The 1,127,348-nt window shown below is 42.5% G+C and overlaps 7 protein-coding genes across 17 annotated transcripts; 6 read left to right on the top strand and 1 right to left on the bottom strand.

Moving 5' to 3' along the window:
- Positions 1–33,131: 33,131 nt before the first annotated feature.
- On the top strand, positions 33,132–195,140 carry CWF19L2 (CWF19 like cell cycle control factor 2). Of its 3 annotated transcripts, XM_073338733.1 has the most exons (18): positions 33,132–33,335; positions 51,377–51,487; positions 57,299–57,415; positions 58,737–58,847; positions 66,116–66,235; positions 75,103–75,196; positions 77,714–77,829; positions 79,758–80,467; positions 89,673–89,769; positions 94,042–94,134; positions 120,372–120,497; positions 121,908–122,045; positions 157,244–157,456; positions 168,687–168,803; positions 178,794–178,949; positions 180,435–180,515; positions 190,512–190,613; positions 194,062–195,140. In XM_073338733.1, exons 1-18 carry the CDS (start codon positions 33,249–33,251, stop codon positions 194,200–194,202), a joined length of 2,730 nt encoding a protein of 909 aa, XP_073194834.1. In that variant the 5' UTR covers positions 33,132–33,248; the 3' UTR covers positions 194,203–195,140. The 3 variants fall into 3 exon arrangements, with proteins under 3 accessions (XP_073194834.1, XP_073194843.1, XP_073194850.1); XM_073338742.1 differs by lacking the exons at positions 33,132–33,335; positions 51,377–51,487 and adding an exon at positions 54,092–54,112; XM_073338749.1 differs by lacking the exons at positions 33,132–33,335; positions 51,377–51,487; positions 57,299–57,415 and adding an exon at positions 57,937–58,132.
- Positions 195,141–241,699: 46,559 nt separating this feature from the next.
- Positions 241,700–247,628, top strand: LOC140909434 (vitelline membrane outer layer protein 1-like). Its single transcript, XM_073338704.1, has 3 exons — positions 241,700–241,921; positions 244,672–244,775; positions 247,255–247,628. Exons 1-3 carry the CDS (start codon positions 241,751–241,753, stop codon positions 247,547–247,549), a joined length of 570 nt encoding a protein of 189 aa, XP_073194805.1. The 5' UTR covers positions 241,700–241,750; the 3' UTR covers positions 247,550–247,628.
- A 49,569-nt stretch (positions 247,629–297,197) lies between these two features.
- MSANTD4 (Myb/SANT DNA binding domain containing 4 with coiled-coils) lies at positions 297,198–1,101,735 on the top strand. 4 transcript variants are annotated; one of them, XM_073338659.1, is made up of 4 exons: positions 1,079,339–1,079,475; positions 1,085,741–1,085,829; positions 1,095,550–1,096,198; positions 1,098,846–1,101,735. In XM_073338659.1, the coding sequence occupies exons 3-4, from the start codon at positions 1,095,725–1,095,727 to the stop codon at positions 1,099,419–1,099,421; spliced, it is 1,050 nt and encodes a 349-aa protein (XP_073194760.1). In that variant the 5' UTR covers positions 1,079,339–1,079,475; positions 1,085,741–1,085,829; positions 1,095,550–1,095,724; the 3' UTR covers positions 1,099,422–1,101,735. The 4 variants fall into 4 exon arrangements, with proteins under 4 accessions (XP_073194770.1, XP_073194781.1, XP_073194760.1 ...); XM_073338669.1 differs by lacking the exons at positions 1,079,339–1,079,475; positions 1,085,741–1,085,829 and adding an exon at positions 297,198–297,255; XM_073338680.1 differs by lacking the exons at positions 1,079,339–1,079,475; positions 1,085,741–1,085,829 and adding an exon at positions 1,046,566–1,046,586.
- On the top strand, positions 382,971–658,113 carry GUCY1A2 (guanylate cyclase 1 soluble subunit alpha 2). Its single transcript, XM_073320048.1, has 8 exons — positions 382,971–383,364; positions 402,725–402,786; positions 406,527–406,648; positions 423,518–424,236; positions 525,846–526,331; positions 562,432–562,575; positions 634,611–634,765; positions 656,320–658,113. The coding sequence occupies exons 1-8, from the start codon at positions 383,131–383,133 to the stop codon at positions 656,525–656,527; spliced, it is 2,130 nt and encodes a 709-aa protein (XP_073176149.1). The 5' UTR covers positions 382,971–383,130; the 3' UTR covers positions 656,528–658,113.
- LOC140899889 (uncharacterized) lies at positions 768,235–866,033 on the top strand. The gene is made up of 3 exons (XM_073320570.1): positions 768,235–768,850; positions 769,439–769,877; positions 865,988–866,033. The coding sequence occupies exons 1-3, from the start codon at positions 768,268–768,270 to the stop codon at positions 866,031–866,033; spliced, it is 1,068 nt and encodes a 355-aa protein (XP_073176671.1). The 5' UTR covers positions 768,235–768,267.
- On the bottom strand, positions 968,148–1,032,794 carry AASDHPPT (aminoadipate-semialdehyde dehydrogenase-phosphopantetheinyl transferase). Of its 3 annotated transcripts, none has more exons than XM_073338578.1 (6): positions 1,032,358–1,032,794; positions 1,030,266–1,030,491; positions 1,000,640–1,000,761; positions 999,860–1,000,021; positions 977,729–977,806; positions 968,148–971,570 (listed from the first exon to the last, which is right to left on the bottom strand). In XM_073338578.1, the coding sequence occupies exons 1-6, from the start codon at positions 1,032,499–1,032,501 to the stop codon at positions 971,412–971,414; spliced, it is 891 nt and encodes a 296-aa protein (XP_073194679.1). In that variant the 5' UTR covers positions 1,032,502–1,032,794; the 3' UTR covers positions 968,148–971,411. The 3 variants fall into 3 exon arrangements, with proteins under 3 accessions (XP_073194679.1, XP_073194688.1, XP_073194696.1); XM_073338587.1 differs by having other exon boundaries at positions 999,929–1,000,021; XM_073338595.1 differs by having other exon boundaries at positions 1,030,377–1,030,491.
- On the top strand, positions 1,032,869–1,057,339 carry KBTBD3 (kelch repeat and BTB domain containing 3). 4 transcript variants are annotated; one of them, XM_073338618.1, is made up of 3 exons: positions 1,032,869–1,033,002; positions 1,046,339–1,046,586; positions 1,053,054–1,057,339. In XM_073338618.1, exons 2-3 carry the CDS (start codon positions 1,046,363–1,046,365, stop codon positions 1,054,681–1,054,683), a joined length of 1,854 nt encoding a protein of 617 aa, XP_073194719.1. In that variant the 5' UTR covers positions 1,032,869–1,033,002; positions 1,046,339–1,046,362; the 3' UTR covers positions 1,054,684–1,057,339. The 4 variants fall into 4 exon arrangements, with proteins under 4 accessions (XP_073194719.1, XP_073194709.1, XP_073194737.1 ...); XM_073338608.1 differs by lacking the exon at positions 1,032,869–1,033,002 and adding an exon at positions 1,033,089–1,033,234; XM_073338636.1 differs by lacking the exon at positions 1,032,869–1,033,002 and adding an exon at positions 1,033,273–1,033,294.
- Positions 1,101,736–1,127,348: the final 25,613 nt, after the last annotated feature.

Genomic DNA, 1,127,348 nt, shown 5'->3' with positions numbered 1-1,127,348 from the left:
AGTCCCACTCCAGTGCCCTAACACTGGAGCACACTGCCTTTGTAACAGTAGTATTTGTGCTATAGGGTAGCATGGGCTGTATCCTGTCTCCAGAACACACCCTTAACTCCTTTCTTTCCTAGTCCAGTTTGGGGTTTGTCCACCCCATCACAATGAGTAATAGTTGTAATCTGTGAAATTCATGGCTGTTTCAGGATAGTCTAAAGGTGTCTATACATTCTAGGCTGCTGCCATGGGCAGCTAGTATTATGATCCCTCACACTAATCAGAGGAGTCATTGGGACACCTACAGCAATACTGGTCATTGGGGTTAATATTTAGCCACCAGGGCAACTAACTGGGAGAGCGACGTGATGACACGAGAACAGGTCTGACATCCACCCCACAGAGGCCAGTGCAACGCGTGTATGATGTGGGATCACGGACACCTCGTTACTCAACCTGGCAACACTGCCCGCCCAGGGTGAGCTGGTTTTTTGTTTTGTTTTGTTTTTTGACTGGTAAGTAAAACCATGTAATTTCTTTTCCTTCTCCCTCTTGTGGTAAAAGTTTAGGTGAGCAGATTTTCCGTCTTGGCTGGTAATTTTTTTTTTGACAACTTTTGCAAGGTGATGCCAGTGAGAAATTCACAGAGTAGTAGGATTATGACAACAGAGGTAGCTGCCTCTTCTCCTTCATTTTTCCTTTCCAATTCTCCCCTTATTGCCTCCTTCATCTCTCCTTTTCCCTTGCTCGTCTCCCCTTCCTCCGTTCTCTCTTTTTCTGTTCCTCCTTTCTTACCTTATCTTTCTCCTATTCCGTTTCCCAGCCCTTTGTTTAGGCCAAGATGTAGGTCTCTAGACGGCAGCCTGTGCATATATACATTTGAACGTAGCTGCTAATGACATTCCATCCAGTAGAGGCCAGTGTTTGCAAGACATAGCTGATTATTATTTAAATAGCTGTGGACAAGATAAGACTCATTGATATATTTGCAAACTAAGAACATTTAGGGTGGTGATCATGGTGCATTGACAAAGAAAATGTGATCATTTAACTTGACAGTTCATTATATGCACTATATTTGCTGCTGTGGAATAGCACTGTTCAGCTGTGCATAACAATTCATTAATAATCCAGCATGTTTTGTAGAAGTAAATATCCACTGGCATACTTTAATCCCTTTGGGTTAGATTTTCAAATGCTCAGCTCCTTCTGTGACACAGAGCAGGGACCATCTCTTTGTTTTATGTTCATACAGGTTTCTAGCAAAATGAGGCCCTGGCCTGCAAGTGCTACCCTAATACAAATAATAAATAATTATTACGGGAACTGAGATCTTTTGAAAATCTAACCCCAATTATGAATGCTGAGTCCTCTTGAAAAATCTGGCTCGTACCACTCCAGTGGTCTATTCTGTGCTATGGCTCCATTGATATATATAATTAAAAAAAAAAAAGTGTCTACACTGACGTGGCCAAAAGGAGGGAATTGGGACTTATTCTCTATTCCCAGGCATTCTGTGACTTCCTTATTCATTTTTTTGCTATTGATAATTGCAAAGAGGTTGTGGTCTTTATTTGTGGAGGTGTTTTGATGAGCAGCTAAGTCATCAGTCATCCCATATGCCTAGTACTCCTAGTTATTCAGGATCCTCTGACTGTATGTGCTTGTTCTACTGGCCTCCAAGCTAGGCTATAATGCCTGTCTTTCATTTTCTAATTCCATACAGACTGCTTGGCCATTTGTACAGCAATGCCGAGGCTGCTGCTGACACATAACTACTGCATTTGCTTGCAAGTGCATTTCCATGCCGATGTGTAATTGATTGGCAGGAACGGCAAGCACTGTTCAGAAAGCTGCCCGAGGTGCTGCTCTAACCCTTGATTCTCACTTTGTCAAATCGCGAGTCTGGCACAGGGAGTGCTTCATCCTGCAAAGTGCTCGGAGCCCCATTTAGCAAAGCACTGAAGCACGTGCTCCACTTTAAGCATGTGAGTAGTCCCCTTGGCTTGAACGTAAGCAAGTGCTTTGCTAAATTGGTGCTAAAGTGCTCAGCCCATCGCAGAATGGAGCCCTTAGGAGTCCAAAATGGACTTAGCTCTAAAAAGAAAATACATTTTCTCAGGGGCTTTTACAGCACCCCTGGAAAGTTGCTGCTCCCTCTGACCTCGCAGCAGAGAGTATATCTTCTTGGGGAGACAGGAGTTGGCAGCTCCTCACTTCTGATTCTGTGTTAGACATTTTGTTAGGCCTTGAAGCACTGGACCTGTAAATGAGGCCAGATTCCCTCTCACACTGCTTTTACCCTGGTGAAACGCCGTGGATTTTCTCTTGCATGAGAAGAGAATTGGGCCCAGATTATTAACGATGTGACTGCCATGCTAAGAAACCTTGAATTTTACCCCCACAAAAATAGGCCAAATCTCTCTTCAGGATATTGCTTTTATACTAATGCACTTACAGGATAACTGGTCATGATGGGATTCATCAAACAAACAAACCCTGGGAAGATGCCAGCAGTTACCTTGTCTAGAATATAGAATGTTTGTTAATCACCAGAGTGAACAGGTCAAAGGTCTGACTCCACAAGGTGCTGAGTATCCTCTACTCCCATTGACCTTAGTGGGAGTGGAGGGTACCCTGGAGTTGTGAGGATCTGAGGAATATGTACAACTTATGAATTCTGGTTGACATTATGAGACTATTATCATGAAAATTGCTGTATCATGGAATTCACCAGGGCCAGTAGCATGTAACCCCACCACGCTGGGAACAATGGAGCACAGTTGACTGCGATATCTGTACTCGGACCTAACAATGGGTAGGCTGTGATGGTTGGCTGAAGCCTGAAGAACCAGTTTTCTCTCTCACCTTAACAAGGGGCTGATGTTTACAGTAGTGGAAAATCCCCAGAAGCAGAATAAATGAGTCAGATGGTGGTGGTGGGATGTATAAAAACACATGGTCACAGCAAGCTTTGGGCCGGCACTGGAGGGGAAGAGCTAGGCATGCTGTGTTAGTGGGGGTGGTGGTTTAGCTGCGGAACCAACCAAGGTCAGAGAGAGCAAGCTGACCTGGAGGGGAGGCCCTCCATGACTGAGAAAACAAGCCATGCACTGAAGCAGAAGAACCCTGGATCCACAGGACTCTGACTCAAGCCCAAAGAGTACTATGGAATGGTGAGGAAACTGAGGCAGGAAAATGTGTGTAGCATTTATTGTTTGTCTAGATCTCCATTCAGCTTGTGCAATTAAGTACTTGGCAATGATGTCTCAGAATCCTGTGCAAAGTCTGTGTGTTGTGTACCACCAACAACATATCAGGTGACCACATGTCCCATTTTGGCCAGTACCATCCTGGGCATCCCAATTTTTTCCCCAAAACTGGGCATTTGTCCCATTTTGCTTTGACAAAAAGGTGGAGCGTGCCCCACTAGTGAGTTGCAGAGGAATGTTGAGGGGGAGGGCAAGTGGCAACAACAGCCACAGGTGATGGGGGCTTAGGTGAGCAGTGACGCCAGGTGGCTCGGGCCTGGTGGGAGACCTAAGAGACCTAAGGCCAGCCCCATGCCTGGGCGGGAGCTCCGGGGCAAGCGGCTTAGGCCAGCTCCCCGTGGGGGCATGGGGAGGACTCAGGTGAGTGGCTTGGGCCAGGGCTGAGGCGAGCAGCTCAGGCCAGTTCTGCGCGAGGTGGGGGTGGGTGGCTTGTGGCGAGCACTGTATGGTGTCCCATTTTCCCTTTAGAAAATATGGTCACCCTAACAACATACGCCTGAAGAGTTAACATGTGGATGCAGGACACTCACCTGGCTGGAGTTCTGGGAAAGGGTGTTAAGCTATGGGGGAAGTCTGAGGGGTCAGTCTAGTCCTAGGGTCTAGGCAGTTGGACTGTGAAGACTCAGCTCTCAGGAGGGGGTGCTAGACAGATGATCTGCACCAAGAGTGTGTCTAGAAGCCTCAAGACAGGGGCAATACCCGGACTCCGTTTACAATCCAGAGGCTTAAAACAAAGTATCCAGCAGTTGGTTCCCTCTCAGAAGTCTGGTGAGTATCCAAGAAGAGGTATTCAACTTCCCCATTGACCTTACTGGGAGTTGAGGGCACTCAGAACCTCTTGCAGTTGTCACTCAGCACATCACAGGATTGGATCTTTCTGGAAAGTTTTCTTCAGTGAAGGTGAGGCAATCTCCTGTGGTGCTCCAGAGAATAAACGGGCACTGGAGGAGAAAACGACAAGGCAGAATGACAGTGAAGTGGTGACAGATTTATTACAGAGAGGTGGTGTGAAGGACTCTCATTTGGGAGGATGAACTTGAAACGCTCATTATAGAAGAGAGTGATTTGCCACCCACGAGTACTCTTTGTAACACTCACTTGCCCCTCATTTCTTCTGGAAACGTAATGAGCCAAAATGCCTCAGGTCCAGGAGTCTGAGTTCAGTGTCTAAGGCTTCGTGGGGCATGGGTTTTCACACTAAGTTTCTTTTGAGGGTTAATTAAATGACAAATCTGCTTGAATTATTGTCAGTATTATGAATTTTAAACCTATTGGATGAAAAGACTAAATAAGGCCTATCCATACACACCCCCTGCAGTAGCTGTTAACTAGTCTTATTGGCTGATCCTCACTGAATGCTCCAGAGGAAGGTGGAAGTCACCCAAGGGAAAATCAACCCCAAATTTGACAGTCTGTTTAACCCAGAGCACATGTAGACAAATGTCTAACGTCATGTCCATCAACAGAGGTAGATTGTTTTAGGGGTACAAGCCCTGCTCCTTACTCCACACCTCAAGTTCCCAGCTTCCTTTTGAGGGGATAAGCTGGCAGCCACACCCCTGATAAAGCAAAACCCTTCAGCATGTACTTAAATTGAAGCATTGAAGTCAATGGCATTATTTTACATGCTTAAAGTTAAGCACATGCCTTAGTGCTTTGCTGGTTCAGAGCCTAAAGGGCTGATCTGGCAAAGTATTGAGTCCTGCACTTCCCACTCAAATTTGTAAGGGGAAAACTCTCCTTAACTTCCATGGGACCAGGATTTTACTGTAAGTATTGAGGGCACTCATCACTCTATAGATTTGGGCCCTGATTCCTTTTCAGAGGTGTGGTCATGGCCTGGCCAAATACAGTACAAAGAGGAGCCTCTCTCACCTTATTTCAGCATCTTTGATTTCAATCTTGGCCAGAAACCACAATGATTTGGGGGTAGGAGGAGGATACGGAGGGAAAAGTAGTTTTCTAAATGTTTTAGAACTTTAAAAAAGTGATTTGGGTTTAGTTGTAAAACCAGGGGAGAATTCTTGAGAGATTTATTGGAACCATCAGTACATATTTGGGAACATATTTATTGTGGATCATCTTGAACAAGCCCAGAGGTGGACACTTTACATAGCCATCCAGCGGATTACTTTTATGGGATATTTCAAACTGTTTCTGTTCAGGATGTTTGAAATCAACCTATTTTCTGTATTTTTGCAAGTGTTGCCACAACATTTTTATTGCATGTTATCAATCATGTTTGCTATTGATTATGTTTAAGGCTGCGGGTTTGTCACAGAGGTCACGGAAGTCACTGATTCCGTGGCTTTCCATGACTTCTGCAGCAGCCGGTGGGGGCCCCCCCCACAAGCAGCAGCAGAGTTTGGATGTGGGAGGGGGCAAGGGGAAGGGGCCACGCCTCCACCTAGGAACTGAGTGAGGGGGATATCGCTGCTTCTGGGGAGCCCCCCAAGTAAGCACCACCCAAATACTTTCCAAATACTACGCTAGTGAGCTAACCACTGGTCCATCCTTCATGTCTCACCAGATTATCAATGGGCAAGCATGTAGCAGAAGAGTATCTACAGAAAGCAGACAAGATCCTCACACAATGAAACCCTTCCATGGGTTCCTTAGGCTGTTGACTTTTCTGTGATACAAAATTTCTAGTGGATGATATTTTCCTCCAAAAATATTTTTTTTGCTGAAATATTTTTCTTGCCAATTTATCAGTAAAAGTAAAGTTTGCAATGAGATTTCCCAGGAACAGAGAAAAAAGGGCCAAGACAGCTGAATTGCAAATATATAACATTTGAAATTCACCCAGTGCTGTGTTAGCAAACAGAGTTCTAACTTCTATCTACTAAAAAAGTTCTTGCATAATGGGTAGGAAATTATGAAATACAGTGCTAAGTATCCTAGGAATTCTAACTTAATCTTTGCTCATAAGCCCTCCCTGCTACCTCCTTTCTTGATCGCTGTGGACATCACTGCCATCCTGCTTGTCACTCAGGCCTGTAACCTGGGTGTCATCTTTGACTCAGACCTTATTCTAGATCCTCATATAGGCTATGTCTAAATCTTTGAGATGTTTTGCAAAAAGGATCTTAGAGATATGCCTTTTCCTATCCATCCCTGTAGCTAAAACTCTAGTCCAAGCTCTCGTCATTATACATCTCACTGCATCAGCCTTTTCTCTAGCCTTGCCAAATGCAATGATGTCCCACTCATGTCCATTCAGAATGTTGCTGCAAAAATAATTTTCCTGTCACTTCGTAATTCCTCTCTTTGCACCCCTCCACTGGCTTCCCCTTCTCTACTGCATCAATAAAAGCTGCTTGCCTCTACTTTCAAGGCCCTTCCATGTGTATCTCTTTCCTACCCATCATTCACTATCTCATTCACTATCCAAAACCTGGCTCCCACCTCTGATCAGCCCAGGTGTCAGCCTCCGTCACCCTCTTGTTAAATTCTCAAACAAGCATCGTTGTGCTTTCTCCCTTGCTGCCCCCTCACACTTAGGCGGAGCTCCACATAAATATCTGCAAAGCTATCTCATTGTCCTCCTTCAATCCCTTCTCTTTTGCTGTGATGCCTACAAAAAACTTGACAATGGTTAGGCTGCTGGTACACTAAGCCACTGCCTGTCATGCTGACCAATAGCATCTCATTGTTTCTTTATACTACCCTGCTGGTCTGTCTGTATCCATCTGTTGTCTCTTGTCTTAAACTTAAACTGTAAACTCGTTGGGGCAAGGGCCATATTTAAGTTGTATTTGTGCAGTGCCTATGCAGTATGGGGTCCAGGTGTATGACCCAGGCAATGGTAATACTACCAATAAATAAATTTTTGAAGTATCTGCTAGCACAAGATGGTTGCCTTCAATTCTTCCACTTCTCCCTTTAATCCTGTAGATTGTCGCTCCAGAGGCAAAACAATTTCGATGCCACAACAGAGGTAGGTTTATTTTAGGTCAAGCTCTCATCGATTTATGCACTTAAGGAGGTTCAAGAGGCACAGGAACAAAATAAATTCTCTGGAACTGAGAGTGTTTCACCTTGTCTCAGACATGTTGCCAGTTTTGTTTAGAGAAGCAACACTTTAGTAAGGATTGAGCAATGGAAGAACGGTACTGCAATGCAGAAGTGATAAGAGACATGTCAACAGTAATTCATGCCTGAAATAATGACAGCTAAACTCTCCTAGGCTCTCTGTTTGAATCTGGGGTTGGGGATGCTGAGGCCCACCCTGTGATCTAAGGGGGAAGTCATAGAAAGAGGACACAAGTGATTTCTTGGGACAACAAATGAAAAAATAGGGACGTGAGTGAGGAACAGAGGGTCAAAACAAGGGCACCAGATGGGAGCACTGAGCAGAGAACTCCAGGCAGTTCCCAAAGCTCTGTGAAGGAATTCCAGGAGTCAGTGGTCACTGCTTAAATGAACTCAGCTTGAACTTGTAAAAGAATGAGAGAATGGAAGTATGCCACACATCGAGCTCCCTTTTCTTGGACTGATGGATACCCATCGTGGCCAACACCAGAAGGAGATTGATGAGGAAGTCTCATGACTTAGTGGGACCATCAACAGGGTGCGCAAAGATGAAGAGACGTGAGGATAAGTGCAGCCACAAGCTCAGCAAGAGGTTCTGGAGCAGCCGGAATGGGCTGCAACCTGGTCCACTCTAAGTAGATGCTGCTTCTGCAGTGAGAGGGAAACACTGATGCACAAGTGTTGGGAGATTCCAGGAACCATGCCAACAACACACTCATGCTCAAAGGTCCATGGAGGAGCCACCAATTTATAACCCCCCAAGTCCATGGAACCAGAGTGGAGGAAAGGCTTGCGCACTGGGGGTCCTTGTCCTTGAAGGTGATAGGAGGTCCCATCATTTCATATTGGGGCAGGGCATAGATGTTCCTGAGGCGCAGTTTGGAGATGAACTGGCTGCCTGAAAGGCAGCCTACTCAGGTGGTGTGTTGGAGGAAGCTGTGGGTCAGGGGCAGGATGACAAGCTCTGGAGGACCAGGGCATGGAGGTGGGTGAGCATCCTCCCACAGGACCCCTCAAGGTCAGAGAGAAAGGCAGAGTGCAAGGGTGGTTTTTTACCTTCTGGCACACATGGCAAACTACACATGGGATGTGCAGCTCCATGTGCCGGGCAAGTGTCACAGGGTGCACCCAGCTGTCAGCCAGGAGGTCTCAGTTTCTGGTGATCAGCCTGACCATCTGCAACAAGATGGTCGTTCCCCTCTATTCGACATTGGTGAGGCCTCATCTGGAGTACTGTGTCCAGTTTTGGGCTCCACACTACAAGAAGGATGTGGAGAAATTGGAAAGAGTCCAGCAAAGAGCAACAAAAATGATTAGGGGTCTGGAACACATGACTTATGAGGAGAGGCTGAGGGAACTGGGGTTGTTTAGTCTACAGAAGAGAAGAATGAGGGGGGATTTGATAGCTGCTTTTAACTACCTAAAAGGTGGATCCAAGGAGGATGGATCTAGACTATTCTCAGTGATAGCAGATGACAGGACAAGGAGTAATGGTCTCAAGTTGCAGTGGGGGAGATTTAGGTTGGATATTAGGAAAAAGTTTTTCACTAGGAGGGTGGTGAAACACTGGAATGCGTTACCTAGGGAGGTGGTGGAATCCCCTTCCTTAGAAGTTTTTAAGGTCAGGCTTGACATAGCCCTGGCTGGGATGATTTAATTGGGATTGGTCCTGCTCTGGGCAGGGGGTTGGACTAGATGACCTCCAGAGGTCCCTTCCAACTCTGATAGTCTATGATTCTATGGGGAAAAAAATCTGCTCTCTTCTGTCCTATATGGTTCTTCTGGCTATAGTAGCTGAGCACCTCACAATCTTTAATGTGTTTATCCTTACAATACCCTTGTGGAGAAGGTATTATCCTTATTTTACAGATGGGGAACTGAGGCAGAGAGACTACATGACTTGCCTAAGATCCCACAGGGCCTAGGTAGAACACGGATCTGCCAAATCGCCAGCTAGTGACCTAACCATTGGACCAACCTTCCTCTCACAATGGGCAAGTAGGTAGCAGAAAATAAACTAGAGAAGGAAGACAAGATTCTCACACATAGAGATCCTTTCGTGGGTTCCTTAAGCTTGTAGCCTATAGGTATAGGTATTTATGACGTGAGGCATAGGTGTAAGTTAAGGCAATAATGCAATGAGCCTCAAAGCCTGTAAGATAATTGCTTAGTTGGACTACTTAAGGCATAAGCCCCAAAAAGCCTTAAGCATAAGCAGCTAGCCAACAGTAACACTAGATCATAAGGTATCACAAGATAGAAGGCTGTAATGAGTAAACTGCTGACAAGTAACCACAAAATGCTAGTTTATACCAGCTTGGGATGTTTTAAGTTAGGGACGTCAGCAGATGTCTGACCACAAGAATGCCATGGTAACTAATTGACGTATACGCTAATAAGCTTGCGGTAAAAGGATTAATAACCTATGGGAGAAGGGCACCCCAACATTAGTAGGGTGAGGAACTATAAATCAGGGAAAAGTGCTGAAACCCCTACTGAATACGCATTAAGCATAGTGGCATCGGTGTAACACATTATAAAAGCTGTATCTTGGCCAGCGCGCTTAGGGAGATGACAGGATGATGACTGGTGAGGGGAAAGATGTTAACTAACACTTCAGGTTGTTTTCAAGGGGTGGTGTAAGTATATGGATGCTTAGCTCATTCTGTATTATTTCTCCCTACCTTGCTGAGTTGGAGTGTTTGTGAATTTACTGGCAGTATTAATAAAACTATCATAAGTACAGTGTAATTTCCTAAGCGTGAGCATTGCAACCATGCATAATGGGGATCCCAACTAAACAGTAATGCTACTGCGGAGGGCTTCTTTGATGTCCCCTCCCGCCAGGATTTTAAATGTAATTATATTATGGTCGCTATTGTCAAGCCTATATTCACCTGTTCACTCAGCTATATTCACCTCTTGGACCAGATCCTGTGCTCCACGTAGGACTAAAACAAGAATTGTCTCTCCTCTTGTGGGTTCCAGGACCAGCTGATCCAAGAAGCAGTCACTTATGGTGTCAAGAAACTTTATCTCTGCATCCTGTCCTGAGGTGACATGTACCCAGTCAATATGGAGATAGTTGGAATCCCCCATTATTATTGAGTTTTCTATTTTTATAGCCTCTCTAATCTCTCAGAGCATTCACAGTCACCATCCTGGTCAGGTGGTCAGTAGTCTAGATCTACTCCTATAGTCTTATGATTCAAGCAGGGAATTCCTATCCATAGATATTCTATGGTACACTTTGGCAATGTCTGCACTACCACTTAGGCTGGTATAACTTATGTCACTCAGGGGTATGAATAAGTCACCCCCTGAGCGACATAAGTTACAGCAACCTAAACGCTGGTGTAGACAGTGCTATGTTGGTGGGAGAGCTTCTCTTGCCGACATAGCTACTGCTGCTCGTTGGGGGTGGATTAATTGAGCCGATGGGAGAGCTCTCTCCTTTCAGCTTACACTAGAGAGCTGCACCACTGTATGTAATGTATCTAGTGTAGCCATAGCCTTTGATTCATTTAAGATTTTTACTATGTTTGACTCTATGCTTTCTTCCACATATAGTGCCACACACCCCACCGGCATAACCTACTTTGTCATTCTGATATATTTTGTACCCTGGTCTTATAGGGTCCCATAATCATCATTCCACCACATTTCTGTGATGCCTATTATATCAGTATCCTCATTTAATACCAGACACCCAAATTCACCCATCTTAGTATTTCAATTTCTAGTATTTGTATATAAGTACTTATAAAATTTGTCTCTTCACATTATGTGATGTAATTGAATGGGACTCTTTTTCATATGACTGTTTCTCATCAGTTCCTACCTGTACTTGATCATCTTCCATCCTCTCCTTACTAGGATATAGAGAATCCCCATTAATAGATCCTCTCCTAAGGGATGGCTCTCTCCGAACCATGTGCTCCTCCTCACCTGCCAGTTTTCCTCAAGCCCTTAGTTTAAAAACTCCTCTACAACCTTTTAAATTTTATATGCCAGCAATATGGTTCCATTTTAGTTTAGGTGGACCTCTTCCTTCCTGTATAGGCTCCTGATTCCACAAAAGGTTCCCTTGTTCCTAATAAACCTAAACCCCTCCTCTCTGCACCATTGTCTCATTCACGCATTGAAACCCTGCAGTTCTGCCTGTCTAACTGGCCCTGCATATGGAACTGGAAGCATTTCAGAGAATGCTACCATGGAGATCCTGAATTTCAATCTCGTACCTGGCAGCCTAAATTTGGCCTCCAAGACCTTTCTCCATGTCATTGGTACCTACATGTACTGCAACCCTCAGCTCCTCCCCAGCACCACACACAAGCCTGTCTAGCTGTCTCAAGAGATCTGCAACCTTCGTACCTGCCAGGCAATTCATTGTGCAGTTCACCCAGTCATCACAAACCCAGCTATCTATATTTCTAATGATCAAATCCTCCATTATTATTACATGTCTCTTCCTAATGACTAGGATTCCCTCCCCGGAGAGGTATCCTCAGTGTGAGAGGATACCATGACATCATCTGGAGTGAGGGTCCCAACTATGGGATCATTTCCCTTCACTCCACTCTGATGTTCTCCTTCCCCAAGATTTTCATCCTCCTCAACAGCACAGAGGTTGTCAGACTTGGGGTGGGACCACACTACTGTGTCCCGGAAAGTCTCATCTATGAACCTTTCTGTCTCCCTTAGCTCCTTCTGTTCAGCCACTCTGGTCTCCAGGGCCTGTACTTAGTCTCTGAGGACCATGACCTCCTTGCACCAAATGCACATATATTCCACTTGCCCATAAGGCAGGAAATCGTACATGCTGCATTCAGTGCAATAAACTGGATAGCCCCCGCTCTGTTGCTGGACTTCTGCCTGCATTCTTTTTACTCCCGCAGCTTTTTGGTTTGGTTTTGCTTTGTTTTTTCAGGGGATGGTGGTGTTTATTTCCCTAAATTTAGAGACTGTTAAATAGATGTATCTAGCTCGCCCACTCCCTTGCAAAACTCCCTTAGCTGCTCCTGTTTGCTAGCTCCTCTGGTCGCTTAGCAGCTGGCTTTTCAAATCGCTGTTCTCCTTGAGTAGCCCCACTCCATGGTTAAGGGTTAATAGGTGCTAAAGCTTATGGATCAAAGCCTTATTAAGAAGCGCTCAGCCTTACCTTACTGGTAGTGGAGCTGGGAGACAGGGGTTGGGAGTGGGATGTTGCACATATGACCACGGCAAGGTTGGGGCAAAGGTCAGGGGTTACTAAAAGCAGAAGGATATTAAAAGAGAACATATGAGCGCAAGGAGTGGGGATGAAAGGTGAAGTGGAGATGTGAACTAGAGGTAGAGCTTGTTTGTATATAGAGGGTAGAAAGTAAGGGTAGATGGAACAAAGGAAAGGGAGGTACCAGTGAGGAAGATGGCTTTGAAGGTCCAGAAGAGAGCTGCATGTGAGGAAGACAATGCACTAATAGGTGGAAGTGCAGAAAGATGACATGAAGAAGAGCTCAGTTAAAAGCAGCCATGGTTTAATGGCAACAGATAAATGAGCATGACAGTGGGAAGCTGAGACTAATGGCAATCAATTCAATGAAATCAGCCCAACACAATGGGTACAGAGATGGGAGCAATTAAAAATAAATGGCCACAATAGGTATTACATATAACCTAGAAGCATAGTAACCAGTTTGAGTGAGAGTGGACAGATTGTCTTGAGCAGGATGGCTAGAGAATTTTCAAAAAACAAAATAAAAATATACTTCCTTGCTCTGCCCTGCGCCCTCATGCCTGATTCTTGTAACTTGAGAAAAAAGCGCAGTCCACTTAAGCTGCATCACTATGAGCAAATGGGTAGAATATGTAGATACCCAAAGTTAGACATTTACTGTGGTATTAATTAAAATATTTAAAATTGTCACTGTAGATAATAAACGTGACATGGTATTCACTGAGAAGGAGAAATCGATGGCCATTTAAGCACAATAAGGAGTTTTTAAAATATGAGAACAAAAAGAATCCTGACAATGGTATTGGTCCATTACTAGATGGAAATGGGAGAATTATCAGTAATAATGCAGAAAAGGTCGAAGTGTTCAGTAAATATTTTTGTTCTGTATTTGGAGAAAAAAAGATTATATAGTCTCATCATATGGTGATGATAACATTCTTTTCATTTCACTAGTATCTCTGGGGGATGTTAAACAGAGACTCCTAAAGTTAGACATTTTTTAAATCAGCAAATCCAGATAACTTGCATTGAAGAGTTTTTAAAAAGCTGGCTCAGGAGCTCACTGGACTATTAATGTTGATTTTCAATAAGTCTTGGAGCACTGGGGAAGTTCCAGAAGACTGGGAGAAAGCTAATGTACCAGTTTTTAAAAAGGGTAAACGGGATGACCCAGGTAAAGGCCTGTCAGCCTGGCATCAATTCCAGACAAGATAATGGAGTGACTGATATGGGACTCGATTAATAAAGAACTAAAGGAGGGTAATGAAATTAATGCAAATCAACATGGGTTTATGGAAAATAGATTCTGTCAAACTAACTTGATATCCTTTTTTTGATGAGATTACAAGTTTGGTTGATTAAAGGTAATCATGTTGAAGTAATATACTTAGACTTCTGGAAGGCATTTGTCTTGGTACTGCTGCATGACATTTTGATTAAAAAAACTAGAATGATATAAAATGAACATAGCTCACATTATATAGATTAATAACTGGCTAACTGATAGGTCTCAAAATGTAACTGTAAACATAGAATTGTCATCAAGCAGGTCTGTTTCCAGTGGGGTCCCTCAGGAACTGGTTCTTGGCCCTATGCTATTTTTATTAGACATGGAAGAAAAGACAAAATCATCACTGAGAAAGTTTGCAGATGACACAAAAATTGAGGGAGAAGTAAATAATAAAGAAGACAGGTCACTGCTTCAGAGTGATCTGGATTTCTTGTTGAATTGGTGCATGCAAACAATATTTGTTTTAATATTGCTAAATGTAAATGTATACACCAAGGAACAAACAATGTAGACCATGCTTACAGAATGGGGGACTCTGTCCTGGGAAGCAATGATTCTGAAAAAGATTTGGGGGTTGTGGTCAGCTGAACATGAGCTCTGAATGTGATGCTGTGGCCAAAAAGAGCTAATGGTATCCTGGGTTTCATAAACAAGGGAATCTCGAGTAGGAGAAGAGAGGTTATTTTACCTGTGCATTTGGTGCTGGTTTGACCGCTGCTGGTTCTGGTGCCCACTATTCAAGAAGGACATTGATAAGTTGGAGAGGGTTCAGAGAGAAAACTCGAGGAGCTCAATCTATTTAATTTAACAATGAGAAGATTATGGGGTGACTTGATTAAGGCTATAAGTATGCAAATGGGAAACAAATGTTTCATAATGGGCTTTTCAGTCTAACAGAGAAAAGTATAACCCAATCCAATGGCTGGAGATTGAAGCTAGAAAATTCAAACTGGAAATGAAGCATAATTGTTTTTAACAGTGGGAGTAATTAACTATTGGAACAATTTACCAAAGGTTGTGGTGGATTCTCTGTCACTAACAATTTTTAAATCAAGTTTGGATGTTTTTCTAAAAGATCTGCTCTCGGAATTACTTTGGGGAAATTCTATGACCTGTGTTGTACAGGAAACCAAACTAGATGATCACAATGGTCCCTTCTGGCCTTAGAATCTATGAATGTAGTATTCCCTAGACTAAGTATAGAATATACATGTAAATTCAAATTATCTTGGAAGACATTTGAAACACTTAAATAATCATATGTTTAGCTCATTAGCATTTATTCCTGTATGACTTTCAGATTTGCAGGAACATAGATGATTTTTAGTCTCTGAATTTTAGGTCAGCTTTACTCTTACTGTAAATATAATGGTAACACTTTCTGCTTTAAAGATTTGAATAGCACCTCCTACAGAGAGTTCAAGAGTTGCATCCTGTCTCTGCTATGCTTTGTTTTTTGCATTCTTCTTGCCAGTATGATTAAGGATTTTTTGTCATAAACACTTTTTATACTTTGCAGTATAATTTGTCTATAATTTACTGAGGGGGAGGGGAGAAAGACCTTTCATCGTTGGGAAAATCTTGTATATGATGACTGATTGACTTATCTGAAGTGATTACATTGAACAGCAGTATTTGACCTTAATTAAGTATGCAGATAACCAAATTCTGCAATTAACTAATGTGCAACCTACTGGGACAGGATGAGGACAACATGGTTCTTATGTGCATAACAATACTTGGTACTTGTCCATTCTCGTACTGTATTCAGTGGATTATGAAAATAAGAATCTAGACAAGTGCCTAGGTACTGCACTGGTAAGTGCTTTCGAAGTGCCATTGATAATCAGTGTGGAGTGGACTGTACTCCATATTTCACACCACCTACTAAAATTATAGTCATAGTCACACTTCATGCTGGTTCTCTGATAAAATGGTGGCAGCATCACTCAACTCTAAACTGTGTCTGAGGGATCATTTCTTCAAGAACATCAGGATTGTGACTGGCCTGACTTTTAGAATAATGAGAGAAGAAGCTAAATAGCACCAGCCCTGTAGAGTATTAGTACAATCAGTAGTATTGAGCAAACAAAATAAATTCCATATGTAATAGGAAAATATTCCAGGAATTGGAAGCAGCCAATCTATGTTCTTACAGAACTTGTTAGAGAATGTTAGAGTCCATGTTTATTGCAACTTAGGAGGTAATATATGCAGTAAAGGAAATCATGATATTGTTAAGTTATTTAAGGCTTTTGAACTAAAATACACAGTGACAGACCCCCATGCTACAACCTGGAACTGTGGGACTGCTGTGCCCCCTTAACTCTCCATCCCCAGACTGTCTCTTACAACGCTATACTAGTTACAAGCCGCAAACCCCTCCAGGTGCTGTTATTACAGCCATTAACAGGCAGAGACAGACCCAGCTAAGTTGCATGAATGTTCTCCAAAACACTCATGAACTGTGTCCAGGGAGACACCAGCAATTTCCCCCCAGACCCAGCCTTGCACCCCAGAAATGAACCATCTTATACTGCTTAAGACCCTCTTGAATGTGGCAAGCTCATTAATTAGTTTGTCACTTCATCAAAGGATAGTAGACATGCACCAGCCTTTGTAATCTAAGCAGATACCCCAAGCACTTAGGACCAACTCACTGGTTAAGATTAAACAGTAAAATAAGTTTATTAACTACAAAGAAAGATAGATTTTAAGTGATTATAAGTGGTAGGCATAAAGGTCAGAGATGGTTACATAAGAAATAAAAAGTAAACACACATTTTAAATCCTAAACTTTATCAGACTACACAAGAGTTGAATCAAACAGTTTTTCTCACCCCACTAGGCATTGTAAGCAGTTCACAGTTCTTAATACACAGGCTAAATTCCATGCTCAACCTGGGACCAATCTCGCCAGTTCAAAGTATTTTTCTTCCAACCATTCTTGTTGCCTTCAGAGTAGGTGGGGGAAGAGAGAGAGGTGATCTCATGTTGCCACAGTCCCTTATTTTATACCCTCAGTTCAAGTGCCTGGAAAAATATGGGTCAAACATGGAGTCAAGCATCACGTGTCCTGATGACTTGCTGAGTCACAGAGTTAAGGAATCCCCATTGTGTAGAGGTCGAGTAACTGTCTCTTACTGAACTGTGAATCTCTTGTGTACAATTCCCCTGCTGGTCAATGGCTGGTGATGGTTGCTTAACACCTAGGTCTGGGTGTGGGTCATTTCCTTTGTTGCCACTGGAGAGTTAACTGTGGGCCTTTTCACAGACTCACAACATATTTCAATAACAAAACTGTATAGCAAAATCTCGTAACTCCATATACAATGATGATATACATATTTTGACAGAACAATGAGTTTCAGCAGATCATGACCTTTCATATGACAAGTTATTCATTGTACAAAATATCATAACCATATACCAGTGGTGAATATGGGGTTAGAGGGTGCCGCCTTGAGGTACAGTGTGTCACCTACACACAAACATTCCTTCTCTTAGTTCATGTAAGTGGGTTTAAAAAGTATTAACTCCCTTTTTGAACCATCAAGTTCATCTTATTACAGGTAGTTTATTAATGAAAATAGAATCATAGAAATGCATAGGGCTGCAAGGGACCTCAAGAAGTCATCACATCCAGCCCATTTGCTAAGGCAGGACCAAGAAAACCTATATCATCCCTGACATGTGTTTTTCCAACCTGTTCGTAAAAACCTCCAATGAGGCAGATTCTACAACCTCCCTTCGAAGCCTATTCCAGAGCTTAATTACCTTTGTAGTTAGAAAGTTTTTCCTAATATCTAACCTCGATCTCCCTTGCTGCAGATTAAGACCATTACTTTTTGGCCTACTTTCAGGGGACATGGAGAACAATTGGTCACAGTCCTCTTTATAACAGCCCTTAGCATATTTGAAGACTGTTATCAGGACCCCCCCTCAATCTTCTTTTCTCAAGACTAAACATACCCAGTTTTTAACCCTTTCCTCGTAGGTCAGGTTTTCTAAACCTGTTATCATTTTTGTTGCTCTCCTCTAGACTCTCTCCAGTTTGTCCACTTCTTTCCTAAAGTGTGGTAACCAGGACCACATACAGTACTGTAGCTGAGGCCTCACCAGTGCCAAGTAACGCAGGACAGTTACCTGCCACGTCTTACATATGACAGTCCAGTTAATACACCTCAGAATGATATTAGCTTTTTTTGTAGCTGCATCACATTGGTGACTCATTTAATTTGTGATCCACTGTAACCCCCAGATCCTTTTCAGCTGTTCTACCATCTAGCCAGTTATTCCCCATTTTGTAGTTGTGCATTTGCTTGATTGCTTAATAGGAGCAATTTGAGCATGGAATGAAACACAGGGTTGTAACAGCAGGACTGCTAAATTTTCTGTTCTGTATAGAGAAGGTCCTGGTTGGACTCACTTCTTTTTTTTAATTGACACTTTAGTTTCTATACAAAATGTGTGGAATAAGCATGTAATAAAAATAAGGAATGCATGATGGCATGGTATTATGGAAAGGATTTTGCAGCATGAGTTTCGTATAGATCTGCCCTCCAAATATAATATACTGATGCACACCACAACCTTTGGTAAGCTGTTTCATTGTAGGTACCCTCACTGTTAACAATGTACGCCTTATTTCCAGTCTGAACTTGTCTAACATCAACTTCCACCCATTGGATCATGTTTTACCTTTGTCTGCTGGGTTCAAGATCCCATTATTTGTTTCCCGTCTAATGTGGTATACTGAAAATAGTGTTAAACTTGTAAGCTATCACTTTTAAATTCAGAGCGGTTTTCCTCTTTCTGCTTGTAGGCTATGGGGCGCTGTAGGAAAGTGTGCCATCTGGGTTTAGCAGCAGTCAGTCTGTACAAAGAACCAGCCTAGAGCAAGATGGGGTGAGCTGTGCCTCTGCCTTAGGGAGCAACCTGGATTCACTCGCTCTCTGCTCTTGATTCTCATGTGTTTAAGGTCCTGGGTTCTAAGCAATAAAGTAGTGTTATGTTGCAACCTTCCAGAAAGAGTATTTTATGTTTATCTTTTTGTATGCTATGACCATAACATATAGGTACTTATAGACTGTGTCATCTCAGCCAATTCTACTTCCTCCTTGCAGGTACATCTTTTGAAGAAAAAATGTTTCAAGTATATTCGCATAGCTCCATTGACATTAGTTGAGGATTTGGCCTGTGAACTTACTTCTCTACACCTATCTCCCATTCTTATCTGACCACATGTCACCGTGCCTCAGTGGGTCAGAGCTGAGAATGCCAGATTCAGGACAAACTGGTGAGAAATAGGGCAGATTCACCCCAAACTGGTGGTTATTCTATCATTAGATTATACCGAGCCAGTAACAAAAGTAAACTTCTGTCTCACCACCCTGGTTAACAAGAAGTCAGAGGTGCCATCTCCTTGGGCATTCCAGCCCTTGTCTCACCACCCAGACACTGAACTTTATGATGAGTGTTTATTGAAAACCAATTTCATCACATATAGAGTCCTTCTAATCTCAAGAGATCAGCCACTTAGCCAAGTCAATATATAACTCAGATAGTACCCAATAATTATGCTGCTGTCAATCCTTTAGTAACTAAAATGTAAAGGTTTATTAAAAAAAGAAGAAGAGAGTTAAAATGGTTAATAGATCATACACGTATATTAATTACAATGTTCTTGTATCGAGTTTGTAGCAGTGATGTTACAGACTGCTGGCTTGTAAAGTTTCTCTAGCAATTTCCAAAAGATTGGAAGGTCCTCAGTCCATAGTTTGATATTCTCCTTGTAGTTGTAAATCCACAGTCCAGCAAATCAGAGCAGGAAAGAGGCAAAATGGAGTCATGCCACATGTCTTTTATAACCCTTTGCCATGTGCCTGGAAATGTTCTGTTTCAAACAAAGCTCACAGACCAGTTTGTGGAAAGTTGCTGGTATAAGATGGAGTCCAGGGTCACATGAAAATATCACATGTACTTACATGGCTTGATGACCCAAGTGGCGTAGCCATTGGCCCCTTGGAGCCTGAGGCATCTGCAGGATGAGCATTCTGGGTGGAATGAGTTTTTTCTATGGCCCATTGTGATAGCTAAGTGTCTTTGATGGGCCATCAACACATAGCTGTCCAGCTTCAATGTAGATTTTACCTGGGTGTTACCCAGGAATACAGCACACATGTATGATGCCAGTACATAGTCAATATTTACACCTTCAGATACAAAAATGATAAATGCATATAAACAGGATAATCATACTTAGGAAATCATAACTTTTCCATTACACCTTACATGACATGCTTAGTACAAGATCTGTTGAAATTGTTTATAAAAATTGTTGATATAAATGGTCATATTTCAATCATACAGCATCACACCATACTAACAGAGTATATGGTAATGGGCCAAACCAATGTTTGAAACTTGCAGAGTAATAACTGAAGGGGGAAAAGGTAGGGAAATTAATTACTGCTGCTGTATGAAGCCAAAGCGAGACTTGAAGAATAGGAGTACTTGTGGTATCTTAGAGATGTACTCCTTTTCGTTTTGCGAATACAGACTAACACAGCTGCTATTCTGAAACTTGAAGAATAATGACCCTTTGAACTAGAACTGCAAATTCCATGACAGAGTTAGAAAAATTGTCAGAGTCTGCTGGATGACTGTCAGTCAAAGGGTTTAGAAATGTAATGTCTCTGGTCAAGAAAGACGTCCATATTTATCCTATTACATGGGACATGGCAATGGAATCCATACCTGCCAGAGAATCCACCCCTGTATAGCTCCTGTTCTCCCTTCACCGAAGTAGGGACGTTTCAGGGCCTGTGAGGACTAACTTCAGCCTTATGACACAACTCAACAGCTGTTCTACAGCCTAAATGCTTTTCCCTTCTGGCGCCTCTGGGAAGATATCTGATGCATTTTTTTTTTTTTACTTACGCTCATAGCAGAGTCCTTGCAATTGGCCTTTTGCGCAGAAATAGATTGTATAGAGTGTAGACTTTCCAGTATGAATCTGAAGGTGATATAACCATCAGGGTCCAGATACCCCAAGCGGGGACCAGGGGGTGTGAACCCCAAAGGACAAGCAACTGAATCATCTGGTTATATACAGTGTTATTGTGTATAAATACATGTCAAATAAGGTCTTTTATGAAAGTGTGTAATGTTCTGAGCTTGATGGTCATTGGGAGATATGTGTACAGGTTATGGTTATGAATGTATACATGTACATCGGTGTGGGACATTGTAATTGTAACTAGAATGCAACTGCAGCATCACCTCACCAGAGGGGGTGAAGCAATCAGGCGAGGAGGGGCACCTCCCATGGTAGTTGTTTCCATGAAACTAACTCCAAGCACCTAGCAACCAACCCAGGCAGGGACAGACAACAGTGGACCTGTAAAGTTAGTGGAAAGACACTAAAACTGAAAAGTAAACTCCAGTCTTGGAAAACTCAGGCAAGAGGGAGTTCCCCCCACTCTGTGTAACCATGAATTACCATAGTCTGAGAGAAAAGAACAAAACACTGCAAAGCCTGTTAAAAGGGAAGTGAAGTGAAGGCTGCCTGCCCAGAAACATTGGAACATGTTTGTGGAACATTGGATCCCTTCTGTGACAGGGAACTCACTGGGAAACTGTTCAGAGGCAACAGGTAACTTTTATTAGAGAAGGGAATTTAGCTAATAAAGAAATGTAAAGCCTGATATTGCATCTTTATGTTTATTTTCTGTGTAACTTCCGTGTATTTGCTTTTCCTTGTTGGTTCACCTTTGAATCTATGTTTTTTTTTATTAAATAAACTTTTTGTTTATTTTTACCTTGGGTGGATCTCCGTGTGTAATGTGTGTGCCAAAGTGCACTGATAATTGGGGGCAGGTTTCACTCCTTGGGGAGTGATGAATCAGAGGAGAAAAGTCCACGGTATGGTAATTAAGAACTCGGGGAGATGGATTTGGAGGGTGTTAGGATCAGAGGGGCTACTGGGGTAATCCTGCAAGGAGTATCTAGGTTGGTGGAAGCCAGGGTGACACCTTTATGCTTGTCGGCGGCAACTGGTATCAGAGCTCAGAGCTAGAGAAGAATAGAATTAAGGCACCCAAAGTGACAAGGCAAATGGTGACAGAACCTCTTACAGGGTCTGGGTGATTCCCCAAACATCACAGGTGGCTATTAACTTAGTAATATGTAAAAGTTCCTGGCATGAAAAGTAAAATACCTGCTTAGCTGTAAGCAGTGATGATTAAACAGAAATATTCCTCCCTGTGCAACGATTTAGCACTGGAAATAGGCAAGTCAAATGAGATTATCAGTGAGTTCCCAAGAGCTCCTAAAGCCCTTGAGCTCCCTCAGAACAACATAGGTACTGTGAGCTTCATCTGAATCTTATTAGCTACTCTCATCAGAGTGAGTTTTAGTGTTCATGAAAGAAACTTGCCTGAGAAGAAAGCCTTTCATTTTGCCACAGAGTGGGGACCACAGGGAGCAGCAAGCAAGCTAGCCTGTATTAGTCTTGATCTGTTGGGACTACTTTTGAGGGGTGAGATGGTAGTTTGATCTCTGTGCCCATTCAATCCTTGCTTTCTCTGCTGTCAACAAGGGCACCACTTACATTATTTTTTGTAATGTGGACACATGGCAAAGTTCTTCTCCCCTTGTTGCTGATACAACTTCCCTCACTCTCTGGATGGGTTAACCCTCTGATGAAACCAAATCCCCACCCCTTCCAGGGTGAAGAGAACCAAACCAACAATAGTTCTAACAGCCATTCTGACTCTGTGTCTTCAATGTCCTGGGCCATTGGCTTTCTGTTGAAGACTTGCTCTGACCTTCCTCCAGAATATCTTTGTTCTGGATCACTTAAGCTGTCAGTGAGAGTCCTTGAGACCCAGCAGGGTAGGCAAGCAGCTGCCTAAATTAGCCAACAGCAAGTGCTGAGGAGAGGGGTGTGTCCTATGCCCCATTCTTCTCAAGGAGTTAGGCCCCTAAATCTAGGCTGGAGGGAATACAAACCCACTCTTACAGTCAGGCAGGGTGAATACGCTAGCTAATAGGCTGACGGCTATAAGGGAGGCTATTGGCTCCTTCTCCCTGCAACTGTTTGGTGTGCTCAGCACATGCCTAACGGATCAGGCCCCGCAAACAACATTGGTGTTGCCCAGCCTATCTTCACCTGGTCTGAGGATTGTGCTGAGGCTAAGGCATGAGATAGGCAGCAGTGTGCATGCCCAGTGGTAGAGATGTAGGTGCCAAGGGAACTTTTATAGTGAAAATTTTGTTAACTGCCTACAGGATTAAGCTGAAGCTGAGTACGGGTTTGGGGATTGCAATAGCACTAATATTTGGGACTTAAATGCCTGATTCCCTTTGTGGATCTAGGTCTTATGGAAAATGATTGATCAGAGGTACAGCACAGTAGAACAAATAGGTGCAAGATGTTTTATGACTGATCTTGTGAGTCTTGATATTCCATCTAGTCTAATATCTAGATCTAAATTGTAATAATCATTTCAAGTCCTACTCATAGTTTACAGATTGCAAACATTAAAATGTGGTTTATTGGCTGCTGCTGACTGGGCCATCTTGTTTTCTCAACTAGCTCATTATTTTTTCTGCTGTGTATTTCAAAGCAAAATATATGAAAAACACATTTCGCATCAGTTTTAGTCAGACATCAGTGTATAGGTTCAGATGTTCCTTCTTATTCTTGGATGGCTTTAATATTTTAAACTTCAACCAAAGCCGATAAAAGGACTGCTAAGGCATTCTTGTCAGGGATGCAATCAGTCCTTTGCAGACTTCTGAAGCTCTCTTCCACCATTACTCTATTTTTGGCATGACGATATTTAAAACTAGGATAAAAGGATCACAGTGAATCCTGCAATACTAGCTCCAAAAGGCAAAATTCACTGCAAGTTTAAGACAGTTTTCACAATGCACGGTCTCGGTCCATTCTTTGACTCAAAGTTCTCTCTGTATATATCCAGCATAAATCTCTCTCTTCTTTCTCAACATATCACAGATCTACCCTCTATTCATAATACCCCACACCAAAGCCCTTATTTGTGGGCTGCTCATCTCTTCATCTTCTTTATTGGCAATGTCTCCTGTCTGTTCTCACTACTTCTAACTTCTCCCACACATCAGTTTATTTAATATGATGCTACTAAAATCATGCTCAGACCTGTTCAGACTATGTTGATTCCCTGCCTGAATCCCTTCATTTGCTTCCTGCCACTTGATACATCATGTTCAAGATTCTTCTCCTCACCTACAAGAGTCTACATGACCTTTGCCCCACCTGCATTTTTTCTCTTCCTAATCCTCTTGTTTTAGTGCTCTCTTTGGGTTAGAGTGTGGCTTTTAAAAATGTGAGTATATGAGAGATGCAATGCTGCACTCAGCCAGAATTCCTCCTGGGACTGTGTGTGTGTGTTTGCGTCATGAAAACACATTAAACCTGTCCTCCACTCCCTATCCTGGCTTTCCATAGGATACTAAATCCAAGTTCAAGATCTCATCCTTATCTTCAAGACACCCTGGGCCTAGGCCATTGAGCATCTAAAAGAATGACTAAAGCTTTGGGGGCAAAGACTGGTCCATAAATCTGCTCCACAGCACAATGGAGCTCCCTACAATAAGGGCAAAGCTTTTCTGTGCGGGGGTTGCTCTACAACTGTGGTAGCCTAAAATCATTCCATTCTCTGCAGTGGTATCACATACACATTGAGAATGAGGGGTGATAGAACAGAGATTCACAGAACCAAATACAGAAGCTGGAACTCCCCTCAAATATGGGTAGTTCTTAGGTCCATTTACAAGAAAACAACTCTTTAAATTGACATTCTTTAACTATCGCCATGTCTCTAACATCTAACCTTCCCTTTTGGGCCAGCATTATTAGGAGGGTAGTAAAGCAATTTTGGTGTAATCTAAGGTCCTGTGCTTTTCTTGGCCCCTTTTGAGCTGATTCTCAGCCAGAGTATGGCATGGAGAGTATACTAGCTTAACTGGCAAATGATCTCCTGGGAACTGACGGCTGTCAATTATCCATGCTTATTATCTTTTATGTATCAGCAGCCTTTATTAATCTTGATCTTGAGGATTTATTGGCTTGCTTGGGAGGTTAATGGAAACTTACTAAATAGTTCTGTCCCTTCTTTTCGGCACACTGCCCTTCAACAGAAAAGCATTAAATACAGTAGCCAACAGTTGACTTAACGCTGCTCCCTCTTCCACCTGTTTTATTTTACCAGGCCCAAAGGACATGGAACCAACCTGCAGGTTATAGCTGTTAACATATAGAGAATCATACCGAGAGACACTGGCTGAAACTTGACAATGACCAGAAAAGACACTGCATTTGTCCCTGCCTGATCTGGATCTGCTCTTGGTGCAGGTCAATGCACAAAGTTAATAGAAAACTCCTCACACAATACAATCCTCTTTCTAATTCAGAGGCTGGAACTCATGCTGGGGGATTGTATAATTACTATTGCCTGCCTGCCATAAGGTGGGCCTGAGGATGATTTGTGCTTGCAAAATGAAATGAGCTGATTTTCTATTTGTGATATAAGCTAAATAAAAATGTTACAACCTCTAGAAGGTTTGCTGTCAAGGACTGTCACAAGGGCAAAGCCTCAGGCCTTAAGAACATTGCTTTAATAGTATTTTAAGCCACTACTGGGCCAGGAGTTGAGATCCCATGACTATAAATCAAATTATACCTTCCTTTTAACTCATTGTAAAATTAAAACATTAAAAACCACTTTCTTAAATTCGGTAAGTGAAGCTGGAGGAGGAGAAGACCTTATGATGTCCCACCAAGCGAAAAAAGCATGGAAATTCCACATGGTGGTTAAATTCAGATTTCTAATAGTTTCTTCAATGATCATTTTTCACTCAGAGAAAGGAAATGTGTGCCCTAAACATTCTGGAAGTTTCCAGGTATGCATGTCCTCTCATGACTCTTTTTTCCCCCTCCCCCTTCCCACAGTGGTGGGAGAGCTTTGTATGATGCTTCCACACAGTTGAGTCTCTGTGAGTGCTGCAATGCCTCCAGTTGGATCTCCTCTTCTGGTTGTGCCTGAAACACATGAATGAGGAGAGCACAGCACCAACTGGCCTGCAGGACCCACAAAGAGACCCAGCAGCATGAAGATAGTTCTCACATCCCAAGGATGTAGAAGCTAGTGGTAGAAGACCAGGGATCTGAAGCATCAACGGGGGCAAAGCACTCTAAACTCAGTGCATAGTAATGAAACTCTACACTATGACACTCTAGACAATGTTGCATAACATACAAATGCTACTCCTGACAGAATTCTGCATGCCTGCATGGGTGCAGAATTCTTATGGTGTGCAGTTTTCTGTGCCCCCCACGCAGAAAAATGCAGAAGAAATCTGCGGGAAACACATGCCTCTTCCCCAGCAGCCCAGGTGGCGTCTGTTCCAGCGTGCCTGACTAGCAGTCAGAGACACGATCCATTGTCTACAGCCAAGCTCTGCGATACAACCGCATTTGCTCCAACCCCTCAGACAGAGACAAACACCTACAAGATCTCTATCAAGCATTCTTACAACAACAATACCCACCTGCAGAAGTGAAGAAACAGATTGATAGAGCCAGAAGAGTTCCCAGAAGTCACCTACTACAGGACAGGCCTAACAAAGAAAATAACAGAACGCCACTAGCCGTCACCTTCAGCCCCCAACTAAAACCCCTCCAAAGCATTATTAAGGATCTACAACCTATCCTGAAGGACGACGCAACACTCTCACAAATCTTGGGAGACAGGCCAGTCCTTGCCTACAGACAGCCCCCCAACCTGAAGCAAATACTCACCAGCAACCACACACCACACAACAGAACCACTAACCCAGGAACCTATCCTTGCAACAAAGCCCGTTGTCAACTGTGCCCACATATCTATTCAGGGGACACCATCACAGGGCCCAATAACATCAGCCACACTATCAGAGGCTCGTTCACCTGCACATCCACCAATGTGATATATGCCATCATGTGCCAGCAATGCCCCTCTGCCATGTACATTGGTCAAACTGGACAGTCTCTACGTCAAAGAATAAATGGACACAAATCAGATGTCAAGAATTATAACATTCATAAACCAGTCGGAGAACACTTCAATCTCTTTGGTCACGTGATTACAGACACGAAAGTTGCGATATTACAACAGAAAAACTTCAAAACCAGACTCCAGCGAGAGACTGTTGAATTGGAATTCATTTGCAAATTGGATACAATTAACTTAGGCTTGAATAGAGACTGGGAGTGGCTAAGTCATTATGTAAGGTAACATATTTCCCCTTGTTTTCTCCTACCCTCCCCCTCCCCCCGACGTTCTTGTTAAACCCTGGATTTGTGCTGGAAATGGCCCAACTTGATTATCATACACATTGTAAGGAGAGTGATCACTTTAGATAAGCTATTACCAGCAGGAGAGTGGGGTGTGGGGGGAAAGAAAACCTTTTGTAGTGGTAAACACCCATTTTTTCATGGTTTGTGTGTATAAAAACGTCTTCTATACTTTCCACAGTATGCATCCGATGAAATGAGCTGTAGCTCACGAAAGCTTATGCTCAAATAAATTGGTTAGTCTCTAAGGTGCCACAAGTACTGCTTTTCTTTTTATAAAAGAAAAAATACCCTCTAATTATATCATCCTTTGCTTTTTTCTATAATTTCTCATGGGACTGACTTTTTATTTCTTTCACTGAACCGCAGGACATTCCCATACCAATCTGAACTGTCATTTTTTCTCAGCAACACAAGTAGCAAACCAAGAAATGGATTGTTTTAGAAATTAACAGAAGGCTAGGAACTGAATTAGATTTAGCCCATTTTGGCCTCTGCACATCTCACCCCACACACTCACATCTCGTTGGCTGTGACATTTCTTCTGTGTGATTGCTTCAGAAGCCATTGTTAAGATTCAGATCGAGACCTCACAAAGCAGCAAGCAGGATATGCCCAGCTTCCCCATAACTGTTACCAACACATTTCATATTCTCAGAGCAAAGTGCACGTTTTTCTTGTGAAATTTTTCTTTCTGCTTAAGGTGAATTGTACAGAATCACACTCAGTGGAAAGAATTCCCACCCCCCACCCCCGGCTTTTTGACAATTTTCTTTCTATGGAAAATGTCACACAGAGCACTACAGGCAAGTGGGGAACACAAGCAGTACAGACATTTATAAAATCAGTCACCACTGACCATGCAGCTTCTCTTAGGGACAGGGTTAAATGAGAAATGGTAACTCACTCTGCAAAGGTCAGTGTCTCACTGCTGGAGTAAAAGTTTGGGTAGACCACATTCTATTATTAGCACAGTTGATTTCTGAAGTTAGAGTGAGAGTATAGAGCAGGGGCTGGCCTGCTAACCATTACAGGTTTCAGAGTAGCAGCCGTGTTAGTCCGTATTCGCAAAAAGAAGAGGAGTACTTGTGGCACCTTAGAGACTAACCAATTTATTTGAGCATGAGCTCTCGTGAGCTACAGCTCACTTCATCGGATGCATACCGTGGAAACTGAAGCAGACTTTATATACACACAGAGATCATGAAACAATACCTCCTCCCACCCCACTGTCCTGCTGGTAATAGCTTATCTAAAGTGATCATCAAGTTGGGCCATTTCCAGCACAAATCCAGGTTTTCTCACCCTCCACCCCCCCACACACAAACTCACTCTCCTGCTGGTAATAGCCCATCCAAAGTGACAACTCTCTACACAATGTGCATGATAATCAAGGTGGGCCATTTCCTGCACAAATCCAGGTTCTCTCACCCCCTCACCGCCCTCCAAAAACCAGACACACAAACTCACTATCCACTAGCCGTCACCTTCAGCCCCCAACTAAAACCCCTCCAACACATTATTAAGGATCTACAACCTATCCTAAAGGATGACCCAACACTCTCACAAATCTTGGGAGACAGGCCAGTCCTTGCCTACAGACAGCCCCGCAACCTGAAGCAAATACTCACCAACAACCACATACCACACAACAGAACCACTAACCCGGGAACTTATCCTTGCAACAAAGCCCGTTGCCAACTGTGCCCACATATCTATTCAGGGGACACCATCACAGGGCCTAATAACATCAGCCACACTATCAGAGGCTCGTTCACCTGAACATCCACCAATGTGATATATGCCATCATGTGCCAGCAATGCCCCTCTGCCATGTACATTGGTCAAACTGGACAGTCTCTACGTCAAAGAATAAATGGACACAAATCAGATGTCAAGAATTATAACATTCATAAACCAGTCGGAGAACACTTCAATCTCTCTGGTCACGCAATCACAGACATGAAGATCGCTATCTTAAAACAAAAAAACTTCAAATCCAGACTCCAGGGAGAAACTGCTGAATTGGAATTCATTTGCAAATTGGATACTACTAATTTAGGCTTAAATAGAGACTGGGAGTGGCTAAGTCATTATGCAAGGTAGCCTATTTCCCTTTGTTTTTTCCTCCCCCCCTGCCCCCGATATTCTGGTTAAACTTGGATTTAAACATGGAGAGTGGTCAGTTTGGATGAGCTATTGCCAGCAGGAGAGTGAGTTTGTGTGTGTGTGTGTGTCCCTGGGGAAAAAAAGAAAAGGGTGGGGAGGGGGGTGAGAAAGCCTGGATTTGTGCTGGACATGGCCCACCTTGATTACCATGCACATTGTAGGGAGAGTGGTCACTTTGGATGAGCTATTACCAGCAGGAGAGTGAGTTTGTGTGTGTATGGGGGGGGGGGGGGTGACAAAACCTGGATTTGTGCTGGAAATGGCCCACCTTGATTATCATGCACATTGTAGGGAGAGTGGTCACTTTGGATGAGATATTACCAGCAGGATAGTGAGTTTGTGTGTGTGGTTTTTGGAGGGGGGTGAGGGGGTGAGAGAACCTGGATTTGTGCAGGAAATGGCCCACCTTGATTATCATGCACATTGTGTAGAGAGTTGTCACTTTGGATGGGCTATTACCAGCAGGAGAGTGAGTTTGTGTGTGGGGGGGTGGAGGGTGAGAAAACCTGGATTTGTGCTGGAAATGGCCCAACTTGATGATCACTTTAGATAAGCTATTACCAGCAGGACAGTGGGGTGGGAGGAGGTATTGTTTCATGATCTCTGTGGGTATATAAAGTCTGCTTCAGTTTCCACGGTATGCATCCGATGAAGTGAGCTGTAGCTCACGAGAGCTCATGCTCAAATAAATTGGTTAGTCTCTAAGGTGCCACAAGTACTCCTTTTCTTTTAGCCATTAAAGGTGACTTGCATAGGATGAGAATAATTTGGCTTGTGCCCTTTTCTGCTTCTTTATGATTATAAATCTGGCCTGGCAGGCAGCGTTTCCTCTAATTTTTCACACCCATGTGTGGACTGAATTTTGTTATGTGCACCAATATGGAGGTGATGTGGGACACATCACCTTCATATTGGTAAACATAAAAAAAATTCATGTGGTGGGGGTGTTGCCGGCACCCAGTGCCGAGAGGCTGAACAACAGCTTGAGTGGTTCGTTACCCGGTGTACTACACCCAATAATCACAACGAGGTGGAGAAGCAGAAAAGTTTATTTGCAGCTGCAAAAAGGTACAGGGAGAATAAAATCTCAAATCCTGCACCACAGAGCAGGAAGTTACACAGGCTTTTATACATCCTTTGTTCCAGCATACTTATCCAATAGCAAGCTGCTCCAAGTATCCATATAGCCAGCCAATCCAGTTCCCAGCTAGTTCCCTGATTCTCTGTATCATTTGTTAAACTATACATAAAGCTGCTTTATTCAGCATTGTTCTTCCATATCTCCCCTGTTTGGCCTTGCTTAGTTTCAGGCAGTCTGACTCTGCAACATACTGTTGCAGATTCTCAGCATAACTGCTGTGTGTGCCTCCAGGCGGGGGGGCCAAGGACACTTGGGCCTAGCACGCAGAGCTGCTGCGAGTGCCTCCAGGCAGGAGGGGGGAGGGCAAGGACACCGGGGCCTAGTGCGAGGGGGCTTCATCGACACTCATGGTCTTCCATCCCCTCGAGTTACCTAGTGGCCATGCCCCAGTGTTCCCAACAGGGGTGAGGCTGAGGGGTTCAGAGTGTGGGAGGGGGCTCAGGGCTGGGGCAGAGGGTTGGGGTGCAGCGATGTGAGGGCTCTGGGGTGGGGATGAGGGGTTTGGGGTGCAGGAGGGTGATCTGGGGCTAGGGCAGGGAGAGAGGACTCCCCCCAGAAGCACCTGCAGGATAGGCACCCCTTCCCTGGTGCCAGCAGGTCCGGGCTGGGGCTAGGTTTGGGCTGGAGAAGGGGCGCCCTGGCCTCGCCTGGGTCGGATTGGGTTGCTCCAGGGTCGGATTGGGCTGTGCCTGGGTCAGGCCGGGCTGCTCCAGCTGCACCTGGGTCTGCGCCTTCCCAGCTGTGGCTGGGGCCGTGCTGGGCCGCAATATAGTTGGGGCTGGCAGAGGGGCAGAGGCCGCAGCAGGTTGGGGCCGGGCAAGATGGGGGCCAGAGGAAGGGTGCTTGTTAGATATACGGTGTATTGGACCTGGCACATGCTGTTGGCTAACTGCCATGTATAAGAGCCTCAGCAAACTTCCTAATCAGTTTCTTTCACCCTGCCCAGACCCATCCTGGGCAGTAGGCAATTGGCCAGCAGCAGTAGTGTTCCAGCACAGAAACATTGCAACACATCAACTGAATGTGAAGGGAAAAGAAATTGATCAGAATCATGAACTCAGGCCCCAATCCTGAAAGCAGATCCATGCCAGTTGAACCCTGTGCCTGTGTGGAGCTGCACTGACCTTAATGTGGCACCATGCAGTGAACGAGCTTGTCTGGGTGGACAGTGATATCTCACATCTTTTTTTTAATAGTTTCTCAAAATATCCATTTTAGGTGCCCACCTTGAAAGAAGACTGCCATAAATAAATTGGTTTGTTCATCTATACCTCATAAACTATAGTTTGGGGGTACAAATAATCATGTCTACTTCTTTAGAATTCAAAGTGCCTTACAAGGGAAAGTGAGTTCCATTAATCCCTTTTATGCTAAATAAACTGAGAAAGAGAAGTTAAGTAACTTGCCTATGACCCTACATATTAGTGGCAAAGGTGAGACAAGAATCCATGTCTCTTGACTCCCAGACCAGTATTCTATCCACTGGATCATGCTGCCATGTGGGAGTAATGGGGTGAAGCTGAATGTAAAGGGAAAACATTTACCAATAAGTCATGTTGCTATGTATTCTTTCATTAGATTTACAGACAAACTTCACCCATTCTTAGATTTGAAACAACCAATGTAAACATTTCCAGGAAACAATTTGCTATTCCTCACTCATTTTGTTAAATTGTTTTCTTCCAAATCACATCCATTAATTAAAAATGTAAGAACAGGAATAATTGGAAAACTAAATCACTAACAAATCTGGATTCTCAGCATATCAATTCTTCAAATACTTTTTAGCAGCATGATGCCTAACATTTAAGTGGCTGGCACCCACATTCAAAAGTTCTTTATCGTAATAAAGTGCAAAAAGGGTAATTCATTAAATGACATTACACTGACATTTTCCTAATAGTTTGTGGGAAGGCCCTTGTGGGAGTCCGGTAGCTGGGATGGGGATGGTTTTGATCTGCTCCTGGGGGAAGGTGTCATTCTAGGTATTTAAGTGATCTGTTCTTGGAGCTGGTAGCAAGATTAGGGTTTCAGGAAACAAAACCTGTGGTGTCTATTAAGCCACCACCAAAGCAAAACTTGGAAATTATGGCAAGTGACCGAAGAAGATTAAAACTCCGAGGCTCCGGAAAGCTCTGTCCTAAGGGAGAGGCCAGATGCCGAGGTCGCCTCACGCTTGTGCACTGTGGCAGCCCTGGCATCACAACGTATTTCTGGACTGGGTTGTTCAAAGTGTTTGCGAAGCGAACTGGTCCGTGGGGTGCATGGAGAGATGGGGAAGAGCGGGGCTGGCCCCCAGGGAAGGGCTGGACTAGTTCAGCATCCAGCCCGCAGCCCAGCAGGGGGAAGCCAAGGGCCTCCGGGGGTCGGAAACAAAACGTTCCCCACTGAAAGACGCGAGAGGCGGGGGCAGCCCCGGGTGGGCTCCCCGGCCGCAGGCGATGCCGACCGAGCGAGAGCGGCCGGAGTTGCTGGACAGGGCGCCGGGGGCGCACGGCTGAGCCCTGCCGCGGGCAGGTGGCGGGAGGACGCCCCCGGGATAGAGCCGCCCGGCCCGGCCCGCAGCGGCTCCATCCCGGGCGCAGGCGGGAGCGGCCGGCAGGGCCCCAGGGCGAGTCCCGGCGGGGAATTCCCCAGCACGGCTCGGGCGGCAAAGCCGGACACCCGCCGGCCGCTCGCTTTACGGCATTTCCCGCCAGCGCCGCGCTGCGAGCCGAGCCGAGCCGCGCCCCGCCGTCACTTTACGGCAGCTCCTGGCTATGGCGTCCGGGGGCTTTGAAAGCGAGCGGAGCCTGCAGGCGCGTAAGGAGCGGAGGCGGCGGGAGCGGGAGGCGCTGCTGGTGCAGGTGAGAGCCCGGCTGCCCTTCCGCTGCCCCCTCAGCCCGCCCGGCCGCCATCCCCCCGGCCAGGGAGAAGCCCCTTGTTCTCCAGCCCCTCTCCTTGGGGGATGCCCGCGGCGCTCCCCGGCCCTGTTCCCCGGCTCTGCCTCCCGCCCCCACGACTCCCTTTCTCCTCTCGCCGTCCAGGGCCTCCCCAAGCTGGCGGCGTACACGGGCCGGGCCCCTGGGCTGCTGCGGAGTCCCGGGCGCCGGCTGTCAGACTCTTACAGGGGTGTAGTCCCTCAGCAGCCCCCCCCTCCCCAGGATGTCATTGCCGCTTACCTTGCCAGCGCCCCAGCGTGCAAACCCAGAGCAAAACACGGCTCCCCCAGCGGGACCTACCCGCAGAAGTCCCTTCACCCGCGAGTGAAATGCAGCCTTTTCTGGAGTGAGGCCTGGCACCTGGTTTTTAGCCGTGTATCCGGGAAGGTTAGGACAGGAAGGGAAGGTTAATGTAGCCTTTTGGGACTTGTGGCGAGAGAATGTAGTTAGCCCTGGTGTCGTGGGCAAGTTGCACTTTGAGTAACGCCCTGCTTATGCAGTGCCATGAAGTCCTGGTTTGAAAAAGTTATTGATTAAGGATTAAGCTTATTAGGCCAAGGCCAAATCAAACAATGTGGGAAAGGGAAGAGTGCAGGTGTCCCTACCAGTGTATTGTCCCTGGATCTGGTTGAGGCATATTTTATATTGCCTCATAACTTTGACTCAGATGTCTCATAAATTTGAAGTCCTCTCTCACCATTTATTTGGTGGACTTCTGTGTTGTCATTTCCTTTGCTTGCCCCTGCTGCTGACCCCTGAAGCAGAGTAGCATGAAATTGCCCTGGTGGTTGTCAGTTTCATAGATGTCTGGGCTTTTGAATAACCACAATGAAACTGGCCAGTCTTGTCAAGTTCACTGGATTTGTGAAAGCTTTGAGCAACAGCAGAGACACTGAATCTGTCTGCAGAGGTTTACTTAGATCAGTGGCGCTCAACCTTTCCAGACTACTGCACCCCTTTCAGGAGTCTGATTTGTCTTGCGTACCCCCAAGTTTCACCTCACTTAAAAACTACCTGCTTACAAAATCAGACATAAAAATACAAAAGTGTCACAGCACACTAGTACTGAAAAATTGCTTACTTTTTCATTTTTACCATATATTTATAAAACAAATCAATGGGAATATAAATATTGTACTTACATTTCAGTGTATGGTATATAGAGTAGGATAAACAAGTAATTCTCTCTATGAAATTTTAGTTTGTACTGACTGCACTAGCATTTTTTTTATGTAGCCTGTTGTAAAACTAGGCAAATATCTGAATGATATGATGTAATCCCTAGAAGACCACTGCGTACCCTAGAGGTACATGTACCCCTGGTTGAGAACCACTGAGGCTTCACAGTCAGAAGATTATTTTTTGCATCAGTGAAGGCTAGAAATTATGTATTTATTTTTAACTAGAACTTGAAATTGATAGTTTCCCCTTGTAAGTCATCAGGGAAACATCATACTCTCCAATTATAACGGGACTAATTGAATTACTTTTTTTTGCACTTTATTACAAAAAAGTAAGAACCTTTTAAATGTGAGTTTCAGCCACTTAAATGTTAGGCATTACACTGTGAAGAATTAAAAAAATTATTGCAGAATGGATATGTTGAGAATCTAGATTTGTTAGTGACTTAGTTTTCCAGTTATTCCTGTTCTTACCTCTTTAATTCATTAATGTGATTTAGAAGAAAACAATTTAACAAAATGAGTGAAGAATAGCAAATTGTTTCCTGGAAATGTATGTTTGTTGCTTCGAATCTAAGAATGGGTGAAGTTTGTGTGTAAATCTAATGAAAGAGCATATTGTGAATGAATTCTATCAACTATACTTGAGTAGGTATGAATGTGATTTAAATCTTGACATCAGGACTTGCATGGTAACAAATGGCACTGAATTAAGAGCCTGTTCTTCCCACTGACTTTTAGTAAGTGATCTAGAGCTTATAATACTTTGGGGTATATATCCAAATAAGATGTAAATACAAATATCTTTACTTTTTATTTATTTATAGCTTTCTGGTATTAGAGAATATATTGGCTCAAAATTCTTTCTTATATGAAATCAAATTCCATTTTATAATTTTTTTTTAAGTTTTACTAAAAGCAAGTGGTACATTACTTAGACATTGTTACAGGTGACTGTAAATATAACTGTCCCACTAACAATGCAAAACTATGTTCTCTAATATACTACCCCATATTTCAGTGAAATAAAATCATTGGTCTTTATCTCTTCTGTGCAACTTTTTATAAGCTGTCTGTTCAAAGCATTAGAAGCATCTGTAAATCACAGAAATAACTTGTAACCCATTGTTCGGTTTAGGAAAGCTTTTTAGATTTGCCATAAATGAGTGATATAAGAAAAAGTGCCATTACTCTAACAGACTTTATATATATGTATATAAAAACACAGATACACTCAAAATCTCCATTGTAAGCCTGAAGCTTGTTCTCTTACATGAACACAGCTGATTGAAGGAAATTCTTTTAGCTCTTAGGACCAAGTCATACTTGTAGCTAAAGTGATTTTGTTTCACTAGTATTTGTCCTGAATATGCCTACTATGTTTGAGAATCCTGCAAATTGAAAAGAACAAAGATTTTTGAAATATTTTGTATATTGAGAGTGAATAACTTTAGTTGTCACTTACTAGTGCCAGGATTTTACTGTCTTGCTCTGCCCAACCACTGCAACACAAAACAAAGGAGGTGTTCTGGAAAAACAGGAAGCGCACAGGTAGGCCATCAGTTCGCAATGCATCATCTCTTTAAAGTGTAAATTCTTTGGTGCAGAGATTTATTTTTATATCTTGTAGGGTGCCATGCACATGGGCAGCGCTTAGCAAATAACCATTTTCCTCTGTGTATAGACTGCTACTTTTATTAGCAACTTTACATAAAATAAGTGGTTCTTCTTAGAATTCTCCTGTGAAAATATAGTTTACATTTTTTTAACTATAGCTCATATCTTCCCCAGAAATTGGGCATATGGGTCAAGATAAAGTATTTTTTTACTTTCCCTCCTAAATTATTTTTAAGGTGATATATTAAGTACTATGTAAATTAATTTCAAATTAAACACTTCCTTGTTGTTTTATAATACCTGGATTGCAGTCTTCAATGCACTGCAATCTATTTTTAAAAATTCATGTGAATTAAGATTTAACAAATCACATAGCACCCCTATGCATTAAGAGAGTTAACTAAGCAATGCTGTTGGAGGAGGTATTACTGTGGTGGCATTGCAGAAACACCAGAGCAGTAAGACACAGCTGCTGTAGCAGTGGAGAGGCCAACTTTGAAAATGGGTGGTGAAGAGGCATTTAGGTGGTAGACAGAGAAGAGATGTGTGAGGGTTAGATGCTGGTAGTGTCTGCAGGGTATTGAGTTTGTACTAGAATCCGTGTGCTACACCAAATAAATAGAATTCTTTGAATTTTGTGACTTCATTTCTACATTTGGGCGTGGGGGTTCATCACAAGAAATCCTTGGTGGTTATGTTGGCCCTGGAAGTCTCTCATATCTATATTTCACCCTTACCCATAGATGTCTGCACTTCAGAAGGTGCTCATCAGCTTTGTTGAACAGTGTTTGCAAAATGTTTTTGAGGTACCAGGGCAAAACTAAATCTAACAGTTACTTTTGAATTTTCTTATTTATAGGTTGAGATGTATTAGTGTCTTCCTGTGGAAAACATCTATTCTAGTCTTTTGACTTCAGTGCTGTGTGCTGTGTTGTATTATACAATGTTTGTGAAAAGTTCATATCAACTTTTAAAAAAAGTCATGAATAAATATAGCCACTAGGTGGAAATCTTAAAAGCATGTAAGCAAATTTTCAATAATCCAGAAAAAATCAACCCAAAACTCTCGCTTTGTCTTTCTGTACCCCCCTGTAACAATAATAGGCTCTAAATTATCATAATTTACTTTGGTAGAGCCAACATTTACTTCTTCCATCAACTGATGACTTAAAGCAGAAACTGTGGCTTAGCTGGCTCATTGGTGAGCTTCTCGGTATTGCTTTTAGGTTTTGACTGTTGACCTTTCATTCATTAGATACATGTTGGCAGAGGTTTTGCTTCTAGTAGATATGGAAAGAGCTATGAGCAGTTTAATAAATGGAACTCTTGTCTGTGTATTATAATTTGAAACTGGTAGGGGTGTAGCTCCACAGTCATGCTTCCTAAATGTAAATAGATTGATTTATTTGATCTGTATCTTTTGAATTTAGATGTATTTTAAAAATGCCTTATTTAAGAATTTCAGGTAATTTAGAAGTTCTTCCTCTTGTTTTCTCCAAATCAATTATTAAATTTGGTAAGGAAGATATTCAGTCATATTCAGCACAACACACTCCGGGGTACTCTCTCTGCAATGGGCACTTCTCTGACCCACTTATTATTACATACAATTTGAAGCAAATGCAAGTTATTTAATCAACAATTAATTTAAAAAAGAATAAGGGGAAATGGGAAAGGTTAAAGGAAACACATCAACCTACTCTGTGGCAGGGAACATCACAAACAGTGTTTCTGGAATGCCAGGGCAGTTCACAGTCTGTTCCTTGTAAGTCCCAGGCCTCCTTCTCCGGCCCTGGCTGTGCTGCAGGGATGCTGTGGGTTGGACACTCGCTCTGGTGGTGGCCACAGGCTCTAGGTGACAGGGCCCTTCTTCCCAGCATTGCCCCCACCCTGTTGGGGTTATCATTCCCTCTTCGAGTCTGGCCTGCAGAGCCTCCTGGCTGAGGCGGCTCCCTGTGCTGGGCCCACTGCCCAGGTTCCCCGCTCGCTCTTCCCAGCTGCTCACGACACCCGGCCCCGGACTGCTCCAGCCCCAGCTCCATCTTCACTCTGCCTCAGAATGGCTGCTGCTCTGCCTCCAGCTCCCTGGGCTACTTCTCTGGCCCCCCTGGCTCTGGTTGCTGCAGCTCTGCTCCCAGGACAGGTCTGCTCTGCAGGCTGCTTCTATGACTTTGCTCCCAGCACTGACTTGCTTCGTGGGCTGCTTTTCTGGCCCCTCTGGCTCTGGTTGCTGCAGCTCTCCTCCCAGGGCAAGTCTGCTCTCTCTGGGCTGTGCCTCTGGCTTTGAGGCTGCAGCTCTGCTCTCAGGACAGGGTCTGCTCTCTCTGGGCTGCTTTTCTGGTCCCTCTGGATCTGGCACAGCTCTGCTCCCCAGCTCAGCTTGGGCCCCTGCTTTCTCCTTAGCTCTGCCCCACTCTGTCTGACCCAGGCAATTCCAGCTCATACGGAGGACGGGACCTCCCTGGCCTCCTGACTCCGTGATTAGCCTGCCCGCCCTGTCATTCAGGCTGACCTGGAGCATTGGCTTCTCCCCATTGTTCCTGGGGACTGTCAGTCTCAGGGTCCTGATTCCCCATTGACACTTCCCCTTTGAGTACTTGGAGCTAGCCAACCAAAATACCCTTACTGAATATTAGTACGGGGGCAACAGTCCCCTTGCATTAACAACAAAGCTTTTATCCTAAGCAAGACATACCCTCAGAGGGCAAGGGGGGGTCACATCCTGTCCTCCATTTTCATCCTAATGGATTGATACAGAAATTCAGAGTTGAGATTAATGGATTTTCTTGGTCCTATGTTTTTTTTTCTTTCCCCCTACTCTGAGCTAGCCTTTAGCTATGCAGATCAGCATTACTTTGGGATGACTGGAAAAAGGCTAATGTAGTGCCAATCTTTAAAAAAGGGAAGAAGGAGGATCCTGGGAACTACAGGCCAGTCAGCCTCACCTCAGTCCCTGGAAAAATCATGGAACAGGTCCTCAAAGAATCAATCCTGAAGCACTTGCATGAGAGGAAAGTGATCAGGAACAGCCAGCATGGATTCACCAAGGGAAGGTCATGCCTGACTAATCTAATCGCCTTTTATGATGAGATTACTGGTTCTGTGGATGAAGGGAAAGCAGTGGATGTATTGTTTCTTGACTTTAGCAAAGCTTTTGACACGGTCTCCCACAGTATTCTTGTCAGCAAGTTAAGGAAGTATGGGCTGGATGAATGCACTATAAGATGGGTAGAAAGCTGGCTAGATTGTCGGGCTCAACGGGTAGTGATCAATGGCTCCATGTCTAGTTGGCAGCCGGTATCAAGTGGAGTGCCCCAAGGGTCGGTCCTGGGGCCGATTTTGTTCAATATCTTCATAAATGATCTGGAGGATGGTGTGGATTGCAATCTCAGCAAATTTGCGGATGATACTAAACTGGGAGGAGTGGTAGATACGCTGGAGGGGAGGGATAGGATACAGAAGGACCTAGACAAATTGGAGGATTGGGCCAAAAGAAATCTGATGAGGTTCAATAAGGATAAGTGCAGGGTCCTGCACTTAGGACGGAAGAACCCAATGCACAGCTACAGACTAGGGACCGAATGGCTAGGCAGCAGTTCTGCGGAAAAGGACCTAGGGGTGACAGTGGACGAGAAGCTGGATATGAGTCAGCAGTGTGCTCTTGTTGCCAAGAAGGCCAATGGCATTTTGGGATGTATAAGTAGGGGCATAGCGAGCAGATCGAGGGATGTGATCGTTCCCCTCTATTCGACACTGGTGAGGCCTCATCTGGAGTACTGTGTCCAGTTTTGGGCCCCACACTTCAAGAAGGATGTGGATAAATTGGAGAGAGTCCAGCGAAGGGCAACAAAAATGATTAGGGGACTGGAACACATGAGTTATGAGGAGAGGCTGAGGGAGCTGGGATTGTTTAGCCTGCAGAAGAGAAGAATGAGGGGGGATTTGATAACTGCTTTCAACTACCTGAAAGGGGGTTCCAAAGAGGATGGCTCTAGACTGTTCTCAATGGTAGCAGATGACAGAACAAGGAGTAATGGTCTCAAGTTGCAGTGGGGGAGGTTTAGATTGGATATTAGGAAAAACTTTTTCACTAAGAGGGTGGTGAAACACTGGAATGCGTTACCTAGGGAGGTGGTAGAATCTCCTTCCTTAGAGGTTTTTAAGGTCAGGCTTGACAAAGCCCTGGCTGGGATGATTTAACTGGGAATTGGTCCTGCTTAGAGCAGGGGGTTGGACTAGATGACCTGCTGGGGTCCCTTCCAGCCCTGATATTCTATGATTCTAAGTTGTCTGTTTGCTACATCACCAACTCTATTCAAAGTCCATTAAGCACTTTCTCACATGGAAGTATTGTAATATATTTGCTGCCATGTCATTGCTTTTTCTAGCATTGTTTCTGAAATGTAATAGATCTCCTTTCTTTGTTTTGCTGACATAGAATAAAATCTGGTCCTCAAAATCGCAAATGGAAACACTTGTAATTAACCCTCTGATGCCAGGAGATGAGATTTCCTAGTGGAGAATGGTAATGTGCAGACTTCAGACTTGTTCACACCAAAGGGCAAATTAGTTTTAAAATAGCATTTGATGAAACAGCTACGAATTTTTTAGGGTTATCTTAGGTCAAGTGATTATCTCCCTTTCCATATCATACCATATACCTGTAGGTAATACTTTAGTTGAGAGTGAGTTCCATTTTCCATTCCAATTCCTCTCATTAATTCTTCATGATTTTTTCAAACAAATTTCTATTTGCATGAAACATTTTATGTTTGGTCTCAACCCAAAGGTGAATTTTTAGGCATGTCTGAGCAAAACCGGTAGTCTATTTTGAGGTATGAGTAGTCATAAAAAGATTTCAGTGCTATTCTGATTGAAATCTTATGCACGCGTATCTCCAAAACGGCTGAAGTTGGAAACCTCGAACTTGATTTGTTCAGTGAGGAAAGAAAAACAATCCATATTTGAAGAAAATTAACTCAGTATTTTTAAAACTATGAACTTCTAAAGATGGATTATTCATCATCTATACGTTAAAATATTTATATTCTTGATGTCCTTAAGCGAGAGTGGTTTAAAATTCTAGGAGTGTGCTGACTTGCTTCAGCTTTGACAAATACTGCTTTAAAACCCAAAAGCAAAAGTTAAATGGTGTTGTTTTTTTAAAATAAATCTGTTTAGAAAGTAACTTCCTACTGTTGTATTTAGAGTCTGATCCAAACCTAATTGAAGTCAATGGGTTTCCACTCAGTTGAGTGGGCTGTCATTTGTGGTGCTGAGAATGTGCTTGTCCCTACCAAGTCCCTATATCTTCTGAGCTGTTTAGCTTGATAATAGTAAAGTATTTGCTACTTTTTTATTTTTTTTCTTCATTGACCTTGTTCAGCATATTGTTCCAATACTTCCATCAAGCATCTGGAGACTGATAGTACATCTTTAACTCCCGCTATTATATTTGTATTAATTATTTGGAATTTCTACCTTTATTTCTACTACGTGGTCTTTAATGTAATCCTGTAATAATGTTTATAATAATGCTTTCTTTTGCACTATCCCTTTTTCCATAACCTAATTAGTTTTTACTATACAGTTGGTAACCATCAATATTCGTATCCCATTGAAATAAGTTTATCCATCCCCTTTTCTGTGCAAGTGATACCCTATGCTTTTCATCTTCAGCAGTATATAAGAGATGCTTCAAGATGAAGGCTAGAATCTTTCATTACCCACATTTGCTGCCAGATTTTCACCTCCTTTCTTATAATAGTTGGGGGTGGTTGAAATAATGAGGGGGTAAGAGGGGAGAACTTAAGCTGACAGTAAGATAAATGAATATTGTAAGTCAGTGGTAGAGAGTGATAGAGTGGAAGTGGGTATTCACCCACGAAAGCTCATGCTCCAATATGTCTGTTAGTCTATAAGGTGCCACAGGACTCTTTGCCGCTGGTAGAGAGAGCTAGCTAGATTTGAACTCTGGGATGCTGCAAAATGTGTGATCTGCCATCTGGAGTTTGATTTTAAATAGGTGTAAACAAAAGTGTTAGTTTATATAAATCTTTCCTGCCACCTGCTACCCTCCCCAAATCCATGTTTCTCTTGCTTGATATCTATGATATCCTCATAATGCTGATTCACCAGTGGCCCATAGACTCTGCCAGGGTAAAGAGGCATAGACAGTACCTGAATTTCTAATATAAAAACCATTCAGTAAAACTTCTTCTGTCTTTGGGCTGGTGAGATATGGATGAAAAACTTTCCAGCATTTATTATAAAGAAGTAAAAAGGTCCAAACTAAGTTTTCAAAATAAAAGTTTACTATATACATTTTTGTGTTTTGAAAAGGCAAACAAATATCCAAATATCTTTTCTTTTTCTGCTGCAAGTTCATGTAGCCTGAGTTAGTAGGAATTGTAGTAGAAACTATGCTCTTTAGTCATATGCCAATAAAACATCAGGAATATCAATACAACATATAGGTATATAAACAAGTTCTCATCTGAAATTGCAGTTTTATGTAAATATGAAGATATATTTCTGTGAAATAATGTGAATACCATTTTTACCATGAAATACTTTTATCCCACAGTATAGAATGGTGCATTTGGTTTATCTATTTTATTTAGATTTGTATAAAAATTTGGCGTAAAAGATGTGCTTTCATTCATTATTTTGAAACAAAAAGATGGTTTCATGGCTGATGCTTTTTGATTTGGAAAGCTGAAGTCCTTACTAGTAGTCTGACATTGATTCTTATTTTATATTCATTGAAAAAATAAGCAAAACTGTAAAAAAATTAATTTTTAAGAACATGAATCATTGTATTTAGTATACTGTATATGAACTTAAAACAAACTGAAATTTGCATGTTTTTCAAATGAACCCATCAGTTATTTTTCTTATAAATCTGACTGGCTGTTGGTGCAGTGGTTGATATTTGCTCAAAGATATAATGCCTTGCCATTTATTTTTCACTTGGTTTTATTATGGCGAATTCCAGAAATGAACCTTAAATCTGGGATTAAGTGCAAGACAACCACATAGCGTTGTTGGCTCTGCTGCCCAGAGCAGAGGCAGAACTATTGGTTATACTCTCACCCACAGTGATTTGTACACTGTAACACTGAGCAGTTTTCTTTACTGTTCTTTCACCAACTCAAGTCCCCCTTGAAGTGTTGTTGTATCCTTGACTCTCACCTTTGAAAGAGGTGAGGCCAGCATCATTAACTTGATATTGGTATATTAAAAAATGCCGGGAGGATAATTTAGCACCCCAAGAGATTTTAACTGCTATCTCAGAGATAATCACCATCCTTTTGAAAAATGCTGTCCTCCTCCTAATAGACAATTATATCTTAATTCTAGAATGTTATAGGGTGGTTTTTTATTAAATGTTGTAATTTTTAGAAAGACAAGGTGGACCAATGTCTGTTGGTGAAAGAGACAAGCTTTCAAGCTACACAGAGTTCCCGACTAGACTAACAGAAGTTTAAAAGCTGTCCAGTAAAAGCTGTTATCTCACCCATCTTGTCTCTCTAATATCCTGGGACCAACAGGATTACACAACAACATTGCAAACAACAATGGAAGAGATCGTAATCTTATAAGTAACTTCTGTAGAATCCTACAGGTTTCCTGCCTATTAAATTCTGTAGCTCCTTCCCATTGAGCTTTCTGAGGGAATCTCATTGATCTTGCCTATGCTATATTTTCCTAAATTTCCCAACCATCGCTCTACCCCTGGTAGCAACAATCGGAGCGCTGCTGTAAATAAGGTGCTGGTGCAACTGCCATTTTAATCGCCATGTTTAGATCTGCTCTGAGCAGGATTAGATGACACTGTGGTTGAAACCCTGGCAACTGGCTCACACTTATGCATCCACTGCTTCTGCGGTCATTGAAGCTGTACCGGCGATAGTAACAGCAGGAAACTCTGAAGGGGGAAAAAGACTGATGTAGACCCAGCCATAGTACTCATGACAAAAGCGGAGGGAGGCAGCCTAGTTGGAGATAGAACAGGGATCCGGATCCAGCCCGCAAGCAGCTTTAAGCCGGCCTGTGAGCCACACACAACGCGGCTCGGCCCTGCTGCGGCTGGGGTGCAGCATTGGGGCCACACCAGGCCGCTCGGCCCCGCTCCGGCTGGGGCGCTGGACCATGCCGCTCGACCCCGCTCCAGCTGGGGCGCTGGGTTGGGGCTGCACCACGCAGGTCATCCCTGCCCCAGCTGGGGTGCTGGGTCAGGGGCTGCACCACGCAGCTCCCGGAATCTGCAGCATGGCTCCACTCCGGCTCCTATGCGCTCTAATGGGAGCCCTGCGGATGGGGCAGCGTGCAGAGCCTGCTGGCCGTGCCTTTGTATAGGAGCCGGTGAAGGGACATGCCACTGCTTCCGGGAGCCACTGGAGGTAAGCGGTGCTTGGAGCCTGCACCCCCTGAGCCTCTCCCCAGCCCCCGCCCCAGCCCTGATCCCCCTTCTGCTCTCCAAACCTCTCGATCCCAGCCCAGAGCACCCTTCTGTACCCCAAACCTCTCATCTGCAGCCCCACCCCAGAGCCTGCACTCCCAGTCAGAACCTGCACGCCTTCCCGCACCCCTGCCCCAGCTCTGATTCCCCTCCTGCCTTCCAAACCCCTCGGTCCCAGCCCAGAGCACCCTCCTACACCCCAAACTCCTCATCCCAAGCCCCACCCTAGAGTCCACACCCCAACCCCAATTTTGGGAGCATTCATGGCCCGCCATGCAATTTCTATTCCCTGATGTGGCCCTCAAGCCAAAATGTTTGCCCACCCCTGAGTTAGAAGATGGTTAGCAGCTGCAGGGTGATCAGGGGAGCAATCCCATGATCCCTTAAAGCTAAGACTCCCTTCTGTATAGTGAAGCATATCTAGCCCCACATCTTGTAGTAATGAGGGTTGGGACAGCAACTTCTTCTCTTTGAGGGACTCATCGGGGCTGCGGAGTCGAGTGGAGGAAGACATTGAAATAGAGTTCCCTGAATTTTATTGTGTGGTGTTTTTTTTTCTGATGGGGCTATAAAAAACAAGGTGCTGTAAGTTTTGCGTTTAAAGATCTGATGGAGCTTGCTCCCCGTCCTTGGCTAAGTGTGCCCTTCTAAATTAATAGTGCTGTTATAATACCTAACATTTTTATAGCATCTTCCAAATAAGGATTTCAGAGCTCTTTACAGACATAGAATTAAACTTCACCTCATCCCTGAGACTGAGGGAATATCATCCTATTACAGATAAGGAAACTGAGGCACAGAATGGGTAGGTGTCTTTTGCAGGGTAAGACAGTAAGTATGTTGGGCAGCATGGTGTCCAGTTTCCTGCCACACAGTTGTGGCACATACTGGTGCTGTGTGTATCGGTATATTTAAGAATTAATAAAGCACTTTGGGATAAAAGGAGTTAAATGTAATATACTATGGCTATAGTTAAGAAACTAAAAAGGCTGTCACAATGACAAGATTTAAACTCCTACCATCCTGTGCATTTTATCTATAGGGGTGAAAGGATAAATTGGTGGATATTTTTGTGGCATTACAAAGAATTAATGAGCTTTAATTTGAAATAAAGTGCTTGAACTGCTCTGGGTTGAGAGATGTGAAACCATTAGATTTAGCCTCTATAGTGTAACCTCCCCCTCCCACTTCCCCCCAAAAACCTCCTCCCCAACCCAAAGCAGATGGGAGTGGGGGGGATTTAATTATAAAATACAGAAAGGGAAGAAAAGTAGATTGAAGCCAGTAAGCTCTGTGTAATTTTAATAGGCAAGTAGAACAGGATGACATTGTCTACACTACTTTCTTCCTCAACTTCAGACCGAGTTTTTTACCCATAGGAATGGCTGAAATAATAGGAGAAAAAGTTATACTGACTGTATAAAAAAGTGAATATTGTAATTGTGTTATACCAATAAAATAAAAACCAGCAGGATCTTATTAAAGGGAAAAAGGCAAAATACCACATTTATTGTGAATACAGAAAAATCATAGTAAGCAGTTACTTATAGCTATAACATTCCATTCAATCTCATATTTATTCACACATTCATTCATACAAACACACACACACAGGTTCTGCAAGGTACCAGCCTTCGAGTTGCTCATTCCAAGCCACTGCCAGGTGGCCTGGACATGAGGAGGGAGCAGGGCCTTATCAGATGCTCATCTGATGCTCCTGGAAGTTGGTTTGCAGAATCAGACCCCAAAGTTCTCACTTTTTAGAGTCTATTTTTATAGGAATTTCTTCCTATGCCAGTCTATGGGAATTGCTTCATCATGCTGTTGCTGAATCAGTCAGCAGATAGCACATTCCTGACGGTGCTGCTAGATGTTATCTTGTTCTTTGGTTCTCCCATTCTTGAGTCTGTTGGGTGGATTCCAGTCTGCCCTCCGGGGGTCCTCTGGTTATTTCCACTTGACGCCTTCTTCAGCTGATGGACACTGGATTCTTAGGCTGGCACCTCCCTAATCATTCAGTTATTATCCACACCAAGCATCCATCCACATACATCCTCTATCTCTATTTTAATCACAATTGTTAATACAACAAAAGGGCGGGGAGTCTCTGGGTGCTGTTTCTGTTAGAGTATTGCTTTGGGTCTCTCTCTCTGAATTGCTTTGAGAACAGACTCTGTCTTAGAATGTACTAATGCAATTAGCAGCTTGCAAGTTTCACACATAGAGGGAGAGAAACAGTACCAAAAACCAAGAGACCTCTTAATTAATAATACTCTGGAATTTAAACTATGGGGTATCAAACTCATTTGTGATTTTAGTACAGAACTTCTTCAATATGATCCAACAATTGAGTGCTATAGGGAGTTAGGTACATTTTTGGAGATAGAAAGGATCAGATGTTACGACTAGCTTGCTTGCTTGGTGTTTGTTTGATATGGGCCACAATGTAGTTCCTAAAACTCCCTGTGTCTTTTCATTTGGTGTGAATATTGGTGGTTCTTTGACCAAGATATGAAATTTAAAACAAACCTTGCCTCTTGTTTGATCCTGTATTTTCTTTTAATATTATACTGATTCTTCTTACTTATCCTATTTCATCTAATATACAGGGGATCACAGTAATTTAATGATCACTGGGCTGTACATTTCTAGTCCAGACAGTTTTGCCAAAGTTAAGATCAATCTGTTGTGAAGGATGTGTGTAATCTTAACTTCATTTCACTTGATGCATGTTTAAATAGATTTTTATGGTCTGAACAAAACAATATTTTTATTATGTAAAGTATGTTTTATATTCGTATGTCTTTGACTATTCATAATGTTCCTGGTCCATTGCTAACCCTTTCATCTAAACGAGACTGTGTTAACCAGTGTCTACTGTTCCCTGCAGTGAGGTAGCTCTTGGCTGGGAGAACTGGCAGTGTATGGCAGATATCCTGTCATAGTTGGTGGATGAGAAGCAGGGAAAAGGCTGGTTTGTGTGGGGGAGGTGGAAAGGTTCCTGTTTTGGGGAAGTAATAAGGATGAGAGGTGGTAAACTCTGCGTTTTGGGGGAGGAGGGCAGAAACTCTGCCAATGTGAAAAGAGGTAAGAAACTGGGGCAGGGCCAAGGAGAATTAGAAAGAGGGAATGGAATTCTTCACTTTTTTGGGTGAAGAGACTGAGGGAAAGGTGTGTGGAAAAACCTACTGGAAATGAGTAAGCAGTGGATGGTGGAGGGACCCATATTAAGAGAGAAAAAAGGTGTAGGTGAAGTTGAGATTTAAATCAGAGGAATAGATGGAGCAATTGCAGAGAGTAATTAATAGCAGAATAGGAATCAGGAATACAGAGCAAAGGAGAAGAGTGGAAGAAAGCAAATAAAGGAGAAAGGAAAAAGAATGCTGACATGCTAGAAATGATAGGAAATAGGTTAAAGAAGAGGCAGAGGGTGGGATAGAGAGAAGTGAAATATAAGTAAAGTGCAACACACTTTTTTTTTAAAGTAGCTTGAAGAAAGGAGAGATGAAAGGAGTAAAAATTAGTTACCGGCCATGGCTTTGCTGCTTGATTTCCTTGGGAGCCTTTGATGAAAGCAACCAGTTCCTAATACATCATACCCCTGTCACCACATGATGGGTTCGTTTTCTAAATAGCCTCTAATTGAGGGACTTTGTCAAAAGCTTTTTGAAAGCTCACCTAAATTATATAAACTAGTTCTCTTTAAATATACTATAGACATGTTTACTCTGTAATAATGTCTAAGGAGAAGACAGTAGGAATGTAGATTTTTTTCAAGCCACCTATATATTTTCAGTTGAAATACAGTGTTTCTTATTTTGTATTTTTGATGGAAATTGGCCATTTGGTGTAAAAGTGGGCATCTCTAGGGACCACTGGTGCACTGATGTTTAGGAAGAAATACTCAATGATAAATCATACTTGATTTTAAACAGTGGTGAAGTGTTCTGGTTTATATACTCAGTATATTTCCTGATTATGAATGTGTGCAATCTATGTTGATCCTTTGTGCCCTTGAAATTTCATATGTTCATAAATTGTTTCAATGGTAAAAATAAACTAAAATTTAGAAGTAGTTGTTCACAGATCATAAATATAGCTGGTGAAAATGTCAGAATGTGGGAAACAGACCAAGGGAAGAATAAACAGTTGTTAAGTATGAAGCTTGTTAGCATTATCTGTGGTGGTGGTGTTGAAATAACTGGTAAAAGGTGAAATGGAGAAGGTTGAGTTTCTGATGTAAAAGCCTGTAAAACTTGCTGTTTTATTAAAAAGAAGTTCTTAAAGGCAATTTTCCCATGTCAGTTTAAAAAGTCAGTTTTATAGTGACAATCCTAAAAGAAAAGGAGTACTAGTGGCACCTTAGAGACTAACCAATTTATTTGAGCATAAGCTTTCGTGAGCTACAGCTCACTTCATCGGATGCATTCAGTGGAAAATACAGTGAGGAGATTTATATACACACAACGTGAAAAAATGGGTGTTATCATACACACTGTAAGGAGATTGATCACTTAAGAGGAGCTAATACCAGCAGGAGAGCCTACAAAAGGTTTTTTCTCCTGCCCCCATCCCCCCACTCTCCTGCTGGTATTAGCTCATCTTAAGTGATCAAACTGTTTGCCACTTTGACTCTAGGAAAGTTTTTAAATTGTAATTTTTGAGGACTTTAATTCATAATTATCAAAGTTTGTGCCAGAGATTTCAAGATTGGAGGCATCCACATATCCAGAATGATTTAGTGTTTACTGCAGAATTATTCCTGGGTTGTGGAAGAGAGTTGTTCAAGAAAATAAAGGGTGCAAAATTTCTCTCCTGTGGATTAGCTGCTTTGGTGACTGAGTTGGGCACAGACAAACACTTTGGTTCTATTTCTTTTAACTTTCTTAATTAAATTCTAATTATTTTTGTCATTTCCAGTATTGCCAACCCCAAGTATTCAAAAATCACGAGATTGGCTTTGTTTTTTTTTCTCTTAAATATGCATTTTTGGTAATGTTTGCCCGCCTTTTTGGTGCATTTGGGTCATGTTTTCAGGCTTTTATCTGCAAGCACAAGGGTTAGAAACTTTTTTAAATGGAAGTTGAGATTCTCATTTACTCACAGGATTCCAGGAGCTGGGGCATTCAGAAAACTCCAAATATTATTAGACTTGTGATAAAACAGTGGGAATTAGCAACACTGCATTTTTTATTTTGGGTTCTATCAAAGGGAACTAGCCAAGGGGAGAAAAAATAGATAACGAAGGCTTATAACCGTGACATCTATAACTTCCGGTACTTCATAGAGAATGAATAACTGAGTGAGGTTAATAGTCTGAAGCAAAAATGGACGACTTTGAGTTGGTCATCTACTCGCCTGAAATACTTTGGCCATCCAGCCTTATTATACTAATATAAAATCTAGTGGTTTATGATGAAAACATCTCTCACTAAAAAAAGGCTCAAGACCAAAAAAGTGAAACCTGTCTTTGCTTTACAATTTTTCCACAAAACAAGTATTAAATACTAAAGGTCAGACTTGAAAGTTTTCTCTCTGCAGTTTGCTATGGTCACTGCTTATAATGAAAAGTTGAAAAAGGGTGGCTTATGTGTTATGATTTGTTATCATCTGTGTTCAGATTAGTATTAAATCGTATCTAGTTGAAAACATATTTGATGATTTTCTTAAGAAGGAAGCAACTTTGCACAACGCAGTTGCCACAGTATAGTGTAATATGGCATTCTACTCTAGTTAAATGCTTTTATATAGCATTTTGCTTTCTGTCTGGGATATTTAGGGTATGTCATACTGATAAAAATCTGTGATTCATCTTAATTATACCTTGAATATGTTTAAGGAACATTTGCACTTCTAAAATGAATTGGACCTTTTGCTTTTATTTAAAATGAGCCAATTGTAGGAGAGGGCTCAATGATTTATTTAGCTACTAATTTATTAATTTAGATTTATATAATTCAAAAAAATCTATTCAAAGTTACAGGTACCTTTGCCATATATTAAAATTTCCAGAATAAAAAACAAAAGTAAACCCAGCAACCTCTCAAAAACCAAGAAGGAGGAAAAACCCACCCAGCCATTAACAGCAGCCCTCTGCTTCCCAAAAGCCTGGGTTAAGGAGAGGGAGTTTTGCAGTGTGTCCTACAGTTCAACAGATCTGGGCTGTTTTGGGCCTGGTAGAAGTGAATTCCAAAGCTGAGGGCCCACCACTGAGAACTCTCTCGGCAGTTCCATCTTTTTAAACGAATTCCCACATGAACCATCCTTTGGAATAGAAGAGCAATGGCCCAAAACTACCTGCTGGGGCCTTTGAGAGATGAGATAAGTAAGAATAGAAAGTCAAATCAATCATAACACATAAGAAAATTAATGGAGGCTGGTAATAGAAACATTTTCAGAGGGAAAACAAGGTAGTGTATCTCTATTATTTGTGTAAATAGGTTGGGATTAGTTCTGGCACAACTGCAAAGCTATAGCACATTGGAAATGGTACTAGGTATAGGGTAGTCTTCAGTTACATTTACCGTTAGTATATTATCAGTAAATATTTTGTAATGCTATCCTCAAAATAAAATGAAATTGTTCTCAGAAGTGGAACCTCCTGGTTCAAAACCAGACAGATTGCAACCTCCGAGCTTCAGCACAATCATTTGCATCCACGCCTCCAGGATCCATGTGTTTCTTTTCCCCCTTTTTCATATTAGGCCAAAGCTGATTACGAGAAGGACGAGAGACTCAAAGAACTCAAGCGGCTGCGAGGTGAGGATACGTGGATGCTTCCTGATGTGAACAAACGCGTGGAAGAGCTGGAAAAGGTGATGGAGCAGTAAATCATTGAATTTCATGCTAGCTTTCCATTATCTTGAAGTAAACTGAAAGGTTCAGTTACTTAAAATGATGTAGAGAATAATCTTTGAATGCCACATACCTCAAAAGAGATCTTGATTAAAAACTTCCATATAAATGGAAATGTATATCATAATTCCTTTTTGTTTTGGTTGTACAAAAGTAGAAGTATTGCTTTAGCTGAACTTTGCATCTGATTTCTACCATGTAAAAATGGCAGAAGAGACATAAGTCACCTGGATATCTTAGTGGGCTAGACAGCAATGAAGTTTAATTTTTAGACATTTGAGATGGAAAATAATTTGTTGATAAATTGGAGAGGATTTAGAAAAGACCCATGAGAATCATTAAAGGATTAAAACCAGGCATTATAGTGATAGTCTCAAGAAGCTCAATCTATTTAGTTTACCCAAGAGAAGGTTAAGGGGTGACATGATCACAGTCTACGTGGGGAACAAATATTTGATAATGGCGTCTTCAGTCTATCAAACAAAGGTAAAACAAGATCCAATGGCTGGAAGTTGAAGATAGACAAACTCAAACAGAAAATAAGGCATAAATTTTTAACAGTGATGGTAATTAACTGCTGGAACAATTTGCCAAAGGTTGTGGTGGATTCTCCATCATTGGCAATTTTAAAATTGGAAGTTTTTCTAGAAGATATGCCCTAGTTCAAACAGGAATTATTTTGGGGGAGGTTATGGCCTGTCTTATAGAGAAGGTAGATTAGATGATCACAGTGATCCTTTCTGGCCTTGGAATCTGTGAATCTAGTAATGGGATATGGAGCCTCTCACTTATGTTCTCTGAGTTAATAGTTGTTAATGTAGTATCTGGAGGGCCCCATTAGTATTTTGGGCCCCACTGTGCTGGGTGCTGTAAACAATGAGGGCTTGTCTATACAGTGTGTTTGTCCACACCAGTTGGGGTATAAATTCTAATGCGCATTAGTATGTCACTCACTAACTGGCTGTGTAGACTCTACTGGTGTGCACTAAAAGTTCCCTAGTGCATGTTAATATAGTACTGTTCGAAATGGGACTTTGCTAATGCATAGTTGGGAATTTTTAGCATGCTCCAGTCAGATCCCCATGGGCCAGTTAGCATGCAAAGTGCTGGTGCTCATTAGAATTTACATTCTAACTGATGTGGATTGACACACTGTATAGACAAGTCCTTAGTAGAAGACTTATTTGTCTTTTGTTTAGCAAGACCAAACAGGTGAATGTAAAAGTTCTTGTCTACATGAGAGAGGTTTTTTTTTTAAGAATATCAAGTTATTTCAGAATAAACTGCCTTGCATCCACACACAAGTTTTTAAAAATTATCCTGGATATGCTCCCACGTTAATCCCCTATGGAAACGAAATAGCTTAGAGTGGAGTCGCATCATACATGCATTTAACTTATGCGAATTCAACTATACACTCTTGGCAAAAAAAAAGAAAAATAATAACTCGTGGAGGTGGAGTACTGTACAAGAGTCGATGGGAGAGTACTTGGGGGTCGATTTATTGCATCTAGACTAGACGCAATAAATTGACCCCCACTGGATCGATCACTGCCCGCTGATCTGGTGAGCATCTCGCCACGCTGAGTGTGATTCTAGTGTTTAAAGATACATATTTTTTGTACAACATGGCCCCTAAACGGAAGCCAACTGCTTCATCCGGTGCTCAACCGAAGAAACAGTGATCTGTTCCAACACTGGAGGAAAAACTGGCTGTGTTGGACTTATTGAGAGATGGTATGTCGGTCTCCAACATGGCACGTAAATATGGCCGCAAGGAATCTAGCATCTGTGCCATCAAGATTTGAGAGAGAGAAATTAGTCAAGCCGTGGCATCAAGTGCTCCAATAACTGCTAAGATGACAAGCCAGGTGTGTGGTAAGACTTTAGTGAAGACTGAAAAGGCATTAAACTTATGGGTGGAACACATGAACCGTAAATGTGTGCCTATCGATGGCAACACGTTGCAAGAAAAGGCTCTTAGCCTCTACATGCTGTTCAAACCTCCCGCCAAAGAGGGACAGCCTTCTGATGAGAAGGAATTCAAAGCCAGCCAAGGTTGGCTTAACAGTTTTAGGAACTGCTTCAACCTCAAAAACGTGCAGACTACTGGTGAAGCTGCATCTGCCAATGAAGAGGCAGGAAAAGCCTACCCCAAACAATTAAAGAAAATCATGGAAGAAAAGGGCTATCTTCCGGAACAAGTTTTTAATGCTGCTGAGACTGGGCTCTTCTGAAAAAAAATGCCCAACCGCACTTACACTTCGAAATCAGAAAGACAAGCTCCTGGCTTCAAAGCAGCTAAAGACCGTGTGACTGTGTTGTTTTGTGGCAATGCGGCTGGGCATTTAATAAAGCTGGGCTTGCTCTACAGGGCTGCAAATCCCCGTGCCCTAAAAGTCAAGAACAAAAATCTCCTGCCTGTGTTCTGGCAAGCAAATAAAAAGGCTTGGGTGACGGCAGCATTATTTCTGGATTCTGAAGTGTTTCATTCCGGAGGTCAAGCGGCACCTCGAAGAGAAAGGACTTGACTTTACAGTGTTGCTGATCGTAGACAATGCTCCTGGCCATCCTGAGGCACTATGGTTTGTGCATAATGACTTTGAAGTCTTTCTCCTTTTTTATTCTTTCATTCTTGTCTCTCTCTCTTTTTGACTATACGCGATTTTTGCTGTATGCGCTGACTTTAGAACCTAACCCCCGCATAAGATGTGACTCCACTGTGTTTCTGAAATGAGCTTTTTTTCAGGTTAAGGTTTGTGTGGACCAGTGGTGGGCAACATGTGGCCTGTCCAGTGGCTGCGGTTCACTGTTCCTGGCAAATGAGAGCTGCAGGAAGCGGCGCGGGTTTAGACAACTTAGGTCTGCGTGGTGGCTGGGCAGAGCCTCTCATTGACTGCTCAGCTTCTTCCCCACCCCTCGTAATGTGCTCAGGATTACGTCTGCAGTGGATACTTCAGGCTGTAAAGGATTTATTTCCCTGAAGTATCCAATCCCACAACCACTGACCAAATGTTCTGCCTTCTTATCCTGCTTACTGTGCCACTTCGTTATCCCTTTTCCTCCTGGTGACTGCTGCCCCTCCCACACTTGAGATGGCAGCAATGCTGAGGTTAAAAATCAAACATATTGTATGGCAGGTATGTTTATTGTAATGGCAGAGAGAGAGAGAGGGGAAGCAATACAAAAAGGACTTTGCCTTTCAGTTTGATCTTTTTAGCTACCTTTACATTTTGTGAGGTAAATTCTCAAAATAGGCTACAGAGAGATTTCAAAATACATAGAGATTGTAGAATCATAGAAATGTAGGGCTGGAAGTGATTTGGAGGAGTAATCTAGACCATCCCTCTGTGCTGAGCAGGACCAAGTATACCTAGATCATCACTGACAGGTGTGTGTTTAACTCCTTATTAAAAGCCTCCTATGACGGGGATTTCACAAACTCTCTTTGTGTAACCTATTCAAGTATTTAACTACTCATAGTTAGAAAGTTTTTCCTAATATCTAAATCTCCTTGCTTCAGATTAAGATCGTTACTTCTTGTCCTGCCTTCAGTGGACATGGAGAACAAGTGATCAGTGTTCTCTTTATAACAGCCATTAACACATTTGAAGATTTATCAGCTCTCCCCTTCAGCTGTCTTTTCTCAAGACTAAACATGCCCAGTTCTTTAAACCTTTTCTCAGGTCAGGTTTTCTAAACATTTTATCCTTTTTTGTTGTTCTCTTCTGGACTCTCTCCGATTTGTCCACGTCTTTCGTAAAGTGTGGCACCCAAAACTGGACACAGTACTCCAGCTGAGGCCTCACCGGTTCTGAGTGGAGTGGGACAGTTACCTCCCATATCTTACATACAGCACTTCTGTTAATAAGACCCAGAATATTCACCTTTTTCACAACTGCATCACATTGTTGACTCATATTTAATTTATGATTCACTATAACCCCAAGATCTTTTTCAGCAGTCTTACTGCTTACTCCAAGAGTTCTCCAGTTTTTCCAGACTACTATACACCTTTCAGGGGTCTGATTTGTCTAGAGAATTCCAAGTTTCACCTCACTTAAAAACTTGCTTACAAAATGAGACATAAAAACAAAAGTCACAGCACATTATGACTGAAAAATTGCTTACTTTCTCATTTTTCTCATATAATTATAAAATAAAACGATAGGAATATAAATATTGTACTTGCATTTCAGCTTATAGTATATAGAGCAGTATAAAACAAGTCATTGTATGAAATTGTAGTTTCTACTGATTTCACTAGTGCTTTTTATGTAGTTTGTTGTAAAACTAGGCAAATACATAGATGAGCTGATGTATCTTCTGGACGATCTCTGCATATACCCAGGGGTTGAGAACCACTGGCCTAGCCAGTTATTCTCCATTTTGTAGTTGTGCTTTTGATATTTCCTTTCTAAGTGTAGTATATTACACTTATTTTGATTGAATTTAATCACTCTATTATTCCAAGGTGCTTACAAATTGATCGTTTAGTAATTTGTTCCAGTATCTTTCTAGGTATCAAAGTTAGGCTGATTGGTGTACAATTCCCTGGGTCCTCTTTGTTCCCCTTTTTAAAGATAGATATTATGTTTGCCCTTCTCTAGTCCTCTATGACTTCACCCATCCTCCATGAATTCTAGTCTAGCGAAGATGTGATAAATTGACCGCTAAGCGCTCTCCCGTCAACTTCAGTACTCCACCGGAGCGAGAAATGTAGGTGGAGTCGACAGGGGAGCGTCAGCAGTCGACCTACCGCAGTGAAGACACCGTAGTAAGTAGCTCTAAGTATGTTGACTTCAGCTACGCTATTTTCATAGCTGAAGTTGTGTAACTTAGACTGACTTAGCTCCCTCCTTCTCCCTCCCCCGCGGGCATGTAGACCAGGCCTACGTTCTGCCCTTGCTGCTGGTCATTCCAGGTCGGCATCACTGTTCTTTCCCACCAGTCTGTGCTAGTTTGCTGAACCCAGGAGTAGCATTGCACTGAGTGAAGCCGCTCCAAGAAAGAGTCCTGCAGAAGTAACTGCTTGATTTCATCCGCCTCCTGCATTGCCATGGCTATCTCCCAAACCAGCCAAAGCCAACTGGCCTTATGACTGCCAGAACATGTGGAGAAGCTTGTTTGTATTAATCACAATCAGATCAGGCCAGGTCAGGATCATGGCACAGCAGTGTTTTCTCCATGCTGCCTGGCAGCAGTTTGAAAATGGTCCTGGCTTGCAAAATACGGATGAATTATGGGATGCCAGGAAAGGAATCATGGGATTTGCTTCCTTTGACCCCAAATCCCAGAATTCCAGTATGTTCTGGAAGGCATCCTACAATGCATTATGAGAAAAATCTCCGTGTGTATGGAGTCTGGCAGTGGAAGATTGCACCATGGGATACCTGTCCAGAATACTGTGCACCTATTTAAAAAAGTGCAGACCTGTATGGATGCAAGGATTCACAAGGGAAATAGCTTTAAGCCATAATAAACAAAGTGTATAGATATATTTTTTTCACTATAGATCTTCATGTTGATTAAAGTGGAAAAATATATTTAAAAAATTCTGTGTAGACAAGTGCTAAGAAACAGTCAGACGGAATGGTTGATGGAGGACGATAGAAATAGTAATAAGAATATGCAGTTATGGTCCAATAAGTGCACAGTTTTGGTAGTTTAAAATTAGCTAGACTTTTTTTCTATGTAATTTGATTTGTGATCTATCTTTTTTTTTCTATGTGATTTGTTTTGATGTCATTTATAAATATTTGCTTATATAGGAACATTCCGTGAAGAAAAAGAAAAAGGATAAACACTCAAGAAAACTTAAGAAAGAAAAGAAGAAAAGCAAAAAACAAAAATTTGAAAAAAATGATGATTCAAGTGATAGCTCTTCAGTAAGTAATAAACTTAAAATATTCTCTTGAAAGAATGTTTAAAAACAAACAAACCAAACAAATCACTTTTAACCTGCTGTTTTGGAAAGAAGTTACGACTAATATTGAGGCATATTTTCCTTTTCCTAAAGACAGTGCTACGTGATATCTTGTTGGTATTTTATTAATTTAAAGGTGCAGGTTTTTTCAGTTTCTTTAATGCTTCTGTAATGCTCTCTCTTCCAGTTAGAGGCCAGTGGGTTCCCATTTTATTTTTAGTAGACAGAGACTTACTTGGAAATCATGGCACTGCTTCCTGGCCCTCTCGTTTTTCATTTTTTATCAAGTGGAGTAAACAGGCCATCAGGAAATCCTGTTCTGATTGGATTTTCTGAGTTTGTTACATGTTTTGAAGTCCCAGTTTTAAATGTAGCATTTGTGTGCAAGCACGGTAGCTTTATTGTTGTCTTCATGAAGATTTCCCTTTCTTCCTGATGCATAGGAAGGTTCAGTAGGACGAGATTTTTCTGCAGGAACATACATTTAAGTGAACCGTGTTTTTGACTTGCTGACCTGTGGGAAATAACCAAAACCACAGATTGGTCCCATGTTTCCTGTGGGAAGCACCGAAAGCTGCAAATTACATCAGAGAGTCCCAAGATGCAGCACCCTTCTGGCCCTGATACCCATCTGATGAAGTGAGCTGTAGCTCACGAAAGCTTATGCGCAAATAAATTGGTTAGTCTCTAAGGTGCCACTACTACTCCTTTTCTCTTTGATACAAAGTATTTTGTTCTCATGTCAGGTTCCTATAAGTAACAGGGAATGTCTGATCAGCAGAGAGTGGTTTGTTAAGAGTATAAAATCTCAGCACTCCAGAAAACTACTCTTCCTTGTAGAGAGAGATGCATGTGTATTGGGTGGGAATGAGATACAATTAAAATGTAAAGAGATGATGTAAATTATTACATTTTTAATTTAAACTTGACTGTTGTACCAGTAAAGCGTAATAAAACATTTCTTTTTTTATTTTGTCACTAATGTAGAAATTTTAATTGTACGTATTTTTTGTTTGTTTCAAAGTACCAGCAGGACAGTTTCAACCCTCTGGCGAATGGCCATTGTGTTTTCTTTGCATGACAATACAATATTAAAACTGTTGTTATGGGATAGGGAGAGATTAACATGCTATTTTGATGCAATCAAATCAAATGGCATTTTCTTTGTAAAATGTTCTTAGTAATAGTGTGTCCTCAGTTTATAACAGTGCTTTAAGATTTGGTCATTCCAGAAAATACAGTGCTTTTGAATTTTTCTAAATTACTCAAACACTTATTCTTAGGGTTCTTCAGTTGAATGGGTTGAGTCAACTATATCACAGTCAATTTGCACAGAAAAGGCTTGGAAAGTCAAGAAGGAGCAGCCGGATACTACAGAAAATCCTGCAGTTCAGGTGAGGAGCCTGGTTAATTATGGAAAGGTAAACTCATTTGGGCCTAGTGTAAAGTGTGGCTATATTTGGTCTATAGTTCGTTGTAAGTTCTTTGGTCAATAACTACTTAAAATGTAAATATAATATAATATATATATATATATATATATTTAGGTAAATGTTAGATTTTGTTAATTGGACCATTTTTCCTGTTTTATCAAGTATTTAACAAAGTAGTACAATTATGCTGCCTAGCATCAGTTTTGTGCATCATATGTAGTGATTTAGCCTGGCTTTCTTAATAAAGTCAGATTAAAATCTTGACTAACCCTGTTAATTTTTCTGCATAGATCAAGTCAATCTTAAATTACTTTTTGGGTACATGGTGCTTGAAGAGGTACAGTGACTAAAGAAATGGCAGAATGTTTGACCAGCAAGACTGGTTGCATCAGGGATCTTGCTAGTTTTCTTAGCTATGCTCTACACCTCACAAATTTGTGTCATCTGGAGAATTGAACTGCCCCTAACTGAAGCAGTGTGATTACACTGGTTTAAGCACAGACTGTTAAGTGTGCCTTTTATAGCTATATTGATGTGTGTTTTAATCCTCTCAGTTAAGTTTTGGTTACCTATCCCATGATGCTAATGGAGACCCTAGATAGAGTAGGGGGATTTTTGAAAGGCCACTGTTGTACTGTAGGACAGTAAGAATAGAACTCTCTTAACTATGGTAGTGGAGACCAAGATGGCACTAAGCTAGTGCAGACTGAAATGATTCAGGCTGAACTGTTGTTTAGTTCTTTGAAAGCAAGTCTAGTCCAATTCTATTTGGCACACATGTGAATTACTTCGTGTGGCACATGAATTACTTGTGTGTGCTAGGCCCACATAGTCTTAAGAGGGTAAATTTTGGAACAGCCAAGGACCAATAAGGTTGGTCTCCTTGCTTCCAGCACTTTCCCTAATCTAGTTTTCCCCTCTGTATAGTTAAGCCTCCTTTCAAGAGGTTTTTATTAGTAATACCATGATTGTAACACCAGCAGTGGTTTGGGTCCTTTAAAATCATCAAATTGAAGAACGCTGAAAGAAAACAAAGAAGTGCTTCTCTTTTGGTGAGGGTGTGCAAACCAGACTAGGTCTCTGTTTATCCTGTCAAACCATTGTACAGGGAAGTTTTTGGGGTAGCATTCTCTGTCCCACATCTTTTTTTCCACCTAAGTGCAGTTAGAAAGAGAGGTAGCTTCCCTTGTATATATTTTCTCATAAGTAAGCTTCTCTTAATCTCCCTCCAATGTATCTGGTATCAAAGATCTTGAAATGAATGCTTTACTCCAAGTGCAGTCACCTTAGGGCCATACACCCTGTGCTCTGTGATGTGATGTCCCTTTATCTGTTGTCCAAAGTTACATTGATTTATTTTTTTCTGCCATGATGAATTGCAAACTCCTATATAATTACTGTCCATGGTTGCCCCCAGGTCTCTTTCAGCATCTCTGCTTTTCAGGTGTCTCCTTCTCTTTTCTGGCAGGTCAGGCCTAAAGGCAATATAGGTAAACTTTCAGGAACTTTCCTGAATGACCCTACCCCTGTCTTTAAGGTGTAGATTGTTGAATGCAGTCTGAACTGAGGAGGCTGTATAAAAACGTTTTTGGATCTCTACTAATAGCTTTTGCTTCAAGGTCATTTCGTCCTTGCCCAAACACTAGTTGGTCTGTGAATTGGTCAACTGGTACTTGGCTGTCCAGAATTAGACTATACACTTTGTATGAGGAGTTAGTGTGATATTTGAGGATTTTTTCCCCCCCTTGGTGGACTCCTTCGGGATTGGCAAATGGACAGATACATATTTTCCCCAGCACATTTCAATGACCTAAAAATGATCATAAGTTTCATGGCCTTTTCTACACTGTGAAGTTAATTGTGAATATGGTTCCGGCTTCCAGGGGACTGACTTCATGAAGTGCCTCTAGTCAAGGGAAGGAAAAAGCCTCTCTGAATCAGAGAAATGCCCTTTACTGATTGCTGAAACTAGCAGGATAAAAGTTCAGAAACAATCCCTTTTTTAGTTCATGGGCATTTGTTCTCCCTGTAAGCATTGAATTCTTCAAGCTTTTTCTTTTTTTGGAGAGGATCACTGTAGGAATGGGTCAGACTTCATAGTGGCCAGTACCAGATGCCTCAAAGAGAATGAACAGAACAGGGCAATTATCGAGTGACCTATCCTCTGTCGTCTAGTCCCAGCTTCTAGCCATCAGAGGTTTAAAGACACCCAGAGTGCAGGGTTGCATCCCTGACCATCTTGACTAATAGCCATTGCTGGACCTATCCTCCATGAACTTGTCTAATTCTTTTTGAACCCAGTTATACTTATGGCCTTCGTAACATCCCCTGGCAACGAGATCCACAGGTTGATTGTGCATTGTGTGAAGTAGTACTTCCTTATATTTACTGCTTATTAATTTCATTGGGTGATCGTTTAGTTCTTGTGCTATGTGAAGGGAAAACAATACTTCCTTATTCACTTTCTCCACTGCATTTGTGATTTTATAGACATCTATCATTCACCCAGTCAACTTTTCTTCTAAAATGAATAATCCCAATCTTTTTAATCTCTCCTCATATGGAAGCTGTTCCATAACCTTAATAATTTTTGTATCCCTTCTCTGCACCCTTTCCAATTCGAATATCTTTTATGATATGGGGTGACCAGAACTCCAGGGATGTGGGCGTACCATGGATTTATATAGTGGCATTATGATGTTTTCGTCTTATTATCTATCCTTTCCTAATGGTTCCTAACATTGTTAGATTTTTTGACTGCCACTGCACATTGAGTGGATGTTTTCAGGGAACTATCCACAATGACTCCAAGATCTTTCTTGAGTGATAGGAGCTCATTTAGACCCCATCATTTTATATTTATAGTTGGGATTATGTTTTCCAATGTGCATTACTTTGCATTTATCAACATTGAATTTCACCTGCTATTTTGTCACCCAGTTTTGTGAGATCCCTTTGTAACTATTTGCAGTCAGCTTTGGATATAACTATGTTGCCCAAACCAGTAATTGTGTATCATCTGCAAATTTTGCCAACTCACTGTTTACCCCTTTTTCCAGAACATTTATCAATGTGTTAGTGCTGGTGTCAAACCAACATGATAGCTTTCTTTGACAGGGTAACAAGCCTAGTGGATTGGGGGGAAGCAGTAGATGTGGTATATCTTGACTTTAGTAAGTCTTTTGTTACTGTCTCTCATGACCTTCTCATAAACAAACTAGGGAAATACAACCTAGATGGAGCTACTATAAGGTGGGTGCATAACTGGTTGGAAAATCATTCCCAGAGAGTGGTTATCAGTGGTTCACAGTCATGCTGGAAGGGAATAATGAGTGGGGTCCTGCAGGGATTGGTTCTGTGTCTGGTTCTGTTCAATATCTTCATCAATGATTTAGGTAATGGCAGAGAGAGTACACTTTTATAAAGTTTGTGGATGATACCAATCTGGGAGGGGTTGCAAGTGCTTTGGAGGATAGGATTAAAATTCAAAATGATCTGAACAAACTGGAGAAATGGTCTGAAGTAAATAGAATGAAATTCAGTAAGGACAAATGCAAAGTACTTCATTTAGGAAGGAACAATCAGTTGCACACATACAAAATGGGAAATGACTGCCTAGGAAGGAGTACTGCGGAAAGGGATCTGGTGGTCATAGTGGATCACAAGCTAAACATGGGTCAACAGTGTAATGCTGTTGCCAAAAAAGCAAACATCATTCTGGGACGTATTAGCAGGAGTGTTGGAAGCAAAGACATGAGAAGTAATTCTTCCGCTTTACTCCACGCTGATTAGGCTTCAACTGGAGTATTATGTCCAGTTTTGGGTGTCACATTTCAGGAAAGATGTGGATGAATTGGAGAAAGTCCAGGGAAGACCAACAAAAATGATTAAAGGTCTGGAAAACGTGACCTATGAGGGAAGATTGAAAAAACTGGGTTTGTTTAGTCTGGAGAAGAGAAGACTGAGAGGAGACATAACAGTTTTCAAGTACATAAGAGGTTGTTGCAAGGAGGAGGGAGAAACATTGTTCTTCTTAACCTCTGAGGATAGGACAAGAAGCAGTGGGCTTAAATTGCAGCAAGGGAGGTTTAGGTTGGACATTAGGAAAAACTTCCTAACTGTCGGAGTGGTTAAGCACTGGAATAAATTGTCTAGGAAGGTTGTGGTATGTCCATCACTGGGGATTTTTAAGAGCAGGTTGGACAAACACCTGTCAGGGATGGTCTAGATAATACTTAGTCCTGCATTGAGTGTAGGGGACTGGACTAGATGACCTCTCGAGGTCCCTTCCAGTTCTATGATTCTGTAATTCTATGTTGAGGAGCATTGGTCCCACTATAGATCCTATGGTGACCCTGCTATTTGCCTCTCTTTACTGTGAAAATGGATAATTTATTCCTACCCTTTATTTCCTATCTTTTAACCAGGTACTGATCCATGAGAGGACCTTCCCTCTTATCTTGTAACTAGTTAGTTGCCTTAAGCACCTTTGGTGAAGGACCTTGTTAAAGGCTTTCTGAAATCTATGTACACAGTATCAAGTGCATCACCCTTAGCCACATGCTTGTTGATGCCCTCAAAGAATTCTAATAGATTGAGGCATAATTTCCCTTTACAAAAGCCATGTTGACACTTTGCCAAAAAATCGTGTTTGTGTCTGATAATTTTGTTCCTTACTATAGTTTCTATCAATTTTCCCGATACTGAAGTTAGGCTCACTGACCTGTAATAGCCAGGATCACCTCTGGGGCCCTTTTTAAAAATAGGCTTTGTTAACCACCTTCCAGTTACCTGGTATAGAGGCTTGTTTCAGCAATTGATTACATACTACAGCTGGTAGTTCTGTAGTTTATATTTGAGTTTCTTCAGAACTCTTGTGTGAATACCATCAGGTTCTGGTTACTTCTTACTATTTAATTGATCAGTTTGTTCCATAACCACCTGTATGGACACATCAACCTGGGACAGGTCCTCAGATTTGTCACCTGAAAACAGTGGCCCTGATGTAGGGATGTGCCCCACATCCTCTGCAGTGAAGACTGATGCAAAGAATTCATTTAGCTTCTCTGCAATATCCTTATCTTCCTTGAATACTCGTTTAGCTTCTCAATCATCCAGTGTCCCAGTGACTGCTTGGCAGTCTTCCTGCTTCTGATGTACTTAAAAAAAGTTGCTGTTTTTGTGTCTTGACCTAATTGCTCTTCAGATTCTTTCTTGGTTTCCCTTATTACTTTTGCACGAGACTTGCCAGAGTTTATGGTCCTTTCCTTTTTCCTCACTAGGATTTGACTTCCAATTTTTAAAGGATACCTTTTTACCTCTAACTGCCTCTTTTACTCTGCTGTTTAGCAATGGTGGTAGTTTTTTGGTCCTCTTGCTGTTTTTTAATTTGGGGCATAGATTTAGCTTCAGCCTCTGTAATGGTGTTTTTAAATAGTCTTCATGCAGTTTGCAGACATTTCACCCTTATGACTGTTCCTTTTAATTTCCATTTAACTAGCTTCCTTGTTTTTGTGTAGTTCCCCTTTTAGAAGTTACATGCAACTGTGGTGGGTTTCTTTGACGCCCACTTTCCCCCCCCGCCCCAGGATGTGAAATTAAATTGCATTATGGTTGATTTTACCGAGTGATTCAGCTATATTCACCTCTTGAACCAGAGGCTGTGTGCCACTTGGGACTAAATCAAGCATTGCTTCTCCATTTGTGGGCTCCAGGAGAAGTTGCTCCAAGAAGTAGTCATTAATGTGTCTAGAAATATTATCTCTGCATCCTGTCCTGAGGTGAGATGTACCCAGTTAATGACGATAGTTGAAATCCTTTGTAGCCTCTCCAGTCTCCCTGAGCATTTTTCACAATCACTGTCGTCATCATGGTCACGTGGTTGGTAGTGTATTCCTACTGCTATACTCTTATTGTTAAAGCATGGAATTTTTAGCCATAGAGATTCTCTGGTACAGTTTGATTCATTTAAGATTTTTACTTTAATTGACTCTATGCTTTCTTGAATATCCAGTGCCACTCCCCCACCAGTACAACCTTCTCTGTCATTCCTATATATATTGTACCTTAATTATCCTCATTCACCATGGTAAATTGATGATATTTTGTAGATGACCCCACCTCTTTGTTCCTCCTCCTTAGCCCAAATCTCCTTTAGGAAGTGGAGTATCTTCCATTTCATATATTTAAAAGTGTCTCAGGTGCATCATCTAGCAGCATTGGTTGTAAATGAGACATGACATAACGTAGTGGCAGCTATTCAGATTGGCGCTTCAAGCCTTGAAAATTAAGGATCAGAATGAACACTATATTTTTAAGTTGTTCTAGAATGGTACCAGAATTCCATTCTTGTTAGAATACACATGGATGTGTCTCACATTTTGATTTTGGTTAATTAGTCATTTTCATTGTGCATTTTACTGCTTTCTTTTCATGCTTCACAAATATTTTATTTGTTGTAGATGTTGTGTGATCTGTGGGGGAGGGAGGAAAATATGCCTTTACCTGTTTGAGTGTGGCATATTGCCCTATATCATGGTTTATTTAATCTACTTTTTTCTTGAGATAATAGCCCTTATATTTAAAATGGCCTCAATCTGGCATTCTGTAAATGTGGTTTTGTACCTGCATTTGTTAACATGTTTCATAGAAGATAAGTGTTTAACTACTGGATTTATGGGCACGTTTAGGTACCTAGCTCTCTGGGAGCTATCAACTGCACCCTATGATTAGTTGTAGATTTTGTGCCTGCTAAATTAGACCAAAGAGATCATGAAGCCAAATGCAGTAAGAATCATTAACTCTTCAGTGGTTTTGGAGTAAGGTGGCATGTAAAGTGATCTGGCAAAATGATGTACAAAACATACAATGTTCAGTGAAGAAGGACATTCCTATTTACTCTCATGAATTTTTGTGTACCCACATATTCACTAGTGTGCTTGCTCATAAATAAATCACATCTAGACTAAACACCTGGAATTACAAAGAAAAGCAGTAAAAAGTCTGCATATGTAAGTGAATTTCATGAATGAAATCTTTAGAATATTTGTTTTGTATGCAAAAATGTTTTGACAGCTAGAAACTGCTGTAAAATCTACACCATATATTCTAGATATCAGATGATGCCGGTCATTTTGTGAGTTTGATTTAAGCTAAGCCATATATTTTTGTTACAGAAACTGAGTGTGGGTATTATTTTGTCTTGGATGAAACTGTTTGTATTATTACAGAGGGATGAATGGATGACCTTAGATTTTATGTCTCTGAAAACCATGTCTGCAGCATCACTCAAAGCTGACAAAGAAACAGAAAAATTATTGGAGCAAAAGAAAGCCCAAACAATTGAACAGGTAAAATATTTATATATTGCACCAGTTTTTTCTGTATCTTCCTAAATGCAGTGTATAGTTCTGTCATACACTTAAGATTTTATAAACTATGTGTACTCTAAATTGCTTAAATTAATCCTCTTTTAGATTACAATTTTATTTTTAAAATCTTCTTAAAATAGTATTTATTGACCATATGGTGGTGGTCAGGTTATTACTTGTTCGGGATGAGGGAGAGAATTTACTTTAGGAAGCTTACTGTGTGATAGGAAACCCATTAACTTAAACTTCAATTAAGAAGAAAGCCAATTCTAGTAGAACAATATTAAATAATAAAAATTGTATTTTTATGGCAGCTATCTGCCTATAATACTTGAATCACTTCATAGAGATCTGTTGAATAGGTAGAAATTGGCAGACTGGGGCGGGGGCAGAAGGGAGGGGGAGATTGACTTTCTGTTCAGTTCTGCAGGCAGATGGCAGACAAATATTACCTAGTATTTATATGCCCGTAGTCCTCTCTTTGACCACCCACTATTGTAGAGTTTTCCAGTTTGTTGTCCTGCCTCTAAGAAACATCAATGTTGACATGAGATTCCTGTTTGGATTCAATTTACATCATCCTAGTTGTTGTCCTTACTAGCTTTTGAGAAGACGTGAAGGGGGCGATGTTTTGTTGTTGCTTTTTCAGTTATTTTTTAAACTTTTCTATACTTCTAAAGGAGTCTTCAGTGTTCAGTCCAAAAATATATGATGAATTCTTAATTCTAAGGGATATTAGCTTTAGGAATGTGGTATATGATTATTTACATGTCGATCCTGATCTCAGAAGGTATATTTTAACAGATCCTATTTAACTACTTGTGACGGGTTCCCTAAGGTGCAGCCTGGAACTGGGGTATTGCTAAGCCCTCGGTTTTACCAATCTGGGCTCCCTCTCACACTGTGATGCTAGGGCAAGCTGTAAACCCCATCCAGATACTGCACTTACACATACATCCATTGACAGGGACACACCCGGCTGAGTTACATGAATATTTTCGCCAGCCAGTCATGAACCAACAATAGAGAGGCTTCAGCTAATTCCCCCAGCTTCCCAGCCTAGGACCCCAGGGCTGTACCATCCTGCCGTGGTCAGAAACCTGCCCAATGTAAGTGGTATTTTTAGTAAAAGCCATGGACAGGTCACGGGCAATAAACAAAAATTCATGGCCCATGACCTGTCTATGATCTTTACATAAATACCCCTGTCTAAATCTCAGCAGGGGCTGGGGGGAGGCGGGCTGGGGTGCCACTACCCTGGGCGGGGAGGCCTGGGGAGCTGCTGCTCTGGGGCTGGACTCGTGGACACTGGCTGCTGCTTGGGTGGTCCCAGGGGCCAGTAGCCAGGGGCTGCTGAGCAGAGGCTCATGTGGCTGTCCCCGGGGCCGCTGCTCAGGGGGTCCACAGGGACAGCCACATTGGCCATTGCCCTGGTTGCCCCCGGGACTGCTGCTCAGGCGGTCCCTGGTGCCAGCTGCACCGGCCACTGCTTGGGAGGTCCCTCGGGAGGCCATTGCTGCGGGTCTGCTCTAGCAGCAGCTGGTGTGGTGGTCCCTGGGGCTGCCTGAGCCGCTGATCCTGCAGCCAGCTGCTTGAGTGGCCCTGGGGTCAGCCACACTAGTGTTAGCCGACGGCCAAGGATGTTTGGTGAGGTGCCAGCTATTCCCGTTTATACCATCCGTGACTTTAACCGCTAGGACGCACTGTCCCTTCGCGGCGGGCAGCCCGGGCTAGGCTGACGGATGCCCCAAGGTCCTAACCACCCGTGACTTTAACTGCTAGAGCTCAGAGCTCCTTCGCAGCGGGCAGCCAGGATTGACTGACAGGTGCCCCAAGAGTTTGCCCCGTGGAGGCGGCACAACTCAACGCTAGGCTCTTAGTACTCTCACCTAATGGCCAGGCTTTAGAGCCAAAACGGCTGAGGTTCTTTAATTGTGTTGGCTGCTTTACAGTAAACCAGAGAAAACAAGTCAGGCTTATGTATAAATGGTTACCAAAATTTATTAAGCTAGTTTCTAATCATGTGGTTACAAAATTGCTAGAGCCTACTTATTTAAACGTAGAGATGTTACAGACACAAACAAGTTACAAAACTGAAGCCACAATCCCAAAGAAAGAAAACAAAGTACAGAGCTCTATTTCAAAAATATGTGTACACTAAAGATAGGAGATCAGGTGTGGGTGCTTCTTACCCTCCTTGCATCTCTCGATTCCAGCGGTGCCAAGCCAGGATCGGTCACTCAATTCCGCGGAAAGACGAATAAGGGACAAGGCTTAGGGACCCTCTTAGCTGCAGAAGCCTTGGGAGGCTGTCACTTATCTGACCAGCAGATAGATAGTGAAAAGCACTCAAAAATCATGGTGCTGTAGGTCCCCTACTTATACCTCTGTACTCCTTTATTCTCTTTCTCCTTTCTTATGCCAAATTGAGGCTGGTCTGTCTGGGTGACGCCAGCTTTCGCAAGAGTAGTTTACACTTGCAAAGAAGAGAAACAATAAGTTTTGACTACTGGACATTTCTTTTATCAGGGTAAATATTTTCCCACCTAGGATGTTGGTGTGTGTGCATCACGCTATTTAGTAGGGGCTAAGAGCCATGTCTGTCACAGGGCCTCTGCCTGCTGTGAGCTTAATCGTCGTATCTGTTCCCAGAGGCACATTGTAGCAGCACACCTGTGCTTTCACAGCTTCAAAGGCTGTGCTGGAATATATGTTAAGTGCCCTGTTCCGGCTTCCTCCTGTGTTTCCAGCAATGCTGGTCTGAGAGGGAGGGGGGCTGGCTGTCTGGCTACAACTAGCCACTGCAGAAGTCACGGAATCCATGACTTCTGTGACTTCCGTGACAGATACACAGCCTTATTTATAACCTAGTCTGTCACAAAGGTAAGTGAACGTGGACCAGCCATTGCATCCTGAGCAGATTTCCCAAGTACTTCAACCAAAACGCACCGTTTTAGGTAAAATATAAAACCGATTTGTTAATTACAGAAAGGTAGATTTTAAGTGATTACAAATAATAAGCGTACAGATCAAAGTTGGTTACCTAGGAAATAAAAAAAAAAATTGCTATCTTAGTTCTATAAACTAAACAGGTTTTGAACCAGGCAGTGTCTCACCCTGATAGATGGTAGAGTTTCTTAATACATAGGATTCTCCTTTCCAGCCTGGGATCACCTCTCCCATTCAGAGTCTTTGTTCTCCAGATGTGTTTCCAATCTTACAACGTATTTCAGTAACACACGCATAGCAAAACTTCATAACTTGACATACCGTGATGACACATACAATCCAACAAAATATTAATGTTCAGCAGATGAAGATTTTTAAAGTGATACCTCACAAGGCATACTTTGTACACAACATTATCATAATTATTTCACAGTGGTTAATATGGGTTTCCAGGGTGCTTCTTTGGAGCATAGTGTCACACCACCCGTTCACTTTCCCGACACAGCCATTCTTTTATGCTTTCTGCATCACAATCTCCATTCTGACAGAGCTGCTCTTGGCACACAGTGTGTGTGCTGGTGGGAGTGCCAAGGTATCTTTAAAACTGAGTGCAGCATAGTCCAGCCACTCTTCTTCTTTCCTACAGCGTGTCCCCTATGCCTGTGGTGATGAAGAGTTGGGAGTACAAGGTAGAAACATTTCAGCTGTGCTTTGCAGCCCAGAGAACCCCTTTACTTCAGTGGACATTCCTGCCTGCTCCCAGAGTGTTGTCAAATGGCAGGATCATGAAGGAGAATATGGCCCTCTGGTTTAGGTAGAGAAAAAGGAACTAGTGGTCAGAGGCAATAAAGGCCATTATGGCTCCCGTGCAGGGGCAAGTGCACCCTTCACTCTCAGTAGTGAAGCAACTTAATGAATTTAGACTTCTGCATAATGGAGGTGCCTGCTATTCATACTCTGGGAGTACTGACTCAGAACTGGAGAGCTATATCTCTTTATGTATCTCCTGAGAACAGGAATTACAGTGAAGCAATTTTCTTCTTTCCATGGAGGGAGTCTCTGTCAGCACTTACTGAATCTTGTGGAAAGTGCAAACTTCTGTAATTTGGAGGTAGAAATCAAAGGTGTATCTCAAATTAAATACATTGGTTTGTATGACTGAGAGAATGCAGTTCTCCTTCAGTTGACTGCAGATGTGTATTCCACTCTGTTGTGCATTCACACAGCACACCAAAGCCCGAAGACTGCCTAGCACTACTCCATAGGGGCAGTGCTTGTACCCTCTGGCCTGTAGACCTGCTGATGGCAATTTAAGAGCAGTGCCGCCTGATTCCCCCTTAGTTCCTTCTCACTGCCTGTAGCTTGAATTGGAGTGTTGTGTGATTTTCTACCTCACACTTTTTCTATCTCAGTGTTCCTGTGATTCTGTTCTATATAGTTAGTTATAGTAGTTACCCTTAGGTTTTAGTTAGTAGTTAAGTACGATTTAAGTTAAGTATGAGTAGTTAAGTATGAGGATGCCCTCACCAGGTTTTAAACACTGCCCAGCATGTTGGTGGCTATCCCTTATTGTGACCTTATAGTTCAAGAACAGAACGCCGATGGCAAGAGGCTTGTGCCTTAAGCAGCATCTTATGGAGCAGGCCATGCAACCTACTTCCATGACAGGGACCCGTGCAGATTGTCTGTTCCTAAAAATTAACCATGAGTTATAGAAAGTCGTAGTCCACACTACCAGTAGAGAATGCCCTGATCAGCACTGTACCTACTATAGTACAGTAAACATTTTATGATTTTTTGTCTCAGGATGTTCATATTCTTTGAATTCTCTTTTAAATCCCACCTAATCGCAGATGTATTTATATTTTGTAAGATATAAGATTTTAATCAGCAAGCACGAAAGCATCTAACGGCGTTTTGGGCTGTATAAGTAGCCAGCATTGCCAGCAAATTGAGGGACGTGATCATTCCCCTCTATTCAGCATTGGTGAGGCCTCATCTGGAGTACTGTGTCCAGTTTTGGGCCCCACACTACAAGAAGGCTGTGGAAAAATTGGAAAGAGTCCAGCAGAGGGCAACAAAAATGATTAGGGGACTGGAACACATGATCTATGAAGAGAAGCTGAGGGAACTGGAGATGTTTAGTCTACGGAAAAGAAGAATGAGGGGGGATTTGATAGCTGCTTTCAACTATCTGAAAGGGGGTTCCAAAGAGGATGGCTCTAGACTGTTCTTGGTGGTAGCAGATGACAGAACAAGGAGTAATGGTTTCAAGTTGCAGTGGGGGAGATTTAGGTTGGATATTAGGAAAAAGATTTTCACTAGGAGGATGGTGAAACACTGGAATGCGTTATCTAGGGAGGTGGTGGAATCTCCTTCCCTAGAAGTTTTTAAGGTCAGGCTTGACAAAGCCCTGGCTGGGATGATTTAATTGGGGATCAGCCCTGCTTTGAGCGGGGGGTTGGACTAGATGACCTCCTGAGGTCCCTTCCAACCCTGATATTCTATGATTCTATGAACTGAACTGGCTGTTTACCGCATCTTTCAAAATTTTAGAACTAGTAGATTTCATCCTCACACTTAATTTTCATTCGTAGATTGGAAGAGGAAAACAGGTTTTCGTGCTTTTTCAACTTCCAATTTGTATTTTAACATTGAATGAATTTAGTCATTGAACTGTACTGAACTTAAATTAAGAAAATATTCTCTATGCACTTGCAGAAGAGGCTACTGCTGGAATTTAGCACTTCAGGAATTTCTGGTTCCTAACTGTTTTAGTTCCCTTTTTTATTTTCAAATTTAGCAAAGGAAGTATGGTTTCTTAAGGTCCACTTACATAGCAAGTTTGAAGTTTTAGAGTTCAGGCAATTTTGAGTTCTCCAAGGAGGAGAAAATAGTGGTCAGAATTAATTTGTTACATGAAGGAAAACATTTTGTTAACCCCCTTATAAGTCAAAAACAGCTTGAATAGATTTTTGCTTGAAAATTCACCTTTGGGGGTAAACTTCAGCCCTCCCCCACCAAAAGAGTTCTGAACATCTGAAAATGGTATTAGAATTGAAACTTGCAGTCATTAAAACTGCTGTTGATACTTCTCTCTCCTCTGTGTCTTCTCATTTGCAATTGAATGTTGGTTTTCTCAAAGCCTTTCTTGAAGGATAAGAATATAAGAATAGCCATTCTGGGTCAGTTCAATGGTCCATCAAGCCCAGTATCCTGTCTCAGACAGTGGCCAGTACCAACCCTTCATGGGGAGTGTGAAGAACAGGGCAATTATAGAGTGGTCCACCTGTGTCTTCCCCTTGTGGCAGTCAGAGGTTAATTGTACGTTGTGTGGAAAAAATACTTCCTCCTGTTTGTTTTAAATCTCCTGCCTATTAATTTCATTGGGTTTTTGTATTGTGGGAAAGGGTAAATAACACATCTCTGTTCACTTTTTCCAGACCATTCATGATTCTATAGACAACTATCATATTCTCGCTTAGTCTTCTCTTTTCTAAGCTGAACAGCCCAAATCTTTTTAGTTTCTCTTTGTATGGAAGTTGTTCCATACCCTTGATCATACTTGTTGCCCTTCTCTGAACCTTTTCCAGTTCCACTAAATCTTTTTTTTGAGATGGGGCAACAAGAATTTGGAACAATATTCAAGGTGTGATGGAAGCATGGATTTATATAGTGGCATTAAGATATTTTCTGTCTCTTTGCTTAATAGTTCCTAATATTCTGTTAGCCTTGTTGACTGCTGCTGTACATTAAGCTGAAGTTCTCAGAGAACTATCCACAGTGACTCTAAGATCTTTGAGTGATAATAGCTAATTTAGAACCCATAACTGTGAATGTGTAGTTGGGATTGTTTTCCAGTGTGCATTATCTTACATTTATCAGTATTTCATCTTCCATTTTGTCATTCAGAAGAGATCCCTATGTAACTCTTCACAGTTAGCTTTGGACTTAAGTATCTTGAATAATTTAGAATCATCTGCAAATGTTGCCACCTCACTGTTCATTTCCTTTTCCAGATCATTTATGAATATACTGACCAGCACAGGTCCCAGTATATATCCTTGGGCGGACTCCGCTGTTCACTTCTCTCCATTGTGAAAACCGATAATTTATTCCTACTCTCTGTTTCCTATCTTTTTCCTATCTTTAACCTGTTACTGATCCATGAGAGGATCTTCCTTGTTATGCCGTGATTGCTTACTTTGCTTAAGAGACTTTGACGTGGGACCATGTCAAAGGCTTTCTGAATGGCCAAGTACACTATATCGATTGGCTTACCCTTGTCCATATGCTTGTTTAAACCCTCAAACAATTCTAGTAGATTGGTGAGGCATGACTTCCTTTCTCAAAAAGGGCATATTGGCTCTTACCCAACAAAATGTGTTTCTCTATGTTTCTGATGATTTTGTTCTTTACTATAGTTTCAACCAACTTGCCTGGGACTGAAGTTAGGCTCACTGGCTTGTCATGGCCAGGATCACCTCTGGATCCCTTTTTAAAAATCATCTTTACTTTAAGTATCGGAGGGGTAGCCATGTTAGTCTGTATCCACAAAAACAATGAGGAGTCTGGTGGTACCCTAAAGACTAACAGATTTATTTGGGCATAAGCTTTCGTGGGTAAAAAACCCCATCTGAAGAAGTGGGTTTTTTACCCACGAAAGCTTATGCCGAAATAAATCTTAGTCTTTAGGGTGCCACCAGACTCCTTGTTACCTTTACATTAGCAACCTTCCAGTTATTTGGTACTGAGGCTTATTTCAGTGATCGATTACATACTACAGTTAGTAGTTCTGTATTTCATATTTGAGTTTCTTGAGAACTCTTGGATGAATACCATCTGATCCTGGTGATGATTACTGTTTAATTTATCAATTTATTGATAAATTTCTTCTATTGACACCTCAGTGTGGGACAGTTCCTGAGATTTGTCATCCAAAAAGAATAGCTCTGATGGGATATCTCCCCCACATTCTCTGCACTGAAGACTGATGCAAAAAATTCATTTGGCTTCTCTGCCATTGCCTTGTTTTTCTTGACTGCTCCTTTACCACCTTGATTGTTTAGTGTCCTACTGCCTCTCTGGGTGGCTTCATGCTTCTGATGTACTTAAAAAAACCCCAAAACTGTTATTTTTTTGCATCCTTTGCATAACATACTTCCTCCAGAGCTGCTGCTTTACTGCTTTTTATTTTAATTTTAATAAGTTGACAAGAGCAACCAAAAAACGCTCACTATTGGATCATGGGGGTTTTACCAAGAAAATCTAATGCCTGCTATTAGTGGTTAGAATTATAGAGAAATACTATACCAGATCTGTCTTGGGATTCTTGGACAGACATAGGCACAGATAGAATTCTGTCAGTTATTTAAGGATATGTAAGTGGGAGCAATTCCCAAAGTGTTGAGACCTTCATTTATTTCCTGTCAACTTCTTTAGTGCTAAGAAGAAGTGATGTAGTGGAATGTTTAGGTCTTGTTTAACAAACTGTAATTTTGAAAGTACACTCATCTGAACTGCAAAAGGAAGTCTTACAGAGATTATTCTTTGGAAGAAAATATTGAAGAAAATGATGTCCAGTACTACTGTATATAGAAAAGACACACATTTCCTCAAAACATTCATAATTATTTTCTGCTTACAATTGTAGTTGATTCTTCACCTGGCTATTTTTCTTGAATTAGTATTTTTTAAAAAAATATTGAAAGTTACACTGCCCTGTCAAACTTTTTGTTTTAAAGTTCCAGCACAAGGTTTCTTAACGAGATTGTCATTTGGGTATGTTTAAACGGATTACATTTCTGTATGGATCATACAAAATAATTAAAAAGTTGTAACAGCAACTGTTAGACAAAGTGGATTTTTGTGCATCAGTTGAAAATTGTTTTCTATAGTCTAGACTTTCTGAAAGAGAGCTGAACCCCTACTGGAAAGATGGTGGAACAGGTTTACCACCAGAAGAGGGTGAAGCAACTTCAGTTAAAAAAGGTAAAAAAGTAATTTTTAGTAAGAAAAGCTGTGTGTGTTCCCCTCAGAGACGTTCATGCTATAAAATGGTAAGCATAGCAGAGCTCCCAGTTACTTACAGTGAAGACAAATGAAGTAAAACTTGTTTCAGTAGCAAATATTGGGTTAAAACCATAATACATTGTTTCGCAGAATATTTCTTGACTGATTTTATAATCTTGAGTGGTTTGACCTTCAGTTTCTACACAGATTTTCTCTCATTTGAACTAATTAAAGGAAAGAATGATTCCACCAGGACATGATAAATTGTTGTCATCTCATTTGATTCCTTTCATTCCATTACACAAATTACAGTTTTAAAATATTCAACTACAGAGATCTGTGAGTCACATTTAAATGAAATACATTAAGAATGCAGTTTGTGAAAAACATTATTTCTGTAACCTTTTCACTTCAGTTCTTACCCTTGAGTTATCCTATCTATTTCCAGCAAGTGCACTTACGAAATATGTCACATAACATTTATAAAATATTAAGGAGGACTCTTATATGCTGGGTGGTAGGGAGTAGTAAGGGGCCCCTGTTGGGAATCCATACCCACTTATTCGGTGGACAATTTGTATGGACTGTAGGCTTCCAGAGGTCTCCCTCACGCCAGCGATCACATGGACAGGAACACCCATGGCCTGGCTCGAAGAGCCATCTTTTCTCCCTAGGAGGTGAAGAGCAGCAGAGTCCTTCAGGATCTTGGGAACCCTACTAATATCCCCAGCAAAAGAATCTAGTTACTAATTTAGTTTTGAAGGAAAGGGGGTTTTGACTTGCATGTGAGGGAGGTGACAGAGAGTGGACTCAAGAAAGGGCATGTCTGTGTCCTGCTCCTTCCTGCAAAAACACCCATTATATGTTGAAATAATAAAATGGAGAAGATTACAGAAAATCAGTTGTACCATCAATATACGCACAACGTTAAACTAAATAACTATGTAAATCTTCTTATTGTTTGTTTTTCCTTTTTCTCCCCCACTGTAGGTTGCTCTTCCTCATATATCATGTCTAAAATTAGGTTGTAAGATCCCCACATCAGGGACCATGTATTTTATTTCCATGCCTTATCCCTTGTACGTGTTATGATGCTGTATAAAAAATACATCTCTCTCCCAGGAACACCTGCTCCATGAGATGCACTCTCTGTTCGTCCTTCCCCCTCAAATGTGACCCTTGCAGGCAATGCAGACTCATCACCCTTCCACACCTCATCAGTGAAACATCTTGCCAGTGGGGCCTGCAGCCATATGCACAATATGTATGGGGCTTACTATTGGCAATGGCTAGGAGCAGCGATGCTGGATGCTGACTGCCCCTTCACATTTGGCTCCAGGCCTTCTATGCCAGGTTGCACGGCAGCAGGGCCAAAATTGAGCAAGTGGCATTGCAACCTGGTGCACAGAGGTCGTAGTGCCACAAGTTCTTGCTTAAGTGGGCAGTGGGATAGCCAGTGCTGCTGCTCCTTGCCATTGCTGTGGAGATGGCTGTTGCACCAGGGCTTTCCTGCAAAGAGCCTGCCTGGCCTTGACTTGCTTCTAGCAGCCTGTTTCCCGCCTCGGGGATGGGAAGTGATGCTGCACCTGGGTGGGCCAGGCTGGACGGCAGCAGCTTAGTGTCACACAGACTTGGCAGCCGAGGCACAGGGGCCAGTGGATGCAGTGGGGAGAGCTCCACAAAGACTGATGGTGTGTACCAAGTCAAAAATTTCTGCGGGTGCCCCTGCACCTTCCCACCAGGCACCCTCAACCACTACATTTTGTAATCTCAACTCTGAGACACTCATCTGGCTCAAAGAGTATGTCTACATGGGGATAAAAAAACGCAGTTGGTTGGGTTAGCTGGCTTTGTCTCACAGAGCTTGGGCTCTGGGGCTGAAAAATTGCTGTGTATATGTTTGAGCTTGGGCTGGAGCACGAGTTCTGAGACCTTGAAAGAGTGGAGGGTCCCAGGGCTCAGGCTGGAGCCTGAGCCCTGGGACCCTCTGAGGGATCCTATGTTTGGGCACCAGCCTGAGCCCAAACATCTACACATCAATTTGTAGCCCTGCAGCTCAAGCTCCATGAGTCTGAGTCAGCTGACCTGAGTCAGCTGACTCATGCCAGCTGCGGCCATGCCATACTCCCATGTACCCCCATTTGGTTCTGCTTGCTCTGGTAGAGAAACCAACAAACTACTTGTCAAGAAACTGACCATCTTTGAATTCAACTAAAGTAAATTTCTAAGAAGAAATATTTGGTGTGAAAGACTAGAAGATTTGCATCTGTTCTATGTATTCAGGATAGGAAGACACAATATTTTATTACAGTATTTTCAGTTGGGGCAAGAACATGAAGGTAGACAGCTAGATGTACTCCATGTCAGCATACAAAATAGGTCTGTCTGAGGTAATTTAAGTTTCTGTGCTGCATGTAGCGTATACAATAAGTATTGGGTAATAAAAGCTAACCCTAAAATACAAAAATATCACATCTAATTCTTTTGTTCCTTTAGTTAAAATGGTGGAAGACGGTGGATTAAGTTGGTTAAAGAAATCCTATCAAAGGATGAAGGAGCAGGCTGAGAGAGAGAAACGAAATTTTGAGGAAATTGTAGCTGAAAGATATGGGGTAAGCATCTTAAGAGGAAAAGTATTCTCCTTGTTTACAATTTTTAAGCTTTTGGAAAAGGTCAAACCCCTGTAAAGGCAGAAGTATTTAATGTATAGCTTAAGACATGATCAAGCTCTGTTGTTCTTGAAACTTCCATCAGGTGATGAAGGCGTTAATACTGTCAGACTTCATAGAATCATAGAATATCAGGGTTGGAAGGGACCTCAGGAGGTCATCTAGTCCAACCCCCTGCTCAAAGCAGGACTGATCCCCAACTAAATCAGACTTGGATTTGCATGATTTTGCATGCTACCTTTTTTCACTGTGGGGTAGTAGACTGTAGTTAAAATATTTCTTTCACTTCACCCAGGTTCTTATATGGTCCCCATTATGATGTATCTGAGCACCTTCCAAAATTACCTGTATTTGCAGGGATATTTCTTTCAGACACGTGTCCACGTGTGCACACAAGAAGTTCGGCGATGTCTGTGGTATGAGCAAGGGTTATGATTCCCAGTTTGAGGGGACACATTTGTGCTAGTGCTCATTGAGCTAGTGTGCTGAAGAGAGTAGCATAGCTGGGGGAGGATGGGCAGCAGTGAGCAGCAGCACAGGGTAGCCGCGCTGTGTGTGTACACCCCATGCGGGTTTGTACTCTGCACTTCTAGCCCACCCAGCTGTTCACCGTTGCCCATGCTACCTGGGCTTCACTACTAATTTTAGGGTGCTAGCTCCATGAGAGCTAGAGCAAGTGTGTCCACACGAGCTGGGAATCCCACCCTGAGCTCCAAGTATAGACATATCCTTTGTGATGGTGTTATCCGTGTAACAAGTTGGAGAGTTACGTGAGAAATTAATTTTATCATGCATCCGTTGGCCACTTTACCTGCAATCCGTCTCTACCAAGAGTGCTTCTCACTTGCTAAACCTCTGAGTAGTTTTCAAAAGCTAACCTTTAAGAAAACAAACTGCCATAAAAACATATACCTCTCAACCCCACCCCGCAAAACATGGTGAAATTATTATTCAGAATTATTGGTGAAAGGTGCAGGATATATGGTATTCAATCGTATACCAAGAATAGGTTTAAGAATATTTTAAGGGGACAAATGCTGAGTCGTCTTCATTTGAGTTTGTTAGCACTGCTCACTGACATTCTGGAAGATGCTGGGATGGCTTCTTACTACAACCAGAAAATAGGACTCCTGTCCTCCTTGGTTTGTGAATGCCAGTGAAGTAGTACTGGGGGCAGCAAGTGGATGAGATTGTTTCCCTAAGTGAGGCAAGGTGCCAGTGATTCTTCAGGAAAGCTACCGTGGGGTCCCTACTGAAAACAGTTCATGCTGCATGTCATGCAGCCTGCCAACTGCTATGCCGTTCTGCAATACCTCTTTTTTTAAAAAAAACAAAAAGAGGTAATTCAGAAGTTTGTGACAGGATAAGCATACAGTTTCTTAAATTTCCTTGAGCCTGATCATAGAATCATAGAATATCAGGGTTGGAAGGGACCCCAGAAGGTCATCTAGTCCAACCCCCTGCTCAAAGCAGGACCAATTCCCAGTTAAATCATCCCAGCCAGGGCTTTGTCAAGCCTGACCTTAAAAACCTCTAAGGAAGGAGATTCTACCACCTCCCTAGGTAACGCATTCCAGTGTTTCACCACCATCAGTCCGACTTTAGGCCTGAATATTGGGTAGAAACTTCACTGGTCGTGTAAATCATTGATTTCCTTCTAGTGATGGTTAAAAGTTAAATATCCATGCTGATTAGTTTTAGAAATGTCCCCTGTGATATTACCGCCACTGCATGACTTATGTGGACATCCCAAATTTAGACCACTAAAACTTACACCATATAACACTATCATCTATTCTCTCTCTCATGCTTGTTGTTAATGTGAACATCATTTTAAAAATAATGCCATTATTTTTCCTTCTGTCTTGTAGTCAGTGGAAATATTTCAGTCAAGATGGGAAGAAGCTGAAGAAGCTGCATCGAAACAGGAAAATGAATATAGAAAAGGAAGATGGAGGAAATTTAACTATTCAAAGATTGAGCAAAAAGATAGAGAGCACCACATGGAGAAAGAAACACCCGATGAAGGTGACAGAATCAAGGGTACGTGTGAAGGACATTCTAGAGGTAGGCATAATAAGGTATATCCACTGGAAGAAAGAGGTTATAGAAAAGACACATCAAGAGAAGAACAAGAATATAGACAATGTAGCACAGACTTTGAGTTTAGAGACAACTGTTACAAAGTAGCAAAACATTCTGATGCAAAACAAAGTCAGGAGACTGTTTCCTCTCTAAGCAATTTGAAATATAAATTTTTGAAACCTTCTGAGGACGATTTCTCATCTGTTAGTAAAGACTGCAAGCTACAGCAATCCTCATTAAAACTACCATCTTGTAGCTCTTTGAGCAGCAATTTCCAAAAACCTGGTAAGGAAAGTGACGAAAAAACACCGTGGAGCAGAACACACATAAAAGATGAAAATGAGAAACCAACATTAGATCAAAAGCCATTGAAAATGGAAAAAACTACTTATGAGGGAGCTCCAAAGGCTGAAAGAGAGAAGACGCAGGAAGAGAACCTTGGAAACATCCCCAAGAAGAAAGTGCTATTGCCAGACAGCAAAGCATCATATTCTGGGTATCTTATGATTTATTTTGCTAGATGTCATATATATTTTCAAGTCAGTTTGTAGGAGGTATCTGTCTGCTGCCATACCTCACTGGGCTGGGATCTTATCAGATCTCCAAACATGTTTGAGCCTGATTAGTTCTTGAATGGAAAACCCAGACCTATAGAAAATGATTTAGTAGATGTGACATTCTGAGTCCGTGATAAACTAAACCAGCATGGTAGCCGAGGACCCTGTCGGGCTCAGTGGTGTAGTCTTTTTGGAAAGACTTTAAGCATATCTTATCTCTGATAGACATTTAAGACCACTTGCCCGTGAGTAGGGATGCAACCATTAGTAACCTGGCAAAATTAAAAATTCAGTAGCTTCATTCGGCCAACCTTCATTTCTAGTGCGGTTTCCTTCGGCTGCCAACCCTGTGCTACCCTGTGTGACCACAACCATTGTAAAGTGTTGCTGCGTACTGAACTACTAAAAGAACTACTTCACTCAACATTGAAGTGCAGCCATATCCAGGGTTGGAGAAGTGAAATGTATATTTATGTAAATATGGTTTATTAAGTCTCTCTGGGATCTTTTGAGGTGAAAAGGCACGATGTGTAAATTTGAAGTTGGTGACATTACTGTTTTCTTCAGAAAATTTTGGAGGGCTGAGAACACTTATGCAGCTTTTAAAAATACATTTCACCATAGTTATGTAGCATTTTACCTTTTTAAGTGCACTAAAGTGGCACTTTTTCTGTAGAATATAGTGTTTTAATCTTGGAATTTAACTTTCTTCTTGACTCTTTGGTATTTGGGAGTCATCGCTTTCAAAGCTAAAGTAGGTTTCAGAGTAGCAGCCGTGTTAGTCTGTATCTGCAAAAAGAGAAGGAGAACTTGTGGCACCTTAGAGACTAACCAATTTATTTGAGCATAAGCTTTCGTGAGCTACAGCTCACTTCATCGGATGCATGCAGTGGGAAAAAAAGCTAAAGTAGGCAATGTAGGAAATATCTATTTTGATTTGACATGTATGATTTTTCAGTCATATTGCCCATGACAGTAGATTACTTTACTCTTCCTTTGAACATTGGTGTACAGTAAAGTCTGCTTCCTACTATTGAGAGAGGCTGTGGAATAATATTTCATCTACAACTTAAACAAGTAGAACCTACTTGTAAGTAAGTGTCTGGGCATGCTGAATGGCAAAATAACTGGGGAAAACTAAGGTAACAATATAGCATGGATAGATTTGGTAGATTAAAGAGATGAGGTCATATGTTAAAGTAATAGGTTTTATTCTGATGTAAATGACAGAGAAAGCATCAGTCTGAATGTATATTTTCAGGGGGGTTAAAAAGAGACTACAAAGCAATGTGTAATAAGAATTACTGTTCTTCTGTCTGTGTTGATATAATGAAGGAAAATAGAGTAATTGTGGAAAGAAGTTAGAAAAATCACTGGACTTTTATGCAGGTCCTGGCCACCCATTCTTTATGTTATCACCAAGACCCCAATCCTGCGAATGCTTATGCACATGTTTAAGTTTACTACTGTGAGAAGCAAGTTCTATTCAAGTACTGGGACTATTCTCAGTAGTAAAGTTGAGCATGTGCATAAGTGTTTGTAGGATCAGGGCCCAAATGAGATCTAAGTTTGAAGAATTTGATAAATGTAGGAAAAGTGGGCAAGCAACGAAGTGTTCAGCAACAAGAACACGTGAGGAGGCTGATAAGAGACCAGTTGGAAAGAGGAATTCATGAAAATAGTTATTTCTTTAGGTATGTCTACAGTTATGATGGTGTGTAGAGTACAGGCACTGCCCGCCCAGATAGCACAGGTATAAATAGCGGTGTAGATGGTAAGGCACTGCTTAGGCAAGTAGAGTGTGCGACACTCCTGAACTCCTTGGGTATATACCCTACATACATATACATATACATATACATATACCCTCTCACACGCCCAAGCAGTGCCTCCCATATTTACAATGCTATTATTAGCAGTGTAGTGTCCCATTATCTCCTCTTTGCTAGAGCTTTCCCCCCTGTCATCCCACTGCTGGAGCCTTTCACTGCAGTGTGTAGCTACATGCCACAGTGACAAGTGTGGACACAACCTGTCTTTCACTGTGGTGCATAGCTACGTGTGTACTGCCTGCATTCTGCACACCACCGTAAGTGAAGACATAGCCTTTGTTTCCCATATATTATGTTGTTTAAGTTACTGATGAACAGGTCTTACGGGCAGATTATAAATTAGGTTTTGGTGATGAACAGTTGGGTTGTTACATCAAGGAGGAGTTTCTTATATCAGTATTCAGTCTTTTCAGTTACAAAAACAGACAAGCAGAGTTCAACAGTTACCTTGCACTTTGTGGGTAGGTGGAGGTCTCCCAAACAACGGGCACCGAGAGTGTCTGTCACTAACTGGGATTGATGGAGGAAAGCAGTAGATGTGATATATCTTGATTTTTAGTAAGGATTTTAACACAGTCCCAAAGGACATTCTCATAAGTGACGTAGAGAAATGTGGACGAGATGAAATTCGTATAAGGTGGGTGTACAATTGATTGACAGACTATACTCAAAAATAATCAATGATTTGCTGTCAGACTGGGAGGGAGTATATAAGGGTCAGTCCCAACTTCAATACCATTCAGTATTTTCATTAATGACTTGGACAATGGAGTGAAGAGTATGCTTATAAAGTTCACAAATGGACACCAATCTGGTGGGGGGGATGCATGCACTTTGAAGGATAGCATTAGACTTCAAAATGACCTCACTAAATTAGAGAATTGATCTGAAATTAGCAAGTTGAAATTCATTAAAGACAAGTGCAAAGTACTGCACGTAAGAAGGAAAAATCAAATACACAACTACAAAATGGGGAATAACTGGCTAAGCACCAGTACATCTGAAAAGGATTTGGGGGTTATAGTGGATCACACTGAATATGAATCACAATGTGACGCAGTTGCAAAAAAGGCTAATATCACCCTTGGGTGTGTTAACTGGAGTGTCCTATGTAAGACACAGCAGGTAATTGTTCCACTCTTCTTGGCACTGGTGAGGGCTCAGCTGGAGTACTGTGACCAAATGAGAGCCACACTTCTGGACAGATGGAGATGAATTGGAGAGAGTCCAGAGGAGAACTACAAAAATGATAAAAGGTTTAGAAAACCTGACCTCTGAAGAAAGGTTAATAAAATGGGGTCTGTATAGTCTTGAGAGAAGAAGATGGAGAGGGGGACCTGATGCATAGTCACATATATTAATGGCTGTTAGAAAGAGAATGGTGATCACTTGTTCTCCATATCCACTGAAGGTAGGACAAGAAGTAATGGGCTTAATCGCAACGAGAAAGATTTAGGTTAGATATTAGGAATAACTTTAAGGATTAATAGGATTACAAAGGAGATTGTGGAATCACCACTTTGGAGGTTTTTAAGAACAGATTGGACAAACACCTGTCAGGGATGGTCTAGGTTTACTTGGTCCTGCTGCAGTAAAGGGGGCTGGAATTGATGACTTATTGAGGTCCCTTTCCACTCTACATTTCTGTGATTCTACTACACCTGTCTATGAAAACAGCCTTCCTGGTGGCCAACACTTCTGTTTGAAGTATGGAGAAATGGGGGCTGTGGTGGCAAACCCTCCCTTTCACAGTGTTCTTCAGAGACAAAGTTACATTACATCCACGACCTTGATTTCTACCTAAAGTTTCTTGTAAATTCCATATTAACCAGGTTATTCATTTCCCGGTTTTGTTTCTGAAGCCACACCAGTCCAGGGAGGGAGCCGCCTTAGATTTTTTGGATATCAGAAGGATACTGGCTTTCTACTTAGACAGAACCAATCATTTCAGGGAAGTCTTCTAGACTTTGTGCCAATTGCTGACAGATCCAGAGAATCTGCAATTTCATCAAAAGACTTTGAAAATAGATTTCTGTGCATATTATCTCTTGTTATGATGCCAACATTCATCTCCTTCTAGAGTGATAACCCATTCTACAAGGTCCCAATCTACTTTTATGGCCCTGTTGAAAGATGTCCCAGTTGCTGAAATTTTCAGAGCCACAACCTAGTCCTCAGTACATACCTTTTCCAAATATTATGCTCTGATTAGAGCAGATGCTGCAGTTGGCAGTGCAGTCTTGTCTTCAGTGTACTATTTGACTCTGAGGCTCCCACCTCCATCAAGGGATACTGCTTGGGAGTCACCCTGAAGTAGAGCATCATTGTTCATGTTGTGCAGTAACTAAACTTCTTCCAGATCTGTCCCCTTATGGCTGCTCTGCTACTTTCCCCTCCTTCCCCCCTTTCTCACTGCTTCAGAGTCTTGTGTCTCGGGACTTTGCAGTAGAGAAGGAACTGGGGGCAGTTCACCTGTGCAGCTACATATGTCCTTGGAATGGGCCAAGGGGGGGACTGGAGTGCATGCTGGAGCTGAATGAACGCTGTCACCAAAAATCACCTATGAAAAGTGCCTAGGTGGTGGTGTTCGCTCAATTCTGAATGCCTCATACTGACAATGTACTTGCTAATTTTCTCTCTTCCAACAAATACAGAGTTTCTTTAGCTTTTAAATCAGAGTTTTGGACAATTATGATAAGAGTTAATTAAAAGCTCAAGGTTGCATGCCTAGTAATACTTGGCTGATTGGATGCCCAAGGGATCTCCTCAGAGGAAATGTCCATCCAGATAGGACGCTCTTTGCTGAAAATCACACTTAATAATGGGACTAAAATATATGTGCGTTGGAGTTTAATTTGAGACAAGCTGAGAGAAAAATACTGTTGAGCTGAAAAAGTGCAGATAATGATTCAAGCAATAACATCACAGAGAGCATGTACAAAGTAATAACTGTCTCTTACTCTGACTAATGTAATTCCCCTACTGTTTTAATTGCTTTACAATATGTAGGTTTAGGAGAAATGAGAAGCAAGAGCTCCAGAACCTTTAATTTCTCTGTTTATTTCCTTTTTATAAGGAGTTAAACTGTTGACATTGCCTCTCTTTGAGCCAGATTCTATTTCCATTGAAGTAATGGATGTTGGATTGGGCCCCTGAAATGCAGGCAGAAATGGTTTGAAAAATTTCCCCAGGTTAGCACTGTGATATCTCAGACTAAAATGTGAGACCTGTTTAAAGGTCTTCCATTTTGAAAGTCTCACAGGATTTAATCATGCACATTTATGTTCATGACGTTAAGCAGCATATTCTTTCTCTGTTATGACAGCATGTCTTTAATTTTTTTAATAGTTTGGTTGCTTTCATTCTCGTAGCATTCAGTAATGCTTTTGAAATGACTTCTCAGTTATGTAATGTTATAGGAAGTACTGTGGCAAGTGAAGTAGGATTATGCTCAGGTTTTTTACACATGTAGATAGAGCAATATAAACATTTTCTGTAGAATTATAATCCTGTCTCATGTTACATATTTAAGAAAAGTTAAATGCAACAATAAATACTGTTATACCAATAAATTAAAAACCAGCAGGATCTTATTAAAGGGAAAAAGGCAAAATACCACATTCATTGTAAATACAGAAAGAATCATAGTAAGCAGTTAGTTATAGCTATAACATTCCATTCAATCTCATATTTATTCACACATTCATTCATATGAACACACACACACAGGTTCTGCAAGGTTGTTATCATAGTTACCAGCCTTATAGTTGCTCATGCCAAGCCACTGGCCAGATGGCCTGGACATGAGGAGGGAGCAGGGCCTTGTCAGATGCTCATCTGATGCTCCTGGAAGTTGGTTTGCAGAATCAGACCCCAAAGTTCTCACTTTTTAGAGTCTATTTTTATAGGAATTTCTTCCTATGCCAGTCTATGGGAATTGCTTCATCATGCTGTTGCTGAATCAATCAGCAGATAGCACATTCCTGATGGCTCCATGCTGCTAGATGTTATCTTGTTCTTTGGTTCTCCCATTCTTGAGGCTGTTGGGTGGATTCCAGTCTGCCCTCCGGGGGGGCGGGGGGTCGGTCCTCTGGTTATTTCCACTTGACGCCTTCTTCAGCTGATGGACACTGGATTCTTAGGCTGGCACCTCCCTGATCATTCAGTTATTATCCACAACAAGCATCCATCCACATACATCCTCTATCTCTATTTTAATCACAATTGTTAATACAACAAAAGGGTGGGGAGTCTCTGGGTGCTGTTTCTGTTGTTAGAGTATTGCTTTGGGTCTCTCTCTCTGTCTGAATTGCTTTGAGAACAGACTCTGTCTTAGAATGTACTAATGCAATTAGCAGCTTGCAAGTTTCACACATAGAGGGAGAGAAACAGTACCATAAACCAAGAGACCTCTTAATTAATAATACCCTGGAATTTAAACTATGGGGAATCAAACTCATTTGTGATTTTAATACAGAACTTCTTTATTATGATCCAACAACCACACACCAAAATTCACCGTACAGCAGTGGCATTAGCTATACTTAAATGATCAAGAAATGTTGATTCTTGTTTAGAGTTTATAAAATACTTTAACTTTCTAACAAATAGGTCCCCAGTATGAACAGACATGGCTAAAAGCACTGTGACTGTGTCAGAGCAAGATTATGTTTTGAGGCAGAGTTTGAAAGAGGGTTATAATCTCCAGATCTTGATGCCATTTCCAGGATATCCTTCTCTCATTTAAGTGGACAGTACTGCTTGTGACTGGGTCCCCAGAGTGCAACCTTGATTGTGGAACCACTGAGCCCTTCAAACCACCAGCCTGGGCTGCCTCTCACACTGTGATGCTGATGTCAGGTTACAAACCTCTGATAGGTTTCAGAGTAACAGCTGTGTTAGTCTGTATTCGCAAAAAGAAAAGGAGTACTTGTGGCACCTTAGAGACTAACCAATTTATTTGAGCATAAGCTTTCGTGAGCTACAGCTCACTTCATCGGATGCATACTGTGGAAACTGCAGAAGACATTATATACAGGTCTCTGTGTATATAATGTCTTCTGCAGTTTCCACAGTATGCATCCGATGAAGTGAGCTGTAGCTCACGAAAGCTTATGCTCAAATAAATTGGTTAGTCTCTAAGGTGCCACAAGTACTCCTTTTCTAACTACAGGAAGAGATTTTAAGCGATAGTAAGTACTAGGCATAGAGATGAGAATTGGTTACTTACAAACAAAAATAAACATGCAGTTTAAGTTCTACAAACTAAGCCGGATTTGAATCAAGCAGTGTCTCACCCTGACAGATGGTACAAGTAGGTTACAGGTCCTCAGTGCACAGACTGGACCAGACCACCCTTCCCCAGTTCAAAGTCTTTGTCCTCCAGGTGTTGGAGGGGGGAGATGGAGGGAGAAGGCCAATTTATGATGTCTCTTCCCTTCTTTTATATTTTCTACTACCTTGCTGGAAAGATTTTTGCTGTGACGTGGGGATCAGGCAGTCCCTATTGGTGAAGCAGTCTCCATTGTATACATGCTCTCTATGAGAAGTCTCTGGGATGGCCATTGGAAGAGTGGATTCCCTTTAATGAGCTGTCAGTACATCTTGCTGATCCTTTGCAATTGAAAGGTTGGCTGTGGGCATCTCCCAGCCTCACACCATATTTCAGTAACATATAGCAATGCTTCATAACTTCACATACAATGATAGTACATAAATCCAACAGGATATTAATGTTCAACAGGTCAATATTTTCAAAATGATACCTCACAAGGTATACTTTATATAAAATGACAAAACTTTGTACAAAAATATCATACTCATATCACCGTGTTGAATATGGGGGTTTCCAGGGTGCTACTTTGAGGTACAGAGGGTCACACTGCCATAACAAGGTTGTCCTGGGTGAGCCTCAAAATGGAATGTGTCTTCCAACAGCTAAAAAGAGAGCTGAGAGCATATATTCAGTCAGCTTGGGGTGGGAAGTGCATTCTTCTCTCAATAGGAACTGTTTTACTGGCTAGATATACATCTTATAGGTATAAATTTCCAGCTGTATCAGGTATAAATGGACTATTTTAAGGCTCAAGTAATTTAGACATCAAATGCCATGTGTCTGGATGGAAGAGATTTTCATACATTTTCAGCCAATTTGGTTCTCTGTGGCCTTACTTACGTAACTGGGAAATGATTCTAGCTGTCCAGCAATATTTGGTTTTCAGTAGCTGAGCGGTGGAAGAGCAATGAATTATTTTGCTGAATGCAATCTAAGTTTGTTTTTAAGTCTTCCTAAGGGTTATAAATTAATTTATCTTCTGGAGATGTCTGTTTAGGATAGATACCAGCTAGCCTGCATTTTTAAAAATTATTATTAGCACTTTCAATCTTTAAACCACAATATGACCACTAATTATTCCTACCACTGCCCTTTGTATTTTTAACTCCATTTTACAGATGAGGAAGTTCAGTCTTGGAACAATTCTGGTGAAATATTTTGTGTAAAGCCACTTGGTAAATCAATGGCAGAGAGAGGGATTGGGACTCATGCATTTCTGACTCCTAGTCCAGTAGGCCATCATATCCCCCAGAATAGGAACAAAATTTCTAGGAGAGATTTTATTTACAAATGTCACCAATTAACTTTCAGTGTGGATTCTAATATATGAACTATAATATTTTCATAACCAAAGGTTGTCCTCTGAGTAGATAAATCTAAGAACAACTTAAGCTTTGGGAAATGAAGAACTACATAACCTCCAAGTGGATAAACAACTGGTAGGTTTTCTTGCTGTGGAGATGTCATGAACAGAATTACTGCTTCAGGGTTTATAAACAGACTTCTTGTTACGAGATGGAGTCCAAGGTTCAGTGCTAGAGAGGAGGAAGGGTCTTTGGCTGTTTCCAGGCAGGATGATTTGGTACTGCTTGAAGGACTAACTCTGGACCCAGCTGGTCTGTCCTGTCAGGAAGCTATACTGTATGCACAGCCCACTTTTACCTGCTATGGGTTATTTACTGTTCCCTCGAGCCAAGAAAATGTACAATACTTAGTGCCTTTCATCCTAAAAGATCCCAAAACTAAAGGAATATATAGCTTTATGCACATCATGGTTACACATCTTTTTCAAAAGGTCTTGTCTGTCCTTTAGAGAGATTTAGTGACTATAAAAGGATTTGTAGAGGGATAGTTGTGATTATGATTGTTTTAAATTTCTTTCAACACTTGAACATGTTTGCCAGTGCAATGATTGTTAATTAGGTAAATATTTTTTTGTTTCCTATGGGCTGTGAACGTTTGTGGTATTTCAACCAGACATACTTCAAAGGATGGGACTCCCCAGGCCCTTAGTGAAGAGGAGATGAACAGACTGGGAGCCAAGATTGTGAAAGCAGAACTAATGGGAAATTTGGTAAGGTTTTTGAAGATTGCTCTGACATACTGCAGATGGCATGTACTGTAGCTCACAGGGCTTGAATTGGCCTCTCCTTTTGACCAAAGCATGATGAAAAGCCATTTGATCAGGTTCAGAATTTAATGTGCAACCTTCTTCATAACTTCTCCTACAAATAGCTATACCCTGTGGTCAAGGGGGGAGGGGATTCAAGCCCATAGGGGTTTGTAGAATAGGGAACATGTCAAAAATAATTTTCTCCTTATGGTGAGAGTTAGAGAATAGTGTATAGAGGTTTTCTGGTGAACAGGAGGAAGGGGAAACTTGCAATGTGCTCCTGCCAATTTCAAAATAAAGGTGGAAGATTTCCTGTGGATCATGTTATCGCCACAGAGCTCAATCAGCAGACCCTCGTAGACCATGCTGCCCTGCAGTAGTACATGAGGGCTAAGCATCAAGATTACGATTGTAACCTGACCCTGGTGGGGTGAGCTCCCTACGAGCCTCTGAAGCTCCTAGCAGCTGCAGATTTGGCACCACCGTCTGAACTGGAACTGCTAAAGCAGACCGAAAAGTCAGGAACATCGCTGTGTGATTTGAAAGACTCTTGATTCCAAAAAGATATGTTCGTTACATAACACTATAGATACATAGTACTGGTTTATCTGATGCCTTTTAGCTAATGGTGATAAGAGAAACTGTCCAACTAACTTCCACTCTCTGACACAGTGTGGTTTGCTGATGCTGAGAGAGGTAACGGTAACTCTCAGTTCTGGGAACACCAGTAGATTGACATATGCCCCCCAATTTTTGTGTATTATTTATTTATGTATGTATGTATTTATTATTTGTCATGTGTATTGTGGTAGAGGCTGGAGGCGTCAGCCAGGTCAGTCTCATTGTGTTAGATTGAGGGTATGTTTTGCAAGTTATTGTGTCTTGCATAGATGCTCTTAAAGACATACTGCAAAAACCTAATGGAGAATGGTGAAAAATGTCCATTTTAGAAACAATTTAACCAGTGTGGTCCTTTATGTATTTTTTTTTTGTTTCTAAGGATTTTTTCTCATGCATCTATGCTTGCTGCATAAGTCTCCCTGAAGCAATAATTCTGTTTGACATCATCTCTACAGCAACTACTGTAATTGTGAAGTCACAAATAAGATTATAACTTTGTGTGGGGAACAAGAAGTGGTTTTCAGACTTTTTTTTAATTTAGGATGCCCTCACAGATTATTTTTCACACAGATCTGTGTGTCCTATTGGTATTTCCAAAGTCAGTATTACACGTTTTAAAAACTGTTTCACATGAGAAAATGATACATTGTTAGCATGACCAGATGTCCTGATTTTATAGGGACAGTCCCAATATTTGGGGCTTTTTCTTTTATAGGCACCTGTTACCTGCCCACCCCGTCCTGATTTTTCACACTTGCTATCTGGTTACCCTATACATTATAAATTACTATTTCCAGATCTTATTTTACATCAGTATTTTGTTTTTCCCTTTGCATAATCATCAGAATAAATGTGTACGCAGCATATTTTTAAACAGAGATAGCTCTTAAAGAGACATTGCCAAGCTGAAATCTAATCAGCTTTGAAAAGAAATAAAAGCTAACTTTTAGTGAACTAAAGTAATTTCAGATACTACATCTTTCCCCCTAAGTCTTCCTGCCAATTTGGGGGATTTTAAATTTGTATTTTTGAATATTTTTCTCTTCCCTATTGATGTTTGGAAAAACCCACACAAATGGGAGAAATTGGGTATCTGGCCCTACAGGGAAAGCAGTGAAACTGACTATACACCAAATACTACAAAATGCATAAAGTAATCAAAATTGTGGGGGACATGGGAAACCCATAATTTTTCTAATACTCTAATTTTCAGTCTTGGTAATCTTAGCTGATGCTTATAACAATACTGGGAAACATTTGGATAGAAGTATGATTTTTAAGCTGTTGGTGTGCTTTTAAGTAACAGAAGAAAATATTCTCAGTAAAAGCACTCTTGTACGTACAAATGATATATATGTGAGTTATTTTGCAATTTTGTTTGATTTCAGTTAGTAATAGTCAAAATTGTTATGTTGCTGTTAATTTCATATTAATTATTTTAATTAATTTTTATCATTGTGTGGAATCAGCAATTTAGGCCAGATTACCTTGTTTAATAATAAATGTAAATCAAATGAATTAATTTGTTACTTTTTGCTCTACTGCTCTGAATTTAGCCCATTGAGTCTAAATTGCTGTGATTTACGTAATAGGAACTATGCAGTGTTGTTGTAGCCGTGTTGGTCCCAGGATATTAGAGAGACAAGGTGGGTGAGGTGATACCTTTTATTGGACCAGCTTCTGTTGGTGAGAGAGACAAACTTTCAAGTTACACAGAGCTCTTCTTTGGGTCTGCAGAAAGATACTGAGAGTGTCACAATTAAATACAGAATTGAACAGACAGTTCAGCATAAGTAGTTAGCACATATTGGAAGGGAACTATCTGTTCAATCTTGTGTTTAGCTGTGAAACTCTCAGTACCTTTCCCAGACATGAGGAAGAGCGCTGTGTAGCTCAAAAGTTTTGTCTCTCTCACCAACAGAAGTTGGTCCAATTATCTCACCCACCTTGTCTGTATAATGAGGAACAGAAGAGAAGACTATATCAGGGAAAACTACTAATGGGAGAATGCAAATAGGCCTCACTTTTCCATCTTTGGGTCACCCAGAACTCAAATTAGACTCAAGGCCCAAATTCCGAGGTGGTATGTAAGGGAGGGTAAATCTATATAGTAGAAGCAGCTGTAAGATTTGCTCCCTTAGACTTTTTGTGCAACTTATAAACTCAGGGTGTTGGAAAAGGGTGTACATTACATTAGGTTAGAATTACCTCTATCTGCTTTCCCGTCTGTATAATGGCCGTTATGCTTACCAACAGATTTTATGAGCATAAATTCATTAATATTTGAACAGTGCATTTGAAAATGTAATGTGTTATGGAAGTGCTATTTTTTAAAATGATATGCACCATAATGCTTCAGATGCATCTGTTTTTTAAATTGTTTGGAAAAATTTCTGGTTTTGTACCTATAATAAGGAATCGTTCAAATGGCACTGGCATTACAGTTAGTAGTACTTCTATATACCTGTGAGCTGGTGTGTTAAAAAATAAACAAAACATGGCTCCATGTCTAGTTGGCAGCCGGTGTCAAGTGGAGTGCCCCAGGGGTCGGTCATTGGGCCGGTTTTGTTCAATATCTTCATAAATGATCTGGAGGATGGTGTGGATTGCACTCTCAGCAAATTTGCGGATGATACTAAACTGGGAGGAGTGGTAGATACGCGGGAGGGCAGGGATAGGATACAGAGGGACCTAGACAAATTGGAGGATTGGGCCAAAAGAAATCTGATGAGGTTCAATAAGGATAAGTGCAGGGTCCTGCACTTAGGACGGAAGAACCCAATGCACAGCTACAGACTAGGGACAGAATGGCTAGGCAGCAGTTCTGCGGAAAAGGACCTAGGGGTGACAGTGGACGAGAAGCTGGATATGAGTCAGCAGTGTGCTCTTGTTGCCAAGAAGGCCAATGGCATTTTGGGATGTATAAGTAGGGGCATAGCGAGCAGATCGAGGGACGTGATCGTCCCCCTCTATTCGACATTGGTGAGGCCTCATGTGGAGTACTGTGTCCAGTTTTGGGCCCCACACTACAAGAAGGATGTGGATAAATTGGAGAGAGTCCAGCGAAGGGCAACAAAAATGATTAGGGGTCTGGAACACATGACTTATGAGGAGAGGCTGAAGGAACTGGGTTTGTTTAGTCTGCAGAAGAGAAGAATGAGAGGGGATTTGATAGCTGCTTTCAACTACCTGAGAGGTGGTTCTAGAGAGGATGGTTCTAGACTATTCTCAGTGGTGGAAGAGGACAGGACAAGGAGTAATGGTCTCAAGTTGCAGTGGGGGAGGTTTAGGTTGGATATTAGGAAAACATTTTCACTAGGAGGGTGGTGAAACACTGGAATGCGTTGCTTAGGGAGGTGGTGGAATCTCCTTCCTTAGAAGTTTTTAAGGTCAGGCTTGACAAAGCCCTGGCTGGGATGATTTAATTGGGTATGGGTCCTGCTTTTGAGCAGGGGGTTGGACTAGATGACCTCCTGAGGTCCCTTCCAACCCTGATATTCTGTGATTCTATGATTCATGAAGAAGCAAGAGAAATGGACAGTTGGGAGATACATTTTTGTAAATAAGAGTGAAGACAACTGAACTAATTCATTTTTATCATTTTCTTTAAAGGATTTAGCTTCAAAGCTTCAAGCCCAGCTTGAAAATGCACGTAAACTAAAAGAAAGTAGAACAGAGACTCCTGCAAGACCACCTGAGAAGGAGGTAAGGGAAAAATATTCCTCCATTGTTACGTGCCAGCACAAAAATTACAATGCAGGTAAAAAGTACCTATCGCAATGATATTTTTAAATGTTGAAATTTACAAAGGCTATCTGTAAAAGAGCCAAGACATCTAGTGAGTGCTAAAATGTCAGACTGTATAGCTGCAGGGAAAATGTCATAAACTCCTTCTGGGTGCAATTCATCCCAGTGCATCCTTCAAAGCCTGTGTGATGCCCTTTACACACACCTCATGAGGGACAAATTCCTGTTGTAATTGAATAGTACAGCTCCCAGTGATTCCATTGGGAACAGGACTTGGCTCTTACTACAGCTCTTAAGCAGTGTGTTAAACCGTTGCATGGCACCTCGATACTGGGTATTTTTTGCCCACAGTTTTCAGGTTTCACTTTACTTTGCTTACATTGGTAAAATAATGGCAAAGTGTCCGTTGTGCCTTTTGTCTTCAGGTGATGCTGAGCATATTCCCATTGCAGTAGTTTACTTTTTTAAAAAAGAATATAGAGAACAAACTGCCTTCATCTGGACAGCAAGAGGTACTATTTCTAACAGGAATTTCTGGTGGTAATATAAACCACAAAATGAAGCTGGAAAGAAAATTACAGTTTTAGATTGTATGGCGCAATCTTCAGATTTACGGATCCCAGAATAGATGTAAAGTCAATATAGAGTAAATCAGATTGGACTTTGTCCGGTGAACTTGTTTAGACAGGTTTGTATTTAATCTTTATAAAGCTGCTAGAAATTAAAAACTTTGAAAAGTATGCAGATAGAAAGTGAAACTAGTTAGTTTTTCAAAGTGTGCTAATTATAGTTTCAAAGTATAATTCTTCTAGATCACAAGAGGCATATTTTATTTTTAGAAGCAAATATATTTTGTATATACTTACGACATTATTTTTAAAGATGTCTGTTTTTCACGAATGACTGGGAGCAAGTATATTGTAACTAAATATAAGATAGGTAGCATAATTGTCCCTTTTAGGGTGAACTCAGAAAAAGGCATTAAAAACCCACACCAGCAACAAAACAAAGATACTGATTATTAATTTCCATTAAAAGATAAATTATTACCATACATATTGCAATAAGAAATGCATATTTAAGTGACTAGAATACCTTAGAATATTGAAAAACTCTATTATATTTCTCACCAAAAAGTACTACTTTATTAAGATGATAGATAAATCATCTAAAGATATACCTTTCAAATATTAAGCATTTTAAAAATTTGCTTTGTGTCCTGCTTAATTTAATTATTAATTAGTGCCCTAGATATTTTTTCAGCTGAAGTGCATTTGTTGGTTTATGACTTCTGAAAAACTTGGTAGCATTCACTCTGATATTGCCAATTTAAAAGTACAGTTTTAAACTTTAAAAAATATCTGGAAGTTCGGAGTTTTGAAATACCTTATATATGGAAACCTGATGCTATGATTGGATGAAAAATTAGGCTATTTTTGAATGTCAGCAATTGTATTCCAAAGTCTTGTAAAAAGAAATGTATTAAGATTTAATAATTAGGAAGTATTAAAGGCATAATAAATGATTGGATGTGTGAATGTACCTGATGAAGTGAGCTGTAGCTCACGAAAGTTTATGCTCAAATAAATTTGTTAGTCTCTAAGGTGCCACAAGTATTCCTTTTCTTTTTGAAAAAAACTTGTTAGTTTTATATTCACGTGTAACTACAAATGAAAAATATTTTTCTGTGTAACTACTCAATTCCTTTTAGGTTTATATAATAGCGTCCTTCATATGCCAAAGCATTTTACTGTAAAAGATTAGGCTTCAATGAGTCATGGAGTCTGCCTGCATAGGGCTTATTGTAGTAATTGGGGCTTTTTATCCTGAGAGTTCAGAGTGGGACTATATATACTAATGCGACTGACTGCCACTATGTTCTCAGCAGTAGCTCTCACACAGACTTGCATATCAGTCTGTCTTTTATTGATGGGGAAATGTTGGCCAGCATACCAGGGTTATCCCAGCTATTATTGAAAAATGCCAGTGAATTCTCAAATTCTGATTACAAGCCCCAGCCGAGTTTTGACTGTGATGTTGGGGTGAGGTCAGAGAACCTGACAAGGATGTTACAGCTGTACCTACTCATGATACTCAGTGGTAGGACAGAGTACGCATAGGGAGCTAGTGATCAGGTTTAATCTCCTCTTGTAGCTATATTAAACCTGCCAGAGAAGCATGTCTGTTGAGTGCCACTATCTTAAAAGAAAAGGAGTACTTGTGGCACCTTAGAGACTAACAAATTTATTTGAGCATAATAAGCTTTTGTGAGCTACAGCTCACTTCATCATGCATCCGAAGAAGTGAGCTGTAGCTCATGAAAGCTTATGCTCAAATAAATTTGTTAGTCTCTAAGGTGCCCCAAGTACTCTTCCTTTTCTTTTGCGAATACAGACTAACACGGCTGCTATTCTGAAACCTATCTTAAAAGAATGAGGCTGGATCCAGATTCCTGGTCCTCAGACAGCATACTTTGAAGAGTCAGGAGCGTGGCCATGGGAGGCTAACCTGCTGTTCTGCACAGTGTTCAGTAATCGCTCATGCGTCACTACACTGCTGCTGGAGTTCCCTCAATACTAGTTTGGTGATGAGCAGTTTTTTTAATTGTGTATGATGAATTGATGAGACAGAGAACGGTAAGGATTCTATACAAGAGGGCAGGAGTTACAGGAAAAGGCTCTTCCACCAGCATAAGATTATGTGAAGGAACAGAGATAATGACAGTGCTAAAACAACTGTAGGGAGCAGGAAAGGAATTGGAGAAATACCAACCTTCATTTTACATGTTTGGCATTTATTTCATTTGTTGTCAGCTGCTAGTTTTACATGTGTCCAAAATACAGGAAAATTTATAGTTTTATTGGTATCTTAAATTGGTTTTGGCTTTTAGTGTATTGCAATAGCTTTACTTCTGTTGTTTGTTTTGAGGTTGCAGTGTTGAAATCTGAATTCTGTAATCTGGATAGGGAAGTATGTTTATACTATTATGTTTATTTTGGGCAAGAGTAGGTGCTACAGGCAGTCCTTGACTTTATGACATTTGACTTACAAAGAATGGCACTTACGACACTTCTACATTGATACCCTGATTCGACTTACGACTATAGGTTTTGAGTTTACAATGCTTGGTCCCGCAACAGAGTAGATTGCGGTTCCGAGTTCCGACTTACGATGCAATTATAAGGAACCAATTGTGTCGTAAGTCCAAAGACTGCATGTATTTTGCTTTTTCCTTTTTAAAGATGGTTACTAGAGGAGATTGGTCCATTGAAGTTGCATAGTTTTCTCAAATAACTTGCAAAAAGAAAGAGTACTTGTGGCACCTTAGAGACTAACCAATTTATTTGAGCATAAGCTTTCGTGAGCTACAGCTCACTTCATCGGATGTATTCAGTGGAAAATACAGTGGGGAGATTTATATACACAGATCATGAAACAATGGGTGTTACCATACACACTGTAAGGAGAGTGATCAGGTAAGGTGAGCTATAGCCAGCAGGAGAGGAAAAAAAACAAACAAACAAAAAACCTTTTGTAGTGATACTCAGGGTGGGCCATTTTCAGCAGTTGGCAAGAGAACGTGTGAGGAACAGTGAGGGGAAAAGTCGCAATTCTTCAACAAAAAAATTTCAAAAACAGACTCCAACGAGAGACTGCTGAATTGGAATTAATTTGCAAACTGGACACCATTAAATTAGGCTTGAATAAAGACTGGGAGTGGATGTGTCATTACACAAAGTAAAACTATTTCCCCATGTTTATTTCCCCCCCCCCCCAAACTGTTCCTCAGACGTTCTTGTCAACTGCTGGAAATGACCCACCTTGATTATCACTACAAAAGGTGTTTTGGTTTTTTTTCCCCCTCTCTTGCTGGTAATAGCTCACCTTACCTGATCACTCTTGTTACAGTGTGTATGGTAACACCCATTGTTTCATGTTCTCTCTCTATATAAAATCTCCCCACTGTATTTTCCACTGCATGCATCCGATGAAGTGAGCTGTAGCTCACGAAAGCTTATGCTCAAATAAATTGGTTAGTCTCTAAGGTGCCACAAGTCCTCCTTTTCTTTTTGCGGATACAGACTAACATGGCTGCTACTCTGAAACCTGTCAAATAACTTGTAAATTCTTAAATATCATGCTAGCTTTCCTAATCACACATTTGTTGTTGCTTTCCTGTAGGCAATGTTTTGGTAACACGTCATGTAAAACACTGTTTTTAAAAATAAATCTAAACTGGAAATCTGAGCGAATAAATTATTTCCGATACTGTGATTTGGAATGTGCTATTTTCAGTTTTTTCATACTTAATTGTATTGGGTTAGCTAAGAAAGGCCCTATTATTATGTTTAAGTTGTCTCAAATTTGTGTCCTGAATATTACAGAGAGAAAAGTTTTATCTTCTTAACTAAATAAATGTAATATATAGTCTGAGAGAACACAGATGAATATCTGACAATAGTAAGTTAGGGAAACTCTTCAGTAACAAGATGTTGTGAAATGTAACACCAGAGTAGAGGTAGAAAATAATTGGTAGTACAAGGCAGTTTTATTAGATTTTTCTTCTAGTCACACCTCTAATTATGTCAATATCTGGTATCCCTGAATGCATCGCAGATTATTTTCTATGTACTGGAACTTTTAAGTCAGCATTCTGATCCCAATTTAGCTAGTTCTGAAGCATGAGGTTAGAGCATAACAACATATCAAATTTAACCCTATAGCCTCCAAAATAGACTGACTTTTGGCACTATTGATTTAAGTAGCTCTGGTGGGAAAAGGCACTTTGTATGTAGAGTACTAGAATATTGCTCTGACTCTTCGGCTCTGATTCAGCAAAATGCTTAGGTAGGCAGGTACATAATTTTAAAGCACATGAGTAGTCTTATTCACTTCAGTGGGACTATTTATGAGCTTAAATTTAGAGGACTTTATTGATTAACGTATTATATGAACTACATGGAATAAATGCCCTACAATTAAAAAGAAAAGGAGTACTTGTGGCACCTTAGAGACTAACCAATTTATTTGAGCATAAGCTTTCGTGAGCTACTGCTCACTTCATCAGATGCATGCAGTGGAAAATACAGTGGGGTGATTTATATACACAGAGAACATGAAACAATGGGTGTTACCCATACACACTGTAAGGAGAGTGATCAGGTAAGGTGAGCTATTACCAGCAGGAGAGTGGGGGCAGAAGCTTTTGTAGTGATAATCAAGGTGGGCCATTTCCAGCAGTTGACAAGAAAGTCTGAGGAAAGGTGGGGGTGGGGAATAAACATGCATCCGATGAAGTAAGCTGTAGCTCACGAAAGCTTATGCTCAAATAAATTGGTTAGTCTCTAAGGTGCCACAAGTCCTCCTTTTCTTTTTGCGGATACAGACTAACGCGGTTGCTACTCTGAAACCTACAATTAAAGTACATCCATGTGCGATGATAGTGTGGAAAAAATAGAGCTATGGTATTAAAAAAAAAAAAATTCTATGCTTTGGGGAACAAGATCAAAACTAAATGCCAAATTCTGCCCTTTCAGTTCTGTTCAAAGTCACTGGGAGTCTTAAACCTCACTGAATATCCAAGAGCAGAATTTGTACTTACGTGCCGTGGTGTGGAGATTAATATGTGGCTAGGTGTTCTAATTTCACATAAAAATGTAGCTGCTTCTGTTCAAATTGTAATGCACATTTTGAGGAAAAATGTTACTGTTTGACAACGGGCTTTGTATTGTATAAGATAAGGTTCCTGTTCCAAAGAGCTTATAATTTAGTACACACACAGAAAACAGTGTTCAGATGCACATAATGCATCAGGTGCCAGAAGTTTCAGGAGGCTTAGGGATTTCAAAAATAAATATTAAATTAGGATTATGTAGAAAAGAAAGCTGCTTTGTCTTTCTGATATGTGAAATGGTTCTTACTCTTTTAGTCACATTCTGTTTGTTTGGTTATGGGGATTGGATCGATCCATACTGGTGAAAATTAGCTATTTAAAGTTTCTTATATTTTGACCTTTATGAAGCATCACTGGAACTTGAGTACTGTTTTGCTTTAGAACTTTTTGGCAAATGTTGGTAATAATAATTTCTAACTACATGAAGTGTTGATTTCCTTGATAGTTTTCCAAGCAATTAGTGGTATGGATGAGTGCATTACTTGCATGTCTTGATCTTCTGATTCTTGGAATATATTTTCCACCCTACATCACCCTTTGCTTTGGAACCTTGATATTTTTTTAGATGGTTAGTAGAGAAGGCTGTCTTGGGACTTTGGCCACTAAAGTTATATAAGTTTGTAGATCCTCAGATATCGGTCAGAACACTTTGTTTTACAAGGCATCTATGACTTTGAGATCAGTTTGAATTACTGTAGGTTGTAAATGTAGTTGAAGGTCTAAGAAAGTATTCTAAGAAATGGTCCAGTGGGATGAGTACATCTCTGGTGGATAAATCAAAAATGGAGAGCATTTGTTCCACAGCCAACTATGCTTGGATAGCTAAGGTTTTGGTTTCCTGCAAAAACCTCCTATTCCAGTATTTCCATATGTCTGTTTTTTAAGCTTGGGTTTAAGCTAAGTACCAACATTACAGAGCTGCAAAGGTATGAGTAACTAGACTTTGAAATAATGCTGGGAATAGGACATGCTTTCAACGGGAGCTTGTGTGCTGATGTTAAAAGACAGTGTTTGAATAACTATTTATAACAATGAGAAAAACACATTAGGGGAAGGGTCTTTTCTTGAGTGCAATTTATGGGAAATTCTTGGAGTATGTAATTTTAATTTTGTCATTAAAATGCAGGAAGAATTGCACAGACCAATTAAATGTATTTGGGCAAAGTAGTAGTAGAGAGTACGTGTCTGGTTTTCAAACTAACAAAGAGAAATACTGGCTTCTGTATAAGATCTTTTGGTTTCAATACATGTAATGTAAATAATGGGAGACCGTGAGTAAACTTCTGAGAATGATCAAGCTAATATTAAAAGAGCTTTGAAGTACTATCTGACATTAGAGATAAAAGACCTTTCAAATGCCATGCGGTATTTGTAATTGATGGTGCCAGCTCTTTTCATTTTTTTTTTTTTTTTTTGTGTGTGTAATATTGATCAAATAAGTAGAATTCAATATATTATCTCTATTGTGCTTCCCCATCCCATATTTTTTTTTCAGGCTTAGGAAGATTAGCCTAAATATAGACAAGGCAAATAATGTGTGTTGGTCTGTGACTTCCCAAATTTCACAAAGCTACTAATATAAGAGTTTGTTATAGTGCCAATATGAGACTGTACTTTAGAAGTGCAAAACTCCCCAGGAATTCCTAAGGTTGTGAAGAAGTCTTACCTGTGCCTGTTGTAGTCAACTACTTGAAACCACCAGCCTCTGACATCAAAGGCACTACCTTCCATACCTCCTCCGTCCTTTTTCTCTGTCTATATGTAGGGTATGTACACATCAACATTCAAGTCCACTGAGTGTCCCCTGCAGTGTCAAGCCCCTTATCCATTGAACACTCACAGAATTACTGGGACCATCACTTTGCTTAACATCACAGCACTTAGATATATTTATAGTGAAAACAATAACTTTATTATCAAAGTACAAAGATTGCAGTGGTGGTGAGGAACAATATTGGAAACAAATGGTTACATATAAAATAAAATCATAACATTTGTTCTAGAGATTAAACTTAACTAACAGAGTAATTTTCTGTGTGAAGAAGTTGTATCTCACACAAAGTTCTCCAACATTTTCAGCCAAGCCAGGCTGAGACCCCTTTTTCATGAAGCAAACTTGCTACACATTTACTTCCTTAGTGAAGAGGACCCAGATGTCGTCTTCTCCCCTCAAATATAGTAAAGCAAACATTTGAAGTGCACCTCAAGATAAGGTTCTCTCACCCTCCACCCGCATTGTTTGTTTTTTTTTCTTCCTGTTAGTTTCTTTCTGAAGTTCTTACAATTCTTCATTTGCATTCAGTTCAGACTCGTGATAGGAAGCCCATTGTGAATGTGACAATACTTGGTGTGCAGGTAAACAGAGAGATGTGTTACCCAGGATTCTTTCAACCCAAAGCTCTGGTACCTTTACTCTGGGCGAGGTGGTGTGAGGAACTAGATCAATGGAGACACGGCCGTCGGACTGATAGATGCCTGGCACAAACAGCACAATACAAGAGTGCTCTCACTTAAAGCTATACTTTATTTAGTCTCAAGCACTTACACACATCAGCCACAGGTTAGTCAAATACCTCAAACCCTCAATAATTACTGAAGTTTGGTGTGGCTTTTGCATGGTACAGTGGCAGCCTTCTGATTGGACCATCTTTCAGCTGCTGTTGGGGACCTAAACTATGTCCCTGAAGAGTCTAAACTGCTCCCCCCCCCTTATTTATCCTGGTTAGTATACAATAACACGTCAATCAAAAAAACTTGTTAGGTAAGCAGTTTCAAAATCTAAATAAGAGGTTTCCTCAGATTACTAATTAGCCAGATGTGTTTCTGCAGAGTCTGCATGCCTTGTCGCCCTGACAGGTGCATCCCAGAAGGCAAATAGAGATAAGTTTCTTGCTTTTCTCCCAAAACACAGACCCCAGCATATACAACAGCATATTTAATCAGGGAGGGGCGCAGGGTCAGGCAAAAGTTGAGGAAGAGAATCCCTTTGGGGTTGCCCAAACCCTGTCCCCTCCTGGTTTAGTGATGTTAAACTGCACAGGCCTGCAAAAAGGCCAACAAGTTTTGACTCCTGTTAGTGTAATGTTGATCATCATACTTGTTGCTATCGGTAGTGGTCCCTGGCCTTTTACTGGTCCATCAAAATGTCTCTGTACAGATAGATTAACATCCGTTGTCTTACAGATGTCTGTTTTTCATCTTCGTTGGTGACCATCCTCTCCGCACCCCTAGACGCAGACTTTTAGAACGTACTTCCTGTATGTGTACGTAACTCCTTACTCAATGTCTGGACATGCATTGCAGTGATATTGGTGACGAGTGTGACTCCACCTTTTATCTGAGACCTCACATTACTTTCTTTGGTGAACTAGAATGAACACACCAGACTCGTGAGATTCCAGTAGCCCCTCTGCAGCTCCTTGCCAGTTTGCATTTAGAGGTTCTTGGGGGCACAAGGATTACTTTTATTTGTAGAAAGGGATGTGGGATACTATTTTTCTGAAGTAATGAACTCCATTGCATAACCTGCTGCTCAGTAAATACCGTATTGTGCAGTGCTTATAAGATGGAACTGGCTCCCTGACATAGGTGCAACACTATGACTCTTCCAAATAGTTTAGAATAGTCCAGACTTCATGTAATTAATTTTAATTTACTTCTGCATGGAAATATAAATGCAGAATTCTGGTTTTCTTAACTTACCCTTTTTTCAAAGCTTAACCAATGGGAAGCTTGTCTCAGTGTCTCATCTTTAAATAGGGCAATGACAGACTGGTTTAGCAGACATTCTGTGCTTTGAACACAAAGTTTGTAGAACTTCAGTGATGCATCTGCACTTGAATAGCCCCAAAACAAGAATTCTGAGATTACCCCTTTGTTCCAGGTTTTCCACAAAGCACTGCACTGTTTTAAATGGTCAACCCAGCCCCGTAAGCTTAAATTCTAAGCCTAGAAAGGTACAAAGTGTTTTGTGTTCAAAACCTGTTTTGAAAGTGTAAACCATAAATCAGTAAAATGTGAGTGGTAACATGCTTTTTATATGTCAGCAATAAGACACAAGAATGTTTCAGTTTTTAAGAAATGGATGTGAAGAGCATCTGATCAGCTGAAGAAAATTGACCATATGGGTAACAGCTCATTAGCCAATTGTTACAAAAATGTTGCAAAAACATTTTATGTAAGTAATTATGTAGTTTAAGAAGAACAATTAAATTGTGTACCCTTACTTCTAGGATGGATGAAGACATTTGGCTTTCAGCCAACACATCTGGAGTATGTGATAATCTCAGTTAGCTGCACAGCTTGCAATGTGTGCAGTTTTTTAAAGTGTACTTTGTTGACATTGAACTGACCGCTTCGGAGCGTGAAGATTTCTATTTATATGTAGAATGGGGACAGCATGGGCAATGGCAGAGCAAGCTTTTCCCATGCCATCCTGCCAATATGCCTTAACTCTGACCTGGACGTGCTACCTCTAGGAGAAAAAAGGCATTTTAGTTTCCATGTTGGTTTAGTTCTTTGGCTCTCTACTGATACTGTGAACAAAGGTGCCAGTTGTGAGAGTGGCTTTTTGTTGTTGTTTCTTCTTAGCTAGAAACTAGCTTAAGTGTACCACTCATTTTATATAGGACACCAAATTGGACTATTGGCTATTAATCTTCAAATTCCCTCCTAGTTTTCATCTATCTTACCTGGCATATCTTTTCCTTTCTGTTGTTCTGGTCTGGATTTTCATTTTTTGAAGGATGTCTGTTTGTATTGAAAAACATCTTTACATTTGCTATCTAATCATACTGTGACTTTTTTTTCTTGCTTTCCAGATCTTTTTGTATAGAGGCATATGCGTGCCTTTTTTGACTCAGTTATGATATGCTTAAATAACAACCTCCATGCTCAATCTAAGGGTTTGTCTACACCAGGGAGTAACTGGGTTGTGAATTTAAAGACCATTAGCTACTCCGCACTAAGTCCCCCTGTGGACACTCTTACCACACATGGAGCGTGGCCTCAGGCAGTTGAGCTTAATGCACACAAAGGCACTTGCTACTGCAAGCTTTTCCTCTGTGTAGACAAGTCTTTAAAATTTCAAATTCCTCTTTTGAATTTAGGGTTGTTTCACTTAATTTTTTTTTCCACTGATGCCCTCATTTTTTGAAAGCTCTCTTTCTAAAATTAAATGTTGTCATGCTAGTTTTTTGTTTAATTCCCACCCATGGATGTTAAACTTAATTTTATTGTCGTCACTATTACTTCATGGCTCAGTTATATTTCTTGAAACAACTCTTGTGTGTTACCTAGGACTAAACCAAGAATATCCTCTTCTCTTTTATGTTTTAGAACTAGCTGTTCCAAGCTGTAGCCAGCCATTTAAGATGTCAAGAAATTATTTCTGTAAACCTTTTCATTTTGTGACATTTGTCAAATTTATATGTGGGTGGTTGGTGACACCTGCTATTACTATTTAATTAGATCTAATTTTCTCTTTGATCTTTCTCACCACTGTGCACTCAATATCTTTTGATTAATCAGGTGTCCAGTAGTGTAACTGTACTAATATATTTTGTATTCTTATGATTTGGGATTTGATCCTTACAGAATGTAATGTATGGTCTCCATAACTTGTAAATTGTGGTTCTGATTACCCATCTCAAAAATGATACAGTGGAATAGAAGCACTGAAAACCATTAGACATGCGTGTGTGTGTGTGTGAGAGGGAGAAAATAGTGGCAGTTTTTACAGAGGACATGAGTAAGAGTCATGATACTTGAACAGAATAAGGAATGGTATGGAGAAAATAGTTTGGGTATTACTACTTACCTTTTTTCATAATACAAGGACAAAGGGACAGCCATTGAAATTGAAAGGCAATAATTTTTGAATTGATAAAAGGAAATCAAATTGTTACACAACATATAATTAGCCCTGGCACTCCCTGATTGAAAAAACATGATTGAGACAAAGCGATTAGCAATAGTTATGAAAGGATTAGATCTTTTATATAGGTAATGAGAACATTCATAGTTACATTAGCCACCATTATTTTTTTAAAGGATTCAAAGCCTCATGCTTATGCATAAACCTACCACTGACTGATTTGGCTCGGACTTCTCTCTGGGCAGGTTAATTTCTAATTGTACATGACAGGGTGTCTTGCACCATCCTCTGAAGAATTTGATACTGAGTACTGTCAAATACCAAGTGCTGTTTGAGATGAAACAATGGTCCAGTCTCATATGGCTATTTTTTGATCATCCTTCGTTTGATCATATATCTATCTCCCTGTCTAGGATCTTAGGTTCTTATGGTGATGCTCATTATCATAGTTTGTAAGCGCCTCCTGAGAGATACTAAATCACAATGGGTTTGGTGTATCTAATTTTCTTTCCTAATTCCCCTGAGCCAATGAATTTTTTTTTCTGTCTCCTCCTCCATCCATCCTGTTTTCCTCTTTTCTCTCTCCTTTCTTGCCTTACCTCTTGCTATTTCTTTCTTTGCAGTTTTGACTTGTGTTTGAGACAAAACTAACACTGTGGGTCTGAAAGCATAGATTTGTGATCATTCTGATTTGCACTAGTAATGCGTTCCAAAAGTGTGGCCTTGTAATTTCAGGGGACATGGCATTCTTAACAGGTTTCATCTTTAAAGTTGCCAGTTGGATAGAGGGATAGAGCAGTGGTTCTCAAACTAGGGCTGTTGTTTGTTCAGGGAAAGCCCCTGGCAGGCCGGGCCGGTTTGTTTACCTGCTGCGTCTGCAGGTTCGGCCGATAGCGGCTCCCACTGGCTGCGGTTCGCCGCTCCGGCCCAATGGGGGCTGCAGGAAGGGCGGCCAGCACATCCCTCGGCCCGCACCGTTTTCTGCAGCCCCCATTGACCTGGAGTGGCAGTGGGAGCCGCGATTGGCCGAACCTGCAGATGCGGCAGGTAAACAAACCGGCCCGGCCCACCAGGGGCTTTCCCTGAACAAGCAACGGCCCTAGTTTGAGAACCACTGGGACAGAGGACCTTGAAGATTTACATAAAGACTTTGAAACTGATCTGGTGGTAGCGGCCAATCCAAGGACAAAGGGTGGAATATTTTGTACCTTGGGGAAGTTTTGACCGAAGCTGGTAAAGATAAGCTTAGGAGGTTTTTCATGCAGGCCCCCACATCTGTACCCTAGAGTTCAGAGTGGGGGAGGAACCTTGACAAGGTACAAAATATTCCACCCTTTGTCCTTGGATTGGCCGCTACCACCACCAAACAAATACTGGTTACTGGGGAAGAGCTGTTTGGAAACGTCTTTCCCCCAAAAATCTTGCACCCCACTTCCTGGACAAGGTTCGGTAAAAAGCCTCACCAATTTGCCTAGGTGACTACAGACCCAGACCCTTGGATCTTAAGAACAATCCTCCCAACACTTGCACCCCCCCTTTCCTGGGAAATGTTGGATAAAAAGCCTCACCAATTTGCATAGGTGACCACAGACCCAAACCCTTGGATCTGAGATCAATGAAAAAGCATTCAGTTTTCTTACAAGGAGACTTTTAATAGAAATAGAAGTAAAGAAATCCCCTCTGTAAAATCAGGATGGTAGATACCTTACAGGGTAATTAGATTTAAAACATAGAGAATCCCTCTAGGCAAAACCTTAAGTTACAAAAAAGATACACAGACAGAAATAGTTATTCTATTCAGCACAGTTCTTTTCTCAGCCATTTAAAGAAATCATAATCTAACACGTACCTAGCTAGATTACTTACTAAAAGTTCTAAGGCTCCATTCCTGGTCTATCCCCGACAAAGGCAGAATATAGACAGACACACAGACCCTTTGTTTCTCTCCCTCCTCCCAGCTTTTGAAAGTATCTTGTCTCCTCATTGGTCATTTTGGTCAGGTGCCAGCGAGGTTACCTTTAGCTTCTTCACCCTTTACAGGTGAGAGGAGCTTTCCCCTGGCCAGGAGGGATTTCAAAGGGGTTTACCCTTCCCTTTATATTTATGACACCTACAGAATACAATATATATGAAAATGCTTTGATTGAAATCAAAGTGTATATTACATTAAAAATGATAAACAAAATAAATGGTATTTATCAATTCACCTCATACAAATATGGTAGTGCAGTCTTTTTCGTGAAAGTGCAACTTACAAATGTCGATTTTTGTTGTTGTTACAGAACTGCACTCAAAAACAAAACAATCTAAAACTTCAGAGCCTACAAGTCCACTCAGTCCTACTTCTTGTTCAGCCAATTGCTAAAACAAACAAGTTTGCTTACATTTACAGGAGATAATGTTGCCCTCTTCTTATTTGCAATGTCGCCAGAAAGTGAGAACAGGCATTTGCATGGCACTTTTGTAGCCGGCATTGCAAGGTATTTATATGCCAGCTATGCTAAACATACGCCTTCATACTTGGGCCACCATTCCAGAGGAGATGATTCCATACTGATGACTCTCATTAAAAAAATGTGTTAATTAAATTCGTGATACAATTCTCCCCCGAGGAGTTTAATGTCCCCTGCTCTGTTTTACCTGCATTCTGCCATATATTTCATGTTATAACAGTCTCGGATGATGACCCAGCACAGCACATGTTCATGTTTAAGAACACTTTCACTGCCAATTTGACAAAACACAAAGAAGGTACCAATGTGAGATTTCTAAAGGTAGCTACAGCACTCGACCCAAGTTTTAAGAATCTGAAGTGCCTTCCAAAATCTGAGAGGGACGAGGTATGGAGAATGCTTTCAGAAGTCTTAAAAGAACAACACTCCGATGTGGAAACTACAGAATCTGAACCACCAAAAAGGGAAATCAACTTTCTGCTGGTGGTATCTGATTCAGATAATGAAAATGAACATGCGGGTCAGGCCGCACTGCTTTGGATTGTTTTTGAGCAGAACCCATCATCAAAATGGACACATGGCCCCTAGAATGGTGGTTGAAGCATAAAGGGACAAATGAATCTTTAGCGCATCTGGCATGTAAATATCTTGTGATGCCGGTGACTTTGTAAACAAGAAGTGGGCATTATCTCCTGCAAATGTAACCAAACTTGTTTGTCTGAGCGACTGGCTGTAGTAGGACTGAGTGGACTTGTAGGCTCTAAAGTTTTACATTGTTTTATTTTTGAATGTAGGTTTTTTTTTTTACACAATTCTACGTTTGTAAGTTCAACTTTCATGATAAAGAGATTGCACTACAGTACTTGTATTAGGTGAATTGAAATATACTATTTCTTTTTTTTTATAGTGCAAATATTTGTATTCAAAAATAAATAGAAAGTGAGCACTGTATACTTTGTATTCTATATTGTAATTAAAATCAATATATAGTTGAAAATGTAGAAAACATCCAAAAATATTTAAATGAATGGTATTCTTATTGTTTAACAGAGTGATTAATCGTGTTTAATTTTTTTAATCGCTTGACAGCCCTACTTTGATCTGTTTGCTATCCCTTATAATCACTTAAAATCTATCTTTTGTAGTTAAACAATTTGTTTTTGCTTTGTCTAAAACCAGTGGGTGCGGGAGTAATAACTTGGGGCAGAAAGCTGTGGTATATTTTCTCTCCACATTGAGTGAGAGGGTGAATTTCATGAGCTTATGCTGTATAGTTCTCTGTGCAGTGCAAGATGGTGTAATTTCAGGTTTATATCCCAAAGGGGTGTGTGTACCTGAGTAGCTGGGAAGTTCCTTAGCTGAAGCCTGCCCACGGAGAGCTGATCACAGAGTCTGTATGTAACTGCAGCTGGGTGAGTCCTGATCTGTGTATGAGCTGGTAAAAGTGCAGGCTGGAGCCTGAGAGGGGGCTTGGCAGGGTGGTCACAGTAGTACAGTATAAAGGGAGCACAGGCTGGCGGGTCATGGCTGCTCAGTGGTACCCCAGTTCCAGGTGGCACCATGGGGGGGGGAACCCATCACAGCCATCTTTTGAAACTGTCTACTTTGTTTTCCTAATTTAGGTTGTACATCAATGGCTGTATAGCATTTTGTAATTTTCTGGTGAGAAAAAAAATGTTTTATATAGAAAATTAGACTGAACTAGAACTCATAATTTCTTCGTGGGTGGTAATGCATAATCCTACTCTAGGTTAGTAATTTAATTAAACATATTTCTTTTAAAGTATAAGATCTTTGGGAGAGGGACTGTAATTACTATAAAAAGAAAAGGAGTACTCGTGGCACCTTAGAGACTAACACATTTATTAGAGCATAAGCTTTCGTGAGCTACAGCTCGCTTCATCGGCTGCATACTGTGGAAAATATAGTGGGGAGATTTTATATACACAGAGAACATGAAACAATGGGTGTTACCATACACACTGTAACGAGTGATCAAGAAAGGTGAGCTATTACCAGCAGGAGACCGGGGGAAGGAACCTTTTGTAGTGATAATCAAGGTGGGCCATTTCCAGCACTCTACAAGAACAGTAGGAGGGGAAATAAATAAGGAGAAATAGTTTTACACATCCACTCCCAGTCTTTATTCAAGCCTAAGTTAATTGTATCCAGTTTGCAAATTAATTCCAGTTCAGCGGTTTCTCGTTGGATTAATGTTTGTGCAGCACCTAGCACAATGGGACCCCAGTCCAGTTGGCAATATAAATATTATAAAAAATAATAGGAGAGGCCATTCATGGTTTAAAGCCAGTTATGTAAGTTCACTGACAACTGGGTCCCTAGAAGAAGCAATAAAAGACAAGACACTATGTATGCTATGTACCACCACAGTAAAATCTTTATATAAAACACAGTAAGTTAATTATTGTATCTTCTGTTTAGAACTAGTAAGAGTTCATGAGAATCTTTGTAGCATCTCTGAGTGGTGCAATGTATTTTTAGTATGACTGGTGCTAAAAGTTGTTTTATCTTTGAATGGACTTTGCTGTATATAAATAGACAAGTAATAAACTTAATATACTTATAGAAACATAGGAGTTGTTTTACAAATACAAAAAGCTGTGATTCAGGGTTCCTCTGCTTTTGATTGACAGACGGGTGGGTTGAGGGGAATTGTTTTCACTTGAAGAGACTTTGTACCAGGTGTTAGGAAATAATTGACCACTTCCTCAATCAGCATGTATGATTTTCAGTTCTTCTGCACTAAAAACTTGTTACAAAACTGTAACAAAAATGTCTGTTGTATTCCACAGTTACCAGAATATTACTGGCTAATATTACTTGATGAAAATTAGTAAAACAGCAATAGCTCACCTTTGTTTAATGGAGATATATATGGGGCAAAATAAACCAAAACACAGATTAATTTGGCAGGAACAACCTATAAAGCATTAATTTTGAAGACCCCTAGGGGTGTTGGTAGATGTTGTTTAGCAAATTAGACATGAGTTTGCAATGTGATAATGCATCAAAATAAGTTAAAGCTCCATGGACAGAAGCCATTATATCATGGAACAAGGAGTCCCTTTTTATATAGCTCCTGTATGACCACATCTACAATATGGTGTTTAATTCTTGTCTCCTTATTACCAGAAAAATATTGGAATTTGGAAGGAATTCAAAGAAGGGGATGACAAAAATGATCAGGAAGTAGGAGGGGTTAATTGTGAGGAAAGATTAAAAGAGCTAAATAAATGTAATGTGACCAAACAATAACGAAGTTGGGGAAGAGGCATAAATCTATAAATTAAATGTGTGAGCACCAGGGATGGAAGTAAATTATTTAATATAGCACCAAGGCTGATGTAACTAGGAGTAGTGGGGTTTTCAAAATTCCTCTGGCATACTCTGAAACCAATCAAAACCGAGTAAGCAAATGACTGTTTAAAGACACGTATTTGTTCTGCTTCCTTCCTTTAGCTTGGAAAAGGTCTTATGGCCAAAATATCACTTTTAATCATGTTTGCTGTTCCCTTCACTGTATTCTTTTTAGATCTCTAGTGATATGTTATAAAGTTGTGCTAACAGTCCACCAAATGTGAGATATTTGAAGTCAGATAATTGACCCTCCCAAGGGCAGAAACTAGCTTGCTTGCCAGCAAATGCGATTGTCATGTGCAATAACAGAGAAGACTAATAGATATGAATGGGCAGGGAATCCTTTTTAAAATATTTTGTTTCTTTCAAACAGAAGGAATTCTTTCAAACAGAAGGAATTTCAGAGGTTTTTCTTCCATATTGTGGGGTTGCATCAAATATAGGAATGAGAAAAAACAGGCAAATTGAAACCATCATGAGGGCCTGCCATTTTGGAGCCCACTGGTCCCCTTGTATTTTAGGCTCCCTACATTTTTTTTTTTTTTTTTAAAAGCTTCAGCCATACTGCAAGGCCTATTCCTCTGGGAGAGAGTGGAGTGATAAGTGATGTTGTTTGTGGGAGAGAAACGTGTTTTAGTTGGACCTGATTTAGTTGTGGTTGGTTAGTTTTTTGGCTTGAGGTTGAGGAGCAGATGTTGGCTTCACTTTTGATTTGATTGTGTTTTTAATTTTTTGGCAAAGGTGCTTAGAGCCCAGTTTGGGTACTTTTGAAAATATTACAAGTTGAAGTAAGTAAATCACAAATGCACTATAAAAGTGGACAAAGAAGTATTGGAGTTCTGATGTCTTCAGATAAGTATGGTATATTGAAACAAGGCAAGTCACAGGTGGTATCAATTTTATTTTATTTAGCACTATGCTTTGAGAAGACTCTCGCCACCTACAGTATAAACTAAAAATGTATTTAAAATACAGGCTTAGTTTAGAGTTGAAATTTGACATCTATTGCTGTTGATAGCCATCTTGCTGAGTAGTAATGTGTTGTAGTCATCATCATTTTGTATATGGAATCTTATTGTAAGGTACAATCTAGAGATCAGGGAGGGGAAAGGATGCAGCTACCCCCCTAGAAAATTTCTGTCTTTCTTCCAGCCCACCAGTGTAGAGATGAGAGGGGTTTTAATCCACGTTGGAGACTTGTCCTCATTCCCATCATCTCCTGCTGTGGAAACTCCATGGGAATAGTAACCTAGTGCAGCAGTAACCTCCACAGTCCCTATAGGGGGCAGAGGGAGAGACAATGGAGAAGGGGTCAGGCTTTTTAAAGGCACTACTATGAAATCCCTTATTAACTGCATAAATCCCAAATCCAAGTGTCTGCAGGACTCCCCCACCACATTCACACTTCTTCCACCCCACCACCATCTCACTGAAGAGTTACCATGCTCCTTACTCCTTGTATGAGATTTTTCAAAAATAATTGGCCAATAATAAATGACAACATCCACATTTTCTGTTAATAAATTAACCTTTCAGTCTCTTAGAGGCTTTGCTGCCACCTTTGATGACCTCTAATTTCTTCTTTGGCCCTGATCCTGGAAAGACTTATTCATGTGTTAAGTTAAACAAGTACTTAAGTCTCTGTAGGATTAGGGCCTTCATGATGATTTTTTTTGTGTTGTGTAATGCATATGTAGTTTTTCTTCATCTTTGCTCAGTGGTTCTCAAACTTTTGTATTGATGACCCCTTTTACACAACAAGCCGAAGAGAGCGACCCCCCCTTATAAATTAAAAAAATTTTTTTTTATATTTAACACTATTATAAATGTTGGCAGAAAAACAGGGATTGGGGTGGAGGCTGACAGATTGTGACCCCCCCACGCAATAACCTTGTGACCCCCTGAGGGGTCATGACCCCCAGTTTGAGACCTCTGCTCGTGCAAGATTGGTGTCCGCAGCCGCTACATCTGGAACGCCATTCCTGTACCAGTCTGACTCATTGGCTATCTTATTCCAAGTCTCATGTCAAAGCGTACGATATTTTTTCTACTTTGTATCTCTTAATTTCTTTCCCCCTCATTAATTTAGTTGGTTGCTAATTAATTTAACTCTGAAATGCTATTATTTAAATCAGTAAATAGGGTTTTGGATGTATTTTGTTGCAATGATAGTGACAGAAAGTTGGAGGTGTAGTGCAGCTGTAGCTGCAAAAAAGAAAGCAAAGAGCTGTGTGAAATGGGAATGAATAAGACTATGTTTTAGTCACGGGTATTTTTAGTAAAAGTCACGGACAGGACATGAGCAGCAAACAAAAATTCATGGCCTGTGACCGGTCCATGACTATATACCTCTGACTAAAACCTGGGTGGGGCTTCCCGGGGGTGCCGCGGGTGCCGTCAATGGGAGCGGTGGGGGCAGTGCTTGCAGCAGAGGCAGCGCGCAGAGCTTCCTGGCCACGCCTCCAGCTAGGAATTGAGCGAGGGGGATGTTGCCGCTTCTGGGGAGCCCCCCAGGTAAGTGCTGCCTGGAGCCCGCTTCACCGTGTCCCGTGCCCCAACCCCCTACCCCCTCCCGTACCCAAACTCTGCTGGGAGGGGGCGGGGAAGTAGTGGCCGAGACTGCGGCAGCAGTGGCCGGTGTGACTGGTGCAGGGGCTGCCTGAGTTGCCCCTGAGCAAGGCACACCGGCCACTGCAGAATTTGCAGAGGTCACAGAAAGTCACTGAATCCGTGTCTTCTGTGACAAACTCGCAGCCTTAGGAATGAGTTCCAAACATGACTGAGTTCGTGTTTCTACTCTACCACACTTTTTGCAAAGTCCTACTTAGTTGCTGATCCTGCGGAGTGTTGATTGCTCTGATGATAGTAATGGTGCTCTCCCCTTCGTAATAGGGGCTCAGCACTTCATAGTATCAGGCCTGTAAAGTGCAGAGTTGATCACCAACTTTAGGAGGATATCCAAAAGTTGGAAATAGCCCAGAAGATGGCTGCAGGTTTGATTTAGATTGTGAGAGGTATGCAATATAAGAATATGCTTCTCAAACTAAAGATATACAGATTTTAAAAAAAAAGAGATTAATGCCTATTGGAGCCAGGCCAACATCTCAGACAAACTTGTTTACTCTGCAGAATGGGAGGACAATGGGACTTTATGGTATGACAGAGGAAGGGAAGGAGACCTATGGTATTTTTAATCCATAACTTCTATGTTCCTGTGTCCGTTTCCTTGAAAAAAAAATATAATTAAGCCATTGGAGTCAGCATGCTTTTATAATTACAGAATTTTCAGAATTTATTGGCGCTTACAGGGACAGCCTCTTATTATGAGGCAGGGACAGCAGATGTAAGGCAGACACATCAATTATTTGGCTGAAAATAGCCTCAGATTGAGATTAATAAAGCTGTTTATATAATTTGACAATGTCTGTCTTCATATCCAATTTAGTGATGTCTGCCTTAGTAGGTCTAATTTAATCACTTAACTTGAGGTTTTTTTCCCAGTTAGTAAGCAAGAAGCTAATACTGTATCTGCCCTTATACCTTTCATAAAGTTATGTAAAATACATTCTCTGAGAATAATTCCAGCTCTCTACCAACTAGTTTAAAACATGTACAGCCTGAATGTACTTAGAGGAAAGGATGGAGAAAAAGAAGCAAAGATGCATGCTAAAATGGAATGGATCCATTTTAGCCTCTCTTCTGGGATTGAAAAAGGTTTGGCAACTTGTGTGGAGCAGGGAGTCCATCACCCTCTAGTGGTACTGTCTATATGAGCAGCCAAACCATTTTAAACCTCAGTTGAGGGTTTCTGGAAAAGACACTTTTGACAGCCATTTTCAACATCCCAAGACACTCCTGGGAGATGGACACACACTACCAAATCTCATTTTGTGATGGGAGGCCTCTTTCCTCTGAGGGGAGATGCAAACAGCATGGCCGCACTACCTCACCAGTGCTCCCTTGGCTTATTCTGAAGAGAGTACCTGCCTGGAGACATCTAGTATAATAAGGGACCTACTGTACTATCTGACATGGTTCCTGATGCATAAGAAAATTGAGGGACCTCATCTGTCGTCATATCATAGATAATAGTGATCTTACTAGTTACTGACTTTTCACCAAACAACATGAATTGAAGAGCAGGGTCTTTGGCAGTCATCACCCCGTACTTCCAATAAAGGACAACCAGCACTGCCAGTAGTGTTGAAGTTACAGATCCCTCTCGCTATGACATAAACAATGTCAGGGATTGTATATCTGTTTCAAAATGGCACGGACCAATGGGAGTATAGCTCTCTGCCCATCCCTACAGTCTGGCTATTTTTGACTCAAGAGTGATCTCTGCAGATGTAAATCTCTCCTCTGCAGGGACCAGCATTCAGCCAGCTCACAACAGCATTGCCCATCCCTCTTTTCCACCCTAAGTTAACTACAGAAGGGGTGTAGCTATCACAGCTAGCATCTTCTATAGGGTCTTCCTGGGCAGACCACAAAAGATAAGGGCTTTCTCTACTCATTACTCCAAATTATATGAAGGCACTCCCTGCCTCACCCCAGTGTTGGGTGGGAGCCTAGTTTCTTTCCTTCTCCTTCCATCCCATTCTCCCCACAAAACTTTTATCCATCCCTCAACGTTGCTTTTGCCTCCAGTTCCTTTCTCATTGAGGCTGGAGTTGGTCGACTTAGCAGTAGAGATGTAGGTAGGGACCACTCTGAGGTTTCCCTAGCTGCTCATAAAGAACCTTTTCTTTGAATCCTGGATAGTCTTTGATGCTGCCACCAGCAGTGATGGGTCAAGACCATTTCCAGCTCATGTTGTTCTGGTATGGGGTGAGGCTGCCTTCAGGACCCCTTGAAGACTTATAGCTAATTGTGGAGGGGGAGATCATCTTGTGTGGCCACACAAAGCAGGCTCCTGAAGTTGGTTACTGGGTGTGTGGTAGGAGCAGCCTGGCACCCTCTGAAGTACTGGAGAGTGGTGTGGAGCTCCTGCCAGACAAAGGAGCGTCACTACCTTTTCTTTGCTCCAAAGACATCAAATGCAAGGAGAAACTTCCTGAGTTCTTCAGTTGAGCAATAGGGGAGAAAGAAGTGTAGGGAGATGAGGTCCAGGGTATTGGGATTCGAAAATCCAACTGTTACCTCAATATTGAGATATTTCATTTAAAATATCACCTGCATGCAAATGTATGCTCTTTGCACCTTTTTTTTTTTTTTTTTACGGTATGTTGGCAAGTGTGTGTGTGTGGGGGGGGGGGGGTAAGCTCTTAAATAAAGAGAAAGTCCTTAGGTAAACAGCTCTCTATACCCTAAAGCCAAAAGAAAAAGTTTGTTGTGGTTCATGGGATCGTCATGGGAGGGCTTTGGTATAAATAGTTGAACATTTGAATTCAGATGTTTGATTAATTCAATGTCAGGACCTCCCATCCTCTGAATCTGAATATTTGAATCTACGGTATCAAGTTAGTCATATTTATTCAGGTGAATGTGGAAGGTTTTTACAGCCTAGATCTGTTGGAATCCAGCCACTGCTCTTAATCTCCGTTTTATTAATACTAGATTCACTCACACATGTGAATGAAAAATGTTCAATTTTTTAGTGAAACAGATTTTAGTAATGCTGTTGTGATATAATGTTGCTAAATGAGATCTTTCTACCATTAAAATCTAGACGTTCCATGTCACTGCAGCAGGGGTTAGAGGCAGAACACAGAATAGATATTCAGTATTCCTTATTTCACATTTTTTTAGCCTCATTTCCACAAATTGCCATGCCGTTTCAGACCAGTAGTCAGTCTAGCCTGGCTTCCTGCTTCTCCCCGATGTGTCAAAAGAAGGTGAAAAAACTGGGAAAGCCCAAACTAGTTTCCAGTTCTGTAATATATTGGCGTGTGTCCTGGGACACAAGGATTTAACAGTATTAATTATTATAGAATAGTTGTATCATGTTGGAGAAAACTAAGGTAAAAGATGACCATGTAAGAGGGGTTCCTTTAGTCTTCATTTTAGTTTAAATAACAGATGTACAGTATAACAAATTAAAGAAGCAGATATTTTGTTGAATAGCCATGCACAGCAGTTAGACTGTCCTAATCCATAAACATTTGTATCACCTGTAAGGATATTTGATGTATGTCAGGGTAGATAAAACATCATGCCATTGCTTTCACAGTATTGTATAATGTTATTTTCTCCATGTTTTGTCAGATGATGATGATGATGATAATTAAATAGCTAGTAAGATCGTGCATCCATATAAGTGCATCCGTATCACTTTAAAAATATAATCAGTTTCGAGCTTTGTTGAACTGCAAAATATCAGGACACAAACTGCTCATTTTGCTCGAAACACAGGATTTCTTACTGATAAAAAAATACTTGATGATAAAAAACAAAGCAAAACCCCAAGCTTGAGATTTCAAGGCAGTGCAGGGGATTTTACCACAATACTATTAATTTTAACATTATTTTAGGATCTATGCAGCTAATACAGTATATCGTTCTGCTTAAAGGCTACTTTGTCTCTAAAATGATTTAAACCAATATAAAACACTGAAGAGTAGAAAATTACTTTAAAAACAGTAAATTAATCTCCTATATAAAGCATTGTTTTAAGGCCAAGATATACAATATTTCCCAGAAAGTTCTTATTTTTGGTGATACACAGGCCAGAAAGTACAGAACTTGAGGTTCAAACTCCACAATAATTTTGCAAGGCTGACAGTTTGAATTTTTTGGTGAAATTAAGCAAATTTGATATGAATTGAAAATCCATTGTGACAACATAAATGTGCCTTTTTTTTTTTTTTTTTTTTTCCAGTTTGCAGGGGTTTTTTTCAGTTGTAGCGGTGTTGGTTCCAGGATATTGGAGAGACAGGGTGGGTGAGGTAACACCTTTTATTGGACCAACTTAAGATATTACCTCACCTACCTTGCTCCCTATTTTTATAGTGATATTTTTCAAAAGTTGTTTTCTCAGAGTAGAGCCACAGTTTGAGGGATGGGGGAGAGGAAGTGCAAAAATAACAGAAGCCCCTACAGGAATATGATTAATGATCTGAGAGAGACATGTATCTTCTCATTTTCAGGATTATACTACTCACTAAATTCTGTTCATGACTTCTCAGTTGCCTTCTATTCTCTCCCAGAGAAAGGTGTGTTTTAGTGACCCCTTTGGAAACTGCCTCCCACTCACTCATACATATTGTGACCTGCACAATTGCATGGTAGGTGACAGGAAGTAGTGGATATAGCTGAAGTCTTGGGATAAAGTCCTGCTCTATTTGTTAGGAGATTTGGCCTTGACTTTCATGGGAACTTTGGTTTGGTAAACTAATATAGTTGCCTAAAAAAGTTGCAAATTTCTGCACTTTGTTCTAGAAGTCCACTTCATGGATGATAATCTGAGCTTTAATGTTGGTATGGCATGAAATGAAATCCCTCTGCCATCAACAATCTAAGAAGGAGGCTGTACTTCCAAACATTGCTGGATGGGGTTTGGAAGCCATGCTGCTTGTGATTCCAAAAGCTATGCAGAAGAGTAAACCAACCATAAATTAAATCTTTTTCCTTGAGGGTGGAGGAATGGAATCCTTCTGCCATCCCAAGTGCAATTTAAATCTTGTTACCTGTCGTAGGGTTCATTCCAGGTCCTATCACCATAATATTTCAGCAGATAAACCACCTGATGATTCAGTCATGATTTTTCCTGCCCCGTAACTTATTTACAACATAGATTGGCCTAGATAAACAAAAAAATGTCTATGTTGGGCTGGATTCATTTCTTATGAATGCTGTAGATCAGTGGTTCTCAAAGCCGGTCCGCCGCTTGTTCAGGGAAAGCCCCTGGCGGGCCAGACCAGTTTGTTTACTTGCTGTGTTCGCAGGTTTGGCCAACCACTTGGCTGATCGTGGTTCGCTGCTCCAGGCCAATGGGGGCTGTGGGAAGCAGTGCATGCCAAGGAACGTGCTGGCCGCCTTTCCCACAGCCCCATTTGGCCTGGAGCCGCGATCGGCGGCCAGTGGGAGCTGCAATCGGCTGAACCTGCTGACGCAGCAGATAGATAAACCGGTCTGGCCCGCCAGGGGCTTTCCCTGAACAAGCGGCGGACCGGCTTTGAGAACCACTGCTTTAGACCACATAGCCAAGATTCAAATAATTCCAAGTCTCATATTGTGGTGAAAGCAACAGATCTTTACTGACAAACATAACTATAAAGAAAGAAATTTGCTGTGTAACCAAGCATCTATCAGATGGTAATGATCTTTAGTATATTTTTATTTTGGCTTGTAAAATTAACACAATTGAATTGAAATCCTTTTGACCTAAAGAAGTGTATAAAACTGTATAAACTATGAGTAAGGCACAGCAGCATCAGGAATAGTACATGTGCTACTGAATCTTACAATTTTTAAGATGGCTTTTAGCAAACACGTATTTTGTTGTTTTTTGTATTTAGTTTGAAAGACTGTTAAAGTACTAAGATAATCATTTTTCTGGATAATTCATCATGGTTACATCTCTAGTCTTTTTAATAGGGTTTTTTTTACATTGGATTCGGTTATAAAAACACTTCTTTTCACTGATGCAGTATTTTGTCAATCTTTGTTCCTGTTCGAGTATAGGATAGAGGAACTGTATACTATATATTATTCCAAAATTATTTTTAAACAAGTAGTAATAAATAATAGATTTTAGCTGTTACATGCTTAAGTCTTCAGAATTTTAATGGTTTATTTGCTCTCGCCATTTTTTTGCTTTGTTTTACCATTCCTATACCATATTTTTAAAAACCTATTTTAAAACCTGATATAGGCTGCAAGCTTGCAAGAAGACCATGAAGTGATCCTTGTCAGAACAGATCAATCTGGAAGAGCATGGCCTGTGAACACAATGGCAGAACCGCTGGAGCCGAAAGGAGGAAGAAGAAAGAGACAGATGGTACACTTTATATAACATCTTTATTAGAATGTAATTCTTTGACTACTTTGTAAATTTACTATTTGAGGGCATAAGTGGTGTATGTGTTTGTTGAAAGAGTAGGTAGGTAGCTGGGAAAATAAGTTAATTTTCCATATAATGGCAAGAACTAGATGGTGTAAAGAGGTAACTTTTTATTTTAAAGTTGTGGTGTTGTCCCTTAGAGTTTTCTTGGGGAATTTATTTAAATATAAAGCCAACCAAATGTTTTAAATCTTTTCAAGGTATTAATATGTCTTAGCCAAATAAAATACACTACTTCTAAATCATGTAAATATATATATTAAATCAAAAAAGATTAGTAGAGCATCTTTTTTTGGGGGGAGGGATAGCTCAGTGGTTTGAGCATTGGCCTGCTAAACCCAGGGTTGTGAGCTCAATCCTTGAGGGGGCCATTTAGGGATCTGGGGTAAAAATTGGGGATTGGTCCTGGGGTTTGAGCAGAGGATTGGACTAGATGACCTCCTTAGGTCCCTTCCAACCCTGATATTCTATGATTTTTTTTCACACCCAGCCAAATATCTTGATGATAACTTGTCTAGGCCCTAGAAGCTATTTGTTCTATTTTGTAGTTATGTGAAGCAAAACAGTGAATAATAATAAAGACATAAATAGAGGGAACTTCATCTTCTTCAGTAGAGCAAAATATTGGCCTATGTACATTTTGGGGAAGCGGCCATGTCTATTTATAGCACTGTACAATGCCTAGTTCAGTCTGGGTGCTATTATATTGTAAATATTAAGTGATAATACTGGCTCTGTGTATATTTATTCCTCTAGGTCATATTCATTGCAACAAGGGGTCCTGTTTTCTACTTAGTTCCATTTTACTCTTTCAAAAAATGCCTATAACTTTTAACATTAATTCTTGCAGGCTGGGACGTTTTAGTAAAAGTCCATTCAATAGCCACAGAAGGATTCTGAGTTTGGGTTTTGAGCTTCTGAGAGCAGCAGGGGGTTCACATCTATATTAAGTAATTCCTTGGTTAGTAAGACAGATCAACTTGACAAACGGGTGTGAAGAAAGGTGTTTTTTCCAGAATGGATAACAATTCATCACCACTTATGTCAGTGCCCACCTGCAGTGTTCAGTCCTGAGCCTTTTCTGAAGAGACACCACCGATTGTACAAACCAGGATGGTGTGGACAAACATCTACTATGAACTAGGATGGAGCTTCACCAGCTATGGAAACATCCCACAGCAGAGACATCAGCTTTGCATGAATTCCCCACGAGACCACTGTTGTTTCTGGCACAGGTGGTCATAAAGTTCCCTGGGAGTGAACACTTGAACTCTTTAAACCCCTTTAGTGAAATCCTGGTCGCAGTGAAGTCAGATTAATATTCATTTTCAATTTTTCCGTTTTCAGGGTGCTACTCACATAGATAAAGAAAGAGTCAGGTATTTTCAGGATGATGATGATCTGAGCCTGAAGGATTTGGTCAAAAATGAAAAGATGAGAACAGCAGAGGATCAAAACTCACTATTCATGCGAATGGCATCAAAGGTAAGGCATAGTATGAATGAATTTGTACTTAAGATTGAAATAGCATTTCCATTGTAAACCCTTACTTTCAAATTTCTTTAAAAAATCACTGTTTGGGATTAATCTTCCTATTCTTGTTGTTAGCCTGGATGTGGATTGTTTTGTTTTGTTTTTTGAAAGTTGGGTAAAAGTTAGTTCATCTGTTTGAAAGAATTAATTTTTTTCATGTATTAAAAATTTTGTAAAGATGCTTTCTTTGCACCCTGATATCTCAAATGAGACTTATTTTGGCATGTACACATGTCCTGAAGGGTGACTGTTTTGGCTTCTAAAAGATTTCTTTTAGAGATACATAGGCACATATAAAGGATGTTCTGCATTATCTCAAATACGGTATGCTACCTTCCTTAGTGCTTTAAATATGTTTTAGTATAGTGTTCCAAATGTCTGCTGGGGTAGGTATATGTTAGTGTAATCTTACTTATAGCTGCAAATGCATTTAGGTGTGTTTTACTTTTGTGTCAAGTACAGTGAGTACAGAAGGAGACCTATCTTTTCATGAGGAACAAAATCAGGGTAACACACACAAACTGATGAGAGAGGATTCTGAGACTCCCATAAATTGCAATCCTGCAGTGCAGTAGGCAAAGCTTGGTTAAGCTAAATCATTGATGAGGATGTTACGTTCCTAGTGTGTAGAGTTTACAAATTATCACTTTCAGAAGGGGTAGGTAAAGGAAATAGGACGGAAATATGAGTTTCAGACTATTGCTAGCAAAATAATGGTGCTTAGGCTGACGCAGCAAAGACCCTTTTAACTGAAGCTGAGGATTTTTTTAAAACAAAAAGAAATGGGGAACGTAGACTGATGATAGAGGCCATTAGAACACGATGATGAGGTTAAACAAAGATTTTTGCAGATAAAGTAGGATTATATAGTGGCTAGTGTGTAGGGTTTTTTTTAATGTAGAATTTCAGCTACAAGATATTGGTGAGAAAACAGTAGTGGAAAAAAATAATGGTGCATGGAGCTAATAGTGGAAAATGAGCCTGGTGTAGTAAATAAGGCAGAAATTAAAGAGTACCTAGTTTCTAGTGACCATAATATCAAGTCTGAGATACTGATGAAATTCTGACCAGTGCAATTCAATGTAGACACCTGTAAAATAATTAGTATGGGATCAAGGAGCCAACCTGGATATATGTGCTAAACTGATTATCTAGCATACCGATCAGGAGGATTAGTGCCATTTGAGAGCCATTGTGGAAATACCTTTAAAATCATCAGTTCAGTGCATAGCAATTAGTAAAACCAAGTGTGTGTGTTTTATAACAAATGAAGAGAACATAAAACTAAAGAAGTGATGATGTTCATGTACTAGGTACTTATTAACCTTCAGATGGGATGATACCATACCTCAAGAATCTAAGCCCTGGTCTACACTAGGGAGGGGAGTCGATGTAAGGTACGCAACTTCAGCTACAAGAATAGCATAGCTGAAGTTGACGTACCTAGATCGACTTACTGCTGCGTCTTCACGGCGTGAGTCAACTGCCACTGATCCCCCATCGACTCCATTTGTGCCTTTCGCGGCGCTGGGGTTCTGGAGTTGATGGGAGAGCGCTTGGGGATCGATTTATCGCTTCTAGACTAGACGCAATAAATTGACCCCTGATAGATCGATTGCTACCCGCCAATCCGGCGGGTAGTGTAGACCTACCCTCAGTCCCTATTAGGCTAGGTTAAGAAAGTTAAACTTATCCTCTGTAGTGAATAGGGCTGGGTTAGCCTAAGAGAAGTCTTCAAAACTTTGACAAGTGTTAATGGAAAAAAGATCTTGGGATGGGTCAGTGATGCAGAACTATAACAATTTATTTGAAAAAAATAATCAACTACAAGTCCATCAGTTTGGCAATATTTCATGTAAAACATAATAAATACACTGCATGAAATAAATCACCATGAAAGGCCATTGAAGCAGAGAAAGAAAGATAAATAAGATTTAAAAGTCTCAGTATCATCAGAGGACTGAGGGACTTGGCAACAGAGATAAAAGCAACAAAAGCTTCAGGTTTTTGAAAGGCTCAATAGCACATATCCAGCCTGTGTATCAAAGTCCAAAGATCTGCCTGTAAGAGTAAGAATATGGGGCTTCTGTTACTGATGATTCCTTAGGCACCTGTCTTCATAATTCTCAAGCATGGTTGCAAAATTTGTAAGATTATCCTCACTTGAGAATGATCTTGAGTACAGCAGTATCAGAAAGAGGACCTGCAAGAAATCCAGACCCTTTTGGCAAAAATGGGATTGAACCCTTGCCATTTGGCAAGTGACAGAAGAGGTTTTATTTCACATACTTCCTAATACAAAAAATACTGGGAAGGACTGGAACTCAGATGCTTCAATCACTTGGTTGTCAGAGAAGTTCTGATTATGTGTCAGGCAGCAATTCTACCTGTAATCGAGGATGGACTAGTTATGTGATCTGGACTAGTTATGTGATCTGGACCAGGTGGGCACTTACTTACACACAGGAAATACAGAACATCCACTGGATATATCTCAGATCTCTGATAGAGGAATAGCATAACCAAATCAGTGTTTGGTCTGGTGTGATCTTGTTAAATGCTGAGCATTAGTTGAGAGGGCTACTTACGAACCATTTCCCCTCCTATTTGGATGACAGCTCCCACTTCCTCAAGGATAATATCATCTCTGTATTCTACTATCAGGGTGCTAGAATCACTAAGATTCATGGTAAACTACCCCAGATGCCAGTCTTTCCCCTGCAAGACAAATGGACGACCCTGCTGGACCTGAGACTTATCTGAAAGCCTGCTTTTCTTCTACAAGAGTCCAAGAAAGAGAAAAATATTTGCTTTGCTATCATGTTCCAACAGGGACCATGTCATAGATGTCGAGCACACCTCCAACCTGAGATAATCTCAGTGGATCCTGAGGGCTCAGTAATTAGAGAGCAACCAGAGACTTATGCACTGCATTTGAATATTGGACTCCATTCAAAGAGTTTGCACCGCCTAGGCTGTTTGTGTTGCGGAATAACACCTATCACATGCCAAACTAAGGATGATTTCTGCCTGGCATGGAGAGCTCATACAGAGGGATACCATGTTCAGGATGCTTACTCTTCACAGAGATTCTATCATTAAGCATGATCTTGGGTGTTCTGTAGGCTTTCAAAGACCTGGTTCTCAAAGGGAGGTTTTGATTCTGGATGGTTAGACCACGGATTTGTACATGACTTAGTAGGGTGGGATTAGGGAGACTCTGTGTTGGAAAGCCTTGCAAGTGTGGAACTGGGCAGCATAACACACAAGACTTTTGTCATTTATCTGGCAGGGAAGTGCAACACCCTCTAGTGTAACACTAAAGTTGTCCTTTCTTTGAGGAGTCCTTCAGGCAAGACTTGGAAAAGATTTGTGAGCAGTTGGAAAAATCTAAAAAGCAATAACATCTGCCTGAAGGGAAGAATATGGAAAGACCAGCTGTCAGGCAGTCTTTCTGTAGAGATTATCAAAACATTAGAAAACCAGTCTTCTTGTCCAGCTGTGTTTTATCATGACTTCTGACAAACATTTTGATTCTGGTCTCTGACCAGCACACTCAAAAGATAAAGACCAGATTCTGCTTGCAGTTAAGCCAATGGGCAGAAAACAAAAAACTTGGTTTCAAACGCTATTTAAGTTTGGTGATTAAGTGTAGTTACCTATTGCATCATTTACAAAATACCAGCATACAAAAGTAAGCAAATGGATAGCTAGGGACATCATAAACTCTCCATTGCCCATCTACTGTAATAAACACAGTCTAAAGAAATGCATATTTCATCATAACACAACAACCTTATCTCTGACTTGTAGATTTTTTTAGTGTATGTTTTTATCCTGATTTCAGTTAATGTATTTGTCAGCTGGTAGTGGAATTTTTTTTATAGAGTACTTATAACTGCTGGCCAAAATTTAAAAGCCTGGATGCCTCAAATTAAATTCCTAAATCCATATTTATTCCCAATCTTACATATACTAAAGTTATTAACTTTATGTGTGAATAGCTCATTTTACTGTTCATGGGATTACTTATATGTGTAAGAGTCATCCACATGTTGGAGTTCAATGAATGATTTAGTAATAGTCTTTATCTTGGATCAGAGACGATTGAGGTTGAAGAGCTTGCCGACCATTCTGTATTGGATGTCAACTCTGGAGAGGAGCTTATCAGCAACGAGAAGGAGGGTGACAGCAAGGAAGATGGAGAAAAGGGTTGGAACGATGACACAGCCTTGCTTGACTCCTGTCTTGACTAGGAAGGGATCCATTTCAGATTCATTGCTGATCACTGTCACAAATATGTTGTTGTGGAGGAGTTGGAGGATGGCAACAAATTTTGGTGAAATTAAGGAGGATTCTCCACAGAGCCTGGTGATTGATGGAGTTGAATGTTTTTGTGAGGTTGATGAAGGCCATATACAGAGGTTGATGTTACTCGCTGCACTTTTCTTGAATTTGGTGGGCAGTGAAGATCATGTCAATCGTACCCCAAGATGGTCTGAATCCACATTGCGATTCTGGGATTCAGCCAAGGGGAGCAGCTGATTGAGCAGAATTCTGGTAAGAATCTTTCTGGAGGTGAACAACAAGGCGATTTCTCAATAGTTTTCACAGTCCAGTCTGTCTCCTTTCTTGAAGATGTTCATGATCATGGCATCCCTAAGATCAGCTGGGATTACTTCTGAATTCCATATCTTCAGGATTAAGGCATAAAGCTGGTGAGCCAGTTCTTCTCTGTCTTCTTTGGGGGGGGAGAGAAAGGAACATCCACAATCTAAGCACTGACATCTGATTGTCTGTGTCATTGTCCATGCTCATGATCATGAAGATGTTTACATCACCAAAGTACTAACTGGTGCAGATGATTGTTGGACAGACCATTGCCTTATCTGCTCCATCGTTTCCATCAAACTCACATCAAGATGAAAAATGTGGAAGAAATCAGCCAGACAGAAGATCAACATTGAGAGTCTTAAGGCCTCAACTAAACATGACCTTTTCCAGCAGTGCCTTACAAAGAAACTGATGAATACCAAAACCAAGATGGAAAGCCCTGAAGATCATTGGAAAGCACTCAGATTGGTCATCCATGCTTTGTGTGAAGGAACACTGGGCTTCTCAACTAGGAACCACCAAGACTGGTTTGACGAGAATGATCAGGAAATCTAAGAACTGATTCGTAAGTGTAGGGCCTTCTGTGCTTGGCTGAATGGCATCAATTCAAAAAGAAACCGTATGTTCACAATCAACTTAAAACTGAAGTTCAGTGGAAAACCCACAAAATGAGGAACAATGGTGAGAGAACAAAGCAAAGGAGATCCAACAACTCGCCAACGCCCATGAAGTAAGTGCACGGGTTCTTCAATGCAACCAAAGCCCTCTCTACAGCCCAGTACCTAACCCCCCTTTAGGTGCAGAGATGGAGCCAACCTCTTCAGGGACAGCAAATCAATCAATGCACAAAGAAATACTTCAAAGACCACCTGAATCATGACTTCATTGTTGACGAAAGCATCTTTGACTTAATTCCTCAATATCCTATCAAGGATGACTTCAGACCTCTCCAACATTTGTCAAGGTACAGAAAGCCGTCAAATAGATGAAGAACAATAAGGTATCTGGACCTGATGGAATCCCTGCCGAAGTAGTCTTCATTGTGATGTGTCTTACAGGAACCTTCTATTCCCATGCAAGTTGGCATTTAGATTTATCAGGAAAGAGACTTGACTGGTTTTCAATTGAAATAAACCATAATTTCCCATTCTTTTTCTGTTAAAATTTGAAATAGTATTTGTAATTTCCTGCATTTTGGAAGATTGACATTTTAAAAACAAAATATATTTAAAAAAGAAAAATGAAAGAAAATATTTATTTCTACTTCCTGTGATGGGTTTAAAAAAAACCACTGATTGTACTCCAAATCTGTGAAACTAGGTTATTCCATTTTGTATGCTTAAGAATACTAGACTTCTGTGTTCTTCCATTTACCACTGGGGCCTCTCAGTATTTTCCACCTTGTATAAAGATCTATCTTGAGATCTGAAAGGAAACATTGGAGTCAGGGATGGAGATTGGACGGAGTATGTGGGACGTTGCCCCCCCCCCCAAACCAGAGAGAGTGCATGGGCGGGGGGGGGGGGTGGGTGGATGTGGGGTTACATTCCTCTCCAGATTTCTGCCTTCCATTTAGGATGGAAATTTTCAAACTGCATGGCATGCTTCCATAGGGGGAGGCTCCACACAGTTTGAAAACTATTGCCTCCTGCCAGAAGCTGGCAGATTGGAAGCTGGTGGGAGCCACCTGGCCCGCTCAGGTCCCTAGTTCTTCATGCTGTGGGACCTGAGCTGGATTGCTTCTTCATGCCTGGGCGCTCTCCAGACAGGGTGGGCAGCACAGCTCCGAGCTGCGCCCCTAATGTGCTCTTGCCTTTCCCCGAAGGAGCCTGCTGTCAGGGATGCCCCCTGGAGCTGGCCCCTGCCCACGGAGGCTGGCTGCCATGAGAGGCTCCCCAAGGCGCTCGCTCACTGCTTCCCTGGCTCCTCAGGAGCAGCCGCAGAGCCAGGAGTGCCAGGACAGTGGAAAACAAGTGCCTTGGGGAGCATCTCATGACCCCATGAGCCCCTGCAACCGTCACTTCTGGGGGGGGAACATGTTACTCTATGTGCCCTCTACATGCATTGCCTCTGGGAAGAATGTGACCCTGTGAGCCCTCCCTCCATGCGTTGCCTCTGTCCCTCCAAATATAGAAGTCAAACTACACCAATGGTTGGAGTGTGTTTTACTTTAACGTTTTTGGCATTAAACTTTCTAATAAGCTATACACATAAGCTATATGCCTAGAGAGGTTTTGGAATCTGCATCATTGGAGATTTTTAAGGGTAGGTTAGACAAACACCTGTCAGGGATGGTCTAGATAATAATTTAGTTCTGTTATGAGTGCAGGGGTCTGGACTAGATGACCTCTTGAGGTCCCTTCCAGTCCTACACTTCTACGATTATATGATACTATAAAAATCTGGACTTACTATGTCTCCTCTCTTTTAATCATCTTCCTACATTTCTTCTGTGAGGGTATGATCCAAAGTCTATTGAAATAGACAGACTCCCATTGACTTCAACAGACTTTTTGGCTCAGACCCTGGCTGATCTCTCTTTTATGCTCCTAAGCAAACATGCCTTGCATCATGAGCCTGTTAGCAGGGTGACTCTCTTGAAACCTACACATTGCTCTTTGCTAGGTTTTGTAGAAAAAGAGAAGTGTTTCAATGTGATAGAACGTTGTACGCTGGGACTTATACATTCCATTGGCTACAACTCCTGTTTAAAGATGAGGTTGTATTCTGCTTCATATTCTACAACATTGGGTCTGGCTCTCAGTTGCCCAAAATGTAGATGACACCTAATTTATATTGTCGCTAAAGGAACTGGAGGGAGTGTGCCTGAGCTTCGATATTAAAGAACTGACATTAAAGTGCCTTTAAATTTGGATGCCATTTTGTAGAATGCCGTCCAGTTCACAGCTATTTCAATAGCCATGCTAGTATATTGGCTTTGGGAACAGTTTGAAAGTTTGGATGTGCTTGTGGATGTACTGAGTGCTGCAGTCTTTGTGTACTTCGCATCGCTTGAAACATGAACAAACAGTTAAAGATCAAGATGATGTAGACCTTTTAGAATATCTTGTGTTGCAGTGTGGGAGCTCTGTCGGTGAAGCTTTGGAAAGCAAAGGTAGCAATTGTAAATGGATGCAGCAGAGTGCATTTCTTTTTTGTCCTGTAGGATTTTAAATTTAGCAGCTAAACCCCCGTTGTCAGGTTTAGTTGTTAATATACTGCACAAAATTGACATTTAAAAATTACTTTCTCTTTTGTGCTTCCTTTTAGTGGATATATTTTCCATTTCTCTGTCAAATGAAATCTGTCATTCTCAAGAAGAGGAGCAGAAGGAAATTGCTGAAAGTCTAAAAATGATATTCTTCCTAGAATGGGGAGAAAACATCCCTTATACTCTTCTGAGTAGTCTCATTCATCTTATCAGGCTGAACTGCTGCTGTCGAGTGTCTGTCATTCCTTAGGCATGGCTATTGGTATAAAATAAATTATCCCTCGCAGCCGAGATAATGTTAAAATATGCGTAATTTATAATACATAGGCATTATATAATATACCCACACACATACCGGGAGTACAGGAGCAGTCCCTATATTAAGTTTGCCTACCTCTTCCTATTTATTGAGCAAACCCTTACATCCCATGGAGAGATTACATATTCTGTGAATAGAGCCCAGTATGACAGGCCCGAGTCTCATTCTGCTTAGCCACACTACCTGTCAGAAAGAATCTGCCGAATCAGTGTGTTTGCTTATGCTGTCTCCTCTATATATATATAGCCCACTGTGTTAAGCATACTCATAAGAACGGCCATACTGGGTCAGACCAATGATTCATCGAGGTTAATATGCTGTCTTCCGACAGTGGCCAATGCCAGATGTTTCAGAGGGAATGAACAGAACACGTAATCATCAAGTGATCTATACCCTGTCAGCCATTCCCAGTTTCTGGCAACATAGGCTAGGGACACTTCAAAGAATGGTTTTGCACCCCTGCCCATTCTGGCTAATAGCCCTTGATGGACCTATCCTCCATGAACTTATTTAGTTCTTTTTTGAACCCTGTTATCGTCTTGGCCTTCACAACATTCTCTGGCAAAGTGTTCCACAGGTTGACTGTGTGTTGTGTGAAGAAATATTTCCTTTTGTTTGTTTTAAACCTGCTGCTTATTAATTTCATTTGGTGACCCCTAGTTCTTGTGTTATGAGAAGGAGTAAATAACACTTCCTTATTTACCTTCTCCACACCAGTCATGATTTTATAGACCTCTATCATGTCTCCCCCCTCCCCCCCCCCCAGTCTTCTCTTTTCGAAGCTGAAAAGTCCCAATCTTACTAATCTCTCCTCATATGGAAGCTGTTTTATAGCCCTAATCATTTTTGGCTGCCCTTTTCTGTACCTTTTCCAATTCCAGTATATCTTTTTTGAGATGGGATGGCCACATCTGCAGACAGCATTCAAGATGTGGGCATACCATGGATTTATATAGAGGCAATATGATATTTTCTGTCTTTTTATCTATCCCTTTCCTAATGATTAGCTTTTTTGACGGCCGCTGCACATTGAATGGATGTTTTCAGAGAACTATCCACAACAACTCCAAGATGTGTTCCTTAAATATTAACATCTAATTTACACCCCATCATTTTTGTATGTATAGTTGGGATTGTTTTCCAATAGGCTTTATTTTGCATTTATGAACATTGAATTTCATCTGTCATTTTGTTGCCCAGTCGCCCAGTTTTGTGAGATCCTTTTGTAACCTTTCGCAATCTGCTTTGAACTTAACTATCTTGAGTAGTTTTGTATCATCTGCAAATGTTGCCACCTCACTGCTTACCCCTTTTTCCAGATCATTTATGAGTACGTTGAACAGTATTGGTCCCAGTACAGACCCATGGAGGACACCACTATTTACCTCTCACCATTCTGAAAACCATTCATTTGTTCCTACCCTTTGTTTTCGTATCTTTTAACCAGTCACTGATCCATGAGTGGACCTTCCCTCTTATCCCATGACAGCTTACTTTGCTTAAGAGCCTTTGGTGAGGGACCTTGTCAAAGGCTTTCTGAAAATCTGTGTACACTATATCTTCTGGACTATATCCCTTGTCCACATGCTTCTTGAACCCCTCAAAGAATTCTAGTAGATCAGTGAGGCATGATTTCCCTTTACAAAAACCATGTTGACTCTTTCCCAACAAATTATGTTTATCTGTGTCTGATAATTGTATTCTTTACTATAGTTTCAACCAGTTTGCCTGGCACTGAAGTTAAGCTTACTGGCCTGTAATTGCCAGGATCGGCTATGGAACGTTTTTTAAAAATTGGTGTCACATTGGGTATCCTCTAGTCATCTGGAGCAGTGGCTGATTTAAATGTTAGGTTACATACCACAACTAGTAGTTCTGCAATTTCACATTTGAGTTCCTTCAGCACCTCGATCATCCAATGGCCTCACTGGTTGTTTAGCAGGCTTCTTGTTTCTGATGTATTTAAAAAAAATAATAATTTGCTGTTACTTTTTGAGTCGTTGGCTAGCTGTTCTCCAAATTATTTTGTGGCCTTCCTAATTATTTTTTATATTTCACTGAATGTTCTTCTAGCTGGTCCACAAAGGATAAAGACCTATTCCTGTTGCCAGCAATTGCAGTTAGTCCTTCTGCTCAAATAGTAGAGGTCCGTGCTGCAATACTGAAGGTCCAGGGTTCACGTATATTGGACGTTGGGGAGAGATCACATAACATTACAGTTGGACATAACAGAATGTGGTTTTTACTTTCACTTTAAAAAGATAAACTAGAAAACTGCATATGAAAAACTAAAGTAAAAGGATCTTATAAAGGTTGCAAAGTCAAGCACACAAAATTTAGGAAATGCCAGAATTAAGGTTGCCAGCTGCAACCTTACTTCAGCCCCTTCCAAATATGTATTTTGATATAGTTAGACTTGGAACGATTATATTTTTATCTGTAAATATCAATTTCACCCCACACACACACACACACACACACACACACACACAATTCCCTTGATGATGATCCAAATTTATAAATAGGCAAAGTTAAAAAAAATGCTGATTGAGAACTTATTAGTTTGATTTAAGGATATTTACTATGCATATTTTGACCTGTTATATTGACAATTTGTGTGTTAATGGTTATAGAGCTTTAGCTTTCTGAATCTTAATATCTACTGTCATTAAATAATTCTCTAACCCCACATAATTTCCCCAAACTGAAAAATTAAAGCAATAAAAATAAAAAGCCTAAAAATAAACATTGATATCTGTTTGAAATTTTAAAATAAATAAATTGAACTCTGCCACGCCTAGATAATAGTCTTTAATTACATGATCACATACTATTTTTTTCCCCCATAGGACTGCTGCCTCATTCCGTCCACAGGATGGTCAGTGTTCAGGGAGTGAGGCAGCCGTTCACTAATGATTGTTGTCTTCATTCATTGGGTAGCTCTATATACTTCACTTACTGCACACCATCCATACCTTCCCCAGAATACAGAATTATTAATTCCCTTGTGGGATTTTCCTTAGCGCTCATCACAATATCCAAATGTCTTTCAAACATTAATGAATTTATCTTCACAACTTGCTGTGACACAGAAAAGTAGTATTTTTCAGACAAGGTAACTGAGGCACAGAGAGATTAAGGCCAAAATTGTCCTAATTTTGGGTGGCTGAATGCCCAACTTGAGATATCTACAAACTGATTTTTCAGAGTACTTAACATTTTTATTTTGCTTTATTTGTATGAAGTGCTGTATATGCATAAACTAATTAATCCTTACAACACCTCTGTGAGGTATGCAAGTAAATGGTGGTATTCCCATTTTACAGATGCAGAAACTGAGACAGAAAGGCAAAGTGACCTGCCCAAGCCCACACAGTGAGTGAATGGCAGTGCCAGTTTAGAAAGCAAGACCTTCTCACACCTAGCTCTATGTTCATTCCTATCAACTACACAGCCTTACTGTAATAGGAATTGAGCATTCACAGATCCCATACACTTCCGTTGCAGTTGTGAGTGCCCAGCACCTCTGGAAATCAGGCCTCAGGTGCCTCAAACTGTGCACTCAGAAAACGAGGAACACTGAGTTAGGGGCTACTTGTGAAAAATTTGTTGACTGCCTCTCCTGCCCTCTGCTCAATTTTTCAAAAACTCTCACCAAAGGCTCTTCAGCAAAGTAAGAAGTCCTGGGATAAAAGGGAAGGTCCTCTCATGGCTCAGGAACTGGCTAAAAGATAGGAAGCAAAGGATAGGAATAAATGGTCGGTTTTCAGAATGGAGAAAGATAAGTAGTGGTGTCCCGAAAGGATCTGTACTGTCCTGGAACCAGTGCTGTTTAACACATTTATAAATTATCTGGAAAAAGGGGTAAACAGTGAGGTGGCAAACTTTGCAGATGATACAGAATTACTCAAGATAGGTAAGTCCAAAGTAGACTGCAAAGAATTATAAAGGGATCTTACAAAACTAGGTAACTGGGCAAAAAAAGACAGATGAAATTTAGTGTTGATAAAGGCAAAGTACTGCATGTTGGAAAACATAATCCCAACTATACATATAAAATGATGGAGTCTAAATTGGCGGTTACCACTCAAGAAAGAGATCTTGGAGTCATTGTGGATAGCTCTCTGAAAACATCCAATCAATGTGCAGTGGCAGTCAAAACAGCTAACAGAATGTTGGGAATCATTACAAAAGGGATAGATAATAAGTAAGGCTACGATTTAGTCACAAGTATTTTTAGTAAAAGTGATGAAAAAATCCTGGGCAATAAACAAAAATTCACGGCCCGTGACCTGTCTATGACTTATACTTAAAATACCCTTGATTAAATCTTGAGGATGGAGGGAAGAGGCACCGGGGAGGCCGCTATTGGGGGCGCACCTGGAGCCAGTGGCACCAGCTGCCAGGGGCTGCAGACCATGGCTGCTACAGTTGGCTGCCCGGGGACCACTGCCTGGGGCTGCAGACCGCAGCTGCTTCAGTCGGCCTGACGGACCGCTGCCCTTGACTGCGGCTGCTCCAGCCGGCTGGGGCCAAGCACTGCAACTGCTGGTGTGGCTGTCCTGGAGGCCACCTGAGCAGCTAGCCCCAGAGCCAGCTGCTTGGGTGGCCCTGGGGTCAGTCACACTGGCCTCTGAAGAAGTCACGGAGGTCATGGAAAGTCACGGAATCCATGACTTCCGTGACCTCCATGTCAGACATGGAGCCCTAATAAGAAGACAGTAAATATCAAAATGCCACTATTCATGGTAGTCCCACACCTTGAATACTGCATTCAGTTCTGGTCATCACATTTCAAAAAAGATGTATTAGAAATGGAAAAAGTACAGAGAAGGGCAACCCAAAATGATTTAAGGGTATGGAACAGCTTCCGTATTCTGAGATTAATAAGACTGGGAGTGTTCAGTTTGGAAAAGAGACAACTAAGCGGGTATATGATAGAGGCCTATAAAATCATGTAGAGAAAGTGAATAAGGAATAGTTATCTACCCCTTCACATAACACAAGAATCAGGGGGTCACTGAAAGAAATTAATAGGCAGCAGGTTTGAAACAAACACATGGAAGTATTTCTTCACACAACACACTGTTACACTATCAACCTGTGGAACTCATTGCTAGGGGATGTTGTGAAGGCTATCAGTGTAACTAGAGTCAAAAAGAACTAGAGAAGTTCATGAAGGATAAGTCCATCAATGGCTATTAACCATTCTTATATTTCCTGAGCATGTTGATATAAAGCCTTTTTAAAGTTATCTCCAAAACCATCATTTCCAATGGTGGGGAAAGCTTTTTACTACCTTTGCTGTTTTAAGACAGCAAACTTTAAAATTGTGACACTGTGATGTATGGAAAATCTATTTTGGATATGTCACACTGTATAGAATGGCTCACGACCATGAATGCCTACCTCCAGGCAGACTGTCAGAAAACAGAGCAGACACCCCAAACCTGTGGTGTGTTCTATAATTAGATTTCACCAATCCAGTAACAAATGTGAACTTCTGGATCACTATACCAGTTTTACCGTAGAGTCACAGACAGTCTCCTTAGACTCTCTAGTCTGTCTTGCCACCCAGACAAACTGGACTTCGTGATAAAAAGTCACTTAGACCAAAAATCATGCCACATTTAAATTGCTTCCAGTCCCAAGAAGCCAGTCACTTACCCCATTATTGAGAGGTTCAAGCAGGTAAAATATATGTACAGGTGAGTCAGAGTCTATAATTCCAAATGGTAGCAGGTGTTGTAGCAATATGAGAGTTTCCTAAAAGTCTCTCAGGGCTATCCAGTATAACTCTGGGGATCTCAGTCATCTTGTTTTGTTATTTTGCCCTGTTACAATTCAGAGAGTCCAGAGTTGCAGAATCTTTCCCTGAATCCATACTTATAGCTTCTTCTCACAGAAAACAAGCTGACAGGTGGTCTCTTCCTTTGATGATAGACAGTGAGAAATGCATTTAGAGTCTTCGACCTCCGATCATCACACACTATGACCACTTGCTTTGAAATTATCATTTTTCTGATAAAGTTCTTCATTTGCATTCCACAAGGCTTCTTTCTGGTTTGAGGGGTTATTTAGTCACAGAGGTGTGCACAATGTAAACATTTGTTACTATAGTATAACGGGATATGGGTAAGTGAAAACAATGTATGTAACATCCCATTAGTTTTCATTAAGTTTAAACATCAAATACACTCTTACACATTTAACAATCACTTTGATCTATACTAATACACAAATGAATTGGCCTGGGGCTTTGGCATGAGGTGGCACCTGGTCTGCCTGCATCACAAGTTAACCTCTTGATGACTCTAGTTATAGGTTTCTTCTCCCCCTTCAGAAAAGGAGTTGGACACATGGTGCTAGTGGAGCCTAACTTTATAGAAAGAGGTGTAGAGAAATATTACCAATAAAATATAGAAAAGCTCCCTGAAAAGCTTTTCTGCAAAACATGTAGCAGATACAGAATATATGTGAAGTATAAAGGTTTTATTACTGCGTTTCAAATAACCTGCTTAATTCACTTGTGGCTTTGCCTCTCATGAGTAATTCAGCTATTCCAAATTCATGCTGATAAAACCTTTATACCACACCTTATTAATATCTATCTCTCTATCTAGCTATCTAATTTGATATCCATAGCCTTTGGGCACAACCACAATAAAACTGATTTTTTGGTTATGATGTGAAATTTAGATTTAAGGCACTCCTGTTATATTTAGTCAAAACCTTTCACTTTTTGATAAATTTACACTAAAAAAACTGAAGAATGTGACAGATCTATTATGATATGTTAGGCCATCTTGACTTCTTATGATACTCATTAGAAATAGCTTAACTTTTAAAAATAAAAATCTGCTTCTCATTAATTTCTAACAATGCACTAGAACCTTTAGCTCTTTGGAGGAAAAAAAAAGTAAATAGTCATGTTATTAATATTTGATTTTTAGTTATGGATTTGTCCAGGAAATCTGTATTAGTATTTTAGGGCAGAATGAAAGACATTTGCATGGTAACACTCTCTGGTTCCAAAGGCAATATGGTGGAAACCCAGGTTCTGTTCCAGTCTCTGCCTTTGACTTGCTGTGTAACCTTGAACAAGCAAGCAAGCAACCTCACAAGTTGCTCTACCTGTAAAATCTATACTTGATGTCTGTGACTAAAAAGTATCATTTAAGAGCTTAATGCTGCTGCTGTGCACTCTGTTACATAATAAACCTAATTTGCTGTCAGTTAAACTGGTGAAACCTCTTTGGCACAACACACTTCACAAATATATCCGAGACAGGCTCAAAGGAACTCTTATGCTCCGTTGTCTTTTATAAATGTATTTTTGGGGTGTATTTTTATAAAGGGTTAAATGTGAATGGTATTCTATAAATAACTGAGCCAATATTATTTTGAACACCTATCTTTGATTTTACATAATTTAACAAAAAAGAAACCAGGCCTGACAGATATATTACTTTTTAATCAAAATGTAGAGCGGAGCAAAAACAGATCAAATCTTAGACATAAAAACAAAGCAACATTAATAAAACATAGACAGTATGGGAAAGAAAACCTGGAAACATCCAGAATCACATAGATGCAGTCCATGTTAAATTGCCAGGTCAACATCAGAAATATTCTGAATTACATCAAAGTGTAATTGAAGTCCTATACAACGTTGTTGTTGTGTGTACTATAATTATGCCCAGAGGCAGCTAGAATGTGCAGAGAATTCAAAGTTCCACATTTAAAAGCAGAATTTTGAGGTTAAAAGATGTGTGTATGTTTTGTTAATTGAAAATATTTTATGATTGCTGACTTCCCTGAGTACTGCCGTGCCACTTAACTCTTAATGGCTAATTATAAGAAAATACATAATTTTCCATTTTAAAAAATACGATGAGAAATCTAAGCAAACTTAAAGGTTTGATGGGGTGCCTATCTAAGAATATTCTGATTATTAAAGCATTAAAACTCAAGCAATAGAACACTAAAGTAGTCCTAAGTTTGTTTCTAGGTTGCATTTCAGTAACACTGACAGGCCCTAACCAGGATTGGGGCATCGTTGTGCCGGATGTTGTTCAAATATATTACAATTTTAAATACTATCTATCTGATGTAATTATTATTTTACAATTTTAGCTGTATTTATTTCAATGAGCAGAGTCTGATGGCACAAATTGCATATACCTATGTATTACAGCCTGCAACCGTAGGTGTCAGTGGTCATAGTGCGACTTGGACTAGTAATAAGGTGATTAACATAATTAAACCTTGTAAGTGCAGTATTAATTATTTGATTTAGGCAAATGTTGTTTGATTGAGAACAGAAGACTTTTCTGAAGTGATTTGACGTAAACAGTAGGTGCTAAATGCTAACTAAATTTAAATATGTTGGAGATGTAGTCATGTCACTCAGACTCGTATTCTAAAATAAAAGTGTGGTGGTTTTTGTTGCAGTTTCCCAAAATATATTATGAGTACAATATTCCATAAATATAAACTGACATTTAACATTGAAGATGTAAGTGTTGCTATGGCAATTTAAAATCAAATAGATACATTTTATATAATTTATAGACCTTTCTCTCAGATTTTCATAGCAGAACTGCACTTTTATTAAATGATATGGAATAAACTTGAAATTTGATTTCACTAGTGATCGAACAGGAAAAACTAAGGCTCAGTAGGCGTCTGCAAAACATTGAGACAAAAGATAAAAATTATATTTACAAAAAACTGGAAGTGAGCTTAATAGAAAAATGCAGTTTTATTTCATTACATTTTTATTATATTTAATTAGATTTTCTTTCTTTGCGCCAAAATATACAGAGGTAATTTTCAAATCAAAAAGAGAATTCTTCTATGTATATGTCAGATGTATGACATTAATAGTCTACTTTTGGAGCAGAATCCTGTCTAGTGGGACTTATTTTCAGTATAATCCTGACACACTATTTTAATACTGCTCCCTTTCCAAAGGCTGCGCTCAAAGAGCATGCTAGTGTCAGAGGGATAAGGGACATAATAAATACAGCAGATCAGTATGAATATACAGACTGTCAGCAGTTTGTAACACTAGGTGGTCTCTATAGCAGTGGAAAAACTGAATCAATATAGTATTAGACTGATTTATGCACTTCTGGCCATCTAAATGTATGTGTTGACAGGAGCATGAAACAAAGTTGTGCCGCAAAGTGTTTGTAGCACAGATCTAGGATTGCCTCTCTGAGAGACACCATCCATACCACTGGTCCTCATTTTCTCATCATAAAGAAACAACATCTCAATAACCCAAGAAGAAGTAATACTTATATTGTCTTAGACCTGCTTAGGTCGGAAAGGATATGATAATACTGAAATGTCCTTTTTGTCCATCTTCACAAAGTTATATTGCAGGTGTAAATAGACTTTATCAGTTTATATTATGCTGGATTCTTTCCTTCTCACATATCGTCCTCAGTAATAAAGATTGGGGGATTTCAATCACCTTTACATCTGCTTGGAGAACAATACAGCAGTGCACAGACAACCCAGGAAGTTTATGGAGACTGTTGGGGACAACTTCCCGGTGCAAGTGCTGGAGGAACCAACTAGGGGCTGTGCTCCTCTTGACCTGCTGATCACAAACAAGGAAGAATTGGTAGGGCAAGTAGAATTGGGTGGCAACCTGGGCAGCAGTGACCATGAGATGGTCGAGTTCAAGATCCTGACAAAAGGAAGAAAGGAGAGCAGCAGAATACGGACCCTGGACTTCAGAAAAGTAGACTTTGACTCCCTCAGGAAACTGATAGGCAGGATCTGCTGGGAGGCTAATATGAGGGGGAAAGGAGTCCAGGAGAGCTGGCTGTATTTTAAAGAAGCCTTATTGAGGGCGCAGGAACAAACCATCCCGATGTGCATGCAAATATGGCAGGCGATCAGCTTGGCTTAACAGAGAAATCTTCTGTGAGCTTAAACACAAAAAGGAAGCTTACAAAAAGTGGAAACTTGGACAGATGACTAGGGAGGAGTATAAAAATATTGCTCAAGCATGCAGGGGGTATAATCGGGAAGGCCAAAGCACAACTGGAGTTGCAGCTAGCAAGGGATGTGAAGGGTAGCGAAGGGTTTCTACAGGTATGTTAGCAACAAGGTGGTCAGAGAAAGTGTGGGACCCTTACTGAATGGGGGAGGCACTAGTGACAGATGATGTGGAAAAAGCTGAAGTACTCAATGCTTTTTTGCCTCAGTCTTCACAGACAAGGTCAGCTCCCACTCTGCTACACAGGGCAACACAGTATGGGGAGAGGAGGTAAGCAGCCCTCAGTGGTAAAAGAACAGGTTAAGGACTATTTACAAAAGCTGGACATGCTCAAGTCCATGGGTCAGATCTAATACATTCAAGGGTGCTGAGGGAGTTGGCTGATGTGATTGCAGAGCCATTGGCCATTATCTTTGAAAACTCATGGCTATTGGGAGAGGGTCCTGGACTTTTGGAAAAAGGCAAATATAGTGCTCGTCTTTAAAAAAGGGAAGAAGGAGAATCTGGGGAACTACAGATGGGTCAGCCTCACCTTAGTCCCTGGAAAAATCATGGAGCAAGTCCTCAAAGAATCCATTTTGAAGTACTTGGAGGAGAGGAAGGTGATCAAGAACAGTCAACATGGATTCACCAAGAGCAAGTCACGCCTGACCAACCTGATTGCCTTCTATGATGAAATAACTGGCTCTTTGGCTTTGGGGAAAGTGGTGGACATGATATATCTAGATTTTAGTAAAGCTTTTGACATGGTCTCTCACAGTCGTCTTGCTAGCAAGTTGAAGTATGGATTGGATGAATGAACTATAAGGTGGATGGAAAACTGGCTAGATCATTGAGTTCAATGCCCATTTTGCAAAGTCAAAATTTTCTCATAGGGAAATATCAATTTTGCAAAAAAAATTATATATATATAAAAAAAATTCATCAGTAAAATTGAGATGACTGCTTCCCAATTAGCCAGTTGGAAGGGCCTTCTCAATTTCAGCTTCCTCAAGGCTCAGCACCCTGACTCTTTGCCTACCTGGCTTTCAACCTTCTTCTGCAGCTCCACAACCAGAGAAGCAAAGAGCTGGGATACTCAGCCTCCTCACTGCTCTGGGGCCAGAGAGGCCAAGTATCTCAGCTCTTTTGGCTGCCTGACTGTGAAACTCGCAAGAGCCTTCCTGGCAGGCAGCGAGAAAGCTGAAAAATTCCATTTTGTAAACAGAATTTTTCTGGAAACACCTTCTCTCAAAACATTTTTCAAAAACACTAAATTTTTCACAGTAGCATATTTCTATTTTCCAGACCCCTGTAAAAAATACATTAAAGATTGTGAAACACTCAGATACTATGATAATGGGGCCATGAAGTATCCAAGATACACACTTGCATCAGCTTTTGAATAGCTTTCTCTCTTCAGCTCTATTATCCTCGAAGTGGAAAATGCCCCTGATGAAAAATTCCTCACCAGCTCTAGTGTTTATCCTCTCAACACCCCTCCGTGAGAGAGAACTGAAGCACAGAGATTAAGGCCGTGAAAACTGTACCTGTGCTAATATAGGTGTGTTGGCACAGCCTCCGAATATAGATACAGCATGTGTTGATGGAGGAGCAGTTCTGCTGGTGTAGGAACACCGCTTCCCTGAACGACATTAGCTATGCAGAAACAAACCCTCTTCTGTCGGCACAGCTGTGTTTATGCTGGGCATGCTGGAATGGCTATGTGATGTGGTTTTTTCACACCTCTGACTGAACATATCTATGCCAATATAAATTTTAGGTGTAGCCCAGGACTAAATGATTTAACATAGGTCACACAGAAAGTCTGTTGCAGAGCAGGCAATTTAACCCAGGTCTCTTGAGTTCCATGCTGGCATCCTCCTTCTCATCGTCATAACAAATATCAAACCCCAAACTAAAACTGGGAAAAATCAATTGCAGAATGCACATTACAAGGCTGGTTTCTTCCTGCCTCTTTTCCTTTTAGTACAAGAGGATAGTGGGCATTTTTTTCCTTGGAGGAGTATTTAAAAAAACATTCTGGGTTTCCTCTGGGTCTTAGAGAAGCCAGCAGTACTTACTGGTTATTACTGCTAATTACAGTCTCACACAGCACACTATGCTACTAGGAATACAGCTTGCGGCTTCACAGTGAAAGGAAAGAGAATATATACACAGTCACATAATTTTTGAAGCTGTTGTGGTCATTCATGTTATGTCCCAGTAACAGATTATTTTATAAATCATTGATCAGTTTCTTTAACATACTCCATATTCCTCCTCCTTGTCTATGCAAAACAGTAAATTTTAATATGGAAGTTTATAATGTGTCTAATAAAATTGTTGACAAAGTCGGTAAGGTAATATATTTAGTTGGACCAATTTCTGTTGGTGAAAGAGGCAGGCTTCTTCAGGTCTGAGAAAGGTACTCAGACTCTCAGATAAATACAAGCTGGAATAGATTGTTAAGCATAAGGAGTTAAAATGTTGCAAGTGACAATTCAAGTTGAAAGTGGGAGCTAACACCTCTGTGATTGTAGGACAAAGGCAGGTTAGTGGGTTACCTCAGCCTCTCCTCATAAGTCATGTGTCCTAGTCCCCTAATCATTTTTGTTGTCCTCCGCTGGACGTTTTCCAATTTTTCCACATCCTTCTTGTAGTGTCGGGCTCAAAACTGGACACAGTACTCCAGATGAGGCCTCACCAATGTCGAATAGAGGGGAATGATCACGTCCCTCGATCTGCTGGCAATGCCCCTACATATACATCCCAAAATGCCATTGGCCGCTTTGGCAACAATGGCACACCATACTTCGATTTCTGGAAAATGTTCACAGTATCTTGGAATTTTTCTCACCGATTATCTTGAGTTATTCCAACATCTGGCTAGATGATCTTTCCACCTTTTTTCATTGTTGCATTTATAATTTATTATTTCAGTCTTCTGAATTTCAGCCATTCTGCTTTTTTAGTGGCATCTATTAAATGTCATATATTGGATTTTGTTTCAAGTTCAGATCTAAGTTTGTCTGATTGGATCATCATCATATAAGGATTTTGCTTTGGTTCTTCCGATATGGTTAATCAGTACAGTAACTCCTCACTTAATGTCCTCTCACTTAATGTTGTTTCAATCTTACGTCCCTGGTCAATTACAGAACATGCTCCATTTCAAGTTGTGCAATGCTTTGCTATAATGTTGTTTGGCTGCCTGCTTTGTCCACAGCTGGCAGCCCCCCATCAGCTCCCCTATGCCCCCCTCCACAGCGCTTCCCGCCCACTGGCAGACCCCGTGGATCAGCGCCTTCCCCCTCCTCCCCCCACCTGCTGCCCGCAGCAATCAGCTGGCTTGCGGCTTTCAGGAGGGAGGGGGGAGGAGCGAGGACTCGGCTTGCAGAGTAAAGGGGGGGAAGAAGAGGTGGGTTAAGGGTGGGGGTTTGGGGGAAGGAGTGGAGTGGGCGGGCCAAGGGTTGAGCCCTCCCCCCCACCCCTGGTGCTTGCAGAGTAGGGGAAGCTGCCACTGCTGCTGTGCAACATGCTTCTCCTAGCCTACAACACCTTCAGCCTCCTTGCCTGCCTCATTGACTCCAGTGCCAGTGGGCGGTGCCTGTGTGGGGTAAGGCGGGGGCACCTCCCAACTATAGTGCAGTACTGCACTGTATGGCAAAAAAAAAATCCCTGGAACCTAACCCCCCCCCCCTTACATTCATTCTTATGGGGAAATTGGAGTCGCTTAACATCGTTTCACTTTAAGTTGCATTTTTCAGGAACAACTACAACGTTAAGTGAGGAGTTACTGTAGTAAAATAGCTGAATAATGTTAGCACCATTGGCTCTTTCTGACCATGCTGTATTCTCTTGAAATTGAGCGGTCTCATGTTACTCGTGTTTTGGTCTCCCTTCATGCAGTCAGGTTTTTTCATTAAGCTGATCACTTCTTTAGATGAGCTTTTTGTTCTATTTTCCAGAAGTCTCATCATCCACAGTACTTGATCCAGAGCTGAGACGTTTGATCTAGTTAGGTTGACCAGATTGTTTACTTCATCGCTAGATAGAATTCTTGGCGGACTTGTTTATTTTGTCTGAAATGTGGGACGTGTTTAACAGGATCTATTAATTAGAGTTTGTATAGTGCTTTGAAAATTAAAAAAAAAAAGTATTATTATTAGCTATTTTGAAGAGAACATATATTAAAATTAGGCATTCTCCTTGCTACTTAAAACAACAAACACAAGGAAAACTTGTTGCCAGATGATTACCCAATTTCTAATATTTTTCATTTCTAAATTCTCTCTTCTATGGAGGCTAGTAGCAGAGAAGTTCCATATCGAATTCCACCACAAGAATATTTGAAAAATGGTGGTAAAGTTTTAAACTTGGTAACATTGTGACAATATTCAAAGAATAGTCCCTTTCAATATTTGTGGTGTTGGATCTATCTGTTGGATCTATCTGTAACTTCACGGTGGATCATGAAATCTTTTGGAGTAGAAGGAAACACTGACTAGATTGATTTGGCATTTGATTTCTGTTCTGCTTTCTATTTTTATTATTAGGACCCCATCAGTTGGTTTCAGCAGGAAATTGTTGTTCTGTGTTTTTATTTTTTTATGGTCTACTCTAGTCTGCAGCTGCCTGATTTTTGCATCACGTGGGTTTGACTTCATGTTCTGAAATCGGAGATTGAGCACTCTTCACCTGTGATTCCACTGTACTAGTTGCCTTCTTTGAAGAATGGAATGTCCTGGTCTCTCCCTTTGAGTTGTATTTGATATATTTAAAGAGCTCAGATTCTTGATTTGTACTAAAATGACAGTAAAGTGTTGTAGAGTATGCAGTTCATTAGATTCTTCTTAGAATGTCCTCACCAGAATTTCCCCTGCGGGTAATCAATTATGTAACTGATTTGTCTTAGCATTTGATCTGTATATTTTTTTATTGAGAACAGGTGCAGTAGGGACTCTCCCAAGTTTACTTTAATTAACACACAGCTAAAAGTGCAGAGTTGGAGATTCATATTGGTACAGCTAGCACTAGATAGGTGAAAATATACCTTGGCTGCATTAATACATCAGTAGCTGAGGAAAGTACATAGTATGATCACCAGACTTCCAGTCTTGTACTTTGAGTTCTTTTGCTCACTCTGTTACATTAAGTGACTTACCTAAGTCAGACAATTAAAGTGTTGAGATATGGAGATGTTCTAGAAATGAAAAGTCTTATTTAAATATTAATGGTGGTGTCATATCCAATTGCTTGCATCCCACGAAATGACCACAAAAAGGGAATTGGTAGAAACCTTGAGAGGGTAAAATGGCATTTTTTTTCCACCACAAAAAGTTATGTTTCTATAAGATGTTCAGGGACAATGGTTGTCTCCCTGATCCCTTTACTATATGTGTTTAGATGTAATAGTTTGAGTCCCTACTCCCATCTCAATACAACATACTATTTTAGTTTTCAAACTTCAGCCCATTTCTGGAGGGGTGTTCCTTTATTCTTTACTTAAAATGGCAAACCTTAAGAATTAGCCTAAATTTTCTTCTGAGCTCACTGTTCCTATGGATTTTTTCCTGCAAGATCTCCTGTATCTATTGCTAGCACATGTTATCTTAGAGAATCTCTAACTTCTGTCATCCTGAGTTGGAGTTAATAAGACTTGCCTGGTCTGGGAGCCAAGAAGAAATGGTGGAGTAGCCCTGCCTCACTGTGGAGGGTTCTAGAATCTGGCAGCCTGTCTCAGTGTTCACTTTAGGCTCATCTATCCCTGAAATTGTTGTTCCTGCTGCAATCACTAGTCACTAGGGAGAAAAATTAAGTTGTCTTTCGTCATATACTTATTACTAAAAACTATATGCTCAATATATGTAAATAGATAAAATAAGACCCAGCCATCTCAAGCTCTCCTTTGCCCACCCAGTAATAGAACAAAAGCCCCAAACTCAAGGGGATAATGGAGTGGAGAGTATGTTACCACATTTGTGGGTCACACCAACATCAGAGGGCTTGCAAGCACTTTGGAGGTCAGGATTGCAAATCAAAATGCTCTTGACAAATTGGAAGATTGGTTCGAAATCAATAAGATGAAATTTAATGAAGACAAGTGCAAAGTACTACACTTAGGAAGGAAAAATCAAATACACAACTATAAAATGGGGAATAACTACTTTGGCAGTAATACTGCAGAAAATAATCTGGGGGTATAATGGATCACAAACTGAATGAGTCAACCATGTGATGCTGTCATAAATATAAAGGGAAGGGTAAACCCCTTTGAAATCCCTCCTGGCCAGGGGAAAGCTCCTCTCACCTGTAAAGGGTTAAGAAGCTAAAGGTAACCTCGCTGGCACCTGACCAAAATGACCAATGAGGAGACAAGATACTTTCAAAAGCTGGGAGGAGGGAGAGAAACAAAGGGTCTGTGTGTCTGTCTATATGCTGTTTCTGCCAGGGATAGACCAGGAATGGAGTCTTAGAACTTTTAGTAAGTAATCTAGCTAGGCATGTGTTAGATTATGATTTCTTTAAATGGCTGAGAAAAGAACTGTGCTGAATAGAATAACTATTTCTGTCTGTGTATCTTTTTTGTAACTTAAGGTTTTGCCTAGAGGGATTCTCTATGTTTTGAATCTAATTACCCTGTAAGGTATCTACCATCCTGATTTTACAGAGGTGATTTCTTTATTTCTATTTACTTCTATTTCTATTAAAAGTCTTCTTGTAAGAAAACTGAATGCTTTTTCATTGTTCTCAGATCCAAGGGTTTGGGTCTGTGGTCACCTATGCAAATTGGTGAGACTTTTTACCAAACCTTGTCCAGGAAGTGGGGTGCAAGGTTTTGGGAAGTATTTTCGGGGGAAAGACGTTTCCAAACAGCTCTTCCCCAGTAACCAGTATTTGTTTGGTGGTGGTAGCGGCCAATCCAAGGACAAAGGGTGGAATATTTTGTACCTTGGGGAAGTTTTGACCTAAGCTGGTAAAGTTAAGCTTAGGAGGTTTTTCATGCAGGTCCCCACATCTGTACCCTAGCGTTCAGAGTGGGGGAGGAACCTTGACAGATGCGGTTGCAAAGAAGGCTAATATCATTCTGGGGTGTACTCAGAGGAGAGTTGTATATAAAATTAGGGGAGGTAACTGTCCTGCTCTACTGAACACTGGTGAGGTATCAGCTTGAATATTGCATCCAGTTTTGGTTGTCACCCCTTTAAGAAAGATGTGGAGAGGATCCAGAGGAGAGCAACAAAAATGATAAAAGTCTTAGAAAACCTGACCTATGAGAAAAAGTTAAAAAAACTAGACATGTTTAGTCTTTAACAAACAAGATCAAGGGGTGGGAGGAGACCTGATAAGTCTTCAAGTATGTTAAGGGCTGTTAAAGAGGACTGTGATAAATTGATCTCCATGTCCATTGAAGGTAGGACAAGAAGTAATGGTCTTAATCTACAGCAAGGGATATTTAAGTTAAATATTAGGAAAAACTTTCTAACTATATAAAGTTAGTTAAGTTCTGGAATAGGCTTCCAAGGAAGGTTGTTGATACCCTGTCATTGGAGGTTTTTAAGAACAAGTTAGGCAAAAGCTTGTCAGGGGTGGTCTAGTTATACTTGGTCCTACCTCAGGATGGAGGGACTGGACATGATGACTTCTTGAGTTCCCTTCTAGCCCTGAATTTCTGTGATTCTATGATTATGCCAAAGTTGTTCATTCCAGAGTGCAACACAGACTGCAACTGTGTACAAACTGTATACAAGGATTACTCCATCTATCCCTGAAATTCTGTCACTTTTCGGGTGAAATGCTGCAACTGTTCAGTATCAGACAGCAAAATTATACAATGGTTAAGAACAGGAAATAAAAAATATCCTATCCAGTGAGAGTATGGGGAAGTGTAAACACGCAGAATGTAATTACTCAAGTTAAAATTTGCTAATCATATCAACAGATGGGTTTGGAGAATAGTTAGAAAACGTGGGAGTGGGACATGGAAAAAAAGATATAAGTGAAGGTCTAGGTGTCCAGAAATAATAGAGTTTCAGGTTAATGGAGCAATATAGTTATAGTGATAATAATAAACAGTTCTGCATATATGAGGATGTTAACTGGTGTATGGGAAATTACATTAAATTTGCTCATGTTCAATACACTTTTAATGAATTTAGTGCATGTGAAAAACACTATATTTTCAGCCAGGAGGTGAACAGCTGTATCCACAGAACTAGTACAGGTGTATAATTTCTCATGCTTCCCCAACCTGTATGTCTCCCATATTCTATAGGTTTGCCTCTAACTTGAAGTGGGGAGTTTAGTCTTTATGCCCAATCTTTCCGCTTGCAGCTGTGGATGTGTTTTTTGTCTACAGTCGCTAGGCTATGGGAACTGGACTGAGACCATAAACCAATTTAACAGATGACAGGATTTTTTAGTCTGGGCTAGACTTGAACAAGTGACAATATTAAATTGCTCCAGATTTATTTGAGCCGTATCTATAGATACCTGGCACCAATTTCTCGAGTCATCTAGCCCTCAGCTCAAATTTGATAATTTGGTTTTGTTCCTGTTTTGGCCATTTAGACTCCCGTTTGCAGAAATTCAGGTAGTATATTTAACAATCTATAGTTGAACCTAAGTATTTTAATCTTATCCCCAAAGTAAGTTGTTGCTGCATGTTTCCATTTAAACAAGAATAGTTTAAGATTTCTTTTCATGTGGAGAATGCCTTGTGTTTAGGTGAGTGTTCATGGACTGAATCAAGAAGCCAGTCTACCTTGAGTTTATGAAAGAATGCCCATTAGCTGGATGACTCTGGTCTTCCAGTGCTTGTGAAAGGTATTCTGCTGTCCATACGGGGAAAAAAAAATTCAGTTGTCTCGCTGATTGGCTCAGTGTTCACTATTTGCTAACACTAAAGATGGTGGATGGGGCTTTTTCTATTTGGCCAAGTTTTTCACTAGACAGCTGGGTTCTTTTTAGTACTTCAAAATGGCTATTAAACAATAGACAGATGAAGTTTGACAGTGATGCAATACAAATTGGGAAACCTATAAGCAAACTTAAAGAAGTCTCATGTGGAAGCAACAAAAAAGTATGGAGAAAGGATAAGTTCAGTGTACAATGCTTGAAGAAAATGTGTATATGAAGAAAAAAGTAGGGTACATTTTTTCACTATAAAGCTTTCTTGTTAATTTTGTAGATATAGGAACTCTATACTTGTGTATTCCATGTTGTGGATGGAAAATGACATTTTTAACTTATGAAATTGAAAGGGGGAGATTATTTTCCAAACTTTTCTGGTATTGGAGGGATGGGTAGTATTTCACCTGAATAGAATATTTACTTCTCATCTATTAAGTTGGTCTCTCATCTGTTAACTTGCTGTTTCATTCTATGCATAATAGGCCAGATTCTCAGTCCTGCTAAGTCGCCTTTGTGCTGCTGTACCAGCATCAAGGGAACCTTACAACTGCCCTAAGCCAATAGATGAGTATTCTTCAGGTGTGAGGAAATCATGTGTACGGTACAGCTGGGTATACTGGTGCTTCATCATCCCTGCCAGCAATCCATATTGTGCTGAGAGACCAGAATGTTCATCAGTCCCCACCAACATAATGGCAACTAGAGGGTCATAAGAAACCCGTGTAACTTGTAGCAGTTTGAGGTGCCAACTTTTTTAACTTAGCCTTTTGCATGGTCCTTTCTTAAATTCTATTGGAGGTGGTACTCCTTTTATCCTGTTCTCCTTTTGTTTTAACTTAGGTTCTCTGTGTGTGATTAAGCCATCTTCCAAGTGCCAGCCACTTTTTTTTCTTTTGTGCTTGCCCCTTGATCACTTTTTACTACCTATTTTTTGTCAGTTTTAAGGAGTAATTAAAGAGAACAGTGGAGCTCCCACATGGAACATGCTTGGGACTCTTATTTGCATGTTGTTGGATTGGTTGCCAGATAGTTTTGAAACTAGTGGTTTATTTCCTCATTTTTTTGGGGCAGGCAGGTTAGATTTCTAATTTTTAGCAAACTAGAATTCAACATTTTGTAGGAAAAAATAGGCCTTTTAATTGTCTGCAAAATTCCATGGAAACCTAAGGTGTATGGGACAATAGGCAACAAAATAAACATTTATTCCCTTAGTGTGAGTTCTGTTTTCTCCCATACCCTTCAATGATGGGAACACAGAAACTTGGTTTTGACACCAAAACCATTTTTCTTAAAAAATTGTTTTCAGGCCCCAGGAATCTTCTCCCCTTTTATAAATATAGATCTACAGTAATGTAGTAAAATGGAGCAAGAGAGCATTTTTAAACAGTAAATTTTGTTGTGCAAGAAAGTATATGGAAAAAGTCATATGTGTTTTTGGAAAATAAACTGGTATTAGCAAAAAGAAAAGGAGGACTTGTGGCACCTTAGAGACTAACAAATTTATTTGAGCATAAGCTTTCGTGAGCTACAGCTCACTTCATCAGATGCATTCAGTGGAAAATACAGTGGGGAGATTTCTATACACAGAGAACGTGAAACAATGGGTGTTACCATACACACTGTAAGGATAGTGCTCACTTAAGATGAGCTAATACCAGCGGGGGGGGGGGGGGGGAGAAAACCTTTTGTAGTGATAATCAAGGTGGGCCATTTCCAGCAGTTGGCAAGAATGCCTGAGGAACAGTGGCAGGGCTGGGCAGGAGGGATAGCTCAGTGGTTTGAGCATTGGCCTGCTAAACCCAGGGTTGTGAGTTCAATCCTTGAGGGGGCCATTTAGGGATCTGGGGCAAAAATTGGGAATTGGTCCTGCTTTGAGCAGGGGGTTGACTAGATGACCTCCTGAGGTCCCTTCGAACCCTGATATTGTATGATTCTATGAATAAACATGGGGAAATAGTTTTACTTTGTGTAATGACCCCCATCCACTCCCAGTCTCTATTCAAGCCTAAATTAATTGTATCCAGTTTGCAAATTAATTCCAATTCAGCATCCTCTCATTGGAGTCTGTTTTTGAAGTCTTTTTGTTGTAATATTGCGACTTTTAGGTCTGTAATCGAGTGACCAGAGAGATTGAAGTGGTATTAGGGAGACCAAACATCCTAAAGATTTGTCTCCAATCATTTGGAAATACAAATGCTTACCTCCTGAACATATTGCTCAGAAGCTATAGGACTATATGGGGAGAAGTATAAGAATTATTCAAGGAATAAGTAGTATTAATGGTCCCATTTTGCAGGAGAAAACTACTTATCTGCTCTGGAAAATAAGGTCTAAGTGTTTTTCATCAGATTACCTGAACAGAGACCCAGAAAGCTAAGGAGATACTTTGCAAATTTTGCTATATTCAAAAGACTGTATTTCAATTACTATGGCTGCCAGTTGGGTCAAGAATTACAATTACTGTAATTAACAAGTTGCCAGATCTGAACATGTCAGGCAGAGAGATCATTCCCAAGAACATTTAGTCTTCAAAGGAAAGAGAAAATGAATTAAGTAGTCATGCACTGTAGAGTCAACTCATGTAAATAGATCAGTGGTTCATGCTGACAGGACTCCATTGCAGAAGAGCCAGTACAAGAGGAACTATCACTCAGAGGTTTCACAAAAAGAAAGAGTACTTGTGGCACCTTAGAGAATACCAAATTTATTTCTTTATTTGTCTCTAAGGTGCCACAAGTCCTCCTTTTCTTTTTGCGGATACAGACTAACACGGCTGCTAGTCTGAAACCTGTCAGAGGTTTCAGTTTGCTGAATCTTTATTATTTAGCCATAGATGCTAGTCACAAAGATATTTAAGAATCCATGTTCAAAATATTTGATATGGTTGGCTTAATGTTTTTCATTATGAGAAGAAATATCCTTTCGACTTAAGAGCTTTTCTTTCTTAAGTAAAAGACCCTCTGTTTTTAAAAAGAGGCTTCTCAAATGTGGCCTGAACAAGGAATTTGATCGGTCTGAACTAGCGTCATTTGTACAACACATTTAAGGTGGCTTGCCAAGAAATTTCTCAAAATGTAACTTTATATCTAGGTGCCACAGTGCTCCAAGCAAAAAGGACATTTGGTAAATTAACGACCAAATAAGCCTGTATTGTGTCGTTCCTCCCCCCCCCCCCCAATAAGATGCTTAGATTTGGGAAGCTGTTTATATTTTATTTCCTATAGGATATAGCATAACTTCAAGCAAACTGCAAAATTGTGCATTCTGTGGAGTAATATAGATTAGTCAGCTGTATGGGCAGTACGTGGGCTTCAGTAGAGCTCTCTGGTGGATATGACAGCACTGATGGGGAACTGACCTTATATAAAAGGGCAGAACTTCAATACGTGCAGAAGAAAGGGAAGTGGGCAGATATGTTTTCAGTCATTCATGGGATGAATCTCTTACCTGGTTATTTGGTTATATCTCTAAACTTGTTTATTTTTCTAAATTCTTGCAAGGTCACTTTTCAATATGACAACAAAGAGAGGGATGTGATTCATACAGCCCTGGAAGCTGATTTATTATGCCCATTGAACAGAATACCTCCCATTAACATCTGTCCTGATGCACTAGTAGTCTGATATATATCACTATTTGTTACAGATAGGCATTTGTTGTATTAAATCTCTTACTGTTCTTGAATTCTGTGCCATTTATATGCAGAACTGACGATGCACAAATCTGCTACGATTCTGAAGATACAGCAGTCTCAAAACCAAAATGTGCTATACAGTGCACTTTCTATATTCTTGGTCTTGCCATTTCAATGCAGGAAATCATTAAAATTATTCAAGGTGAAAGTTGCAGTGAATTGTATCTGGAAGCAACCTAAGTTTAGCATAAAAGTATGCAGATTAACATACTGTGGCAGTACAGTATCACTTATTAAATACAGAGTCAGAGACTGTGACACTCTTCAGGGTGCCCAGTACTGGAATCCACTGTGTTACCCCTCTGCTTCAGTAAAGCTGGAGCTTAAACTGTGTCAGCTCCCTGACACTCCAGCCTCCTTGCCTTGGCAGCAAATTCCTCAAGACTATGCCAGTCTAATACTTGCCTTGCGGGTAACATTCAGTGAACCCGAGATTGCCAGAGTGGTGTCTCTGCAGATTCCAATCCCTGTCATTGCAGACTCACAGAAATTACCAAATCCATCTCTAAACAGACAGTGCACATACCAGCCTGTGAGTGTAGCTGAAGATGCACACTATACCTCAATATACAGCACTGAGTTGAATTTATAATAAAATAAGTATCTTTATTAATAAAGAACATAGATTTTAGTGATATTAAGCAAGAGAAGAAAGTTATGATTACAAACAAAACAAAAATAACAATTTCTAGTCACTAAAGCTTAACTTCAGTAAGATACAATATTTGCATAAGCAACTTTGACTTACATCAAGCGACCAGCCCCTTAGGAAGGAGGATCCACCGTTCTCAGAATCGGTGGGTGCTGAGTCCTTTGTCCCCTATGTGATGCATAACAAAGGAGTCCCCCTTCTTCCCTTTTATATCCCAAAAACCTTTAAAATATATTCTTTGAAAAGTAAAACCAGATAAAGTTCCTTTTCCCTGTTGCAGAGTAACAGCCGTGTTAGTCTGTATCCGCAAAAAGAAAAGGAGGACTTGTGGCACCTTAGAGACTAACAAATTTATTTGAGCATAAGCTTTTGTGAGCTACAGCTCACTTCATCGGATGCATCTATAGCTCACGAAAGCTTATGCTCAAATAAATTTGTTAGTCTCTAAGGTGCCACAAGTCCTCCTTTTCTTTTTCCCTGTTGCTTGTTCTTGAGGGTGCAGGCACCAAGCCCATTCTTTATCCTCTGCTCAGTTTGCTTTCTTGATCAGCTTGATCACTTTGTTTACCATAAATGCAAATATACTTTCACTGTCCTTTCTTGTAATCAAGCCATGCTGTTTTGTTACCTGTCTGCTAACTTGATTCAAGCATGTAAATGCACATGCTTTTGTCTAGGGCAGACTTAGGGTTGCCAACTTCTTAATTTAAGAAAACTGAATACCCTTGCCCCACCCCCTTCCCCGCCCCTTCCCTAAGGCCCCACCCCATCTGAGGTCCCGCCCCCACTTACTCCCCCCCTCTCCCCCTGTCGCTTGTTCTCCCCCACCCTCACTCACTCGCTCATTTTCACTGAGGGAGGGGGTGAGGGTTCCGGCTGGGTGTGCAGGCTCTGGGGTGGGGCCTGGAATCAAAGGTTTGGGATGCAGGAGGGGGTGCTGGGCAGGGGGTTGGGGTGCTGAGGGGTTCAGAGTGTGTGTGTGTGGGGGGGCTCCAGCCTGGGACAGGAGGTTGGGGTGCAGGAAGGGGTTCGGCGATGGGGCAGGGAGTTGTTGTGTGGGAGCTCCGGGTGGCGCTGACCTCAGGTGGCTCCCGGGAAGCGGTGACGTGTCCAGCTGGCCCCTAGGCAGAGGGGCGGCCAGGGGGCACTGTGCACTGCCCCCGCCCACAGGCACTGCCCCCGCCCACAGGCACTGCCCCCGCCCACAGGCACTGCCCCCGCAGCTCCGATTGGCCATAGTTCCTGGCCAGTGGGAGCTGCTGAGCCGGCACTTGGGCTGGCACCTGAAACTGGGGCGGTGCACTGCACCCCCTGGCTGTCCCTCTGCCTAGGAGCTGGAGGGACATGCGGGCCACTTCCCAGGAGCCAGGCACGGAGCCTGTCTGCCTGCTCCACTGATGCTGCGGCCAGCCTGACTTTTAGCAGCTCAGTCAGCTGTGCTGACTGGAGCCACCAGGGTCCCTTTTCGACTGAGTGTTCCAGTTGAAGACCAGATGCCTGGCAGGCTTGTTTATCAGCTGCCTCCACAACGTGTTTTAAGTACATATTTCCAGTATAGTACATAATTTTTTGTATTCAACCCATGCATACATCATGCAATAATATTCATGACCAGTTTACATGCATACCTTACATCACTGACTAAATATTCTGACAATACCGCATTGAGTGTGCCCTTTGCTGGTTGGCATAAAGAGGTTCTTAGGGTCACAGAGACCTAACAAGAAAGCTCCTCCTATTAAATTTCTGTAGCAAGATCAATAAATCACCTGTTTTTATTGATGGTGGCCAAAAATACTTATTTTTTGTTTTATTGTGATTTTTTTTACCTGGCCCCACTCTTCAATTTTTCATCTCTTCTTTTAGAAATTAATTGACTTAGTTTACCATGGCAAATTCTGAAATAACTGATAAATCTTCAGTGTTGTAAAGTCCTTTCTTTTGAACACTTTTTTTAAAAAAACATGTATTATTGAATATAAAATCCTTGGAATCTGAGAGAGAAGAACTTTTAATAATAATAGTACATCACATTTTTAAAAATGCATAATGAAAAGTTTTGTGAGAAAGTATTTTTCATGCATTCATAACAAATCTTTGCTAATTATACTTTTTAAATCAGGATCACTGTATGGTACAGAGGGCAGTAAATGGGAAGTCAGAAAGGAATATATACCACCACTCTGCAGGCATGGCAGAATCAATAACAAAAGACTAACACAGCATTGTAGCATTTTTTTTAAATATAAATAATACCTTAATAGAGAAGGTCTTGATTTTAAGAATTTAAAAGAAATCCCACAATAAGTTTCTTAATTGCACACACAAAAAAAGAAAGAACGGGAGATTATTTTCAGAAAAATTATAATTCTAAAGATGATGCAAATGATATTTTTATATAATATTGTAAGTATATTGTCAAGATAAGTAGAATTAGTTGTATAGATGGTGCAGTGCACACTCTGATCAGTACTAAATGTGGTGCACACAAATTATAGGGATTTTTGCTGTAATTTATTTGAAAAATGTAGAGGAGCATCTGTGTGGTTTCTATGGAAACCACGCTGAAACCTAGATACCACAAACTTTTAGATATCACTCTGCAGGGAATCCAACACTTTGACAGCTTTTGTTTTATGTACTGGGGAGTCAACTACAATTTTACAGTTTATGGCCTGATGACTTAAAAGCTTTGTTTTTTCCACCTAGAATCAGATAATGTGTATATAAAATGTCTGTGAATAGAGAGAGTATGTTTTTATTTAGGTTAAATTAGGCTAGAGAATCCATGTTTGCAATAGTTGCTTGCAAGGAAGAATAAAAATTGAGACTGAAGATAACATTTTTACATAAGTGAGCTAAATACTGTTTAATTGGTAAGGAGAATTAGCATAGGTGCGTATGTGCAAAATATGAATGCTAGCAATAGAGTCCTGTATTTCAGGACAGATGATTTTATGGGCATTGTTGGTAGTAGAAGGAAGAAGGAAAAGAGAGTATTAATAAAATCTGTTTGAATGTATTCTCTCATTCAGCATAAAGAAAGTGCACATAAATAAGAAAAACATGTTTTCTATTTTACTCCAGTGGTAAGAATTATTCTTAAAAGGTGCCAAGAATTTTTTTTTTTCAGAAACAATATCCGTATCATATTTATGTAGCATGATGTAAAATTACAGAGAACATACAGGTGGTTAATGCCAAGTAAAACTCAATGGTATTTGTTCTGTGAAAATGAGATATTTAAAAAAAAAATTACCATGAAAAAAAATTGTAGAGAAACCTGTTTATATTTACGGTATTGGACACTTGTCCCATTTTAGGTACATTTGGGAATCACAATGGATACTAAACAAAAGCTTCCAAAGGTCAAAATTATCAAAAAGCACTGGATGAAGTTTGTATACCAATTTAAATTTAAGCTATATAAATTCAAGATATTAGACTAGATATTTGCCATTCCAGAAGGAAGTTTATCTTGAAACAGAATGTGATGATGTATTCTGCTTGTTTATATCATTCAACTGAATTTTTGCTACTTTATCTGTCATGGGTATCATATGATTGCTGTCAGTTGACCCAAGCATCTCATAATTATGTGTCTGGAAAAAGCCATGTGAAAGGAAACACTGCTGTTGCTAGATACCATTCCTCTCTGGTTAAGTAAAGAACACCAGAATGTCCTACATAATTCTAGTTCTTTTCTATTCATTTGTACATATATATTTTTTCTTTGTCTCTTTTTAGTTTTCAGAAAAAAGTGATAGAGAGTACTACACACTGGATGACATGTTTGTTTCCAAAGCAGCTAAGGGAGAGCGGAGTGGAGAAGAAGAGGAAAGACACAGAAGAAAAGCAATCTATCAACATCATCAGCTTGTTGCACGTATGGAGAAGTGCCCATATTGCTTTGATAGCCCTGAACTTCCAAAACATCTTATTATTGCAATTGGCATCAAGGTAAGAAAGTAGCAATTTGACATGAGCATGGAAAGAAATAAAGGAAGGCAGTTTAGTGCTAGAATTTCCTGAGATTAAAAATAAAACTGCTTCTTTGGCATGATTTATTGATTCACGTGTTATTTTCCTGGCTCTTCCAATTAAACAGAAAGGAAGATTCCTCAAGGGTGAGATAAAAAAAATATGAATCTGTCTTGCATGATGAAGTTAATTCTCAGAACTTGATCCTCTTCAGATTTGCAGATGACCTTGGTATCTATGGAAAAACCTCAAGGGCACTGCAACAATGATAAGAGCTGAACACATAGATTACAGAAGTTAGATGAATATGCAAAAGACCAAATGGGGGTCAGTGTGAATAGATTAGGGTGACCAGATAGCAAGTGTGAAAACTTGGGATGGGGGAAGGAGTGGGAATAGGTTGCATATGCAAGATAAAACCCCTAATATTGGGACAGTCCCAATAACATCAGGACTTTTGGTCACCCTAGAATATATAAGAAGAAAAAAGTTTACTTTGGGTAGGAAGGAATTAGAAGCAGTTAAGGAGTAGAATATAATTCAGAAAGACAAAACAAGGTTGAGTGGAAACCATTCAGAAGACAAAATAGTATCATGATAATTACCCTTCAATTAAATTAGCCCCAATCTTGTTTAGAAGCTGAAGAGAGCATATGGGGGTGTAAATTGCACCTTCTCTTTTGTCCCAGTAGGGATTCACATTTAGGGGCTGATAGGCAGTGTTGTTGTTAACTCTTGGTGTTTCTGTTGGGAGGAAGAATAGCTTTAATCCTTGATAGGGGTTCTGTACAAGCTCCTTAGGCAGAGGCTGCCTGTGTGTTAATCCATACATCTCTGTCTTTGCCACCAGAGAGGAGATTACAGACTCTCCATCACTGCCACTTTGCCTTCTCCTCCATGCATGCATCTATATCAGACTTCCTAATACTGGGGCAGAAACCTTGACTGAATATAACCCTTTGTTTCCGGTATGGTTCAAACTATAACACACAACAAAGCATGAACATTTACCAAGAAGATAGGATACAGGTGCCAAAAAAACAAAAAAAGTGAATTACACAAAGATGGCATTGTATGGAGAAACATGAAAATAAATAGATAAAGGACTAAATTTACAAGGAGTGTAAAAAAGCACAGATGTTCTATGGGATTCATACTTTCTGGGGCCAGAAGGGACTGTTGTGATCATCTAGTCTGACCTGTATAACACAGGCCATAGAACTTCCCCAAAATAATTCCTTTTGAACTACAGCATATCTTTATTTTTTTTTAAATGTTGATTTAAGAATTGCTAGTGAGGGAGAATCCAACACAACCCCTGGTAAATTGTTCCTGATTAATTACCCTCACTGTTGTATGCAGTGTAGTTGTAGCTGTGTCAATCCCAGGATATTAGAGAGACAAGGTGGGTGAGGTAATATCTTTTACTGGACTTTCCAGCTTTTTATTCTGCAATACGGCCAATGGGCTCTTAAGACTACCAGACAAAGGTATAACACAATCTAATCGCTGGAAGTTGAAGCTAGACAAATTCCAATAAAATATATTACCTCACCAACCTTGTCTCTCTAATACCCTCACTGTTAAAATTTTAGGCCTTATTTCCAGTCTCAATTTGTCTAGCTTCAACTTCCAGCCATTGTATCATGTTATACCTTTGTCTGGTAGATTGAAGGGCCCATTGGCTGTATTGCAGAAAGAAGAGATGGAATGTGAACTAAACTTTTGCTGAAATGGAGACCCATGAGAGAATGAGTATTAAGGACCAGCACTAAAGATGTTGGAGAAATTAGAAGCTAGTCCAGTATCTGCTTGGCTACATCTAGGGCAGGTTGAATTAACTACCATTACCATCTTTAAAAATAGATATTCTCTATTTTCAAAGCTCAGTGTCAAAGCTACAGTTTTTCTGAATTTGGAAATTTGAGCGAAGTGCCTTTTAGACTCCATTAAGGCTACTCAGTCAACTGAAGGGATCACTTCTCAAGAAGCTGAACTCATTTGTCCCATCACTTTTAATTCTGCTGACCCAGAAAGCAAAGGATGCTAATGAATGCATAGATTCCACCAGAGTTATGAGCATTTGCGTCCTTTATTCTCTCCCTCCCACCACCACACACACAACCTGTAGTGAGAGTATAGATCCAAAGACAGCTATAACTGCTGTTCAGAAGGCTACAGTTAGATTACTTTACAGCTACACAGTGTAGATTGAATCAGGTTAGCATGAAATTGCAGTTTTGATTAAATGCATCTATGTTTAGCATTACCAGTATATGGTATAACATATTGGCTGGCATCTTTTTTATGAGAACTGACACTGTATTTAGGAGAAGGGCCTTGGAATGTACAATGAAAGATGTTGCAATACCATGTTTTGTAAGGTATAATCATCACACAAAATCACTTGTATCATATATTGATTGTAGAGAAATGCTAGCCTCTCCATAGATGAGGCTGAAGAGTTTTTATTGTAAACTTTATTATGATCTTTACTCAGGGGTGAAAGTAATTTAAGGGACATACTGGTATGCAGGGCGGCTCAACCAGAAGTGGCAGGGATGGGTTCAGACTCCCCCAGCCAGCCCTTCAGCGCAGCCCAGCGGTGATTTAAAGGGCACGGGGCTCCTGGCCACTGCTGCCAGTGCTACCCAGGGGCTGCGGCCCTTTAAATCACTGCTGGAGCCCAGGGGCTCCTGCCGGCCGCTGCTACCCCAGGGCTCCATCAGTGATTTAAAGGGATGGAGCCCAGGGCCCTTTAAATTGCTGCCAGATCCCTGGGGAAGCTGCCCTCTGCTGGTACAGTTGGCTGTGTATCTGCTCTTACCAGTGCGCCAGATCAGACAGTACCAGCTTACTTTCACCTCTGTCTTTACTCCCATTTTAACATCATCAAAATGAAACCAATCACACTAAAATTTCACAAGTGCAACTTGTGCTGAAATAGAGTAATTAGGTAAAGTTTGAGCTAAATTAAATACTTATTTTAGATGTATCCATTCAAAGCCCTTGGTAAATGTACATGTGATGGGTTGGACACCCCCCGCCCTGGGAAGCCACCTGATGTACTGGGGTTTCACTGAGCCCGCCTGCTCCACTAGCCTGCGTGCCCTCTCCCTGTTTTGCTGCATCAGGCTCTCCAGCCTCTGGAAGCATACACACACACAGGCAGGGACGCACCAGCTATAGAATCACACAGAGTCTGCAAGCAGCTCTCTATGGGAAGATTCAGCTAGGAAATTGCCCTGCACTCAAGTGCACACCTCCTTTGGGGAGTAAACCCAAGTCTGCACAGCACAAGCTCATGAAAATTTACCCTATCCCTCAATGTGGAGAGAGAGAGATGAACAGCTTCCCCCCCCCCCCCGCCCCATGAATGACACAAACTGGATTATGTTATAAACAACAAATAAGTTTATTAGCTATAAAAGGTAAATTTTAAGTGATTATAAGGGATAGCAAACAGAACAAAGCAGATTACCAAGCAAATAAAACAGAACATGCATACTAAGCTTAAGATCTTAGAGACTGGTTTCAAGAAGTAATTTCTCACCCTAAATCTTGCTTTGGGGGCAGGTTGCAGAAATTCTTGAAGTTTAGCTACCCTGCTTGCAGCTTAAATCTTCAGGCATGTTATTCGCAGACTAGATCCCTTTTCCAGCCTGGGTTCAGTACTCCTCCCCCTTTCCCTTTGTCCTTGTTCCTTAAGTGTGTCCAGCAGTCATCCTGGGTGGGGATTCAGTGAAGAGTGAACCCAGCTCAGCTTACTCCCCAGCCTTAAATAAGATTTACATAAGGCAGGAATCTTTTGTTTCCCACTCTTGACCTCTCCCTCCTTTTAGTGAAAAATTACTAGAAGTTCAAGATGGTGTTTAGTACCAGGTGACATGACCACATGACCTAGTAGTGTCACAGCTACGTCCCAGGACACCTCTCAGGAAGGAGAGAGATTAGTATCTTCAAAGTCTTATTGTTTCTTCCTAGTGGCCCATCAAGGCTGATGGCCTATTGTCATGTGGGTGTTTGCCAAGTACACAAATTGTTACATAGTCAATATTCCTAACTTTAGATTCAGAAATCATACATGCATACAAATTGGATAATCACATTCAGTAAATATAACCTTTCCAATGATACCTTACAAGACCCATCTTGCTTAAAATATATCTGTTATGCCATATCCATATCATAAGCATATTTCTATAAAGAATATGGAGCGTAACATCATGGTACCCAGTGTATTAATAGAAATAAAAATATCCATACCTTGATGACTGAACTGTTGTCTAAATTACAATCCCCTCATCAATATAGAAAGTTCTACCCCTGTACCTTCAAACCTGGGGGAAAAAGCCTAAAAGGGTAGCTAAGCTTTGCTGACCTGAAGCTTAGACAAACTATGCAAATAGATTGGATTTAAGATGGCAGCAACCACAAGCCATGAATTTTGGTCTGTACCAGAATTTCCTTCATCAAAAATTCACATCAGTATCTTCATATTTCAAGCCGCAAGGGAAATGCATCAGATGCAAAGAGTAGAAAGCAAGCAGGGAATCTGGACAGTTGTTTGGGCAAACGTAATTGTGAATTCCCTTGCTTGTGTGTGTAGTTTCTAAAGTGTAACTTGACATTTATTGTCCAAGCTTTCCATTTTTAGTATTTTCTGAGAATTATATAAATAAATGCTCTTTTCCCCTTCTTAAGTAACTGATAAATGTTTACAACCTTAAGGCCAGAGTAACCAAGCTTTTTAAAAAAAAGCAAAACAAAAAAACCTTGCAATAAATATCTAGATATTTGGAAATCTGTTTCTGAGAGATTTTACATGGGGTTTCCAATTCAGAAATACTTCATGCAGTAGAGTTAGGAGATAGTCCTACTCTGAAAATATGTGAGTATTTGATATGCTGAAATCAAATTCTGCCTTCCATTCATGTATGTGAGGGCAGGATAGGCTAGCCCAGTGTTTAAGTCTGTGACATGTAATAAAATTGCATTTGCAATTGTAATGAAATCAAGAATAAAATTGAATCTGATAATTCAATTATTGGTTATGAAGTAAATAGAGACCATTTATTTATTTATTTGGGGTTAAAAACACACTCCCTCCCCAAGTTTGTATACAACCTTCATCCACTCGTAAATTTTTAAATTTAGGTGAAACCCAGTTTCCAATCCATATACTTTACAGAGCCATTTTGAACATGCTATGAAATCTGCATTCACATGTTCAGAGGATTGGTAGTGAGAGCTTCCTGATCCTGATTAACAGATGGAACCTGACTCCATCTTTGCAAATTCTGTGTGTCATATGTTAAGGATGTCCTGCCTTGCAGACCTGGCACAAGGCCTGATTTCTCTTTGGGCAAAACATGCTAGACTATTGATCCCTGAGATAGGAGGAGTGCCTACCTCCTTCTGCCCAAACACAATCAATTATCCATGGGGCTGTCCTATCCAGGCTCCCTTTATTTCATAGAATTGTGGGATTAAATCTCCAAACCCCATACTCTCTTTTGGCTATGTCTACACTACGAAATTAGGTCGAATTTATAGAAGTCAGTTTTGTAGAAATCATTTTTATACAGTCGATAGTGTCCCCACACAAATGCTCTAAGTGCATTTAGTCGGCATTTAGTCGACGGAGTGCGTCCACAGTACCGAGGCAACCGTCGACTTCCGGAGCGTTGCACTGTGGGTAGCTATCCCACAGTTCCCGCAGTCTCCGCCACCCATTTGAATTCTGGGTGGAAATCCCAATGCCTGATGGGGCAAAAACATTGTCGTGGGTGGTTTTGGGTACATATCGTCAGGCACCCCCTTCGCTCCCTCCGTCCGTGAAAGCAACAGCAGACAGTCGTTTCGTGCCTTTTTTCCTGGGTTACCTGTTCAGACACCGTACCACGGCAAGCATGGAGCCTGCTCAGGTAACCGTCACCGTATGTTTCCTGGGTGCTGACAGACGCGGTACTGCATTGCTACACAGCAGCAGCTCATTGCCTTTTGGCAGCAGACAGTGCAGTATGACTGGTAGCCATCGTCGCCGTACTCCAGGGTGTTCTTTTAGCCGACCTCAGTGAGGTCGGTCAGGGGCGCCTGGGCAAATGTGGGAGTGACTCAGCCAGGTCATTTCCCTTTTAAGCTTCGTCTCGTGGCGATTCAGTCCTGCCGGCAGTCCTACTGCACCTTCTTCTGCCGAGCACCCAGGAGATGACAATGGCCAGCAGTCGTACTGCACTGTCTGCTGCCAGCAAGATGTATAAACATAGAAGAAGTGGATCAAAACAAAAAATAGACCAGATTTGTTTTGTAGTCATTTTCTCCTCCCTCTCTCCCTCCATGAAATCAATGGCCTGCTAAACCCAGGGTTTTGAGTTCTATCCTTGAGGGAGCCACTCTGTTTCTCCTTGATGCAAAGCCACCCCCTTTGTTGTTTTTAATTCCCTGTAAGCCAACTCTGTAAGCCATGTTGTCAGTCGCCCCTCCCTCCGTCAGAGCAACGGCAGACAATCGTTTCGCGCCTTTTTTCAGCGCAGACGCCATAGCACTGGGAACATGGAGCCTGCTCAGATCACCGCGGCAATTATGAGCGCTATAAACACCACACGTATCATCTAGCAGGATATGCAGAACCATAACCTGCAAGAAAAGCAAAACCTGGCAAGGAGGAGGCGACGGCAGCGCGGAGAAGAGAGTGATGAGGACATGGACATAGACTTCTCACAAAGTACGGGCCCCTGCAATGTGCACATCATGGTGTCAGTTGGGCAGTTTCATGGCTTGGAACACCGATTCTTGGCCCAGGAAACAAGCACAGAGTGGTGGGACTGCATAGTGTTGCAGGTCTGGGACGATTCCCAGTGGCTGCAAAACTTTTGCATGCGTAAGGGCACTTTCATGGAACTTTGTGACTTGCTTTCCCCTGCCCTGAAGCACAAGAATACCAAGATGAGAGCAGCCCTCACAGTTCACAATCGAGTGGCGATAGCCCTGTGGAAGCTTGCAATGCCAGACAGCTACCGGTCAGTCGGTAATCAATTTGAAGTGGGCAAATCTACTGTGGGGGTTGCTGTGATGCAAGTAGCCAACGCAATCATTGAGCTGCTGCTATCAAAGGTGGTGACTCTGGGAAATGTGCAGGTCATAGTGGATGGCTTTGCTGCAATGGGATTCCCTAACTGTGGTGGGGCTATAGACGGAACCCATATCCCTATCTTGGCTCTGGAGCACCAAGCCACCGAGTACATAAACCGCAAGGGGTACTTTTCAATGGTGATCACAAGGGATGTTTCACCAACATCAACGTGGGATGGCCGGGAAAGGTACATGACTCTCGCATCTTCAGGAACTCTGGTCTGTTTCAACAGCTGCAGCAAGGGACTTACTTTCCAGACGAGAAAATAACCGTTGGGGATGTTGAAATGCCTATTGTTATCCTTGGGGACCCAGCATACCCCTTAATGCCATGGCTCATGAAGCCATACACAGGCAGCCTGGACAGTAGTCAGGAGCTGTTTAACTGTAGGCTGAGCAAGTGCAGAATGGTGGTAGAATGTGCTTTTGGATGTTTAAAAACGCGCTGGCGCAGTTCACTGACTCGGTTAGACCTCAGCGAAATCAATATTCCCACTGTTATTACTGCTTGCTGTGTGCTCCACAATATCTGTGAGAGTAAGGGGGAGACATAGGGCGGGGTGGGAGGTTGAGGCAAATCGCCTGGCCGCTGATTACGCGCAGCCAGACACCAGGGCGGTTAGAAGAGTACAGGAGGGTGCGGTGCTCATCAGAGAAGCTTTGAAAACCAGTTTCAGGAATGGCCAGGCTATGATGTGAAAGTTCTGTTTGTTTCTCATTAATGGAACCCCTCCCCTCCTACCCTGCCCCCTCCCCCCCCCCCCCCCCCCGGTTTCACTCTGCTTTACTGTAAGCTAAGCACCCTCCCCTTCCCCCTTTGATCATCGCTTGCAGAGGCAATAAAGTCATTGTTGCTTCACATTCATGCATTCTTTATTTATTCATCACACAAATAGGGGGATATCTACCAAGGTAGCCCGGGAGGGATGGTGGAGGAGGGAAGCACCAGGTGGGGCGGTGGAGGAGAAAGGACAAGGCCACACAGCACTTTAAAAGTTTAAAACTTTAAAACTTATTGAATGCCAGCCTTCTGTTGCTTGGGCAATCCTCTGGGGTGGAGTGGCTGCGTGGCCAGAGGCCCCCCCACCTCGTTCTTGGGCGTCTGGGTGAGGAGGCTATGGAACTTGGGGAAGAGGGCGGTTGGTTACACAGGGGCTGTCGCGGCGGTCTGTGCTCCTGCTGCCTTTCTTGCAGCTCAACCATAGGCTGGAGCATATGAGTTTGATCCTCCAGCAGCCTGAGCATTGACTCCAGCTTTCTTTCAGCATGCTGACACCACCTACCATCTTCAGCCTGCCACCTCTCCTCATGGTCATATTGTGTTTTCCTGCACTCTGAGATTGTCTGCCTCCACGTATTTTGCTGTGCTCTGTCAGTGCGGGAGGGCAGCATGAGGTCAGAGAACATTTCATCTCAAGTGCATTTGTTTCACCTTCTAATCTTCGCTAGCCTCTGGGAAGGAGAAACATATGCAGCTGGTGGAGGGAAAAAAAAAGGAAGAGGTAGTTTAAAAAGACACATTTTATAGAACAATGGGTAGGACTCTTTCATGGTAAACCTTGCTGTTAACATGACCTAGTGCACGTGCTTTCATTACAAGGTCGCATTTTGCCTCTTATTGAGGATATGCCGGTTTGGTGTGAGAGATAACTCACGCAGGGCCAGACAGCAGAATTTGGCTTGCAGGCAGCCATGGTAAGCCACAGTCTTTTGGCTTCTTTAACCTTCCTAACATCTGGGAATGGTTTCAAACAGCAGCGCCCTCATTTCCCATATGAAGTAGCCATTGGGTTGGCATTTAAAAATGGGTTGGCAATTTAAAAGGAGGGGCTGTGGTTTCCGGTTTTATGTGTAGCAGAAACCCAACTAACCCCCACCACATACACACCCAATTCTGTGAGATGATGGCTTCACCCCTTCCCCCACTGCGTGGCTAACAGCGGGAAAGATTTCTGTTCAGCCACAGGCAAACAGCCCAGCAGGAACAGGCACCTCTGACTGTCTGCTTACTAAAACCACCCTATTTCAACCAGCTGACAATGAATGATATCACTCTCAGAGAGAGAAAGAACGGATGTTTTCTGAATGCCAGCAAACACCGGGACCATAAGCTGCAATGCTTTGTTCTGCAATGATTCCCGACTACGTGCTACTGGCCTGGCATGGTAAAGTGTCCTACCATGGAGGACGGAATAAGGCTGCCCTCCCCAGAAATCTTTTGCAAAGGCTTTGGGAGTACATCCAGGAGAACCTTATGGAGATGTCCCTGGAGGATTTCCGCTCCATCCCCAGACACGTTAACAGACTTTTCCAGTAGCTGTACTGGCCGCAAATGCCAGGGCAAATTAATCATTAAACACGCTTGCTTTTAAACCATGTATAATATTTACAAAGGTAAACTCACCAGGGGTCCCTTCTCCGCCTTCAGGGTCCGGGAGCCGGCCTTGGGTGGATCCAGGTCCAGGGTGATAAACAGATCCTGGCTGTTGGGGAAACCGGTTTCTCTACTTCCTTGCTGTGAGCTATCTACCACCTCCTCCTCCTCCTCCTCCTCATCTTCCTCGTCCCCAAAACCCGCTTCCGTGTTGCCTCCCACTCCTTGGATGGAGTCAAAACACAGGGTTGGGGTAGTGGTGACTGCACCCCCTAGAATGGCATGCAGCTCATCATAGAAGCGGCAGGTCTGGGGCTCTGAACCGGAGCGGCCGTTTGCCTCGCTGGTTTTTTGGTAGGCTTGCCTGAGCTCCTTAATTTTCACGCGGCACTGCTGCGGGTCCCTATTATAGCCTCTGTCCCTCATGCCATTGGAGATTTTTTTCAAATATTTTGGCATTTCGTCTTTTCGAACGGAGTTCTGCCAGCACGGATTCGTCTCCCCATACAGCGATCAGATCCCGTACTTCCTGTTTGGTCCATGCTGGAGCTCTTCTGCGATTCTGGGACTGCATGGTCCCCTGTGATGATGAGCTCTGCATGATGACCTGTGCAGGTGAGCTCGCCATGCTGGCCAAACAGGAAATGAGATTCAGAAGTTCGTGGGCCTTTTCCTGTATACCTGGCCAGTGCATCTGCGTTGAGAGTGCTGTCCAGAGCGGTCACAACTGAGCACTCTGGGATAGCTCCCGCAGGCCAATACTGTCGAATTACGTCCACAGTACCCCAAATTCGACCCGGCAAGGCCAATTTCAGCGCTAATCCCCTCGTTGGGGGTGGAGTAAAGAAATCTATTTTAAGAGCCCTTTAAATCGGAAAAAAGGACTTCGTTGTGTGGACGGGTGCAGGTTTAAATTGAGATAAACCTGCTAAATTCGACCTAAACTCGTAGTGTAGACCAGGCCTTTGAAATCTGGCACAAATAATAACCAAGTACTAATGATTTTACATTATTTAAGGAGCTATACTTCAGCTCAAGTTTTATTCTGAGTATCTGCTTGTTTCTCTTGATATTTATAAATTGTACAAAATTACTAAATATCTGAAACACTTTTAATATAGACTTTGCTTTTTACCATTCCCCCCAAATTCCTCACGCTTTATTTTGAATTCTTTTTACTTTATTTAAAATTAATAATAATAAACGAAAAAAGTAAAAATACTCTCCTTTTTTTTTTATGTGAGTTTGTAACCACAGTAGACTGAACAATTCTATTTGGGTTAATACTTAGTAGAAATGCTGTTACCACATTGTCTTGATCCTACTAGTATTGTTTTAGCAAAGTATATATGATATGCAAAGGGCCCAGTCTAAGTCACTTAGCACCCTCCACTCCTATTGATGATTTTGGGGTTGTGGTGGCTCTGGGCTTCTCAGGATCAGGCCCAAAGGAATCTAAGAACCTCGGTCACCATGTTCATCAGGTTAACTGACTTGCAAGAAGCCTATTGTTTGTTTAATTTAAATCGGCTTAAATATGATTTTCTTCCTTTAAACATTGTTGGAAGAGGACAAATGCCTTTTAGATTAAATTTCAGTAAAATCCCATGTTCCTCACCTTTAGCTGGATTAAAATGTTTTTTGACATTGGAAATAAATTAGTATTTTTGTGACTGGGAGTGAAAATGTTTCTTTGTGTAGGTATTCTTATCCTTGCCGAACTGTCAGTCCCTTACTGAAGGCCACTGCGTGATAGCCCCTTTGCAACACTACACTGCTGCCACTCTTCTGGATGAAGACATCTGGGAAGAAATCCAGGTCAGCAAAGCACTGCTATTTATTACATCTGTGGAGATAGCTCGTTTTCTAGCTACTTTTTAATATTTTGATTAATATATTAATATACTTATTGTAAGTGACTGTTGCTTCCGATCCACAGCCCCTGGGGGGCTTTTGAGGTTGCTTGGGTTTTCTCTGTTTTCCATTCTGAGGTTTGAGCTGGTTCTGGCTGTGGACTGAACTATCTCACTTCAGGGACACTCCCCCGCCCCCTTGTATGGAATTCCATCCTTGCTAAATACACCAGAGTTCGCTAGTTGTCCTCAAGAGATAGTGTAAGGGATAACATTTTCAAAAGCATCAAAGTGACTTAAGCAGTTAAGTCTCATTGAAAGTCAGTGAAACGTAAGTGCTTCTGAAAATTTTACTCATGGTCTTTCTATTTGAGTTAATTAATCTGTTTGATCTTTTTGTCCTCCCTCTTTCACATGATATCTTGAGTTATTTTTACTTTGCCCTTCCTTCAGCTTCTACTTTTTTGTTCATTAGGCTCAGTTTTACATTAGTTGCCCTTTTTAAATCTTTGAATAACACTCACATACTGGTACAATGATGAGCTGTACACAAATTTTTAAAAAATGTGCAATATCAGATGTCATGTTACCAGTTTTTGTGACCAAAATATCTTGTCTTAATGTTACTTTAATAAGTGCCTAGTTATGATATATATTATAATATATGGTTGTGCCAGTTTTTCAGATTCTTATATTCACTGCTGGTATTTTTATAAGTAACTTGGGCATTAATTGTGTCAAGAGCTGGAAAGCCAAGTGGTTCACCAGTTTGCCAATCCTGGTTAATAGGATTTCACATTCAATGTGTTTCTCATTATCTTATTCCTTTGATTTAGCTTGTTGTAGGCCTAGTTTCTGATATTCCTTCAAAGCATTATACATATTTATAGATATTTATAGATACATATCTACTGATGAATCTTGTCCAGGAAGTTTTTCAGTCAAAGGCACCTGGCCAGCAAATATGGGAAAGATCAAGACTTCAGAAGAGAGTGACTGAACCAGTCATTTCTTCACTCTGACTTCAATGGTCAAAAGTGCCCAAAAAGGAAAATATCATATTTTTCAATATTCCCTGTAATTTTTTACATCCGTGTGCAGAATAAATTTTGTTGTGTGTATCAATATGGAGGTGATGTGTGGCGGGGGTGGAGCTGGGGGGTTCGGAGTGTGGGAGGGGGCTCAGGGCTGGGGCAGAGGGTTAGGGTGTAGTAGGTGACGGCTCTGGCTGGGGGTGCAGGCTCTGGGGTGGGGCCAGGGATGAGGGGTTTGGGGTGTAGGAGGGGGCTTAGGGCTGGGGCAGAGGGTTGAGGTGCAGGGATGTGGGAGGGGGCTCCAGCTGGTGGAGTGGGCTCTGGGGTGGGACTGGGAATGAGGGGTTTGGGGTACAGGCTGCCCTGGTGCTGGGGCAGGGCGAGAGTACTCACCCCAGCCCTCTTTCGTCGCCACTACCCAGGGCCGGGGTAGCTCCGGGACCATGGCCGTGGGACAGGCATCTCTCCCCGGCCGGAGCAGCTCCAGGATTGAGGCTAGGGGAGAGGCACCACTCCCTGCCAGGGCAGCTCTGGGGCTGGGGGAAAGGCACCTCTCCCTGCTGCAGCTCTGCATGCCCCCTACCTCTTTTCTCTCCAGTTCAGGCCCTTGTGGCTTCGCAGATTTGTGGCCTTGATAGCTTGCTGCCTGGCCGCGCTCTTGCTTTTTCCATGTTAAAGATCTTTAAAGCCAAGGGTTAAAGCAGACATACCAAATGTAGAAAGAGATTTTATGAAATGTAATGATGTAGCTCAAAGGCCGTCCACTAAGAAATCCATAGCAAACAGCCTTGGAATCTTAACATGCAACTTGTCTTGTAGGAGATTTACTTCAATTCAGGGCAACTTCCATTCAATGGCATGGGTATCCTGAAAAACAGACATCCCATACCTGAATGACAGGTGTAATTTTAAGGCCCAAGAACTAAAGGACAAAAGACTGTGAAGAAAAAATTTACTTAAAGGTGTAGGAGTGTGACAGCTGTGTTTTTCAACATAGTAGCAAATCATCTAATGAAATCCCACTGGAAGTAGGCTCAGCAGGAGCGGTTGCTATTTATTGTATATTGTTTGTATTATCATAGCACCCAAATGTCCTAATCAGGATGGGATTCTATTGTACAGTAACTGCTCACTTAATGTCCCAGTTACGTTCTTGAAAAAATGCAACTTTAAGCAAAATGATATTAAGTGAATCCAATTTTCCCATAAGAATTAATGTAAATAGGGCAGTTAAGTTCCAGGGAAATTTTTTTCGCCAGACAAAAGACATTATATACATATACAGTATAAGTTTTAAATAATTTCAAACAATTTGATACTGTATTCACCAGTGATGATTGTGAAGCTTGGTTAGGCAGGGGTGTCACAGGGTCAGGGCACAGGGGCTTGCTTCGCTCCACCCACTGAGCGTTCCAGCTGGGGAGCGGGGTCGGGGTGCGGGGGCTTGCCCTACTCTGCCTGCCCAGCGTTCCAGCCAGGGAGCAGGCAAGCCCCCACGCCCCTACCCTGGTCCCCGGCAGGAGCGCCGAGCGGGGGGAGCCAAACAACGTTATAAGGGAACATTGCAGGACTCTAAGGGAGTATGTTTTCTAATAGACCAGTGACCTAATAATGAAACAATGTTAACCGGGACAACGTTAATTGAGGAGTTATTTTACAAAGTGCTGTAGAAATCACACAGACTTCTTGCTCCAAAGACCTTAAAATGTCGTTTGAAAAAAAAAAATGCTGCAAGTAGCAAATAAGAGACAGAAAAGATAATGTGGGACCCAGAGTAATAGTAAAAAAAATAAAAATAAAAATAAAAAAAATTATAGTTACATTCATAGATTCCAAAGCCAGAAGGGACCATTGTGATCATCTAGTTTGACTTTCTGCATAACACAAAGAACTTCAGAATAATTCCTAAAGCACATCTCTTTTTAAAAAAATCATCCAATCTTGATTTAAAAATTGTCAGTGATGGAGAATGAACAGCTTCAACTTTGTTATTCTGTCATGTTCTATGTTTCTATTTACATAAGGTTCTGGAGGCAGTCACTGGTCCACTTCTGGGTCTTCCCTCCTGCTGAACACACTGGTCTTGCTTAACAAATAATAATGGCACTCAAAACTGCCAGTACCCTATCCCTGCATGTTGTAACTCAGATGAATTTCTAGATGATACAAGGTTTCTGAGAAGCAGCCGTGTTAGTCTGTATTCGCAAAAAGAAAAGGAGTACTTGTGGCACCTTAGAGACTAACACATTTATTTGAGCATAAGCTTTCGTGAGCTATGTTAGTCTCTAAGGTGCCACAAGTACTCCTTTAGATTATACAAACTATTCTGGATGTGAATGAATTGACTGTGCAAACAACCCTGTAAGAGACGTAGAAAGGTATTCTGGGGGATGTGTGGTGGTGCAGAAAATTAGTCCTTGACATGTAGAATGACCTGATTGTGTATGCAATCATAGTAATTGCACATTCAGATTAGGAATGCAATTACATGTGATACATTAGAGGGGGGTAAATGTCAGCTCTGCAATACATTAGTGAATATGAACAAAAAACAATAGTTGACTTAAAAAAAAATTGCATATTGGCAAAGAAAAAATAGTTTGAGAATGGAATTGGACAAAGATGAGGTAATTCAGCCATAGTGTCGGACATTAAATTGTACTCTTGCTAAACAGGGAAGGAAAGGAAAGAAATCCTGCTTCATACAGTATTTTTCCTTGAAAAATTAAATCTCAAATAGGAAGTAAAATCAACGTGGCAATAGGGGAAAAAATAGAGCAAAAGTTATAGCATATGCTGAAAAAAATCAAAATTGTAAAGGGAGAACAGTGATGTAATGACTGGATAGGGATTTAAAAGACGTGGACATGGATAAAAAGTATATGGGTGTTAAATACTGCAAAACAGAGTAACTCCGCTAACAATAACTATAACTATATATATTATAAAAAGAAAAGGAGGACTTGTGGCACCTTAGAGACTAACCAATTTATTTGAGCATGAGCTTTCGTGAGCTATGTGTAATAGCTAAATAAAAGCTTGTGTATTTTCAGGAAATAGTGGCAAGTCAGGAAACAAACATAGAAAAATAAGAGGGATTTTCTTTCTTTAGTCCAGCGGTTCTCAACCAGGGGTCAGTGACCCCTTGGGGGTCCACCAAAATAAACTAGAGAGCAGGGCTGCTGTTAGACTTGCAGGGGCCCAGAGCAGAAAGCTGAAGCCTGAGCTCAGCTGCCTGGGGCTGAAGCCAAAGTCTGTGCAACTTAGCTTCACGGGGCACCCTGTGGCATGGGGCCCCAGGCAATTGCCCTGCTTGCTACTCCCTAACTCCAGCCCTGGCTTTTAATCTATTGGATATACCAAAAAAAAAAACAACCCCACCCCAAAAAACCCAGTTGTTGTGGCACAAGTGGGCTGTGGAATTTTTATAGTATGTTGGGGGAGCCTCAGAAAGAAAAAGGTTGAAAACCCTTGCTTTAGTCTACAAATCAACATCTGGAAATGCATTGGAGCGGTGGGGGTATAAAAAGGTTAGAGGCTCTTAAACTTGGCAGTTCATCAGATCTAGATAATTTACATACTTTTTAAAAAACCCTAAATGACTAGGGGGTTGGGGAATGGAGAAGCTTTGTTAAACATTTTCACACGTTCAGAAGAAAGTTTGTGAGAGCACAAAATGGCTTTAAAAACCTTTTTTGGAGGAAAAACTAGAGACATTTAGTTTGATATCAGCTATGGAAGGAGTATGATTCCCTATGTGCCTGTAGTTATGCAGTAATCCTGCTATTGGAAATAGGGTGCATGCTGAGAAATTGAATAGTTTAGGAGTGATCTCTGGAACAGCTGGTGAACATATCTTGATTAAGGACAGATGAGAGGAGGACATTTGAGAATGATGAAAGAGAATAAATGGACATATATTTTAGACTTTTAGGGCTTTTCTACATGGGGAAGTTAGTGTGCACTAAAGATATGAATTTACAGCACATTAATTACTCTGTACTAGCTCTCTATGTGGACACTTAAGTGTGTTAAAAGTGTATTTCTGCACCTTAGCTTAATACATTTTAAAGTGACTAAGGTAAATGGCCTGAGGGCACTCTTACTGCAAACTAAGTGTGTCCATGTGGGGACTTAAATACTGTAAAACAAAATAAATTCTGGCAGAGAGATGCTGCAGTTATGCCTTTTGCCCACCGGGGGTGGGGGATCTTCTCCCAGCCTGAAATGCTGACAAACCTCAGACTCGCAGAGGGAGAGAGAGAGGTTCTAACACAGGGGGTTGTGACCCCTTAGGGGGCCGCAAGGTTATTACATGGGGAGGGTCGCAAGCTATCAGCCTCCACCCCCAAACCCTGCTTCGCTTCCAGCATTTATAATAGTGTTAAATATAAAAAGAAGTGTTTTTAATTTATAAGGCGGGGGTCGCACTCATCGGTTTGCTGTGTGAAAGGGGTCACCAATACAAAAGTTTGAGAACCACTGAGCTATGGGGAAGGTGCATCTCGGGGTTTGGTTTTGTTTTCAAAGATGTGTAACTCTTGAGTATTTTTTAAGAATAAAGTGACTGTAGTTAAGAAATTCCTTTGCTAAGCCTGTGTTCCTTGCTTACCTGCCATGTTGTCCCAGAAGGAGTTAAACAAGTAGTGGAGTGCCCTTAGCCTGATGGAGCTCTGGGAGATCATGTGAAAGCAACTAGGCAGCTTGGAAGGTCTCAGACACTGGTTTCAGGGTCTAGGGCGGTGGTTGGGTTGTGACCCTGTTTTAATGGGGTCGCCAGGGCTGGCTTAGATTTGGTGAGGTCCGAGGCGGAAGCCAGAGCCCAACCGTCGAAGCCAAAGCCTGAGGACGTCAGCCCTGGGCAGCAGTGCTCAGGTTACAGGTCCCCCACACACAGGGCAGTGGCTTTGGCCCTCCCCCACCCAGGAGGCAGGACTCAGGCAGGCTCAGGCTTTGGTCCCGTCCCCCCAATTGGGGTTGTGTAGTAATTTTTGTTGTTAAAAGGGGTCACGATGCAATGAAGTTTGAGAACCCCTGGTCTAGGGAAAACTGGGTGGTTCCAAGAGATAAGAGGTCTGAGCCCAGTAGTGTGAGCTAAGGCCCCAGTGCTAAAAACAGTGATGAGACTCTACCCAGAGCTATTTGGCTTGGAAGCATGTGGGTCCCGGTGATTGGGTCCACTCAGAACAGATTGGTGACTATAGGGAGTGGTATTGAGCCAGGTTAAAACAGTTATTTTTTCCACTTCCAGCAAATCAGAACTCCAGTCCCAGGGTACAGGCCTTGCAACAATAGGTCCACGATTGTATTTGTGTTACAGCAGAGGAAACAAAGGTTACCTGTAAATATAACCTTTTCATGCTACAAAGAGATTAGCCATGGAGTTCTGTAGTAGTTAGAACTATTGCTGCTATTTTATTTTTTGTCTTAACACTAGGGTGATTACAGTGAAAGCAAGTGTGTCAAGTTTGCAGATGCTACTGAATTGGGTCTGTTATAAAGGTGTCTTCAGTTCAGTGAATGGATAATACAGAATAACAAAAGAGAGAGCATTTGTTATACATAAAAGTGATGTACAACACTAGGAATGAGCAATTACTGCAAAAGTATTCCAAAATTTTTATTCAAGTGACCCACTGGAGTGACTTTTACAGCATTCACAGCTATTTGTTTTTCATGACCATCCATACAATGACTTTTTTGCCTATCAATCTGTAGCCCAATGGACGAACTCTCCAGATGCTCACTGGCCTGGGGCTGAATGAGAGCAGAGTCATCTTAATCACCACATACATACAAACACTATACAGACTCAGTAATTCTGGGACTGCATAGCAGTATTCTCCCATCTGGGGCCCAGAGAAAGTGCAGAGACAATTTAAAAGTGGGCATTTCCTGTTACCAGCTTTAAACCCCTGGGCCAAACCTGGCTGTCCTTACTCTGGCAAAACTCCAATGGAAATAAAATAAGTTTTAAATCTTCTTCTGAATTCTACATCTGATAGGATCAGTGTCCTAACATTAAAAAGTGCAGTGCTGATAGAATATGTATTGTACCTCTATATTTGTTATATATTATACTGCCTGGTTTTGAGCGCAGAAAATACTGCATCTGTTACTATAATTTAATGATAGGTAAACTTCAAAAGGATTGTTCTAGGTAAGAATCCTAAAGGTTTGGATTCTTAAACCAGATCTCAGCTAAACTAGCCAGTCCCATTTGGAAATTTTGTCAGGAAATATTGAGAGAGAAGGCATTCTTGTAATTCTTTTTTATGGATGGGACAAAAATACCACGGTAATGGCCTTTCTTGCTGTTTAGACACCACTGATTGAGAACTACAGAGTGTAGAATTGTGCATAAATGTGGAGGAAAGGTTCAACTTTTAAAATATATTAAAAAGGGGAAGGAGGTCCAATTTGAAAGATGGAACAAAAAATATTTCTTTATCCCAACCAGTGTGGTCACCTCTCATTGTAAATTGTGGAATATACAATGATAGAGAGGGTTAAAATGTTCGGGATAATATAAGAATCAAACCCAGAGGGGCTTTGGAGCTCGATCCAACTCCAATTAAATTCAGTGCAAAGATTCCCGTTGACTACAGTAAGAGTAAGACCAGACCCTTACTTTACAACTGAGCAAACTTTTGTGACCCAAAGGCAATATTTTACACTGCTATTGTTTGGGGGGAAGCATAAAAATAAAATAAACTGGCCGGGCAGTTTGATTATATTTTAAGTTTTTGTAAATAGTTTATTGATGTTCATATTGCTCTGCAAGTCGCATCTTTTGGCTAATTATTATCTCTGGGTAGTTTTTCTTATGATGGCCTTCTATTTAATTTGTCACATGTCCAGCAGCCAAAGTAATGTGAGTATAAAAATCATTTAAATATAAAGTGTGTAAACCTTTGCTTATACTATGGTAATTTATTAAAATGCTCTGTTGTATGCTGTTGGGAACTGTTTTTCACTTTTGTCTTGAGTTATATGGTGGTTTTTAGGCCTTTCAGAATTTGAAAAAACAGAGCGTACTAAGTATACTAAGAGTATACTAAGAAATGGCAGGCTGGCTGTTACTCAATATAAACTGTATCTGAAGATCCTTTGAGCTTTTGGAATGTACTGTGTTTAGTATTGCTGGATTGTAGCGGTAAGACAGTAGTGTATCACACCTGGTTTTTGGTTTAATGCTCCCCTAAATTCCCTTGGAGGAATGTGGCATTAATGCAAATGCAGAGGGAGCAATGTGGTGGCACTGAAGGTGGCGTTTTCTAAGGCATCAACTGTTACATTAAATTTTCACTCAGAAACTTGGCATGATGTAACAAATAGCAGTGATTATTGTGCAATCCTTGGAGCTATTGGCCAGGGAAGGAAAGATACTGATATTTATTTTAAATACCATTACCACTTGCACACCCTCACACCAATATTCTTATTTTGCAACACCTAGCCTACCTCAGTAGCCTTGTCACAGCAGCTACAAGGTAGTTGTGCCTTTATAGAGAATTAGGGATGAGCTGGGAAGCCAAGGGAGAGGGAAGTTTCACACGGCCTTTATTCAGATATGTTCAAAATAATTTTACAGGCATCTGTCATCCACTAGAGGAAAAAAATAACTGAGAGGAAGAATCCAATCGTCTGCTGGTGATACTCAGCCTGACATCAAAATTCTAGGGCTAGTTAAGGATGAAAAAGCTGAGTTCGAAAATATTAAGAGAGGCTCCTTCTCATGCTTACAGTTTATTCTGCTCCTTTCTAAATGTAACCTTGTAGTTTGATGGATTTGGGCAGAAACTTCTTGTGATTTGTAGTGTGCTAGTTGTGTATTTTGAAAGGATGAGGCATCAGATTTTTGATGGAAAACATTAAGCTACTTCTGTTTCATTTTTATTTTTCATTTTTCTGCTTTTGGTTAATTAAAAAAAAAAAGAGGAGGAATTAGGCCATTCTGCAGCTTCCCACTCTAAGGAACTCATTTGTCCCAGGTCTTGGTAGTAAATGTAATATGGAGAAAGGGGTAAACTAGAGACTCTACTTGACTCCTCTCCACAGACACAAAAGTTCTATTGCAAGCAGCTGTGTGGATAAGACCTATGAAGGAAAGTATTTGTCTATTCCAGAGCAAGCATTGAAAAGTATCTGGATCAGTTAAGAGTATCTTATGTGACTAGATCTGAACAGTAAAATGTTTAGTCAGTGGACTGACGAGAGAAAGTTTCACTTGCTATCGTACGGTCTTAAAAAAGAAGTGAGTTTGTCCCCCACACTCTGGCTCTGTATGCAATTGCGATGGTATACAGAAGTTGTAAAAGCGCTGCAGCAGGCCAGGGAATAACATCCCTGGCATAGGCATTGAGCCACCTTAAACAGCCCTACACAAGCCCCCTTCAAGCCGCAGTGCAGGGGATATGCCAATGGCAGGCCTGTAGCACATAATGAAAGATAATTCCCACCTCCCCTCCCAATTTATTACTAGTTTACAAGGCAAATGTATTTCTGTCCCTCATGTTGCTAGCTAAGAGTGTTGAATAGTGATCCCCAACTCTTATGGAGTGATTTTCATCCGTAGATCCCAAAGCGCTTTTCAAAGGAGACCAATATCATTATCCCCATTTTACAGATGGGGAAACTGATGCATAAAGAGATGAAATGGCTCATCCATGGTTACCCTGCAAGGCCAATGGCCAAACTGGGAAGAGAATTGAGGTCTCCTGAGTCCTAGTCCAGTGCTCTGTATACTTGATCATGTCCAGTTGTGGTAGTCTCGGGTCTTTGAATCATTCTGGCTGTTCATTCCTAGGGTTAGTTTCTCCATACCATGCAGCAGTGTTGTTGTTAGTGAGACTGGAGCTTTTAGTTCCAGAGTTTGGGGTTTTTTAAACATTTCCATTTATAATCTTTTTCTCTTACAGATGTTCAGAAAGGCCTTGGTAAAGATGTTTGAATCTAAAGAATTGGATTGTGTCTTCCTAGAGACAAACATGAGTATAAAGAAACGATATCATATGGTATATGAATGCATTCCTCTCCCAAAAGAACTGGGGGATATGGCTCCCATCTACTTTAAGGTATTTAAAAAGTGGTTAATCTTCAGTCAGTTCAGTGGCTTTCCCATATTCCTTTTATTTCTGACTTCTTGAGTATAGCTGTTGAAAAACACATCTTTTTTGCCTATCAAGGTATAACCCGTGGTGTTAGAATAGCTGTGTCCTATTAACCCCGCATCAGGAACTATAGCAGGGTTTGAACCTCTCTTTAGACAGGTGAGCCGGTGGAAGAGCTGTTCTTCTCTGTGCAGGGTTCTAATATCTGACACTCTGTTAGATTCAACAAGAAGCTGAATTCCTTGCAGGGCTATAAGAGTTTGCGATATCATTAATTCCTGCAGGAGAAACTCAAAACCCAAAATGGGTCTTAGCAGGTTAGTAAAAAAGGATTTTCAAACATTTTAACATGTGGGAATTTATACCATTTAGATGTATCTATGTGTTCTATCTAGGTGTGGAAGGAACACTGCTTCCCCACTTCACACTGCAGAGTGCTCCACATCTGCTGCTGCAGCTCAGCGGCTGCCTTACCCTCCGCACTGCCTGTGTCCCAGCTCTGTAGGGAGCAATAATCAGTGAATGTACATAGTAGCAGCTCCAGTGCCTGGCTGTGCTCTCTTCTTCCCCCCGACCAGAGGGGGTGGTCCCCATAGGCTTGTCAGAATCGACTTCCCATAGCAATAAACAGCGTATGGGGCCCTCTGTGCCTGCAGACATGGATAGTGCCTTGCTTCTTGAGGTTTTTTGAGTTTCCCTGGAATGAAATTACATTTTGTTTTGTTTCCAACAACATGTAACAGTCAATCTGACTAGTGCAGACACAGTAACTTGCTTTCACCACATGTGAAATTTTCCACCTGTTTGGTTTCATTAAATATCAAACTAGATGCTGTTAAACCTTTCTTTCCCTTTAAACAATAAAAGGAATGTAATGCACAAGATCTAATTCAGAGTTATTTGAACATAACAAGTGTTTCTACTATTAAAATACATCACAACTGACATGTAAAATGTAGGTGCAGCAGATTCCATTCCCATACTATGAGGGCAGACACGTAGCATTATAAGTCTTTGAATGCCAGTAGCCTTCTAAGTTGGATTCTACTGCAGAAAAGAACAGTAAAATTTAATGAACTTATAAGTGGCTTTTAGTAAGCATGGTGATAGGAATGTGTGACCTATGACTTTTGTATTCTCTATTAAATTGAAAGTTCTTGTTGAATATCATTTGTTAGGCAAAAGTTAGATTGTGGTTATAAAACTAAAGAAGTAAAAGAAACAGAATTAAATGACTATGTGAACATTGCCCACTATTTCTATAAAATATTTACGTTCTGAAAATTGCAGAAATGTTGCCAAAAATAAAGCTACTTCCTTAGCAGAGAAATTATTGGTATTCACATTGCATAGTATACCTCATCATTTACTTTATCACATTAAAAAGTTACACTTTGTGCTTTGCTGTGTGAGGGGCTGTTTTCACATTTAGATACAATGCTTTTACAGAAAGCTATACTGGAGTCTGATGAAGAGTGGTCCATGAACAAGAAGTTGATTGATCTTTCTTCAAGGGATGTCAGGAAGTCTGTAAGTACTGAAGCTCATTTAACGTGAAATGTTCGTATGGTCAGTCAACCTCTAAATCAATGTGTACCTCAGAAAGAGAGAGAGAGACCAATTAGGTGAGAGGGCCAAGTCCCATGGAATAAACACAGATGAGGAAGACATGATGGGTATTAGGGGCCTGATCCAACTTACATTTAAGTCAATGAAAAGATTATCATTTATTCCAGTAGGCATTGGATTGGACTTAAAGTACTAGCTGAGATCAAATTGCTGGTTGCAGGCAATTCCTAGCACCATATCCTTATAAACAATTTAAAAAACTGAGGGGAGAACCTAAGGGAGGTTGGTTACTGGGCTAGAAAAATGGTGGTATAATTTTGCGTGCGCCCAGTATGGACTACTATCCTGTTACAGTACATACTGGAAATTTCAGGTATAAATACCAACCCTATTTTTAAAAGGAGAGAAAAATAATGTATCTATCTGTACAGCATCTTTATATCGAGAAGTTATTAACGGAACAGCACCAGGCTTTTTAGGTTTAAAAACTGGCCTACCTTGACAGCAGTCTCCTGTTGAAGTTACCCGTTAGAAATCCATGACATGAGCCTGGGTTGCACCGGGCAATTTTGGCCCACATGCACATGCAATATGTTGTTAGAAACACACAGGATCTATTGTGTGTTACTACGTAATGGTACGTTGCATGTCTTCTCAAGATAGATATATAGTTTCAGCAGCAGCAATCAGTTTGTGCGGGGTGGAAAAAGATGGAATCAGAAGACGAGACCTTCAACATTAGACCACTTTTGAGGCAGGTCAGTTTTTAGACTAACAACCTTGAAGATGTCCCTTTTAAATGAAGAAAGCGTCTCAAGCGTGAAATGTTACACAGTTGAGTAATTTTAACATTTTCATTTCTGTCAGTTCACTGTAGGGCTTGAGCCTCCTTAGATCTTAAATCTTTCCAGAGCTTTCTTAGTTTCATAAAGTATTCTGTCTGCTTCATTAGTTACCTTGTCTATTCCTGACAAAACACCTATCTCTCTACTACTATTTTCTTTAATGCAGTTGTCTCTTCTCTTGTTAAAAGCCATTTATATTCTTTATTATCCTGTTGTGCTGATACCATGGATTTTGTGTGGTCTCAGTAAGCCATGGTATTTTAGGTCATCAAATTCATTGATTTGTCTTTTTATTTCATAATCCATCTCTTAGTATTACCAACTCGTTATTTCTTAGAATGGGTCTGCTCAGTGATCTTATTGAGGATCTTTAAAAACAACAAGGAGTTCGGTGGCACCTCAAAGACTAACATCTTTATTTGGGCATAAGCTTTCTTCGGTAAAGAAACACTTGTTCAGATGCATGAAGAAGTGGTTTTTTACCCACGAAACCTTATGGCCAAATAAATCTGTTAGTCTTTAAGATGCCACCGAACTTCTTGTTGTTTTTGTGCATACAGACTAACATGGCTACCCCCTGATAATTGAGGATCTTTGTTTCTTGAGGCATCATACTGCAGGAAGGTTGCCACAGATTGTAGATTTTGTTTGCAGTGGTTGATTGTTTCCATCTTTCTGACTGTCATTCAGGCTCCTTATCTTGATTCTCTTCCTTTTTATTATATCTAAGCGACCCACCATGTATTATACATTAGTTAGATAGAACCACAGGTGTGTGTGATGTTTTAGACAACTGCAACTGACAGAGTTTACAATCTAAAACAGATCTTGCAACGGTAAGTTAATTCTTTACTTTATCCCATCTGTGTTTATTCAGCAGATATGTCTAACAGCATATTTATTTTGCTCAGCCTGATTTAAACACACTTTATCAACTATAGACCACGCGTAACATGTCTTTAAAGGGCAGTACACTGTATACGTAGGGTCAAATCCTGGTCCTATTGAAGTCAAGGGCAAAACACCCCTAAAGTTTATCAAGTCCGTTAGAGCCTAGTGTCTAGAAATTTTTTTTTAATAAACTGCGATTTTAGCTGTGATGATTTGCTTCTTCTGTCTCCCCATTACATTTTCCTTCTTGATGTCTTGTATAAGAGAATATACATGTTCAATTTGTCAGGAATAAATTTTAAGGTTTTTTTTGTTATCCTGATCATGCTCTTATCCCATTAGATTAAAGTTCTTATGTTTGATTGTGTCTATATTGTGCTAGATTATAGTTATATATCTTTCCTAGTAGTTAATGGTATACTATGAAGAATGGTAATGACAAAAATCAGCTTTATTTATTGAAAGAGTCTATTGTAATAAATTAATGCAGTCTCACTTTTGAGCAGGAGATTGTTAATGGATAGACAGAACCAAATGCAGTAGAACCAAAAACTGCTCAGCAGGTCACCTATTTCCAGCACCCAGACACCCAGTCCCTAATGGGATCCAAACCCCAAATAAATCCGTTTTACTCTGTATAAAGCTTATACAGGGTAAACTCATAAATTGTCCACCCTTTATAACACTGATAGAGAGATATGCACAGCTGTTTGCTCCCCTAGGTATTAATCACTTACACTGGGTGAATTAATAAATAAAAGTGATTTTATTAAGTATAAAAAGTAGGATTTAAATGGTTTCAAGTAATAACAGACAGAACAGTGTAAGTCACCAAACAAAATAAAGCAAAAACACGCAGGTCTAAGCCTAATACATTAAGAAACTGAATACAGGTAAATCTCACCCTGAGAGATGTTCCAATAAGCTTCTTTCACAGACTAGACTCCTTCCTAGTCTGAGCCCAATCCTTTCCCATGGTACAGTCCTTGTTAGTTCCAGCAGACATCTTAGGTGAAAAGCAGGGGCTTTCTCATGACTGGGACCCCCATTTGTTCTCTTCCACCCCCTTTTACAGCTATGGCACAAGGTGGGAATCTTTTGTCTCTCTGGATCCCCACCCTTCCTTCTAAGTGGAAAAGCACCAGGTTTAAGATGGATTCCACCGTTCTTCCTGAGCTGGCTTACACGAACACAGGAAGGCTTGCAAGTAAACAAAACCATTTACAACCAATTGTTCTAGTCAATGGGAGCCATCAAGATTCTAAACGATCATCAATGGCCCACACTTTGCATAATTACAATAGTACGTCAGAGTTATACTTTATATTTCTAGCTTCAGATACAAGAATGATACATACATACAAATAGGATGAACACACTCAGTAGATTATAAGCGTTGTAATGATACCTTACAAGAGACCTTTTGCATAAAGCATATTCCAGTTACATTATATTCACACTCATTAGCATATTTCCATAAAACATATGGAGTGCAATGTCACAATGGGGATTCCACGACCTCCTTTGGAAGCATTTCCAGAGATAAACTGCTTTTAGAGCCTAATATCTAACGTAAATTTCCCTTGCTGTAGTTTAAGCCTATTAGTTCTTGTCCTGACTTTAGTAGACATGGAGAACAACTGATCACCATCCTCTTTATAACTTCCCTTAACATATTTGAAGAGAGTTATTAGGTTCTCTCTGTCTTCTTTTCTCAAGACAATACATGCCTAGTTTTTTTAACCGTTTGTCATAGGTCAGTTTAAACCTTTTATCATTTTTGTTGCTCTCCTCTGGTCTCTCTCCAGTTTGTCCACATCTTTCCTAAAGTGTGGTGACCAGAATTGGACACACTACTCCGTCTGGTGCCTCATTAATGCTCAGTAAAGCAGGACAGCTTCCTCCTGTGCCTGACATACAACATTCTTGTTAACTCCAGAGTGATATTAACCTTTTTTGTAACTCATTCAATTTGTGATCCACTGTCACCAGCAGATCTTTTTCATCAGTACTACTGCCTACCCAGTTATTCCCCATTTTGTAGTTATGCATTTAATTTTTCCTTCTTAAGTGAAGTACTTTGCACATGTCTTTATTAAATATCTGTCTTGTTCAGTTTAGACCATTTCTCCATTTTGGCAAGGTTGTTTTGAATTTTAGTCCCATCCTCCAAAGTGTTTGCAAATCCTCCTAACTTGGTGTCATTCACAGATTTTATAAGCATACTCTCCACTCCATGATCCAAGTAATCAAAGTATTGCATAGTACTAGACCCAGGACAGACTGCTGTGGGACCTCACTAGATAAACCCTCTCCGTTTGACAGCGAACCATTGATAACTACTCTTTGAGTACGGTCTTTCAACCAATTGTGCACCCACTTTTTACTAATTTCATCTAGACCAAATTTCCCTAGTTTGCTTATGAGAATGTCATGTGGGACTGTGTCAAAAGCCGTACCAAAATCAAAATATATCACATCTGCTGCTGCTTCCATATCCACTAGGCCAGCAACCCTGTCAAAGAAGGAAATTAGGTTGGTTTGGCATGATTTGTTCTTGATAAATCTCTGCTGCCTATTCCTTATAACCCTGTTATCCTCTAGGTGCTTACAAATTTATTGTTTAATCAATTGTTTATATAACACAAGCCATATAATTTCACCTAGTAATTGCTGTGCCAAACCAGTGGCATTGGGAACAATTTTTATAGTGCGGGTGCTGAAAGCCATTGTACAAAACGGTAAACGCTGTATATGATGGACACCAAGCCAGAGGGTGCTACCTCACCCCCAGTGCGCCTAGTTCCAGCACCCCTGTGCCAAATCCATAATTTCTGGTTGTGCTAAAGTAGATCATTTGGCCCTGACTCAGGGCTGTGCCTTGGGACACAATCTAGCCCTTAGCTTGAAAGCTCTTTGAGTCAGGAACCTTGTAATTTTTTTTTTTTTTTTTTTTTTGGTAAAGCATCATTCATGCCAATGACACTATATGAATCATAACTTAATGTAATTTCACCTTCAATGTTCTGGTTTTCTTATCCTAGACACCAGAAAGTACAACCAGTATAGACTCCTGGAAGTCAACCACTAATTGCACTGAATTTTCCCAATTCAAGTAAATCCAAATAAATGTTTCCATTTCTAATTTCTCATAGCCTACAGTACTAATTCCCCTTATAGCTCTAGTTACAGGTTTTTTAGATCATTTCTTTTGGCAGCTATCAAAACCCAGGATTTTTAGAATTCTCTACTCCAACATCCCAAAATCAATGCCATAGCCGGTAGGTTCTAAAACTCTAGGTACAAGGACCTACTTTTCATTTTTGATATTGTAGTGCAGAGCATACTACTTTGTTCTGGTCAACAACTTTTTTTCTATTATGTATCACAGTAGGCCTTATGGTATCTCGTGGGAGTTACTATGCCTACATCTGCATGTCAAAAGAGCTATATTATTCCTAGAAACACTGATCTCCCTGATGGGGAAGGTCTCAAGAGGTCATTATAGTAGTTTGTTGTCTCCACCCACTGTTTTATGTTTTTAGCCATGGAAACACCCTCATATTTTATGTACTGATAACTTGTAATGAGGTATTGAGGGCTCATTAAAAAAAGTTATATATTTTCTTCTAAGTAAAGATTACAAGTTCCAAGAATATGGTGCAACAAAAGATGAACTGATGAATTTATGTAGGCACTCTACAAAATAAGTACAAGGACCCAAGATGTTCCTTGTTTCATTTTATATATATATATATATATATATATACACATATATATATATATACACACAACTTGCATGTGTGTGTGTATATATATAAGTTGTTGACCTTTTTTATATTTGCTTGTTGTTCAGCCTATAATAAGTGTTAGTGTGTGTGTGTGTATATATATATATATATACACATACATATATAATACTTATTATTATAGTGTGAATAACAAGCAAATATAAAAAAAGGTTCCTACCTACTCCCAAAGGGTTTTGCAATCTAAAGTCAGAGAGAAAACCCAGATCATTGTGGAGATGAGTGTGGCAGGACAAAGGCTTATAAAAGGATGAGGATATCAATTCTGGGAGTGAAGTTTTACTTGAAGAGCAGGAGATAAAAGTCCGATCTTCTATAAATGTGAACAAAGTACTTTTCAACACAGAACCTTCAGCTCCTGAATAGTTTTCATGGCGGTAGCTCTGTGGTGATCGGATGCTACTTAGTAGTTCTGGTACTGTTCCTGGTACAAACTCCATTCCATCCGTCATCCTGTTTCCACAGGATTTCTTCATTGTTGCTTCCATGTGCAGCGAGGGAATACTAGGGACTTGGTGCATCCTCTGTTGTTATTTAGCATTGTTTCCATTTCCTTAAGCCAAGAAGATGAGGAAATGTTACTAGAAAGCATACCTGTTTCAAGACCATCAGAACCAATATATCAAAGCTTTGTTTCATTTTCTAGATACAAACCTAAATTTCAAGGATAAGTGCTTCTAACATAACATAATTTGTTTTTCCTTTCCCCTTCATGGCATTTCTCCTCTTATATTATTCCTCTTTGATAACTACAGCACTAAATTAGTTATGGGAGTGCAGTGCCAGAACAATTTGTAAAGCAAATTTAAATTTAAGTTAAAAATAATTCAGGAAGAGTTTGTCAGCATACCGACACTGCAGGTTTAGTTGTGTATAGTCCTGATCCATTTAAGTACTGAAATATAAATACATGCTGTTGATTTGCATAGCAATAACGAGAGACAGCATAATGAGTTTACGGTTTTCAGTTTAGGGATCCTTCTTGTTATAGTGGACTATATTGAGCTCTGCTGCTGGTGGGTGCAGTTTCCACTGCAGTCAATGAGAGTTATGCCTGCTTACCCCATAGCTGAATTTGACCCAGTATGTGGAAGAGAATTAATGGAAAGGTCTTGGTCAGGATTAGGACAAGATATAGAAGTTCTCCCCTTCACTGTCTTCATAGACTTAAACAGGATCTACAGAAGGCTCCTAGACATAGACTAAAAGACCAACCTTACCCACATTAGTTATTGGTACTTTAAGAATCAACTGTCAACTTGATTTTTTTTTTAAAATTGACGTCCGTGCAGGACTGTGTACAGCATTCAAATAGTCAAGTTTCTAATAGCTCCCTTTAAATGATTTGTCTTAAACATTTTTTTAAAATGTCTTTAAAACAATCAGGTTTTTTCTGCTCTCTTGATCTTGTTTAGAAAGTTTTTTAGGCAGGCTTGAAAACAGGAACACCAAACACCCTCTTCCACTCTCATAGAATCATAGAATATCAGGGTTCGAAGGGACCTCAGGAGGTCATCTAGCCCAACCCCCTGGCTCAAAGCAGGACCAATCCCCAACTAAATCATCCCAGCCAGGGCTTTGTCAAGCCTGACCTTAAAAACTTCTAAGGAAGGAGATTCCACCACCTCCCTAGGTAATGCATTCCAGTGTTTCACCACCCTCCTAGTGAAAAAGTTTAACCTAAAGCTCCCCCATTGCAACTTGAGACCATTACTCCTTGTTCTGTCATCAGCTACCACTGAGAACAGTCTAGAGCCATCCTCTTTGGAACCCCCTTTCAGGTAGTTGAAATCAGCTATCAAATCCCCACTCATTCTTCTCTTCTGCAGACTAAACAATCCCAGTTCCCTCAGCCTCTCCTCATAAGTCATGTGTCCCAGTCCCCTAATCGTTTTTGTTGCCCTTCGTTGGACGTTTTCCAATTTTTCCACATCCTTCTTATAGTGTGGTGCCCAAAACTGGACACAGTGCTCCAGATGAGGCCTCACCAATGTCGAATAGAGGGGAACGATCACGTCCCTCGACGTGTCTCTCTCCTTTGTCTTTTTGTGCACACCTCTGTATGGGTGCTGCCTATTCAGTTTCCCTTTCAGCCTTATTTGCTGCTGGTAAACACCCTCCTGCAGGGCTAGAGAAAGTGTGTGCCAGTGAGGTCCCCCCAGATGAGAGTGAGGTCATTATTCTAGTGCATGAGGCAAGATGTGCTGATGACCTAAGCAAAACAGTGCAATTCACACACACTGCTGTTACATGAAAGAAGCTATGAAAAAGGGAGAAACATATTTTTTCCTTTAATCTCTTTCCACATGTTACAAATAACCTCTAAGTTTACTACAACAGCAGGTCAGAATTTAATTTACATGAGCAAATGTGATTTGTCAAGTCAACACTGGTTTTTAAAGCATTCCAGATTTTGTAGATAAGCAGATGACATAATCCCATGTGTCAGCTATTGAATAATTCATTTTTTTAATTCGCTATTATATTTTAACAAACATCTTAATCAAAATTTTTCTTTTCATTTTGGTTCCTAATAAAAGGATCTCTAGCTGTAATGGAAAATAACACAAATATTGAAATAGCCACATAGTTCAGGCTGCTAAAGAAAATTTAATGAAGATTGTAAGCAATGATAGTTGATATATGTAGTAGTATAGACCTGTATACTGTAAGGGACACTATATATTGAAGCCATATTAAACAAGTCACACACATCCCTCATAAATTACCTGATTCGCTAATTATCAAAGTTGTGTCCTTACACAAAAATAAACAAAGCCTACCAGGAGAGAGGAAGAACTTTATTTAGCCTTTTGGAACTGTTTTCAAGTAAGACAATGCCACCCCCTTTTTCCTCTTCCAAGGTCATTCTTTACTCAATAGTTTTAAACCTGACTTTAAATGCTTCCCTATAGATGATGATGTATGTTGCAAAATAAATTAATTTGCACCCTCTATGGGAATTCTTATCTTAAACAACCTGCGTTCTATATCATTTTATTTGAAAGCCATTTGTAAAACACCACCCATGATAGTTATGGACGTGGCCTGGAACAGAGGAAGTATTTGTGAGTTTGAGACACAATAACTCTTACCATCTGTCTGTGCAGGAACATGCTCAGCAATCAGAGATTAAATAGTGTGCTGCCATGAAGCCGCAATACTCCACTTGTAACACCATAGCAACTAATGAATCTTTCAAGGGCACCTCTCCCTCTTCTCCCAATGAAAATTCTTTTAGCGGTATCTCTTGGCTGGCTGGCCAATTCATTGCGAGCTCAGCAAACTATGAAAATCTCCCCTTCAACAGGCTAGTCCATAATTTCCATGACTTGTGTAGTGGGTCTGTTCCAGCACTGTATCCCTGCCTTTGTTTTTTTCTAAAAAATTTCTTTTTTCGGGGCATCAAAATGGCCACCGATAAAGGCGTCTGACTAAAATCTGGGGCATTTGTCTTTACTACGTCATACTCCTCATCCCTTGCAATAATTTAACGTGCAGTCCTGCTTCTTAAATTTCCCCATGCTTGACACAGCTATAGTCCAGAAGGTAAGGAAATCTCTGATGCTGATGGTTCTCTCTTAATACATATATCTCTCCAAGCCAGTCTCCTCTCCATGCCTTCAATCTCACCACATTTGATGTTATAACCTTCTTCTCTGCATTTCCTGCCATCTGGATTCAACTTTCCTGAATCACTCCATGTCGTCATCTCTCCATCTATTTTCAAACGTCTCTTCTTCCAGTTTCTGTATCCTGTTCTTTTCCCCTTCTTTTTTTTAACTCAGCAGCTGGATTATTTAACTGTGTAAAAACCTATTTTTGTGATGCAGCTTGTAGAAAGATGCAGTACAATATGGATAGGTCTACGCAGCGCTTTGGAGCGAGCCTCCCAGCCCGGCTTGTCAGAGTTGGGCCAGTGCGGCTTGTGCTAGCACTCTGAAAATAGTGATCTAGACAGTGCTTTGAAATTGTGGCTTGTACCGGAGCGTGGGCTGTGAAGCCCACCCACCTTCCAAGGTGTCACAGCCTGAGCCACAGCCCAATCTGCAACTGCAAAACGCTGTCTATAATAGCTATTTTTAGAGTGCGAGCAGGAGCCCACGACCCCGAGTCAGGCAACCTGGGCTGGAGGCTCGCCCCAGAATGCTGCGTAGATATACCCTATACGGCCCCGATCCTGCAAATACATACGGGCATATTTAACTTCACTTACATTGTTAGTCCCATTGACTTGCCTAAGTCTTCGCAGGATCAGGGCCTAAATTTCTTCTGTGTTAGTACTGACTGCCAATTTTAAAAACAACTTTCACTTTTAATAAATTGTGGGGCGGCTTAATTAAAAACAGCAGTTATTTTGTAAATACAGTCTATTAAAATATCTAAAATGCATGTTTTTCGTATGTATTTAGATTCCTAGAGGCTTGCCCTACTTCTCTGTGGACTTCGGCCTTCAAGGAGGCTTTGCTCATGTAATCGAAGATCAGCACAAGTTCCCTCATTATTTTGGAAAGGTATTGACATGTACAAGTTCAAAGCACCAGTCATGTATTGAATTTTTTGTATTAATAATTAAATCAGACATCACCAACACTGAGTTATTTTAACATACTTTATCACAGTTTAGTAGATGGTAGTAGATTTTCTATGCAATGCATTGGGATTTAAGTCACATATGTGAGAACCAAAGGCTAATTGAGGAGGATCTTGTCAGGCTTTTGGGCTGACTGACTGATACCCACCTTCATCCTCAAAGGTTCTGGATCCACATTGCTAACTGAAAGAAGTGTGATTCAGTATCAGTTTTATAAATGTTATTAAAACTATTAAAAATAAAAGCAAGAGTGCATATCACCAAAGCTAACCTACTGTTCATAATGAAGGGTATGGTTATGTCACGGAGGTCATGGAATCCGTGACTTCCAGAGACCTCTGTGACATTTTCTGCTTCAGACTTGGGGCTGGAGCTGTCAGCCAGTGGGGGCCCTGCAGCTGCCAGCCTCAGAGCTCTGAGCCCCTGAGGGCAGTTGGGGGCCCTGCAGTTCCCAGATGCCTGCCCGGAGCTCCAAGCCGCCAGAGCTCTGAGCCATAGCAGGGACCCCCGCAGGTCCGAGCCGCCACAGGCAGCCCCTAGACCGCCCAGCTGTTTGGGACGTCAGGTGGCCCCTGGAGCGCCCAGCCACCGTGGGTGGAAGGCAACCCCCGAAGGTTTGAGTAATGGCAGGTGTGCCCCTGAAGTTCCAAACTGGAGCAGGGGGCCCCAGCAACTCCCAGCCACCTGTCCTGGAGCTCCCAGCTGCTGTGAGCGGCAGCAGCGGTGGGTGCTGGACCCCCCACTCCTCATTTTGTCAGGGTTATTTTTAGTAAAAGTCATGGACAGGTCATGGTCCTCTGTGAATTTTTGTTTACTGCCCGTGATCTGTCTATGAAATTACTATGGCAAAAATTACCATCACAAAATCTTAGCCTTATTCATAATACTAAACTAAACCAAGACTAACACAGTGCAACTATCAAATCAAGGTCAAATCAACAAGTTAGTCTCAATATTGAAGTGGATTCAAATAATCAGATTACTTCATTTATCAGATTAATACAACAAATAATCCTTATAAATTCGAAGGAGGTGGCTGTCCATTTGGTTGTAACTCCACCAAAAGAATTTCACCCAAGTCAGTTGAATCTATAAGTGGGACCTGGTTGATATTTTGATACTGACACTAAATTATCTCATGTTAAAACAACAACCTACAAACCAATTACAAAGCTTCCTGATTAGATTTCAATTCTTGCGTGGTGGCTACTGGTTTACTCTCCAAACTCCCTACAAAAATATTTTGTTAGTCTGTATTATAATACTTAGATAAGCGGAAATTAGATAGTTTAGCACCCAAATTTACATGACCATTAAAGTTTTTTAGAACTAAGATACTTAAGATAATGGGGGTTCACAAAGTCTTCAGCTCTCTGAGCCTTCTAGATTCTCATGGAGTAGGAGATGAAACTGCAGTCAAGGGCCAGATGGTGATCTTGCTGGCACAGCACTTCTCTCTAGCATGCCTTCAGGCCTGGAGATTGGCCAAAGGCTGGCGTAGCCCGTCGGTTGATTTCTTGATTTCCTCTCCTTGAGGTGATCCACGTCAGAATTTCTAGAATGTGAATCTTCCCTCAGGTGGCTCGGTGACCCGAAAGGCGAGCTTCGCTCACTCTATCTTGCAGAGAGTCTCCCTCCAAGCCCTTTGAGCAAATTAAATGTGAGGCTACCCTGGAGACATGCAACTGGGAGCGGAGGGATAGCTCAGTGGTTTGAGCATTGGCCTGCTAAACCCAGGGTTGTGAGTTCAATCCTGGAGGGGGCCATTTAGGGATCTTGGGCAAAAATTGGGGATTGGTCCTGCTTTGAGCAGGGGGTTGGACTAGATGACCTCCTGAGGTGCCTTCCAATCCTGATATTCTATGAACTTGGTCCCATCAGATTTGAGTTAGACCTTCCTCAGCTAGTCTCACTTTTGGGAAAAGTCGCACTTAAGCCAGCAATTACAAAATATTCAGTTTTTGCATACCACAGAGACTGTCAAAATATCAAGAATACAGAACACAAAACCATTTTTGAGGAGGTTGACATGGCTTTGTCCAGGTGAAAGGTCTTGAGATGACATTGTGTTACAGAAGAGTCTATCCAAAATCCTATCAAACTAACTAATTGAGAAGACCTAGCAACAACAAGCCACTCAGCATTCATCCATCAGCAAAACTAATTCACGACCAGATGTCGTCATTCTTCTCACAAACAAGACAATTTAGTAATCTTTATATTTGGGAGCTAGGCCATAAGTCAAACAGCTTGTCTTTTGAAAGTTTTATCTTGATAGAGAAAAATTTCTTTAAGAACCTTTCAAGATGAAATTCATTTAAGAAATAAAAAGAATTCAAGTTTGTATAACATCTGTACTCCCATATATGCTATTTCTGTCTCACATAACTGATAATATTACTAGGAGTTATGTGGTTAAATCCCTGCATGTGTATGCTGAGAATTTATTGCATAAACTACGAATTGCAATAAAAGCTTAAATTTTTTATTAAGCCACAGTAATAATTTCTTGGAAGAATCAGTAATGAAAAACCAAACAATAAGTGGACTTGGGGAATAATTTAATCTTTTTTCAAATATTGCTATGAACAGAGTCGGGGAGCCTGTGAATTTCTGGGCTTTTGTCTACTTAAATCACAAACTTACTAATACACCCATATAGCCCTAGAGTGGTATGATCCTTGCAGAGTGCATTTCAATGCTGTATCTGAGAAGTTGTTGGCTGAGTCACTCACCTGACAAGCTGAATTTTTTCCATTTTGCAGTCTAGTTTTGGAGAGTTTAAGGGTTTCAGAATTTAATTTCTTAAAATGTTCTATTTAGCTACATTCAGCCTTTCTATTCTTTCATCCTTGACTATGTAGTGTTGTTGTAGCCATGTCAGTCCCAGCAGGGGCAGACTTAAGGAAAATGGTGCCCTGAGCAAACTTGTATTTTGGCGCACTGGCCCCCGTTGCCTTCCTAGGCTCCCCTCCCCTCTGTCCCTCCTTCCTCCCTGGACTTCCCATCCAGGCTCCCCTTCCCATTGCCCCCAGGCCTCACTGCTTCCCCAGGCTCCCCACCCATTGCCTCCAGGCTCTGCTGACCCTCCCTGTCCCCCATTGCCCTGAGCTCCCTTCCATGGCCTCGCACCCCAGGCCCATGCCACTCCTTGCCTCTTGACCATGACACCCACCCGTAAGGCTGGCCCTTGGTCCCAGGATATTAGAGAGAGAAGGTGGGTGAGTGACATATGAGGAAAATAGTGACAGAAGATATTACCATAACCTGAAACATACATATTCTTAAATGTGGTTGCAAAATAGCCTTAAGTGCAGTCATACAACCATTCAGCCTTTTTCTTTATTTTCTCTTTTATACTTGCAAAGGAAATCATTGGTGGCATGCTGGACTTGGAACCAAGACTATGGAAAAAAGGAATTAGAGAGAACTTTGATGATCAGAGGAAGAAAGTGTTGCAGTTTGCACAGTGGTGGAAACCATATGATATCACCAAAACTAAAGAATGAGTCCTTTACCCAACTGGATGAATCCAAAAGAGATATTGAGAGTGACAGTAATCAAGGACAGCATATACTATAAATTATTTTTTAAAGGATATTTCATATTTTAAGTAAAACACTGGTGTTTTATATGTTGCTAGTACACATTCTAAAAACTAGAAATACTGTTAAACTCCAGACTGTCCATATGCTCATCTTTTTTTCACACCACATATTTGACAGATGAATCAAACTAAACTGTAAGCCAATGGATCAGAAATATACAGAATTGTTTTTGTAAACTAAGCCAATAAAAAGGTAGACATCTGCAGAGCTAGTTAAATTCAGCAAAATGCAATTCGGCTTTTGTATTTTTCTGACCTCTGAATTGGAGTTACTTATCTTCTATTTAGCACAAAGTCAATATTAATTATTTGAATGACTATATTTTCTGACAGTGATTTAATCGTAAGGACATTTTGAATAATACACTGTTAAATTAGGAATATTTCTTGGAATTTTTTGTTTCTGTTTTTAGTCCCTCTGCTCTTTCAGATGAAGATCATTACATATATTGGACACCAATGCACTCTGCAGGTGAAATTCACCACTGGCCAGAGGGCCTGTAATAAGGCTTTAAGTCCTACTTAAGCCTTTAAAGCAGGATTTATGTGATTGAAAGGCCCTGTGCTCAGAATGGAACAGTATTTGTGAACTGTGTTAAAATATGGTTCAAGCAGGCTTCCCACTGAACTGTTTTCTTATATAGTTCAGCTTACTATTGTGACCCAGTCAGGTTATGGAATGGATCGCTGAGATTCAAAGGACCGAAGAAAGTATTAGTATTTCATTAAGTAAACTTTTGATGGGTTAAACAGTCACAGTCAATTAGTGTATTCCTTTAACATTCATTTTCTTTTTGTACAATATGAGTCATACAGAATAAAGTAAGCATGACCCAGTTACGCAAATCTGGTGTGTCAATTATTTTGTACAGTAACCTTGCAAATCTGCCTCATTGTATTGCTGCTGGGAAGATCATTTTATAAATAAACCGCCATCTTTGTTTTAATTACTAACATATCGTTTTATGATGTTTCTTTGACAATGTTACAATTTACCGCTTGGACATGAAGGGCCATATCCTTGGCTTATGGAAATTGGTGTAGCCCCACTGAAGTCAGTGGGAGTAAGCTGATTTACACCAGCTGGCCCCAAGTGTTGTGAATAGAACTGCATGAAAAAATTGTGGTGAATGTGTCAAAACTGCATTTTGGGGGCAGTGAAAGTATTTGCAAATTTGGGTTGATTTTGGCAATTTGGTTTAGTCGAAAAAACCCCCCAAATAAATTTTTTTTTGCAAGATCTAAATGGTCTGTCTAGAAAATGTCAAAATAAACCATGCTGACATGTTTCAAATTAACTTGTTCAAAATGAAATGTTCATTTAAAACAACATTTTTTCATCTTGTCGAGGAAAAAAAACCAAACCACAACAAACTGAATTGTTTTACAGATACTTTGGTTCGGCCACTGAACCAAAAAATCAATGTATTTGCCACTCTAACTGCGACACCCACAATACCTTGACAGCCATTTTACACACTCTTCCGCTGGGTGCACTCAAGGTTTTCAGCTGTAGCTTTTAAAAGTATAAGCCAGTCTTTGTTCTGGCACATTGCCCCTTCTCAAATTACCACTTTCCACTTTTATCTGCCTCAATCAAGAGGACGTTGTTAGTTTTTCACTTTGAATTTTTCAGACACTATTCTCTAAAAGTGCATTGACTTGGCTCTCATTTTTGATTATATAAATCTAATGGGTTTTTGATCTAAAGTAAACTACATTGGAGAGAACATAGTGAAGATAAACGGTGAACTAATTGCCTCATTACCAGTCCTTTCTAGGACCTGTGTAAAGCCAGGAAACACGTTTGGCTACTATGCAGTCCTTGTTATCTATCTAAAGCACAACTGAAATCTCTCTTCTCCCTGAAAGCATGTGTTGTATCTGACCACACATGTCCCTTAAGGAATAACCATGGAAGTGGCAAAGTCGCATGTCTTTCAGACCCAGGGAAAAGTCATTTTCATATCTCTGAGTGGAAGCAGATGGGGAGCTCCAGAATACATAATGATCTTGACTGCATTTTACTAAATAAATGTCAATTCTCCCAAAAATTCTCCCTTCCCGGCTGTGTATTTCCTAAAGTTCTCATGTGTAGATAGATTAGTCTTTCTCCTACCGAAAGGTCTCTTAGTATTTATTCAATGAGCCCTTATCCATCCCTACTGCTTGGCTTGTGTACTGAAGTTCAGTTCAACCAGAAAATACTTTAGTTCCAGATCAGAGTAACTGCCATTTCCAACTCCTGTGCAGTAGGTTTGCTTAAAACTTTTGTTTTGAATGTTTCTATTAGTTCTGGCAGTATTGCTCAGTACAGGCTTACATTCCAATACCCTCACATTGGGCAGTGCTTTTTCCACAAGTAGTTCCACTGAAATGAGTAGAGCAAGTTACTACACAACCTGGAAAAGGATAGCAGAATCTGATGCTATATGTATAGGGATATACTATATGTATTCTCTTAAACCAGTAGAAACTTTCAGAACTGAAGAAAAGTTGAAAATTGTTTTAAGAACAGCAGAAAAAAATCTGTTGGGACAGTTGTTGGCTACACGGATGTTGAAGCCAGCATGAATTTAATCCGCTTTGTCACTATCTTTTATTAAAATCTGTGGGAGTTCAACCAGAATGTTTAACCTTTTCCATAAAATTCCATACCAGATTTCAAAGCTAGTAATTAACTCTTTGGTTGCCTCAAAGAAGTCTTTACAATACAGTAGAACCTCAGAGTTACAAACACCTTGGGAATGGAGAACAGGAGTACTTGTGGCACCTTACAGACTAACAAATTGGTTAGTCTCTAAGGTGCCACAAGTACTCCTGTTCTTTTTGCCGGTACAGACTAAAACGGCTGCTACTCTGAAACTTGGGAATGAAGGTTGTTTGTAACTCTCAACAAAACATGGTTGCTCTTTCAAAAGTTTACAACTGAACATTGGCTTAATACAGCTTTGAAATGTTATTATGCAGAAGAAAAATGATGCTTTCCCTTTATTTTTTTTAGTAGTTTACATTTAACACACTACTGTACTGTATTTGCTTTTTTTTTCCTCTGCTGCTGCCTGATTACATACTTCCAGTTCCAAATGAGGTGAGTGGTTGACTGGTCAGTTCGTGACTCTGGTGTTCATGACTCTGAGGGTCTACTGTATCTGCTTGGTTAGTTGCCTGTGTTGTGAGGCAAGGGGATCAGAATTAGTAGTAGTAAACATTTGTACTCTATGAGAAGTATCAACAAGGTTGATCTTCATGGTTACATGTTCATCTAATGCTAGGCACAACCACACCAGCTGTCATCTTTTGTTTATCTTGAGGCTAAGGGGAATTTCTGTATTAATGAGTTGGAATTTAAGAACGTGTACAGCCCTGATTTTGGCTCTAAGTTGTCCTTTCCTACAGTCCCAGAAAAACAATTGATCATTTAATTTAATTTTAGCTCCTGTAATGCAAGTACCCCAGAGAACACTAAAAAACAAAGTGGGTGTTCACAAAAATTTATACAAATCCAAACCTAAAGCTCTGCAAAATCACAAGCAAATAGATTACCCTTTAATGTAGACTTAAAGACAATCCCCATGGACTTGAGGCCCCTGGACAGAAAATATTACATCTAAATTAAACAAGGGAAAAGATCAGAGGTAGTTTCAAAGTATAGATTGTTGAAAACACTGCTTATGGAAACACTGAAGATAGATTTCACCTATTGGGGGATCTATTGTAAATGTCACAAAACTATTCATGCAGTGTTGTCGCCATGTTGGTCCCAGGATATTAGGCAAGGCGGATGAAATAATATATTTTATTAGACCAACTTCTGTTGGTGAGAGAGACAAGCTTCTGAGTTTATATAGTACAAGTATTCAGTCATTTATCATCTGAATAATTATTTACTACTATGTACACTAGGCAAGATTCTGATGCTACTGAGAGTGCAAATTCAGAGTCATTCCGTTTGTCTTCAGTTGACTTACTTCAGTTGTACACTATTGTAACTGAAATTGGAATCTGTCCCTGTGTATGGGGGGTGTTTTCAAGTTGTAACTGCTTGTGTTTCTCTCACTTAAATGTGACAAATGTTCACAAAATGCGTCAATTAAGCTGAACATTAATGTTCCTTTTCGTGGCCTGTAAAGAATACTCCCTACCACATGTGATGTCAGTAGCACTATTTGTTGGAGGCTTAGATGATTGTGGGTTGAATTTCTGCATTAGGACTTGGACTTTTATGGCAGTGCTGCTGCCGCAGTGTAGATCTAGCTGAGGCACTATTCAATACCATCCACTGGAGATGCCAAACTGATGTCCCTCTTGTCCATATGTGGTACCTTGACAAGTCAAAGATCTCTTTATATAAATCATAGAGAATAACCCTTATTACTCCTGCGGGAATTCTGCACCAAAACATTAAAAATTCTGTGCACAATATTTTAAAATTCTGCATATTTTATTTGGTAAAATAACCCAATATAATCACACCATAATCAAACTACAATACAATGGATGGAGAATGGGAGTGGGCAGCATTGGAGGAAATCCTCAAACCCTCTCTGTCTAATAGTAATGTAGCTAGTATTGACCCTTTACTTCTAGTTATTAGTCAACAAATCTATGCAGCCATATGCTCAACGTTACACCATAGGCAACTGAAGAGTAAGCGATGGCTGGCGACTCAAACTCACAATTTATATTGGTTACTGACCATCTCCAGAAAGGTCAGTAGCTCACAGTTCATGGAGCACATTTTGATAAGAAATATTTTCAGTCCAAAAATTTAGACCATTTCTCATCACTAAAGCACCATAAGCATTTATAAGGCCATACTGTCCTTTATAATAAGGCTCCTTTACACCACCCTGGCAGTATAAAAGGGCCTTAAAATTTTTACACCTGTTTTATGCTTCTGGGGGAATTCACTAAGAACAATGATAATTCACTTAGCACGCAGGATGCTACATTCTGCTCTGCCTGAGGGGATGGAGCCCATCTCACACCTGTGTCCTCAGAAACTCCCCAAAGCACTGCTCTTCCATGCCAAACATGCTGCAATAGTGAGAAAGAGGGACTAAGTGTCTTTCTCTCTCACATGCATGACTGCCCAGCACCCCACTCCGGCAGCGATTTATGTCTATACTGGCTGCTCTGGTCACCCAAACCGACCTTTCTGCACTTCTGGGGAGGGGAGCATGACCGCTCTTGCGGTTTCCTTTTACTTCCCTGCCAGAAGTCATTTCTGCAGGAAAGCAAATCTGGAGGCCATGAATTCTGCTCGCACACAGTGATGCAGAATTCCCCTAGGAATACCTTATGTCCTGACCAGTAGTGCTAGCTCAAGCCTGGTCTATGGTGGGATTTTAGCCACTAGTGTAGCTATGCTGCAGCACAAAATCAAGTTTAGCTGGTTATACTGATACACCATGTCTACACTGGGATGAAATCCTGTCCCTGTCAAAGTCAATAGGAAGAAAAGGAGTACTTGTGGCACCTTAGAGACTAACCAATTTATTTGAGCATAAGCTTTCGTGAGCTACAGCTCACTTCATCAGATGCATACTGTGGAAAGTGTAGAGGATCTTTTTATATACAAACAAAGTTTGTGTTCAATAGGGCCAGGATTTCAACCTACATTGGTGTTAAAACTTCAGTGCAGACAAGGTCTCTCTCGGTGTGTATAATAACTTATTCTATAGAGCTGGCAGGAGGATGGCAATTTTAGGGCTTTCAGAAATTATTTTTGTTCTGTACCAGAATGAAAACCTTTTGACATTTTCACAAAATGGAATTGTGTCAAGATGGCTGTTTTCAGATAGAAATCCTGAGCTTTTCAGTTCGGGCTCTGTCTGTGTCTAGTCAGGAATGACCAGACAGCCCTGAACCTTAAAACTGATAAAAATTTCATTGAAACTGATGCAGCTCTGCAAAATGTTACTGCTCTGATGAAACAGATTTTTGACAAACATTCCAACCAGCTCTATTTGTTTATGTACCTTTATTGCTTTGTTTTTACCATACCTTGTAGTGGTGGAGAGGCTTGCGTGTGTCAATGACCCCAAGAGCGATGCTGCTTGGAGTCATGTACTCCCTTAGGGTCACCCAGGGCAGAACAGTTAAGGGCTAGGTTCCAGACAAAGTGTGATCCAAGAAGTCCCTAACAGCAGAGCAGATGAGAATAACTGCACAATGGAGGTGAAACTTGTGTAATGTTACAATGGCTGTGAAGGTGGATGAAGGCTGCTGCAGATAGAGGATCTCCACTCATGATGGTGTCCATACCATTGGTTTCAAATCCTCTATCTGTCAAGAATAGTGTGCTGACTGTTGTGCACCAGTCTCCCCACTTTAAAAGAAGTCCCACACAGTCATCTTCCAGTTTTTGGGAAAATAACATTTGCACAAGTCAAAAGTCTGGTGGCGATCGGTGAGTGGCAACAGGAACAGGACAGTGAAATCTGGAAGTTCCTAGTCACAGACCGACACACAGGCAGTGGGTGTGTGATAGTCATCTTGCTCGAGGATTTTCTCGGCAGCTACACCCAAGACTGAGAAGTCCTTTTGAGGATCCACTCTGCTAACCCCACATGGGGAGGGGGTTAGAAAAGGTACCCTAAAAATAGTCTTGCCTCTTTTTCCTGGCTGGATAGCCGCATCTAGCAGGATCACCCCATCAGCGGTCGAAAATGTAAGAAACTTTTCAACTTTGGAACTTGGAATGTATGTACCCTGATGGACAACTCAAACAGTGACTGACCAGAACAACGTAGAGCCATCTTTGCTCGTGAATTGAGTCGGTTCAACATCGATATTGCTGCTTTGTCCAAAACTAGAAGAGCTGATGAAGGACAGGTGAGGGAGGAGAAAGGAGGATACACCTACTTCTGGAAAGGAAAATCTATAGATGAACCCAGATTGCATGGAGTGGGCTTTGCTATAAAGAACAAACTCGTAAGGTGCCTTTCTGAGGTACCCGTTGGCATCAATGAGCGGTTTATGACACTCCAATTGAGGCTCACCAAAAACCAACAGGTAACTATTGTGAGCGCCTTTGCACCAACACTGGATGCCGATGAGAATGTAAAGGAAGATTTTTATTCTCAGTTGGAAACCATTTTATCGGAGACCCCTTCTGGGGGATTTCAATGCACGTGTTGCACGAGACTCAGACCTGTGGAAAGGAACTATCGGGAAAGAAGGAGTTGGCAAAAGCAATTCAAATGGAGTTCTGCTCCTGACCAAGTGTGCTGAACATGAACTTATTATTACAAACACTCTTTTCCGACAAAAGGAAAAGTTCAAAATATCTTGGAGACACCCACAGTCAAAGCACTGGCATCTCCTCGACTACACCATAGTTCATGCCCGAAATCATAGTGACGTACTTCCCACAAGAGCAATGATAAGTGCTGATTACTGTTGGACTGATCATCGCCTTATTCGATCCACAATGAAAATTAAGATGGAGGCTGCAAAAGAAGCAGGTCAGGTGCAAGTTGAAGGTTCAAGATTTGAAGGACCTTATTAAGCATGACCCCTTCCAAGCAGTCTTAGAAGCAAAGTTTCCGGAAGAAATTGAGGAACATTGGAGCCAGGTGAAAGCAGTAATCATCAATGCCTGTGAGGAAACCATAGGCTACCAAACCAGAAAACATCAGGACTGGTTTGATGAGAATGATGCTGAAATTGAGCAACTCCTCTATGAGAAGAGAATAGCATTTTGTGCTTGGCAGAACGACATAAATTGTAATATAAAGAGAGACGCCCATGCCAAGGCGAGGGCGGAAGTCCAATGTAAAACCCAGAGAACAAATGGTGGACTGAGAAAGCGCAAGAACTCCAGCATCTCGCGGACATACACAATACATGTGGTTTCTTTAGTGCCATCAAGGCTGTTTATGGGCCAATTTGTCATGGTATGAATCCTCTTAGCTCTATGGATGGAATCACACTTCTGAAGGACAACAAAAGGACATGAATTCTTGCTGAAAAGAACATTTTGAAGATCTCCTTAACCATAATTCTATGGTTGCAGATGAAGTCTTTGAGCAAATCCCTCAACGATCATTTAGGGATGAGCATGGAGACCCTCCCAATTTGTATGAGGTACACAATGCCACCAAGCAGATAAAGACAGCAAAGCAGCAAGTCTAGATGGGATCCCCACTGAAATCTTTAAAAACAGTGGACCAGAGCTAATTCAACAGCTTTACCTGCTGATTCTTAAAATCTGGATATAGGAGGAGATACCCAGTGAAATGAGGGATGCCCTGATTGTTACCCTCTTCAAGAAAGGGGATAAAGTGGATTGTGGAAATTATTATGGTATCTCCCTCCTAGCCATTGTAGGCAAAGTTCTGGCGCGGATCCTTGCAACCTGCCCTCTGCCCCTGTTGGAAGAAATTTTACCGGAGTCAGAGAGTGGTTTCAGACCATGTCGTTGAACTGCAGATATGATCTTCACAGCACGGCAGCTGCAAGAAAAGAGTTGGAAGCAAAACCAACCACTATACATGGCTTTTATTGATCTAACGAAAGCCTTTGATTCAGTGAATTGATGTGCCCTCTGGACTGTACTTTCTAAGTTTGGATGTCCTGATAAATACATCAATGTCCTAAAATTGCTTCATGATAACATGAAAGCAACTGTTCTGAGCAGCACTGGCTCCCAGAGTGTACCTTTCAAAGTAGAGACAGGAGTCAAACAGGGCTGTATCATCACTCCAACCATGTTTGCGTTTTTTATTGCCATCATTCTTTACCTAATTGCTGGGAAGTTTACAGTGGCATTGAAATCACTTACAGAATGGATGGAAAGCTGTTCAGGCTTAGCAGACTGAAAGGCAAGAGTAAGGTTTCCACAACATCTATTGTGAAACTTCAGTATGCTGATGATAACGCAATCTTTGCCCTCTCTGAGAAAGATCTTCAAACTATCTTGAATGTGTTAGTCGATGCTTATGCATGTCTTGGTCTCACTCTTAATATCAATCAAGAAGACTAAAGTGCTCTACGAGCCCCCTCCAAATGAGGTATTACATGCCCCATCTATCAAAATCAATGGAGTGGCACTGGAGAATGTTGATCATTTCCTCTACCCTGGAAGTCATCTTTCATCCAAGGCAGATATTGATGCAGAAATTCAACATTGCCTGAGCTGTGCCAGCATAGCTTTTTCTTGTTTACAGTCCAGCGTTTTTGAAGATCACGACATTTGAACAGACACGAAGCTTCTTGTTTATCATACCATTATTCTCCCAACACTGTTGTATGGGTCCGAAACTTGGACAACCTATAGATACCACTTGAAAGTCCTTGAGAGGCACCATCAATGCTGCCTTCATAAGATTCTGAAGATCAAATGGGAAGACAGGCGCACCAATATTAGTGTTCTGGAAGAGGCAAAGACCACCAGTATCAAGGCAATGATCATCTGTCAGCAATTCCGCTGGACTGGTCATGTTGTCCAGATGCCAGACCATCACCTCCCAAAACAGGTCCTGTTCTCTCAGCTGAAAGAAGGGTACCGTAACGTGGGTGGATAACAGAAGCGTTATAAGGACTTGCTGAAGGGAAACCTAAAAAAGTGTAATATTGATGTTGACACTTGGGAGACACTTGCCCAGGATCGCTTAAAATGGAGTTAAGTCCTACCTGATGGTCCCCTGCCTTTTGAACTTGCTCACCAACAAGCCGAAGAGGACAAGAGGCACAGGAGGAAGGAGAGACTGGCTTCCAGTCACGGTCAACAGCATCCTGCTGAGCCTGAAAACATCTGTCCTCATAGTAATAGAACTTGTTGTTCAAGGATTGGCCTTATTAGCCCCCTTAGGACTGATAACTCCAATGGAAGATGATCATACTTGGTATTGAGTGATTGCACATCATCATCACTCAGTGTGGTGGTGTACCAGTATTCAGCAGGTGTAGATTTATACAGAGAGAGTGGGGAATGATAGCGTTGTGGCTAGGATGGAATCAGTTGTCTGGGTTCCATTCCTAGCTCGTTTCAGACTTCCTGTGTGACCTTTAAAAGGTCATTTAGCGTCTCTGTATCTCATTCCCATCTGTAGAGCTGTGATGTTATCCCTTTCCTACCTTGCAGGGACATTGGGAGGCTTGATGAATTTGAAACAGGTGGTGCTATAAAAGAACAAAGTAATAGCTGTATTTACCAGAGGTGGAGTACTATATACAACCTAATCTGTTCGTTCCTGAGTACTGCAGTAAATTGTAATACACAATTTGTCCAAAACAGACCCAGGATTTTCAAGCCCTCTGAACATTTTAATAAGTATTTTCCTGGAATAGATTGAATCTGGGAGTAAGTATTACTCATCTTTTTCAAATAGCCTTTATTTTTTCTAAATTTCTCAAGAGATTCTATGTATCTGCTCTCCAATTTTCTCTGATCTCTAGCCTTTCCTTTTAATGTTTTTTCTCAAGGGAGCCATATTTTGCTCAGCACCAGAACAAAAATAGATTCTGGGGCAGTGACCCTACACCTGTATGAATAACCCCTCTCTCCTTACACAGCTGTCTGCTGAATTATGTGAAAAAGAAAATTTCTCTTTCCCATTAAAAGTGAGACATTAAAAATAACTCTTGAAAATATTTTGTTTTAATAAAAAAGAAAAAAACACCCTTGGGGATCTTAATCCTGGGCACTTTCATCTTCAAAGCACTTGACAAACATTAAAGGCCTGTTCCTAAGGGATTCTGAGCACCCACAGACTTCACTAAAGTTGCGGCCCCCCGTCCCATAGCCAGGTCTGAATCTGGTCTTATACCATCTTCCTACTGTGTGTATTTCTCCTGTCCCTACCACAGCCCTTAGAGTTCAGGATCATCTGTAAAGTTCGGAGAACCTACTTCAGGTCTTGATTATGCATTCCTAGTGTACCCCCAAAAATCCCATTGAAATCCATTTCATTTGATAGTGTGTCTCCTGGAGATGCTCTCTGCGTGTTGCAAACGCATGCTTTTAAATGCTTTGTGGATACATAATTTTGGTTTTATTCTGTACTTTTGCCAGAACATTTCAAATCAGGGCTAGGTGGGACGTAGGCCATGCATGCTGCGTAAATGGCTGTCTGTAATAATTGCATTGCCTTCCTAGCCACAAAGGAAAAACAAATCCAGCCTTGCAATTAAATTGAACATTTGCCTTTTCCTTAGTGCATTTTCATACAAGTTGAGCAAAGCAGCAGAGCAGATGAGCCCCTTGATATCAGTCTGGCATACTAAATACAAACTACTAATGGTGTTCCATAAGAACATAAAGCAAATAGGTTCTGTGTGTCCCCACATCCAGTAATGCAAGTGCTAGGAAAATGGGGCTTTAAACTAACATCAGATTAACCATATTACTGAAGGTTAACCCAGTATATACAGGACCTACATGCACAGACATCACTGACCCATGTTTCTCAGTTTTCAGACACCAGCTTTGCATGTTTCAGAGTAGCAGCCGTGTTAGTCTGTATCCGCAAAAAGAACAGGAGGACTTGTGGCACCTTAGAGACTAACAAATTTGTTAGAGCATAAGATGAAGTGAGCTGTAGCTCACGAAAGCTTATGCTCCAATAAATTGGTTAGTCTCTAAGGTGCCACAAGTCCTCCTGTTCTTTTAGCTTTACATGTGACAGCCCTTGTCGAGTTTTTTTGGGTGGGAGTTGCATGTAGTTTGCATTTGTGAAATCCACCAGATTGAAACACCTGAAGGCTGCCAGAACAGGTACATTGTGAGCGGCAGCAGTGCAGACTTTCCCCCACACACTGTCAAGCAATGTCTTAGCCTTGTGACGGCACGACCTTCTCTGCAGGGTGGAGCACTCTGGGTTAGAGGCGTGTGAAAAACTGAGGTTTCACTCTGGTGGCAGGTTGGGGGGGGGGGAAATTGCTTTGAGTGGAACTGAACCTGCAAATTGTTGGAATTTTTGGTGAATTGAAAAAGTCTATTTGAGGCTGGTTCCAGAGCAGAGACTTGAACCGGCGTGTCCCAGATCTCAGCTGAGTGCCCCCTAACCACGGGGCTAAAGGTGGCAATAGCAGCACTTCCATCTTCTCCTCTGGCCATTTTATGAATGGCCAAAACTATGTGTGTCAAATTCACGCATAGCTTCAGGTTAAATAAACTATTCATCCAAAACATGTCACCCAGCTCTACTCTGTGTCCCATTCAACCCTTGTGTCACGGATCCGGTTGGGTTCGGCCTGCTGCCAGCACACTAGATTTGTCAGGAGACCCTGATGCTGGTCCCATAGGTGTGTCAGGGTCCAGAGTCTGAAAAGAGCTCAGGCACTGTGTCCCTGTCTTTGTATCCATAGGTACATGCTCGAGGTGCAGAGCCTCTGTCTACCTCCTCATCCTGCAAGCTGCGAGCGTGCAGACCCCTGGCCACCCTCAGGACCAGAGCTGACCCCTCAGGCTCCCTCATAGTTTGCCCTCCTCCCAAAATCCCACCAAATCTGTGACCCCCTCTGATTTACCTTTTCAAGGAGCCATGTGATAGGTGTAGCATTTATTGCACAGATACTTTGTACAGAGGTCTAATACATTATTGCTCTTTACTTAATCGCATGAGAAATACACAGATCCATACATGCCTCAGTTTTCTCATAGAGTCTAGTGCAGGGTCTCGGTCTAGCAGTTCATGGTCTCAGGTCCTGCTGTAACATAAATAATAAATGTCTCTCCTGTGTCCCTGTGCCATTAAAATACATTCCTCCTGACTTTGCTAGAACTAGGTCTTTGTATATAGCGTAGAAGAAGCTCTATTCCTGCATGGATTCACCAAGGGAAGGTCATGCCTGACTAATCTAATCACCTTTTATGATGAGATTACTGGTTCTGTGGTTGAAGGGAAAGCAGTGGATGTATTGTTTCTTGACTTTAGCAAAGCTTTTGACACGGTCTCCCATAGTATTCTTGTCACCAAGTTAAGGAAGTATGGGCTGGATGAATGCACTATAAGGTGGGTAGAAAGCTGGCTAGATTGTCGGGCTCAACGGGTAGTGATCAATGGCTCCATGTCTAGTTGGCAGCCGGTATCAAGTGGAGTGCCCCAAGGGTCGGTCCTGGGGCCGGTTTTATTCAATATCTTCATAAATGATCTGGAGGATGGTGTGGATTGCACTCTCAGCAAATTTGCAGATGATACTAAACTGGGAGGAGTGGTAGATACGCTGGAGGGGAGGGATAGGTTACAGAAGGACCTAGACCAATTGGAAGATTGGGCCAAAAGGAATCTGATGAGGTTCAATAAGGATAAGTGCAGGGTCCTGCACTTAGGACGGAAGAACCCAATGCACAGCTACAGACTAGGGACCGAATGGCTAGGCAGCAGTTCTGCGGAAAAGGACCTAGGGGTGACAGTGGACGAGAAGCTGGATATGAGTCAGCAGTGTGCCCTTGTTGCCAAGAAGGCCAATGGCATTTTGGGATGTATAAGTAGGGGCATAGCGAGCAGATCGAGGGACGTGATCGTTCCCCTCTATTCGACATTGGTGAGGCCTCATCTGGAGTACTGTGTCCAGTTTTGGGCCCCACACTTCAAGAAGGATGTGGATAAATTGGAGAGAGTCCAGCGAAGGGCAACAAAAATGATTAGGGGACTGGAACACATGAGTTATGAGGAGAGGCTGAGGGAGCTGGGATTGTTTAGCCTGCAGAAGAGAAGAATGAGGGGGGATTTGATAGCTGCTTTCAACTACCTGAAAGGGGGTTCCAAAGAGGATGGCTCTAGACTGTTCTCAATGGTAGCAGATGACAGAACGAGGAGTAATGGTCTCAAGTTGCAGTGGGGGAGGTTTAGATTGGATATTAGGAAAAACTTTTTCACTAAGAGGGTGGTGAAACACTGGAATGCGTTACCTAGGGAGGTGGTAGAATCTCCTTCCTTAGAGGTTTTTAAGGTCAGGCTTGACAAAGCCCTGGCTGGGATGATTTAACTGGGAATTGGTCCTGCTTTGAGCAGGGGGTTGGACTAGATGACCTTCTGGGGTCCCTTCCAACCCTGATATTCTATGATTCTATGATTCCTGAGACTTCCACTTTTCCTCATTTCTAAATTGGTGGGAGTTGTATTTAGGGTAGGCATGTAGCATTCTGACTAATGCTGTGAATATTGTGTAATTTATGTTAAACTTCTTGGAAATTCATAATCTCACTTCTCTTGAAGAGGCCACTTATGATTTAGATATTAGTTTCTTCCCTAAGTTGAAAAGCTCTGTCTCTTTTGAGTGTGAAGAACATGGGAAATCTCTATTTTTTTAATGAATATTATGGGGACCTAGGTTTAATATGACCACTATTGTGCCATCTGCTACATGAGTTCAAACAGTTAATTCAGGGTATGTCTACACTGGAGCAACTGTGGACATACCTGAGCTAGATCAAGAGCTCTAGTAACAATAACAGTGAAGCTGTGGTGGCATGGACTAGCTGCTTGAGTGTATTCCCGGAGTCCTAGGTGGGTGGGGCTGACGTGTGTCCACCAGTGCTGATTGGTCTCTGTTGCTATTGTTACCAAAGCTAGCTTCTGTCTAGCGAAATTGAAGCGAGCTCAGGTATGTCTACATGTGCTGCAATCACACCTCCTGACTGGAGTGTAGACATACCCTCAGTCTGGGATGGTTTCATACATCTTAAGGAAGGCAGACAATGGCACTGGATAACTCAAATCCCCAATATTAACAAATAACACACGTGTTAACTCCTTCAAGAGTTTATTCTCACCACACTACGATCAACAGGCTGGTAAGCCCAAGGCGGGGAGGGGAGTTATGCACAATGTGGAAAATTGTGGGAAGTATAAAACAAAGGATCTGAAAGGGTATAAAGCCCTGAATCTGAGAGGGAGAGAGGAAGCAGGGACTGCTGGGAAACAGTGTCCCTCTACTCCCAGACATTTGGATATCTGGTAAATTAGACAGCTTTTAGGTAATGCAATATGCACATAGGCTTTGTTGTTTGAACCCTTTCCCTCACTGTTTTTGTTTCTGTAGATAAATAAATACTACTTTGCATACTGATCTCGGGTCCCTGAAGAAATGAGTCTGACAGGTGCCAGACCCAACTGGGCTGCTAAGGTTGGTAAACAGGGGTGCTGTATTCTCATGACCCAGTCTAAACGTGGGGTAAATAGCAGGATTCCACCCTTACAGAAGTGCGGGTGGTTGACCCGTCACTTGAAAGGTGACCCACAAAGAGACTGAGTGAGGGGTCAAAGGTACAGCTTATCTTGGAACTGTGACAGAGGGTTATTAAGATTTCTTTATCCCTCACACTCACCAACATTAGGACTTTCATAGAGAAAAACTTATTGGGGATGTCTGTGCATTACTTATTTTTTTTGCAATTGTGGCATAGTAAAGACTATTTAAGGGTCTACATTTATAGTACAGTTCAATACTGATCTTTGAAAAAAAGTCAGTAGTGCTACGCCCCATTTCTCTACAAACTTAGTGGAGTCCTGTAATTTGAAATCCGTTCCTTCACTAGTTAGTTACCCAAGTTCTGTACTGAAGGAGGCTATTCCAATAGGAACAATTTTCTTTTCAGTGTAATTAACAATAATAAAGCAGCTTTAAACAGTTTGGTAATGACAGTCTAATGATTCTGAACAAACAAGTTAATATTAAAAATAACTTTAAATTTCTTAATTGTTCGTATAGTCTGATTATTACAAAGTTCTGTATAATTACGGAGCTCTACAAGACTGCTAGAGCAATATTTGATGATTCACATCTGAAGTTGTGTGGCTCATTTTGCACATGACGTTGCATACATGCAACACAGCACAATAAAATAATGCAAGATATTATTTTCTTGGATTCATTTATAAATATTAAAATTTCTGCCCAATCTTCTTCACACAATTCCTGCCTAGTGCCTTTTTGACTTTTATGGAATGTTTCTAGTTTCATTTTCACTGAGGTTTTGTTCTCCCCAGAATATATGTGTTGCTCACATTAAGCTGTTCAGTTTACCATTATGGTCCTTTACCAGAAGGTGCATTTCTATTCATTCTGTCTATCTTAAGGCTTTATATTACTACCCATCATCATAGCATCTCTCATATTGATTAGACTGGCATAATGAGGTCCCTAGTGGGCTTTATGGAGATTCTTCTCCCTTTCCTGGTTGTAGGAGGTGTCAGTTGGGGTACATTTTGTTTCTTTGGTGCTCTGTGTGTGTGTGTGTGTGTGTGTACTTTTGTGGGGAGGGGAGAGTTGTTAATGTCATTCTGGTTCTCACAGAAAAGCTGTAGCATAGAGGGTCTTGCAGAGTTATCTAAATGTGGTCACACGCGGATCAGTCTAATTTCCTTGGGAAGTTTGTTCCACAGCTGGATCCTCTTATTAATAGTATTTATTTATGAAACTTTAGTTTGGTGCTACAGCAGCTAATTATTCCAATTATTCTCTGGCACTGAACCCTCATTTGTTTCACAACAGACAGCAGGGCCTTTTATAACCACAGGTCTGACAACCTTGTGCTAATTCTTCTATTTCAATTTAGTCATTACCAGCAAGGCTTTAAAAAAAATAAAAAATAAAAATACACACCCCAACTGCATCTTCAAGTGCAGTCACATAACAGGCCAATTACTTAGCTTGCTGAGTCACTCCATCATTTGGACAGCATGCCTGTGCAGAAAATTTCTATTGCTATTTATTTCCTTGATTAAAGAAATTAATTAATTCAATGTTGTCTTTTATTTAGAGACTCTGGGCTCTAATTTTCCCATTGAGTCACTGGAGAATTATATGCACAATCCCATTGACAGTCATTGCACTTTGAAGCTGGGATAGATCTCTTTCAGGGCCAAGACAGGGGCTGTCCCAGGTTAGCGCAACCGGCTCCCATGTTAGGGCTCAGAGATCTGAGCTCCTCTTGGTTTGGAACTGTGGTGTTTTTAATCCCATGTTGGGTGGGAATTCCTTATTTCTCTCCAGTGAACTCCCACTGGCCAATGCAACGTGAGTGCTAGATCTGGAGAGAGGGTCACCATCTCATTCTCTGCAGGCTGGTGGGAAACCTGTGGAAGCCAAAGCTACTTCAAAGAAAATAATAAAACTATCCAGCAACTGAATCATAGAAATTAGAGACAGGAAAGACCCTATTAGATCGTTGCGTCCATCTCAGAGTCTGTAAATATTGAAATATTTAATTTGAACCTTCTAGTACTCTGTCAATTATGGTAATTGTGTGTCTGCAGCTCTTAGTGAACACAGTAGGAGCTCTTTGAAAAGAGAAGTAAATATTCACAGGCTGTCGGCATTATATGCTTTTCTTATTAGTTTTAACATGAGAAAATGTGGTCAGTGTTGGTATTTTGTCTCCTTTCCTCAGTGCAATGAAAACACACTTTAGTTCTATTATTATTTGTTTATTAATAATTTATTATTTGCACTATTATATAGTTCTATACTAGTCCATTCAGATGGAGCATATCTGAGAGATAAAAAACATCAAATCATTTGAATTCAAGTCGAATAAAGAGATCCATCTTCTGACTAAACAGGTCCCTTTCTCTCAAACGGTCACCCAGTGCTCTCTGAGGTGATATGGTCATTTGCTCCAAATGCCTACAAATGTTTCTGCAAGAATCATCTTTGACTTGAATCCAATGCAAGCGAGATGGGGAAAAAAAAAACCTCTGGAAGACCTAAAATGTGATGGTTGGATGGTGTCAACAGACACCTGTCCCTCACAGGCATCCTACTTCATAACACGCCAGATTCAGTTCAGGGCAGAACATCATAGTGTGTTTGCAAAAAGAAAAGGAGGACTTGTGGCACCTTAGAGACTAACCAATTTATTTGAGCATAAGCTTTCATGAGCTACAGCTCACTTCATCAGATGCATATCGTGGAAACTGCAGCAGACTTTATATATACACAGAGAATATGAACCAATACCTCCTCCCACCCCACTGTCCTGCTGGTAATAGCTTATCATGAAATTAACTATAGTAGCAAGATCAGGGCCCCATTGTGCTAGGGATTGGACATTCACTTAGAAAGAGAGAGTCCTTGCTCCAAAGATCTAATTGGATCCAACCAAGTGTGGAGGGAAAGTACTGTTACCTCCATTTTTTTCAGATCTGGGAGTGAAGCACAGAAAAATGAAGTGACTTGCCCAAGGTCAGACAGGATGTTTATAGCAGAGCTGACCTTAGATCTCCCAGCCCCATGTCTTAACTTCAAGACTAAGCTTCTCTTAAGTCAGTCCTTAAACACATGCTTAAGTACTTTGATGAGCCAGGGCCTAAATGAAATCTGAAAGGACAAGTTTTCTCCATTGCCCTTGGCTTACATCGCTACAGCATGTGTGGTATCCACTGGATGTCCGGTTACATTTCTGTAGTACTGTCTATGGTGTGGTCTATACTAGAGAAATCACTGGTGTATCTGGGACTGCTCCACTCACAACAATGTGCAGAGTCCACACTGGCCAGCCTGTCTGGGTGCACACAGTGCATTGTGTCCACACATAGCATTTGCTGCAAGAGGTTATAGGGCCTGTGGATTGTTGCTCTGATCCCACAGTTCCCAGTGTAGCCCTCTGGGGCAGATGCACAATGTCTGTGGCACAGTGTGTACATGTGCACTGTTGTAGTTTGCTCCAGTGAATGCTACAGAAGGTTTTGTCCTGTACAAGGATCCCCCCGTGTACCAGGACAGTGACAAGCAGTGCCCTGCAATGGCCTCCCTTTCATGTGGCAGGAGCAATGGTAGAGAATAACAATAACCATGTTGCACTTGCTGCCTGATTGTCTGGGCTTCCTAGCCTAGAGTTTACTATGACAAACATTGCTATCTGTTGGGGGATCGCATTGGAGTTTCTATGACTATTCTTTGCATTATCTTCATTTATTGCTTTTCCATATTAATGGCGTCTCTCTCCCCCTAGGATGCTGAGAGGGGAGCAGCCCAGGCCTAGCTCCAGAGCAAAGAGATCCTGACAGTCCCTGCTATCAGATCAGGTGGCTCCCACCCCCATCATCTCTCACCATGCAGTGGCCTGTGCTGGGCACATTGTCACATGAAGGAGTTTTCGGCCCGCAGTAACGATGAAGTATCATCTCTATGGAACTTTGCCCCACAACGGATTTCTGCACTCTTGCAGAATGAATTACAATTCCTTAATATAACTGCTGATTTTTCAGGACCACTTTCTAGTCCCCTGTGCAAAACTTGGGGGAGCAGGCCTGGATGTTAGGAGGGCAGAATCCGCACTGCCACGCTCCTCCCCCCAGTGTGCAGCACCTTGCACAACTGTGACTATCCCATGGATTCTATGCTAGCAGAGCTGTAATAGCAGCACTGCGCCTCTCCTTTTGGTCAATGGATCTGTATAACTGGGGACCTGCTGGCCCTGCTCCAGTCCCCCCAGGCTGCTGCTGAGAAGCACTGCAGAGTCTGAACAGCTGTAACAGGGAGAGAAATCTGGTCCAATATTTTAGCCTGTAAGTTTTCCACTCCCATGACCCAATATTGACAATAATTTGACATGCAAATTGGTTTAAGAATCTCCTTTCAATTGTTGAGACCAACTGAGTTCTGGTAGAGTTACCAGTAGAGAACTCAGGGGTCCCCAGCTGACTGTGGAAACATGGTTCTAGGGGCTCAACTGTCTGTGTGTACCACACAAATGAAAATAAACCCACCCAGAATAAACTGGTATTTCCTGTGGTGTTTTTTGGACATGTCAAACTGTTGCTATTTGCCGATTAGAATATTTCTTGTACAATATTGTGGGAATCAGGATTTTGATCACATGGCCATTAATGCCTCCGAGGTAATAAGAAAGGCTCTCTTATCTTTAACCATCATTGAGAGCATAAAACAAAATAAACAAAAAGCATGAAAAACCTGGTTGACTGAACTACACACAACCCAGACATTGGCCTTGCAAGCCCAGTTATTTTGAAATGATAAATAGCTCAGATATTTTTCTTTGTTTGAGAAGTTGAAATGATTCCAATACACTGTGTCTTGGTTGCAGTATGGGAACTAGTGTTACCCTTTTGGGACCCAAGCTGATAGCCAAAGTTCTGGGTCCTGCAGGTTGTTTCCACTAGGGGGAGAAATTGCTGACAGAGCCAGGTATTTTCTTTGATGCAATCTTGTTTGCAGACAAAGATTATGCACAAAGTTCTGTTTCCCTGAACACAGTAACAGTCAAACAGCAGGAAACAAACTTCTTATGCTCACTATTCCAAACCTGCCTTGTAGTCAGCAGTCTGTGTCCAAATCTCTCTCTCTCTTAGAAAAAAGAACAGGAGTACTTGTGGCACCTTAGAGACTAACAAATTTATTTGAGCATGAGCTTTCGTGAGCTACAGCTCACTTCATCGGATGTAGCTCATGAAAGCTTATGCTCAAATAAATTTTAGTCTCTAAGGTGCCACAAGTCCTCCTTTTCTTTTCACGGATACAGACTAAGATGGCTGCTATTCTGAAATCTCTCTCTGAGCTTTCTCTTAGGGCCATCACAAGCACCAGCATTTCTGCTACTGTCTGCTTGGCTTTCTGGCTGCTTCTCTTCCTCTCTGCCCCTTCTCTCACAGATGCACAGACCAAAACAGTTCCACCAATCAAAGTCCTAACACCTAGGGCCACATGATTCAGTTTCTACTCAAGCTTTTCAATGTGTCCGAGTTTTGGGTGCTACGGCTATTGTTTCAACCACATCTACACATTTATCTTGAATGAAAGGCCATGGTTTCATGTATTCACAAGCAGACTTAGCTCAACCCACAACCATGTCTTGAAATTAAGCTGAATTTGCTAATATTTGAAAAGGGCCTGGAGATTTTCTTAACAACTTTATTTCATTGAGGATGCTCAGATTTTGGAACAGATGCGCATGTGGGGTTCAGGCTTTGTTTTCTCTCCCAATTAGTTTTCAGGCAAATAATTAAGTTTCCTATTTGCATGGCTGATATTGGTTTCGAGTGAAGCCAATGATTATTTCTTGGTTCGAAGAAATCTGTTTCCAAAGGAAAAAAAAAATCTAATTATTGCTATTTTTTATAGTAGTCTCTAGATCAGGACCCCACTGTGCTAGATGCTGCACAGATACTTAAGAGACAGTCTCTGTCCCAAATACCTTACAATCTAAACAGACAAGATTTATAAAGGCTGGGAGAAAGGACTTAATCATATTTACAGATGGGAAACTGAGGCACAGATTTGAGTGACTCGCCCGAGACTCGCCTGTGATTACTGTCACTACCACTGCAATTTGGCTTACTGTGCACACAGCTTGGTTCTGCTAAAAAAATCCTGTCTTTTAATATTTTAAAATAACAGTCCTTTCACAAAATTGAAATAATACTTCCAACAGACAGTGGAACTAGCTCTACGCCATGTGTTTGCTAAATGTTTCAGCCTCTATGTGAAGAACAAAAAAAAAAGACATTTTCACCGCACCTTTCATCTGGAAGGGTCCCTAAGCACTTTAGAAGCTTTATAGGTAAGAATTAGATCATCCATCATTGGGGTGGAATGTAGCATCTGTTTAACAATGCATGGCAAAAACTCGACAGCAGTGAAGAATACCATTTAGACAGACAGAATGCAATTACCCATGACAACAGTATAAATTGATTTAATATCTGATACGTTCCCTAGACAGTGATGTGTTCTGCCTTGGTAGTGGGGAGGTGGACTTAATGATCTAATACTGTTAAATCTTTTCTTCCTTTAACTTCTATGACCTTACACCAAGATTTGGCCTGAGAAGTAGGACTAACACCTCTGCTCTTGTGGTTTTTTAATGATTAACTGATCAGGGCATATGTTTGGTATTTAATATGAAAGACCGTGCTGTGATCTTAACACCTTGCTTGGGACATGGAGTGTAGATTCAGAGGGAAGAGCACCACTTACTGAAACATCAATACTTCTTCCTACCGCACCCTGGATTTTTTATGGAGGTTGTGACAGGGTCGGGCCAGATGGCTATAGGAGAGTAATAGAAGGCAGATATATTAGCCCCAGGCTAAGTAGGTCCCCTTTCCCTGGGTAAGGTAACAGGGAAGGTTCCAGAACAATCAGGAACCTTCTGGAGACCATTAAGACTGGCTGATTAGAACACCTGCAGCCAATGAAGAAGCTGCTAGAATCAATTAAGGCAGGCTAATCAGGGCACCTGGGTTTTAAAAAGGAGCTCACTTCAGTTTGTGGTGTGTGTGTGTGAGGAGCTGGGAGCAAGAGGCACTAGGAGCTGAGAGTGAGAATGCAGACTGTTGGAGGACTGAGGTGTACAAACATTATCAGACACCAGGAAGAAGGTCCTATGGTGAAGATAAAGAAGGTGTTGGGAGGAGGCCATGGGGAAGTAGCCCAGGGAGTTGCAGCTGTTGCACAGCTGTTCCAGGAGGCCCTCTAGACAGCTACATTCTACAGGGCCCTGGGCTGGAACCCGAAGTAGAGGGCAGGCCTGGGTTCCCCCCAAATCCTCCCAACTCCTGGTCAGACACAGGAGTCATCGACCTGGACTGTGAGTTCAGAAAAATGGCCAAGCTGAGGGCTGCCGTGAAGCTCCAAGGCGAGCAAATCCGCCAATAAGTGCAAGACCCACCAAGGTAGAGCAGGAACTTTGTCACAAGGTGTCCCATGCAAGTACTGATCGAGCACCATCCTCGTTAGCTTGTCGGATCTGGCCAGCTCACAGGTCAGAGTAAAATGGCTGCACAGTGTGTGTCACTCAGGGAGGGCGAGCTAGATTGGGAAAGCTGCTTCACACATGGTAGATATGGCATACCTACTTTGTATGTCACAGGTCACCATGTGGGCTCTTGTAACAAGGGCCCACCTCTACCCCAGTCATCTTTCCTGCAGAAACTGCTTTATTTCAATTCCTGTTCACCAGTATCACCACAGTCCCCCATGCTCCCACCTATTTACAATCTTTGCTGAACTTTAGGCCCTCTCAGCATGACCTGTGGGGAAGAGAGATTTTCCTACTGAGGGCTTGGTATGGCTGGTCTCAGCTAGCTCTGTTCCTCCCTCTCTGCCCTTGCACAGCCTTCCTGTGCCTCTTTTATCAGCTATGGGCTGATGGGGCCAGCTGAGTTCATTACCCCCATCAGCTTCTCCCGGGGCACTAATCAGCCTCTAAGAGATTGGCATGCAGGCCTCACCTACTCTCTCCCTGTCATAGCTCTATACACATCATGGAAGTAGAGGCAAAGATTTAATTTCATAACCCTTTCCACTGGTAGCCATGTTGTAACCTGCTGCCTTTGGATAGAAACTGACCTCTGTTAACAATAAAAAAAATATCAAGTTCTAGTCATTTCAAGGGTCATAGTTATTTCCATGAGTTAGAGGACATATTCTCTAACGAAACTCCCATAACACTGAGTTGAATGACTCATAGTTATTCCCTGTCCCTTATTTTTAAAGCTTCTTTGCAGCTGTCTAATTTAAGCTTTTTAGTGCCTGTAGCTTTTTCAACAAATCTCACTGCCATCACTTTTATAATGGCTTTCTCATTGTAGTGCTGTATAGTGGTTACTTCTTGGGATGGGATTATGTCAGGGATGAAATGTATATGGGGCCCTCCAATTGTGGAAGCCTTGGAAATTCAGAGTCTTTTAAAACATAGGTGGGGTGATATTTCAGCCAAGCATTTCTTTTTAAACTGGAAACCAGATCATTGCAGACACAGTTGTTGTTGTTGTTTTGTCCCCTTTACCAGTGTTCTCGTAAGGATGAGAAATGAGAGAACATGCTCTAGCTCTCCAGGGAAGCCATGGAGAAGGGAGTCAGAAGTCCATGAGAGCCTGTTTAATGACTAAAGCAGTGGTTCTCAAATTTTTTTTCTTTGTGGACCACTTGAAAATTGTTGAGGGTCTCGGCAGACCACATAATGATCTTTCCAAATGTTGTTTGTACCATTAGCTAACTACTGCAAAGCCCTTTGGATAAAAGCGCTATATAAAAAAACCTTAATAATTAATATGTTTTTGTTCTACAAATAAAAGCACACAACTAATATTTTAATATCAGTAGTCTTACCTTTTTAATGCGATGGATGTGCCCTCTCTCCCCTGCCACGACAGCCCCCCAGCTGGGGCTGGGAAGGAGGAGGGTCTCTCCCTTGCTACAGCAGCCACAGAGCTGGGGCTCGGAAGGAGGGCCATCTCTCCCTGGCAGCCACAACCCTGGAGCTGGGGAAAGTTGCCTCTTTCTCTTGCTACCACTGCCTTGCATGTCCCAAATTCCCCCCACCCCTCATCTCACCCCACTGCCTCCTCCTAGTCTCCCCCCAAGGCCACCACCTCACCTTACCTGTGTGTCTTCTCCAGGGTCCAGGCACCTAATTAGTGGAGCCACATCTGCACAGCATAGGCTCTGACTCTGTGGGTGCTCCAAGGCTGGAGCACCCATGGGGAAAAATTAGTGGGTGTTCTGCACCGACTGGCAGCCAAGCTCCCCTCCCTGCCCCACATTACCTCCCCTCCCCTCCGCCTCTGCCTCTGCCTCCTCCCCTGAGTGCGCTGCATCCCTGCTTCTCCACCTACCTCCCAGCGCTTGCTGCCGCCAAACAGCTGTAGCATGCTCCGGGAGGGAGGGGGGAGGAGTGGGAATATGGCGCGCTCACAGGAGGAGGTGGAGAAGAGGCAGGGCCGGGGTGGGGATTTGGGGAAGGAGTCGGAATAGGGGCAGGAGAGGGCGGAGTTGGAATGGGGGCAGGGCAGGGGTGGAGTTGGGGGCGAGGCTGGGGACAGAGGGGGGTCAAGCACCCCCCAGCGCTTGTAGAAGTGGGGGCCTATGCTGCATAGCTCCGCTAATTAGGTAGCTGGCCCTTCATTGTCTTGTGTGCAGCCGCCCAGGTGCGCACCTTAGAGGGAACTATCTGTGGACCACCTGAATGGAGCTCGTGGACCACGGGGACCACAGTTTGAGAACCTCTGGACGAAAGCAATTGACGGGAATGATAAACTATGGTTTGCAGTTGTGCTGATTGTAAATTTGCTGTCAACTTTTTTTTTCACTATACAGTGGGATTTCCAACTAAACAAAAATGTTGACTGAAAATGTCTCTCTCCCTTGAGAATATTGGCTTTTGCATCAGAAAACTGAAAAAATTTCAGATAAAAACCAAAACTTTTTTGTAGCTTTTGGCTAAATTTCAGTTTTTGATTTTTTTCATCAAAAAGTTGAAATTTTCCATGGAGAAAAATCCTATTTTCTGACCAGCTCTCATTGCAATGTTACCTGTGGAAAAAAGAGGATTTTAGTCTTTCACTGGAGTGCCATCACATTTGTAAATTAAGAGAACCAAGCAGTGCCATAATGGGGAATCCCTATCCCAGCAGCATGCCAAGGGAAAGGAAAGATCATCAATGTGGGGAGACAGAGAGTTGCTCTGGCAGCCTTACAAGGACAATGCTCAGACAGCAGGAAGGCAAGCCCAGATTAACCAATGTGCACTTGCCCAAGGGCCCCATCACAGGGGAGCACCTGACCACCAGAGAAAAAACAAAAAACCGAGTGGCACTCCCCAGATTGCCACCCACTCCCCAGATTGCAATGCCATTTACTCCAATTTGTCCCAGACACCCTTTCATTGTGACAGGGTGTAGCCGGGCCAAACATGGGGCCATGTGAGTGGGGGGGGGCGGGGGAGTGAGCACAGCTGGATGGCTGGGATTATCAGGAACCACCCTAGGCCAGGATGGGAATGGAATGTTAAATTGGGAGGGCACCAGTTAGTGGCCAGAAAGGTCCCAGGGGCCAGTGGGTGAGGGGCTGGGGTGAGTTATTGGTAGGCTATGGGGGTGAGTGGGGAGTTTTGTTGGGCTGTAGGGCGAGGGGTTCTGGGCTGGGATGTTGGGCGGTGATGGAGTGAGTGGGGGCTGTGGGGTGAATGGAGAATGTTTGGGGTTGGGGGCAAGTGGGGAATGTTCAGGTGGGAGGAATGGGCGATGTGGGATATTGGAAGGGTTGGGATGTTGGGGGCTGGGGCCAGGGGGCTGCAGTGAGCAGGATGTAAGTTAGGGTGGCTGGGATGTGGGGACGGGGCTCTCAGGGTAAGTGGGAACTGGTGGAGTGTTGATGTGTGTGTCTGGGGTGAGGGGCATTGGGGCATGTATGGGTGAGGGTGCTTTCAGGAAGGTGGGGGAGCTATTTCCATAGTGCGCAGGTCCCCAACATTTTTTACTCTGGTCCTGAAGGAAGGGAAAGCACTGAAGTGGAGTTTGAATAGACAAAGGAAAGGGGGAAGCTGGAAGAGGGTTCGGGAAAGGCAGCAAGACAAGGAAAAAGAACAGACATAGATCCAGGGTGAGGAGCCATGGAATAGATTAAATGAAAAACAAGACACGTTTTGTACCCTGAAGCTATAATTCTTCCTTGTGGTTCTGCTGGCTACAGAGCTCAGCTGATCTCTGCACTCTTGGATCATGGCCCCTCATTGGAATAATTCACTGTTACTCAGTATTTGATCACTCCTGTGTTTGATGGTCTTAGTATATTGACTAACTGATATACATTGAATTCCATTCTGCTGATGGAACCAAGGAGGATTTAAAGAGCCAGGTCTATGGCAATCCCACCTGAGCTTCAACATCATGGGGAAATTCTTCCCTGTACGAAACACAGAGACCACACAACGGTTAGATCCCACTTGAGCCCTCAAAATGGTGGATAAATCTTGCATGGACTGAATATCCAGAGACAGATTCCCCTCTTCATTTAAAGCTCTTGTGGAAAGATATGTTTCTGGGGTGCTGACAGACTAGGGTCTGCCTAATTCTAAGATGGTCCCTGGCTTTCGATGAAGAAGAAGAAACTGTATTAGATTACTCACTGCCGTCAGGCTGTCAATAGGTATGGTTGGGGGACCGATCACGTAAACACATACATACATTTGAAGGGCACATTTCCAAAGGTGACAGATCCTGTTACTGGTTAATGAAAACAGGTCATAGCATCTGTGAAATATGTTTGCTCAGGTACTTAATAATGTTTATGGCATGGTTAACTAGATGCTCTAGTTTCTTTTTAATGGGATTTTCTGAAACAATCTAATTTTTGCTTTTGAACATTCATTTGGATGATTGGTCTGTGTGAGACCGAACTAAGAGGGTTTTTTGGGGCTGTTAAGCAAGGACTGTACAGGGAGGCAAATGTCTTCTGCAGTGGTCAGCTGCTAAGGTGAGCTCTTAAAAGATTGCACCCCAGCAATACGTTTTCCCTGCAGCCTAGGAAGCTGAATGAGTGAGTCAGTATCTCAGCCTGTTTTGCTCAGACCTTATAGCACTTCATTGCAATATCACCTAACAAGGACTGTTGTTAACATATCAGTAACTTTTTTTTTATTTTAGAAGGCTCAGTACTTTTGGGATTCGTGATATAATTTATTTTTTATATATCAAGGAACGATGTACGTTCCATTATCTTATGGGAACAGATGACTTACAATTTATTTCTCGAGTATAAAAGAAAAAGATGCGGTGGGCATTTGATCCTACAGTCATTGCTCTGTTTGTGGCAGTTTTGTGGACTCCTCATGGTTCAGGACTATTTTCCATTACAAATCTTCTCCACCCTCACCCTCTCCTCAGGGGATTCTAACATCCATTTAAAGCAGTGATTTTCAAACTTTTTTTTCTGGTGACCTAGTTGAAGAAAATTGTTGATGCCCACTCCACTGGGTCAGTGGAGCTGGGGATGAGGTGTTTGGGGTGTGGGAGGGGCTCAGGGCTGGGGCGAGTGTTGGGGTATGGGGTGAGGGCTGTGGGGTGGGGCTGGGAATGAGGGGTTCAGGGTGTGGGAGGGGGCTCTGAGCTGGGGAAGGGGGTTTGGGTGCAGGAGGGGGTCAAACTCTGGGCTGGGGGTGGTGGGGCTGAGGATGAGGGGTTTGGGGTGCAGGAAGGGGCTCCAGGTTTTGGGGGGGGCTCAGGGCTGGGGCAGGAGTTTGGGGCATGGGGTTGGGGTGAGGGCTTACCTCGGGCGTCTCCCAGTCAGCGGCACAGGAGGGTTGCTAAGGCAGGTTTCCTGCCTGTCCCAGCACTGCGGACCACACTATGCCCCGGAAGCGGCCAGCAGTAGGTCCGGCTCCTACGCGGAGGCACACAAGTGGCTCTGCATGGCTCTCGCCCGCAGGCACCACCCCCCACAGTTTCCATGGGCCAGTTCCCAGCCAATGGGAGTGCATAGCCGGTGCTTGGAGTGGAGACAGCACATGGAGCCCTGTGGCCCCCTCACCCAGGAGCTGGATCTGCTGCTGGCTGCTTCCAGGGGGTGCAGTGCAGGGTCAGAATAGGTAGGGACTAGCCTGCCTTAGCCAGGCAGCACTGCCAATGGGACTTTTAACAGCCCAGTCGGCAGTGTGGACCAGAGCTTCTGCAACCCAATGCCTTCCATTTTGTGACCCGGTACGGGGTCGCAACCCACAGTTTGAAAACCACTGATTTAAAGTGCATCAGGCTGAAGTCTCGCATTCATGGCACTGGCTAAAAATCTAACCCAACAGCTGACAAAGCCTTGCTTTGCCAAAGTGTCAGTGGAAAAAGAAGAGCTCTTTTGACTCTTGACATGTCTCTCCTAGTCAGAAACTATTTGACTTTACATGGAGCTGTCTTCATTGAGGGCCAGATTGTGCCCTCTTAAAAATCCTGCAGAGGGTGAAAAAGAGCAGAAAAGCCAAATCACTGTATTACTTATATTACAGTACATACACAAGAACATAAGTGGCCAGACTGGGTCAGACCATTGTCATCTTGCTGAGTATCCTGTTTCTGACAGTGGACTCTACCACCGCGTTAGGGGAGTGTACAGAACAGGGCAACTATGGAGCGATCCACCTGCCTCCACTCCTGGCTTCTGGTAGTCAGAGGTTTACGGTTGCCCCAAGCATGGGGTTGTGTCCCTGACTAACTTGGCTAATAGCCATTGATGGACCTATTCTTCATGAACTTATCCCGTTCTTTTTTTGAACCCAGTTATACTTTTGGCCATCACAACTCATAGACTTGAAGGTCAGAAGGGACCATTATCATCATTTCGTCTGACCTCCTGCACAATGCAGGCCACAGAATCTCACTCACCCACCATGGCAATGAGTTTAGCAGCTTAATTGTGCCTTGTGTGAACAAGTACTTCCTCTTGTTTGTCTTAAACCTGCCTCCTATTCATTTAATTTTTAAATCTGCCCTTAATTTTTGTACTGTGGGAAAGGGTAAACAACACTTTTCCCCCACACCTTTCATGATTTGATAGACCTCTATCATATCCCCCCTTAGTCATCTCTTTTCTAAGCCAAACAGCCCTAATCCTTCTAGTCTCTCCTCATATGGAAGCTATTCCATACCTTTGATCATCTTTGTTGCCCTTCTCTGAACCTCTTCCAGTTGCACTATATCCTTTTTGAGATGGGGCTGTTACAAGATCCTGTTGGTATCATTTTTATTAGTGTAAGAGGGACAAGACAAATTGCAATGTTTATTGTAAATACAACAAAATATTCCTATATGCAATTTCTGTATAGAACCATTCACACACAGAGACATTCGCACACAGGTTCTACATAAAGGTTGTTATAGTTATCAGCCTAGATGTTGCTCATGCCAAGTCACTGGCCAGGTGGCCTGGACACGAGAGTGGAGCCGAGTCATTGTCAGATGCGCATCTGATGCTCCTGGAGGGTGGTCATAGAACCAGACTCAAAGAACACAGTCCCTGGACCCAAATTTTACAGGTCTCTGGTTCAATACAAGTCTATGGAAGTTGTTTCATCACACTGAATTTACAATTGAGATGACCATCAATCAGCAGGTGGTACATCCATGATGGCTCCATGATGGCTAGGTATTATCTTCTTGTTCTTCCTTGATGTGTTTTGGGTGGATTCCGGTTCACCCTCCGGGGGTCATCCAGTTATCTCCACTTTGCATATTCTTTGGCCCATTGATATCAAGGTTGAAATTCTTAGGATTAGGCTGGCACAATTTACTAACCAATCATTTCCCTGCTTCAGGCTCTCAATTCCATGCGCTCACCATTCATTCTTTTACTTAACAACACAATCTATGACTCTTGATTCATTTAACAAGTTTTATCCTACTATCTATTTTTCCCTCTTTGGATACCAAGATTTACATAGGCATGACAAGGGGCCCCCGCAGGGGAAGAGCATCAGGGTGTTGTTTTAAAGAACAGCATTGTTTCCTCAAAGTTCTTATCACTTTCCAGCACAGATTTTGTCCTGTACTGGCCTGAAATAATTAGCACTTTGGCCTTGCATTTGTTACAGAGTGAAATTCAACAGCATGAAACTGATGTTCATACCTTATTATGATACCTATATAGTCTTTTGTTTATCTTTATTTCTACTACTACATAATTATAATTCTATCATATTTATATAACTTTGAGGGCAACCCAACAGGGTGACCAGAACCGCATGCAGTATTCAAGATGTGGGCACACCATGGATTTATATAATGGCATTCTGATAGAAAATAAAACGGAAACTGGCCTTTTTCATTGCTGCTGCACATTAAACTGAAGTTTTTAGAGACCTATTTATTAGTGATGCCAAGCTCTTTCCTGGGCAGTGCATTGAGACCCTAATCAATACACTTCTACACTATTCTAAGTGCTCTCCACACCCAAGGGCTTACGCACCAACAGACGACGGGTGCGGAAACCACATTCCAATTTCTGTCGGAGGGGGAATCAAACCTGTGTATCATGATGCTCCCACATAATCCCTTCTGACTGTACCTTGGCCAGGTGTTTGGGGCAGTGTCCGAGACAGCTGCTTTCTACTCCCTGCCCCTAAAGCCCAAAGGGATTTTTCAGCACTAGAGAATACTGACACCATCAAAATTATCTTGTGCTTTTTCTCCCTCCTTGGTCTGAACAGCTTGCAAATTCTGGAAGCTGATGTCTAAAAGGTACTAGCACTAAGGAAAGAGAGATGTATAATTATGGCATCAATTCAGGTTAAAGAAAATCAGCCCTACCTATGTCAGAGAAGCGAGACGATGAAGTAATTTTGAGGCCTATTACCTCATTATAGATGACAGAGGTACATTTAGACAAATCTGTGAAGGCAGACAAGCAACACTGAGAAAGGCAGGGGAATCAGATGCCTAGATATTAGTTGTTTCATCACAAAGGCCTGTCACTAATCAGAAAAATAGCTGAACAATGAGCCTTTGGAATATGTACAGGGTTTACAAACCAGGACACAGATGTAACCAAAACATTACAATTGTAGCAGCCTTTTCAAAATTGGGTGGGTTTCTTGTAAAACAAGAGCTTATTTTTAAAAATGTGAGACTTGGAAGCATCATGATGAACCCACTGTCTTAGATCTGTAATATTTTTGCTTTTCTTGGTATAATTCAGTGCTCTTCCAGAGAGAGATTGGTGAGATGCTTGTTTCCTAATCCTTGCAAGATTCTAATCCAACAGTATGGCCAGTGCAGCCTTGTTTTGGGAGGCTTTCAAAGGACACCATTATCCTCTATAATGGGTGGGAAAACAAGCTGTTTTAAGCTGGCCCGCGAGCTCCTGCTGGGGAGTGGGGTCTGGGGCTTGCCCCACTCTGGCGCTCCAGCCACAGTGCAGGGACGGGGGCTGCACAACGCAGCTCCCGGAAGCCGCAGCATGGCCCCGCTCAGGCTCCTACCTGCTCTAATGGCCCCCTCCAGGACTCCAATGGGAGCTTCAGGGGTGGTGCCTGTGGACGAGGCAGTGTGCAGAGCCGCCTGACTGCACCTCCACATAGGAGCTGGAGAGGGACTTGCCGCTGCTTCCAGGAGCCACTTGAGCCACGGTCTCCCACAGTATTCTTGTCAGCAAGTTAAAGTAGTACGGGCTGGATGAATGCACTATAAGGTGGGTAGAAAGTTGGCTAGATTGTCGGGCTCAACGGGTAGTGATCAATGTCTCCATGTCTAGTTGGCAGCCGGTGTCAAGTGGAGTGCCCCAGGGGTCGGTCCTGGGGCCGGTTTTGTTCAATATATTCATAAATGATCTGGAGGCTGGTGTGGATTGCACTCTCAGCAAATTTGCGGATGATACTAAACTGGGAGGAGTGGTTGATACGCTGGAGGGCAGGGATAGGATACAGAGGGACCTAGACAAATTGGAGGATTGGGCCAAAAGGAATCTGATGAGGTTCAATAAGGATAAGTGCAGGGTCCTGCACTTAGGATGGAAGAACCCAATGCACAGCTACAGACTAGGGACCGAATGGCTAGGCAGCAGGTCTGCGGAAAAGGACCTAGGGGTGACAGTGGATGAGAAGCTGGATATGAGTCAGCAGTGTGCCCTTGTTGCCAAGAAGGCCAATGGCATTTTGGGATGTATAAGTAGGGGCATAGTGAGCAGATCAAGGGACGTGATCGTTCCCCTCTATTCGACATTGGTGAGGCCTCATCTGGAGTACTGTGTCCAGTTTTGGGCCCCACACTACAAGAAGGATGTGGATAAATTGGAGAGAGTCCAACGAAGGGCAACAAAAATGATTAGGGGTCTGGAACACATGACTTATGAGGAGAGGCTGAGGGAACTGGGATTGTTTAGTCTGCAGAAGAGAAGAATGAGGGGGGATTTGATAGCTGCTTTCAACTACCTGAGAGGTGGTTCCAGAGAGGATGGTTCTAGACTATTCTCAGTGGTAGAAGAGGACAGGACAAGGAGTAATGGTCTCAAGTTGCAGTGGGGGAGGTTTAGGTTGGATATTAGGAAAAACTTTTTCACTAGGAGGGTGGTGAAACACTGGAATGCATTACCTAGGGAGGTGGTAGAATCTCCTCCCTTAGAAGTTTTTAAGGTCAGGCTTGACAAAGCCCTGGCTGGGATGATTTAATTGGGGATTGGTCCTGCTTTGAGCAGGGGATTGGACTATATGACCTCCTGCGGTCCCTTCCAACCCTGATATTCTATGATTCTATGAGCCTGCACCCCTGAGCTTCTCCCCCTGCCCCAGCCCGGATCCCCCTCCCACCCTCCAAACCCCTCAATCCTAGCCCAGAGCACCCTCCTGCACCCCAAACCTCTCATCTCCAGCCCCTCCCCAGAGCCCGCACCCCCAACCAAAGCCTTCACCCTCTCCCTCGCCCCAACGCCAATTTTGTGAGCATTCATGGCCCACCATACATTTTCTATTCCCAGATGTGGCCCTCTGGCCAAAAAGTTTGCCTACCCTTGGTCTGTAACAAGGAACAAAATTACATAGGGAGTTTTGCAGCACAGAAATCAACCCAATGTATTGACATAGTACCTTTAGAGAAAATCTCTGATCCAAATTTCTACTAGTGTGTGTAAAAGTTTCACAATACTATCCGCTGTGACCTCACCAAAAAAAAAACAATTATATTGGGCCCTCTTTGAAATTTTACTGAAAGGAATGAGATGGGTTGAGGTGAGAAGGATCACAAGAGTATAGGAATTGTCATATTACACCAGATCAGGGCATCCAGCTAGTCTAGAATCTAGCCGTCAGCAGTCACCAGCACCTACAGCTTTTGAGAAGGCACAAGAAGTCTGCAGCAGGCAGTTATGGGGTAACCTGCCCCCAAAAAGAGTTTTTTTCCAAGCCCCCAGTACTTAGAAGTTGGTCTGTATGCTAAACATCAGGGTTTATATTGGTTCCAAAATACTTTTTTCCCCATTTTTAATAATTTCTATTTCAACTCCAGTTATAGCTATTCATATGTATGTCAAACCCCTCTTCTGAACTGTGTTTAAGAGCTGGCCTCAATTATATCTTGTGGCAGTGAGTTCCAAAGGCTATTAGTGCAAACATGTGAAAAAGTCTATGCTTTGAATTGAAAGGGGAGAAGATCAGAGGGTTCATCATCTTTCTCTGCTACTCCTAGACGAAATATTGTCAACATTTCCGAATCGCCTTTTGATCCCCACTTTTATTACTATTATTTACTTGACAGCATGCAAGAGTATACAAGGTGTTGTAATGACTCAGGCATAACACTGGTATAAGGGGGAGGTGAATTTGTCCTTAGTATGCAAGTAACTAGGAGTTTCCTGAAGAAGTAAGTTGCTTGTGTGAGAACAAGACAATGTTCTCTCTCTGGCTCCAAAAAAGAAAGCAAAGGGAGGAAACATCTTTGCAGAAAATCTGGTGTTTAAAATAGTACATGAATAATTGACATTGCTACAGTAGAACTGCCCCATAGGACAGTGGTACTGTTACACATTTTATGCAATAGCGTAAAATGCCAGGTATAACATGGGAATGTATGAATGATTCCCACACACTGCTAGAAATGCTCTCATGAGCAGGAGGCACCAGTCTCAGGTCTACAGCATCTGTATATTAGTGTGATGTTATCTAATGTGCTGTACATTGTGGTGAGGTGCCTTGAAACAGCTGCTATAAAAGAGAACATGTATAGTGATTAACAACTTGCGTGCTGGTACTAGGGGGCCCAATGGACGTTTACTTGAGTGCATTCTGAGTGCATCAGAATGGTAGCGCTTGGCACCTCTTTTCCCCCCCCTCTGAACTGATGTAGATGGCAGCACAAGATGCGGGGTGATGTGGAATTGGTCCTTGGGTTTCCATTCGGTTTGTCACCCGGTGCCTTCACCTCCAAATCAGAGGAGAAAGCAGGTGCTGTTGTAACTTACAGCTGTCCTTTGAAGGATGAGTGTTTGACCTGGCAGAATGAATTGTTGACATCAACCATAAATCCTGTCTCTCACCACCCTCCCTCTGCAGCCAGTCATGCTGATCCACAGGACTAGCTGTTAAAAAAAACCCAAAAAAACAAAACTGTGGAAGGCTTTGGGGCTTTGCCTATATTGTATAATAAATACCATGCAACCAGAAACAAGGATTCCAGCACTTGGCAGCATTTCTCTGTTAGATCGTCTCTTTCTAGAATTTGCCTCAGATAGTTTTTCAAGAAAGATTTTCTGTAGCATTTGGATTCAATCCAGCCACGAGGTTTCAGCATCGCATTCAGATTTAAATGAATTGACAAACTCCATACAATCTCTTAAGTAGTTGAGCATTCTGCCAGGTATCAGACATGGAATCTGCTTCCTCTTCAATGCCACGTAGAGTACCCGTGCTCTGTGGCAGGCCCCCACTGTAGGTCACTGTACCTTTAGGAAGATCTGGCAAGAGCCAGTTGGAACTGGACACAGAATAAAGCAGATCTTTTGCAAGCTCCTTAAGCAATGAACTAGGGGCTCAGGACAGAGGTGCCCTAAAGCCTCCTGAGACCTTCTTTCCCATGTGACCGGTGCCCTCAGCTACTTCAGTGAGCCAACGCTTCATATTGCTCAACAGTGACCTCTTCTGGACAGTTGAATTGCTGCCAGGATGGGATCCAGATCTGGTCAATGTGAGAAGAAAAAAGTTGTCTGGACTTTGAGGCAGCATAAAGAACCCTTCTTCCCTGTGTCACTTTCAGAATAATGTAGTCTGGGGCTGTGCGTATAACTGGCTTCTCTAGATGCTAATGCTCATGCTTTGTGTTAGAGCTATAGTAAAACACTTGGTTGCATTCTGGAATCTTTCCATGGCTGAAGGAGTGGAGGGGATGAGGGTGAGAAGAAAATAAAAGAGAGACAAGGTGGGTGAGGCAATATTTTTTATTGAACCAACTTCTGTTGGTGAGTTTGTCTCTAATATCCTGGGACCCACATGGCTACAACAACACTGCATCGAAGAGCAGATAAGTTGGGAGGGGCTGGGTTGTGAAGAGCCTTGAAGAAGCAGATGTAACCCTTCTGCCAGGCTGAGTTGATAGCAGCAAGGGCCTGGTTCAGTACAGAGGGGTTCCCTCTCAAACGCAAAACCGGCTCAAGCCCCCACCCAGTGACTTGGGAAAATCTTGCACGCACCCTGGGCGCCTCAAAGAGGCAATACTTCCCCTCTCACAAGCACAGAGTCTCGGTGTAGCAGAAAATCTTTAATAACATGAGGTAAAGGACATCAGCATTAAATTGGGAAAACACCACAACTAGGGTTCATCAACCAAACCATGAGCAAAGACCCAGCAGATTGAGTCAGGTCCTTTCCCTCTGGTTCTTGAGTCCAACAACCCAAACGTCTCTTGAGTCCAGCAACCCAAAAGTCCAACAACCCGAAAGCCCAGACCCAGAGTTCAAAAGTTCATCTGCAGAGTGTTACTCCCCAGTCTGGGTGAAAATGTGTGTGTGTGTGTGTGGAAGAGGTAAGGGGCACCTTACATGATCCGAAGCAGACTGCCCTGCCGCTTCACTCTGCTCTGCCAGCCATCCCACGAGCCACTCTGCTCCACCCCACTCCACCAGCCATCCCGCAAGCAGCTCCCGCCATCCCACAAAGTGCTCTGCTCCACTTGCTGCCCAACAAGCAGCTCCTGCCATCCCATGAATAGCTCCACCAGCCAGTCCACAAGCCACTCCTCTCAGCACGATATCTTCAGGCGCCCCACTACTTAACACAGTGCTCAGTAAGTTTAGCTCTTTAGTGATTTCAGCTTGTAGTAGTGGGAACCTCAGTGCTGGTGCACCATAAGCCCAAAGTGAATTCAGCTCAGCACCTGTAGCTAGACTCTTAATAGACCCAAAATTAGCTCTGATATTCCACAGTGGAGAGAGAAGAAGGTGCAATTGATGTTTCAGGACCACATCACCAGGTACTAATACCTATCCCCAACCTCTCTCAATTCACTGAGTTTTGGAACCCATGTCCCTTGCCTAGCGAGTGCTACTTAGTTGATGGAGAGTCCCTCCATCATACAAAAGGCCAAGTACAGTTCCACTGTCCTTGAGTCACATAATCAGGATAATAATTTATTCATCCTGCCCCAATAACAGAGACACTGGGGATCCCACAGTAGCCAAAGTGACCATTTGGGCAGCTATGGGCTCATGCTAGGTGGGGTGGTTGTGCCTATGCAAATGAGATCAGCCCCTGAAGTTCTTTTCCACAACTTGCCGCAACTCACCACTAGATGTCAGGGTGGAGCTCATCCTGACTCTGCTTACACAAAGGGCTTGTGATTAGGCTGGGCGGGTAATGCCACTTGATTGCCCAACACCTCCCAGTATAAGACCCTCTTTTCAGGTTCTTATAACTTTGCTAAACTGTAACTGTCTGGGCTGAAATTTTCTGTGCTAAGTGTTTGCCTCAGCCTGAATTTTGTTGGAAAATCTCAGCCAAAATGGTTCAGCCATTTCCAAGAACAGGCCAGGGAAAATATTGTTTGGCCTATGTTAAAAAAAATCCTGTTGACCTTTTCTTTGAGAAGCTCTTGAGTCCCCCCCCCCCCCCATGCTTGGGAACAGGGACTTGGAATTTGGCAGGTGGATGGCATTTGTGGCAGGGATATGCCGTTTGCAATCCCCAGGAAAATCCCCCTTAAGTTGGCCAAGTTATAGGCAATTTGTATATGTTTAATAGAGACTGGCTAGAGCTTCATAGATAAAATGTCCAGATATTCCACCCCCACTAGCCATACTCTAGCCCAGAGCTGCAGGGGCCTGATCAGCACTTTCCCTGACATTGTTGCTGTAGGACAGGGACAGGGCTGGGCACTGAAACTGAGAACAGGGAGCAGATTGAAGTGTCATTGGAGGAGGTTTTGGGACAAACTGATAACCTAAACAGTAGTAAGTCACCAGGACCAGAAGGGATTCACCCAAGAGTTCTGAAGGAACTCAGATGTGAAATTGCAGAACTACTAACCTTGGTTTGTAACATCATTTAAATCAGCTTTTTTACCAAATGACTGGAGGATAGCTAATATGATACCAACTTTTAAAAGGGTTCCAGAGGTGATCCCGACAATTATAGGCCAGTAAGCTATACTTCAGTACTGGGCAAACTGGTTCAAACTCTAGTAAAGAACAGAATTGTCAGACACATAGATGAACATAATTTGTTGAGGAAGAGTCAACATGGTTTTTGTAAAGGGAAACCATGCTTCACCAATCTACTAGAATTCTTTGAGGGGGTCAACAAACATGTGGACAAGGGGGATCCAGAGGATATAGTGTACTTAGATTTTCAGAAAGCCTTTGACAAGGTCCCTCACCAAAGGCTCTTGAGCAAAGTGAGCTGTCATGGGATAAGAGGGAAGGTCCTGTCATGGATCAGTAACTGGTTAAAATATAGGAAACAAAGGGTAGGAATAAATGGTCAGTTTTCAGAATGGAGAGGTCAACAGTGGTGGCAGAGAAGGTGTCTTTAGCCTCTGTTTGTCAGAAGCTGGGAATGGGCGATAGGGGACGGGTCACTTGATGATTACCTGTTCTGTTCATTCTCACTGTGGCACCTGGCACTGGCCACTGTCTGAAGATAGGATACTGGGCTAGATGGACCTTTCGTCTGACCCAGAATTGCTGTTCTTATGCCTGTCTTTCTTGTGCTTTCAATAACCCTCCATGTGGGTCCGGGCAGTAAGGAGAAGGAGGCTGCCTGATTTGAGTGCAGAGGGGACAAGAAGCAAACCTGGACATGGCAGGAGTAGAGTGGGACAAGAAGCCTGCAGGGGAGACTGGACTTGGAGGCTGACAGGGAGAAGGGGGAGACTGGGAGTGGGGTGAGGGTGGATACTAGCAAGGGCTGGGCAAGGACACTGGGTGTCAGAGGGGAAGAGGAGACTGGGACTGGTTGGATAAAGACACTGGGAGGGGGAACCAGGTGAGGGAACTGTGACTGGCTGGGCAAGGAGACTTGGATTGTGGGCAGGGATACAGAAGCAACTGGCACTCGTGGGGCAAGAAGACTGGTGCTGGGAGCTGAGTGTGAAGAAGTTGTGACTGGCTGGGCAAGGAGAATAGGTACTGGGACCAAGTGGGGTGGGGGTGGGAAAGAAGGTGATAGTAGAGGGGGGACAGATCTGACTAGGAGTAGGGTGCAGGGAGAGAACTGGGACTGGCTGGACAAAAAGACTGGGACAAGGAGCCTTGGGGACAGACAAGAAGCCCAGGGAGAGAGAGACTGGGAACCAGTGGGAATGGAAAATGTGGATGGGAGCCTGAGTGAGTGGAGGCTAGGGGTGGGGGTGGGGAAATAGAGAGAGAAAGAGAGAAGACAAGGAACTAGAAGTGGAATGGGGACTGGGACTAGTGGAGCAAGCAGAATAGAGTGGAAGAACTGCAGACATGCGAGAAACTGGGAATAGCTCGGCAAGGGGACTGGCAGTGTGGGGGAAGGCTTGGAGTCAGGTTGGGGAGATATTGGGATGGGGAGACTAGGACTGGCTGGGCAAGGATACTACCACTGAGGTAAGAAGATTGAGGAGTGGGGACTGGGTTTGACTAGGAGAATGGGACGGGGGTGAGGAGCCAGGGTGGGGGTAGGGGTAGGGCAGAAGTGGTGAAGTTGAGGGGAACAGGCAGAAGAGTCTGTGCCCACTAGAGAACACTCACCTCCAAAGCCTAGAATGGATTCTAAGATTCCTGAGTCTCACCATTCCTCTGCTGTCAGAAAATATCTGTAAAACGCACTGGCAAAGTGTGTCTCTTCCCCTACTAGTGGTGGTCCACACAGAAGATGACAACCTACTAGTACTAACAGTTACTCCAGTAGCTCAAATGGGAGAGGTCAGTGAGGTGGATCTAAAGGTTCCAACTCTGCTGCTGATCCATGTGGGTGTCAATATGATGCTATATGATGGAATTTGTGTTTTTCAGTTTGCCTTTTCAAAAACCTAGGAAATTACCAAAAATGACATCAATGTTAGGAATTGCAAGAAATAAAGTAGCCCAGGTAAACTTAATAGTCTTTTAATGTAGTTTATTGTGTATAATGTAATGTAGTGGAAAGGGAGAAGTCAGCTCTGTGACCCAAAGAGGGAGTGACAGGGGCAGAATGACAGATCAGGAAGCTAATTTTAGCGGAAGCATTTTGAACTGACTGTAGGGGGAGCAATATGAGTGCCTAGGATCTCAGAGAAGGAGGTTGCAGTAGTCAAGAAGGAAGATAAAAGCCTGGGTGAGAGTTTAGCTACCTGGATGGAGGAAACCACCTCTCAGCAAGTGGCTAAGAAAGGGTTTTACTCTCATCCCATCATTGCCATGTGGTCTCTGAATACAACATGCCGCTTGCTTCCCCTAGGCAGGTTCCAGGCCAACAGGGAAGATGTTTCCACAAGCAAGGACCAGGGAACAATGGATGGAGAAGCAGGTGTTTGTGCGACATACCGGGGCATAATACAGACTAATGAGTAGCTGTGTCTCCCCAGCCCTGTAACCTGGGGTGCCTTTTACAATGCCTTGCTGCTGTAGCCTCCAATCTGGACTGCTCACAAACAGCCTCCAGCATGTGAGTCACTGTGACGGAGTAGGGCATGGGAAGTATTGACCTGGTAATGTTACATGGGAGTTTTACTGGTACTGTCCACATTGGTGTTGGATGGTGGTGGGATATCAGGGTGTGACTTCACTTAAGGGATGATACGTGAGCATGTAACCTGAGCCCAGGAGGGGGTTGGGGCCAGGTGACACCTTCTGCCCGGGAAACTGGACAAATGCTGGAGGAGGAGCTGGGGTGTGTGGCTGGGTGAGATGGCTGGAGGGGGTCTCAGTTTGGAGCTGGCTGGGGAAATGGATGGAGGCCCAGCACCGCGGTCGGGGCTCCCTGCCCCCCAGGATGGACCTGACTGACGGGGTCCTGCTGTCTGTACCTACAATGTCGGTTTTGGACTGCGTTCCTGTTGTGTAATAAACCTTCTGTTTTACTGGCTGGCTGAGAGTCATGGTGAATTGCAGGAAGTGTGGGGTGCAGGGCCCTGACTCCCACACACTCTGTGACAGTCATGCCCAGCTATGTCTGTGGGTGATGCAGCCAGCCAGCCTCACTTAGGCTCTTACCAACCTTTGTAATGCTGCAGAGTGACCCCAACACACCTGCAGTCCCTGATCTTCCCCCAGAAATGTTTGTCCTGCACTGCCCAGCCCTGTCCTCGACAGTACAAATATATTAAGTGTACTATTCCTTAGGGGAATAATATGCCAGTTTATTATTTTAAATAGTTATCCAGACACTTCAACTTAAAAACACTGGATTAGATAAAATAATAAAACACATTTATTAGCTACAAAGAGAGAAATTTAAAGTGAGTACAAGTACCGAGGCATGAAAGTCAGAATGGTTACAAGAAAAATAAAGATAAAATGCTTACTGGTAGCTAATTTAACAAACTCATGTAACCCCTTTGGGGTTTAGAGAGCCTGGTCCCTTTAAATCTTGTTCCTGACTGGGGGGTGGGGGGAAGTGCTGATTGTTCCAGAAGGAGGAAGTGCTGTTGGGGGGAGAGCAAGAGGGTGTGTGTCTGGACCTGCAGAGAGAAGAGCTGCAGCAAGCAGGCCCTCGCAGAGTGAAGCAGCCAAGAACCTGCCTGAAGCCTGGGAGGGACAGAGCAGCTGATTGGGGACACCCCAGGACAGGAGCCAGGAGGAGCACTGTGCCAGGCAGGAATTGCCCGAGGACAGGCTGGAGCTGGACCCAGTATCATTGCTGCCCAGAGCTGCATGGGGCTGTGAGTACTGGGGCTTGTGACTCTGCTTTGGAATAAGGAGGGAGGCTGTAGCTAGTTAAGTGGGGAGGTGGTCACTCTGTGTGGCTTTGCAGAGAGCGACAGAAGAGGGCACCGGAGGGGTTTGTTGGGGAAAGTTCACTGGCGCCATAGACAACCAGGAGCTCCCAAGACTCACCACTAGACTGGAGCTTTACCCAGGACTCCTGAACTCTGCTTGGTGTCTGCACTTTCCGACTGTCCTACCACTGGGCTTGTGGGACCTTGTGCTGAATACAACCCTGTTTTAGCACTTCCCCAATCTTTCCCCTTGTTGTTTTCTCCTTTCATCCCTCTGTAAATAAATATTTCCCTTTCCTATATTCACTCTACTCTTCTGGGGGTGGGGTGTGTGTGTTCACGTTCACTCCGGGGGGTTGGAACAGGTGCCCCTGGGGTGGAAGGGACTTTCACTGCTGAGTTTCTGTGCATGTTTTTTTTTGGCCAGAGCTGCCTGCAGAGCAGACTCCATCTTGGCAAGGGCACTAAAGTTACACTAGGTTAGTTTCAAAGCAAAGGTTTCTCACCACATGCTTTCAGCAGCTTTCTGTCCAAACTCTTTAGGTCAGGACCCCTCCCCCAGAGGCCAATGGCTGCTTCTTTTGTCTTTTCAGGTGCAGAGAATGCAAGTGACAAGGAGAGAGGGGGGGTGTCTGCCCCTTCCTTTTATAGTCCCCTGCCCCTTTTGAGAAGCATTTCCAGCTGGGAGCAAGGTGACAGGCTGACTGTGTGGAAGGACACTCCATGCTGTTGTGCATCTAAGATGTAGATTTTTGCACCTGGCTCCTTTCCTGCCAAAGAATGGCCACTGAGCAGGTGGTCCATCAGTCTTGTTTACACTTGGCTGAGGCATCAGCTTGCCCTCTGTCCCTGTTTGGCCACTCCCCAGACCTCTCTGGAAAAATACTTTTAGTCATGATCTCAGCTTATGTTTACATCTTCACAGATAATACTGCTATGGGCATTTTGCCATGATATTACTAATAAGCAAATTATGAGTGTTTACAAAGTATGCCTTGTGAGTTTTATCTTTTATGATCATCATTACAACAATGTGTAGGGAGTGAACACAGCAGTATATTCTGTCTTAGTTTGCTCAGCCAGCACTGCACACACCAGCTGGGGTCAAACAGATGTACTATTGGGCCAGAGCCCACACATCCTGAAAGGAGGTGGGAGGGAGCAGAGTGGGGCCTGAGAGAGAAAGCTATCAATTTAAAAAAACAGCACCTTTCTGCATCCCTCATCTGCCAATCCTGAAATCCTCTTCCCTGCCCTGGTCTACCTCAAGCATCAATCACTGAAATCCACAGCCTGTCCTATAGGCCCCTTTTCTCCACTCTGCCTCTGCACTGAGCAGGGATCCCCCACCCTCACCCCTCTCTGGAGTGATTACTGGGGAGTGATGAGCCTTTTATGTGCAAGGGATGGTCAGACCAGTGAGTGCCTAGTCAGCACCAGGTACAGGGATGTGGCAATGGAGCAATTGCTCCAATGTGTGGTTGACACCAGGCCAGTGAAAAGAACCCCAATTTACCTAGATATACATTCCCCTGGTGCCTAGGGCTGCTAGTCATTCACCAGCGTCTCCTCCTTTGCAGTGAGAGGAACTACCTTGCGGCCCTGTGCCAATGCCATCCTCAGCTGGCTCCTCCCTTGCTTCCTCCAAGGTGACAGAACACTATCTCCACCCTCACTGTGCCCGTGGAGACATAAGCAAGGAGTGGGGAGCTCAGAAACTGGGCTCCAGAGACTTGGATTCTCTCTGATGGTAACATTACCCCCTTCCCCCCGCCCCGCCATTTTCCCACAGTGCAAATCACCCAGTCTCACACAGAGGACCTTGCTTGATGCCAGTGTGTGTGTCTAGGTTTTTGATTCCTTCCTTCCTGACCCCTCCAGCCAACCCTCAGTGCATGGTCCCTTGTGTTTATTGCAGGAGGGGAAGCAAGTTGCCTCAGAACTGGGGCTGATAAGAACCAATGACAAAAAGAATTGTCTACACCGCTGGGTGCAAGGGACTTCTCTTTGTGCACAGAGAGGGATGTCTATTGAAGCAGAAAGGCCCTGGGAATGCAGTAGCTGAATAATGGGGAGAGATTCTAGGTGTCAGCAACAAAAGAGAAATGGAGGTTAGGTTGGGATGCATTAGCTAACCTGACCCTAAATGTGACCTCTTTACTAATGTACGTGCAGGGTACCAGTTTCTCAGTTAACTTTTCAGGGGGTTCCCCAAGCTCTCCACAGGCTCCACCTTGGCTAGCTAAACCAAGACTGAGCACTTATACTGCACTGCCACTAGGGAAATGGTCACTGTGAAGGTTAGTTATCACACCCCAGCCTGATCTCCAGCAATTTTCTTGTGTAGACAAGGCCTGAAAGAGCTACATCTGTCTGGCTCTGGTAAGCAGTGACCAAGTGGAGAGCACGTGAGCGCTGTCTGTAAAGATCTGAAGGGGGTTAGGATCTGGGGGTTGAGGGGAGAAGTTTAGGGGTAAAACTAGGAGGAAGGGAATGAAATGAAGGAAGGACATTACGCTTGAAGCTCAGTCTTTTTATAAGGGATCTCTTAGCCTGTGGAGTCTCTCCCTAAGGGAAAACCTGGGAGCCCCTTCCCCCAGGACATTTAAATCTGGCTTAGAAATCTCCCCTATCTGGTTCTAGCTGTTGCTTCCCCCACTGGAAATCCAGTGAGGGGGCAGGTGTGGAGGGGAGCACGGCATCCTCTTCTTTTAACAACTGGGATCCAGAGTCCAGTCTGTAAGGCCAAGACAGCAGTAGGGTGGGAAACATCAGGCTGCTATTTGGGCTAGATGATTAGCCATCTCCCAGTTTGCCTGGGCAGTGGCATGCTACATGTGGAAGGAGCCTCCTTTAGAGCAATTTCCTTCTTTTTTAAAAACATTCAGTTAATTTTGATTTAATAAAGGGAAGTGTGGAAAAGTGTCATTTCCCCTCCCCCAAGTCCAGAATATGGATTATTGAGCTAGAGAGGTTTTCCCAGCCCCCTTCCTCTTCCAATCCCTCCCAGGGCTCACTGTCTCTTTGATGCCCCTCTCCCAGGTGGAGCCCTTCCAAGGCAGTCGGGTAGAGCACAACTACACAGCTCTGAACGGCATTTGCCTGCACTGTGCTGACAACACCATTGTTGAGTTCTTTGTGGGGCTTTGAATAGCTCTTTGGTTCCTCTCCCTTTGAAACATCCCTTGTTTTTCTTCTCTGGTTGTTGCCATATCCCAGCACCAGCCAAATGTCTCTCATGGTCTCCTCCCCTTAACTCCATGAGGCTGATCTGGAGTTTCTTCTGCTGCTGTCAGATGTGGGTGGTCATGCTTAGTGGTTGGAGCAGGTAGCCAGGAAAAGGCTCTGACCCCGAGCTCCTGAGTCCAAGGCCAGCTGGCAGAGTCAGAAGTCAGGACTTGGATCCAAAAGTCAGGCTGGGCTCCCTAGGGTGAGGCAAGACAGGATGTAGAGCAGGAGCAGGGCTGAATTCTTGGAAACAGCTGAACATTTTGGCTGAACATTTTCTAGAAAAATGCAGCCTGAGGCAGTCACCCAGCATGGAAAATTTCAGGGCAAACAGTTGCAGTTTGACAAGTTATAAGCAACTTAGAAGAACTGTTGGGCAATTTTAATTATAGGCGGTGCCAGCAGCCCAGTCTATATTAATAAATGGGCTCCTTCTTCCAGGTGTTGTCAGCAGCAACAAAGTTTGGGTTCAGCTATCTTAAGAGGTTTCTCTTTAAATTAACAAACAACAGCAGCTTGAGCCGCCACCCAGAAACCAGGGAAAAATGAACAGAAGAATGGCCATACTGGGTTCCCTTAGCAGGCAATACTTCCCCTCTCGTAAGCACTGAATCTGAATATAAAACAAGGAAGACTTTATTTGGGTGCAAGGGGACACAGAATCAACTTGGGGAAACACACCAACTATACACATAAATGAATAAACTAGCCAACCTATGATATCTTTGGCAGAAGTCTGTTAACTCAGTTCCCCACCCTCCAAGTGAATGTCCAATAAGCAACTGCCTTTTTCACACATCACTTTCCTCTCCCCACTAAGGTCCACTTATGGTTGGTGTCAACGAGGAGCATAGTCCCAGAGTCCAGGACAGCACTTAGCCAGCCTGCATCCCACCCCCAGGGGAAGTGCTGCCTGGTCTGGTCCTGAGGCTCCACCACAAAACCCATCTATGGTGATTTCAATTTTATTGGTGCTGGGTAGGGGCCTCCTTACCAGTGTTCACTCAACGCTGCTCCTGTCCGCTGCTGCCTCTCACCACAAATTTGCTTCTGCATTATCTCTTGTTGCAGAGTAGCCTCTGACGTCTCTTGGCAACAGCTTCCATGAAGGGGGATCAGTGATCTGTAGAACCCTCCAGCACACTCCTTGCCATAAGCAAAGTGCACCTCTCCTCCTTCCTACACCTCAGTCCCACTCCCACACCAATTTGGAGTTCGTGTATTATTCTGGTGACTCCCCAAAGTGTCACTTGGAGGATTTATGGGAAGAAAACTTATGCAAATTAAGTCTTGGTAGCTGTACTTTCCCTGTTCACCAACCAATGGTGGCAGAGAGCTCCTTATCCTCTAAAGCAGGAGTGGTCAATAGGTGGCCCAAGGGCCAAATCCAGACTGCCAGATGCATTTGAACAGACCACAAAATTTTTTTTTACTTATTCTTATAATTATTTTTTATATTTTTGTATTTTCTCTAGAATCTGGACCTTGACTATACCTTGATGAAGAAATCTGGTGGAACTTGATAAAAAATAATTGATTACCCCTGCTGTAGAGCTTCTGTCTCTCTGGAGGTCTGGGTAAACAGCTTTGAAGCAGTTCTTGGCCACTCTTTCTCCTGTTCGCCAACAGATGGTAGTGGTAAGCTCACTGCCTTCTGGGAACTTCAACCTCAGGACTGACACATACAACTGTTAACAATGACCCCAGCTCTTGCAGCCTTTCTGTGTTGGCCCTTCTCTCCCCAGAAGCTGATTTGTTTATTCTTTAAGAAACTTTTCTGTAGAAACTGGATTTTACCTAACCAGGTGGGCTAGTCGCACAGATTTTAATGGAAAGGGCTAAGAATTGAATAGGCACCTCAGAAGAAACTGGCCTTGTTTTCTCCCAGGAGACAGAGACTGCAAATGGCCTCTGCTTCCTCATAAAGGTAAGTAGCCAAGGGTAAGTGTCTTAACTTTATCCTATGGGCATGCCACATCCTGATTGAACGGGGAACACCTCCCTCACCAATCCCTGGGGCAGAGTCCGGGGTAGGCAAGATAACAACCGGTAGGTGAAGAGCATGGAACAATGGGTTGTAAAACAGATATGTTTGCTCATCCAGGACCACATGGTTCCATCCTGGAATGGGTAAAATTACCGTTTGGCTGGTGCCCAGATTTATGGACAGGGAGATGGGGTAGGGAGGGTGGAGAAAAATCTCACCACTCAGTGTGAGGGAACTTCAGGGAGCAGAAATGAGACCCTGAGATAAAGCTATGAAATAAAAAAAATCTCTCTCTCTGCCCCTGCCAATCCCAGGACCCTCTTCCAATACAGCTGCAAGGTCCTCTCCCCTGCTTCTCTTTACCTCTGAACCTTCAGCAGCTGCCCTAAAATCTGCCGCCTGCCCTTAGGACACACAGTCCCTCTTTTGCCCACTTTGCCCTGGCCCTGGGCAGCAGTTTCCTTCAGCCGCTGACAGTCTCACTGGGAAATAATGAGCCCTTTGTGTGCGAGGGCTGGTTGGGTCAGTGCCTAGGCGCAGGGATGTGGCAATAAGTGATTACTCCCAGTTGGATTTGGCACCAGGCCAGCAAGGAAACCCAGCCTAGCTTTCCTGGCTATAAATCTCCCTGGTGCCTAGGGGTGTTAGTCACTCACAAGCTTCTCCGTGGATAGCTTCAGAGCTGATGCTGCACAATGCAGCCCCTTATCCATGCAGGGCTCTGCCTGCTCCTCTCCTGCTACTTCCAAGATGCAGGGGCAGACAGGTACATCTACACCCTCACTGTACCCAATGGAGGCCCATGGGGTGAATGGGGGAGAAAGGAGTTTTGCACCCGTGGCTACGCTAATGGATTTGCATTGAAGGTAAAATTCTTCCCATCTTACTGCCACTTCCTCACCCCCACCCCCACCCAGTCTCTCAACAAGAACTTCTCCTGACTCTAGGCTGTTACCTGGGTTTTTAAAAATCCTCTTTTCCTCACACTCTGGTCAGCCATTGGCATACAGGGTCACTGATTTTATTAAAGGGTGTGGGGCAGGGAATGTCTGTGATCCCAGAGCTGGGGCTGAAACGAGATGAAAACACAATTGTTTGCACAGCTGGGTTAATGGGGCTTTGCTTTCGGCTCAACCAGAAACATCTGTCAAAGCAGAAAGGGCCAGGGGGTATAAGGGCAGAGTTAGGAGGCGATATTAAAAGAGCTAAATCTGTCTGGCTCGGGTGAGCTGCGAGTGAGAGGTGGGGATGTGACCATTGTCTGTAAGCATCTGAAAGGTGTTAACATGAAAGGGCGTGGGGGGGGGGCATATTTGAGGGGGAAAGTAGGAGGAAGGGAATAAAACGAGTGAAGGAAGTTTTGCTTGAAACTCATTCTGAGGGCAGGCCTCCACTGGAAAGTTTTGCCAGCATAGCTATGCCTGTTAAGGGTGTGATTTATTTTCATTTTTTGAAAATATTTCTATGCTGGCAAAAGTCCTAGTAGATGTGCCAAAAGTGCTGTTGCCAGGGCAGTATATTTTGCTCACCAAACTGGAATAAGCTATACCAGCAAAAGTATTTTTCCTGCATCTGATGAAGTGAGCTGTAGCTCACGAAAGCTCATGTTCAAATAAATTGGTTAGTCTCTAAGGTGCCACTAGTACTCCTTTTCTTTTTGCTACTGCAGTTATGGCTACACAAGGAGGACGTTGCGAGTAAGGCTAGAACAGCAAAACTATTCTAGTGTAGACTCGGCCTCACGTTTCCCTGCCAGAGAAGGAACTGTTAGTCTGTGGAGTAAGGGAATGAGTGGGAGCACCATCACCACTGCATTAAATCCAGCCTGGATATCTCCCCTCTCTAACTGCTGTGAATCTGTGTGTTGCTGCAAGAGTGAAAATCCAGTGTGGGGGTTGTGGGTAGGGGCAGCCTGCTCACTCTTCCCAGCTGGCATCCAGAGTCTCTGCCTGACAGAGTGGATGTCAAAGAGGTGGAAAACATAAAGGGGAGTACAGGAACTCCTCACTTAACGTTGTACTTATGTTCCTGAAAAATGCTACTTTAAGCAAAATTTTCCCATAAGAATTAATCTAAATGGGGGAGGAAGGAGAGGGTTAGTTAGACACACATACACACTATAAGTTTTAAACAAACAAGCTCAAGGCTAATTAAGGTGTGGTTCCCTGTAGATTAGGGAAGGTGGCTGCAGGTTAATTGGAGCACCTGCAGTCAATTAAGGCCCTGTTAGAAACCTAATAAAACCCCCTGCTTTAGGCAGAGAGAAGAGGAGGAGAAAAGAGAGGACTGGAGCTTGGAGGTGTGCTGTGAGACTTGGAAAATCAGAGAACTGAAGTAAGGGGGAGAGAACTCCCTTCCCTAGCATCTAAGGACTGCAGGTATCCCACCCAAGGGGAAGAGGGTAAGAATCCACAGGGGTTGAGAGGGGCTGGGGCTCAGAGTAAGGAGCAAACCCAGACCCCTTGTCCATTTCCCTCCTTTACCACCGTCCTGGGCCACTAGCATGGCCAATGACACCCAAGAACAGGGGCAAGGGGTGGCATCTTAGCTCCCTGCCAAGAAAAGCGCAGGACCCACCAGACTAACATCGGCCATCTTGTCACACTGTATACAGCAATTATGACTGTGAAACTTGGTTGAGGTGGTGGAGTCAGGGTGGGATATTTCCCAAAGAATGCCTTGCTGCTAAATTGTGAACTAGTGCTCGGCTGAGCCCTCAAGGGTTAACACATTGTCGTTAATGTAGCCTCACACTCTACAAGGCAGCACGAATGGAGGGAGGAGACACAGCATGGCAGAGAGAGACAGATGCAAACACTCTCTGTGTGTGAGAGATGAGCACTGCCCCTTTAAGTACGCTGACCACACTCTAAGTACATTGCCTTTTTAAGTAGATCAAGTTTTAAGTTGAGACAGCAGCTGCTGCCAGCAAGCTCCCTCTGTCCTGAGCCCCGTCGTGTCCCCCCTGGCTCTGTGGAGATAGGGGGCAGAAGTAGGGGGAGGGGGACACCCTGGCATTAGCACACCTCTTCCTCCACCCCTTTGCACAGCAAGCAGGAGGCTCCTGGGAGCAGCTCCAAGGCAGAGGGCACACGGCAGTGGGGGGAGGGACAGCTGAACTGCCCGGCAGTTGATAGCTTGCTGGGCGGCTGCTGCACAGGGAACTTAGGGGGGCTGCCAGTTCACCCTGGTTCCAAGCCCCCACCAGCTAGCTGCAACGGGCTGCTCTTCCTGCAAGCAGTGGACAAAGCAGGCGGCTGCCAAACAACGTTCTAAGGGAGCATTGCGGAACTTTAAACGAGCATGTTCTCTAATTGATCAGCAACATAACAACGTTAACCGGGACGACATTAAGTGAGGAGTTATTGTATATGGGAAAGGTTATTTAGTTGCCTCCCAGCTTCCCAGGGCAGTGGCTGTAACGTGTGTCAGGAGCCTTCTGGGACTGATTATTGCTGGACATTTCCCTTTTTTTTTTTCTTCTTTTTTTTTTAAAAGAAATGTAGTTAATTTAATAACAGGAAGTTGGGAGCTTTATTGGCTTGGGGGATGGGATTCCCAACCCGTCTCCTCCCAGTCTGTACCTGTGCCACCATCTTCTGTACCCCTCTCCTAGGTGGAGCCTTTCCAAGGCGGCGGGGTAAAACATGATGACACGGCTTTGAATGGCATTCGCTTGTACTGCACTGACGGCTCCAGCATCGAGTCCACGGTGGGGCCGTGAGTAGCCCTTTGGTTTCTCTCCCATCCCTCCTGCTCTGGAAGTGCAGAGAGAATAACCATGAACGATGCCATTTGCAAAGGGTCTCTTTTCTGACTATTCTCTCTGTTTGGAATCTGTAAAGGAAAATTAAAATAGGGCATTGGCTGTTCTGTTTCTGCTTCTTTATGATGGACACAGCTGGCCATTTCATGTTAAAATTCAGATCTTGTGTGTCCTGGAAGTTGCTGTGAAGGACTGAAGAGAACCAGTGAAATGAGCCCCAGAGTCCAGTGTGAAAGCTGCAGCAATTGGGGGCTGGGGAAAGGAATTTTTAGCTATATCCTTTCATATTCTTTGGGTGAAATCCTGGCCCTACTGGAATGAGTGGGATTTTGCCATTGACATTGTCGGTTGTTGGCTCCGTGAGCTGCACCAGCTCTGGCTAGGTAGCTGGTACAGCAGACCTCGATTGAACTGCCCAAGAAGACCAAAGACTTGGTTCAGTGGTAAAGGGACTCAGCCAGGTTTATTGTCAACAAAGCACTGTACTAGTACCCCATAGACTCTATAGGAACACTAATACATGTATGCCCATGACCAGCTCAGTAAGTGGCGTGACTTTCTGCTTCCCCCTAGGCCAGACAGACACCTCCTCTGTGACCCCTCTTTCATACACTGATGCAAACAAGCTACGTATTACCCTTCTGATGTGGTTAGTTACCAACCCTACCCCTCGTACTTCCGGGTTCGAACAAAACATTTTCATTCATCATCCCATCCTGTCCTCCCATCCTGGTTTTGCTTGGGGTCGGCATGTTCCTGTTCCATCTCCCAGTATTGTGTTTGTGCCATACCTTTATGTCGGGGAGGGGGGATGGTACCTGCGTCTTCTGGAATGTGCACACATGAATACCTTGAGCCTAGTACTTCTTGGAAGTACCTGTGTTTTTTTGCCAAGTGCATGTATCACACAGCAAGTGTCTACTTTGTAACAGGGCCTGACTTTAGCTCAGAACCTGACTCTTGCTAACTTGGCTTTGTCTAATGTTTGGGTATAAGATTCAGCGCAAAGTATCACAGATCCAGTCAGGTGCCCCCTTCCAGCCACCCTCTGGGCTGTTGTGAGGGGAAGCCAAGCCTCTCTGTGCCTGGATCCCCATGTGCTTGGGGCTCAGCAGGCTGCAGCACTGGTTCCTCCTGGGGCCTCTCTGGCACATTTCCTGGTCGTTGACTGTCTGCTACTCCTTCACGGAAGTGGGGCTGCTCCACCAGGAGCGCTGGAAGCTCCCTACAAGTGGGGGAAACACCGGTGCCCAAACCGTGGTCCTATCCCCTTGCTCTGCCTCTTCCGCCCAGAGGCCTCGCCACCCACTCACTCCTCTCTGTCCCCTCCTCCTGTCGCTCACCCTTAAGGCAGGAAAAGTGATGGGGTCTTAGCCCCCTACACCTCCCTGTTCTGGCACCCTTGTGCTCTGCCCACCCTCCCTAGGCCCTCAGGACCAGCATTGACCCCCCAAGATACCCCAGTTGCTTAAATATACCCTCTCCCAGATCTCCACCCCTGTTTAATTCCCTTTAGAGGCACACAGTAGTTGTGACGCTCACAACGCACACTCAGCCACTTTGCCCAGAGTCTAACACAACTGTTCTTTTACTTTAGCCTATTAAGTCCAAGATCGTACAGATCATACAAAGCAATAAACATCCTAACTGCAATAACCCCCGCCCTTTGGGATGCTGGGGGGCTATCTGTGTCCAGGACGGCTGGCAGGTCATCTTACATGCCGGATGACTTCTCCCTCATGAAGTTCCCTTCCCCATCTTCTCTGATCTTGCTCTCTCCTGCCCATTGCTGCCTCTTCCTGTCTGACTCTTTCCCCATCTTTAAATCCCTCCTGAGTCCTGGTCAGCTGCTTTTTTTCTGTTCTGTGTTTGGTAACTTTCCACTGCGCAAAAAAACCCCCTCCCCTCAGACAGAGGAGCAAGTTATTTTTTTTTGTATTGGAATGCAGTTACTCTTTTGCATGGTCAAAGCATCGTCATTAACATTAAGTACCTCCCTGTTGTCTTCAGTCTAGAGAATATTTGGTACGTGTCCTGTCAGCAATGGTGGCTCCACATACAGGGAGGCATTTATGATACAGCAGGTTTTCATAGTAACATTTCATAATAACTTAATATCAACCAGAACTGATAAGTTCTACACACATTTTCCCAAATTTGTCACTCAAAGCTCATCTCCGGAGTCCTCCAGCAAAACCAGGGAAAACCAGGCTTGACACTTCTGATATTTCTAAGGTTAAATACAAGCAAGAAAAAACACTACTCAAGAAAAAGAAAACAAAATACCCCAGGTCCTTCCAGGCCTGATTTCAAGTCACTGCTGTGTGGCCTATGAACACTGGGCTTGGTGCACAGTAACTAGGATGACTGGTGCCCTGTGGTGGGTCGCAAACCCTGAATAAGCCTCAGGTAATTTATTTTCTTCTTTGACAGGTGGGGCCGTTGGACTGGGGTCCACTGGTGCCCCAAGAGCAACCTGATCTCCTTCTCGCTGAGAGTGGAATCATCCCAGGGAAAGGGCGATGACACGGCGGCCAACAACATCCAGTTCACATGCTCAGATGGGACTGGGCTGATGGGCACCTCGCAGTCCTGGGGTGATTTTGGTCCATGGAGCAGTCGCTGCAGCTCTGGGGCCATTTGTGGGATCCAGACGAAGGTGGAGGCATCCCAGGGCCGTGGGGATGACACTGCGCTCAATGATGTGAAGTTCTTCTGCTGCAACTAAATGAGCACCTGTCCCTGCCCATCCCCCAACACCAGCACCTGCCCGTTAAACACCATTAAAGTTTAGCTCTGCTTTTGAAGAGGACGGTGTCTGTCTTATTGACCCAAATCAGATGTGATCATGTACCATCTCCACATCTACAAGGGAATGCTGGATTGTGAGGAGAGCCAGGAGAAGAGGAGACAGGGAGGAGCGTGGAAGGGGGGAGAGATAATGCCTATGATAAGGAGAGAGAGGGGATGCATGGCCATATTGGGTAGAAAGGTGTTGGGAATCAAGTAATTTTATTCTAAAAATGGTTAAAATTTCTTGTCCAGAGAACCAAGGAATGACTGGGGCCAAATCGTGTGTGTGAGAGACTGATTTTTGTAAAGAAGTAGACAATGAAAGATACACAGCTGTAAATCATTTACCTTTTTGTATGTTTCCAAATATGGCATGCTTTGGATCGCCAATAAAATTACACAATTACACAATTTTACAACTTGTCAAAATTGCAAGACCGGACAATCCAGGCAATGCTACAGAGACATAATATGTTAGGGTGCAAGTAACAGTAATACAATAAGAGAAGGCATACATGAATAGAGGAAGGGGGCTGGGGTGAGTGAAAAGGAAAAGGGGTAAGGTTGAATGGAAGTGGGGCATTATTTGAGTTATCTCAACATTTTTATCCAAATGTATCCAGAAACAGGGTCCAAATTTCTTCAAATTTATATAATTGATCTCTGTGGTTGTTAGAGGGCTTTCCCTTCACCCCTCCCCTGGTTCTTGTCATGCAGACAGAAAGCAGAAGACTAGAAGTCTGAAGTGCAGGCAATGCAATGCTTATTGGGGTTAGTTCCAAGCAAAGATATCCATAGCTCTCCACGCCAGCAGAGTCTGTTTCTCAGTGTCCCCTATCCCAGCTCTGATGCTGCAGAGCGTTTACCCCGTGTCCCCCTTCCCAGCTCTGACTCCTCAGAGCCTTGCCTGTGTCCCTGTTCCCCCTTCCTCCTTAGCAGGACCAAATATACCTGCAGTGCATGCCCCTAGTCACACCCCTTACAACTTATGGTCATGTTCCATTTTGGGGGGTCGTGAGTCTGGGGTCTTCATCCCACCTCTTTTGTATCCCAGGGGAGGGGTAAGGAGTGGGGTTGTGTTCTGGCCAAGGCCAGGCTTTTCTGTGGCTTTTAGTGTTTCTCATGCCTCTCCCCTCCCCATTCCTTCATGCCCCTCCTAAGTGGTTGCTTGACCTTGGCTTGAGAAAGAAGCCAGGCAGCCTTTCAGTGTATGCTCATATATTACACTCCCACCATACCCTTAATTCTATCCCTTATGTCTTCCCTTTATACTAACAAACACATCTGGCCAGGTAGAAACAACACACACTGTGTCTTTGTCCTTTGTTCACATGGCAGTATAAGATACAAGAGTATCAAAAAGTCAAACCCAAAATTCTCTCTCAGGTTGGCAAACAAGCCTCTACATCGACAGTGGTGATAAGCTATTCTTTCTTTGGCTGCTACTCAGCCATGGCCAAATGCCACTGCTCTGTTCTGGGCATAAGCCTACCCAACCATTTTTGTAAAACATATGCACTTGCTAATCATTGCAGCTTTTAAGGACCAAAGCTTTTGTAGTTAAACCAGCTTAGCAGGTACATATCTTTGGATGTCATTTTCCGCTGAGGTTTGGCTGCTGAGGCCAAGCATTATTTTCAATCCACTTCTTTCCACAGCTACCTGATACTGGCAAGTCCCACAGCGTATGCATCAGGGTTCCTTTGACTTTGTTACAGTGCCAACCAGCACCAGAGGATAATGCCTTTATCTTGGGCAATCTCTGTGGTGCATTTTGGATAAAATCTTTTGTTGCATTAAATGGAGCCTGAGATTCAGAGAAGCATTTTTAACATTACATAATATGCTTTGGCACAGAGTTTCTTTTTAAGGGCTGTGATCAATCCCCTTGAGCACTTTCACTTTCCAGGCTAATGGAGTTCCTCTTCATTAAGGGCCCAATCTCAATAATGGTCTTTCTCTTAATACCCATTCAGGAAAGTGACTCCCACTATTTTAGTCACATAGTGTTCTTTGTTGTGCTTTAGGGAACACCATGATTTGAAACAAGCCAAATAATCACTGTTGTGAACGATGGCTGTTTCATCATGAAAGAAAAACACAATCAATGAAAACAAAAGAGAGAGAATAAACAAGGGTTATTTCCATTGCAATCTCTTTGGTCTTGTTGGGGTACAGCTGGCTCTCAGCCAGATCCCTAGGCAACCCAGCAAGCTCAGCTGGACCCAATAAGCCCCCTCCAAATGTTTGTACTGCCTGATTGGGCAGGGGAACCAACCTGCTGCTACTTGAGCCTTGCAGCAGCAGTCACTCCTGGTGTACTATACCTGTTCTTACAGCTGCTTTCTGCTTCAGCCATTGTGCTAAGCCCTGCTCCTAACCCTGTTCCTGCTCCAGTCCCAACCTACCTGCTCTATTCTGGTCCTTAACTCCTGGCTCTGCTAGACTCTTGGTTACATCTCTGACTCCAACTTACCCTTTGAATTCTGACCTTCGGCATGGTCCCTTGACTTTGACTCCAGCTTCACCTTTAGACTGGTGCCTGATTCCATGTTTGTCATTACCTGAATTGCTACTACAACCACAAGGTGATGTCTGCTCCCCCCACTAGGTAGGCCACCCATGACCCAGCAGTTCAGAAGTATGCCTCTCCATGAACAGCTTTTAAGAGAGATTATATCTTTGTAGGCCTGCTTCTGGTGGTGGTGCTCTTCTCTAGGAAAGTCAAGATCAAACATATCAGTTTAAAATTAACAGCTAGTTCTGTTCTAATGAATCCTAGATGACTAAGCCAATTCATAGATGGGCAAAGACCTTTTTGTTTAAGGGGTTGCTGTTGTCTGCTTAGCTCATAATGGATAACAAACAATTTATAAATAGGTAACAGTGTGGTCTTAACTAAGCCTTATGAAACTGATGAAAGTATTTAAATAATTTATTCAAAAGAGGCCATTCAAGGAGCTGTCTTGAGATAAGATTCATTAATTTGCCTAAGAATATTAAATTCAAGTGTCATTTGCTATTTTTCTCTGTTTAACTTTGGCTCCTTTATATGTATACATAGTTTAAACCATTTCTATATCCTGTTAAAATCATCAACAGGGTAAGTCTAATTCCGTGGAAGTGCTTTGATGTTGAAGTGTTGGTGATATTATTATGTGGCAGAATTGGTGATTGTTCCTTCTTGATGCTGTATTGTTCTTTGTCTTGCTGCTGTTTGCTTGCTTGAAAGAAATGATACTGTTGAGACAGAAGTTTTTAAAGTCAGGCTTGACAAAGCCCTGGCTGGGTTGATTTAATTGGGGATCGGTCCTGCTTTGAGCTGGGGGTTGGACTAGATGACCTCCTGAGGTCCCTTCCAACCCTGATATTCTATGATTCTAGGCTTCCATCTCTCAACTTTGACAGCACTTAGAGTGTTGCCTGCCTGAAAGAGAGACTTACACTTGTCTCTTTTTATCGTTTGTCTGGAGGTAAAAGACATACCCCTTTATTACTAAAGGAAAAAAATCTCCAGTCTCTACTCTGTATTTCTGATCTCCATTCTGAATAAGCAAAAGTCACTCCACCCTGTGATAGATGCTGTGGACCTTGAGCGTGCTCCATAAGAATTTAGGATTTTTTTATATATATATCCTGCCAAAGAGCTGTGTGGATGCAAGATTGGCAAGTATTGAGCACGTGCAGTAAGGGCTGACAGAGAGGTCAGTTAGATGGTCAGAACCCACTCACAGCGATCACAAATTGTTTTAAAGGTCAGATGTCAATCAGAATTCTGAGATAGTGGTCAAGACTGAGCATGTGTGAGTGAGGTAACTCCAAGAATAGGAAGGTATATAGAGAAAGAGCTACAATATAGCATAAAAGACCAGCTGCCAGCAACAGTTTCTGAGTCCAGAAGCCGCATCTGAGAAGGAGAGAGGTGTGCAAGAAGAGCCAGGGAAGCCAGCAAGAAAAGTCCAAGAGAAACTGCTGCAGAGATTAAAAAGAAAGCTGGAGTAGAGCAGAGCTGACTGACCAGGAACTAAAAAGCAGCAGCGGATTTATAGAGTAAGCTTAATAGTCTTTTAATTATAGTTCAGCATAAATATAGCATAAGTGTTTAATATGTGCATGCTTGGTGTTTGTAATGGTTTAAAACAAATTAAGAACAGCTGTCAGCACTTTGTTGCAAACTGGCTACTTGGAAAACATTGCTTCTCTTAAACTACAATAGCATATAGTTCAAATGATTTCTAAGCGCTCTTTAACTTGCAATAAGGGATTTGTTTTTCAGGGTGTTTGTGCCTTGTTTAGAATAACTAATCCCTAATACAGAGTATATCAGTGAAAAGATACAGGCAGTATTCTTTCAAAAACAAAGTGTCAATTACTTTATTGGAAGGTTATATCCATGTCCTATAGTGTTTCCTTAGCAACCCTGAGAACTTTTACCTCTGGAAGAACAGATTGAGGGGACAATAGGCAAATTATTGTAGCAGCACCTCAAAAATGGATTTTGGAGCAACACCTTATAGGGTGTAGGTAGATTTTAATATTAGCTGCTTTCCCTCCCTTCCTTGGCGTAACACCTTCACACATGGATCTCGCAGTATTTTCAGCCATGAATAGGCAATTTGTTGCTTTGTTCTTGTGGAGGCAACTCTCAGAATATCTTTAAAGTTTAGTTTTAACTCTTGTACTCAGTCCATTTTCTGAAATATTATTTTAGTTTTCATTAGAATTTAATCAGAGTTGAAATTGTTTCAAACCACCCTTACATCCTACATAAATCTTGCAGCTCTCAGAATAGTCTGTCTAACCTTGAATAATTCTTAAAGACAGTCTTTCAAACCTAAATAATTTATTCTTAACCACCTTTGGAGAGCTGACTCTTGATTTTCTGTGCTGGTCAGGAGTTGTGTAAGCCTTGCCAGATAACTAATTCCCCAGTTAATAATAATGCACTCATGGCTTCTGTCAATAGCTAGCGATAGTGATATCAGGCTTTATTTGCAGCTTGTATTTAAATGCCAAATAGTTGCATAGAAATGGTGTAAGCTTAGAGATTTTTGTTTGTATTTAAGGAATAAACAAAGGCTTTTGGAAAAACATTTTCCAACTATACACCTTTCCTTTAAAGGTACATGAAGATTTTACAGTATTTTATAAAATCATTTTGAATAATATTTCTATAGTGCTTTGAGTTTAAAACTCACAGTTCACTTTAAGGAAAGGGGGAGCGAGACTCCTGTGTCAGCTTTGCGGCTTTGACAAACCAGGTGCTAGACATCACTTATCATCAAGATCCTAGAGGGGAGGATACCCTCAGACTGCTTAACAAGGGGGAGGTGTGTCCTTGCAGTATTTTGTGCCAATCTCTTAATGGAGCCTATCTTGACCTAAAAATTAGCTCAACCTAGCTTCATTGCTCAGGGTTGGGAAAAATTTTGTGCCAAAAAGAGTTCTTCCATCAATTTAGCTATATCTACAGTGGAGTAAGGTCAACCTAATTGTATTGTGCAAGGAACAAATTTTTTATCAGTGATAGAAAAACCCCTTCCATCACTGTAGTACAAGGGTGGGCAAACTTTTTTTGGCCTGAGGTCCACATCTGGGTGGGGAAATTGCATGTAGGGCTGGGGCAGCGGGGTGGGGTGTGGGAGGGAGTGCGGTGTACAGGAAGGGGCTCAGGGCAAGGGGTTGGAGCAGAGGAGGGATGCGGGGTGTACAAGGGGGCTCAGGGAAGGAGGTGGAGGTGTGAAGTGCAGCAGGGGGCTCAGGGCAGGGGGTTGGGGTATAGGGTGCGGGGTGCAGGTTCCCTGCCTGCCCTGGCCCTGCACCGCTCCCAGAAGCGGCTGGTACCACGTCCCTGGGGGAGAGGTGGCAGAGGCCTCCACGCGCTGCCCTCGCCTGCAGGTACCTCCCCCAATGCTCCCATTGGCCACAGTTCCCCATTCCCGGCCACTGCGAGCTGTGGGGGAGCAGTGCCTGTAGGCGAGGGGGGCAGGGGCTGCAGGGACATGGTGCTGGCTGGGGGCAGGGGCTGCAGGGACATGGTGATGGCTACTTCCGGGAACGGCGTGGGGCCCTCTGCGCCACGTGGGTGGCAATCCCGTGGGCTGGATCCAAAGCCCTGACAGGCTGAATCCGGCCCGCGGGCTGTAGTTTGCCCACCTCTGCTGTAGCAAGTGTCTACGTTATGGCATTATATCCTACCCTTGAGGGAGAGCATGCCGAAGAGGAAGGGCATAACATTTAGGAAGGAAGCTTTGCCGGTAGCTCAGGCTGGGTTTTCTTTGCCTATCAGTGGGGAGATCTATTAGTTTCTAAGGGAAGGGGGCCATTTCCTCCAGACATTTAGCTCTGATGATTTGATATGTTTCTGCAAAAGTGGGAATCTGATGCAGAAGGGTAGCTAAAGCATCCACCAGTTATTGCTGCCCAGTTCTGCCTCATTGCTGGACAGGCTAAGCAAACTGCTAATAAAAATCTGACTTTCCTTGGATTTACTCTTGTTAGTAGCCTTCAAGCTTTAGAAGCTAAATAGAATTAGGGGGAATGCAGTGTGAAAATAAACTGTCATGTAGACAAGCTTTACACTCCAGGGTGTTTGAACACTTGGGGGTTATCTGGTTTTGGAATATTAGGCAAAAAGAAAACATTTTCCTAATTTGAAGCACAATTGTGCTTTTATGGCACTGTGCTGGGCAGTTGGGCCACTCCAGCAAGAGATCAAGGGAGACAGTGCCTCTCTGAGCACCCAGCTGGGAATGCTCCTGTTGCTGTGCCCCTCAGAGAGATACAGTGGACCTGCTTCTGTGCCAGAAGGAGAGCTGACTCCTGGTACTGCTGCATCTCTGCCACCTTGGAAGTGGCTAGCCGGGTCCTTGCGCTTAGAAAAGTGCGAAGAATGCAGCTACACACCTTGTTCCCAAATATATGAGGTATGGGGGACAGGATCCTTGTGTCATGCCACATCCTTTGCACCACCCAGGAATTCAGTGGCCATTCACAATCTGACCCTTTAACTGTGTGAAATCTCTCCAGCTTCCAGTGAAAATCTCATTACTTGTTTTAAACAAAATCAAGCTGTCTTTTAAATGGAGGAGAGAAAAAATACAATGAACATAGCAACTACTGCAGTTAAAGGGGTTTGTTATATGGGCTCAGATCACTGGTCTGCTAAGCTCAGTCTCCTGTCTCCGGGGGTAGTAGTCAATATCTAATGCATTTTCTGTGCTACAAAATGGTCACAAAACTTTTCTCTGTCAAAATGGCAATCAGTATGAATTGCTTTGAGGAAAGCAAAACAACCCAATGTGTGCTAATACTGTCAAATTCTGGCCTTTTGGAGCACAAAGCAATTTCTGATACTTTTTGTTTTCCACCTTCCACAACCCTCATTATTTAACATAGTAATTTTAAGAACTGTGGGTGACACAGAAGTCAGCAATTCAGAACTCAAACTTGATCAAATCACTCATAACGAGACAGAATAAAATATTTCTTCTGGATCTATCCCTAACAAGCAGGGAATAATTACAAAAGGGATAGATAATAGGACAGAAAATACATTGCCTCTCTATAAATCCATGGTACGCCCACATCTTGAATACTGCGTGCAGATGTGGTCGCCCCATCTCAAAAAAGATATATTGGAAAAAGTTGAGAAAAGGGCAACAAAAATGATAAGGGGTATGGAACGACTTCTGTATGAAGAGAGATTAATAAGACTGGGACTTTTCAGCTTGGAAAAGAGATGGCTAAGGGGAGATATGATTGATATAAAACCATGAATGGTGTAGAGAAAGTAGATAAGGAACTGTTGTTTACTACTTCTCATAACACAAACTAGGGGTAACCAAATGAAATTAATAGGCAGCAGGTTTAGAATCATAGAATCATAGAATATCAGGGTTGGAAGGGACCTCAGGATGTCATCTAGTTCAACCCCCTGCTCAAAGCAGGACCAATCCCCAATTAAATCATCCCAGCCAGGGCTTTGTCAAGCCTGACCTTAAAAACTTCTAAGGAAGGAGATTCTACCACCTCCCTAGGTAATGCATTCCAGTGTTTCACCACCCTCCTAGTGAAGAAGTTTTTCCTAATATCCAACCTAAACCTCCCCCACTGCAACTTGAGACCATTACTCCTTGTCCTGTCCTCTTCTACCACTGAGAATAGTCTAGAACCATCCTCTCTGGAACCACCTCTCAGGTAGTTGAAAGCAGCTATCAAATCCCCTCTCATTCTTCTCTTCTGCAGACTAAACAATCCCAGTTCCCTCAGCCTCTCCTCATAAGTCATGGGTTTCAGACCCCTAATTATTTTTGTTGCCCTTCGTTGGACTCTCTCCAATTTATCCACATCCTTCTTGTAGTGTGGGGCCCAAAACTGGACACAGTACTCCAGATGAGGCCTCACCAATGTCGAATAGAGGGGGAACGATCACGTCCCTTGATCTGCTCGCTATGCCCCTACTTATACATCCCAAAATGCCATTGGCCTTCTTGGCAACAAGGGCACACTGCTGACTCATATCCAGCTTCTCATCCACTGTCACCCCTAGGTCCTTTTCCGCAGAACTGCTGCCTAGCCATTCGGTCCCTAGTCTGTAGCTGTGCATTGGGTTCTTCCGTCCTAAGTGCAGGACCCTTAAAACAAATAAAAGCAAGTATTTCTTCACACAACGCACAGTCAACCTGTGGAACTCATTGCTGGAGGATGTCATGAAGGTGAAGACCATAACAGGGTTCAAAAAAGAACTAGATAAATTCACGGAGAATAGGTCCATCAATGGCTATTAGCCAGGATGGGCAGGGATGGTGTCCTTAGCCTCTGTATGCCAGAAGCTGTGAATGAGCGACAGGGGATGGATCACTTGATGATTACCTGTTCTGTTCATGCCCTCTGGGGCACCTGGCATTGGCTACTGTCGGAAGACAGGATACTGGGTTAGATGGACCTTTGGCCTGACCCAGTAGGGCCGTTCTTATTTGCCAAGATTTCACTTACTGGTCCAGGTCCTTGGCTGGAATATATTGATGTAGCTCCACTGATATCCGCTTGATTTACACCTGCAGAGGATCTGTCCCATAGCTTTTACAGGGTAAAATCAAGCACTGAAATATTCCTGGCTTTGAGTTACTATTTTAAGTTGTGTTCTGAAATTCATTAGATGGATCCTCAGCTGGTGTGAATCAGTCTCACTCCATTGTGATGATGCTCTGCTGATTTACACCAGCTGAGGATCATGCTTGTTACTTTATACTTTAAACTGTTTTAAAAAATATTTCTGCTAGCTAAAAAGACAATCGGCAACTTTCTCCCCAGCTTCTGAGTATAGACATTTTGAGTGGGCAATTCTTCTGCTACAGAGATGTTTGTTTTACTATATCTTGACTCAGCACTGGAAATATAACAGATTTCTGGTTTCAAGGAAGGATTTATTTTTTTTAAATAGCTCCACTGTCTATGCAGGAGATGCTAGGGGAAAAATCCTATCATATCCCCCCCCTCTTTATATAAGTTCTGATCTCTCACTTCTGGCTCTTAGTAGTGAGAGCCCTAAGGTAGTAAGAGGCCAGCAGAGATGGCAACCTGTAGTTTTTTTCCCCAAAGAAAACATTTTCTCCAGTTACCCCATATGTAGCTGGAGTCTAGGGCTGACATTTGTTTTTACAACAAATATACACTTAGCATTCAGAATTGACAGGCTACCTTATGTCCTTACACACACTCCAACATCTTGATTTGTACGCTTGGTGCCTGACTTCCATTTTAACAAGATTTAGGATATCCTACCCTGAGTGTGTAGTAGGACAATGAAGGGGAGAGATGGTGAAATAAAAATAAATGTATATCCCTCAAAATGCCACAGGGATGCATTTATCCTGACAAAATGGGCTTCTATTAGTGAGGTCAAGAAAATGTCATAGCAAGAAATAAAGTTTTATAAAGCCAAAATGCTGCTCCATTTGTACAATGGTGAGTAAGGCCCAGATTTTTTTTAAAGGTATTTTGGCATTGCTGCACTCTGCATTGCAACCAGTCACTGATTTTTAAAAAATGAAGTCTCATTTTCTGAAGAGATTTAGGCCCTTCAACTAGGATTTAGGCTCCTAAGTGCCTAAAATCCCTTTAGAAAATGAGACATGAGGCTTGTCTACATGGGGACACTCAAGAAAATTAATTCAAATTAAAGGTGTGAATTAAAAGTGGGTTCGTTAAACTGCATTACACCTCCATGTGAACACCTCTCAGAGGTTATACAAGAAATCTTATTTTTCTTGCACTATATGGGACTGAAAAGCACCAGGCAGTCCTTATTCAATCTATGATAGTTGCATACATGTATCCTTAGAGCCAAACCTAATTAACTGGTGACAGTTGGTGATGAACCAACTGAAAATAGCTGTTAGTGAAAATTTCCCGAATGCGATTATTTGGAAATGTTGCTATTGTACATGAGCAGCAGAAAACGTTAATCTGTGGATCTATAATATATAAACTAAAACAGTAAAGGCTTGTGCAAGGGGGAATTTATTGAATCTTTGCTCTAGGTACCCCTGCAGCCCAGAGCCCTCAGGAACTTCCTGGTTTGTCTGGGCTCCATTCCTGTGGAGGTGAAACTGCCTCCTAAGTACTTGCTGCAGAGGTAGCTAAGCTATAGAGGGCCTTCATGCTGCTGCGCCCTGACTGCTGTATGCTAGTTGGGGGGCTAGGGCAAGCAGAACCCCATGGCAGCGAGTTTCAGAGCCCAGGTATATACACTCAGGGTTGTGGGGCTTATGCTACTGTACTGCACAAAAAACAGCTATGTAGAAGCTCAGGCTCTGAAGTCTGGGGAGAGGGGGTGGTCTTCAGAGCCCTGCTCCAGCCTGAGCCACAATATCTACAATACTGGTTTTTTTAGCACCATAGCACGAGCACCACAAGCCGAGCCTGTAGACCTGGGCTCTGAGACTCACAACTGTGGGTTTAAGATGCAATGTCGACATACCCTAGATGTCAGAAGCCAGTGTCTCATCAGGGAGGGGGTTCCTCCTCAGCTGATGGAATTCTGGAGAAACTGAATGAGCTATAAGGCCCTGAAAAGAGCTGTCAACAAGGATCATTGGGCTAGTGCATCACCCTCCCCTTGGCATCAGCTTGTGATGGGTCTGAAGGGTAAAAATCACCACATCCCAGTAACCCCTTGGGAGGCTGATGGCTGGGGTTCTGTATTTAATACTCTCTCCTTCCCCACACCCAAGCTGCAACTGGGGCTGGTGGAGGAAGATGAGTCATAGGACTTGAGTAACCTCCCCAATCCCAGCAGAGGCGAGTGAGAAAGGCCCCACATATGTCCTTTGTGCTCTTTAAGATAAGCTTCTTACCGGCACCCAGTGCCGAGAGGCTGAACAACAGCTTGAGTTGGTTCGTTACCCGGTGTGCTACACCCAATAATCACAACGGGGTGGAGAAGCAGAAAAGTTTATTTGAAGCTTCAAAAAGGTACAGGGAGATTTGAATCTCAAATCCTGTACAACAGAGCAGGAAGTTACACAGGCTTTTATACATCCTTTTTCCCAGCATACTTATCCAATAGCAAGCTGCTCCAAGTATCCATATAGCCAGCCAATCCAGTTCCCAGCTAGTTCCCTGATTCTCTGTATCATTTGTTAAACTATACATAAAGCTGCTTTATTCAGCATTGTTCTTCCATATCTCCCCTGTTTGGCCTTGCTTAGTTTCAGGCAGTCTGACTCTGCAACATACTGTTGCAGATTCTCAGCATAACTGCTGTGTGTGCCTCCAGGCGGGGGGGCCAAGGACACTTGGGCCTAGCACGCAGAGCTGCTGCGAGTGCCTCCAGGCAGGAGTGGGGGGCCAAGGACACCGGGGCCTAGTGCGAGGGGGCTTCATCGACACTCGTGGTCTTCCATCCCCTCGAGTTACCTAGTGGCCATGCCCCAGTGTTCCCAACAACTCCCCCCTTTGAGAACACTCAACAGCCTTGGCTCTGAGTTTTCTCGCTTGGGCTACTTATTTTTTTACAATATGACTTTACATAAGCACTTTGTGATAGCCCTGAAGAGAATGACTTATTAACTTTTGCAAAAGGGCCCTGACACATGATACCGCACAGCATAATACCAGTAATACAAGCAATACAGGAAAGAGAAATTTCAATAGCAGGCTAAATAAACCACCAAGCCAAGACGACAAACCCCAGCCTGAAAACAAGGTTTGCAACCAATCGTTCTCTGGGGCAGTATAGGCAACCTGTGCTCCGGCTCGGGCATGGGCCTCAGCCTGTACCACCTTTTCATAGATCTCATAACTGCTATCATTTACATATACACAACATCGGGGCCCGATGAGGGCACAAACCCCTCCTTGGGATGCCAAGAGAGAGTCCAAAGCCAGCCTGTTTTGGAGGGAAAACGTCCTGAGCTGCTGTACCTCTTTATTTAACGTTTTTACTGCTGACCCTAAATCACTAACCGAGTCCTCTAACTCTAAGGCCACTTTCTCAAGTACCATCTGCAGCCTTACAGTATAGCGGCCTATGCATGCCAGGGCTGGCCCGGTAAACAGTGGCGCTATTCCCAGTACAGAGCACCCTACCAGCTTCTCGGTTGTGAGGGGATTCTTCATATTGCCCGCCAATGCCTTAGTCAGTCGCCGCAGGGTCTTTTCTCGTGACTCAACAGAGGTGTCTCGGGCATTTCTAATCTTTCCTTTGGGCAGCGTGGCAGTTATGGAAAGATGAGGAACTCCATGAGCTATATAACAGCTACCTGTCCAGTTGGCTGGCAGCACCTTGTAAGCCTTTCGGCCACATACAAAATAGTGACCCTGTAGGGCCCAGTAAGGACTGTTTCTTAAGGGGATTCCTGGGATATTTAAGGCTGCTTTTCCAAACAGTTCATATGCCCCTAGGGGGGCATCCCATCCTCCTGATTGGGTACAAGTGGGGGCATTTCTAATTGTGCCGTTCAAATTACACTCGCCATAGGAACCACTACAAACCCACCATTGGCTTGCTACATTGGAGATATTAACTGGACGGCAAGTTACATTTCCAAACCCCTTTTTTTGTGGTAAGATTATTTGTAAGTGTTTCCCTAAAAGGGGAGGAACCATTACACCCACACTGTTGGCCTCCCCTGTTGGTCTTTATCTAATACCCATCAGCCCACTGTGTAATAACACAGGAGCTCTTTCCCACAGGATGCCCATAGGGATCAGATTGGTTTCAGGTAAAACATAACACTCCCTCAGTGAGTACTGCAACTGAATACTCCTGGTCCTGGTAGGGGCTTGCTGTAAAGAGGTCTTGTTCCAGAACGGTGAGTCCGTTCTTTCCTGCTCTTTGGTGGTGGCTAATTCTGCTAGGGTCAAGGGCAGCATGTCAAGGGGCATTCCCGTTTTGGGGGATAGTGGAGTTGGAGCACACACCCAGCAATCAGTCTGGTTTGTTAAATTAGCAACATGGTGCGCAAGCAAAACAAAGGAGTTATGCTCCCGATATGCACAGTTTGGAAATACCAATACAGAGAATAACAATGTTACCCAATTAATTATTACCAGAGTCTTCCCAACCCAGGGTCTCCAATACCTGGGTGGGCCCATTTTAGCATTAAGGTGCCCGTTATTTGTGTCTTTTAAACAGTAGCTTTAGCCCGAGATCGTCACTAGATGAGGAGTCAGCAGGTTGGACGGTCCACTGTTCTGCTGACGAGGGGGCAGGTACTGCCTTCAGACGAGAGTGATGGATCCAGTTCTTGTGTCCCTCGATCTTTGCCGCTGTATGGGAGATCAGCAGGACGGTATAGGGTCCTTTCCACTTTTCCTGGAGAGGCTCGTCTTTCCAGGTGCGAACAAGTACAGAGTCACTGGGCTGTAAGGAGTGGACGGGAGTGTCCAAGGGGAGAGGCTGGGAATCCTTGGTATACCTGTGAAGAGACAAGAGAACAGCAGACAGGGAACACATATACTGTGACAAAAAAACAATACCCAACTCCCATTCCCCTGACAGAACCGGGGTGCCATTCATGGGCCATGCCCTTCCAAACATAATTTCAAAGGGACTGAGCCCTAATCTACCCTTTGGGAGAACGCGGGTACGGAGTAGGACGAGGGGCAAAGCATCAGGCCATCGCAGTGAGGCTTCTTGGCACACTTTTGAGAGATGCCGTTTAAGGGTCTGATTGGTACGCTCCACTACCCCACTGGCTTGCAGTCTCCAGGGCGTATGGAGTTTCCAGGGGATCTGTAAGGCATGTGAGATGCTTTGAATGATTTTTGACGTGAAGTGTGTCCCGTTGTCAGATTCCATCCACAGGGGGAATCCAAAGCGAGGAACGAGCTCCTTAACAAACTTGAGGACCGCTGTTCTGGCAGTGCAATTACAGCAGGGGAAGGCTTCTGGCCATCCGCTGAACCGATCCACTATAACAAGGAGATATTTGAACCCTTGGGTCCGGGGAAACTCAGTAAAGTCTATTTGCCACACTTGTTCGGGGCCCGGAGTGGGTTCTAGGGCAGCTGGTGGCACAGGACGTCCTGGTCGGGGGTTATTCTTTTGGCAGACTAAGCAGTCCGCTTGTACCTGGGCAGCCAGGGGTCGGAGTCCGGAAGTGATAAAGTATTTTCCCATTAGCTGGATAAGTGTTTCCCTGCCAGCATGAGTGGTTTGATGTAGTTTTTGCAGCACTGGCCGGATCAGGCCCTTTGGTAGGAGGACCTTCCCTTCTGGGGAATGGAGCCATCCCTCCTTTTCCCGGAGACTGAGTTTGTCAGTTAGCTGTCTCTCCTCCCCAGAGTACTGAGGGGTTGGAAGTTCCCCTACTGATGGGATAAGGGCATGCATATGGGCGTTCTCAGCCTGAGGGGATGGCAGGGTGGCAGCATGCTTAGCCTCTCTATCTGCCTGGGCGTTACCTCTGGCCACATCTTGATCCTCCCTTTGATGGGCTTTACAGTGTACCACCGCCACTTCCGCGGGAAGTTGTACGGCTTCTAGGAGCCGGAGGATTTGAGGCCCGTGCTTGACTGGGGAGCCTTGGGCTGTCAGCATTCCCCTTTGCTTCCATAGGCCAGCATGAGCATGCAGCACACCAAAAGCATACTTTGAATCAGTAAAAATGTTGACCCGCTTTCCTTTTGACAGTTCAAGTGCACGGGTCAGGGCTATTAGTTCGGCAAGCTGGGCAGAGGTCCCAGCAGGCAAACCTTCAGCTTCCACAGTGTCATGGAGGGTCACAACAGCATAACCCGCCCTCCTTTGCCCATCTATTACAGTACTGCTACCATCAGTGTACCACTCATAATCTGCATTTGGGAGAGGTACATCCTTTAAATCCGGACGGCTGGAGTACCGGGCATCTATGATCTCTAAACAGTCTTGTTTCTGTTCCTCTGTTTCTGGCAAGAGAGTGGCTGGGTTAAGGGAGGGGCAAGGCTGTAGGGTGACTTCAGAGTTCTCTAACAGCTTAGCCTGGTACCGAGCAATCCGAGCCTGGGTGAGCCAAAGCCCTCCCTTTGCATCCAATAAGGCTTGGACCATATGGGGAGTATAGATTTGCATAACCCCTCCCAATGTTAGCTTCTCGGCTTCCTCAAGCAATAGGGCAGTAGCTGCGACCGGCCAACCCTTTACAACCTGATCCAATTGCTTAGAAAAATAAGCCACGGGACGCTTCCATGCTCCTAACAGCTGTGTAAGCACTCCTAGGGCCACCCCCCTTCGTTCATGTACATACAACTGAAACGGCTTAGAGAGATCTGGCAGACCCAGAGCCGGGGCTTCCATCAATTTTCTTTTCAGGATTTTAAATGCCCTGTCAGCCTCTGGGGTCCAATAGAAGGGGTCATGATCTGCTCCTTTTACACAGTCGTACAGGGGTTTAGCCCACAGTCCAAACTCTGGGATCCATATCCTGCAAAAGCCTGCCATACCCAGAAATGCCCTGAGCCGCTTACGGTTACTTGGGGTAGGAACTTGACAGATAGCTTCCTTTCTTTCGCTTGAAAGCTGACGCTCCCCTTGCCTTAGCTGTAATCTGATCCCTCTCCACCTCAGACAACAGGGTTCTCAGGAGGACGTTACAATCATCCCAGTCCGGCTTGTGACTACTGAGGCACCCCTCAAAGACTGATATAAACCTGCTTGGGTTGGTGGAAAACTCTCCTGCCTGTGCTTTGAAAGCAGCCAAATCCACAGGATTAAAGGGCACATGAGTATAAACCTGCATAGTTGTGGCAGGACGCTTGTCTGATCCAGACCGGGCGACTTTAGTTTCGGTGATTAAGGGGTATAGGCCAACCATTGGGGACTTACAAGGTGTGGGTGTAGGGGCCGAAGGGGACACCGGCTCTGCCATTACAGTGGGGGTGGGGGTCTGGAGACTAACATTAGCTGCTACCAAACCAGTTGGAGTCAGATTACAACTTTGCAGAATTACAGCTCTTTTCTATTTCTTAAAGCCATAAATGCTTGTGCATACAAATATTCATTCCATTTACCCATTCACTGACAAAACAAAACTAATTGGAGGATCGTGTTGTAATTAATTGACCCTCCTGGTGGCCACCACTCCTGGTCCTCGAGTTGATATTGAGGCCAGTCAACTGTACAGAATTGTTTTAATTGGCTCTTAGTCATCGGATCCGCACCAAATACCTTCCAGTTTGCTAGAATGCACTCTAGGGGCGTACACCGTGCCCTAACCTCTGAGCTCTGTCCCTGTCCCATACCTACAGGGTAACTCTGGGCGTCCCCAGGTTCCAACAGAGCATATAATCCGGATTTTAAAAGGTTCCTACCTTATCCAAGGGACCGGTTCTTCACCGCCGTCCTGCAGCTGCTCCTCCCCCACGTCTAAGGGACCGGTTCTTCACCGCCGTCCACAACTGCTTCTCCACTATATGAGTGCGTTGCACCGTTGTGCCTTCTGGGGTCGATCAAATCGCGTCTCCTCCGAGGCCCCCGATGAACTCACCGGTGCGCGCTGGGCGTCGGTTCTCGCCGCAATCCTCGACCTCCAGGAGGGGTCCGGGCAAGGCTAAATTGCAGCCTCGAGCCCACCCAGGGACGCCAAAAGCTGTTACCGGCACCCAGTGCCGAGAGGCTGAACAACAGCTTGAGTTGGTTCATTACCCGGTGTGCTACACCCAATAATCACAACGGGGTGGAGAAGCAGAAAAGTTTATTTGAAGCTTCAAAAAGGTACAGGGAGATTTGAATCTCAAATCCTATACAACAGAGCAGGAAGTTACACAGGCTTTTATACATCCTTTTTCCCAGCATACTTATCCAATAGCAAGCTGCTCCAAGTATCCATATAGCCAGCCAATCCAGTTCCCAGCTAGTTCCCTGATTCTCTGTATCATTTGTTAAACTATACATAAAGCTGCTTTATTCAGCATTGTTCTTCCATATCTCCCCTGTTTGGCCTTGCTTAGTTTCAGGCAGTCTGACTCTGCAACATACTGTTGCAGATTCTCAGCATAACTGCTGTGTGTGCCTCCAGGCGGGGGGGCCAAGGACACCGGGGCCTAGTGCGAGGGGGCTTCATCGACACTCGTGGTCTTCCATCCCCTTGAGTTACCTAGTGGCCATGCCCCAGTGTTCCCAACAAGCTCCTTGCTTCCTTGTGAAGATGTATGGCTGCTGACCAAGGAGAAGAAGCAAATCTGATCACCTCCCTCATTCTCTTTTGCACCAGGCTTGGTGGGGATACCAGCAGGATGAAATCTCAGCAACTCATGCTTGAATAAAGTCACCTTTTTAGTATTACCAGTAAAGGGAAGAAAAAACTGACTTACATAAATTATCAATAGCCAGATCATATCCTCCATGGGTCAAACCTCCACAAGAGACACTTGCACAATTTGATATAATAAGCATCACAGAAACCTGGTGGAGTGAGGATAATCAATGGGACACAATCATTCCGGGGTACAAAATATATCAGAAGGACAGAACAGGTCATGAGGGGGCCGGGGGGGGGGGGGAAGTAGCACTATCTGTGAAAGAAAATGTAGAATCAAATGAAATAAAAATCTTAATTGAATCCATATGTTCCATAGAATCTCTATGGATAGTAATTCCATGCTCTAATAAGAAGATAACCATAGGAATCTATTATTGACCACCAGACCAGGACAGCGATAGTGATGATGAAATGCTAAGGGAGATTAGAGAGGCTAAGAAAATTAAATAACTCAATATTCGTGGGGAATTTCAATTATCCCCATATTGACTGGGTACATGTCACCTCAGGACGAAATGCAGAGACAGAATTTCTCTATACTTTAAATGACTGTTTCTTGGAGCAGCTGGTACAGGAACCCACAAGGGTCGCAACTCTCGATCTAGTCCTGAGTGGAGCGCAGGATCTGGTCCAAGAGGTAACTATAACAGGACCCTTGGAAATAGTGACCATAATATAATAACAGTTAACATTCCTGTGGTGGGGAGAACACCTCAACAGCCCAACACTGGCATTTAATTTCAGAAAGGGGAACTATGGAAAAATGAGGAGGTTAGTTAAACAGAAATTAAAAGGTACAGTGACGAGAGTGAAATCCCTGCAAGCTGCATGGACACTTTTCAAAGACACCATAATAGAGGCTCAACTGAAATGTATACCCCAAATTAAAAACACAGTAAAAGAACTAAAGAAGAGCCACCGTGGCTTAACAACCATGTAAAAGAAGCAGTGAGAGAGAAAAAGGCATCTTTTAAAAAGCGGAAGTCAAATCCTAGCGAGGTAAATAGAAAGGAGCATAAACACTGCCAAATTAAATGTAAAAATGTAATAAGAAAAGCCAAAAAGGAGTTTGAAGAACAGCTAGCCAAAAACTCAAAAGGTAATAACAAAATGTTTTTTTAAGTACATCAGAAGCAGGAAGCCTGCTAAACAACCAGTGGGGCCCCTGGACAATCGGGATATAAAAGGAACACGTAAAGACGATAAAGTCATTGCAGAGAAACTAAATGAATTCTTTGCTTCAGTGTTCACGGCTGAGGATGTTAGGGAGATTCCCAAACCTGAGCTGTCTTTTGTAGGTGACAAATCTGAGGAATTGTCACGGACTGAAGTGTCACTAGAGGAGGGTTTGGAATTAATTGAGAAACTTTACAGTAACAAGTCACCGGGACCAGATGGCATTCACCCAAGAGTTCTGAAAGAACTCAAATATGAAATTGCGGAACTATTAACTATTTGGTTTGTAACCTGTCCTTTAAATCAGCTGCTGTACCCAGTGACTGGAAGATAGCTAATGTAACGCCAATATTTAAGAAAGGCTCTAGAGGTGATCCTGGCAATTACAGACCAGTAAGTCTAACATTGGTACCGAGCAAATTAGTTGAAACAATAGTAAAGAATAAAATTGTCAGACACATAGAAGAACATATATTGTTGTGCAAAAGTCAACATGGTTTCTGTAAAGGGAGATCATGTCTTACTAATCTATTAGAGTTCTTTGAGGGGGTCAACAAACGTGGACAAGGGGGATCAAGTGGACCTAGTGTACTTAGACTTCCAGAAAGCCTTTGCCAAGATCCCTCACCAAAGGCTCTTATGTAAATTAAATTGTCATGGGATAAGAGGAAAGATCCTTTCATGGACTGAGAACTGGTTAAAAGACAGGGAACAAAGGGTAGGAATAAATGGTAAATTTTCAGAATGGAGAGGGGTAAGTAGTGGTGTTCCCCAAGGGTCAGTCTTAGGAACAATCTATTCAACTTATTCATAAATGATCTGGAGAAAGGGGTAAATAGTGTCATCTGCAAACTTTGCCACCTCACTGAACTGCTCAAGATAGTTAAGACCAATGCAGACTGAGAAGATCTTCAAAAAGATCTCACAAAACTAAGTGATTGGGCAACAAAATTGCAAATGAAATTTAATGTGGATAAATGTAAAATCATGCACATTGGAAAAAATAACCCTAACTATACATACAATATGGGGGGGGGGCTAATTTAGCTACAACTAATCAGGAGAAAGATCTTGGAGTCATCATGGATAGATCTCTGAAGACATCCACACAGTGTGCAGCAGCAGTCAAAAAATCAATCAGGATGTTAGGAATCATTAAAAAAGAGATGGAGAATGTCTTATTGCCCTTATATAAAACCATGGTACACCCTCATCTTGAATACTGCATACAGATGTGGTCCCCTCATCTCAAAAAAGATATACTGGCATTAGAAAAGGTTCAGAAAAGGGCAACTACAATGATTAGGGGTTTGGAACGGGTCCCATATGAGGAGAGACTAAAGAGGCTAGGACTTTTCAGCTTGGAAAAGAGGAGACTACGGGGGGGATATGATAGAGGTCTACAAAATCATGAGTGGTATGGAGAAAGTGAATAAGGAAAATTTATGTACTTGTTCCCATAATATAAGAACTAGGGGCCACCAAATGAAATTAATGGGCAGTAGGTTTAAAACAAATAAAAGGAAGTTGTTCTTCACTCAGCACACGGTCAACCTGTGGAACTCCTTGCCTGAGGAGGTTGTGAAGGCTAGGACTATAATATGGTTTAAAAGAGAAGTGGATAAATTCATGGAGGTTAACTCCATTAATGGCTATTAGGCAGGATGGGTAAGGAATGGTGTCCCTAGCCTCTGTTTGTCAGAGGGTGGAGATGGATGGCAGGAGAGAGATCACTTGATCATTATCTGTTAGGTTCACAGCCTCTGGGGAACTTGGCACTGGCCACTGTCAGTAGACAGGATATTGGGCTGGATGGACCTTTGGTCTGACCCAGTATGGCCATTCTTATGTTCTACCGTCTCATTCTCTTGCTGGAGTGTCCGTTGTGGAGTTTGTCTGCATAAATCTGCTCACCCATGAAAGGGCCTCCACTGAACTCAAGGGAAGCAGAAGGGATGGTCTGGCCCAACACTATTTTCCTTTCTACATCATTGCTGCAGGAGGCTTTATGGTCAAAGCATCCTTGCTTGCTTTATTTTCTATCTTCTGCATTATTCCCCCTTCAGTTCTGTTTGCAGCTCACATGCTTGTGGAGAGGAAGCATCACTCTCTTGCTTCTTTATTTTACAGAGATCTGACAGCAATCCTAGATCTAGATTTGATAACTCATTATTTCTTTGAAGAACTTAAAGCCAAGTGGACACATCAAACAGACAAGAACCCTATTTTGCTTTGGGTGATTTAAAAAAAATGACAGTTGCCTGAGGGCATCTCTTCTTGCTTTGGTGCATCTCCCCTGCACTTTCCATTCTCCTACAGGGCAGAACAATCTGGGCCAAATTCTGGTCTGTTACAAACAATTTATTATTCAGGTATATCATGTGACTGACCATGGAAACAATTCACCTATTCTAAGAAATGTGGCTACATTAGTAACTAATTCACCCAGACAGAGGATTGGTAACTCCACAAAGCAGCCTCCCACCTCTAGGTCACTTATTCAAATCTACTCCAGTTGGCAGTGAGTGGAAGTTGTTACCATGTGATGCCAGTTTGGTGGTCTAAGTCCATTTCCCAGTGGACAGATGTCCATATAGCTTGTAAAAATCCCCACCACAATTGGTATTAAGTGGCTCCTTTATTGGCTGTTATAGCAGAGAAGCTTGAGACTGAGGCCCTGATTCTGTAAAGATCTACGCATGTCCTTAGTGTTACTTATTGGGAGTAATCACACTGACTTCAATGGGAAACTCCTAGCATGTGAATCCTGGCAATGCAGGGCTAGCAGGGACCTCCACAAGTTATCAAATTCAGCTTCCTGTGCTGAGGCAGGACCAAGTCAACCTAGAGACTATCCCTGACAGGTGTTTGTCCAATCTGTTCTTAAAAACCTCTCGATGGGAATTCAACCTTCCTTGGAAATCAGTTCCAGAACTTACCTACCCTTATAGTTAAAAGTTTTTCCTAATATCTAACCTAAATCTCTTTTGCTGCAGATTAAGATAATTTCTTCTTGTCCTACAGGACATGGAGATCATTTGAGTGCCATCCTTTATTTTAACAGCCCGTAACATATTTGAAGATTACTAGGTCCCCCCTCAGTCTTTTTCAAAAGACTAAACATACCCAGTTTAACCTTTCCTCATGGGTCAGGTTTTCTATACCTCATATAATTTCTGTTGCTCTCTTCTGGACCCTCTCCAATTTGTCCACTTCTTTCCTAAAGTGTGGTACCCAGAATTGGACACAGTACTCCAGCTGAGGCCTCACCAGTGCCAGGTAGAGCTCCTCTGTCTTACATATGACCTTCTTGTGATTTTAAGCATATGCCTAAGTCTTTGCAGGACTAGGATCTGAATGAATAGAGAGAATGAGTTAGCCCCTGGTGACCAGAGCTGAGGTATGTTGGGGAGAAAGCTCTATCTGTTTGGTGGGTAAGTACAAATCTATATTTAAAAAAATATTTTACGTATATTTTGGTCATCTTTAAGAAGGGGCATTTACCTGTTTAGTATATTCTCCCATCCCCCTTCACACTATCTTAAAATGTTTGTAATTTGTTGCATTTTTTAATAAACCACAGTAGCAGATTTGAGGATTTGGAAAAAAAATATCATGTACAGAAACCACCTTGAGCCCCCATTCAGAGCCAGTGCTTCTAGCTCTGGTAACTCTCTTCACTTCTGTGAGCCTTTTATGGCCAGATAACTAATAATTTATAAAGTAAAGGAGTACTTGTGGCACCTTAGAGACTAACCAATTTATCTGAGCATAAGCTTTCGTGAGCTACAGCTCACTGCATCCGATGAAGTGAGCTGTAGTTCACAAAAGCTTATGTTCAAATAAATTTGTTCGTCTCTAAGGTGCCAGAAGTACTGCTTTACCTTTTATGAATACTGACTAAAACGGCTGCTACTCTGAAACCTGAAATTTATAAAGTGACTTCCCACCTTAGCTTTTGTCACTAGGGCAAATATCAAATATGGCCAGCTTCATTATTTCTATTTTATTGCACTGCCATGCACAACATGGCAAGAAACATTGTCAATTTCACATTAAGCACCTTCTGAAAGTTTATTTAAAACCTTCTTCCTTGAGGAAGAGAGGAAAATGTATTCTGCAACCAGCTTCTACTCAGTTCAGCTAAACGATAACCTTTGTGTAATCATTATAAATATTAATAAGATGTTAGGTGGGCCACTGAACATGAAAACTTTTTAATTTCAAAGCAGACTCTCATCATAGGGCAAAGTGGTAAATTTACTCAAGAAAATATTACTCTGGCCTCTAAGTGTTTGTGAATGAACAGCTGTGGGCACTTCAATATTTTAAAGTAAAAAATTTGGGTCTGTTTCTCTTCTACCCCCATTGACTTCAGTGTGAGCCACACTAATGTATAAATGGTGTATAAGTGAGAGGAGAACTGGGCCAAATGACCTTGATTCAGGAAAGCACATACGCCCATGTTTGTTCTGAACCACATGTTTAAACACTTTTCTACATCAGGGCCAATACTTGTAAGTTCTACCATATGAAAACTGCCTCATTAAGATTTACCAGGATGAATGGGATTCTGCATTGTAACCTTCTAGCTCCCATGCGAACTAGCTATCCATCAGTACCCACCCATTCTCTCCCTCCTATTAGAGGTGTCAGGAATTCACTGGTGGCTGCTAAAGATTAAAGTCCAGTTGAAAAATTTTCAGTGGCACATCTTGGAGGTAGTTCACCTTGAATGAGAATCTGTGTAACAAGTGAGCTTGTGAAACGGGCTTTATATAGTAGTTATGGTTTCCATAGAAACCTAACTAAATCCTTCCTCTAATATAATCTCAGATCTCTACAGACCTGCAAAATATGCCATAAATAGTCAAGACATTTTTATGCTGTCACAGAGAATGCCACACTTGTTACTCACGTTTGCCATGTGTGGTAAAATGCACCCCCTCCCCTAAAATTGCATATCACAAAATTACATTGCAGCCATCCTGATCTTCCCCGGTGGTCCATTCCCTGCAGTGCTCAAATATATAAACCACATACTAAAACCTATGGAGTCACAATGCAAAATATACACCAACATAGATTAGAATAGTAATAATAAATTTGATTCTCTCTCTCTTCCAGTGCAGAAATGTCTCATTTGTACATTTTTCACATATTCTGTCAAGTCTAGTTTTAAAGCTTCCCAAGAGATGGGTCTCCCATCACTTCACTTGAAAGCTATTCTACAATCTAAATTTTTTTTTGCTGTCAAAGCTTTTTCCGTGACATTGAATTTAAAATTTCCCCTTTTAAAATTTTGTCCCACTCAGGAACCCCATACTCTCTTCTGCAAATGAAGATATTTAATAAGACCACACTGTGACAGATGTGGGGCTGTGTCACGGATCAATATGAGCTATACCCCATCTTTTAAACAGCCTCTTGGAGGAATCCCTGCAATGTGCCCATTATTTAAGGGTAGGCCATGCAGCCTCAATGCTTCCAAGACAGAGCCTCCAGGCACCAGCAATCCTCTTTCCCACTGTGAGCTCTGCCCAGCAAGTCCAACTGAGAGTCTCTGAACCGAAGACTTTTTGCTCTCTTCAGGGATCCGCGCACCTCAGCATGTATTTGTGGTGACTCCAGGCAGCCTTATCAAAGCAAAGGAAGGTTTATTAGTCAGCAAGAATACAGCACTGCAAAGTCCTTAGGTTTAGTGTAGAGAAGCAAAGGTGAAGACCGAGTTCAAATTGCCCTACCTCAGGGCTTAGAGCTGCTGTGTTTCTCCAAAGGCCAGCTCTTAACCTCTCCTGCTGTTACTTCTTGATCCATTGTCTTCCTCCTGCAGACCCATGTTGCGTTCACATGTTTTGCCTGCTGGAGTTTCCTGTGTCAGTTGTTCAGTTCTTGGGGTTCCCATTGTTTTTCTGGCTCCTCCATTGATACGGTTCAGTTTCAGCCAGTCCTTTTTATACCATCCCAGACAGTTATGTGAACCAACACCTCATGTGTCATGCTGTGCCCCAAGAACTGCTTTTAACCCTTTATACTCCATACATAATGCAAAGCACAGAGGGAAACTGAGGCATGCATAGAATCATAAAAATATTACCCAGATTCTCACCTCATCACAGGCTGCCCTATAAACTTATGAATATTGTGTTTGACCTGGTTATTGGGATGTTTACTGCAGGAATATAGTTTAGTTTAATAGTGGGCTGTAAGGAAAACAAGCAGGAAGAACAAAGATTGGCTTGAGATAAGCTACCCTGCAGTAAACACTCAAGGGTTGTAGGTTAAAAGCTAACGCCTGAGCTATTGCCTCCAGGGTACTGAACTGCAGCAAGGGTGAAAAGACTGGGAACTGAGAAGACAAAGGAATTCTGGCTGGATAAAAAGTGACCCTCCCTCTTCAGGGAAGTTGCTGACATCCCAAATGTGGGTGAGACACGCAAATGAGGGTGTGAGGGCTTTAGAGGATGAGGTAACAATAAAACAAATGAGTTGAGCAGAAAAACAGAAGTGAGCTTGCCACTTTCCTAACCAGTAAAAGATGGTTGTAGGCAATGAAATGGTCCCTGTTTTAAAATGTCTATTTCTAATGGGCCATCATGATGATATCTGAGTTCCATGGAAGTGTTTGAGAACTACTAATGCTACATCATCCCCATTGCTTTATATCCCAGGGATTCTTAACATCTGCAAGTGACGGTATCTCATTTGCCTCCCATAGGAGTCCATTCTACTGCCTAATTGCTCTTACTCCCACAAATGTCCAAACATCTAACCAACTTTTTCTTACTTTAGCTTCAAGCTCTCGCTCCTTGTATTGAGACTGTGAACAATCCTCCAGCTACTGAGTCTATGAATAGTTTTTTTCCCCAATGCATATTGTTACCTGGAAGGTATTTATAGACTGATTATCATCCCTTTCTAAGCTCCTTCAGTCTGTGTTGTTCTTCTGACTTCATGTAGAGGAGAAGATTAGTCAAGTCACAGGTCCCCTGAGCCAATAGCTCATCAGGCTGACACATTAAAGCACCTCAGTTTCATAACCAGCAGTACACAAGGGAATGATGTGACCAGCATCACGCCCAACTGCCTTTGACCCATTTTGGAGGTGGCTTTTCGGTGTGAGATTGAGAGAGATTCAAACACATGTCCTTCAGGGTTGTAGTTAACCACTCAGCCACTGCACCTCACTAGTCTCAAATACTTTCCCTCCTTGCATATCCATAAGTGTTCAAATCTCTCTCTCTCTCAAAAAAAAACCAACCCACTACAATTAGGCCTAACTCCTTGCATGAGTAAATACTTGCATCAAAACCTAGTTAGTGATGGGCTATGAACTACAAAACCATGTATATCCTCCATAAGCCAATCTAAAAACATGAGGGTAGATAGTAAGGATATGCATAAATTAAATATTAGTAAAATGGTTTAAAATTTGGGTGCCAGATCCCTGGCTAATGTAAATCAGCATAGCTGCATTAGTCAGTGTATATGTACTGATTCAACACTAGTTAAAATTCTGGTCCTTGAAGTTCAGAACAGTTTTACAACCCATCTGTCATGGGGATAATTATTTGAGCACAAATATCCAGCTACAGTATGTATTATGTTAGGAAGCAAAGTATATCTAGCCAGCTAATTGCAGATTGATAGGGATAACATGGGGTGAAAATGCAAAGCCAGACTAAGGTGGGCAGAGGATCTAAGCCTAAATTTAGCTCAGTTTGCCATTTTGATCTGTTTGGAAATATGAACAGGGAGTGAGCAGAAAACTAAAATAATGCAGACAAACCTTCAGATGATGTAACTGTAAAAGCTTTCATTGCTCTGAAGTGAAACAGGAACACCCATAAACAAAACATGATGCTGAATACAGTTTAAGTTGAACGAGTGAAATTTTATTAAACCCTAAGCACTGCTCGGTACATGTGGCTAACTCCCCAGCCTAACTCTACATATTCCCTCTTCCACTGGTGTCCTATCAAGAATGACACTCTGACTCCAGTTCCATTGATCATGATACATCTTTCCTAATTTTTAAAATGTTTTAATCTAAACACTAAAAACACATAACTGATACCCCACTCCCATGTCTCTTTGGCCAGAGGTTGCTAGCACATAGCCAAGTTGGAGTCTCATCTTTACCACAGACTCATCTGATTACATAGCCTTTGAGAGAGTTTGGTCTCCTCGACAAGCAACCACACTGGGAATGGCCTCCCCATGTCACCTGCCTCTGAGTGTAGAAACCTCTCTCTGCTGGGTCTCCTATCTCCCTTTGGGGTTGGCCTCCAGCAGGTTTTGTCTCTGATCTTTCTCTGTGGGCTCTCTTGGTGTTGTGTTGCTGACTCATAAATGCCTCCTATTCCTTTGGGTCACTTGTCCCTCTTACTTAGCCACCTTGCATGACCTCAGTGGCACTGCACTCCTCAGCTTCTTTAGTCCACTCCTTCTGATGTCTCCCTAGTGGCTGGATACTCACAGGACTGCTTGTCTCCAGGCCTGGTAGGTCCTTTGCTGACCTCTTGTACTCTAGTGCTTGCTTTCTCTCATTTGTTGGCCACCTCCTCCTGCTGGCATCTCCATCCTTCTGGCTGCAATAGGTTTCTCCTTATTGGTAATAGGGTTTTGATCCTTTGCCCCATCAATGCTTAGGGTGGGACTGTTCTGTCACCACTGGGATGGGGTATTCCTGAGTGCCAAAAATACTATCGAGGGGTCTGGCCAGAAGAAACAACTTTGTGTAACAGTCACTTAGCTGTTTTCACAGCTGATTCCATTACTATGATTTCATGACTTGTCATTACTCTGTGGATATGCTGGGGAGGAGGTGTGTTGTCAACCACTCTTTGTGTGTAAATGTCTTTAATTCTTCCAAGGCAAATTTAGGTCTGTTAGTAACTATAGCATTCTAGACTCTATATCCCACAAGGAGGGCCCTCAGTTTGCCATTCACTGACCTGCTGCTTGTATCAGAGAGGGTACTGACCTCCCCAAAAATCTGAATAATAGTCCACTTTAACCAAATACTGCCTTTTACTGAAAGTAAATAAATCGACTCCTACCTTTTCTGATGGTCAGCTCTTGGTAAGAGTCTCTTTCTGCTTGTGGTTTATCACATGATCAGCAGATATCATGCCCTCCTATCCAGGAGCAGAATTGCATGTTCATCCCTGGCCAGCAAACCCACTTAGATAGCTGTCAATGCCCAAGTGTGAGGCATGTATTTTTTGGGGTTTTTTTTAGGGTTTTTTTCCAATATTGTTGTAGGCAGCAGCTCTTGGTCCTCAAAATATGATTCCATCCTTCACTTTCAGCTCCTCTTTAATTTGAAAATATAGTTCTGCTCCTACCAGTACTTGGCTTTTGTCTTCTGATCACCCTGCTAGTATTGCTCTCTTGACTGCTTGTAGCGTCTCTGATTTCTACCAGCTTCACTGTTGAAATTGGGAGATTGAATCCATTAACATGCTGCACTGTGTCCTGATCTTTCCCCAAACTCTGATGCTGGGTATATATGCCCAGCTCCAGGTGTCTGCTAACATTAGTAATCTTCCTGAACAATATCTGGTCTCTGCCTGGTAGAGTTTGAGGTGCATCAACATGTACTGCAATCTCTTTGGAGCACGAAAAGGGCGTTGCCATGATTACCTCTAGGGGTTTGTGGTCTGATTGCAAGATTATTGATTTGGCTGTAGCTGTATTGATGGAATCCCTTCACTTCAAACACCACAGCTGGAAGCTCTGTTTGGTTGTACCCCCAACCTACACGCAATCCTTTATTACACTAGTGTGTCATTGCCTCTCCTGGCTGCTAGTACTTCAGGACAGGGCCATCTGTTATCATTTGTTTCAGAGTCAAATGCCCGCTGTTGGGGACTTGTCCAGCCCACTCGTCTTGCCTTGAGAGCTGATGTACGGGTTCTGCTGCTGCAGCCAGAACCTGGACAGAAATTTTCATTCCTATGAAGCACTGTTCCCTTTCACACCCACTGGAGCTGGCGTGTCTCTGACTGCCTTGATCTTGTTGGGATCTGTTTTCACTCCCTCTGCTGTGAACAGATGTCAAATGTGTCACCTCATGCTGTTTGAGTCATTTTTTTTTCTGGGTTGAATTTATATCCTTGTCATTGCATCACTGTAGAAAAGCTTCTAGTTTTCTGTCAGTCTCCATCAGTTTCTGTATCATTGCTCTCCTCACCTACAATGAGGATATTCTCTGCAATTGTTTTCACCACAGGCTGTCCTTCCAGCACTGGGGTGAGTCTTCTCTGGAACACCTCTCGTGCTGGGCATATGCCCATTGGCATGCACAGGCATCCATAGTGACCAAATGTTGTTGCAAAGCTTGTCAGAATGCTGGACTCTTTATCCTGGCATTTAATAGTTTGATCTAACTTCAAATGTTTGGTTTCAGAGTGCAGGTACTCAGTGGTGTTGGTGGCCTGTGATATACCAGAGATCAGACTAGAGAGGTCCCTTTTTGTCTTAAACTCTGTGTAACAAAACCTGTTCCTCACATCAGACTGTAAAGATTCTGGCTCTGGCAAGTTCTGAAAGATGTCATTGTGGGCTGTGGATAGTGTGGGTTGTGTGTGGTGTGTTTTTTCTTTTTCTTTTTAAATGACAGAACCAAAGACACTGAACCTATGCAGATGTATAATTTGCCGGATAGCTTCTTTACCACCACCATGCTGCTTACTTGGGTCTCTACATGTGCTAGGATACCCTGGCTCTGAGGACTTTTAAGCTCCTTATTTGTTGGACTACATAGTGCATCTATCCCCTCTGAAAACATCCCCGTATGCATTTAAAACTGTTTCCATTGCTGATGGGACTCCCTTTTCCTTCTTGCTCTGCATCTATAAAATGCTGATCCTACACCCAGATCAGAGCCATGGCTTGGATGGCTGTATTCCCCAAGGAGGGTCTGTGGTGCTCATCATCTACCACCACAAACTTCAGCTGGTACCATCTGTTATTTCTTGCCTCAGTTATTGTGAGGTCACATTTCCTGCATTATGCATTTGCAATCTAATGATGTACAGTAATTGCTCTTTGTAATGGGTGCCTTTGCATCCAATTCATGCCAAGGAATCACACTGCAGGAGGCCCCACTATCCAGCTGATATCATACATGGCATTTCCCTATTAACATTGTTGCCCACACAGAGGTTGGTGTTTTCCCTTTCGCTCCTGGCTTCCATTGTGTGCCCCATGTCTAAGTATCTGTTCAAATGTCAGGTTGCCTTCCTGGAGCAACTGCTTCCCCTGGAGGTGATTCCAAGTGGCACAGACTATCCTGTCCCGAATCAGGAAGTCTGTCAAGCCCCCAAAATGGCATGTAGCAGACAAGGTGTGCATAAGGCAGTAGCATGGGGTCTAGCCTCTCCCCTTCAGATTGTGGCATGACCAGGGATTTCCTTACCCTGAATTTACCCCCCCTGAATTTCCCCAAACACCCCCCCCCCCAAGTTCTGTGAACTAGTTACATGCGGTGTTGCCAATTTAGTGATTATTTGGAAATTTGAATTGAAATTGAAACATTAATACACACTTTAAAAGCATATAACGTGTATCATAAAATGTGTATTTGAAAAGTATGAACATAGACTAGCTTCCTTATACAGCTGTTTTTATGACTGTCAGAGCATTCATTTCAGTGATGTTGGCAAACCTAATAATTTCAAATTATGATTTGTAAACAAAATCTAAATGAGGTCTCCCTGACAGCTAGTGATGGGCTGGGGGGAAAGGCTTCAGGACCAGATTGTATTTACATTCACACCTAATCTACCTAGGTGTCCAGCAAATAGAGCTGTGATGTCCAAGTGATAGATTTTGGTTGGGATTGGGTTAAAAATCACTTGAATGCGGGGGGGACAGGAGGAGGTAAAGAAAAGCTGTTGTTCTTACTGTATGAGTAAAGGGTAGTAGAACTGTACTTAGCCTGTGCTGATTGAGGGCATCAAGAGAGAGGGTGGGGGCAGGTGTTTTGCTTGATCTGCCTGAGTCACAAGTATGATTTGACCTGTTCCTCTCCACTGTTTAAAGACAGAGCTGATTAGGCTCCATAGATAGTCTTTTGTTTTAAGTGACCACTACAGCTGAAATCACGGATAATCAGGTCTAAGTGCTTAGACCTGCTATAGGACAGTATTTCTGTGGAAGAGACGGCCCAGCCTGCACTAGCAACAAGGTTCCCCCACTGAGAGCTCAGCTGAAATCACCTGAGAGCTGGGTGGAACCTCAAGAGACCAGGTCGCAGAGGTCACAGTGGCAGGTGTCAGCAGAAGGTGATGGCGCAGGGCCATTGGCCACAGAGCGATGGAGTGAACGGTGGCACAATGAAAAACAGTGGCCAGAGCGAACAGTGAGCAGCTGGAGGAATGAGCAAGGTGCCTTCTTGCTCCCCACCTGGGAGATGAACTCATGTGAAAGCACGTCTAAACTCTGAGTCTCCACTGACCCAGGACAACACCAGGGGGTGTTAATGAAGCTGTTAAGAATGCTGGAGACACAACACAGTTCATGCGAACAAACATGGCCATGGCATCATACTTTCTGTTTAGGCAAGAGATACCACACACTACAAACTGGAGGCCAATGTTAAGTGCATTGTCACTTGTTCATCCTGAAGTTGAACACTGGCTCCAAAGAAGACCAGCAAAGGCTCACTATCTTTCTGCAAAAAGAAAAAGGAGTACTTGTGGCACCTTAGAGACTAACCAATTTATTTGAGCATAAGCTTTCGTGAGCTACAGCTCATTTCATCGGATGCATACTGTGGAAAATACAGAAGATGTTTTTATACACACAAACCATGAAAAAATGGGTGTTTATCACTACAAAAGATTTTCTCTCCCCCCACCCCACTCTCCTGCTGGTAATAGCTTATCTAAAGTGATCACTCTCCTTACAATGTGTATGATAATCAAGGTGGGCCATGTATACCTTCAAATCAGCGGCACTGCTATGGGTACCCGCATGGCCCCCCAGTATGCCAACATTTTTATGGCTGACTCAGAACAACGCTTCCTCAGCTCTTGTCCCCTAATGCCCCTACTCTACCTGCGCTATATTGATGACATCATCATCTGGACCCATGGAAAAGAAGCCCTTGAGGAATTCCACCATGATTTCAACAATTTCCATCCCACCATCAACCTCAGCCTGGTCCAGTCCACACAAGAGATCCACTTCCTGGACACTACAGTGCTAATAAACAATGGTCACATAAACACCACCCTATACCGGAAACCTACTGACCACTATTCCTACCTATATGCCTCCAGCTTTCACCCTGACCACACCACACGATCCATTGTCTACAGCCAAGCTCTATGATACAACCATATTTGCTCCAACCCCTCAGACAGAGACAAACACCTACAAGATCTCTATCAAGCATTCTTACAACTACAGTACCCACCTGCGGAAGTGAAGAAACAGATTGATAGAGCCAGAAGAGTTCCCAGAAGTCTCCTACTACAGGACAGGCCTAACAAAGAAAATAACAGAACGCCACTAGCCGTCACCTTCAGCCCCCAACTAAAACCCCTCCAACGCATTATTAAGGATCTACAACCTATCCTGAAGGATGACCCAACACTCTCACAAATCTTGGGAGACAGGCCAGTCCTTGCCTACAGACAGCCCCCCAACCTGAAGCAAATACTCACCAGCAACCACATACCACACAACAGAACCACTAACCCAGGAACCTATCCTTGCAACAAAGCCCGTTGCCAACTCTGCCCACATATTTATTCAGGGGACACCATCACAGGGCCTAATAACATCAGCCACACTATCAGAGGCTCGTTCACCTGCACATCTGCCAATGTGATATATGCCATCATATGCCAGCAATTCCCCTTTGCCTTGTATATTGGTCAAACTGGACAGTCTCTACGTAAAAGAATAAATGGACACAAATCAGATGTCAAGAATTATAACATTCATAAACCAGTCGGAGAACACTTCAATCTCCCTGCTCACGCAATTACAGACATGAAAGTCGCGATATTACAACAGAAAAACTTCAGAAACAGACTCCAAAGAGAGATTGCTGAATTGGAATTAATTTGCAAATTGGATACAATTAACTTAGGCTTGAATAGAGACTGGGAATGGTTGATTCATTATAAAAAGTAACCTATTTCCCCTTGTTTATTCCTTCCCCCCCTGCCACTGTTCCTCAGACGTTCTTGTTAAACCCTGGATTTGTGCTGGAAATGGCCCACCTTGATTATCATACACATTGTAAGGAGAGTGATCACTTTAGATAAGCTATTACCAGCAGGAGAGTGGGGTGGAGGGAGAGAAAACCTTTGTAGTGATAAACAACCATTTTTTCATGGTCTGTGTGTATAAAAACCATCTTCTTTATTTTCCACAGTATGCATCTGATGCAGTGAGCTGTAGCTCACAAAAGCTTATGCTCAAATAAATTGGTTAGTCTCTAAGGTGCCACAAGTACTCCTTTTCTTTTTGCGAATACAGACTAACACGGCTGCTACTCTGAAACCTATCTTTCTGCAAGAAACTCAACTGGCTGGTTAGATGCATGTGGTGCAACAGTGAAAGACTCAACAGTCGAAAAAGTGAAGAACTCTCTTGCCACATTAAAAAAATTTGCATACAGGGCTGATGAATGCACCAATGCAAATGGTCATCAAGTATTAAGTCACTGTGTACGTTATCTTGATGTCAGTGGTAGGCCAGTACATGCATTTCTAGATGTTCAAGTTATAGAAGACAGACTGGCTGCATCTATGACAGCCAACATCTTAGAAGAGTTAAATGCTTGTCAATTGGACCCCAAACAGATGGCTGCTTGCACATTTGATGGAGCTACAAACTTCTCTGGAAGACATAGTGGAGCACAAGCTTTGCTCAGAGAAAAGTGTACCCCTAATCTCTCCTGTACACACTGCAGAGGCCATGTACTCCAACTAGCACTAGTAGGAGCTGAAGACTCTTCAAAAGACATTAAAAAAAGCTATACATTTAATGTCTTCATTATTTTTTCAGCAAGAGTCCAAAAAGACTGAATATGTTGGAAAATATAGAAGATACACTGGGACTGAAGTTCAAATTAGTCCAACCTGGGAAAACCCTCTGCCTTTCTCATGAGCAATCCTTGGCTGTTGTTGTAAAATTACTCCAGCCATTACTAATGGCTTTGTAAAGTATCTACCAAGATGGGATGGATCTCTAAGTAGTGAGGCTGGTGGGTTACTTTTGCTACTACATTCAGAGAAGACTATTTCCATTCTCTCTCTCTTGTAAGTCTACTGTTGAAACCACTTGGATCATTAAACAATACCATCCAGGCATCTGCTACAACAGTAGTAGATCTTTGTCCAGCAATAGAAGCTACATTTGGATCAATCAGAGAGCTACCCATTGAAAAAGTACTGGAAGAAGCAAAGACTTCAGTCCAGAAGTTGACGAATGAAGGCATTTATATTGAATCCTTAAGTGAAGAGGACAAGAAGTGTTTGTTAAGACAACTGAAAAAGTACACCTACTTGATTCTTAATCTACAACAGTGACTTCTAGATTCTACTCAACCTCTAGGTAGCTTTTACAGATCCTTGTCTTATAAACACTGACAGTTGAGTGGAGTGAGGCACTACCAGCAACGGGGCTGCCATGTGCTCAGGACAGAATAGAGAATTTGAACACAGTGGAATATCATACGACGAATGAAAGAAGATTTGACTTCACGTTCTTTTTTATTATCACTAGTGGCTCGACCCAATCTTTATGCTATGTTTCCTGGGCTGAAAGAAGTAGGAATTCATCTCTTGCTACTCCCAGTCACAACAGCTACAGTTGAGCGTTCTTTCAAAACACAAAGTTCTATTCAATGATGAAAAAGAAGTCGCCTTCTGCCTGATCATGTGAATGAACTAATGAGCATATCAATTGAAGGAATGGAAGTACCAGACACACAAGAAGCACCAAAGATGAACGCATTGCATTCAAGAAGCTCATTAACAGAGTTGTATAAAATTATAACAAGAAACCAGGAAGGATGTAGATGTAGTGCTTCATAGAAGGCTTGAGTAGCCAACTTTAATTTGTGTGATTGATTTTAAAATCTAATAAAATGGTCATGAAACATTTTTTCCAGTTTTTACTATGGTGCCATACAGCACACCTTCACCCTCACTGTCTCACCCCACATCAGCCCTAACACCCCCTCCCCTCGGCCCCGCAATTTCAATTCCTGGGGAAAACACTGGGCATGACACAGGTTTTTCACTGGAGGTCAGTTTTGTTCTGCTTTGGGGAGGAATAGGTCCCCAGGGCTCCTAGGACTGCTGTGAGGCTCAGGGCAGTGGTGAGTTTCAGCATGCTACACACCTCTCTGCCTTCTTCCCTAATAAGGTAAAGTAAATTTTATTTTTCCTGATGTTGCCCTCCTGCATGGCCAGGTCTGCGTACAGCCCAAATTCCTCCTTCCACCAGGTTCCTTACTGCGTTAGCCTTCTGTCTCAAAATCCAGGGCTCTGGGGTGCTTCAGACTGAGTTCCATGGCTCACGCTGCCAGCTGCAGACAAATCACAGTTCAGATGCTGCCACCATGTTTCATGCACAAAATGTGCAGCTCAATGCAGTTTAAGTTGAACAAGGGAAACTTTATTTATTCCTGTAGACTGCTCTGTTCATGTGGCTGAATTGCTTCCAGCCTAACTCTCCATGTTCCCTGTTCCACTGGTGTCCCATCAATTACCCTGCCCCCAGGGAACATTGGCTCTGATTTCAGTTCCATTGAACATGATACAACACCTAAATCTTCAGTTCAGCAAAGTACTTAGGCACATATTCACATGCTTAAAGTTAGGTATCTTCTTTGACTTCAACACTTAATTAAGCACATACAAGTACTTTCCTGAATTGGGACTAAATATAACTGGTGAAACAAATTCTAATTATTACAAATGTATTCTCTTGTGCAGCTAGCAAATTGTTCTTGAATAATAATTTCTTGTTGTTCATAGATATTTGCTTAATAGCTTGAGCAATATTTTGATAGTGCATATTTGAAGCAAATAGTTTGTTACCTATGCATTATTAGTGGTGTGTGGCCACAAATCGCGCATTGTTTCTGCTCCTTGACTAGATCAACTTTTTACACAAGAGAATTAGGAAAAGTGAAATGTGACACTTCTGGTGTGCTTTTCCATCTAATCTGTGCTACAGCTCCTGAAACTCTCCATTTGTAACTGTTTTCACATCTACCTAGTGGCTGCCTCAATACACTTGCAATGACTTGGGGATTGTATTATTCATTATGCAAGTCAGATTCATGCTTTTATTTGTGCATTTATTTTATGTAACTGTTCTCCTCTAGTTCTTAAACTCTTGGGTTAGGGTGGATTAGGAGTAGTCTGCATGGAGCAGAAATTCTGTGTGAGAAACTTTCAGGAAAGACCAATGAGTAAAAGATTGTGTCTTTTAAATAAATTAAGAAAAAAGTATAGCAGGTTAATAAGTTAGAGGGAGTGTCTGTGAACCAGGATTCTTGGGTAGACTACATCTCCCATGATGCACTGGGATTGTTCCTCTGAACTGATGCAGTGTCTCATAGGAGTCACATGAGTACAGTGCATCATGGGAGGTGAAGGCTGGCCATGGAGCCTATTCAATAAAGGAGAATGCTGGGATGAAGCACTGGAACTACAACTCCCATAAGGCATCATGGAGCTCTGGGTGACACAGATTAAAGTTGAACCAAGATGAAACAACATTTCGACACAATTAAATTTTTTTGGAATTTGTCTGTTCCATGGCAAATTGAGACTATTTTTTGTTCTGCTTTGGAGACCTATTTTGAAATTTCCCATGAGATGGTGTAACACGCAGTTAGAAGGGGTTACACAACTAGTAGGCTAACGACCCAGATTCAACCTTTAGAAACATATTAGTAGATAATGATTGTTCTCTAACAATATATATGTAAACACGTAAACCACAATGTAACTAAATGGTTCCTCTCACTGTATTTTGTTAATTCAGAGGTCAAAAGGAGATGTTAAAATTTAGATTAACTGTGAATGTAGTAATATCACTGTCTTCATTTCTCTTTGAATATGTAGTAAACTACCTATAGGCAGGAGATGGGCAGTTGTCTTTTGCTAATCCATGCAGCTAATTACTGGTGGTACTTAGAAAAAGGAGATTACTTCAAAGCCACTATTTTTCATCTGCATGCTGTCAAGAGGCTGCTAGAGAACTATTAAAACTCTAGGGCCTTGATCCTTTTATCTCAAATCTGCTTAAGCTTCATTAGGGAAAGTTTGAGTTGCAAGACTGAGGTCTCCAGTTCCATTCTGGGTTGCCTGGATATTGGACATAGACTATAACCTGATGAATGGATTCTGGAAAGGACTTTTTGCGACTCTAAAACTCACCATCTCTCCTATGAAACTGACCTAAGAACTCTATGTATATTTGTATGTATAAACTTTTAACCAATACTCTTCTTAGTTAACTAAACTAAGATTTATTTTAAAAAACCCCAGACTTGTGTTAGTGTACCTGTAACCACAGAGCCAGGGTGCTAGTACTGTGTCTTGGGGGCAAAAAACCTGGCCAAGAGCCTCTGTCACCAAATTATGCCAATAGTCATTCTTTCTGGGTAGTACTATGGAGGTCTTCTGAACCAACTATCTGAGCAGGGCTGGGGCAGTATATGGAGGGAGCACATACCCACCTAACTGACAACAGGTGTAAACAAAAATACAATAACATACTTCCTAGAGATTCTAGGGGGAACCTGTTACACAGTATTGTTGCCGACACCCAGTGCCGAGAGGCTGAACAACAGCTTGAGTTGGTTCATTACCCGGTGTGCTACACCCAATAATCACAACGAGGTGGAGAAGCAGAAAAGTTTATTTGAAGCTTCAAAAAGGTACAGGGAGAATAAAATCTCAAATCCTGCACAACAGAGCAGGAAGTTACACAGGCTTTTATACATCCTTTTTCCCAGCATACTTATCCAATAGCAAGCTGCTCCAAGTATCCATATAGCCAGCCAATCCAGTTCCCAGCTAGTTCCCTGATTCTCTGTATCATTTGTTAAACTATACATAAAGCTGCTTTATTCAGCATTGTTCTTCCATATCTCCCCTGTTTGGCCTTGCTTAGTTTCAGGCAGTCTGACTCTGCAACATAGTGTTGCAGATTTTCAGCATAACTGCTGTGTGTGCCTCCAGGCGGGGGGGCCAAGGACACTTGGGCCTAGCACACAGAGCTGCTGCGAGTGCCTCCAGGCAGGAGGGGGGGGGGCCCAAGGACACAGGGGCCTAGTGCGAGGGGGCTTCATCGACACTCGTGGTCTTCCATCCCCTCGAGTTACCTAGTGGCCATGCCCCAGTGTTCCCAACAACTCCCCCCTTTGAGAACACTCAACAGCCTTGGCTCTGAGTTTTCTCACTTGGGCTACTTATTTTTTTTACAATATGACTTTGCATAAGCACTTTGTGATAGCCCTGAAGAGAATGACATATTAACTTTTGCAAAAGGGCCCTGACACATGATACTGCACAGCATAATACCAGTAATACAAGCAGTACAGGAAAGAGAAATTTCAATAGCAGGCTAAATAAACCACCAAGCTAAGACGACAAACCCCAGCCCGCTATTTGTGTCTTTTAAACAGTAGCTTTAGCCCGAGATTGTCACTAGATGAGGAGTCAGCAGGTTGGACGGTCCACGGTTCTGCTGACGAGGGGGCAGGTACTGCCTTCAGACGAGAGTGATGGATCCAGTTCTTGTGTCCCTCGATCTTTGCCGCTGTATGGGAGATCAGCAGGACGGTATAGGGTCCTTTTCACTTTTCTGGAGAGGCTCGTCTTTTCAGGTGCGAACAAGCACAGAGTCACCGGGCTGTAAGGAGTGAACGGGAGAGTCCAAGGGGAGAGGCTGGGAATCCTTGGTATACCTGTGAAGAGACAAGAGAACAGCAGACAGGGAACACATATACTGTGACAAAAAAACATTACCCAACTCCCATTCCCCTGACAGAACCGGGGTGCCATTCATGGGCCATGCCCTTCCAAACATAATTTCAAAGGGACTGAGCCCTAATCTACCCTTTGGGAGAACGCGGATACGGAGTAGGACGAGGGGCAAAGCATCAGGCCATCGCAGTGAGGCTTCTTGGCACACTTTTGAGAGATGCCGTTTAAGGGTCTGATTGGTACGCTCCACTACCCCACTGGCTTGCGGTCTCCAGGGCGTATGGAGTTTCCAGGGGATCTGTAAGGCATGTGAGATGCTTTGAATGATTTTTGACGTGAAGTGTGTCCCGTTGTCAGATTCCATCCACAGGGGGAGTCCAAAGCGAGGAATGATCTCCTTAACAAACTTGAGGGCCACTGTCCTGGCAGTGCAGTTACGGCATGGGAAGGCTTCTGGCCGTCCGCTGAACCGATCCACTATAACAAGGAGATATTTGAACCCTTGGGTCCGGGGAAACTCAGTAAAGTCTATTTGCCACACCCGTCCGGGGCCCGGAGTGGGTTCTAGGGAAGCTGGTGGCACAGGATGTCCTGGTCGGGGGTTATTCTTTTGGCAGACTAAGCAGTCCGCTTGTACCTGGGCAGCCAGGGGTCGGAGTCCGGAAGTGATAAAGTATTTTCCCATTAGCTGGATAAGTGCTTCCCTGCCAGCATGAGTGGTTTGATGTAGTTTCTGAAGCACTGGCCGGATTAGGCCCTTTGGTAAGAGGACCTTCCCTTCTGGGGAATGGAGCCATCCCTCCTTTTCCCGGAGACTGAGTTTGTCAGTTAGCTGTCTCTCCTCCCCAGAGTACTGAGGGGTTGGAAGTTCCCCTACTGATGGGATAAGGGCATGTATATGGGCGTTCTCAGTCTGAGGGGATGGCAGGGTGGCAGCATGCTTAGCCTCTCTATCTGCCTGGGCGTTACCTCTGGCCACATCTTGATCCTCCCTTTGATGGGCTTTACAGTGCACCACCGCCACTTCCGCGGGAAGTTGTACGGCTTCTAGGAGCCGGAGGATTTGAGGCCCGTGCTTGACTGGGGAGCCTTGGGCTGTCAGCATTCCCCTTTGCTTCCATAGGCCAGCATGAGCATGCAGCACACCAAAAGCATACTTTGAATCAGTAAAAATGTTGACCCGCTTTCCTTTTGACAGTTCAAGTGCACGGGTCAGGGCTATTAGTTCGGCAAGCTGGGCAGAGGTCCCAGCAGGCAAACCTTCAGCTTCCACAGTGTCATGGAGGGTCACAACAGCATAACCCGCCCTCCTTTGCCCATCTATTACAGTACGGCTACCATCAGTGTACCACTCATGATCTGCATTTGGGAGAGGTACATCCTTTAAATCCGGACGGCTGGAGTACTGGACATCTATGATCTCTAAACAGTCATGTTTCTGTTCCTCTGTTTCTGGCAAGAGAGTGGCTGGGTTAAGGGAGGGGCAAGGCTGTAGGGTGACTTCAGAGTTCTCTAACAGCTTAGCCTGGTACCGAGCAATCCGAGCCTGGGTGAGCCAAAGCCCTCCCTTTGCATCCAATAAGGCTCGGACCATATGGGGAGTATAGATTTGCATAACCCCTCCCAATGTTAGCTTCTCGGCTTCCTCAAGCAATAGGGCAGTAGCTGCGACCGCCCGTAAAGATGCCGGCCAACCCTTTGCAACCTGATCCAATTGCTTAGAAAAATAAGCCACAGGACGTCTCCATGCTCCTAACAGCTGTGTAAGCACTCCTAGGGCCACCCCCCTTCGTTCATGTACATACAACTGAAACGGCTTAGAGAGATCTGGCAGGCCCAGAGCCGGGGCTTCCATCAATTTTCTTTTCAGGATTTTAAATGCCCTGTCAGCCTCTGGGGTCCAATAGAAGGGGTCATGATCTGCTCCTTTTACACAGTCGTACAGGGGTTTAGCCCACAGTCCAAACTCTGGGATCCATATCCTGCAAAAGCCTGCCATACCCAGAAATGCCCTGAGCCGCTTACAATTATTTGGAGAGGAACTTGACAGATTCCTTTTTTTTTTTTCGCTTGAATGCTGACGCTCCCCTTGCCTTAGCTGTAAACTGATCCCTCTCCACCTCAGACCACAGGGTTCTCAGGAGGATATTACAGTCGTCTCAATCGGCTTGTGACTACTGAGGCACCCCTTAAAGACAGATATAAACCTGCTTGGGTTTGTTGAGAATTCCCCAGCCTGTGTTTTAAAAGCTGCTAAGTCTATTGGATTGAATGGCACATGGGTGTAAACTTGCATAGTTGTGGCAGGACGCCTGTCTGATCCAGACCGGGCGACTTTAGTTTCAGTGATTAAGGGGTATAGGCCAACCATTGGGGACTTACAAGGTGTGGGTGTAGGGGCCGAAGGGGACACCGGCTCTGCCATTACAGTGGAGGTGGGGGTCTGGGGACTAACATTAGCTGCTACCGAACCAGTCGGAGTCAGATTACAGTGCTGTAAAATATCTGGTCGAGTACATAAAGTCAGAAACAAATGCGCATACATATGTTCATTCCATTTCCTTGTTCTCTGACAGAACAGGAGTAACTGAAGGATCGTGTTGTAATTAATTGACCCTCCTGGTGGCCACCACTCCTGGTCCTCGAGTTGATATTGAGGCCAGTCAACTGTACAGAATCGTTTTAATTGGCTCTTAGTCATGGGATCCGCACCAAATACCTTCCAGTTTGCTAGAATGCACTCTAGGGGCGTACACCGTGCCCTAACCTCTGAGCTCTGTCCCTGTCCCATACCTACAGGGTAACTCTGGGCGTCCCCAGGTTCCAACAGAGCATATAATCCGGATTTTAAAAGGATCCTACCTGATCCAAGGGACCGGTTCTTCACCGTGGCCCTGCAGCTGCTCCTCCCCCACGTCTAAGGGACCGGTTCTTCACCGTGGTCCACAACAGCTTCTCCACTATATGAGTGCGTTGCACCGTTGTGCCCTCTGGGGTCGATCAAATCGCGTCTGCTCCGAGGCCCCCGATGAACTCACCGGTGCGCGCTGAGCGTCGGTTCTCGCCGCAATCCTCGACATCCAGGAGGGGTCCGGGCAAGGCTAAATTGCAGCCTCGAGCCCACCCAGGGATGCCAAAAGCTGTTGCCGGCACCCAGTGCCGAGAGGCTGAACAACAGCTTGAGTTGGTTCGTTACCCGGTGTGCTACACCCAATAATCACAACGGGGTGGAGAAGCAGAAAAGTTTATTTGAAGCTTCAAAAAGGTACAGGGAGAATAAAATCTCAAATCCTGCACAACAGAGCAGGAAGTTACACAGGCTTTTATACATCCTTTTTCCCAGCATACTTATCCAATAGCAAGCTGCTCCAAGTATCCATATAGCCAGCCAATCCAGTTCCCAGCTAGTTCCCTGATTCTCTGTATCATTTGTTAAACTATACATAAAGCTGCTTTATTCAGCATTGTTCTTCCATATCTCCCCTGTTTGGCCTTGCTTAGTTTCAGGCAGTCTGACTCTGCAACATAGTGTTGCAGATTTTCAGCATAACTGCTGTGTGTGCCTCCAGGCGGGGGGGCCAAGGACACTTGGGCCTAGCACACAGAGCTGCTGCGAGTGCCTCCAGGCAGGAGGGGGGGGGCCCAAGGACACAGGGGCCTAGTGCGAGGGGGCTTCATCGACACTCGTGGTCTTCCATCCCCTCGAGTTACCTAGTGGCCATGCCCCAGTGTTCCCAACAGTATCAAAATTGTCAAGGAATCTAGATTTGAAACAAACCCTACTATAGACACTTATGCATTCTCCAGTTTTACAACTTAAGGCAATTAAAACTCTAAACCAGTTATTTGGATATAATTAAAGAGTGCCTATTTTACTGGTAATAGCTTGAATGAATCAATGTGGATTAAAAAGAAAGAGAGTTTTTAGGATTACCTGACTAATTAGTTAGGAGTATTACAATACTTTGAATCCTGTTCTTGTTAGAATTATGAAAACCAACAGAGGTTTGCAAAGGTATTTAGTGACTTTAGAAGACATTAACTGTTGTCTGTACACAAGTGTCTTCCACTTCAGTTTTTGCTCAAGGCTAAACTGCCTTGCCAAAGCTGTGCAGTTCCCTTTTATTTTAACAGGGAAATAGAAAGTAAGGCTTGAGTTTAATAATCATAGGCCCATTCACTTAACCCAGCTCTATGATTTATGCAGATAAACACAGAAAAGAAACATGTGACTTAATCATAACAATAATACATCCCTGTGGTGGTGTAACCATGTTGGTTCCAGGATAGTGGAGACAAGGTGAGCAAGGTAATATCTTTTATTGGGCCAACTTCTATAGGTGAGAGACAAGTTGAAAGTTTATATAGAGCTCTTCTTCAGGTCTGGAAAATGTATTTAACTGTGACACTGAGTACAAGGTGGAACAGGTTGTTTCACATATGTAGTTAACGCATCAAGGGCCTATTCACTGTGAAGTGGCCTGATAACATCTCTCCAGTCATGGAGGAAGGGAGGGAGAGGAAAGGCAGGGTGGGGGTTGTTATGGAGTTTTGCCCAAATCATGGGTACTAATATGGCTCCCTAATATGTCAACTGCTTCATGGGCCACCTTGAAGAATTTCTGGATAAATGCACCATGAACCCAGTGATATACCTGACATACATTGATGATATTTTCATCCTCTGGACAGATGACTTCAACTCCCTCAGACTTCCACCACAACTTCAACAACCACCTTCTGTCCATTAAACTCTCTGGAATACTCCCACACTAGCATCAGCTTCAATAAAGGGATCCAATAGACAACCCACATATACCAGAAACCCACAGATAACCATCATAGATCCAGTAACCACCCCAAACACACTGAGAAATCTGTTATCTACAACTAGGCATTCTGATACCACAGAATGTGCTCCAAGGAGAAAGTCTGGGCTATACACCTTACTGCACTGAAAACTGCCTACACCAAACAAGGATGCTCCACCAGAGATGTAGATTCCATCATGGAATGGAACATCCAAATTCCTCAAATCTGCTTCAGTACAGAAATAACTCCCCCTCCAACTGCACGCTCCTAGTTGTCACCTACTACCCAAACTGGAACCCATATGGGATATCATCAAACTACAACCCATAATCAATGGACCTCTTCCTGAAAGAAATCTTTCCTAAACCCCCTCTTCTGGCCTTCAGATAACCCTCCAAGCTCACCAACTGAAATAAGGTCCCCACAGACCAGGACACGCCAACTCAAAGCAGCACCAGATCCTGCCAGAACAACGGATGCAAAACCTGTAGACATGTCTACACTGATCACCCCCCACAACACACCTTTGAAGATCCATGGGTCCTAAAAAGGCCTATCACAACATGTGGTATACCTCATCCAATGCAATAAATGCCACAATAATCATTACGTTGGTGAAACTAGAGTATCACCATGCTAAAGAAAATGATAAAAGCCAAAAACTCCATATCACCTGTAGATGAACACTTTTCACAAAGCAATCACTCCATATCTGACTGATCAGTACTCCATCTTCAAAGGAAACCCGCACAGCACATTCAAAAGATGAGTCTGGGAGCTGAAATTCAGAACTTTGTCAGACTGAACAAAGACCCTGTATTTATGGCTTATTACAACAATCTGTAACCCACTGTCACAGTGTATGCACACCCCATCCCCCTTTGGAGCGGGGCAGGGTGGTGATATCACCACGGTTAGTCTCCCTGGCCTACTGTAGTTCCAGAAACTGCTGTCTGTGGGGGTGTCAGGGTCTCCGAGCTCCTCAGTGTGGATGGTCCTCTGGGCTTCTTGGGCTCCAGGCCTCCAACCTGGCTTGCAGGGTCTCAGGCTCTTGCAGGCAAGGGCTGCGGTGGGCTTCAGCTGAAGGTCCTACCTCTCTGGCATTCAGCCCAGAATGAGCTGGGCTGATCCCTTTTACACTGAGGCAGCAGTTGGAACCTGCCCAGCACGACCTGAGGGGTGGGACTTCAGCCACCCACAGTGTGGGGTTAACCCTTTCTTCTCCAGTGTGGGGTATGCACACCCTGTCACACCCACTAACAACCCCCTCCCCCGCTTCCTTTCTCCCCTGTGACTGGAGGGGTGTTAACAGTCCGCTTCACCTTGAATGGTATCCTTATGTTAACTACTCATGCGAAACAATCTGCTCCACCTTGTGTTTAACTGTGACACCCTGAGTACCTTTCCCAGACCTGATGAAGAACTCTGTGTAGCTCAAAAGCTAGCCTCTCTCACCAACAGAAGTTGGTCCAACAAACGATATTACCTCACTCGCCCTGTCTCTCTAATGATCCTAGACATTTAAATAGCAAAATCTGTCATTTATGTGACTAAGCATAACTATTAACCTTTTGGAAATTGTATACTGGTTTTAGAAATTGTATACTGGTCTTAGAAAGTTCTCATACTCTCAGCATGTCTTATTTGCTTTCAGTGCTTCTTGTGAAAGCATTTAATTTAATCTACAAATAGAAATATCCCCATGGGCAGATGGCCTAATTGTTATGTGGCATACCTTTTAGAACACTGAATATTTAAAATGGAAGGCGGACCCGTATGTAGCAGCCACAACTCATGTTGACTGGATAGACCATAACAAGGTAAATTCAGTTCTGAAGTCAATGAGCCTTGAAGGCACTGAGCAACGGGCAGAATCAGGCCCTTTGTTTTGCTGGAAAACATCTGGGCCCAATTATCTCAGCAGTTCATGCTTTTAACTCTCATTACGGTCAATTAAAGTTATTCAGTAGAACAACTGGGCAGAACATTGCCCTGGATCAAATTGATAAAATCTCACGGTCACAACTGGGCCCAGTCTGGCTCTCTGAACAGACACTGGTCTGTTGCTGTTGGATCCAGCTACTGAGTCCCACATGCTGCTAAACTCCTTCGGTCTGAGTAGAGACTGGGTCGCTGTTCCTAGCTCTGGGTCACTCAGGTGCATTCCCTGTGTCTAAAATCCTTCTTGGGCAGTAGGACCCTGCAGTCCAGCCACCCAGACCCTGGAACAAGTACCTCAGACACTTTTCTCCGCCTCACTCAGAGACCACCTGTCCGTGGGAGCTCTGGTTTTCTAGTTAACTCCTTCAGGGATAGTAGGGCAGTAAAGCCGCAACTAAGGAATTTCTTAATCCTAAACACTTTTTTCTCTTAAAAAGCACAAGAAACCCACTTAAATGCAATCCCCTTTGTCTGACCTCACTCCTTTTTTTGTTTAGTCCACATCATTGTCATTGATCATTATGCAATGTCCCTCCACTTTCTTCTGGGTTTCCTGTTTCTGATGGCAGAATAGCTTCTTTGACAAATCCATGCTAGCTATGCACTATAGCTCTTACCTTCTAGGTGCTTACAAACTGATTGATTAATAATATGACCCAGTATCTTTCAAAGTATCAAAGTTAGGCTGATGGTCTATAATTCTATGGGTCCGCTTTGTTCCCCTTTTAAAAAATATAGGTACTATATTTGCCCTTCTCCAGCCCTCTGGGACCTCTCCCATTCATCATGAGTAGGGACCTACTAAATTCATGGTCCAGTTTTGTCAATTTCACTGTCAAGGATTTTAAAAATAGTAAATTTCATGATTTCAGCTACCTAAAGCTGAAATTTGACAATGTTGTAACTGTAGGGGCCTGATCCAAAAAGGAGCAAGGGGTGGTCACAACGTTATTGTGTGAAGGTGGGGTGGGTTGCTACTCTTTACTGCTGCAGGCGGCGGTGCTGCTTTCGGACCTGGGCAGCTGGAGAGCAGCGGCTGCTGGCTGGGAGCCCAGCTCTGAAGGCAGAGCCGCCGCCAGCAGCAGCACAGAAGTAAGGATGGTCTGGTGTGGTATTGCCACCCTTACTTCTGTGCTGCTGCCTGCAGAGCTGGACCCTTGGCCGGCAGCCACCACTCTCTGGCCACCCAGCACAGAAGTAAGGGTGGCAAATCCCGATCCCTCCCCGCCAAATAACTTTGCAACCCCCTCTGCAACTCCCTTTTGGGTACCAATTTGGGAAACACAGGGGAGACCAGCGAAATCTGTATAATATAGCATAAGTATACAAAAGACCAGATTTCCCGGTCCGTGACACATCTGGTAGGGCCTTAGTCATGAGCTCTCGAAGATAATTGCTAACGGTTCCAAGATGCTTCAGCTAATTCCTTAAGTATACTAGGATGAATTTTATCAGGCCTGCCAACTTGAATACATCTAACTTATGTAAATATTCTTTAACTTGTTCTTTCCCTATTTTGATGCACGTTCCTTCCCTTTTGTTGTTACTCAACACAATTAATATTATTTGGTCACCATTGACCTTTTTTACTGAAATCTGACACAGAATAGGCATTCAACACCTTGGCCTTCTTGATGGTATTAAGCTCTCCTTCTCCACTAAGTAGAGGACAGACCCTTCTCTTGTTCCTAATGTATTTAAAGAATCTCTCCTTACTGCCTTTTATGTCCCTTGCTAGATTTAATTCATGTTGTGCCTTAGCCTTTCTGATTTTGTCACTACATCTTGTACTATTCTCTTGTACTTCTCCTTAGCAGTTCATCCATGTTTACACTTTGTAGGATTCTTTTTGATTTTCAGGTCACTAAAGAGCTCCTGATGGAGCCATATTGGCTTCTTAATATTTTCCCTGTCTTTCCTTTGCATTGGGATGGTTGGCAGTTGTGCTTTTAATACTGTCTCCTTGAGAAACTGCCAACTCTCCTGAATTCCCTTTTCCCTTAGATTTTCTTCCCAAGGACCTTACCTACCAGCTCTCTGAGTTTGTTAAAGTTCTAGTTGTCGAGAGACCTAGGTACCAACATAATAAAAGTACAAAGGTGCAATTGCTTCATCACAGAAGACACAAAGATGGATGCATATGCATGCTCTGAAAGATGAATGTTGATTTTCTTTCTGGCATATCTATTTTTGTGCTTACCTATGAATTTGTAACCCACCCATCCCTCTCGGTGCCAATGTATATACACTTTTATCTTCAGAGGCAGCATCGTGGCTAGGCGCTGAACTGGGAATCAGGAGATCTGATTCTCCACTCTGTCATCGGCGTGATGTGGGGCAAGTCATTTCACTTCTCTTTGCCTCTGTTTTCCTCTCCCACCATTTGTCTTCTCAGTTTAGTTGGCAAGCTGTTTGGGGCAGGGAATGTTTCTTACTATGTGCATATAATACCTAGCAGAATGGGGACCAAATCTTGCTTTGGAGCTTCTAGGCGCAACTGTAATACAGATGCAAACCAATAATAATATTGATATGGCACCCCATGTGTGAAGAACTTTGGTTGCCATGCACTTTTCCATACCAGAACCAGGAAGCTTTTGCTGGATGAATTGCTGTCATTCTGATTATAACCATTTTGATAATCATGTAAATTAGCTATCTGGAGCACGATCTCAATCGGCGCACGGCTGGTATTGTACTGCTGAGACGGAATCAGCACATCTGTTGTTGGACAAGCAACTCTTTTGTTCTTTGATTTAATCTGTGTGCACTTATTTATCTTCTCAGTTGGACTCTGGAGGGATTCTAATAATTGTGTGACAGGATTTTATTTCTATATGGGGACAAATAGGTCTGAACTTTGTATTGCATATCTGAGACACTTAGGTATCCATTATCTGTTACTCTATTTCCTTTGCACAGTTATTTCTGCAAGGACAACTGGAGGCAGCTTATGCCTTTTTCTTATGCTCATCATAGGAGTAATAAAAATAAGTGGAATTTTGACAGCTGAGATAGAACAGTGTAAACAACATGACTTCCTAGTTCCCATCCCCTCCTTTTGGATTTATCTGTGGCAGGGCTTCTTTTGAATGCTGTGAATGCTTTGCAAAATTAAGTTTTTTCTTTGTTTTTTAAAACTCGTATTCTCATAACTTTTGTAAAAAGAAAAGGAGTACTTGTGGCACCTTAGAGACTAACCAATTTATTAGAGCATAAGCTTTCATGAGCTACAGCTCACTTCATCAGATGCATATCGTGGAAACTGCAGCAGACTTTATATATACACAGAGAATATGAACCAATACCTCCTCCCACCCCACTGTCCTGCTGGTAATAGCTTATCTAAAGTGATCATCAGGTGGGCCATTTCCAGCACAAATCCAGGTTTTCTCACCCTCCACCCCCCCATACAAATTCACTCTCCTGCTGGTGATAGCCCATCCAAAGTGACAACTCTTTACACAATGTGCATGACAATCAAGTTGGGCTATTTCCTGCACAAATCCAGGTTTTCTCACATCCCCCCCACCCCCATACACACACAAACTCACTCTCCTGCTGGTAATAGCTCATCCAAACTGACCACTCTTCAAGTTTAAATCCAAGTTAAACCAGAACATCTGGGGGGGGGTAGGAAAAAACAAGAGGAAACAGGCTACCTTGCATAATGACTTAGCCACTCCCAGTCTCTATTTAAGCCTAAATTAATAGTATCCAATTTGCAAATGAATTCCAATTCAGCAGTTTCTCGCTGGAGTCTGGATTTGAAGTTTTTTTGTTTTAAGATAGCGACCTTCATGTCTGTGATTGCGTGACCAGAGAGATTGAAGTGTTCTCCGACTGGTTTATGAATGTTATAATTCTTGACATCTGATTTGTGTCCATTTATTCTTTTACGTAGAGACTGTCCAGTTTGACCAATGTACATGGCAGAGGGGCATTGCTGGCACATGATGGCATATATCACATTGGTGGATGTGCAGGTGAACGAGCCTCTGATAGTGTGGCTGATGTTATTAGGCCCTGTGATGGTGTCCCCTGAATAGATATGTGGGCACAATTGGCAACGGGCTTTGTTGCAAGGATAAGTTCCTGGGTTAGTGGTTCTGTTGTGTGGTATGTGGTTGTTGGTGAGTATTTGCTTCAGGTTGCGGGGCTGTCTGTAGGCAAGGACTGGCCTGTCTCCCAAGATTTGTGAGAGTGTTGGGTCATCCTTTAGGATAGGTTGTAGATCCTTAATAATGCGTTGGAGGGGTTTTAGTTGGGGGCTGAAGGTGACGGCTAGTGGCGTTCTGTTATTTTCTTTGTTAGGCCTGTCCTGTAGTAGGTAACTTCTGGGAACTCTTCTGGCTCTATCAATCTGTTTCTTTACTTCTGCAGGTGGGTATTGTAGTTGTAAGAAAGCTTGACAGAGATCTTGTAGGTGTTTGTCTCTGTCTGAGGGGTTGGAGCAAATGCGGTTGTATCATAGAGCTTGGCTGTAGACGATGGATCGTGTGGTGTGGTCAGGGTGAAAGCTGGAGGCATGCAGGTAGGAATAGCGGTCAGTAGGTTTCCGGTATAGGGTGGTGTTTATGTGACCATTGTTTATTAGCACTGTAGTGTCCAGGAAGTGGATCTACAGTGAATTTGTAGAGTGAATTTGTGTGGGGGGGTGGAGGGTGAGAAAACCTGGATTTGTGCTGGAAATGGCCCACCTGATGATCACTTTAGATAAGCTATTACCAGCAGGACAGTGGGGTGGGAGGAGGTATTGGTTCATATTCTCTGTGTATATATAAAGTCTGCTGCAGTTTCCACGATATGCATCTGATGAAGTGAGCTGTAGCTCACGAAAGCTTATGCTCTAATAAATTGGTTAGTCTCTAAGGTGCCACAAGTACTCCTTTTCTTTTTGCGAATACAGACTAACACGGCTGTTACTCTGAAACATAACTTTTGTGTGTCCCTATTGTTACAGACATACTTGCTGACCGGTATTTTGAAATAAATTACCAAAATAATTGAAACTGGTGCGATTTATGTAATGTTGTTTTGACAAATTTGCAGATTTTTAAAATATTGTGCGCCACATTTTTAATTTTTTGGTGCAGAATTTCCCCAAGAGTATGTACCTCAATTCCTCTACCTGCAAAACGGGGCTACTTCACTCCCTCACAGAGGTATGGTGGGATAAATACATTAATGATCAAGAGTGTCTTGGCTATCATGGAGCCATGTGGTACCTAGATGAGAAATGTCAACCCAGGGACTGCAGAGTGCCTAAATCAAGCCTGCCTAAATCAAGCATGTTAGAACCATTAACAACTAAGCCTTTGACCACAAAAGCCCATTTATCACTCCACGAAGAAATATTTTTATCCTGGCCCAGCTTATTTAGCAAAACGATGGCATTTTTTTCTTAGAACTCTTATTCACATTATCCAGCACCACCTCAGCAACAGAATCAGAATTCTTTGGTGTTTCTGGGGGCTTGGCAGCCATGCTCTATTCCTGTTCCAGTAGAAACAGACTTATTTTCCCTGTATCCACATCGTGCTGCCTCACATATGATCGGTATCTTCAAAGCACAGCAGCGTAAAGATTAGCCTTTTCATACTTTGCTAAATCAGTCCTTTGGAAAATAGCCTTCATTTCAGCTTCCAGTAAGCAAGTTACAGTTGTTCTGATGTCATCTTCATCTGGTGGGGGAGCCCTTAATTGTTCCAGCTGGTGGCTAGGCACCAGGTATGCTTTTTCTGCATACTCCATTATTGATTAGCCAAAAGCCTCATTCTAAGAGGGACAGCAAAACTTAACGGAGGTCCAATAACCCCCTCCCTCAACACTGTTTCACCAGATGTTTGTTTCTTTTAAGAGAGATCCTTTTATTACACAGAGCTTTTGTAAATTTGTGTCTGTTTTCAGCACAGGCACTTGATTCTGTCAAAGGGCTGTTTCCTTTTAACGTATTGAGTGCTGTTTCTGAGATGGCCACTACTAAAAGATCAGAGGCTGAATGCAGCACTGTGATTGTGATTTGCTGTGGGAGTGATTTGCTAAGTAATTTTAAAAGAGCCAGGTTCCTTTTCACACCGCTAGATATGTTTCCGGTTCACAGCCTCAGTTGTTAAAAAAGGGCCTGCTGATAATTCATCTCTTGTTATACCCAGCTGAGGGTCTTTTCAAAGTGTTGGGGACACTGGGGCATGGCCACTAGGTAACTCGAGGGGATGGAAGACCACAAGTGTCGATGAAGCCCCCTTGCACTAGGCCCCGGTGTCCTTGGCCCCCCCGCCTGGAGGCACACACAGCAGTTATGCTGAGAATCTGCAACAGTATGTTGCAGAGTCAGACTGCCTGAAACTAAGCAAGGCCAAACAGCGGAGATATGGAAGAACAATGCTGAATAAAGCAGCTTTATGTATAGTTTAACAAATGATACAGAGAATCAGGAAACTAGCTGGGAACTGGATTGGCTGGCTATATGGATACTTGGGGCAGCTTGCTATTGGATAAGTATGCTGGGAAAAAGGATGTATAAAAGCCTGTGTAACTTCCTGCTCTGTGTACAGGATTTGAGATTTTATTCTCCCTGTACCTTTTTGCAGCTGCAAATAAACTTTTCTGCTTCTCCACCCCGTTGTGATTATTGGGTGTAGCACACCGGGTAATGAACCAACTCAAGCTGTTGTTCAGCCTCTCGGCACTGGGTGCTGGCAACAGCTTTTGGCGTCCCTGGGTGGGCTCGAGGCTGCAATTTAGCCTTGCCCGGACCCCTCCTGGAGGTCGAGGATTGCGGCGAGAACCGACGCCCAGCGCGCACCGGTGAGTTCATCGGGGGCCTCTGAGGAGACGCGATTTGATCGACCCCAGAGGGCACAACGGTGCAACGCACTCATATAGTGGAGAAGCTGTTGTGGACGGCGGTGAAGAACCGGTCCCTTAGATGTGGGGGAGCAGCTGCAGGCCACGGTGAAGAACCGGTCCCTTGGATAAGGTAGGAACCTTTTAAAATCCGGATTATATGCTCTGTTGGAACCTGGGGACGCCCAGAGTTACCCTGTAGGTATGGGACAGGGATAGAGCTCAGAGGTTAGGGCATGGTGTACGCCCCTAGAGTGCATTCTAGCAAACTGGAAGGTATTTGGTGCGGATCCGATGACTAAGAGCCAATTAAAACGATTCTGTACAGTTGACTGGCCTCAATATCAACTAGAGGACCAGGAGTGGTGGCCACCAGGAGGGTCAATTAATTACAACACGATCCTTCAGTTACTCCTGTTCTGTCAGAGAACAAGGAAATGGAATGAACATTTGTATGCACATTTGTTTTTGACTTTATGTACTTGACCAGATATTTTACAGCGCTGTAATCTGACTCCGACTGGTTCGGTAGCAGCTAATGTTAGTCCCCAGACCCCCACCCCCACTGTAATGGCAGAGCCGGTGTCCCCTTCGGCCCCCACACTCCCACCGTATAAGGGTAGGATGCCTCGGGTTATAGAGATTGCCCCCTCGGTGGGACTCTATCCTTTGCTTACCGAGACTGTTGTGGCTTGCCCAGGGGCAGACGGACGTCAGGCTACCACTATGCAAGTTTACACCCATGTGCCATTTAATCCAATAGATTTAGCAGCTTTCAAAGCACAGGCTGGGGAATTCTCAACGAACGCAAGCAGGTTTATTTCAGTCTTTGAGGGGTGCCTCAGTAGTCACAAGACGATTGAGACGACTGTAATATCTTCCTGAGAACCTTGTTGTCTGAGGTGGAGAGGGATCAGGTTACAGCTAAGGCAAGGGGAGCGTCAGCGTTCAAGCGAAAAAAAAAAAGAAAGGAATCTATCTGTCAAGTTCCTCTCCAAATAATTGTAAGCGGCTCAGGGCATTTCTGGGTATGGCAGGCTTTTGCAGGATATGGATCCCAGAGTTTGGACTGTGGGCTAAACCCCTGTACGACTGTGTAAAAGGAGCAGATCATGACCCCTTCTATTGGACCCCAGAGGCTAATAGGGCATTTAAAATCCTGAAAAGAAAATTGATGGAAGCCCCAGCTCTGGGCCTGCCAGATCTCTCTAAGCCGTTTCAGTTGTATGTACATGAACGAAGGGGGGTGGCCCTAGGAGTGCTTACACAGCTGTTAGGAGCATGGAGACGTCCCGTGGCTTATTTTTCTAAGCAATTGGATCAGGTTGCAAAGGGTTGGCCGGCATGTTTACGAGCGGTCGCAGCTACTGCCCTATTGCTTGAGGAAGCCGAGAAGCTAACATTGGGAGGGGTTATGCAAATCTATACTCCCCATATGGTCCGAGCCTTATTGGATGCAAAGGGAGGGCTTTGGCTCACCCAGGCTCGGATTGCTCGGTACCAGGCTAAGCTGTTAGAGAACTCTGAAGTCACCCTACAGCCTTGCCCCTCCCTTAACCCAGCCACTCTCTTGCCAGAAACAGAGGAACAGAAACATGACTGTTTAGAGATCATAGATGTCCAGTACTCCAGCCGTCCGGATTTAAAGGATGTACCCCTCCCAAATGCAGATTATGAGTGGTACACTGATGGTAGCCGTACTGTAATAGATGGGCAAAGGAGGGCGGGTTATGCTGTTGTGACCCTCCATGACACTGTGGAAGCTGAAGGTTTGCCTGCGGGGACCTCTGCCCAGCTTGCCGAACTAATAGCCCTGACCCGTGCACTTGAACTGTCAAAAGGAAAGCGGGTCAACATTTTTACTGATTCAAAGTATGCTTTTGGTGTGCTGCAAGCTCATGCTGGCCTATGGAAGCAAAGGGGAATGCTGACAGCCCAAGGCTCCCCAGTCAAGTACGGGCCCCAAATCCTCTGGCTCCTAGAAGCCGTACAACTTCCCGTGGAAGTGGCGGTGGTGCACTGTAAAGCCCGTCAAAGGGAGGATCAAGATGTGGCCAGAGGTAACGCCCAGGCAGATAGAGAGGCTAAGCATGCTGCCACCCTGCCATCCCCTCAGACTGAGAACGCCCATATACATGCCCTTATCCCATCAGTAGGGGAGCTTCCAACCCCTCAGTACTCTGGGGAGGAGAGACAGCTAACTGACAAACTCAGTCTCTGGGAAAAGAAGGGATGGCTCCATTCCCCAGAAGGGAAGGTCCTCCTACCAAAGGGCCTGATCCGGCCAGTGCTGCAAAAACTACATCAAACCACTCATGCTGGCAGGGAAACACTTATCCAACTAATGGGAAAATACTTTATCACTTCCGGACTCCGACCCCTGGCTGCCCAGGTACAAGCGGACTGCTTAGTCTGCCAAAAGAATAACCCCCGACCAGGACATCCTGTGCCACCAGCTTCCCTAGAACCCACTCTGGGCCCCGGACGGGTGTGGCAAATAGACTTTACTGAGTTTCCCTGGACCCAAGGGTTCACATATCTCCTTGTTATAGTGGATCGGTTCAGCGGATGGCCAGAAGCCTTCCCATGCCGGAACTGCACTGCCAGGACAGTGGCCCTCAAGTTTGTTAAGGAGCTCGTTCCTCGCTTTGGACTCCCCCTGTGGATGGAATCTGACAACGGGACACACTTCACGTCAAAAATCATTCAAAGCATCTCACATGCCTTACAGATCCCCTGGAAACTCCATACGCCCTGGAGACTGCAAGCCAGTGGGGTAGTGGAGCGTACCAACCAGATCCTTAAACGGCATCTCTCAAAAGTGTGCCAAGAAGCCTCACTGCGATGGCCTGATGCTTTGCCCCTCGTCCTACTCCGTATCCGCGTTCTCCCAAAGGGTAGATTAGGGCTCAGTCCCTTTGAAATTATGTTTGGAAGGGCATGGCCCATGAATGGCACCCCGGTTCTGTCAGGGGAATGGGAGTTGGGTAATGTTTTTTTATCACAGTATATGTGTTCCCTGTCTGCTGTTCTCTTGTCTCTTCACAGGTATACCAAGGATTCCCAGCCTCTCCCCTTGGACACTCCCGTCCACTCCTTACAGCCCAGTGACTCTGTACTTGTTCGCACCTGGAAAGACGAGCCTCTCCAGGAAAAGTGGAAAGGACCCTATACCGTCCTGCTGATTTCCCATACAGCGGCAAAGATCGAGGGACACAAGAACTGGATCCATCACTCTCGTCTGAAGGCAGTACCTGCCCCCTCGTCAGCAGAACAGTGGACCGTCCAACCTGCTGACTCCTCATCTAGTGACGATCTCGGGCTAAAGCTACTGTTTAAAAGACACAAATAGCGGGCACCTTAATGCTAAAATGGGCCCACCCAGGTACTGAAGACCCTGGGTTGGGAAGACGCTGGTCATAATTAATTGGGTAACATTGTTATTCTCTGTATTGGTATTTCCAAACTGTGCATATCGGGAGCATAACTCCTTTGTTTTGCTTGTGCACCATGTTGCTACTTTAACAAACCAGACTGATTGCTGGGTATGTGCTCCAACTCCACTGTCCCCCAAAACGAAAATGCCCCTTGACATGCTGCCCTTGACCCTAGCAGAATTAGCCACCACCAAAGAGCAGGAAAGAACGGACTCGCCGTTCTGGAATAAGACCTCTTTACAGCAGGCCACCTGTCAGGACCAGGAGTATTCAGTTGCCGTACACACTGAGGAAGTATTATGTTTTACCCGAAACCAATCTGATCACTATGGGCATCCTGTGGGAAAGAGCTCCTGTGTTATTACACAGTGGGCTGATGGGTATTGGATAAAGACCAACAGGGGAGGCCAACAGTGTGGGTGTAATGGTTCCTCCCCTTTTAGGGAAACACTTACAAATAATCTTACCACAAAAAAGGGGTTTGGAAATGTAACTTGCGGTCCAGTTAATATCTCCAATGTAGCGAGCCAATGGTGGGTTTGTAGTGGTTCCTATGGCGAGTGTAATTTGAACGGCACAATTAGAAATGCCCCCACTTGTACCCAATCAGGAGGATGGGATGCCCCCCTAGGGGCATATGAACTGTTTGGAAAAGCAGCCTTAAATATCCCAGGAATCCCCTTAAGAAACAGTCCTTACTGGGCCCTACAGGGTCACTATTTTGTATGTGGCCGAAAGGCTTACAAGGTGCTGCCAGCCAACTGGACAGGTAGCTGTTATATAGCTCATGGAGTTCCTCATCTTTCCATAACTGCCACACTGCCCAAAGGAAAGATTAGAAATGCCCGAGACACCTCTGTTGAGTCACGAGAAAAGACCCTGCGGCGACTGACTAAGGCATTGGAGTGCAATATGAAGAATGCCCTCACAACTGAGAAGCTTGTAGGGTGCTCTGTACTGGGAATAGCGCCACTGGTTTCCGGGCCAGCCATGGCATGCATAGGCCGCTATACTGTAAGGCTGCAGATGGTACTTAAGAAGGTGGCCTTAAAGTTAAAAAACTTGGTTAGTAATTTAGGGTCAGCAGTAAAAACTTTAAATAAAAAGGTACAGCAGCTCAGGACGTTTTCCCTCCAAAACAGGCTGGCTTTGGACTATCTCTTGGCATCCCAAGCAGGGGTTTGTGCCCTCGTCGGGCCCCGATGTTGTGTATATGTAAATGATAGCAGTTATGAAATCTATAAAAAGGTGGTACAGGCTGAGGCCCATGCCCGAGCCGGAGCACAGATTGCCTATACTGCCCCAGAGAACGATTGGTTGCAAACCTTGTTTTCAGGCTGGGGTTTGTCATCTTGGCTTGGTGGTTTATTTAGCCTGCTATTGAAATTTCTCTTTCCTGTATTGCTTGTATTACTGGTATTATGCTGTGCGGTATCATGTGTCAGGGCCCTTTTGCAAAAGTTAATAAGTCATTCTCTTCAGGGCTATCACAAAGTGCTTATGCAAAGTCATATTGTAAAAAAATAAGTAGCCCAAGTGAGAAAACTCAGAGCCAAGGCTGTTGAGTGTTCTCAAAGGGGGGAGTTGTTGGGGACACTGGGGCATGGCCACTAGGTAACTCGAGGGGATGGAAGACCACAAGTGTCGATGAAGCCCCCTTGCACTAGGCCCCGGTGTCCTTGCCCCCCCCCCCCCTCCTGCCTGGAGGCACTCGCAGCAGCTCTGCGTGCTAGGCCCAAGTGTCCTTGGCCCCCCCGCCTGGAGGCACACACAGCAGTTATGCTGAGAATCTGCAACAGTATGTTGCAGAGTCAGACTGCCTGAAACTAAGCAAGGCCAAACAGGGGAGATATGGAAGAACAATGCTGAATAAAGCAGCTTTATGTATAGTTTAACAAATGATACAGAGAATCAGGAAACTAGCTGGGAACTGGATTGGCTGGCTATATGGATACTTGGGGCAGCTTGCTATTGGATAAGTATGCTGGGAAAAAGGATGTATAAAAGCCTGTGTAACTTCCTGCTCTGTGTGCAGGATTTGAGATTTTATTCTCCCTGTACCTTTTTGCAGCTGCAAATAAACTTTTCTGCTTCTCCACCCCGTTGTGATTATTGGGTGTAGCACACCAGGTAACGAACCAACTCAAGCTGTTGTTCAGCCTCTCGGCACTGGGTGCCGGCAACAAAAGTATAAACCACTGGATGCTCTGGAGGGAAAAGCCTTGTTCTAAATCTATAAGCCTCTAGTGTAGAAGCATTTACATCCACGACCAGGTACCCATAAGATATCTTGGTAGCATCCTTGAAAGCTTCTAAAAAAGAATTGGGCCTTGCCAGGGTACATTAGCCAAGCAAGTGTAGCAATTTGTAATTTATCCTGGGGTTTTTAAACAGAACCATGTACTTTGTATTTACGTGGGTAGGAAACAACTGGACACCTTCAAAAGTATGGGGCAATTGCTCCACAAAATTGATAAAAGGGTATTTACAAAGCAATTGTTTATACAAAGGTTGACAGCAATGGTAACACCATACAATATTATGATGCATAACAGACCACATTCGCTCAGCATTATCCAACATATTTTTTATAAAGTAACTTTCCCCAAAGTTGCTAGACCTTGCAAGAATTACAGAAAAGGGGTGTTTCCACCACATGTCCATTTTCAAGAGCTTTTAAACCCTTCCATGTTGACTTTCTTGCTGTAAATGATTTTCTGTGTTTTCTTAAGGATCTTTGTTTCTATCTGCCACTGGTTTTTGTTCCTTATGATAGGCAGCTGCTGCACTTCTGTCTTTTTAGGGGTGTTTTCCCCTGGGTCTACATTATAGTCCAGGATTAGATCTTTCAAGTTGTCAAAATTGATCTTTTTATAGTTTGCTACATTCAGGGTAACCCCTTTGATTTTCACACACAACTTTCCTCCGGATAGTTTGTACGTGTATGTTTTTTTGGACCTGTTAACACAAACTCCTTGATGTGATGTAGGATCTCACTTGTGAGCAGGGCTGGCTCCAGGCTGCAGCAGGTGCTTGGGGCGGCAGTTAGAAAGAGGCAGCAATTCGGCGGCAGCGTCTCCCCTTTGCCGTCCGCGGCAGCAGTTTTTTTCACTGCTTGGGGCGGCAAAAACTGTAGAGCCGGCCCTGCCTGTGAGGTTCCAGTCTCCCTCCTGTCTCTAAATATCACAAGTCTGTGTCATAGGACAGGCAATGTTCTTGCAACCTAACAGGTTGTATAGTTCTAAGTGGCCATAAGCGGTGATGAAACAGGCTATGAAGATGTTCATATTGTCAGAGACTGTATAACATTCTTTTGCATACTTCCAAAACACACAGACTATTTGATCATTGATAAACTTGGAGGATGAAACCTCATAAATGGGGGGAATATAGGGACTGAAAGCATTTGTCAGGGTCTCTTGTGATGCTGGTATTGGGTATGTTTGCTCTTTGCCCCAAATTTACCTGACAGAATTTAAAAACAGTTTACCAATGTGGCACTTTTTGGTCCCATGTTGGTATAAAAGCATGCTTTCTTTCTGGTAGAAATCATGAATGTACTTATTTTGTTTTTCTTCCTCCTCACACCAGTTGGGATACCCCCAAAGCCTCTTGTTTCTGATCTGGTGTAATTTTATGTACTCAAAGAGTTTGTCAGATTTTTTTTTCACAATACCAGATCTCATAGATTTTCAATACCCTGCACCCTTTGCTATAGCTACATTCAATTCCACAGTGCCCCAAGTCCCCACAATGGCCCTCTCTTCATCAGTGTGGCTGCTTCTGTCCTGCTGCTCAGTTTCCACACAGGTGAACCACAGTAGGAACATAAATTTGCCACCCATTCTGACAGGTAACAGTGGGGAAAAAGAGGCCCTATGGGGGTGCACTGTAACTTTTGTAATTACAAAACAATTTGTGAGCAAGCAAAATTTATCATGAAGGATTTTGGGGTATCCGATAAGGTATTCTCTGGTTTTGTTTATGAAAGGGTAAGACTGGTAAAATCGTAATAGTGGATTTCTTCACCAAGATTAGGTTTGTAATACAGGCAAATAGCATCAGTCCACCACCCCGCACCCCCCAAATCAGCATCCTAAGGCACAGAGGTTGAGGCAATTGGACTTTAAGAAATCTGCAAGATCCCTATCAGTTTCTATCATCACCTTCCACTCTTACTCCTAGAAAGTCCTAACTACATACACTCGTCTTTTGAGATATGCAGTCTTGAGCTGTGCCGTGGAATAAAGAAACTTGAAGTTGTCCTCATCACAGGGTCCTGCATTCTTTTTCAATAACAGGTGCCACAAAAGCAAGCTATATCTGAATATTTGATTTGTGAGAGGGAGACAAGAGCAGATGAATAGCCGGGGTAAAATATCTCTGTTTCGGTCTGACTGTTTTCTGGAGGCAGAAATGCTACAGTGTTGGACTGTAAAAATATAAACCTGTACATAGCCCTGCAGAGAGCTGCCAGAATTATGTACTGGAAAAGATCTATATACAATTATACCTCAGAGAGAGAGAGAGTGGGGAGGAGGTGTTTCCTTTTGCTAGAAGGGTTTCTCCAGCCACAGAAATACATTTTTAGCACTAACACGTTTCACTGTACTCCCAATTTCAAAAGCACACAAACAGCCTACACATGATTTTGCCTCTCATAGAGAGAAGAAAAACAGCCCTACTTTATATATCTCCTTTTCTGGGAAACACTAACTTCTTTTTTCATTTGATAAAGGTATTTTATATACTGCTAAAATACATAAACCAACTTTTAAAACCCATTTTAAAACACACACAAAGACATTTATTCACAGAGTAAAAAGCCCAGTAACTAAAAAACCACCCAAAATCAAATGGTTTGCAACAAAATATTGTTTAAAACCACACACCTATGTACATTTTTTCCTGAGGATAAACTTACATTTTCCCATAGAAAAAAGACATATTGTATATGCCTCTAAACCACAAATAACAATTTAAGCATTACAACTAAGGGCTTGTCTACACTTACTGTGGATCAACGCTGCAGCAATCAATCCACTAGAGGGTCAATTTAGTGGGTCTAGTGAGGATCCACTAAACTGACCGCTAATCGCTCTCCTGTTGATTCTGGTATTCCACTGGAAAGAGAAACATAAGGTAAATTGACAGGAGAGTTTCTCCAGTAGACCCAGAGCACCATAGACACCGCAATAAGTTGACCTAAACTTCGTCAACTCCAGCTACGTTATTTATGTAGCTGGAGTTGCATAACTTAGGTCAACTTAACCCTGTAGTGTAGACCTACCCTAAGTAAAGAAAACCCACCCCTTTTTAAAAAGAGACAATTAAAAGCACGGTTCCAGAAATTTACTTTCCAGCAAAGGATAAAGGGGTATTGGTACATGGTCCTTCTGTTTTCTTACTCAACCACTGTAGCTATTTTACAAATATTTTATATCAATGTTATGCAGACCCTGACCTCATTGCTTTACACTTTGTTTGGCATTCTGCCCTTTTTGAGATCGGGCACTTTTTGTGTATTACAGATTAGGAACAGACTTAATTTTGAAAATAAAATATTTTTAAACTTGTCACCACTTCCTGAATTATCAGAGGTTTGACACTCGTTGCTTTTCATTTTACCTTCTTAAAAATTGGAATTAAATTAAATTAAATTGGGCACTAGCCTGATTGCCCAAATCTCAATATTTATAAAAATTGTTTACTAATCCTTTTGCAAACCATAACATCTTACTCTGTTATAATGTTAAGGGAACTGTGGCATCTCCTTACACATATGCTGAAGGCAATAGACTCACCCAGGCAATTTCAGAAAGAGATTGATTAAATCAGGAACTCCAAGTTATATCAATGGATTTGAGTCAGCTGTATTGTTCTCAAACACATGGTTTGAAAGATAAAGCTATAAAACAGTGATTTTTTTGCTTTAATTTAAACACAGGGTTTTTATTGTCACCAAATTCTACTTCAAACATTCCAACTTCTTGTTGTAAAATAGGTCTCTCTCTCTCTCTCTTTTTTTTTTTAAAGACAATAGCTAGGTCTCACAAGTTATTTTGTTTAAAAGACATACAACCCCCCTGAAAGCTCCTTTGGGGACCCTTCAAAACCCCCATTTTATTTAAGGACCTGCACAGGCCTTGTAACAGAAACACAGATAGACACAATGACCTTTTAAAAAGATATTTTTATTTAGAGATACCAAATTTTATTATATTTTATGCTACAAAATATGTTGTTTGTCCCCTTTCCATTCTCCAACTTAATCCTTTTAGATTTGTAATAAATAGTCTTTTTCCTAAACAGGGTTCTGTTCTGTGGGGATTAGGTAGTCAATATAATGCAATAAGTGGGTATCCTTCGGTTTGCTAATTTTCTCTAAAAAACTGTTAGTGTCTTGAGCACTTTGCACAGCATTTACCAAGGCCACAACTAACGCTAAATTTCCTTCTGTTAAGCACAGCTATAGAAATAACAGCATTTAATAAGCTTTCCAAACACAGGTCAACACACAGGGCCCAGAGCTTGCAGTTGACATCTTCTGAAGTCCAATTCACACAGGCATGATGCTGCTGGCCTGGCACATCTCACATTGTAAGCCCTCACAATCTTCAGATAGCTTCTTCCTAAGACAATGAGTAAGGACAGCATAAACAGAAAGGTGTACAATAGATCACATAACTCTTTCATGCTCACAATATGGCACAGGCACAGTGCCAAGTGCCTTCCTTAAATGCAATAGCCATCATCCTCTTCACACTTGGTGTCCTCTTGAATAATTTGTCTCTGTATTGAGCAAAAAACCAGTTGGGCTGATTTCATCTTTGCTCTCTGACGCAACACTGCTAAGGAACAATGGATCTTCCAGAAAGACATCATTAAGCTGTCGAAAGAGTTTCAGAAAAGAAACCGCTGTACATCCCCTGCTTTAGATTTACGCAAACCCAGGTCAGTCCCTATCCCATTACAATCCCTTAATCTGAACTTTTTATAGTCTATTTGCCTGAGCAATATCTTCATTCACCTTATCCCACAGTAACTCAGCGGTGGCTTGGTTACCTTTCTCCATGAGTTTAGCTGTCGGAAGGGCATCATGCTTGTCAGTGTGACTCACTATCACAGAATCCTATAACATCCCTCAGGAGGTCATCTAGTCCAACCCCCTGCCCAGAGCAGGACCAATCCCCAACTAAATAATCCCAGCCAGGGTTTTGTCGAGCCTGAACTTTAAAACCTCTAAGGAAGGAGATTCCACCACCTCCATAGGTAACCCATTCCAGTGCTTCACCACTCTCCTAGTGAAAAAGTTTTTCCTAATATCCAACCTAAACCTCCCCACTGCAACTTGAGACCATTTCTCCTTGTTCTGTCATCTGGTACCACTGAGAACAGTCTAGATCCATCCTCTTTGGAACCCCCTTTCAGGTAGTTGAACACAGCTATCAAATCCTTACTTATTCTTCTCTTGTGCAGACTAAATAAGCCCAGTTCCCTCAGCAGTTCCTCATAAGTCATGTGCTCCAGCCCCCTAATCATTTTTGTTGTCCTCTGCTGGACCCTTTCCAATTTTTCCACATCCTTCTTGTGGCATGGGGCCCAAAACTGGATACAGTACTCCAGATGAGGCTTCACCAATGCTGAATAGAGGGGAATGACCACGTCCCTCGATCTGCTGGCAATGCTCCTACTTATACAGCCTAAAATGCTGTTAGCCTTCTTGGCAACAAGAAGGGTCTCATGGGTCTCACTGTCAGGTTCCAGCATATCCATCACCGGCTGGGCCAAAGGGCTCCCCTCAGCTGCTCCCCCTCCTCAAACTGTCACTGATGTAGCTCTTCCTTGGCAGTCAATGGAGCAGCCTCAAAGCTAAAATGAATTCCTTAGTTCTCAGGGGGCAGTGAAGGATGCCCTGTTTCCTCTCAGCATTTCTCTTCCTGTTGTCCTATGGGGCTGGAATCCACTGCAACTGGTAGAGGGCACAGGGAGGAGTTCTTATAAGGGACACATGACCATGACCCTCTTCTGGATGGGTCACACCAGCATGGGCACTTGCACTGATTGGCCACCCTGCTCTTGGAGAGGACCTATGGTGCTGAAACCCTCTCTGATTGGTGGAAGGTGGCACAGGGAGTTCTTAGAGGAGTCACATGCCACTCGTTGCTTCCAGCCACATGCCAACCTCTGCCCCAGAAGTAATACCCCAGTGGGAGGGTCTTTTGGGATAGGGTTGGGTTCAAAGTTTTAGTGGTTACACTACTACCATAAACTCCAACTGATTTCAATGGAAGGCCAGGGCACTTAGGCTCAGATCCTCAAAGGTGTTTAGGCTCCTGGCTTCCACTGAAATCAGTAACCTAGTATCTAGTAACCTAGTAATCAGTAACCTGGTAGCCTAGCTATCTTTGAAGATCTGGATCTTAGTACATCCTAGGACTGAGCCTTTAGCTTGTGCCGCAGGAGTCTGTAAGAGAGATGGCAATGGAATTTCTCTTCCTATTAGATCCTCAGGGATTTGTGATTTTAATGAAGAACACCTGGAGCAGGTTTATCATTTTCCCTTTTAAATGCCTGTGCCAAAATTTTCAGACATGGAGGTCACTGAAGTCAATGGGAATTGCAGGAACTCAGCACCCATGAAAAACTGGACCATTTTTGATTACTGTTTTTATTTGCTAACACCTAGTAGCCCTAAGAGTGGGGTCCCATTACACTGGGCAGAATATAAATGCACAGTAAAAGACAATCCTGCCCTGAAGAGAAACAAAAACACAGAGAAGTGAGGTGATTTGCCCAAAGTTGCACCATAAATAGGCCTCTCCCACATTCACAGTCCATTTTGGTCAATTTCACAGTCATAGGATTTAAAAAATTGTAAATATCATGGTTTCAGCTGTTTAAACCTGAAATTTCATGCTATTTTAGGGGGCCTGACCCACAAAGGAGTTATGGGGGGTCGCAAAGTTATTGTAGGGGTGGTTGCGGTACTGCTACCCTTACGTCTGCGCCGCTGCTGGCGGCGGTGCTGCCTTCAGAGCTGGGCAGCTGGAGAGCAGCGGCTGCTGGCCGGGAGCCCAGCACTGAAGGCAGACCTGCCGCCAGCAGAAGCACAGAAGTAAGGATGGCCTGGTATGGTGTTGCCACTCTTACTTCTGTGCTGCTGCCCGCAGAGCTGGGCCCTCAGTCAGCCGCCACCACCCTCCGGCCTCCCAGCTTTGAAGGGAGGGTGGCAATACTGTGACACCCTGTAGTGGGGTGGTCACACCCTCCTGCCTTAAAGGGCTTAAAACAGCCCAGGAGAGGGATGTGGCTGGGAGCAAGCAGTTCCCAGGCTGACTGGGGGAAGCAGGCTCAGCTGTGGCCATGCCCCAATCAGGGCTCAGCTGGCCCTTATAAGAGGGCAGTGGGCCAGGAGCACACAGAGTCTCTCTCTGCCTTTAGAAGGGAAAGGGCCTGGTTGCTGGGGAGCATACCTGGGTACCTAAGGTGAAGCAGGGCTGGGGAAGGCCAGAGGAGCTGGGAGGTTCCAGACTGGAAAAAACCCAGGCTACAGGCCTGGCAGATGGCCTAAGATAGATACTACGGTTGCAGGGGGCAGCCCACGGGTAGGCAGAGGCAGCAGGTCCAAACTTCCCTTGCCTGGGATGATTGGCTTATACACTGCAGTCCGCCCCATTGTGTGGGGGCTCAATGGTGACTGTCAGTAGCCAAAGACTGAGGCGAGGTGGGGATAGTGGGTGGGGTTCCCCAGGGAGGGGAGATCCAGAGACTGTGGGGGTACTGTCAGGGCATAGCTCCCTGGGTAAGAGGGGCACCGGGGTCCGGGAGGGACATGGGGGCAAGCAGGACACCGGCCTGCAGAGGATGCTCCGGAAGCTAGAAGAGCTAATTCCCTGAGAGTCCAGCAGGCGGCACTGCAGGGTTGAGTCCTGCCCTGTGACACGCCCCTTAAAATAACCTTATGCTCTCCCCCCCCCCCCCCGGCGCAACTCCCTTTTGGGACAAGACCTCCAATTTGAGAAATGCTGGTCTCCCCCAGGAAATCTGTATAGTATAGGGTAAAAGCACACAAAAGACCAGATTTCACGGTCCATGACATGCTTTTCATGGCTGGGAATTTGGTAGGGCCCTAACCATAAATGAGTAGTAGAACTCAGATCTCCTGTGGAGGTCTATCTGTTAGCCAATTCTGCCTCTTCAAGGGTGAGTGCTTTAATATGGATTTAGAGCCTTACTCTAGGCATGCCCTCAATATGGATTTAGAGCCTTATTCTGGCGCCCCGCCATAAACCGTTTCGTATTTGTGCGTATTCTCTCTGAATCCCTTTCCAAATGATTTAAATTTGTTGCTGGGGATGAAGAGAGAATAAAATCCTTGGAAATTACCCTAACCTGCAGAAGCTCCTCTGTAATGTTGGATTGCGGTCTCTGCTCCCACAAGTTGACATTTTGAAAAGAAGTGGATCAAATATTTGATGCCTACAGCTGTCTTCTTGTTGACTAATTCATTTGTCAGCAGTGACTGTGACTATTGGAGGCTATTTGTGACTTATGAGCCAAATTGTCACTGATTAAAATACAGGCTGTTTAAACTGACAGGACAAGACTTGAAAGAAGAAAGCAAATCTATAACTTCTCAGTACAAAGAGAGCCTCCCCCTAGCATGATGTTCCCAGTGGGGATGGGGGGCTCTGAATGAGGAGAATCCAGCTTGCCCAACCAACCACTGTGTACTACCTAACCTGAGACTTGAAACCGGTTTTATTTTCTAATAGCGTGAGGCATAGAACTGATGCTGACAACTTACATGACACATAGCCCTGCAAGCAGTGATTCTGCCAGGATTACCAAGCAAATGTTACCTAAAGAGGTATTCTAACAATTCCTCCTGGGTATTGGGCACCAGTGGTCTTTCTGTCACCATTAATTGTAGAGGAATTGCAAAGCTCTGTGTTCAGTGAGCAAAGGGGTCTTCTGCCCCTTCTCAAAGCCAGGTTACGATCCTTCAGTTAATGGTGGGCATACCCCTCATACATCTAGCGAGATACATCCGTTTATGACCCATATGTTTTGGATTGTACATGGGTTTATTGTAGTCTGTGAAAACAAATAGCTCATTCCATTTCTATTGGGAGACCAGTATGCCTTTCATGCAGTATCTCAGCATGATGGAATGGTTTGGTTTTTCCTTGGGAGAGCCTGTTGCCATAGAGAAATGAATACTGCGATAAGACCCTATATAGGGGTGCACTGTGTGTATTTTGGGTGTATCGTGAGGCATGAAGCTTAGCGCATCAAACCACCCAAGCGATGCACCAAGAGATGAAACCATCAGTGCAGGTTGCTAAACAGTACGGCACGAGTGCACTGCAGGAGCCTACCAGCAGCTGATTGCTCCTACAGCTTGGCTTTTTTGTGCAGGGGAGGGGAGGTTTATAAAACACATCCTCTCAATATGAAAATGGTAGGGAAAGGTTACAAGAATACAATTACAGTCTAACTGGCTGATGTGGAGGTAATTTGGTCTCATGGATAGGACACTAACCTAGGAGTCAGGAGACTTTTTTTTTTTTTTTTTTTTTAAATCCCCAGCTCTGCCACTGCGTAACCATGGGCAGGTCACCTCACCTCACTATGTCTCTGTTCCCCCGCACACTCTTTGTCTCCTCTGTTTAAAATGTTAGGTCTGAGAGGCAAGGACTGAAGACAAATGAGTTTAAGAGCAATCTGCCTAGTGCTAATGAGCCACCTACCTGTGTGATCCCGTAGGCCTTCCTGCGAGCCAAGAATAACCTTGTGGCTGCTCAGCAGTACTTCTAATAACGTAGGACTGGCTTCCCCTGTGCCTCTTACCCGTCTCCTCATTTGTTACCTGGGACTTAAATGCACAATGCTTTGCACCTGTGCTGTGCAGGATCAACCCTGAAGTGTTTTGAGGGAGACTTGGATTTTGGTGTGACTGTTCCAAGTGACAATGTCAGCTAATGAGATCTGTGTTAATATTAGACACAGGGCATCTGCAGCCTAACCCTCCTCAGCGAAATCCACAGAAGGGTCCAGCTACCTCCTTAACCGCAGCAAGCTTTAGCATCAGCTCTTAGGGCAGCAGCATCCCACCCATTGTACAATGAGATCATGGTGAGGCAGCTCTCCCACATCCAGTGCCGTGCTGCACAGATAGATGACTGCTGGTGCGTTACTGCACGACAGCGTTCCTTCAGTGTTGTTTGCTCAGTCCCCTTATGTGGGTCATGCAGAAAAATCCCTGACATCAATCAAACTCTGCTCAGACATCAATGCAGAGCCCTGCACTTCACAGCCTATTTTGGATGAATGTTTGGCAACCCATTCACCTTTTGTACTCTAAAAGACCCAAAGGGTACACCAGATACCCTGTCTGTGTACTAACGTTGTACTATGGACTAATTCATCCAATGACTGACTGTAAAATCATTCACGTCTGACTAGTGTCCTTTAAGGGGTAAATGTTCAATTCATCATGACAAAGAAAACTGATTTAATTCTTTGCTGAGATTACAAATTTGGCAGATAAAGGTGAATGCAAATATATAATATATTTAGACTTTTGTCAGGGGGTTTACTTGGTATGCCACGACATTCTGATTTAAAAATTAGCGCTATACAATATCAATAAAGTGCATATTAAATGGATTAAGAACTAACTGACAGATCTAAAAAAAATCTGTCATAATCGAAAGGCAGATGTTTCTAGTGGGGTACCACAGGGAGTGGTACGAAGCCCAATGGTATTCAGCATTTTCATCCATGATCTGGAGGTAAATATAAAGTTACTGTTGATAAAAATGGTGGATTACCAACAGATTGATAAATAATGATGGGGACTGGGTAGTCATACAGCACTCTCTGGATCACTTGATAAGCGGGGCTCATTCAAACACAATGTGTTTTTAGTACAGACAAATGCAAAATTATACATCTCGGAGGAATTATATATCTAGGCATTATGTCCAGAACGGGGGGTCTGTATCCCAGAAAGCAGTGCCACTGAAACGGATTTAGGGGTCATAGAGAATGAGCAACTCACCATGAGCTCCCAGTGCGATGCTGTGGCAAAGGGGCAAATGCAATCCTTGGGTATATAAACGGGGAAGTAGGAGACTGAGCAGGGAGGTGATTTTACTTCTGTATATGACATTGGTGAGATTGATAGTGGAATACTGCATCCTGCTCTGGTATCCGTATTTTAGAAAGGATGTTGAAAAATTGGACAAGATGCAGAAAAGAACCACCAAAAATATTGTGGGCAAGAGAAAAGCCTTGCAGTGAGAGACTTCAAGAGCTCAGTCTGTTCAGTTTATCAGTAAAAAGACTGAAAGGTGACTTGATTGCAGCATGTACTTTCACAGGCAGAGAACACCAGAGCTGTGAGAGAATAATACTAAAGGATTCTTCAATCTGGCAGAGAAATACATAACAAGAACCAACGTCTGGAATTAGTCAGACAAATTCAAATGACAAATTAGGCACAAATTTTTAAAAGTGACAGTGATTAACTACTAGCACAGACTAGCAAGGGAAGTGGTGAGTTCTTCTTTTCTTAAAAAGAAAAGGAGTACTTGTGGCACCTTAGAGACTAACCAATTTATTTGAGCGTGAGCTTTCGTGAGCTACAGCTCACTTCATCGGATGCATGCCGTGGAAACTGCAGCAGACTTTATTTATACACAGAGAATATGAAAAAATACCTCCTCCCACCCCACTGTCCTGCTGGTAATAGCTTATCTAAAGTGATCATCAGGTGGGCCATTTCCAGCACAAATCCAGGTTTTCTCAAATCCATTCTTTTCTTAATGTCTTAAAATCAAGCTGGGATGCCTTTCTGGAAGATTTGCTTTTTAGCCAAACACAAGTTATGCTTTAGTCAAACACCAATTATTGACCTTAAAACAGGGGTAACTAGGTGAAATTTAATGGCCTGTGATATACAGGAGGTCAGACTAGATCATAGAATCATAGAATATCAGGGTTGGAAGGGACCTCAGGAGGTCATCTAGTCCAACCCCTTGCTCAAAGCAGGACCAATCCCCAATTAAATCATCCCAGCCAGGGCTTTGCCAAGCCTGTCCTTAAAAACTTCTAAAGAAGGAGATTCCACCACCTCCCTAGGTAACCCATTCCAGTGTTTCACCACCCTCCTAGTGAAAAAGTTTTTCCTAATATCCAACCTAAACCTCCCCCACTGCAACTTGAGACCATTACTCCTTGTTCTGTCCTCTTCTACCACTGAGAATAGTCTAGAACCATCCTCTCTGGAACCACCTCTCAGGTAATTGAAAGCAGCTATCAAATCCCCCCCTCATTCTTCTCTTCTGCAGACTAAACAATCCCAGTTCCCTCAGCCTCTCCTCATAAGTCATGTGTTCCAGACCCCTAATAATTTTTGTTGCCCTTTGCTGGACTCTCTCCAATTTATCCACATCCTTCTTGTAGTGCAGGGCCCAAAACTGGACACAGTACTCCAGATGAGGCCTCACCAATGTCGAATAGAGGGGAACGATCACGTCCCTCGATCTGCTGGCTATGCCCCTACTTATACATCCCAAAATGTCATTGGCCTTCTTGGCAACAAGGGCACACTGTTGACTCATATCCAGCTTCTCATCCACTGTCACCCCTAGGTCCTTTTCCGCAGAATTGCTGCCTAGCCATTCAGTCCCTAGTCTGTAGCGGTGCATTGGGTTCTTCCGTCCTAAGTGCAGGACCCTGCACTTATCCTTGTTGAACCTCACCAGATTTCTTTTGGCCCAATCCTTCAATTTGTCTAGGTCCCTCTGTATCCTATCCCTGCCCTCCAGCGTATCTACCACTCCTCCTAGTTTAGCATCATCCGCAAATTTGCTGAGATGACCTAATGGTTCTTTCTGACCTTAAATTCTAAGGATAGAGGCCAACCTGATCATGCAACAATTATACATTTAATTCATGCATGCCAAAAATTGGTCATGCAAATCTCACAGATAAGCAGGTACAAGTCTAGATGGCACTCAATCAAGCAGTGGGATACACACCAACTAATTTGTGCATTAATTGCTCTTATATTCTTTCTTTCAACATTGCTTCAATTTTCTTGTCAAAAAATCACACCTGAACTGATGGTGTAATTCATCTGTGGAACATTTTGGGTTCTAGGTGACAAAGTCACTGATTCCCCGGGCACAAAAATAATTGAAAGAATTGAAAGATAAACTCCTGGAATCTAAACTCATTATTCACAGGTATGAAATGGCGACTCTATGTAAAACCTAGTCTCTCTCTCACTTCCTCAACACCTTCCTGCTTCACTTCCCCTGTTTGTAAACTGGAGGTGGTGATACCTACCTTCTGGGGTTATTCCGAGGCTTATTTTACATTTTAATGGTGCTTTGAGATCCTTGGATGTAAGGATAGACATTTATTATATTAAACCATGACTAGTGAGATGGAGATAGAGAGACTGCAGCAGATTTTCAAAACCTGGTCCTCCTTTTGGGCCTGAAATTTTCATTTAGGGAAAAATTAGATCATTTAAATTTACCAATCAAGTACTTAGATATGCAAAAAAAGGGGCTGGGCTGAAAGTCAGGACCATTAAATTGCATTGAAGGTTAAGGTGTAAAAGCATATGCTGTTCCCTAGGGAAGGAAGTTTGTCTAGCAAAATTGTCTGAGAATCAGGACTCTTAGGTTCTGTATCTGGCTCTGACATTGGCTTGATGTGTGACCTTGGGCAAGTTATCTCAACCTCTTTTTGCCTCAGTTTCCCTATCTGCCAAAAAAATATAATACATGTGTACCATAACTTACTTGGGAGGCCTTAATGAATGGGTGCTTATGAAATATTTTGACATCCTCGGGAGCCAGCTGCTAGTAAATGAAAAGTTGTTTTATTTATTCTGTAAGCAAAAGCAGGGGAGGATTTCAGGTGATCAGCTGTAACTTTAGAAACGCACTGCATGTGTCTGAGGACCAGTCTATTAGCATGGATGCCAACAGCGCCTCTCTTCATCGTTGCACAGAGGATGAATGATTTCACACAGTGATGCCATGTTTCCATCAGTGTTCTATAAATGGAGTCATAGGAACATCTTGCAGTCTTGCTTGGATGCCTGTAATTGTTTCAGACTCAGAACAGAAATCTGTACTAACTCATAATCTTTGCCACATGAAAAGAAGGATTTTTTTTTTAAAAAACATAAAATGTTAAATGTGAGTCTGGTAGCTTCTAAAAATGCAGTGTCTCACCGTTGGGTAATATTACTCCCAGATCAGTTCATACTGATCTGAATGAACATCTTAAGAAAACAGGAACAGCCACTCAGTAATTACACTTACACCAGCATAATTTTCACAATCCCCATAAATCTGTTGACACATGGTAATAGTGGCTTTTCTTCATGGTACTGATTTCAGATTTCTCTGATGGATTGGTATACCCACTGCATTTCATTGCTAATTTCATCCTGACCATACAAGTTAACAATTTTCCTGGAGAGCTGACTGTTTGAAAATGCACCCAGATAGTGTGTGTCTCACTGAAGAAGATATTGTCTGTTGTAGTACCTTTTTATTTTAGAAACACAGAAAGGTTCAGCATACAAAAGAGGCTGTTTTAAAGGAGGCTATTAAGTAGCTTAGCATCTCATCCAGAATGTCCATAAAGGTCTAATTAACTGACTGATTTTTAAAACCCAGGCTCTCTTTTTGCAATTGCAGTTTGCTCGTTATAAGTAATGGCAGGCACATTTATTTGTGGGAACAGCGGAGGTCATGGACATCAGAACTCCAGATTGCGACTGTCAGGCACAGGGCTAGTTTCCCCCCCTCCCCCATCATTATTTGCAGGCACAAAAAGGGAGAACAGGATAAGGCCTCTTTAAATAGCTTTCTTTAAAAAATCTATCGTTCTACCACCCGCGGAAGGAGCCTTTCTCCTCCCAACACAGCCACCATTTTAGCAGGATGAATAACTATGCAAAGCACGATCATCCCTGCTGCATATATTGCAAATGTTAACTAACAAACAAACCCAGAGAAGAGAATGCTGTTTGCAAATCAAATGGCACAACTGGAAAAGGGTAAAATCAGGGGGAAAATATGCAGATTCTACCCTGAATTAGGGTAGCTGAGCGCCACTCTGCTGGATGCCCTAAGCCCACTTCGCCTACTCCAGGAAGGCTGTCTCAGTTTAGAGGGATTGTATAATGTATAATACATATTGTATATATTGTATATATGTAATGTATATATTGTATAATACAAAGCTGCTGTAGTGACTTCTACACCTTTTCCCTCCCACACTGAATGCTGCAAGGGGAGTGGCAGGGGAAGAGGACAGGCCAGGGTTTGTTTTCTTTGTCTTTGTTTCTGGCAATTTCTAGCTACTGTATAGACTCTTCAGTCGGCTATAGCTTGCAACTGGGGACTGGCTCAGTGCAAAGCAGTCTCAGGTCAGGTCAAGCCACTAACTGGCCGGTCAGGCCACTAACTGGAAGAAGACAAAATAAATAAAAACAGCCATCACCAGAGACAGTGTTCCCTATAAAACGTTTAGCTGCCCGATTTATCAGCACAGCCATTTGCAGAGCTGCACTAACCAATGAATTTCTATGCTGTAAAGGTGTCAGTCAGGTGCTCTGTGGCTTCTGGGCCTGAAGGAAATCTGTTGGCTGAGAAAGCTGGACACGTTCATTCTACCAGGGGATAGCATGCTGCTGGAGGTGATGATGCACATCAGAAGAGATGTCACACTTCTAGAGAAAGTGCAGAGGCATTAAGGCAAGCCACATTCTCTACTGCTTATATTCTTCTTCTCCAATCAGGGTGTGAAGATGGGAACTGAATTTAAAAATACTCTAGTGACGCTGGCTGCATGACCGAAGGTACTGGAGAAATGAAAGAGGTTAGACTGTTTGCATTACTGTGTCTCAAGGAAACCTGATTATCCAGTGGGCTGAAACACTCCATTCTTAGGGCCCTTCCATTTAAGATAGATGGGGTAAGAGGCATTAAAAAAACCACAAGGCTGTATTTTGAGCAGTGCACCCCCACAAATGCTTTCAAATAGCCCTCTGAAACTTTTCAAGCACTCTAGAAACAATTCTCTCCAATCAGCACATTATATAACAGGTACCTCTAATTTCAAGTCCATGTTAACTCTGACAATCTTCCTGAAGGAGAGTGAGAGAGAAATAATCTCCATACGAGAACTGATGACAATCAGAAAGGTTCCACCCCTGCAGAGAGATGGCATGTGACAAGAAAGCTTTCTGATTTCACTGTTGCTGCTAAAATCATTAGTGGAGCAGGGAGGGAGGAGAGAGAAATGGCATGGGGTATTGTTTTAGCATATTGCCAAGGCTCAAACAGGAGAGGCTGTCTGTGTGTTGTAGAGATTGGATGTAGCAATGACACAACAGTCTTACGTTCAATTCATTCTTTCTGCTTTTCAGTCTTTCCATCTTGCTATCATGATTGGACTAATCTTTTAACTATATTTTTCATTAGTCTCTCAGATAACCAACAGACATATGGTGCTAATGTTTTTCAAGAGAATTAGTGGGGATTTTTTTTTTTTTTTTTTTACAAACAAGAGCAGCTGGTAAGTAGAATGTAAAATTAAAAAGGTGGGGTGGAGGGGAGGAAGCCTGAGGGAATATATATGGTTATTAATGACAAACAAATGTCTTAATCTTTGGTGGAGTGGGGAGATGTTCATCTGAGAACAAATACACAATAGCCAGTCACAAAAATCAGCACTGGCTGGCATGTGAAATGAATGTCTGGTATGTCAAATGGTGTCAGGGCTAAGAGTGAAGGCTGCCAATAGTTTAGTCAGACTTTCCTGTGCAAGCAAGGTTGCAGGCAATGATAGGCCCTTCCAGTACAATGGACAAAGCCGTGCAATCCAATGCACAGTGGTGTGAGTGCTGTGGGGTGCTGCAGAGTTGTTACTGCTGCGAGTGCTGCTGTTCTTGGAGCTCCCAGGTTCGCTGCACGAGCAGAGAGTGCAGCGTATCGATTCGGCAGGCCTCGATGTTGTTCATAAAGAAAGACCACCAGCTCAGTTTGGTGCCAAAGGCACTCGGACAGGCTTATTGTCAATAAAGCACGGTCTTTGTGCCCAAAAGGAGCCACAGGTACACTAACACATGTATACCTGCTACAAGGTACCAGTTCAATCAACATGACATGATTCTGTCTCCTAGACCAGTATCAAGATGCCACTCTTATGATTTCTCCTTTTGTACATTGATACAAAAGTTAAATATTGCATTTCATATACTATTCATTATTATTCTGTACCTTGTACCTGCTAGTCTGAACAAACATCCTCATCCACTGTGCTGTCATTCCCTCCTGACCTTATGAGAGGTCTGTGTGTCCCTGCACCACCTCCCAGGAATGTGTTTATGCAGTTACTTGAGAACTGTGGGTGTTTCTTTACCATCCTCTCCTGTCAGGAGTGTGCTTACTTGGTTAGATGACACCTAATGTGTTACTATTCCGCCAAGGCCTACTTTAGTTCATGCTCTTAGTTATGCCTAGGGCTCCAGCAAGGCCTACACACAGTAGCCTATCTACTAAGCAACACAGGGTAACAAGAGCAAATCCCTCAGATTCGTAGATTTTAAGGCCAGAAGGGACCATTAGGATCATCTAATCTGACCTCCTACATAACATAGGCCCCAGAACCCCACCCTTTAATTTCTTCATTAAGCCCCTAACTTCTGCTTGAGTGATGGCATATCTTTTAGAAAGATAGCTACTCTTGATTTAAACACTTCAAGTGATGGAGAATCCACTATAGCCCTATGTAAGTTGTTCCAACGGTTAATTGCCCATTGCACTTTAAGCATGTGCATCTTATTTCTATTCTGAATTTATCCAGCTTCTGCCTCTAGTGATTGGATCACATTATGCCTTTTTTCTGCTAAAATAAACAGCTGCCTATGATCAGAAGTCTCTTCCCCAGGTAGATATTTGCAGGCAATGACCAAATCACTCCTTAACCTTCTCTTAGCTAAACTAGACTGATGTGAGACTGATAACAGATTGGTGCTCTATATGCTACCTGGCTCCCTGTCCAATTCCATATTCAACTGTAAGTCTTGATCTTCTGAGCCCGCAGTGAGCTAGGCATTTGCTACCTTGAGGGACTTGCCATTCTCTCTGTGATTGGCCATGACAGCTGCCTTCGTTAGGGTCACTGGGACTGATTCTAAAGAGCAGAGCAAGAACTTCTTTGGTGGTTGCTCCACGGCTGTTGTGCCTTAGATACCATGGTGTCGGCTGTGATATAAATACCCAGACTGCTACCCGACTGTTTTGCTCCTAGGTTGTCATGTATACCTGCGCAGATGAGTGCCAAATAAGATGCTACCATTCTGATTGGGTAGCATTCAACACCCATTTTCCACTTGTGTAAATGACAACTGGAGAATCAGACCCCTAGGTCCCACCCAGTTTTTTGCTTTTTTTCACATAGCAACAACCCTGAACAGTAGCCTGGCATCACTTCCCTGAATGTTGATGATAAAGTATCCACACATGTGTTTGGGTGAGGAAAGCAAGGCAAAGCCAGGCTTTCAGGCGGATGGTGTGAGTTGCATAATTTTGTCAGTACTCACATATCATGGAGGTGGGTGAATTAAAGACAGATTAGACAGAGCTGGCATTTAAAAGCTTTGATGGAACTATGAGCCAGCATCAGAACAGCATGATTTTCCAACACAAGATTTGACTTTTGGCAGCTGCATCTCACATGCATTCTGGAGCAGGGAGCCTATGGAGTTCCCTTGAAGTCAATGGCTCTGTTGAAGTCAATGGAAAACTTCTGTTGATTTCAGTGGGGCCAGGATTTCACACCAAATATCTAGGGTGGACTCTAGTGTGTGTTGAAATGCTTAGGGCTGATAGACTTTTCTCTGTCAAACCAATATTTCTCCTTAGGGCCTGATCCTACGAAGTGCATCCCTCAGCTCTAACCGAAAAGTGAGTTATCAGGCCCCTGATGCCTTTAAACTGCAATCAGTTTGTGCTGTGAGGTTTTGCCTTGTTGGTTGACTTACAGGAGACTGAACTATGTTAAGGGGTACAGTATGTTACATTAAGAGAATGAACTATGAACACCATATGCTCCTAATTTTTCTGGCTCATGTGATAGTTATATTATATTTGGATTTGAAGTAAGACATTTTTCTTTTGTAGCCCACTGGTTGATTCTCTGGTGAAAACGTGTAGAACCTGTGACGTCAATATTACTTCTATGATATAATGGTGATTTACGCAACGCAAAAGCAATCCCTTTCCCCAAGAGCACCTTCGCTGGTAACTTCCTGGTCTCTACTAACTCTGCCCAGTGCAGCAGTCCTCTTAGAAGATCATTTCCCCCAGCATGCTTTTCTAGGGCAGGCCCTTGAAATTTGGCAAAGCCAAAAAGAGGCCCAACTATAATGGCCATTTTGAAGGGAATTCCATGTGTTGCATCTTTCTCTCCTTCAATAGGAGAGAAACTTTTAACTCCTATTAAGTTTTCCTGTAGGTTGCTTTTTCTTATTGCTGAGGAGATGGTATATTCTTGTATCTAGCTAAGCTACAAGGCAGAATGTCACAAACAAAGGCTTGTGATTTCACTGTGGGGTCAGCTCAGGACTGAGAACCTGGGTTATGTGGGAGAAAGCTCTTGTTTGAACATGTTATCCGCAGTAGTAGAAAAGCGAATCCTTAAGACTGCAAGAGAATAAGTGGCTTTTTTATGTGCAATGCAATATAAAAATCCCTTTTGAGGAGCAGGATATCTGCCCTGAGAATTGAAGGTGCTTTGCTTCTTGCAGGAGTCTGAGCTTTATAAGATAGGATGCTGTGTGCATATTTTCAATCTATGGAAAAAGACAATCATGGCAGCTCACAGCTGTTTCAGAGAAACACAGAATGGGAGGAGATCGCCATGGTCCAGCCCAGTCCCCTGCTATTGTAGGCAACCATATAATCCCATTAATAAACATTTCATGCTTCATCTTAAAACTAGCTAGATTGTTTGTTCCAAATAAATGGAAAGAATGAGTGTATCTGCATCGTTTCTGTCTCTAAGGTAGCAAATGCACATGTAGCAGCAAAGAGGGATTGTGTTTTGTGGGATTTAATGGACTACATGAAACTTCAGTACACAATTGAGGAGTACAGGCAGAGAGGCCATTCCAAATCAGTACTGATGACCCAGTGCCTGTTTCCTGTGCCAACCGAGAAAGACTTGGGTGGATTTCGACATTTGACATAAGCACCATTCAAATAATGTACTATTCAGACAACTTCTTAGCTCTCCAATACATTTCTCCAGGCAAAATTGCACATGCTGTTGTTTAAATCTCTCCAGGTTCTGTAGTTATTGATGATATTTGCTTTCTTGCATGCTGCAGTTCTGGGACAGAAATATTTCTTACCATGCACGCAGAGCCTGCACATTTGTTCAGGCCAAATGTGAGATTCTTGTTTTCAAAGGTGTGGCAAAGGCCAAAAGGAAGGATGTCACTGAAAAGCAGCAGAGAAACGGCAGAGTTTGAAAGCTTGGAATTATGCAGAATTTGACATAAAGGTTTGTATAACCTGTAACAAGACTCAACATTTTCACTATTGAGGAAAATCATATCACAATATTAAACAACTGCTAGACTACAGATTTATACAGAACAGAAGTAAGTCTGGGGCAAAAAAGAGGGCTAGAAGGGAACTGAATTGCTCCAAGTATTGGCATGAGCATATGGACACTTCCATCAATAGCTTATCAGTTTGAACTGGATTCATCCAGGTCAGTGGAGACAGAAAGAAATTTCCACGTGATGGCCTCTCAGTGGCATGTAAAATGTGAAATAAGTGCAACTTTCATTCCTGTTCCTAGTGGCCAATGCTCACACCGCTTACAGCACAATTGGCACTAATAGGGCAATCTCAGCTCTGAGGTCAGAGACTGAATGGCCACAGGGATGGAAATTCGCCTTCATCTCTAGAATGGTTTGTCCAGGTCAGGGCTATTGTATATTGGTGGGGTCAGTAGGAAGCAAAGTTTGCAGAGTTGCTGCCCGTGCAGTGCTTAAATGGAGGGTGTCTTCTACCTTACATGAGCACTGGATTCATTTTAAAAGACAAGGGACATATGAGTGTCCTAGGAAAGTCTTGGCTGAGGAGGAGGTTACCTTTTGGCTTTTTGATTCCCTCAGCACCCTAGCACTCTGCCTTCTCTGATGATGAAAGGTTCCCCTTTGTCTATGAGCAAAGGAAAGTCTAGTACATATGTAGTGTGTACAGTTGCCTGATTTGACTGACATGAACTGAGGAGCATGAAAAAATATTGACACACGGGGCTTCGTGTGAACAGAATGGTGTCAGGCGAGGTTCACATTTCTGTATTCAACATGCAAGAGCTGCTTCAGAAAGGACTTATCTCACCCACTTATTACTTCAGCTAAGGCAGTGGATAAACTCTTCAATGATAAATGAAAAAAAACCCATGCGGCAGAGTTGATGATTATTATAATCTATCAGCAGCTGATCAGTTCAGTACATGCTGGAGCTAAGGGATTTTATCTAACCTTAACTGGGAACTAAGATGGGGTGTACAGGTCTTTGAGTGCCCCATTGAGGGGACACCTCCTGCCCCTCCTGCCAGCTCCAGATGACTAGTTTACCCCGGAAAAGAGCATCCTCTTTTCCTTCACAGGAAAAATGCTGGTTATGCCCAAGGGTGATGGGATATGTGTCCCACATTGATAATGAAAGAGTTAACTGGAGACACAGAGCAATTGGTGCATCTGGTTACGGCTGGAGGGTGGGACAGGCCCAACTGAAGATGAAGCCCAGCTGGGGGAGAAGCTGGTTGAGGAGCAAAAACTGAAGAAGCCAGATGAGAAGGGGGCTGTAGAGAGAGAGGAAGAAGTCTGAAGTTCCTCTCAGGTGGCTAGAGAGTGGACGAAAGATCTAGACAGAGGCAGACATACAATAATCCCAGGGAGGGGCTGTGGGAAAAGGCATGAAGTAAGGTCATGGTAGGAAGAAGTCCAGGGAGGCAGCGAGGTGTCTGAGGGGTTGTCTACATGGGGAAGCTAGTGTGCAGTAAATTGGGTGTGAACTTAAAATGCACTAGCTACTCTGCACTAACTCCCCATGTGGACACGCTTACTGTGTACAGTGATTGTCCTCAGGAAGTTTAGCTTAGCACACTTCCTATGCGCATTAAACTGATGCGTACAAAGGGCTTGTCTACACAGCTCCTTAGTGAGGGCTATGGGGATGTGAACTGCAGCACATACGAGCATGCTGTGTTGTAACTGCCTGTAGAGGAATGGTTACCCCGCTCCTGGGATAAAAGGAGTGAAAGCAGCTGAGGGAGGCTGGCTGGGTAGCTGGCACAGGAGTGGCCAACTCAATTGTCATAAATATAAAGGGAAGGGTAAACCCCTTTGAAATCCCTCCTGGCCAGGGGAAAGCTCCTCTCACCTGTAAAGGGTTAAGAAGCTAAAGGTAACCTCTCTGGCACCTGACCAAAATGACCAATGAGGAGACAAGATACTTTCAAAAGCTGGGAGGAGGGAGAGAAACAAAGGGTCTGTGTGTCTGTCTATATTCTGTCTTTGCTGGGGATAGACCAGGAATGGAGTCTTAGAACTTTTAGTAAGTAATCTAGCTAGGTACGAGTTAGATTATGATTTCTTTAAATGGCTGAGAAAAGAACTATGCTGAATAGAATAACTATTTCTGTCTGTGTATCTTTTTTGTAACTTAAGGTTTTGCCTAGAGGGGTTCTCTATGTTTTGAATCTAATTACCCTGTAAGATATCTACCATCCTGATTTTACAGGGGGGATTTCTTTATTTCTATTTACTTCTATTTTTATTAAAAGTCTTCTTGTAAGAAAACTGAATGCTTTTTCATTGTTCTCAGATCCAAGGGTTTGGGTCTGTGGTCACCTATGCAAATTGGTGAGACTTTTTATCCAACATTTCCCAGGAAAGGGGGGGTGCAAGTGTTGGGAGGATTGTTCATTGTTCTTAAGATCCAAGGGTCTGGGTCTGTAGTCACCTAGGCAAATTGGTGAAGCTTTTTACCAAACCTTGTCCAGGAAGTGGGGTGCAAGGTTTTGGGAAGTATTTTGGGGGGAAAGACGTGTCCAAACATCTCTTCCCCAGTAACCAGTATTAGTTTGGTGGTGGTAGCGGCCAATCCAAGGACAAAGGGTGGAATATTTTGTACCTTGGGGAAGTTTTGACCTAAGCTGGCAAAGATAAGCTTAGGAGGTTTTTCATGCAGGTCCTCACATCTGTACCCTAGAGTTCAGAGTGGGGGAGGAACCTTGACATCAATTATCGCATGGCTGGCCCTGATAAGAGAGCTGTGAGTAAGGAGCTGTGTGAGTCTCACTCCAGCCCTGGAGCGAGAAGGACCTAGCTCTCTGGGAGAGACAGGGTATCTTCGACAGAGCAGTGTTGGGGAAGGGGCAGGCTGAGCTGGGGAGCTCAGGCCTGGCTACCTCTGAGGCTGAGGCCTGGTAGGAATGCCTAAGGAGGTACTGGGGCTGCAGGGAGACAGCTGGGGCTAGAAAGGCAGCAGGTCCAACCCCCTTGCCAATGATGAGTGGCCATTACAGACTGCAGTTCGCCCCAGAGAAAGGGGGCTAGATGATGACTGGCAGTAGCCACTAAAGCAAGGTGGGCATGGGGGAGGGGGTTCCCTGGGGGGGGGCGGGAGACCCAGAGGGTGGGGGTGCTGCTGTGGGGCAGCACCTCAAGATAAGGGGCACCAGGGTCCGGGAGGGACACAGGGCCTGAAGTACAGTGGTGGAGGTTGACCAGGAAGCAGGTATTGGTAGGAAGATACCGGCCAGCAGGAGGTGCTCCGAGGCTGGACTGAGCTAATTTCCGGACTGACCAGCAGGAGGTGCCATGCCGGTGAGTCGGTGCTACACTGCCCCATGTAGACCTTGCAAGTGCAAACTAAAAAGTAGTTTGCAAACTAGTTCACAAACACAATCTAGGTACCTTTTAGTTCGTTCTAATCAGGTCTATATGGAGCAGATACAGCGCATCACGCTAGTGTATATGGCAGTTCACATCCCTGTAGTCCGAACTGCAAAGCCACGTAGACCTGCCCAAAGGCATTTTTAGTACTTCAATTAGTGTCTACTTGGGGAGTTAGTGCCAAGTAGCTAGTACACATTAGCTAGTGTGTACCAGCTACTACAGGCTTTCCCCCATGCAGACAAAATCTGGGAAGTAGACCTATGATGCTTGGCCTACCATCCCTAGACTGGGACCCAGCGGAAAAGGAAGACCTGGGTTCCTCTGGAAAAGGTGATGTGAAACACCCTGACACAAGGAGGCGAAGAACTGTTGAGTTTGGAGCCAGACCTCAAGGGAGAAAGCCCTGGAAGGTGTTGCTCTGCCCATGAGCATGTAGCCCAGTGGGCTAGTTTGCCTTTATTATATTCACTGCTACTGTAGCCCAGTGGGCTAGCTTGCCTTTATTATATTTACTGGTTTGCATTATATTCTGTTTTGCATTATATTCAGCAGTAATGAAAGAAACCTACAGGCCTGTATCCTGTAAGACATTAGCTTGAACAAGTTAGCATAAGGCTTGAGACCTATGAACTTTGAACAGATAAACTTTGCACAGATAAATGGCCAGTGGAAAACCCCACTGGGGAGCTGAAAATAGAGTTTAAGGGGAAGTTCTGACCACAGGTACTAGGGTGACCAGACAGCAAGTGTGAAAAATTGGGACGGGGGTGGGGGGCAATAGGCTTCTATATAAGAAAAAGCCTCAAATATCAGGACTGTCCCTATAAAATCAGGACATCTGGTCACCCTAACAGGTACATGAGTCAACCACAGAAGTGTCCTGGCAACGAACTGATGGACATAACAGGTACATGAGGTACATTTAAGGCTATCCTCCTTGCGTGCCTATACATCTTTTCTTATAAGTTTCTTATTTTCTTATAGGCTGGATTATTTGTTTTATTATAATAGGTTTATATTAGGGTATATTCTGGCTGTAACAGAAGGGACCTGCAGGCCAAATCCTGTATGGTGAGCTAAGGCAAAGTTAGCATACGTATGTTTAGGACCTTTCATCTAGATTGATGGTGATGAGCTAAAGGATAAGTTCCATATATGGCTGCGACTTTTAACATAGAGGATGTGTTAAAGCAGGCTGGCATAGGGGCTTTCCTAAGTTCATACCCTTTTAAACTTAACAGGTATACCACAACTTGAAACTTGGAAAGAACCAAAATAACCAGTTAGGACAGAAATAACAAATGTGATACCTAACCACAAAAGGGCCATGGTAACGAATGGATGTATATGATAATTAGTTAAGATAATTGATATACTAACCTATAGGAAAAAGACAGTCCAACGTCAGTAAGGTGAGGAAATACAAATAAGGAAAAGGGGAAAAATCCCCTACCTAATATGCATCGAACATAACGGCGTCAGCGAAACATATTATAAAAGTGGCATCCCAGCCTAGGGGCAATAGGAGAAAGAGATCTAGTCCTTGGGAGGTGCCAGAATGTTGGTCACTGATGATAATGGGGAAGGTGATGGTGATGATGAAGATAATGGCTAACATTTCAGGTTGTTCTACGGGAGATTATGTGAGTATATGGATGTGCAGATGTACATTCTCTAGTATCTCTATCTACCTTACTGAGTTGGGGGTGTTTGTGACTGTGCTAAATAAACTATATTTGTAAATTATAAAAAAGTTTCTATAGTGTGAGTGTTGCAACTGTGCACATCAGGGTTCCCAACTATATAATAATTTGAATAATACTGGGCCTGATCTTGGGACAAGCACCTGTCAACCCTCAAAGTGATACCTGGAGATTCTTAAGTAATCAATATAATTTAATACATAATCTGAAGATCAGGCAACAAGCAGGAGGAAAATGCTGCAGAGCCCAGGTATAGGTGAAGAGTTATGTTTAATTAAGCTTAGTTTATTGGATACTTTGTATATCCCAGGAGGGGTGGGACTAAACCTGGCCTGGCCAATGGACTGAGTCACAAGAAGAGGCAGACCACCATGGGGTTGTAGTGGCTGTCAGCACGGGACACCTGAAAACAAGAGCCTACTATGCCCTGCCCAGCCAGGAGAGGGCATCCAGCAGTGAGACAATAGCTCTCTCAGAGATCTGTATACTATTTCTCGGGCAGGACATCTGGATAACAGAGAACGTATATTTCTAAACTGGCCAAACATTTTACTGGGGAAATATGTTTCAGGACATGTTGGCCTGTTGTCAGACCAGCACAGAGGGCCAGTTAACAGCATTCATCTGGAAGAGTGAGCAAGTACCTTCTGATTCCTTCAACTCCTTTTTGAATGTAGTCAGATGCTTAGAATGGAGATGATCAAATTACCAGAATATTCTCATTATGACATTTTGTGATTTTGCCACTACATATCACATGGCATGTCCACTAAGGGAAATAAAAAGTCAGTGGCTTATACCAGCTGTTTACCAATGCAACTATTTTCTTTAGTTGGTGTTCCAGGGGAAGTATTCGCCGATCAAGGCACAAACTTTACACCTTTGCTAATGCAGTCTCTATATAAAGAGATGGGTATAAACATATGAAAACAATACCAAAACCAATGGGTTTAGTGGAGTATTGTAACCAGACACTTCAAAACCATGCTCTGGAAATCTCTGTTGGAAACAGGCAAGATTAGGACAAATGGTTACTATTTCTGCTCATTGCACACTGTGAAATTTCCCATGCCTCAGTAGGATTCTCCCTGGTTCAGCTTCAGTGTAGCTGGGAAAGTGGGCAACCTTCTGTACTTTGTAACCTGAACTTTCATGAGTCAAGTTACTTTACTTTTTATGGGGTGTTTTAAATTTAAATACCATAGTTATAAAGCAATATCTATCTGGACATATAAAAAGCAGCCTGTCCCTTTTCTTCCTCCCATCACTGATGACCCACAATTCTGCATGGTAGCTAAAGTGTAATAGAATGTGCTCCCTGGGAGGCATTCTGGCTGCCTCAGAACTCCCACTGCTGGGGAGCTCCTCACCGCCCCTGTTCCCAAAAGCAGGCGGTGACATAACATGACACAACATAACTTCTCTTGATGATGTAGAGCCAGCAAGGAATGAGACTGATATCACCTGGATAAATGAGTTATTTTTCTAAGCAACAACAAAATGCTCTTTTTTTCATTGCAAACTGATGGTAGATACAATATATGGCATGCTTTATTCTGCTGTCTATATTTCCAACCTCTGTCGAGCACAGTGTGGGATGAAACTATGCCCCTGGGAGTAAGCATGTACATAACTTCAACTCCCACCTGCCATTGCGGATGCAAAGGTATTTGTTCAAACTAGGCATAAAAGCCATGGTTAGTGACATTAAACAGCTATCATTTGTGCAGTGCAGACATCACAATTGTATTAGCGTGTTGATGCGTGTTTCTCAGCAGGGCAAATTAGAGCAATAGTGTCAGTTTTTGTCTTAAGAACATATTTCTTGAGTTTCTGGAAACCACAAGAAAACTGGCTGCACAAGTAAATGTAAATACTGTAATAATTAGTACTGTCTGCTAACTAAGCAATCAGATGCATCACTAGGAGATATCATGTCAGGATCACTTGCAGTTTTTTATACAGTTGTACCATATTTCACGACTATTGGTATCATGTTGTGGGTACAGTGCGAAATGTGAACTGCAATGAGCCTGGTTCTGAAGCTATCTTGAGTTGGTTCCAAATAATCAAAATAAAATAATGGAGGTTAATCTATGGCACCAATCAATGTAGTATCGAAGTGATACAAAGCAATTAAAGATGGCACTGAATGTGCCCTAAATTTGTAGTAATTTATCATCCTCCCTTATTCCAGTGTGCATATTTGTTTGTGTTCCCTTTTTTACACTTCCTAACTTCCAAATTTATGGGTACTGCTATGAGGGGAAGGCCCTGCCAAAGAGGTAGATCATACAGTTAGACCTGAACATGGTCAGGGCTGGGCCCTATCTGATCTCCTCTGGGAAGATGTTCTGCAGCCCAGGAGTGCCACTGCAAATTCACTGTGTCAAGGACTCTGGTCCAGGATGAGACTCCAATTAATAACTAAAGCATCCCTGTGGACAGTAATTGTCTTTGCATAGATCCATAGTGTTTAAAGCCAGAAGGGACCATTAGATCATCTAGTCTGACCTCCGTATATCATAGACCAGCATTTCCCAAACTTGGGACGCCGCTTGTTCAGGGAAAGCCCCTGGCGGGCCGGGCCGATTTGTTTACCTGTCACGGCTGCAGGTTTGGCCGATCGCGGCTCCCACTGGCCGCGGTTCACTGTGCCCGCTCCTCAGGAACAAAGACTGAACTGGGGGAAGTGCTGGTCCCAGGCTAAAGGGATATTTAGCCTGTGTATGGAAACTTGTTGGACTGCTTGTATCATCAGTCAGGGTGAGAAATTGCTAATTCAAATCCTATCTAGCCAGCATAATAGGCTTAGTTTGTGTTTTTGTTTATTTACTAGGTAATCTGCTTTGATCTGTTTGCTGTGATAATCACTTAAAATCTATCTTTCTGTAGTTAATAAACTTGTTTTATGGTTTTATCTTAACCAATGTGTCTTTAAGTGAAGTGTCTGGGAAAATCTCAGCTTGCTTAACACAGGCTTCTTGTGCATACCTTTCCCACATTGAGGGGAAAGCGAACTATATTAATGAGCTTGTATTGTACAGATCCCTGTGCAGTGCAAGGCAGTATAATTCTAGGTTTATACTCCAGTGGGGTGCAAGGCTGGGGAGCTTGGAAATTGGTTGTTGTCTCCTGTTTGTCCTTTAGTGGCTTAGGTAAAGCACTCCGTTAGCTCAGTTAGGTGTGTGGTGCCGCCTGCTGTCATGTAGGGTGATAACAGGGCCTGGAGAGGCTGGCTAAATCACCAGCAGAGCAGTGTGGGAAGGCCTAACTGAGCTGAATGGTTAGGGGCACAGAGGTTCCCACGGTTCCCAGGCTGCACCTCAGGGGTGACAACCCATCACACACATGTCCTATTTTGGCTGGGACAGTCCCCTTCTTAAGCTTTATCTTGGACATCATGATTTTTTTTTTGGCAAAACTGGGCATTTTTCCCATTTGCTCTCGCTCCAAGGGGGTGCAGAGGAACATTCAGACAAGAGCAAACAGGACAAATGTCCAGTTTTGCCAAAAAAATCATGACGTTCATAACATCAGCTTGGGCAAGCAGCAACACCAGATGGCTCGGGCCAGCCCCATATGGCGGAGTGGCCAGAGAACAGCAGCTGCTGGCTGGGTGCCCAGTTCTGCAGGCAGCACCACCACCAGCAGCAGTGTATGGCACGGTATGGTGTTGCCACCCTTACTTCTGCGCTGCTGCTGGCAGCGGTGCTGCCTTCAGAGCTGTGCAGCCCGAGAGCAGCAGCTGTTCTCCAGGTGCCCAGAGGCTACGAACTGCCAAGCCTAGACGTTCCGTGGCTCAGTGCTGGCAAACCCCGGCAAAAATTAAGCACTGGTGAGCGGCAACAGCAGGTGCCGCCGCTTACCCGGTGTTCTGTTTTCACTTTAGGTGAATGTGGTCACCCTATCTGACCCCTAAATTCTTTTCAGAGTTACCACTGTTCAGGATACAGTTCCCCATTCTGTAGGTTTAGCCTGGATTCCTTCCTACATCTACACGGTTACTTTTATCTTGATGGTCATGAATTGTGGAACTATTAACTATGGTTTATAACCTGTCCTTTAAATCAGCTACTGTACCCAATGACTGGAAGATAGCTAATGTAATGCCAATATTTAAGAAGGGCTCTAGAGGTGATCCTGGCAATTACAGACCGGTAAGTCTAACGTCATACCAGGCAAATTAGTTGAAATAATAGTAAAGAATAAAATTGTCAGACACATAGAAGAGCATAAATTGTTGGGCAAAAGTCAACATGGTTTCTGTAAAGTGAGATCATGACTTACTAATCTATTAGAGTTCTTTGAGAGGGTCAACAAACATGTGGACAAGGGGGATCCAGTGGACGTAGTCTACTTAGATTTCCAGAAAGCCTTTGACAAGGTTCCTAACCAAAGGCTCTTATGTAAATTAAGTTGTCATGGGATAAGAGGAAAGATCCTTTCATGGACTGAGAACCGGTTAAAAGATAGGGAACAAAGGGTAGGAATAAATGGTAAATTTTCAGAATGGAAAGGGGTAAGTAGTGGTGTTCCCCAAGGGTCAGTCTTAGGACCAGTCCTATTCAACTTATTCATAAATGGATAAGACCAAAGCAGACTGTGAAGAACTTCAAAAAGATCTCACAAAACTAAGTGATTGGGCAACAAAATGGCAAATGAAATTTAATGTGGATAAATGTAAAGTAATGCACATTGGAAAAAAATAACCCCAACTATACATACAATATGATGGGGGCTAATTTAGCTACAACTAATCAGGAGAAAAATCTTGGAGTCATCATGGATAGTTTTCTGAAGACGTCCACGCAGTGTGCAGCGGTAGTCAAAAAAGCAAAGAGGATGGTAGGAATAATTAAAAAAGGGATAGAGAATGGTTTCAGAGTAACAGCCGTGTTAGTCTGTATTCGCAAAAAGAAAAGGAGTACTTGTGGCACCTTAGAGACTAACCAATTTATTAGAGCATAAGCTTTCGTGAGCTACAGCTCACTTCCTCAGATGCATATCGTGGAAACTGCAGCAGGCTTTATATATACACAGAGAATATGAACCAATACCTCCTCCCACCCCACTGTCCTGCTGGTAATAGCTTATCTAAAGTGATCATCAGGTGGGCCATTTCCAGCACAAATCCAGGTTTTCTCACCCTCCACCCCCCCACACAAATTCACTCTCCTGCTGGTGATAGCCCATCCAAAGTGACAACTCTTTACACAATGTGGGATAGAGAATGAGATCGAGAATATCTTATTGCCCTTATATAAAACCATGGTATGCCCACATCTTAACTACTGCGTACAGATGCTGTCTCCTCATCTCAGAAAAGTCATACTGGCATTTGAAAAGGTTCAGAGAAGGGCAACTAAAATGATTAGGGGTTTGGAATGGGTCCCATATGAGGAGAGATTAAAGAGGCTAGGACTTTTCAGCTTGGAAAAGAGGAGACTAAGGGGGGATATAATAGAGGTCTATAAAACCATGAGTGGTGTGTAGAAAGTGAATAAGGAAAAGTTATTTACTTGTTCTCATAATATAAGAACTAGGGGTCACCAAATGAAATTAATGGGTAGCAGGTTTAAAATAAATAAAAGGAAGTTCTGTTTCACTCAGCGCACAGTCAACGTGTGGATCTCCTTGTCTGAGGAGGTTGTGAAGGCTAAGACCATAACAGGGTTTAAAAGAGAACTGGATAAATTCATGGAGGTTAAATCCACTAATGGCTATTAGCCAGGGTGGGTAAAGAATGGTATCCCTAGCCTCTGTATGTCAGAGGGTGGAGATGAATGGCAGAAGAGAGATCCCTTGATCATTACCTGTTAGGTTCACTACCTCTGGGGCACCTGGCATTGGCCACTGTTGGCAGACAGGATACTGGGCTGGATGGACCTTTGGTCTGACCCAGTGTAGCCATTCTTATGTTCTTATGAGTAAGGACTGACGGTTATACCAAAAGCGTCATTTTGATTACAGACTTTGATTACTTAAGTACTAGGTATTATAGGGTGGAGATGAGTTTTACTCAGTTTAGATATGTGATTTGTGTTAGCATATCTCCATATATGTTTATTGTATCAAAATTAGAATATGGTACATAAAATTAAGAAAGAAGGTATACAAATACACTTAATATCTAATTACTCTAATGAGATGTTCTGTTTTATAGCGGAAAACTGCAAATACCATAGAGTAAAAAGGGATTTATTGCTATATGCTATAACATGGTGTGCACTATGTAACTTCAGCAAGGTGGAATGTCTATTTCATGTCAGTGCATCTAACCTGCTTCTAGTGGAAGAAAGGAAATTTAAAACCATTCTGTATACAATGTAGGGCAGAAATGTATACAAACTATATTCAGACTTGACAAGGAGAAAGGATTTTGCTTGATGTAGAATGAAAACTGGGAAAGTTGGGGAGAAGAATGTCTTCTTCTGGGAAAACCTGAAATTTTCCTCTCTCTTGGAAAGATTTGAAAGATTTCAAAGCAAGGGTATTAGGCCAGATTCTGTCCACAGATATGTGTGAGGAAATCCCATTGACAAGTGGGCCACTGTCAGGGACAGGACACAGAACTAGGTGGCCCCTGCGTCTGATCCAGTATAGCAATTTCTGTCTTCCAGGAACATCACAAGGGAAAATTTGGTTCTTTATGCTAAAATATAGGTGCATATCTGCACTAGAAAAATTTGTCAGCAGTAACGTCATAGTTACCAATTCCAATAACTGCATCCTAGCCTAGATATTTCCAACCCAAATCTAGACCGAGTAGCCAAGTGGGTATGTCAGAAGATGTGTCAGAGGTCTCTGAGCCCTTTAGAAGACCCCAATTGAGCATCCATACATGAGAGGAGAATTTGATCCTAGATCTATGAGCAGAAATAAAAGAATGAATAATTAATAATTATGGCCATTTATAATCTTTTATTTAAAAATTGTATGGCAGTATAATATGTAGTAATATGTAATGTAAATGGTGAAGTACTGGGGCAAATGAGCAGAATTTGGTCCATGGTTTTTCCCAGATCTGCTTGAAATGTATTTGTTGAGTTTTCATTATTTATTATTACCTTGAGGGAAGATTGCTCCAGAGGCGTAAATGGAGGGACATATGAATGAGCAAATAGTGACCAATGGTATGCAGCATCCAGGCATTCATGCATTAAAGTGTAATAATCATTGTGCATTGTGGCATGTTTTGTAAACACCATTTAATACAACTGTAAAGGCAGGTCACACGCAGACTTGCACGAAAAGAAAAATTTCAATCTTCTACTCTTTGCTTTAGAATGATTGAATGAGACATTTTATGGGGAGGTGATATTGTTTCAGACTTAAGAATGCTGAGCGACTTCTCAGTTTAATAAAATGAAGAGAATATCTAGATATGTGGACCACAGTATGTAAAATAGGCTTTACTTATTCAATAGATGTGCATATATGGTCATTATAACTATGACTTGGATAGGTATGGCAGGAAGGTAGGGATTTTATTTTGAGTGCTATTGAGCATTTGCTTTTCTTTATCCAGGCCAATTGCATGGAAAGAACAGTTGATTTAAAGGATTAAAACATTATTTCCTTCCACCTTTTCTAAAACCATTTATCTCTAGCTGTGTTCATAATTCAGATTCATCTAAGGTCTTGTCTACACATCACATGTATTATTTTAGTAATGCAAACCCCCATGTTTACACCCTTACATCTGTTAATACTGGGCTTATATCAATTACTGCATTATGCTAAATTGTACAAGCCTGATGTAAATAGATGTAAGGGTGTTCACATAAGGGGTTTGCACTGATTTAACTAAACTGGTTTAGTAATTGATTTTCAGTTAAAGCACTGCAAGTATCATGTGTAGGCCAGGCTTCGGACTCCTTCGAACACGATGAACATGAGGTCTGTGGCTAGTAAGTAGGGTTGGCCAGAAAAAAAGAATTCTGTTTTGCGAAAAAAAATTGAGTTTTTAGAATCTGGTTTTGTTTTTCATTGGAATGAAATAGAGACCTTTCTTGAAATTACACACACACGCAGTCCCCCCCCGCACTCCAGAATAGCCAATAACCCAGCGATTAGGGCACCCACCTGGAATATAGGAGACTGGCTATTCTGTGTTTTTTTTCTCTCTCTCTCTTTGGTTTTGACCACAAAGTCCATCCTGGGCCTGAGAAAGTTTTGCTGAAATTGATGCGCTTCCTTGAAAAGTTTTGGTTTCAATGAATCTGGAGTACTCAATCTCATCTGGAGTACTGTGTCCAGTTTTGGGCCCCACAGTACAAGAAGGATGTGGAAAAATTGGAAAGAGTCCAGCGGAGGGCAACAAAAATGATTAGGGGACTGGAACACATGAGTTATGAGGAGAGGCTGAGGGAAATGGGGAAGAGAAGAATGAGGGGGGATTTGATAGCTGCTTTCAACTATCAGGGGGGTTCCAAAGAAGATGGCTCTAGACTGTTCTCAGTGGTAGCAGATGACAGAACAAGGAGTAATGGTCTCAAGTTGCAGTGGGGGAGATTTAGGTTGGATATTAGGAAAAACTTTTTCATTAGGAGGGTGGTGAAACACTGAAATGAGTTACTAGGGAGTTGGTGGAATCTCCTTCTTTAGAAGTTTTTAAGGTCAGACTTGACAAAGCCCTGGCTGGGATGATTTAATTGGGGATTGGTCCTGCTTTGAGCAGGGGGTTGGACTAGATGACCTCCTGAGGTCCCTTCCAACCCTGATATTCTATGATTCTATGAATCTGCATTTTCTGATGGGAAAAAATATTCGACTAGTGCTACTGTTAAGTTTACACTTCATTCTCCTCTTAGAAAACAAAGGATATCATCTTTAAAGTAAACTTAGTCAGATTTTCTTGGTATTTGGTTTGCCTTTCAGGCAGTACACTGGTTGTTTAAAGAACACGTCACAAGACAGAACAGTAGTCTTTAATGGATAGTGTCTGTGCTCATTTGATAATGGTTTGTAAGACAAAAAAAAAAGGCAGACACTTCAGCTTTTTTGCTATGCCTTGGGGTTGAAAAATACAAATCTTACAATTTATGGGCTGTCAGTTGTCCAGACCTGATAATTTCTTCAGCACACACAGTAAGAGAGACATTTATTATAGTTAAATAAAAGTGAAGAGAGTTCCAAACAAAAAGAAATAAAAATGTTTACCTCGTGTATTTCCCTCCCGTCCCCAAAATATATGCAGCGATTGAAAAGTACTCATTAATACTGAAGATAATATCTTGCTTATCAGTGGTCAACTTGTTAAGCATAATAAAGCAACTGTTGGGTTGACTTGTTACTGTGTAGGCTAAAATTTCTAGGTGTCAGCTGGAATGTCCTTAAAACCTGCCATTATGTAGAGGAACAGTAATTATTACATGCCACACTACAAAAGAGTGTTTGTGTGTTAGACACATTGTCAAGCTTGTTAAAAGCAGATTTTGGCCAACCTTTTTAAAATCTATTTTAAATAGACTCCCTATATGGCAGTACTAGTGTCTCTTTAATGATAACCATTGATAAGGAGAGCCATTGCAAATTACCTTTTTTTCTCTTTTTTTTTTAAATAAGGACCAACAAACTGTAAAACTCTACAAGATGGAGAAAACATAAATTTGGGATAAAATTTTCCAAAGGCCTTTGGTGCTTAAATACATTTGAAAATGTGGCCATAAGTGATTGAGGACCCTCAGCTCTCTTGACTTTCAGGCACTTTTTAAAAAAAAAAATTATCCTTGGTAAGGTTACAGATTTCACTTTCAGATTTCCAAGTTGTTGCTACAGATAATGCTTGTGGAACACTGCAAAAGCACTGTTAATGAACATTTGTTCAGTGTCCAAAGAGTTGTTTGTATCAGCCATATTCTAGCCTGCTTTTATCTGATATTTGCATGTGAATGGTTTTTGTTTACATAAATGTTCAGCAACTGAATATTTAAGAGTGAAATTCACCTATGTAGAAAACCACTACTGGGCATCACTTAAGGTAGTGCATAGTGCCTTGGGCTGGTTGTCTGCATAGCAGAGAATTTCACTGTGTAGCAAAACACATATCGACAAATAAACAAGAAAAACTGTATCCAAACAAGAGGATTGGCTATTAATATCCATTTGTCACTATTCATCATTCTCTGCTTTAAAAAATGTGTAATTCAGTTCAGGAGCAGAAACAATACCGTGTAACTCTGATGACCAATCACAAGCCATAAAAATCCCTTAGCATATAGTAATGAACAATCCATAGGATGCAAATTTACTTAATTACCCATTGGCCTGGAACCGCAGCCAGTGGGAGCTGCGATCGGCCAAACCTGCAGATGCTGCAGGTAAACAAACCATCCTAGCCCGCCAGCGGATTTCCCTGATGGGTCGTGTGCCAAAGGTTGCTGATCCCTGTTCCAGATAATTAATGAAGATGTTGAACAAAACCAGCCCCAGGACTGAACCCTGGGGCACTCCGCTTGATACAGGCTGCCAACTAGACATCGAGCTGTTGATCACTACCCGTTGAGCCCGACGATCTAGCCAGTTTTCTATCCACCTTATAGTCCATTCATCCAATGCATACTTTTTTAACTTGCTGGCAAGAATATTGTGGGAGACCCTATCAAAAGCTTTGCTAAAGTCAAGATATATCATGTCCACCACTTTTCCCATATCCACAGAGACAGTTATCTCGTCATAGAAGACAATCAGGTTGGTGAGGCATTTCCCTGAAGTACTTTGAAATCTTATTTAATTTGTGAGCAGGTTCTTGCATCTGAGGGGCACTTTGTATAGGTCTTTACCTGACTTATGTTCTGTCATTACCCTGAAATTATTTGACCCTACAAAAATCTTACGAACCTTTTGCACATTCATATGTCACCAAACATCCTTTCTTTATTGAGTGTATCTGATCTCTGCACTGTAAACATCATTTGGAACAATATGCTTCTAATCTTGGCATCTGAAAGCTGTCTAAAACACATGCACCCATATGCTTTCAGGCACTTCCACTGAGAACATCTGGCATCTTCTGAAAGTGCTGTAGACTTGGAAACATAAAATTCAGATACAGAAGATGTGGTCAGTAGATTCTTTAGATCTTTTACCTTCTGTCTTTCACTCCTGTTCTTTATCCCAGACCCACAGAGTTTGTTTTAAGCTGCTGATACAGAGCTTGGCCTTGTGAAGACAGCAGACAGGATAGGTAAGAGTTTTCTCCAAACCTTTATCCTGCTGAGGAACAGTGTCTCAGTTCTGAGACATTTCTAGGTGGTGACTTTTCAGCCATGGCTCTGGCTCTTTTTGGATCTGCCTTCCTCCCTTCCTGATCAATCACGTGCCCTAAGAACCCACAGGTGTGTTTGATGTAGCTCACATTTTTCTCTATTTAAGTCCACCAGCTTTTACTGAAATGGTACCCTCTGGCCTGAATATTGCTGTCCACATTCTGGGCTGCACAGAAGGAAGGTTTGGCCAGCATTCACCCCTACACCTTCCTCGCTGGCAGTATCTACCAGTGAATGCTCTGTTCCATTGGTAGCCAGCAAAAAACATTCCTTCCTCATTTTAAGGCATTGGAATACCATGGCTCCTTCTTAACAAGACATTCTCTTTCTTCAGCCTTGCACAGAAGTAGGCTAATTGAAACAAATAAAATACATGGAAGAGTAAACAAAATGGGAATGGGTTATATTCCCCAGCAGCCTTCCTTTTTTTTATGCAACATATGCTTTCTTTTCTTGTTTCCCAAGAAGAGCTATTTCAGACAAACACCCCAGTAACCTTTGATGCTCCCTATAGATTTCTTCTTTTCACAGAGAAACCAAAATAAATACTGCCAAAGAAGTCAGAAGTCTTGTTTTCTTTAAATATTCACCTCCTGATCTTCTCCATGGGAACAAAAGTATGAATGTAATTCCGTGTTCCAGGCAGCACAGAATAGCCGTTGGGAACAGAAGGTGGTGGGCTAAAGGAACTATTTTCAGTCATACTTCATTTAATTATATATATAAATGATTGTTAACAATTATTTTATATATATTTGTAAATCCTCTTTTGATATGGTTCTATGGCCCCATGCCGAAACTTATGGGGTAGAAGCACTATCCAGCCCCGGTGGGTGGAGGTAGGCCAACCACTCCTGCCCCACTGGAAGCAGAGGGGTGTGACAGGAAGCTTAAAGGGCAGGTCCTGCAGCTCAGTTAGAGGGGAGATGGCAAAGGAGACAGATGCGTCCCCACCTGCTGCTGAGCCCCACTCCTGAGGATGAGCCCTACAGCACCAAAGAGCCAGAAGGACTGCTGGGTCGGCCGACTGCCAGGAGCACATAGGAGGTACTGGTACGGCCTCTGGCCATGTACCTTGGGGAGATGGAGGACCCCCATGAGACAGAAGTACATTTCAACAGGCTCGTAGGAAGTAGCCCAGGGACACCAGACAATAGTCCGGTTGTGTGGCCAAAATACTGGCCAGCGTGTTTCAGTGGGATCCCTGCTGACCCAGTGGTGGAGCCCTCCGCCATTTTCAGGGCCCTGGGCTGGGACCTGGTGGAGTAGAGTGGGCCCAGGTCCCCCTACCCTCTGCGGCTGCCCCACCCCTTGGGTGGCTACCTACCCATCTTAGGCCTATAGGCCTGCATTTGTCTGACGTCTGCCTGAGCCCAGAGGCCAAGCAAAAGACTGCCTATTGTTCTGTCCTACCCTGAGGGTCAGACCCCGCCCTAAAACTGTTGCTCTGCCCTGTCTGAGGGCTTGAGCTCTCTTGACTATCTGTTGCTCCACCCAGCCTGAGGGCCTGAGCTCCTAGACTGCTTACTGCTCAGCCCTGCCAGAAGGCCTGAGCCCCACAGATTGTTTGTGTTCTGTCCTGTCAGAGCGTGAGAGCCGCACAGACTGCTTGTTGCTCTGCCCTGCCCAGGGGGGCGAGAGCACTGAAAGTGCTAATTCCCGCTTAAGCTTTGTGGGGCAGTCACATGGTAGTGAGGGGCGTGGCTCCCCGGCAAGACTAATGGGGAAGGACAACCATGATCCTTTACATTCTGCTATATAAAGAGTAAAAGGAAAATATACAATACATTGTTCATCTTTTCAGCTTCATCTCACAGCAAAATCTGTGGGTGAATGCATGGGTCATCCAGTTACAAGGAACAGAAGACTTGACTTTGGATATCTTTTTATGAGTAGCAGTCACAATGCTTAGGAGATGTCACTGAAGTTAATACCCCCTCACTTCCAGAAAGCGCCTTGAGAATTTTAATGACTATAAAGTGGTCAGGACCTCATCAAGGTGATCTCCTGTGAAAGATGGCATCTTGTGCAGAACTGTAACATCAAACACTATGCATTAGTTCAGCATGCTACCTACAAAATTACTACTTCCCCTTAATGATGAATTGATGTTATACCACTTGGACTTCCTCTGCCTCCTCCTATCTCCACTAGAAGCTATGCATGGGTTATTTTAGGGAAATTTGGAAACATAACTAAAATTGTAAATGTTAAAACTACCAAAGTCATAATAATCTTCAGTAGAGGTGGGCATTTCTAGGGCTTCTAATGGTACCATAGACCCTGGCTGCATTTACGTTTCTTGTCCTGATCGTGGTCATACTGAGAAATTCCTCTCCCTGAAAAGGAATATTTTTAAAAGTGGAAGAATAGAGAATAAGATGTCATCAGTCTGTCATTCTTTTTAATTTGGTAAAGCTTATTGGTCCTTAAGGAAAGAAAAGTAAGGGACCTTGAATCATGCTATATGGCTGAAAATGGGAACATGTGTAGAGAATAGAGAGAGGGAAATGCTCCCTCAATTATCATCTCTTTTTATAAAGTAGGATTGCTGTAAAGATGGACTGAGAAATTGCAAAATGTAAAACAGAAAGTCTAGGAAATATATAATTCTCACTCCCTGATCTGCAGGAAGCCAGTTTTTATCAGTTTTTAGATCATCTGTGCTGGTCCTTACTAATAGTAAAGACCCAAACCGGTTCCATTCAGTTCAACTACTCAGCCTAATATGTCACAGACTATAAAATCAAAATAACAAACTGAATTTTAAAAAATCCTTTTGCTGATATAAAACGAGTAGAAATTGTATATCTATTCTGGCATTTGCCCTTCAGTTTCTGATGGTTCTTTAAATTTATAGCAGAGTTCTGAAATGAAAAATGTGATGTAGATCCTGGAAAATGGAAAATCTAGTTGTCAGGTTGCATAATGTAAATAGACAACCAGTGAGAGTTATCCAGTTTTTAAATTTACTTTCTGGTGCTTCAATTTGTCTCTTATGAATTCTCTTTCCTTCCTGATGTGCTATGTTGCCACAAGATATTTGTTATGTATATTTATGTATGTCAGGGTTAAAGTGGGAATTTCCACTGATTGGTGCAAAGATCTGTGTGATTTGCTCCTGACTCAACATGAAACATGCTGTACGACCTTCTCCTGGGGGCTGTGGCTCTGTTCCTTTATCCCTTTAACATTATTATCGGTAAGCTGGAAAAAGCATTTAACGGTGCCTTTTTGTATTAAAGGGATGCTCTAAAGCAGTTGATGTCTCAGTTTTGTTCTGTCTTAAAATTTATTTTAATCTTGTGGGGAATGTCTCCTGGATTCTAAATATTAGAACCAAACCAAAACCCCATTTCTCTAATGTCAGAAATAAATTAAAAGCAAACAAACACCGGTTAATGCGTTAACTTGCAGTATTTTAATTCTGCTGCTACGGATACAGCCATTTTTTCACTGTTCTGTTTTGTTTTCTGTCTATAGCTTTTACCTGGTAATATCTGGTGGTCTAAATACTGCAATGAGGCCCTGATCCGAACTCCTCTATGTCAACAGACTCTGGAATTCATGTGGAACCCCATTGAAATCAATGGGACAGTGTTTGTGCTTTGTGCAGAATGTCCTTAAGACTTATTGAAGATGACAATAGGGACTTAAGGCTGCTCACAGGATCAGGCCTTTTGAGGGCAGGAACCTGCCCACACAGATGTAGTTGTAGCATCATGACCTTGGCCACAGTATGGCCTATGACTGACAAAAGTAAATGTTTGTATCAGACACTTTTAGTGTTTCTAACATAGAAAAATGAACTTTGGTCTATGCTCTGCAATAACATATTACCCCAGTCCTACAGTCAATTAACCACATGCGCAACTTCCCTCCAGAGAGTAGTCCTATAAACTTCCAAGATTTAAATGCATCTGCTTCTACCACTTGAGCTAAAGGAGTAACTCCTCTAGCTGATGGCTGTAGTAGAGCCATACACTGTGGACCAGCCACTAGACTAGACAGACGTGCACCACATATTGAACAATGAATTACAAATGAGTTCTGCTAGCTGCAATATACTCAAAAGCCCCACATGCAAATATTGCAGATTGGGCAGCTTGTACATTAGTTACTAAGTACAAAAACAACATTGGGGTACAAATTCTGTTGTGCAAACCTTCCAGCTAGAATGAGTCAAAATTATATGTATTTTCTATGAAATATTTCATTTTATTCAAAATTTTTCATGGAAATTTTTGTCAAAAGAAAACAAACTTGTTTTGATTGTAATTAAAATGAACACTTTTCATATTTTGATTTTCTATTATTTTAGGTTTCAACCCTTTCTTTTTTCTTTCCACCCTCTGGGAAAGGTGAGGGAAGGAGAGGGAAAACTGAAACAGGGTTTTTTCATTTTTTCTTTTCAATTAAAAATGGAAATTTCAGGTATATTTTCATATTGTTTAACATATTTTTCAATGAAGATCTTTTAGATGAGAAAATTTCAATCAGCTCTACTTCCTACATTGATTTCCTTACTGATGGTATACTTTGTGATGATGTAATGTCTGTACTTCACTACATACCACAGCTAGTGCCAAGGTCTTGCTTGATTTTCTTTGGACATCTTCTAGTCCTCCTGTAGGACTGATGCTCATGGTGATTGTGACATATGAAGTTGATGTGAATGATATAACAATTAGCATTCACCTTCTGTTCTTTCCCTTTAATTTTGGAAACACAGTTTTCACTAGCCCTGCCAATATCCACTGTTCTTTACAGAATCAAACCTATTTCTCTTCCTAACCTTACCATAACCTGGTTATCAATTATATTGCTATTCAGTCGCTGTCTATTCCATCTGTTTACTGTTCAAATTCACATCACTTACTATTATGTACATCAGTAATATAATGGTCAACGGTCTAATCTGGCAGCTGGTTTCTTAAAGAAACGGAACCTTTCCCAAGTGATATTCTTACATAGGTTACAATATTCTGACACTTTTGAATGACTGTCTAGCTTTTTACACACCCCTTTCCACTCCCACTGGAATGTTTTGTGTATTTCCAATGCCTCCAGGCCTGCCCCATCTGCAGCAATGTGGAGGGTTTCACTCTCTCTATTTTCTTTGTAATATTAGGATGGCCCTGCCGCAAGGAGTCATTAGGCATTTTCACCTTAGTGGCAGAGACGAACACTTGGTCATTTTGGCTTCAAAGGCAATTGTCCAGATTGTCACAGGTGGTCCATTTCAGTAGAAACAACCTCACAATGTGAATGAACTGATCCCAGAGGAATGCTACTACACAGGTTCAATCACATGGTTGCCAAAAGCTTGAATGGCATGATAAGATCATCAGTCATGGACATAGGCTGAACATCTAGCCAGACCATCTTAAGGACCTAGCTTGAGACTGATCTGAGTGGTACTCAATTTACAATGAGAATCCCTTACAATTACAAAGAATCCCTTTGGGATTTGACTTGATGCTGATGAATTTCTTTGTAATACTCACTATTGCCAACTCCAAATGTTCAAACATCATGATAAATCCTTAAGATAGCTTTTTAAAAAAGAATAATTTGTGAGACTTTAGGGTGCACTTGCTTCACATTTTAAAAGCTTTTCTCCACAAAAATGAGATGTAGAAACTTACTATTATATTTTTTTTATGAAAGCTGGGATTCTCATGTCATCACTTGTCTCCAGGAGCTGGGTCTTTCAGTAAAACATCAACTGTTGTGAGTTTCTCTATAAAAACATGAGTTCACAACACCACTTGCTTCCAGAAAAATTTAGAAGTAGGGCAACCACCTCTTCTAGTTTTCTGCCAGGTTCCCTTAAAGAGAGAGGGGAATTCAGATGGCTTCATTATCTCTATTTTTGACAGTTAACATTTTCTTTTCACATCAGAATTCTGGGAAATCAATGGCATTTATTTCCTGGCCCACACAAATCACAATTACAAAAGCTTATACTTCTGTCTCATAGACTTTAAGGCCAGAAGGAACTATCCTGATCACCTAGTCTGACCTCCTGCACTCTGCAGGCCAAAGAACCTCACCTACCCCTTCCTAGAATAGACCCATGGCAGGAATCAGTATCCACTGCCTCCAGTGGTTGCTGTTACACTTTTCGTTTTAAGCAGATGTAGCTCCCCCTCCTGTTCACTATCCCAGTATGAGGCTGTTCAAGTTAGAGTTAGTGTGACTTGTGGTTTTATACACAACTTTGGGGGACTAGGCCTGAAGTACCTCAGTGTGCTCTGCCAGTGTGTGTTCACCTCAGACCAGAACCACTCAGAGAAACCATCAAGAACTAAGTTTTATTCTGTAAGGAAACATAGAACAGATTGGAGACAAGCAGCCTCCTCTCTGTTTGCCTCACGCTCCCTGCTTCAGACAGTGGTGAAACTCTCTGCTGGGAGGGCAGAGGGTACTTCCTGGCAGGAACCAGGAAGTTCTCCCAACAGAAAGCAGTTTGTAATCCACAACTTCTAGTTCCCATCACGGTCACTAATGCACTCTGGAACGTGGGGTACTCAGAGAAGGTGCTTGTTCTTCATGATACTGTTCAGACTTTACAAGACTCTCCATCCAGCCTTTACTTTTTCTTTCTACTTCAGCTCCGTCGTTTGTATTAGGAGGTCCCTTGTGAAGAACCTGTCTCTGCTGGGATAGACTTGACCAATGGCATTTGAGAGTTCAAAAAAGCAGTCCCATCACTTACGCCAATGGAAAATCTTCATTCTACATCTCAATTTGGATACTATGGCAATGAGCGTTAGAGGAAACATTTGTAAATCATCAGTCAGTAGTAGCAGCAGCAGTTGAATCCTTTTCCAGTCCTTTAGCCACTAGAGGGTAAGAACATGAAATACTCCACCTAAACAAAGCACTCAGAATCCTGCACTACTTCCCTTCTGTGGTGGGGTTCCCCCCATCACCTGCTAGAGAAGTGGGGAGGGAATTAGAGACATGCTTCACATCTGTGGTGTGAGTGACTGATTACTTCAGGCCTGTGGAGGTGGAGATAGGTGATGATCCATTGGACACTTGCACTTTATATACAGGTTGAGGGAGCTTGTTAACAGAGAGACTGCAGAGGAGGCAGGCTTTCCTATAAGGAGAGCAATCACAGGGAGCAAAGCAGGCTCCTGTGAAGGAAGTCCTGAGGGGGAGGTTGGCGACCTTGATGTAGCCCTGTGGAGGGGCAGCAGGACTTTTTTGTTTACAGTTGAATGGAGTTTACTGTGTTGGACTTTTGACACCCCAGAAAGGGACAGGACTAGGGAAGTGTCCCGGCTGGAGGGCTGGATAACAGAGCACCAAAATAAAGGACAAGCCTGTCCAGTGCAGAGGAAGGGGCACTAGAGGGGCAGATCAGTGTAGTGCTGTCTCCTTATGTCAAGAAAGCCTTATGTCTGAGGAACATTGATATGCTCCCACAGGAATGACTCAAAGGGTTATAGGTCAGCAAGACGAGAGGTCACTCTTTGGATCTAGTGGCAGCATTTGTTGCCCACCTACAAAGTTGGTTAAGAGCAAACAGCCCTGGAGCTAGGGTTGCCAACCCTCCAGGATTGTGCTGGAGTCTCTGGGAATTAAAAGTTAATCTTTAATTAAAGATTATGTCATGTGATGAAACTTCCAGGGATACATCCAACCAAAATTGGCAACCCTACTGGGAGCTGGGACAAGGAGGCTGGGTAAGAAGCAAGTAAACGGACTGCTATTGGCAAGGGGCTAGTGGTAGCTGCAAGATCCAGAGGAGCTGCCTGCCTCTGGGAGGTAACCACTACAGCTGCTTGATGGCAGGGGCAATGGATGGGTCCTTAATGAGACCACTGACAATAAGGCTGAACTTTGGTTGGATCTATGGCCTGGTACTTAATTGCCCGCAAAAGAGGCGTCATGCTCCTGTACCAGATAGGGCCTGGCTACAGAGCTTGCTTGTACACACCAGATGTGTTCACCATAAGATCTATTAATGCTCTGCCAGGTATGGCTGAGGTTGATTTAAATGAGATATTTTACATGCAATGTCACCTACTGGCTAAACAGTATTATACAGCTTAGCATTCCATTAGTGCTCCCCTTCAAGTTCTACATTCCTACTATTTACAATATTTACACTATCATACTGTCTTTGAATTCAGTACCTATCCATCTGTTAAGTGTCTGAATCATATTGGCTTTCTAATTACGCGACCTGAATGCATAACAACAATGCGTGGCTGCAGGGGAGGGGCCGGAGGCTAGCCTCCCTGGCCAGGAGCTCAAGGACCAGGCAGGATGGTCCCGAGGGCTGGATGTGGCCTGCAGGCCGTGTTTGCACACCTCTGGGCTAGACACTGTTGGCTGCTCAGTCCCAGCCTAAGGGCCAGGGCATATAGACGCCTGGGAAAACCTGTTTCTGCCTAAGAGATGGAACTAATTGCCTATTTGGGGTCTCAGCCCCATTAGACCAGTTGGGACACTCATGCCTAACCTGCTAATTCCCCTAATACTAGGCAGTAATCTCCATGGCGTAATGAGGCGATGTGGCTCCCTCCGACCCAGAGCGAGAGGGACGACCACCACACCACTACATTTTCCCAAAAACTCAATTTGATGTTCGTGGAAAACACATTTTCCCTTGTATAGCTTCAGTCCAGACTGACTGGTTGGGTTTTGGACTTCCTTGAGGATTTTGTTGTATTCCTCCATTGAAGATAGATATATCAGAATAATGTCCATGAAAATTACAGCTCCATTTGTTAACAGTTCTGCCATCTTTCTTGGGAAAATGTAGGTGCACTGGTAATCCCAAAAGGTAATCTTCAAAAGCAAAGTCTCCCAGAGAGTGTGACAAGTGTAGTCAGGTTAGCACTTTCTTTGGCTAAAGCAATTTGTCAGAAACCGTGGAAGACATCCATCTTGGAGAATACTGTAGCTCCATTCACTATGGGAAGAAAGTCATCCAGTAATGGGAGGATGTATTTTTCTTTCACAATTGCTTCACTGAGTCTTTTAAGAGCCACATAGATTTGTATTTTCCCATTTTTCTTTATAACTGGTACCACTGGGGCACATCATGCTGTTGGCTCAGAAATTTTCTCAGTTATGCCAATCAGCTCCATTCTCTTTAACTCAGTCTTCACTTTATAAAGTAATGGGATAGGAATCTTGTGAGGTGTATGTACATTATATGGTTCAGCACTGTCTTGTAAGATTATTTGTAATGGATCTACTCTCAAAAGTCCACTAACACTAACAAGTATTCCATTGAGTACTTCCACCTTTTTCACTAGGCCCATCATGACTGCCACACTGCAACTGAGAAGGCTGTTGATCTGTGGTCCTTTGATCACATACAAAGAGAAAAACACTGCATTCAGAGTGTAAATTATTTCTGTGGTGAACTGGCCCAGGCAGTTCAGGATACCTCCAGGGCTAGTCAGAGCTGGGTCAGGTGACTTCAGCTCTGGGAGGGATTGAAGGTGACTCTAAATTCCTTCTGAGATGACTATGACATCAATAGTGTTGCCAGGAATATTCAGTTTCACTCTCCAGGCAGGCTCTATGTCATCACAAGTGATAGATTCCAAAAACAATGTCGCTTTATTGTCTGTCTGTAATATTAGTCAACTCCTTGACTGCTTTAGTATGGCAAACAGCTGCAGAATATTCTTATTTAATGCATTTATTACACTGTGCACCTCTGGCTCGACATGCATCATCTCTTGGGATCTGACTTTTTCCACACCTTGTACATATAGACTGGAATGTGCCCCTCTCAGCCTGGGAATTCTCTCTCCTTGCCTCGGGGTTTCATGATAATGACTTTTGACACTCAGAGGTCTCTCATAGTTTCTAAGCTGCTTTCTATTTTTTCAAGTTGTTCCTGCCTTTTGTAGCTGGTGTGAGAGGTTTTTATCTGTTAACCCAATAACCCGCCTGTCTCTGATATTTTCATGTTTTGGATTCCCCGAATCACATTTTTCAGCCAACGTATGCAGAGCTCTTATAAAACATTCAACATTTCCCCCTCATTCTTGAATTCTCTGGTGGAAACCACATTTCCTTGAGGTGTAACGTAAGCAACAAACATAGCCAGAACGCTTTCACAGTCATCTTTGTGACTGTCTTCAGTAAAGTCAAAGGATTTAAAGATATGCTTCCCCATAGCATAAATTAAAGAAGATACTTGTAAATCTCCAGTTTCTTTGTGGAGTTCTGTTAGCAATTCAAAATCTTGCAAAATATTGTTTCCAGTCTGTCCATTGGGAAGGTTTGTCAAAGCTGAAGTTCTCTGGGGCAGTGAAGAATGGCATGTTGATGAGATCCTGTTACCTTTCATAGAATCATAGAATATCAGGGTTGGAAGGGACCCCAGAAGGTCATCTAGTCCAACCCCCTTCTCGAAGCAGGACCAATTCCCAGTTAAATCATCCCAGCCAGGGCTTTGTCAAGCCTGACCTTAAAAATCTCTAAGGAAGGAGATTCTACCACCTCCCTAGGTAACGCATTCCAGTGTTTCACCACCCTCTTAGTGAAAAAGTTTTTCCTAATATCCAATCTAAACCTCCCCCACTGCAACTTGAGACCATTACTCCTCGTTCTGTGATCTGCTACCATTGAGAACAGTCTAGAGCCATCCTCTTTGTAACCCCCTTTCAGGTAGTTGAAAGCAGCTATCAAATCCCCCCTCATTCTTCTCTTCTGCAGGCTAAACAATCCCAGCTCCCTCAGCCTCTCCTCATAAGTCATGTGTTCCAGACCCCTAATCATTTTTGTTGCCCTTCGCTGGACTCTCTCCAATTTATCCACGTCCTTCTTGTAGTGTGGGGCCCAAAACTGGACACAGTACTCCAGATGAGGCCTCACCAATGTCGAATAGAGGGGAACGATCACGTCCCTCGATCTGCTCGCTATGCCCCTACTTATACATCCCAAAATGCCATTGGCCTTCTTGGCAACAAGGGCACACTGCTGACTCATATCCAGCTTCTCGTCCACTGTCACCCCTAGGTCCTTTTCCGCAGAACTGCTGCCTAGCCATTCGGCCCCTAGTCTGTAGCGGTGCATTGGATTCTTCCGTCCTAAGTGCAGGACCCTGCACTTATCCTTATTGAACCTCATCAGATTTCTTTTGGCCCAATCCTCCAATTTGTCTAGGTCCTTCTGTATCCTATCCCTCCCCTCCAGCGTATCTACCACTCCTCCCAGTTTAGTATCATCCGCAAATTTGCTGAGAGTGCAATCCACGCCATCCTCCAGATCATTTATGAAGATATTGAACAAAACTGGCCCCAGGACCGACCCTTGGGGCACTCCACTTGATACCGGCTGCCAACTAGACATGGAACCATTGATCACTACCCGTTGAGCCCGACAATCTAGCCAGCTTTCTACCCACCTTATAGTGCATTCATCCAGCCCATACTTCCTTAACTTGCTGACAAGAATACTGTGGTAGACCGTGTCAAAAGCTTTGCTAAAGTCAAGAAACAATACATCCACTGCTTTCTCTTCATCCACAGAACCAGTAATCTCATCATAAAAGGCAATTAGATTAGTCAGGCATGACCTTCCCTTGGTGAATCCATGCTGGCTGTTTCTGATCACTTTCCTCTCATGCAAGTGCATCAGGATTGATTCTTTGAGGACCTGCTCCATGATTTTTCCAGGGACTGAGGTGAGGCTGACTGGCCTGTAGTTCCCAGGATCCTCCTTCTTCCCTTTTTTAAAGATTGGCACTACATTAGCCTTTTTCCAGTCATCCGGGACTTCCCCCGTTCGCCACGAGTTTTCAAAGATAATGGCCAATGGCTCTGCAATCACAGCCGCCAATTCCTTCAGCACTCTCGGATGCAACTCGTCCGGCCCCATGGACTTGTGCACGTCCAGCTTTTCTAAATAGTCCCTAACCACCTCTATCTCCACCGAGGGCTGGCCATCTCTTCCCCATTTTGTGATGCCCAGCGCAGCAGTCTGGGAGCTGACCTTGTTTGTGAAGACAGAGGCAAAAAAAGCATTGAGTACATTAGCTTTTTCCACATCCTCTGTCACTAGGTTGCCTCCTTTGTTACTTTGTTTCTTCTGTCTGCCACATTTGTTGTTTTCCTTCTGTTTCTGTTCTGGGTTTACTCCTGACACCATGTCATGCTCTTTGTAGCCTTTTATTTTATTTAAAGTGGATTTGACTCTGGTGGCTACAGTTCCAAGCTCAACAGAATGAAAGTCACTTCTGTTTCTTGTATTAGATTTAGAGTCTCTAGGAACACATACAGAGCAAGGATAGTGACCACACATACATTTACAAGTACAAGGTCTAGTCTGTTTTACAGGTTTTATTAAAGTTACCAGCAAAGTTATGAATACTCAAGCATACAGAAATTCTACAAAGGCCTATGCAAAAGTTACAAATATAGTTATACTCCCATCCTGCTAGAGAACGTTAGGGTCTGATGAGTCTCTCATGGACTGATCATCAGTAGAGGGATGGTTCCTGCTGGAATGTGCCATAGGGAGCTCAATTTTCCTAATCTGGGCACCCTCTTTTTATAATGTGATTCTGACTAGCCTCATTCCCTAGCCTCTATCTGCCAGAAGCTGGGAATGAGTGACAGGGGATGGATCATTTGATGATTACCTGTTCTGTTCATTCCTTCTGGGGCACCTGGCACTGGCCACAGTCGGAAGACTGGACACTGGGCTAGATGGACCTTTGGTCTGACCCACTATGGCCGTTCTTATGTTCTTATGACTCTACCTCATTAGCATTTACACACATAGTGGACCCTGCAGTTAGTGCATCTGTTAGAAAAATGTGACTACTGGGTATCTTGTAAGCAAAAACGTACTTTTATTGTTGATTTTTCACAATATCACCCATTGGTACATCTTTTCCCATAATCTTGTGGCATAAATTCATTCTTTGGTCATTTACTTATGCCAAGCATGTCTTAAATCTATGGCCTAGGATGGTTAAGCTAAAATCTTACAGGCCTCAGCCTGTTGGTCTTGCATTTCAGTCCTCATTACATAGAAACCTAATACATAATTATCCCTTCTAACTACTGATCAATCTTATATTTCTATAATCTGACAATTTAACTCCAGCATACAATAATTATACATGACATAACACGTTATTTAATCATAACATCACACAATAAATAAACAATAAACTAAAATCATTAGCACCATCTTGTACCAGACATGGACTGGATATAGAATTTCCTTATACACACCAGATGTGTTCATCACAAGATCCTTTATTGCTCTGCCAGGAATGGTTGAGGTTCATTTAAATAACATAAGAATGGCCATACTGGGTCAGACCCATGGTCCATCCAGCCCAGTATCCTGTCTGCCAACAGTGGCCAATGCCAGGTGCCCCAAAGGGAGTGAACCTAACAGGTAATGATCAAGTGGTCTCTCTCCAGACATCCATCTCCATCCTCTGACAAACAGAGGCTAGGGACACCATTCCTTACCCATCCTGGCTAATAGCCATTAATGGACTTAACCTCCATTAGTTTATCTAGTTCTCTTTTAAACCCTGTTACAGTCCCAGCCTTCACAACTTCCTCAGGCAAGGAGTTCCACAGGTTGACTGTGCGCAGTGTGAAAAAGAACTTCCTTTTATTTGTTTTAAACCTGCTACCCATTAATTTCATTTGGTGACCCCTAGTTCTTATATTATGGGAACAAGTAAATAACTTTTCCTTATTCACTTTCTCCACATTACTCATGGTTTTATACACCTCTATTATATCCCCCCTTAGTCTCCTCTTTTCCAAGCTGAAAAGTCCTAGCCTTTTTAATCTCTCCTCATATGGGACCTGTTCCAACCCCCTAATCATTTTAGTTGCCCTTCTCTGAACCTTTTCAAATGCAAGTATATCTTTTTTGAGATGAGGAGACAGCATCTGTATGCAGTAGTCAAGATGTGGGCGTACCACGGTTTTATGTAAGGGCAATAAGATATTCTCGATCTCATTCTCTATCCCTTTTTTAATGATTCCTACCATCCTCTTTGCTTTTTTGCTGCCGCTGCACACTGCATGGACGTCTTCAGAGAACTATCCACTATGACTCCAAGATCTTTTTCCTGATTAATTGTAGCTAAATTAGCCCCCCTTATATTGTATGTATAGCTGGGTTATTTTTTTCCAGTGTGCATTACTTTACATTTATCCACATTAAATTTCATTTGCCATTTTGTTGCTCAATCACTTAGTTTTGTGAGATCTTTTTGAAGTTCTTCACAGTCTGCTTTGGTCTTAACTATCTTGAGCAGTTTAGTATCGTCTGCAAAATTCATGGTGCCAAGCTTCTCCCACCAGGGAACAATTCAAGAAAGCTTCTGCAAGACAACCCTGTTCTCCCTCCACTCCCCCAGTCTCCTCTCACAAGTTTTCCCTGAAGCCGGTGACCAGACCCATTGTGCTGACAGGTTCTGAAGGAAGTTCCATTCAACCCTTGTTTTGTGATACAGGGCTTCAAAGCCTGGCTGGGGAAAAAATTCTCCCCAGAATTTTTATTTTGAGAACGTGTTATTGTTTTGTTTTAATTGTGCTAAATCACTGCAGCCCGATTGTGTAAACCTAGCACTGAGTAGGTGAGTAGTCCTACTGACTTAGCTTAGCTGCCATTGGCGGTGTCCCCATGTACCTGAATAGGACCCAAAAAAGGATATACAACTGAGAGCTTTATTACTATCCTCTACACATGTGCACACCTTGATTTCCACTCAGAAAATCCTGCACCTTGTAGGCAGCAGCACCATGGAAAGTGGCTCCATATGTTCAAATCTCCCATGGGTCAACCACCACCTGGGCAAAGGAAGGGAGTGACATTGTTATGGGGCATGATGCCTCTGCCTTCAAATGGAAGTGGTGAGATCTGGACATGGTGGACCCTCCCACTCCCACATGATGAACCAACCCAATCCCACAATTGGCTAAAGGGACAACCGTTGAGTAGCAAGACACTACTGTCTCCTCACTGTCAGCTCCTTTGTGTGTCTAAACAGCTCTTAATCCTTACAGCAAGCGATTTACTGCTCCTAAATTATCAGTAAATCCATTTACACATGGACATCATACAACACCTTCTGCAATATTTTATTAGTCAAAATATCATTAATTAGGGTTTTTGCCAAATAGTTTAAATACTTATGAATTGGAATTTATATAATTACAGCCTTCTCAGAATATATTTTAAAAGCTCTATCAAGTATAAAGGTGAATTTTCAATGCCTCATTTAGCAGTACGATGGAACAGAAAAAAAGAGGAAGATATTAAAATATTTTGAGCTGGAGGTTTAGCATTACAAAGAAAGGCCTCGAGCTCTGATTACTAATTAAGTTCACAGTTAGCACTAAGAAAACATGCAGGGCTGTAAGAAAGTTTGACAAGCCAAAGCTTACAGTTCTCTGTACAATTTCATGCTGTAATTATATTGGTATTTTTATGTTATTATAGTTATTATCTTGCCAATACTCAGGAAAACAAAACCTTCAAGGTGTGCATGTATGGATGTGTGTGTGTGTAAAATGTTGTTTTAAAAGAGACAGATTAGTAGCCCCTGATTCTGAAATCATTTAACTTTAACCCCTGCAACATGAATTTAACTGTGAGCTTATGACTAGTTCAGTAGAAGTCAGTTTTGCAACCACTTATGCAACTATTCACCTTTGAACACATTAGTCCCGTTAAAGACAATGGGACTATTTGCATGCTTAAAGATAACCTTGTACATTACTTGTTGCAAGACTGGGGCCCTATACTGGGGCAAGAACAGCAAACTCAGTTGACTCTAATGGAATTACTCTGGGTTAACCCTGGTGTATGTGAGTTGAGAATTGGGCCCAAGGTGTTGCTCACAGCTATCTATGCAATTTGAATTATTTAATTAGGTTTATTGTTCTTGATGTTGCAGATCCTTATCAGCATAACAATCTTCATTTCACTAGAGGGAATAAAATTGATTCTAAAAGTAAGGCATGTCACGGATTTTAGAAATAAGCTGGCAATACGTGTTTTGAAATTTACCTAGAAAGATCACATAATTATTCCACTTCACATGGCAATATCTGCATTCAGAATGTTGTTTTATTTTTAGAAAGGATATGTTGGCGATATGGCATGAATTGGTGATAAGGACTACTTACTTTGCATTAGCCACATGGCATTGATCAGTTGGCTGAACTGAAATAAAAGGTTAGCTGGAGTCTGGAGGTGAATTTGAAATTGGACTTATTTACTTTATTTCCAGATACCTTTACACAAACAAAGCATGAATAAATATAAATCAGTCAAAAGTGAATGAAGAGGTTTGAGAGAAATCATCTCTTTTCTGATATTGCAATATCAGCATTATGCTTTTAGAATAATTCTCACAGACGGTTTATGCAAACCTAATGGTATTTATTTGCTGAATTTGTTCATTGACGTCAAACCAGGATTCCTTTATCTAGCTGGATAGAACTCCCCACAGAACTGGGCTCCATATGTTGTATGTTGCACAGAGTACTCATCCTCTGCAAATACCCCCCATCAAACCCTGCCCCTCTCCACCCCCGAATTGGGGAACCACACAGCACAATAGATGGGATGGCAGGATATCTCCATACGCCCATTTTTAAAGTATCTGAAAGAATTTTAATATGCAATAATATTTCAGTTATTGATAGCAAGTAGTGAATATTACAGTGGGCATTCACTTTCATGGCTACTTCGCAAACATACTTACAAAGGAGTCGGGGTGAGTGCCAGAAAATACTCGTAGTGGGGGAAAGCAATGTCTGCAACAGAGCATTTGCCTAAACAGTTTTTCACGAATGCTGAAGCAAGGGCTACTCAGGTTAGGTCTTGAAAATAGCCCCTGTGATGGTGCTCCCCATAAGGCTTTATGGAAATATGCTTATGGATATACATGACATAACTGGAATATGTTCGATGCTACATATGCCATGTAACATATCTATGTAAAGGTTATGATCTACTGAATCTATTAATCCTGTTTGTATGCATTGTATCATTTTTGTATTCGAAGTTATGAATATTGGCCATGTACTGGCTTGATTTCTAAATAACCTTAGTAGAGCATTTGGTCAGTTCCTGGAGAAAGGAATTCACAAAGTTAAGTGCCAAATCGAGAAGCACTTAAGGAAAAATGCATCTTGGAATGCTCCAATCCACATAAGAAGTCTTCCTGGAGACATTCAAGATACCATGTGGGCAATCGCTTCTGCCTGTAAGAAAGGTAAGTCATGCATGGACATGTGACTTGCCCAGGTGACTCCACAACTCTATCTTGGAGCTGGACTTTGCATAGGAGAGAGGAAGGGATCTCCACCCACAAGAGAAAGTCTATTTAAGCCGATGGGATACCCCTCCATTTTGTCTTCAGCTGGCTAAAGAGAGAGCCTCTCCACCCCCAAGAAAGACATTGGAACAAAGGGCAATAACTACAGGGGGTGTGAAAGATTGCTGGACCTGGACTAGAAGGAGATCAGTCTGTAAAAGGAAGCTTACTGGCACTGGTGAGGTTTTGTCTGTATTCAGTTTTATGAGACATAGACTTGTGAGTTTTATTTTATTTTGCTTGGGAATTCACTTTGTTCTGTCTGTTACTACTTGGAACCACTTAAATCCTACTTTCTGTATTTAATAAAATCACATTTTACTTATTAATTTTACTTATTTTATTTACTTATTGATTTTACTTATTTTATTTTGCTTGGGAATTCACTTTGTTCTGTCTGTTACTACTTGGAACCACTTAAATCCTACTTTCTGTATTTAATAAAATCACATTTTACTTATTAATTAACCCATTAATTAACTCCATTGTATTAAGGCAAACAGGTGTACATATCTCTCTATCAGTGTTATAGAGGGCGAACAATTTATGAGTTTACCCTGTATAAGCTTTATACAGGGTAAAATGGATTTATTCAGGGTTTGGGCCCCATTGAAAGTTGGGCATCTAAGTGTCTAGGACAGGAATGCTTCTGTGAGCTGCTTTCAGCTAAGCCTACAGCTGTTAGGGGACGTGGTTCAGACCTGGGTCTGGGTTTGCAGCAGGCTAGCGCATCTGGCTCAAACCAGGCAGGGCACTGAAGTCTTAAGTTGACTGGGCAGGGAAAGCAGAGGCAGAAGTAGTCTTGGCACGTCAGGTGGCAGCTCCCAGGGGGTTTCTGTGATCCAACCCGTCACAGCCCCTCTCTAGGGAAAAGGTGCAATTTTAAAGTACATCATCTCCTGCTTCTTTATGGCCTGGTGCAAATTGTGCCAGTCACTCTGGTAAGGACCTTCATGAGCTCACTCAGGAACTTTGCAGTGTGGTGGAGTGAGGGCATCGCTGGCCTTAGGCCCCATTACGGGACTGTGGAGCAGGCTGGGATGTTAGATCGAAACACGTAACTATGGTCTGCATAGATCAGAAGATAGGTTGTCTGCAAATACTACTCCCTCCCGCATCTATCATCGGGTGAGATATTAAGACAGAGGAAGAGTAATGTGTAACACAGAGAACATTTATTATGCAACTAGCGAACAAGCTAGGCAAGAACCCCTTCAGGTGACAACAAAAAGTAAGCAAACTCACTCAGTTGTTAACAGATGCCAGAGCATGAAGCTCAGAGCCCATAAACCCCTTAAACTATTGGTGTAAAACAGAGGAAAACCACAGTGGGTATTACAATACCATATCCAACTACAGGAGCACAAACTGGACAGAAACTCAGGAACTAGGTGTTCTTCTCCCTCTGGACAGGTCCTGTGGACAGTTCTTCTTCCCTTCTGGGCAGGTCTTTTTCCTCTCAGGTAGGACTTCTGTGCTTGTCTTTGCAGTTTCTGCTTGACCTCATATGCACACAGCTAATGTGATGTAGTGATTGCATGCAAGTGAGTGTTAATGGGACCAAGAGTCCAAAGCCCTGTGAGTTCTGATTCCTCTTGGGCTTTTCTAGCAGCTTGGCTGATCTTGTGGGACACTGGCTGCCACTCAGATGGACAGCCCTGAGTGACAAGTGTGCCACCCTTAAATCACCTGCAGTTACTAGGCAGATTATGGCTGTCACATGACTGAACTGCCCTAACCTTTCCTGCCTTGATTTGAAAAAGGCTGGAAGGGCATCAAATCCTCTGAGAAGAAGGGTGTCCAATATGGAGGCTTAACTGTTCTTTTACAAATACAAGATGGGAATTACATAAAAACAGGTCAGAAATAGTTTTTACCCAGCAGGACTCGGCCAGAGTAGCAATGGTATGGTAGCCCCAAAGCTGTCTCCTCCGGCCCAGAGGTGACACATGGGGGGGACATGCAGGATCACATGCCCACCCCTATTTGCTGCTTGGCTTGGACTGAGCACGGCCCGCTGGTCTTACTCTACTCCCTCTCCCCTGCTATTGGCAGGCACAGATTGTCTCTGCTCCTGTCCCTGCTGGTACAGGGGATGCAGTTGGCCTTTAAGAGATCTTTGTCTCTTGATCGGTGTGGAGGTAGTGGCCTGCACCACAGGCTGGATCAGACTCCTGCTGATGTGGCTGCGGGTGGTGATGTGCCCTTTCAGGGGACTCTCAGTCTCTCACCTAGAGCTGAGCAGGAAATGGTTTTGCCGTCCCATGAAAACATTCATGATGGCAGACATTTTGCCTGATTCATATCAGAGTGAAACAATCCTTTCAAATATTTTCACCAAAAAACTCCCCCCCAAAACCCCACCTCTCTGAGTAGCCGAAAGACCAATGGTGTGGGTGCTGACCTGAGGAGGAGTTTGAACTGGATCTCTTACATTCCAGGTGAGCACTAACCCCTGGGCTATTGGCTATTCTAAGGCGAGTGGCATTCTCTCTCTCTGACCACAAATTCCATTAGGGGCCTGACTAACCCATCTCAATGAAACATTCACAGTACGCGCTATCTATAAACCTTTGTTTTTCACAAATCCGCATTTGATGATGGAAAAGCTGTTTTGTCAAAAAGTTCCCAGTGAGCTCTATCCTCTGCGTTAGAAGCAGCCCTGGATGGCTGATGTGGCAACCCTTGATCCAGCTCCCCCCTGCGGCGGCTGGTGCTGGTGGTGATGGATATTGGGAACACCACACAGCTGCACTACTACAGGGCAGGAGCACTAGGGGGCGCCCTGGAACTCCTGGGAGGGCAGAGGCCGTGCGTCTCAGTGCTGCTATCCCCTTTGTGTGCTGCAGCTTACTCCCCACTGGCCAGCCATGCCCCTGCCTTCTCTTGCCTGAGTGCTGTCCATCCCCAGGCAGTAGTGAGGGAGCAGCAACTGTATTTTCCCCCAGGCATGCAATTCTGCCTGGCCCCTATTCAAGCTGCACAAGGGGAGAAGGGCTCCATCCAAGCACCCTCATAAGGGTCAGCAGAATCTGGTCCTGTGTGTGTGTGTGTAACTTAACACAATTCATTAAATAATTAAATATATCTTAAACACAGTGTATGTGCAGCACTGTCCTCCACTGGATGCAATCAGAACTGCTCAATAGAAACTTCCTTCATTTGATTTCCCCCCCACCTCCCTGGAGATAAGGCCCCTGTGGGTGGGTGTTTGAAGCCCAGTGGGTGCTTTTAGCCATTATGAGGGTTGGTAGCACAGCCAGACTCCCTCTCCTTCTCCCCTCCTACTGCTGCTTGCCTCCCACGCTGGCAGAATAGGCAATCCAGTGAGGGAAGGGAGAGGATGAGATGGCAGACGGCACAGGTAGCTGCAGTGTCTCACTGCAGAGAAGTTCTGAGAGGGGAATTTGGGGGATCAAACTGAGGAAAGGGAAACCTGGGAGTTAACGCAATAGGAGGAGCGGAGGATTGAGGGAGGGGAGAAGAACTGGAGGAGCAAATCTACCATTTTCTCCCAGGGAGGCATCCCTCCTGCCCTAGTGCAAAAACTTGTTCTGGTGCGAAATACTGTTGAAGAGCTCCTCATCTGTGGCACTATGAAGACATTCTGAAGGGCCATGCTTTGCAGCATAGTAACAACTATATGCTGGCTTGCCACTGATTTGATACCATACTTTGTCAAATATTTTAAATGCTCAGCACAAACCCATGAATTGCCAAAGGTTATCTAGCTGCTTTTCACACACAATTGTGTACACTATACAGGGGGAGAGCACTTTGTTTTAATTTAGCCTATTCTTTTTAAAAGAATGGCATCAGTTAAATGCACCATGCTGAGCTACAGGATAATGGCTATTCCTTTAACAGTAATAATTTATCACTTCCTATCTCATTAACAGCTTGGTTTAACTAGAGCGTAGATTGACTGATTTATTGAGTTAGAGAATTATATGGCAAGAACCAGACACAGGTTAAAGTTGCTTTACAGAGAATAGCCAAGTATAAAGGGAAGAAGAAACCTTCTTGGCATCCCTGCCCTGTCCTAGGAAGTTTCATTACAATTCACTGTGCCACTTCTAGATGCTCAGCGCAGCAGTGTTTTAACTGCTGCAGGCAAAATCCATATCAATCTATTGTAGGTGTTTGTTTCATTGTTGGTATTCTGTGCTCCATCACAATGGTACGGACATGGGATGCTGACTGCCAAACCGCTGAGGGTAACTTCTGGTGTGCCAGATGGGGGTTTGTGAGTCAGAATCAATGGACAGTGAAATTACTAACTAAAAAAGGTATTGAACAACAAAATATCTATATTTTTGTTTGATTAATTAGCTTGCTGACAGCCAAAAATTTCCACACATTTTCCAATATTTGCACTTTGGAACATTTCTCCTTTGTCCAAGCAAGCACCATTTTCTGGATAGTAACAAAGGTGTTGTCTGACAGAGACGTGGGTGAAAACTCAGCAGTATTCTGGCACTGTTGAACAATAGCTCCTGGTTACACATTTCCCACAATAAACCTCATCTGGGAAAGATTAAGCTTTTGCCTTTGCTACAAGATTTTACTTGGGTAAAATGTTTAAAATTGAATTTCATCTTTGAAATCTCTATAAAGCCTGGTGTCATAAATATAAAGGGAAGGGTAACCACCTTTCTGTATATAGTGCTATAAAATCCCCCCTGGCCAGAGGCAAAATCTTTTCACCTGTAAAAGGTTAAGAAGCTAAGGTAACCGCACTGGCACCTGACCCAAAATGACCAATGAGGGGACAAGATACTTTCAAATCTGGAGTGGAGGGGAAAGGCTTTTGTCTGTCTGTGTGATCCCTTCGCTGGGAACAGATCAAGGATGCAAGCCTTCCAACTCCTGCAAAGTTAGTAAGTAATCTAGCTAGAAAATGTGTTATGTTTTCTTTGGTTTGGCTTGTAAATTTGCTGTGCTGGAGGAAATGTGTATTCCTGTTTGTGTCTTTTTTGTAACTTAAGGCTTTGCCTAGAGGGATTCTCTATGTTTTGAATCTGACTACCTGTAAGATTATCTTCCATTCTGATCTTACAGAGTTGTTTTCTTATCTTTTTCTGTTCTTCTAATAAAGTTCTGATTTTTAAGAATCTCATTGGGTTTTTTGGGGTCTTAAAAATCCAAGGCTGGTTTGTGCTCATCTTGTTTATTCTCAAGCTTCCCCAAGAAAGGGGATGTAAGGGCTTGGGGGGATATTTTGGGGCAATAGGAACTCCCTGTTCTTTGTCTAAATCACTTGGTGGTGGCAGCATACTGTTCAAGGACAAAGCAAAGTTTGTGCCTTGGGAAAGTTTTTGCCCTAACTGGTAAAAATAAGCTTAGGGGCTCTTTCATGCGGGTCCCCACATCTGTACCCCAGAGTTCAGAGTGGGGAAGGAACCTTGACGGCTGGAACCACAATATCTAATCTCACAGGATTCAACCCAGTCCTTCTTCCTTCAGAGGTGGATACATGGAGCCTGATTTTCCTCTCCTGCTGGGTTTGTATGAGAACTCCACTGAGGTCAGTAGTGCTACTCCTAATTGACACGAGTATAAATGAGGGAATCAAGCCCATTGAATTCTGTGCAGTGAGCTTTTATTATCCGAGGCTTTGAAAACTGAGGTCTTATTTGCCAGGCATGAACGTTGAAGATCAATCCCATGGAACTTTTCATAAGTGTAGTGATTTGCTTAGCTTGCTGTTGTGCAGGTTATTGTGGCTGTCCATGTCACTATTCGCTCCACCTTACAGGTGATATTTATAGGGACAAATCTTCACCTTATTCAAGCAAATAGTCCCACTGGATTACTGTCATGATGGATTTTTTCTGAGTGTAAACGTGGAGCAGTTAGGGTTTGATTTTTTTTATTTTCAGAAGCCCTGAGCACTCTCAGCTCCAAGTGAAGACAATAATGAAGAACTGTAGGAGCCCAGTACCTCTGAAAATCAAACCCCGAGACTGTAAATCAATTTAGGATCTTTCAGCAGGATACACATGCTATAAGGATGTAAAGTAATAATTTACACTAACTCTTAATTAATTAAAACTTCATTGTGTCACATTGAAAGCAAAAGAGAAACAGGGGCTTGTCTTTCTTTTCGCTTCTTTATGATTCTGTCATGATGCCTGGTCAGATTGACTACTTCTGAGACCATTCTGACAGACGCACCTGTCTCCACTGTTACCTGTCCTCCTGCACCTACTCATCCCTTTATACATCTGGCGGCTGATCCAAAACCACTGAGGTCAATGGGAATCTTTCCATTAATTTCACTGGGTTTTGGCTCAAGCCCCTGTTGCGAATTACCTAACCACTACATTGTAAACTCTGGAACAGAAACTGTCTTTGTGTTATTTGTTTGTACAGGGCCTAGTACGTGACCTTGTCTGGGATCCTTACATGTTACAACAGAGAGCAATAGACATAATAAAAAACTATATTGAAAAAATAAATAGCAAAGAAAAGCTCAAATGTATTTTTCCCCCACCTTAACTGTAGTGGATGTTAAATCACTACTACCTACCAATGCCTGCATTTTATTTCTGATCCTCTCCTGCCCCCATCTTGGCAAAACAGGGCTGTCCTTTTTACCTTAGTAATAACATGAGGATTCTAGTGGATTCTCACTCCTTCTGTGTTCTTTAGACTTGCTACCCTTCTCTATTTATTTAATCTTCCGTAATTTGTCTCACACTCACATGTTCCTGTAGTGAGATTTTGTCTTGTCCTAGCTCTGGGTGTGTTGCCTACAAACCTTTCAGTATCTTGCCTTTGATTATTTGCCTGTTTCATTTGAACTGAAAGCCTTGGCAGAATCAAGCCTCTGAACTTGTGTCTTGATTGCTTCATTAATAGTATTAGGACAGGGGGCAAACATATATGTTGCTCAGATTTTGTAGGTAATTGCAGCATCCAATTTAGTTGACCTTGCATACCCTTTGTAAACTCATTTCACTTGCAGTGTGGCCCTCAGGACTGACTGGGGGAAGAAGAAAATGTTCATTTTATTATGAATTGGTAATGTGCTCCATAAGCTGCACAGGGTAGTTTTTGAAGAGAAGCATATGAATCAGCCTCGTTACTACCGGGAAGCAGTTGGGGGGCCACACCTCCTCAACCTCCTCCCCCCCTGCAGCCCCAGGACTAGCTCTGATATGAGTGAGGAGTGCAGCTGCACCTTTCCAGCTGCACCTGCTCAGCAGCTCCCTGTAGGGGAGGGAGGCGAGGTAAGGCCAGGTTGGACAAGCCCCAGGCAGAGTAGGTTAGGAATTCATCTGGCTCTTCCTGAGCATGTAGCAAATAATTTCTCCCCTCTGCCACACAGCGGGGGAAAAGAGGGGGAACTGAGAATCAACCACTGGGGCTGGCCCTCTGCTTCTCTGTCCTGGCCCCAGCACAGATAGCTGGATTGCAGCCCACTCCAGGCACTCACCCACCTTGCCCTGACATGCCCCTCTGTGGCAGGGGCTACTGGGAGGGAGGCATAGTAGTGGCTATCATGGTTTTGTTCCCACTGAGAGCTCCTCTATGCCAGGGGAATACCCAGGAAGGGGCTTGCAAGTGGTTTCCACTCAGGTGGTTGAAAGGCAACAGAATGGGACAAAGAATCAGCAACTGACTATGACAACTTGATCTTTCTGACATAATGTTTGACCCTCAGGCTGGCATGGTTGGCTGCTTCTGAAGTACAGTATAAAAAATTAGCATTAAATACAGAAGCATCAAACGGCATCAAATCAAAACTCAAATTCAGCAAGAGTTGGCATTACCAAGTACCAGTGTTCGGAGATAACTCTGTAATACTTTTAAGTAGTAGTAACTGGGACTGGAAAACGAAGAGTTCTCATATAGTGGGTCCAACACTATTTGAACACTTGCCAGTTTATTAAAATACTATTAAATATTAAAATACTAACATAGAATGTGAAAAAGTTGCTTTTCTGCTTTCATGATTTGCTGATAACTAAACACAAGTCTCTCTGCACTCTGATTTTGCTTGTCAAATTTTAATCCAGATAAATAGTCTGAATATTTTTGAATAGTGACCTCTATCAGAACTTAATTGATTTAGATCTACGTAGCAATTTAAAATACAATCTTGCCCAAAGCCTCATTCTCTTTACAGTATATAAACCACTACACTTTCTCGGCATTTACACTAGGAATATCAAGCTCAATACAGATGGATTGTTAAGTCTTACTGTCACGGATCACAGACTCACCGGCGGCACCTCCTCTGGTCATCTCAGGGAATTAGCTCACCAACCTCCGGAGCGCCCTCTTCAGGCCAGTGTCTCACCTTGCTGCTGGCTCCCATGTCCCTCCTAGGACCCCGGTGCCCCTTTCACTCGGTGCTGCCTCCTGGCAGTACCCCACAGTTCTGGGTCTTCCCCTCCCGGGGGAACCCCCACCCACCTACTATCCCTACCTCGCCTCAGTCGTAGACTCCTGCCAGTCACCAGCTAGCCCCCATGCCCTATGAGCCACTCATCACAGGCAAGGTTGGGTTTGGATCTGCTGCCTCTGTCTAATCTTGGGCTGTCTCCTGCAACCCCAGTACCTGTTGGGCTTAATGCTAGGCCACAGACCGGGGCTTTCCTGGCTGGAGCTACCCAGCTCCTCAGGCCCTTCACCAGCCTGCTTCAATCTAGGTACTCCGCTTAGGTCCCTACAGCCAGGACCCTCCCCCTCAGAAGCTAGAGAGAGAGTGCTCTTCTGCTCCTGGCTTTTATAAGGCCCACTGGGTCTGTTTGGGGCATGGCCCCCGCTGCGGCTGCTCTGCCAATCAGCCCATCTTTTCCCCTGCCCCAGCCCTCTTCCAGGGCTATCTTAAACTCCTCTGGGCTCGAGCGGGTGTCCACCCCACTACACTTACTATAGATAACTAAAAATATACCAATGTATCTTTACAAGACACCTGTCCCTAGCCTCTGTTTGCCGGAAGCTGAGAATGGGTGATGGGATGGATTACTTGATGATTACCTGTTCTGTTCATTCCCTCTGGGGCACCTGACATTGGCCACTGTTGGAAGACAGGATACTGGACTAGATGGACCATTGGTCTGACCCAGTATGGCCGTTCTTATGTTCTTCTTCATACTTAATTTCTATTCTAGCATCAGACAGCTATAAATGTTACTTATATTATTTAGAAAATGTGTGTTGTGATTTACTTACTACCAGGGTGACAAATTCATTCTGTGGAGAAGGCTAAAATCCATTCTTTAGTGTAATCTGGGATATCCACAGCACAAAGGGTAGAATCCAGCCTTTATATGTAGTACCTAAGCTTTCAGTTTTCATTATTTATTATTGTTCAGAACTGCGTTGTTGCATTCATCATCATCACTTACTGGAAAAATATGCTCACATTTAGGACCACTGCTATTTCCACCCTTTGTATCTCTTCCCATCCTCTTTCCCTGTCTCTCTTTCTCCCTGCCTTTCTGTCTCCTCCTCACTTTCTCTGCAGCAATTCTCAAGGTATGTCTATGTTGGAACTGGAGGTCTCCTTTCCAGCTCAAGTACACCTACCTATGCTAGCTGGATTAGAGCTAGTGTGCTAAAAATAGCAGTGTAGCTGTGATAATGTGAGCATCAGGAGGGACTAGCTGCCCAAGCACGAACCTACGGTCTCAGGATCGTACTCGGGTGACTAGCCTGTTCCACCACTCACACTACCGTAGCTATACTTAGATTTCCCCATATAGGCTACACTCCCGGACCTTCCCTATTCCATTTACTAAAATCATCTGCAATTAAATAGTTAATGGTGACATTTCAAATATCATCAGGCTTTGAATTCAAACCTCCAGTGAGGTTAAGGGAGGGAGGAGGCAGGGGAGTTTACACCTATGGGGGTGCACTGATCAAGTTTTCAGGGTTATCTTTGCAAATCATAAGGTCTAGAAACTTACTTTTTAAAATGAAACCTTAGATTCTGCATAATCTGATTATGCCCTGTGCATGACATAAATACGTCAAGTGGGTCAGATTTAGCCCATGGGCCAGGTGTTTGACACCTTGGTTCACTGGCTTAGTTGCTTCAATAGTCTCCTTTGTAAATCAAGTTTTCTTAAATAGAATGGCCTTAATTTGACATCTGTTATACCAAGAGGAGTCTTACCTTCATGGGCAGATTTATGGGGTGAAGTCCTAGCCCTACTGACGTCAGTGGGATTTTTCCATTGACTTCAGTGAGGCCAAGACTTCACCTATCGTCTATACCAACAGCCATATGCTTTTCAGCTGTATCATCATGTTCCACATCTTATTTTGTGTTGTCCCCTTTCACACATTGTATCTGTCTAGCAGCAGGGCAGGATTCTCACCGAGTGTTTCAAATAGTGCAAGACACTTAAAAACAAACAGCACTGCGTACCACAACCATGCTCCAGGCTTCCTACTCCAGCAGGCTGGCTCTAGGAATTAATTTGTGGCTGACACCATCTTTATCCATGATATTTTTATGGCCCCCATCACCAGAGTATCTGAATACCTCTTTAATGTATTTATCCCCACAATACCCTTCTGAGGTAGGGAAGTGCTATTATTCTTATTTTACAGATGGGAAACTAAGGCACAGAGACTAAGTGATTTGCCTAAGGTCACACAGGAAGTCTGTGGCAGAGCAGGCAGCTGAATCCCTGTCTCCCAAATCCTAGGCTAGAGTCTTTGCCACAGGACCATTCTTCCTGTCAGCACCCCATTTATCCCGTATGGTGGCAGAGCTTTGCATTATGTGTACATAACTTAAGGTTCCTACTTCATGTTAACTTTGCCACAGTGCACTTACATAAAGCAAGATTTTATATCCCCTAATCCACACACAGAGCTCCCCACTTGTGCGTGGACGAGCGCCTCAGCTGTCTTCACAGTTTATTAAAACTGAAATAATTATACACATTTAATTTAGTCTTCACCATCGGTATTATTTATTTACTTTTTGCATGTCTAACAGCTTGTGCCATGAAAAGAGATTGATCAGTTTCCCTGTTGATTTATGGTCATTTTCACTTTCCAGTTCCAGCTCCTAATGAAATGAATAAAAACAAAATCTTACATTAAAAAGGGGGTTAAATAACATTACTATTTACATTAGGTTTGTAAAAACCCTCATTATTTAACAATTTGGGCCCAAATTTCTTACCAGACTGTTTCAACTGTAAGCAGGGGCATGAAACAATTTTTATAGTGGGGGTGCTGAGAGCTATTGAACCAAACTATAAATACCTTATATAATGGAAATCACTGCAAGCCTGGGGGTGTGGCAGCACCCCCAGCACCCCTAATTCCAGCACCTATGACTATAAAGTGAGATTTGAAGGTGAGATGTCGTTTCTCTGCTACTATTATTATAGCACCTAAGGACCCTAAACAGGGATCAGGGCCCCATTTTTGTATGTACTGTACTGTACAAACAATACAGACAATCCCGGCCACAGAGAACTCACAATTGCTTCAACGAATTGCTCCAAGAATGTCTTAAAACACCATTTAGTAGCTTCTTGGCATTGCAATAACTTTAGCAACAACTGAGGTTCTGACTTTCAGCCAGATGACAGGGAAATCAATTTTTCTCCCCTCGCTTGAATCCTCATAATTTGCCTTATTGTGGTGTCACCGCCCCCCCACCCCACATTAAACCCAAGTAGATATCAAACTGTTACTCTGGAATTTGGGCAAGACAAAAATAATTGCTTTTTCACACCTGCTATATGTTAAATCATTCCTGTCATCAACATGTTACCATTAATGATTGTCTATCTACCAAAATCCACTAGGAATTCAAGGTGTTTTGAACTACCCGAACAAAGTCTAATTCAGGGAGTTTGAAAAATCCATAGTGTCATTCATCAGTTGACAGACACCATGGATGCTTTCCCAGTACCTCAGATTCCTTCTGCTACATTTTGATCTCTTTCCAATAAAAAAATTCATTTTTTAACATTTCAGATGCCTTGCCTCTCATCATGTTGAGTCATATAATGTAGTAAACTGTCATCACTAGATGGGAAATGAGATAGCCATGTCAGAGAAATGAAAAGCAGTGTAATGATTTTGAAATTCTATATCAAACATAAATTTAGATAACAGGTATTCAGTTCGTAACACAAATAGAAAGCATGAATCTCTTATGATTGGGCACTTTGTATTAAACACAGATTAGTTATGTATAGTACTCTGTGTGACTCAAACCATAGATCACATAATCTGTATTGGCACTTTAATTTGTTCTGGAAGCTAATTCTCATGTTTGTGATAATTTTTTCATCCTATGCAGTTAGATTTCAGTTGAATCCTACTGCAGCAGAAGTACTATGTAAACAAGTGTTATGCCATAAGACTTTTCTAGATAGGCAAAACAAAAGTTTGTATTGAATTTTTTACTTAGTTTGTGAACCAGACATTTGACCACACAATCCCACCACCATAACAAGCTTTCAAGAGACCTTCTTTGGCTCTTAAAGGTGGATATTTGTATAGCTGGCTAACTTACTGACTTTTTAAATTAATCCCAAGTGCTATATTTTGTTGTCCTAAAACATGGTCCTAATGGATCAGGCCTTTAGTGGTATTTCACTTTAAAAAATCTTGCTTCTTTGCTTTATTAATCTACAGAGGCTAGTTTTCTGATAGCCCTTATGTTAGTCAATGGTGTTGGTAGCCAGACTTTATTTTTATGTTGTTACTAGCAGCCAAAGTACTAACATAACAGTATGTGCCTTGCCTGTGGAACTATGTCTCCCATGAAAGATTTTTGAGGCTGACTCATTTTGGACCTTATCCTGACAAGTCCTGAGACCTTCCTATACAAGGTGCTGTGCTCTCAACTCCAATTGGCTTTGAGGTTGCTTAGCTTCTTACAGAACTGGGTCTATGGTGCTTTTAAATCCACCATGAAACTTCAGCTGTTTGTTTGAAGCTTATTCACCTTACAGGCATTTGCTTTGTAATTGCTTGGAAATTGCTTTGTAAAGCTTCCAGTGGAACGTGCTATGAAAGTGTAATAGTGATGTTATGGCAGACATGTGGTGACCCACCCCCACGTGATTTCCTCACAGTGACCCATACTTGTGACGCCTTCCTGCATAAAAAGTGTTAAAATGAAAGAGGACTTGAGAATTAAATAGCAGTTTTGTATAAAGCTAGGATTGGACTAATTTTTTCATAGAAAAGATTGACCTTTCAAGGTCCCTTCGAGCTTTACATTTCCATGATTCTATGATTCTATTTTGGGATCCAAAACCTGAATTCTAAAACTAAAACCATATAATTTTGTTTTCTACCTTAATATGAACATATATGTTTATTTAAGCACTCCTGGCATATAGCGTGGTAACAATCAGTTATTCCCATTGGTATTTACACTATCATTTGCATAATTATCCTCCCTAAGGAAATGTGGAGACATTTTGCAGAGAATACAAGAAATCTTGGAAGAGTTAAACTATGACAGTTTGATTCAAATTAAAGCTACCAGTAGTGGCAATGTTGCAAGTTACAGAAGTGTTTGTATTTAAAATGTGTACTCCTTCCCCCAAACAAAAAATGACATAAACCAAACAGTTGAAAAAGAATTTCCATTAATATAGCAATACAATAATGTATTAAACAATAGCAATGTGTATTATTCAGAAGTGAGGTGAAATGGAGCTTCAGTTTTTGACGGTTAAAGACACCCTGGAGGAAATGAGGAAGCACAAAGGGAGGGACAGCACACTGAATAGGCCATAGGGTTAAATGAGCTGAAGATGAAACTTAAGTCCTGAAGCGTTATTGATATTGTAGGATATTGCTCCATAATATAAAGAGCATTTTGTTTTTGTTTTGGGTTGGGTTTGGTTTGGTGGTTTTTTTTTTTTTGCACAAGGAACAGTGAAACTGGTTTAGGCAGCTGAATAGCTGGGATTCCTGAAACCTTTCTATGAGTCAACAACTTTTTCATTTTTATTGAAAATCTAAGAAGAGCAAGGCTAGATTTAGCCTTTAAGGCACAGACTGCAAAAGATCCTGGGGCAGAGTTGTACTCCAGTTTCACCCATCATTATACTGCGTTATGTAGCATTTATATAGATGGATCCCAAAGCACTTTACAAGCCATTTAGAATCCACATTAGAATCACTTCAACCACCACTAAAATGCCTCCACTTCTGCGGAGAAGCACAATAGAATTCTTCGAAGGCCTGGTCTACACTAGAAAATTCAGTCAGCATAACTACATCGCCCAGCAATGTGAAAAATCCACAACCCTGAGCAATGTAGTTAAGCTGACCTCAGTTCCTGTGAAGACGGTGCTAGGTCAATGGAAGAATTCTTCCATTGACCTAGCTACTGCAGCTCAGGGATGTGGATTACCTACGCCGACAGGACAGTCCCTCCCATTGGCAAAGGTAATGTCTACACTGAAGCGCAACAGTGGCACACTGTAGCACTTTAAGTGTAGACAAGCCCTAATACAGAGGTTCTCAAACTGTGGTCTGTGGACCACCGCACAGGCGTGGCTCCACTAATTAGTTGCCTGGACCCTGGAGAAGACGCACATGTAAGGTGAGGTGGTGGCCTTGGGGGATATAAGGGGTAGGTGGGAGGGGGCAGTGGGATAAGAAGAGGGGGAATTTGGGATGTGCAGGGCTGTGGCAGCCAGAGAAAGAGGTGACTTTCCCCAGCTCCAGGGCTGTGGCTGTCGGGGAGAGACAGCCCTCCTTCCCAGACTCAGCTCTGTGGCTGCTGTGGCAGGGGAGAGACCCCCCTCCTTCCCAGCCCCAGCTCGGGGGCTGTCGTGGTGGGGAAGAGAGGGCACATCCATAGCATTAGAAATGTAAGACTACTGAAATGAAAATATAAGTTGTGTGCTTTTATTTGTAGAACAAAAAAAGTTTATTATTATTAATTTTTTTTATATATATAGCGCTTTTATCCAAAGCGAGGTACAATAGTTAGCTAATGGTACAAATAACATTTGGAAACATCATTAAGTGGTCCACCTAGACCCTCAGCAATTTTCAAGTGGTCTGTGGGAAAAAAAAAGTTTGAGAACCACTGCCCTAATAGATTATCATTCTCTTTCACAGGCAAAGTATGGACTGACTGCTTCTGTACCCCAATGGTCAGTGAATGACTCCATGTATGCTAGTCAGGACAGAGATAGACACACCTTCACTCTGCTCTGGAAACTATCACAATGGCTCTTTACTCTATACATCTGTACACATTTCACTGTCTCTCTCTTTCACTGTAGCAATCTAGCAACAAAATCTTTATTTCTTCTTTATGCTCTAAAGGAGTAAAGAATTGGACACAACTTTCTCACCAGTCAGCCTATGCATTATGGAGTGCAAAAGCATTTCCCAGGGAAAGATACCCACTCTTTATGTGTTGTGTGAGCTTCCTTGTAGACTTGTCTGGAGCTAGTGTTCATTCAGTGATTTCTTATTGTAAGTAACTAAAAAGAAAGACTGTGCAGATAAGATTCCTGTCTGGGTTAATATTTGACCTAAAAATCAGGAACAGAACTCTACTGGTCCATTTTAATGTGAGCAACGTTGCTTCTGGATTTAGGAATTTTAAATATGGAAACCACTAGTAAAGAGCTTGAATTTATAAATAGTGAAGGGATGGACTCCAGTAAAATTGTAACATTTATGAAAAGAACTTGCTCGATCAGTTAATATTAAAGAAGGCACATACCATAAAGACATCTGTTAATTATTATACGCTGTGCTTCAAAGGGTACTAAGTGGAATTTCTTCAGTAAATAAGGGTGTTGGGATTTTAAAAAGTATAAATTAACCAGTACTAAAAGAACTTATTCATAAAAGCAGCCAATCAATTGTCAGAAAATCAATGAAAGAACTTACAGTGCATGCATTATTTTTACAGTAGTATGAAGTGTGCTAGGAGTTTTACAGAACAACTGGAAAGTCAGTGTCCCTACTCTGAAGAGCTTCAATGCCCCGAAGGATGTGGGGGACACAACCCATCAAGACCACCAACTCTGATTTCCCTCATGAGACAAGACAGTCCAATAATCATTTTAGAATCTTTAGAGGTCTTGGTTTGGTTTCCAAAACCCTATGCAAGCGTTTTGTGACCAAAGATGTTCTTTCAAAGCTGAATGCAGGTTTTGCAGCTTTTGATATGGGTACAGTGGGCCTAACTATCTCTGTCAGCGTAAGAAATTCCGGGAGCTGTTTCAGAAGTTTTGAAAAGGATCTTTGAAACCAAAATGTCTAAAATGACTTCGGACTCAGTTGTAGATGCCATTGTAGATTCTTTGGGCCAAGACCACTTTATGCCAGTGAAGATCCTGAAGAAGACCACCAGTGGCAGAAAGCCTGTCAGGGAAGGATAGGGGTGCAGTAGCACATAAAGTGGTTGCCCCTTCCTCACTTCAATACAAATAGTGGATAGAACTGACTGGGAAGATGACGAGGCCAAAGTGACTGAGGGATGTGGTGTTCAGAAGTCAGAGCATCCCCCTTAGCAGCTTCCATTTTCAGTGCTTTTATGGAGCTCCTGATGAGATTTTATAGGTACCCTCAAGTAGAACAGACAGTGTCAATGCTAGGGTAAATCCCCTAGTGCACAGGAGGTGTTGGATAGTGCATGAGGGTTTAATTTACCCCCCTGGCATCAGGTTCAGTAAATCTGACCCTCTGTGTAAGGAAAAAGAAAACAACCATTTGCTTTATAGGCTTTGAGTGCTTCATTTTTTCACTTACATTTTATAGTTTGCCAAGTCTGAATGTGCTGTATTTTTTTCAAAGAAAGATATTCAACTTTTAGATGCAGCATCTATCGTGGGTATTTGGCTTTTGCCAGTTTATAGTTGAGTCAGGTGAAGTGAAAGGGCGGCAAATGATTGAGCAAAGATTTAGTGGCTTGATGGCCTCACCTCAGTGGACTCCAGGACCTTAGTAGCCCCAATCTTCTCTTTCTAATTCCTAGATTATACCATCTTTTGATGATATTTAATACTGAAACAGGTAATCCCTCCATCCACTTCAATCTATTTTATAGGCATTGTGAATTCCAAAGCAGAGTTTATCATGCACTAGACAGATCACTGACATATTTCTGGCTGGGACAAACAGGTGTTGATCCCACTAATACAAAATTCACAGTCTTTGTTCTTGAAGAATAGAAGTTAGTGTTGCAATGCTAACTTTTTGGCTAGCAGTTGTGTTTTCTCAGTGTGCTGTATCAGCTGGAACAACAGCAGCCTTGAAGTCCTTATCGCATTTTTTATTCTGCATGCTGAACTTTAGTTTGCACAATATCTAAACTCTCAAGGAAAGCATTCATGTTTTACGTTCTTAAGATGAGCAATTTCTGTGCATAAGTAGATCCAGTGGTAGCTGTGTTGACTTTAAGAATAGGAGTTAAACCAGTCTTTCTCTTCCCAGCTTAACTGTACTCAATGTTAAACATAAAAGGATTAAAGATATGAATATGTTTTTTTAATACTGTAAAGTGTTCATGGGGTGCCATAGGAAGTTTGGTGATAGTATCTGTGTTGGGGAATGGTGCTTTGGACTTTACCCTTATAGAAAAAGGGGAAATGGTCATTTACAATTGTATGTCTTACAGATAAGTAAGTTTTTAATATTGTATTTTTCCAGTGCTGAATAACATGTAAAATCCCCACCAGCAAGGTAATGTGTATCTTAGATCATACACATTAACAAAGCACTGCACATTTAATATGGTACCAGATGACACCTAGATATGATTTCGTTTATCTGTAGTAATGACCTTATTTACAAATATATTTAGAACTCCAGAGCTAAATACTGCAGTTCTTAGTTATAAATAACATTGGGAGATTTGCCTCACTTGGGACTGTGGGATTTGGCCCATAAAAAGGAAAAGAAGGGGCTCAAGACAAGCCTTAGGCATCAATGAAAGAAGTAGACCTCTGAATACAGCTTGTTCCTGGCTTTGGATTACCTCTCAAAACCAAAGAAAACCTTCCAACCCTGTGGAAAGTGTCTGATACTATATTGCTGAGTCACCTCAATTCCAGTGGGGGTTAAGGGTAGTCAAAATCTTATAGGATTAGGCCCTAAAGTCTCTATTTGTGTTGGTATACTGGCTTCGCACTGGCTCTTCTGTGGAAGAATGACAAGCAATAGCTGCTATCTTCTGGATGTTCTTTGGTTTTAGGATACGAAGGAATAGCTGTTGTGATTCACTGGGGAGTTAGAACCACAGCCTGTACTGCAAGGCAAGGACATGAAGGCTCAAAGGAGCTCAGGTGTTAAACTACAGAATTTTCAGTCCTGTTATCAAAGCAACTGCAGCTCCTGTTCTACAGTAGCTGAAGGAATAAACAAGATTGTGCAAAGAAAGCCTGTTCCTATCCTAAGCATCATGTTTACTAAAAGAGAAGAAATCAATGCAGGCCGTTTGCTTATTCCCAATGCCTTTTATCATTTCAAGCTTCAGCAGACCCAAATTAAAGAATTTGGGGGTCCTGTGCACCATGGAAATCCTCCTCCCCCCCCCACATACCTTCCATAAATTAGAGCTCTGCCCAGGAGCTGCTCAGCAAAGCGCCTGTCTCATACATACCAACCACACCCTACACAGATCCCACAAATACTCCAACAACTGTCCTCAATCCTCCACTTATCCTGACAGCCCCTGCACATCCCTGCAACCCTGACATGCAGCCCACAACACCTCAGCCCCACCAGCCATAACCCCCAACCTCCTGGCTTCCCAACACTCCCCACTCACCCCAGCACCCAAAAACAACTCAGCCCCAGCCTCTCACCCACCACCTTGGGACCTTCCTGGTCATTCACCTGTACTCCCTCCCTCCCCCTCCCCCAGCTCAGCACCCATCCTGGGCTAGGGTGGCTCCTTCCAATCCCAGCTATCCAGCTCGGCTTGCTCCTATCACCTGCCCCTCACACACAGCCCCATGATGCTCAAGTTTGGCCTGGCTACATTCATGACAGAGGGCAGCCAGACATAAGAACATAAAAACGTCCATATTGGGTCAGACCAGTGGTCCATCTAGCCCAGTATCCTCTCTCTGACACTGGCCAGTGCCAGATGCTTTAGCGGGAATGAACAGAACAGGGCAATTTCAAGTGATTCATCCCCAGTCATCTACTCCCAGCTTCTGGAAGTTGGAGGTTTAGGGACACCCAGAGCATAGAGTTGCATCCCTGATCATCTTGGCTAATAGCCATTGATGGACCTATCCACCATATACTCATTGAATTCTTTTTTGAACCCAGTGATACTTTTGGCCTTCACAACACCCTATGGCAATGAGTTCCACAGGTTGACTTTGTATTTGTGAAGAAGTACTTTCTTTTGTTTGTTCTAAACCTGCTCCCTATTAATTTATCAGGTGCCACTTAGTTCTTGTGTTATGTGAAAGGGTAAATAACACCTCATTATTCACTTTCTGCATACTATTGTGATTTTATAGACCTCCTGCAGTGGTTCTGGGGACCGCCTGAGCAGTGGTCCTAGGGGTGGTGCGAGCAGCCACTGCTCAGCAGCCCCTGGCAGCTGGTGCCACTGGTCCCAGGCCTCCCTCCAGAGCAGTGGCCTCCCAGGGGCACCCCTGAGCAGTGTCCCCTGCAGCAGCCCCCCAGACCTCTCCAGAAGCCCCCCGTTCCTCCTTTCCCAAAAGATTCTCCAGTTCCTAATAAACTTAAAACCCTCTTTCCTGCACTATCATCTTGTCCATGTATTGAGACCCTGCAGTTCTGCCTGTCTTTCTGGTCCTGCAGATGGAAATGGAAGCATTTCAGAGAAAGCTAACATGGAGGTTCTGGACTTCATTTTCTCACCTAGCAGCCTAAATTTGGCCTCCAGGACTTCTCCCCTGCCTTTCCTTATGTCATTGGTACCTACATGTACCACACCATTGAATCTTCTCCAGTACTACACATAAGTCTGTCTAGATGACTCATGAGATCTGCAACCTTCACATCTGGCAGACAATTTACCATGTGGTTCTCCTGAGCATCACAAACCCAACTATCTAGATTTCTAATAACTGAACCCCCCATTATTATTTCCTGGCTCTTCCTAGTAACTGGGGTTCCTGTGCCAGAAGGGGTACCCTCAATGCAAGAGGATGCCATGACATGATCTGGAAGGAGGTTCCCAACTATGGGATTGTTTCCTTTTGCTCCAGCTTGATGTCCTCCTTCCCTGAGACTTTCATCCTCCTCAACAGCACAGAGGCTGCTAAAATTGGGGTGGGACCATTCTATTGTGTCCCTGAAAGTCTCATCTGTGTACCTCTCTGAGGACCATGAACTGCTAGCATCATATGCACACACATGACACCTGCCCACAAGGCAGGTAATTGGACCAAACCTCAGTCCAAATGTGAATGGGTAGTACTGTGACCTGGTACACGGGCTCATGGCATTGCAACTGTTTTTTTTTCTTGGTGGTTGGGGGGCCTCTCTGAGATGGGGCCCTGTGCAAGTGCCTGAGTGCACACTGGTTAATCTGAGTTTGAGCCTCTGGCAGAAACGCACACTAACTGCAAGATGTGAAGCCTGGCTGGGATCCATTCCCTAGTTTCACTGGGGGAAAATATCCTCTCCTCCCACCAGATACCCACTCTTCTAGACCCTTTGTAATGAAAACTTGTCAAGCCAGGGGAAACCCTGGTGATGAAACTGAAAGGAATGCCCTGGCTGGTGCTTTCTATTTCACCATCTTTAAAGATTCTGATTAAAAGCAGGTTTTTTGTAATCCTTTCCCCATCCTTCTTCTGTCCCCACTGTCCCAATCAGACACCTGGGCTCATTATGCTATGATGTGTGCTGTCTATGGCCCTGTCCTTCCAATCTGTTCAATGGGCTTTGGATCAGGACTTCTCTATCCAGACGTTTAATGTTACTTGGTAGGATGAGAATGTGATATATAGAGAGTAATAACTAATCACTACCCAAATAGAAAGGTAGGAAACCTGCCCGCAAAATACAGTTCTGAAAACCACACATCCTAAACATTTTTGATTACATTAAAGATAAACCAAACACGGAAGAATCTACCTTATTCATTGGTAGCATGAAATAATAAAATTAACATCATATTTGTAAAGAGCCTTTTTGCGTGGGCAAAATTTGCAAAATTGTTAGCCCTATTGCCATGAATTGCTTAACTTTTCTTAAAAGGGAATGCATGGCTTAGGGTGCGGGGAGAATGATGATAGCTTCCCTTTCACTGTCTTCAAAGGTGTCCTGTGTCCTCAAAGCTCTGTTTAGCACTTTTTTAAAAAAGGGTTCATTTGAATGGTGTTATGTGGCCTGCATTTTATTTCTGCATGGGATTTCTTGGATAAATAATTGATGCTAGTGGATGTGATGCTAGTACAAAAGTGGCATAATGAACTGTTGTACTGAATAGAGTTGATGACAAAGTACATTTTTTTAAGAGTCTTTACATAATTCTTAGCTTTCTGAATGACATTCAAAAAGTTTTTATTTTGGGAGCAAACAACTAGCAAGATAAGTAACAACAGAATTCCGCTTCTTTAGCAGTAATTATAGTTGTAGAGCTGAAAACATCTTACTTACAAGAAATGGAGCTGTCCAGTACTGACGGGGGGGGGGGGGGGGAGAAGAGCATTTGAAAAATAAGTAAATAAACACCTGTAACTAGAGTTTCCAAGAAACGCAAAATAAGAAGACAGGAGAAACTGACATGCCCAATAGCTGGATGTGTGATCTAAACTAAACTAATTTTTGCAGCCTCTAGTAAGTCTCTTCTCTGAAATGTACTAAATTTGTTTATTACAGCATGTAAACTATTTCCTGCCATGGCTGCAGAAGGCACTTGCTTTCAGTATATCTTTATGATAAATCTGTGGCATAGCTGTACGCTATGTGTTAGTAGTATTTAACCACTTTAAATCAAAACGATGAAATGCCGCCCAGGAAGGCAGGTGCCCAAACAAGCAGAGGAAGAGATGCTGTGATTCATTAGAATTGCTCTGCTCACACCAAGCACAACGCACATGGGGCCTGATTCTTCGCTGTCATTCTCAATATAAACCAGGGATAAAATCATTGCAATCAATGCAGTAACAGCACTGTAGAAGTTTTGCCCTTGTGGGATACCCAGGGGGTCAGTGGTGAAACAATTGCTCCAGCTCTATATTCCCGAGCTCTTTCTCAGTTTGGTGCATTTGTTCATAGGACAGAGTTAAGGATTAAAGATCATAGGTCCGAAAGTGGGATCCAGCATCACGTCTCCTTAGCCGCTGGTTTGTGCTCCTGCCAGCCAGGGGGCAATTCTTTCTACTCTGGGCAGAAGGGAGCCCTGGCCTGGCTTAGCTTCCTGATCAAGGGCAAGAGGAGAGGAGGAGTCTGAAACTTTGGGGGACAGACGAGACACCTGAGGAAGCCCATCCAGATGCAGGGCGCCTCATCCCGTCCTGATTCAGAACCGGGCCCAGCCCGTGGGATGTGTGTGTATGGGAGGGATGCAGCCCAGCGCACCGTCTGGAGGGGGGAGTTGGGAGACCCGGGGATTGTCCGCCCAGGGAGGGGAGTCCGAGCCATGCGCTGGGGGCCGTGCAATGGGCGCTGGGGGCCACTGGCAGAGCAGGGGGAGTTCCTCCCGGCTGGGCACCGCAGGCAGGCCACGGGGGAAGGGGCAAGTCCCAGCCCCGGCTCCCCCTGCCCAGGAGCGCGGGGGCTGACAGCCCGGCGGCCATCGCATGCGGGGGCGGGAGGGGACTGACAGCCCGGGGGCCATCGGACGCGCCGGGGTGGGGGACGGGACTGACAGCCCAGGCCATCGCACGCCCAGGGGGGCGGGCGCCGGTTCTCTCCGGGGGGTGCCCGGGGGAAGTCCCGGGAAAGTGCCCTGGCGGCTCCCGAGCTGCGGCGACTGGCGAGGCGAAGCCTCCCAACCCCACGTGGTTCCGGCGGGCGGGGGCGCGGGAGGGAGGCAGGAGCCGAGGAGGCGGCGGCGGCTGCGGCGGCATCTCCTTTAAAACCGCCCAGCCCGGCGGAGCCGGCGGCACCCCCTGGCCAGGGCGCGGGAGGCGCGGAGCCGGGGCCGGGGCCGCAGCACGGACCCGCTCCCTGCGGCCGCGGGCACCCGAGCTGGGGCATGAACTTCCAGCCATGAGCCGCCCCCCGGGTCCCCGCCGCAGCCCCGCCGCGCTGCCCCTGCACATCTGATGCTCGCCCGGCGCCCGCAGCAGCATGGCCCGCCGGAAGATCTCCTCGGAGTCCTTCAGCTCGCTGGGCTCGGACTACCTGGAGACCAGCCCGGAGGACGAGGGCGAATGTCCCCTGTCCAGGCTCTGCTGGAACGGCAGCCGGAGCCCGCCCGGGCCGCAGGACCCGCTCGCCGCCGCCGCCAGGAGGGCTCCACGCAGGAGACGGGTCAACCTGGACTCGCTCGGGGAGAGCATCAGCCGCCTGACGGCTCCCACAGTACGTAGCCCGGGCGGGGGCAGGCGACGTGCCGCTCCCCGGGGCTGGCGGCTGCCCGGGGGCGAGGGGCTCCCCCCAGCAGATCTCCTGCCTGCCCCTTGGTGAGGGAGGTCAGGCTGGAGCTGGGGGCCCCACACTCCCCCCCCCAGCCCCGAACGCTTCCCCGCCGGGATTCCCTACAGCCCCAGCCAGAATCGACCCGTTTCCCTTCCCCCACCCCTGGCCCGGACCCCTATAATCCTCCCTGCATCAGCATCCTGCCCCTATAGCCCTCCTCTGGCTCATATCCCCCCCCCGCAGAATCTACCCCCATAGCCCCCTCCTCTGGCCGGCCCCCTATAGCCTCCCCGCATCCTCCTCGATGTGCCTCCGCAGTCCTACCCATATACCCCACTGTGCCTGGACCCCTCTGCCCTGCCTCATCCCCTCCTCGCTGCCCCGACCTGTATCCCCCCAGTGCCCCTACGCGGGAACCTAACCTCCCCCCCCCGCCATTCTCCCCGACACCCCCACCCTCCCGGGCTCTGCCCTGGCCTCACTGCCCGGACCCCCGGGTCCCTCTACGCCAGCCGGGCGCGGGGAAGGCGGGGTGAGCGCCGATGCTCGCGGGCTGCAGCGCCCGCTCTTGTGCAGCCCTGCTGGGTTTCCCGCAGCCGCGAGCCGGGCGGGCTCAGGTGCCTTGTCCCCAGCCCCCTTTGTGCACGCGCCGCCCTGCTTTCTGCCGCTCCTGGAGCCACTTGCGGAGCCCTCCTGCCCTCTGGGCAGGGGTCTGCGGGATGGGGTGGGGCCCGGCAGTCGCTCACTCTCTCCCCTCGCCTGTATTTCCGCTGTAGACCGTGTCTAGCCCACTTCTTGTCAGACCTTTTGAGCACCCTCGGATGCTGCTCTTGGGCAGTGGCCCAAAACAGATACTTCTTGGCAGGGGGGAAATTCCAGTGCCCCCTCTCCTCTCGCAGGGACCTGGGTCTTCCTCACCCCGGGAGTCTCCCGTCTCTCTTCCCCACACAGTGCACGAGCCGGTGTGGCTTTGAGTGGAGTCTGCCCTACCGAAGAGGCTTCTCTTGCACCAGGTCGCAACACTTTTGGCCTGGCTGCTCCACTGTCTGGAGGGAGGGGCAGCCAGGCCAAATTTCAGTGGCACTGCAACCGCCTGCACCAGATCGCAATGCCACTCACTGGAATGTGGCCCAGCCGGGTGAAATTTCACTGGTGTGGCAACCACGCAGCTGGTGCCCTGCTCTGGACCACTCCAGCACCAGTTGTTCTGATTTAGAAGCATCCCTACCTTTAGAAGAGGACCCTTGAGTAGACCCCCCCCTAGCTCAGTGGCCTATGGAACTTTAAGCAAGTGCAAAAACCTTTTGGGTGTGTGTGTGAACCTTTTCCTTCCCCCCACTCCCCCCAAATTGGCACCACTGGGGGAATCTCATTTACTTACTGCACAGCCCCTATTTGAAATGCCCAGCGCTCCAAGAGCTGCTGCTGGGAATCTAGTTTGGCTGAGAGGAGAATGAGGAGTTATTAACCTGTGCAAGCCACTCATTTAAAATGGGCTGTTGCTTATCTTCCTTTTCATACTTTTCTAGTACAGGAAGGGATATGGAAAAATCAACCCATGTTACCTTTAAGATGTGCTAAGCTGCAGCTGTTTTACTAGCCATAAAAATAGGGCATTTCCCAAGTAGCATGAACGGAGATTGGGAAAGATTCAGTGTCTTTGAACTATTACATAGTATAAATAGCAAACAAATATAGAGTCATAATTAAAATTGCATACCATCTGTGTTTACTAGTACATAATAAAATGTTTTTAAATAAAAAAACTGAACTTGTTTTTGGTATAAGCAATGATTTAGTTATTTTGATTTAAAATTAATATTTATTTTTGTTGGTAAATGTTTAACTTTCTTCCAGTTATCATAGTTCATAGAGATTTTCATATTGCTTAGCATAATTGCAGTACCTCCTTGTCATGGAGTTTTAGTCTGTTTATTTTAAGCAACTTAAACCAGGTTTAAAGAACTCCTATTCGAAATAAAATGTTTATAACTGGGCTGGAAGATAAAAATACCCTCAGCTATCCTATTAGTCATGTTTGTAGTTTCAGCTTGAATTCCCTTCCTGCAAAAAGCCTGTTCAAAATAATAAGCCTATGGTATTTTTAAAATAAATTATTTAAAAACAAGTACTAATTATGATTAATAATTGTAACTAATTGCTGATAGTGTATTATATTTTTCCAAGACATTCCTACTTCACCCAAAATGTACATAGTGCTTGCCCTACATATTTTTTTCCTGTTCCGAATGGATGTGAACTCCTTTCACATGTAGGTTTTTTCCTTATTGAATGGGGTAAAAAGTTTTGAGCTTTCTGTTGTAAAAACAACTCGAGTGACAGATTTGCCTTGAGTTCTAGCATTCATTGAAATGGTTGCAGTTTGAAGACCCCAGTCTCTTAAAAATGCTTTGTTGATGATTACTTGAATAAACATGTCTACATCTGAGAATTAAGGAAGAATGTTAAAATACTGTGACCGTTAACATTAATTTTGAATTTGGATAGAACCTGCTATATACAATTCTGTTGCTTTGGAAGACTGTAAAATTAGTGACACAAACATTTCCAGTGTTAAGTTGTTATATGTAAAATATTTTTTCTCCCATATAACATGTGTATGGTGAGCTCCTATAACCATATATATAAGGATCAGAAAATTTCCAGCTGCAGTTGAATATTTTGTTCTTAGAGACATAAATTACTCTAATGTATTAAGGTATCAATTTCTAATTTTAACAACTAGTATGTTCATCTATAATCAGATAATATCTGTTGAATAATGTGGCAATCACTAAGCCTTCTTGTATTCTGTTATCCAGCATTGGAAATTATCTACCTGTCTAATATTATATTATTGAGGCACTGAGATGCTTTGCTTGTGATGTACAGTACTTCTTTTTGTTCATTAGGACTTGGATTGGGTAGAAGGAAAGTTTAGTGCGTTACATAGTTAACAGTTTTGCAGTTTCAGTGTAGAGTTTTCTCTTATATTGATTTTTCCCTCCCCAAGGGGAATCTGATCCTGTAATGCTGAAATTAATAGAAGGCATCCCAGGTGGCCTATCTTGCATTATTATAAAACAATTAAATTGTTTAATATAATAGCAATACAGGTAGTATAACTAGAGCAAGTTTTACCCAATATTTAAAATATTCTGAGGTAGCTCAGTATAGTATTTTTAGATCTAGTATTACTATTGCTGATAACTTTAGCATTTGTATTTTCACAGCTTTGACTGTTACCTTCTATAGTGGGATGCTGTAAGAGACAGTTACCATTTTACAGCTTAATTTTAGTTAGTCATTGCATTAGTTTGAAGAATAAACACAGAATCATATAACCTGGAGTTGGGGAAGACCTGTTAAATCATCTAGTTCACCTTCCTGCCACTACAGGTTTATTCATTCCTGATAGTGTAGGTTTTGTCCAGTCTAGTTTTAATGTCCTAAGCAATTGGTCTTCAACTGGTTTCCATAGGAGATTAGTCCAAAAGCTCTTACTGATGGATTTTTTTACCTAAAATTTCCCTTTCTTAATTTCATCCAAGCATGGTAGTGCCAGATCTATGGTGCCTGATTCTGATTTCACTTACACTGGTGGAAATCAGGAGTAACTCCACAAAATTAATAAAGACACAGTGGCAAAAATGCTATGTAAGTGACAGGAGAATCAGGCCCAATCTCTTCTAGAAATAATCTGTCCAAGATAATATGATTTGAATTTGTTTTTTTTGTTGAAAGTCTTTTCAGTGATAATAACACAACAGCACAACTACAGATGTAGTGCTGTGTTCAGCAGAGTACCGGTCTTACAGTCTGTCAAGTCGCCCTTATGTTTAATACTTCGCACCCAGTTTTCTTTGCCCATACACTGTTGTAAATCAGGAGTATTTATACTGAAGTTAATTGGGTTACATTGATATAAAACAGGTGAGAGGAGGGCAATGTCAATTTAATTCAGGCAGTTAAATCTGAAGGATCACATATATTGGGAAACAACTGAGTGTCATCATTTCCAGAGTGAATTCTGCAGCACTTTTCTCCCCTGTATTAAATGCTTTCAAAGTTGAAAGACACCACAGATCTTTCAATTTTTGCATTTAGCCTTAGTGTTATGCTCCACATGTTAGTGCCGAGATGGCAACGGTTCAGATGCAGAGTAGTATTTATTTTGTAGTTTTCACTGATGGAGAAAAGGAATATTTGTGTGTATTGCTGTGGCATGCAGAGGAATCCCTGTTGTGATGCTGTTTCAATCAGGAGGTATACAAAGAATACAAAAATAGAGCATGAGAGCTGAGTGCAAGGGACCATCCACGGAGAAGAGGAGCAGACAGAGAAGGAGCATCCAAGGAGCAAAGGTGCTGAATGAGAGACAGAGCATCCAGGGTACAGGAGAGAGAGAATCTATTGCATCTTGTTGTGAAAAAGCTGTGATATGCAGAGCACCAGAATGAAAGAAGAGATGAAAGCATAACACACTATTATGTCCTTCCGAAACAATGCAGTTGTTGGCTCTTGCCAACTCTTGTTAAATATGTAACAGACAGGGTGAGTAGAAAAGTACTTAATTGCCAAAGGAAAATGAAACACAACTGGAAAGAAATGCATTCGTGAACAACATTAGCTATTTTGTGCTAAGATATACAGAGAATTGGCTACTGAATTTTGTATCACTTGTAGTCTGTCAGTGGCTGTCTAGTTGAAGGTTGCCATTGCATAAGTATCACTTTCTGCAAAAGGTAGAAAGATTTGTTTTTTACACTTATTTTCAGTGTTCTAAAATGTAATTCAATCCATCCTACATTGTCCAATTCTGGAGTTTTTCTTCCAAAGAACTGAAAAGAAACAATTTCTTGCACTTTCAGATCACCTGATTGAGCTCGCCTCTAAAATACCTGTTTAAAAAGTTCCCTTTTGAGGATTCTGTCTGGGTCAGATTATTAGAAAACATTTCTCATTCACCCTACAACCACTGTATTCATATAAAGGAGCCTTGAGGTGGGTCTAAATGTAATGTACTCCTTCTTTAAGGATCCTATACCCTGCCAGAGTGGTGTAAAGTGAACTTGACGTTAAGTGAAAATAGGGCCCTTGTGGCTTAAAGTCCTAAAGATGTCCTAGAATATGTATTTTGGTGCAGGCTGTTGAAAAGTATGGTGGTCTGAAAACCAAGCGTTCAGAGTTAGCTTATCATGGGCCCAATTCTTTTAATTGAAGTAATTGAGAGGAAGATTGGGTCCCGCTTGCACAGAGAGGTTTCTACATAGTTTGGAGAAAAGTATGCAGTGCTAAGCAACATGAGCAGATCTCTATATCCTCCCTGATGTGAGCTTTTGTGAGCAGTGGGAAAGTGGAGTGTGCAGAGGGAGCAAAGCATCCAGGTGGCATGAGAGAGAGGTCGTCATCAGGCCTATCCTGCCCAAGCTGACAATGTGCACATGGAACATTGTTATCATTTCAATCTACTCCTGTTGCCACCCTGGAATACTGCTTTACAAGTGTTCAGAAGAGCTGGCCATAGAGAAAGTAAGAATAGAGGCAATTTGACACCCAGCCACAGACACAGCTGAAAGAAGCAGGTCCTGAAGGGTTGGGAAGAATGCAGTGCCCAGGGCTTGTTGTGTTGAGCAGCTGAGTGTGAAAGATAATGTTTACTGAGAACCACACTTAGCTGATCAACACAACAAGCCCTGGGCACAGTGTTTGCTGGCCATTCAGTCTGCAGAGTCCGCTCCCTTCGACATATTACATATCACTGAATGATGCCTAGAAGGCAGCATGCATATCAGCCCTTGGCTTGTCTTAGCTCTGCTCTCTTGCAACCCTCATCCGTGTCCCTACAAAGCTGTAGGCAACTTTTGTTAACTCTAATGGGAGTTGTGCACCTAACTCTCTCATTCATGGACAGAAGAGACTCCCTTTGTAGTTATCCATCTGAACTGAAATCAGTGGGATGGTTCTTTAAGTGTCCAGAAATTTGAAAAAGGAAGATAGTCATAGAATATCAGGGTTGGAAGAGACCTCAGGAGGTCATCTAGTCCAACCCCCTGCTCAAAGCAGGACTGATCCCCAATTTTTGCCCCAGATCCCTAAATGGCCCCCTCAAGGATTGAACTCACAACCCTGGGTTTAGCAGGCCAATGTTCAAACCACTGAGTTATCCCTCCCCCCAAGATGTTTGTTCAGGGTCTGATCCAACTGTCCTTGAAATCAGTAGGATCCTTTCTCATTGGACTTGTCCATATTTTCTAAGAGTTGGCAAAAAATTCCAGAAATCCAGCGCGTAAGTGGATTTGCATACTTTTTCAACAGGATCTGGTTTGTGGGAAATTAACCGAACGTACAAATGGCCATACTGGGTCAGACCATGGTGTCTTCTGACAGTGGCCAATGCCAGATGCTTCAAAGGGAATGAACAGAACTGGGTAATTATTGAGTGATCTATCCGCTGTCATCTACTCCCAGCTTCTGGCAGTCAGAGGCTTAGGGGCACCCAGAGCATGGTGTTGCATCCGTGACCATCTTGACTAATAGCCATTGATGGACCTATCCTCCATGAAACTGGCATAATCACTTGTACATCTCTCTCAAATTTAAATTCTATTCTATTATGCTGCCATATTTATTGCTATGCCTTATTTTAAAAGATTAATTTTTACATTGTGTGATGACCTAAATTATGATTAATTATTACTAGAAATATTATGTTCTTCACTTTCAGCATAGAGTTTTCTGCCTTTAAAGAGGGCTCTGATAAAAGACAATTGTACTCTATCTCTGTCAAATAAGGTTTTATAGTATAAAAAATACAATTTATTATTCCACAGGACACTAATTCTTTGCAACAGTTTTCACATTTGCTCCAGTTTAATCTTTGCTTGTATCCAGTATAAGACTGAAAATAGAATTAAAATAAGAAGAAAATAATTCATCACAGATTTGAAAGTAAAATACAATGTGACCACCTAAGGGGTATAGACTCACCCCCCTACAGGTGTGTAGAGTAACTGCTGTTAGTTCATTGGAAATTAGACATGCATCTAGACGAGGCTTTGCCCTCAGGAATTTAAGCAAACCCTTACTAATATGAAAATCATCATGGGAGAATCTCGGGGGTTTAACATCTCATGCAAAGAATCTTCATCCATGTATAAAACTCATTATCTGCTTCTGAGGAGTGAAGGATTGTATTACCCTTGCAGATATTTGAACCTTTGGTGCCAATATTGCAAACATAATCCTTAGACCAGTTATAATAATAGCTACTGTATGGGGCACAAGCAAGAAGAATGTTCCATGACTTTCTGCTTGGGATAAAAAATACAGTTTCATGAAATTCTGGGATAATTGTCCTCCTAAAGTTTTCATATATTCAGGCTGAAATCCTGAATATCTTGTAACCACTGAAAAAAATGTCTCTTGAAGCAGAGAATAGGAGTCGAACAGATTCTCATCTCCAGAGTGCTCTGACTCTACTTGAGGATTCAGACAGAAATGAGGCCTTGCCTGTTCAGAGGATTTCAGCCATGGGTGACCAAACACCAGGATAGCCTCACCAGTACGGCCCCCTAATGTAGGCAGGCAAAACTGCAATAAATGGTTTGCACTGGTTCAACTCTTCTCAATGTCAAGTTGCACTGCAGAAAATCACAGATATAAAATAGAAGGGATCATTATGATCATCTAGTTTGAGCTCATACATAAGTGTATAGCAGTCTTGCCTGTCCACACTTTGAATATGCCATAATAGCTATAACTAAACTAGGGCAAATTCCCTAATAGATGAGGCCTACGTTACTTTCCAGTGTGGTTGCTGGAGAGCAGAGCTATCTTACTTCACAATGACACAATGTCAATAAGCTTTTTGTGGATCTTACAATGTTTGCAGCGAATAAAGCCCCCACCCCACTCTTACTGGTAAGTGCCGTTAAACTGTGCTTTGACTAAAATAAGTCATTCTAATCAATTATGATTAAAATTCTTTCTACAGGGACCTGCTTGCAAACTACAAAACTAACTTTCCACGTTAAGGGAGGTGCAGTTTATCTGTAGCCCTCAAAGGGGACAAGTTACTCTGCAGCATAGCGTATAAAACTGAAATCATTTCCCCTCTGAAAATTTGGTATAAATTATGTTCTGAACATAAGGAATTCCTGGGGAAGGGAATCCCTTCATTTTTAACCTGTTACTTTAAAAGATGAACAGTTAGAATTACAAATAGATTATGTATTCTATTTTCACTTGGAGAATATATTCCTTCCGCAGCACAGAATAGAATCTCTTTTTCCAACCCATATGTGGCTGAAATTCAAAGTGGAGTAAAGTGATTCCTCCCTGCATGTATTATAATATATAGCACCCTGGGATATTTATCCTTGATTGTCAGGAAGTTAGACTAGATGATATAATAGGCAATTTCCATTCTGAAGGGCTGTGGTTCTTCTAGTTGAAAGGCATCTGTATGGATGCAAATTTATATTTATTTTTTCCATATTTTATTTTTTTCAAAGAGCTCACGCTATAATAGCCAAGGTAAAGTATTTGTGCTAAACCTGGCTCTGCTACTGACTCTCTGCATGGTCCTGGGCAGCTTGTTTTACCTCCCTGTAAATTTCCCTATCCTGGCTCCCCAGGCAGCCTCTTCATTGGGACCAGACTGCAGGCAGTGCTGGTTCCACATTGCTAACCCTGCTGCTTCATTCCCCAGCTGAATGCTCTTCTGGGCTTTTTTATTGTAGGTCTTCTGTGATGGGGGTTTTCCCTAGAGTCCCTGCTGCTAGCATAAAGAGATTGCATGAGAATCTTGGCTTACCTTTTTTAAATGAAAGTTTCTGGCTCTTGTGGTTGCAGAGAAAAGCTTGGGAATGTGAACTGATTGCACCCTAAGGGGTCAGGAGGCAGAAGGCAAATATTTTTTTTAAAAAAAACACACACCCAAATGTATTTTATTTACTTTAAAAAAAAAACCCTCATGATTTTTCAAATGTTTGAGACTGTCAATACTGGGATCCAGCCCCACATCTTTGCCCTTTCCTTGGCTCCCTGTGTCCTCTCTGTCCATTCTCCTCCTGGTGCTGGGATGTGTAGGAAGGCAGCTCTGCTCTACTCAACTTTATCATATCCACTGGAGAAAGATTCCCCTTATATTAGGCCACTGCAGTGCCACCAGCTGCTAAAAGTGCTTGCATGTCTTAGATCAGAGCCTCTGTCTTTCCCTGCTTTCTGCAGGCCCCCTAGAATCAGTGACTCACCCAGCTTTTCTCGCAACTCCCTGGTAGTTCTGGAATGTGGTTAAGTGCTTAGAGTTGAAGGTTGCTGTCATAAATATAAAGGGAAGGGTAAACCCCTTTAAAATCCCTCCTGGCCAGAGGAAAAATCCTCTCACCTGTAAAGGGTTAAGAAGCTAAAGGTAACCTCGCTGGCACCTGACCAAAATGACCAATGAGGAGACAAGATACTTTCAAAAGCTGGGAGGAGGGAGAGAAACAAAGGGTCTGTGTCTGTCTGTATGCTGCTTTTGCCAGAGATAGAACAGGAATAGAGTCTTAGAACTTTTAGTAAGTAATCTAGCTAGGTATGTGTTAGATTATGATTTCTTTAAATGGCTGAGAAAATAGCTGTGCTGAATAGAATGAATATTCCTGTCTGTATGTCTTTTTTGTAACTTAAGGTTTTGCCTAGAGGGATTCTTTATATTTTGAATCTAATTACCCTGTAAGGTATTTACCATCCTGATTTTACAGAGGTGATTCTTTTTACTGTTTCTTCTATTAAAATGTTTCTTTTCAAGAATGGAATGCTTTTTTCATTGTTCTAAGATCCAAGGCTTTGGGTCTGTAGTCACCTATGCAAATTTGGTGAGGATTTTTACCAAACCTTCCCCTGGAAGTGGGGTGCAAGGGTTGGGAGGATTTTTTGGGGGAAAGATGTTTCCAAACAACATTTTCCTAATACCCCCAGATAAAGTTTAGTGGTGGTAGTGGAAGTCCAAGGGTAAAATAATTTGTACCTTGGGGAAGTTTTAACCTAAGCTGCTAAAAGTAAGCTTAGGAGGTTTTCATGCAGGTCCCCACATCTGTACCCTAGAGTTCAGAGTGGGGGAAAGAACCTTGACATGGCCTCATTGCTAGTTTGCCTCACCCTCACAGCTTTTAATAGGAACAAACTACTGGTATGAAGAGAATGATCTGGGGAAGTTTCAGAACTACAGGATAAATACTATAGAATTCACCAGAAGTGAGAATGACTTTTCAGCCACTTTTCATTCAGAACAAGACCCGTTGCCAAACCAACCAACTGACAGTCATTTACAAATCTCTAATCTCTTGTGCACAGAGATTTGAATAAAATTTATTTTGAAACATGAAATAAAAAAAGAAGCATTTCTCCTTAAAATCAGATCACCAGCAGCAAAGCTGTCAGTTTATGTAAACATCAGCCAATTGAGTGATTCAGCACTAAAAGTTTCAAGCATGTAAAACAGTAAAGCACTAAATTGGCCAAGCTCTCTGATGGCTTGGCTTTGCAAAGTGCAGAACTGATTTGTTTAGGAGGCAGCTTTTGCAACACCTCAAGGTACAGAAGTCTAGGGGGACCCCCTGAATTCCTTTTAAAAAAAAATTGTGATAGAAGCAAAGTGGTTTCTAGCTGAGCCAATTATGCTTTTCAGTGCTTAACTTTCATGCGCTTACATTTTTAAGAGCTTAAGTTTTTAAGTGCATGATAGTGGAACTGCTGAAGGGCTTCAGTGGCTTAGCAGAAGCCACTTAATTTCTCCTTGTAGAAATTATTAAGGACTTTAGAGGGTCAGGAAACCCTCCTGGAGCAGGGCTGGCCTTATGGGTGGGCAACTACCCAGGGGCGCCATGGTTAGGGTATGTGTGCGCACTGTGGTTACGAGGTTGCAGAAGGACAATGCCCACCTGGGAGATGGGGTAAGGGAATAAAGTGGCTGTGGGGCAGGAGCCAGGCAGTCACATGCATCCCCTCTTCATCCTCCTAGCAGCACCACTCCCGCTCCACCAGCTGCTGCTTTGCCTGCTGAGCCGCCACCTGCTGCTCAGGGAGTAGTACTTAAAAGGCGCCAAAGAAAGCTTGCCCAGGGCACTGTTTTCCTTAAGGCTGGGCCTGTCCAGGAGCTCTACTAAGATTCTCTGGGCTGAAGGCTGCTCCCCTCTAAGTCGAACGTCAGTACCAGGCAAATTAGTTGAAACAATAGTAAAGAATAACATTGTCAGACACATAGAAGAATATAAATTGTTGCGCAAAAGTCAACATGGTTTCTGTAACGAGAGATCATGTCTTACTAATCTATTAGAGATCTTTGAGGGGGTCAACAAACAAGTGCACAAGGGGGATCCAGTGTACATAGTGTATTTAGATTTCCAGAAAGCCGCCTTTGGCAAGGTCCCTCACCAAAGGCTCCTATGTAAATTAAGTTGTCTTGAGATAAGAGGGAAGACCCTTTCATGGACTGAGAACTGGTTAAAAGACAGGGAACAAAGGGTAAGAATAAATGATAAATTTTCAGAATGGAGAGCGGTAACTAGTGGTGTTCTCCAAGGGTCAGTCGCTAGTGGTGTTCTCCAAGGGTCAGTCGTAGGACCAATCCTATTCAACTTATTCATAAATGAGCTGGAGAAAGGGGTAAACAGTGAGGGAGCAAAGTTTGCTGACTAAGCTGCTCAAGATAGTCAAGACCAAAGCAGACTGAGAAGAACTTCAAAAAGATCTCTCAAAACTAAGTGATTGGGCAACAAAATGGCAAATGAAATTTAATGTGGATAAATGTAAAGTATTGCACATTGGAAAAAATAACCCCAACTATACATACAATATGATGCGGGGGGGGGGGGGCTAATTTAGCTACAACTAATCAGGAAAGAGATCTTGGAGTCATCATGGATAGTTCTATGAAGATGTCCACGCAGTGTGCAGTGCAAGTCAAAAAAGCAAACGGGATGTTAGGAATCATTGAAAAAGGGATAGAGAATAAGATGGAGAATATCTTATTGCCCTTATATAAATCCATGGTATACCCATATCTTGAATGCTGCGTACAGATGTAGTCTCCTCATCTCAAAAAAGATATACTGATATTTGAAAAGGTTCAGAGAAGGACAGCTAAAATGATTAGGGATTTGGAACGGGTCCTATATGAGGAGAGATTAAAGAGGCTAGGACTTTTCAGCTTGGAAAAGAAGAGTTTGGGGGGGATATGATAGAGGTCTATAAAATCATGAGTGGTGTGGAGAAAGTGAATAAGGAAAAGTTATTTACTTGTTCCCATAATATAAAAACTGGGGGCCACCAAATGAAATTAATGGGCAGCAGGTTTAAAACAAATAAAAGGAAGGTCTTCTTCACATAGCACATAGTCAACTTGTGGAACTCCTTGCTTAAGGAGGTTGTGAAGGCTAGGACTATAACAGGGTTTAAAAGAGAACTAGATAAATTCATGGAGGTTAGGTCAATTAATGGCTATTAGGCAGGATGGGCAAGGAATGGTGTCCCTAGGCTCTGTTTGTCAGAGGGTGGAGATGGATGGCTGGAGAGAGATCACTTGATCATTACCTGTTAGGTTCACTCCCTCCTTGCATTGGCCACTGTTGGCAGATAGGTTACTGGGCTGGATGGACCTTTGGTCTGACCCAGTATGCTCATTCTTATGTTTTTATGTTCTCATATCTGTTACCATCCTCTAGAATTCCTAACTCTACTTTCTTCCTAGTGTTAGTGTCTGATCTTAGGATGCATGAGAAATGGGATGGTGAGTGCTATGGAGAATATTATAATGACTTTATGTAAATTGGAGATAGTCAATTTTTTGTCAAGGTCCAGACTCCAGAGAAAATAATAAAAAAACCCCCAATGATAATAAGTAAATAAAAAGATTTTGGAGTCTGTTCAAAAGCGTGTGGGGGTCCAGTTTTGGCCCGCAGACTGCCTGTTGGCTGATGTAAATCCATGATGTCCAGGGTTGGATTAACACACAGGAAAACCAGGTACATGCCTAGGGCCCAAATTTGGTGGGTGGGGTGAAATTTATGAATTTAATTATGGATTTGCATGTAAACTGAGAGAACTTCACTCACTTAGTGAGCAGCATTGTGACCCCGTGCACCAGGTTGCAGTGCTGCTCAGTCAAGTGAATTAAATTCTTTCACTTCGCGGGCAAATCCACACGAGTGGATGAGTGGGCAGAACAGGTCTCATGCACTACTGAGACTCACTTTGCTATTCCTAACAGAGCCAAGGAGAGAGAATGGCAGTGGGTAGAGAAACTGCTTCCTTCTCCAACAAGATAGAGGCCCAGAAGTGTATACTTGCCTAGGGCCCAGTGATAGATTAATCCAGTCCTGGATGTGGCCTCCTCTGGAATACTGTGCAGTACTGATTGCTCCATCTCAAAAAAGGATATTGCAGAACTAAAAGGGGTTCAGAGAGGTTCAACATAGATGATAGAGCCTGGAAAAAACTCTCCTATGAAGAGAGATTGAAAAGATGAGGGTTGTTTACCTCAGAAAAGAGATGAATAAGGAGAGACATGATAAAAGTATATAAAATAGTGAATGGTCTAGATTAGGTAGATTGTGAGCTTCAGTTCTCCTTGCCTCATAACACAAGAACAAAAAAGGTGGCAAATTCAAAACTGATAAAAGAAAATATTTTTCCACCCAACATGTCATTAAACTGTGGAAATCATTGCCACAGGAAGTTGAAACTAAGAAGTAGAAGATTCTAAAAGAGCTAGGACATGTTCAGGGGGTTGGACTAGATGACCTCCTGAGGTCTCTTCCAACCCTACTCTTCTATGATTCTATGATATGGATAACAAGAATATTCAGAATTATAATAGTTAATGCCAACAAAAGCTTTGAAAGGAATGTTGGACCTCATGCTTCAGGGCTTGAGAAAATCTCCAACTATCTAGATTAGGGTGAGACCTACTGTGGGGGGCAGATTACCCCAGATCTGCCTGCTGCATGGTTCTTACACCTTCCTCAGAAGCATCCCTTGTTGGCTCCTGTCACACAGGACACTGAACTAGATGGACCTTAGGTCTGAATCCAGTGTGGCAAGTTCTGTGTGTATTTTTTTTGGTGATGGTCCTCATTTGAATGCATTTAGAAAACTTAACTATACACTAATGATTTTGTTTTGATTATATAATAAATGTGAGTGAATTACTGGTGAATAGTTAATAATGTTATAGAACATAAGAACGGCCATACTGGGTCAGAGCCATAGTCCATCTAGCCCAGTATCCTGTCCTTTTACAGTGGCCAATGCCAGATGCTTCAAAGGGAATGAACAGAACAGGGCAATCAGCAAATGATCCATCCTTTGTCATCCAGTCCCAGCATCTGGCAGTTAAAGGCTTAGGGACATTCTACACACATATAAAATAGTGATAATCATCTTCCATTTCAAAGGATTCCAATGAGCTTTAGCTCTTCTCTAATAAATATGTGGTTCTATTGTGCCTTTAAGGCAAAGATTTGTATTAGGGGCAGAGAAGAGGTGCATTGCCCCATAGATAGGTACAAGCTGCACTTTAACTTCGACAGATGCAGTGCTTCCTGGAGCTCCAGAGAGCTCAGGTGGATTGTGCTTCTTGGAGATGGTGCAGTATATTCTGTGTCCAGCCAGCTCTGCTGGCAAGTGCAGAAGGTAGAGGAGATCCACCCCCTCTCTGTCCCCTTTGGAAAATATAAAATGGGTGCCACTAGTGCTTAAGCTGCCATTGTGGATGGCTTTTGCACGTGGGCACAATGAGGGTGTTCCTTGGCCCCTCTCCTTCCATTGCTTACTCTTGTGTGGGTGAGCACAGTCAGATCCATGTGAGAATCACATTGTGTTTTTCAAACAAAAAACTAATTGTGTTTTTCCTGATGACTTCAGTTTAAATATGAAATGTCCAGTTCATTTAAACTTTTTCAGAATTTGGGGATTTAACTGTGTGACTCTATTGATTTTAATGGGCATTTCAAGGTTTAAAATCATGGACATTTTCATAAATATAGGGGTGAATAACACTAACAGATTTTTATTCTTTGAGTAGTTTGTAGATCTCTAGCACAAACCAATAGATATTTCCAGTGAATATAGAAAACCTTTATTTGAAGTATTTTACCTTATTCTTTGTAAATGTGGCTTTGCATATTGCATGCTATTTAGTTTCTATCTGAACAATAAATCATCAGGTTCATGTTCTACCCTTAGCTAGCCTTGCACAATTATAAACTGGTTACACTTTTCAATTGCAATCTGGCTGAATGAAGTGAGAATTTGACCCTTGAGCTTTACCATTCATATGACAGATGAACACGTTATATAAGACTATGTTTACAAACAATATCATAATCCTATATCCAGATCTTTTCCATCCCTGATTTCTGAGATTAGTTGATAAGTGGCTTGAGCATTGTTATAACATACTGTCAGTAATTTAGACATATAATTTGGCCTACAGTGATGATGGCTAAAATGTGCAGAACGTTCTTGCAGGGTTAGACCCTACAGGAAACCATGCAGTGTGCACTGGTGAACAGAGCGTAGGATTGGGAGCCTGCTTGTAGGACCAAATCTTGATGAGGTGAGGAGTGTGCCTAGGTGAGGAGTGTGTCTTTTATCCCTCAGGAAGGGGAGGACCACAGGCATTCCATAGGGGTGGAGCTAAGAGTCTGAGGTATGCAACCTTTTAATGGGAGAAAGCAGGGCCAGGAGCTCTGCTGCTTGCTCTCTGCTCTTGCAGCCCAGTCTCCCCAGCGTGCTGCCTCCCACACCTCTGGACTAGATGCAGTTTAGGAAACCAGAACTGCAGTTTAACAAGTGGAAGCTGCTGTCAGGCTGCATTCCCACCTCACTCCAGAGAAGATGCGGGGCGGAGAGGACAAGTTTGTAGAGTGTGTGCGTGCATCATCCTGGGAGCAGCTGGTATGGGAGAGTGTGGAGAAGGTTAGGGGAGCTGGAGTGTAGAGCGGGCAACTGTTTGGGCCTCTTTTCGTATATTCATTTCTGCATCATGGCTGCCGGAGTGGGAAAATGTATCCCTCACCCTGCCACAGATTAGTCTGTGTGGCTGCAGAGCAGAGGAAACCTGCTGAATTTTCTGTGTGGCAGCAACTGCCAAAGTACATTTCAAAGCTGCATTGGGCCCTCAGGACTTCAACACCTCTTGTACCAAGTGGGAGGAGACTGGTTTTTGCAAGTGTGATTGTCTCATTTGTATGGAGCTTCTGTAGGATTTGCAAGAGCACATTTGAAGAGCTTCTCTAGTTTTCTGAGAGAGTAAATTTAACTCCTGCTGAGAGGAGATGTAATTACCTGATGTAGAATAAAAATCTCTTTAGAAGGTTGAACTGTTTTTCCCACTTTATTTTACAAGTACATGCATTTCTACAGATTGAAGTTCAGAGGCACAGACAAATTCTTGTTGTTTGCTGTTTTTTTTTTCCTTAAAAAGCTCTTCTGCAAATTGTTTGGGCTGCTCTTACATTCTGTGGGCCCCAAAGAGCTGGTACGGGGAGAGGGTTATATTACAGTTTGGCTCTTTTTTTATTTATTTTATTATTTATTTAAAGGCAGGGAGCTGCCTTCCTCTCCAAACCCACTGGCAGAAGTGGAAGATAAGGCCAGCTCCAGAGTTGCTGAATTTGTATAGGGCCAACAAAATATGGGGCCGCAAGGCTGCCCTTGGTTCTGGAATGAAACACATCTAATTAAAAAGCGTTTCTACCACTGCTTTCCAAGGCAGCTGGAAATTGTTCCAAAAAGCAGGGAAATACTGGTCTCAAATTTACATAAGGGTCAAGTTTGTATGATTCAGATCCTGTCTGCCTTTGGTTATCCTGTGATCCTGCATGACACTGAGACAACAGGGAATCTTGTGTATCAGAATTGGGAACACTGAATATGGGCTCTGCTAAACTGACAGGCGAAGGAGGACAGGTGGGAACCGTAAAATATATTTGCTTAATAATCATAGAATCATAGAATATCAGGGTTGGAAGGGACCTCAGGAGGTCATCTAGTCCAACCCCCTGCTCAAAGCAGGACCAATCCCCAACTAAATCATCCCAGCCAGGGCTTTGTCAAGCCTGACCTTAAAAACTTCTAAGGAAGGAGATTCCACCACCTCCCTAGGTAACGCGTTCCAGTGCTTCACTACCCTCCTAGTGAAAAAGTTTTTCCTAGTATCCAACCGAAACCTCCCCACTGCAACTTGAGACCATTACTCCTCGTTCTGTCATCTGCTACCACTGAGAACAGTCTAGATCCATCCTCTTTGGAACCCCCTTTCAGGTAGTTGAAAGCAGCTAACAAATCTCCCCTCATTCTTCCCTTCCTCAGACTAAACAATCCCAGTTCCCTCAGCCTCTCCTCATAAGTCATGTGTTCCAGTCCCCTAATCATTTTTGTTGCTCTCCTCTGGACGTTTTCCAATTTTTCCACATCCTTCGTGTAGTGTGGGGCCCAAAACTGGACACAGTACTCCAGATGAGGCCTCACCAATGTCGAATAGAGGGGAATGATCACGTCCCTTGATCTGCTGGCAATGCCTCTACTTATACATCCCAAAATGCCATTGGCCATCTTGGCAACAAGGGCACACTATTAACTCATATACAGCTTCTTGACAACTGTAACCCCTAGGTCCTTTTCTGCAGAACTGCTGCCGAGCCATTTGGTCCCTAGTCTGTAGCGGTGCATGAGATTCTTCCATTCTAAGTGCAGTACTCTCCACTTGTGCTTGTTGAACCTCATCAGATTTCTTTTGGTCCAATGCTCTAATTTGTCTAGGTCCCTCTGTATCCTATCCCTACCCTCCAGTGTATCTACCTCTCCTCCCAGTTTAGCGTCACCTGCAAACTTGCTGAGGGTGCAATCCACGCTATCCTCCAGATCATTAATGAAGATATTGAACAAAACCGGTCCGAGGACTGACCCTTGGGGCATTCCACTTGATACCGGCTGCCAACTAGACATGGAACCATTGATCACTACCCATTGAGCCCGACAATCTAGCCAGCTTTCTATCCACCTTATAGTCCATTCATCCAGTCCATACTTCTTTAACTTGCTGGCAAGAATACTGTGGGAGACAGTGTCAAAAGCTTTGCTAAAGTCAAGGAACAACACGTCCACTGCTTTCCCCTCATGCACAGAGCCAGTTATCTTGTCATAGAAGGCAATTAGATTGGTCAGGCATGACTTGCCCTTGGTGAATCCATGCTGACTGTTCCTGATCACTTTCCTTTCCTCCTAAGTGCTTCAGAATTGATTCCTTGAGGACCTGCTCCATGATTTTTCCAGGGACTGAGGTGAGGCTGACTGGCCTGTAGTTCCCAGGATCATCCTCCTTCCCTTTTTTAAAGATGGGCACTACATTAGCCTTTTTCCAGTCTTCTGGGACCTCGTCTGGTATTTGATAAATGCCAGTCACTTTCTGGGAAGATAAAATGCTCTTATGACTTATTTGGGCAATACCAAGAAGCACTTGTCTGTAGTTGAGAGCACTTCATAATAAGAGACCGTGTGGGAAGCCCTTATTACATATATGGCACAAAAAATGCCTGAAATGCCTCATAATTTGCCCTTTAAGTGTCTGATTCTGCAGGTGGTGAGTACCCTTCACTCCTATTGAGTTCAGAGAGTTGAAGGTTCACAACATGTCAGAGAACTGGGCCTTAATAGATGTTTACTTTATTTTGTTAAAATATTTTTTTTTTCTGTGAGAGGTTCTACTACCATGTCTCAGATAGATTTGGAAAAGATAATTCCCTTCCCTGCTGATGGAAATTGAGCATACGATATTGTCCCAAGAAAAAGCTGGTTCGTTGCGTCTTGATGTAATAACGTGTTATTGAATAGCTCTTAAAGTTTATTTTAAAATGATGAGATTATTGACAGGTGATATTCTGTGGAAACTCATAATAAAGCGAGGGCCTTCTTTGTCTACCTAGTTGTGTTTCTGTTGCCTTACAGGCAACAGTAGCTGGTGCCAGGTCGTACCATTAATTGCTGTTTAAATAGTGAAATAAAGTATAAGAAAAAGAGCCATGAAATATTGATGTATTTGCAATATAAGAACAGCTTAGTATTCCTCCTGGGATAGTACCTATCATCACTGCTGGAAACGTGGCAGGTGTAAGATGAAAATGTGTAGAACTGGAAAAACAAATAGTATATTAAGGGATAAATCCGTAGTCACCTATTCAGATATTGTGCTGCTGATGATTTGCTGATAATGGTTGTTTATTATTATTTTGTTGTTTTTATTGTTGTTCTGTAGCCTCAGACCATACGGCAGACTCTCCAAAGGACACTGCGGTATTATGAGCATCAAGTTATTGGGTAAGTAAAAGAGACTACAGTAGTTATTAGAAGGGTGAATAAAAGATAAGTGATAGCTGTTGAATTAATATCTTTCTGCCTTCTAAGTCATTGGCTTGGGTAACCAACTTTTCTGAATTTGTTCACAAATACTTAGGCATGTTCTTCAGTAATGATAAATATTATACTTTTTTGTGTGTGCTATTCTTCATCTCTCCTGCTGCAGTGAAATAACTACGCCCAATCCTGCTTTCATTCAAGTCAATGGGAGCGAGACTGAGTCCACAGAGGAGCAGTTGTACAATTTATATCCGTGTTGGGGAGCCTTTTTGTTAAAGTATGAGATTTTTCAGAATGTGCTCTTGACACAGTCAGCAAAAATGGCATAACAGATTAATTATTATTAATGTTTGTTTCAGTCAGACCATGCCCCATTGTGCTGGGTGCTGGACAGGCATATTGTAAAAAGCTTACGGTCTAAGGCCCAGATCCTGCAAGCAGTTACATATGTGAGTAGCTTTAAGTACATGAATAGTCATGTGGAGTTACTCACTTGCATAGGCATTTTCCAGATACGGGCCTCAAAGACAAGTTCTGACAGCTGGCTGAAACAAACGAACAGGTGAGGGGGAGGGAGGACAGGGTAACTATGATAGGAGAATGTTAACCATTCAAGCAATTATTGCTACCCTTTTGTTTTCTGTCTATCCCCTACCATCCCAAGCGTTGTTATTTTCACAGATACCATTCCTAATAGAGCAGGAATACAGTGCCTGCAAGACTGTATCAATTAAACAACTCTGCCAAACGTAGAATAGTGTCCTTGACCGTATTTAATTACGCAGCTGTAATGGCACCTCTTTCTTTTATTACTCCGGTTGGGTCAAAGGTATATTTAAAATCCATGCCACAGTTCTGAAACTTTGTACACTGGAGGGAATTGCTCTTGTACGTTTTGTCAAAATTCACACGACTCTCTGTCCTGCTACGTAGCATTTGTAATGCTAGCACATCTAGCGTGTGCCCCCAGGATAGAGAGGGTGCCATTGCTGTGGGGATCAAGTGTATCTCTTTGCTGGTAGTTATGACATCTATTATGGAGCAGATATGGGTAGGTAGGGGGGAAGCCTTCTGGCAAAATTATTTTTTTTTGTCACTTGAAGGGATTGCTTTGAAGTCTCTCAGTAGTAGATCTTGGGGGGGGATGGTGTGGGGGAGGGGGAACTACAGTGCTTTAAGAACAGCATATTTACTATAACCATGTAGCTTTTAATTCATGGCCACTAGTGACTCAGAACTATTTGTTTTTAATGGAGACGAAAATAAGGCAGCTCTTCTCACGCTCTAAAGGCCTGTCACTCCTGGTGCTACGCCTGCTACTTAAGCTATGTTTTGCTTCACTTTCACAACTCTCTATATCTTCTTGCTAATCCAATATCTGCTCTCTTCTAAGTGTACAATATAGGGCCTGTTCCTGCAGTTCTTACTGTTACTAGTGGGAGTTTTGCATGGATAAGCCTGCTGGATGTCCCGGATACACTTTAGTGTAAAACACAATACTCACATCAGCATAAAGAGCCAAACTTGCTCTCTGACAGAGTGAATTCCTGGGGCCTGATTCTCTGCTGCTCTGCACTTGGTATAGTCTGTGTATAATAGGTTCTAACAAAATTAGAATAGTAGAACTTTGCACATGAGTGTGAATGACTACAAGATGCAAGCGATGGAGAATCTGGGCTATGGACTAGAGGGAGAGAGAGAGAGAGTCTAGTAGCTTGAACTCAGGGCTGGGAGCCAGGAACTCCTTCATTCCAGTCCTGCCTCTGGCACTGGCTCCCTCTGGTTTTGATCAAAGAGTTCTATGATCTTATCTTCCAAGGTGTCAAGTAGCTCCCTTTGACTTCATTGGCAGTTGAAGGAGCTCAGAACTTCCCAGGAGGTGCTCAACATCCTAGAGCAGTGGTTCTCAACCTGGGGGTACACAGAGATCTTTAAAGGGGCAGATCAACTCATCTAGATATTTGCCTAGTTTACAACAGGCTATATAAAAAGCACTAGCAAAGTTTGTACAAACTACCATTTCATACAGACAATTACTTGTTTATATTGTCCTAGAGGATGAGAGCCTTTGGGCCTGCTGGGAGGTAGGGAGCACTCTCTTCACCCAAGAGGGCTCAGTATTTAGTAAGATCAGACTCCGAATCCATGCCCAAATTTTGTTAGTGAAATGGAAGATAAACTTATTTAGCTATCCTTCAGTTTTCTTAAGTGGCTTGATTAATATTTGTGGTTTGCAGTGTTGTAGCCGTTTTGGTCCCAGGATATTAGAGAAACAAATTTGGACCAACTTCTGTTGGTGAAAGAGACAAGCTTTCAAGCTACACAGAGTTGTTCTTCAGGTTTGGGGACGGTAGTAAGGACTGGTCTACACCAGGAAATTAGGTTGGAATAACTACATCAGTCAGGGGTGTGAAAATCCACACCCCTGAGTGATGCAGTTCATAGAATCCTAGAATATCAGGGTTGGAAGGGACCTCAGGAGGTCATCTAGGCCAACCCCCTGCTCAAAGCAGGACCAATCCCCAATTTTTGCCCCACACCCTAAATGGCCCCCTCAAGGATTGAGCTCACAACCCTGGGTTTAGCAGGCCAATGCTCAAACCACTGAGCTATCCCTCCCACCCAACCAGTTTAACCCCCAGTGTAGACAGTGCTAGGTCGACAGGAGAATCCTTCCATCGACCTATCCACCACCTCTCGGGGAGGTGGATTACTATGCCCTTGGAACAACCCCTCCTATCCGGGTTGGTAGTGTCTTCACTGAAGTGTTACAGCATGCAGCATTTTAAGTGTCAGAGTGTCACAGCTAAATAGGAGGTGGAATAGATTATTTAGCATAAGGAGTTATCACATATTTTAAGGGACCATTCAAGGTGAAGTGGCCCTTTAACACCTCTGCAGCTATAGGACAAAAAAAGGGAGGTTAGTGGATTGCAGAATGTTGTAATAAGCCATAAGTAGAGTGTCTTTATTAAGACCAGGATTTTTATGCCCCAATAACAATTATGTGGATGAACTCAGACAACCACTACACTCTCGAATGAACTCACACAGAATAATGATAAAAGACTAAAATACCATATCACCCATGAGCGAACACTTTTCACAAAATGATCACTCTGTCCTTGTCCTCAAAGGAAACCTGCACAACACCTTCAAAAGATGAACCTGGGAGCTTAAATTCATAATTTTGCTAGACACTAAAAATTATGGTGTTAAGAAAGACACTGGATTTATGGCTTATTACAACAATCTTTAGGTTTAATGTACAATTACTAAGAAAAGCACCCCAATGGGGATGACATGTAAAGGAAGAGAGATTTGCCCACTACTTAGCCCTTTGGTGTCCGTCCCCCCATGCCTTTATTCTCATTACAGAAAGTGCTCACTATTATTATTACTTTTCAGGAGTTTGCCCCAGTTCCCAACACTGGCTGCTACTGCTGATGTTAATAAAGTGATGTGTGTGTGTGTGTGTGTATTTTTGCCAGATATTACAGGCTTGATTCTGCTCCATTAAAATAAACGTGAGTTTTTTCATTGGTCTGAATGGGAAAAGGATTAAGCCCTACGTTATAGATAGTTAAAGACAAAATAAGGATGTGTTTTCGAAAGCACATTAATAATCAACTGTTAGTCTCCCGACACATTTATTACATAAGTTAAGCAGATGTATAGAAACTGTGTATTTTTTCCCCTAGTTACAGGGATGCAGAAAAGAACTTTCACAATATATCGAACAGATGCTCCTATAAAGACTGCTCTGGCAACGATGAAGCTGAAGATGTCTCAGGAATTCTCCAGTGTACAGCTAATATACTCGGTACTTATTTTTTGTAATATGACTCATTTGCTTTGTTTGGAGGGTTGGGTTTTTGTTTGTTTGTTTTTGTTTTTGAGAGGCCCATCATTAATCATGAATGAAGGTCTTTCCTGTTCCATCCAGGGCAGCTTAGACTGTAGTCAGCATCATTTCATTGGGCTGTTGGTGTCAGGTTATCTCTTTTTCCAGGCATATTTTACTTGTCTGAAATAATCCATCTTGCTTTTTTCACTGGGCATTCACTGTGCCTTCCACTTTGATGTCACTGAGTATTGGAATTTCAAAGGCTTGGGGCCCAAATTCATTTGGGATTGCTGAGGTATAATTTAAAAAAAATGAATTTGCCCTCAGAGGTACATCAGGAGGTGTTTAAGTATTTGCTACAAAACAGCAGATGCATGAGGATTCTGTTAGCCATACTGATTCGGGGTCTGGAGAAACCATGTTTTTAGCAGAACGTAGCCTGCTGAATCATGAGTCTCTTAGGGCTTGGCTACACTTGCGAGTTACAGCGCAATGAAGGAGCCCTGCGCACACTAGCTCACTACCCGTCCACACTGGCAAGGGACTTAGAGCGCTCTGACTCCACGGCTACAGCGCAGCTGGTACTCCACCTCGGCGAGTGGAATAACGCTTGCTGTGCTCCTGCTGGAGCTCCGCAGTGCCAGTGTGGACGAGGTGTTGCTTTACTGCACTCTGATCAGACTCTGGAAATGTCCCATAATCCCCTTAAGCAGTGATGAGCTGTCAGAAGCTGAAGAACCGGTTCCTTCAGTCGCTCCGGGCGGCACTTCAGCGGCACATCCTTCAGTCGCTCCGGGTCTTTGGCAGCACTGAAGGACCCGTCGTCGAAGTGCCGCCGAAGGCTCGGAGTGAGTGAAGGACCCGTCGTCGAAGTGCTGCCGAAGGCTCGGAGCGAGTGAAGGACCCGTCGTCGAAGTGCTGCCGAAGGCTCAGAGCGAGTGAAGGACCCGTCGTCGAAGTGCCGCCAAAGGCCCGGAGCGAGTGAAGGACCCGTCGTTGAAGTGCCACCAAAGGCCCGGAGTGCTGCCGGGTGAGTAAAAATTCAGAGGCGAGCCTCCCCAGCTGAGAGCTCAGGCGGGACAGACAGGACAGTCCCGCGGGCTGCATGTGACCCGCGGTCTGGAGTTTGCCCATCCCTTTAACAAACGGTTCTAAACCAGCTTCAAAATTTAACAACCATTTCGTGCGAACTGGCTCCAGCTCACCACTGCCCTTAAGTCAAGTCTTGTCATTGTTTTGGAACTGCTGCAGGAATGCAGAAATGCCCTTTGAAAGCTCCATTTCTGACAGCCAGCTGCTTATCTGCTCCGAAACAAAGCAACCATTACTGTGGAATGCTGTGTGTGTGAGAGAGAGGCGGGAGGGTCTGCTGCTGTCTGAACTTACAAGACAGCATGCTGACATGCTCTCAGCCCCCAAAAAACCCATTCTCTCTCCCCCCACATCCACACAACACATGCCCTGTCACACTCCCCCCACCCCCATTTGAAAAGCACGTTGCAGTCACTTGCATGCTGGGATAGCTGCCCATAATGCACCGCGCCCGATGCCGCTGCAAGTACAAATGTGGCCATGCCAGTGTGCTTGTAGCTATCAGTGTGGACAGACTGCAGCGCTTTCCTTACTGCGCTCTACGAAGGCTGTTTTAACTCAAAGTGCTCTACATCTGCAAGTGTAGCCATGCCCTTAATTTATATTGTCCTCTTCATGCTGAAGGATCCCAAATACGACAAACTTGTATAAACGTGAAGAAGATATTATCCACCACTGAAGTGTAGCCACCTCTGGGTTGACATATGCAACAACTTAAGAGAACACAGCAGCACTGCACAACAGGACAGGAAATGAAGAGCATTACCATACCAAACTGAAGCTGTAAGGAGAACCTAACTTGAGCTGGAATTTGGCCTAGACTAATCTGTTTTCTGCATGTTGCTAAAGTCAGATGTGAACCCTTCATTTAGTAACATTGGTGAGCTGTATACAGAATTTTAAAGTGAAATTTATGTAATAAGTTAGTGCAGTTTCAGATTATGGGTTCAAATAGAGGCAACTGGCCCTACATACTCACACATTCTTCTACTACGTCTTTAGGGTACATCTAGACTGCAGTCATGGGGTGTGATTGCAGCTTGTGTTGATGTGTCCAAGTTAGGTTTAGTCTCACAAGGCCAGCCCTCTGAGTGATTACTTTGAGTTCTGGGCTGGCTTGTACAGCCTATGCTGAGGCTTGCGGTGCCATGGTCTCCCTGTTCTGGGACCTGAGCTAGCTAGATTAAAGATAGCTTGGTTATGCTGGCTCCTACCCATGCATAGACATAGCCTCTGTTCCTGCTCTTCTCTGGAGCATCAGTAAGGTTTTATCAATTCTCAGTCTGTGAAAGCTGATATAAATCCACACGGAAAGAAAAAAAAGCAGAGAACTTTTTTCTAAGAACTTTAATTTAAAATGGGGCATTTAACGCTTTTTCTTCAATAAAACTTTTCATTTTTATTGTTTTGGAGAAACCTTTACAGATCACCTTTACAGGCCACCGGCTAATTCGCTAATTTTAATAGCGCTTTGAAGATATAAAGTGCTAATTATTATTTATCATTGCTACAAGTAATACTTACTACTGATTTTTTAGTCATGGTAGTATCACAGCTGACATTATAAACCCTTGTGTTTATATATACAGGATATAGAAATCAACGATAAATTTGCTCTGAAATTTGTCTTGCAGTGAATTTGCATATGAGTTATTTAACCACCTTAAAATTGCACTGTTACTGATCTATGCATAGAAAATACTCTCAGTGCTAAGTATTGTTCATTATTATTATTTCTTTAAAGCATCTTACTAGCGTTAGATGATTTCTGAATTTTCAGTACTGCACTTATGGTACCTGGGGCTATATTTTCTATGAAGTCTTGTAATCTAAGCACTCTTGGGCCTTGCTAGTACTGTTTGAGAGTCCTCCAAGGAAATCCCGAGGTGCTGCAGGAGATGGGGGTAAGGGGCATAACAGGTTGCATTCTTAGCACTTAATAGTTTCCCTTTCGCTTGGTAATGAACAAAAGCCTGAACAGGGTCCATTTTCAGGAGATTATGTGGCTGGAGATTTCTCATCCCAAGGACAGCATAAAATTGAAGTCCTGACCTTGTGTGATAATTAAAGATCTCATTACCCTCTTTTCAAGAGAACTGGTATTAACTCTAGTATTCTAGCTGCATTCCAGTCTGGGTTATTACATTCTGCTTAACTAAAATCCCTCTTGCAGTTGGAGTAACCATTTGTCTTCCTCTTCTGTCTCAAACTGTTGTACAGGGTTGGTGTGCACTGTAAAATAGTGGATATGTTCCATCTAAGAGATGGCTGTATTTTACTGATGGTCGACGTGCTTCCTCTTCATTCGGACCCTTACCAGGCAAGGTGCTGAGTGCCTGCTGAGAGGTTCTCAGTGCCCTTAATTCCTGCTGAAGTTAATGAGAAGAGAGCAGGCACTCAGCACCTTGTAGAACTGGGCCAAAAGTGCTCCGGGATTTTTCAGAATTAATGATATCACAAAAATATACAATGCAGTATTATGTAAAGTGATTTTTTTCGCTTTTATTGTTAAATAGTTGAGTCCTTACCCTTTCAAAATCATCCATTGTACACATCTTCTTGACTCATGCAGAGGAATCTCTCTTTATAATATTATAAACACATACATAATAATATTGTGAGAGGCCAGACTAAAAACTCTATACTTATTTTCACTATGAAACTACAGCTCTCATGGTCTATCAAGTCTGTGTGCGTTTAAAATTGGTTATGAATACTTGTTTGTGTGTTCTTAAAATAATGTCTGAGGCCTTGATCATAAAACACAATCTAATAGTGTGGGCCCAGGAGCTGCAGCGGATGCAGGGATCTGTACTGAGCAGATCATGGGGCCTAAATATCTGTTTTCTTCAGGGAACTATGCTGGTCTGAGTGAAAGGTACATTTAAAAAACCCAATTATTAAATAAGGTGGGAGGAAGTTACTATTAGGAAATCTTCATTTTTTTTTTAAATTTGAAGTTGAGTTTAGGACAAGAAATTTTAAATTTAAGGTAAATTCTAAAGGTAATTATTAATAAACACTTTCTTCCTTCTCCTCATCCAATGGCATGAATTTAGGAAGGAATATCAGCATTTAAGACTTACTTTGTGTTACAACAGCCAGACTGTTAATGAAGGCTGCTTAATTAGTTCTCAGTTCTATATGTGACAGTTGTTTTCCTGGATGAATAAGGAATAATGAGAGACTGCTTTATACAAATGGGAAATAAGCACTGAGGTGTGTAATCAGTACAATTGATCTTATTATGACATTGTTGAGACAGAAGACTTGAGTGGTGTGATGGTATTTAAACAAATGTTAATTCAAATTCTGCTCTCATTTTATTTAATTTATAATAAAGATTACCCATCTGGCACTCTGTTATACTTCATGCAACCCAGGGGTTGTGCCTGTTTATGCTAGAGGTCAATATCTGCTAGCGTGGGTTGCATGGACAATTATATCTAGGTTATCGTTTTGACTTCAGTCCTTACATCCAGATTTGATACAGAAGACCCTGGAACTTTGGCTTCCATTTGTAGTAATGGAACAAAGCCCTTTCTTAAAGGTACCTATTCTATCTTACTTGTGAATACTTCAGTATGATTCACCGCTCCTGACCCACTGACTCTCAAATTCTCATTCTGTGTTCCTTGACAAAACACAGCGAACACTGAGATCGTCAGTAGACCTGGGAGATAGTGGACAAATGCCTCACTTTGTTGTCTTGGTACTTACACTATTCACAGAACAGTGATGTTTGATAAGATATGCGTTCAGCTTTGTGGGTGTAATTTATACTGTATGAATACTGGAATTTTTCCCTTAGTAAGCTGTCACTAACAGTGTAAAGCAGTCAATCTGTAATAAAAGGACCCGATTCTCCTCTTGCCCTCACTGATTTTACACTGAGGCAACTCCATTGACATCAGTTGTTTTACTCCTGCGTCACACCAGAGGCATAAAGGCATCACGCTGCCTGGTATGGGACATGGCTAAGAGATAATCTCAGGTCAGGGCGTATACCCCAAACTGGTGGTATAAGATTGATCATAAGATTTCACCAAGTCAGTAACAAATGTGTGCTTTCAAAATACTATACTAGTTATTATGAAGCCACAGACTGTCCCCTTCAGGGCCTCTAGCCCCTCATGTGCCACACAGGCAAACCGGACTTTATGATGAAAGGCCATTAACACCAAAATTAATCTCACATTAGGTTCTTCCAGCTCCAAAGAACCAGCCACTCACCAAAATATACTTCAGGATCTCACCCAAAACTCATGCAGGTAGCCAATCCTTTAGTAAACTAAAAACTAAAGGTTTAGAAATCACAGTCCAGAGGTGTGGGGGAGGCATGAGGCAAGAAGGTGATGTCACCGTCTCCAATTTATACCCCCTGTCCATGTGCATGGAAAAATACTGGCTCAAACATGGAGCTATGCATCACATGTTCCACGTGCCCTACTGAGTCACTGGGCCTCCTTGGCCATATACTATCTGAGGCATCCTCAGGAGGGGCACTGGAAGAGTTGATTCTCCTTAATGGCCCATCAACACCTCGCTGGCTAATCTTGATGTAAATCTGTCTTGTGGGTGTTGCATGTCATGTCACTGAATCTCTCTGTGCCTCAATTCCCTATCTGTAAAATGGGGATAATACTTCCTTTCTTTAACCTTTACCCTGTAACACCTGTCTGTCCTCTCTATGTGGGTTATAAGTTCCTTGAGGCAGGACTTTCTCATACTATTTTCCCTAGAGCACCTAGTGGAACAAGGCCCAGGTCTTGTCTGGAACTGCTAGCCAATACGTTAATACAAATAAATAATTTTACATGGCTTAGATTAAGACCAAACATATCTCCAAAATATGGCAATGCACTGTATGACTCATGACAGCACTGAACTTTCTAACCTGAGAGAATCAGAGAAGGGGATAGCAGGAATTTAAATCTGTAGCTATTGGAAAATATGGACCAAAAGCTTGTTTTACTCTGTGCTCTAAAAGTGACCACATGGAGGCTCAAACTTCTACCTGGGGAAGTGAATTTCAGAAGCACGGTCTTACTACTGAGAACACCCTGTACTCTGCTGCCATGTTTTTCTCAGAGGTGATTATTAGTATTTGTTATTTGTATGACTGTAACACCTAGAAGCTCTAGTCATGGAGCAGTAGCCCATTGTGCTAGGTGCTGTATAAACACAGAACAAAAAGATGGTCACTGGGGAAACATTCCAAGAAGACTGTGCTGAAGGCATGTGTTATATAATGGGGAAATACCTAGTTCTCTTATTTGACTAGCGCTCTTGTAAAAATTTCTGAACTGTTACACTTCACTTTATTTCTTATGCCCTAACACAATCTGAATAGAAAGTTATGCAAAAATTTTCTCATTGTGTACAAACACAATGAAGAACAACTCCTCTCCTCTCCCATCACACAGTTGTTACGGGTTTTGCGAAAGAGGGAAAGTTTTCACTGTCTCTTCAGTTCTTTGCAAAAATGAAAGGCAGTTTCTGCAAACAGAAATCATATTTTTGCATTGGAAGTTGACAATATTTTTCTTGGAACATATTTGCAACTTTGCTAAATGTGTGGAATGTCGCCACCATTAATAGTTGTGTTGGCTGCTGGAAGTGATGAAATTTAACCTTCGATCTAATTAATGAACATTTGCAAAAATCTATTTTCAAATGTGAATACTTGACAAGTAAAAATGAGTGTTTTTGTGCAGCCTTTATCGAGAGAGAAATGACAGGTGACCAGATCCTGTTGGCTTTTAATGGAAGTTGGGCACCTCACTTACATTTGCATCTTTTTGAAAACATCACTGCTTATTTACACTGTGTAACATCTAACCACTAGTTCTCAACCAGGGGTACGTGTACCCCTGGGGGACACTCAGAAGTCTTCTAGGAAGTACATCAACTAATCTAGGTATTAGCCTCATTTTACAACAGGCTACATAAAAAGCACTAGCGAGATCAGTACAAACTAAAATTTCATACTGACAATGACTTGTTTATACTGCTCTATATACTATACTCTGAAATGCAAGTACAATATTTATATTCCAATTGATTTATTTAATAATTATATGGTAAAAATGAGAAAGTCAGCAATTTTTCAGTAACAGTGTGCTGGGACACTTCTGTATTTTTATGTCTGATTTTGTAAGCAAGTAGTTTTTAAGTGAGGTGAAACTTGAGGATGCTCAAGACAAATCAGACTCCTGAAAGGGCACAGTAGTCTGGAAAGGTTGAGGGCCAATGATCTGCATTAGACATGCTGTATAAGCACCTGATCTTGCTAGAAGCTATCTGCACTATATGAATGATCAATAAACAGCCTCAAACAAAAGACCTGGAAATAATTTGTACTGGCAACAATTCTGTTTATCTTTTAAAAAAATAAGCAACTAAAAATCCACTGTAATTATGTTCTTAAAAAAAGTCCACAGCATGAGTCAATGACTCCTCTGTGACATGCATATTTGATACATTGTAAATATTTCCCATTTGTTCTAAATTTACTGTCTTTTAATTTTATTGAGTATCCCCTTGTTTTTGTATTGTGAGAGAAAGTTAAATAATGGACTGATCAGTCAATTTTAAGCGAGTAACTTCATGCGCTCAAAACACTATATATATCTTCAGCATCATCTTCCTTGTGCTAAGATCTGGATGCACCCCAGGAAGCAAATCCTAACTGAGTTAAATTGTTAAAAAAATGTTGTAAACAGTCTAAAGGGAAACAGAAAAGGAGTACTTGTGGCACCTTAGAGACTAACCAATTTATCTGAGCATAAGCTTTCGTGAGCTACAGCTCACTTCATCGGATGCATACTGTGGAAAGTACAGAAGACGTTTTTATACACACAAATCATGAAAAAATGGGTGATTATCACTACAAAAGGTTTTCTCTCCCCCCACCCCACTCTCCTGCTGGTAATAGCTTATGTAAAGTGATCACTCTCCTTACAAAGTGTATGATAATCAAGGTGGGCCATTTCCAGCACAAATCCAGGGTTTAACAAGAACGTCTGGGGGGGGGGAGGAGGAAAAAACAAGGGGAAATAGGTTACCTTGCATAATGACTTAGCCACTCCCAGTCTCTATTCAAGCCTAAGTTAATTGTATCCAATTTGCAAATGAATTCCAATTCAGCAGTCTCTCGCTGGAGTCTGGATTTGAAGTTTTTCTGTTGTAATATCGCATGTAATTTCATGTCTGTAATCGCGTGACCAGAGAGATTGAAGTGTTCTCCAACTGGTTTATGAATGTTATAATTCTTGACATCTGATTTGTGTCCATTTATTCTTTGACGTAGAGACTGTCCAGTTTGGCCAATGTACATGGCAGAGGGGCATTGCTGGCACGTGATGGCATATGTCACATTGGTAGATGTGCAGGTGAACGAGCCTCTGACAGTGTGGCTGATGTTATTAGGCCCTGTGATGGTGTCCCCTGAATAGATATGTGGGCACAGTTGGCAACGGGTTTTGTTGCAAGGATAGGTTCCTGGGTTAGTGGTTCTGTTGTGTGGTATGTGGTTGCTGGTGAGTATTCACTTCAGGTTGTGGGGCTGTCTGTAGGCAAGGACTGGCCTGTCTCCCAAGATTTGTGAGAGTGTTGGGTCATCCTTCAGGATAGGTTGTAGATCCTTGATAATGCGTTGGAGGGGTTTTAGTTGGGGGCTGAAGGTGACAGCTAGTGGCATTCTGTTATTTTCTTTGTTAAGCCTGTCCTGTAGTAGGTGACTTCTGGGAACTCTTCTGGCTCTGTCAATCTGTTTCTTCACTTTAGCAGGTGGGTATTGTAGTTGTAAGAATGCTTGATAGAGATCTTGTAGGTGTTTGCCTCTGTCTGAGGGGTTGGAGCAAATGCGGTTGTATTTCAGAGTTTGGCTACAGACAATGGATCGTGTGGTGTGGTCAGGGTGAAAACTGGAGGCATGTAGGTAGGAATAGCGGTCAGTAGGTTTCCGGTATAGGGTGGTGTTTATGTGACCATCATTTATTAGCACTGTAGAGTCCAGGAAGTGGATCTCTTGTGTGGACTGGACCAGGCTGAGGTTGATGGTGGGATGGAAATTGTTGAAGTCATGGTGGAATTCCTCAAGGGCTTCTTTTCCATGTGTCCAGATGATGAAGATGTCATCAATATAGCGCAAGTAGAGTAGGGGCATTAGGGGACGAGAGCTGAGGAAGCGTTGTTCTAAGTCAGCCATAAAAATGTTGGCATACTGTGGGGCCATGCGGGTACCCATAGCAGTGCCACTGATTTGAAGGTATACATTGTCCCCAAATGTAAAATAGTTATGGGTAAGGACAAAGTCACAAAGTTCAGCCACCAGGTTAGCCGTGATATTATCGGGGATAGTGTTCTTGACGGCTTGTAGTCCATCTTTGTGTGGAATGTTCGTGTAGAGGGCTTCTATGTCCATAGTGGCCAGGATGGTGTTATCAGGAAGATCACCGATGGACTGTAGTTTCCTCAGGAAGTCAGTGGTGTCTCGAAGGTAGCTGGGAGTGCTGGTAGTGTAGGGCCTGAGGAGGGAGTCTACATAGCCAGACAATCCTGCTGTCAGGGTGCCAATGCCTGAGATGATGGGGCGCCCAGGATTTCCAGATTTATAGATCTTGGGTAGTAGATAGAATATCCCAGGTTGGGGTTCCAGGGGTGTGTCAAATCCAGACTCCAGCGAGAGACTGCTGAATTGGAATTCATTTGCAAACTGGATACAATTAACTTAGGCTTGAATAGAGACTGGGAGTGGCTAAGTCATTATGCAAGGTAACCTATTTACCCTTGTTTTTTCCTACCCACCCCCACCCTTCCTCACAGGTTCTTGTTAAACCCTGGATTTGTGCTGGAAATGGCCCACCTTGATTATCATACACATTGTAAGGAGAGTGATCACTTTACATAAGCTATTACCAGCAGGAGAGTGGGGTGGGGGAGAGAAAACCTTTTGTAGTGATAATCACCCATTTTTTCATGGTTTGTGTGTATAAAAACATCTGCTGTACTTTCCACAGTATGCATCCGATGAAGTGAGCTGTAGCTCACGAAAGCTTATGCTCAAATAAATTGGTTAGTCTCTAAGGTGCCACAAGTACTCCTTTTCTTTTTGCAAATACAGACTAACGCGGCTGTTACTCTGAAACCTGTCATTATAAAGAGAAACAGATATCAAATGGTGTGTCAAAATCAATGTGTTTTAGAAACAGATGGGGTTTGCTCCTGCATTCAGATTCTGTACAGAGCTCAAGAATTGTGCAGATGATGCACCACACTGACAATATATAAGTAAAATAGACAAAATTATTTATATAATTACTGAATTAATGTAATTGCTGAAATTAGCAACTCTATATCAGAAATGTGCATATGGGTATAACAATTGATCTCAGACTGCAAACGCTTCAAGGTAATTCTGTGTTTACTGATACTTACCAGTGCCTAACATACTGGAACCCCAATCCAAATCAGAGACTCTAGGTGCTACTATAATATAAGCATTTAATAATAGCAATAGCAAATTGAACAAACTGGAGCAACAGAATCGGAGTTGATACATAAAAATGTCTTGGTAATTAAAAGACTAATAAAAGGAGTACTTGTTTTCCACTACATGCATCTGATGAAGTGAGCTGTAGCTCACAAAAGCTTATGCTCAAATAAATTTGTTAGTCTCTAAGGTGCCACAAGTCCTCCTTTTCTTTTTGTGGATACTAACACGGCTGCTACTTTGAAAAGAATAATAGATACACTTGAATTACAAGCCCCACTGGATGCTGTAGTACTGTGTATTATTAAAAAGAGGAGAAACTGCCAATAGTTAAGAGTAGTTAAAGATTGTGATATACATAACAACTTGTCAAAGGTCAGTAAATAAAATACAAGACATTTTATATATTCGAGGAAACAGGAGAAGCCTTTTGGGATGTCAGTAAAGTATGCTTCTACACTAAAAACTGGTAACTTTTAGGCCAGCAGATGAATTCTCTTTATGTATTTAGAGACATATTTGCTTACTGAAATGACAAAAATAAGTTTGTTTGCTTATTCCTATTTGCCCTGCAGAGGCAACATAGCTGAATGGGAATGAATTGGATTCTATTCATGTCTGAGCATTATCAACACACTGTTCTCAAGTTCCAGTCAGTTACACCTGTGCAGACCTATTTAAGCAATAGGCTTCCCCATGTGTGAATGACAGCATACACTGAAGATAGTGGAGTTGCTCTGGTGTTGCAGGGGGCCTGCTTTGGCTTGCAGAACCTCTGTTACTGAAAAATGTGTGGGAAGAAAATAACAGTTTATTTCTAGGCTATCAGGTTGAATTTCCAGAGCTGATAGTGAGTGGGGTAGGGAAAATCTTTTTGCTTGTAGTCTGGAACTCATTGAGAGGCAGTGATCATGATGTTATTTTTAGTCACTTGTTAGAGTAGAACTACATTTTAAACATTATTAGAAAAAATATTATTTTCTATATAAACACAGGTAAAGCAAATATTACAGGGAAGCACATGTGGGTAAAACTTTTTAACCAACCTTTTCTATTTATGTAAATTTCATTTTTTAGTTTATTAAATTGTACAAAGTATCTAGATAATATATATAGCTCTACAAAGTAAGTTGTAGTACAGTTTTACAGCTGTGCCAAAGCTGTATGTAAAGATATAAAATGATTTTACTATGGTTATATGCAACCAATAAAAATGACCATTTAAAAACTATTGTCCAGCTTCCTCCATTTGATACAGAATTTCTCTTTATACTCAAGTTATGCCAAAGTACTTCACAGATTAATTAGATATAGGTCATACTGTCATTTAGAGGCCAATTGATCAGCTAGTAAGCACTCAGGTGTGTCCTACACCCATCGGAATCTGTTTTATTGAGAGAGTGAATGTTGGTTAAAATATTAGTTTTTCCTAGTGTTTTTAAATGGTGTCCTGGAATCTTCAACTTCTGCCTAAACCACCATCAGATAAAAGCAGAAGAGAGTTGTGTTATGAAGGGGATACTAAATATTTACTGAAAATGTGCTTCATTAAGGAAACTTTTGTTACACCCAGGGGGACAGAACCTCGTCTTTTGTTCATGATATGAATGTTAGAACTGCTAATTGTATCTCACCTATACCATTCACTAGATGACACTTCAATTCTCTTAAGGGATATCCCAGATAGTACGTGCTAATATATACCAATGTACTATTGGCTGCTGTTGTCTCCTTGGTTCACTCTACAGGAATAATTAGATGGATTATAGTTGCTTCAATATGATCTGTAGCTGAATCCAAGGGTATTTTGTTGTTTTGATCACATCTTTCACCTTCTCATTGATTCTGAAGAGCTTGTATGCTGGGATTTTTTTTATGTTAGATTATGTTAAGAAAGGGACAGAGAATAACACTGAAGATCTGACAAATGACTTTATATAAATAGATGGTATGCTCATACCTCAAACACTGTATTCAATTTTGGACATTCCCCTGCAAAAATATTGTAGTTGAAATGTAAAAGGATCAGCGAAAGATGGTAAAAATGAACAATCACAGAAAGACTATGAGAAGAGAGAGAAAAGATTCTCAAAATAGAAGAAAAAGAATGGGAGATACTTAGTTTAATTGAATGGCAACGAATAATGTAGATACTTGTTGATATAACATCCAATTAACTTGTAGGATTCTCAAAATATTGCAACTCAGATTCTGAAAAAAATGTTTAGGAGGAATATTTATTAAATCAGTCTTTTATATTAATAATAAAATATCCACAGACCTACTACTATCCTCTTATTGCGGGATAGCAGCCAAGCACTAATTGTTGCAGCTAGGGAGAAGCTTCCCCCAGAGCTTGTTATTGCATAATTGGCCATTAGATTATACAGTTTCTCTCAAGCATCTGGTACTAGCCACTGTTGAGATAGAATGCCTTGGCAGATGGACCATTGATTTGATCTGGTATGGCAATTTCTGTGCTTCTAACAATGGTGCTAGTGTTTCCTTTTTTATACCTAAACATATTTAACAGGCTGGGGAAAAAAATCCATTTGAGAGAGAGTGAAAATAACTAAGACTCTTTATACAGGAAATGAATAAGAGGGGATGAGGTAAAGAGAAACAAAAAAATAAACTTTATAGAGATGGTAGGTGGATTGCAAGAGCAAGGGGATGTTCAGCAAAATAGAAAAGTGGTAGAGTTAAAAGTACTAAAAGAAAATACTTAATCATACAAGGCAGAAATAGCCTGTGGAACTCCATGCCACCAGATATCACAAAGGCTAAGAGCTTAGTATGACTGAAAATGGGATGATAATTGTTTTTTGATAATGAGAACATCCAGAATTACAATACAATTTGTGTTACCTAAAGAAGAGTTCTGTGTAGCTCAGAAGCTTGTCTTTCACCAATAGAAGTTGGTCCAATAAAAGATATTACCTCACCCACCTTGTTTCTCTGCATTACAATAGTAAATTGTAAAAAAAAATAGTAATAAAAAAATTGAACAAGATATAAACCCTCATGCTTCAGGGTATAAATCGGTTTGTAATTCATGGGGATTAGGAAGAAACTTTCTCTATGGGTGGGATATTCCATACCTGCCTCTTCAGGGTTTCTTTCACCCTTCTAAAAAGCAAAAAGGAGGACTTGTGGCACCTTAGAGACTAACAAATTTATTTGAGCATAAGCTTCCGTGAGCTACAGCTGAAGTGAGCTGTAGCTCATGAAAGCTTATGCTCAAATAAATTGGTTAGTCTCTAAGGTGCCACAAGTACTCCTTTTCTTTTTGAGGATACAGACTAAGACGGCTGCTACTCTTTCACCCTTCTGTAAAGCATCTGGTCATGGGCATTGTCAGACAAAATTCTGGATTAGAAAAACCACTGATCTGATCCAGTTTGGTCACTTCTGTTTTTCTATGTCTGATTCACTGCTATGCTACTCTAGTGGAGCAGGTGTAACTCCACTGATTAATGCCTAAAATGTTTAAAAAGGTAATGGCATATCCTGTGGCCATATCACTGAACCTAATTTCATAAAATAACCCACATTGGCTGGGGTTGGTACTTGGCTGGAAGATGTTAGAGTCCTGTGCTCTGCAAAAGTAATGGTGGTGATTCACCTTAGAGACTAACCCATTTATTTGAGCATAAGCTGTCGTGAGCTACAGCTTCATCCCATGAAGTGAGCTGTAGCTCACGACAGCTTATGCTCAAATAAATGGGTTAGTCTCTAAGGTGCCACAAGTACTCCTTTTCTTTTTGCGAATACAGACTAACACGGCTGTTACTCTGAAACCGGTGGTGATTCAGTGACTGACACCCTTTCCTCTACTAGGAGGCATTGTACTACTGAGGTACTCTCTTTTGGATTATCCATAAAACCACAGTTCTGACCACTTGTGGTTATAAAAGGTCCCATGATATTTTTTGGAAGAGTAGGGCTTTCAACCCAGGTATTCTGGCCAAATGCCAATATGAATAATTATATTCTGCTACCTACCTAAATGTATCCTGTTAATTTTCCTGCATAAGTTATTTTTCTTTATGTTCTGTCTTGAGCTGTTGTGCCATATTAAGAGCTTTTAAACTCAAGTCACATCCCGGATGTGGGCAAAAAGATCACTACATATAGTTTGTAAATCAGTTTGGATGAAGGGTGCTGTGTAAATACCAAACATCAGTAGAACTGGGCAAAATTTTTTGTCTGAAACTGTCTTTGGCAACACCAAAATGTTTCATAAATTTGTATTGGGTTCTGCCAAATTGTTTGTGTAGGACAAAAAAAAAACTGAAAAAGTTGAAATGTTTCCTTTTAACATTTTTAAAATGAAACATTTCATTTTTTATCTTTTTAAAAGAATTTTTGTTTCTATATTCCCTTCAGTTATTTTTTTTAAAAGTCTGAAATAGAAACAGTTTCACTCTGAGTCAAACATAACATTTTGTTTGACCCACAATACTTTTTTTTTTTGAACTTTTTGATTTGCTGAAAATTTTGAAAAACTTCAATTTTGGGTGAATCTAAAATGATTTTTTTGTTTAATTTTCAGAATTTCCAGCAAACTGAAAAATCAGTAATTTCCGGGGCTCTAGTTGTTATAATTATAGCCATGTGCTTACTCAAACACTTCTTTGAGATTATTATCAAAGTTTTGTTCTGCAAACAATAGATTAATAACTTCTGCTGTTCTCATGTCTCTGGGCATAAAACTATTTTAATTACATGGTTCTTCCAAGTTCAGAAGCCTATGAGCTATCCAAACAAATGATGTAATGGTCTTCAGAGATCCACTGGTATTTTACTGAAGATAGCATAAGACATGTTGAATATGTATTATAATGAAGATCTGACTTGTACCCTTAGGAAATAAATGACTATGTCCTTCATTTCTATTGGAATAATTAGAACCAGCTGTCATGGATTTAACTAGTATGTGTTACATTTAATAAAAATGATGCACTGGAGGAAATTTTTTTGTTTGTTGAATTTATTTTCTCTGCACACTCTTACACTGGGTATATATTCTAATAATTCACATGAAAATTATCCTACCAGATCTAGCAACTGGACGCACACATGCTATGCACATTGTAACTCCAGCGTTTGATATACTGATTAAATGCAAATAATGCTTAAAAGAGCATTCCTAGAAAATAGTAGAGATATGAAAATGTTTAGTCGTCACCTTAAAATGGAATTTTCTAAAGTTGCCTTTAAGATAGTTACTAGCAAACCAAAGCAGCATTTGATGTACATTGTTAGTCTGGGATCTTTTTATTGCTGCGATATTTTACTGCCTGCATGCAATGTTTGGTATCATCACTTTTCAGAAATGAAAGCCTTTTGAGTTTCTGTGATGGGAACATGGAAAGATCTAGTACGTTAGCGGTGAATGACTCATTAGCCCCTTCACCCTTTGCCGCAGAAACACTTTTCCAGGTGGCTAAGCCTGGAAGCATTGCAGGAGCTTGTTCTCAATTTCAAGCAATTCAGAGAAAGGGGTTATTTCATCTTATTCTTTAGCAATCCCTAGTGGTCAGTGTAGGAAAAGCATTTCAGTCTCTGAGACTGTCTTACTTCATGGTTGCAGAGTAAATGCAGCCAGAAGAGGTATATCTGAGTGGCCAGTTGTGGGTTTTCCATTGTTCTGTGGAAATCCAAGGTTTGATTTCCAGTCCCAGTCTTTGACTCAGTGGGGACTGGGACTGTTGCAAAGACAATGAGGGAGAAGGAGAACTATTTTGTGTTACTCTGTAGTGATCCCACTGTCCAATTCAAAGGTGGTACTAAAAAATTCTGAAGGAAGTTCTGTCTAGTCATCCTCATTGCAAAGGGTGGTCAGATAACTTGGTTGTGTGTGAGACATAAAGCATGAGGAAAGTGTAGTCCTCTGGGCTCTAACTGGAATGAGAAAAGGTAAAAGTGCATGAATCACAAACTGTGGCTGATAGCGGGACATGGGACTGGGGAGTGAGGAAGGAAGATGGCCAGGAAAAAAAAAAAGCAGCCTAGAATGTGATGCAGACATCTTCGGGTCACCCACAGAGACCAAATGAAATCTGGTAGCTTTTGCCCTAGGGAAATGGGAGTCCCACTAGCAGGTATCCTTCATGAAGAAACCTTTAGAATAAGGGAGAAATCATAATCTGGTGGCTGGGGGGAAGCTCAAAACAAACACAGATTAAAAGGAAAAATGTTGCACAACAACAACCCCACCACATTGTTGACATATATTTACCATTTCCCTGTAGGTCTGAAGTTTGAGGAGATGCAAGAAAAATTTGGGGAGGAATTCTTCAATATCAGCTTTGATGAGAATGAAAGAGTTCTTCGCGCTTTAGGTGGCACGTTGCAGGACTTCTTCAATGGCTTTGATGCTCTGCTGGAGCACATTAGAACTTCATTTGGAAGACTGGCCACTCTGGAATCCCCTTCTTTCCGATGCAAAGAGCTCCCCGAAGGCAACCTCATGCTCCACTACTTTCACCCTCATCATATTGTTGGATTTGCAATGATGGGAATGATAAAGGCGGCAGCAAAGAAGATCTACCGTTTGGAAGTGGATGTGGAACAAGTCACGAATGATAAACTGTACGCAGAGGGGTCAAACCCAGGTAATTGCAGCTGTCTTACTTTTGTTATCAAAGAACGTGAAAATGCAAATATCACAAAAGCACTTCCACTCGGATCATCGCAGTCTCCCTCAGACCTGAGGATAAGCATCAGCACCTTCTGCAGAGCTTTCCCCTTCCATCTGATGTTTGATCCAAACATGCTGGTGCTCCAGCTTGGGGAAGGCCTTAGGAAGCAGCTCAAATGTGACACTCACAAAACATTGAAATTCCAGGACTGCTTTGAGATAGTTTCCCCGAAGGTCAGTGCCACATTTGAACGAGTCCTTCTGAGATTATCAACGCCGTTTGTGATTCGGACCAAACTTGAGGCTTCTGGCTCTGAAAATAAAGATAAGGTAAGAGCATTAATTTAGAATGGGATGTGTGTGTATGGGAAAGGCTCATTTATTTAGAGTGGAACAGCTCAAGAACTATGCACTACTGAAAGCTCATTTAACCCCTCAAAATAAGGCTTAAGTGGGATGTAAGTGGTGCTCTCTGGATTGGGATAAATTTCATCCTACATTATTTATAAACTCTGCATGTGGAGTTATTGCAGATATTTTAAATGCTAATCAGAAAATTCTCGGTCACAGTGTTGTGTATTAAAACAGTGGTGAAATTCTCAATGCCTTGGTTTGACGTAATGACTAGGTCTAATCATTAATTTAATTCCAATTTTATTTTAATAATACTGAAAACAACACCATTGAATGTCATTGTTCTCCAGGGAATGCAGTTTTGATGTGTTATCTGAAGGGGTTTAGCTGTAGGATTCCCATTTACTTTGTATATCCGACACAACAATTTGAAAACATACTCCTCTCCATGTCTCTCATGCTGCAGAGATGTGGGAAATCTGTAGTTATTCACCACTATAATAAATGACGCCCAATACCGTTTATGCCAATCTTAATATAGGAAGCTCTGATGCTGTCCTATCATAAAACAAGCCCCAACCCAAAGAATGTTTGTTTACCTTTGTGATGAGTGGTAGCAAGTGTTCTTAGGTAGTTTAACACTCCCAGGACCTGGAGATAGTGTGGTGGCTACAAGTGGCCAGATTTTCAAATGGGCTCAGCTTCCATTTAGGCACTTACGATGGCGTAGGGCTTATGTCGGTGTAATTAGGGCAAAGCAGTGTCTGTGTAGACACCACGTTCCTTACATTGGCTGGAGCTGTGAAATTGACAAGAAAACTGGCTCCCAGTTCCCAAGCTGGGCTGCTGTGGGGTCTCCTGGCTTGGGCTGCCCTCTGGATCTCTGCTCCCAGTGGGGAGCCCTGCTGCCCCCGCAGGATCCTGGCTCCTCACACCCCACTGGGAGCACAGCAGTCGACTGGACTCCAAGCGCAGATCTCCCTGCCCAAAGTGAGAAGCCCCGGGTGGCTTTCCCACCACTCCTGGCTGGGTGTGGGAAGGTGAGAAGCCCAGGGGGCAGTTGGGCTCTTGGAGGGGAGCTGTGTAGAGCTGAGAGCCCTCTTCAGTCGGTGGAAGTGCTCCTTGTGAGGACATGCATCACCGACAGAAGGAGGGTAGTCTGGACATCAGTCCACGCAGTAATTACTGCCGTGGCTATAAGTCGACCTAACATAGGTCGACTTAAGATTGTAGTGTAGATATGTTCTTAGTGGGTTACAGATTGTTGTAATGAGCCATAAATCCAGTCTCTTTATTAAGGCCATTATTTTTAGTGTCTAGCGAAGTTAAGAATATAAATTCCGAGACTCATCTTTTGAAAGTGTTGTGCAGGTTCCCTTTGAGGATGAGGACTGATAGGTCAGATATGGAGTGATCACTTTGGGAAAAGTGCTCACCCATGGGTAATATGGCTTTCTTGTTTTACCATTTTTCTGTGTGAGTTCATTTGATAGTGTAGTGATTGTCTCGTTTCACCCACATAGTTGTTATTGGGGCATTTAGTGCACTGAGCGAGGTACACCACATGTTGTGACAGGTATGTATAGGACCCATTGATCTTGAAAGGTGTGTTGTGTGGGGTGTTGTGGGTAGCACTGCAGGAGTGTTAATGAGCCACTTCCCCTTGAATGGTCCCTTAGCATATCTCTTAAACTAAGGCTTTTTCTGCACTGTGCAGCTTTTAGCGACACGGCTGTGTCGCTGCAGTTGTGCACTAAAAGGCATGCAGTGTAACTGCTCTTTGTCGGCGGGAGAGAGCTCTCATGCTGACAAAAATATGCCACCTCCAACGAGTGGCAGCAGCTTTGTCGGCAGGAGAGTGCTCCTGCCAACCAAGTGCTGTTCACACCAATGCTTTTCATCAGTAAAACTTTTGTTGTTTGGGGGTGTGTGTTTTTTTTAACACCCCTAAACGACAAAAGTTTTGCCGATGAAGTTCCAGTGTAGATAAATCCTAAACTAACAGAACTAAACAATCTGTTCCATCTTGTATTTAGCTGTAACACTCTTGAGTACCTTTCTCAGACCTGAAGAAGAGCTCTGTAGCTTGAAAGCTTAACTCTTTCACCAACAGAAGTGGGTCCAATAACAGGTATTATCTCACCCACCTTGTCTCTCTAATATCCTGGGATCACATGGCTACAACACTGCAAACATAATAATGATAGTAGGAGCTTTATATTAGTTGACATATTTGCAAGTATGCATTTACAAAGGTGTTAGCTCAGTGGTTTGAGCATTGCCCTGCTAAACCCAGGGTTATGAATTCAATCCTTGAGGGGGCCATTTAGGATCTGGGGCAAAAATTGGGGATTGGTCCTGCTTTGAGCAGGGGGTTGGACTAGATGATCTCCTGAGGTCCCTTCCAACCGTGGTATTCTATGATTCACTATTTAAGAAATAAAGAAAAGGTTCAAACATTTCCAGCTACACATATTTTTCCTCATTGTTTTTTTGAATGAAGTTTTAGAGTAATTATAAATTTCTTTTCAACAAGGATATTTCTCAAATTCTTTGTGTGTGGATTTACCCAGATTTATTACTCTGACAACACACCCTACATTCCTTTTCACAACTGGGGCTATTCCTAAAACATATATGTTTTACATGGTTTGTCTTCTTGAGGATAAGGATTATCAAACTTGAATCTTGTACAAATGGAGATGTTCTGATCTAAATAAGACACTCTTAGGGGATGGTCTCTTGACTCAGGTTGCCAATTTTGGTAGGACGTACTCTTGGAGGTTTCGTCACATGACATAATCTTTAATTAAAAATGAATCTTTAATTCCTAGAGACTCCAGGAAAATCCTGGAGGGTTGGCAACCCTACTCTTGACCCAAGAACCTTAGAATCATAGAAATGTAGGGCTGGAAGGGACATTGATAGATCATCTAGCTCAGTCCCCTGTACTGAGGCAGGAGTAAGTATTATCTAGACCTGATAGGTGTTTAACCTGTTTTTATAAACCTCTAGTGACGAAGATTCCACAACCGCCCTAGGTAATCTGTTGCATTGTTTAACTACCTGGACAGGAAGTTTTTCCTAATGTCTAACCTAAATCTCCCTTGCTGCAATTTACCCATCGCCCTACTTTTTGTCCTGTCCTTAGTGTTAAGGAGAACAATTTATCACCCTCCTCTATGACAACATTTTACATACCTGAAGACTGTCATGTCCCTCCTCAGTCTTCTCTTCTCACATCTACTGCTTCCCTTCTATCTACTAGGATTGTTGCCCTGTCAAAGAAGGATATTAGGTTGATTTGACATTAGAGTTACAATGTTTGTTATATCAATTAAACTTCTATCAGATATTATGTACAAAGCACAAATTTCAGTATCCAATATATCTTTTAAACCTATCAGAAAGGAAAATGGTATGAATGATAAGGCAAGGTGAAATTTAAACTGCAGCTGTTCTGAAGTCATATAACATTCTTTTTAAACGTGGTTTATGGATAAGGAGAGGTTATCTTCCTGACATTTGCTTGTTGTTGGGGACAGAAGTGAAAACCTCCTGGAATTTTTCTAACCACTGTGAACATTTATAACATAACCAACTTCAAACATATAGAGGTATTATTATAATTTCAAGCTTCCTGGCTATAACATACTTGCGGCTATATTGTAATATTCAATTAAAGTGCAAACAAGTACATAACAACTTAATATAAAAAGGAAGTTTATAAGAATTTTGCATCAATATTGAGGTTTGTTCACCTTTCGTAACTTGCTATAAGACAGGTTTGCCAGACCTCAAATTGTTCCTGTAGCTCTTTTCTGGACCCTTTCCAATTTGTAATCATACTTTTTAAAGTGTGGACATCAAAACTGGAAGCAGTACTCCAGTAATTCCTCATAGGCTAGCTGGGAAGGGGGATACCGATATTTCTTCCTGTTGTAACATGAGGGCATTAAAAAGGTAATGAGTCACTGAGTTAGGTGATTGTTCTGTTTTGTGGGCTGAGCCCATTTTCTCGGCCAGTTTGGGCCTTCAGAACCCTGCCTTGTTGAACCAAATACACTAATCTGCTGCAACACAGACCCAGAGTCTAATGCGCGCCCTCAAAGCTGCAGACTTAACTGAAAACAGCTTAGCAAGTGCTCCTGTCTCTAGCACCCAGACACCCAGCTCCCAATGGGATCAAAACCCCAAATAAATCCATTTTACTCTTTATAAAGCTTATACAGGGTAAACTCATAAATGGTCCACCCTCTATAACACTGATAGAGAGATACGCACAGCTGTTTGCTCCTAAAGGTATTAATTACTTTCTCTGGGTTAATTAATAAGCAAAAGTGATTTTATTAAGTATAAAAGGTAGGATTTCATAGAATCATAGAATATCAGGGTTGGAAGGGACCTCAGGAGGTCATCTAGTCCAACCCCCTGCTCAAAGCAGGACCAATCCCCAACTAAATCATCCCAGCCAGGGCTTTGTCAATAAACTTCTTTTACTGTTCATCTTTGTGACATTGCACTCCATATGGTTTTATGAAAATATGCTAATGAGTGTGAATATAATGCATGACTTGCCCTTGGTGAATCCATGCTGACTGTTCCTGATCACTTTCCTTTCCTCTAAGTGCTTCAGAATTGATTCCTTGAGGACCTGCTGCATGATTTTTCCAGGTACTGAGGTGAAGCTGACTGGTCTGTAGTTCCCAGGATCCTCCTTCTTCCCTTTTTAAAAGATGGGCACTACATTAGCCTTTTTCCAGTCGTCCGGGACCTCCCCTGATCGCCATGAGTTTTCAAAGATAATGGACAATGGCTCTGCAATCACATCTGCCAACTCCTTTAGCACTCTCGGATGCAGTGCATCTGGCCCCAAATAATAACAGACAGAACAAAGTAAGTTACCAAGAAAAATAAAATAAAAATAAAAACACTCAAGTCTAAGCCTAATACAGTTAAGAAACTGAATACAGGTAAATCTTATCCTCAGAGATGTTCCAATAAGCTTCTTTCACAGACTAGACTCCTTTCTAGTCTGGGCACAATCCTTTCCCCTGGTATAGTCCTTGTTCCAGCTCAGGTGGTAGCTAGGGAATTTCTCATGACTGCGGCCTCCTTTGTTCTGTTCCATCCCGTGATCTAGCTCTGGCACCCCTCCCAGCCTTCCTTCTAAATGGAAAAGCACCAGGTTTAAGATGGATTCCAGTACCCGGTGACATGGTCACATGTCCTGTGAGACCCCAAGCCTTCATTCTTCCTGGCTTGACTTACAGGAAGGCTTGCAAGTAAACAGAGCCATTTACAACCAATTGTCCTAATTGATGGGAGCCATCAAGATTCTAAACCACCATTAATGGCCCACACTTTGCATAATTACAATAGGACCTCAGAGTTATATTTCATATTTCTAGTTTCAGCTACAAGAATGATACAATTATACAAATAGAATTGGGGCGGGCAAACTTTTTGGCCTGAGGGCCACATCTGGGAATGGAAATTATTTGGCGGGCCATGAATGCTCATGAAATTGGGGGTTGGGGTGCGGGTCGGGGGGGGAGTGAGGGCTTCAGCTGGGGGTGTGGGCTCTGGGCTGCAGGAGGGTGGGACCGAGGGGTTCAGAGGGCAGGAGGGGTTTGGAGTGTGGCCAATGGGAGCAGCGGGGTCAGTGGGCAGATCTCCCTGTCTGCCCCTATGCGTAGGAGCTGGAGGAGGGACATGCTGCTTCTTCTGGAAGCCATGTGGAGCCACAGCATATGTGGAATGGGGCAAGCCCTGGACCCCACTCCCTGGCAGGAGCTTGAGGGCCAGATTAAAACATGTGAAGGGCCAGATGCAGCCCCCGGCCCATAATTTGCCCAACCCTGAAATAGGATGACCACACTCGGTAGATTATAAACTTTGTAATGATACTTTACAAGAGACCTTTTGCATGAAGCATATTCCAGTTACATTATATTCACACTCATTAGCATATTTTCATAAAACCATATGGAGTGCAATGTCACAAAGATGAACAGTAAAAGAAGTTTATTGACAAAGCCCTGGCTGGGATGATTTAGTTGGGGTTGGTCCTGCTTTGAGCAGGGGGTTGGACTAGATGACCTCCTGAAGTCTCTTCCAACCCTAATCTTCTATGATTCTATGACTACAAAAGATAGATTTTAAGTGATTATAAATGATAGGGAAAACAGCTATGATATTTGAAATCCAGATTTTGCTTACTTTTAAAATTATCCTTGTACTGTTCCTTAAGTTTAGATAGCTGTTTCAAAATGATTTAAAGACTTTATGGTGACTCATTTAATTTTTGAAAAGTATTATTTATATAAAAAGTAGCATTAATACATATCCTTCACACACATACATACTGTATACCTGGTACAGATATCCATGTAATAAATTAAGCCATATGCTAAATTGTGGGATCATGTATAAGGATATTTACAGGGATTAGACTACAAGTACTATTTTAGAAATATCTCAAGAAGAGTATGTAACGGGATCCCTGGCATGCAGCCTGGGACCGTGGGATCACTGTGCCTCCTTAACTCTCCAGGTAGGTTTTAAAATAGATTTTAAGATAGATCTTAAGATTTTAAGATAAAATTTTAGTGATGGACAAAACGTCAAAGTTAGTTACCAAAATAAAATAAAATATAAGCACACAGTCTAAACTCTCAACCCTATTAGACTGGGCAACATCTAGATTAAGCAGGTTTTCTCACTCCACTGGATATTGCAGTTCATAGTACCCAGGCTTTACCCTTGAAACCTGGCCAGTCACCTCTGTTGGAGGCTTCAGTATTCTCTGAGTGTCCTTGTTGCTAATTTCAGTGTAGGTGGGGGAAAGAGAAAGGCTAACATGGGCCCCCTGTGTTTGGTTTTATACGCTCAGTCTCTCATGCTTGGAGAACACAAGTCCAGGCATGTCAGGTGGGCATTGCTGAGTCCCCAGGCAAGGTTGAGCAATTCCCCCGATGTGGTCTTATGCAGGTGGTTCACTGAGTTGTAGCTCCCTTGCTGGACTATGGCTGTTAACGTTTGTTTGATACTCACCCAGGTGTTGACTACTTTCCTTGGCATTGTTTCTGGAGAGCTAGTATCTGGGTGCTTCCCAAACCCACAGCATATTTTAGTGACAATCATAAAACACATTCTCATAACTTCATATTGTGACAGGGTCGGGCCAGATGGCTACAGGAGAGTAATAGAAGACAGAAATATTAGCCCCAGGCTAGGTAGGTCCCTTTTCCCTGGGTAAGGTAACAGGGGAAGGTTCCAGAACAATCAGGAACCTTCTGGAGACAATTAAGACAGACAGGCTGATTAGAACACCTGCAGCCAATCAAGAAGCTGCTAGAATCAATTAAGGCAGGCTAATCAGGGCACCTGGGTTTTGAAAAGGAGCTCACTTCAGTTTGTGGTGCACGTGTAAGGAGCTGGGAGGAAGAGGCGCTAGGAGCTGAGAGTGAGAACACATACTGTTGGAAGATTGAGGAGTACAAGCATTATCAGACACCAGGAGGAAGGTCCTATGGTGAGGATAAAGAAGGTGTTGGGAGGAGGCCATGGGGAAGTAGCCCAGGGAGTTGTAGCTGTCGCACGGCCGTTCCAGGAGGCATTCTAGACAGCTGCATTCCACAGAGCCCTGGGCTGGAACCCGGAGTAGAGGGCTGGCCCGGGTTCTCCCCAAACCTCCCAACTCCTGGTCAGCCACAGGAGGAGTTGACCTGGACTGTGGATTCACGAAAATGGCCAAACTGAGGGCTGCCGTGAAGCTCCAAGGTGAGCAAACCTGCCAATAAGCGCAATACCCACCAAAGTAGAGGAGGAACTTTGTCACAATATGCATTAATGATATACATATTTAGATAGAAAAATGACTTTCAGCAGATTATAACCTTTCCCCTGATACCTCACACGGCCTGCTTTATATGCAATATCACAATTATATATAAATGAGGCATATGGGGGTTACAGGATGCCTCCCCCCAACCCAAGGTATAGAATGTCATACACCCCTTTCCATGAACTACCATTTTTGGCATAATGCAAGTAGCAAATTGTTCAAAACTGTACATGAGAGAGGGTCTTACCGACCTGTGGTATTTGATGTTCCATCATTGTCCATATCATTCTCTCATGTTACTTAAATGCAAATGTTATCAATGGAAAACAAAACAATCCAGTCCTTTCAACAATCCAAGTGCAGCATTTCCATTCTGTTTGTTGACTACATGCTGTGTAAAAATAGTATTTTCTATTTTTTCTTCTCAATGTTCTGCTCTTTGATTTAATCTTTTCCCTTTGTTTTTATGTGAAGGGACAGGATCGTTATTTATACAGTGCCTAAAATTGAGCTTTGCACTTAGACACAAATAGAAAACACACTATCACCACATCCTACTTGTTTGCTTGTGTTGTGGTAGCACCTAGTAACCACAGTCATGGACCAGGATTCCTTTGTGCTGAGCATTGTACAAACACAGAACAAAAAATTGTCCCTGCCTCAAAGGCTGTACAATCTATAGCTTGCAGTCGAAAATTTGACAGTATTCATAGTTAGGGCCCTACCAAATTAATGGCCATGAAAAACGCATCACGGACCATGAAAACTGGTCTCCCCCCGTGAAATCTGGTCTTTTGTGTGCTTTTACACTATACCATTTCACAGGGGAGACCAGTGGCACGGCTGGGGCCAGGTTACTGCACTCCCACTGCCGGTGAGTGCAGGCCTGGCCCTGCTGCACTCCTCAGGGGAGCGCAGGCGGGGCTGGGGCAGAGCAGGGGCGGGGGCCCTGGGCAAGAGCTGGAGCAAGTGCTGTACGCAGCTGCCTACTTTGCCTATGGGTAAGGACGGCCCTGGGTCCTGACCCAAAATGGAGTTGCAAGGGGGTCACAAGGTTATTTTAGGAAGGCTGTGTATTGCCACCTTTATTTCTGTACTGCCTTCAGAGCTGGGCAGCCGGAGAGCAGCAGCTGTCAGGACCCCTACAATTACAACACCATGAAATTTCAGATTTAAATAGCTGAATCATGAAATTTACTATTTTAAAAATCCAATGACTGTGAAATTGACCAAAATGGACCCTGAATTTGATAGGGCCCTATTCATAGTATTTTCAATCCTTTGTCATGTGAAAAGCCCGCCACGCTACTAAATATTTTTCTGTATGTTTTGCAATATTTTCAATCTCTGGTGTACTTTTTGTGTGGGGAGGTGGAATAACCAAGACTTCTGTTCTGCAAAAATGTAAATACTTGCTTACCTTTAAGCATGTGAGTAGTTTAATTGACTTTAATGGGATTACTCTCATGTTTACAGTTAAGCATGTGCATAAGTATGTGCAGAATCTGGGCCCAAATTTGTACATGCTAATCCACAAAGGGGTGTAATAGGATCCTATAATAATTCAGATGAGGGTCTGTGATCACACTTATAATAATATGTTCTGTATAATTTTCAGTCTTTTTTTTTAATACATACTTGTTCAACATCATCACTGAGATATCGATGATGACAGCAGTCTTTTAATTGATCTGATCCAGAAAATATAGATTTTTCTATGTGACCAATTATTTTTGAGTTGATCAGATTATTTTTACTTATGTGAACACTTTATATTTGTCCAAGTTCAATCTAATCTGCCTTCAAGGTCACCAATCTCCCGATGTGTCTAAATCCCCACTATTATTTATATTCATAGATTCTAAGGCCAGAAAAGACCATTGTGATAATCTAGTCTGACCTCCTGTATAACACAGGCCATAGAATTTCCCAAAATAATTCCTCTATCATATTGTTTAGAGAAACATTTAATCTTGGTTTAAAAATTGTTAGTGATGGAGAATCTACAACAACCCTTCATAAATTGTTCCAATGGTTGATTACTTTCAGTGTTAAAAATGTATGCCTTATTTCCAGACTGAATTTGTCTAGCTTCAATTTCCAGCCATTGGATCATGCTATACCTTTCTCTGCTAGATTGGAGAGCCCATTATTAAATATTTTCCCTCATGTGAATACCTACAGACTGTAATCGCATCACCTCTTAACCTTCTTTTTATTAAGCTTAACAGATTGAGCTCCCTGAGTCTCTTGTTATGAGGAATGCTTTCTAATTTTTTAATAATTCTTGTGGCTCTTCTTTCAACTCTACTATTTATCTCTTTGAAATGTGGCATCTGAACTAGACACAGTAGTCTGAACAACAGCAGTCACACCAGAGCCAAAATAGAGGTAAAATGACCTCCGTACTCCTGCTCGAGATTTTCCTTTGTATGCATCCCAGGATTGTATAAGCTCTTTTGCCATAGAATCACCCTAGGACCACATATTCAGCTGATTATCCACCATGATTCCCAAATCTTTTTCAGAGTCACTGCTTCCTAGGATAGAGATCCCCATCCTGTAGGTAAGGCCTGTATTCCTTGTTCCTATATGTATACATTAATACACAAATGGTTGGCTTGCTCTGATGAGTGACCTGTCATCTTCATTCTTTACCATTCCAATTTTTGTCATCTGCAAATTTTATCAGTTATGATATTATGTTTTCTTCAGTATGAGGTTGTGATAAATGAAGGGGGGGGGGGCGGAGTAGCTCCCTTTTATGAACACCCAGCCAGCCAGTAGCTATAAAATACCTCTTAGTAGCTGTTTTCTAATTGCTCTACCTGTAAGAGTTAAAAAGTCTCACTGCTATGCATAAGTAAAAGGAAGTGAGTGGTCACCTGGCCAAAAGAGCCAATGGGAAGGCTAGAACTTTTTAAAATTGAAAAACGACTCCCCTTTTGTCTGTCTGTTGTTGTTCTCCCGGGGAGAGGCTGACAGGGCAGCAGTTATGCTGTGAGAAGCTTGGGCCAGGTATGAAAAATCATCAGTATCATACCTAGGAACTACTCATCTGAAATCCCAGATATGCAAGTAGAACAGGAAGTGTCTAGGAAGACGTGATTAGGTTTATTTCTTTATGGCTTGTGGATTCCTCTGTGCTAATCCCAGGTGCTTTTGTTTTGCTTGAACCTTTAAACTGGACCTCAAGGAAGCTATTCTTTGTGGTTAGTCTTTGCAGTTGCTCTTTTAAATCTAGCCATAGCCTGAGTTCCAAAATGTATTTTCTTTAGTTTTTTTAAATAAAATTTACTTTTTTTAAGAACAGAATTGCATTTTTGTGTCTTAAGGGGTTTGTGCACATGTTGTTTAATTAGCTGGTGGCAAGGAAAAAGCTGATTTCCTTTTTTTAGTTTCTCAGCTTTTCCCTGGGAGGTGTGTGTGTGTGGGGGTGAAAGTGCTTGAGGGCACCCCACAGGAAGGAATTCCAAGTGCGCCTTCCTGGGCTCTCAAAGGGGTTCTGTACTTGGGTTGTGGCAGCATCTACCAATCCAAGGTCAGAAAAAAGCTGTAACCTTGGGAGTTTAATGTAAGCCTGGAGTGGCTAGTATTAATTTTTAGAATCCTTGCAGGCCCCCACCTTCTGCACTCCAAGTGCCAGAGTGGGAAGTTTGCCTTGATAAAAGTCAAGAAGCAATCCCTGCAGGAGCCCACTGCAAATACACCCACGTGATGACAATTCCCTGTTTACAGTGACATTTTGAGACCTATCAGTTAGCCAGTTTTTAATCCATTTAATGTGTGCCATGTTAATTATATATCTTTATAGTTTTGTAATCAAAATGTCATGTGGTACCAAGTCAAATGTCTTACAGAAGTCTAAGCATATTACATCAATACTATGACCCTTGTTAACTAAACTGGTAATCTCATCAAAAAATACATCAAGCGAGTTTGACAGGATCTATTTTCCATAAATCCATGCTGATTTACATTTATAACATTACTCTTCTTTAATTCTTTATTAATCAAGTCCCATTATTGTGGTAGTGCCCAGAGATCCCAGTCAGGATTAAGGTCCTGTTGTTCTATTTCTTGTACAAATATTCTGTAATTTCTCAAAATTCGTAGTACTTTTTACTTAGTGAAGGAATTTTATGTAACTAGCAAACTTCATCTACACGCTGTCTAATTTTTCCATATCAATAATAAATCCCCTAAATAGCAAAGGTCCCAAATACCACTCCCTCAGGTATCTCACTATCTACTGCCTTCTCTCCACTTTGAGGGCAGCCATTTATTAAAAATCTTAGAGCCAGATTGATATGCCCTTACTCATAGAATCATAGAATATCAGGGTTGGAAGGGACCCCAGAAGGTCATCTAGTCCAACCCCCTGCTCGAAGCAGGACCAATTCCCAGTTAAATCATCCCAGCCAGGGCTTTGTCAAGCCTGACCTTAAAAACCTCTAAGGAAGGAGATTCTACCACCTCCCTAGGTAACGCATTCCAGTGTTTCACTACCCTCTTAGTGAAAAAGTTTTTCCTAATATCCAATCTAAACCTCCCCCACTGCAACTTGAGACCATTACTCCTCGTTCTGTCATCTGCTACCATTGAGAACAGTCTAGAGCCATCCTCTTTGTAATCCCCTTTCAGGTAGTTGAAAGCAGCTATCAAATCCCCCCTCATTCTTCTCTTCTGCAGGCTAAACAATCCCAGCTCCCTCAGCCTCTCCTCATAAGTCATGTGTTCCAGTCCCCTAATAATTTTTGTTGCCCTTCGCTGGACTCTCTCCAATTTATCCACATCCTTCTTGAATTGTGGGGCCCAAAACTGGACACAGTACTCCAGATGAGGCCTCACCAATGTCGAATAGAGGGGAACGATCACGTCCCTCGATCTGCTCGCTATGTCCCTACTTATACATCCCAAAATGCCATTGGCCTTCTTGGCAACAAGGGCACACTGCTGACTCATATCCAGCTTCTCGTCCACTGTCACCCCTAGGTCCTTTTCCGCAGAACTGCTGCCTAGCCATTCGGTCCCTAGTCTGTAGCTGTGCATTGGGTTCTTCCGTCCTAAGTGCAGGACCCTGCACTTATCCTTATTGAACCTCATCAGATTCCTTTTGGCCCAATCCTCCAATTTGTCTAGGTCCTTCTGTATCCTATCCCTCCCCTCCAGCGTATCTACCACTCCTCCTAGTTTAGTATCATCCGCAAATTTGCTGAGAGTGCAATCCACACCATCCTCCAGATCATTTATGAAGATATTGAACAAAACCGGCCCCAGGACCGACCCTTGGGGCACTCCACTTGATACCGGCTGCCAACTAGACATGGAGCCATTGATCACTACCCGTTGAGCCCGACAAACTAGCCAGCTTTCTACCCACCTTATAGTGCATTCATCCAGCCCATACTTCCTTAACTTGCTGACAAGAATACTGTGGGAGATCGTGTCAAAAGCTTTGCTAAAGTCAAGAAACAATACATCCACTGCTTTCCCTTCATCCACAGAACCAGTAATCTCATCATAAAAGGCGATTAGATTAGTCAGGCATGACCTTCCCTTGGTGAATCCATGCTGGCTGTTCCTGATCACTTTCCTCTAATGCAAGTGCTTCAGGATTGATTCTTTGAGGATCTGCTCCATGATTTTTCCAGGGACTGAGGTGAGGCTGACTGGCCTGTAGTTCCCAGGATCCTCCTTCTTCCCTTTTTTAAAGATGGGCACTACATTAGCCTTTTTCCAGTCATCCGGGACTTCCCCGGTTCGCCACGAGTTTTCAAAGATAATGGCCAATGGCTCTGCAATCACAGCCGCCAATTCCTTCAGCACTCTCGGATGCAACTCGTCCGGCCCCATGGACTTGTGCACGTCCAGCTTTTCTAAATAGTCCCTAACCACCTCTATCTCCACAGAGGGCTGGCCATCTCTTCCCCATTTTGTGATGCCCAGCGCAGCAGTCTGGGAGCTGACCTTGTTAGTGAAAACAGAGGCAAAAAAAGCATTGAGTACATTAGCTTTTTCCACATCCTCTGTCCCTAGGTTGCCTCCCTCATTCAGTAAGGGGCCCACACATTCCTTGGCTTTCTTCTTGTTGCCAACATACCTGAATAGTTGAATAGCATCTTACTTCATGAATAGTTCTACAGAAGTCAATGGAACTACGCATGGAGTAAGATGTTATTCAAAGTGAGGAAGTGTATCAGTAAAAGGCATAGAACAAAGTGGGGAAATTCTTATACCATGAGCACTTTTCATGGGAAGATGAAATGTAGATTAATTATTTTTTAAGTGATGCCAGGACATGTCTCCTCACCCTGTGTTTTTAACTAGTTTCTTATTGGGAAATCTAAGGAATTTGGTCACATGGGTTCACTTTTAGGTAATATTTATTGACTTTTTCAAAGCACTCTAAAAAGTTGGAAAAACCTGATTTTCCTCATAGAAACCATGCTGATTAGGTCATGCTAATCCAAGTGTTTTACTCTTTTTTGGTGTCACTGATGCTCCGATGGGAACTTCTTAGGAGTTCTGTTGTCATCCTTTTAGAATAAAAGTAAAATTATAATCTCCAAAACTAATTGTTATTTTAAAAGTTATGTTGCATTTCCTGCATTTATCTGCTATTCCTTTCCTGAAGAGCTCTTCAAAGGATATTACCTGTTCTTTTTTCGAGTGCTTGCTCATGTCCATTCCACGCTAGGTTTGTGTGTGCCAAACTGTTGCCAGAGATTTTTCTATCAGTTGGGCTGGCTCTAGTGCCCCCGGGAGCTGCGTGCTTATGCACTGGTGTAAGGGGCACCGCCAGTCCCACACCCTTGGAGTTCCTTCTTACTGCCCGTGACAGTTTTTGGAACGTCTCCTCTACCTTCGGAAAGGTGCTTCCTTTGGCAAGGTGCTCTGGTCGTTCAGTCTATAGTTTAATTACAGTGTATATATTATAAATAGTATTAGTGTAGGTAGTACCCCCTTATCATTAAGGGGCTGTCTTCGCCCCTAGGGCTGGGCATGACCCAATCCCCAGACTTCAAATCTTGTGCCTCCTGTGGCAAACCTATGCCTGTGAGGGACCCAGACTCCAGTTGTTTGATGTGCCTGGGAGAATCTCATGTGAAAGACAGCTACCAAATTTGTCAGGACTTTAAGCCTTGCACAAAAAAGGACAGAGCAATCAGACTTCAGGCTGTCCTAACTGAAGCTGCTCTTAGACCGTTTTCACACTTTGGCCTCGGTGTGAAGCAATCCTCCAGCACTGCATGCATCCTGGCACTGCTCTCCATCTCCAGTGTCGAGGAAGAAGCACAAAAAGCAGCACATCGACAGAGGGCACTCGCTGGTTCTGAAGAAAGGCAAGCAAGGGGACGGCAATGGAGTGCTACCTGTGTTGGGTCACTCCTTCACCCCCGGTCACATGGTGGCACTGTAGATTTTGCCAAGATTGTTGTCTGGTGCGGGTCCCTCTGCTGATGCTGGGAAGTCATCGCGTCACCAGCAGAATTGCGGTGCCTTCAAACCTGAAGGCATTTGCAGTGGCCAGAGACTTGCTGTTGCTCCTGGTCCCACGGAGCAGGAGAGAGCATGGTGCTTTCAGCTCCTTCCCGGCACTGGGCCCTCCAGTACCTTCTAGATGCAAGCTAGCTCTTCTGTCCTCTGCGAGGTTGTCCCCGGTCCGCCACCAGTCACCGGACCCTCAGCACTGATCGGAGGCAGCAAGAGGTACCACTCCCCCGTGGTTTCCTAGAGAGGACTCTTCATCTGAGTCAGACATGGAACTCTACATTCAACCTAAGAGCCACTACATACTGCTGGGCCTCATTGCAGGTCCCCCCACTTGTACCTGACCAGGAGGACAGTGGTCTATGCAGTGGTAATTCTGGAACCCTTGGGGTTTTCCTCCAGTACTGGCTCACATACTTGGTCACTTCAGAGAGGCTGGTTCCCACTCCACCACGATCAGCACTGGACCCTGTCTCTGGTACCAACCCCGGTACCAATTTACAGGATATGGCCCCTATGGAGGTTACTGAGGCAGAAGAAGAGGAAGAAGCCCCTCCTCCAGTACAGGACTCTTCCTCCTCCTCCTCCCCGGATGAGGCTGTCTCGGGGCTGAGTAGCTCACTACCACAGATTGACTTTAGGGCTCATCGAGAGTTTCTAAAGTGGCTAGCAGCTAACCTGGGGCTAAAGATTGAGGAGCTCAAGGAATCATCCCACAGCCTCATTGACATTCTGGCTGCAGCAGCTTCATCTAAGGTGGCCTTAATGAGGCAGTAATGGATCCAGGCAGCACCCTGTGGCAGACCCCATCTTCTCTGCCCATGACATCAAAGAGGGCAGAGAAGAAATATTATGTGCCAGCCAGTGGGTATGAGTATCTATATTCTCACCCCCCTCCAGGGTCCCTCTAATGAAAGGGACAGACAGGGCCACTCAAGTGCTCCCCCAAACAGAAGGATGCAAAGAAACTTTATCAGTTTGGGAGGAAAATTTATTTGACAGGTAGTCTACAACTACGCACCTCAAAACAACAAACCTTACTGGGGAGATACGACTACAATTTATGGGACTCCTTGTCCAAATCTAAGGACTCTATGTCCCAGAACTCAAGGCATGAATTCTCAGCTCTTTTGGAAGAGGGAAAGAATATTGCCAGAGCCTCTCTCCAGGAGGCACTGGATGCTGCAGATGTGGCGGCCAGGACAATGGCCTCTGCTGTCACCATGAGATGATGCTCTTGGCTGCTGTCCTTGGGACTCTGACGAGGTCCAGCAGTCAATCCAGGACCTCCTTTTCGAAGGTTCCTCGCTTATTTTGAAGCAGTGCACATGAGACTACGTGGCCTGAAGGATTCAAGGGATACCCTCGGGTCCCTGGATCTCTATGCTCCATCTACTTCAAGGAAGCATTTCAGGTCTCAAAAGCCACCACACTTCTCGGCTCTGCTTCCAAGACAGAACCTCTATAAGAGGAAGGGGAGAAGTTACAAGCGCCATCAACCGCTTCCATCCACCTCAACCTCCCAGCTGGGGTCACACAAGTACTCTGGTGGGCCCAACCAGGCCTTTTTGAAGGTGCTCCCAAGGGCATTATGCCAGTTCCTACTTCAGATTCTGTCTTCCCTTTATTTTTGGACTGACTGTTACACACTTCAGTTTTCATCCACTCCTCTTGCCCTCCCATCCCTGTCCCTCTTCACAAGCAGCTCCTTACCTCCTATGGGTGGGAGTGGTGGAGGAGGTATGTCAAAACTTGAGAGGGAAGGGGTTTTACTCCCTATACTTCCTAATCCCTAAGCCAAGGGGGGCCATCAGCCCATCCTCGACCTGGGCCTTCCACCCACTGGTGAATGGCAGGTCAGTGTTCTCTCACAAAATGACAATCTGCTTTCTTAAAAGACTGAAGAGTCTTTATCCTCAGGTCCACGAGCCGATCCCCCTGTGGGACTTAGATCTGGTTCTTTTGAGGCTCACAGGTCCTCTTTTTGAGCTGCTACTCATGTCCTCTACTGCTTCTCCCTTAGAAGATCACTTCCTGGTCATGATCACCTCAGCCAGAAGGGTCTCTGAAATCATGTCCCTTATTCAAAGCCACTGTACATGGTGTTGTTTTAGGACAAGGTCCAACTTCAACCAAGCCTTCCTGCCAAGGGTGATTTCACAGTTCCACAGAAACCAGGCCATTTCCCTGCCAATCGTCTTTCTGAAGTCTCTCAAGAACTCAGAAGAGTGGCGGCTTCATGCATTGTATGTCAGGCATGCCCTTGCCTTCTGTATTGAGAGGACTAAACCCTTTTGCAGATCCATGCAACTCTTTGTAGCAGAAAGGATGAAAGGCCTTCCAGCCCAGAGGAGCTCATCCTGGATAACTGCCTGTATTAAAGTTTGCTATGAGCAGGCAAATGTCCTGCCATCAGCCATCCTAACCAGTCAGGCCTCTTCAGCAGCATTCCTCGTGCAGGTTCTAATCCAAGTCATCTTCAGGGCTGCGGCTTGGTCGTCGGTTCATACTTTCTCACCCCACTATGCCATCAGCCAACAGGCTTGAGACGATGCCAGGTTTGGGAGAGCAGTGTTGCAGTCTGCATGTCCGTGAACTCTGAGCCCACCTCCTTGGGTACTGCTTGTGAGTCACCTAGCATGGCATGGACATGAGCAAGCACTTAAAGATGAAAAAACTGTTATTAACCTCCCGTAACTGTTGTTCTTCAAGATATGTTGCTTATGTCCATTCCATTACCCACCTTTCTCAGAGTTAGTCAGCAAGAAGGAACTGAGAGGGTGCGGGACAGCGATATCCCTTATATTGGTGCATAAGCGTGTGGCTCTAGGGGATGCTAGAACTGGCCCAATGGATACGCGATGCACAGACGCTTAGTGTGGAATGAACAAGAGCAACACATCTCAAAGAACAACAGTTACAGAAAGATTAGTAATCGTTTTGTCCTGTTGTTTCACTGACCTCAAGCTCCTCAAAATGCTTTTAACTTCCTCCTCAAAAATGTAGGTGGAGACTTTAAAGGCACAAAGGCAAATTAGGTAAACAACTTCCATCAAAAGTCAGTGCTTCCTAACTACTCTTTGTGCCTTTGAAAATCTTCTCCTTTACCTCCATCAAGGCCACATTTCATCTTCCCAGGAAAAGTGGTTGTGGTTTAGGAATTTCCCCACTTTCTTGTACAGTAAAGACTGCAAAATATTTGCTTATGAAAGTCCTGGAAACAAAACTTGGTACATAGAATAAGCACAGGGTAGGCAGTGCAAGCTCCTCATTCTGCCTGTTCAATATGCTTCAACCAGTTCAGAGGGAAAACTCTAGGGTAGTTGTCTCCTTGCACATTTAGTCTTTTTGTGGATACCGAGAAAGGCCTATTTGTGATGTGGACGTCTTTCTCCTTGGAATTGGAGTGAGACCATTATCTTATTTCACCTTATGGGATTGTTGGGAATGTGATGCATAATTCTCTTCCCCATTCCATCCCATGGTTTACCTCCTCCCCACATGTGGATCTCTGGGGTCAGTGGTGGGAAGGTCAATCCTGGATAGGTAGCTGGCTCTTGCCGTCATCTAATCAGGCACTGACAGATCCATGCATGTGGATCAACACCGCAAAATCTATAGGCACAATTTTTTGTGTGTGCCCTTTTGAAACTATGGCCTTTAGCATGTTTTCAGAACAGTGCAGTGAAGTATGCCAAAGAAGACAATACTACTGTCTTGGGAAGGAACTAATTCTAAGTGAATCATAACAGAAATTGTCCTTATTTGATTCACTGCCAGATACTGTGCAGCTGTGTTCATTACAAACGTGCTGCTTTCCTGCTCTTTCTCATACTGACAGCCTTTTCCCAATCTCCAAAATAAACCAGTTTATAGAAAGACACCTACTGACCAAGGAGTTTATGTAGCACTGTGTACAGTTTCACTCAGATAGAGAACTTTTAGGAACAGACCTGGGACCTGAAAGCTCATTACCAGAGCTGCGTGAAGATTTTCTGACTGAATGTTTGTCTGTTGGAAAATGCCGTTTCCTCAAAATCAAAAACTTTCCTTGGGAACATGTCAATTTCAGTGAAATATTGTTTTAAAAAAAAGTTGAAACATTCTATTTTGACATTTTTGGAATGGAACATTTAGATTTTTCATTAGAAAAATTTTATTTTATACTATGAATTATAATAGGATACAAACATTTTAAAAATCAAAATCAAAATAAAACATATAGATAGACCCAAAATGATTGATTGATTGATTGATTGATTTTAAAATTTGCTTTCATGGGAACATCAGAAGTTGACATTTTGTTTTAATTTGGAACAATCTTTGAAATCGTGGAATTTCCCACAGCATTGAAATTGCAGTTCCTACAGAGCTCTGCTCATTTGGGCCAGATCTTCAGCTGTTAGAAATGATGGTACTGGGTAAATTGGGCTTATTTACCCCAGCTCAGGATCTGGCCCTGTGTGCTGAATTTAAAAAAACCTCTAGGGCTGACTTTTGCAAAAATAAGAGCTCAAAGTTAGGCTACTAAGCTCATGGTTAGGCACATAAATAGGTGACCAGACTTTCTGAAGCACTGAGCGATGAACAGTGTCAGTTGACTTTAAGGGCCAAGGAGATTTGATCCAATGGCTATGGAATTCAAAAGGAATCTTTCCATTGACTACCGGGGATACTGAGTCAGGCCCTAAATACAGATTTAGTCATCTGTTTTTGAAACATTGTGGACAAGTTCTCTCGGGTTATGCAGTGCAACATGTTGGCCAGACATTTCATGTAGCCTCATTGGGTTGCCACATACAGTGCTGATTAGTCGTGCATATTAAAAGAGCAGCCTACGGATTATTTCAGGAGTGCTACTTTTCTTCATTTGCCTTCATTTACTTATACTTAAATAAATGTCATGATATGAAATAATAACTTTTTCATCCATGAAGGACATTTCTTTTCTAGCTTAATTAAAAAGGCATTTTTAAAAAATATTTTGAGCAAAATGTATGAAAGAATGCCTGACGTTAGCAGAGTAATTTTAAAATCCATCACAACATGATCTTGAATTTTCTTGTGTTTGATCCTTAATCTTCCCCCTCCCCTTCATCTAATAAAATTCAAATGGTGTGGCCTAAAAGTCAGCCTCATGCAAGGACCTCTGTCAAATGTGATCTACAAGCTCTAATCCTTCCCAGAGCTGTTTTTTTTCACAGTTAGTCAGCACTGGATACTAAGCTTCCATTGCCTTTGCAGGCTTCTGGAACTCTCAAAATCAAATTTTGTTTTCTGCTTCCTCTAATATCCCTCACATTCGCTTGTCAAAACACGTTTGGGCTCTGATGATTTTCAGAATGAATTGGACTGGGTGGCTTGGCAGCTACTACAGGTTGTGGTGGGTTACGTGAAACCATAGATGCCATGACTTTTTTATCTCACTAATAGCTGTGCTTCAGATAACTTTAACCATGCTGTGGGGACATCTCAGCATTTTTAATACTCCTTCCCCAGACAGAGCAATAACAGGCTTTCCTGTTCTCAGTGACAGAGCTGAAGAAAAGTATAACAAGCCAATGATAAAATGTTCCTTCCCCGGACCCATCCCCTCTTCTCTTAATCTAAAGCTGCAGAAGATGTTTGGAAATTATTTTATTGAGTCAAGCATTCATCAACCACTTTGACTCCTATGGTCCAATCTATCCTCTTATGATTCATTTTTCTTTTTATGCCAAGGAAATCAGTACCAAAGACAAATGTCCATCTTCCTCTAAGTGACTGATAGCTTTTGTATGGGTTAATGATTTATACTCACCATGGTTGGAAACACTAAAAGATGAGTTTTAATTTACTGTCAGGTTACAAGAACACATTATTCAAATGCAGCTCAGCTGGATTTTCAGGATTTTCCCCCTCCTCATTCCTTCTTCAATAGCTAATTATTACAGATTAATGTTATCTTCACCTCCTCTTTTCTCATGTTAATGTAGGATCTGTTGTGCTGCTTATGACACCACAGTCCATTCCTGTGAATAGTTATGATGTCAAGAGCAAAGAAATATTTTCCTTTGTATGATCCTCCTCCCTTCCTCATGCAACAAAGGAGAAATATTTAACCAGCCCTTTTAAGTCACCATTCTCCTGCTCTCTCCTATTCTGGTTACTGCTATTGAGCCTGATTCCTAGTTACACTAAGTCCATTTTATACCTCTCTGGCAGCATAAAGGGGGTGGAAAAAGCCCCTTGAGAATACCCACTCATTGGAGGGTCTCCCGTATAGGTGTAGAGCAAGCATTAGGGCTCTATGCTGACCCTGCTCCCAGTCCCTGGCAGAGCATAACTTAGAGCAATCTAAGACTGTTGTATCTTATGCTGGGGCCCGGGCTGGCTCCCGAATAGCTAAAACATATGGCTTTGTCCTCTCCCCATCTAATTTTACTTCAAGCACAGGAACTGAAAATCAGCCCTGTTGTGGTCCTTTTTAGGTCAGGAGGGCAAATCAGTGAGAAAACTGCTGGTCTTGGATTGGCTAACACGGTCCCTCAAATTGTACCTCCTAAACTAGGCCTCATGGGTTATAATGTAATTGCTGACATAAACACTCCATATACATTGTACATTTCCTTTTGGCTACTGTGACTGCCTTTTCACTGGTACAACATGCTTAATCTCCACTGAAGCAGAGTGCAGAAGTCCTGAAATCACTCATGAAACTGGATCCTGTGCGAGGCACAGGTTGCATTAGTGATGTGTCATTGGCTTGGTGTTCCAGCTGGGATACCAATCTGCCCACAGGTAACCCAACATGGCTCTTACCTATTATTGCTCTTTTTTTTTTTAAGTTATAACACCATAATTGAAGTAAAATATTGTAAATGTTGCAGATCTAAGAGCAGAAACTGTCATATAGTTGTGTAGCACCTAGCTCATTTTGGGTGTTATCACAGTACAAATTATTTATTAATAACATAAATGAATAAGAGAACCTGTAGTGATTTGCACAAATCAAGAGCTCTTGCTTTTTGTCCTGACTTGTTAATGCTTAGACACTTTGTTTCCATTACCCTTTAAATAGCAAAGGCAACTCCAATTAAAGCTGAAAGGCAGCCTGTCTGATGTGAACACGTTTGACTGGGTCACATCCTACAGTCTGTGAGTATTATTATAGATGTGTGACATTACCCTTCTCCTTTCCTCTGAATCTTCAGAGGGCAATGTCTGACAATGTCAATAACACTGGATCCCCAGTCACAGGGAGAAACCATCTATGCTAGGATTTCTAATCAGGGTTTTATTATATATTGGTGTTTCACAGTCAGATGCCTACTGGGGAAGCTAGGAGTTTTTGCTTCTGGACGGTTGATTCTTTTTATTAATTAATTAATTAATTAATTAATTATCCTGTATGACAGAGGAATGAATGTCTGTAGAGTTCTTAGCCACTATTTAGTCAGATCTTCATTTTTATACCACTGTTTCTCTTGGGTAATGCACTGTATAACCAATATTCTAAAACCTTCAAGGGGGATGACTGGCCAATCAGACTGTTTTGGCAACCCCATAGATTTGCTATAATGAAATTACTCCACTGCTGCTCTTACATATCTTGGTTTTGACATAGAATAAAACACAGCCCAGCCTAATGACCTACCCCAGGGCCTTATGAACCATGTAAGACGCAGAACAATGGCTTAAGTGGAATTTAAATGATGCATAGGGCCTTGTGCAGGTTCTCTGCCCAGGGGTGAATTTCACCCATATTTAGGGGAAATAAGATAATTTTTTTGATTAATATTTCATTGCTTTCTATTATGCTTTCCTGAGGATTCTTCTCTTTCTTTTATAAACATGTCTCATTAACGTTTTGTCTAGGACCATACCTTTCCCCATGTATAGTCCTACAAGCTGCAACTAGGACCCTGTATAATGCAAATGGAAGGGTCCTTGGGACACTACATATGTTTGTGTTCATACAACCATAACAGAAATTCAATGACCTTAGGGCTAAAAGAAGTCAAATTGGTAAAGCCCATGTATTAATATTCCATATTGTGTTTTTTAGGGGTTGAGATTTGGGTTTCAGAAATGGTAACCGAGAATAAATATATCTGAAATAAGAATTAAATTTATTTTTCAACAGAGCCAAAACAAGCATTTCAGATATTCCTGACATTTTATCCTCCCCCTCTTCCTCCTCCTGCATTTGTGCGGAACTGAATCAACTCACTCATCTTTATGAGAGCACAGAACAAACAGCGAGCACTTTGCCTTCGTGGAAGAGGATGGATAGGTTTGAAATGCAATCTTAGGTGAAAGAACAAAAGTAAATATCATTTGAATCATGGTGCGGTTAATTGGCTAGTGTGTTTTCTTTCTCGTGGTGCTCTTCATGCATTTCATACTCCAGCTAGTCCATTTGTTATATACTAAGGGCTGGATTCTGACCCTCCTTTTCACATTGGATAGCAACTTGTTCCACATTGATTTCAATGATAGTACTACTATTCAGGCATCTGAATCTGGCCCTATGTTATTTCTATATCCTAGTTCCTTTTCTCTCTGTATTTCTTTTAGATGAGTTTATAATGTAGAGGCTAAATCCTGTTTGCCTTATTCATAGATGTTAAATCCAGAAGGAATCATCATGATCAACTAGTCTGACCTCCTGCATAACAGTGATCATAGAATTTCACCAAGAGATACTACATCATTCCCATAACATATTCACATGGGTACTCCTATTGACTCTGATGGATTCTGTGCATGAGTAAGGCAAGCCAGAGTCTGACAATACGATTTATCAGCATTTGCATTTAAAGCCTCATTATTCAGAGGTTGAATTGATACTTGGTAAAAATGTCCATTCTGTCTCAAGATGGACCAAAAGGATCTTGTCATGGGAACAGAATTTTGTTTCTAAATGTTTAAAACTTCATCCCCAAATTAAAAAGCTGCAAAGAATCCTTCACAATCAACCATTTCCAACAAATCATAAATTAAAAAGTATAAACGTCAAAATGTCTGAGCCTTCAACATGTTTTAAAGGGTGTTTTTAAATAATGAACAATTGTTTATAACCTGTCTGTCAGTAATTCTCCAATAAGTATGGTATCAGTCAGAGAGAGTCAGAACATGGATTTTTAACCTTGAGGTCTTTCTCTTATGGGTGTGGTATGAGCAACATGTTCACACAAAATCAGGCATCAGGGCATGGAGAAGAGTGGAAAGGCTGGTAAGAAACAGGTTTCCCTTCTCTTCCCCAGGCCAGTTGGGGTTCCCCTACAAAACAAGGGCAATTTTGGGTGCATATTGAATTAACTATTTCTGTTTGGGACAGGATGGGAAGGAATGACATGAGTACCACTAAAGTCCAATGTCTTTATGTGAAAGGACTCTCATTAGTTTAAGCCCCATGTTTGATCTATTATAATAATTTGATGAGGAATGTCCAATAGATTATAAATGAACTATGTTTTAAATATTCCACTGTTAAGAGAAATCAGAATTTAAAGTATTGTACTATTTCTGTGGGACCTTCAATTGTTTGTTCTGTTTCTGCAAAGACAGCCAATGGAGAAAGCATGAGTGTGGGCAAAGGCTGGTTCTGGGTCCTTGACAGAGCAGATTTCTGGGTTCTTTCCATGACTACAACTCCCCTCTGCGTGGACTTTCTGCCCCCACTAATCCTGCACTTGGGTATGGTGGAAGACAGGGGAAAGGAATGACTTGATTCCCCTACTCCCAGATCTGTGTTGTGCCAGGAAAAATGAAAAGAACAACTGTCAAGGTTCCTCCCCCACTCTGAACTCTAGGGTACAGATGTGGGGACCTACATGAAAACCTCCTAAGCTTATCTTTACCAGCTTAGGTCAAAACTTCCCCAAGGTACAAAATATTCCACCCTTTGTCCTTGGATTGGCCGCTACCACCACCAAACAAATACTGGTTACTGGGGAAGAGCTGTTTGGAAACGTCTTTCCCCCGAAAATACTTCCCAAAACCTTGCACCCCACTTCCTGGATAAGGTTTGGTAAAAAGCCTCACCAATTTGCCTAGGTGACTACAGACCCAGACCCTTGGATCTTAAGAACAATGAACAATTCTCTCAACACTTGCACCCCCCGTTTCCTGGGGAATGTTGGATAAAAAGCCTCACCAATTTGCACAGGTGACCACAGACCCAAACCTTGGATCTGAGAACAATGAAAAAGCATTCAATTTCTTACAAGAAGACTTTTAATAGAAATAGGAGTAAATAGAAGTAAAGAAATCCCCTCTGTAAAATCAGGACAGTAGATACCTTACAGGGTAATTAAATTCAAAACATAGAGAATCCCTCTAGGCAAAACCTTAAGTTACAAAAAAGATACACAGACAGAAATAGTTATTCTATTCAGCACAATTCTTTCCTCAGCCATTTAAAGAAATCATAATCCAACACATACCTAGCTAGATTACTTACTAAAAGTTCTAAAACTTCATTCCTGGTCTATCCCCAGCAAAGGCAGCATAAAGACAGACACACAGATCCTTTGTTTCTCTCCCTCCTCCCAGCTTTTGAAAGTATCTTGTCTCCTCATTGGTCATTTTGGTCAGGTGCCAGTGAGGTTACCTTTAGCTTCTTAACCCTTTACAGGTGAGAGGAGTTTTCCTCTGGCAAGGTGGGATTTTAAAGGGGTTTACCCTTCCCTTTATATTTATGACAACAACCAATAAATGTTTATTTCAGCTCCATTGAATACCCCAGGGGAAAAATATCGGGGTTTGGCAAATGTTAAAGGGAATACTTGATAATGGAAGAAACAGAACGTGAAACTTTGTAGAAGCCTTTATAAATAAGGAAGAGGTTACAAAGAAGAAAATATTATACTATAAAAAATACTGTACTTGGAGAACAAGATAGACTCTGAGCAGACTTATGGCTGTGTTTACAGTTCACACAGACATGTGCCATAATTTCTTAGAAGAATGCGAAACATACAATTAAAAAGGGCTTCAAGTTTCCTTTATTATCTCAGTGAGGCACTGCTTCCATTTTTCACTCAGCTTGTGGAGGCTTCAAATCCACACACTGGGCAGCATTCTGTTCTTTGTCTTGAACATCGTGTTTCTGGCATCCGCTCCTGGGAATATGGGGATAAAATTGCTCAGAATGTTTGTAAACCAAAATGAGAGAAACATCTGAGAGGTTTGCTGGTTGAGTTCACAGCAGCAGAGGTGCTGGCAACGCTTTCTGAACTGTTTGGGGTGATGGGAATGACTACGGAGAGCTCTGAGCGCATGGGAACAATGCTGACAAACCCATAAACAGTGTTTAAAAATAAGTTATTTTCTTGCTCTGTTTCCAGTTTTCCCCATGGTGTCAAATAATCATATAAAGGTTCATTGAGCGTGATATACACAACAGAGTATCATTCTAGAACAGCCGGCAGTGCTAACAAGATCATCCTAGCTGCCTGCCACACTTGCACCTTACAGTTCAGCCAAATCTTTTGATAGAATATTCAGTAAAACTAAAAACATTATTCAGCTCCTTCTTTGAGCATTGAGATATTGACTTTTGCCTAGGGCCAGACTTTGCAGAGTGAAATATCACTCGAGAGGACTAGGGTATCACAGTTTGACCACTTACTGGTAACTTAAGCCAGGTAACACTTTGAGCCTAATTCTACCATCCTTACTTATGTCAGGCCATGTTATAACACCTTTACTCATCATGAGTACTCCCTTACTACGTGAGTAGTCCCACTGATTTCAATCCACTTGATCTGAACGGAACTAGTCAAGGAGTAAGGTACTAATAGTGAATAAGGGTATCAGAACATGAGTAGTGCATTACTCCATTGGTTAGTGGGACTGTTTAAGGAATAAGGTGTTATTCTACATGAGTCTCCTATTTGCAGTACTGGGACATCAACAGATGTGTAAGCGGGTGGCTTGGCTCATGAGCTGTAGAGCACGGGGGTAAGCCAGCCCTGATACAGGACGAGCCAGAGTTGAATCAGGTGTTCCCAGGACAAAAAGAGCAGGAAGTTGCAGTAAAGAGAACATGCCCAAGCACTTACAGCTAGGGCTGTAAATACTGCAGGGATCAAGAAGGTACCCGCAGGGCCCTAAGTTAGCAGGGGAAAAAAGCTGAAGAAGGAGGAGAGAGTGCAAAAAAGCTCTCCAGGTAGGGTGGTCTGGGAGAGACCCTGTCCAAGCAGGGGAGGAACTGTACAGGCTAGCTGGGATTGAGGTTTGTGTTATTTTGGGTTAATCAGGAGATAGACAGTGAACAGCCTAGAACCTAGAGGGCTAGTACGTATCCAAGGACTAAATAAGTGGGACCCCTTCTGAGGATTGTTTGAACCCCTTTTGAACTGTGAGTCTTTAAAGGACCCCAAAAAGGGGGAAACAGAAGCAGGGTCCTGTTGAGTGATTTCTGGCAACGAGGAGCGCTATTTGCAGTGGTGCAGTTGGGAGGGTGCTGTGATCCCCTCTCATGTCGAGGAGGGAACTGAAGGCCCAGTGGAGTGGAGACTAGCTGCATCATGAAGCCTGAGAGAAGTGGAGACTCATTTTTCTTTAGGGGCTGTTTTGAGTACCTGGAGGGAATGTGGGGAACATTCTGTGACCTGTTGAATTTGTGCATGATTTTATAAGGAATGATTTGTGTAAGATGTGTTGTAGCTGGGCACATTACAGGGGAAAGAAAGAGAGAGAAAAGGGGCCTGCCTTTGAGAGAGGCTGGCAGGGTCTTGTTTTTTTTTTTTCCTTTTGAAATGGGTGGAAGTATGAACCTGGGCTCCTGTTCCTGTCCAGGTGCCCCCAATTGGGCCAATTAAAAGGGATAGGTAGCATCTGTGGGCTATCAGAGGTCAGTCAGGAGTCAGAGCAGACTGAGCCAGGTAGGAGATGAGAGCTGCTAGGTATAGAAAGTAATTCCTGGGATTTATTGAAGCCAGGAGAGCAGAAAAACGGATTTTGCTGTCTGGTGTCCCCGGAGCCAGGGCCAGAGGGTTGAAGGCAGGAGGAGCAGCAGAGGGAGATGCCTGCTGGCCCTAAGCTAGAGCCAAGGGCCAGAGAGGGTAGTAAGCAGGGGAGCAGCAGAAGGGTTTACCTGCTGGCATCTCCTTGCTGGAGAGCTGGAGCCCTAAGAGCAGTGAGAGAGGCTTCCAGCAGAGAGGCTGTGGGAGTTCCTACTGGGGAGGGTGAGGTTGCACCCCAGATGGAAGGGTTGGGCTGGCAGTCCTCGCAGAGCAATGGAAGAGGACAGAGAAGGAGCCTGTGGTAGAAAACACTGTAGTGTGGTGAGAAAAAGGACTGTATGTCCTTGGGTGACACAAGACTTTTGCTAGAGCCTATCTACATAAGGTTTTTGAAATAAACTGGGGCCCAGAAGGGGTATTGTTTAAGTAAAGCCTGCAGTGTAGTCTTTTGGTTTACCCAAGAGGGAAACTGAGGTGAGAGGCTACTTGCAGGGCTGCCATGAGAGGGTGCCCAGGAGGAGGCCATTTATTTATTGTGAGTAGGTGCAGTATCATATTTCCTTTAAATTGATCATGTACATTGCCAGCCTTATACTAAGTATTAACTTGCTCTGTGAGCAGTCCCACTGGTGTGTGAGGAAAGGGGGAAAAATCTGACATTTAGTTTGCTTTCTGCAATTTAGGGTCAGACGTGATGACTGGTATACAAATGCCTTGAGCATGGAATCCTAAGGCGAATGGGAGTTCTATGCATAGTCTGCTAGCAGAATGAGGCCCGCAATCCCCCGAAAGAGTGCTAAAAATGCTAGAGAATATATTGCTGTATGTATCTTTTAGCTTGGAGGGATGAAAGAATATTTCAAACCTAGCTTTTCATATTTTTATCTACATTTTTCTCCCCAAAATTCATTTACTAGTCAACAAACTATGACTTTAAGTTTAAAGGATGTTCTGTCTTTTCCCTGTGTGTTAATTTGACTGACATTTTAAGCCTCTTTTCTTTAGTCACTGTAGCACTAGAGGTTGTAGTACTTACAGTTCCATTGTGGAAAATGTTGATAAAATACTAGCAAATTAACAATAAATAGTGACTAACATTGTTTTCTCAAAAAGAAAAGGAGGACTTGTGGCACCTTAGAGACTAACCCATTTATCTGAGCATGAGCTCTCGTGAGCGACAGCTCACTTCATCAGATGCATATTGTTTTCTATTAATGCTCAAATATAAATAATACAGATAAATGAGGGAAAAGAGGTAATACAAAATGCTTTTATATTTGTTTTTCAACTGCAAAATTACTATTTATGAGCTGAATTCTGAGGTCTTTAAGCAGGCAATACTCTCAGTCAAATCATTTGGAATTTGGCTGAATAAAAATAGAAGAGATCTCAGGGTTTGGTCTTATAACATTATAATCAATGTAAGCTCATCAGACCTGGATATTACTGTTAATATCACATTAATTAGGAGAATGCAGTACTTGTTTTACTTGTGTCATTTAAAAAGTCCTGGCATATTTTAAATGAAACGAAGGGACTGATCCTGCAATATGTCAGTGAAAGTTTATGCCTGATTTAGGTCAGTAGGGTTACGAAGTGATGATGTTTGCAAAAAGTTTGTCCCATTGTCGTATTTGTAGCACTGATTAAAAAATGAGTGGTATGTTATTTTGTGCAGTGCAAGTCCCATCCTAGAACCTTTAATCAAACAAGATGCCCTCACACATGAATAGTCCTACTGGGGCAAATCTTGCTTGCCCCGTACTCCATGCTAACATGACCAGTCCTCAGGATAATCAAGCAGCATGGTAGGGAATGCAGACTGGTTGTTCAGCAATCGGGACCTGCACAGTCTCAAAGGATGGGGGAGCGAATTCCTTCCTCCAGCATCTCTATGTATTCTGACCTTGATGTCTCCCCCATGATTATTTGGGCAGTAATATCTGCAGCATCAACAGAGTAAAAGGGCCCTGTTGGGTTAAGGGGTCAGAGTCTTGCCCAGAATGTGAGCTGATGGTTGTAATGTCACAAATGTTTAACTACACCCCTACCTCTGATTGGGAAGGGATTTTTAGGCCTCTATAATGAGCCCCTGTTCTGCCCAGCTGACAGCTCCCTTTCAGAATCGTCAGGCAGCTCCTCCATTGGGCAACATGGGTACAAACTACTTTCTTGAGTTTTCAATACGTGTTACTTTGTACATTGTTACATTTATGTTCATACAGTCATTTTACCTAGCATCTTAGATTGAATTCGGTTGGTGTACTTTGCTGTACTGAATTCTCCAGCCCTCCCTTCTTCCCCCGCACCCTCCCCCCTGCTTTTTTTTTTTTTTTTTTTTGGCCCAAGCTGTCTACATTTCATTTCATCTCAAAATCTGTGCTCCATCTGCACAGAGCCAATTCTGATCCAGCCCTCTCAATCCATCATACCAGGTAGTCAGTTTCTCCTCACAAGATGATGTTCCTATTTAAAAATGTGGTGGTGTTTTTAAAACATATGAAATGTTTTGTTTGTAGCCTTGAATTCTATCTTGGGTTTTTCCTGGCTTGTCACAATCATGGTGTGTGTGATCTGTGTCTGTCTTTGTCCTTCCTCTGCCCTACTGTAGCATTGTACGTGGAACTTCAGTTTAGTGAAATTGTGCTTTTGACATTAAAGCAGGATTCTATGTTGCACATTTGACAAGAAAATGAAATTAAGCAACCCAATGTGCGTTAAAATATACCGGGGTAGTCAATAAAAATGCAAAATTGTAGTTAACATTTAGAATAAATGTTACAGCTTCACAAGTTTGTTTGCCTAGAACATTGTCTGAGTGCTTTTCTCTTGTACCAAAATAACACACTGTTAAAACAGCTGTACTGTAACATCATTCAGAATTTTCTAACTAGTCTAAGCCCATCTTTGTATTGTAAACAGAGCATGAAATACCTTCATCTGGCAAAATGTATAGTCTAAAGGCTGGATTTTGCAAGCACTAATGTGAATAAGTATTACCTGAAAAGTTTTAGGTTCTCTTTTTGTTAATAAATAATTGCATACAAAGGAATTTCTTGTAACTCATTTAAATAGCCTCATTACCCAAAAAGCGCTGTATTCCTGTACAACATGTAGGAAGACCTGTTCTCTGCTTCAAACTGCTTTATAGTCTGAACAGACAGATGGTATGGGGAAAAGAACAAAACGTACAAGCTAAGTGGTCAATCATGATGATTGGTCTGGATCGTGTTAATTTCAAATTATTAATATTAGACACATACATGAATTATTCCCAGCTGCCTCTCTGCCTAGCTGTTGTTGATTCCTTTTGCTGATGTTCTGTTAAATGCTACTATTTTTACTATCCCTCAGTTGTCTAGCAGCACTCCCCACTGAATGTAATGGGATGCTCTGATCAAAAACTGTTGGTCTGATATGGCTCACCGTTGCTCAGGGCCTGATCCTGTGAACACTTGCGTAGGTGGGGCTGCTTATATATAAAGTTATTCGTGTTACAAACTGTCCCAGTCACTCACTGGATTGTCACCAGTGGATCCAGTTGCTGTGTCCATGTGCTTCCAAGCTAAGTGGGTGTGGGTAGTGTCTAGTCACTGTTTCTAGCTCTGGGGCCTTTAGGACACGCTACTGGGCTCAGACCTCTTGTGTGATGCCCTTTTTTGGGATATGAGGTGCTGCCACTCGGCTATTCTGGCTCCCAAAATCAGTGCTGGAGCCCTCCTAAGCCCCACAGTCACTTACATGTTTCCCCAGAACGTTACATGGGCTGTGGGTGCTCTGGGCTTATAGTTGAACCCCTCTGGGGTCAATGTGGCAGGAAAGCAAGGAGCACAGGCTTAGCAAAGGAATTTCTTAGCCACAGTGACTTTACTCTGGAAACACTTGAGAGTTAAACATCTTTAAAAACAAGTCCTGAGAAGCACCCTCCCTATGTCTAATTGTAAGACTGACAGACCCATCAACGGGTGGGATCGAACCTGGGGTCTCTGGAGCTTAGTGTATTAACATCTGCTGCATGAGCTAAAAGCCACATGGCTCTCAGCTAAGGCTGTAGAACAGACTCATTAATCTCTCTGTAAGTGCTCTCGGTGCCACTAGATGGAACAGAGTGCCACACCCAGGAGGTGTGTGAGTTACATAATCTTACCCTTGCACTCTGTGAGTTTGTTGGTGTTTCAGGCTGGGGATTAGTCCTCTCCTACATGTGTTGTTGGTCAGCCCCCTCTCTCCCTTGCACAGAGCAGAACTTCACTCCTTAAAGGCAACTGAGTCTGAGTCATGTGCTCACACTCAGAAGCCCTTGCCCTATCCCCGTCATGTTTGCCTCTGTAGAAGAACTTGTTATTCCATGGGGGTGGGTCAGTAGTTGAGTCATCCAAGGTTGATAGCACCTCCCCGCCTCAGTTTGCTCTTGATGGATCTCAGGGATTGATCGTCCTTCAGGGAGGCTCCAAACACCTTAGCTTGGCAGGGCAGCTGTCTGGAATGCAGCACAATAGACTCACCTTGGGCAAGCCAGACTTGTGCAGACACACAATACAACTGAATGCAAAATTTGATACAGACATATCCCACTCTGTCACAGTATGCCTGAGTGTTTGCAGGATCAAACCATGGGGTTTTTAATCCATATATATATAATATATTTTAATAAAATTAACAATTGTCTTCAGTTCTTTCTTTTTGAAACTTGCGTATCCTGGGACGATGATCTGCAGGGACGCATTCGTCCTGGCCATGCCTAAAGGTCAATCCTGCCCTATAGGAGGGTCTTCAGTTCATTTAACTGCTGAAACAGTCTGTTCTAGTGAAACTGATATTTCCTCGATCTTGATTTTTATTGGCAGAGAATTATCTTAAACTGTTGATACTTTGTACCACAGAGGTCTGAAGTATCTGTTTTTTCATTCATTTAAAATGCAATACGGGCAGTGTAATCAATGGGTATGATACTGCAAACATTTACAGTGCTTACATGAATAGTCCTTCCGTAGCCTCTGATTCAGGAGGATTCTTCTGAATAGAGATTCTCTGAATTGGACCACTCCTTTCAATAAAGATCAGTTATGCAGAACTGAGACCAATGTCAGTAATAGCTAGCAGCCAAAGCGGAGAACAAGTTGTCAGGTATAGCACAATGAAGTTGGAGATTAGTGTGCAAAGGGGGCTTTTGCATGACTGGGAAAGCAGAAAGATCACGTTAGCCAAAAACATATTTAATTTTATAAGATGCTGCAGTGTTGTTAAACAGTTCATTTTTAGCACATCTACAGTTGCTTGTTAGTTGCCACTACTGAAATGAAACTTCTGAGAAGTCAGATTTTGATCATTTTTGTTGATTGTTTTTAAACTCTTGGATGAAGTGTTCTCTGATCAGTGGGTAATTTATTAGGTGCAAGGCATGCCTGCTTGAAGAGAAATATTCCATGAATCATGGATACAAACATTGGAAACAAAAAGATTAATGGAGATTCCCCCCCCCCCTTATAATTTCATCAATCTCTGCATTTTCACTGTTGTAAAGGCCTATGTGTATTAATCCTTGTTTCATATACTACCTTAGCCATTGTACTGAGCAGGACTGCTATGCTGAAGCTATTCACGCATATACTTGGGGCAGGGCCGGCTCTAGGATTTTTGCTGCCCCAAGCGAAAAAAAATTTTGGCCACCCCCGCTTTTTTTTCACCCCCCCATTGCTTCCTGTGGCTCCCCTCCCCCCTGCCCTAGCTCCCCTCCCCTCCGCCTGCTCCCCTGAACACGCTGCTGCTCTGCTTCCCCCCCCACCTCCCTCTCAGGCAAGGGAGAGGCCGTGTGTTCAGGGGAACAGGCGGAGCGGAGGTGAGTGAGGGTGTGGGGTGGGAATGCAGGAAGTAATGGAGGGGAGAGGTAGAGGAACCACTCTCCGCCCCAGCTCGCCTCCGCTCAACCACCGATGCCTCCCCAGAGCGCTCCGCTTCTCCCTCCCTCCCTCCCAGGCTTGCCTCGTACATGACAAGCCTGGGGGTGGTGGGGAAGCGGGGCGGCAGCAGCGCGCTCAGGGGAGCAGGTGGAGGGGAGGCGAGCTGGGGCACGTTTCTAGGGGTGGCCTGGCTGGCGCCGGAATGCCGCCCCGAGAAATGTGCTGTCCAAGCACCTGCTTGTTTTGCTGGCGTCTAGAGCCGGCCCTGACTTGAGGCACATTGATTTAAAGCTCCTTTAGCAGCAATAAGACTGAGAGTAAACGTTGTGGGTTTGTTCAGCAATATCTCCCTTTGGAGAGTTTATAATTAATTGTTAGGCCTCACTTATTGAGGTTCCGTTATTCTATAGATATGTTTTCTTAAATTAGAGAGTTGGGTGGAACTAAGAAGCTATATCAGACAAATGACAAATTTTATATAGAATGTATTTAACCAAACAAAATTCAGCGATATCCTGACTAGACCTTACACGTATGCAAGCACAGTAGCTAGTTATTCATGCACCAATGCTTACCTAACACAGATCATCACAGGTAAAGGTTTCATCCAGGGTATAAAATGAGGTTTGAATTAGAACGTAGCTTCATCTGAACAATGCACTTTCTTGTAGCAGCTTGTTGAATAACTGAAGCGCTGCACTGTAAGCCACAGGTCTGATTCTCCAGCCTTGCACTTGGGTAAAAGAGTGAAAAATTCTAATGTGCTCGCATGTTATGCCCACTTCTCACTTGCTTTGCACAGGTGTATGTGCCTAGACTAGGTGCAAGGAGATACAGAAACCTACCCCATGACATGAACAGTATAATGCTGCTGTCATTCTAGCCATAGGCTCCGACTCTGGGGGTGCTCGCTCATTGGATGCATGTAGCTCACAAAAGCTTATGCTCAAATAAATTTGTTAGTCTCTAAGGTGCCCCAAGTACTCCTTTTCTTTTTGTGGATACAGACTAATAGGGCTGCTACTCTGAAACTAAGGAAGTATTTCTTCAAACAATGCACTGTCAACCTGTGGAACTCTTTGCCAGAGGATGTTGTGAAGGCCAAGACTATAACAGGGTTAAAAAAAGAACTAGATAAATTCCTTGAGGATAGGTCCAGCAAAAAATGGCTGTTAGCCAGGATGGTCAGGGATGGTGACCTTAGCCTCTGTTTGCCAGAAGCTGGAAATGGGCGACAGGGGATGGATCACTTGACTATTACCTGTTCGGTTCATTCCCTTTGGGGCACCTGGCATTGTCCACTGTCAGAAGACAGGATACTGGGCTAGATGGACCTTTGGTCTTCCCCAGTATGGCCATTCTTATGTGTAGTCTTGCTGTGTGCTGTTAAGCATTTGCCACGCTACACCTTGGAGATGGTTGTATTTCAATTGTGGATGAAGCAATTCCTGCATCTTGATTTGTCAGTCTTGATACAGCCTTATTTCATATATGAAAAAAACTTGAAGCCCTTTGAGATCCTTTTGGTTTAAAAAATGTTTTATAAATGAAAGATATTAGCTCTGAGTAATTTTGTTGTTTGTTCAGAGCACTAGACCTTTCAGGAGGTGCCATTCAAGTCTAACATTACACTGGAAGTTCCATCACTATCTAACAAACGAGTTAATTGTATCTGAAGTTGGTTTGTACCAATTTTATTTATTGGCTGGCAATGTTCTCTAATGCTTCTAATGGGTAGTATTAATAAGGGATCTAAAAACATTTCCAGACTCTCTTATTTCTGAGAATACAAGTCTCTTGGCTCAGATGTATTCAATTTAGAATACAATTTCCTTGTAAAACAAAATGCATAAGATGTGACTCGAATCATGTGTAAATCAATGAGGCAGTATATATTAGGAAGCAAGGGGAGCTAGCTATTCCACTCTAGGGTAATTAATTTACCAATCTAAACCATAGAATGAACAAACATTGTTTCCAGTGTTCACATGGAAAAATCTTTATATAAAGCCTCTTAAAATGTTGTCATGGTTCCTCCCCCACTCTGAACTCTAGGGTACAGATGTGGGGACCTGCATGAAAACCTCCTAAGCTTACTTTTACCAGCTTAGGTTAAAACTTCCCCAAGGTACAAATTAATTTTATCCTTTGCCCTTGGAATATCCACTGCCACCACCAAACTCTAACTGGGTTTACTGGGAAACTTAGTTTGGACATGTCTTTCCCCCAAAATCCTCCCAACCCTTGCACCCCACTTCCTGGGAAAAGTTTGGTAAAAATCCTCACCAATTTGTATAGATGACCACAGACCCAAACCCTTGGATCTGAGAACAATGAAAAAGCATTCAGTTTTCTTACAAGAAGACTTTTAATAGAAATAGGAGTAAATAGAAGTAAAGGAATCACCTCTGTAAAATCAGGATGGTAGATACCTTACAGTGTAACTAGATTCAAAACATAGAGAATCCCTCTAGGCAAAACCTTAAGTTACAAAAAAGACACACAGATAGGAATAGTCATTCTATTCAGCACAGTTCTTTTCTCAGCCACTTAAAGAAATCATAATCTAACACATACCTAGCTAGATTACTTACTAAAAGTTCTAAAACTCCATTCCTGTTCTATCCCCGGCAAAAGCAGCATACAGACAGCCACAGACCCTTTGTTTCTCTCCCTCCTCCCAGCTTTTGAAAGTATCTTGTCTCCTCATTGGTCATTTTGGTCAGGTGCCAGCGAGGTTACCATTAGCTTCTTAACTCTTTACAGGTGAGAGGAGCTTTCCCCTGGCCAGGAGGGATTTTAAAGGGGTTTACCCTTCCCTTTATATTTATGACAAATGTCCTGAGGGGCAACATACATGGAGTGGGATGAGCTAACCCCTTTAGAATAGTTGGGTTAGCTTAGTGCTGGAGCTCCTCACCTGGGCACTGATTCTGTAACTTACAACCTGCAGCTGGCCTGCTATTAGTCCAGAGGAGCTCCATGTGGGAGCAGCAATCCATGCATCGATTGTGAATTGCAGGATTAGGCCTTGGACTATGAAAGTCACACCCTCTCTTCTTTCCCATGTGGACTGTCAACCACAAACTGGCCCACTTATGGAGCATACCACTAAAATCATTGAAGTTGCCCCAAAGTTGGATGTAATGTAGTGCCATTCAGTTATGAACTGACTGGCATCATCTTATATTTTGTAGTCTTAGTTAAATAATAGTTTATTAATGGACTATTTCATAACCTAGGCAAGCTATAGTATTAACATGTTGCTGGAATTCAAGCAAATAGATGTTTGGACAATGTACCAATGTAGAGTTTTAACAAACAATATTTTCTTTATTTTGGTATGAAATTGTTAGATAAATACATCATCACATGAGAACCTATGCTGTGTATTGGCATTAGGCCAGGCTGCAGTCCTGATATCCTTATCCTAGCTCAAATAATAAATTGTTCTTTCTCACAAATCCAGATCAACAAAGACCTTGAATTCAAGTCCGTTGGGACAACAGAATGCTTTTTCAGTGAAAGGCCCTGGCAGAACATTTAAGAAAACTTAACAATTAAAACCCAGTGGGATTCGTATTATTTTAAAGTCTCCAATGTTTACCCACTGGAGAGGATATAGAAAAACAATATTGCAAAATAGCATTTGAACTTGAAGAGTTTGGTATAAACTAGCTCCATACAGAGAAATGTAACCACTGTAGGTGCATTCAGGTTAAGATAGGTATAGTTATGGGTGAATCCTGTACCTCTGAATGCTAACCCAGCAATTGCTTTGGTCCTAGGATCTAGAGAGTGGAGCAACTTCTCATTTCTTGTGACACCTACATTCTGACTCTGGCTCTGCAGCAGACTTATAGTGTGATGTTAGACAAGTCATGCAGCTATAGTCTTAAAGAAAGACAATGAAGCCACAGCAACATAAATCAGAATGGAACCATGAGTAAGCCCCTTCTGAAACCATAGTCTCTTTTGTTCTGTGACCTTTGGCAAGGCACTTAAGTTTTCTGTGCCTTAGTTTTTCTATCTGTGAGATGAGTCTAATACCCCAATTGTAAATTTTTTTAAATAGATGTGGTCAGTTAATTTGACAGCACAAAAAACCCAGAAATAAAAACTTAATAGTCAAAATATTTTAGACGTTACTGGAAAAGTTTGATTGAAAACAAAAGCCCTCAATCTGGTTTTTCTGACCAGTGCTGTTTTGTGCAGCTCTCAGATTAAAGGTACAGCTTGTTTTCTAACCTGAATGTGTAAGATCCGATAACCTCTTTTTTTTTTTTCCCCAAGGGCCTGATTCTCCTACTCTGACTCGTGCCGAGTCCTCAGTAGCAGAGGTGGCAGAATGACGTTTTCAATCCATAATTTTATTGATTGAAGAAAGTTAATAGCTATCTGTATAAAAGCACATAACGGGATTGGAACCCGATATCCTTGAAATGAAAAGCAGATTCCTTAAACCAGGTTGTCAGAATCGGCCTCTAAATTCGCATCTGCAAGTTTTGTGCAAGCAAGAATCAGGTTTTATGGTCACAAATGGCTTCTGAAGGCACAAACTAAGGAGTTTGATGTTATGTGCTTGCATTTTATTTTTATTTTTGGGGAATGCTGCTGATTTGATGTGCAAAACTACAGGCACTGAGGCAGAATCTGTCTTTTGGCCTTATGACAATTTAGCCCTTGATCTGCTATTGGACCCAGTCTAGATTTCCAAGGTCTGGGAATTTTTAGGTATTTTAGCCATTGGAACTGTTATATATTTTTCCTAGAGAGACAAGGTGGGTGAGGTAATATTTTTCTGTTGGACCAACTTCTGTTAGTGAGCGAGACAAGCTTTTGAGCTACACAGAGCAATCTTTTGAGTTTGGGAAAAATGTACTCAGTGTCGCAGCTTAATACAAGATGGAACAGATTGTTTAGCATAAATAGTTAGCACATATTCTAAGGAGCTATTCAAGGTGAAGTGGCCAGTTAACAGCCCTGTAGTCAAAGGCCAAAAGCAGGGGTTAGTGGGTTACAGATTGTTGTAATAAGCCATAAATCCAGTGTCCTTATTAAGACCATGATTTTTAGTGTCTAGCAGAGTTATGAATTTAAGCTCCCAGGCTCATCTTTTGAAAGAGTTGTGCAAGTTTCCTTTGAGGATGAGGACTGATAGGTCAGCTATAGAGTGAGCGCTTTGTGAAAGCTATTCACCCACAGGTGATGGGGTGTTTTTGTCTTTTATCATTTTCCTGTGTGAGCTCACTCGATAGCGGAGTGATTTGTCTGGTTTACCCACGTAGTTGCTATTGGGGCATTTTAGTGCACTGGATGAGGTACGCCACATGTTGTGATAGGCATGTGTAGGATCCATGGATCTTGAAGGGTGTGTTGAAAGGGGTGTTGATCAGTGTAGCAATAGAGATATTTATGCAGGTTTACATCTGTTCTGGCAGGGTCTGGTGCTGCTTTGAGTTGGTGTAGCCTGGTCTGTGGGCCAGGAAAGATTTCTTTCAGGATGAGGTCCCCAACAAGTATGGGTGGGTGGTTGATGATACCCCATATGGATCCAGTGTGGAGTGGTAGGTGACAACTTTCCTGAACCCCCTCTTCTGGTCTTCAAACAACCTCCCAACTTCTCCAAGCTCATCACCAGACAATTGAAATATAAGAAATTAAATATGGACTTTACTCTCTTTTTTTTGGGGCAGGAACAGTCCTTTTGCTCTGTCTGGGGTTGTGGTCCATGACTGGGGCACCTATGTGTAGCCACAATAGACATTATAATAATGGATTTAAGGGGTAGAATCCTGGCTCCGTTGAAGCCATTGGGAGGTTTTTTTCCATTGACTTTCATGGCACTAGATTTCACCCACAGACTTTCAGCTTCAGAACTCTCTTCCTTACACAGAGATTTGCACAAGCTAGAAACACAGCACCATTTGATGTTTGATTGCCTGATATGAAGACACAGCATGTTGTATTGACTTCAATCTGACAAAGTCAGTGGGTCTGATTCTGACATTTTTGTTATGCTTTTTATATCTGTGTAATTTCAATGGAGTTACTCCTGATTTAAATCCATTTGAGAGGAGAGTTGGCTTAATAAAAGGATTTGTTACCTGGTGTGACTGATAGCAGAATTTTGCCCTGTAATGTTTGAAATCCATTTCCAAAAATATAGTTGTACCTCTCCCTTGTTCCTACCCTCAGCAGCTCTACCAGCCTGGATATTTTTATTTTATTTATTTATTTATTTTAAATTGAGCCTGTTTTCCAGGTCATCAGTTTGTTTTCAAGGCATCATGTAGTTCTCAGTAATCTCAGCTAAAATTGTATCATTACAATTGGATTTCTCTCCCCGCCCTTCTCGCTTCCTGTGAGTCAAAACATTCAGCTTCTTTTCCATGAAAGTCACTGTGGCCTGAACTGTGTTTAATGTTTCACTAATGTCAGTATGTTTCTCTTATTAAGAAGGAAGTCTTGAAACTAATAATTTTACCTTCTCTGGACTGGAGTTTGAATTACATTACTGAGCACTTCCTATCAGGTGGGAGACTAATTTCTCCTGTTTGGAAAAAAAATATAAAGTGTACTATAAATTGCACATATTATATGAACAGAGTGTATTACAGACATTGATTAATTTTCAAATCATTCCTATCAGGTAGATAGGTGTTAATCCCATTTGCACATAATCTCTGCGACTTGGTTTAATTAAGTGATTTACCCACAGAACATGGAGAAAGTAAATAGCCGAGCTAAAATTAGTACACAGGAGAATCACAGCACTATGTTCAGGCCACTAGAACTTACCTCCTCCCTGCTACATAACCCTAATCCATTGAATCTATACAGTCTTCATATTAGTGCTTTGTGGCTTACTCTTTTGAATTCTGTAGTATATTTCCATTAGATTCTCAATCACCTTTTTTATCATTCAGCAAGTCTGAAACTGCTGTACTTCTCAATTCTTCACTGTTGTCTCTAATATTGCGTATCCATGTTGCTAAGAAGCCATAAACATCTGAAATAAGCAATAACGATTTTATCCTCAATTATTGCATATATGAAAACAATTTAATGTGTGTTGCATACCTCACAATAGCTGGTATCCATTCTCCATCTAAATTAATTTGTACGTGGGACAGAATTGCCTTTTTGGCTCAGAAATTCTATATTTTTTCTAATGCAGGTTTTGTTTCAGTCATCTGTGATCGCAGACTTTGAGTGAGGTCATAGCACATGTGTTTTCAGCTGTTTTGAACAAGATGCTTCTGATTAGAGGGGGAAACTCAATGAGAGATGATGAAGATGAGGCATCACAGAGTGCAAGGGTTGGGCTGGCAACAAAGTTGGGAGATCTCTGGCATCAACCACTTGGATCCTGTGTCTGCTCATGCTAACATTTTCTAAATTTTGGACTGGAAGAAAGGTGCAGATTTTTAACAATGAGAGTAAATAACCATTGGAACAATTTACCAAAGGTTGTGGTGGATTGCCCATCTCTGGCTATCTTTAAAATCAAGATTGGATGTTTTTTTAAAGGAGATGCTCAAGTTCAAACAGGATTTATTTCAGGAAAGTCCCATGTGTTATGTAGGAGGTCAGAATAGATGATCACAGTGGTTCCTTCTGCCCTTATCTCTAAATCTATGAATAGTCTGTATTGTCTTGTAAGTAACCCTTTACTTTACAATTAGTGAAAAATGCAATCCTTTGCAATTACAGTAAACCTCAGCTTATCATAGAATCATAGAATCATAGAATATCAGGGTTGGAAGGGACCCCAGAAGGTCATCTAGTCCAACCCCCTGCTCAAAGCAGGACCAATTCCCAGTTAAATCATCCCAGCCAGGGCTTTGTCAAGCCTGACCTTAAAAACCTCTAAGGAAGGAGATTCTACCACCTCCCTAGGTAAAGCATTCCAGTGTTTCACCACCCTCTTAGTGAAAAAGTTTTTCCTAATATCCAATCTAAACCTCCCCCACTGCAACTTGAGACCATTACTCCTCGTTCTGTCATCTGCTACCATTGAGAACAGTTTAGAGCCATCCTCTTTGGAACCCCCTTTCAGGTAGTTGAAAGCAGCTATCAAATCCCCCCTCATTCTTCTCTTCTGCAGGCTAAACAATCCCAGCTCCCTCAGCCTCTCCTCATAAGTCATGTGTTCCAGTCCCCTAATCATTTTTGTTGCCCTTCGCTGGACTCTCTCCAATTTATCCACATCCTTCTTGAAGTGTGGGGCCCAAAACTGGACACAGTACTCCAGATGAGGCCTCACCAATGTCGAATAGAGGGGAACGATCACGTCCCTCGATCTGCTCGCTATGCCCCTACTTATACATCCCAAAATGCCATTGGCCTTCTTGGCAACAAGGGCACACTGCTGACTCATATCCAGCTTCTCGTCCACTGTCACCCCTAGGTCCTTTTCCGCAGAACTGCTGCCTAGCCATTCGGTCCCTAGTCTGTAGCTGTGCATTGGGTTCTTCCGTCCTAAGTGCAGGACCCTGCACTTATCCTTATTGAACCTCATCAGATTCCTTTTGGCCCAATCTTCCAATTGGTCTAGGTCCTTCTGTATCCTATCCCTCCCCTCCAGCGTATCTACCACTCCTCCCAGTTTAGTATCATCCGCAAATTTGCTGAGAGTGCAATCCACACCATCCTCCAGATCATTTATGAAGAAAATATTGAATAAAACTGGCCCCAGGACCGACCCTTGGGGCACTCCACTTGATACCGGCTGCCAACTAGACATGGAGCCATTGATCACTACCCGTTGAGCCCGACAATCTAGCCAGCTTTCTACCCACCTTATAGTGCATTCATCCAGCCCATACTTCCTTAACTTGCTGACAAGAATACTATGGGAGACCGTGTCAAAAGCTTTGCTAAAGTCAAGAAACAATACATCCACTGCTTTCCCTTCATCCACAGAACCAGTAATCTCATCATAAAAGGCGATTAGATTAGTCAGGCATGACCTTCCCTTGGTGAATCCATGCTGGCTGTTCCTGATCACTTTCCTCTCATGCAATAAATCTGTATGTCTTTATCTTCCTAAGAATATCATGCTTTGGTCTAAGTGTAACCTATTGCATTGTTGCTATGGCTGTCTGTGTGTTACACTTCTAAATACATATATATAAATATAAAAAATAGGAGTAGAAATGGATCTGAACTATAGAAGTTCAGTCCAAATTTTGAATCCCCAAAGTTCAGGGAAATTCACATCCAAGGTTTTTGGTTTAATCCATTAAAGAAAGATCTGCACATTGTGAAGTTGGGATCCAGGGTTGGATATGGAATTCAACTTTCAAATTCAAGGTGTTTGGGTCTTTGGTTTGCTTTAAGGCCCATCTTAACAAATAAATAAATCTCCATCTACATGAACTAATTAATCTAGTTCACACTTAGTCTGTGGACTTGATTCTGATTTTACACTGGTTTTACACTTCCAATAATTGCTGACTTCAGAGGAGTTACTCTGGCTTACATAAATGTAACTGAGAGCAGAATCAAGCCCTTTAATATTAGTCTTAGCATATTTGTCTCTAAAAATACTGCTGAGATGAAACACATACATAACTTTTTTGTTTTCATCTTTCCATGATAACACACCTTGCCTTTGATTCCTACTTGGATTCTTCCATGTGCAGAAGTTGACTTTGTTTGTCTCATGATGTATTCCTCTGGATTGCTTTAAAAATCTTCTACTGTAATGATGGCCTATTTCATTGTGCCTCTGTCACTGCTTGGAGCCAAACCATGCTTTCTTTATAATAGTGATTCAGTCACATATCCGGCATCATACACATTCAGCTGCCCTTCAGTTGTGGTAGGATGTAAGTCATATTACTCTTTGGGGTTTTTTGTAACTAAATTCTTGTACCACTTGCACTCTCTTACTCCTACACACTTCTGCAAAATGGTTCCTATGGTGACATGTTTTTCCATGTCTTTCCATATGCCTTATGTTGCCCTCTGTCATCTTATCTCTGCATCCCATCTTCATTGTTCTTATAATAAGTAACTTCTTTTTGGTTTCAGGCTAAAACTCCTCATTGGCTTTTTTTTTGTGTATAAAGTTGTATTGTACAACTATTTTTAGTATCCTTTTAGACTTTTTTTTTAAACAGATCTTACTCAAAATCATAGGTCAGAATTTTTATGAATTCATATTCTGTTCTTGTTGCTCTGCATATATTTATGCAGCTCTGTAGAGGCAGATGATGCTCATGTGGTAACCAGACCCAGATGAACTGATGTGCACTCAATACATTTGTACAGGCACCCATCTCAGAGCCCCCCCGACCACCAGAAACCCCTCTCCACCCAAAAAGAGTGGCACTATGACCCCATGTACCAGAGCACTCAAATTTGGCCTTCCCTCCCCTCCATCACGAGGGCAACTGGGTCAAGCCTGAGCAGCGTGAGGCCTTATAAGTGTGGGGTGGACTATGGGAGTGAAAGGAACTGGGCAGCCAGGATTGGAGCGGAGTGCTGAGCCTGGGGGGTGGGGAGAGGGTACCAGTGAGAGGCCAGGAAGATCCCAGGGGTGGTGGATGAGGAGCAGCGGGCAAGTTGTTGGTGGGCTATGGGGTGAGTGAGGAGTGCTGGAGGGCACTGTGGGGTGAGGTGTTGGGGGCAATTGGTGGATTTTGGAGACTGGGATGTGGGGTGAGTGGGGCTGAGGCTGGTGGGACTGAGCTGTTGGTGGCTGTGATGAGCTGAATGTATGTCAGCTTTTGGGATATTTGTGCTGGCTGTCAGGACAAGTGGGGCTGGTGGAGGGACATTCAGGGGTACATGTGGGGTGGGGAGAGGGGCATTGTGGCATTTGTTGGGGTTGGTATGTATGGGGCTGGAGCACTTGGCTGAGCAGCCACTATGTAAGAGCTCGGCAGACTGTGATTGCAGTGGAGGGCTAGCAGCAGCTGGAGCAGAACCTGAGGTTAGGGAAGGTTGCGGGGACCCAATTTCCATAGCTCACAAAGCTCCGAAATTCTTTAATCTGAGCTTGGTGATACTTGTTTTCTTGTCCTATCACTCGTAATCTGTTTGACAATTCTGTCACAAACTGTGCCTTCTAGAAGATGTTCATGCTCCTAGATTTTGGAGAACATTCAAAAAATTATTACAAACTGAGCAAACACTTAATTGCAAATGTTAAACATATGTCTCTTTAGAGAGATTTTGGGTGGGGGAGCAGAAGGAACAACTAGATGATCCCAATATTAGTCCCCTTCAGGCTTAATGGTTCTACACTTGGATGTATTTTTAAAAATATATAGTTCTAAAGCAGTTTAATAAAAATGTAATCTGGTTGCATGTTGTCACATGCAGGCCCATCATAGATTAATTGGGGTCTTTTTTTTTTTTTCTTGATCACAGTGAAATAGTAGAGTATTTTTCAGTTTTTCTCATATGGAGGAGTGTCTCTCGTGTGTGTGTATTTTCAGATGTGTATCTACTTTTTTCAGTTCTCATTCTCTTCAAAGCTGAATCTTCTGGCTCGATCCTTGTTTAGTCATCTTTATTTGTTGACTTTTGTGGATTCCTTTTCTGGTTGCCAATAGCTTTACACGTATGAATCATTATATGTGCATATGCCCTTGAATTAATTGTTCCTTAATAGTGCAAACACAGCACAGTTAACTTGTCAGTGAACCTCTGTGGACTCTATACTTGTAACGCCAATGTCCCTGGGTTGGGCTGTCAGCAGTGAGATCAACCCTGGCACCTCCGGATCTTCCTGGCTAGGAAGCGAGGAGAAAAAAAAAATCTTAAATCCAGCAATGATTATACAATATGAGTGCTGAATTTGTGCATTTGACAGTATGTGATCTGGAGCAAGCTCATTCTGATGAAAGCTGCCCCTAAAGTATGTAATTTGTTAAGCACTTAGTGGCTCGAATGGAAAAGGTGATCTGTTATAGATCTCCCTATCTCGTTAGATAGCTGTTACTTTTCCAGTCAATTGCAGGCTTAAATTTTGTGCTATTTTGTATTTTAAGAGTGAGAATCAACATAAGAGCCCATTGAACATCCTTGACATGAGCAAAGTCTCCTCATATATTTGACTCTTGTCAGAGGAGTTGTAGTTCAGTGCTTTGAACTAGATTCCTGGGTTTTGTTTACAGCCTTACTAATGACTAAGGGCCTGATCCAAGACCTGTTGAATTAGGAGAGTTTTGTCACTGATTTCAACTGAGGTTGGTTTGGGTACTGACTGTATATCCTCATACAGGTCCTGGCCTTTTACCTTTATTGTACCAGTATGTTCATTCAAGAGCATTTGAATCGGTAAACATAGTCTGAAACTCTTGCTACTGCAATGTGTATGGCCTGTGTCAGCTTGCAGAGGAGGAATTCTGAAGCTCATGCGCCATCAGCTAAGCCATTTGGTAACTGACTAAGGGGAAGAGTGTTCACGTTTCACAGCAGGTGCCTGTGGCTTAATGAACACATAACAAAAACCAATATGCTTCCTAAGGTAGGTGTAGAAATATGCTGCAGAACAAATACTAGTTGCTTTGAACAAAAATCCTCTTTGCAACTACATTACCCAGAGTCCCCATTTCCAGTATCCAAACAGATTGGCTTGGCAAAGATTTGCAGCTGTGGCAATGGCAGCAGTGGCTGTCCTAAACAGTTGAGCTTATTCTGACCAGAATTGAACTAGTTTCTTTATCAGTGCCTGGGGCATTGATGTGAATCCATCATTTGAGCTCAGTCCAGACCAGACTGAGGTGAGAATAATAGTTTGAAGTAAGCAACTCAAAATTAAGGCAGAGAGATTTTTCTTTCACTTTGATGAAGGGTTTGCTGATCATTTTGTTTGAATACTCCATTTGGGAGGCTTGTTACATTCCCAGCTGCTTTTAGATAATTAAGTAGCAGTGGTGACTTGTCCCCAGCTGCATCTGGTCAGAAGCTTTTAGCTTTTTCTTTCATATTCCTCATTACTGCAATCAATGCCTTTATCACCTCTGGATCAGGCTCCTAAACACATTCTCTATGGGTCAATGCATTAAATCCACTCAGAAGCTGACGCAAGTAAAGAAAGTGGTGGCCCAGTTGTTACGGGTTATCTTGCTGTGCGGTTGTGACCATTGCTTTTCTGTTCTGCCGTGGCTATCTGGTGGCTTCTGGATGGAGTTGAAAGTTTCAAAGGCTGTAGGATAGTGGCAAGAGACAAGGTTAACTTCATTTTCCTTAAGCCCTTATGAGTAGGGGTACAATTTTGGCGTAGGAATTTTAATGAATTTCATGCCACAGGTGCAGGGAAGATGCAAATCCTAGAAAGGCCACCAAATGTACTTTTCACTATATCCACATACTCAAGAGTATAGTGGGGGTGCTGAAAGGTGAGGCTGGGGTGTGTAGGGAAGTTTGGAGAGGGAGCTCATCATGCATTCACCGCCCCCTCCCCAGCCATGGCTCTTGTCCCACAGGGCTAAGCCTGGCTACCCACTCTAGGCATTGCGACCTGGGATCACAGCACCACTTAGGTTAGGTCCGTGAATGGAGATGGAGGGGTGGATGGGCCAGATCTGAGTGGCATTGTGACCGCATACACAAGGTTGCAACACCACATAGTTTGAGGGCCTAATCAAATATGTTTTTACAGCCATATCCAAGATTTCATGGACTTCATTCAAATTCAGCATTTCTTTGATTAAAATTAGAGCCCTGCTGTGAGGTTTGAAGAAGAAATTCAATGCACAAGGCCAAATTCTCAGGTGGTATAAACTGGTATAGCTCTACATAAATCCATTGATGTCAGTAGAGCTGCAGCAATTTACACCAGCCGAGGATGTGGCCAACAATGTAGAATGGATTTTTCTCATTTTAGACACTTTTTTTTTTTTGCGCTGAGTATTTTCCTGGACACACATCTAAACTCAAAAAATGGCCACTAATTTCACAAGAAATGAGCATTTGATTTCTTTGGAGTTATGCCAGCAAAGAATTTGGCACTATGAGTTTCAATGCAGAAGATTAACAAAGATCCTATTTGCTGTCCTATACCTTCATTAAACAGAATAAGGGAAGAAAAACCAGAATGTTTCAGTGGTTGCTTTTAACTCCTGGTGCTCCCTTTAGGTGAGTGCGATGTAAGGGAAACTGAGGCAGACTCGCCCTCAGTTTTGTCCAGTGACCATTTAGTCCAGTGCTTGGTAGTTCTTTGCTATGACTCTATCTCTCCCGCCAGGTTGTTCAATGGTCTCTCCCCTCTCTGTGCAGTACAGATTCTCATGAGAGAGGGGGGCCATTAACCTTTAGTGAAGAGTCAGCTGTCTTGGGGTTGAGACTTCTCTTCTCTACAGGCTTACTAACCCTGTTGTTGGGGTTGTATGTGAATCCACCCACTCCTCTGGGCTCCAATCCAGGGACACTGTCTGAAGCAATTGGAACCAGTTTCTCCCAATTCATTACTGCTTCCCTGGACTGCTGCCTAACCCCCTCTCCTGAAGGCTATTCCCACAATCATGGTATGTGATTCTTTCTCCTGGATGATCTGGTTTCCTCTGCATCTTCTAACCAGTATGTTGCTGAAGTCTCCTGCTCTCAGTGGCTCCTCACCCTCTCTGGTAGAGACCTTGCCCTTCTGACTTGCAGCCTTTTTATCCCTGGTGGCCCCACAACAGCTTAGCAGTCAGTTTCTCTATTAACCCTTTAGTGGCTCAGACAGCATAAGAACACAAGAAAGGCCGTAGTGGGTCAGATCAAAGGCCATCTAGCCCAGCATCCTGTCTTCCGACAGTGGCCATATTCAGATGTTTTAGAGGGAGTGAACAGAACAGGTTATCATCAAGTGATCCATCCTGTTGCTCATTCCCAGCTTTTGGCAAACAGAGGCTAGGGACACCATCCCTGAGCATCCTGGCTAATAGCCAATGCTGGACCTATCCTCCAGGAAATTATCTAATTCTTCTTTGAACCATGTTATAGTCTTTGCCTTCACAGAATCCTTCAGCAAAGAGTGCCACAGGTTGACTATGCATTGTGTGAAGAAATAATTCCTTTTGTTTGTTTTAAACCTGCTGTCTATTCATTTCCTTTGGTGACCCCTAGTTCTTGTGTTATGAGAAGGAGTAAATAACACTTCCTTATTTAACTTCTCCAGACCAGTCATGATTTTATAGACCTCTATCATATCCCCTCTTCTTTGTCTCTTTTCCAAGCTGAAGAGGCTTGGTGAGGCCTCATCTGGAGTACTGTGTCCAGTTTTGGGCCCCACACTTCAAGAAGGATGTGGATAAATTGGAGAGAGTCCAGCGAAGGGCAACAAAAATGATTAGGGGAATGGAACACATGAGTTATGAGGAGAGGCTGAGGGAGCTGGGATTGTTTAGCCTGCAGAAGAGAAGAATGAGGGGGGATTTGATAGCTGCTTTCAACTACCTGAAAGGGGGTTCCAAAGAGGATGGCTCTAGACTGTTCTCAATGGTAGCAGATGACAGAACGAGGAGTAATGGTCTCAAGTTGCAGTGGGGGAGGTTTAGATTGGATATTAGGAAAAACTTTTTCACTAAGAGGGTGGTGAAACACTGGAATGCGTTACCTAGGGAGGTGGTAGAATCTCCTTCCTTAGAGGTTTTTAAGGTCAGGCTTGACAAAGCCCTGGCTGAGATGATTTAACTGGGAATTGGTCCTGCTTTGAGCAGGGGGTTGGACTAGATGACCTTCTGGGGTCCCTTCCAACCCTGATATTCTATGATTCTATGATAAGAGTCCCAATCTTATTAACCTCTCCTCATATGGAAGCTGTTCCATACCCCTAGTAATTTTTTGTTGCCCTTTTCTGAACCTTTTCCAATTCCATTATATCTCTTTTTTTTTTATTAGATGGGGTGACCACATCTGCACACAGTACTCAAGATGTGGGCGTACCATGGATTTATGCAGCAGCAATATGATATTTTCTGTCTTTTTATCTATCCCTTTCTTAATGATTCTCAAAATTCTGTTTGATATTTTTTGACTGCCGCTGCACATTGAGTGGATGTTTTTAGAGAACTATCCACAATGACTCCAAGATCTTTCTTGAGTGGTGGTAACTATTTAGACTCCATCATTTTATATGTATATTTGAGATCGTTTTCCAAAGTGCATTACTTTTGCATTTATCAACAATGAATTTCATTTGCCATTTTCTTGCCCAGTCACCCAGTTTTGTGAGATCCCTTTGTCGGTCTTTGCAATCTGCTTTGGACTTAACTAGCTTGAGTAGTTTCATGTCATCTGAAAATTTTACCACCTCATTGTTTACCCCCTTTCCAGATCATTTATGAATATATTGAACAGTACTGGTCCCAGTACAGACCCCTCAGGGACACCACTGTTTACGTCTCTCCACTGTGAAAACTGATCATATATTCTTACCCTTTGTTTCCTACTTTTTAACTAGTTACTGATCCACGGCAGCTTACTTTGCTTAAAAGTCTTTGGTGATGGACCTTGTCAAAGCTTTTCTGAAAATCTAAGAACACTATATCCACTGGATCACTCTTGTCCACGTGCTTGTTAACGCCCTCTAAGAATTCTAGTAGATTGGTGAGGCATGATTTCCCTTTACAAAAGCCATGTTGATTCTTCCCCAACAAATCATGTTCATCTAGGTGTCTGATAATTCTTTACTATAATTTCAACAGTACTGAAGTTTGGCTTACCAGCCTGCAATTGCTGGGATCGCCTCTGGAGTCGTCTTAATAAAATTGGCATCACATTACCTATCCTCCAGTGATCTGGTACAGAAGCTGATTTAAATGATAGATTACATACCACAGTCAGTGGTCTGTGTGCCCCATGACAATATGGTACTACAAATGCAAAAAAAAAAAAACTATATTAAGGTTGCAAAAATCAAGCATTCAAAAGCTAGGAAATGACATAATTAAGGTTGCCTGTTGCCTCTTTACTTAGCGTCTTTATGTCTATGCATTTTGGTACAATCTTTATAGACATGATCACATACTATTTTTTTTTCCACCTCGGCCACATTCAGTGTAAAGGACGGATGGTGCTGAGTTAATGAGCACCTATTGAGTATTTGTTTTCTCCTCACTGTGTAACGTTTGGCCCTAGGCCTTATTTCTTGTGGTGAATGTATTCAAACGTTTCTCGGAAGTCAGAATTATAGAAAAGCCCATGAGGAAATTAATGATGCTCATCATTGTAGCATTTAAGTGCTTTATAAATAGGAGTTTATTTTTACAGCATCCATATGAAACAAGGGGGAATTAAATTCATTTTTTCACATAGAGAATTGAAACACAGAGATTAAGGTTAAAAAGTACCTACTAATTTTGGGCGCCCAACTTGAGATGCCCAGGGCGGCTGCTGCTGCTGTTTTTTTTTTTTTTTTAAAGTACTGAGCATTATAAAATATTTCATATGTTCAAAGCACAGCTCCCATTGACTTCAGTTGCAGCCATGAGCGCTCAGCACTTCTGCAAATCGGAACCCAGGGTCTCAAGTCAGGCACCCAGAAAATTAAGAATGCATAACTAGTGACCAACTTCAAAAAATATAGTTTAAATGACTTGACTAGGAACATCATATAGGGAACCCTATGACAGGTGCAGGGATAGAATCCAGTTTTCCAGGGCAACATTCAACTGCTTTAACTATGAGACCACCCTTTCTCTTCTGGCAGACCGGCCTCATTTAACTACACACCTTCCAACTTCTACAACAAATGGGCCACAGTTACAGGGAAAGTCCTGCTATTCGCAGGGCTGGAGCATGCCCAGTGTGCATGGAATCTTTGGAGAATTTTGCAGTTAAAATCTGAAGTCTTTATTGAGCATGTGCAAACTGCACTTTTTCAAAGACTTATGCTGTGGGCAAATTTGTGTGGATTTTTCACAAGGACAGCAACAATCACTTCCTTGAAAATTTCAAGTCCTTGCTCCAAGGCCTGGGGGCGCCAGAGTTTCCTAAAGACAAAGTCACCAGAATTTTTTAATATGGGCAAAACATTTTTCCCTTGTCTTGTTCCTGAAAACAACTTAACTGTTTGTTGGCAGAAATTTTTCATGCAACTTCAGCCTGAGTCAGACACCAAGCCTGGAAAATTTCAGCATAAATGGTTAAAATGTAGTAAAATAATAAGCAACTCAGAAAAGGGTCTTATGATGGGAAATATTGGGCACTTTTAAGTGGCAGTGCTACCAGCCCTGCAGGTAATTTAGATAGATCCTCTTCTAAACAAATGCTTTTAAAATGTTTCATTGAGATTCCTTCAAATCAGGACATAACTCTAAAATGCATGGATGGTGTTGGCTCAGGCCAGTGGAAGTTCTTTACAAATCTATTTATTATATAATAAAAGTGGGTCACAGTGTAACTGTTCATTTCCATGAATTCATTTCACATCGATGAGGAAAAAAAACTTTCCACATGGAATGGGATATATGGAGATATATATATAAAAACAATCCCGCAGAGACTCTGAAAATGTTTTATAGATTTATACCTCAACTGGATGATTTCATTGTTAATCTTATTCTCCAAAGATACTTAACAATCTCCTCTTTTGGGTCTGTGGTTTTGCTGGTACCTGCTATGGTAGTCTCAGTGGTTCTGCCCGAGTTGGAATGTCTGTGTGGAATGATAGCGATGGTTTAAAAGGCTATGTTTAAGACACAAATTCCTTCTGAGGCTAAAGTCAATGATTCTTCTCTGACCTGAGGGGGTCTGATTTATCCTCTGTTACTGGGACATCCTTGGCGAAGTGCTTGTTTTCCTGTCCTCAAAGCTTGCATTGACTGTTTGTTCAAGGGCAAAAACCAATCTGTGTGGGCGGAGGGTTGGGGGGCAGTTTAGTTAGGAATTTTTACTGTACCAGGCTACTGGGCAAACAAATCCAGTATCCTGATTTGTTCACTGGCCAGGACCACATGCTTCAGAGGAAGATATAAGGCAAACTATGAACTAACTTGGCCATTGGGAAAGTTTCTTCCCACTCCTCATTTAGTGCTGCGAAGCATGAGGGTTTTATCCCTTATGTAACTCTGGAGGTTCTCATTATCCAGATACATGGCTAACCCTTTTATGAAGCGTATTCAATGTTTGGCTTTTGTACCTTATGGCAATTCTGCATTGGGTAAAAAAGGGGAGGAAAAAGGTAGTTATTTTTCTCATCTCTGAACTCGTTAACTTTCACTTCAATTGATTTCCCCCCCTTGTTTGGTAGTGCCTGCAGCTGCACACTTGCCCCACCACCAGCAATGGCGTGCATGACAAAAGGGACAGTTTTGCCCGGGCTCCCTGTATGAGAGGCCCCCAAAGGGAGTGGCATGATGACCTGGCATGCTACGTTGCAATGTCGTTCATTGACATTTGGCCTGGTGGCCCCTCTGTCATGACAGAGGAGCAGCTGGGCCAAACCTGAGTGGTACCACAAGTTAAAGCTGGGCATACCCCATGAAAAATATCTAGGGGTGTCCCGTCGTTGCTCTTGCATTATGAGAGAGGATTAATAGGAGAACCTAATTTTACCTACTTTGTACCACTAACTACTGTGTTAACTTCTAACAGATCCTCTCTTTCATTCACTCTAAAATAAATTTTTTTGATCATTTCCCATGGGGGTGCCTCACCATACCTGTGTAATAATCATCTGCAGAATTTCCCACCTTATTTTTCACTCTGTTGTTTCTAGCTCATTACCAAATATATTAAACACCAGTTCTTGAGCACCCTATTGTGTGGTCAGTATTTCAACATAGAAAAAAAATTTCTCTCCTGTTCTTTGCTTTGTTTCTTAATCAGTTTCTAAACCATGACAGAACATTAGCTCTTACCCTATGGCTAAGTTTCTTTAACAGCCCCTTGGAGGGACTTTGTCAAAGATTTTCTGAAAGTCTAAATTTGATTTTCCAGTTATCCTTTATTCACTGGGGTTTTGTTTGTTTTTTTGGGTTTTTGTTTTTGGAAACACTCAAAGAATTCCAGTTCATTGGAGAAGCACAACTTTCCTCTAGAAAAGCAGTGCTAGGTGGTCCCTATTATCTCACGTTCCTCTTGGTGGGTTTTAACGCCATCTTTAATTATTGTTTCAATCAATTTAGCTGTTACTGAGAAGGTCTACAGCCTGAAATTCACAGGGTCAACCCTAACCCCCCCACACTTAAAAAAGAAAAGAAGAAAAGTACAAACTTGCCATTTTCCTGTGTGTGTTTAGCTGATTGCAACGAGACATTGCCTATTTTTGGTCGCAGCTCAGCCAGCTTCAGAACACTTGCCTGAATACTAAATGGGCCTGGTATTGTTGTTAATCATCCAGTTTGTTCCAGCATCTCCTCTTTTGCCCCTTTAGTCTCTGACAATGTATCTGTGGCAAGTAACCTCTCAATACAGAAATTTATTTAACTTCCCTGTGATAACTTTATCCTCCTCAATCGACCCCTTTTATTCTCTGGTAGTTTGGTAGATCCACATGTTTGATTGTCATCCCAAGTACCAAGTGTTATGCACTCTGGCTTTAAAACTAAGGTTTGAGAGCCATGCAAAACTGTGTAACTGAGTCCTGCTTATATTATATACATCAAACATCTTTAACCTAGTCAGGTCACTATTGCCAAAGAAATAATAAAACCTGTATCTGAGCTGACAAATGGTCTGCTGAGTTTCAACTAGGGCTATCAAGCAATTAAAAAAATTAATCGTGATTAATTGCGCTGTTAAACAATAATAGAATATCATTTATTTAAATATTTTTGGATGTTTTCTGAATTTTCAAATATATTGATTTCAATTACAACACAATACAAAGTGTACAGTGTTCACTTTATATTTAGTTTTGGTGACAAATATTTGCACCGTAAAAAAACAAAAGGAATAGTATTTTTCAACTCGCCTCATACAAGTACTGTAGTGCAATCTCTTTATCATGAAAGTTGAACTTTCAAATGTAGAATTATGGAAAAAAAAACAACCCTGCATTCAAAACTAAAACAATGTAAAACTCTAGAGCATACACGTCCACTCAGTCCAACTTCAGCCAATCGCTCAGACAAGCAAGTTTGGTTACAATTTGCAGGAGTTAATGCTGTCTACTTCTTGTTTATAAAATCACCTGAAAGTGAGAACAGATGTTCGCATGGCACTGTTGTAGCCGGCATCGCAAGATCTTTACGTGCCAGATGCGCTAAAGATTCATATATCCCTTCATGCTTCACCCACCATTCCAGAGGACATGTGTCCATGCTGATGACTGGTTCTGCTCGATAACAATCCAAAGCAAAGCAAACCGATGCATGTTCATTTTCATCCTCTAGTCAGATGCCACCAGCAGAAGGTTGATTTTCTCTTTTGGTGGTTCGGGTTCTGTAGTTTCCGCATCTGAGTGTTGCTCTTTTAAGACTTCTGAAAGCATGCTCCACACCTGGTCCCTCTCAGATTTTAAATGGCCTTCAGATTCTTAAACCTTGGATTGAGTGCTGTAGCTATTTTTAGAGATCTCACGTTGGTACCTTCTTTGCATTTTGACAAATCTGCTGTGAAAGTGTTCTTAAAATGAACAAGTACATAAAAAGATTGTTACAAGGAGGAGGGAGAAAAATTGTTTTTCTTAACCACTGAGGATAGGACAAGAAGCAATGGGCTTAAATGACAGCAAGGGATGTTTAGGTTGGACATCAGGAAAAGCTTCCTAACTGTCAGGGTGGTTAAGCACTGGAATAAATTGCCTAGGGTGATTGTGGAATCTCTATTATTGGAGATTTTAAGAGCAGGTTAGACAAACACCTGTCAAGGATAGTCTGGATAATACTTAGTGCTGCCATGAGTGCAGGGGACTGGACTAGCTGACTTCTGGAGGTCCCTTCCAGTCCTATGATTTTATGTGCTTGGTCATCATCTGACACTGCTGTAACATGAAATATATGGTAGAATGCAGGTAAAACAGAACAGGAGACATACACTTCTCCCCCAAGGAGTTAAGTTACAAATTTAATTAATGCATTATTTTTTTTAACAAGCATCATCAGCATGGAAGCATGTCCTCTGGAATGGTGGCTGAAGCATGAAGGGGCATACGAAAGTTTAGCATATCTGGCACGTAAATACCTTGCAACGCTGGCTACAAAAGTGCCATGCGAACACCTATTCTCACTTTCAGGTAACATTGTAAATAAGAAGCAGGCAGGAGTATCTCCTATAAATGTAAACTAATTTGTTTTGTCTTAGTGATTGGCTGATCAAGAAGTAGGACTGAGTGGACTTGTAGGCGCTAAAGTTTTACATTGTTTTTGAATGCAGTTATGTAACAAAATAAATCTACATTTGTAAGTTACTTCACAATAAAGAGATTGAACTACAATACTTGTAGAAGGTGAATTTAAAAATATTTGCACTGTAAAAATGATAAAAGTATTTTTCATCAATAATAATATAAAGTGAGCACTAGACACAATGCATTCTGTGTTGTAATAGAAATCAATATATTTGAAAATGTAGAAAAACATCCGAAATTTCTTAAGAAATTTCAATTGGTATTCTATTGTTTAACAGTGTGATTAATCGTGATTAATTTTTGGAGTTAATCACGTGAGTTAACTGCAATTAATTGAGAACCCTAGTTTCAACCTAATGCCTTGCCAAAGGGCTAAGAAATTTAAATCCTGAATATGAGGGTTTACAATAGATTTGAAACTTCAAATTGTTGCTGGAGCTCTAGTGTCTTGTCACATACTTATTTTCTCCTTAAAGCGAACAACAATTATTTCTATTTTTACAGCCACATAGTATGGGATGACAAACAATGCTTATAAATATGGAACAAGGACCACATGCTTTATGCTTGTAGGGTGAGATTTTTCAAAGCACCCCAGTGATTTTAGGATCACAAGTCCAATTGGTATCTAATGAGATTTGTGCTCCTAGTAACTTGTGTGCTTTTGAAATTCCTTCTTGCAGTGTATTGTCACAAATCAAAATTACATTATAAATGACTCTTCCTGATCACAATAAGAAATTAGTTTCTCAAATAGTTACATCTCAAAGATATTTTAAGAGTGATCAGTGAGAAAAACTGAAAACTTGATTTTAATTAGCAAACAAAAACAATATGGGGCATGATTCTTCACTGTCTTAAATCATTTGTAGTTTCATTTATACCAATTGGTAGCATCTTATGCTCATTTTGCATAGATTTAAAGAATAATGCAAGGTTCTGTGCAATGGCGAATTGGGGCCATAATGTCTTCCAAATGTAGCGTGGCTTCTGAATTGAGCTTCAGTTGTATATGCGGGCAGGTAGGCATAAACTTAGGGCTCAACTAATGCTCATTTATGCGCAGAAGTTGGAGACCAAACAGTGGAATAATCCAGAGCAATACATAGGAAAGTAGCATTAGATGGTGGGGTGTGTGTGTGTGTGTGTTTTATTTTTTTTTTTTAAAAAGGGAATACTCATACGACTAAAGTATTCAGTGATGAAGTCTAAGACAATTGACGTGCTCAGCTCAGTGGGGCCCCAGTCCTGATAGAAGCCTTTGAACACTACTGTAATATAAATTACTATAATAATTTATGACTAGTGATGGTTCATTGTGCATATTCATCTATGTTCTAAAGAACAGCCGGTAGAGACTTACTGTATTCAGGACTGTCCAAGTTTGTCTTCTATACTGATCTCTTCTCTTATGAATATCATTTTGTATTCTGTTAGTGGGCATTTTAGCTTATTTTAAATAGTAGCAATCTTCTCTTTATACATTTGTGAATTTCCCTTCATTAATTCTTACCTGGTAAATCTGCAGAGGCTCTGTTTTTACAGTGGAATAGTTTCAGGATGAGATTTTTATGAGTCTGATCTGAACGTTTACTCTTTCTATTTGGCAGCAGCTTACTATGTATTCGATTGTTTTATCCTTTTTAGTAATTTTAATTAATGAAATTTTGAAGTATTATTAAAATTAAGGTCACTTAGAACGCGAGGTTAAGTAGGCCAGAGTGGCTGCCACAATACAGAAATTTGGCTGAGCTCCAGCTTCCCAGTGTGGCTGCGGAGTAGCGATGCAGATGGTCAGACACCTGGTGGCACAATCAGAAGATTGGAGGGTGGGCTGCCACACTTTGACGCAGCAGTCAGTTGGCTGAAAATCGTTGGTAGCAATCTAGATATCCTCTTGAGATGTGTACAAAAAGAGAAGAAGATTAAAACTAGAATACATTTCTTAACTTCTCCTGACTTTAATGTGAAAAGCCAACCATCAGCATGATTTATGTCTTTCTCAGGTCTGAGTCTTCCGTTTTGTGGTACATATCAAGTATTAATAAGATTGACATTGTGGACTGCTTTGATGCTCTTTGGACATATATCGTTGACATATGTACTTGATAGGGATGTGCCACTGTAGCAAACTCTTCAGATGTTTCTTTCTAGCTACAAGCCTAACCTTTGTCTTGCTGAGATTTAACTTAAGCCAGTTTTTCCTCATCCAGTTTTGATCTCGCCATTCACTAGGGCCCATTGGGAAGTCAGCTAGATTTAAGTACATACTTAAGTGCTCTCCTGAATAGGGATGGACTGAAATGTGTGCTTAAGTACTTTCCTGAATTGGAGTCTAGGAGAGGAAAGCATTGATTTTATTGTAGGTTGCAAATGACAGACTATAGAATCAAATTATTAGTATACTTGGTCTGAAAATTTTCAATCTGGAAATCTCGCTCTCCCTTTGGACAGCAAATGGTCTGAGGCACTGAATTTTAAAATGCTGCACTTTTGCAATAAATACAAACAGTGATATTTTTGAAATAATATTACAGAATCATTTGGGTTTGATGGGAACAGCACAGGTCATAATGAATTCTTTTTTTCTACCACTGGGGATGTTATTTCTTTTGCAGAAGCTAAATTGCAATACAACATTTGTTAAATGTACCATAAAAATAGTGTTACTCAGGTATTTTTTGTTTTTTCCCTTGCAATAGTCCAATTTGATGAATGTCCTGATTAGCTCTGGAGAGTTTGTATTGAATTTAGCTGGAACTCACAGGAAACAAAGATTGTAAGGAGCTCAAGAATGGCTTTGAATTCTAGATTAATCCATGTGAGGACTTAACAGGTTTACAGATTATTAGATAGGAGCAAATATAATTTAATTGATTTTACTATTTTTTTATTTGTATGGCACCCATTATTATATCAGGGCATATTAGGAAGATTAAAATGAACGATTGTTGTCAAAAATGGGTGCCAAATAAACTTCCCTCAACTTTACCAGTCCTAGACTGTCATCAATATCCTTTGCCTTGACTCAAATTAAACAAGGGATAGCACAAGCAAACGAGCGTTGTACTGCACCCTCAAAATCTCCAAACATGGGAACTGCCAGACTGCATTGAGGAAGCAACTACCAGAGCGGTGGCCAAGAATTCTCTCACACATCACATAGTGACTAGACTTGGGGGATAGACACCAGGTGTTTTCTGACAGTTTGCGACTAGTGGAGCATAGGAAAATAGGTGATCTCTGAGAAAGCAGGCTGTTCAGGACTTTATAGATCAACACTGTGACTTGTGTTAGGACTTGCTGTGTAGTATGGGTGTTGTATATTCACATCAGCTGCTCTGTTTAATAGGTAGGTGTCAGCATTCTGTTGACACTACTTACACACAAACTATTTGGGACAGGGGCCACATTCTATTTGTACAGAACCGAGCTCACTGAAGTTCTTATCCTGACTGGAGCACTTGTATGCTAAGAAAGTATAAACATTAAATACCTGCTGGAGCATCTGGGTCTCCTTCGGGGATAGTCCTAAGCAGAGTTCATTACAATAGTCCAGATTAGAGGTGACAAGAGCACAGATAGCTATGATCAGGTGACAGGTCTGCATCAGAAAGGAAAGGTTAGAACATTCAATTCAGTTCAAGTCAATAGGACATCAGGGAGGAGTCGATATCTGAGGCCCACATAGCAGTTACATTGAAATGATCCATAAGGCCAGGAAAAAAGTGGTCCAAATGGTTGGACGGTATGATCGTCAGTTTTAAGAGTCCCATGGATACAGTTGCCTCCACCCTGGTGGGAGTTAAGATGACCATGATCTCACCCTGAAGGTGACATGACACTGGTGCAGGTCTTAAATTCAGATGGAGCTTTACAGAGTGGAGCTCCAGTAAATATTTTTAACTCCCCTGGAGTTTTTATAGCTTGTTTAGGGGGTGGGGGTGGGTTCTAGGAAATACTTTGTGAATTTAAGACCTGCAGAGGTGGTATCAAAGAACCTTTGTGAATCCATTTCCATGCTAAAGATGGTAAATAAGCAGATTTTTCCTTTAATCTTTTTAATTCATGAGTGGGCACCATAACCAGTTTTGTGATACTGGAATATTAAGGATGGTGTATTTTTTTTAAAGTAGATTGGATAAAAATTAACAGTAAAGCCTGTGAATTGAAAGACTGAGAGTACATTTTACTCTATAGAAAAATTTCTGTTAGTGATTTGTTACTGAAGTGTAGTCATGATTCTGTCCAATATTATTTAGCATCAAAAGAGCAACATGTGCTACAGGGGCATGACCTAAAGCTCATTGAAGTCAATTGATTTCAATGGGCTTTGGATCAAGCCCTGACCAACTTTATTATCTTATTATTGTAAACCCTTGGTGTACTTCTTTTTTAGCCCTATTTTATTTGTACTACTCTCCTCCCATGTATGACTTCTGAATTTATTCTGTAAGCTCTCTGCAGTTGGGATGGAGAGCCTGATTCTACACTAACTTGCACCTCAGTTGGTCATTTATGGTGTAACAGGGCTACCACTTACTGAGCGTCCTTTTGTGGCCAGAGGTCCCCTCACTGCACCCTTCCTTTACTCTCTCTCTTCGCTTCATGAGCTCCACATTGTCTCACTTATGAGTAGTACCACACTCCACTTGGGTTGATTTAGTGACCTCAAACAGTTCCACATAGACCTTAATGTCTCAGAAGTAAAGTTCATTTTTGCAACCCAAGAGTTCACACTTTTATCTCTTGCTCTTCTACCACCTACATGGAGTTCTTCTCCTGCTAGCATACCGGGTTTCTACTTTTTAGCCATTTCTGTCTGGAGCTCAGCTGTCTGGGTCTAGCTTCCTTCTCCTACCAGTGTCTGGGTATTTTTCCCCCATTCAACTACCAATCCCCCAGGTCCACTTCCTCTCCTCCATTACAAGGCCATTTCCTTGGCATTTATTTGTTCCAGCTTCCTGGAATAGGTAGGGTTACCATATGTTCCGTTTTGGCTGGGACAGGCCCCCCTTTTAAGCTCTGCCCCGGACGTCACAACTTTTTTGGCTTAGGCTGACAGCCCTGCACAGTGGGGCTCAGATGGCTGGCAGCGCTCGATGGGACTGGCTCAGATGGCCATTGATAGTTGGCAGGGCTGATCTGAGCCACCTGGTGTCCTGTTTTCAGTTTAGGGAAATATGATCACCCTAGGAATGGGGTCATCTGGTCCCCTCTACTCTTAAAAGACCATTATACCCTATTACACCTATGAAAGAACAGTGCAAAGAAGGTGTGAAGGGTCACCATTCTAATCTGGTAGCATTTGACACTCACTTGTCAGAGATGTATATGAGTGTATCAGTTGCAAGAAAGTGGAGAATCAGGTTGCCTTTACGTTCTCTCCCTCGCAGCCCCCCCCCCCCCCCAAATACTCAGATCACTTCTGGGTGCTCACAAAAAATAAACAAATACTAATAAACACACAAAGATAGTCCAGATTACCGCCTTTCAGACTGTAGGCTCCTCATAAAAGCTGGGTGGGAGAATATGTACTCACAAAACCAGTTGCTGGTTCAGTTCTGTGAATTAGTAAGGCCACAAAATGGATTTCTGGGGCTCGTTACAATGAGATCCATTTGCAACCTATATTTTAGAGTGGTCTCCCTCATGGGATCTTTACCATAAAGTGGCTGACAGCATTGCCAGATGACAAAATGATACACTTACAATTTTAATTGAGTAATTTGGCTATTCAATTTGTGGTGCATATCCAGCAGTTTCTGGATTCTTAGACTTCTTAGCTTATAGAAGAGAAGGCTTCAGCATGACTCAGACAGAAGTAATGCTACAGTCTGTCCTAAATTAACTTCGGCGCATTAATTTAAGGAGCACTGAATTGCTACTGTACAGAAAACTAGTATGAAATTGGATATGGTTGGCTAACTATGTAATTTCTCATTTCCAGTTTACTCTCTCTTCTTAGTGGAGATTTACCTTCTGTACTCAGTCAAGAGGAAAAACTAAAAGTATTAATGCTTTGATGGGAAAAAATGTATTCTTTTGCAGTTGCATTTCTTCATTAGCTGTTTCTTGAAGAGTTTCATTATTTGCGGAAGAGAATTTAGTTTAGAGTAAAGAAAATTCATTCATTAACAGTTCACTTTCTTTGGTAGCAGAGATTATATTTTGTAATTTTCTTTCAGCATCTATAATCTTTTAATAGCTGTTTGTTCCAGACAATTATGCAGTAATTACCAGGTTTTAAAAAAATAAATTTTTAATGAAAACTTTGGCTTCATCTGACTCCTACTGAAGTCTATGGGAGTTTTAGTTAACTTCAATAGGAACTAGAATTTGTATTTATAACCGTTTATTCTTTTTCTTGCCAAATTCTCTTTAACTCATCCAAAACCATGGGGAAAAATTCTGCTCTCAGTTACTCCTGGATTTAGAGTATATCTCCAGTGACTTAATGGATTTACATTTGTGTAAACCCAGAATAAATGAGAGCAGCATTTGGTTCAGTAGGATTTGTTTTCTTATCAGCAAGGAGATGTAATATATAATTGGCTCCACCACTAGAACTTCCCCAGTATTAGCTTCCTTTCTTGTCCAGGAACAGACATAGCTGGATTGCATCAGTCTCTGATAGTTACAAAACTAAGGAAGAATCCACTCCCCTTGGCAAGGTCCCTTCAATGTGCTTATATAACAAAATTTAAAAATAGAGAGGGATGGGAACGGCCTATTGTTACTCTTGGCACATTTTTCTAATGCTTTGTCCAGGTCTAGTTTTAGCTGTCCCAAACGTTGGAGCTTCTACCACAAGCATAACTATTTGTTCTAAAGTAGGAGGAATTATTTGTAATGCACTGTGACACTGGCAGATCAGGTGTCGGCTCATGCCAAAGCCTCAGGCCAATTCACTTGTGTATTAGTACAGATCAAACTGATTGATTATTAAATGTATGAGAGTGTATTTGGTGTTTAAACTTCATGAAAACTAATGGGATGTTACATGCATTGTTTTCAGTTATTTAGATTCTATTATAATGTAGAATCATAGAATATCAGGGTTGGAAGGGACCTCAGGAGGTCATCTAGTCCAACCCCCTGCTCAAAGCAGGACCGATTCTCAATTAAATCATTCCAGCCAGGGCTTTGTCAAGCCTGACCTTAAAAACTTCTAAGGAAGGAGATTCCACCACCTCCCTAGGTAACACATTCCAGTGTTTCACCACCCTCCTAGTGAAAAAGTTTTTCCTGATATCCAACCTAAATCTCCCCCACTGCAACTTGAGACCATTACTCCTTGTCCTGTCATCCGCTACCACTGAGAATAGTCTAGATCCATCCTCTTTGGAACCCCCTTTCAGGTAGTTGAAAGCAGCTATCAAATCCCCCTCATTCTTCTCTTCTGTAGACTAAACAATCCCAGTTCCCTCAGCCTCTCCTCATAAGTCATGTGTTCCAGTCCCCTAATCATTTTTGTTGCCCTCCGCTGGACTCTCTCCAATTTTTCGACATCCTTCTTGTAATGTGGGGCCCAAAACTGGACACAGTACTCCAGATGAGGCCTCACCAATGTCGAATAGAGGGGAACGATCACGTCCCTCGATCTGCTGGCAATGCCCCTACTTATACATCCCAAAATGCCATTGGCCTTCTTGCCAACAAGGGCACACTGTTGACTCATATATAGCTTCTCGTCCACTGTAACCCGTAGGTCCTTTTCTGCAGAACTGCTGCCTAGCCATTCGGTCCCTAGTCTTAGCAGTGCATTGGATTCTTCCGTCCTAAGTGCAGGACTCTGCACTTGTCCTTGTTGAACCTCATCAAATTTCTTTTGGCCCAATCCTCCAATTTGTCTAGGTCCCTCTGTATCCTTTCCCTACCCTCCAGCATATCTACCACTCCTCCGAGTTTAGTGTCATCTGCAAACTTGCTGAGGGTGCAATCCACACCATCCTCCAGATAATTTATGAAGATTTTGAATAAAACCCGCCCCAGGACCGACCCTTGGGGCACTGTGCTTGATACCGGCTGCCAACTAGACATGGAGCCATTGATCACTACCCGTTGAGCCCGACAATCTAGCCAACTTTCTATCCACCTTATAGTCCATTCATCCAGCCCATACTTCTTTAACTTGCTGGCAAGAATACTGTGGGAGACCGTGTCAAAAGCTTTGCTAAAGTCGAGGAATAACACGTCCACTGCTTTCCCTTCATCCACAGAACCAGTTATCTTGTCATAGAAGGCAATTAGGCATGACTTGCCCTTGGTGAATCCATGCTGACTGTTCCTGATCACCTTTCTCTCCTCTAAGTGCTTCAGAATTGATTCCTTGAGGACCTGCTCCATGATTTTTCTGGGGACTGAGGTGAGGCTGACTGGCCTGTAGTTCCCAGGATCCTCCTTCTTCCCTTTTTTAAAGATGGGCACTACATTAGCCTTTTTCCAGTCATCCGGGACTTCCCCGGATTGCCATGAGTTTTCAAAGATAATGGACAATGGCTCCGCAATCACATCCGCCAACTCCTTTAGCACTCTCGTATGCAACGCATCTGGCCCCATGGACTTGTGCACGTCCAGTTTTTCTAAATAGTCCCAAACCACTTCTTTTTCCACAGGGGGCTGGTCACCTCCTCCCCATGCTGTGCTGCCCAGTGCAGTAGTCTGGGAGCTGACCTTGTTCGTGAAGACAGAAGCAAAAAAAGTATTGAGTACATTAGCTTTTTCCATTGTCACTTGGTTGCCTCCCTCATTCAGTAAGGGGCCCACACTTTCCTTGGCTTTCTTCTTGTTGCCAACATACCTGAAGAAACCCTTCTTGTTACTCTTAACATCTCTTGCTAGCTGCAACTCCAGATGTGATTTGGCCTTCCTGATTTCACTCCTGCATGCCCGAGCAATATTTTTATACTCTTCCCTGGTCATTTGTCCAATCTTCCACATCTTGTAAGCTTCTTTTTTGTGTTTTAAGATCAGCAAGGATTTCACTGTTAAGCCAAGCTGGTTGCCTGCCATATTTACTATTCTTTCTACACATCGGGATGGTTTGTCCCTGTAACCTCAATAAGGATTCTTTAAAATAAAGCCAGCTCTCCTGGACTCCTTTCCCCCTCATATTATTCTCCCAGGGGATCTTACCCATCAGTTCCCTGAGGGAGTCAGTCTGCTTTTCTGAAGTCCAGGGTCCATATTCTGCTGCTTTCCTTTCCTCCTTGTGTCAGGATCCTGAACTCGACCATCTCATGGTCACTGCCTCCCAGGTTCCCATCCACTTTTGCTTCCCCTACTAATTCTTCCCGGTTTGTGAGTAGCAGGTCAAGAAGAGCTCTGCCCCTAGTTGGTTCCTCCAGCACTTGCACCAGGAAATTGTCCCCTACATTTTCCAAAAACTTCCTGGATTGTCTGTGCACCACTGTATTGCTTTCCCAGCATATATCAGGGTGACTGAAGTCTCCCATGAGAACCAGGGCATGTGATCTAGTAGCTTCTGCGAGTTGCCAGAAGAAATCCTCGTCCACCTCATCCCCCTGGTCTGGTGGTCTATAGTAGACTCCCACCAAGACATCACCCTTGGTGCTCACACTTCTAAACTTAATCCAGGGACTCTCAGGTTTTTCTGCAGTTTCATACTGGAGCTCTGAGCAATCATACTGCTCTCTTACATACAGTGCAACTCCCCCACCTTTTCTGCCCTGCCTGTCCTTCCTGAACAGCTTATATACGTCCCATGACAGTACTCCAGTCATGTGAGTTATCCCACCAAGTCTCTGTTATTCCAATCACATCATAATTCCTTGACTTCGCCAGGACTTCCAGTTCTCCCTGCTTGTTTCCCAGGTTTTGTGCATTTGTGTATAGGCACTTGAGATAACCCGCTGATCGCCCCTCTTTCTCAGTATGAGGCAGGAGCCCTCCTCTCTCACACTCTTCTGCTCGTGCTTCCTCCTGGTATCCCACTTCCCCACTTACCTCAGGGCTTTGGTCTCCTTCCCCTGGTGAACCTAGTTTAAAGCCCTCCTCACTAGGTTAGCCAGCCTGCTCGCGAAGATGCTCTTCCCTCTCTTCGTTAGGTGGAGCCCGTCTCTGCCTAGCACTCCTCCTTCTTGGAACACCATCCCATGGTCAAAGAATCCAAAGCCTTCTCTCCGACACCACCTGCATAGCCATTCGTTGACTTAAATGTTTCCTATTACATGGATGTTGTATGTATCCCTGTAACTAAATAACTCCTCAAAGAAGCCTTGTGGAATGCAAATGAAGAACTTTAGCAGGAAAATACTAATTCTTGCACATTTGAAGATAAATGGTCATTGTGTGTGATGATCAGAGATCAAAGACTCTAAATGCACTCATCTCTCTCCACCAATCAAAGAGAGAGTTCTTGTGGGTGGTGACTCTATCAGCTTGTTTTCTGTGAGAAGAAGCGATAAGTATGGATTCGGGAAAGATCCTCCATCTCTGGACTGCTTGGCTTCAAAAAAGGCAGAATAACTGAACAAGAAGATGGAGATCCCCAGAGTTATTCTGGATAACCATGAGAGACTTTTGGGAAACTGGCAGAATACTACATCTCTGCTACTATTTGGATTATAGACAGTGTCTCATTTGTACATATATTTTACCTGCTTTAACCTAGCAGTAACTCACTCCTTTTTCTCAGCTAATGCTCCTTTAGTGAGTTTACTGTAGAATTGGCTACAATGTTGTCTTTGGTGCAAGATCTAGGGATGCAAATTGACCTCGGTGAGTGACTGGTCTCTTGGAACTGGGAGTAATTTTTTTGGTGTAAGTGACAATTTATCTCTCAGTCCTGGACTGTCTGTGACCCCACTGTAAGACTATTGTAGTACCTGGAGTTCGCACTTGGTACTGTGTTGGTAAGATCTAATTTATAGAACACTACCATTTTGGGGGTGTCTGCCTTGCTTTTTGACAGTCCACTCTGAGTGCAGCAGTCATGGTCATGAGCCACTTCAGGAAGTGCAACATGTGCATGCTAGGAATTTCACAGAAGATACAGAAATGAAGTCCCTTCCCCAAAGAGGACACAGCTAAGAGTTAGACTGTAAGTGAGGGTGAAGAATACAAAGGCATTGATAGAGCAAGGAAGGACCAGCTATAGAAATAAAATCGCACTCGAAATTCTCATCTTGGTGGTGCTATTGAGGTGATGGTTTTTAATATGAAAATAAGGTTTAAGAGATATTGACTCGCTCTGCTGTAGCACTTAAACTGAAGCCATAGAAAAGGAAAAAGAGGAATCATTACTAGGTGTGGACTCTTACAATCAAATCCTGCAAACATTTATTCATACTGTTTACACATGAGTGGTCCCTCAGATGCTGTGAGGTATTTCATGTGCTTCCAGGTTAATTGAACCGATTAACTTTGGGTGAGTGTTCATTTGGAGAGGATCTTTAACCTGGCTTTTTACTCACTTGGAAAACCCACAACAAAGTAAGTAATCGTGTCTGCCTATAATTTGCTTTTGGTGTTCAACGACATCAAGATGGAGGGAATGTATTAAAATAATTATGCAGGCAAGTTCTGATGAGAAACATAGGTAAGGGTGAATTCTGGAGTTTTTATGATTGGGTTCCTTTTTGACACTTTGGCAGATTTCTATATTTCTTGGATCGTTCTTCACCATGACTCACCTGGGTGTATTCCACGTACACCATAAATTAAGCATATGCGGCCAGCATGATGTATTATTTATGAGTCAAAAGCCATTCTCCTCACTGTGTAAAATTACAACAATTTTGGGAAGTTTAAATTATTCATACTTAAAAAATGAATACAAAATCTAATTCTGATTTGAACATGTCACCTGAAATTATCTTGGTTCTCAATTAGGCTTCTGATAATCTAATGTTAGATTTATTGCCACTTAAAATTATTGCAATCTGCTGCTGCTTGTTTTGATTTGAAAACATAATTGATGTCACGTGATGTCAGTAATTGCTCACGCTGTTTTAGAAAGTGGCACAAAGATATAGCAAGAAAAAATTGTAAAGCCAGATGCAGATTTTGCGGTGTGGTTGTACATAAGTGTCAAACTTCTTTTTTCATAGTATATTTGTTTGCAGTTGTTACTGTGTGTATTTTAGAAAAGGGGAAAATCAGGTGAACATGCACTCTCATTGGACTCTGCTAGAAGGCTAGATAAACAGTTAAAATATGGGCTTATATCATTCAGGAATGGAAGAAAGAGACCTCTAGCCAGTTGCAGGTCACAGCATCGATCAAGTTCTGTTGCTTTTCCCACCTTTTTAATTCTAAAAACAGTAGATCTTCTTCACCACCCTAAGGCCTCGTCTACACTAGGAATTTATTTTTTCTGTAGCTATGCCTCTCAGGGATGTGAAAATTCCATACCCATAGGAGACGTAGCCATACTGACCGAATTCCCCCCTGTGAAGACAGTGCTAGGTCGACTTAGCTTCCGCATCTTAGGGAGGTCGATTCCCTATGCTGATGGGAGAATCCCTCCAGTCAGTGTAGGCAGTGTCTGCACTGAAGCACTGCAGCGGTGCTGTTGTAGCATTTTAGGTGCAGACCTACCCTAAAAAACCAACACCATGGACCTGACTCTTGAGTGCCCTGCAGCTTGTGTGGTTATTTCCACCAGTGCAGAGTATTGCAGGTCTACACTACTGCTTTATTCGATCTCACTTACGTCGCTCAGGGGTGTGAAAAAGACAACCCGCCCCCCCCCGAGTGACGCAAGTTACAGTGACCTAAGCGCTGTCAACAGACGAAGTGCTGGTGTGGGAGACACTCTCCCGCTGACATAGCTTCCACCTCTCGTGGTGGTGGAGAAATTATGCTGACAGGAGAGCACGCTTTCATTGATACAGAGCGTCTTCACGGAGCTTCTAGTGTAGACCTGCCCTGAGTATTGAACACTCCAATAACTGAGTGGTAGCATTTTATATCCACTTTGCATTCCCATTGCATGTGTGTGTAAGGCAGTTTTTCTGCACAGGGTGCTAAGCCATGCAGAACTAGGTCCCTCATAATTGGGCATAGTTGTGCTTGAGACCATAGATACAGAAGTAAAGGGGTCAAAAAGAGAAGGTATAGAGGCAGATAACTAGATTGCTAAACCGGGATCAGTGGAATTCAAGATATTGAACTCATGCCCTGCTCTCTGCATTAGTCAATGTCATAGTCCCTCTCTGGTTGCCCAAAGTTTCCAAGGGATTGATACATCTCTTCCTTTGTGACTATGATCTCCTACAACAGTTAGTTTCCATTGGAACAATGAAAGAGAAGGAAGAAAGAGATTGTAGCTGTTTGTGGCATTTTGTTAAATAATATCTGAGCACCTCTGAAGTATGTGATAGTAAATACATTTAATTTAACGAAAATCTAGCATAATTTCTCCCTTGGAGAGGAAAAGGGGAGAAAATAAGGAAGTCAAGAATCCTATGTGACAATTTGTAGTCATGTCATTAATGGACTTCTGAAAGGCACTTAAATGTTTTGAAGGCTAAGTAGGATCAGGAAGAGTAACCTCCCTCTCCAGATAGAAAGATTAACTTTGTCAGACCTCATAGGGAGCAGATTGTAGCTGTTTATAAGTAAAATAGGAGAGAAGGTAAAATATAGACGTTGGCCCTGGATCAAGGAGAAAAAACAGAGCCACTAAATGGCTAAGAGAGCAAATTGACACAGGAGGAGGGGGGCTTCTTCAACACCTGGAACAGACTGTTAACTCTTTATTGCCACGGTTAAAGTAATTACTAATGTGAGCAGTCTTATGATGATTAAGGTTACAAATTTATCTTAACTGGGAGCTCAACTGTAAAAACTGAGAGTTTATAAGGTGTCACAATAACCCATAGAAATAAATATTGAGGGTAAAAGGTGCAAAAGGGAGACGGATTGAATTAGTCCAAGCAAAAGGGCTTACTGATGTAATTCAAGGACTTTAAGATCGTGTCTAGTAAATAAGAAAAGTGTGTAACTGGAAATCAATGAACCAAAATTGGTGTGTTGGAAACAAGGCTTAATTTATGGACAAAATGAGGGTATGGGCTATTCTGCCCGGCACTTCCCTCTTGTGGGTTCTTAAGACATTTGAGGGAAGATTGGGAAACAAAGGGGGATTGGCTACTGCAACGCTGGCTGACTGAAAGAAGGGGAAGGGTGAGCTTCGCCATCAGGGTTGCCAACCTCACCTTCTCCTGGGTCCCTGGGTGCCAGCATAACACTATTGCGCCTTTGTCAGTCTGATCCTGAGAGGTATCCTGACCAAACCAGGCCAGAGAGAGGGACCAGGATGACATTGTCACCTCCACCAGCTCTGGCTAAATACTCAAAATCACCTAGGGTACGTGTACACGCACACGCACCATGTGTCCTTTTCCTTTCTCACCTTATTTCTTCTCTTTCCGATCCTTCTGTAGGTCTTGCAACACTGCTGTTAGTCTCTTCCCAGAAAGAGGCAGCCAAAAAGTGAATCCCCCTATAGTCAGGCACTGGTACAAGTTTGCCAGGTCTCAGAGTGAAAGATGAAACCATGTGCTGTGCCCAGGCTTTTCCAACCATGAAATTGCAAGTGAAAGTCAACACCAGAGACAGAAGCTGCATTTTCTATCTTTACTGTTCTTTTTGTCCCCCTGGGGGTGGGTGGGTGGGTGCGGTTCTTCTGGGACATGGGATTGGACTTCAACAAAAGCTCTAGTCCGTCTCAACTAACTTTTTTTCTCTCTTTTCCCTGCACTCTCCCCCAAAGACAGTTGTTACCATCAAAGAGATTTGTCAAATGAAGGCTTCCTCCTCCCCCCACCACTTCTAACGCCTCTTTCCAGCTAAAGGGAATGGGCAGAAGGGATGTTAAAATGAAAGACTTACTTTCAAATGCTTGAACAGTTTTCCCCTCTTCCTCTTTTCTGTATCTTTAATAAAAGGCTAAGATTTGTAATGATAAGATTGCCATGACACTAAGCAGGCTAAGGTCTCTGTATACCAAACTGAGTTAACACTTTTTAATGTTGGACAGTTTCAGCATCATGACTCTTTGGGTGCATATAGTCCATCTAAATTAATACAACAGTAGCCCCATTGAAATCAGGGGTTCACAATCTGGCTGTGTGAAAAACATGAAGCAGGCAGTAGCTATGTCAGAAATAGGGGGCCCAACACCTGAAAGATTGACTGTATTTATGACAGAATGGAGACCTTCATGTCACAGGAAATAAGCCATCCACTTAATAGGGGAAGTTAGGAAAAAACTTTCCCTCTGGGAAAATGATTCCATTAGAGGGTTTCTTGTATCTTCTGAATTGTCTGGTCTTAGTCAAAGACAGGATGCTGGAGTAGCTGGACCACTGATCCAATCTAATATATCAAAGTCTGTATTTTTAAGGTGGAATCATAACATTCCAGATGCAAATATCCCTAAATATAAAATCAAAGATTTGTGTATAAAATAAAAAAACCCTATGAAAGTCCTTTCTTTTGTGTCAGAAAGGCAGCCTGCCTTGTCATACAATGTGTAATGCAGCCTTATGTAGCTTGCAGAGACATTTTGTTCCTTGGCATTGCCTGTTTGTTGAGAATGTTAATGCAGTAAAATAGGCATGAGGAGGTATGACCTATAGCATTTACTGGTCTGAGTAAGGAAAACTTAGTTTGATTTTGTGGGGAAGGAGAAGAAATATGCTTCTGTGCTATATTATAGTAACTGAAGCAACTATTCAACTCTTCACTGAGTATTCCCAAAATGTATTGATTAAAAAAGTTCTTAAAATTCCTACCGGAAAGGGATGCATACAGTTTAAAATGATTTTAAAAAAAAAACAGTCTGATGTAACATGCTTGGTAAAATCACTATTTCTATTTCAGTTGGTCCAGATCTCAATAAGGGAGCTCTAATTATACGTTTGTTTTAACATCCTTAATTTAAACTGAATAGTGTTGATGGATCTGACTAAAAAAGGTCTTTAAAAATACAGCTTTAAATAAATAAAAGTAAATGCCAAATTTGCATTTTAAAATACATACACATTTTCAAAGTAGTTTAATCTCATTACGATGATAACTTTTGTCACAAAAAGAGATTGATAAATGATGACTGGCACAGTAATAAGATGAAGCCTTTTTGACCTAAAACATTTGTATATATTTTTAGTGATTTTCATTTTTCCCCTCTTTGTCATGACATTTTTTTTCTGTGTCAGTACTGTACAATGGCTGCTGCACGATAGACTCAGAGCATGTAGGTACCAAAGTGTAGGGTTTCTTAGATTCCTCTTCTATTAACCTGTATTTAATTAAGAGACATGCTTCTGTATCGCAGAACAATTCCATACAATTCTATACTGGGAAGGAAACTACTGCAGTTTATTAGTTAGGTGATTGGTGCCCAACATTGGTGGTGTGATATTATCCTTGCTGGTCAAAACTCCGAATTTTTGTTCTGCCTGAAATGGTCATTTCAGAATTTCCTTTTTGTCCCAAATTGGAACAAAGCTGCAATTTCCTGGAAAATGGAACTTCCAAAAAATCTTGGTTTTGATAAGGTCAAAGTACTTTGACTTTACTGTTTCAACTTTTATGTGTTATATATTATATTTAAATAATAAAATCAAAACAAAGAGCTTTGGGCTTATAGAAATATTTCAGCTATTCTTCATCTAAAATTGACAAAATCAATATGTTCCCATAAATGTTTCTCTTTTGTGGAGCCAGTATTTATTTTCTGACGGAATATTTTTCCATCTGAAAGCTTTTCACGAGCTCTAATTATTTATTGCATGCATCATGATGCTGATGCTAGCCACCTGGATTTTGAAGCTGAAATTGACTATCCTAGTTTGTACTAATGTTATACCAATAAAATAAAAACCAGCAGGATCTTATTAAAGGGGAAAAGGCAAAATACCACATTTATTGTGAATACAGAAAGAATCCTAGTAAGCAGTTAGTTATAGCTATAACATTCCATTCAATCTCATATTTATTCTCACACAAACACAGGTTGTGCAAGGTTGTTGTCATAGTCACACACACACACACACACACACACACACACACACACACAGAGGTTCTGCAAGGTTGTTATCATAGTTACCAGCCTTAGAGTTGCTCATGCCAAGCTACTGGCCAGGTGGCCTGGACATGAGGAGGAAGCAGGGCCTTGTCATATGCTTATCTGATGCTCCTGGAAGTTGGTTTGCAGAATCAGACCCCAAAGTTCTCACTTTCTAGAGTCCATTTTTATGGGAATTTCTTCCTATGTCAGTCTATGGGAATTGCTTCATCATGCTGTTCCTAAATCAATCAGCAGATAGCACATTCCTTTTGGCTCCGTGCTGCTAGATGTTATCTTGTTCTTTGGTTCTCCCATTCTTGAGGCTGTTGGGTGGATTCCAGTCTGCCCTCCGGGGTCCTCTGGTTATTTCCACTTGACACCTTCTTCAGCCGATGGACACTGGATTCTTAGGCTGGCACCTCCCTGATCATTCAGTTATTCACACCAAGCACCCATCCACATACATCCTCTATCTCTATTTTAATCACAATTGTTAATACAATAAATGGGCGGGGAGTCTCTGGGTGCTGTTTCTGTTTTTACAAGGTATTGCTTTGAGTCTCTCTCTGTGTGAATTGCTTTGAGAACAGACTCTGTCTTAGAATGTACTAACACAATTAGCAGCTTGCAAGTTTCAAGAGAAACAGTACCAAAAACCAAGAGACCTCTTAATTAGTAATACCCTGGAATTTAAACTATGGGGGATCAAACTCATTTGTGATTTTAATACAGAACTACTTTAATATGATCCAACACTAATGGATCTTTGCTTAACCCCATAGACCAATTTGGGAAGAACAAAGTTTACTGCACAGAGCCATTTGCCTAGTTGTTTTGATTGAGGCGCGTGTTGTTTCTGTGACTAGTGCTGGGCTTCCAACTGCTCAATGTGATTCTTAAAGATGTGGACGTCCACCAGTAGGGTGTGGTGCCATGCAATACAATCAATCACCAGTTGCTCAAAGGTTGTCAGAAATGTTTGTTTTGCTTAGGTATTGTTTCATGATGTCTTTGAAGCATTTCTTCTGTCCTCTATGCTTACAATTTCTGGAGTTTAATAAGGAATATACGACTTGTTTATCAAAATAAGTCTCGAGCATATGAATTACATGGCCAATGCAACTTGATTGGCTGCAGATCAACTGAGCCTCAATGCTAATGGAACTAGTTTTAGCCAGGATTTAACATGTTAGAAACCTAATCCTGCCATTTGATGCCCCGCAATTGTCATAGGTGTCACAAACTGTCAAGCTATTTTAATGTGTCTTTGAGGATCTGTGTAAGAATCTTGCTGGCCACAGAGAGCAAAGAGATACCTATGCAGTTACCACAGCCACTCTTTAAGCCTTTAAGCATATAGATAGTGACAACATCTTTTAGTTGTTGCAATATGATTTCTTGAAGCCAGACATGTAAGAAATTCAAAAAGCCTGTCAATGAGAAGATTTCCTCCATACTTAAAAACTTCAGCTGAAATGGCATTGAGACTAGGAGACTTGCTGTTTTTCATTACTTGAACAGCTTTCAACAGCTCAGGTCGTGTGGGTGGATCTGCAAGTGAGTTAGATGTGGGTAATTTGCAGGCATTATCCAGTGACTTGTCAGAAACCGTAGATAAATGATTAAGTAGCTTGCTAAAATGTTCATGCCAACACTGGTGGCTGGCAGTGTGATCTGTGATGAGAGATTCACCGTCAGCACTTGTTAGCAGTGTAAAGGCAGAGTGGGTAGGACTGTACACCGCTTTGACCACATCACAGAAACCTTTGGAGTCATGCTTGTCAGAAAGGGCCTTTGGTTCCTTCACTTTACAGTCAAACCATATATTTTGCATTTGGTGGAGTTTGTGTCTGAACATGCTGCAAGCTGCCATATATCTAGCTTTTTTTGACTCTGAGGGTCAGCTAGGAGTGCAGCGTGTGCTTGTTGCTTGACATCAAGGAGATTCAATATTTCAGGATCGTTATCATGAAATCAGTTTGCATGATGGTGGTTTTTGTATACTCAATACAATCAACAACAGAGTTATAGATGAGTGATACTTAATTAGACCTACCTGTGGGCTGATTTGAGAATTTTATGTCCAGGGGCATGCCAATAGTACATAAGACTGACAAAATAAAAAAAAGCAAAAGTCAGCTGCCAATAAATAAAGACCTTGATTAAAACATAAGTATTAGTGTTTTGATCTTTTTAACAAAGTTTATAAATCAACATTCTTATCTGTGTTTTGTGGCAATCTCTCAAATGGGAGGTGTGACCTCGACGATCTCTAGCAAGCTTTGTGAAGAGTGGTTTGTAAGAGGTCAGGGCAAGGCGTATGCATGGGTGAGGAGGCTCATCTGTCAGGCAACTGCAGAGTTGGTTTTTGGTAGAAAACCCAGATTTGCAGAGGTTACATTGATTTGAACGTTGTTAAAGGATACATGGCTAGATTCTGGCTGAAACTGAAACTGGTCAGCATATTAAGTCCAGAAATCACAAAGTCCCACTTCACTGAATTTTGCCTTCAAGACATCTGAGCTCTGGAGCCTTACAATTTCTAATTTCTAATTGGAAGGCACCTTCATCAATTGAATCAAGAATGTTCTTTGCTTCAGAAGGGTAAGGTCCATTGGCAGAGACAACAAATGGTTCATGAACAAAAAAGCAAATCCTTTAGAATTTTTGATCAGATTGTTTAGGAATTCTTGCATCATTTTCATCAAGTTCCATCTGTAGCAACAACACATAATGTGGGAAAGTGCATCATTTTTTCTGTTAAGTCTATCTGAAAGATTTCAAGATTCCTCTGAAAGTCCCACACTTTCAAACAGATCCCTGACACTGCTTGCACAGCCTTGAAGCTGCAAGTAGAGGGAATTCAAGTGACCAGTAATATCACATAGAAAAACTACTACTGTGACATATAGAGGACCTAATTCATAAATTCCAGGAATGCGCAAGCCTTGTTGGTCTTTTGGTTTGAAAGAAATTCTATTATTTCTTTATGAAGCGCAGAAAACCTCTAGCACGTGTCCCCTACTTAACCAGCTAACATGGTTGTGCTGCAACATGTCGCTGTATTCAGCCGAAACATCTTGTAAAAGAGCTTTAAAAAAACGATGCTGCCGGTGAGAAGTTGAGCGTATGTAGTTCACTAATCTCATCACAATACTCATTGCTTTTTTTCAAGTCCCCAGACAAATTACTGAACAGGACAGTCTGGTGAATGATGCAGTGAAGTGTATTTAATGAAGGATGTATTGTTGCCAAACACGAAGCAAAGTCCTTCTCTTTCCCTGTCATGGAGGGACTTCCGTCTGTTAACAAGCAAGTTTACTTTCTGAAGATCTATTTTTTTCCAAAAAGCCTTTTACTTTTCAAAAATGATCTCTTCTGTAGTGCAGGTTTCTAATGGTATTAAGTGCAAAAATTCTTTCTTGAAAACGTCACCATCAGAAAATCTAACAAACGCAATAGCTGGGCAATGTCACTTGAATTGCTTGCTTTGTCCAATGCAAGAGACATGTATTTGGTGGGTTTTTTTAAATCGGAAAGCAGTGCTGACAAACAGTCCTCATAAATTACCTCCAATCTTTGCACTTTCATGGAATCAAATGGGGAACTTTCTTCACACAGTTCACAATGTCTGCTTTGTTTTTATCTCCGACAAAAAGCTCCTCCAGCATTTCCAACGTGCACTCCTTCACATTCTCGGCATCCAGGAATGGCTTTTTCTTTTTAGCCAGTCTCCACATTATCCGAAGAGAAGCAGCTGTTGCTTTTCCCTGTACAGTTGCTGATGTTGTGAGAAAGCTATCTGAAGCGAGATACAAAGACTTCAAATTTTCAATTTTGTCATGTCTTTTGACACTTCCAGGAGGATAGGATGTGTTGAAGTCACGGTGCTTGGATTCAGAGGGGTGCCTCATGTTCATGACCTCACAGTAAGACACACATTAAATATAAAGGCTTTGCATGTAAATGAGCTGGCATAATAAAAAGAAAATCTGCTCTCCAGGTTGGGGTAAAAGCTCGGTTTTCACTCTCAGCTTTGCCACATTTACTCCCATTCATGCTCGTTTTTGGTTCCATTTCCATCACTAATGGGAAAAATGGGTGGCACCCTAGCTCAATGATAGCCAATGCGATCACGAGCCCTTCAAATCTGGGAAGTTACATACAAAGGAAGACCTAGGCAGCTGATAGGCAGCGCCTCATTGTTTGTGAATTTAATTATGAACATTGTTTGAAGTGAGCCGGTGGACCACACAGGAAGCCTTGGCGGGCCACATTTGGCCCACTGCCTGCCTGTTGAGTGTCACTGTCCTAGAGATTTCCTGGAAAACCCACTTAACTTTAAAAGTTCACTCTTGTCTGGCCCATTGTTTTGAATAGTCCTTTGAAGCTTCCCCAGGGTTGGCATTAGTCATGTATCCCACCTAGAGAGGTTACATGCAATTCCACAATAATACATAAACATTTTGCATTTTCAGTGCAATAAACTCCTAAAATAAAATTAGTTTCTCCATGAAATTGCCATTTCTGTCACAGAACTGACAGCAGAGTCTGACCTACAGTAGGTGTGGCTTTTCAATGATTTTAACAAGCTGTGTGTGCCGTATAACTCTGAAGATGATCTCTGGAACTTTGTCACAAGGCAAGATTTGGTTGGCTTTGTTTGTTCACTTGAAAGTTTAGCTGTTTATAATGAAATATGAACATTCATATGTAGTGGACCCTGGGAATAACCAGCTGTCATGATGTTAAAACATGATAAGCCTTGCTTTACTTGAGTGTTCTTCATTGCGTTAGTCAACACATATTCTAATATTGTGTAGTTTGCTCGTGTAGAGTAGACAAGTCCCAGTAGTGAAATTCTTACCCCATTAAAGTCAATGGGAGTTTAGCCCTCGGCTTCAGAAAGGCCAGGATTTTGCCCTTGAGGCCTAAGTGTAACTTGCATATCTTGACTCATTTGTTAATATATTTTGTGGTTTTGTGTCTTAAAACAAATATTATTGATCGTTAGATCAACTGCAGAGCCTTTGATCAAAGCAGAAAGATGAGAAAAGGAGATTGCACTTTATCTTTTCCCAGATTGTTGATCCATAAAAGTTGAGTTTTCAGTAAACAATTTTTTATTATCTCACCTCCTCGGTAAGGGGTGTAATTTCCTTTAAATGTGTCAGTGAAGAAGCAGTGAGGAGATGAGGAGGGACTGGCTGTGCTATTTCGCTACCTCTGATAAGCTACCAGTGTTACCAGAGATGAGGAGGCTGATTCTCCTTCCATTTACACTTGGAATTAGAGTGGTGTAAACCATTTATTTCAGGAGAGTTACTCCTGATATACATTGGTATTAGGTCTGGCCTACACTAGGAAATTAGGTTGGTATAATTGTCACTCAGGGGTGTGAAAAATCCACATGACTGAGTGATCGTTGGGTTGGTTTAACTCCCTATATAGACAGTGCTAGGTTGATGGGAGAATTCCCCTGTCGCTTTAGCTATTACTTCTTGGGAAGTGGATTACCTATCCTGACAGGAGAACCCTTCCCATCGGCGTAGGTAGTATCTTCACTGAAGCGTTACAGTAGTGCAGCTGTGCCGCTGTAGCTGTTTGTGTAGCCATACCCTTAGGGAGAGGCCGATCAGACCTAGACAGTCTTGCTTCTTTAAAAACATATTAATGAATTTGTTTTGATGTTTTCAAAAATGAATGATTCTCCATTCATTTAGGCCCCGATTCAGAACCTGTCGGAAAGGCTCCCATTGACCTCAATTGCATCATTGGGCTTTGGATCAGACCTTTTCATTGGGATAAGTCAGGAGTAAGACTCTTGAAGTCAAAGGAGTTGTACTGGTGTGAAACTGGTGCAAATGAGAAGAGAAACAGGCCCTGCCTGGTTCAGCTATTGAAGGCCGTTAGGCAAGTATTTAAAGAAAAGGTGTAGTTATGAAAAATGCTATCGTGTGAACATTTGTACTTGTTCTGTTTTCCTGTGGTACTTTCTCTGAGATTGACGAATACCCTCACTTTTTGTGAACTTTACAGTCAAAGTAGAATATTTAATTGATTTTTTTTAAAAAAGCTTCCCCTTTTAAATAAATAACCCAAATGCTCCAAAGTGCTGATACAAGGTCCGATTATGACACTTACCCTGAGTAGTAGTAATTTACTCTGAGTAGTCCCACTGATTTTAAATCCCCCTATTTATGGAGTTAATTACCTGATTATTAAGGCATGCAGAACTGATTTTTTTCAGGGGTGTGTGTGTGTGTGTGTGTGAAATTTATTCTTATTGGGTAGTACTGTGCAAGAATAGATTTTGGGGATCTGGGTAATATTTATTTTGATTTTTATAAGGTCTGCCTAACAATCTAAATGTGCCACACAAAGTAAACTAATATTTTGCCCCAAAATTAAAATCAATAACACATTGCCAATTCTCCCACAATTGAATAAGTCCGTCAAATATCATAGCAGTGAGAAGCTCAGATCAAACCTTCAGTATCCTCACTCAATCGACCTCCTGTTTTGAGTTACATTTTTTCAACAGAACTATCAGCTTAGTATTATGTTAATACTTAGTACCTCGCTAATGCTTTGTTTTCATAATACTTCACAAATGTTAATTAATAGGGCTTGATTGTGCCTCACTTCCTCATGTGAGACATTCCATTGAGCTCAGTTATATTAGACATTACATTCATTAATGAAAATCTTTTTGTTTAGGACAGTTATGCACAGCTTAATATTGTAAGTGGTATTTGAAAACAAAATTTTAAAAAAAGTTTGCTATTTCTTGTTAGCCTTGATGCAAGTGTCACAGAGTCAGGATCTGGTCTATGCCCCAGCCTGTCACTGGTCTCCTGGGAGTGATCCCTTTAGTGGGCTGGGCCCTAAGGACCCACACAATTCCACTGGGATAGGTATGTGGCCTCTAAGACTGGGCCTTCGGCATCCAGCATTCCCTGTCCCTCTCTGTGCCTCCTTGCAGCGAATCCAGCCAAGCCAGGCTGCTGCAGGAGGCTTGTACTATAACCCTTCAGGACACAATACTCTCAGGGAGTATTTTCAGTGACGCAGTCAGCCTTTGCAAAACAAGGTAATCATTTATTAATCACCTGGCTACAGAATCTGAAAGTCCTTAGGTTAGCACAGAAAAAGGAAGGTTAAAACTTATTCCAAGTCCCTTCTGGTTAGCCAGAGCCTCAGCCAAGCGGTAGTGAACCACACTATTCTGTCTGTCTCTGTCTCTCTCTCTCACTCACTCATTCTCACACACCCATTCACACTCACCCACACACACCCCTCCATCTGATCCCAGGAGAAAGCCCCAAACTCTTTCCAGCAGTCAGCTTTTATCACCCCACCTCACACTTCTCCAGTCCTTAAGTTCTCTGCGGGGGCAGGTTTCTCAGCTTCCCTGCTGAGAGGTGTGGAAATCCATCTCCCTCTGGGTCCTTGGTTGCCAGATGTCAATGTCCTGGTGGTTGCATCTGCCATTGTTTTAGTGGATTCTCCATTGATATTGTGTTGTCCTCAGCCAGTCTTTTTCCAATGTCTTATTCAGGCTCAGACAGCAAAACTATCACATTGATACCTATGACTCAGCCTACCCTGAGAACAAACAGTTATTCCTGGTGCCCTCACTGGATAGCCTTTCAAAATGGGAGGGAAACTGAAGCACATGTAGGATTCATAAAAATATTACAGAAAATTCCCAGTGCATCACAGCAAGCAACATATAAAATTGAAGTGTACTACTTCTGGTTGGACAACAGAGGATAGGATGAAAGGGATAGGATGCCCAATGTAAATCTGGTTTCAGAGTAACAGCCGTGTTAGTCTGTATTCGCAAAAAGAAAAGGAGTACTTGTGGCACCTTAGAGACTAACCAATTTATTTGAGCATGAGCTTTCGTGATGAAGTGAGCTGTAGCTCACGAAAGCTCATGCTCAAATAAATTGGTTAGTCTCTAAGGTGCCACAAGTACTCCTTTTCTTAATGTAAATCTGCAGGAGGAATACACATCATAGCCTTGAGGCCTCAGTGTGAAATCATTAGAGGTGTGTCTGTGTATAATGAGGTCTGAACTTGGCATTGTTCACTGCTTGAGTGAAAGCAGGTGAGTTGTACCCAAACACCGAGGTGAGTCTGAGCATGTAATTGTTTTCCCCATAGCCCAGTGATAGGCTATATCACAGTTAGATCCAAAGAAATAAGATGATTCATAAAAAATGATGTGCAAGAAGAATAGGCACCATAACGGGTTTAGAAAAGGAGGACTTTTGTGGCACCTTAGAGACTAACACATTTATTTGAGCATAAGCTTTTGTGAGCTACAGCTCGCTTCATCGGATGAGTGCAGTGGAAAATACAGTGGACAGATTTTATATACACAGAGAACATGAAACAATGGGTGTTACCATACACACTGTAACGAGAGTGATCAGGTAAGGTGAGCTATTACCAGCAGGAGAGGGGAAAAAAAACCTTTTGCAGTGATAATCAAGGTGGGCCATTTTCAGCAGTTGACAAGAACGTGTGAGGAACGGGGGGGGCGGGAGGGGCGGGAGGGGCGGGAATAAACATGGGGAAATAGTTTTACTTTGTGTAATGACACATCCACTCCCAGTCTTTATTCAAGCCTAATATAATGGTGTCCAGTTTGCAAATTAATTCCAATTCAGCAGTTTCTCATTGGAGTCTGTTTTTGAGGGTTTTTTGTTGAAGAATTGCGATTTTCAGGTCTGTAATCAAGTGACCAGAGAGATTGAAGTGTTCTCCGACTGGTTTTTGAATGTTATAATTCCTGACGTCTGATGTGTGTCCATTTATTCTTTTACGTAGAGACTGTCTGGTTTGGCCAATGTACATGGTAGGGGCATTGCTGGCACATGATGGCATATATCACATTGGTAGATGTGCAGGTGAACGAGCCTCTGAGAGTGTGGCTGATGTGATTAGGCCCTATGATGGTGTCCCCTGAATAGATATGTGGACACAGTTGGCAATGGGCTTTGTTGCAAGGATAGATTCCTGGGTTAGTGTTTTTGTTGTGTGGTTGATGGTGAGTATTTGCTTCAGGTTGGGGGGCTGTCTGTAAGCAAGGACTGGCCTGTCTCCCAAGATCTGTGAGAGTGATGGGTCATCCTTCAGAATAGGGTGTAGATCCTTGATGATGCTCTGGAGAGGTTTTAGTTGGGGGCTGAAGGTGATGGCTAGTGGCATTCTGTTATTTTCTTTATTGGGCCTGTCCTGTAGTAGGGAACTTCTGGGTACTCTTCTGGCTCTGTCAATCTGTTTTTTCCACTTCAACAGGTGGGTATTGTAGTTGTAAGAACGTTTGATAGAGATCTTGTAGGTGTTTGTCTCTGTCTGAGGGATTGGAGCAAATGCGGTTGTATCATAGAGCTTGGCTGTAGACAATGGATCGTGTGGTGTGTCCTGGATCGAAGCTGGAGGCATGTAAGTAAGTATAGTGGTCAGTAGGTTTCCAGTATAGGGTGGTGTTTATATGACCATCGCTTATTAGCACAGTAGTGTCCAGGAAATGGACCGCTTGTGTAGATTGGTCTAGACTGAGTTTGATGGTGGGATGAAAATTGTTGAAATCATGGTGGAATTCCTCAAGGGCCTCCTTTCCATGGGTCCCGATGATTAAGATGTCATCAATGTAGTGCAAGTAGAGTAGGGGCATTAGGGGATGAGAGCTGTGGAAGTGTTGTTCTAAGTCAGCCATAAAAATGTTGGTATACTGTGGGGCCACACGGATACCCATAGCACTGCCGCTGATCTGAAGGTATACATTTTCCCCAAATGTGAAATAGTTATGGGTGAGGACAAAGTCACAAAGTTCAGCCACCAGGTTAGCCATGACATTATCGGGGATAGTGTTCTTGACGGCTTGTAGTCCATCTTTGTGTGGAATGTTGGTGTAGAGGGCTTCTACATCCATAGTGGCTAGGATGGTGTTTTCAGGAAGATCACCAATGGATTGTGGTTTCCTCAGGAAGTCAGTTGTGTCTCGAAGATAGCTGGGAGTGCTGGTGGCGTAGGGCCTGAGGAGGGAGTTTACATAGCCAGACAATCCTGCTGTCAGGGTGCCAATGCCTGAGATGATGGGGCATCCAGGATTTCCAGGTTTATGGATCTTGGGTAGTAGATAGAATACCCCTGCTCTGGGTTTTAGGGGTGTGTCTGTGCGGATTTGTTCTTGTGCTTTTTCAGGGAGTTTCTTGAGCAGATGGTGTAGTTTCTTTTGGTAACCCTCAGTGGGATCAGGGGTAATGGCTTGTAGAAAGTGGTGTTGGAGAGCTGCCTAGCAGCCTCTTGCTCATATTCCGACCTATTCATGATGACGACAACACCTTCTTTGTCAGCCTTTTTGATTATGATGTCAGAGTTGTTTCTGAGGCTGTGGATGGCATTGTGTTCTGTATGGCTGAGGTTATGGGGAAAGTGATGCTGCTCACACGTTCTTGTCAACTGCTGGAAATAGCCTACCTTGATTATCACTACAAAAGGTTTTTTCTCTCCTGCTGGTAATAGCTCACCTTACCTGATCACTCTAGTTACAGTGTGTATGGTAAGACCCATTGTTTCGTGTTCTCTGTGTATATAAAATCTCCCCACTGTATTTTCCACTGCATGCATCCGATGAAGTGAGCTGTAGCTCACAAAAGCTTATGCTCAATTAAATTTGTTAGTCTCTAAGGTGCCACAAGTACTCCCTTTTCTTTTTGCAGATACAGACTAACAAGGCTGCTACTCTGAAACATAACGGGTTTAGTGCAACATGGTCCTGCAGTGAATCTTTGGCATAAGAGTCTATGGATTTACAGCAACACCTACAGAAATTATGTGACATTCATTTTCATTAAAATACTGTATTTTCTCTTGAAACATTTTTATTTCCTGTCCTTAGTAGCCCATTGGTGTGAGGAACCGCGAATTTCTGGTATATCTATCGTCTGACACGTGGCTATAGCAAAATATATACCAAAAGAGGAGCTGAGCCCTTTGAGGTTCCTTTTTAAAATTGAATTCCTGACTGCTAGGGAAAAGCTTTAATTGTTTTACTTTTATTGGGCCTCCAGTGAGCCCCCACAAGTAAATCCATTAACCTTTCATTGGCTTAAAAAAACAATAGTTCACTTTTTTCCTTTCACTCTTTCTTTTGCTCATGCAAGAGCTAAATTGCTCTGTCTGTTTTATTTTTTTGTCCGTGCTCCCAAGCAATTGTCTGTCTCCTTTTTTAAAAAAAAAAAATTCACTGCAATTCCATTTATTACCCCACCACATTTGATCTGAGAGGAAGCATGTTTTCATCAATTTCCATAAATATATACTGCACGTATAAACAGAATAGCTTTGTCTTTGTGGATGTCTAATGAAAGAAACTGCAATATAGGATCAAAACCATAACTGTAAAGGATCAGTCTTACTCACAGCTAGCAATTTAGGTAGGTCAGAACATTTCCATCTATATATATATATATATTTTCCATTTAAAAGCAACCAGCAATTTTTTTTGTGAAACTCTGCATAATATTTTTCCCTCTCGACACTAGGGCCTGACTTTTGCACAGGTGTTCAGTGGGTGGGTTGGAGAGGGGTACACCAGGAACCCCTACTTTCTGCTCACATCCTCATGCAAGGATCAGCCAACAATGGCAATCACCCTATAAGAGATGAAGAGGGAAAGAGCTGGCCAACTGCTGAAGAGAGCCCACATTACAGGTGAAAAATGTCATATGTGCCCCACTCTGTGGCTAGTGCACAAAAAATAAATACCTGCTAATGTTGCCAGCTAATGGATTTAGTCCATTATTTATTTATTTTATTGCTGTTTTATTAAACAGTTATTTTGTAGTAGAACTCAAAGGCCAGCCCCACTGTGCTTGTCACTCAACAAACCAATAAGAAAGAGATGGTAGAGATCTGTGGTTTGGTGCTGGAGGAATAGGATTCAAACCTTGCTGACTCTCTGTATGGGAGTGATCCAGTGCATGTGCTCTATCTGCATGTTGAGAGCTCTAGGAGGCTTTCAAGCAGCATCCCTTAAACTTCTGGAGTCACTGGGTTCTGCAGGAGATGAGGAGGAAACCTCTGCCCGTCATATTTGTACAGTGCTCCTTCAGACTGTGTGCAGAGAATTGTGTACCCAGTCTGAGAGAGATTATTTCCTGAGTTTAAGACACTTGATTGAGATGTAATAAGTACTAAGATTGCTGAATTTTCAGCAGTACCCTTCTCTGAGCAGTGCTGGGAATACTCCATCTCCTTGAGGAATTTTATTCACAAACTCTGAGGCTGCAGTGCTTGGGGGATAATTTTGCTGCTAATTTTGTTGTTAGAATTGGAAATGTAGCAGTCTCACTGTATAAATGTTTAAACTGCAGAAGGATCCTTTCATAGCTATGTTATTTTTCTTATCCATATATCTTATTTCTCTTAACTTTACTGGCTATATTTATAGTTTAAGTTTCTTCGTCACTAGCATGAGAAATCAGCAGTCATAAACTTGAAGGAAAAACTTCTTACATTTTTATAGGAGTTAAAGATTCCAGGTAAAACTTTTCAAAATGGGACTCAGGTGCTTTTTAAAGTGACTTTGGAAAATGGGACTTGTATAACGTAGGTGACTTTGAAAATCTTGCTACCAGTGATTTAAGCACTTTTGAAAATTTTACCCTCAGTAATTGTAGAGAAATTCCTAGTTATCTAATCTGTTAGTCTGTTTATCTAAATTTTTACACAAACTCATCACCCTACAATATGAAACACTGAAATCAGATTGCTATATGTGAACACGAGTTCACACACAGTAATCCTAATGTATAAGCTTCAACTAATACAATAATAAAAATGTTTTACCATTTATTAGCAAAGGATCCAAAGTACGTGACAACCCGGATACCTATAGCATCAGTGGAATGTAGCTATGATTTGCTTAAGCAGTTTCCTGAATTGGGACGAGACTAATCAGGGCATCCTGGCAGATGTCCCAAACTGAAATAACACTATTTATGTAATTATTTTCCAAATTTTGTGCATCATTCAAAGAAAAATACAATAATCATAATGAATGAAACAAGACTCTCTAAATGTTTTTAACATAAAATAAATAGGGGAAAATAATATTCACAAGGGCCTTGTTCTTCCCTTTGTACGCTGTTACCTTTTATAGTAAAGTTGTAGAAGTGTTAATTGTTTTGGGTTTGTTTAAATGTCTTGATGCAACAAGGATTGGGTTGTAAAATACACAGTGGAATTCCTTAAAAATAAAACCTTCAACATGGGACAGTCAAAGTAGGTCAGTTCTTCTGGCCTAAATACATTACTTTGCCAAGGGCCCTTTGTTTAAGAGACTCCAGATAGAAATTTCTAAATAGAATGATACAACTCGAGGGCTTATTGTCTCCATGATGTATTGTAATGTACATTCTGATGGGGAATTCAGGCCCCTGCGTGTAATTCAGAAAAGGTCCTTTTTAAAAAAACCAAAAAAAAAAAAAAAAAAGCCTGATCCAATTTCCGTTAAAATCCATGGGCATCCTTACATTGATTTCACTGGGAGATGGACTGGGTCCCAGATGCACATCTATGTCTAATTTGGAGGGGGTCTGTCTGGGAAAAACAGCCTTAGAGCTTTCCTGATATGGTACATTAAATGCTTGTGGTACACCCAAAAGAACTGGCAAGAAATAAATTATGCCCATGTCAGGCTGGAATGATAGATGTGAAATCCATTACTAAGGCTGCAAAGCAGGTGATAGATGGCGTAATAAAGTTAAAAAAACCCAAAACCCCCAAAAGAGACTAAATCCTAGATCTAATCTATTTAGTTGGTGTGGTGGTGGCAGGGCTTTGAGGCTGGTTTATATACTTCAGATTAAGTGGAACAGGAAGGAGTTGGCACATATGTCTTAAAGAAAAAAGAACATTTTCTTTTGTTTTTGCAGTCTGCAGTCTACAGTCTACTATCTAGTTAATGCATAGTCTAAATGACCTTTTAATCTCAAGAATTTTCAGATACCCGGTTGGTGATCTATGAAATGTCAAATCTCCTAACAGGTGCTATATATAATATATAAAATCTGTTCTGTACTGATCAAAGGGGAGAGCTACTACTGCTTCTTTGTCTCCTGGCTTTATGGATAACGCTATATTCTCAGTTAACTGTTTCACTGCTTTTGGTTTAAAAACAAAACAGCACCAAAAAAAGGATACCTGGAGCTGTAAAAGAAATAAAATGAGAAGGCAGTGCCATGGCATGACGAAGGACATAATCCATTAACAGATCAATCAAGACAGCAAGACTGGTCAAATTAAAAGTAGAAGTTTTGTTGGGAGTTGAAGTTTTATGGGTTAGCTGTTGGTTTTATTTTCATTGTTGCACTTTTGTTTTTTGATAAAGATACTTAGGGCCTGACCTGAAATTGTGAAGACTGGAAGCCCTTCCATTGGCTTCAGCGGGCTTTGGATCATGCTCCAAACGCATAGTGTTTTTTGTACACTGCCTCAGGGCAAGTGCACCCCATCCCTTCTTGGGACAGGGTGGCGGTAATGATGGCCCCGGGGCTGAGGCTATACAAACATCCCTTGTCTTGAGATAGCTTGTCACTAGGGTCTCTGGACTCCTCTGTCAGTGCGGCTCCCAGCAGCTCTGACGTTCCTTGGGTCAGAGTCTAAGCGTCCCTGATTTCCGCCATCTGGGGCTTCCGGGGTTCCTAGGCTGGAGCTCACAGTGTGCACCCTCTTTTTTTGGCGGTCAGCCCTGAATGAGCTGAGCTGCTCCTTTTTCTATCTAGTCTCCAGCCACAGCATGCCCAGCAGAGCCATGGGTGCCTGGCCCAGAGAGTAGAGTTAACCCTCACAGTACCAGAGTGGGGCAAGTGCGCCCCATCACATACACACTGATAGAATTGGAAATAAATTATTTAAAAGGCTGACTTAACAAAAGAATAATAGTTGTCAATTATATAATGCTTTACATTTTTGAAGTGCTTTACAAACAGTAAGTAATAGGGCCCTGATCCTGCTAACGTTTATGCACCTACTTATCTATAAGCACATAGGTGGTCCCATTGACTTCAAATTTAGAATGGGAATAAAATGTTTACAGGATTAGGGCCTCAAATTGCAAGCTCAGTGAAGTCTTTGTTTGTGCAACATGTAGCTGGGGTCCCAGTCCTGAATGGGGCTTCTGGTGCTTAGTTATCTATAATGTTTATATTATGTTCTATATATCTCCCTTGTGCGTATGTGTTATGGGTAATACAAAACTTAAGTAGAGTAAATCATCAATGGGGGTCTTCTGTAGTCCTTCTGCACCGGGGTGAACTTCAGTCTCCGATAGGCTTTTTCATGACATGATTAAAAACTACTCTGAATATCAGAAAACCTGACATTGGCCCATCCACAGTTGTAGGAAAAGTCTACCTTATGACTGGCTTTATGGGAAACTGAACTAGTGCTTAACGTGCATGATTGAGACTTTCATTAATACAATTCTATGGAGCACTACTGCTATTGCATTACTCAATCTACTCTGTTGAGGTTTTTGTCAAATAATTCACGAGGAATGGGAAGGGCTTTGATGCTTGCTGTGTCTGATGCAAGCACAAGGTAAAAATAGAATTTGCAACAAAAGCAAAAAGTTACAACTTTGAAAGCTACTCCATAGATTATTCTGATTAGTATATGTCAAGACATTTATTATAAGAAAAACTCTTCCTGTAAATGTCTGTCTTTTGTGAAAATTGGTTCCAGTGGAATACATTGAAACATACTGATGATACTTTGCTCTCAGTGCTGATCATTACCTTAATTTGTGGTAAGAGAGATACCAAGATACATTCAAAAAAGGACAGATTTTTTTTAAAAAAATCCTGGTCAGCAGACAAACATACTTAGTGTCTGGATAAAATCTTCAATTAAAGATTCAGTTCTACTGTTTGTAATTCAGCATAGTCAATGCAGGTGAAACTGAATATACAATAGGGGCCTGATGAAGCTCTGCTGAAGTCAATGGGAATCCATTGACATCAATGGAGATTGGATTGATTCCTAGGCCGGGATGGCTTAAGAGTTGGTGGAGCTAACCACCCAAATAGTGACCCAGCTGTATCACACATATACGCTATTCCTTTTCCTGAGGCCTGTTCCATCTGTATTTGTCACAGACCTGTGGAGGGAGGGGTGCAGGTGTCTTTACTTGTAAATTTGACACATTTAAACTAGAAGTTATTGAAACACCATTTCATTTTTTAGACTAATTTTTTCTGAGTAGGACCTTGCTAGGAGACTCAGATGAGAAAGGTGTGAGTTTGACCTAATACACCGTAAGAGTTAAGGACATCAGGAATGCAGGTAGCAAGTGGGATAACCCACAGTGCATATGTGTATATTCACTTTGAATGCTCCTAAAATATAAACAGGTGCGAAAGAAGGCAGGAAGTAGAAGGAAAATGCAACTAATAATTTGGGGTAACTATTTCAGGAGAGTTAGTTGTAGAAAATATGCTTTTACCCCTGTGAAGCTGGCAAACTGAGTGAGCATTTGGATTGCTGCCTTGTTAGACAAAAAGAGGGCTTGTTTAGGGTGACCAGATGTCTCAATTTTATAGGGACAGTCCTGACATTTGAGGCTTTGTCTTTTATATAGGGCCAATTACCCCTGACCTCCATCCCAATTTTTCACATTTGCTATATGATCACCCTATAATCTGTACAACCAACTTTTCAGGAAGCACAAAGTGGTTATTTATTTTTTTAAAAAATCAGTTCTCCTCTTTAGCCATTAAATGACCTATTTTTGCTCCCATTTTAACTTGTACTATACTATCGTTTGTATTCTGGGAAATAATTGTTTGGTGAACACTTATGGGAAATGCAGTGTGCTGCTACACCGTGCAAACACAGAGAGAGAACTTGAGGGGTAAGAAGTTCCTTATGCTTGTCTTACAACTTGGTTAGTGTTGGTTTTATTGCATTCAAACTGTGAAATGGCTATCAATAAAACAAATGCATTCTGCGGCAGTTGTAGTGCAGAATTAATGTACATGTGTTGTTTTAAGACCCGGACCAGTAAACACAGGAATTTTTCCCTGCAATATAATAACCTTGTGGCAAAATTATTATATACTTATAACACATTGGGTAAACATATGTGATCCAATATCCCCCTAATGGCTGGCTCACATAGAGGTTAAAGAGAGACTATTTTGAAAATCCCATCAGCCAAAGTGAATTGTGCTCCTAACTCAGACCAGTTCGAAAACACCACCCTAGGAATCTACTACAATTCCCTGCTTGTATTTTTGATGCCAAAAATCTCAGATTCAAATCAGAGTTCTAATAATGGCATCTAAAGTTTACTGTAAGTTTTCCAGCAAAAGACTAAAAAGTCAATTTTAAAGAGAAAAAAATCTTTTCAGGTCATCTTTATATATTCTAATCTCTGCATTCCAAAATGGTTTGTAGGTCACTCTTTTATTCCGATGCATCCGATGAAGTGAGCTGTAGCTCACGAAAGCTTATGCTCAAATAAATTGGTTAGTCTCTAAGGTGCCACAAGTACTCCTTTTCTTTTTGCGAATACAGACTAACACGGCTGTTACACATCCTGCACCCTCTACAGAGATTCCACATCAGTCATCGCTCTATTTTGGAATACCCGAAAATAAACAAGATTCATAAAATCTGCCATGGGATGTTTGAATTATGACTCTTTGTTCTAGAGGGACTCCTCTTGCTTTGGGGTAAGAAGATTCACTCTAAGAAAGGGAGGGCACATGAGTTTTTCACCAGTGTCCTGTCCAGAGCTAGACTGACCCTTTGGGCTCAGCCTTGGGTTGGGAGCAGTGTGCAGCTACCCCACTGCAAAAGGGGGAGAGTCTTTTCTCTGCTGGAGCAAGAGAAGAGGCATTCTAGGTTGTGAAACCTGTTTTCAGGGTGTAGTTACTTCTTTCCTCACCTTTTGCTGGCTGGAAAGTGGTGTAATCATGTCATGAAAAAACTTATTGGAGACTGAAGTTCACGCCAGTGCAGAGGGACTGTAGAAGACGCCATGGATCATTTACGTTGCCTACATTTTCATTACCCATTGTATTGTCCATGGGGTTGCAAGGGAATAGCCAGTCTTTAACCCATACTTTCTCCTTCCATATACACCCAAGTTGTAATTGGAGTAGATCCAACCTGATCCTCCTTACTCTCTGTGATTATGCAGGAATCTTGCCTTCATAGTATAGGATATCAATGTACACTTTTTCCTTTTAAAAATCTCATTTTTTACTTCACGTACAAAAGGGGTGGGGTGGGGTGGGGGGGTGGCAGGGGGGTCTGTGGGTTATTTACTTTTTTTTTTCAATCTAGTCCACTCTTATTCACTGGAAATTAAATATCTAAGAACTTGGCTTTATGGAGCTAGTTGCAAATGCAGGATTTTTATTTTCTTTCCTTTTCTTTTACATTACAGCAAATTACTATTTTCCATCCAGTACTCTGATTTTCCTTAAATAGATCCCTGCTGCATAGACACTGCCGTTCTGTGTTCTTCAGGAAATTACAATAGAAAACGCTAAAATTCCTTTCTGCAGTTAGTAGGCTGTTGCACATTATGTAACACCCTGGGGATTTCTAAAAATAACCTGAAATTTGTAAATCAGTTTTCTGCTGGATGGAATAACATCTTCTGACAATGCTCTGAGCTGTGTTTATAAGCAAATACTAAGGGTTCCAGTCTTGCAAGGTCCTGAGCATCTCCTGAGTAGTACTGAGCACCATCAGCTCCAATGTACTTCATTCGGTGCATTGGTCCTTAAATGCACACAGTACACATGTTTCCGTGCACCTCTGGAGAAGGTTTGTGCCCTCCTTTCCCTCTAAGATAAAAACTTGGTTTGGTTGAAATCAGAGCTGAATGAAATCTGTCATTCTCATATCAAATTTAGATTGTTTTGTGATTGTGAGATCCCCAAATTAGCCAACTTAGGTGTAGTGAGAATGACTTGAGTGCCCTACCCACTTTGTACTCTGTCTTTCTGGCTCATTGATTCTTTACTTATTTAATACACAATGGAACAGCTTCAACAGGAAAGACTGAGGGAGCTCTGCATCAGAATATCCCATCCCATCCCTCAGAGGTGGATGATCCCTGTTCAAATCTCATCTCATCAGAAGATGGGAGGACTTGAACTGTGGGGTCACCCACCTCCCAAGTGTGTACTCTGCCCTCTGGGCTCAAGGTTTTGAGGGAGGCCTCTTCTCCACCTGGTGGCTGTTTTGTGTGAACTTGCCTGAAGGGCCTGTCCGGTTGGCGTAGTGATTGGGGCCCCACACATGAGTTATGCTGGTGAACACCAATCTGTCTTCCCTGGTTTGTGAATTGCACAAGGGCTCAGGTGGGAGATAGTTGTCTGGATACCTAGAGGGAGGCAGCAGTGCACATGTGCAGAGGCAGAAACATAGGTACCGAGGAACCTTTTCAGTGCAAAAACTTAGGTGCCAAGGGAGTCTAGGCACCTACAGGATTCAGCAGGGGTTGTGTGAATTGCAGTAGTCTCAAAACTGGGACTTAGACGCCAGAATCTAAAATACTGGAGCAAACTAGAACTTTTGAGTGCAGTGGTCAAAAGCCATTTGCTTTTTAGGAAGGATCCCCTTGAAGCTTACCAGTTTTGTTAAAAGGTTATAAAGTGGATGTGGTAAATTGCAGTGCTTGTAGTAAATTGGAGGTGTGAAATGTTTTGCATTTGTGCTCCAGTTTGGTGGCGGTGCTTTTGACGTAATTGTAAATATAAAACCTAGAAAAACTTAGACGTAGAAGTGTCCAACTTTTATTTTTTTGAAAACCTCAAGGAAGGCAAGGCAGCAATATTTCAGCCTGCAGCTCACATGAGCTATTCATTACTATTGCAAACTAAATTGCCCCACTGGTGGGGCAGCTGGGAATTCTAGTGGGAGGTGAAACTGCACTCCTTAGCATATTTTGTGTCTTGGTGATGTAAATATTAAATGCATAAATAAATGACTGACTAATAGTACTTGGCTTTTATATTTCTCTTTTCATCATCAAAGCCCTGTGCAGATATTTAGTAATTGTCAAGCACCCTTTTTGCAATAGTTATCTTCCCCTATGTGGAAACTGACAAGCAGGACAGGAGTCAGTTTCAGGGTTGAGATTAGGATTTGGGATTTCCTGATTCCTGTGATTAATCCACTCAGTTTTCATGATATTTATTCGAGAAAACAGACAAAAAAGATATCCACTTCTCTTAGGTATTACTTGCCAAAGCAGTCTGAGTTTCTGCTTCCCTTTCAATATCCTGACATCGTACACACTTTTTCTTATGGGGTTATTGCAAGGAAGACCACTGGGAATTATCAGTTATATTTTGTTGCACTGCATGGCATAAAGCTGCCTCATAATAAGTAAATTGCTTTTCTGCAGTACAGCAGAGCTTAGTAGCATTAGCCATCTCTTCAGTGTAGCAGCCAACTTCAGTGGCCTACAGTATCCAGTATGTTTCACAATATGTACAATATCATGGCATACTATTCTTCCCCGATCCCATTTTATGAATTATTTACAAATTCAGAAAAGAGCCATGAATTACAAATATAAGGGGGGGGAAATTGATAGAAAAAGAGGCATATTTAATTTTTTTAAAAAATATTTTAGGAAGTTCACACATTTAGAATAAATCTTCATAAGCACTTGTGAAACAAAGGGCAGAAGATCAGATCTTTAACTGCTGTAAATGGACGTCCCGCAGTTGACTTGAGGATGTGGTCCACACCGTCTGTCCTCAGACTGAACACTCAGTTCAGACTAAATAGATCATGTGTAGTTATAGATGAAAGAAGAGAAAAATAATCTTACAGATTGCAATGTACAGAATTAATCACATAGGTAAGGCTGGACCATCCTTTCAGCATCAAGCCCAAGTGACCAGGTTTGTGGAAAGAAAGTTCTGTGGGGACAAGGAAGGAATCCTGTACTAACCAAGTCTTGAGTCTATAGTATCCCCATGTGCTCCTGTGCCCTCTACTCCCACCACTCAGTGTTGGGGGAAATGACCAGTTTCTCAGTGCAGCAGTGAATCCCCAATTCTGAACCCCACCTCCATTTACATCCTACGTGCAAGTGTCACTGTGCAGAAATGTGGAGGGATCTCCTGCATGCACGAGGTGCGGAGTTCCTCTGTAGGCTCGCTAAATTATGGTGCCCTTGCACACCTAACTCACTGCAAGCCAGGGCAGTGAAGGAAAGTAGGTTTGCCATGTAGACATTACGAATGTAAGTGAAAGAAGAATCAGAGTTTCAAATGTGATGAATTAAATAAAAATTCTGGTACAAATAAATTCCCTAAAAAAAATCACCCTCCAGGGTAAAATTACCCACCTATCCAGCCAGCTATTAACACTACACCCTGCATTCTAGTATGGAAAATGCACTTCTCCATTTTCCCTCCAGCATTCCAACTGGGCAATTATACATTGCTCATAATCATACAGAAAAGCAAGACTTCTTAATTTGTTGAGGGAACAAAGTGGCTGTATATACATAACTAAAGTACTTAGACTGCTTAACTTTACTCACACAAGAAGTTCCATTTAATCCACTCCTGTGCATAAAGCACGTTTGTTACTATATTTTGTGAGCGTGGGGCCCAATGCCATAATCCCGACCCTCTCCTCTAGAAGGGAAAAAGAAATAGTCACTTCAGAGGAGAAATTGCATAGTTTTTGCAAAGTCCAAGCGGAAGCTGTCTGCTTATAGGAATATTACGAAGGCTACAGAATATATGAGACCTGCTCAAAGAAGCAGGAAGTTTTGTTTCAAAAACTTTCTTAGAGATGCCCATCAGTATCTCCACTGCACTTCCCATGGGCCTGCAGTCAGTATAGGTAACAGAATTTTCCAGATCATCTACTTTGCCCTTTCATCAGTGCATCCATATTTTCCTGTAAGGACTAGGTGATAGAGTTGGCATTCAGTTTGTCTGCTCTTGATCTCATGATGAATATTCCCAGGACAGTGAGAATCCAGTGTTTTGCCAAGCCTGGAAAATCTAATGAGGGAGCTGTTGGTTCAGAGAACTCAGAGGCAGTCCCTCACCTTCTAAAACACAGGCACTGGAGCTTACCACAGTAATGTGACTACTTACTTGGTAGGTCTTTGGGCGGGAGGTTTAGTAGGAGATTCTAGTTGTCCACATCCTGATGATGAGGCTGAGTTTGTGATGGAAGTAAATCTCTCTCTGAGCCTGCATTTTTATTTATCTTTCCGAGGCTGTTAGGCTGCAAAATAATTGCAAAAGAACATAGTCCTTTAAACAATAATGTGTAATTATTGTTTTCAGAGGGTTTATTCTGCTCAATTATGCTAGTGTGAATTGGGAGTAATGCCCCCTCAAGCCAAAGGAATTGCTCTCGATTTTATGCTGATGTAACGGAGAGCAGAATTTTCCTTTTAAAGTATTTATTCTATAGGTAATAATGATACACATCCATTTCAAGAGGACTTATCCTACACAGTATGGCTAACTATTTTTTAAAAATAAAAATGTAAATGCTTTCATCCTGCACATTAAATACAGTTAATTAAAATTTAAGAAATGCCCCATATATAATAAAAGTGAAAATCTGTGAAGTTCTTGACCACCCTTCCAGTCCAGGGCTAATCTTGTCTCCTTCAATTTATTTTAGGCTCATACCTCTCTCAAAAGTGACACCATATAGCCAGCTGGAGGTGGAGCAATTTAGGATATGTCTACACTGCAAAATAAAGGTGTGTTCTTAATCCATGTTGGCTAACTTGGGTTAAAAACAGCAGTGAAGACATGACAACTTGACTTTAAAGTGGGTGAGCAGCTCAAGTTCAAGTCTATAGGGAATATAGTCTATAAACCGAAGTTCGCTAATGCAGGTTAGCTAAGATGAGGTAAGAACGCACCTTTTTTTGCAGTGTAGACATGCCTTTGGTGGTGGTAGCACAGGGCAGTTTATTTTATAGATCATTTAATAATTAGCACAAAGAAGAGGAAAACAATCATAAGAACATAAGAAGTCATATTGGGTCAGACCAAAGGTCCATCCAGCCCAGTATCCTGTGTGCCAACAGTGGCCAATGTCAGGTGCCCCAGAGGGAGTGAACTTAACAGGTAATCATCAAATGATCCATCCCCTGTCACCCATTCCCAGCTTCTGGCAAACAGAGGCTAGGGACACCATCTCTGCCCATCCTACCTAATAGCCAATGATGGACCTGTCCTCCATGAATTTATCTAGTTCTTTTTGACCCCTGTTATAGGCTTGGCCCTCACAACATCCTCTGGCAAAGAGTTCCATAGGTTGACAGTGTATTGTGTGAAGAAATATTTCCTTTTGTTTGTTTTAAACCTGCTGCCTATTAATCCCTGAAAAGGGAGAAAAAATTCAAAATGCCATACATGAGAATTTTATGTTTGGCAGTTTGCACTACAGAGCTAAAACGTTTCTTGAGGTGCCCTTTTAAGCTGCTATGCTGTGCATATGAAACAGGCACCTCTTTATCTTACATATTAAATAAGGATCGATTATGTTTTTAAAATGAGAGTACTTAATATTGGAGAATTCCATATGCTGGGTTATATAGTTTAGTAGCTTTCTCACACAAGCAGCATTCAAATGAATCCCCTAGAATGAAGTTAGGGAGTAAAGGCATAGAAATGCAAACACTAACAACAGGCACTTGGGGAAATAAATTAGGCATGTAGCAGTTCAATTGCCCAAGATCTTTCACTTGCTGAATTCTCAGTTTGAGGTTGGCAGTAAGATGTGTATTGCTGTTATCTGGGTTGTACTATATGGTGTCAAGGTTCCTCCCCCACTCTGAACTCTAGGGTACAGATGTGGGGACCTGCATGAAAACCTCCTAAGCTTACTTTTACCAGCTTAGGTTAAAACTTCCCCAAGGTACAAATTAATTTTATCCTTTGTCCTTGGAATAACCACTGCCACCACCAAACTCTAACTGGGTTTACTGGGAAACGTAGTTTGGACACGTCTTTCCCCCCAAAATCCTCCCAACCCTTGCACCCCACTTCCTGGGAAAGGTTTGGTAAAAATCCTCACCAATTTGCATAGGTGACCACAGACCCAAACCCTTGGATCTGAGAACAATGAAAAAGCATTCAGTTTTCTTACAAGGAGACTTTTAATAGAAATAGAAGTAAATAGGAGTAAAGGAATCACCCCTGTAAAATCAGGATGGTAGGTACCTAACAGGGTAATTAGATTCAAAACATAGAGAATCCCTCTAGGCAAAACCTTAAGTTACAAAAAAGACACACAGACAGAAATAGTCATTCTATTCAGCACAATTCTTTTCTCAGCCATTTAAAGAAATCATAATCTAACGCATACCTAGCTAGATTACTTACTAAAAGTTCTAAGATTCCATTCCTGGTCTATCTCCAGCAAAAGCAGCATATAGACAGACACACAGACCCTTTGTTTCTCTCCCTCCTCCCAGCTTTTGAAAGTATCTTGTCTCCTCATTTGTCATTTTGGTCAGGTGCTAGCGAGGTTACCTTTAGCTTCTTAACCCTTTACAGGCGAGAGGATTTTTCCTCTGGCCAGGAGGGATTTTAAAGGGATTTACCCTTCCCTTTATATTTATGACATATGGCAATCAATAACACATGATTGGGAAGGGGTATGGAGCCATCAGCAGCAGACTGAGGGGTAGGAGGGGCTATGCTGGCCAATGGCCGCACTTCAGGGAACCCCCATTGGAAGAAGGAATCTCCCAACATCTCCCCACGCCACTGAGTGCACACGGAGGTGGCAGTAGCTGTCGGCACAGCAGATGCTTTCTGGCCTTTAGGCACTTACAGTAAGACGACAATACAGGTAACATTAGATTGGACAGTTTGGGCTTTTGGTTTTATTTTGGAGGTTGGGGTGGGTGGAAGAAGGGTAAAGTGTTGCAGCAGCAGCAGGCATGGTGAAACCTGTTTGCTTGGGCAGCTGGATGGGTGAAGGGAGGGGTAGCAGGAAAAGAAGTGTATGTTTAGGGTGTGTTTTGAGGAAAGAAAAGTATCTAATTCAGAAGACATGGTCCCTAGACATCATCTTGAACTTTGTGCTCTGGATGCTGTTTGTCCGTTGTTCTCTGTCTTTCCTATTTAGAATGTAAACTCCTTGGGCAGGGAATGTGTCGTCCTCATGTGTATGTTCATTACCTAACATGATAGGGCTTCAGTGCTGATTGTGACCTTAGGGCACTACTGGAATGTGAACTTGAATCATGATTATTAGAATGACCCATGCTTTGTTTTACTTATGACTCAAAGTAATGTATAATAGTCACTGAGAGTTCTACTTTACTGATTTTCTGTTCACTTAAAACATACATGTCTCCCTAGCTGTCTTTTGACTGTCTTTCTGAAGAAACAACGGGACCGTTTCTTATCTCAGTCAAACCAATGTAACCCTGATTGGAGATCAGAGTGTAGCCCATAAACTTTTTCATTAGGAAACCTATTATTCAGTTGGAGTGCTGGTGAACAGTGCTAAATTATATGGAAAACTTAAGTGCTCTATCCACTGAAGAGTACAGTACATTCAGTGGCTCTGAGAACTTCCCCATGGTGCCCTGCTGACATGCCTCGGTGCTGAAATTGAAAGACTGCACTTAAGCATTTAAATGTAGTTCAGCTTTGATGCCCTCTCAGGCTTTGACGTTTGCACTTATACTGCCAGCAGACCTGTCAGTTGTAATAGACTTAGGGCTTGTCTACCATGGCCCCACTGTGCAGAATATGGCAGTGTAAGTTGCAGTGTGGCCTAAAGTGTTGCACTGTAACTGCCCTGTGTAGACCCTGCTAGGGTGAACGAAAATGTACCTACCATAGTTCCTGTTAACATGGTCCATTTTCATTTGCACTAGCAGGGTCTAGCAGCATGTAGTTACAGTAACTCTTTGGTGCGCGCTGCAATTCACACTGCTGTAGACTGCACTGTGGGGCTGTGTACACAAGCCCTAAGGCTTCATTCACATAGGCCACTGAAGATCTCCCTTAGGGAAGTGACATTTGGCAACTAACAGCCTGAGCTAGATTTGAGCCAGTAACTGAGATGAACGGTTCTGCAGATCATGACGAGGCCTGGGAACCATCTGATCCTTAACAAGACTTTTCTGTCCTGTCTGGCTTTTCTGATTATTTTTTCCATTTTGCAAATACAATTCAAGTATCTCGTGAATCCTATATTGGCAGGTAATAAATGAACTGTAACAGAATGTTTCCTTTCAGTTTTGCTGGATGTCTCTCTCTATTCTTGCATTATAAGAAAGGGTCAATAGGAGCACCTCATTTACCTTCTCTGTGCCATTCATTATTTTGTATGTTTCTTTCATGTCCCCTTATTTGCTTCCTCTCTAATTCAGCCTCCTCTGACTCAGTCAGTAATTGGGTTTTTTTAAATAGAAACTAAGCTATTTCACTCTCATTCAAATGGCTGCCCTCTTTCCCTTTTAATCTCTGTTCGTGCTTGTTGTGAATTATTGTTAGTTAATAGAGAGACGGCTACTGTGCTTTACAGGCCAGGCATATTTTGGTAGCAAACCTAGTAACATTAGCGTTGGGATTCCCTCAGAGATCTTTTCCGCTTATCCAGAGGGCTTCATTCAGTTCTGGAAGAACCCTTCATCCAGTTCTCTGGGATCCAAAAAACTTAGTTCAACTCCAGCTCATCACTCTGGCTACTTTATTAGGCATGTAACAACTCTTGGGTTTAATTATGGAGGATACAACTCCAATTCATGTCACGCTACACACCTATCTTTATAGACATCTTTTCTAGCTGCTAACATCTATACCAGTGGCCCTCAACCAGGGGTATGCGTACCACTGTGGGTACGTAGAGGTCTTCCGGGGGAAGGTCAGTTTTTCTAGATATTTATAGAGTTTTACAACAGGTTACATAAAAAGCATTAGAAGTCAGTACAAACTAAAATTCATATAGACCATGACTTGTTTATACTGCTCTGTATACTATACACTGAAATGCAAGTACAATATTTATATTCCAATTTATTTATTTTATAATTATATGATAAAAATTAGAAAATAAGCAAATTTCCAGGAATAGTGTGACACTTTTTTTGTATTTTTATGTCTGATTATGTAAACAGGTAATTCTTAAGTGAGGTGAAACTTGGGAGTACGCAAGACAAATCAGACTGAAAGGGGTATAGTAGTTTGGAAAGGTTGAGAGCCACTGATCTATGCAACTTGCATGTAAGGACCAATTGTTTGGCATATTGCATAAGGCAAGCTTATCAGTTCAAGGTGTTTCTGCCTACTTTGTTTACTAAAAACATACCCACAATAGCTTGCTTAGTTCTTGCCTCCCTTTAGTTACTGTAAACATACACAACACTTACTTGTTTCAGCAAGTATTTGTCTGGGGTTATCTGGTCTTAACTTGGGCCTGCTCATGTCAGCTAAGTTATCCCTGCAATTAGTTATGCTCATCCTAAGAAGCATATTTTACTGTGGTTGTTTTTCACATTTAAATGTGGTGCAGATGGGTCCAGGATCTCATTTTTGGGTATCTTTGTGACAGAATGTCATGCTGTAGAGCCATGCAAATCGATACAAGGCTATTCTGCTGACTCACCCTGTCAACCAGACCAGGTGAGTCCATAGGTGCTGGAACTATGGGTGCAAGGGATGCTGCCACACTCCCTGGCTTGAAGTAGTTTCCATTATATGCAGGTTTACAGTTTGATTCATTGGCTCTCAGCACCCCCAGTATACAAATTGTTCAGAACCTCTTGGTGAGTCTCTTTAGATTCAGTTTGGGAGTATAAAAGACTGAGTCTCTCCAAGGCAAAAGGAGAGATGGGAAGTTGTGAAGGTAGAAATCCTAGGAACAGCCATCTTAAGAGGGTGCTTAGGGTAAGGTTTATGTTTATTGTTTACATTAAGGATATAAGAAGACCCCACTAATGGCCCATTGCATGTGTGCTGAGTTGAGAGTGGAGTGAGCGTCCACGTACACTTATTAATTAATCTTTGTTTTTTAAACTTCCATTTACATTTTGCAGGTGATGGAAGTCAAAGGACAAATGATCCATGTGCCTGAGTCAAATTCTATTTTGTTTTTGGGTTCCCCTTGCGTGGACAAGCTGGATGAACTGATGGGCCGAGGCCTACATCTTTCTGACATACCTATCCACGATGCTACCCGTGACGTCATATTGGTTGGGGAGCAGGCAAAGGCCCAAGATGGCTTGAAGAAACGAATGGATAAACTGAAGGCAACATTAGAGCGAACACACCAAGCTCTGGAAGAGGAGAAAAAGAAGACAGTGGATCTTCTTATTTCTATTTTCCCAGAAGAGGTGGCTCAACGGTTGTGGCAGGGGCAGCAAGTTCAGGCCAGGAAGTTTGATGATGTCACCATGCTCTTCTCAGACATCGTTGGCTTCACAGCTGTATGCGCCCAGTGCACCCCCATGCAGGTGATCAGCATGCTGAATGAGCTGTACACTCGATTTGACCATCAGTGTGGATTTCTGGATATCTATAAGGTAAGGTACTTCAGTCCATAAATTAGGGAAAGCATGTCTTCTTAAGTTGTCCCTGTAGCTCACTTCCTAAGTTGCAAAAACAATTTTAATAAAGTTGGTTGGAAAATGTTACGGTTTTTGTTTATGGAGAATTTTGAGGTTGTGGTGGAAAAATTTGAAATAAAAAATAGTTTGGTTGAAAACAAATATTTTTGATTCTGAAATGCCACGACAGTACCTTATGGGAGCTATAGTTTAGGTGCCTCATCCTTTCATTTTCCTCTGTGCACTGGGCTCCCTGATCAGACTGTCTCCCATGGTGCACCACAGTCTCACCTTTTTCTGAGAGGAGGTGGTCACCATGAGCAATACATAGCCATTGTGTATTACGGCTGAAGAAGTCCGGCTGGAGACCTTACTCCATAGAGGAGAATGAGGCACTGGAATGACAGCTTCCATGAGGTACTTTAGTGGCCTTTCAGTGTCAAAATACTTTGGTTTGGGGCCAAAAACTAAAATATTTTTGTTTTTTGGGCATTCAGTTTTTCAACAAAAAAGAAAATCAAAACTATCCACAGAAAGCTGACAGTTTTCAAAATAAATCATCTTTATTTATAAACCTTGTTTTTTGCAGGAAAAGGTTTCAATGTAATTTGTTTACTAGCCCTAGTTTTCAGGCTCTGTTAGTTTAAAAAAGGAGCCATAACTCTTTTATTTGGAGATCTACATGTGGACCTCTAAAGCAGAACTCTCCTAAAATATTTTCTCTTAAAAGGATGGTTTTTTCACAGTTTATGCTGTGTTTTGTGATTTTAATAAAGAAGGGGCCAGATAGTCTTCAGCTGGTGTAAATCAGTGTAACTCCATTGCAGCCAGTGGGAATATGCCAATTTTAACCACCTGAGATTCAGGAAAATATCCTTGTTGGTAATCAGTTAGAATCTTTCTTTTAGCAAAATGTAACTTTGTTAATGAGTTCTATCCCATTTGCACTTGCTTCTGAGTCCTTTCAGATTTGAATGGTGCCTATTGTAATTCTGAAGTCCGAAACGCCACTAGTGTGGGGTTTTTTGTCCCAGGTCATGTTCAAAATTAAAGGGACGCATTTTCTGTTTCGGGTTCAGATGTGACAAGTTGGTGGAAATCTCATGAACAGCTGATGTTGTGAAAGTGTCTCTAGTCAAGGGTTCTTAAATCTGTCAATCTCAGTTGATTTGCATCAGTAGGACCAAATCTAGTTGAGAACAGCTCATGAGATTTCACTGACTCTGAACCTTAACCCCAATCTGGCTCTAAATCTGAACACTGATTCCTTATCTCATTCTACTTGTTAGGAAACTACAGTATAATACAAGGTATAACAAAGGTAAAAACAAAATCTGATAGGTCAAGGAGAGTAGCACAACATGGAAAGTGAAGCTGAAAGATGATGGGTAACGGTAAACCAATTCACACAAAGATTTCATCCAGACATTTCTAATACAGAATCTAAGAAATATTAAAAAATAAAACAGCATTTCAGAGGGATAGCAGAGGCAGCATCTAACAGGCCTGGGTGTCTGTCGTTTGTGACAACAAGCAATAAGAACCCACACATCTACTTCTAATTTGCATCTTCATGTATTTATGAAAGATTCTTTGTGTAACACTGCGGGGTCTGGGCCCACTGTAGTCTTTTAGGCTCGGATTCACCCAGGGATTTAGGTGTTGGGGCGGTCCCAACACCTACCTTATGGGTCTCTAGAAAAATCACAGGAAGAACCCTGTGACCCAGAAAGCCTGAGTTAGTTGCTAGCCAATAGGAGATGCTGACTAGAGGGATACGTCCTAAACCCCACCCCTCTCACGGAGATAGGTGCCTAAGTTCACGCTGCAGAGAGGCTCCAGTCTTTGCCAGTGATTCAGAACCAGGAACTGCTCTCCTGGATTCAGGTGCTCAGGTGCCATAGGTGAGAATAATTTAGGCACCTAACTCCACAGAAAACAGGCATAGGAGGAGGTGGTGCCTACCCTGTAACTTTTAGCCCAGTGGTCAGCACACTCCTCCAGGATGTGGGAGACCCAGATTCAATTCCCCCCTCTACTGAAGGGGGAAAATGGATTTGAACAGGGGTCTCCCACAGCTTTAAGTGCTATAACACTGAGGTATGAGGTACTCTGATGTGGGCTTCCCTCAAATCACTCCTGTTGAAGCTGTTCCACTCTGGCTCAATCGCTCATTATTTATCCAAAGAGAGTGGGAAAGTGGGAATGACTCTCTAACCCCATGATTAGGGCATCCACATGGGAGACCCATGTTCAAATCCCTTCTCCCCCCCTGTAGCAGAGTGGTTAATTGAACCTGTCTTTCTTACATCCCAAGGGCTCGAACCTCTGGGCTAAAAAATTTTCAGGTGGCCACCACCTCTTCTGCCAGAAATTCAGTCAGCAGTCTCTGAGTACACCTACCAGATCAGGCCCCAAATGTGAGTCCAGACATCTGTCCTCCTCAGTTTGTCAATTGCTCTGAGGCTTAGATGGGAAATAGACAGCCAGACACTTAGAGTAAGACAGCAGTGTACATGCCCGGTGGCAGAAACTTAGGCACTGCATCGGCATAGGCACCTGCAGCATCGGGTGGGAGTTCTGTGAATCGCTGTAGAACCTTAAACTGGGACTTAGGTACCTAAAACCAGACTTAGGGCTTGTACACACTACCGCTTATGTTAGTATTACTTATGTAGCTCCGGGGTGTGAATAAGCCACCCCCCCCCCGCGTGACGTAAGTTACACTGACCGACCTCGGCGCCGGTGTGGACAGCACTATGTCAGCAGGAGAGCATCTCCTGTTGACATAGCTACTGCCTCCCGTGGAAGTGGTTTTATTATGCTGACAGGGCGCTCTCCCGTCGGCATTGGTGCAGCTGCGCTGCTGTAGCACTTCTAGTGTAGACTAGCTCTTGGGCATCTAAATCCCCAAGTATTTACCTTTGTGAATCCAGGCTTTAGATCTAGCTCTCTTCAATCCTTTCCTATTCGTGCTTTCTTGACCTTTCTCCTCCTGCATTATATTTCAGGGTGTTAAATTTTACTGTCAGTTAGAGAATTGATATGGTTTGACTAACCAAACTGTAATCAATCCTGATGAAGTGTGTCCTGGGATCCATCAGATAAGTGTCTTGGAGTTTCGGTGGTGTTTTTTTGTTTGGTTGTTTTTTAATAATGTCTCTGCTGGTTTTTATGTGTAATTTTTTTCCAGGATCTGAAGTGTAAAAATTAGGGCTGTCGATTAATCGCAGTTAACTCATGTGATTAACTAAAAAAAAATTAATCATGATTAATCGCACTGTTAAACAATAGAATACCAACTGAAATGTATTAAATATTTTTGGAGGTTTTCTACATTTTCAAATCTATTTCAATTACAACATAGAATGCAAAGTGTACAGTGCTCACTTTATATTTTTTATTACAAATATTTGCCCTGTAAAAATGGTAAACAAAAGAAATGTATTTTTCAGTTCACCTCATAAGAGTACTGTAGTGCAATCTCTATCGTGAAAGTGTAATTTACAAAGGCAGATTTTTTTTGTTACATAACTGCACTCAAAAACAAAACAATGTAAAACTTGAGTGCCTACAATGCCACTCAGTCCTATTTCTTGTTCAACCAATCACTAAGAAAAAGAAGTTTGTTTACATTTACGGGAGATAATGCTGTCCACTTCTTAATTACAATTTAACTTCAAAGTGAGAACAAGTATTCACATGGCACTGTTGTAGCTGGTATCACAAGATATTTACATGCCAGATGCGCTAAAGATTCATATGCCATTGCATGCTTTGGCCATTGTTCCAGAGGGCATGCTTCCATGCTGATGACGCTCGTTTAAAAAAAATGCGTTAATTAAATGTGTGACTGAACTCCTTGGGGGGAGAATTCTATGTCTCTTGGTCTTTTACCTGCATTCTGCCATATATTTCATGTTATAGCAATCTCTGATGGTGACCCAGCACACGTTGTTCATGTTAAGAACACTTTCACTGCAAATTTGACAAAATGCAAAGAAGGTACCAATGTGAGATTTCTAAAGATAGCTACAGCACTCAACCCAACATTTAAGACCCTGAAGTGCCTTCCAAAAATCTGAGAGGGATGAGGTGTAGAGCATGCTTTCAGAAGTCCTAAAAGAGTAACACACTGATGCGGAAATTACAGAATCCAAACCACGAAAAAAGAAAATCAACCTTCTGCTGGTGTCATCTGACTCAGATGATGAAAATGAACATGCACTGGTCTCATAGACTCATAGATATTAAGGTCAGAAGGGGCCATTATGATCATCTAGTCTGACCTCTTGCACAATGCAGGCCACAGAATCTCACCCACCCACTCCTGCAATAAACCTCTCACCTATGTCTAAGCTATTGAAGTCCTCAAATCAAGGTGCAGAGAATCCTTCAGCAAGTGACCCTTGCCCCATGCTACAGAGGAAGGCGAAAAACCCCCAGGGCCTATTCCAATCTGCCCTGGAGGAAAATTCCTTCCTGACCCCAAATATGCTTTAGATTGTTATCGAGCAGAACCCGTCATCAGTATGGATGCCTGTCCTCTGGAATGGTGGTTGAAGCATCAAGGAACATATAAATCTTTAGAGCATCTGGCATGTAAATATCTTGCGAAATTGAGCTTTTTATGTGTTACTTTTGGAACAATAAACATGTTAATCACAGAAAAAACAATCTGCAGTGAAAATAGTTTCCATTAGCTTAGTGAAAAGCATGCCAGTGAGATTATATTGCTATGCAAAGGGCAAGTTCAGTTTCTCTCTGCTTCTACAGCCTGAAGAGAGCTGCGGGAGCACCAGCTCCATGGCCTTAAACTAACAAACATAGTAGCCATTAGGATGAGGATTAGGATGAGGACACCCCAAAAATATGAGGGTGAGGAGCTTAAATGTGGTAAAAGGTAGGGGCTATTCATACATATATGCATGAAGGATGTCAAGGCCTATAGCACATCTGGTCTTAAGTAAAACTGTGGAGTTCTCCATTGGCATGCTAGAGTTAGACTAGGGTCCATCTCAACCTTCAGAGTTCTCCCCAAGGATAGAGTGAGTGTACAAATGCTTCCAAGTGCACATTCCTGAGGGACATCCAGAAAGAGCCTGGGACCTTTTAGAAATTGTCTCTATAGCCCTCTGCATGCTAAACAGTTTGCCTTTGACTAAAACTGTTTTGGTAATAAAACCATGAAGAAAAGCATATTAATGGAAGAAGACTTGTATCCTCTGTGGATGGGCACAGAGGAGGACACAGACTGAGCAGTAGGTTACACACTTGTTCTTTACAAAGGAAGCTTATCCTGAGTGTCTGAGGCCCACACAATTTTAAATCACGGGCAAGTCTCAGTTATGTAACCAGTGGCCATCTTGGTTGATATACAACGGATTAAACCAAGCCCCTCGGGACCTGAAAGCATGAGCTGCTACAGCTTCAGCTAAAGAGCAGGGATCTTAAGCCTACCTCTGTAAGAGACTTATATTTGGTATTTCGGTTCAGTATGGTATCAGATGCTCTGATAATATTTATCTGTGAAATTAACTTATGAAATCCATAGAGGAAAATATCTTGCATATGAAATATAATTAATTTTATAAAGCATATTTCATATGTGGTGTAAGGCAATTTTTAAAATAAAATAATGGATGGATACCTCCAGTACTGCAGTAGTGCAGTACTGATCAGAGAAATGATGGTAGTTGCAAAATTTTATGATGAGCTTATTTTCTATCTGAAAGATCAGCAGTTTTCAAACAGAGTCTATGGAGTCTGATGGCCTGAAGAGCACTCGGTGGTGGTCTGTATGGTGATGGCTGTCCCTTTCGGTTTCCAATTGCTAAATCACATGAAAAAGCATCTAAAATTATTCATTACTTTCTTAACGTTAAGGAATTGGTGTAGTTGCTATGGAGATGTTATATGATCACAGAGGAAATAGTTCATGTGATCACAAATGGGTGAGGAGATTGTGTCATGGACCATCTATAAAGTTGTCGGAAAAAACAGTCGAAAAAGCTTGAGAACCCCCTCAGCTAAATGACAAAAATAGCAAGTCTGACAATGTATCCTCAGCAATAGCTGTCACACAGACTTGGACATTAGGGGCCTGATTCAGCAAAGCACCTAAGCACATGCTTATCTTTAAGCATGTACCAAGAAAGGAATACAATGAGTGTTCTCTCCCATTCCTTTTGAAAACTGGCATGGAATCTTTAACTGTCACCAACACGTTCATCACAGATGGATGGAAGTGACATCAATTTAACATTTTACATTAGTCATCACCCATATAATTACTGCCCTGCAGTGTGACCATTGGATGTGAGCCCAAATCATGAGGAGACACTTGAATCTATTATTTTCTGAGCCAGAATCAAGAGTGATGCCAATGACCCAGTTATGTGTGCTGTATATGGTACATGTATGTGTTATACATTCTGAGGGTTATTACTTCTAGTTAACTGCTTTGAGACATTCCTTGTTGAAATCTGTGGGTTCATGGATCACAGTACTTAAATTATCTGGCCTGGCATTAGTTTTGAAGGAAGCTTGGCTAAGTCCTCTGAGAAAAATAAAAGGGAACATGTAATTGTAAATCATCCTGTTACTTTGACAAGTTATTTTATGGTTTACTGCCTTTTGTATAACTGTGTGCCACTTTCCATCATGAATTATTGTATGGTAGTTAAAAGTAAGGATTGTCCTGTTCACTGCAATAAGGTAGTACATTGATGAGGTGACTGAGAACAGATTGTTATAAGCAGAGCATCAAAAAATAAAACCAAAATAAAAATTCTACTGAATATTTGTATACATTTTTAAACAAAACTTCTTAGTGTGTTTTGCATCCCTCCTCTATTTGCTTTTCACCAAAACAGCAAAATATTATTTTAGCAGAATATTTGCAGAAAGAGAATTTGTAGTCACCAGTATTTGTATCTGAAACCTGATTTTAAGTGTTATGCTCATCTAACCACAGGGAACAGAAACATACCATGTAACTTATGTGCAATCAAAACAGTGCAGTTTTCATATATCCTTCTGTATAAGCAACAGATCAAGAATAATTTGCAGAGATTAGCTGGTGAGTACTTTTTGAATAGCAAATTTGGGGAAATTGACATCAGTTTGTAAAACAGAAAATGAGGCAAAATTAATCAAATAAATTACCTGTTACCAGTCATTCACCCAGCTCTACTTTTAAAGCATGTTGAATTCAGAATCTCAATGTGAGAGAGTGCTTCTGACCTGGAACTAAGAAAGGGAAACTAACCAAAAAGCAGTAATAGTTCACCATTATTTCACACTTTGCATCCAAGGATCTCAAAATGCTTTCAATAATTAATAGCTTTCCTTGACAACTCTCTGTGATGTAAATATTAAGTATTTATTATCTCACTTAACAGATGAGACATAACACATTGAAGGGCTTCAAAGTGTACATGCACAAGTTCATGCATTTTTTTTTTTTGCATGGCACATGCAAACTCTAGTCAATAAACAGGTGCAAACTGATAGCATACAAATACACATCCTAGATATTTGTACATAGAAGATTAGGGTTGGAAGAGACCTCAGGAGATCATCTAATCCAACCCCCTGCTCAAAGCAGGACCAACACCAACTAAATCATCCCAGCTGGGGCTTTGTCAAGCTGGACCTTAAAAACCTTTAAGGATGGAGATTCCACCACCTCCCTAGGTAACCCATTCCAGTGCTTCACCACCCTCCTAGTGAAATAGTTTTTCCTAATATCCAACCTAAACCTCCCCCACTGCAACTTGAGACCATTACTCCTTGTCCTGTCCTCTTCCACCACTGAGACCAGCCTAGCTCCATCCTCTTTGGAACCCCTCTTCAGGTAGCTGAAGGCTGCTATCAAATCCCCCCTCAGTCTTCTCTTCTGGAGATTAAATAAGCCCGGTTCCCTCAGCCTCTCCTCATAAGTCATGTGCCCCAGCCCACTATCATTTTCGTTGCCCTCTGCTGGACTCTCTCCAGTATTTCTACATTCTTTCTGTAGTGGATGGGGGGGCCCCAAACCTGGACGCAATACTCCAGATGTGGCCTCACCAGTGTTGCCGAATAGAGGGGAATAATCACTTCCCTTGATCTGCCGGCAACACTCCTACTAATGCAGCCCAAAATGCCATTAGCCTTCTTGGCAACAAGGACACACTGTTAACTCATCTCCAGCTTCTCGTCCACTGTAATCCCCAGGTCCTTTTCTGCAGAACTGCCGCTTAGCTAGTCGGTCCCCAGTCTGTAGCGGTGCATGGGATTCTTCCGTTCTAAGTGCAGGACTCTGCATTTGTCCTTGTTGAACCTCATCAGATTTCTTTTGGCCCAATCCTCCAATTTGTCTAGGTCACTCGGGACCCTATCCCTACCCTCCAGCTTATCTACCTCTCCCCCTAGCTTAATGTCGTCTATGAACTTGCTGAGGGTGCAGTCCATCTCATCATCCAAATCATTAATGAAGATATTGAACAAAACTGGCCCCAGGACCGACCCCTTTTTGAAGGTTTACTCCAGGTGTCTTATAGAAAAACACACAAACTCTGCAGCAGAGCCAAGACTAGACCCCAGGGGGAAGATCCTCAGTTGATATAAGTTGTCAGCTCCATGATCACCATTGCCCATAGTTTGGGCATTTTTTTTTTGTCTAGTGTGGCTTTCCATAGTATATGTACCGGACCACAATGCCTGAATTCTTGGTCAGTCTGTCTCTGTCCTGCTTAAGCCTCTGTACTTGTTCCGCAATGATGGCTGTCATTGTTTTGATCCTTTCCTAGGCCAGTTCAGCTGCCAATATTATTTGGAGACGTTTCCCTAGCATTGGATCTGTTTGTCTCAATAATCTCTCCTGGAAACTAACATCACTTGTTTGACAAACGAGCCTGTCTCTCTTTTGGGAATCTTTTTAATATTTCCAAAGTTATATGGAGATGCCAGGGTTCTCAGCTCTGTAACATAAGTATCTATTTCATCTTTTTCTTCTTGGTTCCAGGTAAAAACAGTATCTCTCCACAGTCTCATTCTGTCTGAGCTGACCGTACTCCTCAAACAACTTAATCGGCTGTTCCAGTGTTTCGGGCACTAATCCTGGCAAAAGTGTCCCATTCGCTCCTTGTCCTTTTCTTCCAGTGACATAGTGAAAAACCTTTCCCTTCATTTTCCCATGTTTATTCGCTGGTGATCAGCTCTGCATACAGACTCAATTCTTGCTAAAAATCCTAAATTTCAAAGGTGCAGCAAACCCAGTAACTATGAGAAACTGTTACTCAGTAGTTCTGAAAATTAAGTCACTTATTTAGATGTTGAAGAATGGAGTTTTGGAGCCTAACTTCAAGCATACATTTTTGAAAATCGTGCTTTTAGTTTTTAATTTTTTTTCTTATGACGTTGCACATATAGGTGTTAACTTCAGTTGCAGGAAAAGTAGAAAATCCCAACACCATCTTCAAGGGAGACTACTGACCCTTAGCAGGGGGCAGGACTGTCTATATTCCTATGCCCAGGTGCAGTCTTAACCAATATCCTCACAAAAGGCTCACTGGGAATCATGAGCTTCAAACTATGCTGAGGCTTTATATTTAATAAGTGATGAGTCCTAACCTGCTTCTTGGCAGATCTTCTTGGCACATATGGTACTGTTAAGGGTACATCATTTCTTTTCATCTCTTCCTCATACTTTCTCACTTGTGTGTTGCTGTGTCTTCAGCAAATATTAAGTACAGTAGGTTGCTCCTCTTATGTTGCAGAGGCATAGGACTTGAAGGGACATCATGGGTCATTGAGTTCAGTGCTCTGCAATTGAAGGCAATGCCATCATATAATCAGTAGATAAACATATCAAGCTCTGCCTTAAAACTAGCTAGGATTTTTTCCCCCCACCCACCCACCCACACACACCTCCCCTCCAAGGTTATGTCCCCTCCAAGACATAGGCAAGCGAGGCAGCTGCCTAAGGTAGCAGATTTACAGTAAGATGGGGTGTGATCTACCCAGCATTAGCCTGCCCTGAGGTGGGTGAATAGTCCATGTGGAACCTGCTGACACACGTTAACAGTTCCTTAATGTGCTTTGATCTAGCCCTGGTACAAAGAGGACTAGCTCAAAGTGCATGAATGAACCATTAATGTGCATCAGCAGGGTGCTTGCAGTGCGTATCCTGCACACATTAACCCATTCGCAGAGGCCTTGGCCTAGACCATGCAGCGGAGGCACCCCAGAGGATCTCCCAGCGAGGCCTGACCCCTGATGGCCTCTCCCTGGATGAGCCTGGGTACAAAGGACCCCCTGGGGCAGGCAGCAACCAGATAAGTGGTCCCCCCCGCCCACCCTCATTTGCCCCCAGCCTTGTCCTGCCCCTTTATGGTCTTGCCCACCATTTTCCCTGCCATGCCTTAACCCCCCTGCTTAGCTTTCCTGTTCCCATCTCACCCGTGTCCTAGCCCATTTTCCACTCAGGGTCCTGCTCCCCCATCTATCTCTCACCTCATGTGCCCCCTCACCATAGGGGCTGCAGGTGGCAGCAGGAGAAAGAGCCATTGTTTCCATGCCAAAATCTGGCTCAGAGCATGCTGTGGCCTGGCCTTCACCTGCTGGCTGCCGAACTGAGGACAGGCTAGGTCTGGGAAACAGGATATCTGGTGCCCTCAGCCCTTGGGCTCACCAGCAGGGAAGGCTAGATAAGGAGCAAGGGGAGCTGGGGCTCTGGACGGTCAGGCTGGTGGGGGAGCAGGAGAGTCGGGCACATGGGCTGGGGGGGGTCCTATGCTGGTCCCCTGTTTTTCATTCCTACTGGCACCCACAGCCCTGACTCCTTGGGATCTTTCTTCTTCCCCAGTCCTCCTCTCCAGAGCTCTGCCCTATTGTGTGCTGCTCCTCCACTCTATTTGCCTCTGGGGTCCTGCCCCACCGGTCCATGGCCTCCTTTTTTAGCATCCTGCCTCATCTGTCCCCTGCCCTCACCTCATTTGCCCCATGATCTTGGTCCCTGACCCCTAGTTTCCTAGCCTCTCCATACATCTGCTTCTGTTATAGTCCCCTGACCCTGTTTGTTCCCCACTGTGTCCTGAACTCCACTCCATCTGTTCCTATGTTCTGGTCTCCTCCTGGGTCTTGGCCCTATCCCTACTCTGTGTTCATACTCCAGTCCCCCTGTATTATCCTCCCCATTGTTCCACCCCTGGATTGCATGGGCTTCCCCTTGCCCAGCCTTACGTCAGAGACACCCCCTCCCCCCAGCTTGTTGCTGCTTCCCCTGCACCTTAGGGGCTGCTCTTTGGATTGATACTCAGAGAGGATCACTTGAGATAGAGGGGGTTGGGGGAGGGCCAGAGTGAGCCCCAGGCAGAGGTGCCGACTTTCTGGTTTCCCTAGGGCAGCTCAACCCCCCCCCATCCTTCTAGGCCTAGGCCCCGCCCCCACTCCAGCCTTCCCCCCCAAGGCCCGTCCCACCTCTTGCCACCCCCACTTCACCCTTTCCCCTAGGCCCCATCCCCACTCCACCCCTTCCTCTGAGCACACTCCACCCTCTCTCTGCCTCTTCCTCCTCCCATTCCTTCCCCTCCTCTCCAGCAGCTCCTGCAAGCTACTCAACAGCTGATCACCGGCGCCTGGGAAGCGCTGCGGGGTAGAGGGAGGAGCTGTTCAGTGGGGCTGCTGGTGGGTGCTGAGCACCCACTATTTTTTTTGTGCTCTGGAGCACCCACAGAGTTGGCATCTATGGCCCCAGGCCACGAGCCCCAGTACATAGTGCTCTTGCAGATAAACCCTAATACAAGACTGGGAAGGGCTGCTGGCTCCTCACGGTGGGAGACCCTAACGGGGAGTCCTTCCAGGGAAGCCTGTTTATACAGGAGCATGCTGCTCTTTTTGCCTCTGTCACTCCAAAAGGGGAACTAGCATGGGGTGTCTCCTTTGAAATGTGGGTGCTGTTTTAGAGGAATTGCTTAGGTTCTGGGCAGGTGTTGGGGGGTCACTTATCCACCCTCACACCCAGACCAGAGCTGTAACTATATTGTCACACCACAGTGTGATCCAATCTGTGTGCCCCAGACTCTCTTGTGCCCTTATTTTCAATTTTTTCTTCTACCTGGGGGGCTTCATCCTCTCAGCTCCCCAAGTATAGGGGGCTCTGCCACTTACACCTCTGCTAGGAGCTTTACCCCTTGACTCCTGGGCCCTACCAAAACTTTAACAAACCCAGTGCCTATGTTAAGGAACCCTTAACGTACACAGGGTGCACACAATGTAGTAGGAGGCCAGAGGCACACTGACCTTCTGTAGGGCAGCAACTTGTCTTGAGCAGCCTCTGCTCCCATTTGAGAGCTGTGCCAGAGCCTCACTCTGCTGATGGGTAGAAATTGTCTAATTTCCAGTCTAAATTTATTCATGAGCAGTGGAGGAAAGGTGACTATACATAGCACTAATGGTCAGCTGACACGGGGCTGGGATCTTATAAGAAGTTGTGTAGTGATTAAGAAAAAGGACTAGAAGCCACGACCCTGAGTGAGCCATTAACTTCTCCATGCTTGTGTTTGCCCATTTGTGGAATGAAGACAAAAATACAGACTTCCTGAGGCTATTTTGAGGCTGAATTAAAGTATGTAAACTCCATTGACTTCTTTGCATGAATAACACTCCAGGTGTGCAAAATATTGCAATATTTTAATAATTTCTTTATCAGATTAATTGGTACAGTATTGGGGTACAAGAGTACAGTAGCAATTTATCCCATACTGTTAATTAGCTAATGCATAATCATTAAAGGCAATGGGAATTTTGCTATTGACTTGAATGGGAGCAGTATTCAGAGCTTAAAAAAAATGTTTCTATTCACGTTATCCAAGCTTTGTTGAGCAACCCTTTATTTTGTCATTGCAGTCACCTGACACTAAACAACTGTTTTACAAGTTATTGTTGTGACATTCTGTGTCTTGGGGGAACACCCTGTAACCCCCATATTCCTCATTTATATATAATTGTGATCTTACCTTACAAGGGATGCTTTATATGTATCAGGGGAAAGGTTATGATCTGCTGAAAGACATTTCTCTATCCAGATAGGTATATCATTAATGCACATGAAGTTGAGAATTGTGTTGTATGGTGGTCACTAAAACACGCTGTAAATTGGGGAATCAGCCAGTTATTAGCTCACCAGAGGCAACAGCAAGGACAGTAGCCAACACCTGGGTGGGGTGTCAATCAACCCATCAACAACTGTTGTCCAGCAAGGGCGCTACAATGCAATGACCGACTCACTTGCATGAGGCTACACCAGGGGAATTGCTCAACCTCACCTGGAGACTCAGCAATGCACCCAGACAAGCCTAAACTTGATTTCTAAGCACATGGACTGAGGGTATAAAACCAAACACAGGGGGCCCATGCGGGGCCTTTCTCCTTCACCCATCTATGCTGCAAGCAACGAGGACACTCTGAAGAGGGGACTGGCCCAGATTTCAAGGGTGAAATCTGTGTACTATGAACTGCAATATCCAGTGGGGTGAGAAAAACTGCTTAATCCAGATGTTGACCGGTCTAATAGGGTTGAGAGTTTAGTCTGCATGCTTGTATTTTATTTTATTTTGGTAACTAACTCTGACTTTTTGCCTATCACTTAATATCACTTAAAATTGATCTTCTGTAGTCAATACATTTGTTTTACTGTTTATCTTTACCAGTGAGTTTGCCTGAAGTTAATGGTAAATCTGCTCAGGTTTTACAAAGGCTGGTGTATGTCCAATTTCCACTGATGAAGTGGTGAACCAGTTAATAAATCTGCACTGCTCATATTGAGCAGTGTAAGATGGTATATTCCTAAGGTACAATGCTGGGAGCTGGGGGGGAATTTGGCTGGTGCCTTTCTCTGGGTGATTCATGAGTGGCTCTGGAAGCATTCATGCAATCTAGCTGGGTGTGGGGGCTCCACATGCTTTTGTGCTGAATGATGATCGCTCCTGGAGGGGTTTGCTGCTGGTCACTAGAAAGGCACTGAGAGTCAGGCTGGAGAGAATTAAGGGGGCACAGTGGTCCCACAGTCCCAGGCTGCACACTGGGGATCCCATCACAATTGTGTCTAGATGGTTTTTGCTGTTTGTTGCAATCTAGTTCTTTACTCCAGTGTCAGCTTTGCTCACCAAGAGATATTAGCAATATGTGACCCATAAATGTCATTTCAGGACTGTACTATGCAGACCTATTTTCGACACCATATAAATTAAGTCTGTCTTTGTTTTTACTAGTGAAAAATTATTAATTCTTTTCCTTTTAATGCCAGGTACAGAGCCTACAATATATGAATTGGTTGTTTCTTTGCCTTTCCTATGGAAAATAACTGTCTACAGATCAATTCAGTACTAGTTAAAATTCCCTTTCTACTGGCTACTGAGAGTAGGGTGACCAGATAACAAGTGTGAAAAATTGGGACACTTTTTTTCATGGGGGTCGGGGGCATAGCTGCATACATAAGAGAGAGCCCCTGATATTGGGACCATCCCGATGACATTGAGACATCTGGTCTCCCTAGCTGAGAGGATTCTGCCCCAGCCTATTAAGCAGGAGCTGTAGAAAGATGTTTGAATAAAAGCTTTCCTGCAATACTCCTGAGTTTGCCAGTATGTAGCGCTCTCTTTAAAAAAATAAATAAATAAAAAATCCCTTAATCTTAGTTATGGTCAGAGCAGTTGCTTCATAATTAGGCTCTCCGGGAAGGAGCTGGGATCCGTAGGAGAGACAGGTCTTAAAAGAAAGAGCTTTCTTATATGAACTGATTTCCAAACTCCACTAGAGAGAGACTTGGAATCCATTCCTGCTTTTATGGGAGTAGTTTTCCATCTGCCAAACATCTGCGCCCTGCTCACATTCATCTTGCGGGTGAATTTTCAAAAGCTGAATCTAGCACTATTACAGCATCACTGAGCTGCCGTAAAAAGCCCCTCTCAGCTCTCACTGAGCAGCAAGCACTAGTGAAAAGTTAGGAAGAGAGATGCTGAAGGAATTGGAGTGAGAGGTGGGATCAGGGAGAGAATCCTGGGTCAGTTTGAACACTACCTTATTCTCAAATCCTTTGCAAAGTTCTATGAAGTGAAAGCTCAATGTTGTTTTGGCTGTGGAGTTAATGGTATACCCTGCAGTTAGAGTTCATTTTTTAGATTCTGGCATAAAAACCCAAATATTTTAATCTGATACAATCTTCTAATCATCACAAGCACCAGTGTTGCTTACTTCAAATAGGTTTCCAAGCTTTTCTGACAAGACCATGCAATAAAAAGACATGAGCACCCAGAATCCCTCAAAATGTAAAGATGTGGCCACATTGTGCACTCAATTACACCCATGCAACAACAATGGAGTGAGCTAGTTGGCACTCGTGTAACTGGGAGCAGAAGTTAGCACTTGATGGTTATGTTTAGTGAAACAGGTGAACTGAGTGTTGGGCATTAAGAGCGGTGAGGAGTTTGGAAGCTGAGCATGGTACTGCTATTATTGCTGAAAAAATAACTGTCTTGATAGTAACAATAAATACGAGTTCGTAATCTGTTCACTGGTTCACTGTACCTTTTTCAGAGCAGAGCACACGGTCCCCAGTGTGAGTTGCATCAGATAGGATTAGAGATGTTAACAGATGAACAAGGAATAAGTAAAAAGAACAGGAGTACTTGTGGCACCTTAGAGACTAACAAATTTATTAGAGTATAAGCTTTCGTGGGCTACAGCCCACTTCATTGGATGCATAGAATGGAACATATAGTAAGAAGATAGATAGATACACACGCGCGCCCGCGCACACACACACAGAGAAGGTGGAAGTTACCATACAAACTGTGAGAGGCTAATTAGTTAAGATGAGCTACTATCAGCAGGAGAAAAAAAAACTTTTGTAGTGATAATCAAGATGGCCCATTTAGACAGTTGACAAGAAGGTGTGAGGATACTTAACTTAAGGAAATAGATTCAATGTGTGTAATGACCCAGCCACTCCCAGTCTCTATTCAAACCCAAGTTAATGGTATCTAGTTTGCCTATTAATTCAAGCTCAGCAGTTTCTCGTTGGAGTCTGTTTTTGAAGATTTTCTGTTACAAAATTACCACCCCTAAATCTTTTACTGAGTGGCCAGAGAGGTTGAAGTGTTCTCCTACTGTTTTTTGAATGTTATGGTTCCTGATGTCTAATTTGTGTCCATTTATTCTTTTATGTAGAGACTGTCTGGTTTGGCCAATGTACATGGCACATGATGGCATATATCACATTGATAGATGCACAGGTGAACGAGCCCCTGATGGCATGGCTGTGATTAGGTTCTATGATGGTGTCACTTGAATAAATATGTGGACAGATTTGGCATCAGGCTTTGTTGCAAGGATAGGTTCCTGGGTTAGTGTTTTTGGTGTGTGGTTGCTGGAGAGTATTTGCTTCAGGTTGGGGGGCTGTCTGTAAGCGAGGACTGGCCTGTCTCCCAAGATCTGTGAGAGTGAGGGATCATTTTTCAGGATAGATTATAAATTGTAAATCTTTGATGATGTGCTGGAGAGGTTTTAGTTGGGGGCTGAAGGTGACAGCTAGTGGCATTCTGTTATTTTCTTTGTTGGGCCTGTCCTGTAGTAGGTGACTTCTGGGTATTCTTCTGGCTCTGTCAATCTGTTTTTTTCACTTCAGCAGGTGGGTATTGTAGTTGTAAGAATGCTTGATAGAGATCTTGTAGGTGTTTGTCTCTGTCTGAGGGGTTGGAGCAAATGCGGTTATATCGTAGAGCTTGGCTGTAGACAATGGATCGTGTGGTGTGTCCTGGATCGAAGCTGGAGGCATGTAAGTAAGTATAGCGGTCAGTAGGTTTCCAGTATAGGGTGGTGTTTATATGACCATCGCTTATTAGCACAGTAGTGTCCAGGAAATGGACCGCTTGTGTAGATTGGTCTAGACTGAGTTTGATGGTGGGATGAAAATTGTTGAAATCATGGTGGAATTCCTCAAGGGCCTCCTTTCCATGGGTCCCGATGATTAAGATGTCATCAATGTGGCGCAAGTAGAGTAGGGGCATTAGGGGATGAGAGCTGAGGAAGCGTTGTTCTAAGTCAGCCATAAAGATGTTGGCATACTGTGGGGCCATGCGGGTACCCATAGCAGTGCCGCTGACTTGAAGGCATATATTGTCCCCAAATGTGAAATAGTTGTGGGTGAGGAATAAGTAGATCACCTGGAAGTCCCTTTAGATCTAGACTCTGAGGCCTAGTCTTCTCAGCCAGAGAGCCTGCTTATCTCCAAAGTCTAACAACAACAAAAAAAATCCTTTGCCAGAAGTTTTAAGATTTGTTTTCATTGGACCTAGTTTCCTGGTCAGAACTGCACTTCTGTCATTACTGTTAGTTGGTTTAGGAAGCCAGTCCGGAGAGTGATGAGGACTCATCAAATGTCATGAATACATTGTGGTGACTCAGGAATGAAAACTTCTTTAAATGGCTCCCATTGGCCACATCCACTAGGACCCAAAGAGAATCCTAAAATCACAGGGGGTGGGGACCACACATTAGTGGACAGTGGTGAAAGAAAGAAAGATAGAAAGAAAGAACCCAGCCATGGGTTTTTAATTGTGGTGTAGACATACCTCAGTGACAGGACAGCTATGGTAATTACAGATCTGTACAGAAGTATCTAAGTGCAGAATTTGACTAAAAGGAGTATTGGCGATCTCGGAGGCTTTGAGGTCGGATCTGAAGACAAAGTAATTGGCTCCTTGTTGTGAGTGATGATTTTATCAAATCCTTTTTGAACTAATTTAAAGAGATAGGAGAGAGGCCAGGACCTCTTTTCTACAGTGTGCTTTGTACCACATTGTTTCAAAAAGTGGCTTGTTTATCACTGAAAGGTGGTGATGATGATGATGCCCTATGATAGGTCTGCAGAGTCACTTTGCTAAGTACCACTACATTTTCATAATTTCTCCTGCAGTAAAACATGGGTCAGAGTATTGGTGAGATGAGGGTCCATTGGGAACTCCTAAAAACTTGGGAGACTCTTGACAGAGTTAAGCTTGAGAAAGTTTTGCTGGCCAGATTGAATTTTTCAGTTTCTCTTTAGAGCAGAGATCTAATAATAATTATATATAAATAATATAATATAATAATAATAATTATATATAAATAATAATAATGTATAAGTAGGGGCATAGCGAGCAGATCGAGGGACGTGATCGTTCCCCTCTATTCGACATTGGTTAGGCCTCATCTGGAGTACTGTGTCCAGTTTTGGGCCCCACACTTCAAGAAGGATGTGGATAAATTGGAGAGAGTCCAGCGAAGGGCAACAAAAATGATTAGGGGACTGGAACACATGAGTTATGAGGAGAGGCTGAGGGAGCTGGGATTGTTTAGCCTGCAGAAGAGAAGAATGAGGGGGGATTTGATAGCTGCTTTCAACTACCTGAAAGGGGGTTCCAAAGAGGATGGCTCTAGACTGTTCTCAATGGTAGCAGATGACAGAACGAGGAGTAATGGTCTCAAGTTGCAGTGGGGGAGGTTTAGATTGGATATTAGGAAAAACTTTTTCACTAAGAGGGTGGTGAAACACTGGAATGCGTTACCTAGGAAGGTGGTAGAATCTCCTTCCTTAGAGGTTTTTAAGGTCAGGCTTGACAAAGCCCTGGCTGGGATGATTTAACTGGGAATTGGTCCTGCTTTGAGCAGGGGGTTGGACTAGATGACCTTCTGGGGTCCCTTCCAACCCTGATATTCTATGATTCTATGATCTTTCAGGTTACATCTAGTATGTTACAGAATGCTTTACGGAAAGTTTTCAGGTATGTCATTGATGTGCGGTCAGAATATAATGGTTCAACTGCTTTTATAATAAATAGTTGTCAGGAGTCAAAGGGGCAACAGGCATAAAAATGCTTGAGTCCTTCAGCCAAAATGAAGCATACACAAACAAGGCAATAAAAAAAGTGGGGAGGACATGTAACCCTCATCCCCAGTGTTTGCAAATATAGGAAACCATACCCAGGTCTTTGAAACAAAGTTAATAATCTAGGTGTCAATAGAAGAACATAAGAATGGCCATACTGGGTCAGACCAAAGATCCATCTAGTCCAGTATCCTGTCTTCCGACAGTGGCCAATGCCAGGGGCCCCAGAGGGAACGAACAGAACAGGTAATGATCAAGTGATCATCAGCTTCTGGCAAACAGAGGGTACGGATATCATCCCTATCCATCCTGGCTAATAGCCATTGATAGACCTATCCTCCATGAATTTATCTAGTTCTTTTCTGAACCCTGTTATAGTCTTGGCCTTCACAACATTATCTGTCAAAGAGTTCCACAGGTTGACTGTTGTGTGAAGAAATACTTCCTTTTGTTTGTTTTAAACCTGCTGCCTATTAATGTCATTTGGTGACCCGTAGTTCTTGTGTTATAAGAAGGAGTAAATAACACTTCCTTATTTACTTTCTTCACACCAGTCATGATTTTATAGACCTCAGTCATATCCCCCCTTAGTCATCTCTTTTCCAAGCTGAAAAAGGAGATCTGCTCCTGCAGGTTTTCTGCATGTATTGTCAACAGGAGGGAATCAAACTGTCTGGTGATGATCACAGTTAGGAAATGAATGGGACATAAATATGATCACTGGAGTATATGCGACTCCATCCCTTTATGGTCCTCACTGCTACCAAGCTCCTCTCACCTTAATAGTGAAATGTGAAACACCAAAATTGCTCAGACTGCCCTTATAGGTGGATCTGCTAGCAATTCCTATTGTGAAGATTGCCTAACTCTTTCTATTATAAGGCCACTGTCAGCTGCTTATAACTTTCCCAACCTTTAACCATTTCTGCTGAAATGTACCATGCTAAGTTTCTGCCTCTGACTGGATTTTTTTTTTTTTTATTTAAATTCTGGCATTTCCTGACTCCTGAATCCTTGATTTTACAACCTTCATATTCTTTTAACATAGGATTTTGTATGTGTGAATATATAAGAATAGTGTATTTGCACGATAGTGTTCAGAAGATCCTTAAATCAACACACTTTTATCTTTACTAGACAATTCCTTCCTTAGCCATTGCCATTCACTAATGCCTCCTTATTTACTTTCTCCATACTAGGCATGATTTTACAGACTGCTATCATATCCCTCCTTAGTTGTCTCTTTTCCAAGCTGAAAAATCTCAATCTTATTAATCTTTCCTCCTATGGCAGCCGTTCCACACCCCCAATAATTTTTGTTGCCCTTTTCTGAACCTTTTCCAATTCCAATATATCTTTTTTGAGATGGGGCGACCACATCTGCACACAGTATTCAAGATGTGGGTGTACCATAGATTTATATAGAGGCAATATGATATTTTGTCCTATTATCTATCCCTTTTTTAATGATTCCCAACATTCTGTTAGCTTGTTTGACTGCCACTGCACATTGGGTGGAGGTTTTCAGAGAACTATCCACAATGACTCCAAGCTCTATCCTTCTCATGAGCAGCTTCTCGTCCAGGAGGTGCAAGCCCTCCTATGTGTGGGGGCTATAGAGGAGGTTCCTTGAGACTTGAGAGGGAAAGGGTTTTAGTCCTGATATTTCCTAATCCTGAAGGCCAAGCGGGATCTATGGCCCATCCTGGACCTGTATCACCTCAACAAATATCTCAAGAAACTGAGGTTCCACATGGTCTTCCTGGCCTCCATCATCCCTTCCCTGGAGACAGATACGTCACCCTCGATTTGAGGGACACTTATTTCAACATCTCCATTTTCCACAGACACAGGAGATTCCATAGGTTTGCGGTGGATCAACGCCCCTATCAATTCACTCTTCTTCCCTTTGGCCTGTTGGCAGCCCCATGGGTTTTCATGAAGTGTATGGCAGTGGTAGCAGCCTTCCTCAGATGTCAAGGTGTACAAGTCTACCCATATCTCAATGACTTGCTGATCAAAGGTCGCTCACTGGCTCAAGTCCAGCACAGCATCAGAATAGTACAGGCCACCTTTCAGGTGCTGGGCTTGTTAATATATGAGCGACAGCCAACTTTGGTCCTAGTTCAGAGAATAAAGTTCATTGGGGATGTGCTCGACTCCACCTAGGTCAAGGTCTATTTACTGGAGGCCAGATTCCGAACTATGCCAGACCTGATCTCCTAGGTCACAATCCACTCTCTTACAACCGCTTAGGTTTGCCTCAAACAGTTGGGCCAGTTGATGGCATATACCTATGTGGTGCAGTATGCACGGCTATGCCTTAGGCACCCTACATATTTGGTTGGTCACAGTTTACTCCCTGGGGCAGACACAACTTGGACTCCATATTTACGCTTCTGCCACTGGTCCTAACTTTGCTGACTTGGTGGAGAGACCTGTGTTCTGTAACAAAAGTGGGTACCCTTTGTTGCCCCTATCCATCAGTAACCCTGGTTTCAGACATGTCAGACGTGGGGTGGGTAGCCCACCTCGACAGTCTTAGGACTCTGGGCCTCTGATCTCAGGAAAAACTTTCCCTGCATATAAATGTCGGGGAGCTCAGGGTGGTACGCTTGGCTTGCCAGGTGATCCTTCCCCAGATCTCAGGCAGTGGTACAAGTCTTGATTGACAACACTACCTCTATTTTACATCAACAAGCAGGGAGGAGCTTGATCTTCAGCCCTGTGACAAGAGGCCCTCCAGCCGTGGGACTTCTGTGAAAAACACACCATTCACCTCGAGGCATCACATCACCCTAAGATCAAATGGGACAAGGTGAAAGTTATCCTGGTAGCTGTGGTGTGGCCACGCCAGCGTTGGTTCGGCATGCTTCTGGACCTCTCTATAGCAGCTCCACTCATGCTTCCACCCCATCCAGACTTGATTTCATAAGACCACAGCTGGTTGCTTCACCCGAACCTTTCCTCTCAGCACCTGATGGCATGGTTGCTGCATGGCTGAACCTGAAAGAGCAGGCCTCCTCGAAACAGGTTTGGTTTGGTAGCAGAAATTTTGTTTGGTAGCAGAAAGCCAAATAGGTAGCCCCGGTGGAAGCCTAAGTGGAAACATTTCACTAGTTGGGCCTCAAAATGGAATCTTTCTCTATCCTGGTCTTCTCTGCAGTCTATCTTGGACTATCTGCTCCACCTAAAACATCAAGGTCTGGTTGTCTCATTTATTAAGGTTCACTTGGCAGCCATCTCAGCTTTCCACCTCCAATACAGGGCAGATCAGTGTTCTCCCACAAGATAAGTCAGACTTCTCAAGGGCCAGGGAAGACTTTATTCTCAGGTGCATGACTCAATTCCCCTGCAGGACTTGACCTGGTCCTGTGGAGGCTCACGGGGGCCTCTCTTCAAGCCATTAGTGTCTTGTCCTATACTGCCTTTATCTTGGAAGGTCGCATTCCTGGTGGCGATCACGTTGGGCAGAAGGGTCTCAGAGATCAAAGCCCTGACATACGGTGTTATTCAAGGACAAGGTCCAACTGTGCCCCCATCTGGTCTTCCTATCAAAGGTGGTGTTGCAATTCCACAACAACCAGGACATTTTTCTTCCTGTTTTCTTTCCAAAACCTCACAAGACCACCGAGGAACATCAGCTCCATACATTGGATGTTAGGTCGGCCCTAGCCTTCTATATTGAGAGGACTAAGCCCTTCTGCAAGTCTATGCAACTCTTTGTAGCAGTAGCAGAAAGGATGAGAGGGCTACTGGTGTCATCCCAAAGAATCTCATCCTGGATAACGCCTGTATCCGGGCTTGCTATGAGCAGGAGAAGGTTCTGCCTCATACCATCATGGCCACTCATTCCTCAAGAGCTCAGGCTCTGTCAGCAGCATTCCTCACACAAGTACCAATCCAGGACATCTGCAAAGCCACAACATGGTCGTCGGTTCATACCTTTGTGTCCCATAAGCAATCCCCCAGCAGGTCCGTGACGATGCCAGTTTTTGGAAGAGCAATGTTGCAGTCAGCACATCCATAAACTCCGAGCCCACCTCTGGGAGTACTGCTTGTGAGTCACCTAACATGGAATGGACATGAGCAAGCACTCGAATTAAAAATGGTTAGTAACCTTTCGTAACTATTGTTCTTTGAGATGTGTTGCTCATGTCCATTCCATGACCCACCCTTCTACCCCTCTGTTGGAGTTATCGGCAAGAAGGAACTGAGAGGGTGCGGACCTGGCAGCACCCCTTTATACCAGTGCATACGTGCACGGCTTCAGGGGGCGCTAGAACTGGTCCTACCAGTTAGGATACCACTGAGGGAAAAATCTCTGGCAACTGTGCATGTGATGGTCAGACACCTAATGTGGAATGGACATGGGCACCAGATTTTAAAAAACAACAGCTACAAAAGATTAGTGACCATTTTTTATTATAGGTTATTGTAACATCTTACAAACATTCATATACTTTATATAATCGTGCTCACAGTTAGGGGAAATTTGTCAACTCAATTATTACAACATCACTGTGGGACGTATTTTGCTAGCACTGAATCTTTTCATAGGTGCCCCTTGGCTCTTTACCTTGTGTCTCAGAACAGTTCAACTTCAATTATCCAAAGCTTTTGGGGGATATCTGAAATTGGGGGTTCAGATGATTGGGACATTAAACTTTTCAGGAGCTTCATTGAGTCTGGCAGGTGCAGCATGGTGCAACAGCACTGAGCCTGCTGGCTTTGGAGACAGCAGCTGCAGTTGTTTGTGCTATCATTTAGGATGACAGGGTGTTTCAGATAAGTGAAGTTCAGATAAACAACCTACAACTTGTGCTGTATTTTCTGTTCCTTTCTTTATGGCCTCCGAAGGTCCCAGCTTTCCAGACGCTTCCATATGCAGAATGTTAAAAGAAATGCAACCACATCACCCTATCCATAAAACAACTCTACTCGTTCCCCATTAAATTTCTGGTCCAGTTGAAAATTGCCCTTCTCATTTCTAAAATTATTATTTTGCTCCAGCCTTCAAAGATCTCATCTCTCTCTCTGACGCTCCATGATCTCTCCATTCTTCTGTCCCTTCACACAGTCTTACCAGATCTTTTTCTGTAGCTTCTGAAACAACTTTCCTATCTCTCTTCACTTTATAATCTCACATGTATCTGATAACTCCTTGAAAATATCTTTCCCGCCCTTGCTTATACCTTCTATTTTTTCCTCCCCATCTGCTTTTATAATTTTGTTCCTATACAATTTACTTTATAAAATATTTTAAACACATTTTGCATGAATAATACTGTGTGTAAAATGAAATTATGTTGCACTGTCATAAGTTTCTAGAAACAATACCACCTTAAGTGATCACATTGCATTACGTTGGGCTGGCATTAAAATAATTCTCATCACCATTGAACTATGGGTGCAGTGCTGCCTCACAGTATGCTCCCTTGTTGTATGGAGTAGTCCAGGTCTAGACCCCAAGGGACAAGGCAAAATGAAATCATGATACTATTCTTGATCATGTGAGGTTCTGAGCACACTTAACTCTCACTGAAGGCACTCAGAACCTTGCAGGATTGAGCCCATAAGGCATAAATTATTGTTGTAAAATCCTTCACTTTTCTGCCCTTTATCCAATTCCGTTCTCCTCTTTGAGCTGAGAAGAGAAAAATAAGCTAGTATTTCATCATCTGAGGGAATTGAGGTGGTAATTTTACTGACAATCACCAGAGAAAGCTAAAGAAAGGATGACATTCTGGCAGATACTATCCTGCATAGTTATCAGCAGGGAAGCAGAGGTGTTGCAGCATCAAACAACATACAAGTGCATGAATCAGTCTGACGGCAAGGTTCTCTTAAAATAAAAGATCACAATATATAGATTTTGATAGCAATATTTTCTTTTTAAAGAAAAGGTCATATATTGCCTCAATGACCTAGTTATAAAAATGTTATCCTCTTTAAATGTTACTAGTACTTTAATGCTGCCTCCCTGGGCAGTTCATATGCTATATCAGCAAATCAGAGAACATCAACAGTTTTCAACTTTAACTCTTTCAGAGTGATTGCTTTAGCAGATCTTTCTCTTTGGAATTGAAAGATAAACTACCAGGGGAAAACATCACTGAAACCAATGTAACCTCAATTATCCGAATGTCAGAGGAGACATAGAATAAATCTGGATAATTGAGGGAATTATCAATGTAATTAATAGATATATATGGGGGACAGGGAGTGTCATAATTAAGATTTGAATAATTGTAGGAATTGCCACACTGGGTCATTACCTGGTCCATCTACTTCAGTAACCTGTCTGTGTGACAGTAACAAGCATGAGATGTTTCAAAGAAAGGAACAAGATGACCCACAGTGACAAATTATAGAGTAACTTGCATGTAGGAGAAATTTCTTTCTAACCCTTTTAGATTGAGTTATGCCATGAAACGCAAGGATTTATATCCCTTATGAATGTGTGATCTTTTCTAATGTATCTGTGCATGTTCTTATTGTCCACATAGATAATGATTCATTTTTCAATCTTACTAAGCTCTATGGCCTCAGTGATATCTTGTAGCAATGAGTTCCACGGACTACCTTCCTTCTCTAACCCGCAAGAATGTTGAAGTTTATTATACTGTAATATCCATTATAGTAGTTCTTGAAATTGAGTGTGTTACTTAGGAATAACTCAAAAGTAGACTCACCTCATTCGTGTGCTTTCTAGCTCTCTGTTCCAAGAAGCAGTAATCTAAATTGTCAAGATTTTTTTCTTCTAGCCATGTCCTGATCTGACAGTTAATCAAGGTTGTATTGTGTAGTAAAATAGACTGTCATGCAGAGCTACCAGTCTTTTCTTTTGAGTCTAAGTGGTGTCGGCATATGGCACATTGCCTGCCATTTTAGAACAGGGTGAAATTACTTTTTTAGAAAAACCACCATGACAGAACCTCACATTTCTTAGGTTTCTTTTTTTTATCTTATGAGTCTCCACAACACTGCCTGTAAACCTTCTCCTCTCAGTCTTTAGCCATGCACATCACTGGATATCCCTCATCACAAGCAGTCATGTTCTTCCAAGACAATTAAGTAAAGTATTTAAATGTACTTAAACAATAATTTGGTGTTTTCAATCCCTCACTCCACATTCTTTTTCAGTCTAATTGTTTTGGCTTTCCAGCCCCCCCGATACTTTTTTGAATCTTCCTAAGATCTATGGCCTAGTTATATCTTGTGGCAGTGAGTTCCATAGGCTTTCTTACTCCCTTAACCCATAAAGATATTGAATTATATTAAACTGTAGTCTTAATTGTGGCAGTTTCTTGAACAAATGTTTATCACTTAGGGCTAACTCAAGACTAGTTGCTCCTTATTCATGTGGAACAGTATATTCATTTAGGTAAAAATTGGGTAGAGTTGTAAAAGTGAAAGGGACTGTAGGTGGTAATTGGTGGTAAAAGAGAGCGTTGAAATTAACACTTTTTTTCTTCCAAACTATCAGCCTTTTCTCTGCAGCTATATCTATATTTTCAACTGTGGGGCTTTTAAACAGGAGATTAATAGCACTGTCATTGCTGTTTGTTGTTGTTTTAATATTATAACATGAAACTTCATAAACAATCTCCTAGCAACTGAGTTATAAACAGGCTTGGCAGAATTTGATTTTGATTTTTTGGAATTTCAAGAGTAGTATATTAATTATTTTTAAGCATTTTTAAAATTTTTTAAATGATTTAAATTTTTCACAGTTGTGGGAAATTAGGGAGAGGGGTCAGATAATTATTTAATGACAGAAGATGCTGAGATTCAAAAGTTCAAGCCTTATAGTTGTTAAAACACAAACTGTCAATATACAGAGTGAATATATTTAAATCAAACTCTAAGAAGTTCTCAAGCAGTACTTTTCCTATCTATAAATTTCTGTTTTTATCATGGAAATATTTTTGTTGGTTTCTGTGTGTACAGTGAAATTGACATTTACTGCTGTTTACCAATAAAAATCTTATTCTTCTAAGCCTACTTATAAATGATAAGAAACAGCCTAATAATATTAGATGCATCTAATGAAGTGGGTTTTAGCCCACAAAAGCTTATGCCTAAATAAATTTGTTAGTCTCTAAGGTGCCACAAGGACTCCATGTTGTTTTTCCTAATCATAAACTTACCTTCATTTAAATGTATTGCATCCCCTCTGTCTACTGTGGCTCAAAAAGGGACTGCTGAAATGGAGGAAAACTGCCAATTTAAAATGACAATAACCGTGACCACATACATATTTAAGGGGAAATGCAAACGCAAACTTAGATAACAAAAACACATGAGACCAAGGACATGATCTGACCCAACTGGAAGCTGAAATTAATTTAAAAAAAAGTGTATCAATCCAAAGGGGAATCAAAGAAATAGAAACCGATGCAGATTGTTTATAGTAATCAACATCTGAGTTATGTTTTTTTTTTTAATAGTGTAGTAATATTCTTCTGTACTAAAGGTCTTGGTTCAGCAAACTGTGTAAACTCATGCCTAGTTTAAAGCACAAAAGTAACCCCATTGACTTCAGTGGAATTATTCACAAGTTTAAACTTATGCACATGCTTAAGATAAACCTTGCTGAATTGAGGTCCAAGGCCAATACTTCCTTTTGTTGTTTTACATCTGCTGCCTATTAATTTCATTTGGTGGCCCCTAGAACTTGTGTTATGAGAAGGAGTAAATAACACTTCCTTATTTACTTTCTCCCCACCAGTCATGGTTTTATAGACCTCTATCATATTCCCCCCTTAGTCGTCTCTTTTCCAAGCTGAAAAGTACCAGTCTTCTTGTCTCATATGGCAGCCATTCCATACCCCTAATAATTTTTGTTGCCCTTTTCTGAACCTTTTCCAATTCCAATATATCTTTTTTGAGATCGGGTGACCACATCTGCACGCAGTATTCAAGATGTGGGCGTAACATGGATTTATATAGGGGCATTATTGATATTTTCTGTCTTATTATCTATCCCTTTCTTAATTATTCCCAACGTTCTGGTCACTTTTTTGACTGCCGCTGCACATTGCGTGGATGTTTTCAGAGAACTATCCACAATGACTTCAAGATCTCTTTCTTGAGTGGTAACAGCTAATTTATCCCCGGCACACAGCGAGTGCTGCACTGATGAACCAGCAGGGGGCGTGGCTGGACCTGTGCACTGAAGCTTTGCCCCGCCACCAGCCTTGCACACCCACCCACATAGTCAGCCACTGGACACCCCCCACTAACCGCTGGTGGGTGGGCGGCTGGTGAGAAGTGATCCGACCAGCAGCAGGACCCACCAGTACTGATGGGGGTGAGACAGAAAACACGGGACAATTTGCCTGTTTTTAAGAAAAAGTTGGGACACCTGCAGGAGGGGACTGTCCCTTTAAAAATGGTCACCCAAGCTAAAGGTGTTAACATAACCTAGTCACTGTCCAATATTAAACAGTGTTAAATAAAGTCCGGGCTTGGATATATAGAGATCTCAGCCAGCTTAGCACCATGGCAACCACACTATTAAAACTCCTCTTAACCTTTTATTAAAGATACAGAAAAGGAAAAGCAGTTAAAATGTTTGAAATGTAAAGTGTTAAATAAGGCTTTCATTTTACCTACATATTTTTGTTCCATTTCCCTTTAGTTGAAGAGAGTTTAGAAGGAAAAGCACCCTTTTTTGACAGTCTCTTAGCTGGTATTAAAGATGGTAATAACTTTCATCCCAGGTGGTGGTTGGGATTCAGCTGGGGCCAGTAGGGGTGACTATGTTGTCTGGGTCCCTCTCTGGCCCGTTCTGGTCAGGACACCTCTCCAAGTCAGGAGGATAAAGGCCCAGGATGGCAGCCACGGGGGCAAAGCTTACTCCAGTAGCCTCTGTTCTTCTTTTGTTCTTTCATACTTTTCCTCATAAAGTCTTTCTTTTAAGGACCCAAAGGGAGTGACTGGTGGAATATCTCATCCCCTCATCATTTTGTTAACCAAGTAGGCCTCGTATCTGACATACCAAATTTGGCTCATTAACTTCCAGCTCCACATCTCCTGTTTTTAACAAGCATAATTTCAACACAATCCTTGAATCATATCAACGCGGCCTTTATGGTAAGATTAAGTCCATTATTCTGTCTCCCTTTCATACCTTTTCTCATCAGCCTTTGTTATTACAGTATGCTAAAAATAGAGTGTAGCCATGACAGTGTGGGCAATGGGACGGGCTAGCCATGCTGAGAATGAGCCTAGGGTCTTGGGGTGGTTAGCCTCTTCTGCCGCTGGTGCTGTTGTGACTACGCTCTGATTTTGGCACATTAGCTCAATGGGAACTAGTGCAACTATGTCTCCTGGAGCTGGGAATCAGACCCCAGCTCTGACTATAGACATACCCTTAGATGCTCAGAGTAGGGAAGAAAGTTACTAAGCTTGATGGACCCATAGTATGATATGACAAAGTATCTACATATCTTTGAGATTATTTTGGGAGCTAAACTGAAGATGTCCGTAATTGTACCACCAGGGCTATAGTATGATGTGATTTCTAAGGGAGGAAGGGAATCTACAAGGGAAAACCTGTAAAGTGCAGGTTTTCTTCCAGAAAAAGAGAGTTTTGAATTGTCAAACCAGATTCTTTCACAGTTGGTTCTCTTTAATATTCAGCAAAGAGGTTATTGCTGGTCTTTGAGGTGGGTATAATTTACACCCATTTTAAGAAAAAACCCACATGTGCTTATTCACTGTGCTTTAAGAAAAATAGTGACAAGTGCTCAGCTGCAACTGTGTTAATCCAAATTGTCTAAGTTTTTACAGAGAACCTGCTGAGAGAGGCAGGACCACAACAGCAGCCAGTAGCTCCTGCTTTCAGTGGATTTGTTTTGTTTGTAGGGAGCATTACATCAGACAGCCCACAAGCGTGACCTCTGCGATTACATTTTGCGATGTTTATTTCTAAACAGCACTTTGAAAAAGGTGCTTAATAGATTCCCGAGAGCATCGGGATTCTCAGGCATGTCAGATGGAGATCTTTATCGCTTCCTTTGGCAGGTTTCTCGTTTCAAACACAAGATGTGCTTTTTTTACTTCCCTCTGTAAAGAAGCCTGGGAAATGGTGTGTGACACTCTAGTTCTTTTATTACTTGTACACATTCAGTTCATGTTCTCTGCTAATGTATGATGAAGTAAGCCAAAGCAGTTGTTGTTACTTATATCCCTGCTCCCTTCTGAGTTAGGACTGAGTCAGCACTGTAAGAGGGGACATTATGCAGCTGAAGGTTCCATTCGTTTAGATTATCAGGATAATGGAGGGCCTAACCATTAGCAGTTATTAAAGATCCCATGGCACTTTCTCCAAGAGATGGAGAACTAGCTCCTATATTTCGGCCTTATTCTAATTAGGGAACTTACATCCTGCCTACAGTACTTACATTTTCACTGAACTTTCAGTCACACTCTGTATTAAGGTTCCATTTATAATTGGAATAAATAAATAAATGATTAATAGACGTTTTATCTATATCCCATACTGCTCCTGTCTGAAACATCTATTAATGAGACATACAACCTGAATATAAAGTGACTGAACTCTCAATTGGACAAGATATCCTTGTTTGCTTCCTGCAGTGCTTATGCACTGTTGCTGTGTGCTACTAAGCAGTTGCCATAGTCTACCCTGTCAGGCGGTCGCGGTTCTCTCCCCGTCGTCAGGGAGGGAGGCCACACCCTCTCATTGCAATGCTCCTAGAGAGGCTCCGTTCAGAGGGGAATTAGCCGACAGTTAATAGGTCCAAGCCTGCAGCCCAGGTTGGGCAGCAATTGGGTCTGTGGGCCCCAGCTCTCAGCCAGAGCAGGGCAGCACACAGTTAATGCTTCTGGCCCACGGTTGGGCAGGGTAGCCTTAAGTCTATAGGCCCGGGTGCCCTCCATCAGGCCGGGGGCGTAATCCATTAATGGCTCTGGCTTGCAGTCAGACAGAGCAGTAGTGAGTTTGTCTACCCAGGGCCCTCAATCAGGGCGGGGCAGCAATCAGGTAATGGCTCTGGCCTGCTGTCAGGCAGAGCAGCCCAGCAGTCTAGGAGGAGATTAGCTCTCAGGCAAGAGAGCCAGCAAAGCCTTGTGGCATCCTAGCTCAGGCAGGCACCAGACCAATGCAGGCCTCCTAGCCTAAAGGTGGGGAGGCTGCCACCCCCAGGGGTGGGGTGGCAGGGGGAAGGGGACGCAGGCCCACCCACTCCACTGCGTCCCAGCCCAGGGCCCTAACAGTGGTGGAGTGGTCAGCCCCTGGGTCAGCAGGGAAATCCGGCCACAACATGTAGGCCGGCTTGCAGTTAGTAACACAGCTATTCGGCTTCCCCCCGGCTCCTTCCTACGCTCCCAGTCTGGGGGTACCTGGGTTCCAGGGTTGTCGCCGGTCTCGCTGGGATAAACAGTGAGTGGCAGCTCCCCAGTGTCCATCAGGTCCGGCAGTCCCTCCGGGTCTCTGGCACTGTAACAGCCTCTGTCAAGTCTGGGCTCCGGGAGTGGGGAGACATCCTGCTCCTTTGGCAGCAATCCCTCAACTTAGCTGGAGGGCTGGTCTTTTATATTTCCAGTTCCTGTCCTTCCCCTCTGCTTCCGGCTGGGCGGCCGTGGGTATCCCGGCTCTGCCCACCAGAGGGCGGTTGCGGCTCTCTTCCTGTCTGTCAGGGGGGAGACCACGCCCCATTGCTACATACCCCAGTTTCAGGATCTACAGCAAAAGATTAGAACAGAATTGCTGATTTGCACAAAGATTGATTGACTTTAGATCAGGTTTTTATATAGTAATATAACTATTTTAAAATCCTTACCATCAATGATTAATTAAATACAGAAATTCAATAATAAATTATACATAGATCAGGCTAATAGCTGGAAGCTGGCTTCCACCTTTGTTATATCTCATAATACTGTACACATAAAACTACAGTCTTGTTTAAGAATTGTGGGAATGGCAATGGGTAAGGAAGGATTTGTCTAGTAAAGATAAAGTGTGTTGATTTAAGGCTCTTCTGAACACTGTCATGCAAATACAGCATATTTACACTATTCTTATATATTGGCACATACAAAGTCCTATTTTAAAAATATAAAGGTTGTAAAATCAAGGACTCAGAAGTCAGGATATGCCAGAATAAAAAAAATAATAATCCAGTCAGAGGCAGAAACTTAGCATGGTACATTTCAGCAGAAATAGTTAAAGATTGGTAAAGTTATAAGCAGCTGACCATCACCTTATAATAGAAAGAGTTAGGCAATCTTCACAGTAGGAATTGCTAGCAGATCCACTTGTAAGGGCAGTCTTAGCAATTTTAGAGTTGCACTTTTCACCATTAATGTGAGAGGAGTTTGGTAGCAGTGAGGACCATTAAGGAATGGAGTTGCATGTACTCAGTGATCATATTTATGTCCCATTCATTTCCCAACTGTGATCATCACCATGCAGCTTCATTCTCTCATGCTGACAGTACATGCAGAAAATCTGCGGGAGCAGATCTCCTTTTTCAGCTTGAAAAAGAGATGACTAAGGGGGGATATGATAGAGGTCTATAAAATCATGACTGGTGTGGAGAAAGTAAATAAGGAAGAGTTATTTACTCCTCCTCATAACACAAGAACTAGGGGTCACCAAATGACATTAATAGGCAGCAGGTTTAAAACAAACAAAAGGAATTATTTCTTCACACAGCGCACAAGCAACCTGTGGAACTCTCTGACAGAGGATGTTGTGAAGGCCAAGACTATAACAGGGTTCAAAAAAGAACTAGATAAATTCATGGAAGATAGGTCCATTAAGGGATATTAGCCAGGATGGACAGGGATGGTGTCCCTAGCCTCTGTTTCCCAGAATCTGGGAATGGGCGATGGGATGGATCACTTGATGATTACCTGTTCTGTTCATTCCCTCTGAAGCACCTGGCATTGGCCACTGTCCAGGATACTGGACTAGATGGACCTTTAGTCTGACCCAGTATGGCTGTTTTTATGTTCTTCTGTCAATCCAATATTTGTTCCATGTATGGGAGGTTTCATAACTGGGCAGGTTTTGTCACTGATTTTTGTTGACTTAGTTCTGCACTCATATGCACTCTCTTTGAGTGAACATATAAGAATGTAATTTGGTCCTTAATTTTACTTACATATCAATATATATTTCAAAGAGGGGAACTCTCTGACAAAATAAATAAATGTATCTAGATTTTACAAGAAAAACTAATCTATGGGCCAAAATCTCTTCTTGTTTGCACTGACATCAGTGGAATTACTCTGAATTTACTCCACTGTAAAAAAGAGCAGAATTTTGCCATCACTTTTTTTATTACGATAGCCCAATCTCAACTCCTTAGGTTGTAATTTCTTCTATTTGTGTTCAGTCCAGTTGTCTTCTCTAATTTTAAGGTAGCGTGTTTGATTTTCTGTCCTTTTTTCTCTATGAGGCCGATGTTTAGAAGTATCACAATATTCAGATGGGTCCCTAAACACAAATTCAGAGCAGGCCTTGTTATGACTTTAAAGTGGTGCTCTCATGCCCCTCCCCTTTCCCACACACACACACCATATCCATTCTAACCCATGCCACTCTCTCCTTGCTGCTGGTGGTCCTGCCTTCCCTCCTCAGTGTCTCTAGCTACTTCCTTTCCTGTCCTGTAGTTTCTGTCTACTTACCACAACTACTGGTGTTTGGGGGGAAAAGAGCTCTGCTGTTTTATTGGGTGGGCAGGAAGGTGGCTCCCCACACGTATTACTGCAGTGAATGGCTGTCCTGAGAATGGGGCACAGGGAAGGGGTTAAGTAGACAGATGGTAGGAGTGAATGCCACTTGCTGTCTTCTCCATCTGCAAGTACCTCCAGGAACTTTATGAAGTCAGGGAAGAGATTTAGCAGCTTTCCCCACCTTCTGCTGGTACTCTGCTCTCCCTTGGGGTACCCTATGATGAGGTGTAGAAACCCCACACTGGGACATGAGAGGTTTAGGAGCAGTTCTGGGCCCAGATGATGCTACCCTACTGCACTTGCAGAGTCCACTACAACTGGAGGAGAAGCTTGAAAGGGAGCCAAAAAGCTCATAAGTGGGACAGAGGGGTTAGGAGGACAGACCTACCTTGAAAGCTTTTGAAGAAGGATACTTCTTACTGCAAGGGAGGGGTCTTCAAGCAGGAGCTACCCCAGCTCATAGAAGAGAGTCCAGGGAGGAAACCCAGGTGAGAGAGTTCTTTTTCTCTTGGGCTAAAGAGTGAGAGAAATGTGGGAGGCTGAGTTCTGAGCTGGGAGCCTGACTGGAGATGGGGACTGATCAGGGACTGCAGCTTGTCTGAAACTCTGGATAGAAGGAGAATGTGACAGACCCTAGGCAGATGGACTGCAACCTAGAAACTTTGACCATTGTGAACCTGGGGCAAGCCTGCAAAGAAGAAGACTACCACCTGCTGAGCCCAGCTGAGCTGAAGAGTCTGTTGTTTTTACTATTTTCTGTTGGATTTTAAGCACAGGACTTCGAGGTTCATGGGGAAGCAGATGGTAGGAAGTGGCCCATGGAGGCATCCCCAAAGCACTCTGGGGTGTTTGCTATTACTTTCTCTCTCAGGGCCCTCAGTGGAGCCTGGTGAAGAGAGAGGGCCTGGGCTCCCATACCAACTCCTTTTCTCTACTTCCCTACTTGGACAGGATAGAGACATTGTAAGCTGCTGAGTCAAGGGCATGCCATCCCCAGGGACCTACAGGCAGGCTGAAGACCCTTTCTCTTCTGGGGATGTTGAATTCTATATATTTTGTTGGACTCTGTTTCCTCAGAACAGGAGAATGTAATTGGTGACCTGACTGGAGTGCCAATTCGCTACCTCCCTTAAGGTCAACTGACCTTCTGGATTGGTGCCCAGTGTAATGTTTAGATATAGTGGGAGGATTTCAAAGTCTCTCTTATGCTGGTGCCTTACCAGGACTGGAAATTAATCAAGTTGAATGTCCTGATTTCTCCTCTGTCACCCTGAGGACAAAATATAAGTAGACATCCCAGGGACAAAAGGGCCAGGCACAAAGTGGTTCCCAGGGCAGTTCTACAGTCGGCACATGTCTCTCCTCTCATGCTAATCTTTGCAGAATGCTTTTCTGCCATTCAATTAATAGAGCTGCACTGAGGGGAAGGAAAGAGACTGGTGGTAGATACATTCATGCTTCTAAGCCAAGCCTGTTTGAGAGTGCACTGAAGGATTGTGCAGGGAGCTGGCTACAGAAGTGTGGGCAGACAAACTTCGCAAAGGGTGATTGTCAGTATAATTGGAGGATTATAGGGCTTGTTGGTTTCATAGGCTGATTTTGACCTAAGCCAGAGGGATCCCTTAATTTCCCCTGCTCCCCTTACTCCAGGAAGTTGGCTTCCCATCAGGAACAGTGAGGCTAAGGGGTAGGAGAAGCAATCTAATGCATTCATTGGTCTGAGGAAAGGAACTGGTGCTCAGGTAATCTCATGAAGTAGAGAGAGCCTAAATATCCTATACAAAACTAAAAGGTTTCAGAAGAGCTGCATACCTTGGTAAATAGACAAGCAGACAATACCCAGCAGTCAGCCCTAGTACCAGTGGGTGTGGGATTATGAGAAATAAAAATTATAGGTAAGCTATAAAATCACCTCTCTTGAATTCTCCCAGGCCTAAGAGGAGCAAGATTCTAAAGATAAGTGATGTACTATTCACTTGTTTTGTAATGGAAACATTTAGGCTCCAGTAACTCTCATCTTAATGTATTTTTTGAATAGAGTAAATAATAATTATGAATTATTACTGCTTAGTACAGTTCTTACTCCACAGCAGAACAATAAATGGTGGCACCAGCTCTTAACTGTAACTAGTTTTTGGTCTAACTCTAATACCGAAAATCCTGTCTTCCTGTGGGGTAATGTTATCATCTTTCATTTGATAGTGCACATTGTCCTAGATTTAATGATCTTCTGCAGTTAATGATGATGAACAACTATGCAATGAGATGTCAGAGTTTTGACTGTGCCTGTTTGCAAACTCGGGTAATTATGCTCCGTTGTCTAATTGCTTATTTTATTGATATTTTGCTGACATGTTTTTAAGCAACATTTTGTGATTGCAGATAACTAATGGCACAGATCTCTGCTCATTATCATACTTTTACATTTGATTTGTCTGATTGCTGCAGGTGGAAACAATAGGTGATGCATACTGTGTTGCAGCGGGGCTCCATAGGAAGAGCCTTAGTCATGCAAAACCCATTGCTTTGATGGCTTTGAAGATGATGGAACTTTCAGAAGAGGTACTTACACCAGATGGAAGACCTATTAAGGTAACCTCACTGCTCTGTATTCCCAGCTAGTCCCTGGAACCTATCCGTATAACTGATCAAGTACATTCCACCAGATTCTGAATGGTGGTGCAAGGGAATTCTGTTCTTTGTAATGAGGAATTTGGAGCATAATCAAGATATCCCCATCTGTGGCAATGTGTCTTTTGTCAATATTAATTTTTTTTATATTCCTCAACAGTCACATGGGGCTCTGTCAATCTACTGTCTCCACATCCCATTGCCAAACTTCTGACAACCCTAATAATGAAGCTGTTGGGGGGTTACCCACCCTCTCTGTCAGGCAGAACCTCCTTCCCTAGTTTGTATTGCTTCCTCATGGTCTGGCATCACAGAGTACCAGGTAATGAAAACCATAGATCTTTTCATAGTAATTCCCAAATCAACTCCAGTTGTTTTGCTTCTGCTAACCTTTCAGCTTGTTTACATCTGGGTTGAGGTGTCCGATGGGGAACATGGTCAGGAATTGGATAGGGACACATATGGCTTCCATTCCCAAAGGTCCTGGCATGTGTGGGTTTTACTAGGTGTACTCAATGGAAAAAAAATGCCCTGGAATGTCCAGGTTTTAATCAGATCCCCTGAACAGCATTGTGATGTTGCACTCTATATGATTTTATGAAAATATGCTAATGAGTATGAATATAATGTAACTGGAATATGCTTCATGCAAAAGGTCTCTTGTTAAAGTATCCTTACAAAGCTTATAATCTACTGAGTGCGGTCATCCTGTTTGTATAAATGTATCACTCTTGTATCTGAAACTAGAAATATGAAATATAACTCTGAGGGCCTACTGTAATTATGCAAAGTGTGGGCCATTAATGGTGGTTTGGAATCTTGATGGCTCCCATCAGCCAGGACAATTGTGGATGGCTCTGTTTGCAGTCAGGCCTTCCTGTGAGTCAGGCTGGGAGGAATGAAGGCTTGGAGTCTTACAGGACATGTGACCATGTTACCTGGTACTGAAAACCATCTTAAACCTGGTGCTCTTCCATTTAGAAGGGGGGTTAGGGACCCAGAGAGGGACAAAGGATTCCCATCTTGTGCAAAAGATATATAAGGGAGTGGAACAGAGCAAAGGGGGCTGCAGTCATGAGAAATCCCCTAGCTACCACCTGAGCTGGAACAAGGGCCAGGGGAAACAATTGTGCCCAGACTAGGAAGGTGTCCAGTCTGTGAAAGAAACTTATTGAAACATCTCTGAGAGTGAGGTTTTTATCTGTATTCAGTTTTATTACTATATTAGGCTTAGACTTGTGTGTTTTATTTTATTTTGCTTGGTAATTCACTTTGTTCTGTCTGTTACTACTTGGAACCACTTAAATCCTACTTTCTGTATTTAATCACTTTTTATTTATTAATTAACCCAGAGTATGTATTAATATCTGGGGCAGGGCAAACAGGTGTGCATGTCTCTCTATCAGTGTTATAGAGGGCGAACAATTTATGAGTTTGCCCTGTATAAGCTTTATACAGGGTAAAATGGATTTATTTGGGGTTTGGACCACATTGGGAGATGAGCATCTGAATGTCAAAGACAGGAACACTTCTTAAGCTGCTTTCAGTTTAAGCCTACAGCTGTTAGAGGACATGGTTCAGACCTGGGTCTTGTTCTGCAGCAGGCTAGCAGGTCTGGCTCAAACCAGGCAGGACACTGAAATCCCAAGCTGCCAGGGCAGGTAAGCAGGGGCAGAAGTAGTTTTGACACATCAGTTGGCAACCCCAAAGGGGTTTCTGTGATCCAACTTCTCACAAACATGAAATAAGGAAGACTCATACACATATCTGTATACAGTGCTGTACTCCGCTACTGTGAAAGGAGTGCTTCATGGGTCCTATCTTTACATTTTCCTACTATTATACTGTTTTACTGGTTAAATTGCATTTCCTGAAATGCAGACTTTTAATTTTCAAAAGCAAAGCATTATCTAAGAGAAACTGTTACCGAAAATGGAGGAGTTGAATGTAGAGCAGTTTTCAGGGCAGACTGCTTGACAAAGGCCATGACGGGGAGAAGTCTAGGTTGACTCCCCACAAGGTGCTTTGCATGTTGTCTGAATCGCATGGTGAAGAGTGTACTTACTAGAGCTGGTTGGAAAATGAGGGGGTTTTCCATAGAAAATTCTGATTTGGGGGCAAGAACTCAAATACCAAAAATTGTTGTTGGCCAAAACTAAAAATATTCAGGCAACCCCCATCCCACCAAAATCAGTTCAGAAATGCTGCTGCGGTGTCTCATGGGAAGGATAGTGTGGGTGCCTTATGCACTTTTGGAGCAAATTACAATGTCCTATGCACCACAGTGCCATGATGCACCACCACCCATTTCCAAGCATGAAAGGCCCAGGCAATGGCGAATCCTGGGGGATGTGGTCTAGCCTGGGAGCCCAGCCCATAGATGAGAATGGGGACCTAAGGCAACCAAAGTACAAGTCCCATGAGGTGGCATGGTAGCATATCCACACAGATATATTTCAGTTTTCAGGGATTTGAGGGAGAAGGAGGGTTAAAGAAAAAATAAATTCTGCAGAAAACTCACTTTTTTGCAGAAACCCCAATTTTCTGTCAAAAACCTATTCAGGTGGAAAATTTTCATCCAGCCTTAGTATTAGGGAGACAAGGTTGGTGAGGTGATATTTTTTTATTGGACCATCTTCTGTTAGTGAGATAGACAAGCTTTTGAGCCACACGGAGCTCTTCTTCAGCTTGAAAGCTTCTCTCTCTCACCCACAGAATTTGGTTCAGTAAAAGATATTACCTCATCTACCTGGTCTCCCTAACGTCTTGGGACTGACATGGCCACAACTACTCTGCATACAGCTCTCGTATTGGCATTTGAAGAGGGGGGGAAAAGCATAAACAGGCACATATTTTTCCTACAGACAACTGAAAAGGCAGCATTTTCAGCTTTTCACCTATGGACATTTACAGTTGATTCATTTGATTGTATTTTTGGAGGACCGTTTCTCACAGATTATTGGATAAACACAACAATTCCCAAACAATGAAGGCTGATTTAATAATTTGTAACATGTAACACATGGGAAGGGGTGCCTTCTAGACCAGGGGTTCTCTATCTTTTTCTTTCTGAAATGCTATAAAAATTCCCTGGCCCACCTGTGCCACAACAACTGTTTTCTCCATATTCAGTAGATTAAAAGCCTGGGCTGGCATTAGGGGGTAGCAAGCAGGACAATGTCTCGGGGCCTGACTACGTAGGCAGCTCCACAAAGCTAAGTTGCTCAGGCTTTCGCTTCAACTTTGGGTGGCGGGGCTTGGGCTTCAGCTTTCTTCCCTGGGCCCAAGTCTAACATCGGCTCTGCTCTCTGATTTATTTTGGGGGACCTCCTGAAACCTACTTATGGCCCTTAGAGGTCCCTGGACCCCGGTTGAGAACCACTGTTCTAGACTACTTGTTCTATATATCTGTTGGTTTTTTAAAAAATAAATTGCTGTGATCATGGTGATATTTTCAGGTGTGTGACTGACAAGCAGGCTCATAGTGTTGACCAATTCTTTACCCTGCTACCCAGAACAGGTTCACACACTAACTCTTGAGCTGAAGAAGTATGTTGTTTGTTCACTGTGATTAGTCCACTGAAACAGGGCACAGCACAGGATTAAATGCAAGTGCACACCCACATTCAGGGGCTTGCCTTAAATACATTCATAGAATCATAGAACTGGAAATAACTTCAAGTCTCCTGCACTCAAGGCAGGACTAAGTATTATCTAGACCAGCGTTTCCCAAACCTTTTTGGCCACGGAACACTTTTTAGCCTATTATGGAACACTTATATAATATAATATAATATAATATAATATAATATAATATAATATAATATAATATAATATAATTAATATATAATAAAATATTATTTTGCAGTCGTTTGGTTTTCAAATAAAAAAATTATTTTTGCTCAAATATATTTTATTTTATAAAACAAGCAAAAATACAAATTTAAAATAACTTGAACTAACAATTTCTAACTAGAGAGCATGTACAAAGTAGTACAAAAATCAAGTGCAAGCGTCAAAATGAAATTCTAGATTCTTTCACAGAACACCTATTCACATCGTGCGGAACACCAGTGTTCCGCGGAATATAGTTTGGGAAACAGTGATCTAGACCATTCCTAACAGGTGTTTGTCCAACCTGCTTTAAAAATATCCAATGATGGAAATTCCGCAACCTCCCGAGGCAATTTATTCCAGTGCTTAACCACTCTGACAAGAAGTTCTTCCTAATGTCCAACCTAAACCGTCCTTGCTGCAATTTATGCCCATTTTTTCTTGTCCTATCCTCAGAGGTTAAGAAGAACAATTTTCCTCTCTCCTCCTTGTAACAACCTTTTACATACTTGAAAACTGTTATCATGTCCCCTCTCAGTCTTCTCTTCTCCAGACTAAACAAACCCAATTTTTTTCAATCTTCTCTCGTAGGTTATGTTTTCTAGTCCTTTAATAATTTTTGTTGCTCTTCTCTGGACTGTCTACAATTTGTCCACATCTTTCCTGAAATTTCGTGCCCAGAACTGGACACAATGCTACAGTTGAGACCTAATCAGTGTGGAGTAGAGCGGCAGAATTACTTCTTGTATCTGCATGCATCTGATGAAGTGAGCTGTAGCTCACAAAAGCTTATGCGGAAATAAATTTGTCAGTCTCTAAGGTGCCACAAATACTCCTTTTCTTTTTTGCGTATACAGACTAACACAGCTGCTACTCTGAAACTTCTTGTATCTTGCTTACAATACTCCTGCTAATACACCCCAGAATGATGTTTGCTTTTTTTTGCAACAGCGTTACACTGTTGACTCTCATTTAGCTTGTGATCCACTATGACCCCCAGATCCCTTTCCAGAGTACTCCTTCCTAGGCAGTCATTTCCCATTGTTACAAAGTTAATCATTATATATTATATAAACACTTTTCTGCCTAACATTAAGATTAGTTTGCCAGCTCAGTTGTTTACCGATTGGATTGCTGGCTCAGCTTTTTACCTGGCTGTTTTTTTATTCACAGACAACCAGGCATCTTTTCACATGTCCCAACACCAAAAGTATACATTCTACATATTACATCCTACACATAAGAAATTGTGAACTGTTTTTATTATTATGTCATTATTATTTTATAGTAAGTTCCCTAGCACTGCAACAATTGGTTTTTAAAAAATTGTAAGAGCATGAAAAGACTGTAGAAGAAAAGTGCTTTTGAAGGGAATACAGTCAAGAATGGTCAAATATTATGCCTAAAAATCTTAACTGTATCTCTTTCTAGTTTGGCAAAGAAAAAAAATCAATCTGGGTACATTACATATTGCACGTAAAAATTAGATACTATCCCTTTTTAATCTGAAAATCCATCTGGCTCCACTCTTAACTCTAGAAATATTAAGGGGACAAGCCTTAGCCGGTGTAAATCATCCTAGCTCCATTCATAGATTTATTGATTTTAAGGCCAGAAGAGTTCATTAGATCACCATCTAGTTAGACCTCCTGTATGACACAAACCATAGAATTTCACCCAGTAACCTCTGTATTGAACCCAATAACTTGGGTTTGGCTAAAGCAAATCTTCCAGAAAGGCAGCCAGTCTTGATCTGAATACATCAAGAGACAGAGAATTCACCACTTTCCTTGGGTAGTTTGTTCCAATGGTTAATAACTCTCAGTGTTAAAAATATATGCCTTATCTCTAATTTGAACTTTTCTAGCTTTAACTTGCAACCAGGACTGACATAACTATGATGATTTTCCCCATCTGAGGAGGTGCCAGTTAGAGTATGTATTGTTTTATAAAACATGGAGGCACCTATTCTGCAATCAGATTCACATAGTGGGGACATTTGTACCTGTGTGGATCTGACTGTATGGTAAGGGGTCTTTAAATTTGTATAAAAGTTGAAGTCTTTTTTCATTGTTTCAGCTGGCTTTGGATCAGGCTCTATATTTGGAATTAACCTATTGTATTTATAAATAATATATTAATTTGAAAAGATATTCATGATTAATCACAGTTTTAATCGCACAGTTAAACAATAAATACCAATTGAAATTTATTAAATATTGTAGATGTTTTTCTGTATTTTCAAATATTATTGATTTCAGTTACAACACAGAATACAAAGTGTACATTACTCACTTTATATTATTTCTATTACAAATATTTGCATTCTAAAATGATAAACAAAAGAAATAGTATTTTTCAAGTCCCCTTATACAAGTACCATAGTGCAATCTCTATCGTGAAAACACAACTTACAAATGTAGATTTTTGTTTTTGTTATATAACTGCACTCAAAAACAAAACAGTATAGGCTCTAAAGTTTTACAGGTTCACTCAGTCCTACTTTTTGTTCAGCCAATCGCTAAGACAAACAAGTTTGTTTACATTTATGGGAGATAATGATGCCCTCTTCTTATTTACAATGTCACCTGAAAGTGAGAACAGATGTTCGCATGGCACTTTTGTAGCCAGCATCGCAAGGTATTTACATGCCAGATCTGCTAAACATTTGTATGCCCCTTCATGCTTTGGCCACCATTCCAGAGGACATGGTTCCATGCTAATGACGCGCATTAAGAACATAATGCGTTAATTAAATTTGTGACTGAACTCCTTGGGGGAGAATTGTATGTCTCCTTCTCTGTGTTTTACCCGCATTCTGCCATATTTCATGTTATAGCAGTCTCGAATGATGACCCAGCATGTGGTGTTCATTTTAAGAACACTTTCACTGCAGATTTGACAAAACACAAAGAAGGTACCAATGTGTGATTTCTAAAGATAGCTACAGCACTCAATTTAAGAATCTGAAGTGCCTTCCAAAATCTGATTGGGATGAGGTGGGTAGCATGCTTTCAGAAGTCTTCAAAGACAAACTACAGAACCACCAAAAAAGAAAATCAACCTTCTGCTGGTGGCATCTCACGCCGATAATGAAAATGAACATGCATTGATCTGCACTACTTTGGATCATTATCAGGCAGAACCTGTGATCAGCATGGACACATGTCCTCTGGAATGGTGGTTGAAGCATGAAGGGACATATGAATCTAATGCATCTGGCATGTAAATATCTTGCAAGGCTGGCTACAGCAGTGCCGTGAGAATGCCTGTTCTCACTTTCAGGTAACATTGTAAACAAGAAGCGGGCAGCATTATCTCCTGCAAATGTAAACAAACTTATTTGAGCGATTGGCTGAACAAGAAGTAGGACTGAGTTTTATTTTAGAAATTCAATTATTTTTGGTACATAATTCTACATTTGTAAGTTCAACTTTCATTATAAAGAGATTGCATTATGGTACTTGTATTAAGTTAATTGAAAAATACTATTTCTTTTATTTTTACAGTGCAAATATTTATAATAAAAATAAATATAAAGTGAGCACAATACACTTTGTATTCTGTGTTGTGATTGAAATCAATATATTTGAAAATGTGGAAAACTTCCAAAATATTTATATAAATAGTAGTCTATTATTGTTTAATAGCTTGATTAATCATGACTACTTTTTTTAATCACGCGATGAATAGGGATTAATTTTTTTAATCACTTGACAGCCCTACTTTAAAAGCTGTATTGGATACAAATGGGTGCAACTGTAAGGCTGCTATATGCCTAGGTTAAAGATGTTATTTGAATGAAGTACACTATGATGTGTCCCCCTTTGCAGTGTACACTAACTGAAATCAAGTACTGAGTGTACACTTACTGAAATCAATGGCAGACCTTCCACTCACATCAGTGAGAGCTGAATTGTGCTCTTTGTACTTGTCCATGGTAGGTTCTCCTGAGAACTAGACACATTTCCCTACTCCTTGTCTGCATTGTTGTAGATAGAGTGCTGACATGTTTAGAGGTTGTATTATAGCATAACATTTATGTAAGTATTTATATATTTCAAAATCTCTCGAAATTAGACACCAGTTTTGCCAGTTTCTTTTGACATCTATCTTTTTAATATCTTTAATTGCTTTAACATATTTGTATGACCAAAGCTATTTTCATTAGACAAAAAGAAAAGGAGTACTTGTGGCACCTTAGAGACTAACAAATTTATTTGAGCATAAGCTTTCGTGTGCTACAACTCACTTCATCAGATGCACCTTAGATGATTAAAAAAATTAGTCATGATTAATCAAGCTAACTTAATACAAGTACCATAGTGCAATCTCTTTATAATGAAAGTTAAACTTACAAATGTAGAAGTATGTACCAAAAATAACTGAATTTCTAAAATAACACTCAGTTCTACTTCTTGTTCAGCCAATTGCTCAAACAAGTTTGTTTACATTTGCGGGAGATAATGCTGCCCGCTTGTTTACAATGTTACCTGAAAGTGAGAACAGGCATTCTCACGGCACTGCTGTAGCCAGCCTTGCAAGATATTTACATGCCAGATGCATTAGATTCATATGTCCCTTCATGCTTCAACCACCATTCCAGAGGACATGCGTCTGTGCTGATCACAGGTTCTGCCTGATAATGATCCAAAGATGCATCTGATGAAGTGAGCTGTAGCTCACAAAAGCTTATGCTCAAATAAATTTGTTAGTCTCGAAGGTGCCACAAGTACTCCTTTTCTTTTTGCGAATACAGACTAACACGGCTGCTACTCTGAAACCTTCATTAGACAGTGTACTGTAGTAGCAGTTTTAGAGAAGTGAGTCAATTACTGCATTAAGTCTCAGACACATATTTAAAATTAAATTGTAATCATATTAATACTAAATTACCTACTGTTCATAGTTGCTAATCAGAATTACATTTTGTGTTTCTCCCACTAAAATGGCTAATAATTACTTGTTTAACTGCAGGTAATGGTTATTCTTCAAGTCACTGCCCACATACATTCCACTGTTGGTGTCTGTGTGCCCAGCGTGTACCTATCAGAAACTTTTTCCTGCAATGGTACCTGTTGTGAGGCTCAAGTGTCCTCTACTGCTGTGCACCACTGCGTCCAAGTATAAAGGGCAGAGTCCCCTCCCGCCCCCCCAAGTTCCTATTTACTGCCTGTGGCAGTCGTTGGAACTCCTGTTCATTGCAGAACAGTTTCTCTTAGCTCTGTATATAATATAGTTAATTTAGTAGTCAGTGCAGTTAGCATGGTTGGTAAGTTTTAGCTGTTTTTTTTTAAAAAAGAGTTTTTCAATTTTGTTGTGTTTTCCCATTTCGGGGTCCTGCCGCCAGCACCAAGGCATGCCTCAGTCATCAGGTTTCAAGCCATATGTTTCTTGCTCCAGCCCAGGCTGGTGAGCACAATAAGGTGTCTGAACTGCCTGGGCAAACTACATTTGAAAGGCCAGTGCCAACTTTGCTGGGAATTCAAACCTAGAACAGAGAAGGACCGGGAGGCTAGGCTGAAATTCCTGCTGGTTGAGGCGGCACTCAGGCCACCATTGGAACAGTCCCAGTCTCACTCAGTGCTGAGTGCTGCAGCTTCCACAACACTGGAAGTGTGCTTCTCGCTGGAGTCCCAGCACCGATCTCCCCCCCGCCATGCTGAGGAAGAAATATAAGACTTGTTAAGAGGCTCTGACCAGGGGAAGATCTCCATTTTTTAAGTCTAGGAAGAGGGGCAAGGAGTCGAGTTGAGTGCATTGGAAATCGAACCACTCCTCCTCCAAATCAGTTCCTAAGATGGCCTTTTGTCTCCGGCACTGCAAAGGGCACCATTGAGCCTGGTGCCAGAAGTGACACCATCAGCTTAAGAAGTGATCTCCATGCTGACTACACAGGAGGCATTTGCAGCACCAAGGAATTTGCTCTCTCTCAGTGCTGGTGTCTCCAACAGTGCAGGAGTCCAATCCATTGGCCCCATTGCCCCATCTGACACCAGCTCCAGCAGTTCAGCTTGCAGTACTGCACCAACTGCCTACTTCTCAGAGAGTGGGCCCATTGGTACCATTCCAGGAGGAGCCAGCAATGATGGAAAGGTTCCTTCCATCCCTGGGTTCTCGTCACCAGTCCCTGACACCAAGGGGAACTGCTTTTCTATGGTTGGAGGAAGGGGAATTTTTGTCGTTGGTCTTGGAGTGGGATTTTATGTCTCACAAGCCTGAAGCAGGACCCTCCAGTCCCCTCAGAGGTCCTCATGCACCACAATGCTGCCATGGAAATGTAATCAGGAGCTCATTGGGGTCCTGTCATGTATCATTGGCCTTTTTGGAACCCATGGGGGTTTCCTCCAGATCTTCCCCTCACTATGCCTACTCAGTGCCCTCGTCTAGACAGGGGGAGACTGCACACCAAGCTGCCAGTGTCTGCTACCAGGCATTAGAAAGAGGTCATAAAAGCGGAGGAACAGCCTGCAGGAGAAATTCAACCACTTCCACTCTTGGCTTCCACATCCTTTCTGGACAAGGCAGTTTCTCCTAGTGATTTTAAAGCTGATGAGACATTGTTAAAGAGAGGGCTGTAGACTTGGGAATTCAGGTCAAGGAGGTCAGGGAATCTTCACATCACCCGATTGACATTTTATAAATGGCAGACACCCTCCAGGATTCTGTTAGTCCTCCCAACTGTTCGAGGCTGTGCAGACCGAATAAAAGGATAATAGTCACCACTCAGAGAATCTCTTCTTGGGTAGCTCCCTGCATACACATGTGCTATGACTTGGCTAATGTCACCCCTCTGAGCAGAGTCACAGCTCATTCAACAAGATCACAACATTGGCTTCAGCAGAGTTTCTGGAGCAGGTTCTGATTGTAGACATCTGTAGAGTGGCAACTTGGTCCTCATTCCACATGTTTGCTTCCCATTATACTGTTGCTCAAGACTCCAGAGATGATGCTAAAATTGGAAAAGTTGTCCTCCAATATTTATTTAAATAGACTCTAGTGACAAATGTACCTGCCCTGGGAGGGAAGCCCATCTGGGTTCTCCACAGGTTCCATGTCTGTGGTCCCCAGAAGATTTAGCTTGACACATCAACATCAGAGATGTTTTCATGACTCGGTACAAGTCAATCATGGAAATCATGGAGGTCATGGATTCTGCGATTTTATGAGATCAGCAACTTCCTCAAAATTCCACTAACTCAGCTCCAGGTGGCCAGGCTTGGGTTCTGGCCCTGTGTGGCAAGACTTGGGCTCTAAGCCCTGCCACCCGTGACTGAAGCCCAAACACTGTTTCCCATAACTTCGCTTCACGGGGACCTCTGTGGCATGGGGCCCCAGGCAATTGACCTGGTTGCTACCCCCTAACACCAGCCTTTTGAACATTTCTGTGATTTTATTATTGCCCACATCCTGTCCATGACTTTTAATAAAAATATCCAAGCTAAAATGTTAGCCTTACTTGTGAGTCACCAAGAGTGAAATGCACATGTGCAATCACTCAAAGAAGAAAAAACTGTTACTAACCTGTTAGTAGCTGTTGCTCTTTGAGATGCATTGCACATGTCCATTTCACAACCTGCCCTTCTACCCCTCTGCATTGGTATTCTGCCAAGGAGGAACTGAGAGGGGGCTAGGGGCGACTCTGCCCTTTATACCTGCATGCAGAATAGTAGAGGATGCTCAAGCTACCCAACGCGTGCTACTGTGGGAACAAGTTTCCTCTGGCTGTGCGCTGGGCATGCAGACACCAAGAGTGGAATGGACATGTGCAATGCATCTCCCAGAACAACAGTTACTAAACAGTTTAGTAACTATTTTTCAGTCATTCTATGGAATATATTAAACTGCAAACCACTGAAATTTAACTTTGTTAATGAGCTTACAGCTTTTAGTATAAAATTATTCCCTCTGCCCCCCCCCCTTTTATTTTGATAATACTTTCTACTGTGAAGCAGACCCAATTATGCCATATTGGTATTTACAGGGATTTCTTTTTTTAGAGACAACTCTTAGCTAACCCCTCTGAGATCATAGTTGGAAGCTGAAAATTTAGAAATGAACCACTAGAAATGTGTAGTCATACTAACTTCTATGCTGTATTTTTTAAAATGGTGGATTGTTTAGGAATTCTTTTTTAAACATATCCCTCCAGTTGTGAACTTCAGTCAGTTATGTTGCCTACAGAGGTTTTAGTTCCACAGAACAAAGGGAAAAGATCTAGAGAATATGAAGGGCCTAGCTGCTGCTCTGGGGCTAGGAAACATTTGTTTGGCATTTAAGGGAGTTTGGGGCGATATGATTATGGATCACTGAGTGTGTTTACATTAGAAATCAACTTTTCTGGTATATTTTGTGGTGTTATGAGGTTGAATTCACAAAAATGTAAATGTTTACATATTTGGTTCATGTTTGAAGTAATGATTGCTATAATAAAAACTGAGCTTGTGAGATAACAGAAAAAGGAAGTCAACAAGTTAGGAAAACAATAGTAAAATAAAGCAATAAATGGAAAGCTACAGTATCATAAAGTTGGAAAATTAGGGCCAGATTTCCATAAAATTGCACAAACAAAATGCATCCACAGATGACCAGATATATTATTGCATATTCTTTTTGTAAAGGGAAATCACGCCTCACCAATATACTAGAATTCTTTGAGGGGTCAACAAGCATGTGGACAAGGGAGAGACAGTGGATATGGTGTACTTAAATTTTCAGTAAGCCTTTGACAAGGTCTCTCACCAAAGGCTCTTAAGCAAAGTAAGCTGTCATGGGATAAGAGGGAAGGTCCTCTCATGTATTGGTAACTGGTTAAAGATAGAGGGAAAAAAAGGGAGTAGGAATAAATGGTCAGTTTTCAGAATGGAAAGAGGTAAATAGTAGTGTCCCTCAGGGGGTCGTCCTAGTCAACATTTTCATAAATGATCTGGAAAAAGAGGTAAACAGTAAGGTGGCAAAATTTGCAGATGATGCAAAACTACTCAGGATAGTTAAGTCCAAAGCAGACTGCGAAGAGCTACAGAAAGATCTCACAAAACTGGGTGACTGGGCAGCAAAATGGCAGATGAAATTCAATGTGGATAAATGTAAAGTAATGTACATTGGAAACCAGAATCCCACCTATACATATAAAATGATGGGGTCTCAATTAGCTGTTACCACTCAAGAAAGTGATCTTGGAGTCATTGTGAATAGTTCTCTGAAAACATCCTCTCAATGTACAGTGGTAGTCAAAAAAAGAGAACAGAATGTTGGGAATCATTAAGAAAGGGATAGATAAAAAGACAGAAAATATCATATTGCCTCTATATAAATCCATGGTATGCCCACATCTTGAATACTGCGTGCAGATGTGGTCGCCCCATCTCAAAAAAGATATACTGGAATTGGAAAAGGTTCATGAAAGGGCAACAAAAATGATTAGGGGTATGGAATGGCTGCCATATCAGGAGAGATTCATAAGACTGGGAATTTTCAGGTTGGAAAAGAGACGACTAAGGAGGGATATGATGGAGATCTGTAAAATCATGACAGGTGTGGAGAAAGTAAATAAGGAAGTGTTATTTACTCCTCATAACACAAGAACTAAGGGTTACCAAATGAAATTAATAGGTAGCAGGTTTAAAACAAACAAAAGGAACTCCTTGCCAGGAGATGTTGTGAAGGCCAAGACTATAACAGGGTTAAAAAAAGAACTAGATACATTCATGGAGGATAGGTCCATCAATGGCTATTAGCCAGGATGGGCAGGGATGGTGTCCCTAGCCTCTATTTGCAAGAAGCTGGGAATGGGCGACAGGGGATGGATCACCTAATGATTGCCTGTTCTGTTCATTCCCTCTGAGGCACCCAGCATTGGCCACTATTGGAAGGCAGGATACTGGGCTAGATGGATCTTTGGTCTGACCCAATATGGCTGTTCTTATGTATGCATTTATCTAGCCATTTGTACGTGCCATTAGCCTGAGTATTATAATAATTATGGCAGTGGTTCTCAACCAGCGGTAAGTGTACCCCTGAGCGAAAGCAGAGGTCTTCCAGGGGCTACATCAACTCATCTAGATACTTGCCTAGTTTTACAACAGGCTACATAAAAAAAGCACTCAAAGTCAATACAAACTAAAATTTTATACAAACAAAATGAGAAAGTAAGCAATTTTTCAGTAATAGTGTGCTGTGGCACTTTTATACTTCTATGTCTGATTTTGTAAGCAAGTAGTTTAAGTGAGTTGAAACTTGGGGTACACAAGACAAATTGGGCTCCTGAAAGGGGTACAGTAGTCTGAAAAAGTTGAGAGCCACTGAATTATGGTAACCACACACACGCACAGATTTTGGGCATGCAGTTATGAAAATCTGGCCTGTAAAACAATATACGTGTGACCTTATAAACTACATTTAATCTTGATGAAACTTGAGATTGGCTGCAGGTGTATGACTTGGGTCTGTTAAAAGGCTTGTTTTATGTCCAGCACATCACATTACACTGACTCACATCTCTCAGCATTTATATGAGACCTGGTATGCAGCAAAAGCATTTCCAGAGCTTTGTCACTTTCAATAGAGCTAAAGGAAGCACAAATGTGATAGGAAAATGGAGACCCTGATCCTGTACTCCTTCAATGTCCTGTGATTTACAATGTACTGAAAGCTTTCTGGCTTTAGCAGAGAAAGCAGGAGAGTGGTAGATCTGACAGCTTTCACACATCCTGTCACCACTGTTGTAATACATAATCTCTTCTGTGATTTGTTTCTGAAAGAAATATTGCTAAGAGTGAACGGATTTATACTGCAACTGTCTAGTGGGCAAATCCTGAGCTCATGAATTATTGTTTTACTTTGTCCATACTCACGCAAACTCCCATTGATTTCAAGGTGAGCTAAGGGCTGAGTGAAAGCTAAGGACATTGGAATCTGACCCTGTATGTGTGTATAGAATAGGGCAGGGGTTCTCAAACTTTTTTGCTGGGCCGCTTTGAAAATGTTTCAGGCTGTGACAACCCCTTCCTCCCCCTTCCCCCCCCCCAAAATAAAGTGATAGCGAATTCCATACTCATAGGAGCATACTCACGATATTGCCACCCTTACTTCATCCTGGCTGCTGGCAGCAGAGTTGGGAGGCCAGAGAGTGGTGGTGCTGTATCTCCCTCCCCTGCAGCTCCCCCCACAGCAATATTTTTTGTGATCTCATGACCCCCCTACAATAGCCTTATGACCCCCTTTTGGGTTGGGGCCCCCAGTTTGAGAAACACTGTAGGTAGGATATACATTTATATCCTTTCACTAAGATATATTTCTTATTTCAGAGATCTTCATCTGATTTATGTTGTACCTTACTGATTATACTAAGAGCAGTATGATTGTAGTTTTATGTAGGGATGGATTAGGGTTTGGTGGGGCCCCTGGGCCAGAGCAAGTGGGGGCCCTTCCCCACCCCTTCCACCTGCAGTCTCTTCCCCCCCACCCACCACCACTGTGCTCCTGCCAGGGAGTGGGGTCAGGACGCAGGGGCTTGCCCTGTTCTGTCTGCCTGGTACTCCTGCCAGGGAGTGGAGTTGGGGGGGGCTTGCCCCATCCCCGCTCCCTGGCTGGAGTGCTGGGTAAGCAGGTGGAGTGGGGCAAGCCCCTCTGCCCCGATCCCACTCCCTGGCAGGAGCGCTGGGTGGGCGGAGGAGGTGGGGGTGCGGGCGTGCCCATTTTTCCAGGACCTTCCCCAATTGGCCAGGACCCCTGGGCATGGGACCCTTGGCCCAGTGGCTAATCTGCCACTGATTGTATGATAACATTGATTTAAAACTGTCTCATACATTTAAAAGGCACAGTTGCCAACTTTCATGCGGTAAATAAGCCCCCGACTTTCACAATAAGCCAAAAATCAAACTAATCCCATTTCAGAACAATGCCAAAACAAGCCAATCCTTAAGAACCCCAACACTCTGTGACTAGATTCCCCTGGCCTGCATCTGGGACTCTGGTGGGCCCTCTGTGCACCCCTCACTCTCTCTCCACCTTGGCCTCGCTTGCTGGGAGCCGATCCAAACAAAAAAACAAGCTACAAGCCCAACAAGCTACAAGCCAAAAACTAGCCAACAAACAATTCACAAGCCAATTAAGCCAAAAACAATTTATATGTTTTTTTTTGTGGGTTTGGGGTGTCTGTTAAAAGGGCATTTATTGAATTCAAGATCTGTTTCTTATCTCCTTATGTTTCTTTTATATATGGTAGCAGCATATTAATCTTAATAGCTAGAGTTACTCCTGTAAAAGGAATTCTTCATAGCGTTGACCTTCAGAGATAAAGGTCACTGTGCATATGTCATTTAATATATTAAAATCCATAGGCATTATTTTTGGCATCATTTTTATCATGCTTAAAATACTGCCTAATTATTTAATGTAAAGTGTGTATTTCAGTGAAACAAAAAGGTTTTCTGTTTATTTCTGACTGCTTTACTGTAATCTAGTGATTTAGCTGAATTGATGGCTTTAATATTATTCAATAATATTCTATTTGTAACATTTCCAGTTTATCAGGAAGCAAAAAGCTTCATGTGTAAGCTTATTCTTCAGAGTGGTGTTCTTGCTGGATATGTTTAAGATTTTGACCCAAGAGTTTTCCTAAGAAGTCATTCTCCAATATTATCTGCATATTTTTGCAGTGTGCAAAGGTGGCACTAATAGGTTTGTGGAGAGAGAAAGAGAACTCAGAAGACTCAGAGGAAAAAGTGAACATTGATTTGCATGAAGCTGCTAAAATTAACTCTACAATTATATGGATTTGTTGTGTGCAGCTGTTCCTGTTGAAAGCATAAAAACAGTACCCTATCAGAGCAATTCAAAGCATGCTTTAAGATATGTTGCTTAACAGAGGGAAAATATCATGTTTCTGTGAAATTACAGCGGTACAATTGCATGAGAATTAGACATATAAATGCTTTCATCAGGGTAGGGATAAAAACATACTGTTTCCCTTCTGGTCTCTGTTTGCTTGCTTACTAATGACTAGTTAATAACATAGCCTAAATAGCGTAGTGCAGAACACGGCTTAGTTGATACTGGGTTAAATTGGATGAGTTTATTATCATTTAGGTTAGACTGGAACTTTTATCTACTTAGATTGTCATGATATAAATGCAGAATTGTCATTTCCTTTCTTTCTTCATTATCAACAGACATTGCATAGCAGACTCTCTCACAGCTTGTGTACAACTCTGATCTGATTTTACCAGCCTGATTTTGAAGTGGATTTGTAAACTCTTTACTAAGAGTGCGGTCTTAACATTAGCACTGCTATAACATAACTTTGCATATCAGCTTGAGAGAAATACAGAATTACAAATAAAAAACCAGTTCACATCTAGCATAAGCACTTTCCCTAGTTCTTTGTGGTTTAAAAAAAAATCTGGACAGGGACCCAGGTCCAATTCTGTGCTCTGCCACAGCTTCTCCATATGACCTTGAACAAGTCACTGAATTCCCCATCTGTCAAATGTGGGTCACAGTTCTTTCCTCCCATTTCTTTGTCTGTCTTGTCTACTTAAATAGTCTTTTTCCTCTCAGTTGGGGATCTCCAAGATGATCAATGGGGAGTGTGGAATTATGAATATTTATCATTTAAGTCAGAGTATCAGGGGAAAAAAGGGACTCCATGGAATTGCAATTGCTTATGTACACAGTGAATTTAACAAACATTTTCCATTCCCACTAAATGGCAGGCAACAGGACATATTTAGTGTAACCAGAATCTTCTGGCTGTTCAGACAAACATGATCAATTCCACTTAGAATCATAAAGTTTAGGCTCAGAAGGGACTACCGGATCAAACCTCTGATAAATCACAGGCCACCAGTGCCAGCCAGCATCCACACATTGAACCCAACAACTAAAATTAGACCAAAATATCACAGCCCCCAGGCAACTACTAGACTATTATGTGCCACAGTCAGAGAATAGGAGGGACTGAAGTCTGTCAGTGCCTGAGACCCCTACAGTGGCAGAGAACTGATTAAGTGAGATATACTCATATAATCCTGGCCAGTGACCTGCATTCCATGTGGCAGAGGAAGGCAAAAAACATCCAAGGTCACTGCCAGTCTGACCTGAGGGAAAATTGCTTCCCAACTGCACATATGGTGATCAGTTAGACCGCGAGCAAGACGAGCCAGCCAACACCTGAGAGAGAGGTGGCTTAGTGCCACCTCAGAGCAATGGTCCATCCCTTCCTGTGCCCTATCTCCTGCTGCGGCCATCTCTGATGCTGCTGATGAGACCAACAATAACAAAACCAACCCATCAGCATATCCTGTACGGTGGGGGAAACCTTTTCTGACCCCTGCTCCTCTCATACTTTTATATGGCATGTGGCCCCAAATGCTCTGTACACTGAAACTATCATAATTTTCTTGAATGTACTGTGTTTAATGGCTTCTGATGGAGCAGACTTGCTGAACACTGTGTTCACTAAAGAACTGGTAGGAATGGAGTCATTTATTTATATATCGTTACTAGGGTAGTGCTCTTCACTGCTCGTTTTTAGTTCAGATTTCCTCCTTTTGCCACTGGCTCGCTTTTACAAGCAGCTGCTTAAATCACTCAAGTTGTGTATGCTTTAACTAAACAGTTAAATGCTGCAGTTCTCTTTTAGAATTGTTAAGACTGTTGGTGATGCGAATAGTCTTATCAGCATGTGGAAATCTGTACTGTAATGTTCCTTGCTGGAGCTGTGGTTTCCTAGCAACGTCTGCTTTTACCTAATGTCTAAATCAGTCTCCGTAAGCTATAAAATATCCTATTTCAGGCTGGCTAACTTCAGTGAGAAATTATTTGTCATTTTTATGTGGAAACGTTACTGCAAAAGAGCACGTTTGCATATAGATCCATTTTTAGAGAATGTCTGAACAAAGTGGTTATGCAACTGTAGTTCATGTGCGGAGTTACTGAGCTCACCAGCGTTAGCACCTCACTTTAAAGGTGATTCCTTTGTTGTATATTTGATTTGAAAAACTGCACAGTTCATAAGGAAGTTGGATGTTACAGGTTTTGTACTTTATTTTTAGGAGTGTGGGTAGAGTGATCCAAATTCAGCCATGGTGTAGTTCCATTGACTTTGGTAGAGTTTCATCCCCTGACACCAGACCTGAATTTGGCAGTGTCTTTTGCAAATACCAGCTAAGAGGAGTTGTCCTGTAACTCTGCATGCTTCCCTGGTTTTTGGGGGAAAGGGGAGATTTGAAGGATTTGTTAGCCTATTCAGGGGCTTTTTCATCACTCCAGCCATTTTAACTCAAGTACTTTACAAAATTAATAAAGCACATTATTAAAGAAAACCACACACTTTATTTACAATTTCTATTCCTTTTGAAGGGACTCCTTAATCTCCAGTTATGTAGTGCACCCCTTCTCTGAAACGGTTATTACATATATGCTGCAATAACAAGGGGAATTATAAGGGGGTTTAAGGACTTGGTAGCTCTGGTACAACAGCTTTATGGTATATGTGAATCTGAGAAATTGGAGTATTTATTTTACTGAAATGGTATTCTCGCCCAAAGGCTGGGCTATCCTTTACTACTATATGGATTTCTGGGATCTATTGGATTAAAACATTTCTCTTATTAATCAGAGACTGTGACAATGTCAGTTCTAAATGATGAATGTAGAGTTTGAAAACTATGTACAGAGTGCTGTGCCTATAATGCTGATCAAGATGGGCAGCAGAGGGGAACCGATCCTGAACGAAAGAGTTCAGCTATAGGGCCACCAACTTATTCTTCTTCTGCTTACTAGGAAGAGTGAGGCCTGAGAGAGAAGCACATTGCTAATTACTTCATTAGCAAGAGGAAGATTGCAGAGAGGCAGATATCTCTTCAGATCTGGCCATTCTTCACCCATGCCACTACGTTTTCCTCAGACCTCATTCTCTTCAGAGTGTGCCCTACACCAGGATACCCAGACATCCTGATTCTTTTGGAACATACTAGGAAGCACCCATGTCAATTACAGTGAAATCTATCCAAATATAACCCCATAGTTCTTTGAGTAATGTTCATATGGGGACTGCGCTTCAGGTGCACATGCACTTTTGATCAGAGACTTTTGGTAGCAGTGTTCAGTCTGCACATGCTCTCTAGCTATCCCCGTGTCCCATACGAAGGGCAGTGTAGGACGTATCTCCCTCAGTTCCATCTCAACTGCCTTGGCCTGAGACAGAGTGACTTGTGGTGCCCACTTCCTTAACTAGCTTCCCTTTTAGGTGTAGTTTTTAGTAGTTTGGGGTAATTTGGTTTTTACTGAGCTTCTTTTAGTTTCATTAGTTTTTAATACTTCCGTAGTGTATTTGGGGAACTTTGGGGAGATGCTGTTTCCCAGCTCACCCCCAAGGGGGTCTCCTCCTTTCTCTAAGAAGTGTATCTTCTCCCTCAGGTTATACCTAAATCCTCATTTGCCAGGATTCTATCCAAATTAGTGATGGCCACTCTCACTGTCTTCACTGCTTAGGGGACACACACACATCCCATGTAAGTGCAGAATTTGTTCAGGGTTTATGAGCTGGCCTAGAAAAAAATAGAGAGATAAATCTTAAGCTTCTTATGATGAAGAACTCTCTCCAACTGTCTTCAGACCTGGACCCTGATGTCCTCCCTATACAGAGGTCCTCCAGTGTTCAGAGTGCCCCATCAACTTCCACAGCTCAGTTGCCTTATAGGCCTTCTTGGAAGAAAACATTGGACAGTGCCAAGACTTAGAAAAAAAAAGTTCTAGATCCCTTCATAAAGAAGTTGGTGCTAAGAAATCTAGATTATCTGAGACACCTGCAGTTTCAGAGACCTCACCTCCCAAGAAGGGTACCACTGATGCTTTGAGTGCTCCTAGTGCAGAGGGCCCCTTGTCATCCAAGGTTTTAGGTATCTCTATGTCCCACAGTATCCAGCATCTTTTGGTAATTGTAGCGACCCTAAGGACTTAGTAACAAACAAACAAAAAAAATTGGTGCCTATTGCTGTACTCTTGTTGGTACCTCAGTTAATGCCACAAACTGATCCGACAATACTGATGAAGCCAAGATAGGCAGCAGAAGTGAGTCACTTACCCTGAGCCTTGCCAGGTTCCTGAGCAGTTGCACTCAGTACTGGAAGAGTTCATGTACTCTAGGGACCTGTTCATTTCTGGTGAGCCTCAGTCTCCCTGGCTAATGAGTGTAGAAAGACTCTTTGTACCAGAATCTCATCTGTCACTGGTATCACACCATTCTCTGGTACTGTTTTGCTTCCTGGCACCAACTAGAAGGACAGACAATCTGTTGCAATACTGCCATCTGCCCCTACTCTGGACTAAGATAAGGACAGCTCTTCGGACTCCCAGATCTCTGTTCGAAGCTTGCTTGATTACTGACCCAGAGCTGCCTTTCCAGACACTTTATTCTGTGAGGGGAAACCTCAGAATGAAGACACGCTTTGCTCACCGTGCACTCTTTGTGGTGCCACCAATCTTGGGTGTTTCCACCTTTCCTTTATGACCCTCTTCAGTGGCCGTTTTGGGACCTGTAGGTTGCTTATAGGCAACAGTTCTGCCGTGGGAATGTCAGAGGCAGCAACCACCCTCTCCATGTGCTACTCCATGTCAGTATTCACCCCAAGAGGACTCTTTTGAGAAACATGGGGAAAGAATTGATCAGGAAGTTACTCCATGGACTTTTTCCCCTCCTCCTCACCTAATGAGATAATAATGCCTCCTCCCCCTTCACATGTGGTTGATCAGTTCCGAGAGCTCATGAACAGAATCAGACTCCCTCCAAATTCCCTTAGAGGAAGTTCATAAGACCTAGCACAGACTCTTAGACCTTTTTCATACTGCCATGTCTAGTTGGGTAGCTTTACCTGTAAATGAGGCCGTGCTTCAAGCTGTGAGAACAATTGCACAAACCCCAGCAACCATGCTTCCAACTTGAAAAGTCAGATAAAAATACTATGTTCCTGCTAAAGGTTCTGAGTTTTTCCTTCATGCATCCAACCCCCAAATTCCTTGCTGGTGGATGCTGTGAATGAACGAAGTAGATAACACCATTTGAAAGCTACTCTGCATGATAAGGACTATAAACACCTAGACCTCTTTGGCTGCTAAATTTACTCTTCTGCTTTGTTGCAATTTAGAATGGACAATTATCAAGCCCTGACTGAAAAAATATAACCATACCAGCAATAAGAAATTTATCTTTTTTGATTATCTACCTCAGGAAAAATGAGAGCAGTTCTAGGTGATCATCACAAAGGGACAGCTATTGGCACGAACTTTGTTGCAAGCACACTTTGCCTCCTGGCTGAAATAATCAAATATTCTGGGGGAGATCCAGAAGACCACTGAGAATTTTCCCACTGATGAGCTCAAGCTGTTCAGTAGCTCCACCAATGAGTCCTTACATTCTCTTAAGGATAGGGTGACCATATTTTCCCAAAGGCAAAACGAGACATCCCCGAGCCGGCCAGCCACCCCCACCCCCCACGCAGGGCTGGCCCAAGCCCTCTCTGCCTCCCGCCCACATGGGGCCAGCCTCAGGTCCCCCTGCAACTGGTGCCAAAGAATGGCCCGAGGACCCCCCCCATCTCCCACCTGCAACCCTCCTTCCCTCCCGCAGCCTCCTCCCCCCCCCCCGCCCACGCAGAGGGCTGGTGGTCCAAGCCTCCCACCACCTGTGGGGTTGATGGGCCAAGCCCCTCCCTCCCCTATGTGCAGGGTGGGCCAATGGGCCAGAACCATTCTCCCTAGCCCTCTCTCCAGTACAGGGCCAGTGTTGCCACTTGTGCTTCCCCCCTGCATGTTCCTCCATGCCCTGGTAGGGGTCCCACCCCACTTTTTTTGTTCTTGCCAACTGACAAATGGCCAGTGTTGTCAAAAAAGCCGGGACGTATGGTCACCCTACTTAAGGATTTAAGAGCTACTCTCCGTTCCCTCTGTATCTGCACACCTGTAAAGACCATTCATCAGGTCATAGACAGCTTCAAGATCTTACACCATACAATTTCCAGCTTACCTGAGATCTTCATAACCACCCTAAGAGGAGCCTGAATTCCAGAAGAGAAGACCATCTGCCACCACCACAGCTACAACTCAACCCTCTTCATTGAGCAAGCATCCATTTTGATGTCCTGCTCAAGGATCACGGACTATCCCACCTTACAGATCTACAACTGTGTTGTTCTGTCCTCCCACCCTTTGGGGATCATCTCTCCCATTTTTCAAATCTCCTTGGAGCAGATTACCTCAAAAAGATGTTTTTGGAGGTTATAATATCATGCTACTCTATCCATTTTGTCTCCATTTCCTTGCACCATCCCCCTTCCTTTGCCTTTTCAGGGACCCATCTCATAAAAATATGTTAAGAAGAGAGTCTTGGCATGCAACGTGACAAAGGCGCATGCTGCCATGTGACCCAAGTTACATTTTCGCTGCTTCCAGGCTTAGTTAAGAACTGTTTATGCCCCCAACAAACACACACTACACAAGTTAGTGTTGGTTCCCATGGCAGGTATTAATTTCCCTCAACTGGCAAAAAGACCCAAACAAGGTCTGCACAGGAGTTTCCTTCACTCCCCTGCTCACAGCCACAATATTGCATGCATCTCTTACAGAATGGGGAGCTTATCTTCAAAGGTATACCATTCAAGGCAAAATGGACTGCCCAAGAATCCACTCTCCATATTAACCTAATGGAACTCATATGCCTGCAAATGTTTCCTATCTAAGATCATCAGGATAATGACAGACAACAGAGCAGCATCTATTATATAAATCCATAGGGGGGTGCAACATCCCTCTTCTTTTGTGTCGAAACAGTAAAGCTGTGGAACTGGAGAATAACCCATCAGATCCTCATCTCAGCTACGTACATAACAGGTCTTCAAAACACCATACCTGACAGTCTGAGCAGACACTTATGCCAGGTTCACAAATGGGAACTCAACAACCTGATACTCAAATATTCCTCACCTGAGGTTTCCCAGAAATAGATTCTTCACCACCCCCACCAAGAAGTGTCAGAAATTCTGCTCAAGAGGAGATCTAGGTCATCACTCCTTGGGAGATGCTTTGCTCATCTTCTGGTTGAGGAATCTTCTGTACCCTATCCTCCTCCACCACTGATCCTCAGTGTTCTAAACAAAATCCAAGTAGGGCAGAGCCAGAATATTGGCCAAGTCAAATATAGTTCCCATACTTGATTTGCCTCTCATCTCACCCTGCACTTCGTCTGCCAATAGGACCTGCTAACCCAGATCCGCGGAAACGTTCTTCACCCTAACCTGAACACACTACAACTTACGGCTTGGTTTCCAAATGGATCTTGGGGGCAGAAGTCTCATTTTTGAGAGAGGTACAATAAATATTGTTGAGTAACATAAAAGGGTCAGCTAGAAACTTACCTTCAAAAATGGAAGCAATTCTCTCATTAGTGTATCCAGTGGCATTTCCCCCTGTTGACTCTTCCCATTTAGATATTTTAGATTACCTTTTGAGTTTGAAGAATTCAGGCTTCCTGAGTTCCATTAAAGTTAATTTAGCAGCTATCACAGGTTTCCATTTCCCTGTTGAAGGGTTATTGTGTTCACTCTCCCCACCAATTCCAGATTCATCAAAGGGTTATCTAACCTTTTTACTCATGTCAAGGAATCCACCTCCCCACAGGATTTGAATTTAGTCCTCCGCTCTCTGATTAAACCTCCCTTTGAGTCACAAGCCAAGTGTTCCCTTTTACGCTTGTTCATGAAGACTGAATTCTTAGTGACTGTCACCTCCACTAGGAGAAACTTTTCACTAGGAGCCTCCCTACACAGCTTTCTATAAATTCAAGCTCTCTCTCCAACCTCATCTCCATTTAATATCGAAGGTGAATACAAGAACAGCCATATTAGGGCAGACCAATGGTCCATCTAGCCCCGTATCCTGTCTTCTGACAGTGGCCAATGCCAGGTGCTTCAGAGGGAGTGAACAGAACAGGCAATCGAGAGACCCATCTGCTGTTGTTCACTCCAGTTTCTGGCACTCCGAGGCTAGAAACACCCAAAGCATGGGATTACATCCCTAACCATCTTGGTTAATAGTCATTGATGGTCCTATCTTCCATGAACTTATCTAATTCTTTTTTGAACTCCATTATAGTTTTGGCCTTCACAACATCCCCTGGCAAGGAGTTCCACAGGTTGACTGTGTTGTGTGAAGAAGTACTTTGTTTTAAACCAGCTTCCTATTAATTTCATTGGGTGACCTTGGTTCTTGTGTTATGTGAAGAGGTAAATAACACTTCCTTATTCATTTTTTTCCCACCTCTCATGATTTTATAGTCCTCTATCATATCCCCCCCGCCACCCCTTAGTCGTCTCTTTTCCAAGATGAAAAGTCCCAGTCTTTTTAATCTCTCCTCATATGGAAGCTGTTCCACACCCTTGATAATCATTGTTGCTCTTTTTTGTACCTTTTCCAATTTTAATATATGCTTGTTGAGATGGAGCAACCAGAACTGCACACAGTATTCAAGGTGTGGGCATACCATGGATTGATATAGGGGTATTATATTTTCTGTCTTCTTATTAAGGTTAAGATTTTGGCACAGGGATTTGCATTCGCATTCATCGGCAGGACATGGGCAATAAACAATAAATCACAGAAGTCCAAGCCCTGCAGTGTGAGGATGACAGCCAGAGCCCCACCGCCCAAAGGTGACAGCCCGACTCTGCCACTCCGGGCGCTGACTGCCCGAGGCTTGCTGCTGCGGGGGGATTACAGCTGGAGGCAGAGGGGCTGACTGCCGGAGCTGACTGCCCGACTGTCAGAGCCCCGCTACCTGGGGCTCAAGCTGAAGCCAGAAGTCACTGAGGTCTGTGAAAGTTGTGGAACCCATGACCTCCCTCACTCTCTCCAGATGAAGCTGTTACACTGTGGATAAATAGTCTTTGGAGTAGGGAGACTGGATCCTGGGTCTCCCACATTACAAGTGAGTTCTCTAACCCCAGGCTGTAGAGTCATTCTCATGCTTGTCTGTCTGTCTCTGTCTCTCTCTGGCCCAAATGATTTATTAAGCACAGTTTACTTACTTTTTACAGTAACTGATGCTCTTCAAGATCAGTCCCTATGGGTGCTGCACTACCCACCCTCCTTCCCCTCTGCTTTGGAGTTTTGCCTGCAGGGGATCTGAGGGTAGTTCATCCAACACTGCACCATATACCCTTGATATGGGCATGAGGAAAGCCAAGACACACATGCAGACTGAACTGTCACTGTTACTAAAAGTCTCCAGTCAAAGGAGCACAAGGAATATGCACATCTGAAGTTGAGCACCCATAGGGACAAACATCTCAAAGAACTAGTTACTATAGTAAATAACCTTTCCTTTTCTGACTAACTGCTGCCTGAGTATCTATTATCACAGGGGTTCTTAACCTTTTTCTTCTGAGCCCCCCCCATGCTATTAAAAACTCCACGGCCCACCTGCGTCACAACTGTTTTTTCTGCATATAAAAGCCAGGATCGGCATTAGGGGTTAGCAAGCAGGGCAGTTGCCCAGGGTCCCACGCCACAGGGGCCTCTGAAAAGCTACATTGCTCAGTCTTCAGTTTCAGCCCCAGGAGTCAGGGCTCCAGGCTACAGCCCCTTTGGCTTTACGCCCTGGGCCCCAGTGAGTCTAATGCTGGCCCTGCTTGGCGGACTCCCTGAAACCTGCTTGCAGCCCCTCTCAGGGGGGCCCAGACCCCTGGTTGGGAACCTCTGTACTATCATATTGTAATCATGGCACAAGATTAAATTTAGGGCCTCAATGTGATATTTCCTTCTGCCTGATTTGCATGGTTTGGTGAATGATCCAAATCACATATAATGCTCTAGGTCAGTGGCTCTCAACCTTGCCAGACTACTGTACCCCTTTCAGGAGCCTGAATTATCTTGTGTACCCCCAAGTTACACTTAAAAACTACTTGCTTACAAAATCGGACAAAAATACAAAAGTGTCACAGCACGCTATTACTGAAAAATTGCTTACTTTCTCATTTTACCATATAATTCTAAAATAAATCTGCAATATAAATATTGTACTTGCATTTCAGTGTATAGTATATAGAGCAGTATAAGCAAGTCATTGTCTGTATGAAATTTTAGTTTGTACTGAGTTCATTAGTGCTTTTTACGTAGCTTGTTGTAAAACTAGGCAAATATCTAGATGAATTAATATCCCCCCGGAAGACCTCTGCTTACTTCCAGGGGTATGCATACCTCTGGTTGTGAACCACTGTTCTAGATGACTAGTCAACTGCCATGCTGGAGCCTAAATTCACCATTAATGGTAGGGATGTTGTATATGTTAGCAAGGTCGTCACTGTGAAATGGCATCATGGTGATCAGGGGAAGAAGATATGTTCTGTAGGGTGGAGTCTGGAGAATAGCTGGACTAGAAGGTCATTGGGTAGCGAGGCCACCTGTCCTAGATGAATAGCATCACTGGATAAGAAAATGTGGAATGAAAGTTAGATCCTTTGCTCCTCCAATTCACATGGGTTTCTTAGAAATGTGCTGAGGGTCTTAGCTATTGTAATAAACAAACTGTGCAAGCATGTCTGTCAGTGCAAAGTCCAGGACTCTCAAACACCCACTCATTTTGGGGTTGCCAAAAACTCGTTTCTTTAAATTTCTTTCCACAGCTGCACCTTGACTTCTTTTTTTGTCTTTGACCCACAGGCTTTCCAAATCTGAGTTTGCCCAGCTTGTGCCAGAGGCACTCTCTCTGTATCTGGGAGAAAGGGGCTAAAATTTTCAAAGAGGGGTACCTGAAGTTAGGTTCCTAAATAGGTAGCCAAATTTTCAAAAAAGGTCAATGAAAACTGATGCTTAGCATTTTTGAAAATGAAGCTATTTATAATGATTTAGTAGCCTTTAGACTCTATTTTTTTTAAATGTTTTGGCTTTAGTAGCTTGTAAATGAGTCTAGAACCCAGAAATGCCTTATTTCAAATCTCAGATCTGCCCGGGACTTTTGGTATGTCCTTTGGCAAGTCACTTAACCTCTTTGGGCCTGTTTCTGATCTGATGTCACTTTTACCAGTGTGAGTTAAGAATGACTCCACTGAAGCAAGTGGCATTACTACAGTGCAAGACAGGTGTCAGTGAGAGAAGAATCAGGCTCTTTGTATCTCAGTTTGCCCATGTGTAAAATGGAGGTTATAATATTAACCTACCTCACAGGATGCTGGGAAGATTCATTAGTTAGTATTTGTACAACGCTTTGAAACATGTACAGTATTATTAATTCTTAAATATGGTAATTAATGTCAGTGTTCTACCCTGCCATGTAGGAATCAGAGTCAGATTTCCCACTGTTTAGCTACAAGACTGTTCTTTCCCTCCTTTGTGGTGGTGAAGAGATGGGAAGCATTATATAAAAGTTAAATTTCAGTAGTAGTCTGAGTCAGCACACAGATGCACCAGGACTCTCAGAATCTAATCAGTAATATGCACCAGACAATAGCACCGGGTACTAATAAAAATGGAAATTTTATGCAATGTAACCACATATGAAGGAGCACTCCAGGATTAAAAGGCTGAAGCGGATGTTGATAGACTTGGATTGCAGCCTTATTGAGTTAGTAGGAATGGGTGCTTCTAATGTTGGCTCTAGGTAGGAAGAGAAAATACCATGCCCACTATAGCTGTTGTGGTACATGCTACCTTAGCAGCAGTTGTTTCTGTCTTTATGGCTGTTGAGATTATTTCAACCAGCTGCTTCCCTGTGCTGCTGTAGCATCTGTCTCTGCCTGAGCTGTGGCTGTGCCAACGATTGCACCGTCTGCACCTGCCTTTCAGTTTGTTTGTTTAAAGAAGCTTCATGGGGACATTGTTTAGTGAGAATCAGACTGGGTGCTTCCCTCATTGTCTTGGCTTTTTTATGTTCTTCCTCAGCCATTTGTCTCTGTTGTGGTGATACCTGTTTCAGAGCCAGTACATTTGCCCCATCTTCATTCGCTGATCCTCTCTCCAAAATGTCTGAATGGAAAAATTGTCTTGTCTAAAGCCATTTCTGTACCCAGGGCCAGACTGCACCACTAACTCATAACCCTGAGCAGTGCTACACACACCCCAAACATCAGGTGGCACAAGGCCTTTAGGAGCTCCCCAACACACAAAAGGTGTGCACCCCTTATGACAGTTTGCAGCATGTGCTTCCAGTGCATAGTGAGATTGGTACCATGGCTGTCTCCTCCCTACACTCTCAGGTTGGCTTACACACTAGGGAGAGCAATCCCTGGGCTCAGATGAACATGGGGGTGCAACTACAGAGAAGGCTTCTTAGGCTGCCTGCTGTCGGGGACCACGGGTCTTGAATGCTGGTCCACAGGGTTCTTAGGAGTATGTAAGTTCCAGCCTGCCACCCAGTGACCTCCTAGCAATCACCAGAATTAGAAGCTGAATTCTGACAGAGGACTCCAGTCCTTGGATCTGATTGGTTCCCTACTTGTATTTAAACCAAGCACAGGAATAGGAAAAGGTCCATGTAGTTGGGTTTCCCCTGCTTAGGACTGCCTCCCTTGTACTACCTGCTCCTACTACCTGACTCTGATCTCTTGGCAACCGGACCTTGCCAGCCTCCTGACAGCTGACTCTCGGTTTGTCCTCTGATCTGTCTTGGACCCGGACCTCTGGGTGTTTGACCCAGCCTGGCTCCTGACTAACATTCTGGGCATTAGGTCAGACTGCTCATGTCCTGGTTGTGACACCGGCCCCCCACCGTCCTTGTGCACAGGTGCTAACGTAAGCCACAATCTTGCTCTTACATTTATCTCATGGGATACCTATTGCATTTGTGTGAAGGTCAATGAGAAGAGCAGTAATACCGTCCTATTGCCAGTCCCTTTCTGTACAGCAGAGAAGAAAAAACACTGGCCACTCTGGCTGAACTATCTCACAGCAATATTGAGCTGTCACAGGGTCAAGTCATTTTATCCTGACACAGCTCCATGACAGAAGGAATTAGGAGTTTCTTATCGCCAAACTGGGCTGTGCCTGTTTCAGTGGAAAAGGAAGTTTATCTCTTTCATCTTAGAGCTGTAATTCCAAAAGCCAGACGCCTTTAGAGTCCGTTTTAACTCGAGCAATAATAATAATAAAAAAAATGCTGGAGCTGAGCACAGCACATCTACCTTCATCCATTTTACATGCCTGTCACTTCTCTCTAGGCCACTTTTGTGACCCTGATGATTCCCTCATTCTTTCTCCAGGTTCCTCCCATTATTAATATGACACATGCTAGTTTTACTGGAAGGATGGTCCCTGTACTGTAGGAGTCCTACATGCACAAAGACATTTCTGCATGAAATGGCACCATCTTCTCCTGCCCTGGAAAGTAAGAAGAACTCTGCCCGAAGTCCAAGAATTGTTAGATTCGGAGCAGTGTACATCATTCCTTTCTCAAACCCACTGGAGAATCTTGTGGATCCACTAACTTTTCTGCAGATGCTCCTGCTCTAGGGACCCCTCTTAATAGAGTTTCAGGGGCTGCTGACAGTGACTCCTTTTTGATGTAAAGGAGAAGATGCAGCAGTTAACAACAATTCCCTTCCCCTCACCTCCTGTGAGAGGAGAAAGTAATAATTTGCTGGATTGAGTGACTTTTTTAATCTCTCTCATAACTATTATCATTGTCTTGAACATTGTTGAGCAAGCAAATCAGATGGGTGTTGGAGGATAATACTTGACCTTCTGGTTGAAGCTGACAAGTTCAACAGCATTGTTCAACTGTTCCAGAATAGCTTAGTTCCCTGAGAAAGAATGCATTTCCTGCCATAAATAAGTGCACACGCTAAATGTTTAATACCATGTCAGCTTTTTTTCATTTGAGACAGAGTATTTTCGACAAAAATGCTAACACTTCAGGGGAACTTGAACAGAAGTTGCTGTCTCAGGTCTCTTCCTTAAATCCAAACTAGGGTAAAAGTCACTCAGTTTAAACAGCTAGCTACAAAGACTGCATTGGGTCAGGACCTCCCACCCACCCAACTCCCTTCTCTCTCTCCCTCTTTCATTACCTCCAGTTGTTGTGGTTTTTTTAAAAACAGTTTTAAGATATTTTTTAATTTGTGTTTTAAAGAAAATAAGCTCTATCATGACAATAAAAGAAAATCTGAGTTTTAAATGAAAAAAATTTAGGGGAATCCCCAAATATAATTCTACTGATTTGGGGGATGTGGAAAACACAAGGTATGATAAAATGTAAAGGTGCTCTGGCAGGTAAGAGGTAACTGGTTGCCTGCTTATGGCAAGTCTGTTATAAAAGGAATGGGGAAACTGGTGCAAAGGAAGCTACCTTATGGGTGAGGGTGGGTCTTCTCTCCTCCCAATTGGCTGAAACTGGAAAACCCCAGATGGTTGTATTCACTAGTGAGAGTTGATTTTTTTTCTGGTTTTGCATTTTGTTCTTGGAAATAAAGCTTAGGGGAAAGGGATGTGAAATGACCTGTAGCTGGGATTTTATTTTTCCTTCCATAACTGGCAAGTCTGCACACCAGCCTACACATGACCTTTAAATCATTTCATCTTGGTGTGTAGGGTTTGATGCCACAAAATATGTCTATTAGTCAATATTTATGCCTTTGGTAATTATTAAATTCATCCCTGTGCCAGAGTATGGCCTGTGCAGAATTTCTATCACACATCCCCTACTTTGGTATCAAAATAGGGTATAAGTGGTACATAGGCCATGTGCTGTCTTCTCTACAGAGGGGTAAATTTCATTCTGGAACAATAGATCCCCCCCTCCCCAGTTGATTGAACAATGTAATTCTAAATAAGTGAAATCCTACTTTTAGCTTAACTGCGATAATTCTAGCTAAAACTTCCATCAGTATCTTTAAACTAGGAGGCACCAATTAAAACATAGCTTATTTAACATGAAGGTTAGTTAATTAGCAAATGCATATGCTGCTAAAAACTGATGGCAAACAACACATTTTCTAGGAAGGAGTAAATATTTAGTGGACTGTAGAGAAAATTAGCCACACACATCCCATTAATTTTAATGGGAGATGAATGATTAAATCCCTAAGGGCCCTGTTATAAATGTACCCCCTGCAGTCACACCTCCACAGAATAAATAAATAAAATTCTGTGGCTGACAAACTTACTGATAAGCAGGGCCAGTCATGACAGATTTAGATGATGGGTTGAGACAACTGGTAAATCACTCTCTATCTGAAAAGAGAGCCTCTAAATATCATTCAATACACAGTGCTGTGGGATAGAAAATAATTGCTATTTGTAGTATATGGGCTAGTCCTCCAGGACTGAGGCCATTCAGAGCACTTACAGAATCAGGTGCATCCTTTTTCTTGAGAAAAAGTGTCATTTATTTCTGTCACAGGGTCACTCACCACACTGGTGCTTCCTGTTGGGCAGTTCGGAAATTAGCTCAGACCCAGCAAGTGCACCCTCGGGTGACGGTGGCTCCGCCTGCTTCTGCCTGCGGACCCGTTACAGCTCCTTCCTTACAGACTTTAAGGTCAGAAGGGACCATTATGATCATCTAGTCTGACCTCTTGCACAACGCAGGCCACAGAATCTCACCCACCCACTCCTGCAATAAACCTCTCACCTATGTCTGAGCTACTGAAGTCCTCAAATCGTGGTTTAAAGACTTCAGGGTGCAGAGAATCCCCCAGCAAGTGACCCGTGCCCCACGCTGCAGGGAAAGGCGAAAAACCCTCAGGGCCTCTTCCAATCTGCCCTGGAGGAAAATTCCTTCCCGACCCCAAATATGGCGATCAGCTGACCCCTGAGCATATGGGCAAGACTCACCAGCCAGATACCTAGGAAAGAATTCTCTTTAGGAACTCAGAAACCACCCCATCTAACATCCCATCACAGGCCATTGGGCCTATTGAATATTCTCTGAATTATTGCCATTTACAATAAATTTTCTCTCATCCTTTGAAAAATCAAATGGCCCAAACTTTCAAAAGGAACTAGTGTTTTGGGTGCCTGTCATAGGTTAGCTGGCCCTTTGAAGGGGTCAAGGGCTGAGCGACCTCTGACAGGCTCCACAAGAGGGGAGTGAGGCAGCTCGGGTTTACCTGGGAGTAATTTACTCACTGAGTGACTGGGAGGTGGTTAATTAGGCAGGGAAGCACCTGGACACGATAAAAGAAAGCTATTCCCAATGAAGGACTGGCTAAAGAACAGAGGCTCATGGGGAGAGCAACAGTCCCCAGAACACAGAAAGAGAGAGCTCCCAAGGTGGGAGGGCTTCTCAGGGGGACCTGGTGTGCGGGCTAAACTAGGAAAGGAAACCAAAGAAGATTATTCCTAGGTGGGAGAGGCTCCAAAAAGAGGATCTGTGAATGCCACATCTCAGGGAAATGTGGTCCTTATGGCAGGACTTCATTGGGTAACAGCAGAAGCCCCAGACCAGAGAAATTATATGCTGACCTGAGTCATAGAGTTTGACCTCTGTTGGGACCTTGACCCAAGAGGAGAGATCCTTTCCCAGGCATGCGACCCTGACCCCAGAAGAGGGATCTGTACCAACAGGGCCTCACTGGATAAGGGATCTGGATGTAAGTGGGGCTCAGAGACTCAGGTTACCTTAGCCCCTTCCACCTGCAGCTAAAGATGCTGGGGTAGAGGCCTATATGTGTAATGTTCTGCCTTTGGGTTAAATGAACCAGAGCCCTGAAGGGGCACTGTTAAATGTACATGAACCTCCATGGACTTATGGAAACCCCCCCAGGAGAAACTGAAACAGAGATGTAATTGTGGTGCTCCACAGGGCCACCATGGGCACTCCAGTGGTGAGGGCCCCCATCAGAGTGCTAGATAAGGAAGTCGAATCATGCAGTAATTGGACTTCAACTGGCAAGCACAGGTTGCATATGGCCATGACTCCGCTAACATTTAGGTTAAAATTTTCAGAAGTGACTAACGATTTTGTGTGTCTGAAATTGAAGACACCTTAAAGGGCTCTGGTTGGTTTTCAGAAAGTGCTTGAGCACCCTCTTTCTGAAAAGCCAGTCCGTATAGGATGTCGCAAGTTGGGCAACAAAACCATGAGTCACTTTAGAAAATCTAGACCAATAGGTGTTTGTGTTAATATTTATAGCATATATTAATACTTATTTAGACGTAAGGCTTCGTTTATATCATTTGGTTGTCATTTTTCAGCTTCTCCTGTTTATTTTCACAGCAATGTTTTCTATTGTTCAGGCCATCTTGAAACAGTATTTAAAGACTGGGTTGGATAATTTCTGACTAGTATATCTTTTATTTAAATATTATTTAAATGCTTTAAATATTGTAGCCCATAACATATCACCATTTAACCATGGAGAACAACATTGATGGCCAGATCCTATTTTGAACAAATCTCCTATTCACTTTAATGAGTCCAGAATAGGGTATATGGATAAAGGCCAAAACTGTCAAATATGGATGCCTGAAGTTAGGGATCTAAATATATGTTTGGGCATCTCAATAGTCTGTAGGCTGATCTAAAGCCCGCTGAAGTTAATGGAAAGTCTCCCATTGATTTCAGTGAGCTTTGGATCAGGACTATGGAGGTGAAGCTGTGAAAATCAGGCTCCTTATGTAAAGGTCTGAATATGGATATAGGACAAGTTTGAAAATGTTGCTGCATATATAATATGTAGATACATGTACTTCCAGCAGAATTTGTTCAAGGTGCTTGAAGCTTACCATCTGGCTTTAGAGGAAACTATTTTAAAGACAAAGGACCAAATCCAAAGAGATTCTGAGTGCCTACAACTCCCACTGAAGTCCACGTGAGTCACAGGTGCTCAGCAGCTCTCTGGATTTGCCTTACATATATTTAATTGTCCTCATGGAATGGGCACATATCTACAAATGAAATTTGCCTGCCTTGCAAAGAATGGATGGTTCTGAAGGTTACAGGATTATGGGTCCCTGAAGTATTAAATAAACTGTTAAATATTTTATTTCAGTAGCAGCTTCTTTTCTAGGTATGATTCTATGCATTATGGGCAACAGTGCCATCCTTAATTATATTTCAATTTATAAAATGCTATGGGACCTAAAGAAGATATAATTTTGCTCCTGTCAAAGCATTGTAGCCTTTCAGATCTCTGTGTACTTAGATGATTCCCATATCTGTCTTTTTAAAATGAACAATAACAATTATTCACCTTAGAAAGCTAGTTAATAACCAAGTCTACATCCTACACACAATTATATTTAGGTGGTAATATAAAAAATGTTGAGTCATCAGAACAAACTGAAATAATTCCTTAAAATACATTTTTTCTGTTAAGGGCCTAACCTTGCAAACGCTTATGTGACTGGTCCATATTCACATGAGTATTTTGTAGTCTTCTAGACTACTGTCCTAACTAAGATCTTGTTTATATAGGAGTTATTCCAGAATAGCTATTCCAGATTAACTCCCTGTTAAATGCTCTTATTCTGGAATAAGAGTGCCTTATTCAAAATTAGTTTAATAAACTTTGGAAGAGGATTAAGCTAATTTAGCATGAATGTGCCCGCATGGGGAGCTAATCAGGAATAGTTATTCTGCTTTAAATTCATACTCATCTACACTGACATTAATTTGGACTAAGGTAAAACTTTAGGATTCGAATGGTCAGATTTTACATCTACTTAATGAAAGATACCAATGCTATCCTTCAGGCTTCTGTGTAGAATGATTTTGCCATTTTAAAGTAGTTTAGAGATTTTAAGTTTAAAGAGCAAATAACATATTCTTGAGGAAACTAGGAATCAATAACATGAAGATTTAATAAAGCAAAAACTCCCTCATTTTCTGAATATATAGTTCAGTGACTTCTTGAATCTGTTTTAACTGACAGGGGTATTGGGAAGAATTAGGTTATCATGAATCAAAATTTAGCATGTAAGGGTTACTCCAAGATACCTGGCATTTGGAAATAACCTTTTCTTAACATCTCAGTATAGGGAAATCTCAGAAGGACTTAATTGCTCAGGCAGTGAACAGGGGAGAGTTTATTTTAAGGACATTAAAAGTAACGTTCAAGGAAGAAGTTGTTGAAGGTGCCTCTCCTCTTTATCCTAAGAGTTGGGATCAGTGATATTTTAATTTTAAGGCCTCTAGAAGGCTAAGAAGAACTTTTCTCTCTCCTCTTTATAGAGTTTTGCAAATACAATAATGGATTTGTTCCAAAGGGTAGCGCTTCTCTTCCTCAGCTTCTCTGTACTAATACAATAAGCAAATGTATCGCAAACAAGTTCCTCAGGTCTCTTCCACTTTCCATATCAAGATAAACTTTTGAACAACTCTTGTTCAGCCAGCAGTGGACCTGACTGCTTGTTATCACAGGTAGTTTATCTTTCTTAACGAAGAATTTTAACATGAACAAAGAATCAAAAGCATTGACCTTCTGCTTCTACTTGCTTTGGGTCAAGCAGTCACTTCCAGTATTGCCTATTCCAAAATGCAAATTTCCTATTCACAGGATTATCTTTGATGAAGAATTTGCTCAGAATGATGTCATTTCAAAAAGACAGTGTTGGGAATTCCAATGGACTTAGATCCTTTGTTTATGCACCATAACCTTTGCTTATGCACCACAAAACCACATATCTATCAGATCGCCTGACGAGCCTCTTCTGTACAGTTTCCCTTTCTAGCCATTCTTTGGCCCTGTTTGGGGAAGAAGACAGGAAGATTGCTTTGTGCCTGACACTTGGGGTAAAATCCTGGCACTGCTGAAATCAGGGAAAACTCACCCTGTGTATACAAGTGATTGCCCCAAAGTCAGAGTTCAGTTTCTGTCCTTGAGGCACCTCTCAAGAGAGGGCAAATCCTGTGGCCAGGTCCCAGCACAAGTAGCTAATCAGGGCAGTGGACAAGTGTGCACAGGGGAGGAATTTTGTCCTCTAGACCCTAGGGCATGGAGTCTACTCCAGCCTAATTAGTAGATTAGGTTCTGTGGCCCATTATGTACCACGCTCCCTCTTGCATTTTGTCCATGTATTTCAGGCAGAGCTGACCTGATGGTGTGGGAATTGCTTGGGCAGCTATTCACCTGGTCAGCAAAATTATGAACAGCTATGGAACACTTCAGTCATTTTGGGGAAGATACAGAACAGTGTGTTTCAGAATGTTCTGTTTCAGCTTAACATATGTTGTCTTAGAAGCTGTAATATTATTGATCTCTTCTCCTTCCTGTTCCTGTGGGTGCTCCACTTCTGGTGACTGTGCATCCCTGCACCTTTGATTGGAGAATTTCAGCAGCAGCACTCGTCTGGGTCACGCATGTGTTCTCCCCGTCTTGCATTGTTATCGGAGCCTACCCAGCACTGCATGACCAGCCCCCGACCCCTCAGTTCCTTCTCAACTGCCCTTGGCCTGAGACAGAGCTCCCAGCACTGTCACACTTGATAGTTCTCTCTAGTGTTAGAATAACCTATTTAGTACTCTAGTTAGATTTACTTAACCCTTTTTCCCCATTTATTTTCCTTTTTTTCTCTTTATTTTTGTCTTCTTTAACTAAGTTTGATTATCCCTTAGAGCAGTTTATGTTCACCATTAAGGTGGACCTTCTATGGTTGGAGCCATGACCAGTACACCAGGCTTCAAGTGCTGCCTTTCCTGCCAGGAGGTGATCCCAATCTCCAATGGATACTTCCAGTGTGTTTGGTGCCTTGGTGTGCTCACCATCTCTGTGAATCTGAACCTCAGGTATTGAGCTCATGTCTGTACGTATATTGATCTTTTAACCAACACACACTCTCTCTTTTCTAATAAGTTTTAGTTTAGTTAATAAGAATTGGCTGTAGCATGTATTTGGGTAAGATCTGGAATATTCATTAACCTGGGAGGTAATGTGTCCAATCCTTTGGGATTGGTAGAACTTTTTTATATGATGAAATAATATTTTCAGAAATCCTCATCACACTTGACTTGGATGACTAGGTGGAGTCCTGGGTTACTTTAAGGGAACTATGTTGTTGACTTCTGGGCAACCAGTGAGGTAATAAAGAAGCTGTTTTGTGCTGGCTTGATACATCTATGTATTGGAATATCCACCAGTTTTGGGGATTGTCTACCCCATTCTTTGCAGTTTACCCTAATTGAGTAACACAACTGGCTCCCCTAAGATCCTGGTCACAACTTGTAAGACAGTTCTGGCTAGGAGATGGCCCTCTGAGATGACCACTTTGAATTGTTCCCTTTTTGTCCTATAGTATATATTCAGTAAAGTCTGACAGTTTGGAATAATTTGTATGGTCATATTCCACCATCAGTGCAGCATAATTAGCCATTCAAAATTACAGCGTGGCCGATGAATAGGCCTTGTGGCAAAGAGGTCTGACCATTTCCACTCTTTGTCATAGGGGGTGGATCTGGAGTGGTGTTGTCTGTCCCGTTCATTGATGGTGTCAACCACTAAGGCGTTTGGTGTGGAGTGAGAAAATAAAAAGCCCATCCCCTTTGAGAGGGCATAATATTTTTTATCGGCTCTCTAGTAAGTGGGCGGGATCATTGCCGGAGTCTGCATATGTTTTTAGCGGTTCCGTAAGTGCTTCATTTACCAGAATTGCAATCTTTGATTAAGATGATGTTTTCAGAATGTCTAGTAATTTATGTTTGGACTCTGGAACCTCCTCCAGGGGAATCTCTAGGGAATTGGCAATTCTTTTGCACAGCCCCTAAAAGTGTTTGAAATCATCAGCAGTTGTGGGTGGTGGAGGCATTATGGCCTCATCTGGAGAAGAAGAGGAAATGTTGGTTGCTGGGGTAGTTTCTTGTTCCAGGGTCTCTTCCTGTTCTTCAAAAATTTCCTCGGGGGCTCTAATGTTGCAGCCACTGAGGGTGGTGGGGGAGATCTAGTACTCTCTCTGTGGGAGCTTGGCGGCCTGGGATATTCTGGACACCATCTGACTTCTTTCTACTCAACGTGGAAGACCATCACTAAGGACAAATGGGTTCTAGAAATAATAAGGGTTATTCAATATCATTCACCTCCATCCCTCCTATCCACCCTCCCTCCCTGTCCCTCTCATGAACACCTTCTTTGGCAAGAAGTAAACCACCTCCAACACTTTCTAAGCACCAAAGTCATAAAACTATGGAACTGGTGTATCCGACACAATGTCAACATATCAGCCTCATATTTCCCAGGATGTCAAAACACCACAGCAGATACACTGAACAGAGAATTCTCTCAGGAACACAAGTGGGAGCTAAACAACACGTCCTGCAGAACATATTCAAACACTGGAGTCAGCCATCCGTAGACTTCTTTGCAACATCCCAGAATTACAAATGCCTGCAATTCTGCTCAAGAGCAGTGTTGGAGTGCTGATCTCTGGGAGATGCCTTTCTCCTCAAGGGGACGTTCCTCTGCTATATGTGTTTCCCCCGATCACTTTGCCATTGAGGGTAGTACGTAAAATAAGGACCAACAAGGCCAAAGTCATCTTAATAGCCCCCACATGGCCCAGAGAAACTTGGTACTCATACCCGTTGAGGACAGTGGTATTTACACCACGTGTTCTTCCCCTTCTGCTGAACTTTCTGTCACAGGATGGCCAGAGAGGTTTACCACCCGAACCTGGAGAGGCTTCACCTGATAGCATAGTTCCATAATGATGAAATGACTTGCTCAGATGATGTGCAAGACAAACAGCAGATGGACAGCCACACATAATATTTACCTGCATAAATAGAAGAGATTCAACATATGGTGTTAGAACAAACAAGCCAGGGCCATTACTGCCCCCTTATCAATGATATTAGAATACATATTGGAGCTGAAGAAATCTGGCCTATCGCTTAGCTCAATCAGAGTACACCTCGCGACTATTACTGCTTTTCACCACAAGGTGGATGGAGTGTAATGCTCTATGGAATATGGGAGTCACTTTGATGTAATGGATACCCATACTGTAAAATTGCCATGAGTCGTGCCAGATATGCTGTGTGAGGTAGCTGCGAAAATGTTATAATTTGCCCACGTCTGATAATCTTGTTTATATATGTGTATCACCTTTGTATTATGAGTTATAGATATGTAGGGTATATCTGTATTTCCAAACTTGTGCTGAGTCTCTGGGTGACGCCCCCAGACAGAGTGGCATCAGCAGTAGGCCTGCTTGATGCCCTCAAGGGACATCAACTGTACAATGAATCCATTGAAAGGGCCAGGGACTATACCTTATGACTCAGCAAGCCATGCAGGGACATGCCTATGGAGAGATCTCTTAAGTCCTTTCAGTGCCATGTACTATGAGTTTGTGTTTGGAACAAAGGAAGCACAAGCCGCATGGGAAAAAGACTATAAAGGGCAGCTGCATCATCTCCATTTTGTCTTCATTCCTGCTTCTTACCTCTGGAGGAACTTTGCTACAAACTGAAGCTCTGAACAAAGGACTAAATGACCCATCCAAGCTGTGGATGTGTTGCAGAGGGACTTTCAAGCCAGCAAACTCACCAATTCTGCTAAGAACCTGATACATGGACTTTGAATCTTTGTATATATGTGACTGCTTTATCTTTTAACAACTGTCTTCTTGTTCTTTCATTTTTCTTTATAATAAACCTTTAGTTTTAAACACCAAAGGATTGGCTGGCAGCACGGTATTTTGGATAAAATCCAACCTAATACTGACCTGGCAATGTGGCTGGCCCTTTGGGGTCAGAAAAACATTTTGTATAGTGAGGAGAGTTTTAAAACTTCTCACTTTACTGGACCTAGGTGCTGATTGGGAGCCAGAGAACTGGAATGCAATAAGGGGGCAATGTGATTCCTTTTTTTTTTTTTTTTTTTTGGCTTCTTGATAACCAGGGTGGGGATCAGAAACAGTTTATAACTGGTTGGGGAGTTTAACTTCAGTGTTACCCACCACTCTTGGGAGTATCTGCTCTCCTTTTTGCAGGCTGCCCTTACCTTGGCATTTCCAGGAAGGGCTACCGTAGGCACCCCATGTCACACTGGCTATCTGTATTTGCCCATTCTATCACCAAATGCTTTCTTAAGAGTATCAGAAATGTCTATCCTTAAATATGAGTCCCTACCTTGGGACTTGAAGCTGATACTATGCTGTCTTACTGGGCCTCCATTTGAACCTTTAGCAACATGTTCTCTGATACATCTCTTAATGAAGGGCCTTCCTAGCTGCTATCACATCTGCCCACCGAGTGGGAAAACTAGGGGCCCTCATGGCACACCCACCATATACCGTCTTTCTCAAGGACAAGGTCATCCTAAGACCTCATCCTAAATTTTTATCCAAAATACCTTCTTTTTTCCACTTGAATCAACCAGTCCATCTTCCCTCGTTCTTCCCTAAACCTGATGGGAGTAAACGGGATTCAATCCTACACACTCTAGATGTCAGACACATACTAGTGTTCTACCTTGAAAGAACTAAGCCCTTCAGGAAGTCACCAAGGCTCTTTATTTCAACTTTGGAATGATCTAAAGGTTCCGCTATTACCAAACAGAGGCTATCTAGTTGGATTTCCGGTTGCATCCACCTTTGTTATCATCAGAAGGATTTACAATCCCTAGTCGGGATCTGAACCCACTCTACCAGATCCTTATCAACTTCAATTGCCTTTCTAAATAATGTACCAATGATGGACATATGTAAAGCAGCCATCTGGCCATCGGCACATAGGTTCACAGAACATTATGCGGTTGACCAGGGCTCAAGATCAGATCATAGAATCATAGAATATCAGGGTTGGAAGGGACCCCAGAAGGTCATCTAGTCCAACCCCCTGCTCAAAGCAGGACCAATTCCCAGTTAAATCATCCCAGCCAGGGCTTTGTCAAGCCTGACCTTAAAAACCTCTAAGGAAGGAGATTCTACCACCTCCCTAGGTAACGCATTCCAGTGTTTCACCACCCTCTTAGTGAAAAAGTTTTTCCTAATATCCAATCTAAACCTCCCCCACTGCAACTTGAGACCATTACTCCTCGTTCTGTCATCTGCTACCATTGAGAACAATCTAGAGCCATCCTCTTTGGAACCCCCTTTCAGGTAGTTGAAAGCAGCTATCCAAATCCCCCCTCATTCTTCTCTTCTGCAGGCTAAACAATCCCAGCTCCCTCAGCCTCTCCTCATAACTCATGTGTTCCAGTCCCCTAATCATTTTTGTTGCCCTTCGCTGGACTCTCTCCAATTTATCCACATCCTTCTTAAAGTGTGGGGCCCAAAACTGGACACAGTACTCCAGATGAGGCCTCACCAATGTCGAATAGAGGGGAATGATCACGTCCCTCGATCTGCTCGCTATGCCCCTACTTATACATCCCAAAATGCCATTGGCCTTCTTGGCAACAAGGGCACACTGCTGACTCATATCCAGCTTCTCGTCCACTGTCACCCCTAGGTCCTAGAGGACAAACTTTTAAAACTGAATAGTAAATGACAAACAGCAAAATATAATACTTTTGTTCACCCACATACTCTTCTTCCCTTGTTTTAGAAAACAAAACAAAAAAAGTCTTAGAAAAGATCTGATTGAATTACTAGTTATAAATACAATATCCAGTGAATTTAGCATCTTCCTTCTATTAACCAATCATCCACAGGTCAATCCTGATTTCTACAAATGTTTTGCTATTCATAAGTTTTTGCCAAACAATTTTTAGCCTCTGTGTTTTTTCACAACCTCTCCATCCTGACTTTTTGCTTTTTGCTACATTGTTTGAACATTGGTTGTTTAAATTGCATGGCATCATTTCTGCTTCCCGAGTAGAGGACAAACTTTTAAAACTGAATAGTAAATGACAAACAGCAAAATATAATACTTTTGTTCACCCACATACTCTTCTTCCCTTGTTTACAAGGAAATGTGATTAATCTTACAAAGAAAAGCCTCCCCCAATAAACATAGTGAATGAGTTTTTTGGTTTCACAAATGTTCATGAATAGGATCATGGTAGGAAATAAGTCATTCAGAATGACTTACTGTTTGCAAACATGTTCTTTTGCAATACTAAGTTTATTTTCATGTTAGGACTGTCTATTACTATGTGTCTGTATGGTGTATAGCTCATATATGTGGGGATCTGATCTCAGCTGGGATCTGTAATGTAATACAAATAATAATATTAGTTGCCTGCTATATATGGATTAGGGTAGCTATATTTATTCTATAAGCCTTGCTGAACAAGTGCACAACGTGCGCTCTGCACACATCTTAAATGCAACTAATTCCACTATGCAGAGACATACGGTGATCCACCCATTTGCACTATAAAAGGACTGTGCAGATGTCTATGTGCTTATTTATACTGTAAGAACGCACCATTAATTTATCCTGACAAGTAGAGATGCAAATTAGATGCGTGGGTCAGGAATATCTGCATCTCCTTGCTTTATGATAGTGCCATAAGCATCATATAATTCTGCAGCCGACTTAGCTAAATTATTTAGATAGAAAAATACCTATTTATTTTACCCACATTAAAATTAAAATGAGATGTACAGCCATAATAATGTTTTGTAGGGAAAATTTAAAAGATATTAAGGCCACGGGCATAGATGCACATTAAACACTGAACCTGTTTTGCTAGATGCTTAACTATCTCCCTGTAGTGGACATCTGGAGCAGTATTAATGGACGCTATAGGGAGCTCTGTCCAGACCTGCTTGGCTAGTTTACAACAGAGGGTCACTTTCAGCCAGAGCATTTGAGGATGGAGATGGGGAATCAATGAGGAGTGCAGACATTCTCCCAAAGGAAAAAAAGAACACAGAAAAGGAAAGGGAACAACTTTCAGATATAATTGTACAGTTCAGGGTGACATGTCCATGTCCATGTCAATCTCACAGTAGGTTGACAGCCCAGTAGTAAGCAGTGATGTCAATGGGAATGTAGCTGAGAAAGGATTGTGGGGATTGTGGGGTTGCCCTGTAGGAAGGCTGCAGTGTTGGACACTAGGAAAGCCCTCCCTCATCCATGTCACTGGAAAAAAACAAATTTCTGCTTTGTCCCATGTTTTCCCTACTACAGTACTTGACTTATTTTCTCCTCACAGGTCAGAAAGGAGATATAAACTATTTAGAGAAAGGCAGTGGGAATTATACAGTACTGAATATAATTTGATAGGTTATCTCAGGAAAACATACATATTCACACATGCTATATTTAATCAGCAATGAGTCTGAGTGCAGACATTCCTGAGCCCTTTTTGTGCTGTGACTTGCATCACAATGGCAAGACTATGAATAATGTACTTTGCAGGACCACTAACCTGGTACAGTCACTTCATGTTTTCTCTGAGCATATTATCAATTTACTGTGACAAGGTTCTAAAATGAGAGAGAGCTGAATGTGTTTTGTCATTATTTTGGGCTCACAGAAGATGATACTATTATAAGCCAATGCAAAACTAATAATGCTTTCTCCATTTTTTTGCTCTGACAGAGCCATGGCTTTTCCCATTTATTGCATGACAAAGAGCCAGCCTTATTCATCAGTCACTGTCACCCCCCCATGTTTACTTGGCTCTCCCACCCTTCATTCCTCACCCCTAACTCTTGTTTTGACCTGTGATGGAAATATGCTGTGGGTGATTTTATGTATGGTTTATTAAGGGTGAGATTTTCATTTGCCATGTGTAAGGGAAGTAAGGGAACATGAGGCTCCGCAGGGCTTACAGTACGGGGTTGGGAGTAGGACAAAGGAGGAGCCTCTTCAGGGTGGCTCCCCTCACTCCTATTGAAGTTGGCAGGGCTTTGACTCCATCCCCATAATGCACTGGTCTGAGCAGCTCAGCAAGGGATAAATGATAGTCATATTGAAAACGTTAAGGGCCCGAATCTCATTTATACCAGGGCCCCTTTATCCCACTTTGGTGGTATAGACGGACCTTAAAATGGGTGCAAATTTAATTTAGACCCTCTTCATAGCCCCTTTACACTGCCAGAGCTGTGTAAAGTGGCATTAGTAGAAACAAGAATTAGGCCTAAGGCATTTGAAGTTTCAGTTTTACAAAATGTTAACCCTTTAAAGTTTAACATGGATTAGACTCTATCTTTCTCTGTCCTCTTCCATGCATCCTCCACCTCCCTCCATTCCTTCCCTCCTCCTTTCATTCTCTTCATCCTCTCTCCCTGCCTATCTTTTCTGTTTACGCCCCGCCCCCCCCCCCCTTCACTGCATTCATTACTTTAAAGGGTTAACACTTTCAAATACAAACAGGAATTATTTTGCAGAAATTCTATAACTGGTGTTATGCAGGAGGACACAGTGGTCCCTTGTGGCCCTACAATCTATAAATCTAGTCCAGCCTCTTTTCCAAAGCCAAGTAGCGCAGCTCTATCCCACCATGTACCTTGCCTCCTTCCCACCACTCCATCCAGCAATCTTTCTACTCTACATTTCTCCTCAAACCCCACCATCCTCCCCTGCCTCTGATTTAGCTGAGCTGCTGCATCAGAAGAGCTTTGGAGTCAGTGGCAAGTTAATTTATAGTTAAATATTGCTCTGTGTACATGTGAAGTTATACTTCAGTCAAACACAAGTTAGTAGGTTCAGTACAGGGGTAACTGGGTGAAATTCAATGGCCTCTGGTATACAGGTGATCAGACTAGATTATCATAATGGTCATTTCTGTCCTTAAGCTTTCTAAAAATCGATGAGAAGATGATATATGAAGTAACATCTCTGTGTCCTTTGTGGGGAAATAAAGTAAACAAAAATTGTTTTCTTTTCATTCAGGCTGTCAATCGCAGTTAACTCACACGATTAACTCAAAAAAATTAATCGCGATTAATCGTACTGTTAAACAATAGAACACCAATTGAAATTTATTAAATATGTTTGCATGTTTTTCTACGTTTTCATATATATATGCATTCTATGTTGTAATTGAAATCAAAGTGGATATTATTTTTGATTATAAATATTTGCACTGTAAAAATGACAAAAGAAATAGTATTTTTCAATTCACCTCATACAGGTACTGTAGTACAATCTTTGTCGTGAAAGTACAACTTACAAATGTAGATTTATTTTTTTGTTACATAACTGCACTCAAAACAAAACAATGTAAAACTTCAGTGCTTACAAGTCCACTCAGTCCTACTGCTTGTTCAGTCAATTGCTAAGACAAACAAGTTTGTTTATATTTACAGGAGAGAATACTGCCTCCTTCTTTTTTACAATGTCACTAGAAAGTAAGAACAGGCATTTGAATGGCACTTTTATAGCTGGCATTGCAAGGAATTTACATGTCAGATATGCGAAACATTCATATGCCCCTTCATGCTTTGGCCACCATTCCAGAGGACATGCTTGCATGCTGATGTTGCTCGTTAAAAAATGTGTTAATTCAATTTGTGACTGAACTCCTTGGGGAGAATTGTATGTCCCCTGCTCTGTTTTACCCACATTCTGCCACATATTTCATGGTATAGCAGTCTCTGATGATGACCCAGCACGTGTTGTTCATGTTAAGAACACTTTCACTGCAGATTTCACAAAACGCAAAGATACCAATGTGAGATTTCTAAAGACAGCTACAGAACTCAACCCAAGGTTTAAGAATCTGAAGTACCTTCCAAAATCTGAGAGGGACGAGGTGTGGAGCATGCTTTCAGAAGTCTTAAAAGAGCAACACTCCAATGCGGAAACTACAGAACCCGAAACCACCAAAAAAGAAAATCAACCTTCTGCTTGTGGCATCTGACTCAGATAATGAAAATGAACATGTGTTGGTCCACACTGCCTTGGATTGTTATCGAGCAGAACCAGTCATCAGCATGTCCCCTGGAATGGTGGTTGAAGCATGAAGGGACATGTGAATCTTTAGCGTGTCTGGCAAGTAAATATCTTGCGACACCAGCTACAGCAGTGCCATGAGAACACCTCTTCTCACTTTCAGGTGTCATTGTAAATAAGAAGGCGGCAGCATTATCTCCTGCAAATGTAAACAAATTTGTTTGTCTGAGCGATTGGCTGAACAAGAAGTAGGACTGAGTGGACTTGCAGGTTCTACAATTTTACATTTTATTTTTGAATGCAGGTTTTTTTGTACATAATTCTACATTTGTAAGATCAACTTTCATGATAGAGATTGCACTACAGTACTTTTATCAGGTAAATTGAAAAATACTATATTTTTTACAGTGCAAATACTTGTAATCAAAAATAAATATAAAGTGAGCACTGTACATTTTGTATTCTGTGTTGTAATTGAAATCAACATATTTGAAAATATAGGCAACATCCGAAAATATTTAAATAAATGGTATTCTGTTACTAACAGTGCAATTAATCACAATTACTTTTTTTATCATGATTAATCACGATTAATTTTCTTAATCGCTCGACAGGTCCTACTTTTCATGAATCATTTAAGGAATGTCAATAAGAGGTTTTTCAGTTACCCTAAAGCTATCAAGATTCAATAGTATTAACTCAATTTCCATTGAAAAGGGTTCATTCTATTGAGATCTGATGTTTTCAGAAGGTAGATTTTGTTAGATAAAGTTATTACATGGTGGCGAGGGCCTGTATTTATAGATTCTCATATATATTTAAGGCCAGAATGGAACATTGTGACGTGCATAACACAGACTGAAGAACCTCACCCAATAATTTCTGCATCAAACCCATAAGTTCTGGGCTTCAGACAAAAGTTTGTACGGGAGAATGGGGACAAGAGATGTCCAAACAACAACTCCCATGAGGCACCATGGCAGCTTAGGTGGACTATGTCAAAATATTTTGAAATTTCCTAATTAAATTTTTTATTCTTGCTTTGTGAAAAATTTAGGTATTCCAGCTTTTTGTTCTGATTCAGAGTATTGAAATATCAGAATTTCCCATAGAACACGAATCTCAATTTTTGATCAGCTCTAGTGTTGACATAAGATAGCGAGGGCCACATTTTCAGTTGGTATAAATTCATAGCTCCATTGAAGTCACTGGGACAACACAGATTTTCAGCAACTGAGGATCTTGCTCAGAATTCTGTCAAACTTATTGCATTTCAGAATACATTAAGTAGATTCCATGAGAAGAATCTAAGTTTTTTTAATCTGTTCTATGAAATACTGTCTTTGTACAGTAGATTTGCCACATTCATTAAGGGCCAAATTGTGCCTTCTGTGTGAACACAAAGGTTGGGGAGAATACAAGTAGCTGGGCACAGGGTGATCTCTCTGTCTGCTACAGGGTGAGATCTCCTAAAGAGAAGAGAGGAGGAGGTTGGACATGACCCCAATCCCCTAGACATTGAACAGCAGAGTTGGCTTGTGCGTGCAAAGGGGAGTATGACCCAACTCTTCTTGAAGGTGCAGCATTCTGGACTTCTAGAATAAAGAGCCACCCGCCAGCCTCAATGCAGGACAGAGCTTAAATGGCACAACTGAGCCTGAGCTAGTTGTCACTATTTTCTACAGCTGATATCTGTGCTTAAGTATGTGGCAATTCAAATAATGATGACAATTCTCCAGTTCACTTTTAAGTTAAGTGGTGATGTAGATAGAGCATGAAAAGAAATACACAATCAATTGTTAATTAACTGGGTGCAACACTGAAGAATCCAACCCTTGTCCAATATTTTTCTTTACTGATACCAAGAGATTCTAAAAAAAAAAAAAAAATGTTTATAACACTTAGCCAACCTCTGACTCCCCAAAAATCTCAAAACAAATCACTACAGCCACTGCTTTGAAGGACTCTTTCATTATCACAAGTAGCCAAAATCCTTTAAGTGATTCCAAAATATTTATGGCTAGATTTTCCTCTTCACTTAAAAAGGAGTACTTGTGGCACCTTAAAGACTAACAAATTTATTTGAGCATAAGCTTTCGTGAGCTACAGCTCATTTCATCGGATGCATGGAGTGGAAAATACAGTGGGGAGATTTATATACACAGAGAACATGAAAGGATGGGTGTTACCATACGCACTGTAAGGAGAGTGATCACTTAAGGTGAGCTATTACCAGCAGGAGAGCGGGGTGGGGGGGAGGGGAGGTGGGAACCTTTTGTAGTGATAATCAAGGCAGGCCATTTCCAGCAGTTGACAAGAATGTCTGAGGAACATTCTTGGGGAATGTTCTTGGGGAAAGTAACATTGGGGGGAGGGAAATAAGCATGGGGAAATAGTTTTACTTTGTGTAATGACCCATCCACTCCCAGTCTCTATTCAAGCCTAAGTTAATTGTATCCAGTTTGCAAATTAATTCCAATTCAGCAGTCTCTTGTTGGAGTCTGTTTTTTGAGACAACGAGAGACTACTGAATTGGAATTAATTTGCAAACTGGACACCATTAAATTAGGCTTGAATAGAGACTGGGAGTGCATGGGTCATTACACAAAATAAAACTATTTCCCCATGCTTATTTCCCTCCCCCCAATGTTACTCACACCTTCTTGTCAACTGTTGGAAATGGGCCATCCTGATTATCACTACAAAATGTTTTTTTCTCCTGCTGATAATAGCTCACCTTAAATGATTATATTTATAGTGTGTATGGTAACACCGATTTTTCATGTTCTTTGTATATATATCTTCCTACTGTATTTTCCATTGCATGCATCCAATGAAGTGGGTTTTAGCCCACGAAAGCTTATGCTCAAATAAATTTGTTAATCTCTAAGGTGCCACAAGTACTCCTCGTTCTTTTTGCTGATACAGACTAACATGGCTACCACTCTGAAACTGTTTTCAGGTCACTGAAGGTCGCTATCTTAAAACAAAAAAACTTCAAATCCAGACTCCAGCGAGAAACTGCTGAATTGGAATTCATTTGCAAATTGGATACTATTAATTTAGGCTTAAATAGAGACTGGGAGTGGCTAAGTCATTATGCAAGGTAGCCTGTTTCCTCTTGTTTTTCCCTACCCCCCCCCCCCCCGATGTTCTGGTTTAACTTGGATTTAAACTTGAAGAGTGGTCAGTTTGGATGAGCTATTACCAGCAGGAGAGTGAGTTTGTGTGTGTATGGGGGTGGGGGGGATGTGAGAAAACCTGGATTTGTGCAGGAAATAGCCCAACTTGATTGTCATGCACATTGTGTAAAGAGTTGTCACTTTGGATGGGCTATCACCAGCAGGAGAGTGAATTTGTGTGGGGGGGTGGAGGGTGAGAAAACCTGGATTTGTGCTGGAAATGGCCCACCTGATGATCACTTTAGATAAGCTATTACCAGCAGGACAGTTGGGTGGGAGGAGGTATTGTTTCATATTCTCTGTGTATATATAAAGTCTGCTGCAGTTTCCACGATATGCATCTGAGGAAGTGAGCTGTAGCTCACGAAAGCTTATGCTCAAATAAATTGGTTAGTCTCTAAGGTGCCACAAGTACTCCTTTTCTTTTTGTTTTTTTCTAGTGTCACTCAAGCAGAATGTGAACATAATTAAGTTCAATTTAACATTGTATGTGGGGGATTTCACTCTTCAAAAGAGTTCAAAATTAGGCAAAATGAGTTCTCCCATCCCTATCTGAAATGCACTGCACTAAATCTTTTCCTTGTGTCCCAATTCAGCAGGAATTCTGTTTATCAGCATGACAAACAGATGCATTCCCCAGTAATCACTTAGACGTCAAACATTTATCACCACTGTCTAACCAGTCTTCCCTAAAATTAGTATAAACAAACAGAAGGAAAAGTCTTATACTTGTTAGAACATCCAATCCATCTTCCTTGCCAGTGTCCTGTAAGAGTGCCTCCTCGATCCTGCTTCTGTCTCGGTCTACAAACCACGCAGAGACCATTGTGCTGGTCCTTACACTTTGTGCAGTTTATTTATATATGAGTCTCACCACCTTCACAGCATACATAGTACCTTTAACAATCAGGGGAGAGCAATCTCTCTCTCCGCTACTGCCTGCTTCCCCCCCTTTTTACTTCCTTCCTTTGCCTGTTTGTGGGCTCTTGCTAATGGCTTAATTAGTTTTTCTGCCCAGCCCCACCCACAAATTAGGCACAGCTCTGGTTAGTCATTTCCAATCTGCTTTACCTGATTTGAGCTGCTGGGAACAGAGTGCTGACTCAGGCTTTCATACCTAGCAATCTGTCACATGTCCCTACCCGACCTTTTCAAATGTTTTGTATAAACTAGTATTAAAACACTTATATGATGTGTCTTTTTTCTCTTAGGAGTCTATTACTCAGATTATTATTGTATATTTGACTTTGGGAATTTTCTCCTGATATTCAGCCTAAAAACTGTCCTTTTTAAAACTTCTTCCGTTACTTCTAGTTATGCTCGTGTAGAGGATTAGCAGTGGTTCCTCTGGGTCATTGGGAGGCCACTCCATCACCCACAGTTAGGGAATTAGCTGGGCAACCCACAGCCTGTGGCTCTGGCCGGCAGTCTGGGCAGTGCAGTAGTCACTTAGGGTCTCTAGACCGCAATCAGGGCAAAGAAGCAAACCATTAAAAGTCCAAATGCTTCATCAGGGAAGAGCAGCAAAGAGTCTATGGCTCAGGCCTGTACTCTGGGCTGAGCAGCAAACAGTCAGTTATGAGCTCCAGGCCCTCAGTCAGGACAGGCGGTAAAGTGTCTATGGCTCAGGCCTACAGTTCGAGCCTGTCCTCAGGGTCGAGTAGCAGACAAAGATCTACTAGCCCAAGCCCTGAGGGAGGGGCAGCAAAGAGTCTATAGCTCAGGCCTGTATTCGGGGCCGAGCAGCAAGAGGGTCGGGTATTCTTGCTCTTGCAGATGGCCAACAATCGCAGGCTCCTTGGCCTAGAGAGGGGGGACTGCCACCCCAGGGAAGGGATGGCAGGGGTAGGGGCATGCGGACCTGCCCGACTCCATCATGTCCCAGTCTAGGGCCCTGACAGTGGCAGAGTATTCTGACACTGGGTCAGCAGGGAATCCAGCCACAACAGGCTGATGGGGTTTCTAGCAGCAATGCAGCCAAATTAGGGTCGGCTGCCTTGGGCCACTTCCTCCCCACCCCTTGTGGGGTACATATATCTGTTGGGGTCCTCCAGTTTGTCTGGGTTGAAGGCCAGTGGCAGTCCCAGCAGCTCCTTGGTGCCTTGGTCAGCAGGTGGCTCCAGCAGCTCTAGCCAGTCCTCAGCTCGGTGGGGATCCACTGCAGTTTCCCAGATCGGGAGCAGTCTGGAGGCATCTGTCTCCTGCTGCAGCTCAACTGAGCCCCCAGACCCGTCCTTGATACTTCCTTTTCCAGCCTCTGACTTCTGGAGGGAGGGGAAAACATGGCCTGGCTCCACCCATCAGGGTTCACAGAGTGGTTCCTCCCCCTCTGGCTCAGTGGGAGGCCACTCCGCCTTGTTACAGCCCCCATCTACCACAGTAAATAATTCCTTTCTTTCCTTGGCATTAACACCCTACAGATATGTGTAGACTGTTATCATACCCTGCTTCAATCATTGTATAGCTGAGCTGTGAACATTTAACTCTTTTAATCTTGCTTCAGACAGCAGTCCCTCACTGACTCTGCACAGATTTGTTGATCTTCACAGAACTCACTCCAGTTTGGCATTATCTACATTAGAAATGTGGTACACAGAAGTGAGAACAGTAGTCTAGGTGCACATGAACTAGAGCCCTATAGAAAATATTGTTACCACAGCACAAAATTTTACATTGCCCTTTCTGTGTTTTTGCAACAAAATCATATTGATAATTCATGTTTAATTTGGTGTTAGTCTTCACCTCTGTGACACTTTGTGTATTACTAATTTCCAAATTCCTCCCTGGGATTGGGTATCTGGGTCTTGGATAATTTTCCAAGAAGGATGTGGATAAATTGGAGAGAGTCCAGCAAAGGGCAACAAAAATGATTAGGGGTCTGGAACACATGACTTATGAGGAGAGGCTGAGGGAACTGGGATTGTTTAGTCTGCAGAAGAGAAGAATGAGGTGGGATTTGATAGCTGCTTTCAACTACCTGAGAGGTGGTTCCAGAGAGGATGGTTCTAGACTATTCTCAGTGGTAGAAGAGGACAGGACAAGGAGTAATGGTCTTAAGTTGCAGTGGGGGAGGTTTAGGTTGGATATTAGGAAAAACTTTTTCACCAGGAGGGTGGTGAAACACTGGAATGCGTTACCTAGGGAGGTGGTGGAATCTCCTTCCTTAGAAGTTTTTATTGTCAGGCTTGACAAAGCCCTGGCTGGGATGATTTAATTGGGGATTGGTCCTGCTTTGAGCAAGGGATTGGACTAGATGACCTCCTGAGGTCCCTTCCAACCCTGATATTCTATGATTCTATGATTCCTTAGATGCATAACTTACATTTTCTTAAATTGGAAATATGACAGGGAAAATAAATTCAGTCAATCACTCTAGGCCATTTTGTGTTATTTCTCTGTCCTAACTAGTGTTTGCAGCGACTTTCAGTTTACTATATCATATAAGTTTAATTACTATTTACTCTTGATCATTAATGAATATGTTAAATAAGACCCAACTGTAATATTTATTAATATCATTTATTAGGTGCAAAGCAGTCAAGATGCAGGCCTACTATTTGCACTACCTTTCATTCATTCACTAATTTTTTAAATTTAGTTACAAACAATTAAATTGGGTAAGATTTATTCTTTATAATGCCATAATCATGGTCCCCCTAAATGTTTTAGTGATATCTCTGTCTTAATCACTGTTTCCCTATTTAATGTTGCTAAAAGATAAACTATGGATCAATAATGGCCAGGATCACTCTCCTTTTCTCTTTAGAAAATCATCACTATGGTTAGTTTTTCTGTACCTCTTCAGTTGTCCATACATTTCAGAAACAAATGTAAGTGGATTAATACATTTTGGAAAAAGAAAAGGAGTACTTGTGGCACCTTAGAGACTAATAAGGTGCCACAAGTACTCCTTTTCTTTTTGCCAATACAGACTAACACGGCTGCTACTCTGAAACCATACATTTTGGGTAATTCTCTTCATAGCCCAGGTATTCTTAATCCTTCCTCAACAGAGGGGACTGGACTAGATGGCATCTTGAGGTCCCTTCCAGCCCTACATTTCTATAATTCTGTGAATGTCACCTAGATGTGACCTACTAAATAAACATGACATAACAAGAGAAAATATTTATTAGCTTTGGAAACTGTCTATAACCTTTTCACAGTCACAGCAATGGAAATATCACTTGTCAACCGCTTTTTTCACCTCTAATCTCATGCTACTGAATGACAATGGGAATAGCACCTTTCCCTGTGTTTCAGATACTTGTATGTGCAATTGCTGTTTCTTTCTGCTTTTTTTTTCCACCTCCAGTTTATTAAATATTTGGTTGAGAAACGGGAATTTATTTTCAAAGGAAGCTTGGGTCTTTCTGTCTATAACAGTACATTTAAAACACACAAAATATTGTTATGTTGATTGCTCTTTGTGTGTTTTTGCGTGCACACGCATAGTTTACTCCAGGGTGGCCAATTATCCTGATTACAAGGCTGAGATATGTGCAGGAATTGAAAACCTAGTGCACAACAGAACAAGGTGGGGTTTCTTTAATTTTGAAAGTGCATGCATTTCCTGGAAATCAGTCATCAAATGTTAATGACAAGTTGGCAAGAATGTTCACCAACAAAGCGTGAGTCAAGAGAAAATGTCTTTAGGAGTAGAAGTCAACCGGCTAAATTCCACACAAAGCAAAATCAGACAAGAGCAACACCAGGAAAGAAGCACACAATGATAGTGTTGGTAAAGTGAAGTCCAGGTCTAGGTATCTGTGTCCTTTAGCTGCCAAATTCACCTAACTAATTGCATTAGAGATTGGCTATGCAGCAGTGACAAAAAAGTTAAAGACAGCATGGCATATCATCTGCTGCAGCATCCAAAGCCAAATCAGTGTTTAATTTGTCTAGCCATTTTCAGAAGAACATGCTGTGATAACTGAAGCCTAATCTCTGTGTGTGTGTGTGTGGTGTGTGTGTGTGTGAGAGAGAGAGAGAGAGAGAAGCCTAGTGTCTCTCTCTCTCTCTCTTTGTGTGTTTGGAATCTTGATGAACAAATTAGTTGATCAAAGCCTGTTAAATCGGGTCAAGATGATTTTCACGAAAACCCAAGTATATTAATCATCTAATTTTCATTATTTACAAAAAGTTCACTGTAGCTTGTAGCTATAATGGGTATTTTGTACCGGAGCTGTATTTTTCATATGATGAACATGCTAAAATTATACCTGCATGGAATGCTTTGGTCTCCGTAGTTGCTTTGTGTGTGTGTGTGTGTGTGTGTGTAAAAAAGGAGGAGGGGGAATAAAGTACTACTTTGATATTATTTTAGAATGAAATGTAAGTAAAGGATTCACCAGGGATGAATTTTGTCTTCTTGATTTTGAAGAGCAAGCTGGGAACAAACACATGGAATCCCATTCTCAGTAAAGGAGCTCTGACCTCATTAAAATATGGTTTGATAAGCATTGCACTTTTTTCTCTTTTCTATTTATCTGTCTTAGGGTTTTCCATAGCACACATTACCATAGTATCTAAGCACTCCCCAGGTGAATTAAATATGTGAGGTGAGGTCCCCAATAGACTTCCTGGAATTTTCTGCTCTTCTCCTCTTTTTGATTAAAGGCAGCTCTGATAGGAGTTTTTGGTTTTTATTTTTGTTTTTTTTTTCGTGCTGGTTGTGGTGGAAATGCTGTGTCAAAGTGGAGACTGCCTTTAAGGTGGTCAGGCTCTAGATTAGTCTGATCATTGAAAGTTCATTCCATGATTGAATCCCCTTCATCTGAGAATGATTTGTCTTCAGCTCTCATTGACTTTGTAAATTGCATCCTTTTAGAGCTGCACATGATTGTGTCCCATGGAGAGAAATGTGCTCATTGGCATCAGCAGGTTGTGATTTGTTGATGGCTTTGAGGATAAGGACCAAGACTTTGACTTTGAACTTCTCTCAGACCTAATGCCATCATAAAGATCAACTATGTGATTAATTTTAAGCCTTAGTACATTCAAAGATCTATCTTTTAGTATGTTGTTGTTGGGTTTTTTTGCAAGTTACAGAGATGTTACTGAAATCAACAAATCCATCCAAAATATTTCTTCTGATGTCTCATCAGAGTTAAATATTTTATGTGAAATAATTAACATAAACAGTAATTCAGTTGTGGGGTTTTTTTCATATATACCATATTTGAAATAGACACATCAGCAGAAATCATTTGCAATCTTGCATCTTAGTTCCAGTCAGTGGAGCTGGAAATTTTTACATTTGATAGAGTTTGATTATTCAGTGGCCTTGGCTGAGCAAGTTATTTACATGCATGTTCTCTAGACTTTCCCTTCAGATAAAACAGCTCTACTGTATGGCCTCTGAGCTCTGAAGCTCATTGTTTAATCAATTTGCTTTGTAATTCTTAGAAAGTCAGATTCATTTTTGAAGTATTGTTTGCTGTGTATGAACCCTGAGAGACTGTGAACACTGTGCTGAAATCCTTTCCTGGTTTCAGAACAAAAGGGCATCCTTTATCTTTCCCATTGGCTAGGGCAGGGATGGGGAACCTTTTTTCTGTCGGGGGCCATTGATCCACAGGAAAAAATCAGTCGCGGGCCACACACAGCCCCACGGGTGGTGGGGAGGGAGGCATGGAGGCTTGGGGCTTTCCCCTGCAGTGGAGCGAGCTGGCGGTCAGGGCTTCCCCTAGGGTGGGGCCAGGCATGAGGGGTTCAGAGTGTGGGAGGGGGCTCTGGGCTGAGGCAGGGGGTTGGTGTGCAGGAGGGGGTGAGGGCTCCAGCTGGGGATGTGGGCTCTGGGGTGAAGTCGGGGATGAGGGGTTTGGGGTGCAGGAGGGACTTCTGACCTGGGGCAGGGGGTTGGGATGCAGGTGGGGGTGTGGGGTCTGGTAGGGAGTTAGGGTGAAGGAAGGTTTGGGGTGTGGGCTCCGGCTGGGTGGCGCTTACCTCAGGCGGCTCCCACACAGTGGCGCAGCAGGGCTAAGGGAGGCTCCCTGCCTGCCCGCTCTGGCTCCATGATGCTCCCAGAAGCGGTGCCTTCTGTGCTGACCTTTGCTGGGCATGTGGGGAGACTCTATCCTGGAGTACAGAGGCTTCTATGCATATCTGTTCCATTGACACCCTCTTCTTTCTACTGTTCTGAATTTAGGACTTAAATGATGCAAGGGTTTCTTCTGAATAAGTCTTCCAAACCAGGATGAATTTGATCTGTACATGTCTTGCCATTTTCTATTATGAAGGCACCCAGCTGTGGTACCATAGTTAAGACAGAATTGAGTTTTTCTGTTATATAGATGGGCCTGAATCAAAGAGTGTTTCATTCACAGAACTTCCTCTAATAGTAATGGGAGTTCTACACATGGAATGCTTGTAGGATTAGGAGCATTCTACACAATGAATGCTCGTAGGATTACTTTTTCTCCTTTGTTTCTAGAATCCAAGAAGCACATTTTGTTAACTGTTTCTTTTGGTGGGTGAGGGGGAGGATGACAAACATCTTTTATAAATTGTCGTTTTTGAGGGACTAAATTAAAAAAAAAACATGAGAACCAGTTTTAGTAAGATTAAAACCAATATCACCAATTTTTTTAATATAAAGCTTTTTGTTCACCATGTATTTTGAGCCTGTGTCATTTATCCCTGTTAAAATATCACTCAACCCATTCACTGAGACACAAAGGTGTCCTCCCACACTGGAGAATTTATGGATGACTTTTTTTTTTCCTGTTTTTGGGTTTGAATTGAAGGGAAGCTCGGAAAAATTCTCCACTACTATGTGGGCTCCCTTGAATGATTAGCTCTTTTTAAGTGCTTCAGTGCACAGATTCACATAGTAATTAAGTTCCTGCAGTGAAAATTACTATTAAAAGGAAACAATGAAAAAATTGTTTTTGATTTAATGCCATGTCAGCAATCAAGTGTATTATTATTTGTGCGTGTGAGACGAGATGAAGCTTCTGAAAAGCACATTAGCATCAATGTCTGTCCCTTGGGGGGCGGTCATGGCTCAGGGGAGAGGTTTCAGAAGATATTCTGCCTTCCATCAGGCATTCCCATTGATGTTAATGGGGTTTTGCCATGTGGCTCAAGGACACCATATGGTCCTAAATCATTCTCAGGTCAGGTGTTTACTTAGAGATAACCACATTTTGTCTTGATGTATGCTCTGTGCAACAGTACTGAGTTCAGGGTGGGAATCAGGCCTAAATGAGCTGCTTCCTCTTTGTGCCTGAACTAATGATGATTGAGGCCAATGGGAATCTTTCTATTGACTTCAGTACATGTTGCCTCGCATCTTGAATGACCATACTCAACACTGTCTTTGAAGCCCCGCCTACAACTACAGGCATAATTTCCTACCATATAGGTGGAAGCCTAAGGGGAAAAGCTAGGCAGTAAAATCTTCTCTGGCCATTGAGTGTTTATTTTGTGTTGTTTGACCATTGCCATAAGAAATGGTTGAGGCTGCCTTTGGCAGAATAGTTTAATAAATCCTCATTTTGCATTCAGCACTCTTTAGTGTGAAAATTATATACAAAGCAGAAGACTGCAGTCTGGGGATGTGGCATGTGCTATTTGTTTGGCTTACATGATATTGATTATAAATAATTGCTTATCTTTTTTGCAAAAAATCATATACTTACCCAATAGAGCAACTGGCTAGTTAAATGGATTAATGTGGTGAGTTTGATCACAGGCAAGTTAATTGTTGTCAGTGTATTATCATAATTTGGGTGTGTTGTGTTGACTTTTGTATTGCACTTATCCCTAGAACAAGATAAAAGAACCCTTGCAGAACCCCTTTTCCTTGCAGAAAAAGACTAGATCTTTTTCATTAGAAAAAGTCAAGAGTTTCTCTCTCCAAATGCCATTCAGAATACAGACAAAATGGATCTTACTGTTTGATTCCATAGACCATCTTGTGAAATTCAGAATGATTTAAATTTTTCTGTAAATGTATTTGTTCCTTGGCAACAATCCCATATGAGCTGTACTGTCATATGTCCCTTTTCAGAAAGACACTGTGATATTTGTAAATTCATCTAAGAATATGGATAACCCACACACTAAAGCATGTGTCGGGGCACAACTGTCAGTCCTGTCAAGCTATGGCTCTGAAAAGGAACAGAAATATACATTTGATTCAACAGTTTTTGAGGCCCTGATTTTATAGTGCTGTGCTTTGTGGATATTGTCTCGTGTTAATAAATGTTACAAGTAGATGTTTCAGTGTAGGACATTTTATGCACTTAATGTAGAAATTGTAATACTGCACTGAGATTTACATGTAGCTGCCGTGGCTATATGAGAAAAGAATATCTTACATTTTGTTTCTATAGGTGCCTTTTATCATAAGGGATTCCCAAATGCATCACAAATTAATACAGAAACTTCTGTACACAAGAATCCCTTTCCCCTGTACTGAAATTGAACTGCTACTGAGGTGAAATGCATCTACTGTAGGATAAGGAGAAACCCTACTCCTCCCAGGTGTTTTTCCCTAGCCTCCATTTCACCCCCTACATAGCTCTGAAGTCTTCCCATCCAGCAGAAGCCCCTACTCTCATTCCTTCTTAAAACCTACCTCTTCAAGCAGTCCCTCATGGCTTTTTCTCTTCTTTCTCTACTCCTCCCTGAACTGTTCTGCCTAATTTCTTGTCTGTGTTGTCTTAGCCTGTTTACTGTAGATGGTAAACCCTTTGGGATAGGCAGCATGCTTTATCTATGTTTGCAAAGCACTGTGTAAATTTGTGGGAGCTACATAAATGGTTTTAATAACAATGATTAATAAATAATTAATTTCCCTCTGAGAAATGTTTACAATTTGAGCCCTGGTTATGGGCTCTGAGCAATAAAGTCTTACAGTACAATGGCTGGAGTTCAGCTGGAAAACACAAGTTACATGTAGATATTTAATCTACAACACTATATTGTCCAAGAAATAAGTTTCCTAGAGATTTGTTTTAAAAGTGCTCAAATGGACAGGTACTGTTAATTATGTCCTCTTATTGGAGAGCATAGCATTTTATAGAAGCATTATTCTTCCATTTGCAATTTCATGTTGGAGTGTTTTCTTCAATATTTATGTGGGGAGATTGAATTTTTCAGCAGGGGTCCAAAAGACACAATCCTCAGGAGCTTTGAATTTTAAGCAATTAACTGGATCATGCCTGGTGTGGAAGTAATGTGATTAGGAAAGAAAGCTATTAAGGAATCAGTTAGTAATGGTGGAATTGAGTTCATGCATGCCTACAGCTGCACTCATTTAGTATACAAATACTGTACATTTAATTAAATATTTATAGCTCTCTTTTAAAATGATGTAAATTGGGGGCACTTGTGAATTTTCAGCAGATCCACTTTCAAGTCGGATTCAACAGATCCCTCTTGGAAGCACAGAGGTATTCTCTGGCATTGGAAGGTGATGAAACTTCACAGCAATGGAATAAAAACGTGGAGTGAATAAAGATGGAGTAATTCTGGAATTGTGCTTTGAAGTCCGTGTAATGTTTTAATCTTCTAGGGTTTAGTAATTCAAGAAACAGTAAATCCAACAGTGGTTTCCATTTGCTGAGTATCTCCCTCTCCATTCTGTCTGCCTCCCTCAGTCCATCCTATCTTTCAACCCATCTCTTTGATATCACTTTTTGGATATTTCACCATCAAATTACAATTGAACAGGACCAAAGCTGTACTCTTTAGCTTTCTTCCCCAGTCTGCCTTCTCTGTCACAGTTAACACCCCACCCCATCCTTCCTGTCCCTCACACCCATAACCAGAGTATCATCTTTGACTCCTCCATTTGCTTTGTTCCACATATACAGGCCACATCCAAATGTTGCTGCTGCTGCTTCTCTAATGTTTTAGAAATCCAGCCTATTCTTTATGCAGATAACCAAAGGTCTGTCCAGGCCATCCTCATCTTCTATATTGATCACGCCAAGCTACTTTGCTTTGGCCTGTTTGACACCCACATCACCTCCTCTCCACTCCATTCCAACCACTGCTGCTAAGGTCACTTTCAGTGCCTGATGTGCAGCTCACATCATTCCCCTCTTTGAATTCCTCCCCATTTTCCAATACATCCAGTTCAAGTTTCTTGTAGTCACCTTCAAGGTCCATCATAGATCTGCCCCTCCTTGTACATCCACTCTTGTCTCACCACATGGCCTCTCTCCGCTTTGCCAAAGGATGCTACCATTGTCCATCCATCCATTTCTCCCTCAGCTGTGAGAGCTTTGAACTTTGACTTCTTTCACAACCATCTTCTCACCTTGACATGTACTCCAGTACTCCAGTCATGTGAGTTATCCCACCAAGTCTCTGTTATTCCGATCACGTCATAGTTCCTTGACATCACCAGGACCTCCAGTTGTCCCTGCTTGTTTCCAAGGCTTTGTGCATTTGTATATAAGCACTTGAGATAACCTGTTGATCGCCCCTCATTGCCAGTATGAGGCAGGAGCCCTCCCCTCACAGACATTCCTGCCTGTGCTTCCTCCCGGTATCCCGCTTTCCCACTTACCTCAGGGCTTTGGTCTCCTTCCCCCGGTGAACCTAGTTTAAAGCCCTCCTCACTAGGTTAGCCAGCCTGCTGGCAAAGATGCTCTTCCCTCTCTTCGTAAGATGGAGCCCGTCTCTGCCCAGCACTCCTCCTTCATGGAACACCATCCCATGGTCAAAGAAACCAAAGCCTTCTCTCCGACACCACCTGCGTAGCCATTCGTTGACTTCCACGATTCGACGCTCCCTACCTAGGCCTTTTCCTTCCACGGGGAGGATGGACGAGAACACCACTTGCGCCTCCAACTCCTTTATCCTTCTTTCTAGAGCCACATAGTCCGCAGTGATCCGCTCAAGGTCATTCTTGGCAGTATCATTGGTGCCCACGTGGAGAAGCAGGAAGGGGTAGCGATCCGAGGGCTTGATGAGTTTCGGCAGTCTCTCCGTCACATCGCGAATCTTAGCCCCTGGCAAGCAGCAGACTTCTCGGTTTTCCCGGTCAGGGCGGCAGATAGATGACTCAGTCCCCCGGAGGAGAGAGTCCCCGACCACCACCACCCGCCTTCTCCTCTTGGGAGTGGTGGTCGTGGAACCCCCAACCTCAGGACAGCGCATCTCATGCCTTCCAACCAGCGGAGTCTCCTTCTGCTTTCTCGCCCCAGACATATCATCTGGTCCACTCTCCGCAACGATACCTGTGGAGAGAACATGAAAGCGGTTAGTTACCTGTGTCTGCGTTGCTGGAACCCGGACATTCCGCTTACCTCTTCTGGAGGTCACATGTTGCCAAGCTTCTTCACTGGCCTCTTGGCTTCTCTGTGCAACCTGCTCTATATCTGTAGAGCTTTGTGCCCCTAGAAGCCTATCCTGAGTTTCGTCCAGGAAATCCTCAGTTTCCCGTATGCAACGCAGGGTCGTTATCTGTTGCTCCAGACCTTCAATCTTCTCTTCCAATATGGAGACCAGCTTGCACTTTGTACAGACAAAGTCGCTTCTGTCCTGTGGAAGAAAGACAAACATGGCACATCCAGTGCAGGTCACAACAGCTGAACCCCCCCCTTCCATATCACCTTCCTACTACGAGCTTCCTCAGAGCAGTTTGCAAGATGTAAGCCTCACTGGGCTCACTCCAGGCGAACTCCCAGGCAAACTCCTGCTGTGAGCTGCTCTGCTGGTTCTCCGCCGCTCAGCTGGTTCGCGAAGCTCTGGCTATTTTTAAACAGCCAGGCTTCCCTGTCGCAAACAAACAGACACCCTACTGCCCGCCCCCTGCAGGCTAGCAGCCAATCAGACACTCACTCAGGCTCTCACACTGCCCCCCCCAGCAAACACACGCTCGGATACTTCCTCAGCAAGCAAACACACACAGACTCGGATACTTACCAGTCCCAGGCAAACTCCTGCTGTGAGCTGCTCTGCTGTCCCCGCTGCTCAGCTGGTTCTCCGCCGCTCAGCTGGTTCGCGAAGCTCTGGCTATTTTTAAACAGCCAGGCTTCCCTGTCGCAAACAAACAGACACCCTACTGCCCGCCCCCTGCAGGCTAGCAGCCAATCAGACACTCACTCAGGCTCTCACACTGCCCCCCCCAGCAAACACACGCTCGGATACTTCCTCAGCAAGCAAACAAACACAGACTCGGATACTTACCAGTCCCAGGCAAACTCCTGCTGTGAGCTGCTCTGCTGTCCCCGCTGCTCAGCTGGTTCTCCGCCGCTCAGCTGCTTGCCGTGCTATGGCATCTGCTTGGGCAATCCAGGGAAAAAGGAGCAAAATGATTGTCTGCCGTTGCTTTCACGGAGGAAGGGAGGGTTGACTGACGACATTTACCCATAACCACATGTGACAAATTTTTGGCCCCATCAGGCATTGGGAGCTCAGCCCAGAATTCCAACGGGCAGCAGGGACTGCAGGAACTGTGGCTATCCAAAGTGCACCGCTCGGAATGTCGACGCTTGCCACGGTACTGTGGACGCACACCGCTGAATTAATGTGCTTAGTGTGGACGCATGCACTCAACTTTATACAATCTGTTCCCAAAAATCGACTTCTGTAAAATCGGAGTCCTTTTGTAGTGTAGACGTGGCCTCAGTGTTAGTTAGATTTAGTATTAGTTACATTTAGTTAAGTATTCCCCTGTGATGCCCTCACTGGGGTTTAAAGATTGTTCATTGTTTGGGGAAGTGATCCCCCACAACAATCCCCACAGGCAGTGCTTGGTGTGCTTAGGCATGGTGTGTGATTTCTAGATTGTGCATGAAACAGACTCAGGTGGCTAGGGAATTTCTCCTAAAGCAGCACCTGTTTGAACAGGTGATGTGGCCTGCTTCAATACCAAGGCCCTCATTGGACTGGAGTTTGCCCTGGGGTTCTGAGAGCGCTACTGCTTTGCACTCTGGAGCTGGCACCTCTCCAAAGAGACAGAGGAGCTGTTCCCCATCAAGTGCGCCAAGGATAAGTTTGCATAAGACCACTCCAGGCCTTGTGGGGATGACTGTTCTTCCCCCAGAAAAAACCTGGACCAGCGCGGGGGCCCCTAACCAGTCCCCAGTACCACACAGGGAGGTTAGAGACCCTGTACCTTCAACTCTGGTTTTGGCAGAGTTCTGTTGAGTCTGGTACCGATGAGGGCAGTGCCCGTACCAGATGTTTCTATGCTTGCAGCATACTAGGTGGCTATGGACCTCCTCTGCCTTTCCATCCTGACTTCTCACTTGGTCCAGGACTTTGCCACATCTCTGCTGTTCATAGCCTCGTTGGCTGGGTGGGCTGCTGAACCTTTGGCTCTGTTGGCACTGCATCCTGACGTTCCCCTTCCACAGTCTGTGGAATCAGGGCTTGGTGAAAGAGATATCATCAGCACCAGGAAATTCCTTGGCACAGTTTCATTCTGCACTCTAGATATTATCAGGGTGGCTCTCACCACCCTCCACTTTGGCACTGTCAGCTGCTTCAGTACTGCCACTAACTTCCAACAGAGAGATTGACGCCACCCCTGGCACTGGGAACAACAGAGGAGTGTTCAGTGCCGACGCTAACATTCCCACCATTGGTGCCAATCCCTCCTTTGTTTTGGGTGACACATGAGTCAGATCAGTTACTTGCCCCCTCAGGACAAATGTGTGAGGTTCCGGTCACTTTGTCAGCTATCCTCCCCATGTTGACTCAGAACAACTGGTTTGCTGCTCTGAACCTTCAGGATGCTTATTTCAATTTGGCGATTCTCCCGAGCCACAGAAGTTTTTTCTGGTTCATCACGGCAAATCGTCATTTTTCATTACACAGTCCTTCCTTTCAGTCAGTCTTCTGCCCCCTGGGTCTTTACCATATGCATGGTCATGGTAACAGCATACCTCAAAGAGAATGGAATCCATGTCTCCCATATCTGGACAACTGGCTACTAAGGGGCAGGTCCAGAGAAGAAGTCTTTTCTCACGTATGTGTTACACTGGACTTACTTGACTATCTGAGTCTCATCCTAAATACCAGAAAGTCAAGTTCACTGGGACCCTAATAGTCTGAGTTTGACAGCATTTTTACTGACTGACCATTTCCAGACAATTTGTCTCCTTTTTTCATGGTCCGCAATCTCAGCCTTCCACAACAGTTTGCATGTGTCTGAGGCCCTTGGGACACGTCTGCATGTATGCAGGTGATTCTATTTGCAAGGTTGCACCTTCACCCTCTTCAAATATGTCTCAGGATAGTTTACCATCTGACCCTTCATCCCTTAGACAGGTTGGTCTGCCCCCCTCCATTGATCCTGGTCTCCTTGCACTGGTGGATGGATCAGGGGAATGTATGTCTATGATTCCCTTTGCCTGGCTCTTACCAACCACAACTGTTGTCACCGATGCCTCCCTGATGGGTTGGGGAGCACATCGGGTCGCTGAAGGTTCAGGGTCTGTGGTTGGAGCAGGAAGCTTCACTGCATATCAGTGTCCTAGAGCTGCAAGCCACCTACAATGCCTGTCTCATTTTCCTAGACCGCATCAAGGATTTCAGTGGTTCTCATACTTACCAACAATATCATCGTGATTTATTATGTAAAAATGCAAGTTGTGGAGCACACTCCATGGTGCTCTCCAATGCATTCTTGGCAGAACATATCACTCTGATAGCTGATCACTTCCCCAGGGTCCAGAATCATCTCAACAAGAATTCTTTCCTTGAGTCATGAGTGGTCCCTGAAGTTCAATGTTATGCAAGTCATCTTCATGGCTTGAGGCATGCCAACGACCAATCTGTTCACTATGAGGGACACCAGGGAATGTTGTCTATTCTGCTTTTGAGGGGGCCTTATTCTGGGCTCCCTGATCAACGCCTTCCATGTCAGCTGGCAGTTGACTCTCCTATGTGCTTTTCTTCTGATCCCAATCATTCCCAATCCTCAATCTGAAAGTGGATTGGGCCAAGGTCATTCTCATTGCCTCACCATGGGCAAGGCAATGTTGGTTTTCCAACCTTCTTACACTCTCGAGTCAGCCTCCCATACCTCTTCCTCTACATCCCAACCCTTTCTCACAGAATCACAGTTGCACCTTGCATCCTGTGTTCAGCTCCCTGCATCTCACGGCATGGCTGCACCATAGTTGAATGAGGAGGAAGAGTGATGTTCAGTGGCTGTTTGACAGGTCCTAGTCAGTAGTAGAAAACGCTTTACCAGAATGGCCTTTTTGGCAAAATGGAAACATTTTTTTAATGTGGTCATTGACCCGTGGAGTTCAGCCAATGCTGGCCAGTATCCAAGATATCTTTGAGTACGTGCTGCATCTTCAGTCTTGCAATTAGCTCCTTGAGGGTTCATCTAGTGGTGATATCAGGCTTTCATTCACTCATTCGTGGAAGATCGATGTTTTTCAATGCCATGTTGGTGAGATTCTTAAAAGGAATCCTTCGTCTCCATCCATTGATGTTGGAATCAGTTACTTTGTGGGACCTTAACACCATCTTATTGGCTCTGATGGGCAGTATATTTACCCATGTTTTTTCCTAAGCTACATTCATCTCCAGAGGATCCCCATCTTCACACACTGGACATCAGACAATGTCTGGCCTTTTAGCTGAACAGGACTAAACTCTTTCGGGCTTCACTGCATCCTGTTGTGTCATATGCAAACTGTATGAAGGGACAGGTAGTCTCCTGACAAACAGTGTCTAAAGTGTTTAACTTCCTACATCAAGACTGCATACGAAACAGCTTCAGCTATGCCCCCTCTATGGGTGCAAGCTCATTCTGTAAGTGCAATTCAGGCAACTCAGTAGCGTTCCTCAGTGACATCTCAATATTGGAAGTTTGCCGGGCTGCCACATGGTTGTCAATACATGGTTTTATGAACCTTTATCCCATTACTGAGGCATCCAGAGCAGATGCAAATTTTGGGAGGGCTGTCCTGCAGACCTTGTTTAAATAGACTCCAAGCCGCACCTCCTGTGAGTACTGCTTGTGAGTCACTTAAGAGGAATACACAGCTGCATCTACTTGAAGAAGAAATGGTTACTTACTGGAACTGTGGTTCTTCGAGATGTGATCCAGATGTCTATTTCATGACACACCCTCCAGCCCCTCTGCATTGGAGTCTAATCTTTAGGTGTTTTGGTGTGAAGGAACTGAGGGAGGTCAGAACATTGCCACTTCATATAGCCAGGGGAGGAGCTCTGGCCATGAGGCGTGAGCGCCGCCCCTCTACGGGTACTGCTAGGCAAAATTCTCCAGCTCCGGTGCACTGGCCAGGCATGCACCTAAGTGGAATACATGTCTGCATCTCATCTCGAAAAATCACTGTTAAGATACATAACCATTTCTTCTATTAGTTTCAACCTAGCTTTAGCATGTAATTGAATGTACTGAGGGGACAGACCACAATAAGTAGTTTTGTTTGTGAACCTTTAATAAATGCACAAAGTAACAGTGGAGCAAGTAGGTAGCACTAGGAGTACAATTCCATTCTGTTAAAACTGGGCACAAAGCAACTAATCCTTCACCCCACCCTTTGCGTCTCACAGTAACAAGACATTGTAAAAGTGTCTTATTACTTATTGAGAGCTGACAGCATCCTTGATGCTATACAAAGGTGGAGATATCACTGCCTCTAATGAGCTTACTTAGGGCAGGTCTGGTGACTTTCACTGATGTGAATAGTCGTGACTTCAGCAACAATTGCATGCGCTATTTGTATGTATAAGGACTATTTGTGTGGGTATTGGCTGTAGGAACTGCCTCTTGATCAGAAACAGACAACATAGTCAAAACATATGCTGTAACAAAAATGGTAAAGCTACATAACCAATAATATTTTTGAAATAAAATATGAGATGAGAACTCACAGATGGTTCTCAAGCAAGTTTGTGGGCACGCTCCAACCCCGTAGCTTAAAGGTACTTGAGTGAATTCAATAGTTGCCTTGAAAACTGTACCAAAAGAGTTGAAAGCTTAATTGAAGGCAAATGCTATTTACTTACAGAATGTTTTTGTCCTAGCCTGTAATTGATAGCGTTATTGTGAACATTGCAGTGCTCGTGGGGATGGTTTAGTATTGTTCAGTGAATCTAGAATCAGTGCCATGTGTGTTTGTTAGGCATGGGCTTCGTACACAATGGGTATAATATTATATTTGTTCAGAAAGTCGTTTTGTGGTCTGTAGCCAAGGAACCAAACCAAGAGCATGTGTGTTTGCATGAGGGAAAAAAATGTACACATGCGGAGAACTGTAGGCTGTGGAATAATGTAGGATGCTCTTCACATATAATTTCTCCGAGCTTCACAAATGTGAACAGGTAAACAGGGTAATGAAATGTTAGTATGTGTTGTAACACTAAGAAATGTCAACAATTATTCATTGTGTGTATAGGCTAGTGATGTTGTCATTCCAGTTTATATTTGTGCTCTGCATTTGATATTTTCCTTGATATAAAAACCTAGTGATTGAAGGGATGGGGGGATAATAACTGTAAACTAGATTAATCAAGGTATTTAATAATAGGATATGGAGACTTCTACAGCAAGGTCACCAGTTTGAGTCCAGAACAGATCCACTGTGGTGGCTATTTTGACAGCTGTTATTTATTACCTGTCTATTATTTTGAGTACTGGGGCTATTTAGATTTTGTTGTGCAAGAGTAACCTCTCCAGATGTAAATACAGCTATCGGCTTTTTATTTTTTTTTTATAGAGCGAGTTTAAAAAAAAAAAAAGAGGGAGAGAGATTTCCCTATTTGTGAAGCTGATTTTCTTGGCCAGTACAGTTAGTTGTCAAAATACGTTCAAAATGAATCTCTTCTGTTTGATTATTCACTTTGAAAGGGGCTTGGATGGTGCCGCCACACATTCTATCCCAATGTAATCTCTACATCCCAGACAGTTACAGGGGAATGGCTGTTAGAACAGATATGGTTTCTTTAGTTTGTCAGGGATTTGTGCCTCCTGAACATCCTTGTGGTAAGATGATTTTAAAAGTACCACTGTCTCAATCTTCAGCATCTTCACGTTTGCCATTTCTCAGTTTGACAAAGTAATAAAAGCTGCCTTGAGGTGGAAGAAAACTGAATTGAAGAATAGAAATGCCACATTCATTCATTCCACATCACTCCTCTTCTCACTAATTTAAAGAAGTTATTTTAAGGTATGTGCTAACTCTGGTGGCAAAAAGTATCCTTCAAGGTGTTCCTGGCCATCTCGTCCATTTATGGGGCAGAAAAGGGTCATTTTAATTGTTGGATGCCGAGTAATTTGATTTTTAAAAATGACTAAAAATATCTAGTCTAGAGAAACAAGAAAAGCCAGCTCTGACTAGTTGTTTTCTCTTACTGCAACTCAGGTGTGTGACTCCCATTATTTTAGTCACAGGGATTCTTTTACATACCTTAGCACACACCATGATCAAGTCCAAGCAAAATAATCATAATTATTAACCATGGCTATCTAATTATGAAGTAAAAAAGTAAAGGAAAAGAAAGCATTAAATAAAACACAGATGACCGAACATAGAAGATAAACTGGTTACTTCCATTACAATCCCTTCTGTGTGTGTCTTGATGAAGTACTTCTAGCAGAGATTACACCTCTGAGAGTGAAACTGCTTTGGTGGGTCAATTTGTTTGGTAAGTTGAGACCAAGGTCTTATTTTCCAAAATTATCATGAAGCCAAACTTATTATATCCTTAGATAACTGAAAAGGGTTATAGAGGAGCAAAATAATTTTGTTTAAGGAAAAGTGAATCTTATTGGTTATTAAGAATAACCACAGAGTTCATAATTGGGCAAGGTACACAATCTCAACTAAATCATATGAAAGTGAAAGAAATATTTAAATAAATTACTTAGAAGAAGCTATTTAAGGAGCTGTTTTGAGATATGCCATTTATGAATATTGAGTATCTTAAATCCAATTAAATCCCACAATTTCTGTTTAGAATGTTTAGCCCCTGTTTTCACTCCAGGAATATGTGATCTAACCACTTGGTGTCTAACTGAAGAACTGTTAGCATTTTAAATTACAACAGCAATTTCATATCTTAATAAAATCATTACAAGAGTTTAAATCTAATCACTTGGCAGTGTCTTGGTTAACCAATCCATATTGAAGTCTTGGGGAGCTTTTTCCCTGGGTTGGTTTCCTCTTGAGTCTTTGTTTTTCTTATCTATCTGTGTCAGCTTCTTGCAGAGATGGACAGGATGAGCCGTGGTGCACTTGTGTCTAAGCAAGGTAGCAGAGGGGATGTGGTGGAGAATTCTCACTTCAGGGTTTTATACTCTTCTCCTTCCCATTTCCATGAAATTAGGAAAACACGTCTCTTTCAGGCTTGTTTAGATTCAAAGTTGGTCGCTGTCACCCTTTCACTGGCTTCATGCGGTTGAGGCTTAGGTGACACCCTCAGCTCCTGCATATGTCGTTTGCCTAATGAATATACAAAATTTCTTTAACTGCTTTTGTTGTTCTTGTGGTGGGAAAGCATCAGGCACATTTTAAAGTTGGTTTTAATCCTTTTTTTTTTTTTTTAGTTCAGTCAGTTTTCTGATATATCCCTTTAGTTCCATCAGGATTTAAAAGGAGTAAAAATTGTGTTTCAAATGAGTCCAAACATTTCTGTTCTCTTTATAAAAGTCAGCTCTCAAAATGGCCTTTTTAAATTAAATTCTTAGAGTCTTTAGGCTGCAATGACCATCAAAGAAGGTATTGTCTTTTCTTTTTACCAGTCTTTGAAGAGGTGGTTCTTGTCTTCACAAAGTTTGATGAGGGATTGCTGAAGCATTGCCAGATAACTAATTTCCCAATTAATATAAACATTTCTTTACTCATATGACTTCTTATGTTAGTAACAGTTATAGCATCAAATTGCCTTGCAGTATTTGTAAATAAAGCATTTTACCATTTACATAACAGTGATATTAGGAGCTGTGTCAGGAGCTTTGCATTTAGTTAATTTTATTTGCAGATCTGCATTTCACAAAGATTTTTGCCATTTCAGTATTTAAGAACTAAATGAAAGCTGTAAAATATTTCCAACCACATGTTTTTCCTTAAGTTTTAAAAGACACAAGCAGGGATTTTCCATTGAAAAGAAAAGGGTGGCAATTGAGGTATAGGTTCATTTTATGACTTAAATGTATTGCTCTGATAACAAATTCCTACACTCCTTCTTGCGATCAGGTCTCTTCCTAAAACATGAATGTTTCACGTGGTTACAGTCTTGTTATAGCAAGTAAACTTCTATTGAATCTTTTGTTCAAAGCACAAATTTCAATAATAAGTTCATCTTTAAAACATGGCACAACAGAAAGTAGTACAAAGTTAAAGCAAGGTATACTTTAAAATGCAGATTTTCTGAATTTGTACAACACTTACGGGCAATAAAAATCCTTATGGCTAAGAAGGAGTTAGTGCTTGTCCTTGGGGACAGAAAGCAGAAACCTCCTGGAATGTCTTTGATTGGCTTTATGCTTGGTAACATAGCTAGCTAAATATAGTATGTATTGTTATATTTTCAAGCATCCTGCTTATTACATACTTGTAGCTATATCTTAATAGTCAATAAAGGCAGAAACAAGTTTGTAACTACCTTAAAAAGTATTATACTGTAAATATAATTTTTGTATCAATATTGAGATCTTTCCCCTACAGTGTCCTGTAAGTGGTTATTTTTTACATATCAGTAATCCCCTGCTTATGTAAGTTATACTTAGGCAAGGCAGAATTTGAGATATAATTTTGATGGATAATATTAACGTTTATTTTAAAGCATTTTTTCAATTTTTTCTATTTTAAATTTTCACAGTCATGGGAAATTATGGGCGAGTTGGACAATGGGAGTGTCAAAGAATAATTAATTACAGTAGACACTGAGATTCAAAAAGTTTATGCTTTAGAACTGTTAAATACATAAACTGTAAACATCATATGTCAAAATACACAAAGTAAGTATCCTTAAATCAAATCTTAATAGGTTCTCAAGCAGCATTTTTCTTACTTCACCTGTGTGCGCGTGCACACAGCAAAATTGACATTTACCAATTAAAAAGTCTTATCTTTCTAGACATAGTTATATTGCAAAGGTGCATTCATCCCCTTTACTTTTTAATTCTGTCTGTATTGTACGGGGAGAGCTTGCTGTTTCCTCCGCAGTTTATTATCGCTTCAAATTGGTTCTTGGGCGTGACCTGGGCAAACACTGTAAAAGCACTCTGACTACATTAGCAATGGTTAGAGCTACAGAAGTTACAAACACATGTTGTTGAGTTATTTTTTTGTTTTTTTCCCCAGATGAGGATAGGAATTCATTCAGGATCAGTTCTGGCTGGAGTTGTTGGTGTGAGAATGCCACGTTATTGTCTCTTTGGAAACAACGTCACTCTGGCAAGCAAGTTTGAGTCAGGAAGTCATCCGCGTCGCATCAATGTCAGTCCAACCACATACCAGTAAGTGCTGCTAGCCTTTCTGGATTGCTTTGATTTCAGCCCTGGCTTTTGAGTGAAATCTTGTGATGCATCCTGCAGTCTCCACCCCCTCCAGGGCAGCTGCAAAACTCCCACCAAAGAAAATGAGTGAAACACTCGGAGAGGCTGGGAAGGAGCATTCCACAGGCCCTTTTCACTGCTCCAGGATTTACAGCTGCAAAGCTAAGAGTGAGCTGTTGGCAGGCCAAAGGAATGGTAGGGAAATGGCCAGTAAATCCATATATCAGCTAGTCCAAAATAGCACCTAAGTGGGCAATGTCTATCCTACCTCCCCCATACCATGTACTCCATGGATATTGTTACAGTTTTCGGCTGAGGGTTCTGTTCCTCATCCATATGTGGACTTGATGTAGGAAGGTGCAATTCCAATGGCTTATGAGAGTGTGTTTAATTTTACTGATGAGGCTAAGATTTCAAAGAGTTCTATGTATAGTTGGAGGAAAATGTATTATTTAGCACTGTCAAGAGGCACTCAATAAAAACATTTTCATAATGCAAAAAAAAGATAGAAAATGGCAAAACATTCTCATTGCTAACCCTTTGGAGAAATTATGCAAATTCAGAGTACTTTTGATTAAATAAGGTTATGAGAAACAGCTGGCCTAAAAGAAAGTTCCTCTAATTGTTCAAATTTACAGATTGACTATAAGAATTTCTGCAACTTGATTAGTTCTTACGTGCTCATTTCTTTGTCAAGAGATCTATATCTCTTTTGTTCTTCTACATTATTTGTTATGTGAAGTCATTTTCTGAAGCACAGCTTTGCCCAGGCTTCAGCATCTAGGTGAATGCTGTAATACTATGAACCACCAATCAAGCCATGCTGGGGGGTTTTTTCAGTCGTGCATTTCCATATTTATTTTTCCTGTACCTACCTATATAAATTAAAGTTTTAAATGGAATTTCTTCATCCAAGACTTGAAGCTTCTGATATGCTAAAATATAAAGCAGTGGGACACTAAAGTTAAAAAATAATTAAAACTGGTGAATGAAATGACATTCATCTGGAGAACCCATTCATGACAGGTAAAATTTACACAACAGAAGATGTGCAGTTACTTAAGTAAGTGGCAGACATACTGAGAAGATTTTTGATCATGAAGTACCCAGCAGTGGCTTCAGACAGTTGCATGGTAATAGAGAAGAAAAACCGGGACCCAAACTAATCTTAAGTATGGGAAAACTCTGCACATTATTTTAAATTAAAATTAGAAAATCTCTCTTCTCTTTAAACATATCAGAACTTAGCGTCTTGACCTCAGTGTAATCAAAACATAAAAAGTCTTTTCAGGGTTTTTTCCTGATAAAGTAACTCCCATAGAAGTCAGTAGGTGAAAGTCACCCCTGTTTAGAAGTAGCACAAGGTCTTTGCAGCACTTAAATCTGCCTTCAGCCATATTTTGAAGACATTTTGCCCTCTATTGCTGAAAACTGTCTCCATCCCCATCTGTTTCTATTGCTGGTTCTGGAAGTCCTGTCAGTGTTAGAGAGATATTTGAAGAAGTGAGAGACTTTGATGTGAGTTGCACAGATCTAAACCTGGAGTGCAGGAATTCTGCTGACATCAGTGACATTGTGCCAGTTGACATGGGTATTATTGAGAGAAGAATTTGGCCCTTAGAGGAAATCCAGCCAGGAAAGGTAGATATATGTTTTTTGTTAGTCTGATGAAAGGTTAGTACAGAAGTAACCTACTTATTTAGACCATTCATAGAATGTTAGAACTCTTACCTTTTAAAGGTAAGGACCTTTAAGGTCCAGTGCTGTTCCTAGTGGTTTCAGTAGCCATTCTGTTATTACTTTGGCTGCAAGAGTGAAACATTAGCTCACTATGGGACTGGAGAACGGATCTTGGGACGTTGTGTCTGCTTTGCACCATGCTACCTTTAAAGCCAATTTAACTAGCCCTGGGAGGATTGCCCCTGTGCATGATCTCCTGGTAGTATAGGCTGGTGCAAAGGCTCTTACATCATCTTCGACTGTGCCGTAACTGAGGGGTGTGCCTACAGTAACCGGGATGTGAGCGTGTCTTCATACAACCCTGCCAGTCCCCTGCTGCCAATTTGATGCTTGAGCTAACTGGCTGCATGACACAGAATAGCTTTTACCTACTGTAAGGTATGTTGTGGGCGCAACCCTGATAACAGCCACTCAGGATTGGAGGAGCACAAAAGTGAGTGTTGCACCACCTGTGAACCCCCTGGCTTGTATAACTAGCACTTTGGGCAAAGAGCTCTAAAATGTGTCCCCGTTCTGTGCAGTCCCAGGAAATATAATTCAAGTATTTTTATTAATCCATATTTATTTGCTCAATCCTGTTCTCACTTCAGTCAACTGGAGTGAGACTTTAACTTTAACTATTGACTTTAACAGAATGGCCCAACTTAGCAATTTCTCCTGCTCCTCCCACCCCACTCTCTCTCCCTCCCAAAATTAACCTAACAAGGAAACTTTAGCCTTACATTTTCAAGGTATTGACAGGAAAGAAGGTCTCCTTCCATTCATGTGTCGGAGACTGAGTTTCAAATTATTGTAATTCCTGTCTTAAACTAACAAGATGTATAGCTTCCGACTCACTTTGTAACCGACTCATTCCAGGGGATAAAAGAAACACGTTACAAACACGTGCCTGCCTAAACACATACCGCTGAACTATGAAACTAAAATAATTGTTTATATTAGGGTTCATTTCCACAATTTTTTGAAATAGCATGAATAATAATGATTTTGCTGAACAAAATTAATTCCTTTTCCTTACAGCACCCATGGTGAGAAGAAAACAGGAAGTTCACTTAATTGCCTTGACATTTGAAAATCATTTTTAATACCCAAACCTTTTCCCCTTTGCTAGTTTGTGGAGGATGTTAGGGTTTTATTTTTAGATTGGCCCTAGGAAACCATCCCATTCCAAATATCTGAGTGGCTCACAGAGGATTTGAAGGGTCTTGGGGACCAGATTGCCTTTTTCTTTTTCCACAATGGGGAGGCAACCCCTGTATCCTGACAAGAACATGAAGGGCACTCCACAAGGGGAAGTTTTTCTTCCTCCACAGCCTTCTCCAGTGGACTCTTCCTTGAGAGGGTTAAATTGGCTTGTTGTTGATTTGCCTTGATATCCATGAAGATAATGCCAGAAATTAACCCACAGAGTTCTACAGGACTCACCCTTACTTCACTGAGCATATAAGCTGGCTTGTGTGTTCCTCATGTTGGAAAAGTATAGCCTACCCATTGAACTTATGCTTGTCTTATATTTCAAAGGTACATGTTCTGTCTATTTCTATAAAATATTTTATGTATATTTTTTAATTTATTATAATATACAATATTGTATTAACATTTATGGCAACAGAGCAATGTCAACACCATGAGTATTAAATATTTAGCATACGTATTCCACAAAATGCATAAAATTAAAATTAAAAGAAATACATTATCTACTAATTTTTAACCTAGTTAAACATTGGACATGCTACTAGGAACCATATTTTGTTGTATATTCAATCACTTTAACACCGTTTTGCCTGCTGTTGACACAGTACAAATAATGAAGGGTAATTAAAATAAGAACATAAGAATGGCCATACTGCTCAGACCAATGGTCCATCTAGCCCAGTATCCTTTCTTCTGACAGTGGCCAATGCCAGGTGCTTCAGAGGGAGTGAACAGAACAGGGCAATTATAAAGGGATCCAGTCCAAGCATTTGGCAGTCAGAGGTTTAGGGACGCCCGAAGCCCTTCAAGCAGCTCAGGAGATCCTGGCACTCCCGGTGCCGCCCACACCGGCTCCAGCAGTACCCCAGTCTCAGGAAAAACCCCTACTGGGACCTATGCATGTATCCCCACCTCAGCAGCACCATTCCCCATCGAGAGGGACGTCTCACCATAGCTCGCCCCCCCAAAGCCATCACATCTCAGTACTAGAGGGGCAGGCTCAGCGGAGCCCTCTTTGATCTCCGCAAAGGGGCACTGATCAAGGGACTCGAGGCGTACCTCTCTGGCATAGGTGAAAGTAAGCCGGTACGCCCTGGTATGGCATACTGGCAAGAGCCGGTGCACCGTACTGGGGCAGCCCAGCTTCCCCAGGGGGCAATTTAAAGGGCCTGGGGCTCCCAGCAGTGGCTGGAGCCCCATGCTCTTTAAATTGCTTCCAGAGCCCCGCTGCTGGAGCTCTGGGGTAGTGGCTGAAGGACTCCAGGGGCTATTTAAAGGGCTGGGGCGGTAGAAGCAGGGGAGCTTTGGGCCCTTTAAATAGCCCCCAGAGCCCTAGGGTAGGGGCAGGGCTCCAGCTGCCTCTGCTGCCCCGGTCCTTTAAATAGCCGCTGGAGCCCCACCGCTTCCCCAGGGCTCTGGCAGCTATTTAAAGGACCGGGGCGGTAGAAGCAGGGGAGCCGCGGGCCATTTAAATAGCGCCCGGAGCCCTGGGGTAGCGGGGGCTCCAGCTGCTTCTGCAGCCCTGGTCCTTTAAATAGCCGCTGGAGCCCCGCCGCTTCTCCAGGGCTCCGGGGGCTATTTAAAGGGCCCGCGGCTCCCCTGCCTCTACCTGGGGAAGCGACGGGGCTCCAGCAGCTATTTAAAGGACAGGGGCGGCAGAGGCAGCTGGAACCCCGCTGCTACCCCAGGGCTCCGGCGGCTATTTAAAGGGCCAGGGCAGTAGAAGAGGAGAGCCCCGGGCCCTTTAAATAGCCCCTGGAGCCCCGGGTTGGTGCTGCTGCTACCCAGGTGGTGGTGGAGGGGGGGGCACTTACCTTACAGGGTGGGCTTGGGCTGGCTCTGACCCCCTCAACCCTGCCCCTTCCACCCTAGGCCCCACCCCTTCCGGGGGCCAGAGCTGGCCCCAGCATACCAGTAAGTCACTTGACTGACTTACACCCCTGCTCTCTGGTAGATTGGCACAGACCCTCTGAGGCATGCGCCACCCAGCAAGAACTCCCGGTCTGGCCCCAGCCATCTTAAAGGGCCCAGTACTGATCACGGGACCGATTGAGGATCAGAGATCACTGGGCTGTCATCACCCGTTTCCTAACAGTACTCGGGAAGATACTCCTGACAGTTGGCCCATATTAGCTCCCGGTCCCATTTGACGTCCCGGTACTGGTCGAGTAGTGTGAGGCGTGAATTGCCAGGTCTCTGGCACAGATCTGCTGAATGTGGTCAGTCCCTGAGATCCTGACCAAGATGCCCGTCTCTCTCGGACAGGTCAGCTTTGGGATGCAGTGACTGGCACTGGTTGGACAAGAGCCACCACTCTGTCTGGTCCTGGTTGCCTGGTACCAACTGCTCTGTTTATACCTCCAGCACAGAGCGAGGTTCCCTAACCACAGGACAAGCCCCGGTACCTCTGGTGCTGCCTGTAGCATCAGCACCGAAACCTGGCCCATGGCCATAGGCACAGTGGCTGCTGCCATGGTACCCGTGGAACCTTGGGGGTTCACCCAATCCTCCCAGGCTGCCCAGACAGCATCGGGAGCCTCGGAGAGGCCAGCAGCCTCGGTATCCCATCCCCCTCTGGTGCTCAAGACTTCAGGGTGTAAGACCCCACAGATTCAGGAGGACCCAGGGGAGCAAGCTGCTGGATAAATGGAAGTAGAGGTCCTCACGGCACTGTCATTGTCCTAGTCATCACCAGATGAGGCTATCATGGGGCCCCCACACCCAGTTTCTCAAGACGATCCCAAAGCACACCAGGAACTTTTGAAGAGGGTCACGTCCAAACCGGGGCTTAAGGCAGAGGAACTGGAAGAGCCCTCGGACTCCCTATTTGACGTCCTCTGCTCTTCGGCTCCTGCCAGTGTAACCCTACCCCTTAATGAAGGGGTTTCCAAAGTCACTAATGCCCTGTGGCAGACCCTCTCTTCCATGGACCCTGTCTCTAAGAGGGGCAAACACAAGTATTTTGTGTCAACCAAAGGTTTACTTATATTACTGATTACTTATACTCCCACCCTGCCCCCAATTCCCTTGTGGTAGAGACAGTTAACCACAAAGAGAGGCAAGGACAACCCGGGGCCACCCCCAAAAACAGAGACTCAAGGAGGCTGGAACTCTTTGGATGTAAGGTTTATTCATCTTCCAGCCTTCAGCTGAGAGTGGCCAACCACCAAGCCCTCCTTGGTCGATATGACTTCAATATGTGGTAAGCCATGGCCAAGTTTGAAGGGTCGCTTCCCGAAGCTTCCAAGGAGTTTCGAGTGATCCTCAATGAGGGCACGACCACAGCCAGGGTGGCACTCCAGGAGGCGTCAGACACCGCTGATGCTTCTACCCGCACTGTGGCTTCCGCTATTTCCATGTGGCGACCCTCCTGGCTGCTCCTCTCTGGGTTGTCCTCTGAGGCTCAGCAGTCAATGCAGGACTTGCCCTTTGACGGCCAAGCCCTATTTATGGAGTAAACAGACAGCAAGTTGCATAGCCTCAAGGACTCCCGCACCACCCTGGGTTTCTACGTCCCAGCCCCGGTGCGTAAGCGGTTCAAACCACAGCAGCCTCAGGGCCAGGGAAGCCAGCCTCAGCAGGACCAGCCCCACAAATGAGCCAAGAGCTACAAGCACCGTCCGAGCCACCTGCCTCCACTTTCTGCCCAGACGGTCTCAACCCGTGCCAAGCAAGGGGCCAAGTGGTCATTTTGAAGGTGTGCCGGAGGGCAACCTACCAGTCTGTTCCCCGGATCCATCTGTCCTAGTGTTCTCCAACTGCCTTTCCCTTTTCCTCCCTGCTTGGATTGTTATAACCTCAGACCGATGGGTCCTCAGCCCAGTGGAGCAGGGTTATACCTTCCAGTTCCTTTCTACCCCCGCTTCCCTCCCTCCACTTTTCGCATCCCTCTTCAGGGACCCCTCTCATGAGAGTCTCCTCACACAAAAGGAAAAGGGGTTGCTACAGCTAGGGGCAGTGGAGGAAGTTCCTCTTGAATACTGGAACAAGGGGTTGTATTCCCAGTACTTTTTTATCCTAAGGGCTAAGAGCAGTCTACAGCCTATCCTGGACCTGCAAGACCTCAACAAGTACCTAAAGAAGTTAAAGTTCCTCATGGTTTCCCTGGCTTCTATTATCCCTTCCCTGGATCCGGGCGACTGGTATGCCGCCCTTGACTTGAAGGATGCATACTTCCACATAGCGATCTTTCAAGGACACAGACGCTTCTACTACCAGTTTGTGGTCCACCCGTTGGACCTGGTGACAGCACTGAGAGTGTTTTCCGAGTGCATGTCGGTGGTAGTGGCTTATCTCAGGCACCGGGGTATCCAGATCTACCCATACCTTGACGACTGGCTAATCAAGGGCAGCTCCAGGTCTCAAGTCCAAAGGGATATCATGGTGCTTCAAGCCATGTGCCACCCTCTGGGCCTACTGGTAAATGACAAAAAGTCAATGTTAGTGCCGGTGTAGAGGATGGAGTTCATCAGAGCAGTCCTTGACTCGACCTGCGCCAGAGCGTTCCTTCCGCTAGAAAGGTTCCACATGTTGACGGACCTTATCGCGGTAGTCTCCATGTTCCCTCTGACTACAGCCAGGGTCTGTCTGTGCCTGCTGGGTCACATGACAGCGTGCACTTAGATGATCCACCATGCCAGGCTTCAAATGCTCCTGCAACAATGGCTGGGGACAGTCTATTCCCAGTCCCGAGACACCCTGGTAAAGATGGTTACCATTCCCCAGGCAGTACTCCCCTCGCTGCAATGGTGGACCGACCGCAGGACAGTCCTGGAGAGGGTTCCAGTCAACAACCCCCCTCACTCCATCGAGTTGGTGTCAGATGCCTTGGACCTCAGCTGGGGTACATACCTTGGCGACCTCCAGACAAAGGGGATGTGGTCCCCAGAGGAGGCAAAATTGCACATAAACATGAAAGAGCTCTGAGCAGTTCAGCTGGCACGCAGATTGTTCCTGCCCCACCTGTTGGGCAAGGTGGTATGAGTCTTGACAGACAGCACAGCCTCAATGTTCTACATCAACAGACAAGGGGGAACGTGCTAGTTGGCTCTATGTCAAGAAGCATTCTGTCTATGGAACTTCTGTATCAGTCATGGAATCCATCTGGAAGCTGGTCGCCTTCCCGGTGTCAAGAATATGCTGGTGGACCAGCTCAGCAGGAGCTTCTCCTCTCACCACCAGTGGTCACTCCTGTATGATCTTCCAAAGGTGGGGAACTTCCCTAGTGGACCTGTTCGCTACCAGACAGAACAGGAAATGCCACCAGTTTTGTTCTTGGCAAGGTCTGAGCAAGGGCTCCCTCTCCAATGCCTTCCTCCTGTCGTAATCAGGGAGCCTGATGTATGTGTTCCCTCCAATTCCATTCACCATCAGGGCCCTGGCAAAGATCAAGAGAGACAAAGTGCAGGTTGTTGTGATCGCCCCAGCATGGCCTCACCAGCACTGGTTCAGCATGCTCATGAACTTGTCAGTGGACCCTCCCTGACCCCTGCCCAATTGCCCGGACCTGCTGTCACCGGACCAGGGTCGGCTCTTACACCCCAACGTTGAGTCCCTCCACCTCTTGGCATGGATGCTATGTGGTTAAACCTGGAGGAGCGGGCCTGTTCGAAAGGAGTCCAGTAGGTCCTCCTGGGGAGTAGGAAGCCCTCAACCAGATTGACTTACCTGGCCAAGTGGACGAGGTTTTCCTGCTGGGCGTCCAAACGTGGCATCTCTCCCTCGCATTCTTCCATACATACTACCTGCTCCATTTGAGGAACCAGGGCCTGGCTCACTCTTCCATTAGAGGGCATCTTGCGGCCATCTCTGCTTTTCACCTGCTGTTCCAAGGACAGGCGGTGTTTACCCATGACATGACGGTCAGATTCCTGAGAGGGTTCGAGAAACTCTTCCTGCAGGTCCGGGCTCCTGTCCCACAGTGGGATCTTAATTTGGTCCTCTCTAGACTTACTGGCCCACCCTTTGAACTGCTGGGGTCCTGCTCCCTTTCCCACCTGTCATGGAAGGTTGTGTTCCTAGTGTCAGTGACATCGGCAAGATGAGTCTCTGAAATTAAAGCCTTGACCTCAGAACCGCTGTACACGGTCTTCTACAAAGACAAGGTTCAGCTGCGGCCCCACTGGTCTTCCTGCTGAAGGTGGTATCTACCTTCCATATGAGCCAGGCCATCTTCCTCCTGGTGTTCTGTCCCAAACAGCACAAGACCAGTGAAGAGAGACGTCTTCACGCGCTGGACATCTGAAGGGCCTTGGCTTTTTATTTAGAACATACCAAGCCTTTCTGTAAATCAACTTAACTCTTCATCGCTATGGTAGATAGGATGAAGGGCCTTCCCGTGTCCTCACACAGGACTTCCAATTGGATCCTCTCATGCATAAGTACCTGTTACGACCTGGTGGGGGTTCCGCTGCCACCAATTGTCAGACCTCAGTCAACTAGAGTGCAGGCGTCTTTAGCGGCCTTCCTGGTGCACATCACTATCCAGGACATCTGTAAAGCCACAACATGGTCCTCTGTCCACACGTTCACGGCTCCTTATGCCATCACTCAGCAAGCCCAGGACAATGCTGGATTCGGCAGAGCTGTGTTGCAATCTACATGTCCGTGAACTCCTACCCACCTCCAGGGGTACTGCTTGGGAGTCACCTAATATGGAATGGACATGAGCAAGCACTCGAAGAAGAAAAGACGGTTACCTTTTCCATAACTGGTGTTCTTCGCGATGTGTTGCTCATGGCCATTCCACAACCCACCCTCCTTCTCCACTGTTGGAGTTTCCGGCAAGAAGGAACTGAGGGTGGAGGGAACTGGCGGCACCCCTTATACCATGCCATGCGGGCGCCACTCCAAAGGGCACCAGAGCTGGTCTCCTATGGATACTGCTGAGGGAAAAACTACTGGTGCATGTGGCGAGCACACACACCTAATATGGAATGGACCTAATATGGAAAGGACATGAGCAACACATCTTGAAGAACACCAGTTACGGAAAAGCTAACTGTCTTTTCCTCAGGGTTGTCACTTAAATATTGACAATAAAGATAGCTTTATCCTCTGAATCAGACATAGTTAAAGTTTCATTTAATTTTTTGCTCTACTTATTCACAACTTTGTCTTGCCTAGTAATGCCACTCTTCTGGCTGGAATAAGGAGTGAACAACATATTTTAAGAAGTAAAAGTTTGGAAGCCATAAGACCAGATCCTCAGCCAATGTAAATCATCATAGGAAAGGGTAATGATTGATTCCACTGGAGATATGACCAGTTTACACTAGCATAAAACTCTGGCCCTCAGCATAACTTCTCTGATGGAAATGTGAAGATATTTCTTAAGTGTTACTATTCTGTTTACCCAATTGTAGATAAACATTGGTTCTGAGGTCAAGGCTTTAATTTCAGAGACTCATCTCGCCGACATCACTGCCACAAGGAACACAACCTTCCATGACAGGTGGGAAAGGGAGCAGGACCCCAGTGGTCCAAAGGGTGGGCCAGTAAGCCTAGAGAGGACCAAATTAAGATCCCACTGCAGGACAGGAGCCCGGACCTGCAGGAAGAGTCTCTCGAGCCCTCTCAAGAATCTGACTGTCATGTCATGGGTAAACACCGCCTGTCCTTGGATCAGCAGGTGCAAAGCAGAGATGGCCGCAGAGAAGAGTGAGCTATAACTCACTTAAGAAAGATTTTCCACACGTAGCAGTTAGTGTGGAGGATGGTTAGACGATGTTTTGGAAGTCAACAAATGGAGTATCACTGAGAGTTGAAGGGGCAGTGAGTGATACAAAAAGAATCAATGACAGATAAGTTGGAAGGGGCAGAGATATGCAGGGCCCTAAGAACTTGAACTTAATACAGTAATACCAATAAAAATAATAATAATCCAGGATGGTTGTGAGTAACTTCCTGTTTAATAGGATTTGCACGTGCAATTCCACATCAGATACTTCCATTCTTGCTATATTGCTGTGTTGATGAATATAACTAATATTTTTGTTGTTGTTTAAAAAAGTAGTTCTTTAAAAAACAACAGAAAATGGTATGAAAATGAACTGGGTTTTCATCTTTATATCAGTTTAAAATTACTGCCATTCCTCATGAGGTATTTGTAACTTTCTGTGCCCCGCTATGGAAATTCTGCCCCACTTTTTTTGTGCTTATGAAGCAGTCGGGTACTGACCATGTGTCTAACGCTCTTCAGCTTCCAAATGATAATATAACATTGTATAATATAAACAGTCATCAGCTCCCAAAATATAATCCCATTTTTAAAAGGCCTTTATTGGCTTCAGATGTTTCCTTTTGAGTCTATAATCTGCCTGTGTAAGAACCAGTTTAAAAATATAAATATAACATTTGCTGTTGCCTAGCAACAGCAGTGAACCTTGGGCAGCCTTGCACCAATTACACCTGTCTGGAAAGAACTCAAAGTTGTAAGACAGCAGGACTTAACAAAGGTTGCCTTTGAATCTATTAGGAATAAAAGCTCATTTCTGCTCAAAACATCTTGTTTTCTCGCTTTTGTCTCAGTTAGGCCTTTCAAAATGTTCTGAAGGGCTGAAGACCCCGGTTTGATCTGAATCCCTGATCATCACCAATAGATCCTGATTGGAAACACTGGGACAGCGCCAGCAAACCTCCCAGTGTAATCAATAGGGATTGCTTAGGGAGTACAGGACCCAAGTGTTTGTCTACATCAGAGCTGGAAAAGGTATTGAAGGAAAATAACACAGTCCCCTGTTCCTTCAATAAACTGTCTAGTCTGGGCTCATTCCTTAATTTTGCTTGAATGAATAAAAACTCCCTATTTTGCATACTCTGGAGGCAAACACAATCTGTGGTTTCATGGGTCCCTTCTGCAGCATGTAAAATAGATTAATTCTATGTTTATTTATTGTTTACAGCCTTAATGTGGTGGTTGTTTACATAATAGTACTATAATATACCTACCTTTATCCTGTTTATCTGTCTAATAATATTACCATAAAATGCCTTTCTTCTGGGGATCTCAACGCATTTAACAAAAGAGGGTAAGCATCATTATTCCTATCTTACAGGTTATTGCATTTAAAAATAATTTACCTTTCCCCCACCTCCTTTCTTCTGCACTGCTTTTCCCAACACACACATATACACTCATTATGGAAAAGGCCTACAGAATTTAGTAGAAAACTTATAATTTGTATATAATTTTTTAACCATCCTATAGAATTTTATATAAAATAATCCATGCTATAAATAGTTAAAGAAAGTGTGGAAAGGATATATTTCTCTCTTAAATTATATAGGCTTGTTGAGGAATTTGAATAGAAGCCAGATTCATTTTTGTAGGAATCTATTGATTTATTTAATCTCTATTAAATGCTGTAAAATTGTTTACCACAAGGTGCTCTCTGCTGAATGATCAGGCACTTTGATTCTTTCAAAAGCTTTTTCAGGTTAATCAAATGCCATTTCTGATAGGTTTTACAGTATTCTTTAGTTTTACATCTGTCGGTTCCTCAAGATGGTACATGTACAGTGTTCTGAGATATTGCCAAGCTGTTATACTTTTTCCTAATGCTCTAAAACAGACAGCAGACCTACTAGCTGCTGAGCTGCAGTGTATAGGAACAGCAGGATCCTCCTCACCAGATTAATGGGAAATACAAATAGTAATATTGCAAAGCCAGAGGTGGGCATTTATCAGGTGCTATACTGCACTCCCTGTGATGTACATTATGTCCTATAACAAAAGCAAAACACAGGACATTGTCCCTTTTGGAAATACATTACAATTGAGCTGCAAGAAGGAAAAATACCAAGACCACTTCATCAATGCCAAAACCATAGGGTAAAATGTCAAAAGAATTAGAACCAGATATTCTTAGCTCAGTATAAGTATTCTGAATCCAAAGAATCTTTCCACAGTAAATACAAATTGTAGTAGGAGGCCAAAATCACTAACATTTTGGACAAAATGGATCCATTCTGAACATTACAAAAGAAAATTAGCATCCTCATCAGTTGTACTTTAGAAATACTACTGACTGGGTACTGTAATGATCTGTCACTTGAATTCACATTGGAACAAAGGACTTGCCATGTCGTATCAGACCAGTCATTCATGTAGTACAGTATCCTGTCTGTCAGTGACAAATACCAGATGCTACAGAGGAAGGCATAAAAAATGAGGAGTGGACAGTTTGAGGACAGCCTGCTCACAGAGGAAGCTTTATTTATAATCACATCAGCTAGCAGCTGGATATGTGCATGTTTACATACATGTGTACATTGATTCTATAAAATGTACAGAATGATCTATTTATCTGGCTAATGAAATACCAAAAAAAAAAGACACATTAAAAGAACATTATTAAGGTTTCAGAGTCAAGCACTCAAAAGTTAGGAAATGCCAGAATTAAGGTTGGGATGTTTAGATGCACAGCACAAACCTCTAGCAATTGAGCTGATTGAGCAACTGGTAACAGCAGTAGGTTTTTACCCTCCATGTGAATTTCAATAATTTTCTAGGTGCCTAAAAGTTAGGTGTAACCTCTAACTCCTTTTTGCACATTCAGGCCTCAGGCTTTTGAAAACCCCACGGGGCACCTAATTCCCATTGATTTCAGTGGGAGTTGTGCAACTAGCAATTTTTGAAATACCTGTTGGGTGGCTATCTGCATCACTAGATGTCTAGACGCCATCAGCTCAGGATTAAACAAAGACTGTGACTGGCTAGCCAACTACAAAAGCAGTTTCTCTTCCCTTGGTGTTCACACCTCAACTGCTAGAGGAGGGCCTCATCCTCCCTGATTGAACTAACCTTGTTATCCCTAGCCTGATTCTTGCTTGCATATTTATACCTGCCTCTGGAAATTTCCGCTACATGCATCCGACGAAGTGGGTATTCACCCACGAAAGCTCATGCTCCAATACGTCTGTTAGTCTATAAGGTGCCACTGGACTCTTTGCCGCTTTTACAGATCCAGACTAACACGGCTACCCTTCTGATACTAGATGTCTAAGTATCTTTAAAACTCTGAGCCTTGGGTACTTTTGAAAATTTTACCCCAGATCAGTTTGATCTGTCATGTTGCTTCCCCTCCACAGAGCTTTGTTAGCTCCCTCTGAATTTTTACACAGTCTTCTCTAGTTTTGATAGAATTATAATTATCCAAGTACTCTGTAGCAAGTAATGGAACCCTCTGATTTCCTACAGAAGGAAGATCTACACATGGGGAATAGTTACTGAGAGAAGGAGATTAAGCAGACTCGAAAGGATGACTCACCAGCAGTTGTATTTTTCTATCAACCTGACTTCTAAATTGGAATGTTGTACACACTAACTGAAAGCAGCAAATGTTGAGGCTGAGCCCTTTCTGCCAGTTGCCAGTTTCCAATTGCTTACCCAAGACCACAGGAGGAGGTAGTGTCCCAGCAAAAGTCATGCGCTCGGCTATCCACGCCATGCCTCTCAACAAATATCTGCACTAATTAACTGGGAAAAGAAATGGTGGCCGTAGATTTGCATTCAAATAGTTGTAGATGAAACCACATTAATGGGTCTTTAAGGACTCACAGCTGAAGATGTACCTAAACTTCCTGCCAGATAGTCTTTGAAATCTTGTTACTCTATCACTATGGCTCTACCTACTGTATAAGAAAACGAATATTTAGAAAAGCTTCAAGGAAGATGCATTTAAGGGTTTCCCCAAAGCCCTGTCTGTGTTGACCCCCACCACATGTTCATTTACAAAAACACCCAGTCTTTCAAATGCTTCCTGTTTCCCATGATGAATAATCAAAAGGAGCAAAGTAATTTTTAAAATATAGTTATTCTGTTTTCATGCTGATGCCTTTACATAAAATTGGGGAAGCTAAATTTAGAAAAAATGTTTCCAAGCAGAATAATGTATTCCCAAACACAATGTATTTCTGGGCAATGGCAGCAACGCTTCTAGTAGTTTAGTGACAGCTGCTTTTTAGGGGGGAAGAATTTAAACAGATCAGGAGAATTTCAGATTAGGAGGAGAAACTGCCAAGAATATTAAACTATGAATGAATGTTTGAGGAATTCTGCCTCCATATCAATAGGGGGACCAAGCTGAATCATAGAAGATTAGGATTGGAAGAGATGTCAGGAGGTCAGCTAGTCCAACCCCCTGCTCAAAGCAGGACCAACCCCAACCAAATCATCCCAGCCAGGGCTTTGTCAAGCTGGGTCTTAAAAACCTCTAAGGATGGAGATTCCACCACCTCCCTAGGTAACCCATTCCAGTGCTTCGCCACCCTCCTAGTGAAATAGTGTTTCCTAATATCGAACCTAAACCTCCCCCACTGCAACTTGAGACCATTGCTCCTTGTTCTGTCATCTGCTGCCACTGAAAACAGCCAAGCGCCATCCTCTTTGGAACCCCTCTTCAGGTAGTTGAAGGCTGCTATCAAATCCCACCTCACTCTTCTCTTCTGCAGACTAAATAAGCCCAGTTCCCTCAGCCACTCCTCGTAAGTCATGTGCCCCAGACCCCTGATCATTTTCGTTGCCCTCTGCTGGACCCTCTCCAATTTGTCCACATCCTTTCTGTAGTGGGGGGCCCAAAACTGGATGCAATACTCCAGATATGGCCTCACCAGTGCCAAATAGAGGGGAATAATCACTTCCCTCGATCTGCTGGCAATGCTCCTAATAATGCAGCCCAAAATGCCATTAGCCTTCCTGGCAAAGGGCACACTACTGACTCATATCCAGCTTTTCATCCACTGTAATCCCCAGGTCCTTTTCTGCAGAACTGCTGCTTAGCCAGTCAATCGGCAGCCTGTAATGGTGCATGGGATTCTTCCTTCCTAAGTGCAGGACTCTGCACTTGTCCTTGTTGAACCTCATCAGATTTCTTTTGGCCCAATCCTCCAATTTGTCTAGGTCACTCTGGACCCTATCCCTACCTTCCAGCAATATCTACCTCTCCCTGCAGCTTAGTGTCATCTGCAAACTTGCTGAGGGTGCAATCCATCCCATCATCCAGATCATTAATAAAGATGTTGAACAAAACTGGCCCCAGGACCAACCCCTGGGGCACTCCGCTTGTTTCCAGCTGCCAACTAGACATCAAGCCGTTGATCACTACCCATTGAGCCTGACAATCTAGTCAGCTTTCCATGCACCTTTTTTAACTTGCTGGCAAGAATACTGTCGGAGACTATATCAAAAGCTTTGCTAAAAGAATTAGGGACCAGTCCTGAGCAACTCACATGAGCATTTGCGTGATCAGGTCTAAACATCAACCTGGGTGTGGTATGTACCCAGGTACTTGAGTGGCACCCACCATCTTCATCTATTAAAATCCTTCTGTAAAAGCGTTTTGTACAATAAAAGGGAGAGCAGGGAGAAATGCATTGGAGTATTTTCAGAAGAGTCGGTAAATAGATGTTGCTGAACCACTGAGGTTGTATATCAACTTCAGCCCCGTCAGTATGACACACGCTGGGGCTAGAATAGCTTTATGTAGAATTTAAGCTGCCAGTTGAAGGAATGGTTTGTGCTATCAGACTCACAGAGCCAGCACTGTGACTTGGACTCAGTAAAACGCCCAGTGGATATTAGTGGTGCCAGGGTGACTGGTGACTAATCACCTAATCCCAATGCAGCTATTTGGTAATTTATGCACAACTATGACTCTTGATATACTGCACAGTCCTACATTATGTGACCTATTTTTATTAACCTCTTGCTCTTGGAGATTGTCCAAATGTCCTTTATTTGGATAACATTCCAACTCCCAAGAGACCGTGGCAGGAAATATTCTTCTGCACCACACTCTAGTGAAAATCTTTTTAAATTGCAGTTTATGCTACTTATTCTACTTTTACATTCTAAAAAAAGATTCATTTGCCCAACTGGGGTTAGTAAAAAAACTATTAGAATGATATTAACAGTGATTTAGTTGGAGATGGGTCCTGCTTTGAGCAGGGAGTTGGACTAGATGACCTCATGAGGTTCCTTCCAACCCTGATATTGTATGATTCTATGAACACCTGTGGGTTGCAAAATAGCACAACTGTAGAATCCAAATTAAAAAAGGAGTTAGAAACCACATCTCAGCCATGCTGGTTTCTTCAGATGTCACCAAAGCGTCATCCCTGCTACTCATTCTCTCTTTGTATCTCATTCACTTCCCAAGCTGAGGTGTGGGGGGGCTCCATGGGTCAAACATTGCTTCTGACTTTCTTTTTCGTGTGTGTACATTAAAGGAGGAGTTCTTGGCTTAACTTTCAGAACCTGAAGCAATGTCTTATCTAAGCAACAGTTCAGTGCATGACTCTTCTCTCACTGATTTAGGCCACACATTACGTAAAGGAATAAGGAAATAGTTGCATTTTCTGAGACCATGGGCCAGATCTTCAACTCTGGTTAAGTCACTTTTGTGCTCCTCCGTCAGCACAGAGGGTCCTGAAAGCTGTCTCAGCTAAGTGACTGAGAAGTCCTGAATTCTCAAATAGGGCAAAGGCAAGTAGCTGGCCTTATCCGCCCACCTCCACTTTGGCACAGGGGGTTTTATAGGGCAGAGCTGAAATGTAGCGTGCCCTGGTGGTCCTGGGCTGGTAGAACATCCCTAGGGGACAGTTCCAGTTGGTATTAAATTACAATAGTTTTGTGGCTCCTTTAGCTTCTGCTGGAGACCAGTGTCTATCCTCAGGATCAGGAGCGGAGTAATGGTGGCTTAGAGGGTCTAGTTTTATTCTTTTTTTAAAGAAACAAATAAGTTTCAAACTGGTGAGGCTAATTCTTACACTTTTTAACACCCTCCTATTGGTTCCACTTGCAATTTCCAGCAACTTGCACCAGCTCATAACTTCTGGAGCTTGATTCTTCATTTCTTTGCACCTTGTGCCATCACTGACACTCAAAATTGTAACATTTCTCACCCACTTTGCACAGGTGTAAGGCCCCAGTCCTGCACATGGGTGTTCATTAACCCAGGTTAAACACAGCATAGTAAGTTGCAAAGATCAAGGCCCAAATGGCAACACAAGATGCAAGATATACCACTACTGATTTTCTCCCAGCTCGAATCTGCTCATTTCTACATTAATATTTTAAAAGCACCATTTTTCTTTAATTTAAAACCACAAGTGAAAGGTCATTGGGACTACACAACTCACCCATAAAGTTAAAATGACTCCAAGGCAGGAAGCCCTTGACTTCAACAAAGCCAAGTGCTTTTCAGTGAATATACAGAATTCAGCAAGGATTGAGCAGAGGGAGCTTGCAGATTTCACTCTGAGAATATTCCAAGAGCTGCTGCTGCTTGCAGAAATCTGGGTGGGAAATCTGTGGGCCAGAGAAAAGTTCCTGCAATCTATTAAACCAGTAGATTTAAAGCTAGTAACACTTACTGCAAGCATTGCTGAAATTAAAGGAGAAAGTCTTCTCTGTAGAGGCCAGCACAGGCTTTCAAGCAATTCAGAAAAGATTATAGTATTTTGATCATAGAATTGAAGACTTGGAAAACAGATCATGACACGCAAACCACCAGATAACAAGCACCATAGCAGAGACTGAAGGCAAAAACATGGTTAGATTTGTAACCAGCCTGATTCTAAAGCAATGGAAGGAAAATGCCTTCAGATGCACATAGGAAAAGTAGTTAGAGCAGAGATCCGTCCTTCAGACAAAACCCAAACAAGGGGCAGCTTGTGAGCCATGATAATAGACATTCTGGGATTTCAGGACAAGGGGAAAGTTTTAGAATGTGCTGGGAAGCCTGGAAAATTCACCTGGAGCAGTATTCCTTTTACAGCTTCCCATGACTAAGTTTTGGGAACAATAAGAGAAGGGAATATAGAACCTGTTCCAAAGCCCACTGGAGCCAATGGGATTCTTTCAGTTGACTTCAGTGGGCTTTGGATAAGGCTTTCAGAGAGATAATAAATATCCTGGCAGGGAAAGGCACAAGCTGCTTTCTTATTTCTAAGAATTCACCATGACTCCAATGTAATGTTCTTCAGAACCCTGCAAGGCTGAATTCCACTTTCTTCACTGTCTTTGTTAGCTTGAATATAACAGGAAGATGATTTATAGAACAAGTCTGAGCTGTTGTGATGATGGTGGTTGTTAAAATTCTTCCTTGGAGTTACCTACTACTCTCTCTTTTCCCACTCAGTCTTGGGGCAGGGGATGGGAGGAGTGCTAGACTTCTTTATTTTTCTGGGACTATATCTTCTATATCAATAACTTATTTGAGGAAAGTCATTTGACAAAGGGGCCACAAGGCTTGCAGTTCTGGCCAGCTGAGGATTTCTGTGCTATGGGAGGAAACCTCAGATGACAAAAAGCCAGTATAGGCACGTCTGTACCATTGCCCCTTCTTGCCTGGGGCATAGTGGCCATAGCTACAGGAAAGTAGATTACTCCTGGGGGAATTCTGTGCCATTGTGCAATGCAGAATTTTGCAGAAATTAATGCGCATGCAGAATTTCCTTTTCTACCCACAGAAATGGGCTGTTGAGATGTTGACCGCCACTATGGCAGAGCCCAGCTCACAAATAGAAAATATTAAAAGTCTTTAGTTTAGAGAAACAAGAAATGACAGGCCACCTCGAATTGTTTCTTTTATTGCCAGCTCAGTGGTGTGACTTCTACTATTGCAGTCACAGGGTTACTTTTACATACCTTAGCCAACCCCATGATTGAGACCTAGCAAAATAAGCACAATTATTTACCATGACTATTTTATTATTAAAGAAAGGGGAGATATTAAAGAAAACAACACAAATTATAAACTGATTACTTCTGTTACAATTTCTTCTGTATGCTTCTCTTTGGAGTGCTTTTAGCAGAGATTACACCTTTAAGAATGGACCAGCCTTTCATGGGGCACTTTTCTCTTGGTAAGTTGAGACCAAGATCTGATTCCCACAAATTATTTTGTAGCCAATCTTAGATATAGATGGGCAAAATAATTTCATTTGGAATTTCCTTTTGGTCTTTATAATAAGAGTTTATAGATGCACAAAGTAAGCACTCTCACCAATCTATGTTGAAGTTTTGGGGAACTTTTCCTTGGATGGTTTCTTCTTGTGTCTTCTCTGTTCTTGTCTGTGTAGTAGCTTTCTTGTAGAAATGGACAGGATGAATTGTGAATTGCTTGCTGTTTAAACAGGGTAGCAGAGGGTGTATCTGTGTGAGGAGTGGTCACTGCAGGGTTTTTAATACTCTTTTCCTTTTTCATTTCATGAAATTATATAAAAACAGGACTCTTTTGGCTTTGTTTAGATTCCAAGTTGGTTGTCACTCTTTCATTGGCTTCATGCTTTTTAAGGTTGTCTTAGCTGGCACCTTCATCTCCTGACTGTCATCTGTTCAAAGAAAATGAAACATTTCAAATTGCCTGTTATTTTTGTGGCAGGAACATTCCAGATAACCCTTTAAAGTTAAGAGTTTACCTTCTCTTTACTCAATCCATTTTCAGAGCTATTCCTTCAATTTTATTCGAGTTCAACAGGAAATTAAATTCTGTTTTCAAAAAGTCCAAACATTCCTATTATTTATAGAAATGATTTTAGTTCTCAAAACAATCCTTTAAAATTAAATAATTTTTAAAATCTTTAACTTAATAATTGTTAAAGAAGTTGCTGATTCTTTATAACAGTTTTGGAGAGATGATTCTTCATCTTCCTGAGTTAGGTGAGGGAGTTGCTTGAGAATTACCAGTAATTACTTAATTTCCCATTAATATAAGTATTCTATACGTAAATGGCTTATTACATTAGTAATTAGTTTAGGTTATTAGAATCCATGTTGGTACATAAAAGCTTTTTACCATTTACATAGAAATGACATTAGGAAATTATATTCAGAGTTTTGCATTTAGCTAACATATTTGCAAGTATGCATTTCACCAAAGTGTTCGCCATGTCAACATTTATGAAATAAAGAGTAGGTTTAAAGTATTTCCAGTATCTTTTCTCTAAAGTTTTAAAGACCTAAGCAAAGAGGTTTTTCTCGCAAAAGCGTGCGGGTTGATAGAGACCCACTTTACCTCTTGACTTATTGCTCTGATAACTCAAATCTGTATTCCTTTGTGCAATCAGTATTTCCCCCTAAAACATGAATGTTTTACATGGTTTGTTTGCTCTTGAGTCAAGGTGCTTAGAGTTACAATTTTCTGAGTTTGTATAGTACTGAGGGTAATAAACATGGTTTTATGGCTAAGAAGGGGTTATGTTTCTGACATTAGCTTGTCCTTCGGGACAGAAAGCAGAAACCTCCTGCAATTTCTTCAGCCAGCGTTTTATACCATAACTAACTAAACACATACAAATACTGTTATATTTTCAAGTATCTTGGCTATAACATAATTGTAGCTATATCTTAGTATTCAATGACCTAACATCAAACAAAATAAGTTATCATTTTATTAATATCATTTGGCATCAATATTGAGGTCTGTCCACACCAGGATTCTGGCTTGTGATTGGTTAATATTCACACAATAATTTAAGGATGTTTCTGACTGGGGGTTGCACAGGAACTATCTTTTAAAGATTTACTCAGACTATCAGGCCACATCATTCTTGATTGCCTCTTTGTTTTTTCCTAGGCTTTTGAAAAAGGAAGAAAACTTTACCTTTATCCCTCGGTCCCGTGAAGAGCTTCCAGACAACTTTCCAAAGGAAATCCCTGGGATCTGTTACTTCCTGGAGGTCACAAGTGGTCAGAAGCCGCCAAAGCCCTCCATTTCGTCTGCCAGAGTGAGAAAGGTTTCCTACAACATTGGCACCATGTTCCTTCGGGAGACAAGCCTATGAGGCCTGCTGCAGATCAAAGACTAGTCAAAAAAGCACAAGCCCAGAACTGGGTCATGAGAGGAAAGTTGGATATTCTTTTTATTTCACTGCCTTGTCCTGGACAAGCAGTAAAAGCTCTATCTAATGTCAGGCAATAATTATTTTAAAAGGTGGGTGACTGCTGTCAGTAAACAAACTGGAAAGAGGGAGAAAAAAATGAAAGAAAATACTTCTATTTCCAGAGGAATTATTGGTTGTAAATTTCAATTTGGCCCCTTAAAAAAAAATCTTTGGGGTTGATTTTTGTTTTGAACAAAAGTGGGTGATGGTTGTCTGGGTCATTTGCACCAGCGAAGCAGAATTGAGCATCAGTTCTGATTATGCATTCCTACATTAATATATCATTCACCAAGGTAACAGTGTTTTTTAACTTTCTGAACAAACATTTCATACATATACTGTAGAGTGCTGTAACCTTCCTGGCAAGAGGAATATATAATTCAGCAAAATATTGTAGGGATTTTACCTATTTTTATACATATTTCACTTTCTTGACAATTACATTCCATATACTGTAAAATGAGTGAGCTTTTCAGAATAAGCTACTGTATATTTCAGATATTCTCTCTCTCTGTCAAAGCTTATTATTATACAAGTGGCAAGACTTTTGACTTTTTGGCAACAAAAATATTAAGGAAAAAAAGAAAAATACATTGGTAAGTCTCTTTACATGGCTTTTATGGTTTAGATGAACATTGTCTTGCATATATACTATAAAATGATGTTCAGATGTTCAGTATTTGTCCTACTAGTAACGTGTCCAGTCTCTCCAGAACAATGCAAACAAAGGCTTAAAGATCAATGTCTTGATGGGTAAAACAAAATTCTGTTGCATACCATGGGCCTCCTCTCATATCATCGATTTTATGTAGAAGTCCTTATGATGAATGATATAGCCTATTGAAAGCAGCCTCCAGCAGATATGGGAAGCACTTTGGGAGGTATTTCCAAAGCAGCTCAATCACAGGAATACAGGTTCCATTGACTTTTAATGGGACTTAAATCGCTTAGGAGCTTTTGAAAATCACATCCTTTATTAACAACGTTACGCTGGAAGTTTCATCTGCTGCTGGCTTGGCTGAAATGTTGCTGCTTTTTCTAGTGCAGAATAGACTAAAAGACATAAACATTTAAAAAACGAAAATGCTTACCTATGGTATAATGCAAATGACTGTTCAAAATTTAGATTAATCAAGATCAGTAAAAAATAAAGGGCCAGATTCTCATCTATTGAAAATTTATGCAACTCTGTTGTCTTCAGTGGAGCTATACCCCATTTACTTCAGGGGAGGATCTGGCCCCAAATGGTCACATCTTCAGACAGACTTTATTTTTTCAGATTTCACCCTTTCCATTGGGTTTCCTTTTCAATTAGCACTAGCTGTAGACCTGCCTCTGCAAGCCTACCCACAGTAGGGTCCTAGTCTTACAGACCAATGCTGTTCTATTCTTAGAGAAAACAGTTTGTTAGCTAATGTTTATACAGTGCTTTTGAAGATGTATAGCTCTGATCAAAAGCCCATTGAAATTAAAATTAAAATCTCAATTTTACCAGCAGCTGCTGGGTGCTGAGCAATTTTCAGAATCAGACCACTTGTTTTGCCCAAGTATTGGTGTAAGGTCCTAATTTGAGCACTTTTTTTTTAAAAAAAAACTTGGCCCTTGGGTGAAATTATCTCTGCACTTTGTGCTATGGAGAGGATAAAAGGAGTCGGAAACTCACTCCTTTGACGACAGTCTGTGGCAATGGTGGGGGATCAGTCAGCACAGCCTCACCTCCAATCCTAGAATCTGTTTCATGACAACTCTGCATGTTTGGGGATACTTAGTTTCTGGGAAACGTGGTGGGGTGGGGAAGGGCCAACTCCAACCCAAAGGGATTTCCTCATGTAAGAGAAATCTGATCCTGTCATAAGTGTGTCCTGCTACCATGAGGAAGAGGGGACCTGAGGTTAGCACTGAGAATAGCTTTAATGTGAATGCCCCAAGCATCCATCTGCTAGTTTCTCCCATGGATCTCAGAGCATCCCTGGGGCTAGAGGTCTCTATCTCCTGTCTGCTATACAGTGGAGCAAATGCAGCTCCTCCTCCACCATCCAAAGGCTGACCTGATGAAAACTCTTTGGACTTGAGATTGCAGCATTTCCAACCTGACTGCAGACCTCTCCTAGCTTTCTGCAAAAGAAGACATATTTTGGCCTGAACCATTAGTTTACACATGTACAGCATGTAAAGGGCATTTTTCATGCAGTGAAAACAAATGGTGTGGACTAAAATCACAGATGGTGAAATGGTCCAATTTATCTACCCCACCTCCGTCCCAGCACAGCTGTGGTGTTGCTTCCTAATTTATCAGTGTGCAAACTATTAGAACAGCTAGTAATATACATATATTGGACATCTTTATTTCTAACCTGTGAAATTTGAGACCTTTCTGACACATCTTCACTGTGCAATAGTTTGATCTGAAGATAACACCCTCTCCTGTCCCCACTGTTTCCTCTGATCACCCACCCACCCCTGTCAATAGCTCATTTCATCATGGTAATTCTATGGAAAAGCTTTGTGAGTAGGCAGATGTGACAGGCATTCTAATACCTTTGGAAAATGGCATGCAGAAGGTAGGAATGATACCCTGAAGAAACCTGTTGCAGGGTGTCCTTCCAAGCAGCTAATTTATAGTAGAAGTGAATTTATAATCCTAGAGATCAGTGTAAAAACTAAAAATTGTTGTCAGCATCACCATGGAGATAATGGCAGTGTTTGCAAATAAATCTGCTGCTCCCAAAATCCGAATGGATTCACACTAAGAATATACAATCTCTGCATGTATAAAGGTGACACATCCAAAGCATCAGCAATGATGCAAAGTACTGTGTTATTTGCTTCTGTGTTATGACAAGTAAAGTTGATCAAAAGCTGCCTTCCCTAGAGAGTAATTTCCCTACCGCAGTGTGAGAGAAAAGTGTGGAAAATTTCTCTGTGTTGTTCAATTTATGATTTGTTCCTGCCGTAATACTGCTAGCTAGCTTTTAATTCATTTTTGTGGATGGCTCTGTAAATCTTAGCCAGGAACTCAGCAGGATGTTAGTAAGACACTAGACTCTATCAGTGAAGGTCACTTCTGGTGGAAAAGAAACCTTTCAGTGTGTAGCTTTCATCTTTCTGGGGATGTTTTTGCCTATGGGAGTGGGTCTTTGGGTTCCCTGGCTGATTTTGTGAGGGCTAGGTGACGTAGAGGTGGACTTGTGGGGAGTGCTGAAAAGTGTGCAGAAACCAGATACAGGTTTTGGGAACCTCCCTTTCACCCAGACAGTAAAGGCTCTTTGTATGGCCATGGTCTAGAAATTGCACAAGAACATATTTGCCTAATTGTAGGCAACAGCATCTGCTGTTTCGTAGCTTCCATAAGGATAAAATCTGCCTTCTCTGATGGTGCTGAATACAGAGGAACCAGTGTTAGTCTTGTGTACGGGACAAAGGGAAGGATGCAGTGAGCCCAGCCAAGGGCTCATCAACCTGTGTATGCCATAGACTTGTGCTCTCAGGCCCTCCCACTGCTCCAGTGCAGAGGACTTTGTTGTAGATCCATTGTCTCCACCCCAATCAGACGCACTAGCTGACTCGTCTCGTGAGAGGGAACACAACAGCCACAAGGACTACACCAGTTGTGAGGCTGCAGTGTGAACCACAGGTCAGTGTAGCCTAAGAGGAAGGATTCCTTCCTCCCGCTGAACTTCCCCAGCATACATGCTGTTAGTCACATTGTGGATAAGGTTCAGGAACTGTCCCAATGAGCATGGAAAAAATAGTGGAAGTGAAGTTAGAGTGATGGCAAAAGTTAAGCTCCGAGCCTCTGTGGTGACATCTGCCATACAAAGCCACAGGCTTTGACGTGAGACACTTACTACTACACCAGGACACTAGAAGTGTGGTTGTCCTGCAGGATCCCAGGGCCTTTGACTTGTGCAATTCCCGAGAGCCTGCCCACACTAGCTATGTTTGCCGCTCTGGGTTTACTGCTCATTCCCGCATCTGATTGCTGAGCTGAATGTTTGTTTGGAAAGGCAGATTGAAGACTGGCAACTTGCCTCTACAAACAAAACCCAAAGCTTTTAAAACCTGTAAAACCTTTGATGGGAATTGTCTATTCAGAAGAAGAAATCCACAAAGTTGGCTGGGGAGCAGGTCCTCATGCAGCACTACCTACACTTACTGTGCGCATGGGACATGTCGTGATACCATAGTACCCAACCAGTGCCACCTGCCAGGACCTGCACATTTATAAATTGTACCTGCAGTTTGTCTCCATTTTTCAAAAACTTGCGTAATGTGTCGTCTCCATTTAACGCACACATACGCACATGAGATGCTGCTGCAGGTGTGATCAGGGTGACATGCTTCAATTCCCAAATTATTTTAGTCAGCAGACAATGCAGTATCATGCAATGTCCTGTACGCTTGGGACTTGCTACACTCTGCTAACCATTTTAACTTGGTAGATTTTTTTCCTCTGAACAGACAGTTCCCCTGGCATATTTAAATGTATAAAAGCTATGTTGACTTGCACATGGATATGAAAACAGTGCAAATTTTCAGTGCATGTATCTTCATGTATAACTGCTGCTGTGCTCTGAAATTTTTCAGACTACTTAAGTTGTCACATTCACTCCATGCAGCCCTCTGTTATCCAGCGGAAGCACTGAAACCTGCTAGTGCCTCCCCTCTTCCAAATGAGATCTATTACCTGACTTCTGCCGAATGCTCAATTCCTGCTGAGAAAAGTTGAATTCATGCTCCAATATAATCTCATCGCTCAGAGCTTTGCGTTGCTGTTGTGATGCTCTTCTGCAAAGATTTCAACTTGAAATAGCTCAGAGGGAGAAGCCGCAAATTAGCAGCAAACCACACAATATATTAGGGCTTGTCAAACTTTAGGAACCAAGTGGCCCATTTTCACAGATGCATAAGGAGAACACACGCAGCTCATACATAACACCATAACTCAGATTAATGCTCGCACTGGATCACTTATCCCATGCTCCCATTGGGATCTCTCTGCCAAGTAGGGCTGTTCTAGCTCCTATTGGTGCCAATAACAAAACCACTACTGGGATGGCATGCTTGGCAGTCTCTTTTCTAGAGAGTCTCAGGACTGCAGTGTAACGTATGCGGATGATGCAAAGCTGGGAGGTATTGCCAATTTAGAGAAGGACTGGGATATCATACAGGAGGATCTGGATGACCTTGTAAACTGGAGTAATAGTAATAGGATTAAATTTAACAGTGAGAAGTGTAAGGTCATGCATTTAGGGATTAATAACAAGAATTTTAGTTATAAGCTGGGGACGCATCAATTAGAAGTAACAGAGGAGGAGAAGGACCTTGGAGTATTGGTTGACCACAGGATGACTATGAGCCACCAATGTGATATGGCCGTGAAAAAAGCTAATGCGGTCTTGGGATGCATCAGGCGAGGTATTTCCAGTAGGGATAAGGAGGTTTTAGTCCCGTTATACAAGGCACTGGTGAGACCTCATCTGGAATACTGTGTGCAGTTCTGGTCTCCCATGTTTAAGAAGGATGAATTCAAACTGGAACAGGTACAGAGAAGGGCTACTAGGTTGATCCGAGGAATGGAAAACCTATCTTATGAAGGGAGACTTAAAGAGCTTGGCTTTTTTAGCCTAACCAAAAGAAGGTTGAGGGGAGATATGGTTGCTCTCTATAAATATATCAGAGGGATAAATACCGGAGAGGGAGAGGAATTATTTAAACTCAGTACCAATGTGGACACAAGAACAAATGGATATAAACTGGCCATCGGGAAGTTTAGACTTGAAATTAGACAAAGGTTTCTAACCATCAGAGGAGTGAAGTTCTGGAATAGCCTTCTAAGGGGAGCAGTGGGGACAAAAGACCTATCTGGCTTCAAGATTAAACTCAATAAGTTTATGGAGGAGATGGTATGATGGGATAACATGATTTTGGCAATTAATTGATCTTTAAATATTCCTGGTAAATAGGCCCAATGGCCTGTGATGGGATGTTAGATGGGGTGGGATCTGAGTTACCACAGAGAATTCTTTCCTGGGTATCTGGCTGGTGAATCTTGCCCATATGCTCAGGATTCATCTGATCACCACATTTGGGGTCAGGAAGGAATTTTCCTCCAGGGCAGATTGGAAGAGGCCCTGGGGGTTTTTCGCCTTCCTTTGTAGCATGGGGCATGGGTCACTTGCTGGAGGATTCTCTGCACCTTGAAGTCTTTAAACCGTGATTTGAGGACTTCAATAGCTCAGACACAGATGAGAGGTTTTTCGCAGGAGTGGGTGGGTGAAATTCTGTGGCCTGCATTGTGCAGGAGGTCAGATTGGATGATCATAATGGTCCCTTCTGACCTTAATATCTATGAATCTATATGTTGCTGGCCTATGTGTTGGCAGAGCTGAGGTGGGGGAAGTTTGCACAGCAACTGCCCAACTGTCCCCTGAAGCCAGTGAACTAGTTCCTCACGTTCACGTAAACTAAACATTCAGCCATGTATTTTAAAGATATTTTTAACAATGGTATTAATTGCAATAATTTACTAACAGCACTGCAACAAAAACATACACACTATTAAACCTCCCATGAATGAAAGATGTTCTTTGCCTTGGCCATCAGAGATCATGCAGAAAAAATCAGTTAAACAATATATAATGGGGGGAACTTGATAACTCAGTACTAGGATGCAGAACATTCACCTCGACAGTAGGTCACTGGTTCACCTTCAATCCAAATCATTATCACTAAGTCATTGCAGTGGTTCAGTGGTCTTTGCAAAGTGATCTTAGTTTGTTTCCTACGGGACAAGAGTTTACATTGCAAAGGCCACTACACCAAGTGATGTGAAGTAGCACCCTTGTTAGCAGTCCCAGCAGAAAAGCCAAGGGTTCCAGCGGGCACAGATGCTGAACTAGCCTCTAGCTCTAAGAGTTTGTTCTACGTGGACACAGTGAGACAGAGGGCAGGGAAAACTTGAATTTGATGAGTGGACAAAGATAGGATGGTAGTTCCAGACAAACGTGTTTCTTTATTGTTTTGTGGATGGAAGGGAGAGAGGAAAGTGCAAGAGAACAGAGTTGATACTTGACAGAGGCCTAATCAGTACCTTCATATTCTCTCTGTAGAGCTCAGAACTTTCTAGTGAGCAATACATAATACCCTTGTCCAGTCATAATGGTGCATCTTAACCTTGTCATCTATCCTGCTGCTCATAGAACTGTATTGCTGAGAAGCAAAACAAACAAAAATAAATGCTTAGCAGGTACATAAGCATATCCTGGGATGAATCAATTACAATATGGTAGCCACCACAGTGGCTTACAGGAAGAAGGGCTGGAGAGAGTGACTGTAAAACAAACTCTTCCTTCTTGTGGCTGGAACCTTTAAAGAGGAGGTCAGTATTCACTGTTACTGGATATGATCCATTAGGATGTGATTTAACAGAGCATGTGCTTAAATCACACTCACTAACTCACCATGGCCCAATTCAGAAAGAGTTTTATGCGGCCTTCTCTTGAAGCATTTGCAAGAGTATACATAACTCATTGTTAAGTAACCCTGTAATGAAAGATGGAAGCAAAATGCATAAGCTCCAGCGAGCAGAGAGATGGTTGCCCGGCAATCCTTAAAATTGAGTTTTCTGGCTTTTGTGCACTTAAATCTCAAAGTTAACATTGTATTAGTATAATGGCTTGCATTGAATTGTATATACGCCTTGGAAAAAAATTTCCCTAGCAATACCACCTTATGATTATTCTTGAAGCAATAAATTAATCCAGGGAAGTGTTAATTCTTGTAATATCTTCTGGGTCATTATTGGGAAATAGATACATACTGTATATCAGCAATAAAGCAAACAGGTGCGTGGTAAGGGAATAATCTCTCCAGTATACAAAGCAGTAAATGTGTTGAGACTGATTAAACCCAATCCCTTCTCTTGGACTGTTAATCTATCTCATCATATATATATTGTCAATATACTACAAAGTCATTATTCATCCTTCCCTAATGAGGTCTGGACATGATGCGCCTCAACAGCTGGTTTTTCTGGGACCTATTGCATGTGGGACATAGGTATGAATAAATAACTGAGCAAAGAATGTTTTTAAAAAGTGAGATATTGTTTGAGGGAGTGGTAAGTGCAGAAACGAAGTGAAGCAATCGGATACATGGATACAGTTTTTGATTTTTCCAAGGTTTCCGATAGGTTGAAATTCTCCTGTAATTTTATGATGATCAAGGGGCGTGGTTGTGCCAGATTATTTGTATTCATTATGTGGAACAAATTTTTTAGACACACCTAAGCGATGTAGGCTCCAAAGCCCAATTTTCAAAAGAGATTTAAGCACTTAGGACCCTAAATTTCATTGATTTTCCATGAGACTTAGGCTCTTAAATGCATAAATCACTTTTGAAAATGTGACTTAGATGCTTTAGAAAATTTTATTCCTAGTGACATATGCAGCTAAAAGCTAAGTGTCTGTTTTGTTTTGTTTTGTTTTATGTGGGTTTTGTTGCTTTTTCAGCACCACCACTACTCCAGGATGTAATGTGTTGTCAGCATACAGGGTTGGGAGTCAGGAGACCTGAGTTCTGTTCTGTGCAGGTACTCACACCTTATTCAAGGTTGTGTTCCCAGCTCTGCTGCTGATTTGATTTGTAAACACTTTTAATCTCTCTGCACCTAATTTTTCTGATCTGTAAAATGGGGATAAGACTTTTTACCCACCTTTTCTAATGTGTTGTGAGGTCCTCAGATGGCAAGTGCTGCACAAGTGTCTGACTGTTTATAGAATCATAGAAGTGTAGGACTGGAAGGGACCTCAGTAGGACTGGAAGGGACCTTGCGTTGCTTTTGCCTGGAGTGCAGGGACTCAAGGCAATAACAAGGCAAGGTAATAGCTAGACCATTGCTGACAAGTGTTTGTCTATCCTGTTCTTAAAAACCTCCAATGATAGAGATTCCACAACTTCCATTGGCAATTTATTCCAGTGCTTCATTCCCCTCACGTTTAGGAAGCTTTTCTTAATGTCCAACCTAAATCCCCTTGCTGCAATTTAAGCCCATTGCTTCTTGTACAGTCCTCTGAGGATAGCAAGAACAATTTTTCTCACTCCTCCTTGTAACAGCCATTTATGTACTTGAAAACTTATCAAGTCCCCCATCAGTCTTCCATGGACTAAACATACCCAGTTTTTTCAATCTTTCCTCATAGGTCGTGTTTTCTAGACCTTTAATCATGTTCGTTGCTCTTCTCTGGACTGTCTCTAATTTGTCCACATCTTTCCTGAAATGTGGCACCAGAACTGGACACAATACTCCAGTTGAGGCCTGATCAGTGCAGAGCAGAAGAATTATTTCTTGTGTCTTGCTTACAACACTCCTGCAAATACATCCCAGAATGATGTTCGCTTTTTTTGCAACAGTGTTACACTGTTAACTCCTATTTAGCTTGTGATCCACTATGACCCCCAGATTCCGTTCCACAGTACTCTTTCCTAGGCAGTCATTTCCCATTTTGTATGTGTGCAACTGATTGTTCCTTCCTAAATGGAGTACTTTGCATTTGTCCTTATTGAATTTCATCCTATTTACTTCAGACCATTTCTCCAGTTTGTCCAGATTGTTTTGTATTTTAATCCTATCCTCCAACGCACTTGAAACCCCTCCCAGTTTGGTATCATCTGCAGCCTTTATAAGTATACTCTCCATGCCATTATCAAAATTATGTTTCAAGATATTGAACAGAACTGGACCCAGGACCAATCGCTGTGGGATCCCACTTGATATGCCCTTCCAGCTTGATTGTGAACCATTGATACTACTCTCTCAGAATGGCTTTCCAACCAGTTATGCACCCACCTCATAGTAGCTCCAGCAAGGTTGCATTTCCCTAGTTTGTTTATGAGAATGTCATGCAAGACCGTATCAAAAACCTTACTAAAGTCAAGAAATACCACATCTACCGCTTCCTCCCATCAACAAGGATTGTTACCCTGTCAAAGAAAGCTATTAGTTTGGTTTGACACTATTTGTTCTTGAGAAATCTATGTTGATTGTTACTTATTTACTTATTATCTTCTAGGTATTTGCAAACTGCTTGATTATTTGCTCCATTATCTTTCCAGGTACTGAAGTTAAACTGGCTGGTCTGTAATCCCCCAGATTGTCCTCATTCCCCTTTGTATAGTTTGGCACTATATTTGCTCTCTTCCACTCCTCTAGAATCTCTCCTGTCTTCCATGAGTTTTCAAAGATAATTGCTAATGGCTCAGATATCTCCTCTGTCAGCTCCTTGAGTGTTCTAGGATGTATTTCACCAGAACCCGTGACTTGAAAACATCTAATTTGTCTAAGTAATTTTAACTTGTTCTTTCCCTATTTTAGCCTCAGATCCTACCTCATTTTTACTGGCTTTCACTCTGTTAGATGTCCAATCACAACTAACCCTTTTGGTGAAAATTGAAACAAAAAATTCATCTAGAACTTCTGCCATTTCCACATTTTCTGTTATTGTCTTTCCCTCCTCATTGCGTAACAGGCCTACCCTGTCCTTGGTCTTCCTCTTGCTTCTAATGTATTTGTAGACTGATTTCTTGTTACTATTTATGTCTCTAGCTAGTTTAATCTCATTTGTGCCTTTCTAATTTTGTCTCACACTTGTGTTGTTTGTTTATATTCATCTTTTGTAATATGACCTAGTTTCCACTTTTTGTAGGACTCATTTTTGCATTTCAGATCATTCAAGATCTCCTGGTTTAAGACAGGGTGATCTTTTGCCATACTTCTTATCTTTCCTACACAGTGGGATAGTTTGCTCTTTTGCCCTTAATAATGTCTCTCTGAAAAACTGCCAACTCTTTCCAACATTTTCGCCCTGAAACTTGCTTCCCATGGGAACTTAACTACCAACAACCTGAGTTTGCTAAAGTCTGCCTTCTTAAAATCCATTGTCTTGATCATGGTGTTTTCCCTCCTTCCATTCCTTAGAATCATGCACTCTATCATTTCATGATCACTTTCACCCAAGCTGCCTTCCACTTGTGATTATGTACAAATCTCACTTTTAAAAAATGTCAGTCAAGTTTCTAGCCTGCATATTTTTAGAGAAAAGTTTGAAAAAAGTGAAACCTTAAAGGCTCAAAGGGCAAAGAAAAAGAACAATCAAATTTTATTTTAATACCTTGATTTTATTATTTTGATTATTGGGGGGTGCTTGTCTTAATTTTTGAATGTTTGGGGTTGGCCAGACTATAGTTAGTGAATGTGAAACTTTTGGATAGATATGACACGAACTATAGAAATGAGGCAGCTTGAAGAGTTTGTAGCATGTAGTTGCATTGTGGTGATGGATGCTTTGGAAATATACGATAGAAATAAACACCTGTTATTAATAAGAAGTGGAATTTCTACTGCTATGCAAGAGACTTTTATTGGAAGGTGATGTCTAAATTGAAAGTCCATTTGTAGGAGTCTGTATGTAACTCAGCCCACAGTGCAGAGAAATGATGTCAGCTTGTGTCTGTTGCACAGCTAAGCACTTTATACTGTTACTTCAGAGACAATCCTGTGGGTGGGATTTTAAAAGGGCCTACATGATTTAGGATGACAAGTTCCACTGGTTTCATTTAGGCCTTGTCCAGACTAAGGTTTAAAGGTGTAATGTTGGAATGCATTCGCTGAAGTGTTCTTACTACATATTTGAAATGTCTAGTGTTGACAAAGCACTCTGAAGGAAACCCTGGCCTCACTGAAGTCAATGGGAGTCTTCAGTTAATTCCAAAGGGGCCAGGATTTCACCCACTGCCTTTGACATTAATATGTGGCCAAACTAAATTAGGGTGGAGCCTAGGCTTTAATTCAACCAGTTTAGCATGTGTTAAAGTACATACTGCCTTATCTATACTAAACTTCATGTCTGTTAATTAGAACATTAATTAACATGTTCTAACATCACACCTTTTATCTTAGTCTAGACGAGGTCATAGATGCTTTTGAAAATCCCCTGCATTCCCAGTACACCTTGTCTGTGCTTCCAGTTTATATTTACCAGCTAACTAATTAGCATTTTGTTAAATTGCACACTTCTGGTGTCTTTGTTGTCAGACTACTGCCATGTAGCTTTGAGCCCTCCACTATACCATTTGACATCTGGGAACTTCAGTATTTCTTACCTGACAACGACGAAAAATTGTCTGGCCAAAACAAATAACTATTGAGAGCAAGAGTCCACTCTTTAATCTATGACACCTAGGGTCTTTTGCCAAATGAGGAAATTCTGTGCTGAGCTTTGAATGTTGGCCTAATGGGAATGATCGTTTTCTATAAATTAAGTGACATATTGGTTGCATGCCTCTCCTTTCTTCCTTTTAAAATTGCCAATTCCATTCCTAAGCCATCTATGCAGAGTTCCACTGAAAAAATGATGGTTACAGAGGCCATGGGAATGATTTTTTTGGCAGAAGGATGGAGGAAATGGTATGTAGTCATTCACACTGCAAATTATCATTTCCTCAAGAGACATGAAATTTAGAAATACTATCATGCCTAAAAGCTGAGAAACCTTGCAGATTTTCTTTGTACAGTAAATGGTTCCTGTAATTACTAGGAAAAAAACAAAGTTCTAAGATAGTGGCACCCCATCTGACATGAACTGCTGTGATAATGAAACCCAAACGGTGTTGAATCGCCTGGCTATTATTCTCACTCACTTTGAAGGTCAGCTAAGAAGCTAATTTCCCAAGTGGTGTGCGTAGCTTTGAGACAAGGCAACACCAGTCTTCTTTCCAACAAATCTACTCTTTAGAGGGACTGGATTAGTAACTCACAGGGATAAAAATAGATCATCTATGGACTTGGCAGAGAAGCCTAAATTCAGTAACAGAGAAGGTAAATCAAAATGTCAGAACATCTGGAGAAAGAGCAACAAAGAATCCTCAATACAAAGAAACACACTCCAGATATTAAAATAAAATAAACATGAACTACCAAGTGGAGTACTGACAAGATTTAGACTTGATTCTAATTTTTATTCCTTACATACCAACTTCAGGTTGCTTTGATCAGTTGAATCACTTTTGCCATAATGGCAAACTTGAGTGCCTTAATTTGGGCTTGATCCTGTGGGGGACCCAGAGGCTGTACTACTGAATTCAGAGATATTGAGCTCCCAAAAACTTCAGATGGAAGTGCTGGTGCTCAGCACTTCTGCCAATCAGGACATTTGTTTAGATGGCAGAATATGGATCCTGAGGTTTAACATAACCCGGTTAAAAATTATGATTTAAATCACCAAGTGGAAAACCTAGATTTAAATCATCAGTTTTAATCACCTTTTCCATTTGTACTTCAGCTATTTCTAAAGAAAGATGCATTCTCATTGGCTGATATAACCATTAAAACATGTTGATTCACAACTAAATACAGACTTTACACTAGATTTGGTACATCTTTTTGATATGTAGGAGGGCACACTATAACTAGAGTAATTTTCCATGGGGGATGGAGTCATTCTTACGTAATTTGAGAACTGAGCCAGTCAGAGCTTAGGGAGGGAGAAGCTATAAACTAGGAGAATGAGACCACCGAGGTGGGCTCAGTGGATGATCCTGATAAGATACATGATGGTATCTCCTGGAGTCAGAGGCCAGGTCCCAATGCCTGTGATGACTTTGCCAGTCTTTTGCAACCAGTAGCACAGCTGCTGGGTCCTCAAAAAATCAAGCCCTTAATACAGTACATTGTGCCATATTTATAAAACTTGACCTCAAAAGTTAGGTGTTTTCCCCCTGAGTCATCTTTACATAGCAAAGCAGCTTTTTAAGGCAAAGTTTTTGATAGAGCCTCACGGCTTCAGCCTATTTATTTTTTTATTTAAATGTTTTAAGTTTAATGTTATAATAAGTTTAGGCCTTAACATATTCTGTATTAAATTCAGATTTCATTTTAAAGAGGTTTATTTTTAAAAAGAAAATCATTACAATTTAAATTTTAAAAAATTAATTTTTTTTTTCAACAAAATCAACAATTTTTATGCACCTTGCATAACCCCTACAAGTCTGAAATGTCTATGGCCAAAGTGATTCAACTGACATAAACCAAAGCCAAAAACTGATATGAAATGAGTGAATTAAAACCAAACATACCACTTTAAAGCCAGTCAAAAGTTTGAAAATGGAGTCCTTTGCTTTTAACATTCACATCAAACATTCATATTTTTCATATTATTCATATTCATATATATATATATGAGCATTTGCCTATTTTAGCGCTAAGATTTTGCCATTTTTGTGAAGTAGGTTTACTTTTTGTTTGGCTTTTTTGGCAACATTTAATTTGCATCCATGACTTTCTCTTAAGTTCGTATGTATATTCTGTATGTGTAACCTATTCTTCAGTGTGTTGTGTGCCCCTCTTCTATGCATGATCCATTAATGTGCCTATTAATCTGCTGCAGCTAAGGGAACTGAGTCTTTTAGCTCAGGCAGGAGAGAGTCAGACTATAAGCTCTAGAGGAAGTGGGTTCAGTTCCTGGAAAAGATAACAATGGCACTTCCACATGCACACGCACATACCCAAAGTCAAGTGACTTCCCCTTCACTATTTCTGAATGTAAAAGTGAAAGGAATTAGTCTTTGTCTGTTTCAGATAGAATTGACCCTGTTTTCTGTAGAAATTCCCTCTACTGTGTATTTCTGATCCACAAACTTCATCTTCTTCTTCAACTCTGACATTTCAAATCCAAGCACTGAAATGTACATTCCGTTAATAATCTTTAAATTAGGTCATCAAATCACTGTGAAACATATTTGTAAAGAATCTGTGTTGAGTGTTGTGAGTGTAACCCTGCAGGTGGTGCTCTCTCCCATGTAGTGGCACCAAGAGCACTTAGAGATGAATGAGTCTGCTACAGTCTTAGCTAACAGCCATGTGGCTTTCAGATCATGCAGTAGAGGCACATGGACTAAGCTTCAGAGGTCCCAGGTTCAATTCTGCCTGCTGATGACTGGAGTCTGTCGGCGTTACAAGTGGGGGCTTGTCCAGGATATCAACTGGGATGTCTCTGAAGCTCTGGATGTGCTTCCTCAGCTAGGGGAAGTATCTAACCCCCACACCTCTTGAATGTGGTGCCCCGTCCCATGCAGTGGCGTAGCCAGGTGGAGAAAACAGGGGGAGCAGAGAAAAAAACAAAAAAAAAAACGGTGGCACCCGCTAGTACTCACCCGGCGGCACTCCAGGTCTTGGGCGGCGGGTAAAGGACCCCGCCACCGCAATGCTGCCAAAGACTGGAGTGAGTGAAGGACCCAACGCCAAAGTGCCGCTGAAGAACCGGAGTGCCGCCTGACCCGCCACCCAAGACCCAGTGCACCGCCAAGTGAGTAAAAATTTAAAAGGCGCCAAAGAATTAAAAAGGCACCACTTCTACTCGGTGGGGGAGCAGCCACTGCCCTGCTCCCCCCACCCCAGCTATGCTACTGGTCCCACATAATGGCACTGAGATCACTTAGAGATTAATGAGTCTGCTCTACAGCCTTAGCTAACAGCCAGGTGGCTTTTAACTCATACAGTGGAGGCTCATGCACTAAACTCCAGAGGTCCTAGGTTCATTTCTGCCCGCCGATGACTGGGGTTTGTCAGTGTTACGTTAGCACCTCCGATAGAATAGTGTATTATCAACAGAAAGGGCCCGAGTAGTGTATGAATTTTTGGTCATTGTGTGCTATTAGAAATCTAACCACAACAGAGAGTAGAAGACTGCATCGGGTGTGGGACTTAACTAGAATTAATACAACATGACTGGCACTTAACTATATAACAGTATTACTATTAAGCTTGTACAATTAAAAGAACAAAATCCCAGGAAACGCAAAGGTTAAGACTCCATCACCATTAACCTGGCTGCATTCTACATTCTAGGTTTCGTGGTATTTGTTTTATAACATAAATGGCATACTTTGCTGCACCATTAACAGGATAGCTAGGAATATGAAACATGAGATGTGTGCACTTCAGCAGAGTAAAGATTGCTGTTGGATCCTACCTCTTGCAGCTCTTGGTTGTGATCTTAACACTGCAGCCTTAACTCTAATTCAACAGAGCTAATTTTCAAAAAGAAAAGGAGGACTTGTGGCACCTTAGAGACTAACCAATTTATTTGAGCATGAGCTTTCGTGAGCTACAGCTCACTTCATCGGATGCATCAGAGCTAATTTTGGTTTTAATACCTGCCCTAGGAAAGTGTTAGCACATAGTTGTGCTGCCTCAGGATCAAACGGTGGACCAAACTGTGATACAATAGGGTGTCTGGCCCATATCTTGCTCCAGTGGAGGGAGAAGTAAGCTGTGCCAGTCCGGTACCCAGTGCAGATTAAGCTGGTCACCATGTTAGGCCATGCAGATTCAAGGTTCTGCCCATGCCCCACTGACCTGCATGGAAAGGGCAGCATCGTCCCTGCAGAAGCTGCTCTCCTCACACCTTGAAACTCCACATACAGATTGCCCAGCCAGGGAAGTAAGGCCCTGCCTCTACTGGAGTTATGAGCACACGAGCTTGTAGATTGGGTCCTTAATCACTGCCATATTAGGGTGCATTTAAAATGCTTCTTTAAAACATTATAGAGTTAATAGAAGGTAATGTTTAAAGAAATACTGTAATGTATTGGCACTGTTTTCTTTTAATATAATGGTCTTCAGTGCTGTGACTTACTTCACATATAGTTACTTTTCGCTAAGGTACAAAGTTCCATATTGTGTTGATGAGACTCTGTAGGGGCTGATTCTCCACTCTGTTATCCCAGTGCTACACTGCTATACCTTCATTGTACACCCACGTGAAACTGCTGGGAGTAGGGAATCGGGTCCAGGTTGTGCAGTTACCTTTGATTGAAGAAAGGGATCTGTGTTCCACAAACAGATCATTTTGTGGTTTGTTTTTCTTTTCATGGAGTGGGGCTTTTGAATTATGAATTATGAGAAGTTTTTGTAAAATGAACCGGGACTAGTGGTGTGGACTTCAGGGACAGAGCTGCAGCAAGGCATAGCGTGTTCACTTCCCAAACATTTTTGACAATTAATTGTATTTCATGTACAAAATTTTGCTTAGCAAAAAATATTTTTGCCAGTTGTCTACTTCCATTGTCCCAAACTCCATGCCAATGGAAAACCATGCATGGCAAAGCCCCAAACTGCTGATGCTGAGTTGAGGAATATCCTATCTCTCCCTTCCTTTCTCTTATAGTGCCTGATTCAACTTGGTTGAAGTCATTGACTGGTTCAGGCCAGTTTGGCCCAGTGCTGATGATGTTAGTCTGGTCCCGTTGATTTCGGTGGAATTTTTGTTTGTGTAAAGACTGAGGACTAAATCCTGCTCCGATATGCTCACATGCAGCTTCAATAGAAGCACTCCATGTGTATCCAAAGATAGTATTTGGGTATGAGTGAAAACTTTTGATTATGGAGGGGTCTTTCTATGATCCCTCCTCCTCGTTTCTAGGCTGTGGAATATTCTATGAAATCTTCCCAGCCTGTGGTCTGTCCAGAGCAGAGTGATGGCTACAATGTCAGTTGTGTGAATTGTCATGAGAGGGTCATTGGGCCTGAAAAGCAGTGTTTATATTTTGAAAGCTGGTGGGGGGAGGAAATTGTACTGCACTACAAAATATGAAGGTGGAATGCCGGAGATGTGTGTGCATTCAAGTGGAAATTGACTGGTTTCACTCTGGTGTGATCATTTTTTGTTTATAGCTGCATAACATAATTTTAATGTGCTCCATACAATTTTGATTTAGTTAAATGTTTTCAGTAAAGATTTATGCACTGTTTGTACAAGCAGTTAGAGAGATGTGAAACAAAAAAGTGGAATCTTGCAGTAGTGCCAGGAGAGAACTTGTCTGGACATCAAATTGAGTCTCATTCAACAATTTTAAAGTTGTCTATCAGTATTGGTTTTTAGAACACTGTTGACTTTGCAGTCTGATACACTGCTCTCTTCATATAGCATTAGCTTTCTGGGTTAGGAGAAAATAATTGGCCAGAATAATTCCCATTTCGCAAGTGAATGAGTATCTGTAGCCATTTCCGGTAGTTTAATAGTAAAAACATCATTCTAGTGTCATGTAAACGAGCAAACTGCCCTCTAGTGGTATATGCATGTGGCAGGTCAATCCCTTAATGTGTTGGTTTTACCATTATGAACTCTCGTGTGGACAGAAAAGCTTCCTGATGAATTTATTAGGCCAAGCTTTTCTGTGGTATAACCCCATTTAAACCAATGGAGTTACATGGGAAAAAATTGCCTAATTTCCCCAACAATTTAACAAAGCAATCCACCTGCCAAAAAAGTCTACCCAAAGTATTCCACATCCCATTTCATAAAAATAGTTTGTTTACTGGAATTCACTTAAAAGTCTGTGCTTTCTGGAAGTGACAGTAGTTCTGTCTGATTAAAAATGAGAACTTATGACTGCTTCCTTACTAAGTGAATTTGTCTCTAACCAAAGAGTTGAATTAGCTACCTGAAAATTAATAGAATTTGGTTCCATGATGATGTCTTTAACTGGTAGTAGTTAAAGTACGTAATAAATATACCAGCGAAATCTGCTTTGTAGTATGAATGAAACTGAGCAAGAATTACTCAAGGTCGCAGCACCAGTAAAATATAATAACAGAATTCAGTGTTAATCCCTGTATGGGGACATGAATCTATGTAATACATTTATGTGCCATATGTATAGGCCATGGGAAAATTGTGTGTGCAGTGAACTACACATGGTCTTAAAGCTTTAACATCTGTACTGCTCTTCATAATAGTAGAATGTATATTTTGATAGCTGTGACCTTTGAGCTACTAAAAAAAAATTGCTCTGAAGTTTATTCTTCTTGTTTCATTTCCATTCTCTGAGCCTTTGTGCACATGGGTCTCCTTACAGGATGTTTTTTCGCAGGTGTTAGGGGGAAGGGATGGGCAGATGCTATCTGCAAGTGTTGTAGCTAAAGAGAGCAGTGAATGTCCATCCTGGGGAGCCTAAATCTTTTAATGATAAACAGCATTGTTTAAACGTGTTAGAGAAAATGAGGCAGATAGGATGAACAGGTTTCAGAGTAGCAGCCGTGTTAGTCTGTATTCGCAAAAAAAAAAGGAGTACTTGTGGCATCTTAGAGACTAACCAATTTATTTGAGCATAGTCCCTTTTAAACAGCCTCCTGTTGTTCAGCCCCTGCCAATTTTATTATTGTCCTTCCTTCCACTTCTTTTCAAGCAGATTATGTTCAACTTGTGATCTGACTTCTGTAAGGTGTGAGTAGTTTGGGGGCAAAAATGGTTCCTCTTATTTTACATGATTCCTTTTCCCAAAGTCACTTCATGCCTCAAACAAGGAGAGCAAACTTTACAAACTCAGTGTGGGTGAGTTATTAATAGAAAATGCCAGGATTAAAAAAAAAATGCCCAAGATTATCTTGTAATAACTCACCCACTATGTGTTGTGACTATACATCTTGCTTTCACAGTGCAAGCTGCTGTAATGCTGTTTGTTAGTTTGTCCTGAAGACTTTCCGTTGTTTGTTGACATATTAGATGCCTAAGGTGTATACTATAAGGAAAGCAATATACAATATACTAGTTATCTTCTACTTTTAGGCTAGTACTTATATAAATGTTTCTACATAAAATGTAGGCTTTAATGTTCTTCACTGGACGAAGCAGAGACGCTTTGCCTTGTCGAAATAATAATGTAACAACACTTTAATTCAACAAACACTTGTTTCTCCCACTTGTTTAATTCACGATAGGCTCTATCGTCTTTATGACCACCCCACAAATGCATTTTGAAAGGAAAGGGAAAATGAATGAGCTACTTTATTGCATGACCTTGACACAGTACCTGATTCATAAAAGAAAAATAAATCCAATATCTCGTTTATGGGTTATTAATGATGGGCAAATCTGCAAAAGGCTCAGAGGTTCGGTTTGGAAAAGCATTCAAGGGGTTGGGTGCTTATTCAGGCTTTCTGAAATTCTTGATTCATTACTGTAAGCTATTTCATGAAGCTTCATGTATATTTTCCTTCTTTGTGCACTAGGAGAGCAACCTTTATTGAAGTGTTTTATCACTCCTGTTTCCAATCTCACCGGAAGTTCAATATAAACGGAGAAATAATTGGTTTTCAAAAATCAGAAATCTTCACACTCCTCAGAAAGGTTTGACTTGGGTTTGGTTATAGTTCAGGTTTGGCTCATGACCATGCTTATTTTGTCTGACTAGTTTGCTTGTCCATCGTTCACATTACTTTCTCTTGTTCCCATTATTAACACCCAGAAAGATCTCATTTATGGAAACTGAATAGGTAGCTCAAGTGAAACATATTGTGACCTGATTATGGGCAGGTCTCTGCAATGCATCTCTAGGGTAGGCAACTCCCCTCCAAAAAGACTGGTCAGATCAGATGGAACGATAAAGCAGAGCCACAGATTTGAAACAGAAAACTTGGATGTTCCAGGAAGAAAAGTGGTAAGGCAGGGAATGGGTTGAGTTTGAGCTACCTTTTACTTTCATTAAACAAATCTCCTAATTGTTTGCACTGGTACTGAGTAATCAGCATGTACTCAATGGAACACCAACTAAACAGACCATGCTTAGTATTAGTCTTCCTATTGGTTTTAAAAGAAAGATGTTAGACAAAATGTACATCTAGTTATTACTCCAGGTATGAGACATGTGGTCCAAATGCACATGTTGACACGCTTCCTCCTTCTCCATTTTTTCTTTTTTCGCTGATAAACCTTTTATAACAACAAACGAAAAGTGGAAAAAATGCAAGCATGGTGATAAAAGACCGCTTATCCTACTGCATGGCATGTGCCATCTCCCCTCCTTACCATTACCATACATTCTTCTTCTTAGAGTATATTCAACATACCTTGGGTGGCACGTGACCAGGATTCATCACCGATTCGATCCACAGTCTGGATCATTAGCTTCCCCGACCTGGGCCAGGTACTGACAGGGAGTGCAATGTGAATGCTGATCCATGCCCCTGTTATCATTTATTGAGCTTACACCATTCAAGCACAATGGTTGCTAGTAAAGCCAGTATTTACCAACTGTCTCTACACAGTAGTACCTGAGATCCCACAGTTAATTTCTATTCTGTGTATCTAACATCACAGTGATGTTAGATAGGTGATTTTCTTTTTTAACAGCAGCCACTAAAATAAATTGAGCATATGAATGACAGTGTACAGGCAGTGGTCACAAGTAAATGTCACTCCTCCCTCCCCCCAACAAGATTTTACAATTTTGTACATTACTGTGGATTACTCTGATTTCTGCGGGACCTGAACCCACCATCCCACTATAGGGTGTTAGAATGGGACCATAAAGCTGAAAGTTTAGACTTCAGACAGTACAGCAGTTCACTAGAAACCTGGGCTAATGGAAGTATTGCCACATCAGAAACCTGAGGTTTTGAACAGCCTTGGACTTCCTGACTCCTAAGCTTTGGGCCTTACGAAGTAAAACCCATGTGACTTTCATTATAGCTAATAGGAATTCCCTGGCTAACACACTGCAAAAAAAACTTTGGAACTATACCCTGGGTGCACTGCAGAGCAAAACAGATTACTGTTATTAACTATGGGTCAATTCTGCAATTCTTTCTGCATAAGGAAATGCTACTCCTTGTAAATGAGCAAGAAGAACTCGGCCATATCTGAGCCACTATAAGGAGAAATATTCTGACTTTTGACTGGATAAATCATTCCATCTAATAGCAAAGAGCACTTTCCCAAAACTGGCATTTTTCTTTCGGGCTTAGTTACATGGCTCATTTAGGCCCCACCCTTCCACATATTTAGGTGTGTGGGTACATTACTTACGTGAATAATCCCATCGAAGTCTACGGTCCTCATCCAAAGTATACTGAAGTCAACAGAAAGACTCCAATTGATGTCAGTGTGTTTTGAATCAGGCTGAAGAAGACTACATAAGTGAATAAAGGATTTGCAGGACTGGGCCTGATATATTTCCACACATACCTCATTTGTTGGTGGTTGTGGAGGAGCTACACGTTCAATATCCTTCTCAAATAAAAGGTAAGATTTGTAAGGCTTTGTTCATTATAAATCAAAATAACTAATACAGATGTCTCTTCCACACTAGACTACATACATATATTTTATGAATCAGGTCTGTGACTTTCAACATCTTGACCAATTTGTTTGCTGCAGTTTCATGGGGTTAACTCTTTGGTTTGCAGTGTAAATAATATTGTACATCTGCTATTTTATTATACAAATATATGTCCTGTGAATTGTTTCTTTTTAGAATGTTCTAGCTATGTCATATTTTACTTACAATGACATCATACAACCTGGGTTTAATGTACAAATGTATCTGTAGGGCATGATTTAAATAGTTTATGTTTTGCAATGTCAGATATATTTTGTTTTTGTTTTCTAAAATAGATGCAACTCAAAATCTGTCCAGTTCCAAAAATGGTTCCTATAGTGTCTGGAAAATATTTTCCCTTCTCTAATAGTACAGGAATACGAACCAGTATTCCTAAATGAAATGATCAAATATGTCTATTGTCACTAGCAGTTTGAGATTAGAAGTACATGTACAAGTATGTAAGCATTTATAGAGTTAAACAAAACATCCGGTGTATCTTCCTTGCTTTTCATGCAACAATATCTTTTGATCATTTGGTACACTTTTTCTTTGTAACTAATATCTGTGAGTCATACACAGTGTAAATAGCATGATTCATTATGCAAAATTTCTCGGTATTTACAGATTACGGAAAAAGGTGAATTTGTATATGAAAAAATTAACAGTTGATCTGAATAACATAAAATAAAGTGGTGATGACTGTTGTGTGACATATTTATACGGTTCATTTCTAAATTGTCTGTTAAAGAAAAAACTTTTATTTGCCTTTTAATGTCCAGTTACTTACAGTATATTTACATCAATAAAACATACAAAAATATGTTAAAAGTCCTGATGAATCATTGACATTTTAGCTTTGCCTGTTGGTAATTGTCCTGTAAAAAGCAGAGTTTAAAAAATAAACAAACAAACCCCCCTCAAATTCACTAGAAACATTATATAACCCGATAGGACAGACTGCATAGCCAGCGAATGTTGCTAACCAATGAACCAGCAAAGATTGTAATGATGTGTTTAAAAAAAACCCCATAAATAAAATATCACATTTTAGTAATTGTGCAGTTATTTTAATTTTGTTCTGTGTGATATATCCCTATGTGTGGCCCTTGAGAGATGACTTCCTTGCTGCATGTAGCCGCAACAAAACCTGGTCTTAAATAGTTTAGGATTTAACCCAGGAAACCTTCTCCACCCAGTGGAGGATGAGTGAGGGACTGTTCCCCACATGTGTCACCAGTGCTTCTTCATCCAGGTAGCATTCTTTCCCTAAAGATATAGTTGAACTCCTTCAGCCTGGGGTACATGATATGCAAAGTGTTGAGAACTCAGCATGCCTAAGCTGCTGGGCCAGTGTAGTGATTGGTGAATGGAAGTAACATGCTTTTTGCTAGTATGATTCATACACTTTAGTTTCTAGGGCCACACAGACAGTATTCTGTCATGTTCTGGTCTCAGACTAGTGTAAACCCAGAGTAGTTGATAACAAATCTGGAGAAATTCAATTCACTTTATTTCATTGTGAGAGGAGAATTTGGCCCATTAGCTACAAGTCCTGTGCAAACTTCTGTACAGAGATTTACCAATTAGTACAGAGTCTAACCTACATCTGGCACCGTAAAGACTAACACATTTATTTGAGCATAAGCTTTCATGGGCTAAAGGCCACTTCATCAGATGCATGCAGTGGAAGATACAATAGGAAGATAGATATATACAGAGAACATGGAAAAAATGGGGGTTGCTATACGCACTCTTAACGAGACCAATCGATTAAGGTGGGCTATTATCAGCAGGAGAAAAAAAATGTGTAGTGATAATCAGGATGGCCTGTTTCAAACAGGTCTTAAGAAGGGAGAAAATTAGCATGGAGAAATAGTTTTTAGTTAGTGTAATGACTCATCCACTCCCAGGCTTTACTCAAGCCTAAATTAATGGTGCCCAGTTTGCAGATTAATTCCAGTTCTGCTGTTTCGTGTTGGAGTCTGTTTTTGAAGTTTTTTTGCAACAAAGCTCCTTGCCAACTCTGGCCACATATCTATTCAAGGGACACCATCATAGGACCTAATCACATCAGCCACGCTATCAGAGGCTCGTTCACCTGCACATCTAACCAGTGTGATATATGCCATCATGAGCCAGCAGTGCCCCTCTGCCATGTACATTGGCCAAACCAGACAGTCACTACATAAAAGAATAAATGAACACAAATCAGACGTCAAGAATTATAACATTAAAAAACCAGTCGGAGAACACTTCAACCTCCCTGGACACTCAGTTACAGACCTAAAAGTAACAATTATTCAACAAAAAAACTTCAAAAACAAACTCCAGCGAGAAACAGCAGAACTGGAATTAATCTGCAAACTGGACACCATTAAATTAGGCTTGAATAAAGACTGGGAGTTGATGAGTCATTACACTAACTAAAAACTATTTCCCTATGCTAATTTTCCCCCTACTGTTACTCACACCTTCTTATCACCTGTTTGAAATGGGCCATCCTGATTATCACTACAACTTTTTTTTTTCTCCTGCTGATAATAGCCCACCTTAATCAATTGGTCTCGTTAAGAATTAGTATGGCAACCCTCATTTTTTCCATGTTCTCTGTATATATCTATCTATCTTCCTACTGTATTTTCCAGGGCATGCATCTGATGAAGTGGGCTTTAGCCCATGAAAGCTTGTGCTCTAATAAATTTGTTAGTCTCTAAGGTGCCACAAGTACTCCTCGTTCTTTCTGCTGATACAGACTAACATGGCTACCACTCTGAAACTGTAACCTACATCTGCTATTCCAATGTAAGCCTTTCTTGAAAGTATAAAAATTGGAGCAAACAGCATGGTTGTATTCTGATGTGGACAGATAGCAAGTATAAACTACATCGGATGGAATTTACCCAAGTTGCTTTACTTTGTGTCTCTGAAGTTGGAACTAAAATGCACTGATGGGTTTTAGGCCTTAACTCTTCCAGATGTCAGCCCTCTAGTGTTGGGAAATCCTGATATCTGACGGTAACTGTTAGTAGCAACTTAAGATGATTAAAGCTATCCAAGCAGACAGTGGATATAACTAACAATATTAGAAAGGGATTATGACATTGAAGTAAACATCAATTTGTATACAACAGAAAACATGTTCAGCAGTGTTCCCTTGACAGCATTTTTATAGAGGGCTCAGACATTCCTGTCTAGGATTAAGGGATTTAGGATGGTGTCGGGAGAGAATGTGTGTTTTGGATCATGCTAAAATGACTTATTTCCTTTTGGAAATTTCTAGTGATGAGGAAAGACTAGCGGCTAAGTCCTGGAGAACAGGTGGGAAAAAAATGCATCTTAATCAAACGAATGTGCAAAAATACACCAAGGTATCAGTGTTAGCTCCTTGGTATGAAGATTAGAGCAAAAGGAAGCTACCATACTATAAGTTCACTAATGCTAGAGATCCTGTGTATGTTACATATTCTCAGCTCCCCCTTGACCTTTACAATCTATAGTAACTAAACTGAATGCATTCCTTGCTCCATTCAGTCTTTGCAACTCCATCTTTTAAAGAATACGTATTAACTGGGGTTGGACAGAAAACGTTGATGGAACAGGTTGTTGGAAAAGGCTGTTTCAGCAAAACCAAATTAGTTGGCAGGAACATCTCTATTCTGACAATTTACTATGGAAAAGTTTTGAAACAATTCAAAATCAAAATGGATTGTTTTGTTTTCACTTTTATATCATAGTTTATAAAAGTCCAAACAAAATGAAATACTTCATTTTGATTTCTGATCAATTTGATGTTTCTGAATGGAACTATTTTGGAATTTCCATTCAGCAGCAAATATTTAACGTTCATCCTAATTTGGGATCAAAATAAAATTTGAAATGTGGGAATTTTCCACAAGATTGATATTTTATTTTACCAGCAGTGCAAATAGTAATGCCTCACTGCTACACTCAAGTGTTTTCTATTTCTTTCACTGATAGTAACTAATATTTTGGGTGACACATAATTATGATCAGTACTGGTGGTGTAGCATTTATAGAGGGGTGGTCTAAGGAAAATTAACTACAAAGGAAATATGCTCCCAATAGTGCTGGTAGGTGTAATGTGATCTGAATTATATCATGCAATGGAGATAAACACTAAAGGCTACACATATTTGCATTGATAATTAATAGCCTCTTATTTGGACTGATAGTAGGGAGTCTTCCCCAAAACATGGCATCCCAAAAGCAGTAATAGCTCATTTTCATGTGACAAAAAAAGATTCTATTCATTTGAAAAAGCCCAACAAACTAAGATTCAGAAATGGATTGTTTAAATTCAGGATAAATGGACCAAATTTATTCCTGGTATAACTGCATCTGCATTGACTCCAATGGAGTTAAAACATCAGTGATTTTGGCCGATTAAGTTTCCTTTGCCTTTGCCTTGTATTGTTTCAAGCCTGGCACCTGCTTCCAAGAAAAAAATGAACTGATGGAAGATTTGCCTGTTCCTTTATTCAAAATTGTTCTGGAAAAATATTTAGAGTGAAGTTCTCAATAGTTTCAGCACCTGAAAATCAGCTCTGGAAAGAATTAGAGTTGGAAGATAATGTATGCAGATCAAGAGGCCATGAGAAAGATAGTATAACTTCCTTATTCATTTGCAATGCACTGAAAGATCTTAAGCCCTGGAGTCAAATTGCCCATAGAGAATACTCTTCTGAAATGAGGGTAACTAATGAAAATATTGATCCTGGCAGCAACCACTATGGCCTTTCACCCCACCCTAACTCCCTGCCCTTCTTAACCAGGACATGATGATGACAGGGCAAAGAGAGCTTGGTTTGTTTGCTATCTGATAAACAATATTTTAAGTTTCTCAAACATCTCTTTGGGGGCGGGGGGAGTCTGCAAATGAGAGTGGAGAACTGAGGATTTCTTGCAATTTTTCATTAAAGACATTGAAGTCAGGGAAGCGGAACTTTGAATTTAGTTTTCCACTCTAGAAAAGCAGCCTATCACTGAGGAAATTGTTTTAGTTAAGAGACTGACAAGTTACTACTTGGGCAATCATAGCTCTTTGTCAAAAGGCGCAAGAGCTTCATGGGAGAGATGCGTGACTGAGACATTTGCTCTGTCTAAAGTGGATTAAAAGGCACATGTTAATAAATGGGTTTCCCAAGCTAGAATATGGTTGGAACATCATGCCAACATTATTATTACAGAATAACTATGGCCAAGATGTGATGATAAGCGAGGGAGGGGGGAAAAAACAGATCATTGCTCAGAGACAAAAATTTCTTGAAGAGGGCATTACACTCTCACAAAATTCTGGTTACTAGCTGGACAATATGTCCAGAGGAACATGTACGTCTCAAGGGGATACTGATTAATGACAGACACATTCCATCTTCTGACTCAAGCAAGCAACTGCTATTGATTTCAATCCACATGTGCATGCAAGAGTAGAGTTTGGTCCAAAGTTGTATCCCACTTTAACTGGTGTCATTTACTCAAGAAGAAAAATAACAGATTTAGTGAAAGATGAAACAAGCAGAAAAGCGGTGGGACTCAGAAAAGCAAGGTAAGGAAGATTAATTGTGTTTACAATATCTTTTAATGAAGCACAGTACTACTTCAGCTCTTCTGCTTAGTGCTCAAATCCCTAGGAAGAAATGAAGGACTGAGAAGGGCTTAGAAGGAAAACATCGACTTGAAGAAATGTGACTCTGCTGGCAAGGAGGGACATGAAAGCTAAAGAAAAATTAATTCAAGAACCTGATTCTGCTCCACTGAAGAACATTGGATGAAATCACCTATCTTGAGTTCAGAATTAGGGGTATGCAGCAACAAAAATGGTTTGAACTGGATAGAGTCACACTGCCCAGAGTCCTGGTTGCTCTGTTAGCTGGAATTACTATTCTGTCTCAGAAATGCATTCTTAAGAAAGAGCTACTTTCTCTTCCAGCATAACACCACTGACACCAGGGAAGTTAAACTAGCAGAGAATTTGGTCCATAGGGCAGAGTAGGCAGAAAGAAGTGCTGGTAGAAAGAATGTAAAGTCTAGAGGCATAAAAGCCCATGAGGTCCTCTCCCTCAATGATTCCCCATTGTACCTTTACTAATGCTTTGTTTCATGGATGCCTCAAAGGGCTAGGCAATGGGGCTTCAGCTTTCCCTTGGATTATCACAATCAAATGTATATTTCATGTCAGAAAGACAGTTACTTCCTTACATCTGTACTTAGTGTCATGTACTTCATATACTGGTATGTTACTATCAAGCCCTTAGACCTTGATATTGCATTGTCCTTAGGAATCGCTAATCTAAACGCTATGCCCATAGGTATAGCCACATATGTTTTTAAAAAATTGGTAGACCTCTTTAAGACTGAGCCTGATAAGTTTATGAAGGGGATGGTATGATGAGATTACCTACAACGGCATGTGGCCTGTCTGCAACTGCTAATAGCAAATATCCTCAATGGCCGGAGATGAGACACTAGATGGGGAAGGGTCTGAGTTACTACAGACAATTATTTCCCAGGTGTCTGGCTGGTGGGTCTTGCTCACACACGCAGGGTCCAACTGACCGCCATATTTGTGGTTGGGAAGGAATTTTTCACTGGGTCAGATTGGCAGAGACCCTGGGAGTGGGGAAGGGGGTTCACCTTTCTCTGCAGCATGGGGCATGGGTCACTTGCAGGTTTAAACTAGAATAAATGGTGGATTATCTGTAACTTGAAGTCTTTAAACCATGATTTGAGGTCTCTCGTAACTCAGTCAGAGGTTAGGGGTCTATTACAGGAGTGAGTGGGTGAGGTTCTGTGGCTAGATGACCATGATGATCCCTTCTGGCCTTAAAGCCTATGAGTCTAAGAGTTGCCCAGAGAATTCTTATGAGCCACTGGAAATATACATTGAATTGCTCATTTATCAAGTAGCTTAATGCAATTACTTGAATACATGTGTGTAAATCTTAGCAGCAAGAAAAAGAGAACTGTGATCCAATCTCCTTTACTTGACTTTGAAAACTTCTGCTAGACTGTGTGGAAGTGTCCATTGTGTAATATATTTTCTATTTCTTATACAAAGGTGTTTCTTTATTACAGTTACTTTAAGAAAATAAATAAACTCTTTGATGCATAAAGCCCAGCAGGCAGCTTGTGCTATGCTGATAGTGACAGATCAGCGAATACCCTCGCATTTCAGTATTCTGTTGTGAGCTGTCACTGCTTCTTGTGTTGAATATGGAAATGAGAGTGATCACAGGCCATTGTGACCCATGTGGAAAACTGAATGTAACATTCACTAGTGAAGGAGAAGGGCTGAATTCCCCAATTCTGCAATTGGTAGAATGTGGGTTGACTGCTCAGTCTCCGCAGAGGTCACTAATGTCAACGGAGGGCTGCATGGTTGCAGCAGTCGACCCATGTGTCATCGATTTAGGATTTGGCTCACAGCTATATAACATACCTTGGCAACTACAGCAAGGGTAACTTATGAACTGTTCTCATTCAGCTTCCCCAGGCATTGGCTTTTCTTCAGATTCAGGATTACAGCTCATCTATGTTTTTTTCCTCTCAAATATTTATCATGGAAAACTGCACAGTGAATCATACCCTATTTTCAGGCTAGGATTCCTCTCTCATATTCCCCTCTCTTGAGTCCAGCAAAGCAGTACAGTGTCTAGCTCCATAATCCAGTTTATTCTGGAGGATTTGCCATTAGGACTCCATCATGAGAGAGAAGATGGTTATATTTATGCTTTTCTCCTTCAGTGAGCTGGAAATATCAAGCATTGTGTCAGTCACTGTGGATGTGTTCCTATTGATTCCTGTCAATTGTGTTTGCCAAGACTGACGGCCAGAGGCAAGAACAACCTTTGACAGAAAACTCCTCATATGTCTGAACACCTTCCTCTAGCCTTTGTTACTGTTTGCCTAGCTGATGCCAGTGTATGTCATAAAGCTCACACAGAACAACCCCTTCCACCACATCACATCAGCTGTGGGCCAGCTATTTCCATCAAAGCTATTGTGGGAGTCCAGGGCCAGGTATTCAGATGGCAGGGGGAAGGGTACAGATTAAAAGCCTGAACAGAATAGACTAATGTCCTCTCTGCCTGTCTCACTAAGGCGCAAAGACACGTGACCAATACCCTGAATACACGAGGCATTGCCCTGCATCTTCACTTGGCTCTCTTCCGCCAACGTAAACATCACCACCAGAGGACAAGAAGCATGGTGGACTCAATTCTGAATCACTGTAATAGATTTCTCCTTCATCTAAATCTTTCTTAGTAGGTTAGGAGTTATAGACAGACTCTCTCCCCTACTGGCTGGTGATTTGCAACCTCTTTGTTTTCTCATCCATTACAGAAGTGTGGCCAAATAAGAGTGGACATCTAAGGACACTTTATAAGGCCCTAACATAGCATTGCTGGATATGGCTGAGATTGTGGCACCCCTGAACTTGCTACACAAGTCTTGGCTGGTGTCTCCAAGCAGGGACTCAACATATGGCGGCGGTCATGGCACACTTGCATTTTGCAGTTCCTTGAGAACTGCTTGCATGTTCTGATATACCCCAAACACTATGGGATACGTTGAAGTCTCCTGGGCGTCCATAGGCAACTGTAAATATTCATCATACAGAGAACAAAGTTAGAATGTTAGGTTAAGGAAACTCCATGTTCCTAACAGAATAGTGCCACATATGATACATGTATGCACAGTGTTGTTGTAGCCCCATGTTGGTCCCAGGATATTAGAGAGGCAAGGTGGGTGAAGTACTAGTTTTTGTTGGACCAACTTCTGCTGGTGAGAGAGACAAGCTTCCAAGCTTACACACAGCTCTTCTTCAGATCTGGGAAATGTACTCACAGTGTCACAGCTAAATACAGTCCTTGCTATTGTGTTCCATGTTGTATTTAGCTATGACACTGTGAGCACATTTCCCAGACCTGAAGAAGAGCTCTGTATGAGCTCAAAAGCTTGTCTCTCTCACTAACAGAAGTTGGTCCAATAAATATTACCTCACCCAGCTTGTCTCATGCATAATACATAATATTTTAATTCTCTATATACCTCGCCCTATATATTACTTCAAGAATATTACTATTTTTCTAAATGAGATATGCTAAGAATGGCACATAGATAGTAAGCTCTATGGGGTAGGGACCATCTTTTTGTTCTGTGTTTGCACAGTGCATCGCACAATGGAGCCCAGGGTTGTGACTGAGGCTGTGGGCATTATCACAATACAAATAAATAAATAACAATATAAAGATGCACATGCCTCCATCTGGGCGGGTACACAAGAAATCCTGAATCTTCAATGCAGAAATCTCTAAAGGAAATGCAAAAACAGTATGTACCTTGTAATAGAACAGATTATTTCTATGTACAAAGCATTAAATGATCTTTACTATGGTAATGGGGACTTCCAAGAAAGACTTTCAGAAGCAAAGAGCTGGATGATCATAATGGTCCCTTCTGACCTAAATATCTATGACAGGGGTCGTTGAAGATGAAGCAATTACAGCTCCAACTCAAATGAGCAGAAATCAACCTGAATCAACAAAATGCCAAGAAAAATTGAAAGACAGAACACAAAGGCTGAATATGAGGCTGCTATGTCTTGCTGAGGGGGAAGGAGGAGGAGCGATGCTGTCAATTTTAAATAGCTTTCTATAAGAAATCTTTTCATGAAAGGACTTGTATCCTGCATTTTGAATGAGAAAAAGAACATTGCAGCCCTTTACCAGAACCTATTGGTGATAAAACACCAACAGCAGTGATGATAATATTCTTGAATTTCCAAGCTAAATAGAGGGTTTGAAAATTAACCTGTCACATGGACTCTATAATTTATAAGGAGAAAAGAGAGTCTTCCCTGATGTCTGTGCTGCCAGTCAAAGTAGGAGAATGCATTTTATTCCAGTAAAAAGAAAATTGTTAAAAGACAAAGGATCATTCTTTGCTTTCCTGAAAGAAAGGATTTATTATATATAGGAATCAAGCTTAGTTCTTCCATAGCTTAGAAGACTAGCTTATTACTTTTCTGGATTGCCTGGAAAATCAAGAAGGACCTCAGCAATTCATGAGTGAACCCAGAAGACCTCTATTACCAGGAAGATGGACACAGATGAATTCTAAAGCTTCATGGAAGACAGGAGCTGGCCACCCAGGAATCATAAAGAGAAAGAAGTTGAGAGGAGCCCTGGCAGTTCATAACCATTAGAGGCAAGTGGTCACTGTAGCATTACACATAGCTGGAGACAGAGAAAGATGACAGGCTCTGGCCACCAGAGAAGAAGACCAGAACATAAGAACGGCCATATTGGGTCAGACCAAAGGTCCATCTAGCCCAGTATCCTGTCTTCTGACAGTAGCAAATACGAGGTGCCTCAGAGGGAATGAACCAAACAGGTAATCATCAAGTGAACCACCCCCTGTCGCCCATTCCCAGCTTCTGGCAAACAGAGGCTAGGGACACCATCCCTGTTCATCTTGGCTAATAGCCATTGATGGACCTATCCTCCATGAATTTATCTAGTTCTTTTCTGAACCCTGTTATAGTTTTGGCCTTCACAACATCCTCTGGCAAGGAGTTTCATAGGTTGACTGCGTTGTGTGAAAAAATACTTCCTTTTGTTTGTTTTAAACCTGCTGCCTATTAATTTCATTTAGTGGCCCCTAGTTCTTGTGTTATGAGAAAGAGTAAATAACACTTCCTTATTTACTTTCTCCACACCCAGTCATGATTTTATAGACCTCTATCATATCTCTCCTTAGTCGTCTCTATTCCAAGCTGAAAAGTCCCAGTCTTATTAATCTCTCCTCATATGGCATCCGTTCCATACCCCTAATAATTTTTGCTGCCCTTTTCTGAAACTTTTCCAATTTCAATATATCTTTTTTGAGATGGGGTGACCACATCTGCATACAGTATTAAAGATGTGGAAATACTATGGATTTATATAGAGGCAATATGATATTTTCTGTCTTATTATCAATCCCTTTCTTAATGATTCCCAATGTTCTGTTCACTTTTTTGACTGCCACTGCACATTGAGTTGATGTTTTCAGAGAATTATCCACAATGACTCCAAAATCACTTTCTTGAGTAGTAACAGCTAATTCAGACCCCATCATTTTATATGTATAGTTAGGATTATGTTTTCCAATATGCATTACTTTGTATTTATCAACATTGAATTTCATCTGCCATTTTGTTGCCCAGTCACTCCGTTTTGAGAGATCCTTTTCTAGCTCTTCACATTCTGCCTGGGACTTAACTATCTTTGTATCATCTGCAAATTTTGCCACCTCACCGTTTACCCCGTTTTCCAGATCATTCTTCCAGAAGGAAGAATTTTACACAGTTTGAAGTTGCAAACTGATACCAGGTCCTCAACATGGAAACTATGGAAGGTATCTCTCAAGATCCAGCTGGTCCAAGGGAATGGAGAGATGTACAGGACACATCTGTGGATGGCAGCTCAACGCCACTGGTAAGGAAATCGACCTTGCCCACAAATACTCTCCAAACATCCAAGGGAGAGAGAAGATCTTTGTTGCAGATTCTATACTCAGAAGAATCAGAAGAACATTCTGCAGGACACAGGTGGACAACAGGGTGGCATGCTGGTTCCTCGGAGACAAGAAAGATGTCACGCTAAGATTGGATAGGCTTCGGAAGTCGACAGACAAGAATCCATTGGTTCATATCAGCACTAATGAAACTGCATTATGGGATATCTCACAGATAATATATTACTTCAGGGAACTCATAAATAAAATAATGTCCAAGCAATCTTCTTGGGGATACTTCCCACAAGCGAGGAAGATAGAAGATTCTGGAAGTGAACCCTGGTGAGGCAAGTGGTGTAGGGTGGAGGATTTGGGAGTTTTAGAACATAGGTCCACTTTCTATGGGAAGAGGGGGATGTATAGTTTGGATGGCCTCCACCTCATTAGAAAGGGAACCAATCTCCTCGGGGATGACCTGGCTAGAGTAGTCAGGAGGGCATTAAACTAATTACAAAAGGGGTGGGTAAAAACAGGTAAGATTTGAGTTCTCATTTATCACAGAATCAAGATGTTGAGAACAAAACTAAACAATGACCCAGAGGATATGAAGAGAATAAATTCTTTAATTGGTTATATACCAGTGCTTGGATCATGTGTAACGAACAAGAGGAATTGGAATTGCTCATTTATGAGCACAAATTCAATTTAGTTGTTATTACTGAAACCTAGTGGGATGGTTCGCACAACTGGAATGTTAAAATAAATGGTTATAACCTATTTAGGAAGGAATGAGTGGGCAAAAAGGGAGGGAGTCAGAAATGGCATTATTTGTTTCCAAGACACTGGTAATCAGAAGAAAATAGAATGTTTATGGATCAATGTCATAACAGACAAAGCACAAGAAGGGGTATTAGTTTGTGTCTGCTACAGACCACCAAATCACACTAGGAGACAGGACGACTGGCTCATTACACACTTATCTATAATCTGAATGGAAAAACTGCGTGGTCGTGTGGGGTTTCAATCTGCGTGACATAAATGTAGGACTGGAAGGGACCTTTGATAGGGACCTTGCTTCACTTGAATCACTTTCAGCTTCTCTGTTGAGTTGGGATTTTTTCTGTTGTATGAATGAAGCAACAGTTGTCCTGTCCCCTAGTGTGATTTGGTGGTCTGTAGCAGACATTAAGTAATACCCCATTTTGTGCTTTGTCTGTTATGACGTTGATCCATGAGCATTCAATTTTCTTCTGATTACCAGTGTCTTGGAAACAAATAATGTAAATAAGAGCAGAAGCAAAACTGTGATTGTGGTCCATGCTTGCAGTTAAATGTGCACACTGCGTCGTAGCAAATGGATTAATGTACAGATGGCAATGACTTTGTTTAATGCTATGCAAGCTCAACAGAAAGCCATCAAAATGCACAGCACCATGTAGAGTCAAATGCATGGTGCCATCTGAGGACCTGATATGTCTGGAGCAATCAGCTTTGCTAGTTATTCATTGCTGTGGGTAAAATGTGCACTGTATGTTTTTTTTCCCCCTAAAACGTCTCACGTTTCCCCAGAATACATTCTGTGCCACCCCAGGGGGGCCTGCTCCCAATTTGAGAACCTCCGCTTTACAGTTATAGATTCAAGGAGCTCTATTTAGCTTAACAAAGAGAAGGTTAAGGGATGACTTAATCACAATTGTAAGTACCTACATGGAGAACAAGAATTTGACAATGGGCTCTTCAATCTAACAGATAAAGGTAAAACATGATCTAATAGCTGGAAGTTGAAGCTAGACAAATTCAGATTGGAAATCAGGCGTAAGTTTTAGTGGAAAGAGTAATTAACCATTGGAATAATTTACCTAGTATTGTGGTGGATTCTCCATTAATGATAATTTTTAAATCAAGCTTGGATGTTTTTCTAAAAGCTCTGCTCTAGGAATTATTTTGGGGATGTTCTATGGTCTGTGCTATACAGGAGGTCAGACTTGATGATCACAATGGTCCCATCTAGCTTTGGAGTCTATGAATCTTAGTAGATTTCTTAATGTCCCAAGTGAAAAAAGGGTTTGATTAAAGTAAACTTTGGCAATGTCAGAGAACGGGTACTGCACTGGAATGTGCTGCAAGTTTGTAATTGTGATGTAATGGTTTATTGAGACAAGGGTATGTCAGTAAAAAGAAAAGGAGTACTTGTGGCACCTTAGAGACTAACATATTTATTTGAGCATAAGCTTTTGTGAGCTACAGCTCACTTCATCGGATGCATGCAGTGGAAAATACAGTGGGGAGATTTTATATACACAGAGAAAATGAAACAATGGGTGTTACCATACACAGTGTAACGAGAGTGATCAGGTAAGGCGAGCTATTACCAGCAGGAGAGAAAAAAAACCTTTTGTAGTGATAATCAAGGTGGGCCATTTCCAGCAGTTAACAAGAACATGTGGGGAACAGTAGGGGAGAAAAATAAACATGGGGAAATAGTTTTACTTTGTGTAATGACACATCCACTCCCAGTCTTTATTCAAGCCTAATTTAATGGTGTCCAGTTTGCAAATTAATTCCAATTCAGCAGTCTCTTGTTGGAGTCTGTTTTTCAAGTTTTTTTGTTGAAGAATTGCCACTTTTAGGTCTGTAATCGAGTGACCAGAGAGATCGAAGTGTTCTCCGACTGGTTTTTGAATGTTATAATTCTTGACGTCTGATTTGGGTCCATTTATTCTTTTACATAGAGACTGTCCGGTTTGGCCAATGTACATGGCAGAGGGGCATTGCTGGCACATGATGGCATATATCACATTGGTAGATGTGCAGGTGAACGAGCCTCTGATAGCGTGGCTGATGTGATTAGGCCCTATGATGGTGTCCCCTCAATAGATATGTGGACACAGTTGGCAACAGGCTTTGTTGCAAGGATAGGTTCCTGGGTTGATGATTTTGTTGTGTGGTGTGCAGTTGCTGGTGAGTATTTCCTTCAGGTTGGGAGGCTGTCTGTAAGCAAGGATTGGCCTGTCTCCCAAGATCTGTGAGAGTGATGGGTCATCCTTCAGGATAGGTTGTAGGTCCTTCATGATGCGCTAGAAAGGTTTTAGTTGGGGGCTGAAGGTGATGGCTAGTGGTGTTCTGTTACTTTCTTTGTTGGGCCTGTCCTGTAGTAGGTAACTTCTGGGTACTCTTCTGGCTCTGTCAATCTGTTTCTTCACTTCAGCAGGTGGGTATTGTAGTTGTAAGAACTTTTGATAGAGATCTTGTAGGTGTTTGTCTCTGTCTGAGGGGTTGGAGCAAATGCGGTTGTATCGTAGAGCTTGGCTGTAGACAATGGATCGTGTGGTGTGGTCTGGATGAAAGCTGGAGGCATGTAGGTAAGTATAGCGGTCAGTAGGTTTCCAGTATAGGGTGGTGTTTATGTGACCATCTTTATGCGGATACAGACTACCACAGCTGCTACTCTGAAACCTGTCAGTAAAAAGAGGATGGCAATTTTATTTATTTCTTATTCATCAGTTATACAAGATATGAATCACTAACAAACACTTTTTACAACATTTCCATTGGAAGAGAATAGTTGAGGACCCTCCAAAGATGTGAGTAGAATATCCCTGCTGGTGGGTGGATTAGTTTAGCACATGGGTCATAGACTTAACGGGTCTACAGGTATTGTGACAGGGTCGGGCCAGATGGCTACAGGAGAGTAATAGAAGGCAGCTATATTAGCCCCAGGTTAAGTAGGTCCCTTTTCCCTGGGTAAGGTTAACAGGGAAGGTTCCAGAACAATCAGGAACCTTCTGGAGACAGTTAAGACAGACAGGCTGATTAGAATACCTGCAGCCAATCAAGAAGCTGCTAGAATAAATTAAGGCAGGCTAATCAGAGCACCTGGGTTTAAAAAGGAGCTCACTTCAGTTTGTGGTGCGCATGTAAGGAGCTGGGAGCAAGAGGCGCTAGGAGCTGAGAGTGAGAACGCATACTGTTGAAGGACTGTCAAGCATTATCAGACACCAGGAGGAAGGTCCTATGGTGAGGATAAAGAAGGTGTTGAGAGGAGGCCATGGGGAAGTAGCGCAGGGAGTTGTAGCTGTCGCACAGCTGTTCCAGGAGGCACTCTAGATGGCTGCATTCCACAGGGCCCTGGGCTGGAACCCGGAGTAAAGGGTGGACCTGAGGTCCCCCCAAACCTCCCAATTCCTGGTCAGACACAGGAGGAATTGACCTGGATTGTGGGTTTATGAAAACGGCCAATCTGAGGACTGCTGTGAAGCTCCAAGGCGAGCAAATCCGCTAATAAGTGCAAGACCCACCAAGGTAGAGGAGGAACTTTGTCACAGTATGTTCATACTGGAGTTATACAATGTAATTTCCGGCTCGTGTAGACATCTATCATGCTAAAAATAGAAGTGGTGCAAGTAGCAGGAGGGACTAATCACCCCCAAATATGTACCTAACCAAATTCCTAGTTATGTACTTGGGTTGGCTAGCCCCTCACACTACTGCAAATACACTTCTGTTTCTAGTTAGCTAGCTCGAATAGAGCTAGCATGGGTATGTCTACTTGATCTTGAAATTACACTTTCCAGCTTCAGTGTAAACATATTCTGTGCTGAAGGATTGTCTAGGGAAGGAGGGCTCAGACTTTTTCATTATTAAGACAGAATTTCATCCAGGTACTCCCGTATTGAGCCCAGTAACCTCATTTTAACATGGAAAGTCTTGCAATGCATCACCCCTCTGCTTTGCAATGACCCCTCTTCCCACTGGCATGCCTTTATGGCAACTGCTACAATGGCTCACATGGGAAAATAATATTAGTAGAGGATCAAGTGAATTGTTAGCCATCTCTCAATGCGATTTGGATTCAATGAGGGGAGCCAAAACTTTTTGCCCTGCCATATCTTTGTGGCCAGTTGTCTATGGAACATTTGCAATCAATGGATCATAGTTTGGAAGCCACTGTTCTAGAGTACATGTCTCCTAATGCTGGCTGCTTGCTAAGTGAATATCCACAACAAAAGGATATATATTCTATATATTTACACTTATGTAGATTAGAACCTGCTGAAAGGCAACACAGTGGTTGGCATTTGGAAATGATCATGGGTAAAATTTCAGCATCATTATGCCATGTGCTGCCGCCATGGCCTGAGACATATTGTGTAAATGAGTGTGGCTGTACCTGGGCTGTCATGTATTCAGGACAGGGCTGTGTGGTGTGACACACATTGTGGTAATGTTACACTTTCTAATCCAGGTGATACTAGCTATCCTTGGACTTCATGCCTCCTGACTACATTTCCTGATCCTCATTACCATCCAGAATGACAGTTTGATGATCCCACTGCAGAACCAATTTGGAAATAGAATGTAACTTAGGTATCTTGAAAATGACATCCCAATGCACTGACTGTAGTGAGAGTCCTCTACAGCTGGCTGCTTAGTACGTGTGTCATGTAGTCATCTGAGGCTGAATAACACTGCAATGCTAGGAGAGATTCCTGAGATCAGAATCTGGCCAACAGTATTTTTCTAAAAATGCATAGAAGAATAGTTCATAAAAAGGAGAGTACTACTAGGACCAAACACAACTGTATTTCAACTGATGATTAAGAGAGCTTTAAACTAGGAATTTGGGGGAGATGATTGGGAGATGTCCAGGTAATCTCCACGCCGGATTTTAGCATTGAGAGGGAAGAAAACAAAGTAAGCAAGGATACAGCCGTAGGTAGGAGAATGGACATAAGGAGGAAGGGCAGTCTGGATACCAGTCTTATAGGTCACACTGGCTGTAGAATGACCATGCCTAATCGGGTACAGAATGTGAGTGAGGCCAAACAGCAAAAATTAAGATGTTTGTACACCAATGCGAGGAGCCTAGGTAGCAAAATGGAGGAACTAGAGCTCCTGGTGCAGGAAGTGAAACCAGATATTATAGGGATAATAGAAACATGGTGAATAGTAGTCATGACTGGACTACAGCTATTGAAGGGTATGTGCTTTTAGAAATGACAGAAATAAAGGTAAAGGTGGTGGAGTAACATTGTATATCAATGATGAGGTAGAATGTAAAGAAATCAGAAGCGATGGAATGGATAAGACAGAGTCCGTCTGGGCAAAAATCACATTGGGGAAGAAAACTACTTGAGCCTCCCCTGTGATAGTGCTTGGGGTGTGCTATAGACCGCGGGGATCTAATTTGGATATGGATAAAGCCCTCTTTAATGTTTTTAATGAAGTAAAGACTTTAACTTCCCAGATATAGACTGGAGGGTGAGTGCTGGTAATAATAATAGGACTCAGATTTTCCTAGATGCGATAGCTGATGGATTCCTTCATCAAGTAGTTGCTGAACCGACTAGAGGGGATGCCATTTTAGATTTGGTTTTGGTGAGTAGTGAGGACCTCATAGAAGAAATGGTTGTAGGGGACAATCTTGGTTCAAGTGATCATGAGCTAATTCAGTTCAAACTGAATGGAAGGATAAACAAAAATAAATCTGCAACTAGGGTTTTTGATTTCAAAAGGGCTGACTTTCAAAAAGTAAGGAAATTAGTTAGGGAAGTGGATTGGACTGAAGAACTTGTGGATCTAAAGGCAGAGGAGGCCTGGGATTACTTTAAGTCAAAGCTGCAGAAGCTATCAGAAGCCTGCATCCCAAGAAAGGGGAAAAAATCATAGGCAGGAGTTGTAGACCAAGCTGGATGAGCAAGCATCTCAGATAGGTGATTAAGAAAAAGCAGAAAGCATACAGGGAGTGGAAGATGGGAGGGATCAGCAAGGAAAGCTACCTTACTGAGGTCAGAACATGTAGGGATAAAGTGAGACAGGCTAAAAGTCAAGTAGAGTTGGACCTTGCAAAGGGAATTAAAACCAATAGTAAAAGGTTCTATAGCCATATAAATGAGAAGAAAACAAAGAAAAAAGAAGTGGGACCACTAAACACTGAGGATGGAGTGGAGGTTAAGGATAATCTAGGCATGGCCCAATATCTAAACAAATACTTTGCCTCAGTCTTTAATAAGGTTAATGAGGATCTTAGGCATAATGGTAGCATGATAAATGGGAATGAGGATATGGAGGTAGATATCACCATATCTGAGGTAGAAGCGAAACTCAAACAGCTTAATGGGACTAAATCGGGAGGCCCAGATAATCTTCATCCAAGAATATTAAAGGAATTGGCACATGAAATTGCAAGCCCATTAGCAAGAATTTTTAATGAATCTGTAAACTCAGGGGTTGTACCATACAATTGGAGAATTGCTAACATAGTTCCTATTTTTAAGAAAGGGAAAAAACGTGATCCGGGTAACTACAGGCCTGTTAGTTTGATATCTGTAGTATGCAAGGTCTTGGAAAAAATTTTGAAGGAGAAAGTAGTTAACTACATTGAGGTCAATGGTAAATGGGACAAAATACAACATGGTTTACAAAAGGTAGATCGTGCCAAACCAACCTGATCTCCTTCTTTGAGAAAGTAACAGATTTTTTAGACAAAGGAAACACAGTGGATCTAATTTACCTCGATTTCAGTAAGGCGTTTGATACCGTGCCACATGAGGAATTATTAGTTAAATTGGAAAAAATGGGGATCAATATGAAAATTACTGAAAGGTGAACTGTCAGGCTGGAGGCAGGTTACCAGTGGAGTGCCTCAGGGATCAGTTTTGGGACCAATCTTATTTAATCTTTTTATTAGTGACCTCGGCACAAAAAGTGGGAGTGTGCTAATAAAGTTTGTAGATGACACAAAGCTGGGAGGTATTGCCAATTTAGAGCGAGACCGGGGTATCATACAGGAAGACTTGGATGACCTTGTAAACTGGAGTAATAGTAATAGGATGAAATTTAATAGTGAGAAGTTTAAGGTCATGCATTTAGGGATTAATAACAAGAATTTTAGTTATAAGCTGGGGACGCATCAATTAGAAGTAATGGAGGAGGAGAAGGACTGTAGAATATTGGTTGACCACAGGATGACTATGACCCGCCAACGTGATATGGCCATGAAAAAAGCTAATGCGGTCTTGGGATGCATCAGGCGAGATATTTCCAGTAGAGATAAGGAGATGTTAATACCATTATACTAGGCACTGGTGAGACCTCATCTGGAATACTGCGTGAAGTTCTGGTCTTCCATGTTTCAGAAGGATGAATTCAAACTGGAACAGGTACAGAGAAGGGCTACTATGATGATCCAAGGAATGGAAAACCTGTCTTATGAAAGGAGACTCAAGGAGCTTGGCTTGTTTAGCCTAACCAAAAAAAGGTTGAGGGGAGATGTGGTTGCTCTCTATAAATATATCAGAGGGATAAATACCAGAGAGGGAGAGGAATTATTTAAGCTCAGTACCAATGTGGACACAAGAACAAATGGATATAAACTGGCCATCGGAAAGTTTAGACTTGAAATTAGATGAAGGTTTCTAACCATCAGAGGAGTGAAGTTTTGGAATAGCCTTCCAAGGGAAGCAGTGGGGGCAAAAGACCTATCTGGCTTCAAGATTAAACTCAATAAGTTTATGGAGGAGATGGTATGATGGGATAACATGATTTTGGCAATTAATTGATCTTTAAATATTCCTGGTAAATAGGCCCAATGGTCTGTGATGGGATGTTAGATGGGGTGGGATCTGAGTTACTATAAAGAATTCTTTCCTGGGTATCTGACTGGTGAATCTTGCCCATATGCTCAGGGTTCATCTGATCGCCATATTTGGGGTCAGGAAGAAATTTTCCTCCAGGGCAGATTGGAAGAGGCCCTGGAGTTTTTTCGCTTTCCTCTGTAGCATGGGACACGGGTCACTTACTGGAGGATTCTCTGCTCCTTGAAGTCTTTAAACCATGGTTTGAGGACTTCAATAGCTCAGACATAGGTGAGAGGTTTTTTTTTATAGGGACCCGTATTCTGAGACCACCTTCCCTGATCCCTTTTCTAGACCTATGGCTTGAGATTTCACCTTCCAAAAGTGATGAGGAGCAGTCTGGAGAGGGTAACTGACCAGGAAAGACTTAAAAGCAAAACACATTTCTAGCATGGCAAAAATTGACTAAGAGCAGGAATGAGGAGTAGTACCTGATATATGAAAGTACTAAACACCAAAGACACACAGGATTAGTTTAGGGTATTTCTAATGGGGCAAGGCTAGGAGCAATATCTGACATGAAACAAATGGAAATATAAATTGAATATCTGGAAAAGATATTGGCCCTTGTCAGGAAAATCTCTTGTGAAGTCAAAAAAGCTTTTCCTAAGTAAAGCATTTCCAGATAGGGCCCTGTAATGTCTAGGCTGTGATGCAATGGGGGAAGATAAAATTAATCCTACTTACTTTGAACATATACATGCTTTGTAAAAAGTGACAAACAAGGGGTATTCCGTTCAGCGTTTAAGAATACATACTGAGCAATCTGTCAGTATTCAGTTAATAATGATCATATGTTGTTGGGAATAATATTGTACTATAGCCTATCCTTGGCATTTATAGGGTGTCTATCACTATCATTTTTAAGAGTGGTGTAAAGGGATGGACAAAATGACTTACGGCGTTTCTTTCTCTATTGTCTATGATTCTATGATGTGACTTCCTTTAGGACAAATATATGTCCCATATTAGGGTCTATTTATACAAGCTCACCAGGTGTGCAAGACAAAAATTTTGGTGGTATCTTGGCTTTCTAACTGACGCACTCCAGGTAGGTCCTTGTTACAAATTTTATCCTTCTATCAGAAAGAATAATGAAGCCTGGAAGGTTGGTTGTGTTGAAATACAAACATGAATCTCAGAGCACATTAAATGGTCTTTATCTGGAGATGCAAGGTGCCTACATGGGTCACAGCTGAGAACGCCAACTCAGCACAGACTGCTGAGAAACAGGGCAGACACATCCCAAACTGGTGGTTATTCTGTCATTAGAGTTTACCAAACCAGTAACTAAAGTGGACTTCTGTATCACCACACTGATTAACAAGAAGCCAAAAACACAGTCTCCTTAGGCATTCCAGTCCCTGGTTCACCACCCAGACAACTAGACTTTATGATGAGAGATTACTGAAAACCAGATTCATCACTCATAAAGTTCTTCCAATCCCAAAGGATCAGCCACCTCAGCAGGTGAATATACGACTTAAATCATATGCAAATACCATGCTTAGAGCCAATCCTTCAGTAACTAAAAATTAAAGGTTTAATAATATAAAAAGAAAAGAAAGTATTAAATGGTTAAGGAATCATATACATTACAATTGATTTTCAGAGATGCAGGTCAGGAGCGTAGCAGTGATGTAAATCTGCTAGCTTGTTCAATCTCTCTGATTACTCAGACTAGTTCGGGGTCATCAGTCCCTTGTTCAAAGCTTCCTTGTTAGAAATCAGTCCTGAGAAATGAAGCAGGAAATGAAGACAAAAGAATGATGTCAAAGTCTCCACTCAGATACATTGAGCCCAAGAGCATGGAAACTTACTGGAAAAAAGATGGAGTCTTAGGTCATATGTCCATACATACTTTGCTGAATCATAAGAGTAGCCATTGGCTCCATGCTGTCTGAGGCATCCTCAGGAAGGGGGTCACTAAAGAGCTGATTTCCCTCAACGGCCCATCACCACATGAATGGCCCATCAACCAGTGATGGCTAGTCTGAACGTAGATTTGTCTGGTCAGAGTTATCAAGAACAGAACATGTTTCAGATACAGACACATAGCAAATACTGATAACTTCAAATACAAAGATGATACATAGATATTAACAGGATGATCATATTCAGCAAATCATAACTTTTCTATTGATCCCTTATATGACATACTTTGTACAAGAGTTATTACAATTGGGCAACAGTCGTAACAACAGTCGTAATATAAGTGGTCACCTTTCTTCTATACAGCATCACACATGCCCACAAGCAGATCACAGTTCTCTTGAGTTTGTTCATTATTTACATGTTTTTATGCTACATCTTTGAACCTATGGATTGCTCCCAAACAGTTTGTAGTGAGTATTATGTGACTGGAATGAACTGAGTTATGATGAGTCACCTTAGTCACATAATACTGTTTCTATTCTGTGACTGGGTGATAGTAATTTTGGTACACAAAAGGAGGGCTTGAATAGTTTTTGTCCTGTCTATCTAAGGAACTTCAAGATTATCTATCACTGTAGTATCTAAGTGCCATTTTTATCCAAGAGGGGAAGACTGAAGATAAACAGGTGTATGGAATTTTAAATTTTTTCAAGTATCAGAGGGGTAGCCGTGTTAGTCTGTATCCACAAAAACAGCGAGGAGTCCGGTAGCACCTTAAAAATGAACAGATTTATTTGGGCATAAGCTTTTGTGGGTAAAACCCCCCACTTCTTCAGGTGGGGTTTTTTACCCATGCAAGTTTATGCCCAAATAAATCTGTTAGACTTTAAGGTACCATTGGACTCCTCATTGTTAAACTTTTCCTTAGCCAAGCAGGTCATGCCCAAGGCATAATTTTCAGAGACACCTGGGACAGTATATGATTTATTGGTTCAATGGTGAAGTCTTAACTGCGCCACTTCATTGCAGATGAAACCCATGGAAGGCCTCATACAGAGGACATATATTTTCCACAATAACCTACATAGATAAAAGATACTAACCATACAGACAGTGAAGTGCTTTTAATAAGATAGCACTGAAACTACACTCTCCAGTAGCATTCTAACCATCACATATCTACAAGATGAATTTAGTAAAATCCAGGCAAGGTACACATTAGCAATCAAGTTAAGTTACACTAAATTTAACACCTCTATTTTTCAGGTAAGCTAAAATGTTGCCAATTAATTATTAATTGCTCTGTGGTCCCATGTCTCCCCACAGCTATTCTACTACATCTTCTTCTAACTCCAGGATCTATTTGCTTACAAGTATTATTCCGATACCAAGTTCATTATCAGACAGAGCGTAGCAAAAGAACCTATGGTCTTTGGCATCCTCATAGATATTAAGGCCTTTATGATCATCTAGTCTGACCTCCTACATAATGTGGGCCAAAGAACCTCATCTAGTAATTTTTGCATCAAGTCATAACTTCTTGTTTGAGCTATAGCACATTTTTTAGAAAGATATTCTGTCTTGATGGAGAATCCACCGTATCCTAGGTAAACTGTTTCAAAGGTTAATTACCCCATTGTTAAAAATATGCACCTTATTTATAGTCTAAATTTGTCTAGCTTCAGCTTCCAACAATTGGATCTCATTACGCCTTTTCCTGCTAGATTAAAATGATGTCTATTTTCAGAAATCTCTTCCCCACATAGATACCATGATTGAGTTGCCTCTAACCTTCTCTTGGACAAACTAAATAGATGGAACTTCTTTAGTCTTTCACTACAAGGCATGTTTTCCAGCTCTCAAGCCATTCTTGTAGACAAAGTCTGAATCATTTCTAGTTTGTCAATATCCAGTGTCCACTGAAGTGCCAGGAATGTCATGCCTACAGGGCCAACATGTGTTCCTGATAAATTCCTTAATACATGGCTCATATCCAATCGTTGGTTGGTAAGGACTTCACAAACACAATACATTTAGTGTTAACCTTTTATAGCTAATTCAGATGTACATAAATTACATGATAGATATATCCATATGTAATGTCCTGTGGTTCCCTTTGTAGACTATGACCATTCCAATTTCTGATTGGTACACAATAGATGTTGGCAAGAAACTTGTTAGGATAGCTTCTTGCATAACTGCAATTTACCCTAACTCTGCTGTTATTGTGTCCAAAAATCACAAAGCTGACAAACAGTAATGCTCTTCCATGCTCTCTCAGCTGCACGTTAGTGTTGGCTCTTTGGAATATCCAGCCTAATCTACAGTTTGAATATGAGGAAGAATTCACAAGTCAGTCCAGTATTAATCCTGGCAGATCCTATTCCCCAAATGATTCTTATAATCCCCCCTCATCACAATCTGAAATGTGAATGATGGAATGTTCCTTAGGGCTTTTAGTCTAATAAATAACGGAACTGTAAAGGCATGTACCAGACATCACTGTCTTAACAGAATCAATACCCTTCCCTGGATGTCTCTTTGTTTTCAAGCATTTTAAATGAGACAATGACCACAATAATATCAGCAGTGTTAGGTTACTGTGTTGTCACAACACGGCTACTGCAGTGCACGCTTCACAGCAGTATGGGGTCAGTCAATAAACGTAACTGCTTCCACAATATCAGGCTGGCCTGCTCCTCACATGAGTTATTTTGTAATAATGTGACCTCTCTGCAGTTGGAGCTTTCCCCTCTGCTGTATATTGTGATCATATTTCAGCAATACAGCAGCTGCAATTTATCAGCAGCATAGAGTTTCCATTTGCATCCCACAGAAGCTTTTGAGCCACCTATTGAATTTAGGAAAAATTCAAGCTCTTATTGTAGCTTCTTATGGCTCATCAGGGATGTGCCTTTGTAATCTTTGTTTGTTTGTTTTTCCCTTCCCATTACAAAGTCATGTTTACGGAATCTGATTTACACGGATGCTTCCTTCTACTCTCATGGTCACAGCCGGCTGGAAGATGCTCAGTGCTGCCTGTTGGTCTTGTAGCAAAATATCCCAGCAGTTGCTCTTTACATTCTAAGTTGCTCAAATATTAAATACATTCCTACTATATTACGTCCTTGTATCTAACTGTAAATCTGGTGAGGACACTCAGTTAACTGAGTTTCTGGGCCTTTGGAGTGTTGTAGAAACTTCACTGTATCAAATGCACTCAGGTAGAGGGTGAGGAATCCAACCTTGTGCAGGAATACATATTGACAAAGCATTATGCAGGCAAATATCCTGCACGATGAAAGTTATTTTAAGGGCTTCTTCCACTTAACTCTTCCTTGTCTCACTTCTCCAGTTCACACCCTGTAGCCCATAACAGCACTGAAAATTCCCTTGGCTGGAGCACACAGTAGAGGTATCATGGCTGTGGTATTTAGCAGATGTCTGAAATTTTGGCTCTAGGATGTTCATGGATGCAAACTGCTAATTAGCATGTGTGGCTCTGTTCTCCTGCCTGACAGCTGTTCCTTGAAGCGGCTTCTCCTATTTCCTCTCAGGGGGTTAGATCCCGAGTTCTTTGTTGCAACCCCTGGTGTCTCCACCCAAGGTAACCCTCCACCCCATCCCCTGTACCTACAACGTAAGAGGCGCTGTCCTTTGGGGAAATGACTGATGCTATCCCTCGTAGCAAGGCGTACAACCCAGCACACAAACAACAACATACATTAATACAAACCCCATCAAATGAAATGGCACACCCCAAAACAAAACTACAACAAAGAGGACTTTATTTGGGACAGAAAAAAAGAGGCTCTAGGGAAGGAAAGGGTTACGGTTAGCGAAAACACTAGAATGTCTACACTATAACAAATGCGCCACCTCCCAATAGTTCCAGCTCCAGCTTCCTCCCTGGCACCTTCCCAGCACATGGAATGTCTAGGGTGTGTCCAGAGATGGGAGCAGCAAATGCGGACTGGCTTAAAGGAAACAAAAGGGGACTCCATACAGTGTTTTCAGCCGCGTATGGGGCAAGGTCCTCTCCTGACTGCCTGGACTGGTGACCTGTGGAGGTCATGGCTGACTTTAAGTTGCTGGCACCAGGGCAGGAGTGGAACTGTCCGACTGTGCACTGAATCCCACCAGCAGCTCCAAGTCTCCCTTTATGGGGCCCGGGAGCTAAGCAGCCACTCTCTGACCTGCTCTGCTTTCCTCTCGGTGCTAAATCAGAAGCTCCAAAAGTGAAACAAAACCTTGTCCCTGGTCTCTGAGTCAAACTGTAGGGACTAAGCAGTTCTGGCTCCTCACTGGTCCAGCAAACGTCTGTATAGATCATCCCATCCCGAAGTCTCCCGATTGGTTTTTGCAGGAGTTTCCAGTCTCTTTTGTCTCCGCTCCCGGCTGAGAAATGGTGTTCACAGGCTCTGGTGCCACTGTTGCCCATAGGGAGGCTCAGTCGAACATTCCAGGAGCTGACACGTTCCAAGGTGGGTCACACTTTTGAAATATCTTGGGTCAATTTTACAGGGAGAAAGGTAAGGGCCAGGCTATGAAATGCGACACCACAGTGTAATTAATCATTTGTTTCACAAATGCCAAGTACTTAGTACTGGCCTTATACTTCCTGAAGCATCTAGGATCATGCTGGCCATTCTGTAACCCTGCCAACAATGCAGAAGCCATTGTAGTGGGATGCACCAGACTCCTAGTAGCTGCATAATAACAGGCTATGTGAAAGATTGTTGCTTGTTTAGTGACCAGACCATCATGCTCATGTTCCTGGTGTAGTTCCTAAATGTCTTTCTTCCCATTTAGCTGCCTAACTATCATATTTCCCCATAGGACTCCCACTGACTTCAGTGGGCTTTGGATCAGGTCCTAAATGACTTTCCCAGGATTACAGGAGAAGTCTGTGGCACAGCTGGGAAGTGAATGAAGGAATCTTGCCTTAACCTCCTTCCCTAAATATTATTCCTTCTGAGTCTTCAAGAAGGCCTGCACTTCAGCAGCAGAGTTATTTAACTGGACAAAGACACTGAGTGCTATAATCTAGTGTTGTTGATTAACAATATGTACACATCTGAATAGAGAACATGTGAGATAGAAGCAGAGCATAACTGCCACTAGCAGGACTCCAAGAAAGGATCTTGTTCCAATTTCCAGGGAACTACTCCAAGACACACTTGGTTGATGCTTACCCAACACATGAAATCCTTTGGGCCCTTCTTTCTGTCTCTTGTGGGTTTTTGCTCACTTAATTTTGCTTTCTTGATCTGACAACATTATTATTAGAGGTACAATAACTTTTCAGCGAGTTGTGAAGGAGAGAACTTTGCAGGCATAAACAACCCAGGACCACTCAGTTCAGAATGTGCACTGGTAGGTATTCCAGAGAAGAGCAACAAAAATGATTAAAGGTCTAGAAAACAAGACCTATGAGGGAAGATTGAAATAATTGGGTTTGTTTAGCCTGGAGAAAAGAAGGCTGAGAGAGGACATGATAACAACCTTTTATGTACTTGAAAACTGTTAAAGGTTAAGAAGAACAATTTTTCTCCCTTCTCCTTGTGAGGATAGGAAAAGAAGCAATGGACTTAAATTGCAGCAAGGGTGCGTCATGGAAAAATCACCACACATTGTGTTTGGTTCAGAACAAGCCTGAAAGCTAGCTTTATTCAAGCATGCGCATACAGGGAGAGTCAGCTGGAGCTGCTCTGCCATAAACAGAAATACAGGAGCTTATATTGCTGAAAACCACAATTTGTCAAACCCAGCAGCATTTTCCTTATTTGGCATATAGTGTAAGCTTCAACAGTAGCTTTGCCTTATTTGGAGTTTAGCAAAAACAAGCTTTTCCTGATATTGACAGGTGTTTTTCTTTGCGGTTAATGGTTTTTCTAACTTCTAGTGGTTATGCTTACATTTCTTAAGCTGTGCTGTTTGCAATCGACCCTTAATGGAATTTTCCACACTCTCTTCTTATGCTTCATATACACAATTAGCTTGACCAAAGTTTTAGGCCTAGAAATTTAGGCCTACTAGATTTTCCTTTACAGGTGGTTTAGGTTGGACATTAGGAAATACTTCCTATCTGTCAGAGTGGTTAAGCACTGGAATAAATTGCCTAGGGAGGTGGTGGAATCTCCATCATTGGGGATTTTTAAGAGCAGGTTGGACAAACACCTGTCAGGGATGGTCTAGATAATACTTAGCCCTGCCCTGAGTGCAGGGAACTGGACTAGATGACCTCTCGAGTCCCTTACAGTTCTATGATTCTATGATTCTCTGTTCCTTTTCAGTAGTCTACCTTTATTGTTTAAACTGATAAGGAAAATTCTGGTTGACTGGAAATTGTGCAGGTGTGAAATTATGCATTGGCTACAGAATAAAGGAAACAAGATAAAGGCACAGGGGGGAAGGAAAAGTGTTATATTGTGCAGGAAAATAAATAGCATTTTAAATAATAATGAAGGATGCTGGATTCCTTTTTTTGTTTTGCATCTGTTTAAGCAAACCTCTGCTCTCAACATATAAATTTGATAACAACAGGCTAATGCTGTGCTGCCATCTTCATCTGCACTTCTTAATGGGGAAAAAACTGCAGAGAAATTTAAGAAGCTAAAGCATATTGAAGGAGATGGAACGTTGTTTAAAAGGCAAATGAACAACAATTCATGCTGTGGGTGCATAAATGAGTGGCTGATGCCAAACACGAGGATCAGATATTGGTTTTAGTACATTACAGAGGAGGGAGAATCATTTGAAATGCCGGGCCTGTTGTGCATAAAGTTGCCAACTCTCACTGGGATGGAAGTTTTATAAACACTTGTAATAATAATAAAAGCCTGATGGAAATGTCCTAAATTGACTAGGGATCAGCCAGTAGAGGCCCAAAGAAATATTTCTAAAAACTCATAGAATTTAATAGCGAAAGGCGTCCTTTCTAGAGGTCTTTTGAACCATCCTATACAACTCTCAGAAGTTAAGTCGACGGGAGAGTTTAGACCCAGCACAGTGTAGACCCTGCAGTAAGCCGACCTAAGGTATGTCAACTCCAGCTGCATTATTCACGTAGCTGGAGTTGCGTAACTTAGGTCGACTTTGCCCCATAGTATGGACCTGCCCCAGGAGTGTGGCTCCACCCTGCATAAAGTTAGCCACATGTGTAAGTACCTTGCCTCTGAGAATTCCACATCAGCACCTCTTCAACTGCTTTGAAACTAACCTGTTTTCAGACTATCACACAAAACCAAATTCATTCTTCCTAGTGTTGCATGAAGCATGTTGCAGCCTGGCCTGCTGTACCCCAGGAAGGTCTCTCAAGAGGAGCACAAGCAGTGGTCCTCCAAAACACCCCATTCTCATTTTGTACCAGCCCATCCTCTACCCTGGTAGACTTCTCACCACTATGGGCTTTGCTCCTGGGGACATGCTGGCAGCAATCAGTGGAACTTTAACCACCAATGTTTGTATCGCTGCTGATGAAGGTTGATTAAAAGAATTCCTTGGCTGTGGCAAAGGGGACTGAATTCTCCACTGAAAAGCATTGTCTTTGCTGCAGGCATCACAGCAAGGCAAATTAATTTCATAGAATCATAGAATATCAGGGTTGGGAGGGACCTCAGGAGGTCATCTAGTCCAACCCCCTGCTCAAAGCAGGACCAATCCCCAATTAAATCATCCCTGCCAGGGCTTTGTCAAGCCTGACCTTAAAAACTTCTAAGGAAGGAGATTCTACCACCTCCCTAGGTAACGCATTCCAGTGTTTCACCACCCTCCTAGTGAAAAAGTTTTTCCTAATATCCAACCTAAACCTCCCCCACTGCAACTTGAGACCATTACTCCTTGTCCTGTCCTCTTCTACCTCTGATAATAGTCTAGAACCATCCTCTCTGGAACCACCTCTCAGGTAGTTGAAAGCAGCTATCAAATCCCCCCTCATTCTTCTCTTCTGCAGACTAAACAATCCCAGTTCCCTCAGCCTCTCCTCATAACTCATGTGTTCCAGACCCCTAATCATTTTTGTTGCCCTTCGCTGGACTCTCTCCAATTTATCCACATCCTTCTTGTAGTGTGGGGCCCAAAACTGGACACAGTACTCCAGATGAGGCCTCACCAATGTCGAATAGAGGGGAACGATCATGTCCCTTGATCTACTCGCTATGCCCCTACTTATACATCCCAAAATGCCATTGGCCTTCTTGGCAACAAGGGCACACTGCTGACTCATATCCAGCTTCTCATCCACTGTCACCCCTAGGTCCTTTTCCGCAGAACTGCTGCCTAGCCATTCGGTCCCCAGTCTGTAGCTGTGCATTGGGTTCTTCCATCCTAAGTGCAGGACCCTGCACTTATCCTTACTGCATATGCAGATTTCTTTTGGCCCAATCCTCCAATTTGTCAAGGTCCCTCTGTACCCTATCCCTGCATATCTACCACTCCTCCCAGTTTAGTATCATCCGCAAATTTGCTGAGAGTGCAATCCACACCATCCTCCAGATCATTTATTTAGTTAGCAATGGTTCATGAAGGCTTTAGAAAATTCTGCTGTGATGTCACTAATATAGTGGAATAAAGCTCTTCAGAGCAGGAGCTGTCTCTTACTGTGAGTTTGTTTGTATTGCAACAGTGAGCTCAAGTTAATGCATTTGAGTTACTCCACTAACTGGAGTGAGTGTGACCATACTGAAACGCTGGAGCCACACTGTGATTGATGAGTTGCTGTCATCTGAGCTGCTGCATCTGCATTGATTACTACCTCCTCAGTTAGCAACACTTCAGCTTCCCACTGTGGGCCATCTCGTTTGAGTTTAAAGCACCACAGGAACTAGAGATTTTTGTGTGTGGATGGGAATCAGATGGGCAACAAAACGCAAGTTATAACTCAAGCTGACAATACATTGAAGACGAGTCCAATGTGTTTGTATAAGGACTAGTACAGTGAAGCCCAGTCACAGCTGTGGCCTCTGGGCACTATTGTAATACAGATAATAATAATAAATATGCTATTATGTGGAGATACCTTTGCTTTTGTTATTCTGTCTCACCATTCCAAAAAAATGGAGCAGAGCACTGGTTGACTTTCAGGTGAAATATATTCTTGCCATAAGAATTCCTAAAATGCCTATCACAGTAGTACCTAGGCCCTGACAAATGCTTAGTTTAAAAATAGCAGCTGACAACTGACTGATATGCAGAGGATGAACATTTCAATGAGTTCAGAAAGTATTAGACTGAGTACATGCGAAGAGCTCAGAGAGTTATGTGGCTCTGTGCCTAGAAATTCCTATAGATAAATTCTATTTTTCAGTCTAGGGATATAACAAATTGCCAGATGTTCCTCATGAAAGCACACAAGTGAGGTATAAATTGTGGAAGTCCTTCTTAGCTGAGATATAGCTCTGGGAAGCTTATGTTTTGTTGTTAATACTCTCCAGTCAAACCTTGGATTATTTATCTTGGGATGACTGATAGTAGCTGTAGTAAGTTCATTCTGAGGAGAACAAATTGGCAGATGTAGTGTTCATAAATAATGGATAAAGTGAGTTCATATTAAAATATTACAGTGGGTATTGGAACGAGTGCCTCCAATATCAATTGTTTCAGATTATTTCTTTTTTCCTTTATTACAGCAATAAACACTGATCTATTGTGCTAATATCCTTCAATAGCAACAGATGGAACAGCACTGCGGAAAGGGATATTTTGATTTAAAAAACATTGAAGTAATGAATGGGTCAATTTAGGAGCCTAAGAAAGAGGAACTGTGAAAACTGGCATAGAATCTGTGACGAAGCATGAACGAGACTGAAGAGAAAGAGAAACTTTCAGTGCATAGCCTGACTGCTTGTAAATTAAAACTATGCAATCATGACAAGAGTGTAACAACTTTACAGACCATGCCAGCCATAATCCGTCCTCCAGCTTTTCTCACAAAAAACACATGTTATTATCCCCATTTCACAGCTGGGGAAACAGAGATATGGGGAGTCTGTGTTTAGGCCTAGATTACACAAGCAGTTTGGGAAAGGTCTGCGAGGCTTTTAAAAGAATTTTTGTACACCCTCAAGTAAAGGAGTATATAACCATTCCAGCTCTTCTAGAGTTTCTTCTTCCAATCTGCTTGACACCAGCTTCCTCTCACTTCTCTCACAGCTTCCTGGGGCAGATGAGTAGGCCACCTGATCCAAATCTTTGTAAGACCACAGGTGGCTTGGTTCCAGCTGTGTCAGAGACCATCTCGTTGGAGGTCAATGGGCCTACGCTGATTTACATCAACGGAAGATCTGACCGCAGCAGTTTGAACGTATTGTAATATTGTGTTATTGTTTAGCCATGTTGCATACATAATATGCCTCAACTCCTTGGCTCTCTTTCCTCACCTGAACCTGATGAGCTCCAACACAATGGACGATCACAATGACACAACGGGTGCTGCATGTTAAACCCAATGGGATCATTTCTGGTGCTTGCAGCGAGTCTAGAAATTTTGGACCGTGCTATGGAAATCAGACAGGGACGACTCATTAGGTTTTTTTCCCCATGAGCCCCATGCAAGCATTATCAGTGGAATGCCTGATTCTTTGGTACCAGCCTGCAGTGTTGGAAACAGCTACGTATAAGCTTGCTGCAGTTGCAGTAAGGGCTGAATTTTAGCACTTTTCCCATATTTTAATACATTTCACAGAGATTTTTCAATCGGATCTGAAAGCTCTTTTTCAAAAGAGGAGGGACAATTTGCACCACTGGAAACGTTTAGGGTCTGAATTTCACATGGTGGTTTCCACTTCTGTTGCTTGCCATGCTTTCTGTATTCTAACTCCTGGATGCTCTAGTAGACTCTAGCCTGTGTGTACAGGTGACGGAATCGTTATATACATAAACCACATCTGTCTTAATATAAAGGGAAGGGTAAACCCCTTTGAAATCCCTCCTGGACAGGGGAAAGCTCCTCTCATCTGTAAAGGGTTAAGAAGCTAAAGGTAACCTCGCTGGCACCTGACCAAAATGACCAATGAGGAGACAAGATACTTTCAAAAGCTGGGAGGAGGGAGAGAAACAAAGGGTCTGTGTGTCTGTCTATATTCTGTCTTTGCCGGGGATAGACCAGGAATGGAGTCTTAGAACTTTTAGTAAGTAATCTAGCTAGGTACGTGTTAGATTATGATTTCTTTAAATGGCTGAGAAAAGAACTGTGCTGAATAGAATAACTATTTCTGTCTGTGTATCTTTTTTGTAACTTAAGGTTTTGCTGAGAGGGGTTCTCTATGTTTTGAATCTAATTACCCTGTAAGGTATCTACCATCCTGATTTTACAGGGGGGATTTCTTTATTTCTATTTACTTCTATTTTTATTAAAAGTCTTCTTGTAAGAAACTGAATGCTTTTTCATTGTTCTCAGATCCAAGGGTTTGGGTCTGTGGTCACCTATGCAAATTGGTGAGGCGTTTTATCCAACATTCCCCAGGAAAGGGGGGGTGCAAGTGTTGGGAGGATTGTTCATTGTTCTTAAGATCCAAGGGTCTGGGTCTGTAGTCACCTATGCAAATTGGTGAGGCTTTTTACCAAACCTTGTCCAGGAAGTGGGGTACAAGGTTTTGGGAAGTATTTGGGGGGAAAGACGTGTCCAAACAGCTCTTCCCCAGTAACCAGTATTAGTTTGGTGGTGGTAGCGGCCAATCCAAGGACAAAGGGTGGAATATTTTGTACCTTGGGGAAGTTTTGACCTAAACTGGTAAAGATAAGCTTAGGAGGTTTTTCATGCAGGTCCCCACATCTGTACCCTAGAGTTCAGAGTGGGGGAGGAACCTTGACATGGTGGCATAGTGGTGGGATTAACCTGAAATCATTTTGAGATCAATTTGAGATTTTTTTGAACTAGAAATACAGATTTTAAAAAGGAATTTTTTTTCCTTTGGAGCTGCTAGAAAAGCAGCTTGTTTTCTCTCTGCTTTGGAGCCAGAGCTGAGACAAAAGGGGATTATCTTTGTGAATTGCAGGTTTTCTTTACCTGGAGGCAGGGTACTTAACTGCTGCAGGGAAATTCACAGTCTTCCAACCCAGAGTTTTTTTTTTCCCTAAAAGTAAATAGGGAGGCGGGTGTTCTACCCATTTGCCTGGAGACAAAAGTGGCAGGGTTTTTTTTAGGATTTTGATTTTTTTGTTTTACAAGGAGCACAGGTTTGAAAAGGAATATTTTTTTCCTTTGGGCTGCTGGTAAGCAGGTTTCCAAGTAGTTGGAGGTTTTTTGCTTTGATTTGGGCCCAGAGCAGAGACAAGGGAATTGTCCTTTTTCTGTAGGCTGACCATCACTATCAGAGAATAGGTATTCTATTCCAGCACAGCAAAATTTTACAGCCAAGTTTTGTTTATTTCTAAACCTTGGGTGTAAAGTTAGTTAAAACAGAGAGGTTAGAATGACAAAATCCACGGCTCGACACAAGCTGGAATTAGCCAGATTTCAGGCTGCGGAAAGAAAGGGAACATGAAAGACAGATAGAACTCATGCGGCTGAAGAAGGAGGAGAAGGAACAAGAAATTGAGGCAGCGAGGGAGGCAGAACAACACCAAGCGGCTGCTCACAGGAGAGCTATGGAAGCAAGGGACAAAGAACTGGAGGAGAATGAAAAAGAGAGGAAGTATGTGGAGGAGATGGAGAAGATAAAGGCTCAGCAGAATATCCCAACAAACCCTAGTAATCCTTCTCCAAGTACCACTTCCCATCCCAGAAAGTTCCCCACCTACAAGGCAGGCGATGATACTGAGGCCTTCCTAGAAAACTTCGAAAGGGCCTGCCTTGGGTACAACATCTCTACTGACCAATACATGGTAGAACTGAGGCCGCAGCTCAGTGGACCCTTAGCTGAGGTGGCAGCTGAAATGCCTAAAGAACACATGAACAAGTATGAACTGTTTAAATCCAAGGCGAGAGTCAGAATGGGGATAACACCTGAGCAGTCTCGTCGGAGGTTCAGAGCCCTAAGGTGGAAACCAGACGTGTCATTTACCCGACATGCCTACCACATTGTGAAACATTGGGATGCCTGGATATCAGGAGCAAGTGTTGAATCTCCAGTAAATTTGCCCTTCCTTATGCAAATGGAACAATTCTTAGAGGGTGTTCCTGAGGAAATAGAAAGATACATCCTAGATGGGAAGCCCAAAACTGTAATTGAGGCAGGAGAGATTGGAGCCAGATGGGTGGAGGTGGCAGAGAAGAAGAAAACTGGTTGCAGTTGGAGCGGAGACCAGAAGGGACAACCCCAGACCACACCCTATTACCGGGGGCCGTCCAAGGCCCCACCTATCTCCCAAAGAACCCTCCAGACCCCTTATCGTCCCACCACGCCCCAGTGACCCATCAGCTGGACAATGTTTTAAATGTAACGAGCTGGGGCATGTAAAGGCCAACTGCCCCAAGAACCCCAACAGATTACAGTTCATTGCACCGGAATCACACCAGAGGTCCGCAGGCCCAGATACCCTTGGAGCGGAGGGAAACTGTGAGTGTGGGCGGGAAGAAGGTCACCGCGTGGAGGGACACCGGAGCACAAGTGTCAGCTATCCATGCTTCCTTAGTGGACCCCAATTTAATCAACCCAGAGATCCAAGTGACGATTCAACCCTTCAAGTCCAACTCTTTCAATTTGCCTACAGCCAAGTTGCCTGTCCAGTACAAAGGCTGGTCAGGAACGTGGACTTTTGCAGTCTATGATGATTATCCCATCCCCATGCTGTTGGGGGAAGACTTAGCCAATCATGTGAAGCAGCCCAAGAGGGTGGGAATGGTCACCCGCAGCCAGGCTAAACAAGCCGTGAGGCCTAGCTCTGTTCCGGAAACTTCTATCAGGACCCGGTCAGAGGTGATGGACCCGGACCCCAGGCCAATGTCTGCAACAGCAGTAGTGGATCCAGTCCCAGAGACCCAGACGGAACCAGTCCCAGAACCGGAACCAGCCGAACAACCAACACCAGACCCAGTGTCAGCACTGAATCCAGTACTTGCAACCTCAACACCAGAGGGCCCCACCGAACCTGAACTGGCAGCAGCCGATAACCCTACACAAGAGGCTCAGCTGGAGCCTGAATCCCAACATAGTGCACCAGCGGAGAGCGGTTCACAGTCAACAGAAACAGCTCCATCCCCTATATCACTTCCAGAGGGACCAAGCCTAGGTCCACAATCCCATGAGGAACTGATGTCTCCAACATCAAGGGAACAGTTCCAGACCGAACAGGAAGCAGATGAAAGCCTCCAGAGAGCTTGGACGGCAGCAACCCACCGCCTCTCAGCTCTTCTAATCGATCCAGGTTTGTTGTAGAAAGAGGACTTTTATACAAGGAAACTCTTTCTGGGGGACACCAGGAAGACTGGCATCCTCAGAGACAGTTGGTAGTTTCAACTAAATACCGGGCCAAGCTCCTGAGCTTAGCCCATGATCACCCGAAGGGCCATGCTGGGGTGAACAGGACCAAAGACCGTTTGGGGGGGTCATTCCACTGGGAGGGAATGGGCAAGGATGTTTCTACCTATGTCCAGTCTTGTGAGGTGTGCCAAAGAGTGGGAAAACCCCAAGACCAGGTCAAAGCCCCTCTCCAGCCACTCCCCATCATTGAAGTTCCATTTCAGCGAGTAGCTGTGGATATTCTGGGTCCTTTTCCGAAAAAGACACCCAGAGGAAAGCAGTACATACTGACTTTCATGGGTTTTGCCACCCGATGGCCGGAAGCAGTAGCTCTAAGCAACACCAGGGCTAAAAGTGTGTGCCAGGCACTAGCAGACATTTTTGCCAGGGTAGGTTGGCCCTCCGACATCCTCACAGATGCAGGGACTAATTTCCTGGCAGGAACTATGGAAAACCTTTGGGAAGCTTATGGGTAAATCACTTGGTTGCCACTCCTTACCACCATCAAACAAATGGCATGGTGGAGAAGTTTAATGGAATTTTGGGGACCATGATACGTAAATTCGTAAATGAGCACTCCAATGATTGGGACCTAGTGTTGCAGCAGTTGCTCTTTGCCTACAGAGCTGTACCACACCCCAGTTTAGGGTTTTCCCCATTTGAACTTGTATATGGCTGTGAGGTTAAGGGGACATTGCAGTTGGTGAAGCAGCAATGGGAGGGATTTACACTTTCTCCAGGAACTAACATTCTGGACTTTGTAACCAACCTACAAAACACCCTCCGAACCTCTTTAGCCCTTGCTAGAGAAAACTTACAGGATGCTAAAAAGAGCAAAAAGCCTGGTATGATAAACATGCCAGAGAGCGTTCCTTCAAAGTAGGAGACCAGGTCATGGTCTTAAAGGCGCTCCAGGCCCATAAAATGGAAGCATCGTGGGAAGGGCCATTCACGGTCCAGGAGCGCCTGGGAGCTGTTAATTATCTCATAGCATTCCCCACCTCCAACTGAAAGCCTAAGGTGTACCATATTAATTCCCTAAAGCCCTTTTATTCCAGAGAATTAAAGGTTTGTCAGTTTACAGCCCAGGGAGGAGACGACGCTGAGTGGCCCGAAGGTGTCTACTACGAAGGGAAATGTGCTGGTGGTGTGGAAGAGGTGAACCTCTCCATGACCCTTGGGCGTATGCAGCGACAGTAGATCAAGGAGCTGTGCACTAGCTATGCGCCAACGTTCTCAGCCACCCCAGGACTGACTGAACGGGCATACCACTCCATTGACGCAGGTAATGCTCACCCAATTAGGGTCCAACCTTACCGGGTGTCTCCTCAAGCTAAAACTGCTAAAGAATGGGAGATCCAGGATATGTTACAGATGGGTGTAATCCGCCCCTCTGGAAGTGCATGGGCATCTCCAGTGGTTCTAGTTCCCAAACCAGATGGGGAAATACGTTTTTGCGTGGACTACCATTAGCTAAATGCTGTAACTCGCCCAGACAACTATCCAATGCCACGCACAGATGAACTATTAGAGAAACTGGGACGGGCCCAGTTCATCTCTACCTTGGACTTAACCAAGGGGTACTGGTAGGTACCGCTAGATGAATCTGCCAAAGAAAGGTCAGCCTTCACCACACATCTCGGGCTGTATGAATTTAATGTACTCCCTTTCGGGCTGCGAAATGCACCCGCCACCTTCCAAAGATTTGTAGATGGTCTCCTAGCGGGATTAGGAGAATATGCAGTCGCCTACCTTGATGATGTGGCCATATTTTCGGATTCCTGGACAGACCACCTGGAACATCTACAAAAAGTCCTTGAGCGCATAAGGGAGGCAGGACTAACTGATAAGGCTAAGAAGTGTCAAATAGGCCTAAACAGAGTGACTTACCTTGGACACCAGGTGGGTCAAGGAACTATCAGCCCCCTACAGGCCAAAGTGGATGCTATCCAAAAGTGGCCTGTCCCAAAGTCAAAGAAACAGGTTCAATCCTTCTTAGGCTTGGCTGGTTATTACAGACGATTTGTACCGCAATACAGCCAAATCGCCGCCCCACTGACAGACCTAACCAAAAAGAAACAGCCAAATGTTGTTCAGTGGACTGACAAGTGCCAGAAGGCTTTTAACAAGCTTAAAGCGACACTCATGTCTGACCCTGTACTAAGGGCCCCAGACTTTGACAAACCGTTCCTAGTAACCACAGATGAGTCCGAGCATGGTGTGGGAGCAGTTTTAATGCAGAAAGGACCTGATCAAGAATTCCACCCTGTAGTGTTTCTCAGCAAAAAACTGTCTGAGAGGGAAAGCAACTGGTCAGTCACTGAAAAAGAATGTTACGCCATTGTCTATGCTCTGGAAAAGCTACGCCCATATGTTTGGGGACGGCGTTTCCACCTGCAAACCAACCATGCTGCACTGAAGTGGCTTCTCACCATCAAAGAATCTAAAAAAAACCTTCTTCGGTGGAGTTTAGCTCTCCAAGATTTTGATTTCGACATCCAACACATCTCAGGAGCTTCTAACAAAGTGGCTGATGCACTCTCCCGTGAAAGTTTCCCAGAATCAACTGGTTAAAATCTTCCTTGAGATGTGGAAAATATTGTTAGTCTTTATGTACTTGGTAGTATATTTAGAGATGCATGTGTCTTATTAACTCTGTTTTTCCTAGAGCTCCAGGAAGAAATCCCAGCCAGTGTTTCACCCTAGCTGAGATTTGGGGGGCGTGTCATAAATATAAAGGGAAGGGTAAACCCCTTTGAAATCCCTCCTGGACAGGGGAAAGCTCCTCTCACCTGTAAAGGGTTAAGAAGCTAAAGGTAACCTCGCTGGCACCTGACCAAAATGACCAATGAGGAGACAAGATACTTTCAAAAGCTGGGAGGAGGGAGAGAAACAAAGAGTCTGTGTGTCTTTCTTTATGCTGCCTTTGCCGGGGATAGACCAGGAATGGAGTCTTAGAACTTTTAGTAAGTAATCTAGCTAGGTACGTGTTAGATTATGATTTCTTTAAATGGCTGAGAAAAGAATTGTGCTGAATAGAATAACTATTTCTGTCTGTGTATCTTTTTTGTAACTTAAGGTTTTGCCTAGAGGGGTTCTCTATGTTTTGAATCTAATTATCCTGTAAGGTATCTACCATCCTGATTTTACAGGGGGGATTTCTTTATTTCTATTTACTTCTATTTTTATTAAAAGTCTTCTTGTAAGAAAACTGAATGCTTTTTCATTGTTCTCAGATCCAAGGGTTTGGGTCTGTGGTCACCTATGCAAATTGGTTAGGCGTTTTATCCAACATTCCCCAGGAAAGGGGGGGTGCAAGTGTTGGGAGGATTGTTCATTGTTCTTAAGATCCAAGGGTCTGGGTCTGTAGTCACCTAGGCAAATTGGTGAGGCTTTTTACCAAACCTTGTCCAGGAAGTGGGGTGCAAGGTTTTGGGAAGTATTTGGGGGGAAAGACGTGTCCAAACAGCTCTTCCCCAGTAACCAGTATTAGTTTGGTGGTGGTAGCGGCCAATCCAAGGACAAAGGGTGGAATATTTTGTACCTTGGGGAAGTTTTGACCTAAACTGGTAAAGATAAGCTTAGGAGGTTTTTCATGCAGGTCCCCACATCTGTACCCTAGAGTTCAGAGTGGGGGAGGAACCTTGACAACATCTCCAAAAGGATTTTATTCATATGAAACCTATCCCTGGCACATGCAAACAGGATTGAACAGCACATATGCACAGTGTTATGGGTGTGCCAAGTGGAGGGTGAGCTGAGGCCACCTTGAAAATTAAGGGCTTGTTTCTCATCTTACCCTAACATAATTCCATTGACTTCAGGGGAGCCACTCATTGGAATGATTCCAATGGGCTCCGGATCAGGCTCCAAGATGGATTGGAATCAATGCCCACTGCTGTTGCATGCTCTGTTACTAGCCTCATTTCCCTTTATTCTTGTATTATTGCATTCATTGAGTATGGACCCCTGCCTCCATATAAGCAATGCAGATCACTACTGAGGTTAATTAATGTTTTCAGGTGGGATTGTGACTCCCTAGGGACTGTCAGAGCAGCTTATTTTACAGGTAGGCTTTTCCTTCTGTGCTGTATTTGTTATGCATGCAGAGCAGCAACTGGAAGTGTTGAATATGTTATAGTTATTTCCGTTAACTTTGACTATGAGGTTGAGTTCCTCTTACTTATTTTATATTAAGAAACCTGCCTATTTTGGGCAGACCATGTGCTGCATTCAGATTTCTTGTGTGTGCAGCCATCGATTCTACTGCTACAGCCCTGGGAAAGGGAGATAATACTCTTGGGTACCCTTGCTAATTATTAGCTAACCCAAGTTCTGCAAGAACCTGTCTATACAAAGTGACAATAGCTTCCTAGAGATGAGATGCTGTAATAAAATTTCAAAAGTGCCTAATTGACTTAGGAGCCTAAATCCCATTGGCTTTTCATGGGACTTAGGCACTTCTGATTCCCTTCTTCTCCCTCTACCCGTGCCCCCGTTCCCCCCCCCCCAATTATTTCTGAATCTCAGACTCTAGGAATGGCACGTTACCCACCAGGGAAGCTCGGGTGGTTCATCAATTGAACATAAGGTCTCCTTGCAGGTCTACATATGTCACCAAGCATGAGTAATATGGCAGAAGTGCCAACTGCCTACATCCCAGCTGGAACACGGTCAGTTCAGGGACCCATGTAACACTGCATGTGCTGGGCTCTGGATGTTAGGAACAGAGCTCACTTACCACTATAGAATATCTTTGTTTTCTAATCACTGCCTGCTAACTTCCTGCACCTCTTAGCTTCGCAGTGCCCTTGTTTAAATGGATGACTTTGTGCACCATGGCAACAGAGTATAACAACTGCTGACTCAACTCTGGAGTAAGTTTGTGCCCAGCCATGTCCAACTGTGAGTCATGTATGTACCCAATGCTAGCCCAGCAACCATAGAGTTACTACAAGCCCTCCAGTCACTGCTGATTGGCAGGCTAATGGCAGCTGGGAGGATAAGAGGGTGGCTAACAAAGGAGTGAGCAGACAGGAACTCCTGTTAGCACCCGGGGACAACACCCCAGTAAGGGGCAAACAGGCCAACAGCTTGAAGAGCCCATAGAGTCCCGAGGGAAGGCAGAAAGAAGCTCAGGGCACTGTCAGTCAGCAAACCCTTACTCTCCTTGTCTAGCTTGAGGTCCCTGAGCTGGAACCCTGGAACCCAGTGGTGTAGGTGGGCCTGGGTTCCCCTACCAGCCCCTGCACCCCATAGCAGATCTGAGAATAGAGAGGGTTTCCAGATTTCTGGACACCAGGGGTGGCCTGACAGCCCTGCTGAGCTGAGTGAGCTGGAGCCATGCTCCCTGTTTGGCCAGGGGGCACCTTTCATTGATGCACCATCTCACAGTGTGTCAGAAAGGATGATGACAAAAGGTGCCTCTCTGCACTCCTGTGGGCCCCTATGCAGGGACAAGGCACAGCTGAGTTCTTGAGCTTATCTGAGTGCAGATAGTTGACAAGAATAATGACATCCGTGGATAGGAGGGGGTGATCCATATCCCTGAGCTCCTTCTGACAGAAGGCTGGTTGCTGGGTGGGAAGTGCTTTCTGCAACCTGTCAAAATGTGGCACAGCAGACTTGCTTTTCACACAGCACAATGGCGCCTGGAGCTCCCTTTGGGGTGGTATGCTTCTACTCAGTCCCCAAATGTAGGCTGTGGCTTCCAGTCATGACTTAGCCCTGGATGTTCTGCTAGGGGATGCCACCTGGCTTTAAACTTCACATTCAGACATTTTTTAGCTGAACACAAGTTCTGAAATAGGGGTGCTCTCTTGGTGGGCAGGTGAGGGGGGTCATATTAGGAAGCCACCGAGTAGGAAGTATGCAGATGGTGTGAAGGGGCTCTGGGATATCCTATACCAGGGGAAGGGAGTGGAAACATTATGAATAACTTTTGGTGTAAGGCTTCAGTGATAGGCAGGTCACACAGGAAGTCAGGTATGTTTGGGAAATCAGCATTTGTCTGGCTTTTCCAACGGTCCATTATATGTAAAGACAACTGAATTTATCTCTCGAGGAAATGACAGGTGAAAGGCCTAGAGGTTCAGTTTAGACGGGTACTAAAAAGATTGGATACTTATTCTGTCTTATCAGAACCTTTATCTTTCTTTCTATCCTTGCACTTCTGCGTCCCATACTTCTTTATATGTATGTGTTGGGTTGCAGAAACCCATTTAGCTGAAGAGCACGGAAAGTGTTAATGCAGGCCAGGAGGTGGCGTAGAGGGAGTTGGTTAGGACCCTATAAAAGGTCTTGGAGAGGAAGACGCTCCTCCTGAGTGTCCTGGAGAAGAAGGTTCAAGGTTGCCAAAGGGCAGGACCCTGTGAACGGCTGAGACAGGCGCAGGAGGTGCTCAGTGGAGTAATATGGCTTAAACAGTTTGGTTTGTTTCTTTTGGGGGGAGTAGCTGGAGAAAATTCCTCTTCTGTTTCTTTTCACTTTCTTTGCTCTGAACTGCAGAAAGTCCTATGGTGTCCTTCTTTTGTTGACTTCAGAAGGAAAGGACTATTCTTCAAGTTTGACTGGAAACTACCCACTGGCCAAGTGACTAAACTACTGTTGACCTGAATTTATGGGCTAATTTATTACTACTCGCCAATGATATGCAGTCGCCTACCTTGACGATGTGGCCATATTTTCGGATTCCTGGACAGACCACCTGGAACATCTACAAAAAGTCCTTGAGCGCATAAGGGAGGCAGGACTAACTGTTAAGGCTAAGAAGTGTCAAATAGGCCTAAACAGAGTGACTTACCTTGGACACCAGGTGGGCCAAGGAACTATCAGCCCCCTACAGGCCAAAGTGGATGCTATCCAAAAGTGGCCTGTCCCAAAGTCAAAGAAACAGGTTCAATCCTTCTTAGGCTTGGCCGGTTATTACAGATGATTTGTACCGCAATACAGCCAAATCGCCACCCCACTGACAGACCTAACCAAAAAGAAACAGCCAAATGCTGTTCAGTGGACCAACTGTCAGAAGGCCTTTAACAAGCTTAAAGCGACACTCATGTCTGACCCTGTACTAAGGGCCCCAGATTTGACAAACCGTTCCTAGTAACCACAGATGCGTCCGAGCGTGGAGTGGGAGCAGTTTTAATGCAGAAAGGACCTGATCAAGAATTCCACCCTGTAGTGTTTCTCAGCAAACAACTGTCTGAGAGGGAAAACAACTGGTCAGTCGGTGAAAAAGAATGTTACGCCATTGTCTACGCTCTGGAAAAGCTACGCCCATATGTTTGGGGACGGCGTTTCCACCTGCAAACCAACCATGCTGCACTGAAGTGGCTTCACACCATCAAAGAAACTAACAAAAAACTTCTTCGGTGGAGTTTAGCTCTCCAAGATTTTGATTTCGACATCCAACACATCTCAGGAGCTTCTAACAAAGTGGCTGATGCACTCTCCCATGAAAGTTTCCCAGAATCAACTGGTTAAAATCTTCCTTGAGATGTGGAAAATATTGTTAGTCTTTATGTACTTGGTAGTATATTTAGAGATGCATGTGTCTTATTAACTCTGTTTTTCCTAGAGCTCCAGGAAGAAATCCCAGCCAGTGTTTCACCCTAGCTGAGATTTGGGGGGCGTGTCATAAATATAAAGGGAAGGGTAAACCCCTTTGAAATCCCTCCTGGCCAGAGGAAAACTCCTCTCAGCTGTAAAGGGTTAAGAAGCTAAAGGTAACCTCGCTGGCACCTGACCAAAATGACCAATGAGGAGACAAAATACTTTCAAAAGCTGGGAGGAGGGAGAGAAACAAAGGGTCTCTGTCTGTCTATATGCTGCTTTTGTCGGGGATAGACCAGGAATGGAGTCTTAGAACTTTTAGTAAGTAATCTAGCTAGGTATGTGTTAGATTATGATTTCTTTAAATGGCTGAGAAAAGAATTGTGCTGAATAGAATAACTATTTCTGTCTGTGTATCTTTTTTGTAACTTAAGGTTTTGCCTGGAGGGATTCTCTATGTTTTGAATCTAATTACCCTGTAAGGTATCTACCATCCTGATTTTACAGAGGGGATTTCTTTACTTCTATTTACTCCTATTAAAAATCTTCTTGTAAGAAAACTGAATGCTTTTTCATTGTTCTCAGATCCAAGGGTTTGGGTCTGTGGTCACCTATGCAAATTGGTGAGGCTTTTTACCAAACCTTGTCCAGGAAGTGGGGTGCAAGGTTTTGGGAAGTATTTGGGGGGAAAGACGTTTCCAAACAGCTCTTCCCCAGTAACCAGTATTTGTTTGGTGGTGGTAGCGGCCAATCCAAGGACAAAGGGTGGAATATTTTGTACCTTGGGGAAGTTTTGACCTAAGCTGGTAAAGATAAGCTTAGGAGGTTTTCATGCAGGTCCCCACATCTGTACCCTAGCGTTCAGAGTGGGGGAGGAACCTTGACAGACCCCCACAATCATTACACCCCTTCTATCTTTATTTCCTCCCACCTTCCTCTCCTCACTCTCCCTTACCACAGTTCAGTTCTGCCATCAAACTGTGTCTGCTAATTAAGTACTAGAGATCTAAATGGCTTAAGTACTATTCCCAAAAATTGGGTCCTATTAAGGGTCGGCTGTACCTCTAGACCAGGGATCAGCAACCTGTGGCATGCGGCCCGTCAGGGTATCCGCTCGCGGGCTGAGACAGTTTGTTTACCTGCAGCGTCCGCAGGTTCGGCCGATCACAGCTTCCACTGGCCACGGTACAATGTTCCAGGCCAATGGGGGCTGCAGGAAGCAGTGCGAGCCAAGGGACGTGCTGGCCACTGCTTCTCACAGCCCCCATTGGCCTGGAACAGTGAACCGCAGCCAGTGGGAGCTGCGATCAGCCAAATCTGCGGACGCTGCAAGTAAACAAACCAGCCCGGTCCACTGGCAGATTTCCCTGACAGGTCATGTGCCAAAGGTTGCCGATCCCTGCTCTAGACTGATACATGCAGAGGAGGACTCTGCTGCAAGTTTTCGCTTTGAAGGTACATTTAAGAGAACTTGAAGTTGGTACAAAAGCTTTTTCCTGTGGGAGGGGGATGATTCATATCTGGATTTTGGAAAGGAAAGTAATGACTGGGTTGTGTTTTGGATATAGGCGTTTGCACCATCTGCTTTGCTGTCATGTTACTGTGAACTGATCCAAAATTCAGTAAGAGCAGTATTGAAAAAGATGCTTGTTAGAAAGTCCATTGGCCATGGTATGGAAAATTTACCACCAGTAATGAGGAAACCAGGTCAATACAATGCTAATAAGCCTGACTCTCAGATTGACTAGGAACATAGGAGTTGTTGCACGCAGTCAGACCCGTGGTCCATCTATTCATTGACCTGTCTCTTACAGTGGCCAGTACCAGATGCTGCCAGCAGAAGGTTCAAGAAACCTCACTGGCATCTGCCGCCTGTGAAGGTGGTCTCCTAATTCTCAGTAATCAGAGACTGGCTTATACCCTGTAACATGAGGTTTTATCTGCCTCCAGTACTTCTTGTTAGTATTAACTATTGTAACTCTGGATATGTTTGTTATTCATATAATCACTCAATCCCTCTTTGAACTTGCTAAATTCTTGACTTCTGTAGCAATGAGTTCCACAGTCTAATTATGTTGTGTAAAAAATATTTTGGGATGTTGTCCCAGGAAGAAGGATTGCTAGGAAGAGATGGGCTACATGTAGCGAAGAGAGGGAAGAGCATCTTCGCAGACAGGCTTGCTAATCTAGTGAGGAGGGCTTCAAACTAGGTTCGCCGGGGGATGGCGACCTAAGTCCTCAGGTAAGTGGGATACCGGGAGGAAACACAAGGAGGAGGGTGCAACAGGGGAGGCCTCCTGATTCATACTAAGAAAGTAGGGAATTGGCTAGTTATTTTAGGTGCCTGTACACCAGCGCAAGAAGCCTGGGAAACAAGCAGGAAGAATTGGAAGTCCTGGCACAGTCAAGGAACTATGATGTGATTGAAATAACAGACTTGGTAGGGTAAATCACATGACTGGAGCACTGTCATGGATGGGTATAAACTGTTCAGGAAGGACAGGCAGGGAAGAAAAGGTGGAGGGAGTTGCACTGTATGTAAGAGAGCGGTATGATTGCTCAAAGCTCCAGTATGAAACTGGAGAAAAGCCTGTTGAGAGTCTTTAGGTTAAGTTTAGAGGTGAGAGCAACCAGTGTGATGTCATGGTGGGTATCTGCTATCGACCACCAGACCAGAAGGATGAGGTAGATGAAGCTTTCTTTGGACAACTAACGGAAGTTTCCAGATCACAGGCCCTGGTTCTCATGGGGGATTTAAATCACCATGACACCTGCTGGGAGAGCAATACAGCAGTGCACAGACAATCCAGGAAGTTTTTGGAGAGTGCTGGGGGCAACTTCCTGGTGCAAGTGCTGGAGGAACCAACTAAGAGCCATGCTCCTCTTGACCTGCTGCTCACAAACAGGGAAGAATTGGTAGGTGAAGTAGAAGTGGATGGCAACCTGGGCAGCAGTGACCATGAGATGGTCGAGTTCAGGATCCTGACACAGGGAAGAAAGGAGAGCAGCAGAATATGGACCCTGGGCTTCAGAAAAGCAGACTTTGACTCCCTCAGGGAACTGATGGGCAGGATCCCCTGGGAGAATAACATGATGGGGAAAGGAGTCCAGGAGAGCTGGCTGTATTTTAGAGAAGCCTTACTGAGGGTACCGAAACAAACCATCCTGATGTACAGAAAGAATAGCAAATGTGGCAAGCGACCAGCTTGGCTTAAAAGAGAAATCTTCAGTGAGCTGAAGCACAAAAAGGAAGTTTACAAGAAGAGGAAACTTGGACAGATGACTAGGGAGGAGTATACAAATATTGCTCAAGGATGCAGGGGTAGTTATCAACGGCTCAGTGTCTAGTTGGCAGCTGGTATCAGGCAGAGTGCCCCAGGGGTCGGTCCTGGGGCTGGTTTTCTTCAATATCTTCATTAATGATCTGGATGATAGGATGGATTGCACCCTCAGCAAGTTCACAGGTGACACTAAGCTGGGGTGAGAGGTAGATACGCTGGAGGGTAGGGATAGGGTCCAGAGTGACCTAGACAAATTGGAGGATTGGGCCAAAAGAAATCTGATGAGGTTCAACAAGGACAAGTGCAGAGTCCTGCACTTAGGACAGAAGAATCCCATGCACCACTACACGCTGCCGATTGACTGGCTAAGCAGCAGTTCTGCAGAAAAGGACCTGGGGATTACAGTGGATGAGAAGCTGGATATGAGTCAGTAGTGTGCCCTTTGCCAAGAAGGCTAACAGCATTTTGGGCTGCATTATTAGGAGCATTGCCAGCAGATCAAGGGAAGTGATTATTCCCCTCTATTTGGCACTGGTGAGGCCACTTCTGGAGTATTGCATCCAGTTTCCCCCCTCCCCCACCCAGAAAGGATGTGGACAAATTGGAGAGAGTCCAGAGGAGGGCAACGAAAATAGTTAGGGGACTGGGGCACATGACTTACGAGGAGAGGCTGAGGGAACTGGGCTTATTTAGTCTGCAGAAGAGAAGAGTGAGGGCAGATTTGATAGCAGCCTTCAACTACCTGAAGGGGGGTTCCAAAGAGGATGGAGCTAGGGTGTTCTCAGTGGTGGCAGATGACAGAACAAGGAGCAATGGTCTCAAGTTGCATTTGGGAGGTCTAGGTTGGATATTAGGATACACTATTTCACTAGGAGGATGGTGAAGCACTGGAATGGGTTACCTAGGGAGGTGGTGGAATCTCCATCCTTAGAGGTTTTTAAGACCCAGCTTGGGATGATTTAGTTGGGATTGGTCCTGCTTTGAGCAGGGGGTTGGACTAGATGACCTCCTGAGGTCTCTTCCAACCCTAATCTTCTATGATTCCATGGTTCTATGAAAAAGTATTTCCTTTTATCAGTTTTTAATTTGCCATTTTTCAGTTTCACCGACTGTCTCCACTTGTTCTTGTGTTATGAGAAATAGGTACAGAAGTTCCCAATCTACCTTCTCTATACCATTCATTGTTTTTTATATACTTTCATCATGTCCCCTCTTATGTCTCCTTTCTAAGGTAAACAACCCCAGTCTCCTCAACCTCTCTTCATATGAGTTTTCTCCATGCCCCTAACTCTCCTTTTCCTTCTCTGAACCCCCTCAATTTCTGCAATATTTCTTTTTGAGATGGGATGCAGTACTGGCCACACAATTGATATTATGGCATTATAACTTTTTCTATACTATCGTCCATCCTGTTCCTTATACAATTTAACTTATTTGCTTTTTTTTTACTGTAGTTGTGCACTGAGCACAATAATGTGCTAGTCCCTTAACTCAGTTGATTCAGTTAATTTAGAACCCTATAAGGTGTATAAACAGTAGTACTTTTCCTTACTTTGTGTATCAGTGTGGACACGGTATGGTCACAGTGATTTGAGAGTAGGAACTTGAGCGTAAATAACTCAAGTTAATGCTACAGTGAAGAGAAACCCTAAGTAGGTAACATTTACACCTTTAACCACATAGCTATAGAGGTTTTTAAGTGCAGCCCAGGTCTTGACTGTCTTTTCCTGGACTGATGATGTGCCACGCATAGAAAGAATTCACAATTACTTTCCTTATGTACCCTCAGATAACCCACTTAGAAATATATTTCACCTTCTGCATGCTTCATGTGCTCAGAATTTCCCCTGAACACACACAATCAATAACTCCCACTTATACCAATATTTCTTGCTATGAGCTTGCTCCCCCGACTTCTGAGTGGAATGCACAATCAAATCAACTTTATTTTGTGTAGCTCCTTTCATTTAAACAAAAGTAATCCCCAAATGTTGTGTGTTGTGTCTAAATATAATGGGTTTGTCATTCACATGTGAACAAAGCAGTTGTAAAATGCTTCCAAATCCAAGTGGTAGCATGAACAGAAGGACTAGTATAAATATGGTGACCTTCTCGGGACACTGCACAAGCCATCTGTTTGATAGGGTGTGAGGAGAGCGCTGAGGATATGCTTCACATAATGCTGAGGGATGGAAAGGTTTCTGTAGTTATCTGGCTGGCTGAGTTCCTGCTTAAATAACTACTTTGCTGCTGGCACTTTAACATCCTTAACACCACAATAGGTTGCCTAAAGCCTTGGTATGATGGGGAGTAAGCCTCACACTGGTACTGAGAGGGTTAACAGTAACTTGAGAGCTCAGTTAACCCACCCACCAGCACCTGGAGGGGTGTTAAGTAGATCAATTAGCAGGTCCATCTGAAAAGGAGTCAGGTTTCCAAAAAAGAATGAGAAACCTCAGAGACCTGGGAGGAGGAGGTTGGGAGTTGCCGCTCTCTGAGAATAATCTGATAGAAGCCAGGAAAAGGAAGAATTGAGAAAAGCTACAGGAGGGGAACAAGCACCTTTGGTCAGCCTCAAAATAGGGGCAAGTCTGTGGTGAGACAATCCTGGGAGGTTGGTGTGCGGCTGAGGAGCAGAGGATTGGGGAAGGCTTGTTGCCATAAATATAAAGGGAAGGGTAAACACCTTTAAAATCCCTCCTGGCCAGAGGAAAAATTCTTTCATCTGTAAAGGGTTAAGAAGCTAGGATAACCTTGCTGGCACCTGACCAAAATGACCAATGAGGAGACAAGATACTTTCAAAAGCTGGGAGGAGGGAGAAAAACAAAGGGTCTGTGTCTGTCTGTGTGATGCTTTTGCCGAGGACAGAACAGGAATGGAGTTTTACAATTTAGTAAGTAATCTAGCTAGATATGCGTTAGATTATGATTTCTTTAAATGGCTGAGAAAAGAATTGTGCTGAATAGAATGGATATTCCTGTCTGTGTGTCTTTTTGTAACTTAAGGTTTTGCCTAGAGGGATTCTCTATGTTTTGAATCTAATTACCCTGTAAGGTATTTACCATCCTGATTTTACAGAGGTGATTCTTTTTTACTTTTTACTTCTATTAAAATCCTTCTTTTCAGAAACTGAATGCTTTTCATTGTTCTTAAGATCCAAGGGTTTGGGTCTGTGGTCACCTATGCAAATTGGTGAGGATTTTTACCAAACCTTCCCCAGGAAGTGGGGTGCAAGGTTTGGGAGGATTTTGGGGGAAAGATGTTTCCAAACAATGCTTTCCTAATAAAAATAAACCCAGATAAACGTTTGGTGGTGGCAGTGGAAGTCCAAGGGCAAAGGGTAAAATAGTTTGAACCTGGGGGAAGCTTTAACCTAAGCTGGTAAAAGTAAGCTTAGGAGGTTTTCATGCAGGTCCCCACATCTGTACCCTAGAGTTCAGAGTGGGGAAGGAACCTTGACACTTGTGAAGGACTAAAGTTCAAGCCTGGGAAGGGAGGAAGTGACTTAAGTTTGTATGTTCGGGTTTGGGATTTGTAGGAGAATTCCAGAGAATAATCCTACAAGCCACAGCCCTGAAGGAAGGGTAAAACCTGAGACTTTAGGGAGTCTGAGAGGAATGCAGTGAGCCCAGGAAGGGCTGGTGGGAAAGGTCTGCAGACAGGCTGAGATGGGAATAGCCCAGGGAACCTGAATAGGGGGCCTGAATAGACAGACCTTGCCTGTTTACTACAGGGTCCTTGAGTGGGATCCAGAGAAGAGGGGGAGACCTTGAGTTTCCCTCTTGGATGCCAGAAAGGATGTTATGAAAACCCTCGAGGCCAGGGGTAGAAGAACTAGCGAGTCAGAATTTAGGCCAAAGGCTTGGCTTGAGGGCCCGGAACTATTGTTTGTTTGGACTTCTGGCTGACTACCTCAGAAGGGGGGAGACTTGGTGTCCAGAGGGCCAAGTCACAAGATGAGGCAGACCTCTACAGCGCTGGTGCAACTGTTGCTCAGGATGGAGTGCTAGAGGAGGAGTCTGCTACACCTGCCACAAAGGCACATACAGGTGGTGACTCCACTCCTCTACGCTTGGATAGTGGTCTTTATTTTTAAATCCCATACAGTGGACAGGCCATTTTGAAAGGTGTTGCATTAGGAAGGCAGTGAGGTTGCTGCTGATCTCCTCATATGTGTAAGAGCACAGCCACCTGTACATTCTGAATGACTCGTATGTCAAACTGGGGGCATAGAAGAGAGGTTTTACTTCCCTCACTAGAGATAATATCTTTCTGTAAAACTGAAAATGTTCAAGTGCAGTAGATATTTCCACTGCCTCTTAATTGGGTAGCCTAAGAGATATAAGGATTGAAAGGACAGAATATGTTGAAAGAATATGGGGTATGACCTCTCCATTGTGCCAGTTTTATGTCAGTGTGGCTCCTTCAATAGAGTTCTAGTAGCATAAAACTGGATTCCTAGAATATCAGGGTTGGAAGGGACCTCAGGAGGTCATCTAGTCCAACCCCCTGCTCAAAACAGGACAAATCCCCAATTTTTGCCCCAGATCCCTAAATGGCCGCCTCAAGGATTGAATTCACAACCCTGGATTTAGCAGGCCAATGCTCAAACCACTGAGCTATCCCTCCCCTGTAATGAATTACGTCCAATAACTCTAATAGGCAAGGCAAGAAGAGGTGTAGGTGTACATTCTGCTTTTGCTCACATCTCTAGCTGAGGTCAATATGAGAGCAGGATTTGAGACTTCCTTACTATATTGTTTAAATCTGAAGCTTTCTAGCTCACAGGTCTGACTCAGATTTTACAGCACTCACATTAGTAAAAGAAATCAGGGTTCTATCCCCTGACCCTGCACATTTCTCAAAGGGAGAATTTCCCTTTTCTGTGGGCCAAGGCTCCCTTCCATGCAGACATTGCCAGGGGGAGAGAAGCATGAAGCTCTAAGGCCTTGTCTAAACCAGGAAGTATTTTCACAGTGAGTTTTTGTGCACAAATTGTTGTGGGTTAGTCAAGCCACCATAATTGTGTACACATGGCTCGAGGCAGCTAACTGAAGTGTGGGGTAGTGCTGCTATATTAAGGTATAATGTTGAGATATGTGACTCCAGGAATGTGCCGCAGCAAATAGATTGATCCTGGCTTTGTGCCAGCATTTAAACAGAGGTGATATCTGGGCATCATGACCCCCAAAGCAGTAGAAGGCACACAGGTAAACAGACAGGACAGTCTTTGGAATAATGCAAAGCAGTGTGGGGTGACAGTTGGAACACCAGCAAGCTAGTGAGGAGACATGCTCCCACATGAATGTTAATCTGCAATTAACTTAATCTGCTTTAAAAATGGATTACAGAATACATATTAACTGGCCAGTTAATACACTTTAAGAATTGTGCTGTGTGGATGCAGGTCATTTTAATGCTCTGAACCTGACGTAAGTGCAAAGGAACACCACTAACACCCCTATGTACATAAGGCCTTAGTTTCTGATCCTGCTGTCATTGAACTCAATGGTAAAACTCCCATTGAGGATCAGACCCTTGGAAAACAGCATGATTTCTTTTGTGACACCATTTTCAACGAGGTGGGTTAGTGTGTAGGTGAGCTTTGCATTACTGGGTTGCTTTCAGGAAGCGTTAAAGGGAAAAGAGCAAGGTTGCTCTGTGCACCATGACATGAGGGATTGCCAGGCAGCATGGAAAGAAACAGGAAGACAGGAGCATGAGACATAAGGAGGAGATAGTGAGTATAAGGATTAGGAGCCTAGGTATAAGGTAGCTGGAGAAGTAATTCCAACAGTTCTTGCAAAGGATGATATGAAAGTCATGCCCCTTTGCTGAATGGAGCACTTAGTCACTTGTTCAAAGAAGCCTGGCAGAATCAATTTTCCACAAAGAGAACCTGACATCAGATTAGACCAGCTATAAAGAAGTGTGGTAAAGCAGAGGAAATCAAATAGCATAGATCTGTGTGACAAAAGACAAATCAGTATGGGGGGTGAACTGTGGACAGCTACTAGAACAAAGGGAGCATTCAGATCTAAAACAAAACTTAAGCCTTGGAGGGAGTATGATTGCTGAAATAAGCAGATAAACAAGCAATAAAATAACCAAGGTTGATGGCAGCAAGGAGGGACAGCAGCAATGAACAGGAAAATCACTTTCTGTGCTATACGCTGCTCATGGAAAAATTGAAAACAAGGACAAGGAAAGGAGAAAAGTTTAGGTAACTCTGCCTTTGAAAAAATATTGCTTTCCAAATGAAATGGTAATGGTAGAGAAGGCATTTAACCTGACAAGCTACAGATTTTTCCCTTGGAACGTTTGGGGTATGAATTTCACCAGTTCGCCACTGGAAAATGAGATGTTCTGCTGTTTTGTTTGCTTTGGCACAATTTATATGTAGTGCCTAAATCCTGGGAGGCAAAATACCCTGTTTACCTTCTTTAATATCCTGGGCAGATAAGCTGACAGTACCAAGCCTCCTATTGTATTGTAGGGGAAGCAGGAGCAAGGAACTCTCAGAGGCAGGGCCGGATTAAGGCGGGCCTTTGGGGGCTGCAGCCCAGGGCCCTGGCTCAAGGAGGGCCCTGCAAAAATAAATCACAGCCAGCGATCTCCAGGCTGCTAAAAGGGGCACCATAGCCCCACACCGCTCCCGAAAGTGGCTAACTGCTGGCACGTCTCTGTGGCCCCTTGCTGGGCGGGAGGGGGAGGCAGCTGTGCGCGCTGCCCCCACCCCTAGCACCATCCCCGCAGCTCCTGGACAATGCTCCTGGAGACGTGCTAGCAGCCAGCTGCTTCCAGGAGCTGCCTGTGGGAAGCGCCTCCCAGCTAGAGCTTGCACTTCACACACCAACACCCTGCCCCAGATCAGAATCCCCTCCTGCACCCAAACTACCTCCCAGACCCCACACCCCCTTCTGCGTCCCAATCCCCTGCCCCACACCCCCTCCTGCACCAAACTCCCTCCCAGGAAAAAGACTTATGTACAGGGGCCCAACAAAATCTAATTGCCCCAGGCCCGCAGGAGCGTTAACTCGGCCCTGCTAGGAGGCATCTGTAACCAGGATAAGATCTTGATTCAAGATTACCCAGGAGTGCTGCACACGTTACTAAGTTTCCCCACCACCATCCAGCATGTCCTGGTCCTCAGGAGGAATTGGAGGACATAGAGTGCTATGAGGTTTTGCTTAGCACCACACTTTCCACAGATGGAAACTTCATAATGTTTTCTTTTTGAATAACTAACCCTGATACAGCAGAGCCCAAAGATCACTTTGAACTGCTCTGTGAGCTATTTTGGGATAGCTTCAGAGTTGTCTTAATTTTAACAAACCAGGAATGTAGAAGCTTTACGCAACTTGCCTTTTTTATTTTTTTTTTTAAGTAAATCTGGCTTTATATATGCATATAATCGCTTTCCAGCATGCTGATACTCATGACCATCTGTTGGGTGGCACTGTGCCAACTCTCAAACAGATGTACAAGTTTCAAAGAGGAATAGGTGCCAACCAGAGTTGGACTGGCAAGAATAGCATGCAACACAGCAGTGCCCATATATACTTTTCTGCAAGACAGCACCCTTGTGAGCAGCGAAGGTCTCCTCTGCTCTTAAATTCCTTCCCATATGTCATATTCAGAGGCTGGCAGGAGTTGTTGCAGACACAATTAGATACATCCCCATTTTACCACTTGCCATCTGAGTTGCTTCTTCAGTGCATTGCTGGCCCACTTGTTGACTTCCTTCTCATTCATATCTCACAATTAAGGCTTCGATTTTGTTATGGACATTTTTACTAGAAGTCACGGACAGGTCACGGGCAATTAATAAATTTGGTGTTTCATCCAAAATGGGTTCTCTGTTCCCAGAAATTAGTCTTATTGCAGCACAGGACTGGAAGTCAGGGGATCTGGGTTCTTTTCCTGTCTCTGTCCCTGGTGTGTTGTGTTACCCTGGGAGAAACATCTAAGCCAACACTTTTAAAAAGATGGGTTTATAGACTCCTATGTGATAAACGGACTCTCTAATCTTCCCCTCCTCCCACCCCCAAGGTGATGAGCATCAGCCACTCCTCTTGACTTCAGGCTCTGCATGTGCACAAAAGCCATTCTTGAAAACTTGAACCTTAATCTCGGCCTGTTTTTGTATCTGTTACAAATGAAATGAAGCTAATACCATACAACTTCACTTCAAGGGTGCTGTGAGGCTAAGTTTCTTATCAATTACAAAGTGCTCTGAGATTGTGAAGTATTATGAAGTTAGTTAAGATCTATTTTTGGAAAGATGATTGGACATAGTCAATTTTCTGTATGGAAAATGTACTAAGATAATTATTTCTGAAATTCTGTCCACCTGGAAAAACAAATCATCAGCATTCCGGTTCATCAGGAAAGCTTGCCAGGAAATCTTTAGTTTTTTCTCTTCAGGAAAGTTTCATGATCTGCTAATGTAACAATTTCATTTAGAAAGTTTCATAACACTGGTTAATCATGATCATTTACTTCACATGCAAGGTGGGTGTAAATCAGTATATTTAATACCCAAGCTTCTCGTCCTCATGCAGTTGCCTTCTGCTGGCATCTTACAGTCCCAGGGATCTCCCCAACAATTTTTATATATTTTTTGCCAAATTAGTACTGTTTGCCTGCAATTCATCAATATGCAATAACGATTAAGTCAGCTTCTGGGAGCACTAAGCCTCGTTAGGGGGAAAAGGAGGGAGAATTAATCATAAGCTGCCATAGCTAACAATGTGTCTCTGAATCTAAAATAGCACTGATGGAAATGACTAAAGAGAAATTTGCAATTATTTACTAATTGTCTCAGCCAGCAAAATAATTGTAGCAGATTAGTGCAAGTAATAGTACAATAGAGATCCTTTTTAAAAAGTATTCCTGTTGACTCTGTCAACAACTTGAAGAAAATTAACTGCAGTCTTTGCATTATAATTAAGGATGCATGTCAGAACTAGGCTACTCTCCACTGTCTTAAAATCTTTCTCAAAATGGCTTCCCTGCTGGACTCTAACTCTCCATGTATATATTCATATGGACACGCTTCCATGCCAGTGTTAGTGCAAATAAAACAGATTGTATGCACATGTAAGTGGGGGGGAATAGTCCCACTCTTGTGGGGAACTTTCCTGGCTTCTGCACTACCCCGGTGAAGTGGGCTAGCGAAAGGATCTGAGTCCTCGCTCCCACTTCCTTTTCCCAGTGGCCTCCCTGCCCTTGAGGACTCCCCTGCCATTCTCCTGTCTGGCAGAGTCCTCATAACCCCAACAAGGCTGGGCCCAGGATTCCTGGGGGGACTCAACCCCCAACGCTGCTGTGGTCACCTAGGACAGGGGCTAGGGCGTCCCCACTCCGGGGTACTCTCTCTGCACTGGGCACTTCTCTGACCCACTGACCATTACATACAAGTTAAAGCAAATGCAAGTTATTTAATCAACTATTAATTTTAAAAAGAATACGGAAAAATGGGAAAGGTTAAAGGAAACACATCAACCCGCTCTGTGGCAGGGAACATCACAAACAGTGTCTCTGGAATGTCAGGGCAGTTCACAGTCTGTTCCTTGTGAGTCCCAGGCCTCCTTCTCTGGCCCCGGCTGTGCTGCAGGGATGCTGTGGGCTGGACACTTGCTCTGGTGGTGGCCACTCGCTCTGGTGGTGGCCTCACGCTCTCAGGCTCTAAGTAGCAGAACCCTTCTTCCCAATGCCGCCCCCGCCCTGTCGGAGTTACGATCCAAGCCTGGCCTGCAGAGCCTCTTGGCTGAGGTCTCCCCCTGTGCTGGGCCCGCTGCCCAGGATCCCCCCGCGCTCTCCCCAGCTGCTTACCGTACCCAGCTCTGGACTGCTCCAGCCCCAGCTCCACCACTCTGTCTCAGCACGGCTGCTGCTCTGCCCCCAGCTCCCTGGGCTGCTTTTCTGGCCCCTCTGGCTCTGGTTGCTACAGCTCTGCTCCCAGGGCAAGTCTGCTCTCTCTGGGCTGTGCCTCTGGCTTTGGGGCTGCTGCTCTGCTCCCAGGACAGGGGCTGCTCTCTTTGGATCTGGCCCAGCTCCGCTTCCCAGCTCAGCTTGGGCCCCTGCTTTCTCCTTAGCTCGGCCCCACTCTGTCTGACCCAGCCAATTCCAGCTCACACGGAGGACGGGACCTCCCTGGCCTCCTGACTCCCTGATTAGCCTGCCCGCCCTGTCATTCAGGCTGACCTGGAGCATTGGCTTCTCCCCATTGTTCCTGGGGGCTGTCAGTCTCAGGGTCCTGATTCCCCATCGACCCTTCCCCCTCTTTAGTACTGGGAGCTAGCAACTAAAACACCCCCACTGACTGTTAGTAAGGGGGCAACAGTCCCCTTACACACACACACTGATTTTATTTTTTGCATTCATGAATGAGGTAGTTACATGTGGCTTTCTGTATAAATGCAGTTTGAAAAGATACATTTGTGGTGGTATTTTCAAAAGCACTCAGCACTGGCCTCACAGTGCTTCTGATGAAACTCCCATTTATTTCAGAGGGAGCAGAAAGAGGTAGACACTTTGCACTCTTGGGAAAATCCCACCTGTGAGATTTTTGCACACAGAACATTCCAACCAGGACCAAAAACAGAAGTGTCAAAATACCCTGAAGGGTTTTTTGTGCGTTATTTGTGTCCCCAGTGAAAACGGCAAGAACTAAAATTCTTGCAAGAATGTCTTATTTGACCGTTAGCTGAATCTTGGAATATTTTTATTTTACCCATCAGGGTGTTGGGAACACTGGGGCATGGCCACTAGGTAACTCGAGGGGATGGAAGACCACAAGTGTCGATGAAGCCCCCTCGCACTAGGCCCCGGTGTCCTTGCCCCCCCCCCTCCTGCCTGGAGGCACTCGCAGCAGCTCTGTGTGCTAGGCCCCGGTGTCCTTGGCCCCCCCGCCTGGAGGCACACACAGCAGTTATGCTGAGAATCTGCAACAGTATGTTGCAGAGTCAGACTGCCTGAAACTAAGCAAGGCCAAACAGGGGAGATATGGAAGAACAATGCTGAATAAAGCAGCTTTATGTATAGTTTAACAAATGATACAGAGAATCAGGGAACTAGCTGGGAACTGGATTGGCTGGCTATATGGATACTTGGAGCAGCTTGCTATTGGATAAGTATGCTGGGAAAAAGGATGTATAAAAGCCTGTGTAACTTCCTGCTCTGTTGTGCAGGATTTGAGATTTTATTCTCCCTGTACCTTTTTGCAGCTGCAAATAAACTTTTCTGCTTCTCCACCCCGTTGTGATTATTGGGTGTAGCACACCGGGTAACGAACCACTCAAGCTGTTGTTCAGCCTCTCGGCACTGGGTGCCGGCAACAAGGGCCTGATTCCACTCTCACTGAAACCGCTGAGTCTTTGCCGTGACTATAATGGTAGGTGAATCATGGTCCAACTGCAACTGCAGATTGGTCTGAAGCAAAATCACAGATCCAAACTAATATGAAGTTGTGGGGAGGAAGTATATGGATATAGATCCAAATGTCATATCTCTGAAATAGACTGAATCAGATCACTGGCTCTCAATGCTCCTGGTCTCCGGGAAAGTAGTTTCCAGATTCAACCTGGGTGATTTGGTTTGGATCAAACAACAACTTGACCCCTTGTACCTTGGGTTCATAATATAAATGCTAGGAGTAAGGAGGTTTCTCTTTATTTCCTTTTTAATTCAGCAAGCATCTTTTTTTAGTTAAGAAATACACTTCAGACATGCTGAATAATTCCTGTTTGGAGTAAAAAATAAATCACCAGTGTTGATCTCATAGGAAATGCTAGGAATCAGAGCTGTGCCTTGGGTAGGGCAAATCGGGGCAACTGCTCCAGGCCCTGTGCTCTGGGGCGCCCTGTAGGCCAGTGTGATTGGCCAGCGTGGTCGGTCCCGGAAGAGACTAATCCGTCATGCCCACCCCCCCCCCCAGGGACAGCCCTGCTAGTGATCATATTTGGCTCCTAAAGCTATTGCTATTCTGCAAATGTTTAAGCACATACATAAGTAGTAGATCATACAGTCTTAAAATGGATCCATTTTGTAAAATTTTACAAAATCTAGAAGACAGATATTTTTTCCTCCCTACCCAAAGCCATATTTTCAGAAACTATTATTAGAAGTATATTGATTGTACTTATAGGTCCAAAACCCTGCCTGGGACTCAACTGCACTAAGCATTCTATGCAGCTGTAACTAAAAGATGGCAATCTCATTGGACCATCTAAATAAACTTACACTGTAAGTAAATTTGGATGTAAACACACAGAGAACTCCAGCATCCATGTAAGAGGGATAAGAAACTTGAAAACGTCCAACTTAGACAAACGTTAGAAACTCTTTTGAAACCTTCATTGAACAGTCTGTTTCTTTGTGAAACTCTGGAGACGTAAAAGATGTCCATTTTTGCCTGCCTTTCTTTCCCCTAGGTTTTGCCTTATTTCTTAAGGTATTCCAATTGTGTTCTCAATTACATACCCCTGATTCTCATTCTCTTTGTTTCCCTACCCCTTTCCTATTTCAGAGCCTTGCTCCTTCAGCCCATCTCTTTTCTAGTGTTCCTTTTTAATCTTTTCCCTGCAGATCCCCTCCTTGCTTGCTTGTTTTTCCCAGGAGTGTCATACCCTTGAAGACTCAGCTTCCTTTGCTTCTCTGCAAAGAGGAAGCTGCACAATTAGGAAAGGGATATTGCCACTGAAAAGATGAACTCTGCAACTTTCAGAAGAGGGATCCATCCACAGATACCAATGATGCAATCTCTACAGACAGCTCATCAATGTCACCCTGCCTCATCTGCTGAAAATGAGATTTTAAATTGTTTTTTAAAGTACGCTACCTCCGGAAAAGCAATAGAATTCTTTTCTAGGCTGTCACATTGTGTTTTCAACTCCATGCTGTACAAGCTCTTTTTATTAGATTGCAGTATAGCTGCTCCTCACTGGTATAGTGCAAGCTGAAAGCATAATCAGCCGGTTGACATTTTTTCCTGGAGTTTATTAAATAACAATGTGAAGCACTATTAATATAATGCAGCATGTCTAGTACAGTTAAGGCTGCCTAAATACATGGTGCTAAAAACCACTATTACATATTATAGTAAAACACGACTGTTAAAATGCCCAAGGAAGGAATATTGTGCTGCACATTTGTTGAAAGGACCTTCAACTAAAACATTGTTTACAGTAACTCCTCGCTTAACGTTGTAGTTATGTTCCCGCAAAATGCTACTTTAAGCAAAACCATGTTAAGCGAATCCAATTTCCCCATAAGAATTAATGTAAATACGGGGGTTAGGTTCCAGGGAATTTTTTTCGCCAGACAAAAGACTATATACACACACACACAGTATAAGTTTTAAACAAACAATTTAATACTGTACACGGCAATGATGATTGTGAAGCTTGGTTGTGGTGGTGAGTCAGAGGGTGGGATTCAGAGTAACAGCCGTGTTAGTCTATTTTCGCAAAAAGAAAAGGAGTACTTGTGGCACCTTAGAGACAGACCAATTTATTTGAGCATAAGCTTTCGTGAGCTACAGCTCACGTCATTGGATGCATACTGTGGAAAGTACAGAAGATCTTTTTATACACACAAACCATGAAAAAATGGGTGTTAACCACCACAAAAGGGGATGCCTTACTGCTCAATGATGAACTAGCACTCGGCTGAGCCCTCAAGGCTTAACATGTTGTTAATGTAGCCTCACGCTCAACAAGGCAGCACGAAGGGAGGGAGGGGAGACAGCATGGCAGAGAGAGCCAGAGACACACACCCTGTGTGTGAGAGAGAGAGACATGCTTTGCCCCTTTAAGTACGCTGAACCCACTCTAAGTGCATTGCCCTTTTAAGTAGATCAGCAAGTTGAGACAGCAGCTGCTGCCAGCAAGCTCCCTCTGTCCTGAGCCCTGCCATGTCCCTCCCCTGCTCTGTGGAGATGGGGGCAGGGGTGAAAGTAAGCTGGTATGGGTCAGGCATACCGGTAAAAAGTAGCCGCCGGTACTGGCCCGTAACAGCCGATATTAAAGCGCTGCTGTGGCAGCACTTTAAGCAGGGTCCTTTGCCGTAGCAGCGCTTTAACGTCGTCGCCCCTTTTGGCCCCCCGGGCTGCCGACGGGGGGGTGGGCAAAAGGAGCAGCTGGCCAGGGCCCAGCAACTTAAAGGGACCCGGGGCTCCAGCCACTGCTACCGCAGCGGCGGCAGTGAGAGCCCTGAGCCCTTTAAATCACTGCTAGGGCCCCAGGCAGTGCGGGCCGGGCAGCGCGGATGGGCTAGCTGGGGGATGCTGACCCACCAAGCCCCACCCCTTCCGCCTGAGGCCCCGCCTTTTCTGGGGGCCCAAGCAGGCCCCTGTACCAGTAAGTGTTGAGTATTACTTTCACTCCTAGATGCGGGGGAGGGGAACACCCTGACATTAGCACCCCTCTACACCCTCCTGCAGAGCAAGCCAGAGGCTCTGGGAAGCTGCTCCAAGGCAGAGGGCAAGAACTCAGGGGAGCGGGGAGCTGATAGGGGGGCTGCCGGTCCACCCTGGTTCCAAGCCTCCACCAGCTAGCTGCAACGGGCTGCTCTTCCTGCAAGCAGTGGACAAAGCAGGCAGCTGCCAAACAATGTTATAAGGGAACATTGCACAACTTTAAATGATCATGTTCCCTAATTGATCAGCAACATAACAACGTTAACGGGGATGACGTTAAGCAACGAATTACTGTATTTGTATTCTCCCATTGCCTGGGGCCCCCAACTCAGATTACGGTCTCATTTTGCTCGGAACTATACACATGGACAGATTTTCAAGGGTTCAGCAAGTCTGGCTTTAAGTGTCACAGTGGGAGGGTCTGGGTGCTGAGCACTTTTGAATGTCTGGTCCATAGGGCTCACTGTTGTGCCTGGCTATGTGGCCATCCAGGGGAGTAAGGCGCATCTTTGCTCCCTTGTGTGGGCTATGTGCATGGTCACACCTTGTCTAAGGCCTGGTCTACACTGCTCAGGTAGGTCAACGTAAGGTAGTTTATGTTGACGTAATGATATCAGTGTACACACTACAGCCTTGTCCCACCAATGTAAGTGCCATATTACCCCAACATAAGAGAGGCATAGGGCTTATATCAGTGTAGTTATGGTGATGCAGCGTCTGAGTAGACACTGTTACTTACATCAGTTGTTAGCTCTCACCAATTTCAGGGCTCCAGCAGACCTGTGAAATTGACAAGAAAGCTGGGCAACTACAACCCAGCTATCCACAGCTCCTCTGTGGGCATGGGCGAGAATGGATCCTTTCCCCCCTTCCCCCCCCCCGCATCAGGGAATCCCTGGGCAGCCTTCCTGCTCCCCACACTGACCCTCTTAGGTTGGCTGAAGCGCATCCGACCTAAGGATGGTAGTGTGGATATGCACCACTACAGTAATTACTACCGTGTCTGTAAGTTGACCTAATATAGGTCAACTTTAGTTGTGAGTGTAGACATACCCTAAGACTGAAGAGTTGCCAGTGAGCTCCTGTTCCCTCTGCTGTTTAGTTGGGCAGACAGAGCTGAGCCTTAATTCCCACAATGTGCCATCCAGCTCCGTTGAGCTGCCTTGGAGAGGGAAATAGACTGCAGTTCTCAATCAGAAAGGCATTAGAATTATCATGGCCAAGATCAATAAAGCACACCTAAACATGCTGTCATAGAATATCAGGGTTGGAAGGGACCCCAGAAGGTCATCTAGTCCAACCCCCTGCTCGAAGCAGGACCAATTCCCAGTTAAATCATCCCAACCAGGGCTTTGTCAAGCCTGACCTTAAAAACCTCTAAGGAAGGAGATTCTACCACCTCCCTAGGTAACGCATTCCAGTGTTTCACCACCCTCTTAGTGAAAAAGTTTTTCCTAATATCCAATCTAAACCTCCCCCACTGCAACTTGAGACCATTACTCCTCGTTCTGTCATCTGCTACCATTGAGAACAGTCTAGAGCCATCCTCTTTGGAACCCCCTTTCAGGTAGTTGAAAGCAGCTATCAAATCCCCCCTCATTCTTCTCTTCTGCAGGCTAAACAATCCCAGCTCCCTCAGCCTCTCCTCATAACTCATGTGTTCCAGACCCCTAATCATTTTTGTTGCCCTTCGCTGGACTCTCTCCAATTTATCCACATCCTTCTTGAAGTGTGGGGCCCAAAACTGCACACAGTACTCCAGATGAGGCCTCACCAATGTCGAATAGAGGGGAACGATCACGTCCCTCGATCTGCTCGCTATGCCCCTACTTATACATCCCAAAATGCCATTGGCCTTCTTGGCAACAAGGGCACACTGCTGACTCATATCCAGCTTCTCGTCCACTGTCACCCCTAGGTCCTTTTCTGCAGAACTGCTGCCTAGCCATTCGGTCCCTAGTCTGTAGCTGTGCATTGGGTTCTTCCGTCCTAAGTGCAGGACCCTGCACTTATCCTTATTGAACCTCATCAGATTCCTTTTGGCCCAATCTTCCAATTGGTCTAGGTCCTTCTGTATCCTATCCCTCCCCTCCAGCGTATCTACCACTCCTCCCAGTTTAGTATCATCCGCAAATTTGCTGAGAGTGCAATCCACACCATCCTCCAGATCATTTATGAAGATATTGAATAAAACCGGCCCCAGGACCGACCCTTGGGGCACTCCACTTGATACCGGCTGCCAACTAGACATGGAGCCATTGATCACTACCCGTTGAGCCCGACAATTTAGCCAGCTTTCTACCCACCTTATAGTGCATTCATCCAGCCCATACTTCCTTAACTTGCTGACAAGAATACTATGGGAGACCGTGTCAAAAGCTTTGCTAAAGTCAAGAAACAATACATCCACTGCTTTCCCTTCATCCACAGAACCAGTAATCTCATCATAAAAGGCGATTAGATTAGTCAGGCATGACCTTCCCTTGGTGAATCCATGCTGGCTGTTCCTGATCACTTTCCTCTCATGCAAGTGCTTCAGGATTGATTCTTTGAGGACCTGCTCCATGATTTTTCCAGGGACTGAGGTGAGGCTGACTGGCCTGTAGTTCCCAGGATCTTCCTTCTTCCCTTTTTTAAAGATTGGCACTACATTAGCCTTTTTCCAGTCATCCGGGACTTCCCCGGTTCGCCACGAGTTTTCAAAGATAATGGCCAGTGGCTCTGCAATCACAGCCGCCAATTCCTTCAGCACTCTCGGTCATGCATAGCCTAGTCAAGTTCCCTCTGGGTGGACACTCTCTCGCTGCTTGGTTTGTGTCCCAGTGTGCTCCTAAGCGTCCCTTGCTCAGAGTGGGCTGTGCCCTGTCTTAGTCTTTGGCCTATCTTGCACACTTCTTGGGCATAGGCTCTCCATTACCCCTTTCCAGAATGAAAAGGGACCGAGTGGCCCAGATACCTGAGGCCCCCAGACGAGTGCTGAACCCCGAGACTACCACCAGCTAAAGCACATCTTGTGGGCACTCTGGGTTTGCAGGTCACTTCTTCAGAGACATGTGCTTGTTTAAAACTAACGGAACAGACTTTGATTTTGGGAGACCTTACAATCACTCTTTATTTTCTATAGCATAGAAAATGTACAAAGACAGACAAAAGTGATTAAAATCATATGCATTTTCCTGCTTCATTTTCTTCATTGCTCTGGAGCACTTGCTTAGATCAGAGTCCTCTGGGTTGTTGAGGGTCCTTCTGAAGCTCAAGGCTTCTCCTGGAAATCACGGAGTCTCTCACTTGCTCACTGTAGTCACTGCCCTTCTTCTCTCTCTCCCAAATGGCTGTAAGAGACTCTCTTTTATAACATCCTGTGCCCTTTGTTAGGTGACATCTGATCAACCTTCTCAGGCGATCAGTCCCTCACTAGGTGATAGGGTTGCCAGGTGTCCAGTTTTCAACCAGAACGCCTAGTCGAAAAGGGACCCTGGCGGCTCTGGTCAGCACCACTGACCAGGCCGTTAAAAGTTCAGTTGGCAGCGCAGCAGGGCTAAGGCAGGTTCCCTGCCTGCCATGGCTCAGTGCAGCTTCCGGAAACAGTGGCCTGTTCCCCCCTCTGGCTCCTAGGTGTAGGGGCAGACAGGGGGTTCCACATGCTGCCCCTGCCCCAAGTGCCGTCCCCGCAGTCCCATTGACCAATGGGAGCGGCGGGGGCAGTGCCTGAGGATGGGGCAGCGCACAGAACCACCTGGCAGTGCATCTGTGTAGGAGCTGGAGGGGGGACATGCCGCTGCTTCTGGGAGCTGCTTGAGGTAACTGCCGCCTGGAGCCTGCACCCCGACCTGCTCCCACACCCCAATCCCCTGCCCTAGCCCAGAGCTCACTCCCACCCTTCGAACCCCTTGGTCCCAGGACAGAGCACTCTCCTGCCCCCCAAACCCCTCATCCCCAATCCTGCCCCAGCCCAGAACCCCATCCCACACTCTGAACTCCTCATCTCCACCCCCCAGCCAGGAGCCCCCTCCTGCACCCCAAACCCGTCATCTCTGGCCCCACCCCAGAGCCCGCACCCCTAGCTGGAGCCCCTCAACCCCTCCCACATCCCAACCCACTGCCTCAGCCTGGAGCCCCCTCCTACACCCTGAACTCCTCATTTCTGGCCCCATCCCAGAGCCCGCACCCCAGCCAGAGCCTTCACCCCCTCCCGCACCCTAAGCTCGTGAACCAGCCTGGAGAAAATGAGCAAGTGCGTGAGTGTGGGGAGAGCGAGCAACAGAGGGAGGGGGATGGAGCAAGTAGGAGTTGGGGCCTCGGAGGAGGGGCGTGGCAGAGGGTGGGGCAAGGGTGTTTGGTTTTGTGCGAGTAGAAAGTTGGCAACCCTACTAGGTCAGTGGTTCTCAAAGCCGGTCCGCTGTTTGTTCAGGAGCAAGTTAGCTTTCTTGGAGCAAGTTAGCTTTGCGTCAAATGTTTACTAAAATTAAAATCCCCAGTGCAGCTTTAATTTAGCAAAGGTTTCTTCACAATACTTCAGACCCATCATCTTCAGTTTGTATCACATCCCTCCTCTTCAAAGATTGATTGGAAAACACTTTATCCTCAACCCTTTCCTCAGGAAAACAAGAGATGACATGTATAACCAAAGAGAATACTTTGAAAGCTCCAGCTTGAAGAATCTGTGAGGAGTTGAAGTGTTTACTAGTCTTACCCTGAAGGGTACTTGTACATTGCTTGCTCTGAGTGTAGGAGGCTGGCAGGAGTTTGTCCCATTGTGCATTAAACTGTTCCCTGTGAGGTAATATTTTAGAAATAAGGCCAAGAGAGTCCAGTTGACAAGACACTGTATTGTAAATAATAGGAGCTCCACACAAGGAGAGCTTGCAGGATGGGACCCTCCAGTGGAAAATAATAGTTAGATGGACTGACCTAGTTATGCAGAATTGTTTGTATAAAGGTCAGAAACAGACATTATTAATACATATCAGGTTGGTTTAGATGCTCCTTGCAGGGCCTGTTCCCAGGCTCCATGGTATTGATCTGTCAATTTATAAAAGATGTGAAGCTGATTCCACTTGTCCCATAGAAAGTCAAGAAATTGAATCAACATTCCAGAAACCACCATTCAGAAGCATCCACAGAATACCCTATCTTCATGAAGAAACTCAGACACCAATAGATTGCTTTCCATTCTTTATCCCTTACAAATATAGAAGTCTTTGGGAACTGCTCCACGCTTTATAAATCAGGTGACCTTAACAAGGTACTCAAATGTGCATTGAGAAGCCTACATTTAGGCACTGCCTTTTCAAAAACTTGGTCATAGATTAGACCAGAGGTTCTCAAACTGTGGTCTGTGGACCACCAGTGGTCCATGAGCTCCATTCAGGTGGTCCACAGATAGTTCCCTCTAAGGCGCGCACCTGGGCGACCACACATGAGAGAATGAAGAGCCACCCACCTAATTAGTTGAGCTGTGCTCCACTAATTAGGTGCCTGGACCCTGGAGAGGACACACAGGTAAGGTGAGATGGTGGCCTTGGGGGGGAATAGGGAGTAGGTGGGAGGGGACAGTGGGGTGAGAAGAGGGTGTGAGGGGGATTTGGGGCATGCAGGGCTGCGGCAGTCAGAGAGGGCACATCAACTGCATTAGAAAGGTAAGACTACTGATTTCAAAGAGGGGTTGTGTGCTTTTATTTGTAGAAAAAAAAGTTTATTATTAAGTTTTTTTTAATAGAGCACGGTTATCCGAAGCGCTTTACAATAGTTAGCTAACGGTACAAGCAACATTTGGAAAGATCATTAAATGGTCCGCCGAGCCCCTCAGCAATTTTCAAGTGGTCTACAAAAAAAAAAGTTTGAGAACCACTGGATTAGCCTACTAAATAGGTCTCTTACACTTGATATGATTGTTTTCTAGCTGACAGTATAGAAAAACATAACTGAAGTGACATTACATCTTGTCAGATAAGTGTCATCTGAGAAATTCTGGCACCTAAAATATAAATCAGATGGGATTCTTCTAACACACAGTGTGTTCTGTAAGACTAGTAATATCTAATCAGTTAAGTATCTGTGGATTTTTGTGTCTTGATGGTAGTTTTAGGTTGTAGCAATAGTAATTGTTCCAAAAAATGAGAACTGATTGGCCAAATTCTACTCTGTTGCATCTATCTTACATACAGTAACGAGAGACAAGGTGGGTGACCAACTTCTGTTGGTGAAATACACACACTTTTGAGCTTACACAGAGCTCTTCAAGTCTGGGAAAGAAACTCACTGTTATTACTAGAGAAATTCTCCACTCTGTTTTTCTAATCTCTCTTTTGAATAAGCAAAAGTCACTCGATCCTGAGATGGACAGTGCAGACCCTGCACATGCTTAGTGAAAACCTAGGAATGTTCAAATAGTGCCTTAGCAAAAAGCCACATATATGTGTGTGAGAGTGTGGATTGGCCGAATCACTGGTCTGAGGTAAATGACAACAGTGAGCATGTGCAAGAGTGGTGGCTATCAGGCATATTCAGTAAGGGGTGACAGAGGTCAATTAACTGAGAAGTCAGTTGGTCAGGGCCCACTCATACCAGTCACAACTTGTTTTGAAGGTCAGAGCTGTCAATCATTATTCTTAGGTAACGGTTGGTACTGAGCATGTGCAAATGAGGTAGTTGCTTAAGGGTATATAAGGAAGTCCCAACAGCACAATATATAAAGCCAGACACTTAGGACTGTTCTCCACTACGGGGAGATTGACACTGCTGCAATTGATGCAGCAGGGATCGATTTAGTGGGTCTAATGACCTTGGGGTGGCAGCCTCTTCACCTCTTAGCTGTAAGTGGGGTGGGAACATGCCGCCCAGATGTGCCTACCTTTGAGATACAATAAAGGCACCGTACAGTCAGTGTGTGTGTCTGTGTCTGTGTGTCTGTTGCTGCCTGACTGGTTACTTTAGGTTTCATGTGGTGTCTGGTTTACAAGTCAGTCCATAACGCTAGTGTTCATATCTTTGAGATTCTACTGTATTTAAAATTCTAGGCACCAAAAGTCATGCTTCTCAGCATGGAGAAATAGAGCTTAAAAACCACCTTTTTTTTGTTCTGGGCTCTCATGCTCTTTACTTTATAACTGTGTGCAGTGCTAAAATACCATGGTGATCATAAGACCCCAAGAGGAACTATATTTATGGCAAGATAAGATGGCTTCATATTTGAAAATGGATGATACTGATTGACAGGTGAAGGGGCAATGGATTATATAGTATATATTCCGAAGTCAGCAGCTATGTCAAAGTTTTCACGCAGGCTGTGGAAAAACTTATATATATATTTATGCATGGAGTAAGATCTGCGAATTTTTCTGAACATTTGAATGCTGGGAAAAGGCAGGGTTTGTGATCTCTTCCAGACAAGTATCACTTTCTAAATCTTTCTAAAGGAAGTTTGCAAACCTCCACCCTGTAATGAATTGCTAATGTTCCCACACTTGAGCCAGCTGAAAATTCTGACCAGGGTGGTGGAAAAGTAGACAGACACCTGTACCACCCTCTACATTATCCTGCAGGTGGTGCCAGCGAAGAGAACCATCATCCATCTTGCATTTGAACCAGATTAGGCCCATGTTGCTTCTGCAATGTAGCCAAGCAAGGAGATGATTTCTGAGGTTGCTCATATGCCTGAATCTCTCATTGTTCTGCAACCAGGCTGACCTTAACATTGAATGGAATATCACAGGAGCAGCTGTACTGTCTTGTTTTTACTCATATCATAGTATCTTAAACTGAAAATCAGAATGCATCAGGTCTTAACACACAAATTGCAGACAACTACTGTAATCTACTAGTCCCTAAACCACTGGTCTTTCCTCATGAGTTTTGTTCCAGTTGTTTTGCATGAAATAATTCCACCATCATAATGGTATTACCCTGAGGATAAACTTGGCCCTCAGCCTATCAAACGTCTGAGACAGTGCACAGATGAGCTGGTAGAAAGTGTGTACATCAGTCCAACAGAAGTTGATAAGAGCTGTCTGTTAGTGCTGTCTAGAGTATTTAACAGCTATTTGATTACATCTCACTCAGAATTATCTAAACATTTAGGGCTAGCTAGCTGGGGAGTTATTAAATCTGGATTGTTCATTTATTTTATTCAAGGCATTTGAATACTATGGTACCACATGGTTGACTTTCTAATTTTTTTCACAATGAACAGGAAGAGAAGAGCTTTACTCTTGCATGTAAAGGAAAACATTTGAAATATCTGGGGACCATGTAATGATTATCCAGTAAATTGCTGCACAAGTACTAGGGCCCCAAACTGCTATTATTCAAGGGATTATCTACATGAACATTTAGTGTGTGATCAGCTGGGGTGTGAGGCTACATCACATTAAGGTAGATTCACATCCCAGCTTTCCACAAACTAAACATTCACGTGCATTAATGGTCTTTGTGGACCATGCTGATATACACTAAAAGTCCCATAGTGCACTTTGATCTTTGAAACAGGAGTAGATCAAAGAGTAATAAGAAACTGTTAGTGCACATCAGCCGGGTCCCTGTGGACAGCTAGTGTGTAGCAGGCTGGTGCAGGGTAGCTTTCCACCCCAGTTTGCCACGAACTAAATATTTGTGTAGCTACCCCAAGCCAGTGGGAGTTTTGCCATTGACATCAAAGGGAGCAAGTCAGGATGCTCGACACTTCTCTTGGACAGTGTGTCAGCTCAAATGAGTGTGCTTCTGGTAAGTAGTCTATCATATCTAACTAGCTGCAGACAAATCAGCTGGATTTACTGGGGCCAGATCCAATCTGTTACACTAGTGTCAATCTGGAGCAACTCCACTGAAGTCACTCTTGGAAATGAGATCAGAATCTGGCCTACAAAAGACAGGTTGGTTTTTTAAGGTGTTGCCGGCTTTGATGTCCTTGTGTGCTTTATTAGCATACCATTGGCTCCTGGACACCACCATCCATGCATAGGGAGTATTGATCAAGAACACAAAAGCCTGCATTGCAAACTAACCTATGTAAGGGACAAGACCTAGCTGTGTTCCAGAAGCAGTGCAAGGATCAAATCACCACAATTCAGTCCCTGCTCCCCCTTTGCTCCTTCTGCTAGACCTTCTCCTAGCACAGCTCACTTCCCCTTCCATGCCAGCTAAACTGTGCAGGATGGCAGCTTTCGGGGGGACTTGGCTCTGCCCACCCTGGCTGTCCCACTCCTTACCCACCTGAAAAGAAGTGACACATCAGCTCTTGTTGCTCCCCTCCCTATGAAGCAGAGTCTGGGAATGTGGGTATTCCATACCAGAGAGCAATGTGGGCCACCTGCACCCATTAATTCCCCTGCACAAGTGTGCAGTCTGGCTCACAATTGGTCCCAGAATTTACCATAATTTTGACGTGCACAGATCAGGCAATTGTGGTGTTTTCCTACTGACTTCAATGGGTTTGGATCAAGCCCTTAGAAGGAAAACTCTCCTGCATGCTATGTTTCACGCTTTTCTCCTCATGTGGGGAAAAAAATGCCTACCCAAATGGAGAGGCATAACTCTTCTACATCTCAGTCCTTACTGTTAAAACAAAAGTACTTTGGAATGGACATACTTGCTTAGTTGATGAATAACTGGGACCAGAGCCTGTCAAGATTAATTCCCTTTGGGCAGAGAGATGGAGAGACTGACTTGATTAGAGAATGGAATAATTTTTCATTAGTTTCTTATAATGAGATAGGATTGACTGGCATATAATGCAGCTTGAAGTCTTTCTTGATCTATGAGATGGGGACACAGAATTCAGTCTCTGATCTTTGCGCTTCATATTAAATTCATGTTTCAAGGCTGTGCTAGAAGTACCTTATCGATATGGGAAACCACTAATTTCTGCTGAACAGAATGTTATTTTCCTCCAAGTTCTTTCAAGGGTCCATTATTCCATTAACATTTTAATATTTCCGTGAGGACTTATTACGTAATGAGGTATTTCTACTCTTGGAGTTTAATCCTCTACAGCTAAATTCAGTCATGGTGTGACTGCTGCTGTCAATGGATTAATTTGGCCCCTATTTTAAAAACTATTCTATTACTGCTTCAATTACTAATCTTATCCCTCTCTATTTAAAATGTCATTATGAATTTTGCAGGGCAAAAATAGAACTAACCAAGCCAAATAAACGAATTTAAAAGCCATTCTGTAACCTTAACCAAAGTAGAAAATGATAGTTATCTGAAATTATAATGGTGTCATATTTATATGTACCAAGATCATATTTATATTATGAAGTAAAAGTGCAGTCGTATTAGCCAGGTTGCTAGTTAGGTGTGGACAAGGTCTACGTTGCTTAGAGCTGTGAAAAATTTCAACCTGAGCATCATAGTTAGGTTTACCTACCTCCCAGTGTAGACATGGCTAGGTGGACAGAAGGATTCTTTTGTCACTCTCTCTACCAGCTCTCAGAGGTGAATTACCTACACAGAAAAAAGCCCTTCTATCTAAACATCTACACCACCGCGATACAGCAGTGTAGCTGCAGGGCCAGAGCTATGCCAGTGCAGAAACTGTAGTGTAGCCCCATGCTCTAGGACCTGTTTTATATCACTGCACAGGGTAGACTAAAGAGGCCTGAAACAGACAGTTGGCTCCAAATACCACAATGGTTTGAGGAAGCCCCAATCTGGACCCAGAACTTTGCAGCTCATCCCTCATCAGTGTATGCACTCTATGTACAATACCCCTTTTTGGTATTGTATTGCCTTTGTTCCGACTCCCACTTTTAAATTCTTTGTAAATGAAGCATGAATTTCCAAATTAAAAGCAAGCACATAAGCGCTCCCCTGTTAAAAGACAGCAGAACTAAGAAGTCCAAGGAGTTGTGCTGATTGCTAAGAATGGACAGTATGTGACAGATGTGGCCATTTCCTGCAGTATCTGTGGGACATCTTACTGTATTAAATGTATGTATCACTGTGGGCCAGGGATTGTATGTAATTCTATGAGGGAGGATAACCACAGCCATCCAGAAACTGAGAACCGTGCAGTGAGATTAGGTAAATGTGTTCAGCTTGTGACACCTCCAAAGATGTACCACCACCAGGAGAGGCTTGCATCTACGATTCTCCAAAGACCAGAGAAAGGGCAGGACTTTTGGATAAAAAGCCTGAATTTAAACTGACTCAGGGACTTCTTTCTGATCCAGCAAATGGACAGAACTTTCTGTCAAAGGGGGCCATGTCCCTCCTGGGAAGAGTTGGAAGGACTTTGGCCTACTCAGGCCCCATAAGACTTGTGGGAAATATCTGGTGCGCTTTGAGCATACACCTAGGAACTTTGTTTTTTATACGTTTTCTCCTTCAGAATAAATACGTTCACTTATAAAGAGCTTTTGGCTGCAATTACATCTGCTCATAACCTTCTAGGAGAAAGCAAAATGCAGATGCTGGCCTATTTAGACCATCTGGCTGGCAGGAATATCACAGTGTAGGCAGGGAACCCTGATCAGGAGCAACATAGATGTGGGGCTCCACCAAAGAGAGATGATGTCTGAGAAGCCGGGAGTCTAGAGTAGGTGACTTTTGTGGAGTATGAAGGGGTGGGAATACCGGTGCAGTTGCCTTGAACTGTGCAGTGTAAATTTCTAAAAATTAGATGTCCTGTGTTTACTGGCAGAATGTGCAGATGGTGCCTTACTTGCTTTTTGAAGCTCTTCAGAGTAGAACAGCTGTCTACAACTCTCTCCCTTGCAGTGCCTAAGACTGTTGCTATCCTAGGCAAACAAACAGGGATCATGCTCCGATAGCCTTAGTGTCACCCATATTTTAGACAGTCAGTAAACATTTTGCTCTTTGCTAAACCTAGTCTCTATCTAATCTGCCAGTAGGTTAGAGGTAGCCCTGTTCATTTGCAAAGGAAAAGAAAAGAAAGACCTTGCTGGCCTTGTGGTAGTTTGCTCTACAAGTTACTGGAAAGGACTAAACATCATAATGAAGGGATGCCCTTTCAACTTGCCCACGTTCACATCAGAAGAACTTGATCCCGTACCCATTGATACTGATGGGAATGTTGTTATTGACTTCAGTGTCTGCAGTAATATGCCTTAAAATCAGAGGCAGAGTTAGGAAATATGGAGAAAGGATGGGGGATTATAACCAGGTGCCATTATATCTAGCCCCCAATAAACTGTCCCCTACTTGGAACTGAATTAGTGGAATAATTAGGCCCTAACAATAGATAGTTTTAAACTTGAAAAACTTTCAACAACTTAAATATTTAGGATGGTATCAAATAGCTCTTACCCATGCAGGGCCCTTAGACTACTTGTAACCTGCACATCTGCAATTACAGCTGTGGCGCATGCAAATCTGCATGTGTCTTGTCTACACTAAGACAACACCAGTCTGGCGCCATTGTTGCTAATCCTATTTCAGTTCCATCAGTGTTAGCAATATTGGGAGCTCTAGTTGGCTGTCTCTAGATGGCTCTAGATGGCTGTCTGGCTCCAGGAGCCATTTGCAGTGCCCTCTTTCAGAGTAACAGCCGTGTTAGTCTGTATTCGCAAAAAGAAAAGGAGTAATTGTGGCACCTTAGAGACTAACCAATTTATTTGAGCATGAGCTTTCGTGAGCTACAGCTCACTTCATCGGATGCATGCCGTGGAAACTGTAGCAGACTTTATATATACACAGAGAATATGAAAAAATACCTCCTCCCACCCCACTGTCCAGCTGGTAATAGCTTATCTAAAGTGATCATCAGGTGGGCCATTTCCAGCACAAATCCAGGTTTTCTCACCCTCCACCCCCCCACACAGATTCACTCTCCTGCTGGTGATAGCCCATCCAAAGTGACAACTCTTTACACAATGTGCATGCTAATAAAGTTGGGCCATTTCCTGCACAAATCCAGGTTCTCTCACCCCCTCACCCCCCTCCCAAAAACCACACACACAAACTCACTATCCTGCTGGTAATAGCTCATCCAAAGTGACCATTCTCCCTACAATGTGCGTAATTAAGGTGGGCCATTTCCAGCACAAATCCAGGTTTTCTCACATCCCCCCCACCCGCATACACACACAAACTCACTCTCCTGCTGGTGAAACCCCTTCAAAACTGACCACTCTCCAAGTTTAAATCCAAGTTAAACCAGAACATCTGGGGGGGGGGGGTAGGAAAAAACAAGAGGAAATAGGCTACCTTGCATAATGACTTAGCCACTCCCAGTCTCTATTTAAGCCTAAATTAATAGTATCCAATTTGCAAATGAATTCCAATTCAGCAGTTTCTCGCTGGAGTCTGGATTTGAAGTTTTTTTGTATTAAGATAGCAACCTTCATGTCTGTGATTGCGTGACCAGAGAGATTGAAGTGTTCTCCGACTGGTTTATGAATGTCATAATTCTTGACATCTTGACATCTTGACATCAGTGCCCTATTCACTAACTAAACCTGTTTTGAGAAAGTTAAAGTGATATGGTGCTGAATGTAGCTCTCAGTCCAGCTCCAGTAACTGCACTGTGTTGCTAACAGCAAGGCTGCAGTAGTAGACTAGATAAGTAGCAATGGGGTTCTATATAGTAGATATTATTGGAATATAATGTATTGTTATGGCAGAAGCTACTAGGTGGTAACATGACATATCTCACAAGTTATTTTTCTTAGCATGTGAGTGCTGTTCAATTTCTGATTGTTGGTGTTTTGTGGTGTAGTTTTTTATAAGGGAAGCTGTGGCAAGCACCAAGGGAGTCTTTCCTTTGCCTTAATCTTTCTAACCAGTCACTTCTTGGGGCAGAGTTTCTCCCTCAGAACTGAGCATCATTATTTGGGCTGAGATTGGCATTTGTAACAACTTCTATACACCAGTCCTGGAAGAGGTGCAAACAAAACAAGTCTCACAAAGAATATACCCAGACTCAATGTCACTGATGTCTCCTCCATTGGGAAAGTGACCTGCAAGGCCTTTCCATCTGCTATCATTAAGCAGAGAGAGAGAGAGAGAGATTTTTGGTGAGAGTAGACTGTGCTAGTCCCAGATGAACTTCCTTCCTTCATACCAGGCCTAGCCAGCACCCCCACTCAAGCCTTTCTGCTGCCTTGAAGAAAAGAAACCCAGAAGTCTCCAAGGGTTCTTATGCAAATTGTTTCATTTGCATTTCTACATGGCTCATGTCATCACTACAGTAAGCAAGACTCAGGAGAAATGAATGCTGATGTGCTTGGATGGAGTCAACCTTATATATTTAATTTAAATAAATGAGGAGGATTTTGTGTGTCAAAATGTGGGAGAAGAATAGAAAACCAATCTGTTTATAACCGGCTGAGAATTAATATTGATAGCAAATAAACAATGATGGTAGATGCTGCTTCTTTAACAGCAGTCCATCTCCTTATCTCCACAAATCAAAAATAAAACATTTTGACAGGATACTGTAATACTCAAGGCCAGAGGGATTTTAAAATAACCAGGCTGCTTGCTCGTGGGCATGAGTTCATGTGAGATATGACTGAGTCCACTGTTATGGCTAACTTATTCAAGTGTACTACCTGTCTACATCTGCCAAGTCCTCCCACCCTTGCACTCTGCATTTGCTTACGCAACTGCCACATATTGCGTAAATTCTTGATTGTGTGCTTTCTGGAGCAGGTACTTTTTGTAGGGTTTTTTGTACAGTGCTTAGTACAATGAGTCTATGAACCTTCTTAGGCACTACCGCAGGGGTTCTCAAACTGGGGGTCGGGACCCTCAGGGGGTCACGAGGCTATTACATGGGGTGGTCACAACCTGTCAGCATCCACCCCAAACACTGCTTTGCCTCCAGCATTTATAATGGTGTTAAATATATAAAAACTTGTTTTTAATTTATAAGGGGGGGGGGTCACACTCAGAGACTTGCTATGTGAAAGGGGCCACCAGTAGAGAAGTTTGAGAACTACTGCACTATGATAAATAGAAATCATGTATTAACTTACAGTAGCCCCTAGAGGCCCCAGCTACTACAAATAATAGGGGGTGTCCCTATTATGCTAAGCACTGTACAAACATATCATAAGACAATACTGTCCCTGACTGTATTGCATTATAAGGAAAGATAGTCTGAACTACCTTTTAAAATAGATTAAGTTAAATGTCATTAAACTGCTCCTATATGGATGCTCTTATTCAGTATTAAAGTGACCTTAATTCAAGAATTAAACTAAACCAAATTAAGGCCTCTTTAATTCTGAATAAGTGTCCACACAGGAGTTTAACGGGGTTTAATTAATTCATTTTAAATTCATAGCTTTAGTTCATTAGGATTAACTTTCCTGAGTGTCCCTATGTAGAAAAGCTCTAAATGAGAGAGTGCAGTAGAGGAAGCAAGGGCACAAAGGATAGTTGTTAAAACGTTACAATTTTTTAAAAATAAAAAGTGGTAAAGTCCGGGTGATTTTTTTTTCTGGTATTGAGAGGCACAGGGTAGCCCTTCAGGTTAGCTCTATCTAGCATCTGAAATAGTTGTGATAGGTGGCCATTTGCGCTAGCATTAATATGTTAGGTAGCTCTAAATTGGCTCAAACTGCAATAAAGGTGTGGCACGTAGAATCACAGAAATGTAGGAGGGGAAGGAACCTCAGGAGGTCATCTCATGCATCCTACACTCTGAGGTAGGATTAAGTATTATCTAGATCACCCTGACAGGTATTTTTAGTATTTACTCCAGAACCAGTATATACGCCAGTAAAAACCAGTATTTACTCCAGAACACTGCTTGCCCTGCCTCTGGCAGGCGGGGGGTGGGGTTAGCGGAGCATGGTGCTGTGGGGTTAGAAGGCCATGCTAGCAGGGTTTTTAGTCAAAAAACTAAAACAGCACTTTGAAAGAATAAAATTACAGAGAATGTGTATTGCAGGAAGTACCAACAAGTAACAACAACAATATAAGTATGTGTTGGGGGGTGATGAGTGTGAAAGACAGCATGTGTGAGCTGGGGGAGTGCGAGAGACCACACGCTGCTGCTCTTGAGTGGCACTCACCAGTCGGAAGGAAAGCTCCTTCAGACACAGCAGCAGCCACCAGCAGCACCATCCCTCTCTTGGTGAGCCCTGTTTCCCCCCACACACACACACTACACCCACCCCCTGCTCTGCAGAGATGAGGTACATGGTGAGGGGCAGGGGACAGCCTGACATCAGAGCCCCTCACCCCCCCCCATGCTTACAGCAGACAGGAAGCTCCTGGGACCAGCTGGCCAGGGACAACTCCAAGGTGGGGGGCAGAAGCCTCGGGGCTGCAGATGCCAGCATGGGGAGGGGCACCCCTACTCAGGAGGTGCCTTGGGCTTTCGCCCTGTTTGTCCGTGGCTAAGGCTGGCCCTGGGGGCCATCTTATTTCTATTAGGTACATGTCAAGTGAGTGCTTAGGTTTTAGTTCTGTTTCTTTGCTGCTTCCATTGGTATCTAGTAGATGGCCTCAAATTTCTTAAAGCCTCCAATAAGAAAAGGATTGAAGTTTGATTCATTTTGAGGACTGCATTTCATTATTAGCCCTTCTATCAACTGGAATCCTCCTTTAAGAGAAGTTAATATCCCTATTTAGGATTTACAATAGAACAAGAGGCATTCACATATAGAAGATTGTAGAGCTGATTCAGAAGGCAAACAAATGTGAAGCTTCTAATTTGGAATGAAAGACAGATTATCCAGGGTATATTTGATTTACAAGGAAAATATAGTTTATAATTCAGGGTGAAAATAGGTGGTTTGGATTTCTTGGGGTAAAGGGCAATTTGCGCTTCTATTTTACAGCCACCTTTCTAATTTACTTAATTCGCAGCTTCCCCATCTATCTCTTGAGCTACTCAATCTGCAATGGGTCACTTTGCATAGGAATACCAAGTGTGACCCTTGCTTGGTAACTTGAAGTTCTTTTTAGCTAGGTTGGGAGGGAGAGAGTTTTTATCCATATGCAGATTACAAGAGATTCTTGCCCAGATTCACCATAACACTTTTAGCCATTTTACTTTTTATTCTTAGGGACAGGAACTCCCAACTCTGGCTGATCTGTGGGTCCTTAGACAAAGTGTCTCACATGATATGAGCCATTTTATTATTGTCTTCCTAGGTGGATCCTATTTTGGGATAAACATTGGTGCTTTTCTAAATTGTTGAGGGCCAGAAGGAATTAATCATAGAATGTCAGGGTTGGCAGGGACCTCAGGAGGTCATCTAGTCCAACCCCCTGCTCAAAGCAGGGCCGATCCCCAATTAAATCATCTCAGCCAGGACTTTGTCAAGCCTGACCTTAAAAACTTCTAAGGAAGGAGATTCCACCACCTACCTAGGTAACGCATTCCAGTGTTTCACCACCTTCCAGAGTGAAAAAGTTTTTCCTAATATCCAACCTAAATCACCCCCACTGCAACTTGAGACCATTACTCCTCGTTCTGTCATCTGCTACTACTGAGAACAGTCTAGAGCCATCCTCTTTGGAACCCCCTTTCAGGTAGGGGAAAGCAGCTATCAAATTCCCCCTCATTCTTCTCTTCCGTAGACTAAACAATCCCAGTTCCCTCAGCCTCTCCTCATAAGTCATGTGTTCCAGTCCCCTAATCATTTTTGTTGCCCTCCGCTGGACTTTCCAATTTTTCCACATCCTTCTTGTAGTGGGGGGCGCAAAACTGGACACAGTACTCCAGATGAGGCCTCACCAATGTCAAATAGAGGGGAACAATCACATCCCTCAATCTGCTGGCAATGCCCCTACTTATACATCCCAAAATGCCATTGGCCTTCGTGGAAACAAGGGCACACTGTTGACTCATATCCAGCTTCTCATCCACTGTAACCCCTAGGTCCTTTTCTGCAGAAATGCTGACTAGCCATTCGGTCCCTAGTCTGCAGCGGTGCATGGGATTCTTCCATCCTAAGTGCAGGACTCTGCACTTGTCCTTGTTGAATCTCATCATATTTCTTTTGGCCCAATCCTCCAGTTTGTCTAGGTCACTTTGGACCTATCCCTACCCTACAGCATATCTACCTCTCTCCCCAGCTTAGTGTCATTCATGAACTTGGTGAGGGTGCAATTCATCCCATCATCCAGATCATTAATGAAGATGTTGAACAAAACTGGCCCCAGGACCGACCCCTGGGGCACTCTGCTTGATACCGGCTGCCAACTAGACATGGAGCCATTGATAACTACCCGTTGAGCCCAAAAATCTAGCCAGCTTTCTATCACCTTATAGTCCATTCGTCCAGCCCATACTTCTTTAACTTGCTAGCAAGAATACTGTGGGAGACAGTGTCAAAAGCTTTGCTAAAGTCAAGGAACAACACATCCACTGCTTTCCCTTCATCCGCAGAACCAGTTATCTTGTCATAGAAGGCAATTAGATTAGTCAGGCATGACTTGCCCTTGGTGAATCCATGCTGACTGTTCCTGATCACTTTCCTCTCCTTTAAGTGCTTCAGAATTGATTCCTTGAGGACCTGCTCCATGATTTTTCCAGGGACTGAGGTGAGGCTGACTGGCCTGCACTTCCCAGGATCCTCCTTCTTCCCTTTTTTAAAGATGGGCACTACATTAGCCTTTTTCCAGTCGTCCAGGACCTCCCCCGATCGCCATGAGTTTTCAAAGATAATGGCCAATGGCTCTGCAATCACATCCGCCAACTCCTTTAGCACTCTCGGATGCAATGCATCCAGCCCCATGGACTTGTGCATGTCCAGCTTTTCTAAATAGTCTCGAACCACTTCCTTCTCCACAAAGGGCTGGTCACCTCCTCCCCATGCTGTGCTGCCCAGTGCAGTAGTCTGGGAGCTGACCTTGTTCATGAAGACAGAGGCAAAAAAAGCATTGAGTACATTAGCTTTTTCCACATTCTCTGTCACTAGGTTGCCTCCCTCATTCAGTAAGGGGTCCACACTTTCCTTGACTTTCTTCTTGTTGCTAACATACCTGAAGAAACCCTTCTTGTTACTCTTAACATCTCTTGCTAGCTACAACTCCAGGTGTTTGGCCTTCCTGATTTCACTCCTGCATGCCCGAGCAATATCAATCAATCATCCAAGGCACATCAATTCCATATATCCCTTAAAAAGGCACCATAAACTGGGCAGAACTGCCCTCCCCCCACATACAGAAGGAATACTCCAGTATAAAGGAGCTCCCCAGCTAAGAGTAGGGGGAATGGCTCCATGGTGCCCCCTTTTGCAGCACCTAGCATCCAACCTTATGGCTGGCACTCAGCATCCTCCAGCCTATTCTCAGGTGTGGCCAGATCTCTTGGAAGAGGGGAGGGGAGGGGTGTCCCTGCCTGTGAGTATATGCTAGAGCAGCCCTGACTTATGACTGACCATGGAGAACCCCAGAATATTGGAAGTGCAAAGCCACCTCCCCTTCCCCCTCACAGCACTGTTCCTGTAGAATAGGAATAGGGAGTTTGGCAAATCTCCCCCTTACTCTCACAGATATTATGGAGCACACAGCAAGCAGCAACAACGGGAATGTTGGCTGCACTGAGGTCTGACCTAGTCAGCAAACAGCACCAGTGAGCTTTTAAACAACCGAAGGCACATTCTACCACCATTCTGTACTTGCTCAGCCTATAGTTCAACTGCTCCTTACTACTGTCCAGGCTCCATGAGCAATAGGAGCAAGGGGTAGACGTGACTGCGTGGTGCTGCTGGCTGGGAGAGCAGCCTGAGGCAGAAGCCTCCAGCTCACATGATATTCCAGACCGGACTGAATCTTCATGAGATGAAACTTAAAGAAGAGAATGACCTGGAGTCTCTGGCTCCCATTTGGTGCTTTAAGAGGAGAATAGTCATGTTTGTCCAGGCGCCCCAATCAACCTCACTGAGGCCAGGAGCACCCAGGAGATGTATGATGGCTCAGACCTACTGCACCATCTGCCACGAAGGCAAGGAGCTGCTGCTGTGGAGCAATGCAGTACCACGTCTGCCAGCAGCACCCAGGAGACATACGGTGATGGTGAGCTGAGCAGGCTCCATGCTTGCTGTGGTATGGCATCTGCACGGATAACCCAGGAAAAAAGGCACAAAAGGCTATATTTATTATTAGGTGCTGTTTCTACAATAGTCATCGCTGCTGCTGTGTAGGCTCCATTCATTTTCAGTGCCACTGGATGCCAACATGGTGCAAGTTTGACTTGGTCATTCACACCCATTTTCTGACACTTATACCACCACTGAATGTGATTTACATCCAGTGAACTCAACCAAAAGTTTCTAAATGCACTGACTACATTCATCATCCTTGGTATAAGTCTAACTTCAGTGGAGTTATATCAGGAATAAACTGGCCCCCTGACTTCAGTGGATTTGCACACATGTAGAGGAGAACAAACTATAGCCCTGTGTGTTGACTGACTGTGCTTCTTAAAAATACATGTAAACTCTTGTAAATCCAAACACAGCACTGACTCCAATGTACAATTTTGCCAACATTCAGACGTTCCATTTTGTGCTGTCACCAGCATTCTTTGCACCACTGCAGCAGCTGTTTGCAATCTGAATGCAGCAAGGAGATGTTTAAGGAACCGGGGCAGATCCTGTAGCACCACTGGAGATAAGTATGCTTAAATAAATTGGTTAGTCTCTAAGGTGCCACAAGTACTCCTTTTCTACTGCATTTGTGGTATCTTTGGTAATTCATCTCACTCTTGACCCTTGGCTTTTGTTTGATTCCCTGTCTAAGTGCTCAAAGGTGTGTTTTATATGCCTACTTATTAACTGGAGAACAAGGAAAAAAAAATCTTGTAAAGTTATCAGAGCAACCAGAGATCTCTCGGAACTACAGGACATTGTCTATGTGAAACACATCTCAGTCTCATGCTTATTTATAGCACCACCATTTTTAATAAAACAGCATACCTTCTAAACTGCAGGCATATTTTCTCATTCATTATTTGAAACTGTATTTATTTTTAACTAACCTTTTTCTTTTTAAAGTCAGAGATGGAGAATGTTGGTGCAAGAAAATGTGGGGCCAGGTTATCCAAACACCCACTCCAAAGAGGGATAGGACTGTGCAATTTGTTTGCTACACACAAACTGCATTTCTTTCCCAGAAATTCCTAGTCTCTTCTGTTGAAATGGATCTTTACTGGCTCACAGCTGGGCAGATTGAATCTGAATTTTCACCAGTACCGGTAACAATTTGCTCAATGCACAGCAGTTTGAATCATACAAGCAGTACAAGATTATGTAATAAGTCTTCCTAATAAGTCTCAAATCCCCAAGCATAAACCCTCAGTAACTAGGATGGCCTTACACAGTATTCTGATTGGCAAACAAAGCAGATATAAAGAACAGGAGGACTTGTGGCACCTTAGAGACTAACAAATTTATTAGAGCATAAGCCTTGGTGGGCTGTAGCCCACTTCATCGGATGCATAGAATGGAACATATAGTAAGAGAAGGTGGAAGTTGCCATACAAATTGTAAGATGTAAGAAGACCCCTAATTAATTAAGATGAGCTATTATCAGCAGGAGAAAAAAGTTCCAATGAAGTGGGCTGTAGCCCATGAAAGCTTATGCTCTAATAAATTTGTTAGTCTCTAAGGTGCCACAAGTACTCCTGTTCTTTTTGTGGATACAGACTAACACGGCTGCTACTCTGAAAGCAGATATAGCTACCAGTCCTAGATGGAGAGTTCTTTTATTCTCAAGTACTTGGTCTGTCAAATATCCCCCAAAGCAGGGTCTTGGTTACTCTGAGGCTCACTGTCTTACAGTGTCACAGACCTCTTCAGAAGTTAATTGGGGAACTAAGAAGTGTACATATGATATTCTTAACATTTATACCCTCTGTTCTCAAAGGAGTCACATCCTAAAAATATGCCCTGGGGGTGTTTCATAGTTGGTTTTTCCTAATTAATACTTTAAAACAGACTGCAAAATAGACAGCGACCAATGATCAGTGGACATCTACCCTCTCAATCATTCACTTGAGCTCTTAGTCTGGTGCCATCTAAAAGGGTCATTTTGACCTAAGTCAGCCTGTGCCAACGTCACTGATTGCGTGTTTTTGCATTTTCTTTACTTGATGAGCTGGCCATCAGCTGATATGTTCCAAAGTGCCATGTTGAAACACATACACAGATAGAGCCTCTGATCACTCTCAGTAAATTTCCATGCCAACTGTCTGATGCTAAGAGACCCCTGCTCCCAGACTCCTCTAGCAAATTCAGACATATTACACCATACCAAACTCATGTTTACCACATTCATTCGTATCACAAAAAGAAAAGGAGTACTTGTGGCACCTTAGAGACTAACAAATTTATTTGAGCATAAGCTTTCGTGAGCTACAGATCACTTCATCGAATGCATTCGATGAAGTGAGCTGTAGCTCACGAAAGCTTATGCTCAAATAAATTTGTTAGTCTCTAAGGTGCCACAAGTACTCTTTTGCGAATACAGACTAACCCGGCTGCTACTCTGAAACCATTCGTATCACAATCATTCAACACCATCTCAACATCTTCCATCCAAAATTGCTGTTCAAATCCCAGTGTACCCTAGCCACCTTACTCTCTCTCTCCCTCTCCTTGCCCAGCCTGTCCCAGTTCCCCCTCTCAGATCCTTGCCTGATCTTTCTCGCCTCTTAATCCATCTCCCTCCCTGGCCTTTTCATTCAATTTCAGTCTCCCTCCCATCTTCTGCCTGTCTCCTTGTCCCAGTCTACTCCTGTCCCTCCCCATCAGTCCAACTTTTGTTCTCTGCATTCAAATCACACAGCTTTCTCCTCCATGCTGCCTGGGTGGCAGCAGGGAGTTCTTGAGAGCACAGGAAAAAATATGGCTCCCTGCTTTCAGTTCTGCTGCCCAAAATCACCAAGGCCTGGAGCAGTCATTTCAGGAAAAGTCTTTGAGCCCTCAGCTCTGGGCTGGAGCATGCTCAGTTGCTCTGTGGGGATGGCACATGTTCAGTCAGGTCACAGGTAGGAGCTTTGACAGGATGGAGGATGCTTGGTCACTGTATCTGGATGGTGCATGCACAGTCTGGCCGGCACTAGAAGCTGAGAGTTGCTCAAGCATGCTCAGTGAGGTCAGAATCTTCAGAGATTTTAGTTGCTAAGGAAAGACAACCACTGAGCGCGTGCAAACTGCTATTTCCCCAAAGGCTTATACATTGGCTAGATCTGGGTGGGTTTTCACAGAGATGGCAAAATGTATATCCCTAACGGAAAAGCTCTCACTGCCAAATTTAATGTTCCTGGTCCAAAGCACATGCGTGCTAGCCTCATTCTCAGAGCTGGATGAACAGATGAGGCAGATGCCCTGCATGGAAAATTTCAGCCCAAATGGTTTAAAGATCCATAACGTTATAAGCAACTGAAAACAGGATCTTTATAATCAGAAATGTTGGACAACCTTAATGATAGCACCATCTATCAATCTTGCCTAATATTAAAGTAGTCTGTAGATGCCTAGAACCACAATGTGGTAGGCATTACATAATGCATGCTAAGGCAGTCCCTGACTGGAGAGCTTAGTGTAAATAGATAAGACAAAAATGGGAAAAGAAAGTTATTGTTCCCCATATTACTGTTTGGGAGCTGAAGCACAGAGACAGTGTGACTTGCCCAGAGTCACACAGGAAGATTGTCAGAGCAGGGAACTGAATCCAAGTTTCCTGAGTCCAGTGCCTTACAAATAAGTGCCTTCCTCTCAAAGGTGCACTGGCTTTTATACAGAGGACAGTAGTGCACCAGTGTTAGCGTGGCCAGTATTCAGTCCCTAAAAGGCCCTCCATCAGCACAGCAGTGACACTGGGGGCAATGAGCAGGATCCAAGCACCACACAGTAAGACACACATTGCTATTTCTTCCCAAAGAAGCAATGCGGTTAAGGTGCTGCAAATGGCATCACACACACACTAGCTTGCAGGAGACTGATCATGCCCCCATGCTGCTAGACCACGCCTCCTTGAAATACTGGTGTACTGTCTGCTGTGATATTAGTAAGGGTAAATCTGGACAGACGGACAGCTGTGTCCCCTCAAATCTCCAACCTGAGGTACCTTTTACACTGCATCGCAGAGAGCAACCACTTCTGGTCCTGCTTGCACACAGCCTCTAGCATGCAAAATCACTCCTAGCTAAATTATAGGAATTCTTCCAGCAAGCAACTCCTGAACTAAACTGCAAAATGACATCAGCAAACTCCTCGTCCCAGACTTGTCCCCAGAAATGTGCATCTTGTACTGCCCTGCTCTTTCCTTCTGGATCATATACGCTCATATAAAGTTCCTCATTTCATCAATGGGAAATGATATGTACCATCCCTGTTATCTCAAGAGGACGTTCCCAAACACTTTAATCCAAACACACACTGGTTTGGATAAAACAATTTGGTTTAACTACAAAAATATTTTAAGTGGTTACAATTAATGAGGCATAAAAGTCAGAATTGGCTACAAAGAAAATAAAAAGATAAAACACAGACTAAGTGAATTTAAAAGCAAGAAGAAAAGGAGTACTTGTGGCACCTTAGAGACTAACCAATTTATTTGAGCATGAGCTTTCGTGAGCTACAGCTCACTTCATCAGATGTTTACCGTGGAAACTGCAGCAGACTTTATATACACACAGAAATCATGAAACAATACCTCCTCCCACCCCACTGTCCTGCTGGTAATAGCTTATCTAAAGTGATCAACAGGTGGGACATTTCCAGCACAAATCCAGGTTTTCTCACCCTCCACCCCCCACACAAATTCACTCTCCTGCTGGTGCTAGCCCATCCAAAGTGACAACTCTTTACATAATCAAGTCGGGCTATTTCCTGCATAGATCAAGGTTTTCTCACATCCGCCCCACCCCCATACACACACAAACTCACTCTCCTGCTGGTAATAGCTCATCTAAACTGACCATTCTCCAGGTTTAAATCCAAGTTAAACCAGAACATCTGGGGGGGGGGGGATAGGAAAAAACAAGAGGAAACAGGCTACCTTGCATAATGACTTAGCCACTCCCAGTCTCTATTTAAGCCTAAATTAATAGTATCCAATTTGCAAATGAATTCCAATTCAGCAGTTTCTCGCTGGAGTCTGGATTTGAAGTTTTTTTGTTTTAAGATAGCGACCTTCATGTCTGTGATTGCGTGACCAGAGAGATTGAAGTGTTCTCCGACTGGTTTATGAATGTTATAATTCTTGACATCTGATTTGTGTCCATTTATTCTTTTACGTAGAGACTGTCCAGTTTGACCAATGTACATGGCAGAGGGGCATTGCTGGCACATGATGGCATAGATCACATTGGTGGATGTGCAGGTGAACGAGCCTCTGATAGTGTGGCTGATGTTATTAGGCCCTGTGATGGTGTCCCCTGAATAGATATGTGGGCACAATTGGCAACGGGCTTTGTTGCAAGGATAAGTTCCTGGGTTAGTGGTTCTGTTGTGTGGTATGTGGTTGTTGGTGAGTATTTGCTTCAGGTTGCGGGGCTGTCTGTAGGCAAGGACTGGCCTGTCTCCCAAGACTTGTGAAAAGCAAGGGTTCTCTTACCATACACTTACAGCAATCTGTCTGGATTGCTTCAGCCAGGACCTCCCCCACCACAGTTCAATGATGCTTTGTCTTCTAAATGTTGTTGATGTATCTAGAGATGAGGAAGAAGTGATTTGAGGGCTTCTTTCTCATTCTTATACCCTCTTCAAGGATTACCTCCAGCTGGGGTTCAGGCAACAGCCAGTCTGTTTACACAAACCCCCAAGCTGTTCCATTGCCAATGTTTAAAGTTCTCACTTACACCCTTCTTCCTGCTGAAAGCATGGATGCTTATCTACCTGATAGCGCACTTGATAGTCTATTTGATTATGCTGATACCTGTCTGGGGCATCAATGTGTATTTTGTCTCTGAAAAACTGGTTTGGGCTGCCTTTCTAACTTTGGAAAATGTTACAGCAATCCTCTACAGTAGAATCTTATACCTTTACATGCAATGTTGCCACACATTTTACCAGGACAATAATGATCAGCAAATTATGAGTTTTCAAATGATACCTCACAAAGCATACGTTTTACAAACTTAATCATAGTCTGTTAAAATGGCAAACATAGGGGCACAGACTGTCACATCTGCACTGCAGCCCTCCTCTTCCCCCATGCTTAGCATTCTACTGAGAACTAGGGACTTGATCCAAAACCTACTGAAATCAAGGAGAAACCTACCACTGATTTCAAGGAGTTTTGGATCAGGCCTTGGGTAGGAATTCTGTTGATGTGTTATAGTGAAAGGGCTCCCTAAATCTTCTTCTCTCTCCCTCTTCCTGCTCCCAGCTAGCATACCTGCACAGCACAGGGCAGACTATGAAATTTTGTCTCTTTCTAAAATGCAAATTCCAAGTTTTCAGAACAAAAGATCCTTTTCTGAACAGTGAGGGGCAGATTTCAGAAGAGAGAGCAGCAGGTATGCACAGATGGCACCATTAACAAACAATGGGTCTTGGGCACACAATTCCTGTCCTCCTGTAGCACTTTGAAAAGGAACCCCTTGATGTCTGAGTATCAGACACAGAAGAAGCCCAGTGAGGTTCTTTTTATACACAAATATGTGAAGCCAGAAAGCTTGTCTGAGTCTGGGACTTGATCAGTCTACTGCCATCTGACACCAAACTGAGACCCTAGTATTTTTCATGCATGTAAATGTTTCCCTTCTTAAGGGAACACTAATTATTGTTACCTTACTATAATCTATGGTAGAAGAATGGTAAATATGCTATAATTTTATCTGAATGTGGTCAAATATTTTCAGTTCCACTTCCCCATACCTATCTGCTATGTCTCTGTCCCATTTGTAATCATAGCTGACTTCTTCAAACCCACTCCTGCAGTAACAGGGCTGCACTCACCTCTCATGAGCACCCCCTGGCCAAGTGCATGTGCCTGCACTCTCTCTCCCTCTTCATGGTGGGTCTTCAGTGCCTCAGCCCTCCAGCCAAGTCATACACAGTCTGTCTGCGAGATAAAAGCAACACAAACCCCTTTCGGGGTTCAAATCCAATAGAGGCCACGCTCAGTGTCCTGTGATATCTCTCACACAGTTTGCCCCTGATCTAGACTAGAGCAGTGCCCCAATGTTCCTTCCCTGGAGGCAGTGTCTTCACCCGCTCAGGGCCTTTCTGGCCCCAGCTCTTCAGCTGGGCCACTACAGTTCAGTTCCCCTTCTGGGGTGCCTCAGAGTCCAGGCCATTTTCCTAGTGGCTGGTGGGGGAGGCCCCAGGCCCACCTTCTACTCCAGGTCCCCGCCCAGGGACCCTATAGGTAGCAGCCATTCACAATGTCCCTTTAAATAAACTGCACTGCTGCTATAATTCCCTGGGCCACTTCCCCATGGCTCCCACACATTCTTCACCTTTAACTCAGGGCCTTGTTCTTCTGGAATCCCAGCCTGAAGCACTATGCACTCTTCTCCAACACTAGCAAGAAACTGAACTCGCTATAACTCTTCCTAGCCCTGGTCTACACTAGGACTTTAGGTCAAATTTAGCAGCGTTAAATCGATGTAAACCTGCACCCGTCCATACAATGAAGCCCTTTATTTCGACTTAAAGGGCTCTTAAAATCGATTTCCTTACTCCACCCGTGACAAGTGGATTAGCGCTTAAATCGACGTTGCCGGCTCGAATTTGGGGTACTGTGGACACAATTCGATGGTATTGGCCTCTGGGAGCTATCCCAGAGTGCTTCATTATGACCGCTCTGGACAGCACTCTCAACTCAGACGCACTGGCCAGGTAGACAGGAAAAGAACCGCGAACTTTTGAATCTGATTTCCTGTTTGGCCAGCGTGGCAAGCTGCAGGTGACCATGCAGAGCTCATCAGCACAGGTGACCATGATGGAGTCCCAGAATCGCAAAAGAGCTCCAGCATGGACCGAACGGGAGGTACGGGATCTGATCGCTGTTTGGGGAGAGGAATCCGTGCTATCAGAACTACGTTCCAGTTTTCGAAATGCCAAAACCTTTGTCAAAATCTCCCAGGGCATGAAGGACAGAGGCCATAACAGGGACCCGAAGCAGTGCCGCGTGAAACTGAAGGAGCTGAGGCAAGCCTACCAGAAAACCAGAGAGGCGAACAGCCGCTCTGGGTCAGAGCCCCAAACATGCCGCTTCTATGATGAGCTGCATGCCATTTTAGGGGGTTCAGCCACCACTACCCCAGCCGTGTTGTTTGACTCCTTCAATGGAGATGGAGGCAATACAGAAGCAGGTTTTGGGGACGAAGAAGATGATGATGAGGAGGAGGTTGTAGATAGCTCACAGCAAGCAAGCGGAGAAACCGGTTTTCCCGACAGCCAGGAACTGTTTCTCACCCTAGACCTGGAGCCAGTACCCCCTGAACCCACCCAAGGCTGCCTCCTGGACCCAGCAGGCGGAGAAGGGACCTCTGGTGAGTGTACCTTTTAAAATACTATACATGGTTTAAAAGCAAGCATGTGAAAGGATTACTTTGCCCTGGCATTTGCGGTTCTCCTAGATGTAGTCCTAAAGCCTTTGCAAAAGGTTTCTGGGGAGGGCAGCCTTATTGCGTCCTTCATGGTAGGACACTTTACCACTCCAGGCCAGTAACACGTACTCGGGAAACATTGTAGAACACAGCATTGCAGTGTATGTTTGCTGGCATTCAAACAACATCCGTTCTTTATCTCTCTGTGTTATCCTCAGGAGAGTGAGATATAATTCATGGTCACCTGGTTGAAATAGAGTGCTTTTCTTCAGGGGACACTCAGAGGAGCCCATTCCTGCTGGGCTGTTTGCCTGTGGCTAAACAGAAATGTTCCCCGCTGTTAGCCACAGGGAGGGGGGAAGATTGAGGGGGTAGTCACGCGGTGGGAGGAGGCAAAATGCGACCTTGTAACGAAAGCACATGTGCTATGTATGTAATGTTAACAGCAAGGTTTACCCTGAAAGAGTGTAGCCACTGTTTTATAAAATGTGTCTTTTTAAATACCGCTGTCCCTTTTTTTTTCTCCACCAGCTGCATGTGTTTCAATGATCACAGGATCTTCTCCTTCCCAGAGGCTAGTGAAGCTTAGAAAGAAAAAAAAACGCACTCGCGATGAAATGTTCTCCGAGCTCATGCTGTCCTCCCACACTGACAGAGCACAGACGAATGCGTGGAGGCAAATAATGCCAGAGTGCAGGAAAGCACAAAATGACCGGGAGGAGAGGTGGCGGGCTGAAGAGAGTAAGTGGCGGGCTGAAGACAGGGCTGAAGCTCAAATGTGGCGGCAGCGTGATGAGAGGAGGCAGGATTCAATGCTGAGGCTGCTGCAGGACCAAACCAGTATGCTCCAGTGTATGGTTGAGCTGCAGCAAAGGCAGCTGGAGCACAGACTGCCACTGCTGCCCCTCTGTAACCAACCGCCCTCCTCCCCAAGTTCCATAGCCTCTACACCCAGACGCCCAAGAATGCGGTGGGGGGGCCTCCGGCCAACCAGCCACTCCACCACAGAGGATTGCCCAAAAAAAAGAAGGCTGTCATTCAATAAATTTTAAAGTTGTAAACTTTTAAAGTGCTGTGCATTTTCCTTCCCTCCTCCACCACCCCTCCTGGGCTACCTTGGTAGTCATCCCCCTATTTGTGTGATGAATGAATAAAGAATGCATGAATGTGAAGCAACAATGACTTTATTGCCTCTGCAAGCGGTGATTGAAGGGAGGAGGGGAGGGTGGTTAGCTTACAGGGAAGTAGAGTGAACCAAGGGGCGGGGGGTTTCATCAAGGAGAAACAAACAGAACTTTCACACCGTAGCCTGGCCAGTCATGAAACTGGTTTTCAAAGCTTCTCTGATGCGTACCGCGCCCTCCTGTGCTCTTCTAACCGCCCTGGTGTCTGGCTGCGTGTAACCAGCAGCCAGGCGATTTGCCTCAACCTCCCACCCCGCCATAAATGTCTCCCCCTGACTCTCACAGATATTGTGGAGCACACAGCAAGCAGTAATAACAGTGGGAATATTGGTTTTGCTGAGGTCTAAGCGAGTCAGTAAACTGCACCAGCGCGCCTTTAAATGTCCAAATGCACATTCTACCACCATTCTGCACTTGCTCAGCCTGTAGTTGAACAGCTCCTGACTACTGTCCAGGCTGCCTGTGTACGGCTTCATGAGCCATGGCATTAAGGGGTAGGCTGGGTCCCCAAGGATACATATAGGCATTTCAACATCCCCAACAGTTATTTTCTGGTCTGGGAATAAAGTCCCTTCCTGCAGCTTTTGAAACAGACCAGAGTTCCTGAAGATGCGAGCATCATGCACCTTTCCCGGCCATCCCACGTTGATGTTGGTGAAACGTCCCTTGTGATCCACCAGAGCTTGCAGCACTATCGAAAAGTACCCCTTGCGGTTTATGTACTCGGCGGCTTGGTGCTCCGGTGCCAAGATAGGGATATGGGTTCCGTCTATGGCCCACCACAGTTAGGGAATCCCATTGCAGCAAAGCCATCCACTATGACCTGCACATTTCCCAGGGTCACTACCCTTGATATCAGCAGATCTTTGATTGTGTGGGCTACTTGCATCACAGCAGCCCCCACAGTAGATTTGCCCACTCCAAATTGATTCCCAACTGACCGGTAGCTGTCTGGCGTTGCAAGCTTCCACAGGGCTATCGCCACTCGCTTCTCAACTGTGAGGGCTGCTCTCATCTTGGTATTCATGCGCCTCAGGGCAGGGGAAAGCAAGTCACAAAGTTCCATGAAAGTGCCCTTACGCATGCGAAAGTTTCGCAGCCACTGGGAATCGTCCCAGACCTGCAACACTATGCGGTCCCACCAGTCTGTGCTTGTTTCCCGAGCCCAGAATCGGCGTTCCACAGCATGAACCTGCCCCATTAGCACCATGATGCATGCATTGGCAGGGCCCATGCTTTCAGAGAAATCTGTGTCCATGTCCTGATCACTCACGTGACCGCGCTGACGTCGCCTCCTCGCCCGGTATCGCTTTGCCAGGTTCTGGTGCTGCATATACTGCTGGATAATGCGTGTGGTGTTTAATGTGCTCCTAATTGCCAAAGTGAGCTGAGCGGCCTCCATGCTTGCCTTGGTATGGCATCCGCACAGAAAAAAGGCGCGGAACGATTGTCTGCTGTTGCTCTGACGGAGGGAGGGGCGACTGACGACACGGCTTACAGGGTTGGCTTCAGGGAGCTAAAATCAACAAAGGGGGTGTCTGTACATCAAGGAGTATTTCAGGCAGGACTTCACGGAGGGTTCCAATAAGAAATGGTGCACCTAAGTTATCGTTCTTATTGGAACAAGGAGGTTAGCCTGGCCTCTGATTGATACATGGCTAGATTTACCTCGCTGCACCTTCTCTGTGAGTGACTGCAGTGTGACCTAGAGGAATGAGTCCCCTAGACAGGGGAGGAGGCAAATGAGTACAAAACAAATCTGGTCTATTTCTTGTTTTGACCCACTCCATCTATCTTTTACATCTTTGGCTGGCAGCAGACGGTGCATAAGGACTGCATGCCATCCACATCTCATGGCTGCTCGGCAGAAGATGGTACAGTACGACTGCTAGCCATCCTCATCTCTTGCCTGCCTGGCAGAAGATGGTACAATATGACTACTAGCAATCCTCATCTCTTGCCTGCCTGGCAGAAGATGGTACAGTACGACTGCTAGCAGTCCGTATCGCCTGCCCACTCACCATAAGACGGTTCAATAGGACTGACTGCAGGACTACAGAGAATGACCTGGTCAAGTCACTCCAAATTTAGTCCCTGCGCCCATGTCTGCCCAGGCGCTCCCAGCCGACGTGGCCAGGAGCACCTCGGACACGACGAGGACGACTACCAGTCATATTGCACTGTCTGCTGCCAGAAGGCAATGGGTTGCTGCTACTGTGCAGCAAAGCCGTACTGCGTCTGCCAGCACCCAGGAGACATAGGGTGACGGTTACCTGAGCGGGCTCCATGCTTGCCGTGGTATGGCGTCTGCACAGGTAACTCAGGAAAAAAGGCGCGAAATGATTGTCTGCCCTTGGTTTTACGGAGGGAGGGAGGGAACGGGGGCCTGACGATACGTACCCAGATCCACCCGCGACAATGTTTTAGCCCCATCAGAGTGCTCCATTGTGACTGCTCTGGACAGCACTCTCAGATGCCCGATTGTTTGCTGTTGCTCTGACACAGGGAGGGGCGACTGAGGACACGGCTTACAGGGTTGGCTTCAGGGAGCTAAAATCAACAAAGGGGGTGGCTTTACATCAAGGAGTATTTCAGGCAGGACTTCACGAAGGGTTCCAATAAGAAATGGTGCACCTAAGTTATTGTCCTTATTGGAATAAGAAGGTTAGCCTGGCCTCTGATTGATACATGGCTAGATTTACCTCGCTGCACCTTCTCTGTGAGTGACTGCAGTGTGACCTAGAAGAATGAGTCCCCTAGACAGGGGAGGGGGGAAGCAAATGAGTACAAAACAAATCTGGTCTATTTCTTGTTTTGATCCACTCCATCTATCTTTTACATCTTTGGCTGGCAGCAGACGGTGCAGAAGGACTGCATGCCATCCACATCTCATGGCTGCTCGGCAGAAGATGGTACAGTACGACTGCTAGCAGTCCGTATCGCCTGCCCGCTCACCATAAGACGGTTCAATAGGACTGACTGCAGGACTAAAGAGAATGACCTGGTCAAGTCACTCCAAATTTAGTCCCTGCGCCCACGTCTGCCCAGGCGCTCCCAGTCGACGTGGCCAGGAGCACCTCGGACATGACGATGACGGCTACCAGTCGTACTGTACCGTCTGCTGCCACAAGGCAAGGGGTTGCTGCTACTGTGTAGCAATGCCGTACCGCGTCTGCCAGCACCCAGGAGACATAGGGTGACGGTTACCTGAGCGGGCTCCATGCTTGCCGTGGTATGGCGTCTGCACAGGTAACTCAGGAAAAAAGGCGCAAAATGATTGTCTGCCCTTGCTTTCACGGAGGGAGGGAGGGAGGGAATGGGGGCCTGACGATATGTACCCAGAACCACCCGCGACAATGTTTTAGCCCCATCAGGCATTGGGATCTCAACCCAGAATTCCAATGGGCAGCGGAGACTGCGGGAACTGTGGGATAGCTACCCACAGTGCAACGCTCCGGAAGTCGACTCTAGCCTCGGTACTGTGGAAGCGCTCCGCCGAGTTAATGCACTTAATGCACTTAGAGCATTTTCTGTGGGGACACACACACTCGAATATATAAAACCGATTTCTAAAAAAACAACTTCTATAAATTCGACCTTATTCCGTAGTGTAGACATACCCCATACTGACTTGCTGGGCCTTGATTGGCTGTTTCCCACAGCCACTCTAGGCAGCTTGGAGGACCTCTCTACTTCCCTTTTCTGGGGCGGGGTGAGGCAGGGGGCCTCAGGGCCTAGTCCACCCCTTCACAAACACCCCCAAAAAATCAAAATAAAAAGTTATAGAGGACTCTACCCAGTGTTCTCTCAACCCAAAGCTCAGGGTAACTGTTCTCTTTGTGAGGAAGCATCAGGAACAAATCAAAGAAGAGGAACATCGCACATCCCTCTGATTAACGATGGGCACAAACCCAAAGTGCTTTCATCTAAAACTTACTATTTTATTAGACCTCAAGCACACACAGACATTCAAAATGGCTAGAGCACTACCAAACAATAGTTACCCATGATCTGGAGGGTTCTCAAGTAGTCAAATGATAATGTTCAAGTGGCCAGCTATCCATCTGTCACTGGGGATTCCAAGAGATGTCCAGAAGATCAAATCCAAGTGCCTCGGACCTGTCTACCCCTTTTATGTTAGCAACTGTTACAATTACATTAACAACATGTCAATCAAAGAAAAACCATTAAGCAAGCACTTGTAAGCCCTTAGTCCTGCAGCTGTGTTTCCACACAACAGTTCTAAAATATACCCAGACTTCCTGTTTTTAATCATAGAATATCAGGGTTGGAAGGGACCCCAGAAGGTCATCTAGTCCAACCCCCTGCTCGAAGCAGGACCAATTCCCAGTTAAATCATCCCAGCCAGGGCTTTGTCACAGACGTTTACCCCAGCATATCAGGGAGGATGCAGAATCAGGCTCATTCCTTGTGATCTCTGCAGCCCTCCCTCCTGCCTTTGCCTTAGTTATGCTAAGGCTACTACAAAGGCCTTACAGATGCTTTGGGGAATAGGCATAATAATCGATATTCCAGTACTGGCAGTGGCCTAGGCATTCTGCTGTGCTGGCAATGTCTCCCCTTAACTTTCCTGAGTGTCCCTGTGTAGATTTGCCCCCTAGGGTGAGATGTAGGTGAGATCCTGGAGAGAACGAGAGGGACAATGAGGATGAAAGTAAAAGCGGGAGAGACAAACGAGAGAAGGCTTTGAAGCTTTTGGACCTCAAAGAGTGACTTGCTAGATAGGGATAAAGTGACAAGCAAAGCAAATAGAGACACAGATCATCTTTACTGGTGTCAGGGGAGTTGCATAGGAAGAAACCTAGCCCCTTTACCATTTGGGGGTTTGAGATATTCAGGTCTCAGTAGCTACACAGACAGAGACTAGCACCGAAGGAAAGGGTGGGAAACAGAAAATGCTTGCCGACCATGTGCTTGAGACCTTGTTGAGCAGTGGGGATTGGGACAAAGAAGAAGGGCAGAAATTATCAGCCCAAAGGCCTGACTGATGTGACGGGGCAACCAGCTGCAGGCCCCACCAGCCCTCTCTAGGCCTGGGGCCCCAGATATGTGTATGTCTATTCTCAGGCCTGGTCTACATTCTCAGGCCTGGCCTAAAATTAGATTGACCTAGATGCATTGCTCTGGACTGTGGAAAAAATTCATGCCCTGAGCACAGTAGTTAGGTCGACCTAACGCCCTGTAGATGCAGGTAGGTCAATGGAAAGTTTCTTCTGTTGGCCTAGCTACTGCCTCTTGAAGAGGTGGATTAACTATGCCAGTGCACAGTATTTGGGCAAAGGCCATGTATGCTAAGCATCGGGTGCTAGCAACAGAAGGAGACGCTGCTCCTGACTCTCTCTGCAGAGTAGGTGAAAGAATTCCATCTTACTTGTTGGCCAGCCAACCAGAAGCACCCTGCTTCACAGGAGGTGTCCCCCTCAGCTACATGTCCCTGAAACAGCATGGCAGCTGAAAGCATCAGACAGAGAAAGAAGTCAGTCCCAAATAATCACCAACCATGAGTTGGACCCAGCAAGGAGACAGAGCTCCCAGATGCTATATCGAGGTGGAGAGGACTAGGCATCCTCTAGGCCTCCCTTGCTCCAGAAGACCAGGATTTGAGCCACTGCGCCTCCCAGCACAAGAACTGCTTTGCAATGGAGCATCTTAGCAGAGAGTCCTGAGAACACTTCACTCAGCTAGCTAGAAAAGGGCTCTGGTGAGGGGAAAACTCCTGGTTTGGGGGGTGCCCAGCCAGGAAGTTGCAGTGGTGTGTTATCTCTCCACCTGACTGTCACACCTGCAGGTTTTATGTAGCTGTAATTTCACTTTCTTTTGGTCATTTCTAAATGACTGCAGTGCAAGGGACTGTGTGTACACTCCACTGCAGCTAAGATCTGATGCTACAAGGGAGAGTTACACCCCCTTAATATTCCGTGGGGAATTTTGATTATATTCATTTATTGGAGGGTGTGATGGGGTATCTGCCCCTCACTGGCTGGTAAGGGGTTAATGGAGCCCTGGGGAGGCTGTGCAGAAAGCAGCCAATAGGAGAGGGGCTGTGAGGAGCAGTCAATCAGGGCCAGGCAGGGCCATATAAGAAGAGCTGCAGGGCAGAGCAAAGGCAGCTGCTTCCTGGAGTTTGGGGGGATGCTGATGAACTGCCTTGCAGGAGGAAGAATGCTAGCACCTTGGACAGAGCAGTGCTGGGTAGGATCAGGGGAGTGAGAGCGAGCTCCTGGCTGACTGCTAAGATTGGCAGGCTGATGCCCTGAGATAAGGGCAGAGAAAGTGCTGGGGCTGCGGGGAAGTAGCCTTGAGAAGTAGACTGAGAGGTTGGAGGGGCACACCTTGTGGCTGCTATCTACAGAGTCCCTGGCCTGGGACCTGGAGGAGTAGAAGCACAGAGTGTGGCATAGTCAGAGGGTAGCTTCCTGAAGAGGATGCCACTGTCCTTGGAGTGACATGGGTCCAGGAGCAGAAGTGCTGGCAGGTGAGACACCACCGAGAGTCAACGTACTGAAGTGTGGAGCTGATCGGGCAAGGCAACCAGCGAGAGATGCCACAGTGGTGAATCGCACCCTGTCACAGAGGGGATAGTTTATGGTTGTGGATTTGTCTACTCACTTATTTGCTCCCCTTGATTTTCCTGCCTTTTCTCTTACCCCAGTTCTTCCTGTTATTACCCCTTTCTTAACTTAATCCTATCCTTCTTATAAAGTGTTCTTCAATTTGGCTGGCCCTTCATTTCTTTTAATTTTAAAGTCCTAAATGTCAGAGGGGCTGCATATTAATTAACTCACCTGGCCAGTGGGTGAAGGCCCCACCCATTAAGAATTTTGTCTAGCTCCAGCACCTGGCAAATTAAGGGCTGAGACCTGCCATCAGCCCAAGGACTCTAAAGGACCCAGAGCCCATTGGTCCTAAGGTGTGGCACAAAGCCAGTACGGAGGGAAGGAGCAAGTGAACTTCCCCTGATTTGGGATTTTGGAGTGCTCCAGAAGGGCATTACAGAGAATTAGACTAGAATGTGGCCTACAGAGAAGAGGGCCCTGAAAACAGAGTCAAGACCAAAGCATGTATACTATTTAAGAGGTCCATTCTTGGAATACCTGTGTAGACAAGGGGGGTGAAAGACTGAATTTTCTACTACATTTTTATTCCTGTTTTCATGCAAAATGATGTAAAATACTCTGAATATAATCTGTTTAGACACTGATGATTATTACTGAGCAACTACCCATGAATGGGTTTGTCATTTTAAATATTTTTTGGTTCACTGAATATTGGAAGCCTTGAGAACTAGATATTCTGGAATGCTTTAGACCCCCCACACTTGTTAACCTAAGTCAGAGTGCAGCTCATACTGATCTGTGCACCTATGAGTTATGGAATACCAGATTAGGAACTGGATGTGTGCTCCTGTTGGTGTCACTCTACTGGCCCTTTAAGGCCAGAGGGGGCAGTCTGGGAGGTCAGAGCGGAAGAATGTTGGAACAAAAGAAGGCCTAGGTGGAAATAGGAATTGCGAGAGAGAAAGCGGTTCCATGATGATGATTAGTCTGGGTGTTTCCAGGCAATTATTTCTTTAAGGGCCTGGGACCAGGACCCTTGTGGTACAGAATGAGTGAAGGCTCCCCTCTTTCCCAGCCAATCAGAATAAGTACTGGGAAGGAGTATGGCTTATAACCGTCTCTTCCCTCATAAGAGTAGAGGGGAGATACTAGTGGAGGAAAGATGCTTGTTTCCAACCCATAGAGGAATATCACTATGAAAAAACTGGCCACCTAAGTGAGGCTAATCTAAGGCTGTCATTGACTGGAATTAACACAGCCCACAGGAGAAAGGATTGTGATACTACTCTGCCAGGGGAGAAGCCTACCTTGATTAGCACAGCCTTGAGGATGAGGACTGTGGGACTTCTGTCAGGAGGAGAAACCTACGAGCTTAGAATCTAACAAGGAAGCCTTTTCCAGTCTTAGTCTCCAGTCTGGTTCCCATATAGTTGGTGATTCCCTTCTTATCAACATTCACCACTTGCTTCCATCTACTTGGAAGGATTTCTCAAGTTTCTTCTGCACTTTGTCATTAAGTCAGTTATTGTGGTTATCTTAAAAGTCAAGGTGTTGGCCTCATGAAGAGGAGAACCTTGCATAGTAGGGTGTAGGCCACCTTCTGTACAGGACAGCGGAAGTGATTAGAACAATTAATCTCTTAAAAGCTGGAAGAATCATAGCTTTTTTGAAATATTTTAAATTCTAGTACAACAGCAGCATTTCAAGTAATGCTGGTTGAACAATTCACTAAAAAAATGGTAACTGTGGTTCTTTTTTATTTTTCTATTCATGGTTCACAAATTAACCCTATTTTCAGGTAGTGTAATTGTTATTCATAAGTCTTCCCCAATAACTTGTGAATGAATTTCAGCTGGTGGGTGTTTTTTACACATACTTAATGTTTATTCTTTTCAATTTGTTGTATGTGATTAATCTTTTGAATCACCTGGTATTATCTCTGCCACTAATAGGCTGACACACTGTAAACAGAAGAATAATGAATGACAAGCAGTGAATAACCACCAGTGCTTCCCAGTATGAGTTATCATCCATGCTAAACTTCATGAAACTGTCAGAAGTCACAGAAGTGTTTATGAATACATTAGTGAGCATCTGAATACTTGCAAATAATAAAGAACTACCCCATGAATAACAATAGAGTGAACTTAGCATAATTAATATTAACAAAAAACAGTTTTTGTAATATTTGGCCAGCTTTAATTCCAAGTAGTGAAAATCTAAGGTTCAAAGTAAATGCTTCCATTGACCTCACTTCCCTCTGGATTAAAAATTATATATTTTGTGCTGTCTAAATTTAAATGACACAATTTAGTAAGTAGCTACAAGGAAGGAAATGCCATTCTATGAGCGGCATTTGCAAGAGGAATGAGATTGTGTTTTATAGCAGGAGGAAAAACTACAACACAATGCTGTATATTTCAGCTCAGCTTTACGAATGTATGGTCAAAATATTGCTTCAATCAATTGAGACTATTTTAATAGAATAATTCAATATATGAACAAATATGTAGGTAAGCTGTTTTATTAAATACAGTTTGCAATTTGCATAGCCGTGCAATGGAAACAGTGCCACTGATTGTCCTCATTACAGGATTCTTGTTTGTTCACTTCAGGTAGTTATTAACCAAACCTATTGAATTTCCTAAAATGATGCCATTCTGTTTCAAAACCATATGCATGTTACTGAAACATCTAATTTATGGGCCCAGTTCAATATGATAACTCCATTTGTTGCTGGTTACAGAAGCTGTAACCATGCTGAACTTTATTTGTAATTCTATTGGCTGGCTTTGCAAATCTTATAGATAGCTCATTCACCCTAATGTTATAATAGATTCAGAGTTTAAGGTCAGAAGGGACCATCGTGACAATCTAGTCTGACCTCCTACACACTACAGGCCATAGAACCTCACTCACCCGCTTCTGTAATAGACCCCTAACCTCTGGCTGAGTTACTGAAGTCCTCAAGTCATGAGAATTCACCATTTACACTAGTTTAAACCTGCAAGTGATCCTTCTGTTTTCCAGATCAGCTCTGGCGACAGGCCTGTAAGGAGTCCTCAGTCATGTAGACCTGCCTTTTCCTGGTGAGGGTGTGATTCTCTGGCCTTCCTCCTGTTCCTTTTGGCTGCAAGTCCTCTTGTTTTTTATTCTCCCTTGCTATCTTCTGCAAGCCATCCTGTATCCTTCTGGGGCTCTGAACTCTGGGTATCTCCATTGGCTCTTCCCCTTTTCTTACAGGACTAACCACTCTTCTTTTCTTTTACAGTAGCGGCCGTGTTAGTCTGTATTCGCAAAAAGAAACGGAGTACTTGTGGCACCTTAGAGACTAACCAATTTATTTGAGCATAAGCTTTCGTGAGCTACAGCTCACTTCATCGGATGCATAATTAAAGTGGAAAATACAGTGAGGATATTTTTATACACACAGACCATGGAAAAAATGGGTGTTTGTCACTTCAAAAGGTTTTCTCCCCCTATCCCACTCTCCTGCTGGTAATAGCTTATCTAAAGTGATCACTCTCCTGACAATGTGTATGATAATCAAGGTGCGCCATTTCTAGCACAAATCCAGGGTTTAACAAAAACGTCTGAGGAACCGGGGGGGGGGGGGGGGGTGTTAGGAAAAAACAAGGGGAAATATATGCATAATGACTTAGCCACTCCCAGTCTCTATTCAAGCCTAAGTTAATTGTATCCAATTTGCAAATGAATTCCAATTCAGCAGTCTCTCGCTGGACTCTGGTTTTGAAGTTTTTCTGTTGTAATATTGCAACTTTCATGTCTGTAATCACGTGACCAGAGAGATTGAAGTGTTCTCCGACTGGTTTATGAATGTTATAATTCTTGACATCTGATTTGTGTCCATTTATTCTTTTATGTAGAAACTGTCCAATTTGACCAATGTACATGGCAGAGGGGCATTGCTTGCACATGATGGCATATATCATATTGGTAGATGTGCAGGTGAATGAGCCTCTGATAGTGTGGCTGATCTTATTATGCCCTGTGATGGTGTCCCCTGAATAGATATGTGGGCACAGTTGGCAACAGGCTTTGTTGCAAGGATAGGTTCCTGGGTTAGTTACTGGTGAGTATTTGCTTCAGGTTGGAGGGCTGTCTGTAGGCAAGGATTGGCCTGTCTCCCAAGATTTGTGAGAGTGATGGGTCGTCCTTCAGGATACGTTGTAGAACCTTGATAATGCGTTGGAGAGGTTTTAGTTGGGGGCTGAAGGTGACGGCTAGTGGCGTTCTGTTATTTTCTTTGTTAAGCCTGTCCTGTAGTAGGTGACTTCTGGGAACTCTTCTGGCTCTGTCAATCTGTTTCTTCACTTCCGCAGGTGGGTATTGTAGTTGTAAGAATGCTTGATAGAGATCTTGTAGGTGTTTGTCTCTGTCTGAGGGGTTGGAGCAAATGCGGTTGTATCGCAGAGCTTAGCTGTAGACAATGGACTATGGGGTGTTGTCTGGGTGAAAGCTGGAGGCATGTAGGTAGGAATAGCAGTCAGTAGGTTTCCGGTATAGGGTGGTGTTTATGTGACCATCACTTATTAGCACCATAGTGTCCAGGAAGTGGATCTCTTGTGTGGACTGTTCCAGGCTGAGGTTGATGGTGAGATGGAAATTGTTGAAATCATGGTGGAATTCCTCAAGGGCTTCTTTTCCATGAGTCCAGATGATGATGTCATCAATATAGCACAAGTAGAGTGTGGGTATTAGGGGATGAGAGCTGAGGAAGCGTTGTTCTAAGTCAGCCATAAAAATGTTGGCATACTGTGGGGCCATGCGGGCCATACCCATAGCAGTGCCGCTGGTTTGAAGGTATACATTGTCTCCAAATGTGAAATAGTTATGGGTGAGGACAAAGTCACAAAGTTCAGCTACCAGATTTGCCATGACATTATCGGGGATAGTGTTCCTGATGGCTTGTAGTCCATCTTTGTGTGGAATGTTGGTGTAGAGGGCTTCTACATCCATAGAGGCTAGGATGGTGTTTTCAGGAAGATCACCGATGGACTGTAGTTTCCTCAGGAAGTCAATGGTGTCTCTAAGATAGCTGGGAGTGCTGGTAGCGTAGGGCCTGAGGAGGGAGTCTACATAGCCAGACAATCCTGCTGTCAGGGTGCCAATGCCTGAGATGATGGGGCGCCCAGGATTTCCAGGTTTATGGATCTTGGGTAGTAGATAGAATATGCCAGGCCGGGGTTCCAGGGGTGTGTCTGTGCGGATTTGATCTTGTGCTTTTTCAGGGAGTTTCTTGAGCAAATTCTGTAGTTTCTTTTGGTAAGCCTCAATGGGATCAGAGGGTAATGGCTTGTAGAAAGTGGTGTTGGAGAGCTGCCGAGTAGCCTCTTATTCATAGATTCATAGATATTTAGGCCAGAAGGGACCATTATGATCATCTAGTCTGACCTCCTGCACAATGCAGGCCACAGAATTTCACCCACCACTCCTAAAAAAGACCTCACACCTATATCTGTGCTATTGAAGTCCTCAAATTGTAGTTTGAAGACCTCAAGGAGCAGAGAATCCTCCAGCAAGTGACCCGTGCCCCATGCTACAGAGGAAGGCGAAAAACCTCCAGGGCCTTCCAATCTGCCCTGGAGGAAAATTCCTTCCCGACCCCAAATATGGCGATCAGCTAAACCCTGAGCATATGGGCAAGATTCATCAGCCAGATACTACAGAAAATTCTTTCCCGGGTAACTTGGATCTTACCCCATCTAAAAACCCATCACAGGCCATTGGGCCTATTTACCATGAATATTTAATTACCAAAACCATGTTATCCCATCATACCATCTCCTCCATAAACTTATCGAGTTTAATCTTAAAGCAAGATAGATCTTTTGCCCCCACTACTTCCCTCGGAAGGCTATTCCAAAACTTCACTCCTCTGATGGTTAGAAACCTTCGTCTAATTTCTAATCTAAATTTCCTAGTGGCCAGTTTATATCCATTTGTTCTTGTGTCCACATTGGTACTGAGTTTAAATAATTCCTCTCCCTCTCTGGTATTTATCCCTCTGATATATTTATAGAGAGCAATCATATCTCCCCTCAACCTTCTTTTAGTTAGGCTAAACAAGCCAAGCTCCCTGAGTCTCCTTTCATAAGACAAGTTTTCCATTCCTCGGATCATCCTAGTAGCCCTTCTCTGTACCTGTTCCAGTTTGAATTCATCCTTCTTAAACATGGGAGACCAGAACTGCACACAGTATTCCAGGTGCGGTCTCACCAGTGCCCTATATAATGGTACTAAAACCTCCTTATCCCTACTGGAAATACCTCTCCTGATGCATCCCAAGACGACATTAGCTTTTTTCACAGTCATATCACATTGGCAGCTCATAGTCATCCTATGATCAACCAATACTCCAAGGTCCTTTTCCTCCTCCGTTACTTCTAGTTGATGCGTCCCTAGCTTATAACTAAAATTCTTGTTATTAATCCCTAAATGCATGACCTTACACTTCTCACTATTAAATTTCATCCTATTCCTATTACTCCAGTTTACAAGGTCATCCAGGTCCTCCTGTAGGGTATCCCTGTCCTTCTCTAAATTAGCAATACCTCCCAGCTTTGTATCATCTGCAAACTTTATTAGCACACTCCCACTTTTTGTGCCCAGGTCAGTAATAAAAAGATTAAATAAGATTGGTCCCAAAACTGATCCTTGAGGAACTCCACTGGTAACCTCCCTCCAACTTGACAGTTCACCTTTCAGTAGGACCCGTTGTAGTCTCCCCTTTAACCAATTCCCTATCCACCTTTCAATTTTCCTATTGATGCCCATCTTATCCAATTTAACTAATAATTCCCCATGTGGCACAGTATCAAACGCCTTACTAAAATCTAAGTAAATTAGATCCACTGCGTTTCCTTTATCTAAAAAATCTGTTACTCTCTCAAAGAAGGAGATCAGGTTGGTTTGGCACGATCTACCTTTTGTAAAACCATGTTGTATTTTGTCCCATTTACCATTGACTTCAATGTCCTTAACTACCTTCTCCTTCAAAATTTTTTCCAAGACCTTGCATACTACAGATGTCAAACTAACAGGCCTATAATTACTTGGATCACTTTTTTTCCCTTTCTTAAAAATAGGAACTATGTTAGCAATTCTCCAATCATACGGTACAACCCCTGAGTTTACAGATTCATTAAAAATTCTTGCTAATGGGCTTGCAATTTCTTGTGCCAATTCTTTTAATATTCTTGGATGAAGATTATCTGGGCCCCCCGATTTAGTCCCATTAAGCTGTTTGAGTTTCGCTTCTACCTCAGATATGGTGATGTCTACCTCCATATCCTCATTCCCATTTATCATGCTACCATTATCCCTAAGATCCTCTTTAGTCTTATTAAAGACTGAGGCAAAGTATTTGTTTAGATATTGGGCCATGCCTAGATTATCCTTGACCTCCACTCCATCTTCAGTTTTTAGCGGTCCCACTTCTTCTTTCTTTGTTTTCTTCCTATTTATATGACTATAGAACCTTTTACTATTGGTTTTAATTCCCTTTGCAAGGTCCAACTCTACTTGACTTTTAGCCTGTCTCACTTTATCCCTACATATTCGGACCTCAATAAGGTAGCTTTCCTTACTGATCCCTCCCTTCTTCCACTCCCTATATGCTTTCTGCTTTTTCTTAATTACCTCTCTAAGATGCTTGCTCATCCAGCTTGGTCTACAACTCCTGCCTATGAATTTTTTCCCCTTTCTTGGGATGCAGGCTTCCGATAGCTTCTGCAGCTTTAATTTAAAATAATCCCAGGCCTCCTCTACCTTTAAACCCATAAATTCTTCAGTCCAATCCACTTCCCTAACTAATTTCCTTAATTTTTGAAAGTCAGCCCTTTTGAAATCAAAAACCCTAGTTGCAGATTTATTTTTGTTAATCCTTCCATTCAGTTTGAACTGAATTAGCTCATGATCACTTGAGCCAAGATTATCCCCTACAACCATTTCCTCTGAGGTCCTCATTACTCACCAAGACCAAATCTAAAATGGCATCCCCTCTAGTCGGTTCAGCAACTACTTGCTGAAGGAATCCATCAGCTATCGCATCTAGGAAAATCTGAGCCCTATTATTATTACTAGCACTCGTCCTCCAGTCTATATCTGGGAAGTTAAAGTCTCCCATGATCACACAGTTTCCATTAGTATTTACTTTATTAAAAACATTAAAAAGGGCTCTATCCATATCCAAATTAGATCCCGGTGGTCTATAGCACACCCCAAGCACTATCCCAGGGGAGGCTCTAATAGTTTTCTTCCCCAATTTAATTGTTGCCCAGACAGACTCAGTCATATCCATTTCATCGCTTCTTATTTCTTTACATTCTATCTCATCATTGATATACAATGCTACTCCACCACCTTTACCTTTATTTCGGTCTTTCCTAAACAGCACATACCCTTCAATACCTGTAGCCCAGTCATGACTACTATTCCACCAGGTCTCTGTTATACCTATAATATCTGGTTTCACTTCCTGCACCAGTAACTCTAGTTCCTCCATTTTGTTACCTAGGCTCCTTGCATTAGTGTACAAACATCTTAATTTTTGCTGTTTGGCCTCACTCACATTCTGTACCCTATTAGGCACGGTTATTTTACTACCAGTATAACCTATTAGACTTGTATCTACACTGCCCTTCCTCCTACCTACAGCTGTATCCACTCTTACTTCATTTTCTTTCCACTCTATGCTAAATTCTGGCGTGGAGATTACCTGGACATCTCCCCCAAATTCCTAGTTTAAAGCTCTCTTAATCAGTTGTGCCAGCCTCCATCCTAGAAGTCTATTTCCTTCCCTACTCAGATGAAGTCCATCCCGAGAGAACTGTCCTCTATCCATGAATGCCTCCCAATGGCCATACATCCCAAAGCCCTCCTTATAGCACCACTGCCTAAGCCATCTATTGATAGTCATAATCTTGTCACACCTTTGTTGCCCTTCTCTAGGAACAGGCAGAATCCCACTAAAGATCACCTGAGCCTCAATTTCCTTAAGCGTCCTCCCCAGCCTAGCATAGTCTCCCTTAATACTTTCCAGCGAGAATCTAGCCGTATCATTTGTTCCCACATGAAGGATAATTAGGGGATTCTTTCCCACTCCCTTTAGAATCCTTTTCAACCTCAGGTCTACATCCCGTATCTTAGCACCTGGAAGACAGCACACCCTCCTATTTTCTGGATCAGCTCTGGTTACAGGCCTATCTATTCTTCTCAGTAAAGAGTCCCCAATCACATAGACCTGCCTTTTCCTAGTGACGGTGCTATTCTCCAGTCTATCCCCTGTTCCCTCTGGCTGCAAGTTCTTTCCATTCCCATTCTCCCTTGTAATCCTTTTTAACCCATCCTGTATCCTCCTGGGGCTCATATTTGGTGTAATCTCCATTAACTCTTCCCCTTTTCCTATAGGACTAACCGCTCTTCTCTTCTTCCTTGCCCTATCACCTTCAGTGACTACCTGCTGAGCCCCTTCTTCATTTTCCAACTCTGCAAACCTATTCTGAAGCTCTATTTCTCCTTCACTAGCCCGTCTTTTCCTCTGCCTAGTTCTTTTAGTCACATGCTTCCACTGACCACTTTTCTCACCCAGTCTCCCCTCAGAATTCCCTAGTCCTGCTTCCATCTGCAAGTCTGAGCTTTTCCCTTCAGATACCTCATGTCTTTGCTCCATAATCTGCTCAAACCCCTTCCTAAACTCTACCAGACTTTCCACCTGCATCTCCAAACCTCTGATCTTTTCCTCCATCAGCTCTATCAGACGGCATTTCATGCAGAGAAAACTTACCAGGTGCCCCCTCCAGGATCATGTACATACCACAGCTTCCACATCCAGTCATCTTCATTGTGTCATCTGCTACATGGGTCACTCCCACTGCCACCTCTGAATCTGTCATAGCCTTCCCACCTAAATCCTGTTAATCTGGGAAACACAAACCACACCAAAACACCACCACCCACAGCAAAACCAAACCCCACACAAGCACCACAAGACAAACTCCCCTTTCAAACTCCCACTCAAACTCCCCTGTTTACAGCTCTGTTTGCTAGCTCCTGTGCCGCTGCCTGACTGGCTGCTACCTTTATAGGACCCCTAGTCAGTGAAGCCCCGCCCCCTAATCAGGGCTCAGCTTCTCTCCCAGCACAAAGCCCCGCCAAGCCTCTACACATACAGATACTACCAATACAAAACCAAACACACACAAATACCTTCTCCTCCAACAGAACTCCCACTCAAACTCCCCTGTTTACAGCTCTGTTTGCTAGCTCCTGTGCCGCTGCAGCTGTCTCTTGTTCATATTCCGACCTATTCATGATGACAACAGCACCTCCTTTGTCAGCCTTTTTGATTATGATGTCAGAGTTGTTTCTGAGGCTGTGGATAGCATTGCGTTCTGCACGGCTGAGGTTGTGGGGCAACTGATGCTGCTTTTCCACAATTTCAGCCCATGCACATCGGCGGAAGCACTCTATGTAGAAGTCCAGTCTGCTGTCTCGGCCTTCAGGAGGAGTCCACCTAGAATCCTTCTTTTTGTAGTGTTGGTAGGAAGGTCTCTGTGGATTAGTATGTTGTTCAGAGGAGTGTTGGAAATATTCCTTGAGTCGGAGACATCAAAAATAGGATTCTAGGTCACCACAGAACTGTATCATGTTCGTGGGGGTGGAGGTGCAGAAGGAGAGGCCCCAAGATAGGACAGCTTCTTCTACTGGGCTAAGAGTAGAGTTGGATAGATTAACAATATTGCTGGGTGGGTTGAGGGAACCATTGCTGTGGCCCCTTGTGGCATGTAGTAGTTTAGAAAGTTCAGTGTCCCTTTTCTTTTGTAGAGAAGCAAAGTGTGTGTTGTAAATGGCTTGTCGAGTTTTAGTAAAGTCCAGCCATGAGGAAGTTTGTGTGGAAGGTTGGTTTTTTATGAGAGTATCTAGTTTTGAGAGCTCAATTCTTAATCTTTCCCTGTTTGCTGTAGAGGATATTGATCAGGTGGTTCTGCAGTTTCTTTGAGAGCGTGTGGCACAAGCTGTCATAATTGGTTAGTCTCTAAGGTGCCACAAGTACTCCTTTTCTTCCTTGCCCACCCTTCTTCACTGACAGCCTGCTTTGCCCTTTCTTCATTTTCCAACTCAGCAGGCCTGTTCCAGAGCTCTTTCTCCTTCACTAGCCAGTCTTTTCCTGTCCCCTGGAATAAACAGGTTTGTGCCTTTTTAATTTTCTTTCTTAATCAAGTGAAAAGAACCGTAATGGGCACAGTATTAGCCTTGTTTGTTCTAGGGTATATGAATCCCAATTTGACAACTACAGTGAGTAGCCAGGCATTCCAAGGTTTAAAATTCATTCAAAGCTTTTGGGGTTTGAAGAACCAAAAGTGACTGAGTTTCATCAATATTTCTGGTTTCCCTATCAGGCCCCCTTAAGACAAACCTAAAACCAACTAATAGTAAATAGGGTCTGAAAATATGATTCTTGTTTAATCACATTTAAAATATCCTTGGGATGTCTGAAAGCCAGAAAAGGGGATTAAAAATTGTTCTGCAGATACTGTTGTATTGCTTATTAAAGTGTAGATTAATTACTTCTGCATTGATAAATTACTTCTGACACATATAATTAAAGCAGAAGATTTAATCATTAACTTCAATCAATGTGAATGTGCCCTTTGAAAAGCAAATTGTAATGCACACTGGGTAATAGGCTAATGGTACGCTGCTGTTTTTCATTTTAAAATATCTTTCACCAGGACAACTGTTCAAAAAAAGAGTATCTGAATATCTTACTGTACTACATTTTGTACACCTTATTATTCCTGTCGGAAAGCAATGCTTGACAAATGTAAAAATATCTGTAATGGGACTCATCTTAACACTGATGTTTATGGTAGCACACAGAGGCCAAACACGTCAGGCCCCATTGTGCTAGCTGCTGTACTAATGTGGAGAAAATGGCAGTGCCCTGCTCCAAAAGAAAAGTTTCCAACATAAATGACTACTTCTGTCACTCTGCAAACTCCTTTCTAACAGCTGAGTCCTGTCTTTGGCTCTGACTAAGGCCCGAGCTGCTCAGCTTGCCCAATTAATTTCCTTGGCTATATCTTTGCTGCCAATAAAGGTGTGTGTTTTAAAGTGAGATAGCTAACTTAAGGTACTTATCTCACTGTAACTCCCTAGTGGAGACAAGGTGCAGGTAATCTTTACCTCATTGTAGCTAGGTGAGGTCAACCCTCTACTTCCGACCTGAGGTTTACCTTGGTTAGCTATATTGAAATGAAAACTACAGTGCCTCATCTCCACTAAGATTTTACAGCGAGATAGCAAACTGGAGTTTCAGAGCTGTCATTTGGAAAATGTATGCAGCCCATTCAATATCTTTTCACATATCACTCAGCTGAGGAGGATCCTGTCCCCTGTGTTGGGACATCAGGGACTGAGAGTGGGGCAGATTGTTATGTTACAGAACATAAGAATGGCCATATTGGGTCAGAACAAAGGTCCATCAAGCTAGTATCCTGTCCTCTGACAGTGGCCAATGCCAGGTGCTTCAGAGGAAATGAACAGAACAGGTTATCATCAGGTGATCCATCCCCTGTCACCCAATCCCAGCTTCTGGCAAACAGAGACTAGGGACACCATTCCTGCCCATCCTGGCTAATAGCCATTGATGGACCTATCCTCCATGAATCAGAAGCAAGTTCAAGCTAACGTAAATTAGTAGTTCTGGGCTTCTGACTATTGCTTATATGTCACTCTACTTCTATTTATCTTTCTTGTCTCTTACATTGTAATCTCACCTGGTCAGGGCCCATGGGGAGAGCAGACAGTATCTGTCACCTTCAGTATCAATACTATCAAGTTATTTGTGTCTGATCATGCCCAGAATGTGCTTGTGCTCTTCAAAAATAAAAGAAAGCAGAGTCCCTGCTCCAAAGATTATAAAGTCCCAGGCCTGATCCTGTAGTGTTATGCACCTGGTTGGCCCTGGTGTCCTCTGAACTCACTGCGGCTTCCCGTAGGGTCTGGAGTCTGCCCATATGCAACACACTCTAAGATTGGGGCCTGAGAGACAGACAAAAGTTGGGAAAAGGGATACAATGGTCATTTTGGATACTGTTCACTTTTGGTAACACAACTAAATAAAATAATTTATGCGGTGTCTTTATTTAAACTTCTGGGGTTTCTTATTATCTCTATAGCCTGTTCCCAGTTAACATGAGTTATGAGGAGAGGCTGAGGGAGCTGGGATTGTTTAGCCTGCAGAAGAGAAGAATGAGGGGGGATTTGATAGCTGCTTTCAACTACCTGAAAGGGGGTTCCAAAGAGGATGGCTCTAGACTGTTCTCAATGGTAGCAGATGACAGAACGAGGAGTAATGGTCTCAAGTTGCAGTGGGGGAGGTTTAGATTGGATATTAGGAAAAACTTTTTCACTAAGAGGGTGGTGAAACACTGGAATGCGTTACCTAGGGAGGTGGTAGAATCTCCTTCCTTCGAGGTTTTTAAGGTCAGGCTTGACAAAGCCCTGGCTGGGATGATTTAACTGGGAATTGGTCCTGCTTTGAGCAGGGGGTTGGACTAGATGACCTTCTGGGGTCCCTTCCAACCCTGATATTCTATGATTCTATGATTCTATGAATGTCTTTAAGGCCAGAAGGGACAAACATGATCATCTCATCCTGCACATTGCAGGCCGTAGAACTTCACCCACCCATCCACCTCCGCCTGTAGTAGGCCCATAATCTTTGGCTGAGTTACTGAAGTCCTCAACATCTTGATTTAGAAACTTCAAGTTACAGAGAATCCACCATTTACTCTCTTTGAACCCAGAAAGTGACCCTACCCCATGCTGTAGAGGAAGGCCAATCCACCCCCAAGGTCTCTGCCAGTCCGACCCAGAGGAAAATTCCTTCCTGGCCCCCAATATGGTGATCTGTTACAGCTTGAGCTGGTGCGCAAGCCCCAACAGCCTAACACCTGGGAAAGAATTCTCTGTAGCGACTCAGAGCCCTCCCCATCTAGCCTCCAAACTCTCTGTCCATTGATGATATTTGCTAATCGTTGTCACAGAGGGGCCATATGCCATTGTAGGCAGCCTCATCATACCATCCCCTCCACGAACCTATCAAGTTCAATCTTAAAACAAGTGTTTTTGCCTTCACTCCTCTGTCAGCTAGTTTCTTACAGGTAGAATTGGATCTTCTAGAAGTGAAACTCCCCCTTCGAGTGATGGAGAAGGAGCAATGGTGGAAGATTCGTTGCCCACATACACTAGGTTTCCAGGTAACTTTCATGATTTAAATCCCAGCTCCTAGTCATCTCGTTTCCCTCTGTAGGTTCTGCAGCCCTGTGGTCCCTGTGTGGTGAGAAGGGAGGACAAGGTCAGGGTCTTCATTTACCGGTCCCATGAAATGTTCTGCTACTCACTCTTGTAGAATGGGCACAACTTCTTACTACTAGAGTGGAGCTGGCATACCTGGTGGCAATAGGCTAAGATGCACTTTATTTTCACACGCAGTGGACACACTTTAAAATGTGCTTTTATTGAGTAATTCCAGCCAAAAGTGCATGTAGTGATCTCTTGGCTGACCATTCCAATTGAGATAGCTGCTCTTGCTGCCATTTCCTTAGGCAACTGCATTCCCATGGCCGGTAATGGGGATCGCCTTTAATATAATACAGCTGTTCTGCTCGTACACCCATTGTTGAAGGCTATGTCTACACTAGCACTTTTGTCAGTATAACCTGTCACACAGGGGTGTGAGAAGATCCCCCTGAGTGACATAAGTTACACCAACAGAAGCGCCGGTGTGGACAGCAAAATGTTAGCAGCGGAGCATTTCCCGCCTACATAGCTACTGCTACTTGTTGGAGGTGGTTTAATTACGTTGATGGAAGAGCTCTCTCTTGATGGCATAAAATAATAGAATATCAGGGTTGGAAGGGACCTCAGGAGGTCATCTAGTCCAACCCCCTGCTCAAAGCAGGACCATCCCCAACTAAATCATCCCAGCCAGGCTTTGTCAAGCCTGACCTTAAAAACCTCTAAGGATGGAGATTCCACCACCTCCCTAGGTAACGCATTCCAGTGTTTCACCACCCTCCTAGTGAAAAAGTTTTTCCTAATATCCAGCCTAAACCTCCCCCACTGCAACTTGAGACCATTACTCCTTGTTCTGTCATAGAGCAGCTACATGGGACATCTTACCATGACGAAGCTGCTGCTGTACAGCTGTGTCTCTGTAAGATCTCTAGTCTAGATGTGGCCAAGGTGGATTGCCACAATAACCTTGGCATAGCTGTTTATGCCTGTGAGCAGCCATATTTGTCCATTGTGTCACATTCGGATTGCTGGAATGATCTTGTAAAATGGTTTATTCAAAAACACATCTTTCTTCCGGGACAATGTATACCTTCAAATCAGCGGCACTGCTATGGGTACCCGCATGGCCCCACAGTATACCAACATTTTTATGGCTGACTTAGAACAATGCTTCCTCAGCTCTCGTCCCCTAATGCCCCTACTCTACTTGCGCTATATTGATGACATCTTCATCTGGACCCATGGAAAAGAAGCCCTTGAGGAATTCCACCATGATTTCAACAATTTCCATCCCACCATCAACCTCAGCCTGGTCCAGTCCACACAAGAGATCCACTTCCTGGACACTACAGTGCTAATAAACAATGTTCACATAAATACCACCCTATACCAGAAACCTACTGACCGCTATTCCTACCTGCATGCCTCCAGCTTTCACCCTGACCACACCACACGATCCATTGTCTACAGCCAAGCTCTGCGATACAACCGCATTTGCTCCAACCCCTCAGACAGAGACAAACACCTACAAGATCTCTATCAAGCATTCTTACAACTACAATACCCACCTGCAGAAGTGAAGAAACAGATTGATGGAGCCAGAAGAGTTCCCAGAAGTCACCTACTACAGGACAGGCCTAACAAAGAAAATAACAGAACGCCACTAGCCGTCACCTTCAGCCCCCAACTAAAGCCCCTCCAATGCATTATTAAGGATCTACAACCTATCCTGAAGGATGACCCAACATTCTCACAAATCTTGGGAGACAGGCCAGTCCTTGCCTACAGACAGCCCCCCAACCTGAAGCAAATACTCACCAGCAACCACACAACAGAACCACTAACCCAGGAACCTATCCTTGCAACAAAGCCCGTTGCCAACTGTGCCCACATTTCTATTCAGGGGACACCATCATGGGGCCTAATAACATCAGCCACGCTATCAGAGGCTCGTTCACCTGCACATCCACCAATATGATATATGCCATCATGTGCCAGCAATGCCCCTCTGCCATTTTCATTGGTCAAACTGGACAGTCTCTACGTAAAAGAATAAATGAACACAAATCAGATGTCAAGAATTATAACATTCATAAACCAGTCGGAGAACACTTCAATCTCTCTGGTCACGTGATTACAGACATGAAAGTTGCGATATTACAGCAAAAAAACTTCAAAACCAGACTCCAGCGAAAGACTGTTGAATTGGAATTCATTTGCAAATTGGATACAATTAACTTAGGCTTGAATAGAGACTGGGAGTGGCTTAGTCATTATACAAGGTAACCTATTTCCCCTTGTTTTTTCCTACCCCCCGCTCCTCAGAGGTTCTTGTTAAACCCTGGATTTGTGCTGGAAATGGCCCACTTTGATTATCATACACACTGTAAGGAGAGTGATCACTTTAGATAAGCTGTTACCAGCAGGAGAGTGGGGTGGGGAGAGAGAGAACCTTTTGTAGTGGTAAACACCCATTTTTTCATGCTTTGTGTGTATAAAAAGATCTTCTATACTTTCCACAGTATGCATCCGATGAAGTGAGCTGTAGCTCACGAAAGCTTATGCTCAAATAAATTGGTTAGTCTCTAAGGTGCCATAAGTACTCCTTTTCTTTTTAAAGAACCTAGAGAATTAGAATCATAGAATATCAGGGTTGGAAGGAACCTCAGGAGGTCATCTAGTCCAACCCCCTGCTCAAAGCAGGACCAATCCCCAGTTTTTGCCCCAGATCCCTAAATGGCCCCCTCAACGATTGAACTCACAACCCTGGGTTTAAGCAGGCCAATGATCAAACCACTAAGCTATCCCTCCCCCCGTTATAAGCTATATCTCTGAAAACACAACTTTTTTGCCTATGAAGGAAGCAACACAGTATATGGTTGATGGCTGCCACCTTCCTTTGGGGAGGGAATTCCAAATGCTGGGAAGTACTGCTGTCTTGGTTTAATCCACTAGTATATGAATCCCCTAATATGCATTGTTGAGGGCAACTAAATCTGTATCTCTGTTACACTAGTGGTGTAGTGAAAGCCCATCCACCCTACTGGTACCTCGAGATAGTTCAGCTCAGATTTGACAGCTGTTTGGCAGAGTACTGAAATTCCCTCTGCCTTACATTAACAGATGACACTGTGCTGGTGTGTTACTGTACTGTACTTACTATACTTTGCACTGTCCTCCTTTTAGGAACCAGGGGTGAAATTCTGGCCCTACTAAAGTCAGTGGCAAAATTTCCATTGACTCCAAGAGGGCCAGAAACACCCCTGCTGACAATGGGGTCTAGATCTTGCTGGAGTGCTAAGAACGCCTGAAAGAGTTATAATAGAGAGATGGCCCTGTAGCAGGAAAATTGTGACCATTTTTATTTACAGCAGCACCAAAAGACACTGGTCAAGATGCAGGCCCACGGCACTTAGCACGGTACAGACACATAGCAAGAGACCCTCCCAGCCCCAAAGAGCTTACAATCTAAATAGACAAGATAGTCAAAAGGTGCGAGGGCGATACAGGCACGTAGAGGTGAACTGACTTGGCTAAGGTCACACAGCAGACAAGAAATACAACTTACCCATTTAATTTAACAGTGCCCATAAGTGCTTGAGGGCATAGGGTCAAATTGCAGTGGGGGAGGTTTAGATTGGATATTAGGAAAAACTTTTTCACTAAGAGGGTGGTGAAACACTGGAATGCGTTACCTAGGGAGGTGGTAGAATCTCCTTCCTTAGAGGTTTTTAAGGTCAGGCTTGACAAAGCCCTGGCTGGGATGATTTAACTGGGAATTGGTCCTGCTTCGAGCAGGGGGTTGGACTAGATGACCTTCTGGGGTCCCTTCCAATCCTGATATTCTATGATTCTAAATACAGCCCAGCTCCATTAAATGGATTTGCATCCACTTACACCAGGGAAGAATTTGGCTGCTAGAGCCTAGATTAAAAAAACCCCAACCCTCTCATACCTAATGTGCCCATTGTTGAAATTCACTCAACCTTTGCTGACATCTCAAATAACAGTTTGAGGCTTCAATTCCTTCTCTGTCATTCACAATTGCTAAACTCTGATTACATTTTTGATCTAAATAACAGGCTAGAGACTCGGTTAAGCTTGAAGGATTTTTTTAATGTACTTTCAAATAGGGAGCAAAGAGAAATAAATAAAGCTTAGAACTTCTGAAGAAATAAATAGGAAGAGGAAAAAGTTGTTACTTGAACCTTCCTGCCAAGCTGTTACTGGCTAAATACTGTTTACAGCTTTTATTCAGACATTTTTCCTTTTACATAACTGCTTGCTGCAATGGTTCACATAGTTGGGCACAGATACATATTAGCTGTGTGTCACTTGAGAACTCTTACGGGCTATTAGTGGAGTGACGCATAAGGGAGGTAACAAACAGCAGTTTGCATGGTGTGGTTTTCTCTCACAATTCCACTCTTTTGTTACTGAATTAGCCTACCGGGCTATTATATTAACACAAAACAGATTCCCTAAAGGTAGTGAAGTTACCAGTCTGATGGTGTTGAAATAAATAGATATGATGGGGAACCTATGAACTAGGCAAATGGCCACTGCACAAACACCTAGCTACTAATAAATTAACTGCTCAGGCCCAGATCCTCAAAGATACTTAGGTGAAATCAATAGGAGATAAATTTCAGAGTAGCATGCCTGTTAGTCTGTCTCTGCAAAAAGAAAAGGAGGACTTGTGGCAACTTAGAGACTAACACATTTATTTGAGCATAAGCTTTCGTGAGCTACAGCTCACTTCATCGGATGCATGCAGTGGAAAATACAGTGGGGAGATTTTATATACACAGAGAACATGAAACAATGGGTGTTACCGTACATATTGTAACAAGAGTGATCAGGTAAGGTGAGCTATTACCAGCAGGAGAGAAAAAAAACAAAACACCTTTTTGTAGTGATAATCAAGGTGGGCCATTTCCAGCAGTTGGCAAGGACGTGTGAAGAACAGTAGGGGGGAAAATAAACATGGGGAAATAGTTTTACTTTGTGTACTGACGCATCCACTCCCAGTCTTTATTCAAGCCTAATTTAATGGTGTCCAGTTTGCAAATTAATTCCAATTCAGCAGACTCTCGTTGGAGTCTGTTTTTGAAGTTTTTTTTGTTGAAGAATTGCCACTTTTAGGTCTGTAATCGAGTGACCAGAGAGATTGAAGTGTTCTCCGACTGGTTTTTGAATGTTATAATTCTTGACATCTGATTTGTGTCCATTTATTCTTTTACGTAGAGACTGTCCAGTTTGGCCAATGTATATAACAGAGGGGCATTGCTGGCACATGATGGCATATATCACATTGGTAGATGTGCAGGTGAACGAGCCTCTGATAGCGTGGCTGATGTGATTAGGCGCTATGATGGTGTCCCCTCAATAGATATGTGGACACAGTTGGCAACGGGCTTTGTTGCAAGGATAGGTTCCTGGGTTAGTGTTTTGTTGTGTGGTGTGTGGCTGCTGGTGAGTATTTGCTTCAGGTTGGGAGGCTGTCTGTAAGCAAGGACTGGCCTGTCTCCCAAGATCTGTGAGAGTGATGAGTCGTCCTTCAGGATAGGTTGTAAATCCTTGAGGATGCATTGGAGAGGTTTTAGTTGGGGGCTGAAGGTGATGGCTAGTGGTGTTCTGTTATTTTCTTTGTTGGGCCTGTCCTGCAGTAGGTAACTTCTGAGTACTCTTCTGGCTCCATCAATCTGTTTCTTCACTTCCGCAGGTGGGTATTGTAGTTGTAAGAATGCTTGATAGAGATCTTGTAGGTGTTTGTCTCTGTCTGAGGGGTTGGAGCAAATGCGGTTGTATCGCAGAGCTTGGCTGTAGACAATGGATCGTGTGGTGTGGTCTGGATGAAAGCTGGAGGCATGTAGGTAGGAATAGCGGTCAGTAGGTTTCCGGTATAGGGTGGTGTTTATGTGACCATCGCTTATGAGCACCGTAGTGTCCAGGAAGTGGATCTCTTGTGTGGACTGGACCAGGCTGAGGTTGATGGTGGGATGGAAATTGTTGAAATCATGGTGGAATTCCTCAAGGGCTTCTTTTCCATGGGTCCAGATGATGAAGATGTCATCAATATAGCGCAAGTAGAGTAGGGGCATTAGGGGATGAGAGCTGAGGAAGCTTTGTTCTAAGTCAGCCATAAAAATGTTGGCATACTGTGGGGCCATGCGGGTACCCATAGCAGTGCCGCTGATTTGAAGGTATACTTTGCCTCAGTGCTTAAGTGAGAACAGTAGGTGATTGGCTGCAAATGGCCAATCTCAAGCTTTTGAAACAAATTCTGCTATGATGTAAGTGCTACTCTATGGACATCACGGGGACTGACAGCTACTTACAGTGGCTGAATTTGAGACCCTGTGCTTTAAAAAGGAAGTTTCTTATCCTGGATTTGTGAGCTCTTTGGGCCAGGGAATGTCTGTGTGTATTCACACAACACCTAATCCCTGTTTTGGGTCCCTTAGGTGCTTTCACACTAAAAATTGTAATAACGATCACTGCAGCCTAGTGGCCTTTGTTTTGCCCAGCACCTGGACAAAGGAGGACAGTCTGCTTTCCCAACGCATCCTGAAGAGCCATTTCTTCTCAGGCATGAGAAAGAAAATAAAATCTCAGGTTAAGATTAGGAGGAAATAGGATCAGGAAAATCTGTGTGTGTGGAAAAATATGAAGGTAACTCTTTCCTCTGCCCTTTTCTTTTGTTTGTCTATTAACCATGCTTGTGCCCATAACAGTAATCTTCACTCACACTTTCTTTGGCGCTCAACAGCCTGGGACAACTTACTTCACAATTTGGGGATTTGCAGGTTGTATGTATAATATGTATGCAGTATGTACGTATAATACAAGGCCTATGTATTATTTGACAAACATCCTGTAAATGTATATTAACCAGAAATATAAATCCACTTATGTATGCAATAAAAAATTAGGTGCCAAATTACTCACTCCTATGCAGTTGTGCTGTGGGAAGTAGGAACAAAATCCCCTCTTCCCCTTAGCTAGGGCACCTCTGCAGGAAATAACGCTAATGTGATTGCTTATGCTCCCTGAGGATATGGTTGGCCTACTCACACTGCCAGCAATACTGCACAGGCCAAGGGCATGTCTGAATGGGTTGAGGATGTTGAGCCATAACCCTGCTTCCTTGGACAGCAGCCTGTGTAGGAGGGCACCACAGGGGGAGCAGACATTGCACCTTTTGTAAAGGTGCAGTAAGTTCAGCTACTGAGTAGGCTCGTACCAGGCCCCAAGATTACACACTGCATTACATCATTCCTCCTTCCAGGAGAACTCTGCTAATATCGGTCCTCAGCTGCACACCTCAGTAATTGGCACTTTACAGATACCAACATTTCACTCTGCCCACAAGGGAGCTAAGATCCATAATTTGGTCAAAGTTAACTGACTTGCTAAAGTAACTGTTCATATCAACTTGACTCATACTTGCATACACAACTTCACTTGTTTACAAAGTAATGTTTTATGTTCACAGGCTCTTAAACTGTGATTTGGAACATATTAAACAGACTGTTCCCTCCAATTTACACACACAACCTCTCTCACACAACCACTTCTTTACACACATCTATCAACCTTATTTTTAATGCAGGGAGAGAGGTATGACAAATATTAAAGACAGTGTTTAATAATCTCACGAATGGTAATGGACTGCTGCAAGCTTTTAGTACACAGCCCTGATCTCACCTAAACCTGATGTATCAAAACTTAACGGGGTATAGGGACTATCCTACTTTGTTGAACCCGATTCCGTTCTGAAACTGCCTTCTGAGTGGTCAAGTTTGTTGTGGCAGCTGCATCTTCCAGTTTAAGACAATTAATTTAGAACAAAATTCTATGAAACCCAGATGTACAAAAGCTTTCTCATAAAGGCAGGAGCCCTCTAAATTTGTATCTGTGCTGTCTGAGGGATATACGAGCAAGAAAACTTTGATGGGCAGAGATGCCTTGGGGGGGGGGAGGGAATGTGTTTGAGGCCCATGGAAGTTGCTATGTTTGTATTGTAAAAGAATATGGCTTTCATATGAAAAGGCTTTTAACTCTTTACAAATAATAGGAGTGTGTGTGAATTACTACTGTTAATAGTTAATTAGATAATACATGCTGCCCTCCTGTTTTTGTAGGAAGTCAGTAAGCTAAGCTTAAAGCAATCCATTAAAAATGGAGGGCAAATTGTAACTACAAGTGAAAAATGATGTTTGCAAGTACAAGTTATGGTCAGTGGTAACAATATTTGGGAATATTATTTCAGATTAATAAGTATAGGTAAATATAAGACAGAAACAATAAACTCTAAATACTTTACAGAAGTAAGTTTTTTTATACTCTACAGACAGTAGATAATATACCCCAGGGAAACTGAATGCATATAAACCAAGTATGTCTCTGAGTAACAAGTACAAATGGAAGGAGAACATTAATGCACTCAGTGTTGAGGAGCTGAAACAAAATTAACAAAATTAAGTGACACCTGAAAGAAATTGTTGACTATGCCTCAAAATAAATGTGGAATTTTGGGCTTTTTCTCCTTGAGAATTTTGAAATATTAGTAACCTACAGGAGACTCTGTCACAATGTTTAGTGACAGGCAGGAGATGTATAACCAGAATATGAAAAAATTACAATCCTCCTACATCATCAGTGTGGGAATTGCAAATACCTTACTGCAGAGCTATAATAAAAAAAGCTTGTGAGTTGCTGCTCACAAACAGGGAAGAATTGGTAGGGCAAGTAGAAGTGGGTGGCAACCTGGGGAGCAGGGACCATGAGATGGTCAAGTTCAGGATCCTGACAAAAGGAAGAAAGGAGATCAGCAGAATACGGACCCTGGACTTCAGAAAAGCAGACTTTGACTCCCTCAGGGAACTGATGGGTAGGATCCCCGGGAGGCTAATATGAGGGGAAAAGGAGTCAGGGAGAGCTGGTTGTATTTTAAAGAAGCCTTATTGAAGACACAGGAACAAACCATCCTGATGTGCAGAAAGAATAGCAAATATGGCAGGCGACCAGCTTGGCTTAAAAGAGAAATCTTCAGTGAGCTTTAGCACAAAAAGGAAGCTTACAAGACGAGGAAACTTGGACAGATGACGAGGGAGGAGTATAAAAATATTGTTTAATTACACCCCCTGATTACACAGGGGTGTAATCAGGAAGGCCAAAGCACAATTGGAGTTGCAGCTAGCAAGGGATATGAAGGGTGCAAGAAGGGTTTCTACAGGTACATTAGCAACAAGAAGAATGTCAGGGAAAGTATGGGACCCTTACTGAATGGGAGAGGCAACCTAGTGACAGAGGATGTGGAAAAAGCTGAAGTACTCAGTACTTTTTTTGCCTCAGTCTTCACAGACATGGTCAGCTCCCAGACTGCTGCACTGGGCAGCACAGTATGGGGAGGAGGTGAGCAGCCCTCAGTGGTGAAAGAACAGGTTAAGGACTATTTAGAAAAGCTGGAAATGCACAAGTCCATCTGGCCAGATCTAATGCATCCAAAGGTGCTGAGGGAGTTAGCTGATGTGATTGCAGAGCCATTGGCCATTATCTTTGAAAATTCATGGCGATTGGGAGAGGTCCCAGATGACTGGAAAAAGGCAAATATAGTGCCCATCCTTAAAAGGGGATGAAGAAGAATCTGGGGAACTACAGACCGGTCAGCCTCACCTCAGTCCCTGGAAAAATCATGGAGCAGGTCCTCAAGGAATCTATTTTGAAGCACTTGGAGGAGAGGAAGGTGATCAGGAACAGTCAACATGGATCAGCAAAGGCAAGTCATGCCTGACCAACCTGATTGCCTTCTATGATGAAATAACTGGCTCTGTGGATATGGGGAAAGTGGTGGATGTGAAAAATCTTGACTTTAGCAAAGCTTTTGATATGGTCTCGCACAGTATTCTTGCCAGCAAGTTAAAAAAGCATGAATCGGATGAATGGACTATAAGGCAGATATGCTGGAGGGTAGGCATAGAGTTCAGAGTGACCGAGACAAACTGGAGGATTGGGCCAAAAGAAATCTGATGAGGTTCAACAAGGACAAGTGCAGAGTCCTGCACTTAGAACGGAAGAATCCCATGCACTGCTACAGGCTGGGGACTGACTGGCTAAGCAGCAATTCTGCAGAAAAGGACCTGCAGATTACAGTGGATGAGAAGCTGGATATGAGTCAGCAGTGTGCCCTTGTTGCCAAGAAGGCTAACAGCATATTGGGCTGCATTCGTAGGAGCATTGCCAGCAGATCAAGGGAAGTGATTATTCCCCTCTATTTGGCACTGGTGAGGCCACATCTGGAGTATTGTGCCCACTACAGAAATTATGTGGACAAATTGGAGAGAGTCCAGCAGAGGGCAATGAAAATGATTAGGCAGCTGGGGCACATGACTTATGAGCAGGGCCAGCTCTAGGATTTTTGCCGTCCCAAGCAAAAAAAATTTTGGCTGCCCCCCCCCCACCCCAGGCTCTGCCCCTTCCCCAACCCTTCCCCAAATCCCCAGCCCCGCCTCCTCCCTCAGGCATGCCGCATTTCTCCCCCCATTGCTTCCTGCGGCTCCCCCCCCGCAACCCTCCACCCTAGCTCATCTCCGCTCTGCCTGCTCCCATGAACACACCACCACTCCGCTTCTCCCCTCTCTCTCGGGGCGAGGCAGGCAGTGCGTTCAAGGGAGCAGGCGGAGCGGAGGTGAGCAAGGGTGGAGGGGAGTGCAGGAAGTAACAGAGGGGGGTAGAGGAACCACGCCCCCCCCAGCTCGCCTCCGCTCCACCCACCGCCGCCTACCCTGAGCACGTCGCCGCTCCTCTTCTCCTCCCTCTCTCCCAGGCTTGCCATGCTGCAAGCCAGGCGGCAGCGCGCTCAGGGGAGCAGGTGGAGGCGGAGCGGAGGCGAGCTGGGGCAGCCAGGGGCACATTTCTAGGGGTGGCATGGCAGCACTGGAATGCTGCCCCTAGAAATGTGCTGCCCCAAGCACCTGCTTGTTTTGCTGGTGCCTAGAGTCGGCCCTGCTTATGAGGAGAGGCTGAGGGAACTGGGGTTATTTAGTCTGCAGAAGAGAAGAGTGAGGGGGGATTTAATAGCATCCTTCAACTACCTGAAGGGGGGTTCCAAAGAGGATGGAGCTCAGCTGTTCTCAGTGGTAGCAGATGACAGAACAAGGAGCAATGGTCTCAAGTTGCAGTGAGGGAGGTCTAGGTTGAAGCACTAGGTTACCTAGGAAATGGTGGTGGAATCTCCATCCTTAGAGGTTTTTGGCACCTGGCTTGACAAAGCCCTGGCTGGGATGATTTAGTTGGGGTTGGTCCTGCTTTGAGCAGGTGGTTGGACTAGATGGCCTCCTGAGGTCTCTTACAATCCTAATCTTCTATGATTCTATATTATGTAAGCAGAGTCAGAATGAGCTCTACCCTGACATCTGGTGGTGAGTTGTGGAAAAGGACTTCAGGGGCACTCTCGTTTGCATGGACCCACCCACCCTGCCTACCATGATGGACTGCTTGCCCAAACGGTCACTTTGACTGCTGTGGAATCCCCAGTCTCTCTGTTATTGGGAGAGGAGTAATAAAGGGTTGTTATCCTGGTTATGTGAATCAAGCACAGTAGAACTATCATTTTGTAACAAATGGACTCTTCATCAACTAATGACAGGTTTCATAGTAGCAGCTGTGTTAGTCTGTATCCACAAAAAAGAAAAGGAGTACTTGTGACACCTTAGAGACTAACAAATTTATTTGAGCACTTCATCGGATACATGCAGTGGATGAAGTGAGCTGTAGCTCACGAAAGCTTATGCTCAGATAAATTGGTTAGTCTCTAAGTACTCCTTTTCTTCCATCAACTAAGTAGCACTTACCAGGCTAGGGACATGGTTCTAATTCCCAGGGAACTGAGAGAGGCTGGGGACAGGCATGTGTACCTGGTAGTGTGGGGCCTTTCTGAGAGCCCTAAACACTACTTTGACCACTCCTCTTTCCATGGTGTAATAACAGAGCTAATTTTGGCTCCATTAGGAGTCTTGTTACATGCTGCAGAGCTGAAATCACTGACACCTAGGTCTAAGCATTAGACCTACTTTCAGCTAGTGGGGCACCAGCACTGAGGCTCCCCCTACTACCAGCTAAAAATCACTGGGAGCTGAAATCACTAAAGACCTGAAGTTGCTGAAAGCTGTGTTAAGTGTGGGGGGGGCTTGAAGACAAGTTGGTGAGCGGACAACAGGACAGCTAGAGTGGATAGCTGGGTGGTTGGTAGAGACGAGCGGACAGCAGGGTGGCTGACGGAGAGGCACGGCTGGTGGTGAAGACTGCAGCAGAACCCTATGGAGAGACGTAGCACTTGGCCGTCGACCTGAGCAGCAGAGCATGCAAGATGCCCCCCCATACCTCCCTCCACTTCCACCCAGGCTGGGAGGTAAACTCTGCAGATGAACTTCTGAACTCTGGGGGGCTGCACTGACCAAGGACAGAAACTGTGTGTGTGGGGGGGGGAAGGAGGTGGTGACTATTGGGTTGCTGGACTTAAGACTCTGAGGGGAAAAGGACACTGCCAAACTTACTTGGAGGAGGGTCTTTTGCTCATGGTTGGTGTTATGAATCCTGTTTGTGGTGTTTCCCCAACATAATGCCGCATTGTTTCCCTCCTTTATTAAAAGGCTTTTGCTACACTCAGACTCTGTTTGCAAGACGGGAAGTATTGCCTCCAAGAGGCACCCAGGGGGGTGGTATGTAATTGTCCCAGGTCACTGGGTGGGGGCTCAAGTCGGTTTTGCACTGTGTTATTGAAACGGAACCCCTATACTGAACCCGGCCCTTGTTGCTGCCAACTCTCATGGGCAGAAGGGTTACATTATAATTCTTTTCCACTGAGTGAGTGGAAAAACTCCAATTGGAGCATTGTTGGGCCCTGTTAGACTGAGGATGATAAACCAAAATAAGGTCTGCAGCAGATGGTTGCAACAGATGACTAAATATGTGCTATGTTTAATACTCACAAAATAACATTTTAAAATGTACAGCTTAAGAGATTAAATCAGACTTCAAAGAAGCTCAAAATGTGTTATATTTACAATATAGTGTACAAGTAGTAATTGTACATGCCAATTTGATCTCTATAGCAATAATATTATGCAACTGCAACATATTGTATATACTCATTGAAATTCAATAAAACTGGTTGTTTTTAAAAGTGCTGCCTGGGGGAAAAAAATCCCACAAACATGGGAAGGAGAAGAGAAGGAAGAAGTAAAGGGAAAATGGAGGTTCTCTCTCCAGTATCCAGATTTAAACTACACAGATAGTGAAGAGTAGGGTGTAGTATACAAAATCTAATTTAGAAAAGGAGAATAGAAGGCTCTCTGATGAAGCAGGCAAAGGTATAACAAGATCTAATGGCTGGAAGCTGATGCTAGACCAATTGAAACTGGAAATAAGATGCTCACATTTAACAGGGAGGGTAATTAACCACTGGGACAATTTACCTACGGATGTGGTGGATTCTGCATCATTTGAAGTCTTTATGTAAAGATTCGGATGCCTTTCTAAAATATATGGTTTATCTCAGCCAGAAGTTATGGACTGGGTGCAGGAGTCACTCAGTGAAATTCAGTCATCTGTATTGAGCAGGTGGTCAGACTAGATCATAATGGTTCCTTCTGGCCTGAAGATCTCTGAAAACCAGAGAGCAGGTGGCATGTGCCTAGCCATGAAAAGCACAGCCAAGGCTGCTCAGTGCTTGTTTGCTGTCCAAGGAACAACCAGAGGCTGTGGGAAGTGGTCGTGATTAAACAGGCAGAATCTTATCTTAATCACTTTAATTGCCAGGCATTTTTATAGCCCTCATCACTATAGTATCTGAGTATCTTCCTCTGGAATTACTACTAGCCCACTGCTCCAACATGGTGTTAGCAGGCACTGTGTTGTCATTAACACTCCTGTGGCAGTTTTCACAAGAACGGGGTATTATCCCTGATGTCCTTGTTAAATTCCAACTCTAGTAACTCTTACTCCACCTACCTAAATTGTCTGTCTAGTTTGCCTTGGATAAAGTATGCTTCACTTCCAGTCCTGAACTATGTGCTTTTATACTGTGCACTGCTAAACAGTTGTCATGTTTCAACCTAGGAGGCAGCTATATTGCAGTGGCTGAAGATGGGATTTCTATTTGACCTGTAATTTTCAAAGTCCTTTAGGAACTTGCTGGGTGGGAAAAGTGCTGTGTAGATCTCAGTCATTATTAATGGTAACAGTCACAGAAGCTCAGCTATTGTTCAGCGTGAATGCTGTTCTCATAGATGTATGATTTTTGCATTTGCTGCCTAAATGGCAGGCAGAGTCTAAGGGCAGAATAGCTCTCATACCTCAGTTGCACAGAAGATCTGGTCCAGCTTCTATTAAAGGCAATGAGAGTCTATTGACTTCACTGTGACTTGGATCAGGCACCGAGTTATGAAGAGGGTGGAATTCTCCATGTACTCCTCCCTCTGTAGCTTCATCCCATGATGATTATATCTGAGGGGGAGATAAATCTGGACAATTTTCCATGTTAGTTTTCAAGAGTAAAAGGAAAAATGAATTCACAACGGATGGTATCCTAGGCCAATCTGATTATTAAAAAGGCAAATTATTTTCTACAAGAGGGACCTTCAGCCAAGGTCTCATTTGCCAATTGTTAATGAGTTCTCTCGCTGACAGATACCCAGAATTTTCACCTCAGAAATAATCTTCCACTGGTACAGATGTTGGAATTTATTTAAATAGGGCTCTGGGTGGATGAGCAGAAGCCTTGACTCAGTATGCATCAACTCTAGCCAGCTGATCAGTTGCAGTATAGGTCTTTAGTGTTCACTGCTGCTCTTGTGGGAGTTATGACTGTTAATGTTTCCATGATGTATTCTGGACTCTGAGATGTTCCCTGGACATTCTCTTTGAAGCGGCATTGATAGCAAACTCTCATTCCTTAAGTCTAAGAAAACAAAAGTGTATTGTGGTGTTTCACAAGATTTGTTTGACTCTCACTGTAGAACTTAGGTGAAGGACATGACATGGCCTTTAGCGCAGAGCCGTCTGCTTATGAAACCATCCTCCCATCTGCATGGCCCATTACAGACTGGATACCATCAGATTAGGCCTGAATAGAGACTGGGAGTGGTTGGGTCATTACAAAACCTAAACTTAATTTCCCCAATACTAATTTCTCCCTACTGTTACTTACACCTTCTTGTCAACTGTCTGTAATGGGCCACTCTCACCACTTCAAAAGTTATTTTTCCTCCCTTGGTATCCTGCTGTTAATTGATTTATCTTGTTAGACTGACCTCACATGTGGTAAAGCAACCCCCCATCCTTTCATGTATTCATCAGATGCATAGCGTGAAAATACAGGAGCAGATATGAAGTGGATTCTAACCCACGAAAGCTTACGCCCAAATAAATTTGTTAGTCTCTAAAGTGCCACAAGGACTCAGTTATTCTTTCAGGAAATATTTGTTTGCACAGGTATGGGACTGAGCGCTGAGACTACAGTGTGTGGTGATGAATTCTAATGCATATGTACCTAGCCTGATAGGCAGACACTGTCTGCCTGCTGAAGCCTGATGTTTATCCACCCAGGGCTAAATCCACAAAGGTTTGATGCCGCAATGCCTATTGTTTGGTGCCCTGCCGCCTAGTGGAATCTTCCTCCTCCCCCAAGCATTGCCCCCCCCCCAAAAAAAAGAGAGCCACTAAGTACTTTTTCAAAGAGATCTGCCTAGCCTTCTCTGAGGCAATCTCCTTGATTAGTTCATTCCAGTCTTGCTTCCAAGTTTTCCATAGAAACAACCAGATTGCTTAACTTTTCCTGCCCTGGGGATATTCTTAGATAGGTCTTGATTAATTATTTCTTGCTGAAATTCATTTCATTAGCAGTCACAGTTACAGGAAGACAATATAAAATATGCAGTGCTGTTTCTGTGTGAGGGAAACTCACATTTAAGGAACTCTTGTGACTGTAGCTAAGGAGATCACTGGGTGCCTTTGTTTCCAACTCATCCTTAAAGATTTGCTTGCAAAAACTGGTGTAGAGCTCAGTCTTGTTCTCCTAGCCTTCCACATCTAAATCTTCAGGGTAGCTAATTGCTAATCTTAGAGCATGCCTCTTTAGGTCTTCACTGCTGAGACATTTCAGTTTCTTACCTGCGAAAAAAACCAAACCTTTCTCCAACTCCATCGTACTTATGATTGTATCATCCAATTGTGTTACTATTCTGTCTAAACAGGGCTAAAAACCTCTCATTCAAAAACGTTTTCCAAAAGATGACCTTTCATCTTTTGCAAGTTCCCCTGGCATTACTTTCCTCCTTCAAGATCATTTCTCTTTCAACTGCATGGATATTCCTAACGTTTCAGCCTGTGAAACAGCAGCTTCCTTATATGCAACTAATCCAGAACACAATAATTCCAATAAGGAATCTCAAAGGTCACCAAGCAAACTCTGAGCCATAGGACTCTACAATTTTTGTGTACAACAGGGGTTCTCAAACTGGGGGTCAGGACCCCTCAGTGAGTCATGAGGTTATTATCTGGGGGGTCATGAGCTGTCAGCCTCCATCCCAAACCCCACTTTGCCTCCAGCATTTATAATGGTGTTAAATATATAAAAAAATATTTTAAATTTATTGGGGGGGGGGGGTCGCACTCAGAGGCTTGCTATGTACAAAGGTTTGCGAACCACTGGCTTACAATGATAATTTCTGATAAGATAGTATGCCAAAACAAATATCAGCTTCTGACCTTGAATTCTGGGATAAGATTTCATGAAGGCTTGCCTTCCTCTAATGCGTCAAGAAAACCCTCAACCTGATTTTGTAGTAAACAGATTGCCTCTATCCTTGGTGACCATCTTGTTGTGCTTTGGCATTTTAATGTAATGCTCGTATGCTTTTTCAACAACTCCCAATGACTAGTAGCACTGGAAAACAAGGTGTACAGTCTGAATAATTCCAAAAAATAGAACTTGGGGAACAATTGTAGCAGCTTCTTCAAGAACATATAATGAGTGGAAAGCACATGGGATGAAAGATGTGTACTGATTTGCCTGCTGAATTCAATTTTGCACATCTTTCATATGCTGCAGTCATGCTAGCTCCATTGTCATAACTTTGGACCTAGAAGACAGCCATATTTAAACTGTCTCTTGTCAGCTTCTGTAAAATAACCTCTGTAATACCCTCCCCTGTTCTGGTGTGGATATCAGTGAAATCTACAAAGCTATCAACAACCTTCACTCCATCTTTCAAAACCTCAACACACCTGAACACCAGAGACATTCGTTCCATTTGGGAGAGGTCTGGAGTGCAATCAAACATGATAGAGAAGTTTTTAGTTTTCCTAACCTTGTTGAAAATAGTCTGCTTTACTTTTCTTGTGATCCCTACCAATATAGTCACTGTAAATGTGGTTTGTGGTACTGGCCTTAATAGCTTCCACATGATCTTGCAACACACTATCATAACTTGCAAGCAACTCAAGTGTAAGCAGGGTCTGCATGAGCTCTCACCTGATTTCTAGCTGGGGAAGAAGACTGCAGGAACTGCTCATGTTGGCATAGATGTGCTCACTCTGCCTATGTGTGTAGCATCATGGGTCTGCTTTGCCCAAAAGATCCAACACCAGCCAAAAGTGATAACAAGTCACTTTGCTATTGAGTGCAGGAATAATAAAGTACTGTTATCCTAGGTGTGTGAATCAAGGGCAGCAGAACTGAGCTTGGCGTATCTTGATTGAGGGACTCCCCCTCAATTGAACTGCACTCACTAGGTGGGGTAAGGGGGCCAAAGCCAATTGGAGTTGAAAGAGTGTGGGGTACAGGGATTTATACCTGGTGGGGTGGGTTCTGCTTAAGGGTCAGACATCATTTGACCCTCCCCACTGTGTAATACCAGAGTGGTTTAAGACTCAATTGGGAGTCTTTTGTTGCCAACTAATAGAACTGAAATCACTAATAACCAGGTCTAACCTTAGACCTGTGATGAGAGTGTCTCTGGGGAAAGACTGCACAGCCTGCACTAGCGGTTGGCAGAGTGGCTGGCAGAGCGAGCAAGGTGCCTTTTTCTCCCACCCCACTCATCTGGGAGGTGAATTCACAGGAATGCACCTCTGAACTCTGGGTCTTCATGGACCAAGGACAACAACTGTGAGTAGGGTGTGGTGGAGAGAGGAGGGAGGGGCATATTAAAGGAACTTTTAGTTATTGGATTTAACAATATGAGGCAAAAGGACACTGCCCAACATACTCTGGGGACAGTATTTTGCTCACGGTTTTATGCTTATGAATCCTGCTTGTGGCATTTTCCCACATTAATGTGGTGTTACTTTCCTCTTTTCTATTAAAAGTTTCTTTTCTACACTCAGACTCTGTGCTTGAGAGAGGGCAAGTATTGGTTCTTAGAGGTGCCCAGAGATGGTGCATAATTTCCCCCCCGGTTACTGGGTGGGGGCTCGAGCTAGTTCTGTGTTGTATTGTTGAAAAGGAACCCCTAGATATTGAACTCAGCCTTTGTCACTGCCAACTTCACCTGGCAGGTGGGTTACGCAAGTAAACCCCAAAAATTACCATTATGAATATTAGCTTTGAGAGGGTCACACAAAAAATTAGTCAAATGGGTCTCACCTAAATACAGCAAGATATCCAAGCGATGATGCAAAATTTTGTGCCACGTGTCCTTCTGCATCTGATAGCATAGTTGCACACATTTGTCAGTAGTGTGACCTTTTCCAACAATTCTGCAAGTTCCATTCAGCAAGCAATTGCCTCCACATGTTCCTCTGAACCTTCATGTTGGGATACTCACTTGCTAAAGTGGAAAAAGTTTGTGAACCTAGTGTAAGGGGTTGTGCTCACCACCATAGCACCTCCTGCTGGTTGCTCCAGGAATTAGCTCTGTCCATCAGCTCTTGTGGTGTCTCACTCTGTCACTATTCTCTCCCACCTCTGCTGTCTGTGGGGACCCACATCACTCCCAGACCACGGCATCTTCTTCAGGGCACAGCCCTCCGGCTGTGCCCCAACTCTATTGTCTCACCCCTTCCGGGGGAAGCTGGCAGTCCTTCACCCAGCCTTTCATCACAGTGGTGAGCTGCAGCCCCTAGTCCAGGCCCTCGGTCAGGGGCAAACTGCAGTCCTTCCGCTGGCCAATTCCCTCAGCGGTGGGGGGACAGGCCCACTCACTACTCTGGGCCTCGACCCAGGGGCCCTATAGCTGGTAGTCGCTCACTGCCTCTCCTTCGCCTCTGCCGCTACTTTCTTTCCCTGGGCCACTTCCCCATAGCCCCAGCACCTACTCGGCCCCTGTATCAAGGCCTCAGTCTGGGAGCCAGCCAGGCCAGAGCTCTACTTGCTCCCCTGACTCTGTCCAGCACTGCTCTGGCCCAGACACTTCTCCCTACAGGCAACCAGTCCTTCTCCCTCAAGCTCCAAGGATAGACTGAGCTTTTCTCTGACCTGCAGCCCTTCTTATAGGGCCCAGCCTGGCCCTGATTGGCTGCTTCTAAGCCTTCCTCTGGTTGGCTGGGTCCTGCACAGCTGCTCCAAGGGCTGCTATTAACCCTGTGCCAGCCAGTGAGAGGCAGCTGCCCTGTCACACCTAGTTTTACAGTTCACTATGAAAGATAAGGAATTTGGCTAGAAAGCAAACAAGTGAAACAGAACAAGGAGGCAAGAGTGAAACTGTACTTCAAGATTGCTGGCATAAGTCACCATTAGGAATTTTGACAAAGAGCCAGGGTTTTAACTTGCCTTCCTTTGCATTCACTAGGCAAAAAGCTCATGCTCTAAATTAACAATGGGGCCATTTTCTACCAAAAAAACAATTAATACAATCTACCACTTGTGGCCAAGTAGTCATATCTGCCTTGCCAAAGTCAAAATTAATGTTTTCAATAAATTCAAATCAGTGTCCTTGCTAGCTAAGAAAGGCTCAGAAGTGCAAGTAGCAGAACCATCAGCAGAACCAGGAACATGGTCGAACATTACATGTTTCAAGAAACTTTATAGACCGCTCAAATTTTCTAATTCCAAGCCCTCTTCCCCCAGGCCTGCTGCAACTTGTGCTTTTGAGCCCCACTCTTGTGATTGTTGGTATTCATGGCAGAAATCATGGTTGACCATAAGAATTCCCCCACCAGGCTCTTCACAAATGAATTGTTAGGGTTGCAATGACTGTGGCAGTGGATGAAAGATCTACTCAATATCTCTCTAAAATTAAGAGAAATCAAAGGAAAGGACATAATAACTGTGAAACTCAGAGCTATATTGGGTGAAATTGATGAGCTGGAAACAATGAGCTGGAGCTCAGGAACGCATGTAAGGTCAATTGAGATCTAGTGAAGGCAGCAGTCACAAAGAAGGCTACAGCCCCACAATGGAAGAAAAGAAGTAAACCAAAAAAAGAGGGCAGGGGTGGGGAGTGGACCGTGGACCTTTTATGGGCTTGTGACTGGCTCAGGCCCAGTTCCATTGGCAATGTTTGAACCCACCTTCTTCACTGCCCTGGTAACTGAACAGCGGGTTCCAGCTCTTGAGGCGGGTGCCAGGCAGAGAGTCTGTGCCCAGGGACCCAAAGTCTGAGGCAGTGGCTGGGCTCTGTTCAGGCTGAGGGAGCTTAAATACCTGAGACCCAGAGGCTTGGATCCCCTCACAGCAGTCTGTTAGTCACCCACAAAGTGAGCCTGACCAGTTCTGTGAAACAGATATATTAAAAACTGGACCAAGGCTGCCTGTTTGTTTTACAGAGCCTATTAAAGAGTTGTCTGCTAGCACAGACTTTCAGCCAGCACCACCATGGGCTGTTTTTAACCAGTGATCAATAAGTTAAAGGTTCAATATTGCACTCACTATCCCTCGAGGCATCCCATTCCTCCCTTTGCTTCTGCCGAGAATAGTTTTGGAATGGGAGACACACACAGCTCAGCCTCGCTTTGACAAACATCATTAATGTTTTATTGATTCTCCAGACTGTGAAGGACTCTATTCATCACGTAAGCCCTGCAGCTTTCACCCATCAGTGCTCACCTTTAAGTATCCTGTGTATGCCCTAATCCAATTTGGTCCTGTTCACAATTTATTCCTCATCAGTGGGGAATGGTGTCTTTCTTTTAGGCTTGACATGACTGCTCTGAATTTGATATAAAATGTATTATACCAGACTTATTTTCCAAAGGTCTCTGGATGTTGATACTGTTTAACACAGGAGATAAAAGGCACATTAGCAGCTAGCCACTAGCATGTCATTACCATAAGCTGCAAAAGCCGGGACTTTTGCTTGTTTAAATAATGTAGTTTGCTGATTAAACCAGAATCCTTTCTGAGGTCTCAATGGCAGCACACACCATCATGGCCTCAATCCCAACCTGGAAAAGGAGGGAGCAGCACATCCCTCTTCCACACCCAGATGGCTCTGAGCAATGGCCCCACTTCCACCAGCACATGGTGCTGTAATAGTTTGGGGATATGCCTGGGTCAAACTATGAACCCTATTTTTTTTTAAGAACACCATCTTGTGATTGCAACCTTAGCTATGACCTTCTGTCTGTATTGTAATCTCCATGTTGGGTTAAGACATGGCATTGAAACCCTTGACAGGGTCAGTCTATTCTGGACACTGTGTGTTCATGGTAGAGTGTCAGAATAACAATGAGAGAGCCATCAAGGGTCAAGGGTTTTTAAGGTCAGGCTTGACAAAGCCCTGGCTGGGATGATTTAATTGGGGATGGGTCCTGCTTTTGAGCAGGGGGTTGGACTAGATGACCTCCTGAGGTCCCTTCCAACCCTGATATTCTATGATTCTAAGGGACAGCAATGGCTTCCCACCTGGAGCGATAGGTTTTCTATAAGCAGGGCCACTTTGAATGACTTGTAACAACCAACACTATCCCTTGGGACAATGGACTCTCTACACAGAAGCCAACATGGGGGATGGAGTCGGCAACTCCCCACTGCCACAAGCAAGTGGGCAGAAATGTTATAAAAGGAGGCTGCTTTGGTAAGCAGGGGCCATTCCATCACTACTTGTAAGCAGAACGTGCTGGGGAGAGTGCAGACAGGAGACACTGCCTGGCATTAGGACACTGACCAGACCGCAGGACTCCCAAGGGGGGTGAGATCAGACCAGGGGGTTGCGGTCAGGATTGTTTGTTGTTTTCCTAGGTCTGTATCTCTTCTGGGCTCTTTGTTTGTTTGGTGCTTTTTTTTAAGAGTAAAATATTTGTGGCTAAAAACAAATTCCTTTCCTAAGCCTGTGTCTCTTGCTGTACTGCCATATTGTCATTGATGAGTTTAACTAGGAACATGGTTCCCACAGCCAGGTGGATTCTGGGAAAATTTGTCTAAGCAACTGGGGCTGTGGGAGGGGAGTGGCGCTGGTTTGGGGGTCTGTGGCAGCCAGCCTGCAGAGTCCTCCTGGCCAAGAAGGGTGTTAGACACATGGTCTGTACCTGGGCGTGCACCTGACAGATCCCAACCCAGGTACAGAGAGCAGTCACTACCCAGACCCAGGGGGCCCAGAAGCATGTTGGATTCAGTGGTTGGACCCCATGAGAACAGATTGGTGTCCATCCCGAGAGAGGGACTGGGCCCAGGTGTGATAAGGGCATGTAAGGACACTAGGTAAGAGCACATTCTGTGTGCTCCATAAGGATTCTGGTCAACGTCTCAAGCAGAGAAATTCCTTGAGCCTTCCCTCCTGTCCTTGCCACCAGCCTAGGGGCTATAAATTGTAGCATCCCTAGTGACAGGGCTGAGGTGTCGTAACAGAAAGGAGGTTCTTTATTAATTCTCAAATGCTACCACAGTTTGGTCTTGTGTCATTATTGCACAGGGTCTGTCAAATGCTGGCCCTGATTAAGCAATGCTGGAATGCATTGGCAGCTGGTGCCTAAGATAAGTGGTGGAGCTGGAGAATTAGATACACCCCCACGGCCCAAAATAATTATTTCTGACCCATTTCCTCCAATGTGTGGGGCTTAGCCCCATTAACCCCTCATTACTAGCTGCCACCAACTACACCACAGCCATAACTTAGCCTTTTATTATTGATTTTCTTCCTTCTTTTCTTCTACTTCCTAACTCCACGTTCAAAAAAATATTTTTTTTTCAGATTAGTAAATTTGCTGCAGATGGTGGAGCATCAAAGTCTGAGAGCTTCATGCTTGTCTCTCAGTCCGGGCTGGCAGGTTTTAGGAAAGCTGGACAGGTCGCATGCTCGGGTCCAATGGGATGGGCTGTTGTCATAGTGCAGCGACTCGCCAGAGAAATGGCATAGCTGTGGCTCCCTCTGGAGCCCTTCAAACTCTCTGCTGCAATGACAGCTGGCCTGACATGGGAGCAAGGGTAACACTGATGGTTCCTGAGGGCCCAGCAGAAGCCTGTGGAATTAAGAGGGCTCTTAAGAAGCACTTTAGTTTCTACTCCGACAGAGGTTTGTTTTTTCTTCCTTAGTCACAATAATGCCCTTTTCATTAAACCCTCGAGACCATGAAGCGGTATTTCCTCCTGAAAATATGTACAGTGAGATTTAATGTTCAGTAGGGTAGCAGGGCCAAATCCTGCTGTCTTTGTCTGAATTTATTTCACAACACATTTAACAAAAAAGGGACACTGCAACCTAGATACAACCCATCCCAATGAGAGAATCCCCCCTCTCCCTTTAAACTAGTGCTTTTTGAATGGGAGTGGGGAAAGTTGCTGACCCTGAAACTCCTCCCTTCCCTCCGCCCTGCACTACATGCATAGATGCCCTGCAAGGGAATGTGTACACTGTGTTTTAAAACCTGTAGCAGCAAGTCTCAGAGCCCAGGCCTACAGACTTGGGGATGCACTATGGCACTAAAAACAGCTGGCTAGATATTTGGGCTCAGGCTGGAGCTCAGACTCTGCAGCCCTAACTCCAGCCCGAGCCCAAATATCTACATAGCTGTTTTTAGTGTGCTGGCAGAGCTACAGGCTAATTGGTGGGTTACTCCTTGTGTGCACCAGCCTTCCTGTGGCAGCCCCCCATTCCAGCCCACCACGAGAGCAGCTCACATGTAGAAGGGCTGCACCCCGCTGGCTCAAGCTGCTCTCTGCTGCTGCAGTAATGCTCACTTCAAACATGAAATCATGCACAAATCAGTTCTTCAGAACTACCAAAGGACTCTCCACCAACCTCTATGATAGAGGCTCTATCCTGAGAAGCATATATTTCTCCAGTCAGCTGAGGAATGGTGAAGGGGAACCACTAGTTTGTAAGCTCTTCAGGCCAGGAAATGCCTCTTAGGATGTATATGTGCAGTGCCTTGCACAATGGGCCCTGATCTTTGACTGGAACCTCTGAGTGCTGCTATAATGCAAATAATAAATAGTAACAGTAGAAAAATAGAGAGCAAGGAAAAAGGGAGAGAGCAAAAGAAATGAAGAGGTGTCATGGTTACAGGGCTAACTGCACCTCTGCCCCCTTTCTCATCTGCCTGAGTGAAACCCCGCAGCTGCTCAGCCTCTTGCCTTCATGCATATCTATCCTGGGGTGAGACCTTGTGATTCTTCCGCTCCTAGACCAATCCCTAGCTATGCAACACAGTGTATACCAGTCACCTATTACCTTGCAGGTCCAGCAGGGTGTTGGGCACCTGCATTTCCCCCTTTTGGGGATCCTGTGATCAGGGATAGTGGCCAACAGCCTTCTTACAACAAAACATTTTTATTTTGCAATTGGAAAAAAGCATTAGAGGAAAAAGGGATTTTTAAAACAGCAAACTGCCTGCCTGCATGTTTACTCTCATCTAATCTTACCCTTCACTACAAGCTAAGTTAGGCAGGCTTTCCTCTTCAGCTACAGGAACAGAACAGAGCCCATTTACATTCTTTTAGGAAGCCAACGAGCTCTTGGGACCAGGAGTGCCATTTTCTATGGGGCAAGGGGGGCAGTTCTCCTCCCCACCCCAGGCCTTTGTTTGCCCCCACATGACTTTTCATAGGCCTATAGGCTCTACTTTGCCTTCCTCTCGCCCAGCTTGGGATACAGTCACTAGGAACACAGGCGCCAGCTTTTGTTTTTGCTGGTGAGTGCTTCCTGACTTCCAGTTTCACTGGGTGCCATGTCATAGAATCATAGAATATCAGGGTTGGAAGAGACCTGAGGTGGTCATCTCGTCCAACCCCCTGCTCAAAGCAGGACCAACACCAACTAAATCATCCCAGCCAGGGCTTTGTCAAGCCAGGCCTTAAAAACTCTAAGGATAGAGATTCCACCACCTACCTAGGTAACGCATTCCAGTGTTTCACCACCTTCCAGAGTGAAAAAGTTTTTCCTAATATCCAACCTAGACTTCCCCCACTGCAACTTGAGACCATTACTCCTCGTTCTGTCATCTGCTACCACTGAGAACAGTCTAGAATCATCCTCTTTGGAACCCTCTTTCAGGCAGTTGAAAGCAGCTATCAAACCCCCCTCATTCTTCTCTTCCGCAGACTAAACAATCCCAGTTCCCCCAGCCTCTCCTCATAAATCGTGTGCCCCAACCCCTAATCATTTTCATTGCCCTCTGCTGGACTCTCTCCAATTCGTCCACATCCGTTCTGTAGCAGGGGGTCCCAAAACTGAACGCAATACTCCAGAGGTGGCCTCACCAGTGCCAAATAGAGGGGAATAATCTCTTCCCTCGATCTGCTGGCAATGCTCCTACCAATGGAGCCAAATATGCCATTAGCCTTCCTGGCAACAAGGGCACACTACTGATTCATATCCAGCTTTTCATCTGCTGTAATCCCCAGGTCCTTTCCTGCAGAACTGCTGCTTAGGTAGTCGGTCCCCAGCTTGTAGCGGTGCATGGGATTCTTCCGTCCTAAATGCAGGACTCTGCACTTGTCCTTGTTGAATCTCATCAGATTTCTTTGGCTCACTCCTCCAATTTGTCTAGGTCACTCTGAACTCTATGCCTACCCTCCAGCATATCTGCCTCTCCCCTCAGTTTACTGTCATCTGCAAACTTGGTGAGGGTGCAATCCATCCCATCATCCAAATCATAATAAAGATATTGAACGAAACCGGCCCCAGGAGCAACCCCTGGGCACTCCGCTTGGTAGTGGCTGCAAAATCCCTTGTGCATGTGTATGTTCCTGCCACCTACTGGTGGCTAGGGGGTGTTGAGCACCCCCATTTTTCTCTTTTTTTGATGGGTGCTTGAGCCCCAAAGCACCCATGGAGTCAGTGCCTAGGATTAAGCAAATTTTGCCCCCCATTCCCTGAATTTTTTTGAAATGCCGCCCCTACCTGGGACGCAGCCTGGTTGCCTTATGTCTCCCAGTGTCTCCTGCCCCCCCTGCCTTTACAGGGAAGCTTGTTTTTCTGAAAGCCCTCACCCTCCCTGTGTGGCTGTGGACTGACTTACCATCTTGTTCAATGGTCTTTGCGACAGGGCCAAAGTATGAAATCTTCCTTCTGCCCGAGACTGTTTTTCCTCAGGCAGGCCATTTAGGAGAATACCCCTGGGATGGAGGCTCCACTATTTAGCATTAGACCCATCCAGCCTTAATGGCTTCATGTCACTGGTCTTGTGACTGCATCTGCTTGTGGGGGAGTGTGTGGAAACTGCTCTCCTCTGACAGTCCAACCTATCATCCAATACAGGCAGCAGATTTTGGGATACCAACCAATAGTCCACATTTGTCACATGGGGGAAGAGGGAGAAGAGGACAAGGATTTTTAAAGGGACAGACTCAGAAACAAGGAAAGTTCATAGCAGACAGAATAGGGAAGCTACTCTAGCGATAGCTTGTTAGGTGTTGTGTCTGCACCAACGTGACTGCCAGATAACTGGAGATTATGATTGCCTGATTCCATGCAAACTTTTATTTCATTTTCGTTTCAGTCACAATGTGTAGCACAGAAGATAAACACAGCTGGGTGTGTTTCTAAAATTGTATTAATAAAATAAAGATCTCCACCAATCTAGTGGAATACTAATATTAATTGATGGGATGGTAGTAGAGATTTAAACATATTACACATGTTTAAGTCAGTGGCAGAAACAAATCTAAGCTTTGGATGTAGTTGGAACAACAAATCAAGAATCAGGGCTAAACACAGGTTCGGGTGACCAATTTTTTATTTCTCCTAACCTGGGACACTTTGCTCAGTGTTATCAGCAGGTAAAAGATGACGGTTGGGGCCTGATGGCAAGCAGGAAATTGTGGCAATTTGTGGGAAGGGTGAATGTATCAATGTGGATGGTTTGGAGGGGATATGAGTCTTGAGAGCAGGAGGAGGTGTTACAGGAGTGCTCTAGCAAAGATAAATGTTGTATATAAGTAAATGGTTAATAGATAAGGTGCCAGTAGATGGCACTAAAATATGCAGCATTGTTCCTGGGTTTTGTGGGACCAGTAAAACTTGTCGATGTGCATGAGAAATAGTATCTTATCTGCAGCACTTAACATGCTGCTCTTAACAGGCTGGGGCTATGTGCAGAGGCAAGGTCCTATGTTTTCAAAGCATGATGCTATACATATGACTGATTGCTATTATTAATATGAAACACTTTGGGCCAGGTGCTCCGCAGCTGTACATTGGCATAGCTCCACGAAAGACTCCACAATTATATTGATTTTACACCACCTGAGGTTCTGGCTGCTTATTTGTACTGCCTTGCTTCTGTTTCAGTTTAAATTTCCCTTTCCACACTTTCATCTAGCATTATTATAATTATTTGGTTAGTGCTGTCAATGAGCTCAGTGCCTGGTGACACACAAAACTACAGAGAGTGCTTTCCTCCAGCAGCTTGCAATTTAAAGACAGATGAGGCACGGCAGATGAGAAGTGCTGAGAAATCCAGAGGTGGAGATTACTTAGACTGTGTAGTTGTTGGGTGGGACCTCAGAAACCATTTAGAGGAGTTGGACACCTAGTTCCCATTAATTTCTAAATTTCAGAGGGAAACTCCTAACACTTTTTGTTTTGAAACTGTGGCGTTTTCCTCACTTTGTTATGTTTTCCAAATGGGAAAACCTGGAAAACTTCCATACAGCATGGGAGAAATTCTAGCCCCACTGAAGTCAATGGGAGTTTTGCCACTGATTTCAAAGGGACCGTTGATTTTTACCCCATATCCTGTCATGGCATTTCTATTCAAATAACTATTTGATGCAGAGCTAGTTCATGGGATACAAATTTCTGGGCCGATACTCAACACTCAGGCAGCAGAACGTCTGATGGATGTTAGTTAAATACCGAGAATAAATGGGACTATGCTCCTTTTTTTAAAAAAAAGCCTATCAATAAATCAAATTCTGGTGAACCTTGAGTCTAAGTTGTTGACCTTCACAGTCAAGCTACTGAATGAGAACTGGAATATTGAATACAAAATGTGTTCAAAATGTACAAAATATAAATTGGTGTCACTGCTGCACACACACAACTTTCATTTCCATGTGTAAATGGACATTTGCAAGTAGAGTAGGCAACTTTACAGCTTTTTTGAATAAACAGTTAGGGCTGGAGTCTGCCATTAGACATAGACCTTATCAAGGCATGGGGCAGAAGTTGCACCACTCCAGGAATAGCCCGGGGGCGATTGTAACTTAGACATCATTTTAAATCACAATTCCTCCCCAGTTCCTCCTTACTCTGGGATAAAGGGTAAATCATTTTACTGCTAAGACAGGCCAACAGCAGTTATGATGCCCTCCTGCCAAGCTGCCCATCTGGAAGGTAGAGCCAAGACTCTACCCATTCCCTACCCTTCGAAGCCCAGTCCCCACTCGCCTGCCCTGGGGGTTTTTTTATGAGGACTCCTCATTGTGTGATGCAGATTGATTAGCTGATACCATTATGGATTTATTTCACAGGCCAACATGCAATAAAGGACACTATACATAGCAATGTCTTTAGCAGATATTGATCTAGTAATGAAGTGAAACCAGGTTTTCTAAACTGTGGAATATTGGTTCAAAACTAGTGTTACATAGAATGATTCCAGCTGAATCTTAGCAACAGTGAATTGTCAAATGATCTTGGTGTTATTCCAATGGGAACTTCACATTTAGAAAAAATATATATTTAATTCTTTGCTGACACGAGACTGTAGTGAATGGCATGCTATCCTATATATATACAGAATCAAAGGAAAAAGAGAAGGACTGCCAATGAGTTCTTATAGGTGGCAACTCAGATTTACACCATGTATCCTTCATTTCTGCTAGGTGCTAAGCAACATACGTCATGAATAAGGTTCAGTAAAGGCTCCTTGAATACTTATTGAAAAAGTTACACACTAAAACTGCAGTTGTCCACGTTTAACAGAAGCTTTAATATTGTGGCCAAGATTTTCAAAAATGGGAGCCTAAATTTAGGCTTCTTATGTCTGGATTTTTAATGGTAGCTATGGATTTCTCAGTTTAGCATTGTAATACCGAAACTGACTTGGGGGCCTAAGTCTAATTTTCAAAAGTATTTTTGGCACTTCAGAGCCAAGTGTCACTGCAAGTCAATGCGACTTAGGCTCCTAAATGCCTATATCACTTTTGAAAATGAGATTTAGGCTCCTACATCAGTTAGTGAGTGCATTGCTGAGCAGAGCGATACCTAAATACCTTTAAAAATCTGGGCCTGCGTAGGTAACCACATTCTCATCAGTAACTTCAGAGGCACAAATCCACTTGTGTCCCATTCTGGTGTTAACAATTCAAGAAAGATGTTGATAAATTGGAGACAGTTCAGAGAACAGCCACAGATTAAAGGACTAGAAAACATGCCTGAAAGTGATAGACTGAGTTCCTTGAGTCTATTTAGCTTAACCAAAAGAAGGTTAAAGGGTGATTTGATTACAGCCTATAAGTACGCACAAGGGGAAAAAATATTTGATAATGGGCTCTTCAGTCTATCAGAGAAGGCTATAACATGATCCAATGGCTGGAAGATGTAGCTAGACAAATGTAGACTGGAAATAAGGTGTACTTTTTTTACAATGAGGGTAATTAACTATTGGAATAATTTACAAAGGGTCATGGTGGATTCTTTAATTTAAAAAAAACCTCTGCTCTAGGAGTTATTTGGGGGAAGTTCTATGGCCTTTGCTATACAGGAGGTCAGACTGGATGATCACAATGGTTCCTTCTGGCCTTGGAATCTATGCATTTAGGAAGCTAATGCATTTTCACTTACACAAATTCCTCTTCACACTACCTTGGCATGGAAAAGGGGGCTTAAAGCAGGTGTCAACATAGCATACACCTGCTTTAAGGTTCTTTTAAACTGCTAGAGCTCTTTGCCCTGGCTCTTCATCCCATCTTTGGAGAATTTAACTCTAAAGCTTTATCAAATTTCTACTATGTGTGTACCAACTGCAATTACTCAAAGGCTTATACTTTGGCCAAATTTGGGTGGCTTTCCATGGGGATTTTAAAAGGCACCTTTATAACACAAAGGCCACCCCTTGCCAAATTTTAAGTCCCTATTCCAAAGCATAGGGGCACTAGAGCATCCCAAGGAAAAGATCACCAAAATATTTTAACATGAGTAAAACAACAAAATTTCCCCTAGCCTCTTTCTCTGAAACCAGTAAACCATTTTGGCTGAAATTTTCCAAAAACATTCAGCCTCTGGCAGTCACCCAGCATGGAAAATTTCAGCCCAAACCAGGAAAGTTATAAGCAACTGAAAACAGGATTTTTTAATGGGAGATACTATCTCTGGCAACCCTAATTATAGGCCATTTTACCAGCCCTGCCTATAAGGGCTGCCTTGATTTTTATTCAGTAAGGCATGAATGACCTGCCCAAGTATACATATTGAGCCAGTGGCTCATATGTCTGGATTCTGTGCTCTAGCCAGTGTATAATACAGCCCTTTCCTTATGTGCTTCAAGTATGTACATGGTTATTCCAAACAGACTGCAAGAGGAATTGACTGTAAAAGCTTTTCATTAACCAAATCTCCCGCATGGTTATAGGGGCAGAAATGTAAGCTTATTTTCTATTTGCTGCTATGCAGTAATATACTGAAAGATTGTGGAATGGTTTGCATTTTAATGTAGAATTTACAAGGTCCAGCCCTTGGAAATAAATGTATCTTCTGTTCCTGCAGTGTGACGTGTTCCATACCAAATGCTGCTTGCTACAATGCAGTTCTCTATTACCGGTAATATATTTTTATTCTCCTGCACAGCAGACTCACCAGTATTTCACTTTCCTCCATGTCCCTACCTCAACATGCACCATTCAAGGGGACATTGATGACAGGTGATGCTTAGCAGTCATTTTTAGTCTCCATCCACTAGTCATGTCAAATCTGTACCAGAACCCCCGTGTAAAAAGATGACAAGCCTTTTGAAAGCAGGAACCATGACCATTCCACTTGCATAGCAGACGTGTAAGTGGATGAGAAGGAGGGATGGAGAGGGAAGCTCCGGGTTATAAAGACATTGGTAAGTACCAAACAATGATTTTAAAAGTATAGAAGAAGTATATAAAAAGCACAAATGCCTCTAATTAGTCTGTCTTTTAGCTGCTAAAATGCATCTTTGGGTTTAGATTAAAAGAACAAGTGTCCTTGTAAGCATCAGTAGGCAATATTTTACAGGTCAAACTGATCCACAGGAATACAATAGCAATTCCCTTTTGAACCTCACAGAAGATCTGGTTGGAATTAAACAGAAAACAAAAATGCCATCTGGGCTCAGGTGAGTCATGCTTTAATTTTAATGACAACAATTGCATAATCAATAAGCATTTTAGCACTGGGCTAACTGAATTGGTCCCAAATGTATTAAGTTGTTGGAGGTTTTGCCTGAATAAGGGATGAATAAAGAGTAAATAAGGATTTCAGGCTTTGGCCCTGTCATAAATATAAAGGGAAGGGTAACCACCTTTCTGTATACAGAACTATAAAATCCCTCCTGGCCAGAGGCAAAACCCTTTCACCTGTAAAGGGTTAAGAAGCTAAGATAACCTCACTGGCACCTGACCAAAATGACCAATGAGGAGACAAGTTACTTTCAAAGCTTTTGTACAGAACTGGGTGAATTATTTGTAAGGAATAATTTAGTAGAAGAATTTTGCACTGCCCCCTTTGTGGTGAATTATCTGTGAACCAGCTTTGAGTTTATTTATTGTTTATTATTCCAGATTGTTTTGTTCCAAATTGTATTGTTCCAACTTATTCCAAATTCTAAGTTGTTTATTATTCCAAATTCATGTGGGCTTATTTCAGCCTATATATTCCTCAATAATCCTTGACAGTGTCAACTGCTTTGAGTCTTTTCCTATTTGTCAGGTACTACTCATGCTGTTGGATGTCCCCTAGATAATATAGTAGTGTTCTTTCACCCTAACTGAATGGCAGTCCACAAAATGGATGCATGTACACTTGCACAGGATATGCGTTTGTGCACTTTCCCTTTCTCCAAACATTCTCAAAGACAAACCTCTATTAGTACAAATGTTTATGAAGAGGTGTCCCAGTCCTCATCAAATTTGCATTTTCTATTTGAATAAATGTTTGTGAATACTTTTTTCTCAATGTTCGCACTGCTTTTGATAGACAGATGCAGTGGCAAGCTGTGCATGATTTTAATAAAATCTTTTCAATTACTTTTAAAGGCTATAGCATGAATCCATGTTGCTATCAGATTCTTGTTCAACATGATAAATCATTTCAAGATAAGAAAATATAATTACTTAAATATGAACAGAACATGTGATTTAAAATGAAATGCTCTGACTGTCCAGGAAGACTATCTGTCATCAATCATCCATAATGAACTGCACGCTTTAGAAACTATGGGAAGGCAAAGAAGCAGAAAACAAGATTTTTTTTTAATAAAAAAGACACAAAAGTTTTATGGCACACTGTATCATAAACACTTAGGGCGAAATTTTCTAAAGTGCTCAGGGTTGGCCTGATGCAGGGTACATCTATTTATGAGCTGGGAGGTGTGAGTCCCAGTTTGCGTAGACATACCCACACTAGTTCTGCTCAAGCTAGCATCTAAAAATAGCACTGTGGCCGTGGCAGCACGGCCAGCTGATCAGACTCGCCGCCCCAAGTACAACCCCCTCCGACCCCCTGGGTACATCCTCATGCGGCTAGACAAAGCCGCCACCCATGCTACTGTAGTCACACTGCTATTTTTGGTGCTACCTCAAGCAGAACTAGTGATGCTATATCTATGTGAGTTGGGAATCTATGTCAAATGTACTTGATGGATGTAAAGATTGCAACAGTCAATGTCAGAGAGGAGAAGGCTGCAGTATTCAAGACACAAAATGATGGATAAGAGTTTTATCTGTGTGGAGAAGGAGGAAAGGCCTTATATGGTGTTGCAAGATTTAGATAGAACTTGAAAGTGTGGGTCTAAAAATAGGGCCAAGTCAAAGCTGACAGCCAGGTGACAGGAATGCGTGTCTGGCCCACAGTGATAGAGTGGCAGGTAAAATCCAGAGCTCAGTTTTGTAAGCAGACACTGAAGCAACCCAGGGCACTTAGCTTCAACCTTGACGAACTGCACAGTATTTCCTCATCTAGCACATCTTGGGAATTTGTAGATAGAGCCTAATTATGCTCTGAAGGTTTCTCCTTCTCTTGCTTTCCCTTAAATTTGCTTTTATAACCCAGGCTGTAAAGTCAGTCTGCTGCAGCAGCCAAGATATTTTTAGGATGCTGTGGGCAATCTGAGAAATTGATTTCCTTTCAGCTAATTTGCTGTAACCTTAAAGGGACTGATCAATAAATGATTTGATTTCAATAGCTGATGCCCGCAGAAATGCATGTGGATTCTAGGAATAGCAATAATCTGAGGAAAACAACTTGTGGAATGACGGGGAGGGAAATTTGCATAAAGAAATGCAATGGATTTACTATAGCTGGATTTTTGTAAAGCATTTAATAGGCTCCACATGGCAAGCTCCTAAGGCAATTAGAGACTTGAAGATTAGGTGGAACTACTACGAGATTGATACTCTGTTTAAAAGACATACAGAGGGCCAGCTTCTCCGCAGCTGATGTTGAGAGAACCAGATTGCATCTCTCTGTGCCAGCAAGGCTCTCTGCCTTGTAGGGGTGTCTGTGGTCATCCCACCTCAGGCCTTTCACCTCAGGCCTTTCACCTCAGCTATGCCCCATCCTCAGTCAGTGCTATCCACTTTTCTGGCCTGGTGGACCCCAAGGGGGAGGTGAGGGTAACGTTTTGCTACCTTGGGCCCTTTGTGCAAGTTGTGTCCCAGCAGGGCTCCTGAGGCTGTAAAGGAGCTGGCTTTGGCACTGCTGGGAGATAGGGTGGACCTGTAAGGGGTCATGTGACGCAGAGCCCTGGCTCTGCAAGGGTGGTGGAGATGAGATGGGACTCACTAGTTCCCTCCTACTACCACCTCCTGCTTCTGCTATGTCTCTTGTTCCCAGAGGATGCAGGGGCTTTCTTAAAGGGGCATTCATCCAGTGAAATTCCACAGTGGGGTGCAACCTACATTGTACTCTAGGGAAACAAGACACTGCCTCACAAGTCCCGGTTCTGAGGGTGGGATCTTTAGTTAGTCCTATCCCGCTGGCCCTGGGGCTTCTGAAAACATTGTAGGCTCTACCAGAAACAAGTAAATAAGAAGGAGCAGTTTGTGCAAAAGGCAGCAAATAATTTATATCATCTTCGGTTATGTAGGAATTTGAAATTATTAGCATAATTCACAGTATTTCATATTTGCCTTTGAAGACCTTTAAGCACAGTTTGAAGATGAGGCTTTCTTCCGGCAGCTCACGGAAGCTACTAGATCGCATGCCCTGATTCTCATGGGTGACTTTAATTTTTCTGATATCTGCTGGGAGAGCAATACAGCAGTGCATAGACAATCCAGGAAGTTTTTGGAAAGCGTAGCGGACAATTTCCTGGCGCAAGTGCTAGAGGAGCCAACTAGGGGGGGCGCTTTTCTTGACCTGCTGCTCACAAACCGGGTAGAATTAGTGGGGGAAGCAAAAGTGGATGGGAATCTGGGAGGCAGTGACCATAAGTTGGTTGAGTTCAGGATCCTGACGCAGGGAAGAAAGGTAAGCAGCAGGATACGGACCCTGGACTTCAGGAAAGCAGACTTCGACTCCCTCAGGGAACGGATGCCAGGATCCTGGGGGACTAACATGAAGGGGAAAGGAGTCCAGGAGAGCTGGCTGTATTTCAAGGAATCCCTGTTGAGGTTACAGGGACAAACCATCCCGATGAGTCGAAAGAATAGTAAATATGGCAGGCGACCAGCTTGGCTTAATGGTGAAATCCTAGCGGATCTTAAACATAAAAAAGAAGCTTACAAGAAGTGGAAGGTTGGACATATGACCAGGGAAGAGTATAAAAATATTGCTCGGGCATGTAGGAATGATATCAGGAGGGCCAAATCGCACCTGGAGCTGCAGCTAGCAAGAGATGTCAAGAGTAACAAGAAGGGTTTCTTCAGGTATGTTGGCAACAAGAAGAAAGCCAAGGAAAGTGTGGGCCCCTTACTGAATGAGGGAGGCAACCTAGTGACAGAGGATGTGGAAAAAGCTAATGTACTCAATGCTTTTTTTGCCTCTGTCTTCACTAACAAGGTCAGCTCCCAGACTGCTGCGCTGGGCATCACAAAATGGGGAAGAGATGGCCAGCCCTCTGTGGAGATAGAGGTGGTTAGGGACTATTTAGAAAAGCTGGACGTGCACAAGTCCATGGGGCCGGACGAGTTGCATCCGAGAATGCTGAAGGAATTGGCGGCTGTGATTGCAGAGCCATTGGCCATTATCTTTGAAAACTCGTGGCGAACGGGGGAAGTCCCGGATGACTGGAAAAAGGCTAATGTAGTGCCAATCTTTAAAAAAGGGAAGAAGGAGGATCCTGGGAACTACAGGCCAGTCAGCCTCACCTCAGTCCCTGGAAAAATCATGGAGCAGGTCCTCAAAGAATCAATCCTGAAGCACTTGCATGAGAGGAAAGTGATCAGGAACAGCCAGCATGGATTCACCAAGGGAAGGTCATGCCTGACTAATCTAATCACCTTTTATGATGAGATTACTGGTTCTGTGGATGAAGGGAAAGCAGTGGATGTATTGTTTCTTGACTTTAGCAAAGCTTTTGACACGGTCTCCCACAGTATTCTTGTCAGCAAGTTAAGGAAGTATGGGCTGGATGAATGCACTATAAGGTGGGTAGAAAGCTGGCTAGATTGTCAGGCTCAACGGGTAGTGATCAATGGCTCCATGTCTAGTTGGCAGCCGGTGTCAAGTGGAGTGCCCCAGGGGTCGGTCCTGGGGCCGGTTTTGTTCAATATCTTCATAAATGATCTGGAGGATGGTGTGGATTGCACTCTCAGCAAATTTGCGGATGATACTAAACTGGGAGGAGTGGTAGATACGCTGGAGGGGAGGGATAGGATACAGAAGGACCTAGACAAATTGGAGGATTGGGCCAAAAGAAATCTGATGAGGTTCAATAAGGATAAGTGCAGGGTCCTGCACTTAGGACGGAAGAATCCAATGCACCGCTACAGACTAGGGACCGAATGGCTAGGCAGCAGTTCTGCAGAAAAGGACCTAGGGGTGACAGTGGATGAGAAGCTGGATATGAGTCAGCAGTGTGCCCTTGTTGCCAAGAAGGCCAATGGCATTTTGGGATGTATAAGTAGGGGCATAGCGAGCAGATCGAGGGACGTGATCGTCCCCCTCTATTCGACATTGGTGAGGCCTCATCTGGAGTACTGTGTCCAGTTTTGGGGCCCACACTACAAGAAGGATGTGGATAAATTGGAGAGAGTCCAGCGAAGGGCAACAAAAATGATTAGGAGTCTGGAACACATGACTTATGAGGAGAGGCTGAGGGAACTGGGATTGTTTAGTCTGCAGAAGAGAAGAATGAGGGGGGATTTGATAGCTGCTTTCAACTACCTGAAAGGGGGTTCCAAAGAGGATGGATCTAGACTGTTCTCAATGGTAGCAGATGACAGAACGAGGAGTAATGGTCTCAAGTTGCAGTGGGGGAGGTTTAGATTGGATATTAGGAAAATCTTTTTCACTATGAGGGTGGTGAAACACTGGAATGCGTTACCTAGGGAGGTGGTAGAATCTCCTTCCTTAGAGGTTTTTAAGGTCAGGCTTGACAAAGCCCTGGCTGGGATGATTTAACTGGGAATTGGTCCTGCTTTGAGCAGGGGGTTGGACTAGATTATCTTCTGGGGTCCCTTCCAACCCTGATATTCTATGATTCTATGATTCTAAGACTTATAGTGCTTGATCAAGCTTTGAACAGTATGGATTATTTCAGGAGAGAAGTGATGATGTGAGACCAAGGACCAGTGCTATTGATAGAGTGTGGAGACATAATAAGCAATCATGAATGATTCAGGAACATGGTCCTTCTGGGCTAACGGAAACTTTTTAGAAACACTTCCACATACATAGCATCTTTGTGATCACCTCCTCAAGGCCGCTGTGACAGCAGGAAGAATAATACACAATTATGGCTGAGCAGTCTTTCCAAGGCTATAGTGTGTTAAAATGTGGGTAGGTCAAAATAGAGGATAATTGTACTGGGGTGCTCTTCTTATTTTACTATGATGACAGAAATTTGAATATATGCCTTAAAAATCAGATCTTGAATGTACATATGAATGGCAATACTGGGTCAGACCAAAGATCCATCTAGCCCAGTATCCTGTCTTCTTACAGTGGTCAATGCCAGGTGCTTCAGAGGGAATGAACAGAACAAGTAATCATCAAGTGATCCATCCCCTGTCACCCATTCCCAGCTTCTGGCAAACAGAGGCTAGGGACACCATCCCTGCCCATCCTGGCTAAAAAACCTCCTGTCAATACATAACCAAATGGAAATAATTCTATGACAATTGTATCATGAGATCAATGTGTTGTTTTAGTGCACAGAAAATGATTTTAAAATGTCAATTATGCATCATCTTACTGTAGTTCTCAGATGTATTTAAAATTTTGATTAATCACATGGAAGAAAGGATAAGATCACCACTACTAAAGTTTGCAGATGACACAACAATTGGGGGAGTGGTAAATAATGAAGAGGACAGGTCACTAATACAGAGTGATCTGGATCATTTGGTAAGCTGGGTGCAAGTGAACAATATTCATTTTAATATGCCTAATGTATACATCTAGGAACAAACAGGCTGGAGGGCTCTATCCTGGGAAGCAGTGACTCTGAAAAGGATTTGGGGGTCATGGTGGATAAGGGGGGTCAGCTGAACAGGAGTGCCCACTCTGACGCTGCAGCCAAAAGGGCTAATGTCATCCTTGGATGCATAAACAGGGGAATCTCGAGTAGGTGGAGAGAGGTTATTTTACCTCTGTATTTGGCACTGGTGGACTACTGTGTCCAGTTCTGGTGCCCACAAATCAAGAAGGATGTTGATAAATTAGAGAGGGTTCAGAGAAGAGCCACAAGAATGATGAAAGGATTAAAAAAAACCCCTGTCGTATAGTGACAGACACAAGGAGCTCAATCTATTTAGCTTAACCAAGAGAAGGATAAGTGGTGACTTGATTACAGTCTGTAAGTACCTACATAGGAAACAAATATTTAATAATTGGCTCTTCAGTCTAGCAGAGAAAGGTATAATAGGATCAAGTGGCTGGAAGTTGAAGCTAAACAAATTCAGACTGGAAATAAAGCATACAATTTTAACAATGAGAGTAATTAACTGTTGGAATAATTTATCAAATCATGGTGGATTCTCCATCACTGACAATTTTTAAATCAAGTTTGGATGTTTTTCTAGCAGAGCTGCTCTAGAAATTATTTTGGGGACGTTCTATGACCTGTATCATACAGGAGGCCAGACTAGATGATCGCAATGGTCCTGTCTGGCCTTGGACGCTCCAAATGAAAAAAAATGCTATGGGTGTACAATCATACTGTGATTGAGGTATTTGCATTACACTGATAAAGCCAAAAATAGACCTTCCCAGTACCATAGTTTCAGGAATATAAAAATCTTGTACTTTTAGCTAGTTATATTGCTGCTTATAATATTTGCATAAAATCTCAAAAAGCATATGCATCTTAAAGATTGCTAACTTGATGAAGGGAATAATAATAGATCACTTACTCTTTAGCATATAATATGCTGTTTTGATTTCTGGACACAGTGGCACAGTAGTTTGGAGAAAGAAAAATTAACTACAATTAGAAGAGGGAAACTTGAATAAATGTGGTACAGAAATGGTCTATAAGGGCTCTGTTGCAAAGTGTTCCATTCTGGCCCAAACCTCTTTAGCATAAGTCTAATTTTTTTGATATGTCTATCTACTTATATGGCCCTTATCACCCTAGTATTTGAGCACCTCTCCTCAATTAATGGATTTTATCCTCACAAGTCCGCAGTGTTGTATTATCTCCCTTTATATACATTGGGAGCTGATGTACACAGTACGTTAAGTGACTTTCCCAAGATCACATAGGAAGTTGGTAGCTGAACCAGGAAGTGAACACTGCCTCCTGTGCCTAGGTCCAGTGCTGTACCCACTCTATCATCCGCCTTCCTTCCCTAAGGGGCCAGTCCAGACTCAAGCACATCTTGATGAATTCTGATAGGTTCCTTTGGTATTCATCACTGTATTCGCAGTTTTAGCTTTTCCCCACCCTTTCTGGTCAGCGCAATATTATGACTGCTACTGCCAAATACATTTGATCCTCAAGTTTCTCAAACTCTGGTCACCTCTGTGAGGACGTTCCCGACTAATAAACAAACCTGCCTGCCTGTAGTGTAATCAGCTCATCCCTGCTGTCAATCGATTCCTGTACAGCATGAGTCTACAGGATGGAACTGTGTCATCTAAAGGGCACTGGACCAGTCATTTCAGCTAAAATGCTTTATTGTGCCTTGCTCTGGTTCTGAAATGCATGCTGTCAGTTACTAATCTCACTGCTACATGTTGTCCTTATAACTTAAATATTTTCACAGTACTGTGTGAAACAGATAAAGATGTGCACATCATATAGCAGCCGGACTCCAGGTCAAAAATTACATTATCTCTTCAGCTTTTAATTATTGTTATTGTCTTCATAATACCAAAAAGGAATACTGTTAAGGGGCTTATTCCTTCACCCACTTACTTCCCTGGTCCTTCTCGCATGAACAGAGAGCCACGATACCCGAAGTCCAAAGGTGCAAACAATTCGATGTTTATTGGGGTGAACTTCCAGCAAGCATGATTCCAGTTTCCTTCCTTAGTGTCCCCCTTCCCAGCTCTGACACCACAGAGCCTTAGACCTGTGTCCCTGTTCCCATTTCCCCCTTTAGCTAAACATGATTCCAATTTCCCCACCCCCATTCCCTGTTCCCATTTCTCCCTTTAGCAAAACATGATTCCAATTTCCCCACCCCCATTCCTTGTTCGCATTTCCCCCACACCCACCTCCTGATTTGACTGCAGACTATATAGTAAAACTTGAGTTCTGCTTAGCTAGACCTTCACCAATCATTTTCCTGAAATTTAACTGACCAATCCTAACATACTGTAACATGATTATGTAACCAATTATATCCCACCACCTTAATTAGTTTACACCCAGCAAAATTAATTATACAGCAGACAGGAACAATCACAGAACCAGACAGAGATTATAGACAAACAATAGCAAACAAAAAGTGGGAACTATAATGACAAAACAATACAGAAGTGAGGATTTCACATCCCAGCTATTGATAAGTGAGTTCTTGCCAGGCAGGATGCTATCAAACTAAGTTTCCTTTTACATTTTCTAGGCACTTCCCTTTCTCTGGAGGCGATAGGCACTATCAGGACAGGATTGTATTCCTAACAGCCCAATAGCACCTTATTTCAGTGTGACTAGTTTGGAATGTGAGGAGGTGACCGGTGGGTCGCTTCCCAGCTTATGGCTGCCTCTGCTGCTTAACCAGAGGCCTTAGCCTAAGCACAGGGCCTCAGACTGTCACAGTAAGAGAAGGACCTTACGCCGGCAGACAGTGATTTTGATTCTTTCTTTTATACCTCTATAACTAGCTAAGTGATAAGAATACATCTAAATTCTTAGAGTATAGGCCTTTACAGACAGGCCTGAATATCTATATCCTAACAAATACATTTTAGAATACAGTGGCATGAAATGATTAAATGAGTATAAATATGTATCTATTAATATTAAACTTAACTGGGTCAAACCTGACCCTTGTCCCCCATACTGCTGTTGTGCTGTGGATGGTTATGCAGAATGAAGGAAGGCCCAAATCCTAACATGTATTTAGTAGTCTAGCTCACACTGATTTCAGGTGCCTAAATACTTTTGAGCATCTGGACCAAAGTTCTTGGACACCATAGAAACATGTTCTTTGGGATACCCCCTAGTCTCAATGCAAGCGGTGGTGAGGGGAAGGTGTTATGGAACTGTGATTATAGTCTGGCTGCAGGAACCATAGAATAGCTGGTGGGGAAGATTTCCATTTTCTCATCCTAATTGTCAAATTTATGCCTGAGCACAACCTGTTATCTAAGGCTGCGGATCAGAATCCCAGTAACAACCCAAAATAATGCTGATTGGGAGCAACCTTGGCTACCTCATGCTTAACAGCTCTGGTGTGACACAGCAAGGTCCATAGACTTGCATGAGAATGTATTACTATAAAAGAAGGGTGTGTTGTCATGGGACTTGGTTGACAATACACCCTTGTCCTTAGTTACCAGTCCTTAGCGTTGGTCGGTCAGTTCCAGGGGCCAGCTGAAACTGCACAGGCGGGAGGGGAGGCGCAGGAGCCGGGTCTCTGTTAATGTTGATGTAGAAGGAATACATTACATCAACATCAACAGAGACCCGGCTCCTGCGCCTCCCCTCCCTCCTGTGCAGTTTCAGCTGGCCCCTGGAACTGACCGACCAACGCTAAGGACTGGTAACTATAAGATCCAGCTGCAGAACCTTTGGGCATGTGTGTGTGTAAGCATATGCTGATTTTAACTGTATCATAGAATCATAGAATCATAGAATATCAGGGTTGGAAGGGACCCCAGAAGGTCATCTAGTCCAACCCCCTGCTCAAAGCAGGACCAATTCCCAGTTAAATCATCAAATCATCACTTTCAATAAACACAGTGTATTGCCTTAGAAAAAGGATTCTGTGTGCTTCTTATAAGCATAACACATATATCATGAATGATTATAATAATCCAGTGTTTGGCATTAATTTTCTCTTGGGTCAAGCACATACAATGCTGAATCGGGGTATGCTGCACTCCAGCAGCACTGGGTAAATGCATTAGCACTTGGACGTCAGAGAAATCCACACGGCACCACACTGTCTTTGGATCACTCCAGATAATAGCATGAAAACAATATTTTGCAGAGTTTCAGAATATCCATTAACTTTATATTCCCAACACTACCTGAAATAATGATGCCAGCGTCTTTAAGGTTTTAAACTGGAAAATAATGACATTGATTTACACAAAAAGTGTTTTATAGAATAGTCTGCACATTTGGGGGAGGGGATGGGGGGGATTGCATTAAATATTCATCTGTCCCTACTGAGGTCACTTAGAGGAAATGAAATGGAAATCTTTAAAAATCTGAATGAAGTGTTTAGTAGGAAGCGGGAATGTTCTTTCAGTACAACACTTTTCTGTATGTTTGTTAGTTATAATAATTGTATGTATGTGTGTGTGTGGAGAGATAGCTATGTACCTACGTACACAGAGACACACTACATGATGGTGTGATATAAAGGTGGTAGCAGCATGAGTTTGGGGTGACCACATAACTCATGAGTGGTAAAACCAAGCATTCCTAATAAAAACCTCTCCATGTGCATATGTCATGCATTGTTGGCAGATTACAGAATTTAAAAGTGTGACTTTATGTACATATAGAAAAGCTGTTCCTGCCCCAGGACTGAATCCTGCCCATTCTGAACCTTAAACTGAGTTCTTTTTGGGGAGGAAATCCTCCTCTGGGAGAAAAAAGTAACATTTCTGTGGCAGGTTGATTTGAAGGGGGAGAATGGCCACTGTTTGAAGTTGCTCAGATGCTTAGAATGTTAGAATGAATCCCCGAGATGAGTTGGCAGAGGGCAGGTGAGGGGGTCATATACATGAAAACCTGTGCTGAATGAAAGAAAACCAGCAACCTAGCCCACATAGAGCTTTGCATAGCATGAGATGGGAGAAGAGCTGAAGCCTTTGTGAAGCCCATGAGGGAGGTTCCCTGTTCTGCCACTCTATTAAGTTTGGTGTTGGGTGCCAGTACCCAGGCAAAATATATGTTCATTTATTGCCTGGCTGTACATGTAATACACGTACTGGTGACACATGACACATACAAGGACTGGGGAGGGAGTGTGCATGCACACATATAGACCAGTTTAGTGTTTCTGGAAGTAGAGCTGGTGATTTAGTACACAGCATTTTCCCCCTCCGAGTCTGAACTGAATCAATATTCCAGCACAGTATCGGGAGCACTGTGCTTCTAGGGGAACAGCTTTTTGGATGAGGTGTAAAACATATTCTTCCCATTTGTCATGAAAATGCCCATAGCATTTTTGTAAGATTAACCTCAGGGTCCTGGCCAAATTTCACTGCAACTCAGGTAATTACATTCTGCCAGCTAAATGGCCCCTGCAATTTCTATTGGAAATATTATTCTTCTTCGCTTTCTGCCCTGAACTGTTGTGAAATGGTATTGTACACTGGTAAGCCCCTGCTGTATTGAACCCAGAGCTGTCTGCAATTCAGTGGTGAATGACGCTATCCTTTATTTACAGTACCTCAGAGAGAGATTAGATTGAATTAACTCGGGCCAGATTCTGCCACGCTCACTCAGCTTGAATAGTGCCTTACTCTGGAAGTAGTTGAATGATTTCAACAGCAATACTTGCAGACTACTATGCTATTCATCATGAGAATGGGTACCAGAATCTGGCCTTTATTGTTTGTAATGTGGCTGGGAGCATCAAATGGAAAATGCTAGAGAAGTGAAAATTACATTAGACAGTATTAACTAATTTAAAGTAAAGCAACACATCCAAGTTAAAGCAGATTTTTAAATAAATCCTAGAGTGATCCAAGCCAGCTTTAGGGTAGCTCATCACGTCAGATAGGATGGCCTGATCAACAATCATAATGGCATCAAATCCAGAAAAGACAGTCTCATGATGGGTGCTGTTCCACACATAACAAACTAAGTCAGAAGGTGGAATTCCACCCAAGGAAGAATAGAAAAAAGTGTCTAATTCAAAAATATAATAGTGGCAGTTTTCTCCCATAAGCTCATTAAATAGGATCCTTTGACTCTACTTGTAGTACAGCAGTCTGACAGCTGGAAAAGAGACAATGTCAGCAGTTATATTCAGTATCATTCTGTGTATCCTGATACTTTAGTGCTAGATTCTGAGAGGAATTAAAAAAAACAAGGAGTTCTTATGGCACCTTAGAGACTAACAAATGTATTTGGGCCTAAGCTTTCATGGGCTAAAACCCACTTTATCAGATACCTGGAGTGGAAAATACAGTAGGGAGGTATAAATACACAGCATATGAAAAGATGGGAGTTGCCTTACCAAGTCAGTGCTAATGAGCCAATTCAATTAAGGTGGAAGTGGGCTATTCTCCACAGTTGACAAGAAGGGGTGGAAATCACTTTTATAGTGCTAATGAGGCCAATGTAATCAAGGTGGCCCATTTCAAACAGTTGACAAGAAGGCGTGAGTATCAGCAGGGGGAAATTAGTTTTTGTAGCGACCCATCCACTCCCAGTCTTTATTCAGGCCCAATCTGATGGTGTCCAGTTTGCAAATTAATTCCAGTTCTGCAGTTTCTCATTGAAGTCTGTTTTTGAAGTTTTTTTGTTGAAGAATGGCCACTTTTAAGTCTGTTATTGAGTGTTCAGAGAGATTGAAGTGTTCTCCTACTGGTTTTTAATGTTATAATTCTTGATGTTTGATTTGTGTTCATTTATTCTTTTGCATAGAGACTGTCTGGTTTGTACATAGCAGAGGGGCATTGCTGGCACATGATGGCATATATCACATTGGTAGATGTGCAGGTGAACAAGTCCCTGATGGTGTGGCTGATGTGGTTAGGTCCTATGATGGTGTCCCTTGAATAGATATGTGGACAGAGTTGGCACTGGGGTTTGTTGCAGGGTTTGGTTCCTGGGTTAGTGTTTTTGATGTGTGGTGTGTAGTTGCTGGTGAGTATTTGCTTCAGGTTGGGGGGCTGTCTGTAAGCAAGGACTGGCCTGTCTCCCAAGATCTGTGAGAGTGATGGGTCGTCCTTCAGGATAAGTTGTAAATCCTTGATGATGCACTGGAGAGGTTTTAATTGGGGGCTGTAAGTGATGGCTTATACCATTCAAAAACCAGTAGGAGAACACTTCAATCTCCCTGGACAGAACTGGATTAATTTGCAAACTGGACACCATCAAATTAGGCCTGAATAAAGACTGGGAGTGGATGGGTCACTACAAAAACTAAGTATCAGAGGGGTAGCCATGTTAGTCTGGATCTGTAAAAGCGGCAAAGAGTCCTGTGGCAACTTATAGACTAACAGATGTATTGGAGCATAAGCTTTCGTGGGTGAATACCCACTTCATCGGATGCATGTGAAACTAATTTCTCCCTGCTGATACTCACACTTTCTTGTCAACTGTTTGAAATGGGCCACCTTAGTTACATTGGCCTCATTAGCACTATAAAAGTGATTCCCACTCCTTCTTGTCAACTGTTGAGAATAGCCCACTTCCACTTTATTGAATTGGCTCATTAGCACTGACCCCCCACTTGGTAAGGCAACTCCCATCTTTTCACACGCTGTGTATTTATACCTCCCTACTGTATTTTCCATTCCATGCGTCTGATGAAGTGGGTTTTAGCCCACAAAAGCTTAGGCCCAAATAAATTTGTTAGTCTCTAAGGTGCCGCAAGGACTCCTCGTTGTTTTTGCTGATACAGACTACCGTGGCTACCACTCTGAAATCTGAGAGGAATTAGGAATGGATCCCAGTTTTCTCACTTTTCTAGCTCCTCTATTTTAACTTGATCTCCTTTATTGTTAGGCATTTCTCCTCGCATCATATCATCAGGTCTGAGCAATGGACAGCCCCCTCTTTGCTATAGGTAGTTTATGAAGACATTTAATAATACTGACCCCCAAAGTTGACTCTTGTGACCTCTTTGCAACAGCTCTTCCAGGTTCAATACTCAGATTCTCTCCATGATTCATTCTGCACAAAGACTTGGAACACCAGGGTTAGGATGAGTGACTGAATGGCCTTTATTTCCTGTTAGCCTAGAGTGTTTATATTTTCCACATATGGGCTCCCCCTGTGGTCTGTCTAAATAGTAACTCTAGGCAGCCATAACTCATTCTACATGTCCCATGCTATTCTTCTTACCAAAACCACATTATTCCAGCTCTCTAGATAAATCCTATTAAAATGCCTTATGAAGTCTAAATATAATGGGCTAAATATGCAATGAATCACGCATAAATTGCATACATGAAATGGGTAATTGTACATGCAACTGCAAATCTATGTGGATGTCTATACTGAGTGCCCACTATGTTCCCATTGTCCACCAAAGTTGTTATCTCGTCAAAAAGTGATATCACTTTAGTGTCCCATGGTCTACTACATGCCGCCTGCTATTTAGCTCACTGTGTCTTCAAATTAATTTCTTCATTATCTGCTCTAGCATGTTACCTGGGGTTAAGGTTAGAGTAATTGACCCACGTGATCCAAGATTTGCTTTTCTTTTACTTTATAAAGACTGCTACTGCATTTGACCGTCTCAAATCATCTAACACTCAATCAGTGTTTTCAGCCTACAGGTTGTCTTAGATTGTAGCACTGATTACAAATTTTCCAAGGTTATACTAACAAGTAGAATTGAGGTTCATTAGGGCTGACTGGCTGGCTGGCTAGCTAGCTAGCCAAGGCCATCCTATTTCTATTCTAACACATATTATGAATGTAATGAGGCACTTTTCTCCATTAATTGTGTATATTTAAAATTAAATTTTTGTTATATGCATATACAGAGCCTAACACTATGGAGCGTTCATCTGATTAAGGCCTCTATCTGCTACCACACTAGAAATAATGCATTATTATTATTTATTAATGATGACAATGATGATAGGAAAGCACAGCCTTGCCCCCAGTAGCCTAGATAACAAGCTACATAAACAAAAAACAGCAGAAATGAGTGCAACATACAAGTATATTGTGCAGGGTGATTGATAGCTTCCTATTTGTTTTTGTATTAGATTGCAACCAGCAATGGTTACTAAGTACTGTAAGCACCCTTTCATTGTATTCTTGTATTATGCTTGCTATAATCACTAGCATTTAAGACTGTATGTGACGATGTCTAAGAATCCATTATCATAAATACAATGACAAATCACAAACACTGTCTAATTTGACTCTGCGGCTAGACTGTCTCATTTCTTCGAATGTTTGAGTGTCAGATCTAGACAGCTCTAGGTTACAGATGCCCCTTTGTACAGAGAAGGAAAACAAATTGGCACAGCTTGGAGACAAGAGGTAATAAACACGAAAGTGCTGACGTTCTTTCTCTTAGCGCTATCTCATGCAGGTTACAAGAACTAATTTTTTGAGGGTACCAGTGGAGTTTATTGAGGCTCCTCAGCTTGAAGAAAAGGAAAACATGTAGAAGGAAACAAACATGTAAACATGCTATATTTAGGCATATATTCCACTCAGGATGTGAAAACAGGAAACCAATCTGTATCTCAGAGAACAAAGAGACTGATTCAAACCCCACTGATTCATTCAGAGTCTTTCTGTTAATTTCAATTGGCTTCCAATCTTTTGGAAGTTACCAGAGACTTTACAAGCCAGCAGTCTGTAATATCACTGCTGCACACCTGAGATAAGATTAGACTGGTGGGTTAGGATACAGATCTATAGCAAATATTAATAGTTTCAGAAATTAGACGAAGGTTTCTAACCATCAGAGGAGTGAAGTTTTGGAATAGCCTTCCAAGGGAAGTAGTGGGGGCAAAAGATCTATCTTGCTTTAAGATTAAACTCGATAAGTTTATGGAGGAGATGGTATGATGGGATAACATGGTTTTGGTAATTAAATATTCATGGTAAATAGGCCCAATGGCCTGTGATGGGTTTTTAGATGGGGTAAGATCCAAGTTACCCGGGAAAGAATTTTCTGTAGTATCTGGCTGATGAATCTTGCCCATATGCTCAGGGTTTAGCTGATCGCCATATTTGGGGTCGGGAAGGAATTTTCCTCCAGGGCAGATTGGAAGGCCCTGGAGGTTTTTCGCCTTCCTCTGTAGCATGGGGCACGGGTCACTTGCTGGAGGATTCTCTGCTCCTTGAGGTCTTCAAACTACAATTTGAGGACTTCAATAGCACAGATATAGGTGTGAGGTCTTTTTTAGGAGTGGTGGGTGAAATTCTGTGGCCTGCATTGTGCAGGAGGTCAGACTAGATGATCATAATGGTCCCTTCTGACCTAAATATCTATGAATCTATATAGTGATGATACATGGATTTAAACAGGGTAGTCATCTTTAGTGAGTCATAACTTTTCCATTGACACCTTACATGATATTCAATTGTCTAACAGTGGCAATATTAATTATATAAATGGTCATATTTCAATCATACAGCATCACAGATGCCTTTTATGCAGGATCTCAAATCTCTTTCAGACATTATTTCCTTAGGCCTGGTCGATGCTTAAAACTTAGGCTAACGTAGGCATGACTTGCAGAGAAGTCAAAAATCCTCACCCCCCTGCACTATAGCTATGCCAATCTAACCCCCAATGTAGATGCAGCTAGGTCAATAAATGAATGCTTGCAGTGACCCAGACACCATCACTCAGGGCGGTGGAAATCCCTCAGTCACATTAAAAAAAACCCTTCCGTCAATGTAGTCAGTCTATACTCTAGTGTTAAAGCAGTATAGCTGCGGGGCCATAGTTAAACCTCTGCAGTGACCATAACGTAGACATGAACTTAATCTTCACAATACTCTTGAGAGGCCAAAATTTCTCCATCTTACCAATGGGCAAAGAACAGGAATAAAGAGGTTGTGCCTTGCTGAAAGACAGTGAGTTTCTGGCAGTGTAGCAGCCTTCTTCCCTGTGATTTTAACTCTTTCAGACTTCATCTTCAAGTTTCCATTACCAGAGGAATCAAAGGGTGGTCGCCTCCCCTGCCCACCTGGAAAAAATCATATTTTCCAACAGATGCCACACCGTGGTACCTGAAATGGTTCAGTTCACTCCTGTATTTTAGAGTGGAAAATAACAGTTCACTCCTGTGTGCCTGCTATGTGGGGAAACTGCTGCTAAGTATTGTCTTTTTAATGGTGACTACTGTACCATGAGATCTGACTCAATAAGTTACAGCTTCTTTCTCGGGTCTGAGGCCAGACAACACAGTTTTTTTTAATGCTGGGCACAGGAAGTTGGCTGCAAGATATATCGCAGCACAACCCAATGTTTTATGGTGCAGAGAAATTTTATTCATCCACAAATTAATAACTAAACACTAGGAGAGAATTCAGGACATTCAAAGGCCAAATGATTCAATTCATTCTTGTCTTGTGTTTTATTTTCAAGGGAAAATCTTTGAGGAGAAATCTCTGCTCCTTTTCCAGCACACTTTATTTGAACAAAAATAGTTGACCCCAGTATTCTCCTTATACTCCATTCAAAAGTATTAAAACAAACATTTTTGATCAACTGGGGTTTTGGCATGGGGATACCACTATAACAAGCCCATGTGTGTCACCCACAGAGCTAAATTGGGGCCTGCTCCAAAGGCCTTTGATGTCAATGGTTCCCTTTCCATTTATCCAATGGGCATTGAATCAAGCATATGGTTGCCAGCTAGAACAAACTCCCTAATCTTTGCCTAAGATATCCAGACACATATTGGTAGGAAGGTTTAATTACCCCTTTAATACTGTTTATTTATTTATACTTATAGCACTTCCCTAGAGTTCTAGACACTTAAAGAAATGTAAAAGATACAGTACAAAAACGTATGTGTAGATAATAAAGTTCCTTCCTTCCAGTTTAATAAAATAATAATTGCCCCCTATCTAATTGGTCCCCTTTTCTAGCCCCCCCACAGCCCACCTCCTGTACAAAAACCCAAGAAGAAATGATAAGTAAGTAAAATGGGACACAGGAATAGTAAATGACTTTGCTATGAGACACAGTGGTCTAGCACATTAGGCTCTGCTTTAGTAGCAAGGAGTGCAGGATTCAGTTTCTGACACTGCATTGCTAGGTCACCTAGCACAAGTCACTTGGGCACTTTTGCAGATTTTGACCTAATTAACTTTGGGTGATTCAGATTATAAATTTTCCAACTTTATTGGTGCTGAGCCATTAAAGGCAATGGAAGCTGCACCACTGAAAGTCACAAGTCTCAAGTTGGGTATGCCAAACTAGGGGACCTAAGAGCAGGTGTTATACCAATAAAATAAAAACCAGCAGTTTCTTATTAAAGGGGAAAAGGCAAAATGCCACATTTATTGTTAATACAGAAAGAATCATAGTAAGCAGTTAGGTTTCAGAGTAACAGCCGTGTTAGTCTGTATTCGCAAAAAGAAAAGGAGTACTTGTGGCACCTTAGAGACTAATCAATTTATTTGAGCATAAGCTTTCGTGAGCTACAGCTCACTTCATCGGATGCATACTGTGGAAAGTGTAGAAGATCTTTTTATACACACAAAGCATGAAAAAATACCTCCCCCCACCCCACTCTCCTGCTGGTAATAGCTTATCTAAACTGATCACTCTCCTTACAATGTGTATGATAATCAAGGTGGGCCATTTCCAGCACAAATCCAGGTTCTCTCACCCTCTGCTCCCCCCCCCCCACACACACAAACTCACTCTCCTGCTGGTAATAGCTCATCCAAACTGACCACTCTCCTTACAATGTTAGTTATAGCTATAACATTCCATTCAATTTCATATTTATTCACACATTCATTCATTCATACACACACACACACATACACAGGTTCTGCAAGGTTGTTATCATAGTTACCAGCCTTAGAGTTGCTCATGCCAAGCCACTGGTCAGGTGTCCTGGACATGAGCAGGGAGCAGGGCCTTGTCAGATGCACATCTGATGCTCCTAGAAGTTGGTTTGCAGAATCAGACCCCAAAGTTCTCACTTTCTAGAGTCCATTTTTATAGGAATTTCTTCCTATGCCAGTCTATGGGAATTGCTTCATCATGCTGTTACTGAATCAATCAGCAGATGGCACATTCCTGACGGCTCCGTGCTGCCAGATGTTATCTTGTTCTTTGGTTCTCCCATTCTTGAGGCTGTTGGGTGGATTCCAGTCTGCCCTCCGGGGTCCTCTGGTTATTTCCACTTGACGCCTTCTTCAGCTGATGGACACTGCATTCTTAGGCTGGCACCTCCCTGATCATTCAGTTATTATCCACACCAACCATCCATCCACATACATCCTCTATCTCTATTTTAATCACAATTGTTAACAAAGCGAGATGAATACAACAAAAGGGTGGGGAGTCTCTGGGTGCTGTTTCTGTTGTTACAGAGTATTGCTTTGAGTCTCTCTCTGTGTGAGTAGTTGTTGTTACAAAGAATTACTTTGAGAACAAACTATGTCTTAGAATGTACTAACACAATTAGCAGCTTGCAAGTTTCACACATAGAGGGAGAGAAACAGTACCAAAGACCAAGAGACCTCTTAATTAGTAATACCCTGGAATTTAAACTATGGGGAATCAAACTCATTTGTGATTGTAATACAGAACTACTTTAATATGATCCAACACAGGTGGCTGCTTTTGAAAATGGTGGCTTTAACCTCTTTGATCTGCAGTTATCCCACCTGTAAACTGAGAATTTTTGTCTCTTTCATGAGAGTATTGGGGGGTTGTAAGTAAATAGCATTTGGAATGTATTATTAAGTCCATTCAGTGACACAGGCTGAATTAAACTCAGGACACCCTTTGCTCATTTCTCTAGGCTAGGAAATAGTCTTTGTCATCGTAGGACAGCCCTTTGCTCATTTATTCTCTAGACTAGGAGGTGTTTTGGTGGGGAGAAGGAGGAAGATCATCATCACCTTCTTTGTGGAAAAGTGGATGCAAACTTATCAAGCCATGCATCAGGATTATGCACATCTCAGGAACTCCCTCTGCAACATATCCTTTATGCATAATTCCTATACAATGCATGGGACAAATACTAAGATTTTGGAAGCCTGTCAGTAACTAAGTAATCCCACCTCTTTGCCCAAGTGCCAATCCAAAGCATGACTCAGCAACAAAACCAACAGACTGAAACAAATTTAGAGTGTCCTGTCTAAGCTCTTTTAGAGTTATGACAAGTCCAACATTAGGAAACTACAAATTAAAGTCTACCTCAGTTTTGAATCTCCATATTTCCAAAATACCTTGCTGGATTTCTCCTACATTTTACAGAACAATCTTAATTCTACCCTGAGCTAAGGCCCTGCATGTGAAATTTTAGGCAGCTCAGTTCAGCTATATAAGGGAGGGTGTCATAATAGAATTTGTAATAGGAAGCTACCTTCACTCTGAACTAGTATGGACACAGACAGGTAATAAAAATATTTTAATAAACTCTGAAAGTGGTAACAGAAAGAAAATAACCATATTCAGAAAAGAAAGAAAAATAGAAGGCTATTGAGATAAGGAACAATAGATTAAAAGCCGGCTGGGGTCTGGGAACAATGAGATCACAGGAATAAATAGCATTGTGGGCTACAGTGGTCTAAATCATGCCTGATGTGAAAGTACTTTGTTTCCATTGTGTTGGAGGATGCTGTTTTCCCTGTGAAACTTTCTGCTTGTTCTTCACTATATATAGATGGATTAATTAACATTCATTTCATGAATTGGTTAATTATGAATCGGAGTCTTTCGTGACATTAACAATGCAGCCTGTTCCTATAGACCGCTTTTCATGCATTCAGCACAGAATGAGGCAGAAACAATATAGTTAGAGATCATGGAAACAGATCGGGGTAACTAGGCTGAAGCACAACTAACTAGTTTTTTTAATGAGATTTGAAGAGGGAGTGGGAGGTGGTGTGACAAGGGTTATCTGAGAGAATGAGCTCCAGAGCAGAGGTGCAGGAATGAAGAGCTCTAATAAATTGAGTTCAAAAAGAGGTAGATAAAGTTCTATCTCCAGAGGTCCTGAACAAATACTAATGTGGTATTCATGAGAGTGCTAGTCTTACATATTTTTAGAGATGTGAAAATTGCTTTGGGGCACAAGTTTTCTCCTTTCCCTCTCCATTTCTTACCTCTCTTACTCCATGTGAAGCGCCTCATGCTCTCTCCTTAAAAAGGAAAAACATAATCCTTATTCTGTATCTCAGCCCTATATCCCGGCTACAGCTTTTTATGTGCCCATGTGGGGCAACATGGACACATGAAGCTGTGTATCTGGTGTAATCCTTCTGCCAGATGGAGTCAGCCGCTGTAAGGACCAGGCTCAATATCTAGGGGTTCCTTTTCAAAAATGCAACACAGAACCAACTTGAGCCCCCACCCAGTAACGTGGGAAAATTACACACCATTCTCTGGGCAACTCTAATAGGCAATACTTCCCCTCTCGCAAGCACAGAGTCTGAGTGTGGAAGAGAAACTTTTAATAAAAAGGAGGCAAAAAACCCAGCATTAATTTGGGAAAATACTGCAAGCAGGATTCCTAAGTATAATACCACAAGCAGTGTCCTTTTGCTTCAGGTTGTTAAATCCAACGACCAAAATTCCTTTAACGTGCCCCTTCCTTCTCCCTCCACCACGCCCCGTGGTCATCAATAACCCAGAGTTCAGAGATGAATCTGCATGAGCTCACCACTCACCCTGGGTGGGAGGAAGAAAGGAGCCTTACTCTCTCTGTTATCCAGGTGCTCACTTCACTCACCACTCTGGACCTTCTGGGATGTCTTGAAGCCTCCCCACTTAACACAGCTCTCAGTGATTTCAGCTGTGACTGGGGAAGCCGCTAGTGCAGGCTGGGTAGTCCCTTTCATCAGAGACATTGTCCTAAATCAGGTCTAATACTTATACTTGATTATCAGTGATTTCAGCTCTATTGATATGCAACAAAAAATGCTCAATTGAGTCTTAATCAGCTCTGTTATTACACAGTGGAGAGGGAAAAGACCAAATGGTGTCTAGGACCCTTACACAATACCCACACCATTCAGTACAAGCACCCATCTCCTTCATCATGCCCCTCCCCCCGCCAACTTTGGCACTCCTATCCCCTGCCTAGCAAGTGCAGTTTAGGTGAGGGTGAATCTCTCAGTCAAGGTATGCTAACCACAGTTCTGCTGCCACTGATTCACTCAACAAGGATAACAACCCTTTATTACTCCTGTGGCCCCCCCCCAATAAAAAGGTGACTTGTGATCCAACACCAGCCAAAAGTGATCATTTGGACAAAGCAGCCCCGTCATGCTGCACACCTAGGCAGAGTGGGCATGTCTATGCAAACAAGGTCAGTTTATGAAGTCTTCTTCCCCAGCTCATCACTAGATGTCAGGGGAGACCTCATGCAGACCCTGCTTACATTAGGACTATGTGCATTTCCCCAAACCTGTCTCTATAAAAACAGAGAACTGCAGGACCAAAAGGACTAGGAAGCAAATGAGGTTATTTAATGAGGGAATAAAGGAGGAAACTAAGGAATATTACTGTGTTCTGAAGAAATGGGTAGAGTTTTGATGTGGGTTGAGTATAGGCTAAGTTTTGGGTTTGCAGCCAGCAGCACCTATGAGTTGTTTTCATGCAATTTCAGAATCAAATGGTGGAAATATTGCCAGCAATCAGCTATTCTATTGCAATTTCCACCATCATGAAATCTCATGAGAAAACTTCAGCTACAGTTGAGCTAGTAAACAGGATTTTTCCAATCTTAAATCTGACTCAGAACCAAAACACTAGAGGTATTTGGACCTAGAAATTCAGATCTGAACTCCCCTTCTGTACTTCAAATGGGAAGGGTTTTGGATCTGAGGATCAAATTTTTGCTCCAACTCTAGTGTAATGCATGCAACCTGAATGAAATTAGTGTTACAGTGTTTTGTGACGTTAATATGGAGCATGGCAGTAACTGGCAAAAAGTTTATATAAGAGATCTGTTCACTATTGTGATCTAGTTTTATATATACATGAAAGATCCTAATGTGGAATCAATTTTGTTTTAATACATTGGATTCAGGGAACCAAGCTAAATATTAACATTTTAATCCTAGACCAGGAATCTAGTGAGCAACCATTACAGTCCATACATAGGGCAACAAGATTTCACATCAGAAATTTAATAATTTAGTCTTTGAGCCTGCAAGCACTTATGCACATGCTTAATTTTAAGCATTGGTGCAGTCACAATGGCATAGCGCACATACTTAAAGTTAAGCACATGCATGAGATTTTGTAGGATCATGGCCTCATTAGAGAAGATGAGATCTGGATGCCTGAAACACAGACAAATGTATGACATCTTGATAGATGAGCTACTTTCTCTCACACTTTTGATGATGTGCAAATCTGAGCACATACTGCAGATATTACAGAATAATAGAGAATTGTAAATGCTGGAAGAAAAATTTCACTATGTTATTTTCCAGGTAATTGCTAGGGAGAAGGACTGATTTCTTTGAAATGGGGAGTCAGGACCTGCCAGGAAGGGAAGGCAGAGCTCATTTTTATCTCCAGGGTAAAGGAGTGAGTTGTGTATTTTTCATTTTCAGTGTGTCATTATTTTTCTTTAAATAAATAAAGAGTGACCTTGACAAATTAGAGAATTGGTCTGAAATCAACAAGATGAAATTCAGTAAAGAAAAGGACAGAAAAATCAAGTCCATAACTACAAAATGGGGAGTAACTGGTTAGGTGGTGATACTGCTGTAAAAGATCGGAGGGGGGAGGAGTGTTTACAGTGGATCACAAATTGAATATGAGTCAAGAGTGTGATGGAGTTGTGGAAAAGGCTAATATCATTCAGAGGTGTGTTAACAGGAGTGTCAGATGTAAGACATGGGAGGTAATTGTCTCACTCTACTTGTCACTGGTGAGGCCTCAACTGGAGTACTGTGTCCAGTTCTGGGCACCACACTTTTAGAAAAATGTGGACAAATTAGAGAGAGTCCATTGGAGAGCAACTGTTGCTGTTCAAATACAAGACAGAACAAGGCTTCTCTCCCTCCTCCTGCGCATTACATACTCCAACAGATAAAAGGAATACACTGGCTTTGTTTAATATTCTTATTTACCAATATCTATCTACTGCATTCCTTGCTCTCGGGCCTTGAGCCCAGTCCTGGGAGGCTTCCCACAGTTCATATCATCTGGGCTAGTTTCCAAGGTTCATGCCCTTGAAAGGAGCTGTGTGTGCACTGCTCCTACACAACACTCCGGGTGTGCCCTGAATGTTGCCAAGTGCATGAACCCTGCATGAATCCTACAAGCAACAAAAATGATAAAAGGTTTAGAAAACCTGCCTATGAGGGAAGAGTTAAAAACACTGGGTATGTTTAGTCTTGAGACAAGAAGACTGAGGGGATGCGGACAATATTCTTCAAATATGTTCAAGTTTGTTATAAAGAGGATAGTGATCGTGTTTTCCATGTCCACTGAAGGTAGGACAAGAAGTAATGGACTTAATGTGCAGCAAGGGAGATTTAGAGATTAGGAAAATCTTTCTAACTTTAAAGGTAGTTAAACTCTGGAATAGCCTTCCAAGGCAGCTTGTGGAATCTTCATCATTGGAGATTTTTAAGAACAGGTTGGAAAAACTCCTGTCAACAATGGGCTAGGAATATATGGTCCTGCCTCAGCACTGGGAGCAGGACTAGATGACTTCTCAAGGTCCCTTCCATCCCTTCTATGATCTCCATCACCCAGCAGAATAAAAAGGAAGAGAAGGCTCGTGGTGGTGGTCTCATATTCCTACCATATTCTCATTTCCTCCAGTCTTGTCACCTAGAAAAATTCAGCTACCTCCAGAAAAATGGTTGATTCTCCTTTGTGTATAAAGGCCAGTCCCAGCTATTGCACTCAGACAGGAGTAAAAGAGATTAAAGATTTCCCCTGACAACTTTTAAAAGGATTGGGCCAAAAACTCTGTTGGTATAAACAGAATCATGCCATGGACTTGCCTAAACTGAAGACCTGGACTTCTGTGGCTTAGCGAGAGCTGAGTAAAAGCAGAGGGCCAGATTGCCAACCCAAATGTTCAATAATCATAAGAAAGGTTTAAAAAATAATGAGGGGTAGTTTTTTTAAATAATAAATGTTGGGGATTTTTCATTTGCCTTCTAGCTTTTAAGCCTTTAGGTGCAGTCTCCTCACATTTTAAAGCTGTCTTTGCAACCACAAAGGCTAGAGTTAAGGTTGAGATTGTCAGGCAGATTTATGATTCCGGCAGCTGGAGTCTGCAGAACAGTTTACATATCGTGAGGCTTGTGAAAAAATTTGGAGAGTTGGCCACACTGTGCCTGGCTGTTGTCAGGGTCAAGCCCACACAAGGCCTGAAGGGGTTAAGGAGGCCAGGTGGGCCAATTAACCACCTAGACTACACCTGGAGGAGCAGCCTGGGAGCAAGGACTAATTAGAGATGGTGCTCAGCTACACAGGAAAAGAAAGGCCTGTATAAAGCCCAAGTAACTGAGAGTAGAAGATGGCTGCAGAAACTGAGGTAGCAGTCACTCTCAGGATGAGAGAAGGCAAGGTAGGAAGTAGTCCAGGGGCACAGCAGTAAGGGATAGGACTGTACAGATCTTGAGTGCTTGTTGTAGACTCCCTGGGCTGGAACCAAGTGTAGAGGGTGGCCCTGGGTTCCCCCACCAGCCACTGTGGGAAAGTGGCACCATTAAGGGACAGTGAAAGAGAAGACTGCTGGGACAGTGGGTCCGGAGAGACTTAGATGCATGTGATTTCCCCAGAAGGGGTAAACCACAGTGACCTGTCTGGAAGGCCAAGCCATGAAGCAGCAGCAGTTGAGTCTTGAGACAGACCAAGAGATGGAGTGAGTACCTGAAAAAGGGGGCATCAGACTGGCTAATCCCTGGACAAGGCCACAAGGAGGTGCTCCAGTGCTGGGCATAGGAACCCATAACACTGGCCCTTGTGAGGTGCACATGGCCCAAGGAGCTTTACCACCTATTGCATTGCCTGTGCACGCCCAGCCATAATTGCAGTCCCTGCACTCAGGGGCAGAGCCAGTCTGAGATAATTCCAGAAGCTCTACTCTTCACCCACTTTCCAGCCCTGCTTAGAAGCTCTGATTAGTTGCCTTTCCCATGTCCCTGCCTCCTGGGGAACAGAAGCCAATCAGGACTGCTGCAGGAGGCAAGCAGAACTCTCTTCTCCTCCCCTCAAGAACCCAATAGCTTTTGGGTTGGGGTGGGGTAGAGGAAACCCCAACGCTATTTCCATAGGATAGCAGGAGGGAGCAGAAAAAGCAGTTCAGGTTGGCTCTGCTCCCTTTCCCCCTTGCTGTCCTGTGAGCAAGGGGTCAGTCTGGCCCCTCTTCCCTAATCATACTACAGCACCCAGGCCTGGGAACAGGGACAAGAGGGCTGGCCATACTGCAGCTGCTCCAGACTGGGGGACTGACAATCCCCAGGAGTGCAGACATGCACTGAGGGGCAAGGGCAGATGTGGGGCTAAAGGGCAGAACTGATGTAGGGCTGGGGCTACACAATTAATTAATATGGGGATGAGGGGCATGGAATTTACATGGGGCCTGGGGGTTGCATAATTGGTTGCTGGGTAGGGAGTAAGCAGATGTAGCTTTGGAGAGGCACAGCATTAATTAACTGGAATTCTTGGGTTTGAGGAGAAGCTGTAAACTGTTCTGCACCATCAGGCAGCATTTAATACAAATCTGTGTCATCTGATTACAATTGGATCATCCACCAGTGAGTGCTCCTGCAGTTAAGACTATAGTCACATTACTCGCTATACATTTGAGACAGTGTGTTACCCCAGAATTGACATTCTCTGTGTGTTACCCCAGTACTGCAGTCAGCCATTATGTATGTCCAGCCACTGCCAGCTGAAAAACAATCACATAGCTAGGAAAATCTTAGGCCCCAAGAAATAAGGCCAAATAACTCTTTGCGGTTATTGTTGTTAGAATGGGACAAGAAGTGAATGCATTGTGAGAATAGAAGGAGTGTTTGGACGGCCGTCCTTGGTCATGACTACCTCTGACACCTTTGATATGTAAGTTTTATCATTGTTATGACTAGAAATGTTTTGATCATAAGAGATATTGAGTAGTTTTTGCTGAAAGTAGGAGAATTGATGACCCCTTAAGGGTTACTATAGTAACCCACTAGGAGTCAGTCTAGCTTATGTGCTTTGTTTGAAGTTAGCTATAAAAGATTAGGTGAAAGAATTTGCTTTGGAGCAGTCCGAGGAAGCTTTCTTTGGGCAAGGATCTGATGGCAAAGTTCCCCAGCAGCTAGACAGAAGGCGGGGCCCCCCGAAGCCTGGCTTGAGATCTAATAAAAAAGTAGTTTTAGATTAAAGCAGTTTTGCTTGTGTCAATTTATCAGATGGATAAGCGGTGCCTCCATTGATTTATTCCTGACACTGCCTGGAGAGAAACGTCCCTTGGGAATGGTAAGGCTTCATAGCTCCCCAGTTCAGGGCTTTACTTTAAAAACACAACGGAGTCCTGAGTAAGGATCTTGGGATATGGTTAACAGAAAACAGACTTTGCAGAGGCTGAGTTGTCTCTAGATATGGACATGCCAGCTGACCAATGCGGCTGAGCATTGTTAGTCCCCACTTGCATTTAGCCATGGAAGCGACACCTTTCCTCAGATCTCTTTATTTAGCTTCCTTTGCTGGAGTAGCACCACTTCAAACGAAGGCCAACTTGTAGTAGCATTCTCTCTTCTTCAGATATTTTGTTTGCTGGGTTAGGAAAGGTCAGATTGGGACGGGGGTTGGGGGTTACTCTTTTTGATAGGTCAGAGCAGTTTTGGGATGGGGGATGAAGGGATGGTATTTTCCAAGACCTGCCAGAGTCTGCAAGATTTATCCTGGAAAACAAGCATTGTGATCCCAGGTGGTAAAAGAACGGTTATTGGTCATGGAAATTCCTACCAAGGTCCCAGAGAAGTGGGGAGCATGCTTCTCTCATGTGCATTGCCCATCTCCACCCCACTTCCTCTGTCCCCCTTCCTATGAAATGATTTGACTCCAGTCTTAGGAACTTGCCAGGTACAATCCCCTTGGAGTGTGAAGGTGTTGGGGGAATTGCCTCTTCCTTCTGAAGTGAAACTTTAACATGTTTTAGTGCCAGATTCTGCAAAGTGCTGAAGTCAAACAGAGCTGAGGGTTCTCAGCACCTCACAGGAAGCATTCTGTAACTCTAGGGAATAGATCCTTAAAAATACATCCAATCCTCTCCTCCGTGGGAGGGGAACCAGTGTGGGGGTGAATGGAGGAAAGCCACAACCCGATTGTGCAAGAGCCCTCCTCTGCACATTCATGCTTCCCATTCTGATACTTGAAAAAGCTCTGTGTCAGTTGGCAAACAGAGGAGAGGAGCGGCCTGGGTGAGGAGAGGGAAACCAAATCATCAGGTGAAGAGAGTATGAGAACAAAGCAGGTATGGGATGGGGGTGTTCACAGAGATTAGAGCTAGAAGGGACTATTGGATCATCTAGTTTGACCTGTATAACCTCATCATTAAATAAAGAAGACTGATGCAGGGCTTTAAACGGGCATTTATTTCCCTTCGCCGCACATTTTAATGCATTTTAAAACAAAGTGTTTATGGTTTAAGATGGGAGATGCAATAATCCTGTGCAAAGATCAAACATTTCTGCTTACTAGTTATTCCTGAGTTCCTGGGAATATTTATCTCCAAGGAATCGAATCATCTCTCTGCCTCCTTTTGGAAATAGGGAAAGAGAGAACAAAAAATCATTCATACCATGCAGGTGACAGCAGATAAATGCTTTACAGTCTAGTAGGTAGAACCAAAGCCTCCCTTCTTTGACTTATGGACTGAGTTTCCAATGAGAAGAATTGCCTATGAAAAATGTCACTTCAAAATGCTGCATAAGGAAGGTAACTTTATGGGCCTATGGTTACCACTTTGGAGATCAGCATCTCCAACTATGTTTTGGCAGTAGGTGAGTTACTAGGTGAGCTGTTTACAGACTTTACCTGCTGGCATAAGCAAATCATACAGGTATAATATTACTGAAGATAAAAGTGTAAATTGTCCCTGCATCCACACACAGAAAAACATCAACATATTGCTTCCCTTTCTCAACAGCCTTGTTTTCCTTTATCCGGGCGAGGCTGAGTGTGTCAGTTATATCAGTTTGGCTTCCCATTCTGATACTTGGAAAAGCGCTGTGTCAGTTGGCAAACGGATGTTGGGCAGAGAGGAGCGGCCTGGGTGAGGAGAGGGAAACCAAATCTCCAGGTGAAGAGAGGGTGAGAACAAAGCAGCTATGGGATGGGGGTGCTCACAGAGATTAGAGCTAGAAGGGACTACTGGATCATCTAGTTTGACCTCCTGTATAACACAGGCTGTAGCATTTTACCCAGTTACTTGGCTTGCCTAGGTTTAGAGAGACATGGTACAGTTTTGCTGCCTTCATTTGTCTCTGGGAGGAGCCCTGCAGTTTTACCACTCCTGGATGGATCACATGGGGGCAACTTCCTTGCTTAATGCAACAGGCCCAAATCTAACTGGTACCTGCAAGGCACTTCTCTCTAGGAGCCTCTGACCAGTGACTGATTAAAGTGACTCAGAACAGCTCCTTCTAAAGACGCTTATTGTCGATTTGCCCAAAGGCACAAAGTGAGCATCAAAAGGAGTTAAAATCACAAAAGGCCTGTATGGCTGGGTCTTGCCTAAAGTTCATTAGCTCTCTCACAGCCTAGGGGAGTGTCCTACCCGTGGTTCATCAGAAAAACTTCACCCAGCTCTAATCATGAATGAGAAGTGGGGAGGGGGTTTATCAAGGAAATCCCTGAGAAATTACAACCACATGAGATATCACCAGAAAAATCCACATTGAACATTTCTCAGAGTGGAAGAGCCTGTAAGAGTAAATGCAGATCAGATAAGCCACAGAGAAATCCTGTCAGGAAGAGACAGGGGAAATCTGCTGTTAGCCGACGGCCAAGGATGTTTGGTGAGGTGCCAGCTATGCCCGTTTATACCATCCGTGACTTTAACCGCTAGGACGCACTGTCCCTTCGCGGCGGGCAGCCCGGGCTAGGCTGACGGATGCCCCAAGGTCCTAACCACCCGTGACTTTAACTGCTAGAGCTCAGAGCTCCTTCGCAGCGGGCAGCCAGGATTGACTGACAGGTGCCCCAAGAGTTTGCCCCGTGGAGGCGGCACAACTCAACGCTAGGCTCTTAGTACTCTCACCTAATGGCCAGGCTTTAGAGCCAAAACGGCTGAGGTTCTTTAATTGTGTTGGCTGCTTTACAGTAAACCAGAGAAAACAAGTCAGGCTTATGCATAAATGGTTACCAAAATTTATTAAGCTAGATTCTAATCATGTGGTTACAAAATTGCTAGAGCCTACTTATTTAAATGTAGAGATGTTACACACACAAACAAGTTACAAAACTGAAGCCACAATCCCAAAGAAAGAAAACAAAGTACAGAGCTCTATTTCAAAATATGTGTACACTAAAGATAGGAGATCATGTGTGGGTGCTTCTTACCCTCCTTGCATCTCTCGATTCCAGCGGTGCCAAGCCAGGATCGGTCACTCAATTCCGTGGAAAGACGAATAAGGGACAAGGCGTAGGGACCCTCTTAGCTGCAGAAGCTTTGGGAGGCTGTCACTTATCTGACCAGCAGATAGATAGTGAAAAGCATTCAAAAATCATGGTGCTGTAGGTCCCCTACTTATACCTCTGTACTCCTTTATTCTCTTTCTCCTTTCTTATGCCAAATTGAGGCTGGTCTGTCTGGGTGACGCCAGCTTTCGCAAGAGTAGTTTACACTTGCAAGGGAGAGAAACAATAAGTTTCGACTACTGGACATTTCTTTTATCAGGGTAAATATTTTCCCACCTAGGATGTTGGTGTGTGTGCATCACGCTATTTAGTAGGGGCTAAGAGCCATGTCTGTCACAGGGCCTCTGCCTGCTGTGAGCTTAATCGTCGTATCTGTTCCCAGAGGCACATTGTAGCAGCACACCTGTGCTTTCACAGCTTCAAAGGCTGTGCTGGAATATATGTTAAGTGCCCTGTTCCGGCTTCCTCCTGTGTTTCCAGCAATGCTGGTCTGAGGGAGGGGGGCTGGCTGTCTGGCTACATCTGCCCACCATGACAGAGGATTCCATAACCCTGAAGAAACAGACGCTCAGAATATCTGCACAGGAAAGAGACCACACATACACTCACGGCAGAGCACCAGATGATGTATACAGAAGAGCAGGACTACGTCGTTCCTGTGGGAAGAGCTCCAGATGGCTCATGGGCCTTAGCACTGATTGCAGAATCAATAAGAATCCATGAGGGGGGACATCCCATACATGTTCTGTTTGTGAAAAAAGCTTCAACATCAGGGAAAGAAACCTCCTGTACATAGTGAATGTGGTCAAAGCTTCAGTCAGAAATCATCTCTGAATTGGCACATGGGAATCCGTGCAGCAGAGAAACCTTGCCATGACCATGAGAAGAGCCTCCATCCTACTGTCATGACCACGGGAAAAGCATTGCATTTCTTCAACATCCAAAAATCCATGCCAGAGCGAGGCTGTATGAACGTTGGGTTTATGACATAAACTTTGGGCACAGATTGTATCTTATTTGGCATATGAGGAGTCTGAGCAGAGTCCAGCCCAATGAGGGGTCCTTAGGCATGGCTCTCAGGGCACAGATCTTCTATCTAGTCCCCCCTTCAGAGAGTTGAACTTCCCACTCCAGCTCCCTAGCCCCTCTGGGTGCAGTGCTGACTCTACAGACTCCCTGGCACTTAAATAACCTCTCTCCCAGAACTCCACCCAAAATGTGTGAAGCTGCTGGTTTATGTTTAAATCTCTCAAGGGCACTCAGAAGTTGTGAAGCAGTCAATATATCCAGGGTGGCCAAACTTACTGATCCTCCGAGATGCATACGATAATCTTCAGAAGTTTGGGAGCCAGACATACCTGCTCGGAGCTTCTGCCTGAGGCAGGATGGTGAGTCTCAGGGCTTCAGCTCCGTGGAAGGATCCTACTGGTGCTCAGGACTTCAGCAAGAGTGGGGCTGAAGCTGAGGCTGAAGGCCCTAGACCCCCTCCCCATTGGGAAGAAGCCCCTAACCCCACCACCCCACTGCAGGGTAGAAGTCCAGAGCTCCCCCCACCCCAGTCTGGTAGGTGAAAAATGGGAGGGGGTGATGGGGGGCTCCATGAACCACACTTTAACTGCACAGGAGTCGCATGTGGCTCATGAGCCACATTTTGGCCACCTCTACAATACATAGACATACTTCGCACAGTCTAATCCAGTGGTCCCCAAACTGGGAGGTGACCCCCCCACCCAGGGATGCAGAGGAACATTCAGCGGGGCGATGACGAGGCCTGGACCATGGAGCAGCACATTTCCAGCCACGCTCTGCCCCCAGACCAGCTCCACCCCCCAGCCTTGCTCCTCCCCAACCCCATTCAGCCCCCAGTCCTGCTCCAGGCCTGGGCCAGCCCCCATGGAGCGGGGCGTGAAAACACATCAGCAACTGCTGTAGTGCTCAAGGAGGAGAGAGGTTATGTCTAGGGTAGCCATATGGGTCTTTGTCAACACCAGAATCACTATTTGGACTACAGTAGCACCCACAATGTGTTAGGTACTGTTCAAACCGACAGTAAGACACAGTTCCTACGGCAGCAACGATCTCTCGTCTGGTGGCCTCCCATGCCTATTGAACAGCAGGGGGAGACAGAACAAAACTCCTGGGGACTGCACATAAAGGACCCCTCCGGGTGGCTGAGCAGCTACACCACTATTAGGGATCCTTGTGAAAAGAACGACTAGGACAACTCAAGAAGACTCAAAGGCTGTTGCTAGCTCGAAAAGAATTTGCATGGACAACTGCACTTTGTCCACCACTAGATCAACCAGTAAGAAGCAAAGCACTCTCACCTTCATTCTCAATATTCCAGCAACACAATCCCCATGCTTCTCACACTAAAACCACATCAAGTCTCCAACCTCCATGCACATCTGTCTAGGTAGCTGGGGCCTGATTTTCAGAGATGCTGAGAAACACAACCCCAGTGAAAGTCAGTCAGAGTTGTAGGTGCTCAAGACCTCTGATAATATGGTCCCCAAATGTTCCCCCATGTCATGACCTAGCTCCTACCCAGATGATATCTTCTTAAAAGCAGACTCATCAATTTTTTACTCTGCACCCTCTTAAAATATATTAGCAGGCTCTCCATGCTAGACTGTGAAACACAGCAGTTTATGTGTTAAGTGCTGCTGCTTGTTGGTAGCTGAGCCCAGGGTGAAATGGTGCAACAAACAGGAGGGCTTTCTATCTGGGAGCAAGGAGAGTCTGGGACTTGAAATGATAAAATACTGCATTTTATGCTGAACTACAGGAGAAAAGGGTGAGGAGTGAAATATGTGAGAAATTGTAAAGCATATGCAATGAAAATGAAATGCATTTAAAATTAACTTTCAAACAGTAATCAAACAGACCTAGCACACATTAGAATGAGAAAAATGTTTAATCAAGTGCAAATAACATGATAAATTGAATATAGGGAAAGTAACAGGATACTATGATAAAATGGGCTGTAATCCTATTACATGCAATGAAGACATGCCAAACTGGAGGTTATGAATATACTGTACTAAAATACTGATGTAACAGACTGGATTATGAGGTCGAAAGGAGTATGGCACATAAAGAGTAAAGAGTGGGTGTCGGTGGGCCATTTTGCCATTGGGGTAAAGGATATATATAAGTACACACATGGACAAATTTGCCATGAACATAAGCAATACATACATTGGATACATACAATATGAAGCTGATTGTTTATTGCATAAGTGTGAAAAGTCCAGTTTGAATATTGTACAACCTCCACTCCCAAAAGAAAAAGGGTGGTTTTTTTTTTTAATCTTGTGACAAGCAGAGAGTTTCAGAGACTCTATGGAATGAAAATTGAACCTAATAAAGTAAGACAATATGATTTATTGCAGCGATTGAGTCTATCCCAACACACTAGACAACATTTAGCACAACAATGGCAAGAGATCACTCTATCTGCTTGAATTTGATGGAAAGGTTTCTTGAAGATTTTTCTAACTGTGCTATCTATGCCATGAGAAACTTTATTTGAGAGAAATGGAGAGCTATTTCAGCACTGGCAGGAACTGGGAAATGTTAAAACCAGAGCTGCTTCTTGTGTTTGGTTTAAGAAATGACAGTTTTACACCCATGAAAATTGCCTTTTGTTTCCTCAACAAAAATGTGCGTGTGGGATGGGAAGTTTGGGGAATCACCAGTAGTGTTGGTTAAACATGGAGACTTTTGCCAACAATGCAGATGCAATATCTATTATTACTATTCATTATTAATTATGGTAGCACCAATGTATTGGGCCCTGTGCTCCCACAGATACTGACATGGGCTCTCTAGCAGTGGGGGCAGACAAACGTTTCACTCTTATCTGCGTTATTTGCAGTGTCTGCTGAACTGTACAGTAAATAAAGGAAGCCAGTCTTTGTGCTAAATTACTTTATTAGACACTATTAGACAATTTGGTTAAATCACAAAATATACTGGTTTGATCTCTACTGATCTATCTGCATATAGAGAGAAAGATCTAAAAGATTATATATATTAAGGAAAGTTTATCATCTGGTCAATTGGTGTGTCATATTATGTGCTGAATATATCTATCTCCCTGTTTCCTTGTGCTTCCCTGTCTCTGTCTGTATCCCCTTGTTGTCTCTTGTGTTACACTTAGATTGTAAACTCTGTGGGGCAGTGGTCAATGCCTAGCTCAATGGGATCCTGGTTCATGACTAAGGCTCCAAAATGCTATGGTAATATAAATAATAATATCTATTCTCTTTCTAAGGCACTGTGGTATCTAAGCACTGTAAAAGATTAAGAAGAATCAGAGCTGAAAACAGAAAAGGTGTTATTTTTCTCCATTCCCCTGAGACGCTAAATACTGCTGGGCTTGTACTCACTCTTCTCTTCTGGGAAGCAGCTCTATTGCTGGGTCCTGCATCAGTGAATTCTCTCCCCTACAGAGCTAAATAGTCTCTGCCTGATTCTCTCTGATGCTTTTGTTCCTGTGAGACATCGCTATCTTGGGGATTCACGAGTCTGAGGTGACTCCATTGGTTTCAAAACACATGACCACTTTCCCCAGAGTAACATGGAGGTGCAAAGAACATTGAGGACTCCATCAACACAGCACTGAATGGAAAGGCAGCTCAAGCGTTATTAGCATATGAGTCAATTGCTTGGTACACAGAGATTCTCCAGTAGAACTCCTAATAGGAAGAAGACTTTGAACCAGATTCTCAAATCCACTAGGGCCACTTTGTGCTGCAGAAATAGTGTGACACGCTGGGGGTGGCCAGTGGCATATTCTCCCTGCTCAGGGGAACACTGCTGGCATACAACCAGCAGAGGTGACTCTACTCCTTCATGCGCCAGCCGCTTTCCTCACCCGCAGTGTAAAGGAAAGGGCAAGGCATTCTGGGACATGGCCTTTATAGGGTCACGGTGGGGGCCATGGCCGTATGGTGTAACTTGCTCTCCTGTATCTCCCTATTGTATGGGGCTAGGAGTCAGTGGGTCAGGGAGCTGCAACTAGAATCTTGCAGCCTCCCTCCTCTCCACTACATTCAAACTCTTTTTTCTCTATTACTCACAACTTCAAAACAAATTCACTCCAATGACCAAATCCGTCAGCCTGCAAATAGGAAGATGAATTTTTAAACTAGTGCAAAGAGCCAGTACAGGGTCTTCCACAGAGATAAAGAGCTGTCTGAATGAAAAAAGCAAAAGATATTTTCTGTGCCTAATTCTCAGGTAACATGGTAAGATTGTTGTTCAAGTAGAAATCTCATTGGATCAAAACCAAAGTAGGAACCTTCCAAAGAAAGAGAGTGTATCTGGAAAACCCAAAGTCCTTCTGCAGAATTATGAGCGTAGGACTTGAGGGCCTCAATATAACCTGCTATTGAGGGGAGAGAAGAGGAATCATCATTTGGGGTTAAAGCACATTACAGATGAATTTTAAGGGAACGATTGCTTAATTATTGAACAAGTTTTATTACAGTGATTTTTACTGGCTGAAAACTAACAAAATCCAGAGGAAGCAGGAAGTGGCTACGAACCAGATTCCCAGCTGCTGTAAATTAGTGTAGCTCTATTGACGTCACTGATGCTACACCAATCAATGGAGAATCTCGGAGAGGGTTTTTAATGTACAAAACAGAGTTTTGAAGCCCCAGCCTAGAAGTTTATCAAGATGCAATCTATAAAGTTTACTACTCTTTAGACTCCATTTTGACAGACTGTCTGTCTCCTCCTTCTAATAACCATCTCTCCAGACTTAGGTGATGATAACACAGACCAGTCAGCAAATATGAAAAAATGAATTCTCTGGCCCTTTTTGAATAACTTAGAAATCATAAATTACTATCCCACACTCTCCCATTATTTGTATCGGCACATCAGCCACCAAACTAGAGAATTGGAAGAATGAACACATTAGAACTGCCAAGACCAAATCAATCAGCATTGGATGGAACTGGCCCAATCAGCATCACCTTTTCTTTATAATAAAACACTTGAAGAACTCTTGATGCAAATTAACCTGATAATAAAAAGGCTGAATAGGTTTTGTTGAATCGAGGACCAATCTTGAGCAATGAAAAATAATTCCCCAAGAGCTTGTTCAATAAAGAAAAAAAGAGAAGTACCTACCTCACACAGTTCATTCTCCCTGAACACAGTGATGCTTTTAAGAATCTGCAGAGTATTAATATAAACTATGGACTTTACATGGTGTTTGTGGAAAAACGTGGATCCATTGTCCGGATAAGGAATTAGCAGATTTTGTGCTTAGAACCAAAATGATCAGCACACCAAAAAAACCCCGCAAAAACCAGGGACACAGAGACATGTAGGAAGAAACCCTGCTGCTTCTGTAGATTGGATCATTGTGAAAAATTAAAGCAATGTCTCAACCAAGCATAAAAAGCACTAGTCTTCTTTCTTGCTCTTCTGGTACTCGTCATTGAGTGATGGTCTGAAAGGTGACTGAAACTTTCACTGTAGGTGTGTGCAGTACCATGTGCTATTGAGGGCTCATGGGAGGTGAGTGGGGACAAGTTGTTAGGGCATGGGAGGACAGGACTTGCGGATGAGGAGTGATTTTAGAAAATGTGTGTTTAAAGCAGAGACGACCCATGTGTCTGTTGATGTGGGTGGGAGGCAGCAGAGTGAGGGCAGCCAGCTTCAGCAGTGTTACTGAGCATGCTCAGTCCAAGCCAAGCAGCAAATCTGGGGGGGGGGGGGGAATCACATGACCCCACATACCCTCCATGCAGTACCCTCCCCTATGTGTTCTATCTGGTTTGAGCAACAATTTGGGTTTAATAGTTAGAAATCAAGCCTGTTCAGATAATGCATCAGAATCACTTAATTTCAAGGGTAGAAAAGTAAAGGTGACCTGGAAAGAGAAGGAAATGTCTATGTCCTTCTTGCTTCTGTATAATGTTTCAAGGTGATCAGACAAATTGTTTCCTCCGCCTCTTTGTCACCAATTATAATTTCCTGCTTTTATTTTACATTAGAAATGCATATTTTGCCTACCCTGTTTTTACTGAAAGGCTCTGCAGGCTAAAAGAGAAATATTATGTGGTATTATCTCCTAAGTAACAAGACAATAAGACCTGAGCAATTGATAAAAGAAGAGACTTTTATTTAAACTGTGGAAGACTCATGAATGCATGTACATAGTAACATCATCCCCATCAGCCTAAAACCTGACAGTGAAGCAAGCTAACTTCCTTACAGCATCAACATTTAAGAAAATATGAGGAGAAACAGCTATTCTATTTGCATATAGGGGAGGGCACATTCACAGTAAGTACTTGCACATGACAGTGAAGACATACTCCAAGTATAAGGACATTTCTACAGAACCACTGGGCGTAGATTGGTAGTGGAATTACATGCAATGGATGACAACAAAACGGAACTAACAGAATGGAGAGAGATTGCCCTAACATTTCAGGATGTAAATAATCCAAATATGTTACAACTGGAAGAATCACAAAGACCATTGATATTTATCCTTTTTAAAAAACTAGAAAGGCAGCAGCATGTACTTCAAAAGGTCTGAAAGAGATACAAAGTAGGGAGCAGATTCAGCAAGGTTCTACAGCACATGCCTAACTTTAAGCATGTAAGTATTGCCATTGAAGTCAACAGGACTAATCCCATACTTAAAGTTAAGCACATGTTTAAGTACCTTGCTAAACCAGACCTATTTTCATACAAGTAGATAAGGAGATGCTGGCAATTTTATTTAGCTGCCACCAACTTAATCAGGGCATACGTGGTAAATGTACTTTTTCAGGAAATGGACTCCAAATCCTTATTGGCAATAGGGGCATATCTGTCACCCATCAAAGTCAATCAAAAAACTCCTATTGAATTTACTGTGGGATTTGTACTGGGCCCTAAATCCTTGACTTCTTTCATACACAAAATAAATGTCTAACTGTAACTTCTTCAATTACAACAATCTCCTCTACGGTTGGATTATGGACCAGCCTGGGCGAATGACGTCTGTTGCAAAAAGTAGCACAAAAGTACTCAAGAAGTAATTCTTCCACTCTACTCTGCACTGATTAGGCCTCAACTGGAGTATTGTGTCCAGTTCTGGGTGCCACATTTCAGGAAAGATGTGGACAAATTGGAGAAAGTCCAAAGAAGAGCAACAAAAATGATTAAAGATCTAGAAAACGTGACCTATGCTGGAAGATTGAAAAAATTGGATTTGTTTAGTCTAGAAAAGAGAAGATTGAGAGTTTTCAAGTACATAAAAAGTTGTTACAAGGAGGAGGGAGAAAAACTGTTGTTCTTAACCTTAGGACAAGAAGCAGTGAGCTTAAATTGCAGCAAGGGAGGTTTAGGTTGGACATTAGGAACAACTTCCTAACTGTCAGGGTGATTAAGCACTGGACTAAATTGCCTAGAGAGGTTGTGGAATCTCTATCACTGGAGATTTTTAAGAGCAGGTTAGACAAACACCTGTCAGGAATGTTCTAGATAATACTTAGCCCTGTCATGAGTGCAGGGGACTGGACTAGATGACCTCTCAAGGTCCCTTCCAGTCCTATGATTCTGTGAAAAGATGGCTTCTTCATAAAGCCCAAGAAGTAGTATTCTAACCTTCTGGGAAATAGTTGCACATCCCTGGAAATAGGGCTATTGGATAAAATGTCTATGAGCAAGAGACTGTTTGATTTAATTTGTCCCAAGTTTTGTAATACTAGTTGCAGCATGATTTCCAGATAACCTAGATTTCATTTTTGCAGTGGTGACCATTACCTGTCTGCCAGCCAGCTGTTATACAGTAATGAAATTATGCCTGGATTTTTAGCAGTTTGCTAATGACCATGGAAAACAAAATGTGTTTCCCAGGACAAAGCAATTATTTGAGAACCTACTTAAAGAGATTGAGGTTAGCTGGTGACACAGTCCCAGGTTTAAAGCTCCAATCTGTTTGAAGGTGGGCAGAAGGGTGGGGAATCTCAACTAATCCAGTGTAAAAAGTCCTCAACTAATCCAATGTATCAATCAATACAAACCAAGCAGAAGAACAAGATATTAATTTTTATAAAGAAAGGAACTTTAGATATACTCATTTATTGAAATAAATTGTACAAAGCACTAGATGTAGTTTTAGATGATGAGCCTCAAATGTAACAGCCTAATGATTTATTTTCAATAGCCTTGATATTAGGAAACCTCATAATGTAGAATATTATTGCCCAGATCAGATTTAAATAGTAGGAGCAGTGGCAGTTGATGTTTTCCTCAAAAACCTAACTAAATACAAATATTTTAAAAATGATGGTTCTAACAAACTGGTTTGAAATGCATATTAGGTTTGATCAAGGAAAGATTCAGTTGTTAGATACATGTGGACAATTCCCACTGAGTTTAATGGGAATTTGCCACTCATATGTGAGGGCAGAGTTTAGAAGTCCATTTTTGCCTTAAACATTTTCATTCTAAAATAGTGACCTGCTTTCAGGGTGAAATTTAACCCCTGTTCAGAGATCTTTGTGTGAGCTCTCTGCCTGGGCTGGGGAATGAATATTACCCTCCATTGTTAAATCAGTACTTGGACTATGAGACCAGAAAACTGATTCAATAAATTGGTGTGCTTCATTTTGTTTGTTTGTGAGAAATATTTCCCATGGTAATTTTCTGAATTTAAACATATTTTAAAATGTTTTGTATTCTCATCAGCTGGTGGTGACTTTGCTCCAAAGACCAAAGCCCCTTGTAGGGGAGGGCCTGGTAGGAACAGCTCACTGAACACTGCTACAGCTCATGGCCACACTGGCTCATAGAGGATTCATTCCCTCAGTCTCCTGAGATTTGCGACACAAGGCCATTTTATCAAGCTTTGCACCAGGTACAAGGACTTGGCCCATAATGAAAGAAATTGAAATGACCCATTAAGATCATGTGAAATGATCATACTATATATAGTGCATGTAAAAGCTATTCCACACTGTAATACTTATCTTACCTAAAGCTATTCCACACTGTAATACTTACCTTACCTTGGAGATGACAACACAATGCATCTGTGCTTCATGGTTCTTTATCACAGTGTGCCCTTGAGTCTAAACACAGTCAATGTGGCCCTGAACATCAGGAGATAAATAATCCTGGTAAATACTTTAACTAGAAAATGTGGTTTGTGATAAACTGATTATTGAACATGAACCACTAATATATGACCTCAGACAGTCTGTGTTTCTCACATTCCCAGTTACCTTCAGCTCATTAGTTTCAAGAATCTTTCATTTCTTTGCATAGAAGGAATAGTTTTTAGGACATCAGGCATATTACACTGGTATTATAAAAACAACTCAGCAAATAGAAGGGCTGAATGGAAAAACATTTTTTTCAGATTAAGGCAAAGGAAAGAAAGTAGATGTGATAAAAAGACACATGCTTTATTACCAGACTCGTTTTGTTTTCAATACATTCTAAATTGTTTATTTATTAAAAATAATTCCTATAAATCATCTGTATTCAGGACCAAGTAATGCTACTTAATTATCAAGCTTTCAGTGCTGAAAGAAGAATGACTTGATGGAAAACAGAGTCCTTCAGACAAGTCATCAGTCTGAATAGCAATCCCAGATCATTAGAAATGCTAGCACAGCATGCAGAGAAGATGTTTCAAGCCCAACTATCAAAAATATGTAGGATGAATATCTTTCTTGGACTATAACAGATGCAGTTTTATCTTGGTGAGGATACAGTTCAAAGGTGCACTGTAGCTTAAATTTCCCATGAACTTTTCCTCCCTTAAATTATTGCTGATAGATCTTTTGGTTAAACTTTCCCACTAGTCCTGTAAACGGTACAAATGATTCTCAAAAGAGTAATCTCCAATTCTGTTATATCATATGCAAAAAACCCAAACATGAACACAAAAAGCCTTCCATGGACCAGTTCTATTCACATTTAAGTCAAAACTCCCATTGATTTCAATACAATAATGGAGCTGAGGTTGTAATCACACAAAAGACAGGAAAATCAGAATTAAGGTTACCATGGTAACTTTAACTCTGGCCCCTTATAAGCATTAAAAGAGGGTCTTTCATTCTTTTGCTCACAGGATGTGCCCTTGTTCAATATTTGATTTCCCCCCACTTTGGTGTACAATAGCACTTGCTTGTTTGCTGTTTAGTCATTTTATTGAATCAAATAAAACTTGCTTTTCTCAGCCAGACTGAAAGAAAGGTCAATATTTTCCACTTTTCAAAGACCAATAAAAGCAACCTTTTGAATGCGCTTCAGTGATTTTTAAAAATTCAGGTTCAGATAGTCTCCTCCATTTCTGCAAGCTGAGGGGGGTGAGATACCTGCAGATCCTTCCCAAGCCAGTAAAACCGTCACTGTGTTGTCCAACCATCCATCACCCCAAGCCCACAGAAGCTCCTGTTCTGGAGCACTACAGGTTACTGCTCTACTGGGACCTGAGAAGGGCTATGGGGTGGGAATGAGTGGAGCCAGGGAGAAGCCACTCTCCATAGCAACATCTTTGGTTGGCCCAGAGGCTACCCATGTGGCTCTCTAAATGAGAGCTATTCTGCCTGAAGAAACACAGCCAGTGGCAACACTGTTACAGAAGGAGACACTTTGTAGTGGGAGGAGGGCCTAGCAGTAGTGTAGAGGAGCTGACTCTCCAGGTTACAATCCATACCTTCTGAATCCCCAGGATTCAAGCTGGACGGCCAATTTCCCCTTACATTGCATATTCTTCTGCCATTCTCTCTGCTGAAGGGATGATAGCCTGAGGGTACTTACAACTTTATCCTTTCACACATTGTCACTTGCGCCTTGATCAGTTTGCAGTTTTGATTGCTCAGTCTAATGTTCCTGGAAAACCAAATTCAGCTCTGCCTTAACACCACTGACTTCAGCTAAACTTCACCTGTTTATACCAGGAACAAATGTCAACTAAAATGTAAATAATCTCATGTCACTTCCATTATAACCTAAGGGAAAAGTGCTCTTATTAACTTGAGCAGGACTGGACCACCAATGTTCACCAATACATGTGTCATTAGATGCATGTATTACATAGGCATCATTCTCTTGCTCTGGTCCCCATGATATTCTTCTTTTTTCATTCTTCTTTAAGAAAGAATTTGCTCCAAAATGCATATGTGTTTGTATAATGTAGAGTTACCATGGAAATGGCTGCTATAGCAGAAATCAATGCAGTGTGAAGGTACGGTACAATTATAACAAGGAATGAGATTCAAAGAGAAATATTTCTGAGACTATTCTAAATCATTACTACTGAAGCATCTCTTTTGACTGCAAAATTTGCGTGCATGTGTGTACTCTTATTTTAATAACAATGATATATGCACAGAGGACCTGATTCAAAGGTCACTGAAGTCAACCAAAGTCTTTCTGTTGACTTCAGTGGACTTTGGATCAGGCCCACTGAAAGGAGAAAAGATCTGAGATGACATATTTTAAATTTATTTTTTTTTAGTTGTCACAGATTTTTATTTTTTTTAAATGTAAATGTAAAAGAAACAAATCCTTTGTATAATGTAATTAGTTATGTATGCTGGAAATGCTGAGCCAGATAGATATGGTACACCTGAGGTTTGCGCTGAGTAAAGTAACAGCCTTACATATCTCAAGAGCACTTTCTCCTTTCCTCTCTGAGTGGACCTGTTAGAGGTACATGCTCTATCATCTTTACCTGTCTTCTGTTGTCACCTCACAGTTACAGGATGTGATCCCTTTGATCTTAAAGGGCCAGATCATGATTCTGTTGTTGACATTTTGTCACATTTTGTCACTACATGTGGTCCCACTGACTTCAGTAGAACTACTCAAGGTGTGAGACATTATTAAAAGTGAGAAAGGTATCACAATGTGACCCAAATGGTGGGAGCTTTTTCACTGTGGGCCATATTCTGCCATCCTTACTCATTCTGAGTAGCACCTTCTTGAATTGTCCTATTTAAATTACTGGGATTATTCACATAATAAGGTACTACTTAAGGGGAAGGATAGCAAAATCTGGCCCTATAAAAATCAAGCATTCTTCACAAAGGTATTTCCCCAGATGTCTCTTCTGAGGAGATAATCAGGATCCCTTATGAAATGCCCATTTTGCCATTTAAAATCACTCATTATGACCATCATTGCTATTGGGTAAACAAGTCTGGGTTCCCGTTAAATTTATGTATCCCAAATTTCCTTTGAAGATGGACCCAAAAAAATAGGGACTTTCAGTCCACTAACCTCTGTCCCACCCCTTCTACACATGTTGGGTGATTGCCCACATGGGAAGAAGTCATTTTGGGGGTATCAATTAACCACAATTCCAAACTGAAGTTGCTAACCTCAACTCATTGTGTGCTTTGCCTCTTCATTTAAAGGGATGAGACTCACCTGATTCCGAGCCTTGTCTCAACACTCGCTCTCTTTCAGTATCAAATATAAATTATTGACAGAGTAAAACCAATCTTTTACAGAGCTTGTAACAAGTTTTAGGAATAATTCATGATTCATTACTATTGGAGTATCATAGAATTTCAGTGGCAGTGAATATAAGACCCTTGTTAATAACTAAAGATACGATTTTGTCATGGAGGTCACGGAATCCGTGACTTCCAGAGACATCCATGACTTCAGCCCATGGTAGCTAGAAGCCACCCGTGGTGGCTGAGGGCTGTGGGGTACCCCTTGCACCGGAGCTCCAAGCTGCCACAGGCGGTAGGAGAACTCTGCAGCACCCACCCCCTCGGGCAGCAGGAGCCCTGGGAGCTCCGAGGCAGCAGGGATACCCTGCAGCTCTTGGCCCTCATGCGTGGCAGAGCACCACAGAGCTGTGAGCCGCCATGGCCTGCCGCAGCCCCTTGCTCAATCACCGTGGGCGGCGAGGGGAGTCCGCAGCTCTAAGCCATGGGTGGTGAGGGCCCATGGAGCTGCCCAGCCACTGCAGGCGGTGTGGGGACCCAGCAGCTGAGCTCCCCATTTTTAGCAAAAGTCACAGACAGGTCATGGGCTTCCATGAATTTTTCTTTATTGCCCATGACCCTGTCTGTGACTTTTACTAAAAATATCCGTGACAAAATCTTAGCCTTATTAATAATGAATGAAATCATTATGAGCAGTGAATCATGAAAAAGCAGTAGATACTAATAGTAATGTAAAGCTGAGAGTCAAATCTTGCACTGTGCCGTAGGGAGAACACAACTATTCCTCCTTCATATCCCTGTGCCATCCTGCCCTGTGCTAGCAGGATGCTTCTGGGACCCAGCAGCTGGCTGGTAACACTGGCACCAAGTCACTACATAGAAAGGAAATAATTTGCTCTAAACTATCACCAGGACTTTAAAGTCTAGGAAATTTAAAGCTAGTGCTCATCCAAGAGAGGTTTTTGTAGGTTTTTTCCCCCCTCCCTGAATGGTTTTTAATTGTTTCTATTTTTATACCCGAACTGGTAATTTGTAACCTTTTGTTACAGTGCCAATTGAGAAGTAAACTATGATTCTTCAGTAGCTTCCTCATTTATAACATAGGCAACACATTCATACTTTTATATTGTAAGCAAATGCAGCATTTGTGAAAAGTGCTGGACTGGCCATCGCAGTGAGAGTGGTATCCAGAGGAGAGGTACAGCTCAGATGCAGGCAGTGCCCCACCTGTAAATGCTAAGTAGCATACAGCAGGGTTCTACAACCAGAAGACGTTGTTTTCCGGTTCTGAAACGCAAAAGAAGGATGATTCAACATGGCGGTCTCCTGGACACAACAGTGTACATTTTAACTCAGTGCTGCCAACTCTTACAATTCTCTTGCTGAGTCACTTAATTTTGGCTGGGATAGGAGCCCTTCTTGTAATGACCTAAGAAGCTCCAGCCTTCTAGTGAATTTCAACCCTGCCTGGGGGAAATCCCCTTCTGATTGGCTGCCCTCTCTACTTGCTTGCCTCCTCCTGGGGAAGAGCAGCCAATCAGGGTTGCTGCAGGAAGCTGACAGAGCTCTCCTGCTCAATTCCCACAGGAGCAGAGAGAAGTTTGGCAAAGGGGTGGGGGAGAGGGAGCAGCCCAAACTCAAAGGGGAATTTGTAATGGATGCTTTATTATGAATGAAGAGTCTGGGCCTATTTCCTGCTGTGTGAGGATGCAAGGGGGAAGGTGCTGAGAGCTGTGAATTGTCCTTGTGTACCAAAAGTGTTGGGAGTGAAAAGCAGGGTCTTAGTGCTACCTACAGGGCTAGACACTTCAAAGTGGACGGATAACCCCTTTTCAAGTGGTATTACCATGAGTCATATGATATTTGGTGTTTCTCTTAAAGGCCCTGCTCTTGGAATCATGTTAGTACACCTGAACCTCAGCTTTCTTTTTAAAAAAAAGTTTCTACCCTTGTATCAGAGGGGTAGCTGTGTTAGTCTGTATCCACAAAAACAATGAGGAGCCCAGTGGCACCTTAAAGACTAACTGATTTATTTGGGCATAAGCTTTCGTGGGCAAAAAACCCACTTCTTCAGATGCATGCATGGGTTTTTTACCCAAGAAAGCTTATGCCCAAATAAATCAGTTAGTCTTTAAGATGCCACCGGACTCCTCGTTTTTCTACCCCCATGGTTCCAGAAGAAACCTGGGAAACAGGGATGTTAGAGAGCTTATTCCTTCACTCTCCCACTTCCCTGGTCCTTCTCGCATGAACAGAGAGTAACAATACCCAAAGTCCGAAGGTGCAAATAATTCAGTGTTTATTGGGGTGAACTTCCAGCAAGCTTAAATCCAAGTTCCTTTTTCCTTATTTTCGAATCCCAACTTACTTCCTGTTTGCCCCTCATTTATATAGTAATATTCTTAGCTATACCTTAACCAATCATTCTACTGAAATTTACCTAACCAATCCTAACATACTGTAACATGATTAGCTAACCAATTATACCCCACCACCTAAATTAGTTTACACCCAGCAAAATTAATTATACAGCAGACAGAAACAATCACAGAACCAGACAGAGACCATGCAAATAAACAATAGCAAAGTGGAAACTATAATGACAAAACAATACAGAAGTGAGGATTTCACAACTACATCTATAAAGGGTTTCCCTGCTGTGTCTATTGATAACTGAGTTCTTACCAGACAGAAAACTATCAAACTAAATTTCCTTTTACATGTTCTAGGCTCTTCCCTTTCTCTGGAGGTGATAGATCGTATCACCTTCCTAACAGCCCCAGACTGACTAGTTTGGAATGTGAGGATGTGACCGTTCGCTTCCCAGCTTATGGCTGCCTCTGCTGCTTAGCCAAAGGCCTTAGCCTAAGAACAGGGCCTCAGACTGTCACAGTGAGAGAAGGCCCTTACACAGATTCTTTCTTGTATACCTCTATTACTAGCTAAATGATAAACATATACCTAAATTCTTCAAGTTCAGGCCTTTACACGCAGGCCTGAATATCTATATCCTAACAAGGGAACCTTAAGACTCAAACACAGAAGACAAATAAAAAGTGTCCTACATAAATATTTAAAAAAAACAAAAACAAAAAAACTTGTGTTTTTTTTAAGCCAGTCACATGATTTATTTCATGCTTGACTCATTTTTTTAATGCTGGGGTTGGCAACACTGTATCAGTATGACACTGATTAGGGAATCTGGGGGTGGCATTAGAGGTTCCAGCCTGTAGCAGTGCATGGGATTCTTACATCCTAAGTGCAGGACTCTGCAATTGTCCTTGTTGAACCTCTTTTGGCCCAATCCTCTAATTTGTCTAGTTCACTCCAGACCCTATGTCTACCCTCCAGTGTATCTACCTCTCCCCCAGCTTAGTGTCATCTGTGAACTTGCTGAGGGTGAAATCCATCCCATCATCCAGATCATTCATAAAGATGTTGAACAAAACCAGTTGTTGCTCCTTTGTGCACTCCTGTTGACACTGCCACACCCGGAAAGGTTCTGAGCACCCATGACCACTGATATAGATTCCTACGTATATTCTGTCTGCCACACTCTTCCACGAGCCAAATGCCTCCAGTCACTACTACCAGCACACCTCCCCCACACCCATACCTAGGCAGAAGCTTTAAAAGCCATAAACCAGCCCTAAAAATGAAATGGTTCAGGTTGACAAGCCGACAAGGCACAAGCGCACATTTTGTGTTTAGCATGGTTAGTTGCTCGTGATTCTAAGACATCAACTCACAGATTTAGAGGGACAGGTTGGTCTCCGCACAATCACGCAAAAGGACAGGCCACCTGACAATATGTGGATGTTCTTTTATTCAGAAGGAATTAATTTTAATGGCTGTTGTGTGGCACAGCACTTTGAAAATTTATGGTTAGGGATATAAATTGTCCACTTTGCAGACAGGCTATCCTGTAAAGGGGACAGTGGTTAGTTTTCAGGAGGCAAAAGAGATCTTTGAGTGGGCTGATACATTAACTAGCAAAAACGACAAAGAGCCTAATGAGGAAGTGCATTGCAGAGTAAAAGGTAGGAGAGGAGGAAATCAAAGGGCTTTCAGCCACCATGCTTGGGATCTTAATTAACAGAGATATAAAATTGTGTTTCTGGTCCTCTATGTTGCCATTTAGGGGTGACTAGAAAGTCAGAGGTTTGGGACCTTTATATAACTGGAACTATTTGAGAAGAAAAGCAGAATTGTAGAGAAGAAATTGAATACACCTCAACAACACTAGCGCAAGCGAGCGGACTACTAATAAACCTTTGCAGCCAGCCCCTTGAGTCTGGGCACTCAGTCACTTTTATATCCAAATAGGAGATTTAAAAGATTATTGTATTGTTAAAATGATTAATTTTAAGCTTGGATGACTGCAAAGCTGCACATTTTATCCTCTCTATTTATATCATTTATTTCCAAGTAAAGATATAAAATGTACTTGTGAAATTCCATCAGTGTACAACATGTATCTATATTCCCAGGCAACTCCCCCCTACTCCCCGCCCCCATGTTTAGGTTGAGTGTATGTATAAATAGTTTAAGAGTAAAAACTTCCCCAAGAATGTTGTAATAATCCCCAAAATAAGCAGTGCAAACCCAGGAATCTGACCGTTAAGGTTAATTTAAAAGAAATGTAAACATGTTAAGGCATGGAAATGGACAATTAAGGCACCAAAACAATCTCAGCGCTGTAGAGATGCCATGAGGAAAACAAATTACGAAGAAAGTTAATCTATATCTTTACAAATCAGCTGAATCTAATTTGGGAACATAAAACAATTCCACCACAGAGCAGAATTAAGGTTAAATAAGTAGAGGTTGCACAACAAACCCAAGTATCAACATTATCCCTGTGATTACCATTCCTGTAGGGCTCTGCTTCCAGCTCCATCAGCTTTATTGCCCTCCTACTCCCTCTTTTGAGAAGCACAGATACTTCTTTTTTTTGCTGCAAGGAGTAGTAAGATATTAAGGTGACACTGTCACCTACACCTGCACAGCCATACACAACTATAGGTCAGGCTGTTCTTCCTTTCCCTGGGCATCAAGATTTTGTTGCCCCTCTTTGTCATGGGCAACATAAGAACAGCTATAATGGATCAGACCAATAGCCCGGTATCCTGTCTTCCGACAATGGCCAATGCCAGATGCTTTGTAGGGAATGAACAGAACAGGTAATCATCAAGTGATCCATCCCCTGTCACCCGTTCCCAGCTTCGGGCAAACAGAGGCTAGGAACACTTTAGAGCATAGTTTTACATCCCTGCCCATCCTGGCTAAAAGCCATTGATGGACCTATACTCCATGAACTTATCTATTTCTTTTTTCAACTCTGTTATAGTCTGGGCCTTCACAACATCCACTGGCAAGGAGTTCCACAGGTTGACTGTGGAAAATATTTCTTTTTGTTTGTTATAAACCTGCTGCCTATTAATTTAATTTGCTGACCCCCTAGTACCTGTGTTATGAGGAGTAAATAACACTTCCTTTACTGTCTCCACACCAGTCATGATTTTATAGACCTCTATCATATCCCCCCTTAATTGTCTCTTTTCCAAGCTGAAAAGTCCCAGTCTTATTAATATCTCCTCACATGGAAGCTGTTCCATACCCTTAATCTGTTTCTGTTGCTCTTTTCTGTACCTTTTCCAATTCCAATATATCCAATTACATATAACAAATTACTTATAGTTTAGATTTACGTCCCTGCACCTCTCACCCTCACTCCTGGCCCTCTCTGTCAGTATCATCATCAACTTGAAATAGGTAAGGAGAATCAATCCTTTTCTCCAGAATCAGCAGCAGCCTCCGTATGGAGCAGTGCTCCAGCCCATGGCTCTAAAACTTTCCTTCTTTGATTACTTCTTCCTTATTAAACTATAAAGAAGTTGTCCAGCAGGAGCTTTCTGGAGGCAGAGCTGTCTACCCGAAAAGAGAGTCAGTGGAAAAGAAGCTTTGCTGCAACCACAGCTACACCCTCCTTGATGACAGGATGCCTTTTGGGAAGTCGTGCTTTGTTGACTTTGCATGTGGAGAAACCTCTCCTGCTACTGCTGCTGTCCTCAGCACTCTTCCCTTTGGATGCTACGTTTGATGAGGAAACCAGCATGCGATGAGATGATAACTTCAATTAAAAATGATCAGATGACTTTGAGCAGCTGAGACAATTATGTAGCATTCATATGACTCTAGCAGGAATACACAAATGCTGCATAGGTCTCATGCAGCCAACCGAATGAACAGTACACACAAAATCAGCTTAAAGTAACTGCAGGCCATACAGACTGTTGTCATGTACTAGGCCACTGTCTGTAGCAGGCAGATAGACTGAGGTTAGGGGGGGAAAATGAGTGCACATGGAGGATCTTCTCTCATTTTTAAGGGGGCTCACAGGGCACAATTGAAATACAGCCTTTCATTCTGAGAAAAGAAGTGAAAACAGGCTCTGAAAATCAAGTGAGGTAAGCTCATGGCACAAGGAGAAATACTACGGGGCTTTAGCCCTATGTGGCCATTCCCCAGGAACCTTATTAAATTCAATATACACAGTGACTGGCAGAGCAAACAAGATCGCAAAATGCTTCCATGGACAGCTTGTAGTCACAGAAAAAGTTCTCGTGTGTCATGCTGTCTGGCGTGGCTCACCACTATGAGTGCCTACCTCAGGGCAGACTGTCAGAAAATAAGGGCAGACGCCCCGGACTAGCAATGTTCTATTGTTAGATTTCACCAAGCCAGTAACACACGTGAACACCTGGATCACGATACCAGTCTTACGATGGAGTCACGGACAGTCCCCTTAGACTCTCCAGTCTATCTCGTCACCCAGACAAATTGAACTTTGTGATAAAAGGTTACTTAAACCTCAAATCACACCATATTAGGTTTCTACCAGTCCCAAGAGACCAGTCACTAACCCCAGATCAATTGGTACTCCAGATCTTACACCAAAGACAACACTGGTAGCCAATTCTATAGTAAACTAACTATAGCTTTATTAGCTAAGAAAAAAGAATGAGAGTTATTGAGAGGTTAACACAGGTAAAATATAATAAACAGATAAACCACAGTTTCTAACTCCAAATGGTGGCAGTGATGTAATAGACTGCCAGTTTCCCAAAAGTCTTTTCAAGGGCTACACAGAATAATTCTGGGGATCTCTGTCTTTCCATTCAGTTATTCAGCCCTGTTAGAATCCAAACAGTCCAGAGATAAAGGATCTCTCTTTGAATCAGTACTTATAGCTTCTTTTCACAGACTACAATTTGACAAGTGTCTGTAACCACTCAATGACCAATTGCTTTGAATTTAGCATTATTCTTCATTTGCATTCATTGAGTTATTTAGTTACAGGGATATACATAATGTAAATGCCTGCCATTACATTACAATAGGAATAGATAAGTGAAAACAACACAAATAACATTCCATTCATTTTCATGAAGTTCTAACACCTGTGTACACTCTTACATTAACACACACTTTGATCTAGGGTTCTTTAATTACTGGGCATACATGATGTAAATGTAATGTAATAGCAAACAACAGGATATAGATAGGCGAAAACAATACAATTAACATCTCCTTTGTTCTCTATTAACACACAAGTGAATTGGCTTGAATATATACTAATACATTTAACTCCTTTCATATTCACACCCAAGTGAATTGGCCTATGTCTCTGGCCTAAGCTGACCTGTCAGCATCACAACAGAAAAAGTTCTACTGAACCACTCTAAAGTTGCCACAAAGCAGCTCTCTCTGGCACCAAGGCTGATTCCAAGTACTTTTATGGTGTAAGTAGAGCCTTTAGCTCCAATTTTCTCTGCAGCCTGACTGTCAACTCCACACACAGAGAACAGGAAGTTCCATCACAACTCAGGTTCTAAATCTGGAGAAGCAAGAAAGAGAATGTAGCAGCTCTGTCCAGACACTTTGCATCTCTTCACTAAATGAAGCAGTATGTGTGTAATCTACATTTAGACACTGGTAACTAAAGCAGATCGGGAATTTTCCGTTGGAATGATATCCTAATGGAGAATGCCTTTTTCTCAAAATTGAAATCCTCCATGGGAAATGATAGCAGCCCACCTAGAAGGCTCTTGTCAATTTCCCTTTCTGCCTGCAGGGAGAAAGAAAATTTGACAAGAGCCTGTAATGATGATAAAAAGAACAAGGAGTACTCGTGCACCTTAGAGACGAACACATTTATTTGAGCATAAGCTTTCATGGTCTAAAACCCACCTAATGTCTCACGCATCCAGTGAAGTGGGTTTTAGCCCACGAAAGCTTATGCTCAAATAAATGTGTTCGTCTCTAAGGTGCCAAAAGTACTCCTCATTCTTTTTGCTGATACTGACTAATATGGCTACCACTCTGAAACCTGTAATGATAATATGATCTTAGCTGTCTTTAAAAAAAAAATAAGTTCCTGGCCCTTACAGTTGCAACTAAATGCTTGAAAATGTGCCCCAAGTTTAAAAACAAAAATGCATTAATTTAAAAAAATCTTGATTTTAGAAACAATCTGACTGACAACTTTTGAATGCCTGGTGTTTGAATGCCTGTTACTGTTGTGGTCAACTTGCTTTGTTCTAATACAAACACAAGTTGGTTTCACTTTATACCTGAAAAAAACCAGACTCTTGCTGATTCCACCAGGAATACAACGTGGCAGCTTCGTAGGTGGACAGAACATATATGTTTGACAGTACTTCCAGAATAGCACAAAGCAGATTATTATATGAAAGCAACTTAGCTCTGGTCGAATTTTAAATTTAATAAGCAATGGGAGTTATATTTGGGTGGTCCATATATAGGGTGACTGCCCATCCTGAATTGGACAGGACAGTCCCAAAATGCAGAGTTCAAGTCCCGGTCCCAGGCTGAATGACTCCAGGACAGCATTTGTCCCAGATTCCCTGTTGCACCGATCCATACCTGCCCAAGGCTCAAGGGTGGCACCAGCCTCTTCCTGGTGGGGGATGGCTGAGTTGGGCCTTAGCCCACCCTTCCAGCCCCCTACTCCTCCTATCCCCCCTGAGGTCCTGCCCGCTGGCCAGTCCAGAAGCCAGAGCAGGACACTAGTAAGAGCCTCCCAGGGAGCCCAGGCTGCTCTGGGGAGCCCTGCACCTCCACCTGCCCTGTAGGGGGGCCCTGTAGGGCGTGGGGACATGGGCTGCTCTCAGGTCTTATACTTAGATTGTAAGTTCTCTGGGGCATGCACTGTCTGTTTGGTTTGTGTTTGTGTAGTTCCTAGAACACTGGGGTCGTGGTCCATGACTAGGGCTCCTAGGTGCTATGATAACACAAACAATAATGATCATAATAAATAATACAGAACAACAATATTTGGCTCCTAAATAAGCTTTTGTACAAAGTGATGTGCTGGCATGGGGCCTCATTGACTTCACATGGCTGCACATGGGCCTGTCTGGGTGCAGTATTGTACAAGAGTGGGGCCCAGATGACCTGATTTTCAAAAAAAGCTTAGCAACCAGCTGCTTTTACTGACTTACTTGTAATTGAAAAGAATAGGAGCGTCCCTTTCTAAGCAAAAAGAAAAGGAGTACTTGTGGCACCTTAGAGACTAACCAATTTATTTGAGCATGAGCTTTCGTGAGCTACAGCTCACTTCATCAGATGCATGCCGTGGAAACTGCAGCAGACTTTATATATACACAGAGAATATGAAAAAATACCTCCTCCCACCCCATTGTCCAGCTGGTAATAGCTTATCTAAAGTGATCATCAGGTGGGCCATTTCCAGCACAAATCCAGGTTTTCTCACCCTCCACCCCCCCACACAAATTCACTCTCCTGCTGGATACAGACTAACATGGCTGTTACTCTGAAACCTTTCTAAGCAGCTTCACTGGCACGATCCTCCTGAGAAAACACTGACTTTATTCTTCTCCCTGCATAATTTGTGAGTCTTCCAAATGGTGGAGCTCACATACAAATTAAACCAATGCACAACTTAATGCATTTAAATGAAGCAGGGGTGTCATAGGAGAGAATTGGAGTTCTCTTGAAATGAAAATGCTTTTGTGGCTGTACTTTTCAAGACAGTGTAGAGCTACAATTGGCTTGAAAGACATCCTGGAATATTTTATTTAAACATAAGAACGGCCATACTTGGTCAGACCAAAGGTCCATGTTGCCCAGTATCCTATCTTCCGACAGTGGCTGATGCCAGGTGCCCCAGAGGGAATGAATAGAACAGGTAATCATCAAGTGATCCATACTCTGTCTCCCATTCCCAGCTTCTGGCAAACAGAGGCTAGGGACACCTGCCCATCCTGGCTAATAGCCACTGATGGACCTATCCTCCATGAATTTTTCTCATTCTTTTTTGAACCCTGTTATAGTCTTGGCCTTGAAAACATCCTCTGGCAAAGAGTTCCACAGGTTGACTGTGTGTTGTGTGAAGAAATACTTCCTTTTGTTTGCTTTAAACCTGCTGCCTATTAATTTCATTTGGTGACCCCTAGTTCATGTGTTATGAGAAGGAGTAAATAACACTTCCTTATTTACTTTCTCCACACCAGTCATGATTTTATAGACCTTTAACATATTTCCTCCCTTAGTCGTCTCTTTTCCAAGCTGAAAAGTCCCAGACTTATTAATCTCTCCTCATATGGCAGCCGTTCCATACCCCTAATCATTTTGTTGCCCTTTTCGGAACCTTTTCCAATTCCAATATAACTTTTTTGAGATGGGGTGACTACATCTGCACGCAATACTCAAGGTGTGGGCGTACCATGGATTTATATAGAGGCAATATCATAGTTTCTCTCTTATTAGCTATCCCTTTCTTAATGATTCCCAACATTCTGTTTGCTTTTTGACTACCCCTGCACGTTGAGTGGATGTTTTCAGAGAACTATCCACAATGACTCCAAGATCTCTTTCTTGAGTGGTAACAGCCAATTTAGACCCCATCATTTTATATGTATAGTCAGGATTATGTTTTCCAATGTGCATTTCTTTGCATTTATCAATGTTGAATTTCATCTGCCATTTTGTTGCCCAGTCACCCAGTTTTGAGAGATCCTTTTGTAGCTTTTCGCAGTCTGCCTGGGATTTAACTATTATGAGTTGGTTTGTGTCATCTGCAAATTTTGCCACCTCACTGTTTACCTCTTTTTCCAGATAATTTATGAATACATTGAATAGGACTGGGCCCAGTACAGACCCCTGAGGGACACCACTATTTACCTCTCTCCATTCTGAAAACTGACCATTTATTCCAACCCTTTGTTTCCTATCTTTTAACTAGTTACCAATCCACGAGAGGACCTTCCCTCTTATCCCATGACAGCTTAAGCTTTAATGAGTTTGTGGACTATTGTGAGCAGGGCCCAAAGGTTACTTTCACTAAGGATTGCCAGCCACAGTGACTCTCATTAAGCAGTGACACCCGGTCACAAACAGTGACCATTAAGGGCTACTGAAGCCGTACCACTGTTGTGGCATCTTGCATGCTATGTATTTGAATGGTGTAAACACAGAGGAGGAAGAGGAATTTTTAGGGTTGCCCAAGTGAGTATAACTAGGAATCACATGTCAAAATAAACAAAAGCTAAATAGGAAATAGTTCCTAACCATGAGATCTAGTGGATGGTAGAATCCTCTCCCTAGGGAGATAGTAGAAGGAAGCCCCATCACTGAAAACACTTAAGACCGAACAAAGCAAATGACCAGAGAAGGGACCAAATGAGCACAGTCTGACCAGAGAAGTCAATCTTTCATATTTCTGTGGCTTGGCTTGTGCAAAAGGCTCATGATCCTGAGTAATGGGGCTCAGAGCCACCCTGCATGGTTAGGTCCAGGAAGAATTCTATTGACCACCTCCTCTTTCATATGGGAGGGGGAATTCTGTGCAGAGGAGTGCAAATCTCAGAGTGCAAATTTTGGATTGTGGGGAGAAATCAACGCAGCCAATGTGACTTTATTGACCAATCATTCGCCACAAATATTACATTGTTATCATATACATTTTGTGAACAACCCACAGGCTGAAATTTGTTACCTAAACTACTCAGCAGATACTTAGGAATAGTGAAAACCTTGGTAGAAATGAGGATCAGTTTGCAAATGGAATCACAATGAATAATTCAATTGATGCGAATCAAAATGTTTGACAAACCTCCTGTCTAGTCAAAATGTCAGCATGCTTTAATGGTTTTGCCTGTCACTGAGGAACACATTGAGATGAGATCATGCCCATATTATGATTCACATAATACTGGTGTTTAAAAAGAAACAAACACCAGTGATCACTGGTAAACCCTGTTTCATAGCTCTGCATTGATATGTCACCCAAGTCTGTGCAAAGTACTGTAAATCCCCATTAAAGCTTCACACTGACCACTTGCCATTTGATATTTTTTGGTACTGTTTATTTTTCTCCCACATTGTCACTATATATTAGAATATACTTCAGGAACTTATTCCTTCTCTCAGTGTTAGGCAGATAATAGTCATTTCAGGTTGATATACTGTGTTTTTTACACACCATTAAAGGAATAAAACCATCATAAAACCTGCTCATAATGAGGAAATAACATTTGCAATGAAAACGAAACAAAGAATTAACAAAACTGTCCAACAATTAAAGCTAAAAATAACTGACAGGAAAAAACCTAAAAGAAATAGAAAAACAAATATATATTCCATCTCGAAATGCTGATTGGAAAGGTCCCAGAAAGAGTAATTATTTTCTGACCAGTACATTTTCTGCTGTTTGAATGCTAAAATAAATTAAGCTCTCTTTATAGTATGCACACATACTTTTCCATATGGTCATTAATATCGCGAACAGAAAGCACTGAGCTGTTCATATTAATAGCCAACAACACACTGTCAATAAGAACCTTGATTTCTTCTGGGTTTGAGCGCTTGCGTTCAAGATTAATTTGCCTCCTCTGCTTTTCAGCTGGACTTTCAAGAATCATGCTAAGCAATCCACTCCGTAAGGTAAAGTTTCGAAGTCTTGTTACACCATCTATATGAGACTTACTTGACTGATGACGCTTTAACAAATCCAACTTCCATACATCGTTCCACATTCTTCCTGTTGAAAAGTCTCCCAAAGCTCCAGCATCTCGACAATATACACAAACCACTCTGTTGTCCTCATCATATGTAAATATTTCACGCAGGTTAACAAGCATTACACTATGTGACTTTGGTGTAACTGTCTCTATAGTCTCATCCAACCATCCGGATTTAAATGAAGTCACTGTTCTTTTACGCTTTAGACCTCTAGACAGTGACATTTTGGGATTGACATTTTTACCAGATTGGTTTATTTAAAACTAATACTTTTATAATATGACTACTATTTGACTGCACTTAACAGCGTTACTCAACAAAAGGGAAAACGGGAGATCATTCAGATCAGGATACCGGAAGTTTGTGCATAGCCCCGATCACATCCATGCATCTGCGGCAAAAAACGTGGGAAAATGGTAAAACATAACGAGTAAATGTATGAAGTCCAATGCATTTGAAAGATTTTAGTCACGAAAACAACACTTACCTTTGTTCATTTCTGGGAAATCTTTGCAGTTCCTTAGCAACTACGACCAGGAATTTTGACTTATTCGCACGTACTTGAGTTCGTACATAGCCAAATGAACAGACTACAAGGAGATGTGTGGGTCCCGACCGTCCCAACGTGATCAACGTTCCACGTTTGAAATGCGGGTGGGAAGGGGTACGATTCATTGCCCTTCTTTCCCTTTCCCCCCCTTGCCAGCTAGTAGAATCTGGCTGTGTTGATAGATGGTGGGTGAACAATGTCAAAAGTCACCAGTAAATGATATTTTGGCCTGGCTCCGATGTAGTATTTCATTTTTTGTGCGCGCGGTGTTTCGCCGTGTGCGCGGAGTTTAGGATCTGTGTGTGCATGCGCACGTGCACAGCTTAGAGGGAACAGTGGTGGAAAGAGGACAAAAAAAACGTACACAGGGAGCAGCCATAAATTGGCTTTATCAGGGGTCCATCTAACAGTGCCATCAGCCCCAGCTCGGGTGTGCCTGGGCAGGACAATGGATCCCCTCCTTCAGCACCAAATGGTTGCATTGAAGAAGTGTTGGTTACACTGTTTTAAAGATGTACTATAGCAAGAGCTATCTCTCCCTACTATTAAAGCCAAATTTTGGCATGCTTATAAGGGCAGTAGAATAACTATGAGTCACTGTCTCTGTCTATCTTCTGATTAGCACAGCTTTGTGAGCATGTGTGCGTGTGATATGATTTTGGTGGGCTCTTCTGCCCAAGATTTTTTTAAAATTATTTGGGTCACATGATACTGTCAACACCCCAATTCTCCAAAATTTGGCAATATATTATTTATGAAAGTAAGGTCTAACCACTACTTCTTTGCCAAATTTAACCTCTGCTTGAATGTTGGCATGTCCCCAAAATGGTGGTGGGTTCTCCAGATGAGTGTATCATCTGAATTTGCTTTGTAAGTTCAATTTCAGCAAAGGTCGGTCGGAAAGCAGGAGGGGTTCTAATGGAACCCTCTCTGGTTTCCTGCCAGCTCACCTGACTGACTCTTCATCAGCGCACTAGGTGAGTAGACAGGGAGTCAAGAGCCTGGAAGCCCTGGCTACCAAGCTCCCAGGCTTCTCGGCTTCTCTGCAACCCCCAAGGAGCTGGGAGTATGGAAGCCCTAGGAGCACTGGCTTCTAAGCTCATAGCTTCTTGATAGCCTGGATTCCCAGAGTCCACAGCTCTGGGACAGCCAGCCACCTCAGGGCTTTCCCTTTTTGCAGAAAGAAAAGGAGTACTTGTGGCACCTTAGAGACTAACCAATTTATTTGAGCATAAGCTTTTGTGAGCTACAGCTCACTTCATTGGATGCATTCAGTGGAAATAGTATTTTCCTCACTTCATTGGATGCATTCAGTGGAAATAGTATTTTCCACTGAATGCATCCAATGAAGTGAGCTGTAGCTCACGAAAGCTTATGCTCAAATAAATTGGTTAGTCTCTAAGATGCCACAAGTACTCCTTTTCTTTTTGCGAATACAGACTAACACGGCTGCTACTCTGAAACCTTTTTGCAGAGAATTTTGAAAGTTTGGGGATTTGCTCCAAATCAGAATGAAACTAAATTTTAAATATCAAAACCCTCTGTGGCCTTTCTCCGCACATATGTAGCTGTGAGAACCCCTAAAAAGGATCATGGTCTACAGATTGCATTAGCTACAGCCCACATTATTCTATTCAAAACAACTGGATATTTGAAACATTCTGTAGGTGCAATAAAATACTAGCCTTACATGATTTAGGTTAAGCTTCTGCATGCATAGGCACTAGGAAGTTGTTTGCTCATTGTGCTTTGTAAACCTTCTTACCTGCAATACCTCACAGAAGTCAAGTTTATCTTGGTGTCATTGCCATACATACGTCAGTAAGGTGGTATGTGAAGAAGTATTAAAATTCACCAAGGTGGAAGAAGCTGGGGAATCTAGACACTATAATTAAAGCACAGAAGAGTAGTGTTCCTTGGGGGGGTGGGGAACAGTGCAAGAGAAAAATATGACACTGTAGCTTTATGAAAAGCTTTTGAAAGATCAGAGGTTAAAATACCTATACAGAAAACAAGAAAAGTAGAAGCCAATTAGGCAACAATTAGATTAGTTATAATTAGTTAGATTAGTTAGTTAGAAGTAATACGATGAAATTAATAAAGTGAAAATTTAGACTGACTATCAGGAAAACAACTTCTTGACTGTGAAATGGTCTGCTAAGGAAAGTGGTGAAAGCCCCATTGCTTTGGACCTCTATACTCAGACCTGACTAGATATTGTAAAGGGCACTCCTGCACTGGCTGGGAGATGTACTGAATGAACAAATCGTTAACTTCTTTAACTTCTGTGATTCTCTGAAGTAAAGTGAGTCAGACATGCCATTTCTGATTAGACTAGGGAGCCGTTTCATTCTATTTAAAGGGTTACAAAGAGAAAGTTCTCTTGGCTCCACAAGTGAGGGATGGAAACACAAACCAGCCCTTCATTAATGTACTCAGAACTGAGTCCCTTTTCTAGTCTTCCTCAGAAGTTGCTCACTAGCTTTTCTAGAGAATTCTTAAATGATTAATTCTGCCCTACATGAAACACACCTTAAACTTTAGTCCAAGACATCAATTCAGAACAATTGATCACTATTCTCTTTATAACAGCCTACTTAACCTTTTTGAAGGTTGCTATCAGCTCCTCCCTCAGTCTCCTTTTCTCAAGAATAAACATGCCCAGTTTTTTTACCTTTCCTTGTAGGTAAAGGTTTTTTAAACCTTTCATCATTTTGGTTCCTCTCCTCTGGACTCTCTCCAATTTGTCCACATCTTTCTTAAAATGTGGTACCCAGAACTAGACACAGTAATCCAGCTGAGGTCTCACTAGTGCAGAGTGGAATGAAACAATTACCTCACGATTCTTACTATTACTATGCCCCAGAATGATATTAGCCTATTTTGCAACTGCATCACATTGTTGGCGAATATTAAATTTTCATAAAATCATAGGATTGGAAGGGAACTTGAGAAGTCTTCTAGTGCAGTCTCCTGCACTCATGTCAGGACTAAGTATTATCTAGACCATCCCTGACAGGGTTTGTCTAACCAGCTCTTAAAAATCTCTAGTGATGGAGATTCCACTTCCTCTCTAGGCAATTTATTCCAGTGCTTAACCACCCTGACAGTTAGGAAGTTTTTCTTAATGACCAACCTAAACCTTCCTTGGTGCAATTTAAGCCCATTGCTTCTTGTCCTATCCTCAGAGCTTAACTAGAACATTTTTTCTTCCTCCTCCTTGTAGCTATCTTTTATGTACTTGAAAACAGTTATCATGTCCCCCCTCAATCTTCTCTTCTCCTGACTAAATAAACCAATTTTTTTTCCAATCTTCCCTAATAAATCACATTTTCTAGACTTTTAATAACTTTATTGCTCTTCTCTAGACTTTCTCCAATTTGTCCACATCTTTCCTGAAATGTGGCACCCAGAACTGAACACTCTAGTTAAGGCCTAATCAACATGGAATAGAGTGGAAGAATTACTTTTCATGTCTTGCTAACAACACTCCTGCTAATACATCCCAGAATGATGTTTGCTTTTTTTTTGCAACAGTGTTACGCTGTTCATTCATATTTAGCTTGTGATCCACTATGACCTCCAGATCCTTTTCCTCAGTACTCTTTTCTAGGCAGTCATTTCCCATTTTGTATGTGTCCAACTGATTGTTCTTTCTAAAGTGGAGTACTTTTCGTTTGTCCTTATTGAATTTCATCCTATTTGCTTCAAACCATTTCTCCACTTTGTCCAGATCATTTTGAATTTTAATCCTATCTTCCGAAGCCCTTGCAACCCCTCCCAGCTTGTTATCATCTGCAAACTTTATAAATGTACTCTCTATACCATTATCTAAATCAGTGGTGGGCAACCTGTGGCCCATCAAGGTAATCTGATTGCGAGCTGCGAGACATTTTGCTGATGTTGACCATCCGCAGGCATGGCCCCCCACAGCTCCCAGTGGCCGCAGTTCACCAGGCTGCGGGGGACCACGCCTGTGGATGGTCAAAGTCAGCAAAATGTCTTGCGGCCCACAATCAGATTACCCTGATGGGCCGCATGTGGCCCGCAGGTTGCCCACCACTGATCTAAATAATTGATGAAGATATTGAACAGACCTGGAACTGATCCCTGCAGGAGCCCTCTTGATATACCCTTCCAGCTTGACTGTGAACCGCTGATAATTACTCTTTGGGAACAGTTTTCCAACCACTCATCTCATAGTATCTCCATCTAGGTTGTATTTCTCTAGTTTGTTTATGAGATGGTCATGCGAGACTGTATCAAAAACCTTACTAAAGTTAAGATATCCCACATCTACCGATTCCCCCATAATCACAAGGCTTGTTACCCTGTGACAGAAAACTATTAGATTGGTTTCACACGATTTGTTCTTGACAAATCCATACTGACTGTTACTTATCACCATATTATCTTCTAGGGTCTAGGTGTCTGCAAATTGATTATTTGCTCCATTATCTTTCTGGGTATAGAAGTTAAGCTGACTGGTCTGTAATTCTCCAGATTGTCCTTATTTCCCTTTTTATAGATTGGCACTATATTTGCCCTCTTCCAGGCCCCTGGAATCTCTCTCGTCCTCCATGATTTTACAAAGATAATCACTAATGGCTCAGATATCTCCTCAGCTGGGTCCTTGAGTATTCTAGGATGTATTTCACCAGGTCCTGGTGACTTGAAGACCTCTAACTTGTTTAAGTAATTTTTAACTTGTTCTTTCCCTATTTTAGCTTCTGATCCTACTACATTTTCACTGTCATTCATTAAGCTAGATGTCCAATTGCTACTAGCCTTTTTGGTGAAAACTGAAACAAAAATGTCATTTAGCACCTCTCCCATTTCCACATTCCTGTTATTGTTCCCTTGCCCATTGAGTAACAGGCCTACCCTGTCCTTGGTCTTCCTCTTTCTTCCGCTGTATTTGTGCAATATTTTCTTGTTACGCTTTATGTCTCTAGCTAGTTGAATCTCATTTTTTGTGTTGGCCTCTCTAATTTTGACCATACATACTTCTGTTATTTGTTTATACTCATCGTTTTTAATTTGACTTAGTTTCCACTTTTTGTAGAAGCCTTTTTGAGTTTCAGATCATTGAAGATCTCGTGGTTAAGCCAGGTTGGTCTCTTGACATACTTCTGATCTTTCCTACACAGTGGGAGAGTTTGCTCTTGTGCCCTTAATAATGTATCTTTGCCAACTGTCTTCAACTGTTTTCCCCTGACTTGCTTCGCATGGGAATCTTACCTACCTACTTCCTGTGTTTGCTAAAGTCTGTCTTCTTGAAATCCATTATCTTGATTGTGCTGTTTTCCCTCCTACCATTCACTAGAATCATGAAGTCTATTATTTCAAAAAAAAAAAAAAAAGAAAGAAAGAAAAGGAGGACTTGTGGCACCTTAAAGACGAACAAATTTATTTGTTCGTCTTTAAGGTGCCACAAGTCCTCCTTTTCTTTTTGCGGATACAGATTAACACGGCTGCTCCTCTGAAATGTGTCTATTATTTCATGATCACTTTCACCCAAGCTGCTTTCCATTCTCAAATTCTCAACCAGTTCCTCCCTATTTGTTAAATCAAATCTAGAACAGTCTCTCCCCTAATGGTTTTCTCTACCTTCTGAAATAAAAAGTTATGTCCAATACATTCCAAGAACTTGTTGGACAGTCTGTGCCCTATTGTGTTATTTTCCCAACAGATGTCTGGGTAGTTGAAGTCCCCCATCATCACCAAGTCCTCTGGCTTCGGATGGATTTTATTAGTTGTTTAAAATAAGCCTTATCCACATCTTCTTCCTGGTTAGGTGGTCTGAAGTAGATCCCTACCATGACATCATCCTGTTTTTTTACCCCTGTTATCCTTATCCAGAGACATTCAACAGGTCTGTCTCCCATTTCCATCTCAACCTCAGTCCATTTTTTATATATAAGGCAACATCTCCTTCCTTTTTTCCCTACCTGTCCTTCCTGAGCAAGCTGTACCCTTCTAGACCAATATTCCAGTCATGTGTATTATCCCAACAAGTCTCTGTGATGCCAACTATGTCATAGTTGTGTTTATTAACAAGCATTTCTAGGTCTTCCTGCCTCTACCCCATACCTTGCGCATTAGTATACAGACATCTAAGATACTGATTTGATTTCCCCCCATGTTCTCTCTTGATCCAATATAACACCCAGATCCTTTTCTGCAGTACTACTTTCTAGCCAGTTATTCCCAATTTTCTATTTATGTTTGACTTTTCATTCCTAAGTGTAATGCTTTGCACTTGTTTTTACTGAATTTCATCTTGTTGACTTCAGACCATGTGACAGAGATGGTAATTTCCTGCACTATCTTTGGGAGATCTTATTGAATTAAGTTTCAGTATCTTTGGAGTCCGGTGTATTAAATATAAAGGTTATGTATTATTGTGGGCCTGGATGACCAAAGGACTATATTGAACAAAGTAGCAGACAAGAATGAAGTATTGGGACAATACACGTGAAGTGGATTTCCTGGGAAGTATCTCGGGAGAGGTGAATGCAAATTCTCTCCTCCTTGTTTGAGCAATGAGACTTCAGACAGCACTGCCTGCATCAACATTAATCTGGAAAGACTGATACTGTTAGCAGAATGCAGCTTCAGGAAGATGATCGGTAAGACCTGATGCATCATTTTCTCCAGAACATATCAAATTTGGTTTCTATGCCTTTGTAGCCTCAATACATTACTCCCATGAGGCTAGGTCAGAGGTGGGCAAACTACGGCCTGCGGGCCACATCCGGCCTGTGGGACCCTCCTGCCTGGCCCCTGAGCTCCTGGCCCAGGAGGCTAGTCCCCAGTCTCTCCCCTGCTGTTCTCCCTCCCCCGCAGCCTCAGCATGCCATGCCGCTGGCGCAATGCTCCGGGCAGCTGGGCAGCACAGTTGCAGAGCCGTGGCCTGACCTGGTGCTCTGGGTGGCTCAGATGGGGTGGCAGGGGGCAGTCAGGGGTGGGAGGTCTGGGGGTGGTCAGGGGACAGGGAGCAGGGGGTGGTGGATGAGGTAGAAGTCCCCGAGGGACCGTCAGGGAACAGGGGGGTTGGATGGAGCAGGAGTCCCGAGGGAGCCATCAGGGGCTGAGAAGCAGGGCGGTCAGATAGCAGGCGGGGGCCGGGCCACGCCTGGCTGTCTGGGGAGACACAGCCTCCCCTAACTGGCCTGCCATACAATTTTGGAAACCCAATGTGGCCTTCAGGCCAGAAAGTTTGCCCGCCCCTGGGCTACGTGCTGTACAAACACATGGAGAACAATAGTCCCTTCCCTAAAGAGCTTTCATCTAAAAGACAAGACATAACTAGTGGAGGAGACAAATAAATGGACCATGGTAAGGGGCTGGGGAGACAGGGTAACAAAAATGTGTGAAATTATTAGCCAATCAGGAACATTAACCACAAGTGACCATTGCCACATGCATAGGAATCTATGTGCCATACTCCAGAGATCCACAGGAAAGGGCTACGTCCAGAGAAATGTACAATCGGTGCAACTGAAATAAAATATTATGGTAATATCTGTGGGTATCAAGCCTAACCTTGAAACATCACTGAGATGAGGCCATTGGGGAATTAAGCAGCATGCTTCATTAAAGGGTTTGGGTTTTTTTTAATTATAGGTATATTCATGGCAACAAACAAAATCCAACCCTCCAGGCTCTATATGTAGCTGATGACAGAACAAGGAGTAATGGTCTCAAGTTGCAGTGGGGGAGGTTTAGGTTGGATATCAGGAAAAACTTTTTCACTAGGAGGGTGGTGAAACACTGGAATGCATTACCTAGGGAGGTGGTGGAATCTCCTTCCTTAGCTATTTTTAAGGTCAGGCTTGACAGAGCCCTGGCTGGGATGATTTAGTTGGGGATTGGTCCTGCTTTGAGCAGGGGGTTGGACTAGATGACCTCCTGAGGTCCCTTCCAACCCTGATATTCTATGATTCTATGTACTGACCCAAAGCTTCGATATCAACAATATATGCATGTTTTTCATTTTATGTCCCATAGCTGTATACTTAAATTTAAACACTCCAGGTGTGGGGGGGGAGGGGGCTGCTTTATGTTGGTAAAATATTTTGCTCACATTTGATAAAGCACATTAATTTCTTAGCTTGCAAACATCTGCATGATGAGATGCATTCAAAAGCAGTTAAAATAGCTGTTACTGGATAATCCCATTGGTATTTGGTGCCTTGTTATCAAAACAGTAATAAAATAATGCATTGTGAAGTCACATTTGTTAAAGTCAACAGAAGGTTTTCTATTTCAGTCTGCCACTAAGACAGAGGAAATCATCAATTGGAAAGAACGCAAGTTTCCAAACATAAATGAAACACCAATTAGAGGCAATTACCATACAATTAGTCTCAATGGACGGTACATCACTATACAACAAACCCGTAGTTATGGCATTACCTTTGTAAATAACTTCTGTTTGGTTTTCAACTCAGATGCCCCCTTTTCTGATGTCAATCTACAGTGGTACAGAAAGATTTTTAATTATTATAGCAGTTTTAAATAACTCATTTTTTTCCTATAAAATATTCAAGCTCTGGTTGACAGGGGAGGTGACTGGTAGAGCTGTGATGATTGTAAACATCCAAACCAATGGAGCTTCCATTTCTATCTTGAGCAATCCCTTGGGAGACTTTTCCACATTTTTATAGAACTCACTGTGGCGAAGAGCATCCTGATATTCAGCCTAAATGTTCCTTTTCTGAATTGTATCCCATCATTTTTCAGTGTATCCTTGAGGAGCAAATGAATTAGAAATATTTTCAGCTTCACTTCCCATTATATCTGTTAATGAGTTGCTTTACCATTTGATGCTCTCTGCGTTAAGCTTCGTTGTGGTTCAGGTTCTGGAGAAGAACTTCCACCCAGGTCATTGTGTGGGTTTGTCAATCCATTGTGCGTACCGGAGTTGTGACCCTTGCCTCTCCTGCCAGAGATCCTGTGGTCAAATTCCCAGTATGCTTGGGCAGAGGTTAAGTTCTTATCGCCTTCTGACTCTACGTTCTGTGCCAACGGTAAAGAATCATGGGAGGCTTCTATCTAGATTCTGATCTGGCACCCATCACCACAGTATCTGAGCGATTCATTGTGGTATTTTAGGGCCCAACTCTCATTTATACAAAGGCCCCTTTATACCACTGAGTTAATGTAAAAGGGTCTGGAAGTATTTATGTCCATGTTAAGGTTCCTTGTCATGGCCAGAATACTGTAAAGGGCTGGTGGGTAAGTCTCTTTGCTCTTAACACTGAACAAGGAACTTTATTAGAATAAAGTAAACAATATTATCCCCAAAACTGCACTCTCTCTCTCTCTCTCTGCTCCTCTGTAAAGCTTCCCCAGGAGCCTTCCCCAGTCCGCTCTTGACGGTTTCCTGACACAGAATTAAAGAAACAGTACAAACATGCTAGCATGCCTGGCCAGCAGAAAAGCAACAGAATCAATGGTTCTAGGGCCTCTTCTTTCCTCAAGGTAGACACTGAGTGGCAGAATGGGCAGTCAGAGGTTCTTCTGCCTTCCCCTGATGCCCAGAGAGCAGCAGAGCCAATGGTTTGGGGCTCTCTGCCCACTCTCTTCCCCATCTGCTCTAAGTGCAATAATGGTAGCAGCCATAGTAATATGGTCTCCCCATGTATGTACCCCAGCTGGGGTGGGTTTTGGAGATTTAGCATGTTTGGAGGGTGAGGAGGTGGCTGGGCAGAGCAGGGCAGGCTCCTGTCCATTCCTACCTGGCTTCGGGTGGTGCAGCAACAACTACTGCTGTTCCTCCCTTGTGTAGAGCAGACAGCCTGAGGCAGTAGTCTGCTCCTCCAGCTTTCCAGGATGTTCATAGTGAAAATGATGCCATGGTTATGCCATCACTGTGATGTTAACCCCATGTCCTTCATAGAAATATTGTTATGATATGAATATAGCAATACTAAGATATGCTTTATGCAAAATGGGTCATGTGAGTGATCATTGGAAAGGTTATGATTTACTGAATGTGAGTATACAATTTGTATGCATGTATCTGTATCTGAAGTTAGGAATATTGTCTATGTAACTATTACAACTGTGTGTGTACTTGGGAAACGCCCACCAGACAGTAAGCAACCAACCTATTTTAATGGGCCCTTAGGAAAAGACAATGAATCTTCAAAGATGTGGATCTCCCATATTCCCTGGAGATCCTTCCTGTGGACATTGAAAATGAACCTTGTTTCATGGTTGCTTTGACACTGCAAGGTCAGGGAATAAGGTCACCTGGTACAAAATACCACACTGGACACTGCTGATACTTTTCCACTGGAAACAAAGGCTTCCCGCCTTCTGTAAATTCTATTTAAGGCTGGGAAGGAAGGCATTCAGGACTCTCCTCCATTGCTTGCCCAGGAAGGAAGACTGCTAAGAACACCTGAAGGGAAAGACAGGGTTGAGTCCAGGCTGAGACGGGGGTCCAGTCTGTAGAGAGAAATAACGGGAACTCTAAGCTACAGAAACTCTGCAACTTGCCTAAAACAACATTTAGAGTGAGAAATTAAATTTTTTAATCTGTTTCTTGAGTGTATTAAGCTTAGTTTCTGTGTTTTGTTTTCTTTGCTCAGTAATCTGCTTTGTACTGTTTGCTATCCCTTATAATCACTTTAAAATTACCTTTTGTAGTTAATAAACTTATTCCTTATTTATAACATAACCCAGTTTGTACAATTCATATCTGGGGGAGGTGGGGAGGAGAGGGACAAGAAGCTGTGCATCTCTCTCTCCACACTGAGGGAGAGGGTGATTTTATGAGCTTGCACTGTGCAGATTTTTCTATATAGTGCAAGACAATATTATTTTGGGTTTACTCCCCAAAGTGGGTATGCACATGAGTAGTGGGTGAATCTCCAAGCTAATCCTCTCACACAGAGCTAACTTTAGTCTGTATCTGCAGCTGGGTGTGGCCTTACTTGTGTGTGTGTTAGAGCAGGCTTGAGTAAGGAAGCTCAGGCTGGTGGAACGGGTTGGCTCAGTGAGACCCCAGCACATCAGGTGGCATGCCAGATGCGGGGCCCAACCCACCACAATGTCATGTAATCCCTGAATTTGGGGATGTAGCAAAGGCCTATTTTACCGAGTGCTTATCTGATCCAGATCAGTGGCAGAACGGGAATAAACTGCAGCCAGTTCAAACTCACAGTCCCATCCATATTCAGTGCACAAGATCAAGCTGCTTCTAGATACCATTTCACCAGAGCCATGTAGAAAAAAGCCATCCATGCCTTAAGGAATCTGTAAATGCAACTCTGTACACTGCACAGATTAACATTATTGAACTGATATTACAAATGCATCCACTTTGCTTTCCACAATCACCCCTCAATTTCTTTCAGCCTTACCTTTCCTACATTTTCCCATATACTAAATGTCTGTTTTCCAGACTATTTTTCTCCAGATATATTAGCTTGTACTTTCTCAAGTTGCACTTTATTTCACTATTTTCTGCTCCACTTAGCCCTCAAGGTTCCTTTGCATTAGATCTCTGGAGTTCTGGAGATGCACATCATTAATCAATTTAGTATCTAACAAGTAGATGCTCATCGTTTACCTCCACTTCCAGCTAATCAATGAGGATGTTAAATAAGACTAGACCTAACACTAAGCCTGGAAGCCCCCCCATTGTCACCTCCCCCAGTTCAGCCCATAGCTAGCTGTCATTACTCACTCCTTCAGCCACTTTTCACTCCATAAAACAGTGTTCATCTACCAGCCATTTTGAATTAACTGTATGCAAGGCTTTATTACCTTAATGCTTTACAAAAATCGAGCTCTGTTCCACTGCTGCATTTGCTCCTACCCCTATATTTTGTAATTGGGTCAGAAAAGGCAGTCACCTATGCAGAATTGTCAATCCCAAGTGTTCCAAAATAATGAGTCAGGGTCCCAGAAAATTATGATGGACTTAAAATCATGAGATTTTAAAAGTTATACCTTTGGGGTTCTCATTTGCTTTTGGAGACATTATAATTGTTTCTGTTACTGCCTAGGAGCTCTACCTTTTTTAAAAAAATGAAAACTGAGTGTCTCAGGTAATCACATGACTCCAGGGGCTGGGAGATTTAAGAAAACCACCAAGTATCACAAGACCTGTGATAAAAGTGAAAGAGTTGACATCAGCGGGTTTGCTAAGAAGGTTATTTTATTACTTCCTTATTGTCCAAAATTATATATTTGTTGAGGATGAATTTTCTAAAGGAGCTAAATATCTCATTAAGTCTGGAGTCATCCTTAATTACACCAATGGGACCTATTTTTAAAAGGGGCTCCAACCCAGCCTCTAGTTTTGTGCCCACAACCAATCCTAGTTTTTAACTCCCTTCTGAAATATTTCATTGCTCAAGGCATTGAAGTAGCTGATTTGCCAGTGTTTTGCTGCACTGACACCCCACTGAGAACAATATACAGGTTTAGTGCTTCATATAACTTTACCACACACAGTGTTCTAGTAAAACATTCTCAAAATGCTGGAAGGAAGAATATATCTAACCTAGATGACAAAGGAAACTTTACTAAAATGCTTTGATTGTCTGCAGGAGTATAGGTGATGGACAAGAAAAGAAACCTTCAAGAATAACGAAATACCACTTGGAAAATGAGATCCAATAATGGGTGCTTTAGAAATGTGACAGAAAAGTAGACTGACAGATAGGTCAATAGACATACATTCAGGCAGACAGATACACAGCTCGATCTATTTATCTGCCTCCTTGGCAAGGTCTTCCTGTTTTACACTCTCCATACTCTTTTCAAAGGCTTCTTTAGTTCCTTTCTCACTATGCACTCCAGTTCTATATATTATTATTATTTACTGTGTGTAATACAGGATCACCAAGACCCTCTAACTGAGATTAGGGTCCCACTTTGCGAAGCACTGTATAAGCACATAGAAAGAGACGGTCCCTACCTTAGAATGTTCATACTCTAAATAAATAAGACAGAAGGAAATAGCATAATCCCTATTTTCTGGAGGGGGAACTGAGGCACATAAAGATTAAGCAACTTGCCCAGATTCACATAAGAAGTCTATGGTAGAGCCAGAATTTGAACCAGGCCTCTTGAGTCCCAATCCAGTGCTTTACCCTCAAGACAATCCTACCTTTAGAAATGTGTCTTGATTCTCAAGCTGAAAGTATCCTTAAATTCCTTCATTGAATTTAAATAGTGGAGAGCTATTTTGTTAATTTTTTTTTTCATTTAAACTGACTTGAATACCAGAGATACACGGTGCACACAATTGCTGTAATTGGAATAGAGTTCTTAAAGTTTCAACTCCTGGCTAACCCTGGAACCCTCTCTCGTTGGCATTTTATTTATAATTGCATCTCCTTTCTTCTCTTCTGTGATGAGCATTCCAGGAGACAGGAATGGTTCCCAAAGAAAGATAGATGAGGTAAGTAAGCTATCAGATGAGTTCAGGTTAGATGGCTTGGTGCAAGTGACAGCTCAAAAGGGCAACAGACTAAATTACTCAGGAGCATGAGCTGAATTTCTGTTAGGTTTGGTTGCCAGATGTCCATTATATTACCCTTGTCCCGGGCTGTACTATAGAAAATGTCTCGTTACATTTTTTTTCCAAACATCCCATTCATTTAACAGAGCCACTTCCCCAAGCACTTTATTTTTTCAGTTTGTGTAAATTTATTTTCTTGACAATCACCAGCAGACAGCTCAGTGGATTTTCTTACAGATATTCCTTTCCCATTGTCCATTACACACGCAATAAAAGCAATCGGCTTCAGGTTTGTTTGTTTTTAAATGTCTGGTTTGTGTTGACTTTTGGCCTCTATCCCCTTTCCAGGTTCCAGTCATGCTTCCTATCAGCCCAGGTTCAGCGACTGGCATAATTTTCAGTTTCCCCTTTCTCTCTGTCAAGGTCAAATTCTGTGAGACTGGCAAGCTAAGCAGAGAGCTGATCAGCAGCATGCTGATTATTTCCTGAAGCCTCAGCAGGCTGCAGGGGCTGCAGGTAGGGAGAAAAACCGCAGAACCACCTAGGAACCAGGGTCTTAGATCTGTTGCTTCTGATTTCCTTTATATGTGGACTTTGAATCTAACTGGACATCTGCTTCACCCACATGTAATCAAGAAGTTAAGCCTTCAAAAGAGTACATAGAGAGCCTGAAATAATGGGCTGGTAGAATAACCCATGTACGATAGGTCATTATTCTTCTTCCCAGAACTACCATATAGAACAAAAAGCTTAGTGCCCCAGGGCATATTCCTTAGACCAAATAAAACACGATTGTATTATTTCTGCAGATTTTTCAAATTCATTCGAATCTGTTTGCCCGTTGCAAAAATGTTTATGCCTTTGGAAGTAAAAGAGAAAAACTTCTGCCTGGTTGTTAAGTGGAAATATAACACTACATGCAGAGGTAGCGTGAGGTTATTCAAACTGAGTTTATGATAGAACTTCACTAGCTATTGTTTAACCATAGCTATGACAACAAGGAACTCAAATATTCTTTTGAGAATCACAAACATTAGGGATGGAGGAGCGATAGGTCAAATAGAGCCCTATGTAAGCTGGTATGGCTCCAACAGACTTAATCGAGAGCTGTGCTTGCACACATCAGGCCTAGATTCACCTCACTGTATTTTTTTTAATTATATCAAGGTTCCCCATTTTTCCCTATTCTGACCACTTTTTTGATTGTCCAAATCCTTAATGTGCTCTTGTACCTACCTGTGAGAATAAATTTTTAAAAATTTGGCCACAATGAGGAAGTTTGGTCTTATGATTAAGGTTCTGGACTGGAGATCTGGGTCCAATTTTGCCACTGTCCCCAAACTTCCTGTTGCAGAGTAACGGCCGTGTTAGTCTGTATTCGCAAAAAGAAAAGGAGGACTTGTGGCACCTTAGAGACTAACCAATTTATTTGAGCATGAGCTTTCGTGAGCTACAGCTCACTTCATCAAACTTCCTGTGTGAGCTTGGGAAAGTCACTGAATCTCTCTTGTGTCTCAGTTCTCCACCTGTAAAAATGTGGAGAATAATCCTTTCTTTGTCTGTCCTGTCTATTAGGCTATAAGCTCTTTAGAGCAGGGATTGTCTCTTAGTGTGTGTTTGTACAGCACCCAGCCCAATGAGGCCCTGATCTGGGACAGTTAGTCATTAATGTAGTATAAATAATTAAAAATAATTACTTCAGCAAAGCCGGAATGGGGATATATAGTTGTATAGATATAAAGTTTATCTTCCAAAACTAGCAAGGTCCATTGTACTAGGGGCAAGATTGATTAGTTTATCCCAAAAAAGGCAACCAAAATTCAGTGTTTTGTTTTTTTCTTCTTATGCTCTGAATTGCTATTTAGTTGCGGGTTTTGTGGAGGTTGTAAGTCTCCCTAATAATAATGTGGTTGGTACTTTTGCTATTAATAAAATAAAGACATCCCTACAAAAATGAGTTGTGGGAATGAAGTGGTAGGAGTTGTGATTATTAATCTAGAATTGATTTCAGTGGGAGCTGTGGACAGCTAGTACAAGAGGAACTAATGGTTTCTTCTGGCCTTAAACTCTAACAATACATTTCTTAAAGCCGGGTCATAGATGACTATAGCACTTGCTTGTCTTGAAGAATATATAAGATATATATGTGCATAAGTAGGTGATGGGTTTCCATTTATTTTTGACACCGAACACAAACATTTTATTTATAGGAACTCCAACACTTCTACCACTATCCTCCAAAAGTCAAAATGATCCATCATCTGGGGATCATGGCCTACAGTTGGGGAAACTTTGCTCTTCTAGAATGTCTATGTTTAAATCATTGTTAAAATTCCCTTAATATTAAGTAGCACTTCTCAAACTTCCAAAATGAGTTACTGTTGTTCAGCAGCAAAGTTCCCATTATTAGTGTTATCTAGAACAAAAATATTGCATGCATATTAGGCCATCATTGTATTCTTGTTGTAGAAGACCAAGGCCATGTAGTTATGGACAACTAAGAACAGAAACAAGAGGAATCAGCACAGAATTGTCAGTTTTAAAATGGACATATTATTGCAATCAAACAAAAGTACAAATGGGGAACTGCGGGAATGGCCTACATCTGCCAATGTCAAATGCTTTATTTAAAGATTGTAGTCTAACTTCATCAGAACTCCAAAGGATATCCCTCACCAAGATTTGGGATCATGGGACAGTGAGAAACACAGAAGCCAAAAAACAGGTTAGACAGAGAAGAAAAAATGATAGTTTTTCAAATTCTTTACCCTGATCATGAAATATTGACCCCAATGTACCTATATATTTAATCTATTTGTTCAAACTTTGTCTCTGTTGGTGTACAGAGTGCCTCATACTGAAGTATCTAAGCACTGGAATAATCACAAGCAATGCTGTCCAGTGTGCTTAGGTCTCACCTAAAACAGGGTTTCTCCTCCTTTACTAAAGATTTTCGAGAGCCCAGCTTTGGGTATTGGTTTTTAAAGTTCACAGTTCAGCTCAGGATACCGGCCTAGTCATTTTAGCTAAGACCCACTGACATGCCCATGCTGCTACTGGGCCTTCAACTAATTCACTGATACCAAATCTTTTGTTTTTAATTTGCCTCGATGTCAAGCTTCATCCAGAATAATTCTTGTTTGTATTTCATTAACACGATTCATTGCTTTTTTGCTTTTTATGCCAAATCCCAAAATTAGAAAGATTAAAACTCTAAAATACACAAACCCTTAAGACATCCCTGTTTCCCTTTGGCAACAGCAGCCTGTTTATAGAATTATAAATAGAGACTTTCAAAAGAAAATTCAACTCCTCCTCTTAATAGACTGGGTAGTCTCTTCTCAGTCTTAGCCTTGTCACTGCGGCATGGAATGACAACTAAAGGCATGTGATGTGGCATTGCTTGGACTGCACTGTCTCAGGGGAGCTCCCATTACCGTACGTGCATCACAGAGAAGCTGGTGCCCGCTGTTCTGACCCAGTGGAATACCAAATTTCATGCTGTAACACAGCTTTGTTTGAGAACAAACAGAAGATAAATGTCTGGTTTTGACAAAATATTTATGCCAGCAAAATGTAGGGGCAGGTTGGAAAAGCAAGCAACCCTACTGGAAATCAATACCCTCCCCTCACAGGTGAATGCTCAGGGTCATGGCAAAGGGTTACAAGTTGGCCCTCAACAAGAACTTTGGCATCCAGGCATGTGGGGAGCATTAGGCATCCATCTTGTGTGAGATTTTGATTTTCCCATCATGGAAGAGGAGGGATTCTCCTCTACTGTCAATGGGTTTGCACCAGTGTCACTCAGAGGGAAAACTGGCCCAATGTTTTTAATCAGTATATGTCAGCTGTGGAGCCTGCACTAATTTATATAATATCTACTGGATTAACATCCATAAAACCCCACCTCAAATAGTGTTTGTGGTATTAGAAGCTGTTCCTTTAAGGACTGAACATCCCAGACAGACAGCTTGGGTGGGGCCCTGTCAAACTCTTGTTATGCACAGCCAATTGGAACTGACCACAGAACAAAGAGGTCTCTTGCAAGTGCCATAAGCACTGAGGGATCACTGAACATCATAGTGTCCTCCTTCAACCCACTGAATATCCCCGAAGCTTTCCTTTCCACCACAAAAGAGAGGAGTGTGTTGGCCCACATTCCCATCTCCACGTGGCCAAGATTAATATGGCATATGCCAACTGCACAAGATGAAGCACAGCAATGAAGACAGTCAGGCAACTGTTTCAATGCAAGAGATATTCAGCACCCCAGGGTGGGGAAAATAAGGTTCCCAGAATAGATCCAGCAGACTGTGCTGAGCTAGTGTCACGGAGTCCCTGGGCGATGCTCTGGAACTGCTCCCCATGAAGCCAGTCAGGACTCTGGGGTAGTCGCCTTTCTGTGAGCAGCCTGTCTTCAGGACACACAGCTCACACAGCTTCCACCTTCCTGGGTCCGACCTCGGAGCATTCAGCATCCTCTGCCCCTCCGTGTGCTTCCCCCCAGCGAGTCCGCTCAGGCGGGGCTCCTGGGGAAGCCAGAGGGTCCTGCACCCCAACTTCGCAGTCAGACGTGACTCTCAGCCAGCCAGTAAAACAGAAGGTTTATTAGACGACAGGAACATGGTCTAAAACAGAGCTTGCAGGTGCAGAGAACGGGACCCCTCAGCTGGGTCCATTTTGGGGGGCCGTGAGCCAGACAACCACGTCTGCACTTCACTCCATGTCCCAGCCAGCCCCAAACTGAAACTCCCTCCAGCCCCTCCTCCTCTGGGCTTTGTTCCTTTCCTGGGCCAGGAGGTCACCTGATTCCTTTGTTCTCCAACCCTTCAGCTCTCACCTTGCAGGGGGGGAAGGGCCCAGGCCATCAGTTGCCAGGAAACAGGGTGTCGGCCATTCTCTGTGTCCAGACCCCTGCACACACCTGCCCTCTAGGGCTCTGCAATGATCATACACCCTTACCCCACCACCTAGATACTTAAGAACTGCATAGGGGAAACTGAGGCACCCCCACACTATTCGGAGGAAACATTAAGAACAGGCCCACTTCGTCACAGCTAGACACTGTGAAACACCAAACGAAGCAGATTCCACCCAGGTATTCTTTTTGCTTTGGGTTTTATCAGAATCAAAGGTTAAACATCCCCAGTAATGTTCACTATATATATATAATTTTGAGTTTAAAATGAATTTAAATTTGAGGTTTAAAGTAATACCTAGAACTGAGTAAAAATTCCTGGAAGAAAAGAAATTGGATTCTGACCAAATTTGGTCATTTTGAATTTAGGGAAGCATTCACAAATTAAAAAAAAAAAAAAAAAGAATTTTTTCACTTATCTGGCTGTATGGTTTCTCCATTAAAGACATGTAATTCGGATATGCCCAAAATAAGCATACAAGAAATTCAGATAAGCAAAATGATTTTTTAAATTTCACTGAATTTATCCCAAACAAAATGTTGCCCTTTTGTTCACCTCTTGCTGTTTTTGTTCAACTCATGGCTGAAAGGGCAATCTCTGGGTCTCAGAAGATTCTGCAAGGCCAACCACTAGAAGAGATATAAATGTAATTATTGTTTTGGTGAAAAATCAGTAATAGTATTTACCACTTATATCAGTATGAGATTGCTTTCTTTTGTCCACACTTGTATCTCCATATCTCCTATTGCAGAGGGGTGACCAGCCATGCATGAGAACCTACTTGTAGAAGAACTATGGTAAGAAAGGGATTCAGTGTTTAACATACAGCATCAGAAATCGGGTAAAAGACTATTGGTCCCTTTGGACCAATTCCTGCAAGTTTAAGTGGTTTGTTGTGCATAATTTTAAGTAACTGAGTTCTTCTAAAGGATAAGAAGAATGTTAGCACGATAAACAATCAACTGAAACAGGATCATTGTTGATTGGACTCTATTAGACTCCAACAATGTCTCATTTCAATTACGGTTCCGGTAAATAAAGCATTTCCTTGACTGGTTCTTTAAAGCAAGCAATTAAATAAAAGGAACATCAAAAAGTATACTAAGAGTTTCTCAGATAATTCAATTTTGGTTTCCTGTTTGTTGTGGTGAATAAAGAAGGGTTTCTATGGGCTGGTCTACACTGAAAAGTAACATTGGCATAGCTACGTCTCTCAGGGATGTGAACAACCCACACCTGTGACCGTACGTAAGCCAACCTATTTCTCCAGTGTAGCCAATGGTAGGTTGAAGGAAGAATTCTTCTGTCAGCCTAGCTACTGCCTTTTGGAGGTTGGGGAGGTTGATTACCTATGCCAATGGGAGATCCCCTCCCATCACTGTAGTGTCTACACTGAAGTGCTACAGTGGCACACTTGCAGCACTGCAGCTGTGTCACTGTAGTGGTTTAAGTGTAGACATAGCCTATGCTTTGATGACAGTCGGGCAGCTTATGGCACTTCATATTTTAAAAACAAGGCTGAACTTTTCAAAGCCAACTAAAGGTTTTGGACACCTAGTTCCCATGAAAATTAATGGGAAAGTCTTAACCAAAGCGTTCAGTGCTCACATGACTTCTCATCTGTTATGCATTCAGAAATGGGGGGCAAATGGCAGACAGATGACTGGATTGGAGCCTTGCTAGTTGTGATCTGCCCAGGCATAAGGAAGACCTGGGTTCCATTCTTGTCTCTATTTCTCCCTTCCTGTCCTTGGGATGGGATGAGGAGCAGAGCAATGTGCTCATTGTCTGAAGGGAGTGCCTCACATAGCTCACCAGAGCAAATGGCTGTTGTCATTACTACCTCTTCCAACACAATGGAGCGGATGAAACAGGGCATAAAACATGGGGAAATGCACAGCTCCTCTAGAGTCTACTAGTGAGGTGAAGAATGGGAAAAATGATCTGACTCAAACTGCCTGGGTTTGTACCTTCTCAGGCAAGGCCCAAAGGGCAAAGAGTCCTCTAAAAGCTTTATAACAGATAGAAATATTGTAATCTTCATTTAGAGGCTTCTGTTAACTAACTCAAATGAAAAGGTATATCCTCCTTACGGATCTAAATACTAAGAGAGACAAGGTAGTGAGGTAATATCTTTTATTGGACCAACTTTTGTCGGAAGCAGGTGTGATGGGGCATCCGCCCCACACTGGCATGTAAGGGGTTAATAGAGCCCTAGGGGTGGCTGCGCGGGAAGCGGTCAATAGGAGAGAGGCAGTGAGGAGCAGCAAATCTAGTCCCAGCAGGCCAATATAAGAAGACCCTCAGGGCAGATCAGGGTCAGTGGCTGCTGGAAGCTCGAGGAGACAAGATTGTGTCTCTAGTAGGCTGAAACTCGATAGCACCTGGGACAGAGCTGTGCAGGCAGGGACCTGGGGAGTAGAGAAAGAGCTCCAGATGGGCTGCAGGGACTGAGTAGGGTGCTGTTGCCATGGGGAAATGGCTCAGGTAAATGCAGCAGTAGTCAAGGCATAGAAACACAGTAAGTGACTGCAGTTCAGAGGGTCCCTGGGCCAGGACCTGGAATAGTGGGCAGTCCAGGTCCACTCCACTCGCCACTGGGGAAATGGCTGTGCAGTTGGAAGCTGTAATAAACCCCCGGAAGCGGGGAGCACAGATGGTGACACAGTCAGAGGGCCATGTCATGAAGAGAACGCTCTGGTCCCTGGAGTGATACAGGTCACAGAGAGTGGAGGTGAGGGTGGGCGAGGCACCATTGGGAGAGACCATACTGATAAGCGGAGCTAATCCCTAAAATGGCCAGCACGAGGCGCCAGCCTGGTGAGTGGAGCCATGTCACAGACAGTACAAGCTTTTCAGCTACACAGAGCTCTTCTTTATGTGTGTGGAAGGAAGCAGCGTGTCTGAGCTAAATACAAGTTGTGACAGATTGTTAATCAGAAGGGATAACACATGTTGGAGGTAGTCCACAGTTTTTGGTGTCTAGCAGAGTTATGAATTTAAGTTCCCAGGTTTCTCTTGAGGACAAATATTGAAAGATCAGATATGGAATGAACACTTTGTGAAAAGTGTTCACCTGGGTGAGATATGGTGTTTTTTTCTTTTATCATTTTTCTGTGTAAGGCCATTTAAATGTGCAATGATTGTCTGGTTTCATCCATGTAGCTTTTATTTGGGCAGTTGATGCCCTGGATGAGGTATACTGTTGTTGGGATAAGCATGTGTAGGACCATGGACCTTGAAAGGTGTGTTGTGGGAGTATTGATCATAGTGGCAGTGGAAGTATGTCTTCAGGTTTTGCGTCTGTTGTTCTGGTAGGGTCTGGTACCACTTTGAGTTGGTGTGTTCTGGTCTGTGGGGAGCTTCCTTCTGATTGTGAGCTTGGCAAGGTTGGGGCATTGTTTGAACCAAGCCTGGTAACTTAAATTCATAATTCTGCTAGATATCAAAAGCCATGGACTTAACAGGGACACTGGTTTTATGGCTCATTACAATGATTTGTAACACCACGCTGCCTTCTACCGTTAATTGCCCACTTAAACTCCATTATGCATACAATCTAACCCCCAACTGCCACTTCATTTCAGGTGACCACCTCCAACATGTTACCCCTTCTGCTTAGCAATCTGTCCCCACTTGTATCTAGCTCAGACACTCTGCTTCCTTCCCCAGACTGGAAGAAAAGCGCTGTGTAGCTCGAAAGCTTGTACCTTCCACCAACAGAAGTTGGTCCAGCAAAAGATACTACCTCACCTACTTCATCTCCATCATATCCTGCGGCCAACATGGCTACAACAACAATGCAAAAATCTATGTACTGTCTGATCTCTGATGGCAAAGAATTCTATTGTTGGGATGCCACCACTAAGAATACACTGCTTTCAGTGTCTGAAAGTCTCTGCCTGGTTTCCCCAGATGCATTGTTCTTGTGCAGAATAGTTGTCTTGGAGGATCACAGATGATGAGACTATCTGAAATAGCTCACCTAGTCCATTAAGGGCCTTACAGATTAAGAGCAGAACTTTATATTCTGTTATGAAACAAAATGAGTAAATGGCATTTGTAAGGCACTGTTGTTATGTCTTCACATTGGCTTTTGTTATGAAGTGCAATTCTGCACATCGTTCCTTCTACTGTACTCTGAATGGCCCCAGTTCAGGAAACCTTTCCAATCAGGACAGCATTTCAACACATGCATGATTGCTGCCCTGAATAGGGTTGAATTCAAACATATTGTTAAGTGGTTTTCTGAATCAGGGCCTGTTTGGAGAATAGGTAGAGTTAAATTAATCTGAAAATATATAGGACGAAACCTTAGTTGAATCTGAAATCATAGTCCTCAGCCCTTGTACAGAGATTTTCATCTTCAAAACTCTTTGCAAATGTTAATTAATCAATCTCATCATGACCGTGGCATTCATATTTTCATGACAATAATGTTAAAAAACTTTTTATAAATGTTAACATGCTACTGAACTTTCAGGCTGTAGAAACTGTGCTGGAAAGGAAATGTATTCTGTCAAAAGCAAGCAGTTGCTGAAATGTAAAGTGTGGTAGAGAATGAAGGATTATATATAATAATATTATTCAAAGATACTTAAAGGTCAGATCTAAATTTTGGGAACTTTTCCCTCATAAGCAGCAAAATGCTCCCTTTTTGAAGAGCTACTACTAAGTTCTTTCTAGGGCTCCCCAACCCCCTATTTTATGTTACTGTGGTGAACAGCATCATACTCAAAAGATGAGTGTTTATTCTGCCGTATCTGCAAAGCGGTACCCTCCTACTGCAGAAGACTTCTTTCCCCACAGAACAAGATTTTTTCCCCTCTCAGATCAGGTTTGCTATAGTTAGAATTCTATTTTGCATATTGTGATGCAGTTGAAATAGTCTGGAGTTTTCATTCTCTTTCACAGTGGGCCAGTCTGGCGAAGTGCTGAGAATCCACTGAAGTCAGTGGAGAGCCGTGATTGCTCAGCAAGGGCTCAGTTCTGCTCCCACAAAGCAGTTTTGTCATTGACTTTACTAGAAGAAGGAGCATTGGGCCCTAGTGGATTTTGGGGCCAGATCCTGTAAATAATTTGGCACATCTTGTAAGCTGCTGAGCACCCTCAATTCTCACTGACTCCTCGGTCTTCTGTTGGAGTCCATCACACTCAGCAACACCTTCCTGTGTGATAAAGCTTTGCCATCATAATAAAAATTACCCTCACAATGATGAGAACCCTTTCTACCCATCCCTTCCAAAAAAAGAAACTCAACAAATATAAAACACCAACACAAACCAACAAATGACCTGAAACTATTAAAAGAACCAACCAACCAAAAATCAATACATCAGATAAACCTAATACAAGAAAAGACTGTAACCCGAAAAAGGAGAAGAGACAGAGCTGCCATGAGGTCCAGTAGGGACTTTGCTATAGATTACATGTGTAAGATGTTCAGATACCACAAAGAGAGGTAGCAGTATAAAAACGTAAGATGGAGGGTGAAGTAGAATCTTAGGATAGGTGCTTAACACATTTTAGGTTTGGGCTCTGTGATACTTTGGATACTTTCAGCCAAGATCTCAAAGCATTTACAAACATTAAATCGCTAAGCTTAACAGCAGTCCACACTAAGGACCTTGTGGGCCTGATTCTGAACTCACACCCACGGGTATAAGTCAAGAGTAAGTCCACTGAAGTCAATGGAGGTGTACTGGTGTCAAATCAGAGTGGTGTGATCAGAGTGAGGTGCAGTGTCTCGGAACCAATTCTGTGCTGTGGATGCTATTATGGCTCTTGACTGCAGTGTGCGCTTGAGGTTTCCTTATTTTTCACATGATAAAAACCTTGATATATTGTGATTTAAAGATCGATGTGAATGACAGTGGTTTTCATGCTAAGGCTCTGAAGCAGAGCACTAGGCACTGCTGATGAATTCACTGCTTCACTTATTGAAGGAAAGAGAAACTCAAAAGTCTGCAAACTCCCAGTACATATTTTGTGCCTTTTTTCTTCACATGGGGTGTCTCTGAGCAGCTCTTTATTTCTCTTGTTGGATGTTAGATGACCTAAATCAATAACCCTTCTCTGGTATTAGGGCTAATTGGGCCTTCATTTGAATGCTGCTACTCTGAAAGCTGTGAAACTAGTGACCTAGCTGTGGTGGAAAATAACTTGCCATCAGTGGGTTGTTATATTCCCTTTACATAAACCCCTCATAATGATGATGGAATCTTAAACAGTGCTTCTGGAATCCTGGTGGTTTCCAGCTGTTCAGAGAGAATGCTGTGGAGCTGACATTGTTTCATGGAGCTCACCCAGGCGCTTATTCCCTGTCTGGTAAGCAATGTCTGCTAGCTGTGTAGGTTCTTACTCTGGTGCCCATCGCCAATTGGAGTGCTTGGTTTAAATACATTCACTTGCTGTCAACACAGCCAAACAAATAAAACCAGTAGATTTCTAAGGGCTCAGTACTGCCCCATTGAAATCAATAGGCATTTTGCATTTGTCTTCAATAGGAGCGGAATAAGGCAATATGGTCCAACAGCACAGTTGCCTCAGATGGCCCTTTTATTCCTGGTAGGGTGGTGCAAAAGGGACTACTGGGCTAGGATAATCCCTCTACTGCAGGTATAGAACTGGCTCAGCCAGCCTTATACTGCCCCTATAGGGGCCTCCCTGGTGCAGGGCAAGTTCTAGGGCAGGCTGGAGAAGAAAGGGGGAAGACTGGGGATAGAAGGAAGCATGGCTGAGGCATATCATGCCCTAGTGATACTGTGCCCCTGCAATGGTCCAGAAGGGTCACTGAAGCAGAGGTGTGAGTTAAGGTAACCATCAGGGCTGCCTTCGTTTGCAGTAGGAACCGTACTGGCCCCCAACCAGTCCCTAACTACAAGAGACACAAGCCACTTCCCCTGGCCTCACCCCAGGCTCACCAGGGACTACACTGGACCTGAACCTGCATGATGCCGTTGACCTCTTCCCTATCTTCTGAGAGAGGTGCTCAGCAGCTTGCAAGATCAGGCTCATTGTTGCGGTGCTCATTGTTGTGGCCTAGGCCACAGAGTGTATCCAGCTGAAATGGATGGAAAGCAAACCCCTTTAGTGTCAATTTAACTTAAACTGCAGCATGTGCCCAAATAGAACATGCTCGCTACGGTCAAAACTGATTTATCTCTAATAACTATTTTGAAATTCTGTTTCGGCAAATGCCCAGATACATGCAGACAAGACAGCCCAACATGTGCTAGGGGACTGAACACCCCATGAGTTTGGTCTGAAAATGGAACAAAGTACAGTTCAGTGCTCTCCCCTGCAGAGCTGTACAAATTATTTGTTATGATTGCTTTGATTGAATTTAGCTTGTGTTTCTGTTTGCTGAATGTCCCTGAGCGGACAGTGCCTTCATTCTTTTCAGAGTTGTTTGCTATTCACATTTAGTCAATTAATGTTTCATGCAAACTTATTTCAGCATATGGATTTTTCGGGAGCTGTAAAATACTGCTGCACGTATCAGATATCTAGAATTTGCAATTGGAGCTGTATGACTGGTCATCTAAATCACATGGTATTGTTTCTGTTCCCTGGATGGATTATGGGAACTTATAAACAGGAGGCGAAAGGGGCACTTTTATCTACTACGTAGCAAAATATCCACCTCTTTGGCACAAATTGCATAGAGGGGCTCCGCTGGAATCAGGGGCGAAAGTAATATAAAAGACTTACCAGTACGGGGGGCCTCGGGCGGAAGGGGTGGGGGAATCAGCCTCCCCCAGCCAGCTCTTCCACACTGCCCAGCACACTCCGCCTATGGCTCCGGTGGCGATTTAAAGGGCCCTGCTGTGGTAGAGGCAGCGGTGGCTGGGAGCCCCGGGCCCTTTTAAATTGCCAGGCCCCAGGACAGCTGCTCCTTTTGCTCCCCTGCCCCCCCGTCGGTGGCCCTGGGGGGTGCAAAATGGGCAGCAATGTTAAAGCGCTCCCACAACAGCACTTTAATGTCAGCTGCATATGGGTCGATACCGGCGGCCACTTCTTACCAGTACGCCGAACCTGCCTCTACCAGCCCACTGTCACCTCTGGCTAGAGTACAGAGAATGATACTGTTGTCCATTCACAAAAAGATGCCGATCAGGTCAGTGAGTAGATGATGGTGACTCAGCCACAGTGCGAGACAGTCCTGAGGAGAAGCATGAGGGTAGTGCTATGGGGAAGGTGGGCAAGCGTGTGCTTTCAGGGGGTACCATCTCCCCAACTCCACCAGTGTCCGGCACACAAACACTCCCCTCTAGGTCTGTGCAGGCCCCACTCTTTCTCTACAGCAATAGTGGGCAACCTGCGGCCTGCGGTCCGCACACAGCCCATTAGGGTAATCCACTGGCGGGCCACCAGACAGTTTGTTTACATTTGCACAGCCCCCTGCAGCTCCGATTGGCCTGGAACAGCAAACCACAGCCACTGGGAGCTGCAAATGATCGTGCAAATGTAAACAAACTGTCTCGCGGACCGCCAGCAGCTTACCCTGATGGGCTGCAAGTTTTCCACCACTGCTCTACAGGTTAGCAAGAGGCACATACCAAACCCCAAGCCCACCCGGCATCTCCCTGGAGTGTCCAACCCCTATTCCACTGGACATTCACACTATTCACAGATTCACTGCTTCCAAAACTTCCAGCTTACCAGTTTCATATTAAATCACTATTTGCTTAACACATAGCACTTTGATACGTTTACAGTGAAAACCAGTAAAAGCATAACGATTCAAATGATATAGCAAGCAGAAATATTGGAAACAAAGGGTTACAAAATCATAACACACATTCTAAACCCTAGACAATTCACTAGATACTTTCATGTCTTATAGAGCAATAGTGACAGAAAGTCGTTCCAGGATTTTACAGACCCGCTTGGCTGTGATCTTCCATTCATGAGACAAGCCATGTGGTCAACTTGCCTCCTCAGTGAAAGATTCAGTCTCTTTTCAGCCCAGATATATCAGAACAATCCACCGTCCTTATTCATAAGCAGGGTACCCCCTGCTGGTTGTTTTTTCCTGTATACACCTTTCTCGTAGATTTTGCAACCTCTTAATCAGCATCTGGCTCAGTATGCAAATAGGCCTACCTTGTAAAGGACACCAGACAGGGAGATAAGCCTCTATTACCCCTGCCTGAAAGGAACCTGTCTGGGTGTCTGTCTTAAGAACATAATTTTCAGTAGACACACATACTTCCTTAAATATTTTCTGTACATTTATTTCATAATAATTATGACAGCCAGTGAGCTACTGGCTGTCAATAGAGACATCTCATGTCACCGTTTAGTCAATTATTATGCATATATCCAACCTACGGGATCCCCATCAAATCCTATGCATCCCCTGTGCCTTCTGCCAATTGGCAGCAGGAAATCCCTGGGTTACAGCAAGGGGGAAGAGTATGCTGTGATAGCTTACATCCACAATGTCCCTCAAGGAAGCAGATGAACACCATGCAGGAGCACAAGAGGAAGCTGGTACTGGTAACTGGCAGGAGTGGTAAGGTGCTAGAGATTCCCACAGTGCTGGCTGTTCTACTCCAGAGGCAGCCAGCATCAGCAAGGAGCACAGCCCGAGATAAAGAGCAAAGGCTGAAATCATTAAGGGGAAGTGGATTGGTTCTACTGACAGCAAAATAACTGGAGAGCGAAGAAAGCTCCCACTCTCAGATTTCCTTAACATTCAGAACAATTCCCTGTACAGCTGGACTCCCCAAAATGTATTACAAAAAACATTCAATTGCATTTGAAAATTAGAGTCAGCAAATAGCAAGAACCACTGTGCCTGCTTCCCCTAAATATGGCATCTTTTTAATAACATATTAAAGGTTTCCCTTGCCCTAAAAACTTGTTTCCAGAATGCTGCTCACCATCCCTGGGTGCACTTTGCTTATGAAGGAGGACGAGCTATGCCTCCACTCAGAAACTTCATTCCACCCTGATACCAGTCAGCTCTGTGTTTCTGGGGAAACAGGGAGTAGCATCTAGCCTGTCTGACTCATGAAAGACACCCCCGCCACCAGCCTCTGCTTAAACCAAAACCCATCAGAGAAAAAGGCTTGCAGAGAGCAGTGAAGAGCATTGGGAGACACACCTAGACCCCTTCTGACAAGGGTGAGACGATTAAGATATCTCCATTAGCATACAGAATGAAAAACAGAGCCAACTCCCCTAGCCTCATCTGCATGAAGGATGGGACAGGGATTAGCATAAAGAATGAAGAACAGAGAACCTCACTGAACTCTGGGACCAGAAAAGCAGGGACGAACTGCGTCATGGGAATTTCTGCTCCAGATGTTAATGAACCTATGCCTGCACACACCCAGCTCAGCAATTATCAGACCAATTCTAGTAATAAATCTTTGACTGATATCCAAAATACTGAAGCAGCCTAATTGCATTGTGAGCTCCCTGGAAGAAAACACCACCCATAGCCAAGAGTGATCAGCTCCTATTGTCTAGCCTAAAGAAAACCCTTAAGTCATCAGTTTACCCATAAACAAATCTAGTATTCTCCCTTGAACCATTGTACAACCATTGTATTTTCCCTCCAAAAACCCCTACCTGTGCCCAAGTAAGTGTTCTGATGCTTAGGTGTGTGCTGCAATGAAGATCCCAGGGCTCAATCTTTGCTGACAATCCATGCAGGCAGTCATACATGAAGTTATGCAGTTAGAAAAAAGAAAAGGAGTACTTGTGGCACCTTAGAGACTAACCAATTTATTTGAGCATGAGCTTTCATGAGCTACAGCTCACTTCATAGGTATGCATCCGATGAAGTGAGCTGTAGCTCACAAAAGCTCATGCTCAAATAAATTGGTTAGTCTCTAAGGTGCCACAAATACTCCTTTTCTTTTTGCGAATACAGACTAACACGGCTGTTACTCTGAAAGCAGTTAGAAAAGTTGGCCCTGGCCTTTCAACTCTCCAGATACAAAAAGCCATGGCATGATGCTTAAGATTTTTAAAACTCCTTTTTTGTTGGACACCTTACTTATATTCCAACAGCTAAAATTCATGCTTATGGCCATGATGACAATTCTGACTCTTCAAGAGACTTGATCATGGAGGGGTGACAAATTGTCAGTTCCAACATGTTTTACGGTTTGTTTGGAATGGCCTGAAGAAGGGAGCTAGTTCCTTGTGAAGCAAGTAAAACTGTGTCTGTCAGAAAATGCTGCGTACATCCTTTTCGGTTCCAGAAGCTTTATGGCTTTCATTACATATGCAATGGGCTCTTTTTTTCCCATCTGTGAGCTTTGATGATTTATGAATGCTGAGATGCTTCTGGGAGTCCTTGTTATGTGGATGCCTGAAAAATCCTTTATAGGAAGCTTGCCCCAAGTTACTAATAACACAGAGGTTTGTATCATAGTGTTGTATTCAGCAGCTTTAGTCACCTTTGTTTCCTTTGTGGATATAGCCCTGTTCTGGGGAGCTTAGCCTTACTCTTGGGCTGAATTTTAGGCTCCACTCCTGCCCCATATGTTTTCCCTAGTACCACAGTAGTCTAAGGGCCAGATTTGCAAAGGTATGCAGACATCTAAAGATGCACATAGGGGCGTAAATACCTTTGAAACCTCAGCCCTAGATGTCTACTGTGCCAGCCCCACCTACAGCCTGCCCCACCATTTCTGAGCCTGGTTATTACATGCTGTTTGGCCCTATCCAGGGTCAGTCATGTCAGATTTCCCCATATACAAAGAACATGTATTTTCAATCTAGCTGGCTTATTTGAGACAGAGGGAAAGAAGGTGAAATTAACCCCCATGCGTAGGGCCAGGACAAAGCCAGTGCACCACTTCCGTTCCACTTATACTCTTCGGTTGCATTAACCTCTTGAACCCCTTTTGCACAGGGATGAATTCCACTCAAAATAAATATAAAATCTCCAGGAGACAAACAAACCAGAGCATTTTTCTCACTTTGTAAGATCCTCCCATAGCCCTGACCCTTAGATGGCAGGCAGGCACCTTTTAAAGGTAAATACATAAGAAAGAGGATTACAACACAGGTCATAGTTGAATTTAGCACAGTTGTTATAGCCAATCTAAAGGCCTGCGTAGACAAGGCCAACACTGACTACTATTTAATTTCTTTAGTGAGGCCTGCACACTCTGACCAGTTTGTACCTGGTCCTTTAACAAGTTCATAAGTCAGGGGAGCACAAAGTGCCCTTCTTTTGTGCAACCAGTCTTTATTTAAAAATGCCAGTGATGGAGAATCCATCATGACCTTTGGTAAGCTGTTCCAAGGATTAATTACTGTCACTGTTAAAAAATTATGCTTGATTTCCATTCTGAATTTGTCTAGCTTCAATTTCCAAACATTGGATCATGTCATACCTTCCTCTGCTGGAATGAAAGGCCCAGTATTAAATATATGTTCTCAATGTAGATATTTATAGACTGTAATCAAGTCACCTCTTAACTTTGTCTTTGTTCAGCTAAATAGATTGAGCTCCTTGTGTCTATCACTGTCAGGCAGGTTTTCTAATCCTTTAATCATTCTTGGGACTCTTCTCTTTACCCTCTCAAATTTATCAACAGCCTTCTTGAATTGTGGTCACCAGAACTGGACACACTATTCCAGCTGTGGTCGCACCAGTGCCAAATACAGAAGTAAAATAGAATCATAGAATCATAGAATATCAGGGTTGGAAGGGACCCCAGAAGGTCATCTAGTCCAACCCCCTGCTCGAAGCAGGACCAATTCCCAGTTAAATCATCCCAGCCAGGGCTTTGTCAAGCCTGACCTTAAAAACCTCTAAGGAAGGAGATTCTACCACCTCCCTAGGTAACGCATTCCAGTGTTTCACCACCCTCTTAGTGAAAAAGTTTTTCCTAATATCCAATCTAAACCTCCCCCACTGTAACTTGAGACCATTACTCCTCGTTCTGTCATCTGCTACCACTGAGAACAGTCTAGAGCCATCCTCTTCGGAACCCCCTTTCAGGTAGTTGAAAACAGCTATCAAATCCCCCCTCATTCTTCTCTTCTGCAGGCTAAACAATCCCAGCTCCCTCAGCCTCTCCTCATAAGTCATGTGTTCCAGACCCCTAATCATTTTTGTTGCCCTTCGCTGGACTCTCTCCAATTTATCCACATCCTTCTTGTAGTGTGGGGCCCAAAACTGGACACAGTACTCCAGATGAGGCCTCACCAATGTCGAATAGAGGGGAACGATCACGTCCCTCGATCTGCTCGCTATGCCCCTACTTATACATCCCAAAATGCCATTGGCCTTCTTGGCAACAAGGGCACACTGCTGACTCATATCCAGCTTCTCGTCCACTGTCACCCCTAGGTCCTTTTCCGCAGAACTGCTGCCTAGCCATTCGGTCCCTAGTCTGTAGCTGTGCATTGGGTTCTTCCATCCTAAGTGCAGGACCCTGCACTTATCCTTATTGAACCTCATCAGATTTCTTTTGGCCCAATCCTCCAATTTGTCTAGGTCCTTCTGTATCCTATCCCTCCCCTCCAGCGTATCTACCACTCCTCCCAGTTTAGTATCATCCGCAAATTTGCTGAGAGTGCAATCCACACCATCCTCCAGATCATTTATGAAGATATTGAACAAAACCGGCCCCAGGACCGACCCTTGGGGCACTCCACTTGATACCGGCTGCCAACTAGACATGGAGCCATTGATCACTACCCGTTGAGCCCGACAATCTAGCCAGCTTTCTACCCACCTTATAGTGCATTCATCCAGCCCATACTTCCTTAACTTGCTGACAAGAATACTGTGGGAGACCGTGTCAAAAGCTTTGCTAAAGTCAAGAAACAATACATCCACTGCTTTCCCTTCATCCACAGAACCAGTAATCTCATCATAAAAGGCGATTAGATTAGTCAGGCATGACCTTCCTCTCTTAATGTTGATAATGCAATTAGTGTTGATAAATGCAAAGTAATGCACATTAGAAAACATAATCCTAACTATACATATACAATTATGGGGTCTAAATGAGCTGTTACCACTCAAGAAAGAGATTTTGGAGTCATTGTGGATAGTTCTCTGAAATCATCCACTCAATGTGCAGCGGCAGTCAAGAAAGCGAAAAAGAATGTTGGGAATCATCAAGAAAGGGATAGATAAGAAGACAGAAAATATCGTATTGCCTCTATATAAATCCATGGTATGCCCACACCTTGAATACTGCATGCAGATGTGGGCGCCCCATCTTAAAAAAGATATATGGGAAGGAATTGGAAAAGATTCAGAAAAGGGCAACAAAATGATTAGGGGTATAGAACGGCTTCCGTCTGAGAAGAGATTAATAAGACTGGGACTTTTCAGCTTGGAAAAGAGGCGACTAAGGGGGGGATATGATAGAGCTCTATAAAATCATGAGTGGTATAAAGAAAGTAAATAAGGAAGTGTTATTTACTCCTTCTCATAATACAAGAACAGGGGGCCACCAAATGAAATTAATAAGTAGCAGGTTTAAAGCAAACACAAGAAAGTATTTTTTCATGCAACGCACTGTCAACCTCTAGAACTCCTTGCCAGAGGGTGTTGTGAAGGCCAATATTATAACAGGGTTCAAAAGGGAGCTAGATAGATTCATGGAAGATAGGTCCATCAATGGCTATTAGCCAGGATGGGCAGGAATGGTGTCCCTACCCTCTGTTTGCCAGAAGCTGGCATTGGGTGACAGCGCATGGATCAATTGATGATAACCTGTCTGTTCATTCCATCTGGGGCACCTGCCATTGGCCACTGTCAGAAGACAGATACTGGGCTTGATAGACCTTTGGTCTGACTCAGTGTGGCCACTCTTATGTTCTGTCTCCTACTCAATATTCCACTGTTTATGTATCCCAGGATCGAATTATCTCTTTTGACCACAACATCATGTTGGGGGCTCGTGCTCAGCTCACTATTCATGACAAACTCCAAATCTTGTTCAGAGTCACTGCTTCCCAGAACAGAGGCTTGGAAGTTATCCTAACACCTGCCTCAGCTGTCACTGAAATGCTGCACCCTTATTAGATGTTTCCCTGTGGGCCAGGGGTGCATCTTGGTGCAGCTGTTCAGGAAGGGTGCCTCTGCACTGCAGCATTGCCAACCCCAAACGTTCAAAAACTCTTGCAGAGTCACATGACTCCAGGAGCTGGGGCTCTCAGAAAAACACCCAATATAACAAGCAATGGCAACTCTGGCATTGTCACCACAGTCTGGCCCTCAAAAATTAGGCCCCAATAATGGCTTCTACAATAGCCCCTGCAGATATGTGGAGAACTGTTATTCAAGGGTCATTAAATCATATTAGCCAGACCCTTGGCAGTACCCTAGACAGCATAGAACAGATGAAACAACCCTGCAGTGGGTCTCTCATAGGTCCCAGGGAGAAATCGAGGGAAGAAGTTTGGCCAGAGCACACAGGACTCTGGCATGTGCGGATTGCTAACAGCTCCCAGAGAGCCACAGTAGCTCAGCATTAGAGCAGCCCCTGGGAGAACCCTAGCAGTTTAGGCCACAGCCCCTTCTGGTTTCTGTCTGCCTCTAGAGTCTACCTTTGCCTACCCCTGCTCCCCACCCTTCTTTCTGGCTGTACGGAACCTAGCTCCAATACAGCCTGGCATTGGGGCCTTAGCATTCTGATTCCCAGTGTGTGGGTTTGAAGGTGATTTTTAAAAATTCTTTATCCTTTTCTATTCATAGTGTAGTGTTTGATGGATTTAATACTGCATGGATGTGATGCTATTATTAGACAATGTTCCTTTTGTCTGGCTTGGTCTTTCACTGCTCCCGGATGGGTCTGTGTACTCCAAAGATTTATCTTATTGTTAAAGCTGAGGAATCCTACATGGGTTTGTATTCTAGTGTCTTATCTTTTTGCTTGGAGCTGAATGAGTCAGAAATCTTTGTGTTTCTGCTTGATTGTGTTATTCTGCTATCCTTAATATGGTCAATGTGAATCTTATCACCTAGAATGGGGAAAGTATTCATTCTCTTGTAATAAAAGGCCACACATTTGAACACACTTAAGAGGTAATCAACCACAAAGAGTACTTCATCTGATTATCTGACTCTGAACTTCTGAAATTACCCAGAGACTGACTTGATAGCACTGGGGAGGGGTTGGGAGAGGTTTCCCCATCGTTTAATATTTTGTAAGCATGGATTAGTTTTTTGCTATGCACAATGGTCTCAAAAGGTGATTTTATTCCAGTCATAAGATCTCACAGTGTTATATCACGTTACCATAAGTTACTGCAGCAGCTAGATGTTTTTAATGGAAATAATGCCTCATGGTACAACAGCTCATCCCTCGTTCTCTCAGAACATGCCCTCTAAGCAGCCATCTTTGTTGTAACAGAAAATTGTCACAGGCTGAAGGTTGTTTCATTCTGCAAAAGGAAACTTAATGCTCTTCTTTGTAAACCTTACCCTCAATATTTCTGATCTTGCCTTTTCAACTAAATATCTTTCTTTAGGTTGGAGTAGTCTGTTTCAGTCGCATAAAATTGTAGGGGCTGAAAAATATCTCCATCATTATCTTGAATCAGCAATGGATAAAACTGCAATTTATTTAGCTAGCAGAACCAACATATGTCTTAGTGATGGGCAAACCTCAAAAAGTTCAACTAACTCACCATACTTACCCAAACCTCTTTATCTACCAATTGGCTCTCTCACAACATTTCTGCTATAGTAGCTAGGGATATTAGCAACCGCTTTAATTTAGCAAATAAAGGCACAAGATCCAATGGCTGGAAGTTGAAGTCAGTGCAGTTCAAACAGGAAATTCAAATTTTTCACAGTGAGACTAATTAACCATGGGAACAGATTGCCAAGTGATGGAGAATTTACCACATCACTTGGCATTTTTAAATCAAGATTAGATGCTTTTCTAAAATATGTGCCTTAATTTAAGCACAGGTTATTAGGATGCACGAAGGACTCACCAGGTGAAATTCCTTGGCAGGAATTATGCAGGACGTCAGACTACATGATAATGGGCTCTTCTGGCCTTAAGATATATGAAATCGACCTTCTGGCTTTGGCCGCTTGGGAAATATCATGAGAAAAACCTTGTATTGTTTCAGCATACCATGTTCTAGAGACGTTTAGAGAATACAGAGCTGACAGAATATGGAAGAGGAAGGGAAGGCAACAGACATTTCTGAACCTCAAAAAAGATTTGTCTTCAGTAGTGAGCAAAAGTCATTGGCATCTGAAGGCAACTCAGCAACCTCTGTGAAATGAAGTGCTGGTCTCATTCCACTCCATAAAGGGCAAAAGATGCTCAGCTCCTGCTGTGAAGAAGGTCATATACCTAACTATATAGATAAAGCCACAATTCAAAGTGATACCCTTTGGGGGCTCTCTCAGGAGACAGGTCATGGAGTCCGAATTATAGAATCCTTTCATCTTCCAAAATGGTGTTACACCTTGGTACAAAGATTCAGTCAGTTCTTATTTCATTCTAATTGGTCCTCTATTAATTTAAAGCTTCTCTGCTGGAAGCTAAACTTGCTGGAGGCACAATTTAAGGCATACTTAAATGATCAGCAAAGACTTTTCTAACAAACTAATGACATTTTGGCATCCAACCTTGCCACAGTCTGTTCATGTGAGTTCCTAAAAGGTACTGTAGTTCTGACAAACAGGAATTAATCATTGAAAGACAGTTGTCACGGAGCACAATTCATCATTTTGAGGTCAAACTTATCCAGAGTTTTCAAAACTCACTATTTGCAGTGTTAGAATTGCAGCACTTGCCTCCAGTGATCATTTGAATCAGAGATGTGGCAATTTTCTAGTGACGTTTTTAAGACAGGTCTAGTAGTATATTATAAGTTAATGGGCCTTTTGATTAAAAATTTTAGGAGGTTCATAATCTTACTCTGGCAGTTTTAGATTACAATGGTAAAGGGCCAATGACAATTCAATCAATTATGGATTGTCGGGTCCTTTCTGACTTTTGGAGGAAAAGGGCTCAGAATTTAGATGATGTACAAGTTTTTCTGAATAATCTGATTTCAATGCTGGGAAATTTAGTCTGAACACTAAATGAATAAGATTGTATCAGAAGAGGCAAAAGTTGCAGAAGCATAATGTGCACACATTTATACAAATACTGTAAATCCTATATAAAATGCACAGAAGCCTTCTAATAAAGGATTAAAACACCAGCAGCAATGATCTTAAACAGGTTCATCTTCTTTGAGTACATGGATCCAGATTAAAAGGAAATGTGAAGGCTTCTGCATCTCAGGAGCTGAAGTGGTAGCCAGAGATCATGGCCTGGGAGGTGATGGGGGTGAGAAGATATGGGACTACAGCTGAACAAAATAGTCTATATTATTTTGCTCCCTCCACCCCAGAAAAGACCACCCCATAGCATTAAATAAACCCGGTTAAAATTACAGAGAAACACCCAACCAGACAGCTAAGGAGATGTGTTAAAAGGCAAGAAGATGGAGCATTTAAAACATTCCTCTATCTGATATGGACAGGTGCTCAGATGAAGTAAACTAAACTGTATTGAAGGTAACTAACAGATCTAATGACAGGTTTCAGAGTAGCAGCCGTGTTAGTCTGTATCCGCAAAAAGAAAAGGAGTACTTGTGGCACCTTAGAGACTAACCAATTTATTTGAGCATAAGCTTGCGTGAGGTTTTTCCATTTGCTACAGCTCACTTCATCGGATGCATACTGGATTTATATACACAGAGAACATGAAACAATGGGTGTTACCATACACACTGTAACGAGAGTGATCACTTAAGGTGAGCTATTACCAGCAGGAGAGCGGGGGGAGGAGGGGAACCTTTTGTAGTGATAATCAAGGTGGGCCATTTCCAGCAGTTGACAAGAACGTCTGAGGAACAGTAGGGAGGAGGTGGGGGGAATAAACATGGGGAAATAGTTTTACTTTGTGTAATGACACATCCACTCCCAGTCTTTATTCAAGCCTAAGTTAATTGTATCCAGTTTGCAAATTAATTCCAATTCAGCAGTCTCTCCTTGGAGTCTGTTTTTGAAGTTTTTTTGTTGAAGAATTGCCACTTTTAGGTCTATAATCGAGTGACCAAAGAGATTGAAGTGTTCTCCGACTGGTTTTTGAATGTTATAATTCTTGACGTCTGATTTGTGTCCATTTATTCTTTTACGTAGAGACTGTCCAGTTTGGCCAATGTACATGGCAGAGGGGCACTGCTGGCACATGATGGCATATATCACATTGGTAGATGTGCAGGTGAACAAGCCTCTGATAGTGTGGCTGATGTGATTAGGCCCTATGATGGTGTCCCCCGAATAGATATGTGGACACAGTTGGCAACGGGCTTTGTTGCAAGGATAGGTTGCTGGGTTAGTGTTGTTGTTGTGTGGTTGCTGGTGAGTATTTACTTCAGTTTGGAGGGCTGTCTGTAAGCAAGGACTGGCCTGTCTCCCAAGATCTGTGAGAGTGATGGGTCGTCCTTCAGGATAGGTTGTAGATCCTTGATGATGCATTGGAGAGGTTTTAGTTGGGGGCTGAAGGTGATGGCTAGTGGCGTTCTCTTATTTTCTTTGTTGGGCCTGTCCTGTAGTAGGTAACTTCTGGGTACTCTTCTGGCTTTGTCAATCTGTTTCTTCACTTCAGCAGGTGGGTACTGTAGTTGTAAGAATGCTTGATTATCACTACAAAAGGTATTTCCCCTCCCCCCCCCGCTCTCCTGCTGGTAATAGTTCACCTTACCTGATGACTCTCGTTACAGTGTGTATGTATGGTAACACTCATTGTTTCATGTTCTCTGTGTATATCAGTCTCCCCACTGTATTTTCCACTGAATGCAAACGATGAAGTGAGCTGTAGCTCACGCAAGCTTATGCTCAAATAAATTTGTTAGTCTAAGGTGCCACAAGTACTCCTTTTCTTTTCACAGATACAGACTAACACGGCTGCTACTCTGAAACCTGTCATTAGATCTATTAGTTACCTTCAATACAGTTTACTTTACTTCATCTGAGCACCTGTCCATATCAGATAGAGGAATGTTTTAAATGCTCCATCTTACTCAATGACCATGGCTGTTCCAATTCCTAATCCAAGCAGCTGACTTCCAGAATGGACTGTGTCACTAGGAGCATCTTTGCTGGGCATTTTCCCAAGACTTTAAGTCCTTGTGGAAGCTCATGTCTGTTAGCAAGTTCCATGTTCACCAAAGCTTTCTGGTTCTTCCATATTTCGTGGAAGATTTTATAGTCCTTGGTGGTCAAGTTGTTGGTCACCTCCTTGGTCTATTTAGCACACCAAAGCACTTTGAAGCTGCATTTCTGAATTTTTTCAAACACTTTGTATCTCCTGATCCAATTCAGATTTAAATTTCCACCTGAGTGGATGTGACCTCTGCTTTCAGGTCTTCTCTCAATTTCTCTGAGGAGCTTCCACCCCGATTTAATTCCTTTGGACAACCCCACACCCAACCTCATTTTAATTCTTCCAGGCCTGCTTTTATTGCTACTTGGCTGGCTTTGATTTCTGCAACCACATCAGCTGATTGCTCTGTCTCTATTCAACAGGAATACATTACTAATTCAGAAATTGTCTCCCTGGAAATGTAATCTCACCAAAAACAAAAAAAACAAGAAAAACCACCCACAACAGTGTTTCCCCTAATAGAACACTGGGGCTTCTTAGTGGTTCAGTTTCCCACTGGCAGAGAAATGTTTGATAGCTTCAGGGGATTTTCTCCCAGTTTCTTATTATTTACAAAATGCACCTCAGTCCTGTTTACCTTGAACAGACATGGTGAAAACAGCAGCAGAAGTACACACAGGCAATTCCATTTGCAGAAACCTCAATTTAGACACTTCTATGGCCAGCCCTGTGGCCAGCCAGATATTCAACAACTTATTTGGTCCATAGTGTCCTTGTCATCCTTTGCCTGTCTTGTCCGTTTGGACTGTAAGCTGTTCAGGGCAGAGGCTGCCTCACAGTAGGTGTTTATACAGTGCCTAACACAACAGAGCCCCATTCTTAGTTGGGGCTAGTGGGTGCTGCCATAATACAAATAAATAATAATAATGACCATATGCTCTCTAGTGAGAGCACAGGTGTGGGACCTGCTGAGCTGGTGCAGAAAGCCATCCATACTGTGCAGGCAGACCACACATCTGCATAGGGTGGCAAGATTGAAGGCACAGCAAAACAAACAAAAAAACCCAACCCACCCACCCCTCTAGCTTTCTCCCAGTACCTTCTCCTCTGGGATCCTAGCCTGGAGACCTAGCAGTTCTGTGCTTCTCCCCCAGTGGAGATAGGAGGTGTCATAAGTATAAAGGGAAGGGTAACCACCTTTCTGTATACAGTGCTATAAAATCTCTCCTTGCCAGAGACAAAACCCTTTCACCTGTAAAGGGTTAAGAAGCTAAGGTAACCTAGCTGGCACCTGACCCAAAATGACCAATGAGAGGACAAGACACTTTCAAAGCTGGAGGAGGGGAACAAAGGGTTCGTCTGTCTGTGTGATGCTTTTGCAGAAACAGATCAGGAATGCAGCCTTACAACTCCTGTAAAGTTAGTAAGTAATCTAGCTAGAAATGCATTAGATTTCCTTTTGTTTAATGGCTGGTAAAATAAGCTGTGCTGGATAGAATGTATATTCCTGTTTTTGTGTCTTTTTGTAACTTAAGGTTTTGCCTAGAGGGATTCTCTATATTTTGAATCTGATTACCCTGTAAGGTATTTACAATCCTGATTTTACAGAGGTGATTCTTTTACTTTTTCTTTAATTAAAATTCTTCTTTTATGAACCTGATTGCTTTTTCATTGTTCTTAAGATCCAAGGATTTGGGTCTGTGTTCACCTGTACAAATTGGTGAGGATTTTTATCAAGCCTTCCCCAGGAAAGGGGGTGTAGGGCTTGGAGGGAAGACGTCTCCAAGTGGGCTCTTTCCCTGTTCTTTGTTTAACACGATTGGTGGTGGCAGCATACAGTTCAAGGACAAGGCAAAGTTTGGACCTTGGAGACGTTTTTAACCTAAGCTGGTAAGAATAAGCTTAAGGGGGTCTTTCATGCAGGTCCCCACATCTGTACCCTAGAGTTCAGAGTGGGGAAGGAACCTTGACAGGAGGTGTAGCATTCCATAGTGAAACCAAGAGGAGGTAAAGGCATGCCTGATAGTGAGATTACAAACGGGTGCTGTTGTGGAGGTGATGACAAGGAGGTTTATGAACTGTGAGAGAAGACAGAGTTCACAGCCAAGGATGAGGTGGAAGTAAAGGAAAGTGGAGGAAAAGAGATCAGAGCTGAGGAGTGAGGTGAAAGGAAAGATTTGTGCTTGCAGAGTCTCTTTCTTGCCAAGAGAAGCAAGCACTTCTTCTGTTTTGGAGATATTCTGCTAATCAAGGCTGAGATGAAGCCACAGGTGTGCTTGGTCAGTGCAGGCAGAATGTATAGACAAGGAGGAATTAAATGTGTTAGAAGGCATATACAGATGAGTAGTAATTGTCATTTTCGTGCTAATAAAGAAAAATAGTTGATCCAGATATTAACCTCAGTTACACTAGTGTAAAGCCAGAGTAACTCAGCCAATTTACAGTGAATTTACAGACATCAAAACTGGCCAAAGAACAAGATGGGCAAGAGAAGAAGCTTGTAGCTTGTCACGGAGGAAAGGTCTTGAATCCAGAAGGAACAGGTCTTTCCGTTTTGTGGGAAATTCCACAATTTTGAAATTTGTTTTCATTCCAAATTGGAACGAAAAAACAAAGAAATTTGAAATTGCCCATGAAATTATATTTTGACTGTCATCTTAAAAATTTTGGAATGTTGACACTCTTTATTTAGAATTTATTATAATTTATAATATAAAATAAAATTTCACAAATCATTTTTAAATAAAAAATGTTCCATTCTGAAAATATAAAAATTAAATCAGAATACTTCATTTCAAATGAATATGAATCTAAAGGTCAGCCAAATTGAGCTTCATTAGATGCCTGCCGAGTCATTGGGATATGCTTTGAACTACAGTTTTTGACTATCAGTATTATTTTTATATTGCTATATTTTTCCTTCATTTTACCTCCTTTCTGCAACTTACTCATTTTCTAACCCTTATTTATCAGGCTTTTAAAAAGTATCTTCTCTCCTTATTACAATTATATAATTTTCAAAATAGCAATTATATGTTATATGTGAACAAGCAGAGTATACATATATAATTAATATATATATATATATATATATACACATAATATATCTATCTTTTAACAGATTTTGTGCTTGTGTATACACACACACATATACATATATATATACACACACATATATATGCACAAAATCTATGTTAAAAGAACACAAATGAAGTTGCAAAGTTAAGCACTGAAAAATTAGGAAATGCCAGGATTAAAGCTGCCTGTGCAACCTTAATTTCCCCCACTTGTGCATAATAAGAGCTAATATGAATTATTTTTCTCCACAGATGTTTGGGTTTTAACTGAAAATCAAAACTTGTTGGCTGAAACTATGAATTGTAATGCCTCACAGGAGTTGTAGTTTGCTCCTATTGTCCAAATTCTCCTCATTGGTCCTGGATCCCCAGCTGAACTGCCTCTCCCATAATGCACCACAACCAGGGATTCCATGTTGCATAGCTTCTCTTCGCCAAGATAGGAGATCATGATGCATTATGGGGAAAAAATCTTTATACCAGAAACAAAAACAAACCAACAAACAGAAGTTCTCTGCAGAAAGCAGATACTTTTGGTGAACGTTTTGTTCAGTTGATTTCCCAAATTTCCATCAAAAAACTTTGAAATTTTCCATTGAATCAACCCTACCTACCTAATCACTTATGACCACTGTAGTGGAAAGGAGTCTGAAAGTAGACATCCAGTCTAAGGCCACTTTACAATGCCAAAATCGTGGGAAGGCATCTTAGTGAAACTGAGAATTTAGGCCAAATGTATGAAAACCCAGTAACAATTCTATACAGCAATTTAAGGCTTGGTTTACACTTAAAAGTTAGCATTGTTGACCGATGTCAGTCAGGGGTGTGAAAAGACCCCATTCTTTACCAACATAGCTATACTGAACTAACCCCCAATGTATATGCAGCTAGGTTGATGGAAGAATGCTTCTGTCAACATAACTCATTTTGTCTGTGGAGGTGGTGTTCCTACAACAACAGAAAAAACCCTTATGTTGGTATACTGCAACTACACTACAGGGTTATGTTGGCATAACTATGCCAGTATAATCTCTGTAGCGTAGATACATCTTAAGACAAGAAGTTGAACTGCAACAGGAACTTAGGTAGACAAAATACAACTTTCCCAACGTGAAATTGGGCGAGGACCCTACCCTTGCAAAACAAAACATTCCATGGGACTTTAATGACTACAGTTTTAGATCTCATTTGAAATGTGCCATCTCCAGCAGTATAGTGTCCTCACACTGGTCATTTGTTCAGTATGGTCTGAGAAGGAAGAGAGGCACCTACGGAATCACGAGTACAAACTCTCTGAATCTCCTAAGCTTCAGCCTAATACATTGTGAAACAGCTAAGAAACCCTGAAAACTGAGCTTCATAGTGGGAAAGCCTAATAATTGTGTGAGTGCAACCAGTGCTATTATGTTGAAGAACAGCTTTGGGAAAATGAATATGCTGTGTATTATGTCACAAAATTAAAACAAAGTCACCAAACATGCGTTAGGTTTTTGGCAGAGAGCTTAAGAATGTATGATGGGCGTGAGCAGTTTGAATTTTTTATTAAGGATAGATAGGCAGATAACATTTCCCAGAAATCATCTGAAAAGACAAGGAGCCAGATCCTCTACCGTGAGCCATTCCAGCTGAAGAACATGCACATTGCACTCCCCAAAGCCAGGGCCTGCACTGATCATTCCCCCAGCCCAGCACATTTTTGGGCTGGGCAGATGGAAGGTGTGTGCGCGCAACAAGGAATATTCGTAACCTCACATTAGACTGATGGCTTCTGTACCCTGTGTCAGCTGCCAGTGACACCAAGGGGCCAGCTAGAGATCTAGGGGAAGCCTTCACAAAGCTCCTTTCCTCCGCCTATACTGACCACTGCCAGGAGGGATGGCACTTTGTGCCGCTAGAGGACTCCCCTATACAAGGGAGATTCTCCACGTTCCTGGCAGGTTTGTGCTGGTGGAACACTGCAAAGTGGCTGGAACATGTGGGATGTTGCACTCCATAGGTTTATGGAAATATGCTTATGAGTGTAAATATAATGTAACTGGAATATGCTTTATGCAAAAGGTCTCTTGTAAGGTATCATTACAAAGCTTATAATCTACTGAGTGTGTTCATCCTCTTTGTATGAATGTATCATTCTTGTATCTGAAGCTAGAAATATGAAGTATTACTCTGAAGTCCTATTGTAACTATGCAAAGTGTGGGCCATTAATGGTGGCTTGGAATCTTTATGGCTCCCGTTAACTAGGACAATTGGTGGTAAATGGCTCTGTTTACTTGTAAGCCTTTCTGTATACGTGGGTGCCAACCAGTGGGTAATGAAGTCTCACAGGACATGTAATCATGTAACCGGACGCTGGAATCCATCTTACACCTGATGCTTTTCCATTTAGAAGGAAGGGTGGGAACCCAGAGTGGGACAAAGGATTCCCTCCTTGTGCCAAAGCTATAAAAGGGGGTGGAACAGAACCAAGGGGGTTGCCAGTCATGAGAAATCCCCTAGTTACCACCTGAGCTGGAACTAACAAGGATTGTACCGGAGAAAGGATTGGGCCCAGACTAAGGACGAGTCTAGTCTATGAAAGAAGCTTATTGGAACATCTCTGAGGGTGAGATTTACCTGTATTCAGTTTCTTAAATGAATTAGGCTTAGACTTGCGTATTTTGCTTGGTAACTTACTTTGTTCTGTCTGTTATTACTTGGAACCACTTAAATCCTATTTTTTATACTTAATAAAATCACTTTTGTTTATTAGTAAACCCAGAATAAGTGATTAATACCTGGGGGAGCAAACAGCTGTGCATCTCTCTCTATCGGTGTTAGAGGCCGGACAATTTATGAGTTTACCCTGTGTAAGCTTTATACAGAGTAAAACAGATTTATTTGGGGTTTGGATCCCATTGAGAACTGGTGTCTGGGTGCTGAAGATAGGTGACTTGCTGAGCAGTTTGTGGTGAAAGTCTGCAGCTTTGGAGGCATGGAGCAGGCCTGGGTCTGTGTTGCAGCAGGCTAGCGTGTCTGGCTCAACAAGGCAGGGTTCTGGAGTCCCAAGCTGGTAGGGAAAACGGGCTCAGTGGTAGTTTCAGCTCATCAGGTAACAGTCCCAAGGGGGTCTCTGTGACCAAACCCATCACAACACGGTCTACAGTCAGGGCCACTGATTAAAATAGAGGTTGAGGTGCAGTAGATGGAGCCACGTCAGAAAACATCCACTGACCTTAGTTTGAGAAAATATTCACATTCCTGTGACAATTAATCCATTTGCCATTAAATTAATTTTTTTCTCTAAACCACTTCTAATGCAGTTGATCTGATTACAAGATCATATCATGTTCTAAAGGGTGGATTTCAGTCACTGTCCAGTTTACACAACAAATTACAACTGTCCAGATTTTGGATGCAATTTCATAATTCTCTAAGCAAATGTAACACACATTAAGCTTTCTCAGGGTGTATCAAAGGTGTTTACAAATCCCATGTAGAGAGATTACTGAGAAGAAAATATTCCTTGTTTCGCTGAAAAGAATCAGAAAGACATGCTATTTGGTCATCTTGAAAATGCCCATTTAAATATGCCCTAATTCTATAGTTCTGAAAACTGAAAATAAATATATGGAGTTTTTATGTGGAAAATGATAGAAAATGTAAATGCATTCACAATGTACTGACTTCAGTGTGTTATGATTTACTGATGCATACTACATCAAGATATATATGATAATTTTTTCTAAAGACAATTTGAATAAAACCATGAATTTTAACTATCTGGGTAATTTAAGGTATGAATAAGAGCTTTTTCTAAAATAATACTTTGCATTAATATTGTGCCTTCTCAGAGCATTTTAATATTAGTTAATCAAGCCTCACAACACCAATGGGAGACAGGCAAGCCTCATGAGAAAAAGATACGGTGACCAGATGTCCTGATTTTATAGGGACTGTCCCAATTGTGGGGTTTTTTTTCTTATATAGGTGCCTATTACCCTCCACCCCCTGTCCTGATTTTTTACGCTTTCCATCTGGTCACCCTAGAAGATGATAAAAGACACAATGGGCACCCTGGATTTAGATAGCCTTAATACCCCTTATGTAGAGGAGGCATTTGTTCAGATTCTAATCTCCAGAAAGATAATGCCTAACAGAAGATATACACCAACCTCTGGGACAAGATAGCATATTGCATGCTTTCCAGTAGGAGGTATGGACTGAGGGGCCCTTTGTGAGACTGGTGGTTTGCTTATAACTCTAGTGGAAAACTAAGTATCTCTGAAGAATCCCAGCTTAAAGGAAGAATATTATCTTTTATGAAGCATGGATGAATGTTAAGCCTAATGGAAGGTCAAATATATTGATAGATTACTGTTGCCCACGTCAATCTGGTACAAAATAGAGATATTCCAAAGGATGAATAATCTCCATGTTCCGTCCCCAAACCCACTAGAGATATAATCTCATTCTAAACCTCTAATCACTAACTTTTGCATAAAGGAACATCTTATCTACATAAACATCTGGCAAGACTTAAAAATTATTGTAAACAAAAGGAATTTATTTGCAAAAATAGACCTAAGCAAAGCGTTCCTCAGGATTCTCATGCTTCTAAACTACAAGAAATTCTTAAGAGTATCTGGGAAAGGAATGTTGAAACAGAGGAAGGGTATGGTCCTTGGCTCTGCATTGCCCCAAGGATATTTACCATGGTTTTTAAGACTCATGATTTATCACCTAAGGACCTTAAGAGGAAATTTTCTTAGACAATATCCTATTTGCAGCAGAGTCAGAAGGGTTTCTCTGGCTAATTGTCTCAGCCACAGTAGATTTTTTAGAAGTCCTTGAGTTTTCTAGCAATGTGGAACTCTTTGCCGGGGATGTTGAAGGCCAAGACTATAACAGGGTTCAGAAAAGAACTAGATAAGTTCATGGAGGATAGGTCCCTCAATGGCTATTAACTAGGATGGGCAGAGAGGCAAAACTATGATCTGAAGTATCCCTTGCCTTTGCCAGAAGCTGGGAATGGGCAACAGAGGATGGATCACTTGATGATTACCTGTTCTGTTTATTCCCTTTGAAGAGCCTAGCATTGGCCACTGTCGGAAGACAGGATACCAGGCTAGATGGACCTTTGGTCTGACCCAGTATGGCCATTGTCAAGGTTCCTCCCCCACTCTGAACTCTAGGGTACAGATGTGGGGACCTGCATGAAAACCTCCTAAGCTTACTTTTACCAGCTTAGGTTAAAACTTCCCCAAGGTACAAATTAATTTTATCCTTTGTCCTTGGAATATCCACTGCCACCACCAAACTCTAACTGGGTTTACTGGGAAATGCACTTTGGACACGTCTTTCCCCCTAGAATCCTCCCAACCCTGGCACCCCACTTCCTGGGAAAGGTTTGGTAAAAATCCTCACCAATTTGCATAGGTGACCACAGACCCAAACCCTTGGATCTGAGAACAATGAAAAAGCATTCAGTTTTCTTACAAGAAGACTTTTAATAGAAATAGAAGTAAATAGGAGTAAAGGAATCACCCCTGTAAAATCAGGATGGTAGATATCTTACAGGGTAATTAGATTCAAAACATAGAGAATCCCTCTAGGCAAAACCTTAAGTTACAAAAAAGACACACAGACAGAAATAGTTATTCTATTCAGCACAATTCTTTTCTCAGCCATTTAAAGAAATCATAATCTAACACATGCCTAGCTAGATTACTTACTAAAAGTTCTAAGACTCCATTCCTGATCTATCTCCGACAAAAGCAGCATACCAACAGACACACAGACCCTTTGTTTCTCTCCCTCCTCCCAGCTTTTGAAAGTATCTTGTCTCCTCATTGGTCATTTTGGTCAGGTGCCAGCGAGGTTACCTTTAGCTTCTTAACCCTTTACAGGTGAGAGGAGTTTTCCTCTGGCCAGGAGGGATTTTAAAGGGGTTTACCCTTCCCTTTATATTTATGACAGCCATTCTTGTGTTCTTTTATTCTTAATGTAGAAATAACCCATTCTAATACTTTGTCCAAATGTAAAGATTCTGGGTGTTGCTCTAGATGCTACTTCTCAGATATCAAATATTTCCTGGTCCAAAAGGAAAACAATAATCAACATGTTACAAGAGGCTCTGTTCATCCGATGAAGTGAGATGTAGCTCATGAAAGCTCATGCTCAAATAAATTGGTTAGTCTCTAAGGTGCCTCAAGTACTCCTTTTCTTTTTGCGAATACAGACTAACACGGCTGTTACTCTGAAATCTGTTCTCTCTGTGACACAAAGGACTATAACAAGACTACTGGAATCTACAGTAATATTATTGTTTGACTTTCCAGTGGTCACTTTCTATTTTTCACTATTGGGTGTCAAGGGAGACTCTCTAAAATAGTTTGACTCATCTTGAGGGTAGTGATGGTCACCTGCACATGTGCTAGGAAAGTCCTCATCTGTGGAGTATCACAGCATCCAGTTTTCTCTCTTGTTCTAGTCAATATTTACGTGTAGCTGGTGGGAGAAATAATGAGTGTCCATTGTGATCCAATGTCAACAATATGCAGTGCACAGCTCCGTCTGTCGTTCACAGGATACGGTAACACCACTATCACCCAGTTATCCCCGTGTCTGGCAGTGATCAGCACACAGATGAAACAGAGTCAAGGATATATGTCTCCAAATTATCAAGTTAGTCCACAGTCTAGGAGTCCTTCTGGACTTCGCCAATTCTCACTGACGCTGGACTCTCACAAAACTCCTGTACCACCTACGGTGCCTCCATCCTATGCCTTTTTACCTTCAGAATAGGCTTATAAGCCTCAGCCCTGAATAAGCTACAACTGAGTCAGAATGCAGCAGCATGCCTTGTCAGTAACACTGGTCACCAGAGTACATCCCCCCTACACCTCACTCACTTTACTGAATCCTTCTTGAACACTGAGGTTTCTTAAGTGTTAAGGTCACTTCAGTAGCTTAGGCCCAGGTCTCACCCTTGGGAACCTCAACAGCTCCGCTCCTCAGGAACAACAGAACTATGGACTTCAAGGGCAATGCTCCTATGCACTGGAGACAAGGTTTCCTCAGAGGCTGGCCTGAGACTGCGGAGTTTACTCCCAAGGGAGCTAAGAATGCCTACAAACTTCGTCATTTTCAGGTTTACATGGACAATTCACTCCTTGGACCTTGCTGTCCCACACAGCAATTCATAACCCATTTGCCTTTTTATATATAATTACTTAATTCATGTAACCTACTCTCCCAGGGAGGAATGCAGGTGGGATGAAATGGGAGGGAGAGAAAACGACTTGATGAACTTATGTCACCTTGAGTATTTTTTTCAGCCCTGGAAGGTGCTCATGTATCACACACTGATGGCTGTATTACCTCAGTGAATAGCAGAAGCCCAGCATGCCTCTGTCAAGAAATAATTGAATCCTTTGTAGTTTAGAGATGCCCAATCTTCACATTTTTTTTTCAAATTTCTCCATGACTAGAACTTAAGAGTTTACATACAGCCCAGGAGGGAGTGTCTAGCTTTTGGCATGAGGGACAGTTAGTCCTCACTTCAGATCATCTTAAAGGTGATTTTTAATCGGTGAAAAATGTATCATTCCCCTCAAATGAACAGAATTCACTCTTCCTAAAATCTAAAATAATCTGTTTCAGCGCCACTAGCTACTGTCAGCAGCTTACAGGCTGTTTGACTGCTTCTCTGGGAATTAACGGAGATGTCCGCTTTCATTCACTTCAGGGCTGCAACCTGACTCTTATGTTTATTTTAACATAGAATAGCTTGGATTTTATGGGAAATTGTAAATGTGTTACTGAACAGAATGCAAAGCAGCCACGAAAACAATGAAAACCAAGACCCCTGACATTTTCACAAGAGGAAAAAAATACAAAACAAATAGTGATTGCTGCTGAGAATGAAGATGCTGCTTGCATTCATCTTCGCAGTAGAATTCCACTGACGCCTTTCCAAGGGTCATTTTCTTTTATATTTTACAGATCCATTCATGTCCCCCCCAAAATGAAAAGAATGGGGGGAAAATGTACACAACAAAGTACAATTTCTTACTGAGCACCAAACATAAATCAATACAATGTTATACAACTTATCCAGGATCAGTGAAATTCTTATGCTGAACATGGGCAGCAGGACTACAGAAGTGAATACAAAAGTGAAGCAGCTTGTAAAAAAATAAAAAAAGATTGTAAACATCCATATCACATCTACTGTACACAGGGCAGTGGTTGGCCAAAGCACAGACCATGGAGCAAATGCAAGAGAGCTCTACAATCTGTCCTGTTACTGCCTTTTTCATTAATATCAAGGTACAGATCCTGGGATCCCAGGGTGCAACACTTCACCTTGATCAGAGAGGAGAGATCACATTACACACTAGAAATACATCTCCACTCACATTAGCAGACCCTGGGGGCATGACTACACTAGAAATATAAGTCGACCTATGTTAGGTTGACTTACCACTACTGCAGAAATTACTGCGGTGGTTCATGTCCACACTACCCTCCTTCTTTCGATAGTGCACATACTCAACAGTAGCGCTTTCACTGACTTAAGAGGAGCAGTGTGGAGGCCTGAGAGGGTGGGCTCTCAGCTCCATATGAGCTCCCCACAGGGAGCCCAGTTGCTCCCCCAACTCGGGCTCTCAGCTCCCCGCCACAGCCAGACTCCCAGCTGTGAACTCCATGCCTGGAGTCCAGGCAGAACCCAGGCTCCCCATGGGGAGCTGGGAGACTCGGTGCAGCTGCTGGTCTCCCTGTAGGGAGCCAGGAGCCTCAGTGCAGCCGCCCGGCTGGCAGCAGGGAGCTAGGCAGGTGTATCCCAACTTGGAGTGGGGAGCCTAGGCAGGAGCTGCGCTGGGGGCAGGGAGAGCAGCTGTGCTCCAAGTGGGGTGGGCAAAGCCCAGCTGGGAGCAGAGAGCCCAGGGACAGCCAGGCTCTAGCTAAAGCCCCCCACTCACCCTGGTGACAGTCAACAGCCAATGTAAGTAATATAGTGTCGACACTGACACTAACTACACCTACATAAGCCCTACACCTCTCGTGGAGGTGGAGTAATTATGTCGGTGTAATAGGGCACTTACATCAGCGGGAGCAAGGCTGTCGTGTATACACTGATGTAATTAGGTTGAGGTAAACTGCCTTACATTGACCTAACTCTGTAGTGTAGACCAAGCCTGGATTTGTTCACCTAGGGCTTGAGTGTCTACACTTATTTGTAACCCCAGGTTAGTAATTGTTGAACCCTGGATCCCAACGTGGGGTGCCAGCATCCATACATTATACAGGCCAGAGTCCAACCACCTATATCCGAGACTTCCTAGCACCTTCACCAAAATGTGGCCACTCTAGCCCTTTGTTCATAGTGCAGTGTGGGAAAACCTGACTATCCACCATACTTGACTGTCCAGAGGACAAAGAAAATAGGCCTGTAAAACTGTGAGATACATTTGGTGGACCAACAGCGTATAAGTCCAGCTGGGCTGCGTCTACCCTGCAAAACAATAGGGCTTGAATCCTGGGTCCCATCTTGACTCAGACTCAGACCCTCCATCCCTGTGGAGTCCTGGGACCCTGGATCTGAAACTAGGTTAGTGCAACTTGTGTGTTGATGGAAGAGGGGGTTAGGCTTGAGCCTGGGCTTACATTGCAGTGTGGATGTACCCTAGAGCTATAGGGGGTCACACTTCTCCATGGGCCACACTTTCATATGAAAGTGGCAGGCATCTGCAATCTGGTCTATTTAATGGAAATCCTAAATCAGCAAAAAAACAGAAAAAGGAGACAAAGAAAGAGGATAGAAAAGGAGACGCTGTCCTCAAAGAAAAAAAACAAGAGAAAGGTGACAAAGAAAAGAGGAAATTCTAAACCTACAGAGATGACAAGACAGAAATGAGAGGAAGACTAAACTGGAGATGGGATTGGGACAAGCCAGTGATGGAGCGGGAGAAAGAGATGGAGATAAACAAATGGAGTGACAAAACAAATCCAGACACAGAGGGCAAGACCTTGGCCAGTGGTGCTGCCAGCTTGTCCTACATTGTCAAAAGGATATACTGATAAAACTGGCTTAACCAGTGACAGAAAGGTCACCCCAGAATAGAGTGGCACAGAGATGTCTATGCTGCAGGTGTAAGGGAGCATGGCTGGGACAAAGGGGTATGGGTGAGGCTTCCTTCTGACAGACTGATTGCTGGTTGCCGTTTCAGCCCCCACTGGATTGGCTGGCATAAGGTAAAGCAAGGAGAGAAGCCTAGTTTAGCAGAGAATTGGCACAGGAATGGGGGAGTACAAAGGTGATCTTTAATGTCATATTTGCACACGTACACCCTATACCCCAACTGAGTTGCATGCCTTTCACCCAGACCCCAGAATCTGGCCCACTTTGTACTATTAGCAAAGATTATTAAGGATCATTGAATATTATCTACAGCCATGGGTTCTACTTTGATAGTATGGATGTCTTCAAGGAAAATATACTAATCTAATGAGCAAGCATCCTGTTCTGTTCAATTATGGTTATTATTTAATATTTATATTGTGGTAGTGCCCAGGAATGAAAGCCTGGCAAGACTTTTGTTCCTTGGGCCATGAAGGCCCAATTTGTACCACATATATATGAGGGGCATGGCCAAGAATTAGTTATGTTGATGTGTACGGATTCATGCTGACCTATATTGTTTCCTTGTTCTTTTGTCTGTCTTTCTGTATCCATCCGCTGTCTCTTACATTTGAATTATAAGGCCTTTGGAACAGAGACTGTCTTTTTGTTCTCTGTTTGTACAACTCCTAACACATGGCCCATGTCCTGGCCAAGTCCTGGCCCATGACTAGGGCTATCACCATATGAATAGTTAATAATATCTGACATATTGTTAAAATGAGCAGCATTGCACTAAGGTTCATGAAAAATACCAAACATTTTTTAGGTGAGCTTTTCCCAGAGGTTATCTATTCATTTCCAAAGGTCACCAGCCTCCACCAGCTAAACTCAAGAAACACCATGACCGTGTTCATTGGACTACCTTGTAGCGCATGGTTTCCTGTGTAATGGAGTTTTATTTCAGATAGTAAACTTCATCCAGAAGCGCGCAGAGATTTTAATAATCAGGTTTATTTTTGATGTATCATTCAATTTTATCTTGCACATTCAAAATTTAACAGAGTGTTTCTGGCAGTTCTAAACCCAGACAGCCTGCCAGAAAGTGTTACAAATTGGGCAGCCACTTGTTTCTTATACTGGATTATGGAGATACTGTTTACAAATAAGCACATTCAATTTTGTTGGCTAAATTAGATATCTTTTATAATAAGATTTGCAATTTATTTTTAATCATTGTACTATTTTGATTTCCTTGAATTGGCCATTGCTTGCTCAATAGAGGAAGTACAATTATTTCAAGGCAACATATAATTCTGTGGATTTTCTTGATGCTCCTTACTGCTCTGAATTCTTCTCTCTCTTTCATAGAATATCAGGGTTGGAAGAGACCTCAGGATGTCATCTAGTCCAATCCCCTGCTCAAAGCAGGATCAACACTAACTAAATCAAGACCAACCCTTTCTCTCATGTTATTTCTAACGTTGTATAAATAATAACTAAATTTGTTGGTTATGCCCAAGAAAAGATTAAGTCAGAGGATGGGTCATGAACTTTTGTATTTGTGATGGTGCAGTTTTAGAAATAACAGGTTTCAAACCAGTGTGAAACATTTTGTATCAAGTATTATGGGAACAATCGTCTTATTATAAAGTGCTATGGTTTAGTCTGAAAATGCAAGACACTGAAGTTGAGTAGTTTGCAGTGAAAATTCTGTTTTATTTCAAAGAAATAATCACACCATATCTGCAACGCAGATTCAGGATTTTTTAAGGCACTAGCTTTAACTCTTTAACAGCCAGATTCTCCGAAGTGATGAGGACCCACTATTTAAGCCTTACCTTGGCACAGCGGAAAAAATTGCCACATACTGTAATTTAGAAGCAGATAAAAAAAGATAAGCTAAAACAGATTTTCATAAACTGCTATCTGCATGGCAACTCTTTTGTCCTAGGGTTTAATAGTGAGTTACTAACAATAACTGTCCAACATTTATATTGACATACTCTCCAGTTAATGATGAAAAGTTGCAATTTCCCCACTTCCCTGAACAATGTAGTCATAGGATTCATCTATATGGCAAGTGAAGGTCTGACTGTAACATGGGTAAGCAGACCTGCACTAGCTTTAATCTAGCTACCATGGATAACAATAGCAGTGAAGATGTGGCAGCATGGGCTTCAGTGCAGACTAGCAACCCGAGTATGTACCCAGGCTCCCCAGCAGGCTTGCACTGAAGCCTTTGCCAGTGTCTTCACTACTTCTGCTGCCTACACTCCAATTACACCTGAATTTGCAATGTAGACGTAACCTGAGTGGTTTTGAGTCCCTGTGTTGCTTTCCCCCAATTTTGAAAGGAACATGTGAAAATCTCTTGGGTTTTAGAAGTAAACAAAGGAAGTGCCAAGAAGCCTTTACATTAGCCCTGTGGTAGAGTGAAGACTTAGATCAATTACACAAATCATCAATGGTGCTGCTCTGGATACTTCTACTTTCCAAAGGGATTTGCACATCTGGCCTCACTTCAGCAAGGTATTTACAAACATGCCTAACTTGAAGCATGTGAGTGATCCCACTGAAGTCAGTATACATTTTTCTGAAATGTGTCATTGAAATCAATGGAATTAGACCCATCTTTGAAGTTATGCACACACTTAAGGACCTTGCTGAATCCATCATTATACCAATGCACTTTACAAAAGGTAAGTAATGAATTCTCACAGAGAGTTAGGCAAGTAGGTATTTTGGGTGCTGATTCCTATTGTTTCAGCTACCTTACTCCAGAAAGGAGCTTAACTGTTTCTTACATTATTCTGAATGAAGGGCTATTAGTCCTATTTGATAGATGGGGAGACTGGAAAAGAGAGGTTAGGTTATTACCAGAGAAAACTCTCCAGGCTCTACTTCGTATTTCTGATCTCCATTCTGAATAAGCAAAAATCATTCCACTCTGAGATGGATGCTGTTGACCCTGAGCACGCTCAGTGAGAACTTAGGGTTTCTCGAGGGGGAAAAAAAATGTGCCCTGGCAAAAAGTCAATTGCATGAGAGTGTGGCTAAGAAGAATCGCAGTTTTGAAGTAAAGGGCATCAGTGAGCATGTGCAAGATTGGCAACTACTGAACACGTGCAAGCACATGTCCAGGCAAAGACCTGATAGTCAGTAGTATAGTACTACTGAGCATGTGCAGTATGGGGTGACAGAGTTCAGGCTGTTAAACCTCTAACTGGTCAGAACCCACTCATACTGGCCACAACTTGTTTAAAGGTCAGAGCTGTCAATCAGAATTCTGAGGTAATGGTCAAGACTGAGGATATGCAAATGAGGAAACTGTAGCCAGGGCCGGCCCACAACATTTTGGCACCTGAGGTGGGGAGCTCAAATGATGCCCCCATGCCCCCTCACTTGGGCCAAAACTTTGAAAGGTCTCAGTTCTTCCTGTTCTACTCCTCTCATGGTACTGCTCTGCTACCTACCCCAATAAAGGAGAACAACTTAAAATGCCTTGTTCAAAAATTTTAAGTAACACTTAACTTTCAAACTCCTGAACAGCAAATGTAATTTTTCTTGTCTGCATAGTAAACACTGGCATTTTTATCTGTTTGAATAATCAAAGTGGTGCTTTCCGTGCATTCTTGGTTGCAAAGACTGCTTACTGAAGGTCCACAGTCTGGGCCAGCTGTTGCTCTGTTGAGATGGTTGCAAGGCTGACCAGCCTCTCCTGTGTCATTGTGGAGCGTAGATGTGTTTTTACTAACTTCAGCTTGGAGAAGCTGCGTTCTCCACTGGCAACTGTTACAGGAAGTGTTAGAAGTATGTACAGAGCAACAAAAGCATTTGGAAAGAGGGTGGTCATCTTATTTGTGCACATACATTCCAGAACAGCCTTTGGAGTTGATCTTGAACTGAAAGCCCTTTCAAGATACATTTCAGCATCACCTAAAATCACTCGCATCAATATCACGCATGTCAACATGTGTCAACACTGTCTCTAGTGCCCTGCATTGCTGGTGTGGGTCTTCTTCAGGTATAGTAAGAAGTAGTTTTGGTATATCATACAACATCCCAAATATACTGCTGTGTTCCTTGAGCTGCATGAAATGTTCTTCAACTGACTGTATTGCACAATCTAGCACCTGGTTAAAGAATTCAACTTTGAATTGTTGTTTGGGGTCTCTGATAGGATTATCCCATGCCTCGTAATCAAAATGTCTTCCTCTTCAGTGACTCTTGTATTCTTGAATGGGTGGAAAAATAGCTTCAGTATGAAGTTCCTCTGCCAACTTTTGTGCACTCTTCAGAACACTTTGAAATCCCTCATCTGACCCGTAAGACTGTAGGTCTGACTTGGCTTTGTCCAGTTGTTCCATTGCTCCCGATATATCATGGTCAACACCTTGCTGTCTCTTGCTTACAACATTTATTTCAAACCAGCATGTCATGCCACAACACTAAGTCACACAGATATTTTAAGTTATGTATGTTTCTGGTGATTCCATTTCCCTCTGCCACTGTTCTCCCACGAACAGTTCCTGTCATAGCATTATCCTCCATAATGGCAACTATGGCATCATCTATCTTCCCAATTTGGTGTTGATAGGCTTTATTGCCTCCACTCGACTTTCCCATCGTGTGGCACTCAGTGGTTTCAGTGTCAGAGAGGATGTTCCCAGATGTTGCTTCAAAAGTTGCTATTGATGAGTTGATGCAGAGAAAAATACATAGATGGTTTGAATTACATTAAAAAAATTCAGCAGGCTCACTAGAAGCTGATGCTGCATCACTGACCACCAAGTTCAATGAATGAGAACTGCATGGGACAAAAAAAGCTCGAGGGTTTAACTCTCGGATCCGTGTCTGCACTCCTCTGTTCTTTCCTCTCATGTTGGCACCATTATTGTAGCCCTGATCTCTCATGTCAGCTATCGCAATTCCCGTATCTTCCAGCTTTTTAAGAAGCACATTTGTCATACCAGCTCCTGTAGCATCATCATCAATGTCAATAAATTCTAGAAAATGCTCTCTGACAGTGACCATTGCAGGGACATTTTTACTAGGTTCTGTTGTTGTTACAAAACACACCATTAAAGTAATTTGTTCTGTATGGCTAATGTCAGGTGTGCAGTCCAGAACAACAGAGTAATACCTTGCCAACTTCAGATCTGCCACAATCTTTTGTTTGCCATTTGTTGCCAGTAACTGTATGATCTCATTTTGAATGGTTTTTCCAAGGTAGTGGTGTGTGTACATTTCTTGGATGGTGACTCTTCTTAGATGCTGCTGGAGTACAGCATCAAACTCAGCCATCAGCTCCACAATTTTAAGGAAGTTTCCATTGTCTGGCACACACAGCTGATCTGAAGTGCCACGCGATGCTAGGTTTTGGGCAGCAAGCATTCTCACAATGGGAATGAGCCTTTTCAGAACATTTTGCCAGTAAAGAGACACTGATGCAATCTTCTCTTGATGCTGATCATCTATGGTGGCCTTTAACCTTAGTCTCATCTCAAGCTTTTTCCACCTATGGAATGCTCTCTGGTGATTTGCTGCCTTCTTGTGGCATGCCAGATTTCTAGCCAGATTCTTCCAGTCCTTTGTTCCTGTAGAACCCAATGTGGCTGGAATATTAGACTGGAGGAGTTTGCAACAAAAACAGCATGCAGCATTCTGGATTTTTGAGTACATAAGCCATGGCCTCTCCACTTTGTCACCATTGGGGATTTCACGCCAGTAATGTGTTGGATGGAAACTTCTATATTCATTGTCTTTGGGGAACATGAAGTTTTCACTTGCTGTGGTCCATGCAGTACAAGGAAGTCCCGCAGGCGACTGCTCAAGTGGGTCCATAGTCCTGGATCATCTAGACTTAAGGAACTAAACTCAGCAGCAGCGGTTTCTTGTGTGTCCACCACACTCTTCTCTGATATACACTTTTCTTCAGGAATGTGCATGGTTACATCCATTTGAGATGGAGATATGGATGCTGCAGTAGCTGCCAGGTCACCTGCACTCTTACTAACTGGAAGATCAGGCATCTCCTCACCCCTCACATCCTCACTGGGGCCGGAAGGCTTACCGTGAACATTTGTGTCTATCTATCTCAGGAGACTCCTTCCTGCTTAGATAGAAAAGCTTCCTTTGTTTGCTTTCTTTTTCTGAACGTTGCCCCAGAGGGACGTTTTCTTCTTTTACTCATGACTGCTGTTCTGTGCCAGCTATAGTGGCTCTCAACACTCAGTTGAAGGGGACAAATAAGCAGGCTGGTAGCAGGGCCTGAGTGAGGGAAGATATCAGCATCTTAAGGGCCTATCTGGCTCCTACTACTTCAGTTGACTGTCTGTTCTCCTCAAGGGGGTTTAGGGAAGCAGCAGGAAACAGGAAGCTTCTTGAGAAGTTAAATCAGTCCAGGCTCCAGGGGATGCTAGAGAGGTGGATAAGAGGCTCCTCCTCCTCGCTCTCCCTGCAGCTCCTGCTGCTTTCTGTTATTCCCTCTCACCTTTTCTCCTGCCTGCCTGTTATGTCCCTTGTGTCCTCCTTCCTCCAGCACAGCACTCCACCATCTCTGTGCATCTAGAGCACAGAGAATACACATGCACTGAGCAGCAGACACAATTTTCTACATGCTGGGTCCTAGTGGTGCCCCCTCTACAGTTTGGCACCTGAGGTGGCCGCCTCAGTTTGCCTCATGGTAAGGCCAGCCCTGACTGTAGCCAAGAATAAGAAGCTATATAAGGACAGCTCCATATAACATTTTTGGGAGTCCGGAGGCTGCATCTGAAGAGGCAAGAGTTGTGCAGGAGCAGCCGAAGAGCCAGCAAGAAAAGCCAAAAAGACAAACTGTTGCAGAAAGAGAAGAAAGCTGGAGTGGAATGCAGCTGACTGACTAGGAGCTGAACAGCAGCCATGCTTTAATTTTTAAAAGAAAGCAGCAGATTTATAGAGTAAGCTTAATAATAGTTTTATTATTAGTTTAGGATTGTTTTTATAGTATTTAAGATGTGTATGCTTGAGGTGTGTGTGTGTGAGAATTGTATTTTATCTATGCGAATTTTAAAGCCACTTAAGATCTGCTGTGGGCAATTTGTTACAAACTGGCCACTTGCAACAAATTGCTTCACTTAGTATAGTATCATTTGACTATATGCTATTATAGTTCAAGTGTTCTTTAATTTGCAATAAGGGGTTTGGGTCTTAGTGATTTTTGTGCCTTGTTTAGGATTTTTAGAATGCACTGTGTTAGGGTGTCTTAGCAACCCCGGGCACTTTTACCTTGGGAAAAACAGAGTAATGGGGCAATTGGCAGGTTAGCGTAGCAGTGCCCCAAAACTGATTTTTTTGGGTAACAAGGTGTTGCCCATACCATAGAGGCAATCAGCATTTGAGTTCGGATTAGAAATCAGGGAGTTCTTAATTCTCAGTTCTGGGATCAATTTACATTAAGGCAGCTGATGATAATCCAGTTACGCCTTAAAGCTGGCTGAATACAAATTTAGGGCCCATTCCTGCACTCACTGACAAAACTTCCATTTACAGGACCTTAATTTTCATAGCCTAAGAGCTAACTCATTTCCTACAGCAATGGAATACATAGCAGGACAACCTGGAGCATGCAGACCTTCAGAAGTGTAGGAGTGAGATCATGTCACCTCAGTCCCGTTTCAGTCACCATCATGTGCAATTCACTCTAATATCTGAACAAGTTCAGATTTTGAAGCTTCTTTATTGCTACACCTCTGACAGTTCATCACATGCCCTTTATGAAATGCAGTGGTAGGCAAGGGAAAAGATACCACTTGTGCAATCATTGCCTTTTAAAACATTGATGACTACATAATAAGCTTCCATCCATTGCTCAGACTATTTTCGGAATCTTGGATAATTTACAGCATTATCCGATAGATTTAAATATATTGCAAGCAACTTAAAGTCTTTTATTTAAAATGGCTTTTAAAACAATTATTTTCCACATATCTAGTTACTGTACTCAACTGGAACATTAAAGTATTTATTAATAATTCTAAGTATTTTACATGTTCAAATGGCTGTATGAACTTTTACTCTTTAACTGCTCAGAGGGGTACCCAGAACCCCTCTTAGGGAAGTAATTGAGTATTGTTATGCTGAGGTTTGAGTGAAACATTGTTGAAACTAGTGGGCATAATAGCTGTCCCTCATTCGGGATAAACGTACGAAGCAGTTAAGCTCCTTTTTGGAGTAAGATAGTCGAAACAATAGGAGCCTCCACTTAAAACAGAAGCCACGTGCAAGGCCAGTCAGAAACTTTGCAAGCTATGGAGTAGTTTTGCTGGGTATTGTTTTGGTGGAACTGAGTGTGTGAGCATACACAGGCAGAAACACCCCAGAAGCAGGCAGAAAAAGCAGCAGAAAAGCATGGCCAGCCAGAGAAGCATGTGTCGCATGATGAGAGAAAGCTAAGAGAGAGAGAGCTTTTTGGGTAGAGTTTTGGCTGGAAAGAAAGGCTTGGAGTAGTAAGCAAGGAAACTGGCTCCTGTTGTTCAATTGCTACTGTGTTCAGGGAAACAGGACTGTGTGCGCATTCTTTATAATTAAGCAAATTGCAGCAAAGAAATACCTGACTCCATCATCAATTTCTCCTCCAAGTGGAAACAACCCTCAAGCTCCCAAATATTGGCTAAACTGCAGGGGCCAAAAGGATTAACAATATTATTCTCTCCATTTAATCTATGGGGAAATTGCAGCAGAGGGCTTAAGCCAAACACTAGCAAACTCGTGGCCTACAATTAGGCACCTAAATCCATAATTAGACACCTTAATAAATGTCCTAATTCTCAGAGCAACTGAGCACCAACAACTTCCACTTAATGAAGCATTTTACTTCAGTGGAACACATATTGCTTAGACTGTCAGCTTTTGGGGGCAGGAACCACCTTTTGTTGTGTGTTGGACCAGGCTGCTAGGCTCTGTACAATGACTGTGACTCCTACATGCTACAGCAATACAAACATTTAATTTGCCTACACATGGGATTAGGAGCCTAACTTTAGGCATCCGACTGTGAAGGTGGTGGCATTAGCCATTTCCCTAAGGGCACATGACAAATCAGTGAGCTGGGCAGGGATTAGAACCCAGATCTTGTTGTTTCCTACCCCATAGATCCTTGCCCCCAGGCTGCCCTACCTCTCTTGGCTAGCACTCTGAACTGAGAAATATTTCTCACAGTGAGGAGCTGGACACTGTGTTCCTTCCAGGATATTTAGCATTCTCATTTTCCTTGAGAACTGAGTACAAATCCCTTTTGAGTAACTTTCCACCTCAACTGCAGAGTGTTAACTGGAACTCTGATTTCCAGGTGGCGTTCTTTCATGTCCTGGAAGGACGTCGGAGTTCTAAGACGAGGTAGGCTGGATGACCGACATAACACAATATAGTTGGAGGAGCTGAAAAACACTGGACTCCAACAAAGTTCAAAAACAAGCCATTGTGGACGTAGCTCCCTGCTCCAGAGCACCACTTGTAGGTACCAAAAAGTGACCATTCCCTAGGGGCCTGTAAAAAAATCAGTCAAAGTAATCTTCAGCCACAGAGACGTGAAAGCACAGAGGGCAGAAGAATATCCTTCTCCTTGTGCAACAGGCGTGGCCTTGTTCTGCAGCCAAGAAGCGAGAGCAAAGCATGGAGGCTAAGAGCTAGCGCGCAGGGAGACCACAAATCTGTGCTCTTACAGGGTGGGTGTGCCTGGAAACCGCTGAAGGCTGGTGCTAGCCACATGGAGAGCCCTAATGTAAACAGGGCACTGGCCACCAACACCTTTTTAAGCACCATGTCTTCTAACCCTGTTCTCAATACATAGCCTGGTTTTCCAATGTGCTGATTAGCTGTAGCTTTCATGGACTTTAAATGGATTTGAGGCAGTTCAGCCCTTCTGAAAAATCCGGCCAATGTTGTTTAAAAAGAGTGGCCACAGCCTGACTACACTAGGGCCTCCTAATGCTGCTGATACTGGCGGAGCTGAACTGGTGTATTAGCAATGGGGGGGAATGTTTGAAAAGGTAGGAGAGAACATGGAGGGGAAGTCCCAGGTGCAGGAGGGGGAAGAGGGGAGGCTAAGGGTCTTCTGCATGCAGGGAGCAGGGGAGGCAGCAGTAGCAAGAAAGGTGCCTTTTCCTGTACAGAGGGGTAAAAGTGGGGGAGAATTTATTTTGTGCAGGTGGGGAGAACAGGACTGCCTGGGGCTGGAATGATTTATTCAGTTATTACCCTCCCCACAGAAAGTTTCCCATGGGAAACTTTCTGTTTCTTGAAAACCCAGTGTTCTGTCAGAAACCAACTCTGACAGAGTATTTTTGACCTGCTGTCATTAGGGTACTTTCCTCCCTACTTGCTTTGTCAGCTGGTTCCTTCCCTTGAATCAGGGACACAGCTACTGTGGGCTGGATTGTGCTACTGCCCAATCATGATTACAGTCTACATGCTACCTGTTTCCTGTACTGGCCTCTTCTTCCCCTGTTCCCACCTGTGTCTGTTCCTACCCCTTCACAGGTTTATTTAAAAGCATGGGCTGGGGGAGAGCAGATGATTAGATGGGCGGGAAGCCCCCAGTCAAACAGCTCCTCAGGGGCCTTGCATGTTATGGCTGGTACACCCAAGGTCACACAGCAGTAGACGAACTGGGAATAGACTCCTATAGCCATGGCTCTGAATGCCAGGTGCTAATCCTCACACTAATTCTCACTGCAAAACTGGTGATACCTTTGTCTGGAAACGTTACATATAATTTCAGTATAAATGGTTCCTTATGTCGGAGATATCAGCTGAAGACATGCTTTGTTTAATTTCGTCTAGTCCCAGCAAGTAATGCTTTTTAGGAAATAATCTAATTGTATTTCAGCTGTTCTGAATGATTTAAAATTTAACAAAAATGAAACACTAACAGCCAAAAAGAAAAAAATTAAGTACATCAGAAGCAGGCAGCCTGCCAAACAATCAGTGGGGCCACTAGATGATCAAGGTGCCAGAAGAACCACTCAATGAAGACAAGACTCTTGCAGAGAAGCTAAATGGATTCTTTGCATCAATCATCACTGCAGAAGATGTGAGATTCCCACACCTGTCCCAGATTGAGGTGTTAGTAGGAGGAGGTTATGGAACAAACAGATACAAATTAAACAGCACTAAGTCACCAGAACCAGATGGTATTCACCCAAGAATTCTGAAGGAAATCAAATATGAAAGTTACAGAACTGCTAATTGTGGTATGTAACCTATCACTTAAGTCAGCCTCTGTGATTTTTGATGGGCATATTGTAATTTCAGTCAAAACAAGGCCATCTGAATAGTGTCAGAACAGGGAGTTGGTTTTAAAACCAAGTCATTATTTCAAGAAATACAGGGCCAGATTTAAGCTGGTGTAATTCAGTTTAGCTCCATTGACTGTAATGGAGTTACATCAAGTTGCACCATCTAAGAATCTGGACACAATTTATTCATTTGTTTGAAAAAGAAAACTAAATGAGAAAACAGGACCGGTTTTCAACAAATCCCCAAACAAGGAAAACAAGCCTCACACACAAACATTCTGTAGTTCCGCAAAATAAATAGTAATAAAGAGCATTAAATTGCATAGAGAGAGGAGTGGGAAGACTGGAAATACATAAGTAACCTAAAGCTTGGGGGGGGGAGAATTACCATAAAAATAGTATTTTTTTAAATGAAACTACTACATTCAGACAAAATGGAAATTATTCTGTGTAAATGCTTGCACTAGAAGTCTACAGGAGACACCACACATTTTAGAAATCTCATTTCATCAGTTTATCTCATGAGATTTCTGCCATTTTAGACTGAAATCTTGAGAAAATTAGATTGCAAGATTTTGGCACGATCATATCCAAACCATACTTTCAATTTGAACCCAAACCATAAACACTATTTTAAGCATAACACAGCTTATCTGAGCCGATACCTAAAGTCAATAGGTGTCGCTCTTTTTATTTCAATGCACTTAGGAGCAGGCCTATGTTATCCATACGCGTCTCTCCAGATCCTGCAATGAGAACTGTGTGGGCTGTGCCTGCGCAAAGCCCCACTGACTTCAGTGGGCTCTATGTCAGCAAACAAGTCCATACATACGGTTCACTCTGCAGCACTGGAGCCTTATTCAGAAGCACTCTTCACATAAGCCTCTCAAAGCTCATAAGTTATCTGGCATCAACTCTGTAAACTTGCTTTCAAAAAGAGTCTGAATAGAATGTACACACATGGAGGTAATGAAGAGTCATCCTAAAAATAACCTGTACTATTGAGGCACTGGAGGGTGTAGAAGCCAATTGGCCTGATGAGACATCAACTGTATGAACTTTTTACAAAAAGCAGATGAAGGACAAAAGTTGAAGACATAAAATTCTTGTGAGCTTAATAGATGGAATGAGGAGAGCAGTTTTAGGTGGCTTTTGTCCAGAAAGCATTCCAGAGACTAAGATTTTGTGATTATATCTGATATGAGTCAGGGAGAGGAAAAGCCCTTGTGAGCCTCGAACAAAAAATAAAGAGAAGTCTAGTTTGGTCCTGTTTTCTCCTTTTACAACTGAGACAAGTCAGGAAGATTATTTTTTAAAAAAAAAGATTTTTGTACAAAAGCTTAATGTGGGAACTCTTGATTTTGACTCCCAGTAGTGACAGAAAAACCCCACTGTAATCCAAAGGAAGAAAGTATCAAAGGGAATGTTAGCTTGCAAACGTGGGTCAGGTGAGTGTTCTGATGTCTTTGTGGATGGAGTCCTTTCCCATTGTGAATCAGGGACAGCTGTGTAAACTAAAGATTGTATCACACCTAACAGAGTCCGTACAAAGACTTTCCTGCTTATACCATCTCATCTTTCCTACTCTAACTGAAACCTTCCCCTCTGTACAATGTCCTCCTTTCCCTGTCTCCACCCAGGAGCAGAGAATCTACTATGGACTAACCTGAATACTGTTCCTGTAAATGAGGAAGCTAGGGGGCTCAGAAATGCTTCAAAATTAGATGCCGAGTAAAGTGCCCGATCCTTAGTGCATATATTTATATATGTAGATAGATATACATATGTATACACACAAACACATGCTTCCTTAATCCCCCTAACATCTGCTGGTACTACCCAATTTCTCTTTAATACTGAACATTTAAAACAGGAGTAAGGGGCAGATTAACTGTCAAGAAGCTAAAAGGCTCAGGAGATCAGCAATGGGGTACACAGCATTTCAGCTCTAAAGCAACCTTAAGCATTCACGGATGACCATCATGTTGTTTACTGTCCATATGTAGTAAGCCTCTGATTTCAATTCAGTTCTCAGTAGGTCAGTGTCTATATCACAGAATCCACCACCACAGATAGCATGGATAATTATGTACATACTTTACTAGATAGATATTGGAGTCAGAGTAGCAGATGTTCATTGTACATTTTCTAAAGAGCTGTATTTTCACTGGAAGATGCTTTAGACGTGTTCTTTTCTAAAGAAAACAGTGAAATATGAAGTTTTTCTTCTTTTATGAGTAATTAAGTCACTGTTTTTATTTGTACATAAATTATTCATGTGCCATAAGGATACAATATTCAGTCTTTCAAAACCATTTACCTCACAAACGACGGTTTGCTTATTTGCCAGATAATTAAGGATTTATCCAAATACTGCAGGTTAGCAGCCCTGGCCTCTTGCCATCAGCTATGCTTTGATCCCTCTAAAAAAAAACAAAAAAACAAAAAAAACACTTTCTACTTCCAGAGCATGAATTATTAAAATAATAATAAATTACACTTCACATACCATTTTAACCAATGTTGAATAACCTCATCTCATGCTCTAATTATATTCAAAACGCTCATACACACACTGAATGCAGCTTTGTTTTCATTTTGACACGCTGTGGCACTAGCGGGTTTTTTTTTAAATGAATTTGAAACCCTTCAACCAGGATCAACATGCCCAATGTAAACGTTAAACTGTCTTGTCTTCCTTCATACTCATACATGAAAAATATTAAACTCATTGGATGAAGTTATTCAACAGAATCAGTGCCGTTCAGTCAGTTCACTAATTGTTCATATAATTCATTGATAAAAAGGTTACAAATATAAAAATGTCAGCAACCTAAAATCAGCCTATTCATTAGGAGCAGTATATGCGCTTTGTATATATTACACACAAAATACTATGTTAAAAGAACATTGTTAAGGTTCAAAGTCAACCACTCAGAAGTTAGGAAATGCCAGAATTTAAGATTGCCAGTGTGTATGCATTATGATTCAGTCTTTAATTACATGATCACATACTATTTTTTCCACAGGACCCCGGCATCATTTGCTGTAGAGGATGAATGGTATTCAATTAATAAAGCAGAGTAGGAAAGATAAGTAGTATGGCAAGAGACCACCCTGGCTTAACCAGGAGATCTTCAATTATATGAAGCTCGGAAAAAAAAAAGAGTCCTATAAAAAGTGGAAACTAAGTCAAATTACAAAGGATGAATATATACAAATAACACAAGTATGTAGGGACAAAATTTGAAAGGCCAGGAAAAAGGAAATTAAACTAGCTAGAGACAACAAGAAAACATTTTACAAATACATTAGAAGAAAGAGAAAGACCAAGGATAGGGTAGGGCTGTTACTCAATGAGGGGGGAAAGACAATAACAGAAAATGTGGAAATGGCAGAAGTGCTAAATGACTGTTTTTCCTCCAGTTTTCACCAAAAAGGTTAGAAGAGATTGGACATCAAACATAGTGAATGCCATTTGTCATAATTATAAAGGGAAGGGTAAACCCCTTTGAAATCCCTCCTGGCCAGGGGAAAGCTCCTCTCACCTGTAAAGGGTTAAGAAGCTAAAGGTAACCTTGCTGGCACCTGACCAAAATGACCAATGAGGAGACAAGATACTTTCAAAAGCTGGGAGGAGGGAGAGAAACAAAGGGTCTGTGTGTCTGTCTATATGCTGGTTTCTGCTGGGGATAGACCAGGAATGGAGTCTTAGAACTTTTAGTAAGTAATCTAGCTAGGTATATGTTAAATTATGATTTCTTTAAATGGCTGAGAAAAGAATTGTGCTGAATAGAATAACTATTTCTGTCTGTGTATCTTTTTTGTAACTTAAGGTTTTGCCTAGAGGGGTTCTCTGTTTTTGAATCTAATTACCCTGTAAGATATCTACCATCCTGATTTTACAGGGGGGAATCTCTTTATTTCTATTTACTTCTATTTTTATTAAAAGTCTTCTTGTAAGAAAACTGAATGCTTTTTCATTGTTCTCAGATCCAAGGGTTTGGGTCTGTGGTCACCTATGCAAATTGGTGAGGCTTTTTATCCAACATTTCCCAGGAAAGGGGGGGTGCAAGTGTTGGGAGGATTGTTCATTGTTCTTAAGATCCAAGGGTCTGGGTCTGTAGTCACCTAGGCAAATTGGTGAGGCTTTTTACCAAACCTTGTCCAGGAAGTGGGGTGCAAGGTTTTGGGAAGTATTTTGGGGGGAAAGATGCGTCCAAACAGCTCTTCCCCAGTAACCAGTATTAGTTTGGTGGTGGTAGCGGCCGATCCAAGGGCAACGGGTGGAATATTTTGTACCTTGGGGAAGTTTTGACCTAAGCTGGTAAAGATAAGCTTAGGAGGTTTTTCATGCAGGTCCCCACATCTGTACCCTAGAGTTCAGAGTGGGGGAGGAACCTTGACACCATTGAACAGGAGGTAGGATCTGAGGCTAAAATAGGGAAAGAACAAGTTAAAAATTACTTAGACAAGTTAAATGACTTCAAGTCTCCAGGGCCTGATGAAATATATCCTAGAATACTCAAAGAGCTGGCTGAGGAGCTATCTGAGCCGTTAGTGATTATCTTTGAAAAGTCATGGAAGATGGGAGCGATTTCAGAGGACTGGAATAGGGAAAATATATTACCAATCTATAAAAAGGGAAATAAGGATCACCCAGGGAATTACAGACCAGTCACCTTAACTTCAGTACCTGGAAAGATAATGGAGCAAATAATTAAGCGATCAATTTGCAAACACCTAGAAGATAATGAGGTGATAAGTAACAGTCAGCATGGATTTGTCAAGAACAAATCATGTCAAACCAACCTAATAGCTTTCTTTGACAGGGTAACAAGTGTTGTGGATGTGGGGGAGAAGCAGTAGACATGGTATATCTTGACTTTAGTAATACTTCTGATGCTGTCTCCTAAACAAACTAGGAAAATACAACCCAGATGGAAAAAAGAAAAGGAGTACTTGTGGCACCTTAGAGACTAACCAATTTATTAGAGCATAAGCTTTCGTGAGCTACAGCTCACTTCATCAGATGAAGTGAGCTGTAGCTCACGAAAGCTTATGCTCTAATAAATTGGTTAGTCTCTAAGGTGCCACAAGTACTCCTTTTCTTTTTGCGAATACAGACTAACACGGCTGTTACTCTGAAACCCAGATAGAGTTACTATAAGGTGGGTGCATAACTGGTTGGAAAACTGTTCCCAGAGAGTAGTTATCAGTGGTTCACAGTCAAGCTGGAAGGGTATATCAAGTGTGGTCCTGCAGGGATCAATTCTGGGTCCAGTTCTGTTCAATATCTACATCAATGATTTAGATAATGGTATAGAGAGTATACTTGTAAAGTCTGAAGATGATACCACGTTGGGAGAGGTTGCAAGTCCTTTGGAGGTTAGGATTAAAATTCAAAATGATCTGGACAAATTGGAGAAATGGTCTGAAGTAAGTAGGATGAAATTCAATAAGGACAAATGCAAGGTAATCCACTTAGGAAGGAACAATCAGTTGCACACATACAAAATGGGAAATGACTGCCTAGGAAGGAATACTTCAGAAATGGATCTGGGGGCCAAAGTGGATCACAAGCTAAATAGGAGTCAACAGTGTAACACTGTTGGGGGGGGGGGGGCGGGGAAGAAAAAAGAAAAAAACAAACATTCTGGAATGTATTAGCAGGAGTGTTGTAAGCAAGACATAAGTAGTAATTCTTCCACTCTACTCCACACTAATTAGGCCTCAACTGGAGTATTGTGTCCTGTTCTGGGTGCCAAATTTCTGGAAAGATGGGCCAAATTAGAGAAAATCCAGAGAAGAGCAACAAAAATGAATTAAGGTCTAGGAATCATGACCTATGAGGGAATATTGAAAAAACTGGGTTTGTTTAGTCTGTAGAAGAGAAGACTGAGAGGGGATATGATAACAGTTCTCAAGCACATCAAATGTTGTTACAAAGAAGAGGGAGAAAAATCCTTCTCTTTAAACTCTTTGCATAAGTCAAGAAGCAATGGGCTTAAATTGCAGCAAGGGAGGTTTAGGTTGGACATTAGGGAAAAAAAACTTCCTAACTGTCAGGGTAGTTATGCACTGGAATAATTTGCCTAGGAAAGTTGTGGAATCTCTATCATTAGAAATTTTTAAGAGCAGGTTAGACAAACACCTGCCAGGGATGGTCTAGTTAATACTTAGTCCTGCCAAGACAGAATTATTATTTTCCTCATAGGCTTTTTTCTATGCCACTCATCACTATAATACCCAAGTGATTCACAAACAATAAATATCTTCACAACACTTTTTCTGACGTGAGAAGGTGGTATTATACCAATTTTATAGATAGGGCGCTGAGGTACAGAGGGATTGAGATCAAAAGTCTCCATTTTAATTTTGGGTGCCCAATTTGAGAGGGTTGGACTGTGATTTTTCAGAGTACTTCCCATTATACAGCACTTTATACATTCGACCACAACTCCTGTAGACTTGAGTTGTAGTTGTGAGTGCTCAACACTTCTGCAATTCAGATTCAAGGTCTCAAGTTGGGCACCCAGAACATAAGGAACATTTAGTAACCACCTCTGAAAAGTTTGGTTTAAGATACCGACGCAGCATCACACAAGAATTCTGCAGTGACATCGTCCTTTTCTTCCTGCCTCATTCACTACACAGTTTCCAACTTCTGTAACAAATGAGGTAGGGAATCCTACAGACAACAATCTTCTTTACTACACAACCGATTCTTCCCCAGAGGAAGTCCATCCTGTGCACTGAATGAGGTAGTAGTCCTGTGGAAAAAAAAATAGTACCTCATCATGTAATTAGAGACTGAATCACAATGCACAATGAAGCCAAGTTAAGGTTGCACAGGCAATCTTAATTCTGGCATTTCCTAACTTCTGAATGCTTGACTTTGCAACCTTAGTAATGTTCTTTTAACATTTTTGGATGCAACTTCCTTGTTTTGAAAAAGCAAACGGGGAAAAAAAAACAAAAATTCCCTCATGTGGTATCATCTTGACACCCACATGGGTCATCAGCAGGATTGGAAGGTCCTTTAGGTCCACCACACAGACCTCTGCCACTTGAGCTAATACAAAATAACAACCTACTAGTGCTTTCTGTGGATCAGCACTAGAGGTGGAATGAGACACTCACTTGGCCAGTGGGTTTTACAGGTATTAGCTGACAGCAGAGAAATGGTAGGACTCAAGAATCTTGAGTTTCATTTCAGGCTTTCAAGGGGAGCGTGTTTAGCGGGCACAGACTCTTCTGCCTGTTCCTCCCAAGCTTGACTCCTACAATCTGTTCTTGCCCAGTTCTGTTTCTCGGCTCCTTGTCCCAGCCCCATTCTCTTTACCTGACCAATCCTAGTGTCCCGCTCTGGGCTCACTGTCCAAATCCCAGTCTCCACCCCAATTCTCAAATTACAGTCTCTTCCCCTCTCCATGCCCAGCCCTAGTCTCCTTACCTAGCCAGTCCCAGTTCCCCCTCCCCACCCATCTCTCTCTCCCCCTTCCTCCCCATCACTGGTTCTCTGTCCCAGTCTCCCTCACAGCACTGCTCATTCAATCTTAGTCTCCCCCCAGACCTCCTTCCTGGCTTCTAGTCCCAGTCCCTTTGCCCAGTCAGTTCTAGTTCTGGACCTGCATGCCAGCTGCTTTTCAGATCTCTCTCTCCTCCCCATTGCCCTGACCCCCCCACCCCCGAATGGTTCCTATTGTCAGTTTCCCTGACCATCCAGTTCCAGTCTCGCCGATCTGAGTATCTTCACCCCCATTTTCCCCACCAGCTCCCAGTGCCAGCCTCCCCTCCCCTCCAGACCCAGACTCCTAACCCAGCCAGTGTCAGTCACCCCCCTCAAAACTCTAGCCACATTCGCGCCCCCCCCCTCGCCAGTCCACATCTCACCAGACTCCTTGTCCCAATCTACTCCTTTCCCTCCTCCCCAGCTGGCTTTTCCCCCCTCCACATTTGAATCAGATGGCTTCCTCCTCTGTGCTGCCTGGACCCAGAAGAGGGTCATGAGAGCAGAGGAAAGAGGTTCCTGCTGTCAGTTCTGGTGCCTAGCCCTACCCTGTCCCTGGCCCAGAGCAGCTGAGAACAGCCATTACAGTGCAGGTCCTGCTGAGCCCCCATCTGTGCCCTGGGATGGAGTACGCTCAGTCATTCTGTGGGAATGATGCATGCACAATCTGGTCAGCACTAGGAGCTGTGAGGGATGGAGCCAGCTCAAAGAAAAGGAGTACTTGTGGCACCTTAGAGACTAATCAATTTATTTAAGCATAAGCTTTCGTGAGCTACAGCTCACTTCATCGGATGCATACTGTGGAAAGTGTAGAAGATCTTTTTATACACACAAAGCATGAAAAAATACCTCCCCCCACCCCACTCTCCTGCTGGTAATAGCTTATCTAAAGTGATCACTCTCCTTACAATGTGTATGATAATCAAGTTGGGCCATTTCCAGCACAAATCCAGGTTTTCTCACCTCCCCCCCCGCCCACACAAACCCACTCTCCTGCTGGTAATTCTTTTTGCGAATACAGACTAACACGGCTGTTACTCTGGAGCCAGCTCAGTTGCCGTATGGAGAAAACATTGACCAACTGGGCATCTAGGAGCTCTGAGGGGATGGAACATGCTCAGTCACCAGGGGCATCATTTCAGAAAAATTCTGGGATGGAGAATCATAGAATCATAGAATATCAGGGTTGGAAGGGACCTCAGGAGGTCATCTAGTCCCACCCCCTGCTCAAAGCAGGACCAATCCCCAATTAAATCATCCCAGCCTTTGTCAAGCCTGACCTTAAAAACTTCTAAGGAAGGAGATTCTACCAACTCCCTAGGTAACGCATTCCAGTGTTTCACCACCCTCCTAGTGAAAAAGTTTTTCCTAATATCCAACCTAAACCTCCCCCACTGCAACTTGAGACCATTACTCCTTGTCCTGTCCTCTTCTACCACTGAGAATAGTCTAGAACCATCCTCTCTGGAACCACCTCTCAGGTAGTTGAAAGCAACTATCAAATCCCCCCTCATTCTTCTCTTCTGCAGACTAAACAATCCCAGTTCCCTCAGCCTCTCCTCATAAGTCATGTGTTCCAGACCCCTAATCATTTTTGTTGCCCTTCGCTGGACTCTCTCCAATTTATCCACATCCTTCTTGTAGCGTGGGGCCCAAAACTGGATACAGTACTCCAGATGAGGCCTCACCAATGTCTAATAGAGGGGGACAATCATGTCCCTCGATCTGCTCGCTATGCCCCACTTATACATCCCAAAATGCCATTGGCCTTCTTGGCAACAAGGGCACACTGCTGACTCATATCCAGCTACTCGTCCACTGTCACCCCCTAGGTCCTTTTCCGCAGAACTGCTGCCTCGCCATTCGGCCCCTAGTTTGTAGCTGTGCATTGGGTTCTTCCGTCCTAAGTGCAGGACCCTGCACTTATCCTTATTGAACCTCATCAGATTTCTTTTGGCCCAATCCTCCAATTTGTCTAGGTCCCTCTGTATCCTATCCCTGCCCTCCAGGGAGAGGAGGCAAAGTTGTGTCAGCAGCCCCGCTTCCACCTCCTAGCGGAGGTCATGCCTGCTTATGGAGGTTAGTGGACCAGCAGGGGTGTCACACCCACAGCCAGCCTAGAGCAGTGATCAGGGTCTGTCATGCTCTGCGTTCCTGCCCAGACCACATATGGATGATCCTGACAAGCAAAGGAGAAGAGCATTATGGACGAGAGGCCGTATGTTAAGCAAACAGGATGCAAGATAAACACAGACCACATACTGTAGCACAAACAAATCATCTTTTAGGCCATACAGTACACTCCTGATTTAATGAAATTATGATACTATTATTGAGCCTTTGGCATGCTTCCCACTGTGTAAACATTTCTGGCTTGCATAATCCATAATTTTATTAGAGCTACTAATTTGAATGGAGGAGCAGGCAGCATGAAACTACTTACAAATGCCAACTGAAAACCATTTGTAGGTTATACAGAGAAGTGCAGCATGTAATGGCAAAACCATCTACCAATGGCTTGTCTACCCACTGTAGCCATCCAGTGGAAGTACAGAGCCATTTAGCACATTACCTGTTTATGAATAAACATGTTTTAATATCATGACAATGAGATACAGTGATCTCCTCTATCACAGAACACCATTTCAGTGTGAAGGAGCTGCAGATAGTTTTTATTATCCCTAAATTATTACTATTTTTATCTCTGTAGAGTCTGGTGGCTCCATCTGGGCTCTGTTGTATCAGTTGTGATGCAAACATAATATGAAATCGTCCCTTCCTCAAAGCACTTACAATCTACACAGACAAGACAGAGACAGAGAGATGAAGTGACTTTATAAAAAGGTCCTAAGCAGCAGGGTCAGGAACAGAACTTAAAGGTATGTTTATACAGCAATTAAAAACCTGCAGCTGGCCCCTGCCAGCTGACTCGGGCTCGCACGGCTCGGGCTAAGGGGCTGTTTAATTACAGTATAGATGTTCAGACTTTGGCTGGAGCCCGGGCTTTAGGACCTTGCAAGATGGGAGGGTCCCAGAACTTGGGCTACAACCCAAGCCCGAACGTCTACACTGTAATTAAACAGCCCCTTAGCCTGAGCCCTGTGTGCCTGAGTCAGCAGGCATGTGCCAGCCACGGGTGTCTAATTGTCTAATGTGGACATATCCTAGGTCTCCTGACTCTCACTCTAGTTCCCTGTCTACTAGACCACACACTCGCTCTCTAAATCAGTCCTGAGAGATGGTCCCTGAATCTCTCTAAGGCCAATGATTTCCCATTTTCCTACGGCACATGATCTATTACCAGATTATTCTCATAACTGTAGCTTTTCCTTTAATGATTATGCTAAGACTAATGCTTTGCATTTCTAGAGTGCTTTTGATCAGAGGGTCACAAAATGTTTTACGTAAAACAAACAAGCCGATCAATACGCTTGTGTGGTTGAGAAGTATGATCTCCCTTACACAGATGGGGAAATTGGGACATTGCTTCCACCTTGTATCCCTGAGCAAACTGGGTGTAAAACAATACATTATTAGAACTTTACCCAATCATTCACTTTGCATAGGTGTAAATGGCAACATTAGATGCAAAGCACTGGAGAATCAAGGCCAGAGTTTCAATCGCTTGCCTATGTCACACAGCATGACTTCAGTAGAGCCAGGAATAGAACCTACAAGATCAGGCTCCCAGTTCTGTACCATAACTATTATATTTATTTAATGGTTATATTTTCCTTTGGATTTGTACAGAGAAATCCTAACCGACAGCTGTAGGCATTCTAATAGAACTGTAAAAAGTCTCAGTTTATATATAAATCTTAAAAATAGCAAATCCACCATGAGTCAATTCCTCCTTCTCTAACAAAACAGAAAAATCAATAGTCAGAATTCTCCCTTAGGCAGTGTACTTGACATTGACTAATGATCTGATGTACATGCCTCCCAAGTAAATAGGGGTATTTATTGTCTCCTTTTTGGTTACTTTTACAGGAATATTTACAGTTTGCTACAATATGTCCATAAATGTACAATGCACAGAGGGTGCACAGAGGTTTTAGGTGTGGTATTACTGTATACAGGTAACACCATCTATACTTGGCACAACATTGTTCTACATAAGAATATACACAGGTACTTGGTGCAAAATTGTTATATGCTAATATTGATGTACACTGATTCCTCTTTGAATCTCTCCACTGGCTGCTATTTTCTTCCCTGAGCAAGTGTAAACTGTCCTTCATCAGTTTCAAGGTCAGTACCAATTTACATCTCAGGTGGTGGACTGAATCCTGGCCTCCATCCACCCTGATTTGCTCTGATCCCAAATTCCCAGGGGCACTCAGGAGTTCTCATAGCTGTGGCCCTGGCAGGAGCACAGGAGGGAAGTTTCACTCCTGCACTCTTTAGCAGGCAAGCATCTGGGGGTGGAGTCTGCCCTGCAGAGATCAGCATCTCCCCTGGAGCAGGGATTCTTCTCTGGCAGGCTTAAGGGGATCTCCAAATCACGGGAGAAGGTGGTTCAGAGGAGCTCAAATTCTGTAATTTTTAAAAAAGCTTATACTCCTGCCACTCACCAGTAATATTTTTCTATGGGTAGTCAGAAATATTAGGGTGAATGTATCATTTTCAGGATGGTTATTTGGCTGTGATGCAACCCATGAGATTTTCTAAATTGTCTCTCTCTTGCCACCTACCAATCCACCAAACACAAATACTCGGTTTTGTTTTTTAAAGCACTTATTTTATCTGGATTCTTTTTCTGAACTGTGAGCCTAAATATATTTTAAGGATGCGCTGTCATGATGCTATTGATTTTTCTCTGGCACATTGTACATTATGTCTGAGAAGCACTAAAGATTTATGCCCCCACTCCAAAAAAAAAAACCAAAAAACAAAAAAACCAACCACCCAAACTCAATCCTCTTTCTTGGTTTCTATTGCTACAAATTGGCTAGTACTGGGAACCAATCAAATGACAACAGGAAAAGCTAGACACTGTTTAACTCCACTGACACCTTTTAATATTTGTTATAGTAATATTACTTTTTTAAAAACAATTCCTTTATGTCTTATTCTGCTTTCATTTTTCTTCTTTTCCTCAATCATGTCAAGGCATGTGTCATAAGTATAAAGGGAAGGGTAACCACCTTTCTGTACACAGAACTATAAAATCCCTCCTGGCCAGAGGTAAACCCTTTCTCCTGTAAAAGTTAAGAAGCTAAGGTAACCTCACTGGCACCTGACCAAAATGACCAATGAGGAGACAAGTTACTTTCAAAGCTGGGGGGGAACAAAGGGTCTGTCCGTCTGTGTAATACTTTTGCCGGGAACAGATCAGGAATGCTCTTCAGAACTCCTGTAAAAATTTAGTAAGCAATCTAGCTAGAAATGCATTAGATTTTCTTTTGTTTAATGGCTGCTAAAATAGCTGTGCTGAATGGAATGTATATTCCTGTTTTTGTGTCTTTTTGTAACTTAAGGTTTTGCCTAGAGAGATTCTCTATGTTTTGAATCTGATTACCCTGTAAGGTATTTACCATCCTGATTTTACAGAGGTGATTCTTTTACTTTTTCTTTAATTAAAATTCTTCTTCTAAGATCCTGATTGCTTTTTCATTGTTCTTAAGAGCCAAGGCTTTGGGTCTGTGTTCACCTACGCAAATTGGTGAGGATTTTTAATCAAGCCTTCCCCAAGAAAGGGGGTGTAGAGCTTGGGAGGAAGACGTCTCCAAGTGGGCTCTTTCCCTGTTCTTTGTTTAACACGATTGGTGGTGGCAGCATAGGGTTCAAGGACAAGGCAAAGTCTGTACCTTGAGGAAGTTTTTAACCTGGTAAGAGTAAGCTTAAGGGGGTTTTCATGCAGGTCCCCACATCTGTACCCCAGAGTTCAGAGTGGGGAAGGAACCTTGACAGCATGGTATTTAATTTCTTCTGCTGTCAGGTCTAAAATGATCTCTTTCATCAGCACAATGACCACATGAATGTATTTCCCTCCCTCTATCCCCATTGAAATGACTGCCAGCAACCGTAGGCTTATAATGGGGCATACTTGGTTAAAAACCTTAGGGCGAGATCAGAGGTGGGCAAACTACGGCCCACGGGACCGTCCTACCTGGCCCCTGAGCTCCCGGCCAGGGAGGCTAGCCCCCAGCCCCTCCCCTGCTGTCCTCCCTCCCCTGCAGCCTCAGCTCACTGCGCTACGGCCTGCCACTCCTGCTGGGCAGTGCGACATGGGACTGGCTCCAGACAGGTAGCGGGGCTGTGAGCTCCTGCTGCTCTGAGTGGCATGGTAAGGGGGTGGGGAGCAGTTGGTTATAGGCATGGGAATCCCAGGGGGCCTGTTGGGGAGGCAGGGGTGTAAATAGGGGTCGGGGCACTCAGGGGTTGGATAGGCGGTGAGGTTCCAGGGGGGTGGTTAGGGGCAGGGGAGTCCTGGGGAGGGGCAGTCAGGGAACTAGGAGCAGTGTGAGTGGATAGGTTGGGGGTTCTGAAGGGGGGCAGTCAGGGGGCAGGAAGTGGGAGGGGGCAGAAAGTGGGAGGGGGCAGATGGGGGTGGGGGCCAGGCTGTTTGGGGAGGCACAGCCTTCCCTACCCAGCCCTCCAAACCGTTTTGCAATGGTGATGTAGCCCTGGGGCCAAAAAGTTTGCCCACCCCGGGCTAGATCCTCAACTATTGTAAGTCAGTGTAGCTCCACTGATATTATCTTGGAGCTGTGCTGATTTGCACTAGGAGAGGAGTTCTCCCAGTTGCTATATCTCAGAGAGAAGCTAATGTTCATTTCAGAAACAGGATTTTCCCACATGAGAAAGAGGCTGGAAATGGCACATGGGGATTTTCTGCCAAAGTCATGGAGGCTCTATTTCGGTGATTCTCAAACTTTTGTACTGGTGACCCCTTTCACATAGCAAACCTCTTTATAAATTAAAAACACGTTTTTATATATTTAACACCATTATAAATTCTGGAGGCAAAGCGGGGTTTGGAGTGGAGGCTGACAGCTTGCAACCCCTCACATAATCACCTCACAACCCCCCAAGGGATCCCAATCCCCCAGTTTGAGAACGCCTGCTCTATTTTATGTTCTGTATTCAGCCCTGTGACAGGGTGCACCACTCACCGCTTGTCTGGCGCCTCCCCATATCACTCTGGGGATTAGCTCTCAAGGCCGACACCATGGTGATATGGGGAGGCGCCAGACAAGGGGTTAAGAGGGCCAGGTAGATATCAAAGTCTTTCCTTCAACAGTCCTAGGCTGTCTTTCCATTCACTGCCTCAGGTGCCCCGCATTCAGTGGCTCATAGGGGAACCCAGGTCCCCCTCTACTCTGGGTTCCAGTCCAGGGATCTTAAAGCCCAGAACTGCTGGATTGATTCTCCCAGTCCTCACTGCTCCTTTCCTAAACTGCTTCCTACCTCTCCTGACTCTCCCTCCAGGTGCAGCCTGTAGAGTTAATAGGCCTACCTGGCCATCTTAACCCCTTCCAGTCCTTTGTGGAGTGGACACCCCATCACAAGTCTCTTATGGGCAAAGTAAAATAAATCAATTTTTTATTATACAAATTGTGAGGATACAATATTTCAAAGAGCTGCTGCACCGCTAGGTTATTTGTTAAAAGGCATCTTTGATATGAGATTGCAACAACCTTCAGAAATTGGCACATTCCAGTTGACATCCCTAGATTAATTTGATGTCATTTTCAAAAGGCTGTAACTAATTATCCGTAAAAGTGCAATTAATAGTTGCTATTTCAATGAAATATCTGCAAGTTCAACAAGTTAAAAAAATTCCAAGGAATAATCAGGCAATTAAAAAGCAGCCAGGTGAGAGAAAAGAAACATTTTCTCCAACTTCTAGGAAAATGGGAACTGGTTGAACAACCAAATAACTGCTAACAGTTGCAAATAGTCATGTAGAGTAACAGTCATCCAAAAGTCCAGCACAGTTTATGGATCCTCTTTAATGCACCACAGTTAGACCAGATCCTAGACCTCCTGTGATCCTGGAGCACTCCTCTGACAGCACAAAGGGCTATAAATATGCCCTAATTGGTCAGCTGACTATTCCCATGCAGATGTGAGATGATAGACACTGAGGGCATGGGCAAACATAAGCATGGAGAAATACTACATTTCCTGTGGCTTCCAATCCAGGTCAGTGTTTGTCTTTTAAAAATACGTTCATGGACATAACAGCTAAGTTGGAAGTGACCAGTCATTTGCATGAAATTCAACCCCATTCAAGATATGAAAAGTGAAGTAATTAGCTAGAGAGTACAGAACCAAAGCTGGAGTCCTACAACAATTTTAATGACATGCTTGAGTAAGGCACGTATGAGCCCCTGTTTAAATGAAAAGCAAACAAACAAAAAAGTAAGTGATTAAAATATTTCAGCTTTGTATGAATTAATTGCAAAACAAAACCTAAGCCCTGAAATGTTTCCCCTCCAGAGTTACGAAGATAGCACTTTCTGCTTGCCTTTTAAATGCCTTGTTTAATTTACTATTTGTAATATAGTACAACCTTTAAGTCTTACAGTACAAATCCTTTTCCTGTTTTGTTTTTGCCCAGTCATTTAAAGAAACATTCTGCTACTTTCTGCAGCGATGCCTAAAGCAGCATTCTTTATTTTAATCAGCAGGAATCTGCAAAGCCCTGGGAACAGTCTGTGTTAATTACCGCTATGAAAGGTATCTTACAGACAGGCTAACATTCACCCTTGTCCAGCAGACACAGCACAAGGCATTTGCCCTATTTATGCCCTCCAAGGCTCCAAATCACAGTTTAAATGGTGCATAAGACTTGAGCAGGCTCCCTGCATAGGAGTAAATTTCACCCAAAGAGTATGTCTATTCTGCACACTCCTTACTGCAGGTATAAAATATATATCGGGGGTGGCCAAACTGTGGCTCACAAACCATATGCAGCTCTCTTACAGTTAAAGTGTGACTCACAGAGCCCCCCACACCCACCTATTCTCCACCTACCAGACTGGGAGAAGCAGACCTTAGGGCTTCTGCCCAGTGGAGGGACTAGGAGCTTCTACCAGAGATGACTAGTACCTGCTGAAAAGGGTGGGGCACAATTTAAAGATTCAGCTCCCCCAACAGCTTGAGTCATGCCCCTGCTCTTACCCTCAGCAGCCCCTCCCTGTAGCTTCCAGGTGTTAGCACTGCATGGAGAGGCAGCAGCAAACAGCTGGGAGCTGCAGGGAGGGGCTGCTGCGTTAGCTTCCCAGGGAGAGGCAGCAGCAAAAGCAGTGGCTCTCCCTGTAGTTCCCACCGCAGCAGCTCCCAACTTGCTGGCTCCAGCAGCTGCTGTGCATCTGACTGACTAGGGCCAGCAAACCCTGGCAAAAATTGAGGGGGGGGGGCACATGACCCCATGTGCTCTCTCCCCCCCCCCAATGCGTCAGCTCTGGTTCTGCCCAGTGGAGAGAGGGAAGTCTTGGTGCTTCAGCCCTGTGGGGTATATCTGCTAGGGTTTGGGACTTTGGCAGGAGGGGGGCTTCAGCCCTGAGCCCCGACAGGCACCTCCCAAGGGGCTGAAGCCTGAGACACCCCCCCCCAGCAGGGCTCAAGCCTTGAGACCCAGCAGGCACGCCCCAGCCCTCCAATGTCAGAAGATTGTCACATGCAACTCAGATCGTCAATAAGTTTGGCCATCCCTCGTACATATGCTGCATGCCCCCCTAGCATGGGTATAAATAGCAGTGTAGATGGTGAGGCACTGCTTAAGGAAGTAAAGACACCCCTGAACCTTGGGGGTATTTGCGCTACACAGTTTTCTACATGCCCCCGCAGTGCCTCCCCCATCTACCCTGCTATTTTTAGTCACACTCTCCCTGCCACCAGTCTGTCCCCACTCAGGAAAGGGAAAGGGCTCTGGCAGGAGGGAGGCAGGAGGGAAAGGGTCTGGTAGCTCCGCACTGCTAGAGCCTTTTTCTGCTTCAGAGAGCTGAGGGAGCCTTTTCTCATCACAGGGAAAGACCCCATTAGTAGGGAAAAGCTCTGGCTGGGAGGAAGCTGCCATGAAAGGCACTGGCAGCAGGGAGCTGCCGGAGCCTTTCCTCACTGTCTGCCCCCTGCCAGAGCCTTTCACAGAGTTACACACAACAATGTGGACACAGCCTGTCCACATATACTACATGCTGCCACCCCAGGCATCTTGAAGTCCAAAATCAGGCAAATCTCAATGCCTTTGTGGAATTCAGATTGGGGCTAAACACAACTGTTCACAGAAAATTTAAGTGCAACCTTCCCTTTATCAAGCTGCTGAAAATGTAAAATGTGCACAGCAGAATAGGTTTTATTGCCCTTGTCTTTAAAATTATTTTTCAGGGGTTGTCTGTATATTCTTTTCATGTATTTTAGGTAAATGCTATTTCTCTTTGGAGTTTCTTTCCTCAGATTTATAAACTTTGTTAGTGGAACACGTTTCACTTGACCACAAAGACTCATTTCGTATCTAACCGGGATGTAGACGTCTTGGAAGAACCATGGTATTTCAAAGGGTGCCTGCTTAACTGTCACAAGGGCTGGATTTCATCAGAATAGAACAAGTGAATTAATATTTGATGCATGTCACAGAAGAGATTATTGTAAGTGATCTGAACCCATCCTGTCTCCTTAATTAATCTTTTCATGTGTATGGGCATGTTTTAGTTCCCTGGGATTAAGAAATATAGATTCATGTCTCCCAGCTGCACTTCAGCCTGTTCTCACTTCGCTTCAAGATCAATTCAAATGTCACAGAAATTGCCACATGAAAAAAGAAACTGATTTGAAGCAAAACTGCTGTTATTCATCATGGAAAAAAATATGCTTTATTCCTTTTGACAGTACATTACAACTGTTGTAAACTGAATTTTTCTGTATTGTTAGTTAAGTCTCTACGACTGTAATTCATATAACCCTTCACAAAGTTATTTGTGCCTAAATTAAAATCAAATCAAAATGCAAACATAGAAGATCCATTTTGCTGTTAAAGGACAAACAGTTTGGGGCAGTTTTTCCATCAGAGAGCTTCCTAGGCATGTTCTCCCAAGCTACTGAAGTGTATCCACTACTTTCTGAAACAATGTTTTTGAATTGTTTGTTATTCACAGCACATGTATCATAACTAAAGGTTGCAGGGAAACATGGACCATTTCTTTAATTAACAAGGATGGGATCCATGAAAGTACCAAATCTTGGGTTTAGGAGCCTAAGTCCCAGTCTTGGCTCCACTGTGATCAACAAAACACCCACTGAACCCTGTAGGTGCCAATGTTTTTCAGAGTAAAAGCTACCTAGGGGCCTTTGTTCCTGCCTCTGGGCATGCACACTGCTGCCTCCCTCCATGCATACGGCCACCTATCTCCTGCCTAAGCCCAGAGCGATCCATGAACCAGAAGAGGCATTTGGCCACCTAAGTCCTGTGCTGGGCAAAATCCTGTACCTGGCCTCTGAGGCCAAAATCCAGCTGGAGGAGGTGGTGCCCACCTTATAACTTTTAGCTCAGTAGTTACAAGGGCCAGAGAATGACTCCATAATGCAGTGTTTAGGGTAGCCATCTGGGAGGTTTGAGACCCTGGTCCAGTCCCCTGCTTCAACCACTTTTTAAAAAAAAAATTATTTAAATGCAAAATTAGAGATTGAGGGAGCCCACATCAGACTGTCTCGTGGCTCAGTAGCTAGAGCACTCTCCTGAGAAGTGAGACCCCCATGGTCAAATACTTTTTTCCCCTCTGGCAGAGTGGGGAATTCAACCTGGGTCTCCCACATCCTAGGGGAGGCAGGGGTGCTGTAACCATGGGGCTATAAGTTTATAAGGTGGGCAGCACCACCACCTCCTCTTGCAGCTGTTTTGTGTGGAATGAGGTAGGCTCCAAAGTCATTTCCACAAAAAATTACTGAGTCACCTAAGGTGCCTTACTACAAGAGACTGGTTCCAATTCTTGAATTGCTACTCAGAGCTAGGAGCCTCCCTGCAGCCTGGAGTTAGGAGCCTATCTCTGAGTGGGGCAGAGCTTATAACACACTCTTCTTGTCAGCATCTTGCATTGGTTAGCTTAGGTGGCTCCACACCTAGTGGGCTGGCTTTTGTGGATCACATTATAAGGTGTCTCTCTCTTCCCATTCATTGTATAAGGAGCCTAGGTGCCTAACTTGGCTTTGAGGATCACAGTGTTGTGACTGTGATTTCCTAGGTGCCTAAAAGTTAGGTGCTGTGATGCTCAGCGTTGCAATGCCCAAGTCCCTCGTGGATCCCCCACCAAGTGACTTTGTCCTTGCTGAAGCAGATTTCCTACATCAAAAGTAAATTATCTGATGAATTATATCTATTTGTCCAGTATTAGCTCTTCTTCTAGTTCAGAATGTGACCAAGAAATTAAACTTTATAAAGTGGAATATTAGGCAGGTTCTCTAATATCTATTTACAGCATTGTGCTCCCTTCATGGCTTTATGATGTGGCGCATAGGTATCCCTTAGGTAATGCAGGACAAACAGTATTTGTAAAGCTAAACGATACATCTCCTAGATATTGCTCACAAATAACATTCTTTACTTGTAATTTTTCTGGTGAATGAATATCCATTACAAAACTCTCAAGCTCCTGTCTTTGTTTTACAGAGTGGTTTCAAAAGCAAGTCAGAAGAAGGGCTGCTCATTCATCGTTTTCTTACCTGAACATCAATTATTGGAGGCGGGAGGAGGCAGAGGGGGAGAGAAGTGTCACCATGCCTCAGTGGGTCACAACTGAGAATGCCAGATTCAGGAGAAATTCTTGAGAAATAGGGCAGACTCATTCCAACCTGGTGGTTATTTTATGATTAGATTACACCACACCAGTAAGTCTCACCACACTGGTGAACAAGAAGTCAAAAATGCAGTCTCCTTAGGCATTCCAGCCCTTATTTCACCACCCAGACGCTAGCCTTTATGATGAGTGGTTATTGAAAACCTATTTCATCAAAGGGATCAGGCACTTAGCCAGGTCAATGTATAATTCAGATCTTACCCAATAATCATGCCAATCCTTTAGTAACTAAAAGCTAAAAGTTTATTAGTAAAGAAAAAAAGAGTTAAAATGGTTAATAGATCATGTACATAGAATAATGGCAATGTTCTCGTATCAGGTTTGTAGTAATGAAGCTCCTCAGTCAATCGTCCAGTATGTTCCTTTTAGTTGTAAATCCAGCCCAGAGAATCAGAGCAGGAAAGAAGCAACACAGAGATGTTTCACGGGTCTTTTATATCCTCTGCCATGTGCTTAAAATTTTACTGTCCCAAACAAAACTCAAGCCCCTGTCTGTGAAAAGTTACTGGCACAAGATGGAGTCCAGGGTAACATGAGCAAATCACATGTCCTTACATGGTTTGCTGACTCACAGGGGCAGCCATTGGCCATTTCTGTGTTAAGGAGTCCAAAGGAAGACTTACCTGGTGGAATGAGTCTCCTCTATGACCCATTGTAAGAGTTAAATGTCTTTAATGGACCATCAACACAAAGCTGTCTGGCTTCAATGCAGATTTCACCTGGTGGGTGTTACCCCAGGAACAAACATACTTGGGAAATAGATATTTAGCCAATATTCTAACTTTAGATACAGTGATGATTAAAGCTACAATTTTATTTATGAGTATTTTTAGTAAATGTCATGGACAGGTCATGGGCAATAAACAAATATTCATGGCCAGTGACCTGTCCATAAGCGTGATTAAATCTTGAGGGGGGCGGGTGCTGGAAGGGCCACTGCTGGGGGAGGAGTGGCACTTGGGGCCAGTGGCACCAGCTGCTGGGGGCCGGAGACTATGGCTGACCCCAGTGCCGCTCCAGCAGGGGCTGGTGTAGTTGTCCTGGGAGCCACCTGAGCAGCTGGTGAGCTGAGCACACCGACCTCTGCAGAAATCATGGGAGGTCATGCAAAGTCACAGAATCCGTGACCTCCATGACAGACACGGAGCCCTAGTGATGATACACGGATTTAAACAAGATAATCTTATTTAGCAAATCATAACTTTTCCATTGAAAGCTTACATAATATATTTTGTACAAGATTTGTTGCAATTTGTGCTCCACTTCAGGTGACTTCTGAGCAGTATCCCCAGAAAGAGGTGGCAGTTTCAGAACAGGGTGCAGAACTGAAGATAGTACTGCAGAGCCAAGTGCCCCATCAGATGGCAGGGAACAATGCTTTGAAAACGTATGGATTGAAGTCCAGATAGTGGCTCTACATATCTCAGATATAGAAATATTCTTCACAAATGCAGTAGAGGTTGCCTGTGACCTGGCTGAATGTGCTCTTATCCTCTGGGGAAGGGGGGCTGGGGGGAAGGGCGCCAAGGACCTGCAGATACGAAACAGATAGAGATACGACTTGATATCCATTTTGAAAGTCTTTGAGCAGATATGGGAGTCCTCTTCGATCTATCTGCGGAGGAGACAGAGTCTAGGTGATCTCCTAACCTGCTTAGCCCTATCCAGTTAGAAGGCCAAGGCCCTTCTAACATCCGGGGTATGGGAATAGAATCCCTGCTCAGAACCATAAGGCTTCAAAAAATACTAGTAGATGGATAGATTGGTTAAGATGCAAATCCAATGTAACCTTCGGTAGGAACTTAAAATGTGGACAGAAATAGACTTTATAGTTAAAGAATTTCGTACAGGGGGAATCTGCCATCAAGGCTTCAATCTCCCTGGCCTTAAGGGCTCACATGATGACAGCTAAAAAAGCCATCTTCCTAGATAAATGAAATAGGGATCAGGTTGCCAGTTATTCAAATGGAGGTCTTGTGAGGTGGGCCAAAATCAGGCTGAGGTCCCAAGACAAGATGGGGTATCTAATGTAGGGGAAGAGATTACCCAGACCCTTAATAATTCTGGGATGATATTGGATGAGCAAAAATGGAGAATCCCTTGACCAGGCAATGAAAGGCTGCTATGGCAGCCAGATGTATCTTGACTGAATTGATAGATAAGCTGGATGTCTTCAGATCCAGCAGGTAATCCAGGATGGGGAAAAGGGAACCAATTCAGGGTGGAGGTAGCGACAACCACAGCAATGGACAACAGGTAAGTAGGTTGATGTTTTTCTACTATACCTCTGGAAAGCAGGAAGCCTCTATTCCCAAGAACCATCCGGGAACCAAGCCGAGGCATAGAACCACTAGGCTGGGGTAACGAGCACCACGCACATCCTAAAACAGGAGATGAAGAATGGTAGGGAGCTTGACCAATGGTTGGACACAAAATTGAAGCAAACAAGTGTACCAAGCTTGTCTTGGCTAGGTAGGTACTTTGAGAATAACTCTGGCCTTGTACTGCCTTATCTTGTTTGGTACCCTTAGAATTAGGAGCATTGGGAGAAAGGCATAGAACAGACTCTTCTTCCACGGTAGAAGGAAAGTGTCCCCCAGGGAGTGGTGACCCAGACCCCCACTCTTCCCTTGAACAGAACAGAGGGCACTTCCTGTTCTCGGAGGTGGCAAAAAGTTCGATCTCTGGCAGCCCCCATCTCCTGAATATGCTGTGAGGAACCTGAGGGAGTGTCCAACTCCCATTCATAATTGTGGGATTAATGTCTGCTAAGGACATTAGGTGGGGTGTCCTGGATGCCCAGGAGGTAGACCGTTGAAATCTGGATATGGTGGGCTATACACCAGTTCCAGAGTTTTATGTCTTTCTTGGCATACAAGGAGCAGGATCTTGCTCCTTCCTGCTTGTTGATGTAGCATATGCAGGACATATTGTCCATTGTGACCCTGACTGGCTTGTCCCTTATGAGGGGTAGGAAATGGAGGCAAGTGTTCCTGACTGCCCTGAGCTCCAATAGGCTGATGTGAAGACTGGCACTGTGGGTTGCTCACCCACTTTGAACCATGAGGGTGTCAAGGTGGGCTCCGTCGGTTGTTAGACACTGATGTGGTTGGGCGAGAGAAAAGGACACCCACACGGATGTCGAGTTGCTCTTTTCACCAGTTTAGGGAGTTCTTTACATGCAAGGGGCAAGTTGCCTGCCTGTCCCAGGTGTCCCTGCTTGGACAGTAGGTTGTTCTGTATCAACCCTGGAAGCAGTGGAGGTGTAGTCAGGTGTGATTGGTTACAAAGGTGCAAGCTGCCATATAGCCCAAGAGTTGAAGACACTCTGTGTGTATATATATATATATATTTCATATACATATTACTCAAAGAAGAACTCAAAGCTCCTTACACCATTAACAAATTAAGCCTTCTTGCAAATTAAACAAGGGCTCTATGGGGGCTTACTTCTCCCACCACTAAAACGCAGTTATCTCTGATGCGGAAAACAGTATCTGTTCAACAGCACACATCTGCCACAGTTTAAGGCAGGAAGTGAAGAATACTGTACCTTACCCAATCAAAGCTGCAGAAGAAAGTTAGGTAGACAGAATATAATTATCCTACTGGTATTTGGCCAGAAGAAAGGGAATAACATGCTTACTCTTACGAAAAGTGATATGAAAGCTTTAATGACCACAAGCGGTCAGAATCCTAGTTTTATGCCTCATCTGCAAGATGCCACCTCCAGCACCATACTGTCCTGTGCTCTAGCATAGATTCAATACTGATTAAGAGCACAGCATTATGCCTATTGACTCACTAATGTTACTTGCCTCAGGTTCTTGGTGTTCCTTGGAAACCTCCTATCTAATAATAACACAAGTCAAACTCTACTTAGTTTGAGAGGTCACCTCAAAAAGGTGTCTGGCTGTAAGCAAACAACCTTTATTATTTAAAAAACAGCAGAACAGATCCAGAATGCTAGAACAATAATTCAATTTTAGAAGAAGTTTTTATTTCAATAAACAAAAACCTTAGAACTTCTCATTAATGTAAGAGTACATAACAATGTAGAATATTTACAATATTTGGATATTAAAACTTTGTACAGAATGTGCATGACATATGCCAAAAACATGATTACTTCCCCAAGGATGTTACAAACTAAAAAACAACATGAACAAACACCATCAAAGTAAACAGAGTTGTGCATGGTCACTAAAGCTGGGAAGCATCATCCAACAGGTAGTTTTTCCAAGAGAGATGATGCTCATGTGCATATTTGTAGCCTCATTTCTAGCTTATTTCTTTTTCATATCCAGGTCTTTCTAACAACATCTTTTTTATGTTGATTTGTTAATGTGGTTAGCTGTGAACATATCAGTGCTTTACACCTTTTTTTTTTTTTGAAAAACTGAAAACCAATGTTAGCTTTAGCTAACGTGTTCATTATTTCAGCCCATTTGCTTCTGTAATATAGTAAGAAGATAAATCTTGATAGCGTAAGCCTGCTTGAGTCATATGACCTACTTCGTACAGCCATATACTCATGTCAAATGACAACATAACGCTCTTTTCACACAGATGCAAAGTGTCTTAAAAGTATTTCTGTCACTAAACTATAATCTTTACATAAGACACTTTAAAACCACAGACATATGCCAAAGTTAAACACATTTATCACAATTTGTACCATGGTATTTCTGTAAAGAACGAAGTTAAAAAATCTAGCCCTAAAGCATTAAATAGATAGATCATTTACAGCAATATTAAGGATTTCACCTTGGATATTCAATTACACTAACTCTTCTATACATGACCATAATGTTGATTTTAATGTGTGCTCCACATGCATAACACTGTTTAAAGAAGAGATTCAGTTTATTTTCTAAATAATTATTTACAGCAGTAGTATATGCTCAGAAAGCAATTCTTATGATTGTGAGAATAATTGTTCACATACCCAGGGTATTACAAGATCTTAGTGTATAGACATGTGAAACTCTTATACCTGTATGATTGCTCCTTTTCTGTGCATATGAATGTAAAGTAATTCTATCAGTAGTGCTAAGATCTGAAATTGTAGATACATATGACTCATCTGAGTTTCCACAAGCCAACACTATCTCTTACCATTACTGCTCGATAAAATTTGCAAAAGTTAGATTAATCCTGTTTTTTTACCCAGAGCAACAGAAATTCAACTGTAAAGGAAATCTGTGTATTGTGAGGATTTGGAGTCTTCCTAGTGATTCTGCCTGGTCTTTCATAATCAATGCTTTTTTGGGGGGTGAGTGGTGGGAGAGTTTGGAGGAGTACCAACCCTTAAGTTTCTAAACTTTCTTGTTACAGATACAGCCTTGAAAATGGACAACCTTATTGGTTATTAGCCAGCCAAAAGAGGTGTTATCAGGATTAACTCCCATGCCTAAATGTGATCACCTACAACAGTGCGAATTATTTCACTGCAGATGATAAAATTTATTATGCACTTGCCAATGGGGCTTAGTGTTTGCAGTGCAGACTGATAAAAAGCACTGGATTCTCAGTTTGGTCTGAAACACCAGCAGCAGTGACAATTAAGACCAACAACTAACAAACAGGATTATTTTTAAACATCTATTGTAGTCTGGAAAAAAGCATCTATCAACAAATCCTTATTACAGCTATTATTTTAGCAAATAAAATTAAAATTTTACAATCAGCAGGGTATAATGGACTTAGTGCTAGTTTTCTCCATTAAGAAATTTCCCTTGACTTTAAACAGAATAACCTTGGCCCCTGGGGGACTCCTAACCCAAGATCCAATAGTCATTACACTTTCAGTACTACAAATTCTTAATTTTCAGATTCACTCCTACCTACAGGGTAAAGCTGTAATGACTGAGAGAGAATTATGTAATTATTTATTAATTAATGGCTCAATTAAAAAGTATGCTGTAAAAGCGGGCAAAAGGATAATTTTAACAGTATTATTTGAGTGTGAAGAAGTGATTATCCACATCAGCAGCACGGGAGCTTCTGTAAGACCATAAAACCCATTTCCTTTCTGCCTCAAATCCTATATCAGAGGTGCAAGTTTAAAGGTTATAATACAAGCAGGCCTTCACCCAATCAGAATGCAGGGCAACAGCCAATTTGGGCACAATCCTACTCTCACTGAAGTCAACATGAATTTTGTTTGACTACAATTGGAAGAGAATTGAGCCTTTTATTCTGAAGTAATGATTCTGGTCAGTATCCATTCCCTGCACCTTTCAAATGACCTCAAATATCCACACTTCATAGATTAAAAAGGAAGATACACAAAGGGAAAAAGTATTCTTTGGAAAGGACAAGACAAATAGTCTGAAATTGTCTTCCAGCACCTATTGCTCTCTCCCAAGTCTCCCTGAAGTCTATATGGCAATGCAATACTCTACATCCCCCAGCTCCAGGTCTGCAGCCCTGCTTGGAAAAGGGCACACACTGCTTATGTATTTAAAAAATAGCGGTCCCCAGAAATAAAGAGAACATAGATGCAAATATGGGTCCAGAAACGCAGAACTACTGCAGGGCATGTATCCACTTCTGAGGAATGAGATATCTAAAGGAGAGGCAAACTATATACTATTAGTGGAGAGATTCATCAGTACAGATAATTCTGAGGAGGCGGCTGACTGTGTGAGACATACCTCACCAAAAGCCCAGGACTTAGAACACTCTCAAACTGGTTTTACACAGCTGTAGATCCATTAACTTCAAATAAGTTTGATAATTTTACATAGAACTTTTGCTATGAAGTAATAGTACCATCATCATTAACCAACTGTTTTACTTTGGCTTTGCCCAGCTACTTTGGAATAAAATTATGATTTCATGAGAGAGAGGCAATATCATCACTTAAACATCAGCAGAAATTATGAAAACACATTTTCTTTAAATATTAAATACTTGTTCCTCATCAAGAGCAGCATTAATGCAGCTCTATTCACTGCTATTGGCAGTGAGTAATTATAGAGATATGAGAATCATAGAGGCAAATTACACAATGAAAAAAAGGTGCAGAGTCAATTTAGATCTTTTACTTCACAGTTTCTTTAGCCTGACATGATCTCAGCATATGGGAAAGGGGGTAAAAGGTGGCAGGTTTGTGAGGCTGGGAAACCAAATCTTGGTCTAAAAGGGGAAATGGATACACACACTCAAATTAAGCTTCGCAGACTAACAATGTGTGGTCTTTGAAAGATTTCAGTTTCTTTTCTTGGAAACGCAGTCTTATCTTGAATGAGTACTCTGGCGTGCTGGGCACTCCTGTTTGGAACAAAAGTTATCCCAGTATGTAGGGTCTTCAGGTGCTATAGGAACACCAGCGGCAACTAAATCATCAAAAGTCAATACCTGGAATTGTGGCTGGGTCAGGTCTTTAGGAAGAACCTAAGGAAAATACATTTTAGTGTAAGTCGGAAGCATGGACAAATTTCACTCCTCTCCCTCTCCCCCACCCAAACCAGTTTAAACTGTTGTAAATACTAAAAAGAATAATTTTAAAATGTTCAGATTGATATGGATGTGATAAAAAATTAACCTTAAATATGTTAAGATGCACAGTAGTGGGGATGCAGATAATATAGTCCTAGAGACTGATGTTTTAGTGAATAAAATAAAATAAAATAAAAGAATAAAATGGAAAAGGAAAAAAGTGCCAGGGAATCTAAGATTCATAAATATTAAGGCCTATAAAGAAGGGCTATTTATCCTTCAGTAACTCTGGTTCTTTGAAATGTTGTCATTCGTGTGGATCCCACTGGAGGTGTGTATATGCCTCACACATCAGAGATCAGATTCTTCTAAACAGCAGTATCGGTCATGGAAATGTGTGCACCCTGTGTCTGCTGATGCTCCCATGAAAAAAATCACACATGGCAGTGAAGTGGAGACCATCCCTGTGGGGCATGAGTTGGCACCACAACATTCCTATGCATTTGGTGCCTTGCTGGGGAGTAAACAGGCCTGTCCCAGAGCTCCAGGGGCACATACATGTGCCGACATATGGCTGAATGCCACAAGGAATATCCCTATTATTGTAGATGAATTGGATCTTATCTCAGGTAACAGTGATTGCAACAACAGGAAGTGGTTCTCACGCAGGTACACTCTGTATGATCTGGAGTCTACTGTAGCTTTTATGAAGTCTATCATTTGCAATAGGATAAAATATTATTTTTACCTTTGTATTTCACCAGGAGGGACAGTGGGATCCTTTCTGCCTCTTGCTGGGACCTGTCTCTGATCAGTCAGTCATCCAGGTAAGGGTAGATATGACTGCCCTGCCTTCCCAAGTGTGCTGCAACCACAACTAGGCATTTTGTAATGATTGTCAGCATAGTGGATAGGCTGAATGGCAGTACCTTGTTTGGCTAATGGTTGGGCCACATCTTAGGTACTACCTGTGGGCCAGATGGATGGCTATGTGGAAGTATGCCTTTTGCAAGTCGAGAGCCATGAACCAATTCTCAACCTGCAGAGATGGAATGATGGAGGCATTACTATTCTGAATCTGAGGCAGCATATTAGTTGAGTGTCCTCAGGTCTAGGAAAGGATGAAGACACCCATTCTTCTTTGGGATAAAGAACTATGGAGAGCAGAAGCCGTTCCTATGGCTCCTAGATAAAGCAATGAGGATACTTCTGTTTGCAACAGGATCTTGTGAGAACGATGCTGGAAGAGGAATGGGGAAGGAGGAGAAGTAGGGAAATGTGGGGAGATTAATAGAGTAGCCGAGGGCAATGATGTCTTACACCCATTTGTCTAATGTAATGGTCGATCAAGCTCCAGGGAAATGGACAAGGCAGACAAGGATCAACTCCAGTGTGACTCTCAACACTCCTGTCAAGCCTGTTGGCTCTGTGACTGTGTCAGGTGTGTGATGGAGGTGGTCAATGGGTTTCTCCTGGAATACCTAGATATTTTCTGAGGCAGGTACTCAGCTTGTGGTCATGAGAGTATGAAGTCCCTGCCGGGGCTGACACTCAAAGTTTCTGGTAAGGAACCAGGGTGCAAATCCCAAAGGACCTTAACACAGCCTTTGAGTCTTTAGAGTTCCATACTCTCAAAGGGCAGGTTCTCGATGGTGGCTTGCACTTCTTGGGGTACCCTGGAAGCTAACAGCCAAGATGTCCATCTCATTGTGATGGCCCTGGCCACTGACCTTGTTGCCATGTCATTTGCATCCATGGCCAGCTGTAGTACCATCCCCACAACAGTTTGGCCTTCTTTTATTATTCCTTTTAGCTATTCCCTGTGCTCCTGCAAGGGAGTTTGATAGGCAGGGAGTGACACACTCTCGGGGAGAAAGTCATAGTTCATGAACAAGGCCTGGTAGTTCACCACTGGGAGCTGAAATGAGGAATACACTTTAAATAAACAGGTTGAATTTCTTTGGGTTTTTGTTTTTTTGGAGAATCTTTTGATTTCTCCTAGATTGCAGACACTACTTGGAACCCTGTGTTTGGGTGGCTATAAAATGCTCAAAGCCCTTTGAGGATACCTGGTCTCTTTTCTCCATTCACTAGGAGGCAGGAAGAGTGGCCAGGGTACCTTAGCTGGTTCTAGTATGCTCTCATAGATGAGAAAGGCAATTCTGACTTCAGTAGTTATATTGAGAATATCAAAACAGCGTAAGGGTCTTCTTTGGTCTGACTGTTGTTTTGATGTCCAGGGTGTCTGCTAGGAACTCCTGGAAGCATTTGAAGTTGTTGACCACTGGGATAGGGGCTGGTGTTACTGTCTCATGATGAAGAAGACTCCTGAGATGGAGAAAGGGGTGTGACACCGCACCCCATTCTTCTAGCCTGTGTATGAAACACCTGGGGATTCCAAGCTGCAAAGCAAGTGTAGCTTGTGCCTTAAGAATTTAAAAGTCTGCCTGTACCATCAGTTAGGGTGAAAATCTGCTAATTCATATCCAATCTATTTAGTATATTAAGCTTAGTTTGTGTTTTTTGTTTATTTGCTAGGTAATCTGCTTTGATCTATTTGCTATCACTTAACATCTATCTTTTGTAGTTAATAAACTTGTTTTTGGTTTAATCTAAATCAGTGAGCTCTGACTTGGGGAAAATCTCTGCTTGGTTACCACAAGCGTGCATTGTTCTCTTCACATTGAGGAAGAGGTGGGGTATATATACTGGCTAGATTTGACCAGAGCAGGATGGTACTGCTCTGGGGTCCTTGGCTTGGAAGCCGGTGGTTAGAAAGTCTGTGTGTAACTGCAGCTGGGTGTGTCCTTACCTGTGTGAATGCTGGTGAAAGTGCAGGCTGGAGGGCTTTGCAGCTTGTCATAGCAGTACAGTGTGAGAGGGAGCCCAGGCTGGTGGGTCAGGTGGCTCAGTGGTACCCCAGTTCCAGGTGGTATCCTGGGGGTAGGGGGAGGAGGGAACCCATCACAAGGGGTTGGTGCTGGCCTTCCACTTTCTCCATCTCCTGGTGGCTGACATCAAGCTCTGGTATTGGAGATCTGGCCAAATTCGTCGGAGAGTGAAATATTCTTCTCTTTCTGGATGCACAAATGGGGAGATGTGCTCTGAGACATATGCAACAATAGTCCCCTGCGAAGCCCAGAGAGCATGTCATGGGGGTACTGGCCCAGTGCCAGCTGATCAGCCGGCTCAGTGGGCTCAGTGCTACTCCTGTTTTACCTGAAGCAGAGCATTTGGCAAGGGGGTTCTGCCTCAGGTAACTGGACTTGCTCTCCGAAGGCGCGGGAGAGGCAACCCTGCTTATAGCTGGGGAGGAGGAGTAAACTGGTAAGGGTGACAATGAATCACCCTCTTCAAATGACAGTGCCATGTGGTGATGTGGCCTCTGCATCATATCTAATTCTGATCACCACTTAGGAGCACTGGATCTATGAGTCTCTGCAGAGGTGTATCTTGGATCTGTCATTGGTTTGGTCAAGAATATCAAGAGCAGTACCAGGGCTCCTCCCCCCCATGCTATTCCTGCCTTGGTGGAGGATTTGGAGGCTTTGCCCCTGGAGGAGTGATATTTTATGTGCTCCTTGTGCAATGGTCCTTTTGTTGTTCAGAGCTGCGCTTATGCTCCAGGTGGGACTGTTTCTTGGCATCACTCGCCCACGATCAGGGTGTAGGCACCAGTGACGTTGAGACTGCCAGAGCACTAAGGTTGTCTGTGCTGAGGTTACCAGTGTCCTTTTCACTGCCTTTCTTCCACTGCCTGATCCCAGGCTCTGGTGCCTATTCCAGGGAGCACTTTCCGATCCAAACTCTTTTGGTTCCACTTTGGCAACTGTCATTTCCTCAGGGTCTGAACTGACACACACGGATTGCTCAAGAAGATGTAACTTGAGCTTCACATTCCTCGGTTTGCGCATCCTGGAAGAAAATAACTGACACACTTCTCACCTGTCTGAGATGTGGTTCTCCCCCAGGCAGAAGCAGTAGCGTAGCTAGGAGTGGAAATTTGGGTGGGCCCTGACTTTCAGGTGGACGGGCAATGACAGACTGTGCTAGCTCAGCTTCTCCCCTGATGTCACGCCCTATTCCTAGACCTAGTGCTCCCAGACAAAGGGCTTCACTTGCTGAGCTGGGCACGCACATGGGGCAGCTCAGAAAATGGCATGGCAGAGCTGCCAGAGCATAGCTTTCTGAAGGGTGGGCGCATAGCTCTGTCCTGGATTTCAGGTGCCCAAGTGATGCTCTGGGCCACTGTGGCAGCACTACACCCCTGCTCAGACATAGGTGGGCCTGGATGCTAAGTGGGTGGACCGTCGCACACCCAGGCCCATTTGTGGCTATACCCGTGGGAAGAAGAGGTAATGGTTGTGTCCATCTGCAGAGGAGATGAGAACATCACAGGACAAGCAGGGTTTGAAACCTTGTGGCTTAGGGTCTGCCATACTGACATGAAACACATCACTCTGCTTAACAAAAGGGGTGTATGGAGGGGTGGGAGAGGACTTTTTTTAAAAAAATGGAATGCCCAAATTAATTTAATAAGGGGATAAGAAAGTGACTTTAGATTCTCTTCACCAAATCGGTCAAGAAAAGGGTGAGTTTGAAGCTCTGTATAAGTAGTAGGTTGAACACTCACTAGATTCCATCTTTCTGTCATGGACAGTAAGAAGAGAGGGTTCCGGATGCTCCACCCTTTATGCCCTTGCATGGGAGAAGGAAAAGGCACAGTGGGTCATATGTGGCCCCGACCGACACTGCTTTTCAAAAGAATCCAATGTCATACATATGAGGCACATACATACATGCCATGTGATCCGTACCTGAAGGACTATTATGATCATCTATTGTGATCACCCGCATTACACAGACCAAAGAACCTCATCCAATAATTTCTGCAACAGCCCTTAACTTCTGCATGAGCTATAGCATCTCTTTGAGAAAGATATTCAGTCTTGATTGAAAGACTTCAAGTGGAGAATCCACCACATCCTTAGGTAAGTAGTTCTAAGTAAATTGTTCCATTGGTTAATTATTGGCCCTATTAAAAAGAATTGCACCTATTTCCGGTCTGAATTTGTCTGGCTTCACCTTTCAACCACTCAATCTTTATGCCTTTTTCTGATAGATTAATGAGCTGTCTGTCTACTATCCTAAGTCTCTCTCCCATGTAAAAACTTGCAGACTGATCAAGTCACCTCAACCTTCTCTTGGAGAAACAGAGAGAGAGCTTCCTTAGCTGTTCACTATAAACCATATTTTCTGGACCTGAAATCATTCTTGTAGCACTTTTCTGAACCCTTTCCAAGTTTGCGACATCCTTTTCGAAATGTGGACATCAGAGCTGGACATAGCATTCCAGTAATGCCCTTACTAATGCCGTACTCAGAGGTAACACCACCTCTTCCTATTCTTACTAGACATTCCTCTGCTTATATATCTAAGCATCACATTCACCTTCTTAGCTACAGCACTGCACTGACAGCTCACACTCAGCTGGTTATCTACCATGACCCCTAACTCCCTTTCAGGGTAACTGTATTCATGGATACAAGCCCTCATCTTATAACTGTGACCTACAATCTTTGTTCCTAGATAAAACATCCTTTAATTTTGTTGATTTAAACAGAAACAAAGAGGTGGACTGAGCACCATAAAAGACCATACCAACCCCTGCACTTAATCACTGTGATGACTGCGAGAGATTTGAGACCAGACCCACAAACACCACAAGCTGTGGATCGGGAAGAGTTGTTTGCCCTTTATGGCTGAATTTTTAAAGTATGAGACTCCAAAGAGTTGCACTTCTAGGACATCTACTGAAGGTGGGAAAGGTGAGTCAGACTAGAGAAGCCACATGAGCTGAATTCTGTTTCCAGGATGAATGAACCAAATGAAGTGAAATTGGCAGATTAACTCCTTTGGAGTGACACTGACTAGCTGTTCTCCATGATTCTTGATAGGTAAAGCCATTATGCTCATTGTAAAGCTTGTGCTTTAGGACAAGGAAAAATGACATTTATGACCAAAATACTTAGTATTCTATTCAAATTGTGTAACACCTTTATTTAATTTCATACGGCAAGTTATTTTAGAGACCAAAACTCAAAACATCTTACGTTAGAATCCTTCTGTACAAATACTTCTGGTTTCCCCAGAGCTACTGCAACATGATGGAGATCATCCAACCGGGTTTCCTAAAAAAGAAAAAATAAAAGATAGTATATTAATATTAATTTTCATTACTATATGCCTGAAATAGAATACAGGGATATATATATCGGAATTTAGGGCAAAAACAAAGAGTAATTTAAAGTAATTTAAAACTTCACTCATTTAAAAGTGACTTGTACCCTGTTGGGCCGAATCTTCCGTAAGACTCGAGGAAAGAGTGGTAATGGAACAAAGTCATATCTCAGATAGTCTGACCATGGAAAAAGTAGATCATCATCCTGAGAGTGGTGACTTAAGGCTCCGCTGGAGCAGTATACACTGCATTTCCTGTTCATTTGGAGAGGCGAACAGGTCCCTGTTGGGGTCACCCACAGAGGGAAAATATTGTTCAGACAGAATCGTGCAACTCCCAAGCATAGTCTACAGCAAAAATGTCTGCTGAGAGAGTCTGCTAGCATGTTCTGGTTCCCTGGAATGTAAACTAGTAGGAGCGTGATTTGATTGCTGATGCATCAGTTCCATAGATTGACTGCTTCTGCATGCAAAGTGATGGATCTCACTTCTTCTTATCTGTTCATGTAAAAAACGGTCATGATATTGTCCAACATTAGGAGGACAAGGTGTCCTTGAATGAACAAGAGAAAGGCTTCACAAGCCCTTTGAGCGGCTTGCAAATCCCGAAAATACTGATGTGAATCCTGGAGTCTTGAGATGTCCAGGTGCCCTGCACTGTGCAGTTGTCCACGTGAGCTCCCAAACGCAACAGGGAGACACATCTGTAATGATCATCCCGTTCAGTGGAGAGGCAAGGAAGGGAATGCTCACACATATCTAGTGGAGATTCTTCCACTGTGGCAAAGATAACAACTTTCACAGGGACAGTTACTATGGTGGTAATAGACTGAAGGTTTGGTGAGTACACTGTTTGAAGCCACGTCTGCAGGCAAAGAAGGTGGTGTCTGGCAAACAGCATGTTGTAAATGTGTGAATTCATATGACGCAGAGGGATAGACAAATCTTGACATGTGCTCAACAGCTGCTTTTGACTTGGTCTGAGATTGTTCATCGCCTGGATTCTGTCCATCAGCATGGAAGTCCTTGCCATGATTGAATTTAAGGATGCTCAGATGAAGTCCACAGTCTGCGTTGGGGTGAGGTATTTAGAGTTTATACTGACCAAAAGAAGGAAAAAAGTTGTAGCATTTCTGAAGTTGACAAGCTGACGTCTTGGCGTGTCCTGGTGATGAGAAGCCAGTTGTCAAGACAGAGAAAGACAGTGAAGCCACAACGACTGATATTGGTGCTACTATAGAGAATACCTTAGTAAAGACCTTCGGACGGTAGCAAGGCTGAAAAGGAGTATTCTGTATTGAAAGAGGTTGGAGCCCATCATGAATCTGACTGCATCCTTCATGTTAAGGGCTGTAAACCATATGTCCTTCTCTAGGGATTAGATTACAGATGTCGAAGTGACCTTGTGAAACCTGAGTTTGTGAATCAAATGGTGAAGATCAAGAATAAGTCTCCAGCAGTCCTCCTTCTTGGGTAATAGGAAGTGCACTGAGTAAAAATCTTTCCCTTGGTACTGAAGAGGAACCCGCTCTATCACTCCTTGCTGCAATAGGGATTCTACTTCTTCTTCTTTGAGAATCTCCTCACAAGAGTGGCAATCCACTCTCATGAGGAGATTTGGAGGGGGAGAGATGTAAATACTATTGTATAGCCAGAATGGCTGATGTTTAGCACCCATTTGTCTGTTACTGCACTCCAGGCATGGAAAAAGAGTGCTAGACAATCCCCAAAGGATATGTGCAAACTGTTAGGTCTGTTTTGCAGTTCTTGCGCTCCTGTCAAAAATAATGTTTAGCCAAGAACTGGGATTGATATGAAGAAATCACTGCGGAATGTGCAAGGAAATGAGACTTTTGAATCCTCTGTCTCTAGTGGGGTGACTTGCCTATGAAATTTTCTTTTTGGGGCAGGTGTATGTATTCCCATGGAGTGGATGGTGGCCCTGGATTCCTTCAGGGTGTGTAAAGACTTGCCTGTCTTGTGATTAAACAGATGAGTCTCACTGAAGGGCAGGTCCTCCATGGTGTTCAGAATCCTCCCTGGGAAACCCCAAAGCATGAAGCCATGATTCCCTGCACATTACAATGGTGGTAGCTATTGAAATATGTATCTGCTGCATCTACTGCTATTGAAATGTTCCTGGCAACCATGTGGCCTTCCTCTGTGAGAACATGGAACTGAGCTCTGTCCTGATGTGGAAGCTTGTCAGTGAAGTCTGCAAATTTTGCATCATTCAGGAAGCCATATTTAGGCATCCGTACTTGATAGTTGGCTACCCTGAATTGCAGGCAAGAGACAGAAAAGACTTTCCTTCCCAAGAAGTTGAGATGCTTGCCTTTCTTATTAGTTGGGGTAGATGTAAGCAGCAACACCCTTGATCTCAGACACTATCCAATGCTCACTAGAATGATTTTGTTATAGTAACAATGCTGTAAGTAAAGGCTGAAATAAGGTTTTTGTTTTACCTTTCTGTCTCTACAAGACTTCTCGCTTTTTAAAAACGGTTCGTAAATTCACTTAAGTATTTTCATATATTTAACTTCTCCTTTATGTATATTTTAAATGAAACAGTATGCAAAAATACTTGCCAATATAGTATTAAGTTTGAAATTGAATAAGATAAGAAAATTCAGTCAAGTTCAGTCAGCTTAAGTTTGTCTGTTTACTAGTATGCATTAGAACTTTTTTTCATTGGTTTATGACATACCACACTGGAGAACAGAAATGCTATTCAGAAAAACAGAATGGACCACAAAGAAACTACCCATTTTTCTACAACTGTGGAAGCACATATTATCATTTTGCATTACTGCATATATACGGTGAGATGACAAATAGACCATATTGTAATACATGTGCACAATGGGAAACAGTTACCGAGGAAGGTTTAACAATTAATCTCTTATTCAGTATGTCCTGTCAAAAAACCTTTACTCAATTTAACCACTTTGGTTGTCCCAATAAATGACTGGGATACAATCAGACATTGATTTCTAGAAACTGGTTCATTTTGTCTACTTAAACATTGTTATCAGAGCAGAGTTCAGAATTTCAGACTGAAATTTGCGAATTTTTTATTCAGTAACTTAAATTAACTCTGTTTTACACATCATGATGTCCCAATATAAACTAAGAATGCAGAATCAAAATGTTTGTTTTTCTAGAGCAGTGGTTTTCAACCTATGGTCTGTGGACCCTGAGGGTCTGCAGACCATGTCTAAGATTTCCGAAAGGGTCCATACCACCATTCAAAATTTTTTAGGAATACGCAAATGAAAAAAGGTTGAAAACCACTGTTTGAGAGAGATCCTCAAATTCAGACATTAAGTGCTTCACACAGGGACCCGACAGAGTACACTTCAAGATTACTCCAATTTATATGATTCACAAAATGATTTTCAAGGTGATATTTTTCTTCTTTTAAAAAACTATCAAAATCTACACTTCAAAGTAAATTTAAGTATTTATGTTTCAACAAATAATACAATTAATAATTTCAAAACTATAGCGCTAAGGTCTAAACCCACATTGAAAATTTATACTTCAGAGTGAAATAAGAGTTCAAGTTGTTTGAACAGTGAAGTAGAGATGGCATAAACTGAAAGATATATTCCCAGAGAAAACAGAGTCTTCTATTAACAGATACGTAGGAATTATGGAACCTCCCACTCTTGGCCTAAAGACTAAATTACTGGCATCTGCTTACCCGCTGTTCTCACCTGTAAAATAAAAGCTTTAATTTTGGCTACGATTAAAATGGAAGAAAGAAAAAAAAAAGCTACCAATCTTCAATAGTACATACAACAGTGAGGGAGCTGTAGCATATTTGAAATTTGCCCTCTTGAATGAAAACACTATATTTTGATCCATTTTGCCTACAGTGAAGTGCTATATTATGTTCTCCTGTTTTCTACTCCCTCTTTGAACACAAAACTGAAAAATAAGTTAAGCAGAAGGATTTCTGTTGCAGATGTATCAGGCCTCATCATCAGCACACACAGCTGTAATTTTCTTGGAAAGGTGAAATGGCTGTCTATGAGAATTCATTGTTTGAGCAACTTCTGCTCAAGAATTTATAAGGCTCCATAAGGTAGCAAAGCTGCACGTTTGTCTAGACTGTTAAATTACTGTATGTCTAGATTTTATCACCGCATTTCGCACCCCTCCCCTTTAGTTTCCTACATGTCCTTGAGGGAAAGACTGATGAGTTTAGAACACATGGCAGAATGCATTTACCAGTACCCTCTAGTCCACTGGAAATCCCAAATCTAATACATTGTAGTTTTAAAACAAATGAACAGCAACCTAAGTTTTGCTCAGTGAATACATGTGAATTTACCATATCTTGTCTGTGTAACTGGCTGTTATTGATGTCCAATGCCACCTGTATTACCTGTAATATGTATATTTTTCTTATTTTGTTACCTCACTTAATGCATATGAAGAGGAAGCCAACTTATAGGCTAAATCCTGCCTTGATGGAGGCATAAAACCATGAAACTAAACAAGGATGAATAGGGAGACTAGCAAAGGAGTACCCCTCTGCAACAGAGCTCCTACTAGTGCAGGTCAGTATTCCTCTTGACAAACCAGGAGATGTGCTGTGGAGCACTATTTGTTGCACCTCTGAACAGAAGCAAAGTGCTCCTTGAACTGCTCTGACTCTAGTGCTTGCTGGGGCTTGAAAAGGACCACAACCTGTTAGTTGAACCCAACTCCCAGCACACTCAGAAATGCAGTTCAACTCTGAAAAATGCTTACATAAAAATGGCATCTTGTTCCAACAGAACTGCTCACTATGTGTATTCTGTTATATCTGATTACCCTAGCAACAAAAATTTGTCATTGATACTTACCTGTGTTAGCACAATAATGAGCGAGCTGAATTCTATACCTTCTATACAATCAACAGAATTAATATTATCAGAAATGTTTATTATTTTAATTCAAACCCAACATTTCACTGCAGTTTCTATCTTGCTTCTAAACAAAGCTCAAAGTTCAGAATTTGGTATCACACATACAGTGAATGAAGGCTGAAGAAGGATGATCACTAAATATTTAGTATATAAAATTTTCTCTATGCTGCAGTTCAGCACAGTTAAAAATCTATCATCCACATATCTGAAATGCACTTAGGAAATAATCACTACAAAATGTAGTGATTTTTTTCTAGTGAATCCCTTATTAAAGGAAGATGGAACTGGGGATGAGTATCTGTAGCGGGCACAACCTGGTATTCACCACCAAATATAAAATACAAGAACATTTTTACAATTACAGAAAGTTAGAGAAAAAAAACTTGGTTATACTTGTAATTTCTAACACAAGCAATCTTACTGAAATTAATGGGACCAATTCTGCAACAAAGTACTATTCAATTTAAGAATGGCAGAATGGGGCTTTTGTTGTAAACAAATGCTATTGTAACAATTTTTCTCTGAATCCCCTAATTTATGTTTACTTATTCCCTAAAGAGGTTGCTGTTTCTATTACACATAACATCATTTCTGAATTTACCAAGAATACTAGGGCTTGATTCAAAAGAGAATTTAATTGATGCTTTATTTTTTTTCCCTTTTGGTTTCCCATCTGCAGAAAAACCTGAGTGTCTCTGGATTAAGTTTAGAAGTGTGAGCAACAAGAGTGATGTAGTGGTGGAAGTCTTCTATAGACCACCGGACCAGGGGGATGAGGTGGATGAGGCTTTCTTCCAGCAACTCGCAGAAGCTACTAGATCGCACGCCCTGGTTCTCATGGGTGACTTTAATTTTCCTGGTATCTGCTGGGAGAGCAATACAGCGGTGCATAGACAATCCAGGAAGTTTTTGGAAAGCGTAGGGGACAATTTCCTGGTGCAAGTGCTAGAGGAGCCAACTAGGGGGGGGAGCTTTTCTTGACCTGCTGCTCACAAACCGGGAAGAATTAGTGGGGGAAGCAAAAGCGGATGGGAATCTGGGAGGCAGTGACCATGAGTTGGTTGAGTTCAGGATCCTGACACAGGGAAGAAAGGTAAGCAGCAGGATATGGACCCTGGACTTCAGGAAAGCAGACTTCGACTCCCTCAGGGAACGGATGGGTAGGATCCCCTGGGGGACTAACATGAAGGGGAAAGGAGTCCAGGAGAGCTGGCTGTATTTCAAGGAATCCCGGTTGAGGCTACAGGGACAAACCATCCCGATGAGTCGAAAGAACAGTAAATATGGCAGGCGACCAGCTTGGCTTAACGGTGAAATCCTAGCGGATCTTAAACATAAAAAAGAAGCTTACAAGAAGTGGAAGGTTGGACATATGACCAGGGAAGAGTATAAAAATATTGCTCGGGCATGTAGGAATGAAATCAGGAGGGCCAAATCGCACCTGGAGCTGCAGCTAGCAAGAGATGTCAAGAGTAACAAGAAGGGTTTCTTCAGGTATGTTGGCAACAAGAAGAAAGCCAAGGAAAGTGTGGGCCCCTTACTGAATGAGGGAGGCAACCTAGTGACAGAGGATGTGGAAAAAGCTAATGTACTCAATGCTTTTTTTGCCTCTGTCTTCACTAACAAGGTCAGCTCCCAGACTGCTGCGCTGGGCATCACAAAATGGGGAAGAGATGGCCAGCCCTCTGTGGAGATAGAGGTGGTTAGGGACTATTTAGAAAAGCTGGGCGTGCACAAGTCCATGGGGCCGGACGAGTTGCATCCGAGAGTGCTGAAGGAATTGGCGGCTGTGATTGCAGAGCCATTGGCCATTATCTTTGAAAACTCGTGGCGAACGGGGGAAGTCCCGGATGACTGGAAAAAGGCTAATGTAGTGCCAATCTTTAAAAAAGGGAAGAAGGAGGATCCTGGGAACTACAGGCCAGTCAGCCTCACCTCAGTCCCTGGAAAAATCATGGAGCAGGTCCTCAAAGAATCAATCCTGAAGCACTTGCATGAGAGGAAAGTGATCAGGAACAGCCAGCATGGATTCACCAAGGGAAGGTCATGCCTGACTAATCTAATCGCCTTTTATGATGAGATTACTGGTTCTGTGGATGAAGGGAAAGCAGTGGATGTATTGTTTCTTGACTTTAGCAAAGCTTTTGACACGGTCTCCCACAGTATTCTTGTCAGCAAGTTAAGGAAGTATGGGCTGGATGAATGCACTATAAGGTGGGTAGAAAGCTGGCTAGATTGTCGGGCTCAACGGGTAGTGATCAATGGCTCCATGTCTAGTTGGCAGCCGGTGTCAAGTGGAGTGCCCCAGGGGTCGGTCCTGGGGCCGGTTCTGTTCAATATCTTCATAAATGATCTGGAGGATGGTGTAGATTGCACTCTCAGCAAATTTGCGTATGATACTAAACTGGGAGGAGTGGTAGATACGCTGGAGGGGAGGGATAGGATACAGAGGGACCTAGACAAATTGGAGGATTGGGCCAAAAGAAATCTGATGAGGTTCAATAAGGATAAGTGCAGGGTCCTGCACTTAGGACGGAAGAATCCAATGCACAGCTACAGACTAGGGACTGAATGGCTAGGCAGCAGTTCTGCAGAAAAGGACCTAGGGGTGACAGTGGACGAGAAGCTGGATATGAGTCAGCAGTGTGCCCTTGTTGCCAAGAAGGCCAATGGCATTTTGGGATGTATAAGTAGGGGCATAGCGAGCAGATCGAGGGACGTGATCGTTCCCCTCTATTCGACATTGGTGAGGCCTCATCTGGAGTACTGTGTCCAGTTTTGGGCCCCACACTACAAGAAGGATGTGGATAAATTGGAGAGAGTCCAGCGAAGGGCAACAAAAATGATTAGGGGTCTGGAACACATGACTTATGAGGAGAGGCTGAGGGAACTGGGATTGTTTAATCTGCAGAAGAGAAGAATGAGGGGGGATTTGATAGCTACTTTCAACTACCTAAGAGGTGGTTCCAGAGAGGATGGTTCTAGATTATTCTCAGTGGTAGAAGAGGACAGGACAAGGAGTAATGGTCTCAAGTTGCAGTGGGGGAGGTTTAGGTTGGATATTAGGAAAAACTTTTTCACTAGGAGGATGGTGAAATACTGGAATGCGTTACCTAGGGAGGTGGTGGAATCTCCTTCCTTAGAAGTTTTTAAGGTCAGGCTTCACAAAGCCCTGGCTGGGATGATTTAATTGGGGATTGGTCCTGCTTTGAGGAGGGGGTTGGACTAGATGACCTCCTGAGGTCCCTTCCAACCCTGATATTCTATGATCTGTGAAAACAGATGGGAATTCCCCCCTCTGTACTTGAGTTTGGAAACATTCTAACTCTTCCCACATGCAGAAAGCACTTTAAAAATGTATCATTAAATTCTGGTTAACTGAAAAAAAACCCGACAACGTGGATAAAAATCAATGATTTTTTTTTAAAGAAAAACTGGATTTAATTTAACTCAGATTTTTTTTACTTTTAAATTAAATACCGGGGTTTTCTTTAAATAAATCTATTTAAAATTGAAGTTGAAACTGACAACCTATGTTAAATCCTATTCATTAGAAAACATTAAATAGTTTAAATTAAATACAAAATTATTATTAAGCAGTACATGTTTGCTGTTGAAGTTTTAAAGAAAGTCAAACTACTGAACTGGTGGAAGTCACTGGCACATGGTACCACCGTTTGCTGAGTGCTAATCCATCTTTTGACAGCAGTAGCATCTTCTGCAGGTGCAGAAAGAATATTTTTTTCATTTCAGTTTATTCAGCTAATTCAATTTAATGACTAGTTCATTGTTCAAAATTAAGAAACCAATTGAGAGCTGAAAAAACAGGAAATCTTGCTTTCTTCTTCCATATTATGAATAAAACTAGGCGTGAAGGATGAGATCTGCTACTTCTAAAATCCTGAAGGAAATGGTGACCAGAAACAATCAGCTCAATTCATTAACTACAGATAATGCTCCCTTTGCTTAATAAATCAGTTTTAAATGCAAACAATTTTTGATAAACCTTTTTATCTACCCAGGACATTTAAGATAATTTTTTATTAAATAAAACTAAGTGCTCTTTGTGTGTATTTTTAATTTAACTTGAAATTCTATCCAAATAGTTTGACACAAATCATAGGTAAAAAAATCAATTAGTAAATAAGAAATGCATCATTCACCATTTTCTAACAAGTAAATATTAAGAATCCGAATAAATGTAAATTAAGCTATATAGTTGCTTAAATAAATGTATAAGCTCATAATTAATGTATACATGCAAGATATATAGTTGCATAAATAGATAGCATATCCTCCTAGTTAGCACAAAAGTACCAAATTTAGTGTGAAGGCTATATTTGTTTGCAAATAAACATATTTTGATGGTTACCAACAAATGAAAATTAACTTTTCTTTGGAAAATAACTAAAAAGTACAAATGCAAAACAAGATTAAAATCAATTATTTAAATCAAGGTTTCCTGCTTGTTGATTTAAATTATGATTAAAATTGGTGATTTAAATCACTTTGATTTAAAATCAATCCACTTTGTAAAAGAACAAACAAGCACATTTGCTAATATCTAACTAAAGGACAGGTACTTTCAGTGGGAAAACTGGTAAGGTAAGAAAGAGTTCTTTTTCTTGGACGAACTGTCATAGAATCATAGAATATCAGGGTTGGAAGGGACCCCAGAAGGTCATCTAGTCCAACCCCCTGCTCAAAGCAGGACCAATTCCCAGTTAAATCATCCCAGCCAGGGCTTTGTCAAGCCTGACCTTAAAAACCTCGAAGGAAGGAGATTCTACCACCTCCCTAGGTAACGCATTCCAGTGTTTCACCACCCTCTTAGTGAAAAAGTTTTTCCTAATATCCAATCTAAACCTCCCCCACTGCAACTTGAGACCATTACTCCTCGTTCTGTCATCTGCTACCATTGAGAACAGTCTAGAGCCATCCTCTTTGGAACCCCCTTTCAGGTAGTTGAAAGCAGCTATCAAATCCCCCCTCATTCTTCTCTTCTGCAGGCTAAACAATACCAGCTCCCTCAGCCTCGCCTCATAACTCATGTGTTCCAGACCCCTAATCATTTTTGTTGCCCTTCGCTGGACTCTCTCCAATTTATCCACATCCTTCTTGAAGTGTGGGGCCCAAAACTGGACACAGTACTCCAGATGAGGCCTCACCAATGTCGAATAGAGGGGAACGATCACGTCCCTCGATCTGCTCGCTATGTCCCTACTTATACATCCCAAAATGCCATTGGCCTTCTTGGCAACAAGGGCACACTGCTGACTCATATCCAGCTTCTCGTCCACTGTCACCCCTAGGTCCTTTTCCGCAGAACTGCTGCCTAGCCATTCGGTCCCTAGTCTGTAGCTGTGCATTGGGTTCTTCCGTCCTAAGTGCAGGACCCTGCACTTATCCTTATTGAACCTCATCAGATTCCTTTTGGCCCAATCTTCCAATTTGTCTAGGTCCTTCTGTATCCTATCCCTCCCCTCCAGCGTATCTACCACTCCTCCAGATCATTTATGAAGATATTGAATAAAACCGGCCCCAGGACCGACCCTGGTCCTTAAAGCAGTGGGAGGGGATCTGGGCAGCAATCTACAGAGAACAGTAGAAGGCAATGACAAAAGCTAAATCACTCCATCATGCACGAGGTGTTATCCCTCAGTACTTATGTTCCCAAAAAGCAACAGAATAGGAGAAAGGACCTCAATAAATAGTATAAAATCCTGGGTAAAGGGACCCAAAAAGCTAAAACTACACAACCACAAGGCCAAAATGAAAACAAACTGTAAATACATAATTATCACCTGATGACCACAACTGCAGACACTTCGGTCCCAAGTCATCATCTCTGGTGTATGGACTAAAAGGTTCACTAATGTTTGACATTAGCTGAAGTGCACAGGCAGAACACTAGAGTTTCAGTGTTAAACCTCACCATATATCCACTTGCCAAACAGTACCACTAGCACAATGAATATGCCACAACACCAAGAGAAGGAAAGTGAACCTTCTTTTCCTCTGTCACTGCAGCCACAAAACCATAGCCTACAGAGTTATTCTCAATAGCAAACCAACTAATTAACCTGGACGGCATAATCCAAGCCTTGGTTGCTCTCAGACTATTTTGCAACCTAATCAGACTATTTTGCAACCTAATAAGATCCCACCAACACAGAACATTCTAAATTAGTCCTGTTTGCATGTGACACCTTGTACCCCATACTTTTATATGGTTATATTTTGTACAAATTATGCCTTGTGAGGTATCATTTGAAAATTCATAATCTGCTGAATATTATTATCCTGTTGACATGTGTGTAACATCAGTGCATGTAAAATTACAATATTTTGCTGTATGATTGTTACTGAAACATGTTGCAGTTACGGGTAACACCCACAAACTAGTTTTCAGAGACAAAGACACACTGGCAATCCCAGACAGGTATCAACAAAGTCAAGTGGGCTATCACTCAATCGGACATTCACCAGCAAGGGGGAGGTAAACAAGAAATTTACAATTCATCTGAAGGACAGTTTGGAGCTCAGATGCGAAATAGAACTGCCTGCCCGCATGACCCAGCAAGAATTATTCCAGCACAAAGGGTTGGAGTATAAGAAGGGGAGGATGTGACGGGGCACCCACCCACTTCCTGGGATCCAGTAGGACCAGCCTAGGGAGGGGTTAAAGCCCTGAGCGGGTTAAAATCAGCCTAGAGAGGCTGAGCAGCAGGCAGCCAAAGGAGTGGCTGCAGGGGAAACAGCCAATTAGGGCAGTGGCTGCAGATAATTAGGGTGTCAGCTGGACCAGCCAATCAGGGCCCAGCCAGACCATATAAAAGGAAGCTACAGACGAGAGCAAGGAGTCTGCTGTAGGGAGCTCTAGGAAGACCACCAGCTTCCTAGAGGGCTCCTGGTGGGCTACCAGGACTTACAGGCTCAAGGCCCTGGGAAGAGGGCAAAGGAGCTGAAGCCAGAGGCAGGAGCAGAAGGAACTGAGGCTGTAGGGAAGTGGCCCAGTGAGCTGGAAGGAAGAGGCAGCAGGAAGCTGCTGTTTGCAGGGGCCCTGGGCTGGGGCTCGGAGTACTGATCAGTCCTGGGCCCACCTCCACTAGCTGCTGAAGGAGCAGCCTGGATGTGGACTGCCAAGCCGCTGCGAGGAGTGGCTGGACTCTTGAAGGAGTCTCCTGGAAAGGTGGGAAACTGGATGGGGATACGGCCGGAGGGCTGTGCCACGAGGCAGATGCCGAGAGAAAGAAGCCATAACGGGTCTGCAGGTGGAAGAGAGGATGGGAGAGCCTCCACCATCCAAGGGTGCGCCTGCTGGGACTGAGCTAAATCCCAAAACACCCAGCAGGACGCGCCAGTAGGGTGAGTGACCCCGTGACAGGGGAAAAAAATATCCCAAGCCACCCCCTTCTTCTTCCATTTCTCTGCTCATAATGACAACGACGACTCAAAGTACTGAACAAAAGGGGAGTGGGGCCCATGCTGGAAAGGGACACAGCCTGTGAAACGTACTTCAGCTCATACTGAGACAAACCTTTTGCTTTTAAGCCTATTATCTTGGTAAAGACTAAGAATTAGCTTGCATGCTTACCCTTTTATATCTTTTGTAACCAGTTCTGACCTTTATGCCTTACCACTTGCAATCACTTGAAATCTCTCTCTTTCTCTAGTTGATAAACTTGTTTTATAGCTTTATCTAAGCCAGTGTGTTTGACTGAAGTGTTTAGGGAAACCTCTGCTTGAGAGAACAAAGACTGGTGCATAATCATTCCCAATGTTGGAATGACAGACTATCTATGAGCTTATACTGTCCAGGAGGGTACTGAACAGTATAAGACACACATTTCTGGAGAGCAAGGCTGGGGTTGGGGATATGCAGGTGTCACCCTATGCGTAATTCATGGATGGCTAGGCATTGCATTCACGTACTCAGCTGGGAGTGACTGTACATGCTAGTGCCTGTGAGTGAGCTGAGCCTGGAGGAGTTTACTGTTCAACAGCAAAGCAGTGTAAAAGGCACCCCAGAGTGGAGAGTTAAGGAGCACAGCAATCTAGAGTGTGCCCTGGGGAATGTCACAGTGCAGCCCTGTGATGAAGTTTAAGAAGTCCTGAGATGTACGTAAGCCATCAACTGTGAAACAGATCTGTAATACTCCTGGCTGGTGAAAGAATATAGGGAGCCTAGCTGTAGTATGAGCTAGCAGAAGGGAATATACTTACTCAACGTCTGATACAAGACTCCCCTTTTTACAAAGGTTTTTCCATCATAACTGGAAGGGTTTTACATTTAGAAAATTATCCGAACATATATTCTAAGAGCAGAATCCTCTGTGAAGTCTATAGACACTTTTAAATGGAGTGTTTATAACAGGTTTCATTTTGGAGTAAGAGTAACAGTAAGGAGCACGTTGGAAATTTGTGTTTTCCACCTGCAGACTTTTACTAAGCTTACACTTTTTTTTTAAAACCCTGGGGGTTAAAGCATGTAAATTTTACATTTAACATATATCAAGCCCACCACAAAAATCACATTGAGATTGATATATTTATATTTGCTTGTGATTCCTGTGTAGCCCAATGCTGCTTTGTAACAAAATATTAGTTTGGGAACTAATCTCTTCATAGAGCTACTGAACTAGACACTGCAGACATTTAAGCACAGACTTAGTTGGCATGTTTTTCCACACTAACAATCCCATTTTCAAAATTTTTGGTCTTTAATGGATTTAGCTTTTAGCAATTACATCTTCCCTCACTCTTTTATTCTAAGAAAATTCTTGAGTTGTTTCAAGGTTTTTTTATGTCTATGAAATGTAATAGAAAATAAATCCATCTCCTTTTGCATATATTTGTCTGAAGCTTTTTTAAAAAACTACAACAATGAAGGCTCATAGGGAAAATATTTAAAAGTTGTTCTGAATAACTTCCTACTGGTTCAGTAATTCTTGAACACTATTTATGCAAATGTACATCTTGAGATTTCACCAAAAGAGAATACCAAACAAGAGTTTCAACAAAAGTGTAGCATAACAAATGCTCACTGCATATATTTTATATAAAGGAAACGTGGGTATGTTTAGATTTTATAATGTCTGACTTATTCTCATATATGCATGATTATTCAAGACAATATACTTTGCTCAATTTAAATATTCTTAAAGCAAACTGATGAATATTTGTATACATTCTAATTAGCTTTTAAAAGTCTAAAGCCCAAAGGGTTAGGCGGCAATGCATTTTATTTTTTGAACAAGTAACTTGATATTTTTCTTAAAACTCAAGGAGAGATTTTATTGTCATGATTAATTTTTCACCCCCTAAACAAAAATAAAATATACAAGTTAACATAGGAATGTATTCAGCAGGAAGTGCTGAGTGACAGAAGCCCAGGCCCATTCTAGTCTAGTTCTTAGACACTGCCTATAATATTGTGATAGTATGTACATATCTAAGTGCCTTCCAGCAGTGTATTCAGTGGAGTTGGTCAGCACATTTTTGACAAAATATATTTTTTTTTGTCAAAGCCAGAATATTTTGCAGAGACTTATCCATTTTAATTAAGTTTTTGACAGGAAAATCTCTGACGTTCAGTGCTCTGTGGTCGCTTCTTACCAGAGAGAGAGGTTTTCAATCTGAAAATAGACATTTCTATCAAATTTATTTTGTGAAAACGTTCCAAACGTTTTGTTTTCATTACAATGCAGAAGGGAAACTTTTTTTGAAGCTTTAGAAGTTGTTGCAAAACAGAATTTTCATCCTCTGGAAAGCTCAAGTATTAAACAACATAACTAGCATCTGTCATACGTGGATCTTTCTCCATTCCTCTCCACAAAGAGAAATGTATGTGACAATTTTTAAAAAATATTTAATGTCGGTTACATTATTTTATTATTGAAGGCAAGATTGGAGTGCGATTTCTCCCTCCCCCCAGGGCATCCGTGTGCATTTTCAACCAAAGGAGAGTGCACTGTGACTGCAAATTCTTCAGTGTTTCCTTCTCCCCACCAGCATAACCTCAAATCTTGCTCAGGTTCACCTTCAATCAGCTGTTCTCCATGCGTGAGCAAAAGTTAGCCAAGCACGGAGCCAATTCAGTGATACCAGTATTATCAGAGGTGCTGAAAAATAGCAAAAGCTCTGTATTATCTTTATATTGGTGGCATCTGAGTCTCAAGTTCTACTAGCTTACACATAGATCTTAAATAAGACCAAAAAGAGAACTGATCCTTGTGGGATATAAGGGAGGGAGCACAAATGCAGTTTGCCATCATCACCCTTTGGCTGCATCCTTCCAAAAAGGACTCAAACCACTTCATTGAATTCCTCTGGACCCCTCTCACATGAAAAAAGCAATATCTCATGACGAGGGCTCCACGTCTGTCAGGGAGGCCACGGAAGTAATGGATTCTGTGACCTCCGTGACTTCTGCACAGGCCAGCGTGGCTGACACCAGTCACCCAAGCAACTGGTTCTGGGGCCAGCCGTTGCTGGAGCAGCTCCAGGGCTAGCCGCCTGGGGACTGTCTCAGCAGCGGGTGGTCCCGGGGTGGCTGGAGCAGATGCTGCTTGGCGGCCCCTGGCGGCTGGTGCTGCTGGCCCCAACCTCCCACAAGCAGCGCCCTCCCCTCCCAAAGATTTAGTCATGGATATTTTTTAGTAAAAGTCATGGACAGGTCACAGACCGTGAAATCTGTATATTGCCCGTGACCTGTCCGTGACTTTTACTAAAAAATATCCATGACTAAATCATAGCCTTACTCATGACTGACTGTGTTGAATGCACCAGAGTGGATTAATTTAAATTAAGGCATTTTAAATCACCAAGTAGAAAGCTTCATTTTAAATAATAGATTCTAATCAGCATTTCCATTTGTACTTGAGCTATTTTCTAAAAGGTGCACTCTCATTGGCTGATTTAACCATTAAAACACGTTGATTTACAAATAAACAGTCTTTATACTAGATTTGGTACTTTTTGTTATCTAGGAGAGTACACTATAAATATTTATTTAAGCAATTATACACCTTAATATTTTTAGATGCTTGTTAACTATACATTTTCAATATGTTAGACAATGGTAAATGATTTTTTGCTTATTTACTAAATAAGTAACTTTTTGCTCATGATTTGTGTCACGCTCCATTAGGATGGTAACTGGAATTTAATTAAATACACAACAGTATAAATTTATTAAATAAAACATTTAAATTAAATATTTTGGATACATTATCTTATTGAAACATGTTTGTCATTCACAAATAAATGACTTATTACAGAGGAATTAACTGTTAGTAAATTAAACTGATTTCAGGTCAGCCTGGGAAAATAGTCAAATATTCTTAAGTGACTAGAATTTAAATTCCTACTCATCTAAACTTCTTGTAAATGAGACAGTCTACTAAATTACTTAGGCTGACCTTTTGCGCCATAAAGCTTGACCTCAAAATTCAGACATCTTTCCCCTGCTTCTTTCTTTATATAAAACAGCAGCCTTTAACTCAGTTTTTGATAGAGGCTCATGGATTCAGTGTATGTATGTATTTATTTTTTTATTTAAATGTATTGAGATTATAATTAGTAGTTTAGGCCTTAACATACTTCATGTTATACTCAGATTTTGTTTTAAACAAGTTTATTTTAAAAAGAAAAAATTTAAACAACAAAAACCAAGTTTTCAAAGAAGTATTTCTTTTTATCCACTTTGAAAGCTGCAGAGAGTTCCAAGAGAATCAGAATGTCTGTCTGCCCTTTATCCATCAACGGCAAGAAATCATTCATTTGTGCCACTAGTTCGATTTCCATTCCATGCCCTGAACCCAGTGTGCGTCAGGCTAGGATACTGGCTTCACTAAGGTGAACCTGAAGGCAACTTCTGTGACATTGCTCAGAAATGGAAGGTTTGACACAAGGAAACAGTTAGGTCCAATGTACCCAGGGTGGGTTTTTACTTGTAGGTCAGTCTATTTTGTATTTCAAGATGAAAGGGAAGATCCTTCTTTGCATGAGGCAGTGGCTATTTCAGTCAGTAAAGGCCCTAGAGCTTTTAATGTTTACCACTTAGGAAGAGCTGGGACAAGATTTAACAGGTGTTGGGTTGAGGTTTATTCTTGTAATGTAAATGGAATCTCTCTGTGGCACTGGTCTGGACAGTGATCAACAGGGGTAGGACAGCTCATTATTTTTGGAGATGGAAAAAACTATATTTCCTATTTGGTGTCAGATTTTGCCGGATTAAGTTCTTTCTCTGACATTTATGTGTGAGTGATGTGGCGGAAAGATCTCCACCTGTTCTTGACTTTATGCTCCCAAGTAACTTTTATGATGGTTTAAGAGAATACACAATTTAAATAAAATGAAAAAAAATTAACAAGCTTTCTTTTTCTTCTGTATTTTTGATAAATTATACCTAATATAAAAAGGGACTAAATAAAAAACACCCAAACCATGAGAATAACCAGACTGTAACAAGCCTTGCTTTTCTAGATATCTCCTCTGAGAAAATCAGATAAGCTGTAATTTCCTTAACAAACATCTTGTCATTTGACAGAGGATGTTGATTCACTTTAAACAACACAACAGAGGCCACAAAGTAAGAAATCTCACCAATATGCCATCTGCAAGGTGACTTTTACTTGAATGATTTGAACATCACACTAGATTTCTCACAACAGGGCTATAAGTTAAAAGGTTTTTAAGAGTTTGTATCGAGGATAAAAAATAATTAGTAAATGTTACCATAGCCAAAAGAAAAAGTGAGACCTAGCCCTCTATCTATAAAGAAATGGGGCACAAAATGCACAGAAAGAAGCTCAGGAGAGAATGGGACAGGCGGACAAAAATAAGATGTCATTTAGAAAGTATGAAAAATGCAAGAGTGAAGAAAAAACAAAGGAAAAGCAGTGCTTAACTTTAGGCTGGAGATTGGTAGTTGAAACTAACTATTTCTTCAATCTAATTTTAATTAATGATGATAGTTAATGGGATTAAACTATTAAAAATTAAAAAATATTGCTCGGGCATGTAGGAATGTTATCAGGAGGGCCAAATCGCACCTGGAGCTGCAGCTAGCAAGAGATGTCAAGAGTAACAAGAAGGGTTTCTTCAGGTATGTTGGCAACAAGAAGAAAGCCAAGGAATGTGTGGGCCCCTTACTGAATGAGGGAGGCAACCTAGTGACAGAGGATGTGGAAAAAGCTAATGTACTCAATGCTTTTTTTGCCTCTGTTTTCACTAACAAGGTCAGCTCCCAGACTGCTGCGCTGGGCATCACAAAATGGGGAAGAGATGGCCAGCCCTCTGTGGAGATAGAGGTGGTTAGGGACTATTTAGAAAAGCTGGACGTGCACAAGTCCATGGGGCCGGACGAGTTGCATCCGAGAGTGCTGAAGGAATTGGCGGCTGTGATTGCAGAGACATTGGCCATTATCTTTGAAAACTCGTGGCGAACGGGGGAAGTCCTGGATGACTGGAAAAAGGCTAATGTAGTGCCAATCTTTAAAAAAGGGAAGAAGGAGGATCCTGGGAACTACAGGCCAGTCAGCCTCACCTCAGTCCCTGGAAAAATCATGGAGCAGGTCCTCAAAGAATCAATCCTGAAGCACTTGCATGAGAGGAAAGTGATCAGGAACAGCCAGCATGGATTCACCAAGGGAAGGTCATGCCTGACTAATCTAATCGCCTTTTATGATGAGATTACTGGTTCTGTGGATGAAGGGAAAGCAGTGGATGTATTGTTTCTTGACTTTAGCAAAGCTTTTGACACGGTCTCCTATAGTATTCTTGTCAGCAAGTTAAGGAAGTATGGGCTGGATGAATGCACTATAAGGTGGGTAGAAAGCTGGCTAGATTGTCGGGCTCAACGGGTAGTGATCAATGGCTCCATGTCTAGTTGGCAGCCGGTATCAAGTGGAGTGCCCCAAGGGTCGGTCCTGGGGCCGGTTTTATTCAATATCTTCATAAATGATCTGGAGGATGGTGTGGATTGCACTCTCAGCAAATTTGCGGATGATACTAAACTGGGAGGAGTGGTAGATACGCTGGAGGGGAGGGATAGGATACAGAAGGACCTAGACAAATTGGAAGATTGGGCCAAAAGGAATCTGATGAGGTTCAATAAGGATAAGTGCAGGGTCCTGCATTTAGGACGGAAGAACCCAATGCACAGCTACAGACTAGGGACCGAATGGCTAGGCAGCAGTTCTGCGGAAAAGGACCTAGGGGTGACAGTGGACGAGAAGCTGGATATGAGTCAGCAGTGTGCCCTTGTTGCCAAGAAGGCCAATGGCATTTTGGGATGTATAAGTAGGGACATAGCGAGCAGATCGAGGGACGTGATCGTTCCCCTCTATTCGACATTGGTGAGGCCTCATCTGGAGTACTGTGTCCAGTTTTGGGCCCCACACTTCAAGAAGGATGTGGATAAATTGGAGAGAGTCCAGCGAAGGGCAACAAAAATGATTAGGGGACTGGCGGCGAGGCTGAGGGAGCTGGGATTGTTTAGCCTGCAGAAGAGAAGAATGAGGGGGGATTTGATAGCTGCTTTCAACTACCTGAAAGGGGATTCCAAAGAGGATGGCTCTAGACTGTTCTCAATGGTAGCAGATGACAGAACGAGGAGTAATGGTCTCAAGTTGCAGTGGGGGAGGTTTAGATTGGATATTAGGAAAAACTTTTTCACTAAGAGGGTGGTGAAACACTGGAATGCGTTACCTAGGGAGGTGGTAGAATCTCCTTCCTTAGAGGTTTTTAAGGTCAGGCTTGACAAAGCCCTGGCTGGGATGATTTAACTGGGAATTGGTCCTGCTTCAAGCAGGGGGTTGGACTAGATGACCTTCTGGGGTCCCTTCCAACCCTGATATTCTATGATTCTATGATTCTATGATTAGTAGCCAATGGGACTGAAAAGACTACACTAGTTACATATTGTTAGATCTACCATGGAAGTTTTATATACTACAAAATTGGTCACAATCTTTTCCAAGATTACCTATTGATATGAAGCTCAGATTACTATGAATCCCTGACATAATGACCCTCTGGAAACCAGGACACACTATACAGTAGGTACAAATTGGCAAAAGGAGAGTTTTTAAAAAGTGCAAGCCTAAATGTCATTAGACATGCACAAAACAGTTGTCTACATGTCAGGAATATAGAGAGGCCAGCTGGCACCCCACAAGGCTTAAAATTATACTGGTACATTCATTCCTGTTTGTTTATAAAATTTTAAAACAGATGTACATCACAAGTTCGCTGTTTAAAGCAAACTCCACCAGCACACATGATTTACAAAGCTGCAGGTAATGTCATCAAAATGGAAACATTTCAGGTATTATAAGAAGTGAGATATGAACTCCTGGTCTCCCCTCTCAGCATAGGGAGTTTTTCACAAGGATAACAGGGTATTTAATGAGGAAGTCTGTCTCTCTTGCTCCAAGAGGGGGAGGGGAGCGGATGACCAAAAATAGTTTTCTTCTTTCTGTATTTATTTTTTTCCTCAAACTACCATGAAAAATTCCATTAATGCTCAAAGTTTATATTCTAATGTTCTGGTCTTTATCTTTTCAATCTGGTTTAAAACTCCAGTTCAAACTGAACTCTAACACAACCATAATGTACAGTCTCAGATTGTTTATAAATATTGTGATGAATTGAGGCTATATCTGTACAATTTAAGAATTTTGATTTGATATTATAAAGTTGTATTATGAAAATCTACTGTCATGAGTGCCTACATACATGTGGGTCCAGCACTGCTGACAAGTCCTGTAACATGTATGAACCAGATACTATAAAAGGAGTTTGGGACTTAGTGTATATCTACACTGCAGCAGGGAGTACAGCCCTGAATGGGACTATTCTTTAATCTCACTCACTGCTCCTGCTATTATGGCAGCGGATCCTGTGGGGCTCTACACTAGTTCTGCACAGGGCTCTAGCTGGGAATATGCCTCCGATTCAGGGTAGACAGACTTGCACTAGCTCTGCTCTAGGTGTGGACATAGCAGCATGGGTACTGACTCAGACTAGGACACCCCAGCTCAGACCCAGAGGGTCAGGTGGGTTTGGACTTAGGCAGCTAGCCTGAGCTGCTGCCCTTGTTACAATATCCACAATGCTATTTTTAGCATGCTAACTGGGAGAGCTAGTGAGAGAATGTCTGCCCGTTTTGGGATGCATGTCTCAGCTGCAGTGCAACCATAATGCAAGTGACCCTGTTCAGGTGAAATCTAGGACAGTGGATGTGCTGTATCCTTAGAAAAATCAGTTTAGTTGATTCCTCTGAAAAGAGAGTGGAAGATAGGAGCAGTGGAAACTTACCGGAAGTAGAACAAAGGAGGGCAGGTGACCAGAAAGGGTTTAAGATAAAGAAATGTACAGGAACAGGGGTCAGAAAGGAGACGGATGGGGCAGGAAAAGGTAAGGTCACTGAAGCTGGGAAGGGGCTTCATGAAGGAGAGGGACCAGCTAGCACACAACAGCTTGCATGAGCAGACAACACCCAGTCTGCCTGCCTTCCAGATGTTGCCCAAGGACTGACAAAGGAAGAGTGAGAGAGAGAGAACGTGAGGGATATTGCTATTTCAGATGTTTGTTGTTTTGTATGATCTGTACTCATGTGCTCTAAATAATTGAAGTATAAAGGTGTTAAACTCTGGACAAAGTATCTCTCTGCACATTAACTGCTTCACAACAGCTGCGTTCCCTAGACAGCATTAAACTGTGAACCAAAAGTGTCACACTTTTGGGGTGAAAATCTGGGAGAGGAGTATCTTGAAGTAACTGGGGTAGTTTGGAGACAGTGCTTGTCCTGAAGCCTGGGATAGGTGGGCTGAGGAGCCCTATTTCCAAGAAGTGGTAGCAGACAGTCAGTGCCAAGAAAATACACCAGAGAGACCAAGGAAAGAATCAGTGCTGCAGCCTGCTGAGGTTCTAGGAGCATGAAAACACTACAGGGATCAAGAGCAGCAGAGGCATGGATTCCTCTCTCAGCAGTTATAATGGGTAGTGGCACGGGAGTCTGCCCACTGGGGTATGATAGAACTATATTACAGAAATTTTTGTTGGTAGATTTCTTACCTCAAAAGTCCACCCTTCTTCCTTGTCTCCATCCAACAACATTTTTGTCTCCTTGTAAACATCACCTACCTCCAGCTGCAATGGGGAGGCATTAAATTCAATCCTTTGCAGGTTAAAGCCTATTCCAATCCCAATGGCCTTTATAAAGCTTTCCTTTAGTGCCTGAAATTCAGAATGACATATGTTTATTTCACATTTGTTGCTTTTAATGGCTAAAATTGTTACCTGCAACAATTACATGTAGTGCATCACTCAATCTATACTGAAAGGTCATCTCTGACCACAAACTGTGGTCAAATAAATTCTATTCTTAGACAAGTGTAAGTTTGAGATTACTCCAGATTTACATTGGTATAATTACTAAGAGCAGAATCCATCCACAGGCAGTTTACTCATCTGTAGGAACAGTACAAATCTATGGTGCTGTAATGCATATGCATATATATAATACACACACACACACACACACACAAAATGACCTACAATTCTGAAAAAATCAAGGGCTAGATTGTGTTCCCTGATGAATTAACTAGGAATCTCTCTACTATACTTTCATGTATGTGTAAGGCCAGCCACAGTTTTTCCTAAGAATTTCAGCTGCAGGACAGACCACCTTACACACCTACAGGTAGCCTGAGCCACCAAGGATGTAATCTAATAATAATTGTATAGGTGTGTGCAACTGATGAAGTTTTACATCGTGACATTAATTACTGCTTTGATAAAGTGTGTTCTCTGAGAGATTATTCTTTGTGTTCTTAAAAAATAAAAATATATTACCCAGTGCCTATAAAACATATCTAGTTGAATCCATTCGTTATTTATGGACTTGATTGCCCTCCACTCTGCCTCTGTAAACTGTCGTTTCATAATGCGAAAGAAATCTGGAATTGAACCACTCCCTGTAAAATCAGAAATATTTACAACAAATATTTTAATACAAAATATAGTTATAAGCAAATGAATTGCCTTATGCTACTGTTCCAAGAAATAATTGTCATAGTACAACATTCATTAGGAAAAAATATTTCTGAACTAAGCTTATTTGAAAATCTCAAAACTAAACAAGACTGTAAATGCAGCTGTAGTCAATACAAAGAAATGTAAATATAGCCAACATATTAAAAGTGTACAGATGTTGATGAAAGCCTACTATGACAAATTATACATTTTAAGGAAAGTAAAAGAACAAAAAAAAGTCTTTCCTCAGCTAAAATGCTAACTTTAAAAGATGCGTATTTGAGGAATAAAGCCATTAAAAAAATCCCATACCTTCAGCAGTCTAAAATGACAGCATCTAATCATTTTGTTGACCCCATCATTAGTTACTTGTGAAAATAGTCAGCATAGGCACACAGCTTTCTATATTTGATTCCTTAATGTAATGTTAATAAATCAATATGCTACACAGTATTTCTCTCTACCTACCACTGTACTAAAATGAGATGGTCTGAGTCACCTGAAGGGCAGGGATGCTGTACAGTAGTGGACCTGCAACTATACACTTATTTTTCACATGTGCATTCACCAGCACTCCGCGTATGATCTGCATGCATCATCATTGTATGGTATAGCTCAGTAACCATACAATATGCAAATGCTGTACCCACACTGGCTGAGACCCATTATTCCAAATTCTCGTTAAATATAAAAATTTAATTTTAAAAGTAGTTCCTTCTAATGGAACGAGAAAGGACAAGATGTGTGTTGGTGTGGTGGGATTCAGAAGTTGATATCGCCATGTCTGTCGCCGAATGAACAGGATGATTTACAGTAGCCAGAGCATAGTGAGCACGTTGCAGTATAACAGCAACTTGAAGGAGCATTCTGCTAACCTTGTATCAATTTTAACTTAGGTCTTCTGCACCAGCCTTTATTAAGTCCAGGATACAGTTATGTGAGCACAAACAAGAAGCCTCTTCAAGTTAACATTTAAATATGTTTAAATAGTCAAGCATGAGGGTGAAAATGTATTGTAGATTGTATTTACAAATGTATTTAAAATGATAAAAGTCTTCATTTAAAAATCAGTGCAGCCATAGATTTCAATAACAGTTCTCCCGTGGTTGAAACACTTTCCTCTACATTCCAGTCTTAATTTTACTTTGCAGTAAGATGTTGCAGAATGTGCAGTTATATTTAGGGCCCTATCAAATTCACAGTCCATTTTGGTCAATTTCATGGTCAAAGAATTTTAAAAATCGTAAATTTCATGATTTCAGTTATTTAAATCTGAAGTTTAACAGTGTTGTATTTGTAGGGGTCCTGATCCAAAAAGGAGCTTGGGGGGTGGGGGGGAAGGTGTTGCAAGGTTATTATAGGGGGTGGTTGCAGCCTTCAGATTTGGGCTCTTGGTCAACAGCTGCCATTCTCTGGCTGTCCAGCTCTGAAGGCAGCAGCGCATAAGTAAGGGTGGCAGAGTATGGTATTGCCACCCTTCCTTCTGTGCTATTGCTGGTGAGGCACCGCCTTCCGAGCTGGGCGCCCAGCCAACAGCTGCCACTGTCCAGCCACCCAGCTCTGAAGGCCACGCAGAAGTAAGGGTGACAATACTATGATCCCCCTAAACCTTGCAACCCTCCTGAAAATCTTTTGGTTCAGGACTCCCAAATTTAGAAACACTGGTCTCCTCATGAAATCTGTATAGTATAGGGTAAAAGCACACGAAAGACCAGATTTCACGGTCCATAACGTGTTTTTCACAGTTGTGAATTTGGCAGGGCCCAAGTTATGTTGGTTAACAGCACTTCAATGATATTTTGGAAGCAACGGACATCACGGCATTGTTAGCTACACACCCATGACACATATAATTAATCAAGTAATCTGCCCATTAGGTCTTAGAGATGAGTAAATGGACATGGAAGAATGCAATCTATTGACTTTAGCAGGGATAATCCAAATCTACATACAGAAAATTCTACAAATTGAAGGTATTTTGACAGGTTGTTGTATATTGCTAAATACACATTTTTATTTTGGCCTCATTTCTGGGGGTTTCTTTTGCCAGTAATAAATACTATGGCACTGTCATAATGTCTTCACTAATTTGTATTCAATTAATTAATATAGCTAAAGTATACCTCACACTAAAACACACATTTAGGTTTTCTGACCTATTTTGCTTTCCATTTTAGCAAGAACCAAATTATTAGTTGCAAAACATCTTACATAGGAGTGATATTTTGGATGGGAGGTGATAATGGCAGCCCTAACCAGGTTCAAGAATACATTATAGCTAAGCAGCAGTGTCCTCTGACAGATAGATAGAAGTTGCAATAACCAACTGATGAAAAGATCCAGAACAATCCAAGAAGGCCAGAAGTCCTGCTCTTACACGGGGGGGAGTGTTGTTAAAACCAGAGGCGTGCCATACTACCAAATTAATGTGCTGGTGAAAAGCCTCATCAGGCAAAGGATCCACCTAGATCAGGTACTGTATTCTCAATTAAAATAAACAATAATAATATGGACTACCTCTTAAGGGAAAGACTGTCTTATGGACGGATGCCCTGGATTTGAGGGGAGTGTATATCCCAGAATCTGATCAAGCTAACTGGAACCATATTATGTGTGTTCAGCCATCCTGAAATAATGAAATAGAACACCAAGTAGTTAAGGGTTAATTTGGAGACAGGCTTTTAAAAGCACGGTCAAAACTAGCTATAGTTTCTGCTAGGAGGAGAGGACAAACAAGTAAACAATTGAGACTAAAAACCTTGGTGGTTGGAAAACCTCGAGTCTAGACGTCTCTGATAAGAAGTTTATTGAAAGTTAGAAAAGTGATGCTATAGTAGGGGTCATTATGACCTATGTGTTTTATAAAAGATTAGCTAATAGATTGTACTTGGGAGCAGTCCTCTGAAGTCATCTTGAGATTTTTTCCTGACACCCTTTCTCCCTGGGGGTGAGCAACTGGCCACTGCAAACCTGCTGTTAATTACCTAACATCTAGAACGGTATTGAGTAAACATCTGGGATGCTCTAAACCTATTGCCCATGTTTGTGTGTGCTTAAATCTAAAACTGCAGTTTTAGATAAGATTCATGCAACTAAGCATGTTCTATCAGATTGAATTGCTGTGTTCCTGTTGATTTATTCCTGTTGCCCCTGCTGGGAGTTCTGAAAACCTCAGGTAAGGGGAAGACTGTCTTATGGACCACCTTTCCCAACCCCTCACCTCCCCTTATCTCTTTCATGATCACGAAACTACAATACCACCAGTTCCAGAGACTCCACAGTTTAAGAACTGTGAAGGACTGGGCTGCAGTCTCCCCCTGAAGACCAGAAATTGCACAGCTGGAAATCCAGCCCTATAGAAAAGGAGTACTTGTGGCTACAGCTCACTTCATTGGATGCAAACTGTGGAAACTCCAGAAGACATAATCAAGGTATCATACACATTGTAAAGAGAGTGGTCACTTTGGATGGGCTATTACCAGCAGGAGAGTGAGTTTGTCGGGGGTGGGTGGGGGGGGGCGGAGGGTGAGAAAACCTGGATTTGTGCTGGAAATGGCCCAACTTGATTATCATACACATTGTAAGGAGAGTGATCACTTTAGATAAGCTATTACCAGCAGGAGTGTGGGGTGGGAGGAGGTATTGTTTCATGGTCTCTGTGTATATAATGTCTTCTGCAGTTTCCACAGTATGCATCCGATGAAGTGAGCTGTAGCTCACAAAAGCTTATGCTCAAATAAATTGGTTAGTCTCTAAGGTGCCACAAGTATTCCTTCTCTTTTTGAGAATACAAACTAACATAGCTGTTACTCTGAAACCAGCCCTTTACAGTTCATGAAATTGCTGGAGTTGCAGTTTCCAGCTCCCTCACAATCTGATTGATTACTCAGTTCTTCGCTCTCAGAGCTTCTTCCTCCCATTCACCTCCGTCAGTCCAGAGCCACCACATCCATGCGACTTTCAGATTGTTGCCGGCCATTCCCTCTCCCACTCCTTTTGTCCCTTCCCCATCCAGACCCCATGCACACTCTGCCCCTCAGATTCCCTACTTCTCTTTGGTCCTAGTTTCCTTCATCTCCTCAGTTTCACTATCCTGACACGCTCCTTAGGCCTCTCATCCTCAACAATCTTTTCCTTTCCACTGCAAAATCCTGTCACTCTCCTCTACAAGCCCCAGATACCACTTCCTTCCTTCTCCGACTCATCTTCATTTCCCTCTCTGCCTTGTCCGAGTCAACTCTCACTCCTAACACCAGCCCAGTGGTGGCCTCTCCCTAGTCCTGTTCCCGCCACACTACCTAGAGCCAGGCTCCTTCATTCTCTCTTAATCAGGGTGGCTAAAAATCAATAATTTAAAAAAAAAAATTTAAAAAAATGTTTTATTTAAATTAGATTTTTTTTTTGATAAAATGCTTTTTGAGGGAAAAAACCTATCTAAAGATAGTTTTAATTAAGACACATTATAGCTCAAAGATATCTTATCATGGAATAGGGATCATAAATTCTAATTCTATAGTATGAGAATATATTCATGTAATGTTTAAGAAAAGTTTTGTAAATGAGTTCCAATAATTCATGGATTAGGGACCCAATCTTATAGGGTTCCAGGGGCTTCTGTACAGATTTAGGTTAATCTTTCTATCTACCCAATGGGGCTCAGTCTAGACGATACCATCAGAGATGCTTAGTTTTGCAATTCTCAAACTGGATTTGTCTCTCCAGAGATAACATGCTTGTTAACAGCAAAAAAAAAAAAAGTTTTATAAATAAATAAATATATAGAGGTGAGAAATAACAGACCTCAACCTATTGTCCCTCTGCAAATTTGTGTACATAAAGTCAATCCCTTACCTCTCTCTAAAAGTGCAAAGTTTCAAAAAGTTCAATGTTGGGGGCGGAATAGATCTAGACCAGGATAAGTAGTCTGGAGATAAATGTGAGAAGGGGGGGACAGGCAGTAGAAACAGAAGTGAAATGGTTTGAGCAGCATATTCCAGAAGACTTGAGGTCTGAGTGTAGCCTTAATCGATTTGAGATCTACTATATCATTCTCTCACTAGAAGGGAAAACCTATAATGGCAGCAGTGATTTTAAAATAACTTTAAAAATGTATAGTGTACACCTTCTAAATTTGAAACCTACATCTCTCTCTGAGTTGTATTAAGGTTATAACTACCAACAAGAATGCACTTTTATGTAGAAATCCATGATTAAATAGAGTCTTCCTGACGAGTGATTTAAATTTATTTGAATCCTGCTCTTTATCACCATCACACTGTTCCATGTCCCAGTCAGTTTCTTCACACTTTCCTGCAGGGCCTGGGATGAGGATGAGAGATGAGAGAATGCAGGTGTTCCCCTTTTAATGAATAAACATACTTCCCCTCCTTAACATTACTTTGAGCACAAAAACACAACCACAATTTATGGAAACTTAAATTTCCAAAGCAATAACACTGCTAGATTTAAATCTAAGGCCATCAAATTATCTCCTATTTACAAAAACACCTGAATATGCAGAAATTTGGAAAGTTGTCAATGAATACTTTAATTTATAGACACACAATTAGAGAACCTTAACTTTGCCTGTCTAAATTTTAACATTATGTCAGTGCTGGCAACCCAAGAATATTTTGTAAGTGATGGGATTTTGGCCAGGGTTGGAGTCAGTTTCAGTCAGATGCAAGAAGCTTCATCTCTTCCTTGGGTGGCGGGGGAGAGAGAAGGAGAGCAGGGAAGGGTCAGGAGGGCATCCCTCCCCAACTAGCGGCCTGTCCTACCCCTCCCCAACTAGCTGCCTGCCCCACTGCTCTGTCTCCTGAGATAGAGAAGCGGGTCAGGATGGGTTGCTGCAGGATGCAGGCAGAGCTCTCTTCCTCATCAACCTGCCACCTTTCTGACAGGAGAGGGGAGGGGAGCAGAAAGAAGCCAGCAGCTCAGTGTGACTTGTCTTACTCTTCCCATCCTGTGACTAACATGACATCTCCTCTGCTGCACCCCCACCCTTGCTGCAACACCTAGTCTGGGAAGGGGCAGAAGGCAGTGAAGAACCCCTGAAGAAGCCCTTCACAGCCTAGACTGGTGAGAAGGGGGATCCTGCTGCAGACAAAGAATTATTTCCTGCAAGTACATTTTCAGATATAGCAGACCAGAGACTGCACATCTGCATTGTACATTTCAAGCAGGTTTTCTAGCTGCATATTATTTCTTACTTAGCAATAGAAGAACAGAGATTCCTAAAGGACTTACTTCTAAATAAGTCTGATCAGCACAGAGGCTCTTTATTTGGTTAGATTTGCATTACTACACAAGCAGTGTTTATACCCTACTCTATACTGGATAAAGCTAGAAAAGTTCTGCCAGAAGCTCAATCTGCATGGATATCTACTCTGTTACATACATGTAATGTATACACAGATGACCATACAGCAGCTCTGCAGATTTGTCCAAGGGAAGCGTTGCTCCTTTCAATCCAGGAGGTGGAGCTGGTTCTCACAAAAAGTATTATAATCATCTGGGCACAAGGCTGACCCCATCTGATTCACAGATACACAATCCTGACTGTTTGGAAACATTTTCATGAGCTACATCAAAATAAATTTAACTCCTACACTTGAAAAATTTGAGTTCTGTTCACACAGAATTTCATGGTACTTCAGACATACTCAGCATTGTTGGAGGAAGTCATACATATTGAAGAAAGGGCAATTCTTGTTTTGATGGAAATAGTGGGGAGCTTGTGAGCAAAGAATAGTATGGTACTTAGGGTACCTTGTCCTTAAAGGAAAATAAAAATAAAGCAAAGCAAACATACATTTTTAAGCACGTACTACCATCTCAGATACTTGAGAAGCTACTAGACAAAGTGCCTTAAAAGTAAAAATTCTAACAAGACCTTCTTCCACAAATGGAGGATTACAGGCTCAAATGAAGAATTACGAAGAGCCACAAAAAATTCAGCCTCCAGTAGGGACCATTTAATTAACAGGTAGTTTATTTTTAACTAAACGTAGCCTTATGTTGCCATGTTTCAGTAAAGCTTTCCTATGTTCTGGTTTTACGAGGCCCAAAACACCTTTCCTCTTGATATTTCGGTGTAAACTGCCTCTGATTTAGCCACGATTTGAGGGTTTGAGACTGTTTGTTGCATATCCATGCAGTACATCTGTTTTTTTTATTTAAAAAAAATCTCTGCTTTGTAAATGAAATTTGGCAGCACTATGTGTATGTATGCATAAGGCATTTTTGTACATAAAATATTTTAAAGATAGTAATGAATCCAGACTAAAAATAGAGGAATTCTCAAGGCAAAATCTACTACCTATGCAATGGAATCCAGTGACAAAAAGAGACTGCTATGTAACTTAAAAACAGACTCCTTTTGGAATCACAAATATTTTACACTGCAAAAATACAGTAGAAACCCCCTTGAGAATTTTTTTATGATTGTGAAGAATAATTAGGCTAGCAAAGTGATGCTAAAGTTCTGCATTATCAAGGCTGCAATAGTACTCCTGCTGCTTACATAACTCGAAGCAGGACTGAAAAAGGATTCTCATAGATTTAAAGCAATAGTAACAAACAAGGTCATAAACCTCCATGGGGAATTCTTAATCCATTCCAAAGCAGTACCATATATGGCATGGTTTAAGGGATTAGTTGAACGCATGTATATGTTAGGTATATTGCTTTTTGTGGGCCTGACTCTGCAATGCTTACTCAAGGTGAGTAGCTCCTACAGAATATATTATCCAGAGCCCATTTCTGCAAGGCATACTCACACAAGTAGTCTCAGCTGCAGCCACTAGGTATACTCTACGTGAGTCTCAGTTTGGAATGCTCTCTCAGGGTTCAGGGATGATTAAACAGAACTGAAGCTGTCAGGCTGAGATACTAGATGAGGGTGTTACTGATGCCTTCAATTAGAAAAACATAATTGCATTTCTAATGGTCACTAACTCTTCTGGACAGATACTCATGTATTTGTAGTTGCTCAAGAATCACAGGATCAGAAATTAGAGACAGAAAAGACCTTTATGGTCATCTTGTCTATCTCAGGGAGAAAACAGTTTTCTTTCCTACAATATATAATTATTTCAGAGATATTATTTTTGTTTGTAAATAATACAATTAGAGTTACATTGATAAGCATCCGGAAGCTGCACAAAAAGTAATTTTCCCTCTGTTGATATTCACCCCTTCTTGTCAACTGTTGGGAATAGGCCACTTCCACCTTGATTGAATTGGCCTCATTAACACTGACCCCCCACTTGGTAAGGGAACTCCCATCTTTTCATGTGCTGTAATATATATACCTGCCTACTGTATTTTTCACTCCACAAATCTGATGAAGTGGGTTTTAGCCCACGAAAGCTTATGCCCAAATAAATTTGTTAGTCCTGGTCTACACTACTAGTTTAGGTCGAATTTAGCAGCATTAGATCAATTTAACCCGGCACCCGTTTACACAACAAAGCCAGTTTTGTCGACTTAATAGACTCTTAAAATCAATTTTTGTATTCCTCCAATGGGCGGCGGAGACTGCGGGATAGCTACCCACAGTGCAATGCTCCAAAAGTCGACATTAGCCTCGGTACTGTGGACGCATTCTGCTGACTTAATGCGCTTAGTGGGGACACACACAATCAACTGTATAAAATCGCTTTCTAAAAATCGACTTCTATAAATTTGACCTAATTTTATAGTGTAGACATACCCTTAGTCTAAGGTACCACAAGGATTCCTCATTGTTTTTGAAAGTTAAAGGTCTTCCCCAACTCACTTTAACTTTTACCATCAGAAAATATTACTCCTGTCTTTCAAACAGATCAAAGACATCAGGGCTCCATTTTGTTATTTGCTAAGAATGTGAAATGTTCTTAAAGAGGTTTATTATTTAGCTTTTTGTGAAAACCCAGTAGGTGAAGCTCAGATATTACTTCTGTACCCAGAAGAAATGGTGTAAATCTTCTGTTTTCTTTTAAAGAAAGTTAAACTTTTCTTTAACCTACATTTTTTGCCTGCTTCTCCTCCCACAACAATAGAACTATAAGTCACATGTAGTGAATGGAGGTCCCGATGTAAAACTGGAATAACTGAGATGAGAATCAATTCCTTATAGTGTATAACATCACTTGCCTGGTAATGTTAAGGTTCATCAGATTCATAAGAGGTAACCTGCAAAGAATTTTCTTTAATTAACCTGTGCCCTTTTTTGGCATTTTTTTTTTTTTTTTTAAATCCTACTATAAGAGTTTCCTCGTTTTTTACATTACCAATTCAGGTTCTGGCTATCCTAAAGACTTTCTGAAGTCTGCAAAAACTAGTGAAAACGACAGCATTACAAGAGAGGCAAGAGTGAAAGCTGAGGAACTGAAAGGGAGGAGAGAGGAATTTTATTTGATCAGACTATTTGTACTTTGTGTTTAAATCTGTTTGTGGTAACATCTGTTTAACTTCAATCACAGATTAACTTTTTGTTAATCATTGTAAAAGATAGGGCACCCTAAAAATATGCTTTGTAGGAGATCAAAAGGTCCTGCAGTACAACCAGGAAAAAGTGATCTACCAGATAGGGCTACGTTTTAAAAAAATAAGCAGAGAAGAAAACCCCCTTCTCCACTTCACCCCAAACTTTCAGTCTCTCTTTAAAGGTTATAATGTTAAAAGTACAAGCCTAATATTTTCTTTACTAATCACCCATAAGGTAATATTTTCTGTTATTTTAGAATCATCAATCCAGATTTGAAGGAAAATGTACAGTGGTATCTCCATTACTTTAATTAAACTATCTGGAACTTAGGACAATGACAATACATCTGAGGGTCTATTATCATGCATGATTTTAACAACTTCAAATCCTACTTGTCCCTATTTAATCTTTTAGGTATGTAGTGTAAATAGTCTTCAATCAAATGATGAGAGAAAGATATTGCTATATACCTGACCACTCAAAACTGGACAAAAATGAAATTATTTCCCACAGTCTACTTCACAGCTAATCAGCTGCTTAACTATTTTTGGTCAGTACTTATTGTAGTTCCAGATTCAGACTAATGAACCAGAGGTTAAAAGCTCTATATCTCATTAGCTGTCCCAACCACTCAGTTTCTGAAAAGAAACATTTTAAGAGTATTCCTCGGCAGAATACGGCTTGTATAATCTTTGCTCAGACTTTTCAGAAATTATCAGCTAAGACTGAAAAAGTTGGTAACAAAGTCAGACATTATATTTAGGCCAGAAGAATAGGTTTTTCTAGAAGATAATGAAAGAAATATTAATTTCATCTGATAATTGTGTAACGAGGAAATAAAATGTCCCTGCCTCAGTCACTTAGGTTTTGTAAAATTCAAGCTTCCTAAGAGCATACTGAAAACCAAGAAAATACATTAGATTTTTGAGAAGGCTAGTTTCCCATAGGGAAACTTTACTTTCACTGGGAAGTCAATTAATAACATTTCCCTCCAATAAGGAAATCATACTGTGCAAGGAGAAAAATGCAGTATGCTATTTTTCTTTCTTTCCAGAAACATTACACACCAAGTGACCACTTTTCTTAGAGCTACAGGTGCCTGTAATGTTAAACTGGATTAATGCCACACAATGAAAAAAAAATTACAGTTAACTATTCCAGACTCGCACAGAACCTACTAATACCAGTCAAAATATGATCAACTGGGATATTTCTTTGTCCTAGTCATTCTTATGCTCCGGGTGATACATTAACCTAATTTAAATCATTTTGTTGACCCATATTTGTTCTATATTATTCTTATGGAAAAGACGTATGGTCTTTTGTTAGTAATGGCCCTGAATTAATAATCCTAAATACATATGAATAATTATTGTAATATCACACAAACTGTTAAACTTTCATGAGCCAGCATTAGCAAAGTAGTCAATCTATGTTCATTAAGCAAGCCTTTTGTACAGCCTTCATTAAATGTGAAGGGCCATATTATAGTGGACTGAACTGTCCCACCCCTCAAATTATACTGGCATAGTGACAAGTTTGACATGTAGCCCCTCCTAACACTGAAGAGAGGGCATAAGCAATTAACCTCAACACAATGTCATATCTCTGTCACCATCCAATTATTAAACATGGTGTATGGGCTTCAGCAGGAGTACACTTATGTGTAATTAATTCTTGGCAGTAAACTTTCAAAAATGCCAAATACTCTGAAATTTTGGTAGTAGTCTGGTTTATTAGTTCCTGCCATGCTAAACATCTGTTTGGAACATATACTTGCTGGTGGGCAGCTTAACAATTCAGGAGTTTATTGGAATGATCAAACCAGTGTGATTTTTCTCCCCTTTTCCAAAAAGTATTTAAACAAGTCTTTATTTCCTTTTGTGGTTCATGAAGCCATCATGCTGCTTCTTTTGTTTGTGCTTACAGTGGATAACTAAAAGAAAAGGCAAATGATCAATAATAGAATATGAGATTTGGTAACTTGGTAACCAGGTCATTGGTAAAAAGCACAATTCTCCCAGAACCTTCCTCCAAGTGCTTGTAAGGCCAAGCTCAGTAGAGGTTGGTATGCATGGGGTATTTCAGGAGAAAGGTAATATAATGAGGAAATGTGTGCAACAATGTTCACGATGCAACGAGAGCATGATCTGAAGTTTGGAGATGCAGCTAGAAACTATGGTTGAGTTTTGAAGGCAATCTGAGTGGATGATGGAGGAAAGGAGAAAGGATGCTGAAGGGAAACCTGAAGACTTCTGGATGCATGCTGGATTAGAAAACTCTGAGACTAGAAGGTTGGATGAAGAAAGTGGTATGTAACTACGAGAACAAGGCAGAGGAAAAAAGACTGGCTAGAAAAGGAGAAATTGAGTTGAGGAACAGGGTTGATGAGTTGGAAAATTAAGGGTAGAGGCAGTCAGTAACAGAAGATGGGAGGGTAAGAAGGAAGAGAAACGCAGCTAGTCCTACAAAAGGGGAGGAGACAATGGAGATAGCCAGAGTTTGGAGCGCAAAGAGGATAGAGGATGACTTGCAGAAGTTTGTAAATGAGAACAGAAGACAAGTGGACTTGGAGCCAGAGAGAAAAGAAGGGGGAAGGCCACAGAATTTCATCAATGCCAGGAAGAGACAGGTCTATGTGATCAGGGACTCCCAACTAAGAAGAACAGACAGGACTGTCGCCAGAACTGATCTGGAGAACAAAAGACTGAGGTGTCTGATAGGAGCTAAGATACAGGATGTGGACCTCAGGCTAACGAGGATACTAATAGGAATGAGAAAGAATCCACTCACTGTTATTCAGGTTGGAACAAATGACACTTCTAGATTCTCACTCAGACGATTCAAGGAAGACTATGCCAGGCTGGGGAAGGTGCTTAAAGAAATGGAAGCTCAGGTGATCTTAAGTGGGATTCTACCTGTCCCTAGAGGAGAATGAAGGCAAAACAAGATTATGATGATCAACAGATGACTCAGACAATGGTGCTATAACGAGAGCTTAGAGATGTTCAACTACCGGGAGGCATTCAAAGAGGACTGTTCTCATTGGATGGATTCCACCTGGGTAGGGAAGGAAAGACTTCTGGGATAGAGGTTGGCACAAGTGATTAAAAGAGCTTTAAACCAGGAATACAGGGAAGATGGTTGGGAGATGCTCATGAAATCTCCACACCTGATTCTAATATTGAGCAAGAGGAAAGGGGGGGGGGGGAAGGATAGCTCCGTGGTTTGAGCATTGGCCTGCTAAACCCAGGGTTCTGGGTTCAATCCTTGAGGCGGTCATTCAGGGATCTGGGGCAAAAATTGGGGATTGGTCCTGCTTTGAGCAGGGGCTTGGACTAGATGACCTCCAGAGGTCCCTTCCAACCCTGATATTCTATGAAAATCAAGTAAAAAAGGATACAGCAATGGCAGCAATGGAGAAAGGAACAAAAGGAAAGACATTGCCAATACCACTGACAGTAACAGTCAGCTAGGCCAGTGGTTCAACCTTTCCAAACTACTATACCCTTTTCAGAGTCTGATTTGTCTTGTTTCAGAGTAGCAGCCATGTTAGTCTGTATCCGCAAAAAGAAAAGGAGTACTTGTGGCACCTTAGAGACTAACAAATTTATTTGAGCATAAGCTTTCGTGAGCTACAGCTCACTTCATCGGATGCATGAAAGCTTATGCTCAAATAAATCTGTTAGTCTCTAAGGTGCCACAAGTACTCCTTTTCTGATTTGTCTTGCATACTCCAAGTTCCACTTCATTTAAAAGCTACTTGCTTACAAAATCAGACATAAAAATATAAAAAAGTGTCACAGCACACTATTACTGAAAAATTGCTTACTTTCTCATTTTTACCATATAAAAATAAAATAAATCAATTGGAATATAAATACTGTACTTACATTTCAGTGTGATATTTGAGCCTGTTTTTCACTTGTGAGCCTTGTCTGAAGCCCAAGCCCCAGTTGGCAGGCCTGAAGCATGTAACTTAGCTTCATGGGGCCCCTGGCAATTGCCAGCCCTGCACTTGCAACACCCCTAAACCCCTCCTGTGATCTCCCTAGGGGCTGCAACCTCCAGGTTGAGAAACACTGATCCAGATGAATTGAGTACCCAGTGGAAGACCTCTGCATACCCCCAAGGGTATGCATACCCCTGATTGAGAACTACTGAAGTAGGCTATATTGGCAGTAGAACTACTGTACCTAATCAGGCAAGGAATCTGGGTGAAGCCAACCAGAAGCAACTAAGATGTCTGTACACCAATGGAAGGAACCTGGGTAACAAAATAGAGGAACCAGCAATACTGGTGCAGGAAATGAAACTAGATATTGTAGGGATAACGGAAACACAGTGGAATAGTAGTCATGACTGGAATACAGCCTTGAAACTATGTTCTATTCAGCAAAGAAAGTAGTAAAGGTGATGGAGTAATATTGTATATTAATAAAGGTAGACTATAAAGAAATTAGAACCGAGGGAAAGGATAAAATGGAATCTGTTTGGGTCAAAATCACTTTAGGAAAGAAAAGTAACAGAGGCTCCACTGGGATAATGCTTGGGGTCTGCTACAGACCCCCATGATCTGATCTGGATTTGGCTAGAGATCTCTAATATTTTTAATGAAAAAAAAATATTACTGGGAATTGTGAGATTATGGGAGACTTCAGTTTCCCAGATACAAATTGGAGGACAAGTGCTACTAATAATGGCAGGCCCACATATTACTAGATGTAACAGCTGACAGATTTCTTCACCAAAACACTCACCGAATCAGTAACACTTTAGATTTAGTATTGTAAGTAGCAAGGATCTCATAGACCAACTAGTTATAGAAGACAACCTTGTTTTGAGTGGTGAGTTAATTCAGTTTCAACTAAATGGAAGGATAAATAAAAATAAGTCTTCAACAAGAATCCTTGATTTCAAAAAGGCAAACTTTAAAAAATTAAGGGAATTAGGGAAGTGGACTGGACAGAAGAACTCAAGGATTTGAATGAGAAGGAGGTTTGGGATTATTCTACCTCAAAGTTGCAGAAACTATCTGAAGCTTGTATCCCAAGCAAGGGGAAAACATTGGTAGGGAAGGCTTGTAGGCCAACCATCTCAAATATGTTATTAAGAGAAGGCAGAAAGTGTAAAAGGAATGGAAGGGATAGGTCAGTGGGGAAAGCTACCTCTTTGAGATCATAAAGTACAGGGGGAAAGTCAGACCTGCCCAAAACCAAGCAGAGTTGGGCCTTCCAAAGGAAATTAAAACCAGCAGTAAAAGGTTCTTTAGCCATATAACTAAAAAGAAAATAAGGAAAGAAGAAGTGGGACTGTTAAGCACAGAGGATGAGGTGAAGATTTAAAATAATCTAGATACTGCCCAATACCCAAATGAATACTTTGCCTCCATTTTTAATAATGGTAATGAGGAGCTTGGGGGCAGTGGCAAGGTGGCTAATGGGAATGAGGATATGGAAGATGAATTACCAATTCCAAGGTGGAAGCCAAACTCAAATAGCTTAATGGGACCAAATCAGGGATGCCGGATAATTTCCATCCGAGAATACTGGCACATGAAATTGTAAGCCCAATAGCAAGGATTTTTAATAAATCCATAAATTCAAGGCTGTAACTGTGGAAGGAGAACTGCAAATACAGTACCCATATTTAAGAAACGGGAAAAAAGTGATCCAGGAAACTACAGGCCCATTAATTTGACCTCAGTTGAATGCAAGGCCTTAAAATTTTTTTTGAAAGAGAGTAGTATAGAGACAAAGGTAAATGATAATTGGGATAATAAAATACAACATGGTTTTACATACGGTAGATTGTGCCAGACCAACCTGACCTCTTTTTTTGAAAGCTGATTTTCTAGACAAAGGAAATGCAGCAGATCTAATCTACCTGGATTTCAGTCAAGCAGTTGATATAATTTTACATGGGAAATTATTAGTTCAATTGGAGAAGATAGCAGTTAATACAAGAATTGAAAGGCGGGTAAGGAACTCGTTAAAAAGGAGACAACAGGTCATGTTGAAAGGTGAACTGTCAGGCTAGATGGAGGTTACTAGTGAAGTTCCCCGAGGATTGGTTTTGGTACCAAATTTATTTAACATTTTCATTAATGACCTTGGTACAAAAAGTGGGTGTGCGTTAATAAAATTTGAGGACAACACAAAGTTGGGTAGGTATTACCAATGCAGAGCAGGACCAGAATATCAAACAAGAAGATCTGGATGACCTTGAAAATTGCAGTAATAAAATGGGATGAAATTTAATAAAGCAAAATCATGGATTTACGGATTGAACTGGGGATTTATCACTTGGAAGCAACAAAGGAAGCAAAAGACCTGGGAGTACTGGTTGTTCATTGGATGAACAGGAGGCATGAACATGATGTGGCTGTGAAAAAGATCAATGCAATCCTCATATGAATCAGGTGAGATACATCCAGTAGAGACAGGGAAGTGTTATTAGCATTATACTAATGATATATACACTGGTGAGATCTCCTCTGGAATACTGTGTGCAATTCTAGTCTCCAATAATTTAAGAAAGATGAATTCAAACTGCAGAGAAGGGCTACTAGAATGATCAGAGGAATAGAGAACCTACCTTACAAGAGGAGACTAGGCTAAACAAGCCAAGCTCCGTAACAAAACAAAGGCAGAGGGGAGACAGGATTGCTTTCTATAAATACAGCAGAGGGATAACTCCTCTCCCTGCCTAGTGTTTATTTAAGTTAAAGGCCAATGCCAGCACAAGAAAAAACACACATAAGATGGCCATGAATAAGTTTAGGCTTGAAATTAGACAAAGATTTCTTACTATCAGAGGAGTGATGTTTTGGAACAGCCTTCCAAGGGGAGTAGGGCCGAGGGGGAGAGAGAAGAAATCTAACCTGTTTGAAGACTGAGCTGGATACATTTATGAAGGGGATGGTATGATGCAATTGCTTTTAATGGCATAAGGTCCATTCATGACTACTATTAGCAAATATTTCTAATGACTAAAGGTGGGACATCAGATGAAGAAGGAAGTTACTGTTACTACAGAGAATTCTTTCCTAAGTGTCTGGCTGGTGAGTCTCATCCATATGCTGATAGTCAAATTGATTGCCATATTTGGGGTTGGGAAGGAATTTTCCCCCAGATAGCATTGGCAGAGACCCTGGATTTTTTTTTTTTTTTTGCCTTCCTTTGCAATGTGGGGCTTGCTGGTTTGAACTAGAGTAAATGGTACATTCTCTCTAACTTGAAGTCTTTAAATCATGATTTGAGGTCTCTAGTAACTCAGCCAGAGGATATGAGCCTATTACAGAAATAGGCAAGGTTCTGTGGCCTGCGACGCACAGCAGGTCATACTAGATGATCAAGATCATCCCTTCTGGCCTCAAATTCTATGAATAAATTAGCATCTTCCACAGCATGATTAGAGCAATCATCGCATTTTTTTCCAAGATAGCAAGAGCTCTGATTGTTGTTCAACACTTACAGTAAATATGTTGTTCAGCTGATTTTATTTAAAAGAGTAGACTTTTTACCGAAGCAACATGGTGGTAGTTGCAGGGGGTGACTGCAGATGTCACAAGCGTCATACATGCTCAGAACTCCTTGCTGGATGACAGGTTTTTGGAAGCATTACATACTTTAGATGAGCAAGACCTTCCCCTTGTCTGTCTCTCTCTCTTTGAGTGTGTGTGGAGGTAAGATACTGTTAGGACAGAGGCATCCATCACTTATGACCAGATATTGCTGAAGAACTGTAGTCTTACACTACAATATTTCTGCCAAGCTAACAGGTTCTCTCAAACTTTTTATTCATTTGATGAAATTCTGTACTACTAAGTCCTGCTACACATGCAAAAACCCTGAAAGATAAACTACTTTGGTAAATTACCATCCAGAAATAAAAACCTTAATAAAAACATCTACTATACTCACAAAAGAGACATGTTAACAGTTATCAGAACCATTATCATCCAACACCAAGATACTCCTATGAGAAAGATCTACCAAACTCATTCCCATCCAAATCTAGTTACAGGGATTCATGCTTCTGCAGCACCTATTTGATTACCACAGAAATATTAAGAATGAAGTTCCATACCATGAGAAAGCTCAAGGTGGTTCAGAACACATCAGCTTGCCTGCTCAGCAACATATCATGTTGATTAGCTTACTCTCTCCACTTGTTCTCCATTGTACAGAGCACAGGTAAAGGTCCCTGTCCTGATTTTTTAAGCCCAGCATGAGACAAGTGCTAATTACTTGAGAGAGACTGACTAGGACCATGGTCTTCCACTGCAGCTATGTTAGACTACAACAATGAAACTGTTCCAGGAGGCCTTGTGACTGCAAGAGTAAGAATTTTCATAGGAGCCTGTCCAAGAATATGTAACTCATTGCCACATGAAAAAATAATGAACATTATCCTCCATGCATTTAGAGCTAAATGCAAAACTCACCTTTTCTTCAAGGTTTTACACAATAATGCCCCCACTTTCATACCTATGCAAACAAACAAAAAACTAATCCACCAAATCCCAAACAAAACCCAATCCTACGCCTTGCTAACAGGAAAGAAAATTATTATTGTCATTTTATTTGTGGAAAGCACTTCAACAGCACAGTGACAGGGGCAGAACCTAGACAGATATACTACATGTTCAGGGACCACATCAATGGCACAGAAGGAAAAATTCTCAACTCAATGGTAGAAAGTGTTTAAAAACAGCAATCTCCAGATGGCTTCCTCACTAAACCAGTCTTACTGAAAAACCCTTGAATATATATCAACAAACCAACGAATGAAACTACTACAAAACATGCAGCATCAGTTACAATTATCTTTTTGCACTTCATGATTAGATATTCTACTTGTATGACTACAAGATATATCTACATTATACACTGCAATGACAGATGCACAAAACAGATGGTCTTGTCCAATACACTATGATCATATAAGAAATAAAAGTGCACATTAATATTATGCAAGTATCAAAAGGTTACCTGATTGTAAGCATTTCTGAAAAATTACCATAACAGTAGCAACGTGTCACTCTTCCAAGGAAAGCTTTTAACATTTTGCCTTGTTGAAAAATCAAAGTTTCCCCTAGGATGAAGTACGTCAGGGGAATCCAGTTTGATGCTCAATCTTTTCACTTTCTGAACAGGGATGCTACACTTTTAAGATATGGTTCTGCCACTTCACAAGTCAACCTGCAAAGCAGCAGTTGTCTCTAAAATACTGTGTCCTAACTTTGAAATTGATAAGTCACAGCTCTAAACTGTATTCTCTTGACAGATCACTTCGAAAGGAAGCTTTTAACAATGCAGGAATAAAGATTCGTTCACTATTTCCAAACTTCTTGCAACAAATAAAGTCTGTAGAGCTGAAGCCAGTATTCCTAGTGGAAACTGATATACTGTATTGTTAGAAAACTGCAATTTGTATCATATGAGTGTTAATCTGGGGTTCTGCTGTTTCATCTTTTTGATCAGGCAGACTTCACCAAATACACAAGTAAGAGTTTTATGCCAACAGTTTACCAAAAATTAAATTATTTGATAATTTATTAGCTTTCTGTAAGAAAAAAAAACAGAGCCAGCTCTCTCTAGCTTTGCTTTTACTTTGGTAATCTGAACATTTAGAACTGAATTACTGAAAAGACAAGTTAGAGGCAACAAATCATCACTATAAATCAGTGTGCAGAAGAAAAACCTCACTAACAATCAACAGAAGTATCCCCGTAGCCTCTCTTCTTTTTACTCAATGCCTTCTCCATCAGCTCCTCTCCTACTTATTTAATACTATTTCACTCCTCATTTTCAACATTTCCTTTCCCCAAATATCCATTTCAACCCTCTTAACTATTCCACAATTATTCCACTATTTCTGCAATTACGTTTCCATAAGCAAATTTCAATCTCTTAAATGCAGTTACCTCCCTCTAAAAACATCTTAAGATGCAGTCATTCTTCATGACCATTAAAAAGGTCACAGCATGAACTGCCTTTAAAGAGACAAAAGATCACAGAATTTTATTTTCTTTTTTTCCATTTCATGGTATATACGAATATTTTGCTTTTACTAAATATGGGGACATGGGGCTTCATCACATAAAATGACGTGCAAATTTGTTTTTAATCCCATAATTAAAAACAATATTTCATTGGTAGAAGAGATATAGTGCGAAAGTAAGCTAGGATGAAGTTTCTAAGAGGTAATAATAATAAATCTAGTGTGCAATACATATTCCTTATGTACAATAGTTTAAAATGTCTGTTTATCTGTATCTTCAATTAAACAGATTTCTCCCTTTTTACTCAATAGAAGACTCATGCCAAATATGATTTTTTTAATTCATTCCAGACACTCTGCAAGAGCCTCATATTTAACACTGCTGTAGATATTAAAAGTGATCATTTGTATACATATTCTTAAGCTCTGATTTCCTTCCTTGATAAATCATTCTGAACTTCTACAACTCAACCCTCCAGTTATTAAGGCAAGAGACCAAATAACCCAGCTTTGCATACACTGCTATTATATTAGTTTGACCTATTTTTTTAATAGATCTCCTCCAGCAAAGGTTAAATGCTAACTGAAAGTACTGAAGCATGGCAATAACTCCTAAAATAAATTAAAACTTTAATGAAGGTAGAATCAAAGTCAGAGGGAGGACAAATGCACTATTTAGAAAAAATTCTCTTTGACATTTCTACTAAGATCAAAGAACACCCAGAGCAAAGAAAAATTGTGATAATTTTTTTAGAAATTCAAAAAACTCAACAGAAGTCTAACAGTGCTGGATCCCATGCCAAATGCCTTGACCATACTGCAGGTGCATCCAACCCTCTGAATTTACTTTAGGATTCTTAAAGGGATCAAAAATCCACTTTTAGCATGCTAAATATAAAGCTCTCTTTCTTTCCTTTCATAGTAAGAATAGAAGTCAGGTATTCTTCTGTACTCTTTCTATACAAAGTTTGACCTAATTTTTATTCATTATTCAGGATACATGTAAATCTTCAAAAAAAAAATACATCCATGTTATTGTGGTCTCACCTCAATGACAAAATCTGAAGGAAAAAAAACATTAGAAGTTAATTTAATTCTGTGTCCATTTCACTTTACTCTACATGTACAAGAGAAAGGCAAGCCTCACAATATCAGGTATTCTCAGATGACAGTTTGGTTACTGTAAGAAAAATCTCAAGGAATACTTTTAATCTCAAATTAAATTTCTACAGGCAGCAGAATTCACAAACTACAAATCCTGCTCTGGTTGGCTGACCAAACTTCAAAAACTAGCTTTTCATGAACTCTAATAAGCTTTACCAGCATAAATCAAAAATAATGAAGAAGAGGAGAAGGAAGATACAATTTTATACGACTCAAACACCTGGGTCTGGAATTAATCTAAGATTGAAGATTTCAGGAGCTAAGTAACATTTATGTGATAGCTAAGAGAAATGGGAAGATTCTAATTAGCACAGAGAAGACCAGGAATAAAAACTGATAAATGATCTACTTCTACAATTCCATTTAACCAAATACATGGCAATATTTAAAAATAAATTCACTATCACAGCAGGGAAATAAAGTTCTGAATATTTCAAATGCTAAACATGCTCTTTAATAATGTATGATTATTTTAAAAGTCTCTAAAAACTGACGTATGTGACACTCTGCCCTAGTTTATAAGCATCCCACACATTATTTAAACCAAGCTAATATTTGCTGTTGTAGAAGTTCATACCCCTTGGTTAAAAGGCAAGTCAAGAGCCCAAGTAACTTCTTCACAGGCGTTAGTAACAATTTGAGAATCCTCATCATGCTCTAAAAATCATTTGAGATGCACTGCCTCTCATGGAATACGATCTGTATGCAATTACTTCCTTTTCTATCAGCTGATGAACAGAACTGCATGCCTTTTCTCAAATGACTGAAGAATTCACCTTAAAACAATCTTAAACAAAATAAAATGCAGTGAGTGTCCAGAATCAAGTAAGTTAGGAACATGATTTGAATCTAAGAACCTTAGGAAGTTAAACAATTGCATTCTATCAGTCTAGACTAGGTGAGTCTATTACAACCATAACCTGCTAGATCAGTAGGCAGATTAAAAAAACAAAAAAAACCCATAAAATGCATAAAGAAAAGATTTCCTCTATCAACACTACTGTTACATTGTTATAACACATAAATCTAAAAGGAAGGAAATGGCAATATAGAACAGCTGCAGATCAATCTTCCGTAATCCTTTGTAACCTGCAAGTACTGGAAAATCATCACTATTCTGCATTTGCAGACCTATTTCTTTTTCTTTCATTGCACTCCCTAACAAGGCTATTTCTTTTGATAGTCTCATTTTAGAGATACTTACAATGTAGCAAGAGTAAGAAGGAGGAAAAAGGTCTATTTTGTTATTCCAGTGACTTAACAGACAAAACAGCGAAAAAGTAATACCTAAGCATATGTAAGTAACATGTTAAGTGCACAACATTTCTCAAAATGCAATTTTATGATACTTTTGCACAAAGATACTATGCGAAATAAGTGATTGTACAACAACAAAATCTTATCAGGTTGGTGCAACCTGGGGATATTATACAATTAAGGGATATTATAAAAATTGGAACACTAACTTGAATACAATGACAACCGACTGACCTCATAAAAGATTCTGTATGGCAATCACTAGAATGCAGTAATGACATAATTTATATTCAGTTAAAAGGTATACAGTTCTCAAAGAGCATCTTAACATACTCCATGTACATTGCACAGATGTATTAAACCCTCTGTCCTAGTCAGCTAAGAGAATGAGACTATAGATGACCACATGTAAGACTTCAATTTCTGAGACATGATGAACCTGGAACAAGTAAAGGCAATCACAGGGCAACAGCACCACTTTGTGGAGTTTTCAATTACAACAATCCCTAAAGAGAAAGGCACATATTCATAACACAGAAGAGAGCAGTAACAACATGTCTTGTGTGATGCCGATAAAAGAAAACTGTCTTTCGACAAACTGTGACTTGGAAAACTATTAGTAATGGTTCAGTGTACTGTGGCTGTAGTTTCAAGTGCCATCCTTAATACTGTTGATTTAACTATCTTCTAATGTTTTATATGTACTGTAGAAGAACTGAATTATACTGAATATGTATTGTGGGTCAGTCCACTGAAATATACTACACCACTGAGGTTAATAAATATTATTGTAGCAGGTTTCAGAGTGGAAGCCGTGTTAGTCTGTATCAGCAGAAAGAAGGAGGAGTACTTCTGGCACCTTAGAGACTAAGAAATTTATCTGAGCATAAACTTTTGTGGGCTAAAGCCCACTTCATCAGATGCATGCAGTGGAAAATACAGTAGGGGTGTATATATATACACATACACACACAACATGAAAAAATAGGGGTTGCTATACCAACTCTTAATAAGACCAACTGATAAAGGTAGGCTATTACCAGCAGGAGAAAAAAAAAAAACCTTTTGTAGTGATAATCAGGATGGCCCATTTCGAACAGTTGACAAGAAGGTGTGAGTAACAGAAGGGAGAAAATTAGCATGGGGAAATAGTTTTTAGTTAGTGTAATGACTCATCTACTCCCAGGCTTTACTCAAGCCTAAATTAATGGTGCCCAGTTTGCAGATTAATTCCAGTTCTGCTGTTTCCATTGGAGTCTGTTTTTGAAGTTTCTTTGTTGAATAATTGCGACTTTTAGGTCTGTAACTGAGTGTCCAGGGAGGTTGAAGTGTTCTCCAACTGGTTTTTGAATGTTATCATTCTTGACATCTGATGTATGTCCATTTATTCTTTTACGTAGAGACTGTCCATTTTGGCCAATGTACATGACAGAGGGGCATTGCTGGCACATGATGGCATATATCACATTGCTAGATGTGCAGGTGAATGAGCCTCTGATAGTGTGGCTGATGTGATTAGGTCTATGATGGTGTCCCTTGAATAGATGTGTGGCCAGAGTTGGCAATGGGCTTTGATGCAAGGATAGGTTCCTGGGTTAGTGTTGTTGTTGTGTGGTTACTGGTGAGTATTTGCTTCAGGTGGGGAGCTGTCTGCAAGCTAGGACTGGCCTGTCTCCCAACGTCTGTGAGAGCGAGGGATCATCCTTCAGGATAGGTTTAGTTGGGGGCTGAAGGTGACGGCTATTGGCATTCTGTTACTTTGTTGGGCCTGTTCTGTAGTAGGTGACTTCTGGGTACTCTTCCCTCATATTTTCATGTTCTCTGTATATATATCTTCCTACTGTATTTTCCACTGCATGCATCTGATGAAGTGGGCTTTAGCCCACGAAAGCTTATGCTAAAATAAATGTTAGTCTTCAAGGTGCCAAAAGTACTCCTCGTTCTTTCTGCAAATATTGTAGTTATTTAAAAATGAGATTTAAAGTATTTACTGGAAAGGACTGTGATATAGCAATAACTTGTTTATTTTTAAATTAATTTGAAAATTATGTTTTCCCCTTGCAAATCCATAGTGGTAAAATATGATAAAACCAGGTGGGAACTCACATATTATACAAATTATTTCTATCAAAAGAGCTATGCTTTGTAATTTCTGTAATGTAAAATGAAAATACATTTTGTTTTTCACTTATTAAATCTTTATTATTCAGTTAAATGCTGATAACAAAGCAGGTGTTAAAGCTTTCTTCTTTTATCAGGGAGAGGCAGTGAAAAGAAATGTGTAAAGGGTATTGACAGCTCAATTATTATAGGAAGACAGATGATAAATATTTAACTCTAATGAATTTTAGAATGAAAAAGAAACAGATTTATCTCTAGTTCATCTCCCTATTAATGAAGGATTGTCCCTTACAGTACTTTGAGAACTCTATTCAATATAATTCAAACAGATCTTCCTTCACATCCCTCTGAGATTATTTCACCATCTAGAAGACCAAAGGGAAATTTAAAAAACTCTATTTTTAGAAAAGGGAAAAGAAATGGACCCACCACTTTGATATTTATAGGAGTATATTAGTAACATATGGAAAGCTGTCCACTTCTCCAATAATTCCCTAGGGTTCACACAGTGTTCCTGATTTCAAAATACCCCACAAGCCACTGCTTCATGTTATTATATTGGGAACTGAGGGACAGGTAATCAAAAGGCAGTGCAACTGCAATGATGCAATACAGCACACGTGTGTACATGAGGCAGAAGAGGAACCAACACAGAGTGGCTAATATGGATACAATGCACTATTAGTATTGACATTGGCACTATATCACAGGTATAGCCCTTTAATGAAGGCACAGACATGGAATGCATGAAAGCACATATCAGGTCCCATGAACAGCAGGAACATGGGTCAGAACATTCAGCCACAAAGCAAAAGAGCACCTCAGGCAGTTTTGAAGTGACATCCTTTGGCTCATTAAATGTAATTAAATTAAATTAAACAGGGTGTATCTGGCCTTCCATAACCAGATGAACATTCCTCACCATATATTTTTAGGGGAAGGGAGAGATGATAAATTAGGAAACTCTTCCAAAAAGGAGGTAAGAAGATGGGTTAAGGAAGAAATGAGCACAAAATCCAAAGGAGGGTGGTGATGGGGGGAAACAGATACAAGTAAAAAGGAAGATGGTAAAGGGATACTATGGAGTTTCAGCTACTCCTGCAGTTTTAAATAACAGGAATATATAATTTTATTAAACTGAGAAGCTGCCCATAAAAATTCCCCTTAAACACTGGAATACCCTCCTTATTTGAGGGCAGGAAAAATGGTGAGGATAGTCTTTGAAAAACAAAAGTGAAATTAAACCTCCGATCTTCCCTCTGGCAAAGATCTGCTGCTTTTAGAACAAAACAGTTCAATTAGTTTCATAAGACCAGTTGGGTAGAGTACAGAAATGTATTTAAAACACCATTTAATCAGTATATGTTAATCTGGCTTTTGCTCTTTTAATGTCATTTATTAAAACGATTTTCTGAAAGTCTAGGGTGTGGTTTTAATCTTGACATTAACTGCCATTTAGATGTCTTTTTTATACTTTTACTGTTTTTACTCTGTTACATACTAGAAATGGATGTGGGAAGGCAAAAACAATGACTTCAACAATCTGCTAGTGATTCACATTGATCTTTTGCTTTCCTCTAGAATTGAGAGGCTTTGGACAATTAAACACAAGGTAGCAAACAGGGATTTTAAATGGCTGTAAACCACAGTATACACCAGTATCTACATAAAAACCAGACAGAGAAAGAGAGGAGAGAGAGCATGAATGCCTATGCCATTAAAAGGAAAATCTTTCAAAGTGCCAAGCAATAAATCGTGCCTGCTTTACAGAACTGTGTTAAAATCAGCAGAGGACAGAATGCCCCCACCTGCACAGCTCCTTCTAAGGCTATGTATACACTAGAGACCTTACAGCGGCACAGCTGTACTGATGCAGCTGTGCCGCTGTAACATCTCCTGTGTAGCCCTCTATGCCAGTGGGAGAGCACTCTCCTGTTGACATCATTAAATCACCCTGAATGAGTGGCAATAGTTATGTCAGTAAGAGAGCATCTCCTGCCAACAGAACGCTGTCCACACTGGCGCATCTGTCAGTGTAACTTATGTTGCTCGGGGTGTGGCTTTTTTCACACCCCTGAGCAACGTAAATTTTACCAACAAAAGTGCTAGTGTAGCCATAGCCTTCATGGATACATATAATCTGTCAGCTTCCCCGTGTACAAAGAAAAGGGGCCAACTAATGTTGTTTGCAGCGCAAACTAGCCCTGTGAGGAAGGTGTATGAGTGGGGCCTTGTCCCCTGCCTTTTGAAACAGAAAGGCTTTTTAAAAGGTGTGGCAAGGTGCTGCCTATCCACCTTATCTCTCAGGAGGCAATATATCTTTCCAAGGCATAATGCCTCCAATTACTGCTATTGAGGTACTGTACCTTCTCCTCCCCTTGACAGTCTGGGTCTTGAGAGACTGAACCCAGCCCCAAACAAGGACTTAGCTGCATGCAAATACAGGGTTAGAACCCTGATATTGCCAGACCTTATTTAAAGTTTCTGTATATCAAGGCCAGACCCCTGTCAAACCCCAAACTGACCATCGTAATAAATTGTTTCTCCAATCTCAGTGCATATTTACAAATATTACTTAAAACAATTAATAAATTATTTATGCATAGATGGTGTGATTCTCACAAAATATTTTCGCATACATAAACACAGATTCCAATGCCAAAAGATCCAACCTGATCTCCTGTATGACACAGGTCATGGAATTATTTTGGGGAAGCTTTCAGAGCATATATTTCAGAAAAACATTCAATCTGATTTAAAAATTGCCTGTGGTGGAGAATCTACCATGACGCTTGATGAACTGTTCCAATGGTTAATTACCCTCACTGTTAAAAATATACACCTAATTTCCAGTCTGAATTTGTATAGCTCCACTGGATCATGTTTTACTTTTCTATGTAGACCTTCTCCTTGTTAAGCTAAATAGATTGAGCTCCTTGAGTCTATCAATGCTAGGGAGGTTTTCTAATCCTTTAAGCATTCTTGGGGCTCTTCTCTTAACTCTACTTTATCAACATCCTTTTTGAATTGTGAACTGGACACAGTATTCCAGCAGCAGTAGCACCTCTGTCAAATATAGAGGTAAAATAACTTCTCTACTCCTACTCAAGATTCCCCTGTTTATGCATCTAAGGATTACATTAGCCTTTTTGTCCACAGTGTCTCACCAACACCTCAGCCCCCAATCTTTTTCAAAGGCACCACTTTCCAGGATACAGTCCTCCATGGTGTAAGTATGGCCTGAATTCTTTGTTCCTACACACACACTTAGCCATATTGTTTGCTTGCATCCAATTTAACAAGATATCCAGATCACGGTAAATTAGTGACCTGTCCTCTACTATTTATCACGCCCCCATTTTTTTATCATCTGCAAACTGGATCACTGATGATTTTATGTCTTCTTCTGGGCCATTGATAAAAATGTTAAATAGGGTAGGGCCAAGAACTGATCCCTGCATGATCCTACCAGATGACGATACCCTATCGTTTTGAGTCCTATCAATTACCCAGTTTTTAATTCATTTAATATATGCCAAATTAATTTTATACCATTCTAGTTTTTTAATCAAAATGTTATGCAATACCAAATACCTTACACAAATCTGAGACTATTACCTCTGCACTGTTGTGTTTTTCAACCAAACTTATAATCTTATAAAAAAAGATATCATTAGTTTGACAAAAATCTATGTTCCATAAAAATCTTGTAATTCTTTATTAATCAAGTCCTGTATGAGCTGCTCCATTATCTTGCCTAGGATCGATGTCAGACTGACATGACTATAATTACACAGGTCATCCCATTTACTCTTATTTAAATACTGGCACATCATTAGCTTTCTTACAGCCTTCTGGAACTTCCTCAGTGTTCCAAACCTTTTTTAAAAGAGCTGATTTTTAATCTCTTGGATGGAAGTTATCTAGAAACGCTGATTTAACGATATCTAACTTTAGTAACCTCTATTTAACATCCACCTGAGACACTACTGGAATGGAAAGAGCGTTATCATATGATGAGACTAAGTAGTCTGTTCCTCTTCCAAATACAGTACAGGAATACTTATTGAAAACTTCAGCATATTCTACATTATTATTGCTGGTTCTACCATTTCCATCTAGTGATGGACTAATACCAATGTTAAGATTCTTTTTTCCTAATATACTTTTTCTTTTTTAAAATCTCTCTCGTTCTTAACTCTGCTGTCCATAGATTTCTCCTTGAATCCCTCTGTTTCACTTATCAATTTTCTGCAGTGTCTAAGTTCCAATTTATATTCATTACTATCAACTTCCCCTTTCATTTGTTATATATTATTTTTCACCTGCCTTCACTTCCCTTCTAGAGTTGCTCTTTTTTTTTTTTTAAAAAGAGCAACAAAACCCACCCCAAACAATACAGCCTTCTTCCTCCATTGTGGCTTTTTGGGCATCTAGTAAAGTGTTCTTAAGCAATTCCCAATCATCATTCACATTTTTCTGATTAAATACTTCCTCCCAGATGATTTGGCTCATAATTGTGTTCAGCTTTATGAAACTGGCCCTTTTAAAGCACCAAGCACCTGTGGTGAGAGAATATATGCTTTACTGGTCTGAACTTTATTCTGTTAACATATTATAAACGTGATCATGTCATGATCACTTGTACCTAAGTTACCATTATTTTTTATTTCTTGTGACACAGAATACTGGACAAACTGAAAATTGTGGAGAAACTGCAGAAAAAAAACTTTCTTCACAAGAAATGATACAACATGTCCATAGTTTCAGACCATTTTTGTTATGCTTCTAAATTTTCTGAAGCAGCTTTTAGTACAGTGGGAATAAATGCCAGAAAAACAAGTTGCTGATGTAAATTCCAGTATCTTTCTCCTTTAATCCAGTCATGTTTAAAGCTGAGATATCTTTATGAACTGCTCTTCATAAAATTGCATGGTTTTTTGGAATGCATTGAGACAGTTTCCTTTTACAGTGTTTTGTCCTGCATTTCATTAATCTACAACCCAGTTATCTTTCAGATATATGCCAATGAATGAGCTAACTGGAAGCTTCTATGAGGCTTAGTATTTTAAAAATCTTTTAGGGTCCAATCCTGCAATGAGGTTTCTGCAGATGCCTGCCCCTATTGATTTCATTGCAGGATCAAGGCCTTACTGATCCATGGTTGTATTTCAAACTTGGAAAGATAAACAGAAAGATCCACAGTCAGAAATGCAACAAAAAAGCGCAATATATACTTCAGAGACTTCACAGCAATAAATAAGCAAATAAATCAATGGTTTTTAAAAAAATCAAAAGTGCTGGCTAACTCTCTCTATTTCAACAACACTAAATTGCAAGGACTTCGGTTAACTTTTATGGAAACCTTAAAATATTCAATAGTTAGACTCTCTAAAATTTGCTTTGGTAACAGTAATACGTTACCTGGCAAATTAGTCTTCATTATATCAATGCCAACTTGAAGCTCAGGCTCAGCTGCAAGAACTACATAATCCCCTTGATGAGAGATATTAAAATTGAAACTGGGATGGCTACCGAGTATGTCGTTCACCAGGAAGGGTTTTCCTTTAGATGTCCTTTGCAAATGTATTTCATTCCAAGGTATACACAGTTTTTCTGCAATTAATTTTCTTATCAGCAGACGACCAGCCTATGAAATAAAAAAAAGTTTAAAATGATGCATACGGAACCATTGTGCCATGTACAAAGAACAATTTATAACTGCTGAAATACCAACTAGTTTACTTACTTGGCAAATAGGGCTAAGTTATACTTTGTACTTAAAGAAACTTGCTATTTACAAAAACTATAGCATGAGATAAATAAAAAAGCTAAGTTTCAGAGTAACAGCCGTGTTAGTCTGTATTCGCAAAAAGAAAAGGAGTACTTGTGGCACCTTAGAGACTAACCAATTTATTTGAGCATGAGCTTTCGTGAGCTACAGCTCACTTCATCGGATGCAAGCTTCATCATCCGACGAAGTGAGCTGTAGCTCACGAAAGCTCATGCTCAAATAAGTTGGTTAGTCTCTAAGGTGCCACAAGTACTCCTTTTCTTTTTATAAAAAAGCTAAAATATTCACCAGCTCAGATACATTTTACACATGCATTTATTTGTGATGTATCAATAATTTATGCAGCACAGTACAACGCAATCCCCCTTCTAAAGATTCATATTATCTGAAATAGAATTTCCCTCCTTTCACCAGCTCATCACCTTTCTGCTGAGGATGTTTCATTCCCCCACCCGCGATAGTGAATATTTCTTTGCATTTATTTAAAACTCTCTCTCTCAGCTTTCCTATTAATGTTACTTTTGTTAAAAATCATTTAAAAGCTAAATGGAGGGCTTGTGGAAGTAGAACAGTTAAAAATGATCATTAATAAAACAATTAGTTATAATTTATATTACTCAAATTATTGATATAAAGCTTGAACTTCACCTTTGTAGAGTTTTAAAAGATACACAGTTCATATTCTTACATAGTATGCTTCCTAGTTATACAACCTCACATTTTTGCTGGTTTTTATTTCATGAAATAAAGTTATAAAACAAGAAGAGGTTGAGAGAATTCTTTCACAATCCCTTGTGACCTGTTTTCTGTGGATATTCCACAGACAGAACTCCTCCCCCCACTATAACTAATACCAGTAAGACAACAGCGACTGGTCATGGTTTGGTGTATTTGATTCCTCAAACTGCCTCCAAAAAAGATGTGCCTTGCAGCATACACTGAAGGTCAAAAGTTGGGCCACTCTGGATTAGGGGAGGGCGAAGGAAAGAGGTACCCCTGAACTAGAGATCACCCTGCCAGCAGTCCCTTTTCTTTTACAGCAAAGCCCAGCCTGCAGCTGCCTCCACGACTTCAGCTGATTCAAACTATGGCAGCATGTCATGGTGAGACAAGCAGTATCTCAGGTATGAAGGACCTATGCCAGTTAAGTGGATACTGCACCTGGGACGGAGACTCCCAGCCCAGGGCCACAGTCTTGTGCTACCTGGGCTTGTAAGCCTTGTACTAGCATGCTAAAAAACAGCTGTGTATATGTTGCCTTCAGATTAAGTCTGGGTCTCTCAAGCCCAGGGATGGGGGCTGCTACTGCAAGTCTATAGACCAGGATTGGGAGGCTTGCTCCTAAATGCAGGTCCAGTACGGACATGCCCGTCGAGCTTTATAAATTAACACGAACACTTTGAACTCCTCTCAGAAAGCCAGTGTCGGGCCTGGAGTGCTGGCTACGGCTGCTGGCAGCGGGACACTCCGGCTGCCCTGCCGCAGGTTCAGCTGGAGGAAAAGCCAGGTATCTTCCAGCAGACGGGGGCAGGGACCTTGTGTTTTACACAGGCAAAGCACCGTGCACGTGCAGGGCTCTTAATAACCATAAGAGGCACTCGGCTCAAGACCTGGCGCTGCGTTAAATACACGACCCGCGTTTCCTCCTGCCCTCGTAACTCCCTCGTTACACGCGGCTCCCCCCCAGTCGCTATCGCCATAAAGCGCGGCAGCCTCCTCTACCATGGCAGCCTTGGCATCCCGGGCAAAGGCGAACTGGCGGACGCGGTCCTTCTCCTCGGGCTGCACCAGGCGGGCGGCCAGCAGCCACTCATCCCGGCGCGGGGCCCAGGCGGCGCAGGGGAAGGCCCAGCGCACGCTGCCCATAAGGAATCGCTGGGCGGAGGCCACCGGCCCCGAGCCACCGGCTGAGGGGAGCCCGCCCCAGCTCTCGGGAGCCCGCCGGCCTCCAGGCTGCTCCGCGGGCGGGTCCGGGAGCGCGCCTGGCCACTAGGGGAATGTCACGGTCTCCTCGAAAACCCCGGGGCAAAATCCTCTTAGCCCTGCCGGGGGGGGAACCCAACCTCCCACTCCGGGGCCGGTGTGAGCCCCCCGAATGAAGGGGGGCGGGAGCCCTGGGCGGCCGGAGGCGTCAGGGTCAGTGGCTCGACGTCTTAGCCCCGCCCTTCGGCACGTGGACGTCAACGGCTCCCGCCTACAGATCACGAAGCGCGCTCCCGTGCGACTCGGGGCCGTGCGCAGTGCGCGTTCCTGGTACTGGGGAAAAATTCAACAGGGCGCGCGCCTTCCCGCTCTGGGATCAGCGCCCGGCGCGCGCAGCTCCCTTTCTCAGCGAGTTTCCAGAACACATCATCCACCGGCCACCGTGTAAGTGACGGGACGATGAACCAATCACCAGCCCACTAGGGATGGTGGCTGCTCCGTGATGGGGCGGGAGAGGAGGAAAAACGGGAGGGCGGGGTTACTTCTGAGGACAACGCGAGAAGCCACTCCGAGCACAGGGATCGAGGGACTGACAGCCGGCTGAGCCAATCAGCGTGCAGCGGCTGCATAAGCGGGTCGGCAAGACAGGCCGCAGCGTTGCCGCTCTTGGCTGCAGGTGGGTGTCTACGCGTTAGTGAGAAGGAGGCGCAAAGATGGGGCAACGGGTCTCTGAAAGGTCAGCGGCTGCGGGTGGGCGCTGGGGGCGACCCCTTCTAGCGGGTTGGCTCCTGTGGTGAGCCCCGGTCAGCCCCCGACTGCCCGTAGTGTCAGAATTTACCTCCCCTCAGAATGAGCGCCGTGTTGTTACTGAGCATGCGCGAGCTCTGCGAACATGCGCAGTGGCAACTGCTGAAGCCCGCCCGGCTTTGCTGTCAGAATCGGCTCGCTGAGCTAGTGGCCGCGAAAGCCGGGGGTGACCGGGGGAAAGGCGCGGCTGGGGCGGGGGCTCCGCAGCGCTCGCGGTGCAGGCTGTCTGCTTTGTAGTCGCAACTAACCAGTTACTCCCGAGGGCGTTCTGTGCCAAATGATATACAATTCTGAAAAATTCTGCCTATTTTATTTGTCAAATAAATGTGGCAGCTCCAGCATGGCATTGGGGCGCATAGGCCACTGTGGGCACAGAGATGGGGGATCAGTGAGACTGCACCCAAGCCTGACACGACGCAAGGACAGGGCCTGTCCCCTCTGTGGCAGGGGCACCAGGTGGGGACAGGCAGGATCGTAGGTGTGGGTTGAGAGGGTTCTGTGTGGGGCAATCTGGGTGTGGGTGGCTTGGGGGGGGGATCCAGATGCACAGGGGCTTGTTGTGGGGTTCTGGTTGCAACCATAATGGGAGTCTCCAGAGGGTCCAGGTGAAGGTGGGGCTCCGTGGGGGGTCTGGGTGTGGGGGGGATAGAGCTCAGCAGGGGAGTCTGCGTGTGGTAGGCTCAGTGGGGGGTCCAGATGGTGTGGTGGGGTGGGAAACCAGGTGCAGCTGTTTGGGGCATGATGGGGTGGGATCTGGGTGCAGATGGCTCAGCGGGGTGGTCCAGGTGCAGGGGGAGTAGAACTCAGCAAGGGGGGGTTCTGAGTTCGGCGGGCGAGGCTCAGTAGGAGGATCTGGGTACGAGGGGGTCTGGATACATGGGGGTTGGGCCAATGGGGGAGCAGCTCCATCTACAGTGATGCCTTCCCCTGCAACTGAGGAGCAATGGGTGCAGGAAGCATGGGGGTGGGGAGCAGTTTGAAGAGCTTCCTGCAGCCAGGGGAGAAATCTGGGGGTGGGTGTGACCCGGCTCCGGATGCCATGCAGGGGAAGAGAAAGTCCCATCCTGCCCAGCCCAGCCGGGACTAGGAGCTGAGCCCAGCGCAGGGGAGGAACCACCAGCCAGGTCTTTCCCAGTCCTGCCCCCTACCCCACAGTGATTTACCACTCTGCCAGCTGCCCTGGGTACCCGAAACATACTGCTGGGGAGGGTCGTATGACCGCTTTTGTGGTTTCCCTTTGCTTCCCTGTCAGAAAGTCATTCTTCTGCAGGGGAAGCAGAGAAATCTGCAGGGGACATAAATTCTGTGCATGCGCAGTGGTGCCGAATTCCTCCAGGAATACCCAGTGCCTAGGAGATCCCCCAATGCCTCCCACGCTGTCCTCAAGCACAGGTGCGTGGCCAGGTGTGCAAGCCCTGCCCTTCTCCATGGCTGCCCCGAGGGTTAGGCACCAGACGGACAGGGAAGGGGATGAGACACGGTGCTGTTGAAACATGGGCCAGGGGGAGGCAAGCACAACTACTGGGGATGTTGTCCCTAGTCTGCCCACTCCACCCTCACACTCCACTTTTGTGCAAGTGTAGAGAGTCCCTCCCCCTCACCCACACCATCTCACACTGTAATGCTTCACTCCACCAGTTTTTCCTGATGAATAAGGATATGATTCTGTCACGGAAGTCACTGATTCTGGGACTTTCCGGGACTACTTCTGTGGCGGGGCTGGAGCAGTTGTCAGCCCCGGTGCTGCTGGAATAGTGGCCACGCTGTCCGGCAATCAGCCCTGACCACCAAACATCTTACCAGTGGTCAGCCCAGAGCCACCGAACAGCTGACTGGGGGCCAGGAGGAGCAGCAGTGGGGCTGGAGCAGCTGCAAACCCCAGCAGTGCTCTGTTTGTCCCCTGCCCTGGGTGTTCTTTGTAAAAGTCAGAGATGGATCATGGGCTTCTGTGAATTTTTGTTTGTTGCCTGTGACCTGTCCCTGACTTCTACTAAAAATATCCATGACAGAATCTTAACCTTACTGATGGATAATCCCAGAGCTGCTTCCTCCCCCCAGTGGCTGCTATTGCAGGATCCAACCTGCTGAGAGAGCAGAAAAGCAGTGTTCGTCAAGCCCAGTGCCAGCATTGGTCTTGTGGGAGGGAGGTACCTGTGAAAAGGGATGATGAATGACTGCACCTTTTGTTACTGTCTCAAGATCATGTTTCTTTGTTTAAAATGAATGAATTTAATAGTTCTGATAGGGTCCAGATTGACAGCTCCAGAAACTGAAGTCCATTGGCAACAAACTGCTCCATTGGTGTGTTTCAACTCTGGCCTTCACAATCTATCTCTGGAGGTGAAAGTGTGTTTCATTTCCCATGATCATTTTTTCCCCACTCAAGATCTCTAGCAGAGTGTCTTCACTGCACTTTTGTTCACTACACTAAAACTTTTGTTGCTCAGAAGTGTGAAAAAACACCCCGCTGAACAACAAAAGTTTTAATGACAAAAAGTCCTTGTGTGCACAGCACCTCATTGGCGGGAGATGCTCTCCTGGCGACAAAGCTACCGCCCCTCGTTCAGGATGGTTTTATTTTATTGACAGGAGAGCTCTCTTGTGATGAAGAGCGGCTATAGAGCTTGCTTTACAATGGCACAGCTGCAGTGGTACATCCGCACCATTGTAAGGCGCGCAGTGTAGACATACACTAAGGCCTTGGCTACACTACACTGTTTTGTCAGCAAAAGGCAGCTTTTGTTGACAAAACATTGGAGGTGTACACACTACAATGCTCCTTCCTCCGGCAAAACTCTCCTGCTTTGCTGACAAAATAAAACCACCTAAGAGGCATAGAGCATTTTTCAGCAAAGTTAGATCGACAAAGTGTCAGTGTAGACACTGCGCTTGGTTTTGTTGCTGTTAATAGCTTCTAAGAGGTGTCCCACAATGCCCATCTTAACTGCTCTGGACAGCAGTTTGAAATCTGCTGCTGTGCATCCAGATACACAGACATTCGCCCCCTCCCCTTTAAAGGCCTGGGAAATTTTGAAATTCCACTTCCTGTTTGCTGGGTGTATAGAGCTCATATTGCATCTTCCCAGCGGACCATGGTGGCTCCATACAGCAAACACTCTCCCTCTTGGAGCACAGCTGAGTTGTATGATCTGCTGACACTGTGGGGAGAGGAGGCTGTGCAGCCCTAGCTCCACTCCATAGGAACTTAGATACCTACTGGCAGATTTTTCGTGATTTGTTGGATAAGGACTATGAACAGGACATAGTGCAGTGTTGTGCGAAGATAAAGGAACTGAAGTAGGCATACCAGAAAGCAAGGGGGGCAAACTGTCATTCTGGTGCTGTGCTAAAGACCTGCCGCCTCTGTAAGGAGCTGGATGGACGCCATCCGTGTTGGCGACCCCCACCTCCACTTGCAAGAGCCCCCTGGATACTTCGGCAGTATTGGGGGTGGCAGATAGTGGACCTAACCCTAAGGACAAAGTCATGGATGAGGAGGTCAAGTTGGAGGACAATGTAGAGCACACGGCAGGGTCGTCCGGTGGCATGGTGAGTCAGGACCTCTTTTCCACTCTGGAGGGGTCTAGACAGCCCCAACAGTCCATCTCTGGCGCACGTGATGCAGAAGAGGAGAGCTCTGGTAAGTAATCTTTTTGAGTTGATGCTGCTCAGTTATGTGAGGTGGAGCTGTGCTTTGCTCTGTATGTTGTAGCAGTGGGTGAAGGAATACAAATGTGCAAGACTAGCTGTGTTTGAGTGTGCTCCACATTCTCTTCTGAGGCTAAGAAGTGTAGTGGAACAATGTGTTAATGCACTGTTAAAACCAAGATTTCACTGGAATCCTCCAGAGAGATCTCTAGGAAAATTTCCTGGTGGTACTCGACAATCTTCTGCCAAAGGTTCCTTGGCAGAGCTGCTTTGTTCCTTCCCGCATTGTAGGAAGCTTTTCCTTGCCACTTGGCAATCACTTGTAAACAGACCAAAGCGGCACGCAGATGAGCAGCATAGGCACCGTGTCTGAAGCCGTATGCATGCAGTAGATGCACCCTTGCATCCTTGCTCACCCACAGGAGTGAGATCATAGAATCATAGAATATCAGGGTTGGAAGGGACCCCAGAAGGTCATCTAGTCCAACCCCCTGCTCGAAGCAGGACCAATTCCCAGTTAAATCATCCCAGCCAGGGCTTTGTCAAGCCTGACCTTAAAAACCTCTAAGGAAGGAGATTCTACCACCTCCCTAGGTAACGCATTCCAGTGTTTCACCATCCTCTTAGTGAAAAAGTTTTTCCTAATATCCAATCTAAACCTCCCCCACTGCAACTTGAGACCATTACTCCTCGTTCTGTCATCTGCTACCATTGAGAACAGTCTAGAGCCATCCTCTTTGGAACCCCCTTTCAGGTAGTTGAAAGCAGCTATCAAATCCCCCCTCATTCTTCTCTTCTGCAGGCTAAACAATCCCAGCTCCCTCAGCCTCTCCTCATAAGTCATGTGTTCCAGTCCCCTAATCATTTTTGTTGCCCTTCGCTGGACTCTCTCCAATTTATCCACATCCTTCTTGAAGTGTGGGGCCCAAAACTGGACACAGTACTCCAGATGAGGCCTCACCAATGTCGAATAGAGGGGAACGATCACGTCCCTCGATCTGCTCGCTATGCCCCTACTTATACATCCCAAAATGCCATTGGCCTTCTTGGCAACAAGGGCACACTGCTGACTCATATCCAGCTTCTCGTCCACTGTCACCCCTAGGTCCTTTTCCGCAGAACTGCTGCCTAGCCATTCAGTCCCTAGTCTGTAGCTGTGCATTGGGTTCTTCCGTCCTAAGTGCAGGACCCTGCACTTATCCTTATTGAACCTCATCAGATTTCTTTTGGCCCAATCCTCCAATTTGTCTAGGTCCTTCTGTATCCTATCCCTCCCCTCCAGCGTATCTACCACTCCTCCCAGTTTAGTATCATCCACAAATTTGCTGAGAGTGCAATCCACACCATCTTCCAGATTATTTATGAAGATATTGAACAAAACCGGCCCCAGGACCGACCCTTGGGGTACTCCACTTGATACCGGCTGCCAACTAGACATGGAGCCATTGATCACTACCCGTTGAGCCCGACAATCTAGCCAGCTTTCTACCCACCTTATAGTGCATTCATCCAGCCCATACTTCCTTAACTTGCTGACAAGAATACTGTGGGATATCGGCTTCAATGACCCTACCACCATTTTCCACAGGTGGGAGAATTTACAATATTGTCCCTAATCGCCTGCACTGATCCACTTAATAAAACACCTAGACAATTTGCCTTATCTTGAATGCCGAACCCCCACCCAGGCTGAACTTGCTATGTTTCAGGTGTTTGCTGAGATGTGTGCTTACCAAGGGACAGTCAGAAAGTGATTGATCTGTAACAAGAAATGTATTTTACTATAATGATTGAATACCCTGCATGAACCAACAATCATGCTTCTGTGTATTGTTTCTTGTACTTCTGCAAATGTGGCCTTCAGGGGAACTCCCTACACACCAGTGGAGCGCCTCTGCCAGATAAAGAAGCGACCAAGGCAAAGCAAAGAGGACATGTTCCGAGAGGCACTCCAATCCTTAGAGAGCAAAAAAAAAGAACGCAGGGAATGGAGAGAGACCATCAAGGAAAAATTTAAAATAAAAAGGCAGGATAGAAAGGAGAGTGAGGAGCACATTCTAAAGGACCAGGAGCAGATGATAAAAGTAATGGAGGTGCAAACAGAGATGCTGAAGTCCCTAATTACTCTCCAGGCTGAAGAGATGCACGCTTGTCCCTCCTGCAGCTGATATGGAACCACTTTCCATGCCTTCCCCAAACTCCTCCTACACATTCTTTGCAATCACCTGGCCTGCCGCGGTACCCCTTTCACTCCATCTTTTTGACAGCTTCCAAAATGATAGCTGGCTACACTTCCCTTCACGATTATCTCCCTTTACACCAAGCCTTGTGTGTGTGTGTTGTTAATTGTTATTTAATAAAAACAGTTTCTGAAAGATAACCAGTCTTTGTCTCCCTCACACAGTGGTTGTGGCTGTAATTAATGCACAGTGGCAATTTGATCATTTGCTGACTACAAATCATGGTTAGGAATCATCAAAATTTTCATGCAAGGTGGCAAGTTAACAAAGCATGGCAGAGTGCCGTATAGAAAGGCACTTTACTGATGCTCATTGTCAGAATGTTGGCTCAAAGCCTCCCTAATTCAAATTGCCCCCCATTATGCCCCTCTAATAGCCTTGGTATCTGGCTGTTCAAATTCAGAAGCCAAGTGATCTGCCTCTGTTCTTCATCCCGGGGGAAACTTTTCACCCTTAGTCTCACAAATATTATGGAGCATGCAGCAGGTTGCTATGATCATGGGAATGTTTTCCTCATTTAGGTCTAACCTGCCATAAAGGCAGTGCCAGTGCACTTTTAATCTGCCAAAGGCACATGCTGCATCTGCTCAACCTATTGTTGAAGTACTCCTTGCTGCTGTCCAGGTTTCCCATGCCATGAGAGTAAGGGGTATGCTGGGTCTCTCAGGAGCACTCTGGGAATTTCAACATCCCCCACTTGGAATCTTCTGGTCTGGAAAGAAAGGCCCTGCTTGCAGCTTTCTGTACAGGCCAGTGTTCCTGAAGATGTGTGCATCATGCATCTTCCCGGACCACCCTGCGTTAATGTCAGTGAAACACCCACGGTGATCCACAAACGCCTGCAATACTATAGAGAAGTACCCCTTTTTATTGATATACTCAGTCACAAGATGGTCCAGGCCCAAAATTGGAATATGCATGCCATATATCGCCCCTCTGCAGTTAGGAAATCCCGTTGCAGCAAAGCCATCCACTATTTCATGCACATTGCCAAGAGTCACGGTCCTTTGTAGCAGGATGCAATTAATGCCCCTGCACACTTGCATTAATGCTGCCCCAACAGTGGACTAATATAATCATGTTAGGATATGCAATTAAAGATCATTGCTTGCAGAGAGGAAATCTTCCATCTCTGCAACACCCCCAGGAATCAATGCAATTTCAGTGCTTCATACTGGTACCATGCTGTTTTCTTCAGGCAGTTCTAAATAACCAAAAGCTTTAAAGCATGTCTATTTTCCTTCTGTCTAATACTAAATCTAACATATAATATTGATAAATGCCATTTTGTGAATTCAAATATCTCAGAATGTCACCAATATACGTTTTGTTACCTGAAAAAAAATGATTGTCAGAATATTAATTGCTGTAAAGTTCAGTTATTTATGAAGAGATGATGGGGACGTTTGCTGTTTTTTTACATATAAGTAACTGAGCTCACACCAAGGTAAAGCAATTTTTAATACTTGGCACAAAACAAGGAAATCAGTCTTCTAAAAAACTTACATTTTGAAAAAATGACTTAATATTTTTAGTTTAGAGAAATATCCTGTAAAATTGTAGTAACAGTCTGTTTTTAGTGTCAGATTTTAAAGTGTTGGAGTCCCATAGAGTGACTTATGGGTTTCTATAAAACTACCTCTAGCAGCAGCAAAGGCAGTTATGCTTTAATGAGATAATAAATATATTTAAATAATCTTTGTTTTACTTTGCAATGATATTTGATATTAAAATAGGAGGACCAAGAAGAAGAGAAAATTAAAATTCTCCCTATCCCACATAAAGTGTAGATATTTCTCTAAATTCCCAGCAGATTTCTTTCACAGAATCACAGAATATCAGGGTTGGAAGGGACCTCAGGAGGTCATCTAGTCCAATCGCCTGCTCAAAACAGGACCAATCCCCAGTTTTTGCCCCAGATCCCTAAATGGCCCCCTCAAGGATTGAACTCACAACCCTGGGTTTAAGCAGGCCAATGCTCAAACCACTAAGCTATCCCTCCCCCCCAAAAAGTTTTATGCCAATGTAATGCCGACAGACCCCAGTCGTTGGCGGGCAGGATCAAACCTGAGACCTCTGGAGCTTAGTGCATGAGCCTCTACAGCATGAGCTAAAAGCCAACCAATTAATTGGTGGCATCTCTTTTCCCCTAAGATATAGAAAACTGTAAGTTATCTGCATGACAGGTTGTGACCCTGGGGATGAAGTTTGGGAGCCGTTGGAACCGCTGTGCCCCCTAACTATTCAGCTGGGTTGGCCTTTCTCACACTGCTCTCTGCTGGTGACCCAGCCAGCCTCTCCAGGCCTTATCATCACCCAACATGACAGTAGGTGGCGCCACATACCCAACTGAGTTATCTGAGTGCTTTACCTAAGCCACTCATGGACAAACTGGAGGCCCCTACCCAACTTCCCAGCTCTGAACCCCGACTGGAGTATAAACCCAGAATTATACCAACTTGCGCTGCACAGAGATTTGTACAATGCAAGTGTAGTAATTAATTCGCTCCCCCCCCCCATGTGGGAAATATGTGCAACAGCCTTTCCTTTACCAGGTTGAGATTTTCCCAACCACTTCACTTAAAACACACTGGTTAAGATAAAATATAAAACAAGTTTATTAAGTGATTATAAGTGATAACATAAAAACAGCCAAACCAAAGATCCATCTAAGCCCAGTATCCTGTCTTCCGACAGTAGCCAATGCCAGATGGAATGAACAGAACAGGTAATCATCAAGTTATAACAAACAGATCAAAGCCTAGGAAATTAAACAAAAACGCAAACAAAGCCTAATATACTAGATAGATAGGATTTGAATTAGCACTAACTCACCCTGACTGATGATACAAGTAGTCCATCAAGTTCCCATTCACAGGCTAGAAATGCCTTTAGCCTGGGACCAGCACTCCCCCCAGTTCAGTTATTGTTCCTCAGGTGTTTCCAGTGTTCTCTTGCATGGCGAGTGAGGTCAAGAGATAATGTCATGCCCCATCTTTTATAGTCTCTCCATATGGCGGGAACCCTTACCTCCAAGCTAAGTTCCCAGCCCAGTTTGTGGAAAAATACAGGTATGAAAATAGAATTCAGTGTCATGTGATCTGGTCACATGTTTTGCTGAGTCATAGCAGCTGTTATCCATAGACTGTCTGAAGTGTTCCCAGAAAGGCTCACCAGGTGGGGGATAAGCTTCTCCTATGGCCTATTGTTTCCCTTCATGGCCCATTACCTTGAATAGGCCCTTCACAATCAGCTGTCCAGACTGAAAGCATCTTGCCTAGTGGGTGTCACCCAGGGGTAACCACATTTGAAATACAGATACATCGCCAATATTCATAACTCCTGATATGAAAATGATACACGCATACAAATAGGATAATCATATTCAGCAAATCATAACTTTTCCAATGACACCTCACATGTCACATTTTGTACAAGGTGCATCATAATTATAATTACATTATAATCATACCACTATGATGAATATAGGGTGCAGAGTGCCACAATCAGCCTTTAAGAATACTTTTTTATTAAACTAATATCTGGTAGGAAGGGTCTCCCAGATTGGTGGAAAGCTCAGTGACAGAGGAAGTGTCTTTGTGAATAAATTTTGTTTCTCTTAGTGAAGTTATCCACCTGTGTGGAGCAGACAGCTGCTGGGAACTCTCAAGCAGTAAAGTGATTTTTTTTCACCAACCAGGAAAGAGAGAATACATTCTAGGCTATAATATTATCTGGGGTAAAGAAAAAGATGTTCGGGGTTATTTGTTTGTAGTATATTATAGGGTAAAGGTGGTCTAAGGGTATGTCTACACTACAATTAGACACCCATGGCTGTCCCATGCCAGCTGACTCAGGCTCACAAAGCCTAGGCTAAGGGGCTGTTTAATTGCAGTGTAGATGTTCGGGCTTAAACTGGAGCCTAGGCTCTAGGACCCTGTGAGATGGGAGGCTTCCAGAGCTCAGACTACAGCCTGAACCTGAAATGTCTACTCTACACCACAATTAAACAGCCCCTTAGTCTCAGTCCCATGAATCTGAGTCAGCTGGCATGGGAAAGCTGCAGGTGTCTAATAGTAATGTAGACCTACCCTAAAGAGCCCAACCTTTGAAAGCTGTATGTGTGAAAGACAACACTGAGTTACAGATTGTTTGTTTGTATTTTGGAAGTGCTTAGGATGGCTCAATTAAGATCAAGGCCCCGTTGTACTAAGCACCGTACAAACAGAATAAGAAACATTTTCTGTCCCCAAAAAATTCATTCTAAAGTTCTGTTCATTTCCACTGTTGTAGTAGACCTTGTGGAATGGATCACATTGCTCTTAGCAGGAGGCTTGATGGAGGAATTGTAACTTTAATGCTATTGTGATCTATCTGGAGATGGTTGTCTTGGATGCCTTTCAACCTTTTTTCTGACTCCTGTATAAGTCTGTGTCTGTCTTTCATCATATTCAAGTTTTGTTAATGTAAAATCTAAAGGCCTGTCCCTATCCAGGATATGAAGTTGATATTCAAATTAGTATTTTGGCCTGCACACAGAAAAAACATGAAAAAACTGATTTAAGTAGAACTGTGTTCCTCGTATTTATAAAATCAGGAGAACATCTGAGTGATTGTCTGCAAAGTGATGTGATGAAATATAGAAAATAAAGTTTCTTTCACAAAGAGCTCCCAAACCACTGACTCTTGCAGCTGTTGTGATTCCGCTTAGAAAAGAGCACTTGAGTGTCAGCAAAAAAAAGGATACTTCTATTCAGAATTGTTGTGGGTTCCGGGTTTAGTCTGGAATATTTTATTCCACTGTGGCAATTTAGATGGGCTATTATCTGTTGTCATTTTCAGTCAACATTGTGGAGGTCTCCTGCAGAATCTTGAAAGAAAAAATCTATAGCATTAAGCTTTAAACAGGAGGTCTGATTCTCATTTAGGCCTGGGGTACACCTAGCCCCCACTGTAGATGCAGCTAGATTGATGAAAGAATTCTTCTGCCTCTTGGAAAGATGGATTACCTACATCCGTGGAAAAAGCCCTTCTGTTGATGTAGCAAGCTTCTATACTATAGCAGCACAGCAGCTGTGCCACTGTAGTGTAGACATACCCTTGCACTAAGGCCACCTTGCACTTCTCTGGCAGCATAAAGAGGCCTTTAAGTAGGTATAAATATAATTTAACCATTTACACTGCCAGAGTGGGGTAAAATGGTCTTATTGCATGAGAATCAAGCCCAGGGTGTGTTAAGGGCACTGGGCTTGAATGTTAGGGCTTTCACCAGTAAGAACTTGTCTACACAGAGGTTGCACTGATTTAAGTTAAATTAATTTAACCAATGCAAACCACTATATGTATGGTACTTATGTTACTTTCGAACTGCTGACAGCTGTTTAGCTTGCAACTTTAAATTTTACAGGTGCAAGCTAAACCAATATGAACCCGATTTAAATAGACTAAGCAAGTCCACACACAAAGTTTCACCAGTTTAACTAAGTTGGTTTAAAAACATGTCTGTGATTAAACCAGTGCAACTTGGTGTATAGGTCAGGCCTTTGTCATTCAAGTCGTTGCATATCTGTATTCCTTCATCTTTTAGGCTATGCCTATGCTTAAAATGCTACATTGGCATCGCTGCAGCTCCGCTGTCATAGAGCGTCAGTTTAGACACTCACTACAGTGACAGGAAGGAGTCTCCCATTGCTGTAGTTAAACTGCCTCCCTGAAAGAAGGAATTCTTCTGTCAACCTAACGCTGTCTACATCGGGGTTTAGGTCAGCATAGCTACGTCTCTCACGGATGTGAATTTTTCACATCCCTGAGAGACATAGTTATGCTGATGTAAGCTTCCAGGGTAGCCCCAGACCTTACTTTGGAGATCAGAGTGACAATCAGTTTGGCAAAGACTCTGGATGACAGCAATAGGCTAGTTCATAAAATTAATGTTTCCTCTGCACTGTGAACTTCAGGGATTATTTCTTGATTGGGATATGCAGGAGATTCTCCAAAACCTGTAGAGAGGTGAAGAGGGAGCTTTTTCATTCTGAATTGTGTTCTTCAAATCAAAAGTTTGTTTCAGGATAGAGCTAGGCTTGTTTGTGGTTTTTTTAATGGCAATAAAAATCTGGAATACCATTCCTAGTATATTTCTGCAGGCATAACACTGAGTATAGCTATTACCTTATGACATACAAATTTTTGAATAGCCATGAAGATTGCTTGAATTTTCTCAGGGCTGAGTGGAAAGAACAATATCAAAAACCAAGATGATTATAACAGGGTCTGGTTAACACAGGGGTCGGCAGCCTTTCAGAAGTGGTTGCCAAGTCTTCATTTATTCACTCTAAGTTAAGGTTTTGCGTGCCAGTAATACATTTTAACCTTTTTAGAAGGTCTCTTTCTATAAGTCTTTAATAAATAACTAAACTATTGTTTTATGTAAAGTAAGTAAGGTTTTTAAAATGTTTAAGAAGCTTCATTTAAAATTAAATTAAAATGCAGAGCCCCCCAGACCGGTGGCCAGGACCCAGGCAGTGTGAGTGCCACTGAAAATCAGCTCATATGCCGCCTTTGGCACGCGTGCCATAGGTTGCCTACCCCTGCGTTAGCACATGAGAGCAGGGTGGAAAATAAGTTTTCTTCCACTCTCTGCCTCTGCATGTGCAGGAGGGGACTAAGTAGCTTAGGTACAGCTGCTCACTGCCCCCACCTGCATGTTAAGCCTAGCAAATGCAGGGTTGTAAGGGGCTTTTTTTGCCACGTTATTCCACTCCATGAGTGCACAGATAGTCATGATCTGGGCCATACGATGTCATATTCATTTGCCATAGAAATGAGAAAATTCCAACTTTATAAACTAATACAAAAGAAAATCATGTAGCAACTATTGCCTCATTCATTTAATGAACTATGTATCAACTCTGTGGAGTAAAATTATTAGATTCAATGTAAACCCAGTGAAAAGGTTCATTAATGGACAAATCTTAGCAGTGATGCACATTATTTACATACTAAATCTTTCATTCAGAATTTTTTTGTGGCATTAAGTTGTTTTTGAAATAACATTATAAAATCAGTAATTTATTTTTCCATTTCAGATTTAGGAATATATTGAAGAAACCATGGACAATCAACAGGATTTCATTAGCATCTCAACTTGCAGTGGAATTTCTGTTCCTGAAAAGAAAATCAACTCCTTAGTAGCTGAAGATCATGGTCAGCAAATTCTAAATGTACTGCAAAGTTTCAGAGAAAATAATATCTTTTTTGACTTTAAAATACTTGTGAAAGATGAAATAATCCCCTGTCATCGTTGTGTACTAGCAGCATGCAGTGACTTTTTCAGGTAAGCCTACTTTTAATGTAATTTTGAAGAGAGTAGTTATTTTTAAATTCTTGGTGTGAAAGTATAACTACAGAAATTAAGGTAAATCAAAGTGACATATCTATTCTCAGCATTTTGAGCAAAGTAATTATTCATATTAAACTCAGGTCCAGTCATGCATATTACCAAAAAATGGAGTGACCCTTTGTCTGAGGTGCACACAGCAGTCTGCATTCTAAAATGTAAATGTAGAATCCTAATTAAATATTGTGCACTGGGAAGACTGTGCATGTCTTCTGTATCTGTATTTGAATGTCCACAACACAAAATATGGTTTGACTTAATGTGGGGAGGGCCAAACCCTATACCTCATACTTTCTTATTGTAGAATGCCCACAAGTAGATCATGAATATATTTATTATTATACATTTTTCCATAACATTTTCTGCAGCATGGGGCACGGGTCACTTGCTGGAGGATTCTCTGCACCTTGAAGTCTTTAAACCACGATTTGAGGACTTCAGTAGCTCAGACATAAGCTAGGGGTTTGTTACAGGAGTTGGTGGGTGAGATTCCGTGGCCTGCGTTGTGCAGGAGGTCAGACTAGACGATCATAATGGTCTCTTCTGATCTTAAAGTCTATGATTGTATGAATAAACTTCACAAGGGGTTTCTCAGATAAGTAGACAGTAGACTGATGCTTACGGGGTGACTTGATCACAGTTTATAAGTATGTACATGGGGAACAAAATGTTTATAATGGGCTCATCTATCTGGTGGACAAAGCTATAACAAAATCCAATGGCTGGAAGTTGAAAGTAGACACTTTCAGACTGGAAATAAGGTTCATTTTTTTTAACTGTTAGGGTAATTTGCCACTGGAACAACTTACCAAGGGTTTTGTTGAATTTTGTGTCATTGGCAAATTTTAAAATCAAGATTGGATATTTTACTAAAAGATAGGCACTAGTTCAAATAGGAATTAATCCAGGAAGGTCCTGTGGCCTGTGTTATTCAGGAGGTCATATGAGATGATCACAGTGTTCCCTTCTGGCCTTATGATCTATGAATGAATCTATAAATGCCATATGTATGACTGAAAAAACAAAAATCCCAGCAATTTTTCAAAAACTTCAACTAAACGCAAAATCCAGCCTCAAATTTGTGGCCTTCCCTGTGGTAACTGGAGCCATAAATTAATTAATGAATAACTAACACTCATCTATGTACAGGATGTAGTCCTTTCAGTTATAATATAGATGATCTTCATTGCCAAAAGACCCTGGCTAACCTGTGCTTCAGTAAAGCACTAACCTGCAAATCTACACTGAAAGATTTCTAGGTTTACCGTTCACTGAGGCAGAAAATTTCAGTACTTCTGTTGTTATGAAAAGCAAAAGTAGTACAAGTGAGATTATGTTTCCCAGAGATCAAAAAAGGAGTAACATTGCTGCCCAGCCTTGCCATGGCATAAACTCAAGCCCTGGGATACTTACTGCTGATTGTCCCTCCTTCCAGTTTCTCCACTTGACCTCCTTTAACAGAAAAAAAATTCTCATTCTAGCTCCTACAAGAGTGAAGGGGAACTGGTTGGTCATACTAAGTGTAACAGGAGGCCTTTAGAAAGGCTGCCTCCATAACCCTACTTCCGCCTCTTTCTGCAGCAGTTCTTAAGATAGCTACCCCTGCACTGCTCTACATTCAAGCTAGTGATGGGAATAAGTAAAGATGGGGAGAGAATGAGAAGCTGAAGGAGCTATGGTTCATTCTTCCACTTCAGCAAAAATAAGGCTGATGTTCAAGATATTTTTCTTTCCCTCAAATACCCTGAATTCTGCACAAAGGAAGTCATGTTTCTCAAGAACTACTGTTGAAGAAGGGAGGAGTGATAAGAGAGGGGATGTTTATTTCTGTTCACTTCACTAGATGGATCTTCTCTCCTACAGCAGAGTTGCTCACAGGAGCAGTGACTGCCTAAAACCATCCTACCTCCTCTCAGCAGTAGAAGCCTCTGGGCAGTTTTACACTTAAAATGCTGCAACGCGTCAGTGAAGATGCTACTGTGCCGATGGGAGAGCTTCTCTCATCAGTGTAGTTAATCCATGTCCATGAGAGGCGGTAGCTATGGGGACAAGAGAAACTCTCCCACAGAGCGCTGTCTACATCAGGGGTTAGGTTGGTTTAACTGCATTGCTTAGGGGTGTGGATTTTTCACACCCCTGAGCAACATTGTTATACTGATGTAAGTTTGTATTGTAGACCTGGATAGAAAGGAGCAACACTAAATATCTTAGTTTTTCATGGTTTCATTTAGAACGTAGGTGGGGCAGGCAGTTGACATGGCAAAGTGTAGGTCCAAAGTGTAGGTCCACTACTTAGTGGGGAAGGAGAGCTAATAATGGGCAACACAAACAGAGGTATTTAATGCTATTTTGCTTCAGTCATCACTAAAAAGGTTAATTTTGACCAAATGCTTAACACAATTAATATTAACAACAAAGGAGAAAGAACACAAGCCAGAATAGGGAAGGAATAAGTTAAAAAATATTTAGATAAGCTATATGTATTCAAGTTGGCTGGACCTGATGACATTCACCTGGGGTATTCAAGGAACTAGATGAAGCAATCACAGAACCCTTAGTGATTTTCTTCAAGGATGGGTGAGTCCCAGAGGTCTGGAGCAGGGCAAACATAGTACCTATCTTTAAAAAGGGGAACAAAGAAGACCTGGGGAATTGCATACCAGTCAGACTAACTTCAATTGCTGGAAAGATACTGGAACAAATTACTAAGCAGTTTGTAAGCACCTAGAAGATAATAGGGTGATAAGTAAGGCTGTGAGTTTGTCACGGAGGTCACGAAAGTCCCAGATACCATGACTTTCTGTGACCTCCGTGACTTCTGCAGAGGCCGGTGTACCTGGCTCAGGGGCAGCTCAGGCAGCCCCTGTGCCAGTCGCACTGGCCTTTGCTGGGGCAGTCTTGGGCCCCCGCACACCACCCCCACAAGCAGCAGAGCTTGGGTGTAGGAGGGGGCAGGAGGTTGAGGCACAGGACAGGGTGAGGCAGGCTCTGGGTGGCACTTACCTGATTGGCTCCCCAGAAGTGGCGACATCCCCCTCACTCAGCTGCTAGGTGGAGGCATGGCCAGGCAGCTCTGCATGCTGGGTACGCAGAGGTCTGCACTCTGGGTACGCAGAGGTCTTCCAGGGGGTACATCAACTCATCTAGATATTTGCCTAGTTTTACAATAGGCTACATAAAAAAGCACTAGTGAAGTCAGTACAAACTAAAATTCCATACAATGACTTGTTTATACTGTTCTCCATGTCCATTAAAGATGTTATCAGTTTAATCTGCAGCAAGGGTGATTTAGGTTAGATATTAGGAAAATCTTTCTGACTATAAGGATAATTAAGCAGTGGAACAGGTTATCACCGGAGGTTGTGGAATCCCCCTCACTGGAAATTTTTAAGAACGTACTAGCCAAACGTGTGTCAGGGATGGTCTAAGTATACTTGGTCCTGCCTCAGCAGAGTGGGATAGACTAGATCAGTGGTTCTCATACTTATTGATCACACCTCCCTTCTTTGTGTATGTAGTAGTTTACACCCTCCCTCCACACAAGTACATATACCAATACAAAAAAATCAACATAGAACTCTCACTAAATATGAAAAACAGTAAGGCAATGATTCAAACAGAGCCAACAATCCATAGTAAAAAGAGCAAAACTGCAACTGTGGTCACTGCTTACAATGAAATGTGCACACCATGTTATAGCAAATGGATTAACATACAGATGCAATGACTTTGTATAATGCTGTGCAAGCTTAACAGATATCCATCAAAATGCACAGCGTCATCTAGAGTCAAATGCACCGTGCCATCTGAGGGTCTAGTATGTCTGGAGCAATCAGCTTTGCTAGTTATTCATTGCTGTGGGTAAAATGTGCACTGTATGTTTTTCCCCCCTAAAGCTTCTCACGCCTCCCCCCCAGAGGGGCCTGCCCCCGAGTTTGAGAATCTCTGAACTAGATTATTCTTGAGATACGTTCCTGCCATACATTTCTATGGTTCTTTGTTGGTCTACAGGAAATGTGATGTCACCAGCATTGTCTTTTCACCAGCAGTTATTAGTATGCAAACTTCACTGATTCTAAGCTCCCCACTTTAGCATCTCACTAATCCATGCTAGCTAGTATGTATTGAGTAATGCAAATATAATCAAAGCAAATTACAGTTCAATTTGCAGAATGTCATTTTTAAATATTGCAGAATACCATGAGCCAAATTCAGCTTTGACACAAGTAGGAGTAATTGAAATAGAGTTGCACACTTTCATACCAGAGCTGAATTTTGTCCCAAGAATGAAAGAACATAGCACAGTGGAATGGAAATGGCTTATAAAAAGTCTGAATATAATTGCTGGTTGTGTACTCTCTTCACTTCAGTGAAGTGCCACAGAGTGCTTCAACCCTTACTTGCTTTCTCTTGGAACTTAACCTCTTGGGGTATGTCTACACAGCCCACAGCAGTGAGCCTCCCAGGCTGTGTCAACAGACTCAGGCTCATGGTACTTCACTAAAAATAACTGCATAAATGTTGCAGCTTGGGCCCTGAGGCCTAGGGAACAGTGTGGGCTTCTGAGCTCCAGATGCAACTTTAAAGAACTGTCTACACAATTATTTTGACCATGGTAGCACAAGCCCCATGAGTCCAAGTCTATTGACCCAGGCTGGGAGGCTTACTGTGTAGACATGCTCTTGGTGACAATAAGTGTGCGTGTATGGAGGGTTCAGTGCAGGAGTTGTGATCTTATTGTGATGTGACTGTGACTGGCTGCATAGTAACTTCCCTCTCTAGGGAACATAGGACACTGGGACCACACAAGAATCATATTCAAAAAATCTCTCCCTCTCCATTGTTTGGCAGAATATAGGGGCTAGGCAGGAAGTTGCTTAAATTTTGGGACTGCCAGACAGCCAGACACAGTTGGTTTATAAACCAGGCACAAAGAGATCAGGGACCAGAATGGGGGAAAGGGTGTTCTTATTACAGGAGACTGTCAAGCAGAAACTTAGCATAAGAACATTTACCATGGGAGTGTGCTTGTATCCCAGAAGAGAGGGTCTTTATTTTGCGATTGTATTTGCTCCTGGGTATATCAGTGTGTGGGTTATAGAAAAGCTCCACCTGTCACAGTGACATTTTAAGTTTAAATCATTTAGGATAATGTATCATGGGATGAGAGGAGAGGAGAGGTTCCACAAGGCCCTTCATTTTTTCTCTCCTATACCCTATTGATTGGTGATATCTGCTCATGGCTTTAACTACCATCTTTACATTGACTCAAAATCTACCTTTCTGCTCCCAGGTCTAATTCCCTCCATCCAATCCTGCATCTCAGCCTTGTTTTCTGGCATCTCTTTGTGGATGCCAACTTAAATTCCACAAGGCCACAGCTAAGCTCCTGATTTTTTCCACCATCCCCAACCCCTTGTTATAACTGTGGACAACACCACTATCTGCCCAGTTGCTCAGGTCTGTAACCTGGATATTAGCCCTTTTTTTAACCCGCCATCAAGGCTTTGCCTGAATCCTACTTCTTCCAACATAATATTAAACTATTGATTTAAACTATTGATCCTTTCCCCTCTGTCCACAGTGTCAAAACTCATCTTGGCCCTTACCATCTCATGTCTTGGCTATGACAACCTCCTCCTCCTCTCTGGCCTTGACAGCTGCAGTCTTTTCCATCCCCTGCCATAAATCTATTAAAAATATTGCTGCCAAGATCATTTTCCTAGCTAATCCCTTTGATCAGGTCACCCTTCTCTGTTCCTCCATTGGCTTCTCCTTTTCCATCATATCTAACATATGCTTCTTGTCTTGACCTTTGAGGCCCTTCATATTTTAGGCCCACTCAGCTTATCTGCTGTATTATTTTATTGCACCATCTAGATCAGTGGCTCTCAACCTTTCCAAACTACTGTATCCCTTTCAGGAATCTGATTCGTCTTGTTCACCCCCAAGTTTCACCTGACTTAAAAACTACTTGCTTACTTAATCAGACAAAAATATAAAAGTGTCACAGCACACTATTACTGAAATTGCTTCTTTCTCATTTTTACTATATAATTATAAAATAAATAAATTGGAATATAAATATTGTACTTACATTTCAGTGTATAGTATATAGAGCAGTATAATCAAGTCTCTGTCTGTATGAAATTTTAGTTTGTACTGACTTCACTAGTGCTTTTCTATGTAGCCTGTTGTAAAACTAGGCAAATATCTAGATGAGTTGATGTACCCCCCTGGAAGACCTCTGTGTACCCCCAGGGGTATGTGTACCCCGAGTTGAGAACCACTGATCTAGATTTTTTTTCTAGATTTTTTTTTCAGTATAGTGTTTTCTTGTCTTCTGTTTGCTAGATCTATAATGTTATTTAATTTGTGTATATGTCTCCTGTATTTTACTGCAGAGCCATGTTTGAGGTAAACATGAAAGAAAGAGATGATGGGAATGTTACTATTAGTAATTTATCACCCAAGGCAGTGAAGGCTTTTCTCGATTATGCCTATACAGGAAAAACTGAGATAACAAATGATAATGTGGAAATGTTCTTCCAGTTGTCATCATTTCTTCAAGTTTCACACCTCTCCAAAGCTTGCAGTGACTTTCTAATAGAAAGCATTGATCTTGGGAACTGTTTACAATTGTTGTCTATATCAGAAAGTTATGGTTCTGTTCATTTGTTTGATCATGCACTAGAGTTTGCACAGCACTGCTTTTCCTTGCTACTCAAATCAAGTGATTTCTTGGAGATGAATTTTGAGGTATTACAAAAATGTATTGAAGCAGATGAGCTATATGTTCTGGAGGAAGAATCTGTGTTGAAAGCTGTCCTACAGTGGACCAAACATAATTTAGAAACAAGACAGAAGCATCTCCATCACTTGATTAAAAAAGTGAGATTACATCAGTTACCTGAAAAGACACTGAAGGACTTGTTGCATTCTGAAGAATATTTGCTTCAGAGCACTGACTGCTTAGGAATAATCAACGATGCAATTAAAAGTGTACAAAACTCCAGTGGCCTGTTTCCAGATGCTCGTCCTTCAACAACAGAAAAATATATATTTGTTCACAAGACTGAAGAAAATGGAGAAAACAGACACACATTTTGCTATAACATCAAAACTGATAAATGGAGAGAACTGCCCCACACACACATAATTTATCTGCCAGGGTCAAGTTTATCTAGTTATGGAGAAAAAATATTTATAACTGGTGGGTGCAAAGGGAACTGCTGTAGGACTGTTAGACTTCATATTGCTGAACCCTTTCATGATGCCACTGACCAGACTTGGTGCTACTGCCCAGTCAGCAATGATTTCTCCGTAGTGTCAGCTATGAAAAAACCAAGGACTATGCACACATCTGTCATGACTCTAAATCAGTTATTTATAATAGGTGGAAAGACTAAAGGAGCTCAAGACATCAGAAGTCTTTTGGATGTGGAATCTTACAGTCCTCTCTCCAAAGAATGGAAATCTGTAAGTCCGCTACCGAGAGGCATATACTATCCAGAAGCAAGTGCATGTGAAAATATAATTTATGTCCTTGGTGCTGAAGTAGAGATTACTGATGCCTTTAATCCATCCCTGGATTGTTTCTTTGAGTATAATGCTATAACTGATCAATGGTCTGAGCTTGTAGCAGAGTTTGGGCAGTTTTTTCATGCAACTTTAATCAAAGCTGTTCCAGTGAACTGCACATTGTATATATGTGACCTTTCCACCTACAAGGTTTATAGTTTTTGTCCAGAAACTTGTGTTTGGAAAGGGGAAGGATCTTTTGAATGTGCTGGCTTTAATGCAGGAGCAGTTGGAATAGAAGATAAAATTTACATACTAGGTGGTGATTATGCTCCAGATGAAATTACAGATGAAGTCCAAGTCTACCATAGCAACAGGTCTGAGTGGGAAGAAGTCACACCAATGCCAAGAGCCTTAACTGAGTTTTATTGTCAGACGATTCAGTTTAATAAATACAGAGACCCATGGTCATCTGTAGGGCAGTGTGCTCTGGAGCATTTTGAAACATTGTGAGTTATATGAGTCTACTTAAATGCACAAGTTTTTAAAACATATTATTTTTAGCTGTTGCTATAGTTTTTTGCAAATAGTTTATATTATATTATAAACATGTTCTGTTGACAACTTATGTTGTAGAATTGATTGTTTTTATGGTAATCATGTATATCAACTTTTACATAGGTTTATATGCAACTTCTTTTCAGATGTCGTTTGAATAATTTGCAGAGCAACATCACTTTTCAAGAAGTATAGTAATAGGGGTTTAATTTTGTAATATCTATGCACTTTTACTTATATCTTCATGAATGCCCCCATGGACAAATCGCTGAGCAAGAAAATGGTGTTGATATTTTTCCTTCATAACTTATGGTGTAGAAATATGCTGAATTTTTTGTTTAACCCGAGCAGAGGGGCTGTAGACATCATTGTGTCAGTTTACTCTTGCTGCATTGACAATAACAAGAGCAAATGCCAAAGAGGGCTTCACATTCACAAGGCATTGATTGACTCTGGATATTTAATGTGAAGGGAATAATGATTTTTACAGTTTTATTTCACTGTGGCCTGTTTTCCCTACTCCTGTACTTGCTGTCTGTCTTCATCCTAAAGCTGTTGTCAGACACCTCTGAGACTGACACTATTTTGTAAGCAATTGCTGTATGGTGTGTGATTCACACAGCAGCCTCCTGCACCTTTGCAGATGGTCATCTTGGCAGTGTTGTCAAACACAACTAGGCCAAAAGAGCAAGATTCTTGAGGGTGCTCTCATAACTAGGTCTTCCATCTGTCAAGTGTATAGTGCTACATACTACAGCCATGTCTATACTACTGGCTAAATCAGCATTGCTGCGATCGATGCCGCGGTATTGATTTAGTGAGCCTGGTGAAGGCACGCTAAGTCCATGGGAGAGTGCTTTCCCATCAACATCTGTACTCCACCTCCCCGAAAGACAGAAGCTACGTCAATGGGAAAGTGTCTCCCATCAACAATAGTGCGGTGCAAACACTGCTGTAAGTCAACCTAAGTTACGTCAACTTCAATTATGTAATTTACGAAACCGAAGTAACGTAACTTGGATTGACTTACAGCGTTAGTGTAGACCAGCCCTAAGTCACTGGGCTGGCCTCTACAGTAGTTTGTATCACAGATTCTAGATATTATTGCTTAAATTAACTGAATTGGAACAGTGTGTGTTTCAGTGCATATAAAATACCAAATACAATACTGAAAAATACACAAAAAACCCACACTTTAAAAATCAAAGTGGACAAGTATTTCTAAAGTCAAGTAATTGATTTTTTTTAAAAAATTGTAAATAGTGTGTGTTTTAACTGAATTAAAAGACACTTCAGGATATGTACTTTCACTTTGTACTTCACAATCCATCTTAGGTGTAGAAATACTATATGGTAACCACTAAGTATATTGCTTAGCTTTTTTTAACATAGTAAGCTATTATAATAAGAATGTTAAACTTGCAATGGATTTTTAGTATTCCTATTAATCTACATATAGGTCATGGGGAAAATTTAGCCCCCTCACCTCCAAAGTGGATCTTTCACAGAGGAAGAGGTGCTAATTAGGGTGTGCACACCCATTGCTGGGCTGCACGCACAGAGACAAGCACGGGAAGACTGGAAATAAGGAAAGAAGACAGACATCTGTCCTGTGGAGGGGTATTAGCCTGAAAGTAGCCTTCACAGAAGGGTTCTGTAATTTTCTACAACCTGGATGGGAAAGATTCCTTTTCTTTCCAGTGCTCGGCCCAGCTACTTGAATTTGCCCTAATGAATAATGTATACTATAGTGACAGTATATTTGAAACAGTAAACTCATGCTATGCTAGACAGAATTATACTAAGCATTTGGCTATAGCATGTATCCTGCTTAAGCAATGTAAAAAAATTAAAATTGCAGGGGAAAAGCTATAGAAATCTTTTCTGATAGTTTAGACTATCTGGATAATTTTAGAAAATACCACATGTGCATTGGGCTGACATTTTGGAAAGGTCAAGTCAGTATTAATGTCTGGAATTGACTATCTCTTTGTGGCTGTTTTTTGTGGCTAATATTTCTGTTTCAAGCACTATACAATCTAAGGCCCCAATCCTGCAATTGGTTATGCAGACACACCATTGAAGTCAGTGGGGCTCTGTGCTGGTGAATGGTTCTGTCCACCTGGGCCTTTTAGGATTGGGCCTTAACACAGGTAGTTCATAGAATTATATTAATATTTTTAGGGCAGTGCTAACTGCAAAAAAGAGCAGGGAAAAAGCAGAATCTTATGCTTTCATGCACACATCCTATTGAAAGTGTTTTCCAGAAGTGCCTAATATACACTGTCTTTCTCTGGCTATAAACCCCATAATATTTTAAATGGCAGAAATAAGATTTTAATTCTTCAGTTGGATTTCTGTGATTTTAGTGAGACACAGTGCATGTGACTATAGAATGGTTAAACCTACCAAATCCCCGTGAGTCTAGCTGCAATTGACGTCTCCCCTATGTGCAGGCCATAATGGCCACTTTTATCATATCAGTCTTAGATCAAGATTGCACCAGTCAGTACCAGGTATTCTCAGATGTTACCTGCTCTATTACAAGGAAATAAAGACAAAAACAAAAATAGCACTGGCTTAATAATTTGGTATCAGACAGCCATATGAAGTTAGCCAATATTTACCAAGATGACTTTCATAAGAACATAAATGAAATTTTGTAAATTTAAAGAGACTGTTCTTTAAATAAATCTGTAGTTTGTAATAAGATTTAGGTCAAATTCTGTTAACAAAAAATAGTAAACAGTTTGCTATTGGTATTGAGGTTTTAGTGTCAAGAAGGTAACATCTACTTTTATACTACTTTTTTTCCTAGATAATCCCCGAATTTATTTACAAACTATGGTTAAATATAATGTACTTCACAATCCTCCCACTGAAAGCAACTGTCACTTGGGTTAGAACACAGCGGTTGATTCTTAATGCAAAGCAAATGTTCAGAACAATTCAGGAAAAGTGAAAAACATCAAAATGAAACCGCAAGGAAAAAATCTAAGTAACTATATAGTATAATAACCCAGTTTCAGATTTGGTCAGGACACTGAAGCTAACGCTACTATTCTTGCAAAATCTAGGATGGAGTCTTACTAACCATGAGTTTTTACAACCTAATTGTCACTTCTCATCAAAAATATAGGGCCTCATTCTCCACTGCTTTGTCCTTGTGTCGTAGTTTACACCCATGTAAAGTGAGTAAAATTGATGTAAAATGCTAGGACATGTTGGATGTGCAGTTTATCAAGGTGTAAATGACAGGTTCAAGGGAATAGAGAATCAGGCCCATAGTATTTTTAACTATCACCATCACTAGCAACTTGGTGGGCTACGGTCAGCATTGAGTCAGGGGAAAGAATGACACCAACTGAATCACAAATAGTATTTATTATGTAACAATCTGACTTTCTTTGGAGGTCTTCTATCCAAGTACTGTTTAGGCCTAATCCTGTTCTGCTTTGGGCATCTGATGGAATCATAACCCAAATGGTAAAACTCTCACTATTATTTATATCTGTATTTTGTCAAATATATATATAATGATGCTTCACTCAGATTTTTATTTGAAAATAGATATGTTCCTTTAATATTTTCTTAAAGCCGTGCTACATTTTGCATATCTAACAATGACTAAGAAATGTCTTTAAATCCAATAAAATATCTGTAAACAAAACCCATGTATAATTGATGAGAATGAAACCACGTGAAAGAGCTGACTGAAATGATTTTTTTTTTGCTCATAACTATAATTCAAGAGGGAAGCAAAATTTAAGGCACAGGTAAAAAAGAGGTGGTAGTAGATGCAGTCATTAAAAATTGAATGTTGTTTGTTTTAAAATAGCAGGCCAATTTCTCTGCTAGTGCAGCTACACTGAAGTTAATGCAATTACACCAGCAGATGATTTGACCCACTGTTCCAGGCTAAACCATGTACAATGCTATGTGCTGCCTAAAGATCATAAGGCATTTTACACATGTGCATTAAGTGGCTTTAACTTTTCTTCATCTATGGAGAGCACGTTGCTGTCCTTAAAGCACAAACAACTAGTAAATTGCACAATGCATCCTCTCAGAGGAGTAGCACTTACCTTTAGGTACCTCAGTGTTACACAAGGGCATGGAGACGACAAATGTAAGACATGTGGCTTGGTTAAGCAGTTACTTTTGTTCTGCCTTTCTGACACCATTGTTTCAGTGATAAAAATGGATGTGTGAGGTAAAATAATTTGTCAGTTTAACATATGCCTTGACTTCATTCCTAATTTCCCCACTTCTGTTATCCCATGAATTAGCAACATTTCTCTCAGTCATTTCTACACAACTATTTAAAAATTTTTACATATCCTACATCTGTCACAGGTCAGGGCCACAGCACCTGTATTCCCCCTCCATGGTACCCTTAAGAGCTCCCCTTCTAGGCTCCTCAGGCAAAGACCCACATCTCTCTTACTTATGACTGAGGTTTTTCTAGGCTGCACAGTTCCCTGCCTACACTGTGATATTCCCAGTAAGCCAGACCACCTAAAAGGCCAACCTCTGCACTTTGCTTTCTCTCCAGAGGCTATGAACAGCATAATTGTCCAAAATTATAAGTTACCATACAGCTTTTTATAAGCAAGCACATTTATTGTTAAAGTGAAAGCATTACAGAGAAAACATAAAAATATAAAAGAATCTATATACATGTTCAAAATTTACAACTGAGTTTACCCTGTGCATTACAAGTTCATAACTGTCCCAGGTTCAGAACCAGAAGAGCCATGAATACTTCAGTCTTTCCTTTATAATAACTTGGGCCTTTGATCTTGGCCTCATATAACAGGTAATCAGCAGACAATGGCTCATGTCTCAGGGTATAACTTCAAAAGACTGAGTTTTTGCAAACAGGAAGTGGGGAATTTGCATTCACTTCCCCCTAGCTATTGCCCAGGAAAAAAACTTAACACATGTTCCAAAAGTCCATTTTTGTCGGGCACATTGTTCAATATAGTCCTTTAATACCACCACCACCACCCTCGGTCTCACACCTGTCATAGCTCCCCCCTTGAGAGGTTACATACAATCACAGCCCACAATAATGCATAAACCATTCATTTAATACAATGGACCCCAAAAATACTTAGTCTTAATTCAGTAAAGTCCCCCAAGCATACTGCAAGAAATTGCCTTATCTGTCACAACATCAAGCATTAAACAGAATGAAGTTGCTGAAAGGAATTTTATGACAATTATTTAATGTATGACTATTGTCATAATGCAGAATTATTTTAAAGAGATATATAATTCAAGTTTTGAATGATTTTTGGAGCGACTGGCAAACTAAAGGAAATTTTCCAGAGGCAGTACAATTTTTTAATGTGCATCCAGAAATGGAATTTGTCTACCACTGTGATTTCCTTTGCGTAATTAAAATGACCTGGACTAAAAACATATAAAAGAAATAACAGGTGTTCCTCATGACCACATTTAGATTCACTTATAATGTATTTATGATCCAATTCCCTACTCATGTTTGTGGTCATGTGTATTACAAATCCCAACTACAGATACTAGGAATGATGGTACACAGAATCCTGATATATGTACATTGGTGACAAATAATTACAAAGGAACAGATCTGGCAGTACTTAATCAGCTAAATTTCCCATGGAGTTTAATGTGTGCTTTGCCTGACTAAGGACTGCAGAATTATCCAATGATCAGGTGATAATGTGGTAGTATCAGTTACTTTACAGTTTCCATTGCCTCCAAAGAGTTGTTAGAATATGGTATGATATTTATGTAGCTATACAATTTACTAGGGTTATAATGGTACGGGAGAAAAAGGTAAATTGGCCCAATTCCTGCATTCAGAGAATTATATCTGAGAGCAGAATTGAGCTCAATGGTTAGGCATGTTAAACTAAAAACATGGCTTCAAAAGATAAGGGATCACATTCCTGCAATTCTTGTAGTCCTTAGTCATGTGAGTAATCTCATTGAAGTCAATGAGACTACTCAAATAGGAGTTACTTGTATGAGTAAGAGTATGCTTTATAAAACTGTTAATTACAAAAATCACAACATTAATGTGAATACTTTTTTGTAATTATTTTCTTTTGACTTCTGTAGACTCTCAATACATTATGAATAAAGCACATTCTTTTAGAAAGCCCAGAACTAAACTGGAGAATGTGATTGCTCTAAAGAATAATAAACATTACCTGTATTTTCACAGAATTATACTATCATGTCTGAAAGAATATAAATTGCATGTAAATGTATATGGTCTTATTTGTATTTAACATTAAACAGTACAACCAAAACAAGTAATTTATAATATTGACATATTGTATGTCAATAAATTAACATACAGCATGATTAATATAATATACAGTCAGCTAATATATGTAATTTCTTTAATATCTATTAGTTATTTTATTGAACCATCTTAATATTTTAGGAATGCTACATAAAATGTTATGACATGTTGGCAACATAAAAGGGTTTATATTTTAGTGGTTATCATAAATGTAAATATTAAAATTTAATATTTATTTTGTACTGAGCCATTATGTTTGCACAGACTTGGTGGTGTATTTTATTGTATTTATTTAATTATATATTATTTTCTGTATTATAAATAAATATTAGTAATCCATTAACTACAGGTTAAAGTTTAGTTATGTTTGCAAGACAGGGTAGCTTTACTGGGTCAACTTTCCTTCATGTGACTCCATGAACTAAGCCTTCATTACCATGAGAAGTAGATATTACCACAGTATATAGATGGGGAGACTGGCACAACAAGGAAGGTATGTTGGCACATTTTCAAAGGTGGCCTCTAATTCTGGGTGTCTTGAGTTTTTAGGTACCCAAATTGAAAGACTTTGAGACAATGTTCATTAAAATTAATGGAGTTACACCAGGAATAGATTTGGCGCACATTTATATCTGAACTTTTTTCTCACTTTACAATTCTTTTTCAACATCTGATAAAGAGTATAGGTCAGTAACACTAATATGCCATAGTTTTATGTGCTCTTCGGGCCTCACTGCTGTGTGGAAAAAATATTACTGATGATTAAGGCTGCGAGTTTGTCACAGAAGTTGCGGAAGTCCATGACTTTCCAAGACCCCCGGGACTTCTGCAGCGGCCGTTGTGGCTCACCCAGGGGCTGCATGAACAGCTTGGGTGGCCCCCGGGCCAGTCGCACTGACTGCTACTGGGGCAGTCTCCAGTCACCACGACTCCCCCCCCCCCGAACAGCAGGAGGAGTTTGGGTGTGGGAGGGGCTGGGGGTTGGGGCGCAGAAGGGCGTGAGAGCTCTGGGCAGTGCTTTCCTCAGGGGGGAGGCTCCCCAGAAGTGGCAACATCCCTCAGCTGCTAGATGAAGGCGTGGCCAAGCAGCTCTGCACGCTGCCTCCACCTGCAGCCACCACCCCCACAGCTCCCATTGGCCACCATTCCCAATGGGAGCTGCGGAGCTGGCAGTCAGGGTGGAGGCAGCGCACGTTGCTGCCTGGCGATGCCTCCACCTAGGAGCTGAGTGAGGGGGATGTCGCCACTTCCGGGGAGGCATGGAGCCAGGTAGGGAGCCTGCCAGCCCTGCCAACTGTCCCCGCAGGGGTCCCGGACGGCCCTCCCCAGCACCCAGGGCACCCCCAGGTAACCCTCCCTCCCCAAGATTTAGTCAGGGTTATATAGTACAAGTCATGGACAGGTCACAGGCCCTGAATTTTTGTTTACTGCCCGTGACCTGTCCATGACTTTTACTAAAAATACCCATGACTAAAAACATAGCCTTAGTGATGCTACTACGTTTGCTGAAATATTCATGCATTTGTGAAATAAAAGCACTGAACATTTGAATCTTCCTTTGGTATGACTTTCTTCCAAGATGTGTCTCAGAATATAGAGAACCTATAAAACAGTTAATTAAGTTAGCCATTTAGGTACAGTGCAGTCCTTTTCTGTCATCAATTTATTGCATGACTATATGACTTTACATGTCCTTGACACTGAGTAGATGCACCGCACTGCTGTACTATGTTACAAATTGCTTTGAAATAATGAGATAGTTACTGTCATCACTGATAATGCTTTGGCACTATTTTCTCATTGTTAAAAACCTTGTTTTTCTTTTTTGACAAATATTTCTATGATTTTAAAGTCTTTAACCCCATTTTCATTCACGTTTAATCGTATGGCTGGACAATGGGAATGACATTATGTTCTGCTTCTCTTGTCCTTCATATTCTGCTATTGTCACTTCTGCATTTAGGTACAAAAGTAATTTCCCTCCCTCGCCCTATGTTATATGTGCCAATAACACTTGGTCCCAACAAGTTCTGTTATTACCAGGGATCCTACAAATCCATTTTCCGCAGAAAAACGTGGAATTTGTGTTTTTACAGAGAATCTTTAGCTTTTACATTTTGTGAAAAAATAAAAACGTATATTAACTATTGTGGCATTCCCCTGGTGTTATCTGGACCAGTGATCTGCTAGGTCACTCCAATCCTGGACTCTGGGAGCCAGCCTTACCCTGCTCTGCTGTGAGAACCCCCACTCCCGGGATGTTCATAGAATCATAGAATATCAGGGTTGGAAGGGACCTCAGGAGGTCATCTAGTCCAACCCCCTGCTCAAAAGCAGGACCAATCCCCAATTAAATCATTCATGCAGAGCCTCTAGCATGTAAGCTGCTCCCAGCTATGTGAGTGGACACTTTTGGCCAGCCGCTGCTTGGATTGTGAAACTGAATGACATTAGCCAATGTCTCTGGTTCCAGTCACAACCCTAGCAATCTCCGTCTTGCAGTGTCCAGTTATGCCCCCTGGACACTGCAAGCTTATATGAGTTCGTCAATTTAACAAAGAAATTTATATGTACCAAGCTTGTTATCCCAAGGGGAGTCTCTGACACTCTTCAAACCAAACACACTGCTTCAGGTGGAATAAACAAGCAAATGTATTAACTACAAAGATAGATTTTAAGTAATTATAAATCAGAGCACAAGAAGTCAGATTTGGTCAAATAAAATAAAAGCAAAACGCATTCTAAGCTGATCTTAACACTTTCAGTGCCCTTACAAACTTAGATGCTTCTCACCACAGGCTGGCTGATTGCCCTTCAGACAGGCTCTCCCCTTTGATCAGTGCTTCAGTCGCTTGGTGGTGATGTCTGTAGATGGAGGTGGAAGAGAGAGGAAGAGCATGGCAAACGTCTCTCCCTTTTATGGTGTTCTTTCTTCCCTCTTGGCTTTGCGCCCCCCCCTTCAGAGTCAGGTGAACATTACCTTATCATAATCCCAAACTGACCAAAGGAAGGGGGGTGACTCCCTGAGAGTATAACAGATTCTTTTGTTGCTGCCTAGGCCAGTCTCCTTTGTTCCTGTGAGGCTGGGCTTGGTTTGTCCCATACATGCCCTGATGAGGTGTGAACTGCCCCTCTGTTCTTGGAGAGCTTTTGCTTGGGCTTGTTTTAAGCCATGAAGACACATTTTCAGCCTCATAACTACATACATGAAATTACAACCTATAACATTGCATTACTATAACAATAATGCTCAGTGCATTATGAGCCTTCCGAATATAAGAAACTGTACTGGGTCAGACCAAAGGTCCATCCAGTCCAGTATCCTGTCTGCCGACAGTGGCCAATGCCAGGTGCCCCAGAGGGAGAGAACCTAACAGGTAATGATCAGGTGATCTCTCTCCTGCCATCCACCTCCACTCTCTGACAGAGGCTAGGGACACCATTCCTTACCCATCATGGCTAATAGCTAATGGACTTAACCTCCATGAATTTTTCCAGTTCTCTTTTAAACCCTGTTTTAGTCCTAGGCTTCACAACCTTCTCAGGCAAGGAGTTCCACAGGTTGACTGTGCGCTGAGTGAAGAAGAACTTCCTTTTATTTGTTTTAAACCTGCTACCCATTAATTTCATTTGGTGGCCCCTAGTTCTTATATTATGGGAACAAGTAAATAACTTTTCCTTATTCACTTTCTCCACACCACTCATGATTTTGTAGAACCTCTATCATATCCCCCCTTAGTCTCCTCTTTTCCAAGCTAAAAAGTCGTAGCCTCTTTAATCTCTCCTCATGGGACCCATTCCAAACCCCTAATCATTTTAGTTGTCCTTTTCTGAACCTTTTCTAATTCCAGTGTATCTTTTTTGAGATGAGGGGACCACATCTGTATGCAGTATTCAAGACGTGGGTGTACCATGGATTTATATAAGGGCAATAAGATATTCTCCATCTCTTTTTTAATGATTCCTAACATCCCATTTTCTTTTTTGACTGCTGCTTCACACTGCGTGGACGTCTTCAGAGAACTATCCATGATGACTCCGAGATCTTTCTCCTGATTAGTTGTAGCTAAATTAGCCCCCATCATATCGTATGTATAGTTGGGGTTATTTTTTCCAGTGTGCATTACTTTATCCACATTAAATTTCATTTGCCATTTTGTTGCCCAATCACTTAGTTTTGTGAGATCTTTTTGAAGTTCTTCACAGTCTGCTTTGGTCTTGACTACTTGAACAGTTTAGTATCATCTGCAAACTTTGCCACCTCACTGTTTACCCCTTTCGCCAGATCATTTATGAATAAGTTGAATAGGATGGTCCTAGGACTGACCCTTGGGGAACACCACTAGTTACCCCTCTCCATTCTGAAAATTTACCATTTATTCCTACTCTTTGTTCCCTGTCTTTTAACCAGTTCTCAGTCCGTGAAAGGATCTTCCCTCTTATCCCATGACAACTTAATTTACATAAGAGCCTTTGGTGAAGGACCTTGTCACAGGCTTTCTGGAAATCTAAGTACACTATGTCCACTGGATCCTCCTTGTCCACATGTTTGTTGACCCCCCTCAAAGAACTCTAATAGATTAGTAAGACATGATCTCCCTTTACAGAAACCATGTTGACTTTTGCGCAACAATTTATCTTCTTCTATGTGTCTGACAATTTTATTCTTTACTATTGTTTCAACTAATTTGCCCGGTACTGACTTCAGATTTACCGGTCTGTAATTGCCAGGATCACCTCTAGAGCCCTTCTTAAATATTGGCATTACATTAGCTATCTTCCAGTCACTGGGTACAGTAGCTGATTTAAAGGAGAAGTTACAAACCATAGTTAATAGTTCCGCAACTTCACATTTGAGTTCTTTCAGAACTCTTGGGTGAATGCCATCTGGTCCCGATGACTTGTTACTGTTAAGTTTCTCAATTAGTTCCAAACCCTCCTCTAGTGACACTTCAATCTGTGACAATTCCTCAGATTTGTCACCTACAAAAGATGGCTCAGGTTTGGGAATCTCCCTAACATCCTCAGCCATGAAGACTGAAGCAAAGAATTCATTTAGTTTCTCTGTGATGACTTTATCGTCTTTACGTGTTCCTTTTGTATCTCGATCGTCCAGGGGCCCCACTGGTTGTTTAGAAGGCTTCCTGCTTCTGATGTACTTAAAAAACATTTTGTTATTACCTTTTGAGTTTTTGGCTAGCTGTTCTTCAAACTCCTTTTTGGCTTTTCTTATTACATTTTTACATTTAATTTGGCAGTGTTTATGCTCCTTTCTATTTACCTCACTAGGATTTGACTTCCACTTTTTAAAAGATGCCTTTTTATCTCTCACTGATTCTTTTACATGGTTGTTAAGCCATGATGGCTCTTCTTTAGTTCTTTTACAGTGTTTTTAATTTGGGATATACATTTCAGTTGAGTGTCTATTATGGTGTCTTTGAAAAGTGTCCATGCAGCTTGCAGGGATTTCACTCTCGTCACTGTACCTTTTAATTTCTGTTTAACTAACCTCCTCATTTTTGCAAAGTTCCCCTTTCTGAAATTAAATGCCACAGTGTTGGGCTGTTGAGGTGTTCTTCCCACCACAGGAATGTTAAATGTTATTATATTATGGTCACTATTTCCAAGCAGTCCTGTTATAGTTACCTCTTGGACCAGATTCTGCGCTCCACTCAGGACTAGATCGAGAGTTGCCTCTCCGCTTGTTCATGTACCATTTGCTCAAAAAAGCAGTCATTTAAAGTATCAAGAAATTTTGTCTCTGCATTTCGTCCTGAGGTGACATGTACCCAGTCAATAGGGGGATAATTGAAATCCCCCACTATTATTGAGTTCTTTATTTTGATAGCCTCTCTAATCTCCCTTAATCATTTCATCGTCACTATCACTGTTCTGGTCAGATGGTCGATAATAGAGCCCTACTGTTATATTCTTATTAGAGCATGGAATTACTATCCATAGAGATTCTATGGAGCATGTGGATTCATTTAAGATTTTTATTTCATTTGATCTACATTTTCTTTCACATATAGTGCCACTCCCTCGCCCCCCTCACCCCGACACGACCTGTTCTGTCCTTCCGATATATTTTGTACCCCGGAATGATTGTGTCCCATTGATTGTCCACCAGGTCCACCTCACTTCACCAGGTTTCTGTGATGCCTATTATATCAATATCCTCCTTTAACATGAGGCACTCTAGTTCACCCATCTTATTATTTAGATTTCTAGCATTTGTGTACAAGCACTTTAAAAACTTGTCACTGTTTATTTTTCTGCCCTTTTCTGATGTGTCAGATTCTTTATGTTTCTCATCTGATCTGGCCCATACTTTGTCCTCTTCCATCCTCTCCCCCTGACTAAAACCTAGAGAATCTCTATCAATAGACTGGTTTCAGAGTATCAGCCGTGTTAGTCTATTCGCAAAAAGAAAAGGAGTACTAGTGGCACCTAAGAGACTAACCAATTTATTTGAGCATAAGCTTTCGTGAATGCACTGAATGCATGATGAAGTGAGCTGTAGCTCACGAAAGCTTATGCTCAAATAAATTGGTTAGTCTCTTAGGTGCCACTAGTACTCCTTTTCTTTTTATCAATAGACTCTCCTCTAAGAGAAGTCTCTGTCCTATCCACGTGCGCCTCTGCAGCAATCGGCTTCCCCCCATCTTTTAGTTTAAAAACTGCTCTGCAACCTTTTTAATGTTAAGTACCAACAGTCTGGATCCACTTTGGTTTAGGTGGAGCCCATCCTTCCTGTATAGGCTCCCCCTATCCCAAATGTTTCCCTAGTTCCTAATAAATCTAAACCCCTCCTTTCTACACCATTGTCTCATCCACGCATTGCGACTCTGAAGCTCTGCCTGCCTAACTGGCCCTGCGCATGGAACTTGAACCATTTCTGAGAATGCCACCATAGAGGTCCTGGACATCGGTCTCTTTCCTAGCAGCCTAAATTTGGCCTCCAGGGCGTCTCTCCTACCCTTCCCTATGTCATTGGTACCTACATGTACCACGACCACTGGCTCCTCCCCAGCACTACACACTGACATGACAAACTTTGCATTAGATACCACACAATCATATTATAAGATGAACGTGGGGGTGCAGGGTGTTCCCCCAAGTTACAGAACGTCACAACTATTTATTAAATTATACTGGAAGTACCAGTGTTATAGTGGGAGATCTAGCTTTGAATGATCTGAGATACTTTGCAGCACCTTAATAGAGGCTTACAGAAAAACCTCCGAAGGAGTTTAAAAATGCCCTAAAATTTACTTCTCCTAATTGATATGATTAAAGTGGTGACAGTATCAGGACACTTTGGTTTGCATAAAACAGTAATTAGACGACAGTTCTGTTTCACTAGAACTCCCCAGGGTTTTCATAACTCACCAGCTATTTGTCATACACATGTGAATAAGATGTGGGATAAAATGCCCAATAAAGATAACATTATATCGTATGTAGATTGTCATAAATATAAAGGGAAGGGTAAACCCCTTTGAAATCCCTCCTGGCCAGGGGAAAGCTCCTCTCACCTGTAAAGGGTTAAGAAGCTAAAGGTAACCTCGCTGGCACCTGACCAAAATGACCAATGAGGAGACAAGATACTTTCAAAAGCTGGGAGGAGGGAGAGAAACAAAGGGTCTGTGTGTCTGTCTATATGCTGGTCTTTGTCTTTGTCGGGGATAGACCAGGAATGGAGTCTTAGAACTTTTAGTAAGTAATCTAGCTAGGTATGTGCTAGATTATGATTTCTTTAAATGGCTGAGAAAAGAATTGTGCGGAATAGAATAACTATTTCTGTCTGTGTATCTTTTTTGTAACTTAAGGTTTGGCCTAGAGGGGTTCTCTATGTTTTTGAATCTAATTACCCTGTAAGATATCTACCATCCTGATTTTACAGGGGGGATTTCTTTATTTCTATTTACTTCTATTTTTATTAAAAGTCTTCTTGTAAGAAACTGAATGCTTTTTCATTGTTCTCAGATCCAAGGGTTTGGGTCTGTGGTCACCTATGCAAATTGGTGAGGCTTTTTACCAAACCTTGTCCAGGAAGTGGGGTGCAAGGTTTTGGGAAGTATTTTGGGGGGAAAGACGCGTCCAAACAGCTCTTCCCCAGTAACCAGTATTAGTTTGGTGGTGGTAGCGGCCAGTCCAAGGACAACAGGTGGAATATTTTGTACCTTGGGGAAGTTTTGACCTAAGCTGGTAAAGATAAGCTTAGGAGGTTTTTCATGCAGGTCCCCACATCTGTACCCTAGAGTTCAGAGTGGGGGAGGAACCTTGACATAGATTATACATAATTTAATTGGCGTCTAAATTTTAGAGTAACAGTGTCACTTATTCAATGCATGAAACCTTCCCCCCTTGTGGTTGATATTTGAATATGCTTTAAATTTACATAGCTAAACATACTCCAATAAACTGCTTCCAGTGTATAGAGGTTACTCAATGGCAGATAGGGGTTCATGTTTTAATGCATTTCAAATTTCACTTCAGCCTCCAGATGTGAGTAATTAAAGTCATGAAAAGATGCAGAAAGCTTTAAAAATCACCCCTAAAGACTGTGTCATTGAGTTTGGCAAGAAAAAATGTCAGAGTGATGGTAATGTGCTGTTCTGTACTATACACAGCAAGGCTGCAGATTACGTTTGAAGGCAGACAATTGTGGAACACACGGAAAGCTGGCACCATCTTCTTCCACAACTGGCTAATATAAATGATTCTACAGTGGTGGCACAGCAGCTGCTCAAATTCAGTTTCTGAGGAAAAGAGCTCTTTTAAATTATGTGCATAGCTACTATATGCAAATATGTGCTATTTTTATTTATCATCTTTTCTATGGTCCTCATCACCTTAGTATCTAAGTGCCTTACAATCAAATCAGTGTATCTTCAATGCTCCATTCAATTAATCAAATTGACAGATGGACTGAAGCACAGAGTGTAATTACTGTTACCCACATCCTCCCTTTTTCTGCCTTTCTGTTATTTTCGCTTGTGTCCAGTCTTAAATAGTTTGGAAGGTCTTTGGGATGGGAACGTGGCACCCTATGTGTCTGTACAGCATCTAGCAGAATGGGGTTTCAAGGCATTATAAATATACAGATAACACCTAGCAATTAAAACTTGGTCATGTTATATGTGTTCATTGGTGAGAAATGATGCAGTATTATTAGGTGCATGCATTTATTAATGCCACAATATCACATATGTAAACCAGTGTGATCCTCTCTTGGTAGCCCGACTTTTGCCATGCTATCTTTTTTAAATGTATTTTTCTATTATTGAATTTAGTGGGCAAATGATGCAAAAGTTTTACAGAAATAATTTACCAAATTTATAAAGAAGTACATTATGATTCTTTATACTCTTCCTGTGTTTGCTTTCTGCAAATATTCTAGCAAGTGAGTTTACTCACAAGATTGTTCACTGAAACTACACATTTTGAGCTACCACCACAGAACATGAACTAAAAGCAATTTTTAATTAATTTTAAGTATTCACACCAGAAACCAGATTAATCCAATCAGAAAACCTACACGTCCAATCAAAGCAGCTTCAGTTTCAAATACTAAATATTGCATGTGTTAAAGGACTATTTAAAAATTATCTACCATCCAAAAAGTATTTGCAGAACTCAATGAATAAATCATTTTGATAATAAATACATTTGTGCAAATCATGCTCTGTTTGTGGACCATTTTAAAGAGAAAAAAAGGCAAGTTTAATCAAATAAATTATGTGCAACAGAATCAGCACCAAGTATTGTGTTACCAAGGCAACAGAATATAATGCAAAGGGCAAATGCCAGATATATATGATGTGGCTGTGGGGACAAAAGGAAAGCAGCAGCATTGCAGGATTGTTAACCTTAATCTCCACAAAAACATTCTTGCTCACCGAAATTCTCTAAAAGGGATGACACTTTGGGGTCAGGTAAGCAGCATTTTAAAATCAGAGTAATCTATTTTACATTACATCTTCATCTTGTTAAATATAAGTATAAATACCACATTTACCATTTAAACATTTCACATGCAAAAAATCCTGCATTAATACAACTTTAAAGTTACATAATTAAAATAAATGCAAAATTTAAAGTTTCTAGAGAAACATTAAGTTAGCCATATAATGTATGTGGCCTTAATTCTATAGCAGATGGATTGTGGTGCCTATGATTTCAGTGTGACACCATATGGAAATAAGGGCCTATCTGCACAGATCCAATTACAGGATCTCCTATATTTTGTAGTGTATTTATTGTCCAGTAGTACCTAGATGCTAAGATCAAAATTTGGCCCCTCTCATGCTAGGCAACATTCAAACATAAGGAAAGACAGTCACTACCCTAGAAAGCTTGTCTATATTAAGACAAGACATGAGTGAAAGTAACAAAAAAGGAGGGAATAGGGGAAGATGAAGGTAACAGTAACAGGAGCACATGGTTATACAAACCAGCTATGAGCACAATCTGATTACTTGAAATTATCTAATGAGATTTTAAATTATAAGGTACATAACATATAATAAATACCAGTTCCTAATGTCCATTATCATAAATGTATGTACATATATGTAAATATAGTATTTTCAATTTCTGCTTCTCTTGTTAAAAATGTAATTTGTTTTTTATTTTGTTCTACGTACACCATACAAAATGTGTGAAATGATTGAGCTAACTTTTCTATGTGAACCTTACTTTTCGCATTTCTTGACTTAATGCATTCCACTAAAATAATGTACTTCTTATAAGTCTGTCGACACAGGGAAGGGTTGCAGAATTCCCCTCCACCACCACCATTACTAAAGTACAATTGCACCAGCATAGGTGGGCTGTTGTTTAACAAGTATAGACTCATGGGGTTAGAAGGGACTGGAAGGGTCTAGTGTAACCCTCTGCAAAGATGCAGGATTTGTTGTGTCAGGCATGTATGGTTCTACAAACTGATCTCTCCAAAGTGGCCTCTTTTGCTCTTTGATAGAACACGCTACAGGAATGCAGATCTTTAACTCTTTCAGGGTCATTAAAGATCAGCCCCTGTTTTGTGAAGGCTTTGGCTAACCCCCTATGCTGGGCTGAGTGGTTAGTCTGCAGTGGTGGCTCTCAATTAAAACTGATAAGGTTCTCCAATGGGATTACCAATAATGCGGGCAGGGGGGAAATGCTGCAGGGTAGGTTTGCAGAAAATATGGCCTGATGAGGCCACTACCCAAGGTATTCAGAGCTTGCAGTGGGATCCTGCTCTGCTTGTGACTCCTGGGTGCTGAAGGAGTGGGCCAAGCCAGCAGGCGGTGCTCTATGCCAGACGCTCTTCCCCCCTCATTTCCAGCAGCAACTGGCCTCATGGTTCAAAGAGCAAATCTGCTTCTGCTGGGAAGGGCATAGCCCATCATGGGTGGGGCACGTCGCATAGGCTGGGGAAGACTGTGCCTCCCCAAACAGCCCTGCCCATGCTCCTCCCCGAAGCCCCCTCCTGCTTGTCCTTCCCCATTGGTCCCAGTCCAGGCAGGCTGCTCCTCTTCAGGGAAGTGTGCTGGGGCTAGGGCGGCTGAGACTTGGGGTGGCTGGGTCTGCCCATTGCTGGGCGGCTCCTGGGCACGGGGGCCGTGCCACCCCGACGCTTAGGGGAAGGGGGCCAGAGGCGCTGGGCCTGCCTGCCCTGTGCTTGAGCGGGTTCGGAGAGCACTGGGGGGGGAGGGGATGCACTGCCCGCCCGCTCTGTGATCTGTGCCCAGCCAATGCCCCCCAGCTTGCCCTGTGCTCAGGAGCCGGGGGCGGGGGGGGGCAGCGCGTCGCCAGCCCGGCGCTTAGGCAGGGCTGGTGGCCGGGGGGGCTGGCTCTGGCAGGGGTGGGAGGGGTCCTTGGTCAGGTGGGCAGAGCTGGTAGGGGCCTAGCCTCCCCCAACGGGCAGTTCACTCACCACCCATGGAGCCCATCTCGGGCTAGGGAGACAGCAGCGCACCCACTGCATGGCACAGCGACACCCAATGGACCCCGGCTCGCTCAGCTGCAGCGCCACTCCAGGACCCGACCCTCGCCCTGGTGAGACACTGCCTCCCCCCTCCAGAGGCACAGCTGGGCAAGGGGGTGGGGCTACCCATGGGGAGACACCCTGCCCTCAGGCGAGGGGGCCGGCAATTCACAATGGGCCCTGCCCTCTCTGGCTCTTGCCTGGCCCCGCCCACGTCTGGCTCCTCAGTGACCCAACAGGCACTAGTCTGGAAGCTCATTGCTGCAAAGGGAGTGGGAACTGCTTCCCCATAGCCAATCGCAGATAGGAATCGTGGCAATCAGCACAGCCAGCCAATGGGAATGGGGGGAGGGAGGTGCAGAGCCGGTGGTCCCAAATTCAGAGAAGTTGTGAAGATGAAAGCACATTTCTGGGATTCCGGCCCGCTTGGGTGTGTCACAGGGACAGAGGCAGGACTTCACGCAAGTACCTAAACCGGTCCCACCATTAGGAGCCCTGGAAGCAAGGAGTGGCAAATACCTGGGCGGTGCATCGCATAGGCTAGGGAAGGCTGTGCCTCCCCAAACAGCTCAGCGTGGCCCCGCCCATGGTCTTCCCCAAAGCCTCCTCCTGCTTGCCCTTCCCCCTTGGCCCCAGCCCTGGCAGGCTGCTCCTCTTCACCCCGGTGCTCGAATTTGCTACCTGCAGCCGTTACTCATATGTAAGGGATTGTAAAAACCTGCTAGCTGATGCAGCAAGTTCCTACAGGTAGCAGTTTCTCATACTCTTGGGTGCAAGAAACTGCTACCTGTAGGAATGTGTTATATGTATTTGCTACCTCTCGCCTATCTTCTGGTACAAAGGTAGTTAATTGTTACAAGTTGCAGTTACTGATACTTAAAGTTGTTCTTATTTGCTGACTTGTCCTAATTTGCTAAAACTTGACAGTAGTGTGAGATGAAAGCATAAAGTCTTCGGCTTCCAAACGATCCTGCCTGGTGTATATATGTATCAATTACCTCTTAATAGAGGATTGTAAAAAATAGAGTGAAGTCTTTAAATATAATTTATTTTGCAGCTTCATTTACTTCTGCCCAAGTGACCTGTGTGTTGGATTCATTTTAGTGGGATGCGGACCATATTGAGGATAATTTAAACTCTTAAACTCTTAATTTCCTTAGGGCTTGCCTTCAGTATTCTTCTATGCTAGTGCAACCTCTGTCCATTACAGTTCATCAACTCATCAGGCAGGCACAGGCAGAAATAAACTTGCCCTGTTGCCTTGACTGAGAAAGGTTTCTGATCAAAGGGAGCATAGATTCCAAGCAAGCTTCTTGGGTAATATCTCATTGGAGATGAAAGGGCTTTTTCAGAAAGAGATTTTGAAGTCTGTAGGGTAAAGATGAGCCAGATGGGTTTGTCTCCATGCAGGTATATTTTAGTTTTTGGGGGCGGGGTAGAAAGGAGAGAGAAGTATTTTGGATTTCCTATTTCCCTTACTGAGGGCCATCTGTGCTCACCTGAAATTTTTCCTGGCAGAAGCAGTTCCTATCTATTTATTACTGCATCAGAAATGGCTGCCATCACACAGAGGCATTAGTGGTGGTGGAAGTGAAAGAAGGCAAAGAAGTTTTTCCCCTCCCCAAAACACTACCTTGCATGTGGAAGCCATAATGTTGCTACTGCTTCATATAGTGCTTCATATATAGTGCTTCATAGTAGGCTTGTTTAGCCAACTTTAATTTGTGTGACTATTTAAAAACATGAGTTAAATCTAATAACGGTCTCACCCCTCATGAGTCCTCAGCCCTCCTCTTCTTCCCCGCCCCCAGGAGGAGAAGGTGATACATCTTCAAGCAATGGTAGTAGGAGGGGTGTTTGTGCTGGTGGAAGCCAGGGGAAGCCCTGGGTCCACCAGGAGCACTGGGGACTGAGGGTTGCCCTCACCAGTACAGAATAGGTGTAGCAACATATAGTCCACACAGTGCATGGCTTCTCTGGGGTGCTCAGTATAGCTGGCAGTGCCTTCTGCCCCTCTAAATATTTACAAACGGGGAGGGGCAGAAGGCACTGCCAGCTATACTGAGCACCCCAGAGAAGCCATGCACTGTGTGGACTATATGCTGCTACACCTATTCTGTACTGGTGAGGGCAACCCTCAGTCCCCAGTGCTCCTGGTGGACCCAGGGCTTCCCCTGGCTTCCACCAGCACAAACACCCCTCCTACTACCATTGCTTGAAGATGTATCACCTTCTCCTCCTGGGGGCGGGGAAGAAGAGGAGGGCTGAGGACTCATGAGGGGTGAGACCGTTATTAGATTTAACTCATGTTTTTAAATAGTCACACAAATTAAAGTTGGCTAAACAAGCCTACTATGAAGCACTATATCTACATCCTTCTTGGTTTCTTCTTGTAATTTTGCACAACTCTGTTAATGAACCTCTCGAATGCAGTGCATTCATTTTTGGTGGCTTCTCATGTGTCCAGTACTTCCAGTCCTTCATGATATGCTCATGATCAGGCAGAAGGCGACTTCTTTCAGAACACAAAATTCTATTCAATGAGGAAAAAGAATGCCCAAAAGTAGCTTTTGTGACTGGGAGTAGATAAAGATGAATTCCTACTTCTCTCACCCCAGGAAACAGCACAAAAATTGGGTAGAACCACTAGTAATGATAAAGAAGTTGAAATCAAATCTTAATTCAATCATCATATGATATTCCACTCTGTGTTCAAATTCTCTATTCTGTCCTGAGCACATGGCAGCCCCATTGCAGGTATTGCCTCACTCCACTCAACTGCTGGTGTTTTATAAGACAGGCATCTGTAAAAGCTATGCAGAGATTAACAGAATCCAGAAGTTGGTGTTGTAGAGATGTAAGAATCAAGTCTGTGTACTTCACTTTTTCAGCTGGCTTAACAAACACTTCTTGTCCTCTTCATTTAAGGAGTTAATATAAGTGCCCTAATTAGTCAACTTCTGAACTGCAGTCTTTGCTTCGTTCAGTACATTTTCAATGGATATCTCTCTGATTGATCCAAGTGTAGCTTCCATTGCTGGAGAGATATCTACTATTGTTGTAGCAGATGCATGGATGGCATGGTTTAGTGACCCAAGTGTTTTCAACAACAGATTTACAAGAGAGAATGGCAATTGTCTTCTCTGAACTTAGTAGCAAAAGTAGTCCACCAGCCTCACTATTTAGATATTGTAGATATCTCAGTAGATATTTTCCAAACCCAATAATAATGGTTGCAGTAATTTTAAGACAACAGCCAAGGATCGCTCCTGAGAAAGCCAGTGGGTTTTCCCAGATTGGATTAATTTGAACTTCAGTCACAGTGTATCTTCCAAGATGCTCTGTCCTTTTGGACTCTTGCTGAAAAAAAGAGTATAATGAAGACATTAAATTTATAGCTGAAGTAGATGGCCTCTGAAGTGTGTATTGGAGAGATTAGAGTTACACTTTTCTCTGAGTAAAGCTTGTTCTCCACTATGTCTTCCGGAGAAGTTTGCCGGTCCATCAAATGCACAAATAGCCATCTCTTTGGGATTCAATTTACAAGCATTTAACTCTTCTAAAATGTGGGTTGTCAGAGATGCCGTCGATGTGTTTTCTATAACCTGAACATCTAGAAATTCATCTGCTGGCCTACCACTGATATCAAGATAACATACGCAGTGACTTAATACTTGACACCCATTTGCATCGGTGTGTTCATCAGCCATGTATGCACATTTTCTGAATGTGGTGAGAGAGTTTGTCACTTTTTCAATGCTGAGACTTTCACTGTTGCACTGCATGCTTCTAACCAGTCAGTTGAGTTTCTTGCAGAAAGATAGTGAGCATTTGCTGGTCTTGGTCGGAACCAGTGTCCAACTTCAGGATTAACAAATTACAATGAACTTTACATTGGCCTCCAGTTTGTAGTGTGTGGTATCTCTTGCTTAAAAAGAGAAATTATGATGTGACAGCCATGTTTGTTCACATAAACTGTGTTGTGTCTCCAGCATTCTTAACAGCCTCATTAAGTACTTCTAAAATTGTCTTTGACATTGACTGACTTATAAGGCTTTCTGCATGTCGATATAGTCCAGAGGATTGGTGTTTTTCAGCCTTTTCACATAGTTTGTCAGCATTGGCTTTGCTGATCAGTCTGGCAAACCAAGTTCCTCCACTTTTAAATCTATGGTATTCTCACATCTTGAATACTGCGGGCAGTTCTGATCACCCTATCTCAAAAAAGATATATTGGAGTTGGAAAGGTACACAGAAGGGCAACTAAAATGATCAGGCGCCTGGAACAGCTTCCATATGAAGAGAGATTAAAAAGACTGGGACTTTCTGGCTTGGAAAAGAGTCGACTAAGGGGGGATATGATAGAGGCCTATAAAATCTGGACTGGTGTGCAGAAAGTGCATAAGCTTCCTTACATAACACAAGAACTGGGGGTCACTCAATGAAATCAATAGGCAGCAGGTTTAAAACAAACAAAAGGAAGTACTTCTTCACACAACACACAGTCAACCCATGGAACTCTTTGCCAGGGGATGTTGTGAAAACCAAAACTGGAACAGGATTCAAAAAGAACTAGATAAGTTTATGGAGGATATGTCCATCAATGGCTATTAGCCAGGATGGGCAGGGATGCAACACCATGCTCTGAGAGCCTGTTTGCCAGAAGCTGGGAGTGGATGACAGAGGGTGGATCACTCAATAATTGCTCTGTTCTGTTAATTCCCTTTGAAGCACCTGGCATTGGCCACTGTCAGAAGACAAAAAGAAAAGGAGTACTTGTGGCACCTTAGAGACTAACAAATTTATTTGAGCATAAGCTTTCGTGCTTATGCTCAAATAAATTTGTTAGTCTCTAAGGTGCCACAAATACTCCTTTTCTTTTTGCGAATACAGACTAACACGGCTGCTACTCTTAAACCTGTCAGAAGACAGAGTACTGGGCTAGATGGACCATTGGTCAGACCCAGCCATTCTTATGTAAAATTAACTATAATATAATAAAAATGTTTAGTACAAAAACTTCCAACACCAGCCAAAATTGATCACTTGGGCAACACAGCTCTGGCTGCTGGATATCTAGGTAGAGTAGGTGAGTTCATGTAAATATAGTCTGGTCCTGAAGCCTTCCCCCACCCCCTGGGTCATCACTAGCTGTCAGGGGAGAGCTCATTCAGACCTTGCTTACAAATCGTAATTTTAAATTATAAGGTTGGCCAACATTGTCAGAATGAATGCGCCAACATTGTCAGAAAAAACAACAGCTGTTCGAGGAAGCTAGTCTTTGTTCATACTTTTCAAACCTATTATACTTTTTCAGGTACAAGTGTTTTATCATACACTATATATGCTTTTAAAGTGTGTATTAATGTTTCAATTCACATTTCCAACCAACCACTAAATTGGCAACACTGCATGTAACCAGTTGACCAGGGGGGAATGTTGGGGAAATTCGGGGGGGGGGGGTATAGGGAAGTCCTTGCTGTCACTGAATTAAGTCTCCTGCAGCACCTCAGTAGGTTACATCAAACAAAGAGGAGGTGCAGTGACTAGGCATTGGGATATCTGTGCCTTTAGGAACCCAGCATGGGAAGCCTATGCTGAGCGGTACTGTCTGTGAGAGGGGAAATAAAAAAGCCTCTCTGCCCCCCCCCCATATTTTTGCAAACACTGGTGTCTCAGTCCATCGGGGTAACCGTTACCCCCTCTGCCCCTGCCTGTGCCAGGGTTTTGTCCTCTGTCACCCTCTGGCAGTGCCGCACCCCGGGCTTACCTCCAGCTCTTTCCCCCCGCCCCATCCCTGATTTTGCCCTTCTGCCCCTATCCTAACTCTGCCTCCAGCTGCTTGATCCCCCCACCAGTCAATTTCCAGCCACTGATCAGACCCCGGCCACCTCTCTCCTCTGATTTGCCCCTTTTTAACCACTGGAAAAAGCACTCGCAGAATCTCATGCCCAGTAAAAGCAGCGCGAAGGGCAGCGGCTTCAGCAGATGTCACGGAACATGCTCAGTTTGTGAGCATGCTCAGCACACCCTAAGTAGCAAGTGCCTAGGGCGGAGTTTCTGGTACTCCATCTGGGGCGCTGGGGCCGCCCGCCCTCTGCTTGAACGGGCTGGAGGGGCGCACCCCCACCCCGCCCGCCCCGCGCCGCCCCGCGCCGCGCCGCCCGCTTGCTCTGCGCTCGGGGCCGCGGGCAAGGAGCCGCGCGCCGCTGGCTCGTCCACCCGCTCTGTGCAGGGGCGGGAAAGGGGGGGGGGGCACGCGCCGCTGACCCGCCCCCCCCCGAGGGCGCCCCTGGGCGCGTCGCCCGCCAGGGGCGAGGAGATTCCGGCGGGGCCGGGGCCGGGGGCGGGGCCTTGGGCGGGGGCCAGCCTCCCCCAGCGGGCGGTTCACCCGCCGCCACGGGTTCTCCAATGGGAGACGGGGGGCTGTTAAAGGGCCGGTGAGCCGACCGAAGGGGAGTGCTGGGCGCCGGTGAGTAGTTCGCGCTGCTCCCCCCTGGGGACTCCAGGGTCGGGCTGGGGCGGCGGGCGGCTCCCCTCGCTGACGCGGCGCGGGACAGGAGCCCCCCCACCCCCCCGCAGGTTCCGCTGCCCGGGGGCCGCGGGGGCCTTAACAGCCTTTGCCTCTTTGTAGCGCACTCACCCCCGGCCAGGTCCCGCGTGGAGGTGAGAGGGGTCCAGCCCCCCACCCCCGGTAACCCCAGCGCCCCTGGTGGGGCTGAGGGGTCCATTCGCGTCTGCTCCCCCCGTTAACTCAGCCCCATTTGCGCGGGGGGACACAGCCCCCTACAGAGCTCAGGGACCGGGGGCTCCTCTCTGGAGGTACCCCCGCCCCCACCGCTTGGCTCACTTAACACAGGACTGGGCTGGAGCCGGCCGGGGTCTCCCTTCCCATCTGTGAGCCATAATCCGGCCTGCCCCACGCAGCCTCCCTCTGTTGGCAGGAGAAACTCTCTCCTTCCCCTTCCGGCTGCGGAGCAGTCCTGGTCCCTTCCTCGTACAGCGCTGGCTGCAGCCCCGCGCGGGGCGGATTCTGGCCGGTGAATCCGTCTCGTGGGAACTAGGCTGGCTGGCCATGTCCTCAGCTCTGCTCCCGCTGCTTTGCTCGGTCTTCACTAGCTTGTTCTTCCTGCCAAATTGCGATTGTTCTCTCCATTACTTGTCTCATGCCAAAATTAAACTCCGTGGAGCAGGGATTGCCTTTCCTTTACATACGTCCACAATGACCGTTTCAGCCTGATCGAGATCTTCCCTGAGCTGGGCCTCTAGCTGTTACTATAAAACAAACAATAGTTTGTTCCAAAGGCAGTGTTGCGGTCTCTCACGATTTTATCATGAGGCTTAGGCTATTTGATTTTTTTCCTTAAAATCCTAACTTCATGATACTACTCCAAAATCTCAACTTTTATTTTAAAAAAAAATAAGTTTCTACTCCTTATGGTTGTAGAGATTGAAAATCATGAACCCTAAAATTTCAAAAGCCAGAAGGCAAATAAATAGAACTCCAAATGAATTATTTTTTAAATTTAATTTTAAGCCAACTCATGATTTGGGAGGGCCTAACCCATGATTTTTGAATGCTTGGGATTGGGAATGCTGCATAAGAGTGAGAGTTGGAGCCCCTATGGGCACTTATAATATGGTGCTAGGCACCACGTAAGCACATGGACACAAAATACAGATCTTTTCCTGTGAAATGCTTTGAATTTCTTTTCTTTTCATGCACTCTTGTGTTATTCTGTCATATTTGTCTACTTCAGCCATCACAAATCTTTATCATTTCTCTAATCTGCCCCAGCAGCTTTCTTTTGAATGAGCTTCCCTTCTTCCCAACTTGGTGCATTCAGCAAGTGTCATTGCCTTACTTTAGAGTCCTCCTTCAAAACCATTGATGACCTCTGAGGTGTTGAACTCATGACAGGCAGTAACTGTAAATATGTACATCCTGCCACAGCCAACCCACTTCTTCCATGAAAGCAAAATTCTTACACGTACTATACCAGTCAGCAGCTTTTGTTAAATTCATTTTGAAATATGGTGGTTATGTTTTCTCTACATCTAGCTAGACTATGGACATTTTCTGGTGTACCACCATTTTTGTCTCTTAAATACTTTATGCAGATAGTTTTGTGTGCTCAATAAAGTGCTTTTCTGTAGGGGCAACAACCATCACAACAAACCAGAACTTTGAGAACACCATTATAGTTTCAAGCACTATGATTAGTGTATGAAATCCAGAGTGATGTTATATGACAGTGGAATTAATGAAAAGTTAGATCAGTCAAATCCTTCAGATACACTCTGTAAATTAACAAGATTAGGACAAGTTATTAATAAAGAAAATAGTTCTTGTGAAAATATACCATCTCCTCAGCAATATGAAATGCAAAACTAGGGGAAAAGGTAACACATACTTACCAGTTAGAAGAGAGGGAGCTGCAACCAGCAGCTACTAATTTTTAAATGTCTTTAGGCTTGCAGTTGTTTGGCTCTGCCAAATATAAAGGGCTAACCCCAGAAAGGCATGCTGGGAAAAAAGTCTGTATAAAAAGGAAAACCCTGTCCAGGAAAGGAATAGCTGGAATTGGGAAGTTAGTAAGGAAACTGTCTAGCTGCATCTTTATGTACCATCTATCTTTGATCCAGCAAAGCACTTAAGTACATGGTTAACTTCAGACACAGTAGTTTTTTGACTTCAGCAAGACTACTCGTGTGCTTAATTGCTTTGCTAGATCAGGGACAGAGGACTCAGCAGTTTGCAGGATCTAGCCCTTAATAAATTGTAAGTCTGGAATACCACAATTGTTATTCTTATATGGTTTATAGTGTGGTCTGTTCAGGGGGCTTTGTGCTGAGCCTAGTGGCCTGATAGGCAAGGTAGAGAGCTTCCTAATGAGACTCTAGCCTGCCATTCTTTCTTTCCTAATCCCAATAGGTAAGGCTGCATGTCTGTCACAGAGATGACGGAAATCACGGATACCGTAACCTCTGTAACTTCTGCAGTGGGTGGTTCGGCTGGCTCCGCTCCAGCCACTGCTGGGGCAGTCTTTGGCCACCTTCCCCTCACCCCCAGCAGCATCAGTAGTAGTTTGGTTGTGGGAGGGGGCTCAGGGCTGGGGCACGGGTTTGGTGTGTGTGGTGGTGCTTACCTCGAGGGCGGCTCCCCGGAAGCGGCTGGCATGTCTTTGCAGCCCCTAGGTTGGAGGGGCCATGGGGCTCTGCGCGCTGCCCCTGCTTGCAGGCACTGCCCCCGCAGCTCCCACTGGCTGCAATTCCCAGCCAATGAGAGCTGCGGAGCCAGCGCTTGTGGTGGGGGAGCACCCGGCGCCCCCCTGGCCTTTCCTTTCCCCAGGATCTGCAGAGACATGCTAGCCGCTTCCGGGGAGCTGCGCAGAGCTGGGTAGGGAAACTGCCAGCCCTCCCACCCCAGCACCAGCAGGGGACCTGGGCTGCGTGCTGCCGCCCACCCCAGCACCTGCAGTGCCCCCCTGGACTGCCCTGCCTGAGCACCCCGGCCTGCCCAAGTTTTAGTTAGGGGTATATAGTACAAGACATGGATAGGTCATGGGCCATGAACTTTTGTTTACTGCCCGTGACCTGTCCATGACTTGTACTAAAAATACCCATGACTAAAATGTAGCCTTTCCTATAGGATCCCTTGACAAGGGGGCAGGGTTAACTAGGGAGAACTGGGGTTTAAAAGTCCAGCTCCTAAGTAAGCAGAGGAGCTAGCAAATGGAGTTTTGTGAGGAAATTTAGAGAAGGAACATGAGAGCCAGATACAACTAACAAATATTATCTAAACTTAGGCCAATAAGGCCCCGAAAGAACAAACAAACAAACTCTCTGCAAGAGTAAAAATAAAGGCAGAAATCCAGCAGCAGAGTGGGGGCTATCCAGTTTATTGCACTGAATGCATCTTGTATGATTACCTGCCTTGTGGGCAGGTGGCATGTGTGCATTCAGTGCAATCAACTCGTGGCCCTCAGGGACTGAGTATGAGTTCTTGAGACCAGAGTGGCTGAACTGGAAGAGCTAAGGGAGACAGAGAAATACATAGAGGAGACTTACCAGGACACAGTAGAGTGGTCCCAGCACAAGTCTGACAGCCTTTGTGCTGTTGAGGAGGATGAGAGCCTCCGGGAAGGAGAACATCAAACTGAAGCAGAGAAAAACAATCCTATAGTTAGGACCCTCCTTCCAGATGATGTCCCGGTATCATCAGTGCAGATACCCCTCTGGGGAATGGGACCCCTGTTATTAGGAGGAGAGGTAATAATAATGGGGGATTCCATTATTAGAAATAGTGATAGTTGGATTTGATTACCAGGAGAACCACATGGTGAATTGTCTGACATGGTGTACCTCTCAAGACGTCTAGATAGACTTATGTGCAGCGCTGGGGAGGAGCAGGTGGTTGTGGTACATGTAGGTACCAATGACATAGGGAAAAGTCAGAGAGCGCTCTCAAAGGCCATATTTAGGGTGGTAGGTAAGAGATTAAAGCCCAGGACCTTCATAATAGCATTTTCCAAAGTATTCCCAGTTATTTTGATTTAGTTGGGGATTGGTCCTGCTTTGAGCAGGGGGTTGGACTAGATGACCTCCTGAGGTCCCTTCCAACCCTGATATTCTATGATTCACATGCAGGGCCAGTTAGACAAGCCTAAACTGCAGTCTCAATGTGTGGATGAGATGATGGTTTTCAGAAGGGGATTTAGGTTTATTGGGAACTAGGGAACCTTTGGGAGAAGGAGGAGCCCAAACAGGAAGGATGGGCTCCACCTAAACCAAAACGGAACCAGATTGCTGGCATGTAAAATTTAAAATGTCATAGAGGAGTGTTTAAACTAAGGGCCAGGGGAAAGCTGACAGGTGCAGTGGAGTACATGGTTCAGACAGCAACATCCTTTAGGGGAGGATTTATAAAAGGGGATGCTCTATATCCTAGTAAAAAGGAGATGATATACATTTATGGAGTACAGATAGGAACTTCAGAGAAACCGTCAAACAAAAAAAGAGTCCCACTTAATTACATCATATGAAGGCAGACAACTAAATATTAACAAATTTTATAAGTGCTTGTATACAAGTGCTAGAAGTCTAAATACTAGGATGGGTGGACTTGAGTGCCTGGAATTACATGATGCTATTGATATAATGGGCATCACAGAAATTTGGTGTAACAATGATAATGGGGCACAGTAATTCCAGGGTACAAAATATTTAGGAATGACAGAGTAGGTTGTGCTAGTAGGGGAGTGGCACTATATGTGAAAGAAAGCATATAGTCAAATATAGTAAATGAATCAAACTGTACCATAGAATCTCTATGGATATAAATTCCATGCTCGAATGATAAGTGTGTAGCAGTAGGAATATACTACCAACCACCATGATGGTGATGGAACTGTGAAATGCTCAGAGAGATTAGCCAGGCTACAAAAAAAGAAAACCTAATAATATGTGGGATTTAAACTATCCCCATATTGACTAGGTATGTACCCCAGGTTGGGATGCAGAGAGAAAATTTCTAGACATCATTAAGTGATTGCTTCTTGCAGCAGTTAGTCCTCGAACCCACAAGGGGAGAGGCAATTCTTGATTTAGTCTTAAGTAGTACACAGGATCTGGTTCAAAAGGTGAATTTAGCTGAACTGTTCAGTGATAATAACCATAATATAATTAAATTTAAAATCCTTGTAGGAGAGAAAATGCCAAAGAAACCCACTACAGTAGCATTTAAATTCAAAAAGGAGAACTAAACAAAAATGAGAAAGCTAGTTAAATGGATATTAAAAGGAATAGTCACAAGAGTGAAATGCCTGCAAGCGGCATGGAAACTTTTTAAAAACACCATAATAGCATCTCAAACTAAATGTATACCACAAATAACACCCTCCCCCTCCCACCAACAAAACAGTAAGAGGACCAAAAAAAATGCCACCAAGGCTAAATAATAGAGTAAAAGGTGGTTAGAGACAAAAATACATCATTTTAATATTGGAAGTCCATTGGAAGGCCTTTCCTACTAAGGAAAACAGAAAGGAGCATAAACTCTGGCAAGTCAAGTATAAAATTGTAATTAGGCAGGCCAAAAAGGAATTTGAAGAGCAACTAATACCGCATGCAGATCTGGTCACCCCATCTCAAAAAGGCTATATTAGAATTGAGAAAGTAGTACAGAGAAGGGCAACTAAAATGATTAGGGGTATGGAACAGCTTCCATATGAGGAGAGATTAAAAAGAGTGGTTCTTTCATCTTACAAAAGAGACAACTAAGGGAGGATATGATAGATGTATATAAAATCTTGAATGGTGTGGAGAAAGTGAATAAGGAATTGTATTTTACCACTTCGCATAACACAAAAACCAGGCATCACCCAATGAAATTAACAGACAGCAGGTTTAAAAAAAACAACATAAGGAAGTAGTTCTTCACGCAATGCACAGCCAGCCTTTGTAACTCGTTGCCAGCGATTGGGGTTCAAAAACAAATTAGATAAATTCATGGAGGATAGGTTCACCAGTGGCTCTTAGCCAAGATGGTCAGAGATGCACCCCTTGCTCTGGGTATCCCGAAGCCTCTGACTGCCAGGTGCTGGAACTGGATGACAGGGGATGGGTCACTCAATAAATTGCCCTGTTTTGTTCATTCCCTCATGAAAGCTTATGCTCAAATAAATTTGTTAGTCTCTAAGGTGCCACAAGTAGTCCTTTTCTTTTTGCGGATACAGACTAACACGGCTGCTACTCTGAAACTTGTCAGAAGACAGAATACTGGGCTAGATGAACCATTGGTCTGAGCCAGTATGGTCATACTTAGGTAATTTTTTTGAAATCTATGCTGTTTTCAAGAATTTCACACGAATAGGATTTGTTTTTTGCTAAAAGACCAAGTCAGGTTTGCTATCTCTAAATCACAATGAAAAAACTAAAAGAATTTGTTCTCATAAGAAGAAACAAGTGTTTTCTTCAAATTTGAAGTTGGTGTTAAAGCCTGGATGTAACTGTATAACCTTAAAAGTTCTTGTAATCATAAAGAAACCTGCCCACCGGAAACTATTGCCAATGCTTAGAGATACAAGGCCAGCATCAATCAAAATACACTTTTCCAATTCCAGTGATTTAAGTGGAATTACACCAGTATAATAGAAGAGTACTTGGCCCCAGGATTTCAGCTGAATCTAACATTTTTCAACAAGATGACAAATACAATTGAACGTCTAAAAGTTGACTGAACTGTTTAGTTCTAATCAGCAACTTTTCTGGATAATTAAGTTGCTCGATGATTTTTTTTTTTTAAATTACAAAACTTTCACAGGCTAAACATAGTGTTTGATGAATAGATCATGAAAATCAATTGGTGGAAGCCAAAAGGAGAGGTGATTACACTGTAATTTGGATTGGAGAAGGAACAGCAGGTACTAAATACATTGATTTACTGCCAGTTAGAACCAAATATAGTGCTTCCCTCTAGCACTAGTATCTATTCATGGTAGGCTCATGAGGTGAAATACTAAAGGTTAGGAAAAAACCTTAAAGATAAGATAAAATGTTCCAATATAATTTTATTTCACTCTGCATCTACAGTAATAACACGGTGTTGCTGCCTGTCATTGGGCGGTTTGTTCACGGCTAGTCGTACCCACTTCAGGCACTTTTAGAGATTAGCTCCGCCCAGTTCAGTGCCCCCTTCCTTCTCTTCCAGCATCTGCAGCTCACCTCTTGTTCACAGAGTTGTGGCCACAGCTGCTTTGTGACTCAGCCCTCCAACCCGCTCACTTTGTGATTCCCCTTTAGAAGTCTTTCTGTTCAAGCAGCATCAGGCAGTCCTCATTTCTGCTGCCCTGACCCTGTCACTCCTGCAGTGACCCAGGTGGTCTTCTAACTCACTGCCCCAAGCAGTATCACTCTGCAGTGGTTGGTAGGGGGACCCAGGCCCACCCTCTACTCAGGGTTCCAATGCAGGACCCTGTAGCAAAAGATTAAGGTCTGTGACTGCACCCATTTTCCTGCTCTAGCCCCTGGACTATTTCCTACTGTTTTTCTCCAGTCCTCCTAGTCAGGAGACCCCTTTCTCTCAGGCCTACAAGGTCTCAGGGATTCCTATCCCTCCTTTCTCTCTGGGAAGAGAGACTATAGGCTTCCTGCCTGCTGCACCCCTACTCTATTGCCAGCCTCCTGGTTTTATAGAAGTCCCCACCTGTTCCCTCACAGATGAGCTTCTTTCTAATCAAGGCTCTTCACACAGCCTAAATCTCTCTCGTTTGACACTAATTTGGCTGATTGAGCCTGATGGGCCTAATGCAGCTCTCTCAGGTCTGGTGTGGGAGTACACCCCATCATACACCCTCACCCTCAAGACTGCAACCCACATTACCATTATACAGTTGTCCATTCTGATGTATCTTTATTCTCTGTGAAATTGTTTTCCATTTCCTAATTCCTATGCAAATACATTCTCCTATATAAGACAAAGACAGTGTATTTGCATATATGTAAATATAGACACACACATACATATATATGATAGGCTCTTGTAGCTCTAATGAGAAATCACTAAAACACTGTGGTTCAGGCAGTCTCAATTATCCATTTTCTGTTCCTTACTCTAAGTATCAACATCTATCAGCTGGATTCAAATGACCCGAATTAGTTAATGTTAATTTTACTATTAAAATCCATATTCCACTTACAGCTTTGTACAGCTTTGAAACACTTCTTACCTTCTTTTCCTTGCACAGTACATTTTCTGTCTTTTTTCTTAGTTATCTGTCATGAATCACACTTATATTTGAAAAAATACTTGTTTCATCTTTATCTGTTCCTGCTTTTCATTCCTAACCAGAAGGCATCTTTTATTCATGGCCATCATGATATTGCAAAGTATAATGACTTCTGGTGGAGAGAAAACACAAAGAATTAATCAACTCTTAATGGGGGAAAATATATACAGTAATATGTTAATAAGAGAAAAGAATTACATATTTCTGTGAAAGAGAAATAGAATTATTTCTAAATACAAAGTTTTTCAAAGTAGTCAGTGAGGTATCAGCATCTTTAAATGCCAGGACTGAAAGATGTTTGACGTGCAAATGTTTGTGAGTGAACCAGTTACAATCAGTCATGTTCTAAAGCTGCGTCTACATAGCCCCATAGTTTGGACTATAATGGTGTAAATTGCAGCGCGAACTAGAATGTTGTGTTCTAACTCTCCGGGGTGGAGATTGCAGGCGTGATCTACAAGTTATCTAGTTTGCATTAACATAGTCTTCTTTCTTTTGTCTTCTTTCTTATTACCAGAGAGTGCCAATAAGAGTGTAAGTTTTCTTTGAAAGTTCATCAATTCCTGTTACTTATTTCTCCTGTTATGATTCTTCTTCCAGAACCACAATTAGTGGCTGAGGAAATGTTTGTAAATGGGAATTCACAATAAGCAGATGTGTTTTTTAAGAAGCAAAATCCTGTTATCATACAAGTAAAATATAACTTATATAAGAAATACAGGTTTCAGAGTAACAGCCGTGTTAGTCTGTATTCGCAAAAAGAAGAGGAGTACTTGTGGCACCTTAGAGACTAACCAATTTATTTGAGCATAAGCTTTCGTGAGCTACAGCTCACTTCATCGGATGCATACCGTGGAAACTGCAGCAGACTTTATATATACACAGAGAATATGAAACAATACCTCCTCCCACCCCACTGTCCTGCTGGTAATAGCTTATCTAAAGTGACCATCAGGTGGGCCATTTCCAGCACAAATCCAGGTTTTCTCACCCTCCACCCCCCCACACAAATTCACTCTCCTGCTGGTGATAGCCCATCCAAAGTGACAACTCTTTACACAATGTGCATGACAATCAAGCTGGGCTATTTCCTGCACAAATCCAGGTTTTCTCACATCCCCCCCACCCCCATACACACACAAACTCACTCTCCTGCTGGTAATAGCTCATCCAAACTGACCACTCTCCAAGTTTAAATCCAAGTTAAACCAGAACATCTGGGGGGGGGGGGGTAGGAAAAAACAAGAGGTCACAGGCTACCTTGCATAATGACTTAGCCACTCCCAGTCTCTATTTAAGCCTAAATTAATAGTATCCAATTTGCAAATGAATTCCAATTCAGCAGTTTCTCGCTGGAGTCTGGATTTGAATTTTTTTTGTTTTAAGATAGCAACCTTCATGTCTGTGATTGCGTGACCAGAGAGATTGAAGCGTTCTCCGACTGGTTTATGAATGTTATAATTCTTGACATCTGATTTGTGTCCATTCATTCTTTTACGTAGAGACTGTCCAGTTTGACCAATGTACATGGCAGAGGGGCATTGCTGGCACATGATGGCATATATCACATTGGTAGATGTGCAGGTGAACAAGCCTCTGATAGTGTGGCTGATGTTATTAGGCCCTGTGATGGTGTCCCCTGAATAGATATGTGGACACAGTTGGCAACGGGCTTTGTTGCAAGGATAATACAGTTATCAGTTATAAGAAATACAGTTACCATAGTGTGAGGATGTGACGCAGCAGGGAGGGGGGAGTGTTGACCTGGGAATGTGCCCTGGGGATGGGAGACCTGAAAGCCTGTCACCTGAGCCAGGAGGTGGAGGAGGAGGTAACACCTCTGCCCAGGAATGTGAACACAGGCTGCAGAAGGGAGCCTGCTGGGGGGGGTTAGTTTCAGTTTGGTGCTGGGTGAAGGACGCAGGGAACCCCAGGGCTGGGGTCTAAGCTTCCTGCTCCCCCAGAAGGACTTGACTGAGGGGTCTTGGTTGTACCCACAACCTCTGTTTTGGACTGTCACGGTTCCTCCCCCACTCTGAACTCTAGGGTACAGATGTGGGGACCTGCATGAAAAACCTCCTAAGCTTCCCCAAGGTACAAAACTTCCCCAAGGTACAAAATATTACCCCCGTTATCCTTGGACTGGCCGCTACCACCACCAAACTAATACTGGTTACTGGGGAAGAGCTGTTTGGATGCGTCCTTCCCCCCAAAATACTTCCCAAAACCTTGCACCCCACTTCCTGGACAAGGTTTGGTAAAAAGCCTCACCAATTTGCCTAGGTGACTACAGATCCAGACCCTTGGATCTTAAGAACACTGAACAATCCTCCCAACACTTGCACCACCCTTTTCCTGGGAAATGTTGGATAAAAAGCCTCACCAATTTGCATAGGTGACCACAGACCCAAACCCTTGGATCTGAGAACAATGAAAAAGCATTCAGTGTTTTACAAGAAGACTTTTAATAAAAAATAGAAGTAAATAGAAATAAAGAAATCCCCCCTGTAAAATCAGGATGGTAGATATCTTACAGGGTAATTAGATTCAAAAACATAGAGAACCCCTCTAGGCAAAACCTTAAGTTACAAAAAAGATACACAGACAGAAATAGTTATTCTATTCAGCACAATTCTTTTCTCAGCCATTTAAAGAAATCATAATCTAACACGTACCTAGCTAGATTACTTACTAAAAGTTCTAAGACTCCATTCCTGTTCTGTCCCTGGCCAAGACGACTACAGACAGACACAGACCCTTTGTTTCTCTCCCTCCTCCCAGCTTTTGAAAGTATCTTGTCTCCTCATTGGTCATTTTGGTCAGGTGCCAGCGAGGTTACCTTTAGCTTCTTAACCCTTTACAGGTGAGAGGAGCTTTCCCCTGGCCAGGAGGGATTTCAAAGGGGTTTACCCTTCCCTTTATATTTATGACACGCCCCCCAAATCTCAGCTAGGGTGAAACACTGGCTGGGATTTCTTCCTGGAGCTCTAGGAAAAACAGAGTTAATAAGACACATGCATCTCTAAATATACTACCAAGTACATAAAGACTAACAATATTTTCCACATCTCAAGGACGATTTTAACCAGTTGATTCTGGGAAACTTTCACGGGAGAGTGCATCAGCCCCTTTGTTAGAAGCTCCTGAGATGTGTTGGATGTCGAAATCAAAATCTTGGAGAGCTAAACTCCACCGAAGAAGTTTTTTGTTAGTTTCCTTGACGGTGTGAAGCCACTTCAGTGCAGCATGGTCGGTTTGCAGGTGGAAACGCCGTCCCCAAACATATGGGCGTAGCTTTTCCAGAGCGTAGACAATGGCGTAACATTCTTTTTCAGTGACTGACCAGTTGCTTTCCCTCTCAGACAGTTTTTTGCTGAGAAACACTACAGGGTGGAATTCTTGATCAGGTCCTTTCTGCATTAAAACTGCTCCCACACCACGCTCGGATGCATCTGTGGTTACTAGGAACGGTTTGTCAAAGTCTGGGGCCCTTAGTACAGGGTCAGACATGAGTGTCACTTTAAGCTTGTTAAAGGCCTTCTGACACTTTCCGGTCCACTGAACAGCATTTGGCTGTTTCTTTTTGGTTAGGTCTGTCAGTGGGGCAGCGATTTGGCTGTAGTGCGGTACAAATCGTCTGTAATAACCGGCCAAGCCTAAGAAGGATTGAACCTGTTTCTTTGACTTTGGGACAGGCCACTTTTGGATAGCATCCACTTTGGCCTGTAGGGGGCTGATAGTTCCTTGACCCACCTGGTGTCCAAGGTAAGTCACTCTGTTTAGGCCTATTTGACACTTCTTAGCCTTAACAGTTAGTCCTGCCTCCCTTATGCGCTCAAGGACTTTTTGTAGATGTTCCAGGTGGTCTGCCCAGGAATCCGAAAATATGGTCACATCGTCAAGGTAGGCGACTGCATATTCTCCTAATCCCGCTAGGAGACCATCTACAAGTCTTTGGAAAGTGGCGGGTGCATTTCGCAGCCCGAAAGGGAGTACATTAAATTCATACAGCCCGAGATGTGTGATGAAGGCTGACCTTTCCTTGGCAGATTCATCTAGCGGTACCTGCCAGTACCCCTTGGTTAAGTCCAAGGTAGAGATGAACTGGGCCCGTCCCAGTTTCTCTAATAGTTCATCTGTGCGTGGCATTGGATAGTTGTCTGGGCGAGTTACAGCATTTAGCTTACGGTAGTCCACGCAAAAACGTATTTCCCCATCTGGTTTGGGAACTAGAACCACTGGAGATGCCCATGCACTTTCAGAGGGGCGGATTACACCCATCTGTAACATATCCTGGATCTCCCGTTCTATAGCAGTTTTAGCTTGAGGAGACACCCGGTAAGGGTGGACCCTAATTGGGTGAGCATTACCTGTGTCAATGGAGTGGTATGCCCGTTCAGTCAGTCCTGGGGTGGCTGAGAACGTTGGCGCGTAGCTAGTGCACAGCTCCTGGATCTGCTGTCGCTGCATACGCCCAAGGGTCATGGAGAGGTTCACCTCTTCCACACCACCAGCACATTTCCCTTCGTAATAGACACCTTCAGGCCACTCAGCGTCGTCTCCTCCCTGGGCTGTAAACTGACAAACCTTTAATTCTCTGGAATAAAAGGGCTTTAGAGAATTAATATGGTACACCTTAGGCTTTCGGTTGGAGGTGGGGAATGCTATGAGATAATTAACAGCTCCCAGGCGCTCCTGGACCATGAATGGCCCTTCCCACGATGCTTCCATTTTATGGGCCTGGAGCGCCTTTAAGACCATGACCTGGTCTCCTACTTTGAAGGAACGCTCTCTGGCATGTTTATCATACCAGGCTTTTTGCTCTTTTTGAGCATCCTGTAAGTTTTCTCTAGCAAGGGCTAAAGAGGTTCGGAGGGTGTTTTGTAGGTTGGTTACAAAGTCCAGAATGTTAGTTCCTGGAGAAGGTGTAAATCCCTCCCATTGCTGCTTCACCAACTGCAATGGCCCCTTAACCTCACGGCCATATACAAGTTCAAATGGGGAAAACCCTAAACTGGGATGTGGTACAGCTCTGTAGGCAAAGAGCAACTGCTGCAATACTAGGTCCCAATCATTGGAGTGCTCATTTACGAATTTACGTGTCATGGCCCCCAAAGTTCCATTAAACTTCTCCACCATGCTTCCTCGCCTCCATTTCCCTCTTGTGGGCAGCCTCCTGTACCTCCTTCTCCAGCCGCATGAGTTCTATCTGTCTTTCATGTTCCCTTTGTTTTTCCTCAGCCTGAAATTTGGCTAATTCCAGCTGTAGTCGAGCCGAGGATTTGGCCATTCTAACCTCTCTGTTTTTAACTAACTTTACACCCGAGGTTTAGAAATAAACAAACAAAACTTGGCTGTAAAATTTTGCTGTGCTGGAATAGAATACCTATTCTCTGATAGTGATTGTCAGCCTACAGAAAAAGACAATTCCCTTGTCTCTGCTCTGGGCCCAAATTAAAGCAAAAAACCTCGAACTACTTGGGAACCTGCTTACCCAGCCCAAAGAAAAAAAAATTTCTTTTCAAACCTGTGCTCCTTGTAAAACAAAAAAAAATCAAAATCCAAAAAAAAAACCCTGCCACTTTTGTCTCCAGGCAAATGGGTAGAGCACACACCCCCTATTTACTTTTAGGAAGAAAAGAAAAAAAAACCTCTGGGTTGGAAGACTGTGAATTTCCCTGCAGGAGTTAAGTACCCTGCCTCCAGGCAAAGAAAACCTGCAATTCACAAGATAATCCCCTTTTGTCTCTGCTTGGCCACAAAGCAGAGAAAAAACAATCTGCTTTCAGTTTCAACTGCTTCCTTTCCAAAGGAAAAAAAAATTCTTTTTTAAAATCTGTATTTCTAGTTCAAAAAATCTCAACTGGATCTCAAAATGATTTCAGGTTTATCCCACCGCTACCACCATGTCACGGTTCCTCCCCCACTCTGAACTCTAGGGTACAGATGTGGGGACCTGCATGAAAAACCTCCTAAGCTTATCTTTACCAGCTTAGGTCAAAACTTCCCCAAGGTACAAAATATTACCCCCGTTATCCTTGGACTGGCCGCTACCACCACCAAACTAATACTGGTTACTGGGGAAGAGCTGTTTGGACGCGTCCTTCCCCCCAAAATACTTCCCAAAACCTTGCACCCCACTTCCTGGACAAGGTTTGGTAAAAAGCCTCACCAATTTGCCTAGGTGACTACAGATCCAGACCCTTGGATCTTAAGAACACTGAACAATCCTCCCAACACTTGCACCACCCTTTTCCTGGGAAATGTTGGATAAAAAGCCTCACCAATTTGCATAGGTGACCACAGACCCAAACCCTTGGATCTGAGAACAATGAAAAAGCATTCAGTGTTTTACAAGAAGACTTTTAATAAAAAATAGAAGTAAATAGAAATAAAGAAATCCCCCCTGTAAAATCAGGATGGTAGATATCTTACAGGGTAATTAGATTCAAAAACATAGAGAACCCCTCTAGGCAAAACCTTAAGTTACAAAAAAGATACACAGACAGAAATAGTTATTCTATTCAGCACAATTCTTTTCTCAGCCATTTAAAGAAATCATAATCTAACACGTACCTAGCTAGATTACTTACTAAAAGTTCTAAGACTCCATTCCTGTTCTGTCCCTGGCCAAGACGACTACAGACAGACACAGACCCTTTGTTTCTCTCCCTCCTCCCAGCTTTTGAAAGTATCTTGTCTCCTCATTGGTCATTTTGGTCAGGTGCCAGCGAGGTTACCTTTAGCTTCTTAACCCTTTACAGGTGAGAGGAGCTTTCCCCTGGCCAGGAGGGATTTCAAAGGGGTTTACCCTTCCCTTTATATTTATGACATGGACTGTGTTCCTGCTGTCCAATAAACCTTCTGTTTTACTGGCTGGCTGAGTGTCTCAGTGAATCCCAGGAAGAAGGGTGCAGGCCCTGGACTCCCCCACACTCCGTGACACATAGTTATTTCTAAATTGAATGTTTGCCCTGGGGAAAATTGCTCTTGAGCCAATGCTTGCCTGAATTTCTGATTTGTTTTTAGTCTAACAATATTCTGACATGGGTTGTTGCTGGTAAGAGTGGCAGAGGCCCAGGGGAGGAAAGGTTGAAGGAAGGGGGTTGTACCTTTGAGTTTGTAGGGATTTCTTCCTATACGTATTTTCTGTATTAAGAAAATTTTAATTCAAGAAGATTTTTGAAATGGCAAATACTATTTTCGATGTGTCAATGGAACCATTCTAATTGTTCTATTGTTAATACAATGGCTCAGAAATAGTAAGTGCCTCCAAAACCTCAGCTTTTAAAATGAAACTGTTTTTTAGGTAGAAATAACTTTTAAAGTCATCTGAGAAATGTCTCTCACTCAGATATTTTACATCTCTGAAGAAATGGCTTACCAATTTTAGCCACTTTAGACAACTCAAGATGAGACTTATATGTCAAGTTTCAGGTTGGAGCAAATTTAAAATGGCAAAATTGTAAAAGCCAAAGGAAAATAGCCACATTTTTATAATGGAAATATCAACTCAATCTGAACAGTGTGTGAGACCGATATAAATTGATGGATTTATAATTCATGTGAGATCAGAGAAGCTTATTTATAGCTACTCTATATTCCAAACATTTTTTAAAAATTGATTTAATCTATCAGAAGAATGATCAGTTCAGCATATAGATTCTTTAGCAGTGTTGATTTAGGAGTCAGTTTCATTAAATGAAAATATCACTAAATATCTTTGAGATTTATATTATTTGTTCTTTCCTCCTTAGGATCTTAACAAGCCTGGCAAATAGAAAGATGACCAAGCAATGAGAAAACTCACTACCTGAAGAACTGAGGGCCACTTTGTGATTGTTTTTTAAATCATATTTGCATAAATAAATAAACTGAATACTCTCATATTATCTCTTTAGTCAGCTGCAGTAACAATTGTTAGATTTAAAGATGGAAAAAATGAAACAATTAAAAAGAAAAAGAAAAAGCAATTTTAGCGTTCAAGAAACTCAAACACTCCTTAAAGAAATTAGAAAAAGGAAAGAGGTACTTTTTTCCAAGCAGCTTAATACAACAATTAATGAGATGAAACGAAAGGCTTGGGAGGAAATAGCAGAGTGTGTGAATGCTGTAGGTGAAGGAGAGCAAAGAACAGGGACAGAAGTGAAAAGGCGATACCTTGATTGGAGAGCACTCATGAAGAGAAAGCGTCTGAATGCAAACATCAAACTGGTAGGCACTGGGTTTCACCTTCCATCATCTGATTTAGATGACTCTGTTAATGAAGAGATGGATGAGAAAATGGGATTTACAAATGAAAACAGTTTTGAATGGCTAAATATCACAGACTTCAGAGAAGCCAGTGGATCTTTAACAGAAATCAAGGTGGAAGAGGAGGAGGAGGAGGATCCACAGAATTTTGAAGTAAGTAGTTAGTGTACTGTAGTTGTGTTCAATATGGCCATTCTCTTCACTCCAGCTTGGGGACTTTCTCCACACTTGTGACTAGTACTCCTCTATATTATAATTTCCCAAGACAGTCTGATTGTGTGAATTAGAGAATCCCCTGTGACAAGCTCTGTTGTTATATGAATGATATTCAAAATCCAGCAACCTACACATCTGCATACAGTCTTGGGTTTTTTTATTAAATATACATGTATTCAGTAATCTTCTAAATATATTTATGCCTCTGTTTTCCCTTTTCCTTTCTCCCATGGACTTAATTTATTTCAAACAGATGCAGTATCCATGTGGACTGAAGGAGGAGTTAGCTTAGTATTTCTCCTATCCACATCCCCGCACATACACTAGAATAGGTGGAGAAGTAACCCATTTCTTTCACAATCCAACCACTTCCAACTGGAGACAAGGATGAGAAAGCAGTCCTCGTGTCACCTATGATAACACAATCCTGCTGGAGAGGAGAGATGAACTGGGAAAGGGAAATGGTTGGTTGATTTTACAACTGGTATCAAACTCCTAATAGGCAGCATCCCACCATTCAGCAATGAAATCTATAGAGCAGTAGCATGGGGAGAAGAGGAGGAGGGTGGGAGTGATCTTGCCAGTTCTGAGACTGTCAATCAGATGGAATTCCAATAATTGGTTTTGTAGGGTCATGTTGAATACAGGTCCGGGGAGATACTGTTCCTTACGTTCCCAAACGAGGCAGATTTATTCTTTTTTTAACTTTAGGTGCCATGAGAAAAAATTTGATTTATGGGCAAATCCTGTACCCAATGCATGGCTTGAACAGTTAGGAAGGGTGCCAAGTAGAGGTGTGGGAGATATGCAGGATGGGAAAGAATTTTTCTCCTAAGCTAGGGTGACATTGGAACTGTTTTGTGACCACTATTGCAACAATAAGGCTGAATTACCCCCACAGTTTCTGAGTTCCTCCTGCACTAGAGGAATAGCCAGTAAATCCACATTTGTCCTGGATCCACTGGCCTTGGTGCTGCTCCTTCGCAGACTTGGTCCCCACCTGAACCCAAAACCCCATGTTCACTGGGGCACAGTGACCACTTATGTAGCATGGTTCTGTAGCACACGGGTATATACCCCCTCCATGAACTTTTAGAGTCCCCCCAGGCCTGTGGAACCACGCCAGTATTGCTACACCCAAGGTCCCTCTGTACCCAGGGCTTCGGGCCAGAATGTATAAAAGAGAGAATAAAAATAACTAAAGGATCAGTTAAACAAATCTTGTTCTTGTCCCCATTTAGCACAATTTGAAGTGCTGGGAACTGTCACGGGGTACACGATCACTGCTTGTCTGGCACCTCCTCCTGGTCACTCTGGATTAGCTCTTAAGGGCTACGCCCCTTTCCGTCATCGCATGCCATAACACCGTCTCTCTCCCAGGTCTGCAGCACCTCTCTTTTCCCAGGAACCACAGCGTCCTCTTCATGACTCAGCCCTCCTGCTAAGTCACTCATTGTTTCCCCCCTTCTGGGGTACAGTCCTTCAATTCTCTGTGACTCCCACAGTGACCCAGACAGTCTTCCCATTCACTGCCCTACCAGTCTATACAATGCCCTCAGTGGCTGGTAGGGGAACCCAGGCCTGCCCACTACTCTGGGTTTCAATCCAGCGACCATACACCGAGCAGTTCTAGGCTTTCCTCTCCCAGCCCTCACTGCTGCTTCTTGGACTGATTCCTACAACTCCTGGTTCCCCTCCTTACTCTGGGTGTACCAGTTCCAAAACCACCTCCTCCTTTCAAGGGAGTGACTGCCCTTTCCCAGCAGCCCTTGTCTGCTGGCAGCTTCCTGGCTTTATAGGCCCTGCCTGTTCCTTTCCAACTGAGCCTGCTTGCAATCAATTCCTGCTCCCTGGCTTTTCCTCTAGGTGCAGCCTATGGAGTTAATAGGCCTACCTGGCCACCTTAACCCCATCTATTCCTATGTGGGGTGGACACCCCATCACAGGAAAATGTGAGAAAAAAGGCCGCAGATCTCAAATAAAACACAACATCAAACTGTTTTTAGTGATGGAACCTTTACAGCATTAGTTAAAGCAATGTTATGTTACATAACTGAATAGCTTACAGTTCCAATTCATATGTTAAATAATTGGTCAAAAGAAATTCCTAGAATGTCCTAGGTGCCTGTCATAGAACCTGTATGAAAACTAAAAATAATGCCTGCTTATTAACCCTCGTTCTTTTGCAGTAAATATGAAAATTCTTTTAGATCATCTAAGTAAAATTTTTTTAAAAATCCACAACCTGTTTTTAAACAAAGCTTTGCAGAATAAACAGCCGATTTTTCTGCATCTTTACAGTAGGGGTGTACTGAAGAAATTGTCTTGTGTGTTTCATGACCACATGTGAGTTTGTTGCTAATCAAATAAGCTATGCCTTTGTAACAGCAGAAAAACTCAGGTTTGAGTTTAACACACAAATTGTCTAGGGAACAAGTGAAATGAATGTCTGGAATAACTTCTGAGATATCACTAGAAACAACAGAAGTGTGCTCTATTTTCAGTGAGGTTGCATGGGGGTAACTGGCTCAATATGGTATAAAGAAGTACATGAAATAATTATGTTTCTCATTCCTCCCAACAGTTTCCTATTGAGGAAGAGGAGGAAATTTTGTCATCAGTTTTGCCAGATTCCAAAAAGGAAAGTGACCTACCTGATTTCACCCACATTGAAGAGTTTGGAAATCTGAGCTCTGCTCAAGCCCGGCTAGCCTACGAGGACTCTCATTTGCTCATAAACCTGGAGAAACAAAAACTAGAGCTGGAGAAACAGCGGCTGGATATTGAAGCTGAAAGACTACAAGTGGAGAAAGAGCGCCTGCAGATCGAAAAGGAGCGATTACGGCATGTAGGCCTGGAGCATGAGAGACTTCAACTGGAGAAGGAGCGGATCCAGATTGAGCGGGAGAAACTGAGGCTAGAGGCCCTGCGTGCTGAAAAACCTGCCCTGGAAAATGACATCACCCAGGTGGAAAAACCCATTTTACAGCCTCTGGATCTAGAAACTGAAAAATTAAAACTCGAAAAGGAACGTTTGCAATTGGAGAAAGAGAGGCTGCAGTTTTTAAAATATGAATCTGAGAAGCTGCAGATTGAGAAGGAACGTTTACAAGTGGAGAAAGAACGCCTTCGAATTCAGCGAGAGGGTCACTTGCAGTGAACTTCTTGGCTAAGGTTTCATTAATAGTGTTTTGATGTTCAAATATAAGTAGTTTTTTCTTAATACAGAAACTGTCCTAGAGGTTTAAATTTCTTCTGTCCAAAATTTAATGTTGATGTTAAACTAAAAAAATAAAAAATGAAAAGGAATGGTGTTTGGTAAATCAGTATGCCTACATAAATGGAACTTATGTGTGAAACTGCTTTTCAATGTAGCAGAAGCAAGTGTTATGTTCTCTTGCATCCAGTATTGTATTGTATAGTTTGGTGTCCTGTTCATACAAGCACATTAAGGATCAAGACAGCTGTATCTTTCCACGGTTATAACAGTGTTACCTTAAAAGTATGGAAACTGTCAAATCTGCATATATCGTGAAGAAATGGTACTGAAGATAGCCCAAACATTAAATATTTATTTTTACACAAAGCAAACTACATGAGGTGATAATTACATTTAATTTAATTTTCTTTACTTTATAAACACGTTTTCAAAATGCAAAGAAGTTCTGAGAATTAATGAAGTGCAAGTTAATTTCAATACACATGGGTTTATTGTCCTGCCCTCTAGTGGCCAGAAAGGCTAAAGAGAAGGTAGTATTCTGCCTAGTTGGAGTCTGTGTATTAGACAGTCACATAGCAACTGTATCTAAATAAAAACTGGACTGATGGATGGGTCAATGAATTAGCAATGCTGTGCAGTTTTGTACTTCCAGATTACCATTCTGAATCTAATGGAGACTCCTAGTAGCAGAAAGTAATTATCATCTGATTGCTGTGGGGTGACTCTGTGGAATAACTTAATAGATTGTCTATTTCTTAGCCCACAGTTATGCAGGTTGCAAAAGAACAAACCACAATTAGCTCACTTGCTGGTAGTCTCAATTGGACCAACAAATTTACCCAAATAGTGAGCTCAACTAAAAAGTATATAACAGTTCATAAGATGTTACAATAACCTATAATAACAAATGTTGATGGGAATAGGGTACAAAAGGGAGACAGAATTAGTCTAAACTAAAAGGCTACATTGATATGATTCAAAGAAATTGTTGAAATTATGCTTGTTAAAAACAGGAGATGTGGAGCCGGAAGTTAATGAGTCAAACTTGGTATATCAGATATTAGGTCTAATTGGTAGACAAAATAATGGAGGGATGGGCTATTCCATCCATCACTCCCTTTTTGGGTCCTTAAAGAGATTTTTGAGGGAAAGTAAGGAAATAACAAAGAGAAGAACAGATGGAAAGAACAGACATCAGCTACTGGAGTGAGTTTCACAATCATGGCTGCCACCTCCACCATTTCCTGGAGTCCCAGCCTTCATCATCCTGATCTTGAGAGATGTTCTGGTCAGAACAGGCCAGACAGACAGAAGGACCCAGAAAGATCGCTACCCCTAGTGGCTCTAGCCGAATGCTATATATGACCTGGGATGATAGTTATTGCCATCTAAGAGACTGTCAAACAAGGGGGCTTGTCCTTCTAAGGTTGGACTTTAACAACAACAAAAGCAAGGACATCTCCAGCCCATCTCAACTAACTTCTTCTCTTTTCCCCAAAAGGACTGTTATTACCTTCTTTGGTACCATCTACCAAACGGGGGGTGTGGGGGGGTTACCTTCTAAAAACTCTCTCCAGCTAAAGGGAAAGGGAACAAGGAATGAAAGCTTTTAAAATGAAAACTTTATTGAATACTTTACATTTTAAATACTGTTTTTCCTTCTTTTCTGTATCTTTAATAAAAGGTTAAAAGGATATTTAATGGTGTGTTTTCCATGGTGCTAAGCAGGCTGAGGTCTCTGTATACCAAGCTCCAGACCTTGTTTAACATTGTCCAGTGTTGGACAATGACTGGGTTATGTTAACACCTTTACTCCATATATTCCATTTAAATTAATACAACACTGCACATACATGAATATAAATCCTGCCTGGCCAAGACTGAGAGACATTGGTAAAGTACTGTGAAGAAACTTGCATTGCAGCTGCCTATGTGGTATATATTCTGTAAGCAAATAGAAAAATAATGTCTAAGGCTGTTAGTATTTTTTGTAAATAATACATTCATTTAAATTAAAAAAGAATATAGGAAATTTTAAATGAGAACATTCATACTTACCTGTTTATGTTCCAACTGAGCCAGACTTTAGATCTCTCATCCTTTACCTTTGCTGTCTCCATTGGAAAACAAAAACAGTATCAGAGTGTTAAATTGGAATATATGTCGAACGATTTACATAGGTTATGTGTATGTAAATATATTTACCACTATAGGATTACTTTTATTCTGCAAATAAAGTGTTATTTTTCTGTTATTGCTTCTACAGTGGAAATAAATTTGACGACAAGTCAAAATTGCTGTTGAGCAGGTGCTTCTTATTATAGAGATAAAGCTCCTAGTTGGTAGTATAAACTAGGCGGTGGTGAAAGCTATAAAGAGGCATCTAGACTTCTATCGTAACGCTGGTGTGGATTGCAATATTCCCAGATCTTATGATATAGTTAGTAATGGGATTTGGGGCCCTGGTGGAGCCAGTCTTCTTTGACTGGAAAAGCTCCAGCCTTCACTTGATTTTTGGACTGCCCAGGGGAAAGCCCCCTCTGATTGATTGCCTTCCCCACTTCCCTGCCTTTTGGGTAGGAACAGCCAATGAGAGCTGCTATAGGGAGTAGGCATAGCTCTGTCCCCTCCCCTTGGGGACCAAGAGGAGTTTTTGGATAGGGGAAGGGATTCAAGGGAGAGGCTGACGGAGAGGAGTGGGGTGCAAAAAGAACAAGGTGCCACAAGTACTCCTTTTCTTCTTACAGCAGCTCAGGGAAGCTCCCTCCTCACCCTTCCCCTCCTGAGAAAAATGGGTCAGTCTGCTATGTGCTCCTTCCCTGCAACACCTAGTCTGGGAGTGGAGAAAGGAGGACGTCTTTGGTGCTGCCCCTTTCCCAGGCCTGGGAGACGGTGGGGGTGTGCCTGCAGCATGTCTGAAGAACCTCCACAGCTGCAGAGGGAGCAGAGATGCACTAGGGGCTGCTATCTAGCACTGTGAAGAATATCTGGAAAAGATAGTTATAGGTTGCACTGGTAGCAATGCCTACAATTAAGATTGCCTAACTCTTTAAATGTAACTCTTTGGAAATTTTCCATGCCAGTATCTCCTCAGACTGTTTTTATTTATTTAATTAATTAATTTCTTGTAAAACCACTTCAATGGGAGAATGAGACAGGAGCTGGGGGAGGAAGACTGGAGGGAACAGATTCAGGGGGATACAGGATGGAAGATTTCTTTCACTGTTGAAGTGCACTCCTCTCCAGAGAACTGAAATAGAACCAAGGAGTCCTAGGTTTCCACATTCCTTTTGCTCTCAGCAAATAGCCTGTAAAACTCAGCAGCAAAGTAATTGTCTCTTTCCCCTCTAGTGACTGATCCACATAGAGTAATAACCTACTACTCCTACCGGTTTCTTTGTTAACTCAAGTAGCAAAAGTCAGTGTTGAGGATCTAAAGATTCTAGCTCATCAGTTGAGACATGTGAGGGTCAATATGGTTTCACATAATAGAATTTCTATTTTTTCAGTTTGTTTTTTGAAACACTTATGATCTTACATGGCAAAAGAGGATTTAGAAATGTTAATGTTTTAAAATCAAGCTCTGAAAAGTTGGAAAATGCCAGAATTAAGGTTACCTGTGCAACCTTAAGAAGTTGGAAGGTGTGTAGTGAATGCAGTAGAGAACTGCAGGAAGAGAAACGTTGGTCTTGTGATTAAGGCAGTTGATTGCACCCTGGAGAACTGTATTCTATCCCTGTGTTTGCCACAGAGTTCCTGTATGATGCTGGGCAAGTCACTTAATGCAAAATTTTCAAAGGTGGCCACTAATTGTGTGTTCCTCATTTTCTCAGTGTCCAACAGCAGACACCTGGGGCCAGATTTGCAGAAGTGCTGAGCTTTTTTCAGCTGCAACCGAAATAAATGGAAGTTCTGCTCTGAATATGTAAAGTGCTATTAAAATGTTAAATATTCTGAAAAACTAGGCCCTAGGCATGTCATACTGGGAACCCAAAATTAGTGGACACATGACAATTTTGACCTTAATCTTTCCATGCCTCAGTTCCCTATCTGGGATACTATTATTTTTCCTCACAGAGCTGTTGTAAAGATAAATTCTGGAATGTTTGTGAACCACTCACAGTTATGTGCGCTATATAAAAAGATAGTTATGTGCTCTATAAAAAAGCCCCAGTGGAAATGGATTATTCTGTACTCACAGCAAAGAACGTGCAGTAAAAAATGACATGGAGCCAGGATGAGAATAAAACAGAACATTGATTCTATTCAGTGCGTACTGCTTGTGCGGTATAGTGAGGCAGGGGCCCTGTGGAAAAAAATACTATGTGACCATGTAATTAACAGGTTTATCATAATGCATCCCCGCCCAGCATTTTTGCACCTAATTCCTCACTGTTTCTAGATGGCATTTAAAATTCCAGTGGCTGAAGTTTTGTGAGCAATGCTGTAGATACTAGAGTGATTAAAAAATGTCCAGATCCAGTAAGGCCCATGATATAAATAATATTGTTATCAAGGCATCTGAGAGAACTAGCCTTTTTATGGACAGGGACTAAGATGCAGTGAAGAGAAAAGTGATAGGGCTGAGATATACCTAAAGGAGACTGGATTGTTTTTCATTTCAGTAATTTGAGTGCTTATCCATGTGTGCACAGAACAGCGTGTGAACAATTATTTTTACCAACACCTACATGTCCTGCCTGCTCTAGGAAAGATACTTCCTTTAGCTGTGTGAAATCTCTGGGAAAATACTCCATGACAAAATTAAGCATAGTCATGAATCATTGCAAATGCAGTTTCAGCACAAAATTCAGAGCAAATGTTATTGAATTCATCATGTTACAGTTGTCTGGTGATCTTTTTTACTGTGCTTGCAGTAATTTTGTGGTATTTTACATGGCATTTTTATAAACATTAATCAGCTGTAATTGTTTGTCTTTCTAAGCCAGGTTCACAGTAGCAAAACCCAGGACACAGTAACACTATGTTAATCACCAAAGAAATGCAGCAGAGGTCTCAGACTTCTCCGCTCCTTCTTCAGATTGGCCCCTTATAGCTCCAGGGATCAGGAGAACATAAAGTTAATTGCAAGCTACCCTTACCTGCTCAACAGTGCCAAAGAGACTCCAAGCACAACTGATGATCGAGCCCATTTTGCACAGTTGTTCAAGGTGCAGGAGAATCAGGTCCAGAAACTAATGAATGAGTGTGTAAAGTGTCATGCACAATATGTGGTTGATCCTCCGTGCCAATTGGGCCACTTTGCACTACTCCAGTGGTGCAAACGGCCATAAAGCTGGCGTGACTAGCTGAGAATTCCCCCAACATGGTAAAATCACAGGATTGTGTATAATCAGCATAGGCAGCTCTGTGCCACTTCCACTGCACCCCAAGGTCAGGGTGTGGCCAGGCCAAAGGAGGCGAGGCCAGGGTGTCAATTTTGCTCTGGCAATCCTCAGCTGCTGGAACAGCCCCTTGGAGCCTTTGGCAATTGGGAGTAATAGCCTTGAGGCCCCAGGAGCTGCAGGGTAACAGAGCTGGAGTAAAGTAACCTTTGTCCCTTCTCTGGTCCTTTTCCAAGTGTAGCTCAGCCAGATTTGAGAACTGGGTTCTTACTTGTACCAAAATAAATAAAAACTTTTTATTGGACTAACTTCTATTGGTGAAAGAGGCTCCACAGAACTCTTTTTCAGGTCTGGGAAAGGTACTCAGTGTCACAGCTAAACACAAAGTGGAACAGATTGTTAAGCATAAGGAGTTAACAGATGTTCAAGAAGCCATGCAAAATGAAGTGGACAATTAACACCTCTGCACTGCAGTCATAGGAGGACGGAGAGTTAATGGGTTACAGACAACAACACTGCAAAAAAATGAATAATTATCATTGTCCACCTGCCTGACCTGTAAACTTTGCCTATGGCAAACTTCCCCCTAACCAGTCCCCAGCGCATTCTCAGGTTGCACCTTCTTTACACTTGTTGACTTGCTGTATCTGTGAGCTGTGTGGTATTGTGTCAAAAGCCTTTTTGAAATGTGAGTGACTCATGTCCACTGCTTCACCTGCTTTCATGTTCTGCTCTTCCCCTCAAAAATCATTCCAGATTAGTCAGACAAATTTCCCCCTTTCTGTGAGCGGAAGGCGGACTGACTACTTGCATTTTTTTTGCCTCCCCACCAAAGTTCATGCAATCTCCATGAACCTGCACTGGCAGTGTCACTTGCCTCTCCAACTCACACTCCTCCAGCTGTCCCTATCAGGAGAGGCACGGCACTCCAGGGAGACAGCACACTCCAATCCAAGGGTGAGATTTTACAAACGAAAAGTACTCTGCAAAAATCTCACTCTGCATCAAAGAGGAGGTCAATGGGGGTGGGAAGGCTCTGATTTTCTTTTTAATTGTTGCTAAAATCAGGGTAGTCCATGTAAGTCAGAGGGTGTCAGTCAGACCCCAAATGCCACCAAATTCTATGGAATTTATTTAATTATTCGTTTCTGAATTGAACACAATAATCTTAAAGTCTGACATAAATGACAAAAGCTGGAGAATTCACAGTCAGAGCTGGCCTTTACCACAAATGACTGCTTAAGGCCCTGTACAGATGCTGAAGTCACAGGCTGGATATTTCTCTCTTTTTGGCAGCAAGAGGACATTGGCCCAATGTCCCCTTGCCGGAATTAATATTACTTAGTATGGACCTTGCTCTCTCTCATGTTCAAAGTGCTTTACAAACATTAACTAGTTAACCTCAAGCTCTGAGCTTCCCCACTGGAAGGGGGACTGGAGGGTGAGGCAACTCAATGCGCCAGTTTCCCCATCAGTTCACAGGACCAGTGAGGAAATACAATTCCTACACTATTTTTTCTGTGCTCTACACAGCCAAATGACCCACTCTCTGCTTCCTTCTCTCACATGTCCTATTCTCCCTGCCCTCCTGTTTCTCCAGTCTTCTCTATCTCGCTGCTGCAGTTTCTCTCAGAAACTTCTAAACCATGTATCCCATTGGTCACCCACATGGCCCCCACTTGCTTGTTCTTCCATTATAATGGAACACCAGGGAGCTATAATCCCTGATCCTGGTCTGTGCTTCACACCCTTTGTAGGGACTCCTAGTGGCAGCACATTCTCTCTTCCCTTCCCCCTGGGAAGGGGTGAGCCGGCAGATCTCTTCCTATCAGAGGGTCTGAGTAGGGAGAGCCAGAGAACTCTTTTTTACTAATCAGCACTTCTATTTCTCCACATTCCAGCCCTTTCAATTTGGGGGCTTTCATGCTGGTGCTGTTCCGAGTTAAGCTTCATCTCTTGTGAAATGACATGCCAACCACATTACTGAATACAGATGTGAGATGCTGCCTTTCGATTTCTACCTGTTTTTACACACTGGGCTCACCCAGCGTCAGCACTTGGTTAGAATCAGATATCGATAAGAAGGCCTGGGAGCTTTAGTTACTCTGAGGAGGCTGTTAGAGGCAGTGACTCAGCTACTTAGCTCAGGACTGTGCTACTTCATAGTAGTGAAACATTCTGCTCAGTGGAGTGAGAGCGGTGCAGGTAATGGTGCTGAGATTTCAGTTCAACTTCACCATCCTTGGCAGTTTGATGCTGCCCTCTAAGAATGCTTCTGACATGAGGAAACATCTGATATCTATTTTGCAGTTCAGAATTTCTCTATCCTATCTTAAAAATGATTTTCTTCAGCTTCCATGCATCTCTAGAACTTTGAAGTGCTAAAATATATCTACCCAATGTCAGGAATTAACATTTTGCTTTCCGGTGATAGAGCATGAAATAGAAAAGTCATGCCTCCAAAGACAGACAATTAGAGACCAGCAATCTACTGTACATTCAGCCATGGCATTTCTATTAAAGGAAATGCTGGAGAGAAAGGATCTATGGGGAAGCAAATAATTCTTCCTCTCTGTGACAATCATAGATGGTTATCATATTCTCCCTTTTCTTATGGAAAGTCTTGTAGAATGTAATGAAACCCATAGGGTTCAATAGAAATTAAAAATTTCTGTATCACCTATAGAATTTAGTAGAGAATGATATCCTTTCTATAAGATTTTTTTAAAGCCTACAGAATTGAAAAGGGAATTCTATCCCAGCTTTGTATAAAAGATTAGATTTAGATTTGTATAAAGTCTCTCTAGAAAGGTTAGCATTATTAAATTCTAAATAGGAATTATATACAGCCTAGATTCTGCCTCTCTTTTTCTCTCATCATCTTTCATCCCCTCCTTTACCTTTTCACTTAATCAAAATAGCATGATTAACTTACCCCTTATACATTTCTCTCACTCTCCTCTCCAGGTTCTGTACCATGGGCCCCCTATGCCTGGAATCCTCTCAGCGTGTGCCAGGGTGCACCCTCTGCTCCTGTCTTCCTCTGCGCACACAGACTGCTTGGAGACACACTGCTTGTAAACACCGCCTACGGTTTATTTGGAGAGTTCTCCCGTCACCTTTATAGCATTGTGCCACACCTACAATAACATCACATTCCTCAGCCCCTTAGACCCAGGGTGTGGGTGGTGAGAATCTCTGGCTCTTAGAGGTCTCTTCGCTCTGGCTCTCGAAGCCTGTCTCGCTACGGTTCTGCCACTTTCTCCCCCGTACTGACACCCCTTCCACTTCTTTTCTGCGCCTTCTTCCACGCTCTGAGCTAATGGGCCGGTTAGTGCATTGATTCTCCCCAGCCCATCCTAGGCTGTCAACTAGGCATAGCTTTGCCCCTCAGGTTTACTCCAGAGCAATGTACTTGACGATACAGTGATCAGATTGGTAGCACAGCTCCGGTTGCCCAGCATGCTGTGATACAGCCACTGTGCCATGCTCCAACCTGCTCCTTCTTTATGTAGGTGTGTTGATTTCAGTGGGCTTAAGGGTATGCACACGTCGATGTTCCTTGCTGGACCGGGACCCTAAATGGTATCAGAATACGCTAGAAAGAGTGATTGCAACAGAACGCACATCTTCCAATTCTTGTCTTCCAAAAGGCCTCTGAATCCTGCTGAAAAACGTTAATCAGAGGATAAATAATCAAATACACTGTGTATTTTAATACTGCGTTGAATGAGCATGAAATGCTCTACCTCACTGCTCAATCATGTTGCATTTCTCCCGCATCCTGTGTTTGCATGCTGTTTATTTGTATGGCAGTCTCTCCAAGAGAATGTTCTTCTCAAGAGATGCTCAGCACCACTACCAAGAGACCCCCCCCATGAGAGTGCTTTAAGAATACAGTTGGGTGAAGGCGTTGAGCCCTGGGTACTGCCCTGACAGAAAGACCAAAAATGGTGCTAAAATTATAAAGTAAAATTGTATTTTTATTTTCAGGTATTGCCATGCATCTATGATTTCAAATTTGGCCCTGGGAGGAGGCAAACCTGTTGCAGATGAAGATTATCCAGAAAGCCAGGGCAACAACGGGAGGTCTTTGAGGAAACCAGAGAGTCCAGGGGGTGTTTTGCACATGGGAATTAAATATAATCAATCCAAGAAGCAGCAGATTTGTAACAACATCAAATATGGACTTCTAGTGCATAGTTCATACCGTCTAGTGCTGGGAGTCAAACCACAATCTCCTTGCTTTGCTCAAAGCAGAAGGATTCAGTTGAAGAGGATAACAGATGATGGACGGTAGTTGCCATTTTATTGTAATCATTCTTTCAAGAGTGTTCTGATACCAGTTAAGGCCCTAATTCATCAACGTGCATAAGCATGTGATGCTTTGTCAGTTGCCATGACATAAGTTCATGGCATAAAAACTGATTTACTTCAGAGCAGTGGTTTTCAAATTTTTTTGGCTGCATACCCCTTTCCAAATAATGTAGTCCACCATGTACCCCTTTCCAAATAATGTAGTCAACCCCATCTGAGATAGGATCATAATGTACTTATGATTAGATTGCCAAATCTAACTAAATAAAATGTGTTGTCCACCATTACAGAATTTTTCTCACGTACCCCCTGATGAGAGCTCACGTACCCCTGGGGGACGCGTACCCCTGTTTGAAAACCACTGGTAGAGGTAATATTTTCAAAAGCACCAAACTGATGTACATGGAGTCTAAGTATTAGACTTTCAGTGAGAATTGGGTTCCTTAGGCCCAGATCCTCAAAAGTATTTAGGCATATAAGCCATTGAAATCAGGGAGAGTTAGGCACCTAAATATTTTTGAGGATCTGGGCCTAAGAGGGCAGATTCACCAGTAGGTTGGCTGCTACAGTGATTACTACAACATCCTTCTCTTTGACCTCGACAAATGCAGTCTTGCCCCACTCATATCCATTCTGAAAGCTGCTGCAAAAATAATTTCCCTACCCCATTGCTTTGACCATGTCACCCCTCTCTTTTTGAGTCCCTTCACTGGCTCCTGATTCTCTATCCCATCAAACATAATGTGGCTGTATTCACTTTCCAGACCCTTCACAGTCAATCCCCACTTTACCCATAATCTCTCACTGACTATTGAGCTGTCAACGCCCACATCTGATCCCATGATGTCAGACTCCATTGCCCCCTTGTTAAATTTTCAAACCAACACCTCCGAGCTTTCTCCCATACTGCCCCACATGCTAGGAAGATGCTCCCTGTAAACATCTGCAAAGCTACCTCCTTATCCACCTTCAGATCCCTCCTCAAAACTCTCCTTTGATGTGATGCCTATCAAACACTTGACAACAGTTAGACAGTTTGTGCGCAGGAACCACTGCCCATCACGCTGACCAATGTTATCTCATTGCTCACTTGTACTACCCCATATGTTTGTATCCATTTGTTGTCTCTTGTCTTAGGGCTTCTCTGCATGAACACTTAGTTTGTGACAAGGTGGGTGTATATCTATCCCACACTAGCCTGCCACACACCCAGTGTCTGTGTGGAGCCTGCTGCCATGCACCAAAAGTTCCCGGGTGCACTTTAATCTACTTCCATTTCAAAGATCAAGGCACACTAGGGAGCTTTTAGTGCACGGCAGCAGGGTTCACATGGATACTTAGTGCATGGCAGGCTGGGGTAGAGGAAATTTACACCTCAGCTTGCTGCAAACTAAGTGTTTGTATAAGCAAGTCCTTAGATTTAAGTTCCTTGAGGCAGGGACTTTTTGTTCTGTTTGTACAATGCCTAGCACAGTGGGGTCCTGGTCCATGACTAGGGCTCCTACGCACTATGGTAATACAAATAACAAGAAGAAGACGTGAAAAAGCTGTAAACCCAGCTTAACTGTCCCATTGATTTGAAAGGAAAGGAGCTTGATCTGGGCTATTGATTTGAAAGAAAAGGAATTATTTTAAAAGAAATATCAATATCACTTTCTATTCTAGCCAGTCAAACAGTTTGGGCAAATCTTTGGGGAAAATAAACATGTTCTGGAATTGTGCAGTTAAAAGATTGGGAGAGGTCATAGCCCACTGAATGCCAGACTAGTGCAAGTTACAGTACTTTACCACTTCTATTTGTTTTCTGATCAATTTGCACCAAATATGTAATTTAAACTACTACTTATGCCACCATTCTCTTTGGCTTTGTGCCATAGGATGCTCTTGTATCTATTCTGTGATTTAGCCATTGCTCACACATACCTCATAAAACTGGAGTAGCACAGTGATGCGTCAGGCCCCCCATTACTGTTGCTGCTCCTTTGCTCTAGCTCCTGAGTCCATTTGGCTTCCTGCCTTTCTCAGATTCTCAGAAGGACAGTGTCCTGATAAAGAACAGTCACATTCATGCGTGTGACGATATTAATCATCAGAAGTCAGAAGGTAGGTGAAAAAGTAGTTCTGCGGGCACAAGACCATACAAAACTCCTTTTATGTATTACCCAGGCTACCTTAAAACCTGCCCTGCTTGAAAAGCCACTTTCATCCCTGCCTTTTGCAATGCATTAGGAATATCATTGATATTGCCTGTTACAGTCTTATTCTTTTTAATTTCTCCACTTCACATTATCAGTGGGTTCATTCCTCACATTACTAGACTGTGGGATACCCTGCCTTGTTATTTCCGTATTTTCTAATTGTAACACTCAATCATTAGTCAACTGGTTCATAATGTGTAAGGCAGAGTTGCCAAATCATTTCATTCTTTATAATACAATGCTTCTGATTCAGTAATTATATTGTGCCAGGCTTCTGATCAATCCTGAGATAGCTCGCTCTTGATGGATGGTCCCATCATCAAGTCTATGAGAGTTAAAGGAAAAAGGCAAATTTTTAATTTGGCTCCTCTGTGAATTTAACTGCTTGGACAGAGTATTTCAGGGTGATATTTATTTCACTGAGATGGGAAGAGATTATGGAACTGAGAACTTTGAAAGTTACAAAATCAAAAGTTTTTAGAACTTTTTTCTAAAGTTCTGGTTTGTAAAACAGAAAAGGTGTAAACTGGACATTTTTGCAAATGATTGCATAGTTTATGGGATTGTTAAGTAATCAACTTAATCCAGCAGAGAAAATCATTACCTGCTTCTAAATGCCATTTTTTCCCAAAAAGATTAGTAGTGAGTAGATGTCTAACATAATGAATGCCAGTTAAATTGAGGTATGATCAGAGGCTAAAATAGGGAAAACACAAGTTACAAATTACTTAGACAAGTTAGATGGCTTCAAGTCACTAGGGTCTGATGAAATACATCCTAGAATACTCAAGGAGCTGACTCTCGGAGTTATCTGAGCCATTAGTAATTATCTTCAAAAAGTCATGGAAGATGGGAAAGATTCCAGAGGACTGGAAAAGGGCAAATATAGTGCCAAACTATAAAAAGGGAAATAAGGACAGCCAAAGGAATTACAGACCAGTCAGCTTAACTTCAATATCTGGAAATATAATGGACCAAGTAATTAAGTGATCAGTTTGCAAACACCTAGAAAATAATAAGGTGATAAATAATAGTCAGCATGGATTTGTCAAGAAAAAATAATCTCAAACCAGCCTAAAAGCTTACAAGCCTAATGGATAGGGAGGAAGCAATAGACATGGTATATCTTGACTTTAGTAAGGCTTTTGATAGTGTCTCGCATGACCTTCTCATAAACAAAGTGGGAAATACAACCTAGATAGAGCTACTGTAAGGTGGGTGCATAACTGGTTGGAAAACTGTTCCCAGAGAGTAGTTATCAGTGGTTCACAGTCAGGTTGAAAGGACCTAACAAGTGGAGTCCTGCAGGGATCAGTTCTGGGTCCAGTTCTGTTCAATATCTTCATCAATGATTTAGATAATGGCATAGAGAGTTTACTCGTGAAGTTTGAAGATGATACCAAGCTGGGAGGGGTTGCAACTACTTTGGAGAATAGGATTAAAATTAAAACTGATCTGCATCCAGTACAGCACTTATTTGACAAACTTCACAGGCCGGCTCAGTGTTCTCCATCTTCATCTGAGCTGTCTCTGCTAACCATTGTGAATAGTGGAAAAGAGCAGATACTTATGTTACATGAGCACTGTTGTAAAGTCTTCTAGGAACTGATTTACAAAATGCTATTTGTCTAGGTTGTATGAATAATCCTGATACCAAAATATTTGTAAATGTTCTAGTGAAATGGACCTTTCAGTCATTGCTGCATTGATATTTTCTTTGGCTATAGAAATAAGAAACCTTTTATCTCATTCTAGTTTCATCAGCGAGGGAATCTTCCTGTTAATCAAAATACATGTAGCACTCCTTCCCCTTCCTGGGGCCTGCCAAATCCTTTCCCCTTCTTGTTTTCCCTTCTGCAGGGGTTACAATAATTGCAGCATTTTTCAATGAAAGAGACAAGGCTATTCATATAGGAGCCTGTACTCATAAATAGGCCAATTTTGTTAAACTGTTAAATGTTAAATCCTCCCTAAAAAGAGGATTTCGTCTATGAGGAGATGTGAGCTCCATTCTTGATGAGTGATCGCATGTAGATAAAATAAGATGTCTGTCCCTCCCTCTCCACTCTGCCCCATTGTAGATATGACCATTGCTAATTCTGATTAATTTTAATCTTTATTCTCTTTATACAAAGAAATCATTTCCAATGGAGTAAAAGCTTTCAAGGAAGGACAAAAACTGAGCTCCACAAGTTTCAGTTCAAAACTCTTCACCCAACAGTTCAGCTAGAATTTAGGGGAAATGCAAAAGCAGTGCTGGCATGATAGTGTTTAAAACACATCTTCCCAGTACCCATCTCTTCCTTCCAGATGGAAGGCAGGAGGCTTCAGAGAATCTCTTTTTCACGGTCTCCAAAAATCACATGCAGGAAATGTCCAGATGCACAGATATACTGTGACACCCTACTTACTAACCTACTGATGCCTTGTCTATATTGAGAATTTTAGGCCATTCTCTCACTCTTGCTCTGTCATTGGTACAGCTTTTAGCTGGCATTGCTTGCACTTATGGAATGCTAGCATACCAGAGATGCAAATAGATAGGAAAATCACTTACTTCTCCAGCGTGGGCTGCTCATCCTCTCCTGGGTAATCACAGGCCCATGTCACATGCTTCACTTTTTTCTAAAAACACCCCCCCACACACACTGGTTTAGAGAAATGTGGTAAGTTTTGGTGAAAGAACAACAGAGAATCTGCAGGAATAGAGAGCAGGGCTAGTCTGGGGGTCCTGGGGCACTCTTGGGGAGAGGTGATCATGCTAATAATACTAGGGACTGCAAAGGAAAAGGACAATCCTCAGCCCAATTAAATTGCTCACCATGGGGAGTGACCCTAGGTTCTCCCAGTACAAAGACAGATCCTTAGAACCAGAAAAAGGGTAAAGAAGGATAAACAGGCTCAGAGCCTGAGAAACGTGCCTAGCAATATTAGCCCTAAGAGTGTCCAAGGAAAGAAGCTTGCAATTGGAAAGCGTATTGTGACTAGGGAAGGGGGTAGATGGCATTGAGAAGCCAGTGTTAGATATAGGAAGGGTTGATTTTGTGATGAGGGTTGGGCAGCCTTAACAAGGTGTCAGAAAGTTTGGCAATGCAATGAGTAGGAGAGAAGCAAGGAGCATTTCTCCAGGAAACAGCATAGATAGTTGGCAGCAATGAATTTACTCCATTATCAAAAAGATTTCTACTCACCATGATTTCATCCTCTGTGTACCAGATCCTACAGAAGAGATATACTGTATCTGAGAGGAGTGAATCAGTCCAGACAAAACCAGAATTCCCTTACTACTCCAAAGAGCTCATCCCTTTCTAGAACCAAGCCTTTTGAAGGTTTTGAAAATGACCCCCTGCCCGCACTATCATCCACTTGTGGGATCTAGCTGGGATGATTACCAGCAGTACCAAAATACAGGTGAGTGGCTGTTCTTATGATGAGATCTTAAGCATAGGTTTTTCAGATTCTTGAGGTTTAGATGGTGGGGAGGAGTATCCAGGCTTTTAGGTGCATAACAAAACTTAACTTGAACTTTAGAATTTTTGAAGTTTGACCAGTACTAATTCTTATTAGTTCCAGTGTTTTACCTGCATTATTTATGAAGCTCCCAACACTGTTACACCTGGGTGCTCTTTACAGAAGTGATCATCTGAAAGGAATGCCCACGCATGGGTAGAGTTTATTTCCCCAAGCTGGAAGGATCAGATTCTAAGAGGACTCTGATGGAAACACCTGCAACAGGAGAGAAGTCTTGTCCCCTGTTTCGAAGTTGACAAAACTCTGGCTCAGCTTGTTGTCAACTGGGAACTAGTTCCACAGCTGTAGACCCTTTATAAAAGCCGAAAAAATATTTTACTGCAGTAAAGATCTTTCAAGATTATAGTGCTATTCCCATTTCTACTGTAGATGGGACTTTAAATCATGCTCCCTGCCTGGGTTAAAACCTTGGACAAAGCCAAACCACTGCATTGGGGCGTGATCCCAGTACAAATGAGTCAGTTACACTTGGGAGTTGAGAAAACCCATCCAAATGTATTTGTGAAGGTGTTTCTATAAGCCAGGAGGGGTTACCCTAACTCCTCTGAGTCTGATCCTTCCAGTTAGGGCAAAGAGAGCAGAAAACTCTTCTGTATTCACAGGCATTGCTGGGCCCCAAAGATTATGGAGTGTATGGACTCTGTAATTATCTTAGTGAAACTAGTTTATTTCATTCCCTTCTCATCCACACCACAGTGCCAGATGCTTTTGAAATAAAGAGTTCAATGCAGTGAAAAATAAAGAAATAATGAGAGAGAAATATAAGGTAGGTTTTCCATTACTCTGATCATCCGAGCAGCCCTTTTCTGCACCTGTTCCAGTTTGAATTAATCTTTCTTAAACATGGGAGACCAGAACTGCACACAGTATTCCAGATGAGGTCTCACCAGTGCCCTGTATAATTGTACTAACACTTTCCTGTGTCTACTGGAAATACCTTGCCTGATGCGTCCTAGGACTGCATTAGCCTTTTTCATGGTTGCATCACATTAGTGGTTCATAGTCCTCCTGTGCTTGACCAATACACTCAAGTCTTTCTCTGCTATCGCTTCCAACTGATATATCCCCAGCTGATAGCAAAAAATTCTTGTTGTTAGTCCTTAGGAGCATGACCTTGCACTTGGCATGTATTTTAATTTCTTTTTAAAGAGCTCAGGCTTATGTTCTTATTACTTAGTTTTGTTTTGTAAAAGTTCTCCCTCCATATGTGGGAAATGGAAGCAGGGCTGCAACAGTTATCAATGTTGGGGCTGGGGCTTTCAGCACTATGAGTGTTTTAAGTCCCTATGCTTTCCCCACCCTCATACATGGAGCCTTTGTGGTGCAAACGTTTGCATTACACAGGGAACGCATAGTCCTCACACAGTTCCTGACGATCCTGACCCACCCACATACAGCAAAAAAACATTGGTTCCTCTGCATGGGAGTGAGAGACAGGCACTTGGTGTCATAATCTGAACGACCAATTCTGAACTCCACAGGCTTCATGTTGGGAGCTGAGACCTCAACTAATGAATAAGACAATTCCAGTTATTTTCAGCAAGTCCAAAGGAAAGATGCAACTAAAAAGATGCCAAAGAATTTTACATCTGGATTTATAAAATAAAGGCTGGAGGGGGACAAAGACCCTAAACCAGAAAACATTGTTATTAGTATGAAGAGTACTGTATGTTGAAAAGAGACATTCAAGTGTCTCAAAGAGGGCAAGTGACTTAAGGCTCAATAGGCGGTATAATATGCGCTATGGGGGGGGCAGGGGGTCTGATTTCTAAAGCGCACTAATGTGTTGCCTGTGAATTGGTCTGTGTAGACCCTGCTAGTGCACATTAAAGGTTCCCCAGTGACCTTTAATGTAATGCTGTTTAAAACAGCTAGGAACTATCAGTCTTTTCCATCTAATTATTATAATCATATTGTGTAGTATGCAAGTGCACATAATGAGAATGCACAAGTGAGCTTCATTCAGCTTTTGCTCTTTTGCGCACTGGGAAATCTGGAGGTGCATGAAAACAATGATCATAAATGCACCTTTCACACCAAAGAGCCTCTTTTCCTAAGCCTGCTTCTGTTTCATGTACAACAACAAGGGACAGGGTAGAAGCTCTGTTCACAAATGTTTAAAGAGAGAAGCCTTCCCTTCTGTTCAAAATCTCTGGGAAAGTTTCAGACTAGATTACATTACACTTGCAATTGCAAAGCCTTCAAAGACTGATAGCACATGTGGAAAATCTCAAACCTAACTTAGCTTGACACAGTTATCAGTACAGCTCAACCTGGCGGATAGAAGAAGAACCTTCCTCCTGGGTGGGTTACAACTAAAAGACATTTCTTCCCCCCTCCCACCCCCCATATTCAGAAATGGCTCTATAGAAATGGTTAGAATTTTTTATAACCTCACCTGGAGATTATTTATTTTTAAATAAATTTTTTAATTAATTTTCTGCACTACAAATATAAAATTTAGTGCCCCATGAAGTACTTTTCATTACTTTGGGCTCACAAGACATACAGACACCAATCCTAAACTGCCCTTTTAAGTTATCAAAAAAGGTGACAGGATATAAAGTATAATTCAAATATTTGAAACTGTCCATTGTTTATATTCTAAAATTCATGGAATGGCAAAGCATACTTTAGATATATTAACTGTATATTTAAGATATATAGTATGTTGTCACATCTTAGTGCCCTGTAAATTGGTCTATTTTGAAGTGTTTTTGATATATTTGTTATTTGGTTCCTCATAAATCTGACACACCCAAGACTTCAGTGGTACTGGATCAGACTCAAAGTATGTGTGTTTGTGTGTGTAGGTACTCAGATACTATTGTGAAAGGCCAAAAAATATTTTGGAGGTCTCAGTAGCAATTTATCAGATTTGTATTTAAATCAGGGCTAATCTCATTCTAATTTGCAATGTGTTGCTTAAATTTGTTCTCCAAATGTCATAAGAATCTTCAGAGGGCCACTGAATTATCAAGTAAATTTTAAGTAAGTTATTTCCTCATTTTTGTGGAGGAAACTTTAACAAATGCACCCTTCTAAAGTTTTGCCCATTCAGACATGTAATTTGGTTTTGCCCTTTGTTAATCATATTTTAGAATTATTTTTTTAAATCATAGAATTAGATGTTAGGGAAACATAAGTCATTGACAACTTTACAGGCATATTATTATTAATATTACATCTAGGAGTCCTAGTCATTGACTTGATACCATTTTGTGATAACTGTATAAACACAGAACAAAAAGACATGGATTCTCTTACAATGAGGAGGCATGGCTAAATGACATTCCTGCTAGCAGTCTGCTACTACATTGTCATCAGAAAATGGAAGTTACCTGCTACATACTGTCATGAAGGAGAAACAACAGCTGTATTACATTATATGTGCTAAGGACATTTAAATTGAGATACTGAGCTTCATTCTTCACACCCTTGCTGTCAAGGTTCCTTCCCCACTCTGAACTCTAGGGTACAGATGTGGGGACCTGCATGAAAACCTCCTAAGCTTACTTTTACCAGCTTAGGTTAAAACTTCCCCAAGGTACAAACTATTTTACCCTTTGCCCTTGGACTTTTGCTGCCACCACCAAATGTCTAACTGGGTTTCTGGGAAAGAGTTGTTTGGAAACGTCTTTCTCCCAAAAATCCTCCCAACCCTTGCACCCCACTTCCTGGGGAAGGTTTGGTAAAAATCCTCACCAGTTTGCATAGGTGATCACAGACCCAAACCCTTGGATCTTAAGAACAATGAAAAAGCATTCAGTTTCTGAAAAGAAGAATTTTAATAGAAGCAAAAAGAATCACCTCTGTAAAATCAGGATGGTAAATACCCTACAGGGTAATTAGATTCAAAACATAGAGAATCCCTCTAGGCAAAACCTTAAATTAAAAAAAGACACAAAGACAGGAATATCCATTCCTTTCAGCACAGCTTAATTCCTCAGCCATTTAAAGAAATCATAATCTAACGCATATCTAACTAGATTACTTACTAAGTTCTAAGACTCCATTCCTGTTCTGACCCCGGCAAAAGCATCACCCAGACAGACCCAGACCCTTTGTTTTTTCCCCCCCCTCCAGCTTTGAAAGTATCTTGTCTCCTCATTGGTCATTGTGGTCAGGTGCCAGCAAGGTTATCCTAGCTTCTTAACCCTTTACAGGTGAAAGGGTTTTTCCTCTGGCCAGGAGGGATTTTAAAGATGTTTACCCTTCCCTTTATATTTACGACACTTGCACCTTCTGTATTCATTTAAACCTGTGCACGATTAGGGGAAAATGGGTGTAAACATACTACCCAATCAAAATCTCCTCCCCCCCACGCTCGTGGCAGCATTTTACATCCACTTTGCATGAGCGTAGATGACTACCTCAAGGGGTGAGGCAGTGGAGAATCATGGCCTTTGTGTTTGGATTCTTAGAAGAACAGATAAAATGCACAATAATTGACAAAGTCATATAAAGCCTTTCACAGCCATTTAGAAAATAGCTATTCATCTGTAAAGCACTTTAAGCTCCACTTCAACAGTTTAAGCTTGTCAAAGCTCTTTAACCTTGGCAGAGATAATTCACTTTGAAAAAGACATTCATGGTAAGATCTTTATACCTTTTTAATATCTGGTGCTAATGAAGGATGATGGATTGATAGCCCTGTAGCCTGAAGTCCTCTCTTTATCCAGAGAACAGGCTCAGAGCAGCTGACGGCAAATGCACACTTACCTGCAACACTGTGCCCCAGCCTTCATACAGAGAGACTGGGCCAGATTCTGAGCTCAGTTACCCCAGTGTAAATCCAGAGTAACTCTGATGAAACTGGTGGCATTTCTCCAGATTTACCGCTGTGCAAGTGATTAGGAAAATGAGCCATTGCTCTCCAAAGGTGGTGCAATTTCCATGCTTATTCAAATCTTTGGCACCAATACTCTGCTGGAACAAGGGTACCAGTTAGTGTCATTTTCAGCGATGGGTTTGTGAGGTGGACTACTAACCATTACCACTATTCTGAGTTCTCCCTGCCTTACAGTCTGTACAATCCCTGTGCAATCAGGGGCGCTGTTCAGGGTTCTTTACACTGATGTAACTGAGAACAGAATGGGATCCTAAATTTCTAATTATGACTCTGTTGACTCTTCACCCATAAAATATTTGCAACATAACCCCATTCAATTTAAAACTTTAAATTTGTGTTTGGTTGTTTTAAAATAAAGTCAGCTAATCTGTTTCTCCCTCCATCCTTGCAGCTATTGTGCTGGGGAGTTATCTCTCTTTCTTCATTTGGAATTGGCTGTCTAGCTAGGGTCTGCCATTAGAGATCAGTAGAAGTTCCCTTCTGCCACAGCTGTCTGGTCTGCTTTGACGGATTCTCATAATGTAGTGGTGTTTAACCTATGGTTTGCGGACCCTTTGGGGTCTGCAGACTATGTCTAAGGGGTCTGCGAAAGGTGACTATGCAAATAGAGCTTCAGATCCCAGAATAGGCATTTTGTTTTTCTGATCAATCAAAAGTATGTGAATGCCCCCACCTACCTGAAATGTCAAAACCTGTTGTCATTTCCATAAAAGCCCACAGTTTAGCACCTTTTCTCATGCTGTGTTAAATGCTGTGCCAAGCACATGCAACATTTGTAGTTGAATTCTGTTCAATGAGTTTTCAGTCTAAGACTTCTATGATAGGGGACCTGGGACCATAGGTTGAATTTCCAAAGGGGTCTGCAAATGAAAAAAGGTTACAAACCACTGTTATAATGCTTTGCATCAGTCGCTCTCTGACATGTCTGCCTGCATCCTGGGATTGTATACCAACGTTGGATTTTCCAACCTAGATCAGAGAACATTTGTTCTTCAGATCTGACATGCTGTCTCTGCAGAAGCCTATGCTAGATAATTAGAGGGAGTTGAACATCCCCCACCTTCCCCACTGCACACATATACAATGATTGTAACCAGATGTATAAACTATACCTCGGGGGAAATTCCTCCCTGGCCTCTGCTCTGAGCTGCATTCAGGCAAATTCAGTTTTGAGTAAGCTGGTACAACTCCCATAGCAGTCTCTGAGTGAAATTCAGCAATGACAAATGGTGGTGTAAGTCACACATCAGGTGTAAGTTGTTCAAAAAAACCTAGCAAGTTCATTTCACGTGTACTGATTTAGCATACAGTGGGTGTGCAATCTGAGTGTGACCTACCCCAAGATGATGGGAGGGACGTGTGCACAGCAGGAAAAGCAACTAATAGGAGGGTGAAAGATAAAAGAAGCTCATTCTATAATGTAATTCACACCACATCATCCACAACACATTATTTTGGGAACAAATTCCGTGCTGTTGTCAGCCGGTGTAACTCCTTCCGAGAACTCAGTTCTACCGGAACTCAGAGAAAGCCATATGGGTGTAACTTTATATACCCACTACACGCTAGATTGGAACAGGTTACAGTGCCTCATCACTTATACTTCTCAGCCCACCATTTTACGTGTGACATGTAGCTTCTATCTGGCCTTCTCTCTGGATTGTTTTGAGATCTTGAAGTGTCTAGTGATGACTTTGTTGCTTGATCCCTTTCCCTTGCTGACACAACCAGTTTGATTACTCTTGCCCCATGATTCGTCAGTTGACCTTTGGTGTAGTAGCTGTAACTATGCATAAGGTGACTTGTCCTATTTAAGTATGTATGTATGTATATATATATATAGTGACAACTTCTACTCTTCTAATTGTAGATCCTTGCAGCGCTTATTCAGAATCAAGATATAAAGTTCTCTGTTTATCTCTTTAGTTTGGTATTAAAATGAGCAATGTCCAGAGTTTTGCTTTTTTGGATGAAATATTTCCATTTCACCTAAAGCTTTATCCTGGATTTCTTTGCACCCAGACTACTAGGTGTTTGGGTTTTTTTCAGTTGTGCCATTTCAGACGTTTTTATTATGGGTAAATTGCCAATCAGCCCAGCTATTGATCCTCAAAGATTTTTTTTACAGGTAGTTTTAAAAAGTTGTATTTTAAACCTCTCAGGGTCTTGTAGTTCTGGTATTTCAAACATACAGATTTGTTCCTGTTGTACCTACATTGCTTATATCAAATTGAGTACCCAAGGACAGCAGTATTCCTCCTGTTTTCTCATATTTGCTCAAATGGAAGCTCCAGTAAAACCTACCCTCTGGAAAGGTTTTTTTTCTCTATTGTAGTAGGAAGACAGTCTGAGACATAAGCCCTTGTATCAGAGGCCTGGTATGAGGCCTGAGGCCTGGGCTAAAGTAGCGGTCAAAACTTTGCTGATATAAAGCAAAATCAGGCTGTGAGCTAGAGGCAGGTTCTGCTCACAGAATCAGGCAAGAACAGGGCTGATATGGTAGAAATACACATTCCTAAGAAGTGCTAGGCACATAGTACTCACGCAAACACATCCCAATATCAAGTGGTAACAGAATACCCTGATATTAAAGATGATACAAAAACATTCCCCAAGGATAACAGGAACACACTGACCCTTCTAAAAGATAAGGTCAGAATGACAGTACATAATAAAGATGTTTTGATCAAACCAACATGTACAAGGTGATGGGTGATTACTAGCCACATCAGGGGGCAGTAACTAACTATGCCAGAGGGGCAGTAAGTAATTGTATGTACTGGGACATAAAGATGTATCTTAGAGGGAGTGTCTTTGTCTAGCCTAGGGAGGAACAGAAAGTCTCGCCATTCACTGAGCTGGTCCATTGTTATGGGCATACATGTACTAGTGGTCCGGTAGAGTCTGTGGGATACTAGTACCATGCTTTGTCGACAATAAACCTGGCTGGGTGCCTTCATACCTTAACGGATCTTGTGGTCATTGGGTGGTTCGCGCGAGGTCTGCTGTGCCAACTGTCTGCGCAGAGCTGGGACAGCACACAGGGAGAACACACACACGTAGCTGAACATCTAACCACACCTAACATTTCCCAGATTAACTGGGAGACACTATGAATAATCTCAGGCTACTTCTGAGCCTTTTTACATGTAATATTGTTTGGAAACAAGGAGTGGTGGACTTATGGCATTAAAGAGACAGACAGCATTTACCAACTTTGCAATCTGTGACTGGTACTACTGGAAACAACCAACTTTACAAGACACCATTTGATACTAAAGAGAGATCAACCCACATGACAGCAGGTATAGCTGAGCCAAGAAAAAGGAGTTAATATATTTTATAGCATGTCAGAATTCATATCTTCTGCTCTCTCATGAGCATTACTTAATAGTCTACTCTTTTTCATTATTTATTATTCTGGGCAGATATCTAAAAGTGGACAGAGAAGCCTTCCCAATGGGGTAATGTTTTTTCCTTCAAACCTATCCTTAGCCATATTAACGAGCTAACGTAATGTGAGAGAGACCGGTTGATGGGCTGAGATTGTTTTGATGATGCATCCGATGCTGATAAATTCTCTCCTGTCTATATGGTTTAGGTATCCACACATGAAGCGCCCGCCCTTTTTTCCTAGTTTTCTTTTTATTGTCCAGCTACTAATATTTTCTGAAAGGCCTTTGGCAAGGTGAATGCTTCCTCTGCAGTTAACCTTACGCAGAGTCTTTGAAAATTTTTTCCTTCCCACAGTACAACGTAGTGTGGGGGAATGGGGAGAATGCTGCATTTCTTGCCAATCAACACTACCATGGAATGAACTAAGCCTGTGCCATTGGCTTGAGTAGCCTTTGAATGAGCGCCACTGAATGTTACTGCCCTGACATAGCCATTGGATAATACCGAGCAGCCCTCAGGATCACTGAATCCAGTATGTCTATTCTGCAATCACAGAGAGTAATTGTATCCAAGCTAACCTTAGTCTAGTCAGTTTGAGTACTGGAGCAGTGAATCCACAGCAGCATGAGCTTCAGAGCAGGCTGTGCAACCCGAAACCCTGTGTAATTATTTGTGGGAATAGCCGGTGCTAAAGGGAGCCCTGCCTTGGCTTTACTGCTCCAGGGCCCAACCTAGTGAGATAAAGCTAGCTCGGGTATGTCTACACTCCCTGGCTGTAGCATAGACATATCCTTAGGCTATAGCTATAGCTGGAGCTGGGTGTGTGATTTGCAGCTTGAGCAGACATACTCATGCTAGCTTTGATCGAACTAGCACACTAAAAATAATAGTGTAGCTACAGTACCCTGGGCAGCGGTGAGCAGCAGAGTGGGCTAGCCGCCCTGAGTATGTGGCCGCACGGTCCAGGCGGGTTCATACGCAGGGCAGCTAGCCCATGCCGCCACTTGCCATTGCCCACGTTACCACAGGTATCCTACTAGTTTTAGCACACTTGCTTGATCAGAGCGAGTGTGAGTATGCCTACTTGAGCTGGGAATCACCTCCCCCAGCTCCAAGTGGAGATGTAGCCTAATAGTGGGAACATTTTGGGCCCCTTTATGTAAGACTGTGTTCAGTACTTAGGGCCAAATCCTACTCCTCATTCATGCAGCTCAACTGAAGCAAATGGGAATTTTGTGTTCATATATAAGGGCAGAACGCTAATCTTAGTGTTGAACAATATTGGCCAGTATGGAACTGCAGACTGGGGGGGCCAAATTGAACAGTATTTTAAATGGAGGTACATATCAGGTAGAAGAGGCTTGGAAAGTGGGTAAATGTGGTAAAGTAGTGTACAGTAGATGAAGTGAAAATATTTTCTTTTGCCTTTTTACTAGTTGGTAAGATATTTCTGGTTTGAGCAGATATTCCCTATACTTACTAACTGGGAAATATTAGAACCAGTAGTAACTAACCTACCAGTAAAAAGGTAAACAAAATCTTTTTAACTACACCTACTGTGATTTGATCTGATATGACATTCACTGGGTGTGTAAAATGAATGCACTACGCCAAGGGGACAGAGTGAGGTATAGCAGGAATAAGAATAAACAGGAAGGTGCGTGATAATAAGGTGTGTGTGGAGATGGGAGCCGTTTTACCTTAAATACTCTTATTAGTTGGCCAGTTGACATAATGCTAAACATGGCTTGTCTTGTGTTAATTACCATGACTCCTCAAGAGTAGAGAAAGGCATAACAAGAATCAATGGCTGCAAGTTAAAGACAGACAAATTCAAATTAGAAATAAGGCCTATATTTCTAACAGTGAGGGTGATTAGCCAGTGGAACAAACTATCAAGAGAAGTGGTGGTTTCTCCATGTCTTGAAGTCTTCAAACCAAGACTGCGTGCCTTTCTGGAAGCTATGCTTTAGTCAACTATAAGGTATTAGGCTCAATACAGAGTAGCAAGGTGAAATTTTATGGCCTGTGTTATACAGGAGGTCAGACTAGATGATCTAGTGGATCCTTTTGGCATTAAATTCTATGAAAACATGAAATCGTATACACAAACCCTGGGAAGCTGTGCTCAGCAATGGTTGCACACGGAACACATTTATATTGAAATCATTGAGAGGCAGAAATCACAAACGCTCAATGCCATTTTTACAATTTCACTTTTCAGACTGCAACCACGCTCTAGTAAAAGCAAATTAAAAAAAAAAATTAACGGCCCAGCTCCTCAGACTCAGCTAAGCACAATTCAAAGGGCAGCCAGAGGTAGAAACAGCCCCAGCCAGCCAAGGACAGGGAGATCAGTTAGTGGCATTGAGCCACCTTTCCTCCTGACTCTCCTCAGATGTGCTGAGTGTAATCTTGGATCTGCTGACTGTCTGGCTGAGTGTCTTTAGCTTTCTGGTCTTCTTTAGGGTTGGAAAAAACACTCAAATGATGATATTGCAAAAAAATGAACATTTCTGAGTTTATCCATTTTGGATACAATTTCAAATATAAATTTATTAGCAACTGAATTAGCTTTTTTTACATTCTAGGGTATTGACTAGATATTGTGCCTTTTAAATATAACTGTCATTTAAAATAATTGTTATTGCAGTTCTAGGCTTCCCTTTCAGATATAACGAGGAGTCCTTGTGGCACCTTAGAGACTAACACATTTATTTGGGCATAAGCTTTCATGGACTAGAACCCACTTCATCAGATGCATGGAGTAGAAAATACAGGAGCAGGTATAAATACATGGAAGATGCGTTACCAAGTGTTAGGTCAGTCTAATGAGCTTAAATTAATTAACAGATATCAAGATACCAAGCCAGGAAAAAACAACTTTTGAAGTGGTAATGAGAGTGGCCCATTACGGATAGTTGACAAGATGGTGTGAGTAACAGTAGGGAGAAATTTGTATTGGGGAAATTAGGTTTAGGTTTTGTAATGACCCAACCATTCCCGGTCTTTATTCAGGCCTAATCTGATGGTATCCAGTTTGCAAATTAATTCTAGTTCTGCAGCTTCACGTTGGACTCTGTTTTTGAAGTTTTTTTGTTGAAGAATTGCCACTTTTAGGTCTGTTATTGAGTGACCAGAGAGATTGAAGTGTTCTCCTACTGGTTGTTTTGAATGTTATGATTCCTGAAGTCAGATTTGTGTCCATTTATTCTTTTGCGTAGAGACTGTCCAGTTTGGCCAATGTACATGTCAGAGGGGCATTGCTGGCACATGATGGCATATATCACATTGGTAGCTGTGCAGGTGAACAAGCCCCTGATGGTGTGGCTGACGTGGTTAGGTCCTATGATGGTGTCCCTTGAATAGATACTTGGACAGAGTTGGCACCGGGGTTTGGTTGGTGTTTTTGTTGTGTGGTGTGTAGTTGCTGGTGAGTATTTGCTTCAGGTTTGGGGGGGTTGTCTGTAAGCGATGACTAGCCTGTCTCCCAAGGTCTGTCAGAGTGAGGGATCGTCCTTCAGGATAGGTTGTAGATCGCTGATGATGTGTAATTTTATGATATGTAATTTTTGTACAAATATGCCATTTTGGCCTTAATTGCATCTTACAAATGGTCTTAACCCTATTCTGAAGTCTGGGTACTACACCTGAGTGGAATAAGGAGTGGGACAACATAGTTGCAAGGGCGTAGACTTTATTGAGTGACTCCGGAATAACAGTGAGGGGGAAAACTAGAGGACAGTATATGAAGTGATATTCAATTCTGGACCAGGCATGGTTAGAGCAAATATGTAAACAAACATGTGATCTTGTGAATGAAATAAACAGCATCTTTCACATTCAGTCTCTCAGAACAACACTCTTTGGTCCCATCATCTCCTGTCTGCTCAAAGGGCAAGGAAGGCTCTTTTAAAATACTGAAAGTTCTTGTTTTCTCAGTTCAGCTCCACATAAAATAAAATAGTAAGTACAAACACAACAATATTTGACATTTTTATGGTGCCTTTTCCCCAGGCTCTCAACAGCTTTAAACTCATTACTTAGATTCATAGATGCTAAGGTCAGAAGGGACCATTATGATCACCTAGTCCGACCTCCTGCACAATGCAGGCCACAGAATCTCACCCACCCACTCCTGCGAAAAACCTCTCACCTATGTCTAAGCTATTGAAGTCCTCAAATCGTGGTTTAAAGACTTCAAGGAGCAGAGAATCCTCCATCAAGT

The sequence above is a fragment of the Lepidochelys kempii genome, chromosome 1, assembly GCF_965140265.1.
Source record: "Lepidochelys kempii isolate rLepKem1 chromosome 1, rLepKem1.hap2, whole genome shotgun sequence".
NCBI lineage: Eukaryota > Metazoa > Chordata > Testudines > Cheloniidae > Lepidochelys > Lepidochelys kempii.
The sequence above is the reverse complement of the archived record's forward strand: the minus strand, read 5'-3'. Positions and strand labels throughout refer to the sequence as shown.

Bases quoted from the DNA above. Each gene is read 5' to 3' on its own strand.
- CWF19L2 (XM_073338733.1), top strand. From the start codon at position 33,249: ATGGCGTCCGGGGGCTTTGAAAGCGAGCGGAGCCTGCAGGCGCGTAAG. The intron at 122,046-157,243 runs GTAAGGCATAGT...GTCTCTTTTTAG, and splicing joins TCATGCGAATGGCATCAAAG to TTTTCAGAAAAAAGTGATAG. The intron at 168,804-178,793 runs GTCAGCAAAGCA...TTTCTCTTACAG, and splicing joins ACATCTGGGAAGAAATCCAG to ATGTTCAGAAAGGCCTTGGT.
- LOC140909434 (XM_073338704.1), top strand. From the start codon at position 241,751: ATGCAGCCCCTTATCCATGCAGGGCTCTGCCTGCTCCTCTCCTGCTAC. The intron at 241,922-244,671 runs GTAAAATTCTTC...CCCCTCTCCTAG, and splicing joins CTAATGGATTTGCATTGAAG to GTGGAGCCTTTCCAAGGCGG. The intron at 244,776-247,254 runs GTGAGTAGCCCT...CTTCTTTGACAG, and splicing joins ATCGAGTCCACGGTGGGGCC to GTGGGGCCGTTGGACTGGGG.
- GUCY1A2 (XM_073320048.1), top strand. From the start codon at position 383,131: ATGGCCCGCCGGAAGATCTCCTCGGAGTCCTTCAGCTCGCTGGGCTCG. The intron at 383,365-402,724 runs GTACGTAGCCCG...GTTGTTCTGTAG, and splicing joins GCCGCCTGACGGCTCCCACA to CCTCAGACCATACGGCAGAC. The intron at 406,649-423,517 runs GTACTTATTTTT...ATTTCCCTGTAG, and splicing joins GTGTACAGCTAATATACTCG to GTCTGAAGTTTGAGGAGATG.
- LOC140899889 (XM_073320570.1), top strand. From the start codon at position 768,268: ATGCAGAGCTCATCAGCACAGGTGACCATGATGGAGTCCCAGAATCGC. The intron at 768,851-769,438 runs GTGAGTGTACCT...TTTCTCCACCAG, and splicing joins AGGCGGAGAAGGGACCTCTG to CTGCATGTGTTTCAATGATC. The intron at 769,878-865,987 runs GTGGGGGGGCCT...TGTATAATGTAG, and splicing joins CCCAGACGCCCAAGAATGCG to AGTTACCATGGAAATGGCTG.
- AASDHPPT (XM_073338578.1), bottom strand. From the start codon at position 1,032,501: ATGGGCAGCGTGCGCTGGGCCTTCCCCTGCGCCGCCTGGGCCCCGCGC. The intron at 1,000,762-1,030,265 runs GTAACGTATTAC...CTGATTTTACAG, and splicing joins AATGAAGACTAATTTGCCAG to GGAGTGGTTCAATTCCAGAT. The intron at 1,000,022-1,000,639 runs GTAATATATTTT...TCTGAATTTCAG, and splicing joins ATATGTTTTATAGGCACTGG to GCACTAAAGGAAAGCTTTAT.
- KBTBD3 (XM_073338618.1), top strand. From the start codon at position 1,046,363: ATGGACAATCAACAGGATTTCATTAGCATCTCAACTTGCAGTGGAATT. The intron at 1,046,587-1,053,053 runs GTAAGCCTACTT...ATTTTACTGCAG, and splicing joins GCATGCAGTGACTTTTTCAG to AGCCATGTTTGAGGTAAACA.
- MSANTD4 (XM_073338669.1), top strand. From the start codon at position 1,095,725: ATGGAAAAAATGAAACAATTAAAAAGAAAAAGAAAAAGCAATTTTAGC. The intron at 1,096,199-1,098,845 runs GTAAGTAGTTAG...TCCTCCCAACAG, and splicing joins AGGATCCACAGAATTTTGAA to TTTCCTATTGAGGAAGAGGA.